This window comes from Lathamus discolor, chromosome 7, assembly GCF_037157495.1.
Source record: "Lathamus discolor isolate bLatDis1 chromosome 7, bLatDis1.hap1, whole genome shotgun sequence".
Taxonomy (NCBI): Eukaryota; Metazoa; Chordata; class Aves; order Psittaciformes; family Psittacidae; genus Lathamus; species Lathamus discolor.
Window position 1 is genome coordinate 8,296,381 of NC_088890.1, and position 1,110,540 is coordinate 9,406,920.

At 38.5% G+C, this 1,110,540-nt stretch overlaps 15 protein-coding genes and 2 long non-coding RNA genes across 70 annotated transcripts; 5 read left to right on the forward strand and 12 right to left on the reverse strand.

Annotated features, from left to right (window-relative positions):
- Positions 1 to 212: 212 nt before the first annotated feature.
- ERC2 (ELKS/RAB6-interacting/CAST family member 2) lies at positions 213 to 491,651 on the reverse strand. The gene is made up of 17 exons (XM_065687581.1): positions 491,413 to 491,651; positions 475,854 to 476,656; positions 430,743 to 431,159; positions 384,988 to 385,062; positions 375,978 to 376,133; positions 369,237 to 369,404; positions 334,028 to 334,195; positions 308,191 to 308,328; positions 299,642 to 299,782; positions 298,945 to 299,085; positions 289,248 to 289,441; positions 270,047 to 270,182; positions 226,243 to 226,403; positions 150,636 to 150,783; positions 133,916 to 134,050; positions 60,524 to 60,714; positions 213 to 3,172 (listed from the first exon to the last, which is right to left on the reverse strand). Exons 2-16 carry the CDS (start codon positions 476,508 to 476,510, stop codon positions 60,634 to 60,636), a joined length of 2,916 nt encoding a protein of 971 aa, XP_065543653.1. The 5' UTR covers positions 476,511 to 476,656; positions 491,413 to 491,651; the 3' UTR covers positions 213 to 3,172; positions 60,524 to 60,633.
- Positions 491,652 to 521,188: 29,537 nt separating this feature from the next.
- CCDC66 (coiled-coil domain containing 66) lies at positions 521,189 to 544,133 on the forward strand. 4 transcript variants are annotated; one of them, XM_065687609.1, is made up of 19 exons: positions 521,198 to 521,361; positions 522,352 to 522,416; positions 524,767 to 524,789; positions 525,486 to 525,906; positions 526,762 to 526,897; positions 527,066 to 527,169; positions 528,094 to 528,215; positions 530,006 to 530,134; positions 532,719 to 532,972; positions 533,344 to 533,428; positions 534,123 to 534,284; positions 535,654 to 535,801; positions 536,247 to 536,369; positions 537,649 to 538,121; positions 539,350 to 539,387; positions 539,658 to 539,944; positions 540,391 to 540,512; positions 542,988 to 543,074; positions 543,740 to 544,133. In XM_065687609.1, exons 1-18 carry the CDS (start codon positions 521,351 to 521,353, stop codon positions 543,069 to 543,071), a joined length of 2,787 nt encoding a protein of 928 aa, XP_065543681.1. In that variant the 5' UTR covers positions 521,198 to 521,350; the 3' UTR covers positions 543,072 to 543,074; positions 543,740 to 544,133. The 4 variants fall into 4 exon arrangements, with proteins under 4 accessions (XP_065543685.1, XP_065543682.1, XP_065543681.1 ...); XM_065687611.1 differs by lacking the exon at positions 530,006 to 530,134; XM_065687613.1 differs by lacking the exons at positions 542,988 to 543,074; positions 543,740 to 544,133 and having other exon boundaries at positions 521,189 to 521,361; positions 539,658 to 539,852; positions 540,391 to 540,505.
- On the reverse strand, positions 524,731 to 530,396 carry LOC136018400 (uncharacterized). The gene is made up of 3 exons (XR_010614386.1): positions 530,252 to 530,396; positions 529,996 to 530,098; positions 524,731 to 524,781 (listed from the first exon to the last, which is right to left on the reverse strand). It is a non-coding gene; the product is annotated as an uncharacterized LOC136018400 (long non-coding RNA).
- A 692-nt stretch (positions 544,134 to 544,825) lies between the features above and the next one.
- On the reverse strand, positions 544,826 to 579,133 carry TASOR (transcription activation suppressor). 5 transcript variants are annotated; one of them, XM_065687605.1, is made up of 23 exons: positions 578,633 to 579,133; positions 571,544 to 571,689; positions 570,339 to 570,431; positions 569,408 to 569,480; positions 567,934 to 568,025; positions 567,428 to 567,586; positions 565,955 to 566,082; positions 564,668 to 564,699; positions 563,325 to 563,430; positions 562,785 to 562,888; positions 562,572 to 562,675; positions 562,272 to 562,344; positions 562,071 to 562,145; positions 559,999 to 560,697; positions 557,784 to 558,223; positions 555,998 to 556,139; positions 549,925 to 550,748; positions 549,081 to 549,203; positions 548,409 to 548,568; positions 547,130 to 547,238; positions 546,792 to 546,970; positions 546,553 to 546,711; positions 544,826 to 545,942 (listed from the first exon to the last, which is right to left on the reverse strand). In XM_065687605.1, exons 1-23 carry the CDS (start codon positions 579,012 to 579,014, stop codon positions 545,419 to 545,421), a joined length of 4,926 nt encoding a protein of 1,641 aa, XP_065543677.1. In that variant the 5' UTR covers positions 579,015 to 579,133; the 3' UTR covers positions 544,826 to 545,418. The 5 variants fall into 5 exon arrangements, with proteins under 5 accessions (XP_065543677.1, XP_065543676.1, XP_065543679.1 ...); XM_065687604.1 differs by having other exon boundaries at positions 549,925 to 550,871; XM_065687607.1 differs by having other exon boundaries at positions 545,924 to 546,206.
- A 6,613-nt stretch (positions 579,134 to 585,746) lies between these two features.
- Positions 585,747 to 703,704, reverse strand: ARHGEF3 (Rho guanine nucleotide exchange factor 3). 8 transcript variants are annotated; one of them, XM_065687413.1, is made up of 13 exons: positions 703,687 to 703,704; positions 690,081 to 690,175; positions 662,703 to 662,769; positions 637,500 to 637,562; positions 601,246 to 601,353; positions 596,327 to 596,497; positions 594,269 to 594,331; positions 593,837 to 593,933; positions 593,658 to 593,734; positions 591,941 to 592,198; positions 590,595 to 590,765; positions 588,967 to 589,153; positions 585,747 to 588,015 (listed from the first exon to the last, which is right to left on the reverse strand). In XM_065687413.1, the coding sequence occupies exons 2-13, from the start codon at positions 690,167 to 690,169 to the stop codon at positions 587,669 to 587,671; spliced, it is 1,698 nt and encodes a 565-aa protein (XP_065543485.1). In that variant the 5' UTR covers positions 690,170 to 690,175; positions 703,687 to 703,704; the 3' UTR covers positions 585,747 to 587,668. The 8 variants fall into 8 exon arrangements, with proteins under 8 accessions (XP_065543485.1, XP_065543482.1, XP_065543483.1 ...); XM_065687410.1 differs by lacking the exon at positions 703,687 to 703,704 and adding an exon at positions 703,202 to 703,438; XM_065687411.1 differs by lacking the exon at positions 703,687 to 703,704 and adding an exon at positions 702,696 to 702,713.
- A 7,704-nt stretch (positions 703,705 to 711,408) lies between these two features.
- IL17RD (interleukin 17 receptor D) lies at positions 711,409 to 758,364 on the reverse strand. Of its 2 annotated transcripts, XM_065687600.1 has the most exons (13): positions 758,181 to 758,364; positions 731,140 to 731,197; positions 727,357 to 727,482; positions 723,459 to 723,577; positions 722,904 to 723,024; positions 721,845 to 721,889; positions 721,607 to 721,758; positions 720,918 to 720,983; positions 720,357 to 720,411; positions 719,299 to 719,409; positions 717,436 to 717,620; positions 714,806 to 715,739; positions 711,409 to 712,599 (listed from the first exon to the last, which is right to left on the reverse strand). In XM_065687600.1, exons 1-13 carry the CDS (start codon positions 758,310 to 758,312, stop codon positions 712,484 to 712,486), a joined length of 2,220 nt encoding a protein of 739 aa, XP_065543672.1. In that variant the 5' UTR covers positions 758,313 to 758,364; the 3' UTR covers positions 711,409 to 712,483. The 2 variants fall into 2 exon arrangements, with proteins under 2 accessions (XP_065543672.1, XP_065543673.1); XM_065687601.1 differs by lacking the exons at positions 723,459 to 723,577; positions 731,140 to 731,197; positions 758,181 to 758,364 and having other exon boundaries at positions 727,357 to 727,433.
- Positions 758,365 to 771,661: 13,297 nt separating this feature from the next.
- On the reverse strand, positions 771,662 to 780,499 carry HESX1 (HESX homeobox 1). Of its 3 annotated transcripts, none has more exons than XM_065687145.1 (6): positions 780,082 to 780,499; positions 778,079 to 778,176; positions 773,590 to 773,853; positions 773,270 to 773,475; positions 772,861 to 772,962; positions 771,662 to 771,923 (listed from the first exon to the last, which is right to left on the reverse strand). In XM_065687145.1, exons 3-6 carry the CDS (start codon positions 773,831 to 773,833, stop codon positions 771,825 to 771,827), a joined length of 651 nt encoding a protein of 216 aa, XP_065543217.1. In that variant the 5' UTR covers positions 773,834 to 773,853; positions 778,079 to 778,176; positions 780,082 to 780,499; the 3' UTR covers positions 771,662 to 771,824. The 3 variants fall into 3 exon arrangements, with proteins under 3 accessions (XP_065543217.1, XP_065543218.1, XP_065543216.1); XM_065687146.1 differs by having other exon boundaries at positions 773,270 to 773,349; positions 780,065 to 780,499; XM_065687144.1 differs by having other exon boundaries at positions 780,065 to 780,499.
- A 118-nt stretch (positions 780,500 to 780,617) lies between these two features.
- Positions 780,618 to 820,188, forward strand: APPL1 (adaptor protein, phosphotyrosine interacting with PH domain and leucine zipper 1). 3 transcript variants are annotated; one of them, XM_065687658.1, is made up of 22 exons: positions 780,618 to 780,759; positions 786,607 to 786,705; positions 787,773 to 787,832; positions 788,868 to 788,939; positions 789,778 to 789,865; positions 790,466 to 790,507; positions 791,280 to 791,338; positions 791,813 to 791,959; positions 793,318 to 793,400; positions 793,507 to 793,665; positions 794,933 to 795,121; positions 795,625 to 795,667; positions 796,154 to 796,210; positions 797,979 to 798,070; positions 798,621 to 798,803; positions 800,954 to 801,003; positions 801,387 to 801,561; positions 801,665 to 801,701; positions 803,094 to 803,240; positions 803,457 to 803,507; positions 803,852 to 803,941; positions 820,121 to 820,188. In XM_065687658.1, the coding sequence occupies exons 1-22, from the start codon at positions 780,706 to 780,708 to the stop codon at positions 820,148 to 820,150; spliced, it is 2,007 nt and encodes a 668-aa protein (XP_065543730.1). In that variant the 5' UTR covers positions 780,618 to 780,705; the 3' UTR covers positions 820,151 to 820,188. The 3 variants fall into 3 exon arrangements, with proteins under 3 accessions (XP_065543730.1, XP_065543729.1, XP_065543731.1); XM_065687657.1 differs by lacking the exon at positions 820,121 to 820,188 and adding an exon at positions 804,976 to 810,413; XM_065687659.1 differs by lacking the exons at positions 780,618 to 780,759; positions 786,607 to 786,705; positions 820,121 to 820,188 and adding an exon at positions 804,976 to 810,413 and having other exon boundaries at positions 787,773 to 787,839.
- On the reverse strand, positions 806,309 to 818,896 carry ASB14 (ankyrin repeat and SOCS box containing 14). Its single transcript, XM_065687661.1, has 10 exons — positions 818,859 to 818,896; positions 817,555 to 817,766; positions 816,987 to 817,037; positions 816,412 to 816,548; positions 816,157 to 816,315; positions 814,963 to 815,208; positions 814,330 to 814,501; positions 812,845 to 813,388; positions 812,265 to 812,418; positions 806,309 to 811,495 (listed from the first exon to the last, which is right to left on the reverse strand). Exons 2-10 carry the CDS (start codon positions 817,680 to 817,682, stop codon positions 811,302 to 811,304), a joined length of 1,785 nt encoding a protein of 594 aa, XP_065543733.1. The 5' UTR covers positions 817,683 to 817,766; positions 818,859 to 818,896; the 3' UTR covers positions 806,309 to 811,301.
- LOC136018455 (uncharacterized) lies at positions 819,742 to 822,934 on the reverse strand. The gene is made up of 3 exons (XR_010614417.1): positions 822,821 to 822,934; positions 821,988 to 822,055; positions 819,742 to 820,855 (listed from the first exon to the last, which is right to left on the reverse strand). It is a non-coding gene; the product is annotated as an uncharacterized LOC136018455 (long non-coding RNA).
- Positions 822,935 to 823,979: 1,045 nt separating this feature from the next.
- Positions 823,980 to 841,269, reverse strand: DNAH12 (dynein axonemal heavy chain 12). The gene is made up of 15 exons (XM_065687660.1): positions 840,248 to 841,269; positions 839,627 to 839,717; positions 839,325 to 839,351; positions 837,252 to 837,412; positions 835,036 to 835,126; positions 834,725 to 834,751; positions 833,614 to 833,803; positions 832,663 to 832,738; positions 831,603 to 831,761; positions 830,269 to 830,464; positions 828,912 to 829,100; positions 827,734 to 827,884; positions 827,533 to 827,624; positions 827,092 to 827,270; positions 823,980 to 824,099 (listed from the first exon to the last, which is right to left on the reverse strand). The coding sequence occupies exons 2-15, from the start codon at positions 839,681 to 839,683 to the stop codon at positions 824,069 to 824,071; spliced, it is 1,626 nt and encodes a 541-aa protein (XP_065543732.1). The 5' UTR covers positions 839,684 to 839,717; positions 840,248 to 841,269; the 3' UTR covers positions 823,980 to 824,068.
- On the forward strand, positions 840,960 to 845,226 carry PDE12 (phosphodiesterase 12). Its single transcript, XM_065687662.1, has 3 exons — positions 840,960 to 842,593; positions 843,593 to 843,671; positions 844,390 to 845,226. Exons 1-3 carry the CDS (start codon positions 841,367 to 841,369, stop codon positions 844,830 to 844,832), a joined length of 1,749 nt encoding a protein of 582 aa, XP_065543734.1. The 5' UTR covers positions 840,960 to 841,366; the 3' UTR covers positions 844,833 to 845,226.
- Positions 845,227 to 851,525: 6,299 nt separating this feature from the next.
- ARF4 (ADP ribosylation factor 4) lies at positions 851,526 to 863,082 on the reverse strand. Its single transcript, XM_065687335.1, has 6 exons — positions 862,728 to 863,082; positions 856,145 to 856,225; positions 855,542 to 855,651; positions 854,302 to 854,373; positions 853,673 to 853,798; positions 851,526 to 852,790 (listed from the first exon to the last, which is right to left on the reverse strand). Exons 1-6 carry the CDS (start codon positions 862,792 to 862,794, stop codon positions 852,704 to 852,706), a joined length of 543 nt encoding a protein of 180 aa, XP_065543407.1. The 5' UTR covers positions 862,795 to 863,082; the 3' UTR covers positions 851,526 to 852,703.
- Positions 863,083 to 865,355: 2,273 nt separating this feature from the next.
- On the reverse strand, positions 865,356 to 887,548 carry DENND6A (DENN domain containing 6A). Of its 2 annotated transcripts, XM_065687573.1 has the most exons (20): positions 887,283 to 887,537; positions 884,873 to 884,911; positions 884,736 to 884,778; positions 881,040 to 881,152; positions 879,997 to 880,077; positions 879,570 to 879,675; positions 878,387 to 878,466; positions 876,829 to 876,891; positions 876,126 to 876,181; positions 875,668 to 875,790; positions 875,405 to 875,500; positions 873,699 to 873,793; positions 872,888 to 872,953; positions 872,729 to 872,793; positions 872,038 to 872,127; positions 870,104 to 870,157; positions 869,907 to 870,016; positions 869,258 to 869,360; positions 867,710 to 867,784; positions 865,356 to 867,213 (listed from the first exon to the last, which is right to left on the reverse strand). In XM_065687573.1, the coding sequence occupies exons 1-20, from the start codon at positions 887,463 to 887,465 to the stop codon at positions 867,082 to 867,084; spliced, it is 1,773 nt and encodes a 590-aa protein (XP_065543645.1). In that variant the 5' UTR covers positions 887,466 to 887,537; the 3' UTR covers positions 865,356 to 867,081. The 2 variants fall into 2 exon arrangements, with proteins under 2 accessions (XP_065543645.1, XP_065543646.1); XM_065687574.1 differs by lacking the exons at positions 865,356 to 867,213; positions 867,710 to 867,784 and having other exon boundaries at positions 869,268 to 869,360; positions 869,938 to 870,016; positions 887,283 to 887,548.
- Positions 887,549 to 895,359: 7,811 nt separating this feature from the next.
- Positions 895,360 to 983,972, forward strand: SLMAP (sarcolemma associated protein). 32 transcript variants are annotated; one of them, XM_065687541.1, is made up of 25 exons: positions 895,364 to 895,500; positions 895,631 to 897,035; positions 929,280 to 929,433; positions 934,989 to 935,061; positions 936,388 to 936,424; positions 937,456 to 937,518; positions 939,153 to 939,248; positions 939,536 to 939,607; positions 940,477 to 940,617; positions 942,163 to 942,300; positions 942,720 to 942,888; positions 942,974 to 943,024; positions 943,581 to 943,631; positions 947,890 to 947,952; positions 954,259 to 954,315; positions 957,623 to 957,703; positions 957,968 to 958,027; positions 963,177 to 963,299; positions 964,054 to 964,128; positions 967,876 to 968,196; positions 969,519 to 969,636; positions 971,216 to 971,387; positions 972,814 to 972,948; positions 976,406 to 976,495; positions 977,533 to 977,621. In XM_065687541.1, the coding sequence occupies exons 2-24, from the start codon at positions 896,838 to 896,840 to the stop codon at positions 976,487 to 976,489; spliced, it is 2,532 nt and encodes an 843-aa protein (XP_065543613.1). In that variant the 5' UTR covers positions 895,364 to 895,500; positions 895,631 to 896,837; the 3' UTR covers positions 976,490 to 976,495; positions 977,533 to 977,621. The 32 variants fall into 32 exon arrangements, with proteins under 32 accessions (XP_065543620.1, XP_065543617.1, XP_065543610.1 ...); XM_065687543.1 differs by having other exon boundaries at positions 895,365 to 895,500; positions 929,280 to 929,427; XM_065687538.1 differs by lacking the exon at positions 976,406 to 976,495 and having other exon boundaries at positions 895,362 to 895,500; positions 977,533 to 983,972.
- A 37,704-nt stretch (positions 983,973 to 1,021,676) lies between these two features.
- Positions 1,021,677 to 1,092,531, forward strand: FLNB (filamin B). 3 transcript variants are annotated; one of them, XM_065687706.1, is made up of 46 exons: positions 1,021,677 to 1,022,054; positions 1,045,310 to 1,045,558; positions 1,046,548 to 1,046,645; positions 1,047,552 to 1,047,699; positions 1,050,606 to 1,050,724; positions 1,051,470 to 1,051,547; positions 1,052,282 to 1,052,444; positions 1,053,732 to 1,053,929; positions 1,055,607 to 1,055,744; positions 1,056,877 to 1,057,003; positions 1,057,550 to 1,057,686; positions 1,058,061 to 1,058,254; positions 1,058,601 to 1,058,714; positions 1,059,246 to 1,059,389; positions 1,059,736 to 1,059,859; positions 1,060,116 to 1,060,276; positions 1,060,838 to 1,060,928; positions 1,061,173 to 1,061,342; positions 1,063,503 to 1,063,620; positions 1,064,366 to 1,064,628; positions 1,065,227 to 1,065,824; positions 1,066,047 to 1,066,220; positions 1,066,599 to 1,066,761; positions 1,067,124 to 1,067,284; positions 1,067,882 to 1,068,049; positions 1,069,584 to 1,069,707; positions 1,069,994 to 1,070,150; positions 1,071,533 to 1,071,722; positions 1,073,272 to 1,073,519; positions 1,075,267 to 1,075,341; positions 1,076,064 to 1,076,166; positions 1,077,065 to 1,077,205; positions 1,078,801 to 1,078,929; positions 1,079,396 to 1,079,569; positions 1,079,723 to 1,079,881; positions 1,080,258 to 1,080,461; positions 1,080,996 to 1,081,148; positions 1,081,467 to 1,081,589; positions 1,082,138 to 1,082,404; positions 1,082,840 to 1,082,977; positions 1,083,068 to 1,083,183; positions 1,085,020 to 1,085,152; positions 1,086,168 to 1,086,344; positions 1,088,764 to 1,088,982; positions 1,089,929 to 1,090,132; positions 1,090,830 to 1,092,531. In XM_065687706.1, exons 1-46 carry the CDS (start codon positions 1,021,706 to 1,021,708, stop codon positions 1,091,015 to 1,091,017), a joined length of 7,869 nt encoding a protein of 2,622 aa, XP_065543778.1. In that variant the 5' UTR covers positions 1,021,677 to 1,021,705; the 3' UTR covers positions 1,091,018 to 1,092,531. The 3 variants fall into 3 exon arrangements, with proteins under 3 accessions (XP_065543778.1, XP_065543777.1, XP_065543776.1); XM_065687705.1 differs by lacking the exon at positions 1,088,764 to 1,088,982 and having other exon boundaries at positions 1,021,679 to 1,022,054; XM_065687704.1 differs by lacking the exon at positions 1,075,267 to 1,075,341 and having other exon boundaries at positions 1,021,680 to 1,022,054.
- Positions 1,092,532 to 1,099,999: 7,468 nt separating this feature from the next.
- Positions 1,100,000 to 1,106,267, reverse strand: DNASE1L3 (deoxyribonuclease 1L3). The gene is made up of 8 exons (XM_065687620.1): positions 1,106,026 to 1,106,267; positions 1,104,296 to 1,104,384; positions 1,103,611 to 1,103,703; positions 1,103,224 to 1,103,336; positions 1,102,606 to 1,102,718; positions 1,101,647 to 1,101,804; positions 1,101,043 to 1,101,139; positions 1,100,000 to 1,100,814 (listed from the first exon to the last, which is right to left on the reverse strand). Exons 1-8 carry the CDS (start codon positions 1,106,155 to 1,106,157, stop codon positions 1,100,686 to 1,100,688), a joined length of 924 nt encoding a protein of 307 aa, XP_065543692.1. The 5' UTR covers positions 1,106,158 to 1,106,267; the 3' UTR covers positions 1,100,000 to 1,100,685.
- Between the last annotated feature and the right edge of the window lie 4,273 nt (positions 1,106,268 to 1,110,540).

Here is a 1,110,540-nt window from a genome sequence, read left to right on the forward strand (position 1 = left end):
TATGTGATAGTAACAACAGGAAGATAAATTACTTTGAATGGTAGCAATTAGAGAAATAAGGAGTGTGATAGATTTACCATGTGGAAAACATCTCTCACACATTTTCTTACAGTCATTAAACCTACTTTTAATGACACAACACTGATTTCAGAAAGAAACCAAGTTTATTTGATGAATATAAACAAGCTGATCAACACTAAATACTTCCCATACACATGATAACAATGTTATGAACTCTAAATACCTTGGTACTTTACACTTCTACTAGACATTAAATTACAATGACTGTCTAATACATGCCCACTGGTAATTTCTAGGAATTCCTTAGTTTCATATCAATGTCCTTAACCATATATCAATATCACAATCCAGAACATGCCACTCACTTCAAAAAATTATACAAGAAGCGCTATCAAATAAGGATCTAAGGTAAATAGGGAATACTGACCCATTGCTGCAGAATATCACATTCAAACGTCACCCTACACACACAAAAACATTGCAGATATAGTTTGTGTCAACACATCTGAGGTCTTTTCATAAACACTGTTTAAAAAGTAAATTGAAACCCACTTTCAAATGAAAGTCAATGTGCAGGTACGTGCATACTGGATACACAAAATCCTTTAAATACAAAATTCATACTGTACATTTAAATGAAATAAAGAATGTGTAGTACAAGACTGATCTCACATTAAAATAATAATAACAATTTTAAATGTTAACCAAAAGTTGGTTTGCTTCTTTACACTTAGAGGGGGAAGGGGGGAACCTACCAAACATTGCTCAAATAAAATATTTCCCAACATCACAGTGTTTATTGTAAACCCCGAGATTCTATTTTAGTATATGAAAAGATTTTCTCCAAACAGCACAGAGTTATCACATGAAATGAAAAAGAAAAAGGAAAAAAGAAAGAAGAAAAGAAAAAAAGCCATGTTAGACAAAGTTTTCCTCTTTAGGGGCTAACTTGTAGGCCCTGATAAAAGTTTAGATCAATACTCTTGCCAACATGAGTGGAGCAAAAATGCCCCTAAAATAATAGCTGTGACAAAATTGGCACATACATATAAATATCTAGCTATACAGCTTTGTACCTGTGACCCTACTTCCCCCTAGTTTATTTCCTACTTCAAGTATTCAGTTGCAGAGTTAAGGTAGAGACCTGATTGTAAGAGACACAGACGATTGTCCCCTACTACGACAACAAATTTGTCATGAGAAACTAGTTTTGTTGTCTGAGTTTCCAAGTGCAACATTTGTCATGTGTGCTAAATAAACTCCCAAAAGCTTTGCTGTTTCAAAAACAAAGATCTAAAATGCCATTGATAGTTAAAGGACAAACCTTTTAAACATGAATGAAATTGGGATTATCTACGCTATACTAATTCTATGCATTTTACTCTATTTACTGAAGACAGTAGCATCCAGCAAGACTCCTGCTTGAATGAATTGCTCTTTGATTGCACCGAAAATTATGGTACAACTAAATAAAATATCATCTCTAGACAATAATTTGAAAGGGGTTACTATGTATGGCTCATGTAGGATGTTTAGGGATAATTGCACCACAGGTTCAAAAAATAATTTTTCTAAATTCAGTGCAAGACTTTAGGAGTATCCATTTAGATTTCTCTCGTTTACAGCAGCAAAGAAAAACTACTAAGGATTAAGGCCACCCATGCTTAAATTTATTGTTTGTCCTTTAAAAATGCAGATACTCAATTCCCACTCCCATCAGCATGGAAGCATTTCTTCCATGGACACAAAGATACCTCAATAAAACAGCAAACGTGCACGTTTGCTAGACTGACTGAAAATGTTCATGGAGTCATTAGGATCCTCTCCTTGAGAAGCGGTAGAGATTTGAGTGTCAGTTATAATCTCTCACTCAATGTAATGACTTCACATTTTTTATTTCTCCTTGCATGTGCTTTACATTTATTTTACTAGATTTTTTTTTATTTTTTTTACTTTTATTTTTTGATACAAACAGCCTTTAAATGCTATTTGTTCATTGGTACTTTCTTTAACATCTAAGATTCATTGGGATCCATGTTGGAGACTGGTTTTCAATGTAGAAAACAATAACAAACAGTTCCTCATTTACAGGAGACCTAGTGCATATACTGTGTTCACAGCAATCTTATATTTATTTTTGTTATTTTGCTATTTTTTTCCTTTTTTTTTTTTTTTTTTTAGAGTCCCAGCTTTTATTGTTGAAAACCTGTATGCATTTGGATGGTAAAAGGTTGATACATCCTTGTGTATATGTCCATATATATACATTCATATGTATTTATATATGCCTCAAGCTTTTACCATCCAGGAATAGATACATCTTGTATATAATCTTATGATCAAATTAGATGTCCTATGCATTGTCAGAGACACACACCATATTTTCATAAAGTTATCTTTGTTATCAGTTATTAGTACCAAAAATTGATTTCATTTCCAACCTGGCCCAGAGCTTAATACCAGTTATACTATCGATGTTTTGGGGGTTTTGGTTTGGTTTTTTTGGTTGGTTGGTTTTGGTTTTTTGTTTTTTTTTTTTTTTTATTATTATTTTATCAGTAGATCTAAGAAAACAGAGGAGGGTAAAGGCTTGGAGTTTATTTTTTGGAAAAGCCCGCATCTAACTGGGGGTAAGATTAATGCCAACACCCTTATACAGCATTTTACTAATACCTCTTCGATAATCTAGTGCAACAGAACCAATACTTTAGAATCAGCAAATGCAGATACCACATGTAAGAGAATCGGAATTACTTATTAAAATCAATATAAATTTACAAAGAATTAGTTAAATAACCTGTTTAACTGAACTTCATTAAACTATAATACTCTGAACAGATGGTTTCTTTTGTAAAAACAAAATAACTTGCAAGACCCATTAAAGACAGAAATGAAGCTCCTATGATTTCTGCTTGAGTCACCTTCATTGTTTTCCAAAGTATCTAATTTCACAGTAGACTACAAGAAATAATGGAGAAAATGCCAATTAATGCAGCATTTCATTAGATATCAACCTCTGCATTGATTTTCTGCATCTGTGATCCTTCTCCTGGATATCGTGGTTACATTTGGAGATCCAGTGCAATAGATTATCAGTGTTACCTTCCAGTGCTACATTTTTTTCTTCCTCTTTCATTAGTTCCTCTGACAACTGTACAAGAGAACAAAATATTCAAATTAATAACATGATTGAAGCATACAAAACATCCTAGTCCTCATCTAATCAAGCTTCTCATAGACACCAGTGGATATATTACTTTTCTACGGACTAAGGGTTAAGTAAGGATTTACATTTGATTTGAACCCACTTATGTGGCAATTATAGGGTGACAATTAGTTTTACAGCCAATTTGTATGACAAGATCTCCCCTAAATGAGAAAGATTTTAAATTTCAAAGATGTGAAATTTTGTTGTGCTTGTGACTCTGTAAACGGTAAGTTTTCTGATCTTATCTATAAGCACAATAGCTTGAATTGGAAATGCTATTAATAAAACTAAGTATTTTTATTTGGAAACCAAAAGAATCATCCATTGATGATAGCAGGTAGGAATATCTACTCTAGCAACTCTCCAACACTGAAGGTACTGAAAGCAACATTTTGTTTCTGTATTTTAAGCTCTTCAAGTCTTCTTTAATTTACAAAACAGTGGAAAAAGGCTCTATACAAGAATATACAAGATACAAGAATCTCAGATTTATAAAAGTTAAAATACACAACAATCAGTTATGAGTTTTTCAGCTATGAAGTCAGAAATCAGTGACTGTTCCTCTTCGTGGCTTGGCTGCCTTTGCTGAAATCTAGGGGACTTTGAGAAGTAACTGGTGTAAGCCCAAGTTAGTCAGTGGAAAGAGTCTTCCTGTTTGACATGGGCTTTGAATGAGGCTTCGTGTCTGACTGTGACTATGGAGTGAGGCCGGAATGATTTTTACTGTTAACTAGTTCTACTGCAAGCAAATGGCACAGTATTCTTCAACAGAGAGCAGTGAAATAGTCTTATTCACATCATCTGTGTATCAGATAAGTGGGAGGAATTACATGATTCCTTTACAGGGCAGTTGTTCATTTATCCACCGAGTTTATTTCTAGAAAAGTGGAAATGCAATGCATGGGATTCTCTGTTATTGCACTTGCATTTATGTAACCTTAGAAACTCTTCAACCATCCAATTTTATGAAAAGGAAATGCCACAGAATGCTTACAATTTTGTATACAGCTGAAAAATTGTTCTGTTTTGTAAATAGAACTAGTTGACTAAAATGGCCCTTAAAATTCTAGAATCTAATATTTATCAGTGTAATTATTCTGTGAGTGAAGCACAGTTTACAGGATAAACTTGCAAATGAATTTAAATCTCAATTTTCAAGTTCATGTCTTCATGGCAAGTACATATAATGGTTTATATAATACAAACAGATGAATATTTCTACTTTTCTAACGGGAGGTTGGTACAATTCCTCTGGTTAAAACACTCAGGGACTAATCCAAACCCCACTGAAACATGGAAGGGTTCCCACTGATTTTAACGTGTTTGGGATCTGGCCCTTGAATGGAGAAAAAATGACTTCTGCAGAGCTGGAAAGCCAGGGAGTTCCTAAACTAGATCATGTTACTAGTTCTGGCACATAAAATCTCTGCAAACTTTTTATGAAAACTGTAAGTCAGAGCATGCATTACGTTTTGTGAGCAGTGCATAGCTCCCATTCTTTTGTGCGCTGAGCATTTAAACGTTATTCACAGAGACACATAGGCATAGGAAGCACCCATATAAATTAATGAGTGAATACATTCCAAAAACTGTAGCACAAAAAAGTCTAATTTTAACAGGTTCACTGAAACATAATCACAGCAAATCTTCAATATACTTGGTATTTTACAAGCTAAGTTCCTTTGCAATTAACACTCATTTATGCTCTTAAAAATAAGAACCCAGGATCAAATGTCCAATCTGAGGAACAGCAACAAATCACAAAATACAATCTCTCTCTGGCTTGCTCCCCATTTTTTTGTTGGGGTTTTACTACAGAATGAAACCCCTGAATAAGCCCCATCTGCTTAATCAACCCACCCATTCATCAGGAAACCATATATGTATTGGAAGTGTAACAAAAACTTGTTCACCACAGGTAGGAAATGCAAGGTATTTCTCGAGTAAGCCAAATAAATATATAAAAGGATATTGCTGTCAAATACCAACTGAGGTTGAGTAAATTAAATTTATATTTGTTTCTTCAATGCTGTAGTTGGTATAGGTACTGAACCTCTAAACCAGAAATAATTTGGTAACATACATTGGGCCTGAGATTCAGCAGTGCTCCATCTGAAATTAATGTCGTATGAGTTTGGCACCTCTGACAGTCCATTAGATACCAGTCAATGAAAACAGCAGAAGGATGTGAAGATATAAAAGTGTAGTAGCCCACAAATATTTATTCAGATTGTTTTTCCTTTGGATAAAGACACCTGCCTGATTACTACTTTTTACCTCCAATCCATTCCTCTCAGCAGTGATTTGCAGAAACAAGCTGGAGAGGGTGGGTAAACACAAAGGGGTTAAAGGGGAAACTGTTTAATAACAGTAGTAAAATGCAGGCTATTTTTGACATCTGGGTTAATGTCCATTATGCTCCATATGCTTTCCAAATGTTTGCAACAAGCACCCAGATACAAAAACAGATACCCATTCACATAGGCTTAAATTGCCCTCTCCTAACCTGTTACACATGGTACCTACATAAAAGGCCAACAACTGATATGGTAATTAGCGAGTCAGAAAGAGAGGGAATAGCCACTTTATTGCAGGGAATGGGTATCTGACCAAATGTTAGCAGAGAAGGATATCATTAATGAAAACCTGTTAGGCTATTTCTGCTCCTTAATCTAGGAAAAGGCATCTGCATTATAATGTGACATCTTTTAAAAACGTGTTAGGATGAATTCCTAAGTTTCCTGCCCTTGACTCATTCGTCCTTACTGCAAGCAGAGTACCAACAAATGATGGGTAATTACTTAATTTTCTGGAAACAAGCCACTAGACTGAAAAGTAGCATTTAAAAAATAAGGCTATAGCTCAAAGTCTTTCTCAAGTGACCTCTGAGAACTTACCTGCCTCTCTTGCACCAACAAAGTCCAAATGACATGAAGAAAAAAGAAAGCATTCTCCAGTTTTACTTTTGTCTGTGCAAAACCATGGAAAAAATTACTCAGTTAAGTAAGACAAAGCCCTGGCATGGTACTGTCCCTGCTACTAGCTTTTGTGTGACTAAGGAAAAAGTCACAATTTTTCTGTGCCTAACTTGCTCTTTGCTATAGCAGGGATAAACATCAAGCTCCTCACAGGAATTTGCAAGGCTTAATGTTTGTAATGTGCCTTAACAGCCTTGGACGAGTGCTAAGTATTATTATTTTTCAGTTCCTGCCTTTGATTAAAACTGAAATAACATAGTAAAAATTAAATTAATATATTAAGTTACAAGTAAAGAGCAAGCATGTGGTTTGTGGAGCTACTTGTAACACTTTTAATACGAACATGTATTATAGACTGGGTGATTCCCATGGCCTGTAATGACAGGTACCATGTGGGCATAACTTAACTGCAGAATCCCCCCAGATGTTTGAGTCAGCCAAAAATCTGTTCGTGGCTTCTGTGTGAGCCCAGAGCTTGGGCCAGTGGGAGCACTGCAGGCTGCTTTTCCCCTGTCCCTGAAGTACAGTTGCAAACATGATCACAGTCCAGATATTTGCAACTCAGCATAAGAAACTATTAGGTAGCACAGATCTGCTGGAGTGCTCATTGCTCTACGGTTCTCTTGACATAGGTTATGAAAATGGCATGATATGTGCTATTCGAAATTCTCTGTCATTACAGTCCCAGTAATAAACACTGGTTTTGCTGCTTCCCCCTGGCCTAACTCTCACGGAAAGAATAAACCCTCACCTCTCGCTTTCTAAAGATTAAAGTAACCTGTTAAAGCCTGTTATATCAACGTGAAAATCTCTAGTGAGGAGGGCCAAGAAGAGAAGTAATTAAGACATAAAGTTGTATCCAACCTACATAGAAAACTTTTAATGCTGAGATGCCAAAGACACCTAAGACACTTGTTGAGCCGAGTGAAAAGGTAAAATCTAGTTTAAATTTATAGCATTCCTTCAGTGTCCCTCTAGGAGTTTGGCTTTTTGCCAGTGTTCCTTGTTAAAAATTTGTTAAACGTGTTTGGCATTAATGCAAACACAAAGTGCTCATTTGTTACAAATTCTATTGGAATGCATTCATTTAAGGCAATGAAGTAGTTACCAGAAAAGAAAAAATGTTCATTAAGTACATTTTAAAAATACAATGATGTATGCGGTGCATAACTATGGCGCCCCAGTGGCTATATAAATATCTGACAGAATAACCACAAGTTGTGTTTGGTTTGAAATAGGAATCTTTTAAACATAACCGATAGAACAAAACCTGGTTTTGTTTGTTGTCAAAACTGATGTTAGTCTTTCTTGTTTAGAACTAGCTAAAATAACCAAATTTTTGGCATACAATTTCTTACATCTCAAATCAATAAAGCCCACAGGTTAAAGTAATGCTAAAGGAAGTTTCTTGATTCAAGTGGTAAGTGCAGCACTGCACATTATCTGGAGAACACTGAACACAGAAAGTAAACACCCTGCTTGGAGGAGAACAAGTTTTAGTCATTCTTAAAAACTCCACTTGAGGAAATGTTACCTGGGAGATCTGCAGCTGTCTCGCAACATGCAGGTACACCTAGGCAAATGTGTCCTGCTCTACTCATTGCAGTAATCCTTTCAAATCTAGTTTACAAAATCCTAATAACAAATCTCTCTTTTATAATAACATGAAATTTCCCTGATAATGATAACTTACCGACTTTGAATAAGCAATTCTGAAGTGTATTTCTTAGGGGCTAGAAAATATATTCTTAGGTAGTGTAAAAGTAGAAGAAATTTTCTTTTTACTTTTTCAATGATTTATAGTTACTTACAATAAAGCTTAAAAGTGGTAAATACATGAATTAAATATACTTTAAAAGAAAGATCCAGAAACTGTGTGATTTAATTAAATATTGAAAGGTTCACAAATAAGCATCAGTACAGAAAGTTAATTATAGAGACAAAACTAACTTTATTCCAATCCTGACAAAGAAATTATTTATCCCATTTGTTGCTATTTATGTTTTAAATTCATTAGACAGTAAACTTCAGAAAGATCTGCAGCTGGTGGTAGAATCACTGCATGAATGTGATGAACTTTCCATATTGCTATAATGCCAGAATTGTTAATCTCTGTCAGGGATAAAAGCAAATACCACTGGGATGAATAAAATCAAATGGATTCAAGCCCTCTAGAGAGTAAGAGTCCTTGAAAACTACTGTACAATTATATGATAAAATTAGATGAAGTTTATGAACCTTGAGATTATTTGGACAAGGATGCCTTCTCTACTGGGAATGTTTATAAATCAAAATTAGACAAGTGATATATGACTTTAAAGACATTTTGGGGTATTTTTTTAATAAAATTTTTCTTTTCATAAAACAAGTCTAGTCCAAATCAAAGCTCTTCAGAAATATGAGAAAACTCAGCACATATTCGTCAATCTGTCACTTTCACACCAAATTAAAAAGAGGGATATGGTAAATGTTAAGGGTGGCTTCAGACTGGCACTCTTCAACAGGCTGAGCTGGAGCATATTGAAGATGATGGAAGAATTTCCATCGACTCCTGCAGACCTGAGAGCTGCTCACAGGGACGGCAGTGACTCAGCAGCACAGGGCGCAGAGCTCTTCATCAAGACATTTATGACTTCCTTAAGATGCAGCATATGAGACCATTAAGACTTCTTGGTTTTTTTTTAATTTAAATTAAACAGTAGTGACAAATAAAGAAGAGCTCTTGGGTAAAGTGGTTCAAACAACAAGAGTTCCCAATGTGATCCTAAAAACTGTCAATAGCAGAGATTACTTAATGAAATTCAAGGGAACCTTTTTCATCCTTGTTGATGTGGAATGCCATTTATTCTCATGCTAGGGACTAATTAGGGGCCTTTTTTGAAGATCAAGGTTTTGCGATCTCTGCTTCTTAATAACATGGTTTGCCTGTCTGCCACCTGGGACAAGGCAAGGCACTCTCTCTAACTCCTGAACAGCAGGCACTGCCTTAGGCCATTGCAAGTGCAGGCAGGAAACTGATCCTGCCTTTTCAGCAGATTAACCCGTTCACTGCCAGCCCTCCACAAGCCCATTCAAAGTCCTGAATAGGCAGTGACCAACCCAGTGGGAAAGCATTAATATAATAAAAAAATCGTGTGGCTGGAAATCCAGCATTAAGGGCAAAATTATTGCATTGTTACAGTGATAAAGATGGCACCACAAACCCTGATTTACTTACAGACTGGACTGAATGCCTGGGGCAGTGCTTGTGGCAAATCCACAGATCACTTGCTGTGCTCCAAGCAGACAGACAGACAGTTCATGTTTCTGGTGCTGGGAAAAGAAGTGGTTAAATAAAAGCTGTGTCAAGCCCCCAATCTAATAAGTCATCTTATTAGGAAGTTGTGATGCCCTGTTTGCCCTAGCCTGTGGCTTGTCTGCTCCAGTGAAAGGTCTCCTGCTGGGACCTTTGTGGCATTATATGAGGTACAGAAGGCTGCTGCAATATATGAGCCTTGGTTTTGAGCAGCCAAAACAGCAGGAGAACTAAGCTGCAAAGAATTAAACATGTAACAACTTTGTAAAAGCACAGACAGTGATTGAGGTTGGCCTTTTTGCTGTTGACACATTCTGGGCCCTGTAGGTTGTGGTCACTAAGCCCATTAGAGTTGCAGTGTGGCAACATCTAGTTCAGCAAGTTCAGTGTGTTTCTGTTTTATTTCTAAATACTGGACGCAAGCTGGCAGTGATAGGAGAGCGGAATATGGCACCAGAAATATGTCATAAACACAGTCGTCATTGTCAGGGATGTGAAATTACTTTTCAAACTATTTCTGGCAGATGGAGGTTGGGTGTATTTTTGCATTTTGTTAACTGAAATTTAATTGCAACTTGCTGCATGTTTTGTTTAATTTTTTTTTTTTTTTAATAAAACCTCAAGATGTTGTTTTCTCTTAAAAGGGAAAATTTTCACTGAATAGAGAAATCTTTGTGGCTAGAAATTAATTGCAGAATGAAGACAGAAAAATTGAACCCACTAAAATATCAGCTGGGATGTTTCACTCATGAGCATCCACTTATTTAAATCAACACTCCCCAATGCTCTGATTTTTTTTTTCATTTCTTTAATATAAAACATGTATTTAATTCAGATTTTAAAGACTGGTTTGAGAAATGGACAAGAAAGATTAATTAAATTAATGGAAAGAGAAATTACTAATATAGTTGAGGGTTAGATTTAAATTATAAACCCTAACACAAAATACAAATCAGAATACCCCTCCCTATCTCCCTAAGGACTACACTTTTATCAGGGAACAGTGCAAGGTTTCCATGGCATGACGATAAGGATGCTCATGGTCCCTGAGCTCTGAAAGTTCTGTTTGCCTTGTAAAACCACACTGTGGTCCCATGATTTGTAAATCCCTGCAGATTCATCACTGCCAGGAGTTACCAGCCTTAAGATATGGAGCAAATGACGAGCTGGCTGAACACTTGTGCATCTGAAACATTTTTCTCTCTCTCGAGCCTGTTACGTGTTGCCGCTGCCCTCATTCCCAAATGAGCTAAAGCTTATGTAAGAGGTTAAATGTGCAGAGTGTGCAGAGGATGATAAAGACAGGTCACAGCTGAAGGAGGGAAGGGGTTGGCAAACTTTTGTTCTCTCTGTCCACAGGCATTTCCCTGGTGCCCTCCCCTGTTTCTCCATGGGTGAGGTAACAGGGTTTTTGCTCAGGCGTAGCCACCCTTTGGGTGCACCCAGCTCACTGCTGCTGGCTGCGCTGCTGAAGGTTCAGTCAGTTCCTACTTGCTGATCAACAGAAATGTCCAGCCACTCCTTTTGCAGGGACAAAAATGATGTCAAAGGCAAAGCACATACTTTCTTTGGCCACTAGTGATGAAGGAGTGTTTCTTTTCTGTTCTTAAGAGTTTGCCTGAGCCAAGCAAGGTCATAGCTGTGGCTTTTCTCTGGATGAGTGGAATTTATAGAATTTGTAGGACTTTTTTTTTCTTCCCTGTCATCTTTTCAGATTTGTTGATAGTCTGGGACTAGAAGGAAATTCTTAGAATCTCATATATGTTTGTCTGGTTGTAGGGAGTATGACTTGGTTTTCACCTCATGCATCCTACCAGAGTCAGTCAATATTTAATAACTAAAATTGGCTGGCTGTTGTGCTTGGATAACTCTAGTTACTGTGGCTGTCACCACACTCTGTTGTTAGAAGCATATTGGTTATGAGATGTTTTACCAGAGTAAATATTAATAAATTTGGTGGTTGTGGTGAGGACGTTTAGTCCCAAAGCATTCCAGCCAACAAGCAGGCACAGAAGGGCTGTACTCCTTTTGAAGTACCCAAAGGCTGGATGGAGTTGGGAGGAAGAGAGGTGGTGAGGGTTGAGTGCAGGTTTGAGGTTATTTTATGTGCGTGCCTATTTCTTCCCTTAGGAAAAGGCTAGATTCTTGGCTAGAGAGGATAAGTCTTCTTGGAAGTGCTGGGCACAGCATGGTGTCCTTAGGGCAGATGGCTCTAGTAAACTGGCAGTTTGCTAGGATTATCTTTTTCTTAACCAAGTAATAATAAGAACATTAATAAAGGTGCACCTAATGGCTTGCATCTGCTTTTCTAATCACTTCAGATTGTTTATCTTCTAAAGCTGAGAATAAACTAACAAGCTTCAGAGTATTGCTCTGTGGATCTGACTATTTGTACCAACTACTCTATGTCCCTATCTATACTTCAGAATTTAGGTAAACCATTAACATGCCATTTCACTAGTTTGTTCTGCTAGTTAATAGCCCTGTACTCTTTAAAGTTATCCTATCAGTTATATTTAAATACTAATTGTGCTATGGAGGCCATTTTGAGGTATGCTTATTATATTAATAATAACATAACAGAAATCAATACGCCAAAGGATAGCTCAGAGTTTCGTTATATACCAAAGCCTGTTCTACAGTAAGATATACTTTCATCTTCTTCCCCTCCAAATGATCCTAAATATTATTTATTTTACATGGTTCATGATATGAACCTACTTATAAAAGTTAAGTGTGATATTTACAGTTCCATCTTTTAAGGTCAAGAAGAAAGAGATGCAACAAAGGAAAGTGTTAGTGGGTTTGGTCTATTTGAAGTAAGACCAACACTGGATCCACTTAAAACTCCTCGAGCTGCTGAAGCATTACAATGACTGTGTGTGGCAGTGTGAACATGACCATACATGCTCGACAGCTACTTATTTTTTAAATACCCATCCAAGCAACACGCAGCATTTTGAAATCTAACTTGTGTGGTCTAATTATGCAATAATTTTTATACTTTAGGCCCCAATATTATGAGCTTCTCCACAATTATGGGTCTGCCCACGCATTTCTCAGTGCCTGCTAGGGAAGACTTGGGGACCAGCTCTGGTAAGTATATATGCATATGTTTTAATTTTTACTCTAAGTGAGACTTAAATGTGCACCTTGCATAAAGAGTCGCCTTAAGAGTCTATCCTGAAAGGGACCTTGCAGGCTACCCTTTTACTAAGGGCATACATACAATATGCCTTGCAGATTGAAGATCCACAGTTATCAGCATACCAATAATGACTATTGCATAAAGGGAAATAATAAAACAGCAATAAGCAACTTGTTTAGGCAAAAGCTTGCCCCCCAATCTTCAAACACCATCTTTTTAACCATTTATGAACTCAAAAGCATGCAAGAGTGTAAGAGTTAGTGAGGTCAGAGGCTTAGATTGCAAGATTTTCAAAGGAGATACTCAGACCTTCCGTGCAAGTGTCAAATGACAGGTAAACATATACAACTAAAAATATGAACTTCATTATGAAATCATATAAAATTACAAGGGCAACATTTTCTACTTGATGCATTTATAAAAAAAATGCATTGCAATTAAACTAGATCAGTAAATTTATGAGCAAAAATAATCACTATATTCTATTGTTAATCACAACTTAGACTAAATAGTATTTTTTGCTAGAGAACATCTATTTCCCCTCCCATTTTCTTTCCCCTCTCAATCTCGCCTTCCAACTGTCCACAGACCTTATCTACTTTTTTCTTTTATTTTTCTGCTTGTTTAAGCTTTATTTCTCCCCACTCTTTTTGTTCCATTCTCTGCAGTAGTGAACGTAGTAGACTCCATCAGTCTCTGTTGGCAAGTCATGACTGACTCATTGCTGAGTGGTGGTATTGGACTATAGATGGAAATTGTGTAGTATCATCACCATTTACTTTATGTGCATATTGCAGTTCTGTTGGTTGGAACAAAATAAAACAAGAACAGTAATTCACAAAAACATTTTTGAGGATAACAATTTGCTAATTAAAAACAGAACTCCCCCCAGAAGATACTCATCCTGTGCTTGCACAAATGTGTCAACCCCACTGAGGAAAAAGTAATTTTCAGAGTGGAACTTAACTTAGAAACAACTTGGAAAAAGAGAATAACGATGGCACTTGTTCATCCCCCCATTAATTTTAGAGGGAGTAGCAACAAAAATGGTACTTCAAAAAAGTCTTTCCCACTGAAACAAATATATTACAAGAAAGACAAAATAGTTTCAGGACTAATTTCCAGAAACTCTGTTCTTCCTGTACTCTCTAATTCAAGAACAGAAAAGGAAATTTGCCCACACATTTTACTTTCTCATTAAGCATTCTAAATACAAATAAAATTATCCAGCCCATTTTAATTCTAAACTTCCTGATTTTTTCCTCACACTTGCATGTCTTGCCTCATTTTCTATGTAGCCTTAAAAATATTATATAGGTCACCACTGCTATGTACATCTCCATATTCATATTTATACACTTTGCATATGTGTCACAGTGGAACGGTAGAACTGGACACAAAGATGTGTGAAATTCAGCAAAAAAGCACATCTGGACCATGATTTAATATTTTAGTGTACTATATCGTGAGGGCTAGCATATAAAATGCAAGAAGTAAGTCAAAGAACATGGTTTCAATGCATTTTTTTGATTACAAAATCTTGGTCTTACAAACATTTGTCCAGGTCAAATTAAACTAAATTTTTATCAATTTGTCTAAGCTACTTGTGCTTTTGAACAAGCAAACTGTTGTAGCATATACCCTAACTGTAATATCAATTGTTTTATCATTAAAACTGATTAAGCCAGGAATAGATTTTAACAATTAACAATCATGTAAAAAACACCAAACAAACCCAGGATTTTTTTCATGCAATTTGTAAGATCAGAAATATTTCCAAACTGAAGAATTATATTGCAATAGCCTCTCTTTACATAAAACCAATTTGAAATCTCTATCATCCTCATCATCTTTTTTCTAGGCTTTCCTGTACTCTCTATTCTTTCTCAGTGGCCTATCAGAATGTGTGCAAAGATGTGGGCAAACCTTGAACAGGTACAGAGATTAAATAAATAGCTTTGTGTTTAGGTATATATTTCTTTCCTAAGTATTTATAATATTATTTGCCTTTTTGATTACTGTTGCAAATAAAGCTAAATTATTGGAGGATTATGCACAATAATTCCAACATTTCCCTCCTGAGGAGTTTTAATTTATATTCTGACATTTGGTATGTAATTTTAGGGTTGCTTTTCTGCCATATGCTTAATTTTACATTTCTAAAGGAAATCACATCTACTGTTTCACTGCCCAGTCCCTCAAGTCACTGCAAGCTAGATTTTGAATTTTCAGAATTCCTTCAGTCCTGCATAGGAACAAAATAAATTTCAAAACCATTTTGTGGGGAATTCCCATTAAATATGCCTGGTTTGTCAAAAGGAGCTGAAACCTGCAGGGCAGCTGGGATTGAGAGAAGGCAACAGACATATTTCCATTCTGTGCAGAATTCAACAAAGTGCCAATCCATGCTTGTGGAATCCTTTTCTGTGCTGGTGTTGCTGGCTGACAGAGTGTCAGCGTTTTTCAGGATTACGCCATTATTAGCCTGGACTGGGACCCTTCAAAACAGCTGAAATAAAAGGGCTCTTTCTGCATATTTATACCATCCTGCTCTGAGCACTTCCTGTTGGCCCCAGTAAATCTCTTTGCTAAATTTCAATCGACTTTCATGGTGTTCCAGCTGTTAGATAAACTTCCAGGGATATTTTTGAGACAGGTACAAACCTACACAGGAAATCTCAAGAAGAAATCCTAAATTAATTATATGTCAACATTCAAGCCACAAGAAGGAGCAATTGTCATAAATTGTTGAAAGTTAGAATCCAATTTTAGTTGTAAGTGTAAAAAAGTTCACTGACTCAGTCATGAGTCACTGCCAATAAAATAATGTATTTCACATTCTTTAACAGTTCACTTTGGCTAAACACAGAAGGGAAGAAGCTAAGATTAGTGAACTGTGTATTTAAATCACATAAAAAGACTACAGACACAAATAACAAACAGTAGCTTACAAAGTATAATTCAGTATTGCCTAATCTTATTGCACCTTTCTGAAAACACATACAAAATATAAACTAGTTTTGTGCTAAACGAAAACATCTTCACTACCTGAAAATCAGATAACGCCGCCAACAAAATCTCTCTGTAAGACCACACAACATGTATCCCAGCTCTCTTCCTCTATACACACACACTGCGCTTTATGAATGCTAGTAATACCAAGCAAGCAAGGGGGTGAGAGGGCAAAGAGTGTTGAAACAGTACTAGCCCACAGAGGGTTGCCCGTGTTTCTCTGGTTGTAGCACTGCTATGGATTTCTTGACAGCTTTCCCAGCCCCTCTGCAACAAGCCCTTGCAGAAACTGAGGACTGCACCCGGGACACAGAGTCAGCTCGAGGGCTCTGCAGCCGCCACTGGCTGTGCATGCAGCAGGAATTCCCTGTCCTGCTCCTCCAGTATTCAAAACATTTTCCTGGGAATGCTGTTGAGTGCCATAACCCTTGCTGTGCTGCTGCCCAGTAGCACAGACAGCAGGGGTGCGCGTCCTTCCCAGCCCCTCAGCTGCATGCAGCTGGGAGCACTGCTCTAACCTTCCTGTGTCTGAGAACAGCTGAAAAAGCCAACCACTGTGCGTCAAGTCAGGTACTCAAAAATAACCTTGTGCTCTAACCTGTTACAGGACCCTTTCCAAACCCATCTGCCTAAAGATAAAGGGAGAGCTTTGAGATACCTGATGTCTTAGAAAGAAGAAAAGTGTGTCCTGGTGGTAGGGAAAGACAGAGGGAATGGGAGAAAAATGCATTAAGCTTTGCAGGTTGCATTTCTCAGTGCAGCTTTGGGGCACACATGGGTGATGCTTGTTGTCCTCATTCTGGCCACAGCTCTGCAATAAGCTATGGCAAACAGCAGAGCAATGCAGCGCTGCTCTAAATCCTGTAGTATTGATGCAGACCTCAGGATGCTGTCTGCTAGGTACAGAGCTAGCGGTGAGAAACTGCACTGGCCACAGCCATTACTCCTGCCCCTGGCAGAGCTCTGTGCCATTAGTCATTTGGTACATAATCCAGCAACCACTACTCAAAAAAGAGAAGCCCAAGCAAGGAGATGCAGCCACCATCCTCATGCAGAGGCAAGACAAAGGGAGCAAGCTGAAGAATCTGCTTTACAGCAAGAAGAGTTACAGGTCAGAGACAAAAGCAGATCAGACTATTGACAGGAGAGGCTAGAAAACAGTCATCTTGCAAAATGGGCAGGAGGCCATGGCTCAGTATTCTGTTCATAAACAATATCCTTTTATAAAATGCAGGTAACATTCCCCCTACTTTACTGCGTGCTTTCTTTTCACAGATGAAAGACACTAAAAGGATCCATCCAAAGCCCCCAGAAGATGGAGTCTTTCAAATTATTACAGTGGAGTTATGTCAGACTAGTCCCAGGAAGCAAACACTCAGAGATCCGTCTGCAGGCAAAACCTGGCCCACAGCATAAATACAAACACATCAGAAATCCTGCAAGGCACCAGCAGGAACATACTGCACTTAACTGACCACCTTGATTCTGTGTCTCTGAAATGCTGTGGATAAATAACTATTTATGTCACCCTGGGAGAAAAGGAATGTATGATATGGCTATAAAACCACCTGGACTTTTATATATAAAAAGTGTTTTCACTACTTATGGAAAGCCAGACATGTAAATTATGTTACCTTTAGCAGGAAAAATATGTGCCAAAGACCATGCCTAGGAGCAGAACTCAGGAAGAATGGGGGTATGGTCATGCCAGTTTTGCAGTGTTTTCTTTTACAAGCCTGTTTTACTGCTGAGGTGGGGGAGACTAGGGTTATTGCTTCCTCAGAAAGCTGTTCTCACAGGATTTGACTATTGGTCATGAAAATCTTATAAGGTCAGACAATCCTGCAGGATTGTAACACGTGTTTCCAAGATTTTGGTTATGTCCGTTTCTAAGATGGAAAGTGATCCCCTTACAAAAGTGTATCCCCTGGGAAACCAGAATTAAATAAAAGCAAATCTGGAGATCTGAATTCAGTTCCCTTGAAAGCTTACACAAATTTGTTATCAAAGGGTTTATCTATTTTCAGTATTTCCACATGGACAGATAAAGCTGGCATTATCAGAAAACTACATCTGCATATTCACTATGGTAATAAATAGGCTTAACCTGTTTTCTTAGCGCTGAAGACTAATCATTTTGCAAGACCAAGAAGACACAGAGCCACAGCATCTCATGCCATTAGAGGTCCCCTCAAGGCTGGCTGTTAGCATTAGAACATTAGCAATCTGTGTATTTATCAAAATGTGGACACTAGAGTGGCTTGAAGTAGTTTCACTTCCTCTTAAATGATAATAAATTGGCAGCGTGAGTGTTGACTGCCTGAAATGCAACTTCATTACTTCAGAGGTTAATGGAGCAACCTCTCTCTGTTGATCTTCCTGTCACCATTGGCTACAAAAGACTCTCTGACACAGTGCAGTTTTCAGGAGAGGCACAAGTATAACGGAGATTAACCACATCAAAAAGAATACTATCCCATTCCATTATATTCTGCAAAGCTGGTGTGCAGTAAATCACAATGGCCAGCAGTGTGATCTGCCTTGTCTGAAAATAAAATTAACATTAAAAGAGATGATGCTATATCACTGAGACAGCTACCTTTCTGAGTGACAGACAGAAAGAGAAAAGAGAAAGAGACAGAGAGAGAAGAGAGAGAGAGACAGAAAGAGAAATAGGGAGAGAAAGGGAGAGAAAGAGAGAGAGATGAGAAAGAGAGAAAGAGAGAGAGAAAGAGAAAATAAAAGGGAAAGAGGAAAGGCAAAGAGGAGAGAAGAAAATTAAAGAAACAAAAAGTGAATACTTTAATCATGATGTAAAGTATTAGGAGCTACAGACTTTGCACTATTTTGTGCCAATTCTATAGAATCCCTGTTGTATTTCTTACAGAAAACTCCCCAGTGATTTAGCCAAACTACTATTCTTTTGAAGGCTGCATTCACGATTTTGCAGGAGATGAAGACTGACAGGAAAAGAGTAGGAGGTGGCCACGGAGATTCAAAGAGGATTACATTTAATGCTGGCTAAGTGAATAACCCACTGAAAAAATTTTATTCATTTAAGGAAATGTGCCTCTTCTTGTTATAGGTTACTGCCCTGAAATGCCTGGAAGGTGTGATAACTTTCAATAATTCATACCTCCTGTTGATCACTAACAACACAATGAACTCGTCCCTCACAACTCTGAACAGAGAACATTGTCCAGAGAACATTCTGTACATCCTATACACAAATAATTGGAAGTTACTTCTAAGAAGGGAGAATACTCCTGTCCTACAAGCAGCATCCATTTGTCAAGAACACTAACCTAAATACACATACATACAGGTTAGTTTTCTTTTTGTATCTGGATGAACTAAAATATCTCATTAGAAATGTTTCTTTTTGTTCAATACTGCTGTTTTTTCCAGCAGATTAACAGATGAATACATAACATAAGGTACAGAAGACATGCAAATATAGCACTGTAAATGCACATATCAAGTAATTATATGTGTAGCTGTGCAAACGATTCAGGTGTGTTTAGGTCACTGATATCCACTCTCCACTTCCCACCCCTGCTAGTGTTTGGGATGGTGTTTAGCAAGTCTGACAACACATCTACAGCAAATATATCAAATTTCCTTGTTGAACTCTTACCTTTAGGAAGTTTAAATTACAAGTGAACACTTTTGAGCATGAAACACATCAACCTGAATGAAAGCATCCACCTCCTACACACAGTGGCAGGTAACTGGACTTCTTTTTAGAAGGCAACATCGATAATAAAGAGTGTCTGCTGATAGCATAAGGGAGGAGAAACCTACTGGAGATTATGGAAGATAAGGAAGATCAGGATTTCTTGCTGGAGAAACGAACAGGGGATGAGATTCCAGGAAGAAATTCCTCTGAGTGCCAGAGCAACTGTTACCTTCCCATCTTCCGATTTAAGTGTTGTGAACAATGGGACAGGAATTTAGCATTCAGCTCCAATTGTGTTAGTAACTCCTTTTGAGGTAAATTCCTTAATCTCTCTATACCAAGATTTTTCAGTTGTAAACATAAAAAAATCAGCTACTAAAACCAGAGAAGATCAAAGCAGAACATAAATGCTAAACTTTCTTCTGTACCGCTACACCATTTTCAATATCTTTAGGTTGAAAAAATTTATGCAGTGCTATCTGAATTCAGGCTGATTAGAAACCATGACTTACCTTTTAAAAGAGTGAACAGAGGTTCTGGATGACAAATTCGAAAAAAACTAAAAATGTTTTGCTTTCACTGAGCATTTACCCTTTCTCTAACTTAAGATCCAAACATGAGGTACATCACTTTGAAGTTGTGCATAGCAATAGCTGCTCTGCTGCTGTAGGAAGAAAACCCTTCAGTGGATAATTTAAGAAAAGAATTGAAAAGAATTGGTATTTCAATGGCACACTGACCCCATGAATTTCAAAGAGTTGACAAAGTCTCTTTCAGAAATATATCAGACTCAAAATAGGTAATTAAGATTGCTGCAGGTTCTAAAAGTTACCATTTATAATATCTCAAAAAATCATTATACCACTGAAATTGTTGAGAAATGGTATATTGCACATAAGAGTGTAAGATGACTCTTAAACGTGGGACAACTCTGCCTCTACATACACAGAGTATCAGAATGCAACAATATATACTTCAAAGCTACATTGCTGCAGACAGAATCAGACACATCTCACTTTGCAGACCCTCCTTTGAAGAAAGAACTGTATGGGTAAGTGGTTGAGTAGCCACTCATAGCTGCACAAGAATTGTCCTTTCTTATCCCAATAAGCTTTATTTTTGCTCCAGTCAAAAATGGAATATGGAGCAGCCGGTCAATAGGTTAAGAAACATTTTTGAATGTCAGTGAGAATTTCATTCCAGCTTTTCTTCTATGTCCACAGATTTTATTTTGGTCAAATTATTTTTTCACCTCTTTAAATCACATTTTGGCTTTGCTGAAATGTTACTGCTGCAAAGCCCAAATAATACACAGCTAATATAATATTCAAAATCATGTAAGTTCATTCTGCATCATAATGAATACTGCTGTGGATACATTTATATAAAAGCACTTCATGTGAACAACCTGGGGGGAGGGGGAGAGGGAAGGTCTATTATATATTTTAGCATCTATTCAGTAACACAGCCTAAGAAAATACATGTGACTACAGATGATCTCCTTGGATGAACATAAGTTACAGGAAATAAGAAACTTGTACCAGAATTCCTCATGGAACAAAAGTTTTGTGTTTTCTGAGCTAGTATTACTTTATTACTGATATCAGGCATCAGATTTATTAATCTTGATATGTATATATACAGATTCCTTATCACTCAAAATTGCAGCACAACAGCATATTTTTAACTGAGCAAGCAGTTCCCATTCTCAGCACATCACTGGAATTAAAGCAATGTACTGACTTACAAAAGTAATTGAGCACAGTTTATAAACCAACTACTGTCAGCTGCATTTTAATGAGATGTATGGCTTCTGGAAAAGTCTAAGGTAAGTAAAATAATACTAAACATTTTTAAAATTTCACAGTAAGGAAATATTGTGGGTCTTTTAAATAGTCTCTGACTGCATCCTGACCTTTTTTTATTAATAAAAACTCCTTGGTTCTTTCATAAGTAGAATTTTCAACAACCAAGGGCAAAAATCTTAGAGGGAAACTTGTACGAATGTAGTTTTGAATGAGATGCAGATTTTTGAATGATTTTCTTTGTAAAAAAGCAGCACTTTTTGATCTTTACCTAGATTTGCATGGTAGAAGTATTCAAAGGAGTGAAGTATTACTGTCATTAGTAAATAAAAAAGATATTAAGTGTACTAAACTCAAAGATTATCCATCAGAAATGAAAGAAAACAAAGACCCTACAAGTGTATGATAGCCTCTTTTTCTGCTAGCTGAAATCTTTCATATGGTATATAATGCTGGCAAAACAGAATTTTTCTTTTCACCTTTTTCCCTATTGAAAAGTAATATTCTCTTTACCTAACCTTTTCTAAACCACCATTGAAAATTGTATTTTCTGATTCAAACAAAACATTGTTTTTCTTTCTGCCTCATATGGCTAATAATAAAGACTTGAGGTAAGTCTCCCTACAGCTGCTTTCAGTTCATTTTAAGTCAATGAAACCTATATAATCCTGTAATACAGTCAATTGTTTCTTTTCTACTAGGCCTGAAGGGCTGCAAGCTTAGAAAGGGAAGAATTACTGTTTTGCTTTTAAGCACCTATTAATATTTTGCCCCTCCAGCAGTTCTTTTTTTCCCCTTTGAAGCCTTTTCCCCACTAAATTAATGTTTAACAATTAAGTCAAGCTGAAGGAGATCTTAAAAGATCCAGACAATTACTGATTGGCTAGAAGAACAGGCCTTTAATTTAAATGGGAAACATCTCTGAAATGATGGTATGAGACCCCACAACTAATTACATAATTTTCTGCATCTGAGAAAACATGAGCTGAGAGAATGCAAATAGAGCCATACAAGTAATATCAGGAAGAAGAGCTGGAACTCTTAACATCTACCTATCATCTTTGAAAATAGATCAGCTTGTAGAAAAACAAGCTTTGTGCTACTAGATATACAGAGTGCAAAATGTAACTTCACCAAAAAAGAAAAATCCAAGGGATGGCATCTCTTTTTCAGGCAGATATTACAGATACACCTAGAATGGCAATACTCTCTATGTAAACATCACAAGCAGGCCTAAGAGTCCTTTCAAAATTGTGTATTCTTTGTATACGTAATACACTTTTGTGTACTTGCAACGTGTAAGTGTTCTGAGTTTCTGGCTTTCTTCTATAGGAGTGTATATGCTAACTTAAAAATCTATCCACAGCCAAATAGTAAGGTACAATAATGATGTTTTTCTGTTAGGCCCAAACAAACAGTTTCTCCTGAATGAAAACCCATAACCTGAACTCAAAAAACTGGTTAGTAACCACCTCCTCTGTCAGATACTCTGAGCACTCAGTCAAAGGATTGTCTGCCCCACACAGTCCTTTGGGTACTGAGACCTACTGAGCTCCATAACCTCATGTGTCTCTCCAAATCTCACATACATCAATGTGTACCAGGACTCCAAAGCCTGTTCTTTTTCCCTCCTAACCCAAGACAGATTCACCTGCTCCAAGCAGACTAGCTTCTTAAAAAGGGTCAGACTGAACTATGACCAGGGAGTGCTTGGACCAAATGTGCATTACCAAAACCTAATTAACAAAGTCAGTGACATTATCCTATTTCAGCGTAGGTGCAGCAGCTAAGGCCACCTACTAGAACGTTCATGAAGATGATGGATTGTACCGGCAGAAACCAAACAGCCCATGGTATGAAAATTAGACCCATGCCTTTCAAGTCTGTCTCTCACACAAGTATTAGGAGCAAACAGTCAATGAACTAGACACCTAATTTCCTGATAGGCCCTCTAAAGCATTTCCAAAATAATCTGACACCCTGCTTCCAAATATATGAGAAACCAGCAGTTTTTAAGAGAGATAATTTATGTTGGTTCCAGTTTAAACATACAATATTTGAACTATCAAGAAACTTGAAGATTTCATTTGCAGTTTCAATGCTGACTGAACTGTAGCTATTCCTTAAACATTCCAGGAACTGCACATTGTTCTCCTGTGAGATTTTAAGTACTTTCTACTACAAAACAAGCCATGGGTAAATGAATTTAAAAAAAATAATCCCAGCAGATTTACACATTTTCACAATTCAGATACTTGCTTGATATTTTAGATGGAGTTTTCTGTAATTCAACAAATTTACTCGTCCCTAGATAGAATCAAAACATGTTCTGAGGAAAAAGCGTTATTCGGTTTTACGAGTCATCAAATGATTTTGAAACACCGAGCGCATTTGAGCTCACCATCTGTTATATAACCTCAATGCAAAGTAAAAAGAAATTCTATGTTTTTGGCCAGAAATCTGAATGCTATTTTCAGAAAAAGGTTCAGACGACAAACAGACTACTATGAAGGACACAGTGAGCCAACCAAAAATACTTCAGCACTTCCAGGAATTAAGCCTCTCATTCCTATAATAACAAAACCCACCACTGACATAAGAAGGTCATGTACTTTCCTGCTTTTGATTTTTTTTTTTTAAATACAATTTCTTTAGCACCTATTATTCATTTTAAATGTTTCATTTCACCAAGCTTATTATATTAACAATATATTTCCCAATTTAGACTGTAACTGATTCATGAATGTGTACATAGCTAAGGCACTAAAGAGCTATCAGTCAAATGGCTTCTTTTTGTCCACAGAAAGAACAAATAGGTAACGATCTCACACTTGTCTCATTTACACATGTTGTTAAAAACCAATAAAGCTGGTTGCGACTGAGCGGGCAGCAAGAGGAGGAGGCACAGCCTGGCAAATGAGGTAGCAGCTCAGAGTCTCCCGGCACTACCAGCATCAGTCAGGAGCAGTCGTCACGTGTTGGCGGAGGCTCTTAAATGACAGATCTGAGGTGCGGCTGTAAGCACACAAGTCTCTACTGAGCAACCAGCACTGATTCCAGCACAGCCTTACCTGTTGCCATTTTTTCTTCTGAGTCATTCTGAGTGCTGCCAGAAGCAGCTGTCCCGCACATCCAGTAAGATGCTGGAGCTCAGCCCATCCCCAAGATCTCCAGCACCTTCTGAGATGTTAAGGGCCCTATGCAGCCAGATAGCTCAAAAGCTGCTCCTTCACCTGAGCACAACATGCTCACCAGTACTCAATGTACTCACTTGCAAGGGAACAGGAAACAGTAGTTATGGTGGGCTGGTGACTCTGGAATGGACGCACAGGACAGATGGCACTAGGAAGAACAACAATGCTGACTCCTGCAGAGCCTAGGACAGGCAGAAGCAAACCTCTGCTGTGCCCAAAAGCCTGACCCTGCTAAGCAGCTGTGCTTATCTCCATATCAGACAGCAGTTTCTGTTACTAACAAGCTGCAAACCATGTAACCATGTCCTCACTCTTTCCCCTCCATTTCACACACCAAGTAAATCTAACGAGGACACTGTCCTCTGACATCTTCTGTTTCAGAGAAACTACAGAACAAGCAAAGATGTTGCTAACACTTCAAGAATGTGCTGAGCTGGGCAGCAAGTTTGCTAAGGATTGCCTGAGAAGGCAGAACCACCCTACTGGGGCAATCTGAAGGGAGCACAGTATTAAACACTGTTTCTAAGAGCCATGAAGATAGGGTGGGTCAAGAAGACAGATGAGGCAAAAAGTAGGAGAGAGATGAATAAAGGCACAGGCTTTGGGCCAAAGAATAAACTTTCCTTACTGAGTAATGGCAAAGGTGAAAGGGAGTTGACTGGCAGCAAGAAACAGGCTGCAAGTTTCCAAAGAGGGACTCTGCTCCTGTCTAAAAACTGTATTCCTAGAACAAGAAGAAAATTATGCAAGGATATAAAGTTTCTTCTGGATTCAGTTGATTTCTTGTAGTGTCGAAAGTTCAAAGTGAAAATTTCCATCTCAGTCTGAAGAATAACAGTGCAAAGATTTGAGCTTTGGGAAAGCACGAGGATCTTCCTGGAGATCCAGCATGAATGCAGGCCTATGCAACAGAGAGCAGGTCTGAGCAATTAGGACAGCATGTCTTGAGAAGACACAAAGGAGCCCTGAGCCAAAGGCAGTCCTGGGTTCTGCTCAAAGTCAGGAAGATTGCGAGCACAGCTCTAGCATGATGGGACCTAAAGCAGTTTGGGGAGCATCCAGCCAGCAGAGCCTGTCCAGAGGCATGACACCTAGTAACAAATAAATAGCAAAGATATGCTGGTGACAACAAGCAGCATTAGAAGTTAACAGGAGAAACCTGGAAAGTGTAGAACATATTTGTGTTGCTAGGCAAAGGCAGTGAAACTAATTCTGGAGTAATGCTGTGTCAAGTAGAGCTTTGTGCAGAGGAATTCGAAGACCAGAAAATGAGGAAGATGAATTGTTATTTAAATTTCCAGATTTGGATCCTTCCCATAAGCTTGACAGAAAAAATTAATAATTCAGATTCATGAAGGCTGTAATAAAAAGAAAGAGGCCAATATTCTCAACAAACATCAGCTAATGGGCATGGGAAGGTTTAAACTGTTACCATTCAGAGCAGTGATGATGAGTGAAAAGTGACACAGGAAACTTGGGGACTGTTTTTAATCACCCTTGCATAGCTGTTAAAGGCACAATAAAATGGCAACAGGACATTATAAATAGAGCATGTAAAAGAGCCTTCTGTGACAGGGAGAACTATTACAGACTCCCTTATTAGACAGGTTGGCTTAAGCATGCACTCCGTCACCTTCCCCAGTTGGTCAAATGCTCTGTTCCGTCTTAAAGATAACTGAGCTTGTTAGTGTGGTTTGGCCCAACTCTGCTTTAATATTAAAAGGGTGATTTATCAGACAGTTTTAAAAGCAAACAAAGCAACAATACAAATATGTTGAAGCTTTTTCAATTTCACAAAAAGGATGCTGGCTTTGTTGGAAAGGCTTCACATGACTTGAAATACAATTTAAACAATGTGGGATGTTCTGAAATAAATCTGTTCTTAGAAAAGAAACCTTCCTTCCCACAAAGATACTGGGAGGAGACAGAGCTTCCCGGTGATTTCTGGTTGTGTCAGAACTGAATTTTGAATATCTGTCTGCAAATTACTCCACAAATAGCATTGCACAACATTGTCTTTTGGCCTAATTTTCAGAGATCTCAATACCAGTAACTCCCACCTAAGTTGGTGAGAACACACCGCTAGTGAAAGGAATCTGCACATTTATGCCATTTATGAGGAATAAATGATAATCTATTTGAAATGTAGCATGCAAGCATATCAAATTCTAGATGCTGTTCACAATTTACAGTGTTTCAGCACAGAGCATGCAAGCTTAAGAAAAAATAAAGACAAATGTTCCTGTTTTCTTTAATAATTCAGTTTGGATTCTTATTTCACTGCTGGTCACAAACTGTCACAAACTGCAATTCTGAGCATAAAAATCAACTCATACAGATTGAGAACTGAAGAATTACAAATTTATTTCCAGCTTTTACTTCTTATACTTCTTTTACTTTCTTTTACTATTAAATCACAGATGTCACACATTTATTTTACTAAGAGTTTTGGGCATTTAAGGCCACAGAAATAAAGAAAATGCAGTCTCATTTTAATGACTTGTTAGCAACACTTGCTGTTTGTAATCATATAGCAACATACAGAATGAAGCGTATAAAAAGGAATATTGGTGCTCATGTAATTTAAATTCCTTATTAATTCTTCCTTTCCCCAAATGTATACTTTGTTCAGCTAATCTCAATTGTCATTCTCAGAAATGTTTAAACTAATGAAAACAAAGTCCTTAAAGAGAAAGATGATTTCCCTTAAGGCTAGGCATAACTGAAGTATTCCAAGGAAATAATGATTAGATTTAAGCATATGCTTACTACAGGTTAAGAATTCTTCAATCACACCTGACTCTATGACTGCAGAGATTACTTTTCCTTTACCCTTCCCCCTCTGGAAAATTAGTTAATGCTATGGATAAGAGATGCTCACCATGCATGAGACATGGAAGGGATGTACAGGGGGAATACTCTGCTCTTTGTAGTAAATCTTATAGTAAATAAAGACTTTCACATACAAGTCAACTACACCACACTTCTGCAATCAGGCATGCCTTGCCTCACCTCACCAGGAGGCAACTGTGTGCAGAGTAGACCAAACCTTCAACAGGAACACACAGCAATGAACCTTAATATTATCTTGAATAGTTCCTCAAGTTTGGCATTTTGTTCTGTTGCAAACTACTCCATTAGACATGGTTTAAAATGATGCTACTACTTCCATTCCTTCTCCACTTTGCTGTATTCAACTGTTTTTAAAGAAAAAACATTTGAAAGTCTTTTTTTTTTTTTTTAAAAATCTCCTTATATTCAGATATTCAGATTGTTTCTGAAATAATTAAGATTGCTCAATGCTAACCTAGAAAAGGATTGCACAACTCTGAGAAATAACCCCCCAGACATAAGGACATGGTAAATGACAGGATGTCAAAAGCAAAAGGAGGGAGACACCTGCAAATTAATTCTGTCATGTGCTCACTACTCACCCACTCACATCATGCGTGGCTGAAGAATGAGGGACCTCATCTTGGTGTGGTGGTGAAAGGATCAGAGAGAAGAACAAAGCAGCAGCTGATCATAACAGTTGCAAATTGAAAATTGGAAGGGAAAAGCACAGGGAAAATTGAAAAACTGAATTTAAATACAGACATGGAGAAAGGCCAAGATAGAAGAGATAAACCAGCCTGTGCAATTAAAGAGAGAAGACTGCATTAGAAGAAAAACAGGGTTTAACCCAGTGTGTTAAAGGCAGACTGCAGAGCTTATACCTGAGGGCCCCTCTATGCTGAAGTACATTGAAGGGACTAATGGATGTCACTGCTGTTTCTGAACCTGCAGAAAAACTTCCCCGGTTCTGGAAGAGGAAGAAGGCAGGTACAGGCATGAGTGATATCCACCATCCTTGCTGAACTCCACTGGAAGGCTGCCAAAAAGTGAATGCAGTTGAAGATTAATTAAACTATGAGCAAGCTACCACTGCTGAGCAAATCTTTCCCTCCTCCCTGTGTTTGAGAAACTGAAAAGGGGAAGACTGAAGTGCAGTGGTAGTGCAGAAGCACCCATCACCCTTGAGATGACTCTGAAGTACTCCCTGTGATCTCTGCAGACATCACTGGTCACTTTGCAAGGGAACACTACTACTGCTGCACTGCAGGCAAAAACATACAAGAAGGGAGCAGCCTACCAGGATGTCTTTCATATTTCTTGTTTGCTTTTCCATTATCATTACAGCAGGTCCTAACACTGAGAGAGAGCTTTCAAGTCTGTGAAGTTCACCTGACAGTATGCCTTTCAGGAAACATTTGTGTGGAGAAGGGCTGTGTATGTGGGAATCTACCTTTAAAAGTATATGTATCCTTATCAATGTGCATTTGCCTTCCCCGCTTGGGAGTAGGTACAAGTATCAGTGTAAAATGATAGCTTGATTGTTCAAGCATTTACATGGTTTTAATGAGTAGCTGCTAAAATGGTCCAACAATTCCACACGTAAATATTTGACCCCAGGGCTACAGTAATTTATGGACCTTCCAATTATGGAAAGTATTTTTTTTTTCTTTTGCATTGCACTTGGACTGTTTCTTTTATTGCTTACTCCATACCCCTTCCCACTGTTCCCCTACAGAGCTTCAGGTGATTGTGCGAAGTGACAGAGGGATTTGTATATTAACCTCACATGTGAAGGAAAAGGGCCTATTTAGACTATTTATGTTAATGTGGAAAAGTTCCACATAATTTTTATTTTTCTAGAATAGTGCAAAAGGGAACCTAAGCTTAAAAATGGGGTCTACAGCTAGAGGTTCAATACCTCTATATATATATATTTGCCTCTAGTTAAACGTCAAAATCCTGGCCTTTCAGGTATATGTCAGTAACTACTGTAAATGTTTATGAGAGGCAAATCCTCATTCAATTCAAGCCATGCCAGAAACATATTTGCATTATCTACAGTGATACAGAAACTGTATCAACCACAGCCTGATTGTATTAAAATTTTAATTACAAAGTCCTATGTAATTATTAACAAAGTCTGTGGCTGTTTCTTCATGAAGTCCAGCATTCCAGTACTTAAATACTCCTGCTGTTTATGGCAGGGGATTCATTAAAGTACTTTCAAAACATAAATTGTATTTCTTCCATATAATATTTGCAAAATCTATTCTAAATGTTTTACTCTGTGCTGGCAATATTAGTACTGGAAAAGAAGAAAGCCAAAAGCAATCTCTGTCCAATTAATAACAATCTTTTCAACTATCCGGACTAGCTAAAAATATACTGCTTGGAAGAGGAAGGATAGCTTTGAGGTAAAAATAGCAGAAACGAAGAATATTTAAGACAAAACAAAACCAAAAACCAAACTCCAAGTAATTCTTAAGAACTTGTGCAGAGCTTTAATATTTATAACCTCCTTTCCCAAGCAGAGCTTCAAATCACAGAGAGGACGTGAAATTGATAACAAAAGAAAGATGCCAAGAATGTACAAAACAGAAAGAATTTCTGCATTCCTTCTGCAAACATGGAAGTCCTCCCTCTGAAGCAATTTATCTTGGCTGATGAGGGATAAGTGGGTGTGCCCAAGACAAAACTTGTCAGACAAAGACATGTTTGTTTGCTTTCCATTTATCTTAAAGTCAAAAGCACAATACATTGCAGTTCTAATGTGGGCCTTTCCAGATCTTCACTCTTCAGTGGGATATGAGGTGGAGAGAAATATTTATTCCAATGGGAGGACAGATCTGTAACTAACTCTATAGTCATCATAAATTTGTATAATAAGCAGCCTTTGAAATGGCTGTACGAGCATACTGAAAAGTATTCTAAACAGATAAGACAAATAAAGACTGAAAACAGCAGCATGCACAGAGATGACCCAGCATGTTCCATCTCCTACAGTAGAATAATGGTCCACTCATTGCTAGAACTATTAGACGACAGGGCCTCGCTCCCTGCAGTGATGTTCCAACCAAAGAAACATAGATCCTTAAATTAACATAAGTTAGTCACTCAGAACACACTCCAGCTAAAAATTCAGGCTTAACTGGAAGACAAACTCCCTTATTTTATGTTTTCGATTCCAGTCGTGCATACACTGAAAATCTGTTTTTGAAGGCTAGGAATTATCCCAAATGAAAACCTTCAGGAGCAGGACAGCAGAAAATGCTGCTTAGGGAGTAGGAAGACATAATGGGTGATCTAATACATGTATTTTTTAATTTCTATTGTCCATGTCTCGAAGTGGACAACAGCTAACCTTGAAAGCTTCATTCTTAGCAAGATTAAACAGAATACAAAGAACTTTCTCTTTAGAACCAGAACACAAATCCAGAAGATTTCTGAAAAATCAGAGAGTCAATGCTTCATTTCAAAGATCGGTATAAAAATTTATTCTGACAAAAAAACCAGTATCAAGTGAAAAATGGTCTTGGATCTCAACTAATCAATACTGCTTTTTTCAAAATGGAAGTCCAGGAAATCAATCATTAGGAATTCTTTTCGGAAGAACTGCATGTTAAATGACCATTTCAAATCAATTTATTTATGCCACATCTGGATTTTCATGCATTATATCGGATACTATTTTATATTTTTAATTGTAGCTTGTTTTAAAATTGAATGGGCTAAGAATTAATGCACTGGACATAGATTATTTGCTCTATAAAGTCACCATTTCAAGTAGAACTTTTGGAAATTGGGAATTTTTGAAATGCTAAAGTGTTGCTACTTTACTATGTGGTAAATTCTGCCTTGCATATTCTTTTGAGCGACTGACAACAAGAATAAAAATAGTACCATGTTAATCCTGTCTCTTGATTAAACTTGATTAATTCTAGTTACATTTATGATCTTATTAATCTATTGGGATTACTAGTTTTAGGCTACGCAAGCTAAAATTTATTATCTGATGCAATCATTTAATGACAATAATGGGCTGAGTGATTACTACGGAAAATGAGTGTTCAGTACCTCAAGGGATGAGGGCCTATCAAGGGGACAGCAAGGCACTGTCCAAGTTACATAATATTTACTGTTACCCACCCATATACTAAAAACACATAATGCAGTTGGTATTCCAAACTTGAATTTGTTTCATTCTCAAGACAGCTCATGGTGCTTTTACTTGTTTTCAAAAAGACATTGAAGAAATAAGATATCCCCTGCACTTGCATATTCCTGGACAAGATCTAGGGTTTGCTTTATGCTGGCTTAGAGGACTTGCATCCTCGCTCATGTCGGAGTATGCCATATTCTAACATCACCTGAATTTTAGTCATATTATGCTTAATCCTGGATGGAATTCTGTTGGGTTTTTTTTAAGAAAATCAGAAAGACGGAAAATGATAATACCTGGAACTCTTCAGTAATAAATGGCCTTTGATAGTTTCTCTGTGACCTGTTTTCCACAGGAAGAACCCTTAGAGTGATGAGATATGCACCTTCCAGTAGCAAGGTGTGAGGAAAAGCGTTTGCTCAAATAAGATGCTACAAGGAATATATCCTTTTCTTCTCAGTCTCTTCAGTTTCAGAAGAAACAACAGCACTACATTTTTTTTTTTGTCTTTACAATCCCCTTTTCTGTGCATTCAACCAGCTCTGTATCACATACCTGTTACTCGAAGATTCCAGCTACCAAAGATCATTATAAGAAGCATTTCCATTTTCAGAGGTAGGTCAACAGCAGAAAATTCCACATGAAATGCATAATCTCATGAAACAACATCTGACATTTATCTTTTTAAGCAGACAGTGACTACATGGCACAAAAGAAATGCAATTAAGTAGCCAACCCCAGCAACAGCAGGATCAGAAGGAAATCTTCAACAGTCTGCAGTGCTTTAGTCCTTATAGCTTTTAGTCCTAAAGTAGATAAACCCTGGAAAATTATATCTTTTCACAAGATTCATATAAAATGCAAAGCATTCATAAATATGGTTTTAAGCTCCTTAAAATATAATGCTGTAAATCTTATTACAGACTTCAGATGTAATTGTTCTGCTGTTTGTCTCATAACGCTATGCCTCTTAACTTTATATGGTTACAAAGGGGATTAATTTTGCTTTAGTCCTTTGTTTTCTTTTGCTAATAAAGACCAGACTTGTTTGTTCATTTTCTTTCAAGTACTTCTGTTTCTTATAGTGTGAGCTCATATAGATGTAATACAGAAAATCATTATAATAATCTAGATGGTTCAGGTAAAGTCCTAAAATTTGGACATGAAAATAATTGGAAGCTTTTGGGGTCATCCATTCTTCTTTTATTTCCTTTGTATTTATCTTCCTCTGTGTTTTCCTTTCATTTTGTACTAATATAAACTTATTTCTCTCCTCTTACCTTAATATGCTTTCCTCTCAGAGTCCATTTTTCTCTTTCCAAAATATCACTGGCAATTGAGAATACCTTCACATTAAAGGCTTATCAGTTCATCACCTTCAAAAGTCATCTTGCCAACAAGAATGTTCATTTCTCAGAAAAGACCATCTGATCCTCCTGCCAGCTGCAGGGACAGGCCCCTGTGTTTGTATAGGGCTTTCCTGGTATGAGCCTGTAGGTGTATGGCAGATTTCCCACACAGCATATCTAGATCAGTTCCAGTAGGAATAATTTCTTTCAAATACATCATTACCTAATAAGGCTCAGAACATAGGTTAAAAAAGCTAAAGATGTTTCTGGAAAGTCAGCTGGATTAGAAATGCCTTCACATTTTAAAAATAACATAAAAATCAAATTTATTTTCTATTGTGAGCCCTAACCTGTGCTTTCGTCCAAATACAACAGCATTATGAAGAAAAAGACCAGGGTAGGTAATGCATTATTGCCAAAAGTAAGAGTAAACAGTCTCATACAAATGAATGAAATAAAAATGTGCAACTGAACCAAACATTAAACTCAATACAGATTTTGGTTCTCTTCTGCTGCAGAAGCCCAAGATATTAAAGTAGAAGTTATATAACTTACCTTGACAATATTCCTTTACAGTCTCTCATTCTAATTCTACTTAAGGAAGAAATGCTGTATAAAATAAGATTTTTCATTAAAAACAGCTCCTTTCATTGTATTCTTCAGACAACACAGGTTCCTCTGACCTGCAATTTTCTGGACTACAGCTTATGTACATATTAATGAAGAAGCAATAGCTCCGACTTGTTTCTGGCAAAACTTTTCCTCAACTTAACAGCAAATAAGCTCTTAGAATGTTGATACCAGAAATACCAAAAAGTTCGCTTATTGTTTTTTTCACCCATCTCATACAGTTGTCTATGACTAAAGTTGAAACAATACTATGCTGCTTGCATGGACCTTCACACAGTCTTTCTATGTCTTCATCTTTCCTTCCCCTCTAAATATATAATATTCTAAGCAGCATACAACTATTCTTGTATCTGCACTTCATACTAGTAAGTTTAAAGTAGGAAATGATGGTGATGTGATAGCAAATGAATGTTGGCAAAATGTCAAATGTCCGGTGTAAAATTTTATGAGCATGCACATTCCAACATAACGTGGACATTAGCCATCCACTGTAGTTCATTTTGGCAGAAATATTGCAAAAATATAATTTTAGCATATATTACAATTCACTTACGGATGCTTAAAAACACATTCATCAACCTCCCAAGAAAGGTCAAAGAAATACAGTGGTATACCATATGCAAGAGGAATTGGTTATCAGAAAAGACTGACTGAAAACTGAGACACAGATAGATGCATGAAAGCTACTGCACTGGTTTCTTAGTGCTGACTAGGCTAAAAGTAAACACAAGTCTGGCAGTAGGGAAAATGATGGTTTTAGTGGAACTGCAGCAATTTAATCCAAATGATGCTGAAGGCATTAATTTGCAAAAGAATTAAAATCTTTCTCATCAACATTAAATACAAGATCTTTGACGCTTTCTGATGGTCCATATGTAGGGCCATGTTTATAATGATACCTGAAATGGTATCCAAATTCTTTTAATGAAATAAACTATTAGTTTAATTTTGTGCATTAAAAATATTGAGTAGTGCAGTTATTTGTGTGTGTTTAATTATGGATGGAAACTGGAAATCTGTTCTTGTAGTGGGAAAGCTGTTTTTTCAACAATGAAGGGAGAGAGAACTTGGAATGAGATAATAACATTGAATTATATACCCTGTTGCTGTACAGCAGCATGTCACACTGGCACACACATAAGCAGCAAACAAGCAAAGTTTGGGGCAGGACAATACAGCTAGAATCCACCAAACAGAAAACTAATTTTACATGATGTCTGAGTGAGAGCCACTGATGTCAGTGGCATTTCTCAGTGTGTACAGTGCTTACAGCTCTCAGCTCAGTGTCAAGAGGTGCTGTACGGATACAGGGGTTTGTGAAGGTTGGTGTGGAGTCAAGCACTTTCAAGCCTCTGCAAACAAAATCTCTGTGCACCAGTGAACAGATTACAGAATGATGCTCAAATACACGTCAAAAACATCTTTATAAATATAGTTAAGTCTACTATGTATAATATAGGCATCACATGGGGGACACTCGTCATAGCAGCAGAGAAATCAAATGCATTACAGTGCTGAAAATGTTAAATCATTTGAGCTGACAGGTTTTGAAAATAAGATATAGCATTATTATATTAATTCTTATTTATATAATCAATTCAAGTTCAGTAATGGAAATACAAGATTTGCCACCTAGAGAATAATCCTGTGGTGTGCAGTATTTTTTCAAGTCCCAGAAAGCACATTCCTTCTGTAGTTAGCAAAAAACACCTGGCAACTTGAAGAATTGCCCTCTTGGGATCTTCAGCTCTATACACTGTTTTATCACTAATCATTATAATATTTGTGAAAAAGGGGAACCTAGTCAAGGCTTTCAGAACCTCTGGTATAACAAAACCACTCCTAGACATAACCCTCCTTTTAAGAAACAAATTACATCCTTCAAAGTTTCACCTCTTCCAGACTCATTAGCAGTAAATGATAAAAGACATTTAAAAGGGAGATATTTTTAATGAGCTTGCACAGAGGTTTGTGGGTGTCCCCTAGCAGCCCAACCCCTTCTTGTACTTTTTGGGCTCCTGTCTTATCAAAGTAGGTCTCTTTTTAAGTGTGATTCTCTTGCTTTGGCTTTTGCCATCACTTTACTAGCTGTAAGCAAGCAAATAAACTAAAACCCAAAGAGAACTCTGCTAAACACCAGCTGAAGTCTTCATTATGGCTGTACAAGAGTCTCCAAACACATCAATTAAGGTGTCCCAGATGGCAACTAGTAAGGTTGCTTTCACAGCAGAAGTCATAACATGCTTGCAGAGAGCACATGATGTCTGCTGCTAGTGACTGCTTAATACTAGGCAAAAACAAATAGCCACTGCCCCCCACCAAGCTTTCTACAGCCAGTATTATCTCCCCAGGAGCAGAAGCCTTCAGCTCAAAAAAATCATAAAAGCAAAGATCCTTAAGACTTGCAGTGACTGGAGAGGCCACAAGAAGTTAATGAGACATCTTACCAGATCATACACCCACAAAATCCCTATCATAAACATTTGCTCGTCCATAGGGTTCCCTTCAGGCAGACATTAACAGAGAAGACCTCTAAATGTGCAGCAGAAATGTTAAAACTAACACCGATTGTCAAAGGTGCCCTGGGAACATTGCCCAAGACACTTAAGAACCACCTCAGCGACTTTTTCATTAGTCTCCAGAGTTTCCAAAAGTCTAGACTTACTATCTTGAAAATGTCAGTATCAGACAAATTTATGGTGAGAAGCAAAGTTCATGAGATAATGGGGGTGGGGAAAAAGAGGATGCTGGGGAGAGGGGGAGAGAGAGAGGGTGCGAAGAGAAAGAGATAATAAGTCTAGACTTTATTTTGAATATATGTTCCATTTTGTGACAACATCTTGACGTCTAAGCATCTGGTTGATCTTGAGCTCATAAGGAAATAAATCCAGTTCATAGACAATGGCATCAGTTAATTTGATTATGATACCAATTAATAAAAATAATTCTTGATTTTATCTACTTAGACCAGCTAATGACCAGGGATTCATCATGATGCACATACAACAAATTTCTAACTCAAAAAAGTATTGATTCAAAGACGCAGACAGAGTGTAAGACACAGTCATACAGAAATGAATATAATGATAAACTAATATGAGTTTTCTTATATGCGTCCTTCAGTCAAAGTTTTACACTTAGGACTAAAAGATGGCAGTCCTCCCAAAGGGTCCTTCCATTCTTACCATTCTTCAATCCTTAATTTATGGTTGTGTTGGACTTTAGTTGTACTGTACATATTAGTTCCTATGCAACCTGAAAGCAACTATTGCTTAATAAATTTGCCCATTTCACCTGACTAACAGGCTGAATAAGTTTCCAATCTGTCTGATTTTGCAAAGGAGAAAGGCAGACCTGAAAACATTAAAGGGCTTAAAAATCCTCTTTGATTATCATTAACTGATCTGCATCTGGAAAAGGCATCAGAGAGCACAATGTGATAAATCTAAAAGGTTAAGATGTTTGCAGAACAAGAATAATCCTTACGCTGTAGATAGGAAATATTCAACTCAGAATGAAGCGTAATGAAGGCAAAATAAAGCCTAGGCATGTGGAAATGGTCCTCTTTGAGGATATTCTTTATACCAATTACTCTTCAAAGGTATTGCATTAATGTTTTTGCCAAAAAATTATAATTAAATCAGATGAATAGTTTCCAATGTTTTTGCATCTAATGTACTTAAAAAAGTTCTTTTCCTCATATGATGAATCTGTCATCCTTGTATTTTATTTTGGCAATTCATATAAATACTGATTTCAATTATGTCAAGAATTTAAAAACATCTCAGCCTATTAATTTAGTTTATGACATGACAAGTAATTAATTGGCAATCATTACTGTTTTCTGTTTTCCCAGAATATCACATGAGGAGAAAAGTTGCCAGTAAGTTCCTACTTCTTATTTCTTCCAAGGAGACTTATTTTCTTATTTTTATTATTACCATTCTTCCCTTAAGAATTAACCACTGTCTTGAACTATTAACCACAGTCTCTTCTAATTTCATTCTAAAACATTCTTTTGCTGTGCTGTGTTTCTGTGTTTTCAGACTTTCTTTTTTAAAAGCTGTGTCAGAAGAGCTGCAGGAAAACATACTTTGTGTAAGGATGCCAAAGAAGGGACAGCCCGGGCTGGGAGAAAGTAGCCTCTGGCAGTAGGTGCTGATGGAAGGATCCCTGCATATTTGTGCCCTTACAGTTCAGCTCAGGAAGATGCTTTCAGGTTATCCCTTTCAGAACATCATTGTGTTTAACCTTTCGTTTCAAAACACCTCAGGGAACAGATAGAGCCTTTTTATTAATCTAAGTTTTTGGGGTTTCTAGATATTAACATAAACTACTAACCAATATATTTAGAAAATACCAATATGAAAGATACCGTATTGACAGAAGTGCTGCACACCTGTCTGGATTTCGCCTTGCTAGAATCTAGTTGCTCCGAATGACAGTTCTGCGCTCTTTGTGTGCTTCCTTTCGCATTACTTAATATCCTACTTTAACCTTTTTTTAAACACTGCTGTGCTCTCCAAAACCAGATCTCATTTTAGCTTTTCATATATTATAATTCCTTTATAGTTTGGGAAAGTTTGCTAAATCAAAGGATAGGATCACCGTAATGATGACAGAGGATACCTTCCCTTTGTTTCTTAGCCTATTATGAAGACTTTAGAGATAAATTCATGTATACAAACCATATTTTATTCCTCTGATATAACGTCTTTTGTGCTGTTCTTCCTGTAATTACAATGAAAATAAAATTGAGCTACTGTGTCAACTATTGAAAGAAAGGAAAATATTTGTACCTCTCTTTTGTATAACAGTGTATTAAATTAGGAAAACAAGTGTTGCTGTTCTACTCAAACACTGCCATAAATCTGACTCAACTTCAGTGCTTTGTTCAGAATTCACACAAGGAGCCATTACCGTAATTCTCCTTCTCCCTTTTTCCATCACACTTCTTCAGCACTGAAGGACCATCGCTCATTCCTGTGCTTTGAAGTGCATTCTCACCCATAAGATCCACTTCCTATCACACGCCCTTCAGTAATTTGATGCCATTTACCTTCTTAACTACTACATGATTTGAGGGGATGCTTTTTCCAGGCAGCTAACAATCACGTTACTAGTACTAGTAAAGAAAATTTTCAGAGTCCTGAAAATGTGAATGGAGGCAGTATTTGTGCAGCAAGGTGTCTAAACTTGCTCTCTGCAGTTATGGAGCATTCCAGTCTGCATGTGGAACATTCAGTAACCAGCAGACAGCCGTTTATGGTGAGATACAGGCCTAACAGTAATGACAGCAGTAAAAAATGACAACACAGAATGCCCTTTATAAAGTGGCTGATTCATTGCAGACTACAAAGTTCATAGGCATGCAAAAAAGGAAAAAAAATATACTTTGCATGTACTATTAACAACTCTTGCATAAAATATAAGTGTAATTTGGCAACAGATATTGTCATAATAAATAGCTGTATGCATTTCAACACTAAGGTCTTCCAAGTAATATTGCTGCTAATTTAGAAGAGGAGGTTATTGGGTGAAATGGTCTTAAACTACATCATCAGTGTCTGTTGCTACTTTTCATTCTTTATGCTCTACAAGCTTTTGGACATTACTATAGTACTTTGGATTTACCTAAAGCAGAGTAGCCAAACAGCATTCCTGTTTAATCACTGTGGCCCCTATGCACCTAATGTTGATTCCTGGGATCTGGAGTGACCAGAAGCCAGACCTCTGTGGGTTACATTTAGCTCACAGGTTGATTTTTTTTTTTTTTTTTTTGCAATAGGTGCATACATTCCAAGCATTAATCCTGATTTTGATTTTCAGGATATTTGAGAAATTTGCAGTTCAGCTGAGAGAAGTATATTGTCCTATTATAGAAAGGGGTAGGGGGGACAGGACAGGGAAGTGCATAGAAAACAGTTTTCTGAAAGGCAGCCTCTCTTCTACCAGTATAATTTCAAAATAGCAGCTGAATTGCAAGTATAATTTCTGTTCCTTGCACCTCTAAGTGGGCTTGATCGTGGATGCAAAAAAGAAAATGTACCTGTTTATTCTCTGAGGGAAAAGACTATTTAGATTAAGTGCATGCTTACAATTATGTTAATGCTTAGAAAGCTCAGCTATGAAAGGATTTGTGGGGTTTTTTATATATAAGTTGCAGTATGATCTAATTAATTGTATTAAAAACGCACGATCTTTGCCTTCATATCACATTGCTCCTTCTTATTCACAAAATCACACAAATGTAACTAAGACAGATCAAGTTTCACAGAGCAAATTTGCCTAAGAAAAAAAGCAGAATTCCCTTTCACAACCACCCTTACTGCTTTCCTCATACATTCTGAAAAGAAAGGCTGGGAAAATGTCAGTTGTGCAGAGAAGGAAACTGGGTCCAAACTTAAGACTTCATACTATGTGTAGACTATGTATTTAGAAATAGAGCTTACATGTGCTGGCATTTGTCAATAAAAATATGGCTCTATTTAAATTCAGAGAAGCTGCGAAACACACTGTATTTTGCCTTTAATTTTTACTTATCCTCTGAATTCTACCTCGCATGCAGAAGAATAAAGATTACCTGTCAAAATAAAATGCTGTACAAATGAAATATACAGTACGTACTGTGGGAAAGTACTTGTTTTATTTACAGATGCAGCAGCTGGCGTGCACTAGTGAAAAGTGCTTAATTTAATCACCCAGAAAAATAAAAGAGTTTATGGCATATTTCAAGTGAAGACATCTTGAGTTTTTCACATGCTTAGTATTCAGAATTTATTTTAATATTCGTAAGTCTTCACTGAAAATTAGCATTTCCTATACTAGAAAAGGTTAATTTTTAACTTTCCCATTCAACATGATATACTATTACATAGCAAGGAAATTGAGATGTCTTTTAAATGCAGCTTCAAATATCTACACATTCCACAACAAGCTGCAATGCTTAATTTAATATCTGTACAGCACTGGTAAACATTTTAAACAATATACTGTGTAACCTTAGAGACAAAGCCATAGTATTGAGAAGGTAGTATAATAGGTTTGAAGGATGACTGTACACTTGAGAAGAGGCAGAAAAACCAAAAGCAAGGAAATCTTCAACACAATTGCCAGAAAATAATGCAGTCGCTATGGGAGCACACCCTCTGGCACTCTCTTCTGTCAGGAGAGGAGAGAAGTCTACAGTACTGTCATGGTCCACAGGCTACAAATGTTCCCAACGTAGGTTTGTATTGAGAGCTTTTGACAAAAAAGGTCAACAGCTGTGGTTCACTGAAAGTCTGGGGGCAATAATTCTGTGTTTTAATGACATAAATGACAATAGTTTTTCAACAAGAGTAAGAACAGAGAGAAGAGAGATAGCAAAAATGGAAAATAAAATTAGTCTTATTTCATCTCCTTTCTACATTACTAGTTGGGACACAACGTAAAATATGATTCCAAATTCCCTCAAGTGCTTGATACCATTCTTCAAAATGAAAGGCATTAATTACCTGTAGCGGTTATATTCATCTAATGTAACAAGATTTCATTTAGCCTGTCTTAACCTCCTCATAACTGTTATTGGTCTTTTATTTGGGCAGTGAAGGGAGGGCATGAATGTTATTATTAAAAGATTCAAGCCCAAATTTACAAACAAAAATTCCTAAAAAATCAAAGGAAATAAGATCATTAATATCACACCTATGCATACATTTAAAATTCCATTGCCAAATACTGGCATTGCTAGCAAAAAGTTCTACAACTATTGCACGACAGTGCAAACTGCAGAAAACACTTCAAGGAGTGATGTAAAAAAACAGTGTCTAGGGGAGATAATATGTTTCCTGGATGATATTAACATCACTATTTAGGATAAGCCAAAAACCAGCAGGTTCAGCTAAACAGCTTGGGAAACTCTGTCATCAAAATATTCACTAGATCCAGATGTTAAGAAGTTAAAATAGAAAAAACTTCTAATCTTTCCTTCTACACTTATTCCTACCATTTCATGATGTGCTTGTTATTTTTCACAAGACCTCAAAAGGTTCAGCTGAGCTAAGGAACCAATGGAATAACTTTCCGCTCTCTTGTTCTCCGTAATCTCTTTTATCCCCTAGAACACGCCTTCCACCACTGACCATGCGTGTCGCCTGCACGATCCTTTTCTCCTTCAGTAACTACCAACTGCCTGAGTACCAAAATTTTGTCTCCAATATGATCCCTAAGAGCTAAATTTTGTGCTCCTAATGCAGATTTTCCTCTTCCTGTTCTCAGATTCATAACAAAGCCAATAAAAATGGAGGGTCTGCTCATGGAATCAGTTCCACACATACTTGTCTCATGGAGGTGAATAATCCTGCCGATTTCAAAAGAATGACAAATGTGCATGAAGTTCAACATAAGTGTAACTGATTGCAGGCTCGTGGCCTGGATGCTGATCCCAGGATTTGGCTCCATCAGCAGAACCTTATGCAGCTTGTGCTGATAAGTCTTATTTTAATATTAGTAAAGGGGATATGGCACAGAACGTGTCTGTTAAAAGGTTTAAAATACATGTGTATCTTATTTAAGTAACGTTGAATTTCTGGGCAACCTCCCTAAATTCCTTTAGTTTGCTGAACAATTAGAATCAGCTTTGGCATACTTGTGTAATGACGCAGCGGAGAATTAAATGACAGACCATATGTATATGAAATGAATGTATGTAAATGAATACAAACATGCATATTATAAAAGGAAAAATGCAAAAGTATATGCCTTTTTCTGCACACAAGTTTCAATGCTGTGGTAGAAACCCTGCTGTGCTTGTCTATGAATTCATCCTAATTTGTTTTCTATATAGAACAAACAAATGTTTAAAGCTCTTCAAAAACACTTCTTAAAAGAAAAAGCACATCTGTTCACTAAATCTGACCTGAATTTGCACACAGTATTGCATCCTTCAAAACATTTTTCTTGAAACAAATTCGGATTTTTCAACAAAACCATTCCTAATTATCCCCATATAAAGATAATTTTTATACACTCTAAGACAAAACCCAAACCAGTAACATGTACTGAATCCTAACAAAAGGACGCAGACCTCTCTCTTATCTGGGTGTCCAGCCACTTTTCTACAAGAGTTTGGAAGCCACACACCCACACACAAGCACTTATATATGCAGGGGCAGTGCTTAGAGACAAGATTTTAGTCATGGTGTTACCCGTACATAACCCTTCACTTACAGAATGTCACAAGTATTTTAACACCCATAGCAAGATGTCGCACTGCTTACAAAGCAATCTCTCAGAAGTACAGGCAAACCAGATGATTTGCTTTCCATCATTTCACTAGTGTTATTTTCCTGACATTCACGTGGGATACTTGACCTAGGGGCTGGTGTAATTCCAATGAGAACAGCATGCTGTACAGACCTGCCTTGCATGAAGGGGTTCCCAGCAGGGGAAACGGAACTTGAATTTTCCTGCTTCTGCTCCATGGGAAAAGCCAGTTACAGCAACTGTCCTGGTTTTCCTGAATGCAACAGCCTGAAAAAATCCTACACTTGCAGCAGTGCTGATAATACTTAAAAGACAGAGCCATCATTTGCATAGCTGTACAGGGAAGCTACACAGTCACCAGCAAAGAAGAGGCCAAAACATGACATCTTTGAGCAGGGGGATACCTACTGTCTGGGCTCCCAGCAACTCTGGGCCAGGATTAGGAGTGCTGCATTCCTGCTCCCCTGGAAGCTCTTATTTGCAAGTCACATTAGACTTTCTGAAACTGGCACGATACCATCTTTTGTATGAATGAATGTTTTTGGAAATAGGAATGAAACTATTTTATTTGCCATTGCATATCTTAGTTGTTGGTTATCTTTTTATAGAAACAACTAATAAAAACTTTGCTTTCATGCAAAGTGAATTTTGAAATACATCAGTAGTTTTGCACAGAACTGGGGAAAAAAATCAAACAGTTAACCTGCACTCTGAGAGAAACCACTTATCTGGAAGAAGAAAAGAGCTCAGCAGATTTTGGAAGCATTTTCCACAATACTTCAGGCCAAAATTTCCACAGTCTTTCACAATCATAGCATTTATATAGATATCATGACTTGTTACAGATTTCCATCTACACCAAGGCATTTACTTTCTTAATTTGTTACATAACAAGGAGAAAGTAAAAATAGTTTGTAATAACCACCTGTCAAATATGGACCACATTGATCCATGACAATAGGGAATATGGACTGAAAAAAATCCTCTCTCAAAAAGCAGTGCTCTAAACCTCTCCAAAAAGCAACACTGAATTTTCATTGAAGACCAGGAAAATGTTAAAATGAAAGTCCATCTCTCTTAATCCATCTAATTTATACATCAATTAGGAAAACATCGGGATGGTCCAAGATCTAGATATAAACACCTGCTAAAATAAAGTTTTCTTAACATTTCACTAGGCATTCACTACAGTTGTTACTACGTTAAAATTAATTTCTAATTACCTTTGCAACAGGAGTAACTCCGAACAAAAGTAGCCAAATATTAACACTGGTTAACGCATTAGCAAAAGCAGCCATCCTTACTGTGGAAAATTCATTATCACTGTGGACAATCCTAACTAAGTAAGGAACATTTCCACTGGCTTTTGCTAAGCAGTAACTAAGCTAATCTAAAATTAATTTGTATTTGCTCTTATTTCCCCATTAACTGGTCCAAGCTCTTATTTGCTATTTCTTATTTTCTTATTTTTTGCTTATTTTGCAATTTCCAACTGGTCTCAAAATCGGAACAGACTTCTTGAATTTATGAGTCTTTGTTAGGAGGCTGGATAGCTTCCAGGACACAAGATATGAACTTGACCCTCTGATCTGCAGGCAGCAGTTCAATATTTCTAAAGCAAAGTGCTTTTGGAGAGTTCAGTAGGAACTGAAAGTTACATACACTATATACAACTCTCTCTGCTCCCCAAACCAACCCCAAACATTTCCAAACCTAAACCCAGACAAACTAATACACATTAGCAAAAGAAGGGTAAAACAGTACGTGGTTTGCATCCATCCATTCATTCTTAGTTGTATACGGACTGGGAAATACAGCTGATATTTGAAAAAGGCCTGGAATGCAAAGAATAGTTAATGCTGGACCTGCTTCTACCTTCAGAGATTTTTATGTCCATTCAAATGAAAATCAAATTGTAGAGCTAAAAGAAAAGATATCATACTCCTATACAAGCCATAATACTAAGAATTCAGTGTTTTTTTTCCAACAATGATTTAGTAGGTCACACACATAGCAGTAAATTTTTTTCCAAAAGAACTTTGTGTTTGTGCTGCAAGTGCAAGGATTGGTGATGATAAAAGTAACACTGGTCACAGATCTTGCTGTAAAACTATTCAGTTTACAAAAAAAGTACAGAAAATTAGCATTTTTTTCTATTTGAAAATATTTTTCTAACAAACTTTTATATTGTTCTTTTTTATTTTCATAAAAAAAAGGTCAAGTGGCTTTTAGTCATGGAGCTGCATTCTTCAGTAAGATGCTATAGATACACAAATGATCACTAAAGAAAAAAAATCCACTAATGGCAGATCCTTTCATCAGAGATACATGTCACTGCAGATTTATCAGTTTAATTATGGCATCTAAGAATGTCTATGCATCTGGTTTTAACTATGCATCCTGTGGTAGTGCTAAGTTAAAAGCTTTCAAAAGAATGTCATTTAGCTAACTGTTTGCTAACTGTTCAGCAGCTTGGATTTACATAGCATAGCAGAGCTATTACTGTATTTGACAGCATGCTCATTGGAAGTCATACATGACTGAGCCTTGATATTTATACTATGCACTTTAATCCAGAAAGAAAGAACGCAAACAATGTACCAGTTAATTTCCTGTATTCTATAATGTAGATATTCTCTTAACAGTTAGTTTCATACTTTGTAGATAATGTTAATCAATACTAATTGATTTCTGATGAACTAAAATTATTTAATTATTTTATAGAAACTTAAGATTTGCCATTAGATATTTCCAGACCTTCTGCTTCCAAACTGAGAGTATAGAGCAGAAGTACAGTATGTAAATTGGAAACAGATAACAAGTGCTTTCACTGTGAATGACACACACAAAAGCAGAGAAGATTTAAATGGCTTTGTGACTGGCATTGTTTCAGTGCTTCAATAATTCATTCCTTGTTTAGTACAAATATAAAGCTGACAAATGCTATTTTTTTAGAGCATGATTATGTATGATGTTTTTAACTAGTATATTTCTAAGCTATGTTGTGAATGGATTTAATAATTAAGTAAGTGTAACTAAGTAATTTGGGCAGCCCTAGCCAACTTCAATTTATAATTTTCTCTGGTTTAAAGGAAAAACAATTACTCAACTCTGTATTACTCCCAAATATTAAAATACATATGATCTAAATATAAACTTAACATTAAACATAAATAAATGCCTTTTAAGAATGAATATTCTGTATCAAAACCATTTATAAATATTAAGTAATGATTACACATCAAGATTTTCATTGCTGATAGATTCTGATTGATTGATTGATTGATGAAACAGTTACTCCAGAAAGCCACTTAAAGTCCATTCATGTTTTTTTATTAACATATATGCAATCCCCCAACCCTTGTTACAGGCTTATGTAAAACCTTATATACAATGGAGGAGAACATCATACAAAATAGACTCTGAGTATCATTTGAATTAATTTTGTATTAACTACTTATATTTAAAATATGCAAGTCAGAAGGTCTGACTGACAAAACAGTTCTGCACATACTGTGTTGAATAAATACTGCTTTCTGAATTTGTTGTTAAAAATGACAATATAAACCAGTCATTACTATAAAGGAAGGGATTTTTGTGCTCTTGCAAACTTCTAAACCTACAGCACATGCAAATATTTAGTGTATGCAAGTTCTACTACCAATATGACCAGTCTACTTACCAATATGTCAGCCTTTTCTAGCATCTTCAAACCCTGAAATTACTAGAATTATAACAGGAGCATGTAGAAAATGACTCCATGACTTTATTCTTAAAGAACCTGAGTGTCTTCTTGTCTAGAAGAACAGCAGATTGCTTTCTCTTCGCATACATGCATATAGTGTCATTCACTGATAAATCTTTTCATACTCCTTAGATGACATTATCAAATTCAAATTGTAGCTTCCATTTACACCTTAATTTTATAGTCAGGTCATGATGAGTAAAACCTTGTCTAGAAGATGTAAGACTTCAGCAATCAGAGAAATTTCTGTATAGGTGTATAGGCAGAAAATGGACTCTTTCAGTTGTTTATAGAAATAGTAAATCTCTCAATACAAGGATAAGGGGAGGTGCTGAAGTTCTGACTTGCATAAATAAGAGAAAGCAAAAACAGAAAAAGAGAGAGATATAAATAAATAAGAAAGTAAATAAATGCAATCAACACCAGCTAGGAAAAAAAAATAATTAAATACTAAGAAATCTGGATGTTCCATGCAAATTTCTACAGGGAAAGCTTTGGATTAGGCTTCTAGAAGCCATGATTCAATAAACCAACAGTTGTCAAACCAGTAGCTGACAGGACAGCTATTTCCTGACCAGTGCTGTCCATTATGGAAATACATTTACTAGATTACTAAATCAGTGTGAAAAATGCTGCTAAATTAGTAATTCTAGTGGGGACCCTTTCGCCCCTCCCCTCCATTTACTATTTACAGTAAAATAATGCCCACAGGCTGTAAACAGGATTGGAACCTAGAAACAAGTTTAGACAGCTCTTTGCATAGTGTTGTCTAAGCTTGCTTAATAGGTATGTATACATAAAATGAACATGTGTATATACACACACAAATACAAATCATCCTTGCTTAATACACATACAAGCATACAAACCTTATTCATGACTCAAATGCATTATTTTACACTATTAGCATCATAAATATATATATTCAGATATTATATAAATATATAATATGACCTCCTGGTCTATAAGTGGGCTGAGTAGACACTTCCTTTTCATAAAATGCCATCTAGCACATAATCATCTGAGATCTGATATTTTTGTAAGCAAATTCCCTAGTACTAACAGAAACAGATGTCATACACATTTTAATATTATTATTTTTCTCCCACTTCTCTTCCATTTTATAAATTTGCTATATACAAAGAAAAAAAGCCAAGTTATACTTATTTGTTAATTACCTGGTAAATATTTTGAATTTGGGATAAAGTTGACATCTGTTTTTGCTACTTTCTCATCTCTGTGCCACTGTAACAAATACTTGAACAAGACTATGATGAAAGTCCTTTAGTAGGATTTTCCTTATACTTCCTATTAAGAGACATGAAGACATGGTTTCACAGTGTCTGCTAACTAAGCAAATAAGAATGCTCTTCATCTCTGCCCAGAACTACAGAGTATTATATTATGCTTTGGCTCTGAAATCCACAGATATTCTTAGCCTAGACACACACTCCCTCTGTAGATCACTTTACACCTTGTGACAATTTGTCTCATATATTTGTCTGCAATCTAAACAGGAGGGAAGGTAGACAGATAAATCTATAAGAAATCTTAGATCTATGTTGAAACATTCATTAATTAGGTCTTCCTCAATCACCATCTCTTTAATTGGCATTTTTCTAATATCAGGAAGAAACACCTGATGTTCAGGTGTCTGATATAGCATCATAAGGCCAACAATAATGCACAGCCTTTCCCCTTAGGACACCATGTTTGTCAGTAGAATTATTTCTTGTTCTAAAAACAAAGACTAAGAAGAACTTACAGTGTCAGAAGTGAAAAAAAGTCAGGGAAGAAGAGAAACAGAAAGAGTGTTACGGGCTGTTTCTAAGATAAATATTCCCTAGTTGAGTGGACATGCAATCATCAGAATAGGAAGATAGAATAAGAGAGGACTGTATCACTGGAAAAACTCTGAGACAAAATGACTGAAATATGCTGATGAAAGCAAAGAAAGGAACTGCATGGAACCATTTTTCTCCATCTATCTGCAATTTTCACATTTTATATGAAAAGGACACATACTTGAGAAATTCTTCTGTGCAGACTATAAGGCTAGGATTATAATAGTCATATTGTACATGTAGCAGTCTTAAGTAGACTGTCACAACGAAGCAGATCTGGAGACAAAATGCATAAATACAGGAGAGACCAAGGAGATTCAAAGCTAGATGTTAATACCATGTATGACATACCAGAAATGTATTCAAGAGGCCAATTTTGTAGACAGGGCCTGGAAGCTTTTCCTTTTGATGGAGTTGAGGAGGACATGGATATATGGTGCTGTGGTGTACCTTGCCATCAGCTGACAAGAATGATTGGGGTAAGATGACAATTCTTACTCTTCTACAGGTTCCTGGACAGAATTTTACCAAATATTAAAAATACCTGCACATATTCTTTGCTAGTTTAAGATGCATCCTGTAAACTTTTCACCCTGAAGAACCATATCTACTGGAAGAACTTAATTGCTAATATTCTCGGTCATTATTTAAAAATAGCCCTGCAGAATTCAAAACAATATGTTTCAGCTAGGTACTAATGTATTTATTTATGCATTCCTTCATTCCTTTCAAGCAAAATCTGATTTGGCCCTACATCTGTATGATTTGTATGTGTCTTAAAGATAAACAGGGCATTATTAAAAAAAATTAAAAAAAAGAGAGCTTTTCTTTAGGCATAAGCCAAACACAGCTTGCTGAATGTGACAATGGGTCTTATTTACACACAATTAAAACAAGGCAGTATCTGTACTATATGGTTTTATGGGTTTTCTGACATTTGTTAAATTGATTTTTTTGAATGTTTAGGTGAGATCAGAAACATCCAGCTTTTTGATTTATTTTATGCTGAATTATTGTAACTTACTATCTTTGGTTGCTGCACTTTTATTATTCATGATTCTTTACTGTCAGGGTGGTGAGGGGCTGGATGGGTTGCCCAGGGAGGTTGTAAATGCTCCATCCCTGGCGGTGCTCAAGGCCAGGTTGGACGAAGCCTTGGGTGGCACAGTTTAGTATGAGGTGTCCCTGCCCATGGCAGGGGGGTTGGAACTAGATGATCTTAAGGTCCTTTCCAACCCTAACTATTCTATGATAAACATTTCTACTGAGAATGTGTTCTAAATAAGTTTACCTAGTATTACATTTTTATTCATCAATAAAGTGCTAGTGATTAGGAGCTTATGATGTGGGCAATAGAACTCTTTGTCTGAAAATCTACATGTCTGTTTAATAGAGAAAGAGAGAACAAGGGCAGGAAGGAACAGGTTTTGGTTATCTAGAACTGGATATATTTAAACAAAAGGGTAGTTTAATAGCATCTCAGGCTTTGATTTATTTTACATTGAAGGGAATCTGTCCCACATCAAAGATGTCTGTTAAAGAAAAAGAAAAAAGATTCCTTTAAAAAACCCCGAAAAACAACAAACAAACCCACCTTTAGCTAAATAAATAATTTTCAATTTAGGAGCAGGTGACAGTAATATCGCCCAAGGGCAGAGTATTTAGACTTACATGGAACTAAACAACTCTGTTATGATGAAAGCCGGACATTCCTCAGTGCTGGGATCTAATGAAAACATCAATCTCTTACTAAGTTTTGAAACAGACAATTTAACTATTTTACAAGAACATTTCATATTTATCATCACTGCCTGCAAATTACATTTAGACAAAGGAAACAGTTACGTAAAGCAAACAAATCTTTCATACAGTTAAAAAAAAAAAAAAAAAAAAAGCACTGACTTCTTAGGATGAATATACATTTAAGAATTATGCCCCTTTGCAAAAAACTGTCAGCAATTATAGGTTCTTATAAACAGGAAATGGTATTATAGAAAGAGGAACAGATTATCATCATCTCTGCTGACAGAATCACAGAAACTACATACTTTCTTCTTCTCTGACTATGCTCAGTGCAAAGTCCATGAGGTTGAGCTCTTGCATGGACCAGCTAATTGGAAATTCTCAGGTCAGAACAGAACAATGAAAATTACTGTAACACAACTGTTAACAAAACTTCTGTGCCCCTGGAGAACAGCAGGAAGAAGCTGAAGAGGCAGGAGATGGGTGACGTTACCTGGGAAAGTGGGGGTTTAAGTTTGGAAAAAGAGAGTTTTGAAGAGCCTGCTGGTTATTAATAAAGAAGGGAAAAGAGGCTGGAGATAGGCTTTAAAATAAATCAAATTAAGCTGAAAGCCTGGGAAACAATATTGCAGCTGGAAAGGTTGTAGAGGGAAAGGGGAGAACAGCAGAAAGACCACATAAAGAGAATGAAGAGCCACTAGAGACTGTATGAAAAGAGACATTGAACTGCTGGATAAAAAGTCTTAAAAGAGCAAATTGGGTGAAATAAGGATAAGGTGCTCCCTTGAATTAGGTTGCTAAAGCTGAATATGATGCATATCGGTACGAATGCTGAGGTAGTAGTAACTTGAATATTGCAGCATTTTTCATCGAGATCATTTCTTTTAATGAAACGAGGCACACTGTCTTTGACAGGAGTGGTTGGCAGAAGACAAGCTCTAGGTGCTCAGGAAGACAGCTGAAAGGTAAATGTGGAGAAATGCCACAGTTCAGGATCTCTGTCATGTCAAGAATCAGAAATGATGAAAGGGGCAATACAAACTGATGTATATTTTTGTCCTATAATACCTAGAACAGGAAGCTCCTATACTTTAGAAATATGTCCTACAACTTTTACAGGTACTAAACATGAAAATTAGTTGAACCAGACAGAAACAGTTTTAGGAACACATGCTTACTTTCAAATATGTCTTTAACTGCCTTACCAACCACTGTTATAAAACAGATTGCATATGTCTGTTTTGCAAAACACCATATCCAGAAGTGAATCTTGCTCTCATTGAAACACATTTAAATTACTTGTGTTCAGATGATGAATTCACTTGCCTGTTCTAAACAGCCATTATTTTAGATTCTTCATCTACAAGAAAAAAAATAAATTGCACAGAGGTTTATCACTGTACCGTTTCATTAGCACACAGAAAACTGAATCTGTTGGAAATGTGCAACTGTGCATTATGCAACAAAAGCCTATTTATGAATTATGACTCTATACACAATATGCCTTGGGGATTGTTCCTACTCTAATCAAATACTTTTGCAAATTTGTTGGCTGGGAACTGATAAAGTATTTACCTGCAGTAGTTAGGTAAAAGAATGATACTATCAGGTAAATTATATTTTCATATGTACTTTGGATGTCTTATTCACTCAGTAGCCAACTCCCAAAGGTTCCAGAAAAAAAAATTAAATCACATAGCTTAAATATTTGTCCGCAAATAACACTGGTTAAGTAACTGCAACATCTGGTTTCCTTTTCTGTTTGCTATTTCAGTGCTTTTTCTGAGTATAATTAATCCTTATAAAATGGGAATAAAGCAAGTTATTGTCTTCTGGAAATTAATGAACTATAGTACAACTACAGACACAGGGGCTGTACTTCATTCTGCACAGCAGAGTTAAGATGCCCAGAGAGTAAGAGGATATGTTCATATGGAAATGGTACCTGCAGCTCAGAGGTCTAGATTCACTTCACAAATTTACTAAAAGGAAGTACTTAAGAGTAACTGCATAGCTGAAGTGGAAAATTTCAGAAGGAGGACAGTTTGAAGAGATAGGAAATGAAAGCACAAGGAGACATGACATTTCCTTCTGTCTTGATTTTCCACAATGACGGCTCTGTGCCAACACAGGCTGAATTTGTGGGGTAGTTCAGATAATTAAAGTGAGGAGAAAAAAACCACCACACTCAAATGATGTGTGAATGGTGCTTCTACAGGAGCTGTGGTAACACACACAAGTATTTTCATTACAGTATTGATCTAAAGCCAAAGAAAGTTTTTGTTCTTTCTGTATCAGTCAATATGCACAGGAGAACAAAGCCACACTCTTACAAAACAATTTGAGTTAGGATTCATTACTGTAACACTTCAACCAGCAGAGCTTGAAAGGGTAGCTCTAGACAAAGCTAAAAACCTACTATATTAACACTATATTAAATATATATATCTTCATTATCATAGAATCATAGAATAGTTAGTGTTGGAAAGGACCTTAAGATCATCTAGTTCCAACCCCCCTGCATGGGCAGGGACACCTCACACTAAACCATGTCACCCAAGGCTCTGTCCAACGTGGCCTTGAACACTGCCAGGGATGGAGCATTCGCAACCTCCCTGGGCAGCCCATTCCAGTGCCTCACCACCCTTACAGGAAAGAACTTCCTCCTTATATCCAATCTAAACTTCCCTGTTTAAGTTTGAACCCATTCCCCCTTGTCCTATCACTACAGCCCCTAATGAAGAGTCCCTCCCTAGCATCCTTATAGGCCCCCTTCAGGTACTGGAAGGCTGCTATGAGGTCTCCAGGCAGCCTTCTCTTTTCCAGGCTGAACAGCCCAAACTTTCTCAGCCTATCTTCATACAGGAGGTGCTCCAGTCCCCTGATCATCCTTGTGGCCCTTCTCTGGACTTGTTCCAGCAGTTCCATGTCCTTTTTATGTTGAGGACACCAGAACTGCACACAATACTCCAAGTGAGGTCTCACAAGAGCAGAGTAGAGGGGCAGGATCACCTCCTCCGACCTGCTGGTCACACTCCTTTTGATGCAGCCCAGGATACGGCTGGCTTTCTGGGCTGCAAGCGCACACTGAAGCCGGCTCATGTTCATTTTCTCATCGACCAGCACCCCCAAGTCCTTCTCTGCAGGGCTGCTCTGAATCTCCTCTCTGCCCAACCTGTAGCTGTGCCTGGGGACCCAGGTGTAGGACCTTGCACTTGTCATGGTTAAACTTCATAAGGTTGACATCAGCCCATCTCACAAGCACGTCAAGGTCCCTCTGGATGGCATCCCTTCCCTCCAGTGTATCAACTGAACCACACAGCTTGGTGTCATCGGCAAACTTGCTGAGGGCGCACTCAATCCCACTGTCCATGTCACTGACAAAGATGTTGAACAAGACCGGTCCCAACACCGATCCCTGAGGGACACCTCTCGTTACTGGTCTCCAGCTGGACATTGAGCCAACTACAGAGGGCAAATCTTACATATCCTAATCTTTCTTTTAGAAATCAATAAGGCTTTTGCTACTGATTTCCATGAACAAAGGTTTAACATTAAAAAGTCAACGATAGCCACTGAGTCTTTAAAATACTGATCTACCCTCTTGTTCAAACAAGAAGGGTGATTAAGCCTTTTTATGTTCTCTCACATCTCCTTTTTCTATTTGATAGAAAAAAAAAATAAATAAGCAACCAACGAACCAAAAAGCCCCACAAAACAAAAACAAGAAGCAGTACTAAACTTAGCTAAGGCAGCCTTTGCCACTGGTCCAATTCAGGTACTTGGTCTACCCATAGAAATGAATTAAAATAAAGGTTATATTTTTGTCTCTCCTTTAAAATCAGTTCTGTGACCTCATCAGATTCAATAAAAGAGATTCATATTGATCAGTTAATGATGTCTCTGTAATGCATTGCAAAATATTATCTACTTTGCATTTCTGTTTAGAGGTTTGGTGTGATTTGCCTTGTAAACATGAAGTTTTTGTGACTGTCTTTGTTTACAGAAGATACCTTTTATAACCAAAGCTTATTTTATCCAGACTTTACTGAAGGGGCTGGTCCAACCCATTTGGTACCTACACAAGCTACAGTCTGAACCACAGACTCCAAAATAAAACAGAGTTTGTCTTTTTTTCAAGAAAGCCTCAGCAGGACTGTGCCTCAGGATGTAACCTTCAGTATCCCTCAGCATTTCAGACTGTACAATATATATATGGAAGAATTTCAAGGAATATGCATAGAAGAGTCACAGAGCTATAACACTGTAGAGCACAAATGCCCACTATTCATTATATTCAGATTACTAAAACTTTATTTTCACAACTCTGTTACTAGTATCTTAAGAATATGATCTAGACCTGCTGCACACCTAGACGTGCATTGAACTTCAGTCGTATGGATCAAATTAAAACCATGAATTTACATTATGAGGTTGGACTGGCAATCGAGCCAAACTTAAGTAAGTACTCTAGGTATGCCATATTATGCAGCTTCCAAAAATCAGTTCACTAAAGGGAATCTTCCTGGAGAAAATGTCAGTTGTGTACTTTTCAATATGCTTCATATTTCTGCAATTTTTTTGCATCAGTTTGTTATGGAACTATCTTTTGGATTATCCCTGCTTTTACTGTGTTTGGTGTTTGTTTTTAAGTAGAGTCATAAATGTATTTCCATTTCATGCTATTCCCAGCTAGGAATAAAATGACGGTACTTCCAAGAAAGAAAATTACCAGGGAATCTGTTCTGCATTTGTAGGCAGGAGTGAGGCATTTTGAATAGAGGAGGAGGATTAAATTAGCCCCAGATATAGGGGCTGAATACTAGACATGTGTTTTTGAAGGATCTGCAAACCCTTTCTTATACGTGCTTTACAGGTATAATCTAGTAAAAAGTTTGCTGCCCTACATCAAGCACAAGTCCAATTTTTAGGCAACACTTTCATTTTTTTTCCTCTTCCAAAGGGACCACTGGTCTTTGAGTATTTTTACCTTCCCCCACAGCCACCAGTTTAGAATGAAAGCATATTCCATGTTTAAGATTCTATATTTACTTAGTTTAAATATTTATGGGTGAGATGTATATACAATATTGAATAAAACAGAAACCAGGTTCATTCCTTAATGAGTGAGAAAGAATAGACTTCATATGGGGCAAAAAGTAGTGTTAAGGACTGTCACTACTTCCTTAAAGTCAGCAAACACAAGAAATATGAAGTCTTCTCAACTACTGTACAGAATAACAGAACCAAACGGAAGTGTTATTAGTTTTTCTTCTATATTATCAGATTTTATGACAAAGGTTAGAATGTTCAAAAATGTGTTTAAATTTATTCAGCTGTTCTCACAGTTTCATGTTTCGCTGGGCTGCTACAATGCGTTATGTTCCCATATGACTGGATTAAAGCTATCTAACAGGTTGGTTAAGTTATTAGTCCAGCATCTGAATACTTGTTCAGAACCTTCTTCATCAAGAATTGACAAGCTGTGAAAGTCATTTTTTTTTTTTTTCATTCTTTTTTAACGGGACATCAATGGTATTTGTCAGATCAATACTTCTAAAGGCTGCTCTTCCTCCAAAGACACTGATAAACTAAAAATGGTGTTAAACCCAGTTGTAGGGGGGACTGGACAGCCCAAGGGAGAGGTAATGGGATACAGAGACATTAACCTTCAGGTCATCAATTTAAATTCAGCTCAAGTTGATCATGACCAACATTCCCACATGATGAATGTTTGTTAGGCTGCGTAAAGAAATAAGACACAATAAATATTGGTGGACACATTACCAAGGTAACTGATCCCCTCTGGTAATCTCAGAAGAATACCTACACATTGACAGGGCACAAAACAATCCTGATTCCTGTAGTTCCATGGAATTCATCACTGACTGCATTTTCCAAAATGAAGTCCCAACCACAATCAAATTACTTACAACAGGTTTTGGAATCTTTTTTTCAGTAGGTGCAGATTTCAACTAGAAACCGTGATCACCACTGCGTTTACTATGTCATAGTAAAGTATAATGTGCAAAAAAAAGAGATAGAAAACTATATTGAAAATGCCATTAAATTCATTGGTGTTATATCCCAAGTACTACTTCTAGGGTAATTTGGTAGAACTGTTGAAAATATGGATATAGAAAAAACAGAAAAACCTGAGACAGCTGACAGGACTCACCAGAGGCATGGAAAGACAGATATATAGAGAGTCTGAGATTGAGATTTAGTCTAGAGTCCAGATTAATAAATGTTGTCTGGTATGAATATATAAATTAATGATTATTACAGGCACTTTTTCAGAGCCTGGGGGCTATGAATAAAACTAGGCACAAAGTTTCTTTCCTAGCCTTTCTGGAGATTTCAGAAAGGTCTTGTTAGTATTAGGACAAATCCTTTCACAATTTCTTCAAAAGCAGAGATACCCAACCTATTATGGACAATAGTCCAATGGTAATGACAGTTGCCTTGGATGCATTAGATATTCAACTGGGTTTAAGTCTCTATTCAGCTGGATTCAAAAAAGGAAATTGAACCAAAGTCACATGTCTTAAAGGATAATGCCCTAACTATTAGTTTCTGCGTATTGTAATGCAGATTTCTGTCAAGCTTTCTTGTTGAGCAGTTCCATTTTCAATAAACCAGTTATTTGCTATTTGAAATTAAAGCTTCCTAGATGCTTTTTCTAACTATCCTTGACACAAGAGTTCTCAGGTTTGATACAGCAATAATTTCTATCAGAAACTGTTAACTTGAAAAATTCCCTAGCAGCTTCAACATTTCCAAGAGCAAATGCAAATCCTTTCAGCCATCTGTAAACAGTCTTTTTTTTTTTTTTTCCTTTGTGGCAATGCTAAAGAGGAGACAGTGAGATCAGGCCATGCAATCTTTTCCTGTTCAAGATATCAAGTGATTAAAGGCTGGTGAATCATTGCTACTAACCATCCATCAACAAACCTCTCTTATAAAATAAAAATAACAAAATAAGCAATAAAACCGTTTCTGATCTAAAATTGATGAACTGAAAACACAACAGCATTCATATTACACTGATTCAAATCAACTAAAATCATATAATATAGTTTATCCATACTTATACAAAATTCATTTTTGAAGACCTCTATTTACCTCCAAAGTTTACCACTCTATTAACTATTACCATTTGAAATTTTTCCCCTTTGTAGAAATGTTTCCATTTCATTGCTCTCCTACTCAGCTTTCAAAATTTTCTTTAAGCTCGCTCTATCCTTCTCTGTCATTATAACAGTGGGGTTTTAGCTATTTATCCCAAATTCATAATACTCATATCTAAGCACCTCCTTTAACACACTAACACTCACTTCTGTAGCGCAATCAAATCAGCACTGTGATAACTAGTTCCCTACACTAGTAGGTCCCCATGCATATAAAATCATTAACATTGACTTACAGTCAATTTAATTTCTGTTCACTGTGAAGGGGGAGATAGCATTAAATTGTGCACAGGGCAGCCCTTCTAAGACAGACTATGAGAAAGTGAAAATTTTGTATGTGGAAACATAAATGCTGCCAAATGAACTGTACATAAATCTACCCAGTCAATAACCAGGATATGGATTGCATCCTTCCTACTTCTGCTGACCACTATCCTACTATATAGAAAGCTCCACTGCAATGCAAGTAGACGCTATTGAGGCACAAAAAAACCTCCTCTTTAAAAGCAAGAGCCTGTCTTGAATATAAGTTTCTCTTCCCACCTCAAACACCCCCAATTTTCCATACTATAAAGCAGCATTAGTTCACATTTCGCTATCAAACTAGGTGATACATCTGCTACCAGAAAAGTAACGTGTAATGAATCATATTATTCCTCCAGTGTTTTAAACAGATAGAAACAATAATAAAAGTACTGCCAGGGAAATCTACAGTTCTAATTTTATACTGTCTGTAGCTTTTCATACTAAAAATAATTCAAAGATGTCATTTTCAAAATTAGCATTTCTATTAAAAAGAAAACCAGATTCATCCTAATTGATCTTAGACATTGACTTAACAGAGTAATTCCACTACGGCAGATAAATGCATGAATAAGGATCCACATTGTGTGACTTAATAAAAACATACATATTGAAAAAATTAAAATGATAGCCTAAGAATTTTGATATCCATCTGCTTCATAACTGCAATGTAGTCAATTTAGTTGATTATTCCTGAGTTGAGATCTAATACACACTGCTCTACACAACTGAAAAGCTTTAACACATTTAAAGTGATCTCACTTTTTACATTCAAAATGCACTGTTTGTCTACAGTTCACAACTGCCAATGCACTTTTGAACCACAAATTCTTCTCATCATCTTGTTTAATTATAACACACTTCTAAAAAGTGAACTCTAAAACTGTTTGAAAAACAGGTTCATAAAATCCCTCAGTTCTACATTCAAAGGAGCTGTTAAATTAAAATAAACTAATCACAGGCCTAAAAATAAGGAATTCAAAATGGGACATGAGGAGAATTTAGGCACCTTCAGCCAAAATGGTGATCCTCAAGGTCCCTATCTCATCCTGGAGATGTCTATCCTCTGAAGACAATACACTTTTCAATGATAAAATAGGCAAGACAGAGGAGCTGCATCTCTGTGCACAGTGAGAGTTTACCTACCTGCCCAGGACTGAACATCTCACTGCACAGCTTATGTCTAAGCCTGCCTGGGATCTAGACATGAAACCCACCCCTGCATAGATGATCTGAGGAGTTTGATCCAACAGGTCTTCTCAAAGCCAGCCTAAGCCAGCCTAATAAACACCAACCAGGCGGGTTTCCTATAAAATTCTTCAGGTGCTATTTCTTGCTAAAATGGTATATGAGCAGCAGTCATTCCTAGCCTAGCAGCAGGAGTACTCATCCCAGAAGCAAAACTCCCAGGTCCAAATCTGTTGAGGACTCAAAGCAATGTCTTTTAGCAGAATGTTCTAATCAATGGGCCACAGGCTGTGTTAAATGCTGGGATGAGGATAGGGATATGTAAAAGCTCTCCTGTTGAAGCCGTATCAATGTACAGAAAATAATTCGAGATTTATTGGGCCAGAGAAAGAACACAAGAGGGAGCAAGAGTCTGTAGCCTAGTGATCTGGACACTCAGCTGGGAAAAGGAGTCTTGGGTTCCTGGCCTTTGCTCCATAGGAGGTTCATGCTATTTATCTAACAGTCTTTCCATAATGTAAGTCCTAGCTTGACTCTTGCTACGTTTCCCTTCTTGATCCAAGTCTATAAATAACATTTTGTGCAGCCACATTTATCAATTTGAATTTTGCATACATCAACGTGTCTTTCGTATGTTTTTTATGTTAAATTTTAAACAGAGGACATCAATAAAACTGGAATGTGTCAAAACCCTAAAGTTCATTTCAAATTAGTTTTGCTTGTAAGTGCATAAAATAGAACAACTTACTTGAGAGCAGGATAAAACCCATATTAAAATGCAAACGCATTTATTTACCTGTGTAAATAAATGCTTTGAGTTACTAAATCGGAATTTATTTTTTAATCTCATTTTTTTTAAGGATGTGGTAAGATTTTTAAGAAGTTGTAACAAGAGTAACAGACTTCTAATATCTTAATTCTTCTCAGTTTCAGTTTCTGATTTTAACTTCATAGTATTTTCATTTGCTGGTTCTCATTCCCTAGCACAACAGTGCAATATCATGAAGGTGACTGTTTAAATCCAAGCAAGGTTACCCTGAAATTCCCACTTCAACAATTTCATGGACATATTTCTGTCTTTGCTAAACATTCTTTATATAATAGCTTCATTTTGGGCCTAAGTCTACATAACAGGGTCCCTTTAAATAATATTCCATGCCTTAAAACATATTACAAAACCTGTTATATCAAGGCAAGTTATGCAACAGCTCTCTATGGTTTTAGCGTATTTACTCTGTCACGCCATATGTGAGACTGCAGCCTCCACAACAAAACCTTTACACACTGAAGTCATTATCTCTGTGAAGTCTGCAACTGGCATTTAAAACTTATTGATGGCCTGGGTATTGGTGGCTCAGTAGGCAGCACTGTTGCCGGAGGCCTAGAAGGTCAGAGGTTCACATTCTGCTCAAAGAACAAGTTGGACATATTCCAGGATTGTGTGTGGGCTGTGCTAGACTCCTAAAGGGGCAGTCCTTAGGACAGTAAGTGAAACCTTGTCTGTTCTGTGGATATCAAAGTCCTCTTGGAAATAGAAGAGTAAGAAGCAAGTTTAACTTGCCTGAAGCAAGTGAATGAAAATTAGTGTATTTGCTGGGAATTTGGTTGCATGTGCTAAATACGCAATGGTACAACTACGGTACACTGAACAGTTTTAAGCAAGCCATTTTGGTCTTTGTGGTCAGCACATGTGCAAGAAACAGGCCCAATCTGCCAGGCATGCTCAGTATTAACTAATGTCCTACATACCAGAATGACTTTGGATTCAATTTCACAGCATGGAACTATGAAAAATGTGTGTGTAGTTTGGTAAGTGAGAAGCCTAAATAAAAATGCTTTAACGCTGGTAAAACTTCAGAGCATACTATAAACTTACTGAAGAAATCTTCCGCCAAATATCCAACTCAATGCTAGCAACATATATAGAGAATAATATAAACAGAGATTCAACCTGCTCTGGTGTTAAACTTTGATACTTGAATATCCCAGATGTCTCCCTCCTCCTCTTCTTCTTTATAGACAGGTAAAGATGGATCTCTTGAAGGAACTGGGGATCACACTCTAGGCAAAGGTTGGACAGGTGATCAATGTACAGCATGAGATTTTGCCGTGGCTATGTGCCTCCAACAGTGACTGGATCATCTGGTTTAGAAAAACAATTCAAAATTGTAATTTTTCTAAATAACTTATTTAGGGAAAAGTTAGCAAACGGGAGAACAAATAATTTTTAAAACATGGAACTTATAACAGAACTTCTTCCCATAATTATATAGTTAATTTCAAAAATTCATTTATTTCTCATTTAATGTTTAGTTCACAAACTGTTTAATTCCTTAGCATTTAGCCATTAGATCACTGTATCCCATTTCCATTGCAGAATGCGCTCAATAGATACTGATGAGATATCAAGTTATTCTCATAAGTTTCAATTTCGTTTTTTGGTGTCTAACACAACCATACCAAGTGCTTTGGAGCAAGCCACTATTTATTAGTCAAATGGGCTTCTACCCTGTAGTGCACTTCAGGGAAATATGCAGAGAGCTTAATGTTTCTCAAGGAAGATTCATCTCCAAACACTCCCTTCATTGTCAATAGGCTGAAAGAGCATTTTCTAAAGGACCATTCAGAGAACCTAAAGTGAGATTTTTTTCTTCTAGCATTTAGGTAAACCACCTTTTATCTGCCATCACAGAAAAACAAATAATGCCCTCCTTCCCAGAAATAGCCATTAGTATAATGGACCTTTAGGTTTAGGTTTGGTGAAATCAACCTGTACTTAAGCAACAGTATTTACACATGGTAAGAGAGATCATGAATTAAAAGCACCATGACATCTTTAGGCTATCACCTACTTAAAGTGTAAGCAATGAGCTTCTTAAACAAAACAAGTTAATGATGTCATTATTTCCAGTTTAGAAACAGAGGAACTCATAACAAAATCCCAGTGCAAATGTGCAAAGAATTATGAGTCCATTTTGTCGCTAAAACATGAAAAGAAGCTATTTCAAGGAATGAAGGATGTCCTCTTAACCTGTGACAACAAATTTATTTGGTTTTTACTCTTCTCAATAAGAAAGCAATTACACTTTTTTTTTTTCCCAATAAAAATATCCTTGTCCATATATAAACACTCCCGGTAATCATGTAATTACCTCACCCAATCAGATTAAATTGCTGTCAGTTGAGTTCCCACTGTTGATTAAGTTTTGTGTACTCTAAACCTAAATGAACTCTTTCGTAAAGTCACTTAGTCATTTACAAAGGTGTCTCTATGATTCCAAAAAATATAACAGCAATATATTATTTGCTGTAATCATCAAATATCCAAGGTCAAGGATAGATCACAGTGGACCCTGTTTTTTTAAAACCCAGAGAAACACAGAATTAAACTGTGTTGCTTATTTTTGTGTTTCTTGCCATGACTTTTAAATGTAATAGTAACCTTTGACCCCCACACATTAAACACCATAATTATGTAATTAAAACTAATTATGCAATTTAACATACATATTTTTGTCCTACAACAGGCAGGTCAATTACCTCACTCATTGACCTTGGAAGCTTTCACAGTTCAAACAAAACAATGAGGCTTTCAATTAATTTTGAAGTACAGAGAAAGAGCAGCAGAACCAGAAGTCTTCAAGCTGATACTGCCTAGACAAATTGCTTACAAATCTCTTTATTTTGTATTATATGAACTATATTTCTTCATAGGAACTTCTAAATGTTTGCCTGTCTTACATGTTTCTGTCATTAGAAATACTAACACATTTGTGAACAAATCATATATACACATCATTTGCCAAATGCAAGCAAGTAAGGAGGCCATATAATACTTTTTTCTTTGTTCCACTTTCTTTTCTTCAGTATGATTTCCGTTGCTTCCTTCTATACTTCTCTACCTCTCTTCCTGTTTCACCTTCAGTTTCTGAAGTCTTTTTTCTTCATTATCTTTTTTCCATTCCTAGCTGTAAAACTTGATAGCAATTTATATATTATCAAAATGCTGTAGCCATTGTCTTTTCCAGTTTCCACTTGCATCCCTAACCTTATTCATGAGATGATGATTCTCATCAGGTCTTGGCGCCAGTGGCTTCTGATGATGATAATTCAGCACACTGAGGGAACTCTGGCCTGCAGAAAGCTAGAGCTAAAACAAACATGGTACATGCTCTAAAAAACATTCTAAATTTTCCAGTGTGGGAAAGTGATTTTTCAGTGTGGTACAAGTGACAGACACTTTGTGTAATTATTGAAATATGTTTCACCTGGATAATGTCTTTATTCTCTTCCTTCATTTCAGTAAGCTATATATACTGCACTGAAAAGTATTAAAAACATGCAACAGAAACTCATGCAATATTACAATGAGTCCAAGGAACTTCATTCTTTTCATAGAGTGAAATTAGCATCATAATTCAGCCACATTTTTATTTTTCAGTAAACTAAATCCCATTCACTAAAGAACAACCCTTAAACCAATTATAAGCCTAGGAGCTTTACATTAGAAAGGAAGACAGTCTGTTATCCTGTGTTTTCAATTGCTGTCTTAGCCACAAATAGTTCCACTGAAGTTAACAGACTTAGCTGTGAAGTAAAGTAACAGACAATGTACATATAAGTATACCAAGCAAGCTTTGTTTTTTCAAAACCTTGTTTTATGTGAGAATCAGAAAATAGCTAGTGTCAAAATACATATGCAAATCTTTGCTGACTTGTTGAAAGTAAGGCAACAATATCTACAGCACACTTCATGGTTTGGTGTCATTTCTAACACCATTTTTGGAGTCCTTTTGGTTCTCTGCTTTCATTAGGCCTGACTTGCATAAATGAGCTCAAATAGATATCAGTAAAACTTTGACATAACGGAAACAAGGAGCTCTGAATTCTTAATGAGGAATTACAATGGGAAAGAAACAATTTAAGATGGTAAGAGGCCTTATTGCAACAATAAAATTCAAATAATTGGATCTGATTTATATAATGTAGAGCAATATATTGAAATAGTGCCCCAAACTTATGGACAATAGTTTAAAAGAAACACTATAGTGCCTGTGTAAAAATTCTATCTGAGAAAGAGGAGATTCCTTATACTCTCATTTAACAAAAAGGTTCCTTCTGTTTTAAATGGAACATTACAATTCTAATTCAGTTCATAGAGCATCCCAAACAGAGCAGCAAAAGAATCTGTGAAAGAGTCCAAATATGGTGCTATTGAAACAGAGTGGATTAGAGGAATTGGGATAGAATCCTACAAGTGGCTAAGTAGCAGCAGGAGATCAGCTTCACAAACAGCAGGATGCTGTTCTTTCCAGACGTGAGTGACATAATACAGGCATAACAATCAAGATTCTAGCGATAAATGTATGCATTAGGAAAAGGCCTTGCTGTAGAACTTTCATACTCAACAAACATTTAGGTAAATTCTGTAGACCTAATTTACACTGGAGAGTATTTTGTCTTATATGAACATGTCATGTTAATGGTGTAGAACAGAATTATTTATAACATAAAGACTGTAATTTTTGAAGAGCCTAAAGGCAGAAAGCACAAGAGTATCTGCTTAACAATTCAGTAAATGGATAAAGCCAAAAACTTTTGTGTTATGACACAGCTTCAATTCTGTCCTGAGCAATTCAATCTATATTAGGTTAAATATACATAAAAATATTAGCTCCAAATATCTAGGATATCTAGACTGAGCAAGTAACAGAATCTATGTAACCTTATTAATTATCCATAAATTGCATACTACAGCAGTAGTGTTAGAGAAGTTTTAAGGTTCTGAAGGCACCTGTAAGGGAAATATTGAGTATCAGAACAAGATGCACTTACTGAAAAAAAGGATCAATAGATTATATTAATTTCTAATTTGATGGAATTTTATAAAATCACAATTTCATTCTAAATATCTATTTTCCATTCATACAATTTTTAAAATATTTTTTAAAAAGGCTAACATTTCAGTTAATTTCCATCTTGTGCTCTGAGTAACCAGAAAAAAATGTATTCAATAGCTTTTTTGCAAACAGTATCTTGGCATTTAATAGCCTGTGATGGACAGCCCAATCCCACGATTCATCAAATCTTTTTGAACCAGTAAAACTTTGGCAACTCACAGCACCATGTAGCAAGAAATTCCACAGAATTTCATTTTATAGGAAGAAACATCCATCCCCCACCCTCCCCATGTTTTGTTTTGTTTTTTAAGCTCCCCAGCTGCTACTTTTATTTGATACTCAGGTTAATCATAATATGGGGATTAGTAAGTAGCTGTTTTGAATTCACTTCTTCATAAGGGATGGCTTTGTATTTTCTAGAAACTCACAAGCATTTGGTTAAACATTATTAGTTTTCCCGTTATCAACTGTTCAGTTTTCATTCAGAAATCAGTTTAAGAGACAGTTGTGCCTTTGAGAACCTAAACTAGAGTGATTAAGGCAGGACAGAAAAAAGCCAACCACAAGCTCAAATGCACAGAGTTCCCTGCCATGGCTTGGGCAACCACATAAGAACATGACATTTGCAGGAGGACACCTGAAGACCGTATTCCCTGAGGCCTTTCTCAGCACAAGTTCATCTATTATCTGATCACAAAACAGGCATCTCATATCACATAATCGAGTGAGGGAACATGACAGATGATGTCTGTATTTTGATGATTTGATGGACAGGTAAATAGATCTATGGTCATTTCTTCAGGAGAAAGACCAGACTGCAGGGCAGATCCACTTCTTGCTATCTGGCTCCAGTCTATGGATCTTGACACAAGTTGTCCATCTGTGATGTTAATGTGTACGACTTCTGGAGAACTTTCATAAACATGTATGATCAGGAATTTGAAATGATATACAGACAGCCGTATTATTCAGCAGCTCTAGCTCTAGCTGCCTGCTAGCTGAGAAACAACTAGACAATGCTGAATTTCTATTACCTGCAGCATACTGCAGTTATTGAAATATGTAGTCATCTTGTTCTCATCACCTTAGGGAATGTGACTTATTTACATGTACTGCATGTATTGCACATTTATAGCACGTTTGCTACAGAGCAGAGCAGCTCTGTAAAAGCTGATTAGGACATACTGAACTAAAAATTGGATACTTAGTGAGTATCTGCGTTTTGGCCTTTCCCCAAATGTCTCCCCCCCACAAAGTGAGAGAGGACAGCTGGTTGAGACTAACTTTCTGTATGCAAAGAGACTTCTTTGCTCTCCTTTTGAAGGTATTACTTGCATGTTATTACATTTACATAAAGGATCTTTATTCTTTCCCATATATAGTAAATTGCACTCCAGTATGTGAATGTTGTATAGCCGTTCCCCCCCCCATACAAAATAGAATTATCCTCACTGCCATTCAAGCTTTCCCCCCCCCCCCATTACAGAGAACTGATGCAAATCTATTTTTGTTTGGTCTGCTTTCTGCTGACAGCAATTAATTCCAAAGCCTACAGCACAAAGACATACAAGTATCACATATGTTTTTAATCTATAAGCAAGTTATCCAATTATTTTAGGTAAACTTTATGATCACAACCATTCTTACCAACTCTGATACGATAGGTTATTTTCTTCTTAATAGCTTAAGACTCATATGCAGTGCTATGGGGAATATACTCTTGGACATTCCTCATGCTTTGCCTCCTGATCTTGAAATAACAATATAGTCAATGAGCACATTTTGTTTACACTTATTAGTAAAGACACACTAAAAGCATGCTGGGAAATAATATTCCATGCCTTAGGACTCAAACAAGTTCTTATAAAGAGAGCTTGTGTAAATCACAAAGCTGACAAATTTCATGGATTAGTTATGGTGAAAATATCAGATTTCATGGTTTAAAACAGATTAATAGGAAAATCATATTAGAATCCTGATTATCCAAATCATGATTATCCAAAGCATGTTGTTGAAGAATGAAATGAAAAATAGTGATAGTTCCAGAGTCCTTTCACTTATTTACACTTGCACTGAGTCACATATAGAGTGAAAATCTTTTTCATCAACCATTTGCCTAGTAAAACCTCTGAAATCTATATTTAGCTACATTAGGCAAGATATACTACAACCAGAACATCACGCATTTATAGAGATGATAGTACATTCAAGCTATTTCAAAGCATTTTTGTCATCAAATCATCCTAACGTGAAAATACTTTGTCACCTTATAGAAACACTTCAGAAGAAATAGACTTTGAAATGCAAGCTGCTGTTTACACTATTATTTATATTTGTTTTACTTAATTGAAAACTAGGGAATCTCCTAAAGAAGTTCCACATTAACAGAAATATTTTGGGTATTCTGGTAAAAACATAAAATTCATACCAGTGAAAAACAACATTTGGAGTTAAGAGAAACTATCAGTTTTCATGCAAAACTTCATGGCTTTTTAAGTCAGGATGATGACATAATTTAAAGTGAGGCCTTATTTTAAAAAGAGGTTACATATAACCATGTGATTTAAAGGGACCTGTTGACCATGTAACTATTTGGCTTGATGCCTACATCTCTTCTACTTAGTTGTATAGACCACTTGTCATCTGTATGTATGAAGGCAGCCAATTTGTCAGACATTTGCTTTAATTCTTTTTCTTTGTCTTCTTTACAATATCCTTCATATACTTCCTGGTCATCAATATCATATATCTGACTGGAGGATGGAAATCCATTTGTGTCTCGGTCTTATTTTCTCTGCATGAAATCCTCCTGGGTCTTATAGGATGTACTTAATAAGAACCACATTATTCTGCTAAAGGAAGTCCTTGAGCAGACTTTGAGAAGCAGTATGGCAAATTAGTTTCAGAACGTGGAAGGTCAGGTTGGAAACAAAAAGCTGCAGTTATCTGCAGCATTTTCTGCAGATCAGAAAGTAAGAAAAAGAGCTCTAACTTTCAAGAAAGGATTTGTTTGATGTTTTTTCTTTAGAGAACTGGAGTAATTTATCCACAAACAATAATGTGTTGGACTTTAGCTGAAACTAATTAAAATTAGCTTTTAGTTAGATTCACGTTTTTAACATATGATCAATCATACTTCTCTTCCAAGTGTATTTAAACACTTCTGCTTCCACAAACTTAGAACGGTATTTGCAACAAACTCTCTACCATTCAAATATTTAAATTCAGAAGTGCGTTTGAGTTTGAACATAAATAGCCCTTTAGATGGTTGGAAATGCCAGGTTTATAGCTGTCCTTTCAACCTTAATTCTGCCCCCTGGTGTCTATAAATTATGTCTATTTCTGACTAATGATCACACGTTACTTTTCACTTTAGGATCTCAGTGTCATTCTGTTCCCAGGCTAAATGTTTCTTACAGACTGAAGTTGCCTTTCAATACTACCAAAGTTTAAAAAATTCTGCCTTTGTTAAGCATATCCCTGAAACTATGTTATTATTTGTTTCCTGGGCTTCTCTGTGATGCTCATCACCATATCTCTAGGACACTAACAAACCGCTTTCTGTATCTTCTTTGTGATATGAAAAGAGCATTATTATCTGTGTGGGAAAAGATGGTGCACAGACACTGGGCACAGTTTCAAAAGTCTTTGTTTGCTGCAGATGTCTTGGTCGTTTGTGCTAAGGCATTAGGTTTCTCATGTAAAGTGCATTGTTTTTTAGAGTCCTTTTCATTTCTCAAACAGTTGTATAGATTATAACATGACACATCTCTATAAAATACAATTTCACATTTTATTTTCCTCATTTTGTAGATATTAAAATGTGACTTTTGCCCAGGCCACATTGAAAACCATTAGAAACTAAAACTCAGAACCACTGAGTTTGCTCCTGATAATCAGGTAGTTTTACAACCTTAATGGCAGGGTTGTCATTGCTCTGAGGTACTGTGAATGCTCTATATAGCTGTGACAGATCATGACTGAAATACACGCAAGTTCACACAATACCTGTATTTTGGTCTACACAATTTTTAGTATGTAAGAAATCTGTAGCAAGAGAACAGATAGGGCTGAGTTGCCCAATAACATTATTGTCTGTCTCTCCCATAGTCACTGTCCCTTTTAATATGGAACTCAAATATGTTAGTTTAACACAATAAATAGCAAGCATGTCACAGCAGTAAGGTGCTACAGAAAAGGTAGTAAATGGCTGTAGAATTGAAAAGCGCTGTAACATACACCAAAAAGGGCACTAAAATAAAAACTATATAAGCTGCTTTAAATCTGGCACTTCCTAACTTCCAGAATTTTGATTTACACTATGATGTCCATTTAATGAAGCCATTTGGTTGACTTGCAATGTATATTTATTGTATTAAGAGAAAAAATTACAGACAACTTCAATGATGGCTCATCAGCATCAGAAGCAAAGTTTGAGCTCTTAACAGTGACAGCTGAAGTACAGATATACACCACCTAAAAAAAATAAACCTGTGGTTATTGGTGATCACTTCCAATTATAGTGTTGTGCACTGAAAGAAAATGCTGCTAGCTTATATACCTGAGAAAATGAAAGCATTTTGGTTTGCTTTGTTTATTAAGACACACTGAAGCATAAATCCATCATTCTGAACAAAATCTGAGAACCCTCTCTAGAGTGGCCACATAAACTAAAAAACTGTGAAAGTATGCATTTTGCTCTTTAAACCTACCGGCTTTTCCTCCCGTTTTGAAATGGATCTGATCCAAGACTCAGCTGGACTTATAAGGAGCTGTTTTCTTTATTTCACAGTTAGGTGACATACAACTTGGAGGAGTCCGAACAGTGCATATGACAGGTTAAAAATATCGTATCTACTCTGTTTTTACCATCTGGTTTTCAATCACACAGATCTCAATAGATTTCTCAGTATCTGTTCTAACATCAGTAAATTAGAATCAGCTACAAAATTTAATTATATAAATGTCTTTGTAGAAGCACTGAATGCATCATTAAGACCCAATAATATTCTCAGTCAAGTCTATCAAAACCCTCCCATTTTCTTTGGCAAGAGCAGATTAAAACTGAAATGCTACAAAAATTCCAATTTACGCTCCAGTAGTGAGCTTATGGGGGTTTTGTCTGTATTTCATTCTCCTCAGTGATGAAAAAGCATTCTAATCAGGTTTTGGTTATTAACATTTTGGGGTGCAAGGGTTGAAAAAATATGTTTGATTTTCTATCGATATTGAAATGAGAACAAACCCCACAATATTTCCTTTACAATTACTAAAAAAGAAAGAATAAAAATTTTTTACTTAATTTGGTGAAAACTTTTATATAATAATCTGTCCTGCACTTTCTCATACACTGAAAGAAATAAGTAATCCATGTTCGTAAAGTGTTTTAATGACCTCAGACGAAAATTACAGAAATGCAAAGCAAGTATAATTGTTGTTATTATGATGAAAATGTCTAGTTCTACTCACTATGTTCATTGCCTTAAGTAACACAGTGGGTAGCCTGTTATTACTAAAGGAATAAACTTTTTCATCAAACACTCTTTATAAAAATATTTCCCTGGAAATGTAACACAGCATGTAGCAAGACTACTACAATTTTCCATCAACTATGAGTACATGCAGCATAGGTACTGTATTCAGATAATTTTACTTGAGCTTTTTGGCAATAGTTCCTCTCAAGGAAACCTACATTAACCTGAAATTTAGAGTCTGTTATCCCCAGGCCAGCTTTACTGGAATTTTTAATATGGCACTGTCTATTCAACAGTTGTGTGTAAAATGCCAATAAACTGGCCAGAAAAGAGCTGAAGGGCTAATTGCCTTTTAACTCCACTATGATGATAAAGTCACGTAGAAAGAAAGGAAAAACTCCCACTGCTTTAACAAGTTTATCTGACTGCCGCTTTAACATTCTCTGTCTGCATGCACTTTAGTGAATTCACCAATAAAAGGATAAAAGCATTCAAAATCCTATACCCTCAATAACTAAGAAAGTCCAGATTCAAAACGTCTGCTCTGCTCGAATCAGACCATTAGGTCAGTGAGCCTTTTGCATGGCACTTGGTTTCAACTATACTCTATATACCAAGAAAAAATTTTCCTTTTGAAGCAAAAGATTATAAATCCTTAGGAAACTGGAGTGACAGAAGAAAAGAAAGAATACCATTTTGAAATAATAATAAAAAGCAGAAACTGCTTCTCACAGATGAAGGGTGAAATAGTGCCAATCACATCAGTTCTGAAATTCCCTTTGACTTTGATATGTCAAGGATTTAACTGCAAAATATAATATAATATAATATAATATAATATAACATAGGAAAATATAACATCATTTATTTTTTAATCCTTGATAAATATATAATTTCAATTTTCAATTATTCTCTGGTCCTTCAACTACATTTTATATTGTTCTCTTCTATATTTCCCTCTTCAAAAATCCAGTTTTATGAATATTATTTCTTTTTTTTTTTTTTTTGTCTGATTATGAATGAGATTTTCATTTTCGAAACCCTAAATCTGGTTTTCTGAACTTTTTGCACAGTTCTTAGTTAATTTCTTAGTAACTAATAATTAAAATTAGGCATCAAATAATGCCACTTATGGAATCAATCTTTATAGATAAAAGGCATACTTTCCTTTGCTAGCTAAGTGATAACTCTTCTTGACTTACCCAATTCCACAAAATTAAATGATTATTATAAGATATTTCTCAGAGTAATTGAAAGGAAGAAACTAGTGATCACAATTTTTTTGCTAGATCTGTATTTTCACTTTGACCAGAGAAGGAACAAAATCAGCTGATATTGAATTGACCTGTTCCACTTATTAAAGTAAAAGCAGCAGTAAAGGCATTGTGATAGCCAGCTGCAAACCACCAAGTGTTGCTTTGCTATTAAAAAAATCTCTTCCATGTTTTTCTTATTGTAACCTGGACAGAGTACAAAATCTGAAATCCAAAGGAATTTCTATAGAAAAGAATACTGTTAACACCAAAAATTCCTCAAGTACTCACTAAACCGAATGTTGTATCAGATTACAGTAAAATTTAAAAGCAGAAGTTTAAACTAAAAATGAAGTGTCCTTCAAATCAGACTTACGTGCATCAGAGCCTATGTGTTTGTGTACTTCTTTCCATACAGCTCTGCATTTCCTTTCTCCATAGCTCCTAATTTGTTTCAGATTTTGTTATTTCTTTCGCATTTGAAGGTACATTTTTCCACATTTGTGTGATGAAAGACTGAACTTGATGGAAGTACAGTGAAATGTTAAGGAAATGGGAACAAAAATTAACTAAAATTTTCAATTTACAAGATAGTAACAAAAATAAAGAAAATTTAGTGCTCAGGGAGACCCAGAATGTACATGTTCACAGTGCAAAATAACTTGGCTAACCCTCCAAAGTTAAAAATGCCAGTACCTAAGGGAAGTACTGAATTTATCCATAACAATACACTACTTTTAGGTTGTCACTGCAGTTCAGGGGTATTCTTAAAGCTTAGATCTTTGTTACTAGATTAGAAGGCAGAGTAAACTAAAAGATCAAGCTAATCTAGGATAAACTTCTTTTCCACAGTTCAAAGGCATTGGCCTTTCCACAGGTTCAATTGCAGGTTTCTTTGAAGATGTGCCCTAAAGTTCATTAAAGAAATTTCACTGACTTGAACTGATTTCAACATTAAAAGATAATGTGAGACCTTCTTTGCCAGAAAGAACCTGACAGACTGACTTTGAAGCTTTTTTAGGTGGCATTAGATTATTCTTTTATTCTTCCACTAAAAGCCTTCTTTATTTAAACAGATCTTTATGTTTAAATCCTTAAGAAAACTTTAAAAATTAAATTAAAAAAACCAAACTTTAAAATAGAGATTTAAAAAAAAATATGGTTAAAAAAATTTAAAAAATCATTAACTTTTTTTATAGAATCCAAACTCAACATCTGTGATCTTCCCCCCCTCATTGACTGTCCATAACAATATATCCAGGTGGTAGTGTATTGTCAGCTATTGCTTATGCAGCATCTAATCAACTGCTGGCTTTAACAATAAAATATTTAGATAAATGTACATAACCTTGTCTTAATAATAGGTGCTTCACAGCCTGTGTCAATAATAACGTGAAGAAGAAACACTAAGATTTTCTCAACTTTTGCTGAAATAAAGACACGCATTCGCTGATTACAACTCCAGAGTTATACTTTGTCATTAAGATGAACTTCGGGGTTTTACACTGCTAATCTCATTCAGAAAAAAATAGTAATTGTTGATATGACAATCTTAAGAAAGGCACTTCTATTAATAAAGTAGCTGAAGGGGAAGCTCTGCCTAGAGAATGCACATACAAGCTTTGTTACAAAATACCTTGCAAAGTACATAATACTGCACTGATGACATGAAAAAATGAACAAACAGAAAAATTCCCAAATTAAGGGTAAGCCTATCAGCATCAGTTTTCTGAACAACCAGGCACCCTCTAACTTTCAGCAACACAAACTGTAGTTCCTGGTTACTGTAAACTTCAGACTTCTGTACCAGACTCACAGAATGGTATTCTTTCATTTCATTTCACTTCATGTTTACTCTGAATACTAACTTCCTGACCAGATCCTGTCAAATAAAAACCTCATCATGGAGTCTGACAACTATTGTTTTGTAAATGCTGCTGAGGCACAGAACTTACCTTCTTGGACAATAAATTCTACATATCTAGGACAATTAAATACTTCCATTGCCCCAAAAACTTGCCTGGAAGACAAGCCAAATATTCTGGAAGTACTCTATTCCACCTTCAAATTATTCTACTTTATGAGAAAATCCTAAACAAAGAACTGTCATATGTATGAAGGTTTATTTGAAACACATCATCCTTGGCTTTTTGATGTATTCTTTGTTACCCTTTCTCTTCATAAAAACACACAGCTGTCTCTTTAAGCCTATTTATTTTATTTACTTTGCTTTTTTGAGTTCAAGATTTTATCTTGTAGATTAAAAAAAAAAATGCCAGAACTACCTGTCAATGTTGACACACTTAGGCCTTGTAGTAAAAGCCGTTGAGCTATTCAGCTCACTCAAACCCCCTGTGTTTTGTCAGAATAAAATCATACATCATAGAATAGTTTGGGTAGGAAAGACCTTAAAGCTCACCCAGTTCCAAACCCCTGACACAGGCAGGGACACTTTCCACTAGACCAGGTTGATCCAAGCCCCATCCAACCTGACCTTGAACACTGCCAGGGATGGAGCATCCACAGCTTCTCTGGGCAAGCTGTGCCAGCGTCTCACCGCCCTCACAGTAAAGAACGTCTTCCTTGTATCTAACATAAATCTTCTTGTTTATGACTGATACACGTATACATACTGAAGGTAGAATCACAGAATCAACTTGGTTGGAAAAGACATTTGAAGTTCATGAAGAACAACCTTTACCCCAGGACTACCAAGACCACCACTAACCATGGCACTGAGGGCCTTGTCTACATGGTTTTGGAACGTTTCCGAAAGTGTCTGGGATGGTGATTCCACCACTTCCATGGAAAGCCTGTTCCAATACCTGATAAAAAACCAAAATTCACATTAAAGCTACTGTTATTTAGCAAATCTCTTGCTGTATATTCAACTTCTTCTAGTGTTGAACAAGCATTTCACTGGTGAAAACGACATTGAGAAGCTGATCTTTCTGTCACCCAGCTTAATGTTAACCACATAATGTGATTAAAGCCTAGACATGTATCAACACTTTTTTTTTTTTTAATTTACACAATAAATTTACAGAAGTTTACCTAGCACCTTGCATACAATCTACTTAAAATGTATTCCACACACAGAAAAAAACCACTTCCATGGCGTAACAACATCACCAGCTTAAAAGTTGAAACAAGCAAAATGTAAAAAGTTCCAGAATTAAGATTACCTGTTCATTATGAGTTTTGCCACTCACTAGCTATTAGTTACGATACAAACCTTACTCTGCATGTTTTGTTTCTCTCCCAGACTCCTTCCTCAATCAGGACACAGAATGAATGTCAGGCCCTTGCCCATGACCTACTAGCCAACATTTTTGATACATCTTTAAGCTTCGTTAACTGAATGCTATTCAAACACTACTGTCAAAACAAAACTGTTAATTTCACTTCAGGCTTTTCTACAGCACTATATATTGACATTACTGGATTCGTTTACCCGAGTATCCAAATGATTGGATGACTTGAAGTTATCCTAATCTCTTGACTCTCTTCAGTTACCACCATTAGGGATTTTGCTCAGGCAGTTCTTATTTCCCCTCCATCTTCTGTATTCAATCATTTCATTAATGTACTCTGACCTGCACTTTGCCCACCAATTCCCATCTTATGATCTCCTGCTTTACAGTTTAGCAGTCCCAATTTTATTTCTTGTCTCCAAACCACCAACCATTATTATGGCCTGTTTGCACAGCTACCTTTAGCTCTATCTTGCCCCTACAGGTGATTTACCCTTTCTTTCCTATTCAGTTACATTCCCAAACTCTTTTTCCTCTCACTTCAAGTCTTCCATCAGTCTCAGTCCTCTCTGGATCTTATTCTTTCCTCTCAAATCAACCCACTGAGAAAAATCACAGCTATAGGCTGGCTAATGACTCAGAAGATACAGGAGGAACAATTTCTCAGCTTCAGTTCTGGACCTGGCACGACAGAAACTGATCCAAACCAAAAATAAGGGAAATCTTTGTCAGCCCCAGAGCAGATGCTGCAGATGGTATCCTAGCCGCTAAAACCTAATGATCTCGTGGAAAGTGAGATTCTTTTAAATTAACCAATTTTAACAGACATTTACTTGGACAACAAAATGCATATCCATGAAATACATACTATTGAACTGCTAAAACTCAGGACACCATCTTGAAGCAATCGGATCACTAAATCCTTTCAAAGAAGTTGCCACTTGTATTGTTTACAGTTTGTTTCCCCATATATTCTCTCTTGGAAATAGCTGAGCCTTTTCAGCTAAGCACATGGAACCATTTGTGCAGAATATAAACTCTTGAGACAGATACCTCACTTGGCTCATATCCCAAGTAATTTTATAAAATTATCGGCTAAAAGAAAGAAATATATATATATATATTTTTTTTTATGGGAAAGGTCAGACAACCTTTAAAAGAAGAAAGAACACTAGTCAGGTCTCTAAACTGAGAATATATAATGCAGATAAATAAACCCATACTACTGCTTTACTGTAATAATCTAATTAATATGTTTATTTTTGCTGTCAGAGCAAGAACAGGAATCTTGAAGTGCTGTAATTAAAAATTAAAAAGATAAATAAAACAGCTGAAAAACTGTATTAAAAAACCCAGGAGAGCAAGTTAATAAATACTGTAAAAGTTATTTAAACAAAAAATTATATGTTGATATAATTATATTTGATATAGTTTTCAGGTATTGATATGAATGTTTGTATATTGATGTAATTTTGCTAAGGACAAAAGAATCCCTCCAGCATGATAACAGTAAAAAATTGTTGCATACATAAATTTTCAGAAGAAGGGAAAAGGATATATAACATTTGAAAGCTACAGCATTGCCAGAGAGAATGTTGCTGGTTAGAGCTAATTACATACATCTAAAGCAGTTGAGAATTGTATTTTACTTTTAAAATAGTTTAAAATATTACTTTTCAAAATGATGTTAGGGGCACAATTACTTACAAACCAGGTCAATACAAATACAAATACAAAGTAATTTACAAACAGGTCATAAAATCTTTGTAGTTTCTTGAAATAGAAATATAATAGTTCCTACTTACAAGTTTAAATTTCTTAAAAAGCGAAAACATTATTTATTGCAATTACCAGCAGATACTTGTTAAGATTAAAGGTGCAATCAAAGGTGTCCCAGAGGAGCATAATGCTTAAACTATATACATAATAACTAAAAAGAATGGGCTGCTTGAACAACACCCTTACGCTTCAGCAGTAAAGGTAAAACCTGCTTTTATAGTTTGATGTAAAATGTAATGGTGGACTTTCAACTGACATTGATGGATTGTAGATCACACCTTCAAACCCAGCTGGATGAATTCCAGTTTTCATAGGTGTGATATCACTATCAATATTGCTACCCAGTCAAATAATTGACCACTGACATCACACCCAAATTGCAAGATTTTATTTTGAGTCCATAGTTTAATACTACAGTGTACCATGAGGGCACTTAAAGCATTTCCTTTTATTTTTTTTCTTCTGCTAGCTGGATTATTAACTGTATTAGCAGTATTTCCCATTCTGCAGATAGGAAATACCTGCTCATACCAGTAATACCTTGTCTAACTGTAAAAAAAAAAAAAAAAAAAAAAAAGAAAGGAAACTATCCACTATCCTACACTCCATAAATACATCAAGCTCTTAGGCACATAAAAGTGAGACCCTGTGATCCCTGCTTAAAACCAGATAGATCTCTGTTAAGAGTATTTTGGCTCCTTCTACAGACACCCCACCATTAAATTTGATTCAACTTAATCCTGTCTGAAATTAAAGTAATGGCCACCTGCTATTATTTACTTTATTGAATATGAATGCTTACTATAAAAGGATCAAAAACAACTAAGCAGAAGACATGACAGCAATCACAGCCATTTGAAATATAAGAATTGTTGGTTTTTAACACAGAATTATAGAATTCAAATAAAAGATATTTTAAAGTCAGACTTATTTGCTGAGGAAAAAAAAAATGGTTGTCTGTAATCTCTGTTGAACTCAGCAAGTTGTCTGCCTTGTTCTTTAGGGCAAGGACCATTCATAAGAATACAGATATATTTTATCTTCCTTGGGCTCTTGGGAATAACTGTTCTTTTCCTAAGATACTGTATAATTAATTTGATGGGAATGTTATGAAAATTCCACCTCATTAAATTAATGCCTCATATAAAATTCAGAATTGTTGATTCTCAAGGATGATGGTGTACGGAGGATAGTTTTGTTAGACTTTTAGCCTATTAATTTCTGCGTCAGAATTTCATTTTTGTAAAAAGAGTTAGTAGAAGACATTCGCTTTTTTCTTTTTTTTTATTTTACTCTATGAACTAAGGAACATGAAAAAGCCTTGTTTGCTTTTTTGTTTTGTTAGTTTTTTTATTTTAAAGGTAAAAAGCCCAAACCACATTTTAATCACTTCATTTTCACCTTAAGATCAACACAGTCTGAAACCCCAGCTACGTCCAGGATACATCCATTGTTCCACTGAAATTATACATTAATCAAATGTTTGAAAGGTCCATCTTTATTTCTACCAAGATTATTTTTAAATAATAACAACTTCAGGCATCCCTTAGCTGTAGATGTTCAGTTATCTTTAGAATTGTGAAGAACTTTCTCTTTTCCTTATTGAGGAACATGAAGAAATATATATGTCAGAAAACATTTTATTAAAATTTAGTAATCTCATTTCTGGTTTTTTGGACGACAAACACATGCGGAAATGTATAATATTCAGTGCAGACATGTCTAAAAATGAAAGGCAACAGAGTATAAGCCAGAGTCAAATTCTTTCCCAGCATTAATTCCACCTCTTTTTTCCTTCACCATGCATTCCTGCGCCTTCTACAACAGTCCTTGAAGTTTAGCAGCTTGAAATCATATGTCTGTCCTTTAAGCTGCTAGGTATGTGGAAACAAAGTTTTTAGGAGACCCATAAAATCAAACAAGATCAGACAAAATTATCTGCTGCTGATCTGCACTGATACATTACTGCTAGTCACTAAACCAGCCACTTTAGGTCCTGAAAAACATTCAGGGGGCAATGAACTGTGATAGGCAACTTCATTGAAAGCTAGTTAAGCACATTAACAGACAAAAAAAGCATTTTCGACCCCCTTGGTTGTCAGCTTGGAAAACATTAAGAGTGATTATTACCTCTTTAGCACTAGTAGAGACCAAATGAAGTACTACAGCATGACAGCTCTTGCATTACACAAATTTATCTGCTGACTAGGAATGCATCCAACTATTTTTTAACTCTGGGATAGAAATTATGCCACAGAATTTGTAGAGAGGCCTACCTGAAGAAAATAAGACTGTACTTCAATCACTTTCTCCACTGTCATGCCTGTGCAGATGCCTTCCCCTGTATCTCCAAGTATCTGAGATCACATCAAAATGTGGTTGCTGGGCTTTCACTGCTCCTTCTTTTCCTTTTGGAACACACTGTACTAGACACTGATTTACCTCCCACTACAGAGCTGCAACCCAGCAACTATGTTTTCTTCTCACTCCTCTGCCCTTTCTCCTATATCACACACACAGAGTGTGTTCTCCTTTTAGGTTTATACCTTCTAAAGCAAAAAAGGGATTGAGGGGATTGCAACAGTCATTTAAACAGTGCTCCAAATCTTTTTAGATCACCTGCTGATTCTAAATGAAATTAGAATTAGCCACAATTGTAGAATTAGTCACAGATCCCTTGTATTTACTGACAGCATGAAAAAGTGTGCAAAACCTAAATATTGAGTATGCATTTGTGCATTGACCTTACAGAGGAAGGTCTTGGAGGACAGCAGCTTGCAGGTACGCAAGTAAAATCTTCCTTACTTTATAATGAAATTCTTAATACTTCTCCAGGTAATTTGCTTTGTATTATTCCCTTCATGGTTAAAGCCATGAGAAAATACTGATAATGCCAAAGTCCCTGCATGACATAATGCAAAATACATCTTCAAGGGATTCTTTCAACAGATCCAGAATGTTTTGTTTAACTGGAACACTGCATCTTAAAATGAAGGCTTCAGAATGTCAGAATCCACCACTATTTTTTGATGTTTGTCTTCCCTGTTACAAATTTCTCTCTTATCTGTCCTGTGAGCTTTTCTGGTGTGAAATAAAGGTTATAATTAGTTCCATCAGAAGTTTCCAGTCATCCTAACGGGCTATGTGCAATTTTCAGTCCCTGAATGTTATGACAGTGGCTTTTAAGCACTTCATCCCCTGTTTTTCTCTACAGTCACAACTGTCAGTTTTGTCTGCTTTACACTTTCCACTTATCAGACTCCTTTTACTTCTGCATCCTGGAAAAGTCATATTTCTAATTTCCACTTTCTCTGTTCCTGCTCTCATTTTGCAAAATATCACTGGAAAAAGCCCTGTATCTATGAGGCTTCCCTTGCTACAAGTCATTCTTTTCCTCCATTTTTAATAGGCTTACTTCATTAAAATTATTTCTACTAGTCATGACTCATTCCAAGATCCAGATATTTATGTGCCATTCCTCAAGTTAACATCCACTCATATTGTCACTACCTTTGCTCTTTGTCACTATCTTTGACAACCTTTTCAGCTTGTCACACATTGCTATATGAGTTATCTGACAAAATGGAAATATCAAGAAGATGGAAACCAAAAAAAAAAAAAAATTAAAAATGCAACCATATGTAAATGTAGGACGAAACAGGTACCTGGCTGTTAAAGTGGTAAAAATTGAGAGCACATAGCTTACCATAAAAGTGATAAAAAATAGAATCTTCTAGGTTAGATGCATTAGTTCAGAACTACAAAAATGTTGTTTCTTTTATCCATTATTTGATCTATACGCTTACTTGAGAAGAGATGAAAAATAAACCAAAGACATGAATTGTAATTTTTGTTTGCTTTTCGTCATGAGATAAAATTAGACGAAATGGAACCTTTGAGAGTTATTTCAAGTAGAAGTAAATCCCAGTTTACTACTGCTGCTGTATTTTAAGTGATCAGGATAAAAACATGAAGAAACAACTTGAAAGGCTGAGAATAAAACTGCATAAGAAATAAGAGGATGAATTTCTGATTGATGTGATGAAATACTTGAAATTATTAAATGCATTAAAACTTAACAGATTAAGTCAGCTATAGCAATACTCATAATATAGGGATAATGCTATTATAAAGTAAAATACAATAAATGCATGCCCTTGTTATGCATTGCTTATTATCTGAATTATAACAGTGTGTGGGTTACAGGTATAGCTTTTTTTGAATCACATTCCTAATTACGAATCTTGCAAGCTAGCATCTTCTAATATTGAAATATTCACCCTTGATATTAATTTTCTAGCTTCTTTTTAGACTCAATTTAATTAAGAGCATTTGAAAAACATCTTGGCTCCAATGAAATAACTTCTTTATTGTTCTTCCAACAGATACACCAACCCTGTCCTCAAAGACTCTAAACCTTTGGCTATGAGAACGAGCATCTTTTAAGTCTTTGATGCTTTGGATACTTATCTTGTCCGCGTACATCAAGGAAAATAAGCAAATAAATAAATAATACAACTTTGAACTGCTATCCCATGAAGTAGCAAACAAAGATATTTGACTGAGGTATGTTATAGTAAGTATACAAACATCATATATACAGTACAATGCCACATGCTTAAAACAAAGAAAATAAGAGCCACCATATTGTGCCATACACAATACTGTGGTTTTAAGTCTCTCTAAACACACAAAACATAGATCAATACGATGCATATTAGATCTATGTCTTCGTCCTTTTTTCGGCTTTGATCATTAGCTCAGAATACTTTTTTGTTAGGGTTTTGGTTTTGGGGTGGGTTTTTTTTCTTTTGAAGTACAGGGTGAAAGGAAAAGCAACAATCACAGAATGGTTTACAAAGCAAATGATCAGGTAGGATCATTGGAACACTTAGGGGCACTAACTTTCTCAATCACTTGCACTCCTGCCATGCCTGATTAGCTCCCTATATTCTCAGAGACATCATCATCATTTATGAGGCAGACACAGTAACAAATTGAAACAAAAAAAAAATCTTTTCCACTACTAAATTCTGGAGGCTTTTCCCACATCAAAAACTCCATGGGAGACATCACTAGGGGAGGCACAAAATGATCCAGGAGTCAATAACATGTTCAGTAATGTAAACTACCCATTAATAGCTCTGTTACATCTATACAATAAGCAGTTGTAGTGCACGCAACAAAACCAAGGAATGCTAGTTAAGTTGTGGATCTCAACTGAGTTCAGCCTCTTGTTTCAATAGCCCTTCCCTGTCTCCACATTTTTCATTGAGCTGCTGCCTTTACTAAAAGGCGTTATCCATCACTGTCTGTGTAAATAATGACAGCTATGATGATAGTATTCCTCTAGTAATTTCAAAAATTACTACTCCTGCTAAGGTTTATTAGGCAAAGACTGCCTCATTTTCTGTTGTGAGCAAACAGTTAGTGTGCCTACAACAGACAAACTACAGATCTTTTTACTATGAACAACAAAAAGTATCTTTCAGACACAAAAAGCCTTAAAAGCAAACCTACATATCAATCCTAGCAATTTACACATTTAGAAATATTACCGTTTCTACACCTCTACACAAAAAGTGAATTATATCAGGTATTGATGGCTTCTGGAATTCAGATTATCTATTTGCCCCAGGCAGTCAAAATTAATAGTAACTGAAATTTTCTAAAGAAGGTGGGAAATCACCTACTTCAGAGAAAGAGAATGCAATGGCCACAATGGTGAGCATGCAGCTCTCCCACCTTTCCAAAGGCTGTCACAATCCTAACAAATTGGGGGGGGGGGGGCAAAATTTCCCCTCTGCAAGAATACTCAAGAACTACTGTTCTTCCCTAAGTGCACATTTCCTAATTCGTGACGTCCTGTCATTTACTGAAAGTGAAAATTCAGAATCACACTGCGCAGAACATTCAGAATTATTGATTTCTATTACTATTGTACCTATTATTTCAAGGACTGAAGTCCCATTGTGCTATTCACAGTATGGATATCTTTTGTCCAGAATTTCACAACTTATAAAAAGAAATAAAGGTAAGATAAAGAGGTAGATATAGCCCTAATTTGAATTAATATTTTTCAGCTTTGCTTGTTACTTGCCCCTCTTTTGTCAGATAGAAGTTAACAGGCTTTAAAGGATAGCACTAATAAGATAATTATTAGTGATTTAAAGGGTGACACGGTAAATTTATAGATTTGAACATAGCTTCCCCTCACCTGCAGGAAACACAACAGGAAGTCTGAAGTTATTGGAGGAACAAGTAGATTATGCTAGCAGTAACAGTTGGACTTCCTGATGCAGCCAAGGACAGAATGACAGACATTGTGTCCTGTAATATTGGGTCTCACTGGTAGCCTATTTTTTATTGACTATGTGAAAATCAGAATGAGACAGGCCTAAATTATTCTAATTAATAGCAGATGCTCTACCAAAAGCAAGCATGTATGAAGATGGAACACAATGTTCCTTGAGAACAAAACTACAGTAATATTTTTATGCCTAATGAATTTCCAAAAACCTAAAGACTACCTTTGAGAAATCTAATTAGGTTAAATGTGTTGATAGAAGATATTCATAACATGTTTTGTACTAATTATACCAGAAGCTGGGGACCAAAACTGATATGCTGATAGTTTAAAAATAGCAACCACTACATATATAACACAAATGTCACACATACATATCTTCAGCAATGTCACCATTAGGTTTTCTAAAGGGTTCAAGATCTTCCTATGAAAATCTGCCACAAAAGTTAATAGAAGGTGCTCGGGTAACATATTACCAAAGCTGGTGACCTGAAGATTGTCTTACATTTTAGGCCTAGGAAAGCTTTGGGGCAGTCTCCCAAATATGCAAAAAATCAATCATGCATATTGGAAAAATGGAGAGATGTTTCAGTGACCAGCATTTTGAGTGTACATACATGACAGAGGAGCAGAAAAACCAGCGCAGGACTGACACGTAGGAGAAATTAAAGCAGAGCTAGGGAAATTCTGATACTGTAACCTAGATAGCTGTGCAGATCAAATGCTGCTAAAACCAGGATAGGACATCTCTGTTACTGGAATAATAAGTGTACCAGGCCCCAAACACAGACAAGTTGAAAGTGGTAAGTTTGTCATTGTATTAAAAACTTTGGATATTCATAGCTTCACCTTGGTGAAGATGGAAGAGCCACTGATACTGGAAGAGACAAGATCACCCATTAAAAGTTCTAGCAATAGACTTACCTTCTATTGAACAAGAGCACCTGTAGGTACTGCTGTGAAACCTCGCATGCACATCTGGGCAACATTTGCTTCTATTTCATACAAAAAATTTTATTCCAAATTCTTTACCTATTTTAGTAGGTGCATTTATTCAATTCTTGCTTTGACTGAAAAAACTAATAAAGTGACTTAGAACTGAAATTACCCAGCATTCATTTAAAATTATGCAGTTCTGTTTTGGTAACATTTTTAAATTCATAACTTCTCCCTTGTAGAAATGCAGATATAAGCTTCCCCCAAACACATGCCAGTAACTATATCTGCCAAGTCTCGTTCTAAAGATGAAATTAATTTTTTTGGCCTTGTCTCATGCTCTCCTGCTGCAAACCTCATACATTTACAGCATGGTGCTGCTTCCTCTCTCCAAATCCATAATCTAATACGCCACAGACGGGTTACAGGCTAATCAACCATGTATGTCCAGTGTGACTTGGATGGCAGTGAGGAAGCGATGAGGGCAAGTCATGCAGCTAAAAAAGCATGCAACAAGGCCTCTATCAAATGAACAAACATGCACCTCCCTCACACAGCTCACGTGTTAGGATTCCAATAAACTGAGAGGGTTGGAGTGCGTAGGAGGGATTGACATGTGGAAAATCAAATATGGAGGGGAAACACTTCTTTTATGATGCACAAAACCCATTGGTGTGGTCAACAGATGGAATGTAGCCAGATGCTCATTACAGCAATGCTATTGACATTGCTACAATTAAGGTAAGAGTCACTGTTTCCACTGTAAACTCCTGTTTGCAAGACCTTATAAATTGGCCGTAAAACTTCACTTCAGGCAGAACCTTAACACACAAGGTCTCAGCATTAAAGTATGTTTCACATATATTAAAAAAAATGGTGTGCCTTTCAGATTACATGGTAGCTCAAAACAGGTTTCCCATTCTTGTTCTAGTATTCTCTGCACTCCCTGCACTCAGAAAAACCTTTGTGTCTACTGAGTAGAATGATGGAATTTTCCATTCTCATTACAATTTTCCATAGTTGGTAGCAGTTTAATTTCTTATTTTACTATCACATTAATAAGCTAAGTTGTTAGCTTTGGAAAACTGGTTATCATCTTTTGAAACAGTATTTTTAATTCACAACACCTCCTATATACCCATTTAACATAACCAAAATACAGCTTCATATAATAAAGCACCTTGGCTGAAAAGGATCCATTATAGTTTTTAGTCTATTTTCCTCACACAAACGTCCCTAACTTCTCCATTCCCACCCCCCCCTTCTCGTCCCCCCCCCCAAAAAAAAAAAAAAAAAGTAAAACTAATTCAGCCAGCTAATACAGTAAGTATCCTTTGTCCCTGAAGAAAGAGGGAAAAATTTCCTTGGATTTCAATGGGAGCAGACCCAAGATTTCAAAATACATGGGTGCATAACACTGCAATTACTTGTTATTTATAGAGTGCTGACAGTAGGCTCAGTGCTGTACAAACAAAAGAAGACATGGTCCCTGCCTCTTGGGGCTTACAATCTGAAAACACAACAATTGAGGCACATAAAACATCAAGTGGTGATATAGTCCACAGTGAAACACTGACATGTTTGTTTTCCCATAAATAAATCGCTCTTTGGGGTACAGGGAAAAGGAGTAGACAATCTTCTTCAATTTGCTTTTTAAGAGAGGTTTTGAAAGAACATGTATTCCTAGCACCAAGTCTTCCAACCTCCCTATCAAATACCCCATGAGAAAAAAACAATCTATAATACTTAAGGACTTAGACAATTATTGTTACAGAAAAAAGAAAAGTTTACATTCCCTTTAGAAGGAGCTGAAATGCTACTGTATGTCTGTATTTCTCAACTATTGAAAAGCACACATCTTTCTGCTTCTGTATAGGAGAAGTAACTGTGTACACATACAGAAAACTGCATAACTAACTACAGTTAGTACTCTGTTGAAGCTATCTACAGCAGGACAGGGTACTGCACTCTACAGTAGAGCCTCTCTGTGCTTGTGAAACTTGGACTGACATATACAAAGCCAGTGCATTTTCTTTTTAAAGCAAATTAAAACCATTTAAAATGAATGTAGCTGGTTTTCCTAAGCTCAGGAATGACACCGGTCTAACTGCTCTAAGATAGGGTCCATTTCAGCAGCCCCCCAGGAGAAAGAGAACATTTCATTCCGCTCCCTTCCAGGCTCTTTGCCGGTGATATTCCCAGCAGATACTGAGTCAGACTCACTCATTCTCAGACTCGCTTTTTCTACAGAACAAATCCCTGGTTTAGTATCAGTAGTTTTACACCTAATTTAATCAGATCAGCTACAATGCAAACATTAAAGTAAAGCAAACAACTAATTTCTCCTAATTTCATCTCTTCTGCATGGCAACAGCTATACAGTGCGCCCAGTATGTCTTCCTACTGCCAAATTAAGTTAGGAAAACTGTTGAAAATCGGAAGACAGTTTGGCACAAGCAACACTTAATCCTGACTAAAGTGCTGGTGCTAATGCTTTAGAAGCACTCCCCAGTTGTGTGTATGACAAAATCCAGTCAAAACTTTGTAAGAGCTAGATCCTGCAAGTAGTAAGCTCCACAGTGCAAGTGCCTGGGACTACGGCTTTGTTTTCTTCACATAAACTTCTTATGACCTATGGCTTCATACAGTTTTTAAATTAATCCAGCCGTGATTATTTATCACACTGGGTCAGTGACAAGCTTTTACAAAAACTATTTAAGTAAATGTTTACACTGTTAACTTACTGCACTGTAATGTTTTCACAGAATTACAGAGTAGTGGGTTTGTTGTTCTCTGTTGTTTAGGGTTTTTTTAAGTGACAGATCAAGAGTGAAAGGCCTAAAATTTGACCTATCCTGGCAGAGATCCTCCTTTCCATTCATTTATTTTCCTAACCTGCTTACCACTGGGAAAATTAAATTAATGAAAGGCAAGTGATATTAATAACAATCAAATTAATATATAGGGCAATCAAATTAATATATAAGAATTAACAATTTTAGAATATGAAATAATGTGCAAGCTTATTTGTTTACTGCTATAAGTAATTTATGCCTTTCCAGAAGGTTATTTAATTGAGGGAGTGTTCAAATCCTAAAAGTAGGAAGTGGTACACCTTCCATGGAGGCACCAGGAAGAATCCTCCTGTCACACATATGGAAGAGAAAGATACCTGTATTGCATGGACACCCACAACCTACCTGAACAGCATCCTCATACAAAGAAGCTCTGTGAGGGGACACAGTAGCCTTGACTTTAAGGGTCAGCTTCAAGGACACAAGCATTTTAGTTCATTGCTAGTGATAGCCCAGCTCAGTTGGGGTCAGCAGTGAATTAGGGTTCCCTCCATCTAAAGGAAGAGTGCTCTAAGGAAACATGAGTGCCATGGTATTTGCAGATTTGTTTGATGATCTGGCAGTTACCGACTATAAAACTGGATGGAAAGATTTTTACCATAAACTTTTACCATAATTTGTAGGGGTTGCAACTGAAAACATTTTAGATTGAAATAATGTCACACTTAGAGGAACCTCTCAGGGAAGATTTAACATGAAATGTGGTGCTGTGGGAGGCACAGAAACTCAAAATGGGGCTTGTAAAATGAGCACATTTTAGCTGAAGAGGATGTACACAGAGGAGAGATACTGTTTCTGTCCATGGCAGAGGAACAATGACAAGATCTTTGACGGTCCCTTTCAAACCAAACCATTCTATGTTTCTCTGATCAGGAACTGATGGCAGACTAACTCAATTTTGCAATTTTCCTCATAAATCCAAACACTGAAATAGCATACCAAACTATCTCCAATATAATTATACTAGGGTTGAATAGCAGATTTTAGAAGAGATAGTGGAAAACACAAGGGTAAAAAAAGGACTACCCAACCACAGTGAAGTAGAATTTGTGCTGACTGCAGCTTGCAACTAAATACATGAAAGAAAACATAAGGGAACACCCACACTTGGTCCACATTTTCACACACATGTTCCTGAGAGTTCTTCCTCTTCTATGCCTCAATATTATGATTAAACCTACTTACGCTACTTAAGACATCTTTGCAAAGTTACTACATTCAGAGGCAATGAAGAGTGTTATTTACACATGGAGTGGAGGTGAATTTAGACAGTGTCTGAAAGAATAACCTGCTATAAGGGACATCTTAAGGATAAAAAGGTAGTTTGAAGTCAACCCAGATAAGATGCTATCCAGACTTTACAACCCATCTGCAAAGAGGTATTTGCAAGTTAGGCGTAGATTGTTTTTTATCCTGAAAATATTACAAAATCCTTAAAATCCTTATCCTGAAAATATTACAAAATCCTTAAAAAAAGGGTATAGATAGCAAAGAAAGAACGGAAAAATATGTGGTGTAACAGAATATACAGGACATGCTTTGTGCACTACAAGTGCATTTGGTATGGCTGTGCACACACTACAATCCACAGCCAGTTTCAATACACATGCATGCAATCCTCTGCTTTTCTTGCTGCCTAACAGAATCTGCCTTCTCTTGCTCCTGGTACCAATGTATCATGGATGAAGGCCACTACTTTCTGCTGACAATTCCTATTGTGTTTTATTCTTTCTCTCAAAAATTTCCTCTTACATTTCTCTCAGACATCCCCCATTAATCACAGTTCTTCATACATGCAAAATACATACATGATTTGAATATAAGCATCAGGTAAAGATTCCTTAATAAGCAAACAATGCCTAAATCAGACCACTTTAAAAAACAAAACAAAACAAAACATTAGGCCCTTCTAAGAACACCTAGTGTCCTCACAGGAAAACCTGATGCAACATTCATGCCTACAGACTTGCCTAATACTATGTGTTCAGTGTGGGGTTCCCTCTTTTACACACCTAAGCAAAGCAATGTAACCATAATTTTAAAGGCTATTTTTAAAATTCTAATATCTGACTAAATTTTGTCATATTAGGAGAAAAGAACCAATATGAATAATCTGCAAAATGCATTTTACTCTAAAAGACTTTTTGTTATTTGGTAGAACAATCATGTCATAATGAAATGCTTCTCAGTTTGCATCATCTCAGAACAGTTCCATGTTAGGGGATTGTCATGGCAAGCCAGAGAGTTTGTTGTGACTTCTATTGCTTTTATTGAGCACTGGAGGAATCAGATTTTAAAGTGCAGGTCACCTTCTGGAATGTAAATTACAGCAGACAAATGGCTGTCACTTATTTATGTATTTTTGGTTTAAGTTTCAAATCCTTTTTTCTATGATTGGAAAGGCCTATTATGTACAAGTAAGTATATTTTCATCCACTTTGACTTCATTCACTGTATTGCTCAGTTTTCACTGAAAAGGCTGATATATAGTTGTGAAAAACGGAAAACACTGGCATTTTCATTTTCTAGGTTTTAAAAACACTGCACATTTAAATCCAGTGCAAATTTAAATGTAAGTATATTTAATACATTTAAATATTAAAATATTTAATGCATTTCTAGATAAAGACATATGTTGCTAGGGATTAATCTGCAACTGAACAAAAAGTTTTATTAGTGCCAAATGAAAAGCAATTGACTTCACTACCTGCAACAGGATACAAAACTCTCCTACAGAACTCCCCTATTGCTCCTTGCAGGGGCTGGCTCACTCACAGGGAAAGGAGGAGTCTTTTCTTTGATAAAAGCCTATTGCAGATACCCTTCTGATATCCAGGAAATATCATGTCTAATGAATAGGCACTTTGTTACAGAAGTTCAACTGCTGGTTAGAAATAATTTTTCAAGTGATATATATAAGAAATGACAACTGAAATCTATCCAAAGAAAGAATAGTCTGTATGATTTATAGCCTGCAATGATGGGAAAAACTCCATTTTCATTATTCTGAATCAGTACAGACATTACAGGGTGAATTTGTATTTCACTGTTAAAGAATTGCTTATGTAGGTAAAATGCAAGGACCTCATGTCATGCAAACTGCTTAAAGGAAATAAAAAAAAAAAACCCAAACTGGATGAACACGTTAGTATTCTAAACTCCTTGTGTTATTTTGTTTGCTTTAGCAGTATATTCCTGAAACAGCACAAACACGCAGCAACTATGAATGTCAAAATTGATGCTAATGAAAACAATTTTACAATTGCCTGCAGTTTATCTGCTCACCCGCTAAACACGGACATCCTGCCTTTTTATACTCCCTCTCCCTGTGCCTCCCACCTCCCAGTCACAGCCATGCATTCTCATCATAGGCCTTTTTTGGCATTACTACTCATCTGGACAACTGGTGAGCTGGACAAGCTCTCAGATTCAACAAAGTAAACTTTTTTTTTTTGGTAAGGGTTAGTGTTCAGCCAGATCTGCAAGCTGAGCATGAGTACTAATAATGGCAAAAAGATCCTGCAGCCAGGAGTCTGTCCTTTCCATGAGGGCAGAGGCATCCTTCACAGCAGCACCAACAGACTTAGACCGGCTTTCACAGATGACAAAAAAACCTTTTGGATAATTTGTACTTTCCGTATGCACTGTTCTATCTCTGGTTTTTTATGCATCATTGCTGTGTTCTGACATGCATTTTTTAGTTATTCATATCATATGGCTGTAAACTAATAAACTATTACTAATTAGAATGCCTTGCTCTCCTATGAAATATCTTTTGCAAGTTGATTTGATCTCTATTTTATGAAGTTAGGAAAATAAACAAGCCAGGCTATTGATAAAAGAAGTAAAAGGTGTTGTCCTTTAGGTAACAGATTCAAGTTAATTATTGCAAAATTACTATAAAGTACCCTTATAACTGGCTAAATTTAAATTAGTTACTATCATTCGAGTTCTTAATCGACAGTAAGAAGTACTATAGAGTTGGCCAGTACAGTGTTAGTCATAATATAAAGGGAGAAATCAAGGCCAAAAAAGACAAGATTCGGTGTTTCCAAATACAGAAGAGAGGTCCATTCATAGGGCTCTCCTGAACGTTCCAATAAATTCACATACCAAAATGTATTGGTACTGGTGGAGTCACCAGGAATGTATGTGCTAAGTTCCTTTCACTGCAGTTCAATCTCGTATTAAAGAAGCGTATTTAATCATCTATAGATATGCAGGTAAGTTTGATTCTTAACTTCTCTGTTCCTGACTGACTCCTGATGAATTAAAGTCTCTGTAACAACAAGCTCCAAATCCTCCTGCTGAGAAGGATTATTTTCATAGAACTTGTGATCTCTCAGTTACATCTGGTAGTTTATTATCATCTCCACAACCTCCCTGATTCATCCTTGCTTGCATTAAATGCGAACAGACAAATACAAAAATTATTCTTATTTCTATACTACCTGTTTATATGTTTCCATATATTTCACTGACCATTTACTCTGAGGTCTTGGCAAAAATAAATAAATCTCAGTCCAAAAAAGAGCCAGAGTAATCTGATCTAACTTTGAAGTTAGCGCTGCGCTTCAAGCAGGAATGTCATCTTAAGTAAAAATCTCTTAAAGATAAAATATAGTGGAAAATTATAAAAAAAAAAATTAATTTCTAAGCTCTATTTAAAAATTTGATTTAAGCTTTAAGTTTGTCAGTATGGGACCAAGTGTCATAGCACTACCGAGCATTAATCAAGATTGGCTCAGAAAGTATTTATTCCCTTTTATCCATCAATGAACATGCTTTTAAAAATTATCTGAGCTGCCACTTGGTTGTGAAGTGCCCCAGACATGAGGATAGTTTATATACAACTGCCTATTCTCTAAAAACATAAATCAAGAGTACTTTTTTATATTACTTTTTATGTACACAAGCACTATTCAAGTACATTATTTACAGACTTCCCCTAGAGCTGCTTGCTACACATGTGTATATATTAGATTTTTCCATTAAGCTGAGCTACTCATTTTCTTCAGTACCACCTGACTCATGCCTACTAAAATTTGCCACTCCCATGTAACATAATCCCAGCTAAAATTCACATGCAAGATATAATCTCAACAAGCCACTTGGAATCTTCTCTAAAATACGTAAAAGCCTGCATTCTTCCAAGGGAATAAATCAATATGATAAAAACGTCTCGGATGGATGTCTAATCTGTTCACATGAGAACCTGCCAGTAGAACACTCACAGTGTAAAATTAAACCACCTTTACAATCTGTCATTAGAGTGGAGATTGATTCATTCCCTTTCTGAAACTTCTCTTAAGACTCTCAGTTCTTTCACTCCCTTTCTTTTACATTTTCATGTTTGCATGGAAACTCTAGCAACAATATAGAATCACAGAATGGTTAGGGTTGGAAAGGGCCTTAAGATCATCTAGTTCCAACCCCCCTGCCATGGGCAGGGACACCTCACACTGAACCATGTCACCCAAGGCTCTGTCCAGTGTGGCCTTGAACACCGCCAGGGATAGGGCATTCACAACCTCCCTGGGCAACGCATTCCAGTGCCTCATCACCCTTACAGTAAAGAATTTCCTCCTTATATCCAATCTAAACTTCCCCTGTTGAAGTTTGAACCCATTACCCCTTGCCCTAACACTACAGTCCCTAATGAAGAGTCCCTCCCCAGCATCCTTACAGGCCCCCTTATAGGCCCTGTAAATATACATTAAAAAAAGTAAAAAAAAAAAAAAAAAAAAAAAAAAAAAAGTAATTCCAGAAATTCCTGTTTAGTTTTGCCTCTAAAAAATCGACTTCCATTCAAATCCTTCCTCCAGAACAAACATATAAGGTTTAACTACTAAAACAAGATATGAAGAAGTCCGATTTATGATCATTTTTTTCAATTTTTCTTTTAAATCAACAAATACAGATCTGAAACTACAGGTCATCTTCATGCCTGGTTAATATTAATCAGATCTCCAGGTAATTACCGACAGTAATACAGAAATCATTCTATTTCCAAGAAAAAAACTTCAAATGAGGAAGGTATCAAGTTATTAAATTATTTTAAATGCAAGCTAAAGTTCCACAAGAAACAGAACTCTACATAAACTAATCAAATGGCCAACCATACCTTTAATCACTAACAAGCAAGTATTTCCAAGAAAAATATATCTGAAATATACAAAGAAACCAAAAATCTTATTTCATAAAGTCTTCTGTAATGGATTTTTTTTTTAAGATCTTACTTTAGAAAATCCTTTCCACTGATGTTTTTCTCATTACTATTCTTTAAAGGTGAAGCATTCATACTTCAAAAACTACCTCCTGGGAAGCAGAGATCTAGTCTTATCTCCCTACAGGAACCAGTGGCGGTTACTATTTTAGAGAGTCAAGTCAGTGGCTTAAAAAAAAAGCTTTCTAGACTAGGAAATAAATATAAGCTAATTCTGACAGCTCTGCTAATCACTTGATAAATCATCTTCAGAAACAGTATTAGGGCATCTGACAGCAGTTTATCTTTGTAACATCTGTCATCCAGAAAGGTATCTATCCACCCCTTAAATGATGTATATTTGAACCAAGACACTGCAAGCCACACCTCATTTTGACTAAAGTCAACACAAAAAAAAACATAGCAATGTGACTGAATAGTTTAGGAAGAAATTGAAACATACAGACTCCAGCAAAAAAACACAATGGAGACTTACATGAGACAGCATATCAAGAAAATGACTGCTTAAGTTATATATGAAACGGAAGAGCTCTGCCTGAAAACTGTCATGGTAGTTTGAAGACAGGCTGAAAACGGTGATACCACTAATATGACAGCAAGCAACCTAACTTTTTTTTTTTTTTGTCATAAGCAGTGTTATCATAATGATTTCGCAATGGGAAAATAAATACATTGGAATAAAAACTAGTTGGCTTGAATTCTTCACAGGTAAAACCAGCAGAGCAGTAACCAGGATGTCTCTCACCTGAGATTGACAACTTCAGTGTTGTTTTAGCACCACTTGAGCTATACAACCAGCAACCTTTGACTGGCTAGGGAACACAAAATCTTTATCTATGACTCTTCTAGCCACCACAGTGCAGGCATCATGTTCTGTAGAATGGACTGCTGTGACCTGGAAGTAATTTGGAAATACCACACTGATTTCCTATCACGAAGTGGGCTACTGTTAATTATGTAAGCATGCAGCTCCAAGCTCCCAAAGACTGTCTATGCCTACTTCTAGCTCAAAATGCTAACCCCACTTCTGCCCTGGGCTAAAGGCATGTCTAAATAACATAATATCTCCTAGCAGTATTAAACTACACCCGAATGTTTGGCCATCACCACCAGGAACAGCACAGCTTTGCAACCTGATGAACACATCCAAGAACAACCTGTTTCTGTAGAGTGTCACACAATTTCATCTCCATAAGGTATGAAATCCTGCACTAAATTCTGACTAGTTTTGTCACTTGAGTTCTGGGAAGAAAATTATCTAAATCAATGTCATTCTAAAATCTAGAACAAAAATTATCATGGCAGAAGAAGTGAGGAGAAAGCCTATGAATAGTCAAGACTTACCTGGATTATAGAATCATAATTTGTGAGCATTAAAATCGAAAATTACAGAAATTCCTGTTCCAATAAGAAGCTAGAAATTAATAACATGCTGAAAGAAAGAACTGTTATCGTTTACTTCACCTAGGATGAGCATTCTGTGGCCATTATTTTAGGCAGTATAAAAAACCATACAGTAAGCATCTTTCTTTCTCTAAGAGAAATGTCAGCTCTTTTTCATTAAGATTGATCCTACCAGAACACTGGAGATACCCAAGGCAGAGGTCACTTGGGAAATGGGGTTCTGTGTAATGCTTAAAGATGTGTTGTTTATTCCTTAAGAATAGGGACCAGTGCAGCTATAGCAATTCCTAAAAGTATAAAATACATCAGGATGCTATTTCTAACCTTTAAAATCAACAGTGTATCACTTTCCTCAAAGGATCCCTGTAATGACTTATTCATGATACATAAGGTTTCTTGTATTCTGGCTCACATCTGCTTCTATGTCGTTTATCAGTCACTCCTCCATACTGTGCACTTTTCTAAATCACCAAAAATCCTTGATTTGTGTTTCAAAGGAAGCACCATACTGCTTAAAAATTATGCTAAAAGATGAATATCATAGATGATCCTACTAACTTGAACAGATGCCTTTTTGAGTCCATTGACTTTTATTTTCATAGTTTAAGACACAAGTATTTTTGACCAGAGAAAAAAGTAAATGGGGAAAGCAAATGAATATGGGATCAATGCTACTGAGAATCTACTTTTTAAAAATTCCAGTACTATTTACATCATGGAAAATAAAAACCAGAGACCAGCTGAGGTGTCAGTCTTTCAATTCACAGTAGGGCAAAATGATTACCAGGTTTCAATCCAAATATGCAGTTGATGAGCTGGATCAAGAAATCAGATAGGAATTTTGCAAACTGTGTTCAGAAATTGAGATGGACTACTTTATCCCCATGAACTGAAGTCCAGTCAGAAAATGCTACCCAGCTACAAATGCAACCAGGACTTGAAAACAGACCCTTTCAAGATTTCCATCACACCTAGGAACAAAGCAACAGCACAGACCTAAACTGGGTAGTAAAGTCAAAGCTACATACACAAGATTTAAAATTGGAAATTCAACTTTAAGTTCTAATACTGGCTTAACTTTGGAAACAGCAGAGTCTGAATGCTAACAATCAATAATTATGTGATTTGGTTTTTAGACTAAATGATGCAAACAAAACAAAGGGTTTGGTTTTTTTTTTACCACTGGTATATAATTACAATGTAAATAAATATCATGAGACCTTCTTTTAACCTTAAAATAGATTTAGGGTACTCAGCAATCTCCTTTTTCATTACTGTTATTATTTTATTAAATTCCAAATTTAAAAAGTTATTAATGATTTATTATTGAAGAAGATTCAAGTAAGGGGAAAATGTATTTTTAAGCAAGCAAAAAGGGACACTTGCCTCATCTTAGCCACCCCCCAATAAATAAATAAATAGTATTTTTATGTTTATGGCAAGTTGCCAAAGCTTAAATTGACCTCCTTGAGAGGCTGATAGAGCTGTTTTAGTCACTAACACTTTGTTTGAAAAACTGAATGAAACCAGGGAGGCTAAAAATGTCTTGGTTTACATTCACTAATATGTAAGAGAAAAGAAAGAGTGATAATGGATGTAGTGAGTGTAGCTATGCCAAAATACTTTAAAGTCTGTCTGCTTAAAAACAATGAAAGAAAAAAGTTTGAAAATTCTCTTTGAAAACAGGGATGTTCTAATTGTTTTTCATTACGCTAACTGACACACTGGACCTTCTCAGAAATTAACTAAGGTCTTAGTAAAATTTTGAAGGATTTTAAACAAAGCATAATTTCTTTATGAGGTCTAAATTTATAGTAAATTCTTTGCTTTCACAGAATGATCTCATAGTATTCCACCAAACCCTTCTCAAGTTCTTCCCACTAAGGGGTCTCTAATTCACTCCCTGTTTCCATTCCCCTAGCACCCCTGCACACTGCAAAGTTCTTTAAAGACAACAGGATCTGTGAGTCCCAGAAAGGAACAGAATCAAGAACCTAAATTAGAATGCTCACTTCAGATTTGTAATTTGCTCCATGGCAGCTAGTCACATAGCAGCTTGCAAGCAGCTAAAATAAGCATGTTCCTTTAAAGTGTCACAGCGGGTACATTATCATAACAAAGTGCTCTAACACACCAACACAAAAACCTCTTTAATTTAAAATGTTAGTAGAAACGAGCATCTTTAGAGAAGACAAGCTTCTACAGCTACTATTACTATTATTAGTTGTAGCAGTATTACAGTTGTTGCTATGAGTCATCATATTTACCCTGTTCAAAATACCAAGACAGGTATTAGCAGGTATAAAAGGCATAGAAGGAAACAGGGAAAACAAAAATCTATTTATAAATATTTTCTGGAATGTGAACATTTCATGTTAGTTTTCTGTGCAATATTTTTTCCCTTGTGTGGTTTATCAGGATCTTCATAGACCCATATACATTTTTAAAAAATACTCATCATTAGTATTTCTTTCATAACAATACAACTTGAAGAGAACACAAACCTCTTATCTCTGCATAAGCTTTCATTAAATTAGCTCCTATTTGTATTCAAAAACCAACTTGTTCAAATGCCAGAAAATGCTTATTTGAGTGTACTGTAACTTTAAAATATCAAGGTAATATAGTTATCATTCTAAATACAATAGAAATATTAGCAACAGATCAAGGAGACAAGCTAAATCTTATTGAAAATAAAGTCAGGTTTGTCTGGGGTTTTTTCCAACTTACACTAAATATGATTTTTGCTATTTTGAAAATGTTTTGATGATTGTTTGAATTAAAACTGAAACAATTTCAATCGCGGTCAAACTCAGTCTAGAGATGATTTGAAAACTTTACCTGTTCCATTGTCTGGCAAGAAAATCTAGCAATGGCACATATTTTTTAAAGTCACTAAAGAGCTGGAAGATCAGTTTCTCATCTCATACATTGTTTGGAAATATACTTTACTGGACCCATTTAATCGTAATGCAATTTAAATGGCATCCAGTGGATTTAAGCAGACACTAGAGCTGGTATTCAGTTTTTAAAAGAATGCCATTCATCATTGTACATAATAAAAAATCAAATGATATCAGAAGAAACTAGATCTGCGCATTTCTTTAGCCCTAATTAAATTGTAAAAATCTTCAGTACCTGCTAAAGCATTTGGGATCACTTCACCTAGAGATCATTTACCAGTGCGCCTCATAGCATTTAAAAAACAAGAGGAAGTTTCCTGAAATTTTTGTTGTTTATCTCTGTTAGCATTTTGCATCAGTAAGCCTTACTTCTCATTGTGCAGAATACAGAAGCAGACTCACTATAAGTAACTGTTAATTACAAGTATCACAAAATATAAAATGGTCTGTAAAGAAGTCCTACTTGGCAGCAACTGTGAAAATTGAACCAAGGTATTTGAGGATTAATCTGTTGCTGAATGTGGTGTTACAAGGGCAGCTTTGGAAATGAAGATAATAGAAACTACTGCTGTCCAACCACAAATCAGATTAAACCCCCCAAAAAACCCAAAACAAAACAAAGACTGATAAATCACCAAAAAAAAGCAAATAAATCATAATGAACCAGGGCCAGATGATGTTCTCTCATTCTGTATATTTTAGTTTACAATGACATGAGTGCATTTTGTCTCAAGAAGCAGGAGATAGATGAAGAAAAATTCTTTAGATAGATTTACACATATCTTGTAAGATTAAAATTTAAGTCAAGTACAAAGCTCAATTTCAGCATTCCCTATTACTAGCCATATTAAAAAGACTAGCAAATTGGGAGGTAAAGCTGCTTTACTAGTGATGCTTATCTGACTTCAACACATCTTTCTTCATGTTTCAATCAAAGAACAGCTGCTGTCATCTTATTAAGAAAATAGTGATAGCAGAACACATAGCAAGCCTTAAAAACTGCAAACACAGGCTCCTTATTGTGGAAATAACTCATCTGCAGTCAAATTTCACATACAGGAAAGCGTGCAACTGAGGTTAAAGGGTGGCTTTAGCAGTAACATTCTTTCAGTGTCTTGTGCTCCCTTTCCAGAAGGACAGCTGTAAGCCAAAACAAGGCCTTGTTCTACAGGTGATGCACCTTGATCTCTTCCAGATAAACACAGAGAGGGTCTTTCAACTGCCAGGCTGTCATAATGATCACAAATTACTTAAAGACATCACTGTCCCATCAAAAACCTTTAAGACAAAGTGCAATGTGTCTTAATGTTGACAGCAATATTAAAAAAACTTTTTATTTTTTAATAAACTTACTACTTCTGCTACATTTAAACTGCTATTTGGTGCAGGGGTTTTGTTTGTTTTGGCCAAGACTACAACTTTTTTTGTTGTTTCATTGTTTTTAAGAGTAGATATTAACTTTATCATTCAATGAATTATTTGGAAAAACATGTTCCTTTAGGCAAAAGATTTAAAATTCTTTTAGTTTGAAGAAAAATAATGTTCTAAATAAAATGCAGTAGCGAAAAGCAATCTTTTCAATGGTAGGACAGTGCACTGAGATATCATGCCTATGAGAGGAAGGAGAGAATTCCCTGCACTTGCTAGGTTAAACAAGGCCCTTCCGTAGCTTTATGTTTGGTGCAGATGAGAAGAGAGTAAAAGTTTTGTAAATGTAACACTTCAATTGATCTAATTTTAGTCAGTTTTTACATGAAGACCTGTGTAACTTTTAAAACATATGTTTTCTTTAACACATGCAAAAGGTTATATAAACTTTACAACTAAGACTAATTTTAGGAGGACAAGCACCATACTCCTCTAAAAGAAAGACAAGGAAAATGAAAAGTGAAAATCCTTCTTGGATTTCACATAATTCCTGTTGGTTCCAGGAAATACCTGCTAATACATAAAATCTCTAAAGATTTAAACAACAAACCACAAGGACCAACATACTGACCTTCAACCTAAAATAACTTTTACTGTATATTGACCTTACTCATACAGTTGTTTCTATGCCTTGATAAATAAAACAGAATATTAAGCACACTGCATACTGTACCTTTGTTAACATAAGAAATTCCCATGAAGAAATGTGTGTAAGGAATACCTCAGACCTGGATGTGCTCACTTTGCCAGTTGCTAACCACTTTGGTAAGTAAAACTTCCTGCCAATATGAACAACTAGATCCTTTGGGAAGGAAAACTGGCATGCTCTACCTCATCACGTTGGCCCTCATACCACACAGCTAGTTAAAGAGACATTCAGTAACACGTATGCCAGCACACACATGCTGTGCTTAAACTACACATGAACAGCAAATTGAGGCATTATTCCTGAGTATGTCTTTTACACCCCCTCCTTTCCTTAACTGGCTCATAGAAAATGCTACTAGTTAAGCTAGTCTCACAAAATAATAAACTATATCTGTCTACGCTTACAAAAAAAGATACAAACCATATAGCTAAATATGCTAATTAAATGGGATGGGTAAACGCCAGCTGGATTTACATTCATGAGGGTTCAGTTCAGCTATGAGTGATCAGAATGATTTACTCTGAAAGCTTCTAGTCACTCTGTGCAAACAGGGATGAATAAAAAACTTTGGCACAGCTATCCAATCCCCTGACCCTGGCAGGAAAGACAAGCCAACTAGTCAAAAGAATTTAGATATAGACTTCCTTGAACATGTCAGGATAATAAAATAAAAAAATCTTCTTCCCTAAAGGAAGAGCCATGTCGTTTATCCTTTTAACCCCAAACACTGATATATTTATGCTTCAGTGCGTATGAAATTCTCAAGCATTCAGAAGCTAAACCAATTAGGAACTCATTAATTTAATCAGTGCAATATCGTTACTTTTTAAGGCTTACAGTGTTCTTGCAAACATAAAAATACATAAAAATGTAGCAAGTATGGCCAGGCAATTAATGAGGATTTTTTGAAGTTGTTGTAAATAGGAATAGCAAATCAAAATATGTCCTTATGGAACCAGGAAATTATGCCAGAAGCCATTTTGCATTTTCATAATATTGTCTAAATGAGCAGACTGGCTACCTGACTGCTTCCCAGCGATGACACTCTAAGAAACTGATTTTTTTTCTTTTTTCTTTTTTTTTTTTTATTTTAGCTCAATGGCCATACTGTAATTTATTGAGTGCTAGATAACCTACCAGATTCCTACCTGGAAACTCAGTAAACAGCACTGTCCTAACCACAAAACCAAAATAGCTGAGTCTATACTTTTAAGACTTGAGTGCAACAGGCCGCCTTTTTACTAAGTGGCAAACCCTTGGGAAAACACTACAGACCTGATCTGGAATCTGGTAGACCTGATTTGTGCCCTGACATAAAGAAAGCTTAAATCTGGTGAATCAAACCTTCTCACATCTTTTCAGCATTGGGAATTCTTTGATGGTGTACTGGCATTTTGGTCATATTCGTTACCATGATACACCTCTTTCACCACAGTAATGCAAATAGTGTATAATTCTAAGAAAATCAGAAGGGAAATGTGCTACATTTCAAATGACAAAAATACAGCTAACAAAAGGATGCATTATTTCCCTGTTCCTCTAAGCATGTGATTTACTGATCAATGTCAATGACATTTTGTAAAACAAAAGGATAATAAATGTAAATGACCAAGTCACAGTAAATTATGGAAAGCAATACTTTCAAACCCAGGTGCAAAAATATGTGCACAAATCTTTGTTGATTCTTGGCTTACGTTTGATTCATTTTTTCAATCTGTATGTACATACTGGGTTTTGCGTTTAGAAAATGGTACATAAAAGGATTTGGAAATGTAAGCCTTGGTGTGCTATATCATGCTGCATTCCAGTTTTATGTTAAGATATTTTAATGACATGTTAGTTTTGTTTTAAAATGGAATTATTTCTTCTAAATCTCCAGGGCTTTTGATTATTGGCTCTAAAGCACATGGATGTTCACATTATAAAGTTACTTACACTATGTGCATACCCTACGGATTAATAAATGCCAAATTCTCCCACTGGTTGCATTTTTTTGTCCTGGCTTTGATAACGTACAAGCTGTCTTATACAATACAACATAATCTCTGCCAGAAATTGCTAAAGTGAGAACAAGTATTTAAGACGGACTTTGGCAGTCGCCTTGCAAATTGGCAATAAGGATCTAGAATTCTTACTCTGCCACACACCTGACATCTTGAGTCATTTCCATAAAAGTAAATTTATTCTGTGCACTCTGTAATAGCAGATTCTTTTTTAAATCTCTTCTGCATATTCTACAGGAAAGTAGACAGCCAAAAATGATGATGCATCCTGTTAGTCTGGAGGGAAAACAGTAAAATGGATTCCTATGAATAAACTGTACTTGGAGTGGATTTAAGATTATGCCAATTACCAGCCCTTAACTGTCTTGGTAGACAGTAGAGACCCTGCCTCTTTTAAATCAAAATCGTAATATTGACGATCCATCCACACTGCGGGAAAACGTAACTGACTTTATCTTCCGTACAACTTTCTACACCTTTCTTGATTCCTCCTCAAACCCTGAAAATCATTCAGAAGACAGTATTATTAACCTTGAAAACATTTTCTTAATCTAATTATATAAGTAATAAAAGTGAAAACTTCCTTAAAAGTCACTGACCATGCATAAATTTCTGTTTTAATAATTTTGATTCTTTTCTTAATCAGAGAGATTTGAAAAATACTAAGAATTGTGGAATAAAACAATAATGGTTTCCCCAATTCAAAACTGAAACATGATGATACACATTATTTAGTATATAACATGATATATAATACAAACTCACTACTTGTTCATCAGCTAAGAAAAGCAGTTTCCAAGGAATCTCTAACCTCATTACATATTGTATTTTATATTCTATATCTAACTGCACTGTACCTATATATTTCTAAACCCTTTACATAAATCAGAAGCCTCCATCCACTGATGGTCAATTCTTCAAGAAAAAATAAATATAAAAATTGAAGACCTAAATGCGGTCTGCTTCTTTGTCTTGTTTAATCCACATATCTGACACGGAGAAAAATTAGATAAAATGTCTTTTCCAGCACAGTGTCTATTAGCTTGGGAGAGCAAAAGAACAATTTTTTAGACTGGTCGTAGGGCATTTTTGGGAACTGACAAAAAAGTCACGGTTTTCTCACTGTCGATATGGCAGCGATTCCTAGCTCACAAAAGCAAATAAAAACATCTGAAACAAACACCAACACTTGTAATACTATTGGTTTATTAGTTTGTTGGGGATTCTTTATCAAAATTTGACCTGCTATTCAACTACGGAGGACATAAATTCTGTCTTCCTTAATAGAATTCACTGGGCAAAGACATAAATTCATTGTAGAAGAAGAATTTTAAGTGTTGAAAAATGATGTTTAAAGATTTCAACTGTTGAATTAATCTTTTGAATACCTCAGTATATCCCTGTACACTAGGAGTGAGATTCCTTTAATCTGTCCACTTGACATCTCCTATACCTACACCATTCCTTTTTTCTGTACTCTGGTCTGCAGTTTGAAGATAATTTAACTCACTGTGACAGTTATGACTATTTCCGTTGTACTGAAATAATTTTGGTTATGCTTTGTTTAGTAACGTAACTAATATACATTGCTTTAATTCACTATCAGTAGATTCTTCTGTGGACTGGCAAGATGATGTGAATACTGCATCTCCATCCATACTAAAACCCAGCCAGTTTATTTTGTAGTATTAAAACTACCATGTAGTGACTCATCTAGAGGAGCAGGCAATTTATATGTGTTAGTTACTACCTTTAATAATGAATAAAACAATTGTATTCTATTCTGGAAACCAATTTCCTGAAGGGGCTTTCACATTCACAGCCTAAAGTAAATATAACCAAAACAAAAGCTGCTTTGACATAACACAGGCACAACAAAGGTAAAAAGAAAAGCTATAATCTTTCTTTGTGTCTTAAGACTTTACCTCCATCCACTTGCCTGCTTTGTGGTTTCAGATATGTGCTGCTTATTTTCTGTGCCTGCAGAAGTAAACTACAGATCATGGTAGTGTGACTATTTGGGGAATCTAAACAAATGAATTAATAAATAACATCAGAAAAGGTAGATTACCTGATCTAAACAAATTTCCTCAAACTAGCAACTAGATACCTGAAGGCTGCAATAGACATGATTTTAATTTGGAGAAAATAAGTTGGAACTGGGGTTGGAATGCAGATTATGAACTCTTAAGCAAAGATGTAGGAAGTGACTTGAGTTTGCAGGTAAGATTATCTAAACATTAAGATGTAGGTACATAAGAAAAAGAAAAAAGATAAAATGGAAACAAAAGAAACCTCAAAAAAACTGGCGGCGAAGATCTATCAAAAAATAACTCAGAGTAAAGAAATAATGATGATGTTTGGTTTTCTTCCCATGTCCTAACTCTATCCCTAAAGCTAACTCTTTAGTATACAATTTACCTACCACTTTCACTGGATGTAACTCAAATAACCTCTTTTGTCATTCACCTTTTCACTCCATCATCTCACATGTTCAATCCTGTCAAAACAAACGACACCCCATCCTGGTGCTAGGTTCTTCAGCTCCTTCCTACCTCCACCTGCCTGCAAATATTCACGCTGGTCAGCAAGTCTGTCTCTGTCTCAGTAACATTCAACAGTCACAGGTTTGAAGAAATCTCTTTTTGTCAGCCTGCAGCCTCAGAAAGCCAATTTCCAACTCACAACCAATCTCTTCCTTCTCACTGATGTATAACCAACCCCTCCTCATTACTAACAGTGGAAATAAAAAATCAGAAGCAAAGGACAGCAGATTATTTAGCTAATACTGTTAGCTTTTGATCCAAGCACAATTGTATACTGTTATTTGATGAAGTTTGATTCCTAAGAACCCCGAAACTAAAAATAAATTCTTATTTTACAAGGAAAAAACCATATTTCCTGCCACCTCATCATGCTCCATCTCTGCTACTGGGTCTAATTCTATCTTCTTGTGATAATCTTGATTCAAGAATCCTGCTTTATACAAGCTATAACACTGTCACAGGCATTGAAACATTTAGTAATTTGACTGAATCCACAGAATTTTCAGGAAGTTTATTACTACTATGTTTTAAAAGAAGTAGCAGCACCTACTACCAGAATCTAAATCTCACCATGATTTGTATACATTGGCGTGTGTGATTAAATTACAAAACAATCCCAACAAAACAAACCACACACAAAAAAACCAAAACAGAAAATAAGCAAACAGGAAACCCCTACCAACCAACCAAAAAAAAAAAAAAAACAAACAAACATAAAGGAGGGCAAACTGAAATAACTTTAAAATACAGACTTAGTATCATACAATGTAAATTCGTACACATCCCATATATATAAGCAGAGATTGCAAAAAGATACTTGGAAATGAAACCAGGCTTCTGCGTATTCCCACTTCCTGTAAGTGGTTTAAAACTATTTTTTTCCATTTTATTCCAGTATTTCAAAGCAGCATCTGGGCAAAATATGCTTTTAATATAGCCCAGTGATTTATTCATTGCTTGCAACAATATTTGGCAATAAAAATATGCATGCAACAACTTCATGCAAAACCATTCAGAAAAGCAAGGACTTGTAAAAGACAATTAAGTTTGCAAAGAAAGAAGGCAGGCAGTAACATGCATTTTGAATGACACGTCTAAGTTTCAACAGCAGCTTCCAGGAAACATTTACATTTGAAAAATCCCTACTTTGACCTCTTTTCCCCCAGTTTGCTTGCTGGCAGATAGGAGTACATGACAAATGAACCTAATTTAAGTGGGCTGAATGCCAGATTGCCTGTTAAAAAAGAGCACCTGACTGTACATTAGGTGAGAGGTCAGTGACACTGAACACCAGCAGGTGTAATAACAACCTCAGGCTTTTTGTAAAGTAAATGCAAACAAGAAGTCACCCTGAGGACATTCAGGATAGTGCCTATTTGCTTAGGTACCAAGTGACTGGCAGTCTGGATTGCACATCAGGAGCCTTGGTGATGCTTTGTTAAGCTATGACAGGACTTTGAGTGGTATGTCACAAAAGCTAGAGTCTTTAGCTTAAAATCATAAAACAACACAAAACCAGTCACTGAAGAAGAAAGCAGCTTTACTGCTATTAATACAAAATGCACAGAATAAATCATTCTGCATTTCAGCACCTGTTTTCTCCTTTCTACAAAGCCCTTATTCATCTATCATAATTTAGAATCACCAGTGTGGGAACTACTTGATCATTAATCTTTGAAACATTTACCAAGAGAAAATTATGTTCTTGCAAACGCTGTACCCTCCACCCACCATTTGTGGGTATTTACAATAAATAAAAAAGATTTTAAAACGTTAATATTCCATTTGATTAAAATAAATTGTCTAACACCTGTTCTGCAGAATTGGAATTTTTATATTCCAACTACTGGTTTTTGATCTAAAGTGAGTGGTTGATAAACAGTATTTTTCTCACATAGGTGCTTGCTGAAATCGCAATATAATACTGATACCAAAGCAAACAATTTGTAATATCCACAGTATGGTCCTTTAATAAAGAAAATACCCTATCTAGCTTTTATAAATTTGGGAGATTTCTTTTTTAAAGTACCGCATTCACACTTTATTTCTGGAATATTTGAATCTCTTTTGGTTAAGATTTATTTCTTTCATATCTTTTCCAAAAATTTCATCATGATATAAAGAGGAATATTGAGTTCTTAGGTAACAGGATAAATACAGTTACTTATTGTTAGCAGGATCCTAGCAAAAAAGTATGTGCCATATGTACACGTTGATCACACATAATAAAACTATTAAAAAATTTGTTTAGTAATTAGCTTACTGCTTTTAATTTTCTGAAATAGTGCACTGTGAATGATGATGTGGCAGATGCTGCTCGGTGACAGAGGTGGCCTGATTATCTTTCATATAAAAGTATTTGCACAACAATGAACTTTTATACTTTTTTATAAAAATAATAAAAAAGTATAAAAATACTTATTTTTATACTTTTTCTTAAGATTATGTTCTACAGACAACCCAAATGAGGCTACTTATTAAAGAGACACTGATTTTTCTGTCTTACTAGTAGCAAAATACAGCAGAGCTGTTTTATAATTATTCTTCGTCATTATATTCTGGTTTGTTCTGGAAAGCAATTTATAATTATGAAAATGAGAACAGCATAGCTGACATTCTCTTCATTTTAAAAGTTTTATGAGAAATCTCCTCAAAGAAATCAGTGGGACAACAACAGAGTTTACTGACACTAGTGGGGCTTCATGTGCTATGTCCTTCCTCTTCAACAAACATGTATTTGGCACGTAATAAATAATACTAGACGAAACCATGACAAAATAAAGATTTCTAAACCCAGTATCATAATTCTAGAAAGAAAGCAAAACACCCACTGTCATTACTTTCTAAATAAAAGCAGTCTATGTCTTACAGATCTTCCAGCTAACCAAGTCTGTTTCTGAACGGCTTTTATGTATAAAACCATGCGCATCCACACCCTATGCTATGGCTTCACCATACTTCAAATTTATAGAGCAGTTGACTCTTAATGAATTTCTCCAAATACAGAAAGCATACGCAACTGAAAAAAAAACATGGAACAATTTCCTTGTGGAAAGAGCTTTTATTCTGAAAATAAAAATGTAGTTTCGTAAGTCGCTTTAACCATTCTTCCTTTAGAGAAGGTCATATTCTAAGACAATTTAGTAGCAACTTTGGTGCATCAGATCATATAATTTCATTAATCTGAATGCACAAAGACAGCATTTGAAATATTTCTAACATCAGTTTATTAACTGAAGTTAGCTTTATGAGTGCTAAGCAGATACTTAGTTTTGTCCTGTCATCCCATTTAGGGGAGAAGGTACTTATGTGTTAATCACCTGCTGGGTGGTGGTGGGGAATCTATGCTTTGATCAAAGGGAGACATACTGGTTTTACTTTACATCCTGTCTCTCTAGCTCTCAACTGGTCCATAGCTGGAGGGATTCATTTCAGGATTTTTCTTTATTCCAAGGATTCTGTTACTCACTGCATACCACCATCCAAGACATCAGGGCTAAACCCAAACACTCTTTGTGGTACATCCATATGACAGACTTCAAAACGGAAACAATATTTAAGTTAAACCTGTAAGATCAAGTTTGCTGAAATCCTGCAATACATGCAGCTTTTGAACACTTCATCAGATCAAAGTCTGACAGAGTAAGGAGAGAATCAGTACATTTAAACCTATCAATCATCAAGGAAAAACAGAGTACATTGGTAAAAGTACAGTTAACAGTATTCATTTTGTCTTGGTGCTATCAGCAGTTAAATATCGCTAGCAAGCTTATGTTTTTCCTTTGTATACTGTACTCTGTAGAGTATCTTTTCTTCTGTAACTAAGGCAGGATTCTCACTCAACTTGTCTTAAAATACATTCTCAGAAGCTACACTGCTTTCAACAGGGAAAGAAAGGGTATTTTTCTTCTGATTCTTACACTGAAGGACCATTTCCAGATCAAACTTTCCCAAGCTTTCTTCAAGCAATAAGACTGTTTCTGTGGAGGATTCACATACAACTTTAGTAGTTTTCATACTAAGACATCTCTTTCCTACAAAACCAGAAGACAAGGTACTCTAAGACACTCCAATATTTGAACAAGTAGTCTTCACTTCTCATTAAAAATTAGAGAACTTATTAAACAAGTAAAAGATGCAACTGAAAAAAAAAAAAAAAAGGTCTTTGAGAATGAGCCCTTCTCTCCCTTGCAATCAGTTGCAGGCTTTTTTGGTTGAGAGGTTCAATTCTAAAACTATTACTAGCAGATATTTTTTGAGCATGTATTACTTCTTAGAATAAATGGCAATTCAAGTTATAAATATTTTTCAATCTATTACACACTGGAAATAGATTATAAGCTGCAACACTGCAATTGTAAAGGAGTTAATTATAAGAAAGTTAATAAGAGTTTCTTCTTAAAATTTCTGCCACTGACTTTAGAAATACAGAAAATTTACAAATGAAGAAAAAGATCTCCTAGAAGATGAATGGCAATTGTACAAAAAGATGGAATAAAAGCTGAACCTGGTTTTGTAAATAAATCAGGGGAAAAAACAGCAAACAGATTTCAAGCCATTTTAGAAATCTTTAAAAGGATGACCTACTATTCCTAACTATTTTACCAATAAGTGCTGCAAGATCCATGTAAGTTTCTCAACAATTCTGTCAGCATCAGAAAGAGTAGGAGTGAGGGTAAGTTAAACAGGGTGGATAAGGAGTTATGTTCTCATTAAATCCAACCACAGAGTTAAAACGTAACTACAGCATGGAGTAGGGCAGAGAAGAAAGTTCAGACACTTGGTAGAAAATTCTGAAAGAGGCAAGTCCAACACTGGATCAAGAACTATTATTAAAATAATTTACAAAAGAAGTAAAGCTTTTCACCTTTATGCTTTTTTTCCCCCCACAGTTAATGCAGGTAGGATGTAATACTCAATTACATTAAAAAATGTAAATGTAATCTCAGAGCACTTTCTACCCAAAAGATTTGACCACAACTTAATACAATCAAAATGTCAGGATCTGTTAGACAGGTAAACTGTAAGGGCAGAGAACCAATGTAAGCCAGACCTAAAGCCTCTAACTACAATTAAAAAAAAAAAAAAAAAATCATCCTAGCTAACAGAATTCCTAAATCATTAAAAACTTACCTCAGTGTTTACATTTGACCCTATCCATATTCTCAGAAATAAAATTAATCCTCATGAAAAGCTTACAGGCAGGAGCCAGGTCAACACATGTAAAACACTACACGAAGAATGTGACTGTACTGTACTTCGTTGATGGCTCCAACAAATAAAGATTTAGGCCTCAGCCACACTGGGGAACAGCAGTCATTCACAAACACTTATAGATAGACTTTAAGATCTGCTATAAAGCTTTCTGCTGTCTGCTTTCAGCTTTGTTTGAGATTTATCACCTAAGACATTTCAAGGTCCTAGAACCATGTGTCACAAAATTAATCATCTTATAATTGGCGCAACAAAGACTTACTGTAGTATCTAACAAGATAACGCAACAAAAAAACAGTTGAAGAACTGGTTTTCCTAGAATTTGACACAGATTTGCTATCCAAAATTATAGCTCCTATGTAAAGTGGAAAATATAATTTATTACTGATCTCTATGCTTGCATCTGGTAAAAATAAGTCTATCTGCAAAATGAATAAAGAGCTTCTGATTCTGATTAGTTAAACAAGAAAACTGCACAGCTTTAATTTAAATTATTTTAATAAGTTGATTACCTAAATTGCTCCACAAGCTTTTGAAGATGAAGTTATTTCAGTACAGGTCTCTTTATCTTATGGATGTAACTCTCTTCCAGACTGAGCTTTTCCACTTGAAGATGTTACTGCCACTAAGCTGCTCTTCACTAACCATCAGCTGGATATTACCACTAATACATGTGCTCTCTAATTCACACAAGGCAATGACAAACGGGTTTGCCTGATGAATGGGTATTCATCACTATTTAAGTTAACCTGTCTGAGTTTTCTCGAAACTGATATGGTACTGATGGGAGTGATTTCTTCTGTTTATAGATCTGGGAGGGTAACAATCTCTACCAGAAAAACAGTAATAAGCACATAAGGGTGGGTGGTACTGACATCATCAACTGGAACTGCTGTTTGTAGAGCGCTGTGCCCGTGGCCTAAGGCAGTGGACAGATATCCTCATCTACATCCATATATGCCATTGAAAGAGATTCCAGCTGCTTGTCCCCCTCCTTTCTAAGGCTATTACTTATTCATATCTTCCAGTAACGCTGTTCAAGTGACTAGCTTGCTCTTTTTTGCCAAAAATATCTGTTTAAAATATAACTAGTACATCAACTGCATAGCTGGCTTGGCTCACTTTGGTACAACTTAAGAGTCAGGCTGAAGAAGAGCTTATGCTCTGGCCAGCCAGATGATCTGAAAGGCTCCAGGAGGGAACCAGTGAAATCATCACTGCTCATCTGGAAACAGACCTGTAAACATTTTCACTGGTGAACTGTCTACAAAGCAAAGATCAAAACTGAAGTAAAATGAAGCATCAAGGCTCTGTCATTTGTGATATGCAGGAATACTCCATCACAAGTGATGTGCTCTTTGCCTAGTGGTTTCTTGAAATGGGCAATTAGCACAGTAGATTTTTTTGAAGAAAAGGTAATACTGATGCCAAAATGAATGCCTAAAACTAGAGTAAGACACTACAGCAAAATGAGGAATATTAACAGGCATTTCGTAACTACTTTTAATCCATCACATTAATATCCACTACTAGAGTAGAAGTATACAAATAGCTTAATATTGTCAAAGCAATGTTACCAAGATGCTTGACAGTGAACTTAATTAAATCATATGAATACATATAATTCTTAGATTTCTCTATTATACTCTCTATTACAGAACTATTTATAAATTATCATGTTTCAGCCACTGATTCAAGGCTCAAATTTAAGACAATCCCAATCTTGCCCAATGCCATTTCTTTAGCAGAAAAAGGGAAAAGCTAAGCAAGCAATATACACCTGCTAAAACAGCCAAACACCTTTATTTGTTTCTTTGCACCTACACCTCCCTCAGTCTGAGCTCCAGCCACCACACCCAGATGGAATACTTCAGTTATTGCATGTGTGTGATCCGAAAATCTGCATTAGAATAACATGAAGCATAGGAGACAGGGATGTGCCTCAAAACTGGCTCCAGGCCTTGAGACTGGTAGGACTGGATATCTGTGATAGCAGTCACCACCTATCAAAGTTTTTCCTTCAGGAAATCAAGAGGCAGATGCAATGACAAGTGGTATTTCATTGATTTTAGTAGATCAGCACAACCAGGTTTTCTTTTTTAGTCTTTTTAAAGTAGCATTATAGTATTGTAACAAATGGAATAAACATGTTGATATTAAAAATAAATACTAGATATTTTTTACCAGGTATTATTTTCTGTACTCTACTGAACATTTTCTCTTGTACTTTTCATAAGCTTCCCAGAGCAATTTATATAAATCTCATGTTTATTCAAAATTGACTGTTTTATTCATATTTTAGCATTCAATTGTAAAATCTTACATTTGAAAGTTTAGGTCATATGACCTTTGATGTGGTCTTTAAGTCAGAAGTCAGGTGGTACTGCTTTCAAACAAAGAAAGACCTCCTAAGAAGAATGATGTGTTACCAACCCAATACTCATGTACTCTAATATTGACCAACAACTGCTTGAAACTGTTTTCAAGACAGATAAAATAATATGAATTTCATATGTTCACATGAATATTTGTAGAAATGCAATCTAACAAAATGCAATTCATCACTGAATTAATATTTTAAAGCAGATTTTTGCTACTTTTTTCAAGATGTCAGCTTAGCTTCAGATAGTAAACAATATAGAGATTGATTATTTCTTTCAGTGTGAACTCGGTGATTACCTACTCCTGTTTATAGCTTATATATATATATTATTTTGAAACAAAGCTGAGCTGTGAAAATACATACTGCCTTTCCCCTTTTTCTACAGTGTTAAGAATTGGTCTAGTATGTTATTTATTTTTACAATGGAAAATTATAAAAGAGCACAACTGATGGCTGTAGGCCCTGTGATTGTTGTCCTTAGGCTGATTCCATCAATAGCTTTGAAGTTTAGTTCAGCAGCTACATTTTCAGATTGTCTGCACACCTTCTGCACCTGCAGTGAAGAAGCTGAGGCCAAAGTTCAGGCACAATGGCCTGACTCACACAACTAAAATACAAGCAACAGACAAAAACCACTCAGATTTATATAATAAAGTTCTACAGCTAGACATGAGGGTGATTTGGTGTCTCATAAATACCATGGATAAGCTAAACTCCTGTTGGAGAAAAGTAAAAGACACCTAGTTTGCACAGACCTTCTTGAGAATGCATCTTTGTGTATGTGCAATGTTTTTTCTACTAAGACAATTCAGAAAATGGAAACTGCTCTGGGTGAAAACAGTACTGAAATAAGTAACAAGACTTGAATTGACTTCAGTCAACCTGCGGTTTTAACTTCTGGCCTCGACTGTAATGTATTTGGCCCTAACAGTGTTGTAACAGAAAGTTAAGAATTATGAAACACAGAAAATTTTTCATGTTTGTCAAGCAAATTCTGTATTTCCAGTGTATAATCAATAAAAAAATAACAAAATGCAGCTAATTAAAGTCCTATGTACTTTTAATGAAAACCCTTTGAGGGCAATTAATACCTGAAAATACTATCAGTAGCTACGACAGTTTTAAGAAAATGTAATATAAAAATTCCCAGTTAAAATAAAAACTATAAACTACTTCCATTATGAATGAAGAATTTTAACAGGAATGAAGACTAGTCACAAATCTGTCCATAGTTTGCAAAACAAGCATTCCTAGGGAGGTTCCTCCTTTTGTTTAGTAAAAACCAAGTTGCAGTAAAACAATAATCATGTCTAAAAATTCACAAATACAAACTGCCCTTGGGCTCCAGTCGATGTAGCAACACCCATTTAGCTAATTAAGCATAGAGCTAGTATTCAGACACTCTATGAGAAATTTAAAATGAACACTGCAAACAGTCATGCTCCTTATTTTTCCATTGCTTTGCATGCTACTGAGACTCATTTCAAAGTTAATGCTTTTTCCAAAACAGGCTAAACAGAATATCCAAACATAAAGAAAAATTATTTACAAAACTTCTTACTTGAAATAATGAAAACAAAAAGCAGAACAATAGCTAATAGTTAATGTCTTTAAACATATCCTTATATAGTAACATGACCAAATTTTGTTATGCTTTGTACTGCCATTAGCAAGGACATCTTGAAAGAAAACTGTTCATCACATCCCAACAAAGACAAAGCTAGGCACCACATTTATTTTAAAACAGCCTTCTCCTCCTCCCTGAAAACATACAAAACACAACCAACAGTTAGATGTGAACAGAGAATATTTGCCGGAGCAGTAATTAAGAAGCTTTTACTCTTTAGCCCACTCCCTAGACAATTTCTGCTTTGAAGGTTTTTTTTACTGTGTGACACTGATGCCACTTCAAGATGCCACAGTGTCTACTAAGGCAAAATTGTAAAATACAGGCTTTAATGTTCTGGTCCTAAATCCAACTTAAGCAGACTAGCTTCATGATTCTAGTTTCAACAACATTAGGCATCATTTGTTGCCAGGCACAAGCTTCAGCCCTTCTTTGTTTCAGGTGTAAAGATAACCCTCTTCTAAGGATATAACAGACAATAACTTTGTCCAAACACTCCTAAAACCTCTTTTAAGACATCTGATTTACTTCACATCTGTCAAAGAATAAAGTCTACGGCTATGTACAAACAGAACACTGTACGAACAGGTTTTGTGTTGATTTCTATTACAGACACACATGGACAGCTTGTGGCAAACTCCTGTTTTCCCAGTGTCTGCTGCACGTCAGTGGTAGTAACTGGAAAGGAAAAAACAAAGCACTTGTGTGCTACCAGCACACCTCAGTTATACAATGAATCATATTTTCTGAGAGTCACATGGCTTCAGTTACCTATGACAACTGCTATACAGCCTTAACTCTTAAAACTTATCATCACCTCCTGATTCTTTTCCTTTGTAAGGGCAAGGACGGGGAACGAGGTCCTGTTTCTAACAAGCTCCAAACACTGCAACTACATGTGCTACCAAATTTGCTGGCCAGTGAGATTTCCCTGAACTCCTTGTCTGTTCCTTAATGAGTAACTAGCTCTCTATGCATTTATAACACATTCTCATCCTGCCACTCTAGATATTCACCATCATTTCAGGTCACCCTTGTGCAGTGTTTGAACACTGAAGTGGCAAAGTTTAAAAAGGACTTTACTCATTTTTAACTTACTACTTTTTAAACTTAATTAGAGGACCAGCCTGCGTTGTCCTTACTTCTGCAGAGTGCTACCTCATGACCTCAGGAAAACTTCTGATTGCATGAGACTGTGTGCATGGTACCTAACACAATGCTAGTGACTTGAAACTAGACTTGAAACAAAACTTGAAACAAAAACTAAACAAAACAAGTTTCACAAGCTAAACATTCTGGTATCTCAGAGGCTTTTTGTTTTCTACTAAAAAAAAATCCTCTTAAACAGAAGTCAACTCCAATTCAAAAGCATACAGTTTACTTTAAACCACTGTAACAATAAGATTCCCTTAGTCTACTGATAGGTAGTTTTCAAAATTATTGTACAATTTGTTTTCTTAAAGCAAAACAAATGCACCTTTGAGACTCTGAAAGGACGTTAATATGCTTTGGTTCATAAACAAAAGTGTGTGTTGTAATGAGACTGCTGCATCCATAGTTCATATAATTTAAACTGCATAACTAAAAATTACGGAAAAAATACAAATTATAAAAACGGTGAAAGTTTTGTCCCCTAAAATCCACATTCTTGCATTTAAAATACTTTTAAAATTAAATAGTTGCTAAAATTATATTTTTCTCTCCAATGCAAAATATATCCCTCATGTTCAGTCTTGTTTGGTCTCTTGGTTTTCCCATGTATTATGTCTTATGTTTTAATATACACTCAACTGACTTGGAGATTTGATTTGCATCAACCATACTATTTGTTATAAAAATCAGAAAAAGTGAGAGAGGAAGAATAGTAAAACCATGTCTAATCCCATGAATTAAGGGCTGGTTTAAGAGTCCTTAAATTATGAAGAATGAAATAACCTCCTTCCTACACAGAGACAAAATCTCCATCTCATTGCCATTCCATTTATCTAGTCTCTAAATCTACTTCAGTGGGCTGCTGAAAGTTCACCAGTTCAGCCACTCATCTTCTCTACTGCTATCATGCAAAAAGAGTCAACCCATCCTGACTAATCCTGCAGCCACACTGCAAGAAGATAAGCAGAGTGAACTGTGCACCCGTCATTCCCAGTGGTGTACAATCATTCAGGAGTTTTACCACCTTCCTTGGTGAGAAAAGCATCCAGACTCCTCTTACACGCACTGTCTAAACCATAGGTAAGAGCGCTTTGTAGTGAAGAGTTTACACGTAGAGCTTTAAAACTCTGCACAGAAATGGATTTATTGTAATTACTTGGATATTCTACTCATGCTAACAATGCCACTTTCAAATAAAAATGCAACATCCACGACAGTTCATTTCACTCTGATTACTAACAATTTGAGCTATTAAATTCACTTAGCCTTAAGCCATACGCATCCAAGACAAATCTTGTGTCTTATTTAAATAGCAACAGAAATCATTAAAATGTTCCAAAACTGAGTAAGAGGCACTATTCTTTTCTATCCATAATTGCAGCATCATAAAGTGGGTTCTAAAAAGAATATCGTACAGCAAATTATAATAATAGAACTGATTACAATGTCCAGACTTTTTATAAAGTGAACAAATGTGGAAAAACAAGCATTTTACAAAAACAGTGTCTGCAAGATTCAGCTGTATCATCCTTTCAGTTGTTAGTATTGATTGTAAGTAGAAACAGGAAATGATTCAATCATCCAAAATTTTTATTTCCTTAATATGTCAAGGGCTTTAGTCTATGTGGCAGAAAATACTGCAGTTATCTTACAATCAAGTAATTTTTAACTACTGCTCTGTTCAAACATCAGAAAGTAGGAATAAAGAACTTGAAAGCAGTTTATGTCATACCTTTTACTCTTCAAGAATACTTCTGAGAACTAAATCCAGTTTTCGCCTGGTTTAATGTAAGAGCTAAGCAGCTCCGGTCTACCTAGGCATCCCCCACTGCTGAACTAGATGAATGGAGACTGCAAACTCCTGTGCTCACACAGCCGAATCAATCTGTTAGCTCTTAAATTTGTGCACAGTAGAAAAAAACATCCATTATTTTTTCTAAATGTATCTTTTGTAGGCATCTCTTTTTGTAAGATCTACTCACAGCTCTTAGCAGTGAAAATCAGGAAAATTAGTATTACCACAGGTATTTTCAGAAAGGTTTATAGGTCTGGGACCTAAATTCTTTTTTTTTTCCCCTAGGGAAGGGGGTCTATGACAAATTTTCACCTTATGACAGCCATTCCACTCAACTTGTGGCTATTCTACCTACAAGGACAAGTCTACTCATAAGTTCAGTCTGGAGGACAGGCTATGCTTGCTACCACCTATTTGTTATACTACCTTTGCAGTGTTCTCCCACATGAAAAGAACAGCAAACAAGGTATTTGTCAAAGGTCTGGTATATAACAACACCAGATAAATTATGTTGGCATTTGAACAAAAGAGTCAGACAGGAATGTCTGTTTTTAAATTGGAAATATATATGGCCTGGAAAATAAACAAAGATCTGCTCTCCACACCCAAAACAGAAGAATGATGCTGACAAACAGCTGAAAATTACACTACTTTTAAGTAACATCATAAACTGCTATTAAAATATCATGCAGCTGCAGTTAATAGAACTTGCTAATTACTTACAAGACTAAGAAAACCCATAAACTTTAACATTTTTATGTGAAAAAGAACAATTCCAGATTCTTTTTAAGGCTGCTTATTTACAGGAAAGCAGAAAGTGTAACTAAAAAAAATCTGAATATAAGTCACATCCTTTCCCACTGTTACCACATGCAACATGTGTCCATAAACTCAAAAGTTATGTAGACATATGACCTGTACAAGCATGACAATTAAAATGGAATCAGAAAGCATAAATCAGAAAAGGTTTATAAGGTATATAACTATACTCTGATAAACCAAGGTTGCTTTCTTTTAAATGTTAATGGTACCACAGTGTCTGTTATTTTATTTTACAATTGTTGATTCTTAAACTTCTCTGCAATAGAAAGCTTCAACAGTTGTGTTTCTTTAACAAAATACAAATTATTAATTATGGATAGCATTAATTTTGCATCTCACAACCACTCCAAAAAGTAAGTATACAAGAAATAAAATTATTTTTGAGATTTTATTCTCATTGAAATAGAATGACTGACTTGTAACATGGCTTGTAACACCACTGGAAACAAAACAAATCATACAGTCTTTGATTTGGGGTGACAGGGGCCAAAGCAATAGAGAGTATAGTATGGCAGCTTTAATAACACATTAATCTTTACTTATGTAAGTAGATTTTGCTCCTGTGTAATCAAATATGATTGTTCCAGTAGGAAGGAGTGACATAAGCAGCGTTTTCAACAAGTGAACCACAGGCCTGATGGCCTTAGCAATGTCGACTGATCGCCACAGTGATCACAAGCTACAAATTACCTACAACTTCAAAGGCAAGCACCAAAACAGTGGATATGCATTGATCAATAAATGACACACAGACAATATAGTATTTACTCATAATTAAAAGAGACTTAAGCAAAATAAGCTGCACTTTGTACTCTTAAATATCACAACCAAATTATTGTACGGATGTTAGTCCACCAGATTATTTCAGGCAAGTATCGTGTATTGCATAGACAGATTCTACTTATTAAGCATCTGCTGCTTATTTTAAAATTTCACTAAAGCAATTTAGCTTAATAGGTATTCCTATTTTTACAATGCATATTATAAATCCTATTCCAGTAAAACTGTATACTTAATCTGTGGCTAACATTCTTAAGTATCGTACTTTCATACTCGTTCTGCAAAGGTATCACAGTTTTCTTACAAGGATTTTTGAGATGATATAGCAAATTAATGCTAAAGAAATTCTTATCTACTGAAAAAAGGAAATTGTTTAGACACAAACAGACACAAACAGATACAAATACACTCCCTTTAAAGTTTTGGAGCTACCTACACCTTTAGCCGCAATAGGCTATGAAAGTAAATGAAACCCTTAGACCATTAAACCATTAGATGTAGTTTCTCAGTATTCATTGTATACAAAAAACATTTTTACAGGGTTCACAAACACACTTGTTAGGAAACACACACATCTATGCAGTTTAAAAGAAAACATAACAATTAGACTGCAACTTAGAAGAGATAGAAAAGAGAGTTTCTCACCCCTCAAAACAAAACTGGAACTTTGGTTTATAGGAACGGCTATGCCCATATACCCTCCTCGTCATCCTGTGTGCCAGACATTAGGAGATGCACAGAGAAGATGTTAGCATTGGAATGAAAGAAGAAAAGGTTAGTTACTTTGGTGCACACCAAATACAATTTTCTTGGCTAATAAAAACATGATTTTTTTTTTAAACATAAGCCAGCAAAAACAAGTGAAAAAGCTTGTGTTACATATAAAACAATCAGCATCTATAGCAACCAAAAACCCACGAACAGTGACGTGAACATCTTCCCACCCAGTTAGAACAGTGTGTAGGAAGTAGATTACCAGATTAAATAGTAAAAGATTATCCATTTATTTAATTGCACACAATTCAAGTGAACATTGACAGCAGAAAAAGATCAAACCTTGTAAGTAAGCAACGTAATTACTATAATCAAATTATATTACATTCTGTCAGCTTGATACAAAACTGATGAAGAATCAAAAATATCTATCAGTAGCAAAATGGACTTTTCTAATAAGCTATTAATTAAATGTGTCTTTCAAGCAATCCTTAAACACTGCACACTGTTGAATGCTGTTAGGCAGCTTCTCTCTCTTTTTTTTTTTTTTTTTTTTTTTTTAATTTTTGAACCATCAGTGTTACTCATTTATTTAGAGTTTTAAAGGTGGCAAATACAAAAAAATCAGAACAATTTTGTTCAGGACTTTGTTTTTAAAAGGGATTATTTTACTGTAGATACACTGAAAGCAGAAGGTCATTCTTTCTTCTTATTAGAAACTTCAAGTTAGAAAGAACTAAATAAAACCCATGAACTAAAACCAAGAGAGTAAAATGTTCTTCCCTGGACACGTTTGCTGAAGATCCTATTTTTTATAATGAATTTTCATGTAGATGAAAAGCACACACAGATGTGTATGTGCATACATATAGCTACATATCGCTCCAGTGTGCCAAATTCTGACGCAATACTCAGTTTCTAAAACACAGAGGTGTATAACACAATTTTCTTTACTTTTAACTCAGCATTTCAAAATTAAACATTATTTTAGATACCCTTAAAATTCACCCATTAATATTTTATAAATGTAAAAAATTTACATTCTATAATTCCAAACCTTCAAAAGTTACCTGGTGTAACATATTGTTGGCACTTGATTAAATCTAAGAACTAAATATGATGAATGGTAATTAATTATGATTGAAACAGACAGGAATTTTAGCCTGAAAATATACACTGCCAGTATCACTACTGTTCCTAGCCCATTCTTGGTATAAAAAAGAGCTCCCAGATGTCAACTGTTATTAAAAACCAGATGTTAAGATAGATGTCTTGCATGTTGCTGAATTAAGTAAAGAAAGCTGACAGTCCACTATAAACTTAGCTATCATTTAACAGAGAAGAAATGTGGGTACATTTTTTACAGTTAACTTGGAACGTATCTTATTTATAAAGTCTGCACAACTACACCACAAAGCAAAGGCCTGAATACTTATTTTTTATAAAAGGGACAGATTCTGTATAACATTCAATGAGCTGGGTTTGCCTCTCTGAAAATACCAATCCTTCCCTCTAATTTCTGCAGAAGCTACTTTTATTCAGGCCTACTAACGCTAATTGAACTGACTTTGAAGTTGACAAGAGTTCTGCCAGAGTAAACGCTGAAGAAAGACTGCAGGGTTTCTTTTCTGCTGAGTAGTTTGATCCTATTTCACTAACAGAATGCATTAGGTTAATCTTTGGTGATATCTTTAAAAACAACAAAAATCAACAAAATGGGCAATTCAGTATGTTTCCAAATGACTCCTCTCAACTACATGCAGCTGGTTTGTTGTTTAGTGTATTGTAATTCTTCAACCAGGCAGACGTTCAATTTTACTTCAGTATTTGGCAGAATTCTAGAAGAGCTGAAAATTCAACTACTGTCAAATATTTTTAAAGGGTGTTATGGGAAATTACAGACAATATAGTTTGACATTGATCCTAATATACAGTAAGCCACAAATTAAAAGCTGGAGCTAAGTTAATGTCAATCAATATTGCTTTACTGAATACTGGTTCCATGAAAATAATTTTCTATCTTTTTTAATTACACTTTTTGATAAGGTAAGTGCTTTGAAATAATATGCTGAGATTTCTGTACGTCATTTGATTTTGTGCCACAAGATGCAGTGTCAGCAAAATAAGGTCCATATAGAATGAATGTTGCTAGAGAAGGAAGGGGACCTGCAGAATCGTCTCATCCCAAACTTGTATTGTATTCCCATGATGTGAAAGAAAAGTCTGACAAAGACTGCTTGGAAAAGTGAACGTATTTAGGATTAGCTGAATAAATGTTGTCAGCCATATACATGTTTGACTGAAATCATGTATACAGTGTCATTATTTGAAAACCTACGGGCCAAAGAGACAACAGGCAACTGCATCTGAAATTAATGATACAAAAACGGCTTTTCATGATGGAAGTGAACATGTGATACAATGTTGAATTCAAAAGGGCAAATACAGGCAGAGAAATAAATTCAAAAGGTCTGCTGTATCTCTATGCAGTAGCATAAGACCATTAATAGAATTGCACATCTGGTGCTCATGTCATACTCTTGTGAATATTTCAAAGACTGTAACCAGATCAGGAAACAGCTACAGAATTATTGAAAAATAAACTTGGCAGTGAGAAACAAAAGAGACTCAACCTTAAAGGTCATTCAGAAAATATTAAAAGATTGTTTGATCACTATTAGCTGACACATACAGAAAAGGAGACAGATCTTTTCTCTAGCAGGAAAAAGCTAGATAGAGATTGGCAGGATGGAATTACACTGCAAATACGGTACCTGTTTTTTAACAGTGCATTAGTTCTGGGTGACTTAAAGATTTTATATCAAGATTTAGACAATTTCTCAAAGTTGAAGCAAAGTATCCGAAAAAGTACAGATTTAATGTAGAAATTATTGAGTGATTGGATCCAGATTATGATTATGCTCAACTTCACCTTGAACATTTACAATGAATAAAAATCCTTCTCCACCTTTTTTCCTCACATCTGTTTTAGTGATAACTTCTATGTCATGATCTTATTCTGTACAAAAAGAGTTTATTACTTATTTTCCAATTTTAGTGATTATCACATTCACAAAAAAAATAAAGACAGTCACCTGTTTTGTCAACTGAATGGAAAAAAAAAACCCTTGCTGGATTTTAAATTTTAAATACTAAGAGCAACCTGAAAACCAGTCTCAACATACTCGCTTATTTTAAAAAACTATGTGGTATTTTGAATTGATTTATACCTACCCAAGAAAATCTGTTCATACCTTGTTTTGAGTTCCACAAACTAATTTTTATAGAAGATAAATAGACCTGCAGTAACCTAAGCAGAGCTCACCCACTTAGCATCCTTACCAAAGAAGTGTTTCAGAATTATGTGCTTTATTACCTACTATGCTGTTGTTTTGTTAATTATGTCATACAGTGACACTAGCAAATGCACTGGCCTAAAAATCCTTTGCACTCAGTTGAGGAGAAAAGTAAAATTCCTACAGATATCAAATAATGTCAACCCTCTTTTTCATTAAACAAAGTAGGATTAAACCAAAGAACCATAATTTCATCATATGTGCCGTCACTTTTTATTTAACAGAAGCCAGAATGTACAGATGGAAGATCTTTAAGGAATATTGAAAGAATTCATTGATCACTTCTGGTCCCTTTATAGAGACAGGTTGTTTTCAATCCTGCACTACCTCCTTCCAGTGCATTGGACCAAAGTCAACAGATAAAAATCAACTATCACTGTCATTCTGCTGCCTCTTACATCTTGAGGAGTGGATATTTAATAGTGTAAATCATAAATTTCTAAATTCTACAGAGTTTGCTGTATGGATAGGAAGAACTACCCAAAAGCACTGGATAAAAAGCACGTAAGGGTGAGGATTGTATTTTTCACTGGTTTTATGAAAGAACTACTTTATCAGGAAGCTAAGTTTTGGTACCACAATGCAAACAGATAATGTAAGAGAATACAGATTTTTTCACTGATGTTCTGAGACAAATGAAGTTCCTATTTTTGCATTCTTGACACACTGTGAAGCAAAATTAAAGCTGAAATTATGCCTTATCATTTATTAATATTGTATCAGAGGCTTCCAGAAGTATACTCAGTCTTTCATATCAGTGTGTATCCTACAGAATCATTAATCTATGGCTCTTTCAAACAATAAACTATAATCAAGTAACTTTGATTAATGTTTGTGTACATTAACTGCTTTTTAAACTTGGATCTTTCATTGGTTTACAGGGTCAAGCACAGCAATTCAATGACAAAAACTGCAAAGAAAAATCTTAATTACAGACAAGCAAAAAAAGAAAAAAACCCCAACAGAATTCCAGAAATACCATTTGAATTATTATACATATATAATTATTATAATTTTATTATAAATTCAAAATATTGAAGATGTTGAATACCTTGTATTCTAAAGACTGACATCCAAGTCTCTAATTTGGACATATATTTAGGTACGGTACAATAGTATAATCTCAAGTACTATGAAAGTCTTTGTACATGGGCTACTTATGCATTATTAATTCACTGATTTTATCTCACCTTTTTGCTATCCTTTTTTTCTATGCTGCTACTTATTATTTCTGCTTAACATCTTAAAAAGAAATATCTGGTGTTACTAAATATGATTTACTGTTCTGATCCAAGTGCCACAAAATCTAACATTAAAACCCCTCAAACCTTGCTTCAAAATAGCAAAATGAGGAACCTAAAGAATTGTGCTTGGAAAACAGTACACACAGATGTATAATGCTTTTACAAAGACGTCTTTGGTTTTATTATTGAAGTGTATCTCAATACAAGTTTTGCAGGCAGATTTCTCAACCATAAATTCTTTAAGGTTCATCAGTTTCAGTAGTAAATTTGAGACAGTAACTTTCAGATAAAAGCGGCTACATTATACAGGAGGTTAGAAACAAAGGATAACTTTAATCATGGTCTACATGATTAGGGATATCTAAAAAGTGCTACTAATAAGGTGACAGAAATTATAAGCCTACACATAACCATTCTGCATATAGCATACTCTTAAATGCTAGCGGACATGAAGTAGTTGCAAGAGATCTTATTTAGCAATATATTGCAACAGCAACAGATCTGTAGCCAATTTAAGTGCTACTGAGAAAGGGCATCTGTACAGCACACCTTTCTTGGTATGTCATTCTGGATTAATTTTGCCAAGACTGAATTCCCTTTAGCAATTTCACTGTGTTCGAGGACCTCCTGGAATGCATCTTTCACTTATATTTAATCAAAAAGGAATTCAGTGTGGCCACTCCAACACCGCCTTCTGGACATGAACCACAGCGCAGGAATTGAAATGATCAGGATATTTGATTCAGACCTGCACTCTTGGTCAGAACTAGAACCCTAATGCATATGCACTCAGAAACTGCAAAGTTCTGCATTACTATAACACCTGCTGGTGTATAAAATTTAGCTACCTTAAGTGAAGAATATAGTGAAACTCAACTCAAAAAACAGACAGCAAATTCTTCCATGAAGCTGAACTACAGCACACATCCCCTTGTTTCTGTGGCATGCAAGTATCGCTATAAAATCCATTCTTTAAATTAAAAGGAAAAAAAATAATCCTAATCTCCTTTATCTCCTTTTAGACAAGAGCTTTTGCAACACAGGCAACATTAAAACCTTGATGAGTTAAGCTTTTCTGGCTCTCTTCCCACGATAGAAGACCATTCCTGACAGGCTCATCACATTACCCTTTCATGTGCTGGCATGCTAAGAATTAATGTCTTAACTTGGGTTAAATAAATCTAGCGATAACCTGCTCATCTCTTGAACTAACTTTCTGATGACTGATTTATGCTACTTTCCTTATTAGCTATGGCTACTAATGGGTCATTAAAAATGTAACTACTGGCTCTGGTCTGTGAAACTATCCTACTTACAGCAAACAACTGTATTTACAAATACTAATTTTCCCTTGTGACACAGAAATCTACCTGCTAAGCAATGATGTTTCTTTCAAATCAAGAATTTAGTCTAAAATCAGAATCTTCCAGAGCTTAGAAAGACTTTTATCTGCTACTCAATATCTAGGAGCAAACATTGCCAAGGACTAATCTCACAAACTCTCCATACACAAAACAGTTGAATACATAAGAGTTTTGTGCATGAATGATCTGAAGAACTGAGCCTGTAATTGTAAAGCAGAAAGACTAACAGTGGATTTATTTAAGGCTTTGTTGAGTAGAGTTTTAGAAGGTCTTTATTTTATGTTTCTTTTGTATATTCCAAAGGTTGAATAAATCTCAGGAATTGCTTCAGCAATATGGGTTTATGTCACAGGTCTATTTTCAAACCTATCCATAACAGAGGGGGTCACAAGTAACCATGCATCACCCAGTTACGAAATGACCATAAAGCCCATCTTACCATTTGTTTTATTTGTGTATAGTTGGGTTAAAATCAAACATAAATACTGGCAATGGGGATAAGTGAAAGCTTGTTTCTGACCACTTACTTTACAACACCCAGACTAGCATTAACATGAATAAGATATTTCACCAGATACTCATGCATTCTGAAGTTTTATCACTAGATGAAGCGGAAACTCAATGCTTCTTACAAGAAGTGGTCCGTGAAATCAGATTTGCAATGCAAAAATTTATGGTCCCCTTTGTAGTGAAAGCCTGTGACATGTTATCTCACTTTAAGTAACCAGTGCCAGATATGCAACTTTTGTTATCAAGTTACTGTCTCCCAGAAATGCATTTTTGGCTCTTTCAGCTGGTCTAAAGACCTGTTTTAGACTATGATGGTGGCAGCTAATTTTTCTAGTAAGAATTATAAGATAAATGTAAACCTCTACATAAGTGTTGTATATTCTAACACACACATTCAGGGGAAGTGAGGGGAGAGGTTTCTATAGCTAAACATGATCTCAAAAAATTCTTCCATATGTGGAAAAAACGGCAAAGCTAACATATAAATATAGATATATATAAATATACACACACTGAGCAGTATGTATACATTTATATCACATTCATTAAACCTCAAAACATAAAATAAATTCATTTCTGTAAGCAAAGGAGAGGTATAACTTTTCAATATACAAAATCCATCTCCTGGAGGTACCATAGACAGCAAAACTTATTTTCAACTTTTTACTTTTAATACAGTTCCAGTTTAGCTGGTCTTTTAGTCAAATTACAAATTTAATATAATTGGGAGGTATATGAAAAATCATCTGGCTACAATATAATTACAATTAAGAGGTAGGAATACCAAAAACATTAACAAACCTCACAAGCTTTTATTGGCTTTTACTTACAGTAAGAAATTTTTAGTAGAGCACAATGTTTGTTAACTGTAAAATGGCAGTATACCAAAATCAAGAACTAGAGTATCCCTGAAAGATAAATTCAAACTCAAGAGGACACCCTTCCAAATTTCCAGGATCTTTGTTTTGTTCCATCAAAATCACAATGTAATCTGTAATGAAATTTAGGTTTGAAACCAACCATATTATCCTCAAAATCTGGGCAAGTTTCTGCAGAAGACTATTTCAATTCTCTTTTTAGGGTAGACAGAAATACTCAGATGTCAGAGGCAGAAAAAGTCCTTTGTATCTATCTACTGTGATAAGCATATGATAACACTTACTGACTTTTGTGAAATGCTTAGAATTTTTATCCTCATTAGAATATTTGCCATTCAGTGTTTATTAATAAACAGTACAGCTATTGTAATGGCATAAAATTTAATCAGGAAATTGACCTTTTACTGGTGACCAGATAGGATTTTATTGCATTCAGTTCAACAAGTCTGAACAATGCATGATATGAAACACAAGTTCTTTGTTCCAGGGGAAGAGTATGTGTAGCAAAAATGAAAAAGCAGAGGAAATACTTAAAAATGTGAAACCATTTATATTTGCACTGCACTCCTGACATCTCAAAATACTAATTTAGCACAATACTACTTATTTACAGTGGATATAGCTGGGATTGTTTATACTGAACGTACCATCAAGCAAACCTTGCCCTGCCCAAATTCCTAAATTAAATAAATCCATGTGACTACAATGAGCTTAGTGCAGGCTCAGCAATGTGCTAATGCAATTGCGTGCTTCCTTGCAGCTTGAGGCACCAGCAGAACAAGTTCACAAACATTTAGTGAACAGACAAGGGCAAGCTCACACCTGCCCAAATACAACTTGTAAACATGCAGGATAAAGAAACACACAAGATACTAAACAAAATCTGGGTCAGCTATAACATACCAGTACTCTTATATACTAAGATGTCACTGGAGCTTTGGGTTTTCCCTTATTTTTGTTTCTTCTTTCCCGAACAATTACAGGACAAAGTTTTAATGCTGCAGAAAACTTCCAAATGTGGTATTTCAGTTTTCCAGATATTAAACTTCTGCTCAGACTGAATGTTCTACTCACAGTCTACAGCAATTTGAAGAATTTTATGCTTACTTGAATAAGCTAAAATAATCTGTTTTGGTTTATGTTTGTCCTCCTTTTGTGTTGTTTGTTTTAGTGTTTCTTTTTCAAAGACAAATCCCAGTTTCAATATTCCTAAGGCCTACTCAGGAGTTTGAGGTTGGCAATTTTCCAGTATTGCCACAGAACATAAGGCATTATGCTAACAGCCAAGGCTGCCAAAATACACAAAGTAGCATGCACTTCTTTCCCCTAAAATAACATATGGATCGATACAGTGATTTGCAGATCAGGTTCCGACACTAAAATAATAATCGTTGTTTGACTGTCCTGTGGCTCTGATTTCAAAGTCAGCTACCTCAAACAAAATTCCATCTGATCTGTTCAGAGTTTTTCACATATCATCTTTCAGCAACTCCAAGGATATTTAGCAGTTCCAGCTGATGAACAAAGACCTGTTGCCAAGACCAGTCACCACTTCACAAACCAATAAACACTTTTTTTGAGAGCACATGGTCTTCTTCAAAATGTTACATTTTTAGTGGCATACTCCAACTTCGCAACAGTCAGACTGTTGTCAAGTTTCATGCATCATTGCATATGATTTCTTTTCTCAAATGAATAAGTTTACCAGCATACTTTCAATAATATTTTTAAAACAACATGTATTTAATACCAAGATAGGAACCAGTTAGTTCTTTAAAAGTTGGAAAGGTGGCAGTAGGGGAAGCTTCACAGATACACACTGCCCCATCACTGTCCAAATAAAAACTTGAACTACCTTTTAGGCCTCTCTGCTGAGATTTCAGAGTAAATGGAAAATTTGATGGTGGGTTTGCAACGCATTACTTCTAAACAACACCACCTTGTAGAAGGGCCATCAAAAATATTTTAAATTGGAACAAAATCTATACATAGAATGGATTAAAAGAGGTAAAAGGATATGCTATATGCTTAGACACCACGTGACATTCCATCCTCAATTAAAGCTTTTAAGAACAGGGACATTTTGGAAAGCAGCCACCTCCTACAGCCTTATGGCACGCCCTATAATATTCATATTTTTCTGAACATCAGATTCTTTTTACGAGAATATCATCTCTCATCATAAAACAAAATTAAAACACATTTGTAGCCTTGGTGACCATGATGTAAGGCATTCAGCTTTGACTTAACTATAGCTTAGGATTTGAGAAACTGTTATGATAGGAGAAACACCTTACATTTTATGTCTTTAAACATTTCCAATACTATGGGAAGTAAGAAGATTTGATCATTTTTATAATAACCAAGATTAGCAATAAAGTCCTAAAGTATGAAAATTCTTTAGATTGTTATATCTTCAGTCTTCTACTGTGTGAATGAAGAATCAAATTCTTCCATATGCCCTCTCAAATAGCATAACATCCTGTTAAAAAAGTCATCAGACTAATTTAAGTATATCCTCTACACATACATGTCTTAGATTACCTACACGACTTCTTATAAGTCTCTTTTTTATTTAGAGATGCCGCTTTTAATCCAAATAATGCAGTCTATAAGCAGCAACTTGAACTAAGGACCTTTCAGCCACATAGCAATGATCTTAGGAACTTGAACAAGAAAGTCCTGGGTGATAGCGAAAGAATGCTGTTTGGTTTGTGGAGACCATCCTAGAGTTAGAGATCCGTCATATGTGCCCATAAATTAATGACTGTTTCAGAGATAGCAAGGAATGTAAAATGCCCACAGAAATTTAACAGTAAGTGAATACAGGTGACTAGAGCTTGAGGCTCAGAATGGGATACATATATGGAAGGTCAGTAAGGCTTCTGATTAGAAAACCAAAGAGAATGAGATGTCACAATTCGAGCAGAGCTGTGGTTAGCAAGATAGAATTCCCTGTTGGTTAGTAACTTACAGGCCTGTTAAGATACTGAAAGTGCATGAAAAAAAATTCCAAAAGGACTGCAGTACAGTAAGGCAGCTGTGGCAGGGAATAATACAAATGTGCTGATTCCTATCAACTTTAAACAGTAACAGCAATTTGCTTCAAGAGCACACAGTCACTTGTGTGATGCAAACAGGCGCTTCCTTCAAAACATCTTCAATACAAGCAAGTAAACTGAAAGATGATGTGGGCAATTGAGGCCAAAAGAAAATGTTTTTAAGGAAAACAAGTAGAAAAAACAGGTAAAGGTGAGAAATAAGAGAGGGAGGGAGTTGGACAGCAGGCTTTATGATGAAGTCTATGCTATCGGGTAGGGCAGCTTCTAGATGTGGAAATTCAAATTTATGCAGCCATGTTAGCTGATTTTTGGTTTTCTGGGTTTTCAGTTTTTGTTTGTTGGGGTTTTTTTTCTTGTGTTCCAGATAGATCTTGGATGCAATGGTCTAGATTAGATTACTGTAATGCACTCTACAAGTGGCTATGTATTACAACTCCTTGGAAACTGAAGCTAGTACAGAATGCTTATTAAACTCATTTTCATGCTAGAAGTATTACGTCCACACTCCAGGATGCATGCTGACTGCCAGAATGTTTCCAGGTGGAATTTAAGAAAGATTGCCAACTCTAAAGCCAAAACTGAAGTAAATAAATTTAAGTTTTTACTGTAAAGCTGCAAAATTATCTTTTTCCCCAAGTTTTTTGAAGGTTAGTAAAAATGGTTAGTATTGCAATGTTATTGACATGGCAGCACTCAATCCCCAGAAATTTATTTGTATCAAATAAAAATCAGATGCACCAACATAACAAGGGAACACATCATGAATCATTGTAACATGACTGTCTGTATATGCAGAGAAGAGCCAGAGTCTTCCTACTGCTTGCAAAGTTTTCTTACATCTTCCCCAGAGTTTAAGTCCAGACATAAAAGGGCAAAATATAAGACTGTCAACCTACACCTCACCCTAAACAGAAAACCAGAAAGAGAGGGAATAAAGGCAAGAAGTGGCTGGACACTTGGCTCCCAAGAACAACTAGAAGATCTAAACACATCCGTTACATCTGAAAAATGTGCCTGACTAGCTCCTTCAAGAGAAGTCAGAGATCCTATCATTTACTATATCTAGAACCATGCTGCCTATACAAGATACGATATCGAGTAACAGTTATAAGAAAAATATGATAATTTAAACAAAACGGCAATACCCAAACCAAACATCACCATGTAAAAAGCATGCATATCTCAAGCAGGATGTGTGTGTATATTTCTTCCAAGAGACTGGTGGTCTGGTGGTATACCATTCTCTTTAAAGGAGTATACACTTACAGTAGCATATATAGTGTTTTACATCATTGAGAAATGTCTTATTCTTCATTACAAATATGTGCTCAAATGCACATGTGCATTACTTTTATAGCCATACATAAAAACATACACATATTTCTCTAATATAAATGTAACATATACATTAGAACATTACGTATTATCCATAGAAATGAGTAATATTTCAAAATTAATACTATACGTTCAATTATCCCTTCCTCTCTGGAATTTTTTATAAAACTTTCAAATACCCTCCCTAGCATTCACTAAATTTAATGGCATTTCTATTACAATATGCACCACTTTCTTATACCCTTAGAAAATTAAAAATGCCCTCTGACGATTTCTAAGTTCCCTATTTTCTCAGTTTATTCTGTGGTTTCAAACCTCTAGCAGTATGTTAGATTATGGCCACATATCTAGATTTTATGTGTAATACACAATCGAATGGGAACTACAGGTTTGTATTGCACATGGCAATCTAATTGCTGTACAAAAGAATGCTGTATGAAATGATGAATAACACAACACAGAAAATATAAAAAGAAAAAATCCCTGATTAAAAAATGTAACCTAAAGCAATGGCCACAGTTCACTCATGATTATCATTGACACTCCTGTTCTCAAAGATTATTTCAGCAAGGATTTTGCTTTGGATCTCCTATTTCCATGCTATACAAGTAAACATTTTCTGGGCTAATTCATTTTTCACAGAGTCTGGAAATTTAGGGATGGCAGTACTTCAGAAGAACACCTACTCCAAGCTCAATGCATCAGCACAAGGTAAAATAAAGCTATTATCATGTGCTACAGATATTCACCTAACCTGTTCTTAAAAATCTACAAGAAAGGAGCCTCCATTACACCTATATGAAAGAATGTCCACAGTTTCTTCCCACTTGCAGATTTATTAGACTTCACAGCGAAAATTTTATTTATTTTTTTAATAACTAACCTAGTGATTTTTGGTAAAATTGTATTTACCACTCCTACTCTTTCTCCAGTAGGCACTGGAATACAATTGATCATAGTTTTCTTTACATTTTATGTATTAGAAGACTTATGTCTCCCCTTCAGTACTTTCTAGACTAAACAAACCCAGTTCTTTTAAGTGTTCCTCATAGGTCATGTTCTCTAAAGCTCCTATCATTCTTGTTGCTCTCCTTTGGTCCCTTTCTAATTTGTCTATCTTTCTCTAGGGTATGGTGACTGCAACTGTATGCAGCTTTACATATGAGGTCTCACCAGTGCTCAAAAGAACAGAATAATTGCTTGCTGCTTCTTTTCCAGTATTACATCCATTCCAGAATTAGATACAACTTCATTGCAATGGTATTGCATTGTGCAATCCAGATTCCTTTTTCCATTCTACTGCCTCGTCAGTGTGATTTCTCCCTTGCAAATGGAATTGTCTTTACTGAATTTCAGATTATTTATTCTAGACTTTCTAGTTTATTGAGACTGGAGCAGCTTAGTGAGTAGTTTAACTGCTCCTACTATGCATGAAGCTTCTTGCAGCTTGGTTCTTTATCATCAATATTCATATTTTCTTCTATTTCATCAAAGAAATAATTTCTAAAAGAATACTCTGCAGAAGCAGATAAAGGGCAGACCTCTTTGGAACCCTGCTGTAACCATCCCAACTGTCTGACAATGAGTAATGGAAAATTTGTCTGTAGCATGTTATTTGTATCAGTTGCATACCCATCTCATGGTGATTTCATAATTAAAATAGTAATACTTCTGCTTAAAACTTTTATATTGTAATGCATTTTACATTAATTACATTCCAAATCATGTATTTACTTGTATATTACAAATATATAGTGGGGCAGTGTTAAAGGCTTTATGAATACAAAGAACGTAACAGCTACCACTTCCTTCTTTAGCCACAAAGCCAGTTACCCTATCAAAGGAAATTAGATTTGCTTGACATAATTTGTCCTAGATAAATACAGGCAGACTAAATATAGGGTGGGTATGCTATGTAACAGCCATCTAGACTTGCATTCTGTTCTAGAGAGTGGCTCAAAGCTGTCACTAGGAAATAGAGCAAGAATTAAGTGACTACATAGTGAATAACAGTATCTTCAAAAAAGTAACATAAAAATAGTTTATCTGGTCTAGGATAGGATCTGTCAGCTGACGATTAAGAAAGAGGAAAAAAGCAGAGCAAGTATAAAGGGATATGATACACACTGAGCTGACTGGGTAGATAATGTCATACAGTCTGATACAGACATCAAGCGACTGAAAATGAATAAAAAGACTGTTGGCTTTCTATTGATTCACTGATTGATAATTTATTCTATAACTTTCCAGGGTCTAAAATAAAAATACTCATAGATCCCCATACAATTTATATATAAAGATGAGAGTTGTTTGCTTCCCTTAAGCCTCCAAGGATTCCCTATATCCTGTGCAAGAGCTGCTGAATATACTAATAAATAGTTCAGAGTAAAACTGAGAATATTATTACTAGTAAATATTAGCAGAACAGATAGCACTTCATGTGCCCTATCTTTAATCATATACCCATTTCCATCAATCATAAAATTTCTTAATTTTTTTAAGCTCTTCAAGATGTTCTGATACATACTTTCATTATGCTTTTTATTTGGTCTTTTCCCCGAATAACCCATTATGGTGCATTACAAACTGCCTTCTTCACTAAATGTCAGCTTGTTTACATTGTCTTGTCCCTCAAATTTTATTTACAGGTTCAGATTTCTTGAATTAGTTGTCCGAGTTTCTGTAACATAGAGGTTGTTATTACCTGTTTTTTCACATCTTTTGCCTTCATTCTATTTTTCTCATTCTATTCCTTGCACAAACCCACAATCTTTTTTATTTCATTTTATGGTTATTTTCAGACAATTTTGCCTTCTTTTCTAAACTCAGCAAACTTATCTCTGTCAATCAGAAACAGAACAAAAACCAAGACAGCAAGCCCTTAATATCTTTCTCCACTTTCTAAAATAAAAAGTTGTTCTTAATGTGTTCCAAGAACTCGAAGGATTCTGTGTTCTGTTATTCAGGGGATTTTTGGTGTGGTTTTTTTTAAAGTTGGTATCCAAGCAATTGAGTTTTCTAATGCTTACCAGTTCCCATCTTTAGTACAGCTCTTTTGGTTATTCTAAAAAAGCATTATATGCTTCTTTGTCTCTTACTCCTGATAGTCTATCATACATCCCCATTATAACTTTCCTTTTTTTTTCTACCCAGACATTATGAATTTATAAAATAATTCAGTATCAACGATTCTTCATATAAAAGCAATGTTTTATTTTTTCCCAGGGTTCTCTACCTGAAAAGAGTTGTTTCTATAAACTATTTTTCCTACTACTGATAAATACATATATGGGTAACTTTCCTTCTTGTCCTAATGTGACTGAGCTCTTCATAGAAATCCTGCAGTTTTCAAGTCTTACTCATTGTAGTAGGCTAAAGAGTCATATACTGAAAAGAAGCTTATCTTAAAATATGTAAGTCGTCTTCAGGTCAGACTCCATTGACAGATGACAAGCTCTTACAAACCATATTAATTTGAAATGGAACAGTGGCACCCAGTATCAGCTGAAAACACATGCAATGCTGGCAGCATGGCTTACATATATGTTTTAATTTCAAAATAGAAGTTTGTTTCCTGAAATTCCATCAACTACAGTTTAGCTTTTGTCATTTGTATTTCTTGTGGTTTAGCATTTCATATGCACATACATGCATGTACACAAACATACGAAGCATTTTTAAAATAAAACATCTCTGGAATTTGGTTCATCTTGCCTAGTTAAAAATACATCACTTGCTTTTAAGCTGTATCTGGTATTTGAAAGCTCCAACAGAAAGATACTTTCAAAAACAGCTTAAAACCGCTGGTTTAAAAGTTGCCAATGGGAAATGCTGCATGGGTTTTTCAATAGTAAAATTATTCCCAAAAGTGCATACTTCTGAAATCAGTAGCAGTCACTAGTAATCACTAAGTAGGAAAATATTCACTGATTTCCTACTGAAAATGTTGAGTTATGAAGCACAGAAAACAGCTGCAAACATTCTGAAGAAACATAGGAAAGAAAAATATAAGACACCAGACAAAAAGCCAAAATGTTTAAATTGTTTTAGGGGTGGAAATAAATACCAGAGCTATTAGTTTCAGTTCAAATAACACATAACTTGCTATTTTTTTCTTTGAAATATTTATGTTATACTGAAATATCAAAACAGTAAACTTATAAAACAGAAGGTGAAAAAAGGTGACTAACCTGATCTGGAGAGGGTCTGTGGTTGGAGTGCTGTGGCCTCCCAGGAGATCGATGATGGTGGTGGTGGTGATGGTGGTGGTAGTGGTGATGGTCATCATCGTAGTTATCTGCCATCAGTTTCATTCTGTTTTGTGTCTGTTTAAAATGTAAAGTGAGATGATTCTATTAAATGTTGGAATGTATCACTCCAACGTTGTTTTAGGAAGATCTTGGCTCTTTCTTAGCTCCTTTTATTTATTTATTTATTTATTTATTTGGCTGTAAAAATCTAACAACACAAGTCTGGGCTGCTGGCTCACAAAGAAAAGGAAACAGAAATGGAAGATAAAAGTACATGAACATATCTGCTGTCTCAGTAGACTGCACAAAGTAGGATTGCACAAAGCAGTTAGAAGAGGATATTTATTTAATTGCATACCAAGATCACCCTGCTAACCATTAAATTAAAAGCTAATCAAGTGATAGAGACACAGGGACTTAGAAAAATAAGTGATTATGGAACTTGACATGTTACTGAATGAAAGTAAGTCTTAGATACAGATCTTGAAAAAAAGAGCAACACTTCAGCCACTGTTGTGTACAGATAATAAAATCGACGTTACTATGAGATAACAGGATACATAAGTGCATTTTATTACAATTATCCCATATAATGAAATAGGTAGACTGGAATAATTCAAACCTGGTTCATAATACCAAAATATCTTACCAGCAATTGCCCAGTGGCAGTGGATACAGTACTTATTTTTTCTTTACTTCCAGGACTATCATAGATTGATATGCCTATGAGAGCAACCCTATATGAAAATCTCCATTAGGAAAAATTCACTAGTAAGACTATTTTAATGGAAAATGTAAAATCTCAATTCCCCAATTTTAACGTTTGGGGGTTTGCTTTGTTTTGTTTTTTATTGTTGTTTTGGTTTTGCTTAGGTAGGAAAGAGACTTACACAAAAGCAAATTAAATGTTCATATTACACAGTATTTTAAGTAAACCAAAATCTAATGCGAGGAGAACTATGAACCACAGGAATCACAGGAAATCCTGATGTGCCTTTTTAGCCTTTAAAAAAAGAAAATTAAAAAAATTGTCACAATGCTTCTCAAGCTCTTTATGTGTCCATTAGAAGCATCATAGGAAACTATTTCACAGGAGGGGACCTGTACTCAGTTCAAGTAAAAACAAACAGCCAAACCAAACCTTTAAGTCATTCACAATAACAAGACAGAGGAACAACCACAGATCAGATATGCACATGCTCTAGCCAGTGTCAGACTCTTTCTGAGCATCTTGATAGCACTAAAAGAGCATCTTCTCAGTATATTACAGAATAAATGTCTTCCAGAGGTCAAGTGGTGGATTCCTTTGAACAGGAATTGCTCTGGCACTATATGGTATAATTTCACATTTTTAAATGCTATTTTCTGCACAGTTGGAACCATTTCGTTTTCTCCCTCCCAGATAAGAAGATGGAAGCATACAACTGTATGAACTTCAACTATGAATTTCTACTGATTTTGCCAAAAGACAAACTCAATCTAAAACATCATAGTTGGTCTGTTTGTCATTAGATTCAAAGAGGAAGGCTTTTTGAACAAGAGTGGAAAAGATGGAGAATTAATAGACAAACAATAACCCACTTACTGTAAACACTGTAATACCCTACCTCTTTGGGGAAGCTCCTAAAATTTTATTGGTTTATTTTCTTATCAATGAACAGCCTTAAATTTCCTACCTTTCAACTGTGTTCCATAAAAGAATGCAAAAGTTAAACAAGATGATATATGCAATCCTGAAAGTGTCCCCTGTAATGAGGTGTCGGGGATTAGACATGTCATGGCATAAGAACTGTAAATGAATGATGTCATCTTTCTAATTTGGTGCTGAAATATAAATAAACCACTTCTAATGTTTCTTCCTTTTGGATGTCAGATTGCAGTAAAATGCACACAAAGAAACGTTAATGTGATAGTACACTTCCTTTAGTGTGCCTGTCCTGGAAAAGCAAAATATATAAGAAATGTGAAATGAGAATTTCTTTTCCATTCAAGTGATCATCAAATCATCCAAACTTGTACATGACCTGTGACTGTCACTAATTTCTTAAAATGATGCTAAATATTTTGCAAAACATTATTTTTAAAAGCTTTTTGGTTTCATTCATTAGCTCTTCACAATGATAATTAATACGATTTTGAGGTTCTGTTTGTCTTTGCTTTAGCTATTGTCCAAGTGCTATACTTCCACACTGAACTGTATTTTCCAGGTATGCTTAGCTTTGACTTAAGAAGTACAAAACATAATTTCAAACTTTCAAAAGTAGAATGCTTGAGGAGGATGAACTGAAGGATTTCTGAAGGAGTAAGAAAAGCAAAACCATGCAGAGGAATAATACAACCCTTTCAGGTTCTTCTAAACAAAAATCTGTAATGTTACTTCTGTTTGCTTTCCTTGCTAACTCTTTTAATCTTTCATAGGCTTTGAAATGTCAGGTATATTTTTATTTGAGGAAGAAATTAATTAGCCACATTGGAATTCTTTCAGAACTCCAGGGCTTCACACCCCTACACCTACATACAAGCACATACACAGACACACAGAAAGGTGTATATATTATAGGACATTGGTTTATCAGACCCACAGTAAATCCTCATGGTCTGGGCCCCATATCAACACATTAGGAGAGTGCTTCAGTGCTCGCTGCAAAGGAAGAATACCACCTACTGACTTGGCAATGCCATAATTTCCTGCGACATCTTCAGCACATCTGTAAATCTCCTATTCAAGAACATCCAAGACATTCTGTTATATTACTTTCAAAAGTGTAATAGATTATTCAATATGACCTTCCTGGGTGATCAGGAAAGTCAGTCTTGGAATGTACAACTCATGAAAATTAGTGTGATGAACATACACGCATATAAATTGTTCCATATCAAATTTGCATCATGTTACTCTGCACGAGTTACTCCATATCTGAAAAAGTTATATTGTTCAATATTTTGTTCACATTTTCTTCTAAAAACTATTACTATTGATATGGTTTTCCTGAAGACAGGATTTCTTAGAGTTTACATTGCTTAGAATTTACCGCTCTGACAACAAAATTATCACACTAACAGTTTGTTTTGAAAATGCCTGTTGAAAACCAGGCCCATTCCTGGATAGGAGCAGGTTTTAACTTGGATTTATATTAGGAAAGAAAAAAATGTTAACTTGTAAAATGCAACAATTAATTGCATCTCCTACAAAACACATACAGACTTATTAATTTTAGCCTGAACAGTTTCCTCAGATTTTTTTTTCTTTAAATTTATTGACTACATTCAATAAATACTGCATCCATTTTGAAATAAACGTATGATAGAAGAATTAAAAGCAGCTTAAATCTAGGTACACAGGTATATTAACCCTTAGGCTTGAAACAGTTGTCTTTGATCATTCAATATCACTATTTGCCAAGCTGTCAAGGTCATGAATGGTATGTGTAACTGAATTTTTAACCCACTTACCAAAGAATTTATGATCTAGCACTGTAAGAAAACTGACAGATATTTCTTGTCCTCCTAAACTTCTGTTGAGTTTAATTAAGGATCTACTGAAGTGAAATGAAAGTCTTTGATTGACTGGTAACAGACTAAATAGCTTAACAGCAATCTGTAACTGTAAAACTATAATATTAAAGCTGTCTTTTAAAAAATATTTTAGCAAGGTGGCAATAGAGAACTATGCTTTGATCTGTCATCTGGATCAAGTTAACAACAAAACTCTCATGAATGAGGTTCAAATGAGGAAAAATAGTAAGATTCGTTGCTCTGGGATATAGGTGTAATACATTCAATGGCTGTTACTTTCCTTCGGATTTTCTTCTCAGTCTCTCTGCACTAAATGGAATTTGAAACATTTCTAGAATATTCACTTTCAATAAGGTAGGACTTTTCCCTATATAATAAGGGGAGAAGGCAGATATAAGGCCTACATGCTATCCTGGAAATACAATGTAGTCTAATTATTAAAGCATGGAATTTAAAATCGAGAGACTCACATTCTAGCTTTGATTCTGCAATGGCCTTTTGTTTTCAGTGACATAGAACCTCTATTTCTTGCGATCTTACTATTTAAAATAAACATGACAGTATTTCCACAAAGCACTTTGAGATTTTTATATGGCAGGTGCCTAGTTCTAGTCTGATTCCTACTAATAAATTATTTAATCTGAGCTTTTTTATCGCGAGACAAAAATTTTAGAAAATACAAATAAAATATTTTTGAAATCCAGAAGGTAATGATCTAAAAAACTGTGTTCTTAACACTACACAGTTCACCAAGTTTATCCAGAATTTGCATAATCTGAGTGAAATTAACCTGAATTTAATGCAAGCATTTATAACTGCAATTGGTTTTCCAGTATGAATCCAGTGATCCAGGCCTGAATTCCATTAGCTGAGGGTTAACAGAAAGTTTGTAATTAAGCCAGCTCTGTACTCAGTCTCTCCAAATAAAACCAGGTTTCATGTCAGAACAATATTTTTACACAAACTGTTATCATCTGAAGACAAGTGAAGAATTTATCGTTTCTACTGTAGCCCAACACAAAAGCTGCTAACTGCCACAAAATACAATTTATAACTGATTTGTTATTTGATAAGTTATAGTTAATTAAATATTGGGCAACAAATGCTGTCTTTGGCCTCAAACGTCCTTAAAGTACACCAAATTACATTCATCCGTCACCATCTTTTAAAGGACTGTAGCAGTTCACAGGCAATTAAGAATTTATGGAAAGAGAATATATTTGTGCATTAATGAATACAAATTATTTCAGGCTTTTGTAATAGAGGAAGACAGTCTGGAAAAGTAGCCAGAAAAGGCATTTCAGAAGGCAACACAGAATGCTGTGCTTCCAAGTAACCCTTATAGTGATTTCTAAAACCAAAGAAGTCACTGCAGGCTGCAATGAAAATTATAATTAAATGCTGTGTAAAGCCTTTATTTTCAGAACTCAATAAAGCTCACTTTTTCTTTTTTTTAGAAACACTAGCAAGTTTCCATCTATTTCACTTGTGTTGGCTGATCATTATTAAATATTTTTCTGAGATCAAAAACAACAAGTTCAAGTTCCAACCCAGAACTTCAAAACCACTGTCATTCAGTTTCATCCTCTTTGAGCATCTCAAGCTTAGTAGAGATACATGCATCTTGGATAACTGGTTTGATAAATCAAATAGTAAGCTTCATTTACCATCTAGAAAAGAGACTTAGGAAAGATTACACTGCAAAGTTTCAGTTGAAACTTCATTTGATTAAACTTGATGTACTTAGCACAGATTTTTGAGCTGTATCAAAAAAGATAATTCCAAGGCTATTATTGTTAAAAAGCCTACCCTTGAGACCACTCTTAATTCTTTTTAATGCTAACACACTTCTTAAATTAACAAATTAAATAAGACAAACTGTTAAAACATATCCACTAACTTTGGTTTTGACAGGAGTACTTCTGTCATTTTTCCACAAGCCAAAGGATCTGTTGATTGGCCATTGCTTTGAAGGATCTTCTGCCAATGCTACAGCTGTGTGGATCAAGTAGACTTCAATATTCTTCAATGTACTTCAAAGTATTTCAGAGCTTCTATTACTTTATGCTAATTTTTCAGGGCACTTTGAACAGCATAATATTAGCAACATAATGTTAATTATTTCCAAAATAAACTATACTTATGTCTTCACTCATTAGAAATATATAATAATAATCAATTCAGGCTTTTTTGTTGCTTATGCAGTGAGTTTTTAGACACCAAGAAAATTCTGATTAAAAAAAAACAAACCTTAATTTATGAAGCTTATAAGTTTGCAAACACTCATCAGTAACCAAAAGATAACGAAAACATTACAGTATGGTAACTAACTAGGAACTCCAGATGCTAAATAACTATCATAATCATAACCGTATGGGTGTTGGAATGCCTCACTATGGCATAGTGTTATGTTGTACTGAGTGCCTTAATTATGCATTTTCTTTTTATAATATCCCTGTAATGAAATCTATTCTTATATTCTTACTCTTAACTGTATTTTAATATGGGTTTTGCCGCTTTGTTTTCTGTCTCCATTGAAGAAAACAATTGTTTTCCCAGTTAAAATTCCAAATGAGCTAATAAGCATGTTTTTCTTTTCCTGTTGTAGTGCATCAATTGTTTTGGAAAGTGTGAGAGACAGGATGCATGCAGGCTAAAAGCACGCATGATAGCTTCTTGGAGAAAAGTTTGCCTGCTCCTCATTTAACTCTATTTTTTACCTCATTAACGATACGACGCTTGCGAGTGAAGTATAGAACACAGTAAAATGTTTATACTAAGAAAACACATAATTTTTTCTTTTTCCAATCTGTGTTTAATTAAATATTAAGCTTAACTTATGTGCTGGCTAAAATCTAACAATTCTTATCACTTGTAACATGCATGCAAACAGAACACTTGTTCTTCAGGCCCTGCCTGCACTCCCTAGTTTCACAGGACAGAGAATAGGGACTAAGAAACAGTACTAAGTGTTATCCAAGTTTTCATGGAATCCAACCATCCTCCCAAGTGAAATACAAAAGCAACTGCTGGCCAAATTAGATACTCTTACTCCTCTGCATAATGGAAAGTAGTTTCTAATACAAATATTTGGATCTGATAATTCAGTGTTGAAAATGAGCATAACAGTTTCACATGTATTTCAGTTCTTTTTGAATTACAGTACTATTTAGCTGATATTAACAACCATTACACCTGCTGCTTTGCAGAGTTACAAAATGTGACTGGTTTATCCTGAAAAAATGTAGAGCTCATAGTAAAGCTCCCTCTTCATGAGCTGAAGGATAATAGTCTCACAAACACCAGCTGTAATGTTAGACACTTGGCAGACAGAGACAGGCAGCATTTCTAAGCGCCAAGCAGACACTTATCTAAAGTACTAAGGCCAAATTTCAACTTTCCTGACACTTTTGACTGAACTTAATATGTTGATTTGAACATGGTCTCACTTTTTAGTTGTGGCCTCTGCATTTAGAATTTGTGTGTTTGAAGTCTTTTTAACTTCCGTGAATTAAAAGTGTGGCTTGAAGCATAGGAAATATCTTGTAATAATACAGCATACTCAGTAATGTATAGGCTAAAGTCATGCTAAAGGTATTCGCCTGAGTCCTACTACCAAACTTGGTAATTACACAGAAGTATGTAAGAACATAGACACAAAAAAGTGGGTTAAAAAGCATAATTAAAGCTCTGAAACAGTAGCTGCCTGAGGACATAGCAGGCCAGGTCCTACTAAATGCAGACAAGCAATGCAAGAAAGTGAGGTTGTCTTTTTTTTTTCCTTTTTTTTTTTAACAAGAGGAAATAACTCATTAAAAAGATACTTCCCCATAATAATAATTTAAAACCAGACATGAATCAGACACTTTAGTACCTAGACATTTGAAACTGCAAATCTCTGGTTAGTAGCACTGATTGTCAGCGTCTTTAATGTCTGAATACTTCATTTCAGCTGCAATTTTTGCAATTTCACTACCAAGCACATCTCTCTTTTGTATCATATACAAAATACAGCTTAAGTTGAAATTACTACTTTTCTTCCTTTGTATGCAATAAAAATTGATAAATAAAATAATTTAACACATGGATGGTATATTGGAATATGGACTGAAATGCAGATAACATCACAGCATTGCCTTGATATGCTTTATAGATGGACCTTACCTATAAATAATACTTGCTTGATGCTAGATTATAGAAATGATAGGTTTTATCCATCATCCCAGAAGCAGAAAAATTTGACACCGAAGTTTTACAATATTTTTTAAATAATTGGCTACTTCGCACTGTACTTGAGATCAAGTGTTCAACTATGTTTAGCTTTATTATCATGGGGCACTTTGTAGTAAAACTTAAGGGCTTGTTTCAAAAATGTCTTATGGAGAAAATAAAAACCAACACAAAAAACCTTTTGCCTTGGGAGTTCATTCGTTTAGTTAATGGAGATATTCACTATTCTTGTCTGAGATACTTAATATCCATCTTCACCTACTAAGCCAGTCAGATCAAAAATTACAAAAGCTCCAGTCTTAATATACATTATTTCAAAACTGTACCACTTACTTTTTCCATGTAAGATTTTCAGTCTCAGTAGAGTTAAACTGCTTGTCTGAACAAAGTGTGTTATAATCGGTATAGGTATTGAGGGGTTCTACTATAAGTTCACAATGAGATTATCACCACTGAAAGGGGTGCTATTAGACATAACTATGCTTAAGATATGACATAAATTCTTCAAGAAGGAAGAAAAAAAAAAGAGAACAAATTGAAACAGATTTTAAAGCAGATCACGAACTACAAAGCAGGAAAGTATGAGGAGCCGGAGCTGAGCTGCCTTCAGGGCCTGACTGCTACAGGCTACAACTTTAAAAAAAAGCCCCTCTCATAGGAAAATGTTTGTGTAAAAATGCCATTAGAAAAAAACTTGGATTCCTGAGAGCAAAAGGAGGAAAAAGTGATGCCATATTCAGCTATGACTTGAGTCCTTTGACTTTTATAATGTAAATTGTCAAATCTTACTGAGAATATGTGAAAGTGTTGTGTGAGCACTGCCAACATTTTCAGTATTTTTTTCAACACAGAACATTGCTTCTAAATGAACTAATTTGATCAGTCAAAGGCTATTAGGTACACACACCCACTTCTCTTTCTTACCTTGCACCACACAGAACCTGCTGCGTTAAGCTACAGGGTGAAGTGGAGCTATAGGGACAAGTGGCATTCTGCTCTTCCACCCATACACTCATCTGTGCTTAATGGGCTTATATATAAACTGCTCATACTTGCAAAATTCAGAATTACAGACTCAGATTCAAAAATACAGATTCAAAATTCAGATTACAAATTAAAAGAATGCAATACAATATTAAGAAATGCAGAACTATTGTGTTAGGATATTTTCAATTAAATCAAGAGTATACACTACAAGGATTTTAAGGTAATAAATAAACTTAAGACCACTGAATACACGGGCTGCTTTTACTGATATCAATGGGATCTTAAACATCTTAATATACATTTAAAATCAGAGATTAACAGCCTTTTTGCTACACTTCCTGAGAATTTTTAGGACAAAAAATAACCAGACTGATTATGCTCATATGAGAATTCAGTATATGAAGTTATTAGAACATCTGTACTTACCTGCCCAAAATAAAACAGCTTGTGTAGCATAAATGCAATAAAAATAAAACTTCTCAAACTTAAGGGGCTCAGACTACTTATTTTTTCAAAGTTAGGTGCTTAAACTTGGGCAAGACCAATATCATGAGCAACAGTAAACAGTACAAAGAGAGAGGAAAAAAGAGAGCACAGTGGTCAAATATGTCTGCAGTACCCATGTAACTGGCTTTATAAAATGGATTCATTTACTGTACAGTAACATCTAGATTCAACAGTACAATAAACCTCTCTCTGAAGTAGATCTCTGTATATACTACTACTACTACAACAATAATAATAATGTAGTATTCTGCACTCCTATATTATTGCCACCTGTGAAATTCAAGGAAATCAGAAACATTAACTTAGTTTGACATCATCAGAAATGGAAGCAATAGTGATTAGAAACCAACACAATAAGAGGACACAGTATCAGTGCTACTGATCCCTAGGTATACAGATGATAATGTCTACAGACGTCATAAGAAACCACTGCATGACTTTTTTGTTCCCACATTTTTTAAACGTTAGTGAGTTTAAACACAATTAATTAATGCACAGAGTTTCAGAAGAATGTTTTGGGCTGCCATCACAATTGTAATTACTTCTAATCCTATTATTTTTCTTATACAGTAATAAAAACACTTCCAATATCATAAAATACACAATGCAATACAGCTGAATCATTCTAACAGGGAAAACAGACCTTAGGGTATTTTGTTATTCTTAAGTGCTTGATGTCACCACCATAGTATTACATTAGCACTACTTCTGATGTAGTATATGCAATACAACATGTTGTCTTCAATCCATTTTACTACTTTGCTGCTGAGTTGAAATATCTGCATGTTAATTAGTCAGAAATACTTCTATGCATTGCATATAGGAGAGAATGTTACTAGTGGTTAATTTGCTGAGAAACTGTGGCTACACAGATTTTTAAAATTCCTTGATTGTTTCTCATTCTTTTTGTTTCATGAGCAATATGTTCTTGCGATGAAATATAGCGTAGTGAACTAATAGACTAGAGAAGACTGCCAAGCACCAGCTTTGCCTCTGGCCAGAGTATTCTGTACACCTGCAGTCCTGAAAACACTGCAAAGGTTTCCAATTTCATGTTTTCAGAAGAAAAATAAAATCCTCTCAAGGAGCTAGAAGGCCTTGCATTTTGGCCAACTCCACTTACATTTTTGGCTCTATGTCCTAAAAGAGGCAACTGGGAAATTTTCTCTCAGTATCCAAGTTCATAATGAATCAGTAACACAGCAGTGTCTTCTGCTGTTACCAAAATCTCCTGAGTTGTTCTAAAAAAGGACTTTAAGCTAATTATTTCATGAAAGATTGCATCACTATACAAATTTCTCTAAAAATAGCTGCCTCGGAATTCTCAAAAGGAATCTTGGCCAGGGTGATTATAAATGTTGCGTAATCACTCAGCCAAGCCCTCATGGTGATTTAGTTTAATACCATATTTCTGAGAGGTTTTTTAAGCCTACTACAAAGCTCCGTGGCTGTCAAAATACAGCACTTGGTGTATGAAACAAAACAATTCCAGTGGTTCTGTTTTGCTGGGAGTGCATTACTATGCTTCCCATTTATTTAAACCACTAAACAATAAATATTTAACTGACAGGTTGCAGCTGCTAAACTGTACTTAAAACACTACAATTAAATATTCTTATTTCTTATGGGAAGGTGTTTGCAACACAGAGGTCAGTATAATTTGTACTAATTTTACAGATGGATGCGCTGTGATACAAATAATTTTCATAGGTTATCAAATTATAATGTGAAAAAAACCCTGTAAAAGTAAGCCAGAGCTTCAGATAAAAACAATGCTTTTCTTCCATCTTAGGAATAACCGGAGTCTGACTTAAACTTACACAATCACAATCCGTAAAAAGATTGCTCAACGCATTCAAACAAATAATATTTTGGACTTTAATATATGTATACCTGCAGTTTCATGTTTAAAATAAATCACATATGTTCTCATTCCCTTACAAAGGCAGAACATTTAATTTCTTTTAGATGCCTCTTTTTCAGTGTGAAGAACTGTAACAAATTACTTCAAAATCAATGTTTTGATGGTTTACAATCTGCTTATGTTCCCAAAGGACAGAAAAATTAGAACAGGAAAATCAGAGAAAGACATTCAACTGCATATTTAGTCCTAGGATCATTATTTAAGTAATGAACTATTTAAAAAGAGAAAACAAAAATTTGTTATTGAGACTTATTTAAACTTTTCTTTTTAACATATTCTATTTCTGATTTAATTCTATTTTCACTTAGATTACTATTGGGATGTCTTTTATCAGTCTGCAGGCACTGTTGAGCAAGGGAAATCAGAAATCAGTACATTTGTCAATGTGGGAAACACTGACATTTTATTACTAGAAAAAAAAGACTAATAAAAAAGAAAAGGAAGCAGGTATCTCTCGGGGTGGGGGGGGGGGGGTGGGGGTGGTGGTGCATTTGAGAAGTAAATACTTTGCTTCCAAACTGACTGATAACTGGCTTCACTGGTTATAAGACAAACCACATTACAAATAAAAGAGAAAATAACATCAAATTTATTACATGGATATACTAAGATGAATGTTTATGCCTAAGCAGACAGAACACTGTATTTGTTTCATCTTTGCCAGAATGGTGCCTGTTTAGACAATAGACTGTTACTCCTAGATATTGAAAGCTCTTAGTACTTTCTTTCTTCTCATGCTCCTTGCCTGTGGCACACTGTTAATATTCTTCTGAGGAAACCTCAAGGAAGCTCATGAGAGTCAAAAAGCTTCCATTTGAAGTAAAAAAATATGCCAGGATGCTTCAGGAGTCTACCAGAGTGATTAGAGAATTTTTTCACAGTGTACGTCTGTAGTAAAACCAGCTACATTTGCATTTAGACAACTCAATCTCAGCGCAAGTCTGCAATACATTACAGCATAGTGATAGAATCTGTTTTTCTGGCCTTAATCCAATAACAATAAAATTCTATGAGTAACCTCAATACTTTGGGTTACTTCACTGAGTTTAATAGAATTGACCTCCTGAACCTTTAAGACATCTACTGCATACTGTGCCCTATCTCTTCTAATACGAAGCAGGCTTTTGATGCTTAAAACGACCTTAGAGGGCGGGAGCCACCACAGTTCTTATGCAGCATTCTGAGTAGCAATAGATGAATTTGCAAACATTTTGATTTTCCAACTAGGTAGGCACCTATAAGTGTTATGAAATATATCCATTAAAACTCCATAACCTTTTCCCTTAGATTGTGACCCTCACTGGCCTCATCAAAGTTAGGTGAAAGAGCAGTAGCTGACACTCTTCCACTCATAAAAAAATTAAGGAGGAGTGTTCACTTTTTTGGTATGAAAAAAAACACTTTGACTCTAGGAAATTTACTGTCATCCATAGGATTTTCCAGAAAAAGTCAGTGAGTTCCCTTCATCTACGTTTCAAATAAGATATTCCTGGGCATTTCACATATACAATCAGTAATCTTGGATTCTGATGAATTCACATACATACCTCACCTTCGCGCTCTTTACCAAAAAACAGCCTTTGTAGCTCCCTCAAAAAAAAGCTCTTTGTACTTACTTTCTTGTACCAGCAGAGGACTTTCCAAGCTACAATGATCCTACACCTTAGACACTGAAGTCACTGCTTCAATAGCAATAGCAAATCAGTATCCTAGGCTTGGAGTATAATTTTGCATTATTTTAGGTATTATCCATTTCAATGATCCATATATAGTAGAGCATGATCTGAAATCACTAGAAATACTGAATTGGAATTTATCAACTATATGACAAAGTCTAGGATGTTACTGAAAGAGACAGCAGCAGAAACAGAGGCTCAGAGAGTTTCTGAGAGAGAAAGATACTCCACAGTATGCAAACAAAAGGCAAAAGCAAATCAATCGAATGTAAGATGATGCAGTACAGGAGTTGAAGTTTCATAACAGCTGATTTAGGACAAAGTGATTCACCTGTCTACAAAGATCATAAAATAAAACTTGACAAATAATATTTTCTATGTCAAATGGCAAAGCTCTTCATCACTTAAGGCTAATTTCAAGTTATTACTCCTTTACTAAAATGACAAGTCTTTGACATACAAGATGTTCTTGGGAGACATGGAGGAGATAAGGAGAGCAGATGCAATTAGAAGACCAATTGCAGCATCACAACATAAACTCTGCAGTATAATGAGGAAAATACAACAAGATTATCCAAACAAATGCTAGGGCTTTGTTTCTATATGACCTTTGACACTGCAACAGTGAATGTAGGTTTCCAGGAAAAGTGAAATTATGTCCAAGCAAATTTCTAACTTCAGTTAGCCCTCTACAACAATTTTAAATGATTTCCCAATGGCTTGGCTACATGATTTAAGACGTAATCCATATTAACTGCTGCTTTACACAGTCTGGGAAATCAGTCTGGTTCTGAAAAGAATACGCAGCAAAATTTGAAGAAGGAATTGTAAAAGGGAGACAGAAAAATAAGGAGAGTAAAACAACTTTCTTCTGAAACACAGCACAAAACATTTTTACATTTCATGAAGAGGCCACCTGTAACAGTAGCAATTTTGTAACAATACAGCACAGGTACAACAGCATTTTTTTTTATGTACAGGATTTGATGTGCAAATATACATTACTTGATGTGCAAATCAAGAATGAGACTTCCTCCAGCATATAAATATATCAGAAGAAATATCTGAATTGCAGCTGCTGAAGGAGAAATGAGTAGCTTGTCTGCAACACATTTATCAGCTGATGTCTCTTTGTGGAACAGGGAAAGCATACACCTACTAATGCTCTGCTAATAAGATTTTCAGCCATAGTGTTTCATATGCAGCCTAGCTTTCCCATCAGTAACTGACAGACAGAGAGCCTTTGTGAGGAGGAAAAAGAAAAGGAGCAACACAACAAGAAACAACTTGGATTCACTAAGGTCGTCTCTCATCCTTTGCCTTACTGCCTTGATAAGTTCTCAGCCTCCTGTAGCCATGAAAATTAGGCTTTCTGTTTGATTGGACAGGTAGATGCATCAAAAATCCATATGCTATTATGGATATACATGAAGGGAATACATATCACTCCCCCCCCTGTTATTTTGTCTCTCAAAGCAGTAATTTTTCCTACAGTTGAGAACAGGAGTAGATTTGGAGACCTAATACTTAGCATTATCTAGTAAGTCATCTTCTGATGTTTATAAATATCTCTCCCTCTGTGATCACATTAGGCTGGAGAAGTTCAGCTTTCTTTTCTTCTTTCTTTCAGAAGTATAGGAACTGTGAAATGGGCGACGGGACAATAAGGCCAACTGAGGAACTGGGTGGATATATCACACAGTGTGGAATACCTCACTTCTCCCCTGGCCCAGCACAGTCATAGCGAGGAAGAGTAGCACTAACAAGCCTTTGTTTTGGATGCACACTTGAGAGCTTTGGGGGGCTGACAGTGTTCTCCCCAAAGGGATTAAAGAAGCATGAATGATCTCTACAGCCTCTATTATCAGATAATTCTTAAGTGTAATAAAGTGGTGACCTAGTTAAACTACATTCCTGTTCCTGGTGTCTTTTCTTTGGTGGTGTCTGAGATAACAGGGAGATTATTTTGGCATCAATTTAATCTAGTTAAATAGCTTTACTGAAGATCTTTATCGCTATAAATAATGGAGGTATTTGAAGTATTTGGTTACAATTCTAACTGAAGTTATCCAAAACAATGCCTCTCCAGCAATTCTCTTCTACTGTTCCTTCACTCTGTCTGAAGGAAGTCACAACTTTTCAGCAAGAGTCTAAAGGTACAAACAAACAAAACCACCACCAACAAAAAAACAATCTGGCCAGGTCTCTAATTAACAATTGAAAAACATCCAGGACAGGTATCATGGAACACGGCAAAGTGGTGTATTCATTTACTCTTCAGTAACAAAAGATAAAGATGAAAAAAAGAGACAATCTAATAGAGAAAAGAACTGCCTTCTGTTTTCCAAAGCAAACTAATAGAAAAAAAATCCCTAAAAATCTTTGGAAAATCATCTGCTCTGATGTAGCACAGTGAGATGAAGTACTAAAAATCATGAAGCATGTCTGCCTATCTAGCATATAAATTTGGGTGAAATGTCTCCTGGCCAGCTGACTGACCTGACACATGAATGCATCATGGCTGGAGCACAGGTACTTGGTTGGAATGTCTGTATTGAAGTCAACATCACGAGTGGGTAAGTTCATGCTCAGGGGCTGTTTCCTATTTTTATAGACCTGCGGGAAAAAGCTATAATGATTAGATGCATGAGGTGAGAGCTATTGGGAATTCAGCATAACAGCAAGGTTTCTCCTTAACTTTTGTTATAGAATGTATGGAGTTCTGCAGTAAGCAATACATGATTCAGAATAAAGAATCATAACATTTACTATGCAGTATGTTCACACATTATTGAAATGGCATGCTCATTTGTAAAGTGGCAGACTGCCTGACAGCAGAGCGGTTACTTTGACAGGCTCGGGAGATCAGAATGATCTTAACAATGGTATTCTTCTCCTCAAGCAACAACCACAGAATTCAGTAATGTCACACAAAAGAAAACATCAGACACAACACCTTCAGACATGGTCTGAAAACAACTTTTTAATTTTTTTCACCTATTCTGAAACAGGAAAAGTGCTTAACGACATACATGACACACACCACAGGTCTTGAGTACCTAGGTTATCTGAACATCCTTTGTCCTCTTCCTTATATTACCTCTTCTGGCTATGATTATTGCCTTTAAAAATCAGGGGGAGTAGCCACCGCACAATATGCAGAGTTAAGCATTTTATTTAAACAGAGAAAACACCTATACACTGTGTCTGGTACATGCGTACTATGTCTAAAATGGTTGTTTTCCTCACTAATACAGCAGAACATAAATTAAATTTGCTTATGACAAAATCTATGTCTAGAATTTGTAACGACTTTTTTTTTTTTTTTTAAATCAAAACCTCAGATAACTTACAGTGCTGAAGACACGGTGATTTTTACTCGTTTGAGAATTTTAGGATAATCATGATTTCCAGATAACCTCTCAGAAAGCCTGAAACCTTCTGAAAACACAATTACTTTACAACAGATAAGCAAATAACTGAAGAGAAGGTTAGAAAAAGTCAACAGAGTGGGTAGATCTTGCTTTATGGCAAAGAGCATCTGCTGTCCTCTGTCTCTTGCAATGAAGATTGGAAGCTGCATGAGGACGGAAAACAGAAAGTGCACTGGCTGCATATGAGCCAAGCAAACATGCAGCTAAATAATTAACACCCATAAAGAAGCAATAAACACACAGAACGCCTCCTACCTTTCATAACGGGTGTCACATGTCAGACCTGGCTTGAAGACTTTCAATATAAGGTTAGAATAAAACAGTAACAATGAAAATAATGCCAGTTTTCTATTGCCATGAAAATACGGAAATTAATGTCTCCCCACCTGCTGTTTTAACTGATGTACTAATCTGTCCTTCTCTCGTTTAAGAGCCATTACTTCCTCTTGAGTCTTCTTTTTCTTTGAAGCAGACAGTTCAAGCAAGGCAATGTTTGCGTCTTTTTCACTAATTGCAGCAAGCAAAGCTTCCTGTCTGATTAAATAAAACAAAAATCATTATATTCTCATCAAAACAGGACATATACTGCTACCTCATACAACATGAGATGTTTCTTTTAAATACTAGAGGGACAATCAACGACCTTCTGAACACTTTAAATAGCAAGCACTGTCAAGTCTAATCAAATCATGAAATAAACTGATTAGCCAAAAATGTTATCTTTATAGATTTTTCATTATGCAACTCTTTCATAAAACATTTATCTCCATCTCTTTTACTACAATACGATAGCTAAGAATATTTCTGTGAAATGTCTTGCTTTTAAAAATCTGCTACTTACGTTTTTCAATTCACTTTCCTGAATTCCAGAGTATCTTACATAAATATGTTTTGAATTATTCAAATTGTAGAGATTGAATAATGATTAAAAAAAGCAATGCAGATATAACTTTTTTTATATTATGCCATTAATTTTGTACTTTAGAGACCTCAGTACAGAAACCTCTAGACATCTCTCTCACGTTTACTTAAATGTTTTCCTATGGATTTATTGTTATTATTCATTGTATCACCACATAACTATAATGCCAGAAGTAAAATATAACATCTATAAAGTAAGTTCCTTGATCTAATTGTTCATGGGGAATCTTTTCCTTTGGAATCTTGAAAATAAAGCAAACAGAAACTTACAGCACTCCGAAACATACAGAATTACTTAGAAGTTGGCAGGACACATCATAAATAGTTTGTGTGGACTTATAACAAAGGTAATTTTTACACTATGCAGTTGGAAGCACAGATTTTGCAGTATCTTATTATTTCTTATACTCTAAATGCTCCCGCTGGCAAGGACATAATCTGTCCCTTATTCTACTCAATAAAAGAAATATATTCATCTTCTGCAGTGCATTCAATGACAGACTATGACTTATCAGCCAAGAAAAAGCATATCATACTTAATAGCTTTTAGAACAGAATATGTTACTGCCTATGCCTTTTTCCAGAACTATGTAAGATCAATCACTAAAAAATAAACATGGATAAATGAGTCATAAATTAACTTTAGGGTCCAACTGCTAATAAATGTAAGAATACGGCTCATGAACTTCATACAGTCAAGGTGAGCTAGAAGTTTGGAATTCTCATAGTCCTTTGCTTGCCAGCAAAAATGTCAAGAAAGCTATTTCACTTTTCTTTCGAAGTTCCTAATGTATTAATGTAAATATTTATAGGACAATATTTCTGATGGAGTCAAAGAAAAACAACCCATTTATTTTACTCTCAAAGTTATGAGACGTGGATCAATTTTAGATAAACAGTTGCATTTTATTCATACACTTAAATAGTCTCATTTATTATTCTGTCTTCATTCTAATCACAGTTAAATGCTGTTTAAGAGAGGATGCCATAAGTCTCCAACAGTCTTAATTTAAATGAAAGCTATTAATTATTTTAAATAACAGGTATTAAGGAAAAAAACATATCAGAAGGTCACATATCTATAATGCTAATTTGAAATGAGATACAGGTATATTGTTTTCTATGCACTCCATAATGCATAAAACTTGCTGCATTTATAAAAGACGTAGTGTTTTCATGTTTTGTGCTCAAATACCATATCAATTCCATAACTTTTTCATTAAAATCTTTATTTTTTAATGCACTGAAATAGAAAAAAGTTGATCTGCCACTGTATTCAACAATTCCTCTCACCTTCCAGAAGGCACAGAATTTATGCACTATATAAAATAGAAATATGCCATCATTTGAGCATCTGATTCAAACAGAAATATGTATTTTCTGCTTTTTCTCCACAGTATCTTTTACATACAAGTCTGTACTTTTTGGTACATGCGTCCTAGCCCTAGAAGGAGGAGGCTTTTTTTTCAGGGGTGATATAAGCTTTCTGACAGAAACTGCCAGCAACAGGTATTCTGTGAATTTAAAACCAAAGAAATAGCATATTGCATTATTACGTAAAATCTTTCTTTACAAATTAAATATGATTACGTTAGTTTCTCTACAATTATCTGATAGCAGACTGTATTAAAATTACAAATAAAATTCTGACTAAGCGTCAGAAGTTTTGACAATCTTCTGGTGGTTTGCACCAAGGAACCTTTTCCAATTTTTAGCATGCATCAAGCAACTTTGGTTGGTTTTTTTTTTTTTTGGTATTTTGAGCATTACTTAAAAAAAGGTTTCATGATGTTTTTCTGGTTTTCAGAATACGTGGGACAAACATTAGACCAGTCTGCAATTAACAGCAGTGGGATTAAATCTTAATCTTTAACTCATGGTAACTCAGTGCTGTAAAGTAGGTACCTCTAAATTAAGAGCAAAATGTGATTTTATTTATACCATAATCATCAGCCTAAAGATTACTTATTTAATATCTGAAGAGAAACATTGACATAACCATCATAAACCCAACACGCTCAGAATTAAAATAGGTTAAAAAAAAAATCTACATCTCAGGAATTCCAACGTTTCAACATACATTTACATTAATTCTTAATTTATGCAACTTCATCCCAGCAAGACCCAACACAATATGTCTGTTCATCTAGTAGCAAATTTCATGGTAAATACTTGCCATCTACGAGGTTTCTAATGACATATAGTGTATATAATTACGTGTAACATGCATTGCAGCTGTAAAAAGCCACAAAGAGTAAAAGTTTTAAATTGAAAACTACATGAAGCTATTCTGAAATTTTACTTATCCTCCAAAGTTTAGAACACTTCATTACTTCAAAATCGGCAGTGAAAACACAAACCTGACTAGTGTGGTAGAAGAATCAAAACTACTGAATTATTTGGTATGATTTCCACATCTGATAATAGGATTCACTCACATCCATCTTTTTCTGCACTGCCAACCAAAATGACCAAAGGTTCTTGTGGTCATAGCTCTTCAAGTGTGCAACACTCTAGCCCCACTTTAAAGTAGCAGATGAGACAAAACATTCCATGGGAGAGGACAGCCAATCAACATGCTTTGAAAAACCCTGGATTCTGCAGCCCCAAAACCACAAGATTTTGCAGACCCTAGCATGCTTTTTCTCAGCTGAGGGTGTTGAGGGATTGTGAAAGCCAACCACAAGTTATGAGAATGTTTTTGAAAGGGAAAGTTAACAAAATCTTGTTTATCTATTGCCTTGTGGCTCACAGGGCAACTCCATTCAATACACCACTTATCCTGTCTTAGAGAAATACTGGGGAAAATAAATAACCAAACAATTACACAAAATAACAGTTCGCACCAAACACTTTCAGGAAATAATGGTTCATAGTCATATAGAATATCTGCTGTCATATGACTCCATAAGTGCTCCACTGAGACACCCCAAGATTTGAATCAAACCCACAGTGCGCACACAAGTTTGAATTGGACCCCAACATTATTGTCAATGTATTTTTTTATCTCTTATCTTTATAGTAAACGTAAGGGGAGTTGCAAAGCCTTAAACTTACACATGTGGAGAGATCACTGCACAAGAATACAAGGATGGGGATTTCTACTGAAGTTCTTCCACAGCATGTGGAATGATGAATATACCTACACAGATGAACAGCTGAAAGCATACTCACACTACCAGTAATCTTGAAGCCACCCAAATGTGAGTCAGCTTTAGTTCAGAAGCTCTAAAGTCTCATTTATCTAAGAAACAAGGTGTTTTAACTTGGGCATAACGCCAGTCAACACACTGATGGCATCCAAGCTGGAATTGGCTCTCATACAGCCTGCTCAGAGTGTGGGCAGAGCAAGCTTGTATCTGTCTGCTTCTGCCTGCACAGACATATTTCAGCATATTATCTGTATCTATTATCATGGATAATCCGAACAGTAATAACCTCCAATATATAATCCAGTGGCATTTAACCAGGCACTCAGGTTAACAAGAGTTCAGTAGAGCAGCACTGTGTATTCTACCAAACGATTCCACCATGTGTATTCTACCACATGTTGGTTGCTTACATCCTAATGAATTAACTACTTCAATACAGAGGGAAGACAGAGAGACCCAACAGTTTTTATTGCCATTATTTTACAGAGTGCATGATAAAGAAGTAGGTTGTGACAGGGCATCTAAAGAAACCGAAGAAGGCTCCTTTACTTTACTATGTATGGCCTAGCATACTACCAGATGCGTAATTCCTCCACAAAGTCCCTGGGAGATAGAGGTTGAAAAATACCTTGCCCATACTGGTGAGGAATCGTGCCAGAATACAAGCATATATGAAGCACCCTGCGGGAATAGACCTGGAGCTCTATATTATCATATCTCATTGCATATCATAACGCTCTTTCACCCACATCTGCAAAAGTCGCTCTGCTACCCCATCAGCATACTTCAAGATTCCTACAGAAGAACCAGATCAGAAGCAATTTATTTTAGCTACCCAGTGATCCCACTAAAAAATTAATTTCACATTTTTTGCAGCAAACTTGAAACGAGATTATCTAACCACTACAAACAAGGTTGAGACACCAGCAAAACAGCTGACTATAATTACTTCCTCACAAATATGAAGTAAACTCCATTCAAAAATGTGAACAGGTGTCAAGGTCTTTGTCTACATCTCTCAGGTGAGTAATACAGTTCTGCTTTGCTGCTAGAAACTCATCATGCATTTTTGTGAAAGAACTTTTGAAAATCAAGACCTGAACTGGCACCAAGAACAACATACAGTCTGATCTACTCTCCAGCTAACATGCTTAAGAGTGTAAGCATAATTTATAACACTTAATTATCTACTGTGTCAGGAAAAAAAATTACTCTCCAAATAGAGTTCTATAGAGATGTTATCACTATTTGCAGCCAAAATGTCTCCTTATTGTTTAATAAATTATGGTAATAAAATACATTTTAAAATAATTTATTAGAGCACTGAATTAAATTACATTCTTTAACAGTAATATTTATAAAGAGTAATCCTTTTCGCTATTAGTAGTTTTCTCTCCTTTTTGGCAAACTAAGCTGTTGTACAAACAACAGTGTAGTACTTTTAACACCAAGGAAAAATCACTCTAATGGTATATGGTAAAATTAGGTAATCTCTGAGATTAAAAAAATCATGTTAAATCTAATCTGCATTTGATCAGTCCGCATTTGATCCACATTAGTAATTATACTGCGCATTTTCCTTTGATATACATAAAGTAATTCCTAGGATTCTCAATCTATATATCCTGCACTATAATATGGTTGCTCATTATAAGGAGAGGTAGAATTTCTCCCTGGAAAAACAAAACTTATGAAAGGAACTTCTCCTCCCCTAGCAAAGCCTGACTGCATTCCACTATACAGCAACTTACTTCTTCAAGCTTGTCTTCTTTAATACAAAGACAGTAAATATAACGGTCTCCTGATGAGCAAGCACACTTAGAGTAGTGAGGCCAGGTCTTAAGGTACTAATGATTCCAGTGAGAAGTACTAGGAAACTTGCATTAATTATACTTGCTTTAGTATACTTAATGTCACTTCATGCTAAAATACAGAACAAAAAATGAAAGGAACATTCCCTTCCTAGTGGCCAGGAATTTATTTATGCAAGTGATATTCCACCCAAAAATGTTCAGGATTCCACTCTGTTTTTTATTTTCACTAACTACATTGGTTGATGGACTAGAAAATCTACTTCTTACAATTCATTGAGACTTGAGACTGAAGTATCTTCAAATACCATGAAGACAGGAATAAAAATCTTTTGACAAATCAAACGTGCCACCTAGAAAACTAAGGAGGAACAACATATTAATGATCTGTTGTGAATAAGGCAAACATTACACTATGAAGTATAAGCAGAAAGAGACTGCAATACAGAGGTGATTATTTTGATCTACATGATTTCAGGAAGACCTTAGCTGAAATATTACATCCACTCTGGATATGATTCTCCATGAAAAATGTGGGGACTGTTCAGCAGAGAGCCAACAAAAACAGTCAGAGAAATGACTGACAAGAAAACATTGGAAAAGACTACAATAAACAGTCCATGACAACATGATCATATGAACATTAAATGCTATACCAAACTGAAATAGAACATTTTTATCTATATCCATAGCACAGAGAACAAGAAGTAATATACACAAATTGCAGGAGACGAAGTCACATTTTCTTCCTCCTAATGTCCAGACAAGGTCTAATGATAATGGCAGGTAAGTATGAATAGCAATTGAGTACTGGAAGAAATTGAGAGGAAAACGGTCACTGCCAGTGGAAGTATTTTTTGAACAATTTAGGAAAAAGTCTGTTAGAAATGACCTGGGAATAGCTGATCTTGCCCCAGGACATGACACCAGCAACCCAATTACTCAATGAATCAATGTTTTGAAGGTGTTCACTCTTGTGTCTCATGACAGTAGTCTTTGGAGTTAACGTCATGCTTTATATTCTTCCATCATTTGCGTGCTAGCCTTCTTATTACTGAAAGAAAAGGCCTTTTACATTTCAGTTTCTACATCTATAGTAAGATAGAACAGTATAATTTTCTGTGAAAAATTTCTGGGAAAGCAATTGCAGATAATCACCGTTCCTCAGTGTAAGTGAAATATTGAGATGCTTTTCTTTGGAGGATCTATCAACTATTAACCTCATAATAGAGATGGCTTTTAGACAAACAAAAAGTATAAAATATTATAAATCTTTTAGTAAGGTCACTGCAAGTAGTGTTAAAGAACAATCTGAATTAAAGAAAAAAAACATACATAGGATTAAAGAAAGCAGATGATACCAAAGCAACTCAGTTATAAATGTAATCTAACACCTGAAAAACACAGTCTTATAGATCTCTAGCAATTTAGACACAGACTTTGCGTTTGTGAAAGCATCTGTCTTGGAGTGAAAAAAAATTACTTAATATGAAAAGGAAGCCTTAGCATACTAGAAGGGAAGATAAGATAATGCAAGAAGGAATAAATCCACGAAAGACTCTGCTGAATGCCAAACTGAAAAAGTATATTGTATACAGTATTTTATCAAACTGCAGCCTAAACAAATGTCAAATGGAATAATTTCTTTAACAAATATAGGCAACAACTGAGAAAAAAGGGTTGTTCACTAGCATATATTTAGTCAAGATTAACTATGGATAAAAAAATGCACTAAGAACAGATTTAATAACCCTAAACTGTCATTCAGGTTGTAGGAGGTATTCAAGATACAGCTAATAAAACACAAAAAATGGTTCTAACCACCCACAAAAAAAATCACAGCCCGAATCCACCAAGCAGCAGAGATGACTGATCCATTAACTACAGGACGGAAAGCCAGGGGCCCTGCTTTTACACACCTCAGGCACCAATCCACCAAGCACTTTTCCTCACATTGAGGAACTGAACCTTGAATTTATCATCAGATCAAGCTGGCAGCAGGTGGGAGGAAATAACCAAAGGATACTGTGTTAGATAAACAACAAATACTCTCTATATTACACCTCTATTAGATGTATATTTTCATTAGTCTAAAAACAAGAAGAAACAGGAAGAAGCAGCTGTCCCTAATGTGAAATTTCGGAGTAAATGACAACAAGGAAAAGAGAGGACCTGATTCTGAATAATCACATAGGAATTTCTTGGAAAAGACAGCTTTCTTATCCATTTGTCAGTTCACCTCCCTGGAGCCACAGTTCAGTGCTTCTTCCCTATGTTTCACTAGTTGCATAATCAAACCTCTCCTTACATTCCCCCAGTAAAAACAAACACATTGTCTTCACACTGGCAATTTTAAATTATTCCCTTTTTTCCTCCTTCACAACCATTGGGAATGTGCATATAGGTCTTTTGTTAAGCAAACAGAAACCATCCATATAAAACTATGAGTTCAGAGAGATATTTTAAAAGACAAAGAAGTAACTTCATGCCCATCTTTTGGGGCTGTTTTTCAAGTAAGAAGCAGGCCATTTGAATTTGAATTCTCTGAAGTTTTTCAAACCCTGTAACATTGCAGTTCTGATGTCTCAATGATTTATGTTTTAGAAATGACAGATAAGTAAAACAGATGCCCTTGGAAAAAGACATATTCATCTGTGAAAGCAATTACATCATGGTTTCATAGATCATGCTTCAATAACCATTGCATTATCATATCATTTAAATGGGTGGCACTGCTCACACATAAGTAAATATAACAAGCTTTAGACTGTGTGAGAAATGCAGAGAAAAAGAATTCACAATGCTGTAAAACACAGCCGAAGAAGTTAGATGATGACAATTATTTCTGGGTTTTGCAGCTTTTTACTAGAATTAGCTCCTATTGTTCCTTTGGCTTTTGTATGATTCTCCATAGGAATGTAACAAACACTTGGTTAAAATACCTCTCTGCCTGTTTTACACCAATCCACAATGCAGTACAGAAATGGGGGCTGCCAAGAACAAGAACAATGGCATCCAAACACATGGGATTGTGTTACAGCAAAACACAGCACTGCACAAGGTCCACCTAAGTTAAACAGGAAAACCAGACTATAGGTAATCTGTCATTGTCAGCCTCCTTATCCTTCAACACCGCTTTTTGTGTTTATAAAAGACAAAGATAAAAGTACTTCACAGGATGAATAGTTAAATCTCTACAATATAGTTCTTGGTAACATTTTTTAACTACCAAATAAACATTTACACTTGGAAAAAAGTTACTACTTAGAGTTACTACAGCTTTAATGAATTTGCAGGGAATTCAAAATAATTGAGTCAAAGACATACAAAACTGAGATGCAGAGACAGAACATTAAAAAGACAAACTTTTGTTAATTGTATTCTGTTCTTAATTTTGAGTTCACAACATATTCCAAATGGCCATTTCTTGTAAAGTACATGGTTGTGCAAGAGAATGATTGAGACTTTCTTTCAACTTTTAATAAATGCTGATCAGCAAAATTATCCTTTTGGCAAACAGATAACACACAGAAACATAGGAAAAAATAAATACTAAATTCTATTTCCTTCCTTTCCACCCGAAACTGAATAAAAAGATTGGCCTGATTTAAAAAGAACTAACTTAAGGTCCTAAGCTAATTTCCATAAAATTTCAAGGAGCCCCCCCTCGAAAAACATACATAAGGAAACACATAAAAACCAATGTAAATCACAGTGACCTTTAAAATATATCACAGAGGGAATAATTAGATCCATTTTTGAACCAACATAGAGAAATCAATATGAATATGTACTAGAATATATGCCTTGAGCTTTACAATATATTAGAAGACAAATTCAAGAAAGAAAATTGCCTGAATACTTACGATTAACAAAATGCACTCTCTCGGCAGTGCATAATTCATATTTGATAACTGATCTGGGGGCATAGTTTAAATGCTCATGTATTAAATTGGGTGTTAGACAGAGATTATGTAAACTAGTGTCACATGATTTCCACTAGCTGCAGATATGTCAGAGTATAATTCTGTAGGTTAGCCTTAAATGAAGAAACTCCTTAGACTGTGAACACACACACACACACACACACATGCACACACTCCCTCAAATAGGCTGACAGTTTTCATATTTTACTCCAATTGACCTATGATGACAGAATCATCATTTCCATTATTAACATGCTTATATCCATTACTTACCGTTATACTATGAGCATGTGTTAAAAGCTGTTAACATAGCTTAATTTGATAGGTACAAGAAATTCTACAACTTACAATTGTAAGTTTACAAATCACATCTTAACATTTTTTATTTTTTGAAACTACGATGTTTTTGCTAAATTTGCCTAGTTGATAAGGTACTACAAAGTACAGAATAAACTTAAACATACTGCTCCAGACATCTCATTTCTGAGGATTTCATTATATCGGGAACCACTGGATATGTACTTATGATCAAGCCACAGAATACTACCTATGAACACTACTAATTATTAGTTTTAACATAATAAAATAACAGTTAAGCATCTGAGTAAAGAAGATAATTAAGATATTTATTCACAAACTAATAGGCCACCATTCCTTTAAGTGTGGGATATCTAAAGACATAAGTGGCTAAAGCCATTCTGTTAGAGAAAATTTCTTCAAACCCTGCCTCCATCATTCTCTCTCAGTGAAAAAAAAAAAAAAAACCACCTTCATTTTTAATAAAACACTGCAAGTCCAAAATACAGCATATGAAAATAGTAACGGAAAAGACAATGAAATCCCAGAGCAGGCACAAGAGATTTCATAAGGAGAGAGGGAATTAGACAACAGCACACAAATATTTCTCTAATTAGTATCTTAAAAGATTGGGAATGAAAGAGATAGGATACCACACAATGTTATTTAATTATATGACTTCCCTGCTAATAGAGCTATTCACAAGCATTGCCAGGAGCATGAAGACCATCATATGATTCAACTTTGCACAAAGAAGTTTGCTCATTGATCTTCTTTGGTGGGTTAACTGTCTCAAAATTTGTTTCAGGCTAAGGAAGCATTTTAAAAAAAGGCACATGTACAGTCTTAGAGCTCTGAGATAATACACATTGACTCATCGTGAACACAGTTCATACTGACTTTCTCATAGCAGATGAAAGAAGCATAATGTATGATCAGTGACCTGTATCAGAGAGGTGTAGTGCCCAGGAATAATGACTCCTTATTGCCACATCTGAATGGTAACAAGGAGACATCACAACAGAGGTAACAGCAGTTGGATATTTTAAGATAGTTCCACAACAAATTGTAGCATGTTTAGTCTTGATGAACAATTAACTTCTTACATACCATACTAGATTAACAGACTAACATATGAAGTTCTCTACTGATTTGAATAATAGTTCTGAGAGTCTTTAGGAAGACCTCTAAAAGTGAGTTTTATTGAGGGCAAAGATGGAGTCTGCTTTTGAGCTATCATGTTAGTTCCTATTTTACTACAAAATGAATACTAAAATTACTTAACCGACAGAATTACACTGATTACTGAAAAGTTGTTTAATGATACGTTTTAAATTACTAAAATCAGTGAACTAGAATTAAAAAACAATATGGCACTTACTACAAGTTGGATAGGTCAATCAAACTACTTCTTTCTGATCAGTGTTTCAACTATCAGCTCTTTCCATAATTAGATCACTCCCTTCTGTTGATAAAAGCTAGGTATATGTCCGAAGTACCTCTTCTAGTTGGCTATTCTCAAATACATGCTAAAAATAACTGACAAGTTAATAGCAAGTTAAAAATAAAGGAAGTGAATCTTCTTGATGAAAGGGATATTAACAGCTTTTCTGAAGTAGCTACCAAGGCTGCTAGGCAAGATACAGAAAGATGTCACCACAGGGATCTGGGGGCCAGCAGCTTCCACAGACACAGATGACAAGCAGGGTTGGCAGAGGACAGACAGTGCTTCTGAGGAACCAGTGGGAACTGGATAGAGTCTGCTGCCACTCAAAAGTCATCGAGTCACTGAAAAGGGACATGTCTGCAGGGGTGGATATATATAGATCAGGTGCAGATATATATAGATCTTTTAATTTCTGATGAGACATTCCCAGCCTTTCACTCATTTTGAAGGAATGTTTTAGGGGGGAAAAAAAAAAAGATCCATGTCAAAACTATGACCAAACTGTGGCCCTGTCACAAGACATAAGGCTTTCAGACACTTATGTGTGCAGTAATTCAGTCTCCATCAAATATAGGATCTGAGATCCATCCAGATGGCACACAGCTGAGTTTACTCATCAGTTAGACACATATATATTGGCAATGAATGCACTGCTGTAATCTTCAAAGTGGCAGTGGAATAACAGAACTGCGCATAGTGGTCTTCTATATATTTTCAAATACTTTCTTCCTAATGAAGAATACAGCACTTTTCTTCTCAGTCTTTCCGCCCTTATCTTATGGAAAGCTACAGGAATTAGCAATGTTTCCCTCTTACCTCATTGTATCTGCAAGATTTGCAATGCCCGAGTTTCCCTCCTCGCTACATTTCATTAAGTGGGAGAACACAAAAAACAGTTCTGATAGAAACAAAGTATGTTGAGTTCTGTGAGCAAAGTCTATTTTTAAGGTACAGATCTGGAAAACATACAGAATTAATCTGAAAAGCCATCAATAATAAAACCCCCGAACACTCTAAAAAATGTAACTTCAGAATACTATATGTACGTTAATTCGTAAACTCTTGATGGCTGTATCTTCGAAAAATATGCAGATCTCTCATGTAACACTGAATAAAGTGATGTTTATGGTCTTACTATAATTTAAGAACTCTTTAAGTCAACAAAAACTACAGAAGGCTTAGTATTTGGCAGCCAAGCTACTGCACTAGACATTACAACACAAAAGCAGAAGATAAATTATTTAAACACCATCAAAAGGGCTCGAAAGTATCAAAATGGATTATTACTGGAAACACTGATGCTTAGATCAGGATGGATGACACTTTAATATATTATAGTACATTCAAATTTTAACCCAGGCATAAATTTCATAGTTTAAAAGAAAACAACAGTGGGGTAAAAAAGCACCGCACAAAAGCATCATACAGATTGCAAATTAATTTTCAATTTTCCTTTTTAAATCTGACATTCAACAATGATGACAAACTTTATCCCACCAAATTTTAACTCAAGTTAAAAAAAACCAACAAACAAAGGAAAAAAAAAAAAAAAACAAACTGCAGATTTCAACACTGGAAAGTACTCAAACAGTTCAGCTAGTAAATTCGTCCGATCAGGTTTCCCCACAGATGGTCCTACAAGAGGTAAGTCTGCAAGAACATTTAAATTAATAAAGACTGCTAAATTTCTACAGTGGCTTTGGTACACTCAAAAACTATACATTTCTTCCAAAAATTAAGGTACGGACTGTAAGTGTAACAAATATCAATCATGCTTTTGGAAAAATAACAATTCCAAAAAAAAAAAAAAAAAGTTTGCCTAGAATCAAATAGAGGACGCTTTCTGAGGCCTCTGTATTCTTCACGGTTGGTTTGATTTAGGTTTTTTTAAACTATGTACAAAATTGCATACTTACTATAACTTTAGATGGGCTCTAGAATCCAAGACAACAGAAAAATAACTTATTTCTAAGCAGGATTTTGAACATTACCTGAATCAACAGCACATCTGGAAAGAATCGTGACAGAGAAAGCCTATGTTAAGCAGTTGCTATGGAAAATGCTCTCTTAAATTGCTATCCGGGTGGCCTCGTGACTCATACAAATAATAGGATCCATTTTAAGATGAGCTGCCACTAAGGAGGAATGCTAATAGAAGTAACTGCCATTGCTATGAGAAATGAAACCACAGCTGCTAATCTCTGCAATGAGCAGAGATTCTATACAGGTGGTAGGAAATAATAGCGACTCAGCAGCTCAAAGAAGCCAGAACTAACCAAGTCAAACTCTAGATATAAAAGTAGGTGTAGGCTTTCCTTCCCGTTGCACAAAAAAGATCTAGTTAATTAGTACAATTCAACTCTGTAGGTAGCTACACTGTTGAATGCACTGTCCAAGACAAAAGAAAATGCACACTGTCCTGGGTTCAGCTTTCAAAATACAACAAAAATCTGAAGTATTGAAGAAATTATTTTAAAGCATATGACAACAGTATTTCCCCAAATAAGAAAATAACACAAAATCTTGCCAAAAAGATGCTGAAAGAGAGAATGCAACGATATCCTTCCTGGAAGAGAAGATGAAACAAAATAAAAAATTCAGGTTAGCATCAGTTGCTAATATTTTCTATGACTGCCTTAATTATTCCAAAAGATAAACATAGGCTACTATTGCATTCATTACAAAAAACTTTGATTTGACAATAGAAACTAATGTTTTGGTTAATAAAGAACTGACTTATTTATAAAAGAAGGAAACACTATGTAAAAATCTAATACATTATTTAAAACGTTAAAAGCTACATTCAAGTGTTAAAAATCTTGCAAAGACGTAATTGTTTTGTCTGCGCTTCTCATTTTAAAACTGTACTATGTGAATACTGCTCATGATTCCATAGTTAAGGATGACTTAAGCTTATCCTTAAGGCAGAAAGTCATATTATTTAAGTACAAAAGAACAAAGTCTGTTCCTCCCCAAATTACTTCCATGCTTCTGAACATTAGTGGAAGTTACTTTGTAATGAACAATTACTAACAGCTACAATTGTTTGGGAGGCACAGAGTGCATATGATGTTTATAAAGGCTGACATATTCAGTTCACATTTACAGGAAGCAGACTAGCTTGAAGCAAGAGAGCTGAAGAACAAGGAACTTAACATATCAATGCTGACTACCTAAGTGAAAAGTAAATTAGTGTAGTGTATGGAAAAATAATTTCACATATGTTGACAATACCTCCAAATAAATAATTTCTTATGCTTTCTAAGAAGTCACTGTCTCAGCCACTTATATTGACTCTGCAGTCAATACAGTGGATAAGGCACATTATAATAAAAGGAGGACATGCTAGTCGGTGTTTCCTCATTTATTTTTTTAACAGGTAGAATAACTATTAATTGTTATAATCACATCCTATGCTCTTGGCCAGTGAATTTCTGTTGAACCTGGAATGCTGAATGGATAGTAACTTTTGAAGTCTTTCTACCCAAATGTAATCAATGTTACTAGCTGCTAACCATTTCCCAGCTAAAAATCTCTTACGGAATAATGGCCCATTAAGTGATGCATCTTGACATTATTCCCGTTCACAACCTTGGGCTGTTGCTACCTGTGTTCTTCCTTAGTGGATCCTTCTGCCACTTTCACTTAACCTCAGTGACAACAGCTCTCCTGCATCCTGCAGTTGTGCCAGCATTGACACTAAGCCAGGAAGCTGGCTAGCCTGAAATGTCTGCCGCCTGTATCCCAGCATCTCCCGTTCCAATACACCTGATACACAGACAACTCATGGACAAACTGGACAAACCTACCGGGCACAGTTTATCTGTGCAGTTTATTTTGCATGGTGCATCGTCATTAGATTTATGTCATTATCTGGTAACTAAACATCAGGTAGTCATAGTACAGTCAACTGAATAAAACAGAGCACCACCAATATCAGCTGAAAGCAGTTTCCAAAGTTCAACACTGTACCTAAAAACGACCAATTGTCAGAGTTGAGAGATGGACAGTACCCCAGCTATGCCCCTTTCCTTTCAGGAAAGAGCTCATATTCCTCAAAGGACCCAAGCATATGATTGTAATGTTGAGAGAGGCCTTAGTTTTTCAAGTAACAGAACAGGGTCTCAGCAGCAATGACTTTTTCCAAGTCAGTAAAGAAATGATTACTGACAGTAACTACTGCATCTCAGAGGTGATTTCCTAAAGATGTTGATAAAACTTCTAGTTAAAAAGCTGTGGCCTTCGAATTCTTAAGATGGACCTAACACTAATCACATTAAAATATTTTATTACAGCAGTGAAATTTCATCTGCTACAGGAGAGGAAAGAAGCTACCAAACAGCAAACAGCATCTACCAACATTTACCACCTCACAGTTCAATTTTTACTTAGCTTTCTCAAGGCGAAATACTCATACTCTGTTATTTAACACAGAAATAGAAACCCACCAAATTAAAAATTATTTCATACTCTACATGTGACACTATGAGTCTACACGTTCTTTAAAAAGCTGTCACTTCTAAAGCCTAATAAATTTTAAGAAAAATTAAGTTTTTGGAAAAAAAATTACAAAATATCCCGCAGATCCCTTTTACAAAGAAACTAAAATGGTGAGAACCCTACAATTAGCCACAGAATTCCTGACCAGGTAAATATTGGTTATTCCAATAAGGTAAGATCACTTTCGGGAAACCTTACTCAAGAAAATATTTGAAGTAAATCTCATTAGTCACAGACTGTGGCTCTTACTCAGCACAAAGCCATGGCTTCTATGTATTGCATCACTGTAGCCTACAATAATGAAGATAAACAAAAACATACCTTGAAGGAGTAAGAAAAGGTCAACATATCCTGACTGAGCAGAATGACCATAATAATACAGGAAATAAGAGAATTCGTTGGCAGGCTTTAGAGCAACCAGGTAACACATATGAGAAACAGAAGTCCTTTGCTCCTTGCTTGATACACCACTGACCCATAGACTTGAGATAACACTCTTTTGTATCTTCTTTAGCCCTAATCATAGTAACGCATGAGCTAATCTAGTACAGCAGAGCTTGTGGTAAGGATTAAGTTTCATATTGCTCCTGCCAGGAATCCCCAGAAAAATTATCCAAATCTGTCTTTTGAGTATAATAAAATAGAGATATTGAGAATTCCAGGATTCGTCTCAATACAGACAAGCAATACTACAGCTAACTAAACCACAGCAACCCTCTAGTGTAAACAAAATCCAGCTGCTAGATTTGGTCCAAGTCTAATTCTGAAAAGGGACCCCAAGGACTCTAGTCCTCCTAAGGTCACCATGTGGTATTAATTGGACTAATGTGCCTTTCCAAGCACCTTTTTTTGTCAAAGACTCTTGGTTCCTAATGCTACATCTAGACTGCACAGCTGGCGCACATTATTCTTCAGCTCATCCAGATTGGAGGCCTGGTTTTTACAAGGTCACAGGATCAGAAGGCATAGCAGCTCTCTTCTATCTCATATTCTAGAGTTTCCTTCCTGTAGAAGTTAACTATAAAGGTATGTTGATGGGATTACACACAGATCTCATCCTGCCATAGTTCAGAGGTACTCTTCGTTCTCACACTCTCATTGCTATCCAGCAACAAGTGGCTCCCTTTGAGAAGTGCAAGGCTCTGTTTTAAGAAAACAAGTACTTTGACATGCCAAAGGAAAAGACTTTTGGCGTCCAGTTCATCCTGGTTCTGTCTTTATCCATCCCTTGCAGACTCCCCATAGAAGCTATACCTCATAACGAAACAACTGGGCAGGCTATGTGCCCAACAACAGACACTCTCCTGTAAAAAAGACCTCAGTCAGGACATAGTCAGTTTAAATAAAAACCATAGCCAGCCTACCAAGGGCATCTGGCTGCATAAATCCTAGGGGATTGTGAAAATTTTAACAGTGGAACAGGATAGATGTCACAGTCAGAGCTTAGGTGTGAATGAGTGCAGTCCTAAAGAAAGAAAGTCAAGCAATCTCTTCAGGTGAGCATCACCATAGACATCTTTTTCTAGAGCCCTTCCCCATTTTCTTTTGAATGGTGGGATGTTATGGGCCTCAATTAGATACTGGAATAACCAGAATTTCTGTATTACAATTATCTGGAAAAAGTAAACCCTATAGTCAAAGAAGAAAACACTGTTCTAGCTACTAAAATCTGTTAATAAATTAACTGTATTACATATATAACAAACTGGTATTTTCAGTCCAACACACCTGACTTTTATGTTCCAAATAGTAATATTTCCACTGTAGTCTCATTAGCAAATACACACCACATCTCAAACAACAAAGAAACATGGTAAGAGATTACAAAGAATCTCTCAAACACGGCTTCCATTCTCTCACAGTGTAGATTTGGCCAAGCTTTCTGTACATATTTGGTGTTATTAATTTTTATTCCTTCTTACGTTTTAAAACATTAAAAATTGGTAGAAAACTAACTCAGAACATTTATAGGCACTCATAAAACATGCAAATACCACACCAGGAAACAAAAATAAAAAGGAATATGAAGGACCTGATGACAATTCTATGGAAAACTTTAATTACATCCCAAACTAAGGACTTGGGTAAGGTGCAAATTTACTGTACTTTGCTAACTAGAAATTATGAGACTTACAACTGCAGTAGTGAAAATATTATTGCTTCTGTAAACTCCAAGCTCAAGTATAAAGTAGATATGTAATCTTCAACTCCCTAAACACTCCAATTTGGCCACTAAAGATGCTGTTCTACATTTCCAAACATTCTCCCTTGTCACTACTTTTTATACTTCAGTTCTCAGGTTGTAAGTATTTGTTACTTGCAAAGCAACTCCTTTTGAACACAGAATCATGGGAGGCATTTGTTACTAACTGCTAATGCAGCCTGCCAAACAAAAACTCCCTGCTGGTGACATGACCACCTAGTGACCTCTAAAAATGTTTTAACAATGTGAAAAATATCTCCCTCTTGTAGGAAACAGCAATTTTTTAAATTAAATGTACATTGAATGTTCGCTTACATACAGATAAATGGTATTCAGAGTCACCTTCTCTGTTTCCAATTTCAATCTTTTGAAACCCAGCCCAAACCTAAATAAATAAACGTTGATACTAAGAGGAAACTAAGAGCTCAAGAGCCTTGTGATTTCACAAACAGCTTTTTTCCATTTTCTAAAATCTAAACTTTGAGCCAGACATAGAACAGGTAATGAAAAGAAACAAGTTTGGCAGCCCCTATGTGGGTCTAAGCTGAAAATATGTCAGACAAAAATAAGTGGCTATAATTTGGCAGATTTAAAGTCTTTAAAAGTTTGCAGCTTGCTAGACTGAGTACGTAAAATTTGCAAATTGAAACACTATAACTGTGTTGAAAAGGGACTGTTAAATAGTGCCACCATAATCAAGCTTCTAAAAATCATTTTACCATTATCTATCACTTATGCAATAGCATCACAGAGAAAAACATAAATTAGGGTATCTACTTATATGATAATGAACATCTAATGCTTAAATACATTATATTTATTTAACAGTCTTTGAGAATTTTTTTTTCAAGTTAACAGTATATTTGCAGATTTCAAATAAACACATTTAGATAATTATATCTCATGTATTTGTCTTATTTGGAAGACAATGGATTTAAAAAAAATTAACAAAATACAACTGTTTCTAGAATATTAACCTGTAATTAATTCAGGTCATTCATCAAGAATGAGTTTGACAATCTCACTCACTCAACATTTTATGATTTTTACCAATACTAATAAGCTAGCTGTGGTACAAGTCTTGAATCTTTCTCCTACCCAGAATTATTTGGCCATCTGTTACAGTAGTGTATCACTTTAAAACGGGCTTAGCAGGCTAATGCCACAAGGCTGGCAGAAGTCATAGAATCATAGAATCATAGAATAGTTAGGGTTGGAAAGGACCTCAAGATCATCTAGTTCCAACCCCCCTGCCATGGGCAGGGACACCTCGCACTAAACCATCCCACCCAAGGCTTCATCCAACCTGGCCTTGAACACTGCCAGGGATGGAGCACTCACAACCTCCCTGGGCAACCAATTCCAGTGCCTCACCACCCTAACAGGAAAGAATTTCCACCTTATATCCAATCTAAACTTCCCCTGTTTAAGTTTTAACCCGTTACCCCTTGAAGTCATGGTTCCTTCCATATTACTGACACAACTGAACATAACTTCAAGCATGCCATATAACTTACAGGACTTTAGTCCTATTAAAAGAAAACGTTATAACCTTTTCCTAGATTTAGGCTTCAAATAAAAGGCAGAAAAGCTGAGGCATTATTGCTGAACACCTGAAAGACCAATACCACAAATAATCCGAAGGACCTAGCCAGGGATTCTGAACACATAGCTACATCAATGCACATCATGCAATTCCTAAGATGGCTTTCAAAACCTTTCTACGGCATTAATTAGTAGTCATATTCACTATAAAGCGTGGATAGTTTTAATGGAGTTAGGAAGAACACTCAAGTAACATGAGAACAGCACTATTTATCCAGATAAAATTCTATTTCACTCTGCATAGAACATATTCAGCAACATATACAGGTTTTACACATAGCTGATGTATGTAGCTACTAACTACTTTGGGTAAGACTCCTAAACCAGCTCCAAAACCTTCTTTTTCTAAACCTTATTCATAGGCTACAGTGTATGTCTGCTTGATTCTTCCCTAGTTCCAAAGCAGTATTATTTACACTTCTGTAACTGCAGCAACTGCCAAAAAGTAAAAACATATAATTCAAGTTCCGAGTAACAGAAGAGAATGCTCTTACCAAGAATAAGACCCAATGCACTGAATTATTTCTCATCTTTGACCCTGACCAAGTACTATAGTTATCTCGGGAGCTTTATGCTGGCTTGCACATCTGTCTGGAAGCGATCTGGAGCGCAGTGTTCTCCATTCAGAGGCACTCTTGAACAATATTCAATATAGACATATGATATAGACTGTAAGGTAACTAACTATACCTCATCTCCTTTACACCTGATGCTAGACAGACTTGTGAAAATGCAATCATAAACTGATTAAAAAAAGAAAATCTGTATTGCAACACTTTCGCACCAAGGCAGAATCGGCTGACTTATGTGAAGTGATGCCCTTCTAATACTAGCATGAAAACAAATTCTCAGCGCCAATTCTCACCTGTAATTTAAGTGTGCTTTCATAGGTGAGGTACAGAGGTTTAAGTAAGACTCCTTCAATCAGATCTCCAGCTGGTACACGTTTTGTAAATTCCACTAATATCACTGGGACTGTCCTAGTTCAAACTTAATGGTCTGGTACATAAACCTTGCATTGAGCCAAAGTACCTTACATTAAAAGTTGCAAAGACGTTATTATGATTGTTGGGCTTGTATTTACTGATGTAAAACAATAAAGTTTAAAAAAAAAAGTATATTTAAATGGTTTTGAATATTTACTAATTTATTTTCTTTCTTCTTTATACTCTTTCTTCATAAGTTTGAAAAACTGGGGCAAGACATCTCTCAAATTCCATCTCCAAATAACAGTATTACTGACTTTCTGCCTAATACACTACTGGGTTTTATTAATCCTGCTAGGACTACTGCAGAGGAAGAACTACTCAAAGTTTTCTTTCTTCCTTTTTTTTTTTTTTCCACAACAGTGGGAGACATGCCAGCTGCGACATTTTAAGTCTCTTTCATTAAAAAAAGGTTAAGGTCAAAATAAGTATGATAAACATGGTAGTTCATCTTCTCAAAACTCAAGATGAAAGACTAAACAGAAGAGAATATTTTAACCTCACTAACTGTAAATTTATTTTTTTTTTCTCTTAGTGCATAATTAGAAGCAAAAAGACTTGGGAAAAACATTTTTACTATAAATTTTAGGTCTTTAAATGCACTCAGTATTTAATTTAACAACTATATTAGTCTTAAGTTTATTATCTGTTTTCAATTATCTAAATGACTGACACTTTCAAGTTTTATGAAGAATTATGAAGAGTAACACACTTAAAGAGAAAAGAAATACATTTTCCCATTGTAAAAGAGGAAAAAAAAGTTTAAAAGAGAACTCACATTGTGTTTTGGTTAAATGAGTTGTCCTTTGTCTAAAAATTTCTAAATGCTATGTCTCAGAGTTCCTTGCCTGTAGGAATATATTAAAAACCAGTAAATCCTTACACTCTGGTTTCTTACCCTCAAATACTTTGTTATAAGAACACCGAAATATGTTTTCACTCACTTTCTTGAAGAAAAAAGCAGCCCAAAGGTTATCAGACAAATGGGGACAATAGATTAACTTCCAAAGAACTATATTCTGTTTCTTGTAAAAGAAAAGTAAATTTATAGCACATCAAGCTTTTATTCCCAAGTGAATATAATAACTGGAATGCAAAAGTCTAAAACTGGCAACAAGCAGAGCTGGTCAAAGTATATGTAATGAAACTTGAAACTAGGCAAAGAGATTTGAGAGGTTAAAGGCAGATAGGGCAGGAGGCTAGCAAGGCAGACCTGTTCTCCCTCAAAACCAGAAGAAAAATCTTCAGTACAGTGAAAGCAGTATGAGTTGTATAAATCTGAAGTGACAGATTCTTTTGGACTATGGTGTTATTTAAAGTGGGAGGATAGTTTGGGGGGTGGCAGGGACTCATGGAGCACTACCTGGGAGCAGCCTTCTGCCCAGTCTTATGGTTTAAAGTGAAAGGAGAAATATCAAATGGATCATATTAAATTAACTTTACCTCAAGAACTGGTGCAGTGAGTTACACATGGAGAGATAAAGAGAACAACAGGCTCAACTAGCTATTTTTTAAAATACTTTGCCATAAACACCCTCTGTTAACCCAAGAAAGTACATTGTTATTTTTCAGTATTCCTTTAAGTCATAAAAAAAAAAATTAAATCATGGAAGTTTTAATAGATAATGTAATTATTCTTAATGGATAACCTAAGTCATGTACCAGTAAGTAAAATGTCTGCAAACAGCTGAGACCCAATTTATTAAAGGAAGAGGGAAAGGCTTCTATAGGTAGTATGGTTACAGAGAAAAGGCAGCTCAAAATAGTGCCAATGTGTCAACAACTAATAGTGTAACTCTGTTCTGATTTACATACCGTATATACTGGGATGACTGACACTGCAAAGGGTGTAAAAGTACGTAAGAATTTACTCTAAAGTGCCTTCTTGGGCTAATTACTGCAATGTGCTCAACGCAAGGCAACCCTAGTGCTGATGCAAGGGAAATCTGAGCTAATGCAAGGGGCAGCGATCCATTTAGTAAGTCATATATTTTAGACAGAGATCTTTACACCAATACTCCATGACCTGCACTGGCTGTCTGCCAACTTCTGGGTGAAACTGAAAGTGTTAGTTTTGATCTACAAAGTCTTAAATGGCTTGGCACCTGTTTACTCGAAAGATTCCCTCTTACCTTTCTTTTGTGCTGGGCAGCATAAAAGACTTCCCTGTGGAAGTGCATGGAGGCAGGGGGGAAGGAAGAGAAACAAGGATGAGGGAAGAAGAGAAAGCATTAAGAAGTGTTCTCTTACTTGTGCAAAAAAAAAAATAAAAAATGCACTTCTTGATGTTAAACAGCCCATAAGGTTATAAGGACCATCATTTTACTTGAGTGCCTGAAGAGGGTATGATTTCCTATTCGTGACTATTTGATGAACACACTAACTGTACTGGCAAAAATTCAGTCTTTGACTTTCTGAATGGTGGTTATTCTGAGGTTTTCTTTATTCCTTGGCTTCACTTACACAGTTTCCTTAAAGAATGCTAATAAAATACTTTGAGTGGTATATGATTTTTAAGCCATCACTGCAGAGCTACCTAACAAAAATAAAATAATACAGGACTTTGCATTTTCATGTGATGTTTTAAATCTATAGCAAAAGTCAAATGGATATTATTAAATATCCACATTTTTATCAGTGCTTAAACCTTGTTCCCAGTCGATTAGTCTCTGCATTCAATGGTGCTACTCTGAATTTATCACTATGTTTTAAGGCTGAAGCAAGGCACTTAATGTAAAGACAGACATTAAGATATAAAATAAATTATACAGCAGCAATTTCCAGAGAAACAGCATGTCCACAACAGCAATAAAAATACTTAAAGATTTTGTAACTGAATGTTTTGAAAGATCAACGAATAGAACATTGATATTGTGACTGTTTAAAAGACACTTTCACCACATACCACATAATGCTTTTGTACACTTGGCAACCAGCTCTTACTTTAGCATTTTAGCAGTTAAAAGGTACTGAATCACGATAAGGGAAAGTAGCCATAAAATTCAGTTGTTATACAATATATTATTGCACTATTTTCACATATACCCTTGAGGAAATGGGAGCAGAAATATGCTGCACAGTTAATACACAGTTAGCTATGGACTACTGTATTCTAGGGGTAGATAAAGTCTGGGAGATGTCCCACAGGATATCCCTATTAAATACTCATCTGTGATTTAATCTAGTTAGCCACAGGGTGTCAACACTGGTCCACACAGAGGCAGGCTCAATGAATTTGTATTTGCCAGTTTAAAAATAAAACAATCTAGAAATAACAGTTTGAACAATTTGACACGTACAATAAACATATGGAATGACTTACAAGGGAAGGAGACTGAAGTACAGAGCAGAAGTTAGTTAAGGAGGCACCCAGTCTTGTTACTTAAGCAAGCAGTAAAACTGAATCAAATTCTTTTTGCTTAGAGCGAGTGGGACTGGGTACATAACAAGATCAGAATAGGTGACAAAGAGCATCAGGCATTTTCTCCATCCAGTTATACTGCTGTTATCCAAATTCTTTTCCCAAAGATGGCATGAACCCAATTTAATTTTTCAAAGCTGATCATGCTATAAAGGCATAATTGCATAGCTCGTGTTCAGCTGATTAATCTTCACTGCACTACTGTCCACGATAAAAGTTCCATCTTACTGATCTCACTGATCATGGAAGACAGCAGTACTGTGCTTACCCCTACCCATTATTGAGTAAAATAGCTACATTTAACTGAATGAACTAAAACATGGTTATTTAGCTCCGAAGTTTACTAAATCGTAGGTTTTCTTTATATAGAATCATAGAATAGTTAAGGTTGGAAAGGACTCTTCCAAATCTATTGATCAGAGAATGTACTGATACTGCGATCTGAGTTAAACATGTATAATGCAGCAATAAAGTATGTTTTTGCAAAAATCTATTTTAATAATAGAGACAAGGGAAAGCAAAAAAGCACTAGATAAAATCCAATCTCTATTACAAACTTTTGACTAATGCCAGTTCCACTTCAAGTGGAACTATTATTCTAATTATAATTCTATTAATTCTAATAGAAGAAATTGAACATAACAGAACTGCCATAATTTCTTCAGTCATTTTGTGATCCTATTGATTCAGAAACTGTTTGGGATCAGGTACAAGCAAAGTGCTATATTTATACTGACATTTTTTAAGTGGGAATTTCAGAACAATAACCAAAATATTTTCTTTCTTGTGCAGGTGTTCAGAGAAAGAGGAAGAAAATCAGAGTCCTGAAAATATTCTCTAAATTATCACCCAGCTCTTCCTCGGTTTATCTCAAAGTATTTTACAAAGAGATAAAACAGGAATAAAGGATGAAATTTATTCTTCTAAAATAATTCAAAATTAGCAAAACCCGGATCAGGAGCAAGACTTAAGGTTTGTTTCCCAGAGTACAGCTTTATTCCCTAATCCCACTGACTTAATCTTGCGTATGAATTGTTTTGTAATGTAACAAGTTTTGGTTTTCTACTGCAAGCCATCCTTATGTACAGATCCTACTGCAGGGGAAGGACTGCTAGAGAACTGCAGCTAAAGAGGGATGTACTTTAGCTCCCAAAACTCACTTTTGGAACAAACAGTTCCACCATTAGTGCCACTTTCTGAAAGCTGTAATTTTTACATAAAGCATGTTGGAGCGACTAGAAATTAAAATAATATTTGCACATTATCAAGAATAATTTGCATTCTGTATCCTTGTCATGGTTTAAGCCCAGCCAGTAACTCAGACCCACGCAGCTGCTTGCTCACGCCCCCCCTTTCCTCTCCACCACTCCCAGACGGATGGGGAGGAGAATCGAAAGAATGTAATTCCCATGGGTTGAGATAAGAATATAACACAAAACCATACTGCTGCCACCAATAATAATAATTATGATAAGGGAAATAACAAGGGAAGAGAATACAACCACTCACCACCAGCCAATCGATAGCCAGTCCAACCCAAGCAGTGATCTAGCCCTTCTGGGTAACTGCCCCCAGTTTATATGCTGGGCATGACGTGCTGTGGTATGGAATACCGCTTTGGCTAGTTTGGGTCAGGTGTCCTGTCCCTGCTTCCTCCCGGCTTCCCCTCCTCCCTGGCAGAGCATGAGACTCAGAAAATCCTTGGTCAGAGTAAACATTACTGAGCAGCAACCAAAACCATCGGTGTTATCAGCGCTGTTCCCAGGCCAAAAGTCAAAAACACACCACCACACCAGCTACTAAGAAAGAGAAAAATGACTGCTACTGCTGAACCCAGGACAATCCTGGAGTCACAGGATATTAGAAAGAAGAGCTCCATCAAAAATCTGAGAATTGTAAGAAGAACTTCATTGCGTTGTTAAAAATAAAATAAAAAAAAGTAAAATAAAACATGGTAATAATAGCCCATGCTATGCTATGCACTAATCAAGCATTTAACTGTCTATGAAGACTAGGGAAAATAATTAAGATCAAGTGAAAACTGGCAAATACTTGAGTTTCATTCATCACTCTAAATGGCCCTGTTTTACCAGTTCAGATCTCTCCCTGACAGTATGTGTCATATACAGCACTTGAGAAATGTGCTGTCTGTGCTTTTCCACTGTTGTGATATTGAGAAAAGCTGCCAAAATAATTTCTATATCCAGAATTTCATTCATTATCCAGAATTCCATCACTTCCCTATTCTGGATATTTTGAAAGGGAATTGTTTCATTATGTAATGTATTTGAAATACATTACATGAACTGGTTAAATATGGTTCTCTGTTCAACCCAAATGTGGCGTTCTCCCTTGTAATGACTTGACCTTTCTGAAAAACCCCCACAAGTCTAGTTTTGACTAGTTTTTTCCATTAAGTGCCACTTAGTTACGACTAGCAAAAGAAATTTTGTATGTTATTTTATTTTTTTCAAGTTATTGAATACACAACCCATAAAGAAAGAAAAGTGAGAAATGCTTTAAAAGAGAAACTTATATGTACAAATCATAACAGAAACATGACCGTAATAGGTCATCGAGTCAAGGGTATAGAAAAACCCAACCAAAAACCTGCAATCACCAGTAATGATTATACTCCAAGTCTACAGAATGCCTGAAAGATTATTTTCCTTGACTAACAGGGTCGAGTCCTGAAAGCCACAGCGTGGTCTGCTCCTATTCACTAAAACATTTAAACATACAGTTTCTCATAAGCAAATCAGATTTGTATTCAGTAGAACTACCCACATATGTATGTGCTTAAGTGCTTTGCTGGTCAGGAACAGTGAAATTATTACTTGTAAGATCCTTCCTTAAATTCCCACCTATTTGTGGTTGCAGGAGTTGGTAAAGGGTCACAAATATTCTGTAACATTCTTTATGTTCCCCAGAATCTTATCTGATCTGCAGATAAGAGCAACTATCAATCTTCTTAGCTTTCTGGTATCTCTATTCTGTTCCTTGATTAAAAACTACATTACCTGTTTGTCTTCTATCTCATTAATACAAAACAAGTATTTCAAAGTTTTAAAGATCATTGGAATAGACAGATTTCTATCTGAATCCACATGGTGCTGTAGGCAATTTTTCTTGACACCAGAAAAACAATAATTGCAAATATTAAAGAAAAAAATAATATTATATAGACTCAAAAAATACAGAAAGGTGAGTGGAAGAACAGTAAAAGCAGTCAGAAAAGAATGGAGACAGGCTTCATATACGAAAGAGTAACGCATGGAACATCTGGATAAATTCAAGAGTAGAATAATATAATATTTCTAGAGCATTCTCAGACATACGGTTTTCCTGCACATTGCATTTAATATGAAAACACAGACTCTATGATAGGATGGCTTCGAAAAACTTACAAGACTTTTAAACTGAGCAGACTTGAAAAAAATGAGTGATGTAGCATACTAAGTAAAGGGTACTTTAGAAAATTGTATCACTTGTAATCCTTCATACTTCCTGTGGCAAATCTCAACATCAGCAGGCACACATGGCACTTCTGGCTTTTCCACAGTGGATATTAATTCAGACCCACTTAGGAACGCATCCAGCCTCTCGTCTGTGCCATCTACAGGAGATAGGGCCACTACCAGTTTAAGAAATGTGCGGATACACTAACTGAAGGTTTTTTCCGAACAATAGTCATAGTAGCAATAATTTGCAAGATTTGATAAACACTCCATTTGACACTGATGATGCCTGAGTGCTCAAAAATGAATACACTTAAAGCAAAGCAATAACATTAAAAATAAATAATAACTTTTGATGTTGTGGCCAAAAGCTGAGTTCAAGAAGTTCGGGATTTATTGCTACCTTAGATCAATTATATTGCACTAGTCCTCACCCGGGCTTCACTTATGTCCGTCTTTACAGCACCAACATAAATCTATAATCCTAGCAAATTTTGAAACTTCTTTATGTTACAGTAATTCATTTCATCTTGATAGGTTTCAAGTCTAACAAGCCTTTACACTGACCATTAATTCTGGACTAGAATAACATAGCCGATTATTTGAAAGTGTCATCTTTCTCTTCTCCTTAAGCAACTGTACTTTACGAAAAGCCCTCCTGCAAGAATGATCATCCAGTCTATATGTCAGAGATCATTATTTCTCTGCAGAGAGAATTTATAGAGAAGCAGTGAATCAATTTTAAGATCTTCTACTAACAGATAGTGCTCTGCTTGACCTTGCTCTTTGCTCTATCGTGTTTACATTTTCTACTACAGCATGTCTCTAATCCCTAAAGTGTCCCGGAGGGAACTTCAGTTTCTTAAGTCATGCTCAACTGCTGAACTTTGCAAAACACTATCAGAGAACAAAAACAGTATTGGAACTAACTGTCTTAATTTTCTCCCAATTAAATATTAATGGGATTTTTGTTTCTTAATTTAAAAAAAAACTACAATTCAGATACTCATTTTGTATTTTCTTCTCATGAAAAACTGTACTTTCAAGAAATTCCATGTCTCATTCTTACTTACTTGTAAATGACTCACTATCAAGCTAAGTAGGAAAAGCTGTGGCATAAAATTAAGAAACAATTTTACTTCACAAAAGTAGCATCCAATACTCCTTTGCAGCTCACAGCTTTTTAGAACATAGGTGTGACTAACTGGCCTGCTACGTACTTAGAATTTCAACAGACTCCTTAAATCTTTCTATGAGATAAGACTTCACGAAAATTCAGCTACCTTATATGTATATATATCTTGAAATGATCCTTTGTGAAGTAACACTTAAAGCAATTTCATTATTAATCTTTTAGTACACAACAAGAGCATCTTACATTGATACCACTTAGGATGAACAAAACAAATATACTCTTTCTCCATGTTGCAATCATAAAAATACTTCCAGAGAGGATGTATTACTCTCTGCTGCATAAGTTAATGTTATTTGCAGTATTTGACATTGCATAAGATGAAACCGTTTAATATTTCTTCTATGTTCTTATATCCTTGCCTCCATAAGCAAAAGAAATCTAGGCTATCAAGGAAACAATTATTGTCGACAGGCAATGCATTAAGCACATTTGAAAGTAGATGATGAAAACAGGAAGATAACTCACCACCCCTTATAGTGCAGACATGGAATGCTGGAGTTGAGGTAATGAATCTTAGTTAACTGTAAGCAGGGCAGGGCTTTCAGGGAAAGATGAACTGTTAACATAACATGCACAGCAAAAGACATCTGCTCTGTGCCTGTGGACACAATGACTGAAAATTGTCATACACCTTAGATCTCCTTACCTTCTCTCAGCCTTTTTAAAAATTTCTCCAGAACAGTTTCACATCTCATGTGTAATACTAACTAGTCTAGTACTAACATGTCCAGTACCAACCGTCTAGCAGAGTTACAGAACACCAGGCATGAGACAATGACGTGCACCTTGTCTCTGTCCTAGATTCTACAAATTACTTTGGAAAACTTACCTAAATGTGAATTAGAAAAAGGGTGTTTAAGAGTTAAAAAAAAACAAAACAAAACAAACAGTTAGAAACTTCATGAACTTTCTGAAGAAAGTACCCTGAAAAGTAATAGGTAATCTGTGACAAACAGAAGATATTGCTAACAGCATCTCAACTGTTCATTCACCAAATAGAGTGCTGGAAACTCACTTGCTTTCAACACAGTGATACACCTTGTTTTCAGCTTTTCTAACCTGCATTCCTGAGAGTTTGAATAATGAAGACATTTCCGCTTCAGAGTTAAGGTTTCAAAGAAAAGGTTACCTAGATTTATGAATATCACTGTTATACCTAGTGATAGATCTCATATAGAAACCTGCTTATGACAGGTGACCCAGGGTATGACTCAGTAAAGACAGTGCTGATAACAATTCTAGAACATGATGTGAAAAGGTTTTCCACTGTTGACCTTGTCATTTTAGAAAATTCTACTGATCTGTTGCTTAATTATGTAGATTATATACACAGTTATTTAAATCTGGCTTGCCTCTTTCACTTCTAATCTACAAAATAGGAATCACATTCGACATGTTGCAAGAGATGTTGTTTTCGATGTGCAACATCGATGTTGTGATACTTAGATGTAAAAGTAGTTGGGTAATGTACGTATATAAAACATAAATATTATGCAACTTAATATTTTTATACACCTTTATTCTTCCTCCTAAATCCAAAATATCCTGAGTAAGAATTTCCACAAAGAGACTGAGTAAACTTAAGAATTTGGATAGCAATGATTTCATGCTTATATATGGTACTGTGATACAGAGACCTGAAGCTTTTACCTAGCAATCATCTTTCCGTAACTCAGTGCTTGCTCCTCATACAGCAAGACTAGAAATACTAGACCTTGACACAAGACACTGTGCAATTACAAAAAAATTTATCTTGCTTAAAGAACTTAGGAAATCTGAATTTTCAGAAACCCCTGTACAGTAGGACTGACTGCAATTTAAGGCATTCAGATATCAAGAGTTGCAGAAGTATCCAAGATAAAGTTCTTCATTGTTTAGAGTTCTAGCTTAGGCATGTTAATTTTTAAATCTGACATACACAGAATGAACAATGGTATGTTATGGTAACTTTTGTCAAAAGGCACGTAAAATCAGCATATACATACGTAGATACACAATGTTTGGCTATATTCTGATACAAGAGAAGGTGATGGGTTTGGGAGTTACAGTTGAGGAATGGATGTTTTTATAAGGGATAAATTAATCCCTAATGCCATTCTACTGATCAACCAGAAAAAAAAAACCAACAAAAAAACAGGGATTAATCTGGCCCAGGACACCAACTGTAATAGTAAAATGACTTTGTGGCTTCTTTTGTATGTGGATTTATTATTCCTTACTGTGCAGACATATATTGTCAATAAATAATGTCTCTGTTACCTAGCAAAAGGCCTTTCTTCTTAGAAAACTACATATGGTGAATCTGTGTTGTAGCACTTTCAAAAATTATAACATCACCTTCAACAGAGATTTCAAAGCTTCCTCTCTTAGTATCACAAAATAACACTGAATTTTGTTTGCTCCTAAGAATTGTATTAAGCATCATTTGTTTTATCAATAATGATGTTTACATCTCTCATTTGGGAACATCTGTAAGCTTTGACTCTGCTGCTAGTTACGTGTGTATTTGACAAAAGTCAACAGAAGCATTAAGAATGAATACATTGGCAGGAAGGGATCATAGTTTGGTTTCATTGAAAAACTAAAAAAATCGTATTTACTGATAAATATTTCTTAAGCAAAGTATAAATTTAAATCCTAAGAAAATTTGACATAACATAGAAATAATAATTTGGAAAAAATAGTTCTAAGAAACAAATGAGAATATATTTAAATTACGAGGTATCTTACATCTTTCAGCTCCAAAACATAGCAGCATTATCATTATTAAAAAGTTAATTCACAGAGCTTGTAAATTAACTATAATTTTCCCATAATTTATCAAAACAAATGTATTATATTTAATTTACCTGACATGTCTTATGGTCCCACACAGAAAAACTTCCTCTTTCAGTCCTATTTCAATTAAAATAGAAAACTGGGATTGGGGAACCCAAACATGAGAAAAAACATACACATAGTACAGTATCTTCCAAAGGAGCACATGATTCAATAAACTCAAATAAATGAACTCCTAGGGCTGGTGCAGAATCCAACAAGTGCCCCATGCTCCCTCAGAAGGGTCTTTCCTTCTCTTTGAGGCCTGGGGAGCTGCTTCCTGCCCTGCTCAGCAGTCCCTCTGCTTAAACTGCTGAACTAATGCTTCTTCTGTCTCTCTTTGGTCCTCAGCAGAGATCCCCTGCAAGCTTTTTTCTCCTTCCATGTTTAACTCTTCCCCATGGGAAGAACTATTTCCCCTCACCTAGAAAAGAACTCCATATAACCCTGTCATTTCTCTTTTAGAGGAATGCAACACAAAGGGAAAAATCAAATAAATCAAAGATACATCAGTGCTGCATCTTTGAAACGAGGCAAATCCATTGCATTTCTGCAATAGTTGTTTGACAATTTTTTTCATTTGAAAAGCTGCTCTACCATTTCTACATGGGACATTTTATCCTGAGGACACTTCTCATGTAATCTTGGAACATTCCTTATTTACTGTTATTCAAAATATGATATTGATTTATGGATATATATGCAAATATATAATCTAGAATGTTCTTTATACATGCAAGTGATTCTATTTAAATATGGTTTCACAGAAAAGAAAGCAACAAAAAATGCTTCACAAATAGAATTGAAGAACAGAAACTCCAGCACATCGGAAGTAATTTCATAACTTATTAGTATTCAAAGTATAATAGAAAAATTGACAGGTCTTTACTCAGAAGTGCATTCATAGATATTCTTATCAATTTCTACAATAAGACATTTACCATAACTTGATACTTTGCACTGAAGAAACAGGGGTTCAAAGTTCACTTTGTATATCAAAAACAATTTATGACACAATATTGGACGAAATCCTGAAACCCTAAAAGCCATGGGGTTTCATTTCAGGATAGGAATAGTTTCTATTTTCAGCAATTCTGATTTATTTTGACCAAGGGTAATCTTTTTCCCAGCGATCAAAAAATACTAAAGTGGATATAACTTTTTTTTGTTGTTTTTTTAGAAAGTGTAATTGTGAATTCATACGAGGATGTCATCCTCTTCTCAAACAAACTTTCTCAACGGGGGGATGTTATTTTCAGCACAGTTTGTCAAGCTTTCCTTTTCAGTCATCAATATAGTCATCAATATGCCTAGCTCCTAAGCAAGGAATAATCATATTACATAGCTGGAACATTACCCTCACCTTGATCCTGAAATCACTGCATAGGAAGATAAATTATATTGCCATGGCAAAGTCTCCATAAATAATGCAGTGTTTTAACAGCTTGTTCTCCAGATATGTTCTCCAGGCTTTTTCCTTAACCTTTCAAAAACTATGGTGTCAATTTGATAAACACAGTAATATAAAAGTGAAATTGACTTTGTACACCAAGATCCATAGGTAATACAGTGGAAAAATCAGGCAAAGGCAAGAATGGCAATGAAGTCTATCTTGTCTCACATGATGCTTGCTCGCTCAAAGAGCTTGCATGCAGCAGCCATGACCTACAACAAACTAAGTAACTTCAAAGTAGGACAACTGTGGATACATCAGCACAGTGCCACATCCCAGCTAACAAGACCAGACGAGGTTAACTTTTTCAGACAGTGATATATCGCTGCATTTAAACTGTTTCTAGAATTCAAACTTGCATTGCTCTATCGAACAGGAAGATCATGCTCAGTCAATAAAAGTGTTTCTGACACTGTACTCCTGCTAACCTTCTTAATGGCCTTCCATTGAGTTAGCATTTGTAAAAAATGCTCATATCTGTCTATTACACCAGTATGCATGTAACAAAGTTTCACTAGAGAACACTGGTTTGAATTATTCATTATCATGCTATCTATCTTAATAGAAAAAAACCACAACCCTCACAGCCTTTTCCTGCTGCTAACATGGACATTTCTACCCCATAGCAGAAGGCCTATTCTGTACAAAATGACATTTATTCTGAGGAATAAGGTATTTAATAATATTCACTTCACAGGAATCACTTGTCTTTGTCGATCGTCCAAAATGCGTTGCACTGTTTTCAGCTTCTGTCTTTTGATGCCCATACACTTTATAGGAAGGAGCTAGGTGGACAAACATATCTCTGGTCAGATTTCCCACAATTCTATACTCACAGGGAGAGCCCTAGATCTGGGGCAGCTCATCTGTGGTATAGGACAGGAAAGCAGCCAGACTTTCAAATAAACCAGCCAATGTGTATCCATGCTAACCCTTTAAAATCAGCTTCCTCACATGGCTAGTGCTTTTGCTGGCACTTCTGAAGCAGCACACCATATCAGAAAGGCAGGACCAAAGCAAGACAACACAAGATTCCAAATTTTTTCTATGAACTCCACTGAATTGAAAGTTGTCTTTGGACAGATTGCTTCCTTGGTTTGGGTTTGTTTCTGGGATTTTCTTTCTTTCTGTTTAGTCCTCTATCATCTTTGACAAAAAGGCAAGGATTGCCCTGTCACCTCACTTAAAACTTTAATAAACGTAGAGGATTATCCTTCATCCACTAAAAGTCCAGATTTTTTTTTTATTTAATCTTCTTATATACATCTCCAAGAAAGCAACAATTAGCTTCATCAGCAGACTGAAACAGGAGAGGTCCATAACAACATCAGTTTGCCCTTGACTTCCTTTATAAACCATAACATAAAAGAAAGCCAAATGTGAAAAAGCTAAAAGATACACAGAATGTAGAAGTCAAAAAAAATTTATAGACAGATTAGTTTAGCTTTAATCTTTCTCTATTTAACAGCAAAGATCAAACTGCTGAAAACTTCTGCTTTGTAAATCATACATTCTTACAATCTCTAGTATCAAGTAAATGCAGTTTAAACTCATAGCTGAACTTAAAAGCATTTCACATGCTGCACAGACTTGTTCACTGATCTCATTTTTAATACTAGAAATACAAACTGAGGTGTAGTATAGGATGCAAATCAGCAGAACACTTCATAAACTTATTTTTTTGCACTGAACATGATAGCTGTGTGCCAGCAGGATATGGAAATAGAATTTTTTTTTTTTTAATGTTTTGGACTTGCCAAATAAAATAATAAGCGCATAATTATATAACTTCTTCAGTTTCTGTTTCTTACCATTTATTAAGGCTTCTAGACCAGTTGAAGAGTAACAAGAAACCAGAAAAAAACAGGGATGTGTTATTTTTTATGTTACAACCACTATTATTAGTACATATAGAGCTGCACTTTCTCTCAAGACCCTCACCCACGATTGTGTATCTTATGTATCCATGCACATGGAAGACATAAAATATATGTCAAACAGAATAAAGCAAGTTATTAAGTCAAAATAGACTCTAAATCTTAGTGGAAGTCAACAGATAAACATACTATAGGTCTAGTATAGCCTAAGTACACAATGCATAATTCAGAGCTGAACCGAGTTTATAACTTACTGCAATATTTCTTACTCAGAGAGAGGTCTGGTATATTAAAGCATTGTTCAGTCACTAATTCAGAGAAACTCATGAGAAACTTGTTTCTTACTTATACTTGTTTTTAAGAAAAAGCCAGTACAGTGCTCTCTCTCCCATGATAGGCATGCCTGGGAAGAAAAAATTCAGGTCTGAATCTGTCTATAATTAAACACAGAAATTTATTGCTATACTATTCATACTCAGTGCTCTCACTGGCACATTCATGCATATCTCGTTTTATGTAATTCCATTATGACTGCTACCAAAGCCTTTTTTTCCTTATCATTGGCTTTCCCAGGCATCCATCCTTCTGGACACTGCCATGTAAATTCTCCTTGCCCGTAGTGTAGAATGGTTAAAATACTTTGTAAAATACTTTAAAATATAATGTGAAGTTAAAAGCATAACAGATTTATGGAAGCATTTATCATCTTCACCACTAAAAATACAATAATTCATTACTGTTTCTATGACTACTGAATTACAGAGATGGTAATAAATATATCATGTGATTCATAATTTTCAAATCTGTGCACCAAACCTAATTATTGTAATGCTTTCATACCTGTACCTAACTATTCTGTGTGCTCATACCTGTCACTTTGCAATGCTGAGAAGGAAGAATAGTTCAATTTGCATGCAGAACATAAGGAATTCCCTTTTCTCCTAGCTGAAAAGAAACATCTTCATATAAACAGGTATGTTCATCTCCAGAAGGTACAATATAAATGCATCATGAAGAGTGTAAGGAGACTATCAAGATGTTAGGAGCTCAGGAAGGAACAGTAGAATGTGGGAATCATATAAGGGGGAGAAGGTAGTTGGGGTGTATCACAGAATCAGAATATCAGGTTGGAAGGGACCTTAAGGATCATCTGGTCCAACCTTTCCCGGCAAAGCATAACCTGGATTAGATATCCCCGGTGGAGAAAGAAGACTTTGTAATTTCTACTTTACACCCATCTGTTGAATCTAACCTAGAGCCTACTGCTCCTGAACCCTTCAACTTTCTGTTGTCCAGCCTATATGCATGGTTTAGTTTAGCTCATGAACTTGCACTTTAAATGCTTTCTCTATGGGATGAAGGATTTGGCACTGATGATGACAATGTGTCAGTCTTCATGGAAAGTCAGAGGCCACATATCAAAGATGTAAAAGGAAATAAAATTATTATTTTTTTTTAATCACATTTACTTCTCTGTTGGTGACAAAAGGTCTAGAACTATGTCCAGGCTTTGATGTGAAACAGCTCCAACAGATCAGTCCAGAGGATTTATTGCAATTCAGTGACTGATGGTAAAAGATGTGTTATTATTTACAAATAAATTATAGCTGTCATGAACAAAATTGGTTTCAAGATATTTTACATTAAAATAAACACTTATACAGAAAGAGTGCTGCTGTTTATTTCTATTTCCCACAATTCTTTTTCAATGTCTCAGTCCTGACTTTTTCTCTCCAGTATTTCCCTACTGGGTCAGTGTGTGTGTGTATATATATATATATATGTATAATACATATATATATATATACACACCATATTATATACAATTGGTATTTAATTGTCCATACAAATCTCCAAGAATTTCCTCATCCTAACTTTTCTCATCTACTCTCATTTTCAAACATTCTAAAATCCTTTAAGCTACCTTGTTAACATTTGCTCCACTTCCTAAATAAACTTTATTTACCTGTCATTATAATACCTACAAAATTGCATTCAGTAAACATTGTTATATGATAATTGCCTCCTTGTTGTGGTTTAAACACTGTCAGCAAGTCAGCCATGCAGTCCACTCCCTCACTCCTCCCACCTTCTTCCCCCCACCCCGCTCCCAGAGGAATGGGGAGGAGAATCGAAGGAATGTAACTCCCACGGATTGAGATAAGAACAGTCCAGTAACTAAGGTATAACACAAACCACTACCACTGCCACCAATAATAATAATGATAAGGGAAATAACAAGGGAAGAGATTATGATACCACCTGCGAACCAAGCCCAACCGAGCAGTGAACTAGCCCTTCCGGCTAACTCTCAGTTACATCCCGGGCGTGACGTGCTGTGGTATGGAATACCTCTTTGGCTAGTTTGGGTCAGGTGTCCTGTCTCTGCTTCCTCCCAGCTTCCCCTCCCCTCCCTGGCAGAGCATGAGACTCAGAAAGTCCTTGGTCAGACCAAACATTTGAGCAGTAACTAAAACCATCGGTGTTATCAGTGCTGTTCCCAGGCCGAAAGTCAAAACACAGCACTGCACCAGCTACTAAGAAGGAGAAAAAATGACTGTTACCGCTGAACCCAGGACACTCCTCAATTAATTACTGTGTGAATGTATTACTTCAACTTGTTCCAGCCATTTAAATCAAACAGCAGTACTATTCCAACTTAGTCATAATGCGCCTTGTTCCAGTCTGCTTTCTAGAGCACTGCCCATGAGCACAGCAGTTGATGAGGATAACAAGCATGTGCTGAAAACTATCTTCTATACCTGAGTTACAGGATTTGTGTCTAAAAAGAAATATTTTAATGTTGTTCTCCATTTTTAACACCTGACATTGAGGAAATTGGGAGTTTCAGGAAACCAGTTTCTGATCAAACACCTTGTAAGACATCCCTTATTCATGCAAACTTAAAATTAATATTCTATTATAAATTTCAGTTACAGGAATTGAAATTCAAAGAAGAATAGAAGTACCAGTCTTCCTGTTCTTTAGTGTCAAATTTCTTAATAAAAATTCTATGGCTAAAGGAAAAAGCTGAATAAATGAATCACTCACAAGGCAAACCCAGGATATGACAAATTATAGGACAATACTTAATTTTATGCCAGTGACCAAATAGCATATTTTCAGTGACAGGCTTGTCATCATTATTAAGAACTTCCCCTGTCTCCCAGTCGTGAAGAAACATGTTACAGACAAACACATTAATCTTTCCACACAGTACAATGTAAAACCTTAATTACAACCTCATGCTTTCCCCCACAAACACACAACATACTGCAGACCTAAACTGTACATATGTCAACCCTGAATATCTGTGGATGTTCTCGTAGTTAAGGTTTTGTGTTGAACTATGAGTAAGATCACTATATTTGAAGGGGTTGGGTTTTATCCCTCAATCAAACATCCATCCCCGGCAGTGTTCAAGGCCAGGTTTGATGGAGTCTTGGGAGACATGATTTAGTGCGAGGTGTCCTTGCCCATGGCAGGGCGGTTGGAACTAGATGAACTTAAGGTCCTTTCCAGCCCTAACTATCTTATGATTCTATGATTTAGAAAAGAACCTAGGAAATCCAATCTGTTCTCATGGATTTAGGGCTGTGGGTTTGTACACATATAAGGACACCTCATACAGAGAGGTTTCTAGCAACGGAACTAAATTCTCTTTAAGTTAAAGACAGTCCAATACAGAGGTGCAGTTCAGTAACAAAACCACAAAATTATACAATCAGCACACTCAAATGCCACCTCTGTGTCAATCTTTAAGCAACACTTGGTTTCAGAAACAGGACTCAGCTTCTTAGTATTCTTCTGTTTTCCCAATACCTTAGTCCAACAGAAGCTTGGACAAGAACTGAGTGAGACTCAGTCCAGATAAAACAAATGCTTTCCAGGAAAGTAAAACAATTAGAGTAACTGAAGGATTTGGGGTTAAATGCTTTCTTTTTTCCTTTTTTTTTTTTTTTCTCTTTTAATTCACTGGCACAAGTATTGGAACCCAGTTTTCCCCAGGTCTCCCATAAATATTAGGTGGTATTTCTTTTTTTCTTTCCAGAACATTATTGCAATATCTCTGGAAGGAGAGATGGACTGACAGTCAACAGGTTACAACATCTTACTGGAAGGTGAGTGATGTGAATTCAGACACAAACAATCAATTAAAATTAGGTCGGTACCCCTTCTTCTGTAATGCTGTGAGAACCGAAGCACTGTCTTTCTTTCTCCTATGAGAATGAGTGAAATAAGTGAAACGAAAAACTTCTCAATTGCTTTAAGAAAGAAACCCCTTCTTCCCATCACTGGACAAACTGAAAAGTAATTACGTAGCTGTAAGTGTGGAAGCTTATTTGATTAGTAAAATGTGGCCACATGCTGAATCTTTTACTAAAATAATTTTAATTCCTGCCTGTTGCTGAACTTGATTGCACTTTACAACTCATTTTCTATTACAGCAAGCCTGTACTGGCCTTCTGCTGCTGAAAAATCGCAGGTCATCACTTCATTTGACCTCCATCCTGTATTATTGCAAAGCTATGATTAAGTATTTCCCTTGAGATCACTAAGGCATGTCAGTCAACGTACTTCAACATTGCAAGCAAGGATTCCCATGGTTTTGTTCAAAAAAGTGCAACTTAATAAATGAGGCAACAGACAAGGACTGGGTAGTGAAATTTGTCTGCACAGTGTTCAATAGACATAATGTGAGGTACCTTTCACATACGAAATTGTAAGAGAGAACTGAGGACCATGACTTTATTTCTACTTCCCTGGGATACATGCAGCTTGACTTTTTTTGCCTATCATTAGTGGTCCTAATATGATATGCTGCAAGATATGCAACAAGATATGCTGCAAACACTAAAGCTTCTCAAGTCAGACAGAGAATGCCAGAAAAGAAATTCGTAACTACGGAACACAGATAAAAGTAGTATTTTCTACTCATTTACACAGATTTTAATGAAAAGCTGCAGGTCACGCTACTGCTTCTCTTTTATGGATACATGTGTCTGAAAGGCAAAATGTTTGGGGTTTTTGTTTCTAAAATATTTTAAAATATTATAAGGGGACAGTAAAAAACATGCTGTCTACAGTGCTATGCTGAAATGTCATGGTTCATCAATATTTTCCAGGGAATAAACTGGAACTACTTAGTTGCTCCTGTTACCTTAGAAGAAATATATTTCCACAAAATAATTCAAAAACCTTATTGAAAAACTGCAGACTAGAGACCTATTTCTGTGCCATGCTCAGGCTCTGTAACTGTGCCTTGCAGCAAAAGCACTATGCTCAGCATCCTACAGGACACATTCAGCAGATCAGCCTCTATGAGATGAGACTTTGCTATCAGGTTCTGGTCATTTTTACAGGGTTTTAGTAAGACAAAGATCAAAAGAAATGTTTGTCTCTGGTCCTCTGTAGATTTACATCACTTCAACTGCCAATATTTCTTAATTCACAATGAAACTCTGCAGGGCACCCTTCATAAATATTTATTCAAAAAGTTGGACAACTGAATTTTAGTACTATGCCAAGCTATAAACTAACTGAAAGACTATTTGTTCTTCCAGTGTACAGATGTCAAGGTAGCCAACTTCCTCTTCATGTAGGAAATCTACAGGCATATCGTTTCTTGTATTTATTTATTTATTTTAGTAACTTACTACTAAGTCAAATAGTTATCACTTAGACTACTAACTGTGCTGGAATTCAGATTGTGTGGTAGGCTCACTATTTATATTGTTACAGGATAGACCTCAATCTCTTCTTGAACATGAAAATTACATATAATGAGTAATTTCCTGAATGGAAGATTGCTTTATAGAGCTATTTATCCATTACAGTAAGTTATTTTTAGCAATTAAGTGAAATAAAATTCCCACCAAAAATAGGAACCATGCATATTCTACAGTAGTTTATTTACTTAAATATTATGTAAGCATCATGCATTCAAGAAACCTATGTTATTATCATCATCTACTTTGTGTCATATGAAATATCTAATCTTTGGTTCTTATGTTATACTAAACTCAGAGGTGAGTAATTCCACCTTAAGAAAAATGTCACTAATAGACTCCATAGACGTGTAAATGGTATTAAAAAGGTCAAAGAGACTAAAGTCTGGCTTTCATGAGGTCTCACAGCTACAAGGCGTTTGTCTTTGTTGTTGGTGCCAGTTAAGGCATGTCTGGCTTATTTGATCCCCCAGATTAATACAAAGAAGATATCTGAACTGTGAAAAAAAATACACAACAGGAAGCTTAAATGCAGCCATATGGACCATCTGATTCTTTCAACCTCTTAACAGATGAGGACTGAAATAACTTCCTTTGCTTATTAGCTAATTAAATCAACCTAACAGTGTATAAAAAGGCTATAATAAAACTGACTTTAACCGTAACCTCCAGCTATGTTCCATTAAGTCTCACATTCAAGGTCATCTAACCATACAGTATACAACATATTGCTAACTGAGGTATAAATATATATTCTCTCAACTTAAAAATAAAAAAAACTTATTTTAAAACTATTGCAGTTAACCAAAACATAAGAAAACATAAAAAGTACTTTAAAAATATCCACTAATCTCTATTTAAGATTTTTCACCAAGATTAATAACTTTTGGGTGCAATTAATGCAAAGTCACACCTTAGCCACTATTAAACTTTCTAGCAATGACTATGTGACAGTACCTATAGTATCTAAAACAGCTTTCTTTTTTTTGCTGTTGCTGTTTTTTTCAACACAAGGAACAGTCATAAGCAAATCGAAATCTCTTTTTTAAAATAAAACGTGTGCTTTAATGTTGTGCCTTCAATGCATGCAGATACATACTCCTTCACAATAGCTGCTTTACATGCTGCTTATTAGGAAATCTAGTGCCCTCTTTCTGATGCACAGCTAAATGATTACATTAAAAACATAACAGTGATTCTAATGCATACATATCTCCAGGACAACAGGTCCTTTTTCAGTTCTTCCTTTCCCAAGTTCAGATGAATTTTTAATTAATACAGCTGAAAGGATGCCGCAAAATACATTCTCTGAACTAGAGCAAAGCTTTATGACTCTTTCCCAAATGACTGAAAGCTCCTTTACACCCTGTTATCTCCAAATGATAACTGTACATTTCAATGTGTATTTATTTCTCCTAGATAGGAATAGCTAAAGCATATTTCCACAACATATGACTTCCATTAGAAGATGTGATGAATGACCCTCTCTCAGCAGCCCAAGGAAGAGCTCATCTGAGCATACTGAAGTAACATGACTACAGTGAATTTTTTCCTCACGTCACCATATATTATCAAATTGATATGCACATTAATTTTGTGGGGGTATACCATAGTGCCTGAGTAAAAGTAAGATTAATCTCCAAAATATGGTTTTCGAGAATGGTATTTCTCTTTACTGATTCTTTAAAACAACTCTTCCTTAAAATTTGAATTAATTACAATTCACACAATAAAGCTGCCAAAAATTGCTAGTGATATCCAGTTTGTTTTAATGAAAGCCAAAATTGCCACAGACTTCACTGTCTTTTGTGCTGTCATTTTGAAAGCAGTGAATATGAGAAAAAAGCAGCATTTAGTGTCCTATGAAACACCAACCATTTGAAAGAAGAAAATCATCCTTGCAATTGAACATATTAACTACATAATTTTACCTCAGCTACAAAAGGTGATATTCACTGAGGCCATGAAGAATCAAAGCCAAAGTACCCCGGCTCACTTAGGTTTGCACTAACTTGCCTTGACAAAGTTGCCAGTAAGAAACTAGAGGGAGGTACTTCCGTATTTATTTCATGTTAGTAATTCCCAAGAATGTGGATGGACCAAGGAAGTGGTATTTGTAAAAAAAAGCAGGTCTTCTGTGGTGACGTTGAAAGAAACAAGGACAATGGGTTACAGAAAATGGGGAAGTCATATTCCATGGACTACTTATTCTCTTACCACCAGCATTGTGAGCTGGTTTACTGTGAGTTAATGTGGAAAAAAGGGTACCATTCACAAAGAAACGAATTAGCTCGCTGGAGTTCATTACTCCACAAACAAAATATATTCTGCTACAAAGTTTTGAATGACAGATCAGGCAAAGTTAATGGACTGTCAAAGATTATGTACCAAAGGAGGGTTTAATGCCACACTTGGCATCACTTAGTTTCCATTTATGAATTTGCATTTCCAAATCTCTCTAAACCAACAGGCACTGAAAACACTTTCTTCTTACAAGATAAAATGTACTTAGAGAGAGGACCCAGTTTTTAGACAGAACAGCCTTTTATTTAAAAACAATACCTTTCAAGCTGAATATAGTTATTGCCATAGTCATCTGCTACATCTGAAATATTAACACTCTAGTTTTTCAAGCCCCAAATTTGGAAGCTTGCCTGTACAGCCCAATTCTCTTTAGCATTTCAAAATTCACAAGACTAAACATCCATTAGTTCAGGAAAAAAACCAACCATTACACTCCTAGCTTTTTATAATTTGCCTGGTGTTTCGGCTGGTTCACTGCATTTTGTGGCTTACTAACAAGAAAACAGTAATCATACATTTCAACTTTGGATACACAGAACTCCTCAGTAACTACTACTGTTTTGTCTGGATTTTCAGAAAATGTAGGGTTACTTTTCCTAAAAGCCGTAATTTTTAAATTATTTTTATTTAACCTTTACTTCCTGGACCATTTGAGGCTTTTCACAATGAGCCAGTTCATCTTTAACTACAAAATAATAGTCATGAAACATCCTAGAGCTGTTTAGTTCACCAAGATTATGGGAATAAAGAACTTATCATTATGCATGTTCTACATATATATACACACATGTATTTTCTAGGAACATTGTATTCCCCACTCAAAGCCTGTGGAAAAACTTAAGAATCATTTCATAGTGATCACATATAGGATAGCACTTACATTTTTTTTTATATTTCTTTTGGAAGCCAAAAAGTGAGGAAAATAACGGTTATGAAATTTTCTCACAAGTTGCCAAGACAGAACTAACAACAGAACTAACTCTCTCCACATAGTGCCCATGATACTATCATTTTCCTCCTCATCTTTTTATCATGCAAGCTGATATGCTTGAACAACTTATTAACGAAACAGGATGAAGACCAATGGCTGGTGAAGCAGTGAGATACCTGTTTCAACTGAGCAAGCCATGGAAAAACATCAGTTACAGTACAAGCTCCTATGTTACCTTTTAAAAAATACCCACCTGGGTAAATGAGTTCATTTCCACGTATGGTAGCAGCAGTAAGCAAAAGAAAACATTAAGAGGCTACACTGCAGGAAGAGATCCTGATTTGATGTCAAAACAACTAAATAAGCAAACAGATTGATCTGAGAATCAGAGAATGCTGAAATGCCTAATGTATCTGTTCTATTACAGAATGTGCAGACATTCTGCTGAGATGTTTTCAGATCCTGTACTAAAGCGGCCCATAAAAATGTTCCTAATGTTTTTTAGCAGATTACACAACTAGAATTTGCAGAATGGGTAGTGTTGATTACAGCAAAGAAATTATTTCCCCAGACTAAAGCTGTCTTTTATCTCCAGTCACTGCAAAGGTGACTTTTTTTACTACTATCTACCCAAACTGAAAGACAGATGCTACTGTAAACCAGCAAACTGCAAATGTTTAAGTACATAATGAGACTGTTTTATAATACCAGATATCAGCTGTTAAAAACAACCAGGTTTTCTCTTTGGTAAAGAAACAACATTACAGCAAATATGTGCTGCATATAACAATGAGCAAAGAAAGTTGGTTTGAGTAGTGAAGAGCAGTGAGGAAGCAAGAGTGTTCTAAAAAGGAAACTTGTTTTGCGTGCACCAGTTGTGCTTGCAGACACAAACCATATCAGAAATAATTCATGCAAATGTAACAAGTGATGCCCTAACAGCATTCTTTTTCTAATTTGCTACAAATTAGAAATGAGCATGTGTGGAGTTCCTACCCCCTGTAGGCTTGTTACCCTGTCATATCTTAGAAAATTATCCAAGATTGACTAGTGTAACCCTCCAGCTGCTGCTTTTCTGAACCCTAACACTGCATCCAAGGAATTAGTGCTCCCTATTACTTCCTAGATAAGACTGAACTCTATCCCCTGCACACTCTCCATCCTCAACACTAAGATTCAGCAGAGTAGCTCTCCAGCTCCTAATTCCTCTGACTTTAATTTTTAGAGCTACCTAAAGTACACTGCCTTTCATGAGACTAATGCTCACTGTGGCTCTAAGCATTCCTGCAAATACTGACCTAAAAATTAATGACCACTTCCTCCCCTTTATAGTCTGTACATCCTTCCTCCTGCCAATGTATCCAAAATCCTAACCGTCCTCTAACACTCTTTGCTGTACATAGGAGGAGAAGACGAATTTGTTTGTACTGCTTATGTTTGCCCTCATTTTGTATTTGCAAAATACCCAGTATTCAGCAAACACACTGATTTTTCAGCTCATGGTTTTGTAAGTCTAACCATAAACTTCATTTCAAAGGTTTAGGTGAGCACAAGCAGATCTACGTATTACAAAGAAATCCCTATTCCCTGCTGACTCTCACCACTAGCCTCAGTTGCCACAGCACTAAAGATCCTGCAAAATGGAGCTGCTCAACTTCCATCCTTCTAAATCTTAACTGCGTATTTTCACTTAAGTATCATGTAAGGAATCACCCTCATCCCCTCATGTTTCATAGTAAAACTACGAATGTAATTGTAAATCAGTTACTATCAAAATGATCTGTTTTAGAAAAATCCTTAAGCATTATTTAAAGACTTTAAAATAACTTTGATGCTTTTGACAGAACTAGGCTAGGAAGCAAATACAAGTACAAACAGATTAAAGGAGAACAGTCACCTCTAGCAGAGTAGAAACATGCAGTGTTGAAGAGATAACTTCGTAACCAGACTCAGCTGCAGCCAGAACAGGGTGTGTTGGAATGGAGGCTAAGACATGCAAGAGGGCTGAATCAATCAGGAAAAACTTACCAACTTTTTCACTCCATCCACTGGGATTACAGCACAAAAGTTTAACACAAGACTTATTTACTATTGCATTTCCAGACTAACTTAAAAACATGTCCCATTCAAAATAAATGAGTAACAACATGGTTGAGATAAGCCATTTCTAAAAAATAAAAACAGTCAGTGTACCCTACTCCATTTTGTCTGCTCTATCCTAGTAATACTTCAGTACTACTGTGTTAGCACAAGGCTGCACTGTCAACAAGCTTGAATTCATTCTAGGAAGAATGTATAAAAAAATAATAATACAAAAACTATGCTATAAGCCAAGGGGAGATTCCCAGTGCTGAAATAAGCTGTCAGGAAATCAGTAAGAAAACTCTAAGCTGCAGTGACTTACTATGATAGCATGTGAGCAGCAGGATAACACAAACTTTATACTACTTGAATGAATTCATGCTTCAAGATCATCTTATTGACAATATTACATAAAAGAATAAAACAATATTGGAAGTTCAATAATCCAGTCAAGTAATTTACTTACTAGGTTACTCTTTCCATATTACTGAGGTCTCATGCCCACAGGACAAAAAACTCCCCGCTCTCTAGTTCAAGTCCCTTTCATTGCCAATCACTCAACACAAAGTTTAAGCAATACTATTTTGCTAATGTAAATATCAGCAGCAGCATCAAAATTATCATATAACACAGAAGTTACATAATCCTACTAAAAATAATGAGTGAAACCGCATTTGCAATACAAAACCACAAGCACATACATACTGACTACAATACAAGAAAGTAGTGTACATTTCCTTGATTAGGAAAACATTTTAGCCTTGTTTCAACAAAACTAATACCATAGCTCTGTATGCACTAAGATCTATACAGTGCCGGAGACCAATGGTGCAAAATGCTGAAGTGTGAACAACTGCATTTCTATCATGACAGCTGATTATAAAATGTGGTGTTTATTCAAATTTTAAGTTACCTGCAGGAGGACAGAAATGCTTCTGGTAAAATGTGGTAGGATTAGAATAGACTATATTCATTGGAAGGGACCTACAATGATCATCTAGTCCACCTTCCTGACCATTTCAGGATGGACCAAATTAAAGGACGTTATTGAGACCATTATCCAAATGCCTCTTAAAAACATTGACAGGCATTCCCTTGTGCCCTATCACTAGATACCAGGAAGGAGCAATTACCACCTTCCTCCCACTTTCCCTCCTTGGGAAGCTGTGGAGAGCAATAAGGTTGACCCTCAGCCTCCTTTTCTCCAGACTGGAAAAGCCCAAAGTTCTCAGCTGCTCCTCACAGGAGATGCCTTCCAGCCCTTCACCAGCTTTGCTGCTCTGCTCTGGAAGCATTCAAGCACCTGAACATCCTTCTTAAATTGTGGTGCCCAGAACTGCTCACAGTACTCCAGGTGAGGCTGCATCAATGCTGAGTACCGTGGGATAATGTCCTCTTGACCAGCTGGTTACACTATGTTTGACACACCCCAGCCAGGATGCGGTTTGCCACCTGAGCTGCACAACAGTGATATGGTCAGACAATACCTGACCTAGAATAGGATCTGCCAGAAAAAATACGCTTTCTAAAAAAAATTAACTATAAGGGTAGTCTGTACAGCATTCATACTTAACGTTATTGATCTGTTAATAACTATGCTAAAACTGCATTTACTGTCTCACAAAACAAAAATTCAAGCCTGATAAAGATATGCAGCTGCAGCAGATTGGGCCATACTGCTTCCAGGTAAAATGGCCTCAAATTTCTGCTCAGAAAGTCAAGTTTGGGGATTAGTATCTCTCTCACAATCAGTTATTTACTGGCAGAACTTCCTAAGCATACCTTGAAGAGTCAGTTGCTCACACAACTACAGATAACTGTCTCACAAAACAAAAATTCAAGCCTGATAAAGATATGCAGCTGCAGCAGATTGGGCCATACTGCTTCCAGGTAAAATGGCCTCAAATTTCTGCTCAGAAAGTCAAGTTTGGGGATTAGTATCTCTCTCACAATCAGTTATTTACTGGCAGAACTTCCTAAGCATACCTTGAAGAGTCAGTTGCTCACACAACTACAGATACTCCACTGTCTCTATACATCCGTCCTTCTTTAGAAACTCTGGATTGCATTTCCTTAACACTTAATTCACCTTCAACATTCTGCTTCTTTACTATTATAGATCCATGAGGCGTACTTGCAGAATTCCCACATTGTAGCACTGTCTACTGTGTTTTTACAATACATGTTGAACACTCTTACCAACCATTTCCCAAGCGGTATTATATATTTAAACTGAACTACGACCACTGGGACAAAGGCATATACCTTTTCAAGTCCAAAACACCTTTACCATTCACTCTCCTCCCCGCTTTCTCATTGTATCTTTGTGTCCCCTGGCTTGTACTAAAGTTGGTTCATTCCACTCATGAGTCAGAAACTGAACCAACATGTTGACAGTCTGGACAAGAACTGAAGGTGTGAGTATAAGACCAATTGTCAAGATGACATCTAAAAAATTTAGGATTAAAACTCTTAGGAGTCTTTACTCATCTAGATGCTTTCTTTTTTGATACCCAACTTTACCTACAGCTGCATGTAATCAGCAGATGATAATACTTTTCTACTATAAACCTCAGGTTAAACTGTGACTTTAAAATCTTGAGAAGACTGTAGAAGCACAGTGAATAGAACTAATATATCTTAAGATTGATTCCAGTATCATAAATACTGTGTTGAGTTTTTACTGTTCTTTTTCAGTCAGTTACCTTGATCTAACTTATACCATCAGATATATACTCAGATTCTAGCTATTACTGAATTTAGAATGCCATACATACTAGTTAGGAATTTTGGGCCCTGGCTAGTGTATATAACACCTAACTTCCCAAACTAAGCATTTTGTTCTTTAATGCTTATTACACTCTTGTTACCGTTTCCAGCTACTTTTAAATATAACTTCTATCAAGTTGTATTGTGAATTACAGATGTAGAACAAATTCTGTGTAACAAAAGCTATAGTCAATGCTCACTTTATAATGTAAATACTACATCGTAGCTGTATACAGTGTAAAATCCATACACTATGGAAGAAAATATTTTAAGTGTAGATGATCTTCAGGTTTAAAAGTTATAAAATAGCAAAGAGGGCACAAGCATACACACAGAGATCTGCTAAATCACAAGTATTTTAGTTACAGATTGGCATTACATTTCAGCATACTATATTCTCACTTTAACTTTGTTTTCCGTGTTGACTTTATTTTTTTTTTTTTTTATTTGCTTGGTATATTGAACCCTGGCTTGGAATAAATGGATTCAAATAAACACAATTCAGAGCCAGAATTGCCACGGGCACATATTTTTCTTTCAGTGGTCCTGGGAAGTGGTTTGTTAAGCTATTGTTCTCAATTAAAAACTCATGTGTTTGTTCAGTACAATATGGGTCGCTGCTTTGAGTGAAAGATTCCCTTGACATGGCAAAACCTCTAATTGTAACAAGTCTATGCCAAGTATGCTTAACCAGATGCAGCCCCGGGTTTGATTAGCAGCCACTGGATTCCATGTACAATCAGATAATGACGGTTCTGCTTCTCTGCTGAGCAAACATCCTCAGCTTTTAATCAAGTATGTATGTGTATCTATATATGTATGTACGTATATGTGTATATATCTAAAAACCTCTATACACGTAATTATGAGCAGCACAACTATTTTAAAACTACAGTTCATCTCAACTTATTTGACCTTTGACTGTTTAATCTTAGGAGGACGTGCGCAGTACCAACTAAAAATAAATGGAATAAAATATTTATTTTGGCAGATACCATATAGATATAGTAAAGAGACATGTGGTGCATGGAAATTTTTTACCGCACATGTAGAGAGCAGAAAAGGCTCTGGAATACATTTTTGTTTTCCCACTTGTGGGATAGCATCTATTGGGTAATGATGATATTAGAACTGCAAAGACACGTGCCATTTTGGAACAACATTCCAATACTCCTTAACTATGCCTGAGGGAAGGTGGTGAAGGTTGGTGTTTATTTTATATAAGAGTGGATATTAGCTAAGTTTGCTCATATGACTTCAAGAATATTTTGGAGTTCTGCTATTTGCATTTATTTTGGGTTTATTTGCATGTATTTGATCAGGGCTAATAAAACAAAGTTCTGTCCTTCTTTTTAAAGCCTGGACTTCTTATATTCCAAAAATCAATTGTTGAGGGATTCTGTTGTTTTAGATATTTAAGATAATCTCAGATAAAGTAAGAAATAAATATCCTTCTTCTACCCACTATACACACCAACATCCTTAATATTACACTGTTCTGCTCTGGTTTCTTTTGTTCAAAATCACAGAACTGAGTTCAAAAGACCAGTGCAAAAAAAGAATTAAAAGTAGTAAGTTCAGTCTAGAATGAATGCAAAACAAATTTTAAACAAACTAAATGAAGGGTACACTAAAGAGTGTTAGGGAGAAATTTTCCTGTATCTTTTAAATATTCACCTTCCACAAACAGCAACAACATATATCCCATGTACTGCCAATGGCATATTTCCATCTATACTACCATATGAAAGCATATTTATTTATTTGTATATAAACTAGCATTGTTCTTTCACTGAGAAGCATGTGTATGTAATTAGGTTCATGAAGTACATAAAAAACAATTAAAGCAACTAAACATAAAACTACACGAACAGTTGACACCATGCCTATTTTATTTTTTAACATGATTGCTGAAATTAATAGAAGTCTCAATTTAACCATCACTTCATGGACTCTGTATGTAAATACACTGGTGTCTTGCCTTCTGCAATTCCCATTCATCTTTCTCAAGATACAGGTAAGTCACTTGCATGTACTTTCTACCTGAGTTTTTAGACCAAAGCTGGTTCTAACACACAGTGTCAATTTTTCTATTATATTAATATGCACATAGTGAACGGGAGTGGGGAGAAACCAAAACCAACCCCAAACTATCCAGCTTACAGTACTGAGCTGCTAAAAATATGTGCCTCTAACAACAAACAGAAAACAGCAGAGAAAACATTTCTAATTTTCCTCACTTGCGCTTTTCCTTCTCCATTTTCGCAGTGAAAGTTAATTCAGTGCAGTATTCCAGACTGCAGTTACACTTAAAATTCTTAAAGGCTTTTAAGAGTAGCAGCATCTCTCATCATATGCTTCACACGGAATTTTCATCATGTAGAGAAATAGCTAAAACATGGTTGAAAAGCACTCAGAAGTCAATACGCCATTTTTATCTTTTTCAGCTGAACTTCTTTCTCATGTTTACTTTGCAAAGGAGAAGATTTGGAGGAAGGAGGAGAAATTATACTGCTTTGTATCTACATTATAGTACTAGGACTGTGTTACACTTCCACGTCATGCTACAGCGTAACACCACGGACACCTATCAGTTACTCCCTCCCAGTTCCGTTCTTGGTTCACGTATCTGTGCTGAATATTGTTTCCACCGCGTGGTCTTAATTTCCTAATATGCTGTAAATAAACCATGCTGTGAAATAAGTCACCTTACATTTACTTTAGGAGCTCATAATTTAAAATATGTATAGCAGTACCAATTAAATATTGAAGACTGCAGGTTTCACCTGATTCTAAAAGAAACACTCAACTCTAAGAAAACAGAATATTAGTGTCCACAGATATTGTGGGAGAACAGCAATCTCCCCACCTCACCTCCAGGAGGCATTACACCAGGCCACAGCTGCAAGATGAAGATACTCTTCTCATTGCTACTGCAATCTTGCTGCCTGTAGTATCCTGGTTGTTTTTTAAAGTAAATGGAAGTGTTTTTAAAATGTTTTCTTCAACACAGACATATTTTATAGGTGTGATAAAGCTGCGAAAAAGCATTGCAGAATTACATCTGCAAAACAGAAGTGAAGTTTTTGCATTTTCAGATTAATTAAAGAAGCATCCTGGAAAACTGGGCAGTTGAACACAGGGTCTAAGACAGAACAGAAGAGCACATACATTCTGACTTCCTAATTCCCAGCCATGTGCACCTCTCAATAAAACTGAGATAATGTGCAAACCCAAAGGATTCCCACGGAAGAGGAAGAGACATTTCCAACACTGCATTCCTCAAGGGCTCTACTAGTTGTGGAGAGTTGTGAAGAATACGAACTGACACTGTGTAGCAGCTCACCCTCTGGCACCACTGGCTGTATACCTCAAGGACAGTTCTTGCAATGCAATACTAAACGCCAGTGGAACCATCAGTAAATGTTTCTGCCTGGGAAAGGAAACAGCCTTATACTGTACCCTGAGGATAAAGAAATTTTGGCTTTGCTAAACCATGTATGTGTCTGCATAAGAGAATTCCACGCTCAACAGACCTCCACTGAGAAAGTCCTGCCACCAGATGTTTAAATCAAGGGATTGTTAGTGCACCAGCTGATCTCAATTGCTGGTGGTGGTAGTGGAGGCACTTTTGGCTCTCTTCTTTGAATTGGGCTGTTGTCTCCCTAGGTGGGGCTGTCATTTTAATAATAGATCATTGTATTTCCCAGTAGGAGGCCCACTGTCATGACTTGAAGAAGGATGGGGAGAATTAAGCTCCTGTTTAATATTGTGTAGTTATGTCATATCTCACAAATAGCATTGTTTTACTCCACAGTCCGTGGAGGGATCTTGTGCCTAGGACTTATTTGGAAGAAACAACTTTCAGACTTGCTTACAAAGAAGAGTTAGCTTATAAGCCTGCGCATACAAAACCTACAGAATTTAGGAACACTGACAGACATCTGACATATTACCAAAAAAAAAAAGTAAATCGTAGTGCAGTGTATGTGTGGTCTACTGAATTGAAAAAAGGTTTGGTAGCCAGGAACAATTCAGTTCTTCCCTACTTAGCTGTACTATGTGGCTAAATGAATGTCAATTACAAAGCAGTTCTAACCCAAGCATCACATACACTATATATGTACTTCATGGAGTTAAAAAATCTCATTTAGCTAAATGAATGCCAGTGTGATGAACAGAGATACATATTTGCATTCCCAAACCCCAGATGTGTTTCTGGGGAAATGCACAGGCAGTAAAGTAGGAAATGCACAGCCTGAAGTAGTGTGAAATTCATGTATTGCCTAACCCTCAGATTGAGAAAAACTCCAGTAAAAAGTTTTTCATTTACATGAATAGAAGTAGTTTTATACCTTCATTTATTTGATGAAGTGAACTACTACCCCTCTACCACGCAAGAATGCTTCAAGAATACGTCCATTATGATAATTTAACAATTATTAAAATACTTATCTATAAATAGGTAGGTGATGTTGCCTCATGTTCAATGCTGTTCGGTTCCCACAGCTTATTATTTTAAAATATTACCTTAGCTGCAAAACATGCCATTTTCAGGCATTTATAACACGCATTTTCAATTCAGATATTTTGCCTCTAACTTTTTTACACATATTTACAACTCAAATGTATTAGTGCAGCTGTTAGGGAACCTGTTTATCACTTTCATCACACATTATGCTTCTGTACTTGGAATACACGATGTAAATGATGTGATTCAAAAAAATGACAGGAATCAGGAACTGAGTAAAATTCTACTACAATGTAATCAAAAACTTTAAAAGTACGACTATTCACACAGCCATAACCTTTTCAAAAGTTTGATGTAACTAAAACACATTTTATTATTTCTTCTATTACACATTGACAATCTTTGTATTCTGCTTTTATATAGATAAAAACCTTTTTTTGTTCAATATTCATTAAGAATTCTTCACAGATATCTTTTAGCACACAAGTCAAATGTCAATAGAATAAAATGAATGTGTGTATTATTTACAACACTTAGCAAACACAATTCACGGATTAAAATAAAGTATAACTTGTCCAAGAGGACTTAATCCATTAAAGACATCGGAAACCAGCTTAATTTGTCAGAATGGCAGCTATTAACTCTGCAAGGTTATGCAAATACGGCAGATGATTGAGAAAGTGCAGGCCATCCCTACTGTGTCAAATATAAATAAACTCTGTATGAAACCGGCAGCTAACAAATTTGTTGTGTAGAGAAGGCAGGTAAGGAAACACAAACACTTTTATCCTTTAAATAGGAACAATTTAAATAATTCTACCAATGTTGTTAATGTTTGCAAAATTATACAAGTACGTTTGTTCTAAATGCTAACACCCTTCTTGGTCTCTGAGGTTCCCCAGGGGGACTAAGGCTTCAGAATCTCTTGACACTCTGTCTGTGTGGAACTGGCATGTCAACTGGTAATTACAGACCTATAGGAAGTACTTAAACATAGTCTTAAGTATAAATTTAGATAAATGAATAATATTGCTAATGAATAATATTCCTGACATGGAAAACCTTTTTATTTCAAAAGTATGTGATTTCCCTGACTCCATCAGGTCAACAGCTGTTTTTAAAAGCAGTAATTCATGAACCTATTAGCAGAAGGAGGCTAAAGGATCTTTCACATCACTGACAAACAAATACAAAAATCTATGTGTGTGCGTATGTGTTTTATAGATGCAGACAGACACAGACAAGTTGCCAAAGATCTTGCAAAACTTAATGAAGAAAACTCTGCAGTGAATCACCCAGGTTTACAAGTCAGTACCTCACTGTAGCAATTTCAAATGTGTGTTGTGGCTCTCTATTGCTATTGTTATCTGGATCTTCCATGCATAGAAGCCCTTTTTTCTAAACAGGAGTGTGGATAAACACTTCATCAAAGAACCTGTGAAGGGGCAGAGTACATCACCTTGGGAAACAAACCTAAATGCCTTTGTAAGAGCTGCTAGTAAGCAGAAACTAGGTCATTAAAAGAGATACAGGAACATGTAACTCCGTGATTAGTATTTATGAGGGAGGAAGAGGAAAATGAGAGAAGAAGCACCCATTTGAACAATGGTGAATGGTTGGATAACCTGAAATACTGGAGAAAAATTACACTGTACAGGAGTAAGATCATCATGATCTATTATGTTGCATTGGGGAAAGAGTCAGGCATAAATTTCATTACACTAAACACATGTGCAACTAGTTTTACAATACTGCTTTTTGATTGTTTTTCCTGGAACAATTTTTAGTCCAACTCTTAAAAAAAGTGGGTCACGTAACTAGCCACACAATCCCAAAAGAAGACTACAAACAGCTTTGAGGTAATTGCTATATATTAGGCAGCATATCCAAACAGAAGGTCAAAGAGAAGATAAATTGTGAGAGAATGCTTGAAGCAGGCTCCTAGCTTTCACTGAGCAATTTCAGAAGGAAGACAGAGGGAACAAAGTTGTTTACATCCTCTGTTTTTTCAGTGCTAGATTGCTGAACTCTTTTAGACGACTGACCCCCCCCCTTAACTAACTTTATCAGTTCCAGTTATCATTACAATTGAACAACCCCTAGTACCTCTTGACCAGTGACCTCTGCTTCTTTCCAATCGTGCATCTCACTTTTTTTTTTTCGATCTTACTTAACCTCATGAAAGAGAATCTTTCTAAGGTTGAATTTTTCTACAACCACCCCCACCCAGCTTCTCTTCCCTGTCTTGCTATTTTCAGCTTCTGAAAGGGCATTTTCTCCCACCCCAAATTTGCAAATTTGTTCCTCTTTCAACACTACCCAAACAACTTACATAGCATGAACTTTTCCTATACTGTCACGAAAGTCCATCCTTGGCTCACTTTTCCTTAGGTTGGCCCCAACTGTGTGAAACAGGGGAATTTGCTACCAAACTCCAAATAGCTAAGAATTAATAGAATAAGACATTTGATCTACAGTGGACTACAACATGAACAAAAGTATAAACCACACAAGTTGCTCTTCTCTACCACATGAAAAACAGTTACCAAACACATTAATATATTTTTCACCATTAAAATGCTTAAATAATGTTTGCCCAAATAATCCAAGATAGACTCTTCCTTTTATAGATTCCTTCCGTTGCCTCCCCCCCCCAATCCCATCCCAAGAACTCAGTCTACACATTCCTGCTAACAACTTTTCTTAAAAGGCAGAAAAAGATATGGAGCCATAGGAAATGCTCCTCTGAAGTTTCACTAATGAGGAAGCAGATCTTAAGGCTCGTGCTGCTATTGGGCTCATTTGTATTTTTTATGAGCTGATGTACTAGTGGGTAGAAAAGAGACAGACTCTCTACTGGCAGATTAATCAGCCCTTTAAGGGTGCCTGCTATTAATTTTGGTTATTCATCTGCACATCTGTCTCTGCCCAACTGCGTCATGACTATTGCTCCTTGCAGCTCACTTCATTTGCCCAGAAGCTTTTCACCTCTGAAATCTGTCAGCTTGTTTTGCTGCCTTCCAAGACCTGAACTCTAGTAATAATCTAGTTGAAGATTTTTCATTTCCATTAGCAGGAGTAAAATTATCTCTGATACTAGAAATTTTAATGTAATAGCTATTGACCACACATTTATTCACCGTGTTACTGACACTATGGTTCTGGACAGCAAACGATACTTCTCTTATTTTCCTTAAGAAAATATGCCTTGCTAACCCCAGACTGTCCTAGCTGTGACTCTAAGGGAGACAGTTGCACTGTCAAAAAACTCTGAATGGAACACAGCCTAAATCCTCCATTGCCTTAAAATTTCACAGACAATTCCCTTATCTTCTAATGGAAACTAGCTAGTACCATCTTTCAGACAAAAGATTCTGTCTCCTAGGGTGGAGACAATTTCCCTTTGTTTTGACAAAGCTTGTCTCTCTTACACATCTTAATGCTAAAGGAACAAGGCATGTGATCTATATAATGTCTTCACTTTCATCTTCTAGAATCTGACTACAGTAATTAACTTCGGATAGTGACTACCACCTGCCTACAAAGTGTAGTACAGTATCCTTTCAGAAGGAATACACAGTACAGGACTGCGCAGTTAACTTAAGCTTTGCTCCTGTCCCACTATTGCTTTGTTCGCCTAGGCCACTATAGGAGTTTTCCCCAGCATTCAATACATCCGACTAGTAGAAGCCTGAAACTTGCTGTTCTTTACATTGAGCTGCTATAAACTCTTGCCTATACAAACAGAAAACTGCTAATATACTGTATATTATCCATGTCTGCCCTTTATGAGATGCCAACATGACTGCTTTGTGGTTCACCTGATTTAGAAATAAATGATGTAGCAGAGTTGGGATTAGATCATATCAAATACATTTTGTTTGCATTTTTCTTTGCTTTCACATGAATTCTATGTTAGAAGTACTTACGGTCTTTCCCACCTAAGAAATATGCTCCAACCATAATGGGCAATGTCAGAAGAACCACCTGATACAGAAACCAGTTCTTTTCTTAATGAGGCAGGATGTCTGCTCTCGACATGAATCTTTTATCTGGTGCTCATTCATTCTTTCACTTTTCTTATCAGTCTGAGAGTTAACCATCTGAAGGAATATGACTGAAGAAGACTTTCTTCCTCTCATAGTTTTTCCAGATTCACAAAAGTACAAGGTTCTCCAAATAGGCTATTTTCCTTAAACACTCTTTAAGGACGCTCCCTGCTTGCTTTGTGATGCCAGAATAACACAAAAAAGACCCACAACCACTGCACTTGTCTGTGGACTACCATTCTCTAACCTTTCAATATTTTCATTTTTTCTAGTAATACTTAATACCTATTTAGGCAAATTTGGTTATTTACACAGACACTTTAGCATTTAGACTCACCTAACTCAGGTGGAAGCAGGCACACTACAAATCTCTAACCAGTTTTTACAAATCCTATCACATCATGCCTCTTCTTGTGCCACAGCAAATTGAGCCACTTTATGTAAACAATAGGCAAAACAGTCTGTTCAGATGAATTAGTTCTGTCATAGGGCTGATTTGCATAGGATCAAAGAAAATAAACAGCCATAGATATCACTTATACTACCTCAAAACCTAGGTGCTTTTAAAAATTGCAGGGTAGGAAACAAGCTGTTTCCTGTATGTGGCTTCCATATCACCTATGTCTGGGATTTTTATATGCCTTTCTATAGACTGAGGTAGACAACTATTATAATCAAATTTCAGTAAAGGATGCACACATATGGTGACCATTACTTAAAACAAGCTAAAAATTTAGTTTTGTGAACACTTCTATGAGCAAATTCTTTTCCTACAGTAGTAACTGAAGATCACCTGAGACTGACTGTCTCATCTTAGTGAATATTAATTTACTTTTTGAGATCTGAACAGACTCCACAGAACACAATGTTAATATGAACATCACTCCTTGAAAAGATTTTTCTCCTCCTAGTGTCTCCTATTGATTCAATAGTCATTATGGACTGTGAGATAGTATTTTCCCAAAAGTGAACAAAACAAAGTAACTTATTCTGTGATTTCTCTGTCTTTCTGCCATGTCCTACACAGGTTGCTGTGTGATACTTCACTGTTCAGAAGAACTCCCTCTGTGTATCAGTATTCTATGAGGAACATTAAGAAGGCAGCTGCAGATTAAGGTTTGGTCTATCTTCTTGGATGTGTGTTGCCTCTGAACTGAGAGTTAATAAAAATACAGATACACCACAGAACAGAGGTTTTATTTCCAAGCTTCCTGTGATTTTTAAAAGAAAAAAGCAATTAAAAGTGTACGATTAGGTCTTAAATTAATCTTTAAAATAGCCCCTGAAATAGGAGTCAGACCAGAACAAACAAGCTTCTGATATTTACTGCCAAGCATACTAGTAAACATGATAAAGAACTGCACCCACCTTGCAACATTTATATGCAAAAAACTAACTTTGAGACACCAAATTACAAGGACCAGCCCCAGTTGCACCACCTGTGCATTCCCAGACATAGGTGAAATGATAAATATGACAAATACATACCAGCCCTGAAGTTCTACTCCTTTTACATATCAGTATAATCTTTATGGTAAAACTACAAAGCCTAGGTGTCTCTGAAAGTATTATATAAGAGGTGGTTTGCTTTTGGGAAGAGAAAACAAGAAGAATTTTGATAAATTTCTCTGTTAAGGGAATGAGGAATGAAAAGGAATAGAAGTTACTTAAGTGACTCAAAGTACCTACAATATTTTTTGAGGGGAAAAAAAAAACAACGGATAGCTAGGGAAAATATGAACAGAAGTAGGAACATGGATTCAAAGAGACATCCCAAATCACCAAACCTGGTTGCTTCTAGAAACCAGAAATGGGTAAAATTAAACCACAAATTCATTTGTAAGGCATAAAACTTACTAAACCCGATGTGTTTTTATATGCCAAAAATCAGTAATTGCATGTGGAAGTCATTCATACTGCCCCAATTAGTACTCGACAAATGGCCCAGAAAACAAACACGGATTCTTCCTTTGAAAGGGCATCTGAGCCTTCTGCCTAACAGAGAAAAGTATTATCAAAAGAAGAAAATTCACATATATAACAATGGTGGACCAAGCTTTCTGCTACATGGTTCCAGCAAGGTAAAAATTTTGTTAATGGGACACACAGTGTCTAAGTACTTCAAACAATACTTGTGGTCAATGGATTTTCTTTATACTAAACTTTCGTGCCTATTTTCAAGAGACTTTTGTTTATTTGGGTGGGGAAACCTGCTCAAAAACTGGAGCTCCTGCCTGAATCAAAACATGTGACTAAATGTATCACTTCCCAGTGGCAGAATAAACATCTGGAATCATTCTAAGTAAGCTTCAATTGGCACGCTGCAGTCACAGGACCCCCCTAATGTTGCACAATGCAAAGAACATTCTGGAAGCACACAGGAATAATTCTGGCTTCCTTGAGTTTTATTGATATGTCTGAAAATGCTAACAAGATGCCCAAGCAATGGCAATCCAAGAAGTATTTGATTCAGTACTACACTAAAAATAGCTTCAGAACTGTACAATCCTCAATTTAGGAGATAAACCTATGTTAAAGCACCAACAGAGTGAACAATAAAGTGTCTTAGTTACTTAATATAATTTCACAAGTAAAGTAGCCAAAATATTGGGACATTCCTCTTACTAGCACGTTCTTTATTTTTTGTTTCTGATAAGTGAGTTACAAACATGAAAATAATGTTGTAGGGTAACTCAAAGGGAAAATAAACACCAGTTTTAGGCAATGAAATATGTTTATCATTAATTACATGAATTTAGTTAAAAAAAAAAAAAAAAAAAGAAAAAAAAGGATATACTATAGCCCAGTTCAGAATTCCTAATGCATGGCCTTCACGGAATTCTCTGTTCTTATTAGTGGGTTTCACAAATTATAGTGGCACTATGCCTTCCTCAGGGTATCACTTTGACATGGGACAAGAGTCCTTCCACTGAATATTCAAAAATATAAAATCACAAAAGTGATGGGTTCATTTTCTGACCAAATAAAACCACTCTTGAAATATTTCATGGACATGTATTGACAGCTATCTTTTCTCAGGTGTGAAAAACTTGTAAAAACTCAAGAGAGCTTAAAGTAGTTTTCATTAAAACAGCTTTAGTTCACAAACAAGAAATGGCAAGAAGCAAGTGCAAATGTAAAATATGACAAATATTTCTATTAGGTGAAAAGTCAGTAATACTGGTGCAACTGAAAATTCAAAACTTACATTTAAAGAATCTAATTTTATTGAAAAAATATACAGTCCAAACAGCAACAAGATTTTTAGAGTTCACATCTTCCATCATTCTACTTATCTCTCTAATTTCAAATTAAAGCAAACACTGTTGCATTTATATTAAAGCTGCTATTTTCTAAAGATAGATAGCCTTCAGCTTTAAAATACATATTGTTCAAAATCTCAGCAAAAAAATACTTCTGCTGTCAAAGAATGAGTCATTTTTTTCTTCCTCATATGCTGGTTGTGATCCGCATGTATTTTATCAAAATTAATCCTTACAAAACAGTAAAATCAATAGAAAAGAATCTAGTGAGAGCCATCTGCAATGAAGTATAGAATGAATGCTGTTAATCTGCTAAACAAGGGAAAGGAAATCCGGGGTGGACTGTCTGCTGGGAGAAGCAACATCATACATTTAAATCAGCATTTTCTTAATTAAGTTGAAATCTTGAAACAGTGCATCATTTGTGCCCTAATATTTTCTGAACAAAAATAAAATCACTGTAACATGGATTTTGACATCTAATTCCACAGCATAATTAAAAGGTAGCAAACAAAAGACTATTGTTTACAACAAAATATGAGTTTGTGACATGATTACCTCCTTTAATTGGGGTTATTGTACCTTACTTTAGAGTTACAAATCATTATTTAAGCTAATAGAATTTTAGATTTGTTCAGCACTTTTGATCAGTCTCAGATCATTTCATATTGGTACCTACCTTTCTGCTCTGACTTTCCACAGCACCACTGAACCATTTGAGAGGTACTAAAATAATCAACATACATTCTGATCAGCAAAATTCCACCCACCATTCCACGTTCATTTTACGTTGGGTTCCTTGGATGCCCACCATCAATGGTCATGATAGACAGTTAGTATGCACACTTCCCCAAAACATGCCAAAATGTTGAATGTTCTCCATCAGATGCCTGAGCAACTCAGAAACAGCTCAAAAAAGCATTCTTAAATTTCTATCCTCAGACCTTCCTTCCTCAAAGGAATGAGCACTGAGAAAAAACAAGTATAGTTCAATTTATGTTCAAAAAATAACAGGAACAAAACACATACAAAACCCCCCACAGCCCCCACGGTTCCCCAGGGATGTACTTCTGTAGCAGTAGGAATCAGCACGCATTACTTTATAGCAGTACGTTCTGCATGCCTAGTTCTTTAGTATATAAAGTCACTTCATCAACCCAATTATTTCTTTTTTTCCTGTTTTTTCCCCCAAAGTAATTCTAAACTACTTTAAAACACCTTCATTACAGAAATGATTCAACCAGCACTGCTGCAAACCATGGAAATGTAAAAGCTGTTAAAAATGTATTAAATGCTGTCCGTGCCACAAGGGTACTAGTGTAAAATGACCTTAAGTTTAAAGGCTCCCTATGAAGGCAGAACAGTAATCTGCTCTGCTTCTCCTAATGAATAACAAATGGGCCTTCACAATTCATTTAGTTCAGTACAAGCTGCCATTACAACCCATTTTGTTTTTTTAACTTTGTGGTAATGTATCATCTTGCCTGACTCTATGTCATCTTCTTGAAGGTCATCAAAGGTATGTAACTCCACTCTTAATAACGAAAGAAAGGAGGAAGGAAAAAGAGATATGACAAATTTTGATGAAGCACCGACCAGTCCATCCTGACACACTGTATCACACAGTGAGGCTCATGCTTCCTACACAAAAATGCTTCCTGTATTGTGAAGAAAGTCAGAAAAACACAGAAGTTTTCCAAATAATTCTGTTTTTTCAATTAATAACTAAAATACAATACCTGGGAAATAATTATTTGGGTTTGTATTTACTTACTCTTGATATTTGTTTGCCCTAAAATATAGCCTGAATATGAGCAGTCAAAAAGATATGAAAAGACCACAAATATTTATCTTTATTTCACAGGTATTTAGAAACATGTATTATGTTGCTATGGACAATTAGCCTTTTATCCAATTTTAGTTGGTAGTTTAACTCACCCACCCTAAGGTTTTAATTATCCCCTCAGTCTGCATGCTTAGGCCTCAATTCATGCAGCTGGAAATCTGCCTCAGTGATGTTATAACCTTGTTAATGTAACAAAAGAGGAGTTTACTTAAAACTGTACTGACTGTGGACTTAAGCCAAATTTACTTGAAAGAGGAAAGAGACTGTCAAAAATCCTACAATAAACACAGAAATGCAGTTCTTTCATAACCTTCACCTTAATTCATATAGACAAGCAATTTACATGTAAGTGGATTCATATGGCCTGTGAGGGGCCTCCTCTCTGTAGCTGGACTATTCTTTGTACCCTACCCCCATCTTTAACAAAAAAAGCTCCAACAGCTCACTTTACAGAAATGGCACAGTATCTGCAATCTTTTTTAATCACAATAAAACATAATTAAGATAAACATTTATAAAGCTAGTCAGTATCAATAAAGGCAGCGTAATTTCAAGTTCAGCTAGTCCTTTGTCAAATACATATTTTAAATTCAATAAAGGTTTTATTTGAAGAGTGTAAAGTTGCACTTCTAATGAGGTAATAGTTACGTTAGCCTTAAGTGGAAGTTGCTTGTCATATACTGATATCCCCCCATTCATTTAGCTGCCAAATTACAGCAGGGATTTCCTAAGCTCATCTGTTAATTAGATTCATTTTTAGGCTAGATACTAACAAAAACCTACATTAGACTAAACAAGACATCATAGTTTTGAAGTGTTGAAGGGGGATCTTTCTGAGAGAAAAAACCCCTAAATTCTATTTCTTAATACAACTGTGAAAACACCGTAGGCAATTTTCATCCTGATTGGATCCTTGTAGTATTTTGTTTTAAGAGGGACCTGACAGGAGGGGTGGCTGTGGGTAACTGGGTGGTACACATGTATGCACAGCCACAAAACCCATAAAAGGTCTGTTTTCATTTCACCAGTTTTCTTGCAGTTGTTGACAAAATAATCCAGGTAGGAGAGGAGAGTAATGGGCACTCAAAACAAAACTGGAAAGCAGTCAAGTTTCTTTTATTCGTGCTGAAAGTTTAAATATGTTTAAATAGCTGAAAAGTCTTTAAGCTCATGAATGTCAGAGTATTTTCCACTCTGTTAAGAGGCTATCAGGCTGCTGGATGTCAGATGACTATCTACTACACTTCTTGGGCTCCTGTTCTTTAGCTGTTTTGTAATAATCTCTACTCTTCTGCTACTGAATTTCACACCAGCCGCAACATCAGCTCCTGCCTGAAGTCTCACAGACACGAATTACTTACCTTGGGTTTACAGACCACACAGAAAACTAAAAAGAGTTTCTCAAGATAATCATGCAAGACCTGTATGAGGTTGTCCAGCTCTCAAAAATGCTCATAACATACCAAAAACAGTAAAATCCCCTAAATAGTGATGAGAAAAATCCATATTTCGGAGGTTTTAGACTGAGGGGGGTTAAAAGATCAGATTGGTCTTCCTATTAACCACATCACTCCTTCCTTACCAGTCTCTGGGACACAGCTTGCAATAGCATGCAGAGAGCTGAACATAACTGCCAGGAAGTCCCTTCACTATTGCTCACTGATTAATACAATAAGGTTCGATGCTCATACCTGACTGCATTTTATCCAAATGTCTTACAGCCTACAGAAATAAGGTAGGATATAAAACAGCATTCTTATGGATGTAAATCTAAGAGGAATTAGAATTTCATTCAATAACTTATATTCACAACCCACGTAATATCAGGATTTGAAAGTATCTAGGTTAGCTTTGAAGCTGTGTTGCACACAGAGATGACCTACCTATCCTACCTAGTATACTTTCAACATTTTCTCCTCAGTACCTATCTCTGTTTCCTCACCATAAAGAAAGCTCAAGGGGACTGAAAACCACAAGAACAAAGTAGTACTGACTGTCTCTGTTAGACCAATCTACATTTTTCCTCTCACTTAGGAGATGACAATGCCATAAACTAGTCTTCAAAGAGTGCAAGATACATTTGTTGGGAAGCAAAAAACAAGAATCCCTATTAACTAGAATCATTTTAGCAATATGGTGATCATCAGAGACCTGTGTGGCCTAATTTTGGTCAGAGTTGAATGCAATGAGGATAAACTACATGTTTGAGGTAGGAGTGGTTAGAAACTGGGAAGAGTTTGACCACAAAAAAGTATTTTTACATCTCTAATCTAAGCCAGTAAATCACAGTTCCCCCCTTAGTATCTACATACTTACAAAACTAAAACTGGATGGGTTTTCAGAAATTCACTGTTAAATACTAGGAAAAAAATATACTGCCTTTCACTTGCATCCCCCAATATACTTTTAAATGCAATGTAATAAGCATAGCATTCCTATTGGGATTATACAAGCTCCTCTACAAATGCAACATTTATATATACCAACTACTGAAAAAAAGCTTTCCACTAAAAATATCCTGCACAAGTTTGCACTGTCACAAAGCTTTTGTTCCACCTTGAAAAGTTTATCTATTCAGTTGAAGCCACTTCACCCTAAGGAAGCAAGCCAAGGTGTCCTTTTAAGGTGATGTTTATCCTGAACACAACAGCTTGACTATAAGACGTAGCACAGACTTACATAATGTACCTTCTTAAACTATGTACTTTCTTTTAAAAAGGTTTTGCTAAGATACCCTGGTAAACTGCACAACAGTGTGGACATAGCTAAGTTTGTTCATATGTAGAGCAAACCGAGATGAACTCATCCTAATTTCCACTGTCATCACATAAATCATTATCTGTCATGATCAGCAGCATGGCATTGAAAGGAGAGGTGTTGTTTGTTAGACATTCAAGTGCCTTAGCACATTTTTGTGTGCTATGGCATATTTTATCAATTATATTTTAAGAGTTTGTTATTTACTACAATATTTCCACACTCACATCATTTACATAGTATTAACAGTGACAACAACACATGTTTTTATTATTACCTTGTTTATTATAATGACGGCCAATGAAGGATGGGGGCCTATTATGGCTGGCACTGTGTTAATAAAGTATTGATCAGTCTTAAAGCTCTAAATAGCAACCTATACACAGTGCACTGGGAGAGCATAAACACCACCAAAACAAGTAGTGAAGTAGTGTTCTTTTGTATTTAAAATATGAGTGTGTTCCCCTCCCCAAAAGACAGAAACATTTTGATTCATTTCATGATAGAAATACAGGCCTCTATGACAATAAATTCTTACAGATGCCATTATATCAGTTAAAGAGAAAATCTTCCTTATGCCCTTACAGTCAGAAAGGCTGCTTCACAAGCTCACACCTTACAAAGCATGAGAGAATGCACATTAGAAAGCATTAAAAATGCTCTCAGACATGAGAGAGCAAGACTTCGATCACATCTTGCACCTTATTACACACACAAGAACCTAATCAGAGGAAACAAAGCAATAGGAACTTATATTTATACTGCCACAGCACACAGAGTAGTAATTGTTCCACTGCGGGCATGGGAAGGGGAAGAAATGAGGAAGCACAGGAAGAAGACAGCAGTGGATTTACTTCACAGCACCTAAGGAGTAATAGAGAGGCAGAGAAAGCTGACCAAACCCTTCTCTTCTGCCACTGAGAAAGTTGTTCCTGTTTGCTTCTGACTGTTCTCTCCTAACTTTTTAAGACCTTCTCCTTTTAATAAAAAACATCATCGTATACATTTCTAAGCACACTTTGTATTTTTATACAATAGTAAACAATAACCCAGTAATTTACTTTAAGTGATCCAAACCATTAAATTTTTTTGGTCCTCCATTTTCAAAGATCTGAGTTTAAATTAAGTTCAGCATTATCCCACTCAGGAGACCCTCAGCTCGTAATTCCTACCATTGAATCGCATGTCCTGGGTCTCAAGTATGTAAGATTTGCCACTGGAAAAAGGAAAAGAACCCTGACCCATCATATTTTGAGGTCTAAAATGCAGAAACATCTGCTAGAATCATATTCAGTTGGCTGAGGTTAGGAATATGGGAGCCTGGAGCTGATCAGTGCTGCCCTAGGTCAATGGGAATTACACTGAGAGGTTTCAGCAGACAAGGGCGTAATTCAGTCAGCTTTAAAAAAAATCCATGAAACAGAAGCTTAACTTTTTCTTTCTTTTTTTACTTTCAGCCTCCTACTCCTTCCTTTCTGCTGTCTGAGCCACTTGTTCTTTTGAGTATATTATCAGAGGTGGAGGCCTTCACATTCCCATGCCAGATGAACTTTAACACAAATGCCATCTTATTTCATCATTTTTATCATAACTAATTTTTTAGCTAATAAAAGCACTTACAGCTTTATCAAGATCAGTAATTACAGAGTACATTTCTTTAAACAATATTATTCTTCTGGTAAAATTATTTTATTGCTTATGTTTTCATACATGAAAAAAATTAGTTGTGCAATAGAAAGCACACAAAGTGTGTTTAATACTGAATAGATAGCATATAAACTTCTTCTTGATCTAAAAATTAAAAATTGCTAAACTTCTCAGGAAGCTATATCAATCAAGATAAATCACAGATTAAACTGGTGTATTTTAAACCATAACACATTTAGAAATTAACAGAAAGGCATTTTAACAAGGTCAATTTAAAAGAACAAAAAACAGAAACAGAAAAGAAAATGCAATGATTTTCAGATGCCATTGTTTCTTTACCTTTTTTTTTCTTTTAATTTCTTTACTTAACTTTTGAATTACAAAAGACTAGGATACTCTGCATCTCAAAGTCCTTCAAGCAGCTTGATATACCTGTAAACCTGAAGCACCTTTAATCCTGCTGGTCTTCTAAATGGTTCAATCACTAGAGAATGCCATGTTACCATAATATCTCACTCTTATAACACGCACTTTAAAATAATCCTTTTGTTCCATCATCTTGTATATCCACTTATACACTATAGGGCAACAGAAGATGCAAAAGGCTATTCAAAGCACGGCCTTTAAACCTTCCAGAGTGTATTAGTTTATTTAATGTAACTGGTTCTCAAAATAGAAAAAATAAAATTAAAAATAATCTGATCATTACCTGTGTGTGCTTCAGTGCAAGGGAACAATTTGAGACGAAAGAGCTACTACTTCAGAGAGAAAATAATTTTTAGGGACATAGTTCAAAAACAACAGGCAGAGTATAAAATAGCAGCCATTTATTGATCTCTTGTCCATGAATTTGTCTAATCCCTTTCTGAACCAGCTGATGCCACTCTGCCTTCTGTTGAAGCAAGCTCCAGAAGGTCACCAACCAACCAACCAATCCATATACCAACATTTCTCTCCCTTTTGAATCGATCACTGATTAACTTCAGCATGTGCCTGATATTCCTCATGCTGGGAGATCTGGCAAACAACAATTCTACCTTTAGTTTATGCCTTCCTTTGAGATTCTGCAAACTTCAAACATATCCTCCCCCTGCCTTCCCCTCCCCAGAGTGAAAAGTCTTTAAGTCTCTCCCTCATAAAGCAGCTGCAGGATCCCCTTGATCTCTCTACCATTCAGGTTCCAGGGAAAGCACTTGACAAATAAAACCCGTAAGAAGTATTGTGGAATTTCCAACATAAAACGTTTACTTGAGCACTGACTGCTAGTTTTCTACTGAGGCAAGGTACCTGAATGTCTAGAGACAATAATGACAACAAAATCAGAAAAAGCGCAGTACTAGGATGCAGAGTGGCAACTACGATCAAAGTCCCTTTCTGATGCCTCAAACTACATGGATCATTCTTACAACTAGAAAGTCAAAAGCCTAAGATTTCTAGTTTCTTGAGAACACAACTCATGGAAACACATGATAATTATGCCAAAATACTTATGAGATGAAGAAAACAAGCTGGTTAGAAAAAAGACCCATTTTCTAGATAAGTATGCTTATTTATTATAACCAGAATAGGTGTCTGGAACACACTGAACTCTTTCTGGTTGACCTTCAGATAATGCTTCTGTGATATAAGAAGCACTACTGCCATTCCATAACAGAGAGGAAGAAACTGCCTTCCTGGGAGGGAAACACTTTTTAAAGGTTGCTGCTGCACCTCCCACTTTCTAAAGGGGACAGGCAACATGGGAGAGACTCTAGCTTCCTTTCCTTGGATACTCATATAAAAGCAGGCAAAATACAACCTCTTGTATCACATTTTGGAGTAATCCTGAACTGATCTTACTTACCTCCAGCAGCAGGTGACAATCTATTTTGAAAGTAAATTATGACCCTTAACAAGAACAAAAAAGAAATGGCACACTTTCTTCCCATGCTGATGAAATTTCAACCATCATGAATCATATAAAATAAAATCAAAGTATACTATCATTTAGTCTGAACATGTATGACTCTCAAGTGAATAGGAACTTGATGGCACTCATACACCTTTAAATAAAAGAAATGCTTTGCCAAGTAAACAGTTCACTCATTCTATTCTCACAGAGAGAAACATTTTATTGCTTTGTGCCCCTCTGTTGTTTACAAAAGAAAAACATCTTTTCATTTTAGTCAAGAAAGCTTCTGTTCCAGAGAACAAAGCCTTCATTTGGGTTTCTCTAATCTTTATGGTGTTTGCAAGTTGGTGTCAAAAATGTTAGTCAAGGCATGCTGTGTTACAGGTCTGTGGGGCAAAAGCAGTCACAAGAGACTTTCCACCCAAGTTAGAAGGAGACCACATTACCATTCTAACTACTTCCTATGGAAGTCACAGTTGTATCAACATCCTGCTGCTTTGTTTGTATTTAACTTGGGATATGACTCTCTACACTCTCAGCATGAATCCTACAATTAAATAGAAGCAGTCCACAGGTTACTAAAAAACAGTCCAGTGTTCTACATTTGAAATGGTACAATTTTTGAGACAATCAACTTGCTATCCATTCACTGAGCATGTTTATAGTACACGTTACCACAGCTGAAACAAGTCAAAATAATCCCTCTAGTAAAATTTTAAAAAACAGTAAAACTGCTCTCTGAAAATTATCTTTTTTCCACAGCTATGTACATGTTGTTATCAAAAAATATATTTAAGAAACCCTGCTGGACAAATTATCATAGCATTTTTTTTCTAAAAATATAGGCTGCATTAGAGCTAACAAATTAGAAAAAAAGTATTTTAAAATTCTACTTTCAAAATAATACCTTATTAATAGTCTAACAAATCTGACCCCAGTGCATTTGCTTGAACTTCAAAAAGTACCTTTTAGTGTCATGTATCCACTATTACATAGCCTAGAACTATCCCCAGGGCAGGTGCTGGCTCTTTTTAGAATATACTAGTGTTCAAAAAAACCCATAAACTAAGCATCTTTGCCCACACCTTTTACTTAAACACCTCAGTTTCCAGTGTAGGCAGGATGAACTTCTTGCTTTCCTTTCTGAAAAAGAAGGGGTGGGGGGAAAGCACTGCCTCCCTGTAACACAGAAAGCGGACAGTCTCTACAGGGAAGCTATGATTGTAAGTGGTTTTAAAGAGTGAGTTCCAAGGAATTTCAAAGAGTAGTTGTCAACTTAGATCACCCTGCCAGTTTCTCCTTGCTATATTGCTTTCCTCATCCTTGCTGCTGTATGGAAGAACCCCAGAAAGGAAATTAACTTCATGACTACAAGTAGAGTACCTACAATATCATCAGGGATTTTCCTGATCAATGAGTGGCATGCTTCTGGCCTGTGTGTGCACTGAACAGGTGTGTTGCACACATAATTACTCTGAAATGTTCCAGGTGCACGGGATTTACTACTCACAGAGATTTCAGATGCACTTTTGACCATGGCTGTACCCACAGTGATGAGGAAGAAATCACTATCCTACTGGGGTGGAGTATTCAGGATATAAAGGACAATATGTTCAGTTGCTCTCCCTTTCCCTCCAGAAGGGAGGTGATGTTTCTGAGATGGTGATAGATGGAATTAGTAATAGGAGAATGTAAGGCAGGGACATGAGCTGATTTGTCCAGGTGCTGGAAACATGTCTAGATTCTCTAGACATCCAACAGCCCTTGTCAGAGCTGCAGCTCCTGCTGAGCTGCTACACAGATGTGAAATCCCCAACTTCTACTCCAGTAAAATTTATAGATGGAAAAAAGCAGTATGTCTGCAGAACCAGATGAATGGTAAACTTTCTTATACTTCTGCCACTAGTACTTCATAAAGCATTTTGACTTCCCTACAAACTCTGACTGTGACTCTAGTTTTACATCTTACATAGTTCTCCCCTTTAGGCTATGATCCCTGACTTCCAAATCCATTCAAAGACTCTTTTCATCCCTACAATATCCTCAAAAGTCCACTTGAAGCTATTTGTATGCTATCTGTACTTGCATTTCCTGCATTAAAAGGAAGGAGGGCACCAGTAATACGACACATTCTCTCTGCTGCAAGAGGACAAGCTTCCAGCCCACAGTACGAAGCTTCTTATTTATTCTCTGCGGAACCAAGCAGACCCAGACCATCGTCTTGCACCCGAGACTGGCATCTAGTGGCAAACACAAGTGTCCTCTCCTGTTTGGAAGAGCTGAACCACTAACTTAGAAGGTGTAAGTGCAGTATGTGCTCAGCACTTCTGCAGAGTGGCAGCTGCTGGGACAGATTGCTTGGTGAAAAAAACACTTTATCCTTTTCTTCCCACAAATATTTCATCCCTGACTATATACAGGTGCCGTTAAATGAATAAAGTAAACATACTGAAAAACAGAGATAAGCTATATTCATTTATTATTTTCAGTTAAAAAAATGGTAGATGTTCTTAAACAAAGGAAGTGATGCTTAATATTATACTGTCACTGTAACAACATTTACTGCAAAATCTAATTTTAAAAGACCCTTATTTTGGACAGCAGAGCAATGTTCTACTTTTGTTATTGAATGAAAAGACTGGTAGCTGGTTATTTTATTAGGAGATCTTCAATGCTTCGTTACTGAAGTAATCTGATTTATTCCACATAAGGGAAAATACATATTCTTCTGGAAATTTGTAGTAAATTTCAGGGAAAAGTCACTTCCAACAAAACTGATTTAGCAATACCCACAGGTGATGGCATGAACTCTATCAAAGGCAAGGAAATTGCCTTTCAAACTCTTGGCAAGAATTTCCTTCAGGATAAGATTCAGAGCACTGAGTGTACTGAGCTGACTGCTAAAGGAAACAGTAATTAACAGCTGGATCTCAAAAATTAAGAATTCACAGATCTTCAAGTCAAAACATGAAGTTCATTCTGTCTGGGGATTAATCTCATGGTCACCCATTTCTAAGTACAGTGTTCGTGACAGGTAACTAAGTCACTGAAAGATCATCAAATTAATGCAAAACCACAGTGAAATAATTTTATTTTAAAAGAATCTTGTATTTAAACATATTTCTAAGGACAGTAAACACCACAGTAAGTTAATTTAAGGACTTTTAACCAAGAAAACCCTAAGTTTTGATAGCAAAGTTTTGGGGCATTTAGGGGAGATGGTGGTTTTACTGTTTGTTTTTAACTTCAGTGGTTGCAGCTTGAAGATTACATGTATAAAATTTACAAGTTGAACTAACAAAAAGGGTGATAATATTTTTTATATCTTTTCCCTCACACGCCATTAGACTTTCTTTTACGACTATTGGCTCTCCAGGTCAAACTTCGTATCTTTCAAAGGGAAAATAACTCTGACCATTTCTAAAAAGATGATCTATCCCACAGAGTAAAATCCACTTTCCACAAAGATAGGTATTTATTTCACATACGTCTATGCAGCAATTTTAATATTATATAAATAGCCATTTATCTATCTATACAGCTATCTAATTTTGTTACAAGCAGGTTTATGAGTTTTGGAAGGAAAGGACATCTGTATGAAAGCATTGTGGACGGCTTGTGGGCATGAAAGTATGCTCCACAAATATGACATTTCTGAAAAATCTGAAAAAACCTCCACCACATCACAGCACAGAAACTTCTCCTACCCTCAAGCTCTTCATGTTACAAAATGAATAAGCTTTTCTAGGCAAACCTTGTGAAGGTCTCAGTAAGCTGTGCTCCTTCCTGTGCACTCGCAGAAATAAAAACAATGTCTGGAAAAAGTAGCCCTGATATATATTTTTAACTACCAATTTTTAAGTTCAGGCCAATTGAAACATTTCTATGGATGATAAATAAATTTCTTAAAACATCAACATTTTGTCAGACCACGCAATACAGACATTTTTAAAACTAGCACTTATTAAAGAATAAAATGTGCACTGATTTTTTTTGTTGTTGTTCTCAGAGATATAAAGAGCTCAAAGCATTAAGACAATTAGCCAAAATGATGGATTTGAACACATGCTGCATTTTACTGTTAACATATATGCGTAACTTCCATTAATGTCAGTATGAGTTATATGTGCACTGCTAAAATAATATAACCATAACAAAAATATTTCCTCCAGAACTAATATAGTAATATTTTTAATAGACATTTTGAAAAAAAAAAAAACAAACCAAAAACAAAAAACAACCAACCAAACACATATTTAGAAAGTAATATGCAAATGCAAATCATTTTCCAAATTTAAATCTTTGGAATTCTTTATAATAGCTTTAATTTTTTCACATGTTGGCATTAAGTTTAGAATAACTTGATGTGTATCTCCTTCCATCAAACTACCTTTCATTTAATGGCCACTTCTCTAGTTTCCAGGTCAAAAAGACCAACCAGATAATGAACAAGATTCAACTTCTATGCACTTTTACTCTAAACTTCCTTAAATAACTGGATGTATAAAGGAACATGTAATGACAACTGAAGAAGTTATCTAAAACTGACAACTGATTGTAGCCAGTATATTAAGATGGATCTTCACAATGTCAGCCAGATGGGCCTAGAATGCAGAGTTATGTTTGGAACTTGAACATAATATAAGCATAGGAAATCATCATGAATGTTCTTAAATACACAGTTCATGCCTATTTAACTGAGAGCTAGCAGCCAAAAACTATAATCACTCAACATTAAATTTAAAAAAATGATAAATAGAAGTTACAGTCAATGCTGCCAATTAATAAATTATCTTAAAATATCCAAGACACATTCTTTTAGTATACTACTACAACACAGAATTATCATTATTCTGTCCATGGACATCTGGGTCTTGCTTCTGCAATCTGGTTTTCAGAATGCTTTATTCGTGAGAAAAAAATAAAATGTAATGCCATATTTAGAACATTCTGTGGTAATGCAGCAGTTTTATAAAGTTTGTTTGTCATACACCTATTTCAGTGAGCAATTTCAAAAATTAAACTATTGTAATGAAATACCCGAATTATTTCTAAAAAACGTTTATTACTAGAATCATAGAATCACAGCATGGTTTGGGTTATGGACATTAAAGATCATCCAGTTCCAACACCTCTCCCATGGGCAGGGACAACTTTCACTAGACCAGGTTGCTCCAAGCCCCATCCAACCTGGTCTTGAACACTGCCAGGGATGGGGTATCCACAACTACTCTGGGCAGCCTGTGCCAGCGCCCCACCACACCACAGGGGAAGAACTTCTCCCTAATGTCTAATCTAAATCTCCCTTTTGTCAGTTTAAAGCAATTACCCCTTGTCCTGTCACAAGATGCCCCTGTAAAAAGCCCTCCTCTAGAATTCTTATCAGCCCCTTGAGGTACTGGAAGGGTACTCTTAAGTTCTCTCCAGAGCCTTTCCTTCTCCAGGCTGAACAAGACTAGCTCTCTCAACCTGTCTTCACAGAAAGGTGCTCCAGAAAAGTAAAAGCAAAAAACCAAACAAAGCCAAACCACCAAAAACAAAAACAAAAAAACCAAACCCCCAAAAAAACAAAACAAAAAAAACCCCACCCCATAAACCAACATACCTTTAACTAGAAATCTTTACTAATTTCATTTTTTAGATCCTAATTTAAAATTTTCTTCTGATTTTTACTATTTTACTTTAAAAGTTTATACTGTAAAAGCACAGTATATATCTCATTAAAAATTTCAAACTATTTCTATCTTGGACCACTGATACTGGGGTCTTTCACCACAGTATCATCACCCTTTATTCATAAAATGGAACAGCTTTTATCAAAAGTCAAACTTCACCATTTTTTGCCAAAATCCCTTCTCTCACTGAAGATACATGCCTTTCATGGCTTCTCTGTGAGGTTCTGTGTACCCAACCAAAAAAAAATCACAGGAAGAGAATTAAAGATACTGCTTCTTTTTCCCCTATTTTGATCAATAATTGATAATTACAATCAAAAACGAAAAGCAAATCTTACCATTTGGACAAAAAACAAGTAGGCACTCAAAGAAACAGACCAAAGCATTATACAGAAAAGATGACTCCATGAAATATACTGGCAATAAGCATCATAGGTGTATTAATATGTACATATACAAGAAAATCAGAAAAACTAAAAAATAAAATAAAATATCTATTGCAGAAGCTAATGCCATGTATTACTCTAATTCATATGTACTCCTATTTATATTTTTTTAATAGATATAGACCTCATTAAAGTCAAAGCAGAAGTTCTTTTGTTTTCACTGGCAACATTTGTGCTTACATGACAGTATTCTGCAACCATATTACATGGCAGCCATTCTTAAAACCTACCTTTATAAAATTCTAGTACATATATGTCTCCATTTCCAATCTGTCTCATTTACAGCAACATTATTAAAACCATTTTTTCTGATTATTTAGCTTCCTTTTATATTAAAGAATATCTACAATTTAACTGAAGTTATATATGGCTTAAGTGTTTGGGGTTTATTCTTCCCTCCCTCAATTAAGTAGTTTCAAAATTACAACTGTGAATTTTCTTTGTTGAAAGTTAACTACACACCAGCCTAGCCAAGTCACAACAGGTTCACTCTTTTTTGCAGATTTTAATGATCATGTCAGAGCTCTAACATCACATAATTACAGATACTTACCTTTATTGTGGGTAGGAGGTTAGATTTAAATTATAGGTCTACCCGCCTTTTTCATTCTGCATATATACATAGTGATAATGTGTATGCAAATAGGCTTTTGGTGGTTTGGGGATTTTTTAACAAATTCAATGCAATAAACTTCGCACCATCCACATAAAGTTAATAAACTCTTTATATGAATTTGACACTAATAGAAATTCCAACATAGAATTCCCACTGTAGATGGGGCTTTAGACTCTCAATTTCTCATGGAAGTCATATTGTGCTGGTATTTTATTTGCATATAACAAAGGAAAGCTTTCAAAATATTATTCTCATGTCAGTTGTTTATTACTCCTAAAATGAAGACTTTCCATATGAATTTAACACTCTTAGAACAACTAGAAGTCCTTAGATTCAGATAAATATATAATAGAACAAAACAAACCAAACCCAAGAAAAAAAACCCTTCTCATAGCAAAAAAGCAGTAATCTTAATTTTTCTAGAAATCAGATAAATCGATGCACTTACTTCATTTCTAAAATTTCTTCAAGCTGTTTTCTTCGTTCTATTCTCAGGTTAGCCAGATGTGCTTCTTTTTCAGCCAAAGACTGCTGTGTTGAGGCAAGACGTGCTTTGGTAGAATCTAATTCTTGTCTAGTCTTTTCCAGTGCATTCATCAGCTCTTCTACCTAAGAGAGAGAACTTTTTAAGCTCCATATTCTTTACAATAAGTCATTCTTAAATCTATATAGATACGGGAAAAAAACCTAAACAAAACTACATAAAAGCAACTATGGTAAACAGCTATTCAGATCTATTCCTGTCTTAACTGTTTTAAAACTGAACAAAAGTAGTCTTTTTAATACCAAAAAATCTTAATGTTCCCATGAATCCACGGAGTAACAAGCAGCATTTATACAAAACAGAACTAATACAGATCACCAGAAATCCATTTAACCTGGGCCACTGCCACATACAGACACAGTTTACAGATGTTTTCTACACCATTTATATTATTTAAATCCAGGGTAGTGGGAACTCAGCATTATAGCAATTTCAGAAATTCTAGAAGCAGATATAGGTATTTCTTCTAATATAAAACTGGTCATGGTAATCGATGGATTTTTCATCAAAAAACACACACCCTTCTGTGCAGAACAGGTTGCCCAGGGAAGCCGTAGGCTCTCCAGTCTTTGGGTATCAGATCTTGAATGAATAAAGCCTCAAGAATCAGATCCAACTTCAAAGTTACTCCTGTTTGAAGTAGGGGTTTCAACCACATTGCCTCTAGTGGTCCCTTCTAACCCCAATTATTCTAGGATTCTGAACTTTAAATGTTCCCGCTCTGGTAACAACTGAGTTATTTTCCTCATTACAACTGTGAGAATCTCTGAACTCTGAAATGTAGGAAAGTGTGGGTAATCCCACTCTTTAATTAGCACTGGTAAATGTCAGCTGGATGTAGAATAAATGGCTTAACTCCAGGAATTCAGCAAACCTCCGCCTTTTCAGAAAACAGAATTCAGAAGAGAAAAAAAAAAAAAAAGTGCATGATATGGTCCGTCACATTCTTTAGAGAACACACTAAAGAATGGAGACTACATATGACACCTGTCTGGCAGCAGGAAATTTACTTGTGGGATGAATCATTACAGTCACAGTACTAGAGAGTCATAAATAGTCCCTGGTAACCAGAACACCAGTATGATTTCCCCCTATTCAAATGATACAGTTTACATTAAAAGCTTCAAGTGAGCAACAGATAAACTTTGGTTTTTTATGAGATATAATGATTCAAATAATGGATATCCTATTTCCTGTATTTTCCTTCTCACCTCTTTTGTCCAAATATTAACACCTTATAAATTAGTGAACACTTCAGGAAGAATACGTGAATAAAATGTAACGGAAAAGAGGATATATTCCAGTTGTTCATGTCATGCAAGCCATTTAAAAGTGTTCACTTTTGCTGGCGTACTGAAGAGTCTAAAAATATTCCACTGTGGCTATCAGTGAATATCAGCATGGCTATGGAGAAAATAAGATGTTTTCTCCAAATTTCATGCAAATTTTTGTTTCTTGTTATTTAAATCCTACTCGCATGCAATCAGTGTTTACAAACGACATTATTTTTGCTTCAGTTTGAAAACACATTGCCTCTCATATAACAGGTTCAATATAGCAAAATTAATAATGCAGTCTTCACCAAATTATGAGTACTCACACCCTGTTTGAAAATTATATACTGATTACTTACCTCTTCTACACCAGCTGCATCTGCTTCTTTATAAGTATTCTCATAAGATAAATGGAATGTAAGAACACATCTGATACCCTTCGTGTGTAAGAAGCTGTATTTCGTGAATGCAGAGTCAGAATTACCAATAGCATTGAAACTACTGATGTTCAACCTTCTACCCAGAAAGTAAAACCAGTGTAATACTGATATAAATAAAACATCAAGGGGTGAAAATGATGCAGCAGAGTCGGTGCAGGTACAAGATTCCACTAAAACAAATCATGAAAGATGAAGGCTTTAGCTATTTTTGTAAAAGGACCACCTAGTGAACTTTCACAGTAGAAGTAGCAAAGAGAAAATATACTTGAGGAAAATAAATAAAAAAGCTGGATTCGCATTTAAATTGGGGGGTGGGTGTGTGTGTCTTAAAAAAAAAAAAAAAAAAAGCCCCCCAAAATGCATAAGGAGAGAGATCAAATGTCTTTAAAAATATACTTAATTTCTAATGTAACACAAGAGACTTCATTTTCTGTTTCAGCACAAGAACGTAAAACCATGCTGTCTCCAACAAGGACAAGGCTCAACTACTAAACCATAATACGACATTTCTGCCTGTTTTCTCAGGTTATTTCTCAGGCTCATCCTTGTGTTTTTTAAAAACTGCTTATAGTTGCTGCTGAGCCTCCAGCCTGCTGGTTAACTCCATGCCACATACATTAATGGAAACAGTAGTAAGTTTTCAAGACTGCAAAGTCATTCATTCATAAAGACTCTTGCTTTGAGACAGCATCTTTAAACACCCAGTCACTCTGCACTTACAGATTTGTTTGGCAGATGAGAACGCAGGAAGGCAGAATAATAGCACTTCCATATCTTTAGTATCATTGCACTCCTTTTCCTACAGGTTCAGCTGAATTTAGTACCCAACCTGCCGACTGATTGAATACTCACCTAAGTTCTGATATACCCCATCAGTTACATTTTAAAACATTTCAGGGAATTAAGAACTTGTGGAAAACAAAGCTGTGGATTTGTTAATGTATATTAATAACATACTCTTGTGTTACCAGACAAAAGAGATCAAAGTTTAAAGGAGAGAGAAAAAAACCTTTAAAAATTTAAATATGAAAACTTTCTCAAACCACAAATCATTAACACGTGTAGACTTGAAAGTTATACTTTCATTTACACTTTCAACCCAGTATTTGCCAGCTAGTTCTTCCTTCACTTTTTGACTATGACCCAAGTTCAGAGTTGTATGTTTTCCTAGTTAACTGTCTCATCAGCACCTACAGCAGGATTCAATTGGAAGGCATGTGCAGAAGAAACTGACTTTTATTTTTCTTTAAATCAACTACTATCCAATGTGAATGTGTGAATGCTGAAGGTGCACACACAATCATCTTTGCATGCTTATTATGCAGCTGTAGAAGATATATTACAATGGAAAATGAACTTTAAACACTGAAGGCAGTATTATCTAGATAGAAAAGTCAGGGTGGAGGGGAACATTGTAAACATACACCCAATTCTTAATGTAAGTACATGTTCTCATCTTTGATATTAGAATTGAAACGATAGCTGAAAGGAATGAAGGGTTAATGCCAGTTTACTACCTCTCAGCCTTACTGTAAGAAATGGGAATATATCCAGTAGTACTAGTGACAGATTTTAGCTTTCTGACCTATGGCAAATGCTCCCTTTTGCTGCATTTAGGAGCACATACTCTTCTGATCGTTACAAAGGGTCAAGAGGAAGTTTGTATTCATGACCCTGTTACCTGTGCTCATACACCCGTTTGCGTCCCAGACCGAAGCCCCTGCGCTATGTAATTATCACACATGCAGCTTTAACCCCTTTATTCACACAGGCAGGTCTCTCACAGTAACCCCGCTCATCAACACGCTCTAAGGTTCGGCGCGGCCACACGCCCCCCCAGGGCTCTCCGTGCCCCCCAGCAGCGAGGCTCCTGCCCTGCAGCGCCACCTGCTGGGAAGGCAGGTGACGTCCCCGAGCTCCCGCGGGCAGCTCCTGACCCAGCCAGGCAGACACTTGATGCCTGAGATCTGCTCATTTTCTCTCCGTTACCTCTATTAGGCGAAACACCTCTAACCAAAACCTCCCATTTATATAGCAGATAAAGAATTAATAAGCATCCATGTTTTGAAAGAATTTACCCTGAGAACATCTTTGAATACAAAGTTCTTTGCTACTACACACTCTATGCCCCCAGTACATTATTAACTGGGTTTTTTTTTTCCTCTTTGCAAGACAACGGCCTCATTTCATCCTTTGGATTTTCTAATAGAAACCTTTTTTATATATATACTTTCAGAAAGTCTAACCAACCCCAGCACTTCAAGGACTTTATTAAAATCACTGCTAGAATTAAGTTTACATCTTAGAACAGCAGAAACCCAGCACATTCTTATAATTCTTCCTTAGTTTTGAGTCTATTTTAAATGAGCACTTTCTACTTCTTCTGCAGCCTCACATTTTCAAGTCCTATCAGCAGCGTTTCACACCAAGATAAGAAAAGAAAAAGAAATGAATGTAGCTGAAGTATACATCTGCATTACCAGATTCTGCAAATTAAAGAAGGTTAGAGTTCAAATGAATGACAGTTTATTAAAAATGCCCTGGAGCATTCTTAATTCCAGATTGGATTCGGCTCAGCACAACTCATGCTAAAATAATACTGTTCCAGTTTGTGGGAATAAGGAGGGGGAGGGACAACTGCATGTTTTCTCAGGTCAAGTATAACATATTTCTGCAGGATGACGAAGAGCTGGCAACTCGCCAGCAGTCAAGGTTAGTATTATTAGTATTACTATCTTAAAGGGTTGGCACTTCATTTTAGCAGCGATATTGGTGATAAATACAAGAGGTTTGGATCTCTCTAACTGACTTTTTCAAGTGTCAGTAGCTATACAAAACTCCCTAGGGTTTTTTATTTAAAAACTTACCTTCTGTCAGTACACACAGATCACTTATGTGCTGTACATAATAAAGTGAAATAAATTCTACTATTTACTTATCAATGCTTCACTTTTCTTTAATACAAGAATATTAACCATTACAGATAATTTAAATTAAAAAAAAAATTTAACAATTACATTTTTCCGGTTCAGGTTTATACAAGCTGAATTTTAGCAATAAGTCATCAGCCAGTGTAAAAATCCATCCGGCTGTTTTCAAAGGTGGCTTCTTGGGTTTTTTTTCCATTTGCTAAGAAAATGCTTTTCTTTTTCTTTCTTTTTGCCAAGTTACACTATGTAAATTTCAGTTATCTCCAGTTCTGTGAAGATTAATTTAATAAAAACTATTTTTGGTTATTTTTTTTTTCCCGTGATTAAGCATGAGATTGCAAAAAAAAAAGATTATGATCCCTAAAGTTTCTCTGTGGCTTTACTATTTATTCTGTCACTGGACTAAAAGGACATAGATAATACATTTGCAGAGATGAGGGAAAACAGATAATAGCCTGGATTTGTACACACAAATATCCACTTACCAGCTCTTCGCACTCACAGGCTGGAGACTTCAGCTTTTTACACTAATGGATTGCCTATGCTTTGCACACTGAAGGACGAATGCCAGACATCCCAGGATCCTGCACCAGTGGCTGCTGCCCATGCAGAGAACCACTCTATCTCGTGACTAATTCAATTACACACTTACAGGAGGTCCAACACGAATCATGTGGACCTACTGCTCTTAGAACTGCCTACACTCTCCTGCAATATGGTTGCAAATACCCTGGTTTTTCATGTTCCTAATGGGAATTTCTCCAGTGTACAACTGTCTAAACAGTTTTGCTACAAAGGTGTTTTTCACACAAGCAAACACACTTAGCAAAGTGTCATACTGAGCTTTGCAAGACATTGAAATAAACTCTTTGTCACTCCCCCCTCACTCTCTTCCCATCCCATTTGTCATCCATAGCCAAATTCTTCACCTCTGACTTCTTCCATCACAGCTTTTAAACCCCAGAAACAGGTCTAACAAAACCAGTACAGTTATAGAGGCTGATATTCCCGAGCCTTTACAAACAAAGAAGTCCGACACATGTTGCCTCTCACAATTTTGGATATTGTCAGAGAAGAAAAAAGTAACCACACTCTAGAACATATATAAGCTTTCAAATAAACATCCTAAGTGAAGGACTTCACAGAAAATTAAGTGGAACATTTATAAAATCCAGGATAATGGTTAATTTTCAACTTGGGGTTGTTTTCAGTTGTTTTTTTTAAATCATAACAGACTAGGCAAGTAGGGCCCAGTGATATCAAGTAGCAATGCAGTGGTATTATAACATCAATTACCAGTAGCACTGAAATAGCAATCCTCATGAAATGGCTCACCATCTCCATAGGAGCACAACAGCACAATTATCAAATGGGATGCCATGCTCCATAATTTGAAATCCGAAACCTTGTTGAGATTACTTTATTACATAAAGTAGGATTTAAAGTATTTTAAGCCTCTTGTGAAACACAAGCGGCCTCCAGTTACAGTGTCCTCAATTAGTTTCAACTAGCAAGCACTGTACAAAACCCCAGTGTTAAATTGTGAGCGTGAACTCCTGCAAAACTGAAAAGGACGGGCAAAATAGCAGAATGCTCCTTGCAAACGCAGCTGAAATGTTTTGCCCCAAATGAAAACCTTTTCATTAGCAGCGAAATACAATTATATGATGGAGTAATTAACATCAATTCTGATTTTGCAATGCCATATAAATTAGAAAAAAAACAACACTTCAGACCATGTCAACAAAGATACAGTATTAAAAGTGTTGCAAGAATCAGTCAACTATATTCTTTGTCCAAGGTAAAGTTCACACTGACAAGGTCTAGCTCATGGTCAGCCCCATTCAATTCTAGCTGAATGTCTTCCAGGCATGCACTACAATGAAAACAAGACCAAGCATCTGAGCAATTGTGCAATTCTACTTTTCACCAAAAAAAAAGGCAGCATCTTTTTAACTTTCTCATCTAGTTTGAAAATTATTTCATTGACATATCCTATTAGCTGTCTCTCCTTTTCCATTAAGCTTCATGTTAGCAAGTCTGTGATTGCTTTAAATGCCTGGTGTCCTCAGTTCTGCACTAACTTGCCTGATACTGTGCAAATCTATTTACAAAAGTAGCATTAAAGGTGTTTCATAGTTGTGCAAATGAAAGCACATTTAGATATAATATGTTGATAAATTACAGAGCTCAGCCTAATGTTTTCAGAATAATTAAAAAAAATAGTCATTGAATTAGCTATTGAGCATACGTTGATTTCAGTAGGATACTCAATTGTCCTACAGGATATTGTATCTGGAAGAGAACTCTTACAGACTGAAAACAATTACGCTGTGTGATTTCAGTGTTGAGTCTTTTTAGATAAACCATGCAAGTAGAGCAGAGCAACTCTTTAGCTGGTGTTAAAGTACAGCGCTGTCAAACTGGCCTCCCTGGTTAATGTCAATAGCACTGCGTATAAAAGGTGACTAAAGTGTGTACAAATGTTGATCTTTGGAGAAGGCATGCCTAGAATCATACACACATCTACTATTTCATCCACCAGGTCAGCTTCAGGGAGAGAGGGCAAATTGGGAGTTTTCTTGCCAAAAGTTGATTCTTAACACACTTGTTAGGTTACACAGCACAAAGCTACTTCCCCACTGCTTTTAATCCATAATCCCAATATATTAAAATTAGAAATTCTCCCTTAGAATATTTCTAAAGGCAGCAGCGATTCACACGGTATGTGCAAAGTCTTAATGCAAACAGGTAATTTATGCACGTAAGAGTTTGTCCACACACTACAATGTGTTTATGTATTGTGAAATAGCAAGTCAGATTTATTAAAGTGAAAATGGTATTGTATGACAATACCTGAATAGTTTTATGTGGTAAATCTCAGAAAATACAGCTTCCTACCTAGTTTTGCTGCAAGCTAAATAATACTAATAAGCATCAAGATAAACAGAGATCCATGAAACTGGTGACATGGTATAGCTTCTGCACCAAAGATATTTGATACCATCTTTAGCATTGTGACTTTTTAACATTGTGTTTACGTGAGTACTAAATGTATTTTGTAAGAGCATTGTGCTCTTAGTGCAGATAATCTTTCCCTGCTTGCTTAATTCTAAGGCATTTTTACTATACAATTATTTATGCGATATTTCATTGGCATGGCACTAAAGTCACAGTGCCATGGACATGCTACATGCTTAAAACCTAAAATTAACTCCTATAATATATAATGCAATATCAGCTACATAAAAAGCATTAAGAAAAGTCATGTATATCTGTACATTAAAGAGTCAAATTCTAGCCCTGGCAAATAACTCTTATCAAGAAAGATTTTAATACTTGGTATAGCAATTGGTAGTTATATCCTTACTGAAATTTATCCAGAGCCAGGGAAGTACAGAACACGTGGAGCAGGAGTACAAACAGTTGACTAAGTTAATTGTTTCAGACATGGTATGAAGACAAGCAACACAAGTTTACCAATATGTGCTGTCTTTATAGGTCAAATAAGCTGCACTTAAACCCTAAAAAATAAAGGTTACAAATTTTGTGTCATTTCCAGTACTTTTCTGGGGAAAATTGTTTCTTTGAAGGAAATCTTTCTTACTATAAATAAATAAATAAATAAAGACAAAAAACAATGCTGCTTTGGAGGGTCACTTCAGCAAAAGATCAGTCAATAGGAACAGAACTGAAGTGCTTATGAGTCTGTCCAGAATAGGATAGCCCATAGGACAGTCAGGGAGTCCTGAGCGGGACAACAAAATGTCTGACAACTGGACTCCATTATTAACACATGATAAGCTAGGAACAATCACATGATGGAGCAAGAATATAGACTCAGAATTTGTCAGCAGGAATTTCTGCATGAAGGCAATTTACAACCAGCATGTCAAATTTTCAGAGCGCTAAATAGAAATCTTGCTCAAATAGTAGCTCCCTGTTCATGAAACTATCCCCACAGCTATTACACAGTAATAAGCTTTCTGGATAAATCAGTCACAGATCACAGTGCCTCCCCTCAATCAACACGCTAGAGAGAAATTCCCTGTGGGAGGAAGAAGCAGGGCTGGAGGAGCAGGATGTCGAAATGAACTCGACAACAGGCTCAGGAAATACTGCTTGTGCAAGGAGGGAGCCAGATGTGAGGGTGCTTGCACAGCGAGTTCCCTGCAAAAGCAGGGCTGCTGGCACTTCGCAAAAGCCAAGAAGGCAGTAACAGAGCCCATCGATGCCTCCACGATGCTGCAGGCACACTAGCTCAGGAGGAAACTATGCAGCAACTAAACAGACCCTTACACATACTTGCACAGGCAGCATGCAGTGCTGCAGAGGAAAGTTGCAAAGAGACAGAATGTGCAGAATTATACACACAGGGAGTATGCAGAAAAGAACCTTTGTGGGAATGGCTCACTGTGATTACAGAGGTGGGAGAAGAAAATCAGGTTGGGAAGAGAACATTGACAAGATAGGAAGATGGCCCAAGAAATGCTGCTCTTCCGAAACTGAAAATTTTTCCTCCATAACTACCTGAAGGAAGGAAGACGAAATAAAGAGACTTTCTATCAATGGCTTTACTCCAGGTTGGCTCCTGAAAAACTGATCTCCATCTCTTTGTGAAGTACAATAGCAGTTAACAATGCATAAAAACGTTGGAAAAAACAATGATGCTGTATCACAGAACTTGCTCTTTTCCAAGCAACAAAACCACATTGTCTATCACTGAACCAAAACGGGGTTTAGTAAGGATGCCCAGATGAAGAAAAAGAGCTGTCACTTAAACTATTGCCTCACCTACAAAGAAAACAAAGTTTTTAATTCTGTCACATCTGTTTGTGACAGTTCGGCCCAAGTATAAAACTGCAAATACTGTAACTCAAAGTTCCAGCACCTAGACTTTTTGTTTGTCTCACCTCATGCAGTTAGCAATACACCAGCCAAAATATGCATTTCATAATGCATTTCTACTGAGTTTTGTTTCACTAGACTGAAAAGAGGAAGGAAGGAAAGACTGCAATACTTATACCCCTATTCAGCTTATCACTATACAGTTTCAGAGTACTTATATCATCCCAACACCAGGCAAAAAGAGAGTAATAGAAAAAGGCAACAGAAAACAGTGCTTAGATCTATTCTACGAATTCAGTTGCTTCCTCCCTCTCGAAACTGTCCACAAGTACTTCCCCACTCTGATGTTCAATTTTCTAGGTCTGTTCTAGTCCCTTTTGGCTACTGGTAAAATAAGTATCGCAGAGCTGCCTCTTTAGCAAGCTCACAGAATTTGCTGAACCAACTCTCCCTCTTCCACTTGATCTTCTCAACTGGCTGGTCACACTGAAACATTTCCTTGCATTGTTCCTCTTCAGTTCCATATTCTGGTCAGTAGTCACTTAACTAAATGTCTTTGCCTTTTTGTCTTCTCAGCCCAAAGATGTGACAGTTACAATACTCAGATCTTCCCTACAGAAGTTAAACAGATTTCTCAACTATTACCAAGTAGTTACTGCTCAGCCTTTTTGTGGTTATATACTCAACAACTGGCATATGGCACCTTTTCTCATTTACTGATTACAAACAGTTTTTGCCATCTGCTAGAATAAATACTGAAAAACAGCAGCTGTCAATATTTAGATAGAGCTTTCATACTTCCTAAACTGCACTTCATATTACAACAGGAATCCATATGAATGGCAGCCACATTAGATACAGGAATTCCATTTACAGGTAGTATAAAGAAAATTTCTGCATAGATAAAGTAACAGTCAGTTTCAAATTAGAGACCTAGGAGTAACTGCACTTATAAGCCTTGGCCTGAACTGGGCAACCATCTATGGGCAACTTCTCTATGAAATTCACTGAAGATTTTACTGTTGTAACTGTCCTTGTATGAACACTATTTAGATACCAAAGCAATGGGCACTTATATAAAAACCTAAGTTTTATACAACTATAAATATTTTTCTGTGCAAAATGCATTAGCAGTTTGATGAGAACAACAATATTTCTCACCAGAAGGGAAAAAGCATCAACAGAATCTTTAACTAACACAAGCTGCCCTTTATGCCTCAGTTAAAAGCTCAGCTTCCTTCTTAGTCTTTCCAGGCTCTCCCTAAATGAGGCATCGCAGGAGGGTATAAACAGAAAAAATGCAGATTTACAATTTGATACTGTTAACTCTTTTTCAAGGCAAAACATATGAGCATTAAGAAGACAAGCTCAGTGACAGGACTTAAAAAACTTACAGATGGGAGGCTTAAGCAGGCCTTGATGAGAACTGTATTTTGGATCTGCTTTACCTTTACTGTAACACCTTTGGCACTGTTCATATTCTGTATAATATTTCTCATTAGGACATATCTTTCATTATTCTTAAGTCCCTCTCATCCAAAGATGGGTTTGGTTTCAGAGGACAGAGATGACACTGTCCACATGAAGTTGTACATTTGAAGTATTCTTTTTAAAGACTTAAGAGTCCCTATCCAAGGAACACACAATCCCACAAGTGAGGATACATTAAAGCTGTATTAGAGTGCTTTTACAAACATACACATTTACACAGCATGTTATAAATTAAAGCTTGCTTGCTTTCTCAGTTTTGTACAGGCATTTGTCCCACAGACAAACTTTACTGCAGAAGTCTTTGCTACACCCAGCAGTTAAGTCCTTTAAAGAATCAAATTTCTACTTTGCTTGCGCAGGTAAAACTTACAGAACAAACATAACCCAAAACATTCTTAGATTTATCTCATAAGCAGTTATGCATTAATTATGCAGTTTTTAAGACAGAACAGCGTTTCCATCCAATTTAAGGTTCATGATACAGAAACATAACACTCTATCTCTTAAATAACATATATACTGTTACAGATAGGCTATTCAGTCCCCCAAATTGGCTCCAGTACATGACACAGTAAATGAAATTTGTGGAGCATCTGATCTGTATTATGAGCAAAATCCTCAGCATTGCATTACGGGTTTTAAGAAATCTCACCTCCAGAATGTTCAGTAAACACTTACTCCTTATCCACAGCCTAATGAAAATACTAACACCAACTGTAAGGGTGCGCTCACAACATATGGTGTCATAGTTAGTAAACTGCCTACAAAGGCTGAAGTTATGGCTCTTGTGTGAAGCACACAGGACTCTGAGAAGCAGGTTCTATAGTTACTTATTTTATTCTTTGTATTTCCAGTCAGCTGAAAATATTTTTTTAAATGTTTAGGAATGAAGATAGTCTAAATATAATATACTTCTAGTGGAAATAACATTTGCTCCATTTAGACCTCAGGCACTGCTGAAGGCAGAACAAGATTGGAATGTGCAGATAATTATCTTTGAGGCTAGTCAACAGCTAGAAGTCCCTCATAATATCACCTTTAAGATCAAGCCAAGACATTCCAGTCTGAATCAAAGTTTATTTATTAAAGGATTTAGCACTTTTAGATCCAATATTGCCTGGAAGACCACCAATTTCCATTCCCAAATATCTAATTTCTCCAGTTTCTTGGTGCATACTAAGACCTTCAAAATCACTTCAGTGAGTACACACACATGCACATAAATGACATCTACATTCCTGCCCCTCTCTAAGATAAATTCCACAAGAAACATCTCTACAAAGCAAAATCTCTATAGAGACTGTAGGAGATTTCAATAATTCTCACTGATTCAGGCAACACAGTTTAGACAATTGTAGGCATATTTTATTGAAAGTTGGGTTTTTCTTTATCTTAATTGGTATAAAGGATAATGAGAAAAGAAGTGTTTCAAGGCCAGCAAAAAAAAAAAAATAAAATGAAATCATTGGTATGCAAAATCATCATATCTGTCCATTTTCCCTGGGCTAAAAAAGACAAAAGACACAAAAATTAGCCAAGAGTGGTAAGCAAATGAGTACAAGGTGTGCTTTGAATATTTGTTTATGCAGGAGGAGAGCTGGAACCTTAAAACTTAGAGTTTTACTTCTTCTCCCTTTAAGAAACACTGTTTACAATGAATAAATAAAATTATTATTTAAAATTAGAGCTCAACTATTCCCTTGTTGTAAGCTGACTTTTTCATTCTGGGGTATATTTTTGAGCTGGTGCCACTTACGTGAAATCCACTGTGCATGACAAGATCAAAAGTAATAGCTTATAATATGACATCTGTTCAGTAAATTCATGTGATAGTGTAGTATTAAAGAGTCTTTCTATAAGTGAACAAAAAAGAAATACAGCCTTTTTACATATAATAGATTTGGCCAGCAAAAACCTAAATACTCACACTATGATCCCGGTTATCTGAACTTCCTTGCTGTACAGGTCTTCCTGTCTGACAGTGACTCCTCACGATACAAACTGAGTCACCTAGACAAATTTAGTGTCATATAAATTGTTCGAATAACTGGTATCATACTGTACTGCATTATGAATATAACTGAATTTGAGATGTATCTCATGATACTTCATGTAACGTATTACAAGAGGAAGCAAACTTAGCCATTACAAAAGAGTAACCTTCATTGCTATAAATGCACAGCAACATATGACAATAAAAATAACTATTAATTACTATGTTGTTGCATTACTACAAAAGTATTTCATGTTAAACAAGAGAAAAGCATCTACTTTTCTAAGATGGTATCTATAGTATCTGTCTCTCCTTTAGTTGAGTTAGTTTAGCTGCCAAAAAGAGGCCGAAAAGATAAAAGATTTCCAAAACCAAATAACACAAGTTTCCTGGACACAGGAAAGAAGATTCAAGCTCCTTTTCTGAATTGACAGCAACTTCCCTCCTTGTCCCCCGCCTTCTCCAAATAGGGTTTCAAAGAGAAAAAAGAAAAGCCAATTACATCCTCTGTCAGAAGGATATATTCTGCTCTCATGTACTGCCCCTGCCTTCAGCAGGGTAGAAGAAGCAGTATAGTTAATACAGATAGCAATTCATTATTATTTTTACTCAGAGTTGCATTTATAAACTAAAACCATTTTAATATTCCCAGCACAGGCTTATGGTTAAAAGCCCACATGGTCCCATGTACACTGTAATATCTAAAATGAGAGTTTTGAAAAAACAAAGAAGTGACCCAAAGCTAAGAACATTGCTGTCTTTACCAGAGAAGTCAACTCAGAAATAAATACAACTGTTCATGAGAAAGATATTAGAAGCAGTAAATCTTCTAGTGATGAGTGGTTTTAGGTGTGTAATTTATGTGTGCAAACACTTACTGGTGGTATGACCAGAAACACAGATATCACGGAATGAAAAGAATAAAAAATAGGGGAAAGTAGAAGATGTGGATATATGCTCTACTAGGCTGATAAATAAAACTAGCAAACTTATATGAAAGACTTGATTGTGACATATTTTCACAAAAGCAAAAACAAAAACAAATGCTGTTGACTCAAGAATGAACACTGGCAGGAAGCTGCCATTAGGTCTTCTATAGTTTACACTATACTTTTTCCTTCCAGACACTGCCAGTGGGAGGTTTTATAGGATAATGATATACTGAGAAACTTATGACAAGCATGTCCAAACAAAGTAAAACATTTTTTTCACAAAACAGTAAACTCTGATAGCTTACAATCCATGGAGCCAGAGGTAGCCTGAAGAATAACTATAGCAAAATTGTTAACTTGTAAAACCTGTTTAAGGTATTTAAGTATTCTTGACGTATTTCCAGAACATATTGGTAAAGGAGGAAGTTATTCTAAAAAAGAGGAAAGGCATTATTCATACAAAAATGCTGAATAGTAATATGTTTAACAGCTGATGACAGCAAAAAAAATAGACAAATATCATAACTGGCATCAATTAAAAAATTAATCTGGAATAGTAAACAGAATTTTAAAGGACTGAGTTGGCGCAAAACTTAAATAGGTTTCTATTTCTAGGAGCTGCCATTTCTAAGTCATACTGAAGAGCTTGCTAGCAAAATAGCACGAGGGTGTTCCCCAGTTTGCGTATATTTAAATGCGTTGTGTAAATGGAGATCATGACAGTTACACCTAATTCCTCATGTACCAAACCCTTCTAAGAACACAAAAAGCCCTTTTCACATACTAAAACAGATTTATCTCAGTCTGTACAAAATAGGAAGACTGACAAGGAATTAAAAAAAATAGTAAAAATAATATGGGTGTAAAATCTTAAAATTATTGGCAACTGAAATTTTGCTAATCCTTTAATTCCTGTTAAAACACAGTCTTGACCCAAGAAAAATCTTTTAGCAAGTTAGACAAAAAGGTCAAATCAATCTCATGACTGTCCTGACACTAGAGAAGGATACAGACCTCCTCATCAGGACGAAGGAGTTGATGAGGCTTTCTACAGGCAACTGGAAGTAGCCTCGCGACTACATGCCTTAGTCGTCGTGGGGGACTTTAATTACCCCGATATTTGCTGGAAGACTCACATAGCCAGTCATTCACAGTCTAGGAGGTTCCTCGAGTGCATTGATGATAATTTCTTAATGCAAATGGTGGACATACCAACTAGGGGAGCAGCGCTGCTAGATTTAGTACTCACCAACAAGGAGGGTTTGGTCGAAGTGGTGACGGTCAATGGCAGCCTTGGCTGCAGTGACCATGAGATGGTGGAGTTTAGGATCCTGTGTGGGAGGAATAGAATACCTAGCAAAGCCACAGTTCTGGATTTCCGAAGGGCCAACTTTGGCCTCTTCAGTCAACTGCTAAGGGAAGTCTCATGGGAAAATGTACTAGGCGGTAAAGGGGCTCAAGATAGTTGGTTAGCATTCAAGGACCGCTTCTTCCAAGCTCAGGATCGGAGCGTCCCAATGAGTAGGAAGTCAAGTAAGGGATCTAGGAGACCGGCGTGGTTAAACAAGGAGCTGCTGGGCAAACTCAAGTGGAAAAGGAGAATCTATGGATTATGGAAGGAGGGGCTGGCCGCTTGGGAGGAATATAGGACAGTTGTTAGAGGATGTAGGGAGGCAATTAGGACAGCTAAGGCCTCCTTGGAACTCAATCTTGCTAGTCGGGTTAAAGACAATAGAAAGGGCTTCTTCAAATACATAGCAAATAAAACTAAAACAAGAGGCAATATAGGCCCACTGCTGAACGAAGTGGGTACCCTGGAGACAGAGGATATAAAGAAGGCAGAGGTGCTAAATGCCTTCTTTGCCTCTGTCTTTACTCCTGCAGACTCTCCCCGAGGGCCCCGGATTTCTATAGCCCCAGAAGGAGTCAGGACAAAGGAGGAGTTTGCTTTGGTAGATGAGGATTGGGTTAGGGATCAGCTATGCAAACTAGACATCTGTAAATCGATGGGTCCGGATGGAATGCACCCACGGGTGCTGAGGGAGCTGGCGGAGGTCATTGCTAGGCCACTTTCCATCATCTTTGGTAAGTCGTGGGAAACGGGCGAGGTGCCTGAGGATTGGCGGATGGCAAAGGTCACACCAATCTATAAGAAGGGCAAGAAGGAGGACCCGGGTAATTATAGACCGGTCAGCCTTACCTCCATCCCTGGAAAGATGATGGAACAACTTATTCTTGACTCCATCACTAGGCATATCAAGGATGAGGGGGTCATTAAGAACAGCCAACATGGTTTTATGAGGGGGAAGTCATGTATGACCAACCTTATAGCCTTCTATGAGGAAGTGACTAGGTGGAGGGATGATGGTAGAGCGGTAGATGTAGTTTTTCTTGATTTCAGTAAGGCATTTGATACTGTCTCCCACAGCATCCTCATAGATAAGCTAAGGAAGTGTGGGCTTGACGATCAAGTAGTGAGGTGGATCGAGAACTGGTTGAAAGGAAGAAGGCAGAGAGTTGTGGTCAATGGCGCAGAATCTAGCTGGAGGTCTGTGACTAGTGGAGTTCCTCAGGGGTCGGTGCTGGGACCGGTGCTGTTTAATATTTTCATCAATGACCTGGATGAGGGAACTGAGTGCACCCTCAGCAAGTTTGCTGATGACACAAAACTGGGAGGAGTGGCTGACACACCAGAGGACTGTGCTGCCATTCAGCGAGACCTGGACAGGCTGGAGAGTTGGGCGGGGAGAAACTTGATGAAATTTAACAAGGGCAAGTGTAGAGTCTTGCATCTGGGGAAGAACAACCCCATGTACCAGTACAGGTTGGGGGTTGACCTGCTGTAAAGTAGCGAAGGGGAAAGGGACCTGGGGGTCCTGGTGGATAGGAGGATGACCATGAGCCAGCAATGTGCTCTTGTGGCCAAGAAGGCAAATGGCATCTTAGGGTGCATTAGAAAGGGAGTGGTTAGTAGGTCAAGAGAGGTTCTCCTCCCCCTCTACTCAGCCTTGGTGAGGCCGCATCTGGAATATTGCGTCCAGTTCTGGGCCCCTCTGTTCAAGAAGGACAGGGAATTGCTTGAAGGAGTCCAGCGCAGAGCCACAAAGATGATTAAGGGAGTGGAACATCTCCCTTATGAGGAGAGGCTGAGGGAGCTGGGTCTCTTTAGCTTGCAAAAGAGGAGACTGAGGGGTGACCTCATCAATGTTTACAAATATGTGAAGGGTAGGTGTCAGGATGATGGAGCTAGGCTTTTTTCAGTGATATCCAGTGATAGGACAAGGGGCAATGGGTGTAAACTGGAACATAGGAAGTTCCACGTTAACATCAGGAAGAACTTCTTTACTGTAAGAGTGACAGAGCACTGGAACAGGTTGCCCAGGGGGGTTGTGGAGTCTCCTACACTGGAGATATTCAAGGCCCGCCTGGACAAGTTCCTGTGTGAGGTACTGTAGGTTACCCTGCTCTTGCAGGGGGGTTGGACTAGATGATCTTTTTAGGTCCCTTCCAACCCTTGGGATTCTGTGATTCTGTGATTCTGTGATTCTGTGAAGTATGATAGAGAGGATGAAGTATGCAACATTTTTCTGGATACAAGATTCAGTCCCGAATCTATGCCACTGAGTGATAACCACCATCTGAGCATTCGCCTCTGACAAGAAGTGCTGACCAGGTGTCTTATCAGATTTGCCTCCTTTCCTCCTAATATAAGGAATTAATAATTCTTTAATTCTAATAATCCCTAAAAGGGATTAAATAGTGCATAGTAATCAACATGTGGCTTTCCCAATACAGAGGTGCAATTGAACGCTCACCAGTCTCGGAAGAACAAAGACAATCTCCTATATTACATGGCACATCTAGTCACAAGAAGGAATTTAACTGTTTGTTTGTCTTCTTCCATGATCCCAACTAAGGAAATAATGAACAGGTTCAGCTTTACCCAGACACAAGAGACCCACCCTGTCTTCTACCTGGCAAGTTACTGCTCTCAGAAATAAAAAGACTAACAAGCAGCCAGGGCCTTGGGACCACTGGTTAAATGATCACAGGCACAAGTGTTCTCTTTCCTTCCAGTTGCAGGGGATGACAAAGGAAGAAACAGAAGAGCCAGCAGCTCAATACATGGCTCTGAGCCTGGTGTCACTGGCAGAATTTCAGGAATTTCTTCACCAAAAGGGTTGTCAAGCATTGGAACAGGCTGCCCAGGGAAGTGATAGTCACCATTCCTGAAGGTATTTGAAAGAGATGTAGGTATCACACTTAGGGACATGGCTTAGTGATGGACTTGGCAGTGCTGGGTTAACAGTTGCACTCAATGATCTTAAAGGTCTTTTCCAACCTAAATGATACTACAATTCTATGATATGGAACAGACTAATAATCTAAATATGACAGCTGTAAAAGAGTACCACGATCAGAGATTATTTGAGCAAATTAACTATATTTTTTCACCTATGCCTTTCACACATACCAATGGCATAACACTTACATTCCATGTGTATCATTCAGAGTTTGCCCTGTAAATTCTCTAAAGCCACTTTTCTGTTGTTACTGAAGTACTTCTTTAAAAACACACTGACTAATCTATGGTTTCATACATCAAGTAGACTATTTTTCATATAGAGACTTAAATCTGGCTTTAAAAACTGTACGATGAATTGTAAAAACAGTTTAAAGTTATGATTGGCTGATAAAGTGAAACTCTACTCCATTTCACTTGGATTAGTGTGCAGCTGCAAGATATAAATTCTGTGTGAGAAACAGTACATTTTTTAATGCTCTTTGAATTATCATGTTTTTGCAAAATGAAAGACAACTGGTTTCATATGCAGGTAAGAAATATTGGCATAAGGAATGTTATTTGATTTTAACTGAGTCATGTTGCCAGAATGCATGAAACAGCTGCATGAGCTGACTATCTGCCTGAGGCTACAACTGTATTTCCCCATCCTTTACCACCTGTCTGTGCTAAAGTTACTGGATGCTGTTAGATACCAAACCCCACTGGGATCTTTAACTATTGTAATTATGAAATGCACTCTCTACTATTCTATTGACTTTTAATGTCCAAGTATTTTACAGTAGATGAGACAGCATTATCCCGTTCATTTGCAAACTTTTAAAGAAACATCATGAGTAAACTCACAAAACTACTAAATCCATACTGAATGTGTAAGGCTTAACTATATTAAGCTTACTCTCTTTGACACATCTGTAAATTTATTAAATGCTTACGCCAAGACCACCAAAGGGTCGATGCTCTTTTACATCATTCTTTACCTAAGGGTAGCACTGCCGGACTAATTGGGAAACTGCAGTGAGCCACCAACAATTCACTGTTAAACTAGAAAGATGTTTAAAAAATTGGATATTTTGCAGGGCCATATGATATTCAATTCTTTTATTAATAATCCGAATACTAAGGCTACAAATTTGCAGATAGCGTTAGTATAAAAAAAACCCTCCAAAACATAACATTGTTACCTTGCCAAACCTGAGAACTCAAATGGAAAAAAAAAAAAAAAATTATAATATGTAATAGGGAGAAAAGCAAGGTCATACACTTCAGCATTAATCAACTCCATAAATCCAGGAAGAGAAAAAACTGATTAAGAAGTTGTCTTTTTCTACTAAAGAAAAGGATCAAGACAATAAGGTGACAAGTCAACAGTGCCATGTTATTGCAAAAAAACACACGATGGAAAGATGTGTATATAACAGTAATCCTTCTGTTTTCTTTGGCACTGGCAAGATCTCAGCAGGAGAACTGGATCCAATTTTATCCACTCAAGGATGTGAACAAACTGGAAAGGCTACAAAGAAAAGCAACAAGGACAATAAGAAAACTAGAAAACATAACCTCTATAGTAAGATTGAAAGAATTAGGGTCTATCAACTTCAAGAAGAGAAAACTAAGGAACATGATCTTTATTTTCAGATACAGGCCGTAACAAAGAAGGAGGGAAAAAAATCAGTTCATTATGTCTAATGTGGATAAGACAAGAAATAACTGCCTAAAATTAAAGAAAAAGCGACTAAGTCAAGATATGAAAGAAATCTTTTAATACCTGCGAACAACGAATCCAGAACAAGGTTATTGCAAAGGTCAATAATAGCAAGCCAGACAAACCTCTCTCAAATAACAGTGGTATAATTCATAGTTACTTAGTACAATGGATGAACTAGAAGATACCTTCACATCCCTTTCAGCTCTGCTTTCTATGATATTTTAATTTAAAATATCTGTTTATCTTATTTTCTAGCATTAATGCACACACAAAAAAATTTGCTAGAAAAACATTCCTGATCTGCCAAAAATAATTTAAAAAGAACCTACTTTCCCAGTTAAGAAAGACAAGCAACGTAAAACTATCTGATGTGAGAAAAGGCACACTTTCAAGCAGGACTTCTCAGCTTGGAAAAGGCACTGCTGAAAAAGAAGTGAGAGACCATAAATGCTATAGAGAAGGTGAATGGGAAACTATTGTTCACTGTTTCTCACAACTGAAGAACTATGGGCACTTAAGGACATCACTATGCAACAGTCTTAAAAACACATAAAAAAAAAAAAAAAACGAAAATTACATTTTAAGATGCACAGCTCAAAGATCTGTGATAATTCTCAGCACCAAAATTAGTGCCAAAAAGTTTTAAAAACTTAACTGATTATAAATTCTATTACTTCTAAAAATGGAACAATATATGCTATTTCCAACTCAAAAGATCACTAAAGCAACCAATCGGTAAAATCTGAGACAGTACACTGAGGAAAAAACACTCTGCCTATTCTTACTTTTTCCCTAATTCTTGTATTATTCTACTCCAAGTTTTTTTCTGCTGAGCAGGGCACAAAAGTTAATGTATCTCTTATCTAATCCAGCGCGTCAGTTTTTATGTTGCAAAGATTAAGGAGTTCCAGTTGCATGAAAGAGGGACAGGAATGATGTCAAGGTTGTTGATTTCTTCTTTGAAAACACTGCTGCCACCAACTCAGTCTCAATTCATCAGGAAGGCATAATTATTATATCAATACCCGCAGAGAGTAGCTGTGATGCAGAACTACAGAATCAGTTACCAAGCTGCAGGTACTAATCACAAAAACTGCATACATGTTAATTATAGCTACTGCTGTGCATGGCTCACATTTTAATATTCATTCTGGTGAAATATGTAAAACCCACCCAGGTACGTCACACAGGTTACACTAATTCAGCCTCAGAGCATTAGTAATGTAATGTATAACCTTATATGGAACAAGATTCTACAATAAATACATAAATAAATCTCAGGGTGAGAAGTGCTCACAGAAGTGCAGAAAGTTGCATATCTGGAAGAAAATTCTCAGTCATTCTTTTGCATAGAGTGAAGAGGCTTAAGATTCAAAAATAGACAAAGAAATGTAAGTCAGATTGCTCTAAGTTTCTATCAAAGAGTTAATGGTAGTAACTAGAAGTACTAAAAGCACTTCTCTGTTTCATGAAAATAAAATAAATACTTGGGAAAAGACAAAATATATTATAAATTGAAAAGGTCTTACAAGTATGGAGAGTAGAATGGCTAGCACTGAAGACCAAAAGGCACTACAGGAGCCTGAAGAGTTTGTGATCTCCCCACTAAACCGAAGAAGAACTACCAGCATCCTTATCCCTCAGAAAAAACTTGACTTCTCATTGGCCAACTTTGTCTATAAATCAAGTTGTTTATATAAACGTGTATTAGTTGCTTAAATACAGCTGTGAGCAGACAGATAAGACCTGATGAATACTCTTAGTCCTCTGGCATACAGTAATGAGGATAGAAGTGCCCTACTGTAAATCACAATATGTTAAACTAACGCATGTACATTTTTCCTTGACAACACTGGAATTTAAAATGGATATATAGTGTATCATTACACTCATAATTACTTACTGAAGTTTAATGATCATATGAAAATCTCAGGAAACCATTTGTCTTCAGACACTACCCCACAGTTCAGATGGCTCATGAAACAAAGTCAATTGAGCTGCCATTTTGGATTTTTTCCTCAGAAAGTATGACACCAGCTGGATGCGGTGGGCCTTGACATCTAGAGTTTATTCTTACCCTTTACAAGCAACCAGTGATTTACATCATGGAGTTGTTTTCACCACACTCACAGTAAAGAACTTGCATCTAACTTCAACCTCCCCTGTCCCCTGTTCTCTTTAGAGGAACCATTGTTCCTCTAAATTTCATTAAAACATCAATTCTACCTTTTATAAATACTATAAAAAAATCTCCACAATTCCACTAGTGCAGATTCCACCCAAGTGTTGTATTAAGCCTACCATTCCTTCTAGATCTGTCAGTTAACTGCTGTTTGGTGTGTCACCAGATACTTTTTCCCGTAAAGATGTTTTCTAGCTATTAAATAATATTATAATTTCTGCTCTGCATAACTGAAAAGCCAATTAAATCAATGAGACTTCTTTTCATTTTAATGGGAAAATTTTAATGAGATCAGACTTAGCTCAGTTAAACTTCAAGTCCAAATTAATGCTTGCTAAGAGCAGGAGATGCTTAGTTCTATGAGTTTCTTTGTTTGAGTTGGGGTTCTTTACTGTGTTTAAAAAAGACTTACACCTGCTTATCCTTTTTATCGTAAGCCACGTTTTGGCTGCATGTGAGATGAGTTCTCTTGAACTACAAGTCTAGTGGATAGGTCAAATAAAATTCCCATGATAGGGTTTCATTACAAAACTGGTAACAAGGCTTTCCAGTAGGGATACAGCTGGGTAATCTGAATCGCTGGCTGGAAAAGGGGAAAACAAAACCCAAAACAAAACAGTTAAAATTATGAGATTGCCTTATATGTCAATCAGACATATGAGCATGTCAAAGCAGATTCCTCCAAGGAACCCTTGAGACAGAGTCATTTCTATTTGATAAGCAATCCCAAAAGCTCATTTTCTACATGCCAACTTTCGATTTCCCCAGGCATTAATTCTTGTAGCTCCCATACGTGAAAGTTTTGGTCCACATGCTGCAAGATTAAGAAGTCCAGTCAACTCTGAAATACTGTCTCACACATCTTAGAGACAAATGTGTATCTTTATCTCCTTTCTAACATGAGATTGTACCTTTAACTAATAAGTATGATGAGAAAAAATCTTACACTCAATGTGCTACATTTCTCAACTGATGCGATCAGTTCATGATGTATGAGCTAGAAGTCTTGATGCTTGCTGTCATTCCTGATTCTTCTATTCAGCTGCTAACTTTCTTAGCAAAGTACACTGCACAGAATTAACCCCACCAGCAAAAGCTACAAATTTGTACTGGTGCTCTAACTAGTGCTTTCACAGGGAAATAGACTTTGCATTGTTTACAGAAGGTATTTTTGTAAGTTAAAAATAATTCTTTTTAAAAGCCTGTATGTTGATAGTCTGGCATTTCATATAAATTAAATTTATTTTTTGTATTCCATCTCTCTTCAGAAACTTTTATCCCCCCTCAGCCAAGACTACAGTATTAATGTCTGACTCTTTCCTATACAGTTTTCAGAGAGCCCCCTCTCTGAAGAAATGTCTATTTACTGGGCTAAACTCCCAGAAGTGTTAGTAGAAGGGTGCAGAAGCCTTCCACAAATTTATGAATCTCTATGAAGACTTCACATGCAGAACCTGCTCTCTGCTGCCAGTCCCTGGAGAAGACGATGCTGAGAAAGACATACAATATGGGCAGAGTACACTTATTTTCCACATACTCTTCAGCATCAGCAAGACACATCTAAAAGAATAACCTGTAGCATCTTCATGGAAAGAAATGGCTATACATTACACATGTAAAGAGCCTTAGCCTGTCATATAGCTACTGCTTTAAAGTTCCACGCAGATCTGCTGAAAACTAATCTTCACGTGGAAAATCTAACAGAGAGACATCAGAGTAAACACTTCCAGCTTTTTTATTCTCTGTTACTGCAGACACCTACTTGGATACACACACAATTGAAAAAAAAAAAAAAAAGGAAAAAAACATGAGGAGGTGGGAAGTCTCTGCTAACCTACAGAGAGAGTTCAACCTCAGAGATGCACATAGCATGAAAAAGTCTCTCTAATCTGTCTCAGCTATTGACTTACCATGGGAAAGGGACAAAATAATAAAGCTGCATTCCAATGCACTCAGGATATACAGTCCTTGCTTTCAGAACAAGCAGCAAAAGAGAAATTAGGTTGGTTATGCAGCATTCAGAGTTAACAAAATCTTTTTTCTCCCTCCCTTCAGTTCCTTCTCAAGGAGCTTTGTTTTCCAGTTCCTCCCCTAATACCCACGGGTTCCTATTGCCATAGTTTAATGTGGTCACTGCTCTTCCATTTTCTTTTTAACAAACTGAAGGTAAACGGCTGCTCAATAGTAGAGTTCGAAGATGAATTATGAACTTAATGCACATTCACATTTCTTCAGCAGCATAACCAATTCCAATTTCAGGGTAAGATTAAAAGTATTTTGTCATGTGAGAGTAAGCAAAGAACAACATACTAAATTTGGGATGTTTAGATAAACACTTGACAGTTCGGCTGAGGATACCAAGTTATTCCAGTCCACAAAGGTAACATAAAAAGTAGAACTATCTTGAACCTGAATATTAGTTGCAAGACTGTCAGGACTGCAACTATTCTTTCCAATTAACATCTTCGCGATACATATAATAAAATTCTGGAAACCTGAGTTTTCAAAATGAACCCTAAAGTCAGCTGGTTCGAGCTGTAATATTTGGCTGAGGTTACATGTGAAGTTTTCAGAACTCTATAATTCAAAAATTGGCCGAACTTACGCAAACTTCAGACACACCATTTTATTTATTTTTTTTTTTTTTTTAATGACAACCTGAGTGTAACCAGGAAAATTTTTAGGCCAAAGGAAAGCTTAAAGCATGATCAGTTTTATAACCTTATAAATGGGGCCACAAACATAACCCCTTAATAATGTGAAGAATAATATGTTTTTGATTTGACCATACAATGTAAGAAAAAATAATGGGAGAGGAATTTGATAGTCTTAACTTCCCAAATCCCATATGGTATGTTTATCATTTACCATATGTATAGTGTCTGATGTGCATACAAAGGCTACGGATTTGAGACGCTTTCTCAGACCAGCAGCTTGAACGTATCATATCCCATAGTTTCACAAGATTCAAATGAGATGCAGAACATGCACCATTTACCGTACAGGCATGGCTGTCTTCATGAAGGTGGTATTTACATTACCAGAATTTAAGAGATACTTGTTACTAAGTGGTCAGAAGAAGCTGAACTATATCCCTTTCCTAAACTGTTTTGGATATCTTACTTATGTAACTTCATATTCTGAAGCACACAAGGAAGCCCAAGTATCTAACATCATCACTTCCAGCAAAGAAACAACATATTTCCAAAATGGACATAAATACAACTCATAATTTCAGATGGTAGCTACAACCTTTTTGTTCAAATTTTGCTGTAATACAAAAATGAGAAACAAAATCTTTGAGCTCTCATTTTTCATTCCCTTATACACGTATGGTAAAAAGACTTTAACTGGCTACAGAGATTCCTATCCACTAACATTCAGAAATAGAAAAGCAGCTCTGGAAAAAAGAGTAAAGAAATAAAGAAAGGGGAAAACCATTATGATAATTAGAGCTGTGTGAAACTTGGCTGTTATGGTATGTACGGTTCATCCAAACCTTTTCTTTGGCTTTCACTCATATCCCAACTGTTGCTTTGACTTCTGGGCTTCAAGGAAGACAAAAATTCCAAGTGAAACACTGCCAAATCCAACATACTTTTGCAGGTTTAGGGTCAAAACCATGCAAACCCACAGAGTTCCTCCTACCATCATAAATCAGGCGAAGTTTGCCAAAATGTTCTATTCTGCTCTGCACAAGCTTTCTCACTAAACTCTTGCCTGTAATGTTTAAGCTTTTTGCCATCAGTACTGCATTTAGTAATACGATTTCATAGCTTCGTATCTTAATGGCATAATGGCTTTCTTATTCTATGACAGTTGACTTTTTTTTTTTTTAAATAACTCTTATGGGGTTTGTTTTTAAATACTATCCTGTCTCCTATGAGTTTACAGGGAGGCATAATCAAAAAACAATCCTTGGCCTTGAAGTGGATGATGCTGAATTTCATTTAACTATTCACTCTTTTTTCCAGACCTTTTAAACACACACCAAACAGTCGCACGACAAATTCTTATGGGACTGTTGAAAAAATGACTTGTGAACTCAAGAGGATTGGCTTAATTTTAGGAAAAGCACTTTGCCCCTTTAGATACATACTATGTTTAGGCACGTGCCCAGTAGTTCTAATTTTCTCTAAACAATTTCTCTTGATTTGTCCAATACAGATGTCACATATAGAAGTAGTTTTTCAAAACTTACCTGGAACCCTTTTTAGAAACAGATGTCACGTTAGTGACCTTCCAGTCCTCTGGTAAAAAGGACATTTTAAGCAAGTTATACACCAGACCTATAAATCACATCTTCTAACTAATTTCCAAGAAAATTAAAATTAAAACTATTCGGATCTGGCAGTGACTTGGCTTGACCACAAGTTTACCCTGCTTTGAAGAGGTTGAACTTGATGGTCCCTTTGAGGTCCTGTCATGGTTTCAACCTGAATTATCCTCTGATCCACTGATCCTATGATGAAGGTATTGTTAATTTTGGTAACTGTTGTCTAATCTTTTCTGCCACCCCACTCTGAGATCAATCTTCCAATACTTTGCCCATAAAAGGATGTTCCAGAAGCACAAACTACCCAAGTTCCTCTTCTGTGAACATAGGAGAAAGACATTTCTTTCATTTTTTGACCTCATGACCGTGTTTTCTGAAAGCACTCTTTATATGTCTTGATTATCTTTGGCTCTTTAAATTCTCTGGCAGACTTCTACCTTCTGACACATTGGAAAATTACTAGTTTGAATGCATTTCATGATTTACTCCTTATTGTGCTTCATGCGTTTCATCGTCTGCCTGTTTGTGGGGTTTTTTACATTTTACTTGCCAGGTTTTATGATTCTAATTTTCACAACTGGACAAATATCATGAGTATTGTTTTCATAGAATCATAGAATCATATAATAGTTGGATCATCTAGTTCCAACCCCCCTGCCATGGCCAGGGACACCTCACACTAAACCATCCCATCCAAGGCTTCGTCCACCCTGGCCTTGAACACTGCCAGGGATGGAGCTTTTCACAACCTCCCTGGGCAACCCATTCCAGTGCCTCACCACCCTTACAGTAAAGAACTTCCTCCTTATATCCAATCTAAACTTCCCCTCTTTAAGTTTTAACCCGTTACCCCTTGTCCTGTCACCACAGTCCCTGACGAAGAGTCCCTCTGCAGCATCCCTATAGGCCCCCTTCAGGTACTGGAAGGCTGCTGTGAGGTCTCCACGCAGCCTTCTCTTCTCCAGGCTGAACAGCCCCAACTTCCTCAGCCTGTCTTCATACGGGAGGTGCTCCAGTCCCCTGATCATCCTCGTGGCCCTTCTCTGGACTTGTTCCAACAGTTCCATGACCTTTTTATGTTGAGGACACCAGAACTGCACACAATACTCCAGGTGAGGTCTCACAAGAGCAGAGTAGAGGGGCAGGATCACCTCCTTCGACCTGCTGGTCATGCTCCTTTTGATGCTTGTTTGTTGTTTGCTTTTGATAGCTTCCTTTGTCCTGCTGTTTAACTACACTGGTTACTGTTTGGTCTTCCTAAAGCCGTTTTTGATAGATGATATCCGTTTCCTCTGAGCCAATATAATTTATAATTTTCTTTAAATAGTCTTCATGATGCCTGTAAAGCTTTTACTCCTTTGACTGTCCTTTTTAATTTCTTTTACTACATTCCTTATTTTTGTGCTGTTTATACTCCTTTGGTTTTTTAACAGATACAGTGTATTGCTTGGGGTTTGCAGTTACATTCTTAGTCCCCAGGTTTTTTAACCAGGTTTAAACCTAATTTAGCATAGGCAAATAGTTCTTTATTTGTCTGAAAATACTATACAACAGAGAGTACACTACCTGCAATTAATACCAGTGGTTGTGTCAGCACAGCTGTGACACATTTGTCAACGTAAGCTGCGTTTTGCTTGCTTTCCAGCTTTACTTCATGAATTGTGAAACTTCATTTACACCAAGGAAAAAAGAGAACTCACAAGGTTCTCCAAATGGGGCATCTGTCAAGAATATTTCTTTATGGAGAATGAGAATGTATTGATTGTTAAGCATGCACCAAAACAAAATTCTGCAGGGATTCAACATTGAGAAGCAAGACAAAAATGAAACCATAATACTGCCAACATACATAAAGATATTTGGATCATTTAAAGGATACGGACAATAAAGACAAGGCTTTGTGCAAGTGTTTATGAAGTTTTTGAAAAACCTGCATGACTACAAAAGTGCAGAGGAATAAACAGAACCTTATATAAAGATAAACCTCAAGTCAGAATACAAATCAAAATTGGGTCAAATTTTAGATGTATATATTCTGAACACCGCACAACATTTTCAGATTGCAGGGAAAAAAAAAAAAAAAAGTCAGAATATGGCTACCGAATGCGACCAAGACGAAAAGGCCCAGAAAATTCAGGTTCTGTTAAGCAGACTTCCATTTCTTCATATTTCAAATATTAATTCTACCAAAGAGAGATTCTTTCCAGAACACACATACATACACAAAACCCCACTTTTTTTTTCCACACTTTGTAACTTCTACATGTATCCAAATAGTCTACATAATTTCTTAAGCATAAAGAAACCTCTGGCATTCAGGATTCATACTAGTTTGGAAAAACTCACATATTCGTATTATGGACCTGGTTTGACTCAGATTTTATTCATTTATGACATTAAAAAGGCAGTGAAAAGTTCTTTTTTCCTTTTTGAATACATATTTAGTGCTAAAATTTTCATGAAAATACTGACCTATTTTGGGGCATCCTAAAACTCTGGGGGAAAAAAAATTAAAATTAAATAATTAAGTCCTTTGTTACTACCTCACTGAATTTATTACTGATTAAGCTATTCCTTTAAAGCACAAATGCAATAGTTACATTCTGACTGATTTACTGACTTTCAATCACTATATGAAACATCTCCCAGCTGGTTTTCACTGAAAAACTAGACTTGGGAACAATAAATTTGAGGGGAAAAAAGAAATAAAAAAAAAAAAAAAAGACAATAAAATAAGAGAAGAATGCTACTGCAGGACAATTCTGCACTGAGAAACTGCGGAAATAAACATTCTTTAAATGTCTTCACATGTATTTTCTGACCTGGCTTTTCAAAGCAACACAGCAAAATGAACAGGGAAATCAACACACATAAAATTATCCAGGGCAACAATTATATGAAACTTGCCCTTTTAGCTTTTAAGAAACATCTTCGGGATTTGCGATGTATTATTTCACCTGACTGCCTACTAGGCAATTCAATATGTGTTTTACTTTAATAGGTGCACATTTCAATTAGGTAAGGAAAAAATGTAATTTGAAATTGAAAATTGGAATAGAGCCACCTTAGAGAACAAACAATAGAGAAGGTAGCTTACGTCAGACAGCTAAGTAGTTAAAAAATCATACCCTACTACAATGGATTTAAGATATCTTCATGCAGATATTCCATGAACATATTCATAGCAAAGTTTTCTAGGTAGGACACTATTAGGCAACGGTTTATATGCTAACTTTCTAGTATTCTTTTGATATGCCTATTTCACATTTAGAGAAAAGATACACAAAAGGAGTTTTAGGATACCAGTTATCCTACTTAAAGCACTAATTATTTTAGCTTTTATCAGTTTCATAAGAAAAAGGTGAACAAAGCCATCATGCATAAGGGATTGAGACCTGCTCTGAAAGCATGAGAACCAGACAGCAGCCTTCTAGCAGTCTTTTCTAATGTCTGCATTAAGCAAAGTAATGATATTTGGTATGATTTGGCAGCCAAATGTTCTTATGAAAGAACACCCAGACAGAAAAGCCAATCTTGACAAACCTTACAGCTGACTGCGGAAGGGCTTTCTCGCAAATTATAACTCACATCAACAGATCAGATGTAAATGATGAATGACAATGGACTGTTTCCATTTGTACTTGAGATCTGCTTTCTCAATGACCTTTTAAGTTTATTTTTTGTCTGTACAGGGTTTTCCTAATTATTTTTCTCTTTATGTGAGAAATCTTTGTCTGACAAGGCAGTGGCAAATTTCCCATTAACTTTACCAGAGCCAGGAATTCACCCCATATGCACAGAATATTTTCTTCAAAATGAAGGGACTATAGCATTCATGTGACACAATGTTCACATTGTTGTAACATCCCTTTGAAGTTAAAAAAAAAGAGGAGGGGGGATCACACACACCTGGCTTTTATCTTTGTCATAGCTTCTAGATGGATAAATTATGGCAGTTCTCAATATGCCAAAGGTATGTGACAGCTAAAGAGTAGGTGTAAAATGCTTCTTTCGTTACGCCAATATGCAACTGTGAAAAGAAACATGACTGGGCCATGCTAAATAATACTGCTTAATAAAACTCCACTCCACTAAAGAACAAATGCACTTGTAAAAGCATTCTAATTCATATCACTAAAATATTCAGAAAAATATAAATAACTCAACATGTACTTTTCAGAAGGCAATATGGAAAAAAAAAAATCAGCATTCTGTGCCTAGTTTTGGTGTTTAAGATTCAAAGTTAACACTTCTGTAGTTCACCTGCATCAAACTAATATTTTAAATTAAGTTCACTTTGCCTTATTGACAATTATGAAACGTGTGGCAGAAACAAACTCTGATTGTATTAATACATTTGTTTAATGAAAAAAATGGGACTTCATGAGTTTCCATAACCTATCACAGAATCACAGAATCACAGAATCCCAAGGGTTGGAAGGGACCTAAAAAGATCATCTAGTCCAACCCCCCTGCAAGAGCAGGGTAACCTACAGTACATCACACAGGAACTTGTCCAGGCGGGCCTTGAATATCTCCAGTGTAGGAGACTCCACAACCCCCCTGGGCAACCTGTTCCAGTGCTCTGTCACTCTTACAGTAAAGAAGTTCTTCCTGATGTTAACGTGGAACTTCCTATGCTCCAGTTTACACCCATTGCCCCTTGTCCTATCACTGGATATCACTGAAAAAAGCCTAGCTCCATCATCCTGACACCTACCCTTTACATATTTGTAAACATTGATGAGGTCACCCCTCTGTCTCCTCTTCTCCAAGCTAAAGAGACCCAGCTCCCTCAGCCTCTCCTCATAAGGGAGATGTTCCACTCCCTTAATCATCTTTGTGGCTCTGCGCTGGACTCCTTCAAGCAATTCCCTGTCCTTCTTGAACAGAGGGGCCAGAACTGGACGCAATATTCCAGATGCGGCCTCACCAAGGCTGAGTAGAGGGGGAGGAGAACCTCTCTTGACCTACTAACCACTCCCTTTCTAATGCACCCTAAGATGCCATTTGCCTTCTTGGCCACAAGAGCACATTGCTGGCTCATGGTCATCCTCCTATCCACCAGGACCCCCAGGTCCCTTTCCCCTTCACTACTTTCCAGCAGGTCAACCCCCAACCTGTACTGGTACATGGGGTTGTTCTTCCCCAGATGCAAGACTCTACACTTGCCCTTGTTAAATTTCATCAAGTTTCTCCCCGCCCAACTCTCCAGCCTGTCCAGGTCTCGCTGAATGGCAGCACAGTCCTCTGGTGTGTCAGCCACTCCTCCCAGTTTTGTGTCATCAGCAAACTTGCTGATGGTGCACTCAGTTCCCTCATCCAGGTCATTGATGAAAATATTAAACAAACTATCAGGCTTTATCCAAGGTACTTCTACAGAAAGAAATGCAGGTTTTTTCATGTAGAAAGCTCAACAGTCTGTTTCCAGAGGAAAAAAGAGAAATGGAACAATACAAACATCAGTAGAGGATCTACAGTTATCTATGGTAGACAGCTGCTTGCTAAGGCAGTAAGGACCTTGCTGTAACTTGAAAAAACAGCCTTCTGTAAAATTCAGTATGTTGCACTCCAGTGTTGCAAAAACCCAAACCCTGAATCCATTGTAAAAGCTATCTAAACCACAAATGGCAGTACTCTTCTTTTTCTTCATATGCAGCTACTATAGACCATTCACAGAGAAGAAACAGACCAGTAAAACTACCAGGTTAACAGGGTATGTAGTCTTCCTCATCTTTCACATGCTAAAGACCAATCTTCCAATTGATCACTGAGCCAAAAGCTGTATCAACACTGAAGCAAAAGCTGTATCAAATTCACCTGCACTAAGTACCTCAATCAGTATCAATTCATTAGGAAACATTTTTAGTATCATGAGTAACACTCCATTTCAAATTCTTAACAGTTAACAGTTCAGACCAGTAAATGAATACAGGACAGACAAAAAAATTAAGTCTATGCTCCTTAATGGTGCCATCAGCCACCTGGGACACCTTGCATATAAGCTTTATTCCTTAATTTCTTGCCTCAGTTTCTTTCAATGAATTTGTTATACCTAGATTCCTTAAAATACTTTGAGATGTATTAATAAACCACACCTTGTCAAATATGTCATTTTTTAATTGAACACCTGAAGTTTTACCTTTAGTCACAAATGAGTATTTTCTGGCAGCCTGTGAGTATAGTTTTAACTTGCATTGACTGCAAAACAGCTAGCAACATGAAACATTAACAATTCACTCTTATGCTTCCACGTTTAAGAAGTCAATATCCAAATATGAATTTCCTCCAAGTGACTACAAATTCCCGCAGATGGCAAATACTTGTTTCTAACTGATTTGTAATCTGATCACACTCTTATTTGTTTAAATTAGAAGTAATTTTCTTTAAATCCAAGATCTGATTGCTCAGCTTGAGATTTGAAAATCATTTCCTTTTTCCCTGGCTTATCTACTCTACTATCACTAATTTTGCTGGCTAAATTCCGCACAACTAAACCCTAACGATTAAAAAAAAGGGATTGGAAAAGTGTAAGTGAAATTTGGTCCCAAAGTCTTCTGATGAAATCTGTCTCATGAAAGCTCCTCAAAGCAAAGATTTATTTACAATAAAGAATTTTAAGAAAACTTTCCAAGGTAGGAGGTAGACATGATTATGTAAAGAAGCACCTTCATACCTTCCTTCTCTTTCCAGTCTGTAGCAAAACGTATAAGGCTATTATAGAACATTTGTAATGAGAGGTAAGTGGTGTAAATCTGGTTTATTTGCAATCAAGCAAAATAATTCTACTTATGCTTACCTCAAGCACAACTTTTGTAACTGACCAGATATATTAGTAACATGCTTGCATGCTATTCAGAATGATCTATGGAGAGTGACAAACAGCAACAGCTAGCACTGGTTACAAACAGGTAAATACAGCAAGAGCAAATTGAGGAACTTGCTAGAAATATGAGCTTGTTGAAGACCACAAGGCGGGTTTTGAAAACCTTTTTGTATTTTCATAAAGGCTATCAAGCTCTGAACAAAGCGTTACAGCCCATGGATAAGCTACAAATGTAACGAATTCTGTGGAGATAAAGTTTGCACAGAATTTAGCCATTCATAGGTTGAACATGAACATAGGTACATAGTCATATTTTTAGAACATGATTACTTTCTTGATATTTTACATATAGGAAAACAGCTTTTATTTGTGAAAACTTAAAATAAAAAAAAAATCAAAAACACAAAACCTTTCTAAAAAATGCCTAAATTGGAAAATCTACGCCAATACAAATTTCCATTATACTGCTTTTTTATAACGAGGTTAAACCTCCTATATTCATCTTACATCGAAGACAGCTACATAAATAGGGTCAGACATTTTATTGCAATTTCACTTTGCAGAATTTCAATCTAAATCATTGTTTTTGTCATTGATTATAATTTATGTAATATAAAGTGTTTAAATACATAAGTTAGTAAAATATTAGACGAGCTATAAGTCAATGTAAAAGTTAAAAATGAACTATATGTGGAATGCTATATTGGACAGTCATGTGCTGAAATACTAACATCTATTATAATGAGGTTATTGATGTAGAGTTGACATATGACTTGATTTGCAGATGCCCTACTGCCTAACCTTTTGCAACTATATCTCAGTGTAAACCTGTGGTAATTATTGCTGGGTAGGGAGAGTTTGTTTAACTGAACTATTTCTTTTGATGCATGTTCAATGTGATTGCCCCCTGGAGACTACAGGAGTCCCACATGTGTGAGTTATTACATAAATATTGAGAGAGAGGAAAAAAATAAAAGGTGTATCACATTAAATTTTTCCTGTTTCCTATTGTTGCAGTTTTGTTTTTTCCCAAAAGAATCTTTTTATTCCTTCCAGTGCCTTGACATATATGCCCCTTTTGACTAACAAAGGCATTTAATAGAAATAACTGATTTATCCTAAACATAAAATACTTGTCAATAAGAAAGTTCACTAATTTCTAAATAATTATAATAGAACATTCAAATTTAAGTTTGTTTGCAATCAAGAAGTCCGGGTCTTACTCTTGTGTAACAGGTCAGTGAATTATCGTTACTTGGCATGGGAAAACATTATGTATTTGACTTCACTGTAGAAACTGAGAAAGATGAGAAACTCAGTATTCAGATTTTCTGATATGGGATGCTCTAGAAGTACTTATAATAGTACAAAGGTTGAATTATTAATCATATATAACGTTCTATAATACTGTGTACTTGGTTAAAAATCCAAAAGTAATAAATTTGGATAGTTCTAAGAATAAAATTCATGTTAGGTTATACATACTCATGTAACAATTCTCTAGACAAAAGAAAGGACATGACAGCTACATACAACAGTTGTACTGATAATTTTCTACTGGCTAAACTTCTTTTATATGATAGATGGTTAGACCAACACAGCACAGAACACTGAGTCACTTCTTGTCAACGTACTAATTATGACAAAGAAAAAAAGATGTAAGAGACTGAGTCTAGTAGAAAATGATCCCCGAGTGAGATTTTCACAGATTATCTATAGGGACATTTTATAACAAAAGTAGTTTTGGCTTCTGGGGATTACACTGCACAATGAAAACAAATGTCAAATAAATCCCCAAAGAAAAAAACCCACTTCTGGTATTGATCCTCAGACCTACCAATCAACCTTCCTGCCCTCTGTACACTCTCAGATACTTTTCTTCATCTGAAACCTTTTAGAAATATTTTCTTCAACATAATCTTAAACTACTGGCTGAAGTTCAACACACGTTTCAGCAACACATATGGAATTTATCCACAACTTATGGAACTTCCACAGGCCAAGGAAGGAAAATTCCTAAACGTCCATCCATGTTTACAATCTGAATTTATATTTATATTATGTGAGAAATCTGAAGATACATACACTAGCTGTGTCTTCAACCATCTAATGCCTGTTTGAATTTATTAGTCTGATTTTTGCATGCACTTCTAATCTGGTAATCATTTATTAATACAATGCACGATACTGTCACCACTTGTTTTTTCGTATTACCCACTGCCTGAGTCTCCACCCAAAGATTTATTTTGTTTTATTGGTTATCAATGCATCACAGGAAAGACAGTTTTGTTAAGTCTTTTTAGAAATGTCTGTTAAAAATCTATGTTCAGCCACATGAAAATGACAGCTTTAAGTAAATGCTGTTCCTGCCTTTTTCTTAGAGAATCACAAGAGAAAAAAATGTTCCCTGAGCTGTGGGAAATTTATAATAAGCTATACATTTTGCTGAAGGCTGGACATTTTTGAGGTTGGAGTTACTAGCTACACTCTACCTTGGCAAAATCCAGCTATAATTAGAGAAGCAGAGAAAAAATAAAGTACCTATGAACATATCACTAACGCACACACAATCTTAATCTATTGTGCTAGGTTCTCTCCATTTGCTGCTACATAACTCTTTCTTTATAAGGGTAAACCTATTTGATATGTACACAAATACTAATTATCTTACAAATTGACCAAACTTCAGTTTAAGCACTCAAAGACAAAACTTTACAGTCTCCAAGTAACCTACAGTTTAAAAACAGAAGCATACAAAAACATATGTTTGAACAAGAACAAATCAAAGAGCATTCTGTACATGCGTTACAGAAAACTAGCATAAAATATTGACTTTTCCATTTCTTCGTAGGTTGGTTCATTAATGTAATACATTATAAATGGAGAACTTAGCCAAAAAGAATTCAAAAGTTGCTCACCTGCACTTGGCATCAATTCACTTGTTAAAAAGTATTTGCAACAGGTTTAACAAATGTACCTAGCCATAAAATAAGGAAATAAGGTTGTTGAAAATATCTTTGCATGGGCTACAATCATAAATAGGGTATCTACAGCACAAGACAATTACGGTCTTCAATCTTAAATGTCAGGTGCATCATTAAGCTTCTGCTTTAACTGTAGAAAAATACTGGTAAAACAAGTTTGCACTACAACCATAGTAAAGATAAGTTTATCTTCTGTATTTTCCACAAACACATCCATGGGAGCCTTATAAAGAGAACTTCATTGTAGGTGTAGTTTATACCATCTTCTGAATTTGTCACTGAGCTAGTTCTGAATCCCTGTGATTCTTAACTTACACAAAGAGTGAAAGTCTTCTTGCAGCTGACTCTTACATAGACTTGCAAAAAGCTCAACTTTTGTTTCAAAATACTTGTACCCAATAGGAGAAATCTTAACAACAGGTTAAGATGCACTGCAGGCCATATCTTATCCTTTCTCTTGCCTCTGAACACATTTTCAAAAGTTTATCTCCATGATGCTGCATCTGTGCATTTTCATTGCTCATAATATTAAGAAAGGAAAATCAAGAGTGGTCACCTACTTCCCCTTACTCTTTGCCTACAACTGAATGAGAAAGGAGCAATTCTCCTTATCAGAGCTAGACCACAATGTGTGTTTCACCACACATTGTATAAATCAGAAGGGAATGGTGTAAAAGTCAAAGTCTAATCATATCTCCATCTTTCCCTGCAAAATGACCAGCCTTTTAAAGACAGAAACATAAAAAATCTCCTAAACTCTCAGCATTAAAGCCTGCCTATATAGAGAGGTATAGGTTCACCTTTGGATGCATGCTTAAAATAAAATTCATTTTTAATACAATAACTCATGATTTTAACTTCTTAAAAGGTTGCGTTTTCTCACGGCATACGCATTTCAGCACTAATAAATACAAAGCTGTGTGTTTATGCAATGAATTCTCTCCTGCCTTATGTCAGCTACATACACTAATGCCTGTCTGCATAACAGTCACCATTGTTTCCTATGTATCTGATCTGATTACACTGCTCTGTTCAGTTTTATTTGCAAGACCTCAGCTCATTCCCTAGCTTCCTCTTTTTATTAATATTATAGTTTCAAAGTTTTTGAGACAATGCAGTAGAAAATATACTGCATTAATAGAAAAATCATAGTTAATTCATTTCAGGTATACCCCTTGTTTAGGCAATGCTTCTATTTTATTTTAAGAGACACAGAAATAACATATGGCAGTGTGTGATGTCTTCAGTGTATTTTGTATTTCTGGAACTATTATGGAGATTAAAATAATATGCTAAAGCACAGAACAAAAAATAAAGACACAAATCCAATTTTCAGGATTCATGATGACTAGCTGTGAAATCTCTGAAGAGCTATTTTTAGGGAGTAAGGCATTATAGATATTCACATGGCAAGAATCAGACAGCAGTAATATTAACTACCCACTTTTTCTATCTCTTTTCATAGGACTTTCTCCTGATCATGTTTTATCCATTACCTAAGAGGAAATTTCCAGCCAGTACAAAACAACTGAAAAGCTAGAATTCTTGCCTTGCCTCAGTATGTCCAGCGACAAGACGAGGCTAACATGTTGGACTGTTTAAAAAGAGACATACTTGCAACTGGAAAATGTATGTGTTGTACACAATGTGTTTCACAGGCTTAGAGCATTGATTAAGCTGCCTATATATAATACTCAAAATCAATGATAACTACACATTACCTCACTCAAAAACTGTTTTAGTGAAATATCACTTTTCTGCATCTGGATTTCTACCCAAAGAAAATCCAAGCCACCTAGAAGAGAACTGTGACAAACAACCCAAGCACTTAAAACATTAGGAGAGTCAACTTTTCCAGCAGATAAAACAGAGGAAAAGGTGGAAACACCCAGAAGTTGTGTAGGTCAGAGCAGATTAGGGTACTAAACTTTTTAACTTTGTTTTAAGGCTCATCCCTGCATGTCTCTTGTGACATGCATGCACCGGACAGTTTGCATAAAGTTTCCACAGAGAAGTGTTTCTGGACTTAGTACAGATGTGATTCCATGAGGTTTGATTCACCTATTAAATACGTAATTTACATTTATGAAAGCTATAATCAGACAAAAGCATACATTTGATTTGCTTTGAGGCTATGTAATGAGACGTATGGGAATATTATTACATACATGTTCTTTTTTTTTGTTTGTTTGTTTTACTCGAAAGAAAGGACTTTGTTGTGATTACAGCAGGTTTGAAAATCAGGATCAAAACCAAACCCTCAAGCTTTAAATGTTATGCAAATGTTTTCCTTCTCAGTTCTGTTGAGGTAACAGTGTTACTGGAACAAACATGTTCCATACAATAATCAAGTAAAATGCATCTCAGGAAATAAATATCTCGTATCATTTCAATATCCTGCAAAGAGATTTGAGGAATCATGTACAACTTTATAACCTAACTCTTTGCTCAGCATTTCTCAAAAAGGCTTATCTTTTTAAGACAGTTGAAAAAAGGAAGAAAAAAATGAAGTCATGTTAGATACACCATTCTCAAAAAATTTCACGATAAAGTGTTCAAGGGCCAGCTCTCCTGCTGTGATGCTTTATGTAATATATGACCATCATGTCTGGCAAGATTTGCACAGGTCTGCCCTTGATTTGTGGAAGGAAAAAAGCAGAAAACCTCACAACTATTCTTCATTCCCAAGAATTAATCTGAAGTCTGGCTCCCTGATGTTTCCAATTTTACAGTGATCCAAATAACCCCCCAAAACCACACCTGAAGCATCACTCACAATTACAGCTGATAGCTCAGGGAGACCAAAGTGAATTCCCTCCCCAGGCATCCCAGGGCACTCTCCATCACAGCAGCAGCCCTGGAGTGCTGTGAGATGGGGCCATCAGAGACCCAAACTTGACCTGCAAGCACTGATGGTAGGATGTGAGCCAGTTTTGAGAGGCTTTTATCTGAAAAGACAGTGAAAAGTGTCACAAATATACACAATGTTACAAGCCCCAGGAACTATTTCATACTATTGAAGCTTCAAAGAACCTACAGATTTCTGAAGTTCTTCAAACCTAACAGAAAACAAATCGATAGCTCAATGGGAAGAGCTTCAGCCCCTGCTTGAACTGCACAAAATGGATGGCACTTCAACTGATCGCTTCAGTTTGCCCTGAATGGCCCATGGACAGTTATACTAGTTTTCTTACTACGTCTTTTCCAGCACTTGACACTTGGCTGGAGTGAATGTAATTTGACTAGTATAATTGCTCTTGAATTCTCAGCTGAGCTTATCACAGCTAGCCAACAAATATAATCATTACATCAGGCCAGAGAATTTTAGGATATACTTTACCCTAACAGCCCAATACATCCTTCACAAATTTAACAAGTACACTATAGACATAAGCACTGTGTGTTACAGATGCCTATAAATATTGGATGCTTCTACTAAACATAGTAGAAGGTATTATAAACAGTAACAAGAAAAGTTGGTCAGATCCCTATGGTTTACTGAATTCTGAATTCAATATTTATTGAAACACTAATTAATTTTATTTTTAATTAGCAAATGCATACGTACTTTCAGAAACTTGTTTCCAAAGTAGATCATGTGTCTCGTATCATGTCTCCCCACAAATCCTGCCTCACTTAAATCCTTAGATCACTACAGTTACAACATTTTAGTAACTCTATATATTATTTATAAATAGAAATTTAATATCAAGACTGAACAAATATTCTACTCTGACAGATTATTCATATAGTCAACTCTTACATTCCAATTCGAACTCTGTGTATGTTCACATGATGAGAAGAACTTCAGTTTCTGTTTTGCTTCTTGAGGAAAGTATTGTATACTTGGGTTGGTAGGAAAGAAAACAAATTTGCCTGTTACTGCATTATATGTATCCTTTCGAACACATGCCTAAATAAGTTCAAATCTAGAACACTCACAAATGTAGCTGCATACTCAGGCTTGCTCACTCACACCTGCAGGTGTGTTCCGTTCCTGCACCCAGGCATTTGTGGCTAAGTATTACAGCAGTAAGCAACTATCTTATGCCAAATACCTGAAATATTTTTATGTGAACACGTACAAAAGCCTCAGATCAAAATCACCCTGAAAGAGCAAGCCATAGAAACCAATCAAAATTACGACTGCATCCACAGTGTTCTTGATAAAAAGTTTTTAAAGGAAAAACTTGCATTTTCTGGGAAGAAAATCCAGGGAGAGCAAGGGGTATTTTAAGCAACTCTCAGGAAAAATTCTCCTTTGTATACCAAGGTTAGTTGACTGGAACTTTAAAGTTTGGTTGGCTTTTTACCAGTCAACAACCTACTTCTCAGAGTCATATATGAACAAGACTTGATGCTCTCACATAGCATTTGTAACTACTCTACACATATAAAACAACACGTACCAGTCAAAAACTTAAAATACTCTCCTACCAACAGAATAAAAGCACGTCAGAGTCATGTTACCTCTACTACTCAGTGTCAACCTATTTATTTGCAAGACTCACTGTGGCATTTTTGCAGAACAAATAAAAGCTCCCAACATCTTGCAATGATATGGAAACCTCAAGCTCCCAACATGTGAGGCAGGGACATGTTTCCATTAGATGTAGTATCATGAGATTTTACTGGACGAATTAATTTTTTGATTAATTTTCAAAAGCAAACCCTAAGGAACTTCCACAGAGAATAACAATTCCTTCATAGCAAAAGAACATTAAAAAAAGCCCCAAATGCTACCACTACCCCATCTTCCTTAATCTTATGAAAGAAACAATCATACAAGGATTATGAAGCCCATTTTGGAGAGGAGCCCTGAAGCAGTGAAATGGTATCTGTCTCCTGTACCTCCTAGACCACAGCAACTCTGTATCTTAAATTGCTGTGGAAGTAAAAAGCTGCCAAATATTCAAATTCAGCTGCTTTTCTCTATCCCTGTCCATTCACTTTGTTTCCTTAGGTATTTACTTGAACACATAGTAGAGTCAAACTTCCGTTTGCAACTGCACATCTCCAGGTACTATATGGATCAATCTGTAAAGGCAAATAAGCCATTTTCATTTAGGTGGATTTGCTTCCTCTGTGATCCATGCAGTGACAGACAGTCTAAGTCACTAAAAAAGCAAACTGCAATGACAGAACACATCCAGCCCTGCGGGAACACAATGGTCAATATTAAGAAATGTTCTTAATGGCATGGGAATAAATAAGGCAAAGAAATGAGGAAACATTTTAGACACAGGAAATACAACAACTAATTATGGCAGCAAACTGAAGAGAGCAGCTGATTCCCTATTTTGACTATGCCAGAGACAGCAGGATTAGCTGTACCAGAATGCCAGCCACACAGACAGCCAGTACTCATTTCCTCCTCTTGCTCAGGCAGCTACTGAAGGAAGAGTTAGGGAATGCAAAGCACCTACTAATAGGCAGAAACAGCTGGGATCCTCTCTTTTTCACTTTCCCAGCAGCTCAGCAAGCATAGGATGGGCCACAACACCAACACATACATACACACATACATACATACATTACTGAAAGTAGCATGTTGAAGTACACATATTTAAATATTAATATTTTCAGGAATAATAACAGAGAAGTAACAGTTTTTACTCAACTGGTTTTCATAAACTGTTCTTAGTATGTAAACGCTTTATAGCAAATGAAAAGCGCAGAAGAGCTATGCACCAGACAAGTTTTTCTCCTTCTAAATCCAGGCTGTTCAGCCATGCTGCTTCCATTTGGTAGACCCAGTCTCATCACATGACTTGAAAGCTTCTAGTATAGCAGCTACACCAAAGATGCTAGGAATGACTTCTGTTCTCTAGCAACCACACCACTCTGATAGAGCTTTATCTTTTCAGTATTATTCTGGAAATTGAATTCATTTTACTGAGGCACATTAGTTATAAGTAGCTGCTCAAAACTGAATTTAATTTTGTTATGTCATATTATCAGACCAAATACTTCATAAGGTTTCATTACTATATCTAGCGCAGTGGAACGCATGGTGATACAATCAGTATGTAAAGACCAAGGTGATAAAGTATACATAAAACTATACACATGCATAAATAATGTAACATTTCCTGAATTTGATTCTGACATACTGTTTCACCACCAAAGGCCTGAAGACAGGTGTTGGGCTAATATCTCCATTTTGCATATAGGAACACATGACAAATACAGTACTACATGAAGCATGTGAGGGTCAAATTTCATCTACTCGAAATTTTCCAGAAACACATTAGATTAACCAGATCAAAGCCAATTTGCACTGTAAATTAGACTTGCCTAGGAACACTGGGTATGGAGACACTGATGATGTTGACAGAAATCTGTACTTCACAGTTTTTAACGGTCAGATCTTGGAGAATAATTCAGAAGTCAAGCATCAAACTTGGTTTGTGGCCTTTAATACCCATGCCCTAGACCATAATGTATCATTTAACCAGATCACCTAATTATTTTTCAAATCTCAATGCCTGAACTTAAAAACTTGCACACTGTAAAAATTCTCCTGGAATAAGTTTCAAAGCCTATCTTAAAAAAAGAGATATAGGGGAACCTTTTTCTTTTTCCAGCTGTAAATAAAGTGCTGATGTAGGAGCTGTGCAGTAGTGATTGTAAGAGATCTGTCAAACAAGACAGCTATAGCTGTCCCGAGTACTCCTCTATGCTACATCTAAGTACATAAGATAAAAGTGATCTTTGGTAAGGATTCTAAATTTACCAGTAACTACCCTGTTAGGCAATCTATGCTCACCCTTTGAACCCACTACATGTGCACATAGAGAGCCTTAAGATCAAATCACACTCCTTAAATGATCTGAGTATGCAACCAGATGATGGTATCCCTGCTGATATAGAATTTCACTTCCAGACAGTGGAATTTAAATTTGAGAGCTACATCTAGAAGAAACACAGAACAGGAAGGGGCTTATGGTTCTCAAATGTTATTGCATTCAGTCTCCACACTGGAAAATATGGTGGAATTCGTTATACAATTGAATGCGCTTGAAAAACTGGTTTCTATTTTACAGAGATAATCACCTAGATGTCAATCTCTGACCAATAAGAAAAAAATAAATAAAACAAAATCACAGCACACTATTATGTGATACCCAGACATGCTGAAATTCTTAACCAGATTATATTACCTCACTATGGCTTGTAGATATAATGCTGTGAAAAGCATAGAAATAGAATCCAGAAAGGGTAATTATCCTTCTGTTTTCTGACTTTTCTCAAAAGAAGCCATAATGACTTACTTGCTTCTAAATAAGCAAAATACAATCCTTATGAGGAGAGGGCTTCAAATCCTACTGTTTTTTCTCCTCACCATTAAGTAGCAAAAATTTCATGGATGCAATTGAAGTCAGTAGAGCATCCCCCAGTCAGAAAGAAGAGAGCCATCAGCTCTCTGTTGGAAGAGATTCATTACACATCCTGGAAGACACACAGTGAAACAAAAGTGTACTCTGATGGTTTTAAAACCCAATTGAAAAATAAACTCACTTGTAAATGTTGAGCATTGTCAGTCATATTGTCCTCTCGCCTACGAACTTCTTCCAACAACTGTGCATTCTTCTTTTTTTCCATTTGCTGATTGTGCTTCAGATTGGCAACCTTCTTGTTCTGGTCCTTCATATGTCTAAGAATTGCACACACATATGCATTAGTGTTAATGACTGCAATCACTTCTTTCTCTCTACAAATTAATATGTGACTTTAACACGTGACTTTAACACAAGACTGATTCTTCAACAGATACAAGTATTCCTACTATCAGATGTAAACAATACAACTTCATCTTATTTTCAAGAGAGCATATGAAGAAAACTATAATACCAGCAGATTATACAATAATAAAGCTGTTATTCAGGCCTTCAGGATTTGTTCTTTTTTACCATTTGCTCACAAATACTCATACATGTTTTAAGCACTATGAAGAAAATTTTTTGTTGTAACAGAGAGAGATTATTCAACAATCCTTACACACTCAGTGAGTTCGGGACAATTTTAATGGGTGCTCTAAGCAGCATTAATTTCAAAGGAAGCAGAAGGTGAAGGTGATGACTAATGTATGTTGTGAAATTCTGGTTTTGAAAACCCGGACTATAAATACATCTTTTCTGAGGAATAAAGTGAGATGGAGTAGAAGGTCAGGTCATAAATATGCCATGAAGAATAAATGATGCCTTTACAGATAGCTTTGCACATAACAAAAACATTACATTTCTACCTTTTTTAATGAGACTTCTTTCTTTCTAAAAAATATTATCAACAAATAGGTTTCTGAGCAACTTCCAGATTTTCTTCTGCTAAGGCTGTACTCCAGTAAAAAAAAAAATAGATAAAAAAATTATTGTTTCAATGTTTAATTATCTTTTATTGTGGATGTTATTCATTAAGTTACCAGAAGCTTTCCTGATTCTGATACTTAGCATACATCCTTTTAAGAAAGAAGGCAAGACAATTTTGCTTGGCAGGCAATGAAAAAACATCCTGGCTTTCTACCTGCTTGGATTCTTAAATATTATTTTCCTGACTTTCTCTGACTTTGAGGAATTTGCTGCCTTTTATCTACATAAAAATAAAGTCACGTGCAAATTCCTAATGAGCTTTACTCACTAATCCTATTCTGGCAAATGAAGAGAATATTATTTAATTCCCAAAAGGATCACTGAAAATGTCTCTGTTCCTTCCACATTACAACTTTCAGTGGAAAAACAAAAAACCCAAAAACTGCGGAATACTTTTCTTGCACCGATTTTATTATGCTGAAGAAACTACATCATGTTATATTTACTTCCATGGCTGGTTTCTTTGTCCTATCACTGGGGTTTTTTCATTACTTATTTATACTGAAAAATAAAAATGAATCTATAATCAATAATTGTTACCATGTAATTAAAAATTCTTAGATGACACTTCATTAAAAAAGTTTGTAAGTACAGTACGTAACAGAAAAGCTAATCTATTATCAGAAAAACAGTAACTACAACTTGGCCAGAAAAAATAAAAGCGGGTACAACTAATTCAAATGAAAATCTCTGCTTTTTTAAAGAGTATACATCAAGCCAATAGACAATATTTTTTAAAGACAAGTATGAATTACTTGACAAATCCCCAAATTAAAGTATAATAGTACATTACACAATAGTCAGAGGAAACCTGCCTACATGAGACCTACCTCAATAGACCTGGGAGTATAGCACAGATCACGAGTACTTTACTACAGAGTTTTAAGAATGGTTAAATTTCTTCAAGACTTTTAGAGTGATGCCCTTTGTCTTTATTAATCAAGTATTCAAATACATATTAGATGCTCTGTGCAACTCCAGGTGAAAATCAGTACTCTTCCATGTGATATGGGTCCATGCAACATAATTATAAACATTGACCTAATCAGCATATAACCAAAATGAGTATTAGAAAAAATTACTTTCAAAACATCATATATAAATGTGGTATTTGGCAGAAATTTTGGTGGTGCAATATAACTTTGTGCTGTTAAAATATAAAATGGTTTCCAACCTAATGCTGAGTAAATGATAGATTAATTTATATTTAATCTCCGTAAGAAGTTCAATTTTATGCCAACGCTAACTGCTTCTTTCATCACCCTTCCCTCACACAACTTCCCATTTCAGTTTCTGTCTAATGCCACACTGAAAAGCAGAACATGGTAAAGCTGCAAAGGAAAACATCTGGTGCCTGTGATATGCAAAATCTTGACGAGAAGGAAATAAAAGAAAGATGTACCCTAGCCCCTCTCCCTTGCACAACTGACTACATGCCTATGGAAATGAAAAGAAAATGCTACAGTTAAAAATCCTTAGTAGGGTTCTTTTACGCCTGCATCAAAGGTACAGGAGGAGTTCTTCAGAGGAAATAAATACAAGACCACATTGCCCACTCTTTTTTTTTTTTTTTTTTTTAACCAGCAAATATACCAATTATACATCAACACAGTCCATAATCCAGTGTATTTTTTCTAGTATGCTTGCTCTGGTATTTTTTCACATGCCTCTGCTTCTGAAATGCTTTTGAATAAAGTAGCAAATCAAACTAACTAAAAATTATGCACAAGAAATAGAATAATATTTGGGAACAGTACAGAATTGTCACGAGATAACATATGTCATTACCAGACAGGGTATAAAATATCCACAGAATTCATTAGCTATGCTGGTGCACATAGTAGCGTCTACACTATTCTTTATCATGAGGAATTAGTTTAATGTGTTCTGCTACACTTTTTCAATTTAAACCTGTAAGACCACAAAGTTCATTAGACAGAATAAAATATTACTGTTAAAGATGCACACCTTCAAAATCTGAAATGTATGCTGTGGGGGGTCTGGGCAGTAGAACTGATCTTACCATCACACACTAAACATATTCAGCTACTAAAATATATGCAAAAGTATTCTTTACTTAATAACCTAACTGCCCCAAAGCACTTAGATGAATTTCACAGCTGATTTTCCACATTGTTACAGTTCATTTTGAAGCTGGTTATGTATTCTCTTTTACAGTGACCTTAAATAAATGATGTTCTGAGCAACGCCTACATCTGTTTCCCTCAATCCAGCATTTCAGTAAACTGGCTTAGACAGCCAACAGAGGAACCAATAAACTGTAGAAGCTCTACTTTCCAATACTGCTGAAGAACCATCAAACTATAACTGCTATATCTTTAGGTATATAAGAACATCACAGATCCAAACAGGGTAGATGAAGGGAAAAAGACAAAAAATTCATATACAGCCCTACAGCTTTGTCTTTTACGAAGTCTGAACCAAAGAACCTAGAGACCCTATTTTTTGTTCTATTTTATTTTAATTTTTTTAGTTGAAACATCTTTGAAAGAAACAGACATTGTATCAGTATCCTAGATACTGATATCCAGCTCCTTGATTAGCAGAAAGATGAATATCAAAACAGTAGCAGCACTTAGTTCTTGCTGCTATTAATATTTCTAATTGTAATGACTACCTTTACTTCATTTGTGGCTTTTCTTGTTCATCTGGAACAGCATACAAATTGATCTCATAGTTCTAATTACCTTTGATTCCTTAGTCCAACTTTCTAGAATAAATATTAACATTTAGTTTCTGCATATATGTATCTTTCAGATTTCATTTTACAGTAGCGTGTAACCGTTGTCTGAACTCAATGCTTTCATCTCTGATAGCCATAGAAAAATCACACTATTTCATTAAATTCCCAGGTTTAATTAGCCACCTGGGTACCTTGGCCAAAAAGTTGGTAATGTCAGCCAAAAATAAGTGTTACATGCTTAGTATAGCCTTTACCCTCTTTCATAAAGACTTTTTTTCCCCTCAAAGCATCCAAAAAATGCAGACATGCAAAATACCCCCAAGACCAAAACCTGTAACGTTTTCTAAAGGAATATGTCTGCAATAATTCTCATCACTTTAAACAGCACCACAATGGGACCAGCTGTATAAAAGTCAATCAAAAAATTCTCCAGTGTGCTGGGAACCTGCACTCCTCAATGAAAAAAAAAAAAAATAAAAAAAAAGCTTACCAAAAAGTGTTTTTAGGGGAAAAAAATAAATACAACAATTTAGTCAAAACAAGAAACTTCTATAAAATTTGGAAGCCTCAAAAATAGATTTTAAAATTTAATCCAGTCCCATATTTTAAATAATTAAACATCTTCAACTATTGCTTCAGGCAAGCACTGGGGAGAATATCCCCATTACTTGAAAACAATTATTTTTAACAGGTAATCTCATTCTCCTTTATAGATTACACCTTTACGAACGATTCATGCTCTAACATTTTACTAGGCACTCTATATCTCAGTAGCTAGTCATGCAGAAGACCTGATCCCTGTAAATCCTATCCATGTGAATGTCCATTCTAAACTACATTACTTCAGTAAGACTCAGTGGAAACATTCCCAACTGTCCTAAAAATGACAGTACATATAGGTTCCAATTTGATTTATTGTGTCAAGACTAAAACAAAAGCATAAAGATAACTTTAAAATTCAGATCTAACCGTCAGTTCAACTCTAGCCATTTAAGTTTTTTCATTGTTTTTATGTTTATTTTGTTTTGGTTGGTTGTTTTTTAAAAAAATCCAGATTCTATCATCTAAGGAATTCTTTGTATCCAAAACATTATTTAAAATTTGAGATTTTATCTTAGTCTTAGTCTTTCTTATTTTCTGTTTATTACCTAGTACATCTGTCATAATGATAAGGAGGTGATCCTGCCCCTCTACTCTGCTCTCATGAGACCTCACTTGGAGCACTGTGTGCAGTTCTGGTGTCCTCAACATAAAAAGGACACAGAACTGTTGGAACAAGTCCAGAGGAGGGCCACGAGGATGATCAGGGGACTGGAGCACCTCCCGTATGAAGACAGGCTGAGGAAGTTGGGGCTGTTCAGCCTGGAGAAGAGAAGGCTGCGTGGAGACCTCATAGCAGCCTTCCAGTACCTGAAGGGGGCCTATAGGGATGCTGGGGAGGGACTCTTCTTCAGGGACTGTGGTGACAGGACAAGGGGTAACGGGTTAAAACTTAAACGGGAAGTTGAGATTGGATATAAGGAGGAAATTCTTTCCTGTTAGGGTGGTGAGGCACTGGAATGGGTTGCCCAGGGAGGTTGTGAGTGCTCCATCCCTGGCAGTGTTCAAGGCCAGGTTGGATGAAGCCTTGTGTGGGATGGTTTAGTGTGAGGTGTCCCTGCCCATGGCAGGGGGGTTGGAACTAGATGATCTTGAGGTTCTTTCCAACCCTAACTATTCTATGATTCTAAGAAGTTAAAGAATACCTTCAATGCAAAACTAAAAGCAATCATCCCAATCATTAAGAAATTATTTACTTTCACATAGCCAGCATGTCCAACAGAGCTCGGCTTCAAAAAGACTTTTACTCTTCCTCCCTTGAAGGCAAAAATTATACTGGGCCTGACTTTCTTTAGTGATGTAGATGATGCTCAAAAGCTAGCTAGACTCATAAGTTTGTAAATTCTGGTCCAAGTCATTCATCTAGCTTTATGCTCTGATAAAAAAATGCCATAGAGTAATGATTATAACCACAGGAAGAAAACAGATTAAAATTCCTTAACATACAAAAGAATATCAATATTTTATTTCCTAAGCTTTTTGCCTATTTTCCTGTAAATGATATCTGACTGCAAAATTGCAAGCCATCTCACCACTGTATGCAATGATTTTTGCCTGAGAGATCTACTGACTAGCAAACATGTCACACAGCAACATAGAATGTAACTATTTATCGCTAGCGCATTTGCTAAGAGTGGGAAAAGAATTAGTGTGTCCAAAGCTGCAAAGAAAAGTATTTCTCACTGAAGTAAACTCCCAGAAGGGAATCTTCAAAACAGAAAAATACATATATGTTGCCAGGCTGAATGCATCAGTGTGAACTGCCTCAGTGAGGCCCTATCAAAACTGATCCACAACCCACACTAAGTGCATATTCACCACTGATACATAAAACAAGCAACATAAGCAGAATGGAGCCTAACAAAGTCCCAAAGCTATTCACCACTTCTAATGTGCTACACCCCCTCCAGAGTAATTCTTTCATTTGGGGTTTGTCTCTGGTTCTTCTGAGAGTCTGATAATTAAGCTGCTATGAATATCTGTAACTGTGCTAAAAATGGTGCCAAAGCTTATAATACCGCATTTGATAACACCATACAATGCACCTCAATTCTGAGAATATTAGTGGCCAGATACCTGTCTTCCTTAAAGAGGACATGGTTCATACCGATACATGTGGAACTGAAATATAACATTGGTGTAAATCAGTTCCACTCTCTATTTCAAAGCTATTACATAATTTTTAAAAACATTTCTTCTGCTTCTTTTGATTTTGGGAGTCTCTGCTTTCAATGTGAAAACTAGACAGACCAACATAAAAATCTCACAGATAAATACAGACCAATACATAGGCACATACGAGCAAAGTGTTTTCTCCTTTCCTAAGGAAAAAAAACCCAAAACAAAACATTCATCAACTGCTGTACAGACAGACTCAAACAGGGGAAAATAAGTATTTTTGCCATGTGTGCTATCATAAAGGCCACATTTTGGAGGACAACTTTATCCCCAAATCTCAAAGGACTCCCCCTTCTTTGCATGTCTGACTAACCTATATACCATCCTACAGAAAAAAAATTGTCCATCCTATCTCACCTTTGCCCTTCTTGACCTCACTATTCCAAAGCAGAAAATCTACCAGATCTTATTCCCACTCTTTTCCTTATCCCTATAGAACTATGTTTTCCCCCCTTCTACTTCCCACTGGAAAGCAGCAGGGGCAAGACTTCAAGTGCCTGAACTAATTGCCTTTATAATTGTTTAAACTCCTAAACTGTGTAACAACATAACCTACCACCCTATAGCTGACTCTGACACACAATTTCATTTTTATAGTGGTGTTATCTGATCTTGCAACCGAAAAAAAATGTCTGTTCTTGAGGGACATAAATGGAAGTAGCTCAGCTTCCTTAGCATGTGTATTAGAACATGGGATGAGAAGGAAATTTTGAGTGGCTGCTTCCTGGGGAGACAAGAAAACATTGCACCCTGTGTTTGGACTGCCCCTGCTCAAGGAAGGCTAACATGGGACATTAAGAACTTCACTTATGAAATAACCTTAATGACAACCGAGTAAAATTTTGCTGCCCTTAGGACAAGAGAATTTTGAGGAAGATAATACTTTCTGGTTAAACTTGGCCAAATTTACTTCATCTTTTGATAATAAAGGCCACTATTTTACTACACGTCTCAGAGAATATTATCACAAAAAGTAACTATTGTTCTCTTACTGAAGAAGAATGTTTGGTTTTCTCTCTGCCATTCACCTGAAGCTGAGACCGCAGAAAATTCCATGTCACAATTCATACTCCACCTACACACAAAGAGAACTGAGAAGCACTCTCTGTGTCTATGTTGATAAAAGGACCGAAACCAAAATAAACACCACATACAAAAGACAGAAAGATCATTCAAAACAAACAGCATTTTTAAAATCGCCAAAGAATTTCATTCCTACACCCCTAATTGTGCAGTTGAATGCACAAATTCTGTAATGCCAAGCTACCAGTTAAGATAATTTTAATATACCCCACGTTTTCATTACATTCCAGTCTCCTGTTACCAACGGATTCATAGCTATTGCAGTTGCACTCAAAGAAGCAAGCTGGCTGCCCACAGGGATCTATAGCTCTCAAACCACACCACCACCCCCTCCCCCCCAAAAAAAAGACAAGCCCACCAAAACACAACAAAAACCAAACCAAAACAAAACAAAACAAAAAAAAAAAAAAAAAGGCAGTTCTATTGCTGGGTTAAAAAGAATAAATAAACCAAAACACCAAAAATACACAAATTCAAATAACCCTTTTTTCTTCTTCTTTTCCCTTTCCTTTAAATCTCTTTATTCCAAACGTCTGAAGCCTAGTTTAAGATTTCTTAATATTCAGATTATGACAGTGCCTCAGTGTGACAACTGTCTTGCTTTCAAATGCACCACAAAAAGATACTGTTGCCTTAAGAGAGCAAACAACTCTGCTTGGCAGAAATAAAACCAGTGTCGCAGAAGTCACTGAAACATTTCTCACCTCAAAGACAAAAACGTGGGAGGAAGTGTTTACCTAACACACAATCTGGGAAGTTTTCCAAAATCTGCTTAAGAAGTGTTTAGTCTGACAAAGTTCCCTCCAAAGCCCTGGAGAGATGCTAGAAATATTCATACGAGGATAACGCATGAATGAAAAAGACTTAGTAAAATCCTGTTCCAAACTATGGTTCATATCACTTTGTTTCAACACGTATCTGCACTGCAACCACTGAAACTCCAATGCAGGGCATTGCACTGTCTTCCTCAGCACATTCTTACTGGATGACACTTTATAGGAACATGTGTGAAATTCATACCAGAAGCCTCATCTGCCACACATCTCTCGTACACCCAGGATTGTTCTGTATTTTCTTCTGGTGCTCTTTAAACAAATTAAATAAAAAAAAAAAAAAAAAAAAACCAAAGACACTGCTGGTGACAGGACACTAGATTTAATATAGAAATTGCTTGCTCAGCTATTTTATTAATTGATACCATTAGCAGTAACTGTAACCAGTAACTGGAAATAGCTCCTTTGCAAGCAACGAGCTGTAGCCCTGCTGCCGCTTCATCAGGTCCTTTCCAGTTGTTGTCCAGATAAGCTGGACACCACACCAAAAAACCACACACACAACAAAAAAACCCACCAACTCCTGAACTCCTGACTCTGTCCAGTTATTCTCTGCATCCAGCTGCTCCACAGCATGTCCAGCCAAGCCTGACAGCAATCAGGATCCATGTTTCATTGCAATTTCCTTCTGAATTGAATCTTTCAACTGCAACTCCTGTTTCAATCTAACAGTTCTCAGGATAGATCTAGTCATTATCATTCAATATATAGATCAAACTTTCCATGCTTTTGCAGTAACCTCTTCAGATCTCTAAACAAATCAGATATACTTTGTATGATTCCTTGTTTCAACAATACTAACTTCCCTTCATCATAAATTCAGATCACAGCATTTCAACTCAGTCACGATCACATTGTCTAGACATGTTGCTCCTGCGTTATGGAAGCAAACAATGTGAGTGGAAGAAGTGGTTCCACCAACAGCCCAATTCCTAAATTTAGTTCCCCTGTCTCTTTTCAGTCACAGCTTTTTGAGGGTAAGCTGTGCTATCTCATAATGCTTCTTCACTCACACACCCATTCACTGTACACAGGGAATGCTGACAGCGTTGCACCCAGGCAGTCACCAAGCTCCCCAGATGAGAGCTGTGCAGATACTTCATTCACACATTCAAGAGGTAAAGCAATACATTCTGTGGCTTTTCCCCTGAGGAAAACTAGTACAAGCAGCAGGTCTGGAGAAGCATAGCAAATATTGTTGTCTTTAAATTAGTAACCATGACACAGAAAAGAGTAATGGTCCTATTGTTCCATCTTCCTCAATACAGAATTTTGGTCTCAGGTCCAACCCAATCCAAAGTGGGTATTTTTCAGAGAGGTAGAGCTCTTTTTTCCTCATATTCAATTTATGCTTCATGTCCATTTTTTTCACCGGAGCATTTTACACTCCAAATCAAAACCAAAAAAAGGATATCACTGAGAAATTTAAAAATATCCTTCCTTATTTAAACAATCTATTTCTGGTTGTCTCCGAGATTATTTTAATGTTTGTATGCTTTTAAGAAAACCAAAAGGGCAAAGTATAAAACTGGACAGGCAGGTTCAGGAGTGAGTGAGATAAAAATAAGCAACAATGCATCATCCTGTCCTAGGGACCTGTTTGTATCTTTTTATTGTCTATCACTATCATTTATGCTTATTTTGCAAGTTTGGTTTTTTTTTTAAGAAAGTAGAAATCCAAGGATTTTACTTTATTTCTTAAATGAAATGAAATGCAGATCTATACAAATTCAAAATCACACATGTAATCAGATAAACCTAAACCATCTTTTCTCAAATCACCGTTTTCAAAGCATTTAAACTTTAAAATGTTCACAATGTTAAAAGGTTGATTCTGTATGTGTAGCAAACAGACTAAAAGAGAAAGACATGACAACAATCTGCCTGCTATCCAACATGACAGCTATGCTTCTCACTCAGAATAACCAGTCTCTCAGAAGAGTAATGTATATCACAGATTCTCTCAGTTTTCATTAGTACACTATCTCAATTTCTCCAGGGAAATTATCTTTGAACAACATATCACTCTGCCCTTGGAACCATCAAACTGACATTTGACAAAACTGTGGAAGGCTCCAAAGTTAAATTTAAAACTCCGTTAAACCTCACCTTACACATCTCATTGAGCTTTAGCCTCCCACGGAAACAATCAGGAAGGCCAGCATCAGAGGCTGGTGGGAAAATTTCTAGCACTGGCCAGTATATTATACATGGAAAAAATATCCATCTCCCCTTTATCTGAAGGCAGAAAGGTTTAGGGAGGATATAACCTGCTGTAACCTAAATGAAAAACAGAACAAACCAAAACCAAACAAAACCCATGTTACTGACTGATTCTTGTGCTCAGAACATTATAAAACATTTATAAAACAGATGCGGTATTTCTCTAATCATTCTAATCCCATATAAAAACAGATTAATAAACTGACAGCTAAGATCATATAGATTAGCAGAAATTAAATTAATTAATAGATCTGTTTCTTAAATTAAGTTTTGATCCTAATGATGATTCAAGCTGCAAAAAACTCAACACTTCACTGAAATCTCACAATAAACTCTAATCATACACTGCAAGTTATCTAGGTCTCTAGGGATGAAAGTTGGCAGGGTTATGAGGACAGTTTGCTTCAACAAGGTCAGCTGCTTTTTTAGGTCAATAAATCATAACAGAAATTGCACCTCCAACTGCTGAACAAATGTTTCTGCATACCAATCACTGAATTCCAGTGAAATCAACCATAATGACAACTGCATAGCATAATACCCTTCTTTAAGCTCTCTCTGGCTAGAGAGATTTTCAATCAGTGATGAGCATGCTCTGATAGAAATGCCACGGTGGTCATATTTAGACAGTAATTTCATCATAGCCAACTCCAGAGAAAATACATTTCATTAATTTCTGGAAGAAATAAACTGTTTAAGTATTTTTATAAGTGAGGTGTAATAACTACTCATTCCAGCACAAGCAAATGTGCTCACAGTAAATAGACAATAAAAAGAAAGCTGTGATCTGATTCATTACTCCAATCAGTAAGCTTCCAATTTCAGAAACAGAATCTTCCAGCTGGAAAGTTACTGTCAGTTGTGGTGTGCATTAAAGCACATCAGGAAGAAAAACCTTGTCTTGCCAATCTTTTCTTAATGAGCCACCTTTTGCCATACAGTTCGAAAGCATCCACGAGAAACTTTTCCAGCATGTCTGAACCGTGAAATGGGAACTGTGCTTGAGAACTCTCCTAAACTAGCAACCTCTGCTTCTATATGAACAGAGAACAAAGCTGTGCAAGAAGTATACATTGACACAAAAACTCTGAAAACATCAGATCTGAACATATTAAAAAGGCAGACTGGACATTTGCCATGATTCTAGACAAACGTGCTGCATGACGACCTGATACCTGGAACCTTATCTGCAAATACAAAACTTTGGTAGCTGAAATCCACCTAGGAAGTCTTTGCAGTATACACCCCCTTTTATACTCCAGTCCAATTGATCTATGAAGTAGTAAACACTTTCTACTTTGACAATAACTGAAAACAAGGTCTTTCCCTGCCCAAAGCAAAGCTTCTTCAGTACACGAAACAAAACTTTCTCCAAGTTTCCACCATTCATTTCAGAAGCTGAAAAATGAGGGATGATCATAAGAGGGAGAACTTAAATACCTGTCCCAGGGAAAAAAAAAAAAACAAAAAAAAACACATTCTGAAGTGAATGGGATAAGGAAGAAGCAGACGAACCTGCAGTCCAAACCCTATAAACTTACTCGTCTCTAAAATAACACGCAGATATTTTAATACTTCACTAACTTTAAACTTTTCAGCCATTCACAGACATGAGAAAGAAAAATTAACATCAAGGCCTAATAAGAACCAAAAAAAAAGTTGACTAGATCAATTTTTACTTTGAACAAGCACCACAAGACATGTAATAATACTTTATAAGGTAAGACTACTCAAAACCACTTCACAAATGCAAATGCTAGCTAAACTAATCCAAAATCTCAAAGAAAGAAAAACATGAGTCTGACTAGATCATGCTATACACACGCACAGCATATAAAAGACACACACATACACCTCCCTTGCAATTCTGTGCTGGTCCAGAATATGGCCAGCACAAACAGCTAGAAGTTTACAAACCAGAAGATGAACCACTCCAACTCATCCTATTATGTTTGCAGTAACAGTAAAAAGGGCGATGGTAATGTATTAAAAACTCTCTGATCTTAGGTATAAATCTCTCTGCATTCTGTTGTTATTGTTCAATCCATTACCTACCAGGTTTGGTGGTCTACCAAAAAATTATTCAAATTATCGAACTGCCTAAACAAAGATAATAAAAGTAAAACTGAAAGAAGAAAAAAATCTTCACACAAAACAACATATAAATTGAATATGTTGTTAATAAACATTTTTTTCTTACAGACTTTTGACAAAAGCATTCATTTACTGTAAAGTTTCTGATCTAGAAATGGAATGACCAAAAACTTCACAACAGGGACAAGCAGAATAAAAACAGAACAAAAAAATAAAATAAGATATTCTATGGATCAAAATGGCCAAATAAACAAAGCATCAATGAAAACCTTCACTGTGGAAGGAGCAATTACGTAGGAGAGCAGAAGATACTGACCTGGAAGTTAAGCTGGTTGGAGTAGGGATGAAAGCAGCAGTTTGGAGAAAAACAGATAAGGAGGAGACAGCAAAAGAGAATAAAGGGAGGAACACATTAGTTCTTATAAAATATAACAAGCAGATGTTATATCAGCAGATATTATTAAAAAAAAAAGAGAAAAAGGAAGGGAAGGGAAAGCAAGAAGTAAAATAAAATTTCTGTAGCAGTAAAACCTTGTTGTACACTGAATTAAACAGAAATTGTAAAATAAAATGGCAGCTTGTCATTTGTGAGCCGTGCAAAGTCATCTATATTTATAACCATCCAAATGCATGTATACACCAAACGGAACAAATAAATTAGGTGGATATTGGTAGTGTTTGCTGATGCATAGATGTCTCTTCCTATACCATGAATTCGTTTTTTGAACCAAAAGAGTGACACACATTCATCAAGTCTTCCCATGAAAGTCAAAACAGCTAAACGGTTTGGCAGCTTGTTCAAAGATACCATTTTGAAGTTCACAAAGCACTGTACCTAATCAAAGATGGAGATTTACCCTCCCCAACTCCCCAGGAAACACAGTCCCTTCTAACCCTAACAGCAGTTTTTTTCTTCAGTCTGAAGAATAAGGTTCATATTTCATCACTGAAAATACTCCGATACTTGATAAGTTGTTTAAAGATACCTAAATGCCCATTCAATTAAGGCAAAAAAAATCTTTGCCTGACACCCAGATAGAAAAATCATTAAAGGCATCGCTGGTGCCTATGGACTTCTTTTAAAAGTCACAAAAATAATTTTTTTGAATGCAATTATTCCATATGCTGATGTTTTTTCATTTATGCAATGAACTGTCAGTGCTGTGTGGACTTATTTTGTTCAGAATTCAAATCCAGATCAATTCAAAATGGATTAATTGTAAACCCAACATTTCAAGATCTTAAATGTACATCTGTAGTGTTACTAACCAAAAACCACTGCATATGAGAAGTGGATATCAAAACACTCAAACTTCTCATTTAAAAACAAACTGGGTTTATCTCCTAGCTATTGTAGTATTTTTTAATGAACTCTGCCATTGTTGTAAGTTCTTCTGAGAAGCTATTCTCAATCAAGCAACGACTGACCATCTAACATACCAGTGGAGAAAAACAGATTCAAGATTTTGCAATGTTCTCATCACTTACTTTCTCTTTTAAGTCTAAATTTATTAATGGATGATTTATAACCATTATATTATGTGCCAACACTCTTCTACTGAAATCACTCTTCTTTCACCACAATGCCTACCTCATCACCCATTTATAGAGAACAAGCATCCCCACCAAGCCTTTGTTTCACCAGAAAAACAAACCACTGTTGTTTCGACTCCTCCTGTGACATGAGCATTCCATTCCTTTAACTATCCTACCAGCCCTCTCTGCACCTGTTTCCAGCTTTAATTCTCAAATATGACTGATGAGAAGTACACAGCAGTGTTCCACATGGAGTCTTGCTAGTGCTTGATGATATTAATACCTTCTTATCCTTACTGCAGATGTTTATTCTGACATATCAGGATTTACACCTCATTATTTAGATGTCTGCTTCCTTATTTAGATGGCTCATAATGACACTACCCCTCTACTCTGCTCTCATGACCCTCTACTCTGCTCTCATGAGACCTCACTTGGAGCACTGTGTGCAGTTCTGGTGTCCTCAACATAAAAAGGACACAGAACTGTTGGAACAAGTCCAGAGGAGGGCCACGAGGATGATCAGGGGACTGGAGCACCTCCCGTATGAAGACAGGCTGAGGAAGTTGGGGCTGTTCAGCCTGGAGAAGAGAAGGCTGCATGGAGACCTCACAGCAGCCTTCCAGTATCTGAAGGGGGCCTATAGGGATGCTGGGGAGGGACTCCTCATTAGGGACTGTAGTGACAGGAGAAGGGGTAACGGGTTAAAACTTAAACAGGGGAAGTTTAGATTGAATATAAGGAAGAAGTTATTTCCTGTTAGGGTGGTGAGGCACTGGAATCGGTTGCCCAAGGAAGTTGTGAGTGCTCCATCCCTGGCGGTGTTCAAGGCCAGGTTGGACAAAGCCTTGGGTGGCATGGTTTAGTGTGAGATGTCCCTGCCCATGGCAGGGGGGTTGGAACTAGATGATCTTGAGGTCCTTTCCAACCCTAACTATTCTATGATTCTATAAGCAAAGTCACCCAATCTTTCGCTTCCTAAACTGTATCAAGGATTACCCTTAGTTTACAGCAGGCATCTTACTGGTCCTAACTTCACACACATATATTTTGGCCTGTTGTATTTCACTTAATTTCATGACTCAAACTCCCTAGCATACTTCATAAACATACTTTTCAGTCTAACACCATTAATGATAGCATTGAACAATATACTCCTTCAATTCCATTTCAATTGCAGTTACCTCTCTTTGGCTAGGCCATTCATATCAAAAATTTAAGCTGATTCATCCTCATTATCAAAAAAAAAAAAACCCACCAAAAAAAAAAAAAAAAAAAAAAAACACCAACAAATTAAGCACAAACTAAAAAAACCCCCACATTTCCTTCATCAGGGAAACCAAAGAAAAACATCAAGCTGAGTTTATTGAAAGTACATTACGATGGGATATATTGCATTTAATGTTAACCTGTTCCCATCATGAACAGATAAATCCTGAAAGATACAACAGAAGTTATGAAACAGCTTTAGTACAGGAGGAGGAATTGGCTCTCCGCTATGTAGCAATAAGAAGTTATAAAATACAATTAATACATAAGGAGTAATTTAAGAAACAGGCCAACATTATTTTACATACGAGGAATAGCACAACTCATAAAACTTCAGTGATGCAACCCAGAAGTGTGATAGTTTCTAAGGTAAGAAAATTACATTGAAACCAGAAGAACTGAAATTCATATGAAACCTTAAGGTTTGTTAATCATGCTCATCTGACAAATTTAATTGCTTATATCCTGAAGAAGGTATTTCTACACCCATGAGTATTTGACACTTTCAGTGTCAAGACTTTCTGACCAATAGTAAAACACCAGTGCTCATCATCTTGTTTTAATACTTAAACCTTGTAAGTTTATTACACATTTTTACTTTTCAAACCATATTATGCTGAATTTACATGTGAATGTAATAAATATTGTGAAAATACCATAGTCCACAATATTCTAGATTACAACTCTCTCAGAAATTTATTTTATAAATTTTAAGAATTTATTTCATTGCAATTATCTTACTATGTAAAGATGTTGGCATAGCAGTGAGCATTGACCTCAGCAAGCTATTAACCAAGAAGTACATTTCAGAAGAGCATTTGTTTTCCTACAAAATCCTGGAGATGCCCTTACATCTGAAGTTAAGGGTAAAATGTTGAAGATATGCTGTTTCTGAGCAAGGAAAAAAAAGGAGAAAAAGTAAGGAGAGAAAATAGCAACCTAAAGTACATTATATGAATTACAAAACAGGGGGACAAGAAGGAAAGAACATTTTCCAATATTCTTCTGTTGAAGCTGCAATAATTTTCACAACGCTTTATTCCCGTACAGTGGATAAACTGAGCTTTGGCTCCACCCCTTTTCTTCAATAATGAACCAAGCAAGTACTCATTACAAGCAGAAAAAGTAGTATCACTTCATAAAATCTTACATCAATTTACACTCCACCTGACGCCCTAGAAAGGGAAAATTCAACGTCAAGGTTCCCTCTCTTGGGACACAAACAGGTGGCACAGCTATATACAGATTTAATCTTTAGGCCAATATTTTTAGAAAATAAGGAAAAGAGACAGAAAATAAATTAAATTTTAGAGAAAACTAAGATGAGCCTGATTAGTAAGAAGGGCTGGATACCCACTCTCTAAAAATACTTCCCTTTTAGACCTTTATCTTGCTGTCAGATTGCTAGACTTACTGTACTAATCAACAGATTTGTGCCTGTGCTTATGCTTGTTAGAAACTTCATTGCCAAGTAAAGGGAATAACTTCTGTTGATGAAATCAATAATAGATATTTTTTACATAAATGCTTTTTTTTCCTCATTTACAATAATTACCTTACATATTGTGTGTGTATAGGAATTTCAAATTAATCTTGAAAGCTGTAGGTAAGTTACATCAAGTGAGAAAGTATGTTAAAGTTAACAGAACTCAAAACCCAATCTTAGAGCATGATGATTCCCAAAAACTGCAACATGCTACTGTCCTTAGCTGGACATGCCACAGATATCTTATTGTAAGCATTCTGGGAGCACTTGAGGGTTCATAGCGAAGGTTTACTTTTACTTCACATTCAAGGTACAGTATATCTTGTTCAAAAGATCTTTGCAGTACCAAACTATTTGCTGAAAAGTTACTTCAGGATCAACTCCCTCATCAACAATAACAGACTGGAAACCAGTGTCCCAAAATGTCACTGATAAAATGCATCAAATTTTAAAAATATATTCATACAAAACCAGAAAACACTGCCCATTACATAACCCACTGGAAGGTTCTCAGACAGTAAGAGGTGGTACTCTGACAAGCCCATAGGAACAGCTCTGCCTCCCTTGTCACCTTGTTTGTTTGTAACCATTGTTTCTCAGTTTATAATTCTCAATTAAATTCAGATAAATCTACTACTCTATATTGATTATTTATATCTTTTATATAAAATACTTAAATTAACATTTACTAAAATTTTAGATCACAAGCTTCCCTACCTCATCATATTTATCTATTAATCTTAATTGTCATTTTAATATTCAATCATTCAACACGTATGTGACTGCTACTTCATGAGTCTCTTAAGATCACCCTCTTGAACAAAAGTTTATCATGCTTGCTATTGCATCTAGTGCCACATAATAATTCAGTAGGTTTTATAGCCCAATGAGGATATCAGTTACTGTATCTGTAAAAACTACATAGTGAGTTTCCACCAGCTTGGTCACACCTGGAGTCACTGTATTACAAGCCCAGCTATGTTACTGCCCCTACAATACATGCACTGATGGGTGGAATAGGCAGCATTTTGTTGACCACACAAATTCATTAACTGTGTTATATTTTTCCAACGTGCCAATTTAGGATTTTAGACAGTTTAGGCAGAATTCTCAGTCATGGTGCCGAAGTGACCATTCTTCATTACCAGCTTCTTCTGGTACCTACTTTACGCATTAAAATCAGTGCAACCACTACAGTATTCTAATTTCTGACATATAACTGCTAATTCAAGTTGTCCTCAAGTAAACAACTCTAAAAAGTTCTATTTTGAGTACAAATCTTTTTTCACTTTAAATTTAAGGTCTTGGCTCTCATGACACTTTGACTGATAACTCTGTACTCTTCCGTATTATGATTAGTAAACCATTGCCAAATGTCTGCAGAGATAGATAAGTTTTGGCAACAGATAACTGTGAAGGTTGATAAGTCATCATCAGTAAAAGATGCTCTACATATCTTTCTTTCCAAGCTGGCTGGTTTTCTCCCCCTAAGGTAACCCACATTTCCAGCAGACCTTCCCCTCTTTAATGGTAATTCTCCCTAATGGGACACAGCAGTGCTTTGTCTTGACTAGCAATAATCACAACAATGAGATCCCTTAAACTTCTCTTTAGGAACCATAATGCATTTTTCTTCTCACTTGATCACTAGAAAACAATTATATAAAATATCTGAAAATACCAAATTCCTTCTTTCATTCATGTAAGAGAAGCTAAGTACAGGAAGGGAACAAAGAAATCAGATCCACATAAACTGCTTATCAATCAAATAAATGGCAGCATACCATATGGGAGAAGGTTCCTGGAATTATTTAGTTCTGAAGGGTAAGAGACAAATAGACCCCCAAACTCTCCTGTCTCCATTAAGGAAAGACTGTACAACCTTCCCAGAAATGAGACAAACACTGCCTGGTCAGTGTCAGAAAATTGAAGCAGACAAAAACTAGAGAAACACCAAAAAATAGTTATAGCTATTAATAAATTGTCATGTGACTGGTTAGAAATACTTACCAATACTTTCCAGGACCTCTGAGAACTGGTGGTGCTGTTCACACTGAAGAAGCATGTGTAGGGACAGTTTTAATTCACTAGTTACTATAGAGATAGGACTGCTGTTTAAAAGGTTTTCTGGGAGGGTTCTTGTCATTCAAAATTGCATATGGCTTTCTTATATATGTTCTTTTTATAGAGACTACTGAAAAAGTGGAAATCTTAAATTGTTCAAAAATCAGCAGATAACAAATATTCTGTGAAAAAAACACATTCTACACTTAACTTCTCTGCTCTGCAATGAAGACCAAGTAAATAAAAATGCCACTTAATGTAAGACAAATAATACAAGAATTACCTTTCTAACTCAGCAATTTTCTTATCTTTGTCATTCTTCTCATTCTCTACTTCCTTGAGTATTTCTAGAAGTCTGTCAACCTCAGCCTGAGCTTTGCCACATTCTTCTCTATAGTATGATGCTTCTTTGTCAAGCTGTTTCATTCTGTCTGCAAATTCTGGATTCATCCGTGCCTCCTCTTCAGCCTCATGAGCCTTCAGAATCAAGATTTTTACAAAAGTAAGGATGATGATAACTTACAGAGCTTTAAGAGCTTTAATTCAGTCTCAGAGATTGATTTTTTTTCTTAAAAAGGATTATGGGTGTTTCTGTCTGATTACATTTTCTCCAGAAGCATTATAAAAAGGAATAAAAATAACTTTATAGTCTAAAGTTATACTCAAATGCTATCATCCTGCAGGGGGAGGGGATTTACTAAGGTTTGTTTACATATTAAAGCGACCATATTTAAAGGGTGTTCTTTAAATTAAAAAAATCTACTTGTAAATAATTTAATTCACATTAAACTTTTAAAGTGTTTCAATTATATTGGCAATTTCTTAATAAATCATATTCTCTCTCTTTCCCCATATATATACACACACTTTGTCCATGTGTATATATGCACACACAGATACACATAAATTGCAATCTGTATCACCAGATGTTTCAAACATAGCTTGAAGAATTTAAAAGGAAGAAATTACTTTTTAGGCAGTGCTGTTTTTAAAAGACAAACCAATTAAAAGACAAACCAATAAACTAAAAAGTTGCTTCCAACAGACATTTTAACCAATAATCCTTTTTCTCTTATTGTTTATACTTGACCTGAAACATCGGAAGAACAAGCCCATTGGTGTAAACAGCACAAACCTGGCAAACACATGCATGGATGGGTGGCAGTTTCACAGACAAGAAAGAACGCAATGAATACAACAGCAGTGCAGAGCCCAACCTTACTCCCATCAAACCTAATGGCAAAAACACAGTTAACTTCAATGGGAGCATGATCTGGCATCAAGTACTTTAAATTGTTGGCTGGAATAATCACAGACAGATGGAAACAACAATGCACTGCAATGCTTAGCCTACCCCTTGCTTCCCATTATTCCTAATTGGCATCTTGAAAGAGCAGGCAAGGAAAAAACAAGTAGTTTAAGGCAGCGCACATTAAACATAGAAAATTCAGGTAACATTCTCTTAACACACAGGAATTATACAGAAATTCAGGATATTTAGAACTGAAGGTCCTCCAACTATCTGATGACGCAGAGAAGACATGGACTTACTTATCCTTCTCTAATTTCAAGGAACAGACAATGCAAGCAAGCAATGAAATAAATGCAGGTCAAAATGAAACATGCGTGCTTTGGAAAAAAATAATTCACAGATACTAGAAGGTTCATGTTCTTTGCAATGGATAATTTTTTCTGTATAAATAAGAACAAGTCTCATTGACGATAATTACAACAATTAAAATGTTGAAATTACTAGGAAAGAAACTTAAGGTGTTTGCATGTAACATATCATTTAAGCATGAGGATAGTAAGAAAAAAATAGGTTTTAAGTGCTATTTATCCTACTGTGAGATTCTTATTCAGAAGAAATATTTCATTACCAAAATGAGCCAAGGGAACAACATGAGAAGCCTACAAATCCAGTGGCCTTGCTCTTCAAACTCTCTGTTTTGGGTAGTAATACATGCTCCAGCCCTGAATCCTAGGCAGATACTGGACTTTCCTCAGAGTTTGTTTCAAGGCAACATCCAAAGAGTATCTTGATTTTACTGCCTGGATGAGATGCTAGCAACCGATACCTTTTCATCCCCATATATCTTCCTACTTTAACAATAAGCTTTGATTTATTTTACACGAGATGTTAATTGTTTCAAGAAATTTACTCAGGGCCAATTATGTGAGAGCTGTGTACTAGTTTCCAGCTGCAAAGTACTTCAATTTTCCAACAGGCCTATTAAGATATTAGACAATGTTTTATCTCTCAAAAATTAACACTAAGTGTTTTTTTAGCAAAGAATAAAAATAATTCCATTGGTTTGTAAAGATAAATTCGCTTAAGGAAAAATAAAATCAAAAAAGTAAAATAATCATGAACCCAGACAAACAGCCCAGCTCACGCCTTTAAGATACTAAGTAACCTCTGCAAAGTGCATGCTGTTCCCTACTGCTCTTCCGATTTCTCTTCCTTTCCTAAGGGTTAATTTAGAATTTCCCAGTACCCGTCAAGAGGCTATTACTCTCATATTCTTCCTTGGCACCTTTCTTTCCCTTCCATTTATTTTAGTGTCTAATTCATTTATTTACCAGCCTTGCTTCCACCATTTCAGAAACAAGCAAAACACCCACCTTCCTGCCTCTAACCAGTCTTCTTCACTTTAGCATACAAGAGCTCCCAGCTTCAGCTCTTTTTTTCCCCAGAGACAAGGTGCCAAACGTTCAGCTATCAAAGAACATTCCTCTCACACAGCAGATCAGAAATTTACTGAATAAATTATCTACTGCATGGCTTATAACTAAAACATCACCTGCTGTATTAGATATAAACTATATTATTCAGTTTAGCCCTACAATCCTTGCTCAATACCATGCTTAGGAAATTAGCTTTAAGTTGCAGAAGTATTTTCAATTCTTGTGCTTTCTGTGATACTCATGTCACTCCATATTTGTGGGATGTGTTTTTGGAAAATTCTATAGCACATACTTGGTCACTGTATTTCCCTATGGTTTTCAATATGAAGCAGAACTTGTAAGATATGATTAAAACCAATGTGATTAAGTACCCAACCTATACAGGGTTTTCAGGTGCAGCACAGATCTATAATATCACATATAAACCAATATAAACATTCAGTTCAAGGACAAAGATGAATTTCATCTTAAAAAAAGATCCCAATATCCCAATACTGCAAACCAGCAACTAATTTAGTTGCCTCTACTTTCACAAGTATTTCCTATAGAATATTTTTGGACTGTTGGCAGGAACCGGATTTCTTCACGGGCATTTCCTTAATGCAAGGAAAGGAAAGTTAGATAAAAAGAGAGATAGAACATTTAACATTTTTTAAAAGAGCTTTCTGCAGGTGAGAATTCCCTTTAAGGGAATCTTCATGTTGTAAACAAAGCTGCTGATACTACAAGGGAGCAAAGCACAATCCATCTGACATTCCCAGGACAAAGGCATAGAATTACTTATAAAAGCCCTATTATATTTATGGCTTTGAAATATGTGTTTGGATTTGAACTAGGCACTTTTTTTTAATTGTTATACACAGATCAGGGGTGATTTGTTGACAGATGGAACTTGACTTCTGAGGTCAAACAGTAGGCCCAAAGGAGATGAAAGGCAGCTCACAGATACTGACCCTGCTCCCACCCAGACAGGGCAGATTTCTTTGGCTTGTTTTGCAGGCCGGCTGTGGGAGACAGGCTTGGATCACTTCTAGCCAGAAGCTGCATGGTTATCACAAGAATCAGTACGTCTCTGCCTACTACTGCTATGCTCTCTTCTATCCTTTTTATCATTTCTGTCGCCTCCTTTCCTCCCTAAGTTCTCTGTTTTCTTGGAAAGAATACATTTTTTTTTTTATGGTGTTTCTATAGGTAAGAGCAAAAAGTTCATGCATACCTTTCAGCAGCCAAGTAATTGATCTCTTAATCTATTTGTAAATTATAATACTGGTGTGTGCAGATTAAGCTAGTTTCAACCTAGCAGACTTGGTTTATGAAGTTTGTCTGTCAGTTTTGTGACTATGTTGTATGTTATTTTTACAATTCAATAAAAATAGCATATCACTCTACCATTAGAATCTCACTAATTTTTACAGTGATTATGTATCTGCTCTGATATTTGCTTAATAAGTACTACAAATATTTTTGAAGTAAAGGAACATTTCCACAGGTAAACCACAAATTTCCTACAGAAACACTGTAGTTATATGACACAGACATGCAATATGAATTATTTAGTCTATATGATACAATCGTGCACACATTATTCTGCATAACAGAAATGGATACAGTCTTTCACTTTTAAAGCTTCAGACACAAACATACACGGAAATCAACCAAGTATTTCATAAAAGGAAAGAAAAAGAAACAGCAGAATTTACATGCAAGAAATTACTTTGTAAGATCCTTCAAATTTTATTACTTTCAGTAATAAACTAAAAAAAAAATTGCTGTAATCTTAATTTTTTATAGTCTCATTATTATTTAAGATTTTCTAGCCATTGCTGTGTTTTTAAAACATCAGATTCAGCAATAAATGAAAGTCTTGGAGTTGATACCTGTATGACATAAAAGAGGTGTGCTCAGAAATTGACTGTTTTTTCTCTAACGCATGTGAACAGAAAAGCATTCAAATCTCAGTATTTTAAGAACAGACTGCAATCTGGGGTTTCGTAACACTATTATTCTCAACAACAAAGGTCAAGGAAAGATTTTATGTTTGATGATCTGCAGTTATTAACACTTCAAGTAACTGCTATTATGCCTTCTCAAAGAACAAAAGTGAATTCTTAGCCTTGCAGAATTCAAAGAATATGTTGCCATTAACTTAAATCACAATTTCATTTCAAGATCTTAGGTGGTTTTGAGGGAGCAGAGGATCATTGCTACTTGCATTGTTAAAAATAGGCTGATATACATGCAAGCAGGAGAAAAAAGAACAAGAAAAGTTTACTTAACAGAACCTGTCTCATGGACACATGACAATTGCTGCGTGGTGCCAAAGGAAATGGAACTTGCATCCATTATTTTGGAACTGCCAACAGGCTGTCCTTTCGAAAATGAAGCACTTAAAGGCAGAAAAAGTAAAAAACAAAAAAGGACTGACTTGAGAATACTGCACACAAGTAGACTAGGAAGTAACTAATTCCATACAGCAGAATAACTAATATTGAAATAAGGAAGAGAAAGTATTTATTAAAATCAAGATTAAAACTAAGACAAAAAAGACTCCAGTCTGAAAAGACACGCATAGTGGGACTGCAACTGATACAAATAGAAACATAACTACCACAAAGGTGAGCCAAGATGATAATAATAAAAAGGGGTTTATTGTTCAAAGGGAAAAAGCTATTTGACCATCAGCGTGCTGGATGGTAGAGGTGATAACATCAGGGCTTATGCTACTTACAATCAGTTTATATCTGGATTATAAAACCAGTTAACCAATAAGTTTAAATACAGCACATTCTGTGGGACTGTCCTTCCCATACACAGGGCATGACATTATCTATTACAAGGTTAGAAGTTACAAATCTTAGCACTAATAGACTCCAAAGCTGGAATCCTGGTCCATGGACATTCAGTCAAGGCAATATTTTCCCTAATGAAAAATATCACATTACCTGAACTACAAAACCAGTTCTTCAATAGGCACTATGATTACTAAGTAAACTATAGCTTGTAAATTACTATTACAGTTACATCATTTGTTCTGTACTGTGATGCTCACAGCACATTAAACGTAACAGTCACAGCCAAAAAAATTGAAACTGTTCTCTGCAGAGAGAATACTTGTTAATGTTTGCTCTTCCTCAAACTGAAAAAGGGACACAGTCAAGTCAAAAGGGTAGATATTGTGCAATTAAAGCAGATGCTAGGAAGAATAATAACGCTTAAAAAGCCCAAGTAATACTGTTCGGCTTTTTCAAAAACTGCCTTTTGTGTTCATCATTTTATATTTCAGCACTTTCTTTTATTAGATAGGCTTGTTTTCATATTCTTAATATATGTATGCTGAACGTATACAGCCTTTAGAGAGTAAAACTGACCTGTATCATTTTAATCATATGCATTTTTGAAAACAGTACTAGTCACTTCCTAGATCCTATTACTTGCATAATCAACTCTGTTACTTAAGATAAACTGAATAAATGTTATCTAAGTTTGAAGGATCAAATAAAGTACTGCAGAACGAGGAATTAAAAAGCAAAGCAAAGCAAAAAAAAAAAAAAAATCATCTGCATGCTTTTTCTAATGGAGAAGTTGAGGACCCAAAGGCTAGGATGGTTTTTTTTCTCAGAATTGCTGTAGGTACCTATTTAACACATTTCATATTTTAAAAATGGCCTTGAAGTCCACAAAGTTCATTTATTTGGGTATAATGAATACAGCATAGTGAGCATCAGAAGTATCCAGCAAAGCTCCACAGAGGAAGGGCACAAGACAGTAAGGTAATGGATCCTCATGCTTTCATATGTTACAGCGGGCATTTTAAAGAAGAACTTACTGGATTGTACATCTGATTGAACAACTGTTCAGCTTGCTACATTGCAAAGTTGGAAGGGAGTGAAGCACAGACAGGAAGAGAAGGAAAGATCCAGGAAAACAGCATTAGCTCAACAAAACCAGTGCATTTGCACAGAAGAACTTGTCATTAAAAAGTAGAAATTTAAGATTCTAAACATTCCTTGGTGAAAGTGAGAGGCACTGGGGAAACATAAATGTTGACTTTGGCTCCTAAGAAAGAATAGCTGGAGTAAGAAATGTAAGGTTTGTGTTACTTTCCCTTTCTCAAGTTAAATAACCCATGAAATAAAGAAAGGTGTCCACTTTTGATGATACATTAAGTGCTGGTCTCAAGCAATGAATCACGAGAAGTGCTTTTGGCTGAGGCTGCAATTTATCACCAAAGCTTCAAAGACAGTAATAATAAAAGATTAATTAAATCGTATCAGTAAATTTATTACTTTCTTTTTGTTTAAAACAAGACTGAATTTTCTATGCAGAATGATACTCAAACAGTACAGCTGAGCAAAAAGTACTTTAGCAACTGCAGTATGTCAGTAAGCAAGTAAATTTAAGTTAATGAAAACAAAAGGAGGAAATTTTAGAGTGGATAATAAGATTATATATATATACACACACCCACATATATATATAAACCACTTTGCTACCTATTAGGCAATTCCTGCTGTTCTTTCAGTAGTAGCAATACAAACTAAGTGAACAAAACCTATGATATTTTGGCCAAAAAAAAAAAAAAAAAAAAAAAAAATTGACAATTCTCATTGGGTTTATGATTTTTTTCTACTTTTATGAATTTCAACCCAGAATCTTTGTCACAGAAAGTTTAATAAAGATGTCTATAGTTTTAAACATTATTTTGTGTAAAAAATACAGCCCAGTCGCATGAATATGAATATGAATACTCTTTATGAATATCCTATTTATTACTTTTTGAAATGCATCTACTTTATAGAATTAAAATAGTTAGGTTAGGATGAGCATATTTTCTTCTGCTGAAATTAAAACAATCTAGTTATGTGATACTGAAAAATACCGGGTCTAATCAGACCAAATCAAATCTTTATTATCAATAAATTAATCTTATTCTCTCCAAAAACAAGAAGGAAACAAGGGAAGACAAACTTTTAAATAAAGTTGTGGGTTGTTTGTTTTGTTGTTGGTTTTCTTTTTAATTTACAGATTATGTTTGCACTTGTCCTTGAACACATTTTCTTTCAGGAACAGTACTTATTGCCATCAGTTCTCATGGAAAACTAACTCCTGGCAAATGAGCATGGAATGCTACCTTCATATTTATTAGTTATTTTGTTAAAACATATACATCAACACTAAACTATAATAACTCTATAATACCACAATGAAAGTGTCTCCTCTATAATATTTCTAGAAAGGAGTAATGGGTAAACTGCATTCAAATTTCTCAAAGTAACAGAGAGCCCTTTGGAGTCACTTTTGGAAACGAGATATAAACTGTACCCATTCCTTCTACTTTTCATAGTGGTTAATGTTCATACATAAGCACACTTATGGGACATGCAGGTTAATTTACTCTGAACTATGTTGATGTTCCCTCCTACTCTAACTCAGACATACACAGGAATAACCCAGATTTCTGTTTCAGTTAGTTTCCTAAGAAGTGAAAACATGGTGAAGGTAGTTTTCTGGGGACCAATTACTTTTAACACAGGATATTTACAGGTTTGAACATAAAGTATTTTATTAGAGAAAATGTGAATTGAAAATTACTGTTTGGAGTCTACTATCATTAACAGTCACTGTTTCTGTTCAACTAAACATGCCCACAAAGAAGGTTGTAACTACATTTTATTGTGGAAATACCTGGTCTCCTACAAATGTTGGATGAATTTCCACTGGGGCTTTATGCTGCATTTATGATATAATAAAACTATTATGTTTTCAACTTTCATTTAATAATCCTTTGTATTTATGCGCAGGGAACACACTCCCTTTTTACACGAAAGACGGCCAGACACTCTGACTTTTATAAGTGCTTATTTTTCCATGACTCTATGATGTGTTTATATGTACAGTCATAAAAAATTGACTTAGGATTTCAAGTCCTTAAAGAGGATTTTGATTTTTTTTCTTTTTTTTTAGTGATCTGTGCTTTTAGGGTTTTTGTAACTATTTTAAATGAAGAAAATAAGATATGTCAGATAGTAATGAAAAATATTTTGTACTGAAGTGCAAAGTAAACAGATTTTCTAACAAAAGAAAATGAAGGACTTCCCAAGAAATAGTTTCTTTGGATATTTTCATTCTGACATCAACAGCATTTATAAGCTATCAAACATACAAAGTATTTGTGTTTCCATTAAAAGCTTTTGTATATGTTTATTGAAAAAGATTCCCTTCCGTCCTCTCTACAACCAAACATTTAACACAGACACCGAATTGCACATACTCATTCTGAATTAAAAAAATAATAAAAGTGCAAGGTTACACCCTGGTATCCTTTATACTTTGCAACATCTTCTTCATGGGTAAGGCTATTGAAACAATACTTACACACGGCGCAGGATACTATTCAACCTGAGTAAAGAGTGTGTCAGAATATTATCCTAACAGTGGTAACATTCACAGAGCAAATAAACAGTCTTTTATAGAAAATGAAACATTAGATATCAATATAAAAAATTTAAGTTTGACATACACTTAATCATGAATTGCAGTGGGCAAACATAATGCTTAAACCCATTAAATACATCATGAGATTGGTGTTCGAACAATGAGAGCAGACGTTACCAAATGACGTAGAAACAGGTCAAAGAAACAATGTATGGTAGAAAGGCATCAACAAACTTGCAAATGCATTAAGCAAAAACTATTTGGATGCATCAATTTAAATAAAACCATGTTACAAAATACAGGATTTGTATGTTTTCCTTTGAATGCTTGCTTCCACTACTTGCTGAATAGAAATACTGAATTGCTAGCTGAAATAAACTATGCATTATTTCGCTTAATTATCACAAATATGTGTTCACCAACATAGCCAAAAAAATGCCAAAATAAAACCTAGCTACAGTTTCAGTTTTGGAAGCAGATTTTTTTTTTTTTTTTATTAGGAAGTACAGCATTCTTTCGACAAGCCTTTAATTTTTTCCCATGCTACAAACATTTCAGTCTACTTCTAAAAGATGCATAAACTCACATACATACAAATTTGATAAATCCTTTCTGCCCTTCTACTTTCCCTCTAATGTCCTACTCCCAGTTCATCTATTTGTAGCAGCTTCTCAGAATTCCCTCACATAGGTATTCAGGATAAATTCTGAGGCTCACTAGTGGCTTTGATACAAACCTCATAAGAAAAAGTTAGCAGTATTTGATGCAAGCATCAGCAAATAGTGTAAGATGGCTAAATTTTAGATTTACTCCAGAAGATTTTTTTCTGATTGTTGTTTGTTTAAGATGGAACTTACCTTTTTCAACTGCGCTTCCAACTTACTACACTCTTCTTTCTTTTGTTCTATGGCTATTTCTAAAGACTTAAGTTTGGAGTCTCTTTTCAGCCCTGCTGATGCCAATGAAGATGCATGTTCTTTGAGATCGATTAAACTAGACTGAAAAACGACCAAGAGTAAACAGTTAATTCCTAGTCACCAGGACACTACCTTATTGCCAACTCAGTGATCACTCAGATCCTGTTCCCCCTCCCCTTCCCCAAAAAGAGTTGACACAGAGATAAGCATTTATAGCAACAGACACCATTTTGAGAATACAACCAATTGGAACCACAGGACCTGGCACGAACTGAAACGCAGAAACACTTGCAATACACACAAGCTGACATTATATCCTGGAGGTACAATGACTTTGAATTCTATTGATCTAACTGACAAACAAGAACAGGAGCAACACTGGAATACTTGAGCATACTGGAGGCTTATATAAAGGAAAAAGTAGAGGTAATGACACACAACTATGCAAGAACTGATGCAATATTTTATGTAAAAAAGTGAGTATTATGAAGAATGATTAAGAAAATAGCAGTCCAGAAGCTGACCACTGAAGTGGCAGAATTTCAGTACTTAAAATAATTCAAGAGTAATCCTAATGCACTTTCTTCCATCACAATAACATAGATAGAAAAGCATAGATTTTACTGGAAAGACTGACCTCTTTTTCTGTCAGTTCAGCTTGTAAAGCATTAACTTTCTCCTTCAGGTCTTTGTTTTCTTTTTTATAAGATTCAATTTCTTCAAGTCTTTCTCTGTCATCTCGCTCCCTTTGCTCCTTCAAGCGCTCTATTATTCTTTCCTAACAAGGGAAAGAATTGCAAAATGGAAAAGTTGGGAATCATTTAAGAAAAGAAAGAATAAGATTTCCTTACATTAAGTAGCACTCAGAAAAATCAACCTTCAGAAGAAGAGTATAATTATGTTAATGGTATTAAAGTCAATGCAAGATTTCCCCTGATTTAAAAAGCATCAAAGTTTTCAATACTTGATAAGAATAACAGTACAGAAACTTCATTAAACATCTATACTGATATGAATATGTTTGATCATGTGATAAATATGGAAAGTTATTCATGTCATTAATACATTTTCTGTATTCGTTAAGTGACTGAAGTCTTGAATAACAGTTCAAAACAGAGAAGTCATGACTGGCTTACTCAGCTTGAATTTGGTTATGGTTTTTGAATTCTAGTAGACGCTATAGTGCCTGCAAGAAATTAGAATCAATCACTTGCTAACCAACAGTAACTTACAGTTTGCATGTCTTAAAAAATATTTTGAAAGGGATAAAGAGGGTCAATATTTAAAATACTGTTTCACAGAACTGGTCAACATGATTGAAAACTAGTACTACAGAGAAAAAGCTCATGCTAATTCCTTCTGTTCATAATTCCTTATACTGCCATATATATATACAGACACATGCACACTATATATATATGCATACACACACACACACACATATATATACACACTTATACACACACTAACTTGAAGTTTAGCTTTACCTGAGAGTATCAATATAGCCTCATCTGTGGTTTTACCTCAACAAACACTACAACGCAAGCAACATTTAAGCAGCTGTACATATCATTCTAATTTGTAATAAACTCAGTCATTATGATGAAAGAAAAATATTAATTCATTATTGAAGTTAGCTGAAGTGGGAACAGCACCATTAAAAAGCATGTATCATTCAGACAGTCCTAGTCTTTCATTTGTTTTCTCCATATACTAGACGTGATGTTTCGTGAAGCCCCATAGGATCTTCTGAAGACTGTTTCTGTGGTTTTTTATGCTTAAGGCGTACTTTGCAAAAAGCCAACTATCAACACATACATGCATAAAAAGGAGCCTAAAATCAAGGCTATGATTTTCATTCAAGCAGACTCCAAGCTTGGAGATAATCCAAACCCAGCTGGACAAGACTGTGGGCAAACTGCTCCAGTTGACTCTGCTTTGAGCAGCTGGGTTAGACTAGATGATCTCCAGAAGTCTTGGTTCTGTGGAATAGGCAGAGACATTTTACAGATTCTGTACCTCAAACACTGGTTGTTTCTCCTCTCCTCAGTCTCCCTCCCCTGTTTTCACAATTTATTCCTTTCTAACACATCAGCATTTACGGTGGCAAGTGTGTCCACTGCCTCTGCTTTTCTGTTCCTCCTTTCATACTGCTTAGAAAAGGAACTGCTTACTAGGAAATGGAATACAGTGTTTTCAGAAGACAGTTTTCTGTAGGTGTTCCCTTTTATTTTCAGCTTATATATATATATATCTGCCTTTTGCAAAGCATCTAATGAAGATCTCCCATTTATTCACTCTCCTATCATTTAAATGCTGTTTTATCTGCATGTATAAAGTCTAAAACTGATAACCAGTTTCTGTATGAAATGAATATATATTCTGTTATTTTAAATTACTGATTTAAAACTTGATTACACTTAAAATCAATTTTACTTTAATGGGTCATACATTTCCCTGAAAATATTTAAATACCAATTAAAGAAATAGAAAAATTCAGCTTCTAACATTTATCATTACTTATCTGAAGTCTCTAATGTTTGTGGTTACTTATTAGACAGCTAAGTGTAGATCACAGTGTAAGTGCAAGTAAGCATATTAGAATTTTAACTAAAATCTTAATTTTTATATTTCCTTTTTTGTTTTAAATATTTTTAAATTAACTTCTGCAGTATGCTTACATAGCAAATGTAAATTTTATTGTGTAAATTTTATTGTATAACATGAGCTATTAAGATCAAGCATCAAAAGCAAATGTGCGGTACTAATCTTCGTAGATGCTGCTGTATAACTAGTCTGTTATTGGATGTGAAACTAGGCCTAACTGAAAAACGTGATATATTTCAAATATATCCCTTGTAGACCCACTTAAAACATTTCTCTCCTGATTTTTTTTTAACTTCCACTTATATAATACTGTCTTCTAGCTGTAAGAATTTGTTTCACCAATACCCACCACTTTAAAAAATGCATTACATCAATTATTTTATACTAAATATGTATATAAATAAATTATTAAATTTGAATGTCATTAGAAGGTTTTTAAACAATTAGATGAAAATCTTTACCATGTAAGCAGTTATATTTCAGTTTGTAAATAAATGTATTCTGAATCTTGTAGACACTGAAAAGCAATAAGCACTATACTGAATAATGTTGGAATAAGAATACTGGTATAGTTATTTTTTGCTGCCTAGTTCCTAAGGAAAACTTTTTCAAAAGTGTGGAAGTTCATAGTGATACCTTCCTTTTGCATTTAGCATTCCCCTGACATCAGGGACTACTTTCCCCAATCTACCTAACTGAACATACCTATTAGGAAATTAGCGTTACTGTAAGAATCTTCACAGAAAACAATGTTGACTACTTATATAAAACTCACATTTCTACTTACTTCATTCAGAAACAAATACACATTGATGGCATAGTATGTTCCAGTTTGCACACAGTAAAAAAGAGATGGTCAAAACTAGAGTTATCAGGCTAGCTAAACAGCTGTCTATACACTGAGACCTCTGGAACTGCAGATATAGACTACTCCTGGCTTCATTCGGACCAGTGGCAAAATCTCCCTTTAAATCATAGCTGTCAGGATTTCAAGACAGAAACGTGCTCATACAGAACGAAGGTCCTTCAACAGCAACACTGTTGAGTATTACACAAATGACAAACCAGCAAATGTATTACCTTTTTTTTTTTTTTAATGTTACTATTTGCTGGCTTTTGCTAATATAGACTATGTGAGAAAAGGATGATATATTTTAAAAGGAAGAAAGGGAGGAGCTGAGGAACTACAGGCCAGTCAGTCTCACTTCAGTAGCCAGCAAGATCATGTAGCAGATCCTATGCATGCTAAGTACATGGAAAATAAGGAGGTGAATGGTAACAGCCAAAATGGCAAATCGTGCCTGACAAATTTGGTGGCCTTCTACAACAGGACTACAGCAGTAGTGAGTAAGGGAAGAGTGATTGTTGTTATCTGTCTGGACTTGTACAAAGCATTTGATGCTGTCCCATACAACGCAGTGGATAAGTTGTTCAGCCTGAAGAAGAGAAGGCTCTGGGAGGACCTTACAGCAGTCTTCCTGTACTAAGGCATCTAAAAATATGCTAGAGAGGAACTATTTACAAGGACATGTAGTAATAGGACAAGGGGGAAATGGCTTTAAACTCAAAGAAGAGGGATTTTGATTAGATATAAGGAAGAAGGTCCTGACTGTGAGAGTGGTGAGGCACTGGCACAGGCTGCCCAGAGAAGCTGCGGCTGCCCCATCCAGGGAAGTGTTTCAGAACAGGGTGGACGGGGCTTGGAGCAACCTGGTCTAGTGGAAGATGTCTTGCCCATGGTAGGGGGTTGGAACTAGAAGGTCTTTAAGGTTCCTCCCAACCCAAACCATTCTATGGTTTTATAGGGTACTTCAGGTTATTCTGAGTAACAAAAAATATAAATCCTTAACCCCTTGAAAATTAGTGTTAGAATGCCAGCCTTCACTAAGTGGAACAGTTTAATAACCATTTAGAATGCACCTAGTGAAATTCAGACTTAATTTTATGCCATTTCCCTCTTTAAAATTTATTTACCTATATGATTCTTTTTCATCTATAATGAATTAAACATAACACTATTTCATCTTATTAATGAACAGTATAATTCTTTTCTCAGTCAATCACAAAAGAAGACTAATTTATCTGTCAGCCGCATAAGGCTAAATGTCAAAAACGTGTTAAAAGGCCCTAATATACCATGTTTTACTTGATTAACAGCTAACTTGCAGAAATCCCAACAATGTGTTCTTGTTTCAGTCTTATTTGCATTGGCAAGCTTTCCTTATGCACTAATCTAGGACCTCACAGGTCTAATCTATTTAGAATTTTTATCACAGAAGCACTTTATCACAGAAGCAGGAACTGAATTGCCACAGCATATAGCTCTATTATCAGACATACTCAATTGCTTATCTGCTGTATGCTGCTACAGTAGGACCAACTTTATAAATATCAGCTTCATGAAAGCAACCTCTTGAGCTGCTTTGGGCCAGTCCAAGAGCTGAGATATTCTTTGAAAAGCTTCTTGTTAGAACACCAAGGAAGCTGATAGCACTTTTCCATATTGTGATTTTCAAACTGGTTTGGTTTTTCTAAAGCTCATTTTTTGTTTATTGCATTGTAATTTATTGTTGTTAATTATTTTCAGTATTTAGGAGGGGCTCCAAACTTAGGGGTAAAGGACTTAATTAACACCTTTTTCAATTTATAAAATGCACTCAAAAGTGACTGCAGTTGTGCTGATTTGTTTCCAATTCCTGGCAAGAGAACAAATAATACCAGTAATATTGCCAGGGTAACCCAAAAATTTAAAGGAGTCCATTTTGGGAAATTTTGATGCTGTTTTATGGTGCCTACAATGATTTCTCATTTATTACCAGCTACCTAGTCACTAAATAGGAAAAAAAATCAGAGACAGATACTTGGGAAAAACTATATTCATGAAGAATAAGGAGCCACAGTTCCTAACTCAGAGCCAAAATCTCACTCTGAGTATTTTCAAGGACAATGCAGGAAAAACATAAATGCTCAAACATTTGAGTTTTGGACTTTTAAAATAGCCTCATAATTCATTTGTATCATATGATCATATTTTTTCTTCCAATAGAAACTAAGAAAAGCGATTAAATTCCATTTTACTGAATTGTGGTTAACCAAGATGCTATAAACTTGATTTCTGTTTTAAAAGAGCTTCTTGGAGTATTTTCTTCATTATTTTTTAAATTAAAATTTGAAAAAAATGTTGAAATGCCAAAGAATTCAGGTAAAGCCAAAAATTTCACCTAATCTTAGAGCAGAAAACATGATTCAGCTACAAAGTTGGTCTGATACAATTTCTAGGAAAAACAAATAAACAAAAACCAAGCAATGTATTTCCATGGAAACCAGGTGTTCTTGAATGAAAGCAGCAGCATCCTTTCTTGAGAGCATTACAAATTTAGATTTATAAATGTACTTATATTGATGCACTTGTTAACAAGAAACTATCACGAAAGGGTTCTTCTTTTCTCCTATTTGGACAAAAATCTATTTCTACCAGTATTTGCAGTAGAAAAAGTAAATAACTACTAATAAAATCTATAGGTCTTAAGAATGTTACTGTAGATGGAAAAGGGATAAGAAAGGTTACTGACTGAGAGCAGCTAGGGTGAGCTGGAATGGTGGATACAAATAGGAATGACACATATATGTAAGAATAAAATGCCAAGGTATTTAGCTGCCAGAAGACATCAGAAAGGTAGACATACTAGTTCATTTGGAGCTTCTATAAGATGCTTGCTGGCTTCTTTCAATGTGTAAGTATATCCCAGAGACAACACTTAAAAGAAATCTACCCTTGAATGAAATTGTGCATGATTTCTTTCTACAATGAAGAATAAAAATCATAGAGAGAAGTCTTCACCATGGAAATTTCCTCTTCATTGTGTCTAATGCTCTAAGATCAAGTTACCCTGCTTCTCAAAAGCTGATATTCATTCTACTCTGCAGTTTTGCTTTCCTCCTCCTTTTTTAATCTAATATACTAATCATTCCTCAACTGTAAAAAGATTTGCCAGCGACTGGGACTGACTTTTAAAAGTTATAAAGCTCATTTCTTAAAGAGAGTTTTATTTAATAATTCTGTATAATGTTTTTCTAACAGTAACAAAGTAACATTTCTGAAGTAAAATAGAATGATAAGCATATCACTAACATATTGAGTACTTCCCTTTATAGACTGCCACCTAACTTCTAACAATCTCACTATAAGTGATTGAAACAGTCACCAGAAACCACAGCATAACTCAGCTTCACACCATGTCTCGAAAGCATTGGCTTACAATAGAAACCATTGCCTTCATAAACTGCGAAAAGACAAAAATCTCTGGCAGAGGAAAACATCCCTTCCAGCCCTAAGCATTCTGTGATTCTATGATTCATTGTATGTGTGTCTCAGAGTAGCCTGCAAACACTGCAGGAAAGATGCCATTCTCAGCTGACTGTATGTAAGCAAAGTGACTGCTTCTCACAGTATTCAACCTTACAGACCCCATGTGAGTTCTAATCAATTCCACTTGGAAAAACCACTAATCACACTGATTCTTTTAAAAAGTGTCTGTTCATATATATCCATGCAATTCCAAATGAAGTTGACATGAACTGCAAAAACACATTTCAGAGAAGCATCTATCGAGTTTTTTGAAAATTTTAAAACTAGCATAATTTCTTGAACTTTGTATCTCCATCAAATCAATGAAATAAAGCTCGACACACAATTTTCATACCATCAGCGTCTCTAGTGTTGCCACATTTCAAGTTATCTTATAACCAAAGAAACTTTACAGCACAATTTTTAATCAAACTCTGGGACAAATCCTCACTGCAATGTTGAAAAATAATACATCCTGAGTTTAGTAAAATATTACTATTTGTATGTCTGATATTAATAGAATATTTTATTTTCAGATACATACTGAACTTCATCAAGATTATAAAAACTTTTTACATTTACTAAAGAGTTTACATTTATTTCGAAGGTTTTATAATGGTAGGGGTACAAAATGACTTGAGAACAACTAATTGCCACTCATTAGCTTAGGTTAGCTTTTAACCCAGTACCTCTTAATCTTTTGTATTTCTGGTAATGAGAAGGTGACTATATATGATCTATTCAATAGCTCCACACTAGCTGCTTCTATTCTGAACCCTGGCAAACTGTCATGAATTTAATATTTTCAAGAGAGAAGTAACGTTACAATTGAAGACAGATTGCAACTTCGCAAATTATTCAGCTAAGAAGTATTGCATAACTGCACTTTCTCTGAAGTGCTGCAGATATAACTGAGGCAGAAAATGGGATACAAATGGCTTTTGACAATCTACTTCATGCTCAGTTGCACAGGAGAACTGGCAAGTTTGCCGCGAGACACTCACTCTGCTTTGTACATTGACAACAGTAGCATCATGGTTAAAGGATGGCTTTAAAATCTCGGCTGCCTCTATGAGCATTTTGGGCAAGCAACAGTGTAGACTAATCCAGAAAAGATCATTTACATGGAGGAAAAACAGACTGAAAAATAACTTTGTGTCACTTTTTTAATCATATGCAGTGAGACTGGTGAGTGCTGCGTCCAGATTAGCAGTGAAGTGCATGTAACTTTCTTTACTGCATAAATGGTGTAAGCTTATCTGTTTGAAGCCACAGAAATAACAGTAATGCCAACTTTTTCACTGTTGTTAACCAAACAAATGTTAGTAAGATGATCAAACATAGCAAAAAATAAAAAAAAATCCAACATTAGCATTTTAGCTGTTAATGCCAACACCACCATCGCATTTTAGAGTTGTATACAGTCATAAATACCTTCATAGGATTACACACTGCAGAATGGCACATAATATGTTAATTAGTTGCACTCATCTGTGCACATTTAAGAGATACATATATACAAAGATCCGTAAGCTATAAAAAGTGGATACTTGTACTATTTTTTTATTTTTTTGGCATACAAACTCACTTGGATTACCTCGTACTCAAAGGCAACTGAAAGAAAAACCCTGACATCACTGGAACTGGTAGGAACGTTGCCACTAATTTAAACAGTCCAGATTTATCCCTTTTGCTAGGTATTTTCAAATTAAAGGCATATAGCTTTTAAAGAAAACAAAAAAACTCCATTCTTTTATGAAATACAGTTTCTCTTATAAACTAAGTGTAGGAAGCCAATAGTGCTAACAGCAAGCCAAGGTAACAGCTGGTACAGTCAACTGCTGTTGGCTCTTCAGTTACGCTTTGCTTAACAGACAGAACAAGACAATCAAGATAATAAAGTCATAAAAATACCCCAGACTCTACCTCCTTTAAGCCAGGTGTCCATGCCTTTCAGTTCTTTCAAGGAACAACCACCCATCCTATTGACTAAGAGAAAAATTTCCCATCTCCTGGGCCATTTACTCCATCCCAATTTAAAAGGGCATCCTTCTTTACCACAGAGCTATGTTTCAGTTCATCAGCTGGGAATCACTCCTTGCTCATCCTACCAGAGCAGAGGCCCCTACTTTCCTGACAAGGCCCATTTTTAAGTTAGTGTGGCTCCTGCTGAAAGGGCCACATCAACTTAAAAATACATTTTCTGGACACACTTAATGGGAAAACATTACCTTTTCTGAGAGAGCTTCTTCTAAGGTTGCTAGTGCTGTGTCTGTGTTACTAGAATCCGTCTGCAATGACTTCACTCTGTCTTTTAGGTTAGTTAGTTGTTTGTCTTTGTCCCTAAGTTGCTCCTGTAGATTTTCAATCTGAAAATAAAAACAGATTAGAATATTCATCAGCCTTGTTTTAACATTCAGAGAGTGGGTGCTAGTATCAATTGAATGCATACATATTACATGATACATATGCCTTAGTACACTGCAAAGTTTTTACATGGTATAATGTCAACAGTTTTTAATTTCTATCCTTCCTATTTTGTTTTCCTTTGCTAAGAAGTGTTATTTTCTAATAAATTATAGGAAAAATCTCAGTGGGGTCAGATATTATTTAAATATTTTCTGATATTAATCACTTTAGTTTAAGGTACTGCATTATCTCAGTAATTCAAAGTATGTGTGGAATTACCCCTTTAGATTATTCTAGTTGCAATAAGAAGCACAAAGAAAGAGAGAGGCAAAGCGAGTTTAGTAAGCCTTAAACTGAGGAAGAAGAAAGACAACCTACCTATCTAAAAACCTCTTCTTCGTGTCATGCTGCTGTAAAGGAAACTCACCTGGACAGAGATCAAGATGCTTATATGTCAAAACCCAAACCCAGAAACAAGAAGAAACCAAACCAAACGCCACCATTTGCATTCACTTTCTTCATGAAGATTTAAAGTATGTCACTCTATTTCAGATATAAAAACAGCTTTAAATGGATGTAGTTCTTCCTCTAGTGAGCATTTAAACGTACTGCTAAGGTACTTATAAACACACTGGTCTGTTAAACAGGTCATGATTTACAGCGGTTAAGTCGGAAACGTTTTGCACAAAAAATTGTTCACAGGACCATGTAGATTTTGGAAGCAAATCTGAACAGAAGGACTCAGCTTCTGATTATCATGGTAATCGCCTTCTATGGCTGATGACCTTCTGGGCATAAGGCAGAGAAGATGTGGTGTGGTATTGTATGTCATGTGTGCAAATTTTGTTAACTGTCTGTCGGAAGAACCAACATCCCTCCCTTCATCCTACACTCCTCCTGCCACTCACTATTATGCCACTTGCATAAAACCAAAAACTGTTCTATAATACACATAACATTTGTTCTACAAAGAAAGAGTTACAAGAAAAATAGGTAGTCTATTATTTTGCCTATATAATAATAATTATTAACCCTATATTATTTCTACTATTTGAATAATACAGCCAGATATGTCTAAATCCATACAGTATCATCTGCTCAAAACAGGTTTTAAATATGCTGTTAAAACCAGAGAAATTACTACTGACAACAGAGATTCAAATTCTTACTGTCATCAGTGACTTTACACTTTGGATCATGTTTTGTTGCTACTTAAATCAATTTCTGCTGTTCATTTCATAACATAATGTAATCTTTCTCATGGCCAATATAATTTCCTTTTAAAGAAATTCAGATTTTAACAGAAGCAGGATCCCTCATAATTACTATTAATTGTTTTACAAACCTGAAGCTGAATTCAGTGCATGTGCAGCTCTGCAGAAGTCAAAACTTGAGTCAATAAAAATTTAGTCTCCATATACAAAAATGCATCACCATAACCAAGCACACTTTAATTTGCAGCATACTTTAGTAAAAATTCTCCTCGTGCTGCATTACACATGTGCATGAAAAGAAGCCTGAAGTTAAATTTTGACATCATACATATCTATAATTAACAAATCATAAAATCCAGAGTACAGCTGCGCGCACTGTATAAAGCTTGTTTAAATAACTTAAAATTTTAAAAGAACTTAAATAAAAAGTAAAAAAAAAAAAAAAAAAATTGAAAGTCAGTTTGGAGGAGCACATTCCAATTAGAAATTCTTTATAACAGTATGGCAAATACAAGCAGCACTGTAGATCTTTCGGGTTTTTCTGCATAGTTTGGTATGTCGGATTGCTGCTACAGCCAAAGATTCCACTTGCTCTGTAAACTATAAAATACTAAGGTACATATAGAAAGGTTTTTGGGGAAGACCTGCATAGAATAGCTCACTCTTGTAAACCACCTCTCGTAACATTTTTCCTCGTGTGTATATTTTATACAGATACAGAAATACGATACATGTGTTAATGAGTTAAGAACTTTTTATTTTATGGCATGTGTATTAGTCACATCTAAAATTACATTAACTGGCATTCAGAGGACTGCACACTATGTTTCTTTACTTTCATCCAAGTATTAATGATTCCAACAACTACCTCATGACACCCTGTGGAATACTTCAGCAATTGCACATATCATCATCACCAAAATAAATTCTCCAGCAAAAAGGGAAATAAAACAGGAGAGTGCTTATTGATTACGTGTTCTTTGAAACAAAGTTAAGATCTGGTCCTTTATTACCATCAGCTTGACCTACCAATTCTAGGCACCCTAAATTAAAGTACTTATTTCCTATGCACAGTGCTTATCTGAATTCCACAGCATTTACACTATTTCCTTCCTCTTAAAACTAATTTAAAATATGATCCAACCCTTAACCAAGAAAACATGTTCTAAAATTATTCAGCATTTACAAAATTCTTTCCTCAGAGGTAAAGAGAACAGGCAGCAAATTAAAAACATCCCCATTGAATCACAACTGCTTTAAAATAAGTCATTCAATGCATAGTCCATAGATAAAATAAGAGGAAAGGATCTGATTATTCTTCTATTTGTGCTATATAAATCTGAAGGAAATACTTTGATGGGAACAGGACCACACTGGGGTATGTGAAAGTAGAATCAGTACCACAGAGTATTTGTTTGGTTGTTGGGATGGGCACAGGATTAGTAAAGAACTGCTAATGCAGACAAGATTTTATGACCAGTTAAGCACAAAGAGTTCTCTCAAAAAGATTATGGGAGACTAAGAGATTGAGCAGTCTCACATGCTAAAATGTTGGAACGCAAGATATGACTTAGTTTTTCCTGGGTTTTTTAAACCCAGAAAGAACAACAAAAACTCTGGTAACCTCTGTCACTCTTCAGCATATATTTAGGCACAAGCATATATGCAAGGATACAATTTTATTGCTGAATAATGACTTACTTTTGCACATGTCTGAATTCAATTTATGTCAGGGACTATTAAGACATTCTTAATCCTCAAGCACTTATATTTTTATCTGTTAGGAAATTACTTACTGTGTAGCTTTGTCAACATGTAATTCTTAACTCTGTAAACTGTTATGTCCCTGTGCCATGAACTGTCTGAAGAGAAACTGCCCCCAAAATTCGTTCTGTATTTCAGAACGTGTTTATTCCCAGAAACTGACTTTAGTCCCTTTTAAAAAACAATGCCCTTACAGATAAATGTCTTTCCTATGAGGCATCCTGTCAATAAACTGCAAGTGCTAATCTTGTCACTTTATCGCAAGGTTTTAGGAATGTTTTTTATATACTCAAGGGACTAAATTAAACCCCACCCACAGACAGATTTTAAAATTCTACAGTAACTCAAGTTCTCAAAAGGAAATTACTTTCATTATCAAAATTAAGGTAGTGTACCAACAAATCTGAAAGAAAAATCTATAATAAAAGAAAATGTTCCATGTTATAACAATCTGCCTTTAGATACACATTAAAGTGTAAGAGATAAATTATCAGAAGCTTCCTGGGCCTAGCTAGTGAAACCAAGAAACCACATACTTTCCTCCCAGCTCTGTATTTGAGTTTTAAATAACTCAAACAACAACTATTTTGTAACAATGGGGGTTTAATCCTATAATTGATTTTGTTCTATTCTAAATTTCTCTAAGATGAACTCAATGAGATTCATTTTGTCTTTAAACACAGGTCATGTCTGTTCCAGTGAGGTAGATCAATAATACAAGTTTAGTTTAATTTATAACTGAAACACAGGGGAGGAAACAGGATATTTTAATGTTTCATATTCGTTATTTACAAAAAAAAAAAAAAACCCTCACTATTTTAAGGAAAAAAAAATTCTACTGAACAATTTCCCAAGTATTGTTACATTCCGCTTTGAACAGTTAATGGAATTACAGCAAAAAGAGATTTAATAAACAACAGCATTCATTCAACATGAACATTAACTATAACTACTTCAAATCTTAGCACTCATCTCAGACTTATGCAGCTGCCTCATAGATATAGGTAAAAGACAAAAAGCCATATCTATTAATGAAAACAGAAAACAAATGCTTCGGTATTGTTCAAATGCAAATACTCTAGATGTCTACATACAATTTCTTTTTATTAGTAAGACCCATAATAAATGTACTGTCTGATGTGATCCTTTTCAGAAACATCTCAGTATATCCCAGAACATGAAACCAGTGTTGGTAGTTTCAGTAAATCAGAAGTATGTACAGGAATCCTAACATCTCCATTCATTTATGTGTGTGTGTACATGCATAATTTGTAACAAAACACTCAAGAAAAAAATGAAACCATTTTTCCCTGCCATGCCTGGCAGTAAAAATATTACTACCTGAAAGCTCAATATACAGAGGCATAGTTTTTGGAAAGCACTATAGATCTTCAGCCAGAAATTTTTATCAGTTATTAAATATCAGGTCAGCCAGAATATTTAAAAATTAATAGGCTTTACCACAGCTATTTGAAGTTTCACCCTATGGGGCAAGATGGGGAAGCTATGGCTCCATAGCTTTATACTAACATTCATGATATGACCTAAATACATTTTTTCAGTTTAAACAGGATTTCAGTTACCAGAATGAGTTCACTGAAAGGGAACTTCAACAGTTTGACATTGCAGAATGGTCTTTTATTTCAAAAGAGACTAGCCCCCCAAGGTGTTCCATCATGCAGTACCACTAACTTTCACTTTGTTTTCCTTCCTTTTAAGCAGGTAGACAGAAAAGTATTAATTAGGAATATTTTTTTCAAAAGACAAAATATATATAGATTCAAAAAATTAAAATAAATGTTACCTTGAAAAAATATGCTATGATATAAAGCTCTCTAAAATGCTACAAAAATGGGAGTTTGCTGCTTGCAATTAAATGTATCTATTAAAGCATAAGGTTTGCACTAATCTTTAGTTTTTCCAAGGTAATTGGAAAAAAGCTTGCTAATCTAATCATGACATGATAAAATACTCTCAGATTTCATAAGCAGTTCCAATAGCTTTCATTATTTTGCTCCACAAGACTTTCTTAAACATCAGAGATTTCAGATGGCCCAGAGCATTACAACCAGCTCAACCCTACAATATCAATATGCCAGTAGGTTACTAAACCAGAGACAATAAAGGCATTTGTAAAGCTGTCCATAAATTGTACACAACCCTTTCGGTTATGTAAAACATTTCCAGCCAGGGATACAGTGCATATCCAAGAAGAAAGCACTCTCCAATGGGTCTGTGTAAGGTTTTCACAAAAGAGGACTGAGCTGTCTGAATAGTTGTTACCTAAACTTCCTTTAGGACTACAGTTCAAAGTAGCAAAGTGCAGCTGCACCGCAACTGTCACAAAGGAGCTAATGAAGCAAATGCTGCTTCAAACATCAGCCCTCACATTAACCTGATGACAAGAGCAATAGAGAAGTGGCATGAGCTAGTAATTACCCTATTGCTACCTTTATAATTCACATAGTCCAAGCAGGAAAGAAAACAGTCCTTCAGAATTTTGCTCTACTTGACAAGCTTAAAAAACAGAAAAAGACGTAAGACGATAGTAAGAAACCAGAAAATAAACAGAGTATTTTTCCTCAGGTACACTTAGACTGTTTCCCTCAGCATTTTTACATAACACATTTTCTGCTTCTTTAAATTTCTGCTGTTCTGTTTAAGTTTCTGCTGTTAGGATTACACAGCTGATCAGATTTGAACTGTGGATTGAAAACTTTTATGGTTGTTCATTATTCTAATACCAAAGATGATTTTTATTTTCTACCCACTAGATATATATTGTTAAGAACCACCTGCTTGTGCCCATTTTATCCAATATACCAGAACCATCTTTCCTTTTGCTTCATTTGAACTTGCAAATCTTTACATGCAAACTTGTCTCTAACAAAGTAACAAGTGCTTTGGGTCAGGAGGATATTACACAGTGTTTAAGCAACGTAAGGCTTCAAATTCTAATTGGTGTCCTCACAGAAATAGTGCAATATAAAATACTACATCATTTCACAAATTAAAGCATTTGTCACATGATTTTTTTTATTAGTGAAATCAATTCATCTCTTTTTCATCACATTTTGTTGGGTAATGTTATCACATTATTTATTGTATTAACGTATATAATGCCTTTTTAAAACAATTCTGTATAAAATTGCTCCAATAAAACAACACAAAACAATGACTTACCTAAGACATACATTTATACTTACAAAATGCTACTATTATTCAGTATTAACATTGTCAACTGAGTACTTACAGGGAAACTATGCCCCATGGATTTATGCTGTCCTTTGTAATATGCACTGACACGTTAAGTAAGCCAAGTGTACCATTTCATAGAGAACAAATGTCAGGTCTTGGGATGACATACTAAGTACAACTAATTTTGTTAGGCAAGACTACGTGTAAAGACACTTGTGAAAGACTGCATGCGAATTTGATCTTTGCCTTGCTCAGTAGCTACCATAAACTCTCTTCACAAAATGAGCACTGAATTCACAGCTGAAATTCTGAGCTGAAGAATAAAAGTGCTTGCTTCTTGCTTGTTACCACTAATACTGTATTCCAGGACTATTGCACATTTAATTCCAATTTCTTGTCAACCTGCAGAAACTGTCACTAGCATACTAAATAAAGCATTAAAATGCATACTGCAAATTAACCCACATAAAAAGTTAAAGATACTAACCTACATAAAAAGAAATTGATAAAATGGAGATATGTATTCTATTTCTGCACTTGGTATAAAATTATGCAGAAAAGAGAGGGCAACTCGTTTTTGTTTATTCACAAGCAAAAACCGAATGTGTAAATTTACAGTAGTGTCAACAGGACAGGACATGAGACATATTATCAGCTGCAAGCATTCTTCAAAAGAAATCAGCTACACAGTGTGTATGGCTCACCCCTTAAGCAATCGAATAAGGAAGAAAAATACCTGAAGATACTACCATTAGAGAGAAAGCAGATATGCAAGATGAGTAGCAAAGATGACGACATGCCTCCAGAAGAGAAAGTTGAAAATTATAATAAAAATGCGAAGACAAGAATACAGAAAGCAGTACTTAGGATGAAAAAATGATGCTCTTACTACTGAACACAAAAGCTGCAGTAGCAACCAAACATAAAGAATATACCAGACAAACATAAACAAGAGTTTACACAGATGCTGACATCTGGAGATGGGAACTTCCAAGGAATGAAATGAAATGAAGAAAAAAGGTATCAAACGGATACATTCATTTGTAACAACCACAAAAATAAACAGAAAAAGATGGCAGCAGCAGAAGTGGCTGTCTTGTAAATGAATTCTCAAGTCTGTCACCACATATCTTATCAATTCTTATGTTTCATGCTGAATTCCCCACTAGCACCAACAGGACCTCCAGAAGGAGAGACACGAAGACAGGGGGATACTTCTGCTTGCAGTTGTTAGACTTCCTGTTTGAACTATCAGTAACGGCAGCAAGCTCTGCATCAGTATCTTTCTTACCTTTTCCTCTCAAACTGCAAAGCTGGAGATATTTTCAAGGCCATTAATGAGAATTCAGATACATATCTTCCAATGTGCCTTTCAGTTTTGATTTTTTTTCTTTTATTTTAAAGGAACACATAAGGATGAAAACTTCATATGCAATTTCTATACCAAGGTTAACAGTCAATGATCTTAAGGTTTCCTTCCAACCTAATGATACTATTACCACTAACAATTGTTCCCAGTACTTAGTTGTTATTCTGGAATGGGAAAACACAAGAATTCATACTTTTGTTTATATTTTTGTATTTTTTATTATTTCTAAAATATAGTATGATTGCAGTAATATATTATACTTGATGGAAAATGCTTTATCAGCATTATTTTATTAAGAATGCCTTATTATTTTGCTCCATAAAAATAGGGAAATGAATTTCTTACATTTCTTTTTCCCATTATTTGATAACCAAATGAACTGTTCTCAAAATTCTCACATACTTCACAAGCACAGTAACCTGAAAAGAAATAAGGTCTTCACAGGTTTGCAGTACCGGAAGCCCACTTTCCATATAAGCTCTACAAACAAAATTTCAGCCCTTGAACCACTCTTAGCTGTCCCATAGCTGCAGGGCTCTGTCACCTGAACAGCACTAACAGTTGCTTTTAAATTGTAACTTAATACAAGTGTTTTATCAGGTTTGCTTACAACAAATCACTGTCCTAAGGAGCTTGTGACTTAGGAATACAGGAATATTTTAAGGTCTAGAAGACATTCTTGCTACTAAACAGTTAAGTCACATATTTTACTCTGTCTATCTATCCATTTGATAGTCTACTCAACACATTCACCACAGTATGGCTGTAAAGCTGCAAGGAACAAAAAGGATATGATTCATGAAGACATGAAATTTGCATTGATATCAAGCTTCTGAACAGATACACAGTAATTACACTTTCCTAAAGTAAGCTGAGGAAAGGAAGTAAGTCCATGGTAGAATCAAGAGAACCACTCACATAAGGAGCAAGTATTCCTCATGCCATTACATGTTCTGTATGATTCAGTTAGTTAACATACGGATTATCAACTGAGTATTAGTAAAGCCTTAGGGAAAACAATACAGAAGCATAAAGGATCATTATGGTATCTAAAACAAAAAAATGCAATAGCATTGGAAGTTTACCATTTTCTGGGAATATGCATATACTCCGGTCAGTACCTACAATGAAGTGCTGCTATATGTGTCTAGAAAAAAAAAAAAAAAAGAAGTGTTCTTTATTCTATCCCTGGAAACATCAGCGTATTATCACATGTACATTTTAGAAACTGTGAGCATCCTATTGCATCAATAAATAGAAGCAAATTAAAACTGGGGATCAAAAGTGACAAATCTCTTTTCTTATTCTCCCAAAAGTAGCATGTTTCTTTCATTGTGCAATCACTGCAGGAAATATTTCACCCATTGTTACTGACTGAGATTCTAGATTCCTTTATTCTAGATAATACAGGATTCAAATGCTGGGTATAAGAAAGATTCAGAGGAATCAACAAGCATTAAAAAGGAAGATCATGCACTTATTTTTCCTACAGAAAGAAGAAAACTCCTCTAGGGCTGCTTAAAGAAAGGATCTGCCCTCAAGTCAGCTGATACTTTTACAGGGCTATAAAAGCAGGTCAGTGGGCAAACTGAGCCAAGAGAGAAGACTGTCACACTGAAAGGAGCTCCTGGACTGAAAGTTTGGCTTCTGTTGCCAGACTCTAGCTGAGAAAGAGCTGGAACTTAATGCTAAAATTAACCTTCAAAAGGAAGCTAGCCAAAAGAAGCCTGGGCTGATAATATCCACTTGTGTATCTGGAAATACTCAGTTTCTGTCTCCTCTTCAGGGACCAATAAATTTTCTGAACAAAACGGCTTGACTCTTGGACTCTTCTAAGCAGCACTCGGTCTTGTGAGACATCCATTGAAAAGTTTTTGTTCTCATTATATGTATTTATTGTGATATAACTCAAAATGTGATAGGTATTTTCCAGATAGCAAATATAATAATACAAAATAGACTAACACATAATTCCAGTTAGGAAATAAGAAGAGCTAGAGATTAATTCTTAACAAAGTAATACTTATAACAACTGTCTGTATATATTCAGGCCCAGATTTTCAATCTAGGTTAGTTGGGTATGAATTCCTACATCTCACATTTTACATGTTACAGGGTAATGACTGCTGAAGTTTTTTTGAAGTCTAGCCTAATTGCCCATTGAGAGCACCTGAAAATATGACCTGTATCACTGCTTCAAGTTAACCGTGAAGAATTATACCTTTCTGCTCAATCCTACATTCTGGGTATTTGAAAACATCTGACAGTTTGCTACTCATGGCCAGTTTCATAGTATTTGGTATAAATGCATATAAAAATGATATATCAACTTATGCAATAATTTTTCAAGACAGCTTTGCATGGAAAACTGCTACACTATGTCTTATGCAAGCCAGAGGAGTACATATACTCTAAGTCTATATACATGTAAACTCACATATAAAAAAATAGCCGCTTTGGTAGACTTACATTAACACAAATCATTTAAGATTAACAGTGATCTACCTTTTACTTTGCATCTTGAAATTCCTTTTCTGTCTCTATCAAGTGAGAAGACCTCTGCCCAGATTAAAAATTAACAGCACATCTCATAAAAAAGTTAACAGGTGTTGGGAAGAAACACAGAACAAGTTGTACAAACAAGTGTTGGGCAACCAGGAATATTGAAAAGGGAAGCTACAAAAGAAATAGAGTAAGAATAGGCAACTCAAGGGCTGCAGAAAGAAAGCAAGAGCCAGTTAGACAGTAGTATGGGAAGTCTTCCAGAGAAATAAACACACAGAAATCAACATGCTGGATAACATGAATGCGAAGTAGCACAGGATGTGTATACTGTGTGCGGTATTTTAGAATACACATATATATATAAACGCAAATATATAGAGAAATAGAAAAATAACAGAAGCTTTAAAATAGTTGACCAATTTGTTCTGAAAGCAGATTAAGGTTTTAGTATCCAATAAGAAGCTAAAAAGTATATTATTTCATTTTAAATACAATTATTTCACTTCAGAATGTTACTGAAGTCAATGTAGTCATTAAAGAGCAATATAGTCCTGATCAACAAGTAGCATTCATCAAAGAAACCAAAGTAGTGAAACAGGAACAATCTCCATCAGCAAAAGACTAAAAAGAGTTTAGAAAAATAACAGGAGGAATGATTTACCATAACTTATGCTGAGTTATGATTTTACATACTTAGGAAAATTATTAAGATAGGAAACCAGACAGACATCCAGAAGAGATTTATTTTTAATTACAGAAAAGAGCCATCATCCAGAGTTCTGAATAACAGGCACAATTACGAAGTGTACTTCTCTTCACAGTGAAAAGGTTGAGCGGGTTCTGATAGAGAGGGGCTGGAAGCTGGCTTAATCCCTAGAGAAAATGCGATGTTTTCATTCACTGTAACAATCTCTTTCCAATCCTGCTTGTGGGCAGTGGAGCACAGTATGATACTTCCAGGACTCTGGCCTAAGTTACACCTAGCACTGAAAAATCTACAGTAATTGAATTTCCTTTCCTATTTGAAGGCTATACAATCACTTAATAGATCTCCTTGTCAATCTGATTGCATGCTAATCCTTTACTAAGTTTTCAACTGTCCGAAATAATTTCTCCTCTTTTGTGATATTTATATTTTCAGAATATTAGAACAAAAAAAAAAAATCTCTTAAGGTCTATTAATTTTAGTCATATACCTGTACAGTCTCTAACTACTTTTGTCTCTTTCACATTTACACTACTGTTCTGACAAGGAGGTGTCTGAAATCAAGCATGGTTTTTCAGGTGGGATGACACAAAGGCCTTCTAGAGAGAGGTTATCATCTTCTGTTTTGCTGTCCAGCATTCCCACAGACAGAAATATTGGCAATTTTTACAACCATATCCCATTGCAAAGATTGTTCTGAACTGGTATCAATAGTTCCCTTTAGCCTCCTGGCATTAACACTAAATTTCTTTTTCAGGCTGGTCACCATTCTTTTTCCCCATCTGCATTTAAACTTGGGTTTCAGGTGGGGTTTTTTTCTAAGTGAAACAGTGAGGAACATTTTCTAAATATTCCAAGATTAAAATCTGCCTTCTCACTCCAAGCGAGTCCCCCTCATCCTAACCGTAGTTGCCCATTTATCGCTTTTCATAATTCTTCAATTAACTTCAATAAATGCAGGGATTTTTTTTTTTTTTAATGACCCGAAGGATTTTTTTACTTTATTCCTATTATCTTTTGTTTAGTCTTTCCATATTCAATTCAGAAGTATGTTTTATAATAAAATACTTCAAGCTTAGTACGCCACAGCTCCACTGAGATATCATATACAACTATGTTGACAATCCAGTTAAAAAATTAACACCAAATTTAAAATCTATCACAACCTCCCAGGGTGTTTTGCCTATTTTTCACATACTTTTAATTTATGTCCATGTGCACTGTAATACTTTCAGAATATCTGGTTTGCTTTTACCAACACCACTATATATTTCTATTGATTGCTTAGGGTTACCCTTTAAATCACCAGCTTGAGTGAAAGAAAAGAATACCTTTATTTCTTTTGCTGGGAAGTTTAAGGAGACATTTAACATGCTTTGTAAGGTTTGAATTTGAAACTCAATATATATCTCATTTAAGCAACTCCTACAGTTTTGACTCCAGTTGAAAACTGTAAAAGATAGAGTCTAGACAAAAACAAAATAAATGCACTTTACACATCACACTGTTCTACAAGACAGTGTAACTCAGACCATAAACAAGTATGAGTATAGCAAATAACTAACATTTACTGCACCATGCTACAACTAATTTTGTTAGAAGCTTCTGGTCATAAATGACATTATAACAGTAATTGATACCTCTCCTTACATTAATAGCTCTATAACATGTCTTTTACATAGAATTGCATGACAATATTAAAATAGTTGGTATGCACTTCAAAAGTACAGACAGGTAATTCACTTGGCATTTAGTGTAAGTTTAATTGCTCCAAAACATAGAGAACTTTCAATATGCTTTAATTCAGAGAGTTTCAGATAAGTGTACCGCTTTTAATTCTAAATGGTAAATTGATTTTATAGAACAACTAAATCAGACATTTCACACCTGAACGAGAAAAAAAAAACCAACACCCTGCAACTAGAGCACTTTAAAACTGCTCTGTCATCTTAAAATCTTACTTCTAATATTATTTTACTTCCCAGTTTCCCTGTAAAATATTGTAAATAATAATATAATACTTCATCAAAATCAACTAAGGAAAAATATTAAACTTTATACTTCCTTAATTTCAGAGTAGTAAGGGGGTAGACAGGTTGAAGAGGGAGAAGGAAAGCCCTAAAAAATGGAAAACAATTTTAGATGAAGAAAAATCTGTAACAGCAAAAATTTCTACATTGAAAGTAAAAATAACAAGCTTGCCCCCTAGCTACAATAAATGAAGGATGGCTATGTGAATTAAGTACAGGTACGTTGATTTGTACTTGAAGAGCATCCTGCCCTTAGAAATTGCATTCAAGAGCTTGTAATAGAAAACCCAGTTTCACATGGTACTATTTTTATATGAGTTTCCTTAAGCACCAGTGGTAAAAAGGAGGGAAAAAACCAGCAGAGGAGCCTAAACAGTTATGCAGTAATCAGTCAGAAATAAGAATACCTTTCCTGTTTGAAAGTTTCTTTTTAGCTCCCTGGTTACAGAGGCCATCCATATTCATATATAAGGACAGTATAATGACTTTACATGAAAGAAAAGCTTTGCAGAAGGGTAACATATATCCCTGCCCCCTTTTTTAAAGATGTCTTTTCTTAATCATGCTAAATTAACATATGGTCAATGTACATGGGTTTTTATCAATTAAGAGTTGAAGTGCTCACAATGTTGTTCATCAGAGAACTAGGATTCCTGTTACTACAAGATGTAATTTAATATTTGCACTATAGCTGCATGAAAGACAATGCACATATTGAGTTTCACCATTAGTTACTGCAGGCCAGACACAGCCATTCGAAGTATAAACTATCAAAGCACCACTAAACTTAAACTGAAATGTTAAACGCAGCAACTTGAATGTCTTTAATCAACATCTGCTGAACAGTTTAGATTTTCTATAGCAGCAAAGGTAACACAGCAATGCTTTCATGTAAATGTCTGAATAGGAAGTGGAAATAATCTGACGTAGTTCAGTGTTTAAGATAGTTTGCTTTTGGTATGAAAAATATACCCTTTTTTTTTTTCTTCACTCTTTCACTGAATTTCCTTTATCATGTGCCTCTTCCTCAAAACCAGCAGTTTTGTATATTTAACCTAGCCTCATTCTAATACCATCAACTGTAAAAAAAAGACACAAATGCTTTTTTCCCCCAACCCAGTTTTTCATTAGGTCATCAGTGCCTGGGTTTTATTAATCAATGTAGCCATCGTTAGTCATTTGGCTTTCTATTCATTTTCTATTCATTTTCTATTCATTCATCCTTGCTCATTTTTCTTTTTGTAAAACCTTGCTGAAAGGACCTATTAAGAACACTCAATTGTTCCTATGGCAATTACAGGAAAATTCATTTTAATATCCTGATAATGCTTTTGGAGGTCATCTGCTATTGCAATGTCAGTGACATTAACCTCGTACTATACTAGAATTGATAACACACTTGTAATATTTTTTTCTTTGATGTATTTTTTTGTTCTTTTAATGCCAGATATTTAAAAGTTTATCTCAAAGAATTACACAGGATGGTGAGAAGTTTCAGCAAGTGTCAGAGGCAGTTTTCTCTAGCACAGCATTAAGCCTTTGTAGCTCCATGTTCGCTTCTGTTACTACCTGTAACATGCCCCTCTCCATTGTGGGTTTGACAGACACTAAATAAAACCTTCAGAAGAGTGGCATGTTAGGAGTTTTCAGTTAAGAACACTTTGAAGCCTTTAGAGATGATGGCTGTATCAAAATATATTACACATTGACTACTTCATCTTTGTAGTTCTGCACACATTAAAATTATTACATATCTTAATTTTCATCAGGCATTCTCTCCAAGAGGCACATTTAAATGACTAAAATTCTTTCAAAAAACTTCAGCACTGCTTAACAAGGAAGCTACAATAGTCTGACAACACTTTCATTTTCAGTGTCTTCCATTCAGATGATAGATATTATAAACAGTCTGGACTTTTTAAATGATTGAATGATGGTCAGCTCAGTGCTAAAAAGCTGTCAGACAGGGAAGAGCTTTTTCCAGAACCAAGCACATATAAAGATTATATTCTGCTGCTGTACTCAGAGAATTTTTATTTTAGCATCAGTACAAGTAGTCTAAGAGTGTCAATCCAGTGGTCTGCAAATAGTGCATTAAAATTTAATCAAAAGCCAAGCAAATCTTCCAGTTCTGTTCCTATGCTTTTTTGTGGGTTTGGGGTATTTTGACAGGTTTTGCAGCAGAACAGTTAAGGTACAGTGACAAGCAGTCAGTGGCTGCAACACTGCCCAACCTTTCCCCATACCTAACCCCCTCCTCCAAAAAAACCAGATTTAGCCTTTACCAAGAAATGTCCTGCAGCATGAACTGTAAAGCAGGTCTCAGTAAGATGTATTTGTCACCATTAAACACTGCTGTCAACATTACAACACGCCCAAAGGAGAAAAGCGCCTACCTTAACAAGGGAAGGCAGTTCACAAGGGTGATGGCATGGACTGGTTCATTTTGCTGCCCTGCCTGCAGCTTGCTGTCTATGAGGTGGCTTCTCTTCTCCTTCTCCAAAGTTAGAATAATTTACAGGGACTCATGGAAGGTGTTGCAATTCATACATTCCAAGGCAGAGGATGAATTATATTACATTACATAAAATGACAGCGTATAAAACTCGAGAACAGTTCAAGAGTGCTAACAATTGCTGAACATGTAAAATGTCATGAAAGAAATAATGTTTTGTAAATCTAACACAAGGTACAAGACTAGCTCCCATGGACAGTTCACAGGGATGAACTCTTTTGCAACTAAATTATCCAATTCCTGTTTTCTATTACCTTCACATGTAGTCTAAATTCTATACTTTGAAGTTCTTCACATTTGTTCAGCTGCTTACTATCACATCTGCCTCCTGACATGCAAAACATTTAAAACTCCCCAAAGTCATGGATTATTTCTTTTAAAATAAACATTCAAATCAAACTATTTATGGCTCCCAGGACAGCCACAACAAAAATACAGATTTAACCACAGATTAAGATTTTTGGATAGGTCGCAGCAGGTATTTCACTCAAATCTAAAATGTAATTTTACATGCTCTTAGTACTCTCTATCAACAAGCAGCTGCTTTAAGAAGAGGTTACAGATTCACGTGTACCTTTAGCAGCTTCTCACCCACAGTCAAGATCAGCGGTATGCACTACAGAGAACAACGCCCAGAAGTTCCCGTGGTGTACAGTCACTCTGGCATGGGGTTAAACACAGAGCAGTAAAGACAGGCTCCAGACTCTGTGCCTGTCTGAAGACCTGAATGGATATTTCTGCTGTCGTATCAAGGCATCTTTTAGGCAATAAATATGGTGGGCCTGATTTTTCTCCTGGATAAATAAGATTTTACAGTGGCACAATTACCGCTAGTAAATTTACTGCAGATTTATTCCTAAGTGAATGGCAAATAGGCCCAGTACTTCTTTCATATATAAAAGATTATGCAATGATATGCCATTTTCCTTTTTAATTTTCAAGAACTGCTTTACTCCATTCTCTTTATTTCACTTTGATCTTAGCACTGTGCCTAGCTAGGCATTAAAAATTGAAGTCAGGTGCCTAGAAGGAAATTAATTAGATTCAGATTCCATTCTAAAGTTGGATTTATTCTACTTGTATTCAAACACACCACTGCTGATTCTGCCACCAGAAAATACATAGTACTTGCAAATAAGAAAATTATCAAAGCAATCTGACTGACCTGGCACCACTAGCTCTGGCTACATATGGTAACAATAATATGAAGGGAGAAGTATGAAGATAACAATTCTCATTTATTATTACCATTAAACTTATCTGCATGTGTACTTTTAAGGCTTTGAATTTCATGATTTCATAAAGCCAGTAAGAGCTCCACTCAAAGGTGAGGAGGGATGGTGCTTCTGCAAAAGTGATAAAATATCCAATTTACTAAGTTATTAGAGTCTCTAGTATAGACTGCTCTGTCATATGGACAGCAATGGAATACCACCACGGAGGATGACTGCCAATGTCAAGAAGCTCTAGCAATACATAAATTAAGGTGTTTGATTCTATACCAATAAAAGGGTAGAAATCCAATATACTGCAAAATTGGTAAAAAACAACTGCTAATCTATATGTTTACTTTTTATATTTATTAGGAAATGTTTCTTTTTATTTCCAGATATAACAAACTTGGAAATACATTCAGTCAAGTTGCAGATCAGCTGTAACTACGTATCCTAGCAAGGAGATGAACAAGAGCAGTGGGATGTACTTTCTTATTTCAGGATAATGTCAGGATGGTTTATCACATTATCAAGTTATTTAATCACTACTTGCCTAATATTTCATGCATCATACTATGAAAAAAAAATTAATCTCAGTTCAAAATTCGCTTAAAGTCATAAATGAAATGTACAATTTCTGAATCATTCAAGATTTAAAAGTATTTCATAAAACTATGACATGCAACTTCCTACCAATTTTTAGCTAAAATATGTTAAAAAGGAATAAGGTTCATTAATAAAAACCTAGTAGCAACACATCTGAAAGAGTGTACTATAACCATGATATAGAATTATATAAGCCATTTATTTAGGATTAAAATGTATCATTATTCTTTACATATAGACAATTTCAGTAAACTTTGAACTGTTTCTGAGACTTAGTTTTAACACACCAAATTCCAGTATGAATGATGCACGAGTTCAAAGGAAAATAAAAAAATAATACACAAACATTTTGTTTGCTCAGTTATTTAAATAACATCTTCACTTTACCTGAGCAGCAAGTAATTACAGCATTAACAAAAATCTCCCCAAGTTCATAGCATCAACAGTTTTTCCTGCTGTGCACAAAGCATTAAAAAGTATATACAGCTTCTTCAAATACACTAGGCCTGACAGGATGCACAGGTCTCAGCTTCACAAAGGATTATGTTGAAGGTGACAATTTATGTCTCCCAAAGTATAAAGATATGAATTATACATCTCTACCAATATTGGTGTCACCACAGTTATGCCATGTAACAAAATATGATGTACAGAATAAAACACTATTGCTTTAGTTAAACTATTACTTGGCAACATAGTCCCAGCTTTTCACCTTATATATTCTCAAGCTAGAGCTATGCTTTTAACATACATGTATTTATTCTACTACAAAATACATCTTAAATGGAAATCTAATCCAGTGGGTCTAAATTTTGGAGCCTGGCAAGGAGTACTTCCTATATTCAGTTAGCACATCAACAGAGAAATGCCTGCTGATTCACAGGCATTGTGATGAATCCCCCTTCTCAATGAATCCTATGAATCCCCCTTCTCAATGTCTGTCAGTCAGAAAAGGTGAAAAGCCACCCAACCTCCTTCCTCCCTATCACAAATCAGTCACCTGGAGCATGGAGCTTTAAAGAGCTTTCAAGAAAAAGGTTACCATGTAAACAAGACATGCAAGTCTTTAGGGTTTCTGCAAAACTTCAATCCATAGGGTACATTTTGAACGATCTGATTTTGTATCATTTAAATCAGTTGTCAAGGACTAAACGGTAAACAGCTGGCAGGTATAAAACCAGCTGAATCTGTTGTATTGAGACAGTCAGGGAATAGCCATGCTGCCACTCAAAGATGCAGTAGTCAGAGCAGTGAGTCACATGAACACACACTCTCCTCGCAATCACCAGCATTTTCCCTTAGCATTTTTAATCCCAGTCAGCAGACTTCTATTACATTTCTTGGAAGACTATTTCACAGAAAAATACATTTCTTCTCTTACCAATTCTGATTCTCCCTCATTCTTTTTCAGATACATAATTAGTCTTCCATTTGCCTAAATAATTCCTTTGTGTTCTTCTGTACCTCCCAAATATGACAGCTTCTACTTTATTTTTGCCCAGTCACACTATACATAATTTAGCTCTTTCACACTTCAAAAGAAATTTCCTCCAACTCTATTGAAAAGAAAATACTACACTTCAGACAGCTTAAATTCCCAGTACGTGAGTTGGCTGCTTTCTCAGCATGAATAAAACTTGGGATCTTATTTAAAGATGACTTCGTTAATTAGTATTGACATTTCAGAGCCAAATGGCAGTTTCCTTCCTCGCCAGTAGCACTGGTGTCACACTAGCAGTATGAAACCCTTATGTAAGTATCTCATTAATTTCAGTCCTACTTTGCAAATGGCATATTGTTTTTAAGAGCACTTCTGTATGCTATGTATAACCTGAGGCTTGAACTATTCAAATCTCTACATTTGAGCTGTGTGTAAAGAACCCTCTCAAAACTAGCAAGCATATTTGATCTGGGATAACTTATATGATTTACACTTCAGGATTTATCTTTTAAATTCTGAATACAAGTGATCTATGCATACACATTTTCTACTTCCAAAACAGTGATCTTTTTTCTCTCTCATATATTGTACTACATAACTTAGATCTTACAACTGATTGCCTCCTTCCTATATATATAACTACATTTAGAAAGTTAATGCTGTATGTATAGTATCATACTACTGTGCTAGAAATTACATAAACATGAATATATGACAGCATCTCTTCAAAGCACTTATTTCAGCCTATTTCTTCAAATAACTAGTACTTTTTTTCCCTTTCACTAACAATCTCTCACCCTATAGCTCCCAAATGAATTAAATCATATATCCAAGATGCTCAGTTTTCCATAGGTGGCATACAAAGGCAGCCAAATTTAACCTTTAGGATTTTAAAATGCAACTACGATTTGCAAACATGCAAACAGGTTATCATTGGTACATGACATAGACTAGTTTGACCCACTGCAGTTTGACCCTGTTTCTTCAAAAACTGCATACATGCTGTTTCTTGTAATATTTTCTGACAAGTGAAGCTCATTCCAAAGAACAGATGCTTCCCCCTCCAACTGGGGGAATAATTACACTAAACTAAGATATGTTTGTACTTTCAGATGCTAATAGTGAAACCCAGTGACACTTCAGAATTCTTCCAAACAGCTGGTATCGAACATCTCCAGCCTTTGCCAGGTGCCATCGATAAAGAGGAGACCAGCTTAGACATGATTCTTAACACCAGGACAAGGTACAGACAATATTTCTTCACTTTCTTGAGCATAAGAACCATCTTTTGTAATGTACTACACAAACCAAAAGTTGCCATAGCGGCTTTGAAACATAGAAACTTTCATGTTACACCAGAATGTCTCCCTAATTTTTTTAACACTGGCAATCTGCAGTCAGAACATTGATCTGTTCTTTAGAATGAATTAGTTCAGAATTTGTTGTTACACTCCAGAAACACAATAGAACTCTGATTTTGTAACTGTGAAACCCCAGTTCACATAACAGCCCACTTATAATGGTCCAATAGAATTTGAAATGTTAATAATCACATCCTTCATCATGCCACCATGACCCCTTTATGGATTACAAAAATGTGCTCCCAACTGATTAACCATGAAAAAAAGAAAAAAAAATTCAAAGGCATCTTCTTTTAACAATGTGCTTGCACTTTCTACTTGTTGAGACCAGATGAAAGAAGTTGGTCTCTTAGGCCTTCCTGGACAAATCTGGATTCAGAAGTTTCAATCTCAGCAGTGTTCTCAGGCAGAATTCCTGCATCAAGCAATAATATTGATGCAAATTTCTAAGTACAAGAGTAGGACTCATCTGCTTACATTAGTATATTCCTAACCTGACCATATGCAAATTTCCTCATTTTTAGAAGACAGCTGACAGTAAAGCATACAATTGATTACACAACACATTTTAATTTAACACAAACTGGACAATATCACCTAGTGTGCACAGTCCAGACACTCCAAGTACAGATTCCAATTATTACATGAGAGCTAAGACTTTATAACATTTCCTACAGATGCTAATTAGCTGGTACGTTAGGGCCCTTAGTCACGTAGCACTTCATCAATCACAAAGCTTAAACTATTAAAGATGGAAACTGTAACATTTTACATGAAAAGTTATGTTGCAAGTCAAACTAGAATATTATATTAGCCCCCTTTACATGGTGTTCTTTTATAACAGTCCTCACAAAAGAATTTCCACAAGCTGTTGTCCTAATATGATCCAGGTCTACATCCTCTACACTGTTCTTGTCTCAACAGCTACTGTTTTCAACACTGAGACTCATACTCCATAGTATATAATTGTTTCTTAAAATACCTACAGATTACTAGAGCACAAAACACACCAGCATAGCCACTGTATGAAAGAAAAACTTGGGAGCAAAAAGGGACACGAAAGAATCATCATCCAGTTCAGCACTTCTTCCCTTCAGCCTACAACTTGGCCATATTCATAGAACTTGCACGTTCTGGTAAGAAATACATAAAGATTTCTGAGGTCTGCCCCTCTGCATGCTAAACTGACAGATATGAGGTGTAAGACTAGCTTTGCCAGGTTAAACAAGGCTATTAAAACAGCATACCCAACTTTACTGGCACTAAAACGGAACAGTGGTGCCAAAGATTCTAAAAGAAAGAAATATTAAGTAATATTGCACCTCTGACATCGACATAAGTTTATTATTACTCCATGCCAATCTACCTTGATCCAAATCTTCTGAATGCATGCTGTTCCCATGCTGGGCCTCCCTTAAGCCTGCAAATTACATTGAATAGTGCATCGACTTCTCAATCTTGTCAAGAATTACACCAAAACCACTGCATGGGAGGACAATGCATCACTAGATAATTACCTGCCCATTACTTTTTTCTGCAGTATCTTGCCTTATGTGTGTTCCTATGCCAGTCTGTGGGGCTCACCAGCTGTTTTGTTGCCACTGTTTTTATTTCTTCCACACCTTTGGTAGGGAGCCCTCAACAGAACCTGTCCTGTCATCCAAGTATAACAACTATCCAGAAAAGAGAAGAAACCACTCCACCTTTGAAAGGGAACTTCTTTAGGTTTGCTTTGGTTCTCCTTTGTATTTTTCAACATGGCAGATAAGAGTAGTGTTCACAACAGAAAGAACATTGAATTAGAAATTGCATCTTTCCAAGTTCCATATTCCTTCCTTCTCGGGTTCAGGTTATTACTGACAGAACTATTTTTAAGTACTATATACAAATTCTTCCTTCTTCAATTACTTGAATACAACCATTAAAACAAATATTATTTTAGGCTGAGCAAAGCACTTCAGGCTGAGTGGAGAGAGACGTAGACATCTATCTTGCATCAATAAATTAAGGCACTAAAATCACTGGTTATTCACAAGTTCTCCTATCAAAAGTAAATCATAGAATCATAGAATAGTTAGGGTTGGAAAGGACCTCAAGATCATCTAGTTCCAACCCCCCTGCCATGGACAGGGATACCTCACACTAAACCATCCCACCCGAGGCTTTGTCTGACCTGGCCTTGAACATCACCAGGGATGGAGCATTCACAACCTCCCCGGGCAACCCATTCCAGTGCCTCACCACCCTTACAGTAAAGAACTTCCTCCTTATATCCAATCTAAACTTCCCCTGTTTAAGTTTTTTTACCCGTTACACCTTCTCCTGTCACTACAGTCGCTAATGAATAGTCCCACCCCAGCATCCCTATAGGCCCCCTTCAAATACTGGAAGGCTGCTGTGAGGTCTCCACGCAGCCTTCTCCAGGCTAAAAATATGCAGATACAAAATTTTGGCCTGCATAAAAAAAAAAAAAATGTACACAAGCATTATAACATTATAATCAGAGAATCCAGTGACTAGCAAGAACTAGATGAAAAATTAAAAGCAATTCCTTCACTTTCAGAAGGGTTTTCATGCAGTTAAGACAGAAGGCAGGACAATCCACTAGAAGGCCCAGTAATAGTTTCACCTCCTAATTCTCTATGAAACAGCCCATGTTGCTTTTCCACCACTGAATCCTCCACATATATATGCATGATGGGAACAAATTAACTTATAGACACACCACACACAAATGTCTGGCTGCCATCACTTGAAGCAAAAACAATAGTGGAAGAAATGGACAAAAGGTCAGAAGGAGAAAATGAGCAAAAACTGGAGGAATGCAAGAGACGTGCAATCCAGCAAGGAGTAAGGATAAAAGCCTAATTAGATTCAAGTAAAGGATAAAATTATTTACATATATATATATATATATATATATATAGTGAAAACTTTTCCATCAAAATTTTTTCTTATATATGCTTGCTATTGGAAATGTATGTTGTCAAAACTAGAAAGAAAAAAAGTACATTGGACAATCTTAACCTTAAAGCACAGCATCCACCACACTGGATTATCTGAATTATCTGAAAATCCCTGAAAAGTGACTGTTCAAAAACATTACAATAAGAATACTACAGCACTAAGAATTACTACTACATACAGCCCAACATAGTTATGAAATAACACACACGTCTGAATGAACAATCTGCTTATGGATAAAAAAGGGCTGTGCTCCCTTTGCTTTTGACAGAACATAAAGACTCTGTGAGGTATGAATGTCCTAGGACACATGACTTCATGCAGTGAGGATAAAGTTATGTAGAACAGAAAGGCACAAAGCCAGGAAAGCTTCTTGAAAAACAGTTGACAGGCACCGAACATCTTCCTTTCTACATGTAAGTATTGTGGTCCAGAGATGAGATTGCATCTGCTGCCAAGAACACTGGCATGCTCAAGGAGGACAACCGTGGGAGGTCATGATCTAATAAGCACTGCCAAAATGAAGCTGAACACTTGGGTTATTTTATTTTTAGGTATATTACTTTTTTTTTTCCAGATTAATTTAAAAACCTCGATCTCCATTGGTGACATGCAGAATTTTTTACTTCAGAATTGTACACCAGACACATGAAAAGTAAACAGTGAGAGCATCCTTCAATGTGTCATACTCTGGATTTACTTAAATAACAGGAGAAAGTAGAGCAGGACAATATTTCAATCAAATTTTTCTCTAGCCAAATTATCTGTGAGTGAATTTATCTCCAAACTACACTGGAAGTACGGCACAAGTAAAAGCTGAAAATATGACCTAATGGTAATTTAAAAAAATGTTATTTTCCAAATATTATATTTTTTTCCTATAAACAAATTCTGTGTAGTGATGATCTGATATTAGCATTCTGGGGCATGCTAACATCTACGTATTAAGATACTGTGGTTATTAAAAATGCATCAGAGAAGCAAATTGACACATAATTTTTACATGATGTAAATGACTATTTTTACTTTTAAGTAATTGGCAGAATGCATTTTTCTCTCTGTAAACCCAGTATTTAGTCCATAGCAGAAAAACCTGAACTTAGAAGTTCCTGATGAAGCATATTTACCTGAATAAAAAACTAAAAAAATAAATAAATAAATCACATGCTACTTCAGTTTTAAAGAATCAGTTTAGCGCTAACTCTGATTTTGCACCTAATAGTTAGCAGATTTATCACATTGTATACTAGAACTTATGATGCTGTAACATGTAGTTATGATTTAGTGCAGTTTAAGACTGATTATTTTCATTAAGAAACAGGTGCAAAAGAGGCAAGACCATCTGCAAGCCCCAATTAAACAGCCATAATGTAGTAAAACCAGAAAAAACACATTATGCTGAATATTACTGAGCATACAGCCTTCACAGAGAGTGCTGACAGCTCTGTGATAAGTTACATTCATCCCACAATTTAGATCACTAAATCCACATTCCTCTAACTGATCCATTTCCTCAAGATATAAATACAAGACAAACTACACACTGTTGGTGTGTTTAGGGGCTTTTTAGAATACAAACCATCAGAAAAGATGCATTCTTTTCTTCGAAACTCTCAAGTGATGTCCAAAACTAATGGGCATTCAGTACAGGGTAAAGGGCTTGGATCTTCCTAACTTTACATCATCAGCACTGCTAACAAGGCAAACATTCAGAAATAAGATTAAAGATACTGCAGTTTTGATAGGCCTTATTTCCTAGTCCTGAAAAAGCAGTCTTCTCAGTTTCTGGAAAATAAGGACTTAGCTTTTTTAGGACTGTATTTAACCAATTGCAGACAGAAGCAGAGCTGGACCATGTGAACCCCATATGAATCCTGGAGAAAAAACACAGTAATATGAACTACCTCCATAATAATAGAGAGTAAGGAGTAGCCATTATTTTGGGTGGCTGTGAGAGGAGGAGAGAACAGTAAAATGTATGTGATGCAAGAACTTTTTCTCCATTTGTCTGTATGCTCACGAGCACATCTACATAGTGATACAAATGACACACAGAGAACATACCTGCTAGCATAAATATTTTTGTGAGTGTGAGAAAAAGGCTATGATAAATAAACACCCACACTCTACTACTGTATGCAGAACTCTGGCAGAGCTTTCTTTCCAGGAAATTCCCTTCCCACCCCCACGTGGAAACTATAATGATTAAATCCAACTTCCCAAACACAGTAAATACAGTTAGCTAAATCTGTGGAAAATTAGAAATAAGACTAATAAGGCTTTTCAGAGAGAGCATCCCTTCTCAACATCTTTAGCTCACAGGAAAAGCAGATAACTAACTTAAATTAGATTTCTTCCCCACCCCCTAGAAGAAAGTCATTAAAGAAGAAAAAGCAGTATCCTAATCTTTGAGCAGTCCCACACATTTTATTTACATTACTTGGAAAGAGAAGTAATCAGTGTTAGTAAGGATAACAGAATCCCTCATGTTGAGAAATAAGAAGTTTTGTCAGAATTTTTAGGACTTTCATTTAGTTAAAATAATTTTGTGGAAACTATGCAACCTAATATTTTTATGACGTAATATGATTAAGACATAATACTATAGAAATGATCCCATGGGAAAGAGCTACTTGAACAGTAACAGTTACAGAACTACTTGACTATTATAAAATTATTCCTTGCATTTTTTAACGTATTAAAATGAATATGGTATAAGAAATAAATACACCTCAAAAGTTTTACAGTGTAGCCTTTCATCAGTGCTCTTACCTTTTTCTGAAGGACATTAATTTTTCTTTCTTTAACTTCCAACATGTCTTTCATATCCCTAATCTCTCCAGCCAGGGTTCCTTTCTCTTCTGTGAGGTCTTGAAGTTGTTTTGTTTTTTTATTCAGAAAGGTTTCTTTTTCTTCCAATCGTAATCGCAAGGCATCAACCTATAGTAAGTAAATCAAACATGGTTTGGTTTTACAAAGGTCACTAACATATTTTATTTAATTTTATTAATTACCCCTTTTTTTGTCACTTAAGAAATGTTTTGGAGGTTTTTTCTATGTAGATTTTCCAACTTCATCTACAAGTAAAAGGTTATTTTATTTATTAAAATGGAATAAAAAAATGAAAGCACTTCTAGCACCAAAACATGAATGAAAAGAAGTACAATAGTCAAAATACGAAACAGCAGTAAAAAAGCCGTAACATGCATAAAGGACTCAAAAAGAAAATCACCTTGACCTATGAAATATAGAACTCATCGAAAATAATGTTTTGTATTCTGTATTTATTTTGCCCATTAAAGCCATGAAGCTGGCTATCAGATACCACAATCACTACAAAGGTTTGGGCACAGATCAGCAATCTAGAAAGACAATTGAAAAAATACATGGCAAATAAGGAAATTGTAAGGTTCTTCACTTTTCTCCATTGTATATTGCATATGTCTCTCAACAAATGGGCCTTACTGTATTTTGCTGTAATAAGAACAAATCCCTGTCAACCAAAATAAGGGATATCCTAAGGATTTTCCTAAGCAGAAATGTCTTATTAAAGAACCTCACCAAACTGTTGTGCATTTCATAACAGGTTTTTCCTTTAGAAACCCTAAAAGAAAACAAACTAAAAAAAGGGAAAAAAAAATCAAAAGCATTCTAACAGCCCAGAAGGTGTATGCAGCCTCAATTTTTTCACTGCTTTCTTTATAAAAGCTCAAGCACACAATTTTATTGTTCTCCTAACACAATTCAAACAGTTCCCAAATTACGGTCAGGCAAATGCTTGCCGGTGGTCTGGAAAAAATCCGTAGATCCCTTGATACTGGTTACCATTTGTATACAGTTGTTTCTATAAACAGCTCTACTGCTAATTGCAATTAGAAGCTTGGGTACTCATAAAAGCATTTGTAAACAAGGGGGAAAAATAGCTGACTCTCCTCCACTATGGGGGTGGGGGGAAGCAGCAACCACATTCAAGGACAGCAGCATAAATACCAGAAACAAAAAAACTTTCTGTGAGGCAAAGAAAAAAGTGGAAAGAAAAAGGAAAATCTAAATCACAGGGTACCTGTTCAATGAAACGGAGGAAGAAGGGAATAGCTTTTTGGGGAGTATAATCAAGAAACTGGAAAGTACACACAAAGCAGACAGATAGACATGGCCACAGCAGCAGGCGTATGAACACAGACCCACACAGAAACATACAGAAAATGTCAAAATAGGGGAAGAAACAAAGAGCCTGACAGGAAAGCAGGTTTTTCAAGTAGATTTAACAATCCTACTTCACAGCTTCAAATTTCTAGTACCTTTATTAATAATACCATTCTACATAAGCAGTGCCTGAAGCAGTTACCACAATGTAAGGTCTAATTCCAAAATGACAAGGAGCTACTCTTCACACTGTGAAGAGGAAAGGAAGCAGTCACTATCAAGATGCTCACTGATTCAGTCTTTGAGAACTTCTAATATACTATACAGACTATAGGCTCTCAATAATTTCCAAAAAAGATATTCAAAGTAAGGTACCTCATCACTGCTTCCTTACATTAAAATACGACAATAGATTGGAATAAAGCAAACGCTTAAGCTGCCTTACAATGTTGTGATGGTGGAGGTGAAGCCATAAGGTAAAACCACAAGCTGGAAAATGAAGTTTTGCAAGCTCTAATGGTGTAGCTTTTTATATAGTAGAAAAGATCAAGACAATTAGGAATTAATACTGTAATAATTCAAGAATATAAAGATCCTGACTGTAGAATGTAAAGAGCTCAAATTATGATGCAAGCAATCTTTGCTGACCTTGATAATTAGCAAAGTGAAAAATTAAATATTTCATTGAAATTGAAAAAGCAAATAATATTATTCCTACACGAATGTTTAAAAAAAAAAGTGTATGACGGTGTGCTAAGTTGCATAGATAAATAGAGAAGAATTGTAAAAAGGGTGGGGAGGAATAGAAATTAAACTGAACTAGAACGTGTATCTCTAGTTTAAAATGTTTATCTATCTCTTTGTCTAATCTAAAATATGCTGTGAGGGTAAGGGGCAGAACTTCATTCACTAATGCCGAAGAATTACTTATCACATAAATTCTACTCTTAATACCTTTGTAATAAAAGGCAGCTTTGTAATAAGATAGTAGACATCGCAGTTCATTAAAACAACCAAGTATGTTTGGTTTTAATCATCAGTATTTCAAAAAAAAAAACAGATTTCATCATATCTCAAGTTTTTTAAGACCAAAAGACGGGGGTTTGTTTGTTTTAATGTGAATCTTATATTATTGAAGTCTAGTTTGTAAATAAAATAATGCAAGAAAACATAGTATACCCATGAAATTTTGTCAGCAGTTTTAAACATCATACACGATCAACAAAACCAACTCAGCCTTTAACATTACAGATTCAATTCTGCATTCATTGTGCAGCCTCAAACTCCCAAATTCAAGCCTGGGGTATGGAAATCAAGGAGTTTATTCTTAGTGAAATATTTTGTTTTTCTAGAAGGCTGGTTAACACATCAAAACAAGTCCAGGAGAAGAGATACTAAAAATACTGCCATAGACCTACTTCTACATTTGCCCTTCCATTCCACCCAGAGAGAAAGACAGTATGCAGCTCAGAAAGCACACGGAGGTAGCAGCACAGGCATGGAGAGCCTTTGCAAGGTTTGCAAACCATTAGAATGACGTTATAATTTCAAGCAAAGTAGAGAACTAAGATAAAGAGAGTGCAATCATTTGATATTACAAAGACGGGTTTCCCTGAATAGAGGCCATTCTTCTGATGCTGTTTTCTTCTGCAGCTCTGAAACCTTGAGGTGTTCACATTAGGTGGACCCACACAAGCTTGTTTTGGCTGCAAGGCAGGCCATCAAGAAGACAAGGTTTGGATTGAAAATATATGATGTGGCAGTCTACAGTAATTTTCCGTCTAAAGAGAGCTGCAGGAAGTCAGACAAGTGAGAAATTTTAGATTCACTAATCCAAATTTCAAACATACAAATGTCAGAAAATAGAGAACAAGGGTTTAAAGTTTATGTTACATAGAAATTTGAATTTATTACAAATAAATTTATAATAAAAAGAAAGATGAAAGTAACTGAAAGGGCATAAATGTTAGTTTAGCATTTTTAAGTTCTGCAGTTTGACTAGTCAGAAAGGATCATCTCCATTAAGCACTTATTTTCCTAGTTAATTAGAATATTAGTTCAGTACAAAACAATCAGCAAATGTATTTTACTTATATTCCAAGTTTTGTAATGTTAAATTTATTCAAAGCAGAAGTCCTTGCAATGCCATTTTAAAACTTGGTTTGGGACCAATTTAGATGATCTATTGGATCTCAAAATGCATGTTCTGCCTGCTCTTAAAATGGCTCATTGCTTTTCTATACACTGGGGTGGGGAGGGAGGTGAGAGAGGAATTCTATTGGATTTATTTTATTTTTAAGACTTTTTTTTTTACAATAATACAGTATTTGGATCTTGCAGTTTGTAAGCAGCATGCAGTATGACATTCAAAGATGACTTTTTAAGTTAGAAAATACGAAATAGTAGCAGCAGCAAACTTTTGGACTTCTTTTAATAAACGTAAAACGCCTCATCTGAAACTCATTACCACATCTTCTTTATACTTAATTACTTGTTTGCTTCGTGTCTGAAAGCAATCCCTTAAGTCAAATCAAAAAAATCTCTGTTGGGCCTTTAAGCTGCAGCTGAGGAGCTCATCATAACATTGCGGTGGGAACTCCAAAAGGGGTTCTCTTCAGTCAGTCACTGCAGTCTCATTTTCCAACTGCCACTAGGCAGAAGCTTAATGCTTGAAGTCAAAGGGAGTTGAGGGTGATTAGACCCACTCATAAACAAAGCAGTGATACTGTTCCCTAGTGACTGGGATAACACAGTAGCTCACACATGCTATGTTCTGCTTGGCTGAACCAGGCAGTTTCTGAGTCAATAGCCTTTTCTTCTCTACCTATCCAGTCCCCACCCTCAGGATCAAGCAGACAATTCTCACTCTTCTTCACCAATTTCTTCCCACACACCCTGTCATCACAGCTCAGGGATTCAACTCAGGAATGGGGATTTTAGGCATTAAAGCTTGGGAACACAAGAAGGTAGTTTGAGTGGTGCTGAAGTCCAAGTCTGTGAGTGACAATCTGTGTGTGAAAGGGGAGCAGAGGCCTGTCCACTCATTTCTCAGACTCAATCCTGTCCTCATACAGCTGTTTATACAAAGAGCCCCACACGACTGAACCTTTTTGCATTTCCTTTCACTACTAGCCAGCTCATAACATGACCAATACATTGGTTTTATTCCCTAAACAAAGGCACAACACAGAGCGTTAAAAGATGGGCTTACACCACACATACTCTGCTAGTGACTGAAACTTCCATTAACAGCCCATGATGTTACTTCCAAGCCACAACAAATCTGATGTCATACTTAGGAGGTTAAACTGTCTTATTCCCCAGCCCTTTGCGAATGAACCACAGGTAAGCAAATGCTCTACTGTTCTAGCTAGAGTATGAGTTCCACAGAATTACGAGGAATTTCTGACTTAAAGGAATTCCACTTTCCTGGTGAAACAAAAATCTTTCCCAAATATGAGAAGCAGATAGACATGGGTTACTGACATAGCATTTCTGATGATTCAATCAATTTGGATCACGGAAATTCAAACTAATCTTGTAAACCATACATTTTCTTATTCTTTTATAAGACAATACCTTATTTGATGTTCCCTCTTTTTTCCCCCTTTGTATAGAGATATTTAAACATTAGATATTATAATTTAAGCCAAGTCCATGTAAGAGCTTAGACTAAACCTTTAAGATCAGAAAGTAACATGATTTATAACACAGCATGGTTATAATCTGTGTCATCCTTTTCTCCTTGCAAGTACAGGAAACATCTCTGGTTTTCTCTCTACTCTTCGTCCCCAGAAGCTGTGTTTTGTGGGGCTCAAATTAAATTGTGTCCTGACACTAATGTTAAGAAGAAAAAAAGAAAATAAAAATCTGTCAAATACATCTCTGTTTTCTTGTATCTCCTCAACCAGTGGTCAAGATATCTTGAGGCTGATACAGCAGAGCACTAATTCAAAAATCCACCTACTACATGATGAAGTCCATGTGTTTTTTATAGAATAGGTGTATCGTCCTCCAAACTAACACACACAGACAGGAGCCACTCTGAAATCAGTGCTCTAAGTCAGTTTTCAGAGAAGCAGAACTCTGAATCAGTGCCAGTCTGGGAAAGTGAATAAGCAACTCAAACTGTGTGTGGTCTTCGATGGACAGATTTATTTTCTATTCACAGGAATGCAGTGCGGAGGTTTACAAGAACATTGGTTATGTCAGTCATTTTCTCCTTCCCTAAATTCTTCTCTCTGCCTACAGTAATCAGGAACCAAGACTTTTACATTTCTCATAATGTGAAATAAAACCACTCAGCCTGAACTGCATGAGACCTTTTACTATATGGTATCTGTTCAGTGCTAAGCATGTATGACATCATTTCATAAGTCAAATCTGAACGTCCAGATGGTGTAAAACTGAGAAGCTGTTAAATCAGTTCCTCATCTTGTGGAAGACAAGCAGCAAAATATACTACTTCATTTATAGCCACGATGAATTTGCCAATATTAAAAATTATCTCTTCCCTGAAAATAGTAGTGTGAAATCACATCTCCCAAAAATAATGAAACAATGAAGTATTCTAAATGGAGCGTGCCGATACACAATGAGAAATATCTGCCATTTTGTTACCCCTCCTTTTAAATCTATGGCATTTTAAATATAATCTGAAAGGAAATTAAATATGGGTCGTTTTACAGCCTCAGTTATATATTTTTATATTTGAAAGTATAAGGATTTCTGGTACACAAAAACCCTCTCTTTGGCTTTTCACTCAACACTATGTAATTTTAAGAGTCTTTGACTTATTTTTTCCCAAGCTTTGGCAGTACATTTACTAGTAAAACTTGGCAATCTGAAAAACACCATAATTTTCCAGAAAAATAAAGCAAAACCAGATCAGATAGCTAACACATGAAGCATTTCAAAGAGCTCTGCCTAAGTAAATTGCTTTTAATTTTGTCTAACTTCTTTTTCCTCAGCAACTACTTATTTCAACTATTTAATACAATAAACTCTGTCACTTGTTCTGGAAATATACAACACACTGCAAAAACTTCAGATTTGGGTTGTACTTTAGAAAGAAAAGTTCATGTCAGTGGCAAAAATTGCCCAATTCAAAGTTGAACTTTATTAATCTTCATGTCATCACCCGCCACTCATGACCAGCCCCAGTAGTGACGTCTATTCCTTGAAGTTCCCCACTGTTAACTGTTTAACTTATATGCCATATTATATATATATCATTTATGAAAGTTGTTTTAGTGTTATGGAGCTCCACGAGGAAGTACAACATGAAGAAGCACTACTGTGTTTCACTGTTAAGAATCATTTACTTTACATCATAAACACATTTAAAGCAAAGGTTTGGCTGTATTATTTTAACCTAATTCTACATTTACTAGTCAAGCACAAAGTGTACTGTGGCACCACACTTGGGGTAACAGAGAAGGCAAACTGTAGTCTATGGTCAATCTTCCTGTAGCCCCACCTCTGCTCCAGCACACACTGCAGTCAGTATTTGCCACTGTGACCCAGAGCAAGTCTTCCCCCCTTCCATACTATCATTCTCCCCTTTCCTAATGACCACTACAGAAACTTCTGTTAAAGATCTTAGTGCCTGTATTTATACATCCACATGCACCCAGTGAAATGCAATATACTAAGTTTTGATTATGAAAACCAGTTTAAACCATGAGAAAGCCGTCACTTCTATTTTCTATACACAAGTACTGAGGTGTGAGTAAAGAGAACATATCTTCACATGGGCCTTTTTGCAAATATTAGAACTGAGCTACAAGTATAGAAAGGGTATCACATGTCTTTAAAATGTCCCAACTGTACTCTCCACTTCAGAACTATAAAAAAAACCCCTAAAGAACAACAATAAAATGAAAACTCTCCCCTCATCATTTATCTCCCTCATTTTTCAGTCTAATTTGATTAGATGAAAAACATGATATTTTTCAAAGCAATGGCTGCATCTGATAATCCATACTACAGCACATTCATTTCTTTCAAAACCATCTGATCCAGGTAAAATTCAAGGCAGAAAAGGCAGAACATGGCCATATTTTGAAGCTGCAGACACCTAATTTTGTACAATCAATACACTTTACATTCTTATTCCAAATTGAAACTTCAGTCAGTTAGCTAGCTTTTCCCCTTTGTAGAGAAAAATTCCACCTTCAAGCATTATTTCAACAACATTCCCACCCTTACTACTCTGGGTATTATGGTTGCTCTAGTTTACATTTTAATTCAGCAAATTAGCTTATCATAGAGCCAATAGTTAACAGGCTTTATACTATTTACAGGACAACCTATCTTACTGTCTTCCTTCTACTACTTCAGTATTTAAGAACTGAGAAAAGGCTTGGGGTTTAAAGAAGCTGAGTACATTGTAGTTGAGGGAAACAGACAACCAACATTAGATGGTTTATAAACACAGGACAGTGCTGGCCGTTCACATCAGGAAAACCACCTCGTACCATCTCATACGATGGTATGTACCTTGAACCATACCTTTGCCCTCAAAACCACTGATACAAGCTTTTTCAATCCTTTTGTACAAGGATGGGAGAACCACCTGATAGGGTAATACATTAAATGCACTTACTCTCCTTTATTTGCTCCTTGAGGGATGGCACCTACGAGCTCCCAGCCTCCCTCCCTGATAGCTTCTCCAGCCACCATCTCTGCTAATCAATCTTGATTTTTCTTTCATCCCTTTTTTTCCACTAGTCCAGATTCTCTTTAAAAGAGAAACCTGGTAATACCACCTGGTCAAACTACACTAGAAAAGGTTTTAGCTGAACCAGAGATTGTAGCCAAGATATAAATGGTTCCCTCAGGCAGTGTGAAACTCATCCTTGTGCAATATTATATGCCACAAGAAACTCTGATCATGTGTAGCTTATCAATGCATCCGACTGCCTAACAGCTGTTTTATTCAAATTTACATCTTTGCCTACTCCTACCATTAAAATTAGGTAGTTCAAAGCAACTACTCCAAAGTTCAGAATTTAATATCCAGTTCAGATCCAGCAGATTTTGGAAAACACATGGGAATTGTAACTCATGTGCTAATACTTAAAGTTTTTGTTAATAAAAATTCCAACACTAACCTTACCTCATTGAACTTACCTCACTGATTTTTATGCTCACTATAAAACTATAGCTGTCATAATATTTTTGACTTACTGCAAAAGGAAGTCAGTCATTCCAGAGTCAATGTTATTTAGCAACATAATGATAGTTATAAATTCAAAATACTTTAAACCAATTTACTAAACTATCAATCTTGGAAGCTTTTAACTTTTGAAATTTCTGTCTCCAATAACATTCAAATTTTATTATACTGTAACAGATTAATAGAAAGTGAATTAAAAGGCCACAATGTTCTTTTTTAAATCATGCCAATGCATTTAACTGCTTCATGAAAAAATGTGTAGAATTCCATAATAGTGCAAGAATCATCAGTAAATATCTGTTAGCTTTATACATGATAAAAATAGAATTTTTACATGAACTTTTTTTCTTGGCTTAATTTTTCCTAATAGTACGAATCAGTTATTACAAATAGTTGACATAGCAGTGATTTTCAAAAACCACATTTAGGTTTGTAACCTACTTGGAACATTTAAACAAAGGAGGTGCCTGTGGGTAAACCTCTTTTCAGCTGAGCTGGAGAGCCTTGCAGGGGTGTTCTGTACCCTTGACCTCTCTCTCAATTTCACATGTTTTGAGTGAGTCACATCTCTTGGAACAGAATTTTATGATGCACGCTGTGCTGGCACTGGAACACCTGTGTATGTCACCCGCTTGTTTACCAGACATTCTTATATCAGCAGGTCTAGCTGGAATCTGCTTGGCTACAAAGCTATCTTCCAGATCTATGGCCAAATCATAAATAGAGTGACATGAAGCAGCTTGGGCAATATTTTTCATTTATTCATAAGAACACAGTGAACAGAGAAGAAGGTTAAAACAATAAACTACACATATATTGTTTAAATATAACGCATTTTTGTCAAAAGAAATATGTCATTTTAGCTTTTGTATCTCTCCTGCTCATATCCTTCCAGAGGCCAAGTTACAGCCTTTTCTCTGCAAACTGATGCATTTTTCTCAAGAGTGAATAAGATTCTACTTGTAATCTCTCTGATTACAAATATAGCTCTAAAAGTTTCCAAATATAAAAGCTGAGAGTGTTCTCCCTCCCAGCCAGCCAGGCTCCACGATCTCCCAGACAACAGTAGACATCAGCTGGTTTGATATGGGCTTTGAATACTAGCGTTAGAGGTCCATCACTTGTCCTCAATCCAAACCTATGGTTTTCTAGACACTCCTAGGACTCAGAATTTTCTCATTAGCTCCAGCTTTTGAGGCATGTAAGACAAGGCAACCTTCTTGCTTACTCTCCTTGCATATATAAAGCAAGAAGATACTTGCCTGGTATCAGAACAGAGTGCAGTGGTTTATTACATTAGATGTACAAAAAGGCAATGCCTATAGTCTGTAAAACAACCACAGCTGGCTCAATTCTAGCCTAAGTATAAATTCTGAAAGACAAGTTGCAAATTAACTTTAAAAATATTCAAAGTGCTAAACTTTTCTTTTTTTTTTTTAACAGACCAAGTACAAAAACTTCATGGAATTCCAAAGTCAGGGCTGCTAAAACAAAAAGAGACCTAAGAGACTAGATAATTAAATTACATCTTTCTAGAAATAAAATTAACAATTATATAAGACCACATTACCTTGGGAGAAATCTTTATTTCCATACTCTGAGTCGAACCACACCTTCTAAAATGTTTGACGCAAGCAATAATTAGTAAGAAATAATTTATTTTTTTTTTAATATGGACTGAAAGTTCTGCAAAGGGGCTCTAAGAGGCCTATTCTGGCATGTAGTAAGATACATTCTTGGTAAATTTTTATCTCTCTATCTGCTAAACATTAATAAGATCTTAAAAAATGATAGCGATCTCCCAGCAAGAACATTAGAAACTATTCAGGATACAATAAATAGCAATAAATAGTTCTTTAAATAGCAAATTTTGCATACCATTGTCAGAGACAGTTTTAATGGGAAATCTGGCACAAGCAAATGGACTATGCACTCTCTCTACAGCAATGTCTTTTGCTTCCTGCAAATGGTAGGTTACTTTAGGGGACAACTTAATGAGTACATGTGTGCCTCAGACCAAGGGGAAAAAAAAAATCTGTAAGGAATTTTTTTGTATATGAGGTTTATTTTGTATTTGAGGTTTATTACCCCTCTACTCTGCTCTTGTGAGACCTCACCTGGAGTATTGTGTGCAGTTCTGGTGTCCTCAACATAAAAAGGACATGGAACTGTTGGAACAAGTCCAGAGGAGGGCCACGAGGATGATCAGGGGACTGGAGCACCTCCCGTATGAAGATAGGCTGAGGAAGTTGGGGCTGTTCAGCCTGGAGAAGAGAAGGCTGCATGGAGACCTCACAGCAGCCTTCCAGTACCTGAAGGGGGCCTACAGGGATGCTGGGGAGGGACTCTTCGTCAGGGGCTGTAGTGACAGGACAAGGGGTAATGGGTTAAAACTTAAAGAGGGGAAGTTTAGATTGGATATAAGGAGGAAATTCTTTCCTGTTAGGGTGGTGAGGCACTGGAATCGGTTGCCCAGGGAGGTTGTGAGTGCTCCATCCCTGGCAGTGTTCAAGGCCAGGTTGGATGAAGCCTTGGGTGGGATGGTTTAGTGTAAGGTGTCCCTGCCCATGGCAGGGGGGTTGGAACTAGATGATCTTGAGGTTCTTTCCAACCCTAACTATTCTATGATTCTATGATTCCTGAACTAAGGTGAAAAATCACTGATAAACCCAAAAAGATGACTGATTAACTCAAAACCAAATGCTTTTGTAGCAAGTCCACAGTGATCGCAGTGCTAGAAATCATCTACACAGGCATTTAAAACTCAGCAGATGATGAGATGATGGTTCTTTTTAGTGGTGCGATATAACCTTAGTTTCCCAGTTAAGGCATCTTGAAGATTAAAACATCTTTACAGAGGAATGAAAATGCTTAATGCATACAACTCACATAAAATCTACTTCTTTACCTGAAGGAGGAGGAAAAGCTGATATTCTGCTTTGTGAGCAAGTAAAACTTGGTACATGAGCTTCAGAAAGAAACTTTAGTCCAAGATCATAAAGCAAAAAATTTCAGACTCCAAAGATAGCAATTAAAAATCTTTGATAATAGATGAGAGATAAAAACACCTAACAATACAAATACATATTCATAGTCACAATAAGCAAGGTTTTAAGAACTCTCGAATTACACAATCAAAAACTGTCAGCATTGCCTCAGTGTGGTACCTGGACAAATTGCTGCTTCTCATGTGAATAGCAAACTATTGCTCAAAATTGAGGACTCCAGTACAAAACTCAAAAGATATACGCAGCTGAGGTGTGCACCACAAAATTACATGTTTTTTACAAATAATGAATGTGGGGTAATATATATATGTGTGTGTATATATATATATTATATCTCAGAAATGCAACCCTAATACAGCTCAACTGTAGCAGTGCCTGTGGATGAATCAACTGTTTGACAGAGCAACTTGTCAGCTGGTCTAGTCTTGTAAGAGTACAAATACATGCTGCTTTCCTGACTTTTCCAATGAGAGCCCTACCCAGAAACAAGATAAACAAGTACCTACTAATAGTAACACTGTATTTGCTATCTAATGCATGCAACCTTCCAGAGCGCCAAGATGGTAGTATCTTCTCTGGAATCTTGTACCCCTATTATTGATACTAGGAGCTGATATCTGAATAGTGTGTTATGTCACTTAGTTTTGGGACCAGAGAATAGTCTGAAAGCATTTAATTTACTAGTACAGCCAAAGCCCTCGCTAGTACATAAGAAAATTAACTTTATGAGGCTAGCTTGCAAGTGGCTTGAGAACAAGATTTAAAGCGTACTGTGAGTCATGTGATAATTGTCTTAAAATCTTAGTTTGGAAATAACAAGTATTAAAACTTGTAAAAAAATCTGGTCTTTATGGCAGTGTAGAAAGACTCATAAAAGAAAACAAAAAAGATTTAAAATTAGTATTTAGTTCACATTTAAAATGTTCACATTAAAATGTTATGATTTTCAGACTCAACAGATGAGTGAAGATTTAAAATGTGAGGGCTCAGTTATCAGTTTTATGGAAACTAATAGATTTTCAGTGATATTCTGAGCCCTTTAACAGACTGCTCTGTGAAATGCTGTATTATATATTAAGTCTGGAAGTCATTACTTAGAGATATCTTACAGATAGTAGATGGCCCATAAGCTGAAAACGGCGAGGCCTGGTAATATTGCTTAGCTATTTTGTTAATAACAAGCATCTCAACCAAAAACTCAGACTGTACTCCTACTGAAACAGAAGTACAACCATTTTGCCTATCTCAGACATTGCAAATATATTTACTTTTTATGATGAAAACAGACTCCCAAACAAGTTTCCACAGATTGTGCTGGCTTCTGATAAGAATTCCAGACAGGGAAAGGCTGCTTAGTCCATGAGAGGCTCCTTGAAATGCAGTCTGCCAGGAAAAGACTAAAAGGGCAGTTTCAGATTCCAAAATTGGTAACTCCTTTTTTATGTCATCTTTGCAGCAATATTCTTCTAATACTGAAGAAGGCATTTTACTCTAAAAAACTTTAATCATCACCAAACTGGTAGATCTTCACTTCATATTTAAAGAGTTTGAAAAGTGTAATTCATGAAGCTCAACAATGCTGCACAGAAATGCATAAGATTGTAACCTCTATTATAAGCACTTTAGTTCCACAGTAATTTAAAATAAAAAGTTACGCAGAAACGAAATCAGACATAATTTTCAGTTGCAGGCTTTCTAACATACTAACAGAGATTAACTTGCCAAATATTTTTACTGAATCCAGTCTGCCAGATCATCTAACAGCAAGTCAGAGAATGTTAAGATCTGATCTTGCATTTATTTATTATTCAGCTGGAAGCTATAGGTTTACTAGTTTACCACAATTATATTCCATCTGGGAGACACTCCGTTTCTCAGGACAGAATAGCATCTGCACGAGAAAGATAAAGCAAAAGTGGTATGTGCTGCTTTCGTAACAGTCTTGACACTAAACAAGCTATGTAAAGTTACATATGAAAACAAACGGTATCACAGAAGTGGTCTTACACTGTCAGATATGTAAAGGATCCTTTCAGAAAAGAATCAGCAGTGAAATAACTCTCAAAAACTACTTTCTGAGAAGAAGTCATGCAAGCTACAAGAACCAACAGTGGTGTCCTCCAAAACAACTACAAATGAATCATAGAATCAACTAGGTTGCAAAAGACCTTTAAGATCATTAAGTCCAAATGTTACCCCAGGACTGCCAAGACCACCTAGGAATAAAATTCATAACTGCTGGCAATTAAAATGGCCATTAAAAACAGTTCACAGAACAAAGTTACAAAATAACATTCACATGTTCTGTGTGATTAAAATGGTGGTCCCTAGAAGAGCCCAAAGCCAGGTACAAATGTGGCAATCACCTCTGCAGAATATCCAACATACAAAATAAGAACGTATTACTGCACCTAGTGGGAGAAAAGAAAATACACACAACTGTTTATCTGCATTATCCTTGGCTTGGGAGAACTTCATCCATGAAATGGATTAAAGGCTTCTCTAAAATAAGACTCAAGAAATGAAGACTACCAGAATTTTAAAAGGATAAAAAAAATAGCCACTGAAAAAAAATTAAAAGGCTTTTCATTTTACTGTACTCAGTTAAAAGTGTGATAAATGCTAACTCACTGAACCTCCCTCTACTACCAAACTGTGACATGTAAATAATGCCACATGGTCAAATAACATATAAGCTACAAGATTCTGCTACAAGATTCTGAGTACAACCTGACAAGCCTATACCTTATAAAATATAATTTTATTTTTTTTTGTTAGGAATGAGTTGTTTAGAGTCTAGTCAGATTACCAGAAGTAATCTGAAATTGTTGAAACCCTCATTCATCCCCAAACTGGAAATTACTATTCCTTAGCAAACGTAACTGAAAGAGGAATGTCACCAGTTAGCATCCCAAGAAAGTGGCTCTCTAAATATCACTAAATCACCGAATCAAAGAATCACTACGGTTGGAAGGGACCTCTGGAGATCATCTAGTCCAGCCACCCCGCCAAGGCAGGGCCACCTCTTCAATTACTAAATATTCTTTTTAATGCATATAGTACATATATTTGGCCTGTATTATTCTCAGTCTATATATATTTAGTAAACATATAGAGGTGTGTATGCACATTCATGTATAAACAAACATTACTGCTAAAAAAAATTGAGATGTAACTAACTTAACACAGAAGTTGAGGCTATAAGAAAGCAAATTTACTAGCCATGGAAATTAAACCTGAGTATGAAAATTCGTTCCCCAGTCTCTGACTGTTGACATTAACCTGGAGCCTTACAAATCTGCCCTTGAAAAATATTTTAAAAAGAAATAAATAAATAAAGCAAGTATCGTTCCTCATCTGTTTTTCTTGTCCTGGAAAGCGTTCTGAAAGTAATCTTTTTTCCAGGCAGATTATTCTGCACATGGGTGAAATTCTGCTCCTTTTTCAAATCTCCTCAAAAGGTTGGGAAACTAAAGATACATTTCAATAAACAGGTCAATGCCAGCACACAAAAGGAATCTTAAAAGTTTAGCATAGATTAACTACATAGGATCCTGCACTATGCAAATTAATTATGTTTATCAGCACACCTAAGTATTACAGTATCACAATATCACCCCAAGGAAAAGGGCAGAGGGTGTGATAAAAAAAAACAACCCAAAACACAAAACAACCGCAACCAAAAAACCCACCCCCGGAAGCTCCCCGCCTTTCCAACACCGTAAGTTTAAAAAAAAAAAAAACACATGGAAGAACTGCTAGTATTTTCTGTGTGGCTGTCAAGCTGTCTTAAACAATACCTAGCAGCTTTCTCTATAGAATCCCATGTAGAGACACACATTTCACACAGCTCGACCAAACAGCAAAAAGCGTAAGCACTTTGGAGCTTAAAATGATGCTTCAAAGAATTTAACTTCAAGCACTCCTTTAGTAAGGAAGTCTAAAAAAAAAAAAAAAACCCACAGTCAAGAGCTTGTAGTTAAAGAATAAAACCAACCACGTACAATTTAACTTATTAAATATAGATCTACCTTAAGATTGCATTACAAAAGCGTAACCATGGATCCATAGGTGAATTGGCCTCTTTGATTTCCATCTCTCTTTACAAAAAATGGGGGGTTTTTTAGGTCTGCCATTCCTGAAAATTAAACCTAGGACAGGAAAGACAGCCTTTGTTCTTCCCGCATATTTTATACCCCCAGTAATACCTCTGCAGACTGCCTGCAAACTTGTGCAGATGCAATTAAATGCCTCTGTAACTGAAACTTTCTAAACCCTTGTATTACTTATGCAAGAAGAAATATAACCCTCTGTCCTCATTCATCTGTGCTCTGGATTGCACAACCTAACAGAGTTAAGAAAATTTAAAATTTTATTTGCTGAATTGGGCTTTTTTCTATTTTAAACATCTTAATTCCAAGAATCTGTCTAAAGACCTAAATAGACATCATCATCTTAGGAACACGCAAGAGTAAATTAATCTAAGGAATAATAAAATCTTTTGACCTCAGGTATAGGCATCCTGAACCAAAAACACTTAAAAGTGTACAGAAGATTGACTGCAGGTTATTTCTTTAATATCTATTGCTGGGCGTAGTAAGGGCTCTTCAGCTCAATTGCTGTTTATAATTGATGACAGTAAACAATGCAAATTTTATATACATGAATATTTGTCTGGTGAATTAGATAACATTAAGCATCCAAGGAATACAAATAAGCACTTAATTAGCAACTGAAAAACAGAAGCTTTTGAAACAAGGACAGGATTCTGAGTTCGTAAGCTGTACCGTCCTACAAAAAGGAAATTCAGATGACAAATGGACATCAGGCATCAAAGCTCAATATAGAGAAGACAGCCTTTAAATAACAGTAGCAGGCTTTCCCTGGTCAAGTCTTAAAAGCTGGGTTGCAATCCTCTACACTGGTCTCTAATTATTTTTTTTCTTTAGAAAAAAATAATTTTTACATAACTTTAGCGTTTCTCTTTCAACTGTGTGACTGGTTTGAAAGAGCCAGTGAGACAATTATACATCACACAAGAAATTATAGCCTTTCTTTTAGCTTTAACAGCAGGTGCATGATTATGACACTACAATAACTAACTTTGAACTGTTTAACTTACTAACACAGTTAAAAGGAAAAAAAAATCCTAAATATGTAATTCATAAAGCAGCATATTTTCCCTAATTAATTTTCTCAAAGTTTACAATATCTGTACTAATTCTCTGTAACTAGATATGTTCTGGATCCATTCTCAGAGAATCTGTGTAGAATAAACATTTGAAACATCTTAAAGACTAACTAAAACCATCTTTCTACTACACTGCAAGGCAAATGATTTTTGGATGTTTTGCATTTTTATGCTAAATAGTGCAGCTGCAATTGATAAAAAGCAATCAGGCTAATTTAAGTCAATCATATCCAGGAGGTTCTCATCACTTGCATAAAAATGCTCTCACACTCACTTTAAGGCTTTACCACAGCAAATCGCCCGCCTCCTCCCAGTTTTGTTACCTTAAAGTTCCCCCTGCATCTTATGCAACAAAGAAAAGGAAACATAATTCTTATGGAATAAGAATCTTTATAGTTTTACTTGCATGTCTCATTTGAATAAGAAGTTAGGCTAATACTACAACTTGAGCACAAATAGGATTTATCACAACAGCGCAACACTGTAACTTTAGCGTACATCAAGGCATTAGGTCAAAGTCAAAGTAAAAACTTCTAGCACTCAAAATGCACAACTGTTACCCTCTAATGCATAATCTGGATTACATTACTGAGATCATAACATATGTTTTGAATTTATTGGTTTGATTTATCAATATGGCACATCACAGCTGCCATCCTGAGTTCCCTCTCAGCTGTTGCATTTGACATTTTAAATGCTGATTGTTTGTATTTTAAAATTGTGTATTAACTATTGCCACTACATTTTAGATCTATAAAACTATTACAGCCATCCCAGAACTCTTTCCTAGATGGGGGAAATCCAGCACAATGGATCTGAATTCTGTTACAATTTTTACCCATGTGGCCAACCCCCATGTGCATGCAACTGCTGACACTTTTCAGCCAGCTCAAAAGTAATGAAATAAATAGAAGCCCTGAACTTCAAAGTATGCCATGCCTTTATTCCTGTTCCCTATGAGATGGTTATGGGGTTCCATACAGTAACTGGAGCTGGAAGCAGAGAACCACATAAACATGCCCTGGATCTCTTTCTTCTTCATGAAGGGATGAAACCAGGTAACAGCAGGTGCTATCAGATTGACATAAATTGCTGTCGTGGCTTCTTTTAATGTTCTCTTTGAGCAGCTGCTCATCAAAACCATTTGCTCACTGTTCCCACCAAAGCAAATAGGGAAAATACAAAAACATGAAGAAAATTCACCTACCAGTTTATCCTGCAATTGACTAAGGCAAGGTTTGAAAAACATACCCTGGTCTTCAAATCCTAAAAACTGCATCTGTCTCATTGGAAGAAAATAAGATACAATAATTTTCCTAATAATTTTTCATCTGTAGTTGACACAAAAATTTTTAGCAGATAGGAAAGGTTCTCGTTTTACTGATGGACTCTTCTGTATTTTTTTAAATACACTGAACTGATAAATAAGACACCAAATAATAAAATAATCTTTTCATCAAACTGTTTATCTTAGAAGTCTAAGTGGATAATAATTCTGGGACTTATGTATGACTAATAATAACTATTTGAATTAATAACACATTGCAAATCTGAACTCATGTTCTAGAAATTTTCTTTCAATTACGCCTCAGAACATAAAATTCCTTACTAAAGCTAAACCAGCACAAAATAAAGCCAGCTAACTGGAGGAATAAGCAGCACCTACCTTGGGGGTGTGGAGCCTGTCTCTGGAACTTGTGAGATCATATCAGAGCTCTGTGCCCAGTTTGGACTTGCCCAGTGCAAAAGAGATATTGAAATACTGGCATGAGTCCAACTGAGGCCCCATCTGCATGGCCATGAGACAGGCACAAAGTGTACTATGAGAGGCTGAGCCCCAGGTTTGTGCACCTAAAGAAAAAGCCACAGGGAGATCTTACTGTTGCCCTCAATTACTTAGTGAGAAGGTACGATAAGAGTCAAACTCTTCTCAGGTGCGCTGCAGGATGGGATGAGAGAACTGGAACATGGAAATTTCACCCTGACGTAATAAAAAAACACATCCTTTACCACAAGCTTGATCAACTACTGAGCACTTGTCAAGTCACACCTGCAAAGAACAAGAACTGGACAGAGGATCCTGTATTGTGTTCAGTTTTGGTCCATGTTAGACGAAAGAGATATGGACAGGATGGAGAAGATCCAGAGAAGGGGCACGCGATTTCTAATAATTTCAGGAAAGAACGGATAGAATAATGGAATGATAGAATAATTATAATCTGTTTTTTAATAACTACAAACAATATTATGCCACTGTGAACAGAAGACCAATCTCTTGCCCTCACACCTTTATTATAATAAGGTAAAGTATATTATAAAAATGAGTTAGCTTGCAAATGGAATTACTCTAGTTAAAATGAAAGAGAGGCTGAAAACAAGCAGTACATTAGCATAAATTAGAATATATTTACACAAGATTTTAGGAGTAGTGTTTGATAAACAGAACATAGTCATAATCTTGTGTAGCAACACTAATACTTAGGACCTAACCCGCATCAGCAGTAAATACTTACATGCAACCCTGGTAACAGCAATTACCTCACTGAGGAAGGCTATCGGTTTGGTCAGACATTACTTCCCCTGCATAAATCCATGATGGCTACTCGTAACCATCTTCCTGTCTGTCATATATTTGGAAATGGCTTCCAGGATTATTCTTTCCTTATTACAACCTTCCCAGGGATCAATGTGAGGCTTACCAGCCTATAGTTCTCTAGATCCCCCTTCTTGCCCTTCTTAAAGGTAAGAATGATATTTACTTTCTTCCAATCCTCAGAAACCTCTCCAACCACTGTGACCTTTCAAAGATAACTGACACAAAGCTATCAGCGCTTGCAGGTGCATTCCAGCAAGGCCAAGGGATTTCTGTGTGTCCAGTTTCTTTAAATATTCGCTGACCTCACCCTCCTGCATCAAAGATAAGTCTGCCTGGCCCTGGACCTTTGCACTGGTTTCAGAGACCTGGGACTGCTGAAGGCTAGTCTTAAAGGTCAAGCTGAAGAAGGCATTCAGTACCTTTGGCCCTCCCCATGCCCTTTAGGATCAGGTCTCTACTCCCATTTATCAGTGAGCCCAGATTTTCCCTAGTGTTTCCCTAGTCTGCTGTTGATGTGCCTGTAGAAACTTTTCTTGTTGCCCATGACATCTCTTGCTATGTTCAAGTCCAGACAGGCTTTGGCTTTCTTAACCCTATAGCTGCATGTTCAGATGCCCTGTTCCTCCCAGGTCACTTGTGGCTGCTCCCACCCCCTGTTACCATTCCTTTTCATTTAGCTTCATAATTAGAAGAGGATGAATGAGAGCTGATTTCAATTATACAAAAGCAATCGTTTATAGAAATGCACAGTGCTAAAACATTTTCATGTACTTTAACAATTCCTGAAAGCATTCTTTGTCCAGGAAAAAAATACATCATATAAGCTTACCCTCTCACTAGGTATGTAACAGACTGCTCCAAAATTTATGACAGAAGATGACACAAAGTAAACCAGCCCACTGCCAGAGCACTAGCACACCAAATCATGCTGGAAGAGAAAAAGATAACAGAGGCAACTGGTACTTCAATGCAGATAGGCCTGAACTTTTGCTTGGCTCGTAAACCAACACAGCTGCAGGGCTGGGCAACAACCATGAGTCACCAATGTATGAGAGTCTAGGTCAAGTCTGGCAAAGATTTCCTGCCCGATTTAAACTTAGTTTATTTAGTCCAATGACACTTTTCCTAGAAAGAGAGGGCAGGCTGATCACACATGGGTCTGTCTGTATTTGTGGCCTGACACTTGGCAGGGGAAACTTCATTATGTTTATGGTTATGCTTAGGAAAACTACTCCCAATTGTTTCCAGTCTGTTGCAAACATAAACCTACAAGCTGTATTAAATATGTATTATTCTATTTACCATAACTTTACAAAATCATGCATAAAATCCTAAAATGGGATAAAATAGAAGCAACTTCTCTTTGCCCACCACCACCCCAGTTTCTGGCAACATTTCAAAATAAACAAGGATCAAACCAACCCTTATTTTGCAAGGTCAGACAGGACCTTATCTACAGGAAAGATAAAACTGGCTTAAAATAAATAAATAATTCATGAAGAGAAAAGTGATTTTCTATTATATCATCCATGTAGAAAGAGGAAACAGCTCCACAATGAAATATTATAGTAATTATCTGTGTCTATTAATGAAGAAAATGGAATTTCTTCTAGCCAATAGAGCAAAATGAAATTTACATTGGCCTCAAAAATGAAATAAACTAAAAATAGGGGAAAACATTACAACTCAAATAATGTGCACCTGACACATTATTGCAGAGAATTAATGTTTCAGTCTTTCATTTTCACACTTTCTAATCTCAGGAACCTCACTGCTGCTGACATAAATCAGAGAAATAAGTATTCAAAGACAGAAAAGAATGTGGAACTATACGAAAATGCAAAATACAGAGAATCAAAGAATCATTCAGGTTGGAAAAGACCTTTAAAATCATTGGGTCCAACCGCTAACCCAGCACTGCCAAGTCCAGCACTAAACCCTGTCCCTAAACACCACATCTACATGTCTTTTAAATATTTCCAGGATGGTGAGGATATTTTTTTCTAATATCCAATCTAAACCTCCCCTAGCGTGACTTGCATCTTCTGTTTGAAAGTCAACATAGCGCAAAGACCGTTAAAAGCTGCGCACCATGTTATGTTTTAGAGTTCCAAAATATGTAAAGGATCAGTGAAGCATAATCTGGAGCTCACATATATCTGAGCACTTTTTCCTCTACAGTTTTCTTCCTTGCCCTGCAAGGACTCTGCTTTTTTCCACATGATTTTGCTAATTTTTACATTTAAGGATGAAAAGTGAACCTCCAATACAAATTTTCCCAGCAGTGACCCATCCTCCATGCAGGCCACTGACCAAAGAATCACTTCTGATATGGCAAGCAGGCATCATGAACACTTTTTTTCAAAAATGCAAAGACAAAGAATATTAGTAACTTCTATTGCCACTGGTATTAATTTCTATCAGAAATTTTCTTATTACTTTATTATTTGTGCTGAGTTTTAAGGCAACATTAGTGCTCTCAGTGAAGAATATTTCAACTGCAGTGTTCTTCCATATTTTCTACTGAAACATACTAAATATGTTGCAACAGAAAGTAACATTCTCTGATCTTGCTACAAGAATGTTTTAAATTCAACCTCAAACAGTATACATTCTTTGAAAACAGCAAATTATTATTTCTGCAAAAGATTATGAATATATAGAAAAGGCCAGATACAACAGATAGTATCTTTTTAATTAGGTATTCTAGGAAGACAGCTATATTATTTATGAATACTATAATCTGTTCCAGAATCCAGAACAGTATTGCTCTAACAGTGTTTGGAACCATCAGCAAATGATGCAAAGTAAAAATAATTAAACTTTGTAATGGGAAGTATTTTAAGTATTTCTTGGAACTTCAACAGTTTAAATGGAAAAATAAGCATGCAGTGAACATGATCCAGAACTGCCTTTATTCACATGCTCTTCAGTCTTTCTCACCCTGTACCAATCTTGTGCCTGATCTCACAATGTAGGGCAGGTGGAAGAAAGTCTTTAAAGATAAAAAACAGCTGTTGTGTTTGTTTGACCTGATGGAGAATTTGAAAGACAAAAGCAAAAGGACATTAGAAAACAGCTTTCGTAAATGTAGTATTCATAAAATTGTTTCAGACTACAGTATATGATGTGTACCTTGTTTGCATCGAACTTACTTCTACTGAAAGGCAAAAGCAGAACCTTAGCAAAGGCGATGAATCGATGGTGATTCACAAGCCCAATATGAATATCTACAAAACCAACCTGTTTTAAAAGTAAGTTATTATGGAGAAATAAATCAACACCACCCACTGCAAAATGTCAGAATTAAGATTTGCCTTTGCAAATATAGTTTGACCCCTTCCTGCAGAAACAGAAACCAAAGCATCTTTATACATTTTATTCTATCTTCTGGACTACTTTTGAATCCAACTTTACACTATTACAAACATTTTCAAAACTCTCTAAATACTTGACTTTTAACTCTCTGATTTTGTTGTTAGGGCTTAATTCTACAGCACTTAAATACACTTCTAACACTAATCATAGCAGAACTCTCCCAGCTCAGCAAATGTTCAAACAGCTCTCTACACCAGCACTGATGCTCCTATGCCAGAACTCTTTAAATAGTAGCATCTTCTGCAATCCCTCTCCACAGTTCCATGCTCCTTTTTGGAGCCTGGAACTGCTGATTCATTTCCTGCTCATTCTGTAGAACACCCAATTTTTTTCATGAAGCTTTAGATTATTATTAATACTCAAGAAAAATCTCCTTGCCTTTCCTTCTCTCGTAACTGTCAGTCCTTCAAATGCATCAGAAATATTTGTCTGCATTTTTAAAACATTTTTTTTTTTCCACCTTTGTAAACATTTCTTCTAGCATGGTACTGCTTACATAGTTTCTTCTGTAAAACTAAACATATTCACAGTTTCTGTTAAGCAAGAACCTTGCAAAAACAGAGAAATGTATCTGTGGCAGAGTATACAGTGGAAATTCATCAGTATGCATATGGAGTCTTTAACAACTACAGCTGGGAGAATGGACACAGGTAGGAAAAGCATGGTCATATAAGAGGAAAAAAACCCTACAATATATGACCATCTGTAACAACATCACTAAACCTTGGCATTCTCATCACTTTTTACATACCACGCTTCCTTCTCAAAAATAATGGAAATTAACACTAATCGTAGAATTAAATCAATCATCTCTGTGAGAAGGAGCGAACATTCAATGGAGAAGTACAGAGAAAACAATTTGGAGCCTTTCTTTATATTTCACAGAACAGATAATAACCAAAGGCAATTATACAGATTCAAGTTACTTAATGCCACATAATGTCATTATTTCTTTAACAAGTATTACTGCATTACAAATTTTATTGCATAGAAACACTGTAACTAATACTAGCAGAGGGAAGGTATATGATCCCTTGCAGGAAACCCAAATGCAAAGGATTTGTCTGAAGAGCTAAAATTTATGTTATAATGCCATGCATTAAAATCATCACAGGAAAAGAGCCAAAGAAACAAATTAAGAACTGCAACACAATCCACTAACTGAGCAGTTTACTAATATCATTGACCACTTACATGACCAAAAATCTAGAAATAACACTTTTCAAAGGAGGCGGATGATTTCAGAACTTAGTTAAAAGCACTGTTTCCCCTGTCAAGTCCAGCAAATGTTAATTAGCATCCTGCCTTTAAGAACATTTTTTATTTTAATTACATTAAATTCACAGCCTTCTTATTAACTACATATGCTTAGTAATTTTTGCTCTAAGGACATTGGTATCATTATTTAACTAGGTGCTATCATGCACAGTAGTTGTTTAGCCCAGCTTCTTTTTAAATATCAAACCCCTATTTTCATGGGTTTCTGTGCACAACTGCAATTCCTCCCTGTGACAACTGGAAACTAAGATGATTGTTCCCACATGTCTGTGCCAGCTGGTGGGCAACAAGGGGTTTTATTTACTAAAGCCTTAAGGCTACAACAACTTAACTGCCATGACTTGCTATAGTAGAGCTATGAAGTAACAATCTACCTCAGAAAGGCAGTTTTTGCTACACATGTATTATCCTTCACTCCTCTAAATGAAGCAGTACATTTATGTCTGGGTTTCTGTTTTGTCCAATTTATAAAATGAAAAAGTAGCTTTCACTTGCAACAGCCACAAAACTGGAATTCCATTAAGTTTACCACACCTGGTAGTTGAAAATACACCAAATAATGACAATCAAATTGCTCAGGAGAAAATGCAACCAGTGCTCCTTTTGCAGGAGATAATTTGTAAATACTTTTCACCTATAACCATGACAAATCTTTCAGGAATTCTAACAGCCTGCATTGCTTGGTGATTTAAAGTATGCAAAGTCCTAGGGAAATTGAAAGCATTATGTAATTATATTACGTTACCACTTGGGACATGGAGTGTGTAACTTCAGTTTACCTTACCTGATTTTATTTAGAGTTTTCCCTAAATATTAGCAGGTCATCTGTGAAACCATCGATCTTTCATGAGTTTAGATTCTTACTTTCATTTTCCACTGTGATACCAAGACCTAGAGAGCTCTTTCCTTCTACAATTTAAATGGGCTGGGGGAGGGTGGGGGGCAGGGAGGGGGAATTACACTACCACACTGCTGTAAATAAAATGTTATTCAGAATCCTACCACACAAAATAATAAATAAATAAATAAATAAGCAAGCCATGAGGTCTACTGTCAGTATGAGATCGCCAAAGATTTCTGGATGGCCACAGCTGCAGAAACTTTTTTTTTTATTTCAAATGAACCATATCTCCTATTTTATTAAACTTTGCTTCTGCTGCAAGCATGATTTTTTCCTCTGCAGTGATAGAGGGCAGGCTGAAAATGCATCTTCGCACCTACCACAGGCTTGAGTGTTGGAGTTAATTAAGCAAGGATGCTCTCGAACCACTAATTAAAAAAAAAAAGACATTTTGCAGTCTCTGACCTTAGTCCTAGCACAAAGCCTGAACTGTCCCACATTACATCCCTGCACTGCATCCTTAACACCCATACTAAAAAAATTAATAATAAAAAATTCCCCAAACCATACAACCCTTACTATGCAAGAAGTAAAAAAGCCTACCTTGTCCCTACCTTTGTATAGCAAACTTTTACCTAGCTGTATGTACCCTACACAAGGATCAGCCTCATTCATGATTTGCTGTACTCTTTCATTTTTACCCCAAGATAGCAGACACAAGACATCAGCTGCCATTGCCCTTTCCTCTTTCAGTTTAATGAAGACAAGAGATACTTGTCTGTGGCCTTAAAAGCCATGGCCCCCCACTTCCCTTCAGTCAGGTTAATTAATTCACATCTTCCTTTAAGTGGCTCTAGTCCTTTCTCCTCAGCTGTCTCTCTCCCAGCATAAAAAACAAAAATACACAAAACTACTTCAGTTACTTCTCCTCATACTTCATCATTAATGCAACATGTGCAAAACATCACTAACAGTTTCAGACTGGGGGATTATATCTATCAGTTATTATGCTGATTACAACATCTATAGATTCTTTGTGTTCCCCTTGGGTTTGTACCTACCTGGTGAAATTTCATTATTGTTTTGAGCTGGGTTTTCCTTGGCATATTTTTATACAGTGCCAATATACTAGGATCATAACTAGGCCCCTTTAGGCTTAATCACAATAGGCATTCAAAGAATCGTCTCTTAAGCAATCCTATTAAAGTTCCTCTCAAAACATCTCTAGTTAGAGCAAAGGTTTTAAATTAGTAGATAACAGTACTATCATTTTTCTCATCATTTCCATCCCCTAGAATCAAGCCTAACTGAAGCTTAATTTGTCTTATAACAGTAAATTTTCTTGGATATAAAAAAACATTTAAGCTAGGTGAATATTGCTTTTTAAATGGCAACAAGGTAATTTTCCGTAAATCTATGAACTGGGTGGCAGGGTGGGGATGGGGATGGACACCACAGTTATTTATCACTTTAATTAAATAAAATATATGAAAATGAGAAGTGTTTGGACAGTACTATAAATCTAACATTCACTAAGCTATTTGTCCCAAACAACTTGCATAAGGTCTTTACACATTAAGTATAAAGTGTCTTATCTTTGTATTTTCACCTTTCCCATTTTATTTTTATCTGTGTTTTCCTACCTCTGGGTACTACTTTCTACCAGCCCCACAAATGGAACTCTCCATTCCTTTAGTCACCTTTCCCACAGGCAATTCCAATTCAGTTTTTATGAAATAAAAATAATGATGTCCCCAAAAGAAAGACAGAACATTTAAAGCTATATCAAGAATGGATTCAATTAGGGATGGTGGCAGTGTGTGTATGTAAATAAATCAATCAACATTTAATCTTCCTCCAGATAAATGAACGCTAGTATATAACTCACAAAGCAGAAAACACACATCTTTGGGACAGTACTACGTATCTTGTATTTGAGAGCACTTCATTTGTAGTACCATAAAGTCACTGGGGTTGGAATGCATCTCAGGAGGTCACTAGTGCAATGCTCAAGGCATGGAGAACACTTAAATCAGACCATGCTGTCTGATGTGCATTTGAATCCTGCAATAGAGAGACAAGAAAGGAAAAAAAAAAAAATGGGGGGAGGAGAGGGGAAGAAAAGAAAACCCCAAACACAACCCACACACAAGTTTGCTTCAGAGTTTACTTCTGTTTAAGTACATCGTTTTGCTAATCTAAGGGTTCTTCAGTTTAACTCAGAATTTACTACCTCACCACTATGCTCCTCTTGTTCCAAACAGTCACAGGGGCCCACAAAACATGAAAACTGCCTAGAAAGTGAGATGGCTGACAGGCTCCACCTGAGATAAAGCTCCATTTGAAATACACTGTCAAGAAAGCTGTGAACAGCTGCAGTGACAGAGAGTAAATGGGACACAAGCCTCCAGACTGGTGCTTTTACAGCAGGTGATCTTTCCTTCGCACGCACAGCAGATGTACCAGAACAATACACTGGCAGTACAGCACAAAGACCACACTGCAATATTTGGCTCAGCCTGATTTGAAACAAGAAAAATCACAAAACAATAGAGAAATACAATTTCAAAAGTAAAACTGTACCTTAGAAAAATAAAGAGTGAAAGAACCGTAGTTATACCATTATTATTGTAAAATTAAAAGCAGATTTACATTTCAAGCAATATCAAATATCAACATTGTAACAGAAATAAAAACAAAGCATTTGTAGTTTTGTTCCAAGTATTCAGTGCTGTCTGCTTTTATTTGCTCTTTATGCAAACTAAGAACTGCCAAGAAGTCAATCATCTCGCAGCCCTTCTCTATAAACCGGTTTGTTCAAAAGAAAAAACAGATTGCAATAAATAGGCACTATAATCACCTTTCCTCTTCACTGTTATTTGGTCTCCTCTATTAATACATGTATGCTGAACACATCAGTATTCACTTACAGTACAAACTTCACCTATTTTCCTAATCCATTTTCTCCACTGAGAGGATTACACTCACAATTTACAAAATTTCTATGTAGACATTTACTTATTTCACACTTCATTAACCTTCAAACAGCACACCTGGGCTTGGAGGTGTGTTATCTAACACAGTGATACACTAACTAATAAAGTGCTAAGTATGTTTGTGTCAGAATTGAACATGAAATGAATGTTTTTCTTCACCGAGCTACCCAGCTGAAATGAATTTATTTGCATCAATTTATGTAGGTTTTTTCCTTGATGGTAAGAGCTGTAGTCAAATGCCAGTCACTAAGTATGTGCAGAGTTCTCAGGCTGTACCATCTACCACTTTTTAAAGTATACAAATGGTAGTGTCCCATCTTTTTAAACCATCAAAAAGAATCATTCAAGCTGTTGAACCTCTTTCCCTCTCTGCAGTAACAGTACAAAGCTTCATTTAAAAATTAACTGACTTCTACAGCTTTTTCATAACAGCAAGGAAAATCTGAGCAAGTCTAATATTCTTCCTTTTAACAATTCTCTGTGGAGCACAGTGACATTTTCCCTGTTCTGTAGCTGGAGGAGCCTGACGTTGGCTCATTTCTATCTGACCTCAGGGGTTTCACATCATTAATAAAGAGATAATCAAAACAAAGGCTATATATGTTAGGGTAGGAAAAGTTTGCATGATTTGGCACTATTATCATATATACCCTTAAAAATGGAACAAAATTAAATGCACGTCACAGAGGTGGTGAACCCTCTAAGGCCTGGTTCCAAACATTTTTCCTACTGGCAATAAACCACTTTCAGACCTCCCAAATCTGGCCACCATGACAGTTATTGCTTTAGAGGATTATATCTTTTTGTTTCAGCTGTCAATAAAAACTTCAAATGATAGTTTTAAAAGTCAAACCTATTAAAATAACCCAAAACACTGACATCACTGAGACAACACAATCACCATGCAAAAAGCACATCGCGTTTAGGTTTAGACTTATTTGTTGTTGGTTTTAAATTCTCTCTCATCATATGGAAAAGTTCCATTGTACCTGAAATCCGACCCAATTACCATTGTTTGAAGGAAGCTAATTACACCCATCAAAAAGCTCCAGATGTCCTCAGTGTACCTTCTGGTGATCTGCTGTTAACACATGTAAAACAACTATCTAAGCAGACTGGCTAGTCTTGCCTCTCAATACTAGCCAGCATCCTGCAGTGTTTAATGTGACTCTGCTTACACTTCATCTCAGACAACTGAAACTACCTATGTGAGAACGAGCTCAAACTTAAACTATACTTGTAAAGTAGTAATATTTTCTGAGTTAATTTTGCAGTGACATAATAAAAATTCCAGAATTGAAATGACACTAAAAATAATGTACTGAATACCAAACAGTGATTGAATTCAGTAACTAAAAATGACATTAATGAACTTCTAGGGATACCTGAATGACAAGAAGCTTCAATTAATAACAACATATTACTTGTAAGCCTCATGGCCTGTTAGACCTGGCTTGCAAGAACCATGGAGTAAGGTTGAGTTGTATCAAGTAGAAGAATCAGAGGACTAAAGCAGAACCAGCATTGTACTCCCCGGATCAATACTGCATCCAGTTCTGTTCAGCATCATCATTAATGATCTGGACATGGGGTAGCGTGTAGCCTCAGCGAGTTTGGTGACGGTACAGCTGGGAAGAGCAGCTGATACACCAGAGTGCAATGTTGCTGTTCAGAGAGACCTCAACAGGCTGAAGAAAGGGGCTGTGAGGGACCTCATGTAGTTCAGGGAAAGGAAATGAACGTGGAGAGGAACAACTCCATGCACTTGTATATCCTGGCTTATTATGAAGTAACCGAGATCCTACTGAGGATCTTTTTTGGATTCCTTTTATTACAGGATTTACTAAGCTGATTTAATGACAGCAAAGTGACTATCAAGTAATCCTATTTAGGCAGGAAGTTGACACTGCAACTACAAATACCTTGCTCAGTTTGGGATTAGAATTGGCCTTTGACGCCTACTTTCACCTCCAGAAAGAAGCCCTTCAAGGCAGGTTATGAGCATGTTTTAGGACAGCATGAAATTGTACAGTGATAATTAACAAAACTATCTATTCTATAAATACACAATGAGGACATGCAGGAAGAAAGGAGTGGGCTTGATGCAGGCCAAAATGTTATTAACTTTTCTCATCTGGGAACAACCAACTTGTACAGCACAAAATTCCTTCCATAATGATTTCCACCTGCTGGAGGGCTGCCATTCACCCTTCATCTCCCTGCAGCTGCTTTCCCATCTGCTGCTGGAAGCCACTGTCCTCCCTTTAGATAAGACCTCAGGCCTGGAGATAGAAGATAGAGTTGCTCTAAGCAAACAAAACATTTTCCTAATTCCCAGTTGGAGAGAATGAAACCTGCTATGTCTAGAAACATTGCTGGATTGCTACCACAGCACAGTCTAGTGTTAGCTTTATCAGCTCAAACCCCAGGTCTCAGAGAAGGCCCTGCTGACAAAGCAGTTCTTTATTCCTCATCCATCTATATTGCCAGGCCACTTGCTTGACTACCACATAAACAACACTTGCTCATTTTCATAAAGGACTGGCTGGATGGCCACATGCAAAGAGTTGTGGTCAATGGCTCAATGACCAGCTGGAGACATGTAACAAGTGGTGTCCCTCATGGATAGGTGCTGGATCCAACCTTGTTCAACATCTCTGTTGGACCAAGCTGTGTGGTCCGGTTGATACGCTGGAGGAAAGGGATGCCATCCAGAGGGACCTTGACACGCTTGTGAGGTGGGCTGATGCCAACCTTATGCAGTTTAACCATGCCAAAAGTGCAAGGTCCTACACCTGGGTCGGAGCAATCCCAGGCACAGCTACAGATTGGGCAGAGAAGAGATTCAGAGCAGCCCTGAGGACAAGGACCTGGGGGTGTTGGTCGATGAGAAAATGAACATGAGCCGGCAGTGTGCGCTTGCAGCCCAGAAAGCCAACCGTATCCTGGGCTGCATCAAAAGGAGCATGACCAGCAGGTCGAAGGAGGTGATCCTGCCCCTCTACTTTGCTCTCGTGAGACCTCACTTGGAGTACTGTGTGCAGTTCTGGTATCCTCAACATAAAAAGGACATGGAACTGCTGGAGCAAGTCCAGAGGAGGGCCACGAGGATGATCAGGGGACTGGAGCACCTCCCGTATGAAGACAGGCTGAGAAAGTTGGGGCTGTTCAGCCTGGAGAAGAGAAGGCTGCGTGGAGACCTCATAGCAGCCTTCCAGTATCTGAAGGGGGCTTATAAGGATGCTGGCAGGGACTCTTCATGAGGGACTGTAGTGATAGGACAAGGGGTAATGGTTTAAAACTTAAAGAGGGGAAGTTTAGATTGGATATAAGGAAGAAGTTATTTACTGTAAGGGTGGTGAGGCACTGGAATGGGTTGCCCAGGGAAGTTGTGAATGCTCCATCCCTGGCGGTGTTTAAGGCCAGGTTGGACAGAGCTTTGGATGACATGGTTTAGTGTGAGTTGTCCCGGTCCATGGCAGGGGGGTTGGAACCAGATTATCTTAAGGTCCCTTCCAACCCTAACTATTCTATGATTCTATGATTTTCAGGTATTCATTAAGAAGGATGGTGGGTTTAGTGCATAGAAAACCCCTCTATCCTATCATGGGTCTCTTGTTTCATGGACTGCATTTTCTTCAAGGAAATGTATGAGCTTCATTAGAGGAGCTATTGATTTGTTGTTGTTTTGTTATTTAATTTAACACAGCTGAATATATATACCAGAAACAAAACATCAATGGCCTCTGCTGTTATTTAGTCTCTCACACATAACCAAATGTAACATTTTCAGCAAACATTCACGTAAGACAAACATTCCCTCTACTCCTCTAAACTAAAGTGGAAATATAAAAGGTCTTTTTGAAAGAGAATATTTCTGAGTACTGAAGACAGACACTTGAGTTATATGAAGTTGATATTTGCAAAGTGATTACAAAAAGTGTCCCCATAAAACTAAGAGTAGATACAAACAGAGTTCAGAGAAACTTTACTCTAATTTTCCTGTCTTGCTGCATCACATTTAGTTTTACAGGATGTAACAGGAGAATGTGGCCTAAAGGCATGAATTTGTTAACTGAAATGTACAGTGAAGTATACAATGAAACAAACAAAACACTTAATTCTTATTGGCACATACTGGCCGCCTGGTAAGTCAAAATATCTGAAGGGCAAATAAGCAAGCAAAGAAATGAGAAAAAAAGGAGGCACTTCCATCCTGAGTAAGTGCAATCACCACAAACAGCCTGTTTTCAACCATCTTATAACTGACTAACACCAGGAACAAGATCAACTCTAAAACCCCTCAAACTTATGTCATCCGTAAGTGGTCTATAGCCTTCTAGTTTTCACTGAGGTGTTTTCTTCTTGCTTCTGTTAAGGACACGTTCTTTCTGATTTTGTCTAAATATTGATAAGCAGCAAAGACTTTTGCCTAGAGGAGTAGATGCCGCAAACTACAAATTCAGCTTCTGTCCAGCCTGCGTTCCTCAGAGCTCCATCCAGCACATTTCTCCCAAACGCCCACAGTTTAAGGCTCCCTCTTTAATAAACTGCACACCCAGTCCGGAAGTTGAAACATAATAGTTTGTGGAGAAGAGACATCCTGGCAATCATTTCTAACCAGAAAAACTCCCTTGCATACAGCAGGGTGGTAAGGAATGCGCTGGAACCCTAAGGGTCTTAAAATTATGTAACAATAATGTTAACAATAAAATATCATTCGAACATGCCTTGGATAACCTCATTTTCTAATCTATGAGACTGCTTGAATGCAGAGATCTGTCACCTGTTTTCATGATTATCAGAGAAAGCAAGTAACATCTTCACATAGTTACACAGCAGTTTTTGACAAAGTCTGTGTTTGGTTATACAAGTGTATTTTTTATGGCTAGCTGAAAGCTCCTATAAGACTTTATTTCAGGAGACAAGACTGGATAGGTCAGTAGCTTTGAAGAGCTCTTGATTCAAAGTCTATTCAAAAGACATGAAATGCATGTTCAGACTAAACACATCCTTTGTGAGCCTCAATGCTATATAACCCCAGCTCTTCATTTCTAACCCCTGGAAATGTAATCTTTCAGATAGAAAGTTGTACAGACTGTGACATGCCTACAACAACCTTGAGGCTTTAAAATAACAAACAAAAGTACTGTTTTTTTCCTGATAACTCCTGGTTTGAGAAACTAATGCGTACATAGTGTGCTGTATTTCTACTACATAAAAGATCCTTTTAAGCGGATTTGAGATGTACTACATCTCCACCATAAATTACAGGAAAGTAAAAAAATATTCAGTGCATTTTCAAGAGATAAAAAATGAGATATAATTAATACTGCCCAAAGTATGAATGCTATTAAAGCATTTCAAGATCAGGTAATTTGCTGATATAATTTAAAGCTTAACAGAAGTTGTTTAAAGTCTCTGCCTCATAGGTAAATGGTGCATATAAGAGCACACCCTGTAATGGTATCTTTTAAATGTAAATAGAAGAAATTTTGAGGCAAATGAAGTTATTGAGGTAACATAATGTAATTACCGAAGCCTATAAATAAACCCCACAATTTCTGAAGATTCTCACACAACCAAATTCAGGCTCAAGTGATTTAGCAAGTCGATGCAGAGACAACCTAAACTGTCTAGAACCAAGACATACTGTGAGGATGTCTATGAGTTGTTTTGCTTCATTTTAAAGTCTCTTACCTGCAATAACCCACCTATCTGCATATATCACAAATAACATCATATTAGACCAAACAAAAGGGATTCATTCTCTGCTATTACAGAGCATTCCTTCTATCAAACTACCTGACAATTTTAACATTAATTTTTCATTTGGTTTCCCTGAGAGACTAACAATAAGCAGCCACAATACAACCAATTGTCACCTGCACACCAACGGGCAATTACAGATAATTTTAACTTAATTGCTTCATGTAAAAGGTTTGAGCTGAACTGCCTTGTGTAGAAACTGGGAAAAGGAATTGAAAACCTGTCTGAAACAAACTGGTCCTCCACTAGGAACACAATCCCAGCAGCTCTTCGTCAAGAGCACTCTCCGTTACTAAGGTTACCATGGCCCATCTGTCAGCCATAAGACTGCAATGCTTTAAATACATAGGGGTCTGATAAAGAATTAGGAAATCAAATTACTGGAGAGCCAATGGAATTCATCACTATCCTCAGCAGCATGACAGTTAATACAAACCTAGCAAAACAGATCTGCACAGATAAAGATTAAAAATATGTAATCTTTACAACTCAGATGTTAGATTGAGATCTGCCAAAATTGCTGGAGTTTTTACCCTTGTTCTATTATGGTTATTTTCTATTATATACATATGATGGCAGGCCCATTAAACATAAACTGGAAACTCCAAGATTTCATCTGTATCTTCTTAATGTGCAGAGGGTAAGACATACAGCATAGACTGATAATCAGAATCTCAGAAATATTTATTTCCTGCTTCCATAAGAATGATAGTTTAAGCTATTTTTTTTCCCTAGACCTTTGCTAGCCAGAAATTTGAAACATTCTGTAGGATTCCTGTATACTTGATAGAACATACTTCTCTTTCTGAATAGAAACTCTTCTATTTGTTCTGAATGGAAACTATTTGCGCTGCATGAATGAATTTCACAGGTATTTTTGTTTCTTTAAAGGGGTACACACATTAAAAATAACATTAAGACGTTATAAGAGGAATCAGTCTAATCAGTATCGTGTGCTCCAGCCCAAAAATTTTTTAAAAGGCCAGGAAAGGAAAAAAAATGGACAATATTTTTAACACTGGATTTACACATTCCATCAAATGTGACAACCATCTCAATGGTACTCCATCACCCATATTTTTATGATCTGACTTTGTAGATAAGATACGTAACTAATGCACTGGCCCAAAAAAAAACAAAACAACACCACACAGATTAATATCATGCATCCTTCAACAGATCCCTTCAAAATACGTCAGTAGCTTCACTCTTCAGACTAGAAATACACAGCACAAAAGAAGCATCAAGCCAGAGCAACCAAAAGGAAAACTTAAGACAGCTAACAGATGAAGAAACAAGGAATGAAATCACAGCAATCAAGACACTAAGGCCTAGCTTCCCCCATTGAAAGCAGTGAGAATTAGGCATGTTTTCTTAAAATGCAATCATAGTTGCTTCTAAAAAAAAATCTAGAATGAGAGCTGGTATACTACAAAAAAAAAAATAACGAATCTATTGGCATTTTAAGGGTTTAAAATTATTTCACTGCTCTTTAACAAATTGTCTTCCACAAAGACTTGCAACAAACACATCATCACCTTGACACATGTTATTAACTAAATATTTCTATTGTATTTTGTGATTAGAAGAAACAATACCTCTGTCTGAAGTATGGCAGCTCTCTGTTCTTTGGCAGTAAGTGACTCTTTAAGCACTTCAATGTGTTGCTTGCAATCTGAATTCTGATTGCTAAGGGTTTCAAGCTTAGTTTGTAAGGCAAGAAGTTCTGATTCTTTCTTTGAGAGTTCTTGTTTCAGTTGGTCAATCTGTAACGGGGGGAAAAAGGTTAGATCATTAATTTAATTTCCAATTCATAGTTGCACTTGAAATTTGAAAGGTGTGAACAACCATGATATGACAACTCAGACACCTGTAAATTCTGGAAGAATTCTGGAAGACTTTTTATACTCACAACTTCAATTGAGTTTCTTGTAATTTAATGTACCTGTCTTAAGAATGATTGCCCTGCTGTTGCAGAAGTTAAAAGGAAACTCTTAAAGATTATACATGATGATTTGGCCTATAAATTCACCATGGACCTCACTTAAGTTCAAAGGAATTTATCCTGCATGAGGCAAGTCTGGCAGGACAGCAAAAATGCATAAGAAAAAAACTGTTCATAAAAGTATAAATTCCATCCAATAGCCTATTCATTCCAACAGCATGATTCTTCTGACTTATCATTGGCCAAAATGTATCAAGGTTTTTTTAGGAGCCCGATAAGGAAAAGCAGGCATCTTCATAAGGAGAGGAAAACAGAGAAGTAGAATTTTAACCTTATTCTTCTTGCAAATGTGTTGCTGCCCACCATCCCCACCTCCTTTTTCCCTCCCTGGCAGTTCATATGGAATTCTCAGGTACTAGGAAAGCGAAGCCAAAGAGATTTAACTTAAGAGAAGTCTGGGGAAAATGTTATAAAAAATTTCACAGAATGAAAGATTTGTGAGATTGTAAAAGCACATCCTAAAGGAAACAGCAGAAATATAGTCACTAAGATAGAGCTTCTGAATTTAAGTGAATTTAAGGTTCATCAGTAAATGTCATGTCACAATGATAAATGGGAGACGTAGCCACAGAATGCATAAGTGTGGTGGATTTAGAATACATGAATCTGAACAAAGCACTGGCCAATACACACAATGATGCTAAAGGATGGTGAATTAGGTGATGTAAAGCTATTCTTCCTAAATCCTGTGAAATAACACTGGTCACCAGATGACTTCAGATACATAACCTCATGAGGATTATTTGAAATAAAATGCCTCAGTGCACCTGTGTAACTCAGAGACACTTTCTTTATTTTTGGAAAGTTTTCTTGATGACTGTAATACCTAGATATTTTTCTTTAAATATCAATGTTTATTTGTGCAACAACCAGAGAAATCCTGGAATCGCTCTTTCAATCCTCTCTCATCAGTTGCATCCCAACAGATACTTGGGATGGAAGAAATCTAGAAGAGCTAGATGGAAGGTGGTTCAAAAATCCCCAGAAAAAGAACAAAATGTACCCACAGGCTGATCCCACCCAAGCGCATCTTAAAGACCCATGCACTGAAGTATTTCACAGGTTCAGTACTGTATGGCACAGTCACTGGAAGCATTTACTGCTGATCAAAATATTCCTATTTTGGTTTACTTTGTAAGTGTATCCTTAAAAATTGAATATAAAAAAAAATCCTGTTTCTTCCAACCATAGTCCATATGCATGTCTGACTACAGTTAGTTATTCCTTATTTCTTTTTCAAAATCCCAGTATGTTTGTCTAGCTGGTTAAGGTACATGGTTAGCCACCCCTAAGCTACTGTATAAAATCAAGAATCTATACAGGGACTGAAAGCAATCACCTTCACAGTCTGAAAATCTCAAAATAAAAAAAAGGAGCATAAAAAAACAGATGGCAAGAAAATGTAAAGAGTGCAGTTGAGAAAGTGCTAGAGAAAACTCTCTCTTGAATGCAAACCACCTTCCTCCATGCCTTGCCAGAACATGTAAGCAAGTATGGCAACCGAGACAGAAATGTATACAAAATGAACAATGGGAAAATCTGTCTACAAGATATAAAGACAAAACGTAGATATGCAGCCAATCTGAATTACATCACATGCTTTATACAAGACCCATGTGAACACTGCAGACAGGTAATCTCTCCAACACTCTTCCCACTTTTTTCCATGACACAACCAAGACACTGAGAAATAATAATAAAGAGCTTCATTTCAATTGCAGGTATGTTCTTCATGGTTTAGAAACAGAATGTGTTTAGTATAAAGTTCTAGCTACAAGACCTACAAATTATCAGGAGTTTAAAAATGTGTTACAGCTCTCAAATGAAAAGTAAAAAAATAAAATTAACTGATGAATCCCACACTCAAAAAATGTGTTTAATAATTATGATTATTATATAATTATGAGTAATTATGATACTGGAGACCAGTAACGAGTGGTGTCCCTGAGGGATCGGTTTTGGGACCGGTCTTGTTCAACATCTCTGTTGGTGACATGGACGGTGACATGGACAGTGGGATTGAGCGTACCCTCAGCAAGTTTGCTGATGACACCAAGCTGTGTGGTTCGGTTGATACACTGGAGGGAAGGAATGCCATTAGTGTGAGGTGTCCCTGCCGATGGTCCTTTCCAATCTTAAGGTCCTTTCCAATCCTAACTATTCTATGATTCTGTGATTTTGGCTGGTGTTTTATAAAGTATAATGGTGAAAATGTATTAAAACTTTAATTAATAAAAAAGTTTCAAAAATACTGCAGGCATAACAAGAAGGCACAGAAATTTAAAAGTGCTGCACTATCTACTAGTTAAACAGGGCATGAAATAAATTTCTGTCTCCAGCAGATGTGCAAACGTTTTCACTTTGCTGTATCTTGAGTGGTGTGGAAGACCAACAGTCACAACTCAGTGATACGTCCTGTCAGTGAAAAAACAAAGGCAAAAATGTTTTTGTACTTTATAAAGAAGAGAATGAAGATAACCTACAAGTTATCTCACATATTTCCAATGTGTAATTTGCCTGTCACTGCTTTTTCACCATGCCCACAATGATCTCTCTTCACTTCCTTTCTTGAAACCCTAGTTCCTTTGCTTCCAATGCTTTGTCTTCCTTCTTAACGTATGATTCTGTCAGCTCCCATAGTTTCAGTTTCTAAGATACCAGCATTTCCAGAAAACCATTTTCCTTTTCCTTACATCACCGTTTTTACACATCAAAACCTTACATGACATTACACAGAGTAACTGGGAAACAAAGAAAACAAAACAATCAGAGCTTTCCCCCTTACTATTGCATCTTTAGATTAATGAGATAAATCCTTAAGTAAATTAGTCTACTAATGAATGAAATGAAACTATGCTGATTTAAGCATCAAAAGGATTTGGTCTATTAGACAAATGACAACTGCTTGTTCAAGTGAAGGATTTCAGTAAAGGAAAAACTGTAGCAATGCTAATGAAGTGGCTGCATACAGTGGGTTCTGCAAGCCTGTCTCTAGATGCTACAGGTTATATTGGTCACGATCTATTCTTAACATGTTTATCACTTTTCCAGGCCTATGCACAAAAAAAATCTGTAGTTTTTGTCCTGTATTATTTTTCCTACAGGATCACCTAGAACTTGCATGCTTCATTTTTACAGTGTGAATAGTTCTTATGCACAGTCATTAATTACAGAATGCCCTGCTGCAGCCTAATCAATTCTTAATGGTAATTTGCTGAAGTTGTACTAACTTAATTACTAACTAATCATTAGATTTTCATATTTATTCCTGTGGGATTTAGCACAAGAGTTCTAATACTCAAAGGACTAATTAAATTCAAGAGTGCAAACTCATACCTGAAAAAAATGCAGTGTTCGCTGAAGTATCTGGCTGCGAGCCAAAGGACAAACCCTAGGTAAGGGAAGGAATTCTTGCAGAGCAGAAATAAGAAATCATTTTTTTAAATGCATATAATCCTGTATATGCTCTTCAAATCCTTAATCAAGATATTTGAAGCTTCATATCCCTTAGCCATGAAAACTTTAAGACTTGTTTGGACAATTTCTGTATTGTGTGCATAATGGCAATTTCTGTCCCTTCAAAAACAGAGCAAGAACATGCCTCACCTCATCAAGTAGGCCAGAAGAAAAGAATCTAAGCACGTTTTTTTCTCATTTCTACAACTTCTGTTTAACTGCAAGTCAAAATTAAAGCTTCTATATTTGGAAGGAGAGAGTATTATTAAGAGTTAGCTAAGAAAAGAAACACTCCCCAACATTCTCTGCCACTCATGTACAATAAATAATACTCAGTTTTGGCCTCCATTTAACACTCTCCCATTTATTTAAATCAAGAACAAATTTAAAACAAGTTATACTTCAAAAATAAATGTGCAGTATTAAGAGCTTTATAGCACCTAAGATTGTTAACTGTGAGAAGAGTTTTGTTCTGCTCTTTGCCATCAATCAAGACTCCTGTTTATCAGAATTTTTCAACAATCTCAGGTTCAACAAATCAGGTATAATCAGATCTGTTTGCTGACAGCTACATAAATACTTTTCCACCTTGAAAGGTTCTCAGATGAATGATAAAAGTAATATCTTCTGCTGCAAATCTCAATTTTAAGTGGAAGAAAAGGACTGGTGAAAGAAAACAGACAAAGTTTCATCAGAACATGGCATTTTTCAAAGATCAGACGATTGTAACAAAACAAGCTATGTTTAATAATCTTCTTATCTGTCTCCTTTCTGTGACACAGGAATATACTAAAGTTTTTTCTCTAAAAAACATCAGGAGACTGTTAACAAAATAGGGGTTTGTATATTATTTTTGTATCAACAGATCTGCTGAGATGCATTAGGAGTTTTGCTGTGAATTATTAAAACTGAATTGCTTTGAAATTAATGATAAGTTGGAAAAATACTTTTCCTGATGATAATGCTACTTAAAGCTACTAAAAGTAGTTAAAAGTTCCTAGCAGCTACTTTAATATATTCTTTGGGATTTATTTTATTTTATTTTTTACTCAACCTGGATTAATTCCACATGTGCATTAATACTTCCATTTCTTCTGTAGCACAACCCCCCACCAGAAGCAGATAAAAATGTGCTCCAATATCACAAGACACCAGCATTTCCTGTGAGGTAGTTTACAAGATACTACAGTTTCCAAAGCAGAAGACAGTAAGAGCTCATCTAAGATGGAAAATCTTCAGTATCCAACACTACACAGCAGTGAATTTTCTTACTCTTACACTTACTTAGACAAAATAAAATAATTTTGTCAAGAAGATAATGAAGGTCTAATTTACCAACTCTCCAGAAGGTGCTGACACCATTTTATTCTCTGAACCATAGACAAGCTGCATACTTTGAATCAAAGCTTGCCTGACTCTGAAAGAACTGTAATGGTATTTATGTACCTGATAGTGCAAACTTTGCACTTACCCAGCAACACTACTAAGTATTTTTAGCATCAACAATGGTAGGCAGAGAATTACGCTTGAAGTCAATTAACTCTTACTTCTTTCACTTACATGGCCTCTAGAGAGGTCATATTACCAGCTCCTCCTCAAGCAGTTTTTTCAGAGCTGCAAGTACACATCTCGGAAAAAGCAAATCAATCCATCTCCATTCACTAGAATTTCACATATAAAATGTCCCTGTACACAAAACCCCTTAAATATTTAAACAGAGTTAAGGATCCAAACAAACAAATGGGACAGAAAGACTGTTAAAATAAATTATCATAATAATCATGACTACTAAAGTGGTTTGCCTAGATTTTATTCTGGCTCTATGGTTAAATTTTTAACATCACTGCAAGAGAGTAGCTGGCTTGCCTTCTTCCTCAGTGTTCAGGCTGCTGTAACTTGTTTCGCCTTATCTTAGTTTAGCTTATAAATAATATTTAAAAAAATGTTATTTCCAAAACCTAAATTTCGGTCTAAGACAGTGGGACCATAAGCCTCAGGCTCCATAACTTCTAAGGGTTTTTTGCCTTTTAATCAAGTACTTTAATTCAGAATTTTGTCATTTCATAATCAAACATATTCAAGGTAGAGAACTGGGAATAAACCAGCATAGACTGTAACATTACATATATTTATTACAATTTTAAAGTAATTATAAAAATATCAGGAAAAAAAATACTAGCCCTCATAAAAAAAGACTATTTGGCGGGCTCATCTTTACTCAGACAGCAGCTGAGCACATCGAAATGAAAGGAGGTAGAAAGACCAGCTGGGAAAATAATTTGGACATCAAGCTTTACTTCTTTACTTTACATCAAGAAATAATGTTTTGTGAGCTTGTTACCAGAAAATGCGTTACATCACTACACATTTACTATCTACTTGTGGTCAACTCATAATCATCTATGTATAATTTGAAATTAGAGGTACTTTTCAGGAACAAAGCCATCAAATTTCAAGTCTTTAAAATACAAGAAGATTGCGATTTGGCATCATCTATGGAACAGCAGCTCTTATGGTAATACTAGAATCAAAACCAGAAAAATGCAAAAAGTTATGCCAAAATACTGCAAATCAAAAATATTAACTAATTCAAAATGCCAAAAAACACTATACACAAGAAAGAGAAAAGGGAGCAGAGTGTACACTCAGGATTGTAGTAGCCTTTGCAGAAGTGGTGAAATAGCCTCTTACCTTATCTCTTCCTAAGTCAAAAGCTTTTTATTTATCCCACATTTTTTACTCTTCCATAGCTACTATTGCAGAGTAGAGATTTAACAAAAGAAGACATGCAGAAAGCTGCTTATGTTGAAAAGGGTCAGGTTAAAACCTTTGTTTCCATTACTTAATAGCATTAAGCTATTTTATTAATAGACCTTACCTTATTTTTCATGAACTTAGAGTGACTCTTGTAAACTTCTATTTGTTTGATTTCTTCTTCTCGGTCCTCTGTATTCAGAACTCCGTTAGTCTTTAACATCTGTATTTCATCTTCAAGATCTCTTATATTACGCTCAAGTGAAGCTATTTTTGTATCCTAAGTTATAAAAAAAGAGAGTATTGAAATTTATATGAAAAATACAGTATAGTGTAACAGAAGTATATCTGTATTTGCATGAACATCAAATAATAAGATAGCCCCATTTCCACATGTACATGACAACATACCTTGTTTGCTTTGCTAAACATCTAGGCCTGGCTGTACTTCCCAGCTCTTAAACATGAAGTTTAGCCTAGGAAGTCCAGTGAATCACCTCTGCAGGATGACACGCCACTACATTATGTGATTCAGCCTGAGGCTGTGTTTCCCTGTTTCCACAGAGGTCTGCCTGATGCCAAGAGGAAGAAAGGTTGTCTCCTCATATACTTTTCCTCCTCTAATTCAGCCACATCACTAAGAGGAGATTTAGTAATTTTGATTATGAGTCCCAAAATAAACAAAACCACAACCACTAAAAACTTTGTTCATCACAGCCTCTAAGAAGAGGCAAAGCAAGTGGGCTTGTTCAGCCTAGATAAATGAAGGCTTATGGGGGGACCCAAAAGTAGCCTTGCAAAACCTACAAGTGTTATATTTTGAGTACAAGCATTGGAAATGGTTGCCCAGAGAGGCGGCGTCATCCACCTCTAGAGGTGTTGCAAGATCTGATAGGAGAAAGCTCTGATTTTCTCTCTTCATTTGGGCTCTTCAATCATGAGACAATATACTGCAGGCAAATATTCATGAATTCCAGTGGGGTAGAAAGAATATACTTTCTCTGTCATTACTCCCACAGTAACTGTAGTACAGTGATCTTAAGCTTGAATGCCTGATGTCACTGAAATATGTTTAGTATTTCACTAGTAAACTGTATTATTATTTTAGCACCCTAAGTGATTAATGCTTTAATAATTAATCACAAATGGTTTCGCAATCTAATTAATTGTAGAAGCAGATGGATGCCTTTCCTAAAAGTAGGACTGACTTCAATACTTCATTCTTGGCTATTCTCTTTTGCAAACAGCATTCTGAAAACATCAGAAAAACATGATACTATGACCACAGCAAGCAGTAGAGCACAAAAATAATCTCATTCAAAAGTTAGTTGAAAATTGGCAGCAGAGTGAAAGACCATGCCCTCGTTAAACAGTTCTGTTCAACTGCACAATCAAAACCATAGTAAATTAATATAACACTATACTAATATAGGTACATATATACCAGTTCAACCATCCCAAGACAATGGCTTTAAAATGAACAGCAGGATAAGCACTTGCTTACAGTCATACAAAGTGACCAGGAAATCTTAGTGTGAATCAGAATTGTGACAGATATGCAGTCAGCTCCTTCCCAGATACTTAAGAATCAAGTTTTCATTAAAAAAAAAAAAAAAACACAAAAAAAACCCCCAACCAAACAAAAAGAACAACCAAACCACACAAAAACACCACCACACACAAAAAATATCATTAAGATGATGGCGAAAAGAGAAAAAAAAAAAAAACTTGTCAAACTTAGTGTACTTTCAAGATTGTGAACACAAGAAAAATACATCTAGCCTGCTGCTGAATGTAAATTTATTCACCTGCATCACACTGACATACAAGTTTCACTAGCAGATACGTTTCTGGGTTCTACAAGTATGAAAATATATTGCGGTTCCCGTCTGAAGATTTTTTCAGTGTTTTAATCCAGACAAGAGCTCAGTGATGCAGAACTTTTCAATAAGAAATCTCAAGACAAAGGAATTCAAAATAGAAGCTGAGAAGAGCTATCTTCCATGACAGAAAGCATACTTTCAGGCCATATAGGCAAAGTAATGCACTTTGAAGGGGAATACCAAATCCCTTCATGCATCTTACAAGTTTCCAAATTAACAGCATCCTCTTTTGGAAAAGGAGCAACAGCTGAAAGAGAACAAAGTGCCAGAAGGCAAAGGAAACAAACAAAAAGAGTAATGTGAAACTTGCCGTTTCTTATCTGTTTCCTTACTAGCTATTTCTTTTCTGGAAAATATCTGATACTGAAAATACTGATGATAATCAGCAGTCCAGATTTTCCTTTCTTGAAGTAAAAACCACAAAGGAGCTGACTGGGGAGGCAACTTCAAAAAAACAACCCCCCACCACCACCCCTATTCTGAAAGACTTCCAGCCAGCTTTAACAGTATATGCCTTTATCTTTTAATATAATTACAGAGTTATTTTTTGAATAACACTTTTCAAGATACAGGTAAAATGCAACTTAAATTACTTAGTATGTTAGTCTAAGATTGTTAACATAGAATCATAGAATAGTTAGGGTTGGAAAGGACCTTAAGATCATCTAGTTCCAACCCCCCCTGCCATGGGCAGGGACACCTCACACTAAACCATCTCACTCAAGGCTTCGTCCAACCTGGCCTTGAACACTGCCAGGGATGGAGCATTCAAAACCTCCCTGGGCAACATGACATTTCCAATAGCAGAATCCTAAAATTTTATTGATATTTGTCCATGGAATCAGCACTACTCATATCCTAGAGCAAAGGCTGTATGAATGATCATGAAAGAAACAGTCATCTTTCTGTTAAATGACCAGCCCTTCACATGACAGAAAATAAACGTTTTTACAATGTCAACTGTTCTGTTCACAGAACTTTTTTCCATAGACTTTCCCACCACCACCACCAAAAAGGAAAGGAAACTAAGGTTGATATGGAATGAAAAAAAGAAAAGGGAAAATTACTCATTAAATCTTATCATTTGGAGAAATTACACAAAAATAAAAATACTGAAAGAGAAAAAAAGAATTTTAAACACTATTGAGGCTTACACACAACAATAAATTATTGTAGCTCTCACAGATACTGCAAGCAAATCATCTTCCTCCATCAGACTTCATTTTAGAAATTTTCTACTTGTATTACTGAAGATAAAAGCAAAACCTAAGCTTCACTGCACTGCAGAATGATTTTCACTTACATGATCTGTTATGACATCTCATCTGAGAGTAGTTCTCATCAAATCTCTCCAGCTAAGTCTTTAAGTCTTTTTGTACTGAATTTGTATTTTACATGTTTGCAAATATAACATGGCAGAAATAACTTACAGCACAGCCTGTTATGCTCTTTAGAAGGTTTGTACATCACAGAACAATATCTAAGCTTTATAAGAAATATCTAACAACCTGTGGAGACATTTTCAGTACTTCTACTTTGTCACGAGTTTTAACTCCCCAAGTTTATTTTTAATCAATCTGCCTGCTGTGCTTACAGCTGTGTAAAAACTAGGTTTTCTGTCTACAGAAAAAATGTCATTGTCAGTTTTGTATTAACTTTTTACTGGAACAGAATCGAGAAATTCCGCAAGTTTTGAAGACTAAAATCTGTTTCCAAATAATATATAAAACACATCAGGTGATGACAAGACAGAAGAGAAGCCAGACATCACCTTTGTTCACAGGCTGTTCAAGGAGTCAAAAGTACTGTTCCTTTATGTAGAACCACTACAGGACCAGCAATTCTGCAAATACACTAGACAGGCTGTTGGCTTGCCGAGGAAACGTGAGAATTTTCCGGACTGGACAACTCCTAACAAGTGAGGAACCTTCTAAGTCAAAGATAATACAGACAGCCTATAGTTTCCAATAGGCACTGTCACAGGGGAGCTGCACTGACTTACAGGCTGAACAGAAAGGATAGCTTTGCTTTAGCTAAAAGTTTTGACAGAATAGGCGCATTCCCATAAAAATCTTCTGATTCAGCTGAATCAGCATTTTCCCACAGAAAACTTCAACTGGAAAAGTTTCAACCAGCTCTTGTTGTGGCACAGGGTCTGGCAATCTTTCAGAAGCTGAAACAGGAACAGATGCAGTATTTCCTTCAAACCCCTACGTCTTATCCACATTGGCAACATTCTAAAAAAACTACATGGGCCTGTGTTGAATCACAAAGAGGATTCCTTTGCAGCAATATTAAGGAAGCAGCTTAGTATTAAATGGTACTAATAAATGTCTTTCAGCTCTACAACAATGCAACATTTGTACAGATTTTTCCAGTCAGGCCTTCTATATCAGTTAAAAGACATTCAGATTATATAGCAGGATTTGTGATATAGATCACTCACCCTAATCTAGCCCCTCCTTCCAGCAGTAACCAATACCTCTTCCTCATCCCCTTTATTAAAATAGTGTTTCACATATTCTGAGAGAGAGGTTAGGGCTATTTCTAGGCTGGACCTAGCAGAAATCTGTCTCTTTAGAACATAAAACAATTAGTATGCATCCTGATGCTGAAGAAAGTAATATTCAAGAATAGAAAGGAGACTAACTTTACAAATTACTTTCTACAATAACACTTCATGATCCTTATATACCCAGTCCTTACAACAAGAGTGCTATAGTACATTTCCTTAAGGGTTGAAAACGGGCAAAACATTTGTAAATACTACAGCATTCCAGCCTGTCTTCCTCTGAATCAAAAAGTAATGAAATGCTACTCTTCATCATTTTAAATATATGATAAATTTAAACTATGTCTGTGAAAAATCTTGCTTGTAGGTCATTCAACAAGCAATCAAGAGCAAATATTTGAAACTTCGCATTTAAGAAAACTCGCATTTAAATGCATGTATGCACACATGCTATCAACAGACCATACACGACTACTCTTACTATATACTTATATCAACTTTGCCAGTTTAATACAGAGAATATTCAGGTTTATTTTTTAAGACAAAGGGAAATGAAAGTTCATGCAGTCTTAACAGTAAGAGTATGTTGCAGCACAAACACACAGACACACTTTTCTAGAACCAAACCCATACCTGAAATATGAAAGCTGGATCAATACATAAAGATGTCTCTTTCTGCAAATAAGGTAAACCACAAATATTTTCATTTACTTAACAGCTTACCACATTTAAAGACTTTTTAATTCTTGTTGCTAGACTACTTATATTTCAGGATGGTCCATACCCTCCACTTAGGATGAGCTTTATGCTGTATCTGTAGGCAACTTATTTCTGATTTTGTCTCCCAAATAATGTACTTGTTTAAGTCCAGAACTGTCTGAACAAGGTCACAGAGTCATAGGATGATTTGCCTTGGAAGCAACCTTTAAGGCTCATCTAATTTCAAACCCCTGCCATGGGCAGGGAGATCTTCCACTAGATCAGTTTGCTCCAAGCCTTGTCCATCCTCACCTTGAACAGTGCCATGGAGAGGACAGCCACAGCTTCTCCGGGCAGCCTGTGCAGGTATCTCACCACCATCACAGGGAAGAACTTCTTCCATATGTCCAGTCGAAATCTATTCTCAAGTTTAAAACTGAACCACTGCCCCTTGTCCTGTTGCAACATGACCTACTAAAAAGTCTGTCCCTGTCTTTCATATAAGCCTTCGTTAAGCACTGAAAAGCCATATGAAGGTCTCCAAAGAGCCTCTTCTGCAGGCTGAACAAACCCCTCTCTCAGCCTTCCCACAGGAAAGTGTTGCAGCCTTCTGCATGCACAGAAATGATCGTTTCTGTGGCCCTCCTCTGGACTCACTACAACAGGTCTGTGCCTGTCTTGTAATGGGGACTCCACAATAGAATGCAGTTCCCAGCATGGGAACTCATAAAAAGATTAGTAAGTTTTGACTTGATGTATGTGCTCAGGTGTACTTCTTACTGCAAGAATGAAATTAGAAGTGTGCTTCCTTTTACTCTTTTTTATTATATTAATCAGTGTTAATCAAGCTTCGGTTATCACTCTTATTCAGACGCATCAGTGATCTGGCATTTGTCAGCACACAATATGCAAAGAAGTATTCAAGTTTCAGAGAAACAAGAGCTTGACAGAATAACAGAGGCACATGAAAAAAGGAAGCATCCTGCCCTCCTTCAGTCCCGTGACTCTGCTTTCCAGAAGAAAGAAGGGCTTCTGGAGAAGGTCTGTTGCAGACAAGGTAACAGAGAATAAAGAATGTAAGGGAACAGAGAATAAGCAAAAGACATGTGACATCTGGAAGCAAAAGTGTCTAAAGCAAAACCAGAAAGTTAGCGAAGAAAGGCCTGTGCAATTAATCTGGAAAGATTATATCTGAAAATGAATGAATAAATAAATCAACAGAAACAGGAGTTAAGACATAGGATGTGATTTTTCTATTTTCGCTGTTTGCCTCCCTCCCCCCCTTTTTTTTTAATAAGTATAGAGAAGATAGTCACTGGTCAAGGAGACAAAAGATGCAGAAAACACAGTTACTATAAGAAAAGGCAACTACTTGCCAAGTTCTCAGAGAGAAATGAGAAGTATGACAGGAAAGGTAGTACAGAAGAAAAGCTGTTTAGGACTGAAAAAAATCACACATGAGATGACAGGTATACTTCACTGAATGAGACGGGAGGACTGACTGGGAAAAGGGACAGAAGGCATTCAGCAGTGGCAAGGAACAGAAGAAAAACACAGGAAAGAATAGAGGGATTTATGAAGGAAGGAAAGTTGCCTCCGGACAGAGCCTGGGGGAGCCACAGAGGGGACTCAGACAAAAGCTAAGTGGAGAAGGGGTGGAAGAGGTTGGGTGCGGTATAGAGAAATGTATACTGCTTGGAGCCTCTGCACGGGGGAGTGTTTGCCCCAGATTGCCATATTACAGGGTAATCCTCTCCCTCCTTCTACCCTCAACACTGTAGGGAAATAATTGCTTCAATGCTTGATCATTCAAAACAAATGTTCCACATCTTTTTCAAAACAAATGCTGTCTGGATTAAGACAATTTAAATTTACTTGAAAACATTCCAAAGCTGGAACTTGTAATGAAAACTGCTGTTTAATCATGTGGATTTCAACCTCTTACATTTGTCCCTTTTTCTTTTCAATATTAGGCCTGTTTTAGACAGGGCAACCCCAAAGGACTGCATGTTCACCAGAAAAGACAAAACTGTGTGCCTCACAGCCAAAAGGAAGCCCTGCATCAGAACGCTCCAGCAACATGATTACAGTCTCATCCGTGACAAATGAAAAGTCCTCACTACAAAGATCAGATTTTTAAGAAGTGGAACATTGCACACCACACCGAACTCTCCCGGGAGACACAGAAAAGACTTCTCTGTCTTCAGGGGCAGACGTTGTCAGACTGGCTGCAATTGCAGTCATCACATGTGTCATTCGCATGTCATGTTCATCCCAGCCTGTCCCAGTTTTTTTCTAAGAGTTTTGGTCCAGGAAAAGGAATTGCAAATTATTTTGCAACATAACCTCGACATTGTTAATAACCCACACAGGAGACCATAAATTATTCTAACACACTATTTTTGTATCCAAAAAATTCAAATTATAATTCTGAATATTAATAAAAAGAAACAAGTTTCTTTCCCATACACTTACAAGTTACTGCAAAAATACGTTTCAGATTTCATACATAGACTTCTGAATTAGAATAACCAGGGAAGATCCAAGGCAAACACCCATCAGAAGACATATTACTAACTGATGTACCTTCTTTGTTACTCATATAATCCAAACTCATTGTTATCTGTTAAAAGGCAGATTCCATATATATATGAAGTCCTGCTGTTGCTGTAACTGTGTATTTACCACAATGTTCAGACATGCTGAACTCATTTGCTCATAACAGAAGTCACTGGCAAAATGAGGCCTTTAATTTGCACTTCCTTTTAAAACTGAAAGACCATCATTAATGTGTTTCAGGCAGCACTGCCAACTCACAAATTATCTCAAGTCTCTTGCTATTTTTCTTGAAGATGTATATTCCAGATTTATAGAATTATGTGAAAATATCAGTTTTCACTTTTCAAATTATTATCTTTTGTTACTGGGGGGGGGGGGGGGAAGCCACAACTCTTTAGTAATATTATCTATCAAAAACAGTAAACTATATTTAGGACTAAGAAAGGAATTTAATCACATTTTGTCATACCACTCTGCTGATGTAATGAATATTTTCCTTAGGTTAGATGCTAAGTGATGGCCAAATAACACCAACAAAAGTATTGTTTTTAAAAAAAATCAAGAAGAAAAGACTTTACATCAACTTTGGACAATTTGTGTTTTCTTCTGTTTGTCAGTTTATTCAATCTACTTTGGCTCACCTGAAACTGCCTCTCCCCAGCCCTAAGTATCATTAAAAAGCAATATGCAGTTATTATTCCATAATGCTGAACCTGATTTTTGTAATAGTCTTATTAAGACACCAGTCTAAGAGAAATACTAATTATTTCTAAATTCACAGCAAATAAATTGAGAATTAAAAGGAAGCATTTAATGATTTAATAGCAAAAGTTATAAATGGAGGAGTTGCATATTAACCCTGGTAGGCAGCTAAACGTCACACAGCCGCTTATTCAACTCCCCCTAAGTGAAACAGAGGGGACAACCAGAAAAGCAAAAGTGAGAAAACTCATGGATCAAGATAATGTATATTTAATACATAAAACAAAGCTGTGCAGCACAAGCCAAGCAAATTATGAAATTCATTCACTACTTCCCATTGGCAGGCAGACGTCTGGCTATTTCCTGGAAAGGAGGGCATTGCGCTTAACAGTTACCTGAGACAACAAATGCCGTTAACTCTAAATGTCCTTCCCTCAAGTTTTATTACTGAGCATGATTTTCTGCGGTATGGAATAACCCTTTGGTCAATTCAGGTGAGCTGTCCCAGCTGTGTTCCCTCCCAGCCTCTTGTCACCCCCAACCTACTTGCTGAGGGTGTGAGGGGACCAGAGTTAGAAACTGAGAAAGCCTTGACTCTGTGTAAGCACTGCTGAGTAACAGCTAAAACATCAAAGTGTTATCAACACTGTTTTGGCCCCAAATTCAAAACATAACAGCACGCAGGCTGCTACGAGGAAAATTAACTCCATCCCAGCCATAGGTAGTGCATGAGTTCCTAGTACAAAAATAATATATGGGAAAACATGCAAAGGCCATACCTTCATTTCAATAACTGTTTGAAGAGCCTTCGTCTTTGCTGGCTCAGGCTGAAGCTGGGTTCTTCTGTGTAACTCCTGTGGAGGGACACGATAGAAATAAGCCTGACGACTCATCTTTCCATTATTTTAATCACTCATATGAATTTATTTCAGCAAAATAAAAGTCTGATTATTAGAAGCATATAACTCCAAATGCTACAGGTGCTCCCCTCTCCATAAGCCCTCCAGCATCGCTGCAGTCCCTATCTTATATTACAGTCAACTCTAACGGCACATGCGCTATTTCTGAAGCCCTTATCAATAATTAATATCAACAGTGACAAAGCCAGCAAGTAATTTATTGGCCCAAATACAATGCTGCTGTTTCTGCCTAAAGATCAAAACTTAAATCAGTCATGTTATTAATTCTCCAATGAGCCATTTAAAATCTATTACTGTAGTTTCTTCTTAGTTTTTCTTCTAGTATCTGAAATAAGAAATTTAAAGACATTATATTTAAATTTGACATTTTAAAGATAATAATTATAGTGGGTTGATGCAGCACCCTCTACAGTAGCAATTACATTTCAGTTTTCACATTTTCATACTATTTTTCATGCATCTTAATCTGCAGGTATTATAAAAATAGATTCCATTAGTTAAAACATAACAGAATTAATGTCTACTGGTCTTTATAGGAAAAAAAAGAGAGTATATGAAGACAGCAGCACTCACTCTTTTATAAAACACAGGAGCTGTACCTCGGCATGAGATATCTCAATAAAAAAACTCACGTCTACATATGTAACAATGTAAAGCTGTAATGAAACATCATCATTTAAGAACAATAGAAAGCTGTAATGGAACATTATCATTTAAGATGGCAAAAAGCCTAAGCTGGCTGTGTGTCCCAGCCTGTGTGCGGCTCAGGCGATGGAGGAAGAAGAGAAATGAGAGGGGTGCCCTCGACTGGCTGACCTCGGGGAAAGGGGAATTTGAATCTCGAACTCCAGAACCTAGAACGCCACATTCACCCAGGCAATCCCATTCTCGCCAGCAGAGATTCCAGGCATAAGGGGCGCAGAGCCTGCACACCACCCTGCGCCCCCACCCTCCCCGCTTTCCCCTGTACTGGCACAGGTCACCCAGAGGGGTGGTGAATGCTCCATCCCTGGAGACATTCAAGGCCAGGCTGGATGTAGTTCTGAGCAACCTGATCTAGTTGAAGATTAGCTCACTGCAAGGGGATTGGACTAGATGACCTTTGAAGGTCTCTTCCAACCCAAACTATTCTATGATTTTAAGAATACCATGATGCTTATAATACCCTTCCCACAAACTATTTGAACAGTTTATTATAAAACAAAACTGAAACAGGACAGATACAGTCCTGTTTCTAGTCCTTCAGACCCCTTCCCTCTAAAGGACAGTGCTACCATGGCAGATTTCTTTCTCTCCCTGTTGTTTCTACCCCAGTGCTCCACATACACACTTGAACTACCTCTATAACCACAAAAAATACATTTATGCCTAGTAGACCAAGAAGCTCAGTTCATTCACCACAAAGACATTAGCTGACTCCGGATCCTGAGCAACTGTGTCTTCCAAATTACGCCTCTCCAGGGTGGAGGAGTCATCAAAAAAGAAAACCCAAACCAAACCATAACACACATAACACTCTGGGTCTTAATTATCTTTAGTCCTATCTTTCAAATCCCCTTCTCTTGAGTCAAACAATGTACAACTTAATAATCAATTGACAGACTATTAACTATATAAGCAACTCTGGATTGTGCACATTTATTATCCTGCCCCACCTCAGCCTATCCACATTTCTGGTCTTGCCTACCTTATAGCCCACAAGCATAAAAGTTGTAATTTTTTTGTACCATGAACTATCCGTCACTTTCTTGTTCTGTTTAATAAGCATATTGCTTATCAATGCTTTTGAGAAACAACCACTCTTTAAAGACTAAGTAGTAGAAGAGATCTGGGGCATGTTGTTACATTAAAATATAATTAACATCTTTATAAGATACATTAAAAAAATTGTGTGGCCTAATATATTAAAATAACTGAAAGAGACAAGTTAGTCATGTGTGCTCCATTTAACTGAACACAGGTTACTTGAAATGTATTATATGACAGGACATAAAATCAAGACACCCACCCCCAAAATTGCCAGGTTTGGAAACTTTTGGTTTAAATAAAAGAAGCTTTACATAGGTTAACAGAAAACTTCATGCGTACAGGAAAAGATCAATACTATGATCTGTAGGATTACAGTTAAGCAGCCATGTTATGGTCAAAGGGCTGGTAAATTAAGAGCATTTAGCTCATACCAGTTTTTCAGAGTCTTCTGTTAGTGATCCTAGCCCACAAACATAAGGGGGCTTGGGCAGTTTTCATTCCCTCTTTGTACTATAGCTAACAATAATACCTTAGCCCATGACTGAAGCTCTTGGGAACCCTGTCAATATAAAGCAAGCAGTTAGATATGTGCTGTCATGCCTACTCTGTTCTGCCCACTCCATTTCCATAGAAGGGATGCACAAAAACATAACCCTTAAGCTGTTAAATTAGATTCTGAGCTGAAATAGCCTATTGGTACCTTGACCACAGGACTGCCTCCACGTATCACATCAGGTGCAAGTGTCTGAATGCATACTTAAAGTTAAGTAGGTCTGCATGCTTTTTTTATTACATTGAATATATTACAGATACATGTATGTATATTTAAACTATCTCTAACATATGACAACAATGAACTTCAGATTTTGCATTGGGCATTTATGAAGAAGTACATCTGAATGGTGCTTTTTCCTCAGGTTTGTGTGTGTGTTTGGGGTTTTTATTTTATTCCGGTTTTTGGTTGTTGGTTTTGGTTTTTTGTAGGGTTTTGTTTGGTTGTGGTTTTTTTATATATATATACAACTAACTATCCACATTATAAAGAAATCATTGCAAATCACCTATACAGGGAATCTCTCAATCACCACTAGCTGTTTGTTGCAGATGAAACAAGTGCCTTCACTACACAAATGTTTTTAAAAGTAATAATATGTCATAGATTTGTCAGCTTTTCAGAAGTCATGGAAAAATAATTGGCCATTCATACCACTATCTGATCAGCAAAAATTACAGCTAATTCTAAGACCAGACTTTGCTCCCCAAGGCCACATAAACTGAGCTGGAATATAAACAGGATTCCACACACTACCCAGGGAGACAAAACAGAGTTTCCACCTCCTTAGCCAAAGATGAATAGTCTGCCAAAGATGAGTATTCCTAGATGTCTATCATAGCATGAAGCTTTGCCTCATAATACTTTTCCTGTTTGCTTTATGAATCAATCTGATGCTGGCTGACTTAAAAGCTTTTCTTTTCTATCCCTGATGGTAAAATGAAACAGACTTTAGGATTCTGGAGAAGATCAGAAAATGACTCCCACTTTATTATTTTGTGTGGGTTTTCTTCCAATCAGATTCAAATGTTTGGAGACTCCCACAAGGCTCAGTTCTTCAATCTATGTTGCTCTATGTATGCATTTTTTCTTTTGGGGTACCTGATTCAGGGATATACTTTCGGGGTACTGATTCAGTGATACAACCACCTTATGCACATGCTACCTTATACTGATTGGTTTACTATCAGAGGTCATCTGCAGGGTTTCAAATTTGGCTGAACAGCTAACTAAAAGATATTCTGAATGCTTCATGAAGTCCTTATAGCCTAAGGAAACCAGATTTTTATCCATTATATCATTTCTGGAATGATGCCGCTTTGTCTTTTTAATTTTTTTAATAAAAAGCCCAGGAAGGCTTATAAAAAACTTAAAAAGAAAAAAAAAACACCATCAGGGATAGTTTCTTTTAACCCGAACTGCACAGAATGGAACTCTCGATGTTTATGCTTTTATCCATGATAAATTACTTGTGCCATCATCTCTGCAACCATCAAGGTCTATCCTAATAATCCCTCAAAGATGCACTCATTTATGAAATTATACTTTCATTATAACTCCTGACATCTGTCTCACTCCAATTGGTAGTAGTTCTGAATACCCACTTTGCACATATAAATTCATTATAATTCCATATAACCAGATGCTTGCACCTGGGATTTCATAATGAGTCTCAGTCATCAAGGTGATTAACACACCCACACAAAATTGACAGATAAATAGAACTTTTTCTTCACATTATTCTAACATTGTCTGCTTTTAGACCAAAATGAGCTTTAAAACAAAGCTAGCCATTGCTTTCTTCTGTCATATGTTTCTGGGATATTAGATTGACTAGCATTTTGTGTTGGCCTCAGAAGTAACTTAAGCACATGGTTTTACCACTAATGTAAGCATCAAAAAATCCCAAGAGGACACAGTTTGTATAATTTATTTCCTAAAATAATGGTTGAAGATAAGTCCTATTCTTTTGTTCCAAAATGGTTAAAAGATCATGTAAGATTTTATCATTATCAACTAGTATACATAGCATAGTCTGAACCTAACACTAATTAAAACCCAACTGAAACTTCTTTTTTATCCCAACTCTATTAGAAGACACTTTATCACTTGGCTGCAAGAAAGCCAGAGTGCTGCAAAATGATCCTCCTTTTATTCTCTGTCTGATGTATTATATTAAAGTTCCTAAGACATCGCTGACTATGCGTCGCTCTGATTAGATGAGATCAAGCTGAAACTCTTAAATAAAAGGCTATACCAGTGGTGTTAATGCAGTTCAAGGTTTTACTTTCTATTTACATAAAACTGCTTAAAACAGCATGACATGAAGTGCTAGAAAGAAAAGGCCTTTTTCAGAAAAGTAGGCAATTTAGAGAAGGTATCATGAAACTGTCAGTGAGTGCGTGCTTTTCAATGGTAAGCTCCTAATGATTACAGAGCAGAAGGAAAATGGAGTTGTAAACCAGAAGTTTTTTAAAAATTAACACAAAGCACAAGTTTTATAAAAAATAATGATATAATAGGAACAAAGACATCAGAACCAAATAACCATTGGAAGAAGACAGATAATTAAAGATAGCAGCAACCATACCATATCTAAAGCAATGTAAAATCAGGTATAAGAAACCATTGTGTCAGTAAATCTAGCTTCCTGTATTCCTAGGCAAAATGTTCAAATCTGTAAATCACGGCAGGCAATAGTATAGGAGCTGCAAGTTCTCTCAAACACCTCAAAGCAGACTGCTTCCATTCTCCTGGATAAGAAAGCCTTGGTATCGCTTCTACATGATCAGCTTGTCTGAACTTTAAATTTTAAAATCAGCAGTATATCAATATTTCAATCAATTATTTAAGTAAAAGCACGGCCACTCTACTTAAAGTGTCTAATGTTTCTTCAGCCAAAAATACCATTAGAAAGACGAATCAAATTCTATTTAACCAGAATAATACAAAAATGTAAAATACAGGAATTTATTTTCACCATATAAGCTTATCTTCCTCTTTCCCTTTTTCTAACCCTTTGCATCTACCCCCAGCCAAAATGGTCTCATAGTAATCTAGATGGAAGTATATTTATGAAACGCTGATCAAACTCTTATCTTTCTGGAAACTGTGAAGTGACAACACTGAACACTTCCATGCCTGGCTCCAGTATGTAGGAAAACAAAGCCCTATTATTAGCAAGGATTCCAAAAATCATGTTGCTATTGGTCATCTCTTAAAAACGCTCTACCATAGGTATTTGAACTCTGTCAGAGCCTGTTAAAGAAATTCTGTCAAATCCCAACAAATTTTATGGTTTGAAGAAATGAAAATGTAGATACAAGCATATGAAAAGGAAAAATACGGGAAATTATAAAGAGCTAATAACTATTATAAAGAGCTAATAACTATTATAAAGATCTAGTAACAAATACTGTGCTAGAGAGTTTCTTTGTAAGCTAAATTCTCATAGTAAAGCAAAATACTCAAACGTATGCCTAATTCTCTCTCCATTTAGCATTTTCAAATAATGAGTTTTAATGAATATGGAAGAAATTGCATGAACTGAACACCATGGCCAAACTATAAAAGGAAGATCAATAGTACAGACAAGTCTAGCGATAATCTCATTGGCCTCAGTGTTACTCTTGAACAATTCTGACACCGCTCATGGCCTATATTAGAAAACTTGGGTATGTGAAGAAGGGAAGAAAGGAAGGAGTTTTTACACCAGATTAAGCAACCAATTTGAAACACCAGCCAAAATATTTCTCTACAACGATACTTCCATTTACTCCTGAATTCATGCACAAAAGAAGGGTTTATGATATGTTTTACCAATATGATTAAAGCAGACTATAAGGAAAAATAATCTGATCTTTAAGAAATGCAGCTTTTCTTTGACGTGTATGTCAAAAACACCTTCAAGAAACCACGTATGTTGTCATATTAGAATAGTGTCTTCTGGCAAGACCACATATAAAAAGTTTCAAGTGAAAAGATGATTTGTGTATGGAGCTTGAAATGCATGTGGGACTATTTAGCTTCTACTTGAAAGCACATAGAATGTTTCCTGAAAGGAGCTACTGAAACTACTTTAACCAGAATTCTTGAAAATTTCTTTTCTTTGTAGAAGGAACAAAATGTCCAGAGGATCCTTTCTTTTTTTTTTTTTTTTTTTTGCCCAATATCATTAATCTCTTGTCCTCCTACAAAAATGACTTCTCCAAAGTTAAAAGGGAAAAGTTACTGTTTCACAAATACCTTCAGAGTAAGAAACTCAACAATAAATGGTTTTCTCTTTTTCCCCCATCATAATTTTATTTAAAAACCCATGACAAAACCCCTGAATGGATACAAGTAAAGGAAACCCAGGTATGTTTTCAGGAGCTGTCAGGATCAGAAAATAAAAGTTCCAATCACTGCTTACTCTTCTGCAAAGTATAGATGCTCTGGAAACATCCTGGCTAAAAAACTTTCTCTTTGCAGTGCATAGAGAGGTTTAAAACTGCATGGAAATGCCAATTTTTAAAAAACTAAATGTCTAAAATAGGCATTTATTAATATCCCAGCTGCAGTAAAAGGGGTCAATTTACATAAGGACACATGAATGAAACATAGTTGGTAGTTATAAACCAAGATTTTTACGCATTAGTATTTGGGTGTAGGGTTGTTTGTTTTGGGTTGTTTTTTTTTTTTTTTAAAGTATTTTTTTAAGATCACATTTTCAAATTCTAAAAAATGCAAAATCCTTATCAAACAATCCATGATGTTCAAAACATCCTTACCCATCAGATCTGTGATTTAAAGATTACCTTCCACCCTCCAAAACTGTTTACTCTTTCCTCCCTCTTTGGAAGTTTGAGCACACAAAGAGTTTTTTATTAAGGTTGAAAAAGAAAGAAATATCAGTTTTACAATAAGTGTAACACAATACTGACCATGGAGTAACAGTGGAATTCCACCTCAGGACATAACTAAGAGTAGACTTCCCTAGCTCCTGCCATCAGCAGCATACAGGCAAAGCTTAAAAGGGGAAAGTCACAGCAACAATTACCAAATAGGATCCTAAGATCCAGAACACACAACAGAGATGCTGCTGCGTGCCAATTTCACTCTTCATAAACAAAAAAAAAACCACCAAAACAAACTAAAAAGACAAACTCAAAACCCTTTCAAAGCATGTATAAGTACTGTGAGATAGGATGTTACAAGCAGTGCCAACATATAATGTTTGTGGTATTTCCATGGGTCAGTTCTATAGGAACAGAATTTTCCAATAGTTCTTCTCAAATCCAAATGACTAATGTCCTGCTAGCTCCCTTAGACAAGCTGAAATACAACCTCTGTTCTAGAAAAGCAAAAAGACAAAGGGTAATAACCACTTTAGTACTTTCCCCATCTTCCAACCTGTGCACACACCCAGTAATTTTTTTAATTTCTGTCCATTTGTGCTCCCCTGACACCAAACACAGGTGAAAAACCAATTTAAATGTTCCTTCTTAAATGGAAGCAAAATAACCAAAACCAGACTCAAACTCAACTAGTCAGAGCCAGAATTACTACATTTCACACACTTGCTGGACAAATCTCTAGTTTACTGAAGAATGTATTAGCAGGTGTTAGTAAACACTGCAATTCAGACATACAGTTCACTTTTTGGGGTAGAAATCAGTTTTATAAACTTAGCGCTGATAAAACATCAATCCTTGAGCAAAGCATCACTGCAAACAGCCTGAGCCAAGCAAGAAAAGTGTTGGCATTCCCTATGTGATGCACATCCCCATGCTGTAGTAATGCTTTAAACCAGTAACTATGGGACTTTTTTATTTTGGAAACCATAGTTTCATAGGTCTACCTTCTAATATCGATACTTCCTACAAATGGATATACTGCTTTATTATCTTTCAAGCCTACCCTTTAGTGTATTCCTTACTGTCTCTTTTCACACTGGCTCACCAAAATCACAAGCTAAAATTATTTATGGTTTTGATTTTCAGCTCCCCAATTCTCCAGGAAGTACTTTTCTAAATATGGGTGGGTTTTACTTACATGTACTTAAAATTACTGCTGGTTTAGGCTATTTAGTATTTAAACATCAGGCCTTAATCAGCAAAGCCAACAAACATCAGAGCTAATAAGACTTCAAATATGTAAGTCCCTTGGCTCTTTGGTATAGCGCTTTTTTTTTTAAATGCAAAGAAAGTTTTGTGGTGATATTTGTGGTGTCCCTCAGGGGTCCATATTGGCACCAATACTATTTAATATCTTGAACGCTGACAGACAGTGGGATTCAGTGCACCCTCAGTGAGTTTGTGGATGACACCAAGCCAAGTGGTGCAGTTAGTTGGTAATGCTTGAGGGAAATTATGCCATTCAAAGGGACTTTGACAGGCTGGAGGAGTGGGCCTGAGTGAACCACGTGAAGTTTAATGAGGCCAAGGCCCTGCACATGGGTCACAGCAACCCCCAGTATCAATACAGGCTGGGGAAAGGATGAATAGATTGAGAGCAGCCCTCCAGAGAAGGCCTTAGAGATATCAACAGATGAAAAATTAGATATCATTGTAACAGAATTAACAAAGATTACACTTGTCATAGTGTCACGTAACAGAATGTCAGAGCTCTTAATTTACCAAGTTATCTCCCCTAGATATTCAGACAAATTCCACCCCTACATTCCCAAGGAGTTAACAGAAGTGCAGGTAAATGTTGGCTGGCTGGATCAAATCAAAACACAAAAGGATCGCCTAAGTTCTATACTCTATAGCCAACCTGTCAGTTGAGGTATGTCAACCAAGTCAGTCTTTTTCCACAGTGAAGAGGTAACGGTAATGTCTAAAGATTTGAGAATCCAGAACACTCATTTCATTCTGAAAGTTACATTCTGCAGAAGAGCCTGAATGCATCATTACAGGAACACATTTTAATCAGAATATTGTAAAATACAGTTGATTGTATATGAGAGTATTGAATTGAAGCAAACACCATCAGTGTCATCTACAAAAAGTAGCTGTGATGTGCCTGATATGTCGTTTGCCACTTGTACTGTGTGCTACCATAAGTAGAAGAAAAAAACATTGAAGTCACACAGTAAGCAGCTTGCACATGTAGTTACCATCCAGCTGAATATCTAACGTTCTTTTAGTTTGTCGGGGGTCTGCTAAGCAAAAGTTCATTCATCAGCTCATGACAGTATGAGAAAAAAAAACCCAACTAATAAATAAAAAAAGGAAGAAAATCCAACTTAGCACTTGCTCTGTTTCTTCTTCCATTGCCTGGGATACAAAGTGTTGCTTGGTAACTCCAACCCATCTGTTCAAGTTTGCTCTTTCAGTCTTCCTTTTTATCAGAATGAAAAAACCTTCCTTAACATAAAATATGATTGGTGGAACAATAGGCTTTCTCACTGCGTAAAAGATGCTACAGTTCCTTCTCTGCATTAAAATTATGGCAAGAGTTAAAAATATCTGACATTGTTTCTTTAAAAAAATGCCACTTCCCCTTCTTGATTTCTTGTTAAGAAAGAAAAAAAAAAAATGTTTTATTCCTTTTATTCCTTGCCTCAGGGCAATAAGCACCAAGACAGCACCTTCCTCACACAGTTTAGAGACTGCATCTTTTCTGTGACTATATGCTGAATATGAATATCTGTAGCCCTGGGGCTAAGGCGCACATTACAAACTACTTCGTTGTGCACCAGTACTTAAAATAAATGCTGCATGCAGACTGTATCGTAAGTATCTAAATGCTTAGCTTTCTCTAAAGATGTAAATCAAAGGCATCTCCACTGAAATTACTGGTATTATCACCCCCTAAAGGCGAATTTTCTGAACTTCAGGAATCCATGTGATGGTATAAACGGAGTAAGATTAGAAAACAGACAAATGGAGAAAAACTACATGGGCATGTAAAGATACCAAATTCTGTACAGAACACGTTAGCAGATGTATTCAGAAAATCCTACCACAAAGAGACGTGGTAACAGAGTTACTACCACTTTCCCATTTTTGTACTTTTAGTCATTAAACCTACCTCACTATAGAGTATGGGGTTTTGTTTGGTAGCTTTTGGAGACAGACTTGCAGAAGGGCTGAATACAACAGGTATAGTTTCGAAAAACAAAAATGCTTTAATATGCTGAGAAAATAATCACATGCTATATATTATATCTACGTCTATATTTTTCAAACTCAAAAACTTGGAATTACTGCTATTTTAAACATTTTATGTCATCTTTGTTTCAAAATAATGGCAGTCAGTTCAAAGCTTCTCAGAGTGACACTTGTTTCAGAAGATCTTTAGGGAGAAGAAAGGAACTGAAAGAGAGTAGCAGCAAAGGCAGAGGTTTAATGCTGTCTCTCTCTCCTGCTCTTACCCATCCCACCCTTTGTCAGATCTCATTTTCTTTTGTATGTGGAGGCCAGGACAAGATAATGCTCATGTCTGACCAAGAGGTACTGCAGGGCCCTCAGTTCACACTCAGGCAGCAGCAGCTTTCTCTTCCTTGCTCTTTCCTTTCTCTTGAGAAGTCCCATTCAACATCCTATTCCTTCCATGCTTTGGGGAACAAAATGGATCTTAACAAGCAAAATAAACACTACTTTTAGAGTCTCAAGAAGGGTCTGAGGCAGAAACCATTACCACAGGAAGGGAGCCACTCTACATTCTGAGCCCTTCCCTACACAGCTAGGGATACTGGATGCCCTTCTGGTTTAGAGCAGATGATTCACAGCTTCTCAGCACGGACAACTGCAGAGAGATTACCATTACAGCAACTTATCACTAAAGAAGCTTGAGGGAATAGACTGACTACAGATAGGTTTGCATAATTTACGATTCACAATGGGGTCCCAACACTGATGCGTCTAAGTACATCCATTAGCTTTTTTTTATAGAATTGTAGAATAGAATCATAGAATAGTTAGGGTTGGAAAGGACCTCAAGATCATCCAGTTCCAACCCCCCTGCCAAGGGCAGGGACACTTCTCACTAAACCATCCCACCCAAGGCTTCATCCAACCTGGCCTTGAACACTGCCAGGGATGGAACACTCACAGCCTCCCTGGGCAACCGATTCCAGTGCCTCACCACCCTAACAGGAAATAATTTCCTCCTTATATCCAATCTAAACTTCCCCTGTTTAAGTTTTCCTTTATACCTTAGTAATATTTTAATTTTTTACAATCTTTACCTGCTTTCACATACTCTAGTTCAAAGACACTGAGTCACCTAGCCCAATTTGAGCCACCTACTGTTGCAACTGGAGCTTAATTTACCCAGTCTAAGGCAAATATGGTATGTATAGACAACATGCTTTAGGCTCTAGTTCAGGCACTTCCTAAAAAGTCCTGGATATCTTGTTAAGCACATAAACTGAAATTTTAAATGGAATTTTGTGGTTTAATTAAACTCTTGTGCCCATTAAAACTATATTTCTTCTTACAACCACCTTAAAAATACTTTGGGAGCACAATTTGCAAAAGCTACTGTTTTATTACTCTTGGTACTGCAATGTTTTATGCCTAAATATCCAACTTCCTAATAGGTGAAATATTTTGCTACAAAGTAAAGAATTGCAACCATGTAGTTTACTAGAACACAGTTAATTTTAACAGATTCAGACCAGAAATAAACTGACTGGTCTGAAAGTAGACTTTTCAAGCACAGTAGTCTTAGAGTAAAACATAAACGATTCTTCCGTGAAGATGTCATAAAGATGCCAAAACTACTGGAAAAAAAGCATCACCATCTAAGTACACACAATTTTAAGGGAAAACATTATTAGAACACAGTGACATAATGCTTTTTTGAGCAACTTTTTCAAAAAGGCATCTGTGGAAATCAGAAGAGTATGATAAACTTAGCTGCTGATGCTTCTTATAAAGTAAATGCAAACTAGTGGAAAACAATTACACATACACACCAGTAAGGTCCTGAAAATAGTTTCTGGAGTGGTCGTAATTCAGACCCCCACACTAACTGTTGCTGTTTTCTGGCCCTGTACAGAGAAGATGCCATACAAGAGATATTTCATATCACAAAGAGCAAGTTATAAACATATAACTGCAAACAAGGTAACAGTCGTCTTCTATCAGGTCATCCAAAGGTCAGGTGTAAGCTCCTTCCAAGGTATGTTCCAGCAACAATTTATGCTAAAAGCTTCAAACCTAACTTTAAAAGGAGAAAAAATAAAAAATAAAACCTACAGTCTATAAAAGCAGTTGAAAAAACTGAAGAAATTAAGATAGCAGAACAAATGTTCAGAAAGCTAGAGATCTACAACTTGTATCTTATTAGGTTGTCTCTTCTCTATAGATTTGTTTCTGCTCATCAGCTGACTGCATGTGCATAATCATGAGATCTGTCCCACAGATGAACTGAAGAATACATGAAAAGCAGATGGGTTATAGCCATTAAAAGTCTCAAGACTTTTGACTTTGGACTTCCAGACCAGTTCAATAAGATCTATCTATAAATCAAGACAAAAATGTTTTCTGAAGATCAAACCACTATGTAACATTGACTCGATCCAGCTACAACATGATTTAGTAATCTGAAATTATTTTTCCCACAGTTTACTATGCACCAATAGTATGTACTTTCCTCCTTGAAGATTATGGACATACTGATCAGCAGCATTACTGAATAGACATCTATATGGACCTTTATACACCTGAATAAGCTTCACACAACCATTAAGTATAGATAACAGTATCAGAATACCAGAATGTCAGAATATCCACAAAATGAGCATTTTTAATCACCAAAAGTGGTAAACTTCTCATTGTGTGTAGGAAAACAGAATAATTTAGCCCCCAGTCTCTTCCTTTCTGCCCATTGGACAATTATGGCAGCCTGCACATTGCTACCATTTTCTAAAAATACCTGCAGCCCATCACTAATCATATGACCATATGAACATCCATTTCCTGAGTAAAAATACAGACATATCCCATACATGAGCAGATACATCTGGTCACTAAGCCATGCCAAAAGCATTCTGATCATGCATTAGATCTACTTGTCATTTTAAGGTGTGAAGGTAGGTCATTACACACATGCAGTGTTTCATATGGAACTATATCATCTGCCCAGTGTAGATTCCACAGCCGCACAAGTCCCACTGAAGAACTGTTTCTTTATCAGGCAGAGTAAGGCAATTTATAGGTAATCCATTAGGGATACCTTATGTACCAGCCTATGTGCCAGGACCCACAATTTTAAGAATCCACAGTTCTGCTTCTTTCTGAGATGAGGGAAGCACACCCAGTGCTTCTCTTCAGCTTAATAGCCTCTGAGCAGCATAGTGTATACACTGCTCTGCTTCCCAGCGGAATGAGAGGAATCTGGCACCACGGGAGGCTAAGCTGTGCCACACTAATCACTCTGCAACACCTATCTGTTTTGTTCCATTCTTGTTCTCACCCACGGCTACAAAGAGCAGCAGGACACTCCTGTAAAGGTCCCTATGACATTGGAAAGGACCCCTTAGATGGTTTTCCCTTATCATGAAGCTGAGATTTATTCTAAGCTGAGAAAGTAAGCAAGTTGTTTTAGGAGTACTGACCAATATTGAATCTTACTTAGCAAAAGAATCATAATAATAGCGATATATACCTTTGCATGATAGCTGATTCAGGTTATGTATTTATACCATTCAAATTAACATTTCTAACTCTATTTATAAAGTATTTCTGAGCTGAAGCAACTACATTTATGCTTTTTTGATTTGATTAGCACAGGCCATTTCGCTAGTAATTTCCATGACAGGTAAATGCTAGTTATCTCATTAGTGAACAGAGGTTTGTAGAATAGAAACAGAATTCTCAACATACTAAATGAATCCTGTTAAAGTTGTCTCAGTCAATAAGCTGTTTCTCCAGCATGTTTGTCCTAACCATATGCTATGTAGCACAACATAGCAAAATTTCCCTTCAGAACACTGGCTGGATGGCCGCACACAAAGAGTTGTGGTCAATGGCTCGATATCCAGCTGGAGACCGGTAACGAGTGGTGTCCCTTAGGGACTGGTGTTGGGACCGGTCTTGTTTAAGATCTTCATCACTGACATGGACAGTGGGATTGAGTGTGCCCTCAGCAAGTTTGCTGATGACACCAAACTGTGTGGTCCGGCTGCTACGCTGGAGGAAAGCGATGCAGAGGTCCAGAGGGACCTTGACACACTTGTGAGGTGGGCTGATGCCAACCTTATGAAGTTCAACCATGACAAGTGCAAGGTCCTACACCTGGGTCAGAGCAATCCCAGGCACAGCTACAGACTGGGCAGAGAAGAGATTCAGAGCAGCCCTGGGGAGAAGGACTTGGGGGTGCTGGTCGATGAGAAAATGAACATGAGCCAGCAGTGTGCGCTCGCAGCCCAGAAAGCCAACCGTATCCTGGGCTGCATCAAAAGAAGTATGACCAGCAGGTTGAAGGAGGTGATCCTGCCCCTCTACTCTGCTCTCGTGAGACCTCACTTGCAGTATTGTGTGCAGTTCTGGTGTCCTCAACATTAAAAGGACATGGAACTGTTGGAACAAGTCCAGAGGAGGGCCACAAGGATGATCAGGGGACTGGAGCACCTCCCGTATGAAGATAGGCTGAGGAAGTTGGGGCTGTTCAGCCTGGAGAAGAGAAGGCTGCATGGGGACCTAATAGCAGCCTTCCAGTACCTGAAGGGGGCCTATAAGGATGCTGGGGAGGGACTCTTTGTCAGGGATTGTAGTGACAGGACAAGGGGTAATGGGGTTAAAACTTAAACAGGGGAAGTTTAGATTGGATATAAGGAGGAAATTCTTTCCTGTTAGGGTGGTGAGGCACTGGAATCGGTTGCCCAGGGAGGTTGTGAGTGCTCCATCCCTGGCAGTGTTCAAGGCCAGGTTGGATGAAGCCTTGGGTGGGATAGTTTAGTGTGAGGTGTCCCTGCCTATGGCAGGGGTGTTGGAACTAGATGATCTTGAGGTCCTTTCCAACCCTAACTATTCTATAATTCTATGATTCTATAGCACTTTATACCCCACACAAATGAGCCAAGCACATAAAATACCTGGAATGTAAATGCAAAGGATATACAATAGATGCTACTATAAGCAAAATTGCCAATAAAATTGTTTATCTTATTTCTACATTCTAACTACATGACAAAGACTGTTTCTACATGTCGTGGTTTAAACCCAACCACAAAACTCGTTCACTCACTCCCCCCCCCGACCCTCCCCACTCCCGGAGGGATGGGGAGGAGAATCAGGAGAATGTAACTCCCACGGGTTGAGGTAAGAACAGTTTAGTAACTAAGGTATAACACAAATCATTGCTGCTACCACCAATAATAATAATGATAAAGGAAATAACAAGGGAAGAGAATACAACACCTCAGCACCAGCCAACAGATAACTCGCCCCACTTCCCCCAGCCGAGTACCAACCAATACCTTGTCCAACCCTGCCGTCCCAGCCCTTCCGGGGTAACTCTCGGTTACATCCTGGGCATGACGTGCTGTGGTATGGAATACCTCTTTGGTCATTCTGGGTCAGGTGTCCTGTCTCTGCTTCCTCCAGGCCTCCCCTCCTCCTTGCTGGCAGAGTATGAGGCTCAGAAAGTCCTTGGCCAGACCAAACATTCGAGCAGCAACTGAAAACATCGGCGCTATCAGCATTGTTCCCAGGCCAAAAGATCAAAGCACAGCACTGTACTAGCTCCTAAGAAGGAGAAAAATGACTGCTACTGCTGAACCCAGGACACTACAACAACAGTTTTTACAATGGTCAAACTTCAGTTTGACAAGCGAATCTGGAAGAGCACAGGTTGGCAGAAGAATTCAAAATGTTACTATGGAGACTTGCATTTGTATAGTTAGACTTAAAAAGAGCAGTTATCTTTGGAAAACACAAATCCGTTGCTGAGAATCCCTAGACATGACAACAAATACAAACCTGAAAAAATCCTGATCTCTATTTGTCACATAATACATGCATTGACACTTCAGGGTCTATACTGTTGATAAAAATCAGCATAATAAAAATTTGTAGATAAGCATATACCAAATTAATTCTTTTCATAGTAGTCTATGACCTAAAACTCAGAACAGAAAGCAGAGGAAACCTTAGTTTGTGTGCTGGCACAGACTATGATATGCACGACAATGAAGGAGAACCACCCTTTTTCTGCCTTTTATTTACAATCTGCTTTCAAAATAAAATACATCTCACTGACATATTAATCACTTATTTCTAAAGCTCTTAGAAATAGCTGAGCAAAAGATGCTAAACAAGTGAAAACTATATCATATAAAAATTTTTAGTCAACATTTGCTTTATGTTTTGTGTTGCCAAGTCTCCACTGTACAGAACACTGTATTTTAGGGGATGAAATAATTTTATTTCATCATATAGTCTTAAGCCCAGTTATTAGTACATAAACATTAACATTATTAACTTATTATCATGTTAACAGAAAGCTCCTATGGTCTGAGGCTGCTTGCTTGAATATGTTTATGCTTTACCCATCCTTCAGTCTTCTGACACTTCTGTCAGGAGTTAAGCACCTCCTAATGTTGACACTTCCCTTAAGGGATTCGATAATTCATACTGACTATTCTTTTATTTTTCATACTATCTTCATACTACAGAGCAAACGTAGCAACCTGCTTTAATCAGTTTTCTCAGGTTCATTTCTTACAATTCTTTATCTTGATAACTACCAGAGATGTTGCATTTCACATTCATTTCCTACCTATTACTTTTCATGGGCTTAGACAAGGTCAGTCCTAACAATCCTTTCAAAAGTGGTAGTTTAGTTTCTATGCCTTCACAAACCTCCCTGTGGGGAATATGGTCTAAGCCTTCTGTAAATCACTAAGGAGCCTGGATCTTACACTTCTGTCACTGGTTTAAGTACATATTACTGATTGAACATGTCAAATCTTCAGCCTAGGTATAAATGCCATTCATGTACATTCCATATTTTTAATGTGCTACTACTGTGCATTTAGAAGTTCTCAATGAATCTAAGAACATACAATACTGTCACTAAATAACAACAAAAAAAGAAAAAAATAACAAATAAAACAAACAAAAAAAAAACCACCAACAAACCCTACCAAGTTAACTAGGAACTCTATGAATTGATAAGATTTTCAGTTATTTTAAACAACAACAGACTGTTAAAAACTACTACCCAAGCGCTGCTGACATCAGATAGCAAAATTCATACATAGAGACATTTTGGCACAAGATAATTTGAAACAGTTATAAACAGTTTAAGGGTTAGAAACTATAAGATGTAGGCTAACTGTACAAAGAAAAGAGAAACTCTCTAGAGTAAGAACAGAAACCTAGACAGTATAAAAAGTCACCTGGTGGAAAACTGCCAACTACATAACTCTGTTGACATACTACAGAAACAATTTATTTCATAGTTTACTTACTCCACTGCTTCTTGGTTAAATACTATCTAGCTATTTACAGCTCTCTATGGACTCTCCCAGTAGAGTCTAGCAGATTTTCTAGGCCCCTATGTTTTACCACATAACCTCCATTTCCAAAATCACTTCTTCACATATCCTGCCAATTGATGGACTTACCCCACAAATGTCAAAAATTCCTGGCATCAGCTCCTACCTAACAGAAATCTCTTCAGTAACAGGTCCATAGTCAGTACCTCAGCATGCTTAAAGCTCCCTTTACATATATTATTCATTCTCAATTTGGATATTGCTGTCTGTCATTATTCAGAAGACTGAATTTCAAGGCTGAACTAAGTGGTCAGTAGGTCTCTAGTCTCTATGAACCAATGGTTTGACTCTCTCTATTTACATCAGCATAAGTTAATATTAATCAATGACATCACTCTGCATCAAAGTCATTGTAGATGAAATCATATGCAAGTCTGTAAAGCATAACAGAAGAGAAAAGATATTATGAGGTATCTCACACTAAGCTTTACTATATTTAGAGGTGATGAAATGGATTTCATTTCATTTAGTAGCAAACATACCAACAATAAAGCACCCTTATAAGATAGATCACTTATGTGCATTAGTCTTCGTTTAAGTTGTCCATAACATATATTTCAAAGGTGTATCATTTTATGAAAACTTAACCCCAAATTTTCTTTGCATTTGTAATAAAAACATACTAACATAACTACATTTTATATACTTTTATTGTAAACTATTCATCTGATTTCAATTTTGGATGACAGAATTTTCTTTAAAACAGTTTACAACATAAGGAAATATATCTAAAGAAAAAATGAGTGAAATGTAATCCTTTTTTTCACAGGCTTCTTCTGATTTTCCTATCGTCTAGGAGGAAAACGGTGGTACACAGGATGATCTTGTCACAAGGATGATCTAAGAAAAAGAATGGTACAATGGTGCTTTATTTATTTATTTTTACATATCAGTTAGGTAAAAGAACTAAGATGCTGTACTTTGCTTCATTAATGTATATCATGCAGCATTCTAAGATACAGCTATTATCTAGTCCTCATATCAAATGGGAAGAATTACAAGCATCATTACCTGCCTCAATTTAGTCTTTCAAGTGGGGATCATCAATTTCTTTCTCTGACCTTTCTCTTATGAAGTGCATTTCCTACCAGATGATAAGTATCTGCAAGACAGGAAAAGAAAAAGGAACCCTAAATTGATTTATAGCTCATACCATTATCCCCTTAAAACAAAAACAGAGAAATTAAAATATAATGATGAAGTAAATTTGATTGAAAAAATAGAAAAAAAAAATACCAAGATGCATGCACAAATTGTTCCTTCTGTGATCACAAACATAAATATGAGTAACTGACAAATAATCCATTTACTACAGCAAACTTACCACAGAAAGGCTTGTAGGACTTCTGTGGTGCAGTCATGACCAGCACCCTGTGTTCACTGGAAGAAGTGGGCCAACCTGAAGGCCTCCCTTTACTTCTTCTGCTACACCCTGATGTTCTCCCCATCTGCAGATGTATGCATACAGAACAATCCCTATATACATAATAATTACCAATTTATGGGGTTCTTCAATTACTGAATGCCTGTTTCACTAAATAAGAAGTTATCAAGTTAATGAGGGGAGTTTTGCTAAGAGAACAGAATGGAATTTGGTTCAAAATTTCACTTAAACAAGTTGGTTCCATTTCCTATCTATAGAAGTCCTGAACTTCAGTATCTTCTCTTTCTTTTACAACAGAACAGCTTTTAAAATCAGCTCTTGGAAATTCTCTCAATTACAATAGCTTATCTGGCAGTTAACAATTACCTTGGAATTTATTCACAATAAATGAACAATACTTTAAAAGTTAGAATTAAAGATAAGGTTTAACACACTGGCATTTCACTTAGGCATTGCCTCTGAATTTCGTGGGGGTCTGGGGGTCTAAGTGCCTTTTTTGATGTTGTCATTTAAGTAATTACAATTCATCTGAGCTATTTTTACCTTAAATTACTCAACACTCTCCAGTTTTACTCTTGATGCAGGCTTTCCATATAGCAATGTTTGCAATACTTGCACACAAAATGTGCACAGTGTTCAAGCAAGCATCAGCAAGGTTATACTCAATTACCAACATACTTGGTTGTTAGTCATTATTTACCTTTACACATCTAATTTTTAAAAGTTTACTTTATCTACAGATAGTAGCTGAAGAAAAAGCAACTCGCTTTACTTAGAATATTAACTCTATAATGTCATCAAATATGGACTGAGGTGACAGTAGACCAGAACTTTCAAGCTTGAGTGAGAAGGGATACTGCCTTAGTGTAACGGCTAAACAACAGAGGAAGAACAGCTCCCACACAGCAGCAATAAATGGAAAGAGCAGGCAAATTATTTTCCAGATAACACAACTTATACAAATAACTTCATGTGTTTCTCTTACTATTCAAATTCCTGTGACCTTTCAGAATCAGAAAAACTCACATCTGAACATTGTCATAGGTGGAAGGTGGGATATTTATAAAGTAAGACTTCCTAAGGTTTACTTGTAATTTGTAAATATAGGTACTGAGGAACAAAATATTTACATGAAAACTTCCTTACAACAGTGGAAGCTACTGCAGATATCTATCACTTCCTCTCCACATATGTTCAGAAGTACCTCTAATACCGTGATTACTAAGAAATTAAGTGTCTTGCCCAAAATTAATCATAGAATCATAGAATAGTTAGGGCTGGAAAGGACCTCAAGATCATCCAGTTCCAACTCCCCTGCCATGGGCAGGGACACCTCACACTAAACCATCCCACCCAAGGCTTCATCCAACCTGGCCTTGAACACCGCCAGGGATGGAGCACTCACAACCTCTCTGGGCACTACTTGAACTGAAGAATGTTGTCTTCCTCTTCTGGAACTTAGTTTAACAAGAATGTTCAGTGTGTACTCTGCCTACTCTTTCTGTTCTTGAGCAGCTAAAAGACACATATACCAATTGCCTACACTAAGACTGAAAGACATGTTTCCCTTCTGAAAGCATCCTAGAATAATGGAAAACATATTGCACTTCTGCTGAATGCTCTTTTTTACACAGAAAGAAGTCCAGATTCACTGGAGTACACACAAGATGCAAGTCTCTATAGCTAGTAAGGTGACTCAATTTCATCTCTTGCTTCAAGACTATTTAATATATCATCATCCCTTGCCAGCAATCCTATTTTGTATTTTAGAAGAAAGTGGAAATGCTGCTCACTTTTTGGAAGCTTTCATTTACCTGTCACCCAGAGAGGCATCAAAATTATGAAGTGGACAGTGATTCAGGCTTGGATAAAGGGCAGTCACTTTCATTTTTAACATCACTGAAAAAGGTTCCTTCCTACATAAATACTACTTTCTCATTTTCTTAGGGCCTAGGAAAACACTAGCACACAAAACAAAAAGTCCTATTAGATTGTTGCTAATCCAGCTTTCAAATATTCCTCTGGGAAATGACATTCCCATGAAAGCAGAACTTCTGTCATGCTGTTGGAAAGTAGCTGGTCTCCAGCTGGACATTGAGTCATTGATCACAACTCTTTGTGTGTGGCCATCCAGCCAGTTCTTTATCCACCGAGTGGTCCATCCATCAAATTGATGTCTCTCCAATTTAGAGAGAAGGATGTTGTGTGGGACAGCATCAAACGCTTTGCACAAGTCCAGGTAGATGACATCAACTGCTTTACCCTTGTCCATCAGTTCAGTAGCCCCATCATAGAAGGCCACCAAATTGGTCAGGCAGGATTTCCCCGTAGTGAAGCCATGCTGGCTGTCACCAAGCACCTTGTTGTTTTTCATGTGCCTTAGCATGCCTTCCAAGAGAATGTGCTCCAAGATTTTACCAGGCACAGAGGTGAGACTGACTGGTCTGTAATTCCCTGGGTCTTCCACTTTCCCCTTCTTGAAAATGGGGGTTATATTTCCCTTTTTCCAGTCATTGGGAACTTCACCTGACTGCCATGATTTTTCAAATACGATGGCCAGTGGCTTAGCAGCTTCATTTGCCAGCTCCTTCAGGACCCACGGATGGATTTCATCAGGTCCCACGGACTTGTGCGTGTTCAGATTTTTAAGATGGTCTCGAACCAGATCCTCTCCTACAGCGGGCCCAAGGTCTTCATTCTCACAGTCCCTGCGTCTATCTTCTAAGACTTGGGTGGTGCAGTCAGAGCCTTTGCCAGTGAAGACTGAGGCAAAGAAGTCATTCAGAACCTCAGCCTTCTCCAAATCCTGTGTAGCCAATTCTGGAAAATACCGAGCTGCTACATAACAAGCATTTACCATCTTAGTAGAGCTTTGAGGACTAAAATACAGTTGTACACTGAGCTATCACAAAGACAACTCTCCCTTTTTCCTGCCTTTTTGAAGACAGTAGGAGATTTGCACATCACCTAAGTATAAACACTGTACTTTCACATGAATCTGTATAAAGCTCACTAAGGTTCAAAGATCCATGCCCTGAACACATCTTGCACTGTCATTTTCTAAAGTTAATTTGTGAAATTTTCCTCAGTGTCCTGCAAGACCAACCATAAAGAAATTATAGATCATATCCTATCAAGTTGCAAATACCCTGAAATACCAGCAGAGCCTATTCAAAGAAGCCAACCAAAATTCGGAACAAGTACCTCTCTCTTTGACTTCTCAGACCACTGCACTGGTAATATTACATGAAAACAAAGAGTCTTGAACATTCTAAATTACGAAATTAGATTTTTTCAAGACTTTGTTGAGTAAAATCGTAACAAGAACAGCAACATTCAAAAGGTTTTCCTTCGTTAGAAAGCACTGCTGCATTTTTAATGTAAGTAATTTCCAACAGAAAACATTTAACAGAAAGCAGTCTGGCCAGTGCTCAGATTACAACTGAATGTATTTTATACTTTAGCTTTTGCATTACCGTAACACTGCATTATCTCATCTAATTAGATTTTTTCAAAACCTCTAGAAAATGAACTTTCCACATGCTCTGTATGTTTGTTTATTGACTAAACATGGTGTGCATGAACTTAACAATGTATTGCAGTAATAGGATTTATGAAAGGACAATACTACAGCCTAATGGACTACAGAAATAGTTCTGTAAAACCATCACAGTATCTCTACCACAGTATGTGCCTTAAATATATTAAAGACCATAACTTTCATAGTTTTGATCTTTCTATTTCTCTCACTGAAAAGCAAAATGAAAACAGCTCCTATGTTAAGGAACAGGCCCTTAAAATTTTTGTGACATGTAATTTACTCAAAGTGTAAATTACTGTTAAGTTTCAAATTTTATTCTGAAAAGTTACAGATTTGTTCTCCACTCTTTATGTGGAAAAATACCTTTCCCAGATTCCAAACTAATGACGGGTTTCACTGACCTGCCTTAACAGCATTCTTACTTCTGGGCTGTTCACACCATACAAAGTGTGAGATGCCCCACTGACTGACTGATTTTTTTTTTTCCTCCCCAGTAGATTATCTGTAACTTCCAATTATTTCATCTGCAATTCCAAACACTTAGCGTTTACAGAATTCTTAGGATCATCAACAAATAAGCAGACATTTGCAAAAGCTCTGCCTGAAACAACTGAACCAGCAATAAGGAGAAATGCAGTGGCAGAGCCAGCAAGAAACATCGTATCTGAAGTCACACACCACCTCTCTAACCTGTAATGTCACTGCTTCTTTTCTTATCCCACCTGACATTCAATACACTTCCTTCCAGTTTCCAGAGTAAATTATATAGGAGCTCTGACAAAAAAAGAAAAAAAAAAGCCCACACAACCAACCAAACACCCCAAAAAACAGCCCTGGAGGTTTTACACAAAACCGTTTTATGCTTCATAATTTCTTCTGAGTACCTGGCTGATCTCTTCTAACAGTACTTTAGTAATACCAGAAAAAACTTCTTTAAAACATTCTTTTAAATCTGCCTGCTTTGAGTGGAAAGAGAGAGGAAAAAAGTAACAAAAATAAAGAAAATAAGATACTGCCCCTAAGAAAGCATTTTCTAGAATGAAATATTAGACTTAAGAATCTATCTGAACATTCATGAAATGGCATGAAGCTGCATCAGAGGATATTCAGACTGGACATTAGGGAACGGTTCTTCACTGAGGATGACCAGCCACTGGGACAGGCTCCCCAGGGAAGTGGTCACAGGACCCAGCCTGTCAGAGTTCAAGGAACACCTGGACAACACTCAGTAATATGACTTAGGATTAGGTAGCTCTGCAAGGAGCAGGGAGCTGGACTTGATGATACTTATGGGTCCCTTCCAATTCAAGCTATCCTATAATTCTCTGGAAATTCCTCAAATTAAATTGTAAATATAACTGAAAATTCTTTGAATTCTTTGAAACTTTCTTTGAAAGTTTCACATAGAGTGAAAACCTTCACTTCAAGTTCTTGTAAAATTGTACTTTCACATCTAGAGCAATAGACGTGTTTGAGTAAAAGCACAAATGCAACTTTTCTCCCTCTTGGAAGAAAAGAGCAGAGACTGAAAAAAATCCAGCATAAATTCCCCAAAACATCCTCAATGACAACTGTCCAGCTTGCCAAAGCTATTCTACTTATTCTTCCCTACTATCCTAACGCCAGTGTAGCCTAGAAGTCAGTGGAGAGCTTGTATTTTTCATATGCCACTCTCTAAGGTACAGTAAAAGACTTTTCTCAGTTACCTTCAGATATTTTTGCCTTTCCTGTTTCTGTCCTTTTTCTCATCATTAACAGTACATGAAAAGATCATGCACTAGAACAAAAAAAATAAAATCATAGCCTGCACTGTTACAGCCCTTGTGTTACAAAAATAGAGTTAAAAAAGCATCCTTTATTGTTATTTTATCCTAACACTTAAAACTTGCTGGACAGAATTTCTTCCATTAACAACTTATAAAGCATGCTCATTAAAAACAAACAAACCAACCCCTACATAACAGTTTGACTTAATCTCTTAGTGCATTAGACAAGATTTATAGATTCATATGTAAGCAGACTATTTTTTACTTGCCCATTATGGTATAATGTCATCCAAAATAGTTTTTGAAGGGTGTTTTCAAGTCAAAACTATATATTGCTCCCAGTTAACACCTTTAGTGTTGGCAATTATGAAAAATTAATGGCACTTCATTATTTCCACTCCTTCCCCAAGGTCAATCATTAACTCAGTTTCTTTTCAAGAGATTGCAAGACACTCTGAAAATCCCAGAAAGCTTTGCTCTTTACAGGTCTATTTCCTCCTTTTTTATCTTGCCATTCTCCAGGTTAGGTGAGATTCTGCCTCCAAGTGGGCCAAGATCTAAAAGTCTTAGGTCCTTCAGGAACTTTTTAGCAAAGAAAAACACAAAATGTCTCATACTTAATGTTTTGCACTGTTGATAATAATTTGCAATTCTGTCATCACAGTCTAACAATCCCATTAGAGATTACTTTGTTTGCGTACCAGAGTGCATAAATCCATACTTTTAATACCACTGATTTAATACAGCTAAGAACTTAATAAAAACTTTTAAAGATACTTCCTTTTCCTAGAAAGGTTTTGATAGATTGTTCATTCAAGAAAGCACTGGAAAAAAATATTTTCTTAAGTATATTTCTCCAGCTGGAAGGTATTCTATGAAAGAATACATAAAGTTTCAACATACTATAAATATGTATTGCCTATCCTTCACAGTGTCAGGTTTTGAATGTATCTTTATTTTATGGCAAGAATAACTGTGTAGCACTTCAAATCTTGAAGGGTGGAAGGAACAATTTAGACATCTGGAGCTTTGAAAACATGCAAAAGGCAGAATTTGAGCAAAATACAATCTTATCTTTAATTTCTGAGTACAAAAATAGGTATCCTATAGACAAAAAACCCTCTACATTCCTACAGTTCTAAGAATATCTAAATTACAAAGCACCTCAGAATGATTATAGCAACTTGAATAATGAAATTACTCAGTCATAAATTTGAAGCAGTTATGCGTATTAATACAATGGCACTTCACAGATAAAATCTACTCATACCCTGCTGTAGAAGAGAAGTGTGAAGGAAACCTAATGCTGCTTTAAAGTGCATTACTTGAAGACCCACACAAATAAACTTCTGCGAAAGACTAAAATTTACAATAGATACATATGTGCTAGCTCTTACTGGTGGTTCTGAAAAATAAACATAAATGAACAGAAAATGAAAATGTCCAGACCTGTACGTCTATGTTCCATACAACACGCCAGTTAAAAATCTGCAGTTAATAAGACTGCAACAATGTATTAGCAGATTTCTGCTTCACTTCGGAGTGACATTTCTGAAGCTTGATTCAAGATTCTTCCTCTGTGGATGAAGTCTATGAAATAAGCCAAAAACATCAAGGGCTACACAAAAAGTAGTCGTTTTACATTAAAACAGGTTTACTTAACAGAGGCTTGTGAAATAATTTCTCTGTCAGTACTGAAAATTATTAGTGAAAATGTTTCTCACTTTTAAGCTACTATGTGTCACAGTCTTTATCCTATTAGCTACTGCTGAGTTTCAGCTTAAGGATAACAGAAACCTTTGCAATTGTGAAGTGCCCAGGAAAACAAATGTTACACAAAGTATCATACACAACAAATACACAAAGTTAATATGTAGCAGATTTTGCATTTAATTTGATGATGTTTATTCAAAACTAGAGTAACAGAAATATGAACGTACAAAAATATTAAGTGGCGGTAAGAAGGGTAAGCTTTTTATTTCCATGAGCTGAACACTGTTATAGAAACAAACTGACTTTCTTTGCTGGAGGATGGGAACTGTCAATCCCAAAAAATACCTGGGTGCATTTGTGAAACTTAAAGTAGCATTTTTCAAGTCTAACGGAAAGACAGTAGAAAGGAATTACTGATAGCTACATAACCAGGAAATTCAGTCGGAAAAAGCAGATTCAAATCCCTCTTACACGTACATTGATTTTACGGGTGCTGTTTGCATTTGTATAAATAGTTACATAGTCATCATTCCCAAGTAACTGCTTTTGGAATTGTAGGCTGGGTAAGTCAGACAGGTGTGACAGCGAGGCAGACACACAGGGTTACTCATGTACCATACACACCTGTAACAGAGTTACAAGAGCTGCTCCCTATTCTGCACAAGCACACTACCTACAGTCACAGTATGAAAAGTGAAAGAACAAGGCTCAAACTATTGCCACTGTTCTTTACTCTGAGACAAGACGAGGGTGGGAGAGGTTTGTTTGGGGTTTTACTTTTGGAGGGGGGGAGTAGAGAAGGTGCGTGAGGGTGGTTGGGGAGGGGTGCAAAGGAAGCAGAATTCAGAGAGGGCCAGAGCATCTCAAAGAAATCCAGACGACAGGCAAGCTGGCAAGCTTTGTTTTTTTCAGCTGCTTGCCCTTGTGTTTCCCTACAAGTCAATCCCAAGTAGCACATAATTCTTTTGTAAAGAAAAAGTTCTGTATGTGTTCAGAGCTAGATAATTCACAGTAAAACCTTATTCAGAGTGAGTCACATTTTTTAGTCTATCAACAGGACTAACAACTTAGAAAGGAGGGCTTCGGCCTTCAAATATCAAGGTGCTTTGATATCTAAGAAGTGCTACGTAAGTTCTTCATGATTTGAATGTGTCTCAGAAGGAATACAGGTTAGCATATAACCTGATTAAATGTGGAATTCTAAAACTATTTTGGGCAGAAGTTCAAGTATGGCTTCATCAAGATCCACCTCATGATGAAATAGAGAAACAAAGTGGGACAGAAAAGTCTCAACTGTTTCACCCTGATACGGGCTGATACTATCATTACTTAAGTAATTCCACTTTTAAAGTGAAACAGAAAAAGGATGGGAGACAAAGGACATTGATACATTAGAGCTGGAATATTAAACTTTGATCTGCAAAAGGCAGGAAAGCTGTTCTTAAAGAAAAAGAACTCTTGAGCTGCTTCATAAATCTAACCGCAAGTCACTGCAAGCTTAAGGTACAACACAGCCTGTTGAAGGGCTAGAAACACTAATGACTTCCAAGTTCACAATAAATAATTTTTACCTGGAGGGAATACAGTCAAATAATTTAGCTGTCAGAGTGGCAATAATTATTCAAATCACATACAAAACCTTTTCCATTCTCACATAATAAGCATTATTTGTAAATTCCTTTGTGCTCTTATAGATGTCTAAATTTGACTCTTTATACTAAATATCTATCCAAAAAGCATGCTACTAAGCATGAGAAGAAATGACAGGTGTCAAATGGATATGTCCTGCAGAGACAAGAAATCTGATTTAGGAGATTACTGAACTTGTCCTCCACAGCCAGCTGAAACAGCTGTGGAAATCCAAAGAACATGTCAATGTAGGAGGGGCTACAGAATTAATGGATAAGGGTAAAGCAGTTGACGTCATCTACCTGGACTTGCGCAAAGCATTTGACACTGTCCCACACAGCATCCTTCTCTCTAAATTGGAGAGATATCAATTTGATGGATGGACCACTCGGTGGATAAAGAACTGGCTGGATGGCCGCACACAAAGAGTTGTGGTCAATGGCTCGATGTCCGGCTGGAGACCGGTAACGAGAGGTGTCCCTCAGGGATCGGTGTTGGGACCGGTCTTGTTTAACATCTTCGTCGCTAACATGGACAGTGGGATTGAGTGCGCCCTCAGCAAGTTTGCCAATGACACCAATCTGTGTGGTCCGGTTGATATGCTGGAGGGAAGGGATGCCATCCAGAGGGACCTTGATACGCTTGTGAGGTGGGCTGATGCCAACCTTATGAAGTTCAACCACGACAAGTGCAGGGTCCTACACCTGGGTCGGAGCAATCCCAGGCACAGCTACAGATTGGGCAAAGAAGAGTTTCAGAGCAGCCCTGGGGAGAAGGACTTGGGGGTGTTGGTCGATGAGAAAATGAACATGAGCCGGCAGTGTGCGTTCGCAGCCCAGAAAGCCAACCGTATCCTGGGCTGCATCAAAAGGAGTGTGACCAGCAGGTCGAAGGAGGTGATCCTGCCCCTCTACTCTGCTCTTGTGAGACCTCACCTGGAGTATTGTGTGCAGTTCTGGTGTCCTCAACATAAAAAGGACATGGAACTGTTGGAACAAGTCCAGAGGAGGGCCACGGGGATGATCAGGGGACTGGAGCACCTCCCGTATGAAGGTAGGCTGAGGAAGTTGGGGCTGTTCAGCCTGGAGAAGAGAAGGCTGTGTGGAGACCTAATAGCAGCCTTCCAGTACCTGAAGGGGGCCTATAGGGATGCTGGGGAGGGACTCTTTGTCAGGGACTGTAGTGACAGGACAAGGGGTAACGGGTTAAAACTTAAACAGGGGAAGTTTAGATTGGATATAAGGAGGAAATTCTTTCCTGTTAGGGCGGTGAGACACTGGAATCGGTTGCAAAGAGAGGTTGTGAGTGCTCCATCCCTGGCGGTGCTCAAGGCCAGGTTGGATGAAGCCTTGTGTTGGATGGTTTAGTGAGAGGCGTCCCTGTCCATGGCAGGGGGGTTGGAACTAGATGATCTTGAGGTCCTTTCCAACCCTAACCATTCTATGATTCTATGATTCTATGATTCTATGCTGGCTGAAGCACTGCTTTGGCCACAATAATTGCACAGCTACAGGAATGCAGGTATCGGTTAACCTGACCACTGACTCAGGAAACCACCCCTTAGAGATCCGACCAGCCATAAAGCCAAGAACTCTTTGATATTCCTGTTTGCAATGAATCCACAGATTAGTAACTCCCACAATTGGCAAACTAAACATATCAGGTTAGTTCTTTTGCCTCTCTTGTCTGGAGAGTTTCTGCTAAGACCGTCAGCATGTTTTAAATAACTGGTAAGCACTTCATGAAGATCATAGCATTATGATGTATATACGGTTTCCAATCCCTGCTTGCTAGCATGTGTAATTAAACAGACTACTCTTTCCCTTATTTATGGAGTTCATCACTGTCATACTGCCCAATGATTCCAGTAGGAAGAAATAGTAACAAATATGCAAATACATTTTACATAAGTTAAAACTCCACAATGCCTAACTGAATCAACGATGCCTGTGAAGCTCACCCACCATAAAATAACGCACTGGGAACACTCAGCCTACTAATAATGTATTCAGAATTTGTTTCAAAGGGATAAAAGGAGGTACAGATTTTATAAAAGTTCCTAACTCTGTATTTTTTCTATCAGATACAAAATCAGCCAGGTTTTCCGGATATTTAAACCAGTATTTTTAGACTTCGCTGGAATGCAAACCATTCAGAATAAAGGGCTAATAAATTAAAGAACAAGCTTGCATGTGGCACCAGGCTTCCAACTATATGAGACAGAGACAAGAAATCCTCCTGCTGAAGGGCTCAGTGGAAACAAATGATCAAAGTAGCCCTGATCTGGAATCCTTCCAGCGGCTCTGTCTTACCATCCTGTAGTCCACTATTGTTTTGATAAATTCATCCGAGTTGGTGTTAAAATGAACTTTTTTTTTATGTGAGGTAAGAAAACACGCACAAGAGGGAGTGTGTTTATCTGTTCCCAATCTCTTGGTAAGATACCTTCTTTTCTGGCCAATCATCCCGTCTTAATAATGCAGATGGGATGTAAGCACTGCCAAGACCTCTGTAAACACTCACAATACTGTTGAGAGGCTGAGGGGTAACATTATATTGATAATGGTTTCTGAGATTTGTTATCATCAGAAAATCTTTTGTCTGCCAGATGTACTCCTCTGTGAAAATATGCCTTTTTCAAGTTGAGAGCTGAAAATGACTCTCTCCAAGCGAGTCAGGAATAATTGAGAACAAACTAATTGTTCTGATTCTGAAACATGCAGGTGTTCAGTCCACCAGTGCTCTGAAACAGAACAACTTTTTGTTGGGAATAACAATGTGCCTGCAATAAAAATCTTTCCTCCTGTGCTATGATGGTACACTTTAAAACAGAGTATAGATTCTATTGCCTTTGTGAGAAAGCTCTCTGGAGAGAGCCCATGAAATGAAAAGTTGTTTGTGGCATGTATGTGTAACTGCACTACAGAATCAGAAAAAGAATCTCCAACCCAAGCTTGCTCACCATTATGGTATTTGTTATTTGTTCAAGATACAAAAACTTCCACAGGCATCTCCTATGCAAGGGAAAGAAAAAAAATATATATATATATATATATATAACCATAAAAAAGAAAAAACAAAACCAAAAACACAATCATGAAGAATGAAAGCTACATCTTACGGAATTATCCGTATGGCAATTCCCTAGGATACTGTAATTCTTCATCAAATTTGATGTTTATAGGTGACAGTAAAGGCAGCCATGAGCAGGCAGCATATTGGGTGATCTCATCTGCCTGACACATCCACAGTCACTTTTGTAAAAATGTGAGTAGTGAACAGCTGATTTACTCATATTTAGGACAGATAAATTCATCAAGAAAGACACAGCCTGTGAGTCTTAAGATACAGAAAAATAGCATGTTTCCCACTGAAAGCATTGCTCTTTTGGATGGTGGCTTCTTCACCATAATTTTGAATAAGGGACTGCTAGAGCCATGAGAGTGCCCTGCATCTCATAGGTGCAAGATGCAGCAGCTCTATTCAGTGGTGCTTGAACTCAAGATCTTTCTAAAAACTTGCTAACATTTGAAATAACCATAAGTGGCCCTCTAATATGCTATTGCAGATCACCTGTACACTTGTGTAGCTCATAATAATTAAACTGTATTTTACTATAAAAGATGATTCAATTATAATTGCCAAACATTTAATAGTAAATTTTACTCCCATTACAGAATAGAGGCTTTCTGTGTTAAATACAAAGTGAAACACTGAAAACATTAAAGACTGAAGAGACGTGTTTAGAAGCACCAGTTTTCTTGATGTGTAGAAGTTAGACAAAAAAAATCTTGATGGTGCAAGGGTACAAGCAAAAATTCTGATTAATTTGTCCTTTTTTCTTCTTCACACAGAGTCCCCACTTCTCCCCTCAAGGGTCACTAGCTGTTCAGTATGTTCCTTCTTTCTTAATACAGAGTCTAATTATGAAATTCTTTCTATGTCTTGCAGATATTCTATGCTAACAGTTTTATGCTGTTTAAAACTCTTATGTATTTTGGGTAGATTACACATTTTAAAACAAAAATTACAAAGGCCTGTTTTGTGATCTCTAAGAGAGCCTTCATTTGAACTTCTTTCCTTGATTTTTGCTGTTTTGAATGGGTGCCACCTATGTCTTCTCGAGGAACATGATAGTTTAAGTATTATCTGTTACACAAAGATAATAAAGGAACAATAAATATTTCAAGCAAATGAGAAATTCAAGTTTTAGTAGATTTAGATTTACAATTCCTAACAGAGTTCATAAAAAAATAAACTTCAAAAATCTTCTTGTGTCTTACTATTTATTATATTTACATGATCTTTCACGTAATGTCAGGTACTTCATTTTACATAATGAATTAATTATAGGAAGTATTTTATATCATCCTGAAGGCTCTCTATATATATTTGCTTTCTTCTAAGAGGATCGAAAATGCATCATAAACTATGTGATGCGATGGCACCTATGTATGTGTCGCCTTTGGCTTCTTCAGTATGCTTATATATTACTCTGCCATTACAAAGGCAAGAAAACCTCCTGAGTAAGCTAAGTACTTGAAGCCTATCTTGAAATGCAGTTGGAAATGTCAGCATGACTCAAGATAACCTCCACCATCCATCCTTCAGGTCCCAGTCACATAGTCTCAGTGTAGAGGCATGTTTTGGCAATTGGGGTATGAGAGCTCATATCATAGTGAAACTCCAGTGTATTAAAAAGAGGAAGATGACATCTTCATTTGCTCCTTTACTTTTGTAAATTAAAGTCAATTATAAACTTTGAATAACATATTGGGCTCAAATTCCACTAACATCTTGAGACTGAATTTGTGATTTTGCTTTCTCATGAGAGCTGTGCTGTACTTTTTAAGTCTCCTTGATTTCTTAGATTGTTAGAAGCAGCTATCCCAAACTGTATTCAGTTTACAAGCTACTATAAAAGCTTTGTGAAATTGTTTTTTCCACTGACTTCAAATGAAGATAGTTCTCCTCTTAATTCTGTCACTGTAAAATGAGCAATGAAAAATAACAAATAAAGCATGATAATCTGTGAAGAATGAAAGCCAATCGTCATTCAAGAGTGCCATCTAGTGACCAAAATAACCCTACAGCCTTTACTTGAAGGATGTGAACTGATCACATTACATACCAGCTGCTTTTGAGGAATTATTTTTAGGAATTCTTTAGGCCACCTCCTTCCCCTCCCCCTCCCTTTTTTTAAGAAGCACTATTATATTTGAAGCCGTAGAACGATAAAGTTTCTCATGGCTAACAGGCTACTCTTGCTGCAGATTAGTACTCGTAAGACGTTAAGTGACAAGCATATTTCAATGTCTGTGACTTCCAACGGTGAATTAATTTTTATACCTGAAAGTCTGCATCGTCATAAACCTGCAGATGTGCAAGTCCATGAAAACACACATCTGCAGAAGTCTAATTATTCCAGAGGAAATATGGCAAGGTGTATGTTAAAGGAGAAGCAATGTTGGGGAATGGTGCCGGCTATTGAGAAAATACGCAACATTTATCATCAAGTACCCCTACTAGCTTATCTCAGTTCTCATTACAAATCTCCATGTTTAGAGATTGATTTTTGATATAAGGAGAAGAGAGATGAGATCTTTGATTAACATTGTTTCCTATGCTATGCAATTTTTATACAATGTTCACTGGGACTACTCATACAAGCATGGGCACAGTTGTACTGAGGTTTTAATGAAAAGAAGGTCTATTATGTTCCGATTGTAATTCAAAATGCCAACAATAGAACTATTCAGGAGATACTTTTTCACATCATTGTTTTTTAACCACGCAATTAAATTCTGATCAATAAGCACCCTGAAAGACAGGTATGATTGCAGAATCAGAAACTAACAGAAAAAGTGAGTCATAAAGTATTCTCGTTAGTGAATTACGTGACAATAGAGCATAAACCAACCAGAAACTTAAAAAAGGAAAGAACCTTGAAAAAGCAAGCAATCAAACAAAAATATATTCTACTTTAACACGTGGCTTTCCCCCCCCCCCTTAATCTACTCCTTGACAAGAGGATATATTAAAATAGAATACACTAAGTTTTGCCATGCCTCCAATTTTCATAGCACAGTTCCTCTAAGGAAAGAAAGTTTCACAAGTAACAGTAAAACAGTAAAAGAATAGTAATTTCTAATAGAAAGTTTAAAATATACTGGTTACATAACCTGGCATTGGTTATTCATATAATACAATAAAAATAACTAAATACTCTTCTACATTAGCCAGATCTATGAATTTACAAATCTGAACCAGGCTTGGAAGCATGGCAGAAACAATGCATCTTTTTTTGTTGACACAACATACTTCTTTGAAGTATGGCACCACAGCTCCCTCTTTAGCAGAATTTACTGTCAACAACAGGTGAATAAGTAGCAAGTGCCACACTTCAAAGACAGACACAATCAAACCATCTGAACCACAACTTGACTTATTCTGCATATAACTACCACAGGAAATGCACTGCCTCATTACCAAATTATTGTTTCTTATCAAAAGTGATCCTACAGAACAGACTAATTCTTACTGTTTATATTTGCAATCAGCAGTTTCACTTGTAGAGAAACCTGATCTCAATTAAGCTTTAATCTTAAAATATGACTTGAGTGTCATTAATAGTCATGAAAAGATATGCGGCAAACAGGGGCACAAGTTTTTCACCCCAATACTTTTAGATATCTAGTAAAGAATACACTATTCCTTGTTCAGTATCTGAAGAGCACTGCTTCAGTTAATAAACCTTCTAAGAATTCAACTGATAAGGAAAAAGCAGAAATTTAATGAACTCACTATTTGCAGGAACTTCCTGAAAAGACATCATGAACCAAGAAATTACTCAAGTTCTCCTCCTAAAGATCACGTGTTAAGAGAATGCTTCTTTCCAATGTTTACTTTTGAGTCAAGTAATGAGCCAAAGAAAACCACATTATTCAGTTATATTCATCGTTATAAATCTAAACCCAGAGATCCACATGTCTTTGTAAATAAATTTATATTCAGGAAAATAAAAAACGTCAAGAGCCAACGCTAATTAAAGCGGTGTGACTGAAGAAATACATATCTATAGCTGTTAATTATCTATTAACAGATTAAAATAATGCATTCTGCAAATGCAGACATTAAGGAGAATAAGTGAAGTGAATTAGTAAAATTGCCCTTTATTAACCCTGATTGGAAGACTTTCACAAGAAATATTCGTTTGAAGTGAAATAGGAATTAGACTGCCAGCATAGCAGAGCAACAGCAGCATAGGAATTTTGTTAATGGAGAAATACAGTAGCCAGAACTCAGTGACACACCACTAAGAACCTGTTTGCAATTACCAAGTGTAGCACTAAGTTGACTAAGCATTTTTCTGTCAAGTATTTTTCTTCTTCCAAATTATATCAGTGAGATTTGGATGATGAACACAAATCTTCCAGTATCACAAGTGTCCAGGATACACAAACTGTATTAAAAAAAAACAACAAAAGAATGAATTCAAGGAAATTGTGTAAAAAGCAGAGCAATAAATAACATAGTAGATATGCCCCTTATACCTCCAAAGTCTACAGAGTAGGAAACACTACAGTTTTGTCTTTCTGTACCCCCCAAAAATTGATATTCGTTACAGACTATAATAGGGTATTGCACAGGCACTACTCTTTCACAAATTAGTAGGAAACATGTCTGATTCACATTTCCCTGAATCACACATCATTTCTATTTATCACTTCATTTCCTTCAACAAGAACTGTAAAGTGTTATTAAAAGAGCAGCAGAAATATTGCTCAATTCTTTCATATGGAAGTGGAAGGAGCAGGCAAGGGCACAAACCCTGCAGATATTCCTAACAGTAAGTAGTCCCGAATTCATGTAACTGCCTGCATTAACACTGTCCTAAATCTTAAAATGACAGTCATGAAAACACACAGAACCAATAACTATTCTAAATATACTGTTTATACATAAATGGGTCTAAAATGTCTAGGTGCTTTTGTTTTGTAAAGTGAGAAGAAAACAGTCTGAAGACCAACCAAAATATTTTTACATATGAGGGATGACATACAGTTCCTACAGTGGAGATAAGCCAAGCAGGTGAAGAAGTTAGCTCCATCCTCAGAAAAGCTACCAAGAACTAATTTCTTCCAACCAGTGTAAACAAGCAGTTACCAAGCCTGAATTCATTTATTCTTTCAAATGTAATCCTATTCTCCCTAAATCACTCAGTTAATCCCATTGACCTCGTTTGACTTGCTAAAAATCACAAGAAGGATTTGGTCCTCAGTACTTTCACATACCCAGAATTTTGATGGATACATCTTTTAGAGCACACTGGGATTATTCATCAATATTTTAATTAAGTCTTTATAGTGAGACAGAATATTATCAGATTTAGTAATTGCAAATAAATATATTGAGAGCTCTATAATCACACTGTTGGACTATCAGTCTCAAACTGTCAACAGAAAAAAACCTGACCTACAATCAAGATTATCTCACAAGCCAATGAATACACGTATGAGCTAATTAGTGACTAGCTACACTCCCGTTTTCCACTAGATCAAAGGTGAGATATTTCTGAAGAAAGGGGTTGGACTGTTTCAACAAGAAATTTACATACGTTCACTAAATAAGAAATCTTGTTTCCTTAAATGGTTTTATCTAAGATCACATTCATCCCCTCATCAAACTGAATTTCAGGTGACACTTGAGGAAGAGTTTACATTATTAGCCATGTTCTACTGCCTATAATACACTTTCACTTTTATTACTGAGACAGGCCATACATACACAAAGGTAAAACTCATGTCGCTACACAGAGTTTAAGATTTGTACAAGGAAAAAGTTTAGCAAATGAAAAGTTGAATTTCCCCTTTAGGAGACTTGGGGATGACGGGTTTCTTAAATATGACAAAGCACATTTCTTCTTTTGGTCCACACAAAGGAAAAAAATGTGTACATCCACATACATCCACATGTGTAATTTGTCTCTGGCAGGAGGCTAGCCTGTTGCAGTCTTCTGGAAGTCAAGCTTATGTGACTGCTTTTTTTACTCTAGGTAAAAGCATGATTCCTAAGACAAAGGAGTCTCAGCTAAAACATGCCATGTGCTGGAAACAGCAGGGGGTTTTAGAATTTAGAAGACTAGCCCTAAAAACGACAAAATGGAGTTTACTAATCTTAGTGCACCCTTGAAGCTATACAGGTATAAAGGATTTAGATGAACAGTGTTATTCAACCTATTTTACAAAATATTCATTTCCCTCTAGAATCTATGGTTTTCTTGTGAGATGATGCAGGATGTAGTGAGTAAAAGAGATGGCAGTTTACAGAAACTTTAACAATAACTTCAATTATTCAGATTCTCAGTCTCTCCTTACAGCATTCTTCTGGAAATATTCATGCAGTGGAAAAGCACTCTGGTGATAAAAAATTCAACAGTTCCTTTCATTTAAAATGGATGATAATTTTTCAGACCCATTTTCTTTCTTGGGTTTGATAAAACAGTATCTAGAATTAAAAAGCTGGCTCCAGTTTGAGGTCCACCTCATAAACACATTTCCAATTCCTTATGCCCACTGGCTGAAGGTAAGTAATTTTAAATGGCAGTAAATGCACCCAACATCACTGTTCCTCTAATGCTTGCTTAGTAGTATGGTCTTAAATTTTTTTAAATGTTTTTAAATAGGAAGACAGCATCTGCCATAAGAGACCGTATCATTAATTAATGATATCTTATATCCTGATTTAAACATTGTCCAATAGATAATATCCCAGAGAAAACTGAAAAAAAACCCAGAAGATTCAGTCAGTTGTACCTCTATATGAAGTGCAGGTAGGAGTCATCGAAAGTGGGACACATTCTTTGCATGTGCTCAGTGTAAGCAGAGGATTAGGGGGATGTGGTTTAATTAAGTTCATTAGTTTGAGAAGTATGAACAATAATTCAGCACATGAGTAAGAAACCCACTTAACTGAAGCCTTAATTATTTCACCTCCTCCTGAAAAACCTTTCTCCCTCCCCCCATTTTTTTTAATATATAAATAGCCTAGAAGCTGCATTAATACTATTTAATCAGGTCTATACTTCTTTTACTAGAAAATAGGCTAGCATGACCCTAACAAGACCATGGACTTGGCAGTGCTAGGTTAAACAGTTGGATTCGATCTTCTTATTTTCCAACTTAAAGAATTCTATGATTCTATGAACATAGCAAGCAATGGCATTTCAGAATATTAGCTCTTCTCAAGAGATAACATTTGATAGCTTTCTGTTGCATTGCAAGCTAAGGATATACACTTGCCCACAGCTGGAATTTATTCAATCTTCCTGAATTTTCAAAATGCACGAAATACTGCCTGCTTTGCACTAGGCAGAACTGGTAATCTGACACAGTCTTCAGGTCTGGCTAGCTTGAAACAGGGTGCTTGCAAGAAGCAATACCTGTACTAGAAATCTCACATCTAAACTGTAACTCTTCCACTCCAAGCATTCAGTTGATCTTAAATCAACAACTGAAAACCCTCTTACCCTACTCTTCACACAACTATCTGCACTACCAGTTTGCTAAGCCTTTTCCTTTCCAGCTGTCTTGCCCTTAAAGTAGCTTACAGCAGTTTCTAGCAACTCATGTTTTAAACAAAACCTGTTTAACACATTAACGTGTTAAAATACATTTTTTTTTTTTCTAAATTTAAAGATTTGAATAAAGACATTCTTTTTTCAACTACTGCTGTTCCGCTTGCATAGTGGAAATGCGTAACAGTAGTCAGGGAATGTAAATGGAACTCAAGCAGATCTGATTTTCTGAGAAGACCTGGGCAGTTTTCTGACTTACCTTCGGCTTCATTTTCCTTCTCTATAGAGGAAAACACTCAGAAAGATGCTGAGAGATCATTTCTTAAAAATATACTGCGAGGCATGCAAACATTATCAGCAGCACAGATGAGTGAACAGATCAACATCTTTATATTTAGAGTGCTGAAGTTCTGGAAAATTTCTGTGAAGTATTTCCTTCATTTTGAGTTGACTGATGCCAGTGAGATGTAAGAGGTAATCATTATTTACTATGAGCCATGTATACAATAAAACTACATGCTAGACAATTTGGTGCTTTGTTTTGGTTTCTGTGCTCGTTTTTTAGTCTTCAGTGAGGTATCTTTCCCGCAGTTTATTTATTTTCATTATATTTTATGTCAACAACATAACACCATTCATTTTACCTTTTTTTTTTCCTTTTCCTCTTTTTAAGATTAGGAAACACGATTTCTATCAGATATCTCTGTCTAGGTATAACACAGGTGAACAGAGACTTTTAAAGAGGTAGGATGAAAAGAAACAAATCCTATGATACAAATCAAAATTGAGCATTTCTCTCTGTTTCATTACCTAGTCTTTAAAAAGTTTACATGCAGGCTGAAAATCGTAGACGCGACTGGGTAAGCGGCCTTGCAAAGACAGTATTCCACACCTGGGGACAACAGTTTTACAGCAATTCAAGACAGTCCCCAAGTTACCTTCCAAAGGATGCAGTTTCTAGGAATGCTGTCAGGATCAGCACTCATCATCTCCACATATTGAAAGGTGTACAAAACTCAGCTTATTCATGAATCTGATTTTTCTCTCATTTTTCCTTAAAGAATTTTTTTACTTGCAACTCTGAGACATGTCAGTTTGACAGTCTATTGCAGCCAAGCACCCTAACAAGCATATCATGAGGCATAACAAAATCTGAATGGGCTATGCCAGAAGCAGTAAGTGCTCTCTAGAGCATAATCAGGTTCTGTCTACTTTCTCATGTCTGGAGTGACTGCCAACGTTGCAAAGTCCTCCTGTATACTTAAGGGGTCACCTTAAAAAACACATTACTATTGATATTTTGATAGAAAGTAATCTTCTTTATAGCAACTGATAAGATTAATATTTTGAGCTGAGCCAGAAGAAATAAAAGAGGCACTAATGAACCTAATAAAGAGGTTCAGTCTAGAATGGTTGTTAATCTATATAACTAACTTCAGGGAAGAATCATTTGGTGTTGATAAAGCATTTCCTCAGTAAATTACTACTGGCTCCAGTGTAAGACATTTACAGTAAACACCAAAAGTCTGCAAGGCATCTGTTCTATTCACAGTGGAAGAAGGAACTTTGCTCCATTAATGACTTTAAAAACATGCAATAACTAATTCATGATGGCAGTTCAAATCCTATCAGCAGCCTTCATTATTTGACCAAGCTGAGTTCAAAGATAGAGCAAAGTTTTAAAAAATGCTTGAAAGTTTAGAAGTACACTTTAAATTATAATAAAGAAGCTGTGTTGTTCTTCTTTCTACTAAATATAAAAAAGCTGTGGCTTTAAACCATGTGCAAAATTATTTTAAGAATACATGCAAGATAAGCGTTTAAAATGTGTATATAAAATCCTATATGATCTCAGATTCTGTTTTAGTGAAAATGTATGTTATACAGAGAGGGCATGTGTAATATACGTGTATGTATATATAATAAAATACGTGCTGGAATTTTAACATTTGACTTCACTAGAGATTTAGTGGGACTCTGCCTAAGGCAAGTTTTTAATAGCAATAATAAAAAAATACTTAATGGTACTTAGGGTAAATAATGTGTGGTCACTATGTTTAAAAAAAGTAATACCAAACATCTGTGCTAGATTTCCACATGATAAAATCCCCATATTACCTAGAGTTCTCCCATTAAGTTATAGAGAAACAAATATTTATTTAAAATTCTAGAAGAGACATGTGATAACCAATTTAAGAACTTTGAAGCAGGTATCTCATGGTTTCTGACAGGAATGTATATTTAGTAATCTCATGATATTTAATTCTGAACATGAAGAATGCCATGGTATGACATTACAGCTTCAAGACAGGTTTTGAGCCATTAACAAACTTACAGGGAGACTACCCAGCCCAAGCGTGCCCTTTTTCTCATGTGTATTTGCAAAGACCACTTAGTTCTATATAGAGTACATTATTTCCTTACCAAAGCAAATGCTGTATCATTTTGTCTCAGAAAACACCAGTAAAATTCAGCTACCTTTGAAAAACATTAGCAAAAATATTTGAGTTAAGTTAGTTGCAGACAAAGGATTCAGACTAACTTAGTGATGGAAAACTGAGCACAAACTGGGCCAAAGTTCTCAGAAACCATGGAAAAGCACTCAACATTCTGTCTTCAGTAGGCTGCATCTCCAAAACTGAAGCAAAACCACATGCTTGCACTTTTTGCTATTCAGTTTTATTTGTACTTTTTTGCTTTGTGAATCAGCAACTAAGGAAACTTTTGTTATAACTATCACAAATCTGGCAATCTAGCTATCCTTGTGAAAGCTTATTGCCTAGATTTTAAATTCCTTAATACATGGAAAGAAATCTAATACCATTTTTTGCATAGCTTATTTCCCAACATTTTAATGAACCTTACCGACACTGACATTCTTTGCTATTCCTGTAAAAGAGCAGGACTCCTACTTCAGCTGAAGCATCCTCTTCCTCTTGTATAATAAGCCTCAAATTTGCCATTCCTAAGACCTTCAAACACAAAACTTGGGTAAACCAATCATGACAAGTTTGCCTCTGTGAAACAAATTTTAAAGATACAGAAGACTGTACGCTGCAGGAAGATACAGTCTTTGAGGGTCAGGTAACACACCAAAGTCAGTCCAATTCTGCTAAATATATGAAAACAAATTAAAAATATGGTGGTTTTATTTTCCGGAGTTATTCTTGTGCCTCTGGTACACTAACCATTTGTATGTCCCTTCCCTGTACCTTCCCTAAGAAACATAACCTAAGGCCTGGAGAAATTCCAGGTCTTTGAAGGCAGCTATATTATGAAATTATGCTACAGCTACTCACAGGGGGGACAGGGTGAAGAAACCATCAATGGCTTAAGAAAGAAATTTTTACATGACTGTTGGATCTTCAGCAAATTATTTTGAATCGGAACAGTAGGATATTGGTTCCTGGTAAAATGCATGCTTATATGAAATAGGCAGAAGATGATTATGAGAAGCATTTCATATTTGACAAAGGGGTAGAGACTGAAGGACAACAACAAAAGTTAATTCTAGCTATTTAAATAAACTTTAAAACGCAGCTCTGTAACAGCAAAGAACATATCCCTTACTATTCAATTCCTAGTATCACCAGGGCTTGCGGGGGTGGAGGTGGCGGTGGGGGGGCGGGGGGTAGGTCAAGGAGATAGAATTGACAGCAACTGGAAACCTAAGAGTGTAAGAAAGTGCCCTTAATTCCCAGCGTTTCCCAACCAGTTGCTTTAGCTTCTTGGAAAACATATTAGTTTAATTCTCTGCTTTGGTCAAAATTCCACCCACCAGTGATTACTAATACCAAAATTAATTTCTTCTGCTTCTCATCCATTAGCTTTCTATTCCAGTGAGCTGAGAGCTCTGAAAGACTGTGAACGAACAAGAGGGAAGACAGATTCCAGCTTTGGCACTATTTTAAAGAGCTAAGAAATTAAGAGCATAAGGGAGGAAGATACGGTTGCATTAGGGGAAAACGTGTTCACAAGCTCAGCAAAATACCTAAGATCTGGCCTTTCTCCAGCTAGGATTTAAAAGCTAACAAGCTGGTACACAACTAGATTTCAAGAACTGCAAAACTTCAGATTGAAAGTATCCTTAAACTAAATACTAACAACATAGCCAACAAGATGTCATTCCATGTAGGCTTTTTAATGTAGTGTTGAAGCTGTAGAAAATCAGTAGTCTTCAGTTATTTTTTCCATGTTCAATCTCATTTCTACAATTTTCAGGTTTTTTTCCATAGATAGCTGTCCTGGGTTTACCAGGAGCATTCTTTCCAATGGAGACTACAGCAGAATCTATCATTTCAGTGGTAAATTGGCACACTAGAAAATTCAGTTCCTGAATAACTTCACTTGCTGCTACAAAGAAGTTTATCTTCCTCACCTTGTTTCAAGCACAGTGGCAGAAAGTCAAATAGCAAAACTAATTAAAAAACAGAAGCAAGTGTTCAGCATTTGATCAAACAATATGTTTACTCATGACAATATACCAGTTTCTCACAAATATACTCAACACATCAGCTCTATCCTCCAACCTGCAAAATACAGAAAGCAGAATATTTTAGATAAAGTTCTAAAATGACAAATATTTAGTTAAAGATATAGAAAGATTAACACAGTTTGAGTGACTATGAAATAATTCACGAATGGAATTAATTAAAAATGTATCCAAGTTCCAGTCTACTTTTAAAGCATTCTCAGGGAAGAAAAAAAAAATAATCCAGGAATTCTGCAATGTCATTTACACAGTTTGAATGAAAACGTAAAGATGCTAGTTAAAAAAATCATCAATCCACTAAGGAGACTAGTGCAGAAGATTCAACACAAGAACTCCTGTTTTATCATGTTTGAAAACTGTATTGTCACATGCAGTGACAGCAATTCAAATGACCACTGCAGAATATTAAGGGCTTATCAAGCTACTCATGGAGATGAAAAATTGATCCATTTGGACTTTTAATGAATAGATAAAACTATACAGAATATCTGATAGCATGCAGGCAACTTCCCTTAACAAGACAGCAACAGACAAAATTTGAACCTCAGATCATTTTCCAAGCGTCCACTTGAACAATCAAATCCAGATTCCTGGAAAAACAAGCAGGAATCTTGTTTTTCAAGGCATCTACTAAAAATTTACTTTCTAAAGTGTTCATATACCTACACGTCATATGTCCAAGCTCCCTACAAAACACTTCAAATATGCAGGAAAATAACCAAAACCCATAAATACCATGTGCAACAGGAAGAGAGCTGGCGACAGGCTTCACCCAAAGCCTTGAATTCTTAAAATAGAGAGGAAATTGTTAGCCAAGATCTCCAAATCAGCAGACAGTTCCTGCCAATCTGACAGGGTCAGATTCCAGATAGCTAAAGGTGAATTTTTTAACCCTTGACCAGTTACCAAGGCATATCAACAAGTCATAAGCAGTAAAACCCATTCTATACTTGCAGTACCTTCAGACAAAAGACAACCTCTATGTCCTCACATAAATTGAGGGAGAAAATTTATTTCCTGGCCCCTGAGGGTAACCAAGGAAGAACTCTAAAACATGAAACTAATTCAGTATAAATACAGGAGAAACATGCACTGTCTGTAAGTAGCAATGCGATCTGCTTTCAGCATTCCCTGGACTAATCAATACACTGGGTGCCCAGGAACTTGTCTTGGATGCTAATATTTTATCTACTTTTCAAGCTCTCTTAAGTTCTATTTCTCTCATTACTCTTGACTAATGTGCTAATTAGAACTCTTCTTCAAATTTTCATTGTAAATTTATGCGTGTCCAATACTTAGTTATATTGTGATTCAGAAACTTAAGTGATACTGGTGCAACAGATGAAAAGCAAACAATCACGTAACAAAGCAAATACCTAGCAAATCATTCATCCTTGAAGCAGACTGCACATACTGCTCTGAGAATAGCAGCTCTAAATCCAGAAACTTGTCTGCTAAGTTACAGAACTTCTCCCTCTATCCTCCCTCTTCACAAACACAGTATCATTAATTCCTTATGCAACTACTATCAGGATCCATTGACTTTCAGGCTTCGTTAATGGGTGGCATCACTCTTCAATTAAAATTCTGCCTGTGAAAAGATTCAGGATCCAGCTCTTCACAGGAAACTTTAAAAGCAGCGATGAGCTAAATACAAGAGAATTTGTTCATAGCAAAGAAAATATTTTGACACTATTCTGTGGATCTAACTAGCTGTTCTTAATCTCTGGCATTCTTATGTTTAGAGTTATACAGAAACAAGTAAAAGTTTTCTGTGTTCTTGTACTAACTATATTCATGTTTTGATCTGTCAGGCAAATTGGTGTTTTTACTAGACTGAAAGTTCCATCACACCACACTGTTGCTGAGTTTCTAAGGAAACAGATCCATTTATCTTGACTTCCTTGCAGGTAACTCGCACATGATCTCCCTGCAATTTTTACCCTCCTTAGCAGAAACAACTAAGGTCTTTCTGAAGAAGATTCACACTGTCTTGTTTGTCTGACACCAGTCACACGATAATGCTGATGGGCTGCTGGAACGTAGAGGGGCAGACAGCCCTGACAACAGGCCAGATTCTTTCAGTTGTGTTAATTCAATCATCCCAGATCCAGTCCCAAAAATACATTCACAATTGATGCAGGCAGCTGGTGCAGGTGATCTTGGGATTAAATTCAGATTTATTCAGATTAAATACCTCTCAAAGTAGAGCACAGCCATCATCCCAGTGTTTTCATGAGGCAACATGATGTGGTATATTTACCTAAGAAGTTGCGGTACCACCAACACATTAGAAATACATTAGAAATACACATAGGCAGAAACCTTTTCATATGGAAAGTAAAACACTTTAAAACACTCAAACACAAGTGGTATAAAAAACACATCGTAGCATACACTCATGACTATTTAGTTTATAGCAGAAGGTGATACTTACCTCTTCAGTAGTTCTGTTCTTCATTCGCCAAACACTGATTTGCCAAAATATAAATACAGAAACTAACGAAGTAACATTGTCACATATAAACCCCAACCGCAATTACTTTTCTTCCATAATTTCTTATACTTGCTTTTATGTCATAGAGTCTTGTGTATTTAGAATTTTACAAAAAAAAAAGAGCAGAAACAGAGAACACTTAGACACTCTAATGTGTATTTCAAAAACTGCAGCAAGTACTTTGATAATATCTTTTAAATAAATTACTTTTTCCTTACCTCTCTAAGATGCATGTTTTCCTTTTCCTTCTGGTCTAAAATAACTTCTAAATGATTAACCTGAGATTCAGCCTCTGCCATCCGTCGAGTTCTCTCATTGTCATCTTCCATTCCTTTAGATGGCAAACCTTTACTTTGCAGCATTTCCAGAAGCTTCTTTATTGACTCATCTCTGGCATTTAGTGTTTGCTTTTGTGTTTCAATCCTAAGCTCCATTTCTTCTAGTGTTTTTCTCAACAGGAACAGCTCTTTAGCTTGTCTATCATGTTCTGCTTGAAGTCTTCGAAAATTCTCCTCTGTGAGCTCAATGGTAAAATGCTCAGCTCCCCGGTTTCCACTTTCCTGCTGGAGAAGATGGTTAAGGTCTCTCTGGGTTCTAAGCTCATCTTGAAGTGCCTGGATTGTCATTTGCAGATGCTGCAATTAAGAAAAGAAAGGGGGGGGGGGGGGGGGAAATCGGTTTAGGATCTCAATGTAGGATTAATCTTTGACTAAACTTGTATGCTGTTGCAAAAATTCATTAGAATCAATGACAAAAGTATATCAAATGACCTCATAAATTAGCAAATGCATGTGAGTATTTGTAATGATATCTTTCAAGTGCTTCTAGAAAAAACAAAACACACATACAAAAAATAATGGCAGCTACCGATAAAATAAATAGCAAATAAAGGCAAACCAACAAACCCAAACACTAGGCTGTGACACATACATATGTCGACATGTATCTACAAAGCTAAAGCACTCAGTATTCTGTATTTTCTAAACTACTTCATAGACTAAAGGTAATTCAGCCCTTCAAGGTGCTCAACAGTACTGTTGTTTATAAAGTCAATCAAAGCACTCACTATAATCAAAGCAGCTTTGGGGAGGAGCTCAGTTGGGGCTGGTTGGTTTTGGCTTTTAGTTTTAGCAACTAAAGCTATGAACATGTTCAGTAAACAGGATTACTGTATCACAAACAAGCAAACAAAAAAAATAAAATAAGCAATACTGACTTTTGAAAAATAAAATGACTGCAAATAGTCGACAAACCTTTGTTCTCCTGGCATCCAAAAACTGAACAGCATGGTGAATGAAAAATGAAGCAAAAATCAACAGAAATAAAGGTCAGAAGCAAGCAAAGGAGATTCAACAGAAAGAACTGAATTCAACAAAACATACCTTCAACAGAAAAAAACTAAAAATATTGAGTTATACACAAAGGCACCAACAACTTCACAATACTAAAACAGATAAACCTAAACTAGACACAGACTTTACTCAATAAATGTGACAAAGAACAACATCAGAAATAATCCCACAGTGAATTAGAATTTCTGTTTTAGCTTGCTGTTCTTTATACTTGATGGTTTTCCAAAACACAATTATCTTGCCCTAAGATGCTTGTACCACACATAAGTACAGGCATCTTACTCTGTTCAGAGGTAATTCTTAAACTCTTTTTTCAACATAAATCAAAATCAAAAGGATTTTACCCATGTTAAGGTTGGAACATAATTACCCTAAATTACTGTAGTTTCTGATGTTCAATTCCAATTATTTTCTTATCTTGACAATTTATTTTTCTTTTTTTCTCTCTCTATTCACTGCCTAAACACCATACTAAATTTATAGAAACATGAATTCCTGGATAGTCACACACTCTGTACCAGAAGACATGTAACTGCAGGAACTAGGGGACTTAAGTGCATGGCACCATACTTTTTCTATTTAATGGATATTGTGCAACTCTACAGTCTAAAAACAAAGAGGGGGGGAGGGAAATAAAAGGGGGGGACCTAAACAACAAAACATCATTTCACTTGATACTACCTTCATGTTTAGCTCAATTACATCTTAAGTTGTCTGCCTGTAACAATAATATAAACTAAATGAAAAATGCAAAACCTTAAGAAAATAACCCTTAGAAATCATGTCTTTTATCAGTTACTTCAAATGGAAAAAATATTGCTAGTGGTGGAATTCTGTACAGTTACACTTTGAATCTGCTCTGACATTAAGTAGCAGTGTTTTAATAAATGTCCAGATCTTATTTCTCTTATTATTTGCATCTTATTAGACACACAGTCAGACTATACAAATGTCAGCTACTCTTCTGCAGCCATGCTTTTATATAATAGTAAACGTTTTCATAATCTCATCTTCTTAATTATTCATATTAACTTAAAATTATATTAATATTAGTAAGAATTATATTAACTTATTTATATTTATTAACATTAAAGGTCCCAATAAACTTAAAACTACTCTAGATGTAGCAATTTTGCAACTTTAAATCTATTAATATGAGTGTTTATGACTGACAGTTTTAGCACAGAAATTCAGTGCATAAATCCAAATCAAATTTTCAAATAATACAGAACCTGTATTAAATTATTATCATGAATTAACAAAGACATCAGAAGATAATGACAAAGTGGGATAGATGCTGCAAAGTAAAGAGAATCAAACCCATTTTCTTTTTAAATGATTTTTTATTATATTAAGTCATAGGAATGTAATTTTTGTAGATGATCTTAACCAGCCCACACAGCAGTTTTGCAGTGATTCCAAACTAAATGACATCTTGCATTAGAGAATACAAATTCACTGCATTCTCTACTCTTTTGTAGCTTTTTAACACTGGAATTGGAGAACAGATGCTTAAAATTACCAAATTAAAAATAATTCAGATTTTACTAAATAAATTGCAAGTTTCATTTATACAAGAAAATATTCATTTTCTTCACTAGCATTAAAGAAGAAATATGGACAAAATCCTTGTTTAATTGTACTAAAAAGGAAAAAGAAAACCAGAAACAACTTTCACTTTTACATTAAATTCTTCAATATATGACTATTGAGATGAAAAAGGAAAGGGAGCAGGTAAAAGTAACATTTCTCCTTTTAGGAAAGAGTAAATCGCCAGGGGGGAATAAATAAATACATAAATAAATAATGACAGACACCTCAAAGAATACATTAGAATGTCTCCATTCTCATCTTAAGGAACATTTCAGCTTATCTGATTGTGTTGCAAGGTACTTTGAAATTACACTCAATTTGTTTCAGTGGCATGGCTGGTAAGGCTGGGTTTGGTTTTTGGTTTGGGGTTGTTTTTTCTTTGGTATTTTAAAAGTCACAATACAAGTTTCTATCTTGAAGCTCAAGGAATACATTTTTTATTCATGTTTTGTTGTTATTATTGGTTGGGGGCAGGGGGTAGTCAGGTGGGACTTAAATCCCAGCTTCTGACAGAAATAGTCTGCCTGAGACTCACAGCTGCCATTTACAAAAATACATTTTCTTTCCCAAAGGCTTCAAAAGAAACTGAGTGTTGCAAATGTGTCAAAAACTTAAAAGATCACAATCAAATGAAACATAAAAATTATATTAAATTTTTCATCCATTCTCATAATTCAAGGAAAGAGCTTCATTTTTTATAATTTAGGACTTGGAAACATTTATCTGACCTATCTGGTGCATCCTTACTTTCTGGTTGATGAAAAACTGGGCATGACCTGACAATGTGTGCTCACAGCCCAGAAAGCAAACCACAGCCTGGAGTACTGTGTCTAGCAACCTATATACATGGTTTTTAAATTCTACCCATAATCACATTTGTCACTAAGCACAACAATAGTTGTGGGTGCTTCTCAGTAACTACATTAAAACTAACAGCCTCAACTGTGGCAGACTTTGATACAAGAGAATCCATTTTTGTACACCTCCAAGACTTAGAACATTCTTAGAACATGACCAACCAGATTTAGACATATTCTGGCACAGATTTTTGCATCTGCAGCTAGCTAAAAAAAAGCAAGAACAAATGTTGTGAGGGTGGAAAGAAATTGTATAATTAATTTCAGTGTGGGAGGAATGTAGGAGTGCTGTGAATATCTGTCATGTTGCTGTCATTACACAGACACAGAACTTGATGGGATTTTTAAAAAAGTGCAAGATCTACCATATTTTTCATAACTTCTATTAAAAACAGACCAGCAACCTAAAATATTCCCATGCCAATTTCTTGGTAATAGATAAATAGTTCTCTCAGAACTTTTTCATTCTTTCACTATAGCCTGACTCCAAGAGGCAATCCATGGAACCGCACAGGAGATTCTTTCTTCTAATTAAACATGTTACAGTCTTGATTGGGAAAGCCAACGTGAACGATTTGAAGACAGTGGTTTTATGCTGTTATCAAGTGATGGATTTTGAAATATACATCCATCTACATGCAATTCACTAGTAGCTCTGTAACACAGTGGTAATCTAACAAGCTAATTCCTGAGGCAGGAATCACTCAAATTTGGACACCAGAGCCGCTGAAGGGTTCCGAGTATGTTCTTTTAATGTTTCTGCTCCAAATAATTTTGTACAGTACTATAACTAAAGGGGACTTGAGTGGTTTTTCCCCACCTAATGCCTCAATCTTCCCTCTCATTCGCCACTGTCTTTTTTTTCCCCTATCTCTCACAGCTCCATTTTTAGCTCCTGTTTCTTTACCACTCCAAATACCACAACAAAAAATGTTTTAGCTTTGACTTCCGGAAGTCTCTTGCCTGGCTTTACAAAAAAATGACAAAAGTCTCTGTCCTCTCGATGCCAGAGCTTCCATATAATGTGGGGGTCAAGTTACCTAACAAAGTGAAAGCCAACTGACAGAAAAACCCTGCAAGTTTAGAAGGAATAATCAGAGTTCAAGAAAGAGAGCAGGTTCAGAAAACAGACATCCACACGCTGTTGTGTGGGATATGAGAAGAGACCGAACTGCCTTACCTTACACCAGGCAGCTGGCAGTTTAGGAATGCAAAGGAGCACATCGGAATAGATTCACAAAAAAGACTTCCAGAAGAGCTGGAAATCAAACCAAGCTGAAGATACCAACATACTCATTCTTTTTTAACTTTTATTAATGCACATAAAAAAAATCACAAAGGATTTGGACACTTGTTTATTATCTGTTATAACCTTTGAAAAGACATGGTCTAACAGTGTCTCTGAATTTATTCTTCTAACAACAGCTGATTGTTTAAGCAGTCTCTGCAGCTAACTTCTCAATGGTATGGGATATCCTAATAAGCAGCCGTTCACGATCACATTATCTCTAAGGTGCATGCTGTGAAAGGAATACGAAGTATTAAAATACCCAGTGTCTTGGGACATAAATATAGACTTTCAGGGATGGATATACAGTTGACATGATCTACTCTTTGACAATGGCAAACACATGATGATACAGAAGACTGTGGAAAGAATCCTACCGTGTAGCTGTACAATGTAAAAAGCTACAACTACATCCAAACACATGTGAACAAGGATAACACCAAATTATACTGTCAAATATACTCTAATTTTCTAAAACTAAGCTGCATCATTTATTCTACAATCTGCCACTGCTCCTTTTTCATTCTTCACTATGTGAAGCTCTATCACTGAAAGATAACAAACTACTTAAAGCTTTCTTATGAACTGCATCTAAACCAATTTGTGTTTGTTAACTTTGGTTATACTACTGAAACAAGTAGGAGAATTGTTAAGGATAAACATGCAAATATTTATTTTTTTCTTTTAGAGAAAATCAAAAAGTGGAGATATTCCTTCAGTGGCATAAATGAAGAAATGGATTCTCCCATGCATTTGCTCATCTGTCGAATGTAATTTAAAATTCTGGCATCCCAACACCACCACTGAGGATCAGCTGACAAGAATTCTGCTTGAATAACACAGGACTGACAGAAAGAGGTGAAAAAAGGCAGATGTAATTTGTGAGGAATCACAGGAGATTCAGACCACACACGCGATGCGTTTTCAGCATTAAAAATGCAAAAGATGGAGGTGCAAAAGATGTGAGAATTCTCCACAACACCATTTGCTGGTAGAAACATGTATTTGAAAAGGGAGAATTCTCGTTTCCTGGCCTTCCTGACTTTTAATTTATTTATGCTTTTAAATTTGGTGCCTGGTCAAATTCTATAAAGCTTCACTTAACACCATGCTTTGCAAGTTAAATAAGAAATCTTGTCATGTACATTTAAATCTGCATTTCTTAACACAGACATGTGGTGGGTTGACCCTGGATGGAAGCCAGGTACCCACTAAACCACTCTATCACTCCCACACTCTATCTACCACATGGTCCTTGACATGGGTCAAGATAAAGGCAGTTTAACAACGCAAAAACCAAGGCTGCACATGGAAACAAAGGAAAAACTAAAGATTTATTCTCTACTTCCCATCAGCAGGCAAGGTCCAGACACTGCCCTGAAGTACAGCTTCAGTACATGCAGCAGTTGTTCTGCAAGACAAATGGAATAACAAATACCCCCAGCTCCAAAACACTAATGGTCAACCTCAGGTTTCTCCTGATGTTTTCTGCCAAATGCTTCAAGTGAGACCATGTTCCCCAGCTGCAGTGTAGAGTACATTTTGCACTGCTGGTCCAAGAGCTACTGCACAAGCCATTTCCCATTTGATATGCTCAAAGGCTTGTTGCTGCTCAAGGCCCCACTCATAATAGCTCTTCTCTCAGCTTAATTGATAGAGAGGACTTGCACGCTGACTATAACCAGAAATACGCATTCTCCAGAATCCCACAAGACCTAGGAAATCTTGTGTTTCCTTCTTCTTAGCTGGTTGAAACATCGTTGCTATCATGCTGACCACATCCATAGGCACATAATCTGAACTACCAGACCTCAGTCAGCTTCTCTCTGTCATCTTGCACAAATATTTTGGTGCACAACAACTAAAATTGGAAAGACAGCAGTGCCTAAGAACTTTAAAGGAAAATGTTGAGTAACTTCAAAAAAATATTTAAGCAGAATTATACAAGTCTTTGAAAATAACTTTTTGCAATATATAAGCTGTACATTAAACATGTAACGAGATAATACTATATAACTATTCCACCACAAAAATCTTGAAGAAAGATGTTTAGAGCATGAATGCCAATCCAGAATATTGCTGTTCACATATAGTTGAGCACATTAATGGGAAATGCCAGATACAGCTCTATGACAGAATTCCTATTTTAAGCTTCTGAAATGCTAACAGCCAAACAAGTGAGACCAAGTGAGCAAACATTCTCACAGAATTCCCAAGGATATTGATACTTAGAGTATTTCTGGCTATCTATTTAATAAGCAAAAGCAAAAAAAGAGAGCACTGTGAGTAAACAAGGTCACATTTCAAACACTGAAAAAAAACTGTGGTAGTCCATCTTCAGTCCCTCCCTTTTTCTGTTTGATGTCTTGCTATAAAGTTTACGGGCCTCTGGTAGAAAGCTCACTATTACCTAGAAAAAATAAAAAATAAATAAATAAAAGAATCCTTTTCCTAGTAAATACAGTGCACTCTGGGATCCCTTTTCCTGATTTGCAGTCTACTGCCAAAGAAACACCCTACTTCTTTCATTTAAAAAAATATAAAATCTGAGGACAGGAATTTCTGCGGACATTGTACAAGTTGTGCTGCAGCTATCAGAGAAAACTGCACATAAACGAAAACTGTATCAGTACCCAAATAGTGTTTCCAATAATAAGGTCATAAAGGACAGAGATGGTTGCCATCGCCAGTAAGTGGGAATGGAGAAAACACTCAATGATGGTAATTACATTAGAAATATTTTTAAAATTTTTCCATAATACATAGCAAGTATTTGTTTCTCAGGTGACCTTAATATGTCACATACTGGAGAAGTTAACGTTTTGCCTATTGTAACAAGAGGGAAACATAACAGCCTGATACAGCTTGTCAGTTCCTCAAAAAGAGATTCTAGTGATCTTTACACTATATTGAAAGACAAAATAAGCAGGAGAAGACTAAACAAAACCTCAGCACTGCACTGCAAACATGCATGTTTAATTTACACGTCCAATAGGTGCTTGAAGTTCCTATACAGGAAAACATTGACATAAGACAAACACACAGCACCACTGAAAGCTGTGGGAATGGGGCGCCTTTTTGTACGACCTTCTTAATCTCCGACACCTTTTGATTTTGAAACTTTCTAACTATATTCTTTTAATGCAGCCACGGCTTTTAGTAAGCCAGAAATAAAAAACTGATAAATCAAGTTGCAATTTCAACCTCTGCCTGCTATATTTTAATCAGGCAAAACACATAAAAGAGCACACTTCAGCTTCCAACAACTTTTTTTCTCTACTAGGAATAGCACTGCGAGCTGATTAACCACAATACATAATCATTTCCATTGAAACAATTTGAAAAGGAGCTTTAGAACTGTGTGTTCTGCTACTGTTAAAGAAAAAAAAAATAAATCAATACAGACATTTCAGTAGCTCCAATCAAAACAGTGTTTAGATGGATCCAACAGAGAAAAACGATGCATCACAAAGCAAGACAACCATCTGGAAAGACATTTCATCCTGAGTTACCAAAGAAATGCAGATAAGCGGGGAAGAAAAATCACTAAGGTGACAACATTTGGGGCTCAGAAGTCCTATGCAATTTGCAAAAATGTGTTTTCATAAGTAGGGAGACACTGGGTTCACAATGAGCTTTGTTAAATTTATATTTATTCTTGTCAGATTTAATAGCAGCATGTTCTTGTTTATGACCTAAAAGAATCCAGTACATCCAGTAACCAAAAAATCTGCTGTTTTTACGTTTTCCCACAAGATGGCACTAAATCCATATCCTGAAGAAAATCATTACCAAGCACTAAAATATAAAAGCCATGATCACATACCTAAAATAAAAAAGTAGCTTTATATAAGAATTGTAACTAATTGTCAAACTAACTTTATATAAAGTTGTAAGTATAGAAAAAATTAACAGCCTAAGCTAGGTCTTTCCTTAGAAGAAAAACTGAAATGTCAATCCAGAGTCTGAAACTAGACTGCCTTGCAAAGGCTAATAATTAGAAAGCAAATATAAGACAACTGAACTTAATATCCAGTAGTAAAGCACCCTCTAATTTGGAACACCCCAAACACATAGACAAGTATCCCCTCCAGAATTACTTAAACGAAGACCAGGGGATCCGTAAACAAAATATCGTCCAAATTTAAATCAAAGCATTACTAGTCTGGAACCTTGCATAATTAGTAAGTTTAAACCCTTAACTAACAGGCTGACTTACCTTCACTAACCAAAAATAGCTGCTTTTTTGCTTTTTTTCTTTTTCTTTTTTTTTCTCCACAAAACTATGTGGAAGGCTGGAGATGGAGTGGTGGTGTGTGCTATGTGTAGGGATTTTTTCTCCTGATCAGAGTTTTGCAAAACTTACTAATCCCTGACTCACATGTAGCACTTAATAACAAATCAAGTTACCTTGGCTCTTTGTTCCTATTTCTGATACAGAAGCACAATATTTCTAAGCTAGAAATTATTTCATGCTCCTAGTTACCCCAACACTGGTCAGCCAATGACAAACATTATCATGCTGTTCACACTGCAAATACTAACAGCCAGATGCAACATTTTGTACTTGCATGTTTAAATATGGGACACAGCCTTCACTCCTAAGAAGCTATTATTAATACAGGACAGCTACATACATCACAGAATGGTTCTATCTGTATTTTTTCCTAATCACTATTCAACACTCAGTACTGCACAAAACAATTGACTTTTAATTAAATAGTTAAGTATTTCGGATTTTAATATTTAGGTACTACATTCTTTAAACATTACTATAAAATCAGTTGTATTTCTGCAGGAAAAAATATACCAAACTAATGGTATGACTTTGGAACTAATCCACAAACAGCAAGAAATTTCTCAGCTAAGACTATAGATCCACTATTAAACCACTACAGGGGAGCAACTGAATGTAGTAAATATTCCATTTTTAACTACTCAAAAGTTCTTTACAGACGTGATTCCTCCCTGCCCCCCATATGTTGGCAGATTCTTTTTCCCCCAAGTACATAGCATAATCTTAATTACTACAGTGCTGAAACAGTAGACTATCCATATGCTCGTCTACTATTTAGTAGTGGTTCAAACTCATGAAGTGCCCAAAAGCCTCCAGGGAGCCGCATGTTGCCAACTCAAATTAAATAAGCAGGTACTAAGGGTCATTTGGGGCCAACTGCTTCCCACAGTGCTGTATTTTAAATTGTTAGCATTGCTGTGTTTTCTGCCAACAATCCAATAGTCTCCTGTATCACACTTTTTCCTTATCTCTCAAACCCCTTTTCAATAAGCATGCTGTAGGACTATTCCATTTATACAGCTATTAAAAAAAAAAAAGAAGAAGAAAAAAAAAAGGAATTATGGAAGCTCTCCAACCACTTTTTAACTGGACACAAAACAAAGATTAAGGCAAGAAAAGGTAAAGTGATTTCAGGATCTGGTCTGTGCTCCAAGCCTTACATACACAGAAAGCAATGCAAAGCTCCGCAAGCACACCACTACTACTGATTTAATTTCAACCACCCTATGCTGAGGATAAGAACAGCAAAACATTTGTGGGGTGAGTAAGGCATTTTTAAAACACCTTGGAGTACAAAAGGCTTATTTAGTTGTAACTGCTAGGGTTTTTTCCCCTAATCACATGCTTGCACATCTGTTAGCTATATAATACAAACTCATTGCAGTTTAAGTACAGATTTGTGATCAGAATGAATATCCCCTCCAACACATCCTCCCTTAATCCCCAGTTTTTGCACTGTATGACCAGAGAGGATTTGTTCTATGCTGTTTAGAAGGAGGCGAGAGTATCGAATCAATACTCTTGTCATCCAACACACTCCACGCATCCTGCTCAGCAAATGTCAGCTTCTGTCAATAATTTAGTAAAATGCATGGGCTCTTTCAACTCTTTAAGAAATTATGCAGCCTTATATCTCTCTACTACTTAATTCATCCTCAGATACCTCTTTATAACAGGATTATTTTATCTTTCTCTTGAGCATTACAAAAAGCATGGAGCAAATTAACTATTTGAACTGACTTTACAGATTTCAATTTTGCTTGATTCCTCCTTCCTCTTCCATAGTCCACATTTTCTCTATATTTTCCCATACATTTGCAACAAATTCTCATTCTTCTATCTAGTTTACTTTACCCAACACATATTTTCCAGTTGCAACTTTCATTTAACCCTAACATTTCCCAGATAACATGATTTCAGTAAAACTCATGCAGTAGCAAAATCTTGAACACCTGTGTTATCATGGGTGGGGCCTTTTACTTCCCCAAGTGTATACACAGACAACATGACTACTAAAAATAAATAGAAAATAAAACAACGAGCAAAATAAGCTATTTTCCAATCTGACAGAACAATTTAGAAAGCCCTTTTAGCCATAACTGAAGGAATTTAAATGTACAATAAGTGTCATCTATGGCAGGCAAAACATACTGCATAACATCTTCAGTATGCCTAAAAGGTCTTCCATGAACAAAGCAACATGCTATTCAGCATTTAAAGAAATATCACTAAATCCACTTCACAAAAGCCCAAAGTAATGGGATGCATTGTCATTGCTTTGCAGTGAGCCACCATACACATACAACAACAGCCCTGTCTGGGGAATTAAAATGATGCCCTTTGCCAAGTATAACTTCTGGAGAAAGAGAAACTCCACTGAGATGATTAGGCTGAAAGCAAAACATCAAGTAACAATTATAAAGATCAGAGAAACTCAATCTTCTTTGCTGTGCTACACATGCTTTTAACTGCACTTCTCAGATAAAAATAACTATATAAAAGTTAACTGAGCTTTATAACTGAATGCAGCTGATCTATCAGCTTTCATTAGAAAAACATTTGATTTAAACAGCTTCATGGTCCTTTATTATGCTTGTTTTGTGGTGTTGCAAAGGTTTGCAAGTTTTAATGTTTCTGCTATAGATGTGCTCACAGACTGCACTGGCAATCATTATTTAGTGAGACAGGTGTGCTCATACAAAATGTTTCTCAAGGAAAACAGTAATATCTTTCTTCTTTTGAAGGATTACAGTGCTTTCTTTCACACTGATTACAATTTCTATCCTGTCTTTCATAAATGACAAACTAGCAAACTCATAGTTCACGCATTGCTGCAGTTAATCTCTCAGAAGTCAAACTACCCAGGTTCAGTACTATGCTTCATTCATGTTCTTTGATCGTTTAATTATTGTAAGATAAATTACTGTGATATCAGACATCATTCAGACCCCACATTAGAATTCTAAGGTGATCTGAGATAAAAACTTACTTCTTTAAGCACAAATTCCTTACGCAATAATCTGGTAAATTGAAGACACTACTGAAAAACATAACAGAAAATAATCAAAGGTAAATTGATTTCTATATAAACTTTATGGGATATACATTTCTATCTGAAAGCTAAGGGAAATGAAGCTTCATTCCATCCCTGCTCTGGCTGCTGTTTACTGATCCTGAAGTGCAAAGCAGTTCGAAATCAGCTGAAATCACAAATGACCCTTCCTACCCTCCATCCCATAGCTTGTATGGCAAAACAACTTAAAAATAAACCAAAGAGCCCTAACACTGAAGGAAGAGTATGACAAGCAATATGATGCCTTAGTCTTTTTCACAAACTCCAAACTGGTCCTCTTAGCCCAGCTATCACTCAGCAGTCCTTACTGTTCTTGCATCAAATAAAATAAAAAAAACTGATTGCAAGCCCTTCATTTGAAATTCCTTCTCTAACAAACAAGAGAATCACCACTCTACAAGGAGATATTTTGACACTAAATTCTTAGTAACTAAAATATCATATTTTCCTATTCTTGAACAGTTTCATATGCACTGATTGTACAGAAAAATTAGTATTTCTAACAACTGTGCTATTGCTGGAAGTAATAAAATGTTGAATTGTAGTTCTCTAGGGCATTCTAACCACACTAAGAATTGGAAAAGGTCCTGCTCTGATACATTCTGATGCTGTACAGAAGAGATCACTAGCAAGCAGCAAAGCATGAATCACAGAGGAACTGTTCTCCACTATGCCCAATGCTATGGCTCCTGTAATTTCCAATAAGCCTTCTCGTACAATCTATAAAGAAGTAAATGCATTTATGTCACCTGCTAGTACGTGCACTGTAAAATCTGAGCCAGACTTCTCTGCATTAAACTATTATGCTACTCAGGGGATCAGAAAGCCCCATCCAAAGGAAATTCTTCTAGCAAACACAGTCTACCGTGAGAACTTGTACCAGTCACTATAAATTAAAAACAACATGAAAGTCTGCATCTTAAGCCATTTAATGTATTGCAATTAATACTTCTGAAGAAAACTGAAAGATAGAAAAAAGCTGGTTTAATTCTGCAGGTATTAAGTCTCTTTACAGTCAAAATTCTATTAGCCCAAGAAGGAAAACTTGCATACCTACATTTAAAATGAGACAACAGAAGTCTGTTAACATTATCATTCCAATCATCTGACACGTTTTGTTAGAGATGCACAGAGAAACCAACATTAAACATAACACACTTGTTTGTGCTTCCACATAGACATTCTTAATTGCAGCCTGTAGATAAGTTGCTGCTGAAACCAACAAATGGATTGATGATGACAGGCTAATTTACTTATTCCCTATTTACAGGGGGAAGATAAAGTTGCTCCTAATGACAGGAAGCCATCCCATGCACATTAGAAATTGTTTCGAAACAAGGAAAAATTAATTATGACCTTTTCTCCAGGAATGATCATAGAATGTTTAGTGTTAGAAATGACCTTAAGTTCATTTAGTTCCAACCCCCCTGCCATGGGCAGGGACACCTCACACTAGACCAGGCTGATCAAGGCCCTGTCCAACTTGGCCCTAAACAGCGTCAGGGATGGAGCACTTAACACATCTTTGGGCAACCTGTTCCAGTGCCTCACCACCCTAACAGGAAAGAACTTCTTCCTTAAATCTTACCTAAACTTCCCCTGCTTAAGTTTGAACCCGCTACCTCTTGACCTATCACTACAGGCCCTAAAGAAGCGTCCCTCCCCAGGATCCTTACAGGCCCCCTTCAGATACTGGAAGGATGCTATGAGGTCTCCACGCAGCCTTCTCTTCTCCAGGCTGAACAGCCCCAACTTTCTCAGCCTATCTTCATACGGGAGGTGCTCCAGTCCCCTGATCATCCTTGTGGCCTCCATTGGACTTGCTCCAAAAGCTCCATGTCCTTCTTATGTTGAGGACATCAGAACTGTATACAATACTCCAAGTGAGGTCCCATGAGATCGGAGTAGAGGGGCAGGATCACCTCCCTTGACCTGCTGGTCATGCTTCTTTCAATGCAACCCAGACCACAGTTGGTTTCCAGGCTGCAAGCACACACTGCCGGTTCATGTTCATTTTCTCATTGACCAACACCGGCAAGTCCTTCTCCACAGCGCTGCTCTGAATCACTTCTCTGTCCAACCTGTAGCTGTGCCTGTGATTGCCCTGACCCAAATGACACTTAGTGATATGGAACTGTGAGCCAATGAGGTAGAAGTGCAAAAATCAGAATGGCCAGACAGTGTGTTGGAAGACATACAGGAGAAAAGTACTAGGCATTAAAAAGTATGATCACAGAGTTCAGGAAAGAAAGATTAGAAGTCCTAGATGTGAGAATAAAATGGAACTTCAAAGGCAGCACACTACTTTTTATCTCTAACAGGAACACCTGCCAGAATGGCGGTAGAGAAAACTGCACTGCAGGCTTTATTTTTTCATACAATCAATTGCTGTATCTGATACAGAGATGTTAAATGATCACAGAAGAGAACAGAGGTGGTCAATGGAACACTGTCCTTTTGTTGAGTCTTAAACCATTATCTCAGACAAACCAGGAGATAATTCTACACAATGCTTTCCCTTCCGTTCCTGCTTCAATTCCTCTGTTAGCATTTATTTACCTTCTTAAAAAAAAAAAAAAAAACTAAAATGGCAAGATTACTGCTTTACATCTGTAATTTTACCCACAAATATGACATCCTGACCTCACTGATGTCTACAGCAGTGAACCAGAGCTGCAGCTCAAAGGCTTATTTCAGACCTTTTTTATTTCTAACTTTACTCACAATTCAACGGAATAATGAACCAGTTGCTATCACTTAAAAAAAAAACAAACAAAAAAAATCCCACACATCCAATCTATTCAATTAATGTCAAATGAAGTCTATGGGTTGGGTTTTTTTTCCTCTTTAAACTAGCTTCTTCCTGAAATACCTTAAGCAGCTACCTAACCACAATCCTTTTGCCTCAGACTCTCTCTTTAATGCTCCCAGGGAACACAAGTTCAGTCTTAGAAATTGATATTTGTCTATTAGGAGAAAAAAGTCTAGGCCTCTTGTACTGTGAAACTTTGAGAACATGAAAAAAGCCTTTATAGAAAAGTATAACTTAAAATAGCACTCTGCCATCTCTACTGCCAAAAACCTCAGTAAAACACATTTTTAGAAAGGGTTTTTGTTGTTGTCTTTTTTTTTTTCCTTTGATAAACAGAACCTACAGAAATCCTGAATAAGTGCTATCCATATTCAATACAAATCAAACACCAGGCTATGATGATGACAATAACCATTCCATTTTCCTCTGTGTTCCAAATTGTTCATCACAATGAACACTTAACTGACAAAGCAAATTCTAGGAAACATCTCAAGCACTTTTTCTAGTATTGATTACTTTAAAAGATAAAGGCTGTCTACTCAAAAAAAAGAAAAACCCCACACTTCATCACTGAATGCACATTTATATATAAAAATCCTGTTTGCTGCTCTAAAATGGAAACAGGTATTTGGTTTAGCCTCATTCCTTTCCATCCCTCAGTTCACTCAAATCCTAGAAGATGTAACAGGTTTCTTGTACTCGCATGGGAGAAACCGAAAATTGTTTCTGAGAAAATGATAAAAGTAGTCCACTCATAACCCACTGGTCAAAAAAGCCCTGTGGAAAGGACAGCAGCAGATGCTATATCATCACTGTATGGCTCCACTGGTTCTTTTCAGTTGCAAAAAGAAGGAAAAATAACCCTCTTAAGGAAAAACTTTTTGTACATTTCACACCCACATCGAGTTCACAATGCTTTGCTGTCTATGAGCTTAAAGGTCTTCAATTCTTTAGACCTTTTTTCCTCTTTACAGCAAGTAAATTGCCAAATAATCTATTCATATTTCCAGGCAACTCTTCTTCTGTGATTTCGCTTTATTCTGTTTAGCAGAAGTAGTATTTGAGAGGGGGAGAAGAAAAAAATAAAATAATTTGCAAAGTCCTAAACTCTGGTTGGTCAATAAGATTCTTCTTGCTCTAAGACCTTTACTTCTTTTTCCTCCAGTGCCACAGGATGTTTAATCATGCTGGACCATAGAAGATAAATACCAGGAATCATGGAATGCAAAACATCCTGTCCTCCTTGGAGAGTAATACCAACTGTTTACCTGCCAAGTGGAAAATCTCCAGCCTGCTGAATCATTTATTTTTAACCATCACTAAACAGAATCAAGGAGAAAATGGTTCCAGACATTTCAGAAAACAAAGAAAAATGACTTTTGTAGCCAAATAGATTTTAAATAAATACTTATTCTGGAGAATCCTTTATCACCTTTTTTCCTCACAGTATCTAGATAGAAAAAGCAATAATGTCTATAAAACATAATTATAATAATATACATATAATATATATAAATTATAAAACATAATAAAAATAGAAAAGGCAATAATGTCTATAAAACACTTCGGCAGTCTGACAAAATGTCTCAGGAGCCTGTGTTAGAGCCCTATTCAGCTAAATTTGTTTAGTCTAACCAAGAGTTTAAGAATAAACCCTAATAATAAAAAGCAATTGTACTCAGAATTACTGTGCAACTTCACTTATGTATTCTTCTATACTAAATCCATTTCTAAAGGTCTGAAATTAAACCGTGCTGAAAATTATCCCAATGACAGGTCTGCAAACTACAAACATACCTTCAAAAGTGTGCTTGTAGTTTTTATTGTGTTAAAATTCAACTGTACGAGACAAAATACCAAAAGGCTATGATGTACAGATACAATTTTTTCTAGTCCTGAAGCCTGATTCATTGCAAGCATCTGATAAAACTATTCAATAGACCAATGCACTGCAGCTAGTTATGAATATTATCCACATATAGCCCAATTTCACCAGTCAGTATTCAAATTTTATTTCAGCAGGAATGATGTGAATATTTTAAATAGTTTAAGCTATTCACAGAGTATTCAGAACATTTATGGTTTTGCTGGCTCTTACCCCTCATTGGGAAGCAGAAAGAAATAATAACAAAAAGTAAAATTTACATGACGTAAGAAACATCAAAATGTGCTTATACAAAACTTACCAAAAAAGGAAGCCATTTTGGTCATTTGATTTTAAACTTAACAACCCTTTAACAGTCTTCCTTCCTCTGAACAGGATATGACTTCCTTAATTCAAACTTACATGTTAAATTTGAATCACTTCTGGTACTTTACATCTGGTGCCTTGGATTTTAAGTGCTTTCTGAGATAAGTGCTACCCACTTAAAAGAAGCTTTGTCTATACAGGTCAGAGTAATCCTGACCAGATGGCACACCTCAACATTTTTATTTTCCTTAATAAAATGTAACCTTTATTAAAGACTAATGTATTGTCTCCTAAAATATCCTGTAACTGATCCACTTAACAGTTCTAATTTTAGGTATGTATTTGATAGTGGCAACTCTTGTTTAGACAGTGAAATTTTTTGTGTGTAAACAGTTTTTCTGAAGTGTGAACTCAACCTGCCTGTGAACAACAGGATCTGCTCTAAGTTTGCTGACAATTCATTTAATTTCACTGCAAGCATGGGTCTAGACAGAGATGTTCTGGCACTTTTTCCTCCTCATTTAGAGACAGAATCCCTAGTTGAGAGAACCAAGATGAAAGAATGTCTGGGACACAGACTGATGCATATGCCCAGACAATGTTCATCGATGGCCTTATGTTATTTATGACTATGATCACTCTGTTTTTATTAAAATCAGTGAGAGGTTTGGAACAGTCCACACAGGTAATTCATCTTTTAAACTTAGAGAGGGATGGGGAACTCCAGATTAAATGTAGTTAGAATACAACCTAAGTACTTTATTTTTCTGCATTTTCTTAGAAAAGATTGTGATTGAAAAAATATCTTACATATAAAAAATAAATTAAAAAAAATAAAACCTTCAAACCATCTTTTGAACAGGGCAAGAAACAGTGGGGCTCCTAAGTCAGACACCATAGGATATTTCTGTACTGGATCCAACAACCACCCTATATTGGATGCTTAGGGAAGAGTATAAGAAGCATAAGCAGAGTGGGAAGCAGTTTCCAGTAGCCTTCAGATCAAATAGTTCTAGGTCCATACTGGGGATCTGTGTATTAACAGTCCCTGAAAAACTTAAATAAATTTATGCCATGGCTTCTTGAATTTCTGGAAGGCAAAGTCATGCAGCACTGAGATAGCAACTTCACTCCCAATTTTTTGCTTAAATGTCTTTTTTCCTCATTCTGACCATGCTACTTCCATCTGTTATTTCCAAATTCTCACTTATTGAAAAATATATTTTCTGAGGGTTTTTTTTCATGCTGTGCAAACTTTCACAGACTTTTATCACACCCCACTTCTGTCATCTTTTCCAACCTTGGTAGACCTTCTATATTTTTCTTTACCCTTCCTCTCTTTCTCAGTAGTACCTTCCCTAGTCCTACCCTTTTTGAGATTAAGTGGATCTGAACTTGCACGGAATTCAGGATATAAATGAACCACAAAATATAAACTGTCACTGTAACATTCTCCAGTTTACATGTCATTCCTACTTCCCTTTTTATTTCTAATTTTTGCTAGGCTTTTTTGAATGTATCAAGCATGCAAGCTGACATTTCAGAAGAAAATCTATTATAACTCAAAAACCGCTCTTCTGTGTTCTAATAGCTCAGTGAGCATCACTGTCTATGTAAACTTAAGACTGCTTTTCCTTCAGGTGCACTACTTCTTCAATTAACAGTACTGATTTTCATTTACAGTTTTATCATACGTTCATTCAGTACACTCCTGCAACTCTTTCTAGTCAGTATTCACCGTTATCCTGATTAAGAATATCAGCAAAAGATGCCACTATACCCTTTGGCCCCTTTTTCATGTAATTACTCTGCTGAACAGAGGAGATTCCCTTTGGGACTCCATAAGCAATTTCCCTGATTTGTTTCAACCTGTTATTATTCCATGAGTTATTCTACAAGTGGGTAACGCACGTGAAGGAATTTTAATTTCACATCATATTAGTTATTTTAAGAACCTTTGACAGGTAAGTTGAAAAAAGCTTTTCAAAATCCTGTATGACTATATCAACTATGTAATCAATCAGCAACTCCTTGGCATTCACAAACACAAGAGTAATTGAGTAATAAACAAATAAGGATGAACAAATTAGTTCCTATCAGGTTTGGATTCTAATGACTGGGGGAATATTCACACATTCAATTTGATAGAAAAATAATTATGAAGCTAATTGGAGTTTTCCATATTTTGTGACTGTCTGTCATGGAACATTGCTTATAACACGAAAAATAATGATGAAAAACATTTTTAAATCTCTCTAAGCCACTGTTTTCTAAACTTATTATACTAGTGAACCATGAAGAGAAGACCAGGAATTTACAATATGTTGACTGGCCATAAGGGATAATTCTTTCCCACGTCTCCAGCTAAAATGAAACAGGGTTTTTTTGTACAGTAAAGACAGAAAAGATGGACTCCCTTTTGCTCACTCTTCGTCCAGATTACCTCTGATCTGGAGGTACTGCAGAACTCTGATCTCACTGCTTTTAACAGAAAAATCAAAATTTTACAGAAAGAAGTAGTAGTGATAACACCACAAAGAATATGTGTTGCTCATAGGTGGAAAGTATTAAGTTCTGCTATTTTGAATCCTAACCTCAAAAGAGCCGGTGACATGGTTTCTGTTGCTTCTGCAGTACTACATAAAGTAGCTACCAAGCACCATCAGCAGATAACAGATGAGTCCCCAGATGAGTCCCCTCTCATAGTTCTGATTAAATGCACAGTCCTGCCAATCTGAATTCATTCACAAATGTAACACACCCAAAAAATAAACACAAGGTTCATAAAATCTCTAACAAAGAAAGGATTGCACACACCTACTGAAAACTTCCATTTCCTTTTCCTGCTTTGAATCCTCTTCACTGTATTATGCTACTCCTTATTTCTTACTACAAGTTGTGGAAATTTGATTACATTTTCTAGAATAATCTTACACCATCAAATAATCTAGCTACTGAATTTAACCTATCTAGTCAGGAAATTCTTAAGAGTTATAATGGTATTAATGTTACTATCCCATATGAACAGGTACTTTGTAGCATATTTCAAAGACTTTCATTTTCGGAATAAAGTTCTCTTGGCTATCAAGCTAAACACTGAATGAACTTTAAGATCACTCTGCAAATTGGGATATTCATGAGAGATTACAACATGACATTAAATAAGTGAAGCTCTTTGAATATTATTTCAATAAAAAATATAGAAATTTAATCTCTTGCATACATGAAACTGGAAGGCACCTATTTGACAAGCTATTCTACTCATATATGAGAAGTCATGTGGGTGTTTAATAAATTGCTGTGACACAAAGCATAAAATTAAAACAAAGAAATAGGATTATTATGGTGGCACCACTTCATGTTTCTAATATGCTATTTCAATCCATACGTAATTTGTAAAACACAGAAAGCCATACTCTATAGAATTACTCAAGTCTAAATTCTCTTTTCTATGGAGCTTTCCAGGATTTGTAGTGTTAATGCAAATCAGTATTTCTATAGCAACTAGAAAATTAGCTAAAAATAAGTTATCAAAAACATCCTTTTCAACAGAATGTTTGTAATAGCTTATAAAACAGTGGCAGAAACAGTAATCAGACCTAGGTGTCTATGACTGCCTAGTCCAGGTAGCATAACCGAGCATAGCTCAGCTTCAATCTAGAACATTCAAATGCTATGAATATACAACACGATCCTATTGCTGATATCCAAGGGTATTTTTATATACTGGTATCCAAATATCCATGGAAATGGAAAGGTGGGGGGGAGGGTGGGTGTGCTTGTGTGATCAGCCACCACTTCTTTTTTAAATAAATAAATATAATCACTTCCTGTTTGAAGAATCTGGATGTTGGAGCTTGTTTTCTTTCCATTTTCCCTGAGGACATCCAAAACAATATGTAGCCCTCAATTTCCTACTTAAGAGAAACTCCAAATGACTTAGATTTTGAGTTGGAATTATAAGTTTTGACTCAGCGAAACTGAAAATGCAGGTTTGTTTTCTAGTGATGTATATTGGCTTGTCTGAATATGGTTAGATAGGATGTACTTTCATGTTTTTAGAAGTATGTACTTGCCTCAGCACTTGAAAAGCAAGTAAGTTATTCTGCCAAGTTTTTTGAGTATAGAAATTTAATTTTTAAAAGATTTAAAGTTTAATGCTGAAACTGTCATTAAAAAGCAAGAGATGAGAATAAGTTTCCTGTCTTTGGATACACTTTTTAAAAATCAGAAACTATGTGAAATATATTATTTCTGGCTAAATGTGAAAGTTCTGGGTGGTCTGCCTTGTTAATTCAAAGCTTCTTCTAGCAGATAACTGATTAATTAAACAGGATTTATTTATAATTATAATGCACACACAATGAAATGGGGACATTTTTAGGTAAAAAGATGATACTGGAGCCTAACTCTTCTCCTACTCCTTATTCTGCAAATCTGGAGTAGCTTCATTGAAACACATAAGACAACATACAAAAACAAGAGAGAAGGGGATCAGATCCTTACAGACGTAAGACTCAATCTCCAAGGCTCCACACAAAGTAAAACCAAGTTACTTGTATTTATACACATCAAACAGCTAAACATCATGTACACACTGTGAATCAGTGAAACTTTTCTATTACTTGGATAGAGAAAACAGAAAAACTTAATATAACCACTGTTAAATCCAGCATTCAACAAAGTATCTTCAAAAATATCATATAAAAAAAGCCCGAGCACATTATTCCTCACTAGTGGGTCAGTCTGTATGAGAGACTAAATTTATCTTTTTTTTTAATTCCAGGTAGAAGGTAAGAAAATATTTTTAAAGTAAACCTACTCTGTAATTCAGGTAATTCTCACAAGTAAAACTAAAGGATTACCTTTAGTAATTTAGTAAATTATCTACCCTATGCTATTGGCAAAATAATTGGAGACTGCCAGACACAGCAGGGAAATCTAAGCAAATCCAGCACATAACAGCCATACAGGCCTTCTAAACCCCATTATTTCCCTACACCTATATAGTTTGGGATACATGTATATTTGGCCACAAATGCTGCACCTAAAAGCATATTCCTTCTTGTTAGAATAATATTACAGCCCCTCAGGGCATTTGAGGCCATTTTAGGCTCCTCACAACTGCCAAAAACCACACAGAATAGAAAAAAAAAAATTAAAAGTGATCATCAGTGATTATGATACAATAAACATTCTGCTCAAGCTTAAAGACAGTTCCCTGCATGAATCTTGAAGTGTTGGCCTTGCCCCAACACTTGCAAAAAAAAAAAATAAAATTTACATCTAATGAATAATACATTTATTCTTGCACGCCCCATGGTTCTATTATAGCAAACAAATGCATAGTAACATATGGTACATCTGCTTCATATTTTCCCTTTCTGCTGTCATACTATTTCTCTCAGCATTCAGTAACACACTTCTGTTGGCACGTAATAATTATTTTAAGCTGCATATGAAACACAGCCCACCTCTACTATCATTCCAAGAACATGATATTCCTCCTCACGCAAATGTATAGTAAAATACAAAGTCAGCAAAACCAAAATAAAGACAAGAGACACCAGAAGTCATATGTTACACTCCACCTCCAGAAGCTTGTTTTTGCAAATGCTCCTACACTGAAATCAAAAGTGATGGCAATAGAAAGATGGCACCAACAGAAAAAAGTTACAACTCATTTAAGCAAACCTCATACTTGCTCAGAACTGTACATTCTCTAAGTATATAAGCATCTTTAGGCACAAAGACCATGCTAAAATAGTCTGAGGCAAAAAGCACAATAAGAGAGCTGTAAGCAAAAACAGAAAAGAATGGTAAGGAAATGAAACTAGAAGAATGTCATAAAGCTAGGAAAAGGCACATAAGGTGGGAAAAGTAAATAGGTTAGAAGAAGAAATATTACCCATAGGGTAGACTTACAGATGGAAGCTCAGTAAGAAATAATAGGCCTAGAGGGAAATAAAGTGAGCGTAGAAAAGAGTTTGATCTAGAAAGGGACATAAAAAGCCACAACTGGGGAAGCAAGTTGGGAGCTGAGATAGAGGAACGAATATGCAAAGAGTCAAGATGGACAATACCAAGTTTGAGCATGAACACGGAGACACCAATTATTTTTTAACACCTGCATACATAATCACCTAGGCAAAAGAGAAGATACAGAGAGAAACCAACTACCAACAGGTTTCACGTATCTTATACTGGAAGTTGATGAAGCTGTCACTGCATTAAAAATGCAGCAATAAATGTAACACCCACCCCCACCCCCCCCCAAAAAAAAAAAAAACTTAATTTGCCAAAAATGTATTTCACCAATCCATCCAAGAAAAATCTAACTACTTCTTAGCAGCTGCCTTTTCCTATGGGCTTTATATCACACTACACAATGGGGCACTGATTGGCAAATATGACGACAACTTTGCTAAATAAGCCTTCAATAAAAATAATATAGTATTACTGTTGAAATGCCAATTTTAATTGCAAGACTTCAACCATTTTCAAATCTTTGTGAAGCAGATGGTAGTTTTGCTGGAAAGTGAAGGACTGAAAGTAGCTTAGATTTGGCACATTGAAAATTGGCACCGGAAGTTCTAAGCATTCCATTTCAATTCTCTCACAAAGATGAATCTATGAATTAGATTACGATCTATCAAATAGAAGCTAAAGGAGCATTTAACTCGAAGGCTGCTTCACCATTATAAAGTCTAAATAGTTTCCTCTTGGGCCAATATATTATTAAATATATTTTTCAGCAAGTTGTAAATGACAAATTAATAAACATCTCAATTTCTAACTTCTCAGACACTCTTAGCATTTCTTCCCTGGCCTTGCTGCATAACCACCAAAATAACTGCATATCAATAAAAAGTTAACACACACATATTCAACAAATGTATATTCTCATCAGGAAAGGTGTTTTAAGTACCTATTGAGAGAATACAGTATTAACCACAAGAGGAAAAGGGATTTTAGATATTCATTGATCCAACTGATATAACACTGATGTGTTACTACATATTATACCTCATATTTTGACAGACCTAAAACATATGATTTTCAGTAGACTATCTTATGGACTGTTGACAAAGAATAAACTTTCCAGATATGTCAATGGCACTAAACTGAAATATTAAAGCAGTTTACCATACACTAAAATGTGAAAATATTGATATGCTTCCTTGCTTTATGGAAAGTCCTTTATATAAAGAAACAAAGTATGTGTTTTGTATCTTTAAACAGAAAATACAAAGTCCTACAAAATTGTTTCTATTGGATAACTCAGAATACCATACCCTTTCTAGGATATCAGTAGAAAAGCTTTTAAAGAGAGATACATAAACAAAGACTCCAATAAATATTTGGGTCTCGTACAGATAATTTTCCAGGCAGTTTTAATCTTTAGTGATTAAAAAAGGAAAGTTGGGTCATACTTTCTCAGTATTATTTTAACAGCAAGAGAACAAAGCACTACTACCACATACCATGCAATCAATAAGCAACTTTCATTCCTCCTAGTTACTACACTGCTACATTTTCAGGACTGAAAAGTGCTATAGACTGTGTACTGAATTGCTTTTTCAAAGCTTATGTTTTACTTCAGGATAGGATTTGCAAAACTTTAAAGAGTGTCATCGCACAGATTCAATAGCTAAAGTTAGTGAAATCTGCTCCCAATTTCCCTAGGGATATTCCACAATCTCCCTTCAAAGCATTAAGTCCAAGTTTGCGCAAACTAATTTTAAAATGAGTATTGTTCTCTATCTCAACAGAAGATATATCAAAATACATTGCTTATGCCAAAAGTGGCATTGTAGGGGAAGCAAGAACTCAAGTTCAAGGAATGAGAATCCAGGACCTTCATACTAAATACAGTAAGAAAGCAGGAGTGTATCAAGAGTATGTTCACATTCCAGATGTTACCCTACTATCTGCTATTAGATTTGGGTTTTTTTCTTTACCAAGGTACAAGCAGCAGTTACAAAAGATTAAGAAATTGAAACAAAAACAGAAAACAAAACAAAACAAAGCCCCCCCAAAAAAACCAACCCCCCACACACACAACCCCATGTTTACAGTTTTTCAACCCTCATTTTTACTAGAACATATTTATAATTTAATTAATATTTTTAAGCCTCATCTCTAAACATGTATTCATTGTAATGACAGACATGCTTTTCCTAAACCATATATGCATTTCTGTCACAAACGTTAGCATACAGTAAGAATGATATAAATAGTCTCAGGACGTAGTAAATTCAGTTCTAGGCATGTATCTACAATATAGCACAGTATTCCTAATGACACAACCTCACTCTTTCATTAGTTTTTCAAAAGAAATGCTTCTGCAATCATGTTATGAACATTTTTTAAGTAAGGTGACTGTTCAAAATGATCACTTATTTGGGGGATTGTAGACGGATCATATACTGCCAATTTCTGTGGTAAGTTACCACCCCCTTTTTGCCACACCTCCACAGTATCTCAAAGAGAGGCAGGCAAAAACCAACCCTTTCGTGGAAACCACCTTCACAAATGACACAAACCCTCAGCTGACATTCAGCTGCTGGCAAAATGCCAGTCTAGAGGCACTCCAGTAATCCAGCAATGTCAGCAGCTGTAAGCTCTGGGCTCCTACCACCACTCACGGTGCCTTTGCCAATGCAACGTCTCTCAGTGAGGAAAGATGCCAGTGAAAGCAGCCAAGCACGTGCTTCAGCAGCATAGCAAAGTTGGCAGCTGAAAGGTGACAAAAGTTTGAGTGATAAAATTTCTTGGTGGTAGACATGACCTCACCCAATAGAAACTAGTTGGGACCATGGGATTTAACCCATCAAATACATACCTCTTTCTCCACCTAATGAAACATCCAAAATTAACATTCTAACATTAATATGTTGGAAAAAGTCAGTTATGTATTTTTAAAAAATAAATCAAACTGCAATTTCTAAAAAGGGTTAAATTAGTATATGAGATATAAAGCTAAATTTGCAGAAACATTCCTTATTTTGTGGTATAGAGAAAATTACTCTAGGGATTAATTTATTTTAATATTCACAAACATTTTTCTAATACAGTCATTGCATTCCGGGTTATGAATCACTCTTCTCATCCAGGCTAGAGCAATTAGGTACTGAAGACAGAACAGTAGGTGTGCCAGTGCTAATTAATATTACCCTCAAGTGAGCCTGGAGTTTGCTTGTGTCTCCAATACACCTGAGGCTGGCATTAATCAAGACACCTATGCTTTCTTGGCAACTCTGGAAGTACAAACTAGGAACTTAGGATCAAGTTTCCTTTCACCAGTATGTGCCCTCACTAGCTTCTCCTGCATTAGAACAGAGTCAAATGTGGTGCTACGTGTACCTGTAACCAGCACTTTATCTAACTACAGTGCTTCCCATCTAATCCACAACCTTAAAATGTCATTAAAAACATCATTTTAGCAATTTCAGTAAATTTCTTTAGGAACCTGACTACGTAACTGATTCGCCAAAAGGCAGATTTAATAAAATGTGATAATACAATTAAGAAACTGGCTATACCTATGACACAAGAACACAATAGAAAACCTCTACAGAAAACCTCTGAGTTTGTAACAAATCCTGAGAGAAAAGCAGTTCCAGGCACTTCTGTATGGCAGCTATATTTTCCCTCCTTTCTAATGCCTTATGATCCCATTTCTTCACTGACAAAACACTAACAGTAGATTATTTTTTAAGAAATATGGGTTGTTTAAATATGATTCTATGATTTTACTACTCCAGCCTCTGGCATGAGGTAGGCCAAGAAACACCAAGGAATAAAATTTACTCTTCCCACAAGTTTTTGGTGGTTTTATTTTGGAATATTTTTTTTGTTTGTGTTTGGTTTGGTTTTGGGTGGTTGTTTGGGTTTTTTGTTTGTTCCAATGAAAAACATTTCAGAAACAGTCTTATTTTCTGCAGTTACGCTATTGATAAATGTACTACATATAAACACAGCCAACGTCTTTTATTCACATTGCATTTGCTATGTTAGTTTATTCTTACTGTGTATAAAACTGTACCGATATGCACAGATAGAAAGTTGTAGTAGCAAAGGAATAGTTTTAAATCTTTCTCTGTTTTCTCTGTTAAATTAACAATTGGAAAATACTGAAGTGCTGCAAGACTTAAGTCTATAGATTTGGCTTTAGTTCATTAATCCAGAGTTTTCTCAGAAAAAAAAAAATCAAATTTTAAAATTGAGAATTTTTTTGTATAATCCTTTACAATGCTTTTATTAAAAACAACTAAAACTACAGTTACAATGTTGTGAGTAGAAATTCGATTTGCCTTTGTAAAGAGTGCTTATCTGTAACTTTTCTAAGCCAGAGATGGGGTTCATTCTTAGCATACTTCAGTTACTTCTAAAAGTAAGCCTGGAAAGAAAAAACAGGGTAACTCTGAAGTTACTTCTTAACCTCAAGATATGCTTTTTAGAAATTACCTTCAGATTATATATAGTTCACATTTTCTATTATGTCAGATGTAATGTAGATTTACACATTTGCATATTTAGATCCACATATAACTTCCACAGATGCTAAACAACCTTAACTGCAGAGAAGCTGTTCATTTTACAGGCTCATTTAGAAGACATCATGGACCTGACTACATATTCAGTGTCACTGCTGTCCCAAAGTGTTCACTGGTCTCTCCTAAGGAAGACTATTTTAGATCTGCACATTTCATAGTATGGCTGCTGCTCTGTATACTTGCCCAGTTCCAAAGAGAATGGGTCTGTATTTTCTTACAAAAATATGACTCCCATCCATACTTTCTGCAGCTTATACAGCAGCCACCCAATCACAAATCACTATTTAATATTCTTACACAAAATTTGAAAATCTTTAGAGTTTCAACAAAACAAGATGTTCCATCACATAACAGTTTAGAGAATAAAAACAGGTATGTTACACAAGACTGGGGAGGGGAGGTGAACCAAACAAATACCCAAACCACCGACAGCTTAGTTTCCCCAATAAGGGAAGCAGGAGTCAGTCTTCAAACTACTTTTGTGTGACAAGGTATTTTTAGTCTGACAAAGAATCCTGGAATTGCCAAAGGCTGCCAACCACCTAATGGAAGCAAAGAGCACTAAATATAGCTGACAGTCAAAAAAGCCAAAGTAAAACCAGATTTCAGTGAACAGACATCTGAAGACTGCTTCCATACTTCTATGATATTCTGAGAAGCATCACAAGACCTATCTTATTATTTCAGCCCATTTCATTGCAAATAAGAATGTTACTCATGCTTTATTAACATATTCATGTTTTAGCTTACAAAACAGGCTCACCATGAAGAGGTTCACTACCAAGTGCAGAGATAGGTACTAGAACTGCCAGTACACAAAGGGGGACTGAAAGTGCATGGTTTCAGTTTCAGGCTAAAGGCACAGAATTACTCTACAAGATGACTCCTGATCACCAGCTACAACTGAAAACAATGGATATTAACAGTAAGTAATCAGATCCACCAGGAAAAGCATTCCTTTAGACACAATCACTGTTCTTGCACTCTACCAATATAAAACCTCCTGGCTTATATTCTGGTAATCAATGATGAAAAAGAGTTAAATTTTGAACTTTTAAATACAGAATAATATTAGCAAAAGATTAATGGGAATATTTATTCAGTAAAATTTATAGTTGTCTTAAAGGTCAGATTTGGGTTCAGTTTTGCTGACATTTAATCATGAAATCCCTTACAGCACATCAAGAATCCATGCAACTAAAAATAGTGGGACTCAGTCTGAGCTGATGTAAAGTTGACGGGGTATTTCACACTAGAAAAATCAAAGCCTCAGTCACTGAAGTATAAAATACTTTTCTGTGACTGATGAAGGCAAACTACTTGATCTGACGGCAGAGATTCATCTTCAAAACCAATGCAGGAATGCAATTCATATGCTTGGAAGCTATGAAACCTTTGACTACAGGGTTTCTTAAATTTAAGATTTACGCTAGATCCAACAGGGTAAGAAAAAAAACAAAAGAGCATTTTTATTCAGTATTACCAGCTGCCCATACACAACAGAGCATGAACTTCTTTATCTGCTGTACAGGTTTTTTGTTTCTAGAATTAAGCCCCCACAATTCTCCGGAATATAGACATCTCAACGGTTTGTTTCTTAAACACTCAGTCCAGCACAGCTAAACTATTTTAAAGGTTAATGTACAAAGAAGTAGAACACTCCACTTTCAATACATTACTATGGCCTTTTAGTTTGCTAAACTAAATCAAATCTAACTAAATCAAAACCTGAAATAATTCAGGTTTTGCCCAGCCTAAAGGAAAACGTAAACTAAAACAGAATAGCACTACAGAAGCCTTTAAGACTGTATTAAGAATCCCTTAACACATTGCTTGGATACTATTCACTTCAAAGAGTAGACTGCTGAAGCAAAAGAAACCAAAAGAAAAATGGCAGAAAATGGGAAGATATTAAAAGAAAAAGAAAACCCTATACTATCTCAATAACATGTAGGCATATCAAAAGAACTGCTTCATATACAATAATTACCAATTTGAAATGCAAAGTTCAACAATGTAGTTGTACATGGGCAGAAATTTAAAATACAAACTACCGCAAATGTGCAGGTATATACTTGTTCTTTATAGCATTTACCACAAACTGATCTATTTTCTTTAAGATTCTTATCTGGCAATTTAGTAAACAGGATTGTGAACTGCAGAAGTGTGCAGTTACCTAATTTTGCACACTATTATAAGTGATAATAGAACTGTTGAGCATTACTCTGTGATCTGCCAAAACCACTGCTGGGTTCTCCTGAATTCCCACCTGTTTGGGTTTTTTTAACTGTTTTACATGAGTTCATGGAAGCATAACTAATTTTTTTCAGTATTATTCCTTGAAATCTAAAAGAAATTAATAGCTTATTTGAAATAAAGCTTCATCCAAATTTGGTATCGCAGGATATCCTCTCTCTTCTGAGACAATTTGAGGTTGTAATTTACCCACTGCTTCACCTACGGAGTCAAATCAATCAACTTGGAGCAACATTAAAAAGGAAAAAAAAAAAAAAAAAAAAAAAAAAAGTGGTTTATCTAAACACCATAGTTAACCATCCTGAAGTTCTCTTTAATGCTATGGTCTGCATTGCTTTTAGGTCTCTAACAAAAAGCTATTGCAAATGTATTCATTGCTTGCCCCTGCAGGTGACACAAAAATATCCATCTTCCCTACTCTCCTATAAAATTGTAAGAAATGCAAGATAGACATGCAAAGACAAAACCACTTCTCCATCTCCAAAGGTAAACACTTCTTTACTGATTTTGTTTGGGTTTTCTTGCTTCACATCTATAGCCTAAAGTTTCATAATTTCAGAATAATTTTAGAATAGAAATGTTTGTCTGCTGCAAACTGTTCAAAACCTTAAACAATTACACTTCTTAGTATTCAAAACAAAGAAAGGAACATCTCCAGCCATGGGTATTTTATATATCAGTTATTGTCTTTCAGACTGTTAGTGGGAGTTCACTTTTTGATTGGCTTTTAATTAATCTTGTTTTGGCTTTTCCAGAATTTGCATCAAAATCTTCTTTCCCCCACCTATAGGTTATAATCTTCAGATTTTAAGTTTTTCCAGCCAGAAAAGTGAATCCTGATTTCAGTATTTAAATGAACTGTGTATATCTGAAAATTCATACTGTAAGTAGCAAGTTAACAACTTGAGGAGATACGTATTTGCTCATATTCTTTTATTAGAGGAGGTAAATTCAATCTCACCTGCTCCATATTATTGGGAAAGGGATGTTCCTCTTTCCTGAATTGTAAAGGGGGCAACATAAGCCTATTTTGATTAAACGACACCTTGAAATAAAGACAAAGAATACCACTTTCAAATTTGAATAGTTTACTAGTTTTTATGCTCATTATAATGGCTTAGAAATATTTACAAAGTCCTCCATTATGTCCACACCCATGTGGAAAATAATTGCTTGTTTCAGTTAAACTGATCCTGCAGTACAGCACTCCACTACATGTACCTACTCATGGACTACAGTTATACAGGGAAAGGGGAAGATAAGGGCCTGGGGAACTAGAAACATTGTCTTTTTTCATGGCTCCTCACACCTAAGCTTTTTATCCTCTCAGATGTGACTTAAACCTGCTACAGTCTTTCACCTGCACAGTGAAACAGAAGATAGCTTTTAATGACCGCACTATTCAAAGCATCAGTGAAGAGGAAACATTTTTTTGGTATTTAAATGATTGAGCTTGTCAATCTGGGAAAAGTAGGTGTGTAGCCACACTTCAGAGAGCAGAATTACTAGCTCAAAAACACTGCAGACCTTAAATTTAGAAGTCAAAGAAAATGCTAAGTCACAGCTGAACAGCACAAGAGAAAAGGGCAGGGTAATACTCAATGTGTAAATGGTATAAATACGGAGTTTATACAAATTGACTCATTCTTTGATTGCACATAATCCTCCCAGTAGCCTTTTGGAGCTGAATTAAAAACAAGAACAGCAGCAAACCCTGTTATGTATTTTCCAGAATTTTCTAATATCTGGTAAAAAAGAATTAAACAATAAAATGAGAGGAAAAGGATACATACGTCATAAAGATATTTACTAGATTTTTCACATTAAAGACTTTCTGCACATTTCCAATACCTCATCTGTTGAGATAATTATCAAAAACAGAGGATTACGTTTTTCTAGAAATAAAAAATGAGGAAAATAAGCCGTCAAAGCTGAAAGAATTAATTTTGTTGTAGACACTATTAAGCCAAGAGAAAATAAAGGGAAAAGAAAAGACACCACCCAAATATTCCCATGGTAGCAGGGAAAGACTAATATTAATTGAGCCACTGAAAAAATCCAACCCTTCAGACTATATCAAAATAAAATAAAAAAACATTTATGGACATGTGAAAAGAAAATTTTCTGAGCAAACACCACAGATGACATTCAGAGCTAAAATGCTCCACTGACTTGCCAAAAAGAATGTAACTCAGTAGCAAATTGTGATGTACACTGCAGTCACAAGAGTATCACTATTCACCATTTTCTCACAATGTGAGTATGCAAGTACAGAATACCTAAAGTAATCTAAATATTACTCTCTGCACCCGCTGAGGTCTATCTAACACAAAGACTGCAGTGTAATCCAGATTCTCAAGCATTCTTTCAGGAAATTTCTTAAGTGCCAGAGGCAGTCAAGCCTCAGTAGTAGAGATTCAGCAGCAGAATCTGAACTGCTGCCAGAATTTGAGATACTAGCTGCATCTCTTGCGCTTGGCCACTCAAACCTCTGCCTGCTTTACACCATCACATGGCTAGATGAGAGCAGAAAAATAACCCAGGTGAAAAAAATTCAAATATTTTGAATTTGATGTAGCACATTATGCTGACATACAACTTCTGATGACAACAACTGAGAAAGACAGCAGGAGAAGAATGCATGAGATTGCTGGTTAGCTCAAACATCAAGTGACTTTGCAAGTGCTCTGTGACCCCTCCCAGTAAGATCCAAAGTTCTGCAGAAGGATGAGATGGCAAAGGTCAAAAGACAAAGCCACACACATTTGTCAAAGCAGATAAACTTTCAGGTTTGGGAATTAAAATAGTGGGAAATACAGTCACAAGAGACAAGGAGCAACATTTGAAATAAAAGAAACTTCAGTGAAGCAGTCTCTGAACAAAACTCTACGAGCTGAATCACCCATTCCTCATGGATGTTCAAAAGGTAAAACAATGGCATGAAACCTATTGAGTAAACCTTCATCAGAACATAAAGATGGAAATTCCACACACAATGGAATATTCTTTCAAAAAGGCACAATTACAATGCCAAGTTTCACAAATCTTCAATAACCTAGCACCCACAGGAGGTCTGAAAAACTAACCCTGAAATAAACAATGCCAGCTAGACAAGAACCCCATTCTCCAAAACTAGCAGATACACACAGCAAACGCAGACAAAGACAGTTGCAGGGAGGGGGGAAAGGAAAAATATAACCATATAGAATGCTAACAGAAGTTGGGACCAATTTGATGTAAGGCAAAGATGTCTTCTTATTTCCAAACTACTTCTCTTAAATGTTTTGGTTTTGTTTTTTATGTTTGTTTCTTGGGTTTGTTTTTTAATTGAGATGTGCTAAAAATATCTGTAATACTAGTAGCACAGCACTATGTAACACAACTTGCCATGAAAAACTTTATAAATATGGGACCAAGAATTTTAATATATTTTATATATATATAATCTAATAAAGAGTAGGTTCTACCTCATTTTTTGAAACAAAATGACTCAACTGAACACATCTGAGAAACAAAACACCTAGAAAGGTTCTGGAAGCATCAGTTTTCACACAGAGTTTGCAACTGCATCAATTTTCTTCTGAGACCACTGTGACAAGAAGGAAAAAATATATATATATATAAAATATTCCCTAAGATAATTGTTTTCTTGTAAATTCACAAAATCTTCTGACTTTCCATGCTATACTTCGCTATTGATGGCACCACCTCACACAGCGAAGCACTGCTTTCTAAAAGATCAGAGTTCCAAAAAGAAAGATGCCCTACCTATTTAACATAAAATCCTTATTACTGATGGCTTCAATTCACGTTTTATGGTTCTATTTAAAAAAACAAATGTTCTTCTAAAATATTATTTAGAAATAATTTTTCTTGGACTTAGCCAGACTAGCACTGCTTGTTCATTCTGGAGTCCTGAAGTCAGGATAATGCCATGCATTCAGGTGGAAAAGCCTATCCTGATTATTCTTGTCTAATTGCTCAAATTCTCATTCTGACAGCTTTCCCTGTTCAGGGGATGAACTGCCTGAACAGGATGAAGAATGCCTGGTGTTGCTTTCTTAAGCAACTTTTGTGCTTTCCACTCTAGTTCCCTGCTCCCTTCTTTAACTCCACTACGGAATCTGAAGACAAAAGTCTCTCTAATGTAAGGAAAGTACTAGATTATTCATACACACTTATGCAATTATGCAGCCTATTCATTTCCATATTTCAGCCAAACTAAGAATGTATGAGTTATATGTTACAAACAGAATAACCATACTAAAATAATAATCTAAAATTGGGAAAAAACCCCACACCCACATTATCCACAAGAGGTTGACTGCCTTCCAAGCAGTTGCTGTTTACCAATGATTAAAAATTATGCCATATCTTTTAAGTATCAGAAACATTCTAGTAAAACTCATACTTGCATACAACACAATATCGTTTTGTTATATTTATAACAAACACAAATTCATTAAAAAAAAGTTCAGATTTCCAGAATATTGTAATACCAGTCCAGTGGTATATTGTAATATTCATGGCAATATTATCTCCAGAAACATAAATGTGGGTTCATTTTGTTTTTTTACAATATACATCAAACAAGACAATATGATGTGTACCTAGATGCATTTATGTCAGCAACAAACTCAGTACAAACTTTTACTTAAAATATATTTCACCTACATAAAAACTACTCCATACTCCAGAAAGCTGTGCTGACAAGCAGGCACATTTTCAGAATGGCATGGAAAGAAATGCAATTGCATGTTTGGTCTGTAGAATAAAGGTCAATTAGGAATTTTGGTTTCCCTCATAAAACAGAGATACAGCTTAGCTTCTATCACTCCGAACTGTACAAACTTATGACGTAGAGAAGGAATTTAATATGAATGCAAATCTTTCTGAATATCCCAACATATATATATTTTTTATGCATACATATGTACATGTATAATTGCAAATATATGTTAATAGACCAGTTGGCTTTTATCACAAACCATTGATTTCAGTCATTTTCAAGTTTGGATTGAAACATTTTCATAGAATCTTTGTTATAGTAAGACTTAAATAGCAATCCACCATTTCAACTCCACTTTCTACTATATCCAGCAGGAACACCATACCACCACATTTAGGCATTTCCTCACTGAATTCATTTGGAACATTACATTTTATGTATTAGCTATCTGAAGTTAGTATCAAACAGAGGAAACAATTCACACTAACAAGACTTTCACACTTTCTACGTATAAATTGAAAGAGCTACACAACATCAGTTCACACAATTTAAATCAAAATACATAGAAAGTATTTAATCCTTAAAGCACAACTCCCTACTTATTTGTGTTGGTTTTCTTTAAATTTGAACATGAATTCTGCAGTGAGAATTGTTCCCCGTACAATTAATACTGTAGTCAAACAGAAAAGCTGAGTCTGTGAAAACAGCAGACCTTCATTCGGGTCTTGCAGCTGCTCTGAAGCTGAATCCCAACGTGTATTATGCTTTTTCCCTAGTTTCTGCTAACCTTTGCTTTTCTTCTACAGAAATGTGATGTGGTAGAGACCTCACACTCTCATTCAATTAGGGATGGAACTGGAACAGAGATTACCTTATGAGAACTCAGTGTTCGCTGAATTACTAACACTGAAATATTTACATTTATTTGCCTGAGGAATTTACTTTTGGCCAAAATATCATTTATTCCTTTCCCTTCAGGCTTTGAAGGGCACTTCATGTGAAATCTACTGCCTTCTTTTCACATTTGTTTTCTGGGCTTTGTGTATCATCTTCAAGCATCAAGAGTAAGACCAGTAACTAAATTGTGGCAGATGCTTATGGAAATTCAAAAAGCAAGTACTATTTCCCCATCCCACAGGCCAAATATTTTAAAATTACTAAATTCAAGAGCTATTTGCTCCTGCTACTTGCAATCCAATTTGAACCAAAGTTATCCTCTAAAAAAAATACCAAGGGCTCCTGAATGCTAGTTTCATGCTAACTCAACTGGCATACATTCTAGCAATAAATTCAAATTGCAAATCCTATCTTTCAATATGACAGCTTTTACAACTGACTCTCTGCCGCCAGGGAGATACACAGTTCTATAGTTGGGAATGACAAGACACCTTTAACAGAAGAAACAACAGGTAAAGCCAGAACCTGACCCGATGTGATATTAACAAACTACCTCCTAGGCATGTGAAAATTCAGAAGAAATCCAAATCAGTGACCAACAGGTTAAGTCACCATCATAACATTTCCTTCACCCCGACACAACAATCTGAAATGCATCTTAAGAACTCAGAAACATAGCAGCATAGAGAAAGGTTAGGAAGCATCACACAAGTTCATCTTCAAGTTATACACATGTAAAACAGAATCATAGAATAGTTAGGGTTGGAAAGGACCTTAAGATCATCTAGTCCCAAACCCCCTGCCATGGGCAGGGACACCTCACACTAAACCACATCACCCAGAAAATAAAGAATATAATGCTTTGCAGCACAGCTAAAAGGGTTGTGTTTTTCATTAACAGCCTAGAGGACAGAGTTGCCTACTACAGGCTAATAGGATATAGCATTATCAACAGCCTGATAGATAAACTGGGGACGGCTCTTATAAAATTCAAGAGGAAAAGACCAAAATGAAGTAAAATGTCTGAAATAGTAAGGACTAAAAACGTATAATGAGAAAGGAATGAGTTTTTCTTTCTAGTTCTCTTTTTTCCCCAGCACTTCCTACTATTTCTCTCCCCCACTTCAGATGATGGAAAAATCTGAAGAGTCATTTCCAGCATTTTTTTTCAGATTAATTATAAGGCCTTGAGGTTTAAAGGCAGGAAAGAAACTAATTTACAGAAGGTAATAGAGGAATGAATAAATAAATAAAAACCCAAACAAATAAACTATCTGCAGGCTCCATCACAATCACGAGTAAAGAAACTCGCCAAAGATACAGTTTTATGTATTATGTATGATATCTGTAAGAAAACTTATTATTCATGAGATCAAATGTTTAGTTAACTTCTTCAGGAGACTTTATTTATGCTTCGTAAGCCTTGCTTTCAAAATAAATTCCTGTGTTGTCTAGTAGTTTACTATGTGATGTATCCAATAGCTCCAATTCTAACAAAACTCAAACTTGTTTATATACAATACTATCACCTGTCTCCCCCCTACTTTATGTTAATGACAGCATAAAGTACCCTGCTAGAATGCCTGCTCTGGGCTGATCCCTAATTTAAGACAGCAGAAAGCAAAAAGCAGAGGCTGCCACGCTTCAGATATGGCTTACCAGTACGTACTGAAGGAATACTTTCAAGTAGTGCTACAGGCCTAAATAAAGTACAACTTAAAAGGCAATTTTATTCCAACTTATTTCCTGCTAGATCTACAGTTTTATAACCGATCATCTCCAAGATCCTGACAGAATCCTGGCTTCTGTACCAAGGGTTTCACCCACACAGCAACAAAGCAATCCCTACTGAACAACAGAACTGTGCCTCAAAGCACGTAAGAATGGGAAATGTAGAATGCAGTATCCATCTGAAGTCGGAAATGACATTTAACAGACAGGATGAAATTACTAAATTCAGCTAAAGTATCAAGTAACAAACCTACAGCCTTTCACAAAACTCTACATGCAATACTTAAGTTTTATGCAGCAGATGATAACCACCAAAACAGGGCAAAAAAACCCACAAAACACAGAAGCAGCAGCACTTTTTGCACTATCTCAGGGAAATACCATCAAATGTCAGCTAAGGATATGAATATGTTCAGAGCTGATGAGCACACAATTCTGAGTCATAGAGCATTATACAGTTCCAAACACCATTTATTGGAAAGTTTTTTCAGCTACAGAGTCAATCCATCTTTCCTTAAAACATAAATGGTCTTGTTATGCTTCTTTATAAAGAACACTCACTGACACTCATTATTCGACACTCATTCTAAGACTTGAAGATACAACTAAAATTATTTTTTGTTAAGGCTACCACTTCAGTAATTCTCAATTGTGCAGTGACAACAGCCTGCACTTAAAAAATAAAAAACCCCACACCAAAAAAGATCACCAAAAGAAGGTGCCTCAACTGACTATAGTAGGTATTTTGCTCATATTCTTTTAACTTTAAAAGTTTAAATCAGTTTCTCAACAACTTTCAATTTCCAACATAATGAATAAAGGATCTTCTTTTTTTAAATACAATAATAGTACTGCTTCAGCTGACAGTTACACACAGCACATCATACAGACTAGAGTTCAGCTCCTTGTTTTGCAAATACTGGGGTGAACAGTAAAAAAAAAAAAAATTAAAAAAATGTATTTTCTTTGCTCAGATCTTTTTATACCTCAAAAAACACACAAAAATATAATTACTATTATCCTTTTCAAATGACTATTAACACGTGATATAATTTCCATAGAGCTTAAACTATTAGTTTCTACTATATAATGTATGTATATGTATTATCTAAACCAGAACACCACCAAAATGCTTCAGCCAAGACTAAATAAAGTTCTTGTGCACTTACAGGGACACATTTCCCATATTCTTTTTCTAGCTCAGTACTTACCAAGCTTTTTCACATTTGAAATCCCATGGTGTGTAAAACAAAATAAAAATAAAAATTAAAATTAAAATTAAAATTCAGTTAGAAGTAACTACATTCCCTTTTCACCCTTAATCACTTCTGGGTTATTGCTTCCTCAAAATTTCCTTGGCTATCTACAGTATAATGGCTACCTCCTTATCTCTTTCCATTTCCCACCACAGAGCTAGCAGCCTTCCCTGATCATCAGCAACAGCAGCACAAATGCCATGACACACCCTTCTGTCACAGCTTGCTTATTCTGCTTCACACCAGCTATATACTGTCATTCCCCAGCAGAAGAGTCCTGCTATTTTAGCCTTTTAAACTTAGAAAAAAGGAATTTTCTAATGAACTTTCACTTCATTATACTTTCATCTTCAGATAATTAAGTTTTGCTCTAGGATGAATGTTTATTCTACTCCACACACCCAAATGCTTGAGCATTTTGTTTCATTAAAAAAAAAAAAAAAAAAAGAAGAAATATTTTGCACTTACCTAAATTGCCATCAATGTACATGAATTTAAACAAAGAAAACAGTGAAAACATCCAAAATAAAGTTAAAAAGCCACAAGTACGCATGCAGGTTTTAAGACATATAAGAAATATTAAAAAAAGCTGAAGAACGCAAAAAGCAACAGTACAGTGAAAAACAGAAAATAAGGTGAATGAGTTCACTGAACCTAATGGCATTAAAACACCTTTAAAAGAGACTTTCACTGGTCATAAATACTGTATTATAAATTTGAGTTCAAAGTATTTAAATTGATTGTTTTCTTGAAAAAAAAGATAAAAAATTATCAGCTAATACTTTTGTTATTATTTTATTAACATGGTAATATACCTTCAGGAAGCATAGTAAAACATAAACAGAACATTTCCATTTCTTCGGTTACCAGCTTTACCTTCGGTATGTAACCTTGCACTTCATAAATATTCACAATAAGCTTCAAAATTTGTGGTGTTGCACACATTTACACAGAAACAATAAGACACACTGAAAGGTATTTACAGTCCCAAAACCTCCTCAGACCAACCATGGTATTTAGAAATAAGGCCCGGAAGAGGAGGGATTCACTGTAGCAACCAGTATACACCAAAGATACATACTTAGATACATATTAAGGAAGAAAATGGTTATCTGGGAACTCAAACTGAAGACCCAATTGCTGGCAACTACCTACATATTCCACTGGGATCAACCTTTCAGAATTTCAACAGGCATAAACAAAGTATCTCAAAAAAATATTAATCATAGTCTCAGCAGTAGACAGAGTGAAGAAGTAACAGATCTTCAGCTTTCTTTGACTTGCATTTAGAGGATGCCAGCAGGGTCTAAGCAATGGCCTGTCCAGTTTGGAAGCATGCAGGGTTGATTCCAGCTAGGGAAACCATTAGGGTATAAAGTGGCCAGCTTCTTTAAACATCTATATATTAAAAACCTATATTAATGCATAATGATTTTCAACTATATAGTTTTACAACTATATATAAATAATATATATAATTTTTAATTATTTTTTAAGTCCACTGAGTAGTTCCCAGATAAGCCAGCAAAGTCACAGCAAATTAAGTTATAGCCCTTACTAATTCTTTTACAGGGAGAAAGATAACTAAAAGAGTGTGTTTTGTATGACACATCAGAAAGCAAAATAAGTATATGGGATGTTTGGTTTGGGATTATTGGGGTTTTTTTCCCCTCCAGTTTTCAAAAATGTATACATTAGCCCAATCAAGATTTTACTCAGAGTAAGTACTCAGTAGCTGCTCAGTTCTGAATTCATGAATACCTATACCATTTATCTACTGATTATTTTATTAGCTCTATTCTGTTAATTGAAGCATCTATGAGTTATTCATATTGCTACAGATATATTAAAAAAAGAAATCAGGAAATAATTTTGTATTCAGAACTATAAGCCTCTCAGAGGAACCATTCACTACCCTTTCTATCCTTTCTCTTCATCTCATTAATCAGAAACAACCTCCCACAATATCAAGACGGGAATGAAACTTCAAAAGAAGATCAAAATTTATAATGTTTTCAAAGTACACATTAAACAATTTAAAATTATGTGGGTTCCTGTAAGGAAAAAAAAAGATCAAGCTCACCATTTATTTCCAACAACATAACTGTGTCATGAATGAAAGAACCACTGTTCATTGCAAGCAGCCATTCATTTTGTATTAATTATGTAGTATTCAATAATGACATTTATAAGTAAAAAGGGCATTATTTTGTGCAACTGAATTTACAGTTTGAGTGTCACAGTAAATCTAATTATGATATTGTAATCTCATAAAAGCAGCATGTCAACTGATAAACATTAATTTGTTGTCTTAGAACCACCTACTCCAAATGGATAATCTAATTGCCCCTTGGTTTTTGACAGACAGGCAACAATTCTGGGAATGAATACTGCTGAATAATTCCTTGTGTCCTCCCAGTTCTTTCCACCTCATAGCCTTCTGCTCTCTATTGGAACCCTCCACATTAACTCTTCTATATTACACATTGAAGCAAAATTAGAAAGGATAACTACCTACATGGGAACAAAATACAGAATCTGAGATGTTGCAAGTTGATGATTCCAAGATGAAGAACCACTTTGTAGTTTAAAAATACTTAGAGTACTTCTCCCCCTATATATATATATAATCAATCCATATATAGAACACTACTAATGATGCTGTGAGAAAATACGCCACAAAGAGTACATAGAAATAAAAGATAATTAACTTTGGCCTGTAAGATCAAAGAACAGGTGCTCAAAGCACATTTTTCAAAGAAAAATTACCTTCAAAAGATGTCCAAGTTATGTTTACGGTTGTAAGTTTACTGTCCATAAACTTCATGGGTCTCTTTATGCTTTCAAAAGGTTTAATTTTATGAGTTTTCTGTTGAAATACATCCTATTTTATCAGACTATTTCTTCAATTTGCCAAATTTGATTTAATTTTTCATTGTGTTTTCCAGAACATTTTAACCCTTCCTTGCTTGATATTACCTGGGTGCACAACACACATCCATCATTCAGCACTGATGAAAGCCTCAAACACATGACTGATCCCTACCAGCTCATACTAGAAATCATTCCAATTTCACCGTGAATCACTGATAATTACACTTCACTTTAACACAGTCTTCCAATCAGGCATTCATACAACAGCAATTTCATCTCATATGCTTCCTACCAGGTTGCTAATGAAAATCTGAGACAAAGTTTTCCTAATGTAAAAATGTAACTGTTTCTCTTATGCATAAAGCCTGTTTGAAGACAGGCTTGCTTAACATTATTCTTAGCAAATCCATACTGTTAGTTCTATTTTTCCTTGTATATCCCTTATATTTTAGAGTTAAGGATCTTTTAAAAATACAAATAATTCTTATAATTTACAGGTAACTTTGATAGTTCTCAGTATTTTTTCCAGAAACCACAATAAAAATATCAAACTTATAATTTGCTTATTTCTCTCTCCCCCCCCTCCAGACTCCTGTCTGTTGGGAGTTCCCAAAGTTCACTATAAGACTATTTCATCATGTACAGGCAATCTGAAATCAGTTTTAAGCGTTTAAGTCAGAAAAAGCTCCATTTAAGAAAGGAAGTTTCATAAACCAGCAATCTTCAGGCACATGGAGATAAACTATCAATCTTTAGTATAGATGTAATAAATCCTACCCTTATTTTTACCTTTAAAATTATAGTTTTTTGATAATTATAATTGGAATTAGCTGTTTGAAAGAATAAGACTGACAAACTAGCTGACAAACCAGCTTAGACTTCCAAAGCCATTCTTTCAGAAAGGCTCCCTCCAAATGCTCACAAGAAAACTAAGCAGCAATTAGGTAAGAGGAATGGTCCTTTCACACGTAAACATTTGATTACAAGGGAGGAAATAGTCGAAACACATGGTCAAGTCAGAAAACCAACAGAAGAACCCCTGTGGAGTTTTGCTGGAACCTCTGGATAGGTTCTGTGCTGTCCTGACATATCCTAAGCAACCCAGAGAACAGGGTGAACAGTAAGATGACTGATTTTCCTCATGATTTTAGGTAATTTGTGGCAGTAAAGACAAGAGCCAAAAGCAAATAAGGATTTTATAAGGCAGGCAAGGGCTAGCAGATGAAATTCAAGGGAGATTACGTAAAGTTATGGACAAGTGAATATAACCCTACCTTCATGTATAACAAGCTGTGATCTAAACTGGTTATAAGCACTGGTGAGATTCTTCAGATATGATACATGTTTATATTAAAATATTAGCTCAGTACTCAGTAGCAGTAAAAAAAAGTTAATCCAAAGTTTGGGAATCGCTGGGAGAGACTAAAAGGGCAAACACTGTTACACCAATGCATAACCCATTTTACAGCTGTATTACAAAAAAACATGAACTGTTTGGTCTCCTCATCTCAAAAAAAAAAAAAAGTGATAGATCTGAGAAAGACTTAGAAAAGAATAAAAGGAATGTCAGTTTCATGAAAGGAACTATCACACATGCTGAAATTCTCCTGCCTGGAAAATAGCTGATGGAGGGATGTGATGATGGTGTCTAACAAAATTACAGGTGGCACCAAGTCCAGCAGCAAACATCAATTCTTCAACATTTCTTCCAGTACAAGGAACAGGAAACACTAGCAAAAGCCACCAAAACCTAGTGAAAACCAAATGAAAAGCCGTGGTTCTTCACATGACAGGATAAGCTATGGGATTCACTATTATACAAGGTTGTGGTCACCAAAATTTTATACAGGTCCAAAATCAGCTGGGTTAATTCAAAGAAAAGTCCACTGAGAGTTATTAAGCAGACAGAAATGTAGCTGAATCATAAAGGATTGGTGGAGATATTACTGTATACTAAGTCTATTCTATGAACTTCTGGATATTGTTAGCACTTGAATACTGGGCTACCCAGTATTTATATTTACTATGCAGTAAGGATTCATGCTAAATAAACAGGTAAGTTAAAATACGTTCTTCTGTTAGATTCGCACTTACAAGAAAATAAGAGCACTTGTTAAAAATAAAATGATACAATAATCTAGGAAATGAATGAATGAATGGAGGACACAGAACACTCATTTACTTTCCCCTCAAGATGAGAAAATTGCTTTGATGAAGGAAAACACTCACACACAAAACAAACACATAACTAATTTGGCAGGTGACAGAGTCCAAATGCTAACACAAGACTCTGATGTAACATTTCTGCAAGAAAGGCTAGCAAAATCAGTGTATAATAGAATATTCCTACTGCTACTCTTCCTAACCATTAAGCTTTTGAATGGCAGAACCTTCACCAGACTGTTTCTCATGGTATTGGTTCTGACAATAGGTGCACCCTAGTGCACCTACTCTAAATAAATATTAAGTATTATTGCTATCAGTCTCGATACACAAGTTATACAAGAAAATTATAAATCATTTCACTTCACTGAATTCTGGATCAAGAGACAGTCAGTTTCCCACTTCAGTAACTGATGTAAGGCTTGTTAGTCCCATAGCTATTTAGGTTCATGTGATGCCTAGGAGGCAGGAAGTTTGGTGACTAGCACTGATGATCACAAACTCAGAAGTAAATTAAAAATTGCAGTTGTTGCTGCCTGCCAGCAAAGAAGTTTAGATTGAGAATCTGGAAGTGAGAGAAACACAGGACTGTGTTTTTGTCTGGGGAAAGTTAACAGATGGTCTAAAAGGAGCAGCTTTAAAATACGACCAGCAGCCAAAAAGCGTGTGGAAACAGCAATACGAGGGGGCTTTTTTTTTCATCTATTCTGTGCCACTGTTTTGTATAGCTTTGTGTAATAGCATAGACTCAAAGCTTGACCTTATAGCTTTACTCATCCAGATTACAATACTCCAATATTTTTATAACTTGGTGAAAAGACTTATGTTATAAATAAAAGTATCTGAAATTCATATTTACGAGATGCTCTTTTCTAAGACACGGATCTCAAACACTGCTGAAAACACAACTTCCACTTCATTCTGTAACACAGAATTACAGAAGGTTGCATATGGGGATTTAGTATCATATCTTCTTTTAAATTTAAAAGAGAGCTAAGTCCCTACACAGCTCATACAAAATATGCTTCTGGATGTTTGTTTATGCTCTTGCAGAGGTGGCTCATTCACCTCTCCAGGAAAGCTTGCTAGGTTTAGTAAGACTGTTGCTGGAAAAAAAATAAATAAATAAAAGCACTAGACAGTCTCAAAAATGAGAAAAAGGGTAGTGACAAAATAAATATTCTCTTTACCACATGAAAGAAGGTTGCGTGAAGGAAATTATAACCCCATTTGATTCTTATTAATGTGCTTTCCTACTGTTTAGCAGTCAGAGGCAGATAGACCAAGACATACAATTCTTGCTGTAAATGACAAACTTGTTCCAGCACACGATACAGTACCATAAGCAAAACATGAAGTACTTCACTGTGAATCAACAGGAAAACTTTCAGAATTACTTACCTGATTTTCTTCATGGGAAACTCTCATTTGTTCTTTAAGAACTGACATTCTGGCTGCTTCTTCTTTCCTCAGTACTCTTTCTTTCTTCAGCTCAGGACTCCAGAAAGTTTTGATGCTATTCATGGAGGATCCCAGCTTGCTGTCCTTAATGTCTAGTTCTTTTCTGAGAAGATCATTCTCCCTCTGTAGATCCTTGAGCTGAGCCTGCAAGTCTAACATGGTACTATCCCTAACCTGTCTCAGCATAGAAGGAACCTGATGGTGGTGATGGTGTGAAGATGTGGTCAAACTTCCATGCTGATCAGTATAAGAAAGGACATCTGTGTGCGAAAGTCCAGCTGAAGCAATATTAGGACTGCTCCCCATAGCTGTGACTCGACCACCATACATAGCTCGATTTGTAGCCCTTCCAAGAGTCATTGTGCCCTTTGGGAAAGTAGTAGAAGCTACACCTTCATGGTCACTCAGATACATTGGTCCAGATGTTGCATAGGCTGCATTAAGGGATTGGATGTTCTCCATTGATAACGTCTTACCTGTTCCTCCTCCTCCTCCACTACTTGTTCGCCTATGGCCCAGGCGAGGGGATCTTGGCAAACGAGGAGACCTGGAGGGACTTCCTTCTAAGTTGCTGATTGTTCTTGCACTTCCATACATTTTTCTTCTACTTTGAGGTACTATTTAGTAAGAAATTAGTAATACTAAAGTTGAATATTAAATTTATAATTCCAGCTAGAAATGTTGGCAGTTTCACTGCATTCTTCCAGTAGACAAAAATCTGTTGTTCCTCCGAAGTCAGAGACCTGAAAGGAGATATTATGAAGTTAAGTAAATTTGCATCTTGTAAACTTATTTTCCAAGTAATTAGCATATATCAGAAAATAAAGTAACCCACTTCCTCAAATAACTACTTTAGAAATATAGTATACATTTTGTATTTAGGATGACTAGTTAAAAATGCATCTCAAGCTAATTTTATTAAAAAGAGCTGTTCATTTTATTCTTGCTAGAAAATATCTTTACTCAGTTTAATTATCTTCACATTGCAATAAACATGGGCCCAAAAGCATGTATTACCCGATACGTTAATGGACTGAAATGACTACATGGAATTACATCAAGAAAAAGCAAACAGCTGTTGTTAACATTAAGAACTACCCAGAATAAGATATTACATTTTCAAAAGACAGTACAGAAGTAGTAATTCAGTAGTTTCCTATATCCTCCAATAATATTAACACAGAATAAGGAAATCAGCAGGAGTTTTAATTTTTGTTTGGATTACCAAACATATTTTTTTGATAGGAAAAAAGATAAAGAAAGCTTGTTTCCAATCGTTCAGCTGTAACCAGCAAAGACAGTTTAGGAAAAAAAAATTAACAATAAAGCTAAGAAAATTTTAGTGAATGTTTCCTTCTGAACAATTCTAATGTATTACAACAGGGTATTATTTGCTCAGTACTAGCTTGCTACCAGTCGTTGTTAATAAGCTTTTGAGGAAAAGTCTGCATGACAATAATCTAGGATCTCATTTAGAAAATTAGCGTTCACGAAGTACAATTTTATTTCTTTTTTACCTATTAGTATCATATTATTCCTTAACTACGTTTGTAATTTATTTAACCAAACAGACAGATGTGGACCAATGCTCAGTTTTCAAATTCTTCAATATTATCATCATACATTTACCAAGTTTTAAGTAAGTTTATTAACTTTACATAGCATAAACATAGAAACAGGGCTTTAGGGTTAGGCAGGCCCAACGATTTTATTCTAACAAACCTGAACATTTCAATTTGTGGTAGTACTTAAATTGATGGTCATCAACCAGATTTAGTACCATTTACTTCAAAGATAACTGGAAGAAGAACAAAAGCTGGATTCAGTCAAATCCAGTAATCTTTAACTGTACCCTCAAGGCATCCTCATTATCTACAGACATGTTATTTCCAGAGCTGCAAAACATCTGTACTACATTTGCTGTAAAGAAAGTATTGATGCAGGAACAGGCAGAAGGATGATTCGATGTCACTTATTAATAAGTTCTAGCACATTATAGCCTCACCAATGATACTAGCGTAAAACACTATGGATATCAATGATGTCAGCAAACAAGAAGCATGCCATGTTCTCCAATGACCCCTCATTTTCCCTCCACAATCATACACCACATGGCTCTCATTAATTCTAAGAAATGCTTGGTATATTGTATGTTTTAATCAAGTTTAACAGCCAACATAGTCTAAAGCATTTTTGTTTCATTTGAATTACCATTATTGTCCAGGGTTCAGCAGTAGCAGTAATTTTTTCCTTCTTAGTAGCTGGTGCAGTGCTGTGTTTTTGACTTTCAGCCTGGGAACAGCACTGATAACACTGATGTTTTTCTTGTTGCTAAGTAATGCTTACTCCGACCAAGCACTTTCTGAGTCTCATGCTCTGCCAGGGAGGAGGGGAAGCTGGGAGGAAGCAGAGACAGGACATCTGACCCAAACTAGCCAAAGGGGTATTCCATATCACAGCACATCATGCCCAGCATATAAACTGGGGGCAGTTACCTGGAAGGGCGAGATCACTGCTCAGGTCGGGCTGGGTACCAGTCAGTGGGTGGTGAGTGGTTGTATTCTCCTCCCTTGTTATTTCCCTTATCATTATTATTATTGGTGGCAGCAGTAGCGGTTTGTGTTATACCTTAGTTACTGGACTGTTGGTATCTCAACCCGTGGGAGTTACATTCTTTCGATTCTCCTCCCCAGCCCTTCGGGAGCAGGGCAAGGAAAAAAGGAGGGGGGGGGACCGTGAGAGAGCACCTGCATGGTTCTGAGTTACAGGCCGGGCTTAAACCACGACAGTTATGCTACTGAATTAGATGAGGTGTTTCAACTACTTTTCATCAACAGTGGCCATTCTCGTGAATTTTCACCTCTTTCCCAAGAGGTCACAAAAGTATTGTGTCAAGAATCACAAGACAGCCTTGCACTACACCAAAATGTTGATGTCAGTGCCACTACGGCTGCTGGGCAAAAATATACGAGTGTGGAATTTATTCAACATCGATAATTTGGAAACACTAAACTCTTTGTACTGCACCCAGGCTGCTCCATTAAAAGTATTTAATTTCAATGCAAACATCACCCCTGGCAAAATACGTAAAACAAGCTAACATTGCTCCATACACACTACATTAAGACCAGTAATTCTGTCATAAAACATTACCCATTTTTGCCATGTAAAAACATTTGGCTATGCATAAAGCAAAGGCAGAAGTACCTACTTCAACGAGAAAATGTAGTTTTTAACTATGTAGGAAGACAGATACAAAATTATGCTCTAGCAAATCTTTTCTACTGCAGGACCACCTAACTGGAGGCAAAAGCCTGATCCAACTCCTTGAGCCATGAAAGCCTCTTAAAGCTTTCAGAATTCAGCCCCAAGGGGCACAGATTTAAAGGAACCAGATGTAACTTGCTGATTTGTACTTTCAAATTTTGATTTGAGTATCCAAATCTACCCCCTTTTCAGCTGTCATCCAGCATTCAAGAGATGACCCACAGCTTGTTTCACAAAAAAATGGTGCAAGTTTTCTGCCATCTCAACTTCAATACATTGATCAAACTGTATCTCATCATGGCGACCAGGGGCAATGCAACTATTTATCCTAATTCTCAATTGCCAGCCATTCTCTGAGCAAATAACATCACTTCTAATATGCTCTGAAGAATCAATCCTAGTGTATTTCTGGTTTCCTGAGAAAGTTCCACAGTTCCTTCAATGAGGGTCTCAGATGAGGTGAGAGAAAATCATTTTCCTTCCACTATCTCACAGCAGATCCTGAGCAAAACCAACTGTTTTCCAGACTGATACAATTCTCCACTTCCCTCCCTCCTCAAGTCTGGCCTGATGAAAAAACAAGACTGTAACTGTAAACTGACAATGCAAATTTACTTGATACAATCATGCATTTTTAGATGAAGCAGACATGATACATAGCTAGGCAGTGGAAATTGGTGCATATTTGCTAATCCTCAAAAACACGGGTACAAAACACCCTTATGTCATTTCAGTACTGTTTTTTCTTTCCATAGCCAGTCTGGTGAATAAGTAATTTATGCTTCTTCCTTTGAGTCACTTAATATCCTACTGAGACTTTTCTTGATGCCTCTGATATATATTTTTAGTATTTGTTTGGCTTTTAGAATTTATTAGTTGTGTTCCATCTTCTTTTGTCTACCTGCTAAGTTTTGAGAAGTCCTCAAAGCAGAGAACACTTTAACCCTCCAATGCTTACCAATGACCCCTACTGAAAAAGGGAACCATTATCCCTCATCCAAAGGGAGATATAACTTCTCCCTGGACTTCTTTATTTTCATAATCATCTTCAAATACTGATTTAACACTGTAACTTCTATAAGCCTGTGAAAATTCTGAAAGGAATAGGAAAAGAGAATTAAATCACCACCAAAGAAGTGTTATTACATCCACAGCATTTTCAATTATTATTTTTAATTTTCCCCTGAAAGTATTCTAATCAAGATGGAGACCTCCAAGCCCTTTATAGAGAAAGTGCAAGAAAACTGACAATATGCTTGGGTTTCCTTTCTTTCATGAGCTCCTAAAGATAGCTCACAGACCAAAACCTGAAAATTCTGATGTAAGAATTTCTTACAGTTTATCTGTAAGAATTTGTTTGCAATTCATTACCTTCTACAATCTCAATTATACACACTGGACCTCTTGCCAACACCTTAAAAAAAAAAAAAAAACAATAAAAAGAAAAAAGGAAAGCACATGAATGTGTGCTTTTAGGGAGTTTATACATCTTAAGGATAAACCTTGAGCCTTCCTTTATGGCTGTGAAAAATCTCAGGCAAAGTAGAAACCATACACTATTGCTTTATGGAAGAGGGGAGAACGGCATCTACATCATTTTCTACTCTTCACTGCTTATACACAAAACCTTCCTAACTTCAGAAAGATTTATGGAGTGTCTCAACGTATCAGGAATTGGAGGCATGAAGAAGCAATATAAGCCTCAGGGCCTCAACAACTGTCACACATATCTACTGCCTGTAGAAAAAAAAAGAAAGAGGAAATCCCTTCTCCCACCTTCCCATAGAACCTGCTGACACAAGGCCGTTCTAGTAGAATTTGGAAAGGGCAGGTAAGATACAGGTGATTCTATCTTGAAAATGAAATTGATTTTATATTTCTATTTCAATTGTTCGGGGAATGGTGAGGAAATTATCACTGTAAACCAATCATTTCTCACCCAATGTTTCAAGGATGGTTTTGCTGAACTAAAGCACAACCTTTATGCATCATAGTCCAAGGGGCAGAGAAGGAGATAAATGGAAGCAAGTGGAAACGTAATAATCTCATCTATGTAAGATGGGAGAGCTGTTCAGACAAGAACAAGAGTACCCACAACTAAAGGGAACAACCCTCCCTTTTGAGAGAAGCCCAGAAGCTGTACATGTTGCAGTTGTAAGCACAATGGAGCTCAGAAACATCTCATGAAACCTCTATAACCCAAAAAACTTGTGAGACAAAAAATGACTCAGATTCATTCAGTCTAGTTTGGGACAAGCTGTCAACCCGCCCCTTGCATTTTTCCCCACAAAAGGTTAGTTAGAGTTTTAAAATGCAAACCTAGAAAATACAAGAAAGAGCAGATGCTCATCTACTTCATAGAATCATAGAATAGTTAGGGTTGGAAAGGACCTTAAGATCATTTAGTTCCAACCCCCCTGCATGGGCAGGGACACCTCACACTAAACCATCTCACCCAAAGCTCCATCCAACCTGGCCTTGAACACTGCCAGGGATGGAGCATTCACAACTTCCCTGGGGAACCCATTCCAGTGCCTCACCACCCTTACAATAAAAAACTTGCTCCTTATACCCAATCTAAACTTCCCCTGTTTAAGTTTTAACCCATTACCCCTTGTCCTGTCACTACAGTTCCTAATGAAGAGTCCCTCCCCAGCATCCTATAGGCCCCCTTCAGGTACTGGAAGGCTGCTATGAGGTCTCCACGCAGCCTTCTCTTTCCAGGCTGAACAGCCCCAACTTTCTCAGCCTATCTTCATACGGGAGGTGCTCCAGTCCCCTGATCATCCACATGGCCCTCCTCTGGACTTGTTCCAACAGTTCCATGTCCTTTTTATGTTGAGGACACCAGAACTGCACACAATACTCCAAGTAAGGTCTCACAAGAGCAGAGTAGAGAGACAGGATCACCTCCTTCAACCTGCTGGTCATACTCCTTTTGATGCAGCCCAGGATACGGTTGGCTTTCTGGGCTGCGAACGCACACTGCCAGCTCATGCTCATTTTCTCATTGACCAACACCACCAAGTCCTTCTCCTCAGGGCTGCTCTGAATCTCTTCTCTGCCCAACCTGTAGCTGGTGCCTGGGATTGCTCCAAACCACTTGATCTACTTGTGTCAGTACTTTCTTACATAAAATATTTTTTAATGTCCATTATGTATGACTTAAAAACTAACCGTTATGATAGTAACTTTAACATTTTGCCTTGGAAACAGAATTATATAAAAGGATTCAGAAAATTAAGCATGCATTCTCAGTGGGAGGGAGGGAAGAGGCCAGACACACCACACACACTCATGCTCTCATCAGCCTTGTAAATCCCAGCAAATAAGAAATAGTCTATTCCACGCTAATATACCTCCTGCTGGCTGTTCCAACTTAGGTTTAGCTTACTTTCCACATTTCTGCTTCATCACCTGCATTCTGCAGACAATAACATTCACATTATCCACATTACTTAAGTCTCTGACACTGTAATTTTATTTGCCTTTCAACTAGCTATTTTTTTGGAAACTTAAAACATAGGATTCTAATACAATGCTAATAGAAGGCCTGTCTCAGTTTAATTTCCAAATGCATTATTTCTACACATAACATAATCATAGTTTCACCGAAATACTGTCTTCACAGAACCCCATCAGGTTTGGTTTTCAGTGGTCACATACTTCTACAAAAACCAGTTTTCTGCATTGTATCTGTCAATCTTTGCATGAAAACAAAACAACTGTGCGGAGGCATTGTAGTTTAGCTTCAGAACAGATTAGGAGCTATCTTGCCAGGTTTCTGAGCTCTGTGCATCCTTATGGTTCAGAAAGAATAAAGGAAACTAGATCTTGCTAGAAAAAAGCCTGTGGTATCTGAATAAGTTTTAATGAAATGATTAAATTCCTCCTTCATTCAGTTCAGAAGAATAGGTTGCTACATTCCATACCCTTCTGTTTGAGCCTAAGTTGCCCAGCAGTTTCAGATCAGTTACTCCAAACCATTAAAAACAGGTAAGAGTTTAAACTTTGCTACCAATTCTGCATGAAGCCACAGTGCATACAGAGTTTTCACCAGCTGCACATTAGAGGTTTCACCAACAAGCAGGTTGGTGCTAGACAGCACAGTGGGGCTAATCTCACAGCAGATTTAACAATGCTATTGAAGAGAATCATCAAATTAAAGTATGCTGAAAAACACCAAGAAGCAGAAATTTTTCAATAACCAGATACAGAGCCAGAGACAAACCTTTCCTCATGAGATATTCCCATGACAGAAAACATAATACAAGCAAATATTCAGACTGTGCTCAGGAAGCACATTCACTACTAAATCTGAAGTATCATCTTAACTGTACAGAAATCATTCCTCATATTAAATAGCAGCCAAACATCTTTAGTGAAGGATAAATTGATTTGATTTCCTCCTTCTCCTGTTTACCAGGGGTTTGCTTTTTGGAGTTTGGTTTGGTTTGGCTTTTTAACTCAGACTAGGGCACCCTGTTAGTTACATAAGGGCCACTGTTACCATTTCCTGGTCATCAACTGATGACTAGTATTTGAGCATGGAGCTACTTTCTGACTTAGTGTCAATAAATTTTACGTACTGACTCTTTACACCATCTTCATAGGCAGACAGAGTTGGCTCAGGACAGACACCAAAATGGTGAGGGAGGGTAAAAAGAATCCTAACAATTATGCTTAGAGAGTTCAGGCCTCATTTAGGCTTTCTGTGCCTCTTTCTCTGGTCAGGATCGCCTAGTCAGCAGTACATTTGAATACTGGGCAAACACTTAATGTCTTTGCACAACTATTTGCCAACATTAACATTCAGCCAAGAGCTCAAACATATGTAATACTACCAAAAGCTTTAAAGGAACTCCTTCCTTACAGCTATCCTCCCCAGATAACACACAGTAACAGCTGAGGAAACTATCAATTTTTTTTTTATTTTTTTTTTTTTAATACTCAGTGGCTTCCAAACTGTCTAAAATCATTTGGTACTATACAGCTCCCCAGGTATAAACCAAAAGCAAGAAAATAAAAGAAGTAAGAGATGATATAGAAGACAAAGGTCCTATACTCTGCACCAGGACACATCTTGCCTGTATTTTGAGGCACCACTAGAAAAGGGAGATTCACAGAAAATGTTCTGTTCCATAAATACATATCCCAGCAGACAGTAAGGATTTTACTAAAATAAAGAAATCATTTTAATCCTCTGTCACAACAAGAAAACATCTCTATATGCCCCTGTATGCAAAAGTCCAGGGATGCATGCCTATTTAAAATGGTGACCAAGAGCCAGAAATACTTCATTTCACCTAGCTTTTCTACTGTGTTAACAGTGGCTCAACACATCCTCATAAAAGGGAGCATAAAAAACACTTCTGACTGAATTATCAGGACTGTCAACTCTGTTAATCTCCAGCAGATTTAGGCAAAGAGTCAATAATACCTTTTTAATTCTCTGGTATACAAGTTTCAGTTTTAAATAAGGCTAGCATCCAGTAGAGGTACTTCTTCCAATGTACTGACTTTTTCCTCTTTATTACAAAGTTAGAGACAGTGTAATTGTTTCAAAACACTTTTAAAGCATAATATTAATTAGAAACATGCTTTAAAATAAAGTAAGATTTAAACTTCACCAACACCTCCATTACTTCGTATTTTCTAAGTTAAGTCTGTTGTTGAAACACTAATTTTATCTCTAACACTTCCACTAAAGGAATTCTTTCCTGCACTCCTGCACGCGACAAAAGAAAGTCTCTTTGGGACAAAACAGTCTCCTCTCCTAAGGGAGGCAAAAAATTTAGGGTTTATTTTATTTCGTTTTTCTTATGCTGTGTCTAACATGAAAGACCTGAAGACAGATCATTAAAAAAGGCTTTCATAGCCAAGCAACGGCAGAGCCATCACATCTGGTTTTGCCAGAGAACACACTGAGTCTTTATAAAAAGCTATAGGGCAGTGCATCTGCAATTCTGGGCAAGCACAACCAAGTACCACCTGCAGTCAGCTTCTTTTCCAATGCAGACTATCACTATCTAAGTTTATTCCGATTAATGGTCCACCAACAGAAGCAGGGACGCTTAGCATCATCCTTTGTTTAAAACACTAAGCACCGGCTTTAAGAGCGTCGTTAAGAGCTTCAAAGCTGCAAGGTAAAATACCCCCAGCTTAACTGATCAAAGGTCACAGTCCTGAGCTCGTTGTGTCTCTGTATTGCTATTCACCCGCTCCCTCTGCAATTTTTAACGTAAAAACCCCAATTTTCGTTGGAGGACGAAGGACGAATGGTGCTAATCACAGCAAGGAATAGAAACACATACATTCCAAAACACTGCCTGCACCTCTGTGGGTTTTTTCTCAGACTTGTCAGGATACACAGATATTTCAAAAGTCTTGGCAAGCTTTCGTCTTTCCAAAGAAATAATTCCTGACATCTTCGCAGGGATGCAGGTCTCTCTTACTAAAATTCCTTTTCCTACTCTGTATTCATTGTGCCTTCCATCCTGCAATTGTTAATCACTTGCCTCTTATTTCATTCTCAGTAAGAAATCTCATTTATCAATACAAGCCTACAATTACAAATTCCAGTCTTTTGTGGAGGATTAGTCTAAGGCACCAGACAAACAGTACTCTTCATTTAGTACCTATTAAACAACTACAGGCAATGAAAAAATTAACTGTCTTTAAGTTTTTACTAAAATAGTTTTCTTCTGGGAAAAACACTAAAATGTAAGTAATCCTTAAGAACAGTATGCTTTTAACAATTATTCCTAAGGAGCAGACTTTTGCTTTGCTTTTGCCAAAATTTACCTGACTCGAATAACTATCTAGCAGTTTACAGAAACACTTTGTTACAGATTGAATTACCTTTGCGAAGTTAAAGCTTAAAATCAGCATGAGCTAAGAAAACCTGGAAGTTTTCTAGCAAAAACTGGAAGACCATTGTCCTTTCTGTTACTTCTGAATTTGTTATGCTAATGACACCAAGTTGCAATTATGATAGAAACCTCGGTTTTTCTTATGGAATAATTGTGTGCATTTATTTTTTTTCCATTCACATACTCTGGACTAACAGAGCCCATTCTGAGCGTAAGCAACACTTACTCACAAATACTACAGCGGAAGCTTGTTACATCAACTGTTATGTCATCGTCCAAGAAGGCAAAAGATTTAGAGATGAGGAACCAATATGGCAAATTGCTTGATGCTTTAGACCTTGCAGAAAGAGCATTTATAATTCAGCTATTGAGAAAACCATATTTGTATTACTTTTGAAGATCACACAAGAGATTCATAAAAGTTATATTTTTATTACATAAAAGAATGTTTTAATGTTTTTATATATGTGTGCTTATACTAAAGACATTGCTTCAAATTAAAAACTTCTGTAAGCACTGTGCAACACCTATTCTCTATTTCCCCCTGCTGTACATGATAGTAAATAAGGCCAGAAGAGATTCACAAGACACAGAGTAAATCAAATGCTCAGAAATTACAAAAGAAAAATATCATTATATTAAGCAAGTATTTCCTTACAAATTTAGTCCACAGTAGGAAAAGTCAAACTTTCAATGCATCAGCAATGGTTTGATAATAACAAAATAAACAAAAAGGCCACAAACTTGTTACACATGTTCAATCAACATCAAACGGCTATATTGTCAACATTCACACCAGTCTTTGAAACATAAGGCTGTTTACTTGGTAACACACATACATTAAACATAAAGACTGCAATTATTCAATTAGGAATAAAACCTAGGAGCTGAAAACAAAAGGAAATTGACTGAGTTTATCATTAGACCTGTAAATTTGTCTATTTTCATAGTAAGTATGTTTAAGACTATTCTGTCATTTATATAAACGTAATACTTTTCATTTTAAGATGCATTTAAGACTCATAAGCCTACCTTAGAAATAATCCGAGATACTTTTACACAATGGAGTATTTTTGATTGAACTATGTCTGTTCACATCAATGTTACTAAATACTGGCATATATTTGCAAGCTAAAACTTTTTTTTTTAATACAAAGCTTCCATTCACATAAGAAAGCAACAGAATAGTCATATGATCAGCTATTAAGACTACCTGCGTAACTCCCAGATTTTTCTTAATACTTAAATACTGGGATATTTACAATTTAGCAAGCCTAAATATCTACTATGCAGTTTACATTTCTTTGAATATTACACATATTTGTGCATTCAGCATGCTTTGAAGCTATCAGAGCTGAAAAACATGCAGAACATCTCTCTGTTCTCTTCACTAGGATATAAGAGTATGCACATGTTTCAGGATCACATCAAAAAGAGAAACTGTCTGTGCCTCAGCCACATTAGATCAAAGATCTCTGAGGAACTTACAGACTCTGTCAGTAATGCAAGTGATTTAGCAGATTACCTCCAGATTCTGCCCCAAAAACATTAGAAGGCACTGCACTTCTGAAATTACCTTTTTACTTATTTATTCACAGAGAAAATTAAAAAGAGTTCCCCAGTCTCTTGGTTGTTGGTTAACAACTTCATAGCAAAAAACAATCTTCCACCTTTAAGCCAACACTGAACCCATGCTAGCTTTGCATAATCATGCCAATTCACAAGTGCAATTTACAAGTCCTTACAGGCATCCAACATGAACATTTGATATTGATGGCAGATGTTATTGTAACTACTTTCCTTAAGGAAAAACAAGCAGATTTCAAATGAGGTCTGTGAAAGAGATATATAAATGAAAACAAAGGTATCTCATGACTGCCAATGCTTAGCCATCAAAAATAAAAATGCTTTTACACAGCAGACTGTCTTCCAGAGAAGTACCTGAAAGTATCTATTTCTTGCACTATTGTTGCACACTGGTCAACAGAGAACTGTGCTTTACCATGTCACATCTGTCCACTGATCTGAATTGTTCAAAGAACATGAGTGGTAAGAACTGTATTTCAACAACAATGTATTTTGAAGAAAATTATGCACTACGGAAAACTGCGTAACTCGAAGTTCACAAAGAAGTAACAAACCTATGCTGTTTTATAAAGTCATTAAATGACTCTGATATTGCACATATCACAGACATAATGAAACCTCTATCTTATTAGACTACCTGTAAATTAATCTTACTGACCATGAAAAGTGCTTACTTAACAGTACTGAAAACTGAAGCAGCACAAGCACAGCCTCCAACAGCATTCAACTCATATCTGACAAAGAGAAATCTGTTCCTGAAAATGCAAGTACTGTGGTCTCCAAGTCCATTCAATTTGTTATTCTTGCAATGAGGCAATCCAAATGGATGCCAAATAGTGTAGCCACAAGTACGGACACAGCAAATCTTCTTTGGGAATTGGAATAAAGTCACCAATGTGTTCTCTTAGCCTCTCAAAGTCAGTAGAACAGTACACCCAAAAAGTCAGCATTCATTCCAAGTAATGTGGGCTATTTTCTTGGAGGGAAACTGTCCCACATGTTATCAATGCTCCATGCAACACATCATCTGTTGGACTGAATTCAGGAAGACCAGATGCTTTTGCTACATTTCTTTCACTTCCTTCCAAATAAACTGCACATCATATCCAGCAAAGCAGTCATTACAGACATTGCTTTCTTTAGTGACTTCCCACCTTAACTCCAGTTATACCTGTAACTACAACATGCCATTTATAACATTTATCTTTGATATCTTTACTCCTTTCAACATTCCATGGCATTTCCCACACAATTTAAAGTATTTTTTGAGAGTTTAAACTCTAAAATAAATCTCTCAATTTTCTATTTGTGTAGAACTTAGCTACATCTCACTGTGACTTCAGTTACAGGAGTAGATAAGAAGCACAACAGAGTGAGAAGCTTAAAAAAAAAAAAAAACAAACCAAAACCCCAGTATTTGTTGAAAGTGGGATAATTAAGGAAGCCACTTGTTAATTAGGCAGAAGCATTTCCAATGAATGCCCATCTGCAAGAGTTTCCAAGGTAGTCCAGAAAGTTGATAACCCCTTTCAAAAATCTACTCATAAAATTTCTCAATAAAGTTTAGGCTTTGCTAAACATCCAAAACACCAAAGGCTCCCACACATCCAATCACTATTTTAAGTGATATATACCTTAAATGTAGACATATTCCATCTGCCATCCTAAAAGGACAGAAATTCTGAACTACACTTCTCCCTCATATTCTTGTTACAAAATAAGAAGAATGTAGTGACATATAACTTTCCAAACATGTAAACTGTCCACATTTCAAAGTCTGCATTTCTAATATTGTGAAGGAATTCCAGGTCTCTCTGAACAAAAATGGTGTGACAGTAATGGAGCCTTACCCAGGCGGTATTAATGTTGCAGAATAAGTAAGTTGACGCAACCTCACCATTGCTCGGTACATATGAATCACTCAAAAACTAAAACATCGTAAAAATATTTTAGAGCAATCCTAAAACTGAACACATATAAACTCACAAGTAAAAGAGCAGTCACATTAAAAAAAAATATATAATCGGTATCGCAGTAATATTTCCTAGGTGGATCTGACTAATCATCTCGATATATATCCCAGGCATTTTGCAAACTAAATTAAACTGAGAAGATAACAAATGCATCATAGTGGATAAAAATATATTAAACACCATAAGAGATACAGGTGGGAGAACATATGTTGTCTTTGGAAGTGATACACAGACTGGTTGCTTCACCCTCTTTGAGGGGTGAAAAACCCACTCTTTTCTGTTAGTCATCCTTTAAAGTTCTGCAAGAATCATATTTCTAAAGCAAGAAAATTAACATGCACATTCTTTAAAAAAAAGATGCACACTGACTAGCTAATTCTCTAAATATCAGGTATATACATGCTAAGATGGCAGCATGTGCTCATCTGATACTTTGCTGATAAGAACACGGGCCCCTCCTTCCCTTGCCACCTTTCTACAGTCTTCAGAGCAGGCAAGAAATAAGAGGGGCCACTGGCATGTATAACTGTACCTTAAAATCACCATTCATCAGAATTGGACTACCAATAGGTTAGAGGAGTTGAAAAACTACCTACAGTATACAAAAGGTTCTCCTCTGAATCTTAAGTCACTAACAGAAGGTAAAAGGAGGTCAGTGCTCAGGAAGATCACAATTTCTAAGGCAAGGAGCTCCATTCTGCACAGTAGGATGGGAAAGAACAAAAGATGCCTCTCTGCATGCCAGCTTTCTCCTCCGTGCTTGGGAAGGAAGGAAACCATTCCAGTAACCGAATCCCATCTACTGGAAAAGGGGAGCATCTTAGTTGAAGATAGAAGTCACTTCCTAGACATAAACCCACCTTCATTGTATAGGAATAAATAATAAAAAAAAAAAAAAAACACCACAGGATCAGAAAGCCAAAGCACATGATCTCAATGCTAGAGCAAGGAAGGAAAGAGTATCATCTTCCACTTTCAGGTAGACAGTGTTATCAGCCTAGGTACCCCACCAACTGAGCAGGATTAGAACAGGAGCTACATGTAATGGAAGCCAAGTCTCCTCTAAAACTGTCTGAACACACTTTCTCCAATACAACAACCACCTTACAGATCTCAGCATTACCCTTCAAAATTATTTACTCCAACTGTTTCCTGGAGTCAGCGATTTTACTATCTACTCTCAAGAACACAAATGGCATTTTTGAAAGAAAGGCAAGAACAGCCACATACGTGACTTCTCCTTCACTAGCAAAACGTTATCTCCTTCCCATTTCATTCCAAATGAAGTGTCTATTTGAAGACACAGTACAAATTAACTAGCAGTACAAAAAAACAAACCAAAAAAAGAACCAACGCAACAAATACAAAATCTCTCAGTTCTTCACGGGAAGATCTACCCCACACTGCATGCACTTGTAAGAGATAAAGCAGTTTCTCTACAGTTTAAACATTTAGTTTAAACCGGAGCTGTAAAGCCATAAACCTCAGGGGCTGCCCTCACCTCAATCCTTTGGAAGAATAAATGAAGTTCCGTTCACCTGCAGGACCCCCCACTCACTTTCCTTTAGGAGAAACGAAACTGCTAACTCACTTCAATGCCTTTGAAAACTGCTTTACACAGAGCCTTCAAACAAAAATAACAGTAACAGAAACATTTCTCTTAAAGCACTCAAGAGATGTGGGAATTAATTCTCACACGCATGAAGCCAAGACCTGCAGTGGAAGTTTCTTCCTTCAAGAAACTGTTAACAAAGGTTTTCGCACAGAAACATATTCCTTAAGGGAACGGGCCAAACTTACCATTACACACCCCCTGCGCGCAAAACAACAGACCCTGGAAACTGACATTTTCCTCTTCATACCCAGTGAAAACACGAAGCCAGGAAATGCACTGCTCAAGCAGACGAGACCGTGAAGGAACAGAGCCTACGAGAGCCTTACAGAGCAGGCAAGGCACACACCAGCGGCACAGCAAGGCGGCGGCTGCGCGGCCCCGCGGGGCGCTGACAGCAGCGGCTGAGCAGCAACCGGGCCCCCCAGCCCCCGCGCGGGCTCCTGCGGCGGGCAGCACCGCGACCGCCGGGCTCCGCGCGCGGCACGCGCCGGCCCCCGCCCTCCCGCAGCGAGGGGAGATGGGGCGCGCCCGCCCCGCCCGCCAGGCATGAGGGGAGCGGAGGGGCGGGGCCGCTGCCTCCCGCCCGCAGCGAGCGCCGCGGGTAGCCCAGCGCGGCCGCCTCCTCTGCCGGGGCCTGCCCGCAGCGAGGTGGAGAGGGGCTTTACCCGAGCAGCAGCGGTGAGGGCCTGGGGAGGAGGGGGAGTTGAAGGAAATCCCGCTGGCAGAGGGGCTGCTGTGGGGGTCCCTGGAGGGACGCAGGTGGTGGGAGGAGGCACCGCCGCTCTGACACAGCGCCTGCACGGGGAGTTGGGCCAGGTCGGGCTTTCTCAACTCCTCGCTGAGGAGAAGCGAGATGGGGAGGACGGTCCGAAGCCCCTCCTGCCCGTGGGGCTGGGAAACCAGCGACCGTAGGGTGAAAAGAGGCTGAATCTAAGCTGTGGAGTAGAACGGTTTGCCAAGATGGGAAAAGGGCGGTAACTGCTCTGCACAGCATCTTCCCTCAGAGCAGGAGAGCGAGGCTGGGAGCAGGCTTGAGACGGAGGAGGTTTTACATCCTCAGCTTCGCCACAGGGAAATGAAGGACCAGAAGAGAAGCGACTTGATGGAAGGCGGGGGGGGGGACGGAGGACGGGATAGACCTTCCCCGCTTCTCCGCCCTCCGAAGGGGGGAGCCGGGGAAGGGCCTGCTCGTTCTCGGAGGAGCTGCCGGAAAGGGGTCGCGTACGAGGGGCCGCCCTAGGCATGCACCTGGAGGCACGGGAATCGGCAAGAGAAAGCAAATCCCAAACAAACAAATAGTTAAGTGTAACCAGAGATTTAAAAAGCCAACCAGAAAACTAACCCTGACAAGTAGGATTTGCCCTCCTCCTGACTGAACTTATTGGCCGTGCTTATTTGCAACTAGCTTGGATCTGCCAATGCAAGTGGTCGGTTGCTGTGTCCATCAAAAGGGAAATATCAATTCGCCGCTAAGGGAGTAGATTCCCATCCATCCATCACAAGGCTTAGCAGGTAGCCGCCTAGAAATCAATCGTTTAATAAAAAAAAAAATATATACATAGATATTCCTTCTCCATCATATTACTCCCCTGGTAGTCTCAGCAAAACATGTATGTAATCTTTGATGGATATATGCGTGGATTTTATCATATGCATCACTCCAACCTAAGATGATCTTTAAAAAATAATAAATCACACAGCATCATAAATGAGGCACCCCAATAAGTATCCATTAATTATATAACTGCAAAATAATATGTTAGTTTGTTTCTATTCGCCAGCCACTAGAAGGGAACAGAAATATCCCACTCTCTTCCTGACACGATTTTAAAACACCAAACATGATCCAGTATTTAGGTATAAAACTAGAAATGTTTAAAGCTCATCAGTTCTACCCTAGAAAACTTGAACAATATTTTTAAACACTGGGCACAAACAATGAGACTGATGGCTGCTTTTAATAGAAATAGCAAGAGAGGTTTCTGGTTAACGATTCTGTAGGGAGAGGCACTCTGTTACCAGAATAAGATGTGCACTTGGTCCCATTTATTACACTGTATTTCTGAAGCAATATAAAAAGCCTGTTCTGCAAATTCATTTCCAGTTTCAGCTAGCAGACAGCTGTAGAAAGCAATATATAGCAATTTCCTTAATCACAGTACATTTGCAGTAATATATTACAGCCATATTCCTGTTTATGCGTCTCACCTTTCAAATCATTGCCTCTGTGTCTCGTCCTCACATGGATTTTACATCACGTTTAGCTGACACCTCATTTGCTCGGAGGAAGGAGGCAGCAGGGCGAGCCGGAGCAACCGAACACCCGCGAGGGGAGGAAGAGGGGACCTGCTGCAGCCGGGAGAGGCTTGTGTGCTCCTGTCCCTTGTCTTTCCGTCCCTCAGCGAGTCTCTCTCAGCCAGCTGCGAGCCTTGCTTGCCTGGGTTGCCGGTCCCTGACTCAACATTCCCAGCATTCCCGAGGAGCCGGGGCTCCGCCAGCGCCGGGCAGCCCGCCGCCGGGGGCAGCAGCAAGCTCGCCGGCAGCAGGCGGGGAGCACTGGCAGCAGCACACGTACTGCAAGCCCATGGATTTCTCTGAGCATTTGTCTCTGTCCATTCATTGCAAACCTCTGGGTTCCAGTCCCCACCCAACAAACGTCTGAAAGTGTGTTACTCATTGTCAAATGGCCTAAAAATACACCTGTGCCTGCATAGAACTGCAGAGGCAAAATTGTTTCTTTGTCCCTTTTCACCAAAGACCAAAGAATCTCAAAGCCAGCTGCATAAGAACATGGTATCTAAAATGCATTACTATATGTGCCTACATACACAGGAAAAATAAACCCAACTAAATCTATGTTCTGGCTGAAGTATACAAATAATTAAGGCACTTGTTTGTGTTTAAAAAATGGTATTCAGAAAAACAGATTAACTATGTGAAGCCTGAAAGCCTTTTCCCCATCAGAAAACTACATTAAAAAATACTCCTGATGTTTTATTTAGTTTTATATTAAGGAGAGTGAGGGAAACTTCCATAAACATCACTAACGTCTCACTCTAAGAAATTAGGGGTTTTTTTGATCTTCTATTTTTCCCCTTCTCAAATTTTATATTGAGTTTAATTGCTCTTGGTAAGTTAGCACTGATCAGCCTCAGTCCTTAGCTTCGATGCAACTTCATACCTTACCCTACAGAGAATTTCATGTATTTCATCTGCCTCTTAACCATATTGCTGCAACAATGCTTTTAAAAGCACTTAAGATCAGTAGTTGTTTTACAGTAATTGTTATTCCTCTCCTGCCCACATATGCACCTATACATGCCACTATTAAGCATTGATAAGAAACGCTTTTGTTGAATTACCATTTAAAACTATGTCAAATTAAATTTATTTCAACCAATTACATTTTAAGCTAACATAATCTCTTCATTGCTGTATTCAAATTATTCAAAGCCAGTTGGAATAGTTTGCTGTCATGACTATTTATTCAGAGATGCAAATATTTGAAACAATGCTAGAATGCCATTCACAATAAAAACACAGCAGGATTTTTTCCACAACAAAGGGACATACTCTTAAAATACCTACCCCAGCTATAATTTCAATATGGGGCAAATATTTTTTTCTGAGCCCAAAGTAATGGAATAGGCCATGATTAAAATATAAACTTCGGCTGCTTTTCAAACCTCATACTTACTTGACGTATTAAAATAGTTATAAAACCATTGAAATTATGGGCAGGTAAAATCTGTTCCTGGAGAAACTGACAAGAAAGAATATGGTTTTGTATACAAATAATTTCACTTGATCTAGAAAGCAAACAGAAAGTATCCTTGAACAGTTAGCAAGTCTGCATCTGTAAGAAAATTAATAAACAGTACAAAATGTGGGTCACTACCTGAACGCTTCAGAGCACAAGTGTCTATTTTCAAAAGTTTAGTGTTTAATTCAGATTTGGTGTGCAATAAGAGTTTCTTAAAGACCTGTCTCAGTATTGCTAATAATGGCAACAGGACTTTCATTCCAAGTGGTGTCAACTGCTGACAGGTTTTTTTAAGCAATATTACACCGTCCCTGTCTATATGAAAAGACAGGAACATCAGGTTCTGCTTTATCTTTTTTATGACTCATTCACTGGCAAAGGTTATGGGCCTTGTGACAGCCTGCACAAACCAGGACTATACTGACAGAAGAGGAGTAGCCTAACAATCTTCTTTCCAAGGAGCAGTCATTGTGGGAGGACAGCATAGAGCTACCATAAGGTTGCAATGAATTAAGCTTGCTATCATTCAATAAAGCATGTAGCAGAATTAATCTTAGACCATCTTGGAGCAGCAGATCATCTGAAGGGGGACTGCCTGCAGTGCAGTCAACAGCATATACCCACTATGGACAAGACTCTTTGGGATAGGGCTTTGTGGAAAAAAAAATATTTTGCCATGATGTATTCTGAAAAAGTTGTTATAAAAACATGCAGTTCAAGGAAATGAAAATAATAATCAGCATTTTGCAACTAATGTACTTATTGTATTAGCAGAAACAACATCCATGCATCCAACCTCAGGGTCACATAATCCAAACCCTTCAATAATACTCATTCCTTACATTCAAAACCATGCTGCAATCCAAATCCAAAGGGTAAGATAATAACAATAGTATGTACTTAAGACTGACTTCTTTGCAGCTGATACAAATTCTCATTTCAGTCTAATCACAGGAACATCTGTGTTGTCTTTTGTGTCCTGATGCAGGTGGGTACCATTAAGCATAACAAGAAGAAAGCTGGAAAATGTAAGTAAACTAGCACTTATTTTTCTTTTTTGTTGCAAGAGGTTCTAATGCATTAACTACCAGATACATTGTTCAGCCAACTGTTAGAGGAAATCAGTGTTATAAATAACAATTCATGTTTTATAAGTGTCATGTGATGCTATATGTAAGGTTTGCACTTTGCAATACTTTTTAACCTTTAGATATATTTTCAGCTGGGCATTTGTGTTTCTTTCCTGAAATTGGTTCTTTGCTTTCTAAAAAACTTTCTACCCTAAAAACGCAATATATTCATTGTTCCTTTTGCTCATATCATACATCAGGAGCTATGAAAACCTCACTGAAATTACTGACAAGATGAATTTTATTTACATGAGACTAAGGCCCTAAATCATTGAAGTACCTACAAAATGAAGATTTTGAAGTCTGCTATTTTCCTCAGCATATGCTATACTGATTTGCCTCGGTCTTCACTGGCAGAGGCTCCGACCACACCACCCAAGTCTTGGAAGGTAGACGCAAGGACTGTGAGAATGAAGACCTTGGGCCCACTGTAGGAGAGGATCTGGTTTGAGACCATCTTGAAAATCTGAACACGCACAAGTCCATGGGACCCAATGAAATCCATCTGCGGGTCCTGAAGGAGCTGGCGAATGAAGTTGCTAAGCCACTGTCCATCCTATTTGAAAAATCATGGCAGTCAGGTGAAGTTCCCAATGACTGGAAAAAGGGAAATATAACCCACATTTTCAACAAGCGTAAAATGGAAGACCTGGGGAATTACAGACCAGTCAGTCTCACCTCTGTGCCTGGTAAAATCTTGGAGCACATTCTCCTGGAAGGCATGCTAAGGCACATGAAAAACATTGAGGTGCTTGGTGACAGCCAGCATGGCTTCACTAAGGGGAAATCCTGCCTGACCAATTTGGTGGCCTTCTATGATGGGGCTACGGAACTGATGGACAGGGGTAGGGCAGTTGATGTCATCTACCTGGACTTGTGCAAGCATTCGACATTGTCCACACAACATCCTTGTCTCCAAATTGGAGAGACATCAATTTGATGGATGGACCACTCAGTGGATAAAGATCTGGCTGGATGGCCGCACACAAAGAGTTGTGATCAATGACTCAGTGTCCGGCTGGAGACCAGTGACGAGTGTTGTCCCACAGGGATTGGTGTTGGGACCAGTCTTGTTTAAGATCTTCATCACTGACATGGACAGTGGGAATTGAGTGCACCCTCAGCAAGTTTGCCAAAGACACCAAGCTGTGTGGTTCGGTTGATATGCTGGAGGGAAGGGATGCCATCAAGAGGGACCTTGACACGCTTCTGAGGTGGGCTGATGCCAACCTTATGAAGTTCAACCATGACAAGTGCAAGGTCCTACACCTGGGTCAGAGCAATCCCAGGCACAGCTACAGGTTGGGCAGAGAAGAGATTCAGAGCAGCCCTGAGGAGAAGGACTGGGGGGTGCTGGTCGATGAGAAAATGAACATGAGCCAGTAGTGTGCGCTCGCAGCCCAGAAAGCCAACCGTATCCTGGGCTGCATCAAAAGGAACATAACCAGCAGGTTGAAGGAGGCGATTCTGCCCCTCTACTCTGCTCTTCTGAGGCCTCACCTGGAGTATTGTGTGCAGTTCTGGTATCCTCAACATAAAAAGGACATGGAACAGTTGGAACAAGTCCAGAGGAGGGCCACGAGGATGATCAGGGGACTGGAGCACCTCCTGTATGAAGACAGGCTGAGGAAGTTGGGGCTGTTCAGCCTGGAGAAGAGAAGGCTGCGGGGAGACCTCATAGCAGCCTTCCAGTACCTGAAGGGAGCCTATAGGGATGCTGGGGAGGGACTCTTCATTAGGGACTGTAGTGACAGGACAAGGGGTAATGGGTTAAAACTTAAACAGGGGAAGCCAAGATTGGATATAAGGGGGAAATTTTTTCTTGTTAGGGTCATGAGTCACTGCAATCAGTTGCCCAGGGAGGTTGTGAGTGCTCCATCCCTGGCAGTGTTCAAGGCCAGGTTGGATGAAGCCTTGGGTGAGATGGTTTAGTGTGAGGTGTCCCTGCCCATGGCAGGGGGTTTGGAAGTAGATGATCTTGAGGTCCTTTCCAACCCTAACTATTCTATGATTTTGGAAACAGCAAAGTATAAAATGTACTCTTATTATAATTTTACTGTTTAGTTATTCTAAGTATAAATAATTCAAAACAACATTAGAAAACATATAATGTTACTGATTGTCCTTAGTTCCTGTGCCTCCCTTTATCCATCCCAGCTCCCCCTTCTCTTTTTACCTGTGTTTACACTTTAGCAGCAGGTAGATCCCTTTCGTATCTTGGTGAAGATGTACGCTGCTCAATGCTTCATTTTTCAAAAACAAATACAAACGTAAATGGAGCTCAGTCTCTGCTGCTGCATAATTAAGAGCAAGCATCTGCAGCTGTGTGCTTTAAAAACCAAGGAAAAGACATTTTAGCTTTATTCCATTGAACCTGGCTCTGATGTATTCATCTGTGGTTCCCTAGTGGCAGAGCTTTCATTTTCCATTACAAAAGCTAAGTCAAGAAGATGATACAACAGTCTACCTTTTAACCAAAAATTAAAAGTAAAAATTAATTGTAAAAATCAGTGTAGTATTGCATGAATGTATGAAAAACAGAAATACTTTCTCACAAAAACACCTATGAAAACTACAGCAGAAATCAAAACAACAGAAAGACATGAAAATTGTTAGAAACATGGGAGCTTCTTAAGCAGAAAGAAAAATAATGATGCAGGTCAGCATTATTGTTTTGATGGTAAAAACCAGAAATATGTAGATAATGCTAGACTATCATCAAGAAACAGAATCACTAATTCTGCTTACCCTATGTTGCAATACAAAGCAAGTAAATGTGGTAGTAAAGTCCTTGACAAAATTTAGCTATTTATTGCTTTCACAAGCACTTTTAAAGCTAGTTATAATATTCATATTAATACCCGATTCTCAGCAACAGTCAGATCAGAAAGTTACTTTCGTAGTGCAAGTTCTTCCCAACTGGTAAGGTCCAGAAAAAAGAAAATTAACTGAAATGTGCAAGACTTACTTTCACATTAAATACACTGGCACTCCAGGGCATAATCAAAAAGAAAACCCCCTGAATGAAACCATGCTGTGGTGATCAGATTCATGGTGATTACTTGACCCAAACCCAAGAAGATCATTGAAACAAGCTTAAGTTTTCTACTTGATTTCAGAATGAGGCCCTTATTAGCTTAGTCCTTAGAGGTATTGCCCTGTCAGTCAGTAACTTACAGAACTACACTTTTTCCTCTTTATCAGTTCGGATACCCACCAACACATATCTGTCAAATTGAATCTTAAATCACCAAATATTAGTATCCTTTACTTTCTTCATGACAGATCCCAATCGAAGTCTGCTGTCCTGGTTTTAAAAATCATTATCACAGTTTATTTCTTTTCAATCCAACAGCAGCACATGCCTTATGGATGATCGAGAAATGTTACTTGGATATACATGAATACACAATATGCTGTTGTGGAATTCATTATTATGCAAAACCAAATAAGGAAAGATTTTTTTTTTTTTTAATTGCATAATTTAAGCAACTTATTATGTACTGTACTAATAATCTATTCAGAATAAAAATAAAGCTTCTCTGGCACATGCTGTTAATTTCATTGTTGCAAACAGAACAAAAATAGCAAAATTATTTAATGGTAAAAATACTCATCTAACAAGTTTTTCAGCTGCCACATCTCAAAATAGGGCTATTAATAGGCTTATTTCAACTGTCTAGTATATTTCAGAAACCTAACACTTCCTACAAAAATTCAAACTCCAGTAGCCCCTAACAGTATCCAGTTAATCTAGCTTAGAAGATCTTGAATTAGGTTTAATATTTGAAGACCTAAAATTTTATCTATGGTTCTTTATTTGCCTGGTTGGATCTTTTTGTTCTGGAAACAGAGTATTACTGCTGCCACTATTTTACATGCCACTATACTCAGTGACTATACTAGAGCTGCTGCTAAATGAGCATTGAATAGTAAACTCTTACGTGCTAATTTTTTTAAAATCATTTAGTACACCTCAGAGCTGGAGCCCAATGGGCTTTTCAGTAAGGCTTAAGCTTTTAAATGCCTATTTTATTCCTAAAAAATCAATCTAGATATTAAAACTTCTACTTACAAGCATCAACAAGGTACAATTTGTCTGAAAACAATTGACATTCCCCTCTCAATTCTTCAGTGGGAGAAAACAGATCTCCTTCCTTACTTAGAAGCTCAACCATTGCAGCAAAGCTGGCAGGTACAAACAAGATCATAGGATTGCTAACCTGCAACATATCACATTTTCTCAGCAGAGCTACAGGGCAGCTGCTTGGTAAGGGAACCTTTTATTGGTAAGCCAGTCTCCTCCAATTTTAAACAGCTGGGTACTAAAGTCTAGGTTACTGCCTTTATCACATTCACATGGTGGGAAGACTTTGGCAGGAAACAAACTGCCTAAGCTGGGTGGAGCTAGAAATGTGATCCCAAAATGGAATAAAATTTCTACAGTGGATTGCTCCCCAGTAGATCAAATATATTAAGGAACAATGTGAAAGCAGTGAAAAACAGTAGCCTGGTAGGACTGCTTCAAAACTGACAGTGAACCTGCGGCTGCTTCACGGTTTTCATAGTAGTTGTGGATTCTGTTGAGGAACTGCAAGTCCAACAGAATAGCAAGAAATATAATATGCCTGACCATGAATGACCCAACTCACACTAAATGCTAGTTATCAACTAATAACTGACATTACATAAAAGGCATGAGGTTCACACAACTGTTAGGTTTATGGCAAGAGTACTTGATAGTCTTCCATCTGTTACTCTATAAAGACATGCTGAAGAGGAGTCGTAGAACTAGTTTTGAGAGGGTAACACTTTATATCAACTTCATAATACTCCACAGGATTACATAAAGTGTAAATTTATGGGGAATTAAGTTTGATTTATTATTAGACAATTTGCGAGGAGTTTTTATAGGTGCTTTTACATATATACTAGTACTCCTCCTTGAAAACACAAAAAACCCTCCATAAGTTCCCCAGTGAGAAACTGTGATACAAAAGCTCAGGTCCTCTCAATCTTCAGCTTCACAACAAAGTCCCAGAACCTTTAAGAAAAAAAAAAAAAGAAAAAAATAATACTATGAGCTATGCTTGACTCAATAGCTAAAAAAAACCATTCTTCCTGCTTTCATGGTTCATGATTGTAGTTAGGGAACATTTTATGCCATCACTACATTCTTTTAAAACTAATTTTGAATTAATCTGTTATACACAAAAGTTATACTATCTAAAAAAACATCTAGAGGACATAAGAATGGAAGATTTCTATCTGTACCAATATATTTTTGCTCCATGTAGAACCTATGGTCACATATTAAGTAATACTATATTCCAGTATCCAGACAGTTGTCATATCCATAATCTTCATTGAAGTAGTCTTAACTTCATTGTCCTATTTTCTTAGTATTGTCGTGATAACTTGCAAAAAGATCTTATAACCATTGGATTTCACTTTTGTCATCGAGATTCTTGTCAGTGCTGTAACGCAGAATAACTAATAGCACATGCCATTCCGAATACTTCATTTATGTTCTGGTCTTTGAAATTGAAGAAAGTTAAAGATAGGCTTGAAAGTATCTTTGTTATGATGCTATAATTAAATATCAGTATTTCTATGATAATTCTTTGATACCCTGATTTTATGAAGTATCAGGACTTCTCACACATTTGAGTAAAACTTGGTCACTCTTTGAGGATCTAACTTCAAGTTAACTAACTTCAAGTGGACATAACTGGTTATGCCCATTTATCTTGCCAGTTCTAGAACTAAAAAGAGATAATGGTCTTTTTCTCATTTACTTTTTCTCCTTTTTACCATTTAGAACCAGCCCTGTGAACTACATGTAGCACATTTAATTAAATTTATCCAGAACCACTTTCTGGCATAAAGAGGAAATGGCTTAACATTATCTGGAGTCATGCTTCTGGACTCTTTCAGCTCTCAAAATAGGGTGTTCTGATGTAGATTTCTTATTGGGAACGTAAACTTATGCTAACTTCCAGAATATGCCTTAGAACTGGGAGGGGAAGTTTGACTAGCCCAAAACACGATGAGTACTTTTCTAACAATTTAACAGGTAAGTTCCAGTGCCAAGAAGAGCTTCCTGAACCCGTTTAATTTACTAGGATAAATGTAACTGTAGGTGAAATTCATTCTATCCAGTTGATTCTGAAGACATTCTTTTCCTCTGTCTACAGAACCATCTAATAAGTAAGTTCTCCTCAGAACATGAAATGTGCCTTAAAAAAAAGGCCTATTGATTTTTGATGTATTGATGATTGTGGATGAAGTGCCTTCCTTAGTTTGGGGCATTTAGATCCAGGGATCAAGTCACTATTGTCTTTTTCTATATTCTTCCCTTAAGAGTTTCTGCTTTCTTCGTTGCTCCAATCCCACTTTTACATCCTATTTTACTACTGTAGTTTGTTGATTTTCTTTCTGACTAAGAGCACTTAGTGACTTCAGTAACAGAAACACAACCATGTATTGTACAGAAGAATTTGTGTATATAACAATAATGGAGGTCTACATGAAAATGAACTGATGACTTTTGTTTTTCAGCTACATACAAAAAAAAAAAAAAGAAAAAAGAGGGGGCTCAGAAATCAAAATAGAGAGGGAGAAATGTTTTCTAATTGCCAGCTTGACATTACATAACGTTTCCATGCAAACAGGTACAAAATGGCTGCTAATGTACAGGAGTCCTTGTAAGTCTGACACATCTATTTCTAGTGGACTGCAAATCTCAGCATATGCAATTTGCAGGCATGAATATGCCTGAGGTGTGACTGTGCGGTGAGGGAGAAGGTGCTTCTCATAACATAGTTCTTGCAAATTCAAGGAATTTTTTTTCTGCTATCACTTGACAAAATATTGTTTAGAGGGAAAAAATCCCTATGTGTGATTATGCCTGATCTCCTTTGTCTATTTTTGTAGGCTTTCTCATTATTTAATTGACTTTATTGAGTGAGTCAAATAAAAATTAAAAAGGTAACAGGAAAACATTAAACTTTAAAGCTTAGGAGCAATAACTAACAATTTTGTTTCCAACCAATTCTTGTTATTGATTAAATAGACCATAGTAACTAATTTCCACATAGTTTTGCTTCTTTATCATTTAGATGTAATCTTAGGAAGAAAACTTAATTGAAGCTGCTGAAAAACAACAGAAACCGCAAAAATGAAGCCTATGAAGAGCTGTTGCTCTATCCTTCCCTCACCTTTAAGGATGAAGAAACATGTACACTCCTGTCAATCCATTAGCACTGAACAGCACAATATTCTTTTGGCAGATGTGAAAAAAAGCAGAAGAAAACCATCATCTCTGCTGAAGGCATAAAGAAATGTTGAGGAGCAGATTCAGAACTCCCAGAAAAATCAGGTGATAGAGACTAATAGAGTATTGGTGAAATTCTTTAATGAAATCACTAACTAAAGGAAGAAGTATCAGTGCAAAATTTCTACAGATTTATCAGCCATACAGAAAGTAAAAGAAAGGCAATGGAAAGCCTCACAAATACAGCTTATTTCCATTGTACTAAAACCATATCCTGCTCCTTCAAGATGTAAAACACCTATATACAAGTGAACTATAAACTATAAATCACAAGATTTTTCACATTGGGATAAAGGAGTATTTTGCCATGCAGTACTGAATTTATTCTGAAATCTTCAGGGCAATTGGAAAGCAAATATGTATAGCAAAAACAGACAGGCAAACCATATGTTACAGCAGCAGCAGCCGCTGTGAAGGGGAGGATAAATGCATTAATCACTGAAGTATAGCTCAATTAAAAAGATCTTTATAAACTGTGAAAGATCAGACTACAATGCAGAGCGTAATTCCTTGATCCCCAAGCAGACTATGCTGCTAGTGATTTATGAGAACTGTATACGACCATCTTTAATATAGAAGAATCAGAGAGATACCTGGATAAAACAGGAGGCAGTAATTACACCAACAGGTTTTTTTATAACATAACTGTGCTTCTTATTTATATGTACTTATGTTTCTCTGCTCCTTATTTAAACGTCCTTTGGATTTTCAAAACATGTTTTTATTTCCTGCATTCTTTTTTATTTAATACCTTGACCAGACAGCTATGAAGAGGAGTACATTTGAAAACGAGTAGAAATATTTTGCAGCTACAGCAATTGGTCTAGGAAAATGTATTACCTCTCTGCACAAACCTTATCTCACTGGAAATATTTTGCCTGCTTCTTTCATGCAGCTAATGGGATTCATGTTTTGGTGTGTGAGTGTAGTTGCAGTTTTAAGATCCTAAACAGCACTGTGGCTTGTGCTCAACAGACAGAAGAGTTAATTTAGAAATAAAAGGGAAACTGAGAAAAAACAATGTGTTGTCTTAATGAGAAAAAAAAAGAGAGTTTAGAATTATATTACTTGAGTGAAATTTACTTCTGTGGTATTGTTACAGAGCAGAGATTCTGGTGAACCACAATGTATTATAAGGAACAGAAGTGAAGAAAGAAGATCAGGCTTAAGAAGGATTTAGTTTGGCATAGCAGCCAGAACTAAGGAATGTAAGGTGAGTTCAGGTTATTTGCATATAAACCCACTAGATCTTCAAAACTAATATTGGTTGTTTAGCAAACACGTTATTAAACTTTTGTGTCATATGCCTACTAATACAAAAGGTAAGGAAAAATGCCTGATAGCAAATATTCTGGTTATGCTCTTTCTTGCAGGGCTCCTACCTGCATTTGATTTTTCATGAGTTCTCTGTAAAGCAGGACATTAGTATGTCCAAAGGCCATGAACCTTTGTTTCAGGTCAAACACTGCTCTCATCATGTTACACAGACAAACTACTCTGGTTGTACTATAGTACAGGTTTTCTTTTTTGCCAAGCCACATTCTTTGCTTCTTGAGAAGCTGCAGGTTATTGATTTTTCATAGTCCTCTTCATCCCAATTTTGTTTGATAAACACAACGTAGCAGCAAAAGCAGCCACGGAATTGAATGATGCTATTTGTCAGTTACCTCCTGCTGTGATGAAGCCAGTAGGAGTACAAAAGCACAGAAGAATGCCTTTAAAAGAAGAGTAATTTTCTTAAATATTGAGAAGCAATTCTCTTAAGATAATACTTGCAATCAGCACCCAGCATGTGCAACAGCCACATTCTGGAAGACAAAATTGGCTGCTCCAGAGAGTTCAGCATAAAGCAGACGGTTGGGGTACTGTAGTTCTCCTACACGAAGTTATTAAAAGACAAATCCTGTATGCTACTGAAGCTCAAACTGAGGTGTTCCAAAATCACATAGCTCTTATGCAGAACAGAAAATAGTTGAGATCTGCATGTTGCTATTTGAAATGTAAGCTGTGATCACCAAACCCATCCGTGTTAATTAGGGTGCATCTTAGAGATGTTTTTTTTACAGATCAGCTTGGAAAGCAGGACGTGTTCACAGGCATAGGAATGACTTAAGACACATGAAAGTAGCATAAAATAAACCTAGAACGAAATGAATGAGAGGTGGGGAAAGGACCAGAATGAAGTACTGCAATAATCAGAATTTTTATTTGTAGAAAAAAAAATAACAAAACCAAAATCCTATATTACAATGGAATTACGGCTGTGTTATGAAATAGACACAGCAAGAACAAGTAAAAACTACTGAGCTACTAATTAAATACTTTTTATTACTCCAACTCCAGCAATGGTCAGCACTTCAAGTACAGAGACAGTCCCTATACCAGTCACCTCTGGCAGTTAGTTTTTAATGGAATTTAGGCTACAATATTTTACCTGAGATTGCTATTTGCTTCTTACAGTAGAACCCATGGTGAACCAGTATCCCCAAGACTGCACAAAAACTACATTAACTGTTTCTAGCTATTCTAAAACCATCAGTACTCTGTTATTACAGAAACATAAACTGAAGATTCATTCATTTAAAATACTAAATCTCTCAACATTTTGTCTCCACTCTTCATAAGACACACTCTTTTTATGCTCTGATTTTGAAAGGAAGCTATCAAAGAATTTTGTCTGAAAAATTATTTCAATTTTTTTATGGTGGTGTAGATTTTTGCAAAAAAAAAATAGACTAAGTGAATCTCAACAATTAGTTTATCAGAAGGTATTACTTTTGGTGGAAGTGATGGTAGTGGAAGTGGTGTGCTGAATGCAGATTGTTAAGAAGGGAATAAATGTGCTTCACACACAGCAGACTGGAAATTACCTTCACACACCATTCAGATTAGATTAATAGCCTGGCTGGAGATTGTTTATTTTATCATGATAAAATTAATACAGATTGGAGATTGTTTATTTTATCATGATAAAATTAATACAGATTTTTAAATAAATAAATAAGTAAATGTTATGCTATGGAATTAATATGGCAGCTTATGACTGTTCAAAATGACGTGAGAAACACATTGAGATTTCATTTACCATGCAAAAATTGCATATTTTTTGTAAGGGGAGTTAAGAAAATAATAAGCTTCATTACACCAGTGAACAGGAACAATTTCGTTTATTCCTAAATAAATAGATTAGAAGTATGTAGCTTTTTCCTGAAGTTGGTCTCTTTTCCAGATTTTTATTTTTTTTAACATTCATACCATAGTCTTCTGCCACCTGACAACAGGATCAGCAGGGAAGTAGTTACTTCTTTTGAAGAACTGCTTCTTCATATAAGATGCAGTGATGCTGCAGATCAAGGCTTGATGCAGTCTCTTCTTGGTCTCTCAGCATTAGCATTACCTGGTCTTTGCTCTGCCTGGTTTACATTTTAACTCTCGTTTTATGGGATGTTTCCAGAGTTCGTTTTATCACAGTTATCAGGAAAAAAAAATCTCTCTACCCCAATGACAGAAATGAGGGCATAATCTGATACTTATTACTTCAGGAGCAATGCCAGGTTTAGCATTCTTTGCTATCCATCTACTTGATCTACCAATATGGTGCTACACCACAATGTTTTCCTCTCTTGGAAAAAGGAACAATTCTTTTCTAGACAGCGCTGGCATACAGTTAATTGGATAAATTACCAATCTCTTGGAATAGCATTTTAAAATCCAAAATGTGTGTGTAATTTTAGTAAAACATCCTTAAGGATGTAGGGGAAAGAGCCTCTCTCAGAGAAGTAAACCTATTGTTCTTACCTGGCCTCTGTGCTAATACTGAAGGTGGTACTGAATAAAAAAATATGAACTGAAAATTTATATTTTTCCTTTTTTTCCACTCTGTACGTATCCTTTTTTTTTTTTACAAATTAAAGACTCAGCAAAGACTACAGAGCTTGTATATAGCTCTACAGTAACCATTAGACATTTGGCTTTGTCATCTAAGGAAAAAAAAAATCTATTTATTGATTAGCCTGAGTCTTGCATTTTAGGAAGTATTACTCTGTTCACTCACATGCAAGTTGTTTCCAGCCATCCTTTGGATAATCCGTTATTGTTCAGAAGTGGTGTGTCCTGTGTCCTAAGGACAGCAGAGCGCAACTGTGTTTTATTCTTAGCTGTAACAGGATAAGCATTAGATGCAAGAATTTAGCAACTCCAATAACAAAATTGGCCTCTTGTAGCTGGGGTCCTATTGCCCAGTGACTATCAGTAGGTCTCACAGCTTCTGTCACATTCAGCCTGTTGGTTGGTTGGTTGGTTGGTTTGTAAATACAAATACTGCCACAAATCCAGAACATTTTCAATCTAAACATGGAAAAAGTATGACAGATGGATGTAGAACACAGATGGAAGGAGGGAATAGAAAGTCTTAGTTGCAACAATCCATATCATGCTGATTATGAAGAAAAAAATAGCTCTGTTTCTGCAACACCCATAAAATACTTTTTGAGCTTGAAAATTCCAGAATTACTCAGCAACTTCTGCCCTTTAGGCAGTCAACAGTCCCACTATCCCTATTTTTCTCCTTTTATTTTTCACCCATGACAACCAGTTCTAAGTGTCACAGACATCACTTTTTAATTCACCAAACCAAGATTCAAATGTGTAAGCATTTTATGATCTCCATGACCTTTCAAGTGGCCTTGAAAGTATTGTTTAATTCCATAGTGATGTTATTTGGCTTATTTCAACTTTACAAGTATACAAAGGTCATTCAATGATCTAAGATGTTAGCTTCCTTAGTATGGAAGAAGAAATACAATAAATAACTCATTTTTTTAGGAAAGAAATGCAAGTGAAAAAAATACATATGGACAACAGGTGTTAACCACTTTGATAGAGTAGCTATCAGGGGTGAGTGTGTATAGCAAGGCTGGAAAAGGAATCCTTTTCCAAAGAGCTTTTGTTTAAAGGTTCATACACAATATAGAATGGTTTGGTATGTGTTGGAAGGGACCTTAAAGCTCATCCAGTTCCAACCCCTGCCACTGGCAGGGACACCTTCCACTAGAGCAGATTGCTTCAAGCCCCATCCAACCTGGCTTTTAACACTGCCAGGGATGGAGCAGCCACAGCTTCTCTGGGCACCCTGTGCCTGCCCCTCACCACCCTCACAGGGAAGAACTTCTTCCTAAGATCTAACCAAAATCCCCCTTTTTCAGTTTAAAGCCATTCCCCCTTATCCTGTCACTACCTGCCCTTGTAAAAAGTGCCTCTCCAGCTTTCCTGTAGGACCCCCTTTAGGTACTGAAAGCCTTCTCTCCCAGACTTGAACAAGCCCAACTCTCTCAGCCTGTCTTCACAGGAGAGGTTCTCCAGCCCTCAGAGCATCTTTGTGGCCCTTCTCTGGGCTCACTTGAGCCGTTCCGAAGAACCATGTAGCCTTTGCTGTACTATTATTTTCAGTATTTTGTTTCCCCCTGAGGCTGAACAAAAGGATTTACTTTGATGAAATGAAAAAGAAAAAAAAAAAAAAGCCACCTCTTAGATTTTTCCAAAAGTCATGTTGCATAACGCCATGTAGCCATAGAGATGAGAAGAAACTGCATTTTTCTGTGTTACTGAAACAAGAGCAGTGTACATGCTATAAAAGTGAGATGCCACTATAATCTAACATATTTGGAGAAAAATCTTATCAAATGGTTTAATAGTACTGCCTTATTTTGCAAATGGAGAAGTGAATTAGGGAGGGAAAAGGTCACACTCCAAATATTCTGGAATAGAAATTAATGAGTTTCAGCTCCTCGCCATATGGCTGTTTCACAGACTGTCTTTGCACATTCTATTTGGGCATTTCTAACAGAACTGTAGTAGCACAACATCTATCTAGCTCTGCATTTTAACTCACTAAATACAAGTCAAAAGGAACACACACACACACATACATACACTCAGCTAAGAATAATACTACAAAATTTCAGGGAAAATATTTTAATCACTGTTAAGAGATAGAAATAGCCATTACTGTGTGTCACTGCTGCAGCCTCTTCCTTGGCAACTTCGTTGATACACCTCAGAGACTTCCATTGGTATGGCAATAAGCCCATTGAAACCACATTATTTTCTACTTAGTGTACATAAAAGTGACAGATTTTGGCTTGTTCTTACTACTATGATCCAATAACGTATGCTTCTGAATTACCACATTGTAAGAGCATAGTCAATTAAAAATGTTAAGTACGACATAATATTATAGAACACCCTTTCAAGAACTGACAATTTTTTTATAACCTGTAAAGAACTGCACAAGTATGAAGCAATTTCTCATAGATATTAGAGTAATTGCTGGCAGGTTCCATTTGTTCCAGAATAACACTATCACTATCAGATGTACATTTGCATTGCAGTAGTACAGAAAAATCACTGCAAAAGGAAGACTACACTGACTCGAGCTACAGTAAGCAACATGATAATTTGTTGTCATGCTTGTCATCACAAGTTCAGGCTCATCTTGTAGTAGCTAGATAAGTGTCTTTTTCTTTGAAGCGCAGAACATTTTTGAAAGCTATGCCACAACATTTTTATCTCTTTAATAAAGCTTCTTTGCCTGTTCAAAAGGAATATCCTGAACTACTAGTGTCCCAATATCTTTCTATTCGAGCTTATCTAATTCAACAGTATGAAGCTTTCAGAATGAACAGAACTACAGTATATACTTATATACATTTTTGTGTATGTATACTTACAAGAACAACCCTATATATATGTGTGTGTATATATACACATCCACCCCTATATACATAGCTTTCATGGTAGAAACAAAACAGTTGGCAAAGCTTACTCATGAAGTGGGACTGAATCATAAACCATTCAAGGGATCTAGGCTGTTTTCCCAATTTTCTGCAAAAACATTTATTGCCAGATATAATGAACACTCTCGTCACAGGCTGGTAAGGATTACATATAAATAAATTTACATCTTCAGAAATTCTAAAGCTCAGATGAAAATGACAATATTTAGCAAGTAGCATGTGTTGAGATTTATTAAAATGATTTTGAAATACATCCAAGTTCAAGCCCACCTTGGTTTAAGAAGCAAGTTATAAGTAAAGAGCTTTGCTCAGAAAACTTGACAAAAGGGGAGATTCATACAAAACATGAGAGAAAGCATTACATAGGTCATGCTTTCCTTTTCTTGTACATCTCCATCCATTATGCTGCCTTTTCTATTTCAGCTATACCCAAGGGTTGAACAGGTTAAAACCAAGACATAAGGATAAAAGCAAAACATTTCCAGTTCTAAAAGCCTTTTTATTGTTAAATTTTGCAGGAGGGAGAGGATGGAATTCAGTGTAGTTGATGGGCTTTATGCCAAATCAATCTCTGCAATTACTTCTTTTAGTCAGAGCTGAACTTGCTATTATTGCTTTTGTTAACTTTTTTATGCACCATTTAGCCAGGCAAAGATTTATGAAGTACCACACAATATATGAAAGAAATCCTAGAAACTTATAGAACTGTTAGGACAGAGTTTATTAATCTATAAAAATTTATGAAATTTCACCTAGCACCAACTGTAATTACAACTGTAAAATTCTTCAGAGGGAAGGCAAAACCATAATAAAACTGCCCATTTGAGAGCGGATATGATATTTTACTGAGAGATCAATTCACCATCATGTGTAGCCTGTAATGTTAACAGTATCTTTGAAAAATATATATAAAATGCTACTTGCCCAACAGAATTCTTCATACAGTTACAGGGACTATCGAAAATGGCAAGGAAAAGGACAATCATATATTTACATTTAAGGTTAAATACTCTCATTAATAACTATCATGAAATAAGTAATCAGCAAATGAAAACCCAAGAGGCCAAACAGAAAACTGTGTGAACTAGACATGCAACTTCTTCCTTGATATTCTTCTTACTCTAGGTAATACAATGTGGTGAAGTTTGCAACAATTTATCACCTCCCTCCAAACACAAGCATGAATCCAACCACATGTACAGCTCAAGGGTGAAGGAAAAGAGAAGGTGCTGAACTTTCGGGAAGAAACCAGATACTGATAAAGGGAAAGACAAGAGACTATAGAAATGCCTATGAAAATAGCATTGTTTACAGTGTAGAAAGACAAGGGCAGATGAGGGAATTTGTCAGAAAATCCTACTCTTTATCCCTCGTCACAAACACCTTTATGTCCAGCCTGCTGATGCTCTACTCAGGTTATTTCCTAACCAGATTAACAAAAATACAAAAGCGTCTTGAAAATGTTTGTAGAGAAATCTGTTCGTTTCTATCTGCCTCTAGCCTGTGGATGTGCTTCTCTTCCCTTATAACATACAAGTGCTGTGATCTAGATTGATCATCTTAACAAAACTTCCAAACACAAAAAATAATTACATATTCCCTAAAGAACACAATGGTGTATTAACTGTTTTTTTCTAAGTCATGTTACAATAAAGTGTAATATTGTCTTTATTATGCCCTCAGTATTTTAATGTATGTGGTATTTCTACAGTTCCCCCATCAGAGACAATTGGAAAAAGTATAAAAACATACAGTTTTGAAGAAAAAAGGATTTTTTAACATGCTGTCATCCTGCGATAATGTCATGTCATAAATGAAGGTGTAGTCTCCTGCCCAGTATACAGTAAATGGATACATAGGGTATCCATTTATAGAAATAAATATCTTAGAGCAAGATAAATGACAATAATCTCCTCTCTTGTTTATACTTCCATTATCTCTTGTGAAGGTAAAAAATAAGCTCATAGCTGATTTCTCAAAGCCACACAATTTCTAGTTAATACTGCTATTCAGGATGTTTATGTCTATTATTTTTTCTGTGTATTATTATTATCCGATACTACAGAGCTCTATTTATTTCCTGTGAAGAAACAAGCGCCTTCATACCTTCCTTCACTTCCCAAGCTGATGCAGCTATGCAACTCAGCATTAACTTTACTCTAAAATCCCTGAAAATTTGGCTTTAAAAACTGAACACAACCAGCCCCAGAAGCTCAGACCATACCTTTTCAGAGATGATCCATTATAATATGAGCATATCCTTTTTCTTTCCTTCAGGGATTCTTCTGAGCAGTCGCTTTGCCTACGTTCTAGAAATCAGTAGTTCCAATTCTGAATAAGTTAAATCTTATCCCCAGAAGACAAACAATGTAATACAAACTGATGGAATTATAATTACTAGCATTCATTTGCTAAAGCTATCATTTTCTTTAATACTTGTGCAGCTGGTTTAACTTTGATTGTTTCAGGGCTTTCTCCTACTATATCCTCTGAATACCGATTTGTCCAAGCTCAGATGAATATTCCCAGTTTAGCTTATCTATTTGTTTTTATCTTGTAGATTTTTTACAATTTATGGACATTTTCTTCATAAGATACTCTGAAGTATATGTATATAGAAAAATAAATGAGATGAGAAAGCTATCCACATAACACCCAATCAAGTGCTTGCTCAGAAAAATTCACTGGCTTGATCTATTTTTGGTATGCAGATAACTTTCTTCCCTTTTCCTCCACTTTTTTGTCCTCTTTACTTTGAGTTTAAGATGACATTTTTAATTTTCAAAGTATAATATAGTTTTACTTTATTAGTGTTCGATTTAATACAGTTTTTCCTTGCTTTACACCATTCATATTTGTTAACAAGTACAAATAAATATCACTACTGTTTCAATTATTTGGTTATTATTTTCTGCTATTTCTTTTAAAGTTGCAATTTAGCTTTTATTAGCGTATGTTCAAATCCATACTGATTGATTTCTTGTGAGGACAGTTTCTGTGGTCCTCACATCAGATATTTGTCTCTGCTGTGAGATACTAATTTTACTATATCAAGTGCTTCTGCTCATCTGCTCTGTAGTAGAACCTAGTCAGCTCACACGGGAAACTATGCATGAAGTTGAAGCATGCATCAGCGCCAATAGGATAGCTCTATTCAAGAACGCAGCTCCTTCATGCCCATCAGATTTTTATGAAAGGGAAGAATGGTAGAAGAAAAAATATCAAGCTTATTAACCTGGAGCATAAACTCTTAGCTGTCAAAGGATAATGCTGAAATGCTTGCCGTGTCTTAATGAAACACAACATGGGCTGATAAAATGCAGGGAACCTATCTAAACTCCCTGCTGTACAATAAATTTCTACCCAGACATCAAAGGCTATTTTGCATTCTCTGCAGCTTGCAAATTGTACTGAACAGTTGTCAGATTTCTGCATAATGCATTTCAGTCAAGACTTGAGAAGAGGCTCGTTTGTAAGTATTTTGCTTCTTGACAAGAATGAAATGTTAAGTGGTAATCTCAGCTTTTATAATGTTTCATTATAAACTATATTAAAACATACTTTTAGGAAAAAAAGGTGATACTTTAGACGAACCACTGGTCCATCCTAGCTTAATAGGCTGATCACTAGTAACCTCATGCTTTTAAAAAACCAAAGTTGATGCTACATATTAGTGTTACATAACTAACATTTGAATCTCATTCCCAAAAAATAATTTATTTTGATGCAAGCTTTATTCTTCCCCAACATTTGATGGGGAATATATCTGTAAAAAATACCACCCGACGCCTTTGTGTTTTGACAATCACTGTGTATTACAGTACAGTACTATGAGGTTTCTTTGCTAGTAAGAATATGGAAAGAAAACTTGGTAAAAATCTGCAGCCACTTAACTTAGATCACAATCCATTCTTTGCTTTATAACATTTTGCCTTACTACGCAACATGTTATACTCCTACACTTTGGACCAATTCTATAATGACACTACATATAAATCTTTTAGCCACAAACTTTGAAGTAAGTTTTGTGATGAATTTGAGATTTTTTTCTTTTTTTCATTTAAGACTGCCATGGGAAGAAATAGGACAGGAAATGACTGTGACAAGAATAGTGCAATCTCACAGTACCACGTGCCATGTACAGACAACAACTACACATCAAATACGCCTTTTTGAAGCAAGGCTCACTTAAGATGTTTTTTCCAAAACAGGTTACTGGAATATTCAATTAAGTGTGTTATCTCCGAACAATTCCTATGAACAGTGGTAATGCAAAAGTTCATATTCACAGAGGTGTGTGAGATACCTGAATATAGAAGATACTTTACAAATACTTACGGCAAATGCTATAAAGCCCAAGAAGCTAATTAAAGAGTTTGTCTCAATAGGAAAGTAGGAATTACGGATTTACTGTTGTTCTGATACAGCACAACTCCAGGGAAGCAACAACCATTTTTGTCACCCATTAATTTGGCTGCAACCCAATCAGACTGATGGAGTTGAAAGTTACAAAAAGACAAGACTGCTGTAGTCTTCAATTTACATAAATCTGGGTGGATTAATTCCAAGTTTGTCTTCGTGATTTAATGTTGTTCAGTAATGCATATACAATAAGCACAGTTTCCTGGCATTCCTTATGTGCTTCTTGGTGGTCCAAACTGTGTATATTTCAGAACAGAAAAGTATCCTCCACATAATAGTCATTGCAAGGGAACAAGTTATACAAAGACAATACAAAGACAATGCCTAGTAGCACAATCTCAAGGATAACTGTAATTTAAATCCATAAATATAAAGGTAAGGAATATGTAATACCCCATACTGAGAACAAAGTACGATACGTATGGTCTGCACATTTCTTGGCCATAAAGGCAGATTTCAGGAACTGCATCCCTCTGCTACATAGGAATATATTTTGGAAATATGCTAGTGTTTAAAAACTTCTCAGTGTGTAGTAATCCATGATATCAGATACAAACTCTAATTTATGGATATCACGTAAGCTCCTGTTTGGAATACTATTTTAAAATCAGAACACGCAGTCCTGTATCAGTTGGAGTGCCAAAAAGTAACTGATTTTCTTGAAAGCAAGATTTCGTTTGATTTCAACAGTCAGTTTATTTGGCATACAGTTTATACATTCATTTCATTAATTGTCAAGTGTGCTAGCTAAAGATTAACACCATCTCATGCTGGCATTTGATTGCATAAAGTTGATAGTTACTCTTCATCATTTTGCTTTTGCAGGAAGCAATCAAGAAAACAAATCTAAACCCCTTCATTTACATTCCCTAAAATGTATTGGAAGCAAGACCAAAACTGCTTAGGTTTCCCATTTAACTTCCAAACACCTGAAAACTAGATACGAATTTGAACCTGTATGGTAGCATATAAGACATTTTTATGCTTTGAGGGTTCTTCAGCAGTCACCTTTGTGTCAATGCTCATCTGTAGAGCACTTGACAGGGATTTGCTGTTCACTCACCTTTGTGCTCAGCTCCTCTATAGTTTAAAATACTAAATTTCATGAAGAAAAATTAAATACACCTTAAGGACATTCCTGATTTACTTTACCACATCTGCAATGGCTGGGTACCACAGAGAAACTACATACATGTTAAAAAGAAGGATGATGATCTCTGTCTGTAACTGTAGGGTAAAAAGATACACTTTCTATTCTGAAAAGGTTTGGGAACCACCCTCAAAATTAAGTTAAATATCAGATAAAATAGTTATTAATGAAATCAAACCACACTTGCAGTATATTCAACTATTTACAAAATACATCCCCATGCAGCAACAATGACAAAGAAAGTCTGGTTACATTGCATATGGAAGGCCAAAAGAAATGTATTCTTGGGGGACCCTCAGCTGCATTTGTATTGTAAATGAATTTACAAACCCAACCCCAGGCCAAAACCCCATTGTTCCAGCTTCCAGTAGCCATCAGTAACAATATGAATTTAATCACTGTGCCAATCCATTTATCCACCTAGAAAATAAGCCTAACAATTCTGAGTGGGGTTTTCATGAGTACGTAAGTGATTGAAAAATCAATGGGACTTGTTCTCTCAAGTCACTTAAGACCAGATATTAATGGTATTTATGTGTCTGGAGATCAAGGCAGCCACCTGATGGGACTTTCATAACACCTACCTCCCACTGAAATCTCATCCTCTTACCTTGCTTATATGGGCTATTAGAAAGTTTAATTAATGAGTGAAGTGCTTTGTATAGTGTTTCATGATCCTTAGGAGAGATGCATGTAGCCTGAAAGCATTTTTATTCAGTCCTCTGGAATGATAAGTCAAGGATTTAGGAATGCTGGTGATTAATTTATCAGGAAATGAAATAAAGCTTGGTTAACTCTTCCTGCAAGCATTCAGACAGTCCTTGTGTTATAGAAACAAGTATTATCTCCTCTATTCTTCTTAAAAGCACAGGCCTTTAAATGATATTTTTGGACAAGCAGTAGCAGGAAACAATGTTTAGATTTCTTCAGCTATTTCACATCAACTCCTATCATGCCCATTATACTGGATTCTGACATTCACATGGAATTCTGCAGGTAAGAATCAGTAAGTAAAACTACAAAACTTATTTCTAATATGGAAGCCAGGCAAGTTAGAATATAGTCCATACAATGAGACATAATGCCATGAATTATATTATAGAGTTTGGAATGCATGGCTAAAGCATCCAGTCCAAAATACAGAAAAGCCTAACAATAATATATAGATTCCATAGTCACATATTTAAAAAATGTATGTCAGCAAAGGCAAGTAATTTCATATCTAGTGAAAAGATACAGGGAAGATAAAACCACAAATTAAGGCTGGAGTTTTACTATCTGATGCAACCTACGTTAAAACTCTTCAAATAAAATAGAATAATAGTCTTAAAGTTGAAAGGTTACCATGATTTAAAATCATAGCAAATACTAAAAGATGAAAAAAACTAAGCATTTTTTTTAAATCTGAATCAGAGCAGGATTTATCTTCAAAGACTCCTTTATTGTTTCTTAAAAAAAAAACCACAATAGATTTTCTTGCTCATTTAAAAAGTATGTCTATTTATAGGCAATTAGACTGCCTTAAAATCTGTACTGTCAGCATCAGTGCACCATGGACTCTCAGTGCATGCTAGGTAACTGTCCTGCTGTGGGACAGAGTAATTCTCCTTTCAAATAAACACTTTGATACAATCCTTCTCACAACATATAAACATTACATAGGGATTCCTTATGAAACTGTGATTCAGTTGAGGGATATTGGATATTTTTAGAATTCTGCTTCTTAATGTGGGAATGACACATGGTATTTCAGGAGGAAATTTCCAGGGTAGTTAGAAAGAAAAAAAAAGGAAAAAAAAGATCTGATAATACAAAGCCAAGTGTTCATTAATGGACGGAGTGATATTTTTTAGTGTAGGAAGTCCTTTTACACAAGTTAAAATCTGCCTATTTCCATTTAATGATATAAAAATCTTGCACTTCACAAAATACGAGCCTTCAAAAATGGCATTTGATAAAGGAATGCACAAAGGAAAATTGTTTTGGCCAACTTCATCATGCTATAGCTGTTAAAGAATTAATCTGACACCTTACATGCAAGTTGAAACCAGTTCATCAGATAACAAAGGGCAACAGCCTGCTCAATTCAACAGAGTAAAAGGAATATAGATTCTCACATGCTTTAGTGAAATTCCATTCAGACTACTAGCCAAACCAAGAGTAAAGGTACATTCTGGTTAATTCCATCCTCTCCAACAATTCTCACTTAACCATGTTTTACTTTTCCATTTGCATCTTATGGAACAGCATATGTGCTCAAGTTTGGAATAGTAAGGAAGCCCAGTTTTTGGCTTGTGGTACATGTATATGCATTTACTTCAGAATGAAATGTGCATCCCAGGGCAGAATGTAAACATAACTCTCTTAAGGATGTGACTTTGGTGAATCAACAGGCCATTTGACACATTCCTTTGCCTTATAACAGTATAAAATATAAGGGATTTTTCTTTTTGAAGGAAGTTAATTACTAAATTTATTTAGACTAACCAAGCCTTACTCTTTTCACTCTCAAGCCTCTGCTGCCTTTGGCCATGTATATATATTGTGCAAATAAGGTATAACATTTGGGTTAAAAAATGGTTTAAAAATATCTGAAGTTTAATAACTCTTGGACAGAGCTTCAAACACAGCAAGCCAAAAAATCTGCTCTCTCCCTGGGACTCAGAAAGGTTAGCAGGAATCTCAGACACTAAAAGTTATGCAAATGTTCCCATGCACGGGGGCAAGAGGTCTGAAAACAAGGAGTAAACCAGCATGCCAACAATGTAATGGGTGAGGATGAATTCAGACAGGGCTACTGGGTGACTTTGTTTCAGCTTCCCGGATTCTCACTTTTGTTAATGATACCAAAACCAAACACATGCAGTTTTATCAAAGCACAGCAATTAGCACAATTAACTCCATTATGCAGATGTTTACTGTAGACCTGGTATGACCTGAACAAAAAGTGACCTTTGTTCTGCAGCTATCAAAACTGAACACTGATGTAGTAGTATACTTGCATTACAGCCCTCCTGTAATCTACTGTGTGAATTTTCCATGACATTTCACACACGTTCATTTATAAACAGCATTAAATATAGAACAAAATTAAACACAGAATATAGAGGACTGGTTTATTCTGTCACTTTGAAAGCATTCCCTTCCCCCATAATGCTACAGCCAACAATCTGATGTTAAGAGCCTGAATTGCTCATTAATATTGGGGGGGCTTTTTGAAACAGACTTGTGATTAATTATCTACTAAACCTGCATATTGTTCCCTTCAACCCTATTCCGTTATAGAACCTCCAGTTCCTTATGTGTAGAACAAGTTTTCTTGATGGTCTTGAAACCACTGTGATTTGCATTAAAGGGACTATTTAATCTTAATTCTGGTATCATCCTGGACATCGAAGCATTTGATCAACTATCAGCTTTCTGAAAGCACCTATTTCACACTTACCTAGCAAAACTGAGGTTTTACAGTCCTGATTTTCTCTATGACAAAGTTAAACTTTTGAAGAGATGCTTTAAACTAGATTGCCACCTGCTGTCAGGAGGCAAATCAGGAGACAGGTCTGGTTGGCTGTAGTACTTAAAAGTCTGCAAGTATAATAGAAACTTATTAATTTGGCAAATCCATTGTGAAATACGAATTTTAAATTGGTGAAGAATGACTCTCCTTTTCTTTTGTTTGGCCATGACTGGTCCAGAAAAAACGAGATGAGTCAAAGAAAAGGAAATTACAAGTGAACTTCACATAGCTAGTCATGCCCTCCTCATAACAATACAACATTCTCTTGCACCTCTTATCACACCATGACCAGATACATACAGCTGGGAGGAAATCAGGCAGATTAGAGAGCTGCTTACTACAGGCACAATGTTTTGAGAGACTGTGGATGCTGCAAGCTGACTAGGAAGAAGAAAATGCTTCAGCCATCTACTCCATCAGTCTAGAAGTGATTGTCTGCAGGACACTAGGATTTAATCTTTCTGTGGTAACAGTTCATTTCAATGATGTAAGTTTTGGGAGAAGTAGGATAGTGAAAAAAAAATGAGTAAGGTTAAGGGGTTTTTAACACCTCACTTTGAGTGTTTTGAGGGAATTAAAGAGAACATAATTTAATTGGTATATAACCACTGTTAATTAGAAGGAATTATGAATACCAACAGAGACCACCTCCCCCAAATCCCCCCCCAAAAAATACGTACACCAAAAGTTTAGAAAGATGAATATGTTTGACAAACACATTTGTTTTCTTTGTAGTCTCAAAAGGGCAAAACTTCTATTATTGTCAGCTGCAGTCACCACTGCCCCTAAATATACGGCACCTGTGGCCAGACAAAATTAACTACATCTAGAAGCAAGACTATTCAAGACAGGTCTTTAAGATCTTGACGTCCTTTGAAATGAAGGATTTCAGTAAGCACTGGTTTTAAAAGTAAGCTTTAATACTATCTTGAAGAGTAGAAGATCTAAACGGGCTTTGAAGCACTTTATTGAAGCTGACCATACTCTCCAACACAGCCAAATCCTCCTTACGTAAGTTGAAAATGCTTTCCCTAAAAATGAGGCAAAATGTAGGTTCAGTTAACTTAGCACGTTTACGCGGGCAGTGCTTAACATCCAGTTCCTAATACGCTTCTCGAAAGCGTCAGAAGCGGTCCACGAATACCCACGAACCCCCAGAGCGTGGTTTGGGGGACCCACGGAAAGCAGCGACGATTGCCAAGGGCGACATCACAAGCTCCAACAAGCCAGGCACTCAGAAACACTGCGGTAGCCGCAAGTACAGCGAGCCCCACCGCGCCTCCTGACAGAGCCGCCCGCCCCAGACAGCTCAAGTGCGGGACGAAACCCACCGGAGGAGAAAATGGTCCCCGCCGGAGCTCGTGCTGGGGGCGCGGCCCTCGAGCCGCTCTTCCGTCCTCAGCTACTTGGCGCATCCACCGTCCCGTTCCCGGCGGGATCCGGAGGCCGCCGTTCTTCGCACGGCTTCAGCACCGCGGTGGGCAAGTGAAGCTCCTCACCGGCTCGGCACAGAACCCGCTCGCTTGCCGCTCCTTTTCCGCCTTCAGCCGCACGCCCCTCTTCCCTACCTTGTTCGCTTTGTCAAAACCAACCACGGGAAAGAAAGAAAGAAAAGGCGAAGGGCCACTCCGCCGGAGGCCGGAGAGCCACACACCCGCGCTGCCCCTCCCGCTGCAGCGCGCCCATCCTTCCGTCCCTCACCGCGCCACCATTCCCCCGCCCCGCCACACAGCCCCGTTCGCCCTTCCACAGCTGGGAGGGCTCGCAGGACTGCCGCGCGCCGCAGCGGCACTTGGCGGAGCCTCCCGGCGGCGGGACTCCATCCCCCACAAGGCCTCGCTGCGGCAGGACCCGTAGTGTACGAGGACTCCATTGGCGCGGTTGCCGCTCGGCGGGAAGCCTATCGGCTCCCGGATCCTTGCTCGGGGCTGGAGACCGCAGTACACAGGGGAGAGAGGGCGGTGCGCGGCTGTCCCGAGCGGCCCCGCAGCCTCCGCTGCCGGGCAGAGCCATGAACCTGGGGTAAGACGGGTGGGCAGGGAGGGGAGGACTCCCGGGCCTGGCAGCAGGAGCCATTACCGTGGCATAGGAGGGGCGGCCTCGGACCCTCACGGTCCGGGACCCTGCCCGGCCTTCCCCTGCCCGGCTCTGGCGGGAGCCCCTCGGCCCCCCCGCGTTACGGCTGAGGCTTTGGTGAGGGGAGCGGTCTCCGAGACAAAGCCGGGGGAGGGGTAGCAGACTCTTCCCGTGGGAGGGCCTGCGGAAGGGGTCCGCAGGGTGGTTCGGGGGAATGAGGTGCTGGAAGCGCCGTGCCCCGGCAGGGTGAGCAGGTAGCACCACATCCAGCCGGGCACCCCCGGCTGTGGCCGCGGCCCCGTACCGGCTCACGGGTGGCCGCGCCAGAACCAGGCCGCTTCCTGCGATCTTCCCGCAGCCGCACGGCTTCTACAGAGGAGATGGTGCTGGGCTCGGCTCGGCTGCGGAGTGCGAGTTGACCGCCTGGAGTTACAGCTTCAGGCACCTCTGTGCTGTCCTACGGGTTAGAAGGCTGCGTGCGAGCTGTGCGGAGAAGCACAGTTAGACTGTCTGCAGCATACAGCCCCTCTGTGATCAGCACTGGCACCCAGGGAGACGTGTTTAGCGTTTTTAGCATCTATGATTTTAGTTGTACCTGACAGTTGATATTGTAGGATTATTAAATTTTTGAGGCCGGCGTATTGCTGTGTATAAAAATACAGAGTGGCACCTTCAGCATGAAGATTTACTTTGCAACATGCAAAACCGAATTTTCTGGTATCAGTAATAAAAATATACCCTTTTCAAGAGCTGTCGATTTCTTCATATTAAGTAACTTCTCACAAACATAGGAAGCTTGGAGGGTATGAAAGACCATCTGGACCAGCAGTAAATATAGTGTTATAATTATGTACAGTTGCTCTTGTTACTTATGTAAAAATCTTACCATTATCAGAGTACTTAAAATTTCAGATTCCCTTCTCTCTTATTTTGCAGTGATGGACTGAAGCTTGAAACTGAAGTGCTGGATGGAAAGCCTAGGCTAATTTTAGCTGCTTATGGTATTTTTTAAAATCATTTATCTCAAGTAATCTTTAAAGCTTCTTGAAATTAAATCTGAGATCCAAGCAATGTGCAGCACAGCTTTATTCAAATATTTTTCAGATTAGGAAGAATATATTTGCATTGTTAATTACAAGGTCTCTTGCTCACCAACTTGTTACTGAACAGTAGGTTGAGAATGACCTTCTGTATACTCTTTCCACTGGTGAACAACTGGCAGATAATCTTGACTCTTTACAGCTTGTCTCTCCGTTCATAAAAAGTTAAATACTTTTATATATTGGCTGGCATAACTTGATAATTTCTGTAATTATAGCACCTTACTTACCAAGGAAAAAGAGGCCTAATAACTCTGCTTCATTTACACAGAATTATATCATTAGTCACATTTCTGACTTTAAAGCAGCTTTGATATTCAGCAGTTGATGTTTATAGTTTATTTAAGCTAGCTCTCATTACTACCACCTGAAATAGACTTTTCCAGTATATGCTCATAATAAGCATTAATAAATTCTATTTTTGTGATTTGTCAGATGTATGTTTCTATACAAGCACAAGTCCACTTTCCCTGACTGTTCTATATAGCAGTCAGGATATAGAAATATTCTGTTTAGTGCCCCTAAATTATATTTCATTTTCTGCATTTACCATGAAGGTGTCTAATGAGGCATTGTGGGGTATTCTGAGTCACTTAGGAATACCCGTCTATTGGGAACCTTGCAACACCTCAAAGAGCAATGCTACAAATGATCTTCAGCATCACTGGCTGGATAGGGCTCTAAGATAAAGCATTACCTCTGACTTTGAACTAGCCTTAAACAAGCTTAACATGTTTATACAACTGGTATAAACAGCATTTCCGTGAGTTGAATTGCATAAAACAATTGCATCACATTACTTTTGAATTTTTTTTTTCTGCACTGTCAACTATTGCTCATAGTCATAGGTGCTAAAGTAGGGTTATTCTGCAGTAGTTTAAGGTGCTACTCATTGTTTCTCTGTTACACAGGGAATAAAACCAACAACCACCAAACAAATAAACCAAGAAAATAACCCTCAAGCAGCACTTTGGAGCCACATTATGCATCCCCCCCCAGTGATGGCAAAGACACTATTTATGTTTCTTTCTCCTTTCCACAACGAAGTTAGGTTTGCCTTGCACATAGAATCCCACTATTAAGGTTCTGAATAGCCAGAAAGAAGCAAAAAGTGACTTTTGCCTACTCCAGTGAGGGATGAATGCTTGAGAACCCAGTGATAAACATGGCCACAGAACTCTTTTGCTACTGAAACATAACCAAGATGGTTCAGGATTTAATGGCTGTCTCTGCAAGACAGTTCAGTTGTCTTAAGTTTTAAAATGTTTATCTAGGTTGGAAACTATTAATAGTGTGGGTCTGAAGGCTTTAAGAAGTTAGTGTTTTCCACTTTGTCTTTAACTGATGATGCACAAAAAAAAAGGTATAGGTGCTACCACTGCAAAATATGCAACAACCACTGCCAGAGCAATAACTGCATAGTGCAGCTGAAGAAGCCTTGTTTCCAACAGATGTGTTCCACTATCATATCACTGCTGCTATTTTCTCACCCTTTCCCATTTACCGTATGTGAGGTGTCCCTGCCTGTTGCGGAGGGGTTGGAACTAGGTCATCTTAAGGTCCTTTCCAACCCTAACTATTCTAGGATTCTATGTGCATAATTTCTTGAGTACCACATCCCATCTATGTGTCAATATTATGATCTTTATTAACAAGTATATCAAACATAGTACTTATTGAGGCCACTACACATCTATGCATCCTGAAAGATTTGGGTTAAAAGACTGAGGAGTATTTCGGGGCATAGGTAAGGAGAACAGTAATGGATAGTGTGATTATACAAGTTTCTTTATGTGATTATACATTGTTTCTTTAGGCTTTCAGTGATCGAGACTGGTAACATCATATAAGATGGGGTTGGATGCAAGGACTATCCTGGAAGGGTGTGACAAGAAAGCAAACTGAAAAATCACACTTATAAAATAAGCCATTACCACAGAGCTGTCTGAGAAACAATGAATAGCAGGGGAGGATCAGACTGACACAAAAATTCTATTAGATCAGTATAAAACTGAAAACAGTTACTGGAATATATCTTTTTTTCCCCAACATACTTTTGAAGTGTGTATTCTGGAAAAAAAAGGAAAATTATAAAATTGAGGCAGATGTTACAGGGAAGTACTTTCCCCCGCTCTCCCCACCTTACAAAAATCAGATGAATATAACAGTTTACTAATTTCTCAAGATTTTTTTTCAGGAGGAAGTTGTTTTTAACCACTTCTTTCATATGTTTGTGCTTGTTTCCCAAAAGATAAATCAAAGCCTCCTGTGAAGGTGAGTGGAAAAAATTACTTCTTTACTTAAAGCATACAAATTAACTAGTTAACACAGAAATTTAAGAACACATTTGAACAGTCTAAATGCTTGTAATCAGTGATATTTGTGAAAGATAAATATGTACTTATGGGTCCCTTCCAACTTCATACTCTGTGACTTCTCAGGTTCTTAATAGCTGTTAGAAAGGATTAATTAAAAGTTCTATGACTGGAATGGGTTGGGCAAAGAAACAAAGCAGAAAAAGGTCTCAATACATAGGAGATAATTACAACTGTAGATCAAGGACCTTGAAAAGGATAAAACTTTAGTACAGAATAGAAGAATTGACATTGAAATAATAGTGGCTGAATGGTGAAAACATATATCTGTTTGGAGCCAGGCATCAGAAACACCAAAGAAAAGGAAAATTAATGTCTGTTAATTCTTCTAAATGTTCTGCTGCATGAAGGTATTTATCATACTGTCAATTTTAAATATTCACATTTAGGTGTTGTATTCTCCTCCAAGGTATTCGTCGTACCCATGAAGATAGATACTTGAATAGTTTATACTGAGTTAGTTTCTATTCATGTAAGAGAGAAGAAAAATTACACTTGACTTGTTGCTTAAGTCTTGTTTGTATTTGTTACCCATGCAATTTTTTCAACTATATTTCCTTATTTAATTTATGGCCAAATCTTATTGCTTTAACAGATGGGTAACAAAGGCAGAGCATCTAAGCAGGCATTGAGAATGAGGCATACTGCGCATGTTCTGAGGTCAACGCAAAATGCTTGTATCAAGCAGGAAAACTTAACAAAACCAAGGAGTGAATCAAGATTATCAATAACAAAAGGTGAAAAACTTCAAGTCACTAAACACTCCTCAGATGAAGCCACAACTAAAGACCACTCTTTGATTTTCCAAAGAGGTAACAAAAACAGATACCATGATTCAGAGAATCCTAATGTTCTTAAAAAAAGCAAACAGAAACCTCAAAACCCATGTATATCAACTGAAGACCTAAGTAGTTCCGTGTGTTTAACACAAGAACAGCTTCAGCAGATTCTGATGACTGTAAAAGAAGGAACTGGAAGCATCTCTGAGACTAATAATGAGAAGCAAGAGGAAATGGGTAAGATACCGATACTTAAGCTAGTTTCATGGAAACAGCAAAATACGAAAGGTTAACTCAGAGTTCATCACTTAAGTTTATTTGCATTCTGTGGAGATGTTACTTGCATGTTTAATCTCAGACAAAATACTGTTTGCTATTATTGATGTGAAATTGCCTGTTACTGTTAGGAACCATGCATTTGGTAATTTTAACAATAAAAACTAAGTATTGCTTGTTTATATATTCTATTGAAGAGCAAAACTGCAAGCAGTTCTGTCAATATTTCATGCAAAAAAGAAACCATTTTACATTGGGGAAAAAAGAACATAGTAGAACTGCACTGTACCATTACCATTAGGAGTCTGGGAAAACCACAAACCAGAACGAAAAATACCCACTGAACAACCCAGTTCCTCAAAAAGATAGGCCCTCCTAGTTTTGTGAAGAGTTCAGGTCTGTGTGTCTCAAGAGCAGTAGTGCCTTTGTCCTCTGGCCCAAAGATTTATCTTTTTGCCTAACTGTTGAATAGTTGTGGGTTTCTTTTCCCGTTCCTCTACTTAGAAGCATAAGAACTATTGTATATCTTCCTGTTTGTAGACCAATGGAGGTGGTCAGTTTTTTGCCATAAGACACACTGCAGTTAAATAAAGTTCCAAAGGCTGAACTCTTAGCCAAGAGTAAGTTACTGTAAGTCTAGCATTCTAAAAATACCCTGTGAAGTTGGAACTTAATGTGCCTTAACATTACAATAGTTGTGTTAAATAGTGGAGAAATTGCAAATTTCTCCTGGTTTTGAAGTATTTACTCAATGTTGAAGAAAGGTCAATGGTCATATTTATATATATATTTTAATATATTAATATTCTACCACAGCTACTACTGAGGCATCAGAGGAAAATATTGTAACATTACTCCAAAAAGCTTGTGAGGTTTCATCTGTTCCAGATGAAGCCAGCTCTGATTCAGGCAGGAAACAAGAAGCAGATCCACAGCCAGGACAGAAAGTAACGTACGTAGATATGGATTACTGATTACAAAACATATGTCTTTGATAGAGTGGTGGTGTAGTTCTTAATCACCGTAAGAATCTTTATAAATACTAATTTAAAAGTTACCTTTAAAATCAACAGATTCGCTTTTGAGGTAAAACTACTTTTTTTCCTCTCCTTTTCTCTAGAAAGGATTCATGGAAACCTGCTGACATCTTTACTACGTTGGGTGAAAGAGAAAGGGAGAAAGCCTTGTTAGAATTTAAGAAGACCCAATGGAAGAAGGAATTAGGTACTTAAACAGAATATATTTCTGGTCAATTTACTACATTCAGGATGGCAGGAAATGTCTGTTCCTTATGCTCTTTTAAATTTATTTACATCAGTGCAGTTGCTACAAATTGGAAAGGACCCAGTTTTATTAGTCTCCAAGACAGATTCAGTTTCTTGAATTTCATAATTTTATGCAAATATTATCTATAAATTCTTGCAGAAATGTTTCTTAACCAAATAGCTATTATCACAAAGAATATATTCAGTTATGCTTACTATTTTAGGAGTGACTTGCCACTGGTTTCTTTATATTCAGCCAGTAGTTGATAGTCATTATTCTTAACAAATTCATGTGTTTTTTAGTGAGAAAAGCATCACCCTAATCTACAAGCGTGACTGAATATATCAAATTGCAGTTTGAACATGAAACAGTTTCTAGTCCTGCCTCATCACCAACCAAGGGGAATCTCTGTAGAAAAACATGGAACACAGTAGTAAATTCTGTTTGACAAGCTGTTTATGATTCACATGCAGGAGTGTTGTGTTCTGAATTCAGTTGGAGTATAGACCATCTCATTTCAGGGTTTGATTCTGCATTGTCAGTAGCTTTCATGTATAGTTCCATTGGTTTTAATAATATTAAACTAGTCCAAGACTAGTACAATAAAATTGAGAGAATTTACATACATGGTTATTTGTTAGTTTTCCCTCTTTCACGGGGGAAATTAAGCCTTCAGTGTATTGTAGTCTTCCCAGGGAGATTCCCCAGTTATCTCTGTATCTCTGGGCAGAGACTCAGATGCACAGTCATGTGTAGGCTATTACTGTTAAGTCCATTTTACAGTCAAAATACAGACATGCACTGCTTTTTGTTTTGTTTTGTTTTTAAGAAACTGGTAATGTCTGTATTAGGAATTCTTAACCAGAGTTTGATTTTTTGAAGATGAACAGGTAGCACTGAAAAAGAAACTGAAAGAAGGTTTGGAAGAAGTGGGTAATTTCTGGGAAAAACCTGGCAATAATAAAATCCAGAAAGAGAAAGTGGAACCAGCTGACCCAGATACGGTAAGGCTATCAATAAACACAAAAGAGCACACAGTTTCCACACAGCACTGTTCGAGGCCAACTTAACTTCTAATTCATACGAGATTTTCTTTTCTGTATGAATCCAGTAGAATCCAGTCTCAGTGGTCACTTTAAACTCTTCTATGACATGAATTCCTATAACTCCGTTTCACATTACTCCAGCTTGTAACTTCACAAAGTCAGATATTTGTAGCATGAACAAATCCATTTGTGTCCTTCTAGGTTGATTCCTAACTGAATGGTATAAATATTTTCTAGTTTTGTTTTGAGGAACAGTATCAAAGGTAATTCCTGGTCATGTATTTATTTATATTGTCCATGGGCTGTCATGTATATTTGCTTGCTTAAGTAATAATAAGCATAGCATTTTCACTTCTAGTCTAACTTGCCTTTTAAAAAGTCAGCTGTCACTCTGAAAATGCTGTGTCAGATAAATATATTGTACTCAGATGAGACTTCTCCAGTGAAATTGATTGCCACAAAACAGAAGTTAGGTTTGTACCGGCTGTCAGTTTTTATAGCAGAAGCAAATTGCTTTGCTTTTGTGGCATACTCAGCATTCCTATAAAAGTTACTGCTCTGCCCCTTAAGAATTGGTTTCAATCTGTGTTACTAAGAAATACTGGATACGAGATGTGTATGAATTACAAGTTTTGGCTGAAGTTTTAACGAATAGTAACTTCTAGAAGTATAATTTACTTGCTTATTATATGTTAAAGGCTATTAAATACAAACAACAGGTGAGCTGAGTAAGTCTTAAAGTAGTCACTTCATTTGCAGACAGTTTTTCCAGCTGACTCAGTTTTTACCACTGAAGAAAATTCTGTCCATACTACTAAAGTTCCAGTGAATATTTCAATTGCTCCAGCTGGGCAGTCTTCTGATCATGGTTCTTCTGACTTACCAGCTGTCAGTTGCACAGCATTTGCTTTCAGAGCAAGATTTTAAATTGCATGCAGTTGTCTTTTTACTTATTGACAACAGATGTGTCTGTTCAGTAGGAACGAGAAGAATTCAGTAGACCTTTTTGCTCTGTCTAAAGAATTGTGTCTGAATGAATGTTTATCAAAATGTTGATGCTTTGGAGACTTTGCATTTTCAAAGCTGATGTGAGGAACAGTACTAGAGGTGTGAGATTAAGTGTTAATTAGCTTTTAAGCACACATTAAAGAAATAAGAAAAGTAGGAACCTATCAGAAATAGAAGACCTAAAATATAGTGATGGCAAAAGATTCAAGAAGTAGTTTTTGAGTTATTGCTAGTAGTCACTGATTGAAGAGTGTTTTTTGTTAGATAGCACTGAAAATTCTCAGTGCTAATTGAGTTTGTTAAATAATAGAGATATCCACTAATAAGCAGAAAAGAGCGAAGATGGTATTTAGAATTTACTCATGACAGATTACTACTGATTAGATCATGGTGGCGAATCTACCTGGAACACAGACTGAGCAGTGAACCACAGGAAGAAGGAAGGGATTTTTATTCATGATATATAGAAGTAAGGGGTATTTTTGGAGTGAGAGGCTGATGGACCAACGATTGGCTTATTTAGCATCTTCCTAACTGAAACATTTTTATGGAGCAGTCAGACACTTGCTACAGTTACAAACTTCCACTCATTTTCTTTTTTTTTTTTGTGCAAGAGAACAGCCGAGTTATGCCTGGCAACTGAGGGCAAAGATTTCTGCCAAGTCATTATTATGTGACTAGAGAAGCTACTGAATTTTTTGTACAAGGAAGAGACTAGGCTAGCACTTACCTTATTTCAGGAAGCTGTGCCACAGGAACAACCTTTTAGTGCTTTGAAGCATGAGCGACAGAAGTGGCTTGAAGAGCTGGACAAACAGAAGGAAGAAGCTAAGCTACAAAAAACAGAAGAAAAACTTGATTTATTAAAGGTATCTGTGATTTAGAGGGCCTTTTTGGAATAAGAGAAGTTTTTCTCCACATTTCTGTTATTAGAAATAAAATACGACATTTTAGACTTAATGGAGTAGCAACAAAGATGTGATTACCTGGAGCATGTCCAGGTTTTCACTGTAGCTCCATAGGACAGTCTAATCAAACATTCCGGTATTGTTCCGGTATTGCAGTGACAGAGAACAGACTACATGTGTCTCACGTGATATGTCACAGTGCTTGCTGCAGAGATGAAGGCAATGATACTGCTATATTTTTTTTCTTTCCCACCACTGAGCAAAAGAACTGGGGTTTGGAAGGCGCTGTAGAGACAACGGCCACACACTTTTTAAAAGGAAATTTTCTGTAGATTACAGAAGGAGATAAGAGAAGGCAAGTTACAGAAAACTGCAGTGTGTCATAGTGGTGTTCAAATCCTGTTTCTAGAAATAGTATTTTAATACACATACACTCAATACAAAACCTTTTTAAATGCTTCTCAAAAAAGTATTGAAGAAAATAGCGTTACCTTTTTAACCCTTTGGTTTTTCAAAGCAGTTGAATGTAAGTCTCTTATGCTGGATTTAGAAAGAAACAGCGGCAAATATAATTACTTTGCAGGTAGAATACCTGAAGAGACTTTTAATACTGTTGGACAATATGGTCAATTTAGCTTTTAGCCCTGGAGGCTTTTCATATAGAAGCTGACTTTTTTCTTTTATATGTTCCTACTTCTACTAGTAGTAGTTTCAAGGTAACTTGAATACTTTGCTTTCTTACACAGGCTGATACTGACACATGCTGCCAAAGACTTTGTCTTTTGAAGTGAAGAAACATGCAGCGAGATTTTACTAGTGCTGGAATACAGATTTCCAAATTACTGTACGCAGCTTTAACCCAGGATTATATCTTTCACCATGTAGGAGATATGTTCACCTTGTGAGATGTTTTGTATTATTAGTGAACGTTACCAAAATTTCATTGATATGAATGTTAATAGCCTGTGGCCTTCCGAATTAAAAGGCTATGTTTTTTACTCTCAAATAAAGCATGAGAGTAAATTGTGTATAGTTAGACGATTACTAGAGAAATTCTTCATTAATTCCGTAGTTAGTAATATTAGAAGAGAGCTTTTCTACCCACCCTCCAAAAAAAACCCTTGTTGCCAAGGCAGGTTACATACCTGCACACAAGTCTGTGCTTTTCTTGAACTGTGGAATGTATCAACTTTCCTTTGCAAATTGAGTTTGTTTAAACTGTGAAAGGAATACAGTTGTGAAAGGTTCCTTTATTACCCACCTTGGTTTTTAATTTGATAGGTGTGCTGTGGGAAGATGGTTGCAGTCACCAGTTAGTAACCTAACAGTAACCTTCCTTCCAGCCTCTTTTTGAAAGGAAGTTAACATGCACTTAATCTCATTTTCTCTACATCTTTTGTTTTTAGGTCTTGCATTATACCCACAACCTTCCTGCATACTGCACCACAGATCTGCATAAGAGTAAATTTTCCATCCACTCTGATCTGCTTACACATTACAAAGTTCAAAGGGAACAAAACTCAGGGAACAGGAGGAAGAATAATTTGGATTCTTATTGTATGGACTATGACTTTCTTGGTTTTTTTTTTAAATAGGTGTGAAGCTTATCTGACACAAAGGAATTTTTGTTTAAGGCCTCACAGAAAGTTTATTATATCAGGCTATGTTATTTTTTAACCTGCAGAATACAAGTTCTGAGGCAGCCATTCTCCAGTCCCTCCAGGGAAACTGTTCTTTTAGTCAAGAGAAAACCGTACCTATAGCAAAAACAAAGGCCCTTAGGTAAAAATCTTTTACTAGTGATATATTGGAATGTTCCAATGACCAACACTGAGCCAGAAAATAAGTCTGGGTGGTGAAGAGAGACTTGAACCCAGTATGTCACCTCTACAGAAGTTTTAGGTACAGTCTAGGGTACAGTGGTGGCTGCTGTGGATGGCAGAGATTTTGAAAGAAGGCGTATTTTAGAACAGGCCTGTCTAGCTAAAAATAGGAATTTGGAGATTAATATCTCTGCCCAAAGCACATTAATTCTGCTACGGTCCAGAATTAAAATGGAGGGATAAATGTAGGACAGTGTAAGAGATGCTGCTTGCTCATATTGCCAGAGTATGCACACAACAGGAGGAGAGCATGACAGGGTGGACAGGGAACTGATCTCTCAATCAAGCAGTTCCCAGTACTATTAGAAAAACTGTGGATTGGAGTAGTAATATAAATTGAAAAAAAAAAAAAAAAAAAAAAGAAACAACCAAACCACGATGGCACCAAAAAACGCTGAATCTTGAAAATACAGTAGCAATACACTTTTACTGTCCAAGTATATGGATCAGCAGTGTATCTTCTCATCCGACTTGCATTTAGAGCAACAGAGACACTTCTGTTTTCTCATTTAGGGAATTAACTACTGTCTGTATTGTAGCTCCATAAAAGAGCTTTTCAAATGTTCCTGTCCTACAAAAGGTGCATTGTCTGTTTTGTTACCGTACTTTATAGAAACAGCATAATTGAGCGCTTCTCTGTTTCTTTGTTGCTTGGTATTTAGGCTGAAGAGCATGACAGATGGGCAGTGCATTTTGATTCTTTAAAGAACCACCTTAATGCTAGTGCAAAACACCCATTAAATGGAATGTACAAAAAGCAGCCTGAAAGTCTTTGCCTGTCACCGGATCCTAAGGAGCTGACTGCTGTTATTCACCCTTTTTCACCTGCAGCTTCAGACAGTCTCATGCCTTTAAAGGTGGGAAATGCAGAAAAAGCTGCTAAAAACAGTGCCTTGGAACACAGTCAGAAAGCCAGGTGAGTGAGCTTTGTCAGGATAATCATCCTCCCAGCCAGAACATTTCTGATTCCTCCTGAGAAATTTAAAAAGGAAAATAAATTAAGTTCTTTAAATCTGATATTTGGATCTTACTCATCTGGCTTTTGCTTTTTTCAGAAATACCTGATATTTCACTTTTGCAAAACACAAGTATTTCCATTGTTCAGTAATGAAATTTACTGCAAATAACTGTACTTTCTTCTTTAGTAAAATGAATTTCATAAACGTGAATTAACATAATGGGATAACTTCAGTATGAAAATATTACTTGAAAACTGTTTCTAATTAAGAAAGTCTTTACACTTATTTTCTGATGACTAAAAACATCTACATGTTTCTTTGTTCACAGTTTCCTCCGTTCAATGACAGCTCTCCTGGACCCTGCTCAGATTGAAGAGAGAGACAGGAGGCGGCAGAAGCAGTTAGAACATCAGGTAAACTTTTGTTTTCAAGTCTGACACTATTTTAACAAGAAGAAAGGATGAAAGACAGTGTTGTCTCATGAATAAAACATGAGATTTAATACCAAAACCCAGTGAAGCACTCTTACACTTCAGATTACATATTTACAGTTGTTTCATGGTAATACAGTTAGACTCTGCTGGTTGCTTTTAACATTTGTACAGAGATGGTGGCATTTCTGTAACTGAATTCTTGCCTCAAAAGAGGTGCCATGCAGCCTTTAGAGGTCTAGTAGGTTTGTGTGCGTTTTTCTTCAGTCTCCACTGTCATCAGGAGAACTGATATTTATTTGCCAGTGCCCACTCCATGAATCTTTAAATTTTTATCTACAGTCATTGACATTACATCTGTGGCACTCTAGCTGAGCGTGTATCTGCATGATGATGTCTCAGTCTAAAGAAGTCTTAGTATAAATGTAATGGTCAAACTGTTACTCTGCTAGATCAAAATATTACTTACAGTACCTAAGGTAAAAATTAAACCATCATTTCTCTACAATTAAAGTGTTTTTTAAAACTTAAAGAGGAAGAGGGCATCTATCTGCCTTATGAGAAATTAAAAGAAACAAAAAGTGTTTGAAATATATGGTCTTGATTTTTTTAATAGCTTTTAATGCCTTAATGTTGTATCTTTTAATTTTATTTTTTTTTTCCCCAATGCTACTAGAAAGCAATAATGGCTCAGGTAGAAGAAAACCGGAAGAAGAAACAACTGGAGGAAGAGCAGAGGAAATGGGAAGAACAAGAGGATGAACTGCGCTTAGCACGAGAAAAAGAACAAATGCAGAAGCAGTTTGAAGAAGATATGCTGAAACAAAAACAAAAGGAGGTGGGGCTTTGCTTTTTCTTTAGTGCAGACAGTCTAATAAAACTGGGGTTTGAGGAAAATGCTTCTTGTTCTTCACCTTCCAAATTGTCATCTCATTGTTTTGAAAATGAAAACTGTCAGAAATTTAGACATTTGAAATCAAAGTCTGTTTCCTCAGTTATAACAGCACACAAGTTTAAGGTGAGCCTCTTTTTTTTTTCAGACAAGGGTCTTTTCAGGAAGAGGAATAATAACTAGCAAAAATGGCACTGTCATTTGAAATGCATTTCAAAATGCAAATTTTAAATAAATAAGAAAACATCACATCACTGTGATAAATAAATAAGAAAACATCACTGGATCACATCAGAGTATGTGATCCAGTTATTGTTGTTGGTGACTCAGTGGTTTTAAGATGCTTCAGTACCATGAAGTTTCTCACTGGATGTGCTTTCACTCTGCATTAAATATATGTTCTAGAGCTTTGTCCTTTAACTACTGGTGAGCTTTACATACTCCTTTCCTTTACAAGTTAAACCAAAAGTTCTAAGTTCAGATTTTGCATTTGTATACATTCTTACCTTAGTAAAAGGTTAAAAGCCTTGTCTGATGCTTTATTCATCCTGTTGGCACAGTAGCAGCTATTATGGTTTGCTTCATATTTGGAACAGTAGCAGATTCCATGTCATAAGACAAGGAGATTCCAACACACCCCCTTGTCTAAAACCTGCAGAAATACAGATCTGTGATTTCTCTGAGTTTTTATATGGAAACATAGCATCTGCTTTTAGATTCTGGAACAAACTGGTAAAAAATTGGAAAAGCCATCTTTCTCTGTAATAGCACAGCTCTGAAAATACATTATGCTTCCACCTGCAAATGCAATAGGAAGTAGGGATGAGACAGCAATAGGGGTTTGGACAGGAGATTTTCCTTGTCCCAGTCTCCTGCACCTGGAACCCGGAAACTGTCGCCCTCATATTTAGGGATGTTCTGCCTTTAGGAGGAGGGTGGGTTTTAAATTATTATTTACACTTCTTTTATTTGGCACAATGATCTAGGAAGTCAGAAGCGGCTGAAATCAGGCAGAATTTGGGAGAAGATGAAGTTACTAGAAAGGAGATAAATATCCAAATAAGTCTGAGGATTTAGGTGCTTGCTTTTTAATGCCAGGATTGAACACCTTTATTAGCACAGCAGAGGTTCTGAATATATCCTTATAGTCATAAAAGTTCTATGGTACACATTGCATCCACTCAACTAGTTCTGGTTTTGTTTGTTTGCTTTAAAAAAAGCTTTACCCAAAATAAGAAGATTACATGGGGAGTAAATAATTTTTAATTTTATTCTCAAAATAAATGATCACATATTTTTACCACTTTTTTTTAAGGAACTTGTGACTCTTAAGAGAAATGAGCTCTATCAGACAATGCAGAAAGCTCAAGAATTAGCACAGAGATTAAAACAAGAACAGCGCATTCAAGGCTTGGCTCAGAAGGGACATGACATTTCAAAACTTCAGAAGAATCTTGGTGCTGGCAAGTACAAGTCTTTTCATATTCAGTTTGCTCATTCCTTTGGTGTTTGTGTGCAAGTAATTTGTGGGTTTGCTTTGTTGTTTTTTTTTTCCCTGTCTGCATTTGGGTCAGAAATTGTGCCTTTTCTTCATTGACCAAATTTCATTTCAGTTTACTTATTTCCAAATACCAGTGTTAACTGATATGCAGAACATCATTGTATTTCAGTAAGCATCAAATGCAATATTGCATTAAGGAAGAAATATAAAGATACTACCAGGAGTGCATAGGGAATATTCAAGCCCTGAGTGCTGTCAATTAGATTTCCAGTGAAAAAGGGACAGTATTAAAATCTGAACCATAGTTCTCAGTCTTCCTTTGAGTTCTAAACCACAACATTCTGATAACTTGATAGCATGGTTAAAATGGAACATATGTGACTAAATTGAACAATTCTTCTTTTTAGGTTGTACAGAATTTGAAAATTGTAATACTGCCGTTTCACATCAAAGTAATAATTTTTCTGATGACATTAAGAGTCACATTGATCAGCAGGCTTCTCCTCGTAAAGATACTGCTGTACAGACAGGTATGCAGCCTTTAAATTCAATTACTTCAATGCACCTCAAGAAAGACAGTAGAATAGCGTATTTGTGAAACTGAGCCAAATCACTGTCATTCAGAATGGAGTAAAACTAGAGGAAACATTTGGGCAGACACAGACATGTTGGTATAGTACAGTATGTCATTGTATTCTTTAAATAAATTACAGGTCTATAAAGTTGTTACTTAGAGTTACAGAGTCAAATTATGCAGTCTGAAATACAGTGTTGAGCAAGTCATGGTCACAAGCCATGTGGGACTAAACTTATTAAGGCATTTAAACAGGAATTTGTAGTCTTCAGTGTGAATGTTCACAGGTTTGATATGGAGCAGGGCTGGGTTCCTCATGAATCCTTGAAAATATTGGCAGAAGCATCCTCAGTAATTCTGGAGTTACAAAACCAGGCTCATTAGAAAAAGAGCTTACATTCAGATGTTTAGAAAAGCTTTCTACAATGCTTGCTAAATACCCTGACAGAATTGCAGGTCCATCCAGGTAGAATACTTCACAGTCTTTATCTTGATTGTGTATTGCACCCTTAAAAACCCAGCTCAAACTTAGTCAGCATTTATTAATGTTGTAGGTGAGGTGTGAATGAGCACATTCAGTGCTAACTTACCGTCACTTTATGCCTTGTATTTACAAATGTATCAGCTATTCACATGTGAACTGGAGGTTTTATTTCTATTTGCTTAAGCAACAGTATTTTGAGGTTTGACAGTGCTGGTAGAAATTTTACTCTGAATTTGGAGAGTTTACCGATTAAATAATGCTTCTGGGGATGCCCCTTAGTAAAGAAAGCTGGATTATTAATAATTTAAGAATGGAACAAACTACTTCCATTAGAAGACAAGGATTGGGAAAGTCAGTCATTCCCAATAGTGCTGTGAATATGAATACAAACCATCACCTTGCTGAAAAACTAATCAGAAGCTGTGCTTGCTCTTTACCTTTGGGTACAATGATGGAAATAAATAGAATTCTGCATTTTAAAATAATGTAGTTTAAATAGATTTTGCTTTACACTGACTTGATTTTGTACTCCAGTTTACTTCCCCCCCCCCCTTATTGCGTTTGTTTCTACTGGTCCCATCTGTCTTCCACAGTAAGAAGAATAAAAAACATTATAAAACTGTAACAATCAATTTTTGAATAAAATCAGTAATGATAGATTCAGATACATGCACAAGTCATGTATTGTGTAATTTAAAAATTATATGAATAGCTTAGAGTTAAAATCTAATTTCTTTATTATTTTTTGTAGATTACTTTAACACTTCAGCATACACTGAGTCAGCTGAGGAAAGAACTGTGTGTTGTGGATCGCCTGATATTTCCATAGAATATAAAGAAACCTCTAACAGTAAAAAAAACCAGAAGGAAATGCAGTATATAGATAAAAATTCAGGAAAAGAGACTGGTGGCATTTACAGTGATCTGTATGAACAATATGCAAGAAAAGAAAGACAAATTAAACCTTCAGAAAAATACAACAAAAGACCTGACTGGAACATAAACAAGCCTGGGAAAAGATACATTCCAGCATCGGAAAGATACCCTAAACAGCTACAGAAACAAAGGGAAGAAAACAAAGTAAGACGACAAATGGAGCTGCTTCAGTTAGTGGAAAGAAACAACCCATGGAATCTCTGCTCAAAAAAGGGCTGTTATTCAGACAGGTCGTCTTCACCTCATGGAGAAATAAATGCAAGGCCTAAGGGACACAGAGGCAGAAAGGTAACTATGTGGGCTTTAACACTCATGTTCCATATGGTTTTGCCTGGATGGGAATTCAGTTCTGTAACTGAAGCACTGAGAATTTCCACTCACTATCCTTTGTGTGAAGAATGGTATTACAGTGTTGTTTCCTTCATCACAATCAGAAGAATGTATTCAGATTTTGTGACGTAGCTTTTACTGTTATTTCAGTCTTCCAAAGTGTTGATTCTCCCACTTACTCGTTACCATTGATTCGTTATGTAAACAAGGAGCCTGAGTGAAAGCAGTGTGCAGATAGTTACTTGATTAAGAGAACTTTTACTTCTACAAAAGAATATGCATTACTGAGAATGTAACTCTGTTGTCTTAGATATGCATCCTTCTTAGTGGAGTAATTTCTTACCCATTTGCAGTAAAAGCACGTTGATATAGCTTGTGTCTGGGGGAAAAAAACCAACACAATTCTCATTTAAAGCAAATATTCTAGAATATATCCATACCTTCTCTCTCTCCCTGCCCCTCGCTGCTCACTCACTGTATCCATACATATGTGCACATAAGCACCCTTCTCACAACTTCCAACAGAAAAAATCCGGCCACTTCAGTTCTGTTTAGCCATTTGTTTACTGTGCCTGCACACACATATTTTAGAAGCTGTGTGTATTTCAAAAAAACAACGTGAGGATCCAGAACTGTTCAGAGATGCCTTTAAAGATCTATTGATTGGTGAAACTGAGTTGGATGGTTTGAGGTTAGTGGTCAGAGTTCGTGCTTACGTGATTGAAAGGTAAATGTTCAAGAAATTTGTACCCAAGAAATAAGGAATTTCAAGCAGAGTTTTACAATAAAGCATTGTCTGATAGCGTAAGAACCATGGGATGCGTTAATAGATCTAGATCTAGATCTAGATCTAATAGATCTAGAACCATGACCTTTATTTTAATAAGCATGATCTCAGACTGAACCTTCCAGGCTTACAAATGCAAGGTAACTGGAAAATATAGAGAACATTGTTGATAGAGCTTAATGCTGCCGTAGACACACAAAATTGGAGCCAATCCTCCTGTCATTTGTTCAATTCAGTTCATAGACACTACGAGTCTCTTTGATAAATGTCTTTCTCCTGAACCCAGTCAAACAGTCCTTTTCGAACTTCAGAACAAACTTGTCCTGAAAACAGAAAGCTTTTAATATACAGGCCATGGAGCTTTTTATTTTGCCATTTACTTTCTTGGTTTTCTCCTAGGAAGAACAATTACGTAAGAATCACGTGAATGAAGAAAGGTATGTCAGTACACTGCATCACTTACTTGTATAACTACACTAACATGAAATACACAGGCTTTTCTGCCTGAGCTTTATCAAAAATAGTAATTTAGATGCACTTGATTGTCTATTATGAAAAACACACAAGACCAGACAAACTGCAGGTATGAAAGCAGAGTATATGAGCACAGGTCCAGTCCTCTGAGGATTCTCTGTCTCTACCTATATGAGAAAATTGTTACTTTTGTATTGTTTGGGGTTTTTTTTAACTAAAATTGTTTCATACAGGTCTGAGTCACCACCTACTCCAGGAGTAAAGAACAGATTACACCAAATGCAACAAAACCAGACACAGATTTCTAATTTCTTGGTGCATAACAACAGTAGTAGAAGAGAGAAAAATACCAAGCCAGATCCCCAGCAGAGGAGCTCCCCTCCTCCCATTACAGAAGCTGGAAGACCTCCCTCTTCACAGTTTATTCCGTATGTTCGAACAAATGAAGTATATTGTCTTGATCCAGATGCACCAGTGACTAGACCTTCAACACATGACCCACAGTATCGACAGTTCAATGGTACTGAAATGTATTGTGAACCGATTCATGTAGAAGAGAAGCAGTGTTACAGTGATTTAGAACCGAGTGCTGCAGTTTATACTATTTGGTATTTGTTTTTACTGAATTTTGCTGTAGCCCGTGTGTGTCACAGCACTGTGCAGAAAGCTTGTGCAAATAGATGATGCTCTGTATTTAGAACACAAAAACAAAACAGGAAAAGTTAAAAAAAAATCAAAAAAGCAACAATATTTCTTACCCTTTTATTTGCCTTTTTTGTCTGTTTAAGGAGGTGCAACTGCATTTCTCAGGTATTGTGTATTGATCTGGGTTTAGCAATCTATGTGATTGTAATCTGAGAGCAATCAAAACCTCATTTTCACAAGCTGTGACAATCTACTGCTTCAGTGTTAAACAAAAAACAATAAAGAGTATTGTTAACTGATTTGATCTACATTTACTTTCAGATTCTTGCCAAATGCCAAGGCACATTCTTAGCTCTGATCATGTTAGAGATCCTCTTCTAAATCCCGATGCAGTTAGAGAGAGACAACAAGCAATTCTCAAAGGATTGTCAGAATTACGACAGGTAAGCAAAATGTTACTGGGTAGAAGTGTGTATGTATACATTAAAAGTCAAATGAATATTGCGAACTATTGCATAGTTAGAAGCATTTGCCTTTAATTAATTCTTTCATCATACATGATTAAGGTTTGGGCCCTCTCCTCTACACTTTTGTTCCCTCTCACTAATCTTGCTTTTCATGCAGTACTTCCACATTTGGAGTGTCATCCAGAGGGACTGTGGACTCTCTAGTCCTTAGATGAGCTATGAAACTGAGGAATATCTGAGAAAACTTGAAGCCAAGAGGAATGGCTTCATTTAGTCTCCAGGTTTTGATCATTAGGGTTGCTTATAATAAGAATGTTTCAATTTCAAGGGGAAAAAGAATCATGTTTTAACAAAACACTAGAACTCTTGTTAATGAAATTTCACTTCTGCATTTCATGGGTGAGCCCAAAAGATGGTAACCATGAAGTTATGTATTTTCCTGATTGGAGTCAGAATGCCAGGAAAAAAGTCAGGCATCTTATTATTAAAACATGAGTGAATTTGATACTTTACCTGTTGGCAACAAGATGTGGCCTGTGACAGATTAAAGCTGTTGGTCTGGACAATCACTGAACAGCTTCCTTTTATGCTTCTAAATGTCCTGACAGGGGACTGCAAGACAAAGAAAACACATTCACTTTTAGACTTGCATTTTGTTCTTGTAGAACACTAAAGACAAACATATATCAGTATCATCCATGGTTTTTGAAAGGCTCCGTACTACAAGTACTTTGTTACTGGCAGCACTAGTAATAGTAAAATAAAGAGAAGACAATTTGACAGCCTAAAGTACAACAAAGGTACCAATAGTTAATGCTATTAATTACCTGCTGTGCTTTAGAAAGACACAAGTTCTGCCACACGTACGTTGTGCTATGGCAGCAGATGAATTCCTTGTGCAAGCAAAAATCGTCATGGCTCTTTCCAAGGTATTAAGAAAAGTTGCAACCCAGGAAGACTGAAGGGTTACCAGTTTCTAATGTCTTCCAAATGGGTTTCACTGGGTCTGGTCTTCCCCAGTGCTCATTAATATTTTTGTTAAATATCTGCAGCTGTTCAGTATTTTGTATTCAGGCTTCATTTCTCAGTGGTATTTTGGTTAAGAGTAAAGTGAAGCCACCTTCAGAGCAGTTTGATCCTCGCACTTGCTGAGGTGAGCAAAAGCTATTGCTATTTAAAGAGGTTGAAGGTGATAATATCCATGTTGGCAAACTTAGGAGGCAGGCACTTAGGGACATTTTTGATGCGTAGCGTATATTCAGGTCTTAACAGCAGCTAAGATTAGTCTTTCAGTGGGCCTTGGCTCTGGGAGAGAGTTAACAGAAAACATGTCAAGTTCTTTTTTAAATGTCCTACCAGCTGCTGAATGCACACAGGACTTCGTCAGCTGCTGAAGTTGGGTGCGCACTCCTGCAGATGGCACCTGTTTAGCATCAGTTACTCCACTTTGCAAAAAGCAACGATTACTTTTCTATTTCAGAAGATAATCGTCCTGTTTATAAAATTTTTATATGCATGCATATATTGGATTGTTTCAGAATATGCAACTATTCACAACACACTTGGCCATTCCTTAGTCTTCATATTTGACCAGTCTTTAGCCTCTGGAATCCATGCCCAGTTACAGTCAGTACATACCAGAGCATCTCCATTTTGAAACCACTTGACAGCAGGTTGTAGCCTACAGTGACTAAGCCAAGTGCCAGCCACCACCAGGCTGTCCATGGACAGGCAAAGAAAGACCTCGTGACTTGTCCCTACTAAAGCATTTCACATTACTTGTGTCTAGGCCCTTTTTTTAACCTTTGCAAACCACATGACAGACTTTGTTCCACTTCTCTGTTTTACTTTTTTATCCCCTCAGCTCTGGGTTGATTTAGGGCACTTTACAGCATGACTTCATTTTGTAACATGCTGTAACAAGCTAAATGCAAAACCACTCCATAACAACAATAATAATTGATAAAGGGAGTGCAGAAGTCACAGTCAGGGTTTAGTACTTATGAGAGCCATTAACAAAGCAGGAACCTTTAACCTCTTGAAAGTAAATGTGTGTATCCTTAACTGTCTGACACTGTTCTAACTCAAATGGCAATGCCAACCTTTAGCTTATGAGTATAATTTATGTTAAGACTAAAAGCTGGTACCAGAACAGGCTGGAATGCTACAGCTGTGACAATGCACAGAGGAGTAAGAAAGTTAAATTTAATACAGCAGAAAAGTCACCTCTGGAAACTGGACTGGCTCCTACTTCTGCTACCCATCGAGTCTTTTGCAGAAGATGGGATAAACTCAGGTTTCTCTCTAGTGAATGTGTTACATTGTACTGCTTTTATTTGTCTATTTAAAAAGCATCATGCTTTCACAATTAAACTGTTTTAACAAACAGTGACGTTACTTCTTTGGGTTGCATGAGGAAGACAGAACATTCATGTTAATACTCTACTTCAGGGCCTTTTGCAGAAGCAGAAGGAGTTGGAGGCTGCTCTGATGCCCAGCATGGCTCAGGAAGAGAACTTTATTTCACCGTTTTGACAGGTACTTGGGAATGTTCTGGATTCTTAAAATGCCAATGCACAGCATTTTGTCTGCTACTGTAATTAATTATGAACCATCTCCTTTTAACAAAACATTTAAATTATGTGAATTTTGATAGATTACAGCGTCATGTTGCTTTTCATATTGAAGATGCCTTAAACTAATGATAGTGTGTCTGGTTAGAATGGTCTTCATGTTGTCTGAAGACGTGTCCATTTAATATAAGCCATCAAAACAGTATAAAAACGTTAATTTTTTTTTTTTTTTTTTTAGAATGTGCTGGATGCATTTTGATAAATAAATAAAAGCATTAAGCTGCATTCTGAGTGGCTTGGGTAGACTGGGTTGTTATTTTTAACTGTGTGAAACAGCTTGTACTTAACTATTGAGGCACCTTTTAGGCATAGACAACGTGTGTTAACTCCAGTAATTCCAGGATTTAAATTGACTCTAAGAGTTTCCCCCTTCTCAATTAAACCAGGGTAAGAGCACTTAACACTGCAATGGGCTGGGCCCAAGGCAGTAGAACTCGGTTTAAGGAAGTTTTCTCATAAACAGGGTCTGCAGCAACCAATATTCAGTGCTTCCAGTCAGAATTGTTCACCTCAGATGAGTTTGCTTTTGGTCTTCACAGGATAACCTGGGGGAACTTTTCTCTCTTCCAGATCGCTGCAGAAGATGCATAGCCTGAGTTTGTGGTAGTGGTTCTATGACCTAATGTAAATGCCACAGAACCTCCAGCCTGAGGATCTTCCTGCAGCCGCTGTTGGTAGCCACAGCCTGAACCTGAAGCCAGCTCACAGCAGTGAAGGAAAGAGAGGCCCTCAGGGGTGTGCCACGTCATGCAGGTGGTGAGACTCTGTGCTCTACGCTGCGGGTGGACAGCGGTTCTTCACGAGAGCCATTGAGGTCTATTGCTACAGGGGAGTTTTTATTTTCATAATGCGTTTGCCGTGGTTGGTGGGAGGGTGACAGCTACTACCCCAGCCTAGGACTGCCTTGTTCTGGATTTAAACAAACCAAACAACTGCTAATTGAAGTAAAGGTCTTCAAGTTTAAGTCTGTGGGGTTTGTTTGTTTTTTTAAAACTACCCTTTTTTAACCAGTACTATTTGTCCCAACTGATGAGTTCAGAGTCATAGTTTCCATCTCTGTTACCTGGTATCAAACCACACATCCTCTATAAATACACGAAAATAAATTACAAACAGGAAAAAACCAACAAACCAAACCTGAAGCCAAGAGCAGTGACTATAGGAGCAGAGGATGAGTACGCACAAAGCCAGTGGTGTCAGAACAAGGGTCCTCTTAAGACTCCACATCTACTGCCAGCACCTCCCATTTTCCAGAAGCTGACTCAGAAGATGAGGCACGAAATAAGACAATTGAGAGAGAAACACTGGGAAAAATATGTTATAATTCAGCAGATATGAAATTAAAAAGAATAAGAAATTGATAAAACTCTGTACTTACACCACAATGCCAGTTTAAAGAATAACAAAAAAAGAGTAATCATTACACTGAAGGGGGAGAGGATGGAAGTTTCTCAAATGCAAACTGAACTACCAGTCATTAAAGCAGGTCTGTACAGAAATTACAGTGGCACGATAAAGGTGGTGAGATGGCTCTGATGGTGCTGCAGTAAGCATAGAGCGGCCAAAGTAGACATGAGGATAATCACTATTCCTCAAATAAAGTTTGGATGTGTCTCACAGGCTCTGAAATGAATATAAAAACCACAAACAAGGCAATGTGTTAGCAAGTCCCTTGTGCATTAAGAGTTTATTTTATTTTGTAGTGGAACTGCACCATTGGTTACTCTGATTGAGGTATTTAGCCAAGATCCAGTCTCTAGTCATTAAACTAACTACACTGACTTATAGTCACGTAAAAACATTTGTACAAAATTTGTGTCAAATAAATACATAAGTTTTGAAATTTATGAAAAAAATGTGAGTTGGATACTCTTACAGTAAAAACAAAACCAAACCAAACCTCACTGTTTCACATATTTTAGGCAAACATTCAGTTTTACAATTAAACAGACCCTCAAAAACTGAAGCCCAGGTACAGGCCAAATACAAATGTAGAAACATAAAAGTGCCAACAAAGAAGATAATTCAAGTACAATAATGTTAGAAAATATATATATTTATTTCAATCTTCAGATGCTTCCAACAGGTACAGGCCCTCAGGCTTTAAATAAGACAAGAAGACATTTGAGATCAAGAACAAGAAACATTTTGTTCCAGAATAAAATAGAAATTGTTAACCCACCATTTTAGAAACAGAAAAGTCCACAGCAACTTACAAAAAGAGACTTGGGAGTTTATTTCTGGTTTGATTATGACCTGGAAGAATCACAACTTGCATCCCAGCCACCAGGCGATGATGACTTTTCTGTATCCACACTCTGACTGTACGCAGATAGAAAATAGTTGCCCCCTTCTTGGTTTTGATTTGCAGATGAGATGGGGTATGTTCCCAGAAAAGTCTGATGAGTGAGAACATTAAAGTGGCTGAACTGGTGGGACATGTTTAACTGTCTGCCGTAAACCTGGAAGTTACTGAAAGGAGCTTGTTCAGCTGAACCGCGGTTTTCTCCTTCAGTAGAGCACGTTGTAGGAACGGGAGTCATTGGCTGTATCTCTTCCAAGTCAATTTTAGAAGTCTTTTCCAACAGGGCAGTTGGTGCCACAGGAGGTAACTCTGTAACTGTCAGACTGTTTTCTCTGCAGTCTGAACCCTTGGCCTCTGCCTGCACACTTTCCACATGATGAACATCACTGCAGATTTCTATTTGTGCTGTTTCATCCCCTGAATCCAGAGACATGTCCTCCTCATCCTTTACATCATTTTCTACATTTTCTAGATTAGAAGACAGAGAAAGCTCTATTCTATTGGAATACACACTTTTGTTAGAAAAGCTATACACTACTCACAAAGTGTTATGCTTCAGGTCTGCAAGTCCAATATCACTTAGTCTTGGTCTTCAGCCACTCAATACACACACGTAACCCTCTGTGTGACTGTCCAGTTATTCTGATGCTAAAGCTTCTGCGCACTGTGTTCATGCTTAGTGTTGGGAAATCCCAACTCCCAGTTCCAAGGGGGTTAATGTCAAACCAGCATCTAAAGTTACAGCAGGTGAGTATTTAATCAGTCAGTTAAAGGAGTACAGTTACTAACAGCTCAGTTTCAAGTCCATTCCTCTCCTGAGAGCAGAGGTTACACCACTCTGTCTACTTTCTCAAGCACCATGCTAGGTAGGCTAGGAGCTATGTGTAACATCTACTCTGGTGCTCCAGCCCCACTGCTTTTCCCCCATCATTTAGACTAGAAAAAGAGTAGCTGTGAGTTGGGGTTTCCTTGCCAGGGGCAGTGTTCATTACAAGTGTACAGGCACCCTGTCCCCAGGCCCTCCACCCCACCCCATCTAACTCAGTAAATAAGAGTCTTAAAGTGTGTTCCATATTACCTGATTGGGTTCTGTGAGCATCAGCGGGAGGAAGGCTGTTCTCCTCAGTGACTGAGCTGTGATACCCAACTAGACTTTTAAAATTGTGCATGAAGTCATCAACAGCAGCAACCACTATTCCATTATCAACATACACTGAAAGTGGTTTGAGATTCTTTTCTAAATACGTAAAAGAAGATTTTGTATTAATATATGCACCTATTATCAAAAAAAAAAAAAGGGAGAGAAGCAGTCTTTACCTGTTAAGAAGACAACATGTCTCTGCTGTATGTTTTGAGCCTGAAGCCTGATAAGACAGTCCAGTTCTGGGGCATTTCGAGTCTGAGAATCACAATTATGGTAGGACAGAATCTCAACCAAGTGCTGCTTTTGATAGGTGTTCAGAAGGCTCAGCAGGTTCAGGGCATTGGCATTCATCCTATGATGGAAAAAGTGAAGGTGTGCTGTTAGACTGAGCTTAAATCAAGTATCTAAATATTAAGTCAAAAGACAGAGTAAGTTCCACTTAACTGGGTGCTGGGGAGCATAGTTAAAGCTGAAGCATTGTAACAACTGGTAGCTGAAGAGCACTACTTACCTCCCCAGCTCTTTAAGTTTCTTTTGTATTTTGCAGTGGACCTTCCACTGCCATTTCCCATCTGGGGTATTGAGATCCTCCAGGAATTTTAAGAACTGTTTTAGTTTATCTGTTTTAGAGATATTGAATAAAAGTTACATTTTGTGGTATACAAACTGAGCATACTGCTTCAGCATACAGATAAATCTTGCTGTTTTAAAAGTGTAGTTATACAACTATGAACATCGGCCCAGGACTCTGGGTTTTCTTCCTAGCAGATCAACCAAGAACAGTATCCCAAAACTAAGGTGCTGCTTCTCCAAGTCATAGAATCACAGAATCACAGAATAGTTTAGGTTGGAAAGGACCTTAAGATCATCAAGTTCCAACCCCCCTGCTATGGGCAGGGACACCTCACACTAAACCATCCCACACAAGGCCTCATCCAGCCTGGCCTTGAACACCACCAGGGATGGAATATTCACACCTTCCTTGGGCAACCCATTCCAGTGCCTCACCACCCTAACAGGAAAGAATTTCCTCCTTATATCCAATCTAAACTTCCCCTGTTTAAGTTTTAACCCATTACCCCTTGTCCTGTCACTACAGTCCCTGACGAAGAGTCCATCCCCAGCATCCCTATAGGCCCCCTTCAGGTACTGGAAGGCTGCTATGAGGTCTCCATGCAGCCTTCTCTTCTCCAGGCTGAACAGCCCCAACTTTCTCAGCCTGTCTTCATACGGGAGGTGCTCCAGTCCCCTGATCATCCTTGTGGCCTCCTCTGGACTTGTTCCAACAGTTCCATGTCCTTTTTATGTTGAGGACAGATGCCTAGCAGTGGTTATCTGCTATGTAAAAGCTGAATTCAGTCATACAGCCTGACTTGCTATAACAGGTATTTAAAAACCTGGTAACTCTGTTAGACTATTCCATTTCTAATAAAGTGAGGAAAAAAAATGCAAGTTTTCAGTATTTTTCTCCTAGCAGATTTGTGGAGTGAGTGGTAGGGAGTAACAGGTTCCACATACGTAACTTCACCATATGTAACCACACCATCTAACCCAAACTTAGACGAGATCCTCAAGTCCACGTTTCCCAGAAACATGTTCTCCAAAACATCCGCCAAGGTAAGGAAGAGACTGAATTAACTGAAGCTCTCCAACAACCTCACAAAAATGAGAAGACCTGGAAATTAGAAAATCTGGTTCTTCCCTGTGGTGAGTGTGGCACCTCTCGCATATACTGAATTGTTGGGCTTTTCTAGTGTGCGTTTTATAGCTTCAGGAAGCATCCCACTTACCTGTAGTGATGGACTCCGGATTAAGGACAGATTCGTCTGACACAACAAAACCACCAGACACAAACAACTCATTGTAAGTGTGATTTTTCACATCATCCAGACTATCGACACCCGCAAAGCTGACACAGGAAAGCCTCTTCAAAGTTACTAGGCCAGGTATCTGTTTAAAATGTTGTAAAGCAGAGATGTACACCAAAGCTCATACAAAACCAGGAACTACAGAACTTCCCGACTGAGTAGTAGCAAATATCAAACTGCAAAACACATTTTCAAGGAGTAAGAGTTCTCTTGCCTTGGGAGGTGATCTCAGAAACACTGCATGAACGAGACAGTGGCAGCTCCGATGCTTCTGGGCACTTAAAATAATGGCTTGTCCTGTCCAGCCCTGGCTCCTAAACCACAGCTGCTGGGAATGCCTACATTAACCTCACTTGCCATTACAGCATCACAGAACTACTCAGGCCTCTCTACAACTTTACAACTACTAAGAATAAACATGCATTAGCACATATGTGGAGGTGGAAGGAGTTAGGGGTCTATGACGGACCAAAAGGATGTCTCTATCACAACCAGTTTTGTTTCTTCGAACAGCAGCTAAACACAGGGCATCCCGTGAGCTCGGCTCACTTTTAACAACTGCTTTCTATAGTAGACATTTGTTTTGTGAAGTACCTTATGGATGAGGTTGGCGATGTCTTCATTTTGGATAATAATCAACAGTTTATCCAAATCAGCTCTTCTTTTAAGGAACTGTTCTGGATGGCACTCGGTGTTACCTAACTTTGTGAGATATTCCTAGCACCGCAGAAAGAGAAGGTTAGAAAAGGTGAACAGGTAGTTCAACCAAAACCATCCCCACATGAAGACCACATCAACTAAGTTTTCCACTCAGGTCAGTCTTGGAGAAACTGCTTTTCTTGTCCTTCCCATACATTAGTCAGAAGGATGCAGCACACACAAATCAGCTGTTTCAGCAGTCGCTCTTTGCACATGTATGGCCAACTGTCAGTCTGCTGAAACAAGTTTTCAACTAAAGCCAGAAGTTTTTATTACTTCACTGTCAACTTCAATCTTACACATTTAAATACAGAAGAACAGTAACCTCCAAAAATTACCTGTACTATTAACTGGACAGAAAGGGAAAAAACCCCAAAGCATCAACTTCTCATATATTCTTTCTAAAATGGTACCATCACATTTTTGCCCTTATCTTCCCTGCACCACCCCCGCCTCCACTTAAGGCCACCCCCTAGCAGTATCTTTAGAAAGAGCCAAACTACAGCCCTGTTCTGTTTTCTGACTCTAAGCAACAGACTTCCATAAAAACTTAATAGAAGCAAGACTACCTCAGAAGCTCAAAGAAGAAATGGGACAGGACAGCCTACTTTCACAATTCAACCTCTTCTGAAACAAGATTTCAGATTACCATATGTTTGCAAGTCCAGATTTATACACTGTGATTTAAAACGCATTCTAGACTATTTTAACATGAGAAGTTGAACTGGAATATACTTACCTTGATTTCTTTGCAGAGAACACTTTCCTCCTCTTCATGAATATAAAATTTCACAGTGTTTTTCTGTACATCTTTAATAATTTTAACCAAACTGTTAAATACTTCAGGTTTTAACTGGCTTATGAAATCAGAAAAGGCTGGTTGGGTTGAAATGCTGAAGTTGTCTGGGGATTTCTGTGTCTTTTCTGGCATCTCTGTCAGATCACCGCTGGAAGAGGTCTGCTCATCACATGTCACCATGTCCTCTGTTCTAGCATTCACATGATCTACTTCCTCCTTCACTATGGGCAACCTTGATGCACGCTGCTCGCTAGAATCCCCATCTTCCACAGCGTTACTACACAACAGCTCTGGGAGCGCCGCTGTGTCAGAGTCCCTGCAAACGGGCAACGTGCTGGGCGGAGGGTTCGGTGCAGCGTTTCTGACCACTTCTGCTGGTTCAGGACTAGAACCAACTGGAGGGGTTTGCCTAATGCACGAAGACGACAAAATAACACTATGCAGCTTTTCATTCAGTGTCTCTATATATTCTTGGACAGAAACCTCCGATGCCTGTAAACAGATGTATTCAGAAAGTCTCATTATCCTCTCCTGGGCAGAGAAGACTGGTGTGGATATACCACTAACATAGGTGATATTCTTTTGCTGCAAAATTTCTTGAATCTTTCTTGCAAAGAGATTATATTCTTCTAATAGTGTAGTCTCTATTACTGCACTAATGGAATGCTTAGTTGCAAAAGGGTGGTCTGCTAGCCCACACTGATCTTCCAGTTTCTCCACTTGTCTTGCATAAAGCTCATCTTCCGTTGTCCCCTTTTGTGTGTCTGAAAATGGAGAGTATGGAAACTGATAATCAGAACTTCTCTGTCTATTTATTACCCGGGGGTCATTAGGAAAGGCATCCTTTGGCGGTAAATACACCAGTGGTTCTTCTGGTGATTTCAGACCTATATAGGAAGAGTTAATCATCACCATCTCATGTTTGAAAATCACGCACAACTGATAACACTAAAACCTCCAAACCACAGTTTTAAAACTGCATTACTGTTGTGCCTCCCCCGCCAATCAACTTAAATCTAAAGACTCAGGTGTTACTGTTTGCTGATGTACACAATCACAGCACATTTAATAGCTCCTAAGATGGTGAGACAATAAAGTCAAAAGTTTGCTCAAAAAGCAGAACATGAGCAGTTATCCCAGAGATAACATCTGATTACGACACACACTGCCTTCATTACAAGCAAACAAATTAGAAATCAAGCACAGTGACAAATTATTCAAATCTTTTCATTTGGTACTAGGTTATAACCCTCGGACTTTCCAAGGGCTTACTGCAGCCACACACTGCCCTGGGGAGTCAGGCTGCAAAGTGTGGGCTGCATGTCTGATCTCGCCACTGAGAGCGGAAGGGTTTGGCTAAAAAAGGCAGGACTCCAGTCCCACGGTAGTTACACCCCGCATCATCCAAACCTCCAAATCCACATGTCACATCATATCTGCAGCACTCAGTTTTCTTTATCATCCACATTCAAAACTACTGTTTTGTTTGGTTTTAAACCAAATTTAACACTTTGTTGCAAGTAATGACACATGTATACCCAGGTATTTCAGATACGTACAGGTATTTCCGTACGTATCTGTTCCATAAACACTTCAAAGGAGGTTTCCTTTGTAAATTTTGTTTGAGAGTTTTGGGGGGTTTCTATGTGTTGCATTAATATTCAGTAAATACAGCTGTAAGCAGAAAACCACATTTCTGGAACAGAAGCAATAACCAACACAGTACAGTTTCTAGAGTGTTCTTCTGGAAGGCAGATAGGTGTATAGCCAGTTAAAAAAGTTCTGTTCAGTTTCCTATTTGATCATATCCACCCAGATCTGAAAGGAAAAAGTCTGCTACCAACAAGATCCGTTTCTCAAGGTGACAGTATCACCTCAAAATTACTTTAGGCCACCAGAGTTATACAAAAACCAGAGATATGCTTCCATTTTGCTTTCCTTGTCAATGAAACCATACATTCTTCCTCCATCCTTCACAGCACATCCTTTGAGTCAACCCAAATTTACAGTTTCCTTTAAAAACACTATCACAGATACAAATCACATTATTCCAATTGGTTCCACCTGATTTAATTTGAACCTTTTTCTGTTGCCCTGTACCTTCATCTTTGCTCTACACCTTCTGCATACACAAGTACATCCATTTTAAAAGACTGAAGAACTTGGTATCAAATCACAATGTTACCAGAGTAAACTTAGTTTAAGCTCATTTCAGATATAAGGTACCTAAGAAATGTTTTGTATCTCACTCTTCATGAGCTGCCCAACACTTAGAAGCTACATCACTACTGCAATCAAGAAATGCTGTACCTACTATAGAAGCAAGTGTTAGTAAGAAGATTAAAAGCTATACTATGCCTTTAAATTTGGGGCTGTGTTTGTAACTTTCTGCATTTTAATACAGCTAATCAGCTGAATACCGATTTTTAATCATGAAACGTTGTTCTGTGGCTCTCCCTCTCTGAGTCCCCAATACAGCCAAAATTTCAAATCCTGAGGTTACTGAGAATAATCAATATCCCATCCACTCCTCCTGATGTGATGGCAAGTTTCTGTAACAGTTATATTAGGAAAAACCTTTTCAGGATATATATGATTCAGACCTGATTAGCTGTACTCTTCACAGGCTGTTATTTAAAGTTTTACAGAAAGAAACAACCTTCGTTTCAAAAACCAAAAGCCTTTGGTTTTACTACAGGGTTTTATTAAAAGCATTCAGCAGAATTTAAACAGGGAGGTATACTGCTGAATCTGGAATCCTAGCTACTGCCTGACATGTAAACAAAAATGGATTAAAAAAAAAAAAAGGGGGGGGGTGTGATTTAAACTAAAGTTACCCTTTTTTAATGACATTCTCCCAAGGTGGCATCCTTCATGGACCTAGACCTTTGGGTCACAAGCCTTCCCAGAAGCAAATGCATGAGCAGGGAGCAAATCCCAAATAAAGACACTTCAGCAACTATTTACATGTATCTCCTGGAAGGCATGCTAAGGCACATGAAAAACAACAAGGTGCTTGGTGACAGCCAGCATGGCTTCACTAAGGGGAAATCCTGCCTGACCAATTTGGTGGCCTTCTATGATGGGGCTACGGAACTGATGGACAGGGGTAGGGCAGTTGATGTCATCTACCTGGACTTCTGCAAAGTGTTCGACACTGTCCCACACATCGTTGTCTCTAAATCATCAATTTGATGGATGGACCACTCAGTGGATAAAGAACTGGCTGGATGGCTGCATGCAAAGAGTTGTGTTCAATGACTCAATGCCCAGCTGGAAACCGGTGACGAGTGTTGTCCCACAGGGATTGGTGTTGGGACCGGTCTTGTTTAAGATCTTTGTTGCTGACATGGACAGTGGGATTGAGTGCACCCTCAGCAAGTTTGCCGATGACACCAAGCTGTGTGGTCCGGTTGATACACTGGAGGGAAGGGATGCCATCCAGAGGGACCTCGACACGCTTGTGAGGTGGGCTGATGCCAACCTTATGAAGTTCAACCATGACAAGTGCAAGGTCCTACACCTGGGTCAGAGCAATCCCAGGCACAGCTACAGGTTGGGCAGAGAAGAGATTCAGAGCAGCCCTGAGGACAAGGACTTGGGGGTGCTGGTCGATGAGAAAATGAACATGAGCCAGCTTCAGTGTGTGCTCACAGCCCAGAAAGCCAACCGTATCCTGGGCTGCATCAAAAGGAGCGTGACCAGCAGGTCGAAGGAGGTGATCCTGCCCCTCTACTCCGCTCTTGTGAGACCTCACCTGGAGTATTGTACGCAGTTCTGGTGTCCTCAACATAAAAAGGACATGGAACTGTTGGAACAAGTCCAGAGGAGGGCCATGTGGATGATCAGGGGACTGGAGCACCTCCCGTATGAAGATAGGCTGAGGAAGTTGGGGCTGTTCAGCCTGGAGAAGAGAAGGCTGCGTGGAGACCTCATAGCAGCCTTCCAGTACCTGAAGGGGGCCTACAAGGATGCTGGGGAGGGACTCTTCGTCAGGGACTGTAGTGACAGGACAAGGGGTAACGGGTTAAATCTTAAACAGGGTAAGTTTAGATTGGATATAAGGAGGAAGTTCTTTACTGTAAGGATGGTGAGGCACTGGAATGGGTTGCCCAAGTGTGCTTTAAACCGATCCACACAGCTCGTCCACTCACTCCCCACCTTCTTTCCCTCCCTCTACTCCTGGAGGGATGGAGAGGGGAATCAAAAAGAATTCAACTCGCACGTGCTGAGATAAGAACAGTTTAGTAACTAAGGTATAACACAAATCACTACTGCTACCACCAATAATGATAAAGGAAATAACAAGAGGAAAGAATACAACACCTCAACACCAGCCGACCAATAACTCGCTCCACTCCCCCCAGCCAAGCACCGACCGATACCTCGTCCAACCCTGCAGTCCCTAGCCCTTCCGGGAAACTCCCCGTTACATCCTGGGCATGACGTGCTGTGGTATGGAATACCTCTTTGGTCAGTTTGGCTCAGGTGTCCTGTCTCTGCTTCCTCCCGGCCTCCCCTCCTCCCTGGCAGAGCATGAGGCTCAGAAAGTCCTTGGCCAGACCAAACATTCGAGCAGCAACTGAAAACATCGGCGTTATCAGCACTGTTCCCAGGCCAAAAAATCAAAACAGCACTGCACTAGCTACTAAGAAGGAGAAAAATAACTGCTACTGCTGAACACAGGACACCAAGGAAGGTGTGAATGCTCCATCCCTGGTGGTGTTCAAGGCCAGGTTGGACAGAGCCTTGGGTGGCATGATTTAGTGGGAGGTGTCCCTGCCCATAGCAGGGGGCTGTTGGAACTTGATGATCCTAAGGTCCTTTCCAACCTTAACTATTCCATGATTCTATGATTTATGATTTCAAACATACTTTTTTTTTCTCATAAAATTTGTAGTCTCTCAGGTGCCTGTGCCATTTGCCAGTCAATTGACAAACCCTTGCATGAACTCCCACATCCAGCATCTGTGATGCATTAGTTTTTAGATGCTTAATCATCCAGTTAACTAGTTATCTCGGCAACCATATCCTCCTGTGTATGCTCCTCCAGGAGTAAAAGAAACAACATTCCATCCAAACAACTTCACAGTCTCCATACTCCGTAACTTTGCAAAATATCAGAACAGATTTTTGATGTTTGGCCCTGAGAAGTGCAGAAAATACCATCCAGAATCACCCCATCATGTCATTAAAAGGCCTAAGAACACTGTGGGGGGAAACCTGGTTTCCTAGCCCTCCTCCCTCCTCAGCCAAACAAGCAAGAGATGGCTGCTGAGCTACACAACTGGATGGAAGTAAGAGACGTCCAAGAGACAGATCCCAGCATTCCTGGAATTAGATCAGAAATCAGTCAGTTTGTGCTTGGGAGAATGCAGCTAAAATTCTACTTGGATTTAGTCGTAAGACAACTTGACTTGTAGCCTTGAATTTAGAGCTCTTGATGACTATTCCTACAGCCCAGTTTTCACGTGCTTCAAATTCATTCTGTTATGCTCTCCAAAGACTTGACACTGTTGACTCATCAAGAAGTAGAACAAGATGCTTCTTCCACATGATTACTTAAGACTTAAATATTTAGACTGGACAAAGACTTGGAAGCACGTCCAGCAGAAGAGCTTGATGCAGTAATAAGTAGACTACTTTTTGTGAGAACACATTTTTCATTACTTTTCTGGATTAGAAGCTGCAGTTATCTGCCTATCCAATCTGTGAGCAGAACCCAGCAAGCTCAAACACTGAATTCAAAACAGTTATGTACTTCACCAGACAAATACTCAAATATTCACATTTCTACATTATGTCAGTATGCACCCAAAACAATACTCTCCACCAGTATCTGTTTTTCATCCAATGGATTTCTGCATTAACCAAATATCAGAAATAACTGCATAGTACATACACTTGAGTACCAACATGTAATCCAAGAACGGGATCTATGAAAAGTACAAACCTTTAGAGCAAGTTTTCTCTCACTATCTGTAGCAACAGAAGAGTTTTAAACCCATCTTACCTGTAATTGGAATAAGTTTCCAGTGCATTCCAACTTCTACGTTATTTGAGTTGGAACGCTGCCTGCGACGAACATGCTCTATAGGTGTAACAGGACAGGGACTGCAGTCTTCATAACTACTTATACTTCCAGTGCTTGTTTCCTAAAAAACAACAGAAATTCTCAGCTCAAAGCTGTTTTTCCTTTGGTAGCTGTTAAGCTTTTACATTCTGAACAGCTGACAGCAAGAACACACCTGAGTTCACCAGATACTGGCAATCTTGCCATTAATCAAGTCAGGTCAAACCTGGAGATGTTTACATGTGGTACTTAACATATTTCATTCACCTGTTTGGCAATTTCTGAGACAGATGTCTTTGCTGATGGTGTATCATTAAGTAACACAGTCCTGACCACCTGCCTTAGAGCAGAGAAGCTGGGTGGGGTAGGGAAGAAAGAAGGCAAATAAGGGGAAAAAAAAATAGGAAAACTGTCTGTTTCTTTGCCTTTTTCAGGCTCTTGTCTTGAAAGCTGACTAAAGCCATGAGATATTGGCATTACTGAGGAATTGCCTGCAACTAGTATTAAGTACTTGAACAACCCTATTTCATTTCACATTCCAGATAGTTAGAAGCAAAACAGCACAGAGAGTACACGGTAGGACAAACCCTTTCATGACTTAGAAACTGGGCTTTGTTTCTAAGTATTAATAACAGAGATCATAGAACAACCACTCTACAGAGTATGGTGATCGAGCAAGCAGCTGGGGCATTGTGAATCCTAAGGACAAGAGCCTTCTTCAAAGGGTGTTCTGCCAGTTATATGCTGTCATGCAAAGCATGACATGTACATGGAACACATATACACCAAGAGGGCACAGAGAGAGTAAGGCATGCATTTAAATGCTCGGAACCTTTGAACTCTGTTCCCACCAAAACAAAAGAAAGCCAATTCCCCAAACACCTTTAACATCCTGCCGTGGTTCAAACCGAGCCACACAGCTCGTCCACTCACTCCACCCCTTCTTTTCTCCTTCTTTCCTTCCCCCCCCACCTCCTGCTCCCGAAGGGATGGGGAGGAGAATCAGGAGAATGTAACTCCCACAGGTTGAGATAGGAACAGCCCAGTAACTAAGGTATAACACAAACCACTACTGCTACCACCAATGACAATAATGATAAGAGAAAATAACAAGACAAGAGAATACCATACCACCGCCGAACGAGGTTAACCCCCCCGAAGACAGCCCGTGCCCTTCTGGGTAACTCCCAGTTACCTCCCTGCGCATGATGTGCTGTGGTATGGAATACCTCTTTGGCTAGCTTGGGTCAGGTGTCCTGTCTCTGCTTCCTCCCGGCCTCCCCTCCTCCCTGGCAGAGCGTGAGACTCACAAAGTCCTTAGTCAGGGTGAACATTACTTAGCAACAACTAAAACCATTGGTGTTATCAGCTCTGTTCCCAGGCTGAAAGTCAAAACACAGCGCTGCACCAGCTACTAAGAAGGAGAAAAACTGACTGCTACTGCTGAACCCAGGACACATCCACAGAGCACTTCAAGCTTTCCACTATGCACATTCCTTAACACTTTCTCACTCAGATACCGCTGATACGGATATATAAGGTGTCATATCCAAACCACCATCTCTGAGGTTTTCTTATTTTTATCACAGAAGGAGCAGACATAAGGAACCAGGAACACAACTATTGTTTAGAATATTTCCATATATGCTCCTACCAAACCAAAAAGCTTCTTCATGAAAATAGTACATTCATTATTTCCATCTACCTACACGGCGGCTGCACTTACTTTTAAATGTAGTGTCTGTTCAAGGCCTACTTCATTAGCTGAAAGCTGCAGATCCACATCAACAGGGTAGGGTAAGCCTGCCACATCAGTTTCCAGTATCCCTGGGCTCTGTGGGTCCTTAAAGTGAAGATTTTCAGCCTGAGCAGTATTACGAAGCTCATGATCATCTCTGTCCTGTGCTGGAATGGATTCGTACTCATATTTTTGTCTCATATCCTCTTCATCACTGCTTAGTCCTAAAGTTTGATTTACAGACCGTGCCAACGATGAATCCAAGTGTCCTGCACTAGCTAGTGTTTCTAAAAGCAGTTTAATGAGGCCGTGTGGGTCAGCAACAGCAGGGTCGGGTACATCCTGCTGCCTCAAGTCAGGATCATGTCCACCAAGACCCGTATTAACTGAGAAAACAGCATGTGGTGAGTCCAAGGTTGTTCTGCCCCCTTAGAACAGGGAGAAGAGGGGAAGAGTAATCCATTATTAACTTTTCAAAGAAAAGCAAAACCAGATTTCCATCCCCCAACACCAGCCACATACCCACAGTCTTACTACTCAGCATCAGTTCATATACTAGACAGGCATCTATTTTCTTAACAAAAAATTTTAAACAGGTAGATGTTGATTAAAAAGCAGTTTCTAAAGCTAACAGCCTCTCTCAGGTAAGTAATTGGGGGGGGGGGGTGTTAGGTCACTCAATAACACACCATTTTATGCCTTAAGAGAAGTCACATACAATGATCTATGTATTTTATGGACACCCTTTAAAAGTCTCCATCACTTGTTGAGAGAAAAAGATTAGTTTGTGTAAAATATTTACTTTTCTCCATCCTATCACTGTTGTTCCAAAAGCTGATGAGTATCTTAACATGTAATCTCATAAGTTATCTTAGACTAAGCACAATTCTAAAACATCATCACACCTATTTATATGAAACATAAATTTAGAACAGGGTTGTTATTCTTATCCTCATCCCCTTGGATGAGTAAATACCACAGGTATTTATTCTTCTTGGGAAGAGACAGGCCAAGGAACTACTTGTAGTATACAAGTATCTGAGGAACCCCTAACTCATTTATCACGTGGAAATATGGAATAATTTAAGAGCTGTTTGACTAATAAAAATCTAACCATGTTTAGATACTTAAAATCAGATTATTTTAGGTAAGATTTTTTTGCAAGACAAATAAATTACTTATAGGGTTCTGTAAACATGGAATTCAAACCATAGACAGATGTTGCGGGTTTGGAGCCTCTAAAGGAGTTAAGTAAAAACTCGGTTTTAAACAGATACTGTCCTGATTACAGCCAGGTAGAAATGCATTCACATATTTTACATTAATCATCAATGTAAAAAGCCCTGAAGGTTCACAGACTTCCAAGCAGGAGGAATCCCAAAATCTAGCACGTAGCCTACCCTCTGTCCCCTCCATCTACACATGCCAGTATCTTTTGTCCCTCTCAAAAGGGAAACTTATTCCTAAAATCAGCCACTTCATCTTCCAAAGTGAGTCACGTACACAAGAATGACCAGTGCAAATTCCATCATTTTGAGCCACTCTTCTTCCCCAGGTTTCCTCCTTCTGAAGGAGGCCTGGCTCATTGCCTTGGGAAAAGGGTCAGGGAAACAAATCAAAGATTTGGGCTGGGTTTTTTTGGGGTTTTTTTTTTTTGGGTTTTTTTTTTGAAGTATCAGGTGGTATCTGTGATAATTATCTGAGACTCAGATGGAGATGATTTCATATACACAGTAACTCAATCTTAATCCTATCAGGTTGTTTCTTCAGTCCCACTACACACATTACTGGCTACTTTAAAATTTAACTGTGCTCATGCTGAGAAGTTGCATTCTCCCCTTCAATCTAAATTTAACAGGATTACAGCAATGCCTAAAGTCAAACACCATGGTATCAAGTCTGCTTAGTACTCTAAAGGAGAAAGCACAGTACCACAAGCTAAGCAAGCTCTGGAAGTCTGCCCTCTTTCCAAAGAGGCAGAACAAATGCAGGTTGCATGACAACTGCTGTTAACGTGCCTCCTACAAAGAAGCAACCTACATAAAAATCAACTTGATCTCTATTGACAGATCCCAGGTCAACGCCTAAGTGAACCACCATGCATTAAAACACCCACAGTATGCAAAAAGCATCCAACCTATACAGATAACTAAATACACTTTAAATTGCAATGTTTGAAGAGGAACTCCAAACACTGACTTACCTTCGTACTGACAAGTATTCTCTGCCGATTCACTCATTTTTAAGTATTTCCTCAAACTTCCAGACTGTTTTTCTAGCTTCCTTTTCAGACTGCTTCTATTTCTACTGTCTTCAGAATCAGAATCTCCACTTGTGTGTTTTTTCCTGCTCTGGATTAAGTTAATAAGTTCTTTGAGTCTATCAGGATCATAATCTCCAGAATGAGACAGTTTTCTCCTGGCTTCATATTTTGCACGGATTCTTTTCCTTATTCTTGCATTGGCAAAATCAGAGTCTTCTGCAACTTCATAATCTGAGATGGGACTGAACTGCTGATATTTCTGATTTCCTTCTATCAGTTCCACAGCTCTAGAAACAGGTAGTTGATATGCCTCACAACCAAAAATATAGTTTTGTAAGGAACTGTCAAGATGAGATTTATTTTTTGGAGCAGAATAAAGAAATTTTTTTTCATCCAGCCGCGATTCATACCGATATAATATAAATTCTCTGTATTTTCCAGAGCCACTACAGCCTCTTTTCAAATACTCATGTATGTACTTTTCCACAACAGCATTGAAATCTGCAGTAGTGTCTTTACGAGACTGGATTAAAGCAAAATGTAGAGACTGAATAAACTTTGTGAATTCTGGAATGATTTCCTGATTTTCATGCACGGTAGCTGAATTTTTCTGTGTTCCAGATGAAACACTTTTTTGTGCTGCCATAGAAGAAAACAGAATTTACAATTAAAATCAAATTATAAAGTTATAAATGAATTATGACTAGTTAGCAACGTTCTGTATTATACATATTTGGTGAAAGACAGTTTGGAATGACTGTGGAGAAATAGCCCAAAAGCCAGGAGAATGATTTTTCTGGGGGGAAGGTAACCATCTATAAAGCCTACTTAAAAGTCAACCTACAGATAGTCATGATAAACTGCTCATTTTCATAATTCTGTGGTAACCTATATCCTATATACACATAGCATTGTGAATATAAACCACTCCAGTGACCCTTCCAGAAGCCCACTTCAAAGGCTTACTGAGGTTTACTATGAAGCAACCTAACAGCCTCCTGCAAGAAACAAGGGAAAGTATTACTTCTTCCTATGCAGTCCTGATGCATTCATGCTGCTTCTAAGCTCACTGAACCCTTACAAAATGATTCAGCTTAGTAACCCAGCAGAAACCTACACAGCTTTTTCCATCCCTTTCCAAAGCAATACAACTCACTAAATCAAAGAGATGCAATTGGAGCAATCTGACCCTCCTTCCAATCACAGACTGAAACTTTTCTTCATTCAGCCATTGGAGCACCCTGGAGACTCAAACCAGTGATTAAGCTTGTGTGAAATGTCATCTTGTATCATATTCCCTCTCACCCAGTGTAACATAGATCGAATTTTCCCAATTGTTAATTGTACAAGAAAAATGTAAGGGGTTATTAAAATTAAAAATAGAGACGCAAGAACCTAAGAAGCTGCCAGGACATCGGACAAGAACTTATTTGCAAAAGTGAAATACCTGGGAAGAGCTTGATACTCTTGATAGTATCACTTCTAACTCACAGCAGTCCAAAAAGACTGCACACTGCCGCTAGTAGCAATTATTGCAAATTTCAACAGTAAAAGATTAAAGTTTGATCCCAAAGCCAAGTTCCTGTAGTTATTTGTTATTACTTCATTGTATCATTATGTTCTTTGTTCTTTTACTCAGGTTTTGGTGCATAGCCCAGAGCAAAAAACCGAACAGGTACACTGAATGAAGACTTAATATTTTGACATTAAAGAAAGCCCTCAAACCTCTTAAGTGCATTGCTACTGATGCTCAGTTCTAATAGAATATACAGTCAAGACACTGCAACTAAGTTTTGCTTTCCCAAACATGAATAAAAAGAACCTAAAATATGTTTATTTAACAACTGCTTTCATGAATAAGCGCTTTTTGAAAACCATCACCATGACCGTAAGCGATGCTAACTTATTCCTAGTTTACACTGACACGGTATAACACTACAGGATCTTCAACACAATCTAAACTACATTTAAATAAGCATGTACACACCATTCTTAGCAGTGAACAAACTTACCTAGGTTCACTATACCTCTAGGTTCTGGGAACAGAAACAATGCATGCAGCATGCGAGGCCGTCCAGTTTGATGGTCTAGAAGGCAAGAAATAAGACCAGTTGAGAGGACCACCACTGTGCTTCAAAATCTGGTACTCAAAAGCCCAGTAAAAGAAAAAAACAAAACCAACTCAAAACCAAAAAAACCCCAGATATGCATACCATAAGGAGATATCATTTGCCAAGGAGAAAGAAGAAAAAGGAATCCTCTGTCCAGAAGTGGTTTCACAAGAACCTGTTTTCAACCAAAAAGAGTATATGGTATCAAGCACAGATATATGTTCACTACTAATACTCTTATTGCTTACTACTGGTAAGCTAAATTTCATCATGGGGAGAGAAGTGCTCAAGAATATGCCAGCTAAGGAATTCCAGTAAGATCATGGATCTTGTAATGCACCTTAATTAACAGTTAGTAAAATTATTTTTCAAAACAGGAATAGTAAAATCTGTTGCACTCACAAGTTTCTCCTTCTCTAGTTTGTGAAGTAAACTCTCAAAGTGACTACCAGAACGGGACTTCTCCACAACTTCATACAGGCTACAGTACATGCCATTCTTCAACACTGACATGATACAAAGGTAGAGAGAGAAGGTAAGAAAAAAACCCAAACAACACTTTAACTCAGAAAACTCTTTAAAATTCCAAATTTTAAAAAATTGAGCTGGAATTACCTTCTCTTGCTCCTACATAAGTTTCTTTATACAACAGCGCTGGTGAAATTTTTTTCTTCAGTTGATCAATGCTCACAACTTTTTCAACCTCCAATTTCTCTGGACTGGAGAGAAAGGGTGGGTGGAAGGAGGAAAAGAAAAAAAAAAAGATAAAGATCTCTTTACACCCACCCCCCCGAGTCCTACCCTCACTGATCAAGTAAGAACTATTCAATATACTCTCTTAAAAATCAGTTCCTTGGACTATCTCATGAGCCAGTGGTGTTTACTCCTGCAAAGCGGGGTGGGTGGGGAGGGTCACTTCAAAGGAAAAACCAACCAACCACCAAACAAAAAAGAGGTGCTGACAGTATCATGTGCATGCGCTAAAAGCGGCTCTGGACACACATGACTCAAGAGTCTAGTCTGGCATACTTAAAGTGTCTAGTCAGTGTGTATTTTAGATTTTCACCTGAATACATCCAAAATTCACCAGTCTCTACTAGAAAGAGTTTTAACAAACCAATATTCTAAACTTACTGTTAAAATGGTAATACTCACAGCTTGCATGGAAGGAAAGGACGTGCTGCTGATTTCAAGGAGATGTGGCACAAAAGTCTGCCTTTATTCCAAAGCTGTCCCCTCCATAATGTATAGTTGTATTTATCTAAATTAAGACAGAGAAAGGAAGATTAAGTGAAACACTTGCAGATTATCTTAAATTTTACTGAATCTTTCCGTATTTTGTGTTTGTGAAGCAGCTATAGGAACATCTTGATTTAAGAAGTTTAGCCTTTATATTAGCATGGGTTGCTGCGCTACTTGAAATCTGATGCTGCATTGCTTGAAGTCGCTGTTCTCTGTAACATGTTAGCCTTAGTCCTTACTCTCTAGACCATAACCAGAGTGCCTAGGGTCTATTGTATACAGGATGAGTTATGTGACAACCTGGCAAGGTAGATATCTAGCCGGCCAGCTTGGCAACAATGTAAGATTAGGGTGTCCTTTAGTTGAACTGTCCTCATTATATTCTCATTATACTACTAAAAAAACACTCAAGTGAAGACCCTTCCTCCGTGCAAATCACTAACCAATCATTGTAACTGGGAGTACATTACCTTGCAATTTGTGAGTATAAATATAACAATGAAATGGGCATGGGGTGTGCTTGATTTGTGAAAACTCCACCTAGCACCCAGGGCTGTAGTAAAGAAGTGCCTGCTTCTCAGTGCTACATTAGCATTAAGGAGTTTTACTCCCCTGACTTCCAGTGACAAAACCACTTGTGGGACTGAAAGGAAATGGCAATAAAAAGGCAGTGACTCTCCAAAAGCAGTATAGGGAAAATTTCATACTAACACCAGACCAGATGACAATATGTTAAATAATAAACTAAAAGGTAACAGAAAGAGTATTTACAATCCTATCTTGTTTTAACCTGCTCTGAGCAGATTAAAGGAGGTTAGTATGTCACCTGTACCTAACTATATAAGCACATCCTTGATGCCAACATCTGTGGAATGATATCCTCTGTCCTTACCTTAACTGTCAACCACTTTCAAACATTAATATTACACTGGAATGAGGTTTAAAAGAAAAGCAGGGCAGAGGATCATATTAATTTAAATGCCACTGAGGAGGAGATTAAGAAGCAGAATTTAGGTTCTTACTTCACTATAATTTGAAAAGGAGAGGGAAAGAAAGACTTGATTTTGTTCAGTTTTGGTTTGTTCAGGTAAAAGAAGATAAACATTAAGGTATCTGATCACCCAGTATCATTAAAACTCAGGTATACAGTCAGCATAACTAAGCTGGTTAAAGACAAATAAAACTACTTGGGGAAAAAAGCCTATAACCTTCCATAACCACCATCATAAAAGCCATAAATTTCAATTTATTCTTACCTGTAATTCTATCTGCGCTGAAGCTGTTTGATCTATAAAAAGGAAAAAAGAGACAGAATGACCAGGTTGAAGCAGAAGCTTCTGGCTACTGAATCTGGCATTAAGGATACTTTATCAGTCTCACAACAAAGCAACACTGATAATTTGCTCTCTAACCTCAAGCTATTAGGCATTTTGATCACTATTTTTTAGCACTACATGGTACAGCCCCAACATGTTGATGCCCTCCTAGCAGCATAGCTTTCCTACTGTATCTGTAACCAACTGCTCACTTCAATATTCTCTCCACAAGCAGGATCACACCACCAGTGAAGAGCTCAGTGACAAAGTATACAGAAAATACTTTTGGAATACTGTCACGGTTTAAGCCCAGCCAGCAACCCAGAATCACACAGCCGCTCGCTCACTCCCCACCTTCTTCTTCCCACTGCTCCTGGTGCGATGGGGAGGAGAATCAAAAGAATGTAACTCCCATGGGTTGAGATAAGAACAGCCCAGTAACTAAGGTATAACACAAACCACTACCGCTGCCACCAACAGTAATAATGATTAAGGAAATATCAAGGGGAGAGAATACAGTCGCTCACCACCCGCCAACCGATACCCAGCCTGACCCGAGCAGCAATATAGCCCTTCCGGTTAACTCCCCCCAGCTTCCATACTGTGCATGACGTGCTGTGGTATGGAATACCCTTTTGGCTAGTTTGGCTCAGGTGTCCTGTCTCTGCTTCCTCCCGGCTTCCCCTCCTCCCTGGCAGAGCACAAAACTCAAAGTCCTTGATCGGAGTAACAATGCTCAGCCACAACTAAAACCACTGGTGTGTTTTCGGTGTTGTTCTCAGGCTAAAGTCGAAAACACAGCACTGCATCAGCTACTAAGAAGGGAAAAATTGACTGCTACTGCTGAACCTAGGACAAATACCAAACAAAACAATGCTGTGAGCATTTTTAGGCCTGAATTCCCTCAGTTAACCAAAAAAACAAAAACAAAAAAAAAACAAAACCCAAACTAAAACAAAAAAAAACAAAACCCCAACCACAATACATGGGTTCCACCTAGGCAGAGGGCGAGTAGGTGAAGAGAACAGCAGAACTGCTTCCTACAGGGGCCAACCTGCTGCATAAAACCAATTCTGTCACCTCTTGCTTTGCGTTAGAAATATTTATTATTCTAAGTCCCTGTAACATGTCCATTCATGTTCACCTAAATAATTTGTAAGCTACTGCCAAGAGCTATAAATTCTTCATGCTGCATGCAGTCTTTGCAAAACTCATTTTCTAGCTTACCTTGATGGAGGCAAGAATTTTGGTAATGGCACCATTTCATCTTTATAAGTAAATGACACGACAGCATAAGGACATACATGTCTTGGTCTTCTCCTGATTTCATCAAAGCCATATTCATAAAAATAGTACTAAAAAAGAAGTGAACACAATGTTTATTACAAGTCTGGTAACCTGTATTTTGCAAATATACCAAAATCCATGACCTGTCTTCATTGAAAGAATGATTCACAGAAGAGCTTACAAAATATACCTCATGATTCATTATTTAAACAAACAAAAGAAGTTTGTTTGAAACCCATTATGCCATACATTAACTGGTATACCAACGAAGTTGTAAATTACTATAATAAATCACATCTATGTTTGTTTTACCAACAGCCTATTTCTTCAAAAGGTGATACTTAAAAAAAGCTTCTAAAGGTCCTTCTCATATGTACTTTGTTATACAACCAATTAAGGTCTATTTTCACCTGCTCCTCCATCCTCTACCAAACACTGACAGGATGGACAGTAGTTCAGGAGCTAATCAAGAATGAAATAATAATTTTGCAACAATTATTTGAAAGTACATGCTTGATGAGGTATGGGAAAAATAACAAAAGAAATCACTGAGGAAAGTATTTCTGCAAGTTTGGGAGTCTATCCTTAGTGCAGTCACAAAACTCTGATGTTAAAGAAAAACGTTAGTTCAGGCAAGTTTGTAGTGAGAAATGAAAACATACATTCATCTGCCAGCCATCTGATTCAGTGCTCAGCTCTGACTTACAGAAGTAAAAGAAGCTGCAATACTAAACAGGACGCTTTCAAGTTAATATCCTGAAATCTATGGACTTCATAGAATAATCCAACTGCAACAGATTACTGCAGTGAACAGCTGGAGTAACAGAGATGCCTGGAACTGATCCCATTTTGTCCTCCCCTCCCCATGTCCACAACTAAGAATCTGGTATGGGAAACAAAACAAAACAAAAAAAAAAAAAAAGGAAAAAAAAGGGGGTGGGGGAGGGGGAGAAGGGATGAAAGGAAATTAAAAAAAAAAGAAAAATGCTGTTCTTTCCTAGCCAGTTTTACTTTTACACTTAAAACTCTTCGTTCTCTCCTCTCCTCCCTGGCCTACATTCCAGCCCCATGTATACTCCCTAGCTATCTCTTACTCCACCTACATCCTGATTTGAAGGAGCTCTCCATCAGGTCCAGGTATATATATACCCACACACATATACATATATATATACATACATATATATATATATATATATATATATATATATATATATAAGGGAAACAGGAGAGACTGGCATGTTCTTAATTTCTAATACAGACATCTCTGGGCTACTGCTAAACATACACCAGACAGCAGCGTTACAGGGCATAGTCAGTATTTGTTATGTCTTCAGTGATTTTATCTCCATCATGTTGTAACTTCTGTTTATCAAGCCTTAGATAAGAAGTTAACACATGCACAACTTTCACCTGCGTGAGTTCGTAGGCTCGATAAGCCAACAAAGAGGTCACTTTATTTGCATTCTTTGAAACATGACACTCATGCTTTGGTGTTGGATCTAATGCACTCTTTACTGTTGATTCCATTGCTTTCATACCGATGTGGTCATATATGCTTTTCATTTTTCCCTGTAACAAAGCAGAAGATTTGTAAGCGTAAGCTTTTTCCTGAAAACCGGCAAAATGCTTCAAGTGCTAAAGGAAGTAACAGCACAGAAATTAAAACGGGCCATTAAAAAAGCAACTTATGTAAGTACATTATTTTCATAGAAAACATACCATTTTCATCTTCTATAAAAAAATAATGATTTTTTTTTTTTTTTATCTCAGTATCAACAGATTTTAAGCCTGGAAGGGTTTTAGTTTCTCTATCAGCAGCTAACTGTGTAAATGCAAGCAAAATAAGTTAGGTTTAAATCACCTTTATTTTATCAGTTAGCAACAGAATCCTTCAAGAATAAGCAAGATAAATTTACCTTTATTATTTTAAAAACAATCACATCTCCAGTTGCTCCAGCTTCCAGAGGATTAGGCTGCAGCAAATCAGCATACCTGGAGATATATACACCTGAAATATAAAAAAATCCCAACACATTATGGTGAATATCAAAACATTATTAGACATGTAAAAAGCATTACAAGTTCAACATATAGCAAACAATAAAGATACAGTAATTTTTCTGGAGCAAGATCAGAGAAAAGCTGAAAGGTTGCAGCTTCAAGACAGGAGAGTAAATGTTTACTTGCACCAACACCAGTATGAAACACTGCAGCAGAATATGGACACCAGCTCAGTTTAAAAGGAGCACACCCACATTGCTGTTAGTGCTGTGTCTAAGGGGCTGAGCCCTGCCCAAAGGCTTTACAGATACTCTTTTCAGGTGGGGCTTTTTTAAAGAGCTAATGTTCCGTACAATGCCCCACTGCACAAAGTGGAGATAAGCACCAAAGATAAGATAGTGAAATAGGGCAAGAACACTGGCATCTTCAGTAATCTTTCATCCTACACTGTTGACAAAAAGAGTTTTGGAATCGTAAACTGACACTCAAACGGAAAGGTAAAATAATTTCTTGCTTTTCAACACTTCAACCATGATTTCATAGATTTTTTTAAGGCCTCAGACACATACTGAATCTGTTCGTCTAGCTGACTACCTCAGATCAAGTAACTGCAACTGAACTGAATTACTCAGAAAAGCATCCATTTTGCTTATGTTCCTCGAATTCCAAGCCTGTATTTAACTGCTTTGATAAATTGCTCCAGAACCTTTACTGGCTAAGCTAGTAAAAAAAAAAAAAAAAAAAAAAAAAAAATGCTCATGTACCTTTCTTCTCCTCACCTTCCATCTATCCTGCTTTCAACATTCATACTGTCACCTCTGTATCATGTTACTTTTAAAAAGGATGACATCATTCCTTGGTTTTCTATTTTAACAGCTTTGCAAAAAAGGAATTTTGCATCCTGCACTTTCAAACTTCTTAACACTCTGTAAGTCTTCCAGGTCTCCAATTCATCTATGCTCTTCTTGGACTTGAGGATCTAAAAACTTTAGTTCTATCTACATCAATACTAACCTGAGCTGCAATTGCCATTAGGTATTTCTGAATGCATATACATGCACATACGTATGTACAAATACAGAGGCACACAGACTTAAGACTGCATTAGTTCCTTGGCCTCCCTACGGTACAGGGAAGACATGATATACTGGTTCAAGTTAAGCCAAAATGAGAATTATGTCTTCCCTGCAGGAAATGAATTAAATAAACTAGTCAAAACCAGAGTTATGAAATAATGTCCTGATGTCAATCTACTTTGCTAAGAACAATTAAGCTGTGATGTTCCTGCAATAAGTGATAGAAAAAGGACTGAAAGCTTACACAACTGCATCACATTATCTGCCAACTCACACTGAACAATACCAGCATATATAATCAAAAGATAGTTACCCATGGAAGGGCTGCCAAGAATTGTTATTTTGGAGTGGCCCACCTGAAGCCCCTTTTCACATATGCTTTGGATCTGAAGAGAACAGACATTTTTGTTTAAGCAAGTCTATCCAAAAAGCCAGAATATGAACAGAACAGTGAGAAACGACAATTACACAATTTTGATTGAGCTAAAACAAAATCAAGCCCCAAAAAGCCTCAGAAGCAAAACCCAGACTGAACTGCAATACAAACTATTAAACTATAGAAGTCAAATGCTCAATATAAAGCAATTACACAGATTTCACCTGTAACTTCAGAACAGCCTCCCTATACCTTAAACACACTTCATGAACATTACTTGTTTTTAATACACAAAGCAGAAGGAAACCTGGCAAATGATTGAATACTTAGGAAGTCCTGGCTCTATAATAGCCGGAAAACCACAAAAACTCCCTGTCCATCACTGCCATTAAAGATGTATAATCAAAGAAGAAACGGAAAGAGTAAGGTCCATTTTCTAGTATTACATGTTACCTTCTCCTTAAGGTAACCTCTTCTTGACATAGAAAAAAATAAACCAATCCAAAACAATCAGAAAACCCCCAAAAATCCACACCACCAAAACTTAACTGCAATGAAAACACACAACACTCTTTTTCAATTAAAAAATAAACACAAAACCACTAGAAACCAACATGCCACCCAGAAACCTCTTTTCAGTTATGAAGCAGAGCCTAAAACAGAAAAGATACTTTACAGAAACATGCACATGGAGCACCTCTAATAGCAGAGAATAAAGGACTTAAAAGGTGATATAATACCGTACCTTTCAAATTTTGCAAAAAATAACTTAGTGATTGTGTCAATAAAAACATACAATTCAAAAAACAAAACCAAACTTCTAACTGAAAAACAAGAGAAGGAATTTTAGACAGAAGTTTTTCCTTACCTGAGGTCGATCAACCATCAGAAAGGCATAGGTTTCAGAAAGTTCTTTTTCCGGGCGACCATCAAATTTCAGCTCTCTGCGTTTTTCTGTGTACTATTAAACAGAAAGTTATTAACACATAAGAAAAATTACTTAATGTCACATTCAAGTGTTGATAAGGCCCCATCTATGTTAGCAGATCCAAGTGTACAAAAATAATCAGAAGATTAAGTTGAATGAGACTATATTATGTTAAAATTCTATTTCAAACCCATTGCACCACGGAAAAAATGTCATTGGCTTCATCTGCCCAGAGATTTGTTTAAGGAAGAGACACTCCTCAAACAAACCTGTGCAGTAATGTTTTAGTGTTATTTTTGTACCGTAACTAGCTACAAGCATCCAGCTCAATGCCTTCCCTATCATCTTTGAAATAAGCCTTTTTCTCTTATTAGAAGACAGATCATTGTATTTCAGGTTGTGGAAGTACTTTTGCAGTTGCACTTCACTGCTACTCAGGTGGTTTTCATCAGTTGCAATACTCCTTAGCTGTAACTACGTTACAGTAATGAAGAAAAACAAACACACATCAGAGCTTACCATACAGTTTCAAGATAATAATTACAGCAAACCAATTACATATTCTATTACAACATACCTGAAGCTTGTTGGCACTGGGACTGAAAACTTATTTCTCAGCTTGGATTTAAGAGACACCGTATAAGGTACAGCAGAAGTGTTTCAACCAAGCTGCTCAACTTACTAGTTCAAGTGATCACTCTCTTTCAGGTGGTACTTCTCGGAAAACAACGTAATCACAGAGACTGTGTGAACTTAGTGTCAGAAACAATTTTCATCTTAAGTTTCACAGGGAGCATCAGGCCTTGAAAGGTCTGAAGACAAGGCACTGTAATATCTTTCCAGGTTATTAAAAATACATAAAAAATAAGAAAATGCTTGAAAACTTAAAATGCACAGAGATGAGCAATGCCAAATACAATTTTTTTTTAGTCTTTTTTGAGTATCTAGCAGGCAAGATACTGTATCTATGCAGTAGCAAATTTGCCTGAAAAATAGCTGTTTACATTTTTGAGGATGTCAGTTTGCAATTATGAAGCACAGGAGTACAAAATAATATCTAGGTCTTTGCCGCTGGACTCAGAAAGGACATTAAATTTCATTGGACTTGTACCTTATTCATAAAAAGAAGCCATAAACATACTCACTTCCTTTTCCAACAGTTCACTGTGAACTAAGCTGGCTCTCTTGTAACTAAAATTGGACACTGAACTTGGTTCCAAGTAAGATGAATGCAGAATCTTCACAACATCCTCAAATTCTCGAGATCCTACAGCTACTGGCTGGAAGAGTGCTATAAAAGAGAAGAAGACAAATGGTTAATGCTTCAATTTAGAATACAGTATTTGAGAAAGATGGAATTCAGGGTAGAAAGTTTAACTTGAAGTTGCCTGGAATTACAGCAGCTTCAAAAAAATAACAGAAAACAAACCACATTTCCTTAGAAGTTGTTACTCATACTCTTGAACAGCTGGTTCTCAGCAGCTTAGAAGGGAAGCACCTCAAGTCTGAGTTTACCCTTTGAAAACATCTGATATGTATTGCAAAACACTGTAATTAAACTTCTACAACTTTAATTAAACTAATTAGCCCTTTTAATTAAGAGCTACAAATTGGTCTATATAAAAACTTTAACAAATTCATAGCTCTGCCTCTCTTAAGAGCCCTTAAGGGGCTTTTTGTTTGTTTGCTTATCATAATAAGGCTAAATATGAATAAATTCAACACTGTCTGAAGAAGTCCAATAAGCTCCTGGTACTAAAAACACACTGCCTGTGTTCATGCTTTATCATCTTATCCTTTAACGAGAACTGCTTTAGAAGGACAGCCTTTCATTTACTGTTGTACAGATACACCTTCCAGGCAAACCTCTGCATAAAAGTTTGCACAGCAAAGTGCTCATCTCCCCAAGCTTCTTCAGTTGTATTTGGGTGCTGAAGGTGACAAACTGATCAGAAGAGCAACCTGAGAGTAGGCCAGCAGAGAATCTGAGCGCAAGTTCTGAGAATAGTGCCTAAGAAGAGAATACTTCCCAGGAAACTGAACTAGTTCAGTATGGCAAGTGTTCTTATCCTCAGAGTAACTTCCAAAATACTCACAAGAAGCACAGTATTGTTGTGGCATTTGCAAACTTCAGACAGTCAGCATTCCTAGCAGGTATTTCTGAGACTGCTTTTGCCCTTTTTTCTCTACCAGAATAAACCCCCAAATCACCATCACCTGAAAACACTAGAAGTTACAAGAGTTAGGAGTAAACTACAGTAGTACCACCCCCAAAAAACAATCTACCATTACTCAAAAAGCAAATTAATTACATCTCCAATTTCATTAACTTAGATGGTAGTAGATTCAGACAGTAATCTTCTCCTCATTTGCAAGAAATATTTACTGCATTAGCCTCAATATAAACCAAGTGTTCTGAATGAAAACTGACCTGGTTTATCTAGTAAAAGCTGCATTTACACACAGAGTTTATAATGTAATACCCCATGCACAAACCAAAGTAAAGCAATGATGTCCAACACCAGCAACAATGAATAAGTCATTTTTTGAAGAGTGCAAGTTAATGGAAGTGATTAAGAAATCATTCTTATATAACATCCTTTTCAGTAACAACGCCTTCATTCTTGAAAGGCTGACAGCAATATGGGAGGAAAGATAATTGGAAGAAAATTAAATTCTCAACTTTGTATTACTAATATTGAATGCATTTGTACTGAAGAGAGAAACACCAATAAAATATAAAACAAACCTACTATAGATCTACACACACTGGAAAAGCACCTCCCATCCCCACACACCTCTTTATTCCTTCTGACAAGGTGTTACCAAACAACCCCACTGTTGTGGTGCAAGAGTTTCACATATTGCCTGTTCCTCTTGTCTCTGAAAGGACCAGTGAAGGCAGCAGGGTACCGATGCCAGCTGCATGTTCAAATTTCCCATTTTCGTATTGGTGATTCCTGTACCTCATCCCTTCCCCGCAGAAACACATGCTCAGCCAAACACACCCTATTTCTTTCATCTTCAACCCAGGCGAGGACAAAGGCTACAGGACCAGCTAGAAAGAGTGACCACAAACTATACACAATGTGTTTCCTACTTCCCAGACACAAATCTAGGAAAAGGCACATTATTGCATTGATTAGGACCCTGCCATTCATTCAAATATTCTCAATTATGTTCCCATTTGTGTTTAAACATTTCCTGCTTTGCAGAAAGTTCTGGCAAGAGAGCCAAGACAGCCTTGCCAAGAATAGCAAGCTATGGAGAATCTAGTATAAAACTATCTCTCAAGAGATTTATGGAAGAGCTCTCCTTAATCCTCTAAATTACTGAATACAGCAAATTAGAGATTTTTTAAAGATTGTTGCTTGGTTTTTTTTCAGTTTCTTAGCAGAGGACTAAGAAATACGTTTTACTGCTATTGTTACTTATTATTCGATAATATATTTTCTTGGTTCTTCACCAAATTTATATCCTCGAAGTTCACCAGAGAGACTACTGAAGGCAGCAGAAGGTCTGTTGCTATGCTCTAGCGAACACAGATCAAAACTGATATATTTTGAAGTACACGGGCATAAAAGTCACTTTTGAGACTCCAATTTTTTAATCTAAGAACATACAGAGCGTTAAAATAAGGCTGATTCCTCCTAAATGGTCACATCAGTGGAAGAACAAGATTCTACATTCGCCTTTTGATAAGAAAATGCTTAACAATCCAAAAACGTCACAGTAATGGTATTTCTGTTCCTTTGAATGCACACTGTCCAAGCAATACAAAGTGAACAGAAACAGCAACTATACCTACAATCTTGCCTCAGTTTACTTCATGCATAAATTAAGAGTGACTGGGTTCATGATCTGATGCCATCCATTGTCTCGGAAAAAGCATGAGCAAGGTTTGTTGAATGTGTAATCCTCACAGAAAGAAACACACTACTTATGTTCTCAAGATCCCTTACAAACATCAAATTTTATCACCAAAACCAGTTGTTTGCCTGCCACCTTTTCATACACAGTACTAGCAGACAATCCACACTCTGTTTGAAAACTAGACAGCACCCACTAGGAATTTCTTCTCCAGGGCAGCCTGCTAATTTTGCGTCTATTGCATTGTTTCTCTGAGTTGCCAAATACTGGATGGAGCATGAAATAACTACATAAGTGACTAAAGGACAGCACTGTAACCATTAAACTAGAACAAAAGTTATTTAGCTTTGAATTTCAGATCAACTAGCACATACGGCAGTCAACAAATCTGTCAGGGTGCATGGTATAAACTTTTTTTCCTTCTCGATGCATGATTCCTCACACACACTCATATGCTCCCAAATCCACTTCCCAGTTGTTCCAGAACTTGAGGCACTACAGTCTTCAGGTTCCTAATAAAACCTGAAACATTAGCCAATGAGTTAAGTAGCACAGCAATAATTTTCAATTTGTCATTGAAAAGCACTGGTATTGAGGAGCAGCTATTTTCCAGGAGGTTAACAGTCACTATAAAAGAGCTCATACCTCACCTAGTAGTAAGCACTGAACTAGACCTTCCATAGCAGTCACCAAGCCTTACGTCCACAAGCAGATGATGAGATTAAGCTTGTCTCCAGTCCTACATCAAAGATGGTAGTATGCACATAGATATTTCTCAGGCTCACTATACAAACCTGATGTTGGTATGCTGCACCTTTACTGACCTGTGTAAATTAAAGTGTTTTATGCAGGGACTAACTTGCAGTATCCTTATACCACATGCAAGTCAATTATTATGGGGTTTGCTGGCTTGTTTTAAGTAAAAATAAGCAAAAGAATATTGGTTTTGTTCAGTTTCTACTCAGTGTATTGTAACACATATGAGTACTATTAGGTGAAAACTTATTTTAGGCAATATAGCACGGAGTCAAGGGACAGACATTAGACTGCATGATGGTCAGATGTACGTTCATTCCCTACAGGCTTTAGATTTCTCTTTCACAGCTGTCTAATGCTTCAACATGAGAAAACAGTTTGGAGCTAGAACGTTCGGTTGGTTTGGGGTTTTGGGTGGTTCTTGTAAGTCAAAATGTGAAGAAAGCATCAGAGACATTCTTCTTGAACTTAAGAAAACTACCTATTCTGACAGAATGCTAGCACTCTTGACAAACAAGTGTGCCTGCTACAAAAACTTCATTGAGAAGCACCATTTTAAGTCTTCATTTTTTAAGACTGACACCAAAAATGTATGGTGTTAACAGATCATAACATGGTTATTTTTATGATTTTTTTCACCCCAAGATGCCTTTTGCTTGAAAGAGGTCTCAGCGGTTATCAAGGATTGCTTAATGAAATCCCCATGTAGAAGTATCAAGCAGCAGAAACACCTCTCTACCGAAGATACGAAAAATGAACCATCAAATATTATTAAGAAGGGACAACCTAGACCTCCAAGCAAGTATTTCTAAGACTTTCATGGATAAAAGCAAGACCTTTTTCCCTGACTTAGCCTAAGAAACAGAAGTCAAGTTAACTTGGCAGATTATGGAAATAAATGTCCACTATTAATCAACAAGCAACTGAATGAATCGTTGTTTGTTACTTGAGCATGTGTTCTGGAATTGTCTTTTGGTACAAGGCCCATTCATATAGTTCAGCAAGTTAAAAAATGCTCTTCCGGTGGTTTATCTTGAAAATTCATTTTCTTCAGCCTATTAAACACGACCACTGAAGTTTCGGGCAGACTTGGAAACTGAAAAAGATGTGACAACTGAATCAGAAGAGGCCATGACAACAGGCAAAGTACTAAGGTAATAAGAAGACATAAGCTACTCAAGAGAGAGTAACACCAGCACTAAACTGTATGTCCCGGGAAAACAAACTTGCAAGACAGTTCCACGTAGGAAAACCAATTCATGCACACCTTACGACAGATTCTCCGTGACAACCAATCACAGTTAGTTTTAAGAAGTATGTTTCTTCCAGATGCATTTCTTCACATCAGCAGGGTTCTGCTACTTTCAGTCCTGCATCAGTCTCCAGATAGAGGTGGACATGTCAATTCCAGGAAGGCTAAATAAGCAACTTAATCCTGGTTTCTAGGACTTCATGGTTTGGGGTTTTTTTGTTTCCAGAACACATTTTGGGGCTAACAAAAAAAACCCAATAAAATCATCCTGTACAGATTTTATGTCCTACGCACAACAGACCAGTCTTCGCAATCAAAACAGCAGGTGTATCTCAGGATGGTTATGTCCAGGAACAAAATGGAGGTTTAAAAAGCAGAACAAGGACAACTCCAAAACAAGGAAGTATGGAAGAAGCTTGCACATGTATTGTTTTAGGCTGGAATTCAGAACGTAGCCAAGAGAGCTCTTTTGAGAGGTGGCAATCTGATTAACAAGATGTACCCAAACATTTATGCTAAGCATGTTCTAAGTGTATGCCAGTGCAATGTTAAGATGACCTATGCACCACTGACCTTATAGCTTAGTTCCAAACTGATTTAACTGCATCATTTCCCTAATGCCAATAGAGAAACTGGCTGGCCTCACAGATCGTGGTGGCAGCCCACTATGCTAGTCTTGCCTGTGACAGACACGCTCTCCCACAGCACTCTGCGTTGTGGTATCACAAGGTGTAATACGAACAATAAAACGCAACTCTAAGATCAAAAGCACCATGGATTAAATGGAGAAAGGTCTATTTTGAGAATTCTGGAAACCCCAAGTCACCAGTATGATTAAAATACGAAAGCAGCTTTCTGTAAGCTGAAAGCCAAGAATAAAAGACAAGTACACTAAAAAGTAAGCCCTTCAGAATTAGGTCAGGTGACCTTGACTTTAGTGAGTGAATTTTAGAAGCAGTGAAAGAATGGCTTCCCCTTCTAGATGCCACAGAAGCCTGATGTTTCAACTGCATAGTCTAAAAAACTTGTTACACACTGTAGGAGACGGTTCTGCATGGGCAAATGATGAATTAGATCACCTAGAAAGGTATTTTGCAGGTTTCCATCCACACTGGAACCAAATGCTAGAGAGGAACTTCAAAAGTCTGTGGTTAAGTACTAAGCATATCTGAGATATATTTAAAGGTATTCAAACGTAACCACCCCTGGGTCTGACATATGGACGTACAAGAGGCACCATGTTTTATCCAGACATTATTCTGTCAGATGAGTAAGACTTTTTTCTTTCCCCCCCTCAAATCAACCCAGTCCTTTTTACACTGAATCTGTGCCAGACTTGATCCCCTTCATGGGGTGGCAATGGGAAAGAAATGGAAGGAAAATGAGAATATTACTGCCAAAAACAGAAGGGAAAGACTGGATAATCAAATAAACCTACCTTCATCTCTTCCTTATAGAAGAAAACATTTCAAGAAGTTAGATGTTAGACTCTTCTCTGAAGAACTAGAACCCTATGAGAACAGGTTTGATTTTTTTTTTTATACATACTAAGTTATTAACCCTATGTTGCAAAGGGTCAAGCACTGAGGTTAACTTTCAGGGAGAAAAGAAGACATGTCTTCGTGTTACTTAATAGAAGATAAGCAGAAGCCAAGGGAGTCTGATGAAATGCAAGAATCACCACAGACTTCAGAGGAAGAGTTACTTGGGGGGGGGAAAAAACCCAAACAAACCCCAAAACAAACCCTGGACATGTGGAAGAAGAACGCTTCCAAGGCTAGGCACGTGAACATGGGATGCTCACTTCCTTCCTGCCAAGGCAGGCACATAGATAAGAAGTCTTCTGCGTTATCATCGATGAAGGACAATTGTGCTCAGTATTTGCCAGTCTACCCTAAAGAGGATTACACCCCTCTCCTGCAAAGAGGAGGTCAGGGGGAAGAGAAAAACGAATCATCTTCTCTGTGTGGCCATGTCCCAGAGAACCATCTTCGCCTCATGTGACTGCCTCTCCAGAAGCACAGCCAGGATCAGTACTCAAGCCCACCCAGATCACGTCAAGCTTCTCCATCCTTTTAAAGCAACAGTCTGAAATTCAAGATGAGTTTTTGGTTTTTTCTCCTGCTTGTGGCAAAATAAATATGGAAAAGAAGGAGGGGTAGGGAAAGAATGTAAAAGCCCCTCTGACACTGAAAATCTCATCCCCAGCAGCCTCTCTAGTCCGAACCATGCCACAGCCTCCTCCACACCCGCAGGATTTCGCATGCAGTTGTGTGAGGTGCATAAAGAGCCTCTCTAATGAATAAGATGAAGAGGGGAGTGAGGGAGAGAAAGGAAGGAAAGGGAAGGGAACAACCTTTCTTTTCTCTGCTCTTCCTGGGAATCTGAAAGTTCCTCCTAACATGCAGATCTTCTGGGAGCTTAGGGAGAGGGGGAGGCCCCCCCAGCTGACTGCTGAGCGGCTGTTGCTGTTGTTCATTTGCCGTTGAGATGCTGCTCCTGCGCTGGCTGCTCCTAGTAGTGATGCTGGGGTTTGGGGGGACCTTGTCCTCCGCAGCAACAGCAGCCACCAGCAGCGCCTCCCCACTGCTACTGCTCTCACAGCGTCCGCCATTTTGTGTGCCGTGCTCGGCAGCTCTAGGACTCTCCACCCCGACGAGGCCCGCGCTGGTCTTCTCGGTGCGCTGATGGTGCTCCGGCTCCATCTCGTCACTATGAAGCATCACGGCATCCGCCATTCGCTCCTATCTCCGAGAAGCGGGAACGACAGCCCGCGTCTCCTCTTCGGGCGCCAGCGAGCTCTCCCTGCCCCGCGCCCATGCACCGCCCGCAGCCGCTACTGCTCCCCCTCCGTCCGCTCGCTTTATGGCAACCGCGACACCCCCTCCCCGAACGATAACATGGCGGCAGCGCACGCGGGCAGGGGCGGGGCCGGAGCGGTCCGCCTCAGCCAATCCGCTCGCGGTACGGCGGGAGCCGCGCGGCCGGTGTCGCGATGGGTGCGCGGGCGGGCGCGGAGCCGCGCTCAGAGGGCCCGTGCAGCCCGCCGCCGGCTGGGCCGGCCCCGGCGGAGCTCGAGAAGGTTCCTCCGCCCCGCGGCCATCCGCCGCCCGTCTGCTTGCATGGGGCGGAGGAGCCCGCCTGCTTGTTTCCCGCTTCCCTCCTACCAGCGGCTGCGCTCTCCTTCGGCTCTGGAGAGGCCCGAAGCGAGGTCTCGGCGTGGCCGGTCGCGGCGTCCCTCGGTGGTTGCGGTGGGACCGGTGCGCGGGCAGTGCCCTGCGGAGGGCGGACAGGGAGCGTCACTGGGATAACGCCCCACGCTTCAGCCTGCACTTCGCAGGCGGCACGGCGGCCGCGCCATGAAGTGCCTGGCCCAGCGCAGTGCGCAGGGACCTTCGCCTTCTGCCCGGACAGCAGCCCAGCACGCACGGGGTTACCGCCACAGGGCCCCGGAACAAGAACCGCGCTGTGCTGCCAGCGCCAGTGCCTGCTTCTGTGTCCCCAACGTGAAGGCTTTTCCAGCACATTGGACAACATGGAAAATTTCCCCTTTGAAGAATAAGAAGAAATTATTAACCATGAAGGACAGGCAGAAGTTGTCGTATACTGCAACGGAAGCTGGGTTAGTGTCATGATTAATTAGAACAACACTAAAGAACCTTCCCCGCCCAACAGCTTCCTCTGCACTGGGGGCATACAAACACTGACAAACTGTCTGTAGAGTAATGCCTTTGCACTAACATCTTCACTGGAAAGAGTAATTCTAATGAAAATATACACAAGTATGAGAGACAGTTGTTACTAAAACTGTTAAAATACAAGATTTGTTACACTTGAGGACAGAAAAAGCAAAGGAAATATGTGTTATTGGAATGACTTTTTAGTTGTGTAACTTCGTTGAATTTAATCCTCTTTTACACGTTTAATCAAATGCATGTTGGATCATGACAAAAGACAGGTTCAATAGCCAGGCTACTTCAGTGACAATAGCTTCTTGTATTCCATGCTTTGTGAATCTACAAACTGCAAGCAAGCTTCAACATAAAAAACCAGAATGTGCAAGTAACAAACTGACCTTCAAAAAAAAAAAAACTTCAATGTCTCAGCAGTAAGAGAAACAATTACAGATCAACTGAAGGCCACACCATCCATTGCTCATATACCAAAGAGTACTATTTTTCAAATGGAGTGAAACCAAATGCCATAAACGGATTTGGTGCTATTGAAGCTACATCAGGAATTGTTTTTCCAGCAGATTTGTTAAGGAAACTGGGACAGTTCCATGCAACATGGGGTTTTTTCCAGTGCAAGAGCTGAGTAATAAGGTGAAGCTGTTACAAGTTTTGTTTACTTGCAAAGAAAACATAAGATTGTATTTATGGACCCAAGCACGACACAGCAAAACACGTGACACAAGCACTAACTTAAATTACTTATCTCACAAGATCAATGTTGTCTGGTTTATATTCTGTAATTAAAAGAATAGTGTGCGTGCATTTAATCCTTGTGGTCCTTGCGTAAATCAGCTTTTAAGGAAAAAACAAGGCTTCAAATATTATGCCAGTAACTGACATTTCAAAACAATAAATAATGAGATTTCATCGCACCTTTGTTAGGTATCCAGCTTTGTTGGATTCCTCTGTAGTACTTCAAGGTGTTTCTGCATTTTGTGGTCCATCCTACACCTGTATTGGAGGCCAGTATCAAAACACAACTTTAACACTTACCTCTGCCACCCCTGCTGCAAAGCTTGCAACTTCTGGTAAAAGAAGGGTGTGAATATGTGAGAGCCAAAGCAAAGACCATTCACTGGCAACTCTGAGGAATGAACTAAAGTGCCTGCTGAAAATAACCCATTTTTGCAGTGCCTAGGAAATGAGAATTCCACGTCTGGTTCTAGAAGTAACTCACAAAACATTGAAAGTTTTGTTTTCCTTGTTAAAAGAATACTAGCGCTGTTGAACAAATGCGTATTTGATTACTTTTACCAATTATCTTAAACCCTGATAGCTGCAGCCATTTATACTGGCATCTTGAAAGCAGCTACCAAGCTTAAATGCAAAGTTTTACCTATGCAAGGAACAAATATTTTCACCTAGCCCTTTTATTGATCACTTTTTAGGTTACCTGCAAGTCAGGAGACATAAGTAACTTACCAACCAACAAATGGTGTGGTGCTAATAGTAGCCTCCAGGGTGTTAAAAGAAGATAAGCTAATAATTATTAGTTTCTCCTTAGAAGTCCCTGGGGAGCCGCCAAGTTTTAACAGGGTAATTAGTATCTGTAACTACAATTTGCATAAATTACAGAAACATAACACCAAACATTTATCTAATTGCAGAAACATTATCCAGAGGTAATAAAACCCACAAATGCTGTGTTTAACCTATGGGTACATTTAAGATTGTCTCCCTGAGAACTTGATGTTCTGCCTCTGTGAGGATTCAGTAGTGCTAAAGAGAATATTACAAATGAGCCAACATACTATCACAGTAATTTTGCTCTTCTTTACCTCATTCAAATGGAATTTCCACCTACAAGGGGAAAAAAAAAAAAAGGGAAATACCAGAATACCACTCTAGTGTTATTTATGTCTGTGTTGATCCGTTGTGCATCTCCAAAGATACCAACCTGTTTTATTAAGTTTCATTTGGTAAAGCTGCTAAAATCACATCCAGGCTGTGTATGTCTTCAATGTGTAACTGCTGAATGGGTTATTTGGATTTGATTCTATCTGGCTTGCCTGCATTCACAAATGAGCAAGAATACCCTAGTGAGTGAGGTTGGTATACTCACTCTCATTTTACACATATGCTTCTCTGCTGTAACTTCTGAAAACATCTAATGATTCTCTTGTGCTATGTCCATCTAAACCATTATTTGAAAGATGGGAAGAAGGGTGGTGTTCCGTCCACAAGGGAGAAGATAAATAACAGCAGTTATCAAATATGGAAAATGCCATTACAGAGGAGGAAATATTTTCCATGTCCTTGATGACTGGAGTGAGGTTTAAGTTGTATCAAAGGAGATTTAGGTTAAATGTTAGGAAAACTGTCTAGCAGTGGAAGTTGAGTGCAGGAAAAAAGGCTTTGGGGACACTCTAGGATTTCTTTAGCTTGTGCTTTAAAGTTAGCTAAAAGAAATTTCAGAAGGGGTTCATATATTTAATGTAAGTGCTTGCAACCAGATCATCTATTCTCATTCTGTGAGAATCACTGAAAAATGCTTTGGGCAAGGTGAAAGAATTTTTCAAAAAAAAAAGAGATTTTCCAGTAGCCATTAAGTTGTTGCATATAGAGATAGTAAGTATATATGACTTCTTTTTTAAGAAAACATATTTTTACCATGTACATATGTATATACACACAGAGAGAACATTTATTTTCTTGCTTGTTTGAATTATCGTAACTCTGCTGTTCACATTAGATGAAGACCTGTCTACGGACAATGAATATGAAGAAACACTGAGTCTAAACTGCGTATCTTCACCATATTCCAGTAATTCTGGAACAGATCTATGTTGTATGCATCAACTATAGAGCCATTCCAGTAAGTTCTACAAGCACTAAAGAAACAGCTTCAAAAAGGGTAATTGTGGGAAACTGCTGTCTACGAAAATGACTCTGTAGCTCTGAGAAGTATGCTTACTACCACTTTTACAGTAAACACCAAAAGATACTCTAAAGCATATGTTTACAGCGTATTTAGACGCGCTCAATAACAAGAAAACCCCATAGAAGTGTGTATCATAACAAATCCAAAAAAGGTACAAAGTCTTGCTTATTTACCAGACAGCATGCAAAGAGGTTTTCCTCACCACTTGCTTTAAAAAGATACTTGTTTGCAGTTACACAAAATTAGTGTAGGCATTAATTAACACAAGCCTCGGAGAGACCATCACAAAAATTACAAGTTATATAATCTGTCACCTTACTGCTTTTCTGGTTTCTGGTTTCTGTGGTTTCTGGTATTTGCCAAGCATTCAACCACGACTCGCTGGGCTTGCACTAAGTGGTTTCCCTCCCAACTACAAGGCAACTGCAGATCCCTTTGATTCTGAAATCAGATGATATTTAAGATGTTAGTAGTAGAGACTGACATAAGATTAATAGCCACAAAATAAAAGACATAAGAGTGGAGTGCATAAGGCTCCATGCTGAAGGAGAAAACTTGGGTGCTTGCTCCAGATGTTACCTCAGTATTCTTTCATGAAATCAGATTTAGAAAAGCAAAATACTAGTCTAAGCATATTGTTACAGTTTAATTGAATAACTAGAAATTTCTATTTTACTTTCCAGAAATTATGCCAGTGATGCAAAACACATCTCATTTCTTCAAATGCTTAGTGCTGACTAAACTCTTGGTGCCAGGAGATCAAAAATAGGAGAACTATGTCATTAAGCTTTCTTCATAGACCGTACAGAGAGAGGTACCTTCAGAAAATTCAGAGACAAAACTTAATTTACACACTTGGAAAGAGCTTTAGTACCATTTACCAGCCACAGCAAAAACCTGTGATAGAAAGAAGCCTGTGCTGGTAGTAAAAATGCCTGTTACAGTAAAAAGAGAGACAAACAGGGGGCGTAGTCTCAACTTGGTTCTGTAAAGCCATGCATGAGTAGCAGAAATTCACCTCGTACTTTTTTCTAACAAATCTCTGATCATCAGATGAAAGTCTGAACCTTTCTACTTGTATTAAAAAAATTATAATGAATACATTTAAAATCTTAAAATATTTGAATGTAATCAGTTCCAAAAATAAGCAGTTATTTCCAGTAGATGGCAGCATCAACCTGTAGAACAGATGACATTATTTTAAAGTCAGCATTTGTGAATAAGCAGGAACTGTGGATGAACTGTCCATTCTGGCCCTGGAACCCCTCATTCAGAGGAAACAAGTCTTCCATGTACCTGGAACTGGATTTCTAACTGTGTTGCATCCTAACTGGGTGTTAAGTACCAGTCAGTATCACCATAAAACAACAGCATTTTCAAAAAGAGCAATCCATTAAACTGGTATGTAAAACTTTGATACGTCCTTCAAATTCAATACCTGTGGAACATCAAGCAACGTGGTTCCCACTATATCAGAGGCATTCCTAAGGCAGTATCCCTGGTTCAGGGGGGTCATGCTGAAAAGGAGTGACCACTGAGAAACACTTCCTCTATACCTTGGAGTTCAACTTTGGTCCTGTCCTCTAGACAGATTATGGCAATTGATTCCCTGGTACTGAGTTTCACAGACTTTAAACTAAGTGCTCCTGGTGCCTCACAGAAGACCTTTGTGTCCCAGGAGATAGGTCTTCATCCTTGACTTCTCCTTTTCAGTGCTGCAGACCATATCTAGGGAACCAAAGACTGCAGGCAGTTAAATTTTCTTCTGGTAGTCTCAGAGGACCCATACAGTCCAGACTTCAATGGGTATTCCCTTTGCTTACCTTTCTTTCTCAAGACAATCTATCCTTTTACATGTATTCTCTGAGAGATCCAATATAAAAACTACACAGCTTTGAACTGTCTCATTAGTGGAGGCACTATATGTACAATGGTAGGTGACCTGAGAAATCAATTTTCTGCATGATTCCCATGCAGAGGCCTATGCATGCAGCACGGATGCAGTATGCATGCCAGTTCACTGCTGCACTCTTACTCTGCTGACACCAAGATCACTTAACCACCATGATCACTGACATATCACTTTTCCTTTTTATTCTGTATTCACCATTTTATATTCTACCCATCCTTTCTGGTACATTTTCTCATCCATGTCCACCTCACCACTCCCCAGCAGCAACTAGAAGTAATTCTTTCAAAACAATGGCATTTTAGAAGCACCGAAACCAAAACAAGCTGGCCAAATCCAGAATCATACCAGTATTCTTAAACTGGAAGGCTTATTCCTTAATGTAATTTTGAAAAGAACAACCAAACACCTGCCCCCCCCAATCCAACATTATTAAGCTTTATCAGATCAAATCAGTAGCTAAGTGCATGTCAACTGCAAAGCAAAACCAGAACACTTGCACGGCGGCATGTTGAACATGATGCTCAGTAGGTTGCTAAATGATAGTAAATTAATAAATAAATTCATCTTCTGAGAATCACTGGCTGGGTGGTGGCTTTTTACATGCCTCAAAAATAATATTCTCAGCGTTTGGAATAATAAATATTTAGTAGAGAAGTGACCTACAAGAGAGAAACTGATGGCAGGATGTTAATTTTTTGTTCCACTTTCTTACTAAATTGATTCTATAATACAAAACTCTGGGAATTGTGCTGAATTGTGTGCAGTGAATTATTTCTTGGTTACTCTATTGTATTAGATCCCAATATGCAACAACTCCACCAGAACCACAATATGGGCCTTGGTCACATATGTACCACTGCGTCACTTGGTGTACCACCGTACCACTTGGTCACTGTGTGTACCGCTGAAATTTTCGTATTCTTGCACAAACCACCAAACCAAATAAAAAGCAAAACAGTTTAATGTAATTTATTTTAAATGCTTCCAGAGAAGTTTAAGGCTATTATTAAAAAAACCCAAATAGTCAATACACACATTCATTCTTTCTTCCCGATCTAAGCACTTTACAGGCTTTTCGCTCTTCTTGAACATTTTGCTGAACAGGTTTTCTGAACATGGGTCATCACCTACTATGCTTTCCTCAGCCTTTTCTTTTGCAAACCTTTCCTTTCTCTCATCTTCACTGGCATACTCAATTCAGCTCTAAAAATGAAGCAGTTGAAATAAATTACAAAGCTTAAAACAGAAAATTTACCTTTTTTTTAAAAACTATAAATACAGAAATATGTTCTATCGGGTAAAAATGACTTCTTTTAAAAAATAAAAATACCTTGATTTATATTGTTTATCATCTTGACACACTGATTTCTGTAATGCGCACCAGCATATATATCAGATACTTGACAAAGAAAATTTTCTGTAAACTTGTAGAACACAAAAAATGTTTTTGGCAATAACTTAACAATTTTTCTACTTCTGTTGTTACGAGTACTTTGCACAGGTTATCTTGTGTAATACGAAGGATCGTTTGAGTTTATTAATACACCATTTTCATAGCTTGCCATACTGGCATTATTTCTTATGTTAAACAAAGCATTACCCACGGGGTTACTGAATAGTAACAGGATGTTGAACTGAGCGATTTAGACTGCATTTAAGTGACTCATCTGCTCCTCATCATAATGAGTAGATTAAATCAGCCACCAGAAAACACAGTACCATTTCCAATTACTGCATGAGATTAAATGCAACAAAAACTTTTAAAGCGAAACTGGAGAAAAATACAAAGAATGTAATACATCCTAAAGGAAAAGCAATTCCCTTTCTGTTTAAACTTTCTCTACATAATCCCATAGGGCATTTTGTAGAGCACCATTTATACAAAATTGTCACTTAATTTTAAAAATCAACTACACGTAATTGTAAACAGACATTTACAGAAAATTATAATGTTTTAACATGAGTTTAGTGGTGTTTAAAACCAACAGTGGAGGTCAGTGGAGTGCAAAATGCTGAAGAGGGCCTATTCACAAGCAAAAGCTTTTTTCCATTCTTACCCTGTTCGGGATAATATATATATCTATTTTATATATGGCACTGAAAGCAAACTACCAGCTTATTTACAAATACCCAGTACTCAGCATTTCACTTAATTCAGTGCTGGCTGTAGAGGTTTGGTTGTTTGGTTTTTTTTAGTTGATTATTTTTAGCATTACATCCTTTGATAAATAAAACCGCACTATGTTGACCACTTTAACTGACCAGAATTTAGTAAGTTTAGTTGCTGGATCTTAAGGCAGTGCTTCATTTTGAAAAATTCATCTCTAAAGAGTCAGATGGTTACATGGCCCGCTGTTCATAGTTCTTGTTGATTTTAATACCATAGGAGTTCAGATAGGTTATTGCAAGATGTTTTCCTTGTTACAAGAAACTAGTTTTTCCTTCTGTGGTTTTATGAAAGCTTATCTTGATACCACCCATCCTGAAACTCCTTAAGTCCACATCTTCAGCTGCCCCATTAAAGGGCAAATAAAGTACTTAAATTATGAAAAGATCCTTTATGTAATGCATATATAAACAGTAGTTAAGAGATTCTGTTTACAGCAGGACATTGAGAATAACTGGTCAAGTACCTCTTTCATCCACCTTAGACGTTTATGGAATATAATCACAGGACATGAGTTGCAAGAGATTCCAGCTTATACAGATTGGCAGTCACAGTACAACACTCATAGGTACAAATACAAGGACTGCATTGACACTGTCACAGAAAATATTCTAAAAGTGCTTCTCCAAATGGTTCCATGTATGGAATGCAAATACTGTACAGGTAAGAGACAGATTTTCTTCCATAAACTGTTTTTGTCAAACATTGGTTTCTATTTGCTTTTCATGTTCACAAGAGTTCGTCTGTTCCATACGTTCACAGTCGACGCTGACCTCGCTGGTGTCCATACTACAGTCTGACTCACAGTCCGATTGGTCCATTCGCTCCACCATAGTTTCTCCTTGGGGTACTCTGTTTCCATGTGGTGACAAAAGGAAATGTGCTTCCGAGTTCAGCATGCCAGCTTTGCCTGCACATGTAGCTTTCTCTTTGGCCTGGCGGATGCAATTAAGCCACTGTTGCTTGTTGAAGGAGTCATTGGCTTGGAGTGAGTGAGTCTGGCTTTGAGATCCATTTTTGAAGCTGACTCTAAAGAAGTTTTTGACTGAAAAAAACAATACATACCAAAAGACTGAATGCTTTGGCTGAATAGATTTTATAACCAAAGAGTTTATTTAAATAACAGAATCTGCAAAATCTTTGAATTAAGTTTTTTTCCTGCAAATATTGTGTCAGACCAGAGAGAAGAATCTAGTTATCTCCTTGTTTTGTGGGGGAAGAACACAGAACTCCACAAGCACTTCTAATGATTTCATATTGCTGGATTAAGCAATTTTGGTTCTGCCATGCACAAACTACCCATAAAACTTTAGGTGAATCAGCAGGATTAAAGCTTCTGCCACACTTCAACGCCTCTCCTCCTACTTCTCTGCAAAGCAGATTTCCAGAATCTTGACTGAATACTGTGTCTTGTGTCAGCTGGAGATTGCCTCATCTCCTCCATTCACTTCACTAATAAAGTGAATACATATGAAAACCCCTCAAAGTTTTCACAAGGTAAGACTCAAAACACTCTAGTAACAGAAACAACCATCTTTAGAATATTCTTGATTAGGAGGATATTAACTCTTACCTCTTGACATTTACACGAATAGCTGCAGTCTTAACACTAAGGACAACATTAATTACCTGTCAGCTGAAAGGATTATGGAATTACACTCATACAAGCAATAATACAAGGGAAGTTGTAATAACTAAAGATTTCAAAATACACTTGCTGATAATTTTGTGGGTTTGCCACTCTATCCTACATATTCTCCCCTTTCCAATTCAGTACAGAAGCAGGTGTGTAGAGAAATCCCATTAGCAATATAATGAACTTTGAGAAACAATCTAAAGCAGCAAGTTACAAGATAAGCAAGTTTGAAATAAAAATCAAGATGCTGGATATAGATAATGTGAATTTTAGAGAAAACATCCTGATGCCTCACTGCAAGTGTTGCAAGGTTATGATGATCCTATACGAGCAAATAAAAAAAAAAAGGTGTAGTCATACTTCTCTCATTGTTGCTGAAGGCACCACGTATGGATCCACCCAATCGCACCTCTCCATCTTGCAAGTCTTCTAGCACAAGTTCCCTCACGGGAATTGGCTGCCTATACAGCTGGTACCAGAGCTGTTCGTTATGGGTGATAGCTCGAGTGATCACCAGCACTTCTTCAAAGAGGAAGACGTGCAGTTTCTGTTAGAAATGAGTAAGTAATAAAGCATTATTTCTTCCTGAAAACATCCTTAAACCAAATTTATTCAAACTGTAGCATGTTCTAAGCTTGTACTTTCAACAGTTAAAATAAGGATTCCTCTTGTCCCGCAATATAAAAGTCTTAGGGGGTAACAGCATGTAAATACATAAATACAATTTAAAACCGTCTAAATTTATTTTTCATGTCCTCAGTTTCTTATGTCACAATGCTAACTGATACTCTAGTGTTATGGCCTTGATATGTGCATGACGTTTCAAAGCACTGTACAGCAGCATGCCTATTTGCATTCTTCTGACACCCACTTTAATTTTGCTCTGCTGTCTGTGCTACTAAGAAACAGGCAGTCTTACTCATCCAGATATTTTCAATGCTCAGTTATGAGCAATACTGTTATAATTCACATGCTGTTTACAAACAGCTTCACCACAGCTCTTTGAAGCTCAGAAAATTACTTTTGCTCCTAGGTGGCACAAGCTTATGTTATGCTACCAAAGAAAGGCAGGGGTAGTGTGCATGGAATAAGGTTCACCAGAAGATGAAAACTGGCAGTTTCTTCCTGATAGTTTGCTCTAAGTAACTGCCTGTCCAATCTTTTGTCAGGTGAACCAGAAAACAGCATCCATTTTATCTATCCTAACTGTATGACAAAAAGTGATCCTTTCATTACATGCATAAACATGTTACACAGAAGCAACTCCCAATGCTGAAAAATACCTTCAGGATTCTTTTTACTTAGCTGTTTGGGTTTTTTTTTTAATAAAACTTTTGTAAGGTCAGCTAATGAGAAAAAGATCTGTTTTCATTGTTCGTCCATTCAAAATTTCGTGCTGTTTTTGTTTAACCTTGGGGAAAAAATAAATCTAAGATGACTGGTTTCTCTTCTGTTAATCTCTCTACTAATCTACATGTTCTTATGTGCCAGCTTATGATGCTTATCAATAGTGCAGGCTCCTGGAGTCTGGAATCTGGAATATCAAATACCAAATACCTCTGGTCAATAAATTAGCTTTGATTTCAACAAATAATCAAGTAAACCAATATTTATAACCATAGCCTTTGACAGAGTTAACATTCGTTAGTACATCTTGTGTGTTGTTACAGATATTATTGTCTTGTCTCTAAGAGCAGAATTATGTTTCTTACTTGCCTTTTTTCCCCTATAAATGTTACTGAAATGTTTCAGATTTACAATTTAGCCAGGATATTGTTGGGTCTCCCTAAGAGACAGAGATACATACAGCTGCTTATCTACATAACACAGATATATGATGGCTAACAAAAAAGATGAGTGTTACAGATAATATTTATCAGCTTCCTATATAGGAGAGGGTGATGTTTGTCTGTAACTCACAGCTTTTAGCTGTCATGCATAATGAAGGTATCTTTAAAAGCTATTTATGATAAAGTGTTTATTCTTACCACTCCTCTGTTGTTCTTCAGTTCACCATGACAACATACAACACGTGAATTATCAATCAGTGAATCCCTTTGGCCTTCTTCAAGATAAATAAGTCTCTCTTTGTAATACTGGCATTCAGATTCACCAGTTTTTATGTTGATTTCAGCCACTATGCCCTGAATTATATTTATCTGCAGAAAAACAATGAAAAAAACACAAACTTTAATTAGACATTCCAGTATTCAGAGCTATCTCCTAATAATGACTTGCAGCTACAAGAAAATACATTTGAATTGACAATATATTTTTCTTTTTTTTTTTTTGCAGACCAGTCTGTAAGAGTATAAATATAAGGAACAGAAGCAGGCTAGAGTGTACAAAGACGGTTTAGTTTGGCTTCATCACTGTTTCTAACAATGGCTCAAAAATCTTGTATTTGTCTCTCTATATCAAACCAAAATAGGCAGAATTAAAATAAACAGATGTAAGAAATAAAAGAGATGTTTTTTGTCAGCTGAAAATGCCAATAAACGACACAAGTAATCTGCTTTAAAGATACTTATTTAAAATAAATTGTAATTCTCTGAAAACTGCTGTATCGTATCAGAGAAGAAGAAACAGAAGACCTGTTAAGATTTTATGCTGCAAAACATGCAACTAGCCAAACCCCACTGAATTCCCAACCTTGGTTCACTCCGAAAGTTACCCCTCGAAATAGAGTAAATTAATTTTATTTTACAGTTCCACTACTTGCACACACCTACAATTTTACAATTAAAAGTAATAACAGCCTTCTGTTTTTACTTTAAAAAAAAGCTTTGCCCTTTCTATAGAAATAAATCCTCCCCCTATCTTTTTTATACTATGCAGTGTTTAAAGACATTGAGACCAATGTATCCAAAACTTAGTATCTGATTCTTGATTGAGCTTGTGGATGTGAAGGTCTCTTGATTTTAGGCAACTCTTACAGTGATCACAGGTTACTTAGACTGATAGAATTCCTCTGTTAGATAACTGGAGGAGGAACAGGGGAATGGGTTGAGACATACATGCCCAAACAGGTAATTCAAGAATCGACTGATTCCAGGAGATATACTGAGGAGCAGCTTGGCCCACTGTGCTTAAAGCAGACTGCCAGACATGAAAAGAAATGTACTTCATAAGCTTAAAACAGTGTTAAGAGCCAACCGAATACAGTAATTTCTGTTTCCTAATTTAACTTGGCAAATACACAATTTACAGAACACGTCACTTCAAAAGATAAAGTGTTCTGCTGAAGCAGAATATCACTTTTTTATTATTCATTAATAAGCAAAAAAAATTATAATCTCCTAGAAAAAATTAAGCCCCAAATCCAACAACTTACAGCTTCTTCAAGGTGCTGCTGATCTGGATGATCATTAGGTGTGTGTCTCAAGATTTCTCTGAGTAGCAATGGGTATTTAACCAAACGGCTTCTTGGGATGTCAAGGAAATTCCAAAGGTCCAGTTTGCGACTAAAAGGAGACTCTAAGCATCGCTGTAGGAAATCTTGCACTCTGTGATCTTGTTTCTTATGATCCAATAAAGCTTTGGCTGCTACTTGATTGCTGCAGTAGCTATCATAGGAGTTCAAGCATGGAAGCTGAGGAAAGGAATACATTTTTCTGCAGCTGAAACAAAGCAGTTTGCTACATCATAAGTTTCAGAACTCACGCTGAAAATATTTTTGTTGGAGATTTATCCAAAAACTATTTATGATAATTTTTCCAAAATACAAAGATTACAAAGGTCCTCTGTCTACCTTGTTCATCATTTAAACCATTTCAGAAGCACTAGCTCATCTCTCAGTTCCTAGAAATCCTCAATATTACTCCAAAGCATTAAAAATATCTCTGACTTCAGACTGAGCATTACTTAGTGCAGACAACAGTTAAACACAGAAACCTGATTTTAATTATGAATGGAAATAAAAGCTTAGGAATGAGTACTCCCAAACCAACCTTGCCTTTTTTTTTAGATAAGCAAACTTCTATAGTAAAAATTCTATATTGCCTTCAAGAACCTTGACCAAACTAAAATGACAGAACCATGCCTTAAATCTGAAAAAAAATAGCTTGTATGTTTATTAGGAGAATATATCCATTTACAAAACCTGCTATATTAACACATTATTGTATGTAAAATCTTCTACAAAGGACATATTTGCACCAAGGGATGTTCAAACACACCAAAAAATAAATATATTTAAAATCACTTTATGCAAAGAAAACCAGCTAGTTTTTGACACTTAGAAGCTTATCACTAACAATGTGCATTAGCTACTAGTAGGAGTCACGTTTCTCTTGTTTACAGTAGGCCACTGTTTCACTCAGAGTTGCTGAATGTGTTATTACCTCATCCCTTAAAAATTTCAAGGCCTTTTTTCCTGCTAAATTTCATTACTTACGTATATTTATAAGTAAACTTCTCACAGATCTAAGTACGTTTAAAATAGCTCTATTAATATAATGATCAATTTTATCAACAAATCTCACAAAAACTATTTTCAGTGTTTATGTAGTTGGATGCTAGCAAAAGTGAACTTACAATTTTCATGGGGCAGCAACAGCATAGCTCTTTTATCCCTGTCTTATTTTAAAAACTTCTAGAAAATTAGCATCTTTGACAGCACTAACAACTACCTGCTATCTTGACTGGAACAGACCGACACTCAAAAATAACTGTAGGGTGCTCTTGCACAATATGACTGTTCAAGCTTCATTTCCCCAGGAAACCAGAACACAAATGGGGGCAGATTCTTCAAGGATCTGTGTCAGGTAAACTCTTGTCTGCATCTTGAATGCTATTTAAAGCATATTGAATGCTGCTCATCTCTTCAATAGCAAAAGCTTTAAAAGCAACATCCTGGTCTAAATCTTTTCAGCAAAAATCCCCGAAAAGAAGCAGCATTGCATTATGTTTCTAAATAGTTGCTTTACCTTTTAAAAATACTCTGAGAATATATTTTTGACATGCTATGCTAGATATGGAAAGGAAATTGTCTGATAAAAACTATGTTGCAGCTCTAAAGTCCCAAAAATTAATTAAAAATGCTGCCTTACCCAACCCACAAGGATATGGCCAACATGTTCTGTTGATCCATCAGGTTTCCTGACCTCTTGAAGTCGCCTAAGAAGATCTAATCACAGTTTAAAAAAAGAAAAGAAACTGTATTTAATGAACCAGATGACTACAAATCTATATGCAACAGTAATGCAGACAAAGACTATTTGAGTTTTACCTTCATGCAGAGGAATTAGAGAGTCCAGTGTTCCAAAAATTTGGTTCAACTCTTGCTCTGTCATTATGGAAAGTTTAAGCATTGGGTCATGATAAGCCTGAAAGAAAAAAACGGGATCTCTGTAATTAACATATCATTGGTAGCTAAAAAATTAGTGATAGCATTTAGAGCTCCCTTTAAGCAAAACCAGACCAGTTGCTGAGAATATTTTGAAGTTTCATAACCCTGTCTTAAAATACGTTTTATTCATAAAGAAAAAAGCAGCACTTTTAAGTGTTTCAGAAAGAATGGGAAAACAGAATTATGCTTTGGTTCCCCCCCACTGTCTTAGCAACTGTAAAAGCAAGGAATATTTTTAAAGTGATATGAACCAATTAATAATGCTTGTTGTATCGGGGTTTTTTGTCTGTTTGACTTGTTTTTTGAACATACCTTTTTTGCTAACTTCAGATCTTCTATCAAGTCTTCTTCTCCCTGGGAAAGTTCAAAGATAGCCTGTAAAAAGAGACACAAATATCATAAAATATATTTTATTTAATCTATACTCAACTTGTTGAGTTGATGTTACATTCTGAACAGCTGTCTTAATACCATCGAGCAGAATTTCTCTGCTAAATCTAATTGCAGAAATAAAGTAAGGCTTTATTCCATAGGCACAGAAACTTGAGGTAATTTTTAAAACATATCTGAAATAGCACAGGATTCTTTTTTTCAAACCAAAATGTTTCCAGCCAGGGGAGCTATTTTCGGTGTGATGTTTTGACTCAGCTGTACCTTAACCTTTTATACAGCTATTTGCACAGGTATTTGTTGTGTTCCATTGTAACACTTGCATTGGTAAAAGTTCCATGTGGCCTAGTAAGTAAAAGACAGATCTTCTCTAAAACATTTATGTGTTTATTTTTGTTTTGTTATGAAGGCTGAGCCCTACTTAACAATCAGCTGATGTTAGTTACTTCTCTTGAAGCAGATTTGAGGCTTTAAAGACTTTAAAACCAAGAGATTAAAAATTACCACCACCCTAATACACTGGCTTATCAAAATACCATTGTTATTTACTTACTGCATTATTTCATTCTAAACCGGGGTACACAAAGAAGTTAACAACATTTTGGTCAGTTAGAATTACCAACTTCACAGCCAAGGCTTTCAAGCTGCATAAATCATGGAAGAACATCATCAGCTAGTGCAGATGGTCCTAGCTTGCTAACATGCATACATGGAAGGCTTGCCATAGTGAAAGTTAACTGACAGCACACACATGGAAGTGGTTCAGATATTCTGTTGACATACACAACACAAGAACCCTCATGCAGAAATTCCTGGAATACAGCTAGTTTATTTGGGCTCTATGAAGGGTCCTGGCTTCTGCCTCAAAACAGTAATGACTGTTAATGCTGTGAAAATAGTTTGTACAGTTCGTTTTCCAATAAGCTGCTTTTGAAGGTCTCAATTTTAAAAGTGATTTCCTATGAATTCTTGTACAACGTTAAAACCTGCACAAGAAATGCTTGATGTCACTGTTCATTCGTTACTCTGTTCCTGAACTATTCTCAGATTATTATAAACTTGTGTTGTTACTGCTACAAATATTTTTTTAGGGGTATGGGGGGAAAACTTGATTCTACAGGAGATCTCTCATTGGCTGTAACATGAACTACTTAGAATCTGTCACGTACAACACATTAAAACCACTGATGCTTTGGAAGATACATATTTTGATCAGTATTTTGTCTTTCTAGCACTGAAAACTTCCTCAAAGACACTCTTTTCCAAGCCTTGCAATATCTGAAGGGGGCCTACAAGGATCCTGGAGAGGGACTCTTCAATAGGGACTGCAGTCATAGGACAAGGTGTGACAGGTTCAAATTTAAACAGGGGAACTTTAGGTTAGATCTAAGGAAGAAGTTCTTTACTGTAAGGGTGGTGAGGCACTGGAATGGGTTGCCCAAGGAAGTTGTGAATGCTCCACCCCTGTCAATGTTTAAGGCCAGGTTGGACAGAGTCTTGGGTGACATGGTTTCACACGTACTTTGTGGTGTCCCTCCCCACGGCAGGGGGGTTGGAACTAGATGATCTTAAGGTCCTTTCCAACCCTAACTATTCTATGATTCTGTGTGTACGTATGACTTGAATACCTGTTCCTGGAATAGCATGCTCATCTATCATTACAGGAACAAAATGAAACATGAACCATCACTACAGAAACTGTCATACAGAACATGTACACACATGCAGGCAATCACAGTACAATATATCTTAGTAACTTCACATTTATTAAGGAAATATGAGCTGACTTTGAAAAATATATTGATATAGCTTGAATTATAAAGACAAAGGATGAAATTCTGCTTCTAGTGGAGGCGGTGACATTCTGTTTAATTTCAGGAAAGCTTCAAGTGCTATCCTGATGCCTACTGGCATTCTTTAACTCCAGGCTTTAAAGATGACTTCTGAACATGAAATTCATGGTAAGAAAAAATATGATACCTCTTGACGCTTGATTTCTTTAGATGTAAGCATGTGATTGACACAAACATCAAAGGTCTCACTCCACAGTTTGCTGTCTCTCCGCTTTGTGTTAGCTGGGGGCATATTTCGAGACCATGATCGTGGACTGAACAGATCTGGACGACTTTCACTTCGGAAACTGATAGAACGCTAGAAATAGAAGAATACTTTTCAGTATTATAACAATTTCACATGACGCTTTTATTTTCCCCTCTAAGGATTCGATATACATAGCATATAAATAAATAAATATACATATGGAAAGCTAGGACAGCAAACTCTGGAAGATAAACTCATCCTGTGTATCAGCTTAAACTCAATAGAATTGTTGGATTTTGTTTATTTTTTGGGTGGGACTGTTCAAAGATGTCTGTACTGAGAAAAACTTGGTCCTACCTTGAGGATACCAGGTGAAAAGGTGCATTACATCAAACATATTAATGGTTTAAAAATAAGATGCTTTCCCAATTGAGCAGAAAGTGGGTTCAGGAAGTGAGACTGCCCTTTAAAACCTTTCCTCTTACCTTAATAAGTGTCTTGCTACCTGATGGTAATCATTAATTCATGCTATAATGCTCTAACCAAACTGGTTTTGATATGGTGAGAAACCCTTTCAACTTGTAGCATCCTGCCCACTGAGATGTATAGCGAGATCAAGAAATTAAGTCACATAGAAAGGTGTGAAATGGATATCTGACTTAGAAGAACAATCACATTATCTTTAAGGAAAAGTTATGTAAATATCCAGTTTTAATGTTCATGACAAGCAACATTCTTTTTACACTAACTGCTCTTACTTACTTCTTAGCATTTGAAGCAGCACGTTAAACTGATTCAAACAATCAATGCTAGCAGATAGCAAATAGTGAAATACCAGAGTTGTTTTCTACTACTGCAAAATCTTTCTGGAGCCTCTAAACCCTGATGATTCTTTCCTGTTAGGGTGGTGAGGCACTGGAATCGGTTGCCCAGGGGGGTTGTGAGTGCTCCATCCCTGGCAGTGTTCAAGGCCAGGTTGGATGAAGCCTTGGGTGGGATGGTTTAGTGTGAGGTGTCCCTGCCTATGGCAGGGGGGTTGGAACTAGATGATCTTGAGGTCCTTTCCAACACTAACTATTCTATGATTCTATGATGTGTACCAGCATCACTGTATCTCTTCCATGGCCTGGTCTTAAACTTCTCTAAAAGCAAGTCCAATTTTGAGACTTGAGTTCTCTTTGACTGTACACTCTTTAAAAGACTTAAGGCTAAGGATGAATACTTACTGCTCTCGCTTTGCTATTCTGAAAAAAAAAGATTCTTGTTTCATTATAATTAGAGGCTTATTTTGAGGTCCTACCTCTGAGATGCCTCAAGTATTTCACATTGTTGAAATACTCTGAATTTTTGTTGTTATTTAAAATCTGCCTTACATAACACAGCAGTCTTTCAGTTGCCTTAGGCAAGAATATTTAGAACAAAATAAATTCTCTTCATTTCCAATACTTCTGAAAGTATTTCCCTAGGTTCTGGCTTTCTTCAAAAATATACCCAGCATACTAGTGAAAAATTCTGCCTATATGGGACTATTAACATTTTCAGATAATGCAAAAAACCTAAAGGACTTGGGGAATTAACCCAGCCACAACCTCTGATTTTGTTTACTGTATTTATCTGACTGCAATAGCTTTCAACTGGCTGTTACAAGACTTACTATGAAGAGGCTACGTGTTACTGATGTTAATAGATGCAATTAACAAACCTTCATTTCAGCTGCAGTGAAGCACACAGCTTCATGTACTGGGAAAAGGGCACTACAGAGTAAAATCCTAGCATTCAGAAGTGATATTAAGAAGAGTTTTCTTCTTGAGGATTTTTAGAAATTTCCAGTGTTCTAAGACAGATAAAAATAATTTGAACTCCCTACAAGACACGCTGATGAAAACTGAAGCTGCAGAGGAAGCCAGCCAGACTTTGTCTCTTCAGCATCAGCTGGAGTTCTTTTTCTGATCCTATTTTCAGCTTTTAAGCCAAACAGCACAGCTGTGAATAAGACCAAGCAGAAACAAACAGATCATCATAATCATTAGCCTAGCTTGATGCAGACTGAAAATACAGCAATGAAATATAGTGGCTTTCCAGGTGGATGAACAAATAAGAATACCTGCTTAGCATCTGGCATCCTGCAGATATACAGACTCTGTCAGAGATCAAGCTAAGAGCATGATATTAGTTAGTCTACAGTGCTCTGTGTGACAGAAACAGACTATAAATAGTCAAAAAAATAAAAAAGCAAGCTGGAAAGACTTTGTGGGTTTGTTTTAGAATCCTTGTGGAAAAATATTGCCAATAATGTGGAAAACTGTTGTAAGAATCAAACACCAAAAATCAAATACCTCTATAATCAATGAAATATGCAAAACAGAAAAAAAAAATCACTAAAAACATATCTTAAAGTATCTCAGTCAGAGATGTTTCTCTTCAGTCTGCATGCAGAAGGTCTGTTAATATCAAGTGGAACTTCGATGTACAGAGGCAAGGAAAATTATGCACAATAAATTTAGTTTTTTTCCTCTTACATGGATCTTCCATTCAGAAAGAATATAAGATTTGATTGAAATGCCATAAAGGAAACTCAGAATTTTCTAATTCTTTTTATTGATGCTGTTGGAGAGGTCATTTTGGATGGATGCTCTGTTGGCTTTGTTTCTGTTTTCTTCCAGGGGAAGAATTTATTTGTTTTGGATGTTGTGCTGTTGATAGTAGTTTTCTTCATTTTACTGATACAGAACATACAGCAGCAACGCAAGAAGAAAGGTTTTGGCTGAAATGTCTTAACAATGAAGATAAATAAAAGTTCACCCAGTAAGAAAAATCAGCACTTTCTGCTTTTTACAAGTATTACATGATGAAAAAAAATTCCGCTCTATAGTATTCCACAAGGCACAGCAAAAGCTATGTCAATACATAATAAAGTAAAAAACTATACATGCTTCTCAATGTTTCTAAATAATTCCCAATGGGGCACCCAAGCACAAGGACAGTCTCTTTTTTTTCCCCTGTTCTGCTGCTGCTGACAAAAGCAGATAAGAAGTCAATTTACAGCCAGCTATGAAAGGCAGTTTTGAGAGACATCACCAGCATTCATCACCTGGGAATGGATTCTGACCTAGGATTTGAAGGACGTTCATGCTGATTTCTCATCACAGTTCATAGTTACTTACAAGACTATCTATCTTAACTATGACTGACATCACTGCTTAATCTGCTTAGAAGCAGTTAATTAAAATATATTTTTATAATCGATATGAACAGATCAAAGGAGAAATCTGCCAACAGTAGGACTTGCAACAAAGCCACTGTTTTTGTCAAAATCTGCCCTCAAACACATTTGTGTACAGAAAGCTGTGACTACATGTGTGAAAGTATAGCTTGTTTTGGGTAGCCTGAATCAAGCTTTCATTCAACACAGTATTGACCTGGACAGACTAGTTTCAAAGGCATTCACTATAGGACAATAGCATAGGTACTTAAATGAGGACAACAGCTGTCTAAGGCTGTGAAAAGGAAAGCACAGAAGCAGTTTAGCCAAAAATTAATTCACTTTCCACACTCCTCAACAACTGGAACTAATGGAGTCCATCCAAAGCCGGGCCAATTTTTTCCTGGAAGCAGACTATGGAGGAGATTTATACACCCCAGGGAATACAGACATGTCTGCTCTAGTCACGCTATAATACACCTTCTGGATCAAACCCAGGCTGAGGGGAGTTCAGACATTTTGCCTTCCCTCTAACCCCACAGCTTTTCTCTGCAGATGTCTGCACGTCCAAAATCACAGGAACAGAACACAGGAAAACCAATATTAAAGAAACCCTGTGATACCTGTTTCCTACACTGCCACGACAGAAAAAAAATGGTTCTTTCCCATGACTTTTTATTTATTTCTCATAAGACTCCTAGCTCCAAAGTTTTATTTCTTTACCCCTCGAGATTAAGAGGACTTCACTAATGCCCTAATTAAGCTAATTTTGATTAAGTAACATTTTTAATACATTCAGGGTATTTTTATATTTCCTCTCATCAAAGAAGTTAAGCTTGTTAAATAATTTTTAGATCTTACACATGCCTTCTTACATAAATTGTTTTAAGGAGGAAACAGTCTGGCCTTCTAGGCCAGACCCACAGCAGTACTGCAGCTTCCAACTATATGCCACTCATCATAACCATCAGGAGTTGAGCACCCAAATGTTTTGCAGTCTCTAGGTCTGAAAGCACAAATAGTTTATAAAGTTCTGTTAGTCTCTAAATATGTTAAGTATTACAGACCTATCTATAACCTAGAAATTGCAAGTACAACATTTGATTTCTAAATGGCATTAAATTTAATTTCTAAATGGCATTTGCTTACCCTTTATTAATTTTCATCATCAGCCTCGGAAAATGACTTTTTTTCCAACTGTTCACTAACTCTTTTGTTTAGGCAAGGTCAAAGTTCATTGCACAGGAGGGAATTTATCAATCCTACACGACTCACTGTACCAAAAATAACATTTTCAAAGAAATCAACCAAAACAAAAGTGTAGCGGGAATTTCTGTTTGTCAAATTTAAAAAGCAACTGTAATCCTTTAGTATAACACCTCTGATATGCTACAGGTGCAATAGTTTTCTTAGTGATAATTAAAACCATCAATTATCTGTACAGAGAAATTGTGGGGTTTTGGAGTTCTGAGTTTTCAAGTCGAGTAACTAACTCTGTAGTCATAAGCTGCCTAAACCTGTTTGGGACATTACAACAGTATGTGTGCTCATATGTGCAGTCCACATTCCCATGCTAATCCTAGCAGAAGTGGTGAATATGTATGCATTCCCCTTTTAGCAATGCGCATAATGCAGCAGTGCATTTTACTGCCATTACCTGAAGTGTCTGGCTGAACCGCTTCAACGGAGTGGCTCGCACAGGAGGAATAAGACTCGCCAGTGATGTGACTCTGGAAAGCGGCTTCACCCGTTTGTTACTGGGCTCCTGGAGTAGGGGAGGAGAACAAGGGAAAGAAAAGAAAAATGGGGGGAGTGTGAGCATAATCAGTTAATCACTGACAGTTTTGCTGTTTTTATCCAAGAAAGCATTTGCAAAAAGCAAGTCTGTAAACCCAGTATAGCATTAGGGTAGTAAACAAACTAGCAATTTCTAAGCCTGACAATGACATTACTCTTGGCTGGTACAAACAGATCCTGGAAACAGCTGAAAAATATAATGATGGAGAAGTTGGCATGGGTGGGAGCAGGGGAAAAAAAGAAGGTAAAGAACGACTAAATCATTTTATATTAACTCAAAAGAGAAATTCTCATCAGTGCTTTGCAGCTGATGTGTATTATGATAATATGTCACTGAAAGGAATACTTTCAAATAAAACCAATTCAATTTCTTTGCCTCTGGCACTGTCAGCACATGACTCTATTCTGTCAAATGCATTTTATTCCAGAAAATACAATTTAGACAGAAATCCCTAACTGTAATTGTCCTCTGAGTGCATGTTCCTACGGAAATACTTACACATACAGGCAAACACATTAATAACAAGTTTACATATATTTAATTTTTGCATTAAAAAAGTACAGAAAACAAAAATCTACCATAATGCATTCAATTAAATGTTTTTCTTTTCATCTATACTTTTAGCAGTGCTTATAGTAATATATAACCACTTCAATAATATACCAATTGTCCTGCAGATTTTAAAAACACAAATGTTAGCAGAAATCATAACACAAGGGAAAAAGTGATTATAAATACATAAAAACAGAACAGTTACCCTTGGCTTCCTAACCTCCATCTGACATAAAATGGATCTTGAACAGCACATGCAAAAGGCAACTTTTGACAGAAAAAGAGCCAAACCTTCGAAGTGACGTTAAAAAAACCCTCCAACATCATCTTTCTTTTTCAGCCATGCTTATGAAGTTTGTGTAGGTTTGCTATGCCTCTGATTTCATAGACATAGCTTTAAGAAAATGAAGCATGCCTATTATCCTGTTGTTGAGAAATCCAAATCCTGCTGGAAATAACTCAGATTTGTCCTGATACCAGAAAATAATAAATCCCAGCAGCAACGACCATCATCGGTATTACTGGCAAGAAAAATTCTCTTCCATTAGCACAGCAACAGAGGAAAGGTGAGAAGCAGCTACATATTTAATTTACTTCTCAGCAGGCAGACCTGGAAATCCATAAATGCCGGCTGAGATGAGGGACAAAGTGTTTAACCCTCTAGCAAAAATAATGTATTCCATCACACATGAAACCTTGCATTAAAGAATTTCAGCAGCCTAGATCACGCTATATCCTTATCTTCACCGTTGCACTGCTATTCACATTGCTTCATTTTCAGCAACCATGTCTTTGAGACAGGTTTTTGAAGGAGTATTTTTTGACGTCACTGCAGCACCAGCAGCACGCTTATCTACAGCATCAGCATCCCCACCCCCCTCAACTCACGCCCCAAAAAAGAAAAAACTTGAGATTCCACTGTAATTCTTCTCTAACTGGTGGCTCAGCCATGGGCTCTGTTTTATTATTATTCAGAATGCCAGTCCTGGTGCACAAATATCTCATGGCAGAGCCTGCTTGTTAGGAATTGTGCTGCACTGCAGTGAAAGGACATGAAGTCCCTGACATGTGCCAGCAGCACAGCTTTTGCTAGCACCTCTACCTTAGTAGCAAAGATTACTTAGGCATGAGTATCACACCCTAAAAACAAAATCTGGAAATAAAGATTGTATGGACTTTCCAGAAAACAGGGAGAGGAGGATGAGGATTAAAAGATTTCTCCTTCTTTACTGTTGTATCCTATTACCTTACAACTTTGCTACTATGTGTATACTGTTTGGTTGAAAGGCAAAACTCCTTGAAGAAAAGCACAAATCTGATCTATCATAGTGTCACATAGCCATATCTTGCTTTCTGAAAGTTAAACGTTCCCCATAGTCTACAAGACCATTTTCACACACACTGTGATCCATTCACAATTTGGCAATCTTTCAGCCTTAACCTATAACAAAACTAAGTTCAGAAGGCCTTGGATAATTTTCTGAGGAGTCTGCTGTCAGCAAATAAAATCACAAAGGAAGTAAATCCATATTTCAATGCATCCCTGCAGCATTTCACGTGAATGAGTTGCAAAAAACTTGAATGAAACTTTGAGCAGCACTTAGAGATAAGGAAGTAACAGCAAGTCAGTCCATCCTTGTCTGCATACATCCAAATACTGTGTGTGTGACTGCAGGTGCAGTTTGTTAGTTACTAGCCTAAGCCTGCAGGCTAAGCACTCAGAACAGGACCTAATTTGCTCTGCAGTGTGGGGCACATAAACCTCAGGCAGCTGTGAAGGTTGATGCATAACACTGGAGGAAAATCAGCCTGAGTAAAAAGAACAGAAATCAACTTCTTTCTCTTGCAGTGTAATAAGTGGAAAAAAGAAACAGTTTCCCCTTCTTCATATCAGACAGCCTGAAGGCTCTCTGAAACCTGCACTGTCTCCTACAGTTCCAGCGAGAACACAGTAGAGCCGCCACCAGCCCTTTAAAACTTCCCCATCCGTTTCAAGGAGGAAGATGCTAAGACAGTATATTTTTTACTAATGTTGCTGCTGCAAAACTTGACTGAAAATAAAAATACTTGTTACAGACAGGGAACTCCAGATAGAGATTCAGCCACCATCAGAAAACATTAAGCTCTTCCAGGGGTTCTTGTTGCAAGCCACCAGAGGTCAGCACTTCTCTAAGCAGTGAAAGGAAAGGGAGATGATGGATTCTGGAGGTACGCCTGCCAAGGCCCCACCCCTTCTGTGCCAACACCCCACTTATGAATTCCTCATGCAATGAATGCATCGTATTCTGATCTCGCACTGAAAAAATCAGATCAGAATTCAAAACAGCTAAACATATAGTTCAAATTAGGAATTCAAATGTATTAAGAGAGATCAGCATTCTTACAGGATTTTCTCCAATACAATTATTTCAGGTTACTTCAGAATTCTGAGCTTGACACCTCTACCAGTGAGTTCTGAAAGTAAATCTTGTTAATCATGACTTCTTAATTATGGGGAAAGTTTTCAGTATACTTCTAACATGATTTTCATCCTGCTTTAGAAGCTGTCTGGTAGGGTTAAGATACCTAACTGGGAGTGAAAACTCATCAAACCTTAGTGTTCCAGGTGTCATCTCCCTGAGGTAAGTCTAAACCAAGAGCAAACTGCACTGAGTCACTGCCCCCAGTGTGGAATAATAAAGTTTGCAGAGGTAAGGCTTTGACTGTGGAATGAAAACTGTGCACTACCTGAGCAATTCTAAACCTGTGAGATAGTAATAACTGAAACTGTTGGATGTTCAGTGTTTCTGTGGCATGGTCTACATCCATTCTGCCTCTACCTCCCCTTTCATTAGTACCCTGATTCTCAAGCTGTGTCACCTTTCCAAATCAGCACCAAAGCTGAACAGACCATTGAGACCAATGATCTGGACAGGGAAAATTCCAGTCAAGTGCATAAAAAACAAAGTTTTAAACAGATGCTGTTTGTCTTGCCATGGGCTCCGTTCTGCACAACCAAGAGATCGAATGGAAAGCGGAGAGTGTGTGAACTATTCTGCTTTACCCAGAGATACTGACCAGGAGCTGCACTTGCACATTAGCCCAATAAGATCAGGGAGCTGCATTTCAGATGCTGCTTCCCAAGCTTCTTCAATTTTACCTATTTATTTTTACAATAATAAAATACTTGTGGTTAGGAATTCCTGCTACCTGTGTTCATTATTTTACTAATTCGTCTCGGTAAAATTTCTGATATTTTAGTTAACCAGGGGTCTCACAATCATGAAATCTTTCAGATATGAATCTAAGCACAAAGGAATGCAGATCTGTGTGATTCCAGTGCCTGGCCAGAGTGAAGAGGCTCCAGTAAGGGCATACTATCCAGGAAGAATGAACATCAGACTCTGGTCTGTACCTCTCAGTGTGCCCAGAAGCCTCAGAGTTACCCAAGGTCATCACTCCTCCTCCTCTCCTGGTTCAGCGAACTTTGAAGCAGATGGGATTGAGAGAGAGGATTTAATGGCTGGATCCACTTGCAAAAACCATCACCTGTCCAAACTGGGAACTGGGCCAAGTTATGACACAAGAAATTCAGGAGTTACAATGCTTTGCCTCACGATTCAGAGTTGTTATTACTAGTATTAAAACATCTTTTCAGAGTTTGGGAATTACTAAGTGTTAGACAGCATTTTCAGAGTCAGGAAGGCTTGCCAAAACAATATGGGAAGTAAGTCAGAAAACAAAAGATCCAGACTACAGTTTGGCAGAGTTTCCAAAATGTGGAGCTGGTGTATGTGAACAAGTAATGTTAATCTGACAGGGCTTTAAATTTGATATAAGGCTAAATAAAGCTGAGGGAAACACGAGTGCAGGAACTTCAAAGGCTGAACAGTCAAGTGAAGTCAAATTAATACCTGACTAGGCTAGAACAAAGAGCAGATGGCTTTTGGAGGGAGCTGTGTGTTTGAACTCAAGATGACTTTGGTAACGTTTGACTTCAGAGAGCAAAAAAATAAAGCTGGAAATACGGTGTATATATACACAGCCTCAAAAAGAACTCTTGAAACTGTGAACAAATTGATAAAAGAATCAAATCTGTGTCTAAAATCCGACAGTTCTGGAAACCACACAGTGGACATCTCAAACAACTACTGTGTCCTTATGAGAGAGTGTATTTTTATCATACACATTTTTAAAAATACATAGGAAGAAAGATCAGAGTAATCGCAACTTATGATCACTGATTATCACCAAGTTAAGACTGAGAATTCAGATAAGACATTTTAAAGAGGTCATGCTTCACCATTCTGATTTGGAATGAAGGACACAGTGCTCTACATCTCTTCACTGCAATTTATTCTATAGATCCTATATGTATGTACGATTGTATTTCTAGTATCTTCTACATATTAAATTCTGACCTAATGATTTAGACTTCTGAGTAAGAAAGGAAATCTCTAGCTTTTCATATGTAACTCAGCAAAAAAAAAAGCCTTCTGCTGTTGGGCAGCTGGGAAATGCATACAGCAAGAAGCTTCACTATAGTGCTACTACAGCAATACTCTTCTGAGTAAATTCTGCCAACTCCTTCTTCAGTAAAACGTCTTTTCACCTTGCATAACTGAATGAAGCGTCGCTTTTTAAAACTGATATGGTAATTTCAAAAAAACCAGCATGTTATCAAAAAGAGAACTTTTGTATCACTAGTTTTGGCTCTAATGCACATGGATTACTATTTAAAAGCCTGACTCTTAACATCCTACACCTGCTCCTGGGGCAAGCTAAGCATTCAGCAGCCACAGAAGATAGTAGATCCTCTAAAGAAGTAGGCACTTATATTAGCTGCAATGTACTGACAGCTAAGTTCATGTTATTTTTATTTCTAAAGCCGTCACCTTATAATTGGATATATCTAATAACACACTACACAGATATGAAAGCTTCTAGTAGGCTATTTAGGGGAAGAAGCTAATACTTCTTGTGCTCTTTATCCACAAAATAAAACATGTCTCTTACTAGTTTATGTAAAGAATAGATTTTTTTCCAAAGTTCAAAGCAGAGTGTCAGAGTGAGTTAAATCAGTTTAATCATATCGATCAGTTTTCTATATGTTGTCATTCCACAAGACCACCGACCGCTTAATTAGCACACTTTGATGAATAAGTAACTCTAGCAAAAGATTTTGTTTCATTTTCTAACAAACAGAAGGAAAGCAAACAAAGAGCTAGGCCAAGTTCCCTTTATATTGCCCTAAGAACAGCAGAACCAATGACCTGAATAACACGTATTGAAGAGCACCAAATAGGAGTCTAGGAACCATATGAATGGTCTTCATTTGCTTCAGTACCTCACTTTAAAACTCTTTCACTCTATGCTCCTGACCGCCTTAGCCACTCATTTCCTCCAGTGAACAGTAAAAGCAAACGTATGTTCACTGCTGGTATGATTGTTTTTCCACCTGAGTCTCCCATCTCTTATCAGCAAATTCAACAACAGTCTCCATGTCGGAAAACTGGTGCTGAATTTGACAAACAAGGGAAAATATTTCCCTGAGGGGTCATTACACTTGTGTCTTCAGCCCACGTGCAGCACTACTGTGACCACATTGTGTTGATTTTTCTGCTTGTATTTAAAAACAAACTCAACAAAATGAATTTACAGAGATTTTTAAGGCAACCCAGAAGGTAAGTGCTAGGTGAAAACTGGTACAGGAGCTTATTAGAATCTACCCCACTTACCTTCAAAGGCAAACAAATTTTCTCTCAATCCATGTACAAACCAGCCAGAATTGGCAATGCTTTTAAGAACACCCTGACTTGCTGGAATTCAGCAAGTTCTGAGATCATTATGCACAAGAGTTATTCTGGATTTGGGGTTGCTAACTTGACATTTTATAAAGAATATGCTGGTTATTTTTTTCTCCTATTTGATCTACTTTCTGTTTGTGAACCAAGGCAAACAGATAACCAAAGCATTCATTCTGTGCTATGGGAGCATTCATTAGTGTAAAATGTTTCCAGTTAAATTAGTCCCCAAAGAGTTAACAGTGTAATAAATGGAAGACACTATAAATTGAAGCAGTACAGTAACCTTTGTTTCAAACCTAATTCACAAGCACTGCCAGCAAACTGAAACAGAACCACTCTGTTTCAGACATGTAACTGGCTACATTTCCATCCTCCTATACTTTAAAGGTTATTAGTTTTTAGTCTACTTTATAAGGGTAAGTCAACATTTGTCATGGCAGGAAGCCCAACATTATTATTTTTATTAGTCTGCTACCAGTTAAATTGGCCTAAGATTAAACAGTTCTAATAAATGCCCCCAAAACTTGGAGTTCAATAGAAAAAGAAACCAACCCAAACACATTCAAGCTCTGTTCCACAGGATGTTATCCGTATTTAACCTTCAGTAGGATTTAAAAAAATCCAACAAAACAAACAAAAAAGGTCAAATATAGGAAAAACAACCTATGTTACAAAAGAGTCTCTTAATACAGCAAACACTTAACCTATAAATAAATGAAGCCCAGCATCTCAGGCCTTTTGCATCTTGAGAGAGAAGCAATTCTAAAACTGGACCAACATTTCCAATTGCTCTTGGCACCAGTAGAGACTACTTGAAACAGCACAGAATTTGCCTTTGCTTAATAGCATCATAGAAATATTGATTGGGAAATTCTAGAACATTCACTCTTTTAGAGCTGAGGCTGATGGTCAAGAAAAACAAAGCAGGTGACCCTAGAGCAGCTCTAATTTTAGTGCTGCACAAAGGTAAATGTAATCAGCCACACAAATCCACCAGTAAACTGCCAGCATCGCAAGAAGAATTTATTACGCAATTTAAGTAAATTAATGTATAAAGACAACTTGATCATCCAATAAACTGTGTGTATCAGTCATAAAACTTTTAAATCCATAAGGTTCTATCCGTCACCTGAGCTCTCTGATAGGGGCAGGAGGAGGTTTGTTATTGCTCCTCTGCAAGTCTCCAAAGAACCAGCAAGCAAATAAAGCAAAATCCAGAGACATTTTGTTTTAATCACAGTGTTACAAAGATGACCTGAAACAATAGTTGTGGTACAATGAAAAGCCATATGGAGAAGTGGTGAAGTATTCTCAGTTTTAAAAAAATCAGCTCAAGTTTGCAACATGCTATCGCATTGTGTGTTCATCAGAAATTGGCTTCTTGCCACAAACAGGCTGCCCTCATTAGTTGCCACCCTCAAGACCTCAGATTTCATTTGCTGTATGTAAGACAGAACCACCAAAGTGTCAGCAGCATAAGGACAAGCTAGTTGCATCTAGCTATCCTGACTGATCATTCATGTCTGCAGTATCCAGAAATCAATATATCTACCAGGAGTTAGGAAGTGAAGGCAAATTAACAGAAAAACCTCACACTGAGGTGAATTAACACAAGCAACAGAAACTCTGAAAAACCCAGACAGCTAATGCAGAATTGATTAAATTCTGCATTTCCTCTCATTAGAAGCTGCTTGTGCAAGCTACCTAAGAAAAACCTTTTCCATTCTAGAACATACTGGATATGAAGCTGGCCTGCCAATTAATAAGCAGACATCATACGGTGAGTTACTGAATGGAAAAACCAAGGCAAGCTGCTTGTTTCAAATTGCCATTAAGCAGAACAGATCAGCAATTCCATACGGGTGTTTTGACATGTTTCTACATTTAGCTCACTCCAGTTACACTGCAGATGAACTTACCTGAAATACACCAAAACTGCAATTTGCTAATATTTCATTGAAAATTAAATATGAATTTTCTTTTGATCTTCATAAATGTACGTGACTTGCAGTTTATCTCACAATCTTCTAGTCCCTCTCCCCCTGGCTCCATGCCTGGTTCTCATGTTAATGATGTGCCACGGCCTAGACATCTGCAGCTTACCCTTCAGTTTAGCCTTCCTGCACTCCCCATGCTGAATTAAACACAGTCCCGAGTTGAGGCAGCCTACACCTCCTGCACATCAACACAGCAAGGATATCAGGAGACAACAAAAGACAGATTGCAAACAGCTCTCATTCCTAGATCCAAGATTTCTGAAGTGCGAGAGATGTAAGCAGACATACAATCTGCCAGTGGTGCAAAGGAATTCTGTGCCAATGCTGTAGCCCTCAGAGCTTCAACGGAGGGACTGTATTAGATCCTGCACAGCAGAACGGAATATCCTTACTCCAAGGGGTTCATGTCTTCCCATGACTTCACGTTCAGACCTTTAAACCTCAATCTGTGATTATGCATACCCGCTCTTATCTGCTGCCCACCCCACTGGCTGCGCTTCACTTCGTTTCCTTTAGAGGGGGTGAGAAGGGAGTTGCTTTCATTAGTGAAAGAGAAAATGGTATTTATCATTGGGAAAGATGTGGGGCTTTTTATCTCTTAAAGCAAGCAAATTTCAAGTTTTACTGTCTCTATTTTTGGATTATGTAAAAGCTGGAAAGAGCCCAACACCTGTGTACCATTTACCCCCGAACTGCAACACAGTATTTGATGTGGGGTATGTATTTAGAAAGGTAACTGTACTTTGACTGGAGGTACACTACCCTTTTCTCAGCATCCAGACTTTTACTGTTCACATACATTTTGGACATTTCATTTGTCATTGTTTTGTGACTGTGCTACTTCTATGGAGTTTATGCCAAGGAAGCTGGTGTGGCTTAAACAAAGAACTGTAAATAGAAAACCTTTGTTCTCTTCTTTCTACCACTAACTTGTTCCTCAAAAATACCCCTAGTTTTTCACAGCTGCTCTGCTGGCTCCAAGTGAAGCCCAATACAGAAGAATTAATCTACTGCCAATAAGCTTCAGCTTCTTACCCGGAGACCTCCAGCTGAAAATTTAGGAAAATTTCAACAGTACAGTATTTGCTCAAGATTTTTGCTGAATTTCATCCCATGTAAGTACTATTGAACTCCAGACTGCATTTTGTATTTGTAAAAATCAAACAATAAAATATCATTGTTTAACAAAGTCACAGGAAATAGTTTATAATCATGAGCTCTGATTTAAAAGCAAACCACAACATCTATATTGCAGATAATCTGTTCTATTCCACACAGACATTAATGCACAAGTTAGGTTAATAAATAAATCAACCCACTTTAACAATTAAAATGAAATTCAGGTTTTCAAAGCCAAGAAATTCGTAACCCCTACAGAGCAAGCTGGCTTCCTGGTGTAGTAACAGTAAATTGTGGTAGAAGGCGCCCAGTAGCTTTTATTTAGCTTTGTAAACACCAAAGAGTGGAAGAAGAGCTTAACATGAGAGCTTGAGAAGAAATGCGGATTTCTCACCCCATACATACAGATCACAAAGAAAAAGGGTGCATAAACCTATCTTTGTAACGCATTTCCCAAAGAGTACTTTTTATTTCTGCTTCCTTAACCAAATGTTTGCAGTGGTAGGTGGTCTTCTCATACCCTCCTAATGCAAACAGACTGTTTAGAACTTTCTTTTTCAGAATGCTTCAAGTACCTCCTACTCGCAGAAAACAGCCTGAAAGCATAGGGCACGTTTTATTAGTTGCATGAAACACAAACTGTAAGATTATAAATCCAGAACAACTGTTTGCACATTGTAATTTTGATGGATCACATGTGTTCTTAGATACTTCCTCATGCTCTAAGCTTTCATTGAGACGTCTTCTTTGAAATTTGACTATAACCGAGCTGCCCTTCCTAACTGTGAGAGTGCAACACCCCAGCTCTTCAGATTTGACAATTACATTCATTCACAAAAATCATTCATACAGTAAAGGCTAAAACCATACTTCTTTAATACCATAGTTAGCAAAATGAGCATCCCAAGAGAACCGTACACAGACATGCTCAGGGTGTTAGTTTTCAAAAACACACAGTTGAAAATTCCCTCTCATTTACTGCAATAATTATATCCCTTTCTGTAAAACGGAACAGAAAAACAAGAGTGCAGCATCTTATTAGCTCTCAGATAAAGCATCATGATTAAATAGGGTCACTTAGATAATTTTATACTTCAGATGCTGGAAGTAATTAATCTTTGATGCAGTTGTATTAACTGCACCCAATTCAGTAAGTTGTCTTCAAGTTACTCAGCAAGCAAGACCAATGGAGCAGCTATATATTTAAGTGGTAAAAACTTCCAGAGGGAAATTCTATCCTTTCTCCAGCACAGCCAGGCAGAATCCTTCAGGTCACTGTTTTCTTTCCAAACCAGCACACAGAACATTAACCTGAAGTATCGAACATTCAGGAACAAACATTTGTTCCTGAAACATTCCACCAATGTGTGAGAATTTTTTGCAAGCGAGTATGTTGAGTTTGCATTAATGAGTTTTAATGTCACCAAAAAAAGACTTCCTACTTTTTAAGAAATAGAGGAGTCAACCTGCTGACATAGGGCAGAGTTTTCAGTTAACTGTATTACCGGATTAACTTCTTGGTTTATTTCTAATGAGGAAAAGACCACTTACACTTTAAAACACAGTTTTACAGATTCCCTCTTGGTTCCTGCGTCAGTTTAACAGTTTGTAAGCAATAGTTAGCCCTGGATTAAAATACATATAAATACCTCAAACTAAAGATCTAAACCAGGTATTTCTCAATTAGCTACTTAAAAGATTAATCTGCATTCTTAAAGTGACAGAAGACAAAAATCTCCATTCTTTGCTCCTTGCCTTTATCTCAGTATGTAGAGAAGGCAGCAAAGGATGCCTCAGACCAGGCATCTACACACAGAAGGCTATTTTCAAAGCACGTTACTTTTCCCCAAAGCAATGCAGATCACAGCATAAAGAAAAATAAAGCTGGCACCGCGTCAGCAGTAGATTAAAGTACCTCCGTCTCTTTAGCTGGGCTGGTCACCGGCTGCACTTCCAGGGCACAGTTTGCCCTCTTGACGGAGAGGTAAAAGGGATAGTCCTTGGCCACCATCGTGGCTGCCGGAGGCGCGGTTTCGGGGGTCACCGCTGCTTCTGTCCGAGCACAGGACCCAAGACGAAGCCGAGCCGCCCCTCACGGCACCGCACCACCGAGCTGTGCGCACCGCAACACCCGGCGGCACCTCCTGAGGGCGGGCGGGCGCGGGGCGGAGCCACGGCGCCGGCGGGAGGAGCGCCAGGGGTGCCCGCAGGATGCTGCGGCCGGGCCCCCTCACGGGGCCGCCGGAAACCCGAGTCCTCTCGGGGTGACTGCAGCTCGGTCACGGCTGGGCTGCTCGGCCTCCGGCAGAGCGCAGGACAGCCCGGCGACCAACAGCCCCAAGTGGCACAGCAGTCATGGCCCAAGCACAGACTGGCACTGGAACCTGCCTTCTACGCGCGCGGCTCCTGCTCATGGGAGAAGGAATGCTCCATCCCTCACGTTGTGCTGCCACAACATACAGCATTGCTTACTGCCTTTTCCGTTCTTCTTCCCCCATATTGTTGCTTTTTCCTGTCTGGCAAACTGGAGTTTTGTTTCTTGTGTTTTTAAAGTTCCATTTTTGTTGCTATTGTTTAGCCAAGGAGCTCCCCTGCCCGCACCCCTCATTGTAACAAGCTGAGAAAGTGGAAAATACCTTTGCCTAACCTATCTCAGAGGCCATTTCAGTGTCTGTGCAGCCAGGCAAATTCTCTTTGATGTCTACCTTTGGACAAAGGTAGTGAAAATTTCCTGAGAAGAGAGAGGAAGCATTAGGGGTCTGTCTGCAATACAGGATTGATCTGACAAAAACCATGTATGGGAGACAAGGAAAAGGAAACAGAGAAGGAAGCTGGACACAGGGAGGAGGGAAGGATATTCTCAGCCAAAGGGAAACAGCACAACCAAGAATAACTTCACAGATCTTGAAAGAAGTCTCTCACACATAGACTCCTATGCCTTTTCCAGAGTAACCACAGTATAGCCAGACATACTATCTGCTGTCCTGCTGCCTGTTATATAGACCCCCCCATTCTGTACTAGTCTGCCCATAAAACAAAAACCCCACTAGTTTCCCAACACTGCAATTCCTGGGGAATTGCTAGAACAAAGTTGAAAATCCTTCTAGATGTTCAATTATTCTAGAAGAAAACACGACCTTTTACCATCCTGAATGTTACATGTAGTATCACTTCATCAGAGGGGGATGAGGAGAATACTTAAGCAGACAGGAAATTTCAGAGAAGAGAGAGAAATCAGAGCAGGTTTGATAAAGTATCTACAAACCATGGGTAACAGAGAAAGTAAACCGGGAATGATATTTCACTGCATTCAACTAGAACGGAAAAACACAGTGCATCAGACTAAACCAGATGGTGACAGATTCTTTGTTATATACAGCAGAAGCATTCATCACAAGATACTGCTACGAAAGCTTCTCAAACACAAGTCTTTTGCTACTGGGACAGAGTTTTGGGGAAGTATTATGACAGGCTATTTCTGTTCTGTACTCTTCCCTAAGCATCTACTGCTGACCACCACTGGAGATGTGTTATGAGCTTAGACCGATCTTTGCTGCAACCCTCTTCCTTTCCATATTTCAAAACATATGAAAAGAACGTAGCATTTCATTTGAAGATTACCCGTTTTACCTGAGAACTTCTGAAGCTACAAACAATTACTTCATTCACATGAACGTGCATTCATTTCTGAAAGTCTCCCTTGGTGTGACATTCAGAGGACATACCTCTGAGTACAACCTGTAATGGTGGATGGTTTCTTCTCACATTTCAACCACATCAAAACACCGACACACACAGGTTATACAGAATGGTCAAGAATCTCCTGAGAAATCTGCAGCTGCTCTTTAACCATTTAGGCCCAAGAAACCTTGATTTCAAATACCATCTGTGTATGTTTATGAATGTTTATGCTAACACCGCTTTAAAACTCAGCTTCACTCAAATCAGTTAGACAAAATGCCTTCAGGGCTTGCCCTCAAAGCATTCTAATCCTGTAACATGCTTCACAGCATAAAGAGCACTTCACACAGAACAAGAGTGTACCGGTTTGCAGATTGAAATAATGAACTTTGGTTTATACACATAAAAAAATATGCCAAGATTCTGTCATTTCTCCATTAATCAGGCCAGTACACTTCAGCTTGACCAAGCTTTCTTGAGAAACAAGAGGAAAATCTGTCTTAAGACTCAAAAATAGGCAGGACCTTCATATCAGTAAGCTTCAAAGTATCTTGCACCTACAAGGTACACTTCAATTAATGTCTAAACCAGGATCTATTTGACTCTTTGGATGTTTGCTTACTTCACCAGAAAAGTGTAACTATGGTTTTAAAACTGAAATTGGGACCTAAAGTTCATGAGGAATAGCACCTAACTTTATAAGCACCATATTATCTGATGGAGTAACACAATGGTACAATTTCAAACAATTATCTCTTCCAGAGAACTGAATTTGTCTGTGGGATGCTATGTGCATTCCTAATCAAAACTAGGTTAGTTAAGCCATGGCACTAAGACCCTTCTGTATTGTGTATCAAAACCCAACATTTGGAGCCCATTCGGAAAGATCTTACAAACTTAGTCAGAACTGATTTCCATTTACATTCCATTTCCACATTAATTTAGATAGCAGTAGTCACTGTAGTGTGTGTATATGCCCGCCCACCCAAGCAGAAGCAAATGTCAGTTCATAAGCTCATGGCTGAAAGACTCTCTAGTCAACTCCGGTTAACAGCTGGAGAAGTAAAGGTTTCAGTGATACCACTAAGGAACCTTGTAAGACTGGAGCCAGTGAGTCCACTCATCCAAAAAATTAGACTAAAAATGTACCCTAGCAATACAAAACATGGATCTGAATTGCCAGCTACCAAGCTACTTTCAAAAAATAAACTAATATACAAGAAAAACCAATGCTAGTGACTAGATTGCACAGCAGACCAGTGCATCAGTTTTCCCGTTTCTAGAACTGGGTTTTGTTTTTTTTTTGTGGGTTTGTTTTGGTTTTGTGGTTGGTTTTTTTGCTCCAAAGGTGCAATTTAGTCTGACAGATACTTATCTGTCAGGGAGAAGTAAGTAAACTATTTGTTAACTCTGGAAAGTAGTGCTTAAGAAAGGTTTCTACCACTGCTGACCTGGTTTTGGAGTGAGGTTCACTGACAGAGTTGTTCTGTGGCTGTCTTGTTCACATCAATGCCTCTAGTTAGCTTCCTCACACATTGAAAACTTAATACTGAAGCAATTATTGCAAAAGCATCTGCCTGCATGGCAAAGTCCTTTGAAATATTTAGGTTTTGAACCTTAAAATATCTTCATATGTGGCTAGTATTCCTTTTCATCTCATGCTAATCTTTGAGATTCATATGGCTTTGATCAGTCATTTTAAAATTAAAATGCAGTTGATTAAAGATTTCTCAAAGGATCCAAAATACAACTGCAAAAGAACATAAAACAACAACAAAAACCCCTGATTCCTTTTAAAGGACAGTTAAGAAGCCATTATGCTAAGCAGTCACAAAAGCACTGAAACATTTAATCTAAATGTTTAAATAAGGAAAGGCCCAATGGAGCTAAGAATCTTCAACCATCAAAGTCGTGGGCTTTAAGGACTTCAGTGGAACAGAAAATCATCAATTGAAGCTGAACTGTGCTAAGAAAGAAAACCCACAAATAGACTGTTTAAAGATTTGAGATGATGTTTTTGTTGTTTTGTTTACAACATGACATGTTTACAACAAAATACATGTTTTAACATGATCTCTGCCAACACGATTTAACTGTCCTTGGGGCAAAAATGCAGAATCTGTGATTAAACAGAGTTGTCTACACTCATATCTCAATTACCTCCTTTTTCCTGATACATTAATGCTAGTGCTTTCTCCATTAAAAGTCAAAATTTGTTTTGCCGAGCTGTTAAAATAATAAAATCACATAAATGCAATTATTTTTTAGTAAAATACTCTTATGCCAAGAAAATAAAAACTCTGAACGCCTGTCTACCTGCCTCTGGTTTTCTTCCCTCACCCAATGTAAAACAGACCTTGGCTTAGTTTTGGTCTGTGTCTGACTCTTATGCCTAAGAAGCCACCTCACCTTAGTTGGAACAATTCAGTCTAACTATCTGTTTTCTTAATTACAACTAACAAAGCAAAAACAAACCCAGTAACTATTTCTCCTGTGGTCTGTATTTGTGGGAGCTTTCCTTTTTCATCTGTCATTCTGATAACTTAGAAATATTTCGCCAAGAAAGTATCTATGCCTATGTGACAAGTTTCCAGTAACAAGACAAAAATTAAGGAAAGGTATAATGCTTGAAAAATATCCAGCCAACCAACAAAACTAACTGTGCTATCACTGTCATCTTCTGATACTCTATATTCCCAGCTGATTTTAAGAAAATTACATTAAGAACAATGAGCAGACCATTTCCTTTGTTTCCAAAACAGATTAACTGCTGTAAGAATATCAAGTTATCCAGTAGCCTCCAGGTCACATTGAGTAGCTCTGCTGTCCAGCTAAGTTACTCCATATTTATGGAACAGTCTGCACTTCATGAAGAAGTACATATATCTATATATATGCATGTATGTACCTATCCTATGTATTTGGTTTCACAAAACAAAAACAAAAAAGGGAAAGAGGGGAAGGGGAAGAGGGGAAAGGAAACCAGCAGAAGCCACTGCCCAGGAGAGGTACCATTTCACTAAGAATATTCAAAGCAATTACCCTACTATTCCTACCATCCTGAAATAGACAGTGAAAGTTAACCAAGCTTATGCTACACATAAAGCAACGATTTCACACTTAACTGCTCAACACAGAATCACAGAATGGTTTGGGTTGAAAGGGACCTTAAAGATCACCTATTTGCAATCCGCTTGCATCGGGCAGGGACACCACACACCAATATCTCTTCAGGGTAATCATTAGGAAGCTTTCCTTTCAGAAAACAAGAGTAACAACCAAACACCACAACCACATGCAGACAGCCAAAAGAAAACTTCTGAAGTGGCCATTTCAACCAAACATTATAAATCTGTATCTGCGTGGGAGCTGAAATGCAGAAACACTGACAGTGATGAGTGAGAGTGGGCTAGGAAGCACATAAACTGCTAGATAAAGGGTATTTTTCAGGCAGTTACACAGCTGTTCAAAACTCTGCAATCTCTTCATTGCAAATACAGCTTGTACACATGGTAATAAAGAGTTGCAATTTACTAGGTAATAAATATTAGGAAAAGGCCACTTGATTAAACACACTGGTGCTAAGAAATTCCAATAAAAATATGATTACAGAGTGATTACTATTAAAAATGTGCTCTCAGAAACCACAGCTGTAGTTTTCCCAGGTAGAGTCCTAATCCTGGAAAATCAGTGCAGAACAAACACAGACATCTCTGGGGAACATCTGACATTACAAAACTGAACCCCAAATTTCTATTCTGTCTAGATTCTTCATTTAAAGACTACCTTTCATATGACAGTTATTTGTGCAGCTTATGGAGTAGACAGAGAATGAGAAAGTTATGTTTCCCCAATGTTATCATGGGCTGTGCTATGGGATTTGCAGCCAAAATGCCCTGAACTATTCCCCCAATTTTTATCAAATACAATAAATAGCAGGAATCGTCACTGTCTTCCACTGTGAAGGATGGCTATTTCAAAATACCACCTTTAAACTGAAGTATATTCGTGTTGCACTGATGGGGAGACACAATTCTCATACAAAGAATCATGAATGTTTTATTGTATAACACACATCCAGCTTGTAAAGCAATCTGCAGGCTTTCAGAGGAAGACACACATAGATTTTTTCTTCAAATAAACATGACCCGTGGAACAATTCTGCAGAGGAAAACAAACAGATGAAACAACCTGCCAAGTTGTTTTATTTTGGTTGGGCTGTTTGCATTTTGCTAAATTCATGCAGCTTTTGATAACTACAGGAAGTACCTTGCAGTTAAAGGATGCTCTCTAACAATTGCAGAAGCACTCCCTTGTTGGCTTCCATTAGGAAAACAATAATAACCCTTTCTAAAGTGCACCTCATTCATATGTAAATACTGTTAGGGTGACCAGTCCATAGCTCAAGACTAAGGATGTCCCATCGAGGAAAATGAGGATGGATTCACACTTCTCCACCCCTCAACCCCACCCAGCAGTGCAAACTGATTACACAGCACAGTGGTCCCTGGTGAGGGATGTACAGGGCGTGGTGAGGCTGGATAAAACGGCCCTTCACGGGAAACACTTGTAACAAAAGAACATGGTTGAGTTGTCAAGTATTCTTCCATCAGGAGAGCAAAAAGGAAGAGGTGGGAAAGACTGTACTTAGTTATTGATAGGGGTTTTAAACAGCCTGTCAAGTTCTGAGGAGAGTGCAATAATGACCCAAAATGTAGTGTCCTTTTCTGAAATTCTACATTGAAAGAGGCATTCAAGGGAAAGAAAGTTACTGGAACTGCTTGTATGATGTTTAAATGAGGTTAAATGCAATTAAAATACTTTTGCTTAAGTTACAGGCAGTTTTGAAGCAGGAATTCCTCTCCAGAGGACTCCTGCTGACTGCAGAATTGAGTAACAAATTTCTTTGTAAGAAATCATTGTCTCTAATGCAAAGAAGCAAAGCACCAGAACTCACTCAATGGTGGAAAAGCACACAGGTGCAAGTAAGGACAGGACAGGGGAAAGGCTAATTTTTCTCCTCCTAATAGCTATAAACTGTTAGCTCAGCTTAAGTTGTTTCATGAAGTCATACCCGAGGAATACTATCAGTATTTCAGTATTCTGGATGAAAGTTCTGGATGAGAAGCTTTATTTATTTATTTACAAAAACAGACCCACCTATTAATTTCCATAACAACCATGCACTGTTAGTCATCATCGAGTCATTTTTGCCAATTTGAGTATCTTGAAATTAAGAGAACATCTGCACTTCTTGAATAAATATTTAGAACACAGTCCTTGAGACTGATTTCATGTTCTCCTGAGCATGATACACTCTTTTCAAGGTCATAGCCAACGAGATGGCAGCAGTGTTTTTAAACCCAAAATTAAGCAACTTACAATTCTTTGACATTATGAATAGATACAATTGATACATTTTGACATTATGAATACATAGATTACAAGCTACCCGTGCAAAAGTGTGATAATCAAGCAAAACAGTGATACTATTAAGTGCTTTACAAACAGTAAGAACAGTCTGGTATCTCAACTACAATAGAGCAATCTTGAATGCTTGCTTTTGCACTACAATACTCACTGACAATCCAGTGCAGAAACTCTCCACCCATTTAGTCTTGAATAGAGTTTTAGAGATCACACAATGCCTACAGTACTGCAATATTCCACTACTGTGGTCCATTAATCCTTTTAGGTATGCTGTTCAATACCCATGTGCTACGACATATTGTATTAAAAAAAAAAAATCAGAAAAATGAACACAAATTAAATAATCTTTCTCTTGCCCACATCCTCTCCCCATGAGGGGGGAGGAAAACCATGGTATAACTTCAAAAAGAAGTGTCCTTGCAAAAACTGATAATACATCAAGAAATGATGGAACTAACCTACTCCCAGTACCAACTGTCCTGTAGACGTATGACCTTAAAGATGATGTGGCCTTAAGCAACAATGTGACTGATCTTTAAGAGACAGTTGAAATGGAACATATCTCCAAACAGACACCACCAACTCACACTAGAACAGAACTTCTTTGTTTATACCCTTTGATCAAGAATCAGGGACTCATCAACCCATTTCCAGGAATGTTTGACTTCAGGTTACAACAATGTTTTAAAGTTACAAAATAATTATCTTCCCAAGTGCAAATAGAATGAAGTAATCCCGTATGATACAGAAGTTACTATAACAAGTTTTTATTGGAACAAAAAGATAAATAAGAAACAGTTTTCCAGCATAGTTTTCTTGGGTCAACAATACTAACTACCATTTCTGAAGGCTGTCTCCTCTCTGGTCAAGTTGTTAACTAGAAACTGCTATCTGTCAAAAGGATCAAGTACAACTTATTTTTACATGATCTCCACTATCAAATCTGCAAGCACAATCCACATTAAATGTTCCATTTCCCAATGACTATGCATTTCGGACAGGTTCCTAACAATCACAGTTAGCATGGTTCCCAAAATAGCAGAGATAGTTCATAACTGAAAATGGAAAATAAAATCTAAGAAAGTGACTCCAACCACCACAGATAAAATATTGGTTATTATTTTAGAAGTCAAGAAATACATCAAAATTGCATCAGAACTTTTCCATCTACCAATCTTGAAAACATTGCAGTTGACCAAACACAAAAGCAAGATTATATATTTTGGCAAACATTCTGATTTCACTATATAATTGGGTTTGGTCTTAAATTACATGGATGTTAACTATTGTATCTTCAAATCCTGCAAAAACATGAACAGTCTGTCCTCTTAAGACCCCACTAAATAGTAAAGTGCTAACATAAGAGACTTTAGAACAACACGAGGAGACATATATGAATGCATAGCTATAAAACTATATTGTTCTTATGATGCATGTTAAACAGAAAATAGAGCAAACAAAATAATAAGGAGGTGGTATACTTTTAATAGCAGGCATTGGTTTCAGAGTGTGAGATGCTCAACAGCATTCAAGTATGTTCTGATCATTATGTGACTTTTGGAGAGTGTTCTTCTGAAAATATTGGGGGGGGAGGGAGGGGGAAGGGGAGAGAGCACACAGATTAACAAGAATCAAGTTAAGAATGAAGGCTACTAGACCAGACAGGAACAGGAGGGAACCACTTCAATGGCAGAATGATTTCTGGGACTGGGATAAATAATTTATCTACCCTTTCAAAAGTCTTTGTAGTTTGTTTGATGCAAAATATAAGTTGTCAGAGCAATGCAAAGAGCAGCACAGCATGGTCAAAGTGAGCACCTAGGAAAATGGCTTTTGTAATAACATTTGGCTATATACATGAAGGCAAAACTGGTTTTGCTAAAGACAGAAAAAAAAAAAGATTATTGCAATAACCAAAATACAGTGTAGTAAGATCCTGAAGGAGAAATGTACTGCACAGAGAGTGGGGTGGAATAAAAAACAAAGAAACCAAAACTAAACTTGCAGCCATCCAGAACTGCTAAGGTAGGCTGGAGCAAAGACATTGTCACATGTAAAAGCTGAAAAAGTTAAAAGGAAGTAAAAAGTGCAACAGTGATAAACCCCATGTTTTTACAAGCTGCAGGATACAAGGCCTTCATTTTGATTTCCAGTAATAATTATTAATTAGAAACATGATGCATTCCAGCGCTTGTATACTTAACTTATTCCACATATGATACTTGAACAATGAAAAGTACAATCAAAGTACCAAACCATTAGGAGAAAAAGCAAGATCAAACAGAGTGCTGGCATGTGAATATATTGCAGTAAAGCTGAAGAAAAAAATGTTAATCCTTATCTTATACTTTAAGCACGATGTCTGCTACAGGTGTTCTCGGTGTGCTCTGCAAGCTCTGCAAGCTCTTCCTGAATTGACTACTCCACTGCTCCCTAAACCAAACAGGACAGGGGAAGACAGCACAGACTGGATATTCAAGACGACCTAAGGGAGTTGCAGTGATAATCCACAAAGAAAAAACCTAAGTGTTTAAATCCTATGAAACATCCAGCCATTGCACTGATGAATCAAAACTGAAAGGCTTAAAGAACAGCTTCATAAAAGCATAGCTGTATAATAAAGATCGGAATGCACTTCATATCTGGAATAGGAAAGCAGGTATGTTATTACATACTGTGCTCTGGAATTTGGTGGGTTTGTTGTTTGTACAAACATTTAGAGACTACCTGCTTCTGTGGCTTATTTTCATAATTGCTTCCTCTAAATCTGGTGTTTGTATTAAAATAAAGGATATTATCCTCCCAAAATGATTGCTATTTTACCACAATAAGAATCTATTTTGTTAGTTCAGGAAGTTACATTTATTTTAGTACGTGCTATCTAACAGCAGATGTGCATTAGAATGTGTCGTTGCAGAATATATTAACCACATCACATGAATAAGCCAAACAGCTGAAATAAGAAGCTACAAAGACCTTTTTGAACATGAGCAGCCTCCCTGATCTCTATGAAACTAAATCACCTGTCTGATATTACTTACACATATGGGAAAGATACAATAACAAGGCAATAGATCTTATGTTAAGGCACAGTCTGATGCCTTGCAGCAGTACACTTGTCTCACAACTGCTACCTACCCTACTAGCCCTCTTTTCTTCCTTTTTCCAAGTTATACATTTAGATCTATCTATATACATAGCTATACCTACAGTACATCTACAATAAAATTATGACATAGATATCTCCCCAAGATACAAAAGCTCGCAGGGTGTAAGGGAAGTTGGTTTGCGGTGTTCCAGTTATTTCATCATTGCCTGCCTTTGCATGATTTCTCAACACCTACAACATCCGAGCTGCAAAAGCCTCTAATCAGCTTCTGATCTAACATTTCCATCAGAGCTGCAAGATCCCCGCACCCTTTTTAAGGTGCAGTGGAGTTAAAAAACCACCTTTGCAGATTTTTATGTTAGTATCCAGACTACAAGAAAGCAGTTTTGAGCGAGATACTGCCAATTTTCCAAAATAATGGTAAAAGAAAGAAACCCAATTAATAAATTACTACGAAGACACGTATTTCCTGAAAAAGGAGAAAATAGAAAGGGGGAAATCTTTAACCCTAATGAATCCATCTGGATTCCATCTTTGGTGTTTAGAGATGAGCAGCTTTCATTAGGACTTCAAACCCAAGTCAGTAGGAAAATCTCACCAAACACCATGCTGAAAATTGACATCAGAAATACCATACAATGTTTCTCATCCTCTGTCTAACGTTACAGAAGGGTACAGTACAAATCCAGTTTTGCCTTCTGACCATGATATACCCATGTACAGATATTTCTGTACATTTGCTAGCAAGTGGGCTCAAGAGTCACACGTTCTTTGCAAATAAAAGCTAAGCAGATTTTACTGGTAATCCCCAAACTACTGGGACTGGGGACAACAATATGAAGCCAGTGCTATGCTCACCAACACCTCAGGCTTGTAATTAGGACTTTTTTTTTACCCCTAAAGATTGTATGGCTACAAGAAGCATTAAGGTGCTCTCAGGGACAGTGCTATCTGCCATCCATAACCACACAAGATTGGTTTAGACCTCTTTTCTCTAGTAATTAACAACAGCCATGCTTGTGAGGTGACCAATAGCACTGAACAGTTCACATGACACACAAAAAATTGAGGAATGAAACTCAATATCCCACCCAGTATTCACCAGTGGAAAAAGGCAAGGATACTAAAAAAACACTCCTAAGAGATAGATAATGTATTTGCTTACAGTTTGAGATTCTCATCATTTTGCTAAATAGCTTTCCTTATGTGAATAAATTCCAGTATCTAAGACCACAGTTGCTTTTCTACTGTACTCAGTTCTTATAGGATGAGGATTAGGTCTTGTTTGTGAAACTGGGTGGAAGTTTTTAATGGTCGTTTTCAGGAAGCAAGCATCTGTTTTTTAATCCTGTTCCTTCCTAAACTTGCTAAAGTTGGCCCCAAAAATGTATCAGGAAATAACTGGAGGATGAGGGGGATGGGGAAAGAAACTTTAAAGACACCTTGTCTTAATTAAAACTAAAAGTGTTACTTCTTCCTGTTCCACTGAGTCACGTATAGCTCTACATATTACACCTGACAGGGGGAAGGGATGTGTAAGCATCACCAATAGGTTCCTATTTCAGCTGCCTTCTGTAATTGGCAACCTGGAATTAATTAATGAAGTGGAACCAGCCTGTACTTGAATGCAGCATACAATTCAACATGGCAAGCAGTACAGAAAGGCATTGCTGCTTTAATACTTTTTATTGCTACAAAATGTGGAAAGGTGAAACAGGAAAGCCAAATGCAAATGAACAGATGACAGTGCCCCTAGCAGTTGTTTTTACCATTTGGGTCTCCCAGGCAGCTGCTAAGCTATTACCTGAATAAACAGGTACAGTAAGAGTAGTTGTCCTACTTAATGAACAACAATCTTTGCCTTCTATAGTCTTTTTGGTCTTAGAATTATTTTAAATAATCTGTCTAAAGCCGTATGATTCATGGGGCTGTTACAAACAGTCTCAGCTGGAACCTCTCAGTACACAGAATCAACATTTCAACTGCTAATTCAGCTGGAAAGCCAGGGTCAGGAATGCCATCAGCTCGGTGTACTCACTGACTTAGGACAAGAATGTCATTTCTGTAACCTTGCTTCTCTATGAGCTCTTAAGGCTCAGCACAAGCCACCTTCCCAGAGATTAGGCCAGATATTTAAGTGCTGTATTTTAAAGAACAAACAAACAAAACCAAAAACCGCAACAAAGTTATTTTGGGAGCATTTCTTCCCATTTATTTTTGTTGTTAAGTACCATCAATCTTGTAAAAATAATTCTACTATCCTGAGTCTCAAGGTGTGTGCCTCCCCATCATCATTCATAGCCCCATCCCCACTTTGGTTTTTTTTAGCCTAAATAAATGTTAGAGAATCTCTACTGTATGTTCTGGATTGTTTCTCTTGAATGAAGCTTCCCTTTTTAAGTTCTGAGCAAACACCTATAGCAAAATAATTTTCCTCTTCAAAACACCCTACAAATCTCTTATACTACTGCTAGAAAAGCATGCCTCCTACTTCAGGAAGGAGAATGCCAAACCAAATGAAAAATGATGGAAGAGAGAGTCCAGGATGGAAGTCGTATCTGGAATAAATTTTAGAATTTGGGAGATCCCAATTCTGTGTGTTCTGTTCCAGATGTTTGAGTGTTTTTTTCCTTCCTGAAAGCTTCAGTATAAGGTTTGCTTTAGCAGTTTAGTGAGATGTCCATCATGACCAGGATCCTAACAGCTCCTTGTGCTCCTAAACTGGTCTGGGAGCCCTTGATTATACTTGTAAATATATTGCATACTTAAATAAAAGCTTATGAGCAAAGTTTGTCTAGTATCTCATCTTTAACCGTTCTTTCTTCTCCTCAGTTAATTTTTGGTGACAAAGAGCACTTCATTAAGCAACTCAGGATTCAGAGAGATTCTTTGTGAGAAACAACTAAAAAACGCTTCTTTAGTAAGCACAGGGTTGGGTTTTGCTGATAATTTATCTCGTATAGAGCATCTGCAAAGCAGCAGGTAATTCCTTCATGAACAATGCACACAAAAAAAATTAGCACATATTAATCCTGTAAAGTCATAGCTACATCACAGAAATAGCTACCAGAACCTACGAGTGCCAGTGACTGCTGCTTATAGCAGAATTGCACTGATCTGGAGCTTCACAGACTTGTTGCTGATTCAGTTTTGCTATATATACACAGACAACTTCAAGTAGTTAATAATAATTCTATTAGAGCCATTCAAGTATATTTCAGGTGATGCCATTCCAAAATCACAAGTGCAGTCTTGGCTGGCTCAACCTTTCCATATTGGGAAATGCCAGTAACCTGAGAACAACAAATGGTTCCTTCTTTAGCTGTTATAATCCCCAAGGATAAGACCTACTTTTTCCATATAGAAGGTTCCACATAGAAGAGCTATAACAGTTTAGCTTTTCTGACAATCCTTTAACAGAAGAAAGATTAATATTGCCATTAATGATTTTTTCTCACTTCCATTTCCTACTCCTTTACCCAATAGGAAATTTTAACTCACTTTTCTGGAGTTACTTTTAAGAAATGGGAAGCTACACAAGCTATAATAAAATATGGCATAGCTTCATTACCCGTGTACCAGCAGCTATAGGTACCTGAAGTACCACAGGACAGGTTTTACAAAGGCTCTATCAATCCTTCCATTCTCACTTGTTTTGCATTTTGGAATGACCACACATAAAATCAAAAGAAAAAACCTAAATGCTGCTGAATACACCAGTTTGCTTCTTAAACTAAGGTCACTAAAAGGAAACTAGAGGATGAGAGATTTACCAGCAAATCCATCCAGCACTTGTATATTTAAAACTTTGTGGCCTGTTTAATGTTAAGAGCTGCTTTTGAAGATGTCTTCAGCCATATCTCTCATTTGTAGAAGCTTTTTAGCCTACTTAAAACAGTGAACACCACAAAGAAGTATTTTTAAAGAGCACTAAAAGCAACGAATGTGAGCAAATACATCATTGCTTACAAATGGATGAAAAATTGCTAATATGCTGACACTATTTATCTTGTCTGCTAATGTCAATAGAGACCAGTGAAAGACAGATGACAACAGTAAGAAGCACAGTGCAGCTATACTACTGCTAGAAGCAACTATTCGGCAAACAAGGCATCTCATTTAATGGAAGGGAACATTCATTCTTCCTATGCCCAGACACAGGAAAAAGAAGTGTAACAGAAATATCTCCCTCCAGGAAGCCGTGAGGAAAATTATTTTTTCAAAGGCATACCATCTTCACTTCCTGAGGAGTTAGGCAAAAGCTGCCAGTTATGCATCTGATCCCATCCATGACCAGATGCAGGTGGTATACTATTATACTAGTCTTTCCCTGGTCTTTCTCAAATGAGAATTTGATGCAGGTATTGGCTAGACAACGTTCTGGCAGACTGAGATGGGGATTCAGTTCACAGTTATCTCAGCCACGCTGTAATGGCTCTTTTTTAAAAATTTTTTTATTATTTTTAATTTTGTTCTTTTTCTTTTCTCTATGTAACAGAACACCACTGTGTTGACTTCATGCAGCAAACTGATGTCAACAGATTTGTACTGAAGTACTTCCTGGCATTGCTTCTTTCATTTGATTCTCCATTTCTTCTTCTTCATCACATCTTTCATTTGCTTCTTTCACAGCTATGCATCCTACATCAAAAGACTATCTCAACCACAGCAGGTCCTGAAAGGCTTCCACAAGCAAAGCAAGCTCAATTCCAATCACACAATGTCCTGGACACGTAACAGAATCGTAGTTTCCATTTTAATAACATTATGTGCAGCCCTTTAAATTTGAATAATTAGCTTTCTTCCTATCACTAAGGAAAAGTAAGCTCATCAGCATTTTTATAACCAATGAAAACAAGCCACAAAATGGGTGATACACGAAGTTCACATGAGAAATGCGTGCCATAACCACAAGTAATCTCATAACTTAGATAAGTACAGACCCAGCTTCTGCAACACTTCTTTGGCCATTTCCACATCGACATGGGCAGCAAGTTCATTATCCATAAACTGCTATAAATTTCATAAAGATTTAATGTGAGCAGAAAAGGGCATAAAAAGCTGCTTATCCTACTCTAAAAGCAAAAATGTCTTCAAACATCAGAAGACACAAGCTGCTTGAATTTCACACAGTGCACAGGAAGTCACTGTGCTATTCTGAGATGTAATGGTAAAAAAGAAAAAAAGTCGCCCAAAGGATCACAATTAACATGCATCAATGTAAGCAAGAAAGAAAAGATTATGGAAACAACAAATCTTCCAATACCACAATGCCCAGACAACTCTCAGCTTTATGCCTCAGAATCAACTGATCTGCCTTAAGAAGCAACTGTGGAGCTTTCATAAAAGAGGTAAAAATACTTGATCCAACTACTCTGTACACCCTGTAAATAATTTCACAACTTCATCAGTTAGATAGTCTAGTGCAGACTCTCAAAGAATGCTTCTGCTCTCATAATAAATCCCATAATACAGCTTGCCCCTTCTGAAGTCCCGTCCTGTTCACATGCTATCCCATACACATTACTGACCACCTTTTAGACCCAACAATAGATAAACATTAGATAAAACCTTCTGATTTAGACACTGACAGACCCAATACAAAGATACCTGTAAGTAATAAATAACTGCATATGCCTATTAAAACTTGCAACTAGTCTTTGTTGGTATTTTCACACAATCAGGGTCCCCAGGCTAAAATCAAATGTTTCTGGAAGAAATTCCGTCAACTTCACAGGAAGGAGAAAAGTTCTGCCAGCATCTCCCCCTCCAGCAAAGGGCTTGTATTTGTGTTGTTAATTATTGCAGGTCTGGAAGAGTAATTAGCTTCATTTATGTTTAAAACTCTTCAGAAAAGGCTAAGTAATACACAGCCAGTTTTAACATTTCAATGAAGAACTAGCTTGTGACACAGAAAAGCAAAATCATAGAATTAGAACTTTGGGCTTAAACAGGTAAATTGTATTTCCGGTAACACTGTGGATACTCTTCGTAATTACCAGGGCATCTACATAACTTACTCTTACACCAGTAGGAACACATTAATGGTTTATGTAATATGAATTCTTTAAAGTTTTATTAATCAGTTATTTACCCACATAAAACTAAACCATTCTAAACTGCCTTAATTTTTCAGGAATATTCATTACCTTAATTCTTTTTTCTACTTTATCAAGCTGATAAGTCACTTATGCTGTAATGCTACCACATCAGCTTCACACCCAACATATATTAACATCAAGTTTGTTCCAAATGCATAAGGATGACAAATTTACTTTTCTTGACAAACATCATAAACAACACTTCTAAACACTTATTTGCTGGGGGTTTTCCCCACTCCTCGCTGCTTTTCACACCATAGCGTAAGAAAGAGGGTGCAGCTGCATAAGGAGTGAGTCAGAAGCTGTAAGCAGATATCCTTGAGCTTTCCAGATTCCACAGCTACAGGAACAATGGAATGGTCAAAGTAATTGGAAAAAAAAAAAAAAAAAAAAAACACAAAAACCAGAACCTAAGAGCTACCAAATGAATCAGGAAATCACTGCTATACAGAGAGAATGATCACCACAGCACTGCAAGATGCCCCCAGAGAAAACAAGTGAAATGTCTATGAAAAAACATATTACACTTCTCTGTTATAATAAACTTTATCGTCACCTGCTTATGTGTTCCTACACTATTCTGCACTGAAGTGACCTTGGTTAACACCCTGCACTGACATATACCCTCCCAATTGTAGGCCTCAGCAACAGCAGTGCAGAACAAGCGTCTAGAAATACCTGCATTTTGCTCACAAAGCAGCTTAGGAAAACAAACAAGAATAGTGATTTGTATTTTGCAGATAAGAATCTGCGCAAGAGAGGTCAGATGGTTCACTGGAGGTTACACAGACAACTTCAGGCTCATGCTGGAATAAATACAAGCTAAATAGACCATGTAATCTCAAATCTCTGTGCAAAACTATTTTGTCAACCTGCTTTTACTAGAAATAGAAAAATTTGTACAGTAATACTACTACTGACAAAATAGTAATAAGATTTATAGTTATGAGGCCATCTTTGTTTTTCCTGTTGTGAAGTTCTTGTTCAAGAAGTTATCTGATAATTATTTTTATGCTAAAACGCAGCCAGTTCGGAAAAAAAACCAAACCAACCCAACCAACAACCACCTCGTATAACAGGTTTCTTCAGAAGAGACAGGCAGATACAATCTAGTATTTAATAAGAATGCAGCCAACATACTGATAAAATTACTTTAACTTCCCATTTGCTGAAACAAACAGTTCCTCTTCTGATTCGCCTAACAAAAAAAATTAACCATTGCTGCATTTTACTTTTTAAAAACTATTATCTTTAACCCTTGTAAAGCAAAAGGCATCATCTGAAATAATTTTGCTTATCACTAGGCTTTGGCTACAGTGAAAAGTGTAATATAGGATCCCCTGTCCATGTCTGTTCAGTGGATTTTATAGTCTTAAATTGGTCTGAACTATCATGAAGCAGTTTCTGAAACCAGTTTGTGACCAGGAAAGTCTTTTTAACAGACACAAATAAGCTCTAGGTGGGATTTGCCTGCAGAAACAGCAGAGGCTTACAAATAACTTGCAGAAGTATCTGTAATGAGTAACTTCATTATCGTTTAATGCAACCACTGAGAGAGATGGATGGCAGAAGTGTCCTCATGAGGCCTATCCTAACCCTATGATGTTACAGAGGCATTCCGGTGTTTTTATGTACAAACTTAATTTCCTGTTACAGTTGGTCACTTCTAGAGGCAGAGCCAAAATGTAGTTGACATTACAGAAATTTATGGACTTTAAATATACAGCCATGTTAATTCAATGAAATCCTGGCTTGACTTCCATTTGAGACTTCAGTAGGGACTGGAGTATGTCAAGCACTCCCAGCAGTTACCTGGAGATGAATTGGACATCCTTTCCCCCTATCCACAGAGTAATTATAAGTAGACTGTTTCAATCAAAAGTAGAACATAACTTGTAAGAACTCAACTCTGACTAAAGGGCACACACAGCACGTTGCTTACGTGGAGCCTTCTTTTTTTTTCCCAAAAATTCTGTCTGCATGCTCCATATTAGAGATTCAATATAAAATCAAGTTAGCAATGATTTATAAACTCTAATTTTAGAAAATGCATTGGGTTATAGAATATTTATCACTATAGATCTAATATCAGTTTTTATTTTGACCCTTGAAGAAACCAAACTATAACTCTTGGCCCTTGATTCAATTTAATTACAAAAATGTAACTACATCGCCTCTGCGACTCTTCATCAAGCCAATCACCACATGCATTTCTTAACGGATATCCAGCTTCATAGCTGTCAATAACATCTAGCTAATTTCTGTTCACAAATGCCCCTGATGTTGCCATGTTGAAAATAAGCATACATCAAGTCTGATTCTGTAACCCAGAAATAATTTAAACTGAATTCAAACTTCAATTGCCTTTTTCCGTTATGGAGGAATATCATTAAGAAAAACAACATAATTCAAGAAAATAATATTCTGTATATCAAATTAGTGTAATGCAGAGATATGAACAGTGAGTGGAAAATACCACACTGCTAACCACCATCTGCCTAAAAAGTCAGTGTCCTAAAGACAGCATAGGATAGAAAAGATAATAAAGGACATTAATCAAAACCTCGCTTCCAGTATACCATACACAAAGTAACTGCTGTAGCTTAAGTGCTGGACTGCAGCTCATGTAGATGTGGCCAAGCGAGCTTAGAAGCACCTACTATAAGTAATATAATATGGTGCTTCAGACCTTAGCACAAATTGCAGATTTTATGAATACCTTCTATATCAACTCCCATTTAAATAACATCTGAAAGCCTCTCTGCTCTCCCCTCATTTTGACTGTGAATACTTTACCTGTGTTAAACTTATTGCTAATACAGCAGCAGCTTCAGTAATTCTGCCAGAACACAATGCTTCTTATGGTTACACTTTTATTAAAAATAATGATGTTTTGCTATTTAGTTGATATTTTTTAAATGCTGGCATAAGTAGATATTAAGCATATAAATATTCATATATAAACTATATAATTATTACTTATTAATGTAAACTATTCCTTTTCTATAAAATACAACATTAGAGACCCATGGGCAATACTTGTTTTCCTAAGGCTTTATTAGTTTGCCAAAGATGACTGGAGCCTACTTCCCTAAATTGTTATCTTCCTTCTCTGATCCTCATTTTCCAGTCATTTTTCAGATATAGACCCTACTTGAGTAACAGGTACTCTTTACTCAGATACTCTTTTGTCTGTAAGCAGAACTTGTCTGAACACTCTGAAGCAGAACAATCTGAACACTGTCTCTGAACAACAAAGAAACCCACCTTTGGAACCCTTAACACATACAAGATTGTATCATAGTCTTGCATACAGGCAGAGTTGTGCTGAATTTGACATGTATGTTAATTAACCAAAGTCTTTTTATTTCCATGTCCAATTTCTGAAAAGGAAAAAAACCAAACCAAAACAAAACAAAAGGGAACAATTTCCGAGGTCAGTGGATTCTTTGTACTGTAGGAAAGGCTGCTGTATTCAAATTATGTCTTGTACATGAGTTTAAATAGCAGCAGACAAATAGTTGCTTTAAAGTCACAGTGAGATACTGTTATAGTTTGAGTTAAACCATAAAGTAAGTTAGTTTTAACAATTATACTTCTGCTGAGTATGGTTGTTAATCTGGGAGATTTACTGGAACACTCAGCTAGATTCTGAGAAGCTGTTCACGTAAGTAAAGAGCCATTGTATTGCAACACTACACAGGAAGCCTGGGATCATTCCAGAAAGTGTGGAAAAAACAAAAAGAATGCAGCATAACCAGAGGTTTATACATTTTTCCAATAGCGCACTTGCAGGCCTTGTTTAATGAGCACTAGCAAAAGAATAACAAAACATAGCCTTAAGATATATGACATTACACTATTACGAATATCACCAACAGCAGACAGTGTCTCGTCTATAACAATCATATGATGGATTAATAATGGATTAAGAACAGTCACTTTATAATGAAGTTTGAATCCAGATGGAGCACTGACCACCTACGCAATAGAGCAGTATTAAGAAGTCATGCATAATTCAGACATATTGTATACATCTTACTGGGCAAGCTGGAGACCTTTTATACTCTGAACATGACACAGACCAGAATTTATAGAAATAAAATGACATAGATAAAATGTATATTTTAATTATCTCAACTCTGACAAACTGATATAGAAGTAATCCTCTCTAAGCTTTTTAAAGCTAGCTCACCATACCTTGTCAATCAAATATTATTGAGTTTATAATTAAGTTTAATTAGGTCAAAAAATATTTCTGTTAAATTGGCTCTCAAATACATAGACAAATGATCACTCAGCACCAAAAGCAATCAAAAATAATGAACTCTGATCTAGTGTATGCAAATGTAGTTAAGTCTGGGTAACTTCTTGTTTGTATTTTATATTGGGGCGCATTTTATTAACTTGCGAATAGACAGATGAGCAGTCAGACTTCTCCAGTTCAGAATGCATTAATAAATGACCATTTGAAAGAGTTTTATTTTCAGTAATGATAACTGCTCTATATAACCACAATAAATAACTCTTCTGAGGCTTTACATATGGAATTTTACCTTCTTTTTTGTTTACTTGTCTAGTTCATCATGTATCTGTTTTATGTTCCTTCTCAACAGCGAAAGAAAACAAAAGCAACTTCCATGAATTCACAACAAATTTTGCATACAACTGACTGCAGAGAAGAACTGCACACCATCGCCCCGATTCCTCTTCTGCCCAGGATTTCGCTTAAGTAAGTACAATTTTATTCAGAAAAGTGCAAGCTTTCTATTAGGCTTTACCAGCTTTTTGCTCTGGATACCTCCAGAGTCAGTTATGATTTTACAGATCAGACTCATGAGGCACATGGTATCATCTGTCACCATTACAAGATTTCAACTACTTTGCGTTACCCCTTTTGCAATGGCCATTAAAAAGACATTGCTTTTAACTACCTTGCTGAGTGCTCTATATAAAAAACTCCAGAAAACAGTGCTCATCACCGCTTTGCTTAGTGTGACATACTACCCATATATAACAGCTCAAAATTGCCAAAGAGCATTTGGCCTACATAAGCTACATCAATACTCTGTCCAAGTAGTCCAGAACACTTGGCTAGGTCCAGAACACAGCTAAAGGACCGCCTAACTGACCCTGACTGAGGAGCACAAACCTCCAGCACTACGCCAGGCTCCAAAGAAGGGTGCATAGACTGAAGACTGCTGTTTCAAAGCCTGGGTATTGCAAAACAACAAAAGCAGCGGAAGCAGCAAGGTGTGAAAACACCAGAAGAAAAAAAAAACCCGTATTGAAGTAGCTCAGAATTTAAGGGGAAATACAGTGTCTGCACAGGGGAGGAATAAAGAGAACTGTAGCTCTAAGGTGTTTTAAACACAGAAAAGTACTTGGCCCTTTAAAGCTGTCTCAGTTTCTCTGTCCCAGTTCTCCAAGCTTTAAAGGATCAGCTATAAAATCTGAAGTTTACACAAGCCATCTTAATTATATAATGTCTATAAATCAATATGCTTTTGCAAATCTAGAACATATCACCATTTTAACAGCATAAGCATGAAACGCACTACAGGCTGAGTTAACTGTATAAACTGAATAAAAGTTAAGCCTTGCAGGCAATGCCAACATGAACAAAAGCACATCAGATATTATCTAAATTTTGCTTTAAATACAGACTTAAGACTGCAGCACCCCTGTGTGTTCATGCCCTCAGCCCTCACAGTCTGCTGGCTACATCTGTCACAAGTTATCACAAACTACTTGACATTGAGGGGATTTACAAATCCACTTCTTGAAGCTGGCAATAAAACAAGCCAAAAGCAACCAGTCAGTTTCATAAGCCAGTTTATCAGCTCCTGAAGCATCAATACCAGTCCAGATCACTAACCAAATACAAAGATCAGTTAACATGCTTAGGTTACCAGTCCTTGTCCTGAGTCAGCACAGCTCCAACCACCATTTCCTGTGAAAGGAAATTCTGTCTTTTTGACTGACTCCCCTGGAAAAGCCAGGTGTGCCTGGCTATGGTCAGTCATAGAAAAATAAAATATAAAAATCTGTTTTTATAAAAAGACTGTAGACAGATGAAAATTGGCAGGAGATACACAGGTATCTTGCTTTCCAAGGTATGAAGTAATCTAGTCTTTAAATAGTTAATAGCCTCCTTCTTTGCCATCTCCCACCCTCTCCTGAACAGAGGTGCTGAACGGTTACACAAACTAGAAACTTTAGACAGTAAAAGATGGCCAGATCTTTCCACTGCAAGTACAAAAAGCAGCGTATCTGTGAGGTGCTGCCGGTGAAGCCAGCAGCAGCAAGTGCAGCATGGGACTGACAGCACTTCCTTACAGCAGCAGCTAAGTGAGCTGGAAGAACGGAACAGGAGGCATTCACCTAATTATGTAAACCAGAAAGCATGCTGCACAGGAAAGTCTAATACACTTATTTGTTAAATACATATGCTATTTAATAAAAAATAATCAATTTTATTACAGAGTCTTGAAAGATTTAGTATCTATAAAAAATTTAATAGCGTATCATTATCCCAGATAGAATCTAAATCCATAATAGGGAACACATGCATTTCAGTTTTCATATTCTTCACCACTGCCCTGGAAAATAAATGTTTTAAGATATTTATAAGCAATTTGGCACATCTTTTCAAAGATGTAAGAGAGTTGGTAGACAAAGGAACGTGAACATTTAGTTGTGTATCATGCTACAATCCAAAGACTCCAACTAATAGCAGAGCCCTCACTATGTCATTTCAAAACTGCCGTTGCATGGAAGAAAAAAGGCAGCATATTGGGCTAATTAAAGGCATCTCAGAATGATAATCACTCAGGCTAAGGATGGATCTCAGACCAGCACCATGTCCAGCAATGGTAATAAAAGAGCTGTCCAAAGGAGGTGTGTGAAAGCAGAGTAATAAACACCTACACACATAGTTTACTCTCCCAGACTTCAGAAATATTCAAGTTCAAGGATTTCTTCAGATGGATGGCTTCACTTGGTCTAATAATCTTGATGGATTTTTCATTCATGATTTGCTCCAATCTTCTTTTTGAACTCCTGCTAACCTCTGGTACCTAGAACACCCTGCACCACATTTCTGCCACTGCTTGCTAGGTGAAGAAGGAGCCCTTTTGGTTTGGTATGAATCTACAGAGAGTTTCATTTTGTGCCCTTAATCACAAGAAAAGTAATTACCTTACACTGATCATATTTCACAGAATTTACTGCCCACCATTTCTCCCCCCCCCCCCCCCCAGTATATCTGATTTCAGTTTATGCAAGTTTCAGTATGTTTGACTGCTTCTTATTATGGAAACGGTTGTAACTTTTGATTATTCTAGATACTTTTGTTTCTCCTTCTGTTTTTTGGGGGGCATAAATTACCTTGTATACAAATAGTGAAGAGCAACACAAAATAAGGAAAGGTGATTTTGCATAACACCACTACAGTTGGTTTCTGTGAGGTATGAACTCATTCTTTTTTAATTTTGCCTTCTTTTTGAAATTTGCCTTCTCAGACATCAAAACAAAAGATAACCAACTCTCTGCCCTGTAAGAAAACCTCTGATTGCTTGGAATGCCAAATATGGCTAAGAGCAAAACCCAAGCTGACAAAAGGCACACCTCTCCCCAGTATAAACAGCATCTTCTAGCATGTCTCATTCTTCTTGCACTTTTTAAGCACACACACACAGAGAATAAAATGCTTCTACAGGTAAGTATTCAGCTACAGAAGGCTGGATTTCAACTGCCGGTCTCATGCTACAACATTCCGTAGTGCAGCTAGAAGACTCTAGTATTTTCTAATGACATGAGACACTTGGGACTGAAGGAGCAGGTATTCAATCTAGATACACACTCAGCACTGTCTTCATCATTATCCATCAGCAAAATACGATGTGAAAGGATAAACAATAGTTTAATTGTCATGTCCAGAAGGCTCACAAAGGTGATAGTCCTCCTTTACTAGGAGGATTATAATCCAATTTGCAGGAACACAGATCATTAGAAAATGCATAATTCTTCCTGCCCAACTCATTTTAATGTCAATGGCATCAAGTTTGATGGGCACACTTGAACCATTACCTAAAGCTAAGAAACCTGAGGGTGTTGTTCACATCCCAGGCTACTTTCAAAACCAAAGGCATCTTCCCTCTCAAAGGAAGTTACCCTGACAGTTACAGTATTTATACAAATTATAAGTATTTACAGCATTTCTATAAATTGTCCATGTAAATAAACTGGCCATTCTTCAAAATACACCACAATTTGTCCAGACTTGAATTTCAGAGAGTGGAATGGGAAAGCAAAAAAGGAAAATGAAATTACTCACACTTGTATCGAGGCTGCAGATACTGATTGTATCTTCATCCTGAGTACTCTGTTTTCGTTTTTTCTATAAAACAAAATGTACAGAAAAATTCAGTTTTGACTAATAGTAGCAAGTACCTCTAGCTCAATCCTGAAATAGGTAAATACAATGAAGTCATACACATAAATACAGGTATATATATATAGTTACTAATTTTCTATCATCATCATTATAATCACCATGCTTGTGAATATAAACTCTATTCTCACAAGCTGAAAAGCTACCTATTAGCACATTAGTAGATTAAATGCTGTTCCATTTTTGACCTAAAGAGTGTTAAGTTCACTTCGATTAGGAAACTCGCTTCTAACTAAAAGCATGAGTAGTTATTGGATATTGTAAATTGTACTTTGGCACTTGTTATGACCTTCCATAACTAATGAGACTGTCAGGAGGAGAAACTCTTGTGTCAAAAAACTATACTTAGATTTTTCAAAACACATATTCAATAATCAAGAACTATTCCCAGACATACTACATAGTGAGGGTAACAGGTGATAGGAATTTCATTAGATGCAGGCATTACATTCACATATATTAGGATTTCACTATCTATGTCAGTCACAGCATTCTGTTCTATTTCCCAGTTTTGTTTTAGAAAATGGCAAGCCCTCCCTCATGTCATTTCACAGGTTCACCACAAGATTTATCTTCATGCCCGTCAAGAAAGTATGAAATTTCATTTTGACAGAGCTCTGCATTTTCTACCAGGCCAGGAAGATTTAGGAAACAAAGGAGTCATAGAATACTTGATCCTTATTTATCCAGCTGTGTTGTCTTCCACTGTCAACTAGAAATAAGCATTCACATCGAACAGCCGGGATTTAGTTTCCAGTCTACGAAAGTCAAAAGATGAGCAATTTAAAGTACAAAAAAACCCCACATAGATACCATACAGAACTCTTACTTTAAGATCTGACAGAAGCTCAGCTAAATGACAGAACCTGCACATTGTACTTTTTAATTATTAACAAAAAATTACAGATAAAAACTGTACCCCCCACTTCCCAGTACCCATGCTTTGAGCTCTTCTGAAGCTGAGAGATTTTATTCCAAAGCCAGTAAAAAAACATTTCATCTACTAGGTCAAGCATATGGTTTCTGAGAACTGTTTCTTCAATGAACAAAGATAATGAATATTTACCATAAAATCCAGAAGTTTTGATTTCATGGTTTTAAAATTAGACTACAGGTGTCAAAACTTTTTGTACTTCCTCACTAGTTTCCAGCTGATCTTAGACTTGTGTAATCATATTTAAATACTGGTTTGCTACTTTTTAGGAAGTAACTTGTCTCGGTTTTTTCTCACAATGATAATTATACCATCAAGGACAGCTGTGCTTTAATGCAGTCATTATTCAGAAACAGAAACTGGATCATAAGTTCTCTCAACCTCGGACTATGCATAACCAAAGCCTCTCAGTTATAGTCCAGATATTTAGCAAGAAGCTAAAGGTCAGAGTAGAACACAGAAATTTCTGGACCAGACCACAGTGAGCAACAAACAGAAAGATCTGAAATAATGCAGTATATTTGTGTATCCTGTAGTGGTGTTTATTGGGTGGTTGGATTCTTTTTTCTTTCACTGGATAAACTAATGTGAATTATTATTCTAGGGTGGGCCAGTGTGAACTGATGATGATGAAAAGAAAACCAAAACAAAACAGGGATGAGTTCTTTAAAGTCAGTTCTTTGCCCCAAGGGTAATATTTCCTAAGATCCTGGTGGACATGTTGCAGACTATTCTTCAAACCTAATCAGAATTCTGTAGATACAAATGCATATGTTCGTTAGTTTACCTCAAAAAAAATTATATACTGATTCTAATTACGTTGACACTAAGTCTTCACTTTGCAAACAAGAAACTAAGAGATACCATCCATCCCCTACAGTGAGCACAGGTTAAATCAAGACAAAGGATGTTTAGATTTGGAATACAGGTTTCTACAAGAGAAGGGTAATGACAGTGGTCTACAGATGTGGTAACCTGAACCTGTACTGATGATTCTGGGGTACAGATGGCCGGATGCAAATTACACAACATGAAGTACAAGCAAGGCTACAGGATTAAAGTAAATTTGAAGAAGACAGGACATCCTGTTACTGTAGAAGGAAAGTTACACAAGGACAATTACATGTGGACTTCTAACTACTACATTCAAAGTGGGTCCAAAACAGAGAGGTATCATGGGCAACACAGTGTCCATGAGGACAAGTGTCCAAAGCAAGGCTATTTGGCTATTCAGGTAGTTAACATTAACATGCTCATATCTTATGTAGAGACAACCTCTTTGGTTATATAATTGAATCACAGTACATGAGGAACAAACCGGTACCAGCTGTGATGTACACACCAAAAGAGATGAAAAAAAAAAAACCTCCGGGTAAACTGTAAGAATAAGCAATTACATATTGAATGAATCTGGGGTAGCCTCCACAAAGTAGATGCCTTCATCTACCGTATACTTTATTGTGCTAAACAAAGGATCACGCCATCTTTATTTTAAATCTTCTACTTACTGAAAAGCAACACAGGCACACAAATCCTGCTAAGAACATGTATACGGTACTGTCCTGGTTATCTAGAAGTTTGCAAACATTATACTAATGTTCTCTAAGTATGTCTTAGCTGCTATGCAAGACAAGTAATTTCATACAGAAATTATAAATGTCAACTACTGCAGGCAAGACTAAGGTTTTAAACTTTCGAAGAGTTTCAAGGGCAGCTGCCATTGTACAAGGGGGGTGGGATGGGACATCATGGCAAGCAAAAAAAAAAAAAAATACAGTAAATTGAGCTACCAGATAAATTTCTTTGCCCATAATAAGTGGATTAGAAGCAAAGATTGCAGTGGATATTGTGCAGGGAGCATAAGGTGCTCATTAAATTAATTGCTGCTCTTTGTGAGCATCTTTTACCCAAAGGAGTTACAAGTCCTGTCTCGGTTGCCACAGCACAACGCAGCTGACCTCTGAATCTCTCACGTTCCAGAAAACCACCCCTTAAATGTTGCTCTCCATTTTATGTTTTAAATCACAGGGCACATCAAGTAATACAAACTTGACTCCATTTCAGTATCAACAATTCTGTGTGCATTCCCTTTACAAAAGACCCTGGAAGTACAGTGTAATAGCTTTAAGTTGAACATGAGCAAGCACTCTATGGCACACATTTGTAGTGTATTCCACAAACTGTAGTGGAATAAGCTTCAGTGCAAAGCCAATAATCTTTGACAATAAAATGAATTTATAGCCCAAATACTGAAATCAGTTAAACGGTGTATTAATGAAAGAGTTGAACTTACTGAGACAATTTTAATAGGCAGTGCTCCAAGAGGATCAAGTATCTATTGCACACATTGCTCGAATATCTAATAAACATAACAAACAACATCTAACTGCATTATACTGTATCATGGTAGAGTTATCATACCAGCTTATATTGCCACACAGGACTATGTTAAGCAAAAAAACCAATGTGTGAATCTTGAATTCAACATGACACCTGCTCTGGCCCAGGCACAGCACTAGGGATAAAGGACTGGTTTCTTCATTCCATTTTATTACCTTGCACATGAAGTATCCCCAGTTCTTGTTAACATTTCTTATATGGCTGTAGCAATCACCAGTTTTAATACAATTTAACAGCTCTTTTTTAGAACTCCATGGCTTGAAGAAGCATGTGTACTAGGGAGAAAATCCCACACTGAATGTGCTATATTAAGATGACATGCACTAGTAAGCCTAAGATATACCCACACAGAGATCTGACAGAAAGTTACAGGTTTAACCACAAACATACCAAGGGATAGAAAAGCTGAGCCCCTTATGGATACCTGAGCATGCCTGAGTTACATTAACTTGTGTAAGGAACTCAGGCTCTCTACATGCATAATATATAATCATTCTAATATACTGCATATGCATGTTGTTTTAACAAAGCCATGTAGTTGGATTGTATCAGGGTTTGTTTTCATTAAAATCCCATAAGAAGCCCCAACATATAATGGATACTATGAAACAAAGGAAAAAGTTTTAAGACACATGACCATTAGAATTCTCTATCTCTGTTCTTGAGAAGCACATTAAAGCTACTAATGTGAATATTTCTGAAATTTTAAGCTGAACTATCCAATTTTAAGGTCAGTGCAATATCAAACAATAATCCAATTAAAAAGGGTAGCATACTATCCTTATAATAGACATGATCATTCATCTCCAGTGTATATGAGTACATGAGTAATGCCATACTGCAGCACTGGATGAAATACACTAAATACACAATCCTGTGATGACTCCCTATTGGACTATGAGCCATGGACAAATATCACCTGCTATTTCACTGCAGAGGATTTCTTTATTAGGACTTGAGTGTACTTGAAACAAACGAAACTGAAAAACATTGTGAAGCCGTTCATCTTGCTGGGTAAAAAGGACAGCTTGCGATGCTGCGGTAACTCCCCTTTTCTGCACAATATCTGCAGAACTTAAAAACGGTGTACAGGTCTGCATGAAAAAAGCATACCAGTAACAAGTATCTATTCTGAACAGAAACATGTCTGTGTTTTCCAACTGACCGTAAAGATGCATTATATGAGTCTGAATGTGTACCTCTAGACTGAAAAGCATTTTCTATTGCATTTGGGAGTTTGTCTTTTGAAATACATAAAAAAAAAACAACCAACCAACAAAACCCTAACCCCCAGACCACAATGCGTGGTAGGAATCTTGATACTCTTGCCTGAAATGCTGTGGTTACATCCACCGTTATAGAGACAGAACACTTCCTGGTCTTCACATAGCAGGAAAGAGTTGTTCTCAATAATTATCTCACAGGAGATGAGAAAGTAAGAGATCCAATTATATATTAAAGCAGTGATTTAATTAAAGAAATTAAAGCAATAAGACATTGTTATAGGAAGACTGAATTTACATCCTCTCTCCATCACAGAGCTTTAGTTATTAATACCACAGACTTGTATTTTACCACCTGGGAGATGAAATGCAAAGATGTACAAAAATAACTTGATAGAAAAAAGCCCATCCTGTGACAGGGAAGGAAATGCTTTTCAGAAGATTCGCTGACTGCTGCTAAATCATCTCTCCATTCTAATAGCTTAGAACTGTGCCTGCACACAGACTGGCATCAAAATAAATAATAGCTCAAGACCATGTATTTGCATAGGCACATGATACCCTTAAACCTTTTAAGGCAGACAGACTCGTTTCAAAACAAAACACAAACCAACTTATTTAAGCCCTTTTTTTTTACAGAGAAATCCATTTAACAAATAAGGATCCATTCATTCTACCAAACAAGACTTTCTCCATCCCCAAAACCAGAAAGCCCCCACCACCAAAGAAAAAAAAAAAACCCACAAAAAACCCCAAACCAAAATGAAACAAACAAACAAAAAAATTCTAAACCATTTCATTATTTTGTATTTCAAATTGTTTTCTTACGAAAGTAACTAGAAAACATAGTCTCTTCAGTACACACACCTGGGCACACTGCTAACTGGAAGAAAATGACTTTGAAAATGCAGTGTGTGGTGATGTTCTACTATGAGAATTGGGACTGGGAGTCCTCAGTTTCTCTCATTATTGCTCTTGCCAAAAAATATTTTAACTTGCATTTTGCCACCTATAATCCTTTTAAAGAACCTTTGGATTATTACTGGTATGAAAAAAATTCTGTAACATTTGAAGGAACTGTAGTAAAGTAGAAAATGTGGGAAGCTTTTGGTTTTTGAAAAATGTACGTGATATATGTATAGAGGTATTTGTGTATGCTCATCTATACATATTTTTCTATGTATGTGTGTACATATTTATGTACCTCTACTTATATTTCTCTATCTCTTATATTAGAACCTCATCTTTTTTCAAAGGAAAACATCTAAAAAGGCATGAATGTAAACGTATGTCTCTATTTTATATGTGAACAATTTTCTCATCAACTGCCTCTTTTTCTGAAAGAAAACTGAGTCATGAATAATGACGCAATGAATGCATTCATTCATTAATGTACGAATATTGCATTTTTGTTAAGTCTGTCCCACAGAATACATGTTTAGCCAAAAACTAACCATCCCTGCCCCCCCCCCCCAACAAAACAAACCAAAACAAAAACAAATTTGCAGTAATCCAGGAAAGGGAAGACATTTTAGCCAACAATTTTTTTTCTCATTTTTACTTTGTGAGGAAAAGGCAGGAAGGGATTCACCGTTCAGGGTTTTAGGTTCTCTTCAGTTTATGGTACATTACTACCAAGGACAACCCAAAGGACAGTATCTCTATCAGACTGAATTAAAAACCAAAACCAATTAAAGAAAAACAATTTGAAGAGATGAGGTATAGTAAAAAATGATGAGGCACAAATAGTACAAACCAGATGTTAAATGGTACGCAAGAAGTGAGGTAGGATGAAAGAAATAATGATAAACTGGACTGGGAGAGAAATACACAGTATTTCGATTCTCCAGAACAATTTAAAATGTTTCCAGAAGTTCCACAGATGACACAGCCAGAAAATTGAAAAAAAAAAAAAAAAAAAAAAAAAGAATATTTCTGTTTGGTGTTCTTCACACAACAGGAGAAAGTGCTCCAAGATTTTTCTCACCTGCTGTTATCACTCAGTTAACAAAATATGCCTTGGATTCAACTTAAATTGGGTATAAAATTACTAGGCAAAAGATTAGTAACTTTCTATCTTTGGGTTAGTTGAACAATCACTAATTTAACATTTCCTGCCACAGGTGAAGGGATAAAGCACCACAAAGCAGACTTCAGAAGTACTAGAAGAGGCAGCAGTGGTGTCACATAACCCAGCTTCAAGCCAGAATGCTCATGATACTGAAACAAGAATAAGCCTCACATAGGATCACCCATTTTCCATCTTCCTCTGTTGCTTCATTGACACTCCAGTGTCTCAGATGAAATAAAGCTACAGATGCCAAAAAAAAACCCCCAGAACTTTGGCTGGGGAATACAGTGCACAGTTCTACAAAAAAGGCCATGCAGAGGGAGGCCATGTCGTACCAATCACATAAGCATCTGTATCTGCAATAACCAACTGGAAATATGTGAATTTCGTCTTGAATACAGTGTTCCTCCTAAGTTTGGTTCAGAGCTAACCCATTCCAATTTCACAAACAGGTGATTCATTTTCCACTTTAAGCTTATTCAGAGATCAATCTTCTGTCATTTTTTAAGGCCAGCCCTCTTTTCACCATAGGCTACTACTCATCTTCATGCCAGTGCCAGTAATCCTTCTGCTTATCTTTCAATTTCACAGCCATAGCACTGACAGTTCTAAGAGCCTGAAAGTGTGGGAAGACAACAGCATCTTAAAACAAGTTCTATCAGAACACAGTGCCCTTCTTTTACCTGAATGATGCATCATGCATGCTTTTGGGGACCACAACTTCAGAATATCTAATTGTAATGCGGAATTTTAAAATCAGAACAGAACTTTATATGCTGCATTCCAATATCACAGTTATACTGCTGTTACACTGGCAAAAAGAACTTGCTTAAGCTCTAAAGAGAGCCAAAAATTCATTAGTGTGAGGTGTCCCTGCCCATGGCAGGGGGGTTGGAACTAGATGATCTTGAGGTCCTTTCCAACCCTAACTATTCTATGATTCTATAAAACTGTTTTCTGTATTTATTTCCGCTGCCCTCTACTGTTCAGAAAACCAAAGTCATTACGGGTTTCATTTTCTCGAGAGTGACACAGAAACCTAAACAAAAGCCTCCTTCCTTTTGAAGGAGAAACAGAGATGAGCTGACAACACAGTTTGCACCGAGTGTGGTAGGAAGCACTGTGGCTCTTCTCCCCACTCTGCACCACGTCCTGCTGTCAGGCTCTTTGTGTTCTCTTGTCAGCCCCAAGCAAAGCAAACAAATTAAATAACAGACTCTGCTCTAAGTCTGCTACAACACAGCAGAAAACTCAGAAAAGGAGTTGAAGTCATCTATGACACTTAAAGACTTCACCACTGAAGCTATCCAGTCACATCTGGGGAGTTTCACATCTCTGCCAGACAAAATGGCAGCTTATTTTCACGTTTCCCTGACCACAGAGAACAAGATTTATTTCTACAGTGCTTACTGTAATGGATTTGAGATTTTCCGGTCAGTGTAATATAAAATGAACACTGAAACGAACAATGAAATGAAAGTTATATTCAATGTGTTTAACATTAACAACAGGAAATGGGTGTGCATGTACGGGATACTGTAAGGACAAGGATCAGCAGAGCTTTGTTTGACGACGGGTATTTATTCTGTCTTTATTTAACCTTCTTCCTTCCCCTTTTCAGAAAACGGGGAGTATCAGTCACTGGAATCTAGCAGAGTTAAACATGCTGAAGCTTTTTCACAGTTTATCAGAAGTCTGAATCAGATTCAGACAAACAAGTTACATACTTTAACTTCTCTCTCCATAGGAGTTCTTAGTTACATGAGTGAACAGCAGTCTTTATCACATGATCCTTTCTCGGTCACAACTTGAAGACTGCTACATAAACTGTACTTTTAATTAACATCATCAGTATCTAAGGATTCTAATACCTAACACATATATATAAAAACTAAGATGCAATTTAAGAGTCAATACACTATTTAGATTCATTTTCTGTTTTTCTCGCAAGCACTTTTCAGGTGGGATCTGTCAGATCCAGCTCTTTGTGGTCTCAAGTAATATAATCAGTCAGCAGTCAGACAGTCCCAAGATTATTTTTGCCTTTGGCAAACTGACATGATGAAGGTGCAGTTCCTCGCCTTGCATGTCTGTGTTCAGGGAGTTTATTATAGGTCCAGTTGTAAAAGCAAGAATAATCATAGTTGGGCTATTTTAATGCTCTAACTCTACCCTTAAAGGTTTTGTGTGCTTGAAAGAATGGGGACTGGACAGCAACAGCCTGCACTTGTCACAGTTGACCATTTAACCACAGCTGTCAACCACCAGTTCTGGTTCCAAAACTGTTATATCTGCATATGTAAGAGGTAAAGACGTTGAGAACAAAAGCTACAATGAAATTTTTTTACTCGAAAAGCAGATTTATTCAAACGATTTTTTTTTTTTTTTTTTTTTTTAGGTTTGGGTGTTTTACTGTTTGTTTTTAAGAATCCAAGAGAGCTTTTCATTGTAAAAGAAAGCTTGGATTGCTGACGCTGTGCACAGCACTAGAACCACATATGGCAGAATGAAACAATATCCATAAACTAAGTCTCCAACTGGCATTCAACTGGCTTATGTTTGCATAAACTGCAGTCATCCCTTCTTCTTCTAATAATCCACTGCCAGTCTGCTTTCCCCCAGCCTGCACTCAGCATCATTATGATGCCATACGTTTAACAGACACATGGCTACATACGGCTTTTGATGTAAGCACACTACATGCTGCTCGTCAGCATCACAGAGAATAGATAAAAAGGCTGCACCCAAAATGCTGGGGTTTTTTTTTCCTGCATATAAAACCAGTACCACTTTTACTAAAATTACATGTTGCTGTATTTATCTCGGGGTTCAATATATATAAACACACAAACGCTTCAGCTCTATTTCATAGGAAATAAGGCTTATGGGATATCAGTCAATATCTGTGATAAAAAATTCCAAATGAGCTTAGCAATATTAGCAGACCCTAATCAGTCTGTGTTATTTTACTTCACAAATGCCATCTCCCTGGTGTTCTATGGGAACTGTGGCATCTTCAAGTGAACGATATCTAAAATACATACTCACAGCAAATATGCGTATAAAGTACATCCAAAAAGACTACAGCAGTTTAACAGCATGGCAGTAAGAAATCACCAGTCCCATTCTTAAGCTGCTTAATAAAAAAATAAGAATCCAAGCATGTAACATCTATTAAACTGATTTTCACTAGTTGACAGTCTTAAACTTTCTCAGCCTGTTGCAAATTTTATTTACCTTTCTTAAACATAACTGAAGTCAGAACTGCGTAAAGCATTCCAGATAACACCTTAAAAGCATTCTGTGCAATTAATTCATCTCAAACCATCTCTCACTACTGAAAATTGTCACAGAGAACATAAAAAGCCCCCGATATCTAAATTAAAAATCCAGTCTTAAATAACATTCTCCATAGCAAGTCGAAGAGAATACAGGCCCTTGAACATACCCCTGACCTGTCTGCCTTACACTACAGGCCTCTACCTTTATCCTATGTTTATGAGAAATATGAAGTACAGTTTTATTCAATACATACACAAATATTTTGAATTAACTTTGCTTCTTACAGTTATTACCAATCTTGCTACTTTTCTGTCCATATCTGTCTGAAGCGCAGTGTCTAAAACTGTGGCTAGTTTTACAGGTGATGCTGCACACATGCTGCAGAGCAGAATCACAGAATCAGAGAATCACAGAAAAGTAAGGGTTGGAAAGGACCTCAAGATCATCTAGTTCCAACCCCCCTGCCGTGGGCAGGGACATCTCACACTAAACCATGTCACCCAAGGCTCTGTCCAACCTGGCCTTGAACACCGCCAGCGATGGGGCATTCACAACTTCCCTGGGCAACCCATTCCAGTGCCTCACCGCCCTTACAGTAAAGAACTTGCTCCTTATATCCAATCTAAACTTCCCGTGTTTAAGTTTTAACCCGTTACCTCTTGTCCTGTCACTACAGTCCCTGATGAAGAGTCCCTCCCCAGCATCCCTATAGCCCCCCTTCAGATACTGGAAGGCTGCTATGAGGTCTCCAAGCAGCCTTCTCTTCTCCAGGCTGAACAGCCCCAACTTTCTCAGCCTATCTTCATATCACACGCTGTAAATAGGATCTGTTACAGCTTTCACTTTGACAATGGACAGACTTATGCACATAGCTATAAATCTTTCCATTTAAATCCTAGCAGTCAAAATCCTCATTTTCACACTAGGAGACAGAGAGATGTATACACATTTGTGACAAAAAAGCAAAACCAAAAACATAAATCCACCATCCTACACAAAGAAAAACAGTCATCCATCACACTGGGGATATCAGAGGATATTATCTAAACTTTTAAGAAATTTCTTTCCTTACAGAAGGGCATATTACTGCTAAGCAACAATTTGGTTACATTAATAAACACATTATAAGTCCTAGCATGCTTGAAAGCAGTATCTATGCAATTTCAACGTAATGCAATGCCACACACACAAACAATAAAAAGTAGCATGATTCCAAAGTTACACTTACCTGATGATGCACAAAAAAGCAACACCACACCATGAGGTACTTTGTGTTGTACTTGGATTTTAGGTTTCTTAATATTCAGCGTGATAATGAAATGTCTTTGCTACAAAGGAGTCCCTATATGTGTGTCTCCTTCAGTTTTCAGCAGGAACTCCTCCCCATGCAGCCACAGAGTTTGCTCTTGTTTCCTGTCATGCAGTGTACTACAAGTGTCAGAAGCTGAGTGATATGCATTGTCGCGTCTATCTCTGTGTGGTTTTCCCTTATAGATTGCTTCCAATAATATTTTAAACAGAATTGTTTTAAAAATCACTCACAAGGGAACAGCACAATTATGGTAAAGTTACAGACATCATTCACTTGTTTTTCAGGATAGGTCTTTGAGAGCTTTGAGCCTCAGTACCTGGAACACAGTCCATCTCCTACCTCTGCAATTCTCAAGCCTTAAACAGCAGCAATGGCCTGTAAACTCAAGGGCAGACAACTCTGTCCAAATGTAGATGCCTCAGAAAACAAAACAGCTGGTAGACACTGGATGGAACTTTTAAATATTCAGTTTACAGAAAACTTTCAGTGTTTCAGAAATTAAAGGATCTCCAAAGCAGGAATTCTTAAATTAAAAGGCATAATGGCATGAACTCAGAACAGAATGATTTCAAATCAGTTCAAAATCAAGGCCCAAAGATAAACTTGGCAGAGCGCCCACATTTTGCACGTAAGGACGTGCCAAAGAAGTGCAAAGTCTGATTTTTTGCTTGGTAGCTCAACATAACTAATAAACTCCACTTTTGCTGATTCTCCACCAATCTAGATAAGGAAGCATTTTGCAACTGCATCTTATGAAGGCCTGTGAACCTTAATTTCACTGGAACTGGGAAATCTGTATACCTTAAACATCAAGAAAGCATTCAACTTCAAGTTATTGCTGCCTTAAAAATACCAAAAAAGACTCTTGCTACCTCAACGACACAAAATTTTCCAGCGCACTTAACATTTTAAGACCGTGGATCTCCTCCTGCAAAGACTCCCTGGACATATACATACTGGCCATCACTGGGATTTACAGCTTGAAGTTGGTAAAGTTACAGGATTAGTTAGGTTCCAGGCTTGTAATTTAAACTGCAAAATAGATTGCTTCCTTGAGAGCTCTCATATTTGCATGCTAAATCATTCTTTGGACAAGAATGACTGAGACATACCGACTTGGTAATCGGCAAGTCTTCGGTGGTCTCTCTTGAACTGCCAATTTGGTCACCAGCACTTTCTAGTACATGTTTTCCTTTAATAGCTACTCAGTTAATTGCCTCTTTTGGCCATCATATTAAGTTACACTGCTTCAGTGTAAGAAAAGCTAAGTTTCATGAGGTTCATATCAAAACACATAACTTGGCATGCATTATATGGAAATTCATATTTGCATATGAGCAGTATATACCAGCTTCCATGTGCATTTGAACAGCTCTCTTGAAAATCAAGACAAATGTAGCTATTGACTTCCCTTAGACAAAGTTAGCCAGAAAACAATACAGAATATTGATCCTGAAAAATGGAATCCATAATCATCACAAGAGATCGAGCCACAATGCTTTATGCGGCGAGTGAAAAACGACTGATCTAAAACAGCTTTCCTGCATCACATACTGAGTTAACTATTTTGGGCAAGTGAAACTTGTGCTCAGAAATTACTAAAAAGTAGCTATTGAGAGATGCATGATATTTGGGTTCTTTTTTTAAAGCATATGTGGAATCTAATGTAAAAAACAAGTGCAAATACAGGGAAAAGAAAAACCCTGGAACTTTTCTAATCCTTTGTACACACACTACAAATGCACAGCAAAAAGTTTCCTGAGTGTTTATCTTTTAAAATAATTTCAATATATTTGTAAGATAATGCATTCTTGGGTTTAGAAGACTCACTGATTATTCATATGACTGAATATTTTCCTGTTACTATTCCAAAGAGACTTTCTTTGTTTAAGACTTAAGTAATAACTGTGTGAAAAGCTCAGGCAAGCATCCATAATGGACAAACAGAAACAGCTGAATGGATTAGTCAACAGCTTCATTTTAACATACAAAAAGTTTCCAGTATAAGACACATAAAATGAATACATTTTGTTCATAATTTCTACATTATAAGATTTAAGCTTTTAACTACATATTTAAGATTTTAACTACATATTTATCTAAGCACCCCAACTTCTTTTACTACATTCCCTCTGTTAAGTTAGAATTAGAACCTTTCAGGAGCAGGGAAGGGTGTCTTTTGATAATAGCTTGCTAACCTTAACCATTAAATCCACGTTTTGTTAACACTACCACTAATATCCAAATAAAAATATGCAATAAGAAGATTAGAAATTATTTCAACTTTTGTATGCCATTTATACTTTGACAAGTCCCTGCTTTACCAAGTTTTTTCTTTTCAAGGTGTTTGCTTGAAACACATTTAACTCACACTACTGGTAACTGCACAGTTCCTCTACAGGGACTAATAAAGTGTGTGTTCTGCAGCACCTTCAGTATTACACACTTTCTTGTTCTACGTTTGAAAAAAGATGCAGGTAGCTGGCAAAGCTATCAGAAGCTGAAAGAAATAACAAGTAACTATCTAATGTGCAATAAGTTAGGGTACTGTCTTCCAGTGAAGGTATTCCACAATACTTTAAGCACTGAAAATATATGAGGCCAACCTGGGACTTGCATTTAATTCTAGTCTTTACCTGCTGCAACCAAGTAATTCCACTTCTAAACCAATAGCACTTCATTTGCTCACATCATTTGCGGATTAATTCCACTCTAAGAAGTGCTTCAAAATTTGTTTTAATAAGAGGCTTATAGGTTACTGAAGATTCTTTAAATCATAAGGGTAATAGAACAGTCTAAAAATGAAGAATAACAATGAGAGATGGGCATGCACTATGAAGTCAAACATGAATAAATATGTAGATTTAAGATATGATGCCTGAGCAAACAAAAAAGTCATTTAAAGGAATAGCTATCTCCTTTTTCCTTTGATTAATTAGTAATACTTCACTTTTTCTTAAATATCTTGTATCCTGTAAATTATTAAGATATATATATGCACACACAGAGATAATTACCTCATGTATCCTACATCCTTACACCTCACTCTTTACCTGTTCTTATCCTATTCAGTCTTTCATGATTTGCTCAGATCTACAAACTCAGAGCTGGCTTTGCCAGGCTCAAATTCTGCAGACTTCCAGTAGGCAAAAATGTGAAGACAAATCTGAGTTTGAGCTAACAGCAATTCAGACTTCATTTTTCAAGAAAACAAGTCCCTAGTGAGCCGGTGCAATATTTCATCTGTTCAAGGACTCAATTAGAATAAAAAGTTTCTGCTGATGTGAAACTGATACCAGTCAGCAACTGATTTCTTCAACAAGAGCCATGACACTTCAATGGTACCTACAGGCATCACCTCTTGGATTGCCTTTGACAGCATTTTATCTAACTGAAATTCCTGGTGGATTACCTCATAGGCTTGAACACTGGCACATGCCAGAAAGTGGCCTGGTTGTGTCAGCTGATTCCTAATTCTGTGGTTACAATCAGGTAGAGATTCAGAGGCTTGACCTGGTTCTTTCCATAGGCTGGGAAATACATGCATTAGTGGCAAATTCTCTGCAAGACTTCCAGATTTGCCCGTCTCACCTCTTACAGGAGAAACTATCTCGAGTTTTTCACATACGGCCTCAGAGATAATGATTTGGAGAACTCTTAAGATGATGTTTCCCAAAAAAGTGAAAGACTGTCACTATTTTCTGAAGGCATTGGGAAGAGAATCCTTTTTATTATTCCTTATAGGACTACAGTAGTCCAGAAGGAAGTGTCACACCAAACTGCACAAGTCGTTGCCCAAATGAGTACCCTCAGAAAACCCTACGATTCTCTCCAATCTTCTAGGATCCTTACATTCAGGGAATGCAATCTAGTCTTAGGACTGGTGTAACTGCTGCCTGAGGACACAGTGATTGTTGAAACAGACTATTTCTTTTGAGGTTGTGACCCACTGAAAACTTGAAATAGTGCTTGGAAAAGAAATAAGACTTCCAAATTCAGCGGGGAGCCTACTGGCACAGAGACAAATTTAAACTGCTTTCTTATTGTGCATTATGAGTATTTTAAGGATATTATATTTAATTCTCTTTGAAAAGCTTTACAATTAACTGCAACCTAAAGAGAAACAGCACCACTGATCAATTTTTGAATCAAAACCAATGTAATAAATATTTTTAAATGTGCATTTTATAGAGTTTAAGAACATTACCTTAAACTATGTTAGGACTGCATTATATACAATGCTTCATACATCTTCCATTAGATTTAATATCCCATTTCAAAACATGCAGCAGAACCCAGAAATTATGAAATCTGTCATCGTGAGTGGAATTTAAGAGCTTCAAAAGATCTGAATTCATTTTAAAAATTTGATTTAGTATTATTTAGGAAATGTTCCAGTACGTTCTTATGACTGTTTAGATTACAAGTTCTTTAGAGAAAAAATAGTTTGTTATTATGTTTACATGATATCTAGAAAAATTGAGGCCCTATTTCTGGTTGCTACTGCAGTAAGGAAATCTGTTTCCAGGCTGCTATAAATAACATACACTACCACATTCCTCTTATTGTGCATTTGTGTTACATTTTAAAATATGGCCATACTTTTTAATTGCCATGTACATTCTAAACACAGAAAATAGCATAAGCTTTGAAGAAAAAAATCTTGTTCTTATGTTTAGATTAAAAAAATTAGGACTCATTTTAAGCCTGAAATGTCCCTGAGAGAACCTGGCTGTGAAAGCACTTTTACAGATGAACAGCAGTCTTCATAGAGAGTACCAACAAACACACTCAAAATGCTTCTTCCAAGTGAAAACATCAGAAGGAACTAAAATTTCCTTTTCTTTCTGTATCAGCTCTTAAGGACTGTTTATAAGCTCATTCAGATGTTTTCAAAAGGATTTCCTTCTCTTCTGGTCCTTAAAAGATTTTGTTTAACTTTCTGTCACAAGATCAACTTGACAAACTAAATCAGAACCTGTACAACTGGAGATGGAGAGGCAGATGTTTGAACAAAAACTCTATTACAGCACAGAGGATTTCCCAACTGTTTCTGCAAACAATGCCTTTGCAACCTTTTCCAAATGTGTAGCCCATTTAGTTTACTTTTTATTTGAAACTCCTTTTATTCAAAACAGCTCTACTCAAAACAGCACAGCCAAATTGGCAACTTCTACAATCAACTTACACTGACCAGCACATTTTTCACAATCTGAGCACTAGGAAATAATACGACAGACCATCACAACGATTTGGTAAAAAAGGAAAGGGCAATGTTAAAAACAATTTTGTAACAGGTTGTAGTAACAGCAAACTCTACTGCAAACACCACGACTAGTAAAACCAAGCAAAAAAGCAATTTAAAGTCATGTATGCAACCATTAATGTTTGCTAGTCATTTTAAAATAAACTTGCTAATCTGAAATAGTGTAGCATCAATAAAATATCAATATATAGTTCAAAATTATTTGTAAAATGATGGCTTCTCAGACTGAGTAGCATCATATTCAGCTGACAACCGCATCACTCTGTTAACTATTAGAAGTTTCTGAAACCAAGCCACGGGAAACAGCAATTTCACATCACATGTTCTCAAAGAGCAGCCACTGGTGGGGTGGGGACAAACAAATACAAAGAAATGGGCAAAGCTTGGTCTGACTTAAATTGAACAGGGGTCAAGTTCATCTGCTGTTGAGCAAAGAAAAGAATAGTAAATGACAGCGGGAGTACAAGGTAACACCCAATTTATGATTAAAGACAGGAAATCTGCTATATACCAGAACATCAAACTCTGGTCCAATTGTCATTCTCTTAGGCTATCTGCTTTGTCACATGTTGCTTATGGCTCAGTATTGTTTGTATGTGAAATATAGCTGGCATGAGGGTTTTTACAGCATATACAGAACATTTCTATAATAAATAATAAACCACACCTGGAACAAATATCAATTTGTTACAAAGCACTTAAAGGCCCATAAAATAAAGCCCTATAATGTTAACAGAATGACTGCATTAAGTGTTTTTCAATAAAATATCTATCTAGTGAAAACGTGAAATTTAAGAAATTCGTTCAAATGGGAGATATTAAACTATTTTCTTAATCAGAAAATTTCAAAATATTAATTGAATAACTGAGCTTTAATAAACAGAATACCCACCCTTTACAATAGAAACAATGATGGAAAGTCTTGCAGATGTAAAAGCCTATGACAGTCTCTTAATTTCTAGAATGCATTATCCAAATGCTCTATAAACATGTCTCTAAATTCCTGCCCCAAGAAATGTGCAATCTAAAGTGTATTTTATATAAATAGCATATAATTACTGTAAAGTAGCCCTGTAAACTAGGTAACTGGGCAGGTTGAATGACTCTGTACTTTGCTTACAGATTATTTCAGATGTAAAAGCTGCAGAAGTTTAATAAAACTGCTACTGAATTGAGTTAATGAAACATTGCAACTGCTAAGCATTACAGCACTCTCTAGACAGCACGAGCAGTAACATATCATATAACAAGCACAAGTATTTCTGCCCAAGTCCCAGACTCCCAGAAACCTGGTGAAGGCTAAAGGCCAGCCTGCATCATTCTCCTTTATACCCCATTTACAAATACCTCATATGTGTCTCTCCAGCACATGTTCATTGTTTTTGCAGTACTACTGTCTGCAAGGGACCTCTTAATTTTCACCACCCACTGATCCTACAAAAAGATACAGCCATTTATCACAGACCTAAGAACACATGTATCAAACAATGTTTTGCTGGAATTTCAAGACACTGACATACCTAACTTAACATTACAAACTGTGGGTAGAACTTCTGGTAATTAAACCACGCTGAGTCAGCACATCAGTTTGGAATAATACATTCTTGAATTCTTCACAATTGTCTAACTGGTTACACTGAGTTACTTTTTAACTTCAGTGTATACATTAAGAATACAACAATTCTGCTGTGTGTTTTGGAACTGCAGATGGAATTGACTGCTATCCAGTTACGCAAATGCCACACAATGAATTTCTGATAGCATCTCCATTTGTTTGCCAACATAAACTTTGCTGTTCCAAGAGAAATTACTCTTGTGACTAATCAACAACAATTCCAATGGTTTGTTCAAAAACAAAAGCAATAATAAGCTAAAACATTTAAAACTCCGCCATAGATTAAGCATTGAGACATCAAACCCAACTCTTTTACAAATAAAAAAATCAGTGGCTTGGGTGTTTACTTGGTACACTTCATAAGCTCTAGTCAGAGAACTACAAATTGTGCATCATGGAAGGGAATTTTTAACACTCCTATTGCCCCCTACACTCCTGCTATCAACAGTCTGAAGTAAAGTCTCCCTGCTCTTGCAGTGCTGCAAAGAACAAACTGCAAGACCACAGAGAAACTCAGCTTCTACTAAGCCCGTTATAAAGGCTTTATCGTTACAGCATATATCTTATTATACATCAAAGCAGAAACACTTACAGAATTGCTTCTTACCACTTTTAGTAATATCATGTATCAGAGACATTCTGGCCTAAGAAAGGTCAATGCTGAACAGAGGCACAACAGCACCTCCACAAAGACAGAATAAAAGCAAGCCTGAACAAAGACAGTAAAAGAGAAGTAGTGCTGGAGTAATTAAACTCTGAAATGGAAGAGCCTAAACCCGCTAGAAGAAGAAGGGGGAAGAAACGTAAAAGCAGCAAGTCAAGCACAGGAACACATCATCAGTTAGAAAGGAGAAAAAGGAATATGGAATTTGTACTTTTTTCTTTCCAAAGAAAAAGGAAGATAAGACGGGCCAGGGATCAAGCATCCACTTAGCATCTCTTTAACCTACTAAAGAGGTTAGAAGCAGCAGGAGACTGACTCTATGGAGACAGGTGGCAGTACCAAAGTAGGGACGGGAGAGCAGGGATGCTAGCAGTACTCCCCCCGGTGGAGGAGTCTGTCCGTGACACCTGAAGGAACTCGCTTGTGACTTTCAACAGGTGTAACTATTTTGCTCACAGCTATGCTGTCAATTACACTCCGAAACTTTTTCCCCACCACGGAGGAAGCTACTTAAATTGTGTATACAAGTATATTAAAACAGCAGAAAACCACCTGTGCCCTTTAGTATACGTACGCCAACTTGTGTTTTAAAATCTTATTGGTCATAATATGAGATACTGGTATGTAAGAACATTTGATCTACAGACATCAGTGCATAATTTTGCTTCAACAACTGTGAATAAAGGTCTGTCTGATATCACTTCTAAGAGCCTATTACAGGTAACAACATTGCTTAAGCTTAATGCACTTGAGCATCAGTGCATACAGAGATTAAGTAAACCCAGTCAGAATCCATGAGAGGTAAAGAGGTGCTTTCTGTGGAAGTATGTAATTATGTAATTTATGTATTTAATTATTGATTTAAAGCTAGGAAAGAACTTCTCAGAAACTTTTATCTTGTTTTGATTCATTCACCCTGAAAGGAATAACTGAAGTCTGCCAACTGCACAAAATAAATGTACTGTTTCACAAATAGCCTGAAAGGTATGGAATTCTTCCCATTTGGCACGAAAGACACTTTTTCCCCCCACAAACACACTTGCAGCAAACCTAGCAAAGAAACCACTTACATGTCTAAAATTGACTTTCAGCATGTTTAGCACATTTTTATATCAGGCTTCTCATAAATTAGACCAGCCTTCCTCACAGGTGACCACATCTGCAGCCTGGTTAGTCAAATGCTTTTGCAAAACTATAAAGGAAACAAAAAAGAAGGAGATAGGAAGAAGCCTAGTTGCAGCAAATTACCTTCCATCTTCAGACAACTGCACTCCAAACACATGACTCAGACTATTTCAAGTAGAAAATGTTGATTTGGATTTCACTATTTAATTATTTTTAACACTGAAGTTCTTCACCCAAATTTGGTGTGTAGTGGGGTAAAGCAAAGAAACCATCATAATGGTTCAGATGTTTGTTTAAAATATGCAGGAAATGATGCTAGCTCTTGGTGGAACAGTACAGACACAGTGATTAAGTGGAGACAAAACCAGCACCTTACTCAGTTATACCCACAACCCCAGTCTTCTTCATTAATCAGGTAACCACTTCTCTTTTGATTGTGTGACAGCTTATTCATAGCCCTCTCAGTGTCATCGTATCAACAGTGGGACTATTATGTATCTCTACTTTTACAAACATATCTAAATACATCATAAGAAAAAAAGTAAGTCGAAGGCTTTCAGTAACATGAGACCACCATTCACATTACTAAGTCTAGAAAATGATCCTGCTGCCAAAAACAGAAAGTGGGTGATTTTAAGAGAGCAGGAGGGGAGGCACATGAAGAAGCTGAAATCCAAAACTCCTCAGGAGAGATTCTTAGTCTTCTTGAATTCAGAACTTTCTTATTTATAAGCCTGACTCCTCTTACCATGGAAAAAAATAGCACACAAATGTGTAACTCAAGACTGTATCATAGCTACCAACCAACCACAGAAGTTTTAATCCTGACATCTTCTATTACTGCACGTGCATGACTGTACAAATGTAATCCTCACTTGATGAGATCCTTTATTAAATAAAACTGTTTCCCATCCTATATGGCAACATAACGCATTATTTCCATAAACATATTGATCTCCTGGCTCTTATGTATAAGCACCAAATGGTAAGGAAAGCCACTCATCTGCATCAAGATTTTAAGGGAAGAGTGGCATGGAGATGAGAAGAAGAAGAGTTAATGGCAGCCAGAAGAAAGCTCAAAACTAGGATTAATACCAATCTCTTGTGCTGAGATTTGTGCTGTTCTTTTCTTTATAGATATAACTCACCTGCTTCAGAACTATCCCCTCCCATCAGATAGTCGTGCCTCTTCTTACCAAGCCCTGGCCACAAACTGCTCCACACCCACATGGCATCTTCCCAGGGTCAGTATGGGCAAAGGCTGAACTCATAAACCTGTAGTGTTTTATGGAAGACTTCTGCCTCTACTCCATACTTCCATCTCTCTGCTTTCACACTTAGGAGCTTTCCTCCATTTGAATACATTATCCATTTCCACACATCTTTCACAGCTTTGCTTTCCCCATCTTAAGTATTCCTCTTCCTAAATTGCAGGTTCCCCCTCTTTCCTTCTGCTATCTTATACCCAGTATCTTCCTTTGCTTTAATCCTTTTCTAAATACCACATCAACTACCTAATCTTTCATGTTCTGGTTTTCCTATCACACTGTCCCTCCAGCTTGCAATATTCTTGTTTCTACAGGTACTGTGTTCTTCCTCCAAAATTACAGTTCTCACTAGAAATACCTTCCCTCTAAAATCATCTGTTTGCCAGACACCTGACCATATAACCTCTTCCAAGACCAAATTAACCCAATGCTTTGTGTACATGCAGGAGGAGCATAGAGCAGAGAGAGTGTACTGCCTTAAGAAATTTCAAATTTAGACTGTATGTCTGAATTTAAACCAGGATTTATTTCCGTATTTAAGAAAAACAACAAAAAAAAAAAAAAAAAAAAAAACCCGCTCCCTTCTCTCCACTGATACCTAAACATTGCCCAAAGTTCAGGAAGTAACTGCTACCATTACCTGAAAATGACAGCATTGGTGGATACACATAAATGAGATAATCTTGTAATGGAAATCCCCACTGAGAGAATTAAGTGTGATCTCTAACATAGGGCTTGAAAGAGCGGCTCAATACAGAAAAAACAGCTTTTCAAGACAAAATAAACTTAAGAAAGAAGAGCCAAAGTGAAGTGCAGAGGAGTTTCCTTGGTATATGTTTATCATCTGGGCCTTCCTTATCTTACTTTGAGGTTTACGTTGGTGTATGTTCAAGGATGCTTTAACACACTCACTTTATCAGCATGGTACACAGACATAAAAAGCAAAAATCTGTGAACTGACTGCAAACTGAAGACAGGTAGGTGAACACAATGTGACACACGGTGCTTAACCACCTTCTCGGTTTTTTTCTGATGTTGAAATGAACATGCATTATAGTCTGTAATATCGAAATAGCACAGATGTTTAAAACACCAGTTATGCATAAGCCTGTTAGAGTTTTGTATGTTATACTCAAGCATAGTACTGCTTCATGGTCAACATTAACTTAGTTCCTTTACCCGATAAGGTTTCACTCCGATTTGAGAAGACATCGAAGTTAACCTTTTATCATTCACCATGTACATAAAAACATTTATGACTTCAAGTCTGCTCACTGGGCTTTCCATAACACAATTTTTCCATTCATCAAAATAAAGCTGACACAGACACAATGCAAACATCCACAGAGACTTAGCTCTCTTCTCCAGGGCTCAGCTGTCTTGGTTTCAGCATCTAAACAGATCAAGTGAACAACTGATAGAGGTTCTTCCCTTGATGCAGTAGTTTATTTCAAACAATTAACTGCAACTACCACTTACTATGCATCCTATGATATAGTATAACTAGAGAACTTGACGTATGTGTTAGTATATGTTTCCTTAAAAATAAGATGGCAGACAATTCACAGGTCTTCATTTCTACACATCAAGAAAGCAGGTTGAAGGTCTTATACTCACTGCCTGTTCCCTCTAATACTACCTATTCCTATCTCTTTTCAGGTTCCTGTTATGGATTCTTAAGTCTTTTGCTCCCTAGTTCTCTGTCCTTCATGTACCAGTACCACCTCTGCCATACAGCATGGATCACAGACTTCATGCTGCCACGCTTAACCAGCCCTAAGTCCTTACTTCCAGTGAGCCACTGCTCTGAATTTGGGATCATTGTTTTTTCAGCTACAACTCAGTGACAATACTCTTCCTAGTACTTTCACACCTACTTTCCTCCATGATTACTCTTCCAGCATAGTTGAGAACTGGGAGAAATACTAGAGTCTATTTTAAACTGGCTTCAAAACTTCCAACTAATATACAAATTCTTGGTATTTTCCCCACATTCTTGACAATGCTGTTATGAGGGAACTATTTTCTTAGGAAAGCTAATAACCTCATCCCTGCAGTTTTGTAAGTGCAATGGAAGAAATAGATAGTGTCATAAAAAGCTCATAGTAAACAACAGAGAATGCTCTATTTAAAACATCAAATTAGAATACCAAGGTCAGCATCAGACATTGTGAAAAATACTTTCAGTTTTCATGAAGTTTACCATATTGTGACTAACACAGACCACTAAACCTATCAGTACCATCCACCCTTTCAGCAAAGCATTTAATGTCTTTATACTTATCATAGAATCATAGAATAGTTAGGGTTGGAAAGGACCTCAAGATCATCTAGTCCCAACCCCCCTGCCATAGGCAGGGACGCCTCACACTAAACCATCTCTCCCAAGGCTTCATCCACCCTGGCCTTGAACACTGCCAGGGATGGAGCACTCACAACCTCCCTGGGCAACCCATTCCAGTGCCTCACCACCCTAACAGGAAAGAATTTCTTCCTTATATCCAATCTAAACTTCCCCTGTTTAAGTTTTAACTCATTACCGCTTGTCCTGCCACTACAGTCCCTAATGAAGAGTCCATCCCCAGCATCCCTATAGGCCCCCCCTTCAGATACTGGAAGGCTGCTATGAGGTCTCCATGCAGCCTTCTCTTCTCCACACTGAACAGCCCCAACTTTCTCAACCTGTCTTCATACGCGAGGTGCTCCAGTCCCCTGATCATCCTCGTGGCCCTCCTCTGGACTTGTTCCAACAGTTCCATGTCCTTTTTATGTTGAGGACACCAGAACTGCACACAATACTACAAGTGAGGTCTCATGAGAGCAGACTAGAGGGGCAGGATCACCTCCTTCGACCTGCTGGTCATGCTCCTTTTGATGCAGCCCAGGATACGGTTGGCTTTCTGGGCTGCGAGCACACACTGCCGGCTCATGTTCAGTTTCTCATCGACCAACACCACCAAGTTCTTGTCCTCAGGACTGCTCTGAATCTCTTCTTTGCCCAACCTGTAGCTATGCCTGGGATGTGTCTGGGATACTTAAATGTTTTGCTGGAAGAAGCTCAGAGAAAATACATTTATATGGTCTCCTATATACAAAACCAAACTCTGTAGATTCAGTGTAGGTCAGTCCATATTACAGGTAATGGCAATTATACCAAATTATGTTTGCAAGGCAGAAAAGCCCTTTAACCAAAAGATTACAGCAAGACTATGACTTAAATACAATATGTAGTGACAGCTTCTTCTCCTAGACTGTATCCTAGGCTACAGTACTTACAAGGCAAACACACTATTGCTATCTGAATGGCACCACCATCAAATTCAGTTTTTCAACAAATTACAGAATGACAGGATGGTTTGGATTGGAAAGGACCTTAAAGATCACCTAACTCCAACCCCCTTCCATGGGCAGGGACACCTTCCACTAGACCCTGTCACTCAAGGCCCTGTCCAACCTGGCCTTGAAAATGTGAACATGTGAATGCCCCCAGGGATGGGGCATTCACAACTTGCTTAGGCAACCTGTTCCAGTAACTCACTTATCTAACAGTAAAGAATTTCTTCCTTATACCCAACCTAAATCTCCCCTGTTCAAGTTTGAACCCACCACCCCCTGTTCCTGTCACTACAGTCCCTGATGAAAAGTCCTTCTCCAGGGGACAAAGAGTGGAGAACATGAATCTCAAAGAATTAATCTACACGAGAAGTACACCTCTGAAACCTGAAGCAGACACAAATAAAAGCTCCTTTATACCACCAGCAAATATTAAGGATCTCTGTTTCACTTCTATTGCTTCTTCATGTACCTTTTCAATTAATTACTGTTGGAACACACATGCTTCCATATTTACCTGCTCAGCTACCCAAACAGAAAAGAAGCAGGAAAGAATCTCACAGAGTATGACCAAACTAATATCAAAAACTTACCCCTCTGAAATTCCAGCCCTTGGTAGAAGGAAACAAGGAAAAATTGTTCTGTTGCTGTTGTTTTGGCCTGCAAGATGAGACAAAGGAAAGTGTTACATTTTCAGCTGTCTCATTTTCTATATCAATAACAGAATGATAACAGATGGAGAAAAGAAAAAAACAAGTACTTCAAGTACTAAGACACCTTACATATCCTTGGCTGTTCTTCTGACAGGTTTCTCTCTTCAGTTTAGTTAAATGTTTTAATTCAGCTGGAGAGCTAAGAGACATGGCAGCCTTACAAACCTTCAGAGACACAGTGACTTGATGTCTGACAACAACTCATTACTCCTACTCATCTTCAAAAACCAGAGACAACCCTGACCTGAAGTGTGGATCTATGAAGCTGCAATTATGCCCTGTGATGCAAGATGGTGCAGACTGCCAGCTGTACTTGATGGGGACACTGAAGAGCCTTTATTCCTAACAGGAAAGCTATGTGAAGCCCCAGTGTAAAGCAAGCTAGCCATACCTTTGTGTGACACTGAAAAAAATAAGCTGACTTCTGTTTTTACTCCTTCCAAAAACCTTTCTCCTACCCTATAATTATCACTGCACAATTATTTCCGAAAAGCAACTGTAGCATTCTCCACTCTTAATAAGTGCTTTTCACCAGTAAGGTCTTAAATGACTTGACAAAACGTAGGCAAACATTGCTGTAATTTTAAACATGAAGTCAGATCAAAGCTTGACTGACCTGTTGTAGCTGACCGAACCAACAAATTGTTTGACAGTGGGACCTAAATGTTGAGCACACTGCAACTCCAACCATACAATTATACAGATTACAGAAGCCATCATAAATAACAATAGGAACAAAAAACTGCGTTAAAAAAGAGCAAATTAAATGGCTGCCTGTCAAACCTCACCACCCAACAACAACAGAACACGTTTGCAGTTAAAGCACCGGACTAACACATGAAAGATTCAGAAGTCACTGCTGCTACTTATAGCTCCTGAAGGACTCCAACAGACTGTGCCCCAGTTTCTTTTCCGTAGAGGCAGGATAGCAGTAGTTCTCTCTTTTTTCTATCTTCTCTATTTTGGTGTAAAATATTTGCTGACATTTTTCTTATGTATGTTAAAACACATCATGGAGCCAGTGATAACAGTAGATGGTTTTAGATGCCAACATAACACAAAAAACCATAATCACAAGAACTGAGCCATTTTTGTAACATCAAAGGTTGAGATGCAAGTTGTCCTGGGTTCAGCAGTAGCAGTCATTTTTCTCTTTCTTGATAGCTGGTGCAGCGCTATGTTTTTGACTTTCGGCCTGGGAACAGCGCTGGTAACACCGATGGTTTTGGTTGCTGCTCAGTAATGTTTACTCTGACCAAGGACTTTCTGAGCCTCATGCTCTGCCAGGGAGGAGGGGAAGCCGGCAGGAAGCAGAGACAGGACACCTGACCCAAACTAGCCAAAGAGGTATTCCGTACCACAGCACGTCATGCACAGTATATAAACTGGGGGCAGTTACCCGGAAGGGCGAGATCGCTGCTCGGGTCGGGCTGGGTATCAGTTGGCGGGTGGCAAGTAGTTGTATTCTCTTCCCTTGTTATTTCCCTTATCATTATTATCATTGGTGGCAGCAGTAGTGGTTTGTTTTATACCTTAGTTACTGGGCTGTTCTTATGTCAACCCGTGGGAGTTACATTCTTTCAATTCTCCTCCTATGGCTCTGGGAGCTGAGGGAGAAAGGAGGGGGGAGTGAGCGAGCGGCTGCATGGTTCTGAGTCACTGGCTGGGCTTAAAGCACGATATAAGTCTTAATGTTTTTTCATTTGAACAGCCAGCCAACCAGAAGGAATATCAGTATTTGAAACACATTGATAAAATCATTGAAAAGTACAAGGCAGCATACATGACAACCTTTAGTTACCATTAAAAACCATCCCTCTAATAAATCTTTCTATTACAGCTTTCCGAGTTAAAATATACAAAACTAAATTTTTAACCCGAAAGGTTAGAGGAAGGAGAAAAGTGTGATTAACAACAGCAATTTACACAGCTTAGAAACTGCCCTAACAGTATTTTGCATCATTTTTATTCACAGGTGGTCTCACAGCAGAACCAGTCAGTACTGGGAACTTTCTATAGAGTTGTGCTCCTTAGGAACTTTAAAAACCAAAATAAAATCTCATGTTTAAACTTCCATTTCTGCATTTTTATTTTGATATTTTAATGCTGTTCATGTCTTTATTTTCTCAGTTCATTCAAAATTGCACTAGTTCTGGTTTAGTTAAGCTGAATATAGGGGAAATAAAAGACATTTCATTTTCAGTATAGCAGAATTTATGATGGACAGTTACAAGGGAAAAGAAAACTTCATTAAAAATTATCTCTACCACAATCATTCTGTAACAAGAACTGAGAACTCTGTAATAAGCAATAAGTTTGTTGTATCATTCATCTATACTAAAGCAACAGCCATCCACTAGAAGACTGATGACTAACCATGTTATCATCCATCTGTAACTTTCCCATTCACTGAAAGCACATCGGACTACACAACAACAGCCAGTCCTTATAGGGAGCAGACAATATTAAATCTGTATTTTGACAGTTTTCACAATAGGTATCCTCCTTCCTTATCAGTCAAGAGCCATAACTTCATTTCAGTAAGAATGAACCTCACTATTATTATTTTAATACTATTGTAGTGTTATTAAAGAGCCTTAAATGCAGCAGCTTAATGAAACAAGCCAGTTTTACTAAAAGGAATTAATTAAATAGGTAGTGAAACATTGAAATCCCTATATGCTCCTCCATGACTCACTGGCCTGCTCCAACTCATACACAGCGGGTAACTAAACTCTTTCAAACTGTTTTTTTTCCCAGTGTGTGCACAGCTCTTCTAATGAGCAGAAATCAGGCTGAAGCATTAAATTTACTTACCATCCTATGGGCTACCTTAAAGCATTTCTTCAAGAACTTCTGCTTTTATGCATCTGGCCTGGCCACTACTTTCCTATTTTTATTCTGGCAGGAGTATTCAAAGCTTAAGCTTGTAACACAGTGAACACATCAAGTTTAGTTTCCCATTACAAGCAAGCATTTCATACAGCCGGTCTCAAACTTATGAAGATATTAAGGCTGCAAAAGTACCATCCCATTATCTTACTGACAGACTGGTTAGAAATCTCACTGATCCCATAACTAGAAACTGTCTAGGCTAAGCATATTAATAAATTGTTTATAACCACCATTCTGAACCAGCATTTTTCAGCTGAATAAATCCCTAAATCAAAATGAAGTAAAACAGAAGTTCTGGTTCTCGGCTGCACCTCAAGTAAAATACAGTTCTACCAAAACCAAGACCTTATTACAGTGTTAAGTTTGGTCCTTCACTATCAAGTTATTTTGATCTCTTGATCTTCCTGTCAACATCAGTGGGAACTGTACTGAAAGTAAGTAGAATATTGCAGATTCTTTCAAGTAAGTCTTAAATCGATGTCTTGCTGTTTTTGTACAAGGCACTACTCCTGTTACTTTTGAACCTTCTGTTTACTGGGTAATTCTTTTCTGAATTGTAGCAGTATATAAGCTAATGAAGAAACAGTCTGCCTCTATTATAAAACTATTAAAATACTAAACTGCTATTTGATAATTTATATACAAAACCACAAAGCTACAAAACTGACAACGGATTCTAAATTTTTAATAACCAATAAATGTTATGCTTTGATAGGAGGGATATTATATCACTATGTGTATTAGAACCACTTGGTTTGGAAATAATTTACCAGACCAATAATAAAAGTCAGCACTGGCATAAGTAGGTAGCAGACAGAACAAAATAAAATGTTAGCCTAAAGATGGAAAGAGGAGACAAATTAATAGGCATTAACAGTGACAAGCAGATCTGACTTAGGCACCTAAGTCTAAAATAAATTACCTGGATAATACAGTAAGACTTTTCAGATGTCATGAACAAGACAGGGATGGTTACTGCAACTGCATGCACTGTGATTAGCACTCTTGAAATACATCAAATAGATTATCGCATACCAAGGTCATGGCTGAGAGGAAGTAAATGTGTGAGGGAAAGACTCCCTACAATTACTTACAACAGTAATTTAAAAGCTGTAATATATAATACTTGGCCTTTCTTAAAGATGGATCTTTCTTCATTTAGCTAGAAGTCATGAAAACACTTTCTCCCCACTACTGCAGCTTTAAGAATGAAAGACTAGAAGGTGGGATTATGTAGGGACTCTTCAGGCTGTAGGAGGGAGGGGGTCACCAAACCTGTCAGCTGAGCTTGGTTTGGAGATCTCTATAGTAAGTTTACCTTGGAAACAAAAGCCTGAAACCAAGTTCATCCAATCTGAGAAAAGTGCAAGCAGAGGCCTGTCACTTGGATAGGCAACTAACTGGTGAAGACACTTAACTTGCAGCTGAGTCTGAGTGTCAAATTCCTTCTCCTCCTCCTCTTCACTATATATTTTAACTGTTTATCTTCCATTTAATCTTTAAACTCTAACCCTGGCAAAACAAGCCATGCAAAACGGAGTCTTCACATCTGTGTTGCTCAGACGTACCTTAGAGCTGTTGAAACATTTACCAGGGAATGCCTGAACCATACTGACTTGCCTGCCTGACAGTTTCCTAGTGATCCTGCTGTTCAGTGAGGATAATTTGGAATTTTACTGAAAAAAACCCACTAAAAATGCAGGAAAATCTGACACTGGTAGTAAGTATCCTCTGAGTTGTGGAGCTCTGTCTTTAACCAGTGTTCTTCTACCATTATTTCATAGTCTGGAGAGTAAATGACCGCAGAATTAAATATACAGAATTAAATATACAGAATTAAATATATAATGAATTATTGGATTAAGATTTGTAAGGTCCCTGATTCTGTGATTTATGAGAATCACTCCAAGTCCTAAGTCAACATGAAAAAAAGTTCTAGAACTTCTAATATACATCAATTAATTTATATTAATTAGCTTAATTACAGTAAATCAACTCCCTATGTTTTCTGTGACACAATGCTGTATTACACACTGCCCCACACAGAGCAAAGCTTTAGAAAAGAAAAGCACTTGTAGAGGAGGGGAGAAAGATAAACCATAAAATAAAAAACTACCACAGACAGAAAAATGTTGTTTTCTTTCTAAGTACATATGACAGAAGTGTGTATACAATGAAGACAAGATGTTGCCATAACTCTAACAAATTACTACGTGGATTAAGGATAAACATTGGTTGGTTTTTACTGAATTAAAAATGAAGTATCGCCGTCAAGGCTGAATTAGGTATTATTTGCCTTATAGTACGTTTATGTTGTCCCATTTGATGCTGGCATTCAGAAAAATAATCCAGTATTTTATATTAAACCAGCATCATTATAAAGGTTTGTCTGGAAACAAAACACTGATCCTTCTTAAAATGATTTTGCAAAAAACCTGCAAACAACATTAGCTGAGTAAGTACACACCTTGCATATTCCAGTTCCACCTTGGAACTTAAAATTAAAACTTGCTTTTTTTTCTTCTCACCTTTTACCAGTGGCAGTAACATTTACAGATCAATGAAACTGTAATTTTTGCAATTCTGTCTGCACACAACTCAGGACAGAACCCAGTTATGTTCCCCAGAATTTTGTTGACAATACTAAGAAAAATAATTAAAAGTCATAAAATAATGCTTTCATTCTTCAGCTGTGCATAGTTTTCTGTTTAGGTTCCCTCACACATGGTACTATGAATAGATACAATGTAAACATCTGTTGGACAAAGACATCCTCATTGAATTCTTTATTTAGACACAGTTTTCAGACACCAAATTAACATGATTCCCCAAATAAATCAGTGGAGGTTTTTTGTGCAACCTTTACCGTGCTGTACCTTATAATGACAACAGATACGTGTATAAACGAATCTAAAGACTACAGCATGCACTGTTTTAAAGCTTCTGCTACATTTACTAACAAAAGTGTGTTATCTTTCCTGAAGCATGACAAGATAAATGAACGATTTATGCCAGTTTACATTAAGCTCACATAACTTCTACATCTTCATCTGATCCTGCAGTCCTCCTGCACACAGAATCACTGACTACAACAGTATTTTTTTAGATATGAACATCCAAGCTGTGTGTGCTTTGTTTAAAGCTACTCAGCTGCTACACTTGTTTGAAGATAAAAGCGCATTTCACCAATCTACATGAATACTCTCTCAGATAATAAAAGGAAAGCTCAAATCACTTAGAGACAAGCTGCACTAAGTAAAAATTCTTTTCAGTCTGCAAAGAAAAGGTTATTACAGCTGTGAATATTTTATGAGGATACTGTTAAATAATAAATAGCATGTACTATTCAGAACTTCTCTTTGTAATGTCATCTGCTCAACCTATCAAAAGCGTACACTATGTACTGTTCAGAAAAGCACTTTTATTTTAACATACTGGGAGATTTGTGATACTAATTACAAAGAAAACATTCAACATGGTTTACCTGGTGAAGCCTGAGATACACAGGAGCATTTTAGGTTTGAACAATAATTCTGAACAATACTGATTTCTCTTGGACATTTTAAGTTACAGGTATTTGAATTAATGCACAATAATAAACTAATGTAATTGAACACTTTAATACCTTGAGGGAAACAAAAACACCCACCAAGGAAAAAAACCCAAACAGATGGCTGGTTTTTACTAGCTGGGCTGACTTCCTGAATACTAACATAATCTTTTATTGTATTACTATCATGAACTATGTGTCATAAATGTATTAAGAACGAAAACCAGCCCTTGTGAATCTGGCTCTACACAGATGAAAACAGCGGCACTGAAGTAGGTACATCTAAAAGTGAGCTGTCCCACACCTACTCTTTTCCCATGCTTTCTTCAGAACATGTTTACTTATACTATGAACCAACGCACAGCACCGTAAAATAGCCCATCACTAATAAACTCCAAAGAAGCCGCAAAATGTTTTTTTTTCTTATTTCTGTACTTGAATAATTTCATGTAGAATTTAATACTAATTTTATGGAAGAGGAGAAAAAGCTGAAGACCACATAAAATTCTACATTTCTATCTAAAAATCAGATATTCCTAATATTGTGACATTTCATCTTCTGAAGAAATACGGGCTTGTTTTAAAGCCTTAAACATGTTTCTTAATCTGTAACTACTACAGATCAATGCAGTAAATAATGTCTGATATACATGACTATAAAAGCATCCTCCTTGACATATATGAACTCTATTCCCAACTGAAACAAAAAGCCCTGGCTACTAGCCAGGAGGAGGCTGCAGGCTTTTCTGCTGTTTGACAAAGGTACGGCTAATGCTGGGGAAGGTGAGAAGAGAGTCCTGTATTATGTTTCTGTAACAAAATATCACTGTAAGATCAGAAAGATTATTCACTGGCTCACTTTGAATGCAGAGCCTAAAATTATTCCTATAGTGTTTCAAGAATCCTAGGAAGGAGAAACAGCAGTAACATGTTTGTTAATTTTTGTTATTACTTCATCCCACTGTTGTATCACAGATACATGCGGAATTCTTCACAAAGAGAACTCCTCATTGAAAAGAAATGCTTGCTCATCTCCACCCTACACAGCCAGCCCTCAAGGTAAGATCCTCTGGCCCATGGGAAAAACAACGATCTGATGATAATGCTTAAATGGCTGCCATCATGAGAGTGTGAGAAAAAGCAAGCCTCAGGCAGAAACATCACAATATTCATGCTCAAGTTGAGAACAAGTCTATTCCATTTTGATTTCAAAATATAAGCTGCCATTGAGAACCTATGGCTGGGAAATCCACTTAGTTTAGCAAGACAGTATAGCTACTGGTTGGACAGAAACAAAAAGGTTCATCCAGAGAAAGCATACCAGGGATTTCTTAGCAATTTGTGAAACAGAACCAAACAGCATTTTAAGCTTGTAGAGAAGCTTCTAACACCCTCAAATTGCACTAAGTCAAGTGCAATCACATCATGTTCTTCATAAAGGAAATGGGTGTTTTCTGAAAGTCCTTTTTGTTTGGATTCACATCATCTGGCTCTCTCAGTGAAGGTAAACATGAACTCCTGCAAAGCTGTGGTTGACCAACAGGCTTTTAGAAAGATCAGAATAGAGAGGGCAACACTATTTAAAACAAGTAACATTTGCGGGCAAGTCAATCCAATACAAGATTATATAACTTTCACGACAAACTCCTATACTGATATTTCTTTATCCCTTCATTTGCAGCTTCATCTTTTTCTGCGTTATAGCTTCTACATCAACTGCAAAGGCCAAAAATGTAGGTTTGTAACAAAAAAGTCAAATAGGATGGTTATTAAGCTGATTTAGAGGCTTCTCCGTGTTGAAAAGCGAAGAATTCCTGCACACCTTCTAAAGAGGGCTGTAAGATGTTTTCACACCTTGCTCTCAAGTATATGGCATCAAGCCAGTCAGTCAAGGAAGGAAACCTGCTTTTAGTAAATGTGTTCATTTATAAAGGATTGTAACTTTCAGAATACTGTTTCATTGAGAAAGATTATTCTTGCATGAAGAATAACCTTACATTGAGTGACAAGAACCACTCTTGTAATTTCTATGCAGACAGACTAGAAAGTTTTAGATCGAAATTGTAACAGGATGTTACAGAGATGTCACCACTGGAGCTAATAAACTAAACTTCTCCAAGCGCAGGCAATCATGCCCATCACTTAACCTCAGCGTACAGTAACCACCCCCCAACAAATACCAGATTATAACACAATTTTATGGGCAGTCTAGTTCTGCCCTCTGCCATGTCTGAAGGATTGCAGGCTGTCATGGCAAATTCCATTTAGCTATTTTGTCACATATAGTTCAATAACTTGGACATGAAAACCTCACCAAAGGTTACATTCTGCAATATACTGAGTCATTCTCAGCACATGAGCCCGTATTTCACCATGCCAAAGCTAAAACACAGGCAACAGAACTTCTTACAAACTTTAGGCATTGTCAGTTAATTAATAAGTTCAATTAAAAAGTCAAGAATTCATCAATTTATCAATAACAAAACCTTTCACAGGAAAGAGTATCAATATTTATAGAAAGTCTATGGGAAAAGCTTCAATTTTTTTCAAACAACCTTTCCCTGTTGCTACAGCTTTTTATTCAGAAATTTAAAGTACTGTGACTTGGGATTTTCTCCCCTTCCCCACTTTGGGTGCTGTTTTTAAAGATAAGAACCCACCAAACACCCTTTTTTCTTTTAGGGGAATAAGAAATCCAGGACAGCACACTTCCAGTCTGATATGATAAACACAACTAAGTTTAACAAAATATGTTAAGAAACAGCTGAAACATCCAAGGCAAGCAAACATTTTTAGTTATGTATCCAATGCAACCAGTTTTCTTTAGTAAGTTGCCAGTATACTGAATTTGTTTTAACTCAAGTTACATTATATGCACCAAAATTAACTGCGAGAGACCCTGAACCAAAGTTTAAAGCAATATGTGGTATACACATACATCAAGATCAAATTAAGCAACTTTTAGACCCAACAAAGACATTTTGATTTGTAAGATTTCACTTGCATTATTAGCAGACTGCCCACTGCAGGAACCCAAAGGAAACAGTGATTTCATTTTCATTTCCATCTGCACAGCAATTCTTAAGTTGCATAAATAACTGCAAGAGCAACTATCAGACCCCTAGGCTTAGAAAACTCTTTTCACCTCATATTTAACAAAGTGATCTTCATAATTTTCTTATTCAGTTTTAACATATTCTTTTAGATCTTGAAAAGAATAAGCAGTGTCCTTTCAATATCCATTACTTTCATTTCCCTTGTTTCAGTTCCTTTGATGTAACTCATTAAACTTCTTTCTGTGGCCATAAATCCCCTGAGCTCCATAAGCATTTTGTCCTACTCTATGACAGTAGAGCTACCAAATCAAGCCTGAAAATGCTTTCAGTTTAAAAGTTCATTCATATCATAAACACCAGACCGGTTTCCCCTTTGTTCTAAACTAAAGTGAAATAAACACAAACAAGACAACTAGATGCACAAAGGCCAGTTTATGCATTCAAGGAGAGCTAGATTCAACAACAAACAGTTTCAATAAATATTGCATCCTCTGACATCAGGATATTCTGTTTAATACAAACACTGACAAATTTATTTCTGCAGAGAGTTTTTGAAGGCAGTTTATAAATAGACACTGAAGTCAACAAATACTGACCTCTACCATGTGACTGTTGTGATCTTGATCTTCATTGCACAGTGAGGTCAGAAGGCTACTAAGATAGTTTCATCATCAAGAACTATGTAAATGCATTTACATAACAATGCTGCTAATAAAAGCTAAGTTATAATTTCTGAGCGGAAGACTTTGTACTACGTATTTGGCATTGGAAGTTTCTTTACAACATGAAACATTTGAAGCTGGTGCCAAATTTAACACCTAATGTTTTTAAACACTCTTCACTGGTCTGAGGGATGATGCTTCAGCACTACATTAAAAAGGTGTCTGAAACCAAACACCCCTTTCATAATATCTGGATTTTTATGTAGCAGAATGACTTCCCATTAAGTAATGAAAAAAACCTCCACGATTTCATTATTCATAATTTCTGAAGGGCTATTTCACCTGAGATGGAAAAGCAAAACATTTTCAGTTGTTAGTTATTATTCACAGCTGGGTTCCTGTGGGAACATTTTCTGCATCACTGTTGCCATAGTAATTACTATAGAAACCCTGAATGCAGTAGAGTAAAACCTGTTGAAACTATTGTTCTGTTAAAGCCCCAGTCAAAGTTTCAACATAGGACAGAAAATGTTCACTTATCTCTGCTTCTGCCAGAAATAAGTTATGGTTTCTAGTCTCTTCAATATAAATACACTAACTACATTACAGGCATTTCAGCTGAAGACCACTTTACAAAAGCAAACAGAAAACTTTGATAAATAATCTTGTTAATCAAGTACAAAATCCTATAATTATAAAATAACATGATGCCAGTGATGACTCTGAACACATGTATTTGTTGTTTTGTCCCAGGTGTGAACACACACACTGATTTTTTTTTTTATTACTATTCCTTCTGAATTGATACACTTCCTACAAAACCAGGAATTCACATGTTCACATGGATCAGACAAGAAATGGGAGATTCTGGGACCAGTGATGGGTTGATCTATCAATGGAGAAAATTTCCTCATCTCTTTCAAGGTAAGACTGGCTGTCCATGCCTGGAACCAGGAAGGCCTATATCTGTCTTATTTTACGTTAGTTATGAGATTTGTTATCAATTACCTTAACAAACACAAGTATGTAGTTGCTTTCCTTCTTCAATAGAAAATATCCAAACAGATGCTGATTTGATCAATGATGATGTAAAATTAGTTACCGTTTCCTTTATGGCCATGGATACCAGAACTACTGTTGGTAGCCAGAGCAACAGGAACAGAAGATAAATCCTACCCTACTTCTTTTGAATATGCTTCTAGAGCCAAGCTGTTGAATTTTATCCCATCATTTATAATATATCTCTTGATTAATAAGGTACCATCTTGCTTTTGGTACAGCACTTTTCCAAATGCATAAAAATGATGTTCTACGATTCTATGAAAAATTGATATGAAAAGATTTCACTTCACCCAACACTCTCCCCACTTCCAACAAAAGTGGGGTATTTTGCATTAAACACAAACAATTTAACAATGCTGCAAGATTGATTGACAGCATTATTTGCCTAATACCCCTATGGTTAGATCTCTTAAGCTTGACAATCTCAAACTGGGAAATATATATACAGCAATGTGATGAGTCAATCATTTGGGAGAAGTGGCATAGCAAGGAAGAACATACAGAGCTCAGCCTTGCAAGTCTAATGCTCCAGCACGGGCTCTTTGTTAAGGGTAAAGATTAATGATAAGAAGCTGCTTTCTCTTTCTTAAGAGAGCAATGTGGCAGCAGAATTAACTGAAGCAGCAGTCATATCCTGTGCATGGCATCTGACCTTGTGATCTCAATCAGAACGTAAAGAACAGAGAAGCAGCACTGAGCACACGTGATAAGCAGACAACATACACTCGCTGGAACAGACACTGCAAGGGGTAGAACTGATGAAGACTGGTTTCTGTGGAAGCAGGCCTCGTGTTTCACCCCACGCCTCGGCACATTCTGTCTCATTAGCCCTGTGACACTTGCCATAGAAAGACTTGGTTAGTGCAGAGCAACACATCTGCCGGTAGGATCCTGCCCAAAGAACAGAACATGGCTGCGCTTTCCAGCAGCCTTCCTCACAACGGTGATCTAACTGGGGTCTCTAACTCCCACCCAGATACAGTTACATTAAATCTTGTGGGTTTTGGCTTTGATATTGTTTGTATTTTTTTAAAAATGAAACCAAGCAATGGGTTGAAAAGTTACTGGCAAGAAAGCACAGTCATAAGCCATTTCCTGAGGAAACTAGGCCTTCTTGAAACCACACACACATCTTTCTGCATATCTGACTTTTCCAGGTAACTTGAAAAGCAAAGTAAATGGTTTCATAACTTCCCACTCCCCCTTACATCCTACTGAGGAACATAAAAGTTGGAGGGGGGTGGGAGTTGTTAAATGTTTTTTTTTAAACTAAAAATGTGTCACAACTTTTTTCTTCAAGTACATTTATGGAAAGGGAAAAATTAAAAGTTGTTCTTTAAATCATCATAATGAATCAGGCACCCCAGTTGGGGAAAACAAGTGCAATGGTTTTCCTCAAAGGTCATAAAAACAGGTGGCTGATCTCAAGAGAGAAAAATTTAAAATTACAAGCTAGTGAAAAATATTTCATGTTAAACCTAAAGCACAAAGAAATCTAACACTGCGTGTGATACGTAAACAAAGAGCTCTAAAATGAGCATGCTAAACTCAACTGCACCGGGAAAAGAAAATGCAGAAAAGAAACAATGCAGTACTTTTAAGTTGTCTTTAAACGGAAACCTCAAACAGTTACATCTTTGCTCTAGTAGAACAGCATTACAGTACACTTGTAATGAATGAGTTCTACTCTGAGAAGAAGCCTCAGCAAAGAAAAATTTGCCCTACAGTGCATTTGAGATTTAACTGATTGCTCAAATAATATTAAGGCATTAAATTACCATAGATGACATTTATTGTAATGATGCTCTGATATCATGAGTGTAAGTCTTTGCACACTAGATTACAATGTCTAATAGACAATAACATAATAAAAAGTGGATGTTATGACATCTTTACAACAGCTTCATACAAAACCCTTCCCATTCCCACAGAAATATCAGTCTACAAGTCGTTGTAAGGAACCTGAAATTCTAGATATTTGACTTTCAAATAAATACAGATACATTGAATAACCAAGCATTTTTCATCAGAAGTCAGTGCTGGCAACCAAAGAAATCCATGCGCTTTGGCAAAATTTTCACTTCATTTTGTAACGAATTTTGTAACAAATTAAGACCATAAGCATTCATCCTGATCCCAAATTTTGCTCTGTTTTGTTTACCTGAGCAATTTCTAAGTTGCTAGATTAGGCTGAGAAAAAGGGCTAGCAGTTTCCTCAGAGGAAACACAGCTTGTTTCACCAGGCTACTAACCATCCTCATGCATTCACCTAGCAGATGCAAAACCTAGATCAACTGTGATCTAATGATGGATGAGACAGTTCCAACACTCTGGCAAAAAAGTCACAGATTCCTTGCTGGGCAAAAATATATTAACTGGATCTCTGATTAGATCAGCTTGAGTTGCAACGGGCAAGGAAATAATACTCAAGATCTTCGATGTAACTTAACACAAAGCCATTTCCTTTAAATAAGGACAGAAGAATCTAAAAGACTTATTTTGACATTTCTAGAGTCCTTTGACAATCTTCCTATCTGCTGTTTGTGACAATTACATGTTTCTGTAGGTAGAACTCAGTTGCTGAAAGGCTTGAGGCATGGAAAGAGAAAAACATGATCACATCCTAGCTGTACTGTTTATTAGAAAAACAAACAGAACAAACATTCATGGACAGTATTCCCAGGGAGGCAGGGACAGCTGCTTCAGTTGCATGAACCTGCCACATCAATAGAGGAATATAAGACACTATTACTCTGTTTATGACCACAAAGTTACTGTACACAGTTTTTGCAAACTGCAGTGTACAGAATGAGGGGACATTTCACAGTTGTCTTGCTGTAAACAGGCTATTTAGAAGCTGTAAGAGAGACCTCTCCAGGCTGACAGGAGAAAACTATATAAAGCACACATACTAATGTGAAGGACACTGCTGGACACAGTCCAGTCTTACACACACAGCACACATAAATACTATGAGCAAATTCACACAGGAATAACCTTCAAAGAGGAAAAGAAGAAATAGTTCAGGTGACTGAAGAATTTACTTTTTCAATACTGATAAGGAAAAAAATACCATGAACTCAAGTATTGTAATATTAATTCCTCCAAAACAAAGGACAACCATCAGTACATGAGAGATCGAAATGGAATTAAAGCGCTATACATTTTTTTAAATTAAATACCCTATGGAGTCACAGCCCCACAGAAAAAAAAAACCCCAACCACCAGCTATTCACATCCAGTTGGTAAATACAGCCCCCTGCTGCGCACCATACAAAACCTGAGATGCAGGTACCTTACTGCCACCGTGCTCCATGAGCTGTCTGTAAATTACTGTGTACTCCCTCAATCGCATGCAAAATTCTGATGGCAAAAAACATAACAAAAGAAATTCAATTTTCTCACAACTCCCTTACTCCGGTAAGCAGAAAACGGGAAGATTCTGAATGGGCAGGTATTAAGCAGCCTTCCCACTGTAGGATATGAGAACCTTCCCTTTAAATTCCCCTCTCCCTGTGTTTAATAGTATTTCTTTTAATCAAGCTGGTCTCTTCTCCCAAGTAAGAAGTGATAGGACAAGAGGAGCAGTGTAACTGAATTCACTTTAAAAGACAGTTTGAGAATCCATTTTTTAACTGAGGATATAACTAACCAGACAGCTGGTACAACACAGTCAGCTTCTGGCCTTCACTACTGAGTGCAAAACATGACAGAGCAGCTGATGATACAGCAGGAAACAGTACCTACATTCCTGCCAAGAGATTAGGCTAATATTTATGAATTTTCATTTATACTTCCCACAGTGATATTGAAGTTCACAGTCAGAGAAAACACGTGTTCTTAATCATAACAAATAAGTGGATATTCTAAAATACTTGCACATTTTTCAGTACTTTGCAATGCTCTTGTTTTAGCCACATATTCTGGTTTTCTATTCATAATTACCTTAATATGAGCTATCAGCATTAGCCCAGGTTTTCTTTCCCACACCAGAACAAATCTACAAATTTTGTTAGGGTATTTCCTTATGTAGTGACAAGGCAATGTAATGACAACTTATTACAGAAAAGTGATCTTCCATATCTGAGAGATTTGCAGATGACCCACTGTATTTAGTTTGAAAAATACATATTCAAATCAAACATTCATCTATAGAAATTTTCAGAGCCCGCAGGAAAATGAAGCTTATTTCACTGATTCATGCATTTTCCAGCCTTTCCTCTCCCTCCCCAAGGAAAGACCAAGTTCAAAATCAGCCTTTTGTTTCTGATTTTTTTTTTGTTTCCAAATACAACAATGTTTAAATGTTCCCATAGAAACATCGTGTTTATTTTCCTTGAAAACTTTATCACCAGCTCCCTCTACAGTCAGAGAAATAACTAAAAATATATGATCACTTTTTGGGGGGGTGGGAATAAAAGTTCAACTGTCTTATTATTAGTATTAGAGTATTAACCGGAAGCTTAACTGTACTACATGTTGACCAAGTGTATAAAGTAATAACAGATTGTTTATAAGAACTGATACTGAAGTCTTAGTGAAAAGGACGTCATGAACAAGGACAAGAATTTCTCTAAAAGAAGCAGGGTGAGCACAGAGGAAACAGATGGCTGGCAATGGGGGATCACTGAGATTCTCTTTTTACATTAGAAAAATAAATGTCACAGCCACACTTCACATAGGCACGTGCACCCACTCAGAAAATCAAGATGTTTCAAATTACTTCGCAGAAATTCACAGTTCTACATTTCGTATGTATGTACTTACGTATTTTATTGCAGTTTACTTTGAAGACTTTTTTTTAATCTCTAATTTGTTCAGTGAGCTTAAGAGTTCTTGCTTTTTCTAAATCAGCCTAAAAATAAAACATACTCCCTCTGTAATGGAATGCAACAAAACTGGTATGCTCCACTGAACATGGGTGCCTTTACTAAACAGCGAAAGGTACTGGCCAAGGGAGGAATGTAAACTCATGTTAACTGTTACTTAAAAACAAAACCAGAAAGCATTAAACTGATTCATAGGTACAGATAATAAAAAGAAAAACCCTCCAAAACAACCACCAGCCAACCAGAAAAACGCACACCCAAAAATCTCACATACACCATGAGATTGAAGAGACTGTGGCAACTAGATTTAAATCAAGTATCAACTTACGCCTCTGTTAACAACTTTGTTCCACCCCAGGTAAAGCACCTCTCTGGGCCCAGAGAGGTGATAGTGCTAACACAGCTGTAATGAAACCTGTACGATATATAATTGCTTACAAAGGCCTGCAAAACTTTAATTATCACAGAAATGGTGTTTTGAAACACACTGCAGTTAAGTGGTAAGCAGCTGCCCAGAATGAGTAAGGGGTCCCTGAAGGGAAAATTGCTCCTGAAGTACTGAGAGCAGTTTAATGGCAATGGGGCTGATTAGCAATAGAGCCATACTCCGCAAGGAACAGTCAACTTCACATGGATTTGATTCTCTTCCATAAGTACTACCAGTATCATCTGTTTAATGTCATATCCTGAAGCCTTTTTAAACCTTACCTTTTCCTTAAATAGGAAAACCTTACCTTGTTCCTCCGTTAGCTTGCTCAAGACTTACTTGCCTAGATGTTGTAATACCATACACAGTACAGATCAAACCCATCCGAGGAAGATCTTTAAATAGCAGCATTTTTCCTATAAAATGCATAATATGTGCATCAAATATGGGGATGTGCTAAGGCAGCTCTTAATGGTGAGATTTGTAGACGATTTGGATAGATACTGATAATGAGTAACCCAGACAGTTAAAAGCTCTTCTATACCACATAAGAGTTTCTGTATATATTAAATGCTTATTGTTTATGACTAAGCATCACATCATTGCATATTTTACTTAGCCAGTTAAACATTTTGGTAGTTGAATGGAAATTAAGGGAATTACAACAGCCTAAAAACATAACACTGTTTATTGCTGTTAATTTGCTATTGCCATAAGTTTTGACCATCACTGAAACAGACTATAAAGGAGATTATGATGTTACTTTGCTTGTTAACATGCTTTATATTTTACAAATAATTTTCCACTATTTCTGCAATCTGCGGGTTGCTGGGTTGGGTTTTTTTTCATAAAGTAATAGAGAAGGAAAAGAAAATGTAGCAATATGCAATATATCCACAGTATATGATGCGCACGGTGAGACTCTACAGCATGAAAAAACAACTCAGATGACAAATTCCATACTTGTTCTAAATTCTGCAAATTCATTTATTCTGTTTGCAAGACTGCACTGAAGACAAATCTCTCATCCACTACAATGATAACTTCAACTTGGAAATGACCAAAACTTGAGTTAAGGACACTGAGGCTCCTTTCCAGCGTGACTTAGCTACTTACACTGGTGAGTCAAGCCTAATCACCTGCCTGTGTTATTTAGCACCCTGTCAGCTCACTCTGCTCTCACCCACAAAGGGGAAAAAATTTTGAACACCTTTAACATGCCAAAATGAGAAAGCGCGGTTCTTTAGGTACAGCCATACAGATTTAGCTTCAGTTCCAGTGATTCTTGTTTCAGCCAAGAAAGTAACTGCCACACAGGAAGTACAAAGTGACATTCATTTTTTTTTTTTAATATCTTTAGTAGGTACCAGCAGTATGCTTGAGCAGGAAGAAAGGAAGAGACTTTTAATGACAGGTGGACCAGCAAGATTTTTATATTCCCACAAAATAACTAAAAGTTACAGGTTTTTAAACATTGTTCAGATCTTTAAAAACTAAATATATGCTACTCTCTATGCAGTATTTGTAAATATTCCATTTACTTGTACATCAGAATATAAAAGCCATGTCACTAGCCTGTTCACTAACACACATTTATAAACAAAATACCATTGGGAGCAGTCTAAAGATGGTGTTATCTTTTACTTGGGTAAAAGGTTCTTGACATAGAATTGGAACCAATTAGGTATTTCAGAAATGTTTTTTTCTAAATTCCTAGACTCACAGCTCTAATAACAGTGTAAAAGAAAGTAGAATACAATAGTCATAACCAAGCATGTAGCAAATGTCTCAAGAGAATACCAACAGAATATCACCTACAAGCAGCAGCCTTAACCTAGTAAAAGGTGGCTTTTGAAACAACCACCAGTAACTCTCACCTCTGCTCACATCTTGCTATGCAGCTCCAGAATAAAGCAAAGGATGGGGTGGAAAGGTGGAAGAACCCCCACCAGAAACCAGAGAGACACCAGAGCAACTCGCTCCTTGATCAGGTGGAGCAAACACCCTTCCCGAGCTCTGGGTTACGGCTGCCATCTTGCGTGACCCAGCAAGCCAACGCTGTTTTCTCCTCCTAAATGCTGCAATCAGGAGTTTCTTGATCCCGTCCAGGATGAGGAAATGCAATCCATACCGAGTTTTGTAACACTGATGATTAAACATATGCTTAAACTTGTACTTGCCTCTGGGGTGTATTTTCCTCAGTTACAAAGCCCATTTCATGTGCAGGAGACTTAAGTCAGCAGCTGGTGACTGATCTTTCGTTAACTATTTCAGCACATTCTCATCTGTCACTGTTCCTGGGTGTGCAGAAGCTGATAAAAGCTGATATGAGTCATCCTCTTACGGATCTTCATCCACTTCCTTTACAGGACTGGCTCTCAGCCTGCAAGTCTCAATGCAAATGAATCCTTCACACCAATTTTCCACTCTACTCCTCCTTTTGCAGGCAGAGAATTACATTAAATAAATCAGGAAAATTAAGTAAGATTAAAATGACTTTTTTTAAATCTACTTTGTAGATATTTATCTGCTTTATTAAAATAGTCTGTCATAACAGGTTATGCTAACTATCCTGAATATTCTTAAGCTTTCTAACAAGAGCATGTCCTGTCTTTGAAATAAGACATTACTAGAAAACAACTAATTTAAGGCCTCTTGCAAATAGTATTAATTTCATATAGCTTTCTAAAGTGTTAATCTGCAATTTATGGGACTTCCTTTCTGCAAACACTGTAACCTTGTATTCTCCAAACATGTATGTGCCTTTTGTAATCACAAACATCTGCAGTTCAGTTCTGCAGGATGACTCATTTCTACTGATTGAACAAGGATATAGGAGAAACAGGGAAAGTTGTTCAACTTGTTTGTCTTCTCACACTCATTCCAGACACATTAATTCTTCCTTCATCAGTTAGCAGTTGGCAAAAACTACAACAGAATTGTGATGATTTATATGTCACGAAACCTTACTTCCCACACACAAGTTAGGAGTCAGCTTTGAGTAGTTGTCTGTCTGTGAGCTACAGTATGCAGCAATCAGCTACCCTGTTCTGATCCTCATTAAGAAAGAAAGGTTGTATGATTAAACCCACATGCATTAAGGTAAGTATCTACCACATAGCATCTACATACTAACTCATAATGAAAATACAGATTTTCAGCTGCTCACCACTGCTTTCCTGCATTACTTTTACTCATGTTACAGTCATGGGCATGTCAGTTCAAGCAGCTTTTTAATCTCAGGTGACCCTGCTATTTGTTTCCTAAATAGCAGATGAATTAAAAAAAAAAAAAAAAACCAAACAAAACGCCAAACAAACCCAACAACAAACAACTCAAAATATATTTTGCACAATACCCCAGAATAACTACTTTTGCTATACCAAAGAGTTTAAAAATGTTAAAGCTCAGATAAAACAATAATCAACAGACATTATCATAACCCAAGTATTCAGAGAGTGATCTGGTAAGTAAGGCACGAGTCCACTGTAGAACCTTTTTCCCTTATTAAATATAATCACATTACAAGCTAGCTGTGTAATTGCAAGCCTGGTGAATCCTAAATAAGTGAATGACTAAAGATAGGTTTAGCTCTGCAACAGCTGTTAAGAACTTTGAATTACAAAAGTGAGAGAGCACTTCACAACTGAGATCAGAGCTCAGCCACAGTAAGCCAAAACCACTATGGATTAAACAGACTGTGTTGCAATAGAAATGCTGCACAGATATGTATATGCACTTAATTTGCTTTCTGGAAAGCTTGATAGTGCAGCGAACAAGCCTGAAGCTTTCCCTCCTCCATCTACCTTCCTTTCCTCACCTTCCACCCTGCACACTTGTTTATTTCAAATGCTAACCTGCATTTCTTGCCTTTTTGCCCCCCAGTATTTTGATTTCTTCCCCCCACCCCCCTTGCTTCCCTTTTTTTCTGGGGATTTGTTTTGGTTTTTATCATCATCTGTGATATAAATCAGGGCCCTCCCTAAAGAAAATACACTGCCAGAAGCACACAAACAAAATGCATTAGTGCCTTCAGCACTCTAGGCAGTTTTTCAAGTGGAGAAGCTTTTAAATTTCACTCTTTTAATAATACACAAGTTAATTTTACAGTGAATTAGTCCCAGTGAAGACAACAGAAGTGCACAGTGTTCACAGTATTAAACTAACCTGAGTATCTTCACTAGATCAAACTTAACTTTTTTGTGATACACTGTAGACAGTATTTCAAAACCAACAACAGGGACCTAATTCTAAGAAAAATGTCTTCAGAGTAGACCTATATCATTCCTCAGTTGGCTCTATAAATTCCTAGGGCTTCACAGTGCTCCACTGAAGTCAATACTCACTACATGAAACTACTTCCTTCCTTTGCAGACCACTGCATACTGTATATATGGTTTTGAAGCCAGGAATCTTTTTCCAATAATTTAAAATAGTAATATTCACTTATGAAGCTCTACCAAACCCTAGAAGACAAGCCTACCAGATACGGCATCCAGTTATGAAACAGAACACAAAGATCAAGAAGAAACACTGACGCATAAAGCTAATGTTTCTAAATTATTAACTAATTAAAAAGGTAAGGATGAAATTCGGTCAATTTTCTTGAGATTACTGTTCCTTATATAACTCTATTTTACCATTTCAGGATAAAAACCCACTAGTTTTGGTAAAGACATCCCATTACAGTGGTCAAACCCTGTGAACCCTCATCACTTGGGCACTGTGCCCTACCCAATACTGCAGATTTTGCCCTCCGAGTTGCACCTATCTGTAGGGCTGTGCTACATATAAAATTACTAAAATAAAAATTAAGCTCCTTTTGGGAAAACTATATTTAAACAAAATTATTTTAATTAACAGAATGGATCAATACAGTATTGGCACAACAGAGGCATCTACCTACAGTATCTACAATGATCTAGCTCACATTCCTAAGGTCCTGATATAACAAACACAGCAAACCAACCAAACAAACAAACAAAAAACCCCAAAGACAACAACAGTAACAACTTTGCTCCTAATTATAGCCAACAATATACCACATCCCTTGCCTAGGGAAAGAAACAGCTAAGCACCAAACTACGTGTGAGGCTTCAGTGAAGACTTTAAATTACAAACTCTGTAAAGAGCCCAAAACCAAGAGGAGTTCTACTGTCTTCAGTCATATCTGATATTAAGACTTGGGCAAAAGACAAAAGGTTGCATTTATTTTAGCTTTCACAAGCTTTTCTGGGGAATTATCTATGATTGTCACTAAGGTGACAGTAATTAGTAGCAAATCACTAATAATTACTCGTAGGAATCGGTACTAATCGCTACTAATTACTCAGATCAAAAATTCAAACTAAGAAGCACAAGGAACTGGGATCCATGAAAGTCATTTTAGTAAGGTCTGGATTGTCAAGGTGGAAAATCAAAATCTGGGCTAAAATGACTAATTTTCTTCTTATCAATGCCTGTTTTTCTCTCATCTCCTGAGAGGCTTTAGTTACTGAATATAAGTTTCAAAATCTCATTATCAAACACAGCAAGCACCATGGTTTCATAGCTAGAAGCCACCCTCTGGAAAAGCATAGCACTTCAAATACTACTGGTAGAAGAAAACCAGAAAAGTGAATCCCTGGTGTAGTCTTGAGTGACCTACTCAAAATCAGAGACAGAAGACTATTGTTTGGGTTCTGTTTTCTTTTTCAGTTATTAAATTGGACCATTTAAAAAGGAAGTGGAAACACCCGAAGGACATCTCTTTCTGGAACACAGAACAGTGCACAACTTTTTACTCCTTAATGTGTGTTTCTGGCAAAGAGTTAATCAGAGGTAACAGCATATACTTGACTAAAGGACAGAATATTGGATTATATAGATTATATACACCTGGGAGCATACCATAAACTCACTCTTGTAGTCAACATCCCTCCTTCTAGTGCTGGTCTAGTTTTAAGAATTTTGATGTGCAAGACCAATTAAGTAGTCCATATATCCCTGAACCTCTGGGTTTCCATATTGTATTACCTGGTTTCCTGCCTCAAAATCTCAACACATTGAATTTACAGGATAGGCTTACAGAATCCCAAGGACAGGCCCATAAAGATGGTCTTTTTTACCTCTCTCTGTCCATTCTGTAGAACATCCCTTTAAATGGGAGCACTGCATTGTACTGGTATCTAGCCCTCATATAGACAACACTGTGCTGGAAGGACTTATGTGGATACTGAGCCAGAAAAGTAGGCTCTTCCAATTTTGTGAGAAAATGTCATGGCATCTTCCTGCAGAGTTGGTGTTTTCAGCATGACAAGACAGCCACACATAGGGCAGACAGCTGACCCAATCTCAGAGTGGCTGCACAGCCACAGCTGCATGATAAGAACCAGTGCCACACATCACACCAGCCAGTGTTAGGAGAGAGATCCCAACAATCTCTCTGCAACCTGTATACACACTAAGACATGACAGTAAGCTTTTCTCTTTCAACATATGCAATTACAGAGTTGGTTTTGCAGTTAAGTTCAGTAATACCCAAGGTCAGTATCTCAGTTTGTCTTCCTTCTTGCTATACAGGTGAGTTTCAATAGCTCCCCTTTTCCAAGTCACCAAAATAAGTTAGAAATTGTCCATTTCTCTAGAATAAATTTATCAGAAAGCAAGTTATTCTTCTATTATAGTTTAGTGCAGAAGCATGACTGTAAATCAAGCCCCCCATGAAGCACATAACTCCTCAAAGATGGCAGATTCCAAATTAAAGGTTTCATGTAAGATATTTAACATTGTTATTTGCACACCACTGCTCTCAGCCAAGATCAGCACCAGTACCCACATGCCTTTATAGATTACAAAAATATTACCATTTCAGACTGTAAAGAAAAGCTGAAACTGCAGAAGACAAAAATCAAACAAGATCTAAAGATGCTTCTGTCCCCAAACTCAGTTTAAATTATAAATACAATGACAGACAAAATGTGCTGTAGTCTACATATAACAACACCTGTTCCGTTAGTTTTACGATTTATAGAATTATTTCCATATGCCACAGAGTTCTCAGAAAGATTTGCTCTAAAATTTATGGCAAACTTTAGTAAAGAAAAAGGACCGCATTGCATACTCAGTAAGCAACAGGGCAGAATTATTTGGAGACAGATATGGAAAGCCAAAGCACCACAAAGTTAGTAATGAGAGGGAGCCAGAACCCCAAATTTCTATTATCAGCTTTAAAAAGCTGAAATACTTCCTGGTTTAATCCTATATAAAAAGGATAAAGAAGTGACTAGCAAGATTTCATCCAGCCTAGAGGAAGCACATTTTAAATCCACACACAATAACAAAAACTGGAAAATTTCCAATTCCCCTGCACATTTGTTATGAAAAACAATGTGCCAGCCAGCAGCTTTCATAGCAAGCATAGACAAATAGACAAAGTTCCCACTTGTTCCTTATCTTTTAATTCCTTTCTTCCAATTTTCAACATTCAGAAACTGAGAATGTGCCAAATCAGTAGCTTCTAGAATTTCAAGGTCCTCAAGCCTTTATTTACTCAAATGCTGTTCAATACTAGCTTAGAGAGTGAATGGTCATAAGATCAACAGGATCAGCTACATTTCTTAGTATTCACACTTACCAAGAACTGCTTAGTTTGGTTCACACATCAATTTCGCTGTGGTGCCAGTCATGCTAGTACTACTAATAGCATATTTTTGTTGCTATAATCTTGATTGTGTATACTGGGGAGTGAGGAAATCAACAGAAGCAACCAAGCACTGCAGATCTGAGAATTCAATTAATGTTATCTCACAGAGGTACAAACTATGCAGACATAAAACACTGATGAAAAGGAATGGTAGAATTTGTAAATGGCTTTACAAGGTAACTGGGAATAGAGCAGGGACTTCTGAAATTCAAACTTTCAATAGAAACTACACTTCTTGTATTTTTTGTTAGTTTTGTGGTTTTTTTTTCCCCCAGAAACTTTTTAACATCTTAGCATATTACATTCTTTTCTGGTATTAGCTCTGGAGAAAGAAAGCAGAAAAGATTTCAGATGTTCTCTTCATAGTCAGTATAGTAGTTAAACCATAGAATTCCCAATACCGATTAGTATTTTGGGGAGATTGAGATTGATAGTTCTTCCCTTTTGCATGCCTTTCCATGAACTTCGAAATTCTAGCTAGTTAGTGCTGTGTGACCAGTTACACTTCATGTTCTATAAAGTTACACTACCATCTTCTGTAAGAGGGAAAAAAGTAATTTAGTGCATTATTTACTTTCATTTTATAATTTCTCCTCTATTCTACCCCAATATAAAAATACATCATGACAAAAGTATTTATGGCAACTTTAAAACAGGACACCATCCAGTAGAGAATTTATGAGAATAAAATATTCACTGGCAGTCATTAATCGTCACTTACAGAGTGAGACAATTAAACATTACTTTCAGGAGTGGGACAAGACAAAACTATTTATACTTTTCACCCGAACAAAGGCACCACACTTTGACTGAGCAAAAGTATCCAACTACATTTATGCAAACAAATTCAGTTAGAGCACTTGAGAAAGCTTCACAAGGTACCAAGGTTATGTGGATAATTCCACCACAAGTTTGTTGTATAATATTAATTCCTTGATATTAAGTGTATCAACCTGTTGTTCACGTTTAAAAATAAAATATCATTAGGTTGTTCAAATTTTAGTAATAATTCAAGGAAAAAGATTAAGAACTTTGCCTTCTGGCTGTAAGTAAAAATTGCCATTGGTCAATCATTTACTCCTCCCTTGTTTGTAGGGGGCCTGAATATAAGGTCTTAGCCAACACCAAAACCTTTTACACGCATCATAAGCAATAGCCAAATGCTAGATAAGGCCCTGCTCAGGGCTTTTGCGTTATACAGACTTTTGACTGGATTGAATAATTTACATTGTTACGGCATACTTTTAATAGTATACGTTCCTGATCTTGCTGTGAGTAACATCAGTCCTTACTGACAGTCACATTTTCCTGAAAAAAAAACCAAAAAACAAACGACAGAGAACCCATAAAGAATGTAAATACATTTCAAGACTCAAACAATGAAAAAGCTATCATAAACACATGACGCAGTAATGCAGTGCAACATAGCACATTATTAGGCTGAGAAAAATCATGTTTATTCAGTTCTATAACACACAAAACCCCAGAATACAAAGGAAAAAACAAAATTGCAGATAACTGCAACTATTCCACATAGAACTGAACAAAACTTTTACCACTGTATTTTCTGCCTCCAAGAAGTAATAGCTGAGCCACAGATAGTACAGATAGCCAAGTCTTGCACTCATTATACCACATATGCACCAGACCACTACTTGGCTTCTGAAATAAAAAACCCACTAAAATTCCATTGATTGCAAACACGATGGCCTTTTTAACAAACAAGATTTTGGGTTACAAAATAAGAAGCTAACAAAAGCAAAAGTGATACTGTTGGTTGCTACACAGGTTTAAACACACTTAAGAATATACAAAGCACACCTAAACCTGGCTAAAATATTTCTCTCCTTGTAATTCAGCACTGTATGTCTGCTCCTGCAGATGAGCATTTGGAACTGTGGATATTTAACATCAAATCCCACAGTAATTTTACAATGCCTTAAAAAAGAAGAATCTGTTTTATCCCCTAATTAGAACTCCTAAGCACCCTAGGATATAAAATATAAACATGTATATAATTCATGAAGGAGAGAACAATTACTTTTCTAACCTCTGATTAATTTAGTGAAAAATTGTAGGAAGGCAATGTTTAATGAAGTATTAGCAAGTACAACAAAATGCATGTCAAAGAAACCGTAGATTAGTGTACACAAACAATATAGATGATAATTGGGTGTGGAAAGGGAGTAGCAGGACAGACATGACTGAAGGCAAATCAAAGACTAGTAGACAAGTAAGATCTGCTATTTTCCACCACTTTCCCTAAGGACAATTACACACTTGTAACAAATCAAACCATTTATTCATGATACTGTAATACTTGATAACACAAACTGTACTCTCCCACTATCTTAGTCAACATTACCAAAACCTACTATGAGGCAGTAAAAGTTCCTGTTACGAGCTTATTTTGTTGTTTTCTACATTGCAAATAAACAATGTGCCTAAATCCCAGTGAACAACAGCAAGTGAAATTAGAGGCTCTTAATAGAAGACTCTCATTAACACAGCTGAAAGAGTCTCAACACCCTGTTCCCTTCATGAAAACACCAAAAAAGGTGCTAAAATATTGCATGGTCAGTGGCAATTTTCACACATGCCTTGTCCTGAAGTGTGAGCATTTGTCCAGATCTGTCACTGAACATCATAGTATTTTTTTTCTCCTGTACAGATTAGTTTGGTTTTGTTTTTTTATAAGTACAAACTATCGACTGTCATGTCTCTCAGAATACAAGTCTCAGGAGACCACAACCATGTACAGTACTGCAGGGAACTAGTAACAGCATTGCATAAACATAGCAGCAGCATTGGGAGATTAAGACATTTGCTATATGTGAAAGATTCCACAAGTACAACTGTTGAAGTGAACAGGAGTTTTTCCATTTCCCAGCCCCCATGACACCCTGTCCATGGGCATCTGCTAATACTCAAAACGAAGACAAAAAACTGAGTCCCTTTTTCCTTCTCTCATTAAATAACACAAAATTAATGCAAAGTTATAATAAAAAAATGTATTTATTTACTTTATTTCAAAACTACATCTCCCAATACTGCTGTTTACTAACCTCTTAGGAAATGAGAAGTAAAGCTTACCAAACTTTTTCTTCTTCCAGTCCTCCTCTGGCACATTGGCTTATTACAGAAGGGCTACTTATGGTAAGTGTTGAGCTTTCAGAATTCATTTTTTTCTACAAAGGAACAACATGAAAAAACGTGAAAAATTCAATATGAGTGAAGAATGTGTTTACTAATTCATTAGAAAACCTAAATTTTAAGACAAGAACTCTTAAGACCAAATACAGAATGTTTTATTCACTTAAGTAAATGTCCTAAATCAATGGGATTAATTGGATGAATACACTGAGAAGGATTTGGCAGTTTTGTGGACTTGCTACTTATGCCAAACTCAACACTGATTGTCTTTTGTTTACTTCTCTGAATCCATGCCAAAAGAGTTGATGTCAGCAAGCCTGGATCCAGGGCTATGCACAGTGTCAGTTATGTTAATTCAAAGCAGCAGTTAGAGCTAGTGTTGCCATGGAATGATCCACACAACACTGTGAAGAAAATGGCAATTTCTGATATGTAAAGATTTACAGAAGCTTTTTAGCATAATTTAATAAGATCCATATTTTAATAACTTAAGATCATACTTGGCTGATTTGCAGAAAATAACAATTCAGTCATGGCTGAAGTCACTCCCAAAACCAGCACAGACATACTCAAATGCTGGCAGCAGCAATATCCAAGTTACAATGCATCCAAAAGGTCTGTATGGCCAAAGGTACTTCAAGTAAACAACTTGTACAGTAAGAACAAATTATCTCTCTAGATAAGGCAAGTTAATTTCCACATAAACATTTTTTGGTAACAGGATCCACAATGTTAACATGGAGCTTCCTCCCCACACTCTACCTTCTTTCAAAAGAGAGATAGGAAAAGTCATCTTATTGCTCTTGATTTGACACCTGGTTTCCATTATCATCAGCACAAAGATCTAACTGATTAAAGGAGAACAGGTTCAACTGTACATCAGTTAATATCTACTGGAACATAACCAGGAACTGGGCTATGCTTGTCAAAATAAGGTATAAAGGACCATTAAAAAGTTAGTTTAACCTGTGTGAAACCTGGGTCAAAATCTGACTTGACAGTCATGAACAGCATGAAAAATTGAGCACAGTCCAAGTGTCCCATCAGCCACAGGCAGATGAGGCCAATCTTCACAAAACCAGGACTTTGAAGAAAAAGTTGATCTTGGTTTCAAAATTATGGCCATGCAGGAGTAGATAAACAGCTCTAGCAAGCATGTTGATCAGACCGAAATCCCAAAAGTCAGCAACCAAATTTGGTCCTTACTAAAACTGAGGTCATCTTCTTACCTGCCCTTCACTGTGATCAGAGCACGTGTCACTGCCATGCCAGAGAAAACAGAATGGATTTACAAGTACAGGCCCTTAATTTTGTAGTATTATTTTTTTAACATCCCTCTTAATAGAAAGGGGTAACAATTCCACACAGCCTGTTTCTAAGCAAATTTGTTTCTTGAGATCTTGTTTTAAAGATCCAGAAGACTATTCTGAAAGGGAGAACAACAAATGCCTCACCTCCGTGAGGGCAGGAACAGAGACTCTGAGCCATGTGGTCTCTTTTTTGGATCAGTGTCTGACCTCAAATTTACTCTTGATTCTGAAGATGTGTCACTTTGAAAAAATTGAATATAAAATAAAATAAAATAAAATAAAATAAAATAAAATAAAATAAAATAAAATAAAATACAGCAACAACAACAAAACACGCAAAACCCCACAGTAATTCTAGAAGTGGCTGAGCAGCAGCAGGTGTTGAAAGCTAAATTATTACTTGCCTCTCTAGTCTATAATAGTGCACGAACAGGGGAGCTGTTGTTAAACACATTTGGAAGTAGCAGTGCAAGAATCCCTACTTAACCATCTATTGCAAAGTTCCCATCTTTCAGGAAGCAATTTCCTGACAGGACAAATTAAAACTTCTCTTTTGGTAATGAATTTTTATTCCACATTGGGAAAGCCCAGATGCTTCAATGATCATGCAAGTTACGCCAACAGGAGTTTCACCTCCTCTTACAGTCACTCGTACAGGTAAAATCAAAGGTTCAAGGGAAGCAGTCCATTAATTCTCAGTTGGAAGCTGAAAGATTCAAATTACAAAAACACAAGGTTGCCACTGCAGATGATAAACCCAAAAGACACACACCAAACATCTGCTGGTCCCTTGTGAACCACTATTATAGCAGTACCAGTGTTCAAGGCATGACTACAAAAAAACCAACAAAAACAAACCCACGTTTTCAGCACTTCCTTTCCTACCCTTGAAAGCATCTAAGCAAGCACTCCATATATCTTTTCATTGAGACTTTCACACTGAAACAAGAGTAAAAGCAGAGGACAGAAATTATTAACATTACTGTGTTACAAACTTTTCTATGAACAATTGGTGATGAAGGTTGACACGTATCTAACAGAATATAAATTAGATATGGCATACGCCCAATTTATGTTCTCATATGTTCCACAAAGAAAACTACGTAAAATACAGAGAGGAATATATTTTGTCAAACTTCAACTCCCTCACATTTCCAGTCCGGTATCTGAGAATGCCAGTAACACATCATACTCCTTCTGCCTGACAACCTCAAAATCTTACAAAAACCTGCTTCTGGTGTTTTCTGTAACACAAAAGGAAGCATCAAAAGACCAGCATATATTCATTCTGATAGCAAGATCTCATTCACCACACGTTCAGAAAGGTATCTATATACTGGATAAGACAGCAGGCTTTTTGGATAACGAGTGTATCCAAATGCTCTTTCAAGATACACGGTCATGCTCTTGCAGCCTCATCTGCTCAGTCTACAATAATACAAGAGATCTGCGAAGTCACTCACTAAACAAATGCACTCTTCACTTACATGTGTGGAAGAGAGAGGCACAACAGGCAGCTGATACAACAGTGGACAAGCATCCTTCCTCAGCTACTACTGAAAAAAGACAGATGGGAAATACCACCATGCCTGCCTGCCTGCCTGCCTGTCCCTCTCCTGTCCTCTGCACTGCAGCAGCCAAGAGCATACTTCTGCAAGTCAGGAGCAGGGGGTCCCAAGCGTCCCTCAAACTTCCCAGACCAATGCTCCAGCAACACTCATCACATAATCCCTGTCAGCTGTAGGATCATGTCCTGTAGCATCTTAATTACTTTTGTCTACATTAGCCAGTGTCTTTCAAATCATACTCCTCCTTATTGTCTGTCAATGTGGAAGAGACTGTTAAAGTTTTGCGACCAAATGTCCATTCAGCACTGCCATCCAGAAGCACTTCTCATGCACACTGCAGAGGCTGCCCAGCAATGAGTCAGACTAACTTCTGGAAAATCATCAGGGATACTTTTGTCATCTTATTCTTGACAACAGGTCTACACAGGTCCTAATTCACTTTACCAGAAGCAACAGGTAATTAAACAGCTGAGCCCCACATCACTGACAAGTTTTATGGCCTTGTCAAAATACCAGAAGTTTTTTCATTTCTAAATGACACACAGAAAGTTGGTCACAAGCTACACTATCCAAAGCCATGGATACCAAATACTACCACTGCACTCGAAATTACTTTCAAGTAATTTCAATGAAAACTTCTAAGCCTATAGAGTCTATCCTGACTCACTGTTGGCCCACAGACTGCTCTTAGACTCTTTCTTCAGAATAAATAACTATTCTTAAAATAAATACTTCTCTATTTAAAATAAATACTTCTCTATTTTAAGATGCAGAAGGGGATGTCTTTTTTCAAGCATTAACAATATTTTGTGGAAGAATTTGTAGTAAACACAAACTGCTTCAGGAGATCCAAAATAAAACTGAAAAATTGACAGACTACTGCTCTCCAAAAAATACTGTTTATATTCAAGGTGAACCACACAAAATTAAAGCTAAAACTGGCAAAGAAAGATTTTGTTTCTAATATACTGGTTTAGGATTTATTCAACCAGAATAGTAACATTATTCCCCGGTATCCACAGAAATCTGCCTCCAGCAATATTAACATCTTAGAAAATTACATTATATTCAAGAAGCAAAGGAAGAACATTCAGAAAAAAAATATGCTATTCACAGGTGCCTTTTTCTGTATCACCATCCAATTCTTGTTTGGACTTGAACTTTATGGCATAGGCACTATACCTGATGAAACTTGAAGGAGGGAAATAAATCTATCATCTACCCTCTTAATAACTTGAAGGCAGATGCCACGGCAAGTCAATGAATATTTATTTAAGAGACTCTGCTTCAGATGTATTCTGTTCCTCATCCTCTGCTTGCACACTCAACCTTGACTGTTCCAGATAAGGAGCATGCACTTTCATTAGGTGTTGTCCTAGAGATCGTGCTGTGCTGTAACAGGAGGAAGTGGGCAAAAGGCAATTCCAGAACAAAAACATAGGAAAACAATGTCAAAGACTTTATTTATAGCAGCTATGTTTAACACTACTGTCACTATCTTATTGAGGGAACAGCCTTGAAGAAACATCCTTGCTGGTTCTGCAGACATCTAAAATTTAGCGTACTTAGTCTTCTATGAGCAAGCACAGATTGTTTAATACTAGAGCACCCAGCAGGAAGCACATACCCCAAAGTTATCTCTATAAAGAAATTCATTTTTATGCTTTCATTGAAATTAACTTTGATTCTCTGATGCATTATCAATTCATCTGCCTTAGAGTTGATTATTACACACCGTACAGGCAGAGAAAAGCCTAGCAATGGTAAGCACAAGCTCAGCAACTGAAAACTGTTATATTTAAGTGTATTTTATCCATTTTGATTTGGTTCCAGAAGTGCTGCAATTGCTCTTAAATGGATAAAAATCAAGGGGGGAAAAAGGATCTGCTATAACACAGTACTCAAGCCTCTGAACACCCGCACAGACCAGCATTACAGGATCATTTGAACAGAAAAAAATTAGGCGACTTAAGAAAACTGTTGAAGCCACGACACTCCATGGGCTCAAACCAGGATGCGATTTATATCCAGAATAGGGTAAGTATTAGCCCATCTTTTAAAAATAATATTCCCTACATAAAGCCCACCTTCTTTCTCTCTCTTTTTCCTGCCTGTGTTAAAAAGGGTAGATACATTTTGATCCTCAGGCTAGCAATCTTTTTTGTGCCTTTCCCTCCACTCCCTATTTGTATCTCTAGACAAACGAGATATTCCCAGTAGCAGTAGTTAAAAAAAAAAAAAAAAAAAAAACTCACATATCATTCAGCAGCTGTTCACTACAGTTAAAGTAAAAATAACCAATATCTTCTGATAAAACATGTTCCCACAGCTCCTTACCTTCACCAAAATACTTTGCATTGTTGACATAGCATCTTGTTATAGTTGGTTGATAAAAGAACTGTGAAAAAAGCTTTACTGGACCATAAGGCCCCCTCAATGCATAAGCTGTTATTCCTTTTAATAAAAAAGAAGGCAGTAGAATCACTGCAGTAATGAGCATCTAATAGAAAACAAGAAAGGAGTGTTACACACCATCATTCTCCCAAGCACAAGTCTTTGTGCTTACAAAACCTGAGCAACAGATCACTAATTAGCAACACACATCACAACATCTGTAATTTTAGAGGTAATTTTCCATTTGCCTACGAGCTGCAGAAAAGCCTGTCATTTCCAGTGAGCAAATATATTTACTCTTGCCTTGCTTTCTGAAAAGTCCCATTTCCACACACAGTTAGTAAGCACATAGTATCTCACATCTTGATAGCACTGAGCTCCTAACCAGCAACTGCCTCAGGCTAACAGTTTGTTGAAGGACAGATTTAAAACAAGCCTCATTATTAAATTGTGTAACAACAAAAAGCAAAACCAATCATTTATCAAAATAGTTTTCTGGAGGCTTTCAGATACCGCAGCTGCCAAACATCTTCATGCCACTAAAGCATACTTAGCGAAACCAGAGTTAAAACTCAAGAAGCTCTCAAAGAGTATTTCTCCTGACTACAACTCCAAGTAGCAGGCAGTGCTGAGAAACTCCACACTGCATAATCACTTCAACCCAAGCCTAGCATACCATACACATTGTCTCACACACACTATGGTTATTTCAAGTGAGTTCTGACCTCAATGAACATGTGGCATACCATTACTCTCTTAAAGTCTTTAAAAATGCACCTGATGCACTGAAGAATTACATTTTAGAAGACCTTTTTAAATACCTGGTTTTGAAAAGGTTTTTATTCCTGTCCTTGAGGCACATCACTAAAAATAGTCATCTTCTGTTCTCTTAAGAAGCACATAAAAGTTTTATATAGGTACTTTATACAAGTGTATATATGAAGATACTTGGAGGAAGTAGCTCAGAGAGCCACAGGCACTGTACATCTCACTCCATATTTGATGATTATATCAGAATACTCCAACATGATAGAGCGCGTGCCATGTTTGGCTCCCTCTCCCATACACACACTTGCTACAGACTGCAAGACAGTATCTCCAGCCTTATACACATCAGGTTGAAGCCAGAGGACTGACACAGAATAGTGTTTCATGCTGGAAAAATACAGCCTACTGTAAGACACTGTGCTCAATAGGAACAGTTCTTTGGTTTACCAAGACTTCACTCTTTTCCCTAGAAAACCCCAGAAGAAACAAAAGAAGACAATATTACAATTTATCTCCAATCACCTTGATGGAAGCGCATGGAGAAGTCTACCAGCATCAAACAGAGGTTGTCATAACTCAAGACATCTTTCAGCACTGTTCCAATATGTTTTGTATAGTAAGACACCAGCATCAGAGAAACCACATGCAGGAACATGCACGTGTTTTATCCCCAAAATACAAATGCAGATTTTTCTGAGCTTGTTATTGCTGTGAAAAATAAAGATTTATTGTAGAACTGAGACTGCTGGTTTAGTCTATCGTGCATATCAGTTCATTATATAATACTGGACATCACTGAGATTAAGAGGAGAGCAACAGGTACTCACCTGCACTGTGCAATCTGCAGTTACTGGCAGCTTTGAGTCTTTTAGTGGTTTCAACTCAGAAACTTTAGCAGTGTAAGGGGAAATAGGGAATGTTTTTGTGCTTTTACGGATGGTAGTTGATTGCCATATCCATTAAAAAAAAATAAAAATCTAATGTTTCAGTACTCTGTGTCTTAGTAATAAACAGAAGTAAATCTCTTATCTGATTAAGGAAAAATCTAGCATTAAGAAACACTAGCAAAGAGGTGAACAGAACATTTTAAACAGAAGGTTTATAATGCAGAAGGTGCACACAAAAAAATTAAACATACTGTTTAAGCAGAACACACAGAAAACCAAGTACTATACCCCAGTCAATGGAAAGACATTTTTTGGCAGTGTTGCTAAAATTACTTGCATTATTCTGCGACGAATCTGTTTTCCTCTGCACCAAAGGATCCACATATTCCTAGTTCAAGCATCTGGCTTCAGCATCAGACAGTAAACAAAATAACCTATCCACTCTATCAGCAGGCAAAAAGAATTCTTCAGCACTGGCCATTTCTCTGCTCCTTCCCCCTCTCCAAATTTTTACTTATCAGCAAACAAAACACAACAGTGAAATAATCTAGCTTCTACTGCAGACTTGGTGCTAGCCTTTAGTCAGTCTGACAAGCAAAAAAGGGGCAAAAAGTTATCTGTTTTCATAAACTATGATTTCAAATGCAAATACAACTCCTTCTAATCTAAACACTGTATTGTTTTGCAGTTGACACTATGCAGCAAAACAATGTTAAGAGGTTCCTTCCAAAGATTATGAGTATTTATGTTCCCAATTTAGTGACTCATACAGCCAGCAATTTCTGAGACTCACTTAACTCTATCCTCCTCGAAAGTTCTCAATCTGAAAGCAAGCACTTTCTTATACAAAAGTTGTGACAAACGCAAAGATTTCAGCCATGATTTTTTTTTTTTTTTAATCTAGATTATATCTAAGGGAAAACCAGTTCCATTTATATGGATATCTAATATTCCAAGAACATTAGAAGGGATAAACAGAGCTGAACCAACATAAGGGACAACTTATTAATTAATTTATTTTCTGAAACTAGCACTTTAATTGTTAGCACTTAATATTCTTCTCTTCCTCTCAACACATTCCTGACTCCCTCACAATAAAGGGGTTTATCCTCAACAAGAAAAATAAAAATAAAATTAAGAATAAACAGAAATCAAGAGAAACGCCACCACAGCTGAGACAAACACAAGCTACTTTCCCCTTTATCAGAATTATCACGGCCAGGGATGGTCGCAGGTTCAAAATTTTATCTACCTGGAAGCAAAATCAGGTATCACCCACTTCAGTTCATGAACAGCAAAGCAATCAGATTTTTGTTTAAGGGCATATGGTCTCACTAGCCACTTGCTGGAAGCAGCTCCACATAATACATCTCTAAATCATGTGCACATAAGACTCCCACAGCTTGGAAACACATTCTGTCCTTAACATTAAAATTATCTGTTCAGCCTACTACCTTAATAATAATGACTATTTCATTCACAATTGCTGCACAGTTTAATAAGTCATTTAAGTTTGCTCATTTAATAGATTTGGTTATTTAATAGATTTGAACAGCAGACAAAAAGGTGAAATGTCCCAAAATTGTCTTCTTAGTCTTTAAAACTTTCCACCTGCAATTGCTAAGCAGTCAGAATATAAACCTGCATGGGAAAGTTTGCAAGTTCACCTCTCCACAGTAACTGACTTGCTTGAGAGAATTTGTTCTAGGATATTAATGAGTTATCGGTGGAGCACCAAGAAATGCTAATTTTGACAGCATCTATTTCTGTGAGTCTTAAAATACTTTCCCTACACTCACAAAAGAACTTCATTACATACAGAGGGGTCCCAGGTTTAGGATACCCTCACCACAGCCTGTGTCAATACAAACATAGGGGCTGTAAGTGCTGACCTGCAATTCATCTGTGCCTCAGACCTCTCCCAATCAACCGCTATCTGCATGAATCAGTTAAGGCCATGGACAAGCAGAAGCAGTCAGCTACCCCCAAAAACACACACTATCCAAATAGCTGGTTGTTGTCTTCAAGACAAAGGTGACGGTCCAGACAGAACCTTCTGAGGGAATGCCAGCCAGACACACTGTAATATTTTAAATCAGTAGGATTCCTGATACAGTACAGACAATGTAATGGACATACTCTTCTCCTACTTATAATCCCAAAAATCTATTGTGGAAAAACACTGAAATGTTTGAGACAAACTAATGAAAGCTGTACTTCTATTTAACAACTAAAATGTTTCAGAGATGATACCAGCAAAGCAGCTGGTTTTGCTCTACAGCAACCACATGAGTTCAGATACATCCTGCCAACTTTCCAAGTTTATGCAAGCTTCAGTGGTATAAAAGCCAATAAACCTTTTGGAATACAACTTGTATCATACATTGATTACACCTGCAGAGTTATGAGAGAAACTGCAAGGCTGTGAGGGTAATAAAGCCTATATAGAAAGGAAAGGGGGAGAGGGGTAATCAATAACAGTATAGGGCACATTTCTAGTCACATAATGTTACCATTTCTGGTTTTATATATAATGATTTAACATGAAAAGAAGAAAAAAGTTTTATTGTAAAGTCTGCTTCTTGTCCAATTTAAACAATTTTTTGGAGACAGAATTGCTGGATTTCACTATTGGCCATACCTTCAAGTACCACCCTCAGCAGTGGTCCCTATAAGACACATATTACTTTAACATATCTCATGTACCTATGGCAGTACACTTACTCAGATTTGAAATCCTCAGACTACTCATCAGCACGTGATTAGGAAGAAGAAAATAAATATGCATATACATGTGCCCTTGTGTTTAGCTACTAACAGCCTGATCCCATTAGCATCTAACCACTTCAGCTGGATTCTGTAACGCTGAGCACCTGCAAGTTAATCATTGTTTACATCTCAAGTCACTGACAGCATTTCGCTTCATGTTCAACCCTGCTTGACACTAGATGGGAAAACAGGTTTTGGGGTTTTTGTTTTACATCCTTTATGTTGCACTTGGAGATGGAGGCCAGCACAATTACATGCTGAATAACTATTTGTTTCAGAGTAGTTACTTTGCAGTTACTACAAAGCATGAGGTGTTTGTTAATCACACGATACTGGCGTGTATTTACTGAGTCCTTTAGTTTCCAATTATTTACAACTACTCTACAGTAGTTCTACGTGTTCTTAGAGACTTGTGCAAGACCATTTGTTTACTCCAGATTTCATATGACTCGGACAACTGAAATCTGCTACATGCCCTCACAAGTTGAGAGGCACAATTTGGTTTAAAAAGCAAAGGAACTTTTAGAGGACCTAGAAAACATTAAACATGTGGAGATAACCTTTTTCCCAGCCAATCAAGTATAGATGCAAACATGAAAATTTCAAGACTTCTCTTTGCCCAGCAAGTTCAATTATTTTCATCTCTTTCCATCTTTTATTCTAATGTAGTGCTGCTCTGCTCAGGCTTTCCCCAAGTTACATATTAGAATTTATCTATAAAGTACTAGCTTTACCTATTTATCTGTAAGTACTACTATTTACCTTTAAAGCCTACATAACCTTGCAATACTTATAGCCCCAAGATTTAATTACCAAATACATAGTGTTGCCTGATTTAATTAAACATTAAGAGACTAAGTTAAACAAAATACATCAACAGTATGAGCACGGGGCTGGAACTACATGATCTTAGAGGTCCTTTCCAACCCAAACCATTCTATGATTCTATAATTTACAGCAGGCAGTCTTCTAGTCTTCCACTAAGCTTATCATTTGTCAGTTTCCCTTCATATTACACAGGACAAAAACTGCAACACTTAACAAATACAACCCTTGCAAAATGCACATCACACTTAACTCAAGGTGTCTGGAATGTAATATGCACAAAGTGCTCCAAAATGCATTTATAGCAGTGAGCAGATGCTTTCACAATAATATACTCAGAAAAATTAATGTTTCATCAAAAGAGACTGTTCAAAAACCTAAAATACTGCAAACATACAAATAAACCTCTAGCATAAACAGAATTAAGAGGTCAGTTTCATTTTCTTTAGCATCTAAAGCAAAAGACTTAACATAGAGAAAACTAGCTCCTGAGTAAGTATTAAGACATTACATACAAACTCCCAAGCAGAATCAGGTATCACTCACTTCAATTCACGAACAGCAAAGCAAACAGATTTTTGTTTAAGAGCATGTGGTCTCACTGGCCACTTGCTGGAAGCTCCACATAATGCACCTCCAAATCATGTGCACATAAGACTCCCACAGCTTGGAATCACACCAGAACAACTGTCTACACAAAAGCAGTCCTGAGAAGAAGAGCACTATTCAGAACAGAGCAGAGGTCTGAGAAAATGTGCAGGAGCGACACTGAATGTTACAGTGTCTTCACAGGTCACGAGGCCTTGTCACATTGCTGACCGATATGCACAATTCTGATGACAAATTTAAACGGGACTGCTGTTCAAAACAATATGGTATTTTATTTACTAAAACCGTGCAATAAATATTTCCTGAGAGCAGGCTGCAAATCTACATAAAAAAGAAAAAATTACATAGAAGGACTAAATCCACTAAATGACAAGCCAAAGAGACTCCCGGCATTCTCTTCATGTGTGCTGGGGCAGCTCCATCTCACACGTTCCCCTGCGTACACTGCAAAACTTACTGTTCTGCAGTAAATATTTTAACTCCATTTCTTTCCAAATCCCATGGCTTCTCCTATTCTGAACTCAACCTCTGTACAGATACAGCATCTGCCTCATGACTTGCTGCACTTGGCACCAGACCTCTCTACATGCTGCAGAGCTGGGTATGCAACCAAACTAATCTGCAACAAGTGTTTGACAAGGAAGGAATTTTCTCTGCCCTTCCACTATGAAAATGCAGTATGTGAGGTACTAAAGGATAACATTCAACTATAAATTATCACAGAATCACAGAACAGTTTGGGTTGGAAGGGACCTTAAGGATCATTCAGTTTCCCACAATGACCAGGAACACTTTCCACTAGACGAGACTGCTCAAAGCCCAGTCAAACCTGGCCTTAAATATCAATAAATTACATTAATGTATGTATGCATGCACACACAGAAACTACACAAATGAACATTCATATATGCACAACACTTAACAATTACGTGGAAAAATTAGGATCCTGACTACCAAAGCTGGATTTCCTGCATTAATGTAAACGGTCCCTCAGAAAACCGTAAATTCTGGTCACTGCCCATCCCACCACTAAAATGACCGGTACAACACCAGCCCTGTAGCCACCTTACAGCTTTACAGCTACCTTACACCCTTACACCCATCTCACCTACATGGGCCCTCACCAGCATTAACTACTTAAACCGCGTCGCTGACCCATACTGTGCTGTTACTGCCGTGGCCCTCACAGCCCGTTCGGGTCTGCCATGACCACCTCCGCAAGAGTCGGGAATTACGCTCGGTGTTTGTTTTTCCCACTTTCCTCTCGCCCACAGACCTCCCTCCTCCCCCCCCGGGCTGCAGGCTGCTCTGAGGGAAGCAACGGCGGAGAACTAGGGCCGCTTTGCCAAGGAGGCAACCGGCACCTGAACTTCGGCCTTTCCTCCGCGGGGTTTTCCATCTAAACCGACACCGTGCAAAACTCACCCCTCGGTGAGCGCAGAAAGTTCTTTAAAGAGTAAATGAACACAAACTGCAGCTGCCGAGCGCCGAGGCGGGGCGGGTCAGCGCCCGCCGCCTCACGCCCCGCACAGGGCTGCGGCGCTCAGGGGTCCCTCAGGAGGCGGCTCGCGCCCGCCTCCCTCCGACTCGCTCCACGCCGACCCCGGCACAACCCCGGCCATGAGGCACCGGGCACCGACAGAGAGGGGCGAGGCGGGCGGCGATGCCGTGAGGAGCCAGCAGGAGAGCGCGCCGTGCCCGCCGCTCACACACACCCCCCCAGGGCTGCCGGGAGACCTTTCCCCAACAGAAGCAGCACTCGCGCTGTGAGTCCCGAGAGGGGCGGCGGGACCCCCAGAGGCACAACGCAGCCACTGTGGCCAGCCCCGCCACGGCCGCCTCCAGCTGCCCCGGGGGAGCCGGGCCCCTCCAGCTCTGACCGACAGCCGCCTGCCCCAAACAGAGCCCCGGCACAGGAGACAGGACCTTACCGTGCACTCTCCTGGGCTCCCGGCATGCGGCTCCCACAGCTGCGGCCCCGGCAAGCACCCGGTGGCAGCCGCCAAGAGGAACGAGAACAGGCGGCGGGAGCCGTTAGCGGCCGCGGCGCAGGGGCTTCCAGCGCCAGCCCGGCTGCTGTCAGGGGAGAGCGGAGGGCGGGGACGTGCGGGCCCCGCCCTTCCCGCTCCGCTGTCCCAGCGCTTTCCTGCGTTTCGGCTCCTCATCGCTCCCTTCCCCTCCTGTCCGTCCTTTCCCGGCTCCCCACCTCGGGCAGCTGCCGCCCTCCGGCCACCGCCTTTCCCCAGGGCTCGGGGCTTCACCTGCCCGGCCCTCCGGAGGGACCCCGGCACTCCGCTCCCTGCCCTGTGGCCGGGCCGCGGGCTTTGCACCGCCTGTGCCCCTCTGGAAGCTCAGTTCCCACCGCAGCATGCGAGTGCAAAGGGTGAGGGGGGGAAGACCGACCAGAAGAGGGTACCTGTTCTACGCCGAGAACCTCAAATGAGGTTCAGCCAGAAACCAGAAGCAGGTCCTTAGGTCAACAAGCCGGGGAAAGCAGTGACAAGATGCTAATAGGCACGTCTGTTCTAGAGGAAAGAAGTATGGAAATACACTAGGAAGCCTTATTGAGCAAAAGAAAATATAAATCGGCTGTGAAGATGAAAACAGGTAGATTATGAGCTCTTTAGGTGATGGACTATCTTCTGGTGTGCGTTTGTACTGTGCTTAGTAAACATAATCTTACTTTCTATGACCACAGCCTATAGGCACTAGTTCAGTATAATAATAAATACTAACAATTGCATCATTTAACACATGCAAAATCAAATGTAGGTGGGAGGGCAGTGTTGCCAACAGAAAACAGCCAACAGAAAACAAAGGTGAAAAGTAGCCTGCCACCTTTTGTAACCCAGACACCAGAAATACTTTGACAAAGAATAATGAATTGTGTTTCACAGCTATGGTTTTCCATTTCAAACCCAAGACCCTGCAGCAAGATTTAATCTTTCTGTTGTTTCAAATGGCTGAGGCTAGAAATGCCATACAGACATGGGAACATCAGACCTTCTTTAAGTAAATGTCTTAAATTCCTGTTTTTTTTTTTTTTTTCCAGTCTGGGATACTAAGGTAATCTCTGAACTCCACTTTACACAGTATGAAACCTCTCTGGAATTAAATTCACATATAAATGTTTTTTTAAAGAATCTGCTTCTTAAGGTGAAATAATTCTTTTTAAACTAGGGACAATTCAACTAGAAAATACCTATCAAGATGTCACAGGTTTACAACTATTTCTTTGCTGCTCCTAAAGCAGCAATTCACATAGATTAGACAGGTATGTGGGGAGCTGGCACTTTTCTAGCCCTCTGGCAAAGTTATACACAGAGATTTATGTTTTAATCAACACTATGTTACAGACAAAACCTGGGCTCCCAGCAGTATCAATATAATTAGCAGAATGGAGGAATCTTTGAGGTTGTTCAGGTCTGATAATATCTCATAGATTCCTAAAACATTGAGGCTTCATCATGGCTGCTGCTCAGAAAACTGGGAAACAGACATCCCCTTCCTGCGTTGGTTGTGCCACTGAAGTGATGCCTGTTACAAAAGCAGAGCCACAACAGACAGCAAGTGCTGCCATTTTTTATCCAGGGCCTTACTGTCCCTGTAAAGGCAACTGACAGTTCTAGTCCCCTGTTTTAAAGCTTAGTTTGGCGTTCGGTATCAGGAAATGGAAGAGATGCTCTGTTTAGTGACCTTTAACTTTTAGTCTATTTTATGCATCCTCAAAATTTCCACTTACTTATTTGCACAGGGGATAAAAAATTAGTTGATGTCAATTCTATAATTTGGCAACATACTGGAATCTGCTCAACCACATCAACTAAAAATGTTGTCCAGGGAGATTTAACACTTTTTAGTAATTACTAACTTGTAATTCCTGGTTTTTAAGATGATAAACTATACGACACAACTTGCAAATAGTGTTTGTTCAGCACTTTTAAATCTTAATAAGCATGACAGTTTCTTTAGTATGCAAAATACAGAATGCAAGTGTTAAATATATTACTACTTCAGTACAAAACGTTACCTTAAAATACAGTGATATCTGAGTTATACTTAAAAAATGTTTAACAAGTCAATTTAAGGGTATGAGCAAAAATTTTCCAATGACTGTACCTGCAGTTCTCAGGTCTGAAGGTAGCCTAAGCAAAGAGGGTCACTTAGAAATAAGAACATGTCCTGTTTTCCTGATTCACTGTAGTGATTATTCTTGCTCCACCCTCAGTGTTGACCAACAACTATTCTGCAAAGAGATGGTGGTTTCCTTCCTAACACCGAAATCACACCTTGGCATGTTTGCAAAAGCTACAGTGAAGTGCAGTTTCCTTTCTGTTGATGACTAACGACTTTTATGGGTACATCCCCTGCATTAGGCGTTGCTACAGACAAGTAGGTCTAATTCTCTTGTCACTTTTAATAATTTTGAAATAAGTGTGAGGTAACTGACAGCAATGAAAGCAGTCCTGATTTTCATCAAAATTATAAAGGAGTCATTCTTGCACACCAGGTTCACATCAAGCAATGTAAGCAGCAACTAGGAGTCCTGTGAGGCTGAAATGGGCAGAGTCTGTCAAAAAGGCAACTCACAGTTCAGATGCTGCAGAAGAAATAAAACACATCACTTAACGTCTGCCCCTAATCTAATCTACCTCTTACCTCCCTTGTAGTTCTTGCTGTGCTGCCCTGTTTCCTACCATGCTCCATCAAAAGATGACTTGCTTCATTGGCACCACAGACCTCTGGAGTGTAGAACAGTGCCCCGTGGATTGTTCCATCACATCGGTTATTGCAATGGCAAAAGCTCCAATAGTAAGATCTCTAACCAAACACACCGACTGGTCACAGATTCTTTAAAGCAGCATCATTATGGCTCAAGATTAGGACACAACCCCCTGCTTTGTCTTCAGCTGACACCAGCCTCATCTCTGAAGTGGATCCATTTCTTATCTAATTCCTATCAGTTTCTCATGTAAAATGAGGATAATAACACTTGCTTATGTCCTTTATATCCTCAGTTTTGCACTGAGGAAAAACCCCTGACTTACAACACACCAAACAATGCCTCTGATGTATGTCCCACTCACATTGTTAGTATCTGATTTCGTAACCAGTCCCACTGAAATGAGTTGAATCATCGAGATAGAAAGCATTAGTAAAAAGGGTGTGGCCACAGCATTCATAAAAGGTTTAGAAAATATAAGTGAAAGACTTTCATACTGTGATTATTGCTCCACAATTGGTATTGTAGATGACTTCCACCAGGCAGTAGCTGCCTGCCCTGAAAATATTCTTGCCACTCATTTCCTCAATGTAGACTCCTTCTGGGAACTTTTTTCTCTGAACAACAGTTTAGTTTGGTAACTATGTAAAAATAAACAAGTTTATTCTCGAAGTGTTTCATTTTCCCATTGGCTGTGCTAGGCATCCAGTCTTCAGCCAAGTTTAATCCTCTGTAATTGGGTTGGAAATAACATTTTCTCAACCATGAAAGAGGTGACTTCTATTTTTAGGTTTGATCTGTATATTCGGTGTACTATCAAAGGTAATAAAGAACTTTTGGTCTGCAGTTGTTGGCATTAATCAGTATTACAATGAAAGATAGTGTAGCCTCCAAAGGTTGCTGTACTATGGTATGGGAAAAATGGTATCAGTCTCCCAGGCTCTTCGGTATCATCTCAGGTCCAGGTCTATTAGTAAGAAATGTTATATTCCCTAGGAAAGTCCAGTATTATTATCAATAGCCACATACTTCTGGTGGAGTAAAATCTCATAATAAACATGGTTGGCTATTAAAGAAACTCAGAGCAAATTATGTGAGCACTTTGATGTTGATTTACAGTCACAGGGTTAATACAGAATCTGCACAGAGAGTATATATGTGTTCTGTACGTGTAGCATTTACAAGTATGTGAAACCACAGGTGCATACTTCCCCTGTGGAGGAAAGCTACCAATTCAGAAGACTATTATAAGTTCACCTGACATGTACCATGATCAAGACTGCCTCTGTTCAAGTACATCTTTTTGCACACCAGTACCGACTGAATAGTTAGAATTCCAACTACATCAGCAGCCCAACAGGACAGCATTCCATACAATCGCTCATGCTAGTCCAATCTTCCATCTATTGTCAATGTCTATGAACCTACCAGTAGAGTCTAGAAAAAAGTTAGTTTGATTTTTGTGGTAAATCAGCCTTGAATGTTACAGCTCCCATCCCTGAAAAAGGAAGTATTTTTATTAAGAAAATTCTCCAGCTGTTAATTTATTCTTGCACTGATATTTACTATTGTAACTATTATGTCTATTAATGATTATATTAAGCCATTATAGCTAACTGCACATGCTTCCCCCCCCTTCCCAGCATCTCTCATATTCTCATATCAATGTTTTCAAACCTCCAGCCTTCCCAAAATATCTGCATCAGAGTAAAATACCAAAATTATTAAGAACTGAGCTTTTAGCTCTGAGGTAGATATTGGCAAGCACTTCAATTTCTGGTCATTTAGGTGACATCTGACACTAAGGAAAGAACATTTCCTTTTCTTTTGCTTTTTGTGAACAGGACAAAATGACCAATCTCTACTTTTTCCAAGGACTGCTATAAATATGAAATCATTGTCAACAATGCAGCTGCCCATAAAAATGAACATAATGGGTAAATCAGACTTTATTATATCAGTTCTAAGAGAATAAAGAATTGTATCCCATTACAAAACATATAAATTGGCCATTGTTCTGGTTTGTGGGAGTCTGCGAAAACAGCAACAAATGATAGCAAGTAAAATAAAATAATTTATAGCAGATAGAGCAAAATTCCTTCAGCTGATCTATAGCACAGCCTTTAACTTCTGACCTTTCAGAAATAATTTGGGTCTGACCAGCTGCAGTTTGAATGCACATACTGTGTGCAGTGCACGTTTTCCATTGTAACTGAAAAGGGGGGGGGGTTTGGTTTGGTTATGTTTCTGGTGGTTTGGTTGGGTTGTTTTTTGAGGTGGGGTTTCAGTATCAGGTCCCCCCTCCCCCCAATACTTAAATACAAGACAAAGATAGATAAATGAGAGCTTTCTTCCTTACATTTTTTGAGAGGTATTATCCATATGCCCATCCTCATATCAAAGTTTATCTTTCCACATTCTCAAAGTGTATGAATTTTGATCAAGAATTCCCAAACATGAGGAAAGCATCCTGAGGGTTCTCATGTTTTAAATGGAAGGTATAAAAACTAGAGGAACTCCTTTCCATTCTGTTTTAGCCACAAAGTGCCTCATGTACAGGGCTCCAAGGCAGAGGCTACAGAAATTAGGACTGTAGAATATACACATGGATAACACTTCCCAAAGATGTCCAGTTCAGATATGAAGAAGTAACTGATCAAGTTCTCTTTTGAATTACTAATGCAACTATTCACTGGTTAATGACCCTTTACAATGTCTCTGATTTACCTGGTGATAGAAGCAGAATTAGGAATTGTGGGACAGAGGCCCAAGGAAAACTGGTATAAATAATATGAACGGCATGCTGTAAATTCAACATAGCTAATGTGTATGCAAACTATCGGGTATTAAGTAAGCAATTCAAGTCTTCAATAATAAGAACTTTACAGACTCACTGCAAATCTTTCTATAGCATTCTAAGTCTGATTTTGCCAGACCAAAAGTCCATTATAAAATCCTTCATTTACCTGGCCAACATAAGGAATATGAGTGGCTTATCCTTGAAATCAGTTTGCAGGGTTCATTGACTGGAACACTGAAATCCACTTGGATGAAAACAAAAAATCATATAAATCTTAGGTAATTATCACATTTTGGACAAAATTAATCCAAGCCAGGTTATTGTAACTTTGTAGTTGGTGTGGATAGGCTTCACTTACCTTGCAGAACCATGCAGTGCTAGGAGACCTTCAAGGAGGATATAGGAAAAATAATTACATAAAATCGTAACAACATAGTTTTAATAAAATAAAAACCCTAAAAAAAAAAAAAAAAATCAGTCTTTCAATATCGTAGTTTTAGAAAACTAGTATTTCTTACAGCTGCTGGACTATATTAAACACCCATCAAAATACCTGTTACACTTCCAGATGCACAGTGTGAACAGCGGTTAGAGAACAGTGGTTATGTGTGTGGTGTATGTAACTGCATTCAAGTGTTTTGAAGAAAACAACTGCACTCTTTAAGCCAAGCCTCTCACACCACTAAGAACAGCCCAGGGAGAGAAATGAAAAAATGTTTTATTTTGATATTTAACTTCTAAAATACAGTAATATAAAACATTTATTTCTGCAAATGTCAACTGCATTCTGTTTTCCACAGCTCATGTGTTCATGTAGAGGTACAAATAATGGCAACAACTATACTTACCATTCAAAACACTGAACACACTGCCATATTTTGAACCGTCAGCTTTCCCATCCTTTTTCCACCCTCCCAGAAAAATGCATTTTAGAACATCCAAACAATGTCCACACATTGAGTCTAGTAGAGATTAAAGGGATCCCTTGACTATTGACATTTTTTAGTTTACTAATGCTTGATAATAGTAGCAAGCTACCCTCTCTGTGTTAACATATTTGGTTTAAAATTAAGTTTTAACATGGATTTTTGCTGTTACTCTCTTACAAATTCAGTACCACGTCCTTCCAGCACCAAAATATACACTGTATTTTTCTAGTTTTTTAAAGCCTTGTGGCTTTGTAAAAAAAACCACACTAAATCAGATGATTTTCTCAATTTTGTATGTTTTATGTGGGCAGTCCTACCCTAAATTTTCAACTAATTACATTGTCTTTCTCCTGAGAACATATAATACACCATTTCCACCTCATGCTAAGAAGAAATAAAGGAATTCTTCTTCCTTCCCCCTCTTTTCCCCCCCAATGGATTTTACTGGCATATGCATAGACCTTTTATAATAATAAAAAAAAAAATAAGATTTGCAGGATTGTACAGCATATTTTGAAGAAATAAAAATAAAACATTTATGACAAGTGATTCTTTGTGCAACTGCCTTTGTTTTTGAAACTGAACTTTCTTACAGCTCAAAATGAAAACTTAATTCCATCTACTAATACCAGTTCTGCCACTGGATTTAATGGAAACAGAGTATCTTCCCAATCTTTAGCCTAGCATGAAGTTACAGTCATAAAGTAACAGTATATCAGGTGCGACCTGCCACAGAGCAGAACAGCATCACCTTCACGGGCTAACGGCTAAGGAATTGCCTCCTCCTAGTGTTTTGCAGCTTTGGTTGCATTTCTCTGCACAGCAGCTCTTCAGCACACCAATTTTGTAACCCTTCTGCCTGTGCCTTACCACTCCAAGCACTTTCTCTAGTAAATCAGCAAGAAATGCCCTGAATCAACATCCTTCATAGCTGGATTTAGTAGAGAATCATTTACTCGGATATTGTGAGTTATATCTTTTCCAGTTAGTATTCTTTCAAATTCAGGAAACAGGAAAAGTAAGGAACATCATGTTCATGGACAAGGCTCTCCAAACCTGACACATACATCCAGTTGACCACAGAATTCCATCATACAATTGCAAAGCATGCCATAGTTCTGCTACCAATGGCCATGTTCAAATAATTGTTACAGCATTTTCTTACTCTGTCTGTGACAATTTCAAGAGGCTTTTGTTTGGAAATTCAAATGATTAAATATAAACTGGCACAAAAACCCCAAAACAAAACAGAAGCTTTACAGCTACTCAGCCAAAAGCATCCCTGGTTTAATAGTTCTACCTCATTCTATTAAAATGGATAATACAGTGTAAGTTAGCAATGTCCAATTCTCATCTATCAACATCGGGAGAATATTTGAGGTGTTTGAGTTCTCCCTTGATGTATTTCTGAAGTAACCAATTACTAGTGGAATGTGAAGACAGGTTAAACGAGGCAGAATCTGTCCCCACAAGCACAATTAGCAAAGGCACATTTATATGGTGTTCTTTACTATTTGCTGTTATCATGCTTACTATAATAGTGCCCAGACTTGTAGTTACATAGATGGGTTCTACTTATGAGAAACTGCTCTTTGGAAACAGTGGGGATATTTTGGGTGATGGGGTACTGACCCAGTCACTGCAGAAGACAGAACATGCGTGCTTTGTGTCTTTAGAGGAAGTTTTAGCATTTTTTTTCTTAATATAACACTAGTAATATACTGTCTTCAGCACTAAGTAATGCTAAGTAGTGTGAACTGCAAAATAACTCATTGGCTTCTGTTTACTGGTTGGCTCAAACCAAAGCAAAGCATTTATGCCTGTTAACTGCTTAACTTGTTTTACCCCAGGTGATTTGTCCTTGAAGGATAATTTGAAATCCCCCATAAAGCATATTCAGCTCATAGCTAAACAAATCCAGAATGATGTTTTAAATACAAAAGTTGGTCTTCCTTCCCCCATCTCTTTAAAATATTCTTTGTATCAGCCCTTCCAGGAAGAAAACAGGAAGTTTTGTTTCCATGGTATCACCCAGCATATGCAAGATCTATGTATTTGTCTATTACAAAAATGATACTTCAGGCTCAGTACAGTACTACTTGTGAGTCATCATAGCCAGATTGTGGAGAAGAGACAGGAGTATCATTCATAGAGGGAGATGTGCTCATCCGAAATTAAATACTGAGACATCTTAACATTTGGGAAAGAGCAGACTGTGAGGAAAGTAGCTCAAACATTTTTAAAGGAAAATTATTTCTTCTGATGGAAAATTTCTCTATCTCACCTTTGGCATTTTATCTTCCTTCTGAAAAATATTCTGCTCTCATTCACTACAACACTCCTGCCATCAAGTATATCAGCACTTAAAACTAGAGGCTGGACTACAAAATTTACTACGACTTAATGTTCCAAGCTATTTTATGCGCAGTTGCAATATTATTTCTAGCAACAAAGAAGTCAGTTCTGTATGTGGTATCTGTAAACAGTGTACGTATTATGACATTTAAATTAGTAGTAGGAATAATTTTTAAATGTATTCTCATCTATATTTCCATGGTGCATTTTTCAAATCATGAAAGACTTTTATACAAAGACCAACAGATTCAAGTTTACTGGCCATAAAAAGATCTTTTAGGAATAACGGATCTTCTTCAGGGAGCATTTGTTCCTTCAAGTAGATTTAGTGCTGAGATAGTGTGGTAGTTAAAGCACAAACAGAGGCTGTTGCTAAAGTGGCAATGCATAATAATGCTGTAGTGTATTATAAAGGAGCAATTGCCTGCAGTTCATCAGTGTGGATGTGGCAATGAAGTTCTGCTTTACATATTTCAGGCACTAAGAATTTTGTAGCAGTGATTACAGGAGGTTCTTCTTCCCCTATAAAAGGAAAAAAGTGAGGTTAATTCATTGGAATGTTTTGTATTTGGTCAACATTTTAGAAATAATGCAAAGAAAGCTTATGAAACCTCTCTGGATCATAATGCCATCTATTCATGAGGCTCAGCTACCACACTCTGTAACTCCTTATGGAAAGAATTAATACAGATATTCTCCCCAGGCAGGGCTGCTTAGAGAAGACATCATTAGCGAATGGACCTAGTAAAGGTTTGGTTGTTGGTACTTCCTCAAAATTAAGTTGGTTAGAACTTCAGTTGATGATGCCCAACATGATGATCAATTTGAGAATCTTCTCTTTGCAGATCAGTAGTCTGTGCATGAACTGCACTGAAAGACAGAAACTCCTACAGTTAATGTGATTTATGGAAAGATCTACCTTGACATGCTAAATGGCAGAGCTATTCACTTCTCTTCTGACCAAGTAATGGATAAACAACAGCTAGCCAGGTACATGAATTCAAAGTAATCATTTGGACATGTCCAACTCTTACAACAAGAACAAAAGCTAAAAAAATCTAGCTACTCCTCTCATTATTACGCATGTATTAGGGCTATATATTGTGTATGTCCAGGACAGTAGAAATATTTAATGGGCTGCAGTCCAAGAGGCAGTTGCTGCTCAGTTCTAAATACAATCTCCTTCTTAACACTGTACCTAATTAGGACTGTGGTTTGGGTGAGAGTTGGTCAGGATGCTGCTTTTGGACAGGGGGGAGAATGGGAAAACAGCAGGAGTTACTGTGGTTCCTTAAGATGTTGGAACATCAGTTTTAAGATCCACCTCCACCAGCCAGTGCTGTGATGTGTAACCTCTATAGCTGAAACATGTTAACAAGTAGGTATGTGACTTGAGAATTAATTACTGGAAAGACTGCCTCTTTCTTCCAGTGCCTCCCTAGCAGCTGGGGTACCCAGCTGACAGCTCTGTGGTTGAATCAGGAGGGGATACTGGTAAAGCATTCTTACAGAGAGGCCATAAATTTAAACTAGCATCCCACTTTCCTCTGACACTAGAACCTTTACGGATGTCACCTCTAACTCTTGCCACAGATGTGAGAACAGGCTATGCTAGAAGATGGCAGGAAATTAAAGATTATAGTATTAATTTTGAAACAATAACAAGACTGTGGCTTATGTAATTAAATCAGCAAATCTGGGTTTTTTTCCACTTGAAAAAGTACAGATTTTTCAGGTTTTAGCTCTTTTGTCCTACAGACTATCTAGCCTATAGATATAGATGCTATATCTGTAAATCATGATCTGTATTCTCTCCCCCAAGATAATTCTGGTATCAAACAGTAGTTATGAATTATCTAAATAATAATCATATGTCTAAAATCCATTAAGCCAAGAGAAAGTCTAGCGAATTAGCTCACCACCGGCACTCATTCAGGAAAGCAGAACAGCATGGCACCATCAAAATGCAATATTCACCTGCGGCAGCTGCTTAAGGGAAATCTTAGTGAACAGCAGTTTTATCCTCTTAATACAACTGCTGCAACATTCCACACTGATGTAGTTGTGATGCCAGTCCAACGTACTGTAACTAGGAAGGTCAGATCAGCTTTTTATACAGCCTGAGGCTATACTGACACCTTCTAACTGTAGGTATTTAAGCTGGATATCTATTTTGGAGAGTGTCTTCCAAGCATGCAAATTCCTTCACTGAGACCCATTTGTTCATTCCCCCCCCCCCAGGCCCACATCCAACAAGAAGCCTAATGTCTTATGAAACTTGAGTTAACCACAGCACAGACTATAGCTCTACAGGTTCTAGCGTGTGCTGGAGCAAAACAGGATGTCAACTTTAGATTTACAGCAATTCTGTAAGAATGCTTTGTTATATTACCCTCTTGATTAAATCACAGAGCTGTCAGCTGGGTATCCCAGCTGACGAGAAGTCCCTGGAGGAAAGAAGCCATCTCTCCAATTAATGAGAAGTAATTTTATTAATAGAATTTTAGAGAAATCTTACTTAAGTAAGAATCCCTCCCTCCCCTAAAGTAAGTTAAGGTAAGATTCATTTTAGTAAAGTCACTGAAACCTACCTGTTTTACCATCTTTAAACAATATTTATGTTTCTCTGCAGCCTTTTATATAGCTCCTCACATTTTAAGTATTTTGAGCTGATACAAATACGCTCACAGTAACTGAATACAACTTTTAAAACACCGCCTTATCTTACCTAAACCTGATGATGAAGAAACACTCCCTGTAATGGAAGATGTTTCAATTTGGTCTGTCAACAGTCCTTCCATTAAAGGTAGGGATAATTCAGATGAAGGAACAGATGAATCATAGATTCCAGAATCTCGAGGCATATCTTTAAGATTTGAAGCTTTAACAACATGCAACAATGGCTGAAGAACAGAGTTGCCACCACCTTGAATGTCCTGAGTTTCTATGTCTTCTCCAAGGTTTAAGTGCTGAATTATACAGTGAGTGTCTGAATTCCCAGCTGAAATAACATTTATATCTGTTTTCAGGTAAAAATCACCATCCTGTTTATTCACCAAGTCATTTAAAACCAAGCCCGAATCAAATTTTTCCATGACAGGCTCTGAGTAATGTAAAGAAGGTGGAGGGAAGGGAATAAATTGTTTCTCAAACCAGTCTGGTTCCTGATCAATGAACTGATGCATATTGCAAATGGCAACATAAAGGGACCTCCCAGATTTGCTCCTGAAATAATTCCTTTTGCTAATGTTAGCAGGGAACACCTCTGAATCCTGTACACCAAGATCTCTGGAGTGTAAATGTGAATACAGCTGAGGCAGATTGTCCATGAGTTTGTATTTTGTACTTAGATCCAGAATACCAGGGATGTCTCCTTCACAGGAGTAATCGAAGTAGACTGCGATGAACTTGCAGAGATCATCTGAGTTCTGCTTTGCCTGACGAAGCTTCTCTGCAACAGTCCACACAGCAAAGAGAAAGAGTTCTCCTTTTCCGGCATCTTTGGTTATCCCTCTGTGTTTCCAGTTCTTTTTTTCAACAAAGTATTTCATTCCCTTGGAACACACAATGATGATAAACTGGGACTCATTTATTTTTTTAATAAGCCACTCTTTCTGTCTTTCTTTACAAATTTTTAGATCTTCCCACAAATCTAGAGCCACCTGGAAAAGAAAAGAACATTCTGGTTGATATTCATTATTAGATATATTTGCTAATATATCTAACATATACCAGTGTTACATATAAATTTATGGAATCAACAAGTAACAGTGCAAAGCCAAGTAACTGTATGTAAACTGGATAGCTCCTTAAAAAATAAAACTACTATAGATTTGGTTTATAGTGGTATTACCAGGGAATAAAAAGAACATAGAAAATGTGGCTGGACCAAGTAAATTAGTATTTACTTATCTGATCAGATTTGATATTATCAATCCACAATAAACAATGCATTGTGCCTGACTCAAGCCATTTAACTGTTGCAAATCTGGGTCCATGCAAGGGGAAGAGTAGTCAGTTTACAGCTGCTTGGGAGATACTCTGATAAAGGTACAATGCAGGTACCTATGTCCGGTTTTGTTTCTTTTCTTCCAAATACTGTCTGATCTGCTATCTGTGAGATAGGATTTTTAGTATGGTCAAGTTATTATTTTAAATGGCTATGAAATGCTACTGGTTTTGTCCTTTATAAGGAAACATTCCAATGCCACATGAAGAATACTTGTGCAACTGTTCTGTTATGCATTGAGCAGCGCATAAAATGCATTGTTATGCACTGAGCAACACAAAAAACTCCACAGTTTTAATAATCATGCATATTATTTCTGTATATAGATGCTATCAATATTTTGTTATATAAATCTGAAATGATGCCTGATCCCATGTGTCCCATAGGACATAGTTACAGTAGCAGCTCCCCTTAACACTATCCCAAAGAGATACAGTGTAGCAGAGCTAAAGTGCATCGCTAAAAAGGGGGATTCAAATAAGTTACTTTCAAACACTTTACCTGAACTACTTTAAATATGGGAATAAACTGTGCACATCCCCACCAAACATGTGAGGGATCGGTTGTTACTGTGTGTGGCCACTAGAGGACAGACTTGCTGTACAGTTGGAAAAAAAGTTCGTCTAAACATTGCACTGGCAGGATGAACATGAAGCAAAAGTAGACTAACAATTGCCTTGCCTTTTTATACTCGAAAAGTGAAAGACTGGCCACATATTGACTAAATTTTAGAAAGCAGGCTGAGATTCTAAGCCTAGTCATTAAAGTAACAATTTGAACATCTTTCTCATAGATTGAACCAAACAAGACATGCTGATTTCACAGCATTAACAGAAGGGAAGTGAAACAAAAAAACCAGTAATACATAGTGTCAATAATTAATCCTAATTACACAGATCATGCTTTATGAGTAAGAGTTCTGATAAACTGAACTACTTTAAAATTACAATATAAAACATATTTCAGGAATACTGAAGTGTATCAGATAGACACCAATACCTTTTTGTGGCTGCTGACTATAAAGATGCAAGACCTACTAAACAGAAAAAGCAGTTAATACAGATGAGCTAAACACAGCTGAACGCAAGTCCTGGAATCAATGCAGTACACATTTTCCACTATCCCATGGGGTTTTGGGGTGGTTTTTTTTTTTTTTTTTTTTTTTTTTTTTTATATGGGCTATGATCTGTTCCTTTTGCTAAGTAAAGAAAATCTACATAGCCAATATTTAGAAGAATAACTAAAAGTTACCTTTATGGGAAAGAGAGATTCAAATACCTCATTTTCAATCATGTATTATTAAGGTAATATTAAGGAAAAACAGTTCATAGAAGAAATGCTGAGTTTACCTCACAGCCACAGAAGTCCTGAAGAAAATAAGCAAAGCATTGGATGACATTAATGTGTTTCTGGCAATCTTTACTGGAATAGCAGATGAACACTTTTGGCCGGGGATGGAGTCTTTCCACATGGAGACCTGCAGTATATGCTGAAGATTCTGAGCTCTCCTCATCTAGATGGGAATATATGTTTTCTACATTGGAAGAGAGAAAGAGAGTTCACACTATAAAGCTTGGTTTTGTTTTGTTTTTCAGACTTGTGTAGGCTCATTACTAACACATACAGGAAGGACTTCCCGAAAGATATTTCTTCCCTTTCCAACCTGAAAAGGAAAAGTTGCAAATGCTCGGTTGATCCAACTTAGGAGTTCCTACATATGTGGAACAATCTCTGAAAGCAAAACGGGCAGTTATTACTGTACAATTCAGAAAACCTAGGAAAGGTTTACTTTATAAATAGAATAAGGGTATTTCACCTCTATCCAGCTACAACAGTCTTCATCTCTCTGTTCAAATATTATAAGCCCTAAGGCTGTATCATCATCAAGTTTCCTGCATAACAAAGTCTCTTGTTTTAAAAAACCCACAGCACAAGACAGGTAAGAATATTAAACTCCAGGAGCACAGACACCTTCAGAATATCATAAAGGATCTCTCTGGTATATATATATATATATATATATATATATATATATATATATACACACATGCACACATACACACGTTTGGACATCAACTTGACATTAATGTGAATTAAGAGGTTATTAATTATTATTAACTATATATTAATTTAAATCAAAATAGCTATTAGTGTTTCTTTCCTTGCATAGATATTTTTATGCAAGAACAAAGAATGCCAGACTAATTGAATCTAGTTCTACAGCTGATTAAGCTAATTTAGAATAAGCATGAGTATTTCAAAACACAAATATCCACCATGGGATTTAATTTAGAACAATTCATCAGGAATGACTATTCTGGAACAACTCTCTCTGTAGAATAATCCTTGGCATTTATCTGGGGTTTTTGTTGGAACTGTGCTAACTGTGAAAAAAGGGATAACTGCAGAGACCAGAAGGTAAAAGGATTTAACCCAGATGGCATATAACGCTTGCAGTATGCCTCAGTGCCAGAATTCAGACGGATAACACAGGTATGTGAAGTTTGGGGAAATAATCGCTTTTCCATATTCATGAAACCACATAATTCCCTAGATTCTACGGAAAATGCCAACTGATTTTAACATCTCACTGTAACAAGTGGGGTTTGCCAGCTCCTGCACACAGAGGAAAGAGAAGTCAGCAAAGAAGGGTGGAACGTAATTTAGAGGCACATCTGCAAGTCTTAGAAAGAGTAAACTTAGGAAGACGGTTTAGGAGGAAGTGTAAAAACAACTTCAAGGAAAGTGGGCAAATCTGGAATAATAGATACTGGTAGTATTCCAGACAGTACTGAGAATTGCATTGGTATCACCCGGTTTTACTTTCCTTCTGGTTTAAAAATAAGTAAGAATTAGACATTTCAAACATATCCATTTACAGATCTGTTTGTATCCTATGCGGTCATGTAGTACCTCACAAATAAAAAGAAACCCCAAACCAAAAAACACTTCCCAGCACTGAATTCATTCTCTCCTTTTTACAGTGAAGTCTTGGATTGTGATACAAATCTTTCTCTGGCAACAAATTACCATCAAGCACCGCTACAAGTCTGAACACACAAAAAGCTGCGGGTAGGAAGGAGAGAGAAGAGAAAAAAAAAAGAAGTCTCTTCAGATAAAGGTATTTCTGGAATAAATCAACCAGGAAAGACTTCTTTTGATTGCAAAGGTACATCTTTAAATGGAATTCCACAATGAATAAACCCTCTTACCTTGCTGTTTCTTGCGGCACATCACTGTGAACAGTGTTGCAAATGCCGAAATGACAACTAAAGGGACTGTGATGGCAATGGCTCTTATTGGTCCAGCCCAGGGAGAATGTACTTTGGAAAATAAAACAGAATTAGCCATATGCGCGTAAGCAACACTGTAATTATCTAATCGACTCTTCACACTGGCAATATAAAACTGCTGCAGTACGCTATTATCAGGTAATTCTCAAACACACAGTAGAATCAAACATCATGTTCTGCTCCATTTTAAACTGGTTTTATGTTGATTGCTCCCAGCCTCCCAGCATTAGAGCAACTAACATAAATAACAAGTGCTACATGCCAACTCATCCCTTCCCCCATAAGCAGAACTTTACATGAATAAAGATATGATAAGGTATGCAACAGTCATTTGGATCTGACAGTTTTCTGTGCCAGGCTGCTGAGCTAGCCACTCAGAACGAACTGTCATCCTGCACAGATTACCTTTAGCAACGTGCCATTAGGATCCAGTCTATTTTACACGTTGCCTTCATCTACAGCTATGTTTTGTGTCTGCAGTTACATTCTGAAATCCCTATTTAGCTTCTCAGTGACACACAGACATGCTAAGCATTCACCTGTCAGGTTTTCCAGAATGCTTGATTTGATTTCAGGGCTGCAGCACACGAGCAGGTAATGTGTTTAAGCTGCTCTCACAGTTTTATTACATTATTTCCACACTACTGCATGTACCAGCTGTATGCAATTAAGATACAGGCTGTGATTCTTCATACTCATATTTACAGGAAAAGTGACATTCCCACAAAGATTTCCAATGATACACTGATCTAAGCTGTACTAACTATAAATATACAGAGATGCACATGTGTATGTGCAAGTGTGCATGTCTATTCTTTTCAACATGCCAAAAAATCACAGCACAATTGCCTCAGTAGTCTTGATTATGGCAAACAGACAGAGAAAGGTCAAATCAAGATTTATTTCCAACATAATTTAAACAGAATCTAAATTAATAATGTAAATACTATATACTGTGTAAAAAACAAAATTCATACCTGGTTTTAGTGCATAGTGCATTGTTTTCCTTGTTGTGTTAGTGTCATCAACCAGCTTTGAAAAAGTAAAAGTTGAATTTTATTTTGTGGAAATTTGATTATTTTTTTTCTGCAACATGTGAACAACTACAACAGCTTTCATGAGCACATATGAAGAAACTCACTGTTCAAAAAAGTTAAAGAGCACCACAAACTAGTAGTTAGTAAAATCATTTGTCTTTGTTAGTACACAGCTTAGTGTTATAATATTAACTGTCAGAGTTCACATACTGTCAGCATCAAGAGAAATACGCAGCTTTTAAGTATAGTAAAAATTGGCCAAACTACAGAATTCCAATTTTATAAAATCAGAGTCCAAGAATTGGAGGCACAGATGAAGCTGCCATGCACTCAGGGAAGCAATGGAAAGGTCTAAAAACCCTTACTTGCCCACACTACTTCAGTAGAAATGCCTGAAGTTCAATTTTACCAGTGTGTGACTTGAAATATTGTAATTTCAGTTAATTTCTCCACTAACGTACTCATTTAACTGTTGTACAAATTACCATTTGTAAGTATTACCTCAATTATATAATCCCCTGGAGACACATTCTGAAGAATACAACTTGTGGTATCTGTGTTTTGCTCCTACATCAAAGAAAGAGAAGACTTTGCAAGCCATTCACATACTTTTAAAACCTAATAAAAAAATACATTTGCATTGATTTAACAATATGCAGCGTCCTCCTGTATTAAGACACCTTAAACCGGGAAAACCTCTCCATTCAAATGTGAAATGGAGATTCCTATCTCTATCCTCTGCCTGCACAACTAAAATATGATTATCAAAAAAATCAATCAAAGTTTGGTGTAACTGATAAAGTCTACATAACCCCCTGAAGCTCTCCAGCTTTCAGAGGTTCATCAGTGAAAACAAACTTGCCATTGTGTGAAATTTGGTGCAACAGTAAAATAAAAAAGTAGGAAATAACATGTATAATAAACATAATAAAACTGCAGTTTGAAGTACTAATCTTCAAGAGAGAACAGTCCTGTCTCATTTGCTTGTAATATCCAGCTCCAAAGGAGCCCTCAAGCTCCGATGAGTGCTATCACAATACTGCTGTTAACAATACAGTTAACTATTTGCATGAACAGTACCAAATAGTGCACAAATTATATATCAAGTTTTTACAGTTTCTAGGAAACCTTACAACATCTCACATTAATAGGTCTTGTCCTTTCAAGAGTTGCAAAACTCAGCAACGTACCTGTTTGCAGGTCTTTTGCTTAAATGGCCCTTCATGCTTCAGTTTGTAGTGAAGAAAGTAATATCTAAACCCAAAGTTGTGAGGTGCGTGATCGAAGGACACTTGCATGTTAAAACCCTGCTGAGTAACATTTAGATTCCTTGGCTTCCAGTCTGTCAGAGGAGATATTCATGAATTGGAAAAAAGTCTAGTAACTTTTTGAAAGATGAATATAGACAAAGTATGACATTTTACTTACAAGGTTTGCAGACAAGGTTTTCTGGCTGTAGCAACAATTCACATGCTACAAATACACACACAAATTATTAATTATACAGTATCAAAGTACTATGCTTTTTAAATAGAAAAAGAACAAAGACAAAAGGAGTTCATAATTTTGAAGACAATGCCCCTATTTCTTTCTCAGTCTCTATTATGCCTGAAGTAAATACATTTTGCACACTTAGCTGCTTTGTTATGATTTTAAGCCCCTTCTCATCTTTATATACGAAACAGATGTTCATTAATTTCAAAACAGCACTCCTTAGTGAGACAAAGGGATAGTAACAGGCACAGTTAAGCGGGAGAGGAAGTTACTAAAGAAGAAACTAGTCTTAAATACATCTTCTCAGAGTAAATAAGTAGGCTGAGCACGATTGCAAAGACAAATGTTACTGCAGTCTGCATCAACAGACAGACTTGGAAACACTTTAAAAAGTTTTGTATAGCAAAATAAAACCTAAGCAGGACAAACATCAACATTTCGGCCCAAAGAGTACTTGCTGTTTCCCAAACTATCTAAGTACTAAGGAGCTTTTTCAAGCTTCTTTTCTCTAACTCCAAGGAGAACTAGTAAGTAATTTTGACAAATTCAACTTGATTTGTTGCCATCTAATTTTATATTTTCTACACGTACTAATCTATATCTAGATTTAGATACCCATTTATGAAACTGTGGTCTCAAAAACAAAACCAACCTGAGCTTCTTCACAATATCCAGAGAGGAGGACTTAATGAGTGAAATGGTTCTGAGAACCATAAGAGTAATTTTGCTGTAGGCAAACCTGAGATCATCTCAGGCCTACCTGAGACTTCCCTTCTGGTTGTTGCCTAACACGTTATCGTACACCACAGACTTATCTGTGGCATCCAAATTCTTTCCACTTAACACCCAGATCTTACTCCAAAGACTATGTCAGTAACTATTTCAACCCAGACACATCTAACACCATCATCTGCTACCAGTCCTTTGTGGGGAAAAATAAAGGCTGGGAGAAAGGGAGGTGATACGCAATACCACACTGTATGCAATACTTACGTCTAGTTCGGAAGAAAAACGGGTGATAATTACTCTCATTTTTAATGGAAGGAAAAGGAACAATCTTAACAAAGTAATCTGTTTCAAACTTGAGATTTAGAAAGGGCTGGGATTCCATTCCCTACAAAAAGACAAGATGGCAACATATTTGAGATCAACTGTTGTAACTGAAATTATCTTTCAAAAACAAGCCCACAGTTTTGCAAACATCAGCCAAAACAAATGTATTAAAAAAAATCCTTTATCTCCATTACACACTGACATGAGGAATCAGCACTGAGCTGGATGTGGACTATTACAGGTATGCAACCATACTCCAGTCACCCAAATGACAGTTTTCTGCTCCAGAAGAGCTTCTATAAGAAGGGGACTATATCTGTCTTAAGAGGAAAAACTATCATTAGCTTAAAAAATAATACTTTCAGGAAGCAACCTGCATCGTAGTAAACAGCACATTGTGTATATATTTAGATTCATATGCAGCATCATAAACACTTTTGAGACTACTCATGCTATCAAGCAATAATGAAACTTGTCTTGAAACAAAGCACTTACTGTTCGTTTAAAACTGGGGCTGAGCTGCTTTGGATCCTTTAAAACCATCTGCTGGCATTGTCTTCCCTCTGATTTTAACTCCTCAAGTATTACTCGAAATCCTTTCAGGTATTCAATCCCTGCAAATAGCAGGGCATTTAAATAGGAGACTAATATTTCCTAATGCATAATCTGTTATTTAATTTGAATATACTTAATTTGTCTTTAAAAGTAAAACTTACCACTCGTATAAAATATGTTTGTGTTTTAATACCTGCTGTTGTATGTCAGTTCTTCCCACATTTTCTATCTTGCCTATTCAGAATTCAACTTCTGGCAAAGGCTGCAATTACTACATACTTGCGTAATGCTTAGAGCAGAGGGGCCCACAACTCAGCTGGGGCTTCCAAATTATCACTGCAATAGAAGTTATCATTACCTCCACCACCCTTGGAGTACTTTATAGAGATTTTACATTTGTATTATTAGCAACAAAACCAAATGTTTTGCTATCAAGTTATATAAATACACCTTTGTAACATCTTCTTACAATTTCTGAGACCACCAGATTAATATGATAATGGTTGTTACAACTTCTTTGGTTCTAGTACAGTATGGGATAACAGAAAACTTAAGTGGAATGGAATTTACTCCAGTGCATGAATACTTCCAGTTATTTATAACTGATGGCTGAACTACACCCTTTTATTTTAAGTTCCTCTAACACAACAAACTCTCAGCACAGTGCCTTTACCTTTCTTTGCAAACTTCTCAACATGGAATGACTTCATTACATGACTAAACTGAGCCACGGTGATGTGAATGGCACAGGACAATGCCAGAGTGTTACCTGTGATATAGTTTCGTGGCTCAGGTATCTAAGACTCTGCATAGCTCTTCAAGACTAACTACCACTCCTTCATCTAATTACACCTTTCAGCGGCATTAAGTATGGCAGAATACACAGTTATCAAAGACACAGCCATGGCTTTTGTAAGCTGAATGCTACATAAATAAAAGTGGATTAATCTGAGTTTATGCCATGCTTGTCAAATAAAACCAAAACTAAATCCCAAACATCTGATTCTCCACGGACCTCCCCCATTTCACTGGTTTCATGGTTTTGTGGGGTTTTTTAATGTTTTATAATTTCATAGAAGACCATGGGTTCCCAAATGTGTTCTTGGAACAAAAGCACCACTTGTGCTTACATGAAGATCATGAAAGAGAAAGCGTCCTGTCTCCATGTCACCCGAGATGTTTCAACAGCAGTTCTGTCCTCATGCTTCCAAAGGATTAACCTCTGATCATTACAAGAAAGAACACCAAGCTTTGTTTCCCATAGAGATTTGATCCATTCAGTCTACAGCTGAAGATTACCAAATGCTTTTAACTGCACAGTTTTGCACAATTAAGTGTAATTTTCATATATTCTTTTACACCCCAGAAATGAATCATTATTTTTTACTTTAAAATTATGGAAGAACAATTAAATAGGGGGAGACAATAAAAAAAGAAGTAGCAAAAAAATGTTGAGCACAAACCCATGGTATATTTACCAAATACATGTGCTACTGTGCTAACATATTAGGAACATTTTAATATACACACAAAAAAACACCCAAATTTTAAAAAGAGTAAGACTAAAAAGTATTTAAAAATATAATTTTTATTTAATGATACAAAAAACTTACTCCCAGTTAAAATATTAATCATATTTTTGAGTGAGAGCTATGGGATCGAATACACTTTGTGAGTTTTTAACATCTTGGTTTGACACTGTGACATGGCAATTCAAAGGTCTGGTTCTAAGTTTCATGACTTGGTTTTAATGGCTGTAATAGCTGAAAAAATAACCTCACAAAGATACATTGACCCAAATGGAGGTAATGTCTCATCATGTGCATTTATTAAATGATAATACCAATTCTTCACATCCACCCTGTAGTTATGCAAAGGTTTCTCCTGAAATTTGACCTATACATATCTACCTTCCCTGATGGCACAGAAGCCGACATTGTTTTCAGCAACAAAATCACGTCACGAAGAAAACATTTCCAAACATACTTTTTCAAATAGCTCTTTCCATAGCATGAGTTTCTTTCAAAAAGCAGTTATTTTCTCTCGCCCTGTTACACCTTTACCTTGAAGAGACACATTAGGTTGGTTTGGGTGTTTTCTTTTTTTGGCGTTTCAATCTGCTAGGTAGCACCCTACTGACAGCCACTTGTCATCATGGAAAAAGTCAGCAAATGTGGAACCCTTCTCTTTTTGTGGAAGAAGAATGCTTAACTCGGAGATGAGAGTCTCACAACCCCTAAGCACTTTGCCACAAGATAACCAGTGAAGGGCCAAACCATTTTCATAGTCACTCCCCATCTCATTACAAAGTATTAAGATTCTGCTATTGAAATGTCTTGTTTTTATAAAACTAACAAAACTGATGGCATTGTGTGCACTTCTGGCTCCAACTTCATTGCTGTGAGTTTCCCTATGAATGATGCAATGACTGATTTCCATGTGTGGTTCTGTCTCTGTAACCTTACATAAGAACCCTGTTTTCCATTCCAGTATTTCCCTGTATTATTCCAGCCAGTGTTACTGTGGCAGGAAGAACAAGTGTTTCCACAGCAGTATGTGGCTTTTTGTCTTTCACTATCGATTAAGAAAAGAGGTTTCTCAAGATTTATCATGAAGTTTGGGGAAATGCTGTACTTCACTGGAGTACTGCATGGCTTCAAACATCACTGAAAAAAAAAAATCTAGAGGTTTGTCTTCATGTTCGGGATGCTTAGTTTTCAAATGTCTTGCTAATCATGATGGCTTCACAGTATTAGCTAATATCTCAAGGTACACTATACGCTTAGGACAAGGTTCATCCTTGACAATGGCAAGTGTAAATCTGTAGTTCAAAAAATCCCCTTAATTTTGATCATTTTGGCCAACTTTGCATCAGAACTGAGTAGACAGTCATTATTTTTACCTTCTAATGTGGCTGACAAAGAGCCTGTACTAGGAGTAGGGGAACTGTCAGCTCTAGTGTTTTCCTGTTATTTGCATGCGCCCGCATTATGAGTATTACCTTCAATCACCTTAAGCCACTTGTCCATTTCATGATGGTTAGTTTAGTTAAAATCAGGTAATATAATCAGTAAATCCACTTAACCTGGCACAAAGCAATTGAAACAGTCAAGACACTACTGTGAACCCCTCCACATTATACTCTTCCTTCTGGACACCTCACATGCCACATGTAAAATGTCAATGTCTGACACAGAAACCAAGTAAGGGTGCCAGTGTCAATGCATATATTAAATATTACTAAAGCTTATTTTTTTCAAGATCTAAAATTTTGTTTGTATGCCCCAATCTTCTTCACACGCCCCATCTGGCACATCCCCCCCACTTTTGGAGACCACTGCTCTGGTGGGCAACAACGTACTTCCGATGTCATTTAAGTGATCGAGGAATATTCTTAGTGATCAGCCCCAACAAGGAAACACACTGAAGTCTGTATAGCTATGGTTAAATAACCTTATCCACCTGTGTGACAACTGGCATCCTGAAGAATCTTTAAATGTATCAGCAATTAAATCCAATCAATGCCACTGAAACGCACTAAAGCCTTGGGGGACACAACAAAATCAGAGCTACTGCACAGTTCTGAAGAGCAAGAAAAAGTCAACAACCTGGAATGGTAAAAAGCAGCATGTGGATGCAGACAGCATCCTAGTTTTAGGAGTATTCCAAGTGAGTTAGTGAAAACAAGCAGCTTTGTAAAACTGTTGAGAATTTCTTTCTTCTTAAGTCTAAAGAAGCAGTTTGCTTCAATGACTCCAAGCATAATTTTCTACTTAATACCCATCAGAAGGAAGTTATTACCAAAGACATAATTAGTCCATTTCGCTCTACTACTTACCAATGGCATTTGCTGTCCAAAGTATCATCACTGCAACCTGTTCATAACAGGCGTACTGACTGATAGTTATATTCTGCACATCTCCAATCACGTGCTTTCCCACTGAATTCAGGTAAGGTGTGCAGTCTGAAAATACAGAGAAACAAACCCCCTAAGAAAAACATTCTAGCTGATGTTCTTGTGCCATAATAGAGCAAGTAAATCACAATCTGCCAACAGCATCTAATCTTAAAGACCTATTCAAGCACCCAGTTTCCAAGATGGCCTGCATCTTTCCACATAAATAAAGAATTGGTCTCATTTCCTAACATTTCTTCAGGATTAAGCAAAGTTTATGTTCTCTATTTATTCTATAAAAATAAGTACTATGTAGTAAATCTAGACAAAGCTTTTCTCTCAGGACACTGAAAACCAGAAAACTTTACAAATCCTTGAGCGCAACCACATTCACCGGTTGCAAAACCGTAGTTCCCAAGCAAATTACCAGATTATAATACCTGTACTACAGTAAGAGTAAAAATGACACAGGTTGTCACTCCCAAAACAGAACAACTTTTCCTCACTAATTGCTCTGAAGAATATGAGGACTGACATTAATTTTGTGCATGTACAGTGCTTACAGCAATGAAATGTCAGTCAACGATCAAAAACATTCGAGAATAATGAACAATGTGAAGCATTAGAACTGGTGCTCATGAAGTGCTTCTTAACCATGATACTGCTCGATCCTGACCACTAAGGACATACTGCCTAAATCCTAAATCTGTTGTCCATTCAGTAGCCACAACCCCATAGACCATTTTACTGCACTGGATCCAGTCAGAACTGGTTTTGTCTTCTTATCGTCATAAAACACAGAGTATTCCCTAAAGCTACAGCTCTGCAAACATGTAATTAAACCTCAGCCTTCATTATCAAAATAAAAAAAAATTCTTGACTTTGTTGTTGAGCTTGACCATGTCTTTATGCATTTAAACCAAGAAGACAACCCCAGATTTTAATATTTTTAAAGCCTTACAATATTCAGCCTCATACTTAGTGACAGGAGGAGAAGTAGCAGCCAAAGAACTCAACAGTTCTGGAGCACAGTGTACATAAAGATGTGCATGCACAAACATTCTGCTTTGGAGCTTGTGAAGCCAACAAAATCCAGATAAAGCTGACCTGCAGCTTTATATTACTGACTGATAATGAATTCTAAAAAGCCTGAGATAATCTACATGCTCTGTATTTGTCTACACACTTAGTAGAAATGTAACATGAAAAATCAGGTGATTTATGCCAATACAGGAAATCCGAATTTAATTCGGAGGTGTGACCTTAAAGGCAAGGCAAGAAAAATCATTAACTGAAAAGCAGTTTTAGAAAGTGTCTTTTTATTACGAGTAACAATGTTCAGGGGCCTTTCATATAACTACCACACAAACGAGAACAGAACAGTTTGTACAACAGTGCCTTTTACAAAAACAGGGCAGTTGGTACTTTGCTGTTTGTAGAATTCTGTTGCTATGAGTGAACTCAATGACAGCATGAACTTCCTCTTAGGAGAATAGAGGATCTCTTTCAATGGAAAATTTGAAGTAACAGTTTTTTGCTAGGTCTGGAGCTAATTAATAGCAAGCCCAAGATTTTGGATCCTGGTTACTAAAATTTTACGGTCAAATGACAATTTGCCAAAATGGAATATAGCACAAATGCGTGAAGTTAGACTGTGAGTCACTGATTTACATTTCTAAGGAACAACAGATTTAGGAATAAACCAGCAGGGAAAAACTGCACTTCTCAGAAAACTACTTCTTTTACTTGAGTGCAAGTGAAATGCTAGAACATACAAACATCTGTTTTTCACCTGAATAAATAAATAATCTAACCAACCAACTTAACATCAACCACAGCTCGCTAGAGTTGCTGTGTAGCAAACTAAAAGCCTTGAAATCACAGCCAGCAAGCCAAGTTCTCTTTTGTGCTGGCTTATTCGTGATAAGTATGTATTTCCCTATTATATGAACTCCTTAGCCTTGATAGCAGGGAACTCTTTTCCTAGTTCTGCAGAACTCAAATAACGCCTTTGTCCAGGAAGCAAACAGTGCCAGCAGAGTTCTGAATTAACACTTGTCATTGGTTAAAGGCAGTTCCTGATGTCAGAACTAATGGAAAAAACCAAGACAAATACTGGGACTTAACCAGACTCCATTGGGTTAACTAAATGTGGGGATCTCTGCTCTGACTGATCTTACTTCCTGGTTTTCTTTGTGTAGCTTAAAAAACCATCATAACTTTTCTGCAGCGATCACTTACCTCTTGTACAACCTAACATACTTCATTTTTGCCCATTTTAAGTATCAACATCAAATTAGATTTGAAAAATATCTACAGTGAAGGATTGCAGATTCTTAACATAAAAATACAGGAACAAAAGGATGACTGGAATGAAACAAAAGCGCTACTGTTAGGTTTGCAGATACATACTCTCACTGGTGAAATTTTACCCACATTCAGCACCTGAGGTAATTTCTGTGGCAAAAAAAAAAACCCAACCAATCTGTGACATGCACTGGCATTAATACAAACATTACTGCCGTAAAACACAACTTTCTCTTGATTGTACATAGAGTTTATCTTGATGTTGGCCACTAACTGCCCAAATAGATAAATTCCCAATGCAGTCAGTCACTCACTGACTAGACAGCAGAGATGACAAAAACCTTTAAAAAATGAGAATAGTAAAATACAGCAATTTAGCAGATGTTTGAAGAATTCTCAAGTATTATTGCTGCAAACTGCTTATTACTGTTCTTATGCTAAAGATTACTTTCTTCTTAGTTTAGCTGCAAAACAGACCACATTTGCTACAGTACTACAACCACCTGTGTCACTGAAAATGTAGGCAGGAGTTTTCCACTAACCTGGTCTTTTAACACTGTAGCTAATGAAAAAATCCAACTACTTCAACTAGATGAAAAGACACTATTCATCTTCAGTATTCACATTCAAATCCCAACTACCTTGTCTACCTTAGGACATACTTTACACCATGTTCCCCCCAAAATGACACAAAGCTATACAAAGCTTGATATAATCCTTTCCTATAACTTTATGTGGTGAACCTTTCAATTATTTTATTCTTTCACAGAATAAAATAATAATCTATAATTTTCCAGGCAAAAACTGAGCAGATGATGTAGGCCAATTTGAAAGTGAAACTACTACTAATTATTAGATCCTTTTATTAGCAGTGAAACACAGACAGGAGAAGATCCATCAGACCAAGCAAAACCAAATCTAGATTTAAAAAATGCGCCAATACTACGGAGATCATGCTATTCTCAGAGCCATTTTTAAGAGAGATACAATCAAGTAGGTTGCAAAAGACCTTTAAGATAAAGCCTAACGATTACCCCAGGACCACTAAACCATGTCGCTAAGGGCCTTATCTACACAGTTTTTGAACGCTTCCAGACACAGTGAATTCACCACTTCCCTGGACAGCCTTTTCCAATGCAGTTTCAATAAAGAAATTTTTCATGACATCCTGGCACAGCTTGAAGCCGCTTCCCATCACTCGTTACTTGGGAGAAGAGACCAGGCACCTCCTCACTTCATCCTCCTTTTAGGTAGTTTTAGAGAGCAATAATGTCCCCCCTGAGTCTTCTGTTCTCCAGACTAAACAACCCCAGTTCCCTCAGATGTTCCATATAAGACCTGTGCTCACATGTTCCTATATACTGACAGCTGTGATGGAGTCCTTTATCTTTCTGTTTATAGCGCAATTTTTCAACTTACTGTCATATTTAAAGGTGATATTGAGCAGTCCACTGTTCCTGCTGACTGATGACAGCCCCTGTAGAGAAATAGCAAGAAAATAATTTAAATAAAGCAACCTATTTTGAACTCATGTAGATTTTTATTCTGTAAATAGTTCACTGGAGAACGAACGAGCTTGTGACTTTTCTCCTTCTGTTCTGGCACATTACCCACCAGTCTGGCCACAGGCAACGACAGAACAGATTGTACACATCTGCATGCACTCACCTGTCAGCAACTGTAATAATCAAAGAGGTGAAAACAAAGAGAAATTGAAGTCTGAAGGTAGTATTTGCATGAAGACATGAAATTGTGACTTAAGTAGTATGACCCCAGCAGATGCAAATCACTTACTTCTGAAAGTGTTGTGATGTTCCCAACTTCTACCACCCAGGTTAAACATACCCGTACAAACCCCACATCTTTAATCAGGGTTTAATGACAAATCAGATTGGGCTCTCCAGGGCAAGAAAAGAGAACGTCAGTCAGGAAAAGCTAATGTCAATTCTGCAGTCACGAAAAAGAGTATCAGAAGTTCCAATGAAAATAAGGAGCGACAAAGCCAAGCTCTGTGCTCATAGCACTTCAGCTCTCTTTCCTTGGTGAAGGTCATTTTCAGGAAAGAAATTAAAAGGCAGGAGCGAAACAGTACAAGAACTGGTTAAAGAGAACTCATCACCTCTCAGACACTCTTCAGCTCCAAACAGGTGTCTGAAGGACACTCTTTCCTGTTTGTCTATTGGGCAAACTGACCCACCGCATTTTCAGCACACACTAAATTTATCTATAATCAAGTAATCCTTTTTTCCTAAATCTAATATTATTCAATGCTCACAAGAACTACACAGAACTCAAAGCTTAGCCTAAATTGAGGTACAGTAAGCCATGGTTATGTAAAGTGGCTTATGGGCCTGGTTCATCAGCACACCCAAATTGTACATTTGAGAAAATTACTACAGAGAGAGTATCAATGTCCAATGTCTAGGTACGTGCCTACATCTATCTTTCATCAATTTATCTTATGCAGATATAATTATATGTAATTCATGTTTCTGTGCCTGATATAACTCCGGTGGAATTTACGTTTCCATGTCTGATGTGGTTTATGTACTGGATCACTTTTCTGTTGGGTTTTTTTTTTAAGTGGGAGGCCTCAGTCATTTTATCATGTGTTGTAAACTTTTTAAAGAAAGCCTTGCTGAGAAGAACTTAATTAGACAAAAACACAGACGGAGAATTTAAATTTCAACCTTCCCATTGATTATTGGCTAAAATCAACAACCAGTTAATGAAGAACAAATGAAAGAGTGGATTTCCAGCCAAGGTAATTCAGATGATGTATCCCATGACTTTTCCAGGAGAAGATCATACTGCAGAAATCCATTACACTACATCAGACACCTTTTCCTGTTATCAAAAACTATTAAAGCAAATACTGCCATTCTTGCCAGTGTCACAGCAACTGAGGACCAGTCAGAGAACTCTCCTATTACTCTCCCAAGCGTAAGTCCAGACACGTATGCAGATTGGTAAGTCTGCTCTCTCTTCTATAGCTATGGAAAAGAATTTCACCTTAGCCTTCAGAAATCACTAAAATTGGTTATGAAACACAAAATATTGCATCACACTCACCAGAGGCAAGGTTGAAAACTGGAACAAGGATTTTTATAGAGTAGTATCATTTGCCCTGAAAGGCAAAGGCAAATAACATCGTATTTACCATTATCATTAAAAAAATACCACCCATTGACACCATAGAAGTGTACCTGGGTTTAGTACTACAATGTAGAGAGCAGAAGTTAACAGTATAAAAGGACTCAAACGGTAACTGGATGCTGTCAGGATCACTCCTAAATGTTCACTCTATGTCACTTAATAGTCAGAAACAGGCAGGTAGGAAGAAAAACAAGGTATAAGTTCAGTTACCGTTTAAAAAAAAAAAAAAAGGTAAAATGCTACCTAAAGGATGAAAGCAAATCAGATCTTGATAATATTGTTAGAAGTTAAATTTGTAATGTCACCTTCTTAGGTGGCTTTTCATTTGTTTAACTTTGATTTAGTTTGGCATTAAACATGCTGTTACACAAAGCTGTTTCCTGAAGCAGGAAGGCGTCGAGTTTTTTTAAGTCTTAGCTCTTCCATTAATACCTGTTCAATTCTGACTCATTTTCTGTTTCGCTTAAACTAAATGTCATTTAACGTACTACTGCTACAGCAAAACAAAGACATTGTGTTTGATTAAAAAAAAAGAGTACTGAGCTTTCATATTTATAAATGCAGATAAACATCATATAATTTAATTTTTACCTGTCTTCCTTTTGTGTCCTAGAGCTGAAGTTTTGAGGGACAAATGTCACCAAACCCCAAAGAAAGTTAGCACAAGTCATTTAATTCATTAGATATATCTTTTATATCCCGTGTATTCAAAAGTACAATGTAGCAGTGTAAAGGTGTCATGGCACCTTTAATTGCATTTCTGTTGCAATTATGGTGACATCATAAAACACGTAACAGTTAGGGAGAAATCAATATATCACTATCATTAATACAGCAAATGCAAAAAGGAAATATAACGTAAGGCAAACGCAGCTGAACTTAAGCAGCCCATGGCACTTACTGGTTGTAAAAATTTGCTCCAAAGTGTACAGAAGTTGAACAAAGCCTGCAGTAATTTGCAAGAAAATGAGGGTCACCTTAAACTGTTGAACTATATAACTGTCGCATCAGTAACACGCTAAAGCATGTAAGCTGGTCAGACAATTCCGTCATGCTAAACTTTGGTATTAATCCTACAAGTAGTTACTGCTCTAAGTTTAAAAATGTACTCTTCCAGGAAGCAGTCCCTTGTTTTAACCCATAAATTAACTCTGCTATTTAAATGGCTTATAGCTGAGACAACTTGTTTAGAGCATCATACTTTATAACTACTAATGTTACGGCCTTAGGGCTCTGCATTCTTAGCTAATTAACCACTAACCTTTGTTGAATTTACATGCAGCTTGTATTTTATTCTGAACCTTACTAGAAAGCAAACCTCCATTGCCTGGCTACAAAATCCCTTTGGTCCACATAGTTCTATGCACACTGACTGAGAAGGAATACATAGGAAAGAAAACAGACAAAACATCTTTTATCAAGAACTATAGACCACTGATCTTTAAACACATAATTGAAGCTGAAATGCACACAAGATTAAATTACAAATAACCTTATCTATTAAAAAGCGAGTGTGTGGGCATATTATCCACAACATTAAACCTCAGATCATCTGAGCTCAAAGCACAGAACACCACAGAAAAACATGGTAAACTAAGCTCCAAATCCTGCATCTATGTTGGGCATTTCCATCATATATCACACACCTCAAATCACAGAAATCAGGGTTGGATCTGTTCCTCAATCCACATGAACAGCTTGAATAGGTAATGTTAAGATCTTAAGATACCCTAGATCAGCACAGTTCTGAATAACACGAATACACATCATCTCCTGAAGAATTAATAACTCATTTGGATATTCAAGGCATGTGCAGGCATTTTATTTAAATACCCATCTTTCAACATGTATTACTAAGAGGCAAAGAATATTACATGAAGTTAACCTGTATTTTTGTTCCTTTGTATTTTTCTAATACCTACCCTTCATTTATGGTAACAGCTTAATGAAATGCACTTACAACAAGTCTTTCTACCCATTACTATGCCACAGAGTAAGGATTACACTTCCAGAAACAAAGTTTAAATGTGATTTTTAACCACAGGAACTAAATGTGCCTCCAAGAAAAGTTAAACTAATGTCTGCCATCAGAGGCAGGGATTAAATACAATGGAAAAAAATAAAAAATCTGCTTAATTTTTATTGTTGAACTTTTCCCTCTTCCTTTTATTCTAGAACATAGAGAGTTTCATATTTTAAATTAACATCTATTTTTTGTATTTGACAATTCCTGCCAGAGACAGCACTGGTGTTTTCGGAATTGTCCTATGAATAACCATTTTTACAAATAATACTGAAATATACTCCAACATTCAACTGTTGTTGAGCAAACACTCTTCCATTTAATAAAGGCAAGAGGGGCACTGTCAGGCAGCCACTTTAACATCAATACTAGGAAACACAGATAGATGCTAACACTAATTACAGAGATCTGGTAAAGGAGGTAGGAAATCACTATCCCTCAGGCATAGCCTTGTGCACCAGACCAAAACAGTAATCATGATTCATCTTTCACATGTTGTTAATCAATGCACACATGGTCCTAATTTCATGCTCCCACAAGGCAAACTGAAGAAACAATTGTTTTTGAACTCTAACATCAAGATGAATAATCAAGGTTTATCATACTCATTGCTCAGTAAACTAAAAGCTTTATATTTGACATCTGCTCTTTTCATTGTACAGCTTTCTGATGCTTTCACACAAGTTAAAATATTTTCTATTTCTACAGTCATCAGTAAACAGATTATCTGCACTATTTATACACCTGCATTTTGGATGGCTTTCAACAGAATACAACAAAATACATAATCCATGCTAATATTTGCTATAGAACTTGTATGTATTACGTTGACTGCAGAATGAATTCTAAACCCTGGCTTGATGGGTTTATACTGTACTAATCCACTAAATGAAAAAAAAGAAAAAGCTACTTCATATAAGAATCTGGGAAAAATAACTCTAAGAGTAACATGTAATACTTACTTTCATAAACCAAACATAAGGAACTCATACTCCATTTGTATAATAATTGTCCAGACCTTTTATGATCATTAACTATCTTTTTTCACAAAATGACAACATTATCCACAGTTTTATGGTTGACTTCCCGCGTAAGTAATTACACTTTGGCTGAACAAATTCTCCTGCCATTTCGCTAGATATAGTTTTCTCAAGTTCCTCCTCTCATGAAAGGATATTGAATTGAACAGCTGCTGACTTAAATCCTACCAGAGAATGAGCTGGTTCCTAAATGTACACACACATAGCCATATACCAGCTTCACAGGGGTCTTTTAGGATTTTGGGGGTTGAAGCATGCTGATTGAAGACCCCAAATTTTAGTGTATCTGAAAAAAAAACAAACCCAAACCTAAACTGAACCAAAAAAAAAACAAACCCCACATAATGAAAATGCCTTTTCATTATGCCTCATTCCTGGGTATTTTAGTTCCTATTGAAAAAAGGCAATGTGGAAAGATACCTTAAAACATTAGTCAGTCTGATAGTAAGAAATCACTCAAAGAAGAAATACTAGGAAAAGTATTTACAGCCTGACTCTTCTGTATGCAACATGGCCCCACACAGCTGTTCACTGACTGTATGTCAACTGGTTCACTTGGAGGAACAGACAGTTCCTAAAGCCACAATCTAACAACAGAAGCAAATTTCATCTCTGCTATTTGCTGCCTACCGTGAAAATCTTAAATCTCCGAGTCAAACCCAGGAATTCAATCCAGCAAAAGCATAGCAGGAAAAGGGCACCAGCTCTTATTTCTCCCATGCAATTTGCAGGTTTGCCTAAGAAGCTTTCTAGGGTTTGCAATGTCACACTTATTTTTTCCCCAACTTTCAAAGTCTGGTAAATGACATTTTCCACTTCCAAGTCAGATTTCTAACTTTCAGTTTGGTAAATTAAAAACTTACAAAACCCCACACAAACGAAAAGCCCCCAGAATCAACAGAATATTTTCCAACAATAGGCACTTCCCACAAACACTACAGAAATGTCTAAGGATATTTGGACAAAAGCCAGAAGTCTGTATTTAAACCAGTGTTCCCTTAACTGTGAGATATGACCCCTAGCAGGCCAGCTGGGAGAAAGATGAGGTGTTTCGGAAGGGAGACAAAGCCATGCCAAGACAGGTGCGCAAATGATGATTGTGACTAGGAAAGAAGGGGGTGCAAATGGGAAAGTTGTTTTTAGAGGAACCCAAGACAAACTAATTTGAGAAACACCGACGTGTGCTATAAACAACAAACAGAGTAACTCACGTGAAATAATGGAGGAGAAATGCATGCAGCCTGTTCTGCATGCTTACTGCTTCACATATAACACAGCACACTGTAAAATGAACAAGCTAGCTAGTTATTCCACTCAAAGAATAGATGTCTTCTTGTGGTGGGAAGTTAGTATCCACAGGGCCCCTCACACTTAGAGGAACAATTGCATAAACTCTGGATTTTAGCTTATGCCTCAGTGCTTCTGAACTAACCTGTCTAGGAAAAAATTACATAATGTATTTTCACTCGTTTAATTGAAAGTTCACTTAATGTGCAAACATGCAGAGCCATAAACTGAGGCCCAGACTTTCTCCCCCAAAGATATTCAAAGAGAATTAGAAGATAATCAAGAGAAGGTTTCAAGAGGTGACTGAAGCATGAGAGAACAATAGATATATTATGTTAATATATATAGCATATACGTAGATGTTCCTTCATTTTGCTTACCACAGTAAGAAACTGTGTAGCTTTCAAAGGAGAGAACGTAAGGAAAGCGAAGACCGATACTTCAGAGCTATGAACTGTATCTTTCAAGATTTTATGCACATAGAGGCTTGCTGCTTCTCCTAAATCAGCAAGTACTTCCAAGTCAGCCAGATCCAAAAAGAAAGTTTTTTCCTTTAAAGCCTAGCATATGCAATGGTACCTGGAGAACAAATAAAGGGACTTATTTCCAAAATCATAAATAGTTCACTAATAGCGTACTGCTGCCAGATTCCTACCTTTCAAATTGGAAACTCCTCGCACAAGCTCTTTGTTTGACCGCACGTTTCATCCAAAGGAACAGAAAATCTGTAAAAGTAACTAGGATTGACTCCGTAGGTTCAATTTTAAGCTTCAGCCAGCACACAATTTACCATTTTGACTATTTCAGCACAGCTTTTTTCGTTCTTCGCTTCTCAATCTAATGCCAAAGTGCACACAGAAAACCCTTCACAATTCTGAGAGAAACTGTCATCAAATGTGAATTAATTGCTTTATTCATAACTGTTCTACCTAAAAAATTCTAAACTGAAATTTCCTGCATTGCTGGAGATTTTAATTGCACATGAGCTTAGAGTAAGCAGACTGGAGATGCTCCATCTGCAGTACAGAGTGAGTTTATCTGATTTGTAACTTTTGAAAGTGATAAGAACAGCTGCTTGCAAGGAAATCTTTAAAGCAGAACATCACATAAAGGCTGGAATGTGAAAAATTTGACATAGCACGTCTATTTTGGTTTGTGTGTATTCACACAACATCTCCCCCAGTCCTAATCCTTCTCCTCTATTATTCTGAAGTCACTGCAATCCTTTAAGAGCTTTGCAGCTGGAAAATATGAAATGCATATTTTTAGGGACTTATTTGTAATTCTTACATGAATGAAACATACAGGCACAACTAAGGAAAGTACTACATCGCCACAGGAGCTCATGACTGTAAAGAAGACTAATGCACATTAATTTTGTAGGACCAACATATAACGAGCCCAAAGTTTTGGTTCTGGGCAATATGAACACAAGGTAACTTAGCAATAACTCCACTTTACTGATTAGAGTGCCACAGAACTCATAAAACTTAAAGTAGATCGGATTTGGGATTGTTCCATCTTAATCCCTCTCTTTGAAGTAATGCAATTATTTTGTACATAAAACCCTATTCTTACGGACTTAGAAACACACAATTGTACTCATCCATAAGATTTTAAAACTGAGAATTCATAAGCAGTATGGTTCAACTCCAGGAAAAATCAATTACTTGCTTGCCAAAATCCCATGTTCTAGCTTTAAAGAATCTTTCACCATTCCCCCAACAGTATTCTTAATACCTCGCATGAAACTTGTTTTTGCAGATGAAGTAACCATCTTGAAAATGATACGCACATTTCTTCCCAAAGTTATCATCCCTGTGAGCTATTTAACTTAAAAAGGCTCAGGCAGTGAGAAGCTAGGAATTTATATGGGATAGGCATCTACCCAGTAGCCATGAAAAGGTACTCATCACTAATTTCAGTATCATGAGGGACATAAGAATAACAACATACCAAAAAGCACATTTACTCCATGTACAGTCATGCTATACAATCCCCTCATCAAAAGTGAGAGGCAGGTTGCTATAGCTTCAGAACAGACTGGCATAACAACTGTATCAGACATCTGGATGGCGAGAAAACACAATGACTAAAAATATTTTTTGGTTAGAAGTAAAAGTACTTGTACATCAACTATACTAATAAAATAAATTACCTTTCCCTATAAATCTGCCCCCAGGAAGCAATCAAGTATTCCTCCCTTTCTTCCTTTCACAAAGTTAATGGACAAGCTGGATAAGCTGGCTTCCTGCAGAGCCAGAAACAAAGTCTTGGTTATGCTGCCCTTCCTTCTAACTGTGTTAGAGGTACAGGCTTTGGTTCCTCCCCTACTACGCATTGTTACTGCCCCCTCCCCGAGACAGTCACGCAGCAATTCTTGCTGCTGAATTATACAGTAGTGCAGGGGGGGATTATTTTAGCAAATACATTTCTTCTTAGAGCCTCTGTCTAGTCCTGGTCCACAAAGATGAAAATTACTCCCACAGCTTAAGCAGAAATACATTCAGCAGTGAGGATTAGAAGGTCCACTGCTTACTATGTACTGAGGATCCACATGGTTGAACTTCAGAGGCACAGGCAGATACATTTGGTGGCTACAGATTTAAAGCTTCAGCTGCCAGGGAATTTACACACTCCTGGTTACCCTCTATGGAGTACAGCTATCATCTGCAGGCAAAAAAACTCCATTTGGAATGTGTCAGAAATACGCATAAAGCTGCACAAACACTTCTGATCCACCTGAAGGATACTTGGAGGAAATAACTGTCAAATATTCCAGCTACACTGGCCCCTCTCTGCAAGCAAACTGGAGCTTCCCCACTCACAGCCGTTTAAGTAGGAAAAGCTCTGCCAAATGATGATCAACACCAGGAATTTGAACACAACAAAATAAAGCCATCCAAAATACAGCTTTCTGAGGAGACCTCCTTGAGAATGCCTCTGAGGACTGCCAAGCTTGAATAAGATTTACCTCAGAATTCACCTGATCATCAAGGCTGACTTTCTTCTCCTAGAGTTCTGGTTTTCAAGCTCTGCAAAATCCATGTATTTTGTCCCTAACTGTGCTATTCAATGATCTCTTTATGACACAATAGCTTCTGCCATCAAGATTGTTGAGGCTTTTCACAATGAAAAAAGGAGGAAGAGAAGCCAGAACACATTCAAATATTCCGATGTGCTCATCTCTCTTCAGTACTTGGATTTGAAAAGCATTAAGTACTGCTGAACGTTACTGATGGAAAAAAAATCGAGGAAATGTTTGTGTTCTAAGTATATCTGTGCTGGCAAACTCTTCAGCATTATGTGATACCAAGTCTTGTGAGGTTTTTAACGACTAAAATAGGGAACCTAAATACAATTTTTTAAACAGAGATTTAATGTTTGAAATAGTATTGAAACTGCAGTCTGACTGCATTCAGTTTCCACTAATAAAAGTCACACCCTATGGATATCACACTTTATAATACACTTGAACAAGTAAAACAGTTTAAGAGATGCATTTTTCCTATGTATTTCATGTTAAGTGCTTTTGAAAGTAGGCCAAAGCAAAGGTTACACATTCTATCCATACAGTACTTGGCTAGTTCATAACTGCCATTTTCATACTAATTAATACACTCCTTGACATGAAACGTGATAGCTGCTAGAACACTGACACAACCTGTATCACAACCTGCCTGGGCTTTAAATTACTTCAGTGGTGCCACTTGCTTAACTACTCTTAAAACTCTTGCAGTATTTTCATTCTAAATCTTTTTCATGAGGGATTGCTCTTACCCAGTTCCTAGAACCTTGGAGCACTTTTGGGGTTTGTATCATTAGTTAAAAGTGGATTAGCCAATTAAAAACCAAGCTCTGGCAAAGAAAATCCACATCTTAATAACTTTTCAAAGCAGCTTTCTTTTAAATGATAAATTCCCATTCTTACTCATAAATAAGAATATGAAATCACACCTTGGGAAAAATAACAGGAAACCTAAAATCAAAAAGCTGACGTATAAATGCAGGCTTGGCATATGGGTCCACTCTCATGGCCTACTCCAACAAAATGCAGGAATGGCGTACAAAGTGCATTTAGCCTCAGGAAAAATACCGCTGCTGCGCTGTTCTAAAGAAGTCCCTCTGGTTTCCACACAAGCAGCACCAATAAGATCCAGACTCATTCCACACTAAGTCCTTACCAGTGAAAGGAACCCAAAGAGAGAGTATCCTATTCTGTTATTTTACATACCTCACTTAAATGGATAGAAATAAAAGAATCATTTTAGAATATGTATCAAACACATCAGCTGTTCAAGTGAAAAAAGAAATCAGCAAAGATATATTCTTACACAGCGTTTCCATTGTGGTAACACTGGAAAGGTCACGCTAGGCTAGGTGCCAGGGTGCAAGAGGCTGTAACTGATCATCGCCACGGCGTATTTTATAATGTCCACAGACCAGCTTGTTCCTGTGGTGTTGCACATACATGTAAAGGAGGATGGTGACAATTCTAAAGCCTTAAGGCTGAAAACAGGTTCTTGACCTCACTTTTCTTGTCACCCAGGTCTCTATGAAACACCTTACGAAGCACTAACCATTAAAAAAACAACAACAACAAAACCACCCCACAAACACTTTTTGCCCTGTTTTGAACAGAAGATTCATCTTGTGATTTCTCCCTGCTCAGAGACTTGGGAAACACAGATTGATTTCCTGCTTTATCCATACCGTATCAGACAACTTCAAGCAACTTCTTAATGCTTTAAGACAACTTAAAAAGATTTACATTTTCTTTAACAAAATTTAAAAGAAGACAACTTCTTTTAAATGCTTTAAGGTTTCGAGCAAGCCATTTAAAACCTTTTGTGCCTTAACCCCTCATCTGTAAAATGGGATAACAGAATTGCCCTTCCTCCAGCTGTCTATGAAATAACTTCATATAGCAAAGTACTCAGAGAAAGGACTGCCATTTATCCTGTGTCCACATACACACCACTCGACATCACGAGGTGCAGATCTCACTTCATGCCCTTTGATGATATCCACAGTAACAACTTCTACAACAAATCCTTGGTTTAAAATTTTCCTTTCTTTAAAAGGGGAGTGCTATTTTTTGTTATAAAGCTTTGCTGAGTCACCGAAGTTGAGTAACAAATCTTGACCCTACTAAGATTTGGTTTCTGGGTATGCAAAACAGAAAAATTCCATGCACCCAAATAACTTGGCTGATGCAGAGTTGATAAGCTAAGGCTTGACACTATGAAAGAAACTAGATGCACAATTTTCCACGTTATAATTTGTGGATTATTGGCCTGAGTTGTTTTGATTAGTAATAAGGTGTGAGGTGAAGTTATTGTAACAGAATTATCAGGGTAAGTGGCAGTAAGTGCTTATATGAATTTGACACGAACTATTTGAAAGCTAAAATACAATCTACTGAGGTTTGGGGGGGAAGGGGGGGAACCTGTAAAATATTTAGGAACAAACAAAGGAACAAAGCTCACATTCACAGTGGCAATCAATTAAGTTTTCCGCAAGGCGATGCTCAAGACACTGAATTACAATCTAGCAGAAACAGGGTGTCAAGTCAGATATAAAATCATCTGCTCTGATTTTAGTGATGGGGCTTATTAACTTTTCTCTTGACTTTTAAGTAAATACTTAGCTTTGTGTAACAATTTTACCATGATTGGACAAAAACCAATCAAGCAAGCACAGCGAGTATTATCTGGACCCTATTTAATCTCTGCCTAATCTGATAATGTTTGTTACTCTAGCCCAGATCCTCCAAGGCAAGAGACACACCGAATTCACTGCTCACCCATGCTCTGTAAAATAGCAAAGAAAAAGCTTCAAAACAGATTTCTCTACTTACAAATACATGTCACATGAAGGTACACACACTCTCAGAAGGAAATCATACTAAACTTCTATAGTTTCCCTTTGAACACTACCATGAATTCCATTTTTCTTCCATCTCAGCTTAGTCAAATCATAAAATAAAATGTGATTAATTGGTTGAAAGCAAAGGACTCAAATGAAAATTATCCATCAGACTCAGCACTCACATGGCCACTCCACGGTACTGTTTTCTTCTCATCTGCTCTTCTCACACCATTTCCCCCAAAATAACACCAGATAAACTGGTTTGCACCGGAAAAGTTAAACTGACACCTCTCTTTCAATAAATGAATTTCAATCAGTCCCATACAGTACTTGTAAAAAACTGTATCCTTTACAAAAGGAAATCCACAATCGTTTCCAAACTTTTAATAACCCCATTTTAATGTGCAATAGTAGGAAAATGAAAAATTGACTATTTCAGGATGTTAACACATGCTCAAGATAAAAACGTAGAAAGTTTTAACCCCTGGTTATAACATCCCCTGGATGACCAGCAAACATTTACACTGATCTACGAATGCAAGAACCATTTTTACACAATGGTGTTACTTGGACTCCGGCAGTAACTCCGGCCAGCCTGAAGTGCCAGCCCCAAGACACCCACAATCAACACAGCACTAGCAAGAGGGTCAAGCATTAGGTCAGACTGCCCAGGGAAGTGGTGGAGCCACCATCCTTGGGGGTGTTTAAAAGATGTGTAAATGTGGCACTTAGGGACATGGTTTAGTGGTGGACTTGCCAATGCTGGGCTAACAGTTGGACTCTATGATCTTAAAGGTGTGTTCCAATCGAAACAATTTTATGATTCTGTAATTCTTTAAAATGCTCTAAATAGTTTAAAATGTAAAGCTGTTCAAATACTACTTAACGCATGAAAAATACACAGAAACTTCAATCTGACTGCTTGAAGTTTCCGCTTATTACAGTCCATGGGTCTCACACTTTAGAACATATTTCCAAAGGAGACAACTTGAAGAAATCCATTAAGCTGAAAGAAACTGATCATCACATAGGAGTTCACACTCTTAAAAAAACAACCAATTACAAATAAAAAGACTTTGAAGCAGTTTGGCCACCATACAGTAACTCTTCGAACTGCTGTTCACTTGGCATATATAGATATTTACCTGAAAATACATTACTACTATTCATTCTGTCTTGAAAAGGTTAAGGGATCAGTACTGAAATACAAAGTATGATATTAATAAGTAGTATCTTCACATAAAATACTATAAAGTAACAAGTATTTGAAAAAGTATTACACTCTTCTAAAATTAAATACTTGTATGACACCAGTATCCACAGTGATTTCTCCGAAATGAGACACTTTTTGCCCTAGACCATAGGATGAAGTGATTTGAAATGGAAATATTTCCTGTCCACTCACTGCCAGTTTCTGTTCCCAGAGTGATATAACAGATGACATCCAGTACAATAAATTCTTTTATTAACCATAAATTTGAGACTGCTTTAGGGATTTGAAGTGTTCAGTTTCATGCGGAAAAAATGTAATGTTATCCACAGCCCATCAGCATGTGTAACAAAAACAGAGCCACAGGTTACAGGACTTTGATCAAATGATGAAAAAAAAAAATCTTCTGAATTTAAAAATACTTGAAAAAGCATCTCTAATCATTTCTAACCTCTTATTTTTAAAGACACACGCACACTGATTCTCTTCTGCAGGAAGCAATCTCTTTAACAAAAGATTCTACATAGAAAGTCAATACCATGAACAAGTTTCCTTCTAGCAATTATCTTATTAAAGAAACCAGAACTGCAACCTAAGTTTTAAGAGCTTAGGCATTTAAATACACAGACTAAAGAGTTACTGAACCAGTATTTCTCTCTAACTTTCACTCGACTTCTTTTTATCAAAATTAAACTGAATTTATAAATATCTAATCCTAACACATTGCACAGGAAGATAATACAGTACAGAATATAAACCCCTTTCAGTTTAAACCTTCATGTCTAGTAAAATAAAATTACATCATTGTAGTAAATTGAGATGTGAATCCAAAGGCGAGCATGTTTTACTCCCAGTGTACATGATAACTTAAAACAACACTACTGCTTGTAAAACATAAACATGGAAACTATCATTTTCTGCCTTGCAGCAAAATCTAACCTTATTGGAGGGAAAGTGGAGAATTCATACCTATAACTACACATTCATATCTATACCTACAAATCAACTTTCCACATACAAGCATGCAAATAGACTACTAGAGTTTACAAATCGCTAACCTCTGCAGTTAAACGGAATATAAAAAACAGTAACTAAAACATATATACCAAATGTCACATGGCTACACTGAAGAACAGTCATCCATATCTATCAGCACTGTTAGATGATACCGGGGTTATTCTATCATTTACTTCATGGCTTTGATTCCTACATTTACTGCCAGAACGTAATGAAAAAGAAAGTCTGTCCTCACAGCTCATTCTTTAGTGAGCTGAATGTCCCATTTTCAAACCTCTGCATGACATTTCACGGCTAGTGGTCCTTATTGAAAGAGAACCCCAAAAGTGAATGGCATGATTAGTGAATTACTCTTACAAATGCAACTGTATGGAGAAACCGAAGCTATCTCAACCTGTATTATTCCTGACTAATGAATAAAAGATAAAGGTTTGGTTTCCATTGATGTTCTACAGAAGCATAAGAACAATAACTTTTCACCTGTTAGGGTCAGGGTGAATTATGTGTTTGTTTTGTTTTTTTGATTCTCATTTTAACTTTTTTTGTGGTTAACCTATCAGTCCTGTCAGAAGGGAACCTAAGGTAAAGTTAATCATTAAACACCCCCAGCATAATTTGCTGAAAAAAAAGTAAACAATAAAGCATGTTACTGATTCTTTGCAAAGTACCCTATGAAGTAGTTTTTATTATACAACAGAAAAAGTAAAACATTCTATATTCTTTTAGAACCAAAGCATCAGGCTATACATCTGGTCCTTTCTTCTAAGCAGCATCTTAGAAGATGAGAGAAAAAAGTCTCAGAGAAAAAAAATCTGAGGCAGTAAAGTCAAAGCTCTTTATCATGGGGAATAATCCTTGACTGTACTCCACAACTACACAAATTCGGTCACAGATACTGTACTACCACGAGATGCTGTCTTCAGAGCATGCCAAGAAAATGAAACCTTGGAGAAGACCTAGTGGGCCATTCTGTAATTTTAGTGGTAATCTGCCCAAATTCCATTCACAAACTATAGGTTGTAGAGTGAAGTCCCCCCCTCGGGTTACAAATGAATACCCTACCCTTCATTTCCTGGCAGGAAGAGTTGTATAGCGTTACCGTGCACTCTGTTCCACCACAGAGCTGGCTGCGGTTCAACAGCCGCTGAAGTGATTTCTGAAACATTATCATCTTCTTGCCTGTGAAAAAGTCACTGGCGAAAAAAATGTTCACATGACAATTCTTGTTAATTTAGACCTTACATTTCATATATGCGCACTATGCTAACCTCAGTTCCTTTGATGATGTGCTTTTTTAAAGGTAGCTAAATTAACACACCTCAAGGGTGGGAATTTTAAAAGTATCTCAGTAGATATATGGAGCATCTCAATCACTAAATTAGCTTAGGGATTTCTCAACTCCCCTGTCCAGTCCTTTGCTCCTCCTTTGTGCTATAGTTCAGCACGTCCGGACCTATACCTAACATGACTGCATGGGGACCTCATTTTATTCATGCCATCAAAATGACCCCAGTTGTGAAAGGAAGGAAAAGAAAAAAGGAAAGTAGGGGTACTTTCAATGCAAACAGTTTTAATAATGTCATTTACAATGCAGCTCACAAGCAGGTGCATTAAAACAGGTGGGAAGGGAAGGACAAATAGCAAGACCAAAGTGGGAGGAAGCAGATGGGAGTGAAAATTTCACTAATCAGCTTCACTGCAGAGTCAACATAAAATGTAACTACACCCTGAGGCACAAAAGAGAACAAATCCCATTGAAAGTTAATAGGAGTTAGGGCACTCCATTCTTTTCCAGAATCCCACTCAAAGCTTCTAAGGATCTGTTCACACTTACAGGGTGAACTTAAATCACCCATTTATACCCCGTATCTCTAAGACTTCAAGGCAAAGAAGCCCAGCACAAGCTTGAGAACTTTGCCAAAAAGGGTTTGTGATTCAGCAACATCCCCTTCCCACACGATATTTGAAGCTCATCCAGGCAGAGCAGTCTTTATGCTCAGAGTAAATTGCACAACTTACTGGTTCCAACTTCCATACTCATTTTGTTACTACTGCCTGTAATTAGGGGCAAGCCCAGGCAGGGAGATAACACTGATCTCCATAGAAATTGGAGGAGTATGAAGCAGTGCAAGCAGGCTTTACCAGGGCTTTGAGACAAAGATATGGACTGGCACCTGAACAGCACAGACAGGGAAACTGTCTGGGCACAGCTGTACCCAAAGTTACTGTGGTGCATTTAAAAAACATATAATAAAATCTATCCCTCAGGGCCTCTTTGTAGAGGAAGTTATTACTATGTGATAAGCCAAGATAACGCCACACTGCACTACCCACTCTATGACCAACAGGCTGTATGGGTTGTTCCAGAACACACCTACGCCACACTCAGACTGAAGAGAGCTATTATCAAGAAAGCCCCTAAGGATCAGCAGCTGCCATGCCAGCTAACTGCTCTGAACTAGGTATGATGCCCCACTGACACAGCTATCCTGCTTCTGGCAGTCAGCTCCCTGGCTCCCAGTTAGCCCCACTGTCTGCAACACTGCCCTGCACTGAGAATATTCACCCAGAAACTCTCCTCACGGGATTAACTTTGGAAATGGACAGCATTCTGAACGGGTGTCCCAGCTTAGTGGGTAGTAATATTCCCACGGACACAAATAAGCAAAGCGAGAAGAGGCTTCATTTCCAAGCGTGCTAAGCACGCAGCTTTTGCACTGAGGACAGTCACAGCTGCTGAGTGCTGGGTAACCACACGGCATAAGCCACTTGAGGTGTAAAAGACAAAATCCCATCAGGATGGAAGTCACAGTTCTGCCACTGATTTTAACAGGTAGGATTTTAGCTCTTTCAACAAAACAAAAAACCCAACAAACAACAGAAACTAACAAAAAAAACCCACTCAACAAAACCCTCAGTATCCTATGTTTAATAGGAAACAGATTGAGGAGTTGTGTCCACAAGAAGATGACAAGCAGAGGCCTGAATACAGTATGTGAAATCATTGCAAAAAGATAATGTGACTACTAGAAGTCTCTAAAGTTGTATTTTTTAATGCTTTCTTATTCCAGGCCAGTCACACCTGGAATACACATGTTGAACTGAGCAGCGGATAGCTTCTAGTTTCAACAATTTAGAAGACTTACTGTTTGGAACTAAACATTCCGCTATTACGCTTTCCTACTAGCTGAACTAAATTCACACACAGTTTTAATCTGCATTGAAAAGAAAAACAATTTGTATCCTGTAAAATTAAAATTATAAAGGGGACTTTTACCAATCAGATTACTCGCTGGAAGTCCTTATGCAGCTAGACAAAACTCTACTTCTATGGATATGCAAACACAAAAGAAAATCTCCTTTCATGAATCCTAGAATCTAACCTAAGAGCTTGTTTTAAGCTTGGAGTTCTACAACTTTAAAGGAAAATATTAGAAACATACCTAAGTTTTGATGTTACAAATACAAAACTCTAGAAAATAAGTTTATTTTATAAGGTAGAGTGCATTTTAAGTGACAATACTATGAGTGTAGGATTCCCATGGAGGACTAAACCCCTCCATTTGAAAATACAAAGCAAAATTAATTGGAAAACATAGTTTGAAAAGTATTCTTGCCAAGAGTTCTTAGAAAGGATCACCTTGAATGTGTTTGATGCCGAGGAGACGCCATAACTTTCTTCACACAAAAGCAGTCATCAGCAGAGCACAACCAGATGTTAAGTTTTCTTTTCTTAGTTTTTGTAAACCTCTGTGACCTTCCTCAAATTAAAAAAGGGAATAGCATTTTTAAAGCCACAGGAGCTATCATTAGTGAAGCATGCTGAGGATTTTCATTAATTCATAGCCAGCCAACCAGGAATTTTCCCACAGCCGTATACAAAAAAAGTCAGAGAAGTCACTGATTGCTTGGTTGGATTTGAATGTAGCCAGAAGTAAGATCAGAAATATCTAGTCCCTCCCACTGATAGGAGAGTGAAGAACATAGGGAAGGTCAGAAATTAAAATCCAAGTCTGCCCACCAACCATGAGGAAAATCCAGCATTGTCATATTAGAGTGGGTATAGCAAGTTATTACATACAATTTTGTAAGAGAAGAGATTTCATATAGAGAGATTGATAGGAATCAATTCTTTGGAAACCTTTAAGGACAGAAGGTACAGTTCCAAGAATTGTGTGCTTATCATCTCCTCTACACAGCAGCCTCAAGACTCAACCTGCTGTTGTCCAGTTGTTAGTATGACACCCACCCATTACAGCAACTTACGACCTCACACACATGTTTAGTTGGAGTCCTTTGAACTCCGCATGTTCCCATTTGTCCCTTAGAGTTTCTGTCAGCCCAGGGTTCCAGCACTGAAGGAGCTTGTACTTCCCATGTTAGATCATCAAAATACAAAGGTTACAGAAAACAGACGAATGCATTTCAGCAGCGCTTCTCTCAAAGGCATTACAATGATCCCTGCATTCCTGTGACATGTAACGCTCTGTACAGCATTTGTAAAGGAAAAGCAAAAGGCTGAGTAGATACTTAAAGGCTGCTAGCTTGCAGACTCCATGCTGCCAACAAGAAGGTGCATCTGTCAACACAGAGCTCATTTCACAGCCGCCTCTGTACAATGTCAGGTCACCAAGGGGTACAAATTTGATTCAGGTAAGTCATGGGCACACAACTCCAATTCTGCTGAATTAATCAGAACATACATTTCAGAGTTTAGGCTTTCAGGCCTGCAAGCACAGGTATAACACCTAATTGACCATAAAACCTCGCAGGACAACGCTCTCACACTCTATGATTCTATGTTGGACAGAATGGGCAACATGGTCTAGTGTGAGGCATCCCTGCCCATAGCAGGGGGGCTGGAACTAGATTATCTTAAGGTCCTTTCCAACCCAACTATTCTATGATTCTATGATTTGGGCACATACAGAATAAGCAGCATGAGTGATGTGCTTCAAAACCAGGTTTACTGTCTTGCTGAATAACAGCCCAAGACCAGATGCATAAAAGGGTGCTCATGCATCTACAGCTCTAAACTTGAGGCAACATGAAGGAGGACCATAATAAGGGATTTAAAGCATTTAACTTAAAGTTAAGCATTTAACTTTAATTTAAAGCATTTAACGGATTGCTGACATAAATTTCATATGTTCGATATCCATTTATGTACTACTGATAGATTTTGACACTTCACTGAAAACACTGCTCACTTGTCTTGTAGCCAGCATCAGTGTTTTTCATGCAGTAGGTGAGCTATCACTCTTTTAGTTCCTACCTGCCCTAGAAGTGCCTGGCCCTCTCCCAGAAGGCCTTGACAGCTTTTCAGAGGTACAGAGTCATACCAGTGAAATGCCAGAGCAAGGATTCTTTGGTCATCTAAAGAAAAGCAGTCCCTACCCCTTCTGCTCTGCATCATGCACACCTGTAGGTTGATACCAAAATTACTCTTATTTCATTTCTACTTCAACCTATTCAAAAGGGTTTGTTAGCCATGATTCCAGCCCTAATTACTGCTAGCATACTAAGAAAATTATTTCATACTTAACTCTTTTATCCTGCTCATTTTGGTTTAAGGAACTCATCTACGGCCATTAATGGATTGCTTAATTCAAGTTAAAGGGGGGGTTTAACGTACTGTATGGCTCTGGCAGGAGGAGACAGCTACTTTCCTAAGCCAATACAAAGAATTCATCCACCTGTTTGAAGGCATTCATCACCTACTGCCTAAAGAGCCTATCAATGAATGCAGTGGGCTTAAAAAGTATGGAAACAGCCACTTAACAGGTAACTTCTTGTTAATCTTCAAATTTCCTTACTTTAAGGCTTCCTCAGTGGGTTCCTGAAGTTTGTTGGGTTTTCAGTTTTACTTTTAGGAAAAGAAACCAACCCTCAAATAACTGAAATGTGTTCTTAGAATATCCTCGACTTCCCCAGTGAGCTATTCTAGAACTTACTCCAGAACCATCAGCTGTGCATCCTCATCTGTCTTTACCATAACAGGCCCCTCTGGTGCTCTTTCCATCTCTTTCACCTCCAATCCCACTGTGTTTAGAAGTCTAAACACTGTACTTTGGGCAGGAATGAGAATTTAGTCAAACCCCACACAGGTATGACTGGCAGTTACTGCTGGACTGGCAGCTGCTCTAAACTGCCTTGTCATAAATGTTCCACATTTTAGTGCTCTTTCTACTGGATAGGCTTTAGCTAAACTCACTTCCAACAACTCCTCTGGGGTACCATTAAATCACAGTAAGCTTGTTTCCTCAGAATCATGTTCTTCACTGCAGCCACACCATAAATTAACCAGAAGCCCACTGCTATTCTTCAGTCAAGAAACAGTGCATATGGACAGTACCTCCCAAAGTACTTGACTGATCTACCTAAGAGAACAGGCTCCATGAAGAGTGATTAACACACCAGGTACCAGCTTGCCTGCAAAGCAATTTGTAAGACAGAAAGCTTGGCCAAGAGACCCACTGAAATCTGCATTACTAGAAGACTCAGCAAAAACTCGCTGATACAGAGTTACCTGATGCATCATCACTGTAAAACGGATTACTCCAACCCCCTTTTCAAAAACAAAACTCACGCCCTCATCTATACACATGGCCAACCAAAAAAGTCTATGTTCAAAGTGGTTTAAGTCAGATGAAAAAACACTGCTGATAGGCTGAAACCAAACCCAGTTAAGAGCCTGCAGTTATATTTATAAACTTAACAAAATACAGCATGAAGAATTTATATATTCATTAGAAACAGGGTTAGTGAGAATCTCCTCAGTTTTGGTGGAAAACAAGAAGTAATCTGTAAGGCAGAACACTTGATATGCATAGACCCAGAGAAAACTGAACAGCCACTATAGTTTATTAAGAAATATTTCTTGACTGCACTTTCTTCCTTAATATTTATTGTCTATACGGTTTGGCACACTTCCAAAAGTCGCATCTGCTTGTTTTACAGCACTGCACCCATTTGATAAGGAGCACCTTCTCCAGTACGCAGAGGTAGGTCAACAATACTTTTTTAAATCCAGAAATGTCATCTTAGATATGATGTTGAAAGCACAATTTATTAAGTAAAATAGGTTCAAGCATGTTAAAATACACATTTACACCCTGGCTCGGCTGGCAGAATTCTGGATAATTAAAGTGGTAATATTTAAGTTTCTGTTAAATAAACATTGTATTGAAACAACAGAAGCAAGTCTACCCATTACTGACATATGCCTGTATTCACTACTTTAGTAAGTATGCATCTGGTTAAAGTCTTTATGAGAAAACCATGTAGAATTTTTGGGTGACTCCTCTTGAGAAGAGCTGGAGAAGCCGAACAGCTGGACAATGCAACAACTGTAAAGTATCACATGCATGAAGGGATAAAACCCTTTTTCAAGTTTACACTTTAAAATTTTGATCCTTAAATAAAGTCTCACATTACCATAACCTAAAATTAAGTACTTAACATGTACTGACATAGCCTTATTTTAAGTTACCGTAATTTGCACTTCCATAAAATGATTTTGGATAATTCACACAGGGAGAAGGATGCAATAAATAAACATCTATGTATTTAATATAACTTTCATGACTTTTTTAGGTGTGATGTACTTATGAATAATGTTCATTTTTAAATACAGGAACAACACGTGATACAGAAGCATCAGCATTAACCTAAAGTTTCAAGAAAAAAGTTGTGTTTAAACACACTTCACTGTGCTGGTAGCAGGAAATGTAAAAACCAAAGAAATTAAAAAAGTATTTTTACTTTTAAAAATGGTATTCAAATTTAACAGTTCTCTGGTAATGCTTCACACTCCTTTTACCTTGTTTGCTTCTAAAAAAGCATGCTGAATTTATGGGTAAAATTCAGCCTCAGAGCAGAATTAAGCAGGCAAGCTAACATCAAAGCTTTGTTTCATCATCTTTAGACTGATCTGTCGGAAAGGACAGCTGGTCCTTATTAAACACCCTTTAAATGTTGCAGTTTTAATTAAGTAACATCCTTGTTATATTAACATTACCAAATAATTAACTAAAGAAAAGCCAGCATCATCTAATCATGAGCTTAGCAGCTTTTCACCAGTGGACTATAAAGTATTAATCTATGAAAGCAGAACTTGTTCTTAAATAAGTGTCTCAAGTTTTTAGATTACCAAGTGTGATACAGCAATCACTACTCTTACTCAAAAGCAGATTTTGGGGCAAGTAAGGCAGTGAGTGGAGTTCAACATTTAAACTAAGGGATACGATCTAGAGAGGAAATTTATCAGATCTGTAACAGTCCCGTAAGACTTCAGCTGCAGAGACCTTGTTAAGACATAGAATCATAGAATAGTCTGAGTTGGAAGGGACCTTCAAAGATCATCTAGTCCTCTGCAATGAGCAGGGGCATTTCCAACTAGATCATAAGTCAATAGCTTATGAATTAGAATCATATTCAAATTCCCCAATTCCACAGAAACATGCAAGGGACTAGACACTTTGCTAACACTGAGAGCTAGCTTCAATTACATAAGCAAGCTAATGCTTCTATAATTTTGTTCTCTAGGTGCTGTGTCTGAATATTATTTCTGAAAACCCAGTATTTAAACTGTATAGCCTCAGAGTTCCTGAGGACACATTCACAGAATCACAGAATCATCTAAATAAGCACTAAATAAGCTAAATAAACACTTTCTGCATTTTTGAGTCAACTTTAATAGGTAGATGGTCATCAGTACTTTCTGACGCTGGAGTAAAAATGGGGTCACATTCTCTGCTACATTACTTGATAAATGAAACTTAAAGACCACCAAACCTGGAATGAGCTTGAAGCCAAATTCTAAGCTAAGCTAAACAAAAGTGATACAGATGCCTACCTGCATGACTGACCATGCTTGCAAAGCCTTGCACTCAACATATTGCATCATATCCAACCAGAGAAACACACTAAGCTTTAAACAACACATTGAATCAATTCTGAAAGACTATCACATTCTTCCATAGGCCAAAGGAGAGAAATCTACTGATTCTAAAAATTCCTAAAAACTGGAGGATACAGAACTGCTGGCATCTGGTTTGCAGAGCTTTCAGCCAACTCTGGAAGAGTTAGATTAAAGAACACCCTGATGGCAAACATTAACACCTTCCACCATGCTTCAACTTAGGTCTGTGTTCTGGTCAATACCCTTTACAATTTGTAACTACTCTGCAAGAGAAAATCTGATTTTGTTTAACTGTTAGAAAATAATAATAAAAAAGGGGAGAAATTAAAACTTTGGTAAAATATCTCTTATCATTTTACAGGGTATTTTTACTCCTAAATAAAGTTCCCAAAACATGTATTTAGTAGGGAAAATTATTTCAGTATGACCTAGCTCTGTGCTTAGAAAATCCTGTAGAGAAGAATGAGTGTGTGCTGGGAGGGATGCTTGAGGAGACAAAGTAGGGACATAGCAGCATGAGCCTAAAGAATAAAGACACAGGCAATGCTCCTGATAGTGGAACGGTAGGAAATGGGGATCTTCAGAGCCTGCTATGAAAGAAGAAAGGAAATAGCAGGCTCCTTAAATAAAGATGACACAGGGAGAGTTTCAGGGAAGAATGCTCAGGAACAGAGAACCCCAGTATATATAATAACCTTTGCTTAGCAAAGGAAGGTACAACTCTCTGCTAACGGGATGGATTAGGTGGGTGTCTGCTAAAATGCTGTATTATTTATTCTTTTTCATCATACAGCCTCATTAAATTTAAGCTTTATACTGAACATGGCTCAGAGCCAGGAACTTCAGAGGAATTAAACACACGAAAAAAATTACTCATGTGTGCAGTCCCATTAGAATCTACACAACGACTTGAGAGTAAAGTTGTTCATGTGTTTAACACCGAATAAATGAATCTGAAATATATTCAACTCAAGAGAGTCCCCGTCTGTCTTCTCTGTACGCTTCATGGCTTGTTTATAGCATGAAAAAATTCAGAGACTGCTTTTCCAGACTAGCTTCCCATGTGGACATACTTATTCTAGATTAAAAGGGGCCCTTCCCTGATTTATTTTTTCTGGATAAAGGTATGCATATGATGTAGTAAGGCCATGCATATGGAAAGATTATCCATATGGAAAGCTACTTTGCGATACTATTCTGCTTCAAGTGAACCCTAATCTGAAATAACATTCAATGTAGAAATACATTAAAATTTCTGTTAAACATCAATGAAAGAAATCCCAGATGTAGGAAAGTCAATCCAAATTCTAAAACCCTGGGCCTGCTGAAATCACTGATAATTCTTTGCAACAGTAACGTTAAGTTACTCATCCTGCTGTTACCTTCTTTCCTGCTGCAGACATATGTTGATCTCGCAAGACAAACGCAGGAATATTACTAGAGAAAGTGATTAATACAATGGAAGTGGTTAAAAAAAACAAACCTCTGAACACTTTACCTTTGAAAAAATTAGCTATTAACAATACTGTCAGAAGCTATGAACCAAAACATCAAATACTTCCTCACCACATTCTTTTAATCATAGTCCAGTAATACATTCTCAGCAAGTCAAGCTTTTACTCCTACAAAATACTGAGGGAACTTAAAACCGTATTTTGCAGCGTGAAATGAAAATGAGTATTACTGCATTAATGTACCAGGGTGAACCACTGATTTCCAAAAACAACATTCAAACAATAAAAAAAAGACTTAACTGGGTGGGAAGAGCACCACACAGTCATAGTTTTGGCAGCAGAAAGTATCCAACTTGTGTATCTAAACCTACATACAAACACCCAGCTACCTACATCTTATTTCTCCTTAAACAACTATTAAAAGTTAACTGATACTTTTCTAGATTGTTTATTTATGCCACTGAGAATTACCTCAATTCAACTGTTTCATTTAATGCAATCTAGACATTTTTATTTCCTGTATAAGGAAAGCTAAGATTTATTCATGCCCTTAACATACATTAATTAGACACTACTTATAAATAACCTGCCATAAGAGTATCTATTTGAATAGGATACAATCACTTCAGGGCTTGTGTCTTTTCAATCAGTCAGTGTCCCTGCAGTGTTTAGAGTGGCAGAGGGGAAGTGGCCTGTGGTTAAACAGAGGAAATACCAAGGAATTTTAATAGAGCAAATAGTCTCTTTACTTCCTACAGGGTACTACTTCAAAGGCAACCCTGCTCCAGAGCAGACAATGTGTTAGAGGGGCCATCAGTCATTTAATAGTATGTCAAGTCTACTCAAAACTTACATGCAGACCAAGATAAATAGCACATAACTGAGACAATGGGTACCATCCTGCAGTCATTACTCTAACAAATGCTGCCCAGCCCTAGTTATGAAGGCAATCATAAGAGAGACTGGTATTACAAAATCAGACTATGAAGTTATAACTAAACAGTCAAGATACCTAATAAATTGGTGAGGGCAGTCTGAACTTGAAACTGAAAAAACATAATGAAACCAGAAACAAGTGCAAGTATTTAATAAGCTGAAATGTTACACAGGTTGTGAGCAATACAGACAAAGGGTGGCTTAAGCTAATTGGAAAGTGTGATTTTTGCTGATCTAAGAGACAGCCAAAATAATTAAATCGAAATAATTGTATCGCAGTACATTCTGGTTTCACACACACAATTACATCATGTAAGCAAAAATAAATCCAATACAAACTGCATCTGAGTATTTCTGTAAAGGCCAAAATACACTAATCAAGTGTTACAACTTTTTAATAGCGATAATTTACTTGATAGCTGACGCAAAACTTGACAGAAACATGCACAGCGGCGGTTACGAGCCTGTGCAGCATCCTGCGCACATCTGGCGAAACATACAATAGAGACACTGCGCCAAAACATTTTATTCCTCATTTTCACAGTTAAAAAGACCTAACGGGCGAATGTAAACCTTAAGGGAGTTCCAACCAACACAAACATTCAGGTCTCAAGCTTTATCAGGATTTGAAGTTTGTTTTTCCACATTTTTTAACACATTTTCCAATGCTTTCGCCTTATTAAACCATGCCCTACAAACTCCTGAACTGCGTGCTGCTGTAACGTTCTCAAAGGAGCTGATCTAAGACGAAGAAAATCCTTAGTGACAGTCTAACAAAAAGGAAATGCAATGAAAGTCAGTTCTGTTCCCTCCAGTTCCTGGATCACCACGCTTCAACTACGCTTGTAACTACACATCGGGAGAAAGGAAAGAAACAAGAGCACACACACACAAAAAACCACAACTCAAAGTTATGTAGAAACGCACACACAAAACAGGGACAGCAAACAAGAAAAGTCTGACAGCAAAACACACCAGAAACAGGAACAAAAGGCAAAGACCAAGTAACAAAACGTTTATCACCTTCCTCCCCCTTTCCCCGTCCCGTAAATTTCCTACATCCTCTGTATAATGATCAGGCCTGAAGCTAAGACCCCAAGCCGGCCTCGCATCATTAAAATAACAAAGCCCAAGAGATCGCTTTTATCCTCCTCGCAGCGCAGGTCGACCTAAGGGAGGCGAGAGCTGGTGGCGAAGGATCCGTCGAGTGACTTTTTCGCCCTCCCTGGTCGAGGACTGCCTCCCACCCCCGGCCGAGACACCCGTACAGGTCCCTTCCCGGGACATGCCACCCTCTCTGCGGGCCGCAAGTTAACCAAGTACCAGACGCAGCGCCCCGGGGCAGCTTTATTAGCGGCCGAGGACGCTTTCCCCGCGGCAGCAGCCCGCTGCCCCAAGGGGCCGTGCCCCCCCCAGCGGCGCTGCCCGGTCAGCGCCCGGCACCCCAGGGGGGCGGCTCTCGACACCCCCTAACACACGGCACCCCGCGAACGCGGCTGCCCGCGCGGGGGACCGAGCAGCAACAGCGCTTTGCTCCACTCACCCTCCCTCCGCAGGCTTCGGCTGCTGCCCCCCTCCTGCCGCTGGCTCCTCCAGCGGCCCCAGCGGGCTGGTGGCCACCAAAAGAGGCGACGAGGGCCAAGAGGAGAGAGCCGAGCTCCAACCCAGCTGCCATGGCCCGCAGCAAGCCCAGCTCCGCCGGGGCTCAGCGGCCACTGCCGCCGCTGTGTGCATGCGCGCTACCGGCCGGGGCGGGGGGCTCCTCCCCGCATGTGCCCGGCCCGGCCCCACCGCCCCCCGCGGGACGGCCCCTCCCGGCCCGGGCCGGGGGCTCGGCGGCACCAGCGCCTCCCGACGCCCCTCCGTGCGTGCTCCGCGCCCCGGCAGCGCTCCGTACGCGGGGCCCCTCTCCGCCAGACCGGAGCGGCTGGTACCCCCTCCGGAAACATAACGGGGGGAGCAGCACCTGATCGGCGCCCCGGCCTCCCCCTCTCCTGTGCGATACTGGGTTACGGATCCCGTCACAGCCAGCAGAGCTGGGTACGGCTCACGGAAACCTGGGGGTCTGGGCTTCTCTCACAAGGAGGAAAGGATCGGTGCCACTTCACTATCGGGGGTGATCTTCATACTGGTACAGCCCAAGTGCGCAGCACCATCAGGGCCACTGGCCAAAAATCAGTCATAGATCTTTCACAACTAAAGAGTAATGCATTAACTAAAGCCAGACAAGATGGAGGAATATGCTATCATAGAATCACAGACTGGCTTGGGTTGGAAGGAATCTTAAAGCTCATGCAGTTCCAGCCCCCTGCCACGGGCAGGGACACCTTCCACCAGAGCAGGCTGCTCCAAGCCCCATCCAACCTGGCCTTGAGCACTGCCAGGGATGGGGCAGCCACAGCTTCTCTGGAGAGCCTGTGCCAGCGCCTCAGCACCCTCCTAGAGAAGAGCTTCCTAACACCCAATCTACATCTCCCCTCTGTCAGTTTTAAAATTTCTGTTGCAGAAATTGCAACAGAAGCTCTATGTAGCAATAAATACTTCAGCTTTTCCAGTTGGCGCCTTTACAGTTAATTTTGGCATTAACATGATTTGACCAAAACATTTTTAACAGAAAATAAATCACATTTCTAATAAATTTCAAATGCAACTTACTCTGATATGCCAGTGAATTCTATCAAGTACAAACCCTTCACCTGAAATTCTCCAAGTCAGGTAAGAGAGAGAAGCCCAAGGCTTCTCCGAAGCACAGAGCCACAGCATAATTCAGCTTGGAAGGGACCTCAGGGGGTTGTTAGGTCTAACCATCTGCTCTAAGTAGGCCTAACTTCAGGTTTAGATCAGGTAGCTCAGGGCCTCATCATACGTAATCTTTGCACATCACAACTCCAGTGATTTTTGAAACTTTTGATTTTAGTACATTCTGTTGCTATGATTAAAACGAATAGGCAAACCCGCCAGTATTATAAAAGACCCTATAGTTTGGATTACAATAGTATGGAAAAACACCACTAAGCCAATCTGTTGAAAGGAGACATGACCAGCTGGCAATTTTTAAACCTGTGCTGGTTTTACCCCTGTCAAAGGGGTTTCCATCCTTTGTGACTATTGCAAAAATAACACAGTAAAGCTCTCCTCAACTGCTGAAGTTGATGAATCACAGTTACCTTTGAAGAAAGGTTTGTGACTTCAGGATGGCCGTAGCCCTGCTTCGTGACATGAAAAGAAATTCTTGCCATTGCACGTTTTTTAGCACAGATTGGAGATTGGACTGTAGTCCTTTGAAGGCCCTGGGAACAAGGGATGCTGATTTTCCACCTCCATTTCCTCCACAGGCTGGAATTCTGACGAAAGGGATATTAAAACTACTCATTCTGTAGGTGGCATTTCACTGACTTTACAGTGAGATGTTTTCTGAGGCCAAGCATGTCCCAGACCAGAATCAAAGTCTAGTACATATTTTTTCACTGTATACCATCCACTTCTGCTCTACTGTCTCCTTGCATTACTCAGAACTGACCAAGCAGGCTTGAAAACTACATAAGCTTTTTTTTTTAATCAAGTCAGGCTGTATAAAAGCTGTGAGCAACTAGTCCTTTTGTGTTTTGATGCATTACAAAGGACAAAGCAACACTATATCATGGCTAAAGAAAGGAAGACATATGTATGATTTCCTTACAGGACAATAATACCTCTGCTGCTAATAACCACCTGTGACAAGCAATGACTCCTTGCTGAACATATTGCCATTGATTTGCAAACAGATCTCCTAAATTGTGGGGAAATCAGTTTGGCATTTTCTGTTAGCAGAGATTGAGGCTGCTGGAGAAGCTGAAACTTTTAAGTGAGAATTCAGGAAAATTGGCATTATCTGTGCTGCTGCTGCATTAGCCTACAATGATTTTAATATAAACACAGACAGACTGAAGAGTGACATTTCCCAGGGAGCAAAATAACTGCAGAACTCTTTGATACCACTGATCACACTTGCAGCACCCAGAAAGCAGCAAACTTATCCATCTTACTTACTGAGACCTCGACTTACAAGCAAAGAGCAAGGATGCTGACAAAAACATTGCTGATGCCTCTTTCCCCATAGTTAAGCTAAAACCAAAATGACACATCTGAAAAGAATTACCTCCATACTGCCACCAATGTCTAACTTACTGACGTGAATGAACTGACTGAACACAGTATTTCACTGCTTAGCATGCATTCAGAATAATTTCCATTGCAATTTTCTGTGCGAAAGAGTAGGGGAGAGGTGGGAATCAAATGACAGCAGTTAACATTTTTAGCTAGATTCTCCAAAATGCTGCTAGCTAATGGAAGGGCAGAAGTGGCTGTGGGGGCTCTGCTTTTCTGTAGGCTCTTTTGTCCTTCTTACAACAGTCTCTTGTTTCCAAATAGTATAGAAAGCATAATATCCAAAAGTCACGGGTATCGGTATCATGGATTCTACAGCTGGTTTTGGTTGTCACTCCACCTTTTTTGCTTAAAGCTAAAAACCTTTTTTTCTTCCCTTCTCTGGGCAGCTGTTCCCAGATGGAGGGGACAGTGAGAACACAGCAGTTCCTATAAAAACATGAACACTCATGTAATAAAAAGGTCTGATAATATGGTTAAAATTTACCTACCATATTTTTCTGTGACTCAGCAAAATTCCTTCTTAGACTTGGAAGTTGTATGCTCCATCCATACTTTGTATTTGTAGCACTGAAACCTCTTCCAAGAGAGATCAACCTTTACTGCAAAGGAGTTAGGAAAACCACGCACTTTGGGGCCAGAAAGCACACATCGTGCTTGTAGAAGTCTTCAGCTTAGTCAATCACAACTATTGCAGTATCACATTCTGTTAGAGATAACCACCACCCACTGTTAGGAAGTGAGGATGAGCTACAGCAAACCAAGCAGACAGAGTGCTCAAAGATCAGCAGCATCTCAGAAACCTCTTACCGGTCTGCAATCACAAAGTATCATCTCACTTTCCATAAAAGCACAAATAAGATCCCAGAATAGAAACCCCACAATGTGAGGGTCTTCTGGAACTTCGTCTGGCAGATACTAGAAAGCAGAAAATGAGATCTTTTGAAAATAAACACTTACACTAAAGTGTCCCACTGGCATGGGGATGGTTTACCTGTGGAATGAACATGTAGCATAAAAAGGAAGAAAGATCTTCCAATGTCAAACATTAAGAACAAAATCAGAAAGTGTGAAATGGATGTGGATACTCTTAGCAAGGTCATGAACATTCCCACCAGTGTCACGGGTTCCAAAATTTCTACTCTCATGGAATCTTCCATATTATGACATGCCATAGTTTCAACAGGTCTGGCTAAGCTTAAGTGAAGGATTTTCAGCCGGTAAGACAGTGACCCCAGGCCATAAAAGTGAACTGAAATTTGAATCAAATCTATCAATTGTTATGAATACTTCCCTTGCTCAAAGCAACTTTTAAACCAGTAGGCCTTGAGAGAAATGCTAAAAATGCATTAAAACACAGTTCTGAAAAGAAAATCTGTATTACTAGTCTCATTTTATAGATAGGGACGCTTAAGCGCAGAGTCATAAAGATGCCTGCTTTTATGTCTTGCACACATGCTCCAGGCTAAACCAGTAATTAGATTTGGAGTCAGGAAAGCCCCTGCCCCCTGGTAAGACTAGAAAAGACCCCTATGTGTAGTGGGCTTTGTTTTTAATTGGCTGCTTTCTGTAGATACACACACTACTTACTAAGGTCATCCACTACCAGTGGGTGCTTAAAATAGTGTGGGCCACAGAGCCCAGATCCAGCCCTCAGAGCAATTACATCCAACTGTTCTGCTGCTGTCCTGCGAGTGGCAAGGAGCACAGCATGCTGTCCTGGCAGCCAGCTGCCTCCTGCTCTCTCCAGACATTTATTGGCACTTCTGGAGTAGCTGCTGCTGTGTCCAGATGGGACTTGAAAGTGCAATTAGACGCATGAATTGTGCTTTGACGCTGGCAGCCACCACTTCTATATCCAGATGCTTTGCAACAAGTCCTGAAATTGAGCACAAGTCCTTAGCGTGGAGTAAGTTAGAGCTTACAAACCCCTTGTAATGTACTGGCAGTAATTCTTCTCACTGCTCACTTTTTATGTCACACTGTCATGTTCGAGCTTTTTTCTTAGAAAGCTCAACTCTTATCTTCAGGTATTTGGGGATGTTTTGAGGCATGTAGAGTTCAGAGTGAATGAGGAGTGAATGGTCTTGTGACCTTTCTGGATGACTTAATGTCTCCTACAGGAAATTGCATTTAATGACCAAGGAAGTTTCAGTCTTATATTCCTAAAGGTTCAAGTTAGTGTCAGATGTAGGTTATGGTGAAAAGGAACTGACTGAAATAAATCAGTCATTATATGAAAATTACCTCTGATGACCATCAAAATAACAATTTATCAGTGATCCATGGATGCAAATCTTCATATAATATTACCATTCCCCAGACTGCAGAGTTCTCTGTATTGCATACAGGCTAGCTTGTTCTGCTAGCAGAGGATGTTTGCAGTCAGATGTCAACTCTTTGTATTTGTTTTGTTTTGCATCTGTTTATTCACATGAACATAATAAAGGCACAAATGGCTCTCAGAAATGATTCAATTTACTGATGTGCCACCAAACACACTACCCTCCCTGCTCCAAAAGCACACTGCATTGACTCACTCTGTGGCCACACGTCTTTTCAGAGGGAAGAGGGAGCGGGGCAGGACTGCATCTTTCAGCAGCAATCTTCTGTTACACCGGATTAGATGTAACATGAAACTACACTTTCAGAGAGAAGCAGATTTGTGATACAAAGAAAATTCAAAATTGCATGAAGAGTCATTTTTCAGTAAAGATCCTGCTGAAGAAATATGCCAAACCAAAACTGTATCCCCAAAGTTATGCATGTTTTATTCTTTAACAATAACATTTTTATGTATTGCAGAAAAATACTATTTTTCTGCAATATAAGTATTTAATCTTAGCAACTATGAAAAATGCAAATCAAGATCCCCTCAGTGCAGTTTGAATACATGCTAGAAGTGTTAATAAAGTAACATTTTTACCGAAGTTTCTCAGTTTTACTTCTAGTCTCAACCCTTTCTTACTACAGCACAATACTTTCCATCCAGACAGCTTGTCATTTTCCTGCTGCAGGGAAACAGGGGGACAGGGGTGGGGGCACAACCCTAACCTGATTTAACAGTCTGTTCTAAAATGCAACAGCATCCTGTGGCAGTGTCTGCAAAATTAATCCTAGCACACTAAGGGACCCCTCACTGAGCATAACCTGCCTTAAACCCTTTCCCATTTAACTGACGGAGAGGTATTTGCTCAAGCACTTCAAGATGACATCATTTGTTATTTGAGGCCAAAAGCTAAGGGTAATGAAGGGTAAAGAAAATGTTTTGAAGATTTTTGTAATTCAAATGCATAGAGACACCAGTAACAGATACAGCTACAGAACAATGGGAACAGGGTTGGAAGAATTAAGAAAAAAAATAATCTACTCTTGTGAAACCATTGTGGAAGAGGACTGGAAAACACTTTGTCAATAGCACCTCATTCTACTCCCACTAAGGGAAATACACAAACAAAAGAAAAAATGAAGGCTGAAGCATATGGAAATTGTAATCTTTGCTTATATGGTGGATACATAACATTTCAGAGAAGAATCTGAAAATATTTTATAGCAGATTTACAAAAGAAGCCACAGTAATTCTACAAGACTGGGCTAAAAAAAGAGAGGAATGTCACTGAGGAAGGAAGCAGTTGGATCTCAGGACTGAGTTTGCTGCTTATTTTGTACAGAGTAAGATACATATGAGATAATAGGCTGAGCAAACACAATAAATGTGATTTGTTAGTGCTCACATAGAAAGTCAATGCATATTAATCTAAGCTACAATAGATAATTAGTATTTGTTTCCAATTAGATGCTAATAGTAACGGTCACTGAAAACACCACTCCCAGTGAACTGTAATTTCAGGTTTCAGACTAATTTCAAACTGTAATTTCAGGTAATTTCAGACCATAGGTTTACAGGGGAAAGAAGGGAAAGAGTGGATCCATTTTCTCATTTAAACAACAATATCTGCAAGAAAAGGGGATTTTCCAAATAATGTATTTCACAGAAACATCTAACCATAGCCAACTGCATTCTGGGGCAATGCTGATGCCTCACCAGAATGCTTCCCTATGACTTCCTTTCTCTGTCAAAACCGATTGAGGCAATTTGCAATTATATTGCAAGATAGGCACATCCGATAGCATAGAATAAGATGCTGTTCCAGGTGAGAGAATTGCACTTCCCTGTATGCCTCATATCCAAATATCTATCTGGTAACTTAGAAATATTTGAATCAAGAAAGATATTTTAGCGGATATTATCACATTTTTTAATACTTCATCCTGACTGAACACTTAGAAATGCAGGATAAATAATTAAGAAATGCACAGTATTTAAACAGCACAAAATCATTTCTTATCCTTCTAATGTGATAAAACAATGAATGAAGAGTCTGGCGGTAGTGTTTCCATATGGCAAACCTTTGCATTGTCAACATTGTCTTGATTATCACAGAATAATTATATTAGTAGATGTTGTACCAGAAGTCATTCTAAGTTTTACACAATAAGGAGAGGGTCTCTAAGGATTAGTCTATTTTGTCAAATGTTTTCTAGAATGTAAAAAGATTCTGCTGCCATACATTGACTAAGTTGGGCAGTCTTATATACATGTATTCATGAAAGCAGCCCAAGTTAATTTAGAGGCAAGATTTTAAAAGGCTGGCTGCCCAAAACTGTTATAGCTAATTATTAAATGTTCAGACTAACAAAAATATTAAGCACCCACCAATTTCACTAGTTTCAATATTGACCACTAAGAATTTTTGAAAATCAAACCCAATGTCAAACATTTCTATGCATATACAATATAAATTTGGTCACGAAGTTTGTCCAACAATTCAAATAATAGGCAGTTACACTTGCTGGCATTTTGCCCACCCACAGCCTAACTCACAACTGCAGGTTTTCCTAAAATTCAAACATGTAGAAATTGTAATTACAAATTCTAGCCACAAGAGGGCAAAAGCAGCCCAGCATTTCTATAGGCATTTCAAATACAGGCTGTTATCACAGTTGCAAGATCTATTAATTTGAAGTCTGATTTAATATGAAAAAACAAAGCGCTTAAGATGAAGCTAACACACACCCAACAATCTTAAACACAGAATATCTGATCTGCTGTCTTCTTAATTTCCTTAATATGGTCGTTCATAGAAACTGAATCCCAAGATATTTTGGAGTATTACTATTAGGGATGCAATACAATTCTAAAGATAAAAAGGGCGAAATCTATCTTTAAAAGATATATATTACTTTTCATTTAATAAATAAAGCAGTATTAAGAGAGCAAGAATGGACTAGAGAAAAACAAGATACAGTAAGTTCATGGCAGGATTACATTTATTTTCTAAGATCACAGTGAAATATTAAGTTTGAATCACATGCTATATATGCAATTTAAAAAATGCAGATTCCCAACATTTTGTAATGATTAATAATAAGACTAATAATTTAGATAACTTTTAATGAAGAGAATTATCATATACCATCACATTTTTCCTTTTGCTCTGAATTGCACAAGGTTAAAGAAAGGAGTGAGACGATACTCACTGGGCTCTCCAGCTATCACAGCGGCAGATAAATTTCCTGGTTTAGGGAACAGGAAAACTCAATAGGAAAACACAAACATTAGACTGTAAATCCAAAAAGAAGTAATGTGTATTTCCCTCCCAATCCAGGTGTAGTACAGACCCTTACAAGTTCCCAACTACACCAAAGCCTGTGCATCCTTAAGCATTTCTGATCATTTTCTTACCTCACTGCTAATAAACAACATCCTGCAAAAACACCTATTAGAGGGAATTCAGTTGACGGCTTCTTCTAAACCTAACAAGTATGTGATTAGTTTTCTATTTTGCTAGTGCATCTAAGAAAGCCAAACAGCGATGCTAATGTTAGGGCATCACTTCACACTTTCTCAGATTCTCACGATTTGGTCCAAGAAAACACTGATGGCCCACACCTATATAATTTCGGGTGCCAAAAATATAAAGACCAGTCTTCCACATTTTCTGTTTAACCCTTTCCCCCTCATACCATGCAAGTCAAGGGACAATTCCTCAGCAAAGGAATCTAGAACAGTTGCCTCTTCTACAGCCCTAGCTTCCTCTCCCTCACTAACAATCCTGTTTGCCCATTATTACCATGGGAACTTCCTTTGTAATGCAATCAGATGGGATCCTACCCCCCTTCCCAAGATGTTAAACAGACCCAACTCCCTTATAATGAGCATTACTACTTTGTCTTTTTACTGACCCGTTGTCAAATAGGTATGAGATGTTCTGAAGAGCTCTAATAAAAGTAACAGAATATGACTTTGAGTCAGGAATAACGGGACATTAAACAGTCATTCAGGTCAATCACCACTGTTCAAAAGTATTTCTGAAAATAAAATACTTTATATTTCCCATTCAGTTATGTCATACTAATTCCTTTATAATGAAGTGACAAAAAGCACCAACCTAACAACTGACAGGGAAACTAATGGAATCCCAAGAAATCAAACAAACAAAAGTTATTTTACAACCAGTTTCTAAAAGCTTTGATTTCATGATGACCAGTTAACCCTGGGAGTTAATCTCAACTGTTTAAAATACGCTTAACTTCAAGTTAGGTAAACAGAAAGTGTTTGCAAATGATTTTATTCTACTACCGTGCAAGTCTTGTTAAATGCAGTCACATAAATGTTGGATGATTTTTAAAGCCACATGTCCTTATAATAATGTTATGAGCACAGCACTGATCTTCTTATATACAAATATATAGAGTCCTGGGTTTTGTTGCTCTAGAATTATTTCAAACAAAAACTTTGAGCAACTAGAAAATGTAGATGCACCCACACATACCAAGAAAATTATAACATACAGTCTGCTGGTGTGCTAGAGCTTGCTATTTTTAAGCACAGGCTGGATAAAATGAGTAATTGCAAATTCAAGGTTTTAAATGACAATTTAATGCATGGTGTTCTAAACCTGTGCTTTCAATGTGGACACTGGTAGTTTAAAGACTAAGTCTTAAACTACACTTTTGTGTGGGTTGCAAGTAATACTACTACAATGGAACTTTAGAAGCACCAGATCCTTGTTATAAATTAATTTGAATCTGCTTTTTTACCATGAGCATAGTTCACCTTTTTTAGACAGCACTGGTCATCAATGGAGTTTGTGGTTAGAAAGTTGTGTTTAAGATAGACATACTAATTAAGAGAAGAGCAACAATTTAAACTTACTGAGTTGCAGCATCCCAATTAGCATCACAGGCACTGGACCTGCTTCAGAAGGGCACTACTAAAATGTATAAATGCCATTACAGTCAATGACAGAAGCCCATTATCAAACTGACTCTAGCCTTAATTGTAGCTATGGATGGATGTTGACATACCAGCTTGCCAATAGTCTTCGAACTAGCCAGTTTTTTTTTTTTGCTAGAACATTTTTTCACCACCCTAGTTAATTTATCAGCTTACCACAAGGTCAAATGATCACTGCAGCCAACACAAGGCAACATGGCTGGAAGTAAAGGAGGTTGTGGCTTCACAAAGCTCAAGTCCAAATAGAAACCAAGATGGCTGAGACTTTCTGATCACAATTCTGAAGGGTAGGTGCAGACAGAAACACTGCAAAGCACAGTATGCAAAACTGGAGTGGGACCAGAGTTCAACATGCGTAGCGGCCTTTTCCTGATATAGTCCCATCCACTACTGTTATGTGGACTGGCTGTGCTCAGACAGGTAACATTGGGTATTACATGTGCTACCAAGGTATCCCATACCATAAAGCTGCATATTATCAGGAAGTATAAGAATAGAAAATCTGTGAAGTCCAGCCTAACATCTTTTAAGACGGAAATTAAGAAACAAAACAGCTGTACTTGAAAAAGTAATGACCACAATTTAAACCTATGCTGGTCCAAGCAGGTATAAATGTAAGCTTAGAGGTTAACTTGTTGATGTATTTACTTCAGGAAGCACAAGCTAAGCCAAGATGAAGCAAATAATGCAATTATGCTACTAAACTTCTTGCCTCTTAGCACTATGTGCAAAGCTCTTAGTATCTTACACCAATCATTCTTCTGGTAACAGTTGCTAATTAAGAGCTGGATACCAGGGCTGGCTCTATTATTATTCTGCTACTATTCTACTCCTCTTAAATTGCTCTGTCAGGCTTCTGTCACTTGAGACGAGTTCCATTATAAGAGACATTAGGTGTAGTTAGGTATTTGCCAGATAATAGAATAAAGTTCTTAAGCATAAATCCGTACAGATTAGTCTAATCTGTTGCTGCAGGAAACCTTATTTCCAGCAGTAGACAATAGTTTCAAATTACCTACAATAAGGTTAAGCTATGGGCAATATATGTTTTGAGGTGAGAAGAAAAACATAACAGAACTCATTCATTCCCAATACTGTCTTTACCAGATCAGGTAGGTATCTTGAATTGAGATTCTAGTTTCTCTAAAAACTATTCCTAATGGATTTGGATCCATTTAAATTGCTTTATTTGTGAACATTCTCTTAAGTATTTCTAAATGCAGAATACAACAGAAGCTCAGTGATGTTATTTCCTGAATCCAAATGATGAATAATTAACATTTAAATATTGGATAAAAGTTTGTTATTTTCACACTAAAATAGGATTTCCATGAGCAAAGTCAAACAATTAAACATTTTCATGAAGGCAATAAGCCCATGAAGTTAAAGACAAAATGGCAAATACCTGTAGTCTGGTTCTAAAGTAATGCGACTTTTCAGTAATACTTTTCAGAAAATAAAGAAATGGTTTTTATTTAAATATATCTCCAAAATACCAACTAAGGACTTAAATCAGATTATCCTTCCCTTTAGCTTTTTCTAATATAAGACTACATAAAATTGTTTTCTATCACCCCTTTTCTCAAACTTACCTTTAATTCTATAGGACATTAGATATCATGGATAAAAGCATCGAGAAAGGAAAAGCAATGCTTGGTTTATTCATAACAGGTATGATGGTACCTTGTAAAATCCTAAACTATCTGCATTTTGCAATACCCTGCAAAAACTCAGCAAAGCTACATTGAGTCATCCATTGTAACAACTGAAATGTATAGATGTGTGCTAAGAAAGAGTACAAACTGAAGAAACAGAGCATGTAAGAAGAGAGATAGGAATCAAAAACTATCTGGAAGCAGTAGAGACGGGTCTTAAAAATTTTAAGACCTACCTCTTCTAGAGACTACACTGCAGCAAAAATAACATGCCAGGAAAAACAAAAAAGAAAACCAACCAACCAAAAAAAAAAAAAAACAACCCCAAAAAACAACCCAAAGCAAACCAGCCTGTTGTCATTTTATTATTGTTAAACAAGAAAGTGTAAGTGAAGAACACTCTAAATGTATGTGCACTACTAAAACACTGAAAGAACCTATGGATTATTTCCCCATGCACTCCCCCTTTCCGTTTTGCTATTATTAACAATGCTAGGTTGATTTCTATGTCCTCAGTGTCCTAACTGACCTCATAGAAGCTGAGTGTCTGACTGCAAATGTGCCCAGTGGCTAAGGTATACAGATTGAGGATTTTGGCTCAAATTCTTCCTCCAGTGAGTATCAAAGTACTTTGTATAAAACTGTTTCCACAAGAAATCTGAAAACCAACTTGACAACTCAGTGGCTAGACATGCCTTCAATGTGGGATGGTTAGTCTCAGGTCTCTACTCTGAATCAGATAAAAACAATTTGAATGTCATAATCACTCATGTAATTTCTTCTCCCCAGTTTCCAGAGTTTTTCCCTACGTTCTTTTTTTATTTAATTAAATGAAATTACTCAGTTCACTTTGGCCACTGTAAATACAGTTTTGGCTCAAAATAAAACTTATTTTTTAAGTCACCTGAGTGGGAAAATGCAATTAACAAAGTTTTATGTCTAAAATTTTGGGATTTATGGGTTCTTTCAGGTTTACAGATTGCAGTATTATTTAAAGTCAGTGTTTCTGCTGAACCATCAGCCTAACATAAAGCTATTTTTCCTATATACAGCTGGGTCCATGTAAAATATATCTCTAGTAAGAAACACAGGCTGGAGTCTCATTGAAGGACATGAGCACTTGAAGCAAGTGCCCCAAACTCTTCTGAACAAGGAACAGTGTAATGTTCTTACACTGTATAAATACTTACAATGTTTTCCTACATCATGGACATAAAGAGTTGGTTTGGGGTTTTTTATCAGGATCTCTTTAAGCATATTACTTTCAGGCTGAATAGTAAATATGAGGATAACTAACTTTCAAGTACTGTTTGATAAAAATTAATTCAATGCCCCAAAATTAACAACAATGATCTGGATGTCTCATGTGGTCTCAACTGATCTGATCCTGTGAAATGCTCACTCTGTCATTTGTAGATAATAGGGCAACATCTACAACTTATACTTTCAAGAGCAGAGATAACCAAGTTGAAGTTTTGAATAGGCACATAGCTTAAATTAATTAAAATATGATATTAAGTTATAATTTTCAGCTTCTTTTAACCAAAGAATTGTTCAAGCTGAACAGACAGTTGAATACTCACCCTTCCATTTGAGATCCTTTTTCTAAAAACCATGTTCATTATGAAAACTCTCATGCTCTCTATAAATTAGCTATTTGAACTCCAATGTAATGCACAAGGTTTCAGATATGCAAAGCAGATGTTGCTATTTTGTATTTCAGAGTTTAAGCACACTGTTATAAAACCCATGGAGTTTTGATAAGTCATCTCCAGTTAAGGTGCAGTAACTTATATCAGCTGAAAATCTTGTGCAGCCTAGGGTTTGGATTTTTTTAAACTGCAGAAATAGCCACACCTTTCTGACAATACTTACTAAAATATATAGGAAAAGTTTTTTTTTTCTACAAAAAGTAGATTAGAATAATACTTCAAGTATTTACAGTTTATTTGAATGAAAATTATTATAAACTTTGAAATCTTGAGATAATAATTCATAATGAATCTATCATAATTACTTAATACAAGCTATGAAAACTCCAATAATTCTTCATATTGTATTGTAGTACAACAAACCATCCTTCTTTCTACTCCAGCAGGTTGGAGGTAAAAGTGTTTTTCACTATTAGAAACTGAGATTCCCGGTGTGATCTTTTCAGCTTTGCACGACGGTTCTGGAACCAGATCTAAGGTTGAAAGAAAGGTCATAGCTGTTCAGCAATACAGCACTTCAGCAGAATAACCTCTGAAACTTAAAAGATATTCACACAGCTTTACAGTATTTTGTGTAATAACAGTAGTTTGAAAGTTCAGTACAATTTTTAAAGCTGCAGATGAGGGGATGTGGCTACCTGCAGTCATTTTAACACAAAGAAAATCCCCCCCCCCCGTCTTAACTGGAAAGTGAGGACCAGCTTCACTGTAATTAGTATTAAAAACTAATATTAACTTAAGTGACACTGAATCAATGCTGAAATTCACACACAAGTCTTAAGGTGTTACTTCTTCAGCTGTTTAATTAACCACAGTATCGAGTTTCCCATCAACCCCAACATAACACTGGCATCAAAAGCTTAACAAACATGAAGATGAGGCTCAAATTCTCATGTTTATGGTATGCTCCTTATCATATTGGACTACCTGGAAATCAGGAATTAAAATCCCCAAGTAGATTTAGGTTTTGGCCAGATGAAGACATAGGCTCAAGCACTGGTTTCACTCATGAATGCTCTGACAGTCTCACAAAATACTTAGACATTCATACAAATTATTTCAATATTTGTTTCAACTTTGTTTTTCAAATATGGTGACGAGTGCAATATAAACAGAATTTGAAAATGTGGAAGCATCCAGTCAAGTTCTGCATGTGATAACTAGAGATTAACAGAGCAGATACCATGGAAATACTAGTGATTAAAACTCCATCAACACTGAGGAAGAAGGTTTAAGATTTCTTAAGTAATTCAATGGCTTCTGCTTCACAAATCACTGAAAGCATACACATGTGTAAACACATTGTTTTAAACCAAGATTATTAAAATGATTGCTACTGCTCTCAAACTATTTCTTTCTATAATAAGAGTAGATGAAATTACAGAAAAGTTCAAATCAATTTTTAATTACCTGGATCCTGTCTTCATCTAAATCTAACTTGCGAGCCAGCTCTTCTCTAATGTCAATGCCAGGGTAGGAGTTCATTTTGAAAACATTTTCCAAGACTTCAATCTAAGAAGATTAAAACACACTCATTGAATAGTTATCACTACCTACATAGCAGTAATAAAGAAAATAAATACAAAAACCAGTTTAGTTTGTTTAACAGGAGACTTCCCAGCAATGTTTGCACAATTCTGGTTCCATGCATAGACACAGGTCTCCTGAAACAACATTACTGTTAATTTACACTAGTTCCTGATTGCATTTCTCTCTGCAGAAATACATCACACTGAATTAGGCAGCTATTACAGGCTTCTACCAATGTTTTACTGAACTACATTGTCATTCTTTTCTTAAACGCTGAGAAAATCCCTACCTGGTTTCTAGTGAATGCAGTTCTTGGTCTTCTACCTCTGTACCAGCTCAATTCCCGTTTGAAAGAAAGCCTGTCGGTGACTGAAAGATATTTTTCATATTTCAGAACTTTCTCCTCTTGCATTGGATTACTGTTAGCATGAAATAATGGATTTTCATAGCAAACAACAGGGATTTGCAGATGGGGATTACTGTCATCACCTAAAACTAGAAAAAGCAAAAAGCAAGCAAACAAGAGCTTCAGTTTACTGGGTTTTTAGTAGAAACATGAAAAGATATCCAATTTTAAAGGAGTAAAAGCTTGAGAGCCAGCTGACTTACCCAAGCTGGTGCATGCATCCATCCATGGTCTGTGAGGTTTCACAGCTGGAATACCATCTTTTTTCTGCTCCAGTCCCAGAATACTTTCAATGGAAAATGAGCACTGTGTGGGTTTATTTTCTACAGAACCAGACCCTTTCCGAAGGTTCTGAGAGGTGGCTGTGTTACCAGCACTCAGCGAGGTGCTCGCCATGCCTTCACCTTCAGCCAGCACAGCAGGTATACTGTACTTGCATTCCTCCATCAGTCCTCCTTATAGCTATGCTGAGAAGGGGGTTGGATTTGCAACGTCATTAATTCAAATCTTTTATTAGAAAGTTTTAGCATGTCAATGCAAACTCTGCCACCGAAAGGCACGAGCAGTTAATTGTTTATTTGTTTGCAAGTAATTAGCAACTAATGGTGACACTGGGGGGCCACCAACAGGGACAGAAAGTGTTATCTCTCCTAACCAGAGCATCGACTTAACTTTCCCAAAAGAAGCTGTGCACAAATATAGTACTTCTCTTTTATTTGAAATCATTAATGTATAAAATCAGTTTTTAAAAAAACTTTATATTCTAATGGACTCCACTTACCTAAACACAGCAGCATGATAGGAAACCAGTCAAGTAATAAGTAATCTCATTTAAGTGAATTTCCTTCCAAGGAAATTTAAAAAATAATCTCTTAATGCTATTAGGGTAATCCCGATGAAAATGCCTCTGGTTTTTCATATGCATATGTAATGGTGAACGTGGTCAATAAAACAACAATAGCTTTTGGCATAAGGCACCTGCAGTGGGTTGGGAATGTTGTCAAAGCTCAGTGTAATTGCCTTCCAAGTGCCTGGATTAGTTAACAGGAACAGTTGCACCAACTATTTTAAATAATTCATGCATTCATTTTTCCTATTAAAATAACTTTGTTGCAGCTTTTTTGAAACATACCATATGTGAAATTTCCTGGTCCTTCTTTACAATATAAAAACAAAACTTAAAGCAATAGAAGCAGTACACTCAAATCCGATTTCAAAACCTCTTTTTACTGCTAGATATTCCTCCCTTATTGTAATTTTATAACTAATAAAAATGTATTTAAAACCTACTGTGTGAACATTTAAAATGACTAAAAAACATGAGTAAGGGGGAGAAAGGAGGTAAAGGTTTTGTAACAAGGTTTGAAATTGGAAAACAGAATTCTGATTTCATTCACTATAGATAAAGGTACCAACTAAAACATATCCAAGCTCTTCCATCAGCCACTGCAGTTTACATGTCACATGTTCAAAACCAGCTTTTGGTCAAGCAAAACATCTCTGCAGAGATTCCTCCTTTTTCTTATTTTGGACAAAACTTTATTTTGTAACATGCAAAAATGAAAGAGCATTTTAATTTCAAGATGCAAAAGTTACCTCTCGCATAAAACTTTTAATTTGGAGCACATGATGTAGGAGCACAGGAGCACGTAGAAGTGTGTGCTTTCAGAGCAAAAATATGGCCCTCTGTTTCCTGTTTTACCATTTTCTCAGACTAGTTTATTCTGTGTAATCAGTGACATTCACATGGCTAAAGAAATAAGCAGTACCTCCACTTTGATTTTCTGTACACTGCAAACAACCCAAGACGAATCTCGAAGACAGAAGCAGGACAATTGCTAAGGAAACGGTATGGTCTAGAATTGACAGTGTGCTATGGGAGATTATACAGAGAAAAAAAGGCAATCCATATGTGGCTTTATATCAGAGAGATATTCAAGCTGATGAGTGTTGACTTACTGGATTGATTTTGACCTGTGCAATGAGACGGTTGTCAAACCAAACTATCAAAAAGGGTGACAAATCATAAGTGATCTTACCAGGGACACCTTCTTAGCACATACCAATGGATATAAAAGTGGCATCAGTATAAAAGCAGTGACCACCCATAAGCTGAGTTCCAACCAGCATCTACCAGCCTCAGGAACAAGGAAGTGCATACATACAGAAAGGCCATAAGGACCTATGTATGAAACCACTGCTTGCTGCAATGTTTTGGGAGCTGGAGGTGAGTGGGGAGCAGTGTTAACCAAGGGCCTTGCAGCCCTTTCCATTTCAGTACAGCTGTTCCCAACACGGAAATCCCATGACCTTGACAGAGCAACAGGACCTCTTTTCTTGGCTGCAGGCAGGTATTTTGAATATTCTGACTCCACATCAGGTCCAGAGAGTACTAAAGAGACAGTGCAAAGCCATGATTGGTAGATCAGTTTTCTGCCTCTATAGTCTCTAACACAGACACCAAGGTGATTAATGATTATAAATAGCTAGTTTCCAAATACAACCCACTGATTTTTTTTAAAGAACTTAAAACCCAAACACAAGCACTGATACAAAACACATTTCAGAAAATATTTATTCCTCCTGGATGAATATGAATGAATTTAACCTGAGCTAAAACTCAGATTACCACACACTTCAAGCCCTGCAGTGGCAAATACCTTCATAGGTATTCTCTTCAGGAACCTGTCAAGAAGTATCAATAAAGGCAGGCATATATAGTAAGAGAGCCATTTATGAGAGGCAAAACTAACCATTAAGTTTAGCAAGTATTATATATTTTATTATTATTATTTTGTGGAAAAATAATTCTTCGGGGTAGTCTGCTTTTAGCTCCCAGTTTGAAACAGTAATTCTTTCAGAGTTTTTTAATAACTTTTCAGGGAAAACAGATCCTGGTAGCACTCCGAATTTGCATAAACTAGACCAATCTCAGTTAACTCATTTGCTGGGCAAGGTCAGACATTTACCAACACTGACTGCCATCTGGTGTTAGGGCTTGCCAGATCTTAAGTTCCTTCAGCAGTGCTGAGAAATGTGTTATTATTAAAATAATATTAATTTGCTTAACGGTGAATTTAGTCAGACCTGAAGACTGCAATGCAGTCACTGAAACATATCAACACTCCTCTTTTTAAGCACGGCTCGTGGCTGTAACTGCATATAGAATGGGAAGTAGGAACTCAGAAGGTCATAAAATAGATGCTCACACTATGCTCTCTCATTTCTGAGCAATCCAATGAAATTGGCAACGCCCGTTATCTAAGAGCTTTACAATGCTAACACAGCTCTACATAACTGTTCATAAAAAACTCACAGGAAAAGTTATCCTAAAGATAAGTCTGCATTACACTAAAATTCAATTCTGTCCCTCAGTGTTTAAGCTCAAGTTGGATGGAGCTTTGAGTAACTTCATCCAGTGAAAAATGTCCCAAAGTGGGGTTGGAATTAGATTATCTTTAAGGAGCCCTTCCAACAGAAACCATTCTATGATTCTAAAACAACATTTATGTAGAGATAAATTTACTATCAAGCCTGGCTGAAGGTCTAGTGTTCAAAAGTTGCCAGCTTTCTTTGAAGCATGCTTAGTTGTAGAAGAAATCTATTTGCTATCAAGATAAACAGTCACCAAAACTTTCTGTAAGAAATCAGGATGAAAATCTATTTTCCACAGTGCAGAAAGCATAAAGATTTAGATCTAAGAACACCTGGTAGTGAAGAACCAGGTGAAATTTCCAAGAATTTCCATTGAAAGTGTAAATAGTCCTTGAGCCTTCATTCCAAAGCTATATATCATTTTGGCCTATTAGGTATGGCCAATACTTCCTTTGCAACCCATATGAAATTACCTATAAATACCATTGTAAGGGCAATTAGAGCAACACAACAAACATTAAGTTGAAATCCTAAGTAATCAATAATAGAAGAAATCAGTGCTCTTTGGATATGCAAATCCAATCCTCTTACAGCATCACATACCTGATGAGGCAGCAAACTAATCTCTCTTTCAGATGTTGCACCACTGGTTTTTTTGCCCAGGGACAGTAGAGTTCATCTGTTTAAGTAGGTGAAAAGCTCTTGTTCTTTAGAGATGTGAAGCCTCTAAAGACTCTGTTTATACCAGAGTAGGAAGAGACCACACCAAGAGGGTGGTCTCAGGGTCTGAAACCCCAATGCTTGCTGCTGCTGCCTTTTGCTCTTCTCACCCATTGCTACTCCACTGCCAGGTCACCTTTTCACAGCGGCTTGTGCAGTATTTTCAGCTTTTTAAAAGGGTATAAAGGGTATATACTGTCTTTCTTGATTACATGCTCAAGAAAGTTGCCTTTCATCTCACTTTTCCAACACCTTCTTTACCCTGCGTGCAGGGTAAAATACTAGTGCATAGTATTTAACCACCTCAGATATTCTCCCCTTCAAATATGATTTGAACATGAATAACAGAGATTATATTTAAAGCCAACTTAAAGACTCGAAAGGTTTTTTTAGGCAAGAATAACTCAAAATGGTTAATCCCCAATTTTCACAAAACATGACTAAAAACAGTTAGCTGTTTCTTGGCTGAAGTAAATGCTATTTTTACCCAGACAGATAAAGTGGGCAAGAGAAACTCAAGGTAAATCTGAGGGTGGCACTAGCAACAGTCTTAGAAACAGTATGTTAAACAGCAGGTAACATGCAAATAAAGCCTACCTTATCCAGACAGCTTCACCCTCCAACAGAAGCAAAATCTTCTTTCCATTAGGGGACACATCTGCAATTTACTAAAGGGTCCTTGGCTGCTCTTCTTCCTGTTTACATAGTGCCAAGTGTTAGTCTCCCATATTTTCAAGGCCTCTTAGTATTTTGCAGAAAGCAAGATGAAAAAAAACCAAAACAAAATCACCCCCCAAAGAAAACCATCCAATCCCACAAATCCAGACCCCCAAACAAACAAATACATCACACAGCAACAAAAATCCTGCAATGCCGAAAAAAGCGTGACACTAAACCCACACTTATCAGAGGGTTCAGTGGGATACTTTAGTTCATTACTATCAAATCTTATCTGCTGCTGTCAAATCTGTATCTCGAAACTTTTGGATGCCTTTAAATATTTGTTAAAAAAGTACACAAAAGGTGAGAACGATACTAATAATATCTTACAGAAAGCTTCAACATAAGGCATCTATTGACAAAGCTGACTACTAATTCAGAAAAGCCCTGGTATACTCCTGAATTATTACAAAGACACCCATCAAGATACTAAGCCAAACTGAATTGCGAAGATCAATAAAAACAAGACTCATGTTTATGTTATGTGCCAGCTAAGATACCATAGCACATTTCTACATATTAAAAGTATTTCGTTTTGTGTTTTCTTTTACAAAACCATTACTTCTCACGGAGCTGTTCTCTATTCATAGCAGCCATAGCAGCTGTGGGTTTTTTCCCCCTATCACACCTGTAAATATACAAAACTAACAAAACCCAATTCTTTTTAAAGTTCCTACCTTCCTGAATTCTGCTAGGGAAACGCATCTTGTAGAACAAAAAGAGCATTTCTTACAGAACACCACAGTAAAACTCACAAGTTAACAGTCTCAAAACCAGAAAGCTATGCATATATATCTAGGTCATGGACCCATGCTAGTGCTCTCTCACATAATAATTTCAGATACAGGACTTAGTCTTTAAAATACCTGGTAAGGTAAGTCTGTATTATTATCCTTATGGGACAGGGAAAGAGAGAAGTGGTGCGACTTGCTTCCATCAGGAGTACCAGCTGAGCTGCTAAATGAACTGACTGAACCGAGCTGCAACTTTCATCACCACTGCCTACCAAAAACCCAAACCTGAACCAAACACACACCCCTCATGTCCTTTAATTGTTTTGTAATTTAATACCAGCCTTTTCCTGCTTTTAAATGTAAAACATGATCCCATACAACATAAAGAAAGGTCTCTATAACAATGCTGCACAGGAGTTAATCATTTGCTTTGCCAAACGACTTTGTGTACTTTCTAATCTGGCTTTATACTAAGTTCACCTAGCCCCAAAACAGAAAAACCAGCAAAGAAAGAGACTCTTCTTTTTTTACTGTAAAAATAGATTAGCTAAAAAGATAAAAATCATCTATTAGAATGCAGTAATTAAGTGTCATCAAGTAGTTTCAGCGTTGAACCAGCTTTCAAGCATGATGTACAATTTGTTTTAAGAGAGTTTTAATACAGTAAGTTTTAAGAGAGAACTTTATGCAGCCTCTTGTTTGACACACGGTATATTTTAAAGCGGTTTTAAATTAATGGAAACTCAGACAGATATTCTTGATGAGCAATTTGTACAGTCTCAGTGCCTCCTAAGGGATGCACTCTTAAAATACGAATTGCTTCATGTGCAGGAATAATGTCAAGTACAGTAACTTCTGTCAAAACATAATTACAGAGGACAACTGAGGAATATTGCTCCTTTTTAAGTAGCTCACAATGATCTGGTCCAATTCCAATGAGCCCTCACTGTAGTTTTAAGCATTTAAAATTGGTCACAGACCTATAGCAGCAAACTTCACTAGTCTACGAAAATAAGGAGCCTACTAGAACTGATTATACTCTTGGTTCTGACGGGGAAAAATTGTGGTGAGCAAAGTTGCCGGTTTTAAGACTCGAGCCTGGGTCACCTGGTCGTTCTGAAGGTGTTACCTGGTAATAAAAGTTACCGAGTAGCCAGGGATAGAGGTTTTGCCTTAATAAAATCCCTCGTGGATGATACTGAAAGCCACGACGGAGACAACGGAAGGCTTCGCCAAAGGGCTCCAGGTGACAGCAGAGTGCAGAGGACGCTTGTGTGAGGGCAGGATCACCACAGTGAGTCCCGCTGTGAGTCCGCCCCCAAGACAACTGTCCTGAGCAGCCTGCGGCACCAGGACGAACCAGGCGAGCTGGCCGCGGGGAACTGTAACACCGGGCAGGCTTTCCTGCCGCTTCCCAGCCGCCGTGCGTGACAGCCGCCGCCGGGCAATCCCCTCAGCGCGCAGCCCGCCCGGCCCGCACTCACCGCCCCGCGCTGCCCAGGCCGCGCTTGCCCCTCCTCGCTCTGCCGCCTCCCTCCTCCAAAGGGAGCGCGCGGGCCCCGCGCTCGGGGGCGGGCAGACAGGCGCAGCTGCGCACCAATAAGGAGCCGCCAGGCTGGGAGGCACAGCCAATAGCGAAGCGAAGCGGGTGGGGCGGGACATCCGGCGCGCAGCAGGCGGGGGCGGCCGTGTTGTGGCTGGGGCCGGGGAGGGCTCGGCTGGGTGCGGAGGTGGAGGCGCAGCAGTGGCGGAGTCAGCGCGGCCGCCGCCATGCCCGGCATTGACAAGCTCCCTATCGAGGAGACGCTGGAGGACAGCCCCCAGGTGAGGCAGCCCAGCCGGGGGCGGCCGGGTCGGGCTGGGCCTGCGCTGCTCCCTTTCGCTCCCTGCTCCCGTGTGCCGTCGGGGCATGCGGGAGAGCCGTCTCGGCGGCTGGCAGGGAGGCGGGGAGGGGAAGCCCTTCCCGGCAGCTGGGCATGGGTGCCTCCTGTCCCCTTTCCCCGTGTCCGGGACGCGGGGTCGGAAGCCGCTCGCTGGGGCTGCCCGCCTGACGCTGCCCCCGGAGGTGTGTCCTGTGCGCTCCGCCGCGGCCTCCCGGGTGCCCGGCTGGCTGCTGGGCTCGGCGGGGCAGCGCGCTCGGTGCGGGTCTCCCAGAGGCACTGGGCTTCGCCGTTGGGGTAGTGGCTCGGCCTCAGTCCCTTACATCAGCACCATGCGTCTGATGTCATGGGTTGTTTCGTAGAACTCATGCTGGCAAAACCCGTCGTCCCTTCTCAAGACGATCTTCCTTATCGTTGTCTTTTACTAAACACACAGTAAGGTTCAATAGATATTTATGAAAAGCAGTTATCGGATGAGGTAATGGTGGCGGGTTTTAGTGCTGTGAGTAGGTAGGAAATGCATGGTGCCGAGAGGCCTTTACCTGCTCTGGTGTCTTCTCTTCTATTCCTGCTGTTTGACCTTTGTCAGTGATGCCGTATATTGCACTGGCATTTCTTTCATGCTGCTGGTAAGCAAGAAATGCTTTATTCAGTTGCAGTGGTTTCTCTTGCTGGCGGCAGCAGCGAGTACTTTCTATCACTCTTCCTAGATGGAAAAATAGCTCATAGTATGTTTTCTTTTATTACAGCCTTTTGAGTTAAAATCCTTATTTTGCTGCGGTGTTTATGTCAATGAGCAAGATGTCCTACATGTAATACCGTATGTGTTGGTCTGATTCATCAACCATAGGAAGAGAAACTTTCACTTGCTTAAGAGAGGTTTTAACCACTAAAATGACAGCCACTTTAACAAACCTACATCAAATGGAAGCAGAACCTCAGAAAGGCAAGAGAAGGCAGCCATGCAGAAAGTGTGTCGTTGCTTCTAAAGGGCTGTGTCCCAGGTAGCTCAGCTACTAGACATTAAGTTTAGCCTGCAGTATGGTCTGTGGCCCAGAGGCTAAACCTGATATGCTCTCATGAAGAGGAAAAAAAATCTTAGGAAGTGTTATAATAATAGTAATGTAACAAACTTATCTCTTGAAAGTCTGTTCTCAGTACATGGAAGTCAGAATTATTTATATTTATAGGAAATATCAAATGTAAGATAAACTTAGGATTCCTAGAAAGTGGGATGTAGGAGGCTTTTTCTTCAGGCACTTGAGAGTGAAATGCTGTTTGGGAAGCAAATGCAAAGAAGTTACATATTGGACCATAATTATAAATTTGAGAATCTTCCACTTGAGGTTATTTGTAATACAGACTAGCAAAGCCTAGTGCAGCCCAATGAGTTTTATTTGTTTAAACTAGTAGATTTTCCAATATCTTCTATTTTAGGTAAGATATTTTACATCTCTTTCAGTCAGGCTAGTGTTTCAGGTGAAATCTGGCAAACTGCCTCTTGGAAGAACATAAGAAGGACTCTGTAGTCATCTGTTGCATTAGCTCATTTCTCTTATTTTGAAATCAGTGCAATGAAATGGCAACAGATATTGCTCAAAGAAGGAAAAAAGACAACTTTCTTTAGGAGCTGCCATCACTTTCTGATTGGTGTATTTGTGCTGTAATATTGAAAAAGATCATCGGACTAGGTTGTTGTTTAGTGCTGAACCGTGCTCTGCAGTTTTGCACCTTTAGACAGGTTTCAGACACTTACCTTTAGGCTTATAAACATCATATCAAACTTGGTCTATATCTGAGGGAAGGAGAGGCCTTTCTAAAATGCAAACCTCATTCATTTTCTCTTGTAGCAGGATAAAAATCCAACCACTGTGTTTTTAGGTATGAAACAGGTGCCAAGTTTACATTGTCTTTTGCAATGCAAAGCAGTGCGATTTAAATAATAACTTAGGACATATATTACACACTTATTCAGTGTTATATGTGTATATATACACTTAGAGTTTCTGCTCAGACTTACTTGCATTCCCAAAGCATTGCACAATAAAAAAGCCAAGAGACTTGATCTACCTGGACTTGTGTAAAGCATTTGACACTGTCCTGCATGACATCCTTGTCTCTAAATTGGAGAGACATCAATTTGATAGGTGGACCACTTGGTGGATAAAGAACTGGCTGGATGGCCACATGCAGAGTTGTGGTCAGTGGCTCAATGTCGGGCTGGAGACCAGTAATGAGTGGTGTCCCTTAGGGGTTGGTGTTGGGACCGGTCTTGTTCGACATCTTTGTTGCTGACATGGACAGCGGGATTGAGTGCGCCCTCAGCAAGTTTGCCGAAAACACCAAGCTGTGCGATTCGGTTGATACACTGGAGGGAAGGGATGCCACCCAGAGGGACCTTGACACGCTTGTGAGGTGGGCTGATGCCAACCTTATGAAGTTCAACCACGACAAGTGCAAGGTCCTACACCTGGGTCGGAGCAATCCCAGGCACAGCTACAGGTTGGGCAGAGAAGAGATTCAGAGCGGCCCTGCAGAGAAGGACTTGGGGGTGCTGGTCGATGAGAAAATGAACATGAGCCGGCTTCAGTGTGCGCTCGCAGCCCAGAAAGCCAACCGTATCCTGGGCTGCATCAAAAGCAGCGTGACCAGCAGGTCGAAGGAGGTGATCCTGCCCCTCTACTCTGCTCTTGTGAGACCTCACCTGGAGCATTGTGTGCAGTTCTGGTGTCCTCAACATAAAAAGGACATGGAACTGTTGGAACAAGTCCAGAGGAGGCCACGAGGATGATCAGGGGACTGGAGCACCTCCCGTATGAAGACAGGCTGAGGAAGTTGGGGCTGTTCAGCCTGGAGAAGAGAAGGCTGTGTGAAGACCTCATAGCAGCCTTCCAGTACCTGAAGGGGGCCTGTAAGAATGCTGGGGAGGGACTCTTCATCAGGGACTGTAGTGACAGGACAAGGGGTAACGGGTTAAAACTTAAACAGGGGAAGTTTAGATTGGATATAAGGAGGAAATTTTTTCTTGTTAGGGTGGTGAGGCACTGGAATGGGTTGTCCAAGGAAGTTGTGAGTGCTCCATCCCTGGCAGCGTTCAAGGCCAGGTTGGACAAAGCCTTGGGTGGCATGGTTTAGTGTGAGGTGTCCCTGCCCATGGCAGGGGGGCTGGAACTAGATGATCTTAAGGTCCTTTCCAACCCTAACTATTCTATGATTCTATAGTACAGGCTGTATCTCATGTCACACTGCCGTACAGATGATGACGTGGAATGCTTAACAGCTCCCTGACTTCGAACAAGGTGGTTTCTTCATGGATCTTATTACTGGTGGTTTCTTCTGTACCTGCTCACATATGTGGGCTGAAAGCATCTTAACATGCAGAATGATGTGAAGTTTTACTAGAAACATAAGTAAATAATTGCTCTATTTATTTTATTTTTGCTAAGCAGTAGTCTGCCCTAACTGGTTTACAGTTTCAGGTTATTTGCTGTCCATCAATATAAACCAGTGTCAGTTTGAAGTCTGGACATTAATAACTGATATTTTTACAATAAAACATAGAAATGCTGTTGTTCTACAGTGTTTGGTTTTAAAGAGTAAGCGTAACCCAGAAACCTTACAGAATATTCTTTTAAAATGCCATCTTCCAAGTTTATTAATGTTGAGGTTGGAAGGTCATGAGTATATAATTCAGTGGTTATGGTACTATGTAATTTTTTGTGTTCTTTCATGTATGTCTCTTTTAATGGGAGAGTCTCGGCTATTAGGATGACGCATGTTGCCTCACCTGGCAAACATGCGAGTTATCCTCCACCTCTTTCCTCCTCTATCCACCTTTTTCACTTGTTTAATAAACTAAACCCACCATTAAAGTGATAAATTGATGATCCTGTTAGAATTCTTTTAAAATTATTATTATTTTTAATTTAAGTATCTTGTGCACATTGTATGGTATGGTGAGACAGCCAGGCATCTAATTCAAGTGAAATAGAAGAATTTAATGTCAAAAGAATGATCAAATAATACAATTTGTAGAAGTTTTAATGTGTATTGCTCGATTATCATTAAAAGCAGAAAATAAGTAGCTGAAAAAGACCTCCGGGCTTCAAGGGGAGATGGACTAGAGTGTAAATCATTCTTGGGCGAGTCTTTGATATAGAAAGAACTTATAATAATAAAACGCGGCCATTCATGCACAGTGTGATCCAGTGCTGTGAAGTCAGAGAGGTTTTCCTGATATCCAGATTTCTGCCAGTCTTTTATTCTTTTCCCAGGTCCCATAAATTCCTTCCCTTCCTCTTTGAGGGAACTATAGAAATTTAGCCTAGGGATGACGAAGAAAGAGAATTTACAATTTCAAGTGTTTAACAATCTTTTTTTTTTTTTTTTTTTTTTGAAAAAACATTTGTATACCTTATAATTATTTCCATTTTCAGTCTGGACATTAATTTTAGCATAAACCTAAAACCAAAGCACAGTCCTCATGCTAAAATGCTACTAAAGGGCTTATTTTGTGAGTCTTGTAAGCAACACTCCTGTTTCTACATCCAAGCATCCCAACCAATATTTTTGATTAGGAAAAGCAAACGTAGCCTCTGCAGAGTTACAGGTAACATGCTTTGTTCTTTCTCCTTTGGGTTTTTGTCTTGGGGGAAGGAAGCTATTCAGTATCCTTGTGGTAAGGATACTGAATAGCTTGGTGGATAATGGATAACATTGCTTCCAAGGGTAAAAAGGATACAGGAAAACTGAATCAGCATCTCATTTAAGCCTAAGGGCCAAATTATGCCTGAGCAACCTGATTTCTTTCTCATCCAGAGTCAATCATTTCATCACAGGGAAGAGCAGTGGATGTCACTCACCTTAAGCAAGGATTCTGACATGGTGTCTGGTAACATTCTTCTCCCTAAACAGGGAGGTACTGATTGTGAGTTGGGTGGAAAAACTGGCTGGACAGTTGTGCTTAGAGTAGTGATGAGTGGTTTGAAGACTAATTGTTGGACAGTGATGAAGAGGTTGATTTTTGAGGTGGATACTGTTAAGCACCTTAATCAGTGTTGTGGGCAGTGCAGTAGGATGCATAGTGATCGAGCTTGTGGGTGACACCAGCGAAGAAGCAGACTGACAGACAAGCTGGGGTATGGACAAGCTGGGGTGTGGGTGTTTTCACTCAGTTTGTTTCACCATGGAGTGGTGAGGTGGAGACAAGTGTATCTTAAGAACAAGATGCAGATTGTCTTGTTTTGGTTTGGGTTTTAATTCCTCAGCTTTTTGATCACAGAATTGACTGTTATTGCACAGGTGAATTATAGGTCCACGCAGCCAGCAACTGTCTTTGTGCAGGATGGATGGTAATCAGGAAGCCACACCCTTGGTTTTGATCTCTCAGCAGAAGAAATGTGTATACCTGGCATGCTATCTAATAGCAGTCATCTTTACCCTTTTCCTTAGGGATGTACCATAAGGGGGATTTACCATTCCATAGGGATGGTCCAGTAGGCGCCCAGAGTTACAACTTATTTTGCACTTACACATCTCCCTTGGTCCTTTCCTTTCTGAAAATGAGCTTGCATAGACCTGGAGAGAGGCTGACAGTAGGAGTGAGGCTGAGCTTTGGTATCTTTAAGATTCTGTGGCATGCAACAGGTATCATCCCTGTCAACAGTGCTGGAGGGTTTATAAACCTTTTAGTAATGAAACCTGAAACAATGCTACTGAACTTTGAAATTCTCTTACATTTAAATGCTACTTTTCTAACTTGATGTGTGTTTTGGCTGTTTTGTTTTCACAGACCAGGTCTTTGCTGGGAGTATTTGAAGAAGATGCTGCTGCAATTTCCAATTATGTCAATCAGTTATTTCAAGCCATGCACAGGATATATGATGCACAGGTAGTGTTAGTGAAATTCCTGAATACATCATAAAGCTTTTGAACCCCATTTCATGTCTCTTGCTTTTGGTTTTGTTTTTTTTTTTTTTAATATTATTAGAAGCAATTTTTTTTTTAACTTCCATATTCTTTAAATGTGGAACTGAAATAAAATAAGAATGAAATAATTTTTCTGTTTGCTAGGGAGTGGTAAAGATAAGTTCTTGTGATTTTCAACAGAATTTGTTATGACCAGTAAAGTTTTTTCTGGGGTTCTAGTAGTTCTGTTGTATTTCCCCAGTGTTTCCCGTCGTGGTCCTAGTGTGTATAGTGTGTACCAAGTGGGAGATTATTTCTTACCCACAGTATGTTAATGTTTCACTCATCATCTATAAGTAACTGCACTTTCATGCCAAAGGCAGAACTATTTTTTGTGGTTCTCTGAACAACTGAGTTTATGGCTGTATTTTTAATTTGTATACACTGGAAACAATTGACTTTTTGACTGATTTGGTATTCTTGCTTTTCATATTTTTATGCTATTGTCATTTTTACTTTAATGACTACTGTGTTTATTGTAGGTTTGCTGCCATGTAGTTTCGTTTTACTGCGTTTCTATTTCGTTTCTAATTTCTGTGCTTTCTTCTTCAACTGCATCATGAAAGATGCAGTTATTCCATACCATGAATCTGCTAATTAGGTCCTGCTTGTGTACAAGTACAGAGGAGTTAGTAATCTGGTAGTACTGAGCTTCATTTTCCTTTACAGATAAGAAATTCCTCATACTTAGTAACTAGGTCAGCTAATTTAAAATAATTAAATGCAAATGTGCACTGCAGAACATGAAGAATACAGAAATCAGTGCACATAGTACAGGGTGTGAATTTGGTGTTTGTAATGACTGATTACCTGCAACTCTCAATATTGTTAGAGAAATGGAAGGGCAGGATGCTTTAGGTTTTTTATGAAAATCTGTAGTCATATTTCATATTCCATGTGTGTAATAGTTTCTTCTTCAAATGTGTTTTTTTTAAATATTAATTTAAATTAACAAGTAACAAGCTTGGGGTTTTGTTCTTTTTAAATCAGAATGAATTAAGTGCAGCAACTCATCTGACTTCAAAACTTCTGAAGGAATATGAGAAACAGGTACTGTGTAAGTCATCGTTGGCTTTGTGTGGTCAGGACTATATTATTTTTGTAGTCTTTTATCTCCCAGAACACAGTGTAGAATGTATTTAGGGTTGATCCAGATAAAATGAACCTCTGTAATTGGTAGCTTGAATCTTTGCCAGATCTACTGTCTTCATATTAGTTCTTCCAAATAAAATAGAATGAAGTTCCTGTTACCATGATGAGTATTAGTAAGTTCTGAAAGATTGTACTTCTGGATCAGTGTTTTGGAGGTTGCTTAGGATGGTGGTGGTGGTTTATTTTTGTTTTATGAACCTGTTTACTGTTAAGGGCTTTAATTTTACTAGTCACACAAGAGATTGCATAGCAGTCTCCATTTAACAACTATAATTTACTCTTATTGTGAGAATAATTCCATCCCTGAAAGTGCAGGTAGTGGAAGTGGTCACATACTCCACAGGTACCTATGAAAGTACTCCAGTTGCAGCTGTGCTGCAGGGATCCCTTTGCTGAGCTCCTCCTTTAAGGAGGCTGGTGTTCCCTATCCTCATTCTCTACCTAATGAGGTGAACTGGAAAGAATACTTTTTATAAATTATTTTTGGTTGATGAGACTTTCTAGAGGGGAGAGATTAGCTTAAAAATACACAGTGTTTCAACTGGATTATTTCTTTTCGAGTAGTGATCGTTTTTGTCATCCTCTTGTCTCCATCAAAACGTTATAGAAGTAAACTCTTTTGGATGGTTTAAAAATTTCACATAATTTAAGAGCTCAAAGTTTAAGTTGAACACCAAGTATTGCTTAATTTTTGATAAATGTAAAAATTACAATGTGAAAAGCTGCATAAAATTTTCATAGTTGCCAAGGCTGCAAATTTCCTGATTTTTTTTTTTTTAATTTAATAAATTCTATTAGTTAATTTATAACATCGTTAGATTCAGGTATTTTAAAAATAGATCTATTTTTTTTAATGAGAGTTGAGACATGATTAGTACAGTTTTGTGAATGGCAGAAAACACTGCAAACAAGTCTCCTTTTCCTTCCTTCTAGCGTTTTCCACTAGGGGGAGATGATGAAGTGATGACTTCCACTCTACAGCAATTTGCAAAAGTGATAGATGAGGCAAGTGCTTGTATTCGTTTCACTTATTTATTGTTTTCTACTAATTACTAATATATACACTTTAGCTTGCTGAATTATCCCAGCCTTTTTCAAGATAGGCGATACAGAAATGGCTTTAATTTCTCAATAAGATACACTTCATTGTATATTGCAGCATCTACTTAAAGTTACACAACCTGAAGATAAAGAATGAATTCAGCAAAATGAGAGTGCGTTATTGAGAAAGAATGTAGTTTCACTTCCTGTAGACACAGCTAAAACCGTTACAGAATGGCAGTTACAAACAGTTTTTCATGAGGGTATTCATATTGCCTGAGTTTTAGATGCCCGACTGACAAAGGAACCTCCTGCTGTCAGTATCAGAGACAGAAACTGACTCTTATGAAAGGCAATTTGGTACCATTAAGATCTGAATCAGGATTTCTTGATGTGATTTCTCTCCTTACAAAACTATTTAAACATTTTTGGAGGAGGAACATGTTTGTTTTGCATCTGTCAGCTGTGAAAGATAGGCTGTGGTGTAGCTGGAGGGAAACCAGAGAAATAAACTGACTAGTCATCAGAATCACAGAATCACAGGCCATCTTCTAATGTGATCCAGTAACTTGTTAGTAAAGTTGCATAAGTAGGGACAAATACTAAACTCTAAAATGAGTCTCCTATAAAAAGCTAGTGATGAGATCAGGAATCTAGAGAAGAATAGCTGCAAAATCATGAATGTGTAAAATTATGCTTTAGTTGTGCATGTATTCTTTGAATGAAATTGATGTCAACCTACCTTGATTTGATTTGATTTGTCTCAGCAGTTTTTCTAAAATTTCCTTCTTGTCTTTTACAGCTCAGCTCTTGCCATGCAGTACTGTCAACTCAACTTGCAGATGCAATGATGTTTCCTATTACCCAGTTTAAAGAAAGGGATCTTAAAGGTAGAGTGCTCAAATAAATACTGTTTTTACCAACAGCAACAAACAGTAACAAAACCATAGCATTTGATTTCCACAGCTCTTGTTTCACTAAATAGAATACACCACTTACTTTTCAGCTCTCAAAGTATGCATCTCCCAATTAAAAAAAAAAGTAAGTTATTTCCATTCATGAGAGTGTTACAGTTGAAGGACTTGGCACTATTAAGGTTTCAACAAAAATACTGCATTATAGAAGCACCTTTTATTCCAGAAGAAAATTATGCAGTTACTGTAAACATTAGGAAAGAATAATTTTCAGATAACTTGGATGCTTAGGAAATATTTATATATATTATAATACCATGACATGAATATAATGGTTGGACTAAACTCAAAAGACAGTATGGTGTCTATTTTGGTAAGCCTGCCAGCCACATAAATGATATACTGGCAGTAAGTAGGAGCAGACTTTCCTGGTCACATAGTGCCTGTGCTAGTAACTCGGTATATTACAAGGTGTGAGCTGCAACTTATCAGTAGTGAAACATTGCATGAGAAATCTCAATATAGAAATGTTACATCAGTAACAACTTATTTAAATTGTGATATATTGTTTTGTAGAGATATTGACTCTAAAAGAAGTTTTCCAAATTGCAAGCAATGGTAAGTGTAAAATATCTAATATTATAGATATTATTTAGGAAACTAGGGAAGATATTTTCAAGGCTTAAAGTGACTAATTAAGGTGAAATTCTTTTCAGTGATACTTAGGCACAGAGCTTTCATTAGTTCACTTTGTAAATCCCTGCTTTGTGTACCAAAACGTTAAGGCAAATTGATAATACTAGTCTTTTTTTTACAGTACCTTAGATGTGTATATAATTATTAAATCATTTATGATTATGCTACTAAAATTACAAAAAATATTAAGGTGCTAGTTCACTTCCTAGGACTGCATTCATAAACATATTTTACCTCACTACAATTAGTTTGATAATTCCCCTGTTGTCAGAAGTTATTTTAGCTAGCTCTACTCTGTCATCATAGAAAAGATAATCTGTAGGTAAAGATTAAGGGTTCTGCTTCTCTCAATGTAAATTGCTTCATTGCTTTAGAAGCAAAAAGGATGCAGGATTTCATAATGGAAAGTTGTCTCTACTTATAGGGAGCTTCTGTCTTTGAAGAGTATTAGAAATTTATAACTGTGTTACAGATTTGTATGTGTTGGCCATATTTGCATCTGGTTAGATTTTTATTTTCAGCCCAAGTATTTGTGACAGTGAAGTCATAAACAAGAACAATTCTTAAAGTTTTTAATATGACTGCACTTTGCATTCAGCTGGCTCTGCAAAACACAGTGGTATAAAAGGTTTTCTTTTCTGTTTCATAAGTCATATATTTCTCAAAATGATTGTAAATTCTCTTGTTTGCTTAGATCATGATGCTGCCATTACCAGATACGGTCGGTTGTCTAAAAGAAGGGAAAATGAAAAGGTTTGTAAAACAAAATAATATAAAGATTTTTAGAGAAGAAATAATTTTAATCTAATATGTATATTTTTATGATGGAAGGCAGTGTATGGTAGATTCCACCTGAAGTTTGATAGTTTGTTTTAGCAATCTAGACAGTTTGCTTCAGAACAGAGAAGCAGGTTTCTCTAATACATGCCTGTCTCATAACACTGAAAATGCTCTATGATTAAGATTGTGGGATTAAATTTATTTTTGTAAAGAAATAGCCACACTTGCCAGGGAGAAAAGAAAGCTGTGTTTGTTTTTCATGTATCTCATGTATAAATAAATAAAAGAGAAGCAGAATTGCAGGGTAAAATGTGGAATGATGATAGAGCATAGGGCAACTATGTTGTTTTGCATCATGCTGGCTAGAAACCTGTCCAGAAAGCATATGATGAATATCAAGTCTCAAACTTTCTTTTTTCTCCCCTCCCCCTGTCTGTTTCTCTTTAGATCAAGGCTGAAGTTATGGAAGATGTATATACTTCAAGGAAAAAACAGCATCAAACTATGATGCATTATTTCTGTGCATTAAATACTCTTCAGTACAAAAAGAAAATTGCTATGCTAGAACCCCTGCTAGGATACATGCAGGCTCAGGTAATTTCATATTCCAAAAGCTATAGGTCTGAAAGAAGATGTAGAAGTATTTCATGGAGATTGATGTACTGAAATCCACTGCAAGACCTCTTTCACAACCTAAGGAAGCAAATGAAGAAAAAGACATGCTTCATCCTCTTCCCCATAGCTGTCGTAGCTGCTGCTGTGAATGCTGTCAGTAGCCAGCACTACTCATTGCCAGTCAGTATATAAATCTCGTTATGATATGCCCTCATTCCCATCAGAGAATCTTTTCAGGAAAGTCTGGGTGCCGAATATAAGGGTCTAATTCTATCCTGAAACCCAGATTGCTCAGTTTAATGATGAGTACTTCTTTCCACTCAGTCACTAATGGGAATAGCTGATTAAAACTTCCATGCAGCAAGTCCCCAGGGAAGTGTACCTTCTTAGTAATGTGGAGACCAACTCTTTCCTGTGGCAGCTATTCTGAGATGAGATAATTCTCACAGTCACATCACTACTGTTTTCAGCCAAGGACAGGAAGAAGTGGAATGCTAGAAATCATTCTGGCATTTTGTTGAATATAAGTGAGTTCATGATTGGTTTATTTGAGGAAGTGCAATAGAAAGTACAACTATGAAAAAATTCTATGGAGAGACTTAGTCTGTATTTTCATCAGTATTTGGGTTTTTTTTTAAAAAGAGAAAGTCAGTCTTCCCAGCATCTGGCCCTGCTACAGTGTCCTGGGTAGAAATTAACCTCCACGTGCTGTGTGAAAGCTTTCCAGCTTAAGAACTCTTGCTTTTTGAAACTTTGCAGTTTGTATTTTAAGAGCTAAGCTCTGAATGGCTTCTGTAACAGAACTGATAGTGCAACCTGTTGTTCAGGTGCAAGCTTTTTCTAAATCTAAGATTGGGAAGGGTGGGGCCATGCTTTTGGCTTCCCATTCTGAGATTTCACATGGCTAAACTCCATTCAGATGTGACAGGTTTTCTGGACCAATGTGAGCACGCTTTTTAAGATGCAGATTGTCAGCTCCCCTTGGTAGGGTCCACAGTTAGAGGACAGCCCTGGACAAGTCCTCACAGGTCTTCCCTCTCCTGTGCCCCCAGTAGCCCCACCCATAACACAACAGTTAGCAGAATGGTGGCCGTCACAAAGTATGGAGACACCTTGGGATCACTGAAAGATCAAACCTTGTTTCTTTTCCAGAGCAGTTGCTGTGTATTTCTGTATTTCCTCCAGGTGACTGCACATCCTCTTGACACAATGAAATTCCACTGCAGTGTCAGCATCAGCTTTCACTTGGAGACAAAACCATGGTTTCATCTGTTAATAGTTTATGTAGTTTTATTAATGTAGCTTTATTAAATTCTCCCCTTTTTTTTTTTTTTAAGATAAGCTTTTTTAAAATGGGTTCAGAAAATCTTACTGAGCAACTGGAAGAATTTTTGACCAACATTGGCACAAGTGTACAGAAGTAAGTTGCTTTGTTGAATTTTGAACTATTAGGAAGACAATGATTTTTTTCTGTTTGTACTTCTCTTAATAGATTATCTTTATTACTAACACATTACTTGCTTTAGTGTTCGCAGGGAAATGGATTGTGAAGTAGAAAACATGCAACAAACTATAGAGGATTTGGAAGTAGCCAGTGATCCACTGTATCTGCCTGATCCGGATACTACAAAATTTCCTGTTCATAGAAACCTGACACGGAAAGCTGGCTATCTCAATGCAAGAAAGTAAGGCGAACTTGTTACTTAAACATTGCACAATATTTTGTTTTGGGAAAGGAAAGCTAAAAGGGTATGCAATGTTTATTTGAAATTGGCTATGTTGATGTTACATACTTAGTTGAGTAAGTCACATAGGAGTTATGCTGTTTCTTTCAACTCCTTCACTTAATTGGTATTAAGTTCATTGTTACATTGACATAGTGTCATTCGGGTGCAAAGCAGTTACCCTCATATTAGTCTACTTTTGCCTGAATTTTCACACCAAAAAGTTCAGGTGTAATTTCACTGGATTGTAATTGGAAGACAACAGGACTGCAGCCATCAGGATTGTTGTGTAAGTATCTGTTAAAGCTTTAGGATTCAAATTACTAACGAAATATGTCAGGCTTGAGATATACAAGGCAAAACAGTGTCTGCAAATTGAAATACATGTCAAATGGTCTCTTTTGCCCACTGGAGGGAGCTGCTACTCTGTTTATTGAAGCCTAGCAGCTGATTTTTATAGTTACTAAAAATAAGTTGTAATAGAGATTATTTTTCTGTTATTTATATAATAAGCTACAAGGATTTTTTTTTTTTTGTTTAAATGTGATTACTTTTACAACAACAGTTAGAATAACATACCTACTGAATGGGGCATGGGTTCTGTAGTAGAACGCAATTGCAGCAATTAATATTGAAGAGAGTACCTGCACAGAAAGGGAGGCTAAACTGCAAGTATTCCTTCTGGGTTTTGGTTTCAGATAGTTCCTGTTTTTCTTATTTTGGGGAAAAAAAATTAAAAAAACCCAAACCAAAAACCAACGTGATCTAAGCAAAATACTGGAAGTCTTGTTGACTGGTACAAAATACTGAGACAGTGGAGGTATCTTACATGACTAAGCTAATTCTTAATGTAAAGTTCTTGAAAGCTTAGTCTTAACAATGTAAATATGGGGTTCAGAGGTCTTACCAATTATATTGATAATGCATATAATTTGAAAGTGTGTATTGCATAAAACAGTACCATAAAAGCTGATCATCAGAACTGAAATACTTAGACCTTTTTATTCTAAATGGTTTCACATAATCTAAAAAAGCTATTATTTATTTATTCTTTGCTCAGCAGTAGGTTTAGCATGAAGAGCCACAGATGGAAAGAGACTAATTTAACTGTAAAGCTAACCTAAAACATTAAACTGGAAAAAAAGTTTTCTTAAGTGCTGAGTTGGTTTGTTGTGCTGTCAGCTCAGCTGAACTCCAGATCTACTAAGAACCTCTTTTTATCTTTCAGTAAGACAGGGCTGGTATCTTCCAGCTGGGAGAGACAGTTTTACTTCACTCAAGGTGGAAATCTGATGAGCCAGGCAAGAGGTGATGTAGCTGGGGGACTTGTCATGGATATAGACAATTGCTCTGTAATGGCTGTGGACTGTGAAGACAGACGGTACTGTTTTCAGATAACATCATTTGATGGCAAAAAGTGAGTATCCTTATATTCCTTATATTGCTGTTACCTGTAAGTAATACTGGACTCACTAATTCAGAAAAGAAGGATGACCTTTGACCAGATTATAGCTTGATAGATTTTGGGGGATATTTAGAACCAAAATCTGGGATGTCTTTTTAACTTCCTAGTGTTTTTTGTGCTTTTCCTATGCGGTTTTTGTCATAAGCTTTATAATGTAGGTGAGTGGTATTTCAGAATAAAATGACCATAATGAGTTTACAGTCATGTATTACTGCATTTTGCGAGTGCCTGAGTATTACATGGGCACAATCAGAATTTTGTTCCTTTTCTGTTTTCAAGAGAAATGAAAATGTAGGTTTCTCCCACCCTCCAGTTAAATGTTGACTGCACTCAGCATGCACACAGAATCTTCAGCGTTTCTTAATTCGTTGTGTACTGCAGAAACATGAAAATGAAGTGTCCTGTCTGAATGTATTTGAAGTGATGGAATTATCTTTCCCATTCTCCTCTTTCAGGTCTTCAATCTTACAGGCAGAGAGTAAAAAAGATTATGAAGAGGTAAGCTTATAGGTTTGCATGGAGTCCAGTGATTTTCTGTTGCTCAGAAGAAATACATTTTTAATAATAGTTGGAATGCTCATTTTGTGTTCTCTGGGTGGTAAGCAGTGAACTTTTTAACTGATAGAGTATTACTGTGTTTAAATCCTAGAGAAAAAGATGCAGTTATGATTGCCACAAGTCCTATTCAGTAATATGGAAGAAAGGGGAAAAGAGAAAAAAGAACCCACAAGACACAACCCACAGCTAAATAGCTAGCAGTAGGGGAATCTTGACAAAATGCTGCTTTTCCTTCTCCCTGTTTGTGCTTTCCTAACCTTCTTTCTTCCTACCTGCTTGTCAGGAATGGAATATAAAGGATGTTGTAGGTTACAAAGACATGAGGGAAAAGTGCTGAAATGAGCCAACTTGGGTATTTAATCAAGTTTGCTTTAAAAATCTGTGTAAAATTAATTTTTTTTCTCCCTCCTCCCTTCTCTTTTTCAGTGGATATGCACCATAAACAACATATCCAAACAGATATATCTAAGTGAAAACCCTGAGGTAACTTGACTAAAATTTATAGTATCAGTAATATGTTAAGATGTAGATACGCACAAAAATAAAGAGATCAGCTGGATCCAGTTGAGTAGCAGAGAATTAAGCTTGAGTACTTCAGGCATGTCTGATTATGAGCTTTTCATATTATGAAATCGTATAGTCCTTCGTTTCCTTCATCTAAATGGTTATCTAGAAAGTGATAAGAATATCTGACTTTTATATTTGGTATAGCTTTTTGACATCTTCAGGATCCTGTGTTTGTATCTTGTATGTGACACTTTGTTCCAAAGCATTATGACAAATACTCAGATGGATACATTTAATTCCTACCAGAGGAAACTGACAGCCTTACAAATATGAATTGTAGGAGCATAGCAGTTTTGTAGGGAAAACATATTTTCACTTAATGAATGAGTTATTTGCCTTATTAAAGAGTTGGAAATTGATTATTTGTTTCATGTAGAGAATTTGGGTAATGAAATTAATGTTATTTAGATGGCTTATATTTATTTAGCAAATTCATATTGATACAGACTTATGGCCCAACTGAATCTGCTGTTTCATAACAGAGCATTTGTCTATATGTAAAGTTGTTGAAAGTGATATTGTACTCTTTAATGTCCTTGCTGAAGTCTGAAACGTTACTGGAAAGCAAACATTCAGGTGGTCGTATACCAACATGAGAACTGTAGACAGAGCAGTCAACAGGCAGCTTGTTGAATAATACAGAAAGCCATTACTCACCTACATAATGCAAGGCTCTTGACAAATGATCTGGAAAGTCAAGGTGAAATATAAGTGTGTCATGCCAAGTCTTGGTTTAGGAGCTAAATATAACTTTGTAGGTAATACAAGCACCTGGCCAACTGTCTAAGTTAACTATACAGATAGTAAACAAAATGGTTTTAATGCAGAGCACAGTTACCTGAAGCATGTGTTCTGATGAATGCACAGCTGAGCTTCTGTTTAGTCGTGGCATAAATGGATGCAGCTGTCTTGCATCAGTGAAGGTGTGTGCATTTATACCTCAATCTTTGTGTCTTTTCCTCTCTTCCCAATGGATTTATAGTAATTCTCATTTTCACTTTAATTTTCTGAGTCATACACTCACACAAAATGCAGGAGACAAAATGATGAAGAAGCTGCACCTTCCTTATCCAAAGATTCTCTTTACTTAAGGGCTTTCACTATTGGCTTTACCCCATGAAGCGAAGGAATCAACATAAAATACTTCCGAATTAGGGATTCCAATTGAAGATTAAAATGGAATTCTTCAACTCTAAATGATCCCTTGTTTGTTGAAATAATATTGTAACATAGTCCTCACTTGGTACTTGTTCATGTCTCAGTTTTTCAGAAACATTTAAGTGTTCCCAGATTTTAAGGGCAGACTTTTGGATCTTCATGGTTTTAGGCAGTAGCTGAGGACTGCATTTCTCAAATGAGATTCTTCTTTTTTCTCTGGCTACATTGGCATATTTTACCAGACTTCTTATTGGGACTTTTCTCTATTGCTGGCTTTTCTTAACACTTGCAGTACAGCAAAGCAAGTGCGTTCATTAAAATTAGGAAGTGAACAGCAGAGAATGTTTTGCAAGTTAGAAGACAATACTACAAGTATGTTAGTGAGAGTTTTGGAAAAGAAAGCTTCTCGATTCTCACAAAGGGTTGTTTGTAACTTCTGTCAGTTGCATGTAAGTAAAACTAAAATCTTAAAGCTTATTTTGAAGAAAATGTTTTCAGTTATTTTTTTCCCATCCCTCTCTTGCAGGAAATTGCTGCACGTGTGAATCAGTCAGCTCTGGAGGCTGTTACTCCATCCCCTTCTTTCCAGCAGAGGCATGAAAGCATGCGGCCAGCTGTGTAAGTTAATGAACTACAGGTATTAGAAGCGCACATCTGTAAAGAGAATCCTGGATAAAGTTCCAGGAAAAACAAACAAAAAGCAAAACTTTGTATGTTCAGAACTAGGCTAGAGGAAAATTTCTTGAACTCACCTTTCTAATATCACGTAGCATCCGTTGTTGAAAGTCATCCAGATTTCCAGCTGACTAGACAGTTCTGTTGGTTGCATTGTATATCTGGTTTGTTGTATGAACTCATAATGAGACTTTCCTTAATATACCGAACTCCTGGAAACAGACCTCAGATATTTTAACATCAACATATAATCACATATGAAATGTAATACAATCTGATGCAATTATAAATGCAAGTAGTAACTGTAACTTAAATCTGACTAGGAATATAGACTCCCTTTTTGTTTACTATAGCCTGACCATCAGTTTTTTAGGTTTTGTGTTGTTTTACATCCAAGCTGTGGAGTATTGTATTGATCTTCCATATGGTTTCGTTTATTATCAACCAACTTGAAACTAAAGTATCTTCGTTTTTATCTTTTTTTTTCTTTTAGACAATCTCGTCCTCCTGCGGCTCGTACTAGCAGTACAGGGTCACTGGGCTCTGAATCAGCAGGTTTATCGGCACTTTCCTTGGATTCACTTGTTGCACCTGACACTCCTATACAATTTGACATAATATCTCCAGTTAGTGAAGATTTTCCTGGTCAGACAAAAACTTCAGGGCAATCAGGCAGGTAGGAAATGTAAGGAGAAAGAAACAAAATCCTGAAGTTAATGTTACTAATTTAAAAACAAACCAACAAGAAACCTATGTTGATGCTGCAGCTCCAGAACACTCGTGTCACAGAAATTTGCAGTGGTTAATGAAGTACAACAATCTTTTAAATAGTTAAATTAACTTGTAAAAAAAAAGGCTTAATTACATGCACTAGATTCAGGGTGCAGTCTTCTATTTAACGGAGCTTTTCTTGCTTTAACAGCTAATGCTTTTATTTATTGATTTATTTTAATCTTTTGGTTTCACAAAGTATTTTCCTTTCCTATTGCTTGCTCACCCAGCAGCTTGGGTTATTTCCTCTTGGAAACTCAAGAGAAATTTGGTAGCCCTGTCTCCAGGTGGTGATGGCATACGATGACACTCCTCTTAACCTGAAAGGTGAGTGAAAATGATCTAGGCTTCTAGAGTAATCTCATATTGCCAAAGACCTCTTCCCAAAGCATAAAAACACTTTCTCCTACTTGTTTTTTGTAAACTTCCCACTCAAAAATAGTAAGAAAGACCTGCAGATCTGCACTGCATTTCTGGAACTATATGTACAGAATATGGATCTTAAGGAAACATATTTGCAGATCCAGCTGCTCTTAACAACAGAAAAAGCCAAAAAGATGAAAACTAATTTATGTGACTCTAGTCACAGTAATGACTTTTATCCCCTTGCCCTCTAGCAAAATACGTGAATTTTCAGTCGCACCTTACGGATATGTAAGAGTTAAAATTATATACATTTAATGTAGTCAACTTTTTTTGTTTTTGTTGGTTGGTATGGCAGGGTAACAGGTTGGCTAGGTAGATTCTTAACAATGGACTGACCTGTGTTCCAGGAAGTGGAGAGGTTAATACTTCAGCTAAATTCATGTCATCAGTTATAATTCTATTCTAGAAAATATTTTTTTTCATAGCAGAAATAATAGAGTTGTACTCAGTATTTTCAATTGACCATCACTGTCAATAAAGAACTGCAGTGCTTGCGCAGATAGGCAACATGCTACTTTAGAAGTATTAATGATTAAAAAAGAACCCTTTCCTTAATTTCTGATACTGATGACATATTTAAATTTTATTTTTGCCTTTTGAGAAATCCTGTGAGATTTTGCATTTATGGTTCCAGGCTAATCTAAAATTACAAAAGTCTGAGCAATAAAAGACACCAGTAGAAAGAATTTCCCATTACTGAATTGCCACAGGTCAGCATTTAATGGGGTTTTTCTTGATTGAGTCTGTGTTACATAAGCATTGTAGCAATGTCCTCTTGACTTCAGAGTTCAGTCTAGAACGATTTTACTACATTAAACTCGACATTGATTAGTTCGAAGAGTTCATTGATAAAACTGGCAGGTTTTTTCTCTTCTGCAGTTTGCTCTCAACTAACTGTTGAGAGGTGGCACCTTCATTGCTCCCCTGTAAAACCTAACTTGAAGTTTACTGAACCATTGACAATAGTTTTTCAGACACCAGTTAGCCAAAGAGAGAGGATTTTGTCCTTTTTAGAAGGTTCTAGTATTTCTCCATTTCCCATACTCTTTTCAGCATTGCTTTACTGCTTTTGAAAAATGTAGACTTGGAAGCCTAGAGTATTTTCACTTTTTGTTGTAACTGATAGCAGTTCTGTCTTTGAGAGCCAGAAATAGCCACATTTCTCTTGAGCTCTAGGAGTAAAAACCCAGTGGTGCTTTCAGAAAGCTGCATTTGAAACAAAACCAGTGACTTCAGTAAGTAACTTAACAACTTGAGACAGTGATGAGAAGGGTGGTCCTCCTATGGAGTACTGAAAGGACTAGCTTTTGATTGTACTTCCTGGAGCTGTTCTGTGTTTTCGAAGATAAAGGTTTTGACTTCTTCTTAATTCAGTTATTAAAAAAGTACTATGTGAGCAAAACTCTCCATGGCAGCAATAAGACATTAATACCAAGGTCTGTGCCCTGGAATATAGCAACTTATGTCTAACTCCTGATTAAAATGTTTGATCTTATGATTTATCGTATATTATTCCTCTGGATTACAAGTCTGTGAAGTCACTACAAGTTAATGCAGCATGAGACTACTACGTTATTCATGAGTGGTTCTTGTAATCTGACTCCTGGTTTAATGTTTTCGTTTTAATAGACGCACAAATCCTTTTGGTGAATTGGGAGGCTCAAAATCTGAAACAGAAGGTAAACCAAACATTTTATTTCAGTGCAAAATAAAACTAGAGTTTAAAAATTATTTTTCTGTTTTCATCTATAGCTGCTCTTTCCTACTTTAATGCCAGTTTTAGAATGCTTGGTTAAATCAGCAATGTGCTGGACAAGTTGTGTTAAATCAGGTTACTGCCTGAAAGTTTGTTTTAAAAATAATTCATTGCACCTTTTGTATTCATTAAACCAAATGAGAAGACGTGTGATGTGCTGTTTGGTAATGGTACCCGTAATTCATAGGTACGAGCAATCTGTCTCCAAGGTATGAGAAGTTTAGAGTTTAGTGAAGCCCATCTTTGGGTTTGGATGGAAAACTCAAAACGGAGTTAACTTTTTTTTAATACTTTTCTTTGTCTTAGATTCAATTCTTCATCAGTTATTTATTGTGAGATTTCTTGGCTCTATGGAGGTGAAATCTGATGAAAGTCCAGATGTTGTTTATGAAACAATGCGTCAAATACTGGCGGCTCGTGCCATCCATAACGTTTTCCGGATGACAGAATCACATTTATTAGTCACGTGTGGCTGCTTAAAGTAAGTTTCCTGCCAGACTTCTACCGACGTTGATTTACAGAATGATCTTCTTTCACTTTGGTAAACCTTACTTTCTGCTTTGTTTTTCAAAACAAATTTGTAGGTTAATTGATCCACAGACACAAGTTACAAGACTACGAGTAAGTAACTCTGCGTTTTAAGATAAATAACCAGCAATGTCATTCTGCTCCTTTAAAAATAGTATTATTGGATGGTAGCGAAACTCATAGACAGCATTTAAAAATAGATAACCACTAGCAAATCAGGTTTAACAGGAGTGATTTCAGTAGGTCAAATAGGCTTTTAAAACATTGTATTTTAACATGTTTGATTACAAACATTTATATTACGAATTAAAGAGGTAACATTAAAGTTGGACTTAGATGAGTTCTGAAGCCCAAAAGGGTTTGCTTGGTGTTGAGTCTTTTTTGGTTTTATTTTAGGTTTCTGGTTTTTAATGTGTAACTGCATTGAGAGTGTTGTACAGTTTTGGGGTTTTTTGCCTCGTTCTTTATAAAAAATGCACTTGAAAGAAGTAAGTGGATTACTTCTCAGGTTATCAGATAAAGCCAGCTTAATTCTTTAGTAATGGCACTCTTTATTTTTCATATTTCAAAAATGTTCCACCCTCTTGCTCTTCTTCTTTATGCACAGTTTATCATGTGTCGTTTAATTTCTTTCTGTGTTTTTTAAAAAACATTTTTTTGGGGTGGGGGGCATTCTGAATTACTTTTATTTCCATGAAAGAAAACCCAGATGGTGTGAAAATGTCTTGATATTTCAAATAGTGCTTTTTTCTTTCTTTACCTTTGTGTCATTACGTTCAAAACTGCCCCAAAGCCAGGAGCTTGTAGAGGTGAGATGAGTCAGCCGAGTGCATGTCCAGATTTCTAAGTGTGTACATTTAAGGTCAGGAAAACCTCATCTGACAGCTTATCGCAGCTCTAGTTGGGGCTTTCAGCATTAAAAAAAAGTACTCTTTACTAAGTCTTCAGAAGATACATTTGAAATTTCTAAGTCTGCCCTCTTTTAGGAATTAGAGTGCAAAATAGTTTATTGTAAGGCAATAATGAAGATACGTTTTGTACATTTTGGGGTTTGGGTTTGTTTTTTTTCTTTTATATAGTTCAGGAGAGCTGAACGAATTGCATGAAGGTTTTGGACAAGTAGTGCCTTTACCTGCACCAGATACTGAAATCTTAAGTCACAAGTGTAATTTGTATGAATGATGTCTCTTTAAGGAAAATAAAAAAAGACTGTATTCCCATTTTAGAACCTGAGTCACACTGAATTGTGGTCCCTGCCCCGTTCTTACATGCGCTGAGTTTTTCAAAGTTTGCCTGTCTTTTGAATAGTTTAATCCTTGCATTCTCATCGGTGTTCCGTAATTATGTGTTTGGTCAGGCTGTAACCGTTTCTGGTCTGGTTATGCCTTTATGGTAGTGAAGTGATTAATGTACAGTATATTGAAAGCTCATACAGAAGATACTTGGAACCAGTTTTAATACGTCTGTATTTGATCCTTTTGGCAGTTTCCTTTGCCCAATGTAGTCTTGTATGCTACGCACCAGGAGAATAAGCGCCTTTTTGGATTTGTGCTCAGAACCTCAGGAGGGAGAGTTGAGAGCCGCCAAACTTCCATCTGCTATATCTTTGAATCAAATAACGAAGGGGAAAAGGTATTGGTGATGTTTATACTTGAATCAGTGTGGATTCCAAGATGTTGGATCCATTCAAGCTGTCTTGAGGGATTTCTGTGAGGGGAGTACCTTGTTTATGTACCAAAAAACAGTTAAGTCAGTCATAGTCTTACCTGTAAGTATTCTAATATGCTGGTATGGCTACTTTGGGAATCTGGCATAATTTTAAAGGCATTTTATTTGTTTTGTGTTTAGATTTGTGACTCTGTTGGACTGGCAAAACAGATTGCCTTTCATGCAGAACTGGTAAGAATCTTTTTGGGGCAAGGGATACCTATGAATGGAAGGGAGAGAGTATGTATAATATGTAATAGAGCATATTCTGCAAGATGCTTATAGCTGCAGTAATAATGTTGTGGTGTACTTTAAGGGATTTGCTTTCTAGAATTTAAACCCAAGATGGAAAGACTGACCAATGTCTGCTGTGGAACAATATATTCAAGACAGGATTCAGCTTGTTACCTTTAACAAGCATACCAGTCTTTTAAAAGAATGAGTGAAACAGTGGTACAACAGTTTTGAGCAAACTAGTAGAGTATCAAACATTTCAGGCTGGTGTTTGTTGCTCCATTTACATTTTTTCCCTTTAGGATCGAAAAGCATCAGAAAAGCAGAAAGAAATTGATAGAGTCAAAGAGAAACAACAAAAAGAACTGAATAAACAAAAACAAATTGAAAAGGTACGTGTATCATTATTTCTTAATACTTTCTTAAAAATTCTGCTATCTTCTTTTTGCAGTTGTGTTCCAAGCTCCAATATCATATTCTTTAGTACAAGTTCATAGAACATTGCAGAATTCAGTATTAAGAGTATGTCCTGTGCAGATTTTGTGTAATTTTGTATAGTGGCTTTTAAAAGGAGCTCTTCTGAGGAGATAAACCACAAAGTGTCTTTATAGGAATACTTAAGAGCAGTACTTGAAGGAGCATCTATCACAGGCCCAAAATAATTTCATTTGCTGGTGAGGGACCAATTATATAAGGAGGAAGGGGCTGCAAAAAACCACAGAATCATTTAGGTTGGAAGAGACCTTTAAGATCATTGAGTCCAATCATTAACCCAGCACTGCCAAACCCACCACTAAACCATGTCTCCAAGTGCCACATCCTCACATATTTTAATTACCTCCAGTGATGGTGACTCCACCACTTCCTTGGGAAGCCTGTTTCAATGCTTGACAACCCTTTTGGAGAGGAAATTTCTCATAATATCTAATCTAAACCTCACCTGGTGCAACTTGAGGCCATTTCTTCTTGTACTATTGCTTGTTACTTGGGAGAAGAGACCAGCCACCTCCTTGTTCTATCCTCCTTTCAGGCAGTTGTAGAGTGACAAAATCTCCTGAGTCTCCTTTTCTCCAGGCTAAGCAGCTGCACGTCCCTCAGCTGCTCTTCATAAGACTTGTGCCAGCTTCATTGCTTTTCTCCAGACATGCTCCAGCACCTCAGGGTAGTTGAAGACACTTGTTCCAACCTGCTGTGGTTTGTGCGTTATAGCTGTAGTATTGTGTTAGCTGTTCTAATAATGCCAACTGCTGAAATGTAAATGTTTTGGGTTGCTATCCAGGATTCTAATTCCCTCTGTACAGAAAGCTGTCCATTGATCCTATTAAAAGATAGTTTAGAAATCATTAGAATTGTATCCTGTTTCAGTTGTAGATGGCTTTGAAATTAAAACTCTTTTTCTGATCTCCCACTCCCCTTCTCAAATTAGGATTTAGAAGAGCAAAGCCGGTTGATAGCTGCTTCCAGCAGATCCAACCAGAACAGTGGAGAAGGACAATTTGTAGTCCTTAGCAGTAGCCAGTCGGAAGACAGTGATTTAGGAGAAGATGGAAAGAAGAAGAGAGAATCTGAAGCCTAAGGTTACCTACTTTATGAAAATTGGAATCATGGATCAGTTTGGTGAAATGGCACGAGTTCCACAAGAAGTGAAATGCAGGTGGAGGGTCTGCTGTGTCATATAGAAACTTCACAATACGTAGACCCTATAATGCCTTGATCATTCTTTCTCAATTAAGTGATTTCCATTTTCATGTCAGTATAATTTGTCTTCTGTATGCCAGATGTAGCATGGTGATGCTACCCTGTTTGTTGCAAAGTTATGTTTTCTCAAGGCTTCTCTGCAGTAAGGAAAAAAACTGTGGGGTTTCGTCTCCACTTACCTCTCTGTGCAATTGACTGCTCTTGAAGCAAAACTCAAAACTCTCGTTGGACTTCAACAGTACATTGAAACTCGTTCTTTACATGCAGTGTGGACACCACCTTGCTGAAAGCAGAAAGGGATGTCCAAATATGACAGTGCTAAGCTTTACCTAACTTGTTGCACATAACTGTTCTTAAATTTAGAAGGAAGAATCCTTAATAACATCAGTGAGATGTGCAATAGTTCTAGATAGAAGGATCTTATTTTTTGTTTCATATTGCACTGTATGATACTGTCTTAATTTCTTTGGTGAATATAATGCTGAAAGACTTCTTTCACCAAAAGGAAAAAATACTGTCAGAGCTAGGTAGAAGATGAGATGCAGTTGCACTTTGCTGCATGAGGAATGTATAAAGCATTCCTTATCAAATGATAAGAATAATGTATATACTCTTGTAGCACAAGTGCCAAGTTCTTGGTTTTTTCCCCAGTAGTGTAATGAAAAGCTGTAAGCCTTCAAGTTCACTTTTTATAAAACAGGCTTAGAGTTGCAGGAACATCTTGAATTCCATCATTTAAAAAATCTAATGCATATGTAAATGCCTTGCCACCAGTACACTACACTTACTGAAAAGGAGTTGAGGCTCTTTAAGTCTTTTTATGGAAATTAATTTTACAAACGGAATATACTTAGCTCTGAAGTAAGAGGCTATGCTAATCCTACATCCTAGAGTCAATCCTGTAAAGTGTGTTTCAAAGCAGTATCTGTTTACAGCTTCTAATCTGAACTCCATATTCCATACCCTATGTAATATTTATTTTGTATAGTACTAAATGCGCATTCACCTTTTGCTCCAGAAGAGAAAACTTGTTTGAAGAGAAATATTTATTTTTGCACTAATTACTATAAATACTAAAATCCAGTGGAACAGAATATATCTCTCTAATAGTGGCATGAAAATAACAAAGTATAGAAAGAGAAGAATATACTTATACTCCAAGTTATAATATAACAGTTATGAGTGTTTTACAGTTCATTGCAGGGCATTTCTGGTGTTTGGGAATGGAAGCAATTTTCAGAACACCTCCTGATCAGCTGGTGATGGCCCAGCCCTTCATAGCTGGAGCTGCTCAATGCCGATACAGTACATGAGGAATCTCAAGACCTCTCTGCTCCATGCCTGTAGGTGCAGGGAGGGATCAGTGTCCTTAGCCCTCCTCATGTGCTGGAGTGGCCCCGTGCTGGCAGCAGTTTTCTTCGGGTGCAGAAGTTCCTGGCCTCTGGCTCCTGTCACAGGAGATCAGGGGGAGTAGTGCAGCTCTTGCAGCACTGGGCAAGATTGACAGAGCTGAGCTCCTGGAGCACTGCAGCCTGGGGAAGGGCTTCAGCAACTGGGGAAGGGGTGACACCATCCCTTCCTTCAGAGAGAAGGGGAGGCTGAGCCTCCACGTTCTTTTCCTGAGTCAGTTAGCAAGTCTTGCTCCAGTACATTTTTTGTCCCCAGAGTAGCCTGTCACTTGCAGAAATTTTGCTGTTGCCCGGTCAGACCAGACAGCGTTGCCCTGTGGCCAGATTTGGCTTGAATATTGTCACATGGACCACACACATCTGAGCCTTTTGTCTGAAGAAAGAGTGGCATTTTTATTTGTCCTCTATTCTCCGCTCTCATCCATAGGACACTTTATATTCTTGCCAACAAAAAGGTACAGAGGCAGCAAACCCTTTTTTTTCCCCCCCTTTTTGTGCCTAAATCCTGGCTTATAGATCGTTGCATGGTAGCCAGGTTGTCTCTGCAGATCACTCCAGTTCAGGTTTCTCTGTCTGTTGGTTTTCACTTACTGCTATTTCTCTTTTCTAGCAAATATGGCAGTATAGCTCAAGGTTACTGGGTCTTACTGTATCTTCGTCAGGTACATGCTAAAAAATGAAGTAGTTTTGGAACAGCACAGGAACAATAGGAAATTGGTGGTCTCCAGTTTCTAGAATGTAGTCACCCAGCCTGTCGATTGTGTTGAGTAGTTTAGCTGCAGTAGCCCCAGCTCTATATGGAAGAGTTAATAGATTAGCAGTCTCATCAGAAAGCACTTCTGATGTATAACCTGTTTTGCATTAGCCTTACTGAAGAAATGTCAGAAAATCAAATGGCCACATTCTTTCCTGAAACCCACCATTACTATTTCAGACATAAATCTGTAAAGATGATGAAGAAAGCAGGAGAGTAAAGTTGGCAGATGAATTTGCTGTCATACAGGATTTTTCAGATTTAGCAATGCATGAATGGAATTACTCCATTTGCATAGGTGGAAAGCCTGAAAAGCAATTAAATGTAGTTCTCTAAAACCACATAGGAGTGAAGAGTGTTTTATGTTGGAGGATTCTCATCCTAACAACTAAAAAAGGGGGGAAATGATTGAAGAGAGTAAAAGAAAGCAGATTAATATGCATGAATGAAATAAAGGGGGGTAGTTTTGCTTATTTTGGAGAGTCTCCTTAGTGTAAAATGAGCAAAAAGATAAAAAAGCATCTAGGAGAGTGATGGAAGCTGCAGGAGCAAAAGGGAGGTCAGAAGAGATGAGGAGGTTAACGGGAGTGGTGCGCTGAGTGAATGTTGCCAAGTTTTTGCTTAAGGGGAAGAGCACAAGACTCCTTAAGTAGAACCACATCAGGGCAAAAAATAGCTGCTGAGGTTTTATTCATGCCCTCCTCCCCAAAGTATTTAGTACCTTAATTCCTGTGAGGTTTAGAACTACATCATCGAAGAAGAACACTTTTGTTAATTAACAAAAAAAGTGCTTAATATTTTTCTTGAGAGTATGACTTTTATTATCAGCACCTCATGTCCTCCTGGGAACTACTGCTGTAGGATTTCAGCACTTGAGCATTTTATTATTTTAAGTAAATTGCTGGTTGGTTTTCTCACCTGTAATTTATAGCTCCTGTTTAATATTGCCTTTTACTTACAGACTGATGTTTCAAGCACTTCGAGCTGAAGTTGTAGTTTGCAACATGTACATCTGCTAGTATTTCAGACACTCCTGAAAATACTCTTTCAAGTACCTGATTTTAAAGTGACTTTGCATTGGTACTGCAGCCACAGTGTTATTGAGGACTAATTTTTTATGTTGCTAATTGAAGCCTTGTAGTTCCTGCCACATTTTTCCCCGTAGGTAAGGGGATATTGAGTTTGTTACACTATATAAATTTACACGCTGCAGACCAAGCAAGTCTTGCTGCCCATTGTTACAAGCTACATACATTCTTTATGTGTGTAATGGCATGAATATATCAAAAGTATGCTTATGGGTATGCATTTTATTGCATTACAGATAATACGCAGCACTCCTCTGTGGCCACTAACAGCTTTCTCCAAGTTTAAATCGGAGGACAAGTTAAGAGTCATACGCAGTGTAGCCATATATAACTGGTTATGAGCACGTAGTTTAAACTAATTTGAATATGATTGTCTTGTCATACTTCCTTCATCTGTTTAGGTTTGAAACTGTATGAAGACAATTTACTATCTAACAATGAAGTAATATTTAGGAGTTAAGGAATGTTCCCCCTCTACCATGCTGTCAGATGTCATCTTTATATAGATGTAAACACTGAGCTAAAAATTTTGCAACAGCTGAAGCTATTTTTGGACCTATAATTTATGTACATTGATATAAAGAAGCAAACATGCACATAAGTGTAAGGTAAAATCTGATCAATTAGTTGCACAGAATTTGGGAGAAGCCAATGGAGAAAACTATGTTATGATATAGTCTCTTGCTATTTCAGAAATAATTCCATAGAGGACGAAAACCTGCCTCTGCTTAGTGAATTTAGTAGAGATATTGTCTAGTCTAACAGTGAGAGCTGGTATTTTATATTCTTTCTGCTGCTCTATTTTACAGAATATCTTGCAAGTCAATCAAGGCCTCTGAGGCTTTTCTTTTTAACCCAGCAGTAAGTTGGTATTTTTTATTTTTTATTTTTTTTCTGTTTTCCTTGCCACAGTGGTATCTGAGTTGTCATGACAAGAACAAGTCAGTGTGTTATTGTGAATGCACTTGTATTCCTAATGAAGTTTCTATTGCAAGCCAAGGATTTTGTACTATCTTTCAGGTTATTTTTATAATAGAGTGGTCAAATTCTTACGATGATATTCTGGATTGGTCCTGTTCTAGTGAAGTGTAAGTGATTTTTGCAATGTTTGAGACCGACTTGCACATTTTCCCAGAATAGCTGTATTAAAAACCTCCAGTGGCGTATTTGTGTCAACTTTGATTGTTGTATAATCTTGGAAACATGGACAGTAAACCTGCTGTGTCAGGGCTTCAGTCAATGTTTTGTCCATTAAATAAAAGCTTAACTATAGGAACTTTCTGGGTGGGATTTGTACTAATCCAAAAATCTCCTGCATTTTTCATAACACTGACTTCCAGGAAGTAATTGGTGATAGGATGTGGTCCCTTCCGCTGAACAAAGTTTTAACACACAGTTACATCGCTCTGTTGTCAAAGTGTATCTCCTCTTAGTTCTAACCATATTAGGCAGATAACCTCAGAAGAAGTTACTGTACTTGGGAATGCTGATTGATAACTTATTTTTGCAAGAATCAAAGACTGAACGGTAGAAGAATATTTTTAAACATCGTAGCTGCCTATTTAGTGCACTTGTTGGTGTGGTCATCTGACAAGGTGTAGCACTCTGCAGAGCTGTGGTTGTAATAGTCAGAATTCACGTGTACAGAGGCTTATATATACCAGCACAACCATTAACATGGGTACTGATACATATCTTCATGGGCTTTGTTAGTTTATTGTATGATAAACACCGTGTAAAAAGTAAATGGTCATAACTACATTATGGTTAAATTTGTATTTTATAAGATTTGTAGATTTTTCTGGGGAAAAGCAGACTTTTGGATTATGTAACTTCTGTGATAAAGATGCATGTATAACTAGAAAAAAATTCTATGCTTACTTGATAATGAAGGAATAAATACTGCTCATGCTAAGTGTGTTGATAAACTTTCTTTTTTCTAAAAATACAGCAGTATTTTTAGGAAGAACAGGCTCTGTGTCTGTGTGTACACTGTGAGCCTTCCCAAGACAACTGTGACTGCTGACAGGTAGTGCTCCAAAAGCCTACACTCCAGCTGCATTAAGTGAAACTCCTAAAATTGCAAGCATACCTTTAGGCGGCACTGCAGGAGGAAAACCTAGTTCCAGCAAGAGTAATCAAAATACGTGGTGGACAATACATATTCGTACCAGAGACTGAGGTGCAGAACTAACACAGCTGTCACAAATAGTGCCTGCTTGCTGTACCATTGGTATTTTGCGCTAGCTTCTGCTAAGCAGAGGTTTCTGTGGCTGTTAATCCCATTTCACTGCTTAGAATGTGGGATTGCTTCATCGAGTAAGGGGGGGAAGAAAACTGCTACTTAAGCTGCTCTGCAGAACTTCACTGTTAAGACTTCAAAATAAAAAGTTGTAGGACAAATAAAAACTTACTTGTTGGCAAGAGAAAGGGAAGTACAAGAGAAAAAAACCCCCTATGGTTAAATTCCTGACCTTAAACTAAACCCTGAGTTTAACCCTGCAGTGGGGGTAGTGTTACCTGTCATGACAGGCTTTAACTTAGCCGTAACATAAGGCTTGTGTTTTGCAGTTCCTTAACTTGCCCCACTAAGCATTTAAAATACTATTGCTGTAACTTACACATAGTTTATATTCCAGTAGATAGGTAGAATGTGATCACTAATACTTACATTTTGGGGTTCTCCCCATTTTCTTCAGGGGGCAAGGGGGACCGCTGGTATTCTTTAATATGTATGAGATACATCCCAACAGAAAAAAGTCTTATCCACACCAATATGCCCTTCAAACTATAGAACTAATACTTATGTACAGTTGAGGTGGTAGGTGCCTGTGAAATTTTCCTGTCCATAAAGGTCATATTCCTTGTATAGTACATAGTCTTTCAAGCAGTTTGGCAGTGGAAGGAAGGTCATGAAGACAGGACAACGGAGGCGCAACCGGCCCATGCACGTCCGTATCTTCAGACGACAAAGATGCTTCAGAGAGCGAGGATTTGCTAGAAATGAGAAGGCAAGATGGATATTAACTAATTTATTAACTGTTCTTCAATTTATTGACTCAATACTTTGCTACCTTTCTAAAGATTTCTAACCTATTTTGCAGCTTATTCACTGTGAATAGATAAAATAAATGTGACTGTCCGTAGACAACCTGACTGGTCAGGATCTACTCTTTTTGTCTCAGCCCATACAGCTCCCAGTTATATTTACAACCACTGGCATCTAAATCAATAGCTTTTGTTTCTGTCAAGTTGGCCAAATGTAGGTTAATTAAAGTTTAAGGAGTAAAGCTTAGGGAATGTACTATAACCCCATATAACTGGTGCCAGTTTTCTGTCAACCTGAAGCTACTAAAAGTAGGATTTTGAGTCACTACTTCTTAATCTATGTACAAGCAAAAGGACATAAAATTAATCTAGACTATAATCACTCCATTAAAAATAGTGGTATGTTAAACTTGCTCTATCAACTTGAGGCAGGGGGAAATGGTTTTCTCCACTTTAAGAGGGTTGTGTTGTCCACGTTGCAATTAAAGTTCACAAGTGCTCTACCTAAATGGTGCAGTTACTGTGTTAGACTTCTGAGAGACACAGTTTAAATCCTACACAGGCTGATGTTTAAGAGGTCTCTTACTGTCAAAACATAACTTCTGGCCTAACAGGGGTCAAGAAAAGCACGGTCTGAGGTAAAGAAAATGAAAATGCAACTAACAAAAATGGCCCCAATCCCCAGTTTGTCTTCCCAAAGGCAAACATCGATACTTACTTAAAATCAAATTGATGTCTGGCCAGAGTTCCTGTTCTTTGAGAACTCCTTCTAGCTTCCAGCAGATATTAACATGATCGACGTAATCTAACATTACTCGCACTACTTTCCCAGACAGATGCTTCAGCCATGACAAGGTTATCACTTCACAGAACTGATAGAAACAAAATGTTTTATAGATAATATTCAACACTCTTGTCAGTGACTTACACCTCTGCAGGGCAAAAGCCAGGAACAATGCGCTATGATACCGGACAACCTAGTGAGCCAGCCTGGATGTCCCTGCTTTCAGAGCATGAACAAGACCATGCTGGGGAGCCAATTCTGTACTGACCATTAGCATATTATTAGCAACATTTCCACAAGTAAAAAATAATGTTTATGCTCATTTGTTGTCATGAACCAGGCCTCACTGCAACACCTATTAAATTTTAAAGCCGTGTCTATTCCTATCTTTGTGTATGAACTGTCTTACAGTTTCAAAACTTCCTTTTCTGGCACTACATCAAGTACATTTTCATTTAGTTTTAGGAAGGCTATTGGAAGTAAAGCAACATATGAAGCCATCTGATAGACTTACCATTGTGTCTTTGATAACGGTCGAAGTCCATCCATCAGTCACGTACTGGGAATGCGAAGTGCTTCCCTGAGGGCAGTCAAAGCAGCGGTGCACATCATACCCATAGTTCATCAGCATTCTTAACATGACTTCATCTTTCAGAGCGTACTGTAGAGCTGATGGAAAATGTGTTGTATTCACTCTGCAGAAGTAATTGACATTTGCCCCGTGTCGGAGCAGTAGATTCATTAACTCATAGCTGCCCATCCTCAAGGCTATTTGGAGACAGTTGATGGGATCTTGGTTTGTCAGGGCTCCAGCATTCAACAGCAGCTGTGTTGAGCGGATATCCCCGTTGGAAACAGCAAAGTACAGTGCAGATTTCCGGTGGTCATCGTAGCCTTTGCGAACTCTCTGATCCAGCATAAAATTGGCATCAAAACCAGATTTTAGGAGAAATTCAAGGCACTGAGGATGTCCTCCTGCTGCTGCTGAGTGAACTGGACTTATCCCACTTTCTTTAATGGCATCAAAATTAGTAACTGGAACTAGTATTTTTAAGGCTCTGAAGAATTAAGAAAGAAGAAACTCAGAATCTGAAACACACTGGTTCACCTACCTCGATCTTTGAATTTCTCTGTGTTGCTGGGCTTCAGAATTCATCATGAAAGTATAAAACTGTCTTAATTGTCCAAACCAGTACTATGGCATGCTATACCTCTGCATTGGCTTTAACTGCTAGTAGTTAAATTGTTAGCCAGAAAGGGATACTGACTTTACACTTACTACACACAAAATACCATTCTATTATACTAATATTCATGAACCAACCCATTCCTTGCTAGACAAATGATTCCTTCTCAACAAAAGCTTTTCCTAAATGTTGAGAGCAGAGTGTTACTGCTTAACCTGTAGCAATTAGGGAATTAACAGAATACATTATGACATAAATACATATAATATATAATTTAATATAAACATTAAAATTTAAATTTATTTAATTTATATAAAACAGTAACACAGGAATTAAGAATCCTCAGATTCTTAACCATGATTCAAGATTTCCACTATTGAAGACTTGTTTCTCATTTACTGGTTGTGATTTTAGCATAAACACCTTCCAGAAACCTTCCTGTCTTTAAAACAGGGGTAACCTTTATCCCCTACGTCTAGTTGTTTATTTAATACATTTACCTTCCTGTAATCGGGTGGAGATTAGGCATACCCAATGATATTGAGGGGATCCCAAGAACCTCAGCATCAGACTGGACAGTGTTATTATTTGTGACAAGTGGGAAATACTACAGGAGTTATGTTCATCCTAGAACAACGATGATTTTATCCTGACTCATGTCTTGCATTCAGACACAGATAACTCATCCTTACAAGGTAAAAAGAATCCTTCTACAAAACTACAGATTTGCTGCCTGCTTCAAATAAGGTAGAATTAGCAAAGTTAGTATTTCTGGTGTCACCATTACTTGATTTTTAAGTATATTAACTCACAGAAAGTGTCCTCTATATGCAGCTCTGTGGATTGGCAAATGACCTGAGTGCTTTGGTACATTGGCATCAGCCCCATATTCTAGCAAAAGACTCAGAGAATCTGGATTTCCTCCTCCTGCTGCTTCAAATAGCACAGAAGCACAATCCATTGCCTGTGAAAGAACATCTGCACCTGGAAAGAAGCATCAAGGATTCTCACAGTGGTCACTGCAAATATCCAGCAGTAACTTAGTATCTCCAGCCCTCCAATGACATAGTATTGTGAAGGCTACATGTTACTAAATCAACCTGCTGTAAAATAGAAACACAGAATAGTTGCAGTTGGAAGGGACCTCTGGAAACCGCCCAGTCCAACCCTGTGCAGGGCCAGCTACCGCAGGTTGCTCAGGACAGCATCCATTCTGATTTTTATCATCTCCAAAGATGGACACTCCACAACTTCTCTTAGTGACCTGTTCCAATGTTCAACCACCCTCGCAGAAAAAAGTGTTATGTTCAGACAGAATTTGCCAGTTTCAGTTGGTGCCTAGTCTTCCTACAACATCCTATAGAATCATACAACATTCTACAGAGGCCTACAGAATCATCCTATAGCCTTCTTTTCCTACAACATCCTATAGAATCGAGTCTCACCTTTTTGCAGTAAGAGCTCCATAATTTCTGTATGGCCAGCCTGTGCAGCCAGTGCTAGAGGTGTGAGCCCATATCCACTGCGAGGGTCAGGGTCTGCTCCAGAACGAAGGAGAAGCTTTACCAGATCCTTCCTGCCTACTCTGGCTGCCTCATGTAAAGCAGTCCTCTTGTGGACACACTGCAAATTCACTTTTGCACCAGAATTTATCAACAAGGAGGCAATCTCATACGAATCATGTTTAATTGCTGTAAGACAATAACGAAAATGTCAACCAGAATGTTATTCCATACTATTCTAGGCACTATGGCTTCTATTACGCAGCAGCCCAGGAAACCTCAAGCTGTTCCTGATAGTGCTATTGATGCACTGAGAAATGTCACACTACACTAAAAGGTTTAACTTATCAACAAGTCTGTTCTTTGTTTCCAGGATAACATTACCTATAAAAATGAATAATTTTATGGTAATCTCTTTTTCTTTCTCTAATCCCCTGTTGTGTTTGGTACTGCAACAGAATACAACTTCCCTTGCCACTAGACAGAGATCACATACAGGGGACTTTGTGCGGCCAGGAGCTGGCCTGCTCAGAGAGCTCTACTTAATCTTCATAAGCAATTATCATAATACGAAATGAAATTTAGAATTACTGTGTCACATGCCTTCTTAGCTTAATAAACCTTATCTGTTAAGTCAGGAGGGATCTTAAAAGAGTCATTTGCATTGGCTCTAGTGGGTGGAATGAATAGGCAATACTTTTTCCTCCTTCTCTCTTTGATCTTCCAGGCTGTGTGGGATAGAACACTGAGTGCCCTTCACCAAGACAGATTAGGTAGAGGAGCTTCATGTGCCACAACTACTTGAAATACCACTGACAGCACACTATAACCTCTGATACCCCATTATCAGTAACCTACATGACTGCTGTAGTTAAATTTCATAAATCCCCACCTTAGGGGACAGTGTATTTTAATATACTGCACTTCAAAAGTATCTAGGAATTCTCTACATCTTTCCTAAGAAGCTTTAGCCTAGCAGCCTAGTCTAGCCTAGCTAGACTAGAACATTTTTTGCTCCTTATAGCAAAATGTTTTAGATATTGCTTTGAAGACAAATATGTCAAACTGAAACCTAAAAGGTGTAACTACAATCTCACCTCATTCCCCCACCTCTCTGCCCCTAAATAAAGTATTCACCTATAACTAAAGGAGAATCTCCCTCTTCATTCTTAACATTGGGGTTGCAGCCATTGAGCAGGAGAAAGCGGACATTTTCTACAAAGCAATTTCTTACTGCCACCAGTAGAGGTGTTTCCCCTTTTAGAGTGGTCTGTTCCCATGTAACAGCACAGGAGGCTGAAATACAGAAAAGCAGAACACATTTGAAGCGGGATGATTCATCAAATACAACATTGTAAAACTTTTTGGTGAGAAACCAGAAGGGTTCTGTACCTTTAAAAGTGATTTCAAGGATATTCTTATTTAGCTGTGCTGCAGCTTCATGCACTGGAAGCCAGCCCTGCTGATCTGCTTCTTCAAAAGCAGAACTGTGCCTTACCAACTTCATCAAGGCCTCTTCTTGGCCTGTGATATTTTAAGACAGACACATATCTCATTACTCATCATAAAACAAAATTCAGGGAACTAATATACTGAGTGCCATCTATCCCATCAGTGTATCTGGAATAAACAACTTGCTTTGTCAAAGCAATTTTTTCTCACAGGGTGGTTTACATGAATGGAACAATCAATGATTAATATTGATTCACAAAGCATTTTGAATTATACATTGAAAAAACTTATAATAGTATGACTAAAATAGTTCAAATGCAATTCTCTCATGAGCAGTAACGCATGAAAGTTTAATGCATAAACAGGTGCCCTGGTGAAACTATAGGAAAAATATTTAGGTAGCCAAAAGTAAAGTTAAGCTGATTTAACAGGGATGAGACTGATCTCAACAATGACGCCACTCAAGAGATTCCTAGGGGTATAGGCTTAGTGTGGTGTATTTGTACTTAACTGCCCGAATTGCTGCAATTATCTTTTCATGTTCTTTACTTGTAACATACTGGAAGCTGCACAAAAAGAAAAAAAAAGAAGTAAAAATTAACATGAATTCAGGATATAAATATACTTTAATTTAAATAATCAGTTCTAGACTACACGTTAAGATTTCTGTAAGTTATGTATGTTTTTTCAGGGTTTAATAGATTAAACCACTTCTTTTGTTGGTCTTCCCCTGCCACTGTAAATATTGGATTTTTCACACAAAAGCCAACAATTAACTACTAAAATGAAAAGCTACCATATCAGTGTATTTCTGTATCACGTACTTATCTTTTTCATAAAGCTTGTACTCATTTAGATATTGCTGTAAAACATCACCTGGAAGTTTCATACATTCCATATTTTTGAGGAAAGGGGAATACTTTTTCAGAGAGAACTCAGAACAAGTGAGCTACTAGTGGTTTCCAGTACCCATGAGACAAGGTCAGAGAAATACAACATACGGAGTTACAAAGGAAAATAAGGTTACTACATGCTTATAGTAATGCCAAGAAAACACTAAAAATAGAAGTAATAACTTACGACCTTTCATCCTCTATTGCGCTGACACTTGCTTCAATTTTATGCCTATCTCGTAAGCTTTCCTGAATAGCTTGTTGGGTAGGGATTTCATCTTCAGAATCATCATCGAATATATACATAGAATCATACATGGCAAATCTGCACAACCTGGATCACTTTTCATAGGAAAACACTGCTTTTTAATTGGAAGCAGATGTTAAATCTTCAGGTTAAATCTGCAACAAGAGAAATAGCAATCACAGTTTAAGTATCAAGAGAAATTAAACTTCAGTTTAAAAGAAATTAAGACAACTTCTCCCTCTCAAGGTCCAGCCTTCTCCCCAGTATTTAAGATTGTGCTACAAGGAGTTATTCTATTTATAACAGTAAAGAGTAAAAGTAAAGGTTTTCTATTCCAATGGGATGTGCTAGATTTGCCTCTGTTCCAGAAACTGAACATATAGAATAGCTACTTGTTCTGGCATTACTTACTAGAAAGCAGCAAAAATAAGTAAAATTCAATTTAAGAGTCATTCCCTCTTAAATGCTTTAGACACCCAAATATCATCACGATGGTGCTCTGATGTTCCTTAGCAGAAAACCTAAAGGGGGGGTGGGGGTGGGAAGAAAAGGGGGTGTGAATGAGCGGCTGCATGGTTCTGCGTTAGAGCTGGGCTTAAATCATGACAATATGCAATAAGACTTGAGATGTTTTTTCAGTTTGTTCACAGAGGGCCTGGAAGAGAAGGGCAAGTAAAGGACACGCATTTAAAATAATAAAAGTTATTATGTTGAATATTAAGACTGTTAAGACTGTCTCTGTAGTCAAGAAAGTATTCTACATTTGTGCTATGTGCATCAGCCTCCCAGCGGATAGGGATATTTGTAGGGGATATATATATAAAATACTGCAGCAGTATATATCCAAATGCAGGCAGAAATAGAACACACTGGTGTAACCACAAGGGAGTTAATAATTAAAAAAAAAAAAAAAACAAAAAAAAAAACTTAAGAATAGCATTAGTTAAAAAAAAGTTTGCCAAATTGAAAGAGTTCAATTTACAATATTTTTACCCTTTTAACATTGTAATAAAAACAATGAAGCATAGAAATAAACCCAATTGATACTATTTGTTAAGTCTGAATGTTAAAACTTAAGAAGAAATCAATCATTAAATAGTATTATGTGTGTAGATGTACACTGTTCTGTGCATAAGCAGTCACACTGTTCTTTTGTATATTCACCTACATGCATACATACATACATACACATACATAGACTAAAATCACAGATGTTCTGTTGGACTCAAAACTCTCATCTGTTTTACCTTAACACAACTTCCACTACTGTCTTTCAAGAGAGTTGCCCTGAAAAAGCAACAAAAAATACAGGGAAAAGTAAAATAAACTGAATATGTAAAACTGAAAGCAAATAAATAGATTAGCAAAATGAATAAGCAAAATGAAGGAAGTTGCCAAGATGCCACTCAAAAAGTTTGGAATAATTCTAGAAACAACTTAAAGTTGAGCAGCAGTAATTCATAGCAAACCTGCATTATTTAATTTGTTACCTGATCCACCTATATGATTGCAGCAAGGCCTTGCTCTGTAATTGCACAGGTAGCAAAAAGAGAAATCTATTAAGAAAATGTACAGACAAGTAACTGTTAGTGTTTGATTATACCTACAGTACAATTAATAGATGAAAAGTTCAAATCTAGACTAGTTCTATTTTGTAAAAAGACAAGTAATTTCTCTATGAATTCAGAAAATATACTCGTTTTCCTCACCTTCTGAAAGAGGGAAGACCTTACACTTTGACGAAGTGATTATTAAGTTGAAAGTGATATTTTCAGGACTGAAAATGATCCCAGTAGAGCCCATGTCCATTAATAGCTCACTATAAATACCTGATCATAAGATACTCTGGGACTTTCTCTCTGTTTCTTTCATATGGGTTAGCTATGTTTAATAATCTGACCTGACAAACTGTGTCAGCAAAAGAGGGAATTACAAGTCTGGTTTCTTTGTGAAAATATTCTGTTAAAAGTTTTTGGAATGAGAATTTCAGAACTGTAAGTAGCAGCTATTACATTACGGAAAGAAAATTCTTCAGTGCTTTCCTAAGAGAGTAAACTGAAGATACTCTTTTAAGTACGGTCCTAACAGTAAGCACAAAAAATAAGGCAAATAAAAGTAAACATAAACAAGCAAAATCAAGCAAGAACTTTATTAAAACTTACTACATTTTTTCTGATTGCTTAACATCAATTCACATATTAAACAGAAAAACAAACAAAAGATAGAGTCTTTAAAGGGAAAACCACAATTTCAGAAAAACAGACCTATGCTGAAAACTCTTGCCAGTGTAACATACAATAAACAGCGAAGTGAAGCACAGATGCCTAGTTAGCTAGTGACTGTAGGACAGAGTGAGACTTTCTCATGCTTAATTTACTGCTACTGTATTTTATGGAGGGATGCTTACAAAGCAATAACGATGGCTGTGTCTGTGTGCAATAGTTCTTTGCTAAAGAGATCTAGGAAGAATTCTTGAGTATTTTTACTATTTATTTTTTTATTTTAAAGAAAAAAAAGCGCAGAATCGGTGAAGGAATAGAAACTGGACTGCCTCTCTGGAGCAATAGGGAAACAGGTAACATTTTAGCACCTACTACAGATTGTTAAACAATTTCTCATACTGCAATCTTTGCTGTTGCTATGACACAACATAAGCTATATACAAATCCATACTGAAATCCCCAAACTTACCACCTACTAGCTTTCTACTGACATGTTTCAGTGCTTTTTCAAGTTCATTAACTGCAATGTTTCTGAAAATGCAGACCAGTTTCATTTTCGATTAAGATGTATTTTGTGATATTGAAATAATGCATAAAATTGACATTTAAACATTAATGATATTACCAAAGGCTAAAATCCTAGCTGTATCTTTTATAGATTCTAAAGATGCTAATAATAACACATAGTTTTTTAAGACACAATAGTGAGCATCAGAAAAATCTGCATGCCCTCTTATAATATAAAAAAGTCAAGATGTTTCTTTTACACAGTATATTCCACTTCCTCTGTAAGCCAACAAAAAGATCAGGATCTAGTGAAGCCCATATCTGAACTGTCCAAAGTTAGTCATCCAGCTGGCAGAGCAATACACCACCTTGCTTGAGCCAGTGTTGTACTGCTTTATCTGTGTTAAGCATCAAAGCAATGATGAAGTTAGCAGAATGTCCAGTAGTCGATAAAACTCCTTTGTGCTCACTTGTCTTGTAGAGTGGGCAAATACATGCATTATATTTCTTTATTTCTGATTTTACAGGTTAAAAAAAAAAAACAAAACAAGAAATTACATTCAGAAGATCTATTGACAGAAACATAACCTGCATACAAATATTAAATATTTACAGGAACATCCTTAAAGCTAACTAAAAATGCAAAATTGTTTTTAAGTAATCAAATAAAATCATCTGGCCTTTTTTTCTGTGTTTTCTTGAGTGGTTTGTTTTTAAATTCAGCTAATTTAACTAGAACTTGTTTTCAAGGCTCTGTGCCTTTTTGTGATTCCACCAGCTTTACAATCATTCAAAGGCACTTTAAAATCTGAACAGTTGCATAGTTGAAGCATAGCTCATACACAAGCTTTTAACAGCTCCACAAGAACTAGTTCCAACAGCCACTGAACCTAATTGCAATTCAAGGCTCCCTGCGACTCAAGGACACAACTCTGCAGGAACTCTTTGCATGCCTAGACTGCTTACACGCAACTTGTGCAAAGTCTAAAATCATTCATGTCTCACCAGATTCATCCAAAAAGCACAGGCAGAAAAAGTGGAAACTTTGTAAGACTACCTATTAGCTAATAACATCTGAGTAGCAACAGCTGCAGTAGAAAGTACTCCTGAAGTGAATAAATAAAAACAGGTATTTACTGCTTCTGATCAAAGAAAACAAGAGCGATGGGAAATAGCTTACTGGCATGACAGACAGCCAGCATACCAACTAAAAATAACCTGAGCAAACCTCGCTAAATCGTGTGAGCTAAAACACTCAGTCTCTGTAAGTCTGTTAAAAGTTCTCTTCCACTTGAGCCAGGAATTCAAGCACCATGTGCTTTCCCATCTCTATTAACTTCTGGTTGAAAAGCAGATTGGGCAGCGCCTAAACATAGTTATAAAAATTTAATTTAACTAGTCCTTTTGTCTAATGGAAAACTGCAAGCATCTATGGGGAGAGGGACTGGCTCAGATGTTGCTCAGAAGAGATGAGACTGAGTCAAGCTGTCAAGCTCAGTTTCTGATGTAAAAGTCATAGGTCAGATGCACATGGTTTCTCTGCACATTTGGGTACTCTGGTGAGGGTAGGAGCACTGACCTGAAAAAAGTAATTCACTGTTGCAATTTCTTACTGAATAGCTCAGGCTTCAGAGAAATTATACTCACTTGGCTTTATCCAAATGATTGGCATCACATCAAAGAGCAATTTGGGATACTGCTCAGCTAACATTCCCCTGGTGAGAGAAAGCAACAAAATAATTATCCGTGGTTTGGTGTTAAACTACAGATGGGTTTGGAGTGTCCTTTTTGGTTGTTGCTTGCTGTCCTGGGCTCAGCAGTAGCAGTCATTTTTCTCCTTCTCAGTAGCTGGTGCAGCGCTGTGTTTTGACTTTCAGCCTGGGAACAGCGCTGATAACACCAACATTTTTAGTTGCTGCTCAGTAAAGTTTACTCTGACCAAGGACTTTCTGAGCCTCATGCTCTGCCAGGGAGGAGGGGAAGCCGGAAGGAAGCAGAGACAGGACACCTGACCCAAACTAGCCAAAGCGGTATTCCATACCACAGCACGTCATGCCCACTATACAAAGCGGGGGCAGTTACCAGGAAGGGTTAGATCACTGCTCGGGTCAGGCTGGATATTGGTCAGCGGGTGGTGAGAGGTTGTATTCTCTTCCCTTGTTATTTCCCCTTTTCATTATTATTATTGGTGGCAGCAGCAGTGATTTGTGTTATACCTTAGTTACTGGGCTGTTCTTATCTCAGCACATGCGAGTTACATTCTTTCGATTTTCCCCCCCATCCCTCCGGGAGCGGGGGGAGGAAGAGGTGGGGGTGAGAGAGAGGCTGCATGGTTTCCGAGTGACAGGCTGGGCTTAAACCACGACACTTGCTTTTTATTAAAATAACTGATTACTTTCAATTCTCAGCTTTTTCCATGATCCCTGTATATTCAACATACAAAACATTTCTATGTGTTTTATATTAAATGTTAATCAGACCTGTTGCATGCGATCCAGTTCTGAGTATTCTTTGAACTCTGCCTCAGAACATGTCAGCTTTCCTAAGTCCATCACCAGTTTCTCATGTTTCTGCATTAGTTCTTGCTCTCCTTTACATTTAAACTTTTCAATGAGCTGCAAAACAATTGGGGTTTTTAAAATGGTACAAAAGCAACACAAAAGTGGTTTTAAGTCCTTTCAATAATTAACATACTCAGTACCATCTAAATTAAATACTTAGCACAAACAGACAGAAAATTAACAATCCAGATAATTTATTATTGTCACAACAGTTGAAATTACTACTGGAGTTGCTTTCTAAATGTCACATTTAAGTGTGTGCAATCCCTATATGTTAACACGGGACCCTTAACTCTGCAATCATGGCAGTTAGGATTGCCTTGGAGGCTTCCTGCCACAGTCAGACAAAAGATAAGAAAGTGTTACAGGAAAAACAAAACAAAACAAAAAAAACACCCCCAAAAACCCCCAAACAAACAAAAAAAGATAGATGGATTCTCATCTCGTTAGTTCTTAAACATTTTTATGAGGCATTACTAAAATTACTCTAAATTCCTATAAAGAAGCAAGAGCCTTGAGTCAAGCCTAAAGCCTTAACTGTACCACAGCCAGAGAGAATGAATGCTAATGAAATGAATACAGAGAAGCAGAAGAAAAGAGAATAATCTACAGTCACACAGAGAAAACCAGATGTTGTGTATTCTCTATTAATGATTGCTACCTCCAAAACACAATTCCTACTGTTCTTTTATTGACAGAACAAAATATCATTTTAACTAAATGACTTCCTGTTCAGAGCACTAACTCTTATTACGGCTTTATTATGGCAATTGCATTTTCAATATTAGTCAACTGCAGTGTAGCAAATTTTCACCTTCTTATGAATTACCTAGTCCTGACAATAAACAAATTCAGGTAATAGTAAGACCTGCTGAAGGTTTTAAGCAATTACTCCACAGAAAGCTCTCTATTGATATAAAAAATTCTGGAAATACGTTATTTATGCATGTCTTAAGTTAGTATGATTCATGTTACATGTGTTACATTTAGCCTGCTGAGGAAATTAATAGCTCAAGTAGTGTGAAAAGTCTAACAAGCCAAAATATACCATAAACTAAGAAAATGCTCTTACATCATCATGCTCATCAAAAATAAGGCCAATCCTCTTTGGCCATAATTGAGCTGCTGTGTTCAATGCAATGTCTTCAGGATCCAATAAGAAATTGTCTAAGTAGTAAAGCAGCTGTTGAGAGCACTTCTGTGAAAAGAGATTTCACAAAACTTTGTCTCATAGATCTGTTAGAATATAGGGTAGGACAATATTATCTAAAAAGATAAAACGTAAGTCTGCATTTCATAGACTTTTCAGAATTCAGAACCATTTCAGCCAACTAAATATTAATATTCAAAATACATATTTAAAAAATATTAAAATCCCTGCCCCACTTGTAAGCTTGTTTCTCTAAATATGACTCCTGTGGCCTGTAAATCTAAGTGCAAAAATCCTAATATTATTAAAAATATAAACCCATAAATTCTTCAGGATAAACATGCTATATTTACAGACTTATTACGACAACAGAAAATCTGATTCATTTCATCACAACTTATAGCAAAGAGCTTCTTATCCAATATTGTTTTTGGCTGACCCACAGCTTACACAGTTCTGTTCTCTGAGCACATGCAAACTACTACTGTTAATGAAACATCATCAAGTAAATTGCTTCTTGTGTGGTCAGAGTCATGACTGGTTTTACACATAATATTCTTTTACACTTGTGTGTTACATTTTCACAAATAGCTTTTTAAGTAGCTGTGAAAGAAGTCTCTAGGTGCAAACAATAATCTGAGTGGTTTACAATCTGCTATGATTTATTAAAAGCTGCATTTCCTCACCAACATATAGAACACATGGATGTGGGGAGTAAGAAGGAAAGGCATATGGCAAAGAATGAGCTGGACTTTGGTCTGAAGTAACACTGAGGATACAGTTTAGCCGTATTTGTAGCATGATCAGACAAAAGTCTGCATTCCAGAATGAATTCTGTATTTGTACAGGCTAGAATGTTCGGTAAAAGATTAAGAGTAATTTACCTTGATCCTTAACAAGAGGTCCTTAATATCTTTGTCTTTGACTTTCTTTATGTAAGCTACTGTTTCCACCATTTCTTCTGTTGTCTCAGGAACTTTTAATGCACGTTCCTTAATGGCTTCAAATTCCCTGCATATCCTACAGATTTATTTTACACAAATATCAAAATTTTAAGGTTTGAGTTTGACTGGCTTCAAGCTCAACTTTAATGGAATTAAAAGTTCAAACTACTTCTTTAACACCCCACACACCAACTCCATTACTTTATGAAACAAAATAAGGAATATGACCAAGCCAGTCTAGAAAAATACTGTTTCTTAACTTGCAACAATTCAAAAAATTGAATTCTGGGGTCTTGTTTTGCAATCAATATTTCAATTACTATTGGTAAGGATATGAACCCAAGTACAGTATCACTGGCATACACACAAACACTTTCATAATAAATATTTTGTCATTTTGGTAATATGGAATCACTATAAAATTTGACCATAGCTGTTCATTTTAACCAAAATGTAGTATGACTTCACTTACAATTTAATCTATACCTGCAAAGTAATGTCCTGTTTAATTAATATGATATTCCTTCTATGCTAAGGTCACTGCCTAGTGGGTGAAGGGAAGGCAGTGGATGTAGTTTTTTCTGCACTTTAGTAAGGCTTTTGGTACTGTCCTTCACAGCATCCTTCTGGACAAGCTGTCCAGCGGTGGGGTGAGTTGATTCACAATGCACTGGATGAAGAACTGGCTGAAGCACAGAATTCAAAGTGTTGTAGTGAATGGGGCTTCATCTGGCCAGCAACTGGTCATCAGTGCTGTTCTCAGGCCTCGGTTCTAGGGACAGCTCCTCTTTATACGTTTATCAACAATGTGAATGCAGGAGTTGAATGCAGCATTATCAAGTTTGCTGATGATACCAAACTGGCAGGTGCTGTTGACTCCCTTTGAGGGATGCGATGCCTTGCGGAGGGATCTAGATAGACTAGAGCATTGGGCTATGACTAATGGGATAAAACAAGTCAAAGTGACAGATTCTGCTCCTAGGATGGAGTAATGCCAGGCACAAGCATAAACTGGGAGAGGAGTGGCTGGAAAGCAGCCCTGCAGAAAGGGATCCAGGAGTGTTGGTAGGCAGCAGGCTCAGTATGAGTCAGCAGTGTGCCCAGGCAGCCAGGAGGACAAACCTCATGCTGGAGTGCATTACACACAGCTTAACCAGCCTGTCAAAAGAGGGAATTATCCTGTATTCAGTGCTGGTGCAGTTTCACCTGGAGTACTGTGAGCAGTTCTGGGCCCCACAATTTAAGCAGCATATTCAGGTACTTGAATGCGTCCAGAGGAGGGCAGCAAAGCCGGTGAAGAGCTGGAAGGCATCTCCTGTGAGGAGCAACTAAGGGCTTCGGTTTTTTCTAGCTTGGGGAAAAGGAGGCTGAGGGGCAACCACATTGCTCTCCGTAGCTTCCCGACGAAGGGAAGCGAGGAGGGAGGTGTTGATCTCTTCTGCCTGGTAACCAGTGACAGGACACGTGGGAACGGCTCAAAGCTGTACCAGGGGAGTTTAGACCAGACATTAGGAAATATTTCTTTACTGTGAAGGCTGTACTGTAACAACCTTCCCAGAGAGCTGTTCAATGCCCCATACCTGGCAGTGTTTTAAGACGCATCTGGACAATGGTCTCAATGACATGCTTAAACTATTGGGCAACCCTGAACTGGTTAGGCATTTGGACTAGATGATTGCTGTAGGTCCCTTCAAACTGAAATAAGTCTATCCTATTCTGTTCTATTCTAATTAATCACTGTTTTTACCTACCATTATCTATGAAAATCTAGAGGTATCTGTCATGTAATGAAAGAATCTAGCTAGTCCTTTCTTTGACAGTGCAATAATACTGTTTTTCACACTTAAAAAGCCAGAGTGGTAATGAACCCCTTTGATCATTTGGCACCTCTGTTATCCAAGTCTATTAGTAAGTTTCCCTACTAGTTTGAGTCTAAAACAGAGGAAAAAAGTACATCAGCTGGTGCAACTTGCATTAGATGATTCGTTTGCCAAGAGTCTTCATTAAACAGGAATATGGTATATTTGCATTTCTTCTGCATGCATCTACTATGAATTTAACACATATAACATTCACAAGCAGAAAATTCTACTTACTTTTCATTTTCCTCTCTGTAATTTGCAATTATTCTGTCCATTAGCACTTTTGCAAAGGTGTTTGCACTACTCGCCAAACCTTGCTTTAAATCCTCAGAATTCAAATAGACCATAGGGAAATAAGCCACCGCAGGTAAACTCAAGATTTCCTTCTTGTGCGTGAAGAATTCATCTATTAGCTTCAGAAAAACATTAGATTTTACACTTCAGAGCTGTTATTTAAATACTTGGCTACAGGAGTCAGTATTATACATTGGAGAAAATATTTCTTTTTTCTACTTACCACAGATTTTTAGGAGAAAAAACACTTAATGTTGTAGATTTGTAGGCAGTCAACATAATTTTTAGCTAAAGGTTAAGCACCCCTTATCCTCTGTTTCCTTTTTATTATTGCTCTATGTATAGTAAAAATTAAAGATAAAACGTAGCATTAAAACTTACAGCAGCGTATTCATCAAAACTGTGTTCTTCTGCTTCAAATCTTTCTACCCGTGCCTGTGCAGTTCCATCTACAAGCCAGCCATACTTTTCAACTACAATTCAATTAGATTGGGTTAATACTATTATAACGCATACACTGTCCTGTAAATTATTTATTATAAAGAAGTAACATAGTTACTTAAACACTCTTCTAACACTCACCATATTTTTCAAAATATTTCTTTGGACCTTCTAAGTTGCCTCTGATACGCTTTTTCAGTGTAGATGTGGCCCATTCTAAGACATGCTTAGGAAGCTCAGTATCCAGAGTTGTACTGTCTCCCGTTAGCCAAGAACGTACTGTTTGGATATTCTAACACAAGTGCAAGTTTTAATTATTTAGATTTTAAAAAGCAATACCAGGATATATATAGTTTAAGTTGCAATCTGCAGAAGACATTGAAAAATACAAGACCCTAATTGTTACCAAGGTGCTTCACACACACCTAGAATGACTCTTCCCAATTCAAAGAGTTTAACAGGAAAGACATGAAACAGACAAAAAATAATTACCCAGTGTTACAGGAAAATAAACTTTGTCCTATATGCCAACACATACAACTAAATGCAAAACACTTCTTTCAAAGTACCATCATGTATGATTAAAGGCCGGTACTTAGTTTACAGAGATTCAGCTAAAGCCCCCAGAAAGGCTGTCCTCCCCGGAGTCACAAGTTGGTTCTCAAGACATAAATCTTTACATACTGTATGTATTAGATGTTAAGAGATTTGAGCCTTTTCTTACAAAGAAAAGGAATATCAACTCTAATTTTCTCTGGGGATCTTAATCATTAATGCAAATTTATTGTAAATCATCACACATATAACTAAGGTGCTGATTGTATTTCTATGCAAAATGTTAGTTCATAGTCAGTAAACACAGCACGACTACTTAATTTTCCATGTTCAAAATAAATAGGAAGATGTGGTTACTTGTACTTAAAGCACTCTCAGTTTTCCGGATATACCGAATAAGAAAACAAAAAGTTTATTTTCTATCTAGCTTTCTTTCCTTAGTAGGTTTTTAGTCTGAATTTCTTTAATGAACAGGCAGACAATCCATTTGTAGACATGCAGTTTTGCAGATTAAACCTGCAGACTAAAACTATCAGTAGCAGGTACACCAATTTTTTATGAACAAGGAACACAAAAATGAGTTTCAGAACTGGCCGGAGTTCAACTGGGCATCAAGATTCATGATGTGACGTGTGGAATGCTCATGGAAAATAAATACCTCAAGTTGTATTCTTCCTATTACCATGGCAGTCAGAGTTCTAAATCACTTATATTTGCATGCACTGAGCAAACTCACAGTTACATATTTAAAGATAAAAGCACACCTGGAGCGTCTGTCCTATGCGATTTGCTATAAACTGAATTCCTTCTTCTAGGTCTTGCAAGCTTGGATAAAACTCTATTTTCTGTTCATCAAGAGTCAATTCCATCTTAAACAAAGGTGGGCCATTTCTGTCTTCAGGATCAAAAAGTTTCACGTAAGCTTCAACTGTTCTTGTCAATAAGTCTTTCACCTAGGTAATAACATATATCACCTGTTAGTTAAAAGAAAAGAAACCCCATCCTACTTGCCTTCATTCAGTAAATCAGAATTTCCATTCATTTTACAACTTACACCCTGACTAATGGGTAACTTCAGGACTATGAATTTTTCTAAGGCCATCAGTGGGTACTAGTCCGAACCCCTAAAGGATGTAAACTAATTAACAAGTACACAAGCTTTTCAGTAAAGCCCATGCATTTATTTTTGCTACAAAAGTCAGTCTATTACTAACACATGCTCTAAGTATAAATGAAATATCTGGAATTTCTGATTTTCCTCAGATTTTTTTTTTTTAATATGACAATGATTTGATTAGACTATTGTTCCATTATTTTTCCACAAAGTAAATAAAGGTTTAATACCCAATATAATATACCCAATATAATACCCAAAATACTGCCTTCTTGAACTGCTAAACATAGATATTCCCACTGATTATTATATTCTTCCATGGAACAATGCGAACAACAGACGCTCTAATTGGAAGTTAAAGGATTTTTAATTTTCAGTAAACTGAGAACTTTGAAAAACAACTGACTCAGTCTGAAATCAGTTATTTTCCTGTGAATGTTCTTTGTTTATTACTATTAGGAAGTAAACCAATTGGAAATCCCCAAAACAACAATGAAAAAATAACTGAGAGACACTTCACATAACTTCCATCTTGATATAAATAATCAGGGAGGAAAAAGTAAAAATTAACTCAGCACTGTGGGATCATTTTCCACAGAAAAAGAAATGTATTGGAAACGTTGCAGAACTATATCCACTTGCATACATGCGGCAGAGCCAGACTTCAGCCTGCTTGTGTAAGTAAGTTTGCTTTCAGGGGAGAGAGACCAGGTTTTGTACATTTTGCTAATACATGACATGCAACCGTAGTGCCAAGATGAGTGATAGGAATGGGCCTAAGAACACAGATACTTTCTTCAATAAGCGAATTACATTCTATTTGGTAAAATGAAGTAATTTTTTGCATCTAAAAAGCCAGACAACAACGCTGAATACTTTACTGGATCATATGCAAACAGATGGCTAACAATGATTAAACAGGTCCCATATCATATCTTATGCTGACTCATTAAATACACTGACCTAAATTTCACATTAGGTTTATCATGGAGGAGACAGATTTTTACCTGATTAGACATAAGAGCAGCCACACAGTTATAAAAAGAGTCAAGCTGATCCAACTTTACACTATTCAGTGCCTCATTTTGAGTAAAGAGCTTGATAACTCTTTGATACCATGTCATCAGTATTTTCTCTTCTGCTTTAGAACAGCTTAGAGAGACATCAGTCTTTAAAGATTCACTGTCAATTGGCTCTTTCAGTCTAGAAAAGAAAGTTACACCAACCTTATAAACAAAATTCTAAACCCCACGGAGTAAAGAAACAGTCATCTATACTGTATTAGAAACCCGTGCTTTTTTAGCAGAAAGCATGGTGGGAACCTAAGCATCACTTCTGTAGACTTAAATGAGGAAAAAATACCACAAATCCCAGGAAATAATGAACAGTTACCAGGAAAAATAACAAGAAAAAGATATTGAGAATTATCTTTTTGAAAATGATGAAAAGTTCCAGGATTAAAAATAATCTGATGAGAACTGGCAAGAAACCTGATCTTTAGCACAGAATTCCCTACTCAAGTCAATTTTTCAAATGCTACTTCAACCAGACTTCTAGAGTGATCATGGCATTAAAAAAAATAATGAGGAGAGCTTTACAGAATGCAGGGACCGGCAGAATGAAGAACAGCCCACTGTAGAAGAAAATCAGGTATGTGACCATTTAAGGAACCTGAAGGTGCAGAAGTCCATGGGATCTAATGAAATGCATCTGCAGGTCCTGAGGCAACTGGCGGGTGAAGCAGCTAAGCTACTATCCATCATATTCGAGAAGTTATGGCAGTGAAGTTCTCACAGACTGGAAAACTGGAAATATAACCCCTATTTTTAAAAAGGAAAAATAGGAAGACCCAGGGAACTATAGGCCATTAAGTCTGAACTTGGTGCCTGGCAAAATCATGGAGCAGATCTTTCTTGAAATTATACTAAGGTACACGGACAATAAGGAAGTGACCGGTGACAGCCAACATGGCTTCGATAACGGCAAATCATGCCTTACAAATTTGATGGCCTTCTAACAAGGCAGTTACAGCAATGGTAGATAAGGGAAAAGCAACTGCCATCAAATGCGTTTCACAAGTCCAGGTAGACATACTGTCCCACACAATATTCTTGTCTCTAAATTGGAGAGGCATGAATTTGACAGAGGGACAACTGGTGGTCAATGTCTCCATGTCCAAGAGGAGATCAGTGATGAGTGGTGTCCCTCGGGAGTCAGTACTGGGACCACTGCTGTTTAACACCTTTGTTGGCAGTATGGACAGTAGGATTGAGTACCCCCTCAGCAAGTTACCAGCTTCAAAATCCTATATGGGTTAATAACTCACCAAAACAGACTTTACCTGAGGCTTGAGAAATCCACTAGAAGAAAGCCAAAGAATGCTGCATATCCAAAATCCAGTAGCGATTTCATTGTGGGGTGGAGAATGTGCAACTTGGAAAGGATTTTACTCTTTGCTTGGGTAAAACTCTTATGCCATGAACTAGAAAAATCCAGGCCTCTGAAAAAGAAAGAAAAAGAAAAAAAACAAAATCAAAACCACAACCAGATAACCAAAACAAAGAAACAAACAGAAGTGATGAGTTCAAACAATACATGAATGAAACATGTAGAAAGTAGCATTAAAAAGCTTATTCCCTAACATGAATATGACACATGAATAGACACATGTCAGACAGGACATGTCATGACACATGAATAGTTATTTAAGTGCCATACACATATCCTCAATGTGATAACAGTGGAAGCCACAAAAACACTCTGATCAACCATGTTTTATATTCCACAGTATTTTCAGATCACCCGCTCTTTCAATGTAAACTTCTAACTTCACCAACTGCTAAGAGGAAGTATTTATCATCATTATTTAGATGGCATACATTCAGCAAATAGTGGCATACAGATAATTATATTTTGTCTACTGAACTCCTCCTCTCTTTGGGCAGAGCATAACAGCTTTTCCTTCAGTCTCAAGGTTTCACCTCATAACAGCAAAGGCATATGAAACCTTGCTATTAGATGCAGGTTTAGCATGTTGAGTACTGTACAATGCTGCTATCTGCCAGTAAACAGCCCCATACACACACACTTTATACCAGGGATGGCTGCAATATGACTTGAGAGTCTGGGCACTCAGAGCAAGAAGTCTCATTTGCAGTCACTAGCGCTACCCTATGTAACTGTAACAACAGTAACAAAACCCTGTCAGTGCTGAAACTTTGTAAAGCAGTCAGATATAAGATGTTTGAATGCAGACAGAAAAGAATGTCTCATTAAAGGACTCCAGAATTAATACTGTGTCATAATATAACATTGTGTGTTCATGCAGCTCAACAAGAACTTCACTCATGCAATTGAGTTCATTTTGCCAGTGGGTCAATTTGCTATCTTAATCCACTCACACAGGTAATGAAGGCAAAGGTGCCTCCTCTTCATCTTCAAGTCCTTTTATGTCTGGTTTAATAAGAATACTTCGCACTAGGAAAAAAAATACACCAACATTAGAAGAAAATTAAGCCATATTCAATAGATGCTGCTTTTCCTCAGTCATCGACCAGTCGTACTCCTGGTTGAACCAAGCACCAGTAGGATGGAAACGTAACTGTATCATCCAAGTCTTCAAAACATGTTCTCCCAAAGGTAACTCAAAATCACAGCTTCCGCTAAATATCTGTTCAGATTCAGATGGCTTAATTCCAGTGCTGTCCCCCATTCATGAAGGTTTTCAAAGAGACCAGTGTTTAAATAATTAAGTACTTGAGTAATTTCTTCACCAAGAGGATGGCCGGTCACTGGGACAGGCTCCCCACAAAAGCGGTCACAACACCAAGCCTGGCAGAGTTCAAGAAGCATCTGGACACTGCTCTTGGTCATATGGTTTAGTTTTAGGTAGTCCTGTGAGGAGCAGGGATTTGGACTCAGTGATTCTTAAGAGTCCCAACTTGAGACATTCTATGATTCTAAGTTGCAATTGTGTTTAATATAATGACAGTGGGCCACTATAATTATCCCACTGACGACATTCTGAAGAAGTTAATTCCATGTTAAATTGTGATTTTTTTTTAATCTGCATTTTTAAAAAGATCAGCCATCTACCAAAATATTGTCAAAATTTGACTCAATTTCAGATACTGTAAATGTGAATTAAAGACATTAATACATGATTTCAAGGGAATTCACATTCAAAATTCCAGTTAGCAACTATGGAAAGAAAGTCAAAAATCAAAATGAGTTGTATGAGCAGTATCTGAAACCAGCCACTTACCTTTGCAGCTTTCTAGTGTGAGCTTCCTCATGCATAGAAAGCAGCATTAATGTAGTAATATTAGTACTGTGTAGTTTCTGGTACTTACCCACAAATCTTCTCATGCTCTTTTCATAATCCTCCATTATCTCCACTAGAAGCTTTTCAACTAACAGCTTTCTATCTTTGCCTTCCATAACTGACTGTGGCACCAATGTGAGCATGGACATCAGCCACTGGTGCTGAATGGGAGCGACGGGATTCCTTAGCACACACTTCTTCAGAAAGAGATAGTTTTCCTGGAAGGACAATATTGTCAGAGGACTAATAACTGGCCATGTAAATATTTTTTGCATTAAGCTAGACAATGTGGTATCTTTATATTTACCATTTCTTATACTTAAGGGAAGGTGACATAATCTCATCTTTCAGTACTCACTGACTAGTACCCTAAAAGTTACTCTATGGTTGGGAAAATGGCCTCCCTGCCTCAATGCTTAAATATAAAATAGAGTACTTTTTAGTACAGCATTTTCCTTAGTTCTCTGCTGAAGTTTATGACTGACAATCAACAGTTCAGTTACCGTTACTGTTCTTTGGACAAAACTTTATCTGGCAAAAAGTGCACACAAACAGAGTTGGGTATCTTTTTGGCCAAAGGAATAGATGGTTATGCTTCTGAGTGATAGTTTTCTTATAAAACAAAACATAATATAACATAATAAAACCTAACATCATCTAGGAAAAAAGATACAACCATTTCAGCGCTAATCTGAGTTTAAAGTGGCTCTCAGAGATCAAGTCTTATTTTAAAAGCTATACATAAATTCCAGGATCTGTAGGTGTTCTTCAAATCAGGCGAACAATGTCAAAGACTAAGTTTTCTACAAGCTACTAGTACTGTCTATGACCCCAGTGGAACAAAAAAAAGCCCTGAAGCCTGTTAGGATTTTTTCTAAGTAATGATCTTGATTTTATAATGATTTTAGAGCCAAATGTCAATTACTAATGGGCATACTTTCTGCAACAGAAAAATACTTTCCTTCTACTGGAACACAAGAAGAGATCCCTCTTTTGCTTCATATTCCATTTTCCCCCGAGACTATTGAAAAAGCACTGCCTGTTTAACCAACATTAATTGCACATAACACACTAACCCTTCTGAATAGAGAACATTCACGCTTCTACTCTAAAAAAGCAGAGGAAAGAATTTAACTCACCATCTGTTGTTTTACTTCACTGTTCATCTGTATAAAAAGGAACAGAAAATCCTTATGTATTAAAGAACACACAAACAATAAAAAAAAATCAGAAATATACAATTTAACAAATATTATTCTTGAACAAAGACTTTATTCTGTAGATATACAGGTATCAGTTTCAATGGGACTACCTGAACACATAAATACATTTATAAATTACTAAGGATTGAGATAAATACCTTTAAGTAAGTGCTAAGAAATAAGAGCCATAAATGCCTGAATAACAAAGAACAGGCAACAATTAAAATATTACAGAAATACTTTCTCACAGTGGAAGGCAGTTCTGGGATAGGAGGTACAGGCTCTCTGTTGTGGTTTTCTTCCATAGACACGTGATAGGCTTTTAAAGCTCGATCAATTCTAAAGTAAAACAGAGAGTCAGATGTGCAGAAAAACTACAAATAATATATTAAAAATACCGCTATCATTTTAATTGATGCAACCTGTTTTTTTTTCATTTACCAGCTCTTTGAGCACTAAGAGGTAAGGCTGTCTTTGCATACTCTTGTCTGCTCTCATATAAACAGCCACATTTATCTTGACCATAATCACAATATATACATGCCTTGATTCACCTCATCCAATTGCTCCTGTTAAGATTATATTTTACTTCTCCCCAAACAACTACAACAGATCTTGTCCAACTGTAGTGGGGGGAAGGGGTAAGAAAAGAGTGGAGAACAAAACTCCCAAAGGTGTTGATTTTAAGACCAGCTCTTTTTTACTGCCTGTGGTTATAAAGTGCTAAATAACTATCAGAAAACTTTAAATGGTTAATGGTGGCACATCCTGCCGACCTTGCGCATTAAAATGTTTCAGTCCAGTCTTTTGGGATACACATACCTACACATCTCTTGTCAGGATTTCAGCCTTATCTCAATATAGCACAACTGAAAAGTCCCAAGCAGAAGTTAGACTGCCAATTTCAAGTATACACTCAAAACACTACTTCAGAGGATCTTATTTGAAAGACAGTTCACTGTACAAAAATGTAACTGAGTCAGTGTTCCAGCAGAATATTCACTGTTTGTTAGCACTTTACTGTACAGCAAGTCATGACTACAACATAGCTAGTATTTTCAGCATAATGAACATCTGCATTCTACAAGCTGCACTCTGCTTCTGCAGGTATCATTGAAAAGTCAGAATTTACTTTCCAAAAGCTAAAATTAAAAGACTTCTTGTTTGTTAGATTTGTATTATAACAGCCTTTAAACTATTAAAAGAAAGCAAACACCTATCTCTGTTTTTAACTTCAATATGTATTAACTGCTCTCTATAACTGAGTGTTGCTACCAGCATTTATATCTCTTCTATGATCGATTCTTCTCAGACTTCAGTCCCACAACTCAGTCTTATACGTCTGCCTAGCTCCAGCGAAGCAAACAATTACAGACACATAAAAGTATCTTCCAACAAAAAACAACCTGTAATACTTGGCCATGTAAAAGTTTAGCCACTGAAGTGGAGTATCAATTGTGTATCAATTAGTTAAGTAACTGGTTAACTGGTTACCATCACCAAAACTGGTGGCAGCAAATGGAATCACTAACAACCAACACCAACAAAAATGAAAGCATTGAAGTAACAGTATTTCAAATAGGTTAAATTGACTTACGTATGTAGATCTTTTAACTTTCGTTTCTTCTTCAGAAGACCAAAACATTTTTTTCTGTGCTTTTTAATCCTATCAAATACAATTTCCTTCCCTTTTTAATCTATTACATGAAAATGGAAGCTGCTATATATTTCACAGTGCTACTATAATCAATGCAACCTTAGCCCACATAATCCTCACACATTTATGTGAAGATTATCAACATGTCTTACTTTTTCAGTAAGTTCCTGAGAATAATGTAGGTATCTCTGGAATAAAGTTCTATCAAAATAATAAAACCAAACCAAACCCCTGTTTTTCTATCAGACCTAACAAGTACGTGAAAGCAGACTTTTCCTATTGTCTTTCCTCCTTTCCAAATGAAAAATCTTGAACGACAATTTTATGTGAATTTACCAAGATGGGCAGCTGAGCTCCTCTGGCAGTGACACAGATCACTAAGTTCAGTGGCAAATGCATTAAGATAGCAAGAGTGCCACCAAAGATGTCAGAAGTAGACCCACATTTGGATCATTCATACAAATGCAAGCAAGTGATCCAGGCATTGATTCTCTTTGAAAAAGGTTTTCATAAAGAGAAAGGATTTTTTTCAGACTCTCATAAACAACATTCAAAATGTGAAGGTCACTTTCTGCTCACAACTCACCCCAACAAACATCTCAAGCAGATTCTGGGTGCTGTAAAAGAAAAAACATCAGAGATTCCATCAAATGTTCTTCTATTAATGATTTTAGATGGAAAGTGATCAGCACTGCAATAGTGACATCAAAAACCTCTAAAATTAACAAACACCATTATTTCTCAGATGTCAAATGTGCTGTTTCTTTCATTTGAATTTCGATATTTCTTGAATTCCATCAAACTCACAGTAACTGATTAAGCCTCTTTTGCTGCTCTTTGCATCTTCGGTATGTCAATAGTTTATTCTGTGATGGTGACATATCAGATGTGGATGATGAAGGTCGAACAGTAGGAGGAAGCAAAGTTCTCAAAGTCTTACGGGGACGTGCTCCATCTGACTGCGACATCTAAAACCGTAACAAAACCAAGATTGTAGAATACAATTAATCCTGTCCAGAAAGCGGTTTAACAGATGCATGCACTAAGTTGAATATACATAAAATGTAAAATGAGGTAGACTCAGAGATTTCTACAATCTAAGAAAGTTTAGCTTTCAGAAAAAGGGAAAACCCTGTATATGTTAAGATATGTATATTAAAAGTCTGCAGTAGTAGAAAACGATGGTGCTGTTCTATTAACTTGAGATTAGCATGTTGCATCAAAATAAGGTTCTATTACAAATCTCTTCAACTGCTAATCTACCAGCTGTGCACAGTACAGAAGACACCAGAATAGCAGCTTGTTAATTCCTCCCCACTGGCAAACTGCACCGAACTAGCTCTGATGTAGGCACATTTCCTTTTCTGATGGGGCCCAGCTGTTCCTGTGGCTTCAGCAGGTGACTATCTACTCTTTTTTTGTCTGGTCACTAAAAAACAGTTACTGCCTCATTAAGTCCATGATGCTAGGTAATGTGAACAAATTCAGACACAAAGGCAGAGCAGGGTACAATTTCATTTCAATTGCCTGTCTGGAAACCAGAGATACCAGAACAAGTGCCTCTGCAAAAACCAAGAAGATGGTTGACAGTACTTTAAGCTGCAGCAACTCTGGGCTTTCTAGGTAACATTCACTTACAGTATGTCAACGTGTGCATCTTCTTCAGAACCAAGACTGAATTCAGCCAAGACTAAACTGAGATTACTAAAATGAAAGAGGCAAGCAAGGTGCTAACATGGCTGAGGGTATGTGGTTAAATCCTGTCTTGTGGGTGCAGATTCCCAGTGAAAAGGCAGCTTGTAATTTGGTGGGATGGATATGGGATTCCAGCTAAGAAGACAGAAGTTTTGATTCTGACCACATTTGTGGGGTAGTTGGGCTGTGCAACAGCAAAGTTGAAACAGGTATGGGCTTGAAGTAACAATCCTAGTCTGGGGGTGGGATAAATATGTGGAGCAGATAATTGGGTAACCACAGTTAAAGACAGTGAGCAACCAAAGTTCGATAATCACCTCGTATAAATACATAAAAATAGGGGGAAGATGGGGAAGAGAAGGCAAATAAAAACTTAGTGTGTGACATAATCTCATCTTTCAGTACTCACTGACTAGTACCCTAAAAGTTACTCTATGGTTGGGAAAATGGCCTCCCTGCCTCAATGCTTAAATATAAAATAGAGTACTTTTTAGTACAGCATTTTCCTTAGTTCTCTGCTGAAGTTTATGACTGACAATCAACAGTTCAGTTACCGTTACTGTTCTTTGGACAAAACTTTATCTGGCAAAAAGTACACACAAACAGAGTTGGGTATCTTTTTGGCCAAAGGAATAGATGGTTATGCTTCTGAGTGAGTTTTCTTATAAAACAAAACATAATAAAACATAATAAAACCTAACATCAGCTAGGAAAAAAAGATACAACCATTTCAGCGCTAATCTGAGTTTAAAGTGGCTCTCAGAGATCAAGTCTAATTTTAAAAACTATACAGAAATTCCAGGAACTGTAGGTGCTCTTCAAATCAGGCGAACAATGTCAAAGACTAAGTTTTTTACAAGCTAAAGTACTGCCTATGACCCCAGTGGAACAAAACAAATCCTGAAGCCTGTTAGGATTTTTTCTAAGTAATGATCTTGATTTTATAATGATTTTAGAGCCAAATGTCAATTACTAATGGGCATACTTTCTGTAACAGAAAAATACTTTCCTTCTACTGGAACACAAGAAGAGATCCCTCTTTTGCTTCATATTCCATATTTCCCCCCGAGACTATTGAAAAAGCACTGCCTGTTTAACCAACATTAATTGCACATAACACACTAATCCTTCTGAATAGAGAACATTCACGCTTCTACTCTAAAAAAACAGAGGAATTTAACTCACCATCTGTTGTTTTAGCTCACTGTTCATCTGTATAAAAAGGAACAGAAAATCCTTATGTATTAAGAACACACAAACAAACAAAAAAAATCAGAAATTAACAAATATTATTCTTGAACAAAAACTTTATTATGTAGATATACAGGTATCAGTTTCAATGGGACTACCTGAACACATAAATACATTTATAAATTACTAAGGATTGAGATAAATATCTTTAAGTAAGTACTAACAAGTAAGAGCCATAAATGCCCGAATAACAAAGAACAGGCAACAGTTAAAATATTACAGAAATACTTTCTCACAGTGGAAGGCAGTTCTGGCATAGGAGGTACAGGCTCTCTGTTGCGGTTTTCTTCCATGGGCACGTGATAGGCTTTCAAAGCTCGATCAATTCTGAAGTAAAACAGAGAGTCAGATGTGCAGAAAACCTACAAATAATATATTAAAAGTAACGCTATCATTTTAATTGATGCAACCTGGTTTTTCATTTACCAGCTGCCTTTTATTTCTATAAATACAGAAAAATAGAGGGAAGATGGGGAAGAGAAGGAAAATAAAAACTTAGTGTGTGACTGGGCTCAGGTTCACTAAAAGACTGTCCCTCCATGGCATCTCAATTCTTGCTTGTGGCTGAGTATGGCTGTCCCAGAAGCCTGACAGCAGGGTTACCCTGCAAACACGATGCACAAACTGACAACCGCATTTCAACAGGTCCTCACAGAGGAGGAGACACCCAAAGCCACTTCCCATATTAGCAGTATGTCCTAGAAATGAATCAAAACAGGCGGTGGTGGAAGCACCCGAACAAAGCACGCTCAGAAAAGGGACACGAGGCCCTATCACGTTCTCCCAGAGCTCTCTCCGCCCAGCAGAGCGCGGAGGTGTGGACGGAAGTGCAGCGGCAGCCCCCGCCATCGCCTCACCTCAGCCGTGGCCGCGGTCCCGGGGGAGCGCAGGCAGGACGGCGGCGCGCAGCCCGCCCCGCACAACAACGCGGTTGCCAGGCAGCGGAGGGCGGGCGCGCGCGCGCGCGGTAGGTCTGCGGGACCCGCCCACCCGCTCAGGGCCCCGCCGCCATGTCGCTGGGCTCCCCGCCGAACCGCCCTGCAGCCGCCGGCCGGGGCTCCTGCTGCCCGGAACGGAGAGCTCCTTCGACACGCATCCACAGAAGGGTGTTTGCCGCGCTCTGTGCAGAGCCACACTCCTGACGGACTCTTGTGATGAGCAAAAGAAAACAGCATCACAGACTTTTTAGTCTGCCACAGGGCTCAACGCAGCCCAAGGAAGTGAGGGAGTGTCTTTGCTCCAGCGTTCCGCCTGCACAAAGCGGGTAAAAGCTTTGCTCCAGAGGGCAGCACGAACGCCTAAGCAATCCCAGCACCGTCGCGCAGCAGGCAGCTGCTGCTCGGCTTCTGGTAAGCTGCTGCTTTCTAAGGAATTCCGGAGACTGACTGTCCGCTTGCCCACATTTGACGAAGAGACCCGAAAATGCTCATTTTGTACCTGCGTGGCAGTGCCCCACAAGCAGAGGCTGCAAGAACAGCTGGAGAGAATTTCAGATGCGGTTTCGGGAGCACTGGGCACCTTCCTCACACGTTCTCACAGCACAGGGCTGTTCAGTTTGAAGTTCCAAACTAGACACGAAATCTCTTCTCACAGACGACAAACCCAGCCCCTTTGGTACCAAGGGATTTACGCAGAAGCCGTTTGAACCGAGCTACTTGGGAGACCTATCCCCATTTCCCGCTTACCAGGAGGGGGTGACGGCTTTGCTGAGGGGACGGGATGTGGCTGCGGAGGGGACAAACCCCGTCGCTTATCCCAGCAGCTTCACCCCCCCGGCGCAGAAGGGTCACGTGCTGAGCACAGAGCCAACCACTCTCCAGCCAGCCAAGCCGCCCCGCGCCTACCGCCGCCACGGGACCGCCCCTTCAGGCAGGCGCCGCCCCGCGCACCCCTCCCGCCTTCCGCCCGCTGCGCGCGGTGGCGGCCGGCGGTGCTGCCCCCCCGGCCCGTCGCTTCCGGGCGCCCGTCGCGGCTCCATGTGGCGCCTGCTGCGCTCCGCCCTCGGGAGGCTCCGCGCGCCGCCCGCCGCGCCGCCCGCCATGGAGCGGGCCGTGGTGCGCTGCGTGCCCTGCGAGCCTAAGCTGACCCTGCGGCTCGTGCTCCCCGACGGCAGCGCCAGGCACATGCAGCGGGACAAGGCGGAGCCGCTGGGCCGGGTGCTGGCCCGCATCGCCGCCAACACCGCCAAGGGCAACGCCAAGGCGGCGAAGAAGAGCAAGAAGGCGCGGGCGGCGGGTGCCCCGGCCGAGGAGGCTTCGGCGGAGGCGCCGGCCGTGCGGCTCTTCTCCTGCGATGGGGAGGTGGTGGCCGAAGAGGTGCCCAACGCGGCGGCCTGGCAGGACGGCGCCGTGCTGCACATCGGGGAGGCGCGGTACCGCGTGGAGCGCAACCCGCCCACACTCACCGAGCTCCGGCTGCCGCGCTCGCTGCTGGCCGGCTTCCCCGTGTGCCCCAAGGTGAGCACCGAGTTCGCCGCGCCGCAGCACTGCCTCTTCCGCTGGTTCCGCGAACAGCGGCCCCCGGCTGGCGGGGAGGGGGCGGCCGGTGATGGCCCAGTCTGGGTAGAGACGGCGGTCGTCGAGCGCGTTTTCATCCCCTCCAACGCGCTGGTGGGGCTGCGGCTGAAGCTGCAATGCACGCCCGGCGACGGGGCGCAGCGGTACGGGCCGCCCCGCGAGGTGGAGAGCAGCGGCCCCGTAGAGGCTGGTCCTGGCGCCTGCATCTTCGACTCCCGGCACGTCTACACCAGGAAGGTCTGCGGAGAGGGCTCCGTCCGCACCGTCACCTACAACATCCTGGCCGACATTTACGCCCAGACGGAGTACTCCCGCACCGTGCTCTACCCGTACTGCGCCCCTTACGCCCTGGAGCTCGACTACCGGCAGAACCTGCTCAAGAAGGAGCTGGCGGGATACAGCGCCGACCTCATCTGCTTGCAAGAAGTGGATAAATCCGTCTTCGTGGACAGCTTGGCTCCAGCTCTGGAAGCTTTTGGGCTCGAAGGGCTGTTCAAGATTAAGGAGAAGCAGCACGAAGGCCTGGCCACTTTCTATCGTAGGGACAAATTCAGCCTCCTTAGCCAGCATGACATAGCTTTCAGCGAAGCCCTGCTCTCAGACCCAGTGCACAAGGAGTTGTGTGATAAGCTGGCCAAGTACCCCTTGGTGCAGGAGAAGGTGCTGCAGAGGTCATCTGTACTGCAGGTACCAGCTTTTACATGCCTTCTTTCTTCCTCCTACTGCTTCCAGGCAGGTGCAGCCAAGTTAGGTTTGTTGGGTGTCAGATCAAAGAGAAGGGAGGTGAGGAAGAAACAATGTTAAACATAAATGGAACAGTAGTATGTTCTGTGTTAGCTAGATACAGCAGAAGAGCAACTTAGGACCAGGAACAAAACATTAAGTCTTTATTGAACTGGATATATGGCATTACCAAAATTTGGTAAAAAAGGCAAAACTGTTCACTTTCAGATGAAGACAGCAACTGAGATTCTGGACCACGATTTGAGCCCATGTTGGTGGTATTAGCTGCCAAGTTTTTCACTACTTACTCTCCTATGTCAGCGTATATATTTCATAAAACTTAAAACTTTGTAAATAAGTTCTAAATGAGATTCAGTTAATTCAGCTTGCTTTAATAGTGCCATTTGTTGGACAGGTTTGTGAGCTTCTTGATTCCAGAGGGTCTGCCAGCAGAGCTATTGTGTAAATACAAACGTGTAAGCTGCAGGTCTGTGTCAGGGATTTCAGAAACACTCACTGGTAAAAGCTTCCTGTTCGTGGGCTCAGTAGGAGTAACAAGCTTTCCTTGATAACTGAAATGGCCTCTAAATTTCTGTTCAGTTTAACTGTGCAGTACTACAGTTTGCTTGCTAAAACCAGAGGTGGGAGAATAGAAAATGAAAGTCAAGAATGCTACAGCGTTAGCAACATCATGAAAAAATATGGAATGGAGAGAAGCAAAAAATAAGGCCAAACCAGACACTTATAAGCAAAACATTTGTCAAATACCTGGATGTATTGGCTGATACCCGGACTTTATATAGAAGATAAATAGACTCAACTTAGGAGCTGTATTATTCAGTAGTTACAAGTATCAGATTCTTTGAACTGGATTGTCACAAAGAAATAAGATAACTATTGCATTTTTAAAAGTATGTAACCTCTCTAGTTAAGCCTTACCAGTAATTGCTTTTTCTCTTGAAGGTTTCAGTTCTTCAGTCTACAAGTGATCCTTCCAGGAAGATTTGTGTAGCTAATACCCACCTGTACTGGCACCCAAAAGGTAATTTTGTCATGCTTCTGTATGTAGGATAACTGGGTTTGTAAAGGTTTTTGTCCTTCCCAGGGAGATTTCCCCCATTCTTTTCCAGCTATAACCTTTTCTTCTGGAGCTGAGTGTTTCCTGCTTTGCTTCTTATCTAGATGAATCAAAGCCAGGCTGCTAGGTCTATTTATTTTCCTTAGAGCAAGATTGTTCTCATCTCCCTGGAAGCAGCAGAATACAGCTGAGAGCGAGACAAGTTGTGTTGCACACAATGCACCCAAAGAGTAGACCATAAAACATAGCTGGTGTCATGTGTGCTCATGGCTTCCAAGACCTATTGTACCTGAGGGAGCTATCTTGGCTTATTGCTAAAAGAACAACCAGATTGGGCTATGGAAGCTTTCAGCAGAGATTCACCGCTTTTAAATTTTGTTTTCTCACAGTTCTGTGGTTTTGGGGAATATCAGTAGGATGGGTGCCATGGCCTGGAAAGCTGCTGTAATATGGGTGTTGAAGGTTCAGAGTTCATGCATGTGCAAGTTTAAACATTGTCTGCCTCTCCATAACTTTCATAGTCATAAACTTCAAAAGCTTCCTTATGAAAACCATTCTAAAATGTAGTGCACAGAAAATTTAAATGAGGTCAGTGTTTTGGAGCTATACATGATATGAACAGCTTGGGAAAGCCCTCCTCTGCTTCAGTGATGTATTTAAAGTAATGTTTTTATGTTCTTAGGTGGGCACATCCGTCTTGTCCAAATTGCTGTAGCCTTGTCTCACATCCAGCATGTAGCATGTGACTTGTATCCAAGTATACCAGTCATATTCTGTGGAGATTTTAATAGTACACCATCGTCTGGAACTTACAGTTTTATTAACAGTGGTAGCATTGCCGAAGATCACGAAGACTGGGTTTCAAATGGTGAAGAAGAAAAGTGCAATATGCCTCTAAGCCATCCTTTTAAACTGCTAAGTGCTTGTGGAGAACCTGCTTACACAAACTATGTTGGTGGGTTTCATGGATGTCTGGACTACATTTTCATTGACAGGAATTCTCTAGAGGTTGAACAGGTCATTCCATTGCCAAGCCATGAAGAAGTAACAACCCATCAGGCTTTGCCAAGTGTTTCACATCCTTCTGATCATATAGCACTAATATGTGACTTGAAGTGGAAATAAAGTGTATGGTGCTTTTGGTGGTTTTCAAACAAGAAATTTAATGCTGGGGAACTGAGGCTGCACCATGGCTTGATGCTACTGAAAGGAAATTCAGAGTGATCACTGCAAAGTTCCTGTGTTTAATGGTTTTGTTGAATATTATCAGACTGTTCAGAATATTTGCATGACAACTTTTTCCTTTCCCTTTTTTATATGCTAATAGCAAAAATATATTTAAAACAGGGGGGTTTGACAATTGGATTCTCATACACATTTTTACTTGTGTTTTTAAAAGACTAAGAATTACTTTGTAAAAAAAAAAATACATAAACCTGATGTACGAGTGTCCAAACTCAACCCTGCTTAATTCAGAACCAAAGGCAGAACATGAAAATAAAAGAATTTGGTTGCTTCAGCCTCGATGTAATTACTGTCATGAGAAGACAGCTTTTAAAAGCTAAGTTAAGTTCAGAAATTCTCTTTCACTTACCATAACTGTAGCCCAATTTTCTATTAAGTGGCATGAACAATGTACGTGCACCTACTACCTTCTGGAAAGCTGTTCTTTAAATTACCAGTGAGTAGGCTTTCTGTCAACAATCAACCATGTTACATTCAAGGTTATAGCTGATTTGGAAGTGTTGTGCTTGCCCACTTCATGTTGGATAGTGAGGGTAACTTTAGCACCTGGTAAAATTGGACTGCTTCTGCTTTGAAGATCTGTTCCTTCTGTTGTTTACAATCATTGGCAATGAAACAAATACTAAATTTTAGGACAGCCACCTCTGGATGGGAGGGAAATCTTAATAGAATCATAGAACAGTTAGGGTTGGAAAGGACCTCAAGATCATCTAGTTCCAACCCCCCCTGCCATAGGCAGGGACACCTCACACTAAACCATCCCACCCAAGGCTTCATCCAACCTGGCCTTGAACACTGCCAGGGATGGAGCACTCACAACCTCCCTGGGCAACCCATTCCAGTGTCTCCCCACCCTAACAGGAAAGAATTTCCTCCTTATATCCAATCTAAACTTCCCCTGTTTAAGTTTTAACCCGTTACCCCTTGTCCTGTCACTACAGTCCCTGACAAAGAGTCCCTCCCCAGCATCGCTATAGACCCCTTTCAGATACTGGAAGGCTGCTATTAGTCCATAATATTTCAATCTCCATAATTATTTCAAGCAGGGGTGAGATACAGAATAGCTGATGTGGTCCATTAGCTGTATGTGCCTAAATCTTTAAAGTGACTTGCAAACCTTTATCACAATTCTGTTTTGTTGCTCTATTGCATATAAAGATGACCTGAATTTTTAGTAGGGTTTGTATTTGCATTTTTTTCCTTCTAGAAGGAGTCTGGTCTTCTGTATTCTGCAGGAGGTAAATTGGATGTGGGAGATGTATTTTACACATACCTTCACTAAATGTGTTGGAAGGGTTTTAACTAACTATTTAACCAGCTTCTTTCCCTGCATCCATTAGTCCATAATGAAAAAAACAATTTCAAAACCATTTCACAGGATCTCCCTCCTTCACTGAATAAAGTGCCCTTTTCAATTGTCTGTGTTGTCAGTTGATTCTTTTCCTAGTTACTGGTATCATTTGTGGCAAAACACGTCCACCCAGGTTGACAAAAACTGTGTACCCTATGTATGTGTCTTTGCACAACTATTCACCTCCACTGCATTCTGGTGGCTGTAGGGTATGGCTGGGATTCACTAAACTGTTTATATACTGCTAAAACTAAGCAGTCGCTGTTACATAGAGTACTGCTTAGAGTCATCGGTCCTGTCTCTTGCCATAGTACCTGCTATACTATGAGGGGTGATGCTTTGCAGGAGCTTAGGAAAGGCTACAGAGCAGCTGTTTACATGCAGTTTCCAGTAAAATTACTAATGTTTTTTGTTACTGGAGTATCTGAGCATCTAACAAATTGATGCACTGGTAAAGCCAACAGGCAGGTTTAGCCTCTGAGGTTGTACAAGGCTAAACAGATACAGGCCCATAAATCATGTCTCCACATGACATGACACCTCATGAACTGTCCAGAGTTTTTTTACCCCCTGCACATAAACAGACAGGTAAATGGAAATTGGCAAAAGGGCTGTTCCACTAATACATGAGTTAGTAAAATCCTGTATTATTTAAGGTCTCATTTAAGTGTCCTTTGCAACTATCTTTTTTTTTTTTTTTTTCAGCGACATGAGCAGTTAACCTTCCATCTTCTCATCCCAGCCTCTCTTGCCTGATCCTGTTCTACTGTGTCCGAGTTCTGGCTACTTGTTCCTGCTTGTGCCATACCAAGCTAAATCAGAGAAGTGAGCCAGCTGAAAATACAGGGCCTTTAATTTCTCAACTGCATTCATTTTAGTGGCTCTTCATATCCTGAGCTTATATTCACCATAAAGCCTCCTGTGGCCAAAGGGCAAGACCAGGCTTGGAAGCGGGAACAAGGGAGCACTGCCTGGAGCGAGGCATTCACTGCTTAGCAGATCTGCTACAAAACATAACACCACAATAACACAAGATGTTATTGAGTGTGCATTTATTGTAGCAGGCTTTGGCAGGCTTATATGTAAACCTTCAGATTTTAAGTTTTGCTAAACCAGTGGTTTAGCCAAGACAAGGGCCTTTGGATAAAAAGTGGGAGTAAAACCAGGAATGTGGCAACGGAAGTGGTAAAGCATGATGCAATGCATCATTACAATGGTGTGATGGACAGTATTCACCCTGTAAAATTGGACCCTAGATACTTTAGGTGGTCCTTGATTAGTTATTGTTGAGTCCAATTAAAAAGTCTGATTCAATTTTGCATAGGAGTTGGAGGTGATGTCTGTACTCTTCTAGGCTACACCACTGATAATAAAAGTATCAATCATTCCTAAACTTCAAGATGCAGGAGTGGGGAGAAAATATGGCAAACAGAATGGAGGCTGTAAACCTCTTATCTGGGCAAAGACTATTTACTTATGTAGTAAATGAGGGAAAGCTCACACCTACAAATGTAACATTTCCAAGCATACAACATCCAAAAGGGCAGAAAAATAGACTGGAAGATCTGTTCAAGAAGAAAAGCAAAGTGTTAGCACCTTGGAAACAACTGAAAATGACTACATCACAGCTGAGTCAGAGGCAACCTACAATTTGGAAGGCCAGCTAAATGCCACTGAGTAATGCAGGCTGATAGACTGGCAAGAGAAATGTCTCAGTCACTTAATAGTAAGACTGCAATTGTTAAGCTTGTAAGTGAAGTTGCATTACTTACATAGGCTAACTGGGCTTCCCTCTTAATTTTAAAGCATTATTTTCCTCTTCTTAAACTACATATCCATTACAACTGGACTCCTTAGTCTTACTTTCCAAAACCAACACATTAAACCCCTGTAACTTCTCCATAGTACCAGAAGATTGAGCTGCTCAGAGAACAGACTTGCCTGGCATTGTCTCCCTTCCAGGAAACAGCAGGTCCCCCTCACTCCCTGTCCTGGTACTAGGGTTGCAGGCTCTGTCTCCTTGCAGCTCAGGGGAAGCTGGCATCTGCAGGAAGCCAAGTGTCAGAGAAATTTACTGGAACGGACCCAGTAAGATTAGAGTGCCCTTGCACATGGCACATAATCCTTCACTATCTTCAGGAGGAAATGCAGCTCCATGAGCTAGTGCTGGAGATTCTCCAGTCAAAGTACCCTTCGTTCATTAGGAAAATGCAGCAGCAGTACAGGCTGACTGCCAAGAGCAGCACTGTCAGGAACTGGTTTCTGCAGTGGGAATGCAGCACTAGGGCCTGGGTTAGGAAAAAGTCACAAATCAAAAAGAACTGTAATTTATTTGGGGGTGAAGAGCAATCTTTAGGTACACCTTGGACCCACATCCCCCACACTCCCAAGCTACATTTATGTCCATGTGAGCTAATGTATGGTGCTTCATATTAAACATAAGGTGATCTTAACTCCCATTTTAGCTCCCCTACACACCTGGACCTTGCCCAGCCATTAATTCTTCCTCTTTATATCACCTCTAGAACCCAGATTTGTAGAAGTCCCACTGAGCTCGTCTCCCACTTTATTTCATAAACCTAAACTCACCTGCATTCCTCTTCCAACAACTGGAATACTCCATATCCTTTGCATCACAAAACTGGGCAAGAGGCTCACTGAATCTTTTCAGTGCTTTGCTCTCTGTAGTTAAGTTGGCAGTTTCACTGAAATAAAAACTCCTGTATACAAATACAACTACATTGACCTCCCAGTGCAGAACAACTTACCCGCTGTTTGAATACAGGAGCTGGTGCTACACAATGGAAAACTCCAGCTACTGTAACTCAGCATTTCCCATCATTACAGTAGAATGAGGAACAAATTTCAGCAGTCTTGCGCCTGTCTGAGATTTTGAACTTCTGAGACAACAGCTCAGTTCAGGCATTTGACTTCTGATAAAGAAATGACAAATAAAATTAGCATCTGAACTCTTTAACAGACATGAGAACATTGGACCTTCACAGGCATTTCCTCTGCCTCTGGGGAACAGGGCTGTATTATACATTCCTACTGATATGCAATGTACATATAGGTCACTGTTATTGCTCTTGCCAGGAAACAACAGTTTTAAAGAATGCCATAAAAAAACCCCAAACAAACAAGTATTTTTACCTATCCACAATGTCTTAAATGACAGTCAGTGCCTTTAAAGCAGAAGAGTTGCACTGTGTTCGGGTAAGAAGACCAACGTACAAGTTACCATTTTGGCCAGTTCAGCAAAGTGTCACTGCCACAACCACCGACTTTACTGACAGACAGCCACATTAATGGGCTAGGATATGGATTTCAACACTGCATGTTGTCCTGGTACTAAGAGAGATAAGACAGCATAATAATAAAAAAGTCATCAAGGCTACATTTGTTCTTGTACCAGCAGAAAAGCACCAGCTCCAGAAGCAGCACCAACTGCAAAGGAAAAAGAAACCCACCAAGATCCTAGCTCACAGTAACATCCAGTAAAAATAGGAATAACCAACTGCTTCATGTTTGTCATCTGAAGACAGCACAACTGAGCACATGCATTAACCCCAGGGACTGGTGCTTTCAATCAGGACACTTAATCTAGAGTGTACCTTGAAAATGTCAACTTGAGAAGAGCTGATGAGAATGTAACAACCTGAGCGAAAGTTACTCACTTCTGTCAACTGTGACATTATTCCACAGCTCATCAACTGTTCTGTCCCTTTCACAGCTTATTATTATGAATAAGCTGCTTCTCTCGGAACCAAGAGACCTTCCTTCCAAGACGACAACCCTACAGAGGCAGTTAGTACAGACAATACTAAGATGCAAACATTGTTTTAGTAACAGAGGGCAAGTGTGATCTTAACCGTTTACAAGAAGATTGAAGCACTTGCTCCAGTTCCTCTCATTGCTCTTATTAACACCACAGTGAGTACTCAATTACACCCAATAATTTTATTGGCTTTGTCTTACTACACTTCAGTGCCAGCTGCAGCCTTAACCTCTCATGCAGACTCAGGACCTCAAGATCTATACTACTGACTCAGGGAAACTACTCATTTTACAGCAGAACTACAACCTATTAGTACAAAGCCAGGCACAGCAACTGTGAAATACCAACGCCTATACACATGCTGTTAACTCAGAAATGTAGTGGCTAAACAAAGCTCACCTAAACCCAAGTATTTAATTACTTAAAAGCCTTTCAAATCATTAAACCAATAAAATCTTCATCTCTACCAAACAAAATGTTTCCTTCCAGATACCCGGCCTAATTTTTTCTATCTGCTTTTTTAAGTCTACCTCTCACTTCTTCCTCCCAAGAGGAGATGGTGTTCCATTTGTCACAAACATTGTTTCATTTTAACCTACTGGGACTACCAAAATACAATCTGTTATGGACAAGCTGCCTCTTCTGAACAAAGCGTTCTTTTTAAGGTTTATTTCAAGGAACTGCATTGCTGGAAATATGCATACTAACAGCTACTGATCCAGTGCATGATGGATCAACTTTGTTTAATACGTAATCAGCAATTCACTGAAGTGCAAGCAAAACCCTACTCCCCTTACACTGTCTCCTGGGTTTCTGTTACATACTAAGACAGCTAACAACTGCATTCAACAACTCTGGAATTTTCTCTGCTTAGCTGTGTTCACAGTAACTACTTCCTAGAAACTTAAACCTGCTACAGCAGAAGCTGCCTTCGAAGATGCTGTTAACTTAAACTGACTTGAATTTACCAGACCTTGTCACTGGGATTTCTCATAGCAAGGATAACAAGAGCTGGACTAAAAGTAATAGAGAAGCTTAGGGTGAAACTGCAATGAAACCATGCTTCAGGTTTATCAAGACCTACAACCCATACAACAGAGGATTTCAGCTGAAGGACTGAGCCAGATTTGCATCCATATAGCAAGGCAGGCAACAGAAAAACAGATACTAAAATATCCAATAGTAGCAGCCTCAAAAAAACAACATACTTCTGTAGTTCAAAAGTTGAAATTAATAAGGGGGCAGAAATATGAAAGCAGACAGCAGCAGCTGCACAGCGCTGATTTTTGGGGGTGACTATGACCATTAATAGAATATTGACTAAATTCCTGTATTGGTGTTCAAGTTAGCTTCTCAGTGAGCCACCAACAGAATGTGTGATTCTCCTGCTAGAACCCACAATGGTTTTCAAATGTAGATACAACTAGAAAACAGACATGCATGCTTTCCAGGCAGTTGGTACTTGTTTTATTACAATTTTTGTAACTGTTAGTATTTTAATATCTGGACATCTTAAAAAGAACTTTAGATTTACAACTTTGAAAGACACAATTCTATGTCTTGCTGACAGCTACTCTGCTGCACTGTATGTAACTTTGTTGCCTACTTTCCATGTCCTGTTCTACACAGCTCTGAACAGGAGAAAATCCCAGAGCGATGTTCACATTCAAGCTGCAGGAAAGCTCAGTATACGGAAAAAGAATAAGTGACAAATTACAGTTCAATCATTTCAGGAATCAAGAAGAGCATACACAGAACTATACATTTTATCATTTTATTAGGAATAATTCCAAGTGGGTTATGAAGAAACTAATCCATTGAGTTTGATGAATTTCCAAAATTTCCTTATGAAGATATGTTCACCAACAAACAGTAAAACTTCAGCAGAACTATTATACACTGGGCAAAAATAGTCAGGCTGATACCAAAAAGCAACATGCAACATAAAAAAAGATACGATATAAAGGAAGACAATCTGCTGAATATTAAAAACAACCTCAACATGAGCTCTTCGCAACCAGCACAGAACTATTCTACCCATCAAATCCAATTCACACAAAGGCAAGTTGGGCTGACAAACCCCAAGGATTAATAAAATGTTCCTCAGTGCAGTAGACTGGTATAGTGTTTTAGAGCATTTCCTTGGCTGGAACAAGCTGTATTAGGAATTCTTTTTGGCAAGGGAGAGAAATAAATACATATGGAATGCTACATTTTGAAATCAGCAGACTGTCTGAGGAATGAAACAGGGCATCAGTAAACTAAAAGTAGCAGGGAGGAAAAAAAATTAAAACATTAATTTATTGGGGCTCAAAGAGTATTTGAAACAGATCTTAAAGATGTCACAATAACTATATTCAGGCATTGAGGCTAACAAGGGGAATAAAATCAGAAGATACACTTTTTCCAAGGTAAGGAGATTTCTACCCAAGCATATTGCTACCTTTGCAACATGTAGCTTGGTAAAAAATAATTGGCAACAAAATAAGTTGAAACGCTGTAATATCCTGCCCAAATATCAGTTCCAGATACTGTAATAACCAAGATGCAGACTAATTTTGTTGTAACAAGCCTAGACCACTTATATCAAACATGTCCCTGGTGAAAGTCATCCAGTTTGAGTTAGCGTTTTGAGAGTTCATTTGACAGCCAGTCAAGTCCCTCATACAGACCAGTTCCTTGTGTAGCACAGGTAGCCTGGACATACCACTGTTAATGCAGAACACAAACAAAAATTCAATTTGATACTGACAAACGGCAAGCTAAGTTATCACAGCATGTGACACTCACACACACACACACTCAAATAGTGTTCCTTGTGCCAAAAGTGGAGTCAATACTGAACAGATGGTATTTTTAAAAATGTTGAGAAGTATATATAAAATAGATGGGGTTCAGGCATTATCCAGAAACTCAGTGTTGGCCTACCAAATGCCAGAACACTGTCCAGGGCATCAAAACCCAAATAAAGAACCTGCATTCAGTTTACGAGCTGAAAACTGGTTCGTTGCTTTTGAAAGACTGCTTTCCATTTCAGGGAACGGACATGAAATTATCTAAATGAACAGAGGTCTACAACATCTATTATGGATATGATCTTAGTGTGTCAACACACAGAGACATCAGGTGAGTATTACAGAAAGCTAGATGGTTTATATGAAGCAACCCCGTGTCTCAGAGGCTTGTGCAAATGGAATCTACTGATTCAGAAGCTACTTAATTTCCCCCCATCTTTGTAGTGATAAGAATGCAGAATGCATTTTCTCCTCCAGAAGAACAAATACTGAGAAATGGAAAAGGCCACCACCTGCTCTGTCAAACATTTCAGTGACAGACTGGAAAATTTGTACTGTCTTCCAGGAAAAGGCAAGACATGAAATACCTACAACAACTGAACACACTGGATTGTGCTCCCAAGTCACTTATTTTGAACAAGGACCATAAACTATTAACTACAGAGTCTTACAGCAGGTATGTGCATCTTTCTACAGAAAGAGGTGAAAATCTCTCTTTCCTTTAAAGGAAAACTTATGTTTATGATCTATAATAAAGGAAAACAAGAGTTCATCACCAAGGAGGTTTAGCACTTACAGTTCTGTTACGCAGAGACTGAAGACCTAGTTTATCTGTCATTTCACTGATTGCCATGGCATTTGGCAGATCCTGCTTGTTCGCAAACAGAAGCAGCACGGCATCTCGCAGCTCATCCTCCTGAAGCTACAGAAAAAATGGTAGTTATTAGCTCAGTTGAGTACTTTTTTTGCTTCAACAGTCACTAAAGAAACCTAAATCCTGATTTAAGAGTTATAAACATTTTCATTCTTGCTTCTGAAGTCACTAGCGAGTACTGAGTGAAATTTAACTAACACCCAACAGAACTCCTACAATGAAGGAAATACTCTTTCAATAGGAAGTTTCAATTTATGGGCACTTTGCTGCTGAAATTCTTCACACCTATTTGTTTTTCAAAAATTCCTGATCTGTTCCATTAAGGTTTTATGAAGAAAAGTTCTGACATATTAGTTGGTTTTGAGCTAAAACTCTCTACACAGCTGTAGTTACAACTCAGCACACTTATGTGAACCAGAATTACCTGGTGGATACAGTATGTACTGTACATGCTCTTAGGAATTTTCAAACCCTGCATCTCTTAGGGAAGCTGACTAACACCCAAAACTATGACAGAGTATAATCTTATCTCAGAACACATTAATACTTACCATTTTCTGCAGTTCTTCTGCTGCTTCCTGGATTCTCTCTCTGTCATTGCTGTCTACCACAAAAATGAGGCCCTGTAAGAAGTTACGCAGGTTTGAAAAATCAATGTAAACATTTACACGTTTACTTTTTACAGTACTATTTAAACACAAAACCCCTCATACTGAATCCTGTGATCACCTCCTCTCTTAGGCAAGTAAATTTGACAGAAACTTCTGTTTAAGCAATGCAAGATGTCTTTCTGAACAACTAAATAACAGCTTTCAACTGTAAAATATCTTCTAAAAGCCTTCTAAATTAAAGAAGCATAAACCCACTGATGTCGGTTTACAGATTAGTGTGGAACTCAGTCTGAAAACTTCACATTTTCTCATTGTCTTTAAGAAAAGCAAAGCATCTTTTAAAAATACTTAGGAATGGGGTTGAATAAGGAACTGAAATTAACTATTACTGTATTCACAACAGCACTTTGTTAGCTCCTTTCTGTCAACCCTGACTTCTCCATTTTACTGCACCAATCATGCATTAGGCTGAACAGAAATTTCTTGGAAACAATTTTAGACTCAACACACAAAACCCCTCCACACCGCCACCCCAAACCCAAGAAACAAACCCCACCCAGACACACCCCTTGTTCTCCCACCAAAACCCCACCCACTCCCAAAGCTTCCTGATACTAATAAGCAACTTACTACTTGGGAGCTGAAGAACCACATTTATGTCACCAAAAATGTCAGCACTCACATCAATTTGAAGCTGACACTTTCTAATCAATAACAAGATATTTCATGATAATTTCTGATACTCAGCATACTAAACACACTGATAAGAACAAGCAATAGCTGCATATTTTAAAGATGATTATTAAAAGAAGTGCATGTAGAAGGGTATTTAAGCAATAGTTTATGTATAAGCTAATGCCAGCTCAAAATAATTGACGGATGGATACAGCAAAGTTCAAGAGTTCCTCACAAACAATCCACCAGCTTTGGCCCATTACAGAACATGGGTAGATCCTAAAGGATTTCATCCTTGCCATGCTACACACGACTAGACTCTAAGCCTTCAGGGTAACAAACTAGCTTCAACTAGAATAAATTCTATGTCTCTCTCAACACTTACAGGAAGTGAAGAGCCTTTCTGAAAGGAAGGGACAGGAAACAAGTTTCCATTTATACTCTACAGAACATAATGAGACTTTACAAAGCAGGTCTTTATCTACTGCCATCTCCGAACTCTTACCTGTGTGTTTTGGAAATAATGCCTCCAAAGAGGTCTAATTTTGTCTTGACCACCAACATCCCAAACTGTGAAACAAATGTTTTTGTATTCTACCGTTTCCACATTGAAACCTAAAAATGAAAGAGTTAAATCATTATAAACAGTTAATGCCAGTGTTAAAATGTAATTCTAACCATGTGAAACATATCTACTTCCTAAGTTACGCTTATCCCAAGTGTATGTAACATGGCTTATCAAAACTGAATTGCTGGAGCAAGAAGAAAATTGACTCAAGAGGAGAAAAAAAAAAATTGACCACTTAAATCCAAGTACACCACCTCTGACTGAGCAAATCTTTCAGCCACAAACTACAATGCTCATGCATTTGGGAGAAGTATTGATGTTTAACTGGTTCCTGTGCTTAACTGAGCATTGGTGGGTAGCCACTGTCGGACACAGGATTCTCATCTGAATAAATCTTCCATCTGACACAGTTGTTATGGCAGCACCAGAAAGCCCGTGTTTGTCTCCTTTTTTATACTAACAGCAAAGATCACAAATGCCTATCTCTAAAACACAAACTTAAAGTAACAAGAATGAAGACATAACAATTGATTATCTTACCAATAGTGGGAATTGTGGTGACAATTTCTCCTAGTTTCAGTTTATAAAGAATAGTTGTCTTGCCAGCAGCATCCAAACCAACTAGAACAAACAGAAAATTTGAACATGAACTACAACCTCTTAAGTCAAAGATTTTATGTACAGAGCATTAGGGATCTTTTTCCTGAGAAGAAACAGCTTTAAACACTCCAAGTCATTGCTGATATACTATTGTGTGTTTATCCCCATCTCCTCTACCCAGCACTGAAAGAGAACAAGCAGTGAAGAAGAAAAGCTCAGTAACACACATACACAACTCACAAGTTTCTAGTCCTCTTCCTTAGTATTCGTGTTGCTTAACTAAGTTTTATCATTCACTTTGAAAGATTCTGCTGTGTATGTCAGGACAGTTTCAAATGCTGAGCAACAATCTACAGCCAGCACCTAATCTCTAACTGATCGCACATTTGCTACTTCATCCTCAAATTGGTGAAGGTCTCGCTCAACGTTTAGCTGAGGCCAGTTTCACAGGCACCTGAACCAACAGGAGCTGCGCTATCAATGGAAGACATTTCAGCCTCCCCCTTCCAGTCTCTTGTACCTTTGCCAAAGCATTTCTTTTGCACTGACAGAAACACACACATTAGGGAACTCTGTTCTCCCTCTCCATATACCATAAGGGCTGTAACTCTTCAGGACATCACTTCATTCATGGAAATCTACTAGGATGCTTTCATTAGGAGTCTCCACTTTTGATCTTTATAGGCAGCCTTCTGCGCTGAAATTTGCTCTTCTGTTTCTACAACAAAATTTAAACTTGCTGGTTTTCAATGTAAGCTATGTGGAAAATATGTGATCCTTAAAATAATTACAGGAAAAATAAACTGAAGCCTCACCACCAATAATAAACTGAGCAGCATCGCCAGTATTGCAGGCGCACACTGGAGTTTTCTGAAATTGGCTATGCAACTGCTTATTGTTAGGCATTTCAGAACACATAAGAACAACTCAAAATACAATTCTTTATGTTAGAATCCAATGCCTAGCACATAAGCACCTAAATAAACAGTAGGTTCTAAACACCACAGCAACAGTTTGAATAAAATGTCTATTTGTGAAACTTGAAATAATCAATACAACTTCGCTGAAACAAAAATAACCCCATCAAAGAATTAAATAATGCTTGCACAAGAAACCAAACGTTATCCTTGTTCGCTAACATTAAGTGTTACAAGTTAATTTCCTACTTGGTGACTGCAATATATTAAGCTTTAAGCAGTTTGATGACTTGAATATTAATAATACAACTGTTTCCTTAGCACTGCAATAAAATGGAATTCAAAATTACCTACTTATTCAGAATGAAACCAAACTCTTAAAAAGCCTCCTTTTTCTCAAGACAAAAACTGTTGTGACAGCAAACTAATTAGAACAGCTATCCATAATTGTTCTATATTCTGTCAGTGTCAACAGGATGCCAACACAGTTTCTTTGATATTATCACAGAATCACAGAACCAACTAGGTTGGGAAAGACCTTTAGGATCAAGTCCAATCATTACCCCAGGACTGCTAAGACCACCACTAAACCGTATCACTGAGGGCCTCACCTGTGAGTTGGTCTAATTGTTAATATCATAAAATAAGAGAAAATAAAAAAAAACCCCAAACCTCTACCATCAAAACCAAAGCTCCTTGAGCAGTAATAAACTCCCCAAATGCTGAAATGAAAATGTAACAGTTTTAAGTTTGCTATTGTCTCTGTGTTGGTTTCTTTCAGAACCACACACAAGCATGAACATGGTGCAGCAGCAGTTTCACAAGAGCTTGCAAATCATGAATCTTGTAAACGTTGGCATTTTCCTTAGTGTCAGATAGCCTTAGAAAACCCTTCAAGCGACCTCTGAAACCCTCAAATACTCCATGTACACTGAAAAACAATGCTTTGAATAGCACAATGCTTGAAGCCCAACACTATCCTCACACAGCTCAGCTTCATGCATTACAGCATAATGTATGTCCATGATACATATGTGATGGTTTTCCAGTAAATTAGCATTAAGATTGCTTACTGAATTAAAGTTAAACATACTCATGAACTCTTCTCCCACCCCCCAAACCCCAAACCAGTTATCAGTAGAACACTGACAAGATTTATTAAAATTCGCAACAAAAGAAAGATGGCATTACCTGTACAAGTGCTTTTAGTGCATTCAGGAGTTATATTGAAGATACAAAGAAAAAAGCTCATTTCCAAGAATATACACAGGGTGTCGAGAACCATTTGAAGATATGACTCAGAGTTAAGACATTAGAAACTAGTCAGGAATTTTAAACTCTTTGCCAAATAGAAGAAATCAGTGCCCCAGTTATCCACTGCGCTCTTGAACCAGGACCCACTGAAACCTCCACTGTGTTGGCAGAAGACTACCTCAGCTATGTAAGCACAAAGCCCAGAGACTTTGCTTAAATCCACTCTTAGCCACAATTCTGATTAAGCTGTTGGACTTTGCACTGAGGGAGGCTGAGTTATAGATACCGGCTTTCTTCTTCTGACTCCACACTTGAGATGACAGCTTTTAACTGAGGGAAGGCGGCTTTTGCAAATCACTATGACCACATTTGCAAAAACTGCCTTTTTTAGCCAAATTGCAAATGTTAGGAAGTCTAAGCCAGAAATTGCCTCAAAAGCATAACCTCCATTAATACTTCTTAGCAGAATTTTCCATTTACCACCCTTTTAAGAACAAGAAATTTCTTCACAATTGAAGCAAATCACATTTAATCGTTTTAGCTGCTAAGAACTGTAACTATTGCTTTTAGTGGTCCAAAAATAAACTCATGTTTACATTTGTACTGGAACACTAAATGTAAATCTATGAGCTACTTCCATGTCAGAAAGTTGAAGTTTATTTAACTCTCAAGATTAAAACCCACATTTTATGTGCCCAAATAATGTGAAGTACATTTACGAATCTGCTTTTTCACTCTGATTCTACTGCCTTACTGACCACTGCCAAGTCCAAGGTGTAAGAATCTAAATGGTGCTCAGCAGCTGTACCACAAAGCATGCAAGTGGGAAGCACAGACTTGCACTTACAGCCATTTATCTTTAAACCAAGTCAAACATCCTCTTCCTCTAGCTGAAGAAAAAGAGTATCTACAATGCTTTCATCTGCTGTTAAACCATCGTGGTTCTAAGCCCTTTTCTACTCTTACAGAGTGTTTTATTCACAGCCTGACAGTTGTTTTTCTGGTTCTCAAGCCTGTAGTTCACTTGTTCATGGGACACCACCGCTGTGACCACATGGCATTCCTCATTTACCAACTTCCTACTCTGATCATGGCTGCCCGAGTATCAGGTTGCCTCAGTTATCACAGCACAGAACTTCATATAGAGAATTCACTTTTAAATAGAACACCCATCAAGACCAAGGCTTTGGTTGTCAGATTGATCTTTCCTAAGTTTACTATAGAATACAGCATGTTGGTGCTTCCAAAATGAGTGTGTCCCATAATGGTAAAAGGGGTATTTAATGGATTCATGACATTCATGTTACAATCAAAAGCCAGCTTAAGAACCATAAAATTAAGAAATCCCAATATACTGCAGGTTTGTATTCCTTTATTTTTTCTTTTACCTTAAAACCAGTTCTCCCAAAACTTGACTAATTGATCCTTTATATGCTATTTCTCTGTCAGGTTTCATTTCAATTGGGTAAGTCTCTGGGGGACACAAAAGGGCGATTCTCAATGCAGCTTCTCAGGAGCACATGCACAAAAAACCCCAAAAGCACACAAACTAACGGGGGTTAAAAATTAAAACCAAGTAAAAAGCAGCTAAGTGATATTGCGCTGTACAGTGACACAATTTCCAAAGAATGTCACCTTTTTTCCCCTATGCATTTAACAACTACATCTGTATTTGAAGCTCCTGAGTAGTGCTTGCACAACTATACCAAGCCACAGAACACTAAATTATGATAGTGAAAGGTACACAGTGACATAATAACTTCTTTTTTAAGCACAAGAAACTATAAGTGACGAATTTTCCAGACAGGTACATGTACAGTTAGGACTCAGTTTTTCCATTCTAATGCCCTGGGGTTGCCTAGTCTAACTTCAAGTCATTCAATCCTACCCTACAGTAATTTCTTTTCCTTCATGTTACATCCATCTATAAAGATGGCACAAGAAATATTTTACATGCAGTTCCTCAGAATGTTAACTCAGTATATATATATATATATATAAACTCTGAAAAACATGTAATTTGTACATGAGCATTTTTTAAAAGACAGAATTTCATTAACAGTATTCCATTAAATGTCTACCCTTTATAATAAGTGTAGTTTGGGAATATAAAGGATAAGTTTGTCAGGTTTGCTGCTGGTAATAGTATCTGATGAGAAAACTGCACAACTCAATAACACAAAGTCCGTCTTAAGAACTAAATTAATTTAACTTGAATTCTGCAGAAACAGGAGAAAGCTGTGAAAGGGAGCTTTGAATTATAAATTAATCATCTGTTCATTACCAACTCATCCATATACTATTTCCCCCTACATATTTCTCCATAAACACCTTACCCCATAAAGCTACTTCATTGATAACAGTACACGCAAAAACTTACATGCCTCATGGTGTACAGCTCAGCTTCAAACCATAAACTGCAACTTACCACCTTGAGGAAAAGTTTAATCCAGCCCCTGTATTCGTTCAGACATCTCTCCTCAAAATGCCATGAAGAACTTTTTTCCACTTTACAGGTACACACTAATTATGTCATATCCAATATAACACATTCTGCTTCTAAGCATGCAGTTTAAGTCCTATGCTACACTCTCATGACAACGTTGCAGAAGTTTTAACCGCCTGTACTAGAGAACAAATCTGGTGCAGTCCCATGGTCTCATCCAGCCCTGTATTTTAGTATAATGCCTTAGAAATTATATTTAAGAAAAGCATTTGAACCAACTGCTGGAAAGCACAGCTCCCTAACTCACATCTAACCTAAATTTGAACCGATACCCCACCAGTGAAGAAATGAAAGCCTTGTAAGCTCTTTTGTTTTGCATGATGTTGCTTTCCTGGCTCATTATTCTGCAGAATGAAACAGAACTACAAATACCAGAGATGCTATCTCATCCTACAGGCAAGCTCATCTGAAGATCTGACTTTATTCATTTAGAGTTATATGAAGAGTCTGGCTGCTAGAGAGACAGTCAAAACTATTCCTTGAAACCAAAAGATGTACCAAGCTGTCTCAAAGACAAAAACTACTTGGGTTATTTTGAAATGGATGAGAGTCTCTAATTTCAACCAGGGAAGATAAAATAAAAATTACTGTGCCTGCAATAAAGAGCTCTGTCATCACAAAGCGTATGGAGAACATGGAAAATTGTAATTAAAAAAAGCTATGTTATTGTGTTGGCTGTGCAAACACAGGCAGAGCTGAGTAGTGTGCCAAGAAGTTCCACTGTTAGGAGCCAGTCCCTTCACTGCCCATACTGAAAGGAGCACTCCATATAATTTCTTAGGACAAGCTATTTCAGTCAATGGCCCCAGATCAAGTTCCACACACTTTGGTGGCAGAATCTGAGACAAATTTTGGGGTTAGGAACTGTCTGTACCTAACGCTGGTGCAGGCGGGAAGGTGGGTGGAAGAAGGCAGGGCAGAGCTGCAGTGGAGGAGGAAATACCAGATGCAGTATGTGTTTGCTTTGACCTTTTGAACCACAACCTTAAAGTGAGAATCTTCAAGAGCTACTGGCTTCGACTCTTACACGGTCTGTGTCAAGAGAACCAGAATTTAATTCTAAATAAATAATTATGGGCAGACAGTAAAACTGAGCACTGGAAAAGAAAGCCACAGGGGTTTATGGGTTTGTACACGACTTACAGGAGAATTAAAATGCACAGATGCTATGCCAAAACCCCCTTTCACTAGAGTCAGAGATACAGACATCGCTGCTCCCGAAAGCCGGCCATCATACGGCAATTTCTGAAGCTCGTGGCGTTAAACACCCCGGGCTTTGTCAGATCCTGCTCGAGGAACCGCACTGCCGGGGGCAGGAGAGGACAGCACGGCCGCGATCCCGCTCGGCTCCCGGTAAGGGGCTCCCTCCTCCTCCGGCCGGTCTGCCGCGGCGGGCGGGCAGCGGCTTCACCTCCCGCAATTTGATCTTTGTTCTACGTCCTGCTCCCGGCGCAAGCGGAAACGCAGGTGCAGGGCGCAGGGGCTGAGGCTGCCCGCACGGCCCCCGAGGCGGGGGGCTCCGGCACTGCCCGGCAGCGGGACCGGGCGGGGGCACAAAACGGGAACGCGGCGGAGAAGAAGGAAGGGCCGATACATCGCCATCCACACCCCTTCCCCCGCCGCTCCTTCGCTTCCCCACCGCCCACAGGCCCTACGGAACGCGGACAGCGTTCCCTGTCCCCCACGACCCGGGACGGGGCAACTCCCCCCGCCGGGAGCCCGCACCCCCACACCGGCCTCCCCTCCCCCATCGCCAGCGGGACGCGGCCGTGAGGGAGCGGGCGGGCCCGGCGGCGGCCGCACCGACTGCGGCGCCGGGGCTGCGGGGGCCGCTGCCGACCCTTACCCATGAGGATGCGCATCTGCTTCTTGCCGAAGAGGCGGGAGAACAGCGAGGAGATGGTGAGGCCCATGGCGGCTCCGGCGCAGGGCTGGGCGGCGGCACAGGCAGCGGGAGGGAAGGAGGGAGGGAGGGAGGCAGGGAGCGCGGCCCGGCTCCCGTCTGCACTCGCGGATCCCTCCGCGGGCGAGGAGGCTGCGGCGGCGCCGACTGATGGAGCACGGCGGGACAACGGCAGCGGCAGCCGCGGCGCTGTGACCGGGAGCCGCGCTCGCTCTCTGCCACGTCACGCTCCCCACGGCCGCCCCGGCTCCAACGCGGACAGGCTCACGTCACGCTCGCCACATCCCCCGGCCGCGGAACCGCCCCTCGCCACACGGAAGCGGCGACCAACGGCGGCGGGGACTGCAGCTCCCGGCAGGCGCCGCGCTCGCACGGCGCTGCCGCCAGCGCACGCCGGGGGCCGCAGTCGAGCTCTTCGGCCCCGCCCGGCCCGGCCGTGGGGTCCGGCCGCCGCAGGCGCGGCAGGACGGGAAGGGACGGGAAGGGAAGGGACGGGACGAGAAGTGTGGGGCGGGGGGAGCCCGGCAGCTGCGAGGGCCGAGGCCCAGCCCCGCCCAGCGCCCCCTAACCCCAGTGCAGCGCCTGGCCCCGCGGCGCTTCGGCTGAGGCAGCGCGGCCGGCAGGCCCTGCGAGCAGGAGAGGAGCAGGGGCTCAGAGCGAAACGACTCCTCAGAGAGCCGCCCAAACCCACCATGGTAGCAACAGAACCCGATGATTAACGAATGAAACCGCCCCAGCCGCAAAAAGCTCTATCACAGGAACACGATTACCACAGGATCTTCTGCTCACGTTGTTTCTGTGCTCTGCAGCATCGAGGCCAGCCTCAGTGTGGACCTGGCACCAAACCAGCACACGGCTCCTCGGCCAGGAAGCAGCAGGCAGAGAGAGGGAAGTAATGCAGGAATACCACTGAAACAAGCCTGGTTTATTAGAAGCACGCTATTTCTGGAGAGGAGTGTTTGATTTAATAACCAACTGTAACAGCTCCTTTCACAGCTACTGAAAGAAGCCCATCGCATGGTGATAATTAAATCGGAGCAACGCATGATGAGCTGCCTTTAATGCTTAAGTGACTGAGCTCCCTCACCCCAGGGAGCATTCGTTCAATCAAAAGCCCGAAAACTCTTCAGTGCTCACTGCTCTTGTGTCCTGGCACGGTTTCCAAACATTTTTTTAAACAGAAGCTATTTATCCTCCATTAAAGAAAAACGTCTTTAATGGTCTTGATAACAAGACAGTCATGAACCAGCTCCTAACATAAGGTTTCTGTGAGTGAGACTCTGGCTGTTCCTTTCTTACCTGTCATGTTGAAAGTCTAACCTAAGTTTCAGATTATGTTCTTCTGAACCAAAAATCTGTTTCAAATTAAAAGTTACATTTTAATAAAATATAACTTTCACGTAAGTCATGTTTTAACTTAATGTAGTTAGTGCCCAAGATGTTAGTATGACCCTGATCCACTGATACCAATTTCCTGATAGTCTTAAGGGGTCCGGTTCTACATTTCCAATACTTAACCTGTTTTCTATTCAGAGCACTCAGTATTTACACTTTTTTCGGCCACAAAAGTTCAAGTTTCCTGAACTTAGCTGAGATAAAGTGTACTACAAAGTATGTGAAAGATTCTTTTTGAAGTTACTCTCTATGACCTCCAAGCTGGCATGTTCTCACTATAGCTAGGTCATGAATAGATACCTTTGATTATTTCAGTTGTTTGAGTACAATCTAACAAACATTTGCTTTTGGAGCATTCAACAAGAACACAAGTGGTTGCTCTGTATAGTCATACGTAACTATTATTCACAACATACTGTTGATTCCTATCAAGGATGTTGACACTGTTCAAGGACTGGCTGCACCTCTTCCATATTTTACTGAACTTCCTCTCATGTTTTGGTTCTTGGCATTTTTTTTTTACATTGTTTAAAACAAATTTGCTATGTCCCAAAGCTTATGACAGTTTACTGTCCTGGTATACTAAGGGAGGCAGTCCTAACTTCTTCTGACAACCCACTTGGGGCCCTTTAGCGTTCCTTTACTGAACAGCTGCTACCTCTTTTCTAGGACCCCTAGAATCATCCAGGTATTCTCTCTCACTTAGGGTCTTTATCCTGTCTTGGTCCAAACATGTGCGTGTACATACATATAGATTCTAATGCTGTTTAAGCATCAAGTTCTTCAGGGATTTAAAGGAATACCAACTCCATTAATAGAGCCTGAATTAGGTTTTGCTTGCAGTATACTTCCCACTACCATGTTTCTCAAGGGCCTCTCAGATGTATACAGGAAGTAGACTGAAGCTAATTCTGCTTGGAAACCAGTCCCTGCCATTTGCTTTCTTGAGGATCCTGCAGTTCTATCATACTACAACCATAATGCATGGTCAAACTTCAACACTACCCCACCACATCAGGTATTTCTAGTCACCAAAGAGGTAAAGCTTCTTCAAGTCAATCAAAACAGCAGCCTCTTACAAGGTGCTGAACAGCTTTGCCTACCCAGAAGAGGAGAAAAATCAACCAACCCACACCCATCATCCACGTCACGTAACTTTCAAAGGGAAAAAAAAAATAAAAATCAAACCCTTTATTTTCTTTTACAAAAATACATATTTGCAGTCATGGGATAGTTACCAGGGTTACCAGTTTACATGGTTCCAAGAAACTACACAGTGTTCCAGGCTAAATATTTAAGATAATTTAGTATAAGAATGGCCACTTAACTGATATGTGGATTAGAAATGCTATTTATCAGGGTGTGCAAAATAAAATCTGTAATTAGAAATTAATGCTGAAGTGGTGTAGTTTAAGTAAAATAGTAAAAACATTAAACTTTTGGTCATGAGTAACTGTATACAAACCGTAACAGTATTAAAATACATCATTTTCATAAAAATACCGCTGTGACAATTTATATCTAAGTAACATTTTTAGAAAGATGGTATGAAATATTTATCATACAAAAGCATATTCTTATAGCAGGATTATGTCATAAGTTTGTAAAAATTCTATCCAAGCACTTAAAAGCCGAGCTGTTTGGTTTTTGTATGACTGTGATCCACTTGTCATATAAAGCATATGCTATGTGTACACCATAGCATTAACTTTATTTGTCTCGAAACTGGTCAAAGTACAACACTGCATGTGGAGCAGCTGAGTTTTCATATACTACTGAAACTTGTTTCAAGAAGATGAACATCACATTCTTGTTGCTTAATAGGCAAAATTACTCTTTATGCATGTCTCCTATATGCACATACTGACAATTCCATGCTACGAACTTTTCATGCCACAGACTGACCTTTCCACAGGGTTTTTTTCAGCTGAAGCCATCATCTCCACCCCTCCAGCCCCATTACCTCTTCAAATGCCTTATGTAAATAAAAAAAAATAAAGAAATAACTGGAGCTGACAGTTATGATCTCCAACTGAAACAGATTTTGTATCAGCTAACTCTACTGAAATCACTGATTTTAAAATCCATACTAGAACACCACTATGTTTATTTCCTGTGATGAATACTGCATGCTTACATTTACACTAGTGATCCACTTTAAATCCTGGATGTCAGCAGTTTAAAACCACCAATTAGTATACAATTACTTTATATTTAAGGCATGTGAGTAAGAGCACTCTATGACTGTGAATGGAAGAGAATTCTCTTCAGGAAATGTCAGCTGCCTTTGCTTCTTGAAAGATGCTAAATTAATATGTCTTTGGAAAGACAGTTAAGGAGGAAGGAAGAAAGTTAAGAAGGGATGTGATTATTTCAGCTGTCCCTGAAACAGTTTGGAAAGCCATGATTTACCAGTAAAATACCTCAATTATAATGTATTTTGACCAAGACACGTAATACATGAGTTGGACTTATCACTAGATGAAAACTAGAAGACAAAAGGAAAAAAAAAAGTAATCAGATACTACATCAACAGGACAGTACAGGATCAATATTGCTTCCCCCTGAGTTAACAGGATTGGGTATAGCAGCACCAATTGGAAAACATTCTGCAATGCCAGCACTGCACTGTGGTCCTAGACTGTGGTATAGTTTCATTATGCCCACAGATTTTTCTTTAAGAGCACTTATTTCAGACATTATTAGACACAGGATTTTTTTTCGTTGCATTGGTAGTTAAGTGGAAAAAACAGTGAAAATAGTATAGTGGGCTATATGATTAGTACAGTCCACTTGTAGTGTTAATATACTATTTAGAGCTGTGTTCCCAACTTGATAAGCCACTGTCTTCTGTGGAACTACATTTGCCTTCTGTTTTCTGCACAAAAAAGTCCAGTAGAAATCATGTTGTGCCAGTTTTGAGCAAGATGTCCTGTAAGTCATCTGGAAGTGCCAGTATGATGTCATTGATGTGTGTCTGCAGCTTTTTCAATGTGTCAGTTTTCACAGGAAGATGTTCTCTGTCAGCCTGCAACTGTAAAGGTACATAAAATATGATCTTTACTAAAAACGCAATTTTACCTTAAGACACACCAAAGCGACATATTAACAGACCTGCCAAATTAATTCCTTTTAGACCAAGTAGGAATTTGGACAATAGCAGGTTTCCTCAACTACCACACAGCAGCATGAGCTAACAATGATTTGGACTTTCAGGAATCACGAGACAATTTGGTCTTCTTTCCTGATGATTTAGTCTTGCTCCTACTCAGATCAATCACAAAGCTCCAACTAGTTTTAAAACAATGAGATCAGTATGATGCTTCTAACATAGCTGGACACTGCTGGGAGGCCAGCTAACTTTTCAGGCATGGCTGGAATGAACTGTTCTTGTTTTAAAAGCCTGAATGATTGATTCTTTAAAATACCTGTATCTTAAAATATTTTCCATTAACTACCTATAAATACTACTATACTTTCATCCAGTTAAGTCATGCAAATTTGAGCCCATGTTTAATTCAGTTACTTACCAGTTTATTCTTTAACTTTAAGACAAGATCCACCGTTTCTACTTCAGTATGTTTCTGACTCCAGAAAACCAAGTTCTAAAAGAATAAAAGTTAAGCACTGTAATATTTATGGCAACATATAACATTTTCAAAAGCCATATTAATTTACACCTACTGTTCAGAATGGGTCTGTCTTCTCTTTTTCCTTACTCTCATGCCATTTACTAAACTCATTTTACTCACATGCTGCCTCCACTGAGAACTATGGTATCTGCTTTATTTGCATGTTTGCCCAGGGCTCAGCATAACAGGGACCAGCACACAGTCACAAATCAAAGAAACAAGAATAAAAACCCCCATGCTAAACAGGCTCAGTTTCAGAACTAGCACCTACAATGCAAAGTGGAGTGAATGTTACCAAATCAGACCTGCCAGCACCATCAATTATTAAAAAGTTGCCAGGCAGCACTTCTTGTTTCTAGGGCATTAAAGGAGAACACAGAGTTGATAACTAGTAAAATATACCCATTAAGTGAATTTTCTTCTGGAAGTTCTGTTCCCCTACCCCTTTTCCAGTTACCTGTTAAAAACATTTGCTCGTTTACAAAAAGATGTGAACACTTAGATCCTAAGAAAAGACTAATGAGCAGAATCAGTAGTAAGTTTGTGGCATTTCCTTTTCTTTATAATAGGTTTACATCACATAGAGTCAGATAGATTCTAGGTGATAGAATTGACCTAGCTATTGCCCTGCAAACTGTTCAAACAGAGCAGCCCAAATAATCTATTTCAGTTGCTACAATGTAATGTTTGGGAATTCACAACCAAGGGATAAAAATCAATGGTTTTTTTGAAAATAACCAGCACAATTCTTGTTTGTTTTAGAGCTGTGCTGTTGGCTTCTTTTTGTTCTTCCCGTTCTCTCTTTAGCTGCACAATCTCTCCTCCTCTCACAGCACCTTCCTTTTTAACAGTTGTTCCAACTTAAATTATACATAATATATTACACTGTATTATGTATTACACTTCAGCTTCTTAAATGAAGAATGGATCTGACAACATAAGATCATTTATGTGGTATTTTGTTTTATGTCAATAACTGGATTTCACTTCTCAGCTTCCAACTACTATGGGTCAGTTGTAGGCTTATTTACTATCCCTATCTAATTAGTTGTCAGTTTCCTATGGTGCCCACCTTCAAAGCTACAAAACATATCACGCCTAAAAACATGCTGTCAAATGAAATGCCAAGGAAGAAAGCTGAATGAAATAACAGTATCAGATCTGAGGAAAAACCTTTTTGTGTGCATTCATATTTAAAATACACAACAAAAAATTACTGAAGATACATTTTACAAACAACAACAGTTATAAAAAGTGAACAGTATTTCATATTGTTCTCTTTTGCTATTGTTCTAGATTGTAACTGGTTAACAAAATCATGTTTTGCTAGCTCATACTCAAAATTGATATTATATTCAACCCATAAAAACAGCAGGAGTAAAACTGACCCGAAGGAGAATATGTTTTTATTATAATATGATAAATACAAGCCCACATTTTTCTAACCTCATTACAGAGGGCTTCTAAATGAAGGGCCTCCAACTTCTGTGTCATTTCTTTCTGCCGGCTCCTAAACCAACCGTCAAAGTTTGGTGATTTCAAAAAATGCCTGGTGAAACACAGAATCAAAATACATTTTATATTTTAATTACAATTTCGGTAATACTGTTTTCTATGTCATCAAATGTAAAGTAATTATGTTTGAGGTTGAAGAAGATATTAGGACCCTCTGTTTTCTTTCAGAAACACATAATAATCTGGAGTATAGCAGGTGCTTCTTTTAATCAAGACAATAAAGATGAGGAATCTTTTCAGGAGAAAAGCAAGGCTCAGTTTGAAATATCCTCACTTTTATCTTTGTGTTTGATTGGAAGGACGAATCAAGCTAGCACCAGAAATAAAACCACAAATAATACTGGTGTACAGAGACCAGCACTGCCAGCAGCACCTTATGAAAGCCATTAACAGGTTACAGAGAAATTTAAAGAAGTAAAGTATACTAAGCACTACCAATTCCTATTAAAGCATATATTGTAGAAGTAAGTCTTATTCAAATCAATACTGATAACAGAAGTTTGTTCTGGAAAAGAGTATTCATATTACTGATTTGTCTTCATTTATATGATTTGATTTTTATGCTGATGAAAGAAATGACCTGTAAAGTCCTATCCAGTCCCCTTTTAAACCTGATGTGAGCTGTGGTCCTGCTTTTTCCAGTGTCTTCATGAAATCATCTTGGCTAAATTGCCTCAGCTGTGGTGGGCTCTGTGGAAGGAAAAAAGTAGTCATTAGCAGCCATAACTGTTTTCTCTCATCATCAATTTCCAGCTCCTTTGAATTGTATTTCCTTACCTTCCATGGTGATATGCATTTCTGCAAAGGCATTAGACTTGCCACATAACGTTCCTAGGGAAAGGAAAAAGAAAGGCCGTTTGCATAACCAGCACTAAAGATACACAATCCACGTGTATGTTTACTTATCACTTGTGACCACAGTATTTTCTCTTCTAAGTACTGGTACAGGGTGGGGCCATGCACATTTACCACGTAAGAGCATAAGAAGGAGCTTATCTAATACCATTTGTATTTCCCAACTACAGAGCATTGTGTCAGCAAGACTCAAGAATGACATGAGGGAAAGGACAGGAAGCAAACGTGTACATGGAATATACATATCCTGAACTCCAGCCATCTGTAAATCATCTCTCTCTCTTTTGCTGACAGGTACCCTCATATCATGGGTTATTCCAAACAACAATCCTACTTTATATCGAATGTCTGGAAGTGTTTTTCCAAGTCCTTCATAGGAAAGTTCATGCCTACACTTGGAAGGCAAGGTTTGATATTTAGCTATATATGCAAATTGGCCTTGTTCTGAGCAGTGGGTTTGGATCAGATGCCCTAGTTAACCTACATTAATCTCCGGTTTTATGATCTAGTGAAGAGTTCTGTACATGCGGTTTTCCCCGAAGGTACTGAAGTGTTCGAAATAGCCATCCATGCTAAATTTAATTCAACCATTTTTCTCTGAAACAGCAGTAATAATGAGGAAAACTCAGATGACGTAAGAAAAAGCAAATTCTGTAGCCCCCGCTACATCATGTTTGCTATTAACATTACCAGACAGGAAACGAGACAAAGATAAAGCTGAGTTTCATAATAATCTTTTTTTCCACTTCTAATCCCGCAAATACTGCAGTAATCTGAAGAAACAGTTGCCTTGTAGCCATCAAACAACTGCCCAAGGAGGTTTGACTGCTCAGATTTGTCTAATGCAGGTAATCCAATGGCAAGAAAACACCAAAATCAACAAAGAAAGTAAGAAAACCAAAACAAAACCCAAATTGTTTACTTTTGGAGACAGACATTTTTCTTTGAAAGTCAGATAGAACACAGACAAAAATGGAGTTGCAAAGATAAGTAAGTCTGTGAAGAAGTAAGAGAAGTAAACTGATTGCCTAGAGGACAAGTAATGAAATGCTCCGTCTGGACAAGCAGATGAAAGGAACTGAGATGTGCTAGATAGTTTCAAGCATAAATCAGCGAGTGCACAAACAGAACTAGAAAAGGGAAGAATTCGCTAAACTTTAATGATTGCATGGAAAAGCACCACCAGTAAAAGACAGAATAAATATTTAAAGGAAAAAAATAAGCCAGTCTAATTTACCAGTTGAATTGGTTGATCTTTCACTTTATTAATAGAAAAATTACCTTCTAGTATCCCCTCAGCTACCACAGCAAATAGTAATTTGCTGCAAGAGTATATGCTTACAGAGCTCTTCTCACTACAAAGTACTTTCCAATTCTACCTTTCCACTACTGACATTTCTCAAGGGCAGGGGCAACACTCTTCCACTTAGAAAAATAAAATTCAAGAGTAGACAGAGGTTCCAAGTGTTGCGGGAGGATTAAAGAAATTTCCCTCTTGCTCCATGTTAAAATACACACAGAGTGTTGCTTTGCATAAATGCTACACAATATATCACAAGCCAACATCTGAAAATGCTGTCTAGCAACATAAACAAGCATTCCTTTTTGAGATCTGAACCTCCTGTCTAGGTATATAGATGCTTCATTTGTTTAATTTTTGACATTAAGCTCTGGCCTCAATAATTTTTATCCTAAGTATGGTAATTAAAGAATTGTAAGTCTGTAGTATTATACAAAAGCCAAGAGACCCCAGGGGTACACTGCTGGTTACTGGACAGTTCCTGGACTTATTCAGTCAGGGTAATGCCAAAACTCTATATTACATTTGTAATAAACCCATTAGTTTAAGAACTCACTAATGGAATAATGAAACTTTCCGTCAATTCCAAAAAATAGCGCCGAAGAATCACACTCTGTGCTTCTGTAGGACGTTTCTGTTGTACTCCCTTAAAAAAAAGGGAAATCAGTATTACAATAAATCTGTTATCCCAAAATCTGGAAGTAGTTGTGGTTTTTTTTTTAAAGAATATTTATTTCAGTGTTTCTGTATTCATTTGGCATGGGCACCCCCTTCCCTGAGCCAGGAAGGAAAAACAATGCAACAAGTCTTTTCACACAGATATTCATCCCTTCAATTGCTCATGTTTTACTTTCATGTAAAGAAATTCAAGGAAATTAAGATTTTTACATATAAAGTTTGGAAGCTCTGATTCCCACACACCTCATGTGTGAGATTTCTATACCGAAGAGACTAGAGGGAGATGGCAGAAGGTGGAAAACCCACAAGAGATGAACTGATCAGTCACTTTAACTCTCCAAATTATTAAGCTAACTTCTTGAGCTCTACTGTTCATGTCGTTATGGACACTGCTAACAAGGCAGCAGCCCTGCATTATAGAACAAGGTTGCGCATTTATCCAGTTATGAACTGGGGCAAAGGAATCAGAACCCAGTTTCATTTCACTTACACAGAGCTCAGCCTTAAATGAAGACACCATATGCGAGTACACAGAACAGTTTCCATTCAGAAGAGACTTGCAGTATTACCTTTTGTAGCTGCTTAACTATTTCTTCATCTTTGTTCAAATATGGCTTGTAAGAGGTATAAACACCTAAAGAAAAAAAGAGGCACATAGCCAAAGGAAAAATGAGGTATGCTTTTTACAGTTTAAACATTGCTAGTTTAACTCTGAAGCAACTTGTTACCAGGTTTGGAGTCCAAAGTTTTCAGGTTCTTCAGTTTTTTCACTTTCACCTGCTTTGGAACTTCACCTGCCAAAACATTTAAAGCCACCTTATTTGAAACCTCCACCTCTCTTTCTGGAATATTTCTAGTGTATTCAGAAATGGAATGTAACTTCTTTTAGAAAAATTAATTTGATGGTGTATTATCCTAACTGTGTATTTATGCATTCCCACCGTCAGAACAAACAGCTACATTTAGCAATTTCATACAGCAATTAAGAGTACTGCAGTATGTTATTACAGGCAAGCAACTGACATGTTATCCAAAGATCACATTAAAATTCTACTCAATTATGTGAAGAAATCATCCGACTTGGAACAATTTAGTAATGAAATACTGCCAGATGAGAATTATATCATCAAAATGCTGTCAACAAAAAACCTCTTATATTATAGTAGCATTCAAACTTAGCGTTCACATGGGTCTTTCTGTACACTTCCTGTGACTGATTTATTACATTCCATTCATCCTGAAATTAATCAGTGTCAGTAATAAATTATATATCTCATTTTAATACCTTATTGGTAGAAATTCAAAACCAGGATTGTGTGAAAAGTAAAACATTATTACTAACGAGTATTATCACCTTTTGCATTTAATATATTAGATTTGGCAATACAAGACATACAGTACTGAAGAGCCTAATTTCACTTGACAGAATTACATCCATAAGGATTCCATTAGTATTAAACTAAATTAATTGAACTACATACGTTTGTAAATAAAAAAGCACACAGTTATTGTCAAACAGAACTGCAGAAGATACTGTACCTGGAAGTTTAAGATCTCCAATTCGGATAATGTGAGGCCAGTGCTGAAGTGTTTTAGCAAAAAAAGGATTTGTCACCCCTAGAATGACAGATGGTCTAGAAAAATAATGACAATATTTAAAATATGACAGCAGGAGCTTCTGTCTGAATGAATAACAAAAGGTCAACTTTCATTCTTGAAATTATTTTCCTTTTGTATGGGAGTTACATTTTAAGTTGCATGTAAAAGCACAGTACGTTTGCCAGTTTTTGACTTCAAGAAAATAGCAAGATCAATGTATCATGAAGTCCAGACAGTAGTGGAGAATAGAAGTGGTGACATCTGCTTAGACTCTTGGCTAAATTCTGCCCCTTTGCAATGACGACAACAAGGTATTATCTGATTTATTGTCTGACTTTTTTTCTTTTTTAAATGAGCAGGAATCTGACCCGTATATGAAAGACAAATTGCTAGCTTTCAAGGTCAGATTACCACAAACTCTCAGTACTTTTATGCACACGTCAACATGACTGCTGTGTGTATGAGACTTCTCAGTAGAGCTCCCTGAAACTGCTCACCTCTAACTAAAGGTAATAAAATACACAGATTCTGCATCATCCCCCTTCTCAGAGCCACTGCTTTAAAAGCCTATTTGCAATCTATCCATTTTTTGCTGTTTTCTGTAAGGAAGCCAGAGCAACTCCAGCTTTGTTTCAAATCCTGATGTACATACTGAACAACCTTGCAGTTTTGCTAGAGAAACAGACGCAATTTTTAAACATGGGTTACTAAAGTTTAACCAAATCCTTTCTGCAATTATTTTTAGAAACTAAATTACATACTGCATAACCATTCCCATGGAATACAATCAGAAACATAGTGCCTGTGTTTGTATGTTTTTTCCACTGCTGTATCTCTGGCAATATTTTTGTTGCGAGGAAAAACACAAAACCCACCCCAAACCATGAAACAAACAAAAAACACAACCACCACCAGTGCCTGTTCAGACATAAGAAAAAACGTATAAAGCGATCAGTGAATCTAACACATGCACTCCATTCCCAACTCAAGTTGCATTTAAATAACATAGAATAAGAACTATTGGAGGTTTGTGGTCTCAAAATAAAGGCTACGATTAAAAACACAAGAAGGGGGTGGGGTGGAAGTGTGTCCCTTAAAGCAGTCTCAACAGACCTGTTTTTGTAGACGTATACTCTTCAAAATAATCTGAATTTCTGAATTATTTACAACATTTTCCTAATAAATTTAGTGAAGAGATACTTGCTTTTCCAATTATAGTCAAAACTACAACGCTGACTGGATTAACTTTACAGAACACCTGTATGGATGTTCAATTGTAGAAGTCACTTTGTTTAGTAACTGCTTAAAACTAAAAACAATTATGGAACAATTTCCCAAGGAGCTACAAAGGACCTGGTGTAGCACAGGCAAACCCTTATGGAAAGGCAAAACTTACTCTGTACACAAATATTCTATGAAACTCAAATGTAGTTTAAGTATGACATGGTTTCAGAACTTCTTTATGCTATCTAACTGGAGTAAAAAACTGAAGAACCAGCTATTTATTACACTATATAAAGATAAACCTTATTTATAAGGAGTGTAATTCTCTAATGACAGGAATTCAAAATAGTTAAGCAGTATCTTGAAACAAAGTTACGAGCAGCTTTCAGCAACACCTTCACAACACAGCTTGATTTACTTACGGGGCTTGTGTGCGAGTTGTATATTCTTTGAATTCACTGTCATGTATGGTGAAATACGGCCTGAAATCACAGCAGTACTTTAATGGTGAAATACAACTGCAAGGTAGAAAGAGGATAAACTTGTATGTGTATAGTGCAAAATTTCATGGTAGACACAAGCAAATCTAAAATCTGTAATGCTTTGTTATATTCAGATCAATTGTTGCACTCAGCTGCAATGTGCAATGGCTCAGTCATTAGTTAGGAAGCTCCACTACATTTACCTAACAAGTGCCAACACAGTTTCAGAAGACTCTGATGGTGATGGCGCCATCACAACAAGTGGCTCTCCTAGTAGTACTAGTTCCCAAAGCATCTGGATGTGAAAGAACACTGGACAGAAACACCTAAAAACAGATTGAGGTACTTTAATACACTTAACATAACCAGCAGATACACATATTTGATTTAGAGCTGGATAAAAAGGAAGTTTGCAGCAGTATTTAACACTCATTTGAAAAATACAAAATACTCTTGTAAAATGGAACATTTAATGAATTTTCCCATTTACTGTTATTTCAGCCCACATATTGCCTGCTGGTTTCTAGCCAGCTTTACAGAGAAAGAGTATTAAACAATACTGATGTTGGCTTACAAGCTACAAGATATACATTACAAAACCGTAACACATTTTTGGCTTGTGGGAATTCAGAACTGGAAATAAGTCACTCCAAACTCTCACCTGAAAAGATCTACTTCATGAACAGTTGGTAAAGCCATGGAGATCTGAGCATCTGCCTAAAAGACATCGCAATGCTTGTTTTTTTTTGTCATCAGAATTCCTAGGTATTAAATGAAATGGTTTCCCTTAAATGCTTACAGACATTATTTAGTACTAATTATTTACTACAGCAGTATATACCGCGTTATTTCCACAAGTAACTCTTTTTGTGTGCTAAAAGAAAGATTACTCCCAGCACATACACCATCCATGGGCATGCAACTATCAGTTCAGAAAAGATAGAAAAAAACAAACCTTTTTTAAACAACAATCGCACAGCACGGGAAAGCACAGGAGAGATTTGGTTTACATCCACCTTCTATGACTGAAGATTTTTAATCCGATTTCCATTCTCAAAACCCCCCCAAACCAGTTCAGTGTAGTTCCACCCATTAAAAGGATGTTCAAGTTCAGTAATTCTGTCAGCCAACTATCTCTTCCGGGAGCTGGACATCCCTCTTCTAAAGTACTTAGGGTAACTGGGATAGAATTCCCTTTCTACAAAGAATCCATAGACTCCTCCACTCAAAGTTTCAAAGACTGTGGATTTCATTATTATCTAAGACAATCTGCTATCAACCTTTTATGAACAAGTTCAACGTAAAAGAATGAAGGCAGGTATTTGGGTCTGTCTTGGCATTATATACAAGTATCTCATCTCTACCTGGTGCATATTCTGTACTATTGGCGTTGTTCCAGGCTTGTCACGATATGTTGGAATTCTCAACTAGGAAAGAAAAAGAAAGATATTTTCCTTGCATCAAATTCAACAGAGACTTAAAATGCTGACTTACGGACAAAATGTAACATTTAAAGGGGCTATACTACAGTACAATGGTTGATCGTCTCTATAGAACAACCACATAATAGTGAATACATAGCTGAAGACTTCAAATCATCACTACAGAAATCAATATGCAACACTTCGTAGTACTACATTGTCAGGTGAATATCAGAACATTAAAATTGCACCTCAGTCAAAAAAAAAAAACAAAACTATTGATAACGTTAGTCACAACTAATTTCAATAAAAGTATGTTTAAATGTTGGAGAGAACGATCTGAAATAAGGTTGTGGGGTTTTAGGGTGGTACAGAGTTACTTTTAGAAAAATTCCTCTCTTAAAAATCAGATATCCTGGTGGGCGTAAGGCAGAATCCAAACAGACTGAACAACATATATACATTTTTCTGACCTCACAGTCTGCATCTAGAAGGTGTGATTGCTACAAATTTAATCACACTGGAAACTGGTGTGCACAGATGGATGCAATTTATACTCAACAATTAGAAGTGACTACCCAGACTGTGAAAAACCAGGGGCAGTATCACTGACAACAGTAACTGTGGCTTTACTCAGCTTAGGAATGCAATTTCAACTCTCATAGATAAAAATTACAGCTGAGATAAATACAGGCAACACCCTAACAAGACATATCTGACATTCCCCATTATCACCTAGCATCCAGAGCACTGCTTTATTAAATCTGGGCTTTCAGAACAGCTTTAAAAACTTCTTCTTCCTCTCCCTGGTGATGTACATGCATCTAGCCATAAACTTGAGAGTATCTACTATGAATGTGCTTCTGACTGTAACCTCCGGATCCATCAAATCCATTTAATTGTGTTTCATACAAAGATGCTATGGCTCCCAGAGGCCCAGTTCCTAAGCACCATTTAATCTCTACAGTTCCTCCCCATGCACTAGATACACCTTTAATAGCTTTCTTCAGATGTATTTTATTTTTCACTGAAAATTACCAACAGGCCAAGACATTAATTTCTGGTGTGAGGGCCAAAAAAAAATTTTACTGTCAAAATTTGGGAACAAGAATGATTTTCATCAATACATTTAATTTGTTTGACTGGAACTTAATTCTCGCTATTTTGAAGTGTAACTTAATGTTTGATTTGGCAAATATAATTAGCATTAAGGACTCCTAGAAACCCCAAAGGATAACATAGACACTGCAATTAGTAGCTGTATTGAAGCACTGCTTGTTAAGATCTACAAAAATTACATGTTAACTTATGCACCACAAAAGATCCTCCTCTCCTTCACCAAACTGAGAAACCTGATCAAGATTTCCCAGACCTTCCCTCTGAGTACACACCTACTCCTAAAAGTAGGAGACACTGAAAACAAGGCAGAATACAATGAGTACCTACACAGTAAATGGAGGGGAAAACACCCGCGGACAAAAATAAGTGCAGGAGTATTTACCTTCATTATAATACCCATAACAGGCAAATGCAGTATTTTCCCTGGAATCGGTGGTGGCCAACGATCAACATCACTACAAACTTAAAAGAAAATAAAGTATAATTTAAAACAAACTTACATATGCTATAACTCATAATACTGTAGTCACCTCTGTGTACATGGCAATCTTCAATTAGTGCCGATAGCCCACAACAGATCTTCTCATCACTTGGTAAGTTCTGAACTCTAAAGAACTTTTACAGCCTTTTTTGACATTCTTAAGTGTATTATTCAGCTAGGATTATAAAGTTTTTCACTTCAAGAAAAGAGTATCCTCTTGTCTTCCAGTTTTTTGCAACAGCTGGAATTGCAATTAGTTGAAGAAATGTTTTATGAGAAACCATGAAAGTACATATTCAGAAACTGGGAAAACATATTTACATACATTAGCCAGTGTAAAACACATACACACAAGCAGTTAACGAAAAAAAGCTGCCTTTCTAGCTTGGCTAGAAATTTTTTCAGCATTTTGCTGTAAATAATTATGAATATCATTACTAATTTTAGCAGTTTCTGCAGAGTTTTGTTCATAATACGATCTGTCGAAACCCTGTTTATCTACAGGTCATTAAAAAAATACAATTCCTTCATCAAGAAGGGCTTCCATGAACTGCTACTTGGTGAAAGCACAAAGACATGAATATTGTGTAGGGCAGACACAGTACAAGGACTAGACACTTCTAGGCAAAGAGTAAATCACTGTCCCATCTGGCCCTCTCTGGCTCTTCAAGTTCTACAGTAAGGCTGAGGAACCTGTTACCAGCGCTGTTACCAAAAAAACCCCATGCAAGACAACATTTGTACAGTTGCTTAAAGGCTGTCAGAACACCCAAAAGGACTCAGTTTTGAAGAGTGCAAACTAAGGACTGCCATCAGCTGCTTGTGCTGCGCAGTGGTCCTGAAACAAAGCACAAAACCCTAAGTGTTCTTTCTAGGAGGAGCTTCAACTCTCCCATGGAGCATTCAAAGTTAGATTAGCTCTGTTCAATGATCTAGAAATCAAGCCAGGTTGCTGAAGTTTCAACCTTCTACCCTGCAAGAAGACAGAAACACAAGCTAGAATGTGACAATGTTTTGTTATCTCTCCAAATGAAGTATGTGATATTCTAAGAGCTCTTCCAGAACAACATAATAGTACCAGTACCTGCTTCCAGGAAAGCTTCACTTTTTTCAAAATACTCTGGAGCTATTTGCTTAAGCATGGTGCGGAAGAGATGGACGTAAGGCAGCTTGCTGATCAGGACCAGCGACTGCAATAGAGCAACAAAACACAAATATAACTGTTTCCACTCAGTTCTGGTGCAGTTCTACTGCTTATCCTCAGAGAACATCAAGTGTGATTCTTCTCAGACATGCAAGCCAATCATGCACATGACTACAAGCAATTACAAACAAACAAACTTTGTTCTGACAGTGAAGCTGGAACGTAGCATACCTGATATAACATTAGGCCAATTTACCAAAAACCAACAATGAATTCAGTTAAGAGAGCAAGATGTTCTTCCTGCTCCTCTGAGGTCACTGAAAAATATAATTTCTGAATTAATATTTCCTAAAAGAATTTAAATTACCTTCTGGAAATAGCCTCTTTTTAATGATTTGTCTCGAACTTGTCTGAAATATACATAGCCATAGTAATAAGCTGGATCTTTCTGCAAAAGAAGGGAAAAAATTCAATACAACAACCTGATGCGGTCCTTCATTATGTAGCATTCTATATGCTTTTTAAAAGCTTATTTCCCTGCAAGCTCCAAAGCTGGTTGCATACAATAAACTAGAAAGATCACTCTGTTTATTGGCATTTTAATAAGTACTTCAAAGAGAAAACACCAGCGTATGCAAACAGCTGAGCTTTCTGGCCTTACTATTTTTGTATCTACAGTCTCCTGACAGAACATGAAAGCAAAAATAGAAATAATTTCCTGAGGAATAAATCAATTCGTAATTTTGCAAAGTATCACTAAAGCGATTTTACCAGTTAAAAACCTTAAAGCCCTGATTTGAAAAAGCAAAAACTAGTCTTTTAATGTATCAGTTTTTTATAAAGACTCTTGCAATACTCAAGAAGAATGCTCTCATATTTCAAATATAAAACATCAGCTTCATCCCTCCTACAAAAAGGAATTCAAATATTTGCCACAAACAGAATCAGGCTCCCACTAGCATAGTTAAAGGCCTCTATATTCCATATGGACATGACGAGAACAACTTTTAGGCCATTACCTCTTCTAAGTAACTGCTCCATCTTCAAAAAATGAAGGGTGGAAAAAGAGAAAGACATCTCAAATTCCTTGGCTTTTTGCTTGTTTTTTTTTTTCTTCCTGAAGTTATAAAGCTCTTCACATTTCAGTTTTCTAGTCAGTAACCAAATTGGTCTGGTCTTCAATTTAATTCCTTGCCATCCAAACCCCATAGTAATTAAACTTACAGAATAGTTAACTAATTGTTAGTTAATGATTATGACAATAACCTGGTACAAAAACCATTTACTGAGCTTTGTCTTTCAGGACATCGAGTTCAGAGATTCTGTTTTACAAGCATTAATTAATGTGTGAAGACGCGTAAATTAACATTATCCAGAAGGAATTAAGCTTCTTCTTTCCTTATATCCAACCTTTAAGTAAACTGGTAGATCTCTATCCAGCTGGTCCAGAAAACAGCAGAATGAGACTTTCCTTCCAGGAGACCGTCGAAATCTAAAACAAAACTGTGTGTCCCCAAGACAACCTACATAGGGGAAGAGATAAAGAAGTAGACAGTATTCTGAGTCTGAGCCTTAACATCAGGACTTGTGTACTGCCAAAGAGGTACAGTAGTTTTGGTTCATTTATCTTGTACTGCTGTGACCATTTCTCTGTTTAGATTCTTGTAAGTGAACAATTTGGCATCTTTGGCAATAATAAATATCCTGCCCTCAACAAGAAAAAAAAAAGGGTCAGCCTGCCTCACAGTGAGTTTAAGACTGTCATGTCCTTAACCACCTCTGCCAATGGCTGTCACAAAATCACAGACTGGTCTGGGTTGGAAGGGACCTTAAAGCTCATTCAGTTCCAACTCCCTGCCGTGTTATTACACATTTTACTGATCTGCCTGTGTAGTCCTGATCACATTAATCACGGTATTTCTCTGTTTAATGACTGCACTCAGCCTTTTTCTGACACCAAACAGTTCATACATAGTCACATCATAAGAGTTTATTACGCTGATTATAATGTGCGGGTATAAGACTCACTATTTTTGAAAGCTGCAAAACTTAACTGCAGAGAACTGAGTGAAACTGAGTACTACTTCTCAGTAATACTCCTGAAGAGTGGAGTTTTCCTTCATTTATATAAAAATCAATATCTGAAAGAAAAAAATGTAACTGTATTGACTATTTGCAGTCTGAAATTAATTTGGGCTAAGTTTGTATCAGATATCAAAGAAATTTTCTCCAGGTGGAACATGAGACCTGCAGTATCAGAACTTGTATCACTCATACTCTCACGGCTGCTCTCTCTCACCATTACAAATGTTGTCTGCTGTTAGAAGAAACTTCAAAGAGACTTAGCTCAAGTAGACACTATATAAACTCAACAGAATGTACTGTTCACGGGAACAGTGATAAGGTGGACTGCTAGAATCTGAAGAACACACAGATACATTACTAATTCTAGCAAAGCTGTAATAAAAAGTCCCTTTGAAATGCAGTGTTATTAACAGAACACAATCAACAAAGACACTCTCCTGAGCATTGCCAACCTGTGGCAAGCAGAGTGCCTTCACTGTAACAATGAACATGCTTGTGACTATACAACCCAATCCATTCTTAGATTTACAGCTACTGTTAAGCAAACTGACTACAGCAACAAGCTTCCAGCTGGCAAAGGACACTTCCTTCTCCATATTGCATCTAAATGCTCCATTAGCACTTTGCTCTTACAGCTTTTGGACATAATTTGCAGAGACCTCCAGGAAGAAAATGAAGTCACTACTGAGCATCTCAACCCTCAACAGCTGTCGTGTCTTACATCAGCCAGTGCTAACTGACTGAGCAGTAAAGCAGAGCTCCATTCTCTAAGTAACATTCTACATATTTCAAAGCTCAATTTCATCTCCTCTTTCAGTTACATACATACTGCTGCAGCAGCCACAGACAGCCCAAACCCACAGTCACATTTGCTGGCTGTCAGTGTGATGAATACTTGCACGTTCAGCACATTCCGATCTAAGTCTTAGAAGCCCTTGAAGTGCAGCCGGAGGAAACCCACAATGAAACAAGACAAAACAGAAAGTAGAAAAACATGTATGGTGAGATAACCATCCAGTTCAAACAGGGAACTAAAGCAAGAACTTATCAATATGGATCCAACTGTAACAAGAAAAAACACAGCACTTGCCAGTAACACAGCACTGAATATTTGCTGCAAGTTTTCCTGGCTGGTTCCCTCCATCCAAAGCAAAAAGAAAAAAAGTTATGATAGAAAGCTGCACACAGAAAACCTGAAAGTAAATTACTCTTAATCATTAATATATTGAAGTATCATTCAGCATATGATGGCTTCTTATTTACCAAGCTCTTCCCGTATGTAAAATTTAAGATGACCGGTAAATGTTCTTTCAACTAACTATACAGAAAAGGCAAAAATCATTATTTTAATGATAATCGTAACAGAAAACTTAGCTTAAAAACCACAAGAGGTGTCACAATCTAGTGTCACCATGGACTAAATCCATATTCCCCGCTAGATTCACAGCCACTGCAAATCCCAGAATGACAGAATGATACTGATTTGTAGTTGTAAAAGAAAACATTAAAAAGGTTGAACTAATCTTTTGAGCCATGAACAGCCAGGAGAGATGGACCTCAAACCTAGCTGCAAGCCGTAACTTCCTTCACTGCTGTGTTATACAAAGCTTTCCTTTCAGTGTTACAGCCTAAAATGAAGAAATAAATTGTAAGAGCACACACTCCCAGCTAATTTCCAGAACACAGAGGTAATCCCTTTACACCATTTCAAACTTCAGCCTGCCACGAGTGATCAAGAACCTGCAGGTTCTTAGTAGGGACACTATGAAAAGAAAAAGGTGGGATATTTTTCCCTGCTGAAAGTAAACACTCTTTATGTACATCTATTCCACCTAAAATAACTTCACTACCACTCTTACTGAGAGAATCAAAAAAACCAAACCCAAAATACCCAAAAAGCAAACAAAACAAACAAACAAAAAAATCCCACACCACAAACAACCCTGCCAAAAATTTTGAAGATCAACCTTTGTTCCTAATGCATTATTTTGTACCTTCAATACACCTTCAGAAGGTTGGACAGATTTAACACCGTTAACAACAAGAGTAATAGAAGACACAGGTAACTCGTCTTCTCTTTCAGTAACAGAAAGAAGCTCTTCCTCTGCATACCAGATATAAAGAACAGAGAAAATATCTTGATTCTAATGACATTGAGACAAAGGAAAAAAAGTAGCCAAGATATTCTGTGAGGAAGCGCTCACAGGCACGCTGAAAGCACACATCTGCATCGCCCTGTATCAGAGTTATGCTGCAGAACAACCCAAAGCACAGACTAAGAGCAGCTACAGGGACAAGTCTGTTACTACACGTTTTGACTTTTGTAAAGAAATAAATGCAAAAGGAAGTGTCTGTACTTCTGCTGTATCTTTTTGCAGGTGGTCCAAGCCATCAGCCACAGGCCTCCAATTTCTCTTTGGCAGCAGAACAGTAGTCGTTCAGATTAAAGAAGAATTTAACAAGCAGGACCACACACAGCAACAGAAGGATGAAGAATGGAGAAGATACAACCTAGGTTCTCCCTTCACAACTGCCTTTTCTAAATGTCTTTGAATGTAAAAGTCAGTTTCAGTGTTATGAATTTAGAAAACATATTACTCTCTTATGAGCAGGGGGGTCCATGTCCCTTCCATTTGGTTTATTAAACCCTTCCAATTCTGTGCCTACACTCCTCTCTGCAATGGCAATATCATTACTTTGTTTAAAACAAATTCAAGGTGTTCATTCTTTACTTGCAAAGCATTCTGAAATGTCTGTCTGCATGCGTGTCATCTGGATGGTCTTACACATTCACATTCCTGATATTTCACTTACACAGAAGAAAAAACAAATTCTCAGACCTTACTGCAATACAGGTACAGTTTTACATCTAGCCTTGTTTGCAACTTTTCTGTACTGTAGCATTAAGATATTCATATAAGTATTTAATCTAAAACCATGAGTATATGCTGTTAAATTCTACCTTTTTTAAACATAGCTCAGTCCAACAACAGATGACCAAAGAGTGAAGGAAGCACTTACCTGAATTAGAATCTGGAAAAGACAAATAGCAAATATTGGTTTTCTAAAGGGTGGGGAAAAGAAAAGAGTTGTTATATTTCCTGAAATCATTAAACTAAAAACAAATTATATGTATTTATACAGGAACCATGACTTACCTCTTTGTCTGTGAGTTTTGAATGTGGAGGATATATTACCTACAGGAAAAAAAAGTAATATTATATTTGTAAATAAACTGGGTACAAGTATTCAGCGTCTATTAAATATTTTTATGATACAATACTCCAATACCTGGCTAGCCCTGAGCTATTTTCAGTGGTAAGCTGTTAATACTGTCTCTGTTCTTGTCTCAAGCTAACTTGATCACCTATCTTTCCAAGGTACTTTGGATGCCAGTTGGAGACCATACAGATACATTAAAGAATCCAGAGTACTGAGATTTTTGGTGCAACAGGTCTCAAAGGAGAGCAAGATGACATCCTTAGATTAAACTCATATATACAAAATGCAGCAGATAATTTCACAGAAAGCCAACACCACATTTTTGTCTGACATCTGTTTCAATGGATAGTTAGGTGGGAGTAATCAAAATTCAACCACTAAACACTCTCTATATTAGCACTAACTCTTGGAGCGTGAACTCAATCCCTAAATAAGAGCTGGAAACTGTGAAAGCTGACGATATCCACTCAAAAAGCCATAGCTTTTGTACCCACAGAAAGAAAAAAGTAAACTCAATATATTGTTACAACACAGAAATCAAAACCAGTGCAACACAATGTAAGACACGGAAGTAACCGCCATTTGAAAAAAATCTGGATGTACATAACCAGTGATTATGCAAGTAAGTTAAAAAAGTTCCTTCCCAAGTCCCCCAGAACTACTGAACTGGGTGGCTAACTTGTAAGCAAAGGAAATTCAACATAAATTCAAATATTGTATTTCAAAAAAGGTTTTGGTGCTTCCATAGATGGGAGCTTCTCAAAGAACAGAAGTTCAGTGCAAGAACACTGACTTCCTCTCGAGTCCTCATATTGCCACACTGCTAACATTCAGTTACCTAATTAATCTTGTTTGACAAACGTAAGCACATGTATCCCCTGATAACATAATGCTGTCTTACCCTACAGAAAACAACAGATACCTCCACCGGCTGGCCTCACTGAGCAGGCTTTCTGTCCCCTGGCCATTAAGTCTCCAATTCATTTATTTTCTTTGCTCCAATGATGTCCAGCCATACAACATACTCTTATCATAACTAAAGCTGAAAGTAGGCATACAAGTGGAACACCTGTGTACTGCATTTAGTAAACCCATCATCACCTTTTTTAATCTCTTAACATACTCCCATGCTATTGTACACCAAGCAGTACACTCAAATGTAACTCTTCCAGCAGGTGAGCAATGATGACCTGCACCTTGTCAGATGACTCAAGTACAGGCCAGACTTGAATTCATACTCCTTTTCCTCACTAGCTGGTGGATCTTCACAGAATTTAAAGTGAAACTAAAAGCCACTTTTCCTGCAGTAACATAAATGAAAATCAGCCCTGAATAATACAGACATTTGAAGTTTCATTTTGTGTATCCATTTAACTCTTCTTAACAAGAGTTGTCTGCAGACAGGACAGAGGCTACTCTGTGCCTCCCTCACCCACAGAACCTGTAACTCATTTAAGTCACCAGTTATAAAGAAATGTCTGTCTTTGTTCCTAACAACACCTTATAGCATCAAGTGAATATAATGTGAATAACTGGCACAGTAGGCTTGGGTTTTATCTGCATTTCTTGCAGGCAACAATACACATCAGTTATGTATTTTAAATATTGCAATAGCTAGCTTGGCTGAATTTTAGGCCAGTCTGCCATACAGTTATGCTACACCACTTTAACAACAACAAAAAAGAAAGGAAGAAAAGGACATTTTTGCCTGCCCACCAATTGTTTGCCGCACAGCCATTTAGGGAATAGGGCGAAACAGGATGTGAAATTGGTCCCACTGAAAATGCTCCTTTCCAGTTTGTTTTGCAGCCTAATCAGTTCCCCAGTGTGTTTCCGTAAGCAATGTCACAGATGTTTGCCTGTTGCACAAAATGGCAAAGAGCAGCAGGAGTTCAGCACCTGCAGCCTGTGGCAGTGTCACAGCCTGGCATTCATTAACGGTGCAAGGAAAATGCTTCTGAGATTAGAGAATTTATTTGAAGACCGCAGCGATCCGGAGAAGACTGTTAATTACGAAGACTACTTGTGTTTGCACTGTTACTATTACACTACCTTAAACTCTCTAACATCAGATGCCAAGGAAATCACCGCTAGCCGTATACAAAGAGGTGACACCCTAGCACCCCAGCCGGCACCTCCAGCCCCCGGCTGTCTCACGCCGCCGGGGGCTTCGTGCGGCCGTCCCCGGTTCGCCGCCGGGCCGGACCCCCCCGCCCTCCGTGGCCGCCGCTCGGGGTTTTGCACAACCCCGTTTCCATCAGAACACCGCCGAGCTTCCCCAGCTGCTCGGCACCACCCGCCCAGGGGAAGCGCCCGATTCCGGCGGGGTCCGGCCGCTTCACGTACCTCCACGGCCTGGCCCAGCTCCAGGTCGAAGCCCACCACGCACACGCAGTGCAGCCAGGCCGAGAAGCGGTCCCAGGGCAGCAGCGACAGGCACCGGTCCGAACCGTCGGGCTCCGCCAGCGCCCCTGCCGCATCCTCCCCGTCCTCGGCGGCTCGGCCCGGGCTGCGCTCCACCAGCGACATGGCGCTACCGGCGCCGCGCCGGCTGCAGGCCCGGCCCCGCCGCGGCCGCCACGTGACTCCCGGCGCACCGCCCCCTCCGCGCCCCCCCGGGCACCGGAGCCTCCAGCCGCGGGAGAGTCCACGCGGGCACCGGAGGGGAGGGGGCGCGCAAAGCTCGAACCATCGCTGCGGGACGGGGGGGTGGCGGCGGCCGCAGCGTCCCCCCGCGGCCCGCACGGGAGCAGCAGGCGCCTGCAGCGCTCCTTGAGTCGTAAACACGCGCGGGGCCGGCGGGCGGGGAGCGCCATCCCGCGCTGCGGCTGCGGCAGCCTCGCCCCGGACAGCGTCACCCGCCGCCGGGCCGGGCCGGTAGCGCAGGGGCCTCGGCAGGCAACGGATGGCGGGCAAGAACTGGCCCTTCGCTACCCGGGGTGCCCATGAGCAGCGCCTGCGCGAGAACGGGGCTGCACCAGGTAGCGAACTGGCGCCGTGCACCATGACCTCCGCAAGGCGCACCATCTGTTGGGCGCACAGCCGCATCCCCCGCGGAGAGTCGGGGTAATGAAAGCAAACCCGACGGCATGTCCTGAAAGCGATCTCGGCACCTTCGCCAAGACAGGAGCTCCTTATTAAATAATGAGAGAGCTTTCAAATACTCTTTCCGCACAGTCCATGTCCCATTTATATTTCAGTAGGAAACAATTTATGGAGTTGGAAGAGCTAAATAGCTACTTTATTAAACAAACAAAAATAACCCCCATACCCCACAGCTCCCGACCTGTAACTCCCATTATTTGGTTACTCACACTAGACTCAGGCTGACTGCTACTGGAACTGCTGCAACCGCAGTAGGTGCAGACAGACTGGCTGCCTGAATTACTGCATGTCCTTTTTTTGCCAACGTAAGTTGCAAACATCCAAACCAAGATGTGGTATCTTGGTTTTGTATCCTGTATATACATAATAGAACATTTACAACTCCTTAGATGCACTAAGACCTATTAACAACATTTGTTTATCAAAGCCAAACTGCTCAAAATTAACCCTTTGATCATGACAGTAATTTCTTAGACAAAGGAACAAACATACAGCTCAGACAAAATTATAAGACACAACATTATCACTGTAATAGTTTAAGATACAGCAGCCTTTGGTTATAGTAAACCATTAGTGGCAAATGGAATTTCAGATACAAACCAAGATGTGGGCAGAGCTCTGCAGTGTGCAATGGGAGTGGCTGAACCAGAAGGCTCCCACTGCCTCTACTCACTTCAGGTGTTCTACCATGATGCCACAGAAGAGTCATGAACATTGCCAACAGTTAACTCCAGAGTTCTGTAACAAGTTACTATCCAGAGTAAGAGACGGCTAAGATTTGGCTTCCTCAGGTTTAACCCAGAGCAATGACTCTGCAGGGGTGTTTCATTTTCTGTTTCCATTTCAGAGCTGAAACAGGGCCTGGCCAGAAGCTTTTATCACTGGGTTTAAGAAAAATGCCATCTCATGGCTTTGTACACACCTTCCCTTGCTTATAGTTTTATACTTTGCCTTGTTTACCTTCTTGCTACCATGGGCAGAACAAAATTTTAGCCGTTATTATAATGCTTTCCCTTCTATTTTTTCTGGCCTCTGTTTTTAAGTTTTCATGTGAATAAAAAGTATAAATATATACAAGTACAGGAAGAATGAAGTACTTTGTAAGACTGCTATTCTCTGCTCATTTTGTTAAACAATAGCCAGTAACTTAATTCCACCTGAAGCTTAGAAATAACCTCTTGGAAGAGAAAGAGAACAGAGACAGGATCTTTGAGAAAGAAGTCACTGAAGATGAAAGGATTCTCACCTACCGGAAATATTACCAACGACCATGGAAACACCCATTGAGGAGGATTTTCACCTCGCCATTCCAAATACAATTTTGTTTTGGTACAACATGATGATCTTCAGTTGAGAAAGGATGTCAGCTGCTTAAGAAAAGAGTAAAAAAATTATGCGTGTTATTTTAGGTTTTGTAATGTTTAGAACAATGGAGACTGCTTTCTCCTTCAAGAAGCACATCAGTGCAGGACAAAATAGAGACTTCAAAGTTAGAAATCTATTACCTGAGTATGCTTTGCTACAGACAGTTAACAGTCTCATGCAATAGTAGGGCACTGCATATGGAATTTGCCCGTACAAAGCTCTATGAACTCCAATTTTGCAAAAAAGAGAGCAGTCTGTTCATAGAAACATATTCGTCAGGGTTTGGACAGGAGCATTTTCTAGAAAAAGCATGCCCCGTGACACTGTGATGTCCCTTGCTGGGATGAGTATAGACCTCTGTGGGGCAGCTGGATTCTAAAGATCCAAAACTGTTCAGCATTTGAGCCTATCTTACTTTCTTTCACCCTCTGTCTTTCTTCTACAGCTGTTATCTCTACTGCTCCATCTGCCTCTCTCAGCAGGGTACTCTCTATCAGGTAGCAGCAAATGCTGCGCTGGCGGCTGCTGGCCAGTGTCCATCAGCTTTGGTAGGGAGTGACTGTGCAGGCTGCTCACATCTACTGAGGAACACCAAAGAACTGGATAAACATCTGCTCATCTCACCCTCTCTTCTCCACCCCCCACCTTGAGATTTCAGTTTAAAGCAGTACTTCATTTGTATTTGAACATCAGATCTGGTCTAATAAATAACTTCATTTAAAGCAAACAAACAAAACCCAGAAATGTCATACTTTTTTTTAAAACACTTTTCCTTATTTTTCAAACAGCCACAGAAAACATCAAACATTTCAAAAAGTCAACTTCATATTAATAGAAAAGCAACTAAGAGCTGGTTACGTGTTCTACTAAAATGACAAAATGGTGAAAACACCAGATACACAAACTCGCCTGATTTCCTTAGAAATGAAGAAATATTGCATGTAAAATTAGTTATACATTGGCATAATACTGCATTAGTAGTATGCAAGTTACATTATACTCATTTATATATACCATATAAATATATTATCAACATATATACAATGTATATGATATATAGATAGGATATAGGAGTATACCTATACATATTTTTATATAATTGCATAAACATATGTATGTATTTAATATAAGGCAAATTAAATAACATTCAACATACGCTTACTATGTACATTACATTAATATAATTGTTATGTTAGTAAGATTCTCATTTGTATACTGGGTACAAATATCTTTTAATAAGCTTAAAGCAAACTAGACATAGGAGCAGGGAAGGATCTGAAGGAAAATGAGAAATGGAGAATCTACTGACAAGAGATGATTAAACCAGCAGAGTTGCTTATTCTTTAATGCTTGAAGATAATGCAATTGTTCTTTATTATCGAGAGACTTAAAAGATCAGGAACAGAAAATAAGTCTGAAACTAAAGAACAATGATAGTGCTACAATTAAAGAAGTATAACCACCCTTCAATAAATCTGGGCTGATAATTAAATTTTCTAATCACTGGAGAAATCAGGTTTTGAATGAAGTTTTCTGACAAGAGTAGCGGGGACTGAAGTCCCAGTAAATTTTAAGGAGGGGCTTGGTGAGTTTATAATCCATGATCACTGCCACTGGGAGTGGTGAGACACATACATACCAATGGCTGTACCTGTACAGAATTTTTTATGAAGTGGTTAACATGAACTGGTTCAAATGCTATGTAACAAAGTTCATAGTTAAACCTGAAGTGGAAATCAGTTCTTAGATGTATTACAGTCTTTGTGTTATCTGTCTTTATTAATCCAGGATAATTTGCTCTTTTCCAGTGCTACTATGAAACCAGCAAGTAACCTAATACCAAATACCTGGTGCTGTTTTCCAGTAATGATCATCATTCTGAGGGACACAATCTTGCTCCATCTCCTTCTTGTGATATGCCAACATAGACAGAAACATGCTGCTTAAGAAACCATTTGTACTGTATGTGTGCGTATCCAGCAGATCCTAAAACAAACATGTATCCAAAAATTCAAATGGAATTGTTGCTGTCTTGACATACACTTTAACTACATCATTTATTCCTCTGACTGCCCAGCGACACCCACTGTTATGCATACACAGAATAGTATGAATTTTATCAAGAATTGCAGAGTATTTCAACAAATTGTAGAATCACCACAATGTCACAATAACCTTGCCACTCCTTGTTTAACTTACTTTGTAAGACCAATTTTCCTACTTAAGAAAAAGGTGATTCCACTTTCAGTCACTGCATTTCAAACACAACTTTAGATCACCAAATGGTAATAATCAGTAAATGATGATGATCAACAAACTGGTCTGAGCTAGTCTGCATTCTCCAACACCACCCCTCACCCCCCCCCCCCCCCCCCCCCTGCCTTGAGTGGACACAAAGTCATTGCTGTGAGCTGCATTTTCATAATGTTAACATTCAAATTGACACACCTATAGGTGTAGGATATTGCTCTGAAACAGTTCCTTACTTTCTGACTGTTCAGCTTCATTCTGAGTGTCTCAAAAGGTACTTCCAAGACAAGTTTGCTTTGCAAAAGATACATTAGGATGTAAATAACAGTTCAAACTTTGCTCTGTGTTTCCACACTGCTCTACATAGCAGTAATGCCTTTATAGACTGTCATATATTAAACTTTGGTGTGGCTTAAATATGTGCAATTATACATACAATTTGTTGTATTATGGAAAACTAATGCAAAACTTATTCAGTAAATTACTGATGAATGAGTTTCAGGGCTGAGAACTCAGTAGAAAACTGCAGCACCAACTTTCTCCTTACCTGCTTATTCTATTTTCATTATCAGCTTGCATCTTAATTTTTATACTAGCAAATGAATTTTGCTATACAGCATGCCCATTCATTCCAAATGTAACAGCCTCGCTTGAGTCAAGATTTCCCACTCAGCAACTGGTTCACAACACCTCTCCACTGACAATCTCATGCATATTAATATTCTGGTAGCCTTTTGGATCACCACTGTACAATACTCAGAACTGGTCCTGAGTTGTCTATAATGATATGCTCAGTGTTTTTCCTCTCTAGTTAATTATAGTCAACTTAGAATCCATAACAGGCTTCTGGGCTTCCTTCAGCAAAATACGTATTTTTCATAGTCATGAAGACCAAAGAATCTGTCCTTCACTTTGACACACTCAACCCAAGACCCAGATATTTAGTAGGTATTCACATAAAACATCTCTGCTGCATTTCACCACTCTGGAACAGGCACCAGCTCTTTAACGGACAAATGTGACAGTCACCTCCCTTCTATTTCCCTTATCCAAGATGGCTATAGAAAGGGCTGGTCTGCCCTCAGCTATGATGGCTATCCGTAACACTTCTATGGACTTCCTGCCCGGAAAAAGGATGGCCACCGCGGTAGCAGCTTGCTGCCCATACCTAACATGGACGCCAAAGCGCACTGCTTCCTTTGGTTGTGTGGCAAGTGTTTTGCACAAACGAAGCATGAGCTCACACCTCCTTACTCCTGCTGAGCACCTTACAGCACGAAACACTGAACTCTACAGATGCTCTCCACAGTTCTAAGATGGGCACTTTCTGGCAAGCATCAAATACCTCACAAAATACCCATACAAGAACTGTATCCTCATGTCAGAATGCAACCATTTTCTGTATTTTTAACTTAAGTCTGTGAGTCCACCCGGATAACTTTTGAACTCATGAAATTTAAAACACGAGTGACAGAGATTAATAAAACCCCTACACCTTCTCGGAAAGGTGGCACTACTGCGGAAAAGGCAGGCTCAAATTAATGACCTCTGAAGAGTAGGTAGTGCTGCCCTTACATGAGCCACTTGGCACCGCCAAATAGTATTAGAAAGGCAGCTGGCACATACCATCACTTCCCCCCAGAGACTGTCAAAGTAGGATTTCTCCAGGGGATGCAGAAGGGTTCAGGATACCGTAATATGGCAGTAGCTTACAGTTTAAAGGACACAGATACTTTAGGCAATTATTTCGTTCTACCGGCTGCAGAAAGACTTGAGAAAGATACATTTCATGATGTATTGTCTGCACAGTATCTGAAACTTGACATCTAAAGATTATAAATGCTTACAGAGAACATCAGAAAAAGGTATTACTACTCAATTTATCTGTTTTACTTGATTCTCTTAGGCTTTATAGATGGTAATGGTTTACTTAATTCTCAAGCTCTACAGATGGTAATGGTTCTTTCAGGCTCCTTTTTCCATCAGACATGCACAAAAATAATATAGAAAATACTCTCAAAAACCTTATCTTCATCTCAACACATGCAGCGCCCTTTGCTTCCTTGCAATTCCAAAATAGTCTCGATTATTTCTATTTTTGCAAGTCTTTCCCTCAAATCCAACTCCTGATAGACTTACATTTATTCATTTTCCACACCCTCTTTTTATGGACCTTTCCTTCCATCTTTTGACTACTATGGCACCTTGTGACATCCATACTGAATTTCCATTTATTTTAAAACATTAATAAATTAGGAATGTCATTTGTTACAATAGTATAATGTCATAAACAAGCTAATGAAAGCCATGAAGTGGTGCAGCAGATATTTTTGGGGTTTTTTTTTCTCCTCCTGTCAGGAGAATTGAAAATTACAAACCTACAATCCTAAAGCTTCCACCTGTTAGTCTTTCTCGTCTTAATCAGACTTGTCTCTCTCCTTGGGTTTAATTTCTTTTTTTTCCAGAATGGATGTTACAGCCTGGTTTTGCTGTCTTTCTCATTGGATCATTGGAAGAAAACCAGAAAACTAGGCTGAAATGACACCCCACCCCCAATCACAGTGCAGTCAAAACAAAAGGGAAAAAAAAAATGAAGACAGCCCTGAGATTTTTACTGTGCTATAACTATTAAGACAGCAATCATGTTTTCTCTCATACACTGCACTGCCTTACCTCAATTGTTGCACATTTCCCTCATCTTTTGCTGGCTAAACTGCCTGGCCCAGCTCTACTTCTCTCCACAGCTGCCTGGCCTTTCTGGCCTCAGAGAACCCTCCCACATCCCTAATCCTGACACCTTGTCACAGGATAATTATAGCACTGGCGTAACTCCAGCATCTATCTAATACCAAACAATCTCCACTTGTTTGCTTTATAGCAAGTGACGGACGTAAAAATGAATTCAGACTGGAGGGACCTGTTTGGCACTAGCCTACCCTATGACCTTGAAAAGGTAACTTTTCCTTGACTTCTAGAAGATGGGAATAAATGTGCCCTTGGATGATGCTCCTGCACGTACCTACTGAAAACCCTGCACCAGGGACACTACCTCAGTCTCATCACCCGGCCTTGTGTCTGCAGCCATGACTCCAAGGGTACCCCTCATTCCAGCTGCCAACCTGGCAACTAAACAGCAGAAAGCGTCCAGCATTCCTTTTTCCCTTCCCAACACACACTGAATGACACTGTGGCTTCCAAGGCTTTCAACCTGGGCTCATAAAACGACGAGAAGAGCATAGGGAAAGCAGGAGGATGTTGAGGAACCTCGGTCCTCCTTCATGAGAGCTCTGCTGATAACGTGCCACCTCAGTTTCGCCTTAAGTAAGCTGAAGAGCAAACGAGCCCCGCTCGCTTCCTTCCTCCCTTTCATCCTCCAGAGGGGAACAAGGGAGGGGAAAGAGATGCGCCGGGGCCTCACTCACCTCAGAGACCTGTCCCCACTCCCACCTCCTAACGCATCCTAGCTGTGGCCTTCCGCCGCAGCCTCTCTCAGCTTCACAGGAGTCCACAGCCACCCGGACCCTCGCCCCCCAGCGCCCAGCCCGGACCCCCATCCCCTCAACACAGACCCCTCCCGCCCCACGCACCCGGAAGAGGGCGACCAAGACCCCACCCTGCTGCCGCGGCCACTGTCGCAGCTTCATGAGGCGCAGTGCGCGGGCGCAGTGCCCCTTTCCGCACCTGCGCAGCCGCCGGCGCCTTCCCTTTGGTCAGGCCCCGCGGAGGGCAGCTCCTCCCTCCGCCGCCGCCTGCCCTCCCCCCCCGACCCCCGCCCCTCCCCGGCAGCGCTGCCGCTGCTACACCGGGTAGGTTTGCAGGCGCTATGGCGGCCGCTGCGCTGGAGGTAAGGGAGGGAGCGGTGCTTTGGTGCGCTCCGTGCATCTCTCGGGGCCGGGCAGCGCTAGGCCGGGGGGAGGCGTGGGGCCGCGCCGGGCGAGGGACGCCTCTGACCCGGTTTGTTTTCTGCTCTGCAGGTCGGAGGAAAGTTTTCGTGGTCGGCGGCTGCCTGAGAGGCAGAGCTCCCGAGCGGGGGGCGCCCGGGCCCGGCCGCCAGGCCTCTCCTGCCGCCGCCGGGTCAGCGGAACCGCGCTCGGCGGGCGGAGAGCGCGGGGGGCTGAGGAGCGGGGCCTCCTCATGCGCAGCCACCTGCGGAGGGGTTGAGCGCTGCCGAGCGGACGTCGCCTCTTCCAGGCCGCCGCTCCCCGCGGAGGGGGCTTCTTGCGGAGACTTCCTGGAGCAGACCCCACTTGCCTGCCTCCGCCGCCGGCAGCAGAACCGCCGCCGAGGGACGCTTGCGTGCTGCTGCCAGCCAGAGCCACCGCGGGCACCGCCTGAGAGCAACCTGTCAGCGCACCTCGTAGGCCGGCCCTGAAGGAGCCTTCCTACGCGTTAGTTTATCCCTGAAAGAAGAGTTTGAAGCCCTCTCCATGCCTTATCAAGTTCTTTATCTGAGTGGCTGCCTGAACCTGTAGACCAGTTCAGCTTTACCTGGTGTAAGGGAGGCAAACAGTATAGCTCTTGTACCCCATTCTAAATCGAGGACCACCTATTCTGCTTTGGTTTCATAGACGAAGATGATGAAATGCGGATTGCTGTGTGAAGCGCCTAGATCCCTGTTGTGGAGTGAGGGCTTTGTATTCACCTTCCAACTCCTGATCTGTGCGCTTTGAGAGGGGACGCTAATCCTTCTCACTCATCCCCCTTCCCTAAACCTTTCCTTGCTTCCATGTTGCATTGGTCAGAATTTTAGTCAACGTTGTTTACGAAAGGGGGTGGAAAAGAAGGCAGTTGAGGTTACAAACAAAAGTACTTGTATGACTCATCTACTTGGATTTGAGATATTCTGCCCTTCTTTCAAGGAGCCTTTGCTTCTCTTTGAAGGAATCAGATGCTTGTTCCTATTCTTCCAGAGGAGGATGGATTGAAAGTTGTACATTTTAGACTTTTTTTGGGTCACTGCTGAAAGTATGAAAAGACATAATGGGGCTTTTTCACTGGATTATTGCCAGGATTAGTTTACACACTGAAACAATGCGTTGTTAGGCCTCTGATATGATAATATTTGTCTTGCTTTAATATAAAGTTACTGTGGAGGTTTTGGTTAAAAATTGTGGAGGACAGTCTGCATCAGAAGAGGCTCTCTTCATCTCTGGTTGGTGTGGCAACCCCAATCTGTCCTCGATGCCTTCAGCCTTGGCCATCTTCACTTGCCGCCCGAACTCTCACCCGTTTCAGGAGCGTCATGTCTACCTGGACGAGCCTGTCAAGATTGGCCGCTCAGTGGCTCGCTGCCGGCCAGCGCAGAACAATGCAACTTTTGACTGCAAGGTGCTGTCCAGGAACCATGCTCTTGTCTGGTTTGATCACAAGACAGGCAAGGTAAGATGATTTCTGTATTTAATGAGTTGCATGTTTGTTTTAGCAAGTCACTGTAGATAGCAGGTCATGTTGCTTTCCCTGTAATAAATGTGGTTACATGTGGAAGGAGTGATATTTGTTGTTATAGTTAAAACGATTACTTTTCAGGTAAGTTGGTAATTTCTGACTAACTAGAAAGATTATTATTAAAACCACATAAAACTGTTGAAAATGGTGATAAGTCCTGAAAAATTTGGGTGTGTATTATTCAGTGCTGGAAGTAGGTGATTTTTTGAGGTAATAGAAATCTGAAAGCACGGGCTTCTATGAATATGGTGGTATAATAGTATTTTTCAAATGCTGAGAAATGTTATCTGAGTGTATAAATCTCGTTGTGAAGAAGGTCAAAAAACAGATTTAAAAACCTGGATTTGTTTGGCACTCTTCCTGCTTGCCCTTTTGAAATTGTATAAAGAGTATTTCTGATAGAAGGTTTTTTGCTGGCAATAGGACTATAACAAATGGCAGACAAGACATTTTCTTATTGATAGTGAAAATGGTTTTAAAATATATCTTGCATTGACTTAAGTTCTTAGCTGTTTCTCTTAAAAGGCTAGTGATGTTGTTAAGTGAGATTTAGGGGTTCTGTAGTGCATGTTTTGTCCACTAGGGATTGAACTGGGACAGCTAAAGTTGCTTTACTTAATGACTGTCAACTTAATTTTAAATACCCATCAAGAAATGAACAAAGATTTCAGTTGCTCAGCACAGTATTTTAATGTTTTTTTCCAAATACATTTGTCTTGTGCGCTAGAATTAAATGCTATAAATCAGCTGGTTTTCAGCTTCACAGTATGCACTTCTGTGAAATACAGTCAGTGTTGCTCTGGATTTTAACAATAATATGGTCTGTAATTAACACAGTGTTTTTTAATAGTATGACACAGTGTGAGGAACAGTATAATGCAGTCAAAGCTCTTAAACCTTCCATTGTTAGCTCTCCTAGGTTATGCAATGCTTGGGCATGATGGGACAAGACAAGCATTTGATTTCTTAAGGCTGGGTTATGGCATGGCTTTCAAGTTACCTGCATGTAATTGTGCAGACTGCTATCTGTATTAAAGTTTCATGAAGCATGTTGCTTTGGTTCTGTTGTGTATGTGGTGTGTGTTCTTGAACACTTTAGAAAACTTAACGATGGAAATATTTTCAGTTTAAGCTTAGTTTTTAATATTTCTTGTTTACAAGGTAAAATGTCTCAACTTATTGTACTATTGTTAAATTAAAAAGCTTTATGTGTATAGCTGTTTATCAACATTCCTTATGATCCATAAAGATTTTAAGACCCCCATGTGCTCTACTATAGTACAGTATAGGTTACAAATAGTCTAGCCATATTAAAGATGGTTAATTTGACAAAGCATTGAGTGTTAAGCAAGTCTGTTAACTCATAGACAAGCTTAAAAGACAGCTGTGGGGACTTCGGTTTGTGTTGAAGTTTTAGTTAGCTTTGGCTTTTCAGTATAGGTCAAAAAAATTATATGCTTACTCATTTTATCTAGCTGATCCTAAATAGCAACTTGGTGGTGGTAAGAGGATACTGTCACGTGAAGATTTGGTGAGGGTCTTGCAGAAAATTGCCCAGGTGGGTGTCTGGATGAGTAGCCACAGTGATCAACTACAGAGTGTGTTTAAGTGCATAGGACTACACTACTATGAAGTTTGCATGTTAGATGTTGTGGTACTGTAACAAGTTTAAGGCCTCTAATTCTCCATGCAGCAGTATAGAGGATTTTGCGTTCTGTGTTTGTTTCCTGGCAGTACTTTCTAATTTTTCATCTGGTTGAGTATCTGAATGGTAAATTATGAGATGGTTGAAGGAGAGGGAAAAATGCATCCTTAGAGATAATAGATATAAAATGCTGTTGTGAAAAAGGAGGTAGAAGATGTTGGTAAATACAGGTTTAATTGTGAATTGTGAAAGCTGCTTTAAAGAGGTTTGTGGTGTTTTCAAAGTACAAACAAAAATGTAAAACTATGCCAAGACATTTGCATGCAGGAACATTTATTATTACTGTTTACAGAACTTCTGATACATGCATCTCATTTAGGAATATGTCATTATCCTATCAATGACCTATACTTAAACCTGCATAAATTCTTAATACCACAGTGTTTCCAAGCATTTCTTAGGAGCTCATATACAGGACTCTTATCAGTTCTGGGTTTTATAAAAGATAACAGACCTTGAAATATTAATTTAGTAACAGAGAGAAACCTTGAAGTAATTCAAAATAGTTCTTGAATGATCTGGGACTGCAGTTTCATGAGTTGTGGACTTTGCTGGCAATACCAGTTTGTGGCATTCCCAGTCACTCAGTCCAATTCTCTGTGCTGCCTCTTGAGCTACCTTCAGTTACACTTTTTTTTGTTTTTCTTGAGGGTTTCGAGTTTTGTTTGTTTTGTTTTAGAGAATCACCTGAATGATCCTGTTTACTACATAGTCTGTAGACATGTTTGTCAGCATAATCTGTAAAGGACAGACACTGAAGAGAGGGAGCATCAGTAAGCAGTGGCAAGGAAACTAGTATGCGGGTGGGTTTTTTTGAGGCAGAGGTAGGCTTAAGCTGAATTAATGTCACGTAAATAGAGCAAGTGGAAGATGACATGTTGCTTACAGTTGAAAGATGTTAATGTTTACTTTATATAAAGGCACTTCAATTATTCATGGAAAAAGTTACGTGCCCAAAGGAGATAATGTCTATGTAACACCAGCCTTATTAAGGATAAAAGTAGGTTGAGTCTTGAAGATCACCAGTAAATAGCAATTAAAAGCAGATATTTAAAATTGGATTTGCTTATTAAAACATTTTTTAATATTATATGCAAGCCTAAAAATACGTAAGATAAAGGTGGAAGGAGATGGTGGGGGGAGTGTCCATACTCTACTTTTTTTTGTGCTTAGTAATACTTTTATAACCAGTGCAGTGCCTCACTTTGCTTATGTTTGTAGAAACTGTAATATATCCTTGTGGATTCTTAGTACAATAACATTAAAAGCTTATGCTTAGAATTGATTTGATTTGAGTAATTAGAAGTTAATGAATCTTCTTAAGAGATGCCTGAAAAAGTGAGTCACTAAATATGTAGGAAGTGGATGTTGTGCTGAGCATGGAGTGTTCCAAAAAGTGCTAATCAAAGCAAAAGAAAAAGTGGGCTATAGTTCATAAAATCTAAATGTGTTTGTTCAGCTTCTATCACTGCAGAAGCTCTATAAAAGCTACTTAATTGAAATCTTAAAGGTTTGCTTGTTTGGCTTGGTTTTGTTTTTAAAAGTAAGTAAGTCAAAAACCCGTGAGAATTTGTATGTGACTTCCCAGGCTGAAATGCTTCTGGCAGATGTGAAAGCTTTTAGTAGAAACCTGAAGTTTCCGACAGATATCGAGGCTTTCAAAAATAGGAGTTATTTAGTGCCTTAGGTTGTTGTGAGAGGCTAATTATAAGTACCTTTTATAGAGAATGCGTTGCCATAGTTTACAGAAGGCGCTGAGAAACCGTGTGAGAAATATTTTCTTAGACCAAAAGGACTCCAAATAACTGGTCATTTTTAGTATCTGAAAAAAAAAATAATGTATAGGCATGGTTTTTTGTGTTAAGATGGTATCTAATACTATTGCTTTCATTTAATTCAAAGTGGGTATAAATTGAGTTGAGCATGCTTGTAGTATCTTGGTTACAGAAATGCTAACTAGTAAACTGAAAGCCAAACAGTCCACACCATAGTAAATGAAGTTTATTAAGGCTGTGCTTTATGGCTTTTAGGCTTAAAATACGTGAGATAGAAATGTGACAGAATACTTTCTGCAGGGAACACCACCCCTCTTTAAAGAAGACAGCCCCTCTTTAAAGAAATCAACCAACCATCAAACCAAACCCCAACCCCTCAAAACAACAACACTGAAGGTGTACGGCCGGGGATTTACGGACTGACTAGCTTTGTTTGAATCCCTAGGAAAATCACGGAACAAATCTTGGAACGTTTTTCTAAGCATATGAAGAAAATTATTTGGTAATGGCCAGTACAGATTTAGCATGGATAAATAATATCTGATGAGTCCGATTGCCTCGTATGATAAAATAAATAGATTTAAGGGTGAGGGAGAGCAGTACACGCTATTTACCCTGCCTTTAGCAGGGCTTTGACAGCTTTCCATGCTGGGCACTGCAGTCAGGATGTGTGGACAATTAGATGAGCAAAACAAAACTGGTTTGAGGATCACTCTCAGTGGCAGAATTTCTTTACCTGGGTGTTGGCTTCAAGCAGAATACTACAAGAATCTGTATTATAACTTGTGACATTAAACCTTTTTATCCGTGACCTGAAGTACGCTTTAGTCAAGTTTGAAGATGGGACCCTTGTCGTGGTGGGGAATGAGTTGATACGCTCAAGGGCAGGGCTGCCATCCAGAGGGACCTGGCCTTGCTGAATGACCGGGGCAGACAGGAACCTCAGGAGTCTGAACAAGGACAGATGTGAAGTTCTTCACTTGGAAAGGAAGAACTTCTTGCAGCTTATTAGATCGTGTCTATGATACTGCATCCAATTTTGGACCACCAGAGCAAGAATTACATTGATAAACAGGAGTTGAAAGATTACATGCTTTCTTTTCTTGATGTATTGTACTAGGAATAAAAGTGTATTGACCATGAAAGAAAGAAAAGAAAGAATTTGTGAATAGGGAATATGTTTTTCACGTAATATTATATGGAATGTTTTGTGCAGATCAAGAATTTGGCAAGATTAGTGAACTACAGGACATCTTCTCTGGACATCCTGTTTGTTCAGAGGTACTTAGTAAATCTATCTTACAAAATTTAATGAGAAACGGTATTTGGGGTTTCAGGATTTTAATGGGAGGTTTTTTCCTGCTGTTTCTTACAGAAATTCTTGCACTATTTGGCACTGATCTATGAAAAAGATATTTAATTTCTCATGTATCAGTAGCATTCTTTAGGTACATATTCTGTTACTTATTTTTATTATATCTTTTCAGCTTTCTGTTTGGACTTTTGTCTTAGAAAGCTGAACAAATGTTTTACTTTTTAGTATTTCTGATGTGGTCGTATGCTTACAACCTGCAATGTAAGTGTAGAGGAAACACTTTTATCTTCCAAATGTTGACTGTCTATTCCAAGTGCCCTGGGAGACTGACCTGGAATCTGCTATAATGCGCAAAGGTGAAATTTCAGGGCTTAGATGCTTTTGCTAAGAGAGTGATGTCAGCCAGACCTTATATACAACTGTTAATATTTTTATATAAGTGCTTTTCACCCTGGATTAACTATCCAACCTTATGCTGGTACGATCATAAAAATAGTATTGGGTAGGGAGCTCTTGCTTTCAGCAGACTTCACTGCCATGCTTTTAGGACCCACTGCAGGAGTGCTGGTAGCCGTTTATCATAGAGGTAAGTTACTGCTGACAAGGATTTCCCTGCAGAGATACCATCTAGAGCCACTGCTGCAGAGCTAATACTGTAATTCTTGGAGCTGACCCATTGCAGTCATGATGCAGCTATCTTGAGCCAGGAACACCAACGCATTGATTAGGCTTTAAAAACAAGCAAAAATCCCTTTTGTATTTGCAATAAGTTTTTACAAACCTCAGATGAATCGGGTTACTTAGCAGCAATGAAGCCAGTAAATGTGTTTTCCTTATGTCTCTAAAGGGATGGTTTGGGTTTGCTCCTGGTCCCATGCTTATAAATGTAAAACCTTGCTTTCCTGATGCACTTTCATTCCACAAAGTTCTTTCGTACTTTTTCTTTTATTTCATATGTTGGTTGTGGCAATCTGTTGATCCTTTGTAGGTGGATTTACATTGCACTGGAGAATTACTTTTGATTTGGCTTTGCCCTCTCATATTTTAATTTGAACAGTTTTGGTTGTTGATTTGTTTAATAAAAGTAATCAAATTTACGCTGCAAAGGGCCATGTGGGTTAGTAATGTCCTAACTCTGTCAGTGTTCTGCTTGGTTGTGTTGATGTAAATCTGATCTAGCTAAAACTGCAAAATGTGTAGACAAATACTTAAGTGATTTGATGCATTTTGGTTTTTTTGTAATTTCTTTTAATAGATCAGATAAAGTGAAAATTATTATTTTGTGGAACCTGGCAAGTGAAAGGGGAGGAAAAATGCCATCTCCTTCCCTAAAGCTAGCAATTTTACAGGCTATTGCTGTGAAATTATATGATTGTTTGTTGTCTCTGGATTTCCTTTTGAATCACATCAATAATTGCTTCCTGTTAATGTTGCTCACTTGCTGAGAGTTTGGATTATCTAAGAGTTCTGAGTTTTGTTAAATCTTGCTGTGCCAATGCATTAATGTTCCCAGCTTGTCTTTCCTTCCAGAAACATTTCTGCTTGTAGCAGAGTTGTTGGAAGAAGGCTTACAGCATTGTCACATTTTTGTTGATCGTGGACAAGCTTTTTTCAGTCTGCTTTAGGAGGGGGAACTTAAGGCAGAGAGATGGATTGAACTGAATTATCTTATGCAAGAAGATGTATCTGTCTGCCAGAGGCTCAGAGCAGTTTCCTTTTTTGAAAAGGAAAAGCGTTGTCCTGGAGCCAGACACTTAATTGGATACAATTTTTGTGTTAGTTTGTACGAGAGACACATATGTGCAATTGAGCAAAGTCTTAAAAGTTTATTTCAGTCTTGAAAGTATAAATAAATGATGAACCTCCAGAAGGCTTATAATAGAAAGTCCAAAATTTCATAGTAACACTGTGGTTGAGTGGAAGACCAAAGAAGGTGCTAGCAGGTTTTTTGCTTTTATAAAAATGTAAAAAGTACTGGGATTAGTCAGGGGTTGTTAAGGGCGTGAGGAATTCGTAGTATCTTTGCAAAACTATGGAGTATTTCAGTATTAACAGTTGAAATATACTGTATACTGGAGGGAAATATGTGCTGTTCTTAGACCTTTTTAGGTTATAAAATTACACTAATCAACCACTGAAGGCTGAAAAATTGATGATGAGATGGGCTCAGTCACAAATATTCTAATAGCATAAAACAGTGAGAATTTGTAACCAAATATGAAAGTATAGATAGTCTTGTGCTACCGTTAACATAGGCTTGTCCCCGTTGGAACATCTTGTTCAGTTTTGGTTTTCATACTGTAATTCAAATGTGTTCAAAATATTTATTGACAAAAATACTTCCATTTATTGACAGAAATACTTCAGTGTAGGAAACATGCAAAGTCTGAGATATGAGAAGAGGCAAGTGACCTTTTGTTCTCATATTAAGAGGCTATTGAAAAGAAAACTAAGAAGTTGCTAATGCTGTATATTCTCATAATTACAGTTGTAATGATTCTTCCATAAAAACAGACCTTAAGATAGAAGAGTTGTGGATGTTTGTAACTGTATATTGAGTAATAAACTTTTTAAAGGCAGGTATAGAAATTCTTAAGTTTCAAATCGAAGAACTAGCACACTGTTAATGGGCCAAATAGGTATGTGTATGGCAAGTTCTTTTGAAGACACTTGGTACTAGCTGCTGCTATTTGCATGTGCCATTAGTCTTATCTGATATGGCAGGTTTTGCTCTTAACTGGCACTTTTTCAGAGTTGTTCCTTTTCTGGGTGTTGAGCAAGAGTAAGTTTAAACATAGATTTTTCTAGAACTTTGATGTCTCTGATGCAATATTATTAATGTTCTGCAAGAGGTTTTTTCCCTTGTTTAACTTGCCCTTTCTCCCCCCACTCCCCCAGCAGATTTTGATGATTCTGCCTTGCTTTCTATTTTTTGTTTTTCTTGAAGCCAGGTCTCTTGGTTTTGCAGAGCTGGGCTTTTAGCATACACTTATTGTTCCCAGGTGTTTGAAGACTCTGAAAGCTTTTAGGAGGTATAGTGAATTATTTGTAATCCTTCACATTTTAGTTTTGTTATTAGAAAAAAAGCTTTGTATTTTATATCTGGTTTTGAAAGAATCCTTTAGCCAAATACATAGCCAAATAGCCAAAACTATTTTTTCAGGTCTTTGATCTCTGTAAGGTAATTTCAACTCCTTGTTTTCTTGCTATCATTACAGGGATTCCTCTTGGTGAATGCCAGAGGATTTTTAAGACTATGTGGAGTCAATATAATCATACATTATTACAGGTCAAAAAGAAAGTTTGAAATTTCTTTTGTTTCTATGGATTCCGGAACTGTTATTATGTATAATTAGGGTGGTATCTACTTTGAGGGATGTTACAATACTATGAATGAGGACAGCCACATTCTAGGACATGGGTGTTCTGTCAGAAGATAAAGTTAGGTTGGTTTGGGCCTCTGCAGGTCATCCAGTTCAATGCTCTGCACCACAGCAGGTCTGTTTATGTTGTGTATGGATTTGGAATAGAATTTTGGGTACAGAATTAGTCTCTACCAACAAATAAGCTTCTGAGGACTGGATCAGGTATATTAGCTAGGTAGGCTAGCTTGTGTCACTATTTAAGTTAGGTTCTTAACTTACAGTGTGTGTGTGATGTGTGTATGATTTAGTTTCACAAAACACCTGGAGTACCTTTTATATCGTAACTTAAAATTACCACCAAAATGTGGCCTGTAGAAATGCTTTTAAAATTTACCTGGTGGTCAAGAAGCAGCAAATGAAACATGTAAAAATGCTCCTAGTTCTACCCCTAATTCCATAGGAGTGTAAATAATACAGCACTTTCACTTATAGCTCTCAACCACTACTTCCTTTTTAAGAACTGAAAGGGGAAATTATGTGTTTTTTTTCTATCTTCCTCTTTGATGACTTTTCCTAGACTGCGCGTTTCAACAGTTGGACGAGAAAGCCAGGACTACAAATTGTCATAGAAGAGGAGTGTTTATATTTGCAATCTGTGTAACTAGTTGAGATTCGGTAAAGCTACTGGTTGTGGTTTAAGCAGGGCTTTTGATAGGTATATAAATACTGCCCGTGACATTGAAGGCTAATGATTTGGTTTATGAACAGTCCTTCCTGTGCAATTAAAGAACTGATAGGCTGCCATTATATTAATAATATATTATCTGTAACATAGGCATGTAAGTATTTCAAAGCCTATTTCAATGCCCCTTACCCATGGTGTCATCCTGCTTTTTAGTTAAACTTGCACATTTGTTTATTAGTTAAAACAATGTGTGCTGTGTTTGGATAATTTTTAACTATCATGTAAACAGAAGGGAAAATGCTTTTGGTGTTTTTTGTACTTGAACAAATGCACTGCACTGACACATGGACAGCTTTATCTCAGAACTCACTTTTTGTTTTGGAATCTGTGTACACGTGCTACCTTGCCTATTGAAATCAGTACAGGTTATACATACATTCTGTTGCAGAATATTGTCTCCCAATAAATTTAATGCAGATCTGCACTTCAGCTGCGTGTTAACTTGCTCTGACCCCCATGTTCCAGAAGTGGGCTTGGGAAGGTTAAGTTTGGCAGAACACTGCACCAACACAGCTGTCCTGCTTTCTTTAAATTGCTCTGAGACATGCAAATGGCATTCCTGTGGGCTCTTTAGGTCATCCTGTTCTGGGATTTTGTCTGCTTCACAGCCTGGGTAAATGTGCCTGTAGTTGGACAGTTTTGTGTGCAGATGTGCATATAGGTGGGGTATTGTTTTGTCTCCCCTGGTTGATCAAATGAAAACATGCTCAATTTTCTTCTTCCCTTTCCCACATAGCTTTATGTTGAGCCTACCCAGGGTAGGTGTTGCTGGATGAATTTTAGATGATGATGTAAGTTTTATAAACTAATGTTAAAGGATCTGGATGACTAGTCTTTGTATTGAGATCTGTAATGTGTACTCTCTTTGATGTGTATGGCAAGTTTAAACTATAAAACATCTTCCTTTATAATTGCTGTTTTGTATTTCCTGAGATTTACCAAAGTAATTGCATTGTAGTATCATTAAAACCTTTTATGAAGATGTGGTTTTGAGTCTAATGCTATGGTACCTGTAATCCTCTAACATTAAGTCAGTGGCTGGATCTGCTTGCTGGTGTTGTGCTTCGAATTAAGTCTAGAGTATGTTGTGTTGTTCAGCTTCAAATACTGCTTTAGACAGGTTTTACACAGGTGAGCAAAGCTGAGTGGAAACATTATGTCCTGTCCAGACCAAAAGTTTTCGGACAATAGAAGAATTTAAGAACTAGTAAATAAGTCAATGCTTGCTTATACATGTGCACATTTGGAAAAGGGATAATTTTATTTGGCTGCTGCACTTATGCTCAAGGTGTCCCAAGTATTATTTTTTCATGGGACTGTTGTGGCTGTGGGCTAAGTCCCAGCTGTGCTGCATAAAAGTGCTGTTTAACTGCTGCCGGTGCTCAAAGTTGGTGGTTCATATAATGTTTTAGTGATCTGAAATTGAGAAGTCCATTATCTGCATCTAAAAGGGAGCTCTTGCCTGGTGATGTTTAATGAGGTCATTGCTCCTAGTAATAAGAATACTTTGTTGATACCATCAGGGTTAAAGCTGTTAGCTGGGACATGATGCAACCATGAATTCTTCATTAGTGCTAAAACTACTAGCTACTTTGCAAGTATGGAATAAATATCTGGTGATATGAATCTCTTTTGCCTTTCCTTAAGCTGGAATAAAATCTGAGAAATTGTATCATGACCATCTGCTTGATGGCATATTAAGAAGAAGAAAAGGAAATGGAACAGCTGACCTTCCAGAATGGAGGCATTTGCATCTTATCATATTTTTGACATTTCTGTTACTGGATTGTGCTAGAACTAAACATTCTTACAGCTGGTAAAGATTCAGTGGCTTAACAAGTGACTTGGTGCAAGAGAACTGCCGGAGTATGAATGTCCGAGTCTGTGGCAGGCACTAAGGACTGTAGCTAAAAGCTAAGGCTAAATATACAGACAGCTATTACCTGAGTTCCCGGCTGTTCATTAGAATTAGTAATATGTCAGCACAACCTGTTTAGGGGCTGTACTAATAAATCAGTAAATGCTGTTTCAGTGAGAAATTGTATTGGAGTAAAGAGCTTTTACAGCAGGATCCATTTTAGAATGAGAATCTGTGATTATATATGGACAGAAAATGGTTTTTATCTTGGGACTTAGCTGTGTCTGTAAATGTAATAGTTGACTAAACCTGGTTATATTTAATGGATGAGAGAGTGGAAACATGAGTAAGAATACACCCAGAAAGAGGTAATCTGCTTTCTATGAGTAGACTCCTCAATCTGAAGAGAAGTTGCAACTTCTGGGAAGTTCTAGTTGAAGTCTGAGCTAACATGGTGAAATGAACACACAAGTGAAACAAATATTTGGAACATAGGAAGGGGCTAGCTTTTTGCAATCTCAATAATACCAGTGGCTGTGTAATTACTAGGAAAATAGAAAGTATTTCAGTGACTACTGAGTTGAGTATGAAAAATGGGCCAATTCAGTTTTTCCTCTTAAAATTTTTGACCCTTTTAATTCATGCCCCGGGGTTTCCTTCCCATAAAGCCAGAGGTGCTGCAGTGGATGTGTGGGACCGACCTGCTACTGATCTTCCAGCTGTTTGTTGTTTGATTGGGGTTTTTTCCCCCATTGTTGGTTTCATGGTCTTCTTTTAAGTTCACTGTGCATGTGAAATACTAGGGTAGTTATTCACAGAACTTCTGATTGCACTAGAATTTCTCACTGATTTTATAATTATTGATAAAATGTTCCGTGTCAGTGGAGGAGAAGAACACTGGTAATACATTCTCACAAATCAGACAGGAGTTAGATGCACTGCAGTTGCTCATACAGCTGGCCAGCAGTGCAGATTTTTTAGTTGTGTCCGTGAGTAGCTTTGAGTACCCTTCTAACAACTTGGCGAGGGTTGGTTTTTTTTCTTGGTTTATGCATATGCTGTGTGAAGTTAGGCTGGTGGAGATTAGTTCCCCGTTTTCCTGATGTGATGCATTGAATTTTTGAGCAATTAAAAGAGCTGTACTAGAGGTTACCTTTTTAGTGTAGCCTTTGAAGTGTGAGCACTGTTTACTGGCATCTTAGGAGAAAGTTTATCTGCTTTGATAAACAAGCCTTTAGAACTTTATGACCTTGCTTGAAGGATTATTGTGATGGGAGGAATATGTTGCATATTTATTTTACATAATCAGAAGTGGTAAATTCGGTTAAATGCAGCTTGTTTAAGTGTAAAACACTTAAATACCTGCCTACACTTGAGACATATTAAGGGTATTATCATTTAAATGTCTGAGTTATAATTATTAAAATGTTGTTTAACATGCTAATAGTGTTGTAAGCCAAACTTACAAGTTTTGAAAGTATTCTAATTTAAATACTTGAGTTGTTTTTCTCAAGTGTTACAGCTTCCAGTTCTGGAAAATAGACTATGGATGACTGTTCTTTATAAAATGAAGTGTTAACAGTTTTTTTCAGGCATGTTGAAAGTCATTGTTATTCTGGTTTCCACCTTCGTCTTACTACTGCCCCTTCTGCAAAGTAAGAAAGACAAGATTCCCAGCCTTCTTTAGTAGCACCTATGATTCCTCATCTTCTGTCCAAGTGGGTCATGTGGGCAAGTGTCATGGGGCAGCCACACCTATGTGATTTTAGGGGCTGGAGAGAAGAAAATTAGGGGAAAGAGGTGTAAGATGAAAGGCTGGAATTAACTTTTCTGATTGTGTGTCTCATTCTTTCTAAGTACACGCAGTCAGTTCTTGAGCGACCTTTCTCTGATTTAAGCCTGCTACCCATATTTAAATGTGGTGTGCAGGTGCTTAGGTACTATTAGGGGCTTGAAGCACATCTGTATGGTCAGGAGAACAGTAGAGCTGAGCTTCATACCAGCACTGAGGCATAAATAATTTTACAGTATTGGGGATAAAAAACCAGGTGAGAATAGCACTGAGCAGTAAAGGTACCATGGAGTCTGATTGTGTTGGAAATGCTCTGAGGAAAGGATAGAAACAAGGCAAGTGATGTTTCCAGTGGATGAACTGATGCAAAAGAGAATATTAAGAGATTATTAGAAACTTAGGAACAATTGAAGTCACAGTTGCACACTTTAGATTGCAAGTTGCTCTTTAAAAAAAATAGAAGAACCAACAGGAAACATGTATTACCACTTCTCCTTTTTAAGTTTATTTGTACCATCCAGCATAGGTGCTTGAAGAGCTGTTGAAAAAGTCATCGTAAAGGTTGAAATTATCATTTGAGGTAACAAAGATTTGCCTTGAAAATTTTCTGTGTTGTCTGCTGTGTGAATGTTCAGTTTTTTAAAATGCATGCTTCTCTCAGCTTAATTTGTTCAGTTCTGTCAAAATATCCTTGACGTTAAAAAGAGCCATCGGTATGAGCAATGCAGAAATGGCAGTTGTAATGAGCTTCAGTTATAGCAAAATAACTATTTCTTAATCAGACAGATTATTTTTTTTTCATGGAACTACTCGTATAATTGGAAGACACGTCATCTTCAGTGAAACATTTTAGGGAAAATAGTTTTATCTCTTTGTAGAAGACTTGTAGTGAGGAGTATCCTGTCTGTCTGCCATATTTGAGACTTAATTGTTTACCACTTCACCTGTTTTGAAATAGGGTATTTTTAAGGGTTATTTTGTGACTTGTTAATGAGAGTGTGGGATGTTAGTTTGCTGCTGTGGTTTTGATTTATGATTTTAAATATCAGCATGGAACTACTTACGTTCATTTACATGATTCTGTTGCAGCTAAAATAGCTTACTGTGTACGTAATTTAGTTTTGAGTGTGTTGCTTCATGAAGAAATCTAAGAATCCAGTTTGCATTGTAGTTGATACCAAGTAGAGATGAATATTTGTGTCCTGGAACTGACACAATGATTACTCCTTATAGGTGTGGAATGTACAAGTTCTAGTAATTTTCTTAAAAAATCAGTGGTTGTTCTTTTTATTTTCTTTATTAAATTATTTAGTTGAAACAAGTTGGTGAGTTTTCTCCTGTGGTTTTTTTTTTTTTGGGTGGTATTTTGTTTTTAAAAGTTGTTCGTTTTTTTTTTTTTCCTTTGCTTTGAACTGAATTGTTGAGGTATGCATTGAATTTTCAGTTGAATTTGTGCTGCACATAAAACTGAGAGAAGATAAGCAGGAATCTATTGCATGTTAAGTGGTATTGAGGTTCCAGCTGATGGATAGACTCACTGTGGGTATACTCCATTCTGGGTTGCAGAGCAAAATGTTTGTAAATCATGCAGAGTTGGTAAACCTTTAGAAAAAGGGGAGTGAAAGAATAGAAGGTGATGGTTGTTCCGAGTGAAGTTTTGGAATTATTATTGTATAACTGGCAAATAAGTAAATGTGTTGCATTCTATCATAAGAAACTGCAAGAATGCTTCTGTTGTAACTTATCATGGAATATGACTGTTGAGTGACTTGCTTTGTGTCAATGATGGTTGTTTTCTCTTAAAGTAATAAATGAACATTGACTTAATAATTTGCATGTTCGCTCTTGTATATATGAGTGACTGATAAAATCCAGATGGACTTTCTGACATGTTAACAGTTTATAAATTATTTTCTGCAATATAATTTAGGTATCAACAGAATAGTTAGGAATAAAGGGTTAAGTTCAATTGGTTTGAAATGCCTGCTGTTTTTCTGTCAGAATGATATTGATGTTTGTTATCCTGGGATTTTTCTTGCTCTACTTTGTTACTCCACTGTTGATGTGGTTTACACATTTCTGTTTACTAATTTACTGTTTCTGCTATTTAAATTTTCAAGCTAAACCTTTCAAAGGGAAGTGAAGAAAACATCAATGTTTGTGCCTGTGAAGAAACACTGAGGTTATAAAACTGCTGAGAAAAAGAGAAGGCGAACGTTGCTGGGTGGTGGTTGATGATGAAGTGTGTCATGCTTTGAATTAGTTCTTGTTGACACTGGTTCAGTGGAAGTATTGGAGGTCTAGAGACTCCAACTGCTGAGTCTGGAAGTTGTCAGCCCATCCTGTTTGTGCAATCAGTAGGTACATAAGCTGCTCAAGTTGTCAGCTTTGAATTAAGTATGAAAAGTGCAGTTTAACAAGGTAAGTGAGGGACCATGGTTAACAGAACATGTTTATTTTATCTGACTTGAACCTCATTTTAAGAAACAGAAAAACAAGCCATGGAATAAGCAAATAAAAATACAGGTTTTGTCCCATGAGAACTTATTAACAAATTATGTATTTGTGTGTGTCTGGAAATGCAGCACCCCTTTGATTTTAAGGTACCCTCTCTCAAAACGAGACTACAGGATATTCTGTGGTGTGCTTCTAGTCCTAGCCATTTCTGTGCTTTGCACATGTTGCAGTTGCGTGATGGAGGGGAACCGGTCTACACTCTGTTCTTCCACATGTACAGTTTTGGTATTTTTCTTTTCCAGAAGAAACCAGAGCATATAAACAGGGAGGAAGCTGGAGATATGGTGCAACTAAGCAGATGTTTGGGAGAGTAGCACAGCTGTGTGCACTGCACAGTGCCTTTCCTGCAGTTGGGTGCACTGTGAAACACTATTCCTCCACAGCATAGACCTGATGCAAAAGAAGGAAATTGTTAGGATGACAAATAGTTGAAACGCTTGGAGAAGAAAGAGAGCTGACTCCTGATACTTCCCAAAACTTCAGTGGGAGAAACTGAGTGCTACTAGGGAATGTGCTATTCAGTAAAGCCAAGAGAGTGTAAAGACTGAGGTCATGCATACTTACTTTCCAGGAACTGCTGCAGTCTGCCATTTAAGAATATCTAACCCACAACTGCTTCTTCAGCCGCTAGGAACTGCTGTCAGGTGGAAACAGGGGAAAGAGGTAATTTTAAGATAGAATAGTAGGAGGACTTGCTTCCTTCTTTTGAAGTCTGTGGTAGGCAGACTTAATTCCTACCTGCTAACAGGAGCAGTATGAAAAGGTGCTTTCATGTAAGAAGGTCTTACCCTTTTCTTGTTACCTGTATCTGCTAGGTTATGTATTTTCATTGAATATTCACATGGATCTGTGTATAAGCAATCAGGAGAGCTGTTACTGAACTATGTTTCTGTTAAAACAGAATACAAATTTTATACATCTTCATTGTTTTGAGACTGACTGGGCAGACTTTGCAGGGTTTTTCCTGCTTTTGAGTGGAAAATACTGTTTTAAAATAATTTTAGCCAAAGCTTCACAAATTTGGTTGTGTAGGTTGTATTTTTTTTTCGTTATGACAGAGTCGAGATAAGGCAAAGCTGTAATAATACAATGAAACATTCTGGCAACGTGCATCATCTGTAGGGTTTGATACGCCTGGTATTTGCATTGGACCCCAGTACACCTCTTGGCTGCATAAGAAAACTATTTTCCAAAAAGTTTAGAAGAAAAAAGGAATGGGGCACATACTTCTCTTGAGTTTGTGTTTAACCATGTTGCTCTTAATGCTGCCAATTCCTGGTGGCCCAACCCATTTTCCTTTGAAACAAACTATGGGTAGCATCTAATCCTAATTCAGAGTTATTAAAACTTCATACTAATACTAGACAATTACAGGTAACACGAAAGTCTTGCTGATTTTTCTTTAATCAAAGTATAGTCTTGTTTACAGGCATATTAAATTTAAGCTTGGGTGACAAACCTCTTGGTACGTCAGAGCTTATTACTTACCAGTAAACGTTTCTTGTGGGAAGGCTGTGTTTGTACTGGGAGTGCAGTTTGAATTTTATGTGAACTTAAATTGAGGGTTCATCTGTTTTGGTGATATGCAGTACAGATTTTGGTTTTTGTCATGGAGGAGAAGGGCCAGTGTAGATGGGAGTGATTGGATGTGCAGTACCAGTGCATTGCCCTATTATTAAATGTCATTATCATTTTTAATGACTGGAGAAACAAAGCCTGCTGAGCTTTCTTCCGTGTTCTGTCAGGGCTGTAGATTTCAACATAATTCTTTAAATATCTTTGCTTTAAGTTACCAGTCATATCCTTCTGTCAGTTGTTTTCGTCCTTTTTCTTTTAGCAAATTACTTATTCTTCTGGATTGCTTTAGTTTCTGGACTTTCTCTTCTAAAAGCCAAGGTAATGAATTGTAGCAGAACTTAATATGTTAAAAATCAAGAATACATTTCAAGGTGTTACCTTTGTAAGGAAAAAGCCCAACTGTTCTCAAAATACTGGTTTCTTTGGAAAGCAATATTTTTGAACTGCTGATTAGGCATGGAAAAAGATTTGCATGTAATTCCAGTTCATTTGCGGCATATGGCCCATTTTTAACTAGATATTTTTTGCCATTGATTAGGAAATTCAGCTTCTAAATTTAATGTGAAAAGGCTTTGACAGCATTCTGATTTTTACATATGCTTATTCTGGGTGGAATTTCAGTAACTCGCATAATTTCTGTAGCAGGAGCACTCAAGCTGAGAAACCTTACTTTAAAATCTGAGAAGTAGATTTGCTAATGTAGCTTAAAAGTAGCTTTATGTTTGAGGCTCCAGACTATAGATAGAATTAATAGTTTAGGCAACCCACGGTATGCGTGCTATAATTAATGGAAATTTCCATATAAAAATATCCCCATTCATGATACAAAGAATCTTCAACTTTAGCTTCCGATGTGTACTTGTGATTGAATTGGTTTGCGTTACCAAAGCTGGGCAGGAGTTTGTATAATTACGTTGCCCTCTAGTGGTTGTAACTCAGGTTTAAATAGTAAAAAGCAAAGGCATTTTCATGCTTAAGGAAGGAATTTGATGAGTCTTGCTTGCAAATGATTATGTTGTGTTTTTACAGAAGCAATGTCTTCACTGGTCTGTGGAACAGCTACTTCTGTGAATACTGAGTAACACTAGGACTGTATTGAGAAAACCTAATATGCTAATATGTAATTTGACAGCGGGGAATACTGTTCATATTTATTATGACAGAATAAAAAACAATCTTGATGGTTTTATTGTGTAATTTAACTTTTTTTTTTCTAATCTTATGATTATTATTGGTGTGCTGGTTGCAGTCTTTGGGGATGTGCCTTTGGCTGCCTAATGGGAAGGGTAGAGTGGCACTTTAATCTTTTCAAGAAGCTTTGTATTCAGCGAATACAAATGTGAGTGGATATTTAAGAAAAAGTCTTTCAGATCACATGAATTTGTTCTTTTGTGATTCTTGATAGACAGAATCATTTTTTTGGTTCATTTTTTCTCTGCGAGTGCCCCTCTTTTGTCTAATACTAAGCATCACAACTGAGTTAATGAGAGAAATCACTTGATAGCCATTCATCTGTGGGCAAACAATAGACCAGTTTCTACATTGAGCAGGACAAGTTTCTTGCATGGAAAATCTTACTAGTCAGAGCAACTAGTAATATTTCTGTAATTTTGCCTGTGCTTTCCAGGATTCAGACTGTCTGTACTTTTTCTGATGATGGTGCTGAACTACAAAGAATGACTTAAGTGATTCAGCATAGATAGTATCAGCAGCTTAGTATCACTGCTTTTAGGAGGTGAAATCTGAAAAATTTCTCTGTATGTTTCTAGTCATTAAAAATGTATATCATCTTGGTAAAAAAGATGGTTTGTTGTGTTTTGTCAGTTGGACACTGTGACCTGAAATCTGCATATAGGTGGTTGGAAGTGTTTTCATATGTGGAAGGCTCTGCCGTTTGGAAAATGACCTGATGGCTGTTTCAAGAATGGAAACATCGATGAAAGATATTTCTGACTGACAATCTAGAGCCAGTGTTGCTAGAAAGAAGTTCTGTTTGTACTTTGAGAGATGTTTTCCATGTTATAGAGGGGAATATGACACAGTCCAAAATAAAAATTGCAAGGCTTGATAATGTATTTGAGAGGTGCAGATGAATACTCTAGAGCTTTGCAGCTGAAAGAGTGTGAGATTGCCAGTAGTACTTTGCAATTCCCTTGCCCTGCTCCTCATGTTCACTGGGAAATGGGTTGTGGGCACTTACCATGTGTTCTAAGTACTTTTTATTGACAAAGACTTTTAAAAGGCACTCAGGTTGGTTTTGGTTTTTTTTTAAAGCTTGTCTAAAGAATGAAATTCATGGGCAGAGTGTTAACAATGTAATGTCCTTGATGACTTTGTGGGTATGATGGAAAATAGCTAGAAAAAGAAGTCATCAAAATGCTTTGTAGAAAGCTTCACTGAAATAATTACCTGGTTTGCTAACGTGGCAACACTTGCCCGTTTACTCTGTAGATCCAAGGTACCATGTATGTGATTTTTGCCCTTGTCCAGGACCAGTAGGTCGCCATGAGTCACTGTGTTTGAAACTGTAATTACCATATCCTTGAACACCTTATCTGCACTCTGCCCATTCCTCTGCATCTGCTGGGGTTATTCTGGTGTGAACTGCTGAGAACGCTGCAGCACCTGCCCTTTGTTCTGAAGCTAGTAGCATGCAGATAGGGAGATGGCTGACTAATAGTCTGTAAGATCCCCTGTGAAAAATGAGCTCATGCAATCTCCCACATTGCTGGCAGACCCGTCTCAGTACGTGGATGTGTGCTATGGGTATTTCTTAAGCTTAAAAAAAAGAAAAAAAGAATTATTTTATTAGAATTTGAAACCTGAAAAAAATATAATAAAATAATCTTTTTTTGTTTTTAATTGTAAACTTTTTTGTCTTAAAGGAACACCAGAATAATCTGCTTTTGTTCATGAATACCAGCACTCAGTTACTGCTTGCTTTCAAAGTCTTGACCCAGGAATCAGTGGCAAATAGCTGCAGCCTCCTCCCAGCCTATTCTCGCTCTCACTTAGTTGGAGGTATGGCTTGGCAGTGCCTTGAGTACAAATATTAAACTCCCAATTGTCAAATTTCTCCTCTGTGCTGGAAAATGAATTTTCCATCTTTGGCTGGAGCCGCACCCTTCTCTGTGAGTGTTTGGTTTCCAGTTAACTGCATTTGCTCTGGGTAGGGAATGCTGAACTTCAAAACACAGAATGAAAATAAATTTTTATTTAAGAAAAAGGTTTAGTCCTTACTTGATGCAAACCTTCAGAAAAACATAAAGGAGCCTATTGCTCTGGTGACCCCTTGTTTTTGGTATGAGGAAGTGTGCCATGAACTCTCACTATACTGTATTTTGATAGTATTTGTGGTTTGGATCTGTTACAGTAATTTGAGTTTGACGTGATTAAAGTTAGTACTGTGTCGTCTGTACCCAGGCAGTTCTTAGGAGTCAGGACTTTTGCTTATGCATCTTTACTGGCTGCACTGAATTTGTATCACCATGACATTAAGCTTATCTTCAGTATGGTCATTTTAACTGTAGTTCAGAAATGTACTGAACATTATTTTTCCTTGTGACATCTGTCGTTTTAATAAATAGTTCAGGAACAGATGATGTCAGAAAGCAAGACATTTTTGTGCAAAGGAGAGATGCATTAACAAGGTCTGTTTAAAGAAACCAACTGTAGTTGCATTAGAAAAGTCCTTTCAAGTGGATTATGTCCCTTACTAAAAGGGAGGGAGAAAACTTCTTTAATACATTTTTTTTTCCCTAGGGTATTTTTAGTTTTCATGGAGTGTTACTGTGACAGTACCAAACCACTACTGCGTTTGGAGGGGTTTGTGAAATCTGATGAGGTTTTTTTTTCTCTATCTGAATGTGTGATCCCTGGGAGTTTTCTCTGTCATAAAACAGCAGTATGGAATTAATGGTAGTAGGTAAACACAGAACCCAGTGTGGAAGGAGGAGAAATGAGGAAAGGTTAGAATAGTTTCAAGAACTTCTCCCTTCATTCCGTACACAGTTGAAAAGTGAACATGTGAGAAGCGATCCTTCTTTGCAAGGAGCAGAGGAGCTTTGATGTAATGATTAACTAATTGGAGAAACTCAGCAGAGGGTAGCAGCTTTTGCAGTATTGCACCTGCCTTGAAATGTCGGGGGTTGGGGTTGAGAGTTTGAGTTTCTTGATAAACTAATGAGCTGCCTTACAGTTTTGCTTTCATGTAAGTAGATCTTCTCTTCCGGCTCTTCGTCTGGTGGAGTATCTGGTAATCTTGGCTTCTCTTGTGGTTTTTCTATTTGCTTGTCAGTGAAAAATGTAATTCTTCGCTGATAGAAGTTTAATAATTCAAATTTCTCAAGGAAAATGTCAATTTCAGTTAATATTTTGCTAATCACTTATTAATTCAAGATTTTTGGGGAAGGGGAAATAACGCATAATGTCAGTACTGGATTGCTTGGTCTAAATATTTACTGTGCAGATCCTGACAGTATTTTGAGATTTCCATTTTGAAAAAAACATTTGGGTTTCATTTGTCTTCTGCTTTTTCTGTCAATTCTGCCTATTCCCCGATGTTTTCCCATTAAAACAATTTACTGTTTATCTTAGTAAGTGTTGTAGACATTATATTTTAGTTTTTCTTTATGCTAGATTTTTATGAGATCAGTCTCGAAATGTAAAGACCAGGAGAGATTTATGCCTTACCTCTGGTCTTAAATTAGGGCAAAGCTGTGTTGAAATATGACAAATCTACCTTTTTATGTCATACTTTTCATTGCAGTAGTTGGAGACAAGACCACAGTTCATTTTGATCCTGCACTTCATAAAGTTGGCCAAAGAATGTTACTATCAAGTTTAACCACTTCTTGATCATGAATTAAAGCATTTTAGTCTTCTTAATGGTCTTAGTGTTTTTTCCCAGGGGAGAATATTAGTACAGGTGCTTTTGCCACTGGAAGGTAAGAGAAAATTGTAATGATAACTTGCCGACCTTTAGGAACATACATTTGAAAAATAACAAATAAAAAAAATAATAAAAAAAAATCAGAGTTCTATATGGCAACCTGATCATTGCAGAGCTTGTAGTTCTGTGTCTGGATACATGTATCCTGCAAATAGAGTCTTTAGGACTTTGTACAAGATAATGTTTACTTTTGTTACTGCAAAGTTTGAGTATGTCATGTTGCCAAAGACTCACTGAATTTATTACAGTAAGCAATAGTGTTTAGCTTTTATTCTAGTTTTGGAAGAAGGTATTCATGTAAGGGCATCAGGATTGATGAGTATTTCAATGGTATTTTGCTGAGGTTATCTTAAGTGGTTATCCTGAAGAAGCTAGAATTTCTGGGTAACGGCCTATTAAGGTGTTTTGTTTCTTTATTTGAAAGCCATATAATGTTGCAGTACATTTCTGTAATTGATTAATATTAAGAACACGGTAACATTAAGCAAAACCTCAGAAAGTCACCTTGTCCGTATTTTTTCCCGAGGGTAAATGTTTTGATGTAGTGATAGACGTTGATGTTGGTTATATGAAGTAATCACTGGTATCGCAGTGATACATGATCCGTAGCTGTATAAATGTCTTGCATAACAAGAGACTGAGCTTCCTTAATAAAATAATGCAGAACAACCTCTTTGCAACAAGTCCAGTATTGTTATAGAAACCTGTTTTTTTTTTTTTTTATCTAGTTTTTCCTGTTTTTATGAGTCCATTACACTAGTCAGGTTTTTAATACGAAGCAGGGAAGTTGTTTCAAAGCCTCTGTATGTTGTGTAGGATACTGTCATCTATGACTGCAGTAATACACTCTTTGTTATATTGCTTATTCTAATAAGTCAACTTGAGCATCTTGGGACCGTGTGCGAGTAATCATTTCTTGGGAATCTTTCCCTTGTTCGCACTTTATTGTAAACATAATTTACTTTGGCACTTAAAGCAGTAGTATACCTTAAAAATCTGTCAGCATCTTCAGGATGAGAATTTCACACAGAACTAAAATTATACTCGAGCATTTTCATGTAGGCTGAAAATTCAAATTTTTTGTTTTCCTCGAGAAAATTGTATAGAATTAGTACTGAGTTGGGGAATATTTTTGTAGAAAACTTTTCTGCTTTGTCTATAATCAGAATGGAGTTGCATTTCCTTTTTGAAGGCTGTTAATGTCCTTAATCTATTTTGTGATTTACTTAGAAACGAGGGTTTTAAAGCATGACATGTGTGAAGGGACAGACTGATTCAGCTGTGAAGAGCATAAATATAAAATTGCTCTACTTGTCCTGAAACCTTCCAGCATTCTTAGCAGAAGGCTGATTTCCAGGAATTCCTGAGGACAAAAGTTAAGTAAAAGAGGTATTCTAAGGAGTAGTAATTAGTAACTATGGTGACAGATGTCTCACTGTAGCAAGTCAGTCAGCTATATATAAACTAAATTACTTGTAAATTAGACCTCTTCCTCTAGATCTCTTTTTAAAAATAGCCTTTTGCATCCAAAGTATTGACATTGATGTGGAGAGAGAGATCTATTCTGGTATGGTGGTGTCATACTTTGTGGTAAAACATTTTATCTTGAGGTTTTTGGAAAGTGTCTTGTCATCTTTCTCCTTTTGACAGTGAATGCATTTCTGGATTATTTGAATAATCTACAGATAGATCGGTGCTCCTGAGTAACTTTTACCCTTTTGAACTATATGCCATACCTTCTGTTTACCACATAAAACTTTATTCAGTGAGGGGAATGAATATTGTGTACCATGCCTTCTATTACTTCAGGTCTCACCATTCAGAATGGATCTTCAATTCAAGTGTACTTATTCCAGAAGTTGGAGGAATGAGGTGGTGCTGCACAATCGAGGGTGGTCAGGACTTGTTTTTCTGTGACTGGGTGTTTTACTGCATTTTGCAGTTATGGAATGTGATTGTTGGGAGGGGTTAACTTCACAGCTGTCAGGTTAGGTTGCAAATTGTTGTTTCTGGAAAAGAGAGTTTGCGAGGTTACTTGAATGCCACTGGTTCTGCCCGAATAGGGTGAGAGTAAAGACGTTAGCAAGGGGAACCATCCTTTCTGATAATGTTTCTATTAATGTTGGTTGAATTCCAGCTTTGTTATTGTTTGTATTTTTTGGGAGAAGGAAGAAAAGCGGGGGTGTGCAGATTTGGGCATCCAAGCTTTGGATGAGTGCACAATCGTAGAGTAAAAGCACTGTATAAGCTATTACTTTGATATTGGTATCCTGCTATGATCATCTTATGAAAGAATTTTTTCCATGTAAATTACCATCACCATAGTATTACTGTATTTTTTCCAGAAGTTTTGTTGTTGTAGGTGTTTGGAATGTTGATAGTTCCTTTTAGAACTAATGTAAATAAAAGAAATCAGAAAGTGGATTGGGATGTCCATACAGTTCTGTATTGGCCATTGTTGGGAGGTTCCGGGAATTGCAATGCTGTTTGTTTACTTACATTTTATGAAAGCAAAGGTGATGCAGGTTGTCATGGTGGGTTTTTGTTTTTAATTCAGACAGCTATCTCCTAATACAGAGAACTCCAAATTCTTATTTTGAAATGTACTTTGTCTTAAGATTCTGACGTGCAGCTTTTGATTGAAATCAGATGGTTGACATTGTTAAGTACAGCTTGCTCTCTGCCATTCTCTTCTTGAATGACGATGCTGCAGTGGGAGGTGTGAGTGCATGGCTTAGGAACCAGCTTCTAAAGTATGCTCATTTTTAGCTCAGGTCATTGTTATGTACCACCCAAATTAAGCAAACTGAAGTCATAGGAATTCTGCAACCATGCTGAGGTGTTCATCTGTCCCTGCCTTCGAGCCAACTGGAGCAGATAACTAGGATGGTGGTGGGTTCAGCTGCCTTTGTTTCTTTCATCCATTACCATGTGTGAGTTGAAGATGTCAGTCTTGAATGGCACTGTGATTGTGAAAGATATGTGGGACTATGGTTTGAAGTTGAGGGCAGCAATGAATAATTAAAGCAAACTTTGGAGACAAGCAGTAGAGATCTTCATCCTCATTCTTTTATATGTATACATAAGCTTTAAATTGTGAACTTCAGGTTTTGCTTCTGCTTAAAATTTAAGAACTTGGGTTGTGATGTAGTTTGATGTCAAAAACTTTTAGCCATCTTCTGCCAATTTTTTTAATGTGAATTAGTTCGAAAAAAATGCAGCAACACTGTTCAAGAATTTTATTTGATGATAAATACCCCGAACCATTTAAATAAAGTGGTTTTAAGCTCCATGTAGCTAGTTCTAAAACTTAATAATTAAAAACTATTGCTTAGTCTTTTTTGTAGCCTTCCTGTTAATAATGATCACTTCCTAATACAAATCAATAAATCCTTTTAAAGTAAATGTCTGACATCCTGTTTCTGAGTTTTCCTGATGTGAAGTAGGTTATGTGGATTGCTGCAAATATTGAAGAATATTATGGGGCTATTGATTAATAATAACCTTGAATCCTGAGCGTTTCACCTTCAGACTGGTAAGATTAATTACAAGTACTAGCAAATATGGGGTTTGAATAGTGGTTTAGAAAGTAATGGGCACAACAGGTAGGAGATGGTATTAGCTCTGCAAACATGTTTTCATGGGTTGTTTTGGGTTTTTTTGTGAATGCTTTTAATATGCCATAATTTAAAACTCTGATAGGTGTAAGTGTACCTTTAGAACTCGCCAGTTAAAATAAGCAGTGCAGTGTTGTATGTCAAAAGAAAGATCTGTGCTGAAATGTTTGCAGGTACAACACACCTGGAGATGTTTGCTCTGTTTCGTTGAGGAAGGTGGCATTTTACTACTGAGCAGCCCAGAGTTGAAGACAAACATGTTTCATGCAGAGCTTAAGCTCTTAGAGCCTCTTGGTGTTTGGCATTGCCCCTCTGTGTAAAGTGATTTCTCTTCCCACAAATTCAGCATGTCTTCGCCTCCCTTTCATAGCTCCAGTGTCCTTCTCTGGTAAACCTTGCTGACTTTAGCTCAGAGGAAGGTTAAGCTGAATGACAGGGCCTGTAGTGAACTTCAGAGCACTTGAGCTATCGGGCCATGGCAAGCAGCAGAGGGTTTAATACTTTAGAGCACTTCAGATGTTCAGATACATCCAGAAAAAGGCTGAACTCTGTTTATACCCAGACTCAGTTATGCTGGCACAAAACTGCTTTTACTGCCACAGTTTATTTTGCTTGACAACAGGTATGAACAACCAGCAGGGTTGTCCTGGCAGTACAGTCAACAAAACTTTAAGGTGTAAATGGACACAGAACAACTTGGTCAGCAGAAGAGCATATTCCCTGCTGTCCCCTTCCTCTTGCTCCTTGGAGCTACTGGCGGGTTGGGAAGGATAGTACTGAATTCTTGGTGAAAACTGACAATTTTAACCTTTTTCATTAGAATGACTGGATTTACATTAGTATTACACATTCAGTTGAAATTTAGGGTGAATATGTTTTATCCATTGCTATATCAAATAAGGGGGGTGGGGTGTCTCTTCTTACTGCATAGAAAGAATGGTTTATTATTTTGCAAAGAAGTTACTGAAAAACACTAGCAAGTTGTGCTTCTCTGGGGGTCTTCAATACTTACGGCCCTAAATAACCATTGAATAGCTGCCAGTCCTTCAGTCTGTTCAGACTGGAAAATCCCTGTCTCACAGCTGGGCAGTTTTAGTTTCATAGCGTGTGTCTGCTGCAGGTAGCTGAAATAATCTTAAAAAGGAGATTTGCTAAGAGCTCAGAAGTTAATGCACTGGTTTTGTTGGCAAGTTGAGGGAGCTGGAATTAAGTAAGCAAAGAGCTATTAGATCCATGTGTTGAAGAAATATTAAAGTAAATAGAAAAGCAATTTTGCTTGATGCACCCCACCCTGTGAATTATGCTTGCTCATGGAGACAAATACTTCTACTTCCTTGATAGGTGGGTGGAGTTAGGCAACTGAGAAGAAAGAAATTTAGGATGTGTCTAAGCAGACCAGAATGAGAAACTCAATCAATTGGATCTGGAGATAATTAAGCATTTAAACTTCTCTGTTTTGCAGCCAAAAGACTGATGTGGAATTCAGTATGGTTTGCACAGTGTACTCTGCTAGCAGAAGTGCTGCTCCCAAAATGAGAAAGTACTCTGTGTTAATACTTCAAGGAAGATACAATCTTTTAATAGTACGGGAGAAGAAGCTTTATGGTTTGATAAATGTGGGCCACATTGCTTGACCCCCTTACTTATTGTTTTAAATTCTTTGTGCATGATTCAGATTGTGCAGAGCCAGTGTACTTGAGAATTCCTAGCAGAATACTTGGCATCAAACAAGTAGATGAACCTAGATCACTGTACAACTCTGCAGTCCAGTTTTGCACTGAAGTATTGCTTTAGGGCAGGTATTGCAGTTTCTAGATCCCTATTTACTTGCTGCGTTTGAGTATAGCTTTAGTACTTGGGCTGCATTTGTAATGCCAGCATTAATTGTTCAATGACTGATCATGTAGTTTGTAGCATGAGTAGGGGAAGAATCTGTCATTGTGACTGCAGCATTTTATGGCTGAACTGCTCCAGCTGACAGCCTTGCTGCCCCTTTGTGGCAGTAAACAAGGCAAAAATGAAGCTGGCGTCTCCTTAGTGGCTGTAATTCAGAATTTGACAAATTAATCTAAATCTTTCTGGTTTAAACTGATGACTCAAAGCCTGTAAAACAGGGCTCTGAAGCACATGGCAGTTGTGTACACATTAATGATTGACTTTCTGTAAAAATCAATGGTCTGGATTTTGGTGCTTATTATTTACTTTATTATTAATTCAGTATGGAATAAGGCTGAAATATGTTTCATTACTGTATTATATTTATTGTTTTTAGAAGTAGACTTTTCATGGAGTGAATGTCACATCTTTGCAGACAAACTCAGTTCTCCAGTAATTCTCCTCACTGTAATTTTCAACATATTTGTCCTGAACTGCAGTTTCAAGCTGGGTTAGATGGAGTAGCAGTAATGTGCTCTTAAAATGGAAAAGGATGGCTATAGATAGTGATAGCAAATGTTACATGAGTCTGTCTTGATCACCGTTCTTGATTTACTGCCTTCCTGCAGTACTGGTACAGCTCTGCTGTAGAAGAGACTTGATGTTCTTTTGTTCATTTTGTTGTACTTGGGGTAGTTAGCTCATAAAAGTTTTTTAAAAACACTGTTTTAGTGATCAAGAATTGAGCATTTATTCTTTAAACACTGATTTTTCTGTTGCCCTGTATGTGGAGGACTTAGTCTCCATCTTTACCTTGTATCTTGTAATGAACAGTTGCACAACAGAAAGATCTTTCGTATCTTTGGCTTTTGAGTGTGTGCGTGTGACTGATTATTATGTACTGCAGTTATTTGGAGATTAACACTTTGGCTTCTCAGAACAAAATTAAAAACCAAAATGTCAATCACAAGTGCATTTGTCTATGCTTTAGGCTAATTCTAGAACTTCATATTCAATTTCTAGTATGGTCCTCAGTGAATAATGCAGCATATTGAGAGAAACGCCATATATCATGAAATTGAAAAAAGGTAGGGCTAAAAGCAAGTCTTGTAGTAAAATATTAAAGTAAGAGCTTGTCAGTTGTTTGTTCTACCATTGTGTTGTACTGTCATTCAATCTCAGGTAAATCACTGAGAAAGTGTGTTACTTTCTTTTCAAGTTTTTCTGTGCATGCGTGAGCCCACCCTTTGTTTTCTCCGAGATCCTTCAGAAATGTCTTGTGCTATATCAGGACCGCGTATGGCTTGAAAAACAAAACATTACGTGTCTTGTCAGGCTAAGTAAGGAGTTCTCTTTAGTCTGCCTCTTGGAGGATGTTATGATAGTAATCGTTAAGCAGAATGGGTTTTGTTGTCTTCAAGGAAATATAACCACAGTCTACCTACATTCCACAGGCCAAGTTAAAATCTGTCCTCTGGAGAACAGCAATTTTGCAGCTTCCTGATACCAGCTAGGATTCATATGTTGTATGTGCATAAATCTAATGTACTATAGCCTAGAATGTCTATGTAAGAATTTTTGTATTCACTAACCAGGAAATATTAAGAATTTGTTATAGGGGCAAAATTGTAGTGGTAGCCAACTGCATAAAAATAAAATGTGATTTAGCAATTTGGTGGTGGTGCTCTGAATCATCGACCTAGAAAGCAATGGAACTTAAATGGAATGAGATTTTTTTTACACCACCGGTCAGAGCAGAGCTTATTCAGCAAAACTGGACAGTAACTTGAAATACGATAAATACTAAATTTGTAAAATTAATTTGTAATCCCTTGCAAAGCATGGAAACAAAAAATTGTAGGTTTTTTTGCAACTTCTTTAATGCTGTTTTAGAGAAGATGGACTGTACTGGAGGAGTTTGAGTGTACTGATGAACCACAGGTTTTACTTTAGAATAAAATCTCCGTAAGTTTTATGGAAGCAGCATGGTAGAATGACTGCAGTTAACAGAGTTTATTAATGGTGAATAACTGAGAGAGAACATAAATTACTAAGGAAGAAATACGGGCTAGGATTTTTTTCTTCTGTCTGTGAAGGTGGTGTGATACTGGAAAGTAAGCTTCTTAAATAGATGTATGGTAATAGTTGTGATTTCAGAAAGAGGGGAAACTACCACTTGAGCCATACATATAGTTACCTGCGTTAAGGATGTGATAACTCCTTAACAGTCCTCAAAAGCTGAGTTGCTTTGAATGTGCATGAGCTACCATTTCTGCTCGAAATGGACTAGTTGTTAATACAAGGCACAAAAGGTTGGGAGTTGAGTTTGATCTGAAGAGGGGTGTGAGTCAAGTATAATTAGGTCAGCATATGCTGCCCTTTTTTCTGGCAGTACCGGCTTGAGGACCTCCTCATATAACTTACATCAGCTCTCAAAACTGGTTTGCAGTGACTGAACAAATGCCTGAGCCAATACAACTAAAGAGGTGATGGTGCAACTCAGCTGTGAGCACTGGGGAAAGGAAGGACTTGTAATTACTCTTGAAGCCAGCACTGCTGCTGGAGTTGATTGGTTTGCACTGGAAGCAGGAAGGGCAAATGGTGCTGGGCTCACAGCAGGCACAGTACCACCGAGCTGCTGTGTAAAAGGATATTTGGGAAATGGAACACCCACCAAGGATATGCATAATTGATAGTATAATAAATACCAGTATACTACTATAAATGCTAGTTAACATATACACGTTTGTTTTGGGGCTGGTGCTTGATTTTGTTTTGTTTTGTTTTTAAAGGTAACTTTTAGTAATGATACAAAAGTGATGGAGGACTGACCTTTGAGAAAGATCATTTGAACCAGGAAAACTAGCATAGGAGTAACATTTGAATTTGCTACATGAAAGGGATGAGCTCTGTCCCAGCTAGTTGTGACATTAAAGATAATTGAATCCTTTTTACTAAGTCTTGAAATCGGTGCGTTTCTGCTTATACATCAGCTTGTTAACATGTTGCTGACATTACTTCTTTCTTTTTACTTCTTTTTGCTGGTTACAGAAACAAGAGTGTTTTTATTCTGTTTGTAAAGACTTTAGTAGCATCTCTTCTAAAATTTACAGAATGAAATTCATGTAGTTAAATGGACATCAGTTTGATAATACTAAACTTACTGTGCATTTTCTGTGACCATTTGTTTACTTTTTCTTTTCCCAGTTTGAATTTTGTGTCTGCTGTTGTTTTGTTTGATGTTTTGATGAAGCTTTGGTGCTGATGCTCTGTTGCAGCTCCTTTCCTGTGTTCATTCTCCTGTATTTTCTTGTGCCATTTAATCTGTGCCCCATCTGCAGATTCTGCAGAAGTGTTTTTGCAAGGTGCAGTGATTAATGAAAACGTTGGAGGGATAAAGGGCACCTGTTATGCATAGGAAAGAAAAGGGTGGAGAAAAATAAGCACAAGTATGTTTCTCCTGGCTTGTGACTCACTTTTTCATAATAGAAGGATATTCAAATGGAGCAGAAAGCTAATCAAGAACAAACAGGAAGTAAAAACCTAATTATCTCTGCACTGAACCATGAGGAGGTTCAGTACTTTGAGATTAGTAAATTAACAAGCTAATTAATTAGATTGGCTTTTAAACCTCCAATTGTAATAAAAGCTATATTATATACTATTATGTATTAATATATAGTATTTCATAATAGAGTAATATTTAGAGTAGGGTGGGTCTGGTTGTTACTGCAGTGAATGCAGCCATAATTTGTGTTTACCTTCATCTTTATGAATATATGACTGAGAATTCTTTTCTTTTTCTTCAATTTGAGATCAAAGACCAATCTATTGGGGGGGGGGGGGGGATATCTTTCATGTGCTGCTTTTCATGCTGCTGTTACATGCATCCTAGCCAAGCCTTCCTGTGCTGACATTCCTGTTGATGCATGTAAGATATGTATCATGTGCTTGGTGTCATTTTCCAGTATGAGGTCTTTAGACCCTACTGCTGGTCTCCTGCTCCGTTTTAACACTTCCTTGTCCCTCAACTCTGATTTTGAGCTATTTATTACTTTTTGAGGAGTGTTGATAATAGAGGCATGGGAAATTGCATGGAATCCTGAGAAAAAATGGCATTTGCCTTTATAAGAACAACATGGGAATACATTCATTTCTCTGAAGGCAACATCTCTCCCCCAGCCTTATGGTTGTGTTGGGACTTGATGAGATTACTTACAAGTGCAGGAAGCTGGGGATTTCTACCATCCCATCAGGTTCCTGTAATAACTATTGTCATTGTGAACTGCTCAAAGTTACCTGGCTGGTTAGTAACATTCCAGTCCCATGTTTCATCCTGTCTGCTGATCAGGTTTTAGCCATTGAGTGTGGTCTTCTGCAAGGTGACTCACTCGCAGTCTCTCTTCAGACACAGCAATTTTGACCAGAAGTCATGTGTCATAAGCAGTTTCTGATCCAACAAGTCGCTATTAAAATTTAATTAACTCTACAAACGGTTATTTACAAAGGTACTTGATGCGGCAATTTTGAGATTAACTTAATGGTGTGAACTAGTACCGCTGGGAAGTAAAAGCATCCTATATTTTTTTTACTCGCTTAGCTTCACCATGGTCTGACATTACAATTCCTGAACTCTGTTCTCTGCCAGCGTTTTGTCTGGTTCCCTCAATGTTAGCCTTCCCTACTGGTACCTCAAATGTATAAGCAGTTAGAGTTTTTGTGTGTTGACCAACATGAATGTAAGCTTTTTTTTATATGTGTGTCAAAAGGTGGTGTTGCTACCACGTCTGATGCTTTCCATGCAAGGCAGTAGGTTCAGTACAATTGGTAGCGATTATTTGCGTGGCATATGTGCTAGAATTTAATCATACGTTTAAAATATAAAAATCAAATGCAAATACTTCTTGATAACATGAAGGTGTTGCATCCTGAGGAAAGTGTTTTGGGTTTGATACATTTGTCCTCTTCTACACTGGGAGCTCAAGCTGTATTTTATAGCAATTAAAATTTTATTGGAGCTTATGTTTCATACTTATTTTGTGGTTTTTCCCGATACTTTACTATCCTTTTTGTTTGTTTTTACAGTTCTACCTTCAAGACACTAAAAGTAGTAATGGTACCTTTATTAATAGTCAGAGACTGAGCAGAGGATCCGAGGAAAGCCCACCATGTGAAATTATGTCGGGTGACATCATCCAGTTTGGTGTAGATGTGACGGAGAACACGCGGAAAGGTAAGGGTATGGATCATCTTTTCTTTTTTATTTTCCAAGTGTATTTAGATCCTCCTACCACAACCTGATCTTTAACAGTAAATGGTATTCCTTGCTGTAAGAAAATAGGTTGGTGTTTTGGACTCTTTATTTTGTTGTCTCTTCCCTCCTTTCTGCTGGCAATGGGTCTTTTGGCCACACAGTAAACTAGACCAAGAAAATGATCTGCTAAAGACATGGAGCATGCTCCCTCCTGTGCCCCCAGCTAAATTTTAACTGGGTTGCTTCCATGACCCACCTTCTTCTTTATGGGTGCTAGTATGTGTAGTGGAAATGCAAATTCAGAAAAGGAGGCTCAACTGGGACCAGATGCTTAGCTATTGCCTCACTGAAACTGACTTACAGCAATTAAAGAAGTGCAGCATGGGCGTGTGTGTAGTGCTGTGTTGGGTTTTTTTAATTTTGTTTTTGTAACTACCTTTCAAGCCTATGAAGCCTGAAATTTCATTTAATAATGTGGCAGAAGTACGAAACTGCATTTCTTGATAAAATAGTGTAAGTTTGAAGCGGGCCAGTTTAACTCTTGTTAAAATACCTGCTGGTTCTTTCTGTGGCTGCTCCTCATTTTGGTTTCTGCAGTACTTTAAAAAGAGGATAGAAAAAAGTTGCTAGCTGAAAAATGAGGTGATGGGATTTTTGTTTGGTTTTGTTTTCTTGCTGTCCTCTTCCTAGCATGCACACTCCGGAGATCTTGTATTGTGGTAATAGTTATGTATCTGTTAATCAATAAAAACGCAGCCTCAGTCTCTTATCTTTTGCATTTATGTACAGCATTTCAGGAACCATTTCTTTCTCTTCCTGAAAACTGGTCTGTTTGTTCATTATTGGATTGTAATCGATATTTCCGAGACTTAAAAGTTGCCCAGTAGGTCTGTTATTGTGCTGTGAGTGTTGAAGTTCTGGTCATGTTCTGAAGAATCCTAATTCAGTAACACACAGATAAAATGGCAGAACTGCCATCACTCCTCTTCCACTTTACTAATTTCTGAACATTACATTTAAATGGTGATGGTAAAATTCTCTTAAACCCAGCAAACTCCCCAAACAAGCAACCCCCCTTCAGAAACCCCACAATACATCAATAGTACAACAGTAGAATTTGTAAAGGGCATTTGGGGCCTATAGGGATGTTGGGGAGGGTCTCTTCGTCAGGGACTGTAGTGACAGGACAAGAAATAACGGGTTAAAACTTAAACAGGGGAAGTTCAGATTGGATATAAGGAGAAAATTCTTTCCTGTAAGGGTGGTGAGACACTGGAATTGGTTGCCCAGGGGGATTGTGAGTGCTCCATCCCTGGCAGTGTTCAAGGCCAGGTTGGGATGAAGCCTTGGGAGAGATGGTTTAGTGTGAGGTGTCCCTGCCCATGGCAGGGGGGTTGGAACTAGATGATCTTGAGGTCCTTTCCAACCCTAACTATTCTATGATTCTATGATTCTATTAAGTGAACAAACCAGAAAGATGAAGCCTGCTCCATCTGTTATTCATGAAGTCTACCTGGCTGTAGCCAGGTAGGTTGTAGTTCTCAACATCTGGAGTACCAGAGAAAGGTTAATGAATACACCTTTAAAGAAAACATTGTTAAGCAATATTGGTCATGGAAAGCTTCTGGACCTATAGTATTTTTGAGTGATTCATTGTAATGGAGGTCACATCACATTGTTTCGTGTTGCTCAAAAATGATGTTGCAAAGATTTAACTCCTGGATGTCTAGTTGGAATTGCCTGGGAGTTAATTGAAGTATTATTTCATGTGAAGTGATTGCAAATATTTATGAAAGCTAACAATATACATTGACTAAATTAAAGGAATACATTGCATCTAATGAACCTGGGACTATTCGTTTGATAAGATCCTGTCCTTACTGAAAGAAGCTCAATTTCTTCATGTGTATTTAGACCTAAAACAGGTTTTATTTTAAGGTTCAGTTGGAAGAAAAATTGGAGTTCACTTGATTTTATCAGCAATTATTTGCAATTAGTTGATGTGAAAGTCTGTGGAAAGTTCATCGTAAGCGAATTCTTGCCAGGAGTCCTTGGCAGTGGCAGCTCTTCCCAAGGGTTTTGTGTTAGTTATACAAAACACAGTCCCAGAGACCTGACACTTGTGTAATGAGTGATCAGGTTTTGCAGCCTTCCTTTCCTCCTCTCTAGCTTTGAACATTAGGACTCATATTACTCATGAATGTGTGGGGCTAGCTAATAAGGAAGGGCACCTAAGTTTGCTTTCCTCCCTCTCTGTGCTCCCCCAAGCAATGAATGAAGATCGTATCATCATGCTGGGGCATGAAACAGCTGCGTCACAGTTAAAGTGTTTACCTACCCATGAATGCAATTGGAATGCATGTGAACAGGTTTTTTGCATCCATCTTAGATGTTACTGTTAATAAATAAAGTAATGAAACGGACATGAAAGTTGTTTTTAAATTAGGGATTCCCTTTTAAACCAGTTTGCATTCTGGTATTTACATAATGCTATACTTGCACAAGACATTTCAGCGTTTTGCTGTGTGTGATTACCAGGCAATGAGGACAGGATAGGCAGAGTTTACTTATGTAGATTCTGAGTTGTGTAAATATTGCTAGAATACATTTCTTTTTATTTCATTGTTCAGGCTCTATCTCAGTCATTTCCTTGCAAATGTGATCTTGATTTGGTTCATTAAAATAGTGGCACGTTCAGCCTGTGATTTTCCAGGGTATCTTACACAAGGGCCATCCCTCAGCTTCTGATGCTGAGCTGAAGTCATGAAAAGGCCCTGGAGAAATGTTCCCAGCCCTCCTGCTTCCTTATTTGTCCACTTTCACAGCACAGGCAAGCACACAGGCCAGCACATTTCCCTCTACTTAATCCAGGACGTATCCATTAATCATCTCGCTGTGCTTTTCCCTGTGTTAGTGTGGCTTATATTCTGTTTCCACCTCCTGAACCTCCCAATGGGTGCTGGAGCATCCCAGGAGTTCATAGGTTTCGAAGCAGGGTCAAATGATACCAGGCGGTTTAGTTCTGATGCAGTTTATGCGCTTGTTCCTGGTCCAGGTTGGACTCTTCAATAAAGCCTGTTTCGTGGCGCACGGTGTTTGGAAAAGCCAGTGCAGGTGAAGGGGCTCGATGCGTGCTGCTGCCCAGCGCACGGCGCTGCGAGGGGATCCCGGGGCGCGGTTTGATCATCGCATCGCCGCTGCGTTCAGTTTAAGTGCCTGTAACAATGACAGTGCCACTTGGGACCGGGCCCGGCCCCGCGGCCGCCGCCGCTCTGCAGCGCCGCCTGGCGCCGCGGTCGGCTGCGGGCCGAGGCTGTGCTCGGGCGGGCTGGGGCAGGGGAGAGCCGGGCCGGCAGCGCGTCCTGACCCGGCCCCTGGGCAGCACCGGAGGTGAGCGGGGCCCGCGGGTCAGCGGGGGCGCGGGGCGGGCAGGGGCCGTGGCTCAGGCTGGGCAGAGGTTGCTCCATCGCCACTGCAACCGCAGCTTGCATTATTGCTCTTTCTAATTACTCCCCAAAAGCAATAATACAGACTTAAACAATTACTGTGTTGTCCACTCATCACTTCAATAGTATTTTATATGTTGCTTTACCTTCCCCTTAGGCTTTCCCATGATTTTTCTAAATACAATCACCTGATAGCTAAAGGACAGACTACGGGTTTGATTTTTTTTTTTTATTTTTTTATTATTTTATTAAGCCTATTTTTATTTTATAAATCCTTTTCACATTCTCTGTCTGTATGAGACCCTCCTCTGTGTTTAATTTTTTACACAAATCAAGCTCCTGCAGTTTAGAGGGGAGTTTTTTCAGTTTTGATGTTGAAAAACTTTGACATTGTACAATCTCAAGCAGACTGACCTGATACATGACCCAAAGGTAAAGCAGTCTGTTGGTCTTTAATTTCAGATACCCTAACATTTTCTTCTTGAAATCACTAATTTCCTCTTTATGCATTAAAGGAAAGATTCTTCATTACAAAAGCTGTGTGAGTATTACATGCTACAGCTAATATCAGTAATGTTTTGGATGTTTTTTTCAATGGGCTTTCTTTTCAAGAGCAGATTTGGGAGTTCTGAGGATCTAAGTCTAAAGCCAAAAAAAGATGCCAAAAGCTGTGGATTAATCTGTTTTGAGACTGAGATCCTGGCTGTTCTTCCCTGGCATGCGAATTTCATGCTTTACCAGGTCAGCTTAAAAAAACAAGGTGCGGTAGCCAGGAAGATACTTCTCCAAAGCATCGTTAGCTTTTAGCAGTGAATAAAGGTTAAGAACAATTCTCTTCGGTTGGAAAATTTCTCCTGTATTTTTAGATTCTATTGAGGTAACTTCCTCAAAGACCTGTCTTGTTTCCCTGGAGTACTAATGATGTCCTAAAACACCCATGGCCCTGTTTTTTCAAAGCCAGATTAACTGTTTTACTGATATTAATAACCATGAAAGTAGAGCAGCTACTTGTATGGTGGTGGGTGCTTCAGGTATAGTGGCAGGTGAAAGATGATCATATACTTATGTGTATCTAGCTTGAGGTAGTATTTTGGGAACATATAACTGGAAAGAATTTTTACTTTCCAGTTTATAGAACCATACAAGGGAAAAACCCCTACTAAGACAACAAAAAAGCAACCCCACAACACACAAAAAACCCCTCCGAAACAAACAAACAAGAAAACCAAACCAGATGTAATTTGACTTAAATGTCATTGAAGATGGTGCCAGTAACATTTTTGGGAAACATTGTGAAGAGAGGCTGAACTCGATGGAAGAATCAAATATTGCATTTTCTCCTCTTATTCTTTAGGATCTTGTGGAGTTCATAGAATCTTGACTTTAGTCCTGCAGGAGCAAGCTTTCTCCTGCTGAAGCGAAAGGCCACTTATCTAGGGCTGTGCCTTAGATGTGTGCTATAAGCATACCAAAAGAGATACTTGCCTTGAATGACACTGGTCATAGCGTTCAAGAGGGTGTGTGTGCACTTCTCCGTAGTTCCTGCATTCTTTCTTTGTGTTCCTTTTTGATGCTTGTGTTTGTAAATAGCAACCGCTTGACAAGTCCCAGATGTTAAAGTGTGTGTCTGGTGATACAAATTGGATGTGTTGCCTTCTAAGGCCCTGGATATCCTCATAGGAATCTTGTCAAAATGGTAGCTCATTATTTTGTTCGTACTTCTGCATTCCCGTTACCCAGCACAGGGAATGCATTCCTTTTTCCTCATTTCATGATCAAAACATATGGTTAACTTTTTTAATTTGCCTCAGCAAAGACAACTTGCAGGTACTGCTGCATGTAATAGAACTGGAACTGGAAGTTCTTCACAGCCAGTTTGAAGTACACAGCATCACCTCGTAAGTTTCTAATGGTAAAGCTTGCAGGCTCTGGAGGCCTGAGAAGGCAGATCCATGCATTGATGCTTGAAGGCACTCATGCCTCTTGTTTCCTTCCCTCAAAGTTTCTTAGGACAGTTTGCTTGGCTACTAGAACATTAACCATTAAACTTAAATAATAATGAATCATCATTACTTGGTATTTGTTTCTTTTCAGTTACTCATGGATGTATAGTCTCCACAATCAAACTGTTTCTTCCAGATGGAATGGAAGCTCGATTGCGATCAGAGTAAGAATGAGTATCTATTCATATGCAGCAAAATTAAACTACTGTATAATGAGGACTTGATGAATATTATGTTTAAAATCAGCATAGGAACAGCTTATTTTCCCATTTTCACAGAAAGGAAGTAGCTGAGAGCATGGCTCTTTTTCAGGCATTATAAAAAAGAAATCTCATTTGCTTGTTGCTTTTAGAAATTAAGACAACTATGAAAGATAAAGAAGTTCTTATCAAGTGCTTTTCTGACTGGCTGTGGTTTGGTGTACTGGAATGGGTATTATAAACAGAAGAATATAGGGAAAAAGAAAGCAAATGAGTAAATTCTCCTTCCCTCTTTTATGTGGGATTATTATTTTGGCTTCTTTAAATACACATAGACTCTACTAAAGTGAAGTTAATGGTATTTCTGTGTGTGTACATGTAACGCTGTTTATATTCTTCAGATGAGTAATACAGTAAATGGTGCAGTTATTTAGTGTCACAATGAAAGCTTTGATTGGCATGGGGGAAATATTCGTAAAATCTGATGGAATAATGTTTGTAAACTCAGATGAATATTGAGAGGGCTTTCTGTATATGTGTGCATGTTATGGAGTAAAATTCAGAGTAATAGAAACAAAAAATGTTTTGTTTCCACTAATAGAGTGCACATTACAAATTACATAATATTAATCTTCTCAATCATCTTTCAGTCTTACCAGTTGTGTGGTTTTGGCTGCTTATTTAAGCATTCTTTTATCATTAGTATGCAGAAATATTTGCATGAAGCTTTCAGGTCTTTGCTTCTCGGAAGATAAGTCAAAGTATTGCAGGAAGTTTTCCATGTAATTGTGTGTTCTAGTAAGAAGTGGTGAAAACATATGGTATTAAATTTTTTATTCTGATGAAGATGTGCAATTATAAACCTTGTTCTAGTAAAAGCATACAAAATTCTGAAAGTTACCAAACATTATTTTATGCAGTTTGCTGAATTTGCACGAGTAGTATATCCACTGTCTTTTCATAGCTGTTGTTTTGTGCGCGTCAGTTGGTTTAAATCTTAACGGATCAGTTTTAAAAGAGTCAAGTATAATGTAACAATTGAAATAAAAGTATAGACCTTGGACGTACAATCTGAAAACAGTTCTGTAACTTTGAAAATGTTGGTCAGCGTAATATGAACTGGTTTTGCATGTTTATGTATCAAGTCTTCATTTTTATGTGACGAATAAACTTAAAAACCCAAAACATCTTGATTACATGTGTCAGGGATCTAGATTTTTTTTTAAACTGCAATTCTGCACTTTGTGTTGACTTTTTTTAATGTGTTTGTTGTTTTTTTTTTTTTTTTAGTGTTATCCATGCTCCATTACCAAGTCCTGTTGACAAGGTAATTCAGTAATCTGCTGTGTTCTGCCTTATTCAGCCACATGCTGGTTTCTGGCATATTATAAAGATGAAGAAATGGAGGAATTTAGTTACATCTATATATGTTTTGCTGTGCCTGTTTTTTACTAGTTTAATATTTTGAGTGACATTTAAGGTAGATAAGGTAATGCACTGTTGCAGTGTATGTTTTAAGGTAGCTGAGCTTGATCAGGAATTGGTCGTCTCTCTAGTCTCTAAAAGAAGAATTAACATAAATAGGTTCAACTCAGACTTCTAAACATGAAGGGTAAAGTTTTGTGAAGCTAAGGAAACTTACTTGTGAAGTCTGCAGTCCGAGGAGTTAGTAGACACTGCATTTGAGTTGAGGTCTCAGAACAGCACATATGTTGTGCAAGGGCACAAATTCTGAGGGCTGCAGGTATAAGTGTGAAAATCAGCTTCAAAATTATGTCAATGTAGGAAGAGCCTACAAGAATTAGTAAATAAATTTGCAGAAAAACCACCCCAAAACAATCCTTCTGTTCTCCTCAAGTCCAGAACAGTTTGAGTTATGATTAAAGATAATATAAGTAGTCCCCAAATCTGACATAGATACTTACAAAGGCAAATTATGAAGATGATGGCTAGTAGGTCAATGGGAAACGTGTGTTTGAAATGTGTGTGTGATGATCGCATTAAATTGGAATATGAGAGGCTTTATTTCCAATTCTGGAAGCCCCTAATTTCTGTTTGTCCGTGGGTTGAATGGCTTCACCTTTGTGCGCCTTGTTTCTTTTTTTTTGTCAGTTTAATCTGATCTCAAACAAAAGCCTTACGCTCTTTACATTTAGACATTTACACAGTGGGTCCTCAGTGCAGTTTTGGGAAGTCCTATCATAAACCAAAGAATAAATAGTAGCAGAACAATGAATGAATTAAAGTGCCATTATTAGATATTCTTAAATGTACCTTCATAACTGGATAATGAATTTTGCATTGAGTTTAATGAAAAATCCAAACCTATTTTCATTGTTAAGTTCTTGTATTTTTCAGGTTGCTGCTAACACTCCCAGTATGTATTCTCAGGAATTGTTTCAGCTTTCACAGTATCTACAGGTAGGTTTTCTCTTGACAGTATTTACTTTGACAAGATACTCAGGTTTTGTTTGAAACAGAAATACTGGGCTCTTAATGTCTTAGCTTGCATTTTGTAAACCTGAACATTATAAGCATTTAACTACCTTTTCTATAGTGAAATAATGTAAAACATATTGTAATTGGACATAGTATGGCTCTCTGTAAACTATGTTTTGCATGAGCAGCATAAACTATGACTTTCCTAAAAGAAGCATGTAAACTCATTTTGTTTTATAGAAGGTTCCCTGAATGGTATCTATCTGCTTTTCCTGTCCTTTCTCCTCTCCTGCCTTGCTGTCCCTGATTTTCTTTTGCCCACAATATTTTTGTTAATCATCCATTGCTATTGATGTACTATGTATGTGTATAAAAGCTTTGATAGAATGAAAGAAAGGCAAAACGAGTTCATTCCGTGTGACGAGAGTTAGTTTGCGTCTGTGAAGATAATTCCTTGATGTGAATATTTTTGTCCCTGTAGCTATTAGAAAGTGTAAAGGAAGGGACAGTGCTGGCAGCTCTTCTTCCTCATTGGCATCACCAACCTTTCTATGCCTGCTCCCTTGTCAGTTTAAATAGTGTGCTTTTTCCTAAGATTTCATGTCACAAAAGGGTTAGACAGCAAAAGGACACATATTAAAGTGTGTGCTAATATGTGTAAGTTAACTCTCTAGACAAGATCATCAAATCAGCTTTCTGGAAAGTATGCGAAAAAATTTTCCTGGTACATTCTGTCTAGGTTTAATTTACGTATAGTTCTGCTGATTTATTTTAGCCATTCGTGTTTGATAATGGCAATTTTTATTTGTTCACATCAGCGATGAGACTTCTGAAACAGCTAGTAACTTCATACATACTTGCTGACTTAGCAGGAAGCATCTCAAGCAGATGCTCTTTCCTGGGAGGCCAAATACATACTTGCTCACCAGTGTGTTCATTCTTCATATCCTGGAATTGTTACATGAAAATGCTCTTCAATCATACTGCCATAAAACAAGCATCAAACAAAAATAGTAGTTCTTGCTTGGCATTTTTCTATTGTGACCTTATTTGAGGATGCACAGCTCATTGCGTGGGAGCTGCCAAGCTGCCTTTTGGTGTTTACAATTTTGTTACTCAAACTGATGAAAGTCAAAGTGTTTTTAAGTCCTGGAAAGAATAACTTGTTACAATATGTACTTGGCGTGTGCAGCATATGCATGAAAAATGAAGGTTTTCAGGAACCTGAGGTTATATGATAACATTTTCTAATTAAAATATCCAAATAAATGTGTGGATGGATAAAATGGCATGGGATTATATTATTATTATAAATTATATTATTATAATATGTTATTATATATTATTATATTATATTATAATAATATATTATATTATTATAATATATATTATAATACATTATATATATTATTATTAATATAATATATATAATATATATTATATATAACTATATATAACTATATATAATATAACTATTATTATAGTTTTGAGCATGTGACAATGTTTGCTACTCACACTTTCTTTTTTTCTGTCTTTGTACTTTAGTATCTCTTCTATTGCTTCTCTTTTCCTGAGTTTTTCTAGTTGAACTCACTGGTACTCTGCTCCCTTCACAGGAAGCCTTACATCGGGAACAAATGTTGGAACAAAAGTTGGCAACACTTCAGCGACTACTTGCTGTCACACAAGAAGCTTCAGATACTAGTTGGCAGGTATTTGCAGGCATCTTTTTCCTTTACGGACTGAAATATGCAGTGACAAAAATTTCAGCTATTAATTTACAAACGATGGAGGGGGAAGAGCAGCAGTAGGAGTAGAAAGTTTATGGTGGTTCTCTTAAGCTGTGTAAAAGAGAATGTTTAATAAACTTACTTTATGTGCCAGTTTGAAATAACTATTAGTAGTGAGTACTCCAACAGAATTAAGTCTTAAAAGCAGAACTCTACTGGAAGTACATAAAGCATATGTTAATACTAAGGTGATACTTCTTTTCTGCTAGGCTTTAATAGATGAAGACAGGCTGCTATCAAGATTAGAGGTTATGGGAAATCAGTTACAGGCATGTTCAAAGGTAAGTAGTTCACCCGAAGTTGAATGTTAGGAATGCTGAAAGATAGCTCTTTTGAAGTGTTTTGCAATTAGCTGGTTGTAGGAAAGCAGTCGGAAGATGAACTTTCTGAAATGAGCCTCTGTTTATTTGGATAACCTATATAGCATGAAAGCTGTAGATCTGTTCTGTATTTCATGGAATCACTTTAAATCTAGATAAATGGCTGTTTTTCAGCATTTTTTTAGCCCAATCTGATTTATTTCATATATAGATGTAAGAATGTATGTAATGAAATACAGTAAAGGAATTTCTGTTGTTGGTGAGAAGCAGCCATCTTGTCCTGTTTCCTTTCCTGTGGATGTCCTTTTCCAAATAGGGATTTGAAAAAAGGTATTATCAGTGTGCTGTGTGATATTCAGAGACGGAGTAACAATTATGCCATACCTTGATTGTTGTTTAGGCCACCTATGCCTGCCCTGAATTTTTATTTTAATTGTATTTTAATTCCTCTCAACTACCTACGTCATTTTTTCTGCAGGTCCTGTTTGAGGTCTTTCAGATGAGACCTCTTAGGTTTCTGGTTTATCAAATTGTAGGTCTCCGAGGCTTGATGCTCTCTTAGCAGTGTCCAGAAAACCTCCATAGTTTTCTTGTAATCACAGGTGACCATTCAATGCGTGCTGCTGTATATGCACTTCAAAAAACAGCTGGTTTACACCCAGCGATGTCAAGAATCTTTGATCACTGATTTGTCCATGACAGTTTTTCCATCTACCAGAAACTGCTAAACATTTTGGAATAGCACAGGTCTTATCACAATCTAATATATTTAATCAGCAAAATACTAATTTATGTTCTAACTTTGTATCTGAATTGTTTTATACATACAGAATCAAACAGAAGACAGTATACGAAAAGAGCTTATAGCATTACAAGAAGACAAACATAACTATGAGACAACAGCCAAAGAGTCCCTGAGGCGGGTCCTTCAGGAGAAAATTGAAGTGGTCAGAAAACTGTCTGAAGTGGAGGTACGGAAGTTTCATGCCTAGTCTCCTGGAAATGCTGAAATAGTTACAACTGCTGCTGCTTAGATCCCAGTCTTGTTTCCTGTAATATCCTAGTATTTGTTGTATTGTGGCACTTGCAGTATATTAAGTAGTAGTGTTTATTTCTCCTACTGGACAATGCTTGGATTGTTAAAGTTAATGACAAACTACTCTTGAAACTCCTACTTTTTTGCCAGATTTCAGAATTCATGAGGTTGTACTATATGTGGAAAATAAGTGAGAGGAAATGATAATACACTCATATAAATTACACTTAAGAATGAGTTTTTGAGATTACAAAGTGTTGAACGCTTTCTTCAAAGAAAATTTCTGCCCCTGTAATATTTTTCATCACTATCTTTTCCTTTATTTTTTCTTGCCATTATAATTATTTGCTGTGTTCCCTCTAGGTCAAGAAATATCTTACTATTAAGTGCACAAAGTCTCTACCCTTGTCGTGTTTTTAGAGAATGCAGTGCACATACTGCTGTAGTAAATAACCTTATGAGATTTCAGTTAAATATACCTTTTTGTATTGTAATAGTTCTTGGCAGGTTTGTTAATGGTTGGAGGCTTAAGTTTACTACTTTTCCTTTTCAGTCCTATACTAGGAGAAGAATCTTATGACCTATTCTGTCGTTTCCTCTTTACTTTGAGTCTTGGAGGAGAAATATTAATTTAACTTTACTAAGGGATTTGCTTGAATGCTTCCTGCCACGTAATTTTCTCTCCATGCCAAAGGATCATTGGCTGCTGATTGAGAGTTGTCCTTTAATAGTTTTGAATGCACTTTTATGTAAAGGTATTTTGGTCATAAATGAGGACCAAGTCAGAGCTTGTTACCAAAAGAAGAAAGAAAACCCAAATGCAAATGAAAACACATTGTATGACTGAAGAAACAAATCTTGAGCTATGAGGAGAAAACTCTATATACCATTTAGTTGTGCTGCAGTCACCAGCTGATGCAAACTTCTGGAGCATTCCTTGCCCCCTGAAGACTCAGCTGCCTCTTAAGTAAGGAGATCTTAGCTTAGATTCTACATTATGGAGTGTAAGAAAAGGCTTAGGATGCTTCTTTGGAGCCATTTGGCTTTTATAATGTATTAAATCTTCTTTTGCTGGGTGACAGGTGTGATGAAATCTATTGGTTACATTGAATTACAAGGTGTTATAAAACTCTCACAGATTAGCATAAAATAGAATGGGGGAGATCACACAGTTCTTTATACCTGTTGATCACAATTAATTACATAGCATACTGTGGCAGTTTTGGTTGGTGTTTTTTTGCACATGCCTGACGCCAATGTATTTTCACATAATGTGTTCTTAAAGTAGAACATTACAAAGGTTTGTGTAGATAGCATTTTAGCCGGGACTTGATGTGCTTGTTTAGCCCTACTGATTAGGAGCAAAGCAGTTAAATATGATTAGTTCCATACACTGTTTGGAAAAAAAGATCAATTTCAGTGTTTGGTAGATTATTAGTCTCTATTTTTTTATTTATTTCATAATAATTCTCTCTTACAGAGAAGTTTAAGTAATACAGAAGATGAATGTACTCACCTGAAAGAGATGAATGAGCGGACTCAGGAAGAATTAAGAGAATTAGCTAATAAATACAATGGAGCTGTAAATGAAATTAAAGATCTTTCTGACAAGCTAAAGGTAATGACAGAACTTTGTGACTTATAATGATACTGTAGTGCATGGAGCAAATAAATGCAATTTAGTTTCTAATGTACCTATCAAAGATTAAAAAACTTCAAACAACAGGTTAATGGAAGAAAGATGCATACTGGCTTTTACATAATCTTTGGGTTTGCATTTCATGTACTTGAAACTATCATCAGTTAAGTAATTTGCCAAAAAGATTTCCCATTTTGTTCACTTCGAAAGTTGCCATGTCTTTGGAGCTGCAATGTGTTTTAATACAAAGTTATTTATGGTGTAAAATTAAATTTAGCTGCTTTTATACAGACAAATAATTTTCAACCTAATTGTCTTAGAGTTAATGGGAATGAAATCAATTCCTTTACATGTCAATTTTGATTTGCTTGGGGATTTTTAAAATGTGTTTTGAGCAGGTAGCAGAAGGAAGACAAGAGGAAATCCAACAGAAAGGACTGGCTGAGAAAAAAGAGTTGCAGCATAAAATAGAGGAAATGGAAGAGAGAGAGCAAGAGCTTCAAGCAAAAATAGAAGCTTTGCAGGCTGACAATGACTTCACCAATGAGCGGCTAACTGCTTTACAAGGTTAGTGATTAGTGGGGAAGAAACTTTGATTATTTGTTTTTCTTTTAATCTGTGAAATATCTTTTTCTTGGACTTCTGTTTGCAGTACGGTTAGAGCATCTTCAAGAGAAAACACTTAAAGAACACAACAGCTTAGGTAGGTGTGATCAGTTTCTTGTTTCAAGCTGGTTTCCAGATTTTCTGTTCAGTTACTGTCGTTATAATCTTGTAGTCTAGGTGTCTGGGAAAAGACTAACGTTTTAGTGTTATCCCAGTTAGTGCGGCGTTCCTGGTATCAGTTGAGAACGTTGGAAGACATGTGGCCACAGCAGAATGCCAGTAGAGGGCACTGCTGCTGTGGCTGTCCACAGTTGTGGTTCATTGCTCAGTTCAGAGCTGTTTGAGCCTTCTCAGCTCCAACCTTTTGAAGGCTTTTATATACATATATATAAAAGAAAGGATTTTTAAAATATATATGTAATAGGCAGTAATTCCTTGTATGATAGTAACCTCTTACATGTTTGAACAAACAGGAACATGATCTGTAGTGCAAAGGAAAACAAATTTTGCCTGTTTCGTTTGATTAGGTTAGATGCCTAGAAGGAAAAGGTAGCATGAAAAGCCAGATGCCTTTCACAATGGTGTATTTATAAAGAAGCGAAACCCAAAACATTTTGCTTGGTTCCAGAAATAATACCCTTTCTTAATCCTAGGCATACAAGTTGATGACTTCATACCTAAAATTAATGGGAGCACAGAGAAAGGTAGTGTATCTTAAGGCTACCTTTTGTCTTATGGTTAATGTTTGAAGTTGAACAAATTCAAAAGGTTCTCTAAAGTTTTACTTTCAATGATATTCTCTTGAAAAATGAAATTGAATCTGTCCACTCCTCTGACCAGCAGTTTTTGCTCAGGCTTTCAGTCTGGGTGTTTTCAGAGAATGCTGTACAATGTAACAACCCAACTTGGAAGTCCTCTCTTTTTTAACCTGTTTTTGATGAGCTTTCACTGGATTCAGTAGGGGTCTGCTGAATGATGTCAGGCTTGTGACACGAGAAAGTTGAAAACTCATTGACATTTTTCCGTTTAATTTTACTTTTCCTTGCAACACAGACACCCACCATTTTTCTAGTAAATCGGGTATGGTAAGTAAAGTTAACAAAACATATTTTTTCCTAACTGTAACTTACCAAAAAATGCAAGTATATGAGATACAGAAATAGCAGAAACTAACTTTTTAAAAGAGAGCGCTATCTTTTATGTTAAACAAGAATGAAAGCAGATTGAACTGATTTTTTTTTTAAAGCTTTTTTTAGTTAAAGCTAAGTAATTTAACTAATGTGTCTTAGCATACACTTGAAGTTTTCTTTAATAGGATTGTCTGTTAAGAATATGCCCAGTATCGCATATAGCAAAGGTTATTCCAGTTATGGTTCTAAATTCACTAAATTGTTCTATTGGTTAAGATATTTTTATCCTTTTATGTCAGTTTATATTTTTTCCTTGATGTAGCTTTCATGAGCATTCACTGTGTCTTGCTGGCTAGCGAAAGCTCTGGGAAATGGTATTACAAGGTTGGGGCATCTAAATAGAGAACTTGTAATTTCAACTAATCCAGTGTTTAAGGATTACTGTTTACCTTTCTTAAACAAAATTTCACAACTGTGTATGCTCTGACTCTTAGCTTTGACTTTTTTTAATTAGAGATTAAGAGCTTCTTAACTGGGGAGACCAATAGCAAAATGAAAAGTTAATCATGGCATAACCTTGCATCTAGTTCTTACTTGGAGCAGGAGGAGAGATTGTTAAACACTGAGAGGAACTGTACAAAAGCTTCCACTTAACCTGAGTACTAGTTATTCCTTTATGTCCTAGCATTTTAGACACTTAGCTATGATGTACACTGATGATGGAAGCTAGGACACTTAATATCTGTTCCCAGTTCTCTAGACTGCCATACTTTGGCTTCAGTTAGATTGATCCATCTTGCTGATGCATAATTTTAGGTTGGTAATACTGTTAATGCTTGCTAGAATGGTTAAGAAATAATTATTTCATTTGGTTTTTTTATGTATTTTAAATCTTCCACCCCACAAAAGAGTTAGCTTCTTTACAAAGCAAAACTGGGGTACTGTATAGGGATGTATTTTTCATTCTAATCATGTAAACCATAAAAAGATTTTGAAAGATAGCTTGTTAGAGGTTGTTAGAAAAAACATGCAATAGTGGCAACAAAAGTAGCCTAGAGCTAAATTGAAACTTCAGTAAAAGCTTTCAAGCTCCAAGTGCGAATACGTATAGTTTTACAGCGAAATAATTGATAACATCACACAAAATATGATTTTTTTTCTAACAAACACTTTTTTGTTTCTTTTAAAGTTACTGGTAGGGATGTCCTGTTAGGTTTTTAAATACTGCTTCCTCTTACCAGTCTGAGTTTGAAAACTGTCTGAAATACTATTTCAAAATCATTATTTTGTGAAAATTATTTTGTAAAAAAAAAAAAATATTGTTGTATCACTGATACTTTTTGTTAAAGTTGAAGAAGCAATCGCTTTCTGACTTATTTTGGATTGCATAGAGTAAGTGTCATCTGGATGGATGCATGAACGTACAGGTTCCTCCATCCTATGAGTAACAGTAGAGCTTGTGTTTAAACCTTGGAGTTTAAGGAAGCTGTCTGCCAATTTCTTCTTCTTTATGAATCTAGACAACATGTAACTGCTCATTCAAGTTGTGTTCTCTGTGTTTATAGTTTATCACCTTTTTCTGTCACACACCTTACTATTATTCTATATTTTAGTGTAGTTTCCCATTATTATGCCTGTACCACTTTCTTCTGCATCTCTGCTATACCTGGTCCATCCACATTTCCTTGGCAATTTACAGCTTTTGGCCTGTGTTCTCTTCATGACAGTCTCTGCTTTTCTTTATCTTCTGTCCTTTAGTCGTGTAATGACAGATGGGCAGTAACATTCTTTGCCAGATTTTGGATTTGTCCTCTTGAAAGCAGCAGGAAGCAGTTACTGGTGTTTTGTTTTGTTTTGTTTTTTTTTTTTTTTTGCTGAGTAGCCTTGCATTATTTAAGATGAACTAAGAATTTATGGTGTATAACATAGATGCGGCAACTTCATCAGTGACTTTGTAGATATTTTGTGTAAGGAAAGAACTCACAGTTGAAGACAGAAGCAGAAGTCAGAAAGTCAATTCGGTTTGTGCTATGTAGCCTGTAAGGGAATAAAAGAAGGTTTCCTCTATTTGTATACAGAGGTATACATGCCTTCCTCCTCCCCCTCTCAAGGGAAAATGGTAAAATCATGTAAAATACTTCTTAAGATTCCCTTTGTGTCTCTATTTCAAAACTTCAGGTCAGGTGCTTAAGGTATGTTTATAGGCATACTACCTAGCTGCTGCATGAGTAAGGATTTTACCTTAGTTTTTTGCTGTGGCTGGCCATAACATTTAAAGAGCTGTACTCGGAGTAGAGGAACTACGAACTCATCGTACAGTCTCTCTAGAGGCTTTTTATAATAAAGTGTTATTAAGATGGTGAGGGTCAAGCATTCATTTTCTCTCTTTGCACATATGGAAGTTCTGGTGCAGAAGAGAGTAACTTGCTTATACATCAGCCACTGACAAAGGTAGCGTAGAACTGAGTTATTTCAGTAAGTGGTATGTTTCTCAGTGAGTTGCCCCACACCTGGCTTTCATAGTTAAGTTTTGTGAGCCATATATTATGTAAAGAAAGATAGGAGAAATTTCTATACTGTCACTTAGAGGATCATATGAAAAAGTTTAAATATGGAAAATAAATATTATAGCCATGGTGCTGTCTTTTAAAAGCCCTGCCCCTGTGGATTAGAAAAAAAGTTTACTTTTTAGAGTGCCTTTGAAATATAGTAAAACATTACATAACGGATCTTAACAGCTAAGCTTGTGATAGCAAAACCTAGCGGTTGAACAGTTTTGTTAGGGATGTAACACGTTTTGATGGTTTGTATACTGAAAAGCAACATTTTCAGTTTGCTAAGCTCTTGAGGTCAAGGGATTTTTTAGGAGGGAAGCATTAGCACCTATTTACTTGAAGAGACCCTAGATTCTGATGGAGTTGGGAGCTGAACAAGGTTATATAGCAGGGCTTGGGTAAAACTGGAAATTGAGCCCAGTTTTGGGATGTCTTCTGAAGAACTGTGCTTTCAAATGACGTTATTTCTGTGCAGTGAAACTTTGTTTAAAAAACAAAGGGAGATACTCAGCAACACTGAAGATATATGTTTTTCGTTTCAAGAGGGCATTAGGGAAGAGTAAGTACGAAGACTAAGGAAAAACTTAAATGCCCTTTCAAAGCTAATAAAAACTGCTGAAGAATATAGGTTAACTAATGTTTTGTTAGTTCTTCAGTGCTTGGATTTGGTCCTTGCGATTATCTATGTCCAATTATGAATTAAAAAATAGGAGGAGCTAGAGGCATCAGTGCTATGGAGTTGCATGTTTCAGAAGTGTAGCATCTTCTGTATTCTAAATTTGTCGTGATTTAAATATCACTTGTGTGTATTAATCTTTTTGCCAAAAATATGAAATTGTCCATGGAATTTTAGTGGAAGTTTTTTGTTATCACTGAATCTGAAAAAGCAATATACCAAATGCAGAACTTTTGCACTTTTAATAATTGGTTCTTACTAACTTTTGTTAAATGAAGTTGGGGTTTGTAACATAGATTCTATTGAGGTAAGGGGCTTTTTTTATGCTTAAGAACTGTGATCAGATTTTGGCATTTAAAAGAACCCCTTGAAAATGCAGTTGAAGTACTTCTGATCAGTTCAAAATAGCGATCTATTTTCTAGTATCACTCAGACATCATTTCAGTTACATGTCTTGTCTGCTTGCATATTGACTTGGATTTCAAAAGTTCACTGTAAATAAGCAATTACAAATATTGTTAATATATCTTTCAAATTTTTTGTTGCATCAATTTGAAAAATGATAAGAAGATGTAAACTTAAGTGTTTCTTTCTTTACTAGAGCACTTTCTTTCAAAGAGTGGAGGGGACTGCACTTTTATTCATCAGTTCATAGAATGTCAGAGTGAGTACAAGAGTGTTCATCACATTTGCTTTACAAACAACAGAAACCCCAGAAAAGTTGGATAGAAATCAAAATTTGTCACTATTATTTCAATATTTCTGTAGCAGCAGAAATTTTTTATGCATAGAATTGTGGCATTGGGATATTAAGCACATGCCTGTAGTAGTAGTAAGAGCTTATCTTTGCTCTTGCGAAGCAATGATCACATTGTGTCTTCTTGGCAGTTAATCCATTATTGTCCTCTGACCAATAAGCGGGTTGTAGTGTTGCCACATGAAGATTAAAACTGAGTAATTTTTCATCCTGTTACAAATTAAGAAGTGGGAATTGTAACGCTGTCAGTTTAAGCAAACATCAGAGGCAGCAGCAGGACAGAGATAAGATAGTGATGCCTTTTCTTCATTCCACATACTTACAATTTATCTGATAAAGCTTTACACATTCTTAAAATGAATTGTTACAAGGAACAAAAAGGAAAACAAGACCTTAAATTTTATGTGGAAATCTAAGGTTCTTTTAAAAAACCAGAAAGCTAATATGCAATGCCAGTCTTTAGAAAGATGGGTTATTCTGGAATGAGAAATGTTTTTCAAAGGAAATAGCTTTTGAAAATGTGTAATGAATCTGCACAGTCTTAATGTCTGTAATTATAGAAAAACTGAAGATGTTAATACTTTCTGTCCACTGAGAGAAAAATGTCATGAGGTTGAAGAGCAAAAAGTGCTATTTAACTTCAAAGGAAACTCCTTTGTAACATAAAGAACTGTGTTCTGACTTTACAGTTTACAGACATTATGTACCTAGAGTTGAGCAGAGTGAAGTATTGATGAGCAGCAATAAGACAGTATCTTTTTTTGACATTATGCTTATTGGACTCTTCCCTTTTAAGTTTTGATAAGGAAGTATAACAGACTTAACTGACTTTACTCCTTCTGATATGGATTGCAGTGCTGCAAACTGAATGACAGTTTACTGCTAATGGTTGTCTTCTGTTAGTTGAAGTTTAAAATAATCTTAAATTTTGCAATGGTCTTGCATGAATGCTCTTTATTTGGTATCTAAAATGAACTGAAATGAAATGTTTGAGTAAAATTATTTTTTGCCTAGTCTGAAAATGAAGAGCACACTGAGTGATGTTCAAATACAAACTGGTTGCCTAATTTCATTGTTTAGATTTTAGCTTAACCTGTTTTAGCAAAACTTGTATTGCTGTCACCTCTGCAAACTAAATGTGAGCAGTCTTGTCAGTACTGAGAAGCAAAAGTTACCATTGGGATCTAGTAAAAGATTCTAACATGCAATTGAAGTAATAATAAGAGATTAAAATAAAGATCAATTTACTTATGCCTTCCCTTTCTTGAGAGAGTGAAAGCTAGAGTAAAGACGCAGTAAGGCCTCAATTGCATCAGTTTTTGAAGAATGAATACAACTTCAAAGGGTTCAGTATTCGGCATATTTTTGCAACAGAATAACTAGTTTACTATCTGATCAAGAACAAAAAGAGATTCCAAGTCAGCAGATCATGTTTGTATTCCTGGACAGAAAGTTTACCTTTCTCAAATTCAAATATGTTTAGTCAGGCCCCACAAAACCATGAGGTTAAACTGCAGACTGCAAGACCTGTTATTTTCATGTTATATATATACTGCCCTTCAGCTGTACTCCTGCTCTTTGCTCTCTGCAGCAGTGAGGGTTGGAAACTAGTGGGGAGAAAAAGTATAGTTGGCAGAAATCACCAAGAAGTTCTAAGACATGCTGCAAATAGTTAAGTGTAGAACAATATCATAAAGATTGGCAGTATATGTAATTCATCACATGATACTGTGCCTTTTTTTGCCCCAAGGTTTATGTACTGGGAGAGGAGCAGGTTTATTATTTTAAAAAATAATAATTCAGTAAAACTCCCAGAAACAGAAGTCACTCATTGAAGTAGTTTTATGTAGGGTGTACTGTTTCATAATAGAAGTAGAGGAGTTAAAGCTGTAGGATCTACAAACCACAAGAGAAGTCTAAAGCAAAAGGAGAATTGAGACAACTATGCAGTTCATCTAGAAGAGAAAGTTCTAACTTGTGTTGGTGCAGTGAGGAAAGTGCATGTCTCCATGGTTCTGGAGAAGCAGCACCTACATCGGGTAAGCACAAGCAAAGAAATGAGGAAAACCAGCTTGAATCAAGGAAGTGGGGTATATGTAAGATAACACAAGAAGGAAATTTAGACGATTAAACAATTAGTATTCCATATCAGTAGCTGCTACAGAGATAGAAGTCAATTGAAAATGGTTATCAGGTAAGAGCAGTTAAAGACCTTTCAGAGTAGTAGAGCTAGAATTTTTTTGGTGGGGGAGAAACAACTAGACACAATCTTAGGTGCAGTGCAGCACAAATGCTAAACTTTGTTAGTGTTGTTTGTAAAATCTGGCTTCTGTAGGTTTTTAAAGATATTTTTTATTTATTTTTATTTTTTAAGCAGAATATGGCTCACGATACCCAGTAACCTGTCCTTATCTGCAACATCTGTAGAATGTTGTGAAAGTTTGCTCTCAATGATCTGGGAAGTCTGTTACTTTCTGATCATTACATGCAGTTCACTTGTTGCTCATTTCATCACTTTTTTTAGTAACCACTGATGAAAACCACTGCCATCAACAGCAAAAGTCATGGTACTTCTTTTTGATTAGTACATGAGTTACTACCAAAATGGTGATGGTGCATAGATGAGAGAGAGAGCTGGTGCCCTGCTGGCTTCCTATCTTTTGTTCCAGTCTGAGTTGTCTTTTATTTGCTTCCTTATTATTTTCTTGATTTTGTGATTGTTGCATTTATGATTTTAAATGAAAGTCAATTTTTTTTGCCTTTTTTTCTGAGGTGCTTTTTAATTTCTTTATCTAAATTGCGATAGGTTTTGGATGGATTGAATACGAACTTTTTAATGAATTTATGACTTGCAGGTGGCAAGTAAAGTTAAAGCTTCTTAGCATCACTTTGGTTCAGATGGTTTGAAATTTGTGTGTTGAGGGCCACGTTTCCTTTCACTGGTCTTAGAAACTGGCCTCCTTCAAAGACTGATTTAGTACAAACCCACAAATGTATTGTTACATTACACGTAGTCATAACTACGTGTAATGTAACAAAACCTAAACCTAAAGGGAGTTCTAAAATTGAAAAGATAGGAAATGCCTAAAACCTTAAATGAAAGCTGCCTTTGAACTGCATTCATCAGCAAAAAGAACCACAGACTATCTTAAAGATGAACCAAAAGCTTAACGTCAAAGCAGATTGTTTTGGTAAAAATTACTATTTATGATGTATGTCAGTAACCCTTTGCTTTCTGTTAAGGAATGGCTGGATAGCATGAAAGATTGAAATTGTGCCAGAAATTAAAGCTAAGATCCTCACCCTAATTTATATTTTGGTAGCTAAAATGTGCATCCTGATTTGGGGAAAATGTAGATTGAGTAAGAAAAAAACCATGTGTATGAAGTTTTCTGAAATAGTAACATGAAAAGACGCAGAGATCTGAAAAAGGGGAGTTTAAAAGATACAGGTACATCTGCTTTTACTTTCTGTTCTCTGGTTTCTGCCAATTTTAGTGACCAGGGTGCAGTGCAGACAGAATAAGAGTGTATGTAGTTCAATGACATCAGTCATCCGGGTGTCTGCTTATTACAGAAATATGCAGGGAATGCTGAAATTAACAAATTTATTAGCTTTGAAATACACTCATGGTAATCTGTTAAAACACAGGGAATGCTTACTTGTTTGGTAAATTAGGAGAGATGTCAGCCACCAAGTGAAAAATACTGCCTGTGCCAGCTTTGGGTCACACTGGACAAGGGGACTTGTATGTTACTGCTGAAGTTCTTTGCTGAAGAAATAGTGTCAAGAAGAAAACTTTTGTACAATTGGTGAAATTCATAATGGCCATTAGAAACCAGTAAAGCCACCAAAATTTGTCTGCAGATTTTTAGTTGTACAATTGACAATCCTTAAAATGTAAAGAGATAAAATCATAGAATCATAGAATAGTTAGGGTTGGAAAGGACCTCAAGATCATCTAGTTCCAACCCCCCTGCCATAGGCAGGGACACCTCACACTAAACCATCCCACCCAAGGCTTCATCCAACCTGGCCTTGAACACTGCCAGGGATGGAGCACTCACAACCTCCCTGGGCAACCGATTCCAGTGCCTCACCACCCTAACAGGAAAGAATTTCCTCCTTATATCCAATCTAAACTTCCCCTGTTTAAGTTTTAGCCCGTTACCCCTTGTGGTTTGGAAAACCATCTGGGTCAAGAAGCCTACAGTTTCTTTGTCTTGTACTAGAATTATTCTGATTTTAACAGTTACTGAATTATGAAAACCCCCAAATCCGTCAATTCTGATGATCACTTTTCTTCTGTGAACTGATTCTAGAAGCCTATTTTAAGCTAACAGTCTAGCATAGATGAAGTGTTACCCTTTAGATCAAGCAGTTGATAGCTACACTGAGTGTATGGTTTTTGCATTCAGTTTATTTTTTCAGACATAAGGGCAGAATTCCTTAGCTGCTTTGTTGTTTCCTTCCTCCCCACCCCCCTTCCAGCCTCAGCTGAGTCCTGGAATAATCACATATGAGGAGTTTTGTTTGCATATTTTTATTTTTTAAATGGACGAGGGCTCATGATATCACTCAGTAACTCCTCACTTGCGGCTGCAGTAACTTGATTCTCTCTGCTATGCGTTCCTCAATCTAGGCACAGTGACTTTCACCACCTCTGAACTTGAGGCTGTTCTGAACTTAGATGATGAGTGATCTCCGACAGTTGCTTGAGATCTGAAGCCAATCCTGAAAATCCAGTGTGCTGCTCAGCGCATTTCTGACACAGTTATTTGTAAAAAGTTACAGGAATGCAGTACAGTATTTGTAGATGTATAAAGTAGATGAAGAGAATAATAGCTCTTTTAGGCTGGTTTGTCTGGCTGTGGGGCAAGGAAGGGGACAAGCTTTTGGCCATGCAAATGCTTCTTCAAACCTCAGGGGGGGTTTTGTCTGAAAACTTTTCTGCTGTCTGGAGCTGAAAAAGATACCTCCCTGCAATTCCTGTCCTGCCTCTGTCCTTAGATTGTAATGGTTACAGCACCATGCCATTGGAGGAGTGCAGAGACTTCTTAATCATCAGAGATAATTGCAGCTGCAAATGCTAACTTTTTTTTTATTACAAATTTGTAAAGGATTTGCTGTCATCCAGCTTCCTTAATCTGAACTCTCCTCTGTGTGCTGCTCTTGCAGTCTCCTGGGCATCTGTTACCTGTTAATAGCACAGGGAGTAGCCAGCAAACTCAGTTCCCTGCCTGATTATTGAGAATCTGGCAGAGAGAGGGCACCGCGGGAGGCAGAAGCAACTTCAAACTGGGTGCTCAGTGGGTGTTAACAGCTTTCAACATTGTCTGAATTGCAGGGTCTGCTTCGTAGAAATTGATGATGTGATCTGGAAGATATGTGACCCTTGATAATTTTACATGTTGGCATTGCTGGCTCGTTCTTAAGGAATTTGAAATAATGACATCTCTGAAAAATAAACTAACTACTGGTTTAATAGTTCTTTTAGAGTCTTTGATTAGTCTAAACCAGTTCTTCCCTTGGTCTTACTGTGTCTGCCTTCATGTCCTTGCTGGAGTTAGGATGAAGTTAGCAATCTAGTCTCAAAATCTGTGGTTTAGGTTTTTATACACCTGGCATACATGAATAGACTTCCCCATCAGTGTTACCTGTAAACTCAATTTTTGTCAACCTGAATGTGGAATTTTGTGCAGCTCTCTGAAAGTTTTAAGCTTAGAAAGGCTGTTCCTGTGCATCTTTCATAGGCAGTTGTGATTGAAGGGGGCTTCTCAGTTGCTCTATTACTGTGGCATATTTCCACATTCCTGCTGTATCAGGTGGATATCTATTTCAGGCAACCAGCTCTTAGAATTCCTTCTTTGATAACTGGAGAAATGTATCAATTATTTATTGCTCCCAGTTAGAGTTAAAAAAAAAAAGCTCATAAAAATGAATTTTCCTAACTTCTCATTAGTGAACTGAAGCATTAGTAATGTAAGTTAATAAATTGCAGAAGAAATAATTATGCACTGTATGACAAAATTCCAGTAGCCTTGTGTGCTCTGTTTCATTATTCCATGCCAGAATAAAGTTTTTGTTCAAGCCTGAGTAGGAAGTAATATTATCAGCTTTTAATTTGGTCATGGAATGTAGTCCACATAGATGCGTGCAGAGCTTTTGCTTGCTTAATTTGAGCTTGGAAGTAACACTTATTTTGTTTGGCAGACAAGATCATAGACGAAGGACATCTAACCAAAGTGGAAGAAACAAAGCTTTTGAAAGGTTAGAATTCTGGATTCTCTAACTGTTTCTTGAAGCATGTTTTTTGTGTCACTTCAGTGCATGTTCTGTGTTAAACTAGCAGTTGGAGTTTTGTTGAATAATCACATAAGAAAAAAAATCGATAAAGGGGAGGTTTCTTGTTTAATGAACTTAGCTTCAAATACTATCTGTAGGGTAAAAGGATTTAAAGGAAACGATTTTTGAACATTGAGTGCACGAAATGATAGTGTCAGTTTTAACTGAGTTCTTACCTGAATATGCATTAAAAAACTAATAATGATTTTCATAAACAGATTTAAATCTCAGTGACTGCATAAATTTCAAATTTTTTTTTGTTTGTTTTATTATGGACTAAATGGAAATAACGTTTGGTCTCATTTTAAGCTTTAAAGTGTGTTTTCATTTGACTTTTTTCTAACTTACACCTTCATAACTTTGAAATAGCTATTAACCTCCAAAATGTGCCTTTTCCAAGTGATATATATCTGTGCATCTCTTAACTCTGTTCTATAAAAAAAACCCTAAGTGAAATACAAGGGGCTAATTAAAAAAGATTTATCTTGTCAAGGAACAGTCATCCTTACCTCCCAGTGCCAAAATCAGGAATGCTGCAAAGTGTGCAGATCAGTATTTCCCATGTGCCTAATTATGTAGGTTGTTTGCACTTGTAGGCTCACTCCATTTCTGTAGCTTTTATTAATGTCTAGACACACTAACTCATTTCTTTACCCTCTGTCCTTCTGCAGAGTGTTCCTATAATGAATAAATCCTGGCTTGTTAGAAGTTCTAATATTTTAGAGACACTTCAGTTTATATTTTCTTACCTTAATGTGGGATATTGCACCTTTAATTTGTTTCTATATGTGAGTAAGCTATAGACAACGTGCCATATTTGGCAGAAGAATGCATGCTATAACTGTAATGTAACACTTGCATGCCAATTATCTTGCAAGGCGGTGAGCTATTTTTAGTGTTTGTTAATATTCTAACTCATCAAGTAAGTATGATGTCAACACATTTTAATATACTTCGGCATTTTGGCTATATTTATTCAGCCTAGTTTTATTATGGGAAATATGGACAACTGCTGTGAAATAATATAGTACAGGAAAGAGTTTTGTGCTTACGACTCTGGTTCCAGAATAGGAAGCAGGTTTATAAATCACTTCTCTTTTTGACTTCTGCTGTTTCAGATACAGACACTGATGGCATCTTTGCTCTGGTGCCTGATCTTGTTCCTTGTTTCAGGGGTAGGAAGATAGGAGGGAGGGAGAAGCTGGTGTAACCAGGGGTGGGTGGGAGGGGAGTACAAGAGGGAGGTGGGGGGGAGAGAATTAATTCAACAGTTGGAACTTGCACTGTTCCTCCCATTTTGCACAGAGCAGGAAAGCTCGTTTCCATGTATGACCAGATATGGTAAAGTTAGCTGGATACACACAGTGCTCAGCTTAGCACTTCTGGATCGGCCACTAACATAAACGACATGGGTGAGGCTTTTAGGATGTACTTTTCTTAATATTCTAAAAAGAATTTATTTCTTGGATTAGCGATTATTATGGTTTGTAATGGCAGTCTTGTGAGCTTGATTCTTTGGTATATGTATAATGTTTTGTATTGTAGCATCTTTAGATATTAGTTAAACCCCTTATTCCTTAAAATAGGGAAGTGCTTTCTCTGTTTTAGCAAAGAGCCACCCTAAACATAAGTTTTTAACTAGTCCAGTCGTTATGAGCTTTGAAGGCTGCTGAAGTCATGAGAAAGATGTTTGGAATAGCTGCCAGGTCTGAACCTCTAATATGCATTAAATGTATGGGTGCTTTCCCCTTCTTCCTCTGCAGTGATTTCAGTTACATTAGGGTAGAAAGAGTTTGGCTCTTGGTGAGGTGGTTGGTTTGTATTTGCCACCTTCTGCTTCATGTACAAGTGGATGTTACTGTGGCACAGAAATAGAAAACTCTGCATGTTAGATAAAGGATTCTTTTATTTTCCTACTAACCTCTGTGATTTGTCGTCTTGCCCATTTCCCTGTGCAGGTGCACAGGTCATCTTCAGTTTCCACTTCTCTCATTTTGGGGGTGTTCTGTTTTTTCTCTTGTTACTTGAAAAAAAAAATTCACACAAGCTTTCTCGTTACTCCTGTTTTTACATCTTTCCTTATACTAATTCTGCTGGTATAACACACTTGATTTATTTATTGCTGTGTATCTTTCTTCCTGTGTCCTAGTACTTTTTTGTTGCATCTACAGTATCTATCTGCATGTGAAGAAATTATTCATGTTCACTGTGCTTTTCTGCATGTATGGTAAAAGTCTGTAAACTGAGAAAGTTGTAATGATGCCTTTTGATATCTATATCTATGTATCTCTTCCTGGAATTTGAGACTCTCTTAATCCTTGGATGGGCAGTGATGCTGTCAAACTAAGGCTCTGAGGTGTCAGTGAAGAAAGGCTTCATTCTGTGTAACCTCAGCTGCATGCTGGTGACATGGTTCCTTGCTGACAGACTTTCTGGGTTTGCCCACACCAGCGATGGTGTGCCTTCTCTGAGTCAGGGATAATTCTGTGTGGGAAAAGGATGCACTAGTATATTAACTCCCTCCTTTTGAAAATGTCTGGTCTCCGTTAAAAATCAGAACTAGTTAAGTAAACGCAAACCAAAACCAACCGTGTGGCTTCACTAAGCTTCATGTAATAATGTGGTGCATTGTGTATTAACAGCTATTTCATGGAGGTAGTTTTTGGTGGAAAGGACAAAGAATGCCTTCTCTTAATAACATTTAAACTAAAATTCTGTCTAGAAATTCTCGTATTTAGACTTCTCTGATTCTCTACTGGTTCATGCCACAATTTCTTTTAACAGTATGGTATATACAAGAGTTTTTGCTATTATTTTATGTATCAAAAATACTGAAGCACAGTTTTGTTCTTAACAGCAGTTTCTTTCTGACCTCTTACAGTATCTGCATTGTTCTAGGAGTTTTTTTCTTATTTGTTCCCTGAGTGAATCAGCTTTTGCACAGAGTTCCAGCTGGCAAGAATACAGCCTTGACAAAAATTTCAAGCTGTGCATGAGGCAGTTGCATCCCCTATTAGATGCTAGGCTAGATTAATGACTTCAGTGATGCTGAATCCATTTTAGCCCAGACTTACAAAGAAATAAGCAACCACCACATTTTTAAGTATTCCTTCAACAAAGTTGTTTTCTTTTGGCATTTAGCAGTGCTTAACTAGATGTATAAAAGAAATTACAATTAAGAGCCTGAACAAAGGTTTTACTGATTGCAGTTGATTTTTTTTGTCTCTTACAGAGAATCAGGCAAGAGTCAAAGAATCTGATTTATCAGACACTCTTAGTCCAAGCAAGGAAAAAAGCAGTGACGACACTACAGGTAAGTGTTTAACTGAGGTTCCTGTAACGTCTAACTTGTTCTAATGAAATAACTTATTCACAAGCATTTTCCAAAAGAGCAGAAGGTATATTATGCAGAGCCACATACAAGCTTAGAGCAGTATTATGTATTTTGCAACTTCATAATCAACTATTGTAAAGTGAGAAGAAAGTAGAAGCTTCTCTTTGCTTGAAGAATGCGTATATGAAAACCATCTGCAGTCTACCTGCTCTCTGAAAGGTGTGGGGTTTGGTTTATTTTTAGATGCCCAAATGGATGACCAAGATCTAAATGAACCTATTGCCAAAGTAGCTCTTCTGAAAGGTAAACAAATCTATATTTGTAACTCTAGATGCAGAATCTATGTGTATATATGTAGATACATATTTGTCTACCTGGCTTTTATCAAATATGTATTGAAGTAGAGTGCTGAGATTCAAATGTTTTAATCATGGCAGTATGGAAGAGTTGCATTTAAATATCAATAATGATCCCTTTGGGTGATGTGGTATAAAAGCATACTTTTGAATGTTAGTATAGAAATAACTTACACATAAATCTGATTTCTGCACTTAGCAACACTGTTTTAGGAATATACATGGACAACTTGAAGTAGAGTCGAGAAACAGTTTCAGCATACACTTACGTTAGGGCACCTAGCTGTGTGGAGGAGTGATTCTCCCATCACTGACATGTTTTAAGTATTACCAAATTTTATAACATTTACGTTTGCTTCCATCACTGTCACAAATGCTTCTGTTGTTTTGCACCTGATGGGTTATAAAGAAAATCTAAAATCTTTTTCTGGTTAACACAATCAAGATTTGAATTTCCTTTTGTAAGTGTATTTAGAATGATCGCTGAACCTTAGCTTTGAGCTTCATAGCTATAAAATTAAATCTATTACTGCTCTTTGCACTGAAGGCATGTACTGCAGACTTGATGAGCAACCTAATATTTGCATATTGATTAGCTGAAAAAAAATGTGAGATATTAATTAGTTGTACATTTAGCATACTGAAAATTAATTTTATGCTTTTTGTACAATTGGATGTTTGATAAGATCTGTAAAACGATTCTTACATTTGGATCACAAGTAAGAAGAATTTCACAGCTCTTCATGGTTCAGAACGCCATTAAACCACAGTTAAACTTGAGACCTGTAAAAGATTGTTTTTTCAGTAATTGTTTAAATTTTGTGTAATTTTATGACAGAAGGACTTCCAAAAATTGCATCCATTATATATATTTCTGAACAGCGAATTAAAAATGAGTTTGCTGTTTTCCAGTGGATATCAGTTTAGTAGTTTAGTAAAGCAGGTTAAAAAAGGTTTGTTTGAGGTACTGAGCGTGTTCATTTGGGTTTTGCTCCTATCTGCAATTAATAAGAAGTATATTCAGTGACTTGCGATGCTAGAAGGTAGAATCTGGTAACGTTTGTAGTGGTTATGAAAAATTTCAGTTGAAAAGCATGCAAGTATCAAAATAGGATACGCATTAAGGAGTTTGTTTCCTGTGAGCATTGTTACATGCACAGAATTGACAGCCAGAACAACCCTTTGTACATAAACAGTACCGTAGAGAAACTGAATTCAGCTCGTGTCAAAATTCAAGTCTGATTTTTATAGTTTTAATATAGGGTCCTAATTGGCTGGATTTCTGTTAACTTCTGAAGTTGCATTAAAAGTAGTCCATGGACCCCTCAGGCTGAAACCCACTAATTCCTTAATTCTCCTTATATGCAGGTGAAGCCTTCTTAACTTCTGTCAGAAGGGTTTGTTTAACAGCCCAACACCAAGATAAGGCTGCTGTGAGTGTGGTGCTTCCTGTGTTAGAACAGTCTCATGTCATGGCAAGGGGCAGGCACAATTATACTTTTTCTGTTCAGGGTATATTATGGTGACAGGGAGGGTTAATTGAACTTAGAAGGACTAAAATCATGGAAGCAGTCTTTTGCTAATGTGGATATTTTCATTGCTTCATCAGTCTTTATTTACTCAGTTAAAGATTTAAACCATAACCATTACTGAACTTTTAAGTGAATCAGTAGAAAAATACCTATTTACAGAGACCACTCTGCTATTGAACTGCATATTGCAATTAACTAAAATAATTAGAATAACTCTTTTGAGGCTATTTATGGGCATCCCTATTTTGCTCTCAAGAAACTGTGAAAATATATCTGTATAATGAATCATTTGCCCTCGTAATTTTTATGAAGGGGCCTATAAACCTGTAGTTCTGTTTGAGGTTTTGTCAGAGGGCTACTTCACATGCCTGACTTTCCCTAAAAAGGATTGTGTTTGCCACAGAAAGACTTTCAAGTGGATAACAAATCAACTGCAGTCTGATAATTAAGGAAGAGTGAGAACATTTCTGATCTGGCAGGCATTTGGAATGCGGAAATGCCTGCTGGAAAAGGCAGCATTCCTTTTTGTTTTGCAAATTCCAACAGTTAAACAAATTAAAGGAATAAGAAAACAACGAGAGTTTCAATTGCTGTAGTTTGCTCCAAGGATATCAATAATTTTTGAGTGCATTCAAACTTTCTGCAAGTCGCAATCTGGCAAGGAGGGGAAGGGGAAAAGCTGTCGCAGATTAGTACAACTGCCTTTCTGGTTTTTTCCTTCCCACGAGGTAAATGACTATTAGCCATTAATAACAGTTCCCTGGATACTTCTATTTAGACAGGCTGTGACTGCTTATTGCAAAGTTACAGACAGGTAAATGCTACACAGATGGAAAGCAGTAAATGTCACTGAAAGGTTCATCATCTTGCTTTTATCAACTTCCTTACTTTCATAGTAGCTACAAGACTGATTCATGGAATGTAATAAGTGTTTTCGGTTGAGGGTTTGCTGAATAATGGGAGCTTACATGAGAAATTTTGGGAATCAGCAATGGGCTACTGATTCAGAACGTTAGGGAACCATTATTTTATGTTGAAGTAGCCAGGTACTTTATTTGAAATATATGATGCAGTTTACTTTATGTGGATCTTACAACGCTGAAGGAAACTCAGGGTTTTAATTGTTTATCTGACTTCACCTGAGTCAGTTTTTTACCTTGTTGTAATTAATGGTAGAATTCCTTAGACTTCTCTGAGAACAGTTAGTCCAATGCTGAGTAATTCTGGAAATTGCTCAAGTACTGTTTCTTTTTAATTGCAGCTTTTACATTGGTTCTCAAACGAGGTTTTTGTGATGTGAATTTGCTTCTAGACAGAGCTAATTCAAAGCCTGGTGATATTTGGTAGTTTTATTATTTATAAATAGAGCTATCCTACTCATTAAGGTATTTTCTCAAAACTAGAGTTCACTCTCATATTTCTTGGCTTTGGATTTAAAACCATGTCAGGCATATGGAAATTCCCCTATTGCATTTGAGTAGAAAAGAATTTTTACCTGGATTGTGCCTTTGTTAAACTGATTATTTTGTCCCATAAGTTGGTTTCCTCATCTCCTCTGAAGCAGTATTATCTTTTATAATGTTTGCTTTCATCGAGTGGAAAATGCCATCTACCAGAAAGTTCATTTAGGGTGTCCATTGTTGGATTTGGGACACTGCTTCTTTATAAGACATGATTTGAGCATAATTTGTCAACTTCCTCATCCATTTCTTCTGAACAGTCTCATTAAGGAGGGTTGAAAGTCTAATTGTCCAAAGTCTTTATCCATGAGAAACTAAGAACAAAACACATTCAGAAAAGAGAACTTTGGATTTGGAACTCTAATAAACCTTAAAAGAAAGTACATGAATGAAATATGTAGTTCTCTTTGTTCTTTCTGCTCTCATAATTTTGTTCTGAAAACATTTAAAAGTGCCTGTGTGCCCTCACCCCTACTCAATCCCACCAATTCATTAGTGTGAGAACAGGAAAAACAAAACTTCTTTTCTTACCAGGGTACAGTACGAATTATGTAGCATGACTGGATAAACATTTTAATGACTAAAACAGCAAAAAGAAAAGCTATAGTTACTTTAATGGTGGTGCATATAGTCAATATGAATGTCGAAAACATGTTGATTACCCAAACTATAGCTTGTATTTAATTATTTTTCTTATTAGTGAAAGGTCCAGACAACCGATATAGTTTATCTTTTGGGGGGTTATTCTGAGCAATGTGCCTTTATCTCAAATCCGTGGGGTCTATAGTGATAGATGTTTATTAACCAGTAGCTGTGTAACATATCTGCCTTTTTGTTCTCCCTCTGGCTATGGCTGTTGATTCAGAAAGTTTGCGAACCATTATTTTATGTTATGTCCAGCACAGCTGGACTTTTGTCCCTGATTTTCCCCCTTTACCTTTCCCACCTAATAGACTTTATACAAAGCTTTCCCCTCTGCCTCTGTAGTTTATTAGTGCTGTCTGTGCCTACTGGAAGATCTGTTTCCGCACAGACACTGCTTAAGGAAAATTTAGTGAATGAGAATTTCCTGGCTCCAGTTCCTGGCATTGCAGATGCCTGCAGGGTAGAGCATTGTCTTCCTCTTTGTTAATGCAGCTAGTTTCTAGTGTGTGCCTGTTAGAGGACGCTGCTTTTTAGTTACAAATACTTATTTTTCTTCTTTTCAATGCCCACAAGACTTAAGCATTTAAAGTATTTGTCTGCAACTGCAAGTCATAAGCCCAAGAGGTATTTAATGTGTATTTTAGCTAATACAGAACTAGTCAGGAAGAGCAAATATTTTTATTTCGAGTTTAAATAACATGCATATGTATCTGATGTTAAAAATATACCTAATATTTTAAGATGTAGTGAAAACAGTTTTAAGGGCAGAATTTAGCTTAGTATTCACTAGGCCACTGAATGAAATAGGGTGAGCTTTTCTTCATTTACATAATTTTGTTTTAGAAAAATTCCCTAAATGTCTCTTTTCCTTGTAGTTATGGTCCACAGAGGGAGAGGGGGAAGCCGAGCAGGATTGAAAGGAGTGGGCAGGAGTAAACCACTAGCACTAACCAGCCCTAGCACAAGGCTGGGTCTGAGTGTTCAGTACACTGCCTTGCAGGGCTGGTACATGCTGCTAGGAGCAGGAGGATGGAGGGTTGGCTGGGGAGGCAGTATCATTGCTGATGAGTGTGTGTTGGGAGAAGTTAGAGTAGCTTCCTTTTGTAAGTTATAAACACAATCAAGTCTTGTCTTATGCTTGACGTTCCTTCATTTTTGTCAGTACAGGAATCCTTGTTAATCTATACAGTGTTTTTAAAAATGCTCTAATTCTTGTTTGTTTGGGGGCTTTGTTTGTTTTATACTGCATGTTATATACGATAAATGTTTCAAAGTTTGCATATGTTTTCCCTCCTTGTAAAAGTATATTAATATTTTTGCTAATATTTACCTAATCCAGTTTTGAGCTTACCTTAACTAACTTCGGTTGATTTGAGTAAAATGTTGGTAGTCACCACATGACCATGCAAATTAAATTGTTGTGCAAATTTATGCTTTAAAGAAAATGTTCTTTTATCAGATGAATTGCAGGGTGCACAATCAGAGACTGAGGCTAAGCAAGAAATTCAGCAGCTGCACAAGGAGCTGATTGAAGCCCAAGAGCTAGCTAGGACAAGTAAACAAAAATGCTTTGAACTTCAAGGTGAGACCCAGATCAACTTGGTTGTGTAGGATATCCATTGAAATTGTATTTATCAGGTAGTCTTAAAAGGAGTCCAGTTTTGCTAACTGTAAAAAAATTGTTTCTTAGTGTTCTTATCTCCTGCACAAAACGTCAGAAACTTCAGCTTTTTTTCCTGAACTCCATACACAGGCTGAGCTCTGACTTTTTGGTTCAAGATAAACCAACATATGCATACTTGAGCTCCGTATATTTCATCCTTATTAAATATATTATATACAGTTGCTGATAAATCTATGTTTCAGTCAGATAATGCACATAATTTAATGTATTCAGTGTTAGTTCTTGGTTTGGCTCATCCTGTCAGATATGTAGCTGTAATCCTTATCCTCAGCAAATCTGTGGGTTGTTTTTGACAGGAAATAGTATAGTCCAGTTTAATTGCATATTGTTTAGTGTTCCTTATGGGTTGTATTTACAGATTTTTTTTCCTTTTCCCACACCAGTTTGCATTTGGCACACATGGAGTTTTTGGATCAGGCAACGGATTATATTAATTTCAAATTAATTGTAATACTACCACAATAATGGAATGATGTCTTAATATTAACTATTTATTAAACTACTTACCACAGTTACTAGCTTTGATAACTTACTGAAATAATATGATTGGTTTAATCTTTGCAGTTAAGGGGAACTTGTGACTAAAATTAATTACATAGCTGAAATACTTCTTGCTAAAACTTTTGGGCACGTTTTTCACTTTCATTTATAGCACTATTGGAAGAAGAGAGAAAAGCCTATCGAGTGCAAGTTGAAGAATCTAACAAGCAAATAAATGTTCTGCAAGGTAGGAATGTGGTTTTTTCACCTCACTGCTTAGGGAAAATGTATAGCTTTGTCTGTTTCCATGGCATCATAAGCACTAATAAAGGAAAATATTGAGTGTATGTTTTATATCTGATTTCTGTCATCATATCTTTGAATTTTATTGTGCAGTATTGCCTGTCAATTCCTATGGTTCTAATCATAACTTAGAAAAGGCAAAATGTAATCTGTAGTATATAATTCTTCTCCTTCCTCTCTCTTCAGTCTTTCTCAGCTTTGAATGATCCAGGGATTCTTACTCTGACTGTTTTATCTTCAGAGCACTCAGAAGGTTTAGTCTTTTTTGTGCTTCACTTCATTGGTAGGATTCTCCTAAAGACATTTTTAATCCAGGTCTACATCCAACCTGAGAACAAGCGGTAAAATTTCTGTGGGACACTGTAGGTGCTTTTAGAAAAAACAGTATGACCAGTCATGCTTCCTTCAGCCTGTGCATGTGAGTGAGCACATTTGTCAAGGGGCTGTCTAGCCTTAAAATCAGTAAGGGTTTTGTTATGACTTCCTCAGAGCAAGTGTTACTTTGCCCATCTACTCAAGTCATTGATTGTTACGAGACTTGAAGCTTCATACCTCGAGATCTTTGTCAGCATATCATTTGGTTTGGACCCAAAAATGGTTGAAATCAAAATATCTTTAGCAAATTACTTTACAGGGCAGGCAGTAATTTGTTCTGGAATGTGGTACTTGTTGTACACTAGTTACACTGAGAAGCTTATATAATAGCAGTATTTTAGATGAAAGTCAGCAAACAGTATTTACAGTCTGCCATTGCTCCTGTAAGAAAGGAAGCTTGCATGATACTCATCTTCAAAACAAGAGAGGCAATTTAAATTTGAATCTTATTCTGCTAATACTGAAAACTCTCCAAGTTAAAAATGCTGTAGGAAAACTTAGAAATTAGAATTTGATAGTTATTTCTATGCAGAAAAAAAATATTTTTCTCACTTAAAAAAAAAAAGGAGAATCAGCGTAGAAGATTGGCAGAACCAGACTTAACTGCAAGATGCTTCTTGTTAGTTCAGTACTGTTCTATTTCCTGAACCCTTCTAAAATGAAGTCTTGCTAATGTTTCCTCTGCTTCGCTGCATTGTAGTTCAGTGTTCTGACGTTCATTGTTCTGGGAAGCTTGCTGCTTCCCAAATTCTCAGGGTGTGACACATTTCACAGCTTTTCCCGAGTTGTCAGGATGTCAGGATTCTCCCCTGGCAGCCCCTGCAAACTGTACTGGGGAAAAAAAAACTCTTGGCAGCATCTTGCAGTAACGTTTTGTAAAGTATTTTCATGGAATCAATAAAGCCAGTGCTGCATGGCTTTCTATCTTTGTCATAGAGAAGGTGCCACAGAAACAGCTGAGATCCTGTCTCTGCATGTGAAGTTCTTTAGATGAACAGATAAGTAAAGAAAGGAAATTCAAGTAACTTGTCATTACTTTTTTAAAAAAGAAGGCAGTGAAGCATTCAGTTGGGCTGAGGTAATGGCTTACATAAATAGGGGATGTAATGGAAGTTTTCTTTCAAATTATATCCAGTGCTTCAGAAACCATTCCAGTATTCTTGGTACTGATTTTCCTGTGTAAGTTATTTCTACAATTCCACCAAACTTTAGAATTGCTTGTATTGGTTTGGCTTTTCAGTCATACCATGCTTGTTTTAATGCCTGAACATTTAAAGGGAGAGTTGTCCATCAACAATGCAGACAGAAGGGAGGGGGAAATACTATTCGAAATACTGCATTGCTGAGAGGGAGGAATTTAGCTTCTCTTGTTAAAGAAAAGAATAATCAGGAAGACGTGGTTTGAAAAAATCCTTTGCTCATTAATGAGCACCTGCTGTGTTAGCAAGTCGTAATTCTTGGTGTTTTAGAAACACGGTTTCCTAGCATATTGGTGTGGTAGGTTGAAGGCTTCTAATGTAAGGATACATGGAAAGGCAGTTGTTAATACATACTATGTTGTATTACTGTCAGGTTGTTCTCATCTACTACTTTGGTTGCTGTTCTGTTACTATAAGCCTGTAGAAACTATTTCCAAACAAATGAAGTGGTAGTAAGCATCATTAGAAGATCTTTCAGGTTCCTTCCACCCCAAACCATTCTGTGATGTTGTATTTAGAAATCAATCGTGCTGCAGATGCCTTTGTTACAGAACAGACTATTTAACCTTAAACAGAATTGCTGTGAAATCTAACTTAACTGTTGTCTATAATAGCTCTTCAGTATTACAATATATAATAACTGTATTTTTTTCCTATACTGTCTTCTTCCTTAAGAGAGTGGAACTGGGGAGTTCATAAGCTCTTTATCTAATGAGCTAAATGTCTTGCTGAAACCTGCTTAGAGGAGGGGAGGGGGAAGTTGTATTTTTCGTCTTCACTCTACATCAACTAACAGCAGAGTTTCTAGATTGTACCCGTATATGAATTCTGCCTGCATTACCGTAAATGTAGCTACTGAGCTATAATTGTGATGAAAGTGCAAGTCTCTCTTGAGCAGCTTTTATGCTGTATCGGTTTGCAACAAGAGTCGCTGACATTCTCCATGTCATCTTCTGTAATGGATTGAGAGAACAAAAATAAATACGAGTAATCCGTGAAGGTTACTCAGCCGTGCTTATCTTCCCCACACTTTCCACTGTCCTCATTTTGCCCTTTGCTTCTGAAACATTGAACTTTAAATGTGGAATTCTGACCCTCTGCAGTATCTTAAATTAGAGTTTTGAGTGATGTTAAGAACTTTGCACTTTTCTTCTCAGAGCAATTCTTCATTAACTTAGTAATTGCTTTTTCCCATGTTAAAAATCAGTTAAATGTAATTGAACTCTGATATGTGTTCTTTAAAAAGCAAACCAAAGCCACTGAGCAAGTACACACTTTGCTTCCATCAGGCAGGGTTTTAACAGTAATGTTTGTTCTTTCATCCTCCCTTTCTTCTGCATTGTACTCTTTTTTTCCAACTGTTTGCATGCATATTTATGAAAAATAGTTGCGCCCAGAGATGTGTTTAGTGATGAAGCAGGTTTGGGTGGGACTCATAAGCTTTGCTTCATGCAGAAATTTAAAGCAACGTCGTGTGTGCATGACTGCTGCATATTTACAGGAAGCCGTAAATGCTGAAGGACTTCTTCATTCAGTATGTTTGGTGCATCTGTCCCTTTCAATTAAAATTCCTCTTGTCCTTTGAAATACGCTTTTTGCAAGGAATTATTTTTATTTCCTTCACTGCATCTTGAGACTGGAGTAGAAATCAGACTGTGTTCCTCAAAATATTTATGGACATCACAGGCTAATTGCTGAACAGGCAAACATTTCCAATGTAGCTTTGCAGGTGTTCAGCTTGACACAGAAACTGCCTTTTCTTCTTGTCCCTGAACCATGCAGCGTCCTTGTTCTATAATACTTGTTTTGCTTACAGTGAAGTTGGATCTAAATCTTGGTTTCAGATTTTAGAAAGTTGCTGTAGTATCACACACATAGCACAACCGTGCCTGGGAAAGCATTGTCCGACTGTAATTCTTGTTTCTTTTGACTCCTAATCCATGACTCCACTTATATGTCCCTTTAAGGGTATAGTATTTGACAAGATTAATATACTTTTTAACTGCTCGTGGATTCTTTAGTCCTATTAAACATCAGCAAGTTGAGAAAGGGATTAACATGTTTGAGGTTTTCTGTAACTAGTTTTTAAAATACTAACATGAATGTATGTTTTCCAGCCCAGTTGCGAAGGTTACAAGAAGAAATTGAGAATCTTCGTGAGGAAAAGGAGAATGAAGTTTCAAGCACACGAAATGAACTCGTCAGTGCTCAAAACGAGATTCTGTCACTTCAACAAGTAGCAAAAAAGACAGCATCAGAAAGAGATACAGATATCTCTGCACTGCAAGATGAGCTGCAAACAGTGCGAGCAGAACTTGAACGGTGGCGGAAAGATGCCTCAGATTATGAAAAGGAAATTGTCAGTCTGCAAGCCAGTTTTCAGCTCAGATGCCAACAGTGTGAGGATCAGCAGAAGGAAGAGGCTACACGCTTAAAAGGTACTTCTGTAAAAGGGTGTCACAGACCAGTGCTAACGATAGTATCCTCAATCTAATGTCAGTTACTCAAATCACTTTCTCTGTGTGTAGTCATTTACTTTATCTATATACACCACATGTCTATTTATATATATTTATCAAGGCTTGTAGTGTAACAAAAGCTGTTTTGTGTACTTCGCTAAATACTAATTGTCGATTATGCTTAAATTAGCCTAGGTACCCTTTGATACAAAGAGTAGACCAAGTATAATTCCACTCAGGAACATGGAAAACTTGTACTGTTTGAGGTTGCCACTGATGCTGCCACAGATTTCCAAAAGGACTTGTGTAACCTGTGTGTAATTTAAGCCCTTAAATGGGTATTTTCTAACCTTTTAATTTTTCTAGCAAAGCTTCATTCAAGACAAATAACTCTATTTTATGGCTTGATTAGACTGTTGATACCATTCTCATTTTTAACATAAACATGTTAAATTTAAAGCTTTATTCTGGATGCATGATGTGGAGATACACAAATATGTTGTGTTGAGCCAGCATAGGGCTTCTTTTAGGCTTATTCATTTGTGTTTCACTTCACATGTAATGCACCCACATCTCATGAGGACTGGTTGCGAGCCGCTGCTCCAGGCCTACAGCTTTGGGTCTTGGAGAACCTGCTAATAGAGGTCAAAATCTCATGCTGAAACTTTGTACATGCCACAGAGAAACTGACATTTGTAAATTATGCTCTAAATTCTGAATTGGTTAATGTTTGTGAAGTTGTCAGAGAAACCGTTTTCCAGTTCAGACTGCAGTCCCATTCATTCTATTAGTAAGACATATGTAACATTGATTTTTATCTATTTTGCCAGGGGTTGATTTGTTTCAAAGGTCTCATTTTGACCATTTAGTTATTGCTTTAAACATTCTGTTCCTTGTGGCAGGGGCGTGGTACCAAGCGGTTCTAGTTCCTTGCTGTTTTCAAGACTGGTAGATTATTTTCTTCAAATACACTTTTCTGTCACTGTTTCTAAGCATGTAACAACTGTTTCTACTAGAGCAGACCAATAAATAGACTGATTTCTATTCCTTTGTGCTTCAGAAAAAGTTTGCATTAAAAAAAAAGCAGCACTACCTTGCTTAATTGTCCTCAAACCCCTTAACAGTAGATGATATTGTAATGTTTTATAGGTGCTTCTGAGAGAATTCATGTGCCATGACTATAATCGCGTATATTTGAGATTGACTATTGATACCAGCTTTTCCTCCATTTATTGGCTGGTGATACTTGAAGCAGTCATAAGATAATTTTAGTCAATGCAGTTGAATTCTGTTCATTGCAGGGGAACTTGAAAAGTTGAAGGCACAGTGGAGTGCTCTGGAAGCCGAGTGTGTTACACTAAGGAAGGAAAATACTTTGCTTTCATCTGAACTTCAGCGACAGGAGAAGGAGCTTTCTAGGTAAGGGCGCGGAAAGGATTTGTCTCAGAGGGTATCATAGTAGCTGAAGAGGGGGTTGGTTGTTGTTTATTCTTCCCCAAAATAGTACTAGATTTCTGATGGTGTTTTCAATAAATGCATTGAAATTTTATTTATATTGTAGTATTTGGCTGAGCACATTTTTATGCCATGTTATACCCACCTATTTGTTCTGTTTTGCATATGCTTCTGTATTACTTATCAGTCATGTTATATTGTCATAAGGTAACCTGACTTATTTTGCAGCTTTTAATAAGGACTCGAAAGCATGTGTTGTGAAATTACTTAGATTTAACAATTGTCCTCCTACTTAAAAGATAACAAACCACATAGATTTCCTAACCTAGAGTTTTCTCAGCATTCACAGTTGGAAAATGATTCTCAGATAGTAGGGTGTCTCATGGAAGCCTGTCACATTATAAATAGTAATGGTGGGCAGAAACAGTGTTCTATGTCATGTTTTGCTTAACAGAGAAGTACAAACCTTATCACAAGCACTATAATATCTTTCAGGAGGGATTTTAGCGTGCAGGAGTATTTGTGTTTTACTGTATTTCTTTTTCTATTTGTGCACATGACATTGCTAAAGGCTGTCTAAATCTTCTGCCTCAAAATAACTTCTCTTATCCCTTCATCAGCCATTATTACATTGTTTTCCAGTTTCAGATAATGGAATCCAGTTCACAAAGTAAATATGGGACAACAACTTTGTTTTATTGTAAATCTGAATTTTACCATCACGCTGTTTGATTTGGGGTTTTATTTTTTCCTTCTGACTTCCTCACTGTTGTAATAAGATCTCATTGAAAAATGGAAATTTCCCACAGTAAAACATTTTTATTAGTGTGTTATTTTACAGGTATCAAACCCTTCTTTTTTTTGTTCCATCGTGCCCTGATTTCCACTTGTTGCTTTTTGTTTGTTGTTTGGGTTTTGGGTTTTTTATTTCTGTCTTTTCATATGGAAGGTTACATGAGCAAATACAGGCTTTGCACAATGGAGATATGCAAGTTGTGTCCCTTATTTTTCTTTCTGTCTTGCACAGGCACAAATTAACAAACTTCAGTGTAATAACCAAGTACTGTAATGGCTTATGACTATTACACAATTGTACTAAACACTTCAAGAAGATACTAGCTATTAGCTTATGCAACTGCAGTAAGCAGAAGCATGTATGCAAATGAGTGAAATACCTCTGACAACCTTGGGCAGACTTTCTGTAAATATGCTTCAAAATACTTTGGAGTATATCATAAATATGCGATGAATAATAAAAATAAAACAAGAAGCTAAAATTATGCATGTTAAATTATTTAAATTATATGATTAATTATACACACTAAGTTGTACACATACATTTAAAAGCAAGACTATGGCCAGCCTTTTGGCAGTACTTTGTATAGGGAGGCAATGGGATCATCTACTCTTATGATTGCTCTGAGCTATTTCCGTATTAAATAAAAATAATGTGTGAAGCTTTGGAGGATGAAAAGTGCTTTAAAAAGATCTCGATTGTTTGCATTTAAAACACATGAGGAATCAATTCAATTTTGTTTTTCAGCTCTCAGAAGCAGAGTTTAGCGCTAACCAGCGATATAAGTGTTCTTGAAATGTCTCGAAAGGAACTTGAAAATCAGATGGGATCTTTGAGAGAAAAACATCAACGGGATGCAGCTAGTCTAAAAAGCCAACTCAGTGAAGCTGAGAGTCAAGCAAAAGATGTTCAGAAAGAGGTAACGTGGAACATTATCTCTGTGAGAGAATAAAATGCCCAGTGACTTTTGACTTTTATGCTAAAAGAAAAGAAATGCCATTTCTGGTAATTAAATTTTTTTCATACTTTTATTGCAAATACTTTTATGTTGGCTGACAATAGAGAAATAGAAACTGGAGGTTAAATCTGAAAAGGAAATTTTCAGATAAGATGACTTGTATGCGTTTGGAGAACTTCCTAAAGTTTACCTCCATGCATTATATTTGTGAATTTACTTTTAAGCTGTTGAGACAGGTAAACTCTTATTCAGAGTCCTCCTGAATATCATGGAATACAGTTTCATTAGCTGTTATGAGTCAAAATTAATTCTTTTTGGTCAGTATGATCTTCCTAGTTAGATTTAAGCTCTTTTATTTGTCAGTGGGACTACACATTTTTACAAAGGTCTCCTTTCATCTTCCTGGATCACTTCAGGCTGCTGAAGATCATTAGCAAGTACATAAGAAAAAAGCTACCATTTTCAGCATGTATTTCATCTGCCTGGCCTCTAAAGATTGTCTGGAAGAAGGCCGTAGTCTCCAGCAGTTACTTGCTTAAGAGCATTTTGAGGGAGGTTTTCCGCAGTCACTGGTTTTAGTGTCTTTTGCAGTCCTTTGCTTTATTTTGTCATTAATTCATCCATATCACATTCCTTACTGTTTTCAGAATTTGAAAAACCCAGTCTTGTTAGTTTGTGAGCCTCTAACCAGATGTATTCGTAAGATGCCTAATCTTTTAAATCTGTGGTAAATGCCACTACTGAAAGACTACTAGAAAGCTTGTCATCTATAGAAAAAGTTGAATGTGAGTTTGAAAAAGGAGAAGCTGCCCATGCTATAGGAACATGGGACGCATTCACCCAGTATTGTTTGTACTTGACCCACACTGAGGATTATAGTATGATAGTGATAAGGCATAATTTTTTTTTAAATGCCTTATACTATGTGTGAGGAGGGTTTGATTTCCTTCATACAGAATGTTGATTTTTGCACCCATTTGATTGGTGTAGATATTTAAGCTACAGCCTAGATTTAAGACCGCTATTTAAACATAAAGGACTCATTGTGCCACCTATTTCTTGTTTTGTCTTCATAGTTACTGCACTTCTTTCCAATCTGATAACGACTAGTTGATTGGTATGGGAGATGAATTAAGGACTTGCATTTACTTCATATTTCTTTATTTTTAGTAATCCCAGCCCTTCAGTATCAGGGACAAAAATCTTCATTTGAAAAAAAATGGAAATCTAAACTAGGATTTTTCTACCCTGCTTTTATGAAAAGAGAGTATGCTGATACAAGGCAAGTTACTCTAGGCAGATGACAGGAAAGGAAGTGTGCTCTAACCAAATGTAAGCATGTGTTGGGTGTCCAGGTGTCTGCAGATTCTTTTCTCTTTGTCTTTAGTATGAAAGAACACAGACTGTGCTCTCAGAGCTAAAGGCGAAGTATGAGATGGCTGAACAAGAAAACCAGTCACTCTCAGAGGAGCTCAGACAATGTAAAGAAAACTTGAAGCTGCTACAAGAAAAAGGAAACAACGTAAGTCTGTGCAAAATAATGTCAGGAAGTTGGGTTATGACACTGGCACTTCTGTTGATTGAGGGAATATACAAGTGTCAAATAAAAAAAGACGGGAGAAAAAAAGGCTGTGAATCATATATGCAAAATTCCATTCTGGAACTATCTGTGCAAATTTGCAGGTCGTTACGCTGTTACAACTGAATATGCAAGTTAAATGTATAGTTGTGTGACAGTTTTAAACATGGCCTTAGTATCTGCTCTCTTGAAAAGATCTGGCTTAAATAGTAGTGAACCAGAACTAAGTAAAACTTGTATCCGTATAAATTATGCAATCTTTTCCAATGTTGTTTTATTAGTATTTATTACAGTGGGTGTTCCCTTCTTACTCTTGCTTATGCTTCTTAACAGTGGTTATCCCTGACTGGCTCATGCTTTAAACAGTGCAGTTAAACTGTCCTTTCTATTCATTACTGAAAATATTCTTTTCTGTTGCAATTACTTTGATACGTTGTATCACTAGAATTGAGTTTACAGCTAGGGACAATGGTTTGTTTATTTTTTTATACTGAGATTTCTGCAATCCTCCAAATGTTAAGGGTGTGGCAGACACGTTATAAGGTCATAACCTTATTTTAGATACCTTATTACCCTAGGATGGCCTGTTTATTGTCTTCCTATATGGCATCTATGATCAGTGCAGCGTTAATAACTCCTGCAGTGAACAGTACAAAACAGGAGGATAATGGGTGTTCTTTAGTAGCCTTTTAGAAAAGTGTTTCTCTGTCTACAGAGAAAGTTTTACAGGGGCTATCCTCTAAGATCAGCTGGCTGCTAGACGCCCAAAGTTTGTGTGAGTACTCTTGCTATAGCCAAATACCAAGTGTAAACCTCTATCATAGTTGAGCTGTCAAAGATTTAAAGAATTCAAAGCCCTTCTCACATCTTCAGCCATCTCTTTAGGAATACGATGTTGGAATTCTCTTGGAACCTGCTTCCTGCTTAGAATTCCTCTGCAGTGCTCAGATAATATTGGATCACTAAAGCAGGCAGAAGTCAAAACCAACCAAAAACCACCCATTTTAATAGGCGGGGTCACACTGAATAAACAGTTGTGAATGTGGGATTTTCCATTGTGTTAAAAGCATTAATCTCAGTATTAAAATGGTCAATGGACAAAGGGGGATAGTAAAGGAAAGAAATACTATGAAGGGAATTGGAGCACATGGTGAAAGTGGAAGACCTTAAAAAGTATAGGAAATTTTAAGAGGAGTTTGGGGTGAGTATTTAGGTGAAATCAGGAACCACAGCAGTTGCCAAATATGTTTCCAGAGGAGGAGTTAGAACATTTGAAACCTGGAGGTCAGGGTACGATGAAGAGCATCCAGCCATTTAAGGACTCACAGGAGAAGCTTGCTCTTCAAGCAAGCATTACTCACAACCAGTAATGTAAAACATCTCTGTCTTGTGGATTATTTGAAGCATCACTGATACTTGACTGAGTTCCAAGGTCAAATTTTTCAAGTACCATTGTCCCCTTATCCTGGAATCATTATCTGCTACTTCATGTCTGAGGACAGTGACTCACAAAGGGACTTCCCACTGTGGGATTTGTTCCTTTGTACAGCCCATCTGTATTTGAGTTTGCATATCTTCATATTCTAAGACAAGATGCATATTTCCAGTGAAGCACCTGATTAAATGCTCCTCAACAATAAGGTGATTTGTTAAATATTGATAAGTTCATGAGGGGGAAAATGTAATCGTTTGAAAGCAATTTCATTTAATGTGGTGGATATTGATCATCTGCTTCATTTGCCAAGATGCCACAGCCATGAATGTATATAATTAAAAAAACCCCAATAATAATAGAAAAAGCCATAGAATTGTTCAGTGAATTAACAGATGTTAGAAAAGACAAGGTCTCTGTGCTCCATTTGGGATGTCATTTAAATATTAAAGTTTTATACTTAAGTTTGACTTTGGAAAAAAAAAGAATTGCAGTGTTGTGTTCTAAAAGGCTTAGCAGTGTGGTGTACTACTTGTGCTTGCATGCTTGTAGTCACTGATTATTTCCTGTCGTGCTTTATGTGACAGATTTATTGATGTGAATGGTTTGAGAACATTAGCTGCTCTGGTTGATTTCTGGCGCTTTTTTGAACACTGCTGTGATTATTTCTACCAACACGCTTTCTGTGGGAAGGTGGCACTCTGATTTGTGGCACCAATGACACAAAAATGATCCTGCATGAAAATGACTTCAATAGTTACACATAATGTTGCTATTAAATATTTGCCTTGATCAAAACAAATCTGAATGGAATGGCAGATAATAGAATACCTTCTAAGATTTGTGTGTTTTGAACCATATTAGAGGTTCAGTGATTAAGTGACTTGTACGAATCCATGACTGAATGCAATTTTATTTATGAATCACAGATTTTTAGAAATTCTTCAAACATTAATTTATTATTTAGTTATTTGAACAAAATCAAGGTGGCTTCAGCACGAACAAGTTCTTAATATTTGGCATGGTTTGAACTTAACCTCTGTGTGTCTCTGTGTGTGCACAAATACATAGGCTAGGATACAGAGAAAGCAGATGTCTTCAAGGACAGCTTAAAAAGAAGTTAGGTCAATTTTTGCTTTTACGTTCTCCTTTTAAGGATGGAGGCTGTCCATTCAGAATGTGAAGTAGTTCACAGTTAATTGAATGTAGCTGAGAGAATGTGTAGGTGTATCTAATGAGGCCATAAGCTAAGTGAGCCCTGCAATCTTGCCAGCTGGTAGCTTGGCCCAGGTCCAACATTTGATCAATTTTCAGAATGGCATTTGGTCACAAGGCTGCTGACCTGCCAGAGGTGCTGGTCTTGGTGGTACCTCTAATCAAGATGTGCTTCCCTGCTTTATAGTAACTTAGTGATGATGATAGTAATGTTACAATCTCATGGGGATGTCTGAGCTACTGGGTTTGCCTGTGGACATAGTTGTGATTAATTCACTACTGGAGGAAAAGGATTGTTTTTCCTGGAGGCTGGTGATGGAAAATGGGAAAGGCGAAGTAGCAAGGAATGAAGAAGTAGCTGAAAAATTCAGTGTCTGGTGTAAGTCTTTTTCTCTTAAGAAATCCAGATGGGATTTCCTATCACTTAGAAAAACTAAAACCACCTAGAAATAAGATACAGGCAAATCAGTTTAAGATTTGTGTTGCTTTTAAGAGCTAAATTCCAAGTTGTGACAAGAGGTTTCTTAGAACATTTTCTGCTTACTTCCCTTTACTTTTAAACTTCCCTGTTCATTTGAGTAGAATGGTGTACTAACTGTGTATACCAGATTAGACAATGCTGTATTGTGTTAGATGTCTTTAATACATTTCGATTAAAACAAAACTCACTGACTTATTTTCCCCTCTCTAAATCATCTTTACCTGATTGATTTGTAGCACAAAGTGATTTTTAATATCCCTTCCCTTCTTTAGCCTTCCATATTACAACCCGTCCCAGCCGTATTCATCGGCCTAATCCTGGCTTTCCTGTATTGGTGTTACGGCCCATTGTGGTAGCGAAAGGTACAAGCACTACTGTTCAGTCAATGTATGTTTGTCCCTCTCACCTGTTTGTGCCATTTCTGTATAAAATAGTGCATGGTGAAATACACAGGTATTTCTTTACCTGAAGCAAACACTTCATTTAATATGCCATTCTGTTGATACTGATGAGCGGAGCAATCAACTAATCATTTAACATCTGAGTGATTCCTTTAATTCTAACAATGAATTTCATTCTAACTGGTTCTCAATGTGCTGCTTCTAACTTGGTCTTGGTTTGTCTTTAGCAAATGGGCTACCTTTTGCACAATGCTGCTATATGCTAGGGCCTGTAAGAAAACTTAATTGCTTAATTAACTATGAAAAATGAAGAGTTTGCCTCTAATAATAAAAGTGAACAGCTTTGGTTCCTATTTATGGGCTAAGAAATTCCTCTCTGGCTCTAAACACTTTATTTTTTCTCACTATTGCTATGAAGAAGATGGGGAAAAAAGACAAGATGATAAATAGGTGGTTGGTTTGTATTCTGACCTCTCGGCTTGCATCCTCTCTAATGTCTCTCAGTGTGTCCTCCTTAAAATGCTGTTGTTGTCATGAAATGTTATGACAGTCTGTTAGAAATGATGTTGTTAGGATTTGCTGCAAATGAACTTTATACGCCTGGATTTAAACATTCAAAAACTAAGTTAAAGATGTCAGTACTGCATAAACCTGTGTCTAGCAATTACTTGGCACAAGCAATGTTTTAAACATCTTAAACATTCACACATTTAATAGCAGATCTCTTTGGGGTGTGTGCAGTAATGAAGCTGGAAATACGGAACTGCCAAAAGTTCTCCTGATGATCCTCAGTCATGAAGAGTTGTGGAGTTCCCTTTGCTGGAGAAACATGGTTTACTGTGATGCTCTGAGTCAGGATGAGCCTGCAGTAGGGTTCATGAGTAACATCTTAGTGGTGCCTATCAACAGGAACTCAGGACTTTCAGGAACCACGGGGTAAACTGATTAGTGTGAATTAGAACAAATATGATATTGATTTTTTTTTTCTCTCCACACAGAGACAATGGCCTTGGATGCCTGTGATGGCAGCTTTGGTTGCTGTAACAGCCGTGGTGCTGTACCCAGGCCTAACCAGAGCTTCTCCATGAGAACTGTTGTTGAATCCATACACCGTCCTCCCTTTAGAAGCTGGCAACATTCATATACTGAGGGAAAACAGATTAATTCTCTTCCTTTTTACCTCTTAATACAGCACAGCTCTGCGTGAGAACAGCAGTAGGGTCATTTGCTTTAAACTGTATAAAATGTATCTGTCTATAAAGAGGGAATAAAATTGTGATTCATCATACTGTGAGCAATATTTTTGCTTACAATTTCATGCAAGTTTTAAAATAGTATGTTGGGTTTCTGAATACTATAATGGTGGCCTAAAGTAGGCTTCTCGGTACCAAATTATTTATAATGGCTAGGGTTGTGGACACTTACTTTGGAATCTGATCGCCAGATTTAAGAGGAAAAATACATTTCTGATTTGGACACCAAAGCCAAGTAACCTTGCATACTTGGTAAACAGATGCAGTGTGCTCAGTGCCTTTCAGTATGATTTTTTTGATTGTTTTTTTTTTTTAATACAAACTAGTATACCATTTTACTTGCTGTTAAGTCACTGAGCTGTTGGGAACAAGACTTAAACTCATCACACCTTTTGAAGGAAGCGTATTTTCTTTGATAAGGATTGCTTTATTAGTAAGTTTTGGGAATAAACACAATTCATGTCCAGCCTTAAAAAGATAGAGATATTGATGGTGAAGACCAGCCTAAAGTATTTAGTGTGCGCGTGTGCGAGTGTAAGCATGTGTGTGTTCTTGAGTGAACTAAGATATTCCTGGGAGCAAGTACTTGGTCATTTGATGGACATAGTGCAGTGATTCAACTTACGTTAACTTTAGTTTGAATGTAATTTATTAAATTTCATATATTTAAAGAGATACGTTCTTTAAAAGTATGAATACTTTCTCACATATCACATGTATCAGTTTATTTTTTCAGTCATTTGATACTTTCTGACTTGAGCCAGAGATGCTCTTTAGATAAGCTTTTGTTGACGTAACTTTATTAAGAGAACTGCTACAGTACGTCTGTGATTAGCTGAAAAAATCTAAGATACATAAAATACTACAAAATTGGAATCATGTACCTGACGGAGTATTGTCAGGTGAAGATGGTTTTAATTTGGTAGTAAAATTTTGTGCATCCTCATCACATGGCTGTAAGTATGATGCAGTGGTCCCCATTACAAAGTTTATTTTCCTTATCTAAGTACTATAACTATTGCTACTTGCTGACTTTTGGTGGGAATCACTGTAGTTAGTGCTGAATTAAATGTAGACTGTAGTTGTCTTGTTCAGCTCAACAGTTCTGTCAAAAAAGTTTATTAAAGACTTAAATAATATGCTAAAGAATGGTAAAGTAAAATGGCTCTGCTAAAGGAGACTTCAAAATAGGGAGGTAATCTCAGCAATTCAATTGGCTTTAAAGAATGTTATGGCAATTGACAGATAGTTTAAATATTTAAATAGAAATTTAGCATATAATTTGTGAGGTTTTAAGGGTCATTGTCCTTTAATTAAAGGTTCTGTCTTAAGTGGGATTTACTAATGGGAGGATTATTAGTTGGAAAAAAAGTCCACAAGTGACTTGTAGAAAATATATATTGTCATTTAGTTCATTCATTTCATCCTTTTCAGTTGCAGGAAGCCACCCAACCACAGAACACTCGTATGCCAGTGGTACTTAGTACCTCTTGTATATAGGTTATTGCAAATATTGTTCTGAAATGCTTAACTTCAGAATTACATTTTTTAAAGTAAATAATTGTTTTAAATCTATTTTGTAAAGATATAAAAATACAATAGAATTTCTGGAGTACAGATTAAACTATTTGCACTAACACACGTGATGTGCATGATTTAATAAAATAACTTTACTCTCCCTATGCATGTTTGAGTTGAATGTCATTTGAAAACAGAAGATTCATGCTAAGTTTCTTTTGCACTAGGTATTGCCACAGTTACTAGGCACAATGTCTGCAGCATGTCCAGTAATAATAGCAAAAGACTTTTTTTTACCATGTGTTTCACACTTGCACTGGTTTAAGATTTTGTCTAGCTCATCTCTCTCCAGTCTGTGGTTTTCAGAAAGAAAGGGGGGAGGAGAGAACCTGAAGGCAATATGGAAGCATATTGCCATGGGGGGAAAAAAGGTATTAACAGCTGAAAGGTGGATAGTGCCTGTGGCAGGGGTTGTGAGATTGGAGGAGCGTTGGCTGCAGATAGTGGGGTGATAGCGGAAAGTCCTTTGAGGGGAAGGGAGCCTGATGCTGCCTCCTCTCTCTTCTAACATCTTGATCTTCCCATTTGTCCCTCTTTCAGCTACTGTGTCTTTTCCAGTGGATCCTATTCCCTCCCCCCTACCAGTAGCATGTAGCCATGGTGTGAGGAGGTGGAGTGAAGCCTGGTGGAGCAGTGGTCCCTCCTGGCTGGCGGCAGGAAGGAGCTGGGTTCCCTGGGACCAGCCTTGGTGCCAGCCTGCACTGCAGTTGGTGCCCCATACTGAGCAACTCTGCCTGTGGCATAAGTGTGTTCTTGTATTAAAGACAAATACTGTGTTGTCAGAAATCTGTAGAGCATCAGAAAGCTGAAATTTGAGACCCAATGTGGTTGTATTAAAGGAGAAAGATATTTATGTGCATGTGTGCATATTTATATTATATACACAGGTGCATAGTACACATTGCATGGGGGTTTGTGCTTACAAGTATATCTGTGGTTCCCTAATAGTGCCTTTCCCAGGAGTTCTTGATACTTGCATGTTCAAAATGATCAGGAATGAGCTAAAATGCACAGTTCACTTTTTTTTTGTTGAGAGAATCCCTAGGGAAGAATTTTGTAACTGGGAAGCTGCTGTTCCTCAGTGCTTTGATACTAAAGCAGCAAGTGGAGTTATTTTGCAAGCACTCTATGCACAGACCTTCCGGTGTTTCATTGTTTGTTAATGGTAAATGTGTGTGCTCTTCTACACTCCCATTTAGGTTCTCTTTTTTAGTTCAGAGGCTTGATTAGCTGAGCCCTGGAGTTACTGTAATAAGAGCAGCTTTTCACAAATGTGTGAGATTCTCCACTTGTAAAACAAGTGCTCTGAGCTTGCACTGAAGTTCAAGGTATTAAAAAGGTTCCTCTTGCTAGAAAAAATAGTCTGAGAAGTGTTTTATCAGTTGCTAGTTCGGTTTGGAAGATTTAATATAATAAAATAGCTGAACACTTCAGTTTTGTCCTAATGTCCTGACTAAGGCACTTCCTTTTAAACTCGAATTCTGCCTATATGGGGACTACAACAGAAGGCCTCTTATTTAAAAAAATACACATACATAAAAAAATACAGCATAATTTTCCTGTTCCTTGTAGCTGAATTAAATACGTTCTTCCAGCGTCTTAGCTTGATCCTGCTTGCGGAATCTCTGGATTTTTTTTTTGGTGCTAAATGGACCCTGCACAATTATTGCATAATATTGTGATCCTGCACAATACATTGCAGAATGTTCTCATAAGAGACTCTTAGTAGGACTTAGTATCAAATGCCTGATGGCTGAATGGTAATCATCTGTGCTTGTATTTGTGGGGTATATTCCCAAATTACTTTTCTAACCAAGTCCTCTGAAGGATGTTACCTATTCAGAATTTCAGTGCTTTACATAAGATTTTGAATGTCTCATGCCTTAATCTGTAGGGTTCTACTGCTTGCAAGAATCATTTATTCAGCTTGAATCTTCCCCGTGACAAATCCACTGCTGAATTCATTCCACCAGCAGCATCTGAGCACTTTAAACCACCAGATCACCACAACAGCTTTTGAGAAGCCATCGTAGTTTGGACTAGCTCTGCAGCTGTGCCTGGCCAGTTTCCACGAGGGGCCTTTTTTCTCTTTGGCTTTTCATGCACCATTAGTATTTCATTAGCAACTGTCTCAGGTTTTTGAATCTCTATTAATATAGCAATTGATCATATGGAAGAATTAAAAGCCATATTCTCTCCTGCACTTATATCTCTGTTTGAAGGGTGATTGCTTCCAGCCAACAGCTGCATTGAATTCCCCAGATCCAGCTGGTTTACTCATCCTAGTCCCTCTTTGCATATGCTTCTGGACACAAAATTCCTTTTGTTTCCCTCTGGTGGGAAATTGGTCTCCAGCATGGGGCTCCCAGTTTTTCCTGCCTTCCTGGGTTTTTAGTTTGTGCCAGACTGTTAAAATTGTCGAGCAAAGGTTTGTCCACATGAACAAGTTCTGCTTGAGAAAGGGATGCACCCACTACTGCTTTGAAAACTGGCTGTTGCCAGTATGTCACTCAAGACTCCCAGAAGTCGAAGGCAAATGAGTAACTGAAACAAAGGTTTTGGTGGTAAGGTCCATTGGAGGCTCGAGTTTCCATTTGTTGGCACAGGGAACTCATATCTGATTGCTTTTCTGGGTATCACAGTCAAAACTTCACAGGCTGCTTCAACATAAGACCATAATGTCAAGAAGTTAAGCATTTATTTTAGAGAAAGAATTCTTGCATTAAGAACTTAAGAAAAAGAATCAGTCACCACTGTAGGTAAGTGTCCTTGAGTGTTACTTGAGCAACTACTGTATTCTCAAACCCACAAACCAAAACCCAGCCCTGTGTTCCAGTTTGTCTTGCCTTGGCTCCCAACCATTGGATTCAATGTATCTCTCTTGGAGGATGTTCTACTACTGCAAATGTTGTGATCCAGGGATTTGATCAAAATAGCTTCCAATCTTACTTTATATGAATAGATTTAATTTAATTTTTTCTTTACCCTGCTAGATTTTTGTCAGCTTTTCCTGAATGTTCTTTTTTGAAGAGTAGATGCCAGATCAGAACATGTCCTTACAGTAACTTCTTTACATCATATAAATAGATAATAAGCTTTATATATTCCTTTTGGTATTCTTATTTGGCTGCCTACAAAACCCTTTTGGGGAATCACTGACTTCCATCACCTGGATTTTAATCTTGTGAATCAAATCTGTGCATTCCTTGCATCACCCCAGCCCCATGGTATCTGACTTTGCAATACTGTTCAGTAACAACCACTGTAGGCAAGCAGTGCAGGGCAACAACTCGTTACTGTTCAGTACTTCATCCATGGGTTTTTCCCCTTTGGGTTTTAACAGGGGTGACTGCTGAAGCTTTCCTAGATTATTGATCAAACACTGTTCAACAGTAGTGAGCCAAAACCAGATCCCTGCAGTACAGCAGGAAAAACATTCATAGAATAATTCCTTCTCTTAGTTTTTGCATCTGGTTTTTAATCAGGATTATTACAGTGCTGGCAGTGATCACTTTTCAATAAAAGTCAAAAGATTTACAGAACTCTTGGTTTTATAGCACCAATAAACAAAGTTTTTTAAAAGTTATAAATGTGGGATTCTATTTTCTAGGTGCTTTGACAGGCATAAATCATTCTGCGTTCTTGAATTTTGTCCTGACTGCTTCCCATAGTTACTCTGCGATTTGCTTAGACCTTCCTGTGAAGCAAAACCTGCACTTTTCCCAGGATCATGCATTCTGCTCTCTTCCCTCAGCCCCATCATACTGTTGCCCATTACTGCCACTTCCCTCTGTAAGGCGTTTCTAACCCTAAATTATTCATTTGAGTGTTCGGCTCAGCGTTATTCCCAATGCTGGAAAAGTAACAGTTCTAACACACCAGAGTGTGTGTGCATGCGTATACGTTGCTGTTCTGAGATTGCACTTGCATGTGGTGGAATAGATCATGACTTGCATTTAGCCATAAGACTGGGGATGTAATTGAGACCCTCAGTTCCCAGCTGTGGGAATGGTGATGTTCGTATGGAGATGTAATTATTTTATCACGTCAGGTGACATGCTGAAAACGCGGATGTGCTTCCAGGAACGTCGTCTCTTCATTGTATCTGATGAAGATGAACAACTCCAAACCTTAGGTTAAACTAAAAGTAACTTTTTCTTACTTGATCATGTTAATCAGTAACTCGAAGAGAAAAGGGTTAAGTGATCAATTTGTTCTGTTCTATTGGAATAGAGTTCATCCAGAAGCGAGCCTGCGTTTGTTTCAGTACCCTCTGTTAGGAAATTGATTTTTGTTTAATTTATTTGTTTTTTGGAAACACCACACACATATTATGAGTGGTAAAGTGCTGCCTTCAGTGTGGAATGGATTTACTGTTCTAATCTTTTTGTGCTAGATCGTTTATGAAGTTTATATTCCATTTATATTTCTTGTAAGGAGTTCTTGCTCTGGAAAGTACTTCGGGTATGTCATCAGTTTTGATGTGACAAAACTACTTGTCTTGAATAATTCAGTGGCTCTTCTTTCAAAATGTTCGAAATATGCAATATGTCTTTTGGGATGAATAAATGGTAAAAAATGAGAATAAACCTACAACACAACAGAAAGCTGATTTGTATTGTACATAGTCTTTCATTCAGCCTAACAGGTCTGCATGCAAACCCAGGGAGAGGGGGCCACAGAGGCTGAGTTCATGCAAGGGTTAACAGGCTGTTTAGTGACCGGACACCCTCGGGGTATGATTCACAGATCATCCTTTAAGAAAACCAATGTCCTACAATCAGATGCAATTCCAGAGCCGTGCTTCAGTGCTGACTCAGGAGAAGGACATTCACTGAGTCACTTACAAAGTTTTCAGCAAGATTTAGGCAAGTTTAAGGAAGAGAAGTCTCCTCCCTGTTTGCAGTGTGGTTTGAATCCACCCCTGGATGTAGTTCAGGCGTGGTTCCACTCCAGGCTGTGGCAAGTGCTGGTGTGAGAGCCCAGGGAACTTGCTTTTATTTCTCTGCTTAAAAGGTTAGAATCAGAGTTGACATTGAAAAGTTCTACCAGATGCATTGGGCTTGGGGGGGGGGGGGGGGGGGAATAAAAAGCCTTTTAAAAGTGAAATATATGTCCATTTAGCTGCTTTTCATGGGCTACAATTGGTAGCACCTAACACCTGCCAGTAACTTCGGCTTGAATTCCTGTCTCCCAACCATCACTGCAGAGTGCTCTTCCTTTGACTAAGAAGGTAAACACTCCATTAGTTTATTTCTGAGCAATACTACATGTGAAAGGTGGTGATAAGGTTTGCTCATTCTTACACGCTCGTTGGGTGTGATTCTAAAGGCGTTTGGTTTTAATGTTGTCTGTAGCAATCACACTGGAGTGGCAGTGTTTCTGTTGCAGAACTTGTCTGCAATCAGCCATAGCTGAGCATTGTGATAGACATTTATTGCTCAGGTTTTTCCACTTCATAGTTCTTGTAAAGGCACATAAGTGAAAATGTAGCCTGCAGCAGCTTCACAGTGATTTTTTATAGCCTGGTGCTGATGTCTCTGTACTACATGAAGCACCAGCAATTGTACATCCTTCCTCTGCAGACTTCCCTGAATTATAACCCTTCCTTAGTTTCCAGTACTTTCAGATTTGAAGGGCTCTCATCATCTGTTTACACAGTAAATTTGAAGTTGCTGCTGTGGTGCACCTGCAGGGTAGTGTCATGTTATAACATTCCTTAACCATCTCCCAGCCAATAGCAAAGTATGGTCAGCCTCACTTATCATTACTTTACATGGATGACTGCTTTGGCAGTGAGCAAGGGTATTCCTTAGCACATCTGTGCCCCTGTTCAGGAGGAGACTTGGTAGACAAATAGTAAACCAAAGAAATCTCTAGTGTCTGACGTGGTGCTTCTCATTTCACGTCTAGAAAGAGTGGTAAAAAATCATTTGCCCCAAACTGATGCTTCCCCATGTAATTAAGAAACACATACTGGAATAATTCCAGCGGAACGAGTGCTTCTGGGATATTTCTTTGGTGAGAATGGAAGTGCTTTGTCAGGTGTGGAGGATGTTGCATCTGCTTGGAATGTGGGTCTGCTGGGTGTCTGCTACAGACTGCCCTTAGATGGGCAAGGAGACTTACCAGTGAAGCTTTGATGTAACGTGTGTCAAGATGGAAGATGGGATTACTGTGCTGGCAGAGATCTTTCTCAGCTGAGGCACCTCAGTTCTACTCACATGCACATGGACTCATGTAACAGTGGCGTTCATTTCATTCATGTAGTGTAAATGGTTTCCAGTTCCCATGAAATACATTGCACTGGAGATTACTAAATCATGGTAAGTTTTTTATTCCAAGGTAAAGAACAATATCTGGGTACTGAATCATACTTCACAGCTGTATGGGTTACATGTTTTCATTTCTTGGACTGTAAGTAGGGCTTTGCTTAGGTCCTGCTGGCCAAGGGACTTCATCAGAAAACCACTGTAGTATTCTTTAGATTCTGAGTGCACACTGGAGGTCTTCAGTCCTTTTGGTTGTGAAGGTACTGTGGCAGTATAAGGTTTTAACTGTTTAAGGGGAAGGTTGCTTCCTGCAGCCTCTGAAGAGCAAGCTTGGAAGAGCAGTCTGTTTGTTTTGAGTATTACCGTAAGTGTCCGGTGATCCAGGTGTGAGCAGCCGTCTCCGCTTGAGGAGAAAGAGGATGATGACTCAGAGCAGAGTCACATCCCGTTAATGCTGGTTAGGGACAGCTCCACTTCACCCTTCCTGGTTCTGACTAATGGAGGTGGAAAGTGGCCCCTTGCAATGTGAGAAAGGGAAAGCCAGTCCTTCAGAGACCTGTGGCTATGTAGATCTTCTGTGCAGGTAGTTTACGTGTTCAAAAGCAGCTCAAGCTCAGTGCTGCATCTGTGGAGGTTTCTGAGTCAAGCGGACTGCTCTGCTCTGGTTGTAGCTGTTGCCCCATCACTGAGTGACAGCTGTCTACAGGCTCAGGCACATATAGTGCCCTTGCTTGCATCCAGCTTGTAACTCTGTGGTTTTCTCTGCAATCACACAGGCTGAGATGATTTGCTGTGGTGTGGGTTCTGATGGGTTGGAGAAGTGGATTTCATTAAACATGACTGCACTTGCTCCAGCGTGTGCAACTGTCCAGGGTGGGAGAACTGAAGCCCAGTAGTCAGCAGTACCCACGTGGTAACGCTTTGAACACTTGCCCATCAGTGGAAAGCACTGTCTTGCTCTTACATCTCACTATACCACGGTCCGCCTTAGGGTTCGGCTTTCGGCTGGAGTCCAGCATTGATGTTGAGTGTATTTATGCAACTCCTGTTTTACCAATAACACATTCAGTGATAAGCTGTGTTTTTGCATGGCTTCTTGATTCAAGTGAACACTGTAGCAGGAACAGGTCTGTAGGAGAGCTTTGCATAAAACTACTTACTTGTATAGTCTTAGGGGGATAAACTTTGTGCTTCTCAATAGAGATTCAGGTAAAACTGTTTCAAGCTTCTACATTTCAGCATGTTGGAAGGGTGAGGTTGGAGTTGGTACACATGGTGTCTGCTGAGTGCACACGTCTCTGCTGAGGCATCTCCTGGTTTGCAAGAGGGTGTTTAAAAACCTTCCCAAATACCCTGGCTGCCTCCCAGTAACTTTAAAGTGATGCTGAAGCTGGAAAGCACTTTTTCTTCTCTTGTGACTGTGCTGCACAGCTCAGTGCTTGCAAAACTGACTCTTTTGAGCAAGGAGCTTCTCCTGACAGCTTGAGATGTCAAAACACAAATTTCCAGCACATTTCAGCACACACTTCATTACGGAAAATCCTTCTCCTGTAGCCTTCTGGACGGAGTCCTTGTTGGTAATTGCTGCTTCTGTTTTCCCTCAAATATGTCAGGCTATTTTTGCTGAAATAAGGTACTTGTCATCTTCAATATGTAAAAGCCCTCGTACGTGGTGGTGTTTCTGAGTGTGCACCCAGCAGCCCTGTGCTGTGTGTGTGATTGTTTCGGTTCCATGGACAGTAAGCTGCTGCCTTGAGAAGTGTGGCCTGGCCTGTGTCACCGTGAGGGGTGGCAGGAGGAAGTTCCAGGTGTCTTGAGAGGAAGGAAATTAGGGGAAAACACTGTGTTTTGGGGAAAGTTCCCACACAATGCCAAGGAGAGGCGTGGGGTGTTGGGTAATCAGGAAGGGGAGAGCAGAGTGAGCAGATCTGGGAACGATGGGGGCATTCCTGGGTTGTACCTCAGAGGGGAAAAGTACTTTTTAGGCCTTGAGGGAGCATCCCCATCTTCTCTGTTCCTCTCTGCTGCTCTGCTGCCTTCTTCCCTCAGCCATCATGGTGGTGGATAGCCCCTAGCCCCCAGCTGCCTGAGGCAGGGAAGAGTGTGCCACTTGTGACTTTGGATGCAGCGAGGTGGAAGGTGCTATTCGATGCACTGTGCTGCAAGAGAGGGGCCTTAGAGACAGTGTCTGCTTGCCTGCCCTGTGCCTGAACCTCATGGGAAGCCTGCTCCGTTCTTTTTCCCTTCCTGGCATTGACCTATGGGTCTGCTGTGACCCACAACCTCCTGTTGCCCATGCAAAGCCAGCACCTTCCACCGCTGTGAGAGCTGGGTCCATGGGCTTCCCTCTATCCGAGTGCAGAAGACTTCTGCTTTTTGCAACAACACAGGGTTTTGCAACCTTGGCTTACAGCATAGACCAGGTGAACAACAAAGAAAGTAGGTGCCAGTTATGTCCAGGGGGGTTTATTAAACCGGTCTAGTTGCTGAGGTCTCTAGGAAGCAGACTTCAGGAAACCTTGTGGGGTGAGATTTGGTGGGGATCATCTTGCAGAGTAGAGCTTATGGTGCCGTGGTGTGAGCACTGCTGGTGTGAGCACTGCTGGTGTGAGCACAGCCCTTGCTGACAGTAGCTCCACCGCTCAAAGTGGCAGAACTTGCTGTAGAGCACAGTCGAGGGTGGACCTGTGCCTGACCCCGTCAGGAGAAGGTAAGATCTCCGGACCTCTTCTGCTGTAGGAAGAATGGTGTTGGTGTCAGTACCTCCTCTGCGTGGTTAGTAGTGCTTTCGCTAAATCGTGTATTATGAGTGAGATGCCTTTGATGCATCTGTTTCCTCATTTGTTGCCTCATCTGTGGAGCTTTGCTTTAGCCATCCCTGTGGCGAAGATAGACAAAGATTCATTTGAAACTTCAAAGAATCTTTGTTCTAGTTTTGTTTCGTCTTAATTCTCTCTTGTATATAATAATGTACGTAATATATATGGAAAAAATTATCTTCACTTAAATGTTTTGTTCTCTGTACACATGCAAGTGGAAAATGCTTCATAGATACTTCCTAAAGGCCCGCAGAGTCAGACAATGCAGCTCACAGTGCCGTTTTAATCTACGTTTAATGTGAAAGAAAATGAGAGAGTTAATTTTACCAGAAGCAGATGTCGAGTATAGCAGACTGAGAGAAAAAAAACCCACAAACCAACAAAGCCCCCCAAAACAAAAGAAGAAAACCCTTTAGGCAGCCCTCAGTGTGTGGCCTAAGTACATCAGTCCTTCTGACTCTGCAGCCCCAGCTGTGCTGATAATTGGGCCCCGCTTCTCACCCTCCTTAGCCCTTGGGATTGGAGCACTGCTGAGAAGGAGCCCCTATTGCAAGGCGCTAGAATACTGAGTTGTTACAGCAGTGTATCTCTGTGGGAAGAAAAAATCAGTTCACACCCTGTAAGTCCAAACTATAAGGTAAAAATAATCCCTTTCTATTCTCTCCTAAACAGAACTGCTCCTGGAAAGCAGAAACAAACCCTAGTAATTGCTCTATGTCCCGGGAGTCCTTAACAGAGCATCTGCAGACATGACAGGAACAAGACCTGCTACGGGATCCCTGCAGTTTTCCGCAATGGCAGAGATCAGTTCATGCATTACTGTGTGTGTGTGTGCTCAGTGCTGTGGCATTACAAAGAAGATGACTTTATTTTCCTGCTGCAAGGAGGTTGAAATCTTAACATCCTGAACATATGGAAGGAGAGTTTTCTCTGACTGTCCAAAATCTCATGAAATGTAAGCTGGGGGGGAGAGGGGAGGCCTCGTGCATGCTCGGTGTTCAAGAAAAAGCTATTTGTGCTTAGTATAATGGCAATACTTTTCGGTTGCATCTCCTGTGCGGAAGTTCAATCTCCCTAATATGGCCAGAGCGAGAGCGTTGAGAGCTACGTCACCTTTAACTTATCCAGTTTTCTAAGAACAAAGGCAAGATGTGTCAAGTATGTGTTTGGGTCACTTCTGCACCTTTCTCATCTTTCTGTGTTTCTATTTATACCCTGGGCAGTCCTTGCACTCTCCGACCCCGTAAGAAAGTTGCTGGAGTTACTAAACTTCAGGAGGGAAGAGGCTGGTTTCCTAGGTTTGAACTGAGCACCATTATGTTTATTAGCATAAATAATGACGTCATCTTTTCTTGCAGAGCAGGAGCCTTAAACGGTTATGGGAGAGCGAATTTTAGGAACAGTGTCCTTATGAGACATATGTGATTCATCTTCAAGTGTGTGTATTTAAGACAGACGCTGTATCCTGCGCCAGATCAGCTCCGTGAATCGGGCTTTACTCCTTTTCAAACTGTAATTTATTAGCAAAAATTATTCACTTTTCTTCTTCTTTTCAACTGTGTGCAAACTGTTGCTTGCAGCCTGCTGGGGAGTGCTGGCAGCTCTTTCGTCCTCTTCCAGCTTCTTCCAGAAATCTGCTTTTGCACTCCTCCAAAAGCCTTTTGTAAATGATGCCTGAACCATAAAGTAACAGTAACCGCTGTCTCATTTCTGGGATTCAATGTGTTAGTCATTGAGTGGTGGTGTTCGGGGCACTGATGAGCTGCCAGTAAAGTGCTTGGTTTCCTACCGGAGGAGTGTGTTGATGTCTGTTAGCAAATACCACCCCATTCAGGTTCAGTCTCTTCTACATAACACAGCGTGGAGGAAATGTGCATCCTTTTTGGCCAGAGCTGAAAAGCAGAACGATACACCACAGCATGGCTGTCGTTGCTGCCAAGGGTGAACATCTGCTCTACAGCTTGTCATTCAGCTTTTAAAGATGTCCTGTGAAGAGCCAAGAGCGCTGGCCTGGCTGGGTTCTTGCATCTGTTTTGTACCTGAATGGGAGATAGCTTGCTCTGAAGGGGAAAGCCGCAGACCGGCAGGCTCCATCTCTGTGTGAGCTGCACGTTGGCAGCAACACGCTGCTGTCTGCTGCTGGCTGGAGGCGGAAAACCCTGCTCCCTCCTCACCTGGATTTTCTGTGCCAGATTTACTGGAAAGAATTGGTCCTGTAGTGAATTGCCGCGAGGAAAAGAGCCATACGCTTCCCATTTCCTAGCACCTGCCTTCGTGCAGGGATGCAGGCTCCGTGTGCCTCTCTTGAAGTAAGGAGTTTCATCTGTGCTAGTCATGCAAGGCCCTGGAAGTCCTTTGGGTTTGTTTGTGTGTTTGTTTTAAAAAAGGAAAAGTGTTTATCAAACATCAGTGATTGTTCTCAGTGAGTTTGTTTTCAAACCTGACCATGTGAAGGGGCAGTGTTCCAGCGCAGAGCCGGGAGAGCCTGGAGTGAGGCTCATTCAGCCTTACACCACTGCCTTTATCTTCCTCCTTTCTGGAGCTTAGCCCAAAGCTCTTCTGCCACCCCTCAACCCCAGCCGAGGGCTCTTCCCTTCTCAACACAGGACTTTGCCGGGTGCTGCTGCTGAGGAGCAGGAGCCCTGTCAGCCGGATAAGCTGTGCAGTGTAACTGCTGGCACACAGAGCGGCAGTGCCGTGGTCCACAGGTCCCCCAGCCGTGTCCTAAGCCTGTGTGTACCTGCTGTACTCTGAATTGTTTCCTCTGTCAGTGAAGACAAATGTTGCATTATTGCAGGGGCAGAACAGCGTTTTCCAAGCCTTTCTCATGCAGTGGCTGTTGCCACTTCTCCCTCCCCTTAAGCCAGGGCTGGCTCAGCAAACTTTTGGGTCAGATTCCTGATTTCTCTCATCTTGCTGCTGCCTTTTCCTCTTGCTGCTGATAGGGCTGCCAGGCTAGCACCTGGGGTGGGGAATGCTCATGGACTGACCCTTCTGCCTGATGCCTGGCCCTGTGAAGACTGCTGGTGCTGCCAGGGTGGTTTGGAGGAGGCCACCAACTTGCTTCTTATGGCTTCTACCATGTTTAACTTGTTCTAATGTCCGAGTCCCACCCTAACACACACCTGGGTAAAACCACATCTGAAGATGTTCTGTCTTTTCAGCTCCCTTGTGAGAGGTAGCTCCCTGATGGCACTTCATGCCTTGAGCTTATCAAGTGTCTTCACCCTCATCCCAAACCAGCAGCTTTTACTGGTTAGCCCAGCCGGCATGGGGGCAGAAGTGAGACGGTTTGGGGCATCTCACAAACATACTCCAGCTCCTTACTGGGTCCAGGATTGTCTGTCTTACAGCAGTGCCCCAGACAAATCCTCCCCAAAGGGCTCAGCATGGGTCTGCCCGTGGCTAGGGACTGGTGTCCTGACAGACGCAAAGGGCAAAAAGCAGTTTTCACTCTGGCTTCCAGGAAGGTGAAGAGATTTTGTCCAGTATTGGAGAGGCTGAACCTTGCCTGGAGAAGGTTTTGGGTGCCACCTTCATGTGACGATTCTCAGGAGCGCCCTTGAGACACCATTTATCCAAGAGATTTGCTGTGCCTGGTAGCTTTAGGGATGTGTGTCTCTTCCCTGGTCTTACTAAGATCCTGGTTAGCCATCTGGAAATCTCATCCTCTGATTACTCCAGAATCTGGAAGACCTTTTGTAAGTACTAATCCCAGAAACAGATTTTCCCTTCATCCTGTCTGTCAGCACAGCCTTTAACTTATTTTTATGGGCTTCAGCACATGTTTGAAGCATCACTGCCTCAGGATATGGTCTGTGTTTTCCAGACTATTTCAGTGGTCCTTATAGCTACATATAGCACTTTCTGAAGAAGAGCTGTTTAGTGGGTATTTAGGAGGATCTTCTGTGTCCTTCAAAACTCGACACATCTCCATTTGCACATTTAGAACAGGAAACGGTACTGTTTTGCTTCAAGAGAAGTGTGTTATGTTTTCATTTATAAGGTGTGATAAAGATTGTGTTGAAAAGTACTGATCCAATTGCAGCAAGAGGAGTGAAGCAAAAAGAATGTTCTAAGCTGCTGGTGCCATACTAGACTCTACATGTTTTGCACTTCTTTTTGTCTTGTCCGCTATTGTTACGTTGTTTGCATAACTTGTGTATGGAGTCCGCTGTGTGAGTCTTAACTGCTTAATGGAGGCAGCAGGATATGGCAGGGGGGAATTGATCTGTGCAGTGAAAGCATCTGATAAAGTGCCATCTGCACTGGGGTAGTTGAGGAGAGTCTTGTGATTGTGCCTTGAATCGTGGTGCCGTGTTCCTGCAAGAGCAGGAGGGCCCAGGCAGAGGTTCACAGAACCTCACTGCAGAATGAGATCTGCAGGACATCCTCCCCATGCTGGAGCATGCCTGCATGGTGGAAAGGGCAGAAAGATGCCTTTGTGTGCACGCAGAGCACAGCAGTGGGCTCACTTCAAGTCTGCATTGCTTCCCGGTTTGTTGCCATGTGCTTCTTCGGAGGAGTGGGCCGTGGACTGTTTGTGCTTCTTGAGCCCATCGTTGTGCATCTGCAGGGCACCATGCAAAGCCACCCTTTACAAGACAGGAGCAAAACAGGGAGAGCTGCCTCCTTTGCTCTTGGTAAGGAAGAGTTCTCAAGAAATGTTTCTGTGTTTCTTGAGAACAACAGAAAAGCTTGACCTTATTGCTGCTCTAAATATATGCCTATGGCCCCTGACAGGCCCAGCAGGATATAAAGCCACCAGTTCCAGTTCTCATTTTTGCCAGAACTTCAAAGCATTTCCTTTTATGCAGTAATCTTAAAACTAGTCCAAGGAAACACTCACGCGATTACTTAGATATTCCAGTTATGCCACCAATATGGAAACTTAAATGATGATATTTTCCACAGGCAAAGCTTCCATCGTTAGTTAAACATGATGGTCGTCTGCTTGCTTGTAGGGAAGATACAACCTCCTTTCCATGGTCTGAGAAATGGCTGCTCGTAAGCCGAGCCAAGAGCAATGACTGATGGACTAATAAAATAGGACTATAACACAGTCACCAAAGTCCCGTTCAGGCTTTGAATGGTTTTTAAATCATAGTCACAACCTCCCCTGGAGGAGAAGCTTTGTATGGACTAACCAATACTTACTTACTAAAGCGTTTGCTATTGCAGTTCTTGAGATTGCAGTTCCCATCTTCGTCAGTTGCGCATCATGGCCGGGCTTTAAGTAGAGATAAGAGCTCATGCGCCTCCATTGATTAAAAGCAAAATTAGACAGGCAGGACCTGCTCCTATTCCCCAGGTCTCAGCCTGCTCTTGAAAACGTTTTACACTGTAGTTTAAAACCTACCTCTGCCACTGTGGCCACACATAACCTGGCAATGCGGTTATTTTGCTCACGAGGCCGTTGTGTAGCTTTATTTGTGTGTACTCAATGAGCCATGGCTGGTCTGCTCCGGAGATCGTAACTGTACAATGCACATACGCTATAAAACATGGGGTTATTTTGCTCGGGTTGTTCTGGGGCTCTCTCAGTGCAGTTGTGGGCAGGGCCTGGGATTTTTATATTCCCTGCTGGAATAGCCTCACAGTAGCACTTGACCTTATAGTGAAGCCAGGACAGGTTTGTCCTGTGTCTGCTGGGCCCAGGAGAGCTGCAGCAGATGCTCCGGGTCCTGGTCAGGAGGAATTCCTGAAACACGGAACGGCAGCCATGAGGGTCAGCAGAGACCTGTTGTACTTGAAGTGGTTTCAAGGACGACAGGAAGTGTGGTCAGAAATGAAGAGATCATTCAAGGATCATTTAGATGTAAAGAATTGCTCCTGGTTAAGCAAATATCCTGCTGAGTTTCTCCTGGAAAAGAATTCAATGTGCAAGGCTGTCTCTTTTCCAGATTATGAGGGATGGGATGCAAGAGAGAGAAACTTCTATTTCCACAGACTTAGAAAGCATGTGGGCCTCAGACTCTTTTCCCAGTTGGAAAGTTTGCTGTTACAAAAAGGAAGTAGATTTTTATAAGCAATATTTGATTCAAGCATTTGGCTAGTTCTCCTGCTGCAAAGGTTTTAGGTCAAAGTCTGATTCATTGATGTAAAACTGGAATGAAAGGGATTAGGAAAGGAAGTGAACTCTGAAGTTAGGAAAACTCTCTGGTTCCTTGTCCACTAACCATTTTTTCCTACCCATCAAATGTATATTTGACCTATGTTTCTAATTTAAGCACTGTAGGGAAACTTATTCCTACATGCCTTCCTTTGCTCTTTTTCTGCCCATTGTCATCAGTTTTGCCATGGGTGTGTTCAGTTTTGCTCTTTCAGGAAGGGATCCTGATCCTTCCATATTTGGGGAGGTTTCTGGACACAACGTTGTTGTACAGATGCTGTGAATTTATACATTTATTCCATTGGGTTAGAGAATGGAAAATGGGTGGTTTATTATTCTTATTACTCATTAAAAATGTTTGTTAAAATAGCGCCCTGTCCACAATGGGATGTTCTGCAGTAACACAGGCGCTGGGGAAGCCGTAGCCAGTACCTTCCTCTTGTTGCTATGTGTCTGTGTATTTGCACAGGTGTGTTATGTTCAGGATTCCTACAGGGATCTCTTTGGGGAGCCACCTGAAAGCTTTGCTTCTGGCAGTAAGGTTGGTTTCCCTCTGTCTGTCCTTGCAATCTCCCCACTGTACGTGTAACCCCCAACTCCTGGCAGCTCCTTCTGTTCACCGCCCTGCTCTCTCCCAGCCTCCAAAACCTTCCCTTTTCCCCTTGTTGGTGCTCTCGTTGCTAGGACTTGGAGACCTTGCAGTCATCAACCTAGTGTCACTTAGAATATCCCATAGGATCATGAGTGGTGGTTACGAGTGCTTTTCCCAGTTGTGTTCAGAAAGCAGCTACAAGAAGAGACTGTAAGAGGAGGCAGGTCCTCATCCTGCCTGGCTCTGTTACTGTGGAGCTTGATGGATTTACTGCTTTCATAAACGCAGCAAACAGCACTGCCAAACCCGGTGGTTTATCTGGGGCCACCCATGTGCTCTGTGCAAAAAATAGCTCATCCTCAGAGAAGAGAATGATGTGGGGTTTTTCCATGAGTTTGCAGTGATTACTTTGGGAATACTTATGTTGCTAAGAAGAAAGGGAGCTGCTTTTTGTTGTGTGAACAAACAGAGATAAGAACAAGGGGAGGTTAAATGGGACAAGTCCCCAGGCTGGCTGCAGGGCAGCAGTGGCGCCTCAGCCCTGCCTGTGCTCTGGAAAGGGGGGAGCGCATTGGGGATGGGCCAGGAATTAGATCGGAGTTCCCCGGCAGACTGAGGGTGTCCTGGGGGGTCACTGAATGGGGAGAAAACAGGGGCTTGGCAGTGCAGAGGACATCATCGTTTTTCTTCCAGTTTTTACCGTGTAATTCATGCTTTGCTCTGTAAAGCATTGTGATATAGTTTGTACACATGATGTAAAATAAGTTGTATTCTATTATATTGAAGAAATACAAATATAAAATAAAGTCAAAGGATGGAGTAAAGTAGCCGTGTGGTAACTGGACCCCCAGTCCCTGGTTGCACTGGTTGTCCCACTCCCCAGTACTGCAGAGCCTCTGGGGTAAAGGCTGTGATTGCCGGGCTCTGCCATCCATGGAATGATTCAGGAGTTTTCCACATGAAGATGTTAAATGCGGTCTGTCCTGGGTGAAAAGGGAAGCACAGGTCAGATTGTCACACACTGTCTCCAAGATCCCAGGTTTTCCTGCTGTTTGTGGTGCTGTGCACCTCGTGTGTCTCAGGAATTTGAGGAAAATTAAGTGTGCTTCAGATTTTTGAGGCTGAAAAAGCTCTGTTACTGCCCCAGGCACAACAGATAAGTGGGCCCTGTCGGGGTAGTACATGTTGGTAATGGGACAGCATGTGGCAATTTGTAATGCAGGGAAAGCAAACCCCCAGATCTCCAGGGTTTGCGTGGGGGAGGCTGGGAGGGCGGTGAGTGAGGATGGCATCAAGCTCTTCAGAGAGGCTATTGCAGAAGATGAGTCTTTTATGGGAACAAAGACATGGCCATGAGCTGCCTGACACCAGGGCAAGACCCTGCTCCTGCTCTTCATCCCCGAGACACGAATGCAGCCCGAAGCCCCATCACCCGGCATGCGTTGCGGGAGACCCAGCCTCCAAGGGCAGTCGAGTTGGGAGGAAGAGCCGTAAATCCCAGCGGCTCCCAAGCGCTGCTGCCGCGTCGGAGCAGTCGGACGTTTGGCTCTGCGAGGGCTGCCAAGGAGGTCGGTGCAGGGGAGCTGCCGGCACAGATCCCTGTGCTCTGTGGGAATTTCCCCCTCGAGCAACCGCTGTGCTTTTAAACCAGAAGATTAATGGAGGGGGCCGTGGAAAGGGCCAGAGTGCCGGGTATGAGTTCATTAGTCTCCAAGCAAGCATGCAGCCGGTGAGTCACCAGCGCTGCTTCCTGCGCGCTGATGCTGTGCTTGGAGCTCTCCCAGCGCCGGGTGATCCGGCCCAGCCCTGCAAAGGCTGGGAACTCGCAAGACCAGATCACCACATGCTGTGACTGCGGGCTGCTGATGCTATAAAATAAAAACTAATCTAGATTAATTACACTGCACATGTTGTTCATCTATAATCCTGCTCCCTGGCCTCTTTCCCTCCCAGCACAGCTCCCCATTGGTTTCTGTTCCTCTCATAAGGTATCCTTGACTCCCTTTGACTTTCTCCATTTGTTTCAAGGGGTGGGAAGAAGGTGCCTGCTGCTAATAGCAGTGTGCCTCCTCTGCCCATTCTGCTGGGGCAAACCCCCCTCTGTGTAGGTGCAGGCACAAATAGCTGGTCAGAGCCGTCAGCTGGTGATGAAGGGTTACCAGCCGCAGCAGCCACAGCTGCTGATGCCAGTGAGGTGCCACAGCCCAGCAGGGCGGGTGGCTGGAAGTGCTCCTGGTGTCAGACACCAGAAGTGGTGGTCCTGCGAGGGGATGCGCACAGGATGCGTCTGCTCCCGTGGGTTTACAGAAATTCATTGCTGCATCCTGCAGAAACTCGCTGGAAATTGATGTGAAGGTGGAGGCAGCCAGCCTGTAGCTGCCACCGCCTCTTACTTGGGAACAGTGCTGTGTCAGACCGCTCATCTTCCTTGCATTGAAGTGGTGCTGTGGATCCTAGAATCATAGAATCACAGAACTGTTTGGGTTGAAGCGACCTTAAAGCTCATCCAGTTCCAACCCCCTGCCACTGGCAGGGACACCTTCCACTAGAGCAGCTTGCTCCAAGCCCCGTCCAGCCTGGCCTCGAGCACTGCCAGGGATGGGGCAGCCACAGCTTCTCTGGGCACCCTGTGCCAGTGCCTCAGCACCCTCACAGTACATTCGTGTGCTGTCACAAGCCTGGTCAGTCCTGGCTGCAGCACTTTGGTGTGAGCCATCCCTTCACTGCACTGCAGGGGCCAGGAGGAGCAAAATGCCAGCATTTCTCATTCCTACAACACACATCGTGCCTGTGGCACTGCCCCACGGCCAGCGAAGAGAAACCCCACCCACAGAGCCAGAGCTGAAGGGCTGGGGCATCTCAGATGGCCCCTTCAGCTCGGCCTCCACCACGGGGGCTCCCAGCACAGGGTTCGATTTGCAGTGACCGTGGGGTTTGAGCTCAGAGGGACCCACAGCAATCACGACCGAGCACCATCACCTGCCTGTGCTGCGGCAGAAAGCTGCCGCCTGTCCCACTCGTAGCAATGCTCAGCTCTGGAAAATTTGGAGTTATGACAGGCATTGGGAGATTAAAAGGTGTCAGCCGGGCAGATAAGGGTGTAGGATAAGGTCTGGCTGCCGTCTGGAGCCTGTGGCAGCGTTCCCGATGACTCGAGTGGGAGAAGCACCAAGACCCCAATCTCCTGAGATGACAAAAGCCAAGGCTTGCTAAATCTGGATAAAATAAGCTGTACTTTTGTTTAGCTGTGAGATGCTTCAGGCAAGAACAGACTTTGAAAGGATCTTTGTGCCTCACCGAGGATTGCTGCACTTTCATGTGATGCCAGTGGGATCAGCGGATGCTCCGGTGGGGCCCTGGGGTGAAGTGCCCCAAGGTCTCCAGCCCCCTCGGGAGCAATGGTGGGTTATGGGCATCATCCATGTATTTTCCAAGGTGCTCTGAACGGTGACTTCCCACAGCTGTTCCTGAATGTGGTGACCATTCGCTCCTTCTCCGGCCCTTGTTTTTCTCTTCACCTGTTTGAACGCTGTTGTCACAGGGGACTGGACCAGCAGGGCCGGACCATTGGGCTGGAATCCTTTTTCCTTCTATTTTTCTAATTTGCTTTTTCTAACCAACTGCATTTTCAAATGACGCGTTTGTAAGTGTGGACCTTATTTTCAAAACAAGGCACACCGCTAACCTCGCGGACACCTGTTACAAAAGAGAGCCCAGACTGGAGACCTTTTGCATCCCTAACTCTGATGTTGTCCCTGCAACAGCAGTGGTCAGCACAGAGGACTTTGTTCTCAGGGAGAGGCCCATGACCACTCCAGGGCCATGAACAGCTGTGTTTGATCCACTTGTTTCAGCCTGGGGTCCCCAGGGAAGCTGGGCCATCACTTGAGCAGTCCCTTGACTTGAAATTGGTGAACATGCTGAACCCCTGGGCAGGGAAGGACCTCCTCAAGAGAAGCCTCCAGGACCCCATAGGCAGGGAAGGGGATCCATGGGAGAGCAGCTGGCAGTGCAGTGCAGGTGGTTGTTGGGCTCACAAGGGCTAACCTAGGGCTGCCACATGGTGCTGGGTATCTTGGCATAGCCAAGTGCTGGGGATGTTCCCTGGTACCGGTCACAGAAGAGGTCTCTGCTCCTGGTCCCCGTGCGCGGTCCAGCTCTTCCACCAATGCAGTCACCCCCAGGACCACTCTTCCTCAAGAAAACATGCCATTTCTTATGTGGTGTAAATACTGTAAGGTGGGGAGTCTGCACATTGTCGTGGGGAAACAGACCCTGCCAGCACCCTTCACCCTGCGCAAACGTGTGTGCCGGGAGGTTGTGGATGCGCCTGGTGCTCACCACCAAGCAGAACAGCACGTTCGCAGGTACGTTTGCAGTGACCCTTTGTGTGTCTGCTTTAAATTACTTCATATTATAGCAGGGGGTCAGCGCTGTTTAAATGGACTCAGAGGTGAGACCGAAGAAATGAGGCTTAAAATTCAAAGCAGCCCAACCTGCCCCGCCGTGGTGTAACTGCCTGAGTAAGTCACTGGCGTTGAGCCATCCCCCTGACTCCTGGGAGAGATGCTTTGAAAGCTCCTCACGTGGGCAGTTCTAATGATGTGCACATGGGGGGAAAGAAAAGAGTGTTTAATTGCGGTGCTGCACATGTACGTATGTTTTCAGGGTAAACAAAACAGATCGGGCAAATATTTATTTCTGCCCCTCTTGCTACAAAGCAGACTTTCCCACAGCTCTTGACAGAGATAATCTGGGTTTTGGGCGCCACGGTGAATTTGTAATGACAAGTTTTCAGTTCGAATGTTTCAGGGTTTCCTGATTGGTTCTCGTGCAATTATTTCAATTAACAGTGAGGTTTTCAGACCAACCTGAAAGGGTCTCGGAGGCTCTGGAAGAACCGGGCTCTCTGTTACTCCTTTCTCACTGGGATTATTTTCCGCAGCTTTCTAGCGCCAAATCAGATTCTTTGGAAATCAAAGAAAACTGCACCTTAGAAACGCTTCATATCTGCACCCCTTCTGAGAAGGGTTTCTTTAAGAGTAGGAAGATGCTTGTTCCCATATATAAAGAAAGAAAAGCATAGGGCTGTAGTAAGAATAAAAAGCCAGGGTATCTCTTGATGCAAAGGTGTGCATCAGCAAAAGGATGAATGCTTGAGATGGTCATTCCTGTGAGAAGGCAACATCTGAAAACAGACTGAGAAGTATTCAGGGTGTTTCTCATTAACAAGGAAATGGGATCTCAAGCTAGGAACCTCTGATGTTTCTCTTTCATTTATAAACATAGGAGGTGGTTTAAGAGGTTATGAAAGAAACCCCATTAGTGTTGCTTGCTCAGATTGCATTTTCCTGCTCTCATAATCTGTATTTTTTGCTCCTTTTTTAAGATGATGTGGAAACCTCTGGCTAGCTTTAGCGTGTGCATGCCAGCACATCCTCACCGCGCTGCCCGTCTCTGTACCCTAGCTGATGGCATCTTTTTGCACATGGGAACAGCCCTCTGGAGTTCCCGTTCCCTGCAGAAAATGCCGTCAAGGGCAGGTAACTGTAAGCAAAAGCAATGTATAATGTATAATAATGTATAATGTGCTTGGACCTGGTGTACCCCGGGCAGGGTTCAAATCAGCTGGGACTGCACCTCCTTGAACTGAATGCCCACAGCCCAGCTCCTCGTGGTGGAGTGAAACACAGGAGACCCCTCTTCTGCTCACAGGAGATGCATGTGGAGGTAACCCAACCCCTCCGTTTTCAGCCGAGAAGTCACTGGCATTTAATGCAGCTGCTCCATTGACATAAGCAGGACCTGAGGCCAGGGTGGTCGGGGCACCGGAGCTGCCAGGCAGAGGGCAGGGTCCTGCAGGATGTCTGGTGTGGCTCCAGGCTGCCCACCCGGCACCTGGCCACTGGCACCTCCATCCCTCACCGAACCACAGGGGGAGATGGAAGGTTGATGTCAGCCAGGTGAGCCTAAACACTTTCGATGTAACGCTGTGAGACAGCCGCTGGCACAGGTCCTGTGTTCGCTATTCATTTCCTAGGCTAATTTGTCACCTCATAATAACTTACCTCTAGCAGCAGATTTAAGCATCAGAGTGGCAGAACCCAGTAAGGACTGAGGAGGGTGGGTTTGATACAAGCCGAGAAACCTTTAAATGAAAGGAAACCCTGGTTTTAGCTTTCTGTGAAAATGAAGTTTCCTGAGCTCAAGCAATTACACACCCAAACTATCCGAGCTTAGCAAACTTACTAGCTAAAGGTAAGTGCATTTAGCAGTGTATTTTCTTTCACACCGTGGAAAGTGGAAACATAAAGCGCGCGTCTGATGTCATCTCTGTACAGACGGGTTTGAAACGTTGGCTCTGTTCTGAAACGTCGTTACTTTTAGAGCAGACTGTTAAAAAGTGTATTATTGCTGCTAATACGATGTGTATGTGTTTTAGAAGTAATTTCCCTGGACTCCAATAAAGCGTTCTGACAGAGGTTTGTTCTCTAAACAATTTTAACCTGTGTTTCGCCTTTTGGGGAGTACTTCTGGCCCCCAGGCAACGCAGAAGAAAACTTGCTGGCTAAGTAACACCAGATGCAGGAGAGACTGCTGGCCGCTAGAGAGCTCCCAGATGAGAAGGCCTTTCGGGCTGAAATACAAATATGTTTTGTAATGAAAGCAGAAATCCTCTTTCACTTCAGCACACAGGGCCCAGCCATGAAACACAGAAAGGTTTCTTGCTTGCGCTGCAGCGAGAGGCGTCATTACCCCCAGTTCCATTTTTCATGCTTGAAATCAAAAGCCCCAAAGCTGCCCTCCCTCCAGAGCGAGGCTTGAAGGATTATCTTCGATACTGCTCTCTAAGTCACAGAGCGGGGCTGATCTCGGGGGTGAATGAAAAGCTGCCGCAGCCCTTAAGGGCTTAAGACACTTTAAGATAAGGGTGTCTGCACAGGGATTGCGTGTTGGCCCTCATCTCATGTGCCATTGATGGTGAAGCCCCGGGGATGCTGTGTTTCACCTGGAATTAACGGTGCTGCACTCAGTGCCTCCTGCACTGGTGAAAGGGGCAGGGGGTGCCTCTGTCCCACCTCTGCCTTGCTCAGGCTCCTCTTTCATCAAGGTTCCTATTGCTGGGGACAACAGTCACTTTTGTGTAACTCAGGCTGCATGGGTGCTGCAGGGGGCTGGCCATGGCGTGCAGCGATGGTTTTATGGAATCACCCGGGCAGGAAGAGGTGATGATGGGCACATCCACCCCAGAGGGGCTGGCTGAGGTTCGTGTTATTTATGTGGGGGTAAAGGGCACTGGATTCACTCAAGGGTCTAGGCAAAGCCCTGGGGAGCTCACAAGGCCAGATGCAGGGTGCAGTGCTGGAGTTGCCTCTGTTACTTGCTCTGAGCACTTCATTGCCAGCAACGAGGACCCATACAGATTCCTGTGGATGCATGGGCTGATGCACTGGCAAGGATGTGGAGATTAAGCAGGGGTAGGCAGCAGCTGGTCTCAGCACAGTGCCCCGGCCAGCCTGCATTGTGTCCATGGGCACCGCAACACCCTGGGTCTGTGAGAGAACCTCCAGCACAGCTGCTGCCTTCCTGCCATGTGAAATGATAAAATGCCTGCTGAGATGCTCCTGTCCCTGCATCCTGCTCACCGGGCACATCCTCCTCTGCAGGAGGCTGGTAAGTGTTTGTGCTGTCCCCTTCCTCTCGCTGCCACCAGAGCTGGGAGAGAGGGCAGCCAATGTGTAACACCGGCTCCAAGAGCAAGGTTTCATGCGGAGCCACGATTTCACGCCTAACACGTGGTGTTTGACAAAGCCTTCACCATGACCAGACTTAGTTTGGTTCCCGGAGAGGGGGCAGGAGCCTAAAAATTCCCATCTGCCAAATCTGAGCAGTCTACATGGGGCACATGTGGTGGTCAAAGGTAAAAATGCGCCTACAGCAGGGATGGGAAACAGAAAACAGTGCCTCGAAATGCAGAAAGCGTTTCCATCCCTCAACAGTTGTACAGCAGGGAAGTACACGGAGGTCAGGGCTGACATCATCACGTAACCATTTTATGCATCTTGCTGGAAACTGCAGTAGTTTTTGTTCCTGGTGGTTGGACCTACCCCATCCTATGCATTATGGTAGTGCCAAGTTCAGGAGCTGGTGCTGGAGCACAGAAAGCTGGGAACTCGGTGGGCTGCAAGGGCCAAGCAGAGGCATCTTCTTCCCTCTGCTCTTGCATGAGCAAGCATCCTTTCATCTTGAGCTGGACCACCAATCCCTATCCCTGTCCCCAGGAACCTCGCTCTGATCAAAGCAAGGAGGCCAGGATAGGTCTGGCTGGGGGTAGGAGGCCAGGATAGGTCCTGGCAGCAAGTCTGGGGCTGGGATGTTTTAGGGCCACGTCCCAGCATGCCCTTGCAGATCTGGGTTTCTCCTCTGCCAGAAGCGATTTCCAACCCCTGCGATTTCCCAGGGGCTTGGTGAGAAAGGGATAAAAGTGCTGTCAAAGGTTTTCCCCTTCCCTTCCCAAGTGTAAACCCCCGGGGTCTCCAGCAGGGATTTGGCAGCCACAGGAATGCGTGGGAATATGGGAGGCTTCAGGACAGGGCTCAGGGGGTGTAAGTTGTTAAGAGGAAGATCTCATTGTGGGCTTCTCTGCAGCAAACTCACCCCAAGTTGCAGAGCAAACCCCCCTATGTCACCCCCCCATGTCCTGGTTTCACTCAGGTGAGCGGGCTTGTGTTGGGCAGCTTGGTGCAAGGGTGTGCTCAGCGTCCCCAGGAAGGGACGAGCGCGGCGGCACAGACAGCGCGGTCGGTATTTCTCCTTCCAGGGAGTGAAGGAGTTAAACTGTTCGGGTGGAAAACGAACTGAAGATCAAACCAGCAGCCTGGTGACCTCCCGCGGCAGTCTCCTCCATCCATCGGCTTGGCGGGGCCGCGGGGAGCAGCAGCCGGTAGGTGCGAGGGGTGGCGCGGTTGGGCATCCTGCGGGGACCCCCGGGCTGGGGATGGAGGCAACGGCAGGGTGCGATGGGATGGAGGGGGCGCCGCGAGGGTTGTCCCTGATCCGCTTTCAGAAAAGGGGTTGCTTAAAGCCAGTTTGTCCTAACAGCGCCTGGGAAGAGCAGTTTCTTGCCTTTTGGGATGCCCAGTCAGTGTCCTGAGGCTTTGGGAACAATATGGTTTTGTAATAGAACCCCTTGCATGTGGCAAGGGAGGCTGTTGGGTTGCTGTGGGTTTATTTCTCCCTGACAAGGAAAGAATAATGTCCATATTCTGTAGTCCTGTTCTCTGATGATGGGCAGCTACTTACCAATAAATGCAGAAAGCATGGGATGTCGGTTTACACTTTCTCCACACTGAAAGATCCTCTCAGTATAAATAGAAATAGGGTGGGTTTTTTTTGCCTTGAGCTGAAATCATTGTGGTCTGATTCTAAGTAATATTAGGCATAGCCTGTTGTGTTAAGTCTGTGTTGTCTCCCTGCTCTTCAGTTTGTTAAATGATACAAACACTCGCTGGTTCAAAGGCGCTGTGTCAGTAACTTGGATGTTTATTATAATATGTTATATTATAAGTGGTATATTCTTACCTAAGGACTTGCATAAACATCGCATCATTTACATTGTAAAATGCTACCATTTTACATTCTAATAATAATTCCTCTTACTCAGAAATCAAGGCTGAATCAAAAGTCATGACCATTTCTGGTGAAGAAACAAGAATTGCACTGAGTGCACTCAGTTTTCTAAGTGCGCTTAGAAAACCACACAGAACCACATCCCTATAAAATGAAAACTAAAGGAGTAGATCTTTCCTGTCACCCCAGGAATGCCCTCAACCTTGTTACATGGTTTTCCTTAGAAAGAAACCAGAAAATGTGTTTCCCTGAAATCTGAGGCTGTTTTCTTTCTAATTGAAATGATCAGTTAAAAATCTGGTGTCTGAAGGAGGTTGCTGGGCAGATGTCTGCTGAGAGGTAGTTTCTGACCAGGGGAATGGAATTGCAATCACTGTGTTTCAGAGTCAGAAAAGCTCAAATTGCTCTTCACTGGCCTCCTAGTCACTACAGCCTAACTCCCAGAAAGTACTTTCTGGCCAGAGATGAGGCTCTTGATTACAGAAATGCAGATCCCCTGGTAACTGCGCTTGATTTATTCTTCCGTATCACAGAGAGCAAGTCAGTGTTACTCTTTGGAAGCATGAACTCCTCCAAATACTAACGTGTGGGGAGAAAGAAAACAGCAAGTTTTATTATCTTCTTCACAATAGCCTGCAGGAATGTGCTCTGCAGCACATGTGAGTCCTCCTGCCTCGGCCCCAGCACCTTTCCTGGGGCTGCTGGCACTGCCAGGACCCCTCTGCCAGCCGGCCAAGTAAGGGAAGCAATAGTCTGAGTGGGGGAAAAGCAGGTGGTGGGATTCAGGAAGAGAGCAGCTCTGAAAAGTCATTAGTAGAAATGCCTTGGGTTGCCCCACAGTGGCTCAGCAAGGCTGATGGAGACTTGGGGGCATCTCCCTGTGCCAGGCAGCATCTGATGTAGGTGACATCAAGATTGGTCCTTGGTGATTTGTCCCTTAGGACAGCCGGGAAGGGATGCTGGATGCTACAGCTTTTACTATGCGGCTCATTATCTTGATGCCTTCCCACAGCAGTGGGCTTTGCCCTGCAGACGTCTCCATCTGCTCTTCCTTGTCTGGAGCTGCAGGGAAAAATGCCTGTAGGCGGATGGTATCATGTCCGAGGGGAGCAGAACCTGCCTGGGCAGCTGGGGTTTATTCAGCAGGGACTTGATGCTGCTCCCATTCAAGTGGACAATAAAACTCCCATTGATGTTTTTCATTTGCTTATGAATTTCTATGGACTCCTGATTACTACTGTAGCCGTGCCCGGAGTGTGCGAGGGTGCGGGGGGTGCACAGTGCTGCACTGCAGAGGACTCTGCTGTATCCTGTTTTTGTAAAGGGCTTTTCCTCTTGGTAGTTGTAGTGAAAACAAACATGTGGGAGAACAATGGGATTCTTTTTTTCTGTTTTCCTCTACATTTTAAAATACAATAAAAAAGCCTGTTAAGGTGAAATAGAGCATGTTAACAAAAAAAGCAATACCTATATGGTAATGAGGAGAATAAGCGTAGCTATGTGAACACGCAGCCAGAAGCACAAAGGTCATTTGCCTTCCTGATCTCAGGCTGTACTTTTGCAGTTGAAAGCCTATTCATTAAATACCTTGTGAAAACAGGGCACTGGTAAAGCAGAACAATGCCTGTGCCATAGAGCTGTTATCTGTATCGAAGGAGGGTCAGCTTCACACCCCAGAGAAACACCCTTGCGTGCTGCAGCAGGACTTTGCCGTCTTCTGAGTTGTCATCTCAGCAGGGAGCAAGGGGAGCCTGCAGGAGGATTTCCTTTCTTCAGGAAAAAACCTGGAGGTATTTTATTTGTTGTGTCTGAAATATTTCATAATAAGCAAATAGGAATAATTCTACTTGCTGTAAAAATTGAAGTAAGATATTAGTTCTTTCTAGGAGTAAAACTTAGGATGACTGTTCATAGGACAAATTACCCCCCATCACTGTGAAATCATTGCTGAGGTACAATATAATGGGTGGGACAACCACCTTAAATTGTTCCTATTTAAATTATGTGTGTTTTAGAGAAACATCTGACATTAATTTTTTATATGAGAGGAGAAGAATCTACCATCATGTGTGGATAAGGGCACGGTCAGTTGCTGACAGGGTCGAGTTGCTCCTGTTTGGAAATGTATTTCCCTTGTGCATGGCTGCCGCTTTCTGCCAGTGAGTCCTTTTGGCTCTGGGGAGGGAGGATCCCTCTCCTCTGACATTGCTCACCCTGTGCAGGTGCTGCAGCCGGTGACCACTTCTGGCCTCAACCTCCAGCAGCAGAGCAGGCTCACGAAGCCCTTCACTACAAGGTGGGTTTCCCGTGCCGTAGCCACCCTCCTCCCCACTCTCCCTTTTCTCGTTGTCTTTTCCGAGCAGCAAATACCACACCAGGTTGCAGCTTTCCAGCGTGTTTGTATGGGATGAGAGTATTCATATCACTAGGAAAGTCCAATATTCTTCCGACAGAGAAACTTGCACTGGACCCATTAAAATAAGAGCTGAGTTTTGCTTTTCAAAGAGACCACATCCAGGGCTCTCTGGACAGTACAGACCTAGGTTTGGGAGTCACCAGTTTATTAAATAATGGTTGCTTGCCACTGCTGCCTCGAGTCCCTGCCCACTGCAGGGGGGTTGGACGAGATGACCTTTAGAGGTCCCTTCCAACCCAGACTATCCTGTGATTCTGTGAGTGTGGCTGTGTGGATACCAAGGTGGGGGCTCCTTCCTGGCCCCATCCATCCATGGGCAGGCAAGAAAGCCTGAGGATATATCGGTGAGGTCAGATTCTGCCCCAGCATGTTTCATTTCTGCTGAGATTCAAGTGCTGTGTGAAATCAATATGAATTTGAAGGGATTGTTTTAAGGGTGAGAGAAAGGAACAAGGTGCAATAACGTCAAAGTACTGCATTCAATGGTAGTTGGGGTGTAACATTTCAGGTTTATTTCGAAATGTTGTATCCTGTCAAGAATTGGTTTGTTTTCATTCTGTTCCAACACATAACACGAAGTCTGAGAGAATGATTGTGCCTGAAGTGCCTGAAACTGCGAGGAGCAGCTTTTTACCATCCTCCTCCTGAGAGCCGCGCACATCAGGGGTTTGGCTCTGCCTCGTAGCGATGCTGAATTTAAAAACCCTTTCAAAACAGGGCTCAACCTTTCTCACAGCTCTCTTCATAAAGAGCTGAATGTTGAAGTGATAATGTTCAGAAAAAAGAGCACTTAGCATAAACATTTAGTTTGTACCAAATAAATTACATTTGCTCTTACAGTCACGTTGTTGGTGACAGCTCATACAGCCTGCACCCTTCCCCTGTAACACATCACAAGTAAGCAAATATACATTGTTGGGAAAAATGCCTTGTCTCTTGTCAAAGAGCCCAACTGCTGTCAGCAAACATATTGTGGGAATATGAACCTGGAAACAAACAGATCATTAGAGGGTGAGTTAAGGTTTTGTGATTTAATTCTAAACATGTTGAGTGAGGGAACCAGAGATGTGCAATGCCAGGAAAACTGCGCTCCAGAATGGGTTTTTTTCTCTAATGAAAGCTGGTATTTTCATTGAATGCAAAGCGCTTTGGGTGACAAAGATGGTTACATATGGAAAATATGAAGTTCTGTTTGTTCTAGAGAATTATGAAGATCGCTTGATAAGGAGGAACATTGTACCGATGCAGGTTTTACATTCTTTTCTTTGTGGAAATCTTTCATCTATTTGCAGAACTTTATTATCAAGGTACAATAATTTTCTGATGTTAAAAAGAAAGTGTATACAGAGGACGTCTGCTTGCACAGAAAATAGTGACTAGGGCTTGTGCAGTCACATCCCTGCTTGGATTACATCTGTAATATAACGGGCTCGAGACAACAGAACCTCCCTGTTTGGAGCATCCTCGGTGTGAAGAGCCTGCACTGAGGGCTTGGTGCTGCCCAGCCTGCTCTGACTGCTGGAGCCACTGGGGCTGAGGACCATCGGGAAGCCAGGGAGCCAAAGGAGATCTTTGGAGAGGACTGGAAATCATCTGTGGAGTCCCAAGGGGGCCCTGCTGTTCCCAGCGCTCTAGAGAAATGCAGTCAGAGGTGGCGGGAGTGCCCCAGGGGGAGGGAGGGAGGGAGCCAGGCTCCATCCCTGGCACAAGATGCTGCATCCCCTGGGATGGAATGAGCGCCTGTGACCAGGCTTGTGCCTCTTCTGGGCTTCCATTCTTCTGCTGCATCCCAAAGGTCCCTGCCCCATGTCTGGACACGTCACTGTAGAACGGATAACCCGACCTGCCCCAGCCCCTGCTCTGCAGGGACAGCCACAAGGCAGTCTGTGTCCTTGTGTATTTTGGCAGAGCTTTGCTCTCTCAGGGAAAAGCTGCTTTGGTCTCCCCTTCCTATAGCCAGACAGCTACCGTCTTGGCCCTATAGCTATTCTAATGGCAGCCTGAGCTGCTCTGTTGTACTGAAGAAGAGAAGGTTAGGGTGAGGGAGCAGCAGGATGTCTCCACCTCAATGTGCATCACCAAGACCTGGAAGTCTTCAAAGGCTGCTCCTCTATCCAGCACCTATCCCCAGAATGCTTCCTTCAGACAATAGCTGCTCAGCTTTGTCTACCTGCTGCTTCCCCTCCAGTACTGCCCAAGGACATCCTGGTTTTCCCTAAAATCCAAGGATCTGCTTCCTGCAATGCTCTGAGAATGAGTATCCCACTTGCACCATGAACCCAAACCCAGACAGGGTTTGAGAAGAGGGGGGAGAAAAACATTACTTTCCCAAAGTCTTTGACAAGATAGCAGACCACTTCCTCAGGAGCAGAAGGATGCGTTCATTGCAGTAAATGCCCCACAAAACTGGCCACAGCCTCACAAGCTGTTTGCGGCCAGGGAGACCCTCCCTGCAGGGATGATGGAGCTTGAACTTGGAGGTGGCTTCAGCTGCCGCCACTGCTCCTGGTCCCTTCAGAGCCACGTGCCAGAGTCTTTCCCCGTGGCAAGAGCACATCATCTCTCACCTGCCCCTTCCACGGTGCTGTCTGTGGTGCGGTCAGGCTCCCAGTTATTTCAATGCTAAGTTTTATATAGTGTTAATTTTACAGCGAGGCAGAGGTTGATCAATACTTTCTGCTATTTCCTGCCCTTTCTGACAGTGCTGGTTCAAACAGTCATTAACAAACCACTCCCCCTCCAAAAAACCCCAGCCAGCTTTGTGAGTCCAGTCCAGCTCTCAGGGTAGCGGTTATGGGGGATGCGCTGATGCTCATCTTGGGGTAAAGGAGCAGCTTTTTGCTGCCCTTTTCCACCTAGGAAAGAGCACCAAAGCAGGAGCAAGCAAGCGAGCAGTGCCTGGAGATGTTGGGCTGTAGTGAGAAGATACCAGATGGTAGTTACAGAAAATCTGCCCGTTGGGATCTGAGGCTGCGTTCGGAAGTGGTAATGGCCAGGATAATGTGTTGTTTATTGCAAACAGGTATCTGCAGTGGCCTCGAAGGTCTGGAGGTCTGACTGCCCTGCTACATGCATTAAACCCCCTGAAACTGTTAAGAGTTTCAGCCCCACATTCAGCCTCCAAAGCCAAATGGTGATGGTGTCACATTCGCTTTTCATTTCTGTGTGGGCACCATGCCCATGCAGTTATAACACAGCTGATTCTGATTTTCATATAGTTCATTGTTTACTTATGACTTACTATAAAGTTGAGCTTGTCTTATTTATGAGCAGCCATGAAGATATGGGATTTCATCCACTGGGTGATGACTCATTCATTGGGTTGGACTCTTTAGCTCCTAATACGTGACATACTTTGGACTGTTGGATGAACAGCATTTCTGCATGAGCCCAAATTAAGTGTGGTGAATGGAAATAATTAGTTATTTGTTTTTAAAATCATGTTTGTAGCTGGGTTTGTGCTGGTTCAGCTCCCGGCTCGTTCCGCCAGTGTGCACAAGGGCAGGTTGAGTGGCTGTATGGCTGCACTGGAGAAGTGATGAACCGTGGTTTGGGGTCAGACATCCAAACATGTCAGGGGCGACTTTGCTTTGTTTCCGTTGCACAAGGAAAAGCTTTGCAGCACTGGAGCCTTTGATACTTTCTATGAACCTTAATGACTGCAACATTTCTCGTGCTGCTGCAAACAATTTGAGAAACTAATTTGTGAAATCACTCATAAAAAAGTATCTCGTGTGCTTTCTGTAATAATAGAGCCCCTTGGCTGGAGAAAGGAGCACAAATCTTCAGAAAGAGCAGCTCAGCGGGAGAGTACTTTAGCTGCTCTTGTCTCGGGCATGCTTTCCCCTCCCGTGGGTGCGTCATGCCCGGTGAGTTCAGCAGGGAGGATTCATGCACCGTCAGAAATATTGCCCCCAGTAACGCTCAACTACATCAGGAAAAGTGTTTTAAAACCTTTTCCCCCTCCTCCTGCCTCACCGATGGGACAGGTACCATGGGAAACATCAGAGTAACGCTGTCGCAGTGAGCGGCTGTTATGGCTTGCAAGGTCTCGCAGCCAGGAGCCCTGCCAGCAGAGATTTATGCCTCCATTTCAGCGGTAACGATGCTTCCCAGAGCTTTGGGCTGGCGGATGGCTGGGAGGCAGTGGCAGGGCGTGTGGGGGACTCGCCATGACATAACCGCATTCCTGCGGCATTAGGAGATATTCCCAGGCCTCGGCAGGGGCTGCACATCCCTTTCCCTGCTCCCACCCGGCCGCTGCGGGTCTCCAGGCTCAGGCAGAGCGAGAGAGCCCTTCGTCTGTGCTTGGTTTGGTGATTTCCTCGCTGTGGGTTTGTGGGGCTTTGATCGGATTTAACTAATACAGCGTTTCACTGGGGTTTGTCCTGTGCAGGGCCCCGAGGGAGCATCCCAATGCCCCAGCACGGCGGCTGCACTGTGAAATGTATGTGTGGAGGGTTCATCCTCTCCGGGTGTGAGGCACAGGGAGCCCATGGGCTGCGCCTTCCCTCTGCTGGCCTTGCCTGGGGGCATCCACTGAGCACCAGCACCCTGCCAGGCCCCTGCACAGCTCTGCACCCTCAGGCTGGGTCCTGCATGAGGCACCCACTCCTGGAAGCCGTTGCCTCTGTGTTTCCCTGTGTCCTGTCCGGCTGTGGAATCACAGCAGAACTGCGGCATTTTGAGCCCTCAGAACCCTCAGATACCTGCCCTTTGCAGAGCCCTCTGGGGCAACAGCTGCCTTTACCATATCCTTTCATCCTCCAAGGCCAGAAGCTCAATGGACTTTGTGCTAGTTAGTGTTTCTAAGCTGCCAGAGGGGTTGGGATTTGCTGGGAGGAGAAACTGAACTGCACCAGTTGCTGCTCTCCTGCCTTGAGCTTTCCAGGCTGGAAAAGCCTGGAAGCTACTGACGAAGCCATTTTCCAGTTGCACTTCACCAGTTTGCAACCACGCATCGCGCACCCCTCTTTGCTACTGGAAACTTGCTGCTGTCATGCAACCAGGGAGAGCATTTTTGCTTTGCAGAAGGAAAACTGGCTGCTGTGTGAGGACTACAGAAAGCACAGGGGGCCAGTGCCACCCCAGGCTGGCGTGTGGCTGGGCGCACCACTGCTGAGGCTGGTGAAGGAGCAGGAGGAAGGCTCCTGCGGTGCTGAACCAGCCTGTCATGGGGTAGCACAGCTCATCTGCCTGCACATTGCTCCTGGGCCCAGGCATGCAGCTGTACCACCGTACCCACCAGAGTGCTGAGAGCCAGGGCTGTGCTTTCCTTACAGGAGCAGAGGCTCTCCCTGCAGAATCTTCCCAGCTCCTGCTCCCAGAGCCAGGAGATGATGCAGGTGTGCTGGCATGCACCCCGCTCAGCCCAACACCGTCATCCAGGAGCCTGCCAGCCAGTGATGGTGATGCTGGTGCCAAAAGGACCAAAGTCCATGTGGAACAGAAGAAGAGTTTTACCTACAAAGTTCAGCAGGAAGGAGGTACATCCAGAAGACTATTGCTATGCGGAAAGCAGGACAAGGGAGCTTCTTGTGGGTATGGCTGGCCCTGCCGGTGTGTGTTGCAACCTGGAGGTGGGGAGTGTCTGGTCCACAGAGGGGCTGCTGCAACCTCCCCTCCAGGCTCAAGCCTCAAAGAGGCCAAAAGCATAGAAGGGCTATCAGGGGTGCTGGGTGGCCACTGTGCTGTGCCCGTGCCAGCAGCCAGTGCCTCTGAGAGGACAGTTGTGGTAACCCAGAGCTGTGCAAGACCCTGCAGCCCTGCCTGGGCACTGGTGTGGTCCTGCTGCAGGACCCCATGGGGCCCCCACATGGCATGAGTGGCCCCAGCTGGGTCGCCTCCATCCTGCTGCAACTCCTGTTATCTGTAAGGGTAAACCCACTTACCTGGGGCTGCTGTATCTATATCTCATTCTCCCTTTCCCTCCCGAATGCCACCCTGGCAGCAACGGGGTAACTGGGACTAGGGTGCACTCACTGACCACCCTCAAAAAAGGGTCTCAAGCCATTCTCCAACTCTGTTCCCTGTTAGATTTTGCTCTTGCTCACTCCAGTTAGCAGGACTGGGCTTGGTAGGGCTCCTTTTTTCCCCTGTGTGCCATACCAGCCTATCTGTTGGTGTTTTAACCCTTAGGGAAGCCCCAGTGTGTACGGCTTACAAAGACAAGGTTCCTTGCTGGGAGCACTATAGCAGATGGCAGATGTGAAGTGCAGTGCCAACACTGTGGTGTGGCCCAACTGCCCTTTGAAATACACTGTTCTTTGACTGAAAAGGATCTATTTTTACTCTTTGGTCCTTTTTCAATCAGGCAGCATGTGACTTGGTATTATCTCCTGTTTCAGGCCTCTGTCAGGCACACAAGAAGCAAGAGGTGCCGGCTGCCCAGCTAGCTCCACCAGTAACACCTTTCCATGCCGGCTTATCCCAGTAGCATACCTTTTATTGCTGGTTGTGTTTTTATTTTAGCTGGTGATTTTGGAGCTGCTTCACAAAATCCAGGAATCACAGTTAGGAGACAAGCAGGAACACGGGAATCACAGGTTTTGCCCTACAAGACCAGGGCAGAGCCAGAGCCGAGAGGGGGTCCCCACAGGGGAATCTCACAGCTCTTAGGAAAAGCTCACACCTTGGAAAGCTCCTGGGGACGAGGGATGTGCTCGGCTCTCTTCCTGCCCTGTTCTCTCCTGTTTGGGAGCCCCCTTTCCTCCGTGCGAGCCCTCGGAGCCGTCCCGGGACACCCAGCCCCACAGCTCCCGCTGGGCTGTGCCAGGCCAGGGTTCCCTGCGCTGTCGCCTTCCTCCCACCCATCCCTGCGGGGGCGTCTCCCATTATTTTCGGGGACAGCAGCAGCACCCTGCCCTTTCCCCCCCGGCTGGTGCTTCTTGCACCCGCCTTTCCTCCTCGCAGGGTGTTGCTGGGCAGAGCTCAGCCGCGGGACATCGTTGTGCTGCAATATACCAACAGCAGGACTGACTAACAGCTATGCGGGGGGAGCGGTGGCTTGGGACTGGTGGCTGCTGGCAGGGACCAAGTGCTTTTCTTCCATCCTTTATTCTTCCTGATTCTCGCCCGAATCAATGTGATGCTGTCCTCGGAGGCCTCTGTCATTCCTCCTGGTTCTGCAACATGTTTTAAAGGTTAGCTCTCTTTCAAACAGAGAAATGCTCCTGAATATATGCCCTCACGTGTACAAGCATTTAGGGAGGAAGTTAAATTCTCTAATTGCTTGGCTGGATCAAGACCAGGCTGCCAGCACCGCACTGGGCTGAGCAGCAGAACAATGCACAGCCCTTGTGTCCTTGTGCTCCAGTCAAAGCTTATCAGCCCACGTAGGGGCTAATAAAACAGCTCTCAAAATGAGTCAGTAGATTTAAAGCTTCTTAGGCAGGATTTCTGTCTGGGAGTACATTTGTGAGCAATGTTTAAAGGAAAGGAGAGTGACTTCAGCCCTTTGCAGGAAGTAAATCCACTTAAAGAGGTTTTTTGGTTCTCACCCTCATGAGAACGCTGCCAGGAGACAGCAGACAGGAGCGCTGCACAGCACTGTGCCTGTTCTCTGGGATGTGCGTGTTTTCACTCACCCCACGCACCGGCATCCTCATCCCAGGGCACACGCCAGGAGGGATGAATGACCTCCCCCTTTGGCTGCACATAGGTCAACAGTCTTCTTATGTCACGTGGAAGGGCTTTGGTTTGCTTAAAAAATATATACTGTTCCCCTGGAAAGCATTCCTTCCTGCACTTCATCCAGCTGTCCCGGGGAGGAGCTTGGCTGCTCCTCTGCACTCAAACACAACTGTACCCCCGGTTAAAACAGCTCCCAAAGAGAGCCTGTGTTGCGATCCACAAGCTCTGCCCAATGTAAGATGTTTTATTCTGAGTCCACACCGTCACTCCCGCGAACTCCACCTCATGGAGTAAAAGCACAAGGAAAGAAGCTCAAACCCTGAGAAAAATGGGCGTACCATTTTAGGAAGAGAGCCCCGGCTGCTCTGGATGCAAACACAAGTAGGTAAAGCTGGAAGTAAGCACAGAAAACGTCTGATGAGGACCGTGCCTGCGGTATCAGATACGGGCAGGAAGCTGTGATTAGCTGCACACTGGAGCATTGTGTGGTTTTGTATAGGCTCTGACTTCCCAGGTCATGAAATCAGATCCTGAGTTATTTCAAAAATGAGTTGCTATTTCAAATTACTTTTCAGCTTCGTGTTTGATATGTCAGGTCGCATTTATTTGGGTAAGCGTGTTTCACTCGGACACCCACAGCGCCATTGCTGCATTCCTGGGGCTCAGTGGGGGTTCTGGCTGAGAGCAGGCGCTGCCTTGGGGATGTTCACACTGCCAGGCATTGTCCTCAGGTACTAACACAACTGGTATCTGGAGTTTGCAAACAGGGAGATGCCTATCCCTGGCTGTGAGTACACATTTTTTCACTCAAAACCATCTTCACAAATTAGAAGGAAAATAAACCACCCTGCAGCAGTTTATCAATAAGAAAAAGAAGTGAACCCAGAAAAATAGATGAACTTTGGAGCATTCCTAGGAACAAGCGGGGAGGGTATTTTGGACAAAGAAAGGAGGTGAATTCCTGCATGAGACGCAATCCCAGGGAATGCCCTGTCCCTGCTTCTTCCAGTATGTGCTAAATTGATTCCAGTTTGCTTGTCTCCCCTGATTTCAGCTGCCATGGGATAGCGCAAAGCATGAGCAGCCTTGCTCTTGGGCCATTTACAGCCTGTGTCAAACCCAGGGCTTTAAATTCCAGCTGTGAGTCTCCCTGGGATCCAGAGCAAGAACAGCACTGTAAGTTCTGGCAAAGCACTGTGTTTGCCAGATGGATGGCTGCTTTTGGCACCAGTTTCAGCTTCTGGATACATATATAATGCAGCAAAGACATATATATACACATATATAATGCAGCAAGACCCTCTATAAACAGAAGAAAACTCGTATTCTTCCAGGCACAGAGAGATGAAAAAAGTGCCCCAGACACAACTGCTACTACAAGCAACTGTTGCCTAAATATACTTTCAAATGATAAATTTCAATACAAATTCCAGGACAAGTCTTATATTTTTCAGCATATTTCTAGAGATTTGTCTGCCTAAAGACATTCCTCTGTCTAACTTGGACTGAACTGCTGCTGCATGCTCTCTTATTGCTGTCTTCCCTGAACAACAGAAGTAGGAGGAAAACGAAGATGGAAAAACTCAGAACAAGTTGTATCAAATGTCCTAGCCAATATTTGGATAATGCAGAATTTCTTTGCCTTCCATAGAGCTGCTGAATAAGGAAAATACAATCCATGACGCAATCCATTTGATTCATGCTTTGACTTGAACGACTTGTCTCGGTTTTGCTTCGCTTGGTAGCGATCATGGTAATGAAAGGAGAGGCTTAATGACTACTTCATCAATTGAGAAGAAACACTTCTATTGTCTTTTAAAGCCCAGTGAATAGCATAGGGTGAGAAGAAGATGTGCGGTGTGTTTGAAATTGTTGTCTGGGTGCTGCTCCAGGGAGCTGTGATTGCTGAGCCAGGATCGGGGCTGCCGGCTCTGCAGCAATGCCATTAATGGTCCCTGAGTCATGACATCCCATCAAGTTACGGTTTCTGTGGCTGCTGAAAAACCAAGCCTCTAACTGGTTTGAGCCTCAGCTTCTCTGTCTTTACCGTTACTGGATTAGCAGGTGAGTCCTCCTCCCATGGTGCTGTGAGGATTAGCAGCTGCACAGTTTTGAATGTGCTATAATGTATTTTATGGCATTTGTTGTGCATGGCTTTTGTTGCAATGCACAATGCTGCCCTGTGTTTGGATAAGGCCATTATGGGCCAAAAGTTATAAATATTTTAAATCTCATGTTAAATTTTTAAAGCTACCCGGGTGCTATAGCCCGTGGCCCAGTTACACTTTTTCCAAGCCATTGCCCTGACAGCTTCCAAGCTTACAAACCATCAGGGTGCTGTGGCTTTGACAGAAACCTTTAGAAAGGATGGAGGCATCTTGCAGGCTTTTCACCACATTTCTGCTGAGATGGGTTGCATCTTCAAAGTTATTTGTGTGGGGTTAGCTGTGTTAGTGTGGGAGAAATCAGCGCTCCTTGTGTATGAGCAGCACCACTGAAATCTTTAAAAGGTGACATTTCTACGTGCACAGATCTTCAGAGGGGCAGCAACTGAACCATGATTTGCCAGTGCTAGAGAAAAGCTGCTTCACCTGTGAAGGCTCAGCCCTGAATGCTCAGCCATGGCTGATTCCCGCTTTAAGCAAACTCTGCAGATATTAGATTAACATTTGATATTAATTCCGATTCTCATCCTCTTACGATCAAAGCAAGCCGTTGCAGAAGAATGCGTCAAGCAGAGAGCATGTAGTGTCCCAAATGGCCAGGATCTCTCATCAATAGCCCATGATCTGGAGGAATCCAAGAACATATCATCACATGAGACTGTGATAAAGTTGATTACCCTGGAGCAGACCTCAGACTTCATTAGTCACCATATCATGCGCTGCCTGTCCACTGATGTCAGCGAGGGCCGCACCGCTGCTCCCCCCACCCTTCTGCTTTTGCAAGCCAGGCTGATACAGACCTTTCCTGGATGAAACAGTCTGTGGTCAGAGCAGCTATTTCCCCTGCTATTTAGGATACTCCAAAAATGGCAAATGTCCACTGTGGAGTCCCACAGTGTGCTTCCAGGGTCTCCACAGATGTGATAAATAATCTGTGCTGAGATTAGATTTCCATTAAGGATTATCACTGATCCCGGCAAGAGCAGCAGCAGACCTATAAAGGCCAACCAACTTTTATTTACCTTTACAGTTTAAACTCTGCTCCTGACTTTTATTCCTGCCTACAAAGCAACTCCCTATGAATTCATGGAGCCTAATGCCATATTCTGGTTTGAGCAACATTCTTTAATGTCTTTTTACTAAAAATAGAGAAACCAAATGCCATTACAATTCATTCCATTTGTCAAGGCTGCATTTTCAGACACAAAAGATTCTGAGCAGTTCTATGGTAAAACAGTAAGTACATGGCAGTGGGCGACCTCTGCCACTGAATGAACAGGGTCTTTTTGAAGTCCAGCCTTGCAGTGAATTATCATTAAGAGGGAGGAAGAGTGCTTTTAAAACAGTGGAAAAAATTCAATACTGTGTTTCTGCAACTGCTTAAAGGGAACCAAAAACAGCAATGACAATGTTCTTCCTTCCTTATATCTGCATCTAGTGAGCAAAGCAAGAGCTGGGATGGAAAGATCCTTGTCATACAGGACAAATGAAAAGGAAAAAGTATTTGCCCCAGAGCACAGTGTTGAAATCTCCCTCCCTCTCTGCATATACACATACGTCCACGCAAATATCTACCCATATAAATACGCACATAAGGTATTTCTTCAAGGCATACGTTAGTTCATTTGTAATAATACACAGTACCAAGACAGTATTCTGGCAAGTACAAATTCTTGCGTTAGCTTGTTTTTACTTCTCTGCCTCCTGATGAAACTTGAAGCACGTGTTCACTTGTGTTGAAGTGCCTTCCAACTTCATTTCAAACGGATTCCAGTTTTTCAGGCCAAACATGACCCCAAGAAGAATCCAGTCATGGAGCAGCACAGGGGAACTCTCTCATTTGTAGAGGAGGACAAGGCATTGACGCCAGAGGATGTGCCCGGCGCAGTGGTCACTGCTACAGCCAGGTGCCATACTCTTGGCTAGGCAGCTCCCAGGCATGGTGCCTCTCCTGATCTCAAACACCCATGCAGGCAAAGGGGTGCATGCAGGAGCTGCCCCTCTCCGCTGCCCATCCATCAGAAACGTTCAGACTGCAGCTGGGAGGGTCATCTGTGAATGGGGAGGAAGGAAAGAAGGGAGGAAGGAAGAAAACAAGATCTGTTCCTCTGAGCAGAAATTATCTTTTTCAATTTATTCTTTTCCCATAAAGCAGTCTTTGTTTTCCAATAATCAGGATGCCTTTTGCATCCTGATTGCTTTCATGATTATTGGGAAACAATAATTCTGTTCAATAGCCCTGTGTTCAAATTCTGTTCAAAAGCCCTGGGATGTGCAGGGAAGGGCAGCTGTGACACGGGCTGCTGCATCCAGACCACCAGCATCCCATGGTCCCCGTGTGGTCCCAAGCAGCAGCAGCCCCAGCTGTGCTGCTGCCCTTCTCCCGAGGCTGATGGGGTGAGCTGGGCTTATATCTCCTCACCAGCTGAGCACTTCACATCTGTTTTCATGCCTCACTGCTTCTGGTGGGATGGGCGAGGGAAGGGATGGATGGACGGACGGACGGACGGACGGATGGATGGATGGATGGGTGGATGGATGGATGGATGGATGGGTGGATGAAGTGGTGCAAAACCACTAGAAGAAATCCCTGTCCTGATGTGTGCAGAGCATATTGTTGAACAGTAAGTTGTTAGGATGAAATTTTTCTTTGCTAGGCCTATGGAAAAAATGACCTTTACTGAAAATTTCAGCTAAATATTTAAGTTAAAAATGAAGGTTCTGGTGCTGGTTCTGCCTTTTTCCTGTTTATTTTTTATTCGTTAATTTTGTTACAGAAAAAAAAAAAGGCTGAAGTTTCAACTTTCAATGTGGTGTGGGTGCTAAAGAATATTTAAGAGAGCATGCATTACTAGGTGCAGGAGTGGAAAGGAACTGAAATTAAAGTGTTATAAGCAATCACCTAATCCGGATGTGGAATGGTCGCTAAGGCGTCCCAACCCAGGCCAAAGTCAATAAGCAATTAGAATCCATTAAAGATGAAGTATGGGGTGATGGGAGAAAGGCCCTTGAGAAAAGGCTCAGCTTCACGTTTCCAGCCTGCTTTCCCCTGGGGAGCCGCTTGTGGTGGCACGAGCTGGGGCACCTCTGTGGCCTCTCACTGGGTTTGCTCTGTAAATATAATCCCTCAATTAAAGTCATTTTTCATTTGAATCCTTCTTGCTGCTTGGCTCAGTGATTGAGGAAAGGATTTTGGCTGCTGTGCCGTGGGATACACCTCATCTTTTCAGTAAATTAAATCTGATTTCTTTGATAGTTTTAAAACAGGAGGCAATGCTGCCTGGGGAGAAATGGAAGTTTAGGCAAAACTCCCACTTTACCTCACCTTTATCTTTGCTTCTTTCTTACTGTCTTCTGAACAAATGTATCTAATATAACTTGGTCTGGGGGAAGGAGCTGTTGAGTCACTGGAGAGAATCCACAGTGCCACCGTTTAGCAAAGGTGTAAGAATAAAACCCTTGAAAGAAAATAATTGGAAAACTGTATTCTAATTTTAGTGGGGAGTGGCCATGGACATTTAATTCAATTAGATTTTATTGATTGTCTTTTAATGGATTTGTTTTCCCTGACAGACTCCCGCATCTTCCAGCGTGACAGCCTTGCTGTGAACAGATCCACACGCATACACTCGGCTTGAAATCGGTGGAGCAGCTCCCGGTAGCAAAGCCAGCACCGTAAGTGTGCGGGATCAGCGAGGTGGGCGAGGGTGAGCGGGTGGGCATCGGCTCCCCCGGGCAGGGACACGCAGGGACGCCCCTGCAGCTCTCACTGCCCCAGTGTCAGGAGGCGCCTGGCAACCCGCGCAGACCAGCATGTAGCCACAGGAGATGGGACAGTTCTGTTGACTGTTTGCTGTCATCAAATGAGTCAGCGGCAAGTCACAGTCTTGGATGTCAGCGGGAGTGGCACACCAGGAAATCAATCACAAAAGAGGGGGGAGAGACCTTCCCCCCCCCCCCCCCCGCCCCGGCCCCGAGAATTCAAGCCTTGCTTGAATGCTTTTTGAGGTTTATGTTTTCTATATATGGCCGATAAAATGGTGCGTGCCAGCACCGAGGGGGCTATCCCTGAGCAGCGCGCTGCTGCCACTGCGAACACCACCTCCGCCGGCCGCACTGTTCCACCGCCCTGCGCCGGGAGCCCCGCCGGCATTCCCTCGCCTTGCCGCAGGGCTCCCTTCCCTCCGTGCGGGGCGCAGCGCGGCCCGGCCGTGCGCGGGGAGAACGGCGCTGGCCCCGCGGCCCCTTGCCAGAGCCAGGTGAGCTGCGCTGGCGCCGTGCTTCCAGCGCACGGGGCTGCGCTCCGGCCCCGCAGCCGCGGTACGGCGGCAGCTCCCCGGCCACGGCCACAGTCCCGGCCGGGGGAGGGTCGGTCCGGCGGGGGTCCCGCTCCCGCAGGGGCAGGGACACGCGGGCGCGCTCCCGGCCCGGCCCCGCGCAGCGCCCCCAGCGGGCCGCGGGAGGCTGGTGCGGCCGAGGGCGTGCCGCTGCCGGCGGATAAAGGCCGGGCGGCGGCGCGGGGCCCGCACAGAGCCGGGGAGCGGCGGAGCAGCCCGGAGCGGGCGGGCCGAGGCAGAGCGAGGCCGGGCGCAGGAGCCGGGCGGCGGCCGAGCGCTGCGCTCCCTCCCTGCAGGCGGCGGGCGCGGCCGGGCGGGGCGCGGGCGGAGCGGAGCGGATCGAGGAGGCGGAGCGGGGCTGCGCCATGAGCACGCAGGCGCGGGGCCAGGGCGGGCGCAGAGCGGCCGATCCCGACGGCGAGATGCCGGCCACCGAGAAGGACCTGGCGGAGGACGCGCCGTGGAAGCGGATCCAGCAGAACACCTTCACCCGCTGGTGCAACGAGCACCTGCGCTGCGTCAACAAGCGCATCGGTAACCTGCAGCACGACCTGAGCGATGGGCTGCGCCTCATCGCCCTCCTGGAGGTGCTCAGCCAGAAGCGCATGTACCGCAAGTACCACCAGCGGCCCACCTTCCGACAGATGCAGCTGGAGAACGTCTCGGTGGCCCTCGAGTTCCTGGAGCGGGAGAGCATTAAGCTGGTCTCCATCGGTGAGTGTATCCCCAGCGGGTCGGGTTTAGGTTTTTCTCATTGTGTGTGTTTTTTCCTGCGCTGGACCTTTGCCTCACAGAGCATGGACGGGATCGGGGCATGGGGCAGCCGCGGCTGTGTAGTCGGCAACTGATGGGTTGCTTCTTTTTGTTTCTACAAAGAGCAAGTTTTGGGGGTGAAGCGTAGTGTTGGTCTAAAGCCGCGTGTGCGGTGCGTGCTGTGAGGCAGTCCCACGGCCCGGCTGCTGGGGCTGGCAATGCTCTCCTGTCTGCTTCGGCTTCTCTCTTAGCCACTAGCTCATAGGTGAGGCTTTCCTCTCAGGTCTCTTTCTGAAGGAGCCCAGTACCAGAGCATGTTCTCTCCCTGTGCAGGCAGTTTCCCTGTGTCCGGCCAGATGTCTCTGGGCCCTGGCAGGGTGCTGGAGCCTGGGTCTCCTGGGGTGGGTGACCTGTGCGGAGATAGGCGTTACCATATGGGGTATAGGAGAGCAAGGAGGCTTCTCTTGCTCGCCAGAGCCCAGTAGATGATGCCAGTGTTCAGATTAGCGTGGATGCTTACCTAAACACAGTTGCAGCTTTTGAACAGGCTTGCACTTTCTCCTTAATCTTTCTGCTGCGGTAGGTCCTGTAGGCAGAAAATGTACAAGGACCTCTGCTCATGCCAGGAGATGGGTGGTTTGAGCTAATGCCCACCCTGGCTGGCACTAGGTTTGGCTGTCAACTGGAGGGTGCAATTGCTGGGTAACTGATGCTTTGTGCAGAAAATTAAAGCTGTTGGCATGCACGTCAAATTGCAGATGATCCCTCAGGAATGCATGTGGTGACCAGTGGGGGAATAGCTCAGGTGTGGCTGCAGTGCTGTCTGTAAAGCAGTAATTTGAATGCCTGAGAGATCTCTGGGAAGGAATGTGAATGCCTTTTCTAGCTCTTTGCCAGATAACTGTAATTACTGCCTCCTGATGACTCTGGCCTGGATGAACTGCACAGCTGAATTTGGGGGAGTGCAGCTCTGCTCAGTTCTCCAAAACTCTTGGCCAAGGTGATAGCTGTTTCCCTTCAGAGGCTTTAGCTACAATAACAAGGGAATATAAGCTATTCCAGTTTGGGGAAGACCTGGCTCTCTCTGAAAACCTGTGGCTGGGTGGAGTAAGTCTAGGTCCCTATTGTTCCTCTCTACTAACTTGTAAAATCAGCTTTGGACAAATGGAGACTGCTGGGTCCCAAAAGGCTGATTATCCTCCTAGGGCAAACCAGCTAGTGTACTTGCAGCTGGGAATGGAGCTGGTGCTAATTATTTACTTAGCAATGCATTCCCTTCGCACACAGTAGGGTTCGAGTTGCAGCTGCGGACTCCTGGGCTGAGCTTATTTTTGCTAACATCAGAGCTAACCTTTCTTCTTCAGCTGCTGGAATAGCTCCTTCGCAGCCACAGTGCTAATACCAGCGCAGTGTTCCCCTCCTATTGTATTGTTTGCCCTATTAAAACGTAGCTGTTCCAGCTGCCTTCCTATTTGTCTGTGGGACTTCCCGAGGGCTGTGGGTTTGGGAGATCAAGGTTAGTCCGGTCAGGCCTGGCTTCCAGTGACTTCCTTTATAAGAAATGCTGCTGCAGCAGCACAGTTTCCTTGCTGGATTAGACTGAGCTGTAGGGTGGCCATAATCTTTTAAGACATGTCTAACTGTTTTGCAGCTTGCTTGTGTTGTGTTGGCTATTAAAAAAACAAATTAAACTCCAAGCTCCTGGAAAAAATCCTTGTAGCTGAAGCTTTGGGAGAATGGAATGGCTGTGGCTGCAAGTGCCTTTGCCATATCCCAGCCTCCGCACGAAAGTGGTACACAGCCCTGTCTGTGCTGTGCCACCAGAGCTGGAGCCAAATGGTAGCACAGGAGCTCTACTGTACAGCCCTGGATAAACCGAGCCCATCCTGAAAAAACATCCTCAGTTTGCTTTCCAAAAAAGAGGTTCAAAGCAAGCCTTGTGGTGCTCCTTGTGGTTGAAGGGGCTGAAGCTCGTGCACCTCTCCTGCAGGCGCAGCATCTGCTGGGGTGGCTGCCTGTCCCTGCTGTGCTTCTCCCTGCAGGTTCTGAAGAACCTGGGGCTTTCTCTTAGTTTTCAGTCTCTTATGTGCTACTGAACAAAACCAAGGCTGTTAGAGGGTCTGAAGCTGTGTACCAGTAAGGGCTTTTAGATGGACAACTTCTATGACCAGGTTGGTGTTTAGGGCCTGGGGTGTTTAGGGCCAGCTCTGAGCCAAATCAGCTGGGAAAACCTGACAGCTGCAGCTGCTCGATTTCTGGCGCTAATAATGCCATCAGACCTCTGCTAAGTAGATGTGGTGCCTGTTCCAGTTATTATTTAACTTCCAGGAACTTTTTGGAAGCCATGTATTATGGCTTAGCTACCGCTGCTATGCTACAACCACACTTTTAAACTTTTTCAGTAGCAAGCTTTTGGCATTCAGGTTTTGTCCATTTAAAAGAAGTCTGCCTATACACAGAAATCAGTTAAATTTGTGGTGTTTAACCATGAGCCTGCTTAACCTCTCCTGCTGCTCTTACCCCTTCTTTAGCCATCTGCTCAGTATCTCCTGGTTGTTTTGGGATGCTTTCCTTCTAGGCATGAAGTGCCTTCACTTCAGTGCAGATTCGACTGTGTATGTGGTCTACTGTAAAAACAGCCATCCAGCAAAGATAGGATTGGAAGCTCTGAAAAACTTACTGTGTGGGCAGGTGACTACTACTACATTGAGCTTTCTGCTTGACACAAGGTGGCTGCTGTGCTACTCAAGTGTTAAAGTGTTAAGTCTTGCTTTTTATTTGTCTGCTAGACTGAGATAATTGCAGATTCCTGGGTGCTGAGTGGCATATGCAAGGCACTGGGGAGTAGGATGCCAGGAATGCAGAGCACAAGGGCTTAGCTCTTGGCTGAAGGAGCTGATCAACTTCACAGATTACTTTGTATGAGACCCACATTGTGCCTTGGTAAAAGCCATAGCAAGTGGCAGAGAAAGGGCGGTTGAAACTAATTTGGCTTTGAGCTTGCCCCTGGAAACCCTGATACCAGGCAATAGGAGTTAACTGATTTAACTTGGAAACAGAAGGATTTGGTGTCTGAAGCCTGGCAGGTTGTTTCAGGCTGTGACCGGCCAAGTTGCACCCAAGCTTGCAGCTGGCAGGTCCTAGGTGCATGCTCCTGGGCTGTTCAGTACCTGTTGGCAGTGTCCTCATGGCTGCTGCCCACCCAGCAGCCCTGTATTGCTGGCAGAGGCAGGATGGGTGCTGAACAGCTGGCTGGCTTGGTTTGTAAAACTGCAGTTTTGGACTGCCACAGTCAGATTGATCTAACAAAATCATGTGGTTTCTCTGCTGGGTTGTACTTTCACCAGATAAGTGCCTCGCAACTGCAGGATGTCAAGTGGTGATGCAGGTACATGGATGGGCAGGGGCCATCCATTTATCAGGTGGGCTTGGGGTTAATGACCAAGTACTTGATGCATACACTGTGCTCTATAGTGCAGACCTCCAGCATGCTCATAAGGATAAAAGTATCTTGACCCGAGTTGGAGTATCTCATGGAAATATCAATTTAGAAAAATAATGGAATACCAGCTTTCTTGCCTAGGCTACACTGAAGGGTGACAAAGCAAATCTAGAGGAAAACTTGGCTCTTTCATAGCTTGGTGTGTTGTCCTGTAATGCCTAGAGCTAGATGCTTGAAAACTGGGAAAAATGTGTTTTCAGCCTGTGTATACTTTGGGTCTCTCTCTGTCCCACTCCAGGTGCTATTAACACATCATAAGGACGTAGTCAAAATACTCTTGCATTTTGTCTGCCATTTACCTGTGACTTCCCTGGAGGCTGTTTTCTGGAAAATATCCAGTGTGTCTTGGAAGCAGGTTTCTGCTTCTTGGAAATGTGACACTTAATCCTTCCCCTCAAAACCTATTTTTGATAGACTGGCAGTGGGCCTCACGGCTGGAGACTGGAGGTGGCTTCAGTTTCTGAGGGTGGTTGGTCTGCTCAGGATCTTCTGTTTCAATAGTTGGACTGCTGGTCTAAAGAGAAAGTGGCTTTGCATGAGTTATTTGCTCCAAGTTACAGGGAAATTTAAGGTAGCTTATACACACTGTTCTTGCATTCTTTTACATATGAGCGGAAACTTGTAAAGTGATCAAACTTAGGTAAAATTACTTGGGACCAGTGAGACTAATGCACTAAACAGCTTTTTCATTTAAGGCACTGAACACTGTGCCAGCTATTCAAGAAGGACTGAAGTCTTAACTGCTCCGTATTCCAGTGCTATGTCCTGTATTGATTTACATGGGGATGTTTAAATCTAAATGGGTCAGCATAATTCTTTTTCTAGGCTACAACTGTAATCTAAGAACGTGGTTAGCCTTGTGTGTGGCCGTGCTCTTGTACTGCCAGTATTGTTCAGTGTCTGCTCCAAGCAATGGGGAATAAAACAATGGTCTGAGTCCCCCAGGCTGCAGAGGAATTCTGTTTTCTCTGCCCCTCAGAAATAGACTTCCATGTCTATTCTTCCTTGTCTTCCATGACCTGGACAAGGGCCTACCAAGCTTAGCCCATATGCTGAGCAAGCACACCAGAGTGAAATGGTGCTTTGCAGGTGATGCTGGTGTGAATAGATCTCTGCTGTACTGTGACATTTGCCATGTCTTCTGTGCCATCAGTATCAGGTGGACCTGTCCTCCTCTGCTGCCTGGTGTGCTACACAGTTAATGAACACAGCACCTGACTTGTAAGTTATTACAATAATGAAGATGCAAAGCTCAGCAGCCCAGGTTTGGCTCTGTTAGTGCTTGGTACTGGTGTGCCTGAAGAGCCCGTCCTAGTGGCTGTTGCTTACAAAGTGTCAAGCCCGAGTCTGGCTCTTGGTGAGTTAGCCGGGCTTTTCGTAGAGAAACCTGTAGGTTCCTGTGAGATTTCTTGGTTTGTGTGTATGTACTGTGATAGTACTGTGGGTCCTGTTCTGGAGCACCCACCCATGGGGAAGGGGACTCATCTTCATGCAGGTGCACCAAGGTAGTGATAGGCATGTGTGGTAGCTGTGGGTAGGTGAGGAGGTGTTGCTGCAGTCTGCTTGGACTCTGCAAGAAAAACATCATCAGATGTTCCAAGCGTGTCTAAGGAAGGAAATACTGTCTAGCTGCGTGTTAACTGCTGGGGGAAGAAGCCAAAACAAAAGATATATGGAAAAAGGCTAAGGGAAGGCACTGCCCATCCTTGTAGGAATTTCTGAACAGTCTTTGCTACAGCTTTCATTGGATGGCTGTGCTCATAAGTCTGTTCGTTGCAGGTGGACTTCGTGCTAATGGTGTGGAGGAGGAGGTATGTGCCTTTACACTGTGTTTGGAGAAGTAAGTGTAGCAGTTCTCATGAAAACAGTGTGTCTGTGAAGCCTCTGCTAGGTGCTGGGCTATCTTTGCTGGATTGCTCTAATAGCGTGTGTGGTAGAGGTGAACACTCACCCACCCATCTTGCAACCGCTGCCTGGGTGGGGTGAGCAGAGCAACCCTTGCTCTTCCTGAGAGCTTGGCCTTAGGTTCAGAGTTGAGTCAACAGAGATCTGAGGTTCTCAGCTCCTGGGCTAAGCAAGCTCTGCCTGTTGATGTGGATTAATGCAGTGATGGTCAAGTGAGGTGTTTTCTCCTAGGTCTTGCTTCTGGGGACTTGGTGCAGGCTTTTTTTTCCCCAAGGCAGAAGTTTCTGTAGCTTGCACTCTTGCCTGTTTGTGTGTCTCCTGAGGAAGAACCCATGCCCTGTAATCTAATTGGGAAGATGCTTTCTTCCAGGTCATCATTAGGAGATAAATCCTAGTTCCTGTACTTGATAGCCTCATAGTGGGTGTATGTTGTATCATAACCAGATGGTTGTCTGGGGTCTGATGTGGTCACCCGTCTGTGAGCCTCCCTCAGCTTTCTACCCCTCCTGCAACTAGCCTTGAGTCTCGGAGGTGATTACATAGTAACTGGTATATCAGAGTGAGGACTGACCGCTGTGGTGGGCATGGGTTTAGTTAATGAATTGCAGTTCCTTGTGTGAACACTATTCTGCTGTAAGTAGTTGAAGTCTAACATCCATAGTGAGATGTATGCAGTGTCTAGTTCCTACTGTGCTACTACTGCATGGCAACTCTAATACTCACAACCACTACAAGAATAAACTGGATTTTCTGTTTTTGTTAGTGAAAACAAGCTAGGCCACTTCAAACAACACCGAAATGAAGCCTTGCCCAAATCCCTGAGGAAGCAAGGGTTGCCTTACATATCCTCCCTTGTGCTGAGTAACACAGCACACGCTGCCCTGGAGCTGCCTAGGGGTGGGCAGAGGATGGAGCAGCTGAATCCTGTCTCTCCTGGTGTGATGGTCTGGGATTGTTTGGACCTCCTGCTGATACTGCCCTCTGAAGAAAGCAGCTGTGGCTCTCTGAGCTGTGGTTCTGTCTGGGAAGAGTGGCCACATGTACAACTGCACTGTCTGGTTGCTAATGGGATGCTTCCTCTGAGTCTGTAGATCATGGTCCTCTGCTTGCAACTTGTAGAAGTAGACAGCCAATCTAATGGGAAGGAAGCCAATCTCTAAGGCATAAATTCAGCAGGTGTTTCTGAGTTTTCTCAGGGTCACTGAATTATAACAAGTTTCACTGACCAGTCTGGTAAGCTGGAAGTGGCTGAGCTTTGAACATCCAGACTGAGACCTCTCCTGCGGAAGGGACATACTGTCCTAAACAAACTGTCTAAACATCTAACAGCAGCAGCAGCAGGTTGCATGAAGGGAGTCCCTGCCGATCTTACCCATAGCACAAAAATGGCTGTGAGCTGCAATGACATCATGGACTGCGGCTCTTTCTCCCCGGCTTCAGGGCATGCCGTAAATCATGACGCATTTATTTGTCAGAGCATTGAATTACTCCAGCATGAGCTGGCCAGGCTGCGTGTCCTGTGAGGGCGAGGTGGGCACAGACAGACTGCCATGCTGACACCCAGCCTGCCTGCTGTGAGGAAGAAGGGCTGTCTCAGCAGCATGTCCTGGCATGGCCCAAGCACATGTTAGCAGGCTGTGCGCTGCTGCAGATGGGGTGAGCATGGCTGGGTGCTGGGCTGAGCAACCAGGCAGAGGCTGTGAGCAGCCCTGTGCTCTGCCCATCCTGTTAGGGAGGCTCTTGCTGTCTTCTGCAATCCTGGGTGGGGTTCAAGTGTTTTCAACGCTGGCCGCAGGCTCTGTGCACTGCGGCTCTGCTGCGGAGCAGTAACTGAAAGCTGTGGAGCCACCCTTCCTGCCAGCCTATGCATTTCCACCCTCTTCTTGTGCTGAAATCTGGGGTGTGCTTCTAACTGCCTGCCTGTGAGATGGGCTCTGGGCTGAGCTGTTAAATGCTGCTCTGAAATGCCATTGCTGTGTCCTGCATAGGTGCTGTGAGCACATCCGGACCTGGGGGCTGCCCCAGCCTGACCTGGGGTGGGATGCTGGCGGCTGGCTCTCCTCCACCACTCGCAGCCCACAGTGATCTCAGGCTGTGCCGGGCGCCTCTCGCTGCCTACTGCTTTTGATTAGTCTGTGTCCGCTCTTGTGAGGACACAATGTATGTGTCTGTATTTCTGAGCTTATATTAAAGGGCACTGTCGGGGTTGGTGGGCCCAAAGTGAGCTGTAGGTGGCAACTGGTGAGTTATGTTGGGTAAACAAGCTTTGAAAGTCTCCTCTGGAGCCCTGCAGCAGAAGACACAGTGTACAGAGCTGCTCTGAGCAAACACCCATGCTACGTGCATCTGAAGGTTATTCAAACACAAAAGAGGAAATACTGTTCCCCTCGGCTAGATACTAACATGCTCTATCTATGCTTCCTTTAATTGATATAATTAACTGTTTTACATTCCCTTTGCTCACAGCAACCTTAGAGCAGTAGGTGCAGCAGGTTTAGTGGACTTCCCGTAGGCAAATACTGGCAAGCCAAGTCTTGGAGCTATTTTAGATTTCAGTGCTAACATATGGATGAGTAGTCTTGGAGGTCTCCTTTGCCTTTGTGCTGATTATGCCTTTATTGTAAGGTAGGTAGTAGCAGCAGGTCCCTCTGGGCTTGGACTACAGGAGTGAAGAGCCTGAGCTGGTGGGTATGTGCGAGGTCCTGCATTTGTTTGGTGCATCTCCCTGACTGGGAAGTGGCCATGTGACAGACGCACCTTGTATTGGTCATGGTGTGAGACGCAAATCTTTGACTAATCTGTCTGCTTGTGATCCTTACTATGGAATAGAGAACAGTGGCTTGCTAAACAAAGTGCATGTCTAACTGTCATCTTGATGGCGCAATGTTACTTCAGCATCATGTCTAGACAGTGAATTTCTTAGGGTTTCCTTCTCTTTGCAAGGCTTGGAGTAATTCTGCTTGTTGTTCTCCCAAACCAAAGCCCAGGCACCTTTGAGCCTGCTCCAGCACTGGAATACCACTGTGGAGCTGCTGTTTGCTGTGTCAGTGCTTGTTGTGGTGGTTCTCTGAGCAGTTGTCACTTGCTCGTCTGTGGCTTGTTATCAAATTCCCCTGTGGGGGAAGAGTTAGTGTCTGAGCAGACTGGCTGTGGGAAGACTTGGGATGCTAATCGTGTTGTTTCAGCTTTGTTCCGGCTGTTGATTAACAGTGTGGCTGCATTGTAAATATTTGATACCTTATGTAACTGCTTGAACAAAATCAATGATCTAATTAAAAGTTGAATAAAAGCAGCTTTAGTTGTCTCTGAGGATTATTTCTTTTGGTAACTCTTCTAGGCTTGTGGTGAAACTGTAGCTAAGAAGAAATAGAAGAACTAGGCTGGTGACTGCAAGGAAAGTTTGTGGTGACTCTTGAAAGGGTGGTGACTTCCAGTGCCACAGTCCAAGCTCAGTTGTGCTGGATCCTGTGGCTGTCAGATGTCAGGACGGACACATGGAGGCTTTTAAACTGGGACCACAGGACCCTCTATAGTGGTGCCATACTAATGCTCTCTCAAAGCTTTGTGGTTGTGTAGCCTCACACTGTATAGTGCTGGCTGAAGTGAATCTGACACTGAACAGAGGATGCATCATGTGTGCTGGACAGCTTAACAGCTACATCGAATGTGTGTGGCCAAAGGGAAGAGGGTCACCCCTGCCACAACCCAATACAGCTGCTGTCAGGGAAGACCCCAGCTGGCAGAGGTTGGCTGCCTGTTGATAAATCAGCTCCAGCACTAATACTATTTCCCTGACCTAGCCTGAGTAGTAAGCAAGAGTGAGGATTGTCAGCTCAATCAAGTCACAAACCACCAAGTGAGATGTCTACTTGAGGGGCCACACAATCAGGGACCAAATAGTGCCTTCAGATCCCGATGGCCCTGAACTGCAGCATGCCCTGGGGCTTCCCAGGCTATTGCAGAAGCAGGCATGGCTCACAGGTAGCCATTATATGTTTTGCATCCCAAAAAACTTAGAAAAGCCTGAGACAGTCTTCCAGTTGTTCAGGTTCTCCTCCAAAATGTAAGAGTGAAGAAGCACTCATTGGGTTCAGCTCACTACCACTGTAAAGTGGGGCAGCCCAGCCCTGCTCTTGGTACTGTCACACCGGATGATTAGTGGCTGCTAAGTGCGCATTAGTGAGGATTCTAATGACTTGCAGACATCTGCAGTTATAGAGCTAGGAGCATGTGGGACTCCTGGACAAGGATACTGCAAAGATCTTGTCCCAGAGAATTAACCACATTACTGCTGGGATCCTCACTTGAGTAGATCCCAGTATACTGCTTTCCGGCAGGAAATGGTTTGGAGCTACTCTGCTAGGGTCAGCTCACAGGATGGTTTGCTCTGGCAGGAAAGCACCAGAACAGCAGACTCCAGTGAGAAGCTGCTAGTTCAGACCCTGGGAATAGTGAAAATGTTTGGTGTTTTCTGGGTGGAAAGCCCTGATTCTTGCAGGGAAGCCTCCTGATGTTGGAGGCATAAAGCCCTACTTCAGCAAATCTACTTCAGAGCTTGCTGTGGTTTTGTAGCCTAGATCAGAGTTCTGTGTTTAAAGAAACGCCTCTTCTGATATAGATAAATAATTGAAAACTATGTAACTTCAACAGTTTTTAGTTGTAAGGAGGAGAATTGAACTGCTTCATCTGAACTGCTGCAACTCTTGGTTGAAAAATCTGCCTAAGGCAGAGGAAGCTTTAATATTTTAATTAACTGGCTTTATTACTTTTAAACATAGGCTTTAACAAGCTGCAGAATTCTCTGTATGTAAAAGAAGTAGCTCAGGCTTCTGAAGCAGTACCTGGACAACAAGAGCATTCAAGCTCAAGTGTAGAAGCTGAAAGGAGCAGCCCAGTCTTTGTCTAGGAGTAGGATAACGCCTATGGGGCTCTTGTTCTGCCTGGACTGAGGTAATAGCAGGTTACTAACATTAGGCGTTGATAACAAATGTGGTGGCCTAATGCTGTACCTAACTGGAAGGGGTATGGGAGGTCAGGCAGAGAAGTGTAGCTTACAGTGTTGCTGCAGTTATTCCAGCTCTAGCAAAACTGCCTCTAGAGCTAACATTTTTGTGTTGTGCTAAAAATGTGAAATACAATAGGCTTGCAAATGTGAACAATGTGAGACTGCAGATTAAAAATGAGGTCTTGCATCTGGTGAGTATTTGGGTAATTGCCTGTACCCTGCTCAGTCAGCATGTGTGTGGTGGAGGGCTGTCCCTGGAGACTAGGGAGAGAGCTGCGAGCTTGTGAAGTCTGCAAAGACTTGTGTGAAGCCTTGAAGTTGGAAGATTTGAAGTCCAGCCTCCGGAGAGGAAAGGTGGTGTCCCTCTGAGCACTGGATAGCTCAGGAGTTGCTGTTAGCAGCCAGAGCCTGTTGTGGCTGAGCAGCTCCCGACAAAGTTGGATTAGACTGAGCAGAGCTGCTTCTGCCCCTTGGGAGGAGGACCCAAGCAGAGCCCGTGGCACAGGGCACGCATGCTGGAGAGCAGCCCCAGGGGCTGGTGCTGGCCAGCCTGTGGCATCTGGTGTGGGCTGTGGGGATGCCTTGAGCAGCTTGGAGCAATGCAGAACTCGCACATCTGAAGCAAAGCTTTGCTGTGTGGTGAGTTTGGGTGGGAGGAGTGGGTGCACGGTCTGCGCAAGCATTGCACAGCTGTGGCTAATATGTGCTCAAGCTGTACCATTAATCCCATATGGTCCTCTTTAAGGTGTTCAGAGACCACCCATGCAGACTGTGCCTCTGCAGATTCACCACTGCTCTCCTGCTTATGAAAGCTCCACTCAAAAGAGGTCTGTCTGATAGTGACTGCCACCGTTGGGTGAATTACCTGGGCCTCAAGCCAAGTGTCTATTCCTTACGTTAGCGGCTTGTAGCTGGAACCATATAAACGTGGAGCTATCCTGTGTGGGATGCTAAACACACAGGGCTTCAGTCTGGACCGTGCAGGGGCGAGCCTTGTGCTATGTGCAGATGGAAGTGTGTTTACTGCTGGGTTGCACAAGTATACAAAAATATGGTTAAATGACTCCACTGCTTTCGTCACAGAGAGGGGAAAGCTTCCTCCTTTAAAAAGCCTCTGGAAGTGGTGTTCACTGAGTATCTTTTTTTTTTTTTTTTTAGTTAAAAATTGGAGGAAAGTGGCCTTCTTCCTTCTTGGACTGGCATAGTCATGGTTTCCAGGAGGGGAGGGTGGGTGTCTGTATGTGAAAGCTCATGAAGAATTGACATCTAGCTGGCTTACACACAAGTGTTAAGACCTCTTCACAGTGGTCATGGAAAAGCAAGTGTCTGCCAGACTGCACAGTGGATGTACGTGTTTATAGTGACTGTGCAACTGCCCTGAGCATCTTCACATCTTCTGTGCAGTGCGTGGTGTGGGGCTGCTTTCGGTGCTGGATACTTGTGTCTGGATGTCAAAATGAAGTGTTGAAATGGCTCAGATGTTGGATTTCCAAAGTGGCTGTTTCTATCTGCAGAAGGGTACAGTTGCATGTGTCATGGTTTAGCCCCAGCTGGCAACTCAGCCCCACACAGCCACTCACTCGCTTCACTGGTGGGGTGGGGAGAGGTTCAGAAGAGAAAAAGTGAGAAAATTCATGGGTTGAGATAAGGACGCTTTAAGTAAACCAAGGAATTCATTCACCACTTCCCATGGTCAGGCAGGTGTTCGGCCACCTTCAGGAAAGCAGGGCTCTGTCATGTGTAGCAGTGACTAGGGAAGACAACTGCCATCGCTCCAGTGTCCTCCCCCTTCCTTCTTTTTTCCTGAGCTTTATACGGTGAGCATGATGTCCTATGGTATGGATTATCCCTTGGGTCAGTTGGCGTCAGCTCCCAACTGCTGTGCACCCGCAGCCTCCTCCCTGGTAGGGTGAGGCTCAAGAAGGACCTTGACTGTGTAAGTGCTGCTTAGCAATCACTGAAACATCCTTTTGTTATTTATCAACACTGTTTTCAGCACAAATCCAAAACAGAGCCCATACAAGATACTATGGGAGAAACTAACTCTATCGCAGCCAAAACTAGCATAGCATGTTAGAGATCGATTAGCTTTCCTATTGCTTCTCAGTGACATGGTGGGGCAGATGGTTTACATGCTGATAAATTCTGGAATAACTTTGTCACTAAGCTACCGAGCATCTGTAACAGAGTATTTTGCTTAAATACTTCAAAACAAGCCTGCATGAAGCGCTGCTGTTAGGTGCTCAGAATCGGAGACTATCAAAATCAAGACAAACCACAAATCTCCTGTGTAGCCGAAGTAACCGGCAGGGTGTTTTCTGATGTCTCACCAACCCCAGACCACACAGGATGCTCCAGTCCCGAGCACTTTGGTGCTGCAGTGTTGAGTGGAGATGGGTTGAGCCGTACAGGGCTGCATGAATGGGGATTTCCTTCGGACAGCCCTTTGCACAGTGAATCACAGTCGGTACAGCAATTCTGGTTGCAGATGGAAAAAGTGGATCTTGGTGTCTGTTGTGGCCAGGGATTTCCCCAAACAGTAATCACTTCTGATAATTTCTAATGTGTTGGTTTTGGCCTCAGAAACTCCATCCATTGCTGCTTTCATGCCTGGTGTCTACTGCATAGAAGATGTTAGACAGCCCTATCTGAATGGGCTCATTTATCTCGGCAGGATTTTACATGCTGTTTCTTATAACTATCTTGACCTACACCCAGTGTGAGTAAACATGCTCTTCAGTAACTCAGAGGTCACTCTGGCGTCTGGAAACCTCGGAATTACTCACTGCTCTTCAGCCTCGCCAAGGCGGGGTTTTCTTTGCAGCTTCATCTCTTGCACCTTTACCATCTCCAATGCATGCTGGTGCCTGAGGGTGGATGTTCTTGTTGGTCCCCTGCCCTGAAGCTCAGTAGCCTTCCTTCAGTAGTATAAAATACAGTACAGTGCTAAGGACTTGTCCCCTAATGCCTCTGCCAGCCCCTGGGAGGTCTTTGTAAGAACTAGCCAGGTTTTCAACCTTGAAGCAACCTGAGTTGACCTGGTGAGATTTAGGATTACCTTAATCCTGCAGAGATGGCTACAGCACTCGCACGCTTCAGACACAGTTCTTAGTTTTGCTGTGCTACGCTTGTAGGATTCTGCCTTTACAGCTGCTTCTATCAGTGCAGCCTTGTTGATCGGGGCTTGGCTTTGCACTCGTGGAAGCTCACCATGTGTTGGGAGGAGGTGCTGCTTTCTTTGTGTGTGTGAAGTAACAACCTCGGGACTCCCACACGAGTATTTTGTGCTAAGCTTGGACAGCTTTGCATTTGACTGAAATGTTAACGTCTGTCTTGAAGAGAGACCTGTTTCCTGTGCATTGGGTGGTGGTGTTGCTGACTTGGGTGTAGCTGCCTGCTCCAGTGTGCTATGGGAATAAATGTACTGACCCTTGGGGAGCCGAGGCCTGGCACAGGGTCATTCCCCTTTCACCCCCATGCCATGCCCAGAAGAAGGAGCTGTAGTTTGTCTCCTGCCGCTTGGTTTCAAACTGCGAGCCAAGCGTTTCTCGGCAGTGTGGCGAAGGCAGGACGCCTCCTTCCCCCCCGCCTTCCCTCCCTCCTTTAACAGAAATCCACTTTCCCGCATGTTCACTCCCCACTGCAGGGACTTCCCTTGACAAGTCATTCCTGAATGATTAATCAGCACGGGGGCAGCGTACATTGCCCTGTCCCCAGTGCTTCCTGGTGCTTCCCGGTGTTTCCCTCCTCCGGTGCTTGACCCTGGGGCAGTGGGGTGAGCGGTAATGCCGGTCCAGGCCTGCAGCCCTTCCCACGGCCCAGTCCCACGCTGCCTGCCCCTTTCTGGGAACATTCCCAAGCTGCCTGTTGCCCGCGGGGTCAGTGCACCCACTCTGCAGGGTGCTGCTGTCCTGGGGGACGGGGGCCACTGTGCACCCCGAGCCATTGGGAAGCAGGAATGTCCCTTTGCCTGGTGAGGCATGAAGGGGCTGCAGCCCCGTTCTTGTCCGGCTGCCACTTATTCCTGCCCCCAAGTGCAGAGCCCTACAGTCGAAGGGGCTTAACATCAGCCAACACAGCGTGGGGCGCATCCGCCACCCATGGCAGAGGGGAGCGGGAGCCGCGGTGTCCCGGCTGCTACCGGGGCCAGGACCGGCACCGGCGGGGCGTTGGGATGAGCTCAGCCGCAGGGAATGCGCGTTGCTGGGCGCGAGGGGCCGCGCTCGCAGAGCCCATTGTCGGGGCGGTTTTGGCAGTGATGTCACGGACGGTGGCGTGCCGCGGCAGGCCCTGCGTGCTCGGGACAGCCAGAGCCGCTTCTCCGTGGGCACGGGGGTTCCCGTAGTGGGGAGTGTTTCGGCGCCCCATGGCTGTGCCGGGTAACAGGCCAGGGTTTCGGGGTCGGTGCCGTGGTGGTGGCTGGCGGGCTGCCCTGTGGAGCTGGAGAGGGGCTCGCTTGCTGCGAACAAAGCAGCACTCATGGAAACTTGCTGCGGTACAAAGGCTGAACATTCACACTCCCTTCTGTGTTTCCCTCCCCTGGAAAGGATCTGGAATAATTAGCGTAGCATTCCCGTATGTGGCTCGGCTGGGTATCTGCTCTGTGGTCCCGCAGCTGCGAGCGGGGACCTGCTTGGCAGTGAGCAACTGAGTCTGAAATAGCCAGTGTGAATGGCAGCTCTCATTATCCTGCGTTGCATCCTCACTCACTGCTAATCCTGTCCCAGCAGTGTGCAGGCAGCACGGAGCCCTCCTGGTGCTCGTGGTGAAGATGCTCCCCAGGAGCGCTTGTGGCAAGAGGTGGATGTGCCCTGACACTCCTGCCTCAGGCTGTTCCTGAACACCGTATCAACACTTTTACTTTCTCATATCCATGACTTGGTTTATGGCTCTTAAGGCAACAGAAGCCCTAGGTATATTCATACTGAAAGTATTAAGGAATTTGATCATAAGCCACCCGCAGTTTGACTTTTTTCCCCTCCCAGCCTAACAATTCCTCATTTTGAAATTCTTGACTTCTTCCAGCCCCCCTGGGTGTTTTCAGTTTCTCTTGGAGAAGCTGTATCAGTTGCTGTTGCTGTTACACTGCGGGCTTTAACTTGCTTCATGTTATGCCTTTCTCTTCTGGATGTGAGATGTAAGTGGTCTCTGGATGCCCATTAAGAAGTCGGGCAGAACTATTTTAATCTGTGCTTCACTTCTTTGAGCTTCACTGGCTTGATTCTTTTTATTCTTTTCTGTGTTAAAAGTCTGTATGTTTTTGTTTTTTTCTTGCCAAACCTACACTGAAAGGACTGGATTTGAACTTAATTTTACAGTTGCCTGTTCCACCTCATAAGAGATTCTTTCCGATAGCCCAACATGCACCAGCAGACAGTACAAGGTGGTGGATGCACTAATGGTCTGAAGCTCTCTGATCTGAATGGCTTCAAATCCAGTTAAAGTAAAAACTATTGAAAAACCTCTGAATTGTAATGTTTAATCTTTTGATTCATGAGTCTCGCAAAGGAATCTTTATTTTGTTAATAACCAGACACACTGCTAAGCATAGAGGAAAATAATTGTTGTCTCCTTGCAATGCAATAAAAGCCTATCACTTTTTTCCATCCTCCTGCCTGTGCCCAGACCAGCACTCAGTTACAGTTTGTACAGCTCTCTGAAATGGCATTCTTCTTCTGAAAAACTCACCTTGGAAGAAGCTTAGTGGATCTGCTGTGTACATGGTGTATCACTTGCACTTCCTGAAGGTACTCTTCCTCAGGTGATGAATGCCTTGAGGCTCATTGGTGGAGCTGGCCACTGGCTGAGCCTTGGCAGGGTGCAGGAGCTAAGCTGGGAGAGGATGAGCTGAAAGCCTGCTGCTATGCAGGTAGGCTGGATGCTGAGAAACAGCTCTCATATGGGTCACTGCACCAACTGCAAACACTGCTGAGAAGCAGGGAAGCAATGGGGCTAGAGCATGTTGCTGTTAGAGGCTGGCAGGTCACAGCTAGGAATCCACGAAACTGGCCTGAGCTCAGCTGCCCTGGTGCCAACTGTGTGCAATAAGCACAGCCTTGTGCTTTTCGCAGCCCAAGCTGGCTGCATGGGGCCAGGCAACAGCTATGGGCTAAGCCCCAAGAAGCTGTGAGGTGGACCTGGGCTTAAGGGTCTCTGGAGGAAATGGTTGCAGTATGTTCTTAAAGCATGGAGGAACCCGTGTAATTGATTTAAAGACATATTATCTCTACAGAGGATGCCGCTAATGTCTTTAGCAGGCGTGGTAAGCTTGTGAACACATACTGTATGCTTCAGCAAAGGATTTCCTTAGGCAGCGTGCTCAGCCCCATCTCATCTGCATACTTCTGTTTGGCATGCATGAGTGCAGAGCAGGGCTTTCGAAGAGCTCTGTTCAATGTGGAGTTCTCACTGTTGCAGAAGATTAAGCCCTAGTGAGAGCTTATTTTTTCTGTCCTTCGACTGCTATAGCTGATTAACAGTAGACAAGAATAATTAGAGGTGGGGAAATGCTTGGAAACTTCAAGGTACAGGGATTTAAAATTCCTACAGTGTCTACATAAATGATCCATAACTGAGATGAACTTTGTGTGCTATACCAAGTTCCTTCCATGTCTGGAAATAAGGAGCAAGGGCTGCTGGTGAGACAGCTCCTTTGTGTAGTGTTAAAGGAGCATACATCTTGGGGGGGTTCTTCTGTCTAGTGCATAAACCAGAATTTTAAGTAGAGAAGACATCAAGATTGGAGAGAGTGGGCACTTCTTAAAGAAGCTGGATACAGATGTCACATGTGAAGATTAGCAGACTTTGCCCAGACTGTGAACAAGACACTGTTGACTGCAGCCTCAACCAAGAAACTGCTTTAAAAAAGAAGTTTGCCACTCAAAAGTTGCTTTTTTCAGTCCTTCATTTGTTTCACAACACTTTGAGCAGTCTGTATCACTAGCTCAGTTTAGTAAGGAAGCCGTCTGCTTTGGTAGCTTATCTTGTTTCCCTTAATTGTCCAACAGAAAATGGCTTGCAGCTCTGCTCTAGGGCAGGGTTCAAGGAGCATTGCCGCAGTTCTTGTGCTTAATCTGATGCAAAGCAGGCTTGCACATGAGCAAAAGACGCTGCTCACAAACTTGTTTGTAACACTGGGGCTTTTTTTGAATTGTAGAATAGTTTTGAAGAGACCTAGTGAAGGTCGTATAATTCAAGCCATATACTGCAGGTGAAGTTTAGGGTTCTCCACTGGAGTAGATGAACTTGCAACCTCCAAATCAATGCCAGCTTGCAGTTCTGGCACTTGCTCCTGGGGCAGCTGCAAGCACAGATACAGAGGACCCAGCTCTGCAGTGCTGGTGGTTTTCCACTTGGTAGGTTGGGTTGGGAAGTATTTTGTGGCCCAGGTCATAAAAATGACACATGTTTGTCTCAAGATGGTCTTATTGCTGGCTCAGCCTAGTCACGCTGCTGGCTGAAGCCTAGGCACTTTAACATCTTCCTTTGTGCTTTAAGGAGCGTGATATTAACAGTCCAAGTATAACATATCATATTAATTTTTAGTATAGAGCAACAATTATAAATCAGCTTGAGCAGTTACAACTTGGTTCCTTTTCAAGACTGGTGGTTTATAATGCTGGCCTATGGAATTGCCATAATCCATTTTTTTTGGGCCAGCTGCCACTCAGTTAATAGGATAATAAAATGGTAAGAATTACAATCTAGACTCAGAGGTGTGATGGGGGAAGCAACCGAGCTCTGGTTCAGTCTGTTTTCCTCTTCACCCTACCAGGCAGGCACTTAAATTCTAATAGCTGACTAAGAAGCAGGATACTCCTACATAAAATTTAATGTTGGAGGCTATATATAGGCTTTTTTTTCACAGAAGAGTGAGTGCTCGCTTGTTCAGTGCTGGTGTTGATTCTGCAGAACAGCTTATGTCTGGTTGGCAGGTTTTCCCTGCAGTCAGCCTGCAGATCGTGTCGAGCTGCATCCCGACGCCAGGACCTCTCAGCAGCAGCGGACTGCAGCCTGACCCTGCGGATGGCTTCCGCCTGCGTGCAGCTGGACGAGGGCTGCATCTTGTTTGATGGCAGTTGCTGTTCTGTTGACATTGGATTGCCATCACATACTGCTAGAGGAGGAAAGCAAGTTGGAGTAACTGAAGCTAAAATGCACGTTGAACAGCGTAGGTGGGAATGCAGATTTGTGTTAAATCCAAACTTGAGTGTTTCTGCTTTTTCTGCTGCTTGCTGGTTTAGGACTGTGTGTCTAGCTGTGATAACTTGCAGACCGTATGAAGGTGGTCACTAAAAGCATTAAAGAATCTGGAGTCCGCAGCAGAATGTCAGTAGGACTTGCATGTAACAGCCCCAAAATTCTTTGTTCTAATGAAAAAAACCAAACCAAGCCCTCCAGAGCCCTCCCCCCTTCCCTGATCTAGATGGCACCTCTAAAGTTGGTTGGGTGTGTCTCCAGTTGAGCTGAAGTCCTCCCAGCTACTGGTCTGAGGCAGGTGAGAGGTCCTGTGGCATGGATGGATTCCTGCTTCATGCTTGGGCTCCCCATAAACGTGTCCTTTGAAAGTACAAGTGGGATGGCTGTCAGCAGGTATCCTGCTCCGGTGCAGTGGTGTGACTCACCTGTACAGGAACTTTGATCTTCAAAGCACGCATCTCCTCCTGGGTACAGTGAAACAGTGAGCGAGTGTGGTCTGGCATGCATGCAAGTGCATCTTGGAGATGTCAATGTAAGCACTGTAACGTGAATAAAGCAAATGATGCAGATTACCACCATTTCTCCAGGAGAAGTTACATTAAAGCTGGCTACAGTGGTGCTGTGAAGAGTTTGTTCAGCCCCACTAAATTATCTTGGCGGCTGAGATACAACAGCTCGCTTCCTCCAAGCCAAGGGAAGGCAGGGATCCGGTGGCTGTTGCCTGCCTGGAGAGGATCCTTTAATCTGCGGAAACTCGCCTGGTGCCATGAAGTAAACACACACTCTTCACTTGAGCTGAAAGCAGACAATCTGTTCCCATCTACCTAATTCATTGGCGCTGAAAGCCAAACACTGCTGATGGTGGAGGTGCACCCTCCTCGACTGTGGTTCTGAAGCACTGACCACAAGTGTGCTGTCTCTATATTGTAACTTTACAGTAAACTCCAGAGAAGCAATTGAGAAACATGGCTTGAAAGGCACTGTGAAGCTGCACAGTATACATGGTGTGAGTAAGAAGTATGCCTAAAAGTAATTGTAGTAGGAAAGCAGCATTTCAAAATCCGCTGTTGATGTAATCCATTTTCCACCCTGTGATGGCCAGAAAAAGTGTATTGAAGCAGACCAGGGAACAGGGAGAATCCAATGGAAAGCCAGCTGAGCTGTGGTACACAGCAGTTCCTGCAATAACGATTGCTGGTGCTTAGGTGTCATTGGAAACACGTTTTTTTCCCCGCTGTTCTAAAACCTTGGCAGTACTACACTGTCAGTGTGCACTCGGAGCTGGTGGGGGATGCTGCAAATCTGGTTGTACTACGAGGGTTTCAGGGTTCTCTGGGACAGCGCTGCGCTCCTTGTGCAGGACCTGTTCATGGATGCTTCTCTTCTTGGGTGCCACTTGCATCTTAATGCCTGAGAGACCTTGAGGAGAATGCACTTAATGTTTTCAGTCAGTTAAAAAGGCAGCACTAAAGCAGAGAGGCTGAATGCTCCGGTGGAGTGGAGTTTTACACCAGCACTTGGTGTAAACAGCACCATGCCTGTTTTGGCTGGACTCTAGTTTCTTCCTGACCATGGAGGGTCCTTTTATATCATGGTAGAGATAGTGAGCCAGGGATGAGGTGCTGGTGGGATCCCCTCTACCTGGGAGCAGGGTACCTGTGGGAAGGGAGCGCAGGCGGTTCTGCTGGGTGCTGATAAGGTCTCCTGTCCTGCCCAGGAGTTCTCCCTCCCTCTTCCCCACCCCAAATGAAAGCAGACAAGCCCTCCTACAAGCAGGCTTGGAAAAAATTACATCATGAGATCCCTATGCCTGTCAGGAAGCTGGGAGGCTGCAAGAGCTTGCTAACTGTGCTAACAGAGTGCAGTTGTGGGATGGCACCAGCCCCGGGGAGGAAGAGCTGTCCCATTCCTGTGGTGACCTTTTCCTGTCACTGGGACAGCGGTCTGGGGCTGGCCTCTCTGGACGAGGCTGATGAGATGGGATATTCTTGCTCTCGATCTGAAGCTGTCTTGTGTACAGGCTCTGTTTCCACAGGTCAAGGACCACTGCCCAGCCGTGCCTCCAGAGATGAGGATGGGGTGCCAGAGGAAGCTCTGAGCACGCGGCCGAGTGCTGCAGTAACCACAGTGCATCCCCTTACAGACATTATTTATGTGCTGTAAATGTGAAACGAGCCATTCTTTATCTCGATAACGTGTGGGTAGCAGTGTGCTCGAGGTGATTCTGTCCCGTTGGCTTTCCTCCCTGGGAGTGCTGGATGGCTTTCTGAAGCCAGGTTACTTGTAGCATACTAAATCATACTGTGTCCACTCTGGTAAAAACGCTGGTGTCAGTGTAAATTTGAAACCGGAGCCCGGAGGTGTTCCTGGCACAGGGATGCGGTGGCTGGCTGTATGCTGCAGTGCTGCGGTGTGAGCCGGTGGTCTTGCCGCGGTGGTGCAGGATGGAGGTGCTGCAGGCATGGGGGCTCACACCGACAGTCTGGGCTTTACACTCTGCACAGCCATTAATTCTAGCTTGCAGAGCTCAGGTGCTATGGTGAGCTTGCCAGCACGGCACTGGGTCTCTATCATTTAAGATGTAGCTCTTCCTCCTGCTCCAGTATGAATTCTTCCAAGAAAGCTTTCCTTAATAGATTGCAGGGGAGCGTCTTCTCTCCACTGACCAGTTTGCAGTTCTACTGGAAAGAGGGGGGAGATGGGTTACAGCAGGAATGTTTAGTTGTTGCTAAGAGACAAACTATTGCATGATGCAGGCTTTTACCTTGAAACCTGTAATTAAAACCCAGCGGGGCTTAATCACCTCACAGATATCTATTGTGTATCTCAGACTGGATGTGAAATCATCAGTGAGCAGTCAAGTGGCAGACACTTATCATAATCCTGTAAGATTAGTCAAAACTGGGGTATTTTATATTAAAAAGCCCTAGTGCAAATAAAATCTGAGTATAAACCAGACTTTAACTATCCAGAGAGGCCAAATGCACATCAAGGTCTGAAGTTACAGTATTATCTGTTCAGGACATACTGCCCTATTGTGAAACCATGTAAATATTAACTACTTCACTTTAGCGTTGGGTTAAAGGGAACACACCCTGGTGCTTGCTGTTCTTGGTGGCTATTCTGTATAATCACTTGTTTTGAAAGTCAGGAGATCTGTCTGTATTGATAAGATGGTATTGGGTTGCTGCTGTGGTTTCTGTAGCTGAAGAGGCACAAGTAAGGCATGCCTATGGATGCTGGGCATGGTGAGGCTCAGCTTGGAGGACTCTGTACATGTTAACACTCTGAATTTGAGGTGGAATAGGCAATTGAAGAACAAAATGCTTTTCTTTTGCTGTCTAGGACTCAGTCAGTTCCTTGTGCTTTCTGGTGGCATGAAATTGAATTTATACCACTGAACTGGTCTTTACTCCAACATCTGCTCCAGGCGCTGGAGAGCAGACAAAAGTTTCCAGGTCACTTGTAGCTTCTGTGACTAAAAAGGAGTTTCTGCAGCAGTTTTCACTGAAATGGAGGAAAGAATAGAAAAAAGCTCTGCTGTAACCTGCTGCTGTGACTGAAAGGATCAGTCAGGCTGAGGGCATCCTGAAACACTGCATAAGAGCCCTGGTTTGGGTGCTCTTGGACAAAACTGGAGCTTTTACGAATGTAATACAACCTGAGTAGCTGCTACAGTCTCAAAGGGAGTGCATTCAATTTGTGACTCATTAAAACCAAAGCAAATTGCAAGAATATTCACAAAACTGTCACTTCATAAGGCCAAAGTGATGCCAAGAAATATCCTGCCCCTTCAGACAGCTTTTTACAACAGTCTGATCTTGATACCTTAGTCTTAGCTGCATGGTGTGTCTTAAAGTAGAGCTGCTGTGGTGATAAACCGTTGCTAGACTAGAGCGTAACATGGAAAAGCCAGAGCTGGCTTTTCCTTTTCTTCTAACTCTGTATTTGTAGTGTGAAGGGATGACTTTTTGTGCAGGCAGGACTGTGATGGTGCAAAGGATGCTCAGTGGGCCTCCACTCTCCACTTTGCCATTTGTGCACAGGTCATGATATATCTGGAGTCTGGCTTTCCTGGGCTTCATCATATAGCACTTTTTTTGGCTATCATTTTTAATGCAAACTATTGCTGCATGTGAGGAGGCACGTTGCTGTATATAAATGTGGTTTCCTAAATGGTGCTTTTAGCAACCCCTGTTGGGATTCTGTTCTTGTGAACTCCATCACATGCTGTTTGGCCTCTTTCATAAGATACAAATGCCATTAAATATAACAGGTGGCACTTATCATCCAAATGCTAAATACCAGAGAACTTAAACTGCCAATTCTTCTAAGCTTAATGCTGTAAAGCTTCAAGGGCAAGTCACACGACCCTTGGAGAGCACAGAGCTCTCAAGACAGCTGGAGAGCACTGAGTGCTCGGACTCCTTTCTTCCCTCCTAATACAGGGCATGAAGAATGATGTCTCTGCTTAAGCAAGTGTCTGCAGTGACCTGGGTTGCTTTTCTTGTCCTTGATTGCCTGAGCATGAGTGCAGGCACAGTATTTTAAAAACATGCCGCTTTAGGGTGGGAAATAAACAGTTATGTGTCTTTTGTCTTCCAGATAGTAAAGCCATAGTTGATGGAAACTTGAAGTTGATCCTTGGCCTGATATGGACCCTTATCCTCCACTACTCCATTTCCATGCCAGTGTGGGAGGATGAAGGTGATGATGATGCAAAAAAGCAGACCCCTAAGCAGAGGCTGCTGGGCTGGATCCAGAACAAAATCCCTTACTTGCCAATCACGAACTTCAATCAAAACTGGCAGGATGGCAAAGCACTGGGGGCTCTTGTTGACAGCTGTGCTCCAGGTAAGTCCTTTGCTCTGATGGTCAGTGTTTTCCTTGCTTGCTGTCCTTGTGGCTGCTCTGCTGTTCTTCTGGAGGAGGTTTTCACTGCTGAGCTGGAGACAGAGTGAGGCTTTCAAGAAACCCAAGTCCAAAGGGGCTGGCTGTGGGAAGCAGCAAGTTGTAAATGAGCTGGCCAAGAGAAATACTGGCCTAAAGCAGAATGTGATTGCATTATTGGAGGCGCCAGGTCTTAGCTTTGTATTGGGTGCAAGGGACAAAGGCGCAAATGCTGGCTTCTAAATGCAAGAAAGACTTGTTCTCACAGCAAGTGCCAACAACCTTTCAACTTCAGGGCGCAGCAGGAGGCTTCATGTGTTCTGCTGAAATAGGATTGCAGAGGGAGCACAGAGCAGCCAGAAGCTGTACACTACCTGATACTTCAGTGTTTAGCAAGCTGAGGCTGTGCTACTTAAGGCGAGTAATGTGATGAAGTGTGAAAAAGGCACAGTTTCCTCACCTTCTTGTAAAACAGCGTTGCTAGTGCGCTTGCTGGTGTTCATCTAATACAATCTGGGGTGCTATACCAAGCACTTGAAATGTTCTTTTCCAAATTTGCTGCAGGAGAGCCAGAGAAACATAAACGATGGGTAGAAGTAGTCATCCTGAATTTAGAGTGGTGTCTCGCACGGTGCAACTTTAAAGATTAACTTTAAATCAGTGCAGTTGTGTGACAAGCTATATATTACTATTATTTAGTTGATAGGCAGGGTGGGTCTTTCTGATTTTGCTGTTACTGCGTGTGCTGTAAGGGCCTGGGGAGATGCTGGCTGTTGTCTCAGAATCGTTTCAGTGAGCAGCACACACTCATCTTGTTTTGGCTATTTCTGCAAAGTTCTGAATGTCTTTCTGTATAGCAGTGTAATACAAGTGGCGGTGGAGCTTGCACTTGGTTTCTTCAGCAAGGGAAGCTCCTTTGAAGATAACCCCGAATAACTGAAATGTGCTTGCAGGCCTGTGTCCTGACTGGGAGACCTGGGATCCAAAGAAGCCCGTTGACAATGCTCGTGAAGCCATGCAGCAGGCGGATGACTGGCTGGGTGTGCCGCAGGTGAGGCTGTGTGGGCACTGGGATGCATGCTGCCTGCAGGAGCACAGCGCATAGCTCTGTGCTTGTGACTAGCTTCATTTTAAACTCAGCCAAGCAGGTGAAGTTGTTGGATGCTTCCAAAGGTTACAGTTTACTCATGTGAAGTTGCCTGAGAAAGGGCGAATTGTAATGAAACACGCTATTACATTTCAGAGCTCTGGTTGTAAGGTTTTGTGCAGGTGTCTCCACTGAAGGCAGCTGGTGTTGTAGCATGGTGGGGGGGGGAAGTGCATGTGGACTGGTGCCTGCTCTGTTAGCCCTTGGAGTGAGTTTGTTTTGCTGCACTGAATTCCACAGTTAAAAAAACCAGCCCTTACCTGGTTTAGGAAATCACCTGCAAAGATGACTTTCAAGCGCAGAACAGTATATTTGCAAACAGGATTGTTGTCATGTTGATAAAGTTGGTTGGAATTGCTGAAGTCTCTGAAACTGTTGGAGCAGCTTGTGTCATGGGAGCATGAGAGGAGAAGAGCCTGGTCACAAGTTTCACTTCGCAAGCACTGCAGTTCAGAGCTCTAGCACACAGGATTAGGAATTACTGATTCTTTCAGTTTTAATGATCCGCATTTTGCTTTTTGAGGGGAACATCTTGCCTTGCTGTCATTTAATTTGACACAGTCTTCTGAAAACCCCTAATAGTCAACGCACAAAAAAGCCCCCAAACCACATTGGGGCCATAATGAGCTTCTTTATTTTCTTGCCATGAGATAATAAATGGTGCTGTGTGTATCAAAGGGAAAATATATGTAAGAAATTGCAATAGCATGTGGGAGTTTTGAAATGTGAGACTGTGTCATAGCTGTGTTTCTGTGTTGACATGCGGTAACTAAGCACTGGTACAATATACTTAATTGTGCTGCCTTTCAGGTTATTACCCCTGAAGAAATTATCCACCCTGATGTGGATGAACACTCTGTAATGACTTACCTGTCCCAGTTCCCCAAAGCCAAGCTGAAACCAGGAGCTCCTTTAAAGCCCAAACTGAATCCAAAGAAAGCAAGGGCTTATGGCAGAGGTAAGGACTTGGTGAGCTTAAGCTGCACAGAGCATTTAACTCTTCAGAAAGCTGGGTGGGGTTTTTTGCTTGTGTTGAACCCCAGATCTACAGTAACTGACTTCAAAGTTTCACTTGTATACTCTTGGTGTGGTGCCTAGTTTCAGAAATACGTGGATATAGTCCAAAAGACACTCCTAGTTCTAACATGTAAATTCCCCAAAGTCTCTGAACCTGTTCCGCAAGCTGCCAGCCTTGCAGTCCACAGCTGGAAGGAGTAGCATGATACGGGGCTAAAACCTTGGTGTGAAATTTAAGCTGTAAACAGTATTGCTGCTGACAGTTGTTAATCTAGCATCGAATGCTTCTTGTGATAAAGTGCTCCTTTAAAGGGGAAAAACCTCTTTACATCTGTGTGTGTCTCTGAGCAGGCTTTCTCTAGAGGCAGAGTTTCCAGTTTGCCAGGCTTGATGGCAGATATATATTAGGGTAGACTAATTCTAAATAAGGTATTTGTATCTATCAGGAGGGGTGAATGTGCAAAGGTGGGTTGTAACACTTCGAACATTAAATAGTGCTGAGCCTTTGTTGTAAAGGCTGTGTTTGCTAATTGGAAGGACTGGTCCATAGTTGTTTATGCAACTGTGGATCTACATAGGCATTCTTATTTCTAACTTAGCTTTTAAATGGATAATTTCCTGTAACTTCTGATGTGGTCTACTCCAGATTGGAATACAATCAAAGCTGAATGAATAACACATTTGTATCTTTAATATGCTAGGTATGCAGCAAAACATCACTGAAACATTGCTCTTTAAATTTGATATTCCACTGAGACTTAGCTAATGGAATGAATGGACATGGTCGCTGTTTACTGAAGAGCAGTCATTATAGTCAGAAGTGGGTTTTAGCACTTACCCTGCTTGGGGTTTATGTCCTTCATTGGTGCCTTCCATAAACCACAATACACAGACACATTTGTCAGACCCTGAGTTATAGACTGGCTGTACTCCACTTGCTGTGTAAATGACTGATCAACCTGCCTCAGCTGTAAAATCTGGCTTTAGTAGTTGTCTTATTCTTTCAAAAACTGCAATTACTTTGTCATCTGCTTCCATGCATACAGTGCTCTGGAGCCATTGTATATGTAAATTACGAAGGGGGAGCAACTCTTCTTGAAAAATGGGCGTTTTCTCAATGTTAATTGCCAAAACAGGGTCACTAAATATAATTGACAGTTCTGACTGCTACCATACGTCAGAACTGAAAGGTGACTCCAGCAGCAAGGGCTCACTACCATACTGGGCAGGGTCTTTTGGACAAATGAGTAACTGGTCTTCATGCTTCCAGAGAAAGATGACTGTCAAGTGTGAAGCGGGTCAGTCTTAGCATTGGTTATTGTTGTTTTTCCATGTAAGTTGCTCGTAACTTCCCATCATGAGTCTTACTGGTAACACAAGACGCTGGACACTGTGGTGGTTTACTCTGAGGGGTGCTGTGTGTAGACCTGATGTGAAGTGAGCTTGCAGAGGTGCTGTACAGAATCCTGCAGATCCTCTCTGGTGCACTATGAGTTTTCATTTAACTACCAAAGCAGATCTCTGATAAAAGAGTGAAATCCAGAAGGTGCAATGTAGGATAGGAAAGTGCTGTGACTAATGCTGTCCTGGCTGAAGCTGTCTGCTGAGGATACGCTATCCTTCTTGTTGTGCTTGCAGAAAGAGGGATACTGAACTCAAATACCATATCCTAATGCTTGTGTGGTGGACTGAAGATACAGAGTGAATTTATAGCTGTTTAAACTAGATGATAATCTAGGGCTTAGTTTGAAAGAATGAATATGTCAATTGTTAACACCTTATCAAAATGCTCAGATTTCCTAGTAAAAACATGATCTTCCTTGCATTGCTCTCAAGTTATTGTTTTCTGAAGATAAACAAGTTCAGGAATTCTGTTGTTCACAACCACTTCCTTTATAATCTATCAGACGTTGCACTTTCCACTAATTGTACGATGGAGCAGCAGTGCCCACGGTTTTATGAATAAGCCAGCAAGTAATTGCCTTGGAAGGAAGGGTATATGTGTTTGGGCTAGTCTGGAACCAGTAACTTTGGGAAGTTCTTCCACCCACGCAGTCTGACACCATCATGACAGGTGTCATAACCTGGGGCTACGTGTAGGGAGATGATGAAATCCTGCTGGTAAGTGTTTGCTGTAGCAGGCCCTGTGCTGAGGAATAAGGAAACACTGATTAAAAGTGAAGTGGAAGTGGCACAGAATTGCAGGATTTTTATGGTTTAAAGAGGTTCCTGCGTGCCATTTGTACAGTGTTCACTCTGGCAAGGTTGTTTGAGCAGCTTTCAAAGAACAATAAATCTGAGCAATGTCTGCACAGCTGAGTTCTGAAAGTGGAGTAAAATGGGACAGTATAGGTAAGAACAGTCTTGCTTTGAAAAAATTTTCACCCTTGGCTCTAGGGTAGCAGCTTTACCAAAAGGCTTCCCAAAATTTGTCTCCTGCCATCCTTACCTGCCCTTCCAGTAGTGCAGGACCATTGCAGCATTTAGCTGTGTGAAAGAGAGCAACTCCTACTGCACATAGCCCTCTCAGTGTCAGTTGGGCACTCACAAGCTGTGGAGTGGACCCTCCATACATTGCTCAGGCAAACCCAGTAACTTGCTTTCACCTGAAACCAGATGAAAGATGGGTTGAGCCACTGGGATTCAACCAATTTTTACAAATGCTGATACTGTAAAAGTAGGGATGATTGTGAATGTGATGCTCCGGGCAGCTGGTGAAGAGGCCTGGGGAAGCTGATGCTGGGGGCTTATGTGAGAGAACGGATTGGACAGCTTGCAGGTAGCCTCCAAACTGCCTTTTGGGTCTTGTAGCAGCAGCTAATGTACAGCTCTGTGTCTGTCTCACAGGGATTGAGCCTCATGGGAACATGGTGAAGCAGCCTGCCATCTTCACAGTTGATACCATCAGTGCTGGTCAGGGAGACCTGATGGTCTTCATAGAGGATCCGGAAGGAAACAGAGAAGAGGTATGTTTGGTGAATATTTGGTGTGGAAAAGTAAAGCTGGTCTGAATGCTGAAGTTTTTTCAGTAACCTTCGTCTTTCACAAGTGAGGTCTTAGCAGATAAGAAAAAGGAAATTGCAAAATACTATCTATCAAAAGTGCAAGCCTGAAGATTTTCCTCATAATTGCCTTACTGGATGAACTTGAAGAAAATGTCACTATCTGCAATTAAGCAACACAACTCCAATGTCCGGTAGTTGCAGTGCTTTAGCTTGACTAGCCAAGTGTCTATGTTTTTAGATAACATACATCACTAAATCACTGTCTGCCCTTACTCATTCTGCAAGAATGGCTAAAGCAGCTATTTAGATGCCATGAATCATTTTGAGTTAAAATGTTGGTTTTAATGTTTATAGAAACTTCTCATCCAAGTGCTCCACTTGATCATGTTACAGCATTCCAGAAAAATACAGCTGTATGTTGGACTTCACGTCTCCTCAGTTCTGGCTTGCCTTAGTAAAGCAATTAACAGCAAGGAAAAGGGCTGGGGGTTGGGGGGGTGGGGAGGAGAAGGTAGCTTGCTTCGTCTCATGAAATAATAAAACCAGTGGGGTTTTTCCATATGAGAAGAGGAGGTAGCAAGGATCCCTGCTCTCACAGCAACAAGTCTGACTCTGGAAATAGTTCACAATATCAAGTGCTACCCAGAGAAGTCTTAGGTTGGTGTGTGTAGGCACAGCTCAATGGTGCATGTGTTTTCTCTCCTAGGCGAAGATAACACCGTCCAGTGACAAAAACAAGACCTATTCAGTTCAGTATGTGCCAAGGGTTACTGGACCTCACAAGGTGGGTTGTGCGTCAGTAGCCAGTAATCTCTTGCTAAATGTGCTCCTCTTCTGGTTGTTAACATGAGCCCCTGAGGGCTGCCTCCGTGCTGGCAGCGTAAGTCACTTGGGGCATCCTGAAGAAACGTAACCTGGCGTGGCCTTGATTCTCCGTCTAGGCTATCAGTCTGCCCCCTTCTCAAGGGGAAAGGGGGGGTGTTTGGGTGTCAGGTGCTGCAGCTGACTCTCCACTCACATGGGGCCATTTCCTGCAGCTCATTAAGCCAGTTTTATGAGTTGTCACAGAAACACAGAGGAAAGTACCAGGTTGTTTCTATAAGGTGTTTCTTTATTCATGATACTGTACACCATAGGGGCTGTGCAGAGAAGGTTCCCCACACAGCTCTGTCCCAGGATGCCTGCAGAAGCAGGTTTATGGGTGATCCCATTGCTTGGCACTGGCCCAAGTGGCTGGTCCCATAGCCAGCTTGAAAAGATAAATGCAACTTCTGCTGCCACTTCCTCTCTGGATGGTGATCTGCCTCTTACTGGCGCATCCAGATTCAAGCATCACCGCTTCAAGGAGCTGGCCATCAGTTCTGCTGCATGGACAGGATGAAGGTTGTGGGATGAATGGTCTGAGGCATAGACTCTGTGCTAGGAAGGCAGATGTTTGAGCCCCTGCTTGGCTATGGGGCAGTGACACAGAGTTCTGCCTCCGTCCAGTGGGTCAGAGCTGACACTATCTGTCTTTAGGTTTCAGTCCTGTTTGCTGGGCAGCACATCTCCAAGAGCCCGTTTGAAGTGAATGTTGACAAAGCCCAGGGAGATGCGAGCAAAGTAACAGCAAAGGGGCCAGGACTGGAGGCGACAGGGAACATTGCCAACAAGCCTACCTACTTTGACCTCTACACAGCAGGTAAGCAGGATGAACTAGTGCTGAAATCATGCAGCTTCCTCAAACGTGAGGAGAACCTAAGTCTGGGAGGAATAAACAAACTGAAAAGTGGATGAGTATTTGCAGCCTCATCAAGTTCAGAGGTGAAATAACAGCCAGGCTGCTCTGGAGACTTCAGCTTTGTATGAAACATTTGAAGTATGGAGCTGAGCTGGGGCAAGAAGGTGCTAAGCATTACCCAGAAATTTGCCATGCACTTGCTGAATGGCAGCAGGCAAGTTCCTGGCTGGTTTCTTCCCCAAACTCATTTTAAACAGGAATGTGAAATTCCCACCTCTGAAGGATGAACTGTGAGTAAACTGTAAATGCCTCATGCATTCTGTATTTAGCTCTACGAAAGAACCGGCCACAGTGCTACCTTGAGTTCATACTGCAATGACAAACTGGTGTCAACCTCTATTGTAATTATTAGAGGGCTACTATCTTCATTAGGGCATCTCCATCATGTGACTTGATGCCTGTTATTAGGCCAATGCTGTAGCCTAGAGGAATGAGTCAATAAGATGCTACAAATGCTAACTCATTTCGAACAATGTGAAACTATTTAGGGCAGTTACTTGAAGTATTTAAACACCAAAATATGCTGAGTAGCTTATTTTAAATTGCCTTCTGCCTAAGGGTGCTTGGAAATAAAATGAAATGTGGTTACAGTGAGGGGAAGTGTTATGTTCAGCCTCTAATTGGGAGAGGGAGTGGTCTGAATCATGTAAAGACATGTCTGACCTCTGGAAGTGTCTGGAAAACTGTTTCTGCTGCATGATGGGTTGAATAAAATGTGAGAGAAGCAGGTGCCACAAAAGTGAATGTGTATAGTCCGGCAGAGAAGGATCCTTGTCCAGACCATCATGCACATTGCCCAAGCTCTTCACCTAAACTCCTTTAAAGCTTGAAAAGTTGAATTGACTGGTAAAGTTGTGGGCTAGTGTGTGACAGAGGTGCTGCAGGGTGGTAGCAATAGGATAAACCAGGTTGTGTGTGTATTCAGTATTGTAATACTGTTGTGAAACCCTGTGTCTGGAGCAGCAGAGCCCTGTCAGTTTGATAGCTTCATGGAGATGCCTGTATCCTGTCTTGCCCCCTCCCCACTTGAATGTCTGGTTGCTGTCAGCAGAAGCTGCACATTTAGGCTATGCCTAGAAATGGTAGCAGAGGATGGCTGGCCGAGCACAGAGAGCTGGCTGTGATCCTAAAGGCTGTGTGTGGTGCTGTGGGGAAGACAAGGCTCAGCCAGGCTTATTTCCTTTGCAGGTGCTGGTGTGGGTGACGTGAACGTGGAAGTGGAGGATCCTCAGGGGAGAAGCCTTGCTGAAGTTGCAACAGAAGACAAAGGCAACCAAGTCTACCGTTGCACCTACAAACCTGTTCAAGCTGGTCCTCACATTGTCAAAGTGACTTTTGCTGGGGAGGCAATTCCCAAAACTCCTTGCACTGTTCTCGTTGGAGAGGGTATGCTTTTTAAAAATGCACCTAAATGTAGAGGGTCACTTTTCTCCTTGGGTGTGATCACAGAATATGCTTGGTTTTGCCTGGGGCATTCTCTGTGCTTTTCAACATCCTTGACCTGATTCAGTGAGTCGCCTGGGTATTCACAGGCAAAACAGTGCTCTCTAACAGTAATACAGCTTTTGTTGCTAGAGTTTCCTTTCTGCCTAGACCTCCGATTAAGCTGCCCTTATTTTTTTTGAAGTGTTTTATGCAGCTGTGCCATGTCTTGCTATTTTCCACCTTTGTTCCTCAAATGACTGTATTTACTGTTTTCCTCCTTAACTGACACCTAACTTGCTTTCTGTTCCATCCTTACGTGCTCCTATGCTTTTAGATCTCTGCTCATCTCTCCTGAGCTACCCTCCATTTGTGGAATTTTGGACTTCACTGCTAATGGCTTCATAGTTGGTAAGAGGTGTGCAGGATGCTTCGTCACTTGTGCTTTCTGTAAGCTTCTAGCCTTCAGCTTGTCCTGGCCAAAACGGCTTTTGTTTTTTGTTGGGGTTGGGGAAGAAAGTTGCAAGTGGTGTATGTCCCAGTCAGAGAAACTGGCTTAACCACAAGCTGCCTGACACAGTTGTGCAAGGGCCCTGTGAGCTGTTCCCACCCCACACTGGGCACGCTCCTGTATGCCCCACTGAGTTTTCAGAGCTAGCAGATGGCATGTGATCTTTGCTTACACCATCCAGTGTAGGATGTGGAGTGATGCTGGCTGCTACAGGGGTGAGGATGAAACTTGTAAGCTATTGAAATGAGTGAAAACCTAATGAGCAGCTTGGCAGACTTGTGTTCCTGCTGTAAGCATGGTGTATTGTGGGGAAATGCATGTTGGGTTTACACTGCTGGGAAGCTGTCATTATTTGTAAGTCTCTTCAAACCCTTCAGGTTTCTGGAGTTGAAGACCCCGTGATAGCTGGGATTGTGTAACAAAAACTGTTCATAAGTGCATGTTCTTATTTATGTAGCCACTCTGCAAGCCTAGGGAAGCACGTGGAGTAAAGAGGTCAAGAATAAGCTCCAGTTCAGCCATATGTAACCTACTGCCCCTGCCCATGGCTGCTTCGGTCTGCAGAAGGCCTAATGGCTTTGCTTCTGAAAGTGTGAGCTGCAACAAGGAGGGGTTTTGATGTGACATCACTTGACAAAACACATGTAGAACTCTGCTGTACTGATAGCAGTTATTCCAGGCACATGCTTCCAAAAGAACACAATAATATGGTTCACAGGGGCTTATCTGCAAAGGGAAGCTTCACCCCATTCTGCAGTGTGCCTCCCAATGCAAAAGGTGTCAAGAAGATTGTGCCTAGTATGGTGAATATCTGTATGTGATAGCCACGTAAAACGGGCATCAAATTGGAAAACAACAGTGCTTCAGAATTTGTTTTAATTCTAAAAGATGGCCCTCGCAGGGGGTCAGTATTGCCTGATTGCATCTACTGCCCAAAAGCCATGGGACATAGACAATGGCTGTGCAGACTCCTCACTGTCTGCCTTAAGTGTTATAACACTAAAACTTGTGCTGAAAGCTAAGCTGTGGTTGTCCTGAGTCAACACTAATCTAAAGGTTGTTCCAGGCTGGCTACGCTACGTGTATGTTGAGAGTGAAAGACAGTATTAATGTCTGAAATTCCCTTGCAGCCTGCAATCCAAACGCATGTCGTGCCACTGGCAGAGGTCTGCAGCCCAAGGGCGTCCGCATGAGGGAAACTGCTGACTTCAAGGTTGATACCAGAGCAGCAGGGAGTGGAGATCTTGCGGTGACTATAAAGGGACCGAGTAAGTGTTGGGGTGAATTTGTGCTGAAGATGTGTTTTGGAGAAGGGGGGAAGTGGAGATTGCAAATAGGAAGAGCAGCAAGGATATAATGACCTGATGGAACCGATGGGATTTGTATCACCATGAGAAGCCAAATTTTGGATACTTTGTGCTTAATGTGAAGGTTTGGTTTAGGTCTTAGTGCACATTGGTTAGCAAAAATGAGAAAATCCACACCTTTGCGTGCCGTGGCTTCCAAGCTGCATGCATTTGCGTTGTTTCTTCATCTGATCCATAGGAGTAAGTCATGTTCCAGGTTTTTGGCAGGGTGAAAATCCTGCTCTCATAAAGCTGGGAGTGTCTCAGAGCAGCACTTCTGGCTGCACTGGATGCTTGGGCTCAGAAGCAGGGTAGGCTGACATTCAGACCTTCTATAAGGCTCCTTTCCCAAGTTGTTTGCTGTGTCAAGAGCTCTGGATGTGGCTCTCTACCCGGGCTTAGGCAGGCTGGGGTGATGGGAGCACTGGTGGATGCTGGCTTCTGAGGCCGCCACCAGTGGTGGCCGTGTTGCTGCTCTTGGGGAGCTGCTGTGCTGGTGTTGTACTTGTGAGCCAGTCACCTCCCCCCGGCTGAGACAGCATTAAAAGGTGCATTGTATTGCCTTCACCTCCTCCACACACAGTGCTCTGACTGTGTGGCTTAATGCCGTTAAGGGGGGAAAAAAAGCAACAGACGTATCGATGTAAATTTTAGTGTATTAAGCTTTTCTCCCTAAATTCTTCATCTTGAAGAAAATGAAAAGTAGGCATTCCCTGCATACTTGTGGTTGCAAAGTCTGACAAATGTTAAGCTTTTTTGTTTTAACATATGACATGCATCATACTGCAGACTAAGAAAATAAAACACAAGGGAATCTATTAAGTCTGGTAAGTTAAAATACCTTCTGCTGTATTTCTTCTGGAAGTGTTTGCTGTCTTTGTCCTAGAGGGCAACTAGAACTAACTTCCCATATAACCTGACCTTTTCTCTTTTTTTTGGTGGAAGAAATTTAGTCTTGCAAGCTAAAATAAATACTAGAAAACATGAGCTTGTCTCAGTAATTGAAAGCAGGATGGAAGCTGTTAAGTTTAATGCTGAACTGATCTTTCAACAGAGGGCTTGGAGGAGCTGGTGAAACAAAAAGGCTTTATGGATGGTGTATATGCGTTTGAGTATTATCCATCTACCCCAGGGAAGTACGTTGTCATGATTACATGGGGTGGGCACAACATCCCAAAAAGGTGAGTTGGAAGAAGCCTTTTTGAGTTTTGTGCTCTTTGATGGGGTATGTAGTTAGTGTGCTTTTAAAACAATGCTGACCTTTGAAGAAACTCTGGGGGACAAGTTAGTGGCAAGCAGTTGCTTTGAAAGTTTATCTACAGCCTGTCTGAGGGCTGTAGCAGCTTATATTGAGAAAGCTTTGAAGGGTGATTTGCATCAGTCTTGCTAAACCCAAATGATGAATACAAAACCCAATAAAACTTGGTGGATTATGCAGCTTGGACTTTGCTATGAGTTTTTGAAGGGATCTGTTATTTCAGTGTCCAGGGCTACAGCATGCAGTGCAGACCAAGTATTTGACACTCAGGATTTGTGGTGCAAGATGGAAGTACGTGATGTGTTGGATGACCTCTCTGCTAGAGAGTCTGCTGGGCACTGTGCCACCACACAATAGCATCTATTAATTTGGAAAATCCAATGTAAAGCCTCATTAAAATGCCTGGGGAAAAGCCTGGATGCTGTATTTGTCCTTATTTCTAATCCCATGCTTTGCTTTTCTCTTGTAGCCCCTTTGAAGTTCAAGTGGGTCATGAAGCAGGTCCTCAGAAAGTGCGAGCTTGGGGACCAGGATTGCATGAAGGTGTTGTGGGCAAATCAGCTGATTTTGTGGTAGAGTCCATTGGCACAGAAGTTGGCTCTCTTGGTATGTTTCTTTACTTAGTTTGCCTGAAATATTTATGAACTGCAATGCTAGCAATGAACTCATGAGAAACAATAGATTTCCCAGCAGTAAAAAACCCCAAACATGTCTGTAAGACTTTTGGTCTAGACACAAACTTATATCAGAGTATCAAAGGCAAGTCCTAGAGACAGGAACGTTTGTGATAGGGGGTGTAAAGCTATGGTTTTGTGGGATGATATCCAAAAGGGAACGATGGATTGTCTCCTATATGGCTGAAGAAGGGTGACAGAGAGAATCTGTTGTCATTAATGCTAGTCAAAATCAGTTTGGGGAAGTGGTGTTAGATTAACAGCCACACAAACCTAACATGAGGAACCTACTTGTTATTTTTTCAGGCTTCGCTATAGAAGGCCCTTCTCAGGCTAAAATTGAGTGTGATGACAAGAACGATGGCTCATGTGATGTGAAGTATTGGCCCAAAGAGCCTGGTGAATATGCTGTGCACATCATGTGTGATGACGAGGACATAAAAGACAGCCCTTACATGGCCTTCATCCGACCAGCTTCAGGAGACTTCAACCCAGATAAGGTGGTGTATAAGAAAGAGTTCACCCCTGTGATATAACTACAGTAGAGATATTTCTGAAGGCTTCTGGTAAACGGCTTGCTACTTAAGCTGCTTCTGCTTAAAGCTCTGAATTTGCCATGCTCCAGACAGATATTATTCACCTTTTTCTAATAACACTGTTGTGGTTTTGATTTAATGTAATGAAGACTTGCTGAATTAGTCCAAATTCTCAGCTTTCACACTAGCCTCTACTTGTATCCCATGCTTCCTGGGTCTTGTGGGAAGGGGAAGGTATTTAGAAATAAATTGCTTAGTTTTACTTCTCTTTCTGAACTGCAAGCTAAGACTCCTGGGATGGTTTTTTTAGGTGAAGGCTTATGGCCCGGGCTTGGAGAGGACTGGCTGTATAGTGAACAATCCTGCTGAGTTCACAGTTGAAACCAAGGATGCTGGGAAAGCACCTCTGAAGATGTATGCACAGGTAAGAAGCCAAAGGCAGCCGTGTGAAACTTCAGCAAAAGGGCTTTAATACTGTTGAGAAAAATGCCTTAAGTATTTCTGCTCACACACCACTTAATTCTGGGCATGTGTAATTCTCTCAAAGCTCTGTGCTTTGATCTGTGTAATGTAGTCAGGCAACAAACCTAACTCAAGACAAGGTGACTTCTCTGTGGCATGTGAAATACATGGCTTTGCTTCCTTACTTGGAATCTCCTCAGCAAAGCAAGGTGTAATTTCCTGGAGCTGTCATTTGGAAGCACCCAAAGTGTCTTTGAGTCTGTGAATTTCAGGCAAGCTTGTTGAAATATGTGTTGTAGCATGGTGTTAGGAATGAGCAAGTGTAAGTCTTCCTCATCTAACAGGAGTGTGATTTGCATGTTCCTTCAGTATTTCTGAGCTGCAGTTCTGGGAAAAAAGAAATCCCAGCACCACATTTTGGAACAGTCTTGGGCTGTTTAAATATTATAAACATTTTTAAAGTACCAGAACCCTCTGTTTTACTGCTTTTTAGGATGGAGAAGGAAACCCTATCGATATCCAGATAAAGGGCAAGCCTGATGGTGTTTTCGCCTGTTCCTATGTGCCAGTTAAACCAATCAAACATACAATTTCTGTTGTCTGGGGAGGAGCCAACGTTCCCAATAGTCCCTTCAGGGTAAGTACAGAGATGGCTGTTACTAGTTCTTGCTAAGTAGGACATTCATGCTCACAACTACTTCTTATTACAAGCAGGATGATAAAACCCTTCAGTGAACTTCAAGGAGGTGTGTCCTTCTGCTCCTATTTTTTAGGAATTTGTCCACTTGAAAAAAGCTTTCTGTTTTTACAAGCTCACATTTCAGAGGTCTCCTGTCAGTCAAGCTGCAGCCTGGGGGAATCGGGGCAATTCACTCTTACCTTGGCACAGTTTTCTATAGCCTCTGTCCAAGCAATGCTCTGACTTGACTGTGATCGCAAAGATGACACAGATGTGTGATTCTGACCCTTGTGAATCCATGTAGGTCCTTATAGGTCAAGGGAGCCATCCTCAGAAAGTGAAAGTGTTTGGACCTGGCGTGGAGAGAACTGGCCTGAAAGCAAATGAGCCAACTCACTTCACTGTTGACTGCACAGATGCAGGAGAAGGTAAAGGCAGGCTGTGCTGTTGCTGTGGTATCTGAACCACCGGTCATGCAAGGAGGGGTTTATGTACTGTTTCATGCTGGTTTTCCTTGTTTCATGGAAAAACATGGTAAGCAGAACATTGCAATGAATTGTGATGTGATCTGTTACATCAGTTAACATGGGCACTTGAACAACTACTGGAAATGAGAATGTGCTGGCTGTTTGGCTAGGAATGTCTGTACTGTCCAGTAGCATAACCTCCATTTGCTCTTCCTAGGTGACGTCAGTGTTGGAATTAAGTGTGATGCTCGTGTGGTCAGTGATGAAGAGGAAGACATAGATTTTGACATCATCCACAATGCTAATGATACGTTCACAGTGAAGTACGCACCACCTGCCGCTGGGCGCTACACTATTAAAGTGCTTTTTGCAGGAGAGGTTTGTCATCTTCATTTTATGGCCTGATGGTTTTAGAGTGTTTATCTGCTCTTTGATCAATGAGCATGTGCCAGTTAACAGCTGGATGTGGCAATTTGCAGCTGGCTCCTTCCATTTCAGCTCATGTGCACTTTGGTCACTGGTTCCAAAAGCACTTTTGTAATACTTGAAGGTACACAAATGAGAGGGCTTGGATGGAGAAACTGGAGTTCAAGCATGTGATATGTTGGGTTGGCATAATGAGTGTGGTCTCAGTGACGGGGCAAAGCTGCTTTCTAAAGGATAGAAAACTTAAGTGACTCCCCAAGGAACATGGCAGTAAAAATAAGTTTTCTTTGTTAAAAAAAAAGGGGGGAGGAAGAGGCCCTTGCAAACTGTCCAGCTGTTAACTTTGCCCTAGACTCTGAGTGATACTACTCAGGCAAAACAGAATGCTTAAATGGGGTGAAAGTTTACTCAAGTTGGTGCTGGAGTTATAGCAACAGTGTTTTAAAATGATTTATCTGTCTGTTTTTTGGCTAGTAAAGAGTTGTTATGTTTATAGATGTGTATTTGTTGCAGGAAATTCCTGCCAGCCCATTCAGAGTGAAAGTGGACCCCTCGCATGATGCCAGCAAAGTGAAAGCTGAAGGACCTGGTCTGAGCAAAACTGGTGAGAGCTTGTTTAGGATGGTGCGGCCAGTGCTGGACCTTTTGTGGGGTAGTCACTGCCTGGATGAGCATTGCTGGGATGCAGTGATGCAGTCCTGGATGCAGCAGGGTGGGGTGCCAGGCGACTAGAAACAACTCCATTCTCTTGGCACTTTGCTTGACTGGGCTTTATAGGTACCAAATGTTCTTGGGAAGAGTTTCTGTGTGCGAGTTCTGCATAAATTAGAATTAACATTTTTCCTCAGGTGTGGAAAATGGCAAGCCAACGCACTTCACTGTGTTCACCAAAGGAGCTGGAAAAGCGCCGCTGGATGTGCAGTTCAGCAGCCTGGTGCCGGGAGAGGCAGTGGCAGATCTGGACATCATTGATAACTATGACTATTCCCACACTGTTAGGTACACTCCAATACAGCAGGTAGGTTTGACTTCTGTAGGAACAGAAGAGTGAATGGCTTATATTGCCATAGTGCTGTGACCTTCCTCCCTGGTATTTATGCGCAGAGGAACAAGCAGATAAACCTTGCCAGGGTGTCCTGTCCCCTAAAGCCTGCGGGACAATTGGGATTGGAAAGCAGTAATGCAGTTTTTTAATGTAGTTATTGACAGCTTGTTGCTGTTTTATATTCTGGGAACAAGTGAGATATTGAAGCAGTAGCAAACAGCTCATGTTGTCATTCCATACCTTATCAGTTGAAGAGGAGAGGTGGTGAATCTTCCTGAGGTCCAAAATGGAGCTGGCTGCTGTACCAGCTGTTCTGGGCTGCTGTGATCCTGCAAAGTCTGAGCTGTGGTGTGCTGCCCCTCAGCAAGCTGCTGTTGTCAAAGGAGCTGTGGTGTAAACCCGAGCAGGGACAAAAAGCACAGGGTTTGGGTGATGGTACAGCAGCTCCCCAGAAGGAAGGTGAAGGAGTTGGTGCTGAGGAAGGAAGCTGGGCTGCAGATTAACTGCATCAAAGTATTTGCCTGTATTTTAGGTTTGCCCTTGGGCTGGAAATTAATTCAGTCTAACTCTTTTTGTTCAAAGATGCTTCCTAGCAACACGGTTTAAGATCTGAAAGAGGAAGCTGCTAATGACTAGAAGTGTTTTTCCTTATGCTGTGCTTGCGTGTTTGTAGAGGGCCCTTAAATGCCAGAATGCACAAATCTCATGTATTTCTAAAGATGTAGGGGCTGTAGTGCCAAGATGAAAGCATTTTGCTGCTCTTACTCTGCTGAACAAACACATGAGCTAGTCAGTCATCTGCACCAGCTTCCTTGATTGTAGCTGTATAAAAGTGGACTGATATGGAGGACTGCAGCATTATTTAACTGATAATGCTGGATTAGCATTCTTGGAAGCACCATAGAGCTCGTGTTGCATGATCTCAGCATGCAGTTGCATGATCTCAGGATGTGGCTGGCATGCCTGCTTGGAGAAGCTTTTGCTTGTTCAGTCAGAGTTGGTACACAGAAGGGCTTGAAGTCATCTGAACTCCATGCTTGTGTGTGTGAGCAGTAACAGATTGTGTGAAAAACAGTGTTGAGGCAAGCCAGGATGCCTAAACCAGGCTTTCCACTTGGTCCTCCCATCTGGAGGAGTACCGTGGATCATGGAGGAGCTGTGAACTTACAGGAGATGTTCGCAGATAGCAGTGGCAGGAAGGCAATGGTTAAAAAGAGGAGATGGAAATAGACTGCACAGTAATTAGAATAGCCTTGTTGTCCCTCCAGGCTGTGAGCATGTAGGTCATTCCTGGACCCTGTCTTTCTTGGGTTCATAAGCAGTAGCTTGTAAATAAGACTCTCGACTCTTCAGAGTAGGGGGAGGACAGACTAGGTAGTTAAATTCCTGAGGGGCTGTGTCAGCAGCAGAGGAGCCTTGGTTTAATGCTGTTTACTCAGTCTTATCTCTCTCATGGTGTTGCTACAGCTACCCGTGTGTGTGTTTTCTAAAAACAACCAAGGGTAATCATGGAAGCTATTCACTAGCTTGCGTGAACCATCCATGATTATTTCACTTGGGAGCTGAACCGGCCAAGAACGAAAAGTAAGCAAACAGTGAATATAGCTAAAATATGGACTGCGGTAGGAGAGAATAAAAGGAGCACACATCATGGGGCTGGAACTTGCCATGGCTGTGTGGTATTCCAGCCAAAATACACAAGAGCATTAATCTTTCTGACTTGTATAGCTTAAACCCCTGGTATTTCAGATGCTGTAATAATATGGCCTCTTTGTGGGCTTGGCTTTGGCCTGGCCTCTCTGTGTGGTGGAAGGGGATACCTGGTCTGGAGAACTGGGACATTCATTCAGCTGACTGGTCTGAGCGTCGGGAGGGTGGGAGCCAGCCTGAGCCAAAGGTTTTGCCAAGCAGCTTGAATATAGTCTAATTAGCTGTTGGAAAGAACTGTCTTCTTCTCTCTTCCTGCATTAGAAAGCATTTAATACTTTGAAGGGCTGAGAGCTTGGGAGTCCATAAACCAGTAAGTTTGGCCTTGGTCAGCTACAATGGATTAGGTGAAGTGGTTATGTACTGTTGTATGTACTATCTGCATGAAGTGAGGAACTGAGCTAAACTTGTAAATTCTCCAACTAGGGTCCAATGAAGGTTTTGGTAACTTATGGTGGCGATCCTATCCCTAAAAGCCCTTTCACTGTGGGCGTTGCTGCTCCGCTAGACCTAAGCAAAGTTAAGGTCAATGGACTGGAAAACAGTAAGTACCTTTGGGCTAGAAGCCCCGTAGCCTCCCGCTGAAGTGTCTCCTGAATGTGGGCGATAGCCAGCATGTCCTGCTGGAATAAAAGTGGGCAAAACAATCTTTAACTTGCTACAGTTGGGATCATCCAGCTCCAACTTTATAGCTTGGCCACTCTGACTTATCTGTTCCTCTTAAGGACTGAATTCAGTTAAGTTTTTTGGGGGGTTGGTTGGGGTTTTTTTGTTTGGGTATTTTTTAGGGGGAAGGGGCAAAGATTACAGAGCAGTGTGGATAAAGCATGGGTTGAGGTTTAGTCTCTTGTGAATAGAGCTGGATTCTTCACCAGGCTGAGCACCTGCTGCTGAAACCTGGTTTCCTTGGTGCTAGATGGCTGTTCAAATACATGTAACTGCTGCAGCACGGAATTTCATTCACAGTCTCTTTGTTTTCTAAAAGTGAAAGAGCTTATGGCTGTGAAATACTGTTGCGTTCCTGAAATGAGCCTCTGATACTGTCAGGCCGTGTCTTACAGGCTTGTTTAGCACTGTAGCTTTGTAGCTCCAACTAAGCAAAGTACTCACTGTTTCTGTTTTGTTTGGGGTTTTTTTTCCCCCTCAGTTTGGGGGTCTTTTGCATGCAGAGGGATGCAGCCTGAGCAGGGCTTTGCCAGTGCTTGCTCCCTCAGTGGTATGAGAGATTTCTTGAAGCACTGTCTGATGTTGAGTACTTAACGTAGTAATACACATTTTGTCTTTTTCAGGAGTGGAAGTAGGGAAAGATCAGGAATTTGTAATTGACACCAAAGGAGCTGGTGGGCAGGGTAAACTGGATGTTAATATTACCAGTCCCATGAGGAAGGCTGTGCCATGTTTGGTGGAACCGGTTCTGGGTAAGGAGTGCACCACAGCGAAATACATCCCAAGGGAAGAAGGACTGTATGTGGTGGATGTGAGTTATGATGGCAACCCAATCCCAGGGAGTCCCTATACTGTGGAGGCCACACTACCTCCAGACCCCTCCAAGGTAAGTGAATGGTTTAGGGCTGTAACAGCAACTGATACATAAAAACTGATTGTGGGCTATTTTGGCCAAACCAGACCCAGGGATGTCCTTACTCAGAGCACTGAGTCATTTCTTTTGCAGGTTCCATAACTCATGGAAGTCATTCCTGTAACACTGTATTTGAAAAAGCATTGAACTAATTAAGAATCCTGCAAGCATCCTGCATAGTGTGGCAAATACAAGTATTGCTCCTAATTTGATAGAAGTAGGCCTCATGAGCATCTCGACTGTATTAATTGAGATGCTTCTTTCTAAGGAAAGAGAAATCAAGAAAAACACGTTTACAGCCATCCAATATTTGAACGTTTCTACCTTTTATATCCCGTGGCTATATAAAAACAGTTATGGTGAGAGTATGAATATCCTTGCCTAGAATCTTGTCTTTGGACGAGAGATACTAACTTTATAGTAGAACTGGGAGGAGTGGCAAAAGAGTTTTATAAGAGTGTTTATGAGAGCTTGTTATTTGAGTCCTACGTACAAACAAGCCTGACTAGGCAGTGTGTGCTGGCAATAACATGAAAAGGCAAGTTTAGCTCAACTGCATATTCTCTTCTAGGTAAAAGCTCACGGTCCAGGTCTTCGAGGGGGCCTTGTTGGGAAACCAGCCCAGTTCACCATAGATACCAAAGGGGCAGGAACTGGAGGTTTGGGTTTGACAGTAGAAGGCCCATGTGAAGCTAAAATTGAATGCTCAGACAATGGCGATGGAACCTGCTCTGTCTCATACCTGCCCACGAAGCCTGGAGAGTATTTTGTAAACATCCTCTTTGAAGAAGTTCACATTCCTGGTTCACCATTTAAGGCAGACATAGAAATGCCATTTGATGTCTCCAAAGTCATTGCCACGGGCCCGGGTCTGGAACGTGGTAAAGTAGGTGAGGCAGGGCTGCTGAATGTTGACTGCACAGAAGCAGGTCCTGGGGACCTGTGGGTGGACATGGTGTCGGATACTGGTTCCAAAGCCGAGGTCCAGATCGATGATAACAAAGATGGGACCTATGTCGTAACGTACGTGCCACTCTCGGCTGGCATGTACACGATCAAGATGAGATACGGAGGAGAGCAAGTGCCTAAATTCCCAGCCCGGGTCAAGGTGGAGCCAGCTGTGGATACCAGCAGAGTTAAAGTGTTTGGTCCAGGAGTGGAAGGGAAAGGTGAGAATAACTGTTGTTATCAGAGTTTTTAGCACTTGTGGTCCTTTGTCCTGCACAGAGTATTCTGAGCAATAAAAGCTGTAATAGCCTTGCATGTTCCCATGGTGACCCTCAGATGAGGGTGTTTCGTTATGTTCCCAAACAAGTTGTTTATCATGATGGTTCACTAAATGTTTTGTCATTGGAAGTTCTTGAAGTGACTCTTCAAAATGTATCCTGCAGATGTCTTCCGAGAAGCCACAACTGAGTTCACTGTGGATGCTCGACCTCTAACCAAGGCTGGTGGTGATCACATCAGGACACAGATCACGAGCCCATCCGGCTCCCCCGCGGACTGTCTCATCCAAGACAATGCTGATGGCATATATACAGTAGAGTACACGCCGTTCGAAAAGGGTAACCTCTGGGGTTTGGTTTGTTTTCTTGAGAGGGGAAAACCAAGAGCAAGCAGCTCTTCTGACACTTTCATTTGCAAACTGCTGAGGTCTGCCAGTAACTTGCTGGCGTCTTGGCAAGATTTTTGCCAATGGAGGGGCTGGTTCTGCAGAAAGTAGCTCTATTTTAACTTGAAGAATTGACTTTTACAGTAACTTGGCTTCAGAGGAACGTTGCGTAGATGGCATCTCAGTTATGAAGCACTAGTGAACTATTGTGAAATGCAGGAGGAAGTTCTTACCCGTATACTGACATTTGAGTCAGTAGAATGTTGTAGAAGTGATGTTAAGTGATGAGAATATTTACAGAATTCAGAATGTGTTTTCCTCCTCTTAACAGGACCACACACAGTCAGTGTAACATATGATGGTGTACCTGTGCCAAACAGTCCTTTCAGAGTGAACGTGACAGAGGGCTGCCATCCATCACGTGTAAAAGCACAAGGACCTGGACTTCAAGAAGCTTTCACAAATCAGCCAAATGCCTTTTCGGTTGTCACCAGGTAACTGGGCCTATTTGATCCTTAAGGAATATCTGAGGGAATGAGCATTGCAGGATGCTAAACCCAGTACAAATATTAATACCAAGACCAAGCTGTGTCCTGATTCCTGTGTGCAATACCTCATCGTGTACTGAGCACTCTGCAGAGATTAGGGGTCAATAGTGGTTGAGAATGAAATTGTAGGAAAATGTGAGTGAGGTTCTGCTGAATGGCTTTGCATGGCAGAGCACACTGAAGGCTGGACATCAGAAGTCAGGTTATTGCTTTTCCAATAAGGGTGAAAATGCAGTCAGAGCATGCAAAGGCTACGAAGCTGCTGTTAGAAGCAGGTAATACTAACAGTGTGCGTTTCTGTCTTGCAGAGGGGCAGGAATTGGTGGCCTTGGAATAACTGTTGAAGGACCTTCAGAGTCTAAAATTAGCTGTAAAGATAACAAGGATGGGAGCTGCAGTGCGGAATATGTTCCTTACGTTCCAGGAGACTACGATGTTAACATCACATATGGGGGAGAGCATATTCCTGGTAAGAGCTCTTGCTCAGTGGCTTTCAGAAGAGCGAAGGCTAAGGACTCGGTGCCTTGGCTGCATCTCACTTGTGTTGGGGGATGTTGAGGTTTGACTTTCTGCCTTTCCTGGGAATTTCAGCAGAAACGGAGGTGGCACTTGTTCCTCAGACCCGGGGGGGAAGAGTGGAGCCCTTTGTGCTGTGGTGTGGTAGTTTTGAGGAAGGGCTGCAGTCTCTTCTTGTTTCTGAAACAGCCTCTGTGGGGCTGTGGAAGAGCCTGTAAAGAAGTGGATGTGGAAGAGCCTGTGGAAGAGACTGTAGCACTTGCAGGGGAGGAATAAAAGAGTGGGTACAGATGGTAAGACAGGGAAAGGGAGGCTGACCCTTGGCAAATAACTGAACTGTTGAGTAGACAGTGAATATGTAGAAGCACCATCATTACACTTCTGGCTTTTGCTGGAGCAGAGATGTAGTGTGGAGACTGTGGGGTTGTCATTACTGCCTGAGATTGAGGGATAATAATAAGGAAGCCCAGGGAAAAGTAGGGGAAAAGACCTTTGGTTTCCTGTAACTGTTAGCTCTGTAGTGTTTAACACTCGTTGCATTGACTTCCAGGCAGCCCTTTCAAGGTTCCTGTGAAGGATGTTGTGGATCCCAGCAAGGTGAAGATAGCAGGACCAGGTCTGGGAACAGCTGTTCGAGCCAAAATCCCACAGTCCTTCACTGTAGATGCCAGCAAGGCAGGAGTAGCACCCCTTGAGGTGGTGGTGGCAGGGCCCAGAGGTAAGAACCGAAGTCCTCCATCCAGCTGTGCCGCCATCTCTGTGTTTGGGTGGGTAACATGGTCCAGGCCCTTCTTGCAAAGGTGGTGATACCACTTGAATGAGCATTTCGCTGTGCTCCTGTTCATCCGGTGTGTGTACCTTGACAGCTGACCCACGTGTCATGCTGTAAGAGGAGAACTGTGTCGTAGGTAGTGCTGCTTTTAGCAGTATCTTTGATGGCTGTTTCCTAATCCTCATGGCTGGGAGATGTGGCATGAGTAACCGCCACTGGTGAACAATTTTGGCTTAGACTTAGACATCAAAAAGTAAATCCAAAGTCTCACACATGAATGGTGACTTGGAAAAAACACGTGACTGAGTTGCAGAAGTCTCTGAAACATGGTGGAACCCCTCAGTGGTCCCCAGAGAGTGACAAGACTCTCAAGCAGTAGTGTTAATGATGCTTCCGTTAACCTAGGAAGCTGTGTCTCAGTGGCACAGGATATTAAGCTGAAGAGGTTGGCAGTGTTATGTATTGGCTGCAAGTCTTCCCTTGCTAGGAGGTAAGAGCTGCTTCCCCGCTTGATGTGTCAGGTCTCGTTGCTTCGAGTGCCCCTCAGGTAACCCTTCTTTAATTGTAGCGGATGAGATGGATTCCCAGGGGTAGCGCTCCCCATTGAAAGTGATTTTGGATTTCTTTAAAGGTGATCCAAAGGGTGACACTGAGACAGGTTTGAACTCTCCCTAACTACTGGCAATTTTGATTCTTGGAAATCCAATTGGCAACAGCAGGAATCATCTGGAGGAGGGAGTGGGAACCAGTGGAACTGCTTTTAGGCTTTGCATAGCAACTATACATTTCTTCTGTGCTTGCTTTACTGCTAATCCTTCGTGTGTTTTAAAGCCAACTCATAATTGTAGACTGCTTTGTGTGTTGATCTGAAATGGTATGCCATGTAATCTGCTATAGATTTAGCTTAATGCAAATTGAAATAATTGATCCTGCTTTCTTAGGACTTTGGCAGCTTGCAGGGCTCTCTTGCCTAGGCAGCAAGCTTGCCTCTCCGAATACCTGGTTGTGAAAGACTCGGTGAATGCTACATATCAACTGGCTTTTGGGCTCAGTTCTCTGCAATGAATCCCAGTAACAGTATATAATCTTGTAAATGACAGTTCAGGCAGTTACAATCATTACTCATTTTCTTTCTCAAAAGATCTTCAGTGTATTCTGAGCAATTGCTTGTGACCAGGACTGTACAGAAAGCAGATTTTTTCCAGTATTTTCATGCTAATTTTCGTTTACATTCATAAGATGGGAGCCCAGAGAGTGGTGGATAACAAATCTATCTCAAGTCAATGGCTATTGAATGCAAAATAAGGGAAATTGATCACTGGTCTATGCCCGTTGCCTTCATTCAAATACGAAATAAAGGACATTTAGCCTGTTGCAAGCTGTAAATGAGCAGTGCATCTTGGAGCTTTGTGCAGCAAATAGCTGCTGAGGAACTGAGTTTTAATAGCACAGCTGAGAAAATTCTCTGTTGCTTTTTTAGGAGTTGTGGGGCCTGTTAATGTAGTAGACAACGGAGATGGCACCCACACAGTGGTGTACACCCCTACGCAAGAGGGACCCTATATGATCTCTGTCAAATATGCTGATGAAGAGATTCCTCGCAGGTAAGGTGATGCAGATGAAACTTATCTTCATTTAAATCATCTAAGTTTAATGAACTGAAGATTCAGTGACCTGATTGTGCTCCCACAGCACATAAGCACCATTTAAGGGCTAGCTATGGCCCTTTCTACTAACCTGTGCAGCTCTTTGCACAATTTCGGGGTTCAGCAGTTCTTTGAACCTGCTGCACCTATAGTAGAGATGCTGTAGGAGAGGTGTATCCACACCTCAGTGTGTACTGCAGCAACTGGCTTAGGAGGAGGGAGCAATAACAGGTTTCTTTTTAAGTCCCTTCAAGGTGAAGGTGCTTCCTACGTATGATGCCAGTAAAGTGACAGCGAGTGGACCAGGTCTCAGTTCCTATGGCATACCAGCCAGCCTGCCTGTGGAGTTTGCTGTGGATGCTAAGGATGCTGGGCAGGGACTCCTGGCTGTACAAATCACTGTAAGTAGCTACAGAACCAAACAGGGGTGGAAACTTCTTGTTCCAGGTGGGTGCAAGTGGCTCCTATCGGAAGGGTCCACAGCTCTTGGCTCTTGGTTAACCTTACACTCTGCAAATGCCCAAAATGAGAGAAATAGTGTCTTGTAAGATTATGAAAATGCTGGAATTTGAAATGGAGACAGCCTTCTAGCAAGGCTGTCTCGTCAGCAAGGCCGTCTCGTCAGCAAGGCCATGAGATAACATCCACACGGCATTACATGAGGATAAATTAACAAACAATTCTCCCTCAAGGTTGCCAAAAGTCGTAAGTTGCTTAAGGAGATACTACAGGAATGTTTTTATTTGACCTTCTTACGAGGACTCTGTGGCCTCAGCAGTAAGGTCCCTGGTTAGTGGGCCATAAAGCATATTTCCTAGCTCTGGCATGCCGAGGTCATGGCATGGCCGGTTGTACTTGCCCTTCTACATTCTTGTTCCTGTGCTCTCCTGCTGCCTGCTCAGGGCAGCAAAGCAGTTGCCTTTCTTCTGGCATGCAAGTGGGCTCTTAAAAGATCCAAAATACTTATCAGAGCTCCTAGTCTGGCCATGGCTTTGAAGATCAAGTTCCACAATTCCTGCATGGTGGGGGTGCATAGGTGATCCTCCTCACAGCATTCGTTTGCTTCTTGTTCTGAGCTATTGAATGCCAAACGTTTCACAAGCCTTGCTGAAAGAAGCTCTTTCATGCTGTACCTAAAATATTAAATCCTGTGCAGCTTGCACTATACCTAAGGTAGTATTAAGGGATAAAATACAGAGTGGGGTCAACATGTGGTTCCCTGTATGCAGACCTGGAAGACTTTCTAGAATGCTTCATGATTTGCAGCTGATGAGTTGTGCTGAAAGCTAAGGCTTGAAGTATCTCTGAGAAACATGCACAGTGATGATCTTGGTTGTAGATACGAAAGCTTAATGCTGAAGCCCAGATCTGTATTGTTTATGCATCTCTTTAATTCTTGTATTCATTCTGGCTTTTGATCTGTGCCTCAGGACCCGGGAAGTGTTCTTTGTTTCCAGCAGCGATATGACAATGAGGCCTAAAACTTCTTCTAATTAGTATAGAGCTCATTAAAACTGCTTGCTGCATCTTATAAATGTTCTTTTATCAAACAAAGGTAGTTAATGATAGCACTGATTGTTTTATAGGGGTCTGATACCTTTTTGCTCCTAATAGTCTATTCCTCATACTAGTCCTTGAGTGAAATATATTTAGCCCTCAAAAAGCTGCAGTTCTGTATTTGTTTCAGGCTATCTAAACATGGTTGTGAATGGATTTTCTGCCCTGCTAAAGGAATTCAGAACTAACTTCATAGAGGCTGAATCTTCTGTTTTGCACTCCTCAGGACCAAGAGGGCAAACCCAAGAGAGTGGACATTCATGACAACAAGGATGGCACTTACACAGTCACCTATGTCCCTGACAAAACAGGACGCTATACGATTGGTGTTAAGTACGGTGGAGATGATATCCCGTCCTCTCCCTATCGGATCCGGGCATCTCCAGCTGGGGATGCCAGCAAGTGTTTGGCCACAGGTGAGTGCTGGCTTCTTTCTGTTGCTGTTGGTTATACTTGGTAAAGCTGCCTTCTGAGCATGGTACAGTTGATGTAATGGGGGGTAGAAGATGCTAGAGGGTTGTGTAATCCAGCTGCTCTTATAAGAGTGTTTTCCCAGCGATAAAGAAGTGTCCACGCTGTGGGTGAGCAGGAATCTCTCGCAGTCTCTAGCAAAATCTTTCAATCTGCCTGGGTGGTTATAAACAGCCAGATGCAACTGAAGTCTGATGCTTATTTTGGCCTAGATAAATCCTGCTGAGAAATGCAGTGAGGTTGATTTAAAAAGAACACATCTGCACACGTTCACTACATGATGCTCCTCGCACTGTGAGTGTTGCAAGAAGCTTTTTGTTCCCAGCAAACCCAGAATTCATTCCGAGGATGTAAATACAACTTGGGCTGGCCGCCGCGGCACGTTGCCACCTCCCAGCCACCTAAAGGCTGATCCCAGGGAGCAGAAGTGGCAGGAACTAGTTACAAGAATGGCACTGAATGTTAAATCCCTTGATTTTAAAATAAACAAGGTGAGACCAAATTGAACAGGGAAACTTAATCTCTGGTGATAGACCTTTGAAAGTGCCCTGACACGGTGATCACCTGCATCGTTCAGTTGGAGCATACCTGGTGCCTGTCCAGCAGCTGGCTGCTTTCAGGCCTGCTGAAACAGAAATGTATTCCTGGCACAATGGAAAACAGAGCAGGTATCCCCTTTGCTTCAAAATTTGTTTAAAAGAGGCCTTAATGGCTGAACGTGATACTTTTCCAAGCAAATTAAATTGCTAATAGTTCAGAATAACTGTGATGGAGGTTACTCTCAGACACCAGCTTAAATTTCCTCTTTCCAAGAGGTGCCTCTGACTCTCTGCTGTAAAGCTGAAATACAATCGCTGTAGGAGTAGATGCTGGAATACTGTCAAGGCATTAAACTGGCAGGTTCATTGCCACTTGAAAATGAGCCATTTACCTGGTAACAAGTGCAGGAGTATTGAGTACGTACTGCAAAGAAGACTTAATAGTCGTCATTTAAACACAGCTTTCTTCAGGCTGGATTGGATTGCTACAATTTGAGCATTGTTTCATGATATTCTGTTCTTTTTGGATGTGTGGCAGAACAGTGGAAAATCATTTGTGGGTAATGTAGGAGGAAACATGGCCATGGCTGCTACTGTGCCCTTTTATAGCTGCTTACAAAGTAAGGTTTATGTTAAAGCAGTGACAGCTGAGTCGCTGGCTGGAGCAGAAGATAGTGCCTTTGGCCCTGCATAAAGGAGTATGATGATAAGAGCATGGGTTGAGGCATTGCTTTCTTCAGACTTAGCTTTTTTCCCCTCTGTTCTCATCCAGCCTCTCTGACTGCAGAGGAGAAGGAAAGCTGGTGGCTGGCTCTTGCATGCCCTTGAGCAAGTCAAAACTATGAACCTCCTTTGTTATATGGTGTTTTGGGTACATGCTTCCTAGGTGCCTGTGGGTGTCCTGCCTGGGAAAAGTATCCCCTGAGCACTTTCTGTAACTGAAATTGCCTTGTAGGTCCTGGAATTGCACCCACTGTGAAGACTGGTGAAGAGGTTGGTTTTGTGGTAGATGCCAAATCAGCAGGGAAGGGGAAAGTGACGTGCACCGTCCTGACGCCAGATGGGACAGAAGCTGAAGCAGATGTTGTTGAAAATGAGGATGGGACTTACGATATCTTTTACACCGCTGCCAAACCAGGAACCTATGTGATTTATGTCCGCTTTGGTGGGGTGGACATTCCCAACAGTCCATTCACCGTCATGGTAAGCCAGCTCTGCTCCGGAAATACCTCCCACTTGGATTCCTGCTGCCACATTTTATTTAGTGATAGGTTAACTCTGTGTGTAAATGTTTCTTTAGGCATTCATTAGACTACCAGGAGCTAATGAATCCTTGTTACGTGCAGAGCTTATTTTGAGCAGGCACTACAGTTAAGTGAAGAGGGATAGAAGCCATCACAAGATGAAGACTTGGCTTCTTTGAACAAATGAATTTTTCATTTCCTGACCATGTAGTTCCTGTTCTAAATGATGTAAGGGTGGTTGTAATCAGCTTCTACAACTAATTACTTCAGCCCTTGTCAGATACAGTGCTCTGACTTGTCTGCGTCTCACTCTTTATAATGTTGACCCAAAAATAAGGAATGGTCTGCTGGCAGATCCCAGGGAAGCAGGCTGTTAGCTCACACTTAAAAATGATTTGCAAGTGCTAGTTAAACTGTTATAGCCAAATCACTCTCCTTCTAATCATGTTCCTTCCAGTGTGCAGTACTTCAGCACGTTTAGGTTTAAAAAGCAAACAAAACCATAGCCCTCCTGAGGAGTAAATCAGGTGCCTCCCAGGGCTCACAGAAGCCCTTCATGTGAAGAGCAGCTCTCTGTGTTGGGAAGACAAGTCTTAGATGACTTGTAATCTCAGCTGAGGGGGCTTCCAGCACATCTCAGTCCAAGAAGCCAGACAGCCGTATTTGTGCTGGGTGCAGCTGGAGCTCGCAGGCAAGTCCCTGGTGCCGGGCACACCGGCTCTTGCTACCTGCCCCTCTGGAGGATTGTTGCTGGTGTCTCTGAAGGTTTCCGCAAGAAAAATGGCTCCCTTGGTCACTGCTCAAAGTTCACCACAGGAAATGCCTCTTGAGGTCAGGGAGCCCACTCCCAGCCAGCCAAAATTCCCACTTCCTAGCTGACTGATACAGTACGTGTTTGACTTGGGTGTCTCAGCTGGGAACATAGAACAGCCAAGCAGCAGGATTTCTGTTTTGCATTGGTTTTCCTAGTGGAGTCTTTCCATGTATATGTTTCCAGTAGGTTACTTTGTGTGGATGGTTTGCAGTGGTGTGAACGGGCAGTGGTGAGCCCAGCGGAGCTGTGTTGCATGAGTGTAAGCCCCAGCCTCTGTCGTTGGGTGAAGTGGGGGACATGGGGAATTTACAAGTCATCCTCTTGGCATGCCTGGTGGGAAGGGAGGCTGCGCCACGGGAAAACACATTTGATGCCTTGACAACGCTATCCCAGCAGTGAATCAGAAGAATAGCTTTGCAGCTATGACTGGACGTGGGCTGGGTCAGTCACCCAAGTGCATGAACTGGGAGCAGCCTTACCGTGGCAACAGCCCCCCTGCCTCCCGGCTCGCTCACTGTGCTGTGCGGTGCTTGGAGGCTTGCATCTTAGGTGTAAACCTTTCACTTCCCTCCCTGCACTAGTCCCATAGAAAAGCAACTCTGAAATTCAGTTCCACCAGTGTTTAAGCACTGCTTCCAGCTTCCCTTCCAAGCTCCCAGCAACAGCATGTACTGACTGGTGTCTTCCCCCCATGCCCAACGCTTGTGGATACAGGCAATGTCCCGGCTCCCTGGCTGAATCTAGGATCCTTGCAGCAGTGAGAGAACTGGGAGGGCTGCATGGTGGGAGGAAGGTGTTGAGCAGCTTGGAAGGAGCTGCATGTTCTGTACTGTGAAAGGCAGGACTGCCTCCATGCCGGAATAACAGCTAACCTGCCTTTACCCCTGCCCAGGCTGTAGATGCAGATGATGCTGCCGTGCGGTCGCAGGAGCCAGTGGGCGCCTCCCCCCCCGGATTCCGCCCTTGGGTACACAATTTTTACATTTTTCAGCTATTTTTCCCCATCTGTGTTCCATTCCAGATGACAGCCCGCTTCTTGGGACTGCTTGAATCGCTCTGGTCATTGTGTTCATTCTTTCTGTTTGATGAATTGTTCTTGGGATCCACACCTTGTTTTTCCTTTGCTGCTTGAAGGGAATCTTCAAATAAACTCTCATTTAAACACGAAGAGGATCATTACACCTACAGCAGCTTCTACTTCTGCAATGTCTACTGTTGGCAAAAGCAACACAAATGCATCGCTTTGTTTTCACAGTCAAATAGCACAGTGTCTTGAGTCCAGAGTCGCATTGTGAAACTAGTTTCTTTTGTCCATTTTGTGTTGCAATCACTCTGCCCCATTCAAAAATCACTTTCTCTTCCAGGCCTTAAGCAACTAAATCCTTTCAGATGGAGCCACTTTGGGTCTTGTGTGCGCTACATTGTGTTCCATCCCTTTGTGTTCCATTTTATCTCTCACTTTATTCCAGCATGTCTTCCATTGATTCCGTGTTTGATTCGCTCTGCTCTGCGGTGTGGTGGTGTTGCGAAGGAGAGCTTGGCCAGACGCTGCTCTGGTTGAGCCCAGTCCTGTTGCTGCTGCGATAATCACCGCACGCTCTCTTCTGCTTGTGCTCACGATGGAATTGCTCAGTGTTCGTTTGGGTCTACCCTCCTTTCTGAAGTGACCCATCCTTTTGCTTCCTTTAGGTCACAGAAGAAGCATATGTCCCGGTTGGAGACATGAACGGCATGGGATTCAGGCCCTTTGATATGGTTATCCCTTTTGCCGTAAGGAAAGGAGAAATAACAGGTACTTGGAGTAGGCATAGCCTCTCGGGGAGGTTTTGCTTTTTATGAGCATGTTTATCCATTTGCAGCTAACAGTCTGGGTGGTCTAGACTGCATGTGGGGAATGATTGTATCCTGCCAGCAACTTGGTTGTTTAATTTCACAGCAAGTGGCACCCACTGAGGATGAGTAGGATACACCCTGCTGATGGTGTGAGTTAAATGAGGGGATTCTTGGTGCTGCCGTGGTACTCAGTCCTAGTCTATGAGCTACTGCACTGTAGGACCTATTGCTGCTTTTTCCCCTCTGAAGCAGCTACCTGCATCCTTGATAAGCTCCATTATTTATTTTGTGCAGATGCTGCAAAACAGTCTAATCCTGCATTCCTGTCACATACCTCCTCCAAAACAGGCGATCCCTCTTCCACAGGTCTGGCAGCTGAGAGCATGACACCAGTAATGCCCCAGTGCCCCCAGTACTAACCTGCACACACGGGCTGTGTCCCCTCCTGCCCTCTAGCTCAGCAGTCCCACCCCAAGCCTTGGCATGTCCCAGCTGAAGGTACAGTTGGTCTTTCCTTTATAAAAGAGCTGCAGGAGAGGGAACGTCTTGTGACGAGGTAGATCAGTGCTTCCCTGGGACTGGTGTGGAATTTTCAGTGGCTGAAGCAAACAGCTCTGCCTGTAGAGTTTGTAAGGTCACGGGCCTGTTTGCCAGATGTCTGCCATTGTGTTGCATTCATGTAGCTTAAGTAGAAAACATGTCTGGTTAGTGTTCCCATTAGTCTCCTATTTGTGCCTGTGGGTAAGGAATTTAACAATTTAAAATGCTTGTTTTAAATGGCTAGACAATTCTTTGTGGGTGGGAGAGGGGAAGCAGGCAGCTTCTCCTTCTGTAACTCCCATGGTGGCTTTTTGTAGGTGAAGTACACATGCCCTCTGGAAAGACAGATACTCCAGACATTGTGGATAACAAAGATGGCACAGTAACAGTGAGATATGCTCCTACTGAGGTCGGGCTGCATGAAATGCACATAAAGTATATGGGAAAGCACATCCCAGGTGAGTCTGACAAAGCAGGTGAGGAAAATCCAAGTGCAGTGTCCCGGGGTTTATCTGCTCCCTGGTGAGGTTTCTGTAGCTTACTTGTATACACTGCAGTAGAAACTGCCTGAGATGTCTTACTGTTCAGCAGCAGTTCATCTGCAAGCAGTCTAGAGAGCAACTAAAGCAAAGGAGTAAGTGCTGGCACATGTGAGCTTCCATTGTGGTTTAATAGTACCAGCCAGGCTTAAAATGGAGCTTGGTTTTGGAAACCAGCTTTTGTGGCATTTTTATTATGAAGAAGAAGCGTACAATTTTCTAACCATCATTTTTTTCAGGTTGAAATTTACTGCCATGGTGCTCAACCAAACTAGTGGGTACAGTGTATGTTTATCCTTAAAACTGCATTGGCATAAAATCTCCAATATGTGGGAAGGACTCAGTGGCTAAAACACTATAGTTACTCTTTCCATCTCATTGCAATAAAATAAAACACACATGCACACTAAGCTGTAATCTTCCTTTCTTCCTGGCTGCTTCTTAACAAGCAGAAACCACTGCCTTTCATTCCCTTTCTTTTCTCTTTTGTCCTTACTTCACCAGCTCCCCAGCTGAAGCTGTGCCTTGCCTGGAGGCTGGTGCTGCCCCGCAGTTCTCTAGGCATGCTGCTGCATGGGGCTAGGACAAAAAGGGGCAGATCTGTAGAAGAACGTGTAGACGTGAGATAAAATACCTTCAGCACTGCCTGAACTGGGCTGCTGGTTCTGTTTCAGAAACAAAGGTTAACTTTGATTGAAGCAGGAGGCTCAATAACTTTGATGTATGGTGCTCCTTCAGTATGTTCAGCACTTTGTATGGATTTAGCACCTCCATAGGTGCCAAGCTGTTAAATGTATTGGTTCAGTAAGACCATCACCCTGCACCTGGACAGGATTATGTGCTGTAATGTTTCCTTCTTGAAGACTGTCATGAATCAAACTTGCTACTCTCTCAGCTGCAAAATCTAGTTTTGGCCTTAAGAGCTATCTCTGCCTTTTTTTGAAACCACTGTTGGCTATTGGTGACTGTACTTTTTGTTCTTGTGCATCAGCTTAGCTAATCTGAGGCTGACAAATATGGTTTTGGATACCCTTCAAATTTGCTAGTTCAGGTTCATTGAGTCTGACAATGTGCTGTGCTAGTTCCTAATTCTGAGCTACTAAAATTCAGGATCTGTGCCTGAACTGAAAGCCTGCTTCTGAGTCATGTTCTGATTTAATGTGCTAAAAATAAACTTGTAATGAATAGGACCCTTTACAGCATCATTGAAGCTTATCTCTGGTAATTTGAGTAGCACTTACTTTGTCATGACTGAATGTGGAGCAAATTGTGGAGAAGTATCTTTTGGAAATTAAAAGGGGAGGCTTATTCATTTTTTTGAGTACATTACAGTCACATAAAGGTTCTTCAAATACTAAGTAGTGGGAACGGCACTGAAGAACATGGGTGGCAGTAAGCATACGATCCTGTTGGGTTAGAGCAGTTCAATGTCTGTTTTGTTCTTGCTGTCCAGGCCACTCATCCTTCTTCTTTTGTTTGTTCCCCCCACCTTCCCTTTTTTCTTTTTCCTGTAGAGAGCCCTCTGCAGTTCTATGTGAATTATCCAAACAGCGGCAGTGTGTCTGCTTATGGGCCTGGCCTCATTTATGGGGTTGCAAATAAACCAGCAACTTTCACCATTGTCACAGAAGATGCAGGAGAGGGTAAGTCTGTTCTTTAAAGTCATCCTACCCTAAACTAGGAGCTTCTTGGGATTTAGGTGCCTCAGCGTTAACTTGTGTTAGTCTGTCCAACTGTAAATCTGTGATGTGATGCAGATGGCTTGTGCAAATATCAGGTTGTAACTTGCACTAAAAACTGTTCTACTACCTCTTCCTGAGAGCAGTAGATGTACCCTGTGGTACAGGGTGAAAATGGTATGTTAAATTAAAAATAAACTGAAGACAGCTTAGATACAGTGGATGTTGACTCACTGTTAGGTAAATCTAGCAGACTAAATAGAGCTTTGGTCTTGGTGGATTGGCTTGAACTCCTTTTACTGCTTTTCTTTGAAAACATGCATCTAGGCTGCATTTTCAGTACCAAGCACTGGATCTTCCTCTTTGGACCAAGTCTTTGGACTTGATATACACAAAGATGTACAGAAGTGCTGTTCTGCTTGTTTCCTAGGTGGGCTGGACTTGGCTATTGAAGGACCTTCAAAAGCAGAGATCAGCTGCATTGATAACAAAGACGGGACATGCACAGTCACATACCTGCCTACTCTACCTGGGAACTACAGCATCCTGGTCAAATATAATGACAAACACATCCCAGGCAGTCCGTTCACGGCCAAGATCACAGGTATGAAGTTTAGACTTCTGGAAGCACTTCATAATGAAAATTAACCTCTGATAGCATGAAGGACCTGGTTTGTGGCTGAAACATGAAGTCCCCTGACTTGTTCTGCACTTAACTTTGTGGTAATTTCTGACTCATTTCTCCTTATGTATTCAGATGATAACAGAAGACGGTCCCAGGTTAAGCTTGGTTCTGCTGCTGACTTTTTGTTGGACATCAATGAGACTGATCTCAGTCTCCTGACAGCCACCATTAAAGCCCCATCAGGTCGTGATGAGCCTTGTCTTCTGAAGAGGCTACCCAATAACCACATTGGTAAGCTCTGACAGTTGTGATCTGAGAAGGTAGTATAGTAATGTCTACTCCAGTTTGCTTTGCTACATAAAATGACTCACTTCCCTGCTCCTTCCCAGAAGAGCATTGTCAAACTAAGTGGTGGAAGTTGTTTGGTAGCATTGGCCAAAGACAGAAGAGTATGAAAAATGACCTCTTGTGTTGGCTTGCAGGTTGTGATTGAAGTACTTTTTGTCAGCATGTGTGAATGGCTTTGTGGCCCAATTGAAAGCAATAGGTCAACATGTATGAAGAGGATGCTCTTTCAGTATTTCACTTCTTGGTGTGATTAAGGCATTTGAATCAAATATAAATGCATAAAAAGTGAGCAAGTTTGTCACATTTCTCTGCTTTGTAGGAATCTCATTCATTCCACGAGAAGTGGGAGAACATCTGGTTAGCATCAAGAAAAATGGGAGTCATGTACCAAACAGCCCTGTAACAATCATGGTGGTCCAGTCTGAGATAGGAGATGCCAGACGAGCAAGAGTTTTTGGACGTGGCTTGGTAGAAGGAAGAACCTTTGAAATGTGTGACTTCGTTGTAGACACAAGAGATGCAGGTTAGTTCCATCACAAAGGGACTGTGAGATGCTATGGGAGATGTGTTAATAAAACATTAAGCATGCACAGTCATTATTGCTAGTTATTAACTACAGGCATTGCTGTTAACTTCTGAAATGCTTTGTGTTGTCTTGGCTGATGTCTTCTGTTACAGCCAAAGCACTGTCACTGAGACACTGATGAAGCTTTTCTTTCATTTGATGGTGCTTGTTCTAGTGTCGTTGTGTACAGCAACAAGGAAATGAGGAAGATATTTCCCTTTTGGTTTAATGTGGAGCCTTGGCCACAGTCTTTCAAGCTACCTTTACAACATAAATTAAAGAAATATGGTCAGAGCATTTTAGGTGCTGAATGCATTCTTTACTTTGAACATGCACTAAGGACCACAAAAATGTCGTTACAGTATCATGCAACTCCCATATGGCCACGGTGGTGCAAACCTACTGGCTAGCTACTGCTATGGGTTTGGACTATTTTATGTCAAATTTATAATGGGACTGTGGAAATCTGAGGCTAACTTAGCTGTGTTGTAGGTTATGGTGGGATCTCACTGGCAGTTGAAGGACCCAGCAAGGTAGATATCCAAACTGAAGACCTAGAGGATGGAACTTGCAAAGTGTCCTATTTTCCAACTGTACCTGGCGTGTACATTGTGTCCACTAAATTTGCAGATGAACATATTCCAGGTAAGCAGAAGTTTTGGCAACTTTTTGGTTAGTAGACAAAAGCCTTACCTAGCTGGCCAGTGCACTGGAGCTGCAGGTGGGCTGTGTGATCTGGCTTGGACCGTAAGTCCCAAAGATTCAAGAAGGTCCTACCAGTACCCTCCACAAGCAGCAGCAATCCAAGTTCTGGTAACATGGGTGTATTTCACTTGGACCTGGCTGCTAGCTGGCTCTAAAACTTCCCCTATGATCCACTACAATTCGGAGAAAGCTTTCACACCTCCCCTTGATGCAGTGTGTAATGAGCAGAGGACGAATGACTTGCTGTGGTACTTACAGGCAGCCCATTTACTGTGAAGATAAGTGGTGAAGGAAGAGTTAAGGAGAGCATCACACGAACAAGACGAGCTCCCTCTGTTGCAACAGTAGGAAGCATATGTGATCTGAACCTAAAAATTCCAGGTAACCAATGTCATCATCCTCATAACCATAACTTACACTTGTATAGCTTGGGTGTACCTGAAACAATAGAAATAGGAACTTCAGTGTTAAGACATCCTCATATAAAGATAGTTGAGGAAAGAGACCCTGGTAGCGTGGTCTCTCTGCATGGTTAAAAATAAACATAAACTTGATTAGCATATAGAGAAATAAGTTTCAGGGAGGCCTTACCCATTCTGTGTACAGGAAGCTGGAGAATGGGTTGCACAGCTCACCCTGTCTCCAGGGTTTTAAGATCATCTTGCTGGCTGATAAGCATTTGTGCTGCTGTGTGTCAAATGTAAATGATGTGGGCCAGTCATAGCTGGCTTAGGCAGTCTCTTCACCTGCCTCCATAACACCTGCTGTAACTGGCCAGGCTTGCTGCTCAACCACACACAGTGTAGATTCTAGCACCTACGTGCCTCTTCTATCATTTGTACTGTGTGAGCTCAGCTCCTACTTCCAAAAACAAAATACCAAAAACCTTTGTCACTTTCTAATCTGCATTTTTTTTATTCTCTTCTTAGAAATTGATTGTGGGGATATGACAGCCCAGGTAACTAGTCCCTCTGGGAGAAACTTTGATGCTGAAATTGTAGAAGCTGACAAAAACACCTATTGCGTCCGCTTTGTGCCACAAGAAATGGGAGTCCACACTGTGGATGTCAAATACAGAGGGCAGCCGGTGCCTGGCAGCCCCTTCCAGTTCACGGTGGGACCGCTGGGTGAGGGAGGAGCCCATAAAGTGAGAGCTGGAGGCCCAGGGCTGGAGCGTGGAGAGACGGGTGTCCCAGGTGAGTCCTCTGCTTGCACTAGGGTCCGGTGCCGACCATGTGCAGGTCTGCAGCACAGTGCTTTGGTTTCTGCTGACCTGTCCTCTGAAAGCTTAAGCAGAGGTTAGTGTAACACTGTAGGTTCACCCCAAGACAGGGAGAAATAATATTGCTGCATCCTGCGGATAGAGTCTGGAACAGAAAACAGTTTCTGTTTTGGAACTGCTCTCGCAGGATGAGCTTGAGGTTGTAAGGTGTGTTATATGGGCAGATAGGCTAATTCAGGGCTAATAGGAGCCTCTTGGAGAAACTGCTAAGTGTTATCACCCAGGATGATGCGATGAGGTACCTTTCCTCATGCACATAAGTATGGCATGCTGCATGGTCTGTTAGGAAGGAGATGCAGCCCAGAAGCAGCAAACTGACTCTTATATGTGCTCTTGTGTGTTTCAACAGCCGAGTTCAGTATATGGACACGGGAAGCTGGAGCTGGAGGACTATCTATTGCTGTAGAAGGCCCAAGTAAAGCAGAAATTGCCTTTGAGGACCATAAAGATGGATCTTGTGGTGTATCATACATAGTTCAAGAGCCAGGTACATACCAAGACCAAGTCATGCTGAAATAACACTGAATGCTACTTTCAAAGAAACTAAGGAGACTTCCTGTTTCTTTTCTCCCTGCAGGCAACTATGAAGTGTCCATAAAGTTCAATGATGAACACATTCCTGAAAGCCCCTACCTGGTTCCTGTCATCGCCCCCTCCGATGATGCTCGTAGGCTCACTGTCACTAGCCTTCAGGTGAGACATAAGGAAACATCTCCAAAACTTACCACACAGACTGATTTCGTCCTTGTTCTCCAAGACCAAAATGGTTGTCCCTTCTTCTTAATAATAGCCTTGCCTTGGCTGGTGCTTGTTTTAAAACTTAGCCTGCAGCCAGAGAGATTTTTGGCAGCTGGCCCCTTGGTAACAGGCTGGTAGAGTTGGCCCAGCTCTAGCTAGCCAAAATATGAAGGCAGAAGGCTCGATTGAGTGTAATACTTGGGAATTAGGAATAAGAGGCCCTAGAAGGAGCACTGGAGGACATAGAACTTGTCTTCCACCCACATTAGCCAGGGGAGAACTGAAACATGAATGTGATTGTGCTGATACAGAGTTACTTGATTGGCACATTGACTGAGGAGCAGGGTTTCCACAGGCGAATCAGTGCAGGGCTGCGTGGTTGGGACGTAGCTGCAGCCTTGCTGGAGCATTTGAGTGGGCAGATGGAGGGGGCCCCGCCGCGAGCTCAGAGCACAGATTTGTGCTGGCTGAGGTCATGCAACCACAGTCGCAGCTCTGATGATTCATGAACAGTAGTGAATCTCAGAGTGAATCACAGCTTTGTAGTTGGTCTGGGCTCATCTGTTAACCTCACCTTCACCTCACCATATCATTTTGGTATGTGTGTGGCTGCGTACATTAAAATACAAGTGACATTAAAGGCCTGACTTAAATCTTTGAAGCCAGAAACTTGGATGTGAGACTGAGAAACTGTGTCTAAATATATGGTACCTCAGTTCTCATCAGGGGGGATAACCAATTAGTACTTCAGTTGTGGTGTTTTTTTGGATGTATCCCAGCTGTGGTCCCCAGGAGTTTGTCTGGGCTGCAGGACTCCTCCACCATGGCAGTGTAAATGAATCACAGCAGTCTGATCTGATGGTATCTCTTCTAACCAGGAGTTACAAGGGCGTTAATTAGTCACTGTGGTATTGATGTTTCTCTTGTGTTTCATTTAAAGACTCTTTGACAGGAATACTCGCTTCAATTGAGTCCTGGAGAGGCAGATAAAGCTGAGTATTCAGTAAGAGAGCGCAGTGGGCACCATCAGCTTTTGCTAAACCCGCATCAGGGACTTGCTTTATATATTGTACCTCATTTCTACTCAGTTGCATTTATTTCCCTCTTCAGGATTTAGTTGAAAACAAAATCAGGTAAAGTATGTTAAGTGTAAAATATTACTGCTGGATAGCTGCAAGGGCTACTCTGGTTGAGGACTGTTGCAGCGCGGATGCTGAGCTGCCTTGCCTTCTGCCAATGGCCTGACACACAGCAACATCTGGTTTCATGATTTAAATTGCTTTCTTATGTTAAGAAGTCTTGTGGTGGCGTTCTAAATGCAGCCTCTTGTGGCAAATATAAACATGCATATTACTCTTTCAGACAACTGAATTATCAGAGGTTTTCCTCTGAATGAATCTGGAATGAATGAACGGGCTGAAAAATGGAGCTATAGCTTAAACATCGTTTAAATCAAGTGCCTGAATACCGTAGGCTGACTTCAGTGATAACGGGTGATTAGCGTCCTAAACCTGCCTCTGCCTGATTTGGCAGAGTTGTTGGCTTCCCGTACTAGTAGTGGAAAAAATCAGCCTAGCCAACATGGGTGACTGCTGAGTCAGCCACCCCCTGAGAGAGAGCGAGCTTCTGATCTGAGAGTAAAGACAAGTCACAGCTTTATGCCTCTTGTTGAAATTGATAAAAAAAAAAAAAAAAGAAAAACTGTGCCAAAGTGGTTACTTCCCTGCCACAAATCTTGTGCTGTCTGAAACGAGAAGTTTAGATTTGATAATCTGACTGTTGCATTCTCAGGAGTCTGGATTAAAAGTTAATCAGCCGGCATCCTTTGCTATAAGGCTGAACGGGGCAAAGGGCAAGATCGATGCCAAAGTCCACAGCCCCTCCGGAGCTGTAGAAGAGTGCCATGTGTCCGAGCTGGAGCCAGGTGAGCACGGCTTTATGTTGGTTGAAGCAAACTGGGTGACCTCCAAAACACGCTCATGCCCCATAGCGAGGGAGTTCAATCCCTTTGGCTTGCAAACAGTGTACCCAAGGGACAAGCACCTGGCTTGGAGAATGACCTCTTGCTGTCAAGAGTTGTTTGGTCAGGGTTATGTCTATGCTTTTCCTAGATAGCTCCTGAAATGACTCAGGCCTAATTTGTGTAAGATACAGGTATTTAAGTCTTGGCTTGCCAGTGAAGGTACAGTGATATTAATCATAGATGAAATAAGATGCAGTTGTTGAATTTAGCCAGGGAAGAAGTTTATTTTTCAAAGCTATGCTTCCATCTTTGACTAATAGTTTATTTTTAACTTGCACTCCTTCATACGAAAGGCCAAGGAAGCTGAATATAAGCAAACACTACAGAAAGCTCAGCACTGGTTTCAGCAATGAGCTTTTCTTTTTCTCTTGAAGCCTGAATGATTTATGGTCTGTAGTACGGACAGCAGCTGTCTGGCTGGGGAAGATCAGTCCCTTCTCTGGGTTAACGAGCAATCAAAAAATGTTAAATATCAGCAAATTGCTAACTGACTTTATTAAATAAAGGTGTGGTGTCTGTGGAGTCAGAGAAGCCACTGGTAAGATTTGGCCTTCTCTTACCAGCTGCTTTGCTTCTCTGCGCTGCTCCCTTGCCCGCTGACAGGTTGGGCTGTGATTAAGCTGTCATGTTTAGTGCACATGTGAGGCAAATAACACTAAAACTCACCCTGCAGACTAGATGACAGCTGAGATCAGGTCCTGGTAGACAAGGTGAAAATGCAACCCATGACACCTCTTGTGATAAATACAGTGTTTTCCTACTTACGTATGAGCTTAGCAGCTTGTGTTGCTGAGCTGTCTTAAGGTGAGACCAAAATATGTCAAAGCACTACAGAAGCCTTGCTTGGGTTGCTACACAGCCCTGCACTGGTTTAATTGCTGTTTTATTGTTCTCTCTGGTATATCCTCTCTTGCAGATAAGTACGCTGTTCGGTTCATCCCCCATGAGAACGGCATCCACTCGATCGATGTGAAGTTCAATGGGAGCCACGTTGTGGGCAGCCCTTTTAAAGTGCGTGTCGGGGAGCCCGGGCAGGCGGGCAACCCCGCGCTCGTCACGGCATATGGGGCCGGCCTGGAGAGCGGTACCACAGGTAACCCTGCCTTTACAGCTCGGATGCAGACCTGTTGGCTCTTGGGTGTTGAGAGAGGCAGAACCTGTTCCTAAGCATGTACATGACTTTCCCTGCTAAGGCAGCTGAACTAACACACATTCTCTGCTCACATGGGCATAGGCTAATTTTGCTTTCCCGCATGCTCCTCAAGTCTTACAACCGTCGACTGGTGAGTCTGCAGGTTATACTGAGACATAACAAACTTAAAACCTCTGTAAACCAGCAACTGCAGCATGAGTTCACTTGAACTGGTTAGCAGCTGGGCTACGACTCTGCTGGTTAGCTTAGCTCCATGTAAGTGCTCCCAAGGTGCTCTGTCTCCCTTACACGCATGAGCATGTACAGCAAAGGCTGGAGGCTTTTGTGAATGCAGATACTGAGTTGGCTATCTAGCTGAAGGAGTCTTGTTTAACTTGCATACGCCTGTTACTTAAATGGATGCAAGGCTGTATGCAGTTAGCTTTTCTTCAGTGCTTGCATCTCTAAGGAATTTCAAGTTAAATGTAACTTGATGTGTAAACTCCAGGGAGTATGGTGTATTGTTCTGTTTGTAGTGTGCTACACGTGCTTCAGATGCAGTGTGAATGCTGACTCTTCTTGGAAATCTGACACTTATCTGCTGCGGCTGCCCCATCTGATAGTTCTCAACTCAAGAATGTAGGGTTTAGGGTTTGGGGTTTCTTTCTTATTGATATAATTTACTGCCTTAGTAAGAAAGTATGAAAACATTCCAGGATGTGCACTTTGGTTTATTTAGTCGTGTGCTCTATTAGGCCACACACAGGTAACAGCAGAGTAAAACTGATAGTTTTCTACCTTTTGATAGGCAAGGTGATAGCTCGTTCCTCTTACCCTATCTATTGATGTCTTTTGTGGATCCTGTTTCATACCTTTTTGCTTCCCTGGGGGGGGGGAAAAATTACTACTGCAGTTCTTTAGTCAAAGCTTCTGCTGTTCTGGAGAAACCAAGCAGTTGGTTTTGGAAACAGGCAGCTATACTGTGTAAAAGTAAAGATATTATAGCCTGTGCTGCTTTAATAGGTGGAAACAAAAGCACTCGTTAATACTAGCCACTGATGCATCAGGGACAGGGCAATTTTTCTTCATCTATAAAAGCGCTCAGGGTTGTTTGTTTTTAATCTAAATAGACTTTAACTTCAGCAAAGTTACTCTGTGCCCCCTTGTTGAGTCCTGGCGGCTGCCAAAAGCTCAGTGCCCTGGGAGCTGCTGAGCAGCAGTTTCTGAACAATGATCTAGTGTAGAGGTTTCAATAGCCGGTGACTGAGCACCTGAAACGTCCTCCCAGGAGGGGTGCATGTCTGCAGCCTCCAACAAAGCGGGCCTTCATCTGGGGCACAGGGAAAGAGCAGTGACTTCGGAGCAAGAAGTCTTCAGTGAGAAGCTGGGTGAAGCTTGCTGGCTTTGGAAGTTAATCTTCCTCTGGTTGAGCAGCGCACGTTGCCTCACAGGCAGCACCAGAGAGATGTACTGCTAAAGCACTGGGAGATGGTACAATCGTCTGTGGGAGCTGGGTTCTTTCTGCGTTGTGACACAGCAGCCTCTTGTGTGGAGGAGAGGCTAGGAACTTCTCCCTAGTTCACCACCACCCCTGCATGCTTCAGTTGCGTGCATGAACTTTCCCATAACCATCCTGGTTTTGACTGAGCTCAAGCACTTATTCCTCCTTAGCAGTGTCTCAGACAACAGCCCAAAGATCATAAATATTTGAAGCCAGAGTTCGACAGTAAATTATTTGGGGGCTGAAAGTCTTGCTTAATTTTTTCTTGTGTTGCTGGCATTGTGTCATTGGCTTAGTATTAGGAGCAATAATTCAGCTGTGTTAACCAGATGCTGTAATTAAACAAGCTTTTGTTTCCACGAACTGCTTGGAGTGCTGCTGCCAAGCAGTTCAAACACCCGTCTCCTCCAGGAGATCTCCTGTCCCTTGTCTCTCTTGCTTTCTTGTGGGCTCTTCACTGCTGATTTACAGTCCAGGCAGTGAGATGGCTCTGAGTTTTCCCAAGCTTAGCCTTGCAGGAGGCTGTCTGTGTTGGCGCAGGCTCCAGCACCCAGCAGAAAGGCTCTTGTTCTCAGAGTTTTCTCTGCAATCCAGTCTTTTGATTCCAAATTACTTCCATTTTGTCCCTGAAGGGCTCTCATGACCCGTTCTCCCACACAGTCACATAACAGGAGCGGAGGAGAGAGCTGAGTGCTAGTGGGGAGGCTGCTGGGGTGCAGAGCCCCCATGTGAGGATGCTGGGGGGGGGTGTGTGTGCTGTCCCTCCCTGTATGCAGCCTTGTCTTGTACTGAACTACCCATCCCTATGTAATAGCTGAGGCTGCTTGTGTAACCTTGGGTGTGAGGAAGAGTGTGTCTTACTGTGCTACGTCTTTCTAGGACTGCAGTCGGAGTTTTTCATTAACACGACCAAGGCTGGTCCAGGTACCCTCTCTGTTACAATTGAAGGGCCATCAAAGGTGAAAATGGACTGCCAGGAAACTCCAGAAGGTTACAAAGTCATGTACACACCCATGGCTCCAGGAAACTATTTAATTGGAGTTAAATATGGTGGACCTAACCACATAGTGGGCAGCCCCTTCAAGGCAAAGGTTACAGGTAAAAAGCTAACCGGTGTTTACTGTGTGCCTGAAGTAGTTTGTGTCATTGAGCAAACATGTCCCTCTGAGATAGTGAGGCATTCAGGTGTAGATGCCCAAAAGCATGAGAAGAGAAACGTTTCTCCCCATCACCTCCAAAGCCTAGATGAGGGATCTCGGGAGAGGCTACAGGAGCATTAGCCAAGGAGCTTGCCAACTTGACTTAGTGGAGTGCTGTAAATGTTGCATGGGGGAATATGAAATCCTGACCTCGTGCTGGGATGTTGCATTGGTAGCAGGAAAATATGACTTATTTACCCCTTTCCCCCCCAAAGCCTGAACCCTGGTCACCTGTAGCATAAATGGTGTCCCTCTTGGTCTCATTTTGGTGCAGGTGTCACCTAAGCAAAGGTCAGTAATGTCTGGGAGGCTTTTAGATGATGTGAGGAAGGCTGCTTTAGGAAGCTCGCTCTCTCTCCAGTGCTGTGTTTAAGCACAGACTGGAGTACACCTCTGCTGCTGCCCCTGAGCTAGTGAGCCCTCTCCTGGTGCCTGCGGCACAGTGATGTTCTTGGGAGGGGATGGCAGGGTCTGCACCTCTCTGGGCTGGGACATGCTCTGCTTTCAAAATGGGTTGTTGCAAAATTGCACCTGCTTTTCTGCCAACTCGAGTCATTTTTGCCTTTTGGTGATTGGAGCACAATTAACTCTTCTTCGGCAGCCAGCTTTGCTTAATACATCTTGAAGATCCTGTGGTCCTTTAACCACTCGAGGGCTCTGGGATGGGGTTGTTGCCAGTGTTGCTCAAAGATGTTGGCTTAAAAACCCAAGAGGGAATTTCTCCTCTCAAAAAATGCATTTTGGATGCAGAATGCATGCTAGTCATTCGGAGGGTTTTGAAACCTCCTTGTAAATGCCTTTCAGATGGGGTGAATCTGATTATCTGAAACCTTTTCTGTTTCCAGGACAGCGACTGGTTAGCCCAGGCAGTGCTAACGAAACTTCTTCCATCCTGGTAGAGTCAGTTACAAGGTCATCAACTGAAACTTGCTATAGCGCCATTCCCAAATCCACCTCGGATGCTAGCAAAGTGGTTTCTCGGGGAGCAGGACTCTCAAAGGCTTTTGTGGGTCAGAAAAGCTCCTTCTCTGTGGACTGCAGCAAAGCAGGTATGAGTATAGGAACGAGATGGGACTTTCTGTTTGCCTAAATCAATTTGCAGAGTTAAAATTCAGAGCTTGAGAGGATGATTTGGTTCTAAAGAAAAACTCTAAATGCTATGTGATGCTCATCAAATCAGTCCTGATATAGAGGCTGCAAAGATGCCAGTTCGTTTCCACATGGCTTTATCTGAGCCAAGTGCACCTGAAAGAAACCACAGGGTTATGGCATGAGAACAAACAGCTTGCTGAACTTGAACAGCCCTCCTGGTGCACTGTAGCATGTGATGCAAGGTGTTCCCGTCAGCCTTGAGAGCTGATTGTTATCCTCTGGGAGCATTGCGGTGGTAGGATTACAGACCAGCCGTGTTCACTGGTCTCTGCTATTCACTTCTAACCAAGTACTTGACCAACAGTGCCTGCTCATTTTCACGAGCATTGTTAATGTCTCCTGTGCTCTAGTTAGTTAGTGGTAGCCTCTCAGGTCTTGCAAACTGCACAAATGAACCCTTGCCTCTATGAGGTTGAAGGCTTTTATAAATGAAATTCCTTCTTATACCAAATTACTTTAACCATACCTCAGACTGCCTCAGACTCTGTGAATTAAAACAATGAAATCCTTGTGTTATGGGGCTAATAAATTATGCTACAACCATGCTTGTTTATTTAGGCTTAGCAATGCTAACAGTCTGTTATTTTGCTGTAGGTTCAAATATGTTGTTAGTTGGCGTCCACGGGCCTACAATACCATGTGAAGAGGTATCCATCAAGCATTTGGGCAGCCACCAGTACAACGTAACGTATGTCGTTAAGGAAAGGGGTGACTATGTTCTGGCGGTGAAGTGGGGTGACGAGCACATCCCTGGGAGTCCCTTCCATGTCACTGTTCCTTAAACTCGCTGGGCGTCGAAGTCGATCTTTGTTTGCAGTTCAGATGTAGAGTTATACTGGGTGCAGTCCTGTTGCGAAATGCGGTATCTAGATACACACAGCTCACATTTCAATGCAGTCAGATGTAAACTGTAACTTCATTTTTTTACAAGCATTTCACTTCTATCCTACTTACCAACCTAATGTCAATCTATTTAATGTCCTCCTCAAATTGTACTTTGGCAGTACTGTCTGGGTCACTGTTAATGTTTGGAGAATCATGTGGATAACTAGACACTAATTTCCCTTGCGGATGTTATAGACTTTAGATGTTAATCAAAAACTGGAATTTGTCTTTGTAATTGGATATCTTAACTACTGATTTTATTTGACTGGAGACTTTACATTTTAGTTATGGAATATGACTTGGGCTGTCCCCAGTTCAAATCCTTTTCTGTAAAGAAATGAGGTAAAACTGGTACTATAATGGGTGCCTTTGTATACTTGATCGATTTTAACGCTTAACATGATAAAAAGCTACTAAAAGTGGCTTTACCACTCAAATTTAAAACGTTTCTGAAAAATGCTTTGCTAATGGTTTACATTTAGGAAAAGTTTATCTTTTATAGCAAACCAAAAGCAGACTGAAAAAGACTTCCTGGAAGCTTTCAGCCTTTCTAAACTTTGTACGCTCTGTAAATCTAGACAGGTAGCTTGTTGGCCATGATGCGGTTTTTAATTAGCTTGGGATCCTGCTGAGATTTCTGTGACTTTGCAGCTAACCCCCCACGCTCTTTTTGATTCATTTTAAGAACAGCTCCTGGGTTGGCTGGGTTAAATAAAGGCCCTGGAGGCTGCGGGCCAGGCAAGTATCTGAGATGGTGCAAAGAAGCCAGCCTAGGGATGGGACCCCAAATCTGTAGTTGGGTACGGGGCAGGAGGGAGGGCGGGTGTACGAATTTACCAATCACAGCAATACCAGTCAACAAACTCGCCTTTGGTGCAAGTCATTTTATTGTATCTCAGTCCGAGGACATGCCTGAAGCACGCTCATCTCTCCTAAAATCCCCCTTATGCCACAAAAGGCTGAGGGATGGAGAAGGAAAACTTCCTTATTAACTTGTCTGTCTGTCCTGGATTACTCCACGCTACTTCCCGAGTCCATATCTGAGTTGCTGTCAGCTGCTGGGGCTTTAGTAAACTCTCCAACCGAGCTTTAACTCTGCAATTAGGAGAAGGTAGGATTTGTTGAGAACCTGTTGAAACGTCACTGTCTGACCCTAGGGAGAAGTTCATGCTTACTGTTCTGTAGTTATGTGTGGATGCACTACTCTCCAGCACAGTCATTGGGAAAATAAAGGAAGGTTGGGTTTTTTTTACTGTGCTTTTTTTGTGCCTTAATGTGAAATGCTCACTACATTGTAAACTAGGAAGTAAAAACAAAATAAACTGGAATAAAATGCAGGATTGTAAAATTGTATCTTATAACTTATTAAATAGAAATGTTTGCTTCATTAAAATGTGCATGTTAAAACCAACATTGGATTCTTTTCATATGTAGTCAGTAAAGCTCCAACTACAGCGAGCAGCAGCTTCAGGCAGCCCAAATAACCCCATGCCTGTGAGCTGTGCTGGTAGCTGGGCATAACCTGCTATCAGTCTGATCCTGGGGCACTGCTGGTGCTCACCGGCTCCTCAGGCTCCCTGTGGTTGTTTGCAGAAGGTGTTTCCCAGCAGGATGCTGTACCTGGAGCTGGCTGGCTCCGGCACAGGGCCGTGGAAACCAGCAGATGTTTTCCCAAACATGGTCCCTCTGGAAGCCCTGCTGAAACCTGAGACACAGTGGTTGCCAAAGGCTCCCCTACCCCAGGTTTATCAGATTATTTCCTTTTTATAGTTGGCTGTGTTTCATTAGCTGTGTGCTATGTCAGCCTGAACCTCCCGTTTCATGTTGTTAAACAAAACAAACCCCAAAAAACTGGATACAGCTGTTGGGTTGAGTAAACCTCGAGAGCCTCGTGCCTCTGTAATTCCTAATTCCCAATAAGCCTGGTCTTGTCTAGCTGCCTCTTGCCTGTTACTGCTTGGCACCTTGGTCTAATAATGAGCTGAAGTTAATTGGAGTTGTCTGTGAAGCTTATGGACCCTGATTGTTACCTTGTCTGAGGTTATCTCCAGCAAAAGCTGAGCTCTGCTTCAAGCAAGCAGTTCTGCGTTGCCCTGGCACTGACAACTGAGGGTGGCCACAAAAATGGACTTGCTAATGGCAACAAGCATAGGGTGGTGTTGATGACAAGAAATTTTGGTGCAATATGGCTGTATCTTCTTTGGCAGCAGGGTCCAGCCAACTCCACCAGCTCTGGCAGCTGAAGACTGACTTTCTGTTGGCACAAAATGGTGTTTTGGGGGGAATTGTGCTGTGCATTTGGTCTTTGGCACCTTGGCAAGGGTTTTCATTTGCAGTTCCCACCTTAGCAGGCAGCTCTGGGGCTGGGGTGTCGCAGTACCTGGTTACTGGTGTGCCAGTGCCTCTTGCTCAGTAGACTTGCAATGGTATGAGGTGCACTTCATTATTCATGGAGGACTGGCATGGGGTTTTTTTGCCTCTAGCTGTGGAAGTATTCTGCCAGTTTGGTTAAAATTAAGTTTTTGCTTCCATCTGTTTCTGATGGCTGTCACTGGCCAGCAGTATCTCGTATACTTGGGTGTTGCTCAGAACTGAGAACTGCATTTTGTGTTGTGCAGCTCTATTACAGAAATGCAATCAGGAGCATCCACCACTTCTAATCAGTGCCTTGGGAACTCCTGGGGAGAAGCGAGGTGGTTAACACAGGGTACTTAAACCTGCTGACAGCACAGCGCTTGCTTGCTGCACCACACACAAATGTGAATGGATGCCTTTTGTTTTACTGTGCTTCATGCAGAAGATGCAAGAGATCTCGTGTTAGCTGGGGGAGGCAGCTTGTTACAGGCCCAGCTCTGTCAGGCGCTAATAGTGGTAAAGGTCCCTGTTTGCTGTAGGTGTCGATGCTGGACACAAAGCTGCCTTGTGCAGGGCTGCAGTGCCCGGCTGTGTGTCATCCTGGGGGGAAAACCCTGGGCACGGGCACATCAGCTGGTTGCAGGCTGCAGCACGTGCTTTTAACATTGCCAGCTCTATCCTTTGGCCCAGCATCACCCTGGCAGCACAGGGTTCACTTTTCGAAGCAGCCTCAGCCTTTCTGAAATGAAGTACTATTAAGTGCAGCTCCTCGAATAGGCACCAGGTGCTATTTCTGCTCAGCTGCTTGCCTCAGGCAAGGGCAAAGGTGATCCATCCAGGGCCTGCCAGGAGCTTGTCATCTACCTCAACATCTGCACACCAGTAAATAGCTCTCATGCCATTTGACACCTGGTATATTATTCTTCTTGCACTGTAATAAAACCTTGGATAGTACTGTTTGGGGTGTAGCACCAAGCACCTTGCTTTATTAATGGGCTAAATCACATTCTCTGTGACACGTGTGCTGGTGGACTCGTTGCAGCTTGGGCGTATGGTGACCAATGGGGCTGCCCATGGGCTGCATGGGCAGATGGGAGCTGATGGAACCTCCTTGTCCTTTCCAGTATAAGGGATTACCTTAATAAACTAAAGATCTGTATCTTAACCAATTATTAGAACTTCAAATTATTTCAAATTAATTATTTAATTATTATATATATATGTATATATACACAGATATAAAAGGTAAACCAGTATACTTAATTTTCCTTGTGATGTTACTGCAGCACTTAAGTCTCCAACCCATCCCAGGCCTGGGGCTTTGCAGAGTACTTTGTGTGTCCAGAATAGATCTCCCTTCAACCACCAAAATGCACTGAGCTGCTCTGATGTCTATCTGGTGTATTAGCAATGTGGGTTGTGGGGCTGTTGCTTAGCAGGACTCCGGGTTTGGTCAGATTATGCAAACCCTGTAATTAGTTTTTCCTCTAATTGTCTGTGGAAACTGAGATTGTGAAGTTTCCAATCCAGAACCTGCTTTTCTCTCTACTCTGTTTTAGCTTCTAAATGTATTGGTTTAAACTGGTTTGATTGTATTTTCAGCATTTTTTACCCCACCCTGGTATGTATTTGCAGTCCAGACAATGCACCTTTCTTACTTAAAAATAATAAAAAGGAAACAGACTATGTATTAATCACATTTAAAAGCCTGTCCAAAGTGGTTACATATAATCACTTGACAGAAACTGGGATGGAGCTGCATGAAACTGCTAATTCAGGGAATGGCACAATGCATTTTACACAGTGATTTTTATTCATTTGAAGAAAGACTCTTTCCAAAGCATTTGTTGCTATGACAGTTGGCTGTGCTGCTCTCTCCCATGGGCCAAACCAAACTGGTTGCCCAGTTTGGCCTCTGCCAGGTCAGGGACAGCTCTGGACCTGTTGGCATGCAGGGGATGGGGTCTTGCAAAGCTGCTGTCAGCATCCCAAGGTTTTTATTCTGTCCTCTGTGCCAGCTGGCCTCGAGGGTCTTATTTCTCTTTTCCTTATTCTATACATCTCCTGTCTGCATCCGCAGTAGCAGAAAGGAGTGTGTGAAGTTTTACTGCCAGCAGCAGTGGTGCAGGACATGCCACTGAAGTACCCAACTATGTTGCTGTGGGCTAGGAGCAAACCCTCCTGGTACCCACACTTACAGCATCAAACTTCCCAACTCCTGAAAGCAAATGTCTATTTTAAACTACATGCTTTCCCTCTGTTACAGTAACTTAGAGAAATTCCCATCCCACCGTGACGTGCCACGTCTTCATGGCTCCATCTGAGCTGGAGAGGAAGCAGCAGGATGGGCTACAGCACTCTGCAGCCTGCAGCAATCGTTCATATTCAGCAGGGTCCTCTTGCAGAAGATTATCAAAACAGCCCCGCTGCCAGCTCTCCCTCTTGTGTGGGGCTGTTTCTCCAGGCCTCCTGGGAGATGGTTTTAAATGGCTTGTTGGAATTTCTCAGACTTTCAGAGTTAATTTTCATGGTTGTGAGTTTATATTGCACACTTAGGAAAAACAGTGTCACTAGATCAGGCTGATTTATAGCTCGTGTCGCTATTAATTTGACCGTGATTTAAAGCGAATTCTTCATATAACATAAAAGAAAGGGTAATATATGTGATTTAAAAGAAAGTAATAGGCAAAATCTGGTTTAGCAGGACCCAGAGGTATGTTTGACAGCTCTTTCCTGTGACGAACTGCTTTCTGCAGGACCTTGGTACTGCAAATGTTTACATCCACGCTTAGCTGGAAGCCTGTGAATCCTTCGAGCCCCGTGGAGGAGCTGCCCTTGCTGCGAGGGTATTTCTTTCTGACAGTGATGTCCTGCTAAGGTATGGTTTTGGGGGGTGGGATTTTGCACCTGGATTCATTGAAAATGGCTGGAGTCAGGCCCTCCTCCCAGCTGAGATGCACCGAAAGCGGCCACGTCCCAAAGGCCAGCATCTGCAGAGCTTTTCAGGGAAGGTTTCAGGCTCCTTAGCCAATATGGAAATTAATTCCTATAAATCTGTCTCCCGCTAGCAGCAAATACCCTGCAAACGCTGGCAGCTGAGGCACTATATTGAAAATGGCTCATGAAGTATTTAACCTTGGTTTTCACACCAGCTAGAAAACCGGGCTGCATAGAAAGTGCGTTCATAGTGCTGTACCAGTGGAGAGGTGGTGGTGCTTAACCCTCAGGATGGCAGAGAGGAACATGGGCTAAACCTGGCTCCAGGGATTGCAGAAAGAACCCCTGATCCACACTGCTGTTTCCCCCAGCACCAGAAAAGGGGGCCTGTGGCATTGGGACTGAACCAGCCACCCTGTTGCAGGAGTATCAAGGGACACCAAGGAGTCCCCTTGAGTGGATGTGCCCTGCAGGCATGTGGATGCAACCTGCAGGCACCTGGTCCTGCGAGCTGCTGCCCGCAAGCGGGGCAGTCCTGTAAAGGTCACTGTAACGTGTTTCCTAGTTAAATAACTGTGGACAATGAATAAACAGGCTTGGAGCCAAAAAAAGGTGCTGGTTTTTGTTGTAAAACTCGTTTACAGGCACAGTGAGACTAGGGACACTTTGGGGTCAGCTGCGGGCCAGCTCTCAACAGTGAATAGAAAAGGTCTGTACAGAGACACGCACAGGAATTCAGGTCTATGAGCTCCCAGCTATGAAGAAATCACGTTTCCTTGCCACAGCTGGGTTTGCTGGCTTTGGCATCTGGGCTAAATGCCGTGGGGACGCCCCTGGAATCAGGGATTTATAGCGATGCCACCAGAGGGTGCCCTAATGATAGTTAATGCACGCATGGCTCCCCAGAGGGGTAGCCTGGGGGAAAAACCTGCCTTATCCTGGGCAAGGGGCTGCCAGAGGGTGTGGAAATGCTTTTAATGGCCCAAAGGTGGAGAAAAAATACTGTGACTTTTCAAACTGTTTCCTTCTGAACCAGGGCAGGAAGAAGATGACTGCTGCCTTCACCTTCTGCTCCCCATCTCCTTGGCTTGCTTGGCAGAGAAGAGCCCCACCACGGCGCACTGTGCTACATGGAAACTGGGAACAAGCTCCACAGGTGCCATGTGAGTGCTGCCCACGAAGCCCTTGCCCCACTCTTGGTCCTTTTCTGCAGTGAATGCTCTACCAGTGAGTGGCCAAGTCCAGCCTGCGGCACAGAGCTGCTCACCACCATTGCTCCAGATGCAAGGGAGGCATGAAACAGCCAGGCTTGGACCAACTGCTGGTTTCAGTAGTCTCATGCTGGTAGGCTCCTTGGTTTTCCTGCCTTGGTATTGCTATTTGTGCTATTGGCCCTGCTGTGTGATAGTGCAACCTGGTGTTTCTCAGGGATGCAGCTCAATTGCTGGCTGCACATCTGCCTGTGGCTGCACATCTGTACACATGTACATCTGTATGTTCAGACACAGGGTGCACACATGTCCCAGCCCAAACCCCATCAGTGGTGGCTTTGGTACCTACTGCTGTTGGCCCATCACCCTCCTTGCAGGGAAGCAGTGGGAGCTTTGGAGCATGTTGAGGCTTGAATTGCTTATGTCTGTGTGTATTCGTAGAGTTAGACTTTCAGGAAAGCAAAACAAACATGGATGCAAACCCAAATAAGACAGGTTGTGCTGCACAGAGGCAGATCTGTTCCAAACGGCTTAAGAGCCAGGGGCACTTGCTGTGATGCTGAGAAGGGACAGTCCCTGGTCCTAATGACCCCTGTCCCTTTGTGCAGTTCATCAAACAGCACATCCCAGCATGTCTGATGATTGTTTATATGCAATTTGTTTAATGTTCCCCTAATGTTGCATGTTCAATCACAGTGCGTGCTCCATTGGTCTGTGTTTGGGATATACAGACCCTGAATGAACAAGCCAGGTGAGGCCCTGTGAGGTTTTACACCAGCTCTCCTGTGTCCTTATTGCTGCCAGTACCTAAAAGGAGGCAAAGGGAGGTATGTAGAGCCTTGCCCAGGGCCAAAGGATCTCTCGTTCTGTGACACAGGCAGAGAGGTGTCAAAGCCCACCAAGGTCAGTGGGGAGCAGTGTCAAGGCCAGGAGGAAGACATGAGCCCTGTTAGATGAGTCCTAGGTGCAGATGGACAAAGCTAGCCAGTGAGGTAGTGGAGGCTATGGGGAAATGGCTGCTGCTCTGGGTTGCTGGGGGCTTCTCTGCCAAGGGACTCGCTCCCCCAGGGGCAGCAAAACCCATATTGTGTGGGTTTCTGCAGGGTGAGGGGCAGCCCTGGCTCTGTCCCAGTGCAGGGCAGCAGGGACCTCCCGTGGGGCTAGGAGGCGGTCTTGTGGGATGGGAATTGAGATGCTTCCAGCATCACACATTGGAGAAGGGCTTCCCAAGGACCCAATCCTGATGGATTGGGGGATCTTAGCACTTTTTGTTCAGCTGAACCCTGTCTGCTCTGTGTTCTCACCTGGCCAGGGCTGCTGTGGAGGAACAGAGTTTTCAGCTTCTGAAGAGCCTCTTTGTTTCTCTCCCAGCCATGATCTGAGACCTGGCTTGGTGAGACGAAGTTCCTCCAGGCCATTTCAGATTCCCAGTGTAAAACTTCTGTTTGACAACAAATAAAGCTCAAGAAACCTCATTCATCGAAAGACAAACTCTGGTCTGGCTGCAGAATACGTTGAGCCTCCTGCAACTTAGAAACCCCTTTGCAGTTGAGACAGCCGGGTAATGATTCCCGGGTGGGGACAATCTAGAGACAACATGGACCGTTAGACATTTTGGGATGTAATTACACTATTGTCTCGTGAATGTATGGAGTAAAGAGAGGAATATCAATAGAGTGTGATTTATGCCTTTGTGCACTGCTCCTTTCTGCAAACCAAGAAAGAGTAGGGATTTATGTGCGACTAAGACATGAGGCCAGAGACTTAGACTGATTTCAGCCTTCACATGAACCATTGCTGCTGTCAGCTGGACAATGGCATTCCTATAAAAATCCCAATGTAAATATTTGTTCTAAATCAGACTCTTTCCTTTTGCTTTGACTAGAGTGTAACGGAGGGAGCTTATGTAATGCTGTATCGTTTCAAGATTAATTGCTACGGAAAGTTGAAGGATTTCTTGCCTGCCTTGCACACACTCCCCAGCCCCCTCGGGATAATCTTCTATTTAGTTTCTTCCCTAAATTCCTTCTCCCAATACTGTGAGTTTCGCAAAGGCCAAGCTGCTTTCCTCCCCTAAAAGCCCAGCTCATTTGCTAGCCCTTCCTGCCCCATCAGCCGGCAAACTGGGGGCTGCTGATGAAGAGATGAGTATTTGCCTCTACTAACAGTTGGATTATTCCCACTTTTCAGATGCCATCCGTATGGCAGGGTTTGCTTTGCACTAACTCCAGCCTGTGGGCTGAGCTGAGAAAACAGATTGCTGCACCACTATGTTAAATAATCATCGTTAGAGGCTGGTTCATCAGATAACTTCAGGCTGCCATGGGGGTTTGGGGGGGTTGGGAAGGGGAAATGCAATTCACGTGCACATGATGATGCTGGAATCAGATTTTAATGTAAGTTTTACGATGTTCTGTTGCAGTGCTATCACCTGGGATCCGCGGGACTTCTCACCTGAGGTTTGCAGGCAGGGTGGCAGCAGCAGGCAAGCAGGGGTGATACCAAGCAGCGCTCTCTTCCTGCTGCTCCCGGCTGGGTTAGTGCAGAAGCCTCGATGCTGTGCGCAACTTCAAACCCACACCGAGCAAATACTCCAAGATCAGCAACATTTTACATTGCAAACCACCAGGCACAGACCTGTGTCCCACTGGTGGCAGCTCTGAAGCAAATACACACACATGCACAATGCAGAAAGGTCCTTTTAATCCCTCTGCCCCTGGAGAGGAATGGCAGAGCTCCAGAGCCTACGTGCACACACGGAGATCCCTGCCCTTCAGGTGTTATAGACAAAGCACGCCCAAGTATTTTCCCTTTGTTCCTTACATTTGTGATCAGTACAGTACATACAGTATGCTGCTTCTAGCCGATCCATTTTTGTATACGATTAGGAAAATAACCTGAAGGTTTAATTTCCCTTCTTACCCAAAATATTTGAACTTTAATGAAAGATTTGGTTCCTTTCCACTAACTATTGCACTTGTTGTGGGTATATCTACATTAGTCTTCAGCAAGATCTGTTGACATCTGTGTATTTCTACATCACTGGAGAGGACTCAGCACGCTCACGAGCTCGAGCGGCGGCTGTTTCTTGGTCTCCTCTTCTTTGTAAACTTTGATTTCAGCCAGTTGAAGAAGCCACCTTTTGCTTTCAACTCAAACTCTACTGGGAAGTGGTCGCTCACCCCCAGTGCCTGCAAGACAAGAGCACAGCGGGGTTTGGGAGCCAGGTACTCACACTTTCCATGCACTGCTCCAGCGGGTTTCACCAAGCAGCAGGGAGGTGCAGTATGCGCACTGCATCACTTTGGGAGGATGCAATGGCTTTATGGCCAGGGCCATGTTCAAAACTGCCGGGATACTATTGGCTTTGTGCTGTGCTAGTCCTTGTCCCGCTGCTGCAGAGGCCATGCTGTGCTTACCTGCTCCTCAGTCATCTGGAATTCCTTCTGGAAATCAAAGATATTGACAGACTGTGGCATGATGGCATGGACAAGCTTCTGCCCGCTGACCACGATCCTGCAAGGAACAAGAGAATGGGGTGCTGTTATGGGGTGCCCTACCAGCGGCATGCAGCACTGAGCTGGTGGCCAGAGGGGTGGTCTTGATGCAATCACAGCTATCTATGGTTTGTCCTTACTGACGGGCCAGGTACTCAGAGATGCCATCACCTGCTTTCTGCTCAGTTTGGCTCATTGCTGTCCTTGACAGTGAGGCACCTAAATGTCTTGGTGTGTGTTGGCCCTGGAAGCCAGCATTACCTTACTTCTATCTAAACCATCCCTAACAGTCCTGCAGAGCTCAAAGCCGTACTTTCTGCAAAACTGCATGACAACAAGCCTGGAAAGTGCTTTGTGCTCCTGACTAGAAGTATTCAGACCTCGTTTCAGACCTCATTTCTCCCTGGACACTGCTTTATCTTTGAAGGCCTCATGCGCATTTGCTTTATCTGACAGTCATTGATACCTTTTGATATATTTTTTCCTGAGGGGGTCACAGTGAATGACTTGGTGGTGAACACTTTACCTGTCATATGGGCAGCGTGTGCTTCTCTTCACTGTTGTGTCATTTTTGTCGCCGATTAGCCAGATGAATTCGGAGTAAGTCCTCAGCCGAATGTTCTTCCAGTGCTTTTGGGGAACGTAGCTACATCCAGCATTAAAGTCCCCCATGAAGATGAAGTTCTGGAAGATAGGAGGGGTTTAAAAGGTGATCATGAGGACAGCTTTTCAAAAGAAGACAGCAAGGACTTTTAGGGTCAATGGATGCGCCAAGTAGCCATTGCAGCTTGAATAGCAAGCACTCATTGGGTGTAGTGGGGCAAGTCTAAATAAGGCAACGAAGATGCTCAGGGGGCTGGAGCACCTCTCCTTAAGGGAGCTGGGGCTGTTCAGCCTGGAGAAGAGAAGGCTCTGGAGAGACCTTAGAGCATCTCCAGTGCCTAAAGGGGCTGACAAGAAATCTGGAGAGGGGCTTTGGACAAGGGCCTGTAGTGATAGGACAGGGGTGAATGAAAAGGGTAGATTTAGATTAGGTATTAGGAAGAAGTTCTTCCCTATGAGGGTGCTGAGGCACTGGCACAGGGTGCCCAGAGAAGCTGTGGCTGCCCTATCCCTGGCAGTGCTCAAGGCCAGGTTGGAAGGGGCTTGGAGCAGCCTGCTCTGGTGGAAAGTGTCCCTGCCCATGGCAGGGGGTTGGAACTGAGTGAGCTTTAAGGTCCTTCCCAACCCAAACCATTTTGTGATTCTATGATCCTTCTTTCTGCTGGGCGCACCACCAAGCATGCTGATGAAACAAGAGTTTTATTGTGAGATCAAGTCTACTTATTAAAATGTGGTGAACTCAATGAAAATACATTAAAGAGAGACTCCAAATGTGGGGCTTGTTGTCAACAGTTTTAAGGTTACCAGGCTGTGAATAGTGAATAGCATGCCAGGTGAGTCAGTACCGAAGCTGCTGTTAGTAATGTGGATGTGGCAACTAACCTCAATTTTCCAGCGCTGTTTTACATCTAAGTACACATCATAGAGCTCATCAATCTCCCGTACTGCTGTCTCTGGTGTGGTGTGTAGAGGGATTATAGCAAATTCTTTGACAGCTTAAAAACAAAGCAAAAGAACAGGAAAAAGCATACTGGTTAAACACACAATGAATCACAAAGAAACAGAGACTGCCTTGGAAGCAAGGTTTGTCTGAAGAACAAAAAGCTGCTGTTCTGGCTGCGGATCAGAGGCCATTACTGTGTAACTGCACAGTGCTCCTCACCAGCTGCCCAGTGAGGCTGAGCTGTGATGCGGTGAGGTGCTGTGTCAGGGCAAGGCAAACCCTGCTCTGATACCCATGGCAATTGCTGCTCCCGTGGCTGTGCCAGTGGCATGGAGCACATCCACCAAACCACTGCCCTTGGCAGCAGAAGAGGCTTTCCTGGGGCTGCAGCATGCACTGAGCTGTGGATGATGCTGGAGGCAGCAGCCCCGAAGGCAAAATGCTGCTTGTGCAAGGAAAAGCAGCATGGGGTCAGGATGTGGCTCTTCTCCATAAGGGGTTATTGTGCCCCATAAGACTTGCCAGTGGGAGGATGATTTGTTTCTTAAAGGTCTCACCAGTTTTTGGAGAGTGGAACCAGATGGTGAAGGGCTCTCTGGAGAAGGCATCCTCATCCCCAGGCTGGGTGTCTGGGTACTGGTAGGTTTGTTTCACCGATACCAGGTGTTGCCTACAGCAGAATAAACAGGATAAGGGATGTCATGCTCATGGCTTGCTGGGACATGTCTAACTCTGACTGCATGCTCCAGGCCATGGTCTGAAATGGATACAGCCACACTGGTGGCTCTGCCTGGGACAATCCCAGGGCCAGGCACAGCCCATCTCACCCGCACAGCCTGCATCTCTCCATGTCCCTTGCAGCAAAGCCACCACCATGTCCAGCCCATGCCTACAGGGCAGGGGAGGGTAAGGGTCTGGCTTGTTGGCAAGGGAAGCTTGCTCACCGGTAGATGAAGGCATACTGCTCCTTGTAGCTCTTCCTTCCCAGCCTCTCGCTGACCACGCAGCGGTATTCCTCCTTCGGCCCCTTCAGCTCTCTGGAAAGAAAGTGGCGTTCCTGAGTTTATTTCTGCATTCACGGGGGGATGAGGAGGAGATAGTTTTGCCTAAGGGTATGGGGTATTGCCTGTCTGACCTCAGAGGTGGGTTGTAAAGACAATGAACCCTTCTTAGGACCTGCAGTCTGGACCTGTGCTCCACCGCTGGCTCTTTCACTCTACCTCCTTCCTGCTTGTTGCTGCTCTGCCTCTCTTTCAGCTGGGTCTCGCATCCAGCCAGGCATATCCTGCTCGCTCCTCTGGGCTGCCAGTCCAGGCAGGCAATCCCCAACCTACAGCAATTCCCGACCCCGCAGATGCAGCGCAGTGGGAAGCTCTGTTTTCCTTTGAGCATTACCTTTAACAGATTGAATCTAAGGTATTTTGATTTAAAAATACGTGTCCTACAGTGGTTTGGAACTGACTTTGCTCCTGGCCTTCTGCAGGGCTGCCAGAGCCTTGTCCTTTCCTTGACGGCTGGGACAAAGCCCAGACCCTGAGCTTTCACCCTGATAAGGCAGCACTGAGCACAACACAGGCTCTTGCCAAGCTTCTTTCCCAATATCTGCCTGCTTGCCCGTGGCCACCGTACCTGGTGAGCTTCTCCACCAGGAGAGGACAAACCCGGTTCTTGTTCTCCTTTATTTCCATCAGCAACATGATGTCACAGCGAGAAATGATCTGCGAGGGGAAGGAGCAGAAGCAGTTTTGCACGTGGTGGGTTTTGGAGGATTAGAAAGAGGTTGGACAGAAGTGGTTACTGGTGCAGAGAAGTCCTTTGTGGAAGAAGCAGCTCCAAGTCCAGGCTCGTGGGAGGGCGGCAGTGGCCTGAGCAGAGTCCTTCTGCTTTCAGAGCTGCCTCACATCCCCACTGGAGCTGGGAGAGGGAACTCAGGAGCAGAGCGGTTTCGGGTTTGCTGAAGAACTTCTGCCCCTGCCCTTGAGGAGGAAGTGTGGAGGGGAAGGGGCAGTGAGAGCTGCTGCCGCGAGCCTGCTTTAACCCCAGCACTGCTGGGGTGCTGCCCTGGCACCCCTGCGCTCACCTATGGCCACTCATGCTTTTCTCTCCTCCTTGCCCCTTGCCACACTGGTTTCCTTCTCTGCTTCAGACCTGTACTGTGCACCCCAACTCCCTTGGTGCCCAGAGGGATGCAGCAGGAGCTTTTGAGGGGCTTTGATGGGAACCAGATAGGGTCCGTTATCAACCCACTGCAATGGTTTCCATCCTTTTTCTGGTGTAAGCATCCCAAGGGTCCTACAGCTACATGCGCCATCCAAAAACTGTGTGTGCTGTCAGCATTCACCTGTCCCTGCTTCTGCTGCAGCCCCTCTGAAACAGCCCACAGACCCCAAAGCAACCCCAGGTTTGAAATGAGGTCCCAGCACCTGTGGGCTGCAGCACAGAAGCTGTAGGGTGCTGGGGGGGCTGCCTCATCCCCATGGCCAGCACCAGGATCCCCATGGGAATGCCCAGCTCACCCTCCAGCACAGCGTGCCCCAGGGCTTCCTTCTGCCCATGGCTTTGTTGTGAGTGATTTCATGGGGAAAAGCACCCCTTTTTGCCCCCTGAAACATGCAGAAATCAGTATGCTGCCCTTAGTACTGATGGTACAAGAATGGTCCAGATATGGAAACCCCACTTCTCCAGCAGTTTGCAACGAAAGGATTAAAACCTAAATGGTATCATTCCTCATTGCTGCCTTTTGACATTTGCAGCCATCCCTCTAACACTGAGCACCACCTCCTCTCTTACTGTGGCGTCTCGGAGGGCACCTGCAAAAGCTGTAAGTCCCAAACAAGGTTCTCTTAAAAAGCTGAGTTATCTTCAGCTGCTGCAGAGGGAGCCTGATGGTGAGGGTTTGCTCACATAAATTAGCAGTCAGGGTTTTCACTCTAATACGATTCTCTCTGCTGCCCTGAGAATATGAGTTTAATTAGACAAGAATACTCTAGAATAACCAGCACATAAGCAAGGTCAATAATGCATCGCAAACCAAGGTCAATAATGTATCACAAACCAAAGCTCTGTGCATTCAAAGTCAAAACTAGTTTTCCTGCACACAGAGGTTTTGCTTCTTTCCTAACTCCATTTCCAAAGCAAACAGCAGATGTTTTTTCTGTTCTATTCCCATGCAGGCTATAATAGCAGTAAACATCCTACCCAAACACAGGCTGATTTTTACTTTAAGTGAATGAAGTCATTTAAATTATTCACTCAATTTTAACCTGAAATTCAACTGTGAAAAGGTAAAGTGCAAAATTATGCAGCTAGGAAATCCCCAGAAAACTCAATGTCTGTCTCATCCAGGCAAATGAACGTACCTTTACCACGGCATCCACAACTTCAGGTCTGGCTATTTTAGTTTCTCCAAAAGACCTCACATTGAAGGAGCAGATTCTTAGGCTCAGAGATGGGTTGAAATTGAAGAGCCAAAGCAAGATGAAGAGCAACATCTTCAGGGACTTGGACGAAAAGAGCTGCTGTGAGTGTGCCTATAAATATCTATGCGTGTGTTTGTGCATCCGTCCCTTTGTGGCCAGTTGGGAGATCAAACTGAGCAGTCAGCTGTGTCAATCACGAACATGAACAGGAATTACCATTTCCTCCTTTCCCTCACTTCCATCTCCCTGCGCAAAGCAGCATGGAGGCTTTGAACATCTGCCAGGGGGAAAACCAGCTCTCCCAAGCCAATGTCCCATCCTGGAGAAGCAACTGCTCCAACAGACTCCAGCAGCCACCCCCATAGAGCCCCTGCTATGCCTGGACATCAGCCAGGAACACTATGGGCAATGTTGGGCCAGGACCAGGCTCCCTGGGCCACCCAGGAGAGAGGTCAAGACCAGGAAATGGATGGGGTGGATGGTGAAAGGGTCTGGCAAGCAGCAGTGGGAAGAGGCAGGGCTTCTGGAGGGCACCAGTGGTGGGCACCAGAAGCCCCAGTGAGAGGTGATGGTGGTGGGACACCCTGAACGCAGTGGTTTCGACCATATCCATGTTTTGTTCTGCTTTTGCTGTGGTTGGAAAGTCACGCTGTGAGAAAGCGATGAACCATCCATCACCCCAAGCCACTCACTTTTACCAGCTTCCACCTTCAACCAGAGCCGTGATGTACCCTGCTGTGGGCCACCCACAGCTAATGGGGCCCTATGGCTCAGTGCAGTGCAGCCGTGGGAAGGTATGTGACATCTCCAGCGCTGTTCCCAGGCTCCAGCCAAGTGTCCCCAGCACAGCAGTCTCGGGGTGGTGACCCAAGGTGTGTGCAAGTGGGTCTGGCTCGTGCTGTGTGCTGGGGAGGGCACATGAGTTTGGCCAAGATGACACTCAAGTGAGGATGCTGCAGCTGGGATGGCTTTGTCACACTGGGTGGCTTTTGCAGGGAAACCATTCCCCTGACCTCCCTTACTCCTCCACTGCGTGCCTGGAGATGTATTTATCGACAGGAGGTCTATAATGACAGGAGGTATAACAAGAAGTCAGGCTAAATGGCATCAAGTACCTTGGATTTTATTCCCTGTGCTTACAGGTTCGTTCACATCCTCCCTCCTTTTCCTGAGACCAGCCCTGGAGCCCACTTGGACCCCACTGCCCTGCCTGCACCGGGAGCTGCCCTGCTGCCCTCCTGCTCCCTAATGACCACAGCAGCTTGGGAGCAGGCTTGTGACCCTCCCGGATCACAGGGGTTGTGCCGTGCCTTCTCTCCACTGGGTCTCTAATGAGCCAGCCTGGGGCAGGACAGGCTCCAGAGGAGACTAATAAAGAAGGGAAAGCAACAGCTTTAGGGGTTGTAAATCTCCTGCTTGACCTTGCTAAAAGCACAGCGTGAGCCAAAGGTTTGCAACAGCGGCTGCAGCCTTGGGGTCAGAGCCATCAAAACCCAGAGCCCTCCCCAAACGCAGACTTGCTTTGGCTACCCAGGCACCAAGAAGCATTTGTTGTGGTGCCTGTGAGGACTTTGACCCTGAACTGTGCCTTGATGATGCCTTGTTTGTCCCCAGGACTCGCTTAACAGCCCTCCCCTACACCCCGGGTGTTACCAGCAGACAGGCAGAGCCACCCTCTGCAGTGACGTGGGGAGCTCCTTTCTGCACCATTTTATCTCTCTGCTTATTGCATTTTCCCTGCATGTGCTCTTTGCTCTATATCACACCATAAACCCCACTTGATGACAGCTTGTGAACCCTGCCCGTTCAGGGCTATCCTGCTCTTGCAAAAGGCAAATGAAGCTGCTGATGAAATTGCCTGGGTTGGGTTTTCACCCCTACTCTGAATGATGCGGGGTGAGGAACATCACCTCCAGCTGAGCAGCACCTGTGGGAAGTTCCCTAATAAAGCTCCTTCTTAGCCTCTCCCTGCTCCCCAGAAAGAAGGGGCAAGTGATGAGGCTGCAGGCAATGCCAAAGCCAGGTTGGGCAAGAGCTTAGAGCTGTGAATAGGTGCTGCTCAAGCCTTGCCTGCTCCTCCTCAGGGTGTTTCAGTCAAGCTTTGTTGACAGTGTGAGCTGGGGCTGTGACTGGAGCAGTGATTCAGGCCTCTGTCTCCTTCCTGCTCCCAAGTAGGTGCTGAGGGATGGATGGGGTGGGACGTATCCCCACATCATCTCCCCGCTCGGGGTCCCCGTGCGATAGCAGGGTGCGATGGTCTGGCAGCCATGGGGGGTTCCTCCTCTCCCCTCTGGCGCAGTCACTTCCTTTTGGCCGCAGCCCTGGCTGCCTCACGGGGCACCCGCAGCTTTGTTTGTGCTGGCAGCGATGGACTGAGGATTTCTGACGTTTCCTGCGCCTCTCTGGGAGACACTGAGTGAGCCCACATCCCTTCCTGTCTGCGCAGGAAGCCTGTCCTGGGCTTGCAGGGCATTGTGACTCATGGGGCACTCCGTGGGGCGAGACCTGCGGGGCACAAGGTGACCTAGGGCTCTGCTCAGTGCCTGGAAATAACACTGAGGCTTTATTTTATCCCGTGTGCCAAGCGTGGTGTCTGTGTGCTGGAGGGGGTTCTGGGGACACCAGTGCTGCTGTGCTCCTGCGAAGGGCACAGAGGCTGCTCCTGCCTGCCTGTGCCCCAGCTTGCCAGCATCCCCTTGCTGCCCTGGTCAGCATCCCCATATGCCTGTCCCCCCAGAGGAGAGCATGGGCACAGGGTGGTGTTGGGTGTAGGGACCAGCACCCCCAGGCTGGTGCTCCCCAGCTCCCACCACGGCTCTGTTTACTGGAGGAGGGACCCATGTGCTTCCCTTCCCATGTGCCGGGCTTTGTGTTGGGTGTTCCTTCATTTTTCTCGTTTCTACCTAAATTGCAGCTCTGTCAACACCCGCTGTGGCGAGGGGAGGTCTGTGGGAGAAGCGGGAAGAGCCAGCCCTAAAGTCATAAACATCACCATAAAAGTAGGTTCCTTTGGGCAAATTAAATGACCTTTGGGCTCTCGGTGACCTTGTCACAGCCATCGTGTTGAGCATTTTATGGCAGTCTCCTGGAATTTCAAGTTAATGAGTAGCAAAGCACTAGGACCACGTTGTCTCACTAAAGTTCACCATTGGGCTGCAGACCAAATCTGGTCATTCAGGAAGTGGCTTTGGTGTCAGTCTGATGGTGATAAGTGGCCTGGCCCCCTGGAAATTCAGTACAATTGAGGGTTAAAATACATGGTGTGCAAGATCTATGGTATGTTCTGAATCTAGCAGCATCTTTGATACTTAATCCTCTGTTTATAATTCTGGAATACGAAATTACTGTCAGAGCATAACTCCTTTGCTGATACAGGACTCTGATAGGGCTTTCTTATTCAACTTAATACGTCAGGATTGCTCAAGTAGTGGATGTCAGGGGTGAAAGCCTGCCAGCTAAAGCAGTTCATGGAAAAACGGCTCATTGTGTTTCCAGTTTCTTGAAGCAGGCCACTTAGCTGAGGTGTAGGAGAGCTCACAGCAATCTGGAATAAAGGCTGTGACGCATGGCAATTAGAGCGGGCTTTGAAGTTATCCCTCCATAAAGATATTGCAGCCACCGATGAAGGAGGGGTTTCTAACAGTAAGTGCACCCTTATTGTTAGCAGCTAAAGATGTAATTAGAACGTGTGTAACATGCATTAACTTTGGGTTAAGAAGGTATTATTTAAAGCTGTTAGCAGGCAGGTAGGGCTCTCTTCATAACATTTTGAAACCCAGGAGCATTTGTATATGCGTTCGTCCCAGGTTGTGCAATGGAGCTGCCTGGAGCCGTGCCTGCAGGGGTTATCTACCCCTGTGCTCACCCAGAGCTGGTTTGCAAACCGGGGTGAGCTGAGAGCTTCTCTCTGCCCTGGGGGTGGATTTTGGCAGCTGCATGTCAGCAAAGCTCTCCTTTGCTCAGGGCACAGCGAGGTGTTCCTCAGCAGCAGGTCCCATGGGTGAGCTGTGGGGCCATGCTGGGTTTGCGGGGCACCCGCCTGCCCCAGTGCTTTCCCATGGGAATTGCTCATGGCATCGTACCACCGTGCCACCACTGCATGAGAGGAAACAGACAGGGACGAGTCACCCTGGAAAGCTGATTCACTTTGCCAAAGCAGCGTGCTGTCACTTGTTAAGGTTGCAAACAATCCCACTGTGCTCCCCAGGGATTCATCACCTAGCAGTGGAAAATAACATGGAATCCTTTCATCTGGTGGAGCAATGCTGCTCCTCAGTTTCATGAGGAGCTTCACGTTCTCCACAGCTACCCGGGCCTGAATCCAAGCAGAGCTTCCACCTTCCCACAGAAAACAAGACAGTTTATGTGCCTCATTTCTGGGGTCAATAGGACAGCTCATCCTGATTATTTTTCATATCTTCATATCTGATTCAGAAAGGCATTTCGTTTCTAACT

Coding starts and splice junctions, on each gene's coding strand:
- ERC2 (XM_065687581.1), bottom strand. CDS start 476,510: ATGTATGGAAGTGCAAGAACAATCAGCAACTTAGAAGGAAGTCCCTCC. Junction 431,160..475,853: donor TTTCCCATGAAGAAAATCAG/GTAAGTAATTCT, acceptor TCTTAATTGCAG/CATCTGCAAATGACAATCCA. Junction 334,196..369,236: donor CTGCCATACTTCAGACAGAG/GTATTGTTTCTT, acceptor TACTTACTATAG/GTTGATGCCTTGCGATTACG.
- CCDC66 (XM_065687609.1), top strand. Junction 536,370..537,648: donor AGATACTGCTGTACAGACAG/GTATGCAGCCTT, acceptor TATTTTTTGTAG/ATTACTTTAACACTTCAGCA. Junction 538,122..539,349: donor AGGGACACAGAGGCAGAAAG/GTAACTATGTGG, acceptor GTTTTCTCCTAG/GAAGAACAATTACGTAAGAA.
- TASOR (XM_065687604.1), bottom strand. CDS start 579,014: ATGGCGGATGCCGTGATGCTTCATAGTGACGAGATGGAGCCGGAGCAC. Junction 564,700..565,954: donor AAATTCTTGCCTCCATCAAG/GTAAGCTAGAAA, acceptor TCCTTTTTATAG/ATCAAACAGCTTCAGCGCAG. Junction 560,698..562,070: donor TAGAGGTATAGTGAACCTAG/GTAAGTTTGTTC, acceptor CTTCTATGGCAG/CACAAAAAAGTGTTTCATCT.
- ARHGEF3 (XM_065687410.1), bottom strand. CDS start 703,435: ATGAGGAGCCGAAACGCAGGAAAGCGCTGGGACAGCGGAGCGGGAAGG. Junction 662,770..690,080: donor CTGGAAGAAGAAAAAGTTTG/GTAAGCTTTACT, acceptor CTCATCTTGCAG/GCCAAAACAACAGCAACAGA. Junction 590,766..591,940: donor AGCAGCACCTTGAAGAAGCT/GTAAGTTGTTGG, acceptor GTTTTTCTGCAG/ATAAATATAATTCAGGGCAT.
- IL17RD (XM_065687600.1), bottom strand. CDS start 758,312: ATGGCAGCTGGGTTGGAGCTCGGCTCTCTCCTCTTGGCCCTCGTCGCC. Junction 723,025..723,458: donor GCCCCAGTTTTAAACGAACA/GTAAGTGCTTTG, acceptor GTCTTTTTGTAG/GGAATGGAATCCCAGCCCTT. Junction 719,410..720,356: donor GCACTATGCACTAAAACCAG/GTATGAATTTTG, acceptor TATTTTCCAAAG/TACATTCTCCCTGGGCTGGA.
- HESX1 (XM_065687145.1), bottom strand. CDS start 773,833: ATGGAGGAATGCAAGTACAGTATACCTGCTGTGCTGGCTGAAGGTGAA. Junction 772,963..773,269: donor CTGCATTCACTAGAAACCAG/GTAGGGATTTTC, acceptor TAATCTTCTTAG/ATTGAAGTCTTGGAAAATGT. Junction 771,924..772,860: donor TAGATGAAGACAGGATCCAG/GTAATTAAAAAT, acceptor TTTCAACCTTAG/ATCTGGTTCCAGAACCGTCG.
- APPL1 (XM_065687657.1), top strand. CDS start 780,706: ATGCCCGGCATTGACAAGCTCCCTATCGAGGAGACGCTGGAGGACAGC. Junction 780,760..786,606: donor CGCTGGAGGACAGCCCCCAG/GTGAGGCAGCCC, acceptor TTGTTTTCACAG/ACCAGGTCTTTGCTGGGAGT. Junction 791,339..791,812: donor AAAGAAGGGAAAATGAAAAG/GTTTGTAAAACA, acceptor GTTTCTCTTTAG/ATCAAGGCTGAAGTTATGGA.
- ASB14 (XM_065687661.1), bottom strand. CDS start 817,682: ATGTATGATTCTATGTATATATTCGATGATGATTCTGAAGATGAAATC. Junction 814,502..814,962: donor GGAGCTCTTACTGCAAAAAG/GTGAGACTCGAT, acceptor GCTTCTTTCCAG/GTGCAGATGTTCTTTCACAG. Junction 813,389..814,329: donor GCATATAGAGGACACTTTCT/GTGAGTTAATAT, acceptor TTAATTCTTCAG/AGCCTTAAAAATACTAGTTC.
- DNAH12 (XM_065687660.1), bottom strand. CDS start 839,683: ATGGAAGAAAACCGCAACAGAGAGCCTGTACCTCCTATGCCAGAACTG. Junction 831,762..832,662: donor CCTTTGCCTTCATTACCTGT/GTGAGTGGATTA, acceptor TTTCTTTTTCAG/AGGCCTGGATTTTTCTAGTT. Junction 829,101..830,268: donor CTGCTCTTATGTCTAATCAG/GTAAAAATCTGT, acceptor GTTATTACCTAG/GTGAAAGACTTATTGACAAG.
- PDE12 (XM_065687662.1), top strand. CDS start 841,367: ATGTGGCGCCTGCTGCGCTCCGCCCTCGGGAGGCTCCGCGCGCCGCCC. Junction 842,594..843,592: donor AGAGGTCATCTGTACTGCAG/GTACCAGCTTTT, acceptor TTTCTCTTGAAG/GTTTCAGTTCTTCAGTCTAC. Junction 843,672..844,389: donor CCTGTACTGGCACCCAAAAG/GTAATTTTGTCA, acceptor TTATGTTCTTAG/GTGGGCACATCCGTCTTGTC.
- ARF4 (XM_065687335.1), bottom strand. CDS start 862,794: ATGGGCCTCACCATCTCCTCGCTGTTCTCCCGCCTCTTCGGCAAGAAG. Junction 856,226..862,727: donor GCAGATGCGCATCCTCATGG/GTAAGGGTCGGC, acceptor TGTTTGTTCTAG/TTGGTTTGGATGCTGCTGGC. Junction 854,374..855,541: donor ATTATTTCCAAAACACACAG/GTAAGAGTTCGG, acceptor AACTTCTTACAG/GGCCTCATTTTTGTGGTAGA.
- DENND6A (XM_065687573.1), bottom strand. CDS start 887,465: ATGTCGCTGGTGGAGCGCAGCCCGGGCCGAGCCGCCGAGGACGGGGAG. Junction 884,779..884,872: donor CAAAACTCACAGACAAAGAG/GTAAGTCATGGT, acceptor CCCACCCTTTAG/AAAACCAATATTTGCTATTT. Junction 869,361..869,906: donor GACTGGATAGGACTTTACAG/GTCATTTCTTTC, acceptor GTGTTTCACCAG/GCATTTTTTGAAATCACCAA.
- SLMAP (XM_065687538.1), top strand. CDS start 896,838: ATGCCTTCAGCCTTGGCCATCTTCACTTGCCGCCCGAACTCTCACCCG. Junction 897,036..929,279: donor TTGATCACAAGACAGGCAAG/GTAAGATGATTT, acceptor TTGTTTTTACAG/TTCTACCTTCAAGACACTAA. Junction 935,062..936,387: donor GAAGCTCGATTGCGATCAGA/GTAAGAATGAGT, acceptor TTTTTTTTTTAG/TGTTATCCATGCTCCATTAC.
- FLNB (XM_065687706.1), top strand. CDS start 1,021,706: ATGAGCACGCAGGCGCGGGGCCAGGGCGGGCGCAGAGCGGCCGATCCC. Junction 1,058,715..1,059,245: donor CTCTGAAGATGTATGCACAG/GTAAGAAGCCAA, acceptor ACTGCTTTTTAG/GATGGAGAAGGAAACCCTAT. Junction 1,069,708..1,069,993: donor GATGAAGAGATTCCTCGCAG/GTAAGGTGATGC, acceptor TTTCTTTTTAAG/TCCCTTCAAGGTGAAGGTGC.
- DNASE1L3 (XM_065687620.1), bottom strand. CDS start 1,106,157: ATGTTGCTCTTCATCTTGCTTTGGCTCTTCAATTTCAACCCATCTCTG. Junction 1,103,337..1,103,610: donor CAGTATGCCTTCATCTACCG/GTGAGCAAGCTT, acceptor ATTCTGCTGTAG/GCAACACCTGGTATCGGTGA. Junction 1,100,815..1,101,042: donor TCCAGATGACTGAGGAGCAG/GTAAGCACAGCA, acceptor CTTGTCTTGCAG/GCACTGGGGGTGAGCGACCA.